Here is a 1,096,496-nt window from a genome sequence, read left to right as displayed (position 1 = left end):
ATGGCTGTCGAAGGAACGGTCGTGTCGCGTCGCCGGCTGCGTGCTGCGCGCATAGGAAAGTGAACCGATTCGCGAACCCGTGCCGCGACACGTTCTGCCTATTTCTGGCGCGCCGGAGCAAGCCCACTTTTGTCTCGACACGAAAACTTTCTCCGATTTTCCTGGCCCGCCCCCGCTTCCATTCTTCCGCCTACCAGTCGCTCGTTAATCAGGAGTTAAGTCAAACTTGAACCTACAATGCGATTCTAAGAAATATAAACCGTATCTCGATGCGATGGATCGATTTGGTAATTTAACCCTTTGAACTCTGTAGGCTCCAATATTGCAGCAGATATAATATTAAATATTTTAATGAATCTTAAAGAAAATACCTTAAAATTATTAGATTTTCCACACATCCAAATTTTGTGCTAAGAAAATAAAAGATCGAAGAAATGTTATAGCATTTCTATTTTTCGCTAGGAATACTATAGAAATTAGTTGCAGTTGCTGGTAGATTACAAAACAACCTGGAGTGCTAAGGGTTAAGACGATCACTAAGGATTAATTGCGATCTGATTTATAATATATTTAAGTCCTCGATTAAAACACATTTTTTGAGAGTAATTATAATATTGTCTCAATCACACAAGGTAAATCTATTAATTAGTATTGACAATTTCATGTAGAATAGATTACTTCTCATGATATTAGTTCCTATAGATCCCAAGTATGCTAATAAATAATTTCTTGTGTTTTAAACTGTACTATACATAATTGTCTGCAATTTATAAATATATAATTATCATATTATTATTATTATTATATATATTATTACAATTCATTTGCATCATATTGATGAACCTTTCTTTCCACGTGTCCTAACACTTGTTCCCCATTAGCATTTGAAACATTCTCTAAATTTCAAAGGGATTCACCAAGAAACGCCATTGAATGGATCATTTCGTACGACGTCACAGTAGGCTAATTCCTGTGACAGCAAATCGTCACCGTTATCGCTTTGGAATTTTTCACGGTGTTCGCCGAAGCATTCGTCACGCGACGAATTGAAATGGAGGAAAGAGAGTCGCGCGACCAGAAGGAAGCAGGAAGAGTCGTACTCGAAACGAAAATCCGACTGCCGTTATTCCTTTCGAATCAGATCGCGTTGCCTCCGAAAATGCCACCTGCCGCGGGTACTAACTAGATAGACAACGCCGGCCGATGTGGGTCAAGCATTGTGCAGGGTCGATCATAAGACGCTAGGAACGAGTACGTGCAACATCGAGGCACACATTTCGAAGTGTGACTTAATTCCGACGTACAGTTACCGCACTCGATTAAAACGCGTACGCAATCCATACCGGTGCTCGGCACCTGCGCACGCTGTACCGAACACCTGGTCCTTTTAAAACGTTCCTTTTATAGAGTTTATGAGTTTCTTCGAGAGGTACAGTGAATACATTTTAAAATACTTCTTTTATAGAGGTTGAGTTTCTTGTATAATATTGTTGAGAGATATAGTGAGTACATTTTAAAATATTTCTTTTATAGATTTCATGAGTTTCTTGAATGATATAGTTGGGAGATATAGTACATTTTAAAATATTTCTTTTGTAGAGTTTGAGTATCTTGTATAATATAGTTGAGAGATATAGTGAGTACATTTTAAAATATTCCTTTTATAGAATTCATGAGTTACTTGTATAATATAGTTCAGAGATATAGTAAGTACAAAGAAATCATAGAATATTAACCCTTTGCACTCGAAAGGTGACTCTCAGTCGCTGATTTGACGTAGTAAAACTATACAATTTTTTAAAAATTCATTGTAATAAAACTATGAAGGTTCCTGTGACGCGTTATACGAAGTTTAGTGTTAAACATCAAACTTTATAACTTTACCGTATCAAATCAAGTGATGACTCTCAGTCACCTCCCGAGTGCAAAGGGTTAACACTTCGAAATAACAGAAATCAACAACGCGTTCATTTCCTCGGGACCCAGTGAATGGGAATCCCACGGTGTTTCATTAGCGCAACGCGCGCGGAGTGTGAAATGTTCGAAAGATACTCATTTAAGCGACCCTGAACTTAATCGCGGAAGTCGGTCGTTGGCAATGGACGCCTAGTGGCTGTGTTCTCCAACTCGACTCACCTCGGTCGGTAAACGTGAGTTCAATCACCGGCGTGACAGAGGAGCGGGCCTTTGTCTATCGCCCAATGTCACGGTCGACGGACGCACCTGTTGAATACAGGTAACATTCACCTGCCGAGAGCCTTGGCAGGTTATTCGAAAGATCGCGCCACCGTTTTCTGCTCAACTATTCGCAACCCGCCGCGCTCGGCTCGTAAAAACTCAAACTGGTTCTCGGATTTCCAGTGGTTCTATTTATATTGGGAAGTGTAGGCTGACGATCTCGTTAAGTGTCATATTTCGCTAATTTCATTAAAATACGCGTCTCTCGCTCATTTAAATACTTGTATTCGCGGTTTATCTTACTTTCAGGAATCCACGCATACTACAGCCTCACTCGTTTACTCGTAATCGCTGGTCGCGTGGATTTATGGATATCAATTAACGATTTCTGTCATTTACAGATAGAAAAGCTAACTTGTTTTCCTACGGTGAAGCTATAAAGTTTGATATTTAATATTATACTTCATACAATGCATCGATCTGAGAAATATTGACGTAACATAGCTTTGTCCGTCAATTCGCGTGAATTCGAGTTGGTTTTACAAAATATCGTCTTCATCAGAAAGTGTTGAAATACTTCTAGTGAAAAACTTCGGTGCAAAGGGCTAATATTCTTAACTCGATAAACCTACAGATACTCAAAGGGATAAGGGTAGAAGAAAATTCGAGTCGATTTCTACTTGAATTCCAAATTTATATTCAATCGTTACAATAGGAAGCTCCCTAGATCGTCTTCAATTTCTGCAGAGATTCGTTATCCAAACGACCATCGTCCCTCCTCAAATTCGACGAACCCACTTCTGTAGCTTGCCACTCATAAACAGGCCTCAGATCACTCTCGTAACTCTTCGGAGCATAATTCATAGAATCAATACGATTTTTATCATCTATATAACCTCGATCAGCTCCATTTCCATGCGAAACATCGATATCGAAGTTACTTGAACGAAGATTGCTTTGTTCGGTGCTGTTTCTCGAGTCATTGTTCAAATATTTATGTGTCTGTTCGACATGGTAACTGGAATTCCAATTGGCAGAGTTAGAATTCGTCGAGGAGTTATCGTCGTCGAGGTGATTGTCAGTGGCTGCGTCGGAGGACTTCTCCATTACCAGAGGCGAGTTAGTTGAATCAACAGACTCATTTGTTTTCTCGTAATCTGCGGTTATGTACCGTCTACCGAAGCTGCGGCCCCAACCGCTGCCGCCGTAACCGCCGCCGCCACCGCCGTAACCGCCGCCGCCGGACGGTGGACCATAGCTGGTCGGCGGTGGCGCGCCGTAGCTGTCTCCGCCACCGTAGCCTCCGCCGCCGTAACCTCCGCCGCCGTAGCCTCCGCCGCCGCCGCCGCCGCTGCTACCGGACTTCGTGAGAAGAACGATTTCTTTGTACTGGCCTGAGAAATGTCGAAACAAAACTCGCTCGTTAATCAGGTGTTAAGTGAAACTTGAACCTATAATACGATTGTAAGAAATGTAAACCATGTCTCAATGCGATGGATTGATTTGGTAATTTAAGAAAGACCTTTAATGATACAATGAATCTATTTAGCGAAGTGAATATTAAAAAGAAGTGTGGTTTTGTATTGTTAGTAAGAAGTTTGGAGGTTTGAAAGAAATGAAGAGTAGTTTGATAGGGTTTAATTTAATCGGGTGAAATTTGTTTCTTAATTGATTTATTCCTACCTCCGCCACCACCACCATGATGACCTCCTCCCTTCATGTACTTGTGCATTAGCATAGCCATCGAGATCATCAGAGACATGCCTGCCATCATCATTCCCTTCATCGTTGCTATGCCTATCGTTTAAACATCAATTATCATTAACTATCAATTAAAACACATCCATCAGAACGACGTAATAGAGATCTCAACTAAAACTATCAAACATTATACCGAATATTTTCATTTTAAGCATCATTAAACCAGCCATCATCATCATCTTGCACTTCCCACCGCCACCTTTGCCGCCTCCTCCGCCTCCTCCTCCTTTGCCTCGTCCTGTAACGCAGAATCCTATTACTCCCAATTTTCAATGCTCGTCCCACCTCGTCTAATTAACTGTTCAATATTCATATTTTATTCGTTACACCAACCTTCGGACAGAGCAGTGTCGTCGAGCATAAGATCGATCTGATTCTTCTCGCGTTTGCCGTTCCATCTCGGCAACGTGATCCTCAAGGCGAACGTGTCGAAGAAATCGTTCACACTTCGCTCGATGATCTCGTTGGGATCGTTCCTCGACGTCCGATCGTTGGTCACTCTCGTTTTCACTAGCTTGACGTCTTGCCCCATCAGATATATCTCGTTCAAGCTGCCGACCGTCTCCAAGAATCGGCCGAAACGTTTCTTCGCGCACACCAACGAGAAATTGATAATGCAACGACCCAAGTCTTTCACGGGGAACTCTGGGAAATCGTCGCTGCTGTTCTTTTTCGAGGGATCATCCTTCGGCGTGGGTACTACTCGAACGTCCACGCGAAATCCGCTCTTCCGGTAGTCGAAGATTCGTCTGCCAGTGCTTTATGAACATTCGTAAATAATTGGAAAATTTATAGAATAATTTACGAGGAATCGAAACGCTGATGCAAACTTTCTTTTACAGTGCATAGAATAACGCTTTTAAATTTGATGTGTTAACCCTTTGCACTCGGAAGTTTTTCACTTAAAATATTCTATACTTTCCAATTAGATGTAGACTAGATTCTTTAAAATGAATTCATCAAGAAATCGTACATAAATTAGGGAACAAAGCTGTTTCCTTTCAATATTTCACGTATTGATGCAGTAAAAAAAGTTAAATGGTAAAGACAAAAGTTTATAATTTCACTGTATCAAATCATCTCGCGCCTGGGAGCCTCTCGAGTGCAAAGGGTTAAAGGAATCCTGCGTTGGATGAGTACACGCTTCATTTTTTTATTTTATTGCGCGCAGAACGAGAGGTTTCTCCAACTAAATTCCACAGTTAACTGGTTAACACTAGGTCTACGGAACGCGTCACTTTGAAGCAGATTGAATTTTGTAAACATTATTTGGTAAATGTTTCAATCGGTTTCCATTGATCCAATTACACAATTATTTCTACATCTACAATTTCCAAAATCTAAATGAACGAATATCAACTTCCCCAGGAACAATAGGATAAACTGTACAATAAATGCCCGTAAACCTAGTGTTAAACGAGACTTAATCCTTAACAAATGCACGGTACTACTGTCGAGCGGTGTTTCCGATGAACTGATACGGATCCACGTTCTTGTAATTGTTAACTTCCGTGGTCCCATCGTTCCCATGGCTACGGACGGCGCTCAGCAGCAGCACGAACACGACGAACATAAGTTCACGCACTATTTTGACAGTCCACGGGGTGATCGTCAATTCACAACGACTGACAACGACAGGATTAACAGCGAAGCTACCGGATACGAAAGACTGATGCCCATCGGCTCGTAATTCATTTATATACAACGAGATTTATGTCACTCTTGCGATTTTTCCGGAGGACCGTCACGATTGTCATTTACCACGGAGCTGGCAAACAACTTAATGACAAGTCTGGGCCTCGGGTTCGTTCCCGTCGCCCGAGTGACACGGGAACTGAACAGGATGCTGCGTTTCCAGATTTCCGGGGCAACATCTCAACCCTGAGAATACGGTTCTGCTCATTATCGGGAGATAATTGTTTTGCTCGCCGAACGGAACGCGCGCGCGATCGATCGGCGTTTCAGCAACCCCGAAAACTAATGGGACGATGAGAAACATGTTGTCAATGGTACTGTTAACCTGGATACTATTAAAGTAGCGACCTGAATCTGTTGGCTCGAACAATCGTTAGTTCTCTAACGATTTAGAGCCTTGTACCTGGCCCTGAGATGAATTCCGAGGCAACGCATGAAACGTTTGTAACTTCTGACTCAATCGAGATTTTCGCTTCAAAAAAATTGTATTTCTTCCTGAAGTATGTATGAATGTGTCTACTGAGTTTGAACTAAATATCTTCAGTAGTTCTTCTGTAAAAAAATCTCAAAGTCTGAACTTTTTATATTGCAGTAAATCTGAGATGAAGAAATTTGTGATAAACAATAATTTTGTTTATTGCCTATACATTGTATGAGGATATCGAAGACAATGCTTAACTTCAATAAACATAATTAATTAAATTGTAATATATTTGGAATAATATAGAAACTACATGGGAAACATCAAACACACTACAGACAGTCCGTCAATCGGAAAAAAGAGACTTCGTTAACAGAACAGCGAACTATTGTTATTCAGTGTAATGTTTTCACGCGTTCAACAGCTCCTATCACAAGACGACCACGCGTGCATCGAAGATCGGCGCGGAGTAAAGCCTAAGACGCGGCGCCGTGAAGGGGACGACCTTGTTTCGTAACACTAATTAAGCGATGCATCGCGCCTGGTAATTACAATCGTCGCGTGCAATTTCCATCGCAGGCAGCCGAAGTATCCGACGCGTGAATCCTAACTCGAATCCTTGAAAGGAAAACTGGTGCATCACGCAACGTTCGATCCGTCAATCTCCAGTCTGCCCTCCTTTCGCCTGGAAACAATTTAGCGAGGAACTTTCTTCCTCTCTAAACCTCCAGTCCCCAAAAGCCTCTGCGATCCGCTATTTCTAGAACCTAAAAATCATTCACACCTAAACAATCTCCTCTTCACCAATACATCTTGCACGATCAACGTCAGACACCGGAGGATCCAATGAACGCTCGTCAGTTTATAGAAACGATCTTTATTAAAACTTTACAATATGTTAAACATAAATAACAGGGGAGGGCTGGGTGGTCATGTACACGACCCGAGGATGACGGGACGACGACGGAGCGGCTCGCAATAAATACCTACGAATCTACGGGAGTAACTGTAACGGTGATAGAACGCAGGGGCGATGAAATGAGACCAGGCGTGGCGCATGGGGAGCTAACGGACAGAACTAGCCAGCGAGCGAGAAGAAAGCGAGACGAATGCTGCGAGAGGAGCGGATGCGGGATAGAAAAAAAAACGTTGCGAAGAGGGGAGAGACGGCTAGGAGAGGAAAAAGGAGAAGGATCGGGAGGATTCGCGAGGTGTCCGGGAGGAGGAGAGATTTGCGGATGGAAGTGATCACGGTGAGGTAGAGACGTGCTGCTGGATCTCTCGCGCGCCGTCAGCTGTAGCCTGACGGCTCCTCGATGATGACCGATGACATGTGAGAGCAGGGAGGGGCGTTAATTCAGCCGGATCGACCGACGGTCCCGCGCGTTCCCGTACTTCATCACCGCCTGCTGGATGGTGTCCTGGACCGCGTCCAGCGATCTGCCGTAGCCGGAGTGCCCGTAGCCGTGTCCGTGGTGCTCCTCGGAGCTATGGGTATGGGAGCTAGAGTAGATCGGTTTGCTGACGATCTCATAGGTGGTCTTCTTCTCGCCGCCACCTGCGAGCGCCTTCAGTCCGACGATGGCCGACAGCATGAGCGCCATCAGACCGGTCATCAGAGCCTTGCCAGCTAGCAGAGCTAGAGCTCCGAAGCCTACGGCTCCCAGGGTGCCCTTCATCATCATCAGCCCGGCCATGAGACCACCGTAGCCGCCTTTGTCCTTCTTGCGACCTGGATGAGAGGATTCGCGTAAAAGCATTGCTTAATCAAGGATTACTCTAAAGCTTGATTAAACTTGGACTCACCGGTTCCAACACTCTGTCCTCCCAGACCCAGCTGAGCCAGAGTCTCCTCGTTGAAGTTCCTCGCGGCTTCGAAGGTCCTAGGGTCGAACAGCTTGATAGAGATCGAGTGGCTGTTCAAGTAGCTGCCGACCTTGTGCACCAGGTACGCGTCCAGCCGCTTCTCCACGTCGTTCGGGAAGTCTCTGGCCAAGTTAGCTACCACTTCGGCAGCCGGCATGCTGGCCGACCCGTTCTCCTTGATCACGGACACGCCGGGCAGGATGTTGATGTCCTCCTGCTCGGAGAGTCTGTCTAGGAAAGACACCACGTCCAGCTTGAGGCAAGTGGCACTGTACGACTTGCCGCAGTCCTTGCTCAGCGTGGAGGCCAGGCTCTCCGGCGACTCCTCGACCATCTGCTTGGACGTGCGGCCGATCTCCGCGTGCGCGGACCCGAGGGCCAGTAACAGCGCAGCCAGCTGGACCATGAATCCCTTCATGTTGTTCGGAGGATTATCGTGTCGTAGAGGTGATAGGGTCTCTTCCGTGTCCGGACGATCGGGTCGAGCCTGCTCGGCGTCCGGGTCTGCTGCGCGGATTGAGAGTTTCGAGGACTCGAAGCTGACCGACGAGGCGCGTACCGTGCACTGGACATACCCTCGGATGGTTGCAGTATATATAGAGCGAGCCAACGGGTAGTCCTTTTTCCTTTTTGCCTTTCGGCCCGTTCCATACATTCTCCGTAGCCGAGAGCGCCGGCCCGGCGTGCTGCTCTCCTCTTCGCGGACGCCGGAAGAGGGGCCCTCTCGCCATGGCCACCGCCACCGCCACCGACGCGGCCGCGAAGCGGGCGAGAGGGAGCGTCAAATAGAGCGGAGAGGCTCGAATCCTCTGTCGAATTTCCACTCCGAGCCGCCTAGACGCGGTCTAATGAGAGCGAAGCCTCCCGCGGGGAGGACCGCCGCGTCGCGAATTCGACGCGCGAGGGAATAACTTTCCTACGCGGCGATTCCGCTTGCTCCAGATAATCGCCGATACGCGTTATCGGACACCGGCTCGGTAATTTCACTGGCCACCTGATATACCGATTTTTTCGGGTGTTCGACGGATGACGGAGATTCATCTGGGAAGTGGAGGATTTAGAATGTCTTTGGATGTTCGTTCTGAAGTCGTTGGAATAAACGAAGCTGCTCGTGCATCCGCGTTTGAGACGCTCGAAAGAGGAACGCCTCTTTCGATCTGAGAAACGAAAGCTCGATTGACCCTCGAATAAAGTTTCTACTCCATCATCCGCAGTAAGAGTACTCATACGTCATTAACTGCCGCAGAAGTCGATTTCCTTTCCATAAGCTAATTCGTGCGTTTCCCTGCCTACGTTACCGATTCCAGAAGTGTGTCACCAGCAGTTTCTATTCTTCTTCGCCGACTTGCGAATCGATTACCGATTCGATAGCGTTCGGTACGCGACGAGGACGTTGAAACGGGAGATCGCGTGTGAACGTAGTCGTTAATTAGACATGTATCTTTCTGAAGGATGATTGACCGTTCCGTCGTTCATAAATCTATATCACGATCGATCAGGTCGTCTACAGCGATCACGCATCTCCGGGAAACTGCCGGTGAGATCCGAAATTTACTCGAGATCGCTGTGAATTATGTCCGACGGTTAATATTAATTTGACGTTGATGTTCAATGATGTCGCGCGTAAATCCCTATAAATCTCGCAATGGCGGCGATCGAAGACGACGACCCGCGCGGTAACCACTTTCCATCTCGACGACGAAACCGAAGTGGCCTACGGGCTTGACAGTCCTCGCGCGGACGAAATCCGGGATGATCGGCCGGGAAAACCTCGGGAGTTTCACGCGAGCGTCAGTTAGGAGAGGGAGACGCATTATTTCCCTCGGCTGAGCGAAACGTGACGGAGGCCTACTTTAAATTAGCCCAGTTAGCTCGCGGGAGATCGGATTTTCGCGCGCCACGCTCGAACGACGGCGCTTCAGACGGATACGGCGGCGAGAAAGTGCGCGGCCAATTTTCACAGATGCCACGCCGCGCGACTAATGCCCCGATCGCGCCTTGGAAATCGTACGATCGCCGGATCATCTTTTACGCTAGCTCGAGCCGTTCGTCCTTCGAGATTCCAACGTGTCATCCTTTGAGTCCTAATGGCAGGACTACTCTGGGGATCTTGGTTTTCTGGAAAGTATTGTTGTGTGGATTATAGTGACTTTTTTTGGGACTTTGGCTTGTAATTTGTTATTCTCTGGCTTTGGGTGTAGGGAGTGATGGGAAAATTAGTATTTGATTGTTCGACGCTTTGGTTTAAGATGATTTGATTATTCAGAGTATTTGCTTTGCAAAGATTTGATTGTTTATAGTATTTGCTTTGCGAAGATTTGATTGTTCGAAGCTTTGCTTTGTAAAGATTTAATTATTCAAAGCATTTGCTTTACGAAGATTTGATTATTCAAAGCATTTGCTTTGCGAAGATTTGATTATTCATAGTATTTGCTTTGCAAAGATTTGATTATTCATAGTATTTGCTTTGCAAAGATTTGACTATTCAAAGCATCTGCTTTGCAAAGCCTAATATTTTTATATCAGTCCTTATACCCAAAATTAGAGGATGGCAAAGTACAGCCCAAAGTTACTACAGAAGTTTAGTATAAACTAAACATTGATTAAGTGTCCCTAATCATCTCAGTTCTTCATTCTAATTTCAATTACTTCTTAAATTTCTCTAAATCGCCCAATCTACTAATCCTAATTCTAACCCATTCAAATCTAGATATCAAAATGTTCTCAATTCCAAATAGAATAAGTTGAAGACCAAATGATCTAAGTTCGATGAAATATACAAACGAATGTCAATGGTGAATTATAATTCCTAGGAAAGATTTATCTTCGTTTCCGTCGTTGCTTTCCTTTGTGTCAATGCACGTTCGTTCCGACGTGCCCCGCGAGAATTCCAGGCTACGCATTCCGCTGAAATTGCGTTGAATTCACCGGCGCAGAATTCGTAGCCGCGGTAAATGGTTCGCCGTGAACGGCGCTTAACGCCGCGATGGTATTTCGTACGGGCAAAGACGATGCGCTCGCATGCTCGGCCAGCAGGTGTGTCGGAAAGGAGAGGATTAGCCTTCTTCTCGAGGTATCTACTTCGCGACTTGTTACTTCCTTTTACCGCAACGCCTTCCTTTCGTTAATAATCGTACAATCTCCGGCGAGCTGCTCCTGTTTCGCGAAACTATCCGGCCCAGAGTCGGCCAGTCGTTCGAACGACTGCGTATGGACAAGGATCGAGACCGCTCGACGTCGAACTTCGATTGTTTCGACAGAATCCGAGTCCTTTCAATTTCCAAGTCGGAAACCTACTCTGTACGCTTTCTGAAAGTATAATTCAGACAGCTCTATACTGAAACTCTATCTTATCAAAATTTCTGTTCATTCCATTCATTGACTAACATGCAATTTCTAATCATTCCATAGTGAAATGCTTATTCTAAACAATTGTACTCTATTTAATTGAATTTCAAAATTCTAAGAATATGGAATAATGTCAAGATGAACTTCGATCGTTCCAACAGAATATTCTAAATTCACAATATCATTAAATTCAACAATATTCTAAAGATATGGAATAACATCAAGATTACTTTACTAATACAGATCATTCTTCATTTACTCCTAAGTACTTTGATTTCGATTTCCAAACTTCTACATGTATACTGTTTGTCCAACAGATACAAAATTGCATCGATAAGTTTGCCGAGTATATTATTTCCTCTAATCGCACAAGTATGAATACATTTTGCTTAGTTCGACCACGATTGGCCGGGACCGACTGGATTTCCGGCGAGCGGAGTGACGCCGTTCAAATCCGATCGATCGGCCACAAATCGTGTCGCGAGTGAAACGTGAATGGGTGTTCCTCTCGTTCCCATAACTGTTCCACGCATACTGTTGCTATCCCCAGTGTAATATTCGACGGAGCGTGTCGACGGTCGAATTTCGATCCGACCGATCGACCGGCGAGGATCGGACATAGAAAGGTCCGCGAAAAACTGTCAATGACTCGGCCTCAGATAGGCCATTCCACTTTCCGACGCTTCGAAAGCGAAAATTAAAGCGTTACAAAGTCGATCGGCTTCATGGCCGATTTGCAGCGAGCAGTCCTTAATTCGATCGCGGTTCGTTTCACCGGACGCGATTATCGACGTGAGCCGAGCGAGGTATAATCTAATTAAATTGTTAACAGTTCGTTCGACCGCGAATTGCACTCCATAATCGCCGATCGCTGTTTACTCAGACTTCATTCGCGGGATCATCGATTTCCATGCAGATCCTTTCATATTACGCTAATTGCTACAATTGTATAGCTTCACGTATGATCGCTTTAATTACTCCAACGTCTAAACTCGATTATTAACGTTAGAAACTCTGAAACGAAACAGATCCTATATATTCCTTATCAACAGCTCTCGCGTGTTTTTCCAACGATAACAAGATAAAAAGGAATGTGGTACCACCTAACATTTAACTCGCATACATTGTAGACATTCGTTGCATTCTTCGGCGTTCGTATAAATCTACACCTGTTTTACATCGTTTTGCATTCATTATATCCGAACAAACAATCTAAACTCCAGACAATGTTATTAAAAAAATACTGCATAATAAATATATCACGCATTACGAGAGTGTCGTAGGAATCGTTTGAATCTGTTTACAGTAATCGCGTGTCGCTCCACGAGAATATCAAGTGCCGACGATTTTAAACGGTTTTAATTGAAACGATTCGCTATTTCCGAACCGGGTTAACCGGTGCTTTCGGCTTCGTAGAAACTGACACAGACCAGCTAGAAGCAAAAAGGAGGAAAAAAATTGATCTAATCCGATCCATTCAGCCGAGTCCCCCGATTTTACGCGACTGTCCCTGTCTGCGGCCGCAATCAGGCCAGCCAGCGCGTTCCTGCCCGTCGCGCCCCTTTTTGCGTCGATTTTTGCTCCCGATCGTTCGCGGATCCGACGGTCACCGATCCGCCGGCCGACGTATTACACATTCGAAACGGCGAACGTAATTGCGCCGACGTTAGGCATTAGACCGGATTGCCCGGCCGCGGCGGGCACCGCGGTTACCCCATTTTCGCCTCGGAAATTGACACGGCAGCGAGAAAGTTATATTGCCGGCGATCTAAGAGGCTTCCCCGAACTTACAGCGACGCGATCCGCGAGGAAAACCGATCGTTTCGTCGCCCCGGTCGCGAGCCGCGCGACGATCCTCGGGAAATCGTGTTAGCTCGCGGGATACGGATGTCTGACCATTGCGGAAGATTCTACTGCGCGGACTTGGGAAGGATTGTGGGTAGATAGTAATGAGTTTTATTGGGTGATTTGTAATGTAATTGTTAAGCACTTTTGTAGGGGGGTTTGTTGAAGTTGCGGTGGGTTTAATTGTTTGATTTTTTGGTTTAATGCGAGGTGTTTGTTGAGAGAAGTGGAGGTTTAGGTTTGATTTTGGTTTTTGAGGAGGTTGAATTTTTAGTTGGAAAATTGATTGTTATTGGGTGTGAATAAGGATTGGATGTGTATGGTAGCTTTCGTTTCTTTCGTGAATGAGACATGGAATTCTTCTTGAAGAGATTAAAGAAGCAGAGTTTCACATTTCGTAATAATCGCTGAACTGCAGTAGCCTAGAAGAAATCGTACTCTTTTTTCCTCGAATTATTACCTGCCCTCCTCCTCGGGATTCCTTTCATGTCTCATCGGCTATTCGAAGATTATCAGACCTCGAAATTTCAGACAGTAACGCATCTGATTTCACGTGCGGTAAACTCTCATTAGAAAACACAATATAATATAGCGCAGGAAATTTCCACTGGACCTCAGAACTTTTCGAAGTGCACGTCAGGATTTAAATCAAATCCTTCATCGAAAAACGAACTAATTAAGAATCATGGAAAAACATCATTAATAAGGGAACACATCATTTCCAGAAATGTCTCTTAAAACAATTCGAAATGAATATGAACAACTCTATTCATCAACTTCCTCGAAAACAGAACAAAGAGAAAACTAATAGTTTCCAAAAATCTGTCTCCAAAAATTCAAAATAATTAGAAATAATTGGAATCAATCTTGAACAACTCTATTGATCAACTTCCTCGAAAAGAACGAAGGGAAAATTAATAATTTCCAGAAACCTGTTTTCAAAAATTCGAAATAATTTGAAATAATTAGAATTAATCGTAAACGTCTCTATTGATCAATTTCCTCGAAAACAGAACAAAGGGAAAATTAATAATTTCCAGAAACCTGTTGCCAAAAATTCAAAATAATTAGAAATAATTTGAAATAATAGTGAACAACTCTATAATTTCTAATAACTTCCACACATCTGTTTCCAAAGCTTCGAAACGACTACAGGAAACTTCAAATACGAACATTCCCCGGAAATGGAAAGAAAGGCCAGCGCGTTCGCGCCGATTCTCCACGGTCCCGCGCGCCTGACGGTTCACGCGTCTAATATTTCTGCGACGCATCGTTCTGTGCAAATGCATTCGCGTTTTATCGCGGCGTGGGTCCGGTGAAATGAGAAAAAAGGAGAACCACGGTGGCGGCTGATACCGGTCGCTGGCCGACCGGCTGCCTAGACCTCGTTAATTCGAGAACGAGCATCCGTTATGCGTTCAAAATGCATTCTGCGTGTTCATGCACGCTCCCCGTGCTCCTGATCGGCGATCGGATGCCGCGAATTCCTTCCCACGGAATTCGAGCAACAAAGGGACGTCGATATCGATAACATTCCAGCGCAATTGAATAGCATCGATGCGCTCGATTCATTACACGGACGCTGAACATTCGAGTCACTAAAACGTCTGATTTCCGAAGGATTTTATGGGATTCCATGGGACGAGATCGACTGACAATTGCATGTTAAATAAATATTAAACTGCTCACAATTCTGCACGATGCATTAAGTTATTAGATTCAGCTTTTCGTGAAGGTTTTATATTATACATCTTTCTACTTATTGAATACAGATTACCTAATTGATTATTAAAACTGCAAATGTCAATATAATTTATACACAAACACAACTAAAGGCCGAAACACTCATCTCAAATTAACCCAGTCACATCAAAACATCGTTAACCCATTCTCGAACTATCTCCCTCAACCAGAAACCCAAAATCCTCCAAAAAACAATCCAAATTCCCACAAGCATCAAACCTAAATCATTACCGACGCCTATAAAACTACATTCCCAAAGCCATCCAAAGTTCCACTCCAATTTTCTCTTCCACTCCGACTCTAAAAGAAACGACCGATCAACGATCATGACCGGTCTCATCGGCCGACCTCGCACCGAGGCTCAGCGTCTCTTGACAGTGCTGTCCTCTCGGTCCGCCGTATATACCCGAGTATCCTTCCCTCTCCCAGCGTGCCTCGGCCACAACCGATCCCGTTACGCTCGTTCCCCGCCACTCGAGCCGGCCAGTGATCGCGGCGAGCCAGTGAGCGTGGTGGGGGTCCACGTGGAGGCAATGGCCCACTGACCTTGATCGCGAGGATCCACCGAGGGGGAAACGGGCCCGGCCAATCGGAGTCACGGCCAGCTTTCCCACCTTTCGCGTCACAGTGACCCCGATTCCTTCCTCTTCCTGCTGCTCCCCCCGCCGCGAGCGGAGCAACGGGCCCAGCGGGCCGCTCGCCCCACCAGCGGCGCGCATTCCCTACCAGCCGCTCGCCTTCTATTTGGGTCGTTAGCCTCCTCTCGCCTGCCCGCTGCAGGTTAACCTGCTTACGCCGCGTTATAGATTTCCAATTCTTCGCTCGATCATTTTTGGCCGAACACGAGCCGAGCGCGTGGCTTCGGGGAACGGCTCGAGAGGAAAGCGATTGGATTTCGGGGAATGGGGGTCGCTGGACCACCCTGCGCACTGTGAGTCTAATGGCCGTCTATTTTTGGGCATGCTCGCCGTGGGAATCGATTTGGAAGGTGTTTTTCGTTCGAGTGATGCTGCTGGAATAGAAATTTAGTACTTCGGTCGTTAGTGAAGCGGAAGCTTTTCACTGGAATATCTTCTAATGAGATGCTGATGTTTGATGAGATTCTGTTGAGAAACGTGCATTGAAAACTTTCTTTCAATGTTTTGTATGTTATATGAAGTTTAAAACTTTGCACTCGAGAGGTGATTTTCAGTCGCCACTTGATACACTGTGAAACTACAAAATTTGATATTTAACCCTTTGCACTCGAGCGACTCTCAGTCGCCATTTGATTGAAAGCAACAAAATTGTAAACTGAAAAATTCAATATAAAATGTCGAATCAGGTATTAACAAATGAAACATAGAAATAAAACAACTCTGCGCCATAATTTATGCAATACGTTTCTTCTCGTAAGTTGCAAATGATATTGTTAATATTTCGTCAGAAAATAATGAATGCTTGTAATGAAAAATATTGTCAAGTGCAAAGGGTTAATATTATACTTTGTATAATACATCGATTTCAGAAATATTGAAATAAAGTAACATTGTTCCTCGATGCACGTGTGATTTTCCTTCGAGTTTCACAAAATATCTTCATTGTCTTATCACGAAATGTTAAAATATTTCTAGTGAAAAACTTCCGAGTGCAAAGGGTTAATATTGAATATGAAACTTTAGTTTGCTGCGTCAAATCATTTGACGACTCTGAGGCGTCTTTAGAGTGCAAAGAGTTAATTCCCAGTGTAAATTCCACGTGATTCTAACACCAACGTTGGATACACCGGAATAAATATATTAAATGAAGCAACCACGTTCTAAGGAAAATACCGTGACGTCTTTATTCGACACAGGAGAGACAATAAATAAGATGAGGGGATGAGGGGATGAAGTACGAGGTTGAGTCTACAGAGGCATGTCTTGGTAAGGGTACTGGTCCGGGTTGAACTCGGGCGCCCAGCCCCTGTACGGTTGGTTCACTTCCTCCTGAGACCTGTGCCAGTGCTCGTGGTGCACTTCCGGTTTCACGATTCCGTACGTGACCCTGGGAGGATAGGACGGTGGCGGCGTGAGCAACGCCTTCAAGGCCACCGCGCCAGAGAGGAGCAGCGACATCAGACCAGCTCCGAGTCCCTTGATGCCTATCAGCCCTATCAGACCGATAACAATCGGCAGAACAATGATGGCCTTCAGTTTCAGCAGCAACAACAGCGGCAGCACGATCCTCTTCAACTTCGTTCGGGCTGGAACGAAAGGGAAACTTTCAAACTCAGTCTAGAATATTTTTAACCCTTTCTGAAGTGCTCTTTTCTCACTTTGAGGTTCACGTCGACGTTAGTTCATTCGATTACAGCTTAACCCTTTGCACTCGAGAGGCGCCTTTCAGTCGCCATTTGATCTGACCCATGATAAAATTTAGAATTCAATATTAAATTTGTATATAATGCGTCAACACATGGAACATCGAAATAAAATGGTTCTGTTACTTAATTTATGCAAGGTATTTCTTTATGTTAGTTTTAAAACGTATCATTGATATTTCATCAGAAAATGAACATTTGTCGAGAAAAATATTCTCGAGTGCAAAGGGTTAATATGACGCATCTATTTATTCGAGAATATTTCGGAGTCGTTGAAATGTTACCCTTAAATGGTACAATCATGATACTACGAATAAATATAGAAAAAATTGTTAAAACAGGTAGAGGTTGGAATAAAATAGAATATCGACATAGGACTGCTAAGGGTTAAACTCGATTCACAAACGGTTCGCGATAAATCTGATACAATTATCATACTGTTCAAAATAACATGGACATTGAACAGAGTACGAACTACCCAACGATTAACCCTTTGCTCGACAATATTTTCCATTACAAGCATTCATTATTTCCTAACGAAATATTAACATCATTTGCAATTTACAAGAAGAAACATATTGCATAAATTTTGGGCAGAGTTGTTTTATTTCTGTTTCATTTGTTAATACCTGATTCGACATTTTATATTGAACTTTTCAGTTTACAATTCTGTTGCGTTCAATCAAACGGCGACTGAGATAATGATCCAAGATAAATATTCCGTACCATCGACGTACACGTCGATCGTGAATAATTTCAATTTCAAGAACCCCATAACTCCTGGCACAATAACAAGCGTGAAATCAAACGGACAAGCTGCAGACCGCAAATCCTCCGGAGCTTCGCTGTCCGTCGATACCCGCTACACCCGCGCGTATCGAAGTGTTCAATGGATCAAGTGAAAATCGTCACGGCGATTGGTTTCGGCTGCTGGAAGGAGTTTCTAGGAGGTTCTAATGGCCGCTCGTCCGCGAGTCTACTTTCTTCGACATGTGGCACTCTCGTTCAAGGTCCTTGTTCGCCGGTTCTCTCGCCGCGCGTCCCAGAAACCCGGAATCCCGCCGGTCGTTCCACTTTGCCCCCCCCCCCCCTCAGGCCGGCCGCCAATCGAACGCCGATGTTTTCGCGGATGCGGAGGAAGTGGGACGCATCCTCGCGAGCTTTCTACGCGACCCGCGACGAAAAAAAGGTGGAAAAGAACGATCCGGAGGTAATCTAGACGCGGGAAAAGAGGCCGGAGAAAGAGGAACGCCGGCGAGGCCAATCGGAAGCCGACGCACCGGAAGTGCCACTTTGCGGCCAATCGTCCGGCGGCTCGGTGGCTTACTTCCACACTATTGGAGGGACTTTAGAAAGGCGAGGTGCTATAAGTTCGCGATCGATCCGCGATCCGTTCACAGACCGACCCGACCGCCGCGACTCGAAGGAGTTCCTTCGAATTCTGGGGAACTTCCTCGAATTCCGAACACCTTCGAACTAGAGATTCTGGAGTTGCCTTGCGAGGCCATGCAGATGTAGAATATCTTTCTTTCAGTTCTGGATTCAGGATGGCTCTGATGCGGAGTTGCTTGTACTTTGTGAATTTATTTCAGTTTGCGGTGGATTGTAGGTATTGGTTTTTAGGATTCTTTTACGATCATCGAGATTTGGAGAGATTTTTAGAGGGTTTGTTGAGTCTCCAGGTAAATAGTTTGTAAGACACGGAGGGTTAATCTTGTGTTAAGGAGCTATCGTTTGGAGAATATGAACCATTGATCGGAGCTCTATAATATTCAATTATAGTATTCAATCCCAGTAGCTATAAATTTTCCCACAAACCATTCTCATCAACTCCTCAATCTCCCTAAATTATCCAATCAAATCATAAAAGCTTCAAGATCAATATAATCTATTATTTCAATTAGTACCTTCATCCATTGATCCTACCTATTCAATCCCAGTAACTCACAAATTTCCATTCCGACGATTCAACCCTTAACCCTTCGCACTCAGAAAGTAACAAAACTAACTAGACAAAGACGATAGTTTTTTAAATGAATTCAAAGAGAAATCACAGGTAAATCGAGAAACAAAGCTTCTTTATTCCAATATTTCGACGATGCGTTATATATAGTTCAACATTAAATATTAACACTAGGTTTACGGGAATTTATTCACTTCATTCTATTATTCCTAAAGGAATTGATGCTCGTTTATTTAGATTGTGGAAACTGGAGATTCGATAGTAGGTAAACATTCACAAAATAATATTTCTAAAATCGTCGATTTGACGCGTTCCGTAAACCTAGTGTTATATTTTCTAATTTTGCTGCGTCGAATCAAATGGTGACTGAGAGTCAACTCTCGAGTGCAAAGGGTCAAACTGTCCAATCTCAAACAATCCTCAAACGCGATCGATTCGAACGATTCTGATGATTGACCTCACCTTCGGAAGCTCCCTCGGTGAGTCCTCTCAGCTCGACCCCGAACTCTTTCTGTCCCAGGGCGCGACCGAACATGTCAGCGGAGGATCCGTCGCTGGGAAGGTGGATCTGGATCCTGCGAGTCCTCAGGAACTTCTCCACTCTGCTCACTAGAGGGTCCTCGCTTGTCCTGGCGGTCTGGGCGTCCTCCTCGAAGTCCATCTTCTCCATGGTGACCATGTCCCCGATGATTTTGATGGTATCCATTCGGTTCAAGTCGTCCATCGCTCTCGTCAGTTTAACTTCCATCTGTTCCATGGCCGACGAGCCGTCCTCGGCAACCGCGAGAGCGGCCAGCGCCAAAACGATCAGCAATTTCCCGTTCATCGTGGCCGTCGATATCGGTATCGCGAGTCCGGAGCAACGATTTTGACTGTTTGCCCCCAGGGGCAATTTTTCTTTTATACGTGGGACCACGATCGATGGTGGGGCCAGTTTGAACCATTTGGCAAGCGACGTGCAAGGACCGCGGTGTCAGGAATTTTAATTCGCTCCTCCATACGGGGACACTTGCGAGCAGCCGATCTCGTGACGTAGCGTCTGTCGATAGAAACTAATTTTCCTTTTACACGGGATCACTTTCGAGCGGTCGTCACCGATTCTAATTGGGTTTCTAATGGCTGAAAGTGTCTTGCGAGGGATTGTTTGGGAAATTTGCGAGATGTTTCGTTGTAGTTTGTAGGAGCGAGTGATACTTGATAGTTTATAATTGGGTTCCATGGAATATAGAATTGCATGTTTTAATGACCCTTGAACTCAACTCTAAGATTTAATAGAAAACAGTTTTCTCTAGGATTATATCTAAATTATCCTATGAATATACGAGCAATCGAGTTCACAAGGGCTTAACCTCTGCACTCGGGAGGTTTCACTCGTTACTTGATTTGTCACAGTAAACTATAGAATCTGATATTTAATGTTGAACTTCGTATTATGCCTCGATACTTTGTCTTAGTCTCGATAATTAGTCTCAAAGAATATCGTCTTCTCGTCAAAGAATGTTAAATATTTCTAGGATCTTCCGAGTGCAACTTGATAATCTTCTTCTGTATCTATTAATCATTTCTAAACCAATGTATATTAATTGCAACATCCATATACCACCCTATCAATTTTCTGCTAACTTCAAAACTCATTGTCCCTAGTAACTCCCTATCAATTTTCTAACTTCAAAACTCATTGTTCCTTATAACTCGCTATCAATTTTCTAACTTCAAAACCCATTGTTCCTAACAACTCCCTCTCAATGTTCTGCTAACTTCGAAACTCATTGTTCCTAATAACTGCCTCTCAATGTTCTCCTAACTTCAAAACTCATTGTTCCTTGTAACTCCCTACAAACTCCAGTCTCGTCTAAATTGGTCAGAAAGTTACAGCCCTCCACAAAAGGACAAGCCATGGCATAGATCCCGAAGCCCATCCACGGCGAGACCGTCTAAAGAATACTCCAACAAAAGGTAGACTTCGGCGCGAGCGTGATTGTCGCGAACAATGCGATCTTCACAAAGAAACATGGAAATATTCGAAACGGTCCTAGCCTGGCCATAACGGCGACGCGTTTCTCCGTCGTCCGTCATACACGGCAGTCAAACCGGGTAATAAGTCTCCGGTGGAAATTAGATTTCCGTGTCCGTGCGTTGTGACACGGAATGGCATGCAAAAGCCGACCTGTGTCCCGAATGTTTCGGCGGTGGCGGCGGCGAGGAGCGAAATGGAACGAGAACTCGCGCCTAAGGAGAACGCGGGAAAAAGAGAGCGCGGGGAGGCGGTGGGAGTGCGAAACGAAACGTGGGCATGTCCGCATCCGATCGGAATCGCATATGAGCCAGCGGCCGCGCCGCGCCGCGCCGCGCTCCGCGATGAACATGTCGATATTCCGTCGGCCGGCTCAAACTAATCACGTACGGCGTGTTTTCTATGCACCTCGGACTGCGGCGCATAAATAATTTCTCGAAATTACAATAGAAATCGCGCCTGCTTTCGAACCTTCGCACCTGTTACACGCCGCGCGGCGATAAAAGTGAGGTTACGTCCTTGAATTTTAATATAGAATTATATTTCATTGAGCAATTATCATCTGTTGTTTGTAATTGTTCAGCGCTGGTCGCAAATGTATAATTATAATGGATTCCATAGTTGCAGTAGACAATGAGTTGATCGTATATGGATCTTCCGAAGTTTGGAGTAGATTGTTATAAACTTTTGATGGAATGTTTATGAAGACTAATTTGTAAGCTTCTTGGAGTATTGGAACGTTCGGAGATAGAATGTTTGAGTAATTAATGTCTTCAGATTTCGCGCAATAGCGTTGCAAAGACGAATACGCACTATACGTCTCGGTGACTTCAACGCGTGGTAAGGAAGCAACCCATCGATTCTCTCTATCTGGCGCAGTCTCGTTTCCCCAAAATACCAATCTAACAATCTCAAATCCTCATAAAACATTTCACACACCCTTTGTGTCAACAACCTTAAAAATATATAAATACTTGCCACATAAATACATCACGAAAGACAGACACAGGAATAAATCACCAGATTCAATGTTATTAGAAATAATTTATTACATAGATGCACAGTTCGTCGAATAATTTAAATGGTCCATAAGTTAGGATACAGTTATGCATAAATACTACTCTAGCAGTCGCGAGGCTGGGTGACCAGACTCAGAAGATATGGCCGATGGTTCTCCGCCGTGTAGACACGGCGCCGTCGAGATCATTCGTTTAACGCGCCTCCGTAGTGGGCATTTGGGCCGCGTAGGCCATCGAGTGGGCGTCCTTTTCAGTTTCGAAGCTTCTCTTGTAGTAGCCCTGGGACTGAGCCACGGCACCCGACGACCAGCCCTGGCCGCCATTGTCGACCCATCCGGAGACGGGCTGAGTGTTCTTGCCGAGGATCCCGGCTGGCCCGAAGCTGCCACCGCTGAGCAACCTAGGGAACGCCAGCAATCCTGCGATCAGCAGGGCGATCTTGCCAACGAAGAGGGCCTTCAGCACCAGCAGGCTGAGGCCTCCGAGAAGAATCGGCACCAACGCGAACAGTTTCACTCCGGCTGCGGCCACCAGCGGCAGGATCATCTTCTTGATCTTGCCGCGACCTGGAAATAATCATCGTCAGACTACCTAAGCGAATGAATATATATATTAACAATCTAGCTCCCATTTCATCGATTTGTCCACTAAGTTTATATAAAATCCACTTAATCACTTAATAACCATCATCAGACCACCTAAGCCTATATAAAGTAATTAAGTGGATTGTTATGTAAACGTAGTAGACGAATTGATGAAATGGGAGCTGAATGATTAATAGTTTGATAAACGTTTTGAGGAATGATGTTGAGAGTTTCTGTTAGTGTTTTTGCTTTTTGGTGGTTGGTGGGTATGTTAGTGAGTTTACTTTAGAAATTGATAGGTTGTTTAGTTGAATAATAAGGAAAATTGAGGAGGGATGACATTCTAGAGAATAATGGAATTCTCTGAAGAATAATTGATGTAGAAATGAGAAGAAAGGAACTGCTCCGAGTAAATAGCAAAGTATAATTAACGTTATCTGGAATTGGCTTTTAAAGTCGCTCACGAAGAACCCCGGGCGATTATTTTTTTAATGCTGGAACTACCAGACCGGTCAATATGACCGATTTCAGATTTTTCATTACACCGATTGCTGAAGTTGTAAACCAATTTCAGCCGTTACTGGAACCTAACTGTTGCACGCAGTCGTGAGAAACTTAATCTCTCCCAGAATTCAAATACCCTGCTAATTAAAACCCAACAACTCAACAATTTCACTGTTAATTATGCACATACAAATTCGCTTCACTAGTCTTGCCTAATTAACAATACCTCACACAACCTAAACACACAACTCAACAAAACGAAATAACCACGATCATCAAACAAAATTCGCCTACAAACATAAATCACCAAAATTACATTTACACAATCCCATCCCAAGAACCCATCAATTTAACCCTCTATGGGCCGAATTTTTCTTCACGATTATAACAAAATCTATGCAGTACAAACTTAATAAACATCCACATATGAATACGAATAAACAATGTATTCAATAGTTTCAATAATTTCATCAAACGAACATATTCCGTAATTTCAAGGTACAATGACGTCAAACTTTCACGCCTAAGCGTGTAAAAGTTGCAGTTAACCGATTACCTCATTTTATTCGCCACTTCGAGTGCAAAATGAAACAACTCAACAAGATGCCAGTATACTGATTCGTGACTTCAAAGTTACATGTGCCCACAGAGGGTTAACACGCTAAGTGCCATGTCAGTCACTGGTTGACGCTTCTGAACGCCTGGAAAACAACCGTGACATACAAGATAACCGACGTGAAATGACAAAGTATAATACCGTAGCTAAGTTGATAATAGTCTAACGCAAACATTGTAACACTAAATAATTAATAATTGTTCCTACTTTTGTTTGCTACAAAAGAACCCTACGATTAAGTGTCTAAGATTTCCGTGGAGCTCACGCGTTAAACAATCCCGCCACAAAAGAACAACGTACAATCGAAAAGCGGCAACCGAAGTAGTCACCGGTTAGAAACCTAAGGTTCAAAACTTTCTCCCGTCTGAATTCCCAGTGTGACCAGAATACCGGGAACGAAGAAACGATCTCGACCCCAGGAATTCCTCGGCTCTAAGAGCCGTGAAGCGCTCGGCAAACACCTCGCGTGGAATATTTACGTTCCGAGTCCATGAATGAACTCCAGGACGAGCGTCCTTTCTTCCCGGGATCGAGGTTCAATCGGAAAGGGAATCGGCGGAGCGAGTCCGCCCGGGAGACAGGTTTCCGCGGCGCGCGTGGAAGGTGAAAGGCTCTCTCCGGGTGAACTGTTCACCGGTTCGCCGTGACGTTGCCGCGGACGTGCCGGGACCGCCGTCGGGAATGGTAGGGACGGATTACGTAACGGGTACAACGCCGTATCGCGGCGATAGATGGAAAGTTACCTTCGCTGAGCGTGCGGGAAATTGAACCGTCCTCCGGCATGCTCAGCTTCAAGCTGTGGCTCTTCAGGAACGACATCGCGGACTCGTACAGCATGTTCACCAATTTGATGGCGCGGTCCGACGCGTCACGTGGCAGCTCGTTCATGATGTCCAGCTCCGTCTGCAGGTCTTTCCCGCTACGCTCCACTGGAACAAGTGGATTGTGTTTTATATATAGAGGTTTTCTATTTTTGGAGGCTGACGGGAGTTTCAGGACGAATGTCGATGTTTTGAGATCAAAGTTTCATGTTAGGAATAGTAAGCTACAAATGGTTTAACTATTGAAACAGAGAGAAAGCAGTATGTGGTTACTTTGTTCTATATTGTTTAAGCATTCTATATCTAATTTGGACCCGCAGAAGATTCTGTGTAGTTTAATCTTCCGCAGGGTTAACGATCAGCGCCGATTTTGCTGAGGAAAATATAGAAAATATGGGGTATTGACTTATGTAATTGAATTGTGCTTTTATTGTTGCAGGTTTGAATTGTTGGATGTGACTGTATTAGGTGGTATCACTTGGTGACTCAAGTACGACAGATCTACTGACGTTTGTATAGATTGTTCTATTGTTCCTAGAAAAATTATCTGTTAATTAAATCTTAGAAATTAGAGGTTCAAGAGTAGACAATTAGGATACTTATAAAACTCAATACAACTCAAATCGACTCCCATAAATCCACTGTTAATATTACTAGCAAAGGTTCACTCAATTCGAAATCTATCTAACACAGTCATCTAAATCTTAATCCCAAATTTACCAAGAAACAATTCTACAAACTACAGTTAAATTGACTTTATCAAATTCCTCTCTAGAGTGCTTTCATTGAGACCTTAATTAATTTACAATTCACTTTGCTAAATGATTTCTATAATAATTCCCCAGGAAAACGAAGAAATCTATGATCAGTTAAATTGACTATCAAATTCCTTTACAAAGTGCTTCCAGAGACACCGATCTAAGATCTAATTTCCCAAACACGTTTCCGAAATCCAACTCACTCGGCGTGTCCCGGACGAAAGTGACTCCGTCGAAGATCTGGATGTCGGTGGACCTGGCGGCTCTATCCAACGCGCTGACGGTTTTCACGAACATGCAGCTGAACAACGCGTCCTCTTGCTCCAGGCAATCGAGGTCCCTGTTCCCCTGCAAGTGGTTGGTGTCCGACATGGGCACCGCCATCGCGGCAGCCGCCAGGAGTCCCAGAATCGCTAACTTGCTCATCCTCTCGCTGATTTATCCTCTAACGCCGAATAGAAGGCAGTCCGCTGGTTCCGTTTCTGGAGACACGGTAGTGCGCGTCGAGCTCGGAAAATTTTCGGGGCAAAGTGTGATGTGACCCTCGGTGGCGTCTATCTTTATAGGTGTGCAGGGACCCTCCCCGATAGCCCCACTCCTCTCGCCGGGCCCCGATGACGCGTTTGACGGCGACGCAGCCACGCGACTCGTCATCCGCGGCACTAACGCGCTCCCCCCGCGTGCGACAACTTTCTTCGATAATTTTTTAAACAAACCGCCGACCGACTCTTTCGTGAGTCGACGAGGCTGCGCCGGTTGGGCGGACCTTAGGCCTAGGCGATCACAGATATTGGTGGCCCGCGTAGGTCCACGGATTCGGGTCACCAGTGGAGGTGACCGTTCCGAACGCGGCGCTCCGCTGCATTTTTTGGCTGTTGCATCGGACCCGTCGCTCCTGGACGTGAACCAGTTGTTTAATCTCGAAGGGAGATGCTCGTGGTTGTTGAACATTGAGAGGTTGGACGCTGGAATGGGCTGAATGACGGAATCTAGGAGTTTCTTGTAAGAATAGACTTGAATCTTGTATAGAGGGAACGCGTTTCATGGGGAGTTTTAGGGAGTATCTTTTTGGCGGTTGATACTGGGTTTGAATTTTGTGTTTGGGGATCTAGTTTGATCTTGCGACTTTGGTTATTTGTGGTCTTCAAGGGTTTGGAGGTAGTTATAAAGGAGAAGGAGAATTTTGAAGGCTTGGGTCGCGCGAAATCTCAGAATGAGCGAAATGAGTTCCTACTGTTCACTGGTGAATTTTGCTAAACTTGTCAGTCTAATGATGTAGTATTTATCTGTATGAATACTATGTTTAAGTTTCCATATTCATGTAGAAGATCGTTGAGTGTCAGTCCTCCGAGTGTTCGACAGGAAACCGTATTCTTGATTTAAAAGTCATAACCACGTGGTGGCCAGTCATTCGTGAGGTATTAAAAGCCATCACCTTTATTCTTCGGTATTCGTAGCTCACATTCCAGAGAAGGTTTCACGCGACTGGCTAGAAGAATTCGACGGAAACTGGGAGGTGACCAACGGACCGAAACCTGGTTGACTGATAAATGTACGTTTCAGGGAATCTTCGCTCGGAACGATTAATGATGTTTAACGTTAACAGTGAAGAACAGTCAGATTTTTCGGAAAATTGGAACACCGCTGTGTAATATATTTCGTCCTGTGCGCAGGACGCTGTTTCCTGGACGATAAAATCGAAATTCTTCATGGTCGGTGCATCCAGCTACCTCCACGTGCACCGAGCTGTTCACCTTGACCCACAGGCATGGTTACCTGTCGTTTGAAACTACGGATTACATCGGTATTGTCTGATATAACACCTATTCTAACAATCTCGTTTTTTGTTTAACACTAGAACTACCAGTCAAAATGACTGGTTTCGATTTTTTCGTTTAGCGATTATTGATATCTTCGAAGCATTGATTCTTCGAAATGATTTTGAAAATAAATAGCTTCTGTACTATAATGATTGTCTGAAGAAACTGAAAATAATTGTTACAATTTTTATGGGAATTGCATATTAATCGAAATGCTCGGTATTTCTAGTGTTAATTTTTCGAGTGTGCGGTCGATGAGTGATACTGGGGGATTAGTGTAGTTCCATGTAGATCGTATTGATAGGGTAATCGATGGACTAATTTAATTCGCTATTTTTTCAGGAAACCAAAGATTTGTCTCATTAATATTCATGATTTCCCGATGCCCTGCGGCGTGGCTGCCACGTAAAGATTCGAATATGTGTTTCTAATTTAGCTCTTGATCGCCCTTCGAATGAACATTTCATTTTATAGAATTGTATAAAATTTTGCGGTCGTCGATTTTATTGAGACATTAACAATTCAACATTTTTGAATTATTGGTTATTTACGGGTTATTAGTTTTAAGAAAGTTAAATTATATTAAACAGATAACGATGATTGGACTCAAGAAGACAGCACGATTCTTACACGCGTACTTGTTGCTTAAAACAAAAGTAGTTTCCCTACTTTCTTCGAGGATGAAATGTTGCACAAGGTTCCAGACGACAGGTGTCAGGTGTCCATACATCGAAACGTCTTTGTATTCAAGCTTTCTGAATTCATATCCAATTTTTTCCACATTCGAGTGTCCCCCACCGATGAAACAGACGTCGCAACCTATTCCCCTGAATCTAAATTTTATCACTCTTCTAGCTAGGTGTATTAATTTATCGCGTCTAATTAAAATTCAAATATTCAGAAATATTTCGCCCATTAGAAAGTCAAATTTCCTTGTGATTCATTGAACCGTCCCAGACTCTCAGTCTCCATAACGCAATGCTAAGACAATATTTCAAACGTTACTAGTCTGTTTTATTTTAGCTTTCTCGCGCAACTTTCAAAAAATTCATGACATTCGCCCTGACAAATATTATTTTAATATAAAAGAAATTAGAATAGATCTGCCGTTGAAACTAAATTAACACGAAAAATCGCGTTTTTATATAAATACACTTAGCTATGCTAATTAACGCAGCATTGAAAAAAATATAAAATTCTGTGAGTTCTAAGGGTTAATTAACACTGGGACTACGTAACAATCAAAATGACTGGTTTCGATTTTTCTATTTAGCAATTATAGATATTTTCACAGCATTGAATCTTCGAAATGATTTTGAAAATAAATAGTTTCATTTCAGTACTATAATGAATGTCTCAAGAAACTGAAAATAATCTATCGTTACAATTTGTATAGGAATTGCATTAAATGCTCTAGTTCTACTGTCAAGGACACTGATTTCCATATCGAAATCCTCCACGGAATATCATAGAAAATTCCAAATTGAATCCAGAATTCTCAAATCCAAAAACAATCTAACCAGCAACATCCGAACACCATATATTCCTCCCCGAGCATTCTACCTTCAGACCTTCAATTTCACCATCCGTTTCTACCAATAAACTCGATTTCAAATCGGCGATCGCCGGCGGTTTCGCCGGGCGTCGTTGAAGTAGCCCACGGCGTGTCATTCTCCGCGGAGAACAAATGTCCAACAATGCGTCTCTCATCGGGGACATTTGTCGCACGGCAACCGGCTCGGAATGGCAACTGCCTTATTCGCGCGAGCCGTTTCCATTGTCCGCCGCGGGTCTCTTTAAATATTTAACAGTGTCGCGCGCTGAACCTCGTCATCTTTCTTTCTCTCCGTTAACGGTACACCCGGCGCGCAACGCGACGGATTTTCGCGATTAATTATCTAGGTTACGTCCCGGCCCGGAACGCGTTTACTTCCGATTCAAGCTCGCGAGGCCGGCGGGACCGATTCGCATCCCGGAAACCGGATAGGTACGGCCGTTTGCGGAGAGACGACGGACGACGAAAGAGAAACGCGGGACGAGAATGCTAACATCGGGACGTTAAACGGTGAAACCTTTTTTCCTTCCTTGTTTCCCTCTGCTCCGTTTTTTTCCTACGCTCCGTCTCGCCCGGCGCGATCCGCTTTCGACGGTGATTCAATTCCGACCGGTGTTGCGTCTGAATTACTTTCCTCCGATTATTCCTTTCCGCGTAATCGACCGCTCCGCTGGCATAGTTCCCTCTTGTTTTGACGCCATCGAACAGCGTTGGGCGAATCGCCGGTGACGCACCGGAAATATCCGATCGATCTAACGTCTACGAGTTATTGAAGTAGCTGATGGTTCATCTAGGGATGAGATCGTTGAGGGGCTTTTGAGTTCTGGGATTCGGAATGAGGATTTTATCGGATTCTTGATCCAGGACTCGTTTGAGCTTTAGTTGTAAGATGATTTTACTAGCATTTGAATTTGTTAATATATATAGGGAATTTTATAAGAAATTTTGATGTATAAGTGACTTGTATTTATAGTGATACTTTTAACTATGCTGTTGACAGTTCGATTCGTTTGAGCTTCAGTGCTATGCTATGATTTTTCTACTTATAGTATTTGAATTTGTTAACACTTGGGGAGATTTCCCACTTTTCACTTAGCAACATATTGCCTTTTATTCTGTTTATTTTTTCTTTTGTCGTTTAGTAAGTCTTGAAGTGGGATTATTTGCAATTCACCAAATACGGCTCTTGTTTTTACAAAGCAAAGATTTTAACCAAATTAATTGAATGAGTTCAATTGAAGATAATAGAAGAGTTTGCAGTTATATTTATTTTTATAAAGATACATTATTAACAATTACTTCATCGACGCAGAGGCTTCGACATAAAATTATCCAACACTTTACAATCAGCCGAATCTGAAATGAATCAATCGGAACAATCTTAAATTCAGTGTTCCCTTAATTCAAAGGCCTCGTTCTCTCTCGCGAGTTTCAACAATGACACGAAGCTGTAATAGAAACGTCGTCGATTACCTAGTAGCGATAACGGGAATAAAAGTTCAAGGCCCATGCTCGCCGCGCGAGTTCCCGATGTGGTTCATAATCCTCGGAATTCGAAATGAACTTTCTCTCCGCGATGAAGCGCCGCGATTACGTAACCGGCCCGGTCGAAGTTGAACAGCGCGCAGCACAATTAATTACGCGGCATTGTTCGCCGGCGTTTCCACGGAAGATGTAATCGTCGGTCGGATCGCGACCGAGAAATACTTTCTACGATTCACTCGTATCTTCCGTTCGGCCGCCACCAACTTCGATAGCAGATCCGTTTGCCGAGCCAATTAGACGTTCCGGCCGGCGATGCTAATCTACGAAGTGAATTTTACAACGAACTCGCCGCCCAAAATAGTTCGACACGTGTTATTCCGCGGAGAAAACAAACCACTACCGGAGAAAGTTTGTTTCCTCTCTATATAAATTAGATTAACGTTCCTGTTCGCATGCTGGCCAGTTTTTCTGTGTATTAACGGCCTGGCGTGAGGGAAATTTATAAATATTGAGTTAGTGAGTGAAGTTTTTGGTTTATTGTTTAAGTTAATAGCATTGTAATTTATCTAGTTTGATTTTAGTTTGTTGATTCCATTAAGAAAATATATTTTGTGTAGACTTCCATCGATCACGAAAGTTAGTTCACAATGATTAAGTATATACATCAATTTTAATTTATAAAAACTGATTATCATTCAATGCTATAAATATTGAGTTGATGAGTGAACTCAGTTTATTGTTTAAGATAATAATAGCATTGTAATTAATCTAGTCTGATTTTAAGAAAAAATCTGCGACTTCCATCAATCCCAAAAGTAACTCACAATGACTAAACATATACATCAATTTTAATCTAAGAACTAATTATCATTCCACTCTAATTAAATTTAAAATCCTCTTCACAAGTCTAGTTTTCAATTTCAAGTCAGAGGATTCAAAGTTTTGTTCATATTCGGATATTCTTTGAAGACGATGTGGAAGGAGGGGAACAAAGAAGACAACAGATGATTGTAAAATAAATACGAGTCTTATTCATTTCCTTTTACGTCGTTCTCTATAAAATTTATACGGCTCCGACTCCATGGAATCGTCGGTCATGTCGAACAGGTCTTGCCTCCTGTATTTTCCATAAGGTACGTTCACCAGCTCATAACCACCCCCTGAATGACTACTTTGCGCGACTTTCTTCAAACCGACGATGGCCGCCAGGATCAGGCTCATCAAACTGAGAACCACAGCTTTTCCGCTCAAAATCGCCAGCGTCTTCAACGCGATCGGCAGGAGAATCGACTTGATCAGCATGAACCCGACGATCAGAGGTATCAGGTACCTGTTCAACTTCAGCTTCTTCTTCTTGCGAGCTGGAACAATGTGAACCTCTTAAATAAAGGATGAATTCGTTAACACTAGAACAACAGATTTAATACGATCAATATGCAAATAATATTGAATATAATATTGAATATAATATTGAATATAATATTGAATATTGTATATAATAATATAATTTGTGTTGACAAACTACCGAACAGTTAAATTGACTTTATCAAATTCCTCTATAGAGTGCTTTCATTGAGACTTTAATTAACTTAAAATTCACTTTGCGTATTGCTAAATGATTTCTATAATTCCTCAGGAAAACGAAGAAATCTATGGTCTTAGCGTCAATCAATCTTCAACCCCTCAGAACTCCACATATATCACAACTAATCAATCTTCAATCCCTCAAAACTCCACATTTATCACAATTACCTCTGAACATTGTATTTCAAAGTTCCAGTTAAATGCCAGATTATCAATCAGAGATATAAAATCCGAATCACAATTGGATAGAACGATATTCTTGCTTCGGAATGAAACAGAAGTAATTAATAGAGCGAACGAATGTTCGGATCGAATCTCCGCAAATTAACCCGGGAAAGTTATTTTGCATAATGACGCGAATATTCATAAATCATCGACCGCGATGATAAGCATCTGGAGCGAGGCCTGTCGCGTTAATTACGAGCTACCCGATGGATTTGCCCGGACCGACGGTGATGCAGGGCTCCGGGAACAAAAGGATAGCGCTGGTTATTAGTCAGCGTACGCGAAATGAACAAGGTAATAGGGTGAACTGGAGTGGAAAGCAGTTATGGTTTTTTGTGTCGGCCGGCCACGCGCCGTGAACGATCAGATACCGCGTTATGATACGTATTAGAGGCCTGGTAACAAGGATACGTAATTACATGGTCCTTTAACAGCGAGCGATTAAACACGCTCCGCGCTGCGTTCATTGATATTAATGACCCGAATGATTGCAATCCAGTCGATGTACATTTTATCGATTATTGTCCGGAAATGTTTGTTTATCCGTGGACAACGGTAAACAACTAGAATTAGAATGGATCCGCTGTTGAACCAAATTAACACGTTGATAACGAGAAATCTTGTTTTTATATTAAGACACTTAGCTATGCAACTTCGCTAATTACCATGGTATTGAGAAAATATAAAATTTAATTCGAATTGGTTGTAGATTTAAAATATATTACGTAACAATATGACATCTGAGTTTTTTTGCTCTTTGAACTCTGTAGGCTCCAATACTGCACCAGTTATATCAAATATTTCAATGAATCTCAAAGAAACCACCCAAAAATTATTAAATTCTCCATACATCCAAATTTTGAGAAGAAAAATAAAAGAAGAAATGTTATAGCATTTCTTATTTTCGTTATTATAAAAATTAGTCGCAGTTACTGATACAAAATAACCCAGTGCTAAGGGTTAGTTAAGCAGAATAATTTTCATATCGAAATCCTGCACGAAATATCAAACACTTTCAAATTGAATGTCGCTTCTATAAAGCTTGTAGCTTTGATATTTGTTTGAAGTAGAATACTCTTGATAATTGAATAATCATTTTTCATAATTTACCTTCTATGGAAAACCGCGGCACAGGAAGCACAGAGTCAACGGCGTTCAATATCCCTTCGCCGATCCAATCCGCGGAGCTCCTCCATTCCTCCAGCTGCAGCTTCGACGCATCCTGCAACATGGCGGGTTGCGTGGTCTCCGTGGCCGGCAGCGCCGGCAGGAAGAGCACCAGGAGCAACGGAAACATCTTCCTGTCGCATCTGACTCTGTCGTTCGCCAACGTCACGCCAGGATGTCAATGATTTTCTCCCGAAGAAATTGCTGGGTACACTTCCAGGGTTCCAAAAAGAAAACGGTCGTTGATGACATCGAAATTATTCAAACTAACAACTTGATCCCTTCCATTTCAAAGTCAATTGGACTAATTACTATTTTATTTCACAAGTAACCAATATACTATTACCAGTAGAATAAAAGACTCAATACCCATATTCCCATACATACTTCCAAAATGTCGTTTTCTATGAACATACACTATTACAAATTACCTAACCAAACACCCATAATTCCCCAATCCTTCCCAAACCCTATCATTCTACGAGAAGACCTCTAATCGAAGAAAAACACGTAAACCTTGACATGGTACTAATTCTTTCAATGAATTCTTTATTTTTTCACATGAACATGTAATTCTTCGTTTCGCCAGCATTGAAACGTTGGGATAAAATTTGTAATGGACACGGCTCTCTCCCGAAAGCCAGAAATGAACGTATTTCGATATTGTTCTTTCACTGCTTTGTAACCGCCATCCGTTACCGTGTATCCATTAAAAATATTTTCCAAAATTGCCGTACCACATGTGGTACACGTGTTAAATACCACCCCAACGAGAGAGCCTAGTACCTAATCAAGGCGTCAGTATCAGAGAACTTGAACCACGACCGACTCAGGACGACGGAAGTTCGACGGACCGACCCGCCGGCAAATGTAATGTCAACTGACATTCGTCCTAGACCGGGCCATTAGCTTATATAGTGGCCACGCGAAAAGCTCAGAGAAGGAGACCACCATCCGAGCCGGCGCTGGCGCGTGACGAAGGATTCGTCCATCCACCACCAGGCTCTCATCGACCATTGGACGACGCGGCCAGCGGGGCAGAGTAGTCCCCCGAATATTTCCCGTGGCCGGTGATCAGCCACCAGCGGGAACACCGTGGTTTCCCGTGAAAAAGCGCGCGCGCAGCCGTCCAGGAATGGATGTCCGCCGTCTCGATCGGTGATCGCGGTTCGTTTCACACTCGAGTAATCGGCCGGATGAGTTTATCGCGGCCCGCGGCCTCTTTGCCGGCCGGCCCGGCCCAGCCCCGCGGGGGGAAACGGGTCGGGGGCTGATCGAAAACGATCGACGGCGAACCACGCGAAAGGAAACGTACCGGTGACCGAGCAAACGCGAAATTAAGGGGGCGTAACCGCTCGGAACCTTCGAAAGTGGCCGCGGAGCTTTCCTCGCGTGATCGGTTGGTAAATGTTTGCTGGATTTTTTGCACTGTTGCGAGAACGTTGGTATCGCTGTTTGTATTGTTGGTGTGGTTAGTATTATTGTTGGTGTGGATCTGTGGTCGTTGGTGTGGTTAGTATTATTGTTGTTGTGGATCTGTCGTTGGTGTGGCTAGTGTTATTATCGTGATTATTCTTGTGGATATTGCTATTGTGGTTGTTATTATTATTAGTGTCATCGTTATTTTTGTGGTTAGTATTATTACCATTGTTACTGTTGTGGATATTATTGTTATGATTGTTGTTGCCGTTATCTTGTGAAGGAGGATGGAAAGTTTGAAGTTTGAGTGTTGGAATTTCGGTTTTTCTGTTGGAAACTGCGAGAGTGAGATTATTTAAGATTCTTTTCGAAATAGGGGAATCAACAGTTGAATAAGTATTGAGAGTTAAGAAAAAGTTACTTCACTTTCCTAGGTTGAAATTGGAAAATAGTGTTGACTGCCTACTATCAAAAGCTTTATCACTGCATAACAATTTCAAACGCAAGATTGGAAATTATTAAGACTTTATTCTTTTATTATTATATTATTATTAACACTAGAACTACTGAGCATTTAATACGATTAATATGCAATTCCTATAAAAACTGTAACAATAGATTATTTTCGGTTTCTTGAGACATTCATTATAGTACTCAAACGAAACTATTTATTTTCAAAATCATTTCAAATATTCAGTGCTTCGAAGATATCAATAATTGCTAAACGAAAAAATCGAAACCAGTCATTTTGACTAGTATAGTAGTTCTAGTGTTAAGAAGATATACAACTTGTCACTAGAATCAATTTCTATATTCCTTTGCTAATTCATTAGGAAGGATCCTAACCTATCCTTGATAATTCCTAATATCCTTCCTAATATCCTTGACAATTGAATAATCATTTTCCTGGGCACGACTTCAAAACGAAAAGTGCTAGTCAATGTTAATCGAAAGCTCTTTCCTCCATCATCGAACAGGTACAACTTGTCACTAGAATCAATTTCTATATTCCTCCGCTAATTCCTTCCTAACCTTCATTTCACAAAACTAAATCCGTCTGCCAACGCCTTCAATTAAGAGACCGTTCCGAGCTGCTCTAAATCGCAGCGTCGAACACATAGTGGCAAATGGACCCTGAACACGCGCTCGAATTTCGTGAGAAAACACCATAATCCCCTTTCTTCCCGGCCTCCGTCGTTCATCCCAGTGATTCTGATTGTTAAACCAGACAAGAAAAGGATCGGCTCGTCTGTCCCGTTAGCGCTGGATTTAAAGGATTGTCGCACGCGCACCGCGCATCGTCGTTAATTAGCCGGCCCATCTCGCCGCGTTCACCGTGAACGTTTCAATTAACATTCACGGGACGCTCCTTTAATTACCCGAGATCACGTAACGAGGAGGGGTTCATAAATCTCCTCGCCGAGTCGGGCCGCTGAATAATCCTGTTCGCGGTGCATGCCGGTCCGTAAAAACTCGCTGCGTTTTCCAGCGATGTTGACGGCAGCCGGAATCGGTTGGTTATTAACCCTTTGCACTCGAGAGGTGACTCTCAGTCATCACATGACTTACAAAAACTATGAAGTTGAATATTTAATATTTCAAATTAAAGTTTCCATTGCTACGCGAAATATTTCAATAAAACACCTCTGTTGCTTAGTTTATCTATGAATTATCGTTAAATTAGTTTCAAACAATATGACCTATATCTCGCGCGATCTTAACCCTTTGCACTCGAAAGATTTTCAATGGAAACATTCAATATTAATTCGTCTGGAATTAGGCTGTCACGAACGCTTACGCAATTACGTTTAGGAAAATATGTAGTTCAAAGGTTAATGGAGTGGCTCTTGTTACCGTGATCGACTGTGGCGTGACCGCGATGTCTACTTCGAATTTGTCTGTCACGCAAGGTTCGTAGTTCCCACGAACGTTAATAATTTCCTTCTGTTCTATAACCGTAATTTACTTAAGTTGAAAAGTGTCCTACTTTTAACGCAGTAGATAATCAAATTTAAACATTCCGCACGCGTTCGTTTCTGAAGATAATCATAGACAGTAAGCAACAGATGTTCAAGCCCTACTATCCAGCAGAGAAACGAATAAAATAATTACTGTTCACTTTCGATTGACTGAAAAATTAGTCTACCTTACACACGACATAACAATTTAACCCTTTGCACCCGAGAGGTGACTCACCACTTGATTTCATACAGTAAAACTACAAAATTTGATATTTAATATTACATTTCCTATAATGCATCATTTTGAGAAATATTCAAATAAAATACTCTGTTCCTCAACTAGTTTCACAACTCTAGTTTCACAAAATATCAATGTTATCTCATCAGAAAATGTTAAAATACTTCTAGTGAAAAACATCCGAGTGCAAGGGGTTAAAAGTAGAGCGATCGAAATAAAATCGAAACGTTCGAAATAAAAGAGTATCGTTCGTAATTCGAGAAGGTTCCCAGGCATTATCGAAAAAGTGAATGTCCCTGGGATAACTGTTAGCAGAGCGATCGGCAATTTTCTCGTCAATGTTCCTCGCTGAAACGGTCGTGATCGTCGGAGGCCTAAGAGGCGACCGTTACCATTCCTTGAAAATGAAATAGCAGCATCGATCATTACGTCGACATGCAACCGGCCGAGCGTCGAAGCGAAGACCGAAAAGGGGACCGTAATGATGATAGTGATTTAACAGAGCTAGGCATTTCGTTCTCCGGTTCTATCAACTCGGTTGAACCCCTTGTACCGTTCCGCGATGCAATTATCCGCCGGCGTTCCCGTGTTCACGCAGGAAGCAGCGAAATTGCCCTTCGCTTCTTCCTCGCGGAACGAGACAATGCTCTTTTCAGATGGCAGATGAATGAAACTACTCCAGGGACATCTGGGTCCCGGGCTTCATACGCGAGGGATTCGAGTAATGCGACCGTCATTCTCGTGATTAATGATTTTCGGCTTGGCTACGGTGACCTGTATGCCGCGGCCGGAAAATCAAGTCGACGTTCCTGCGCTGCCCGGAAGGAATGTATTCTTCTTCTTATTTTTCACAGTATTGACAGGATTTATTTTAGAGTTGTATAATTATTATGTAGAATTATATTTGAATTGTTATTTGAATTGTGTTCAACGTAGTTATATTGTATTTGAATTATATTTGAATTATAATTTACGTTTAGAATCATGTAATTATAATATGGAATTATAATTTAATTTGATTAATGAATTTATGCTTAGAATCATGTAATTATAATATAGAATTATAATTTAATTTAATTAATGAATTTATGCTTAGAATCATGTAATTATAACATAGAATTATATTTAAATTATTACTTGAATTGTGTTGAACGTAATTATATTATATTTGAATTATAAAATTAAATATATGTAAATAAAGTAATGTAACTTTTCTATAGAATTTCCACTTAGAATTATGTAATTATAACATAGAATTATATTTAAACACTTTTCTATAGAATTAACCCATCTGTAGACTGATCTTTGAAGACTAGAAATCAATTGTTATATCTATATGTTTGCATAAAAAAATATTTAATTTATCCTAACCTTTTCGTTACATTTCATAAGAGGTCTAGGTTGTGATTTACAATTAGATCTGAATATTCATCTAGGTTAATCATGTTTCGTCTTCCTCTATAGTACACCGTTGAAGTGATTAGTTTTAATTAGCGCATGGTTTACTGGCTGTCATTCGATAGCCTATATAAATTTGATTACCATATCCGATAGAAATGAACGCCTGGAAAGTGTGTAATGATAATTGAGCACCCAGAGTATGTTACAGTTAGAGATTAAGCGGAATTGTAACGTAGCCGATAACACTCGCGACTCTTCGATGCAGGACGTCCCGTTTCTCCCGGTATACGGGTGTTCGAGGGCTCGATAAATCGTATCGAGTGCAATTGCAGTTTCTACGCCGACTTCCGGGCGGATTACGCTTTTTACTGGACCTAGAAACTTTGCGATCGATCGATCGGAATAAAAACTGACCGACTGCGACGAGAAAAGAATTTCTCACTGCGAAAGAATCGGATTCGATCAGGCTTCTTTTGTCATTTCCACCGCGAAAATATTTCAGAAAAAACAAACAAATCGAAACCAGTCGTTTTGACTGGTACGGTAGTTCTAGCGTTAACAAAGAAGATACAGGTGCAACTTGTCACTAGAATCATCTATATTCCTTTGCTAATTCCTCCCTAACCTATCCTTGACAATTCCTAATATCCTTGATAACTGAATAATCATTTTCCCTCTAAAAGTGCTAGTCAACGTAAATCGAAAGCCCTTTCCTCCCAATCATCGAGTCCATCATCGCACGTCCGCCATCCCAAGCTTTCCCCGATCCATCCACCCAGATTCGAGTGATCAATCGATGACAAGTGGCGGTTGTTATCGGCCCGGTTGCCAGCGCAGCGTAACTCAAAAATGAAGGCGCGCCTCGTCGCTCGTCCGGCGAGGTAATCGGCGCGTTTCCAAGGAAGCGACACCCTACCGTGCCCCCGTGTCCCGTCTAACCGCGACAAGGGGAACCGGGCTGTACCGTTCGACAGCCATCGCCTGACATATATATCGTCCGCGGAAACAATTTGGATCACAGTACTTACCGCACGCACATATTGCCGGCTCGTCGCGGCGGTGCTCATTTTTCACGGGCCGCCGATCCCGCTGGCAACTGAAGCGTTGCCGGCGCGGTACCCCTGCCAGCCCCCCTCGGGTCCTCGCCGAGGAATCAAGAGCGCATCGGTTAGTTCACGGTCGCTCGCTGTTCAGTCCGTTCCGTCGACAGTCCATTCGTCATTTGCATTTTCGATCGCTGATACGACACCCGGATACACACTCGCATCGATCGCTGATTAATCAGCCCGCGTCGTCGTCAGAGTGGTCGCCGGCTCATTCTTGGAAAGTCGCTTCTGGATCTCAGGTGAGTCTCGCGGGCGACAGTTGCTCGAATGCTTCCTATTTATGAGATTCGGTCGATCTTGCGATCGGGATATCGGTTTTCTTGAGTTCTTTGAGAATTTGTGGAAAGGTGATTAGGGATGTAGAGGATCTTTAATAGATGAAGTGAAATTATTGATTGCTTGATTAACCCTCTGTAAGCTCATGTAAGTTTCAAGTCATGTATCAGTATATTGGCATCTTGTTGATTTATTTCATTTTGCACTCGAAGTGGTGAATAAAATTGAGTAATCAGTTTACTGAAACTTTCAGCTCAGGCGTGAAAGTTTGTCATTGTAACTTGGAAGATACGAAATATATTCGTTCGATGAAATTATTGAAACTATTGAATACATTGTTGGATATTTATTAATTTTGTACTGCATAGATTTTGTTATAATCATGAACGGAAATTCGGCGCATGTAGGGTTAATAGATAGGAGGAAACTGCGTGCATTTATAGGTGTTCGAGTAGTTCACTCTACGAATTAGTCTTCGATGTAACATTTCATAAGCTTGTTTGATAGTTTGTGAATTTTCTTGTGTTACCTTGGAATATTCAGTTAGTATATCCTTTCTATCGAGCAATTCTGTTTATTACGCAGTTGTTAGAGATTCTACTCTAGTTAATAACAATATCGATGGAACCTATACATACTCCTATTCCCAAGTTCCATTCCTAAATCCTACCTCCCAACGTCCAGCGAATCTAACTTCCGGTTGCGGAGATAATCCTATGTTAATGACTTCCCGGACAGTCGAGCAGTCGTGCTCTACTTAAGAATTCCATCGACAGTCTCTTAAAAAGATAAAACTGCTCCTCGTTCTCCTCGTTTCGGTACGCAACGGAGTGCCGAGGAGAGATCCTAATCATCTGGAGTTTCAACGTCTTTTCAGAAATATCCAGGGGTGGGTTTCCAAGGAGACATGTAACCGGCCGTCGAACCCGAAGGAGGACTCGAAGGGTCGCGGCGACGGATGTGCGAAGGACTCGTCGCGCTTGGGCGGCCAGCCGGCTGGAGAGGATGTGATTGGGGATCGTGGGCAACGTTCAGGTGAACCCGTCGACGGCGAACATGCGATCGAGAGTGAATCTAGTCGCGTTTCTGTTGACACTGTGCTGCGTCGCACGGCTGCTGGAAACGTCCAAAACCGCGAGCAGGCAGCAAGCTCAGAGAGGAGACCCGGGCAAGGATGTCCTCAGGGATCACGCGGCCGTCGCGAAGAAGCTGCTCAAGGGGGCGCAGAGCAAGCCGGCGGCGACGAGCGCCGTCTCGCTGCTGGTGCACGACAAAACCAGAACTGCGAACGCGCTGACGAAGAACAGGGACCTGCCGCTGTCGAAGGACATCTTGGACGAAGGTAATTCGTTGGGATTTTATCGGGCTTATGGCTGCTTCGAGCCGCTAGTGCGTTTGTTTGGTGAAACTAGATTTTCTCGTGGGAATTCTGATCGCTGATTGTTTGGGATCTTGGAATCTTTTTTGAAATTCCGATTAGAAACACTGATAGACGCTTTTCAATTTATTATCGTACTGAAGAATAAATATTTCGTGTGAAGTTTGAACATTTTTAGAAATTGATGCAGGATTTAATAGACTTCCTTCTAAAGATATGTTTCAATTAGTTATAGAATTGGAAGGTTTACATTATACTCCGAAATTTGAGTACTTGGAATGTTTAGAAATCTTCGATTTCAATTAAATGATTAACCCTTTGCGGCCGAATGTCTACGTTTCGGGAGTTTCGTGTTTAAAAAACGTGGACGAATGATTCGATTACTCAAACTGCAAGATATCAGTACGTAGTTTCATTTTTAAATATTAACCCTTTGCACTCCACAAATTTTCATTGGAAATACTCAATATTCCCAATGAGCTGCAGTTTTCCAAAATTGCTTTGACAAGAAGTCGCACACATTGAGGAAGGAAACTATTTTCTTTCAATATTTTATATTGACGCATTATACAAAATTGAATATTAAACCTCAAACTTTATAATTCAGCTGTGTAAAATCAATCAAATCAAATCAAGGGTTAATTAATCAACTGAGTAATTCAGCTTCGTCTGCCGAAGGTTCCGTATATTTCATAGAATCTCCGTCCGCGAAGGGTTAAAGACTCGCCGATGTAAACGAGAAACAGAATTCCCAAAGAGGTTGAATAACACGTTTATTAGTTGAAGAGTACATGCGAAGGGATGCGAACACGGTAAAGAAATGCTGATTCCCAGGTCGCCGCCGGAAGAAGCGGAAAATGGACCGCACGATGTTAGCTCTGCTGATGGCGTACAAGATGAAGTTCGTCGCGCTGGTGCCGACGCTGGTCGGCGGTCTGGTCTTACTGAAAGCCACCGCGCTCCTCGCGGGATTCTTCTTCGCGCTGTTCGCCGCGGTCCTCGGGCTGAAAGTGCGCTGACACAGACACTCCCCGGAAATCAGCGCGGCGCGTCGCGGGGGCGGCAGCGCCGGATCTCAAAACGCAAGACTAAATCGTATCGTTTCGTTCCGTAACAGCCGGCGTACTCGACGTGTCAACGAATAAAATGGAAATATAATAAACGAAAAACATTATTCTCCCGATCGGCGCGACTCGTCCAGCGATCGAGAGGCGTTTCCATGGCCGACAGTCGCGGGACGCGCTGTTACGAGACAAGTTTGTATAATATTAGCGTGTACTGTTAGGGAAACCGACGAGCGAGAATCATTGAATAACCATTGAATAATCGTTAAGGAATCATTAAAGACGTTTTTCTCTGTTGGATCTCTGCGCCTTTTTTATTCGATCAGTCTTCGCCTGCTCGGCCGCGCTGCCACTACCAACGGAAACGCGATTGGTACAGTTGCGACAATAAATAGATGGCGGTCTGCAATAAATATCTCGTAATGGGACTTACTTAACTAGCGTATAAATATGTTGAGACGACGAAACGACCGCGAACGTTTCATTCCCGGTTATTTCTCGCGATCCGGCAGCTGTGGATCTTTCAGCTCGCGAAATCGTCGTTGCCGGTCGTTTCGACGGCGAACGCAAAAGACGCCTCGTCCCGGTTCCGTTAGAAACTCGCGTGCGTGAAGCTGCTGACGTTCGCCAGTTCACTCGTTCAGTGATATCTTCGCTCGAACTTGAACTCAATAGGTTTCAACTTGAATTTGTCTTTTCGTTTGAACTCGAAACTGGTTGGACTCGAATTCGATCGTTCGGAGATCCTCGGTGGTCCTGGAACTCATTGATACCTATTCATTCCTGCCGTTAACATTCAAATTTCGTTGGCGACTTCTAACCCTCGATCCCCGGTGAAACAGAAAACATCCTCGGATACAATGTGTTTTGCAGAAGTTTTAATTTCATTTCAACTGGGAGAGTTTACAATTGAATCGGTCGACGTTCCTCAACGAGTTTCCTTCGATCGACAGTTCGAACGTATCGGTAAGTACCTGAACCTGACTCTGCCGTGAGAACGCTTCGACGCAGTCCCGTTACAAACTCGCGTGCAAGAAAATTATAACATCGCAATTATAACGTCGAATGCCTCGAAAGTAAGAGACAGTCTGAGTATCTTACATTCCTCGGCACTTCGTCCTTCTACAAGCGAGCAGCGACGTCGAACACAGTCGTCGGACCTGTCCGCGACATCGGTTCCACTGACAATAAATTCAGGTTCATCGAACCTCAACGTCAACGAGAAAGAAATCGTTAAGTCAGACACCTACGAACAGATAATCGACCATCCTCACTTCATCCGACCCAGCCTCCTCGAAAGACAAAACGATACAATGTTGCAACGTCTCTCCGCGAACAACGCGGATCCCATCGCACCGCGAGCAAAATGGCGCAGCCACAGATTCAGTCCAATTATCCCGACTCTGAAGCTCGATCATCGTCCGCAGGAATTTGCGAACGGAACCCAAGGACGCGTCGTCCCCGCGATCAATGAAGATGTCTCGCGGAGTACGCCAGGTTCTGCGCGTACTTCTGCGCCGCCTCCGTCGTCGACGGCATCGCCTCGGAGACAGCCTTCAGACTCCTGTCCCATCCTCCCCCGCCGCTCTGCTGCCAGCCGCCATGATCGTGGCTCTGCTTCTGGCTGAGGAGCTTCTTCAGCCCGATGATCAGCGACAGCACGAGCGCGATCTTGCTGATGATCAGCGCCTTGCCGGCGAGCAGGAACAGCACGCCGAGGGCGATGGGTATCAGCGCGGCCATCTTCATCGCCATGCCCATCATCATCATGCCCATCATCTTCTTCATCTTCCCCCGGCCCTCCTCCATGCCCCTCTTCAGCTCCCCCGGAGTGGTCTTCGGCAGGCGGATCTGCATGTTGAAGCCGTTCAGCAGCGACGCGACGCGATCGAACAGGATCTCGTTCAAGATCTCCTCTTTGCTAGCCGCGTTCCTGCCCAGACTAGCCTCTAAATCTGTCACGGTGCTCTTAGGCGGCTCGTCGGAGGCCCTAACCAGCTCGAAGGTCTCCGACAGCGGCAGAGTGCGCATCCTGCCGAGCCTCTCGAAGAAGGCGATCGCCTTCTTCTTCAGACAGGGCGACACGCCGATGTTCCTCTGCTGGCAGTCCTCGTAGACCCTGTGCATCGCTCGGAACCCCCTATCCACGAAGCTGTCCTCGTCCTTGACGGTGGTCGCGTGTACCAGCGATAGCGCGGCGAAGAGAAACACACACTTCAGATCCATTGCGTCGGTCGAGCGGGCAGCACCGAATCGTTAAATCCTCGGTCCAAAGCGGATCTCGTTCGCACGAAACTGGTCCCGCGGTCGCACGGGTTCCTCGGGATCCTCGACTAGAGAGAACTGGCGGCAGGACCAGATGTCCGGCCCGATATATACCATCCGGCGAACATCCAGCGTCCGGGACGGGGGTGAGAGACCGTCTCCCACGTAAGGAACGGCGGACGGCACCGAGCGGCACACGTGACACTCGCCCCACGTCCCTCGCGCGGTGCCCATCGGGACCGTCCTCTATTCTTCGCCAGGTTCACCGCGACGCCTGCACCGAACCTTGGCTTCCCTTTCCCCGCGGTGCGGAGATTCTCACGTGGAGCATGTGACCCATCCTGACACAGAGACCCACTGAACAACGCTTACCCCGCCGCTCGTCGCGCGCTCGCTCGCTCGCCGAGTTTCGCTGACGGCTAGGATTCGCTCTATGGGATTCGCTCGGTAGTAGTGGGGTATAAGTTAGAGGATGCGCGCCTAGGGGATCCTATCGGCGTGCCTGGCACCGTGACCCGCGCGCCTGACCTTACGGCTGGCGTCGTGACGCCTCGAAAGTAGTTTTAGGTCGCGGACGGTCCGCGGCCTTACTCTCTACGCGCCTCTTTACCCTGTTCGCGCCTGCCGCGATCTGGATTTGATCGAGTGTGAAACGAGCCTCCGGCGGATCGAGGGTGTATTACGGCGATCGCCGGTCGCGGGAGTTTCTCCGAGGATGCGGCCGATCCGGTCGCTTTGTTTTCTGTGTTGAGGTCAGGTAGACCGATCAGCCGCCGGTCGATTTTCAGCGGTGAAATCCACCTGGCCGACGGGTTTTTCTGCGGGGACGCCGACACCGTGACCGATAATGCCGCTTCCGGGGGCGGACAGCGTGACCGAGGCTTGTTTACTTCCGCTAAGGACATGGGATTCAGTGCGTCTTCTTTCGCAGACGGTGTTTGCGGCTTGCTGGTGGTTTGCAGGGATTGGTCGGGTGTCGTGCGAGGAATTTAGGTGGTAGTTTCTGTTTGGAGAATCGAAATGGTTTCGGTTTCTATTTGAATTGCTGTTTGCAAGCTTCTGGTAACCCCTTGCCATAGAATATGGTTATATACTCGGATGCTCTTGTTTCACACACTTTCTGGAACATTCTTTCATTGCCATGCTTTAACTTCAGATATATTTGGAATATTCTAGATTCATAAAAAAACGAACATTTATTTATTATACTTTAGAGCAGACGTAGACGTATTAGAATTTTTCTCTTTTCCAATGAATTATTAATCACCTATTTATATTGATCATGATATGTATCGTAAGGCAATGGGTTATCTAGATGGACCTATCGATTAACCCTTTGAACTCTGTAGGCTCCAATATTGCACCAGTTATAATGAATATTTTAATGAATCAAAGAAACTACCCTAAAATTCTTAGATTTTCCACACATACAAATTTTGTACTAAGCAAAATAAAAGGAAGGAATGTTATATTTCTCATTTTCACTAGAGATACCATAAAAATTAAATTGCTGATAAATCACAAAACCATCTGAGTGCTAATAAAATCACGAAATATCAATTAATTCAACACTCCTCTCAGATGTAACAATCTATTATCTAACACTCCTACCACCCGATCTCCCACAGTAAGCGACAGCGCAAGACAAACATCTCTAACGACGCTCGACACCTAACTTCAATCGCGACATCAACTTCACCGGATGATTCACTGTTAATTGAATAAGCCGCTCGACAGGTATTCAGCCTACCATCTAGATACCGGATAGAAAGTCGAATGCAAATCCGAAGATCCGCTCGAGGGTATCGAGGACCACGGAGTGGTATCGTCGAATTCGACGGAACCCGCGGGAAATCGTTTCAAGATCGAGCGAGGCGTCGATGGTACACGTAACAGCGAGAGGATATTACGTCTCGCTAAAAGTGAACCGCATCGGTTGCACCTTTTTTGCCGGTCGCACCAGACCGCGCCGCCTCACCTTCACTTCTGGGCTTCTTCTTCTTTTTCCGATGCCCGCTGGGCGTGTCCGCGCCGAAGGAGAGACAACCGCGGCGCGGCGCGGATCGAATTAGCCGGCTCGAGCGCGTGAAGCTCTGCCCGGCGAAGTAAAAGCATCGCGTTCTTTCAATTATCACGGCAAAACGATCTCTCGCGTTCAGCGCTCGCTCCGCTTGATATTCCAACGTCTTTATTACCGGCGATAAAATAGAAATTAACACGCTCGCCGGTGCAATCGGGACCGTGGATCTTCTACAAAATTGCAATCCCTTTCGGGACAGGTGTTGCTAATTGAACGTTGCCCGGGAATCCTCTGCGGGCTTTAATTAAGTTTATTTTAGTAAACACACGTGGATGAATAGTGACTTCCAACCGTAAACTTGGCCACGACGAAATTGGGTCGCTGTGGCCGTAAAGTAAACAATAAACTGTCATTTATCAGTGATCTTACGCCGTGAATTAAATAATCTAGGTTAACGGCGACGCGTAATCAATGTTCTAATTAGCGTTCATCCTTGCATAGGTTCGTGCTGTTGCATCTCGTGGGTTGAAATATAAATGAACCATTCTCGTAGAATTCAGTATCGTGATTTGAATCAATATCGTTTACCAAACTTGGGTTAACAATCATCACTCCAAGCTAATTATAGAATACTAAATAATCTCTAACTTTCGAAATAAAAATTCTACTGATAAATCTGAGAGAACCAATTACAATCCATGTTAATCTTCCAATGAACAAAGAGAAATGAACCTGAATTTTTCTAATGTTAATTTCGACATAACGCGACACCATGGTGGACAGCCATATTTCCGACGGTGAATCCATCAAACGGAATGTGTCACTGTGCCGATCTCACAATCGTCGTCGCGTAACGCTTGCACACGCTCGATCGAGGTTAACGCATCTCTAATGCGACGACGACGCATCCTCCGCGCTGCGCTGGCTTACCTACTTCGCGATTATCCCATACAGAGCTGTGCAGCGTTAACCGCGCGTGCCACATTCCCGGCACGCGGGTTGAATTCGCGCGAGCGGGGAACGGATTCCACGGGGAACAATGCCCGCGCCGGAAACTCGGCTCCGCGCGACGCAGGAGCGCGCCGATTCATCCCGAAGATCGGGAACTTCGCAACGAACGTCTGACGAACAGGCGAAAGTCGGAAATATTAACGGTTTTCGAGATTAATCTGTTTACCGAGTGAGTCTGAAAACGAGAATCGGATGTAACGATCGGAATTAGAATTTCAATGGCGAGATTTGAATGTGCATTACGCAGATAACGGTTCGAATGTGAATTTAAGGTTTGACGGTTGTAGTTTGAGTTTCGTAGCTGGAATTTGAGTTGATTCTGGGTGATATTTTATGGTGAAGTGAATGGAATTATATATATTGTTATTTGCAGTTATGGGATATGGAATTATATTTAGGAAGTCAGTGATTAGGTTTAGTTTGAGGTTTTTAGTTTGTTTGGATTTGATCGATTGAATAGAATCGATGGAGATCGTTAAGAATGTTGGTAGCGAGCGTGTTAGTACTCGAAAGTTTGAATTTGAATGTTAACTGGTTAGAATTGGATTAAGGTTTCTACGATTTGAATTAGATCGTGATAATGGGGATGATTTGCATGTGTATAGCAGAGGCGGTTCAGATTTAGGTTTGATTATTCATGAAAAATTCATCGGAGCGGGCTAAGACCCCGGATCAAGTTTGAGGACGCATCCTCCATTGTTGCGGAGGAAAGTCGATTTGTCCTCGAACGAGGACGCCGGGAATTAATGCGCGAATACATTATTGTCAGTGTGCGAGTGCCTATTCGAAGGGAACGACGCTCACGTTTCTCTATTAACGTGATTTCTTGATACGATCCATTGAACGTAACACAGTTTCAACTAATTTAAGCCACGTCGAAGTATCAGTTTACCGAAACCCATTGGCTACGCTCGATACTTATGCAAATATGGGTTTCTGATTTTATCGTTAATTTCTTAGATAAGTGATAGCAATGGCGATTTAAATGCTATTGGGAAACTTTCAAATTAAATTATGGAATAGTTTACAATTTAATCATTTATAATTAGAGGTGCTAAATTAGCAGTGGAATATGAATGCTGATCTCGCGAATTAAACGGCAGCTCTAATCAATTTTGAATTATCTATCGTTCGTCTTTAACGGTTTTATGGACTATTGAATAGGACTCTCGGAGTAATCATCAGTTTATTCTCTATCTAACTGAATACGGAATCGATGAAAATTGAAAATCAGGAAATTGCATATTTTTCAAGACAAATTACGTTTCCCAGGGAAGACTACAGTTTCTCAGGAAACTCAGCTTCGTAGGGAAACCTACGTTTCCCGATTAAATCAACAATTTCCCGAGAAAGACTACAGTTTCTCAGGAAACTCAACTTCTCAGGGAAACCTACATTTCCCGATTCAATCAACAATTTCCCAAGAAAGACTTAAAATTTCCTAAGGAAACCTAAATTTACCAAGAAATCCAACAACTGCGCAAGAAAACCTACATTTCTCTTTTAAATCAACTACTTCCTAAGGAAAACCTACAATTTCCCTATCAAATCAACAACTTCCCAAGGAAAACCTCCAATTTCCCAAGAAAACCCACATTTCCCTATCAAATCACCAACTTCCCAAGGAAAACCTACAATTTCCCAAGAAAACCCACATTTCCCTATTAAATCAACAACTTTCCAAGGAAAACCTCCGTTTCCCAATAAAAACGACATTTCCCAATAAAAACCCGGATCTCTCCAGCAAGCACGCACCTTCCAAGCGACCCTTCGACCTCGTAGTAGCACCTGCGTCTGTTTACCCAGCAGTCGGCTCTCGAGTGACACTTTCGGTGGTCGTCGGCGGCGCTTCGCGTGAGTCGTGGAACGGCGCGCGTGCCGCGGCGAGCTTAACGAGCTCGCGGAAAAGTGTTTCCACTTACGCAATTCGGAGAGTCCCGTGGGAACGCAGCCGAGACGTGTGCGCGACGGTTCCCGGTGGACCGGAAGCGAGGGGGACCGACGGATAGTGGGGCAGCGAGATCCTCTCGGTTGATGTTCCTTCGATAAGGCGCATCGTTTCTCTCTGTTATTAGATTCAGGTCACCGATCCGCAACAGGTGGCCGTGTCCGCGGCGATGGGCTTCTGACCCAGCTCATTACCGCCGCTCCGGAGCCGTGGATTTATGCGCGCCGCTTAACCATGCTACTGTTCAATTTCGCCGCCGATGGATCCCCGCCGGGACGCGTGTACTGAATCGTTGGATCGCCGCGACCTCCTTCGAACAGACGAATCGGGAAGATCGCGGCGGGACTGTGGGAAATTGTTTGATTTATTTGTTTGCCGGCTGCTCGACGGTTTCTTTGATTAACCCTTCGCACTCGAGAGACGCCTTTCGGTCGCCACTGGATTCGACGCAACGAAATGGTCAAATTTGAGATTCAATATTAAATTTTATACGATGCATCAACACATGGAACATCGAAATGAAATAGTTCGCTTAATTTATTCAGTCTGTTTCTTTATATCAGTTGTAAAGCGTCGTTGATATTTTATCAGGGAATATTTGTCGAGAAAAATATTCTCGAGTGCAAAGGGTTAACGGTGTTTAACCGTCGTTAACCCCTTGCTCTATGATTTCTCTCTCCACTGAGATTAACCCTTTGCACTCAGGAGGCGACTCTCAGTCACCACTTGATTTGACGCAGTAAAACTATAAAATCTGATATTTAATGTTGAACTTTCTATAATGCCTCGATATTCCACAATTATCAACTCAATAAGAAAAATGGATTATATATTTCAACGGGATAACCTAAAAACATGCTTCCCTAACACGTCGACTGCCAAATTAACACTCATCGGAACACCTATGCGGTGAGAATAATTTCCTCAATAAAGTAGAAACTAAAAAGTCAAGATTCTTTACGACTGCTCTGTTGTCCCTCTTATATCTGACACACGCAACAAAATTCGGTTCGTTCGAAACGTCACCGAGAAAATTACTGTTTAAGTTTACGTAAAAAATGGTGTCATTTGAATTCAGGTGACGTGGCAGTCAAAGTGTTGAAGCAAATGAGATCCATAGAAATCGAATACAAGCGCGCATCAATAATCTTCCCAACAAGTTTGCTTGCTCGCGAGGCTCGGGTCAGACGATGAATGAAGCGACTCAACGGTGGGGGAAATCAAGCCACGGGATGACTATATGATCATTGAAAGAGATCCTCGAGATACGAGGCACGCTCGGTAAGCTAGCCGGTGATTTACGGGTCGAATTGATCAACGGAATCGAGGATCCTTATCGAGTATCGATATCCCGGCGTCGCTCGAAGCGTATTCGTCGCGTTTCCGATGGAAAGCGTCGCGCCGTGGATGTTCAGCGAAGAAGGTTGCAGAACCGGCTTTCACGCTGTCACGGCATTCCGCGGTGTCAAACGGCCCGAAGACAGGCACTGCCGTGAAATGACGGTGATTATCGGGCTGTCGAATGTTCCCTAGATTCCGTGCTTCCGCGGCGAGTCGCGTGCGCGTCGCGTCCTTCGGAGGATGCAACGCGCGCCGTGAATCGAGGATGCCCGATTCGGCCCAGTGGCACACAAAGCGGAAAAACACGCTGCCTTTTAGACCTTCTTCTCCAATTCCCAGCGTACGGGGAGCTGCGGAGGCGGAGCCAGGGGATCGGGAACGGAGACAGTGCTTTGGGACTGTATTTTGCTACTTTTCTTCGAAGCTGCCGATAGTAAAATGTTACACGGGCTTAGTAGCGAAAATAAATGCGTCGAGGGGTTAAGGGTTAACAGGCAAGATTTGTAAATGTAACAACTGCATCGGACAACCTACCTTTGAGACTCGGCTGCTTTCACAGGAAGAATTCGGAATTGTTTCCTGGGAACGTGGAAACGCGAGAGAAAATTGAATATTGAAATTGAAAATTAGTTAACCAGTTTTTGAGAGTTGGATGGGTGGATTGGTATTTGTTGTACGGGATGAGGAATGATTTCGAATTGATGAAACTGAGAATTTGTAAAAATGTAATGGTGAATTGCACGAAACAAAGAAATATTAACCACGATGAACACCATAGAATTTCGTGCAATTGAAGGTTAATTAAATAGAGCCTATAATTTATCAAGTATAGGGCACAGTATTATTGTAGCAAAAGGTGTTACACTTAGGGTTTCGAATGTAATAACATATTATATAATATAATAGCTGTAAATTATAATATTCAGTATAATACTAGAACAAATGAAATACATAGTACAAGAATTAACTATTACATTCAATATAGTACAATAAATGAACAAAATATTACAAATACGAAAACACATTCTAAATGACGAAATGCAAACAAAGAACCTGAAAAATCAACCACGATGAGCACCGTTCAGAAACCTAACCTAACTCATTTCCTCAGGAACTCATCCAACATTCAGCAGAACTTCCTGTAAACAGATCGAGCTCCCGACTAAAAAGTCATCGTTCCACAGGCAATTAATCTCCCACGGGATTATCCGGACGCGTTCAGTTTCTCGTGCGCTCCCGCAATTAGCCCAATTCCTTTTCATTTCAGTCGCATCGGAAGCTGGTCCGGGTTTCACAGCGGCTGGCCACCGCAATTACCGGCGGTCGCGATCACTGGATCGGTACTTCGTAGTACAAGAGCATTAATCAACGAAGTACACGCTCGCGAAGACCGATCCGGCAAAAACAAAGCCGCGAGAGAATGATCCCGCGCGGCGAGCCGCATTCACGCTCTGTATGCCGTAACCGTTAATTGCCTCCGCCCCCTATAAAAATGGCAAACAGTTCGGCCGGCCAGTACGCGTCGAACATGCTTCGATGTATGTTCATTGCCTTGCCGCTGTGCGGCCTCCTCGCCGTCTGCGGTGCCACCGTTCTGAGACGGGACCAGGCGACCGTTGATAACGAGGGTGTGCTTGATAACGGGGTGCACGGGAATTCCACGGCGTGCGCGACTGCCGAGGATGTCACGGGATGTCAGCTGATCAGGGTGGCGAGGAGCATCGAGGGAGATGTGGACGGTCGAGGGGATGGAGAGGGTGAGTTCGTGGTGGGTGGAGGTTAGTGTTAATGAATTGGGGAGATTTTGAAAGTTCAGTGGGAATTTTTAGTGGGAGATGCTTTTGAGTTGGGGAGGAAAAATTGGAGTTTGTTGATAGTGTAATCTTAATGTTTGTGGATTGAGGATATTGACGGAATATTGAATGTTTATTGGTTAATAGGGTTTTTAAGTTGTGAAGGATATTGTTGGATGGAGAGGGTGAGTTCGTGGTGATAGGTGGAGATTGTTAGTGTCAATGAAATTGGGTTGAGATTTTGCCAGTTGATTTAGAATTTTAGTTGGGAGATGCAGATGAAGTTGGGGAGGAAAAATGAGGAGAATTTGTTGATAGTGTAATAATGTTAATGTTTGTGAATATTGAATATTGAGTGTTTTGTTTATTGGTTAATAGAAATTCAAATGGAAAAGCTACAAGTGTGTGCCAAAATCTTAATCTCAAGGGGAATTAGGAGATTCGGGTCAGACGTGTGAACTTGTTAGGTGAATAATTAATGAGAAAGATTTTATCTCTGGCTTGGTACTTCGTATATTTAATCTAATCTTGAGTATAATTGGAAGAATAAAGTAGGACAGGTTTCGTAGGTGGGATTCCTGTAATTCGTTGGTAAGGAGAATGGGACGACTCAGGTCAGACATGATAAGATGTAGGTGTAATTATTTTAACATTCATACGTCACTCCTAAACTTAAAGAATTTCGCAAATTTATATTGACAGCTTAAAACTCATTATTTCGTTTTCAAGTAGATTCAGTAGTTCCTAATCAGACAAAAAATAAGCAATAGTCTCCATCATTCTGTTTCTATATTATTCTCACTTAATTCCAAAGGAAAAATAACAGTCTAATAAATCAATCATTCTTCGAAGGAGAATTAGTCAGTATTAGTCAGACACACTGAAAAGTTCAATAATTATCAATCTTTATTAATTCTGCTATTTCTATTAATTTCCATCTCTGACGTCTTTACCAAGAATCAATCATCAATAACATGCATAAACGGTTGATCATTAAGTAGAATTGACAAGTCTAGGTCAGACGATAAACGGAAAATCACTTCCTACGTGGAACACCGTTTCCTGAGAAGGTGATTATACAATTAACAGATGAACGCCGTTTATAACCGTCCGTTTACCGTAATCTCCTCGAACAATCGCACACGAAAGTGTTTCTCAGTGCGAGGAACTCCGCGATTCACTCATTGCGTGACGAGAAACCTCCTTTATCATTATCCGTTCGCAATCTGACGGTGAATTATACGGTGAAATTAAAAGGCTGATATTAACGCTCGACAACGGAAATAAACGGAATCGCGGCCGTTTTATTTTTCCAGTGAGCGCGCGGAGAAAGAAGAACAGAGGATACTGGAAGATGTTGCTGTACTTCCTGGGAGCGGGGAAGCTGACTACGCTTTACGTAATTCTCAACGCGGTCGCTGCGATCGCAGCGAAGGCTCTGGTCGTTGCCAAAGTGGCGCTGGCTATCGCCACAGCGATCGCACTGAAAAAATCCATAGGTGAACAAACTTTATTCACAGTTCTCTTCGTCCTCTAACGTCAATTATCTTAAAAATTCATTTTTCCTTATTGATTTAGTTGAATAATCGAAAAAATCCATAGGTGAACAAGCTTTATTCACAGTTTTCTTCGTCCTCTAACTTCAATTATCTCCAGAAATTTATTTTTCACTATTGATTTGGTTGAATAATTCGAAAAATCCATAGAACAAACTTTATTCAATTCTCTTTGTCCTCCAGATTTATTTATCTTAAAAATTCATGTTTCCTTATTGATTCGGTTGAATAATTGGAAAAATCCATAGATGAACCATCCATGATGATGATTTATTTATCTTAAAAATTCAATACTCCTAATTGATTTGATAGAATAATTAATTGAATAATACTCTTATCCGCAGATCACAAGGAGAAAGTATCGTACGAGATAATCAAGCATCCTCACCACTCGTACGAGCACACCCACAGCTCGAGTATCGATTTCGATCATCATAATAATTTTGGGGAGAACGACATTGGTTACCGGAAGCGACGAACGGCCTACCGGTAGTGTCTAGCGTTTTGCCTACCACGTGAATTATGTATGGTTCATGTGAATCGTTGTTTATTCCCCAAATTGAATTTTATTAAGATCAAACTGCATCGATTTTAGGAAATTTACATAGCAATTAGCTCGACAGTCAAATTGTTATTGATATTAACAGAAATCATTCACAGAATCGTGTGAAAATTAGATTTTTAAAGTACAAATATTTAAATAAAGTAATGGAATAATAGTTGTTCTTATTTCCTGCGACATCAACAGTGTATGTTCTAGTGTTCATTTGAAGCTTCCTTAGCTAATTAACAACGATTCTATATAATTACATTCACGGAATACAAAGTAACTGAAAAATGCCTCGAAAGTTCCCTTTCTCATTAAGATATCCAATTTATTTACATAAATCTCCTAATGTACACAATACCACTAATTACATAAGATACTTAATAAAATTCTCATCGACGATGCAAGATCAAACACAATGGTTTCTCGTACAATATTTATTTACCACTCGTCGTACGCAATTTTTATACAACACACATACAAGAGCACGGGTCTGCTAGGAAAATAAATGTTAACTTTGGTACAGCTCATACAGTTATTTATAAAATAACCACCTACTGCCTACTATGTAAATTAACAAATATATTACCTCTACAATAAACAACACCGTTGTCACGTTCCTCAAACCAATTGTTACACTAGCATCCGACAGAATTCTCAGTCTTCGGACTTTATTTGAAAAATATACAGGTAACAAAAAATATCTCTATCCTCTATCAATATCTCTTACAATAAATATACAATAAATAAACGCGAAGTTTAACACTTTATTTGCCGGCAGCTTATCGAACACTAATAATCAATATCTAATCCTTAAATAATCTTCCAATAAAAATTGCAATCGTGATTCAACAGAATTGTCTTGAGTAGCATAATCCAATCACTCTTTGAGACTGTTGTTCAAAGAAAATTATTAAACTGTTTTTCTATAAGATAATTATTGAAAAAACTCTATTAATGATCCGGCAAATAAAGTGTTAAGTGAATCCTTTTAATTTGTTATCTCTATTCGACGAAACGAGTTGGCTCAGGTAGGGGGGACAGCTTCGAGAGTCCTTTGCCAGCCTCCGCCACCACTGTACCCGCCACCGTAGCTTCCATGGTGTTCCGAGCCCGTCGCGTAGATCACTTCGTGGCCACCGCCACCCTGGTTCGACACCAGCTTCTTCAAGCCGATTATCGCGCTCAGAACCAACGCTATTTTCGACGTGAGCAAAGCGGTGCCAGCCAGGAACGCGATCTTCCCATAAGCCAGCTGCGCCATCATTGCTGGAAATGATTTTCTTTCGTCAGATCATAGAACTATTATACATCTTAACAGGAAAATTTCAGGAAAATAGAATTCTCTTTAATTTCAAAACTGTATCGATTATATAATGAAGACTGCTGTTTAGTCGACCTACCTCCCACTGCAAGGGCTCCCATAAGGAGGGCACCGTAGCCTTTGTCCTTCTTCTTGCGACCTGAAAATTGACGGAGGTTACATTAACTAAGCTACTAGATTCACTCGTGCATGAAAATGTAAACTTCAAGGATCTCTGAATATTCCCAGAATCATTGAAACACTCATTAACCCCTTGGGTTATGATATATTTCTTGACTCTGGTCGATACGGCTGCTGTCATTAATAATTGATTGGAAAGAGGAAAATTCTAAACATTTTACATTTACTTTGATTTCAAAATTCCAAACATTACATTTACTTTGATTTCGAATGAACTAATATATATATATATATATATTTGTTGAATCATGTTGAAAATCTTCACGAGTCTAACTCTAGGTCAAGGGGTTAATATCCTCTACCTCCAAGACATTCCCAAAATCTTTACAATCATTTCTCTTGAAGTAATCTACAGTTTCCATCTTAACACTAGAACTACGTACGATTTGTTTGTTTCGCAGTTTGTTTCGTATTGCTAACGAAATACTTCCGAATGCAAAGGGTTAAAAGCATTGAATATTTGAAATAAGTTTGGAAATAAATAGTTACTCGAGTACTACGATGAATATCCAAACTGAAAATAATCTGTTACAATTTTTATAGAGATTACATATCAATCGTATTAAATGCTCAGTAGTTCCAGCGTTAAACCACCCAACATCACCTCCTCCAAGAGTCCAAACTCCTCAAATCAACCTACCTTGAAAAGCATCTCCAGGAATAGTGAGCTGAACGCTCCTAGAAGCCAAGTACTCGTGAAACTTGTTATCCAGCTTCTGGTCGATCGTCAGCTCGGTCGCGTTCTCTTCTTTGAACGCCCTGTCGGCGGTCCTGTTGGCAGACGCGGGGTCCCTGGCGATCGATACGTAATCGTTCAGCACGTACACCGTCTCGTCCCGGATCGCCGAGTCGAGAATCTCCAGAGCCCTCTTCTTCAAACAGTCGAAAGTGTTCTTCTCCCTGGCGCATCGATCGAACAGCTTCGTGTACTCGCTCCTGCCCTCGGCCAGAACGAGCAGCGCGGTCAGCTGCACGATCAAAACAAAATCCGCGGTCCTGCTCCTGGCCATCTTGTCGGCTGGCGGAGTTCCCCTGCGCGTCTGCTGGAATCAAGATGGCGGCGGCGCCGTTCGTGTCGGCGGCAAGCTGACCGCTCGAAAAACGCCGCGGACTAATTCCTATTGTCCTGCCGCGGCTCTTTTATAAGGGTGATCCTCGCTCTCCTACCATCAGCCGCTCGCTCGTACCTGCGACGTCGGCTCACACCTGATCCACGCGCTGTTTAACGCCTCGGGAAGGAAGGGAGGAGGGATCTCCTGAACCAAAACATTGTTGTACAGCCCCGTAAGTAAGTATCCTTCTGACCCGATTGCCCAGCGAAGCCGAAACCACCGTGCCTCGGCCCGCGGATGGGCATCGATAGCTAGTTAGACGCGAGGAACGCGAGGCTGCGGCTGGAACTCATCGTTTTCGTCTGTGCTCCTCGCTGATAACGCCAGATCGGCTTGATTAGTTTAACTCGCGAGCTTATGGGATAGCTTGATGGATCGAGATTGCTGCAGGATGGTTTCAATTTTTGATGAGGTCACGGTACGCTGCGGTGAATAATTAGGAAAGTTGTTACATCGTTGCACTGCGGGCTGATGTATTTTGAAATGGACAGCTGAGACTGAGAGTTGTAGTGTTTGATGGAGACTGTTAGGGATTGCTAGTGCTTTAGAATTTATCTTGTTTCTGGAGACTGGTTTATTTCTCAACTTCGAAAAAGCAGTTCAATTGACTTTTGAAAATTTTAATGTAGAAACTGGGCATCTGTTCAGACTTTGATTTGCAATTCAATTTAGTGCTGAATGAATTTCTTGAATGATTTCTCAGAAACATTTGTTAGCTTTCTAATAATTGCGAAAAGAAGACATCAGTGTTAAATGATTCTGATTTAGATGATTTTTATAGGGAACATTAACCTACGGAGATTGAGAAGATATGTTCGAGTATCTGACGATTTATATTTCAATTGTCTAGAATTGCGTAATCTGAGATTCTATTATCCAACAAAGTTGCATGCCGCATTTTCATCGTTGCAATTTGCGTAATAGAAGGCTGGGTTTGTGCGATCTTTTTGCAGCGAAAGTCAGCCGCATTCGTTAGCGCTTCTCTTTTTCTTCGGCAAGATATTCCCAAGATATCTGCTCGCGATGCCGAACGAAACAAATCGCTGCAGCCGAGTATTAATTAATGTTGCCCGGGTACTGTTAATCCGACACAGATTGCGGACCGTGACGAGCCAGTTTCAACGAATCGCCGGCGCATTCGCGCGCTCACGAATTTTTAATAAAAATGTCCACCGCTGGCCGGCTTGGAAATTCAGGGCAGCTGATCGTTCTTCCCGACTTCGCCGTTCCCGTGACCAGACAGCGATCTCGATTACCCCACTTCACGCACAGAAATAAAAGAACCACTCGTTAAATATCATTATCCACGAAACCTGGATAGCCGCGTGGGTCGTTTTAACAATGAAAATGTTATTCTGGTTTCTCCTGCGAGCGGGAATTTCTAGGTAACTGCAAGTGTAACAGTTTGTCTGTTCATTTCCATTCGCTTCCGATGTTTTCAGTTGCGAGTTTAGGGAAATTAATTTAATAATGTACTTTCTATCGAGCAAAGTTTCATACAGAATATTACTTGAGAATTTGTAGATAGCTAGTATTAGTTTGTCAATTCATTTCCATTCGCTTCCTATATTTCGAGTTACAAATTAAGAAAAATAAATTCAATAATGTGTTTTCCATCGAGCAAAGTTTTATACGAAATATTAGTTAAGAATTTGTAGATAGCTAGTGTTTGTCAATTCATTTCCATTGGCTTCCAATGTTTTTAGTTGCGAATTTAGGAAAATAAATTTAATAATGTACTTTCTATCGAGCAAAGTTTTATACAGAATATTAGTTAAGAATTTCTAGATAGCTAGTGTTTGTCAATTCATTTCCATTGGCTTGCAAAAGAAATTCCAAAGAAGCTCCAAATCGATACCAAATTTATCTCATAACACAAGAATAATATTGAATGCTTCTCGAATAACCACACAAAATACAATTCTCATTTTTAAACAATTTCCACTGTCGCTACACGCGAAATTCCGAAGAGAAAGAGTAGATAGCAAATTCCAAATTCATCTCAATAATATTGAACGCTTCTCGAATAACCACACAGAACATAATCCTCATTTTTAAACAATTGCCATTGTCGTTATACGCTACACGAGAAATCCCGAAGAGAAAGAGTCGACAGAATTCCGTCTAGCAAAGAAACTCGTTGTCACGCATGTGGTACGAGGGCGAACGAGCGCATAAATCGAAAGAGTTGGCGGCGCAGCGGCCGTGAAACGGTGGCGGAAAACAAGGAACTTTTATGGTCGACTGTCCCCGACGGTAATATATGCTCGTCTTGATTGTTACACTTGACGTAACGAGTTGGACGCGCGTGGCGTGGTACGAGGAGCCACGGGACCGTGGCCGCTCGCTGCTGCGATTGCCATTTACGAGCAAAAGGATTTCCCGGACGCGTTTTCTACGGTTGCCGTGGTTCCACCTTCTTCCACGGATGGGACCGGTACAGTTAGACGGCCACCGGAAAAGACGCAGCGATAATGGAGTGAGACTAATGGACTCGCGGAGTGAAAACGGCCTGGACAAGAGGAGCGATCCTACGCTCGGGAATACGTGAAACCGATAGTGACGAGCTGGTTCGGGCTTTATAAAAATCTCCGAGCGGAATTTCAATGGACACTTTCACGGAATTCCATTCTTCGTACTGTTTAACCCTTTGAACTCTGTAGGTTCTTGAAATCTTGGAACTACCCTAAAATTATTCGATTTTTCGCATATCCAAATTTTGGAATTTTATTTAAATTAATTGGAATTAACTTGAAAATTAGTTACAGTTTCTGATAGATTACAAAACAACCTGGAGTGCTAAGGGTTAATATTAACCCTTCAATTTCATCATTCAATTTATCAACACATAAAACATCGAAGTAAAACAGTTCTGTCTCTTAATTTCTAGAAGATAATTCCTCACCATTTAAGTATGATGCAATTTGAGAAATATTGAAATGAAATAGCTTTGTTCCTCGACGCTTGATTTCTCTTCGAGTTAATTTCACAGAATATTATCTGATCGGAAACTGTTAAAATATTCCTAGTGACACTTGCGAGTGCAAGGGGTTGATTCAGCGTAGCTACTCGTAGACTAAATTCTGAAAGTTTAGAGTAAATGGAGATTGATCGAAATTGTAATCGATTTTTGGTAAAGTGAATTGTAGTTTGAATTTATCGAGGATGGAATATTTTTGATTTAGCTTTCGTTACGTGGGCGTTTGAATTCGTTGGAAAATTGAATTTTTACAGAGTTCACTTAAGATAGAGTTTACATTCTGCAGATTAGATAAATGAAGATTAGTTCCTCGATTAATTCCCCGCGTTTCAGATCAGCAGTTCGGAAACCAGCAGCAGATAAATGAGTTTCCTGTATGTAGTTTCATAAACTGTTTTAATTTCGAGATTAATCAAAGGGGAATGATAAAGCATGCATTAATATCGAAATTCAGGTCAGTTCCTGCTCGCCGCGAGAAGATAAATGTCCTTTCTGTTCCAATAATTGAACAATAAAAACGTAATATGCCTCATGTTTATTTAAGATTATTAAAACACTCCGGTGCCCCTTCCTCGGCAAAAGTATCCGTGTCCATCTTCTGTTTCTCGTTGGTCATTGAACCAGCCTCGGACACTCCTCCGCTTTACTTTTAATCCAGGACCGTCGTTGAAATCCTTCATTTAAATTGAATAGAGGCCATTAGTCGGAGCACGCGTTTTCCCTCGGCGAAGAGTGGAGGATTGGAGAGTGGTAGGGGAATCGGTACAAAATGGAAACGGAACAATCGGCGAGAGAAGAGCGCAGCTAACCGTGGTTGCGCACTGATTGTGAGTTTTCCCTGGGACCTCTATCTATTCCAGAGGAATCTTAATGATACCATTGTTAAAAGTACCGTAATAAATCTTCGATCTCTAAATAATATGGAAATATCCTATCACTGATCGCATTGAGGATATTTCTGTAAATAAGATGTACGAGCTAGTGTATAATAAGCTAGAAATTTATTTCAAATTCATAGCAACAATGACAATAGCTAATATGAAAGATATAAATATAAAATATATAATATAGAATATAAAAGTTTTATTCAAATGATTTCAATGAAGTTCTACGAACTAGCAATAAGGTAGATTGCAATTAGTCCCAAATTCATTATAACAATAGCTAACACGAAAATATTCAAACAATCTCTTAATATATCTTCAATCGAGTCACATTATACATCTATTCAAATAATCGTTCCAATGAAACTTTATCTCAATAGCATTCAGTTCTTCCAGCAAACAACCTTTGGATATCAAGAACATTATCAAAACGTTATCAACAGTCAGATATCGTGAATCACAGTTGAATTAAATATTCTCCAACCCCTCAACTTCCTTTCACCCAGATGAAGTTCTTCCCACTTCTCTTGTTCTTCGATTGCTCCGAGTTATCGTATACATCCACGACTTCTCTGATCACGTGCTGAGTGTACGCGCCCAGGTCGCTGTTCTGGTAGCCCCTGTAAGGTCGATACTGGAAACTGTGATGATCGTAGTGAGGGTATCCTGCGGTTGGAGTCTCCTGAGCATACGAGTGGTAACCGTTCCACCCCTCGTTCCACCCTGCGTTCCATCCTCCGGTTGGATAGGACGACGTCGCTGTCGTGAATATCGAGTTCCAACCTAGCAGACCACTGACAAAGAGAGCTAGCTTCGTTAGGATCAATGCTTTCTTCGTCAGCAACAGCAGGAACCCGAATAGCAGGGGAACCAGGGAGACCAGGTTGAATTTGAACCCTAGGAGGAACGGTACCAGCAGATGCCTCACCATCTGTCTACCTGGAAGAATGATTCGATGATGGTTAGAATCTTTATGCAGAATGGAAAGATTAGCAATATATGTTAGTGCAGTTTGCAAGTAATGTTACGCCTTATTAAAAGAATTTTCTTTTCATGCCTCAGTCTTTTAACGAGTTAACCCTTTGAACGAAATGGTAAAATTTCAGATTCAATATTAAATTTTCTATAATGTATCAACACATGGATCAAAATGAAATAGTTCTTTTACACAAGGTATTTCCTTGTGGTTGCAAAAATACCATTGATATTTCATTAGAGAACAATGAACGTTTGTCGAGAAAAACATTCTCGAGTGCAAAGGGTGAAATGTAGAATTTAGTTTGAAAAATCTCTCCTGCAATAAAATCAAATGATGAAGCGTATACTTAAATATACATAATTAATCCATAGTTATACATGACTATTCACTTGCATTATCTCAAAGAACAAAGAATAATATTCTATTGGATCAACTATTTATCTGAGCAGATACTAATTGATTAAATATATATAATATCAGAGAACAAAGAATATTCTGTTACAATAGAATATTCCTGAAGCCACTGTTTCATAGGTGCACCACGAGTGGCCTTGACCGTGCTGCCTACTGGAGGTAATCCCGGAAAGCAGCAGGTGGCGAACGCCTCAGCAAAGATGCGAACCTTGAACGATGGGTTCGTTTCCAAGCTGATGGCAGAGCGCCTGCCACTCCCTCTGCCAGCAACCCCGTTTTCAGGGTCAGATTAACGCCAGGTTTATGGACGTTTATTGTCCAGTTTATTCTATTGTTTTGAATTTAGGGAAATTAATTTAATAATGTACTTTCTACCGAGCAAAGTTTTATATAGAATATTAATTGAGAATTTCTAGGTAGCTACTGTTAATTTGTCAATTCATTTCCATTCGCTTCCGATATTTCAAGTTACAAATTACGAAAAATAAATTCAATAATGTGTTTTCTATCGAGCAAAGTTTTATATAAAATATCAGTTACACCAATAAACGCGTCCCTTTCGAACTCTCGTGAATTAATCAATTAGGATTGAGTTACTCATTTTCCTCTAAGTGAAGCAGATCCCCTATCTCTATTTTTCTACTACAAAACTGAACGTAAAAAGTTCGAAGAGCTTGAATTGAACGTCGCATCTGAACTTGTCCTTGAACAAAATTGTCATACGGTACGCAAAGGTCGGCCTGATAAAAATCAGCAATGATCCCATCATTTCTCACCTGCACCAATTTGCCTATCAGCGAACGCGTGCTGCCTATCGTTCAGCACGAACTCCAGAAGACCGTTTCCATTCAACATCGGCCCGGCTCGCAGCTGTAATCCGGGGTACACGTTGTCCAGGTTCCACTTCAGGCTCCTGCGCTCCATTAACCTGGTCGCTGCTTTCACGATGCTACCGAAATCCTTGGGATCGTAGTCCCAGTCCAAGAGATCCCTGCCGAAACCATCGGCCCTCTCCAAATTCGCATCGCCGAAGTCCAAATTGTCGTTCCGATTCAACGATTGCAGTGCGCTCAACGCTCCGCGGTTCACGCACTCGAAGGTGCCGAACTCTTTTCTAGCTAGACAGGTGCCGAAAGCTTCGGAGAAGCTCGACGGATCCTCGGCGTTCAGGATCGGCTCCTCTTTCGGCTCCATGATCACCGCGATCCCCGTCGAGACGAGGATCGACAGGCAGAAGCTCCGCAATTCGCGTCTCATCGCGATGATCGGCGGCCTGTCGGTTGAAAACCGAGCACAAGGAACACCGTGGAGAAAGTTGATAAGGTCCCGTGTAAATTGCGCCGAGATGAAAGTACCGCAATGAGAGGGGAATGCGTAATTAAGCTGATCGCCACGCTCTGCGGACAGATAATTCCCATTGTACCGGGGATGTAGAGGAAGCGACTGATAGCGGAGAACGGAGGGGAAATCGGGAACTCAAGCAGCTCGAGGTTTGTATTTTTTTGTAATTTAGTGACCTTGTAATTAAGTTCTTATCATCTGAATGCTGAATAATATATAATTACTCTCCAAAAGTCACTTAAATATTTACGATCTCTAAATTTAACCCTTTGCACTCGAGACTCCCAGTCGCCAGATGATTCGATACAGAAAAATTATAAACCTTGGAATTTACCATTAACCTTTGTATGCTGCATCAATACGTGAAATATTGAAAGAAAATATCTTTGTCAACTAATTTATGTATGATTTCTTGTTAAGTTCAGTTTAAAGAATCTTGTCTACATCTGATTGGAAAATATAGAATATTACAAGTGAAAAACTTTCGAGTGCGAAGGGTTAATATATATTTCCATAATGGAACCTTCTTCCACTGCAAACAATTCTCCAGTAAATCTACAGAAATAATTTGAATATTGAAACATTAGATATATTTCAACCCTTCGATGAAATATTCATGTTTAGAAGACGCAAATTTAATTACTCGAGCAACTCACATAGTTTTTTCTATTAATTAAGCAACTATATCCTTTAACTTCAGCTGTGATTTTCTAAATTTCACAATCTTCGCCTTAGTCAATATCAATCATTCTTGACTACATGAACATCGAAATACTCAGAACATCTACACAGAATTAACTTATCCTCATTTTTCCCACTCGCAACCATTGATTCACCCGGAACTCCTGCACCCTTACCTAGAACTTTCCGTTTTCCCCATGATCCACGACACTCGAATAAGAAACCGCACGGCCGAGCATCGAGCCAGCCGAGTCACGCGATCGCGATGAAAGAATAGCAGCCGAGTTCCGAAACAATACTGTTCATCTAGCATCCAGGATCAGCGGGGTATATATAGGCGTCAAGGGGGCGTTCACACACGACGGAACAATCGGTTTCACTCGGCGTGTTCACCAGCGAAAGTACACGGGCATTTCGTGTGCACGGGTCCTGGACACGCCGGATGCACCTGAATGGGAGCGATCCATCATCTAGGTCCCGGTATTCCGGGACTAGTTACTCCGTCAAGACGTCCGAGAACGTCCCAAAAGCGACGAGGAGAAACTCCGACCGCCGGACACGACAGAAAAAGAATCTCGGCGAACGAGGAAGACGACGCAGGACAGTTACCCAGCATGCGACAGTCAACAAAGACGCGGATAAATGTTAACTCGACCGACGTTAACTCGATTATGGTCAATTCACACATCCTAGAAGTAGCTGACTTTAGACAGATTGTGAGCAAACGCTTCGTAGTTCGAACGAACTAGCTCCACTTCTCAAACATAGGCTTTCGGTGCTAAAATGCTTAATTAGAGCTATCTTTAATCGAAGATATCTTGTTTCTCTTAAACCTCGTTCTCTCTAGCATCTAGTTTATTTTTTAATACTAGGACTACTATAGAATCTAGTTTATTCTTTAACACTAGAACTACTATAGAATCTATTTTATTCTTTAACAATAGAACTACTATAGAATCTAGTTTATTCTTTAACACTGGAGAATAAGTACTGTAGAATCTAGCTTATTCTTTAACACTAGAACTACTATAGAATCTAGTTTATTCTTTAACACTAGAGTTATTGATATATTAAAAGCATTGAATATTCGAAATGATCTTGAAAGTAGTTTCACTTGAATACTATAATGAGTGTCTGAGGAAATTGATAATAATCAATTATTACAATTTTTAAAGGGATCACATATTAATCGTATTAAATGCTGGGTAGTTCTAGTGTTAAATAGGATTCTCATTTTGTCTAGGATAATTAGAACTCTAGATAAACTATTGCTCTACGTATTCATATTCAACATTTCTATCGTACGAATTGTATCTAGCAAGCCAGTCACCATTACACCTTCTCACATAGTTTTATATAGTGTTATATAGTTTATAGTTTACAAAACTATATAAAAATACATAGAACTATACAAAACCAAAGAAAACTCTACAAAGGAAACAGCATCGCAGGTTCGTATAAAATTAAGATTTATTTATAAATAATATAATTAAGTTACATGGCAACCCCGTCGGCAGGGGTGTGAGTGAGGGTTGAAGGGCGATATATAAATAATCATTGGAATTAATTCTGGTGGACCTCGTGCAGGTACTGACTACGGGTCCGATCGCGGCCTCGTCGAGGCCACCGAAGCGTCGACCCCTGAAGGTATACCGCACTGGGGGTTGATCGGGGTAGGGGCTGCGCGGCTACCACCATTCACTGTCCCTAACGAAGCTCTGTCCCGTCTCGATCACCGTGAGAACCGCTTGATAAACGTAGCAAGAGAAGTCCGTACTGAGTCTAGCGTCCGCGGTCAGTGTCGTTGATCGTCGCAGTTCGTCACGTTCGGGTCACTTGGTCACGTAATTCATTAAATCGGTCCGTCTTAAACAACTAAACAGGTCCCGTGGTTTGATCGGTCGCGGTTGCGCGCGGCGCGACGACCCCGTCGTGGCCCGTGCGTGCCCCCGTCACGCGATCGAACGACCACTTTGGCGAGCGTGGGTAGCGAACGTGAACGTTCCGCGGTGATCCGGCGAGCCCGCCGATCTATTCGGCAGGCTTGTACGCTTTGTACGCGAGATCGGAGCCAGCCGATCTTGCCCAGCCGTGGTGGTCGTGGTGCTCCTCGTGTCCGTACGAGTGGACGGGGTGGGCCACCACCTCGTAGCTTTGGTGTTTGTTCGCGAACAGCTTCTGCAGACCGATGATCGCGCTGATGATCAAAGCGATCTTGCCGATCGCGAGGGCCTTCAGCGCGAGGAGCGCCAGCGCGCCCAGGGCGATCGGGATCAACGCGGCCGCCTTCAGTTTCAGGAGCAGCAGGATCGGCAGCAGGGACTTCACGATCTTCTTCTTCTTGCCGCGAGCTGCAAGGGAAAGTGCCGATTTTTTCAGTGAACCTCGATCGGCGCTATATGAATCGAGTTTTTGGATTCTCTTTATTCCTTGTTTGGAGGTTACTCTGATTGATAGCTAGTGATGTTATGGGTTTATGTGTGATAATATTAAAGTTATTTTATACGTTCAGTATATCTATTTTCTTGGTGAAATGTAGATTGACTGGATTGATCAAGTAACCCTTTACACTCGGCAGATTTTCACTAGAAATATTTTAACGTTTGATGATGAGATAAAGACGATGTAAAATTAACTCGAAATCACACGTATATCGAGGAACAAAGCTATTTTATTTGAATATTTCTGAAAATGATGCATTATAGGAAATATAACATTAATATCAAATTTTATCTCTCTCGAGTGCAAAGGGTTAACCCGTTGAACTCTGTAGGCTCCAATATTGGAGTTATATCAAATATAATGCATCTCAAAGAAACTACCCTAATTATTAGATTCTCCACACATCCGAATTTTAAGCTATTTTATTTCAATATTTCTCAAATGGATGCATTATACGTGCATAATATTAAATATAAAATTTTATAGTTTTGTATGAAATCAAGTCTTGAGTCACCTCTCGAAAGGGTTAAGATAACAGAACGTACCTTCGTCGAAGGACCGAGAGACTTCCTCAGGAATGCTGAGCTCCACGGTGTGAGTGGAGAGGAATTTAGCGGTCCTGTCGAGGAGGGCGTCATTGATGGCAGCTTCCCTCGCCTCGATCTCTGTTGGCAGGCTACTTTCGATGTCGTTCAAGGATCTGGCGTTGTCCGCGCGGCTGGAAAGTAAAACGCCGGTCGTAAGTCACCCCGCGTTCCCCGTTCATTCATACGAGCGAGCTTTCACGGTGTATCCACTGTCGCCATGGAAAATCTAGTAGAAAATCACTTTCCCCCTTACCTGTTCTTCGCCTCCTCGGTCTGCACGATCTTGAACCCGTCGACGACGTCGATGTCCGCGGACCTGGCCGCCCTGTCGACGAAGCTGAGCGCCTTCAGTTTCAGGCACACGGAGAGGTCCGCCTCGCCGGAACACGAGGCGTACACGTCGAGGGCCTCCTCGAGAATCGACGGCTGCCCGGCCGACTCCTGGCTGGCTGGCGCGGCGCGTGCAAACGCGGCGAGGGCCGCAACGATTACCACGTACTTGAACATGTCTCCGTCGTGCACCAAGGTAGCGAGAAATGGTAACCGAATGTAACGAGGGAAAACTCGGCCGCTTTCTTCCGGGTTAATGTGTGTATATCTCTTCTCTTCCTGCCTCCCTTTCCTGGACACTCCCAACAACGAAAATTGTACTCGTACGGAATGCTCGCACGGGTCAACTGCGGAACAACTGCGGCGATCGTATCGACACTGACCGAAAGAATCACGATTGCTGCCTTTTATCCTCGTCGCGAAAGGGGCCCGCGTACGTTTTTGAAATTTTGATGGCCCCCACCAGTGGCCAGAGCGGGCCCCCCTCGGACCCCCTCCCGGCGGCCGCTTCGTTACGACCCGTACGAGCTATTGGTTCTCCACCGGGGCGGTCGTCCGCGCACGTCTCTCTTGTTGACGCTCGCTCCGCGCGCGTCGTTCCACCGGGGGTCTCTCTCGCTTCTCTCCTCTCCGCGGGCGCGCTCTCGCTCTCTTCGCCGGGCCAGCCTCGGGACCAGACCCTTGCCTTGCCGCGTGTCCGAGGCGCACGCACACTCGCAGGGCCGCCACCGGCGGAGAGAGAGGACCGGGCCGCGGGGGGACGGCCGGATCGGAGGGAGAGTGGAAATCGGTGGAAGATGCTTGCCCACGCGTCGCTGCCCTTTTCCAGCCGCGGAGATTCGGCCGTCTGCTCGACGGGACCGGCTGAGACGCGCCGGCGCGGGTCAAAGCCGCCTCCGGCTGGACCCGGCACCGCTGGAACGACGATTCACCGCTGCAGCCGCTTCCGGTAAGAGCGGACTGCACTGAGCGTCGCATTTTTCCGAGGATTCTCTGTTTTCTATGCGCTTGCTTTTGGGTTGCTCTCTATTGTCATGTTTGGAACTTTCTGACTGGAGTTTTGAGCTCCTGTGAGACCGCGATAGGACTGAGCATCGTCTTCTTGGGAAGATTTTGAGTATTTTATACGCTTGGTTTTGGATTGGTCTTTATTGCCATGTATGAAGGTTTCTGACTGAAGTTTTGAGTTCCTCTGAGAGCGCGACAGGGTTGAGTGTCGTCTCTATAGGAAGATTTTGGGTGTTCTATGCGCTTGATTTTAGGTTGACCTCCATTTTGGCTTTTTGAGGTTTCTGACTGAAGTTTTGAGTTCCTGTGACAGCGCAATAGGACTGAGCATCGCCTCTGTGGGAAGATTTTGGGTATTCTATGCGTTTGATTTAGGATTGGTCACCATTGTGTCTTTGTGAGGTTTCTGATTGAATTTTTGGATCGTTTGGAGGTGTTTCTTGGAGATTGTTGGGTTAATGCTAAGGTGAGAGGGTTGCGATGATAATGGTTTTGATGTTAATTGGGTTTCGGGGGGACCGAGGGGTATTTGATTGTAGACCGGGTCAAGAAGGCTAGGCTTTAGTAGTCTATAGATGGCTAATATAGAAAGAGAGCTGCAGAAATGAGGTGTCTCGTTTCGTCCCGAGACACGTGGAGAATATTTTAAGGATCGTATATTCAGGGTCAATTATATTCATCCAGGACTGTTGACATTGAAACTGAGCCTGTCGAGATGGAGTCGACAGCGTTGCTAATCCTTCGCAAGGGAAATTGCTTCTCGAGGCAGTAATTTCTTCCTTGACTTTGCATAAAGCGATTCAATGTTTATTGCGTCTGACAGCAATGAACTGCGAAAGTTTGAATCGCTAATATACGAATAGCATTTATCTCTCATCATCATAGCTGTCAACGAATCTATCATTCCTCTACAACTTCATCGACAGTACCATTCGCTGCTCCAACATCTAAACAACAATTAGAATCCCTCATTTAACCAGCACGATCGCAGCAACCACAGAACAACCTAATAGACAATCACGTCTACACCCGCAAATCTATCCATTACATCTGGAACTTTCCCTGCGAAACGCTCCCATGGTTTCACGCGTAATTTAATCAGCCTCCGTAGGAAAATGCACGGTTCAGTGAAAAGTCTCGTCGATGATATCAACTATATCCGCAGCGGTTTCGCTTTCAGCAAGCCGTATAATACATCGCGTAGAAGCTGCTTGAATCTCACGCCTCCGCGACTTTCCTCGCCGCGGCCAGCCTCCTATCCAACAAGATTTCGCGCGCGCGCGCGCGAGGAGTTTCCACGGCACACATACTCGAGATTCCGACGGACCCGTCCCGAAACTTCAACGTTTATCGCCACCGTCAAGCTAGAAAAAGTCGTCGGATCGTTCGGAACGGTCCCGAGGACTTTTCTCGGTAACTGTAATTCGCAGTTAAGCCGCATTCCCGAACGATCCCTCCTCCCCCTTCTGCGTTTCACTCCTCCGCGCACGTTTCTTTTCCTCGTCTGGTCATTCTCGAGGGTCCCATTCATTCGGCGGTCCTCCGCGGCCATCTTCGAAATTAATATATTCGCGCGGCGGGCGAGTAGCGCGGGGAACGCGTTTAACGGTTTTTCATGGAATGTCCACGCGGACGAGTTGGGTCCGCGCCAGGCCCCGTCCAGGTGGAACTGGCCGCGCCTCGGCGTGACCCCGAAGACGTCTCGCCTAGAAAAACGCCGGAGAAGGAAGGGACGATGGGAAGAGGAGGACGAAGAGGAGGACGAACGAGAAGAAGAGGAATCGATGACGAGAGGGCAGGACGAGGAACGGCCAGTGTTTCCGATCGTGGACGAACGATCCGCTCGCCGGGCCGGGCCGGGCCGGCCGCGACTTTCTCCCCGCGGTCGAAGATGGTAACACGAGGTTACCTCGAATTTCTCGCTCTTCCGTTGTCGTTCCCCTTTACGTCTCAATTTGGCCGTTGCTTTTAGGGTAATTCGGTAATTAAGCTTGATATTCACGGCCCCGGCTTTATCTGGACGCGGTTCGAGATCGTTCAACGATAGCGTCGGGTAATTAACGAAGCGTGGAATCGTTTAGTTTTATTTATATATTCGCCTATATACATTTTAATAAGATTTAGTCGGTCCTTTCGTTCGTTCGCCAATGGGAGGACACGTTGATAACATTATCGTGGATGAATAGAATTTTTCGTTAAGAATGCATAGATGTATACGCAGTAATTCATTTGTAAATAGGTTCAGATTTCCATCGTGCTGCTTGAATGAATATTGAATCTAGGAACAGAGTATATTTTAAGATTCTTGTAGCAGCTACGTTATTTATAACACGGTTCAGTGTAGATCATTACGAATCGTTTTGTTCGAGAGAATATTCATACATCGGGGAATTGTATTAATGAAACGAATTCTTAATTAATGAATCTCACGCGGACACAGATTAACGGTGAACGGTTCAGGCGTGATCGTGTAAAAGATTTCTTCCGGTAGAGCCGAGGAGTTCCATTTTATCCGAGATTTATGGGCAAAAATAATCGAGCACGAATTTCTATTTATACGCGCATTCGACTTTCATTCCGACGACATAATTCCGTGAGATCGACAGTGCTGCTCTAACTGCGCGTTAGTGTCCGGCGCATCTTCCCGACCGCGCGTTGAAGTCTCCGGCGCACCGTCCTTCTCACGCGTCGAAGTCTCCGGCGCATCTCTCTCGCCGCGCGTTGAAGTCTCCGAACTGTAGCGGCGCAACTAGCGTTGCCACCGTTCTATCCTCTTTCTCGGATACGAACTATCAATTCTATCCACGGTATCTACATTATCCTTTTACCAAGACACTAATTAACCAGAAAAACTAACAGTTTCTCCAAGTAGCAGCCGGTAGCAGCGTGAAATTAGCGATCAAGATAGAACGCTTGAAATGCAGCGTAGCTAAAGAACACCTTTCACGAGCCGGCTCGAGCAACACGGCAGTGCATTAAGCGAATTACCCCGATACGATAATTAATAAGCAGAATCAGTTATTAAACAGCTCGCGACCAGCGGCCGCGAGCCAGCTCTACAAAATCGGTCGAAACGAAAGTGCCTGGGCGCCGCGAAAAAAAGAGAGCAACGCGGACAAAGAGGCGAAACAGGAGTAAAAAATGAGAGAAGAAACGAGCAGCGAGGAGAATCGCCGGGCGTTACATCGCGCGGAAGACTTTCACTTTATCTCTGTCCGCGAACGAATGTCAATTTTGGATTCGCTCCTTTTCGGCGGGCGCCGCGCGATCCGTGGGCTCGCGGTCCGACCGATCGCGCGAACTGTGTCACAGGCGACGCGTGTGCAACACGTGACGACCCGACCGGTCAGCGCGGACGACCCGACGTCGCACCACGAGCTATTCCCGTGGACCAAAACGCTAATCCCTCGACGGCGGAGCGAGGCGGGCGCGAGGCTGCGCCGCGGCTGGTAATGGAACACTTTCCTCTCGACGACGCCGGCGAGAGTGAACTCGCCCGAGGATCGAGGTCAGGTCAAGGCCCCCACGAAGCGAAGCCACCGGCTCCCGAGGTGTTCTCTCTTCTTCCCACCGTTCTTCTACTTCGAATCTCCTCTTAGTGCATGCGGTTCCGAGACTTCTCTAAAATTCTCATGTTTTAACATTGTTTAACGCGAACGATCGAAACTGCATTTCGGTCGAGTCCGAGCTAACGGTGAATTGAAAGTAAGTTTTGATAAACTGAAGGTAGGCTGTTTCTGATAAAATAAATTAGATGGAGGAACTTTTGGTAGACTCTTGTAGCTGTGTTCATTATATCATAGATTTCTGTTTCGGTTTTGAAATGTTTCTTTTCGTTTAGTTTATAAGTGTCACTGTAAAGTAATGGAATATTCAGAAGTATATTAATAACGAATGGAAAGGAGGAAATGCACGTGGCTCGAATTGCTATTTTAGAAATGATCAAACGACGCGACGTAACATTTTACTCGTGTCGCCGCTTACAAAATATAGCCAAAGTCGACCAATCGAGGTCTTCGTGAGTTAATCTTTTTTTGGTAAGCAAGTTTATAGACCTCGCAGGTTGCGAAAGAAAGTGGTCGGAAGTGGGTCTCCCGAGATTTGCGAACGAACAGGTGCACGCGCGTCAGTCTTCCTCGATTATTAGACTCCGTGTTTTCGTGCGATGCTAATTGTTTAAAAACGAATACCGCGTGCCTCGTATTAAACGGCGATCTACCTTGTAACGTAAAAATTTCACTGTACGAATGTTCTATTCCGTTGTTACATCGATTCTATTATATTTTGTGCGAATAAAATAAGTTATAAACTCACGAGCAACCGCAGTCTAATTGTTATTACTGTTCTTCCTGCGGAACTGCTCCGAAACAGGAAAGATCTAGTACATTACTAAGCGGATACGCAATTCACAAGCACGCTTCGCGCGCTTCCAATTATCCGGCTCCTTTTCTCGTTCTCTCTGCTCTGTAGACTCCGAGCAGCGTCGACCGATCGAAGAAAGAGACGGAACCACGCAACTTTCCATATACGTTCACGGTATGAATGAATGATTCTTTCTTTTTCTTCGTTTCGTTTCGCAACTGTCCTATCTCGCATTCAGCGCCCCGAAAACCTGACTGATTCAAATTCGAAAACACTGATCAGCGAGAATCGAAACTTAAACAATTCTTACGCTATCTTTTTAATATAGAGAATAAACTAGTGACATCTACGTATCAAACATAGGAAAGATATTTTTCAAACCGTACCAGGAAAATTGCACGAGAAAGTATTGAGACATTTGAATTTACACTGGAATTTCCTTGAATTGTTAGATCATTGAATTCCGTTTAAGTATTAAAATTCGTTGTAGACGAATGAGTATTCGCAGTTTGGGAATATTTATGGGAAAATGTATTGTGACGCCTATTTTAGTTTTCGAAGGAAAGTGTATCGACATGATCGATGTCTAAAAAAGAGGAAAACGTAGTGAATGAAAAATTCGCCTGTCAATGGAAGCAAGCGTATCGATGTCGCGAGTGAATATACGGGCGTCACGAATTTCCCACAGATCTACGGAAAGAAAGCGGGCGCATCGGCCGTGTTTCCATCGGAACGATAATTACCACTAAGCCCGGACCGTCCCACTTGACATCGCTTCTGGCCTACTTTCGATCGATCCTGGCCGAATCATTGACCAAATCCGCGACTAATTAGCAAGCTTATCTTCGCAGCGACCGGCCGCAGAAGCGAACGTGCGAGAGGAAAGCCTGCATGCACGGATAAAATGCGACGCGTCCCGGAATATTCGCGAAGCGCGATCGACGATCGACGATCACTAATATTAATCTCATTGTCGGGAAAGTAATGGTTCCGTGGACGTGCAAGTGAATTCGCCGAGGTCTTACCATTTCATTCGACCATAAAATGTATCTTTATGCAACTATCGACTTCCTCGAAGCTAAATTCAACGAAAACATCGACGAACTGTTTCAATCACCCTATTCCGAGTCTACTAATCAAACAGTACAAAATCGATGCTAAGAAACACATCAATCCTCCACATCCAATTAGCACCTCAAAATCTCATTCCCCGTTATCCTCAAAGCTAAATGCCCAATGACCATTCACAAGAATTCTCCATTCACCATAAACATCCATTCCTACTTCTCTAACCTCAGTAAAATCCATACGAAGCCTGACAAAAGGGCTCATCCACGAATCGCTGGCGAAGAGTATCTGTCGAGCAAGTTGATCGGACCGTGGAAAAAGGAGGTGAGGGATTCGAGAGGACCCGGGCACGACTTTCGGAAGTCGAGAAGGGCCTGGTCGCCGGCAGCGGCATCTTCGGAACGGGACCACCTGACCCGAGGTGCGTTCGAGGATCGATGAACCTCGACGCTGAGCGAAGTGGGGGGAATCGATCCGCGTGGGGAGAAGGGGCCCGAAGAAACTTCAGCGCGACGGGAAGGGAGCGCGAGGGAGAGGAGGGACGGAGAGACGCTCAGCTTTTTCTCCGGGATGGTAGAGAGTGTTAGGCGCACCTTGAAAAGGCTCAGCGCGGATGCTGACTGGCCTGGTCGGGTCTGGTCGGCCTGGTTTACTTCTCGGACAGACGTGTGTCCGGCGGCCGGTGCGCGCTCGAACACGCGCGCGCGCACACACAGTTCCCGGGCGGAGAGTCGCCGGCGACGGCAAGTGCGTAAGGTGCCCGCCGCGTTTCCAGTATGTAGGTAACAAGACTCTTTTGCCTGCTCTCCGGCGGGCGACCGGCTACACCGACGGACGGAGAAGCCGGAAGTGCTCTCCTGGCCTGCATCGGGGCACACGGGACTGGATGCCGATCGCCCGTGGAGATCGTTCCCCCGGCTAATCGACCTTTCTAATTGCGACGCGCGTGCTCCGCCGAGCGTTACTCTCTCGGCAGAACGATAAACTCGCAAGCTCTACTTCCTCGTTGCGCGTTCACCGTTCTGCGGGATAAATTTGATCTTCTGCGGTTACCGTGTCGACGGGATTCTTCGATCTTTATCGCGCCGCCGGAAGGAACTACGGTTTCTTCGAGGTCTCGGCGCGGACGTTGAATTACTTAGGTGTCCATCGGGGTAAGACATTTGCTTCGATTTCTATCGCGATGGAAGTTTCTTCGACGAAAGGTTCCTAATTCCTTTTCGATGGAACTTCTCTCGAGTTCCCTCGATCTCAGTCGCGAGAAGAAACTTCGATGCTCCGATCGCAAATAAAGAAACTTATAGTCCGAGCCCCTTCGGTTTCGATCTCGAGAGAAAAAGCCGCGGCCGGCGAGAGCAGGATCGGTTTCAATCAATCGCACCCGGCTGGTATTAAAATTAATATATTTGAATATCTATAAATATACATGGCTGCCTCGCAGCGCCGCGAATGAACAATAAATAGCGAATGATGACGCGGCCGCGCGCGCTCGGCGGCGATTACGCGGCCGAGGACGCGCGTGGGTGGATGACTCGGGTCGAAGGGTAAGGCGGGGAGGGGAAACGGTAGGGGAGGAGGATGTCCGGAGACGAAGTGCACGAGCCGCGCGTACGATCGAGGAGGAAAGCGGCCGCCGGTTGAGCGCGCGCCGACGTGAAAGCGAAGTCTAAATGGGATTGCGAAGTGGACTCGTTCGCGCGGACCCTTTTGCTGTTCCCTAGGTCGACGACGGCTTGTAGGCGGAGTAGGCGAGGTCGTGGCTCGATCGCGCCCATCCGCTCGATCCGTGGCCACCGCCGACCTGCACCACCTCGTGTCCGTGGTCGCCGCCGCCGGACACCAGCTTCTTCAGCCCGATAATGGACGCGAGCACCAGCGCCAGTTTGCTGACGATCAACGCTTTGCCGGCCAGAAGCGCGAGGGCTCCCAGCGCCAGCGGCACCAGAGTGCCGCCGATCAACAGCGGGATCGCCAGGAGGCCGCTGATGTTCTTCTTCTTCTTGCGACCTGGGGAACAGTTCGGTTAATCAGACCGGCCAGTCGTAAGAACGAAACAACGACCCCGCGAATTCCAGCGGACAGTAGCGGACCGTACGGTCTACTGAACCGAGAAATTGAATCCGTACGACTTCTGCTTGATTCCCTGCTCTCTGTCACGCTAGCTAACCCGAGCGATTAAGATTCTCACCTTCCTCGACGAGGCTGCGCTGCAGCTCCTCCACGTTCGGCAGCTTCAGCTTCAGCGTGTGACTCTGGAAGAACTTCACGACCTTGTCGAAGATCATCGTGTTCAGCGCGTCCTCCTTGTCGTCCAGCGCTCTCGGCAGGTTCACCTCGATCTCCTCGATCGACCGCGCCGGCTCGTCGTCGCGCGCGACCGGCTCGTCGCGGACGAACGTGACACCGTCGGCCACGTTCAGCTCGACGCTCCTGTACATCCTGTCCACCGCGGACAGGAGTCTCACTTTCAGGCAGGGGCTCAGCTCCTCGTCCGCGCACTCCTTGTAGACCTGGTAGATCTGACGCAGGTCGCCGAAGACGTTGCCGTTCCCGGCCGACCTTGCGGCCTCCTCGTCAATGGAGTTCGTCGTCGGGTTGGTCTCGGCCGACCTTGCCGAGGCCGTCGCCAGCAGCACGGCCAGGTACACGTAACGGTGGCCGGTGGGTCTCATCGTGAATGATCTCTGGGATCTGCGGACGTGGGTCGATCATTAGTTCGATAAAACGCGGGCCGGCCGTCTGCCGCGCGATCACGCTCGTGGAATCGGTGATAAGGGTCTCGCCGCTTTGTGGACGGTGAATCGTTGCTCGTGCGGAGCTGATCGATTATGGCGATTAGGAATTTAGATTCATTATTCGTACCGAGATCTGATCGACGGAAAGACTAGATTCTTCAGTGCGATGAATTCCTAGAAAATCTTCGATCCCCTTGCACGACTCGAATATCTACATCATCCAAACGATATCACAATCAAAGCGATCAATGCTCAATTACATGCGCGACAAATAAAAATTCCTAGAAAATCTTCTTCCCTTGCACTACCTCTACATCATCCAAACGCTGCAAAATCAAAGCAATACTAAATTACCTGAATCAAAGCGATCAATGCTCAATTACATGCGCGACAATAAAAATTCCTAGAAAATCTTCTTCCCTTGCACTACCTCTACATCATCAATGCTAAAAAATCGAAGCAATACTCAATTTCTCCAATCTACCGAAGCAATTTGCAGCAAGTCTAAAACACCAGACCTGTTACATTACACAAACTATCCTCACATTAGAATCTACCTGCAATCCTGTCCCCAATCATTACCGATGAGAAACCTCGGCGATCCCGATACACGAAATCTAACGCATGGTTCGCAGGTGCATACCCACCGATCGATCGTGAGCCTCGTTGATGGACCCGGATCGAAGAGACAATAGATTGACTGTGCGTCTCTCTTTCTCTCTCTCTCTCTCCTTTCGCGATTCAACCACCGCGACTCGTTTAGGCCCGCGCCGCGAGATCCGTGCGTACAGAGAGGCACTGTAACTGGACTGTCCGTAGCGGAAGCCCTGCCCTAGCTCTATATATCTGGTCAGGTGTACCTCCGTGGCTGGCGATATTCATCCCCACCCACCGTTGCCCGTCGCACGTACCACAACCATTGTGGGAGCATTTTCATTGCCAAGGATCAACCGAGAGCGGATTCCGTCCCGCAACCACCCGGACGGGCAGAAATAGAGAGCATAGTTCCTACGGATCAGCCGCGCGGAATTCGTCCCTCCTTCGACGCGGCAACCCCACCAGCTGCCGGCGACGATAAAACCACTGATTCCGACGAATCGTTTCGCTACTCTCGGAACGTACCCCCCTGCCGAGCCTCTTTTTCTCCTCTCTTCCCCAGCGCTCCTAATCCGGTCTAACCGGATCACAATGTCGCTTGTTTCTGCATAGACACCGGCGCAGCGGCCGCTGCACGCAGCAGCCCGGCGCACCGGCCACGTGCGCGTCCTTTTCTCGCGGAACGACGGACCGACAACCCCCCCTTTGCTCTTTTGCCTCGCGTGCATTATCACCGGATCTACCGATAAGCCTGAAATCGAAAGCGGCGGGATAGATCCCGACCGGATGCGCCTCGCATCGGTTTCTTTGCATCTATTCGCGGATATCTTCTAGTCTGCGAGGATTTAATGATTAGGCAGTGTTCAAGTGAGTTGGGAAATCTGTTGCTGTGATTCTATGGGGATTATTTTGTTAAGGATGGCTTGGAGATAAGGTTTCGCTGGTTTCGAGAGGGTGTTGAGATCGAAAGTGATGAGCTTGGGTTTTGGGAGTGTTGCTGGTTGATTTTGTTTGATGCTACTTTGGAAATTGGATTATGTTGAGTTTGAATTTGCGATTTTCATGAGAGTTTGTATGTTGAGAGGAAGCTTTTTCTTTTGTTGACGAATTATTTTGAATTGTGATTTGAGTTTGTATGAGGAAAGAATATAGTTATGGTTGAAATTGATTTATTTCGGTTGTTGTATTTGTGGTATAGACATTCCTGCCACGCGAAGCCAGCAGCAGGCGAATTGCGACAGCGCGGATAATCCAAGATCGGCTTCCCATTGTCTCCGGCGACCATTAATTCTATTGTCTCGCGTCGGATTCCATTCGTCACCTTTCTCCGCTCCCCGTTACTTTCACGATCAACTCACTCCATTAGCATAATGCACAATTATCTGTTACAAGGGTCACACTTTGTATCCTCATTAGCTAATAAGCTCCTCACTGCCACTAAGTATGAGACAATTAAGATTCAAACTAAACGTAGAAAATAAATCAGTGTAAAAACCTCAAACTTCTCATTCTAATTAACCAATTAAAATCCTTGCTAGAAACCATCCATTACGATTCACATAAATCAGAAGTTTAACTTTTTCTACCTCCGTTTCAATTATTAATTACACGTACAATTAATTCCAGATTCTACTAGAATATTCAAATAACAATTAATGAAAATAATACTCCAAAACAATACTCCCAGAAAAGTTCAATTCCTCAGCGCGCGCGCGAAGCGGGAATCCATCCGTTGATCAACTTTTCCATCGAATCAAGTGAAACTCCGCGTAGCGCGCATACCGTTAGCCGATCCGCGCTATCAGCCGACCCGGTTAGCTTTTCCCCTTATCCTGCCTCGCCGCCGAATCCTTGCCGTTTTCGTCCTGGCCGACGCCGACGCCGGTCTAGGTAACTGGGTCGCGCCAAGTGAAACCAACGCTGCAGCGCGTACGCTTCGCGCGTAGGCCTTGCCAGAGGGTGAAAGAGGAAAGATTAAACGGCGGGGAGGGGATATATATCATTCCACCGAGGCGCGGCGAGGCATCGAGAAAACCACCGAGGCAAGACAGAAATTTCGGTGGGGAAGCGGCCCTGTTCCGGCACCGATTTCTTTTTCTTCCCTCCCCTCCCCTCCGCCTCCATCGCCGATCGCCTGATGAATCACCGAATCCAAAACCGACGAACGCAGATCGAAAGAGGTTGCGGACTCGTTGGACTACCGGAACTCGTGCGCCGCCTTAGACTCGACGCACGGTATCGGTTTATCTCGATTCGATAGAGTATTACAATAATAATGCAACTGTATTGTGAATCCCGGTTGAATACTCTATTCTTATTCACTGGAAATCGACAGATAATAATAAAGAATCTCGAATGAACACCGATATCTGCAGGTCGTCCGAAACGTCCGGTCGACGCGGCGAAAGCGACGAGGATCGACAGCGTTTCCGCGGTTTCCGGTCCGCCGGATCCGCGATTTTCGACGCCCACCGGGCTGATTTTCCGCATCGCGATCCACGTTGATGATAACCGGCCGTCACGCGTCGCTCGCTCCCGGACGGGACCTTCCGCCATTATTCCCGGTTCCAGCGGCCGCGAATCGACATTAGTGCCGGTATGCAGGCCACCGGTGGCCCCAAGTTCGCCTGTATCCGGCCGCGTCGCTCCGCTCCGGTAATAATCCCGCGTCCAGCCGGGTAACGAAGGCGTTCTCGCTAGGAGGATCAGCCCTCCGGTTTTACGAGCCATTAAAGAAGCGACGATCGGCAGCTGGGTCGACGGTCGCAGCTTCTCTCTCCGGTTCATCCGTCCCCCGACCCTCCCACGCGACGTTTACGACGCGTCCCGTTGAGAAACGCCGAGATTACAGTCGGTTTTTCACGGTCCGCGGAAAAGAATCGATGCTTTCTACCGGCGCGGCGCGGCGGCGGCCGCCATGTTTACGGCGGTCGGTCGTTAAAGTCGTATCTGGTTCAGGTATCAATGGAATGCACACTACTTTCACTCGTTTCCGTGAATATCGACAGGGAGCCACGGTGGATATCGCGATCCCGTCTTTTATCTCGTGTTTTGACCGTAGGACGCGAGCGGTGTCGGTTCTAGAGGGCGCTCGCTGCTCGGGGTGCACACTGTGGTCGCCATGTTTGTTTCCTTCGGGACTGGACGCCTGTGCGGCGCACGCCGTTTCTTTATTACGAAAAAAGAGAACAACACTCGGGGAGCGGGGCGGGGCTGGGCGAAGTAACAAAAAAAAACATGCACACGGTTCCGTGTCAATTAAATAAATACTAGGGTCGTGTTAGCCGCAGTAAATAAATAAAACAAGGCTCGGGTAAAAAAATAGGGCGATGCTATACATGGAACGAGTATCTCGACGAGGCACTGGTTCGTGGGGAAGAGACGAATGTAGATGACGAGGAACGAGAGGAGAGACAGACAGACAAAGAGAAAGAGACAGAGAGAGAGGGTAGGATTCGAGAACAATAGGAACAATAAATAATAGAATAGCGCGGGACGTAGAAATGCGAGGAGACGAGGGAGGAGGAAGAAGGAGACAGGAAAGAGCAGGAGGAAGTGAAAGTAAGGAAGGACGAGATCTTTCTATCTTCATGCTTGCGGTTGAGGTTGATGCGCGCGATAAGCCAGCTCGTGGGCGTCCTGCGGCAAGCTCCTCGCCCAGCCGTGTCCGCTGCCACCCGAATATCCGCCGCCGTAGTCGGCGCCGCCGCCGCCGTAACCGCCGCCGTGACCGCCGTCATCGTGGCTGACTACGTGGCTGCTGCTGTGATGAGGATGCGAGACCACCTCGTAGGTCACGTGCTTTCCGCTCGAGCTGAGCAGCTTCTTCAGGCCGATTATAGCGGAGATCACCAGGGCGATCTTGCCGACCAGCAGGGCTTTGCCGGCGATGGCGGCGATCGCGCCGAGAGCCAAGGGCAACAGGGCTGCAGCCTTCAGCGCCAAGGCCATCAACAGAGGTCCGAGGATCTTCTGGGCTTTCTCTGTAATTTCAATCATCGTTAGGTCGATTCCACCCTTATAATCCCGTGTGACGTTCAATAAGACCTAAGTATAAGCGATCGAACATGAAACACACTCTAATACGACTCGTGTTCATAAATTTCCCGACTAGCGGCAACACGCGTCATTAGCCGTCCCCATCTAATTCCAGAGTCGCGTTTGACGCTCCGCTAGCTTCGTTACACGCGACCGAGGCGAGTCTATAATAAAAATCTCCGGGATCGCTGGAGGATAGCCCAATTAGTCGCGAGCGCGGCTTCCCTGTCGCGAGGCCGGCGTTCACGGCCAATTTGCCGCTCAGCCGCGCAGGATCAGCTAACCGTAGCCGCGATTTCCCACCGATTGCGCGGCGCGCTCGGCGATCATCCCGCGGGGGACGTTTCCCACGCAGCCTCCCGTCGGCGAAGAGGGCCGAACGGACGCGACCCGACCTTTCTCAGCGTGTCGCTCGCAGCCGGCGCGATCTCTCGAAGTGGAATAGGCGAAGGTCAACGGCGATGTACCCCGCGCGGGATGGAAAGTATGTCAAAAATCTCGCGCGGCGGGATCTCGAGAGGCCCGTCCGCCTTCGTTCCTTGCTCCAGCCCTCTCTCTCCCTCGGCCGAGGTGCTTCAAGGGGAAGCGGAACCAGTTCCTCAGTGGGTCAACGTCTCGCGACCAGCTTCCCCAGCAGCGTCATCGTCGCCATTGAATAGAACGGCCGACCGGCGGAACGCGCGCGCGGTACCGGCTACGGTTGAATCCCGGTTACAAGACACGAGCGTTAATTACCAGCGTATAATTGGCTGATTACCGGTGTCCCGGGGCTGGGAGCGCTCCCCGCGACCCCGGGCTCGTCCCGATTTGAATGCCGAGCACAATCGAGACCCCTGGGAACTGGGGGAGCGCGATGACTCGCCCGATTGTCATGCTAATTAGACCCGATCCCGCGGATCGGCGAGATAGTGGATCGCGCATTGTTCAGGCTCGAGCTTACTTTGAATTGTAGAAATCTCGAGGGATGTAGTTTCTGATTGATGTACGTTAATAGTAGACATTCGAACTCGTAGTTTTCATTGGAACGATTCAGACGGTTGGAGATGGTTTTCAAGTTTAACTCGTTTGAGAAACTGCTGATCTGTACTTACTGTCGTAGGATACGGAGTTCGATTAGAAGCTAGAATATTCTAGTGTACAACGGAAAGCTACTTAGATCACTTCATAGATACTTCCAGAACACTGAATTTCCTTCGTAAAGCTTTTACACGCAGCTACTCAGATAACTGCCAACTACATCAAGCAGCATTAGCATACTCACTTTTCTTCCCTCGGCTCTCCACGGCGTTATCAGTGAAGTCCTCGAAGCTGCGGCCAGCAGACTCGATGGCTCCGAGAATGTCGGTCCCCTTCAGGTCGACCTTAACCGAGTGGGTCCTCAGGAATCTCCCCAGCCTATCGAACAGCAGCGTCTCCAGGTCGCTGGACTCGATGGACCTGCGGACCCGCAATCCAAAATGAATCCCAACGCAAGCCACACAACGATCGAACATCACCCGCCCAGAAACCGGTAACCGAAAATAATCTAGCCGACAAACGACAGAATAATCTCGAATAAAACCGGTGAACCGGTGACGAGTGCAACCGACCTCGGCGCTCCTTCCTCGGTGTTCGACGTCTTGACGACGGTGATGCCCTCGGTGAGCGTGATATCCTCCTTGTCGGCGAGCATCTTGTCCATGTAGGAGAATACCTTGTACTTAATACAATTGATCGACTCCTTCTTCAAGCAGTCGCTGTATATGGTCGCCATCAGGTCGTTCTCGGTGCCGGACTTCTCGACGGCGGGCAGCGTCAGCGCCGCGGCGAACACCGGAAGTAGCCACAGAACGGTCACAGTGTACTTGCTCATCGTCCTGAACAGGATTCCACCGGCGTGCGAACGAAATTCGACTAATAACCGCGCGTGTCCTCGGGCAGAAAGGCCTCTAGGCGAAGCGTCGTTATCCTTTTGCGCGTGCGGCTCTACGGCTAGACCGGAGCTGGCTCCGTCCTGCAGCTCTGTTGGCTCTCTCGGTGAACGTGGACGCCGGGATGCGTCGATCGGACCTCGTGTGTTACATCCAAAAGAGGTTGCATTGCTTTTATACCGAAGTATCGCACGAGGGGAGACCCAGCGAGCCCACGGGCCACCGGAGAGTTCGCGTTCGCTCGGCGCGCGCGCGCGCCGCGTACCTTCTTCTCTCTCTATCCCGTTGCCGGTTCACTCCCCCACCCCTTCCGTCGCTCCTTCGGCTTCCTCGCCGCGTCGCCCCTCTCTCCTATCCCTCTCCGCGAAACTGGAGTCCTCCGGGGCCCACTCCGGGGCCGCCGCTGGGTCCTCCACTCCCTTTCGGATCCTCTCCTCGCGGTCCTGTCTTCCTCTCTCTCTCCATCTACTCCTCTATCCCTCTCTCTCTCTCTCTCTTTCTTTCAGCCGTGATTTCGGCAGAGCAAAAACGGCCGTCTAAGCGGAACGACAACACCGCGCACGGGAAATAGGAGAAGGGACGCACTTGCATTTTCTTTCTCCTCCCCCTCGCAGCCGGCTGTTTCCCTCTTTCTCGGCCGCCTGCAGCAGACCTACTTCGCCTGCACCATTAAGGTACACCGGCGGTAGAAGGGAGGCCCCGCTTCTCGAATGGGATTCAATGAGGGAAATCTACGGCGGCGGCTCCCGGGGAAAGGGTAATACACGACGCGGCGGGCTCCCTTGTGATTTCTCGCACGACTTCGCGTGCCCGACACCGACGCCGGTCCCCCGAGCTATTATTCGACGTGAGAATGCCTCGATTCCGACGGATCGTCTTCTTCTCTGCTTTTTCTTTTTCCTTTTCTTTCCTCGAGGTTTTCTTCTTCGAGTCCGTTTCGGTGCTCCGTGGACTGACGGGAGCATAGCGAGCTTTTTGTCTACTCGAGGTGCACGGGCGCTTGTTCGACCTGTTCAGTGGGGCACTTTGTTCCAGGGATTTTCGTTTTCAGCGGAGTCTCAGTTTTGTTGGCTGCCTTTCGCGCGGCGGCCGAGTGTGCGGACGATTGTCAAGCTGCGGGATGCATTTGGTGGTCATGATTTTGGTTGACGTTGATCGTGTTGGTAGTGTATGCTTTGGGATCGGTTGGTTTGAGTTAAGAATAGATTGATTGTCGATGTTTGGTTGAGGAGATTTGAAACTGGAAATTGTGGTAGATTGTTGGTTGATTGGAATGTGTTAGTAGTCGGTCGTGGCTCTTTTTATGGGTGTACGCGAGAAAGTTCGGAATACGCAGAATGTCTATAAGCATTTGATAATCCTCGAGGCTGGAGCGTTTCGATTCGATACAATAAGTTTTCGGTATTTATCCACGGTATTCATTATAATTTTATCGCGGCGCAATTAATTGACACGTTTCCAATTTGTTATGTCGATTATGATGTTTTTGGTCTTTATTCAGGACGTTTATTGCAATTTTATTACGTACATGGTATTTAAGGAATTTATTACAGCTACACACTTGCAGGAAGTGCCATTTGAATGACAACCACTGGGAGTTTTATATATCCCCGCGAAATGGATATCTGATGGCCCACTGAATGTATTTCCACGTACTCAGTCACGCGGGAGCGTTTCTGTATGGGAGGATTTTTTGAAAGTTACCAACCTCCGCGGTAAAAATAAGCGGCGCACCGACATAACTTGGGAATTTAATTTTCCATTTAATGCCAATTATATAAAACCACGCGCACCGCGGACCATGTTGCATTTTATAATACAAACGAATTGTAATCCGCCTTTATGCCTGCACATTAATCAAGATCACCGTAAGCTTCTAAACAGTTATGTTTACCGTTCTTGTGTATTTCAGCCTGCAGACACTTTATCAAATAAACAGCTGCCAGCAATTATTTCGTAATCTGAGAAGCAATCGTTAATAAATAATCTCCAATAAATCCGTCGTAATTATTATCCTGCATCTATAACTCATCTCTTTAGCATCTGACAATTCCTAAAATTACCATCTGGAAGAAAACAATTAAATTCTTCTTTAATACTACACTTACTCTTAGCAGTCCTATATCAACCTCTACCTGTTAACAATTTTTTCTATATTTATTTATAGTGTCACAATTGCATTTGAAGGTAACATTTCAATGACTCCCAAATATTCTTGAATAAATAAATAGAGCGTCGTATTAAGCTGTAATATTAGTGTAATCAAACTGAACCTCAGAGTGAGAAACCAACAGCACTTCGGACAGAGGTTTAACCCTTTGGCTTATGATCTCTTTCTCAACCCTGATACGGCTACTTTGTCGTTAATAATTCATTGGAAAAAGAGAAAAATTAGAAATATTCTAATTTTCGCTAGAAATATTCAATATTCTGCGATAAGATACAGACGATGTTTTTTTAAACTAATTAACGAGGAAACATATACAAATTAACTCTCTATAGGCCGAATTTTTGTTCACGATTATAAGAAAATCTATGAGTGCAAAGTGAAATAAATCAACAAGATGCCAATATACTGATGTGTGACTTAAAAGTTACATGGGCCTACAGAGGGTTAAGAAGGAAATTTATTTTATTTCAATATTCCACATATCGACGCACTACACAAAGCTTAACATTACATATAAGACTTAATAATTTTGCAAATCGAATCAAGCGGCGACTCGTCACCTCTCGAGCGCAAAGGGTTAATAGACTGGCAACGAGGCAAAGTGTTAAACGACAATTAGACCGTCGAGGGACAATCGAAAGGCGGCGTCTCTTTCATGTGACCGTTGGCCATTAATTGTCACAGGTGGTTCCGGCGTGGAAAAATTCGTCGGTAGATGATGGACGCGAGATATTATCTCGGGAACGGGGTCGCTCACCCATTTACAACTGGGTCGAGCGTCGGGCGTTCAATTTCGGCTTCCCTATCTCTCTTGCCACCTGTCTCCATCTCGCCTCGGTCCATTCCCTTTTTTTTTATCCTCCGTCCTCGTCCCGTTCACCGCGGGGCCTCCGCTCGGACTCCTCCGTTCCGCCTCGTTTCGGGGATCAAGATCGGGCCCCGGTCCACGAGAGCGAACGTCGCCCCCGGCGAAATCATCCACCTGACGCTCCGTGCGTTTGCGCGCGTGCACGCCGCCACGATGGAACAAAAGCGAAACGCAGCACGCATCGAAATCCATTCCTGCGACCGACCGTCGACGCGTTGAATCTCTGGCTCGACGGTTATCCAACTGAATTCTGTTCACCCCTTGACCTACGATTTCTTTCTCCACTATGATCGATACTTTGTTATTAGGAATTTATTGAAAAAGGACGAAAATCCTATCTATGTTTGCTCTACGCTATAATAATTTGCAATAGAAGAGTACTGTTCAATTTGTATTCACAGAAATTAATATTTATGTTTGTTAAATTCTCGACACGTCTACTTTGTTATTAGGAATTTATTGAAAAAGGACGAAAATCCTATCTATGATTGCTCTACGCTATAATAATTCGCAATTCAATTTCATTCAATCACCATTCGACTGCAGAGGGTATGGTATGATTCATTGTAAAAACACGTGGTACAATTAGGGTTAACATAATTAATGTATATTCCTTATGTCTCTTCATATTCATTGCAATATTCGAGTGAAACGGTATTTAACACTTTGACTAAGTTTCTTTGATATATCCAAAGGGTGAAGCTAAATGATATATCAATTGATTAAACGATAAAAAGGGAAGCTACATGCCCTCTTACTGTATCAGTAATTGAATCATCTGCGACTTGGTCTTCAAAAGATGAAAGTTTCATCTCAACTGTCACAATCCTCAAAGAATTAAAATCCCATACTCAATACTCTTACATCTACTAAAATACAAGTAAATTACAAAAGTACATTAACCGAGTTCCAACTAACACTAACTTTAAGCATCATCCCCACTCGTTCCTACATGAAATCCTAGTCACGTTCCCAGTCGGATCTCCAAAAAGAAGCAAACCGTGAGAGATCGGGCAGTAAAAAACGTAACGGTTTAATCAGTCTCATCGCGGAACATCCGAGCAGCCTCTACACGGAATGTCAAGGTGCACATACAGCCGCGTGACTCTCACGCGACGTCATTGTCCCTGGGACACGCACGTCGTCGCCGCGGGTACACCTTGAACTTCGCCGGGCGCGTTTCGAAACAATCGGCCGTCGACCGTTAACTCTTTCTCATCGTCGCGTTTCAGCCGGCACGTCTCTCGGTTCCCTCATCCAGCCGTCGTCGCGCAAGCGAACCTCGATCACCGATCAGCGTCTAATCGACGAGGAAGTAAAAGGGCGGGCGAGTTTCGGCGCGATCTCTCGGCGCAGGTACAGCACACGTGTGTCCCTCGACGATACTTTCGATGAGCGAGCATCCCGACTTTCGGCGACTTTCTTGATCGGCCCGAAAGTGTGCTGCCGCGTCTGCTGCTCTCGCGCGAGCTCTTAACCTTTGATTCGCCGCGCGATCTCTAACCAAATCGTCCTCGATACACGATAGAAACTACGCGCGCGACCGGCCGGCGAGTAACTCTCCCTTTAGAAGAAAAGAAACGAATGAATCGGGAGAACGTTCCTTCTTTTCTTTTTCTTTTTCTTCTCGTTTTCCTGTCTTTCTCACGGGCGACGGAGGCGCGAACCGCCGTAACATAGTAGCCGGGTTCCGGGAAAATTATATGTTACGCCGGAGAGGAAGTGGCACGGCGAACGGGGTTATGTTCTAATAATTGAAGGCATTACGCAATTTCGTCTAATTGGAATGTATTGTGCATTAGTGGGCGAGCGCGTAGGGTAATCTGGTCGCTTTAGTATCGCCGGGGACCATTCAACGGGACCGTCATTTTTGTTGCGAACCACTCCGTCTTCGTCTTCCCCCTGCAGCATCTTTATATCTGTGTTCCACTTTCTTCCGAGGAGTGAAGAGATGATTTCAGGAAATTTAGTGTTTCCGCCGGTTCGCTGCTTCCTCGGAGGTTTCTTTATAAGCTTCTTAATACGTTTTAAATTTCTTTATGGATCTCGAGAATGACGCCTTTTTATCGACGCTCGCGTTAAGCTCGCCTCGCTCCTCTTTCCCTTTTTTTCCGGGAAAATCTCATTTTACCGAGGTTTCCTGCTGTTATTTCGTAAGATGGTTACATCTAACGTTCTGATAACAATTTCACACGTTAGTATTTCTTTGGATCGTCTAAGAAATTCTCAGAGTTCCTTCGTATCAACTGCCGTCTCGAGATTTCAATCAGAAAGAATTCAATAAACTGTACTGCGAACTACAATAGACATGCTCGCACGAAAAAAATCCTAAACAATTAGCTACCATTCCGAATCTACTCGAAAATTCCCGATCGATGAGACGAAGAATCGCGGTGTCGTTAACGAGCGAACCCGAAAAAGGACGTGTAGTCGATTGTGGACGTCGCAGGAATCCGTGTCGCGCTTTTACCAGATTTTACGGTGTGTATCGTGATTGGAACCGCGCCGGATAGGTGGCCGATGTCCACGCCGGCTGACATTAACAACTATCGAGCGGCTGGTATGCGGCTAATAAGGCACTAGGAAATCCAACGGCGGCGGCCAGGGAATCCAGTAACCCAGTGACGCATGAGAAACCGCCGGTACTAATCGGTGACGTGAGAACCGTACCGAGATTTAGATACACGAGCAACGGTGGCTCGGCGCTGCGGGACGGTTCGGTTTACGACTCTCTAATAATGAGATAGAGGAGCGAGCCCCGGCGCCGCGTCGCGCCGCGCTCTCCCGCGTAACGAGCGAGCAACGTGAAATTTCTACTTTTGTGAATCCGAGGAAAGCATCTATTCATCCGCTCGCAGATCCGTGACGACGGGGCGCAGCGCCAATTTTCATGGCAGCTCTTTTTCCGCCTGCCCTCCCCCCAACTCGCGGCGCGTTCCACTGCGGACGTTTTTAACGGACGTCGTTCCGATTTTTCTGTCCGCGTTTTGCACGACATTCGAAAACCACGGACGATTTACGAGGCTCCCGATTCTCTATGCTGCAGGGATCGAGGAGAGTTCCTCGTTGGACTCCGATGCAGGCTGACGCGTGGCTTTTCTCGGGTGACTCATATTTCTGGTGTTTGTGAGAGATAAGTGTGTATTTCGATAGGAATGTGTTTGTTTTAAGCTCGGAGAAGGAACATTCTGTTGAAAGAGCCCGTTTAGATTTTTGGGGAATAATGTATGAGAATAGGAAGCTAGGAAGTTGCGAAAGTATCACATCGTTTGTGTTCGTCGTTGACCCGTTGATTTTCAGTTAACGGGAAATCGCCGACGTTTCGATTTCGCTGTTCCGCGGAGAAAAGTGTGGAAGAGTACAATATTTACGTCAGCCTCTCGCATTCTTACGGATCCGCGATGCGCGAAGAGGATCTACGGCGATATGAAAAAGGCGTTTCAACCACAACCTGGCTGGTTTCAGATTATAGCAGCGTTTCCCTGTCCGCGGGACTTCGCCACTAACGAAAGTCTCCTCTTCCTTTCAAAATAATTCCCCGGTGTATTTTTTGTCGCCGCAGGATCCCTCGCGATCCCGTCGCGGCGTCGGCGAGCGCTAACGAACCGTGACACTCGCGCTCCACCGCCGCGGATTCGTTTCACCTTCGTTCTATCCGGGGTTTACGATCGCCGCAGCCTCGTTAACAATCATCGTCGGCCAGCCACACATTGTACCGATCGATCCGCCGTGAATTCCGAGCGTAAAGATGGCCGCCGCGCACGGATCTCCGGCCAGCGGCCCATAACCGCCGCGCCCGCCGAAGGAAAGTAACGACGTTCTCATTAAACGTACGCGGCTTTATAACTGTGAATAATTATATCCGCGGGAAGGAGAGCCGATTATATTCGTAAGAGACACGCCGGCGTTAATTGGGAACCGGAGAAAATACGCGCGCCGCTCGGGCGGTATTTTAATGAAGCGCGCCGGGTAATTCTGATTCTGTGACCGATGCATTTATGAATAAAGATTCCATTTATGGGGAGCACGCTTAACACCGAATTTACTCGCGCTGAATTATTTCATTGAGAATGAACTTTCACTGCCGAAACGGTGGAAGTCCGTTGCGACGATCGTTGCCATTCGTTCGTCGTGCCACTGGAAAATACTAGTGCATCGCGATAAACGAGTCTATTTTGAACGAAGACTAATCGAACTCCTAGATCGTACGTTCAAATCAATTTCCTCGATGGAATCATAATGTACCACTTACCAATCGCGTACCGCGAAAGTAAACCAACAAACATTTCTTCCCATGTATATATATTAACGCTTACTCCAATTAATCCCGAGGTTGTAGCCGTCGACATAAAACTCATCTTAGATTTATACGCCGACCCGATATACGCACGCTCGCCGGCAACGAGGCTCTAACTGGGTTACCGGCTATCAACAACTCAATCAGCGTTAGCCGAACGGCCCTCGGGGTGTCGTGGGAATAACAAACGCGAGTCGATCCATCGCCGATTCGTTCCTGTTCCGCTAATCGCCGGGCGTCGCGCGAACGCTGGCCCAGAAACCGGCGCGCCGATGCAAAAATTGTATTTTTATCGGCCCGCCGGCCGAAGAAACCGGCGGTTCCGCGTCAACCTCCTTTCCATCCGCTCGTTTTCCTATCTGGGACTGAAGGACACCGTTCGCGGAAGATTTAGTAGAATATATCCGTCCCCGGCGACCCGGTTCGGGATGACGGACGCGCGCCTCGGCCCCTCGACCTTCGGCGCGCGCGCGATCCGCACGTACACAACGCGCGCCGCGGACCGGATGTGCACCTTGCCGGTGCACTTTCCCCTCGGCCGAGCGCGGTATCCCGTCCGGCGCTGGCTGGCGTCCCGCCATTTTCCATCTCGATCCCGGCCGAGATCCGACTAGGCCGGTTTTTCGAGGCCGTGGCGGCGCGCACTTGAAATTTCGCCGGTGAAACAGCGAAAAAAGAAACCGTTTCGGAGGTTCCTGGAACACTGGAAAGTCGGCGGCCGCGCGTGATTTCTCTTTTCGACGCGGATCCGGGAGGATTTTCGGACGATCGAGCGTCTTCCGTTGATCCTTCCGTTGTTACGCCGGTTTCACGCTTGGAAATGGCATTTTCTTGTTTTCTCAGTAGATACGAGGTATCTTAGCGTTTATCGAGTTCTCGATGACATTGCCTCGATGTTTGGTAGCTATCATTAGTCGAGTGACACGTTGATAGTCAATTATTCGACTGGATATTCTAATCGATGATTAGTAATTCAAAAACGTTACAATTTTGAATAAAACATTTAATTGATAATATTGATGGTGTTTGACGATATTTGAATACTGATAGACCATAACAGCCGAACGGCAACATTAACGCGCTTTACGACGTATACTCGAATAAACTTAATACCCAGTAAATCCTTCGCGATTGCTTCAACGAAAGCGGCCGCGATAAAATAAGCGTTAATCCACGGTCGCCGCTGCACGAGCTGCAACGATAGATCAACGTTCCAGCGTCGAGCGCGTAGCGACCGCAGCGCCGCGGCGGAGACTTCAACGCGTGGTTGGCGATGCTCGCCGGCAAGCCGGCGTCGGAGCGACTGAGATGAGCGTGGAATGAACGAAGGCGTCGGTGTTTTTCTAAAAATTGTATTTGACTGTAGAATCCGTGTTACAAAACATTGAATGAGCTGTTGTTTCCAAGGGGAGTTCGTTTAAACTGGACTAGATGGTGGTCAGCTGCGATGAGTGCGGGGAATGTAAAGGGCGTATTTCGTTGTACAATGGTGCGCGCGCCGTAGCCGCGACAACGGTCGTTGCACGCGTATGCAAGCGTTGCGACTAGCCTCTATGTTTTGATTGCGACGTGACAAGTGTTCATCCGTTCTGTTCGTACACGCACACGTTGACGATTGACGATACGACGTATATTATATTTACACCGGGGCCTGCGGGCTGGCCCGCTTTGCCATTCGATCGTGATAAATAAGACAATAAATATATCCTCCTAACCGGGTCTCCGGGGTTTGCCTCCTGAACCGATTCTCTTGTCATCGGGGCGTCCGTTATACCGCCGATACCGCGCGAATCAAGGAAAGAACGACGGGAAATTCGCGGAGAGGGGAGAGCGGGGAAGAGGACGGGAGGGAAGAGAGGAGGGAGAGACGGTTTACATTAATGAAACTCCTAAGGAATTAATGGTGGTAGCCGGAGTAGGCCTGGCTCTGCGCGTAGCCGTGCCCGTCGTCCCATGAACCACCCGAGGACCATCCTCCCGACGAAACTGGGCCGGACCAGCCGACGGACGACGACGGGCCGCTGCTCCAGCCGTGGTAAGGGGTGACGTCGTGGCCACCTTTGGCCCACAGCGACTTCAGCCCGATAAAGGCCGAGATCGCGAGCGAGACCAACGAGACGAAGATGGCCTTCTTCGCGATGAAACCGGTCACGAAGTAAGCCAGGGTGGCCAGGGCTCCGATTTTCGCTTTCGCCGCGATCAACAGGGGCAGCAGCTGTTTCAGCTGCTTCTTCTTGCCTCGACCTGGAATTCATGGGAACGTATAGTCGCCGTGGTTCTTTAGGTACACTTTCGAATTGGAATAGAATACTCTCGTAACTCTGTTACATCTTCGATAGCTACTCAGTTAACTAATAGAGGTAATGAGAAATATTCGATGTTATTAAAACTAGCTATTAAACAGCTATCGAAACATTCAATCATCTTCCAAGAGACCCAAGCACGATCAAGTCAAGCAGACCATTTCCCAAATATCTGCTAGAACCTGAATCCCCGTTTCTCAAGATCTCCCACAAGACACTTATTCGAATCCATCGATTTACCTTCGACAACTAAGTCAACAGCCTCCCGGACCTCTTCCGGCGCGGACTCGCTGATCGCGCGTGCGGACGTGCCGATCTTCTCGATGATAGGCGTGAAGTTGATCTGCCAAGAAACGAATCGTAAGAGCTAGAAACCTCGCGGAGGACGAACGGAACGTGGAACCTCTATTTACCCTGAGACTGCGTCCACTGAGGAACTCGCCGGCCTCCTCGCTGACATAATTCACAAGCGCGTCCTGCCTTTCGGAGACACTGTTAGCGGCGTCGATCTCCTGATCGTAGACCAGCTGCTTGCCGGTCCGCGAGCTTCTCCCCTGACTGTCGCCGCTCTTCACCAAGGTAACACCACTGAAGATCTCCATGCTGTCCGAGTCGAAGAACTCCTTCGCCCTTCTGTAGAGGTTCTTCTGCACGCAGGAGATGCTGTCCTTCTCCAGGCAGCTCTCGATGGTCTGCCCCTGGACGGCGAGCACCGCGGCGGCGACGACGGTCACAAACGCGGAGAGCTTCATGGCGGCTTCCTGGTTCACCGTCGGGATCGAGGATGTACGTGGAGTGGAGAGAGAACGAACAGAACTTGCGTCCGCCGCGACTGAACGAAACTGTCTGGTACGATGACGGCCGGCTTTTCCCGAAACCCGTCCCGTCGGTAGTGAAATTTCGTGTGGTCCATCGTACAATCTCTTTAGCTTATATTTGGCGGGCCCCTCCTCTACCGTCGCCTGCCTCGCCGCCCCACCTCGCCTCTTTTTTCTTCCTATTTGCCTTGCATGAGTGTGTCGTCACCGATGTTCGTCGCCGGCCGTACCCATGGTGCCCCGTTCCGTCCGGGCCGTTTTAGCCCGGCCTAACCCGACGGAACCACTCGCCCAATGGCCCGCCCGACAGCTTCGCCCCTTTGTGCGCGCGGACACGCCGCCCATACGTCCGAGCAACGCGACCTGCGACCTGCCCACCGCTCGGACACGGGAACCGGCCCACGGCGAGAAATCTTCTCTTAAGCTTCGTTCCCTTTTCACTCGCCTACGAAGTTTCCACGCGCTCGGCTCTCTTGCTCCTCCGCCGGGGAATCTACGGGTTTACTGTTACTTTCGGAGATAAGCCGAGTACGCGGATTCTTACGGGATGGACTGTTTCGGGAATACGCGAAGGAGGATGTAAGAAACGAAGGGAATTGTAGGAACTTTAACCCTTTGCGCTCGAGTTTCTCGATGGGAATATTCAACGTTTTTTGACGAGATATAGGTTGTATTGTTTGAAACTAATTTGACGATAATTCATAGATAAATTAACACTTTGAATGAAAAAGTCGAGATTCTTTATGACGATTGCTCTAGTATCTTTCTCATATATCATACATCCAACAATATCCAGTTCTTTCGGTCGCTAACAAGAAAATTAATGTTTAACTTTACATAAAAAATGGCGCCACTCGAATTCGGGTGACGGCAGTTAAAGTGTTAAGTAAGAAAGGTGTTTTATTTATTATTTCACGTAGCAGTGCAAACTTTCATTTGAAATATTAAATATTCAACTTAGTTTTGTGTTGTCGAGTCACGTGGTGACTGAGTCACCTCTCGAGTACAAAGACGAATGATGGGAATTATTTAGGTTACATGTGTCTAGATAGAGATTTAGGGATGTGACTCAACTTGATCGTTTATAGTTCACTGGCACGCAAGGTTCTGCATAGCCTTGCTTCCTGCGTCTATTAATTAGCACGTAATTGAGATAAATATTCATCAATCCGTAATTAAAAGAATCAGGGTACGGTGTCTTTTGCGCATCGAGTGCTCGCCCTAAAGAGGGTTAATGTCCATTGGGGAGAGATGATCAGAAAGCGGCCCAGTAGGACGTGGCTGTGATCTAAGCGTGACCTTCGACTGAACATGAGAAAGAGGTGATCCACCGGCAAGTTCAAGGTGACCTACAATTAGTCTATAAATAAAGGAAGCCTAATTGATGTAGAAACGAGGCGCCAGTGATTCATAGGCAACGTTCATTCCATTATAGTACAAAGAGGAGCTGTAATCAAGTTAACGACATCCTCCAAGACGTTTCGAACGCATAATCGTCGATCGTTTACCTATGGAATAAACATCAAAATCATCAGCCCCTTTCCTTTTCCCAATAAATCATTAACTCAGCTCCACCGAGTGTAATTTCAACGAAAAATCACAGGACAAGGTAGTAATAATACCTGAAACGACATTACGAGGTCTGATTCATCGATTACACCTCATTCCCATCTCTCCGCGCGTTTCCTCCTACGAATCACGATCAACCCCTTTCCTTCTCCCAATAAATCGTCAACTCAGCTCTACCGAGTGCAATTGAAACGAAAAATCACAGGAAAATGCGTTAAAAATACCTGAAACGACATTACGAGGTCTGATTCATCGATTACACCGCCTCATTCCCATCGCTTCCGCGCGGTTTCTCTTACGAGCGGGCGTCGTGCAAGTATCGGCGGACCGGCAATTAACGCCGCGGGAAGAGCGGTAAATCGTGTACCGCCGGTTAGCGGCACCGAGCGCCTCCGATAAGAGCAAAGGAGAAAACTAGGGAACGCGCACGCTTAGGGCAGCGGCCGGCGCGCGTGTCGGAGCGTACCGTTCGATGAATCCTCGCGTCTCGGTCGCGATTTCCACAGGAAGCCGCAGAAATCACCGTCGTGGCACTCTCTCCTGCCACTTCGTCGTCGTCCTCCTCCTCGTCTTCGTCGTACACGAAACGCGATCGTCATGAATGAAAGAAAACTGGTATAGATCAGGTTCAAACATCCCGGATCCGACCTTCATCGGAGCGCTCGCGCTCGCGCGGACACCACTTTCTACTCTGACCCCGGGCCGGCTCTCACGCGGCCGGCCGATAACGCCTCTTGTCGTTTTCGTTTCGTTCCTTCTCTGCGGTCACAAGACGCCCGTGGAATTTCGGTTGCGAAACACCCGCGTAGGTGCCACCGGCATCAGAAATTCCGGGAACGCGCGACGCTCGGTAATCAGCCAGCGTACTCGCCGCGGGATTTACCGTGCGAACCCAGGGATTCCTTTACGATTCCGTGGGTGTGTTTGTTTTCTGCCTCGCCGGGAAGAAAGTTAGGCTCGATCGGAGAAACTTTTCGTTGGGCAACCGCGCGATTCTTCGGAGACAATGCCAGGGATCGTTTCTTGGATTTTCGTGGAGCTAATTGCGTGATTTTTGTCGATTGTGATCAATGTGACTGTCTTAATTATTTAGGGCTACAGGAGAATTCTGGGAAGTGTTGCTATAAAGTGTAATGTTTAATTTGTATTTGGAAGGATTGAGTAATTAACTCGTTGCAACGCTTGATTTCGGTTTTATTGGAGTATGATTTATTTCTACCGGTTAACCGATCGATGATTATACAAGATAGATGCAAGTTTCGTAATTTTATAACAGAGAAATCTACGAGAACTTCCTGTTACTTCACAGCATCGAATGAAAACGAGATAAGACGTGAAGATCGACTCTTCGCAATGTTTCATTACTCATATCTGTTCCTTATATCTAGCTAATGTTACCAGCTTCAAACTGGTTCTTCATCTGCTGTGTATGGTAGTCTATTTGTACGGAATATGATAAGCAGAAATCATTATGCAACTCCTCGAGTCTAAACGAACAGAAAAATACACCCCATTTTTCTCCTAAAAAGAATTTTATTAGAAACAGAATTATTTCTTGACAACTCACAAAACACTAACTAAATCAAACACACACCATTTATATACTCAGACGCTCTTGTCTCACTCACACACTTTTTAGAACATTCTTTCATTGCCATTAACTTCACATATATTTGGAATATTCTAGATTCATAAAAAAACGAACATTATTAACATATAGAGAAAATCAATATAATCTAGAATATTCCAATGCTTTGAACATTCATTCAAAACTCACTCCCACACAGATCGATATATCTATTCACACACTCAATTACATCCATTCCCACAATCATTATCAATCGAATAAAAGAATTCTCTAGCAAAACTCATTAATGGAATCATGTACATTCCGACGACCTCGATTTACCGAGTCCGAGAGACAAAAGGCAGACGTAACTCCGCTCGGTTAACCGAGTTGACATAATCAACGGCGCGGCGTGGAAAAGTCGGCGGACAATAAAAGCCGCGCAATCACGCTAATAAGCCCAGGAATGCTCTCACCGCGATTAACCCCTTGGCGTATTTACTTTCGTTACTCGCGTAATATTTTACTATGGACAATTTGTAAGAAATACAAGAAAATTTTCCATTCTACTTCAGGTGGAAATTTCATTTGAAGATAATTGATAATAGCAAAATGTTTGCTTTGATCCGTGGCTAATGAACAACATAGAAATATAGGCATAACATATGCTTAGAATTTTTCTCTTTTTCTAAGAAATTATTAATGACAAAGTAGCCGTATCGATCAGAGTTGAGAAAGAAGTCATAGGCCAAGGGGTTAAAGTAACATATGTTGGCATCTTGTTGATTTATTTCATTTTACACTCGAAGAGTTGAATAAAATTAAGTAATCAGTTAACTTAAACTTCCATACGCTCAGGAGTGAAAGTTTAACGTCATTATAACTTGAATGTTACGAAATATATTCGTTTGATGAAATTATGGAAACTATTGAATACATTGTTAAGTCGTATTCATATGTGGATATCTATTAATATTGTAGTGCATAGATTTTGTTGTAGTCACGAACAAAAATTCGGCCCATAAAGTCTCACTCGTCATTGGCAAGGGGTTAATTCGGCCGCTGACATGGACGGGACGGCGTCGGGTCGCCGCGGGACGTGAAGGGACGTCGATGAAAAGGAAATTCGCGTGATCTTACGTCAGTACTCATTCATCCTTTCTCGGCGATCTCGGCCGCCGCCGCCGGTTCGGTATCCTTTCGTCGATCCTTCTTCGCTACCGGCGGAACCTCTTGAAAAGTAAAACCAAAGTTTCTCCTCCACAGCGGAACGACAACGCCGGACACGCCCAGACACCAACGAAAAGGTAAAATCGCTTCGCTTAGATCATGGGTAGTAAGAGCAAGATGATGATGATGACGATGAAAATGATGAGGATGATGATGATGATGATAATTACTGGGCTCCGAAGCCGATAGACCAACCGCGAAATTAGGTGCGGCTGTTATTTATCGCTCGGATTATGTAAACTTTCACCGGGATTAAGGAGCCCGTATCTTGATCCGCTTTTTCTACTGCTAAGGAGAATGATTCGATGTTTCACCGGATCCCGCCGGGTAGCGCTGCGGAAAAGTAATTAAGTTAGAGGTTTATTGGTGCGCTGCGGGATGAGTCAGCGCGGGTATTGGAGAATTAAGAATGAAGTGGGCAGGAGGGGATTTTAATCTTTGGGGATTGGAATTTGAAGCTTGAAATCTGGAATTCGGAGATTGAAGTTTGAAATTTGGAGTTTGAACGTTTGGAATTTGAAGTAAGGAGTTGGAAGTTTGAAGCTTGAAAGTTTCGAGTTTGAAATCTGTGAATTAAGGTTTGAGATTTGAGGTTTGGAATTCGAAGACTGAAGTTTGAACGTTTGGAATTTGAAATCCGCAGTTTGAAGTTTAAAGCCTGAAAGTTTAGAGTTTGAAATTTGTAATTCGAAGACTGAAGTTTGAAAGTTTGGAATTTTAAATCCGGAGTTTGAAGTTTAAATCCTGAAAGTTTGGAATTTGAAATCTGTGATTTGAGACTTTTGATTTGAAATGGGAAGTGACCAGCACATTTTCGAATTCGACAGTTAAAGAACTGTGTCAGTAGAGCGCGCTGGATCGAGCGGCGCGTTTCAAGGCCCGGCCACTTTCAGTTTTAGCGCTAATTCCCGGCTGTCGCGCGACCGTCACGCGATAGAAAATATTAGTAGCATCTCGCGCGACTTGTCCAGTTGCGACCCGTATTCCCGGCGGCGCGTTATACGCGCGTCGAGTGAAACGCGAAATTGAGGGGAAAAATATGGTATCGCGTGGCACATGAATGACTGGCGTGGCCTAGAAACTTTTACCTTTTATTCAGAAATCGGTTAGCTCGCCTCTGTTTTCGTTCGTAATACCCGCGAATTACTTGTCAAACAGCCGCGCCGCGCATGTGATTACCTTAGAAATGAAATCGCCGATCCTGAGGAACGCTATCCACGGATCCGTGTCAAGGACATTTCAAGGTCACCTGAAATCTAAAAATTTAGAAGCCAGGAATGAAACGGAGACGTAGATTTTCCAAATGAATAATAGAATTAGAATAAAATGGGAATAATTGAATCGCAATAATTAAAATGATAATAATAATTGATTGCAATGATTCAATTACATTAGAATACTAATCATTCTAATAATAATTCCATTTAGAATTTTTAACTGTCAAAGTCGCCACAGAATAAAATTAGAATCAAATGAAATCAATTCAATAACGATAATTAAAATCTAATAATAATTGAATTGCAATGATTCAATTACATCAGAATACTAATCATTCTAATAATAATTCCAATTAGAATTATCAACTATCGGAGTCACCACAGAATAAAATTAGAATGAAATAAAATCAATTTAATAACGATAATTAAAATGTAATAATAATTGAATTGCAATGATACAATTCAAACAAAACCCTAACAAATCTAACAATAATTCCATTTAGAGTCCCCAGCTATCAAAGTCACCATTCCATGAATGGTACCACGTGTAAATCTCGAATTTATAATCCCGAATTCCTGCGGCGCTTTCGATATTCCGTCGGCGGCCAAGAATTTTCGAAACCGGGCCCCGAAACAGACGGTGGCCGGGAACGCGCACGATTATAGACGACATTAACATTTTTTTTGTCAGCTCGGCTCCGCTTAGCATACCGCGTTTCACTCCGGAGACCAGAGAAACGTCCGATGACACTCGTCCGCTAATGGCGGTCCGCCTTAACCCAGAACGAAGCTGGTTCGCGCGCGCGCACGCACGCATACACGAGCGGACAGATTTCTTCGCGGATCGCCGGCGATTTATTCGCGGCCTCTAACAATCGTTCGCCGGCCAAAAGTTCGCCGTGAAATGAACGGGCTCGACGTGAAAGTGCGCGCCGCGAGCCGAAGTCGGTCAATAATGTGTAGCGATCCGTTCCGCGGCGGCACGCGGAATTTTCCGCCCACTCCCAGTGGAAATCTGATCCAACGACGGATTGCCTATCGACGCGGAAAACCCATCCGGCGAGAATTTAGAAACTTCGGATGTATTGATTGCGTGTAGGAAAGATTGAAATGCGATAGACAATCGTAAGTTTTATTGCAGTTGTTTCTATGAGCGGAGTATCAGTTTTTGTTATGAAATTTACAAGTATCTGAGTCTATGGTCTGGTATTGGATAAAGAGTTAGTGGAACTGAATGGTATTCAACTCGTATTACTATATTTTATTATGGAAATTGGAATATTTATGATTGACGCGAATGCTTCAATAGTTTTGCTGTTGATTGTAATGTAATCGGTAATGTCTATCTCTTTGCAAATGAGAACTCGAAGCTTTTTGGTAATTAGGAATTTCAGAATGACTAATTTCTATTAGCTTCGATAATTTTGCTCTTATTGTAAAGTAATCAGTAATACATGTATCTCTTTGCAAATGAGAACTCGAAGCTCTCCGGTAATTATTAATTTCAAGAATGACAAATTTCCATATTTATTCTATACGAGGAAGTTACGTTAAGGGAAACTTATTGAACATTTCTCAATGAAAATGGAAGCACCGCCTTCCGACCGATAGATTTCGCGCGGGCCGCTTTTCGAATGAGTCACCGGGCAACGCCGACAGCGATCGTCGGCTCGTAACACTTTTTACTTTTTCGCCGACGTATCCAGCTGCGCGAAAAAAATCTTCCTGTGTTCCTTAAGGAAGCCCGAAGACAGGTTTCACTTCATTACAGTGAACTTCATTGAAAGTATTATTGCGCGTCGCGTTCGCGAACTTTCTGCCATCCTTCACCGCGTTCGTATATTCCAGTTGCGCGTCCGCGCCGGCACAAAAGCCATTTTGAAAACGAATCGGGCACACTGTTGCGCCGGCGCGATTTAATCTTCTCGCCGGGGACGCGTCACTGGAGATCGCCGCGTTATTAGCGACATTTATTCCCCATCGAAAAGATCGCGAGCTTTCTAACTGACAAATTACGATTGTCTCGACCGTTTCGTTTATTGTTTCTTTTTATCATCCTCTTCGGACGTTTAGCGGCGATCAATTTATTTCGCTTCGCTCGTGTTTCTCCTCTTTCGAATTATGTATATATTACACCGTAATTTGCAATTTCTTTTTAACTGCAGCTGTTGCGTGTAATTACTAGTTTTTCCGTAGTAATTTGATCAACTGCTCGGATTCAAATGATATACGGAACCTGTTCAAGCGAAGATAAACTTTCTAAGTAAAAATAGTAACTGAGATCACAAAAGAACGATCGTTAATCAGTGAGAGACTTTTTGTGTGTTTTTGAATCGCGTTAGGAACACGGCGACGCCGGGGAAAAGAGAGGAACAGGAAGACGAATCAAAGACACGCAAAGAAAGTAAATATTACGATGTACAGTAGATAAGGTACAGCTTTACACAGCCGTTAATCTATCCGAGAACAGGTTAACTCCGGACACCAGGTTGTAAACAAATTGCCACGATCGAAATCTCCATTCCAACGGATCGAGAATCGAACTGGGTCACAGGAAACAACCGGTCCCAAGGTTGCGTCAGAAAGTCTCGCTCCACCCCCTTTGCGTCCCCAAATCAATTTCAATCCACCTGTCCAATCGGTTCACAGAAACTCGTTATTTAAACATTCGAATTCCAATTTTCGACTTCTAATCATTATTGCTATCGTTCATCAACGTTTCAGATTAATTTTCACTCGCATAATCGATCAATTTCAATCCACCTATCTAATCAGTTAACGAACATTCATATTTCTAAATATTCAAATTCCAATTTTCAACTTCTAGTCATCATTACTATCATCCATCAACACTTCAGATTAATTTTCACTCACATAATCGATCAATTACACTCTACCTGTCCAATAAGTTAACGATCATTCCTATTTCTAACCATTCAAATTCCAATTTTCAACTTCTAATCACCATCACCATGGTCCATCAACATTTCAGATAAATCTTCCCTCAAAAAATCAATAAAACAAAGAACTAACCGTTCGATTTCGATTCTCTTCGAGAAAACATTCTAATTCCTCGTTCCCAATTTTCATTTCCACCCTAAATGATTATACAATTTCCTGTTAACACCTCAGATCAATCTTCGCGCGGAACATTTATAGAAGAGAGAAACGGCTCCTCGATATTTAGCTCACAGGCGGTCTAACGCTCGTAAAATCCGCCGTGACAGAAATTCTTCGCCGCGACGATGACTCGGGCGAGTTTCAGGGAGCCGAAAAAATCGGTCGGACCGATTTGAATTTTAAATTCCCTCCGTTGATCAGTGATGAGCGCGGAATGTAACGGACCGTGCACGGGACGGGGACATCGTCACCGCGGCTGCTGTGCCAGAAAACGCGGTATTAACACACTGTTGACCGGTCACGTGTCAATCCGTGCTGGCAGTTGCATTAGCCGTTTGAATTTTGAAATGCAGGGCAATATAGAATAACGCGAAAGCAGAATATTCAAAGTTATTTCAAGATACATCCGAAATTTCATTTCAATTCGTTACGTATAAATTGTCAACCCTTTGCAGTCGTTAAATATTTCCAGTGAAAAACTTCCAAGTGCAAAGGGATAACCCTTTATATGTCGACATTCGTCGGCAAAGGGTTAATAGACGATACACTCGAGTCTCGAGAAACGCTTGTGTTGCAACGGGACGCCACGGGTGGGCCGCGGCGCGGGCAGAATGTCAAAAAGTAGAAACCTCCAGTTTTCTGTCTTCTTTCCCGTCGGCGTCCGCCGGTTCCGAGTACCCGGAAATCGAACGGGGACCGAGGACCCGGTTCCGTCGCGCGCCGCCCGCCGCCGACCCGGCCCATTCACGAAAACGTTCTAACTTTCGTTTTCCCTCGGCGATGCAGGTGACGTCAGGCTGGCCGCGCTCGACTTTACGGCGCTATAAAAATTTAATCGTCCTGCCGCCCGTTGTTTCGTCGCGGCGACGAAAACGAAAGCGCCGCGGGGACCGCGGATTTTCCGTCTCGCCGGCGGGATCCGCCGATTTTTTCGGCGCGAGGAAACTCGGAGCCACTGAACGAAGCGTGTACCACCGAGATTCTTCGGACGTGGAGTCTCGGATTCGGCTGATCAGTCGACTGGCTTCGAAATTTCGGAGATTTTGTATATTAACCCTTTGCACGAAGTTTTCCACTAGAAATATTTTGACATTTTCTGGCGAGAAAATCGATATTTTGTGAAACAACGTCGATCAGAAATCATGCGTACAGTGAGGAACTAAGATATTTTGTTTGAATATTTTTCAACATGATGCATTATGGGAAATGTAATATTAAATATCAATTTTGTAGTTTTACTGTGTGAAATCAAGTGGTGTCACCTCTCGAGTGCAAGGGTTAAGTATCCTTTTATAGAAGAAATACGGGGTATTGGAATGAATTGCTAATTAATTGGTATCAGATGTTATCTTAGATTATACTGTGTCTTAAGTGATCTATATTTATTCTACGTGAATTTCCTTATTGTAATCGATTTCTAGTAATTTTTAGTCGAAGTTTTGTAGGGTTTTCTTTAATTAATTTTTTGGGTGTTTAGTTGTTGGTAATAATAGAAATGATTTTGTAGAAAGATCATTTGTATTGATGAATACACGAGGAACTCGATGAAACGATGAATTATATATAAAGCGACCCAATTTTTCCGGTCCAAGTTCGCCAATATGTTTTATGGATAAAATTCAGAGAAAATTTCGCTGACAAATAGGTCGTTCGTAGTTTTACTTGCATATATTCAATTGATTTGAATATATAGAGTTCTGCCAGGAATACGCGATGTGAAGCACGAGAAAATGTGCGTTATAAATCAACGCAACGACAGAAGTAGTATAAATATCTATTTCAACGCGAGATTCAGATAGAAGAACGCCACGGAAGCAGCGACATCTCGAAGAGCACCAGCAAACTCTGTAACTAGAACCTGTAATCTTCAAACGTACACTCCAACAAAAGTCTACGGTACATTACAGTAACGCCGATTAATAACAAGAAGGAATCGTTCGAAAACTGGCAAGAAATCAACCACTTAAACGATCTCCAAAAGAAGAAACTCCAACGAAACATTACAATCACCAACCGAAAAACTAAACCTCTAATACACCACCCCAATAATCCAAAACCAAAGCAAATCCAAAAATCTCCCAACTAAAAAAATCCCACGAAAAACTAACCAATCATCCAAGAAAGAAACCCTCATTTCTCCTAAACGATTACTCCAAAAAACAAATAAACTAATAAACTATAACTAAACCTCTAATAAACCACCACAATAATCCAAAATCAAAGCAAATCCTTCAAAAATCTCCCAACTAAAAGAATCCCACCCAAAACACCAATCATCCAAGAAAGAAACCCTCATTTTTCCTAACCAATTACTCCAAAAACCAAACGAACTAATAAATAAACTATAACTAAACCCCTAATAAACCTCCCAATGATCCAAAACCAAAGCAAATCCAAAAATCTCCCAACTAAAAGAATCCCACCCAAAACACCAATCATCCAAGAAAGAAACCCTCATTCCTCCTACCCAATTGCTCCAAAAACCATCGAGATCATCATAAAAACCTAAAGCAATCCTCAAAATCTGAACAGACGCAGCGGCTGGTCCCGAGCCTGAAAATCGTCGGATCATGCGCGAGAAACGCGGCGTCGTCGGTTGCAGCGGCAGGAAAAGCAGCGTCGCAGGTTCATCGTCCTGATGCGCGTGCGCAGGGGCCGCGGCGCGGTCTGAGCCGATTTCAAGCAGGACCTTCCCGTTTTATGATATCCCAAACGTAAAAAAGGTAGCGCGCGGAATGTGTGCCAGTGGGTCTCGGTCCCCCGTCCGCGCTTTTCCTCGCCCCACCGCTCGGGGCCCGGTGAAGGGGCCTAGGTCGACGGCGGAACGGACGGGGAGCGAACGGATCGAACGAGGGGCCCGCGGAGGAGGGGGCCGCATAGAAAGAGGCGAGCGTATCCCCGCTTTCTTCCGCGGCGAGGAAGATCCGGCGAGTTTTCCAACGATTAAGCCGGGCGAGCAGTTTTCCAGGACGCGGAACGCGCTGTCCGCGTTACACCCTTTCCACGATCAGCACAAGTGATGTTCGCGCGCGTCCCGATATCGCGGATTTCAATTGCCGGGCAATTAGCCGGGCCCGAATACGGGAGCTAATTGAGCCTAAGGCGACGCGCCCGCTGCGAGACCGTCGTTTCACTCCGCGCCGGCTCAACGGCGATTCCGTTCGTCGTGCTACTTGGAGGGAACGGACATCCGGTAGTTTTCATTTCGTACGGAATCTCCATGCCGGATACACCGGTGGCGATATCTGATCGGGGATAATGTCCCGTGAAACGCTCGGCACACTTTTTCTGGACCGTTTGCTCGGATCACTAGATAGATGTTCCCACGCGGTGGGAGCCGACGGTGAATAAAGACATCGGATCGTTTGGTTTCTTTTCTCTTTTTTTTTTGGTGAATGATTGTTGCGTACAGTTTCGTTTTATTCGCGAAATAAATAAATAAGGTACAAAAACAAAGGGATGAGCGTGTAACGATTATGAGAGGATAAATAGTCGAGTGTACTTTGGTTTCGCCAGCGTCCGTCCTCGGTCTTGTCTGTATATGCGTGTGTGTGTGTGTGTGTGTTTGTTCACTTTCAACGAAACGTCCAGTCGGTCACCACGTGTGTCTCAATGTCATTGTCACTGTCAATGCGCGAGCGCGCCTGTCCCGTCGTTGGATTTCGGTTGCGCGGTCTCATCAGGACACGCGCGAGTCACCGAACAGGTGCGCGTATCCTCTGTAAGGTAGATCGCTCGCCTCCTCGCCGAGGGATCGCTTCTTGCGGTAATGGTGGTGGCCGACGTCCTGCGCGTACACCACGTGGTGTCCGCCGCCGCTGTCGTGGCCGCTGGTCAGCTTCTTCACGGCGACGATCATCGACAGCATCAACGCCATCGCGGATACCATCAACGCTTTCATCGCTAGCAACCCGAGAGCACCGAATCCCATCGCTGCCATCATCTTGCCTGGAATGTTCGATCGTTCGAGTAAAGAATTAGGAGAATCGAGTATCGGTTGGGTAGATGGATTAGGAAATAAGATTAAATGGAGTATTGATTCGATGGTTGGATTAGAGAATGAGAAAGATGATTGATTGTTTAGTAAATTGTTGAATAATAAGATTAAATGGAGTATTGGTTGGATGGTTGAATTAGAGATTGAGAAAGATGGAGTATTGATTGGATGGTTGGATCGAAGAATGAGAAAAGTGGAGTATTGATTCGATAGTTGGATTAGAGAGTGAGAAAGATGATTGATTAGATAGTAGATTATTAAAGAATAAGATCAAATGGAAAATAAATAAAATATTCATTAGATAGATCGAAAGATAGAGTACTTAGTTTGACAGTAATAAGGAAAAATAGATAGAGAGGAGAGGAGCTAGTTTTTCTTAATAGATATTAGAACAAAAATAATGTTCATTTGATGGTGGAGATTCTTTACGAAGGAAGATTTTTGTTAGTGATTTGAATGAGTTATTTATTAGCTACATTTCTAGAGGCTAACGTGGAGTTTCGATTTAACCGATGATTTAGCGTGAATTCAGTGTGGCAAGAATCGAAACTCGGAGAGTTCCGTTAGGCTTTCATATAGACTTTCATTTGAATTATGGAAGAGTTAGTATTATGTGTGATTCGTTCTGATTACTGCAGCATTCTTTCTGATGAATTTACTTAATTTCGAAGTCAACGATGTTATCCTTACGAATATTTGATTTCTCGAGAAACGGGAATGATGGTTGTAGAAAAGAATGATCGATGACCTAGATACCTATGATTGTAACGAAATGTAAGTATCGATATTCAGCAGTGACAGTCAATGTCGAAAAGTGCAATCACTTAATGAGAATAGCTAGTCACAGGTGAGCAATGGATGTCCAAATTCTGCCTGGTAAGATTTAGTTTAGTCCACATACAATTCACACTCGAAGAACGAAAGTTACACTTTAATTGTATCTGATTATTATGATTTAGTACCGTGCAAGTAATAAACTCAACTCGCCCATAACAAAATTTACATCTAATTTCGAAAGATTCAAGCACCAACAAATTGACTTGATATACTTGCGATAATTAACAATTCCCTGGCTTTCTTATTACCTTTCGTTCTTCGTATATTATCTAAGAAAACTCCTAATACCCAGAATCAGCTCAATAATTACAATAAATCATTAGCGAAAAGACCTTATTAATTCACAATTACAATCATTACCAACTCACTACAAAGGCTCATACTCATCAGCACTCAAATACACATTCAAAACTACGATTAACTCTTGAAAATCTCTCAAGCTCTAAACTACTCAAACTCCTCCAATGCATCGATGAACCGAATAAACAGTAAAACCAATCTCATAAATCCCAAGAAAAGCCGTTTACATCTCCATCGTCTAGCGATTCACTTCTGCATGACGAAACGAGTTCCCAGGCGAAGCAACGCTAGACACCAGGAAACTAAGCGATACTATATCGTGTCGTCTTACCCATCATCAGCGCCATGATCATGTATCCGCCGCCGCCGCCCTTCTTCCCTCCGCCCCCGCCGCCGCCGCCGCCACCGAGACCTCCGTAACCTGCTCTCCCCCTGCCTACAAACAAAACACACGATCCAGTTATAATCCGCCTATAATCCAGCCGTCGACGTCCCATGAAACCTCAGAGCGAACCTTCCTCGGCAGGCAGGCTCTCCTGAATAGCAGTCTCGATGTTCTGCGGCAGGAAGCTGGGCAGCTTGATTCTGAGCTCGCGTCCCTCGAGGAACTGTATCACCGAGCCCATACCGGCGAAGCCCTTCATCAGTCTTCCCTTCCTCGCCGGGCCAGGCCCGGGCACCTCGACCAGGCTGACGCCGTCGAAAATCTCGATGTTAGGCTCCTTGCTGGACTTCTCGAGCAGCTGCTGAACGATCTTCCTAACGATCCTGACCCCGTAACAGGACACAGACATGTTCTTCGCGTCGGCGGCCGAGCATCCGCTCGTAAATCCTCCCCAGGCGTCCTTGGTCTCGTCGGTGTCCGCGGATTGCGCGCTCGCGGCGATCGCGGAGATCAAGAGGACGCACAGTGCCAGCCCGCGGCGATCCCCTAAACCCAACGGCGTCCTGCCCACCCAATCCATGGTGTGAAGATCTCGTGTAGAAGAGATTCGCAATATCCCGTATGTCGCGGAAACGTAGACCGTACGATCGTGTTACGCACAAGAACGACGTTAGACGTGGACTGAAGCACCGGTTCTGTACTGATCCTGCGGAACCTGCGGCGGAGGTCCGAGTGGTGCATCAACGCCCGCTTCAAATCTCATTTATATAGTTGTAGCTGCCGGGCACCGGTGATTGTACTACGAAAAAAGCAACGAGAGCATCGGCACCAGACAGCCCCGGCACATTCCCTGTTCTTACCGTGTGCATTAGGCCTGCAATTTTTCGTTCGGTCGGACGATCCTCTCGTGGATTCCTTTAATTCTTGTTTCCGAGGCGTTTTAGAGCGTTACGCCGCGGTTGGCTGCGGGAAGGATAGGCGGCCGGCCGCGCTGCGCGCTCTCGTCTCTCGACGCCACGCGCGACGGGATCGGTCGACGATCCGCCGCCGCGAAAGCGCGGCGAACACCTCGCATTCGTTCTTCTAGATCAGTGCCGCCTTCGCCTCGCCGAGGACCAGCGTCGACCTTACAATCTCCGGATGGAGATCCGAATCTTCGGCGGCTGGCATCGAAACCCTGAGTCTTCGGACCTTAGAAGCGTAAACTAGTTCATCTGCGATATTCGGAGTGCTTCCTGGGAAGCAAGCTTAACTCCTCGGTGCCCGGATCAGTAGGAACTGAACTTATTAGGAAAAGAAGCTTAGTTCCTAATAGACATCGAGAGTCGATCTATCCCTCAGCTTAATTCCTCATAAGCATTGAAAACCTAATACTCCTCAGTCAATCTATTCCTGGCTGAGATCATCAGAGACTCAATCAACGACCACAGCAGTCGAAAATGGCGACAAGGAAGCCAATTCGTAGATATCAGCGCTGCTCCAGATCGACGATCGGCGATTCCCGATGCAAGCGTACGGCGAGGACCGTGCCGCGTCTTCTTCTTCCTTTCCCTCTTTCCGCGCTTTAGTGGAGCGGAAGAGAAGGTGGCCGATTTTCCCGGCGCGACCCGCCTGCGCGTTCAATTCGTAATTACCGGGTTCGAGGAACGCGTGCGTTCTTCCGTCTTGGAAATTAGACGCGTGAGCTATGGTCCGGTTGACGAGTCGCTCGAGGATGAAGGGAAAGATCCGACGACGCGTCGCGTCGCGTGACACCGGCCGGTGCACCCTTCGCTTGAAATCCTTTCTCTTCGATCGGAGGATTCGATTCAAGGATCGCGGCGCGAGGCGTGGTGGGAGGCTCTCGGCTCTCGGGCCGATCGGCTGCGACAAGATATCGCCTCGCCCGCGAAACTAGTTCATCCCGGCCGCATACCTTTCTCTTCTGTTCCACTTCCCTTCGCGTACGCCCGCCGATACGATACGGTATACATATACGTAACACCGGCTGGCTGGTATAACTAGGCCCGGTACGAAACCGTTCGCTCGTTCCTCGGGACGACGCCACGCCACACGGACGATCGTGTATCCTTGAAACCGGATCGACGGCCATGGGGACGCGGCGGGAGGAGTTCGCCTTTGACCGCGTGTCCCTCGCATTTGCTCCCTTCTTCCGGCTGGGGTTCAAGGGGACGATGCTTCCGTTCGAGCAGAGTTAGGGGTTGCGTTGATTAGTCGGATGAGGATGCTGTGAGTTGAGCTAGGTTAGGGCTGTTCGTTGAAGTGAGGTTATGTTGGGACGGACATCTTGGGAGGAGTATGTTGAATGTTGCAATGGCGGATGGTACGGTTGTTACTTCTAGATTTTCAGAGATCGTTGTAGGAAGCTTGCGGTAAACGTATCTTTTGGAAGTGATGAGTATTTGATTAGGAGGTTCGTTCATTAATGATATTAAGATATCTCCCGCTTTTCACTTAGCAACGATTGCCTTCTATTCTGTTTATCTTTTCCTTTGTTGGTTAGTAAGTCGGATTATTTGCAGTCCATCAAATGCGGTTCGAAACAGTTTCTAACCGAATTGATTGAATGAGTTCTATTGAAGATAATGGAGGAGGTTGTAGTTATAGTTTTTAGGAGGTCGCCTAAATGTTGATGTCGGTATTTAATGATATGAAACTATTCAATCGTATAGTTAGTATAACATTGTTTCTATTAGAAATCCTTCAACGTGAAATCTATCGTACGAATTGTCTCATATCGTTAAACGTTTCTCATCGACTCAATTCCTAATCGCGAAGTCTCCTTTTAACATCCTCTCCAGTGAGCTACTTCAACCACACAACAAACCGCAGGAATAACTCTCTATTCCTCAAACCACTCAAATCGCAAATTCTCCATTCGAAACCAGAAAGTCTTCCACAACCGAACCTCCGGCATTCTCCTAAAGCTAAGTTCGTTTCACCGCCAAACAGCTCGAGTTACAGATTTCGGTCGCGCCCCCGGGTTTAAGGCGAGCCCGCGAACGCGCGGCATTCTCCGGCGTCTAATAGGAGAATCAGAGCCTCTAATTAGTCCACGGTTTCTCTCCGCACTTCCGCGAGCGCAAGGCGAACGTTAGAATCTATCTCGGACGTGTTTTCTCCTTTCTCGATCCGCAGAATGTGTGTCGGCCCCGCCGGCCCCCGCCGGACACGCAGCCGCCTCGGCCGTGGCCGTGTCAATAACAAGAAGATTCAATCAATATCCGATACTTTCTCCTCTCGCGACGAATTTCTCCGAATCCGGCGAAAACCGTGGCCGTGAAAAGAAATCGGGTCACGCCGGACCGCTCCGTGAAAGAATTTCGTCTCCCTTATCGCGCCGCGTCTCGATTCCATCGTTCGATTCCATCGTTCGATTCTATCGTTCGATTCGAACCGAACGTTCGCGAAGGAACTTCGATGGTCCGCATGACAGAGAAGCGAACGAGCGGAATTGCTTTTTAATCGTCGAACTTGCTGTCGGCTGGAACACGTGTCGATTTTTACCGATTTACGAGGACCGCTCGTCGAACGGGGTCAACGATGACGGGGGTCCCCTTCTCACCCGAAACCGAAAGTTGATCCTCCCGGAGGGACGCCTCTCTCCGTCCCTTATCGCGCCGTCATCTCCTTACCGATTCTTCCCAATCGCGGAGGAGAAAGCTGCCGGCCGAAACGAGGCCGACTTATTTGAATGAAAGATGCCTCGTGCACCGCTCCCTCCCCTCCCCCCTCGGCCCGCCGGTTTTCCCTTCGTTCCGATCATCTTTGACGCCTCCGAAAGTTGCCCGCGCGTTGACTTCGCCGAGACATCCGGGTCAACGAAGTAAAACTTCTGTGCCCGCCGGACATTCCCGGGGAAATGCATGTTCGCTCGAACTTGAACGCTCGACGTTATATCGCATCGGCAATGAAACGATTCGTTCGACTGTTGTCCGTTAGATAGAAGTACCGTGTACACTTCGTTATACTTTATTCTCGAGTATTTTCCGTTTCCGAGATTTCCTCGTGTAACGCGTCATAGTCGGCAGGTTTCCTTCATTCTAGGTCATTTCCTAGATCCTCCGCGCGTCGTTTCGACCCCGGCGTACTGTGATTATCGGGAACAGACGCGAATTATTCGAGATACCGCGTGGAATTACATTCCTGGAGTAACTCGACGCGATCGTCACACCGGCCCGAGTCCCGCTAAGTTCCGCAAACCGGAGCGCGGCGCGATGAATACGAGACGTTCGACATATTTTCAGCGCCGCGTGTCGTGCGGTTCGATTTGGAATAATTGTACCGAGCTCCTTCCGAACGGTCTCGAACGGTTCATTGGAAACGTTTAGACCGATCGCATTCGCGCCGGACGCGGCTCGACAATGGCCGACGGAGCGATTAGCCGCGCTCCGCCGTTAAATCGGTCGTAATGAAAAGCACACGGATCCGTTTCACTGGTTTCCGGCTCGCAAACAGACCAAATCGGAAGATAACGGGCTGCATACCTTTGCAATTAATCAGACTGCGTCACACGCGCGTGGCTATCGCTCCTCGATCGACGGCGACGCGCTTGCGACGCGTTTTGCGTCGCGAAACGAGCTTTCGATTCGCTCGGGAATTATTTTAATCGCCGATCGCGGTCGGCAGGTGCCTGTTAACGATGTTCGTGCCTCGTTCTCCGTTCAATGATAATTGCGCCGATGGCTGCAATTAACGGGGCAACAGGGAAACGACGGTGTTTCCGGTTCAGCGATGGAGCACCGCGATTTCGTTCGGATCGCGGTTGCGCGTTCGATCGCGAGTCATCCGAGCGAGATGGCGTCCTCTTGCGGCGAACGACTGCTACCCGGTTCTCCTGTCTTCTTACTGGCGCGTACCTGTCTCGCCTCGATCTCTCGTTAAATTGCGTAACCGCAGGAGTCACGCGTGAGACCGTTTAGGTAGCTTCGGAGGATCGCCTCGTTGTCGGAATAAATAGAGTGTCGTGCTTGTTGAGAGTCGTTGAAATAAGTGGAGAAGATGTACAGAGTTGCTGAGTTTCTTTCTTTCGTGCACGCAGTATATACAGTGGGTACGAACGGTGTACAATGGTCGCGGTGACGCTTTTCCCTAGATCAATGAAATTAACAACTAGCCTGTTCTTCGCAGGAATACAAGCGTTACAAAAGAAAATACAATAAATATTTATTTATACACAAGAAAACAACGTGAGTACATTATGGTACAGTCGCGCGACGAATAAGTTAAGTATAAATAATATCGATGGAGTATAGTTACAAGGTGTGAGTCTACGTCTTTTGCGTCGATGGCGGCGTCGCGTCCGTCGGTCGGTCGGAATTATTCGGTCGAATGATTTGGTCGTGAGGACGCAATTTCACGATCTGTCGATTCAAGTCTTGATGGTCGGTCGTGTAAAAGTTCGGCGTCGAGTACTAATTAATTCAGATTCCAATTCCGAACATCTCTACATTCAATATTCATCAATCCTCAATTCCTACAAACCAGGTTCCAATTTGAATCCAATTCCCCTTAATCAATCCACATAACCCCAATACTCAATATCAACTAAAGCCAATCAATCCTCTCAATTCCAGTTTCAACAGATCAATCCCTAACAAGCTCCCAATTAAAGTTCCCCTTGAAATCAGATCAAACGTCGAACTCCTAAACAGGCAACAAAGGAACATTACGTCCGTCACAGGGTCCCGTCCGTCGATCAGTCAGTGATGAATAAGCCGAGTCGAATGAGTGAACAGTTCTAGCCCAAACGTAGATGAAGATCATTAGAACAAAATTACGACAGAGAGAGCGAGAGAGAGAGGGATAGACAGACACAGAGAAAGAGAGAGAGAGAGAGAGAGAGAGAGAGAGAGAGAGAAGAATTAAATACTAAAGAAGAATTAAATTAAAGGCAAGAGGGTGCTGGGCAAGCAGGTCAGTCGGATAGCAAAGTTGACCCCTCGGACTCCGCGCGGCGTAATTACGTGCCGCGAGACGGGGTCCGCGGGTCGGATGGCTGCGTTCACTTGACGTGCGCCGAGTAGGCCAACTCGTGGGCGTCCGGTTGCCCAGGAATGGGCCCTTGACCATGGAAACTCCTCGCCCAGCCGCTGCTGTAGCTGTCCCCGTGACCGTGATCGGAGCTGAAGGTGTGGCTGGAGCTGTGATGAGGATGCGCGACCACCTCGTACGTGACGTGCTTCTGGCTGGAGAACAGTTTCTTCAAGCCGATTATGCCCGCCAGGAGCAAAGCGATCTTCGACAGGAGCAACGCCTTGCCGACCAGCAAGGCCAGAGCCTTGAAGGCCAAACCGCCGATCAGGCCGATCTTCAGCACCGCGGCGGCGATCAGGGGTCCAAGGTTGTTGTTCTTCTTCCCGCGACCTGGAAGATGCGCGCCGGGATCAGACGGTTGTCGCTTTCGTCGGGGAAGGTAAAACTGGGGACTTTCTATGGCAGTAAACTCTGGCGAGGCGTGACCGAATTGCCTGCCAGATGCAAGAACTCCACACTCGGCAAGGTTGTAATTGTTGGAGTGAGAGCCAGCGTCTGGGATTCACCTTCGTTTCGTCTCTAGGAGGTCGCTGCTGCTAGGATTACGTTACTGGGTTGGGTCTTTGAACTTCGATGGTTATCGGTGATTTATGGGAAGGGTTTCGATGGGATATATATTGGCAGTGTTGGATATGGATTCTTCTAAGGGCTCGAGTTGAATCAAAGGTTACTTGAGGTTTCCTCTTGAAGTTTACATATGTATCCTAGCTAGATATATTCGACTCTAGATCTAAATTCTCTCGAATCTCTAGCTTCGAATGATAAAATTCATTCTACGGTTACAATTAGTCTCATATTGAATTAAAGATTGTCATGAAGCAAGTGATAAGATATATCCTAGCTAGATATATTCGACTCTAGATCTGAATTCTCTCGAATCTCTAGCTTCGAATGATAAAATTCATTCTACGGTTACAATTAGTCTCATATTGAATTAAAGACTGTCATGAAGCAAGTGGTTAAAGTTTACATAAAATAATTACCATCCTGCACAGGGTTGTCAGACCGTTCAATGGACAGGCTGAGGTTTAACGATCCGTTCTCGTCCTCGGAAGCCGAGACGACGACGTCGTCTTCCGGCAGAATCCTCCATTTGATGCTCCTGGACCTAATGAACGCGTACACCTTGCTCGCGACAAGGTCGAGGACCTCGGACTCGTCGTCTTTGCTGCGGCCAGCCTCGAACGTGACCACCTCCTCGGCGACCTGGCTGGTTTTTCTGATCTCGATGTCGTCCGTCAGCTCGATCGACGCCTTTTTCAGAAACTTGTTCATATGCGTCACCAGCTTCAGCATCACGCAGCTGCTCAGGTGGTTTTGGGAACAGTTCGAGTTCAATTTACGGAGGAGCTCCTCCTCGTACTTGGCGCGGTCCGTTACCGTCGGCGACGTCTGCTCGAGCGTGTTCAGCTTGTCGAGCTTCTCCATCGGGTTCGCCAGGCACATCGCCGCCCATGAGATCGACAGGAATAATAGTATCCCCTTCATCGTGTTCCCCTGTGAAACAAATTTCTTAGATAATTCACTTGCAATTCGAAATTACTGGAACTTTCCGTTAACACTAGGTTTACGCGACGCGTCAATTTGACGCGTATTGAATTCTATAAAGGTTATTCGGTGAATGAGTAAGTCGATTTTGGTTGAAGCAATTACACGAGTGAATATCTTTATTGTCTATCTTCCAATCTCCGATTCTCAAGATCTGAAGCAACGAATATTAATTTTTCTAGGGACAATGAAACAAGCTTCACAATAAACGTCTGTAAATCTGGTGTTAAATTAGAACTGCCAAACAGTCGAATGAGTTATTCTTTCGTAGAATTCTTGAAACTCCATTTTGTCGAGTTTTCGATAGATTCTTCGAGAAAATCAGTATTTTTGTATAGTTAAATTCCTAAGACTGAGTTACCATACGATTGAAAATACTGTAACCTAGTTATAGATAAGTTTCCTCTTTTGATTTATGCTTCGATAGTGTGTTAAAAAGTACTTTTGCATCGGAGGGTATCAATTACCGTATCGAAAGGTGTCAGAAATAAAATTAGCCCGCTTATTTATCGGCGAACAATAAGTAAAGTGTTATAACGCTTCGAGTCGACAGTCGTGTAATTTACGTTCGAGCCAATCTTACTCGCGATGTATCAATGTAAGAATTATCCTCGCAGAAATTGAAGAACAAGATGACAGAGACGTTTGATCGGCGCTCAGCTGGAACTGTACGGTTATTAGAAAATTAAGTGTACGTTGTACTTCGGCGGTTAATAAGCTACTATTACGCGCCGGCTCTATAATGTACGGGACCGCGTGATTTAGCGCTTCACCACGCGTCGAAGTCACCGGACCGGCACGCGCCGTACACTAGTTCCACGCAACGTTTATAAATCCTGACGTTTTCTATTCATTGCATTCCTGAAAAATCACTGCCTGACGTGTCCGACTGTATGTGGGTCACCCATAAATCGCGAGCAACCGATACAGACGTACTTTTTCACCCATAATTACGGTAATCTCATTTTTCATGACTTCCCATTGAAACGTAAGTGAAATCCTGCACCTTTTAAATTCACTGTTCGACAAGATTAAGGATATTTATATAATTACACAGTTATTTTGTATCTTACTGATCCTAATGAAGTTCCATACAGAACCAGCTTAATTAGTAATCAAATAAAGATCTCAAAGTTAACCACCTGTATCACTACGATTAACCATCAAATTATCTACTACTTCCTAAAGTAACCCTTACCATCAACGACAAATAAAACAAAATTCTTCCTAACAAACTCTGAAACGACCAATTCAATCGCACAGGTAATTAATCCTCACCAACACTCAATTACCAAAAGAACCACAACGAACCCAATCCCACTTACAACCAAGCTAAATTCATACTCCCAAAACGAAACCTCCAAAATCACCAATACAATCTCACAAAACCAAAAACACCTAAAAACTCATAACAGCAACCTCCCAATAATATCCCATCCCATCATCCTTCAAAACCCGCAAAGAAAAGATCCTCGAGCTACCTGATAAAAAGAAAGAACAATTGACCACTGACCTCGTTTCGTATCCTCGGAACCGTAGACCGGAAGCTGCAGAGGGCACGCTGCTGGCGCCTCTTCTCTCTTCCTTCCTGGCAGACGAAGAACGGGCTGGGTCGCTTCGCGCGTGTCACCCGATTGCGTGGACCGAGCGTGTCGAGTATTCTGAACCCGTCGTCTCGCCCCGGCCACTTTATATACGTAAGATCCGCCGGGTTAACAACGCCACGCCGCGAAAAGGTTTCGCGCGCCGCCGGCCGGGGCCCACCACCATCATCCCGCCGGATAGCGCGGTAGCGGCGGCGGCGGCGGCCGCTTGGGGAGGCGGGTGGTGCCCACTTTTGCCTTTGATACCAGAGGCTGGCTGACTGGTCGCTCCGGTAGCCCCGGTGGTGGGATCCGTGATCGACTGCCTCCTTCCCGGCCGGGCGATCGCCGGCTGAAAAGAGAACCGATCCCGCAAAACGGGTAGAGGGATCGTTCCCCTCGTCGCGAAACTGGTTCCCGGCGTGGAACACCTCCGGGCTCGCCATCAGCGGACCACTGTGAGCCAACCGAACGACCGGACGGACGGACGGGCGCGAGCTCGGCCACGCACACCGTCGAAGAACCCTGGGCCGTGTCGCGGGGACCCGCGACCCAACGCGAGAACCGTGTCACGGATGTGGAGCACGCACGCCAATGGCCGAACGCCCGGCCGTTTCGGTTGTTCCGCGCGAATCTCCGTGGAATTGTAGCTAACTGACTTGAGATGTATAGCGATCCCGGATGAGCCCACAAGTTTATAGTGGGGCTACTGTTATAGATATCGAAAAGGTGGATCTTCAGTGAAAAGAGAATTAGGAAACAATATGGACAACACGTGAAAATACAACTTAATACCACGAAGGTCAACACGCGACTCTTTCACGCACAAAAATGTTCTCCGCTGTCTCTCGCCAAAATGTCCTCGCACGCATTCCCACTTGCTTTTAACACACACCCCCATTCGCTCTGTCTTTCTCACCCTTGCACCCTTCTCACTCGCATCTTTCGTCCATAGTCAAAATTGACGCAGTCGCGTACACGCTTTTCTCTCGGTCCAGTCGCTCAGTTCCAGACACTCTTCCTCGCATTCTTTCAGCCACTCGAGATTTTCTAAACGCAGTCACACCATTTTCCAAACATCCCGGCGCCGGTCCGTCGCGATACGACCTGGCCGCCCTTACGCACGCACAACGAACCATTCATCCTACAATACTTTAACCTACGCTAAATAATTCTAGATACTACAGATATATCTATGTATCAAACTATTATTGGATATAGCCTTCGACATAAAGGCGCTATGTACCTACCCCCGGCCGAACATTCTAAGGTCCGGGGAACATTTTTTGAAAAATAAAGCGCTTTGATCTTTCTACTTGGGACGCGCTGCTATGTTGTCTTTTGGGATGACTCGGAGAGTGGAGTTGAATGTAGGGGTTGGTTTGATGTTTTCAAACATCAAGTTTGTAGGAACAAACATGTTCAAGAAATTGTAGGGCTAGCGGAATGTGTTCTTATTTTTGCAATTGCGAATTGATGTACTCGTGGTTGCCGGTGAAACCAGGGAAAAGTAACGATCGTGCGTCGGGACACCTGGGCGAGGGACATTCCATGTCGCGCACGGGGTTTCAAATCGAGGCGAAAAAGACTGTTGGAAAGCAACGGGTTCGGCGGTATATTACGCTCGTAAAGAAAGTAAATATGGCGGCAGCGAGTGCCGTAACAAGGAACAATTACGCCAGGGAAGAACAACGCGTTCCGGGCGGTCGGCGTACGACGAAGTGTGCCAATGTTCGAGCGCGTTCGCCAGGCTGTAATCAGTTCGCTTAATTAAACAGAACCGCTTTGGACGATTAACGCTATGCAGAAGTTCCATTATCAACGGAACTGTTCTCGCGATCGAACAATATTTCATAGGGAATCGTGAGAAATATTTCTCCGAGCTTGACTTCATTATATTCTGCAATTAAATACGTAACAAATATAAAGCATTAATCCTAAAATTCAAACTTCCAATCTACAGAACATTTCAGTCACAAGAATCGAGAACTAAGTTTCTAACATGCAAATTTCTGCGAGAAACTTTGGATCTCGTCCAAATTCGGAAACACGGAGTTCCCATTTCTCGACGTTCGTTCCATCTCTGATCTCGCCGTTGAGAGAATAAGCAAGAAACATGAACCACCGATGAATGATCCGCGGATCGTGAACAGGCTCGGTTTACCGAGCAGTTCGACGGAAAAACTTCTGCGGTGTCCCTGTTTTAATCGGCAGAACACTTTCCGCGGCGGTCCGTGTATCTGTTGAAACGTATCGCACGGGGCGCAGGCCATTTGTTCCGTATTCCCGATACACTTTCCTGGTCACGCGACACGTCGTTCGCCGGTAGAAGAAAAGGAACCACGCTAGAAAGCAACCGCTTGTGTTTGCGTTCCGGTTGATAGATGAGTACCTGCGCGAGAAGAGACGTCGTTCTTGAAATTCTTGATAGGATCGGCAGGCTGTTAAGCGACAGTACGCGGACGTAGAGATCGCGACGAGGATCTGGTCACACAGGAAAAACGACCGCAGATCCGCTTTTCATTCTTGAGCGGACCACTACGCGGCTTTCGCGTTTCACATTTTTATTTCGTCCGTGTCCGCCGCAGATGCTGTGTACTCAGCTATTAACCCGCGGATTCTTATGCAAATCCGCGTCTCTCGAGTCCAATTAACATTCCTCCGGTTTGGCGACTCGCGACTTAAACATCTGTCTGTTTGTTTACAACGAGAAGCACCGTGAGAAACGGTGGTAATCGGTCGACATTTCTGTAGGTTGTTTATCTGTGATGGTTTGATAATTAAATAAATTAAATATAAATAAAGTTTCAATTGGTCACCGTGTTGCGTTAGATTAGACTATAATCACTACCGATGAGAGTTGTGCCGCTAATGGCGTACCGTTCAAGATGATAAGGTTAAAGAGAAATCACCAGTAAATTAATCTCGTTTCAATATTTCATATATCGCGCTATCACAAAGCTTAACCCTTTGCACTCGAGAGGTGACTCTCAGTCATGATTTCATCTAGTAAAACTATAAAATTTGATATTCGATATTGAACTGTATACAATGCATCGGTATGTAAAATATTGGGAAAAAAGCTTTGTTTCTCAATTCACTTGATTTTTCTTTTAGTTAATTTCAAAAAATATCGTCGTCTAGTTAGAGAATGTTGAATATTTCTGACGAAATACTTCCGAGTGCAAAGGGTTAATGTTAAATACGAGACTCCATGATTTCGCTAGTTAAACCGAGTGGCGGCCGAACGTCGCGTCTCGAGTGCAAAGGGTTAACAGCACGGAAGCCATTAAAATCAACAAGATTCACAACTTCATATTGGAAGTGGTACTTCGAATCGAAAATCGTGGGACGTCCCGGTTCCCGTGCTTGCGGGGATCGTTTGGCGAAACGCGCGGAGGCAAACGCCAATGAAAAAACGTGAAAAAGTGTGCCGGCGGTGATTCGTATATGGTAACCGATTATTCGCCGTGGCCGGTACGATCTCACGGTCCCGAGGATGTGTTTTGGTACTCCGCGGACCGTTACGTCGGATTCCAATCGGCCGATTCGTCAGGGTCGCGGTCGCCAGGCTTGTTTCGCCGGCCAGACAGCGTGGGTGACCGGTTTCCGGTGAAATCGGAAGATCTGCTTTCGTACTGGCGCTTTGTTCATTGATCACATTCGGCCGACGCCATTACTGTGGACAACCGTGCATTTTACACATCAACAATACACGTAATTATCTGAAACAGTGCTATAACTAACATCATACTTAAACTGAGATAGGACAGTATCTTAGAATTATCATCTCTGCACCGGAAATTGTTAATTAAAAAAGCTTTCAATTCACTCTAAAAACGAGTGAAACGATAAGCTGTAAATTAATATTTCTAAAAATGTTATATTAGAATACAGCAACCGCAGAACAGAAACGATTGCATCAAGAACTAACTCCGCGATTTAAGTGAAACTTGCGATAACAGCGCAATATCCTTATCTTCTCAGGGCAAGCTCGTCAATGAAAAGAAAACAAAGTTTCACCGTCGGAACCGCTGAAAGAAACGAATTTTTTCCCGCGCTCCAGCGTTTCTCTCGGTTTCCATCGTTTTTCACGCAGCAGTCCGATAACCGGCGCCGATTTACAAGCTTCCGTGAACGGGACAAACCTGTTCGGCCTGCGATCGCGTGGAACTCTTATCAGCCTGCGCTCGGTTTATCAGCGTCTCGCAGGATCCCGCGAGATCCACCGCGTCGGCCGAATAGTTTCACTTTTAAGCGTTTGGCCGTTAGTTCACCTCGCAGCGTCGCCGATCGGCGGATCGATATCGATCGCCTGGAAATCCAGGTTGCGAAGCTGCGATCTCGCGATGGGAGTGACCTTGATATTACAGACCCAGAGACGTGACGATTCTGCGTCGCGATCGATCGGGCCGGCCGGCACGCCGGCACGCCGGCCGGCCGGCCGGTGCGTAAAGATGGCGGACGCGAACGGTAACGCGTCAAGGGAAAAAAATGAGGGAACAAGGTTACCGGGAGAAAGTTAACGAAACAGGTAGACGCGAACGCGATCGGGCAATGCAAATCGACGACCGGCCGCACGTGACCATTCGGCTACGTCGATTCTGATCGTTTAATCCGCGTCTGATCGATGGTCGAACGGTCCGCGAGCCGGCAACCGGCCCCGGCCTGTTAGACGGAAATAGGATAATCGCCCGGCTCAGCGTTATTCCCGCAAGAAGGTGTGTCTGGTTTTATTTTATCGCCTGTTAACCCGCGGAATGTTTCAGAAAAGGAGCACCGGTTTCTTGGAAGCAGTCGTAATAAATCCCCCGGCCGTGAATCGTTCGATCCTTTTTCACCCGGGGCCCCGCGTTCGTTGTATACTAATTAATCGGCGGTCAGTCGAGATGCGTGCTCTATCTTCACGGAATTCTTGCGTTCGTGTTTCGTCTTGTTTCCGAGAACGCTACTCTAAATCTTCGTTGCGCCGAGGCACGATTGCGTTCGTTTGTTCGTGTTACCTTCGGCGCTACAGTGGAATATTTAATAACTTCTAATGAGATATAGACACAGCAGCTGGTAAACTCTAATGAAACCTTCACTCTACATAGAAGCTAATAAAATCTGAAACGCAAGAAAAATAGATCTCATATTCTCGTTCGTGATGCACTTCATGAATTATTAACCGGTTACCTGCGACCTCAAAAGTGTACCTAAAATGTCTCGCAAAAAGTTGTCTCGCCACTCGTGACGAGTGTCCTCGTCAAGAACACCTATCTAGTTAATAGATAAACATCAGAATATTATTATACGCTCGTTTCTATTGAAAAATCGTTGCTACTAGCAACAATCTCTTGCTCCCAAGCGCCGGGAACATTTCAAGGCGCACGCGAACGCGCGTATTCACTTCTACCGAGCAGCCGCGCGCCCAATCGGGGCTCGTTACTCGCAATTTTCGGATTCCTCGCGGGCACGGAGGAATGCCGGGAGCCGACCGCCGCGTCGGTCGTAACGGAAGCGCGCGATTTCAATCGTGGGAGCCCTTGTTGCCCGAACTGGCTCGCGAAATCGCCGGTTTTCCTTCGTTCGCCGATGCGACGCGCCGCCATCGCCGCTGCCACGGTTTTCCGTGTTTTCCGTGCGCCGTGTCGGGCACGGCGGACCGCTTCCGGTCTTCGGATCGAATGAGGCCACTTGGTCAACGGGTCCGCTCCATCCGATTCTCTGGATCGCGGGTGAGAATCGCATCGAACCGGTTGCCGCGTCCACCTTTCCTTCTTCAACGCGCCGCCGGAGAGAAGGAGGGCCGGGAACGAGATTTTCACGCGCGGTTTGATCGCGTCGGATCTCTTGTCCGGCTGCTGTCGCATTAAGGAAGAAGAAAACAAGTACAGTTCGGAACAAAAGCGGCGCGATCAGTGAATGACTGCTGTCGCTCGGGCAGCGATCGCGCGGATGGTTCGGCGGGCGGTTGGAGAAGAAGTCTCGTTGAATTCAATTGGACCATTAGAATATTGTTAAATGATTATCGTGATAAATGGGAAATATAGTTTTTAGAATTTAGAGTGTTTTAGTTGTAATGATAGAATAATATGGAAGATATTTATACGGATACAATCGGCTAATGAACACGCAAAACTTCGATTGATCGATACGAACGGTCGCTTAATATCCTTAATCGTTCGTACGGCAATATTCATTCGGGATAAGTGGCCGTTCCATTAATTAATAGAATCTCCGAATTCTCCGTTTTACGGTTACCAATCGCAAGATCACTTTTCTCCCCTAACTACTGTTACGCAGTAAAAAGATCATTCGATTCGCTAAACTCAGCGAACCGTGCGTCTCGGTTCTTAATATTCAGAGTGATTCCATTTCCCGGTATTATTCAATCAACTTCGGTATTTAATAGACGATACCGTATCCGTCGACGTTTCCTCGACGTTGGCCTTTGAACCCGTGGTCAAGCTGGCGGAACGAAAAATCCTCTCTCGGTTCGCTGGTTACTCAGACGTGCGCTCGATGTTGATATATTTGATCGGAGTAATAGGTCTCGTCGATTAAGATTAAATTTCAGGGTCAAACCGTGCATCGCGCTCGAATAAAAGAAGAAGAGGGCGTGGCGGTAATCTGTTTACGCTGGTTGGGGCCGATGGCCCCATTTCCCGGGGACTTCCGGCTGAGGAAATCGTCCGGGGGATCGCTGAAACTTGAGAAATCGGGAAGCAAAATGGTCTGAGGTCACATATTTCTGTCACGCGCCGAGGAACCATTTACGGGACGTTTTCACAGACCTCGACGAGTGCCATAAAATGGCAACAGTATATCGCACTCTATATACGATTATACGATTGTGACTATAATTACTCGACGTCGAAAATAACCGTTCAGCTGAGAACAAAATCCGAGATTCAAATGTATTAAATGATAATCATTCGGTAATAAGTCTTCAAATTCGCAGTGCTGTTTTGGATCACCTCAATCAGTTACAGGTGCGGAAACGTAATATCAAGCAAGCTTGAAGGTTTGAGTCAATCGACTGAATTTATTACTAGTCGCTAACACAAGTATAAAATACACATCTCTTACTGACCTATGTAATAAATAATTCCGTAAGTTTAATCATATTTACAAGTCAATACTCCTAAATGATGCCTAACGTTTAAATGACACGCTGCTCACATATGGCAATACTGCGTGAACCCTTGAATTTCTCCTTCAGACACTCCTGTCGTAGTCGATACGAGGATCGATGAAAATACAGAAATATTACTATTGTACAAAGAGAATCGCTAAGAATTTCCCTCGTTGTAAAATGCTATTTTTAGTCATGGTGGGTCATTTGCTCCTTAGAGTTTCGGCAGCCAAACTCTGCTAATCTGCTCCCTGATACGTCAATTATTTGATAATACTAACGAATTTCAAGAATAGAGAGTCTGAAACTATCATTTTACGACTGATACTCTCTGTAGCCTCGATAAGCAAGGTCCTGGCCGAAGGCCACGGTGTCCCTGTGGTAGCCCTGGTAGTCAGGAGCATGCGCGTCCTGCTCGTACGCGTAATTGTTCGAGTTCTCTTTGTAATAAGGATAGCCGATTCCACTCTGGCTGTAGACAGGGGGGTGGTAATTCTGGCTGAGCGGCTTGTACAGCTTGAAGAAACCGATCAGACCGGGTATCACGATCGCCAGGAAGCCGAGGAACTTCTTGAAGGACGCCAGACCCAGGATCAGAGGTAGGAACAACAATAATTTCAGCTTGAACAGCTTCAGAACGATTAGCATCGGTATCAGAAGCTTCTTCAGCTGATGGCGTGCTGTAAGATGGAAAACACGATTGATATCTGGAGAAGATTGAGAAGATCGTTGCGTGAAGCTAGAAGCTTACAGAATAGAGTGTCCTTCTTGTTCTCCAGAGTGTCGATTTCGTCAGCGATCTCGTCTAAGAATCGAGGAGCGTACACTTCGTTGTCGCCGGTCTCTTCGGATGGGATGTGCAACTCGATGGCCACTGTTTTCACGAACTTCTCCGCTTTCCTTAAGGCGAACTTCATTAGCTGGTCCCATTCTGAGTCGGAGGATCTGAAAGTGACAGGAAGATTAATCGGAGGAAATAATTGTATTAGCTGCGCCTTGTAATAAGTTACACGATCGAGTGATCGTATAGATCATGAATTCGTTTTTCTGGTGTTTCTTGTATTGATTACGTTGATTATCAATTAAATACTAAATAGAAAATATGCGTCGGACAAAGTTCTAATTAACCCTCTATAAGCTTGTGTGACTTTGAAATCGCATACCAATATATTGGCATTTCGTTGGTTTATTTTATTTTCCATAACAAAGTGGCGAGTAAAATTCAGTAATTAATTAACACAAACTTTTATACGCTCTGGCGTGAAAGTTCGTTATTGTTATTTCAAAATGGCAAGATATACTCGTTTTAATGAAATTATTAAAACTAATGAATATATTGTTAATTTTATACTGCACACATTTTCTTATGGTCACGGAAAAACTTCGGTCCATAGGGGGTTAAACTCCGTCAAACGTGAATTACTAGTAGATTAGTTCCTTAGGTTCTTATAATACGATGTCTGATCGCGAATCTGAATCTACTGGAGTCTTCAAGCCAAATCGTCGATGACAGTCAATTATTTGAACTTCTAAATAATTGAACTCTTATACCTTGCTTCCCCCGAATACTCGTACGGTTGACGATGTACCTCCCGAACCACATCCCCCGACATCCTCACGACTTTCACGTAATCATTCAGATCGTAGCGAGAGTGATCGAAGAAGTCAGAAAAGTAACTCAACGCCTGCGACTTGAAGCACTCCGCCAAATCACCGTTCAGGCAGCCCTTATTCGTCTTCGCGACATAAGGATCCACGTTTCGTCCCGTTCCCAGGCCGATCCAGTCGAAGATACCTTTACCTTGCCTGGTCCTGTTGAATGGCACCTGTTCCTGTTGCACTGGCACACTGTTATCTAAAAGCAAACGTGAAAAATAATCAATGTAACGTTCAACCCCCTACAATCAATACTTCCACTATAAGTTAATAACTGCGAAACAAACAAATCGAAACCAGTCATTTCGACTGTTACAGTAGTTCCAGTGTTAAATATATGATACAAAAATTCTAATTATCTCGAAAACACTACACATTACATTGAACTTCAAACGCAAGATGACGCAACCATAACGTTATCACTCCTTGAACCGGTTCCAGAGAGTATCTAGTGAACTTCTCGTCTCAGGCTGCCAACAAAAAACAACCATACCTACTTTCCCCCAAACCCGAGGTCTATCTCGTCTAGAAGACTCCGAGTCCCAGGAGAAGAGAAATAAAATGAAACTGCGCTCACCTCGTTCCTCTGATTGGCCGGTGGCCGGCCCGTCCTCGAAGGTAACCGACTGGCACGGTACCAACAGCATCCACGACAGCACCAGACCGTGGGTTACCAGCAACGGGACTAGTCGCATGCTGCTCACCTGGACGTTGTACCTGCAGTGACATCACCTTATCGACACTCAGTTCACGTGCGTCGCGTATTACTAGCCAACGAGACGTTCTCACGTGCACCGTCTCGTAGATCGATCGATACCTCGATCTTCAATACAAAGAAACAACGAAAAACGACGAACCTATTCCGACATGTTCAGAAACAGCTGCGCGCGTTCGTTCGAGGAACGACCAATCGAAGAAAATCGACCCTTACCAAATCTTCCGTCAAATGATCGGCATCCGGGTCGCGGCAGTCGACGGCATCGTTTCACTGATTTCGGGGAACAGGGAAAAGAAAGTAACGATCGACGCGATTCACGGGCAGCACTCGAGCGTCTGCCGCGGGCCCACTTCGATCGTAGCCGCGCTGCGGGCCCCGGCGAAGTGCCGTTACCTCGGCGGGCCAATCGGCGAGCGGCGTTCAGGGGAACCGGGTCCGTAACCTTGTATTCCGGCCGCGCGTCCATGACATTCGTTACGCCGATCACGCACCGTCCTCGGTTAACAGGGATCACGAATTTTCGTGATTCCTGGGGCCTTCGCTGATTGAACTTTGAACTGATTAACATGTTCCGTGTCGCGTGTACCGTTTGCGGTACGATGAATTTTTAATTTTTAATTTTTAAAATATTTCCTGTGAAATGTGTGGCAAACGAGGCAGAAACGTGGAGAAGTAATATCGGTATGAAAAGTCAGTGAAAGCTTGAATGTTACTGATGATTTCATTTAAGGCATCAGTCGTAGGATATAACCGAAATTTTCACGGAATGTGTTAACACGTTGAACACGAATCGAATTACTGTAATTTAATTAGACGATGATTATTTGCTTAGATTATTTTTAGGTTAATAATATGTTACGAATATTATTTTTATATTGCGAATAATAGCTAATGCGGTGGACGGAGATAAACTTGCGATTATAATGAAACGGTTGGATGAAATAATTTGATATTAGATTTAGATTGAAGCTACGAGTTTGCGATTCTGCAGAGAATGATGAACTACCGATTTTTCTATTGCTAGACAGGTGGCGAAGAAGTTATACGGAAGAAAGAAGAATGTATGGAATCAAGAATGAAATTCAATGTAGTTGAATAATTGAAGAGAATCAAGACGTGTTGAACACTGTCTGCAGTAATTAATGTACCGAGACCCAGTCCTAATCTGTATTATTTAAGCTTCTATTGCTTCACCTACATATGCAATATTCAATTGCATATTTATGACCTGAATGAAACACTATCCACACTAACTTCATTAGCACAAAGCAGAAACAATCAGTTCGAAGATCTTTAATGAACTTCCTTCTTCAGTTAATTAACCAGCTGAACTGAAGACAATGCATCCAACTCCATCCTATCAACTACATCTACACGATACCAACAAAAAGTATACATCCCCAAAAGACCTCTGAATCGTTAAATCCATATTTCACCAAAAACATGGTGCATCTTAACCCTTAACCCTATGTCGACCCTTAGCAACCTCTACTTGTTTTAACAATTTCTTCTATATTTATTTGTAGTACCACAATTGTACCATTTAAAGGTAACATTCCAACGACTCCCGAATATTCTTGAATAAATAAACAGAGCGTCATATTAACACTTAGCCAACCGAATGAGAGATCTCCCACTTTAAAATGAAAAATCAAAAGCACCTCGGACCGCAAAGGGTTGAAGAACCTTCGCCAGTACCAAAGGAAAGTACTCGGACGATTAACCGGGTCACTCCGCACGCGGAGTAAATGTTTCTCCCAGCACGAGGCACGCGGACGATTCTCACCTTTTCAACTGGGAACTTCGGAATCGATGAAAATTACACCGACGAAACGAACATACAGTGAACCCGACGGCGCGTCCCGTTTATATAAAGGACCCGCGCGGAGCGTATGGGGGAAGATCCGCGTGGGTCGTCGTCGGAGAAAAAGGCAGCTAAAAATCGAAAGTGAAAGTGGTCCCCGGATATAGGACCGGAACAGGCCGCGATTCCAACAAAGAGAGACGATCCGAGAGGAAGAAACGAGATCGCTGGGACTTTCCTTCGTAATCCTATGGTCGAACGTGCGTCATCGGCCCCTTTCGTTTTCTCTATAGTCTAACGCGGTGGTCCTCTATACAGGGTGGTGACAAAAAATAGTTAATACTGTTAACCCTTTGCACTCTAGAGGTGACTCTCATTTGATTTGAGCAAAATTAGAAAATTTGTGATTTCCTGTGAATTATCTGTGATTTCTCTTTGAACTCATTTCAAGAAACATCGTTTTTGTCTAATTAGAAAATGCTAAGTGTTTCTAACGAAATACTTCCGAGTGCAAAGGGTTGGTAAACTGTGTTCATTGACAGTAAACCAGACGAGTCGAAATTGCCGAATCCTCGGTTCTTGCAATTGTTAGAGATGTTTCTCTGAGGAATTATCAAAACTAATACAGCGCTACGCAAATTGAATTATAAATCAATTAAAGTCTCAGTAGATGACCCTTGAAGTTAATATAGAATTTCAAGATAATTTCACTCGGTAGGCTTATTGTTAGATGAAAGATAAAAGTTTTATCGCTGAAAATTAATACTTTCACAACAGAGAATTTCATCCTAGAAGCGAAAGTTTGATCCTGGCAAGATAAGAGAGCAAAGGGTTATCTGCCTTCACTCATCTTGTTATCTCGTGCTCGTCATTAGACTTCGCAAGAAATGGCAATTGTTGATCGGTTAATAGTAGTATAAAGCTTTCGCTGTTAATATTAGAATTCTATCGTTTGAATGAAACAATAGTGGAAACTGTTGAGAATTGAGAAATAGTTTCAATCGAGAAAGTATTCATTTCTTGACACACGTTTGTCAGAAGTTCTGTCTGCGTTTAACATTTTCCTCGGATATATTTTCTCAAGTTTCCAGCCCGTTTTATGCAACACCCTATACATCTCTCACGTTCAATCGACGTTCAACCCTTCCTTGCGCAATCAGTTCCGGGAACATCTCCGAAACCCGTCCGAGTTACAACACCGACCGTGACGAAACGTTCCCGGTATCCCGGATCACCTAACCGAAGAGAGAAATGACGATGATGGTAACGCATTCACAGCATTTATTGGCGCACTGTACATGGACGCGGCTCGGGCCGCGCCGGGTCGTCGTCCCGACCCCGGTCGAATAAATAAATAAACATTTAATTTATACGGGAACGTTCATACACCTCACACGGTTAATTAATAAATTAACATCCGCCCGCGAAATAAATAAACTAGAGGCCGCGGAGCCGCGAATCGCGAGTTTAACCCTTAATTACTATCGAAGGTCCACGGGACTGCTCTAAATTCTCATTCACTACTGTTCACCTTCTTCCGTGACCTATAACCTCTCCATTCGTACCTTTCACTTACAGTCTAACGTTTAACCCTTTGTCGAAAGTTCTTCACTAGAAATGTTCAATGTTTTCCGATGAGACATTCTTTGAAACTAGCTAATGAGACGTGAAATTGAGAAGCTTGATTTGAATATTTCAAAACTATGTGAATATACAGTATTTTCAATTGAAATTACATTTTGTAATGTGAAATATTTAAATAGAATGGCCCTGTTGCTTAAGTTATTCGTGAATTATTAAATTAGTTTCGAACAATGTCGTCTATATTTTATCAGAAAATGTCCGAATATTTCTAGCGAGAAACTTCCGAGCGCAAAGGGTTAATCGTCTGTGAAACCTTCTACGGCAGATTCGTAATTCAATGTTTATAGTAGTTAAGGGTTAAGAAAGCGTCACGAAGCCGGGCTCCTCGGGTCACGAGAATTTGCTACGATAGTGTTCACAAGATTCGAAATCGTGGATCACTGTGAGCTACAAGCGCCGGAAAATCGAGGCGTCGTCGACGTAGCGACGCGTCCATTTTCCGTGACGTCGAGTGACGGTGTAATGTTGAAATCTACTGGACCGATCAGAAGTATGGGACCATTTTAATCATTCTTTTCTGAACTCGGTATTGTTAACGTTAAAGTGTTCAAGAGAGTTCTAGATTTGGAAAGCTAATTCTAATTGGAAACCAGTTACTTCAAACCTTTGTCATTTCTGTTACTCCACGCCTTCGTTAAATCGTTTTATTCCATTTCAATCTTAACATTTATATACTCTGTTTCTCATTGATCACACTGTGTATTAACTTTTGTAAATCGAAGCTTGGAATATCTACAAAACGCATCGAGTCTAAAATAGATTTAATAAAGTATCGACTCTAAAATAGATTTAACAAAGTAATCTAAAAATTAGAGTATTAAATCCCAAAATTCCACAATACCGAATTCTAACATTCTCAACCTCCATTATTCACCAGTTACAAAAGACGAATAAAAAGTAAAATTTCCCCAATTGAGAATTCAGAATAGCTAATAATCAATTGCGGTATATTTCCTCATAAATACCCATGCACCGCGCAACAAGCCGAATCCTCTTCACGGCGCCTCATAAATTTTTACACGCCGGTGCTTCAACCCACCATTAATTATACGCCATGGTCCCATACTTCCGATCAACAATGCATCCAGAATTTCATTCGGGCGAACTGCAGTCGCGGTGCTCGACGACCGCCGCATTCGAGTCCTTAATAACACACTGTTCAACTGGATATCGCGTACCGTTAATCACCGCAGCCGGTGCAATCGTAATCGTCTCTCACTATTAAAATCCCGCGAAGTAGTCTCTCGCGCCAGTGTCTCGCCGAGCGTCCCCAGTTTTGATTGGAGCGTTAATTGTCCCGATGACGGCCGGCAGCGGAACAAACGCCGATTGCCGCGGCGGCTCCGGGAAACCATTCTCTCGCGCAATCGCGGACAATAGGTCGACGCACGAAGGTATGCACGAGCGGACGCGGAGATATTTCTCGCGCGAACACTGAAACATTCGAATTATCCGAACGCCGGGTGGCTGACTGAAGGATGCTCGAATACCTTCGCGGCAACTGCGGAGAGCATTCGAAGTATTCGAAGGATCGGACACCTCGCGAAGCTTCCACGCCTCTGATTAATGAATTTTTAACGCGTCGAAGATTGGAATATAGTATTCAGACACTCTGAAACAGTATAATAGTACAATAAAATGTGAATGATCGTCGTTTGGTTCCTGCGTTATGAAACATCGATCCGTCGAAGTTTAAACCTTCGCACTCGAGCGGCGCCTTCGATCGCCGTTTGATTTGACTGAACAAAATGATCAAATTTAGAATTCAATATCATTTGATATAATGTATCGTGGAACATCGAAATAAAATAGTTAATTTATACTATTTCTCTATGTTAGTTGTAAAGCATATTGATATCTCATAAAGAAAATAACGAACGTTTGTTGAGAATATTCTCGAGTGCAAAGGGTTAACCCTTTGAACTCTGTAGGCTCGAATATTGCACCAGTTATAATATTAAATATTTTAGAATTTAATATCAACTTTGATATGTGTCGACACATGGAACATCGAAATAAAATAGTTCTGCTTAATTTATACTATTTCTCTGTTAGTTGTAAAACATTGATATCTCATAAAGAAAATAACGAACGTTTGTTGAGAATATTCTCGAGTGCAAAGGGTCAATCCTTCGCACTCGCGAAAAGTGACTCTCCAACGGACCATCAAATTCATCAAGCAGGAAGGGCGAACATTCGAAAGCATCCAGAATTTCAGCCACCCGACCAAGGAAACAATAGAGAATCGCGCACGCGACTCGAGCAATCTTCGCGAGCATCCCATTACGCGTTCGTCCACACTCGAGTTGCCAGCTTTCTAGAGCGCTAATCTCCGGAGCGATCGGATCGGTCTCCAAATCGGTCCGCCTGGATCCTTCGTATAAATAACCCTGGCGGGTCAGTCGGTTCCGCGGACTCTCCATCTATAATTACCCTCGGCTTTCGCCACTTCGAAGTACTCGTCTGCATACCAGCGTGCAATCAACGGAGCAAACCGGAGTCGCTAGCGATTAGCTCGTCGTCTAGCTGGGACTCTGAGGAATGTCCTCCGATCGGGTTTCTCGGTCCTGGAGTCGATTTCTCGGCGATTGGACGCCGGTTAGAAGATTCCTGAGGGATCCCAGCCGTCTTCTTACAGGTTCCTCGCGTGAACCAGCTTGTCGATGTCCTGGTAGGTCGCCAGGATGGCCTGGTTCTGCCTGAGAGTCTGGTCGTCCCTGGCGACGGCGCAGTTCGCGTACGCTTCCTCGCATTTCACGCCGTCCTGGCCGTCCTTCGCGGCCTTCATGTACCGGAAGAACCGCAGGACGTCCGGGTTGTCGCTGCTCGGCCTGCGCAGCTCGTTCAGCTCCCTCGACAGCTGCGCGGAGACCAGATTCGAGTACGGCGCGTACCTGGCCGGGCTCCGGTACATCGCGCACACCGTGTACTCCCGGCAACCCTCCGTCGTGTGGCCCAGTCGCGAGAACACCGCGTCCAGGCGCGACAACAGCGGGGAGTAGAACGGGTCGTAGTTCGTCAGCATCAGCGAGCTCGTCGGGATCTCGTGGAACACCTGTTCGTTTCAGTTTTCAGAAGGTGTCTTTGTAGCTTTTGGGTGCGTGTAACGTCGATGATGATTATTTAACCACTTGCGGTGGAAAGACGTGCCACGTGTTGTACGTCGATACCAAATCGTTTTGACAAATATCGTAATATGCGAGATTATTAACCCCTTAACTTGCACGCTCGAGTTAATTCGAGCGCTAAACAGGCCAAACCGTGAAAATAACAATGTGAAAGCAAAGAAAAAGAATCGTAAGCTATAACACTTATTTATTCAAGAATAAAATATAGCCTGTTTCCATGGAACAAAAGCGCAGTATATCAAAATTGATTCTTTTCGGCCGGTTTTTTCAAAAGAACTGTGCGTTAAGGGGTTAATAGACAAATTTAGCATTTGTACATGTGTAATTTGATCACCAGTCGATGCGACTTTATATTCTCTTCTGGAACACGTCGAACGTGTCTCGCAGAATTTCTTTACAACGCAAGTGGTTGAAGGTTTGAGATGGTTGAGTAGTTGGTAGTTGATGTGTTGGAGTTGAAGAGGAAAAGTTTAGTTCCTTGAGTAGGAATGTGTGTCAGTGTGAAGTTTCACAGGTTCTAGTTCTAATTGAAGAAAAGTATCTGATCAACCAGTGTTTACGGTTATAGAGAAAACAACGACAGATTTATAGAGAAAGGAAGAGAGATGTTCACTTGAAAATTTATTCGCTCGTTTGGAGCATTGTTCGAAGGTGGGCGTCTGGTTGTTTATTCAAGAGTTACAGTTCCCGAAAGAGGGTGGCGTTTTATCGCGTCTAGTGGATAGTTTTATGGTCGACGCTACGAGCCGAAGTAAGTCGAGCGACGAATTAGTAATTAAAAGTAGCAGAGTGTAGGATGTTACCTTGAAGTCTTGCTTTTTACTGGAAGAGAGCCCGTTCACGGCCACGTGACGAGTGTAATAGCGATCCGAGATCGCGTTCGCGTGCGTCATACCGGGATTAACGAACGTGTACCGCGACGAGATGTCCGGATTCTTCTGCATCATCGTTTCGTCGTACATCGCGGATGCGGGCAGCGTGCCGACCGGCTGTCGAGTCAAGTAGTCGTCGTTGTACAGGTCGGAATTGTCCTTGAACTCGAAATTCTCTTCCGGCTGCGCGGTGGTGTGCGCCGATTGCGCGAACGACGAGACACCTGTTGAAAATGGCGTCGATTAAACGGCGTCTAATTAGGTTACAGCAGTGAAACACTCCAAGAAAACATGTATGATACATCGATGATCACTTTAGTCGAATATCGAAGCGGAAATATCGTTTCAATCTTCCCTAACGTCGCGTGCACCGAAATTAGAGCAGTCCTTGTTCCTTTCAACGGAGCTTATCGTAGACGTAATCGTCAGATTACCTTGCAGGTGCAATGATTATGATTGTGAAGTTAATTCATGCATCATTTTGGAAACTAAGGTTACCTGATGATCGCTGAACGATAACGACTCATAAACGGTATTAGTAATTTCGTGGCAGTAACGATTTTACAATAGATCCTGCGAAACATCGAAACTATATATCGTCAGACTATCATCGATCGAAAGCTTGAAACTATTTTTATTCGTTTGCAGAACTTGTTAAAAAGTTATTGTTCGTTAAGAAGATTCCAAGTGTTCGATCGATAAGGAAACATGTTAGAAAATGTACTTTTAATTATTGAAATGCAACGAGAAGGGGGAACGTACCTTTACCGAGTATATTACCGATACTGCCGATGATGCTGGGCAGGAAAAGTGCGAGCAGAATGCTCTTAATGATCTGCACGCCGAATATCAGCGGCAGCAGCAGCTTCTTCAGGCCAAACGCTAGAAAACCAAGCCCGAATCCTGTTAAAAAGGTACTCTTTCCCTGAAAGATGGCTGAAAGCAAAAGTACCAGCGAATTAAAGCCCTGCGGTTAGTCCTGAAAGCCATGCTGCAGTCAGCATATTTCGCCTCTGGTTTTCGCATCTCTCTCTCTTTCTCTCTCTCTCTCTCTTTCTCTCTCAAGTGCCAGTTTCCACGAGCTCGCTGAGAATCACCCGAGCACTCGAGGACCACGACAAAATTCGCTGTCGATGGATTTTCATGGTGGAAGAAAGAACAGAAACGATTAAATGGCGAACGTATAATGAATGTATCTGCCAATCAGCGGTGACCCAACCGTATTAATTATTCTTAGCGCACGCAACAAGCCAATCAGTGCTGTGAGAAGCATCCGTTCTTCAACGACGATCGTTTAAGTGCCGGGACGTTCGATTCCGTCTATTTTTACGTGACCGGTTCCTTATTCTAGATGCAACTGCGTGTGCGTACGGTAACGGGAACGAAAATAGGGTGAACTCTTGCGAAAAATCAAATTCGATTTATATACATTCATTACTAATCCTTTTGTATTTCATACTCATTCATACTTTCAATTAGATCGAAATTCAATGAAAACCAAGGTCTCCTTTATTATCTCGTTTTGAAACTACAGTGTTTAGAAAATTTGAGATGTTCATTCTGTACTAAGCAAATAGAAAGACTGAAGTCCACGAACAAGTGATCCCCTATTTAAACTCTCGCCACCGTGTATACGCCGCCGACAGGAAGTTTCGAAGCGTTTGTCCAAAGGTTTCTCCGACATCTCTGTCCTGAATTGTAAAACGCTCCTAACCTTCCGATCGACGACGAAAATCGGCCATGATGCTTGAAACTTCAAAGCGTATTTGGGTCTTGACTATAGTAGTCTCTCGAGTGGGATTTCTAAACGCGCGTACACGAAAAACCTTCTGCCTGCGGAACCTGAATCGAGAATTTCAGCGACGCGCGTCAAACGCCGAACCGACAGAAAGCAGGTTCTAGCTCTCGACACGAGTACGTTTACTTTTCTCTTTCACTTCCACTCCTCTCCACCTTTCCTTCTCTACCTTGTGTTTCTTGTTTTCGGGAAAGTCGACTCAAAAGCGTGCCTCTGCTTTCTCGGCTGCCGTTCAAGGATCCGGCGATCCTTTTCGATTTCCCGGCGACACCACGGAAAATCCGGTATCGGACTACGATCAAGACCCAGCTATCATCGGCAGAAAGTGTTCAATTGGGATTCTTTATGCGACGGCTTCATTAGCATAGTCGCTCAAAGATTTATAGGGTAATACCTGTATCCATAAAATATTCAACTACTTTAGACTCTAAACGCTACAGGAAAAATGGTGTCACGTTTTAGAACAGTTTCATTCATTCGAAAGGTGACAATAGGGATCGTTGGAAAATAACTGAACAAGAGCATAAGAGATTGTAGTCACCAAAAATCAATTCTCTATCAATCACGAGCCTTGCTTCGTTCAGGAATACAATTAAGAGAAAATTGCCTCGCAACTCCTAAGGAGACGCGAACAAAGCTGGATAACACTTTTTCCTCTATCCTCCTAATCGAAGCAAAGACGAATCCTGACACTTGTTCAAATACCTCCTCGACCCCTAAGGACCACTCGAATCAGCGCGAAGACGAATTCCAATCAGCCAGAAATCCGTGCGACCCTCCGAAGCTGCCAATCGAATACTTTCTGCCGAAGACGATACCCCGAGCACCCTTTGCGCACACACATACACAGTGAGAAACGTCGGCGGACAAGCTGAGATCGGATCTCGCGCGGTGAAGGCGGGCCAGGCCATAGCAACATCGCAGAGGCTCAGCATCTCGCGGCGCGCGGCGCGAGTTTACGAAAGCGTGACTCGAGGTTCCGTGGACTCACCGTTGAAGAAGGTTCTAGCTTTTCTAGAGGACACCGAGCCCTGGCTCAGGCGTATCTTTACTACGCGTTCCCTGGCGTATCGGCGGGATTTATCGACAAGGCTTGCGTCCGGCCGGTCGTTACCTTTTTCGTCCTTCCTCGCGACGGGAGCCGAATCCTCCTCGGTCCCAGCGATCCCCGCGGTACCGTTCGCGCTATCGTCTCCCGTCCTGACCAGCTGATCCATCAGCCGCAACAGATCCGTCTTCGATGAGCAAGCGCCAGCGGAATCGTTGCGACAGTTATCGGAGGCCGGATAAGCCGTGGCGTTCTCCAATCGGCTAGCTTCGATCTGATACTGCGACTCGTCGTCCGTCTGTATCACCTGGTTCACGTTCAAGTCGAATTTACTAGGCTTCCCTGGCATTCTATGCGGATGATCCAAAGAATCGTCGCCGATGAAGGACACCTCGTTGGCGATATCCTCCTGGTCGGTCTCGTTCGCCACGTGGTCCTTGACCCCGAGCGAAGGCTGCAGCCACGCGACCGCCAAGATCACCAGGAGCAAACCGCCTCTCGATCCGTCCATGGTGGCCGGCCTTCGAATCCGCACGCTCGACCCTGTCACTCGGTACCCCCGCCCCGGCTTCCTCTCAGGCTTTTTATCTTCGTCCAGGCTAGCTACTTTTACTAGCCGAAAGACGGCCGCATCTCGGTCCGCTGCGCTCGCTCGACGTCCCCTGGAATTGAGAGAAAATCGTTACTCGTTCCTTCCCTCGCTCCGAGACGAATCGAGTTGCCCTCTTTCGCCGGCTTCTTCGCAGCTGACTCTCTTCGCGCTGTACCTCTTCGATACTCCTATTGTCTAGAGAAGATTCGATCGCCGGCGTCGTTAATTGCCTCCTCGTTTCCCGAACCCTCCTCGACGGGCGTCGAACGAATCGTTCTTGTTCCGAGGACAAGTGGACCGGTACAACTGACCGACGCGCCTTTTTTCGCGGTCTTCTTTTTCGCTCGGTTACGGGATCCGGCGAGCCGAGGCGACTTTCGAGTCGCGTGTCCGACGTCTCGCGAGTCCTCCTACCGGGACAGCGTGTCGCGCGACACTTCGGGACGACTCGCAAATCGAGCAACGCGACGGCGAGTCAGCCGGTTAACCGTTTGACCGATTGCGCGAATCCTCCTACCGAGCGAGCGGAATGCGTGTACTCACTGGCGGGCTCCGTAGATGACATCAACGTCGACGGAGATCGATCTCCAGGCGGCCGGAATGGTGCTGGACGCTTCTGGTGTGGTCCTGGATCACGGTGATTCAGCTTCCAGGCGGATCGCGCTGCTCGAAGGGAACGATCGGGACGCCGCGATCGTGCGCGCGACGGTCGACTCGGTACTGGCGAGCCTCGGTTCGGATCGACCGGACTGATCCGATCTGGGTTACCCGGCCATCCGTCTGTCCGACCCTCTGTCCGTTCCTTTCCACCTTCCTCTCTTCCAGGTTCGTTGATTCGCCGGTTCCGCTACCGCCGAACCGTCTGCCTCTCTCTTTCTCTCTCCCTCGACGGTCCCCGCGCGGCGAGACGTCCTCCTCCGTTACGAATCCGATCGAATTCGACGCGGGTCTAACGACAACCCAGCCGATTTCACCCGTTGGAATTTCGGCTGATGACGTGCGGTTGTCCATTTTCTTTTATTCCTTTCGTTGACGCTTTACTCGGTTCTCATGCTGCGTTTCGTCGCGCCGATTGTCCTTGTAACGGACATGTCATGCGTGTTCGTTACGTTTCGCGTGGGCTTTCATTGGGAATTGATTTCATTGTTTCCGGTGGGTTCTGTTAGAGTTTAGTGCTTGTATTTGGGATTGTTTAAATTTCTCATTGGTATTATTCGATATTTGGGAATTCGTTATTGATAAAACTGTAATACTTTGCTCAATTTAGAATAATGAAGTATTTAAGCTGTCGTCTTAAATTTCTATGCATGACTTACAGCGTTCTATTGTTTCCATAGTATATTGATTACAATGCATATAGATTTAATTCTCGACTCAGTAATGACGACAGACACGTCACCTTCATTCACTTCTTTAAACACTTGTGATAATTTCAAGTTCCCTTATTCAGAGACGCCGCGTGAGACCATGAGAGCAACATGACGGTTCTTTAGAGACAATGACACGGCTCGTAAGGAGGATCGTGAAACCAAAACGCACGCGGCGGGTGTCCCGTAATGAGCCATTAGTTCTCGACGACTGATTTAGAAAGGACGTCGGCGAAGGTGTTTCGCTGTACCGTTGACATTGACTATTCTCGCCGCAACCAGAAGTCCAGTGGACAGCGAGTCTGAATCGAAATCGAAAATTTCATAGTGAACACCGCACCGTTTCGCGGCGATTGTTTCCGGCGCGAGTGCGTTGATTTATTAAGGATTAGGCGGCGAAGTTTACAGTGGAAAGTGTGGGTTAATGTCCGCACGTTAAAACTGTGGACGTGACGCCAGTGCTGACGCCGCTCCGGTGACTTCGACGCGTGGTCAAGCGGTGTCGTCGGCCCGAACTGTCGAAACTGAACGCAGTCCAGCGCGCAAGGTAAATAAACAAGACAACGCTACAAATAACACGTAAATCTACGAATAAACAAACATTGTATCGCGTTATTGAAACTAATATTTTAACTAACACCGATCGAAGATCATTCGAAAAATTGTCGAAGCCTTTCAACGATCTTTTCACAAAAACGATTCGCGGAATTCGCATGAAAGACAGTACATCGCTGAGAATCGAGTAGTTATACTTTCAACATTATCTTGAAGCTTCTTAAGTCTAAAATAGAATAAATAGATCCGTCGGTAGTGCACTTCAATTATTTCGCAAATATTTACGTTTGCGCCGGCACCTGTCGACCGATCAAAATCATAACGAACTTCGGTCGGACACGCCGATCGAAGGATCCAAGTGAGAATTCTGCTTCTGCTGCACTCGGCAGAATCTGATTTACGACCTCTTCACGCCTATCAAACGTCTCGAACAAAAAGCCCGACGAGGTTGCCTCGGTTATCTTTTTCCCGTCGTCTCCAAAGTGGGTTGCTAATCCGGTTTCATCTTTATTTTTCATTGGTGCCTTCAAAGATCAACCGCGATAAGCAGCCGTCGTCGACTTCTTCTTTCCACGCGCCCTGAGGAACGTTTCCCGACGCGTCGCGTCACCGATACCTCGAAAAAATCGCGTCGCTAACGGTAACGAGCCAGATGGGCGTCCCGCGGACGTCCGAACAGACTCGTCACGATTTCGACGAGCGTCGCACACTTTTACGAGCGATTTCTCCGCTGCCTCGCCCCGAATTCAAAGGCGGTCCCGTCTATTCCGCGAAATCGCCGGTCGCCGGCACGCGCTTCACGCGGGCCTGGGAAAATTCGACCGGTCCCGTGAGTTGAATACCAATTTTTATCTTACCGTTCCTAAAAGATCTGAAGATTATTCGTAACAGAAAGGAAAGTTTGTTAAGCGCAGTAGAATAATAGCAGACGCGCACGTGAAAAATTGAATTCATTAGTGAGAAGATTTCTTTCGATGGAAATTGTACAGTAAAATGACAGTAGCATGCGTTATAAGCCGAGTGATTAACAGGTCATTATTCAAAATTCTCAGGGATTCTAAATAACGAATATATGAATTTATTATAATATAATGCAAACTCATTCGTAATGAATCACTTCCATCGGAAATGAGCATTACAACTGCGTAAACTGAAAGACTGAAGATGTAAATTGATTAGTAAGAAGATGGAACGGTTTCCTCCGAAAGAATTCTACCAGAGAACCGTTCCTATCGATTTCACGTCGGGCATTTAGACAAATCACGTTCACCGGCGTGCAACAATGATTCACCTGGACAGCGCAGCGTTTCCGGTTCACGGGCGATCGTCGTTATCGTGCGTACGGTCAATGTCAATGCCGCTCGGCTGCGCGGAGGCATACTAAAAATATATTTTCGTTCGAAAGAAGGTCACGCCGTGAACGCTGCCCTCCTTCCTTTTTAAAGAATTCCTCGCTCGCGTTACGCGCGCCGCGTTCAAAGATTGTTGCAGAGCGCATTGGCCCGGCGAGATTATCCTCCGTCAGCCGGGTATTACTGAACGATAATCTCTAGGTGGCCGTCAATGACAATTATCCTCGCACCAGTTACGTTACGAAAAATCTTTTATTTGTCTCGTCGGAAAAGAGCGCGACAGGTGCACGCGCGATCATTGAACCGATCGGAGGATTCTAAAGCCGGCGATTTCTGACAAATTCAAATTTCTCTTCCTTCGCGAAGAAGTTTCTTCTTTCGAGGTGTCCTGGGATTAAAGCTGTTTTCGAACTGGAAATCGCCAGCGTCGTTTATTCGATTTCGCAGTTGTTCCGTGGAAAAGTAGAGGAATTTACACTATGGATGGTTCTCGTTTAACAAATCGAGGCTGATGCTTCGTTCGACTAATTATACAGCAATGGAAATTTATGATGAAGAAAGTTGGAGTGAGTGTTATTTCGTTACACTTATCGTGATTTAGTAATGTTCAATATTGATCCTCGCGGAGATCATTGATTCAGTTAGTGCCGCAGACAAAGTTCGGTTTACTTGAGTTCGGTTAATGTTATCGCGGCTCTGATAAGCGGGGAATTTAGGTTAACAGGCGTCTGTCGCGCGTTGTTGAATTAAGAAGTCGAGGCTGCAATTAGATGACAAATAATTGTGTCGTTTCATTAACGATATCATTTATCCTGTATTCGGGTCAAGGCATTAGTTAGCTGTCGCTGGCCAATCGTCGTTTTATTGATCCACTCGGAGGCTGGAACCCCCTGTTGTACGAGATTCTTCGGATAACCGATCGTTTACACTTTCTTGGAAAACCGTGAATAGGACCCGGTCATTTCAATATTACTAATGAATTAAGCAGAAGCTACGTGTCGGAGATCCCCTGATAGAGAATCCCGATGCATAATTATCACGTTTGACGCGGAGGAATGTCTGTTTGTATGTCCCACTGCGCTACTAAAATTCCGGACTCTACGATGACTCTGACGGTTCTCAGTATTTTAGTCTCCCTTATGATAATTGATTCGGAGATGGATTCAAACGCGAATCACAGACAATTGGACGGTTAATCATTCGTCTTAATCACGGAGGATTCGTCTTTGGATTCGAAGATCGCTGCATTCTACCATGAATGCCAAGTACAACAGTGTTCCCTGCACAAATACTCCAAACCAATTAAAAAAAAAAGAAGAGAGAATGAACTTCAACGAAATTCATATGTTTTCAACGTAATTCATGACATTTATTTAGTTGATGTAAGTTGAAAAAGATTAGTGATTAACGGACTAACTCTGCGAGTGTTCAAAGGCAAGTAAACGTACATTATTCCTTGATAAATACATGTGATGCACGAGGCGAGGCAAGTCGATCCCAAAAGAGGAGGCCTCCAAGAAATAGGAGCAACCAGAAACCGAAAAACGAACCGGTTTTAGAAAGTGCTCCGATCGCTTCCCACTCGATGTAATCCAAGCTGCTTCGTCATTTTCTTTCGTGAATGCAAGCCACCTGCTCGCCAGCTGTACAATTTTTCTAGGCTCGATCTCAACGCGAAATCCTCCAATTCGCCTTCAGCCCCAACTACCCATTACTGAAAGAAAGGATTTCTCCGTTCCCAAATTCAACGAAAACTCTCTACAAATTATACCTAAAGGCCAGTGAACCCTGCATCCAGCCACACTTCGTTCAACCTTTTCGCCCACGCCAGATTCTCAGTCCCAGAATTCCCCATATTCTCTCGAGAAAGTCTCGTATCTCCTAAAACCGTTCACCAAAAGGCTCCACACCCAATCACCTGTCTACCCAATGATCCACATCACAAAGAAATACTTTAGACCCAAGAAACATTAAAAACCACTGGCCTATACCCAATTATCAGTCCAAAGTCACTTACCAATGCAAACCCAATCATCCTTCCATTATAGCTACCTAGCCCAAACACCCTAGGTCACAAAAAACCGATCACCTATCTACCCAATGACCCACATCCCAAAAAGATACTTCAAACCCAAAAAACATCATAAACTCCTGATCTAGACCCACTTACCATTCCAAACTCACTTGCCAACCCAAACCCACTGATCTTTCCAGACCCACTCGTCCATCGAAGCTCGACCATCTATCCATCACGGCTACCTAGCCCAAACATCATAGGTCAGCATAACGATCGCGGGATATATCGGAGCATCGGGAGTACGCATCGCGGCAGCGAGCCGTTATGTTAATACTCGGCTTGGTTCTAACGTAAGAACGTAACGGTCGAGTTATGGCGAGGCGGGTGCAGGTCTGCGTGTCGGTTGGCTCGGTCTCCTCGGGCATCGCCTGCCGATTCCGATCCCGATCGCTCGCGGCCCGTCGTTCCCGTGGCCGAACATTGTCATTAGCCTCGCGGATGGTTCACCGGGGCCCGCTGTCGCGAAACAGCAGGGCCCGACGCGATCGGAGTCGCCGGGCGCCGAGCCACATCCGCCTGGGACTGGTCTGCGCGGGCCGATAACGGTCTGACGGTCAGCACGCGCGCCACGGTGCGTGCGCGCGCGCGCCGGGGGCCTGGGCGCGGGCCCAAATCTGTCAGTAGGTCACTCGTGTCTCGTTCCAGGTCTCCGCGCCTCGACCTTGACCCGACAACCTGTTCAAGGGGACTTTTGTCCGAGGATGTCTCGGATTACGTCCGTGCAGCTGCGGCTGCAGCTTTAACGATCGCGAGCAATTGAAGCTAATTAGAGCGATTACAGGTGCTCGAGACGGCTAACTGCGGTTTACGGATCGCGTGTCAGTCGGGGTTTCGAGGATCTTATCGTTTTTATGGGAATAATGGTAACAGCCGGAGTTCTCCGTTCTTGATTTGAGTGAGTTTGTGGAGACATGTGAGTGAAGCAGAAACATTGTTCGTAATGGTATATTTGATTTTACATTGTAGTCGATAGTCGATGTGGTTGCTATTCTATGGGAATAAATAGGTAGTGAATAATTATATATATTCTCTTAGTCGTGCACATTGGTTCGTAGAACTACAGGTTGAAGTGTGCCATTGAAAGCCATCACTCGGGCACTCGAAGGACCGCAATCTTAGGGATCCTGGAGATCTTCCAAGGATTTGGGGTTCAAAGGCAATTATTGGGCATATCTCCGAACTTACACAGTTCTGTAGATATCCAATCATTCTTTAATCGTAGGCAACTCTTCAGAGACTACCTCGATATCATCCATTATTCCCGAAAGCTTATCCTTACTTGACCCTTTGCACTCGGAAGTTTCTCACTAGAAACATTTGAACATTCTCTGATGAGATAAAATCGATATTTTGTGAAACTAAGTCTACGAGAAATCACGCGTACATTGAGGAACAAAGCTATTTCACTTGAATATTCCTCGAAATGATGCATTATAGGAAATATAATACTAAATATCAAATTTTATAGTTTTACTGTATGAAATCAAGTGAGTGAGAGTCATCTCCCGAGTGCAAAGGGTTATCGGTCATCGAAAAGTTCCTTCGAGTGCCGGATCATTCTTCGAAGCTAATCCTAGAACTTCGACTGTTCCAGTTGTCCTCTATTCATTATCGTAATAAACGCACGCACACGCACACTGTCGTTCCAGTAAAACCAAGATGGCGTCGCATTCCTTACATTATTACATGAAAATCCACCCAACTATCACGAACTCCGTTACCAGTATCATTATATACATCTGCGTTCGTAAATAGTCCGCATACCTCGACGCACTTACGCCATCACGATCCAGGAAGTGTTTGACATCACGCAAGGCACCCCTGCCCGGCAAATTTCCCTGGGAATGGCAACCGGATTCACGGCGATCAATATTACACGCCCGTGGGCATTACAACTACCGAAGACTCGCGTGCGAATCCAGTTCATTCGCTCCGCGAAAATCCCACGGGCACCGATGCAGTCTTCGAAACACCATCGGCGGGCCTCACGTGACGCTGGCCCATGGCATCGCTGACTCGCCGTCGCATAACGGTTGGCGATGGGATCAAAGATGGCGTGTTCCATAGAAACACCTAACCCAGAATTCCATATCGCTGAAATAAATATACCTACCTACCACTCGACGATGGAATAAATTAAGATTCTACTCTAAATTAGGATACACTTCGAAGTTGGTTCAACCCCTTAATGATGTTCTTGAAAAAAGGACCCTTGAAACACGATACATAGGAATCTTGGAACACTAAAGAGACTTTCAGCTAAACAAACGTCAATTCTAATTCAAATTGAGAAATCACAAATGTCAGTTTTCCCTCAAATGAATACTTCTCTTAATCAGTCAGTTCTTGAAAAAACTTAGAAACCCTTGAAACATACATAGGAATCTCAGAACACTAAAGAGACATTCAGCTGCACAAATGTCAATTCTAATTCAAATTGAGAAATTACAAATTTCAGTTTTCCCTCAAATGAATACTTCTCTTAATCAGTTCAAGAGTTCAGAACTTAATCGCTTCGCTTCGTAAAGGGATCGAAACCACGACTCTCACAGCTCCAAGCTACACTAAGTAAACGAAATAAATAAACGAACGAATTCGCCCCTACCCGACCCAACCTTCAACCTTCTGGAATCGATCGCAACCACCCCATCCCAGCGAGAGCATTCCTTGTCGGTCTTAATCCCACCGCGGCTAACGGTACCGCGGGACGCGAAAGTAACGCCGCGTGGACGTTTCCCAGCGAAACGGAAACGCTAATCGGCGTTAAACGAGGTTTCTAAGCGCGAGCAATTGTCAGCCGCTTAGGACACTTAGGAGCGACGAAAGGGGATTAGTGAGCCGCCGGAAGGAGACTATCGGCACGCGCGCAATGCGTTCGAAAGTCAGCGCAAAAAAGGAAAGGGGTAATGAGCGTGATTAACCGTTCGCTCGCGCGAATAAAATCGCGACGACGAACGAGACGGCTCGTCGGACCATAGAATTAAGTTTCAGCCTCATCCGTAGGGGTTGCGATGATAGGGGTTGTAAACGGCGGCGGGGTAACCCTGGTAGTCGTTCCTGTGCGCCCACGCTTCCTCCTGTCCGTATCCTACGGGATCAGAGAACAAAACGATAAGGATCGAAACGAGCCGATCTCTTCTCCGAGACACTTCTTCCCCTTCGATATCGAAGATAAAAGTGGAAAAAGTTCGTCGGGGCAAAAACTCGACGAACGCCGAGCTTCGCGGTTAGTTAAGAAGTAAAAGCGAATTCACTTGATCCGTCCGCGAGACGCTTGTCGTCTTCCTCGTCGAAGATGGCGAACGCAAAAAAACTTCGTAAGCAGTTAGTACACTTCGCGAAGTGGCTGTCACGGTCTGGAGACGCCGAAGTTATCTGTACCCCGGGCGTAATCACGGGAATTGCCGTCGCGGTTGATACATTATCGAATTCTGTCATTCGTGCAACCAGCAATCCTTGGAATCGTCGATGGTTGCGTAACTGTAGTTGATGGCAGGATGCCCGTTTTTCGTGTTATTCAGCGTACGATCGATTACTATTGTTTAGGTCAATCGTCGGAGGACGCTCGGGGTTCACCGAGATTTCTGCGACCGTTCCGTGGGGGGATCGTTAACGGACAGTGGTGTTTCGATCGATTTACCTGTCGGATAGTCGACCGGCGCCTCCGCCGCTGTGGCCCAGTTGTGGTACGGGTACGTCTGAGGGTGAGGAGGCACCTTGCATATCTTCAGGTGCGATAACACCGACGGCAGCACCAGGGAACCCAGCACCAACAGCTTCTTGATGAAGTGCACGCCGAGGAAGATCGGCAGCAGCAGCAGCTTCAGCTTCAGCAGGTTCAGGAGGATCAGCAGAGGCAGGATCACCGACTTTTTCTTCTTGAGCAGCCTCGAGTCGTCTGACACAGTTTTCAAATTGAACAAATCGAAGCAGAGATAATCTACCATTGACTCTTATCTCCGAATTTCAATTTCTTTCTATATCTTTCCCCGTGCTTAATAATTCAAATCAATGGAGTTTCAACCCTTAGCACTCCAGATGGTTTCGTAATCTAGCAACTGCAACGAATTTTTATAGTATTCTAAATGCTATAACATTTCTTCTTTTATTTTCCTTCTTAGTACAAAACTTGGATATGCGAAAAATCGAATAATTTTAGGGTAGTTTCCAGATTCATTCAAATATTTAATATTATAACTGGTGCAGTATTGGAGCCTACGGAGTGCAAAGGGTTAATTATACAATTCAAAAAGCGAACACAATTTATCTTCGTTCTACCATTGACTTTTACCTCCGAATCTCCATTTCTCTATCTTTCCCCGAATCAGCTTAATGTCCCGATTCGAATGGTGTTTCAATTAAGACGCGTTAACGGGTTCTCGAAACGTTCGAGTTGCTAAACATGGTAAACCCGTTCCGGAAGATTGATATGCTTTTAGAGACGGGGCCATCGAAATTACCATGCGTCTCTGCCCTGCTCTGCAGCTGCGTGATCTCGTCCTCGTCCATGATCATGGGCATTTTACCGAAACTCCGTCCGGCCACGGAGTTGTCGATCGTATACACGATAGCACGTTTCGTTAGCAGGTCCTCCACGGTGTCCCTGACGAAGTTCAAGGCCTCGACCGCGCCGCTCTTGAACACTCGAGACTGGGGCAGCTTGGGAAGGATCGTTTGGCTCGGCATAGACGGTATCCTTATTACGCGGAGCGAACCGTAGCTGAACTCCTAAAGCCAGACGAGGAAATTCCGAGTTTAGGGGACATTGCTATACCCTAACGCAACGCGGGAATTAATTAATTGCCTCATAATCTGCGTTAAATTCGCGCAAGCCTTTATCGTTGGCGTTGAAAGTATCTGATGCGAATTTCGTTTGTATGTTCTGGAAAATGTAATGAATGGTAACTATGATTATTTGGAGTGTTAATGATGATTGGGAGAATTACTTTTAATGGTGAGTTTTAGTAGTTAATGTAGGATATATGGAAACTTCTCTATGCAAAAAGGTAACGTGTTATTTTTCGAGTTTTTCGAGTTTCTAATAGCTTTCTAAACATTCAGTTTTGGTAAATATTTAGCTGGTTAGTAATTGCAGATTTGTCGACGGATTAACAGCACTGTGCGAATTCGAAACATTTTCCCTGTTTGTCCGTGCTCTAAATGGCGAAAGTTAGTGTCATCGGTGGCTCGCTTAACATTTAAAATCGATTTAACGGTTCGCGTGATTTATAACAGGTCATTAAGTCCACGGAAATTCTAGAAATAGTATGTCGGCAGATATTCAACGGTGTTAATTAAAAAATAAAAGTCCGCGAAAGTGCGTGCCCTACTACGCCATCTTCAGTGTCAATACTCTCACTGTTACGTGAGTGTGAATGATAATAATTGCCTGGGACTCGGCAATGTAAACACCTGCGTACACGCTCGATTCATTTTCGAAAGCAAATCTTTCCAGAATTTCACCTACTTCTAAATCACCGTTCGACACTATCCATTTACAACGCAAATACGTATAAAAATAAACATTTACACCCTACAAAATACCCGTGCAAACAAAACTGAACACAACTGTACAAACTACGACAAACTTAAATCCAAATGCACCCTAAGAACCTCGTTCATCCTCATTTTTAAAAACGAAGAAGGCAGATACGTATAAAAATAAATATATACACCCTCTAAAATAGGACTATCAACAAAACTAAACATATCTATGCTACAAAATACAACAAACTTCAATCCAAATACAAAGAACTCAAGAATTTTTCATCCTCATTTGAAAAAATAACAGAAATACCAGAAAATCGGATTACTCGTTAGACGAGCCAACGAACACGTTGGCCTCGCGAAATATTTTTACGAAACGCGTCGATACCTTCTCTCTGACATCGTGGAGCCACCTGACAACTCTGTATTTCCCGCAGCTCGCGAAATCCTTCTGCAGGCTGCAGTCGGCGCGACAGCGCTCGACGAACGTGCTCGACGAGTTGCGTAGCGCGAGGGCAAGGTTGTTGCGCGAGAAATAGAGGACCGTCAACAGAACGAGGCCGGCACGCGTCAGGATCGATCCCCGACGTCCCCGGGCACAAGATGCGTCGCCCCTTTCACAGTTCATGGTTCGAACAAAACCGGGTTCAATCTCAATGCACTAACGGTCCCGCGCGGCGACTCCTCGAGGATGTTCACATGGCCTTGAAGGATCGACGTCCCGCGAAAATCGAGCCTAACCGGCCGCGCGACACGCCCAGATCTCGTTCGCGAGCGAGATTAGGTCCACAAGCTCACTGACACTGGACAGATAGTGTCTTGGCCATTTATACGGCGTGCATTTAGGTCGGTGGGGGTACCGGTCCATGGCTTAGATAATGTTGTTGCACCGAGAGATTGGAGCTTGGTGCAGCCACGCGCGCATGCAGCACGCGCTGCGCGTGCTCTCAACGACACCGGCTATCTAGATGGAGGAATTTCAATGGTTTAGAGATCCCGAAAGATTTCTGAATGATTCGGTTGTGGAGGAACGATCGGTGATCTTCTGCTGTTGTTTGAGGTGTTCACCCTTTGCACTCGAGAAATTCTTCTGAACAAATATTCATTATTTCCTGGTGAAAGATCAATGATACGTTTCACAACATAAAGAAATACCTTACTTAAATTAAATAGAACTATTTTATTTCGATTTTCCATGTGTTGCATTATAGACAAATTTAACACTGAATTTGAAGTTTTATCATTTTCATGGGTCAAATTAAATAGCGACTGGAAGGCGCCTCCCGAGTGCAAAGGGTTAACAATGGAATGATGTGACGAACGTTTGTTAGTTTTATGAAGAAGATTATGTAGGAAGAATCGATGATCTCTGGTGTTGTTTGGGGTACTAATAATGGAACGATCCAATCAAATTTGTTGGGCACTAGAGGTCCAGTTCGTAGAATATGGAGCTTCATTGAATGTATCTGTATCGATAGGAGAAACTGTGCGTGTTCCCTTAATTTGCTCTGAAACATTATCCTCTTAGAAAATATATTTTCACGACAGATGGGAAGCTTGGAAAATTCGTTTTCGTTAGTGTGTCGTGTTCGTGTTCTCATTTCAGATGCTGTGCCGTTTATCTGGAGAACTGGAACGCAGGCTGGTGGATTCGGAGGATTGTTATTAACGGTACAGGGTTGATAATCATTCTAATGGCGCGATCAGCGAATAATCAAGGACTCATCAGTAACGTAAGCACCGCAGTTGCGATTGTGAACGTGTGTCCTCTTTTCGAGGAACTGCGTTCATTAAACGGCGTTAGAAAAATCGGATGTAACAGATGCTGCGTTTGCATTATCTGTAGACACCGTCAACTATTTCGTGCAACTATCTTGTGAAATGTCGCACTAATTAGAGCATCTTCATCGCAAAGTGTTGCTAGAATGTACAGAAGTTTGTCGTTCGAAAGTAACCGGGCGAAGAGATTTCTGGTTCAACGCTGCAGACATTTCTCGAACAGAAATGAGACCGAATATTTAAATAAGTTGATCAATATCTAACATGTTGAATGAATATATGTACTATGTAAATCAATTTCTTTCCTACAGGATTTTATAATATCGATGTTTCTTCCTTTCCGACGCATCGACTCTCTCAAACGAAACCAGTCCACTGTAGATAGGCCCTATTTGGCTATTTTAATGACCAGTGTTCGCCATTGATTACAAATTTATTCTAATTCAATTAAATACCCCTTAATTTAGACTTCTCCCGATTTGCATCCTCTCTTGCCGCCCGCCTGACCTATAACATCGGTTTCCACTTAAAATCCAGTTCCATTTAACGCATTTTACAAGATAAAAGCTTCGGGTATATTAAAATAAACATATTCCATATTCACATGAACGTATAAAATAAACACCGTCTTCACTTTGTAGAAAAGCTTACCAATGTCAACGAAATATCGTCCAATAATGAAAGCATACCGTTCAAGATAATCATGTAATTATATTCTGCGTTTAACCCTTTGCACTCGAAAGTATTTCGTTAGAAATATTCAACATTTTCTAACTAAACACAGACGATATTTTTCAAATTAACCCAAAGAAAAATTGCAAGTGAATTGAGGAACAAAGCTGTTCATCCCAATATTTCACACACCGATGCATCATATACAGTTGAATATTGAATATCAAATTTTATAGTTTTACTACATGAAATCGAGTGATGACAGAGTGACCTTTCACATTTACCCCGTCGATTCGCTCAAGAAAAAGACTATCGATTCCACTATTCCAAAAAGCAATCCACTTTGTATTTCTCTTAGTGCAAAGCTGAAACACTTGTCAATAGTGTTCCACGAATCACAGACTACGGTCACGCATTGCCGCCTTCACGTGGCTGATAACAAGATTCACGTCGCTGTTCTCTCGAACAGGCTGCTTTGAGATTGCGATTAAATTCACCTCGGGTGGTCTGGCCAGGATCCACAGCGGGGAACAATTAGAACATTCGTAGAATGTTTTATTATCCTTGCGATGGTTATCGTCGTTTCTCGATCGAAAGGATTAGGAATGCCGGGAGGAGAGAATAATTCGACGACCGAGGGGCGCGTCGTTCTATGCAGGCCAGGCGAGGAACTGGTTGCACCGATAAATCAACTTTCTTGTCGGTTTTGGATGCGCACGGTTCGTTATCCAACTGGACGTAATTAACCGCGCCATTTTCTCGGCGCAGCTAACCTCGCGAGTGTTACGCGCGATTTACGTCACCGTGGAAACCATGTGAGAAACGGTAAATCGAAAAACTTCGACGTCCATGTTGGAAAATAGTGAACGGACAGTATCATCTGTCGATTGACGCGATTAATCAGTCGCGTGACATGGAAAACCGTATTAACCAGTTAACCGTGGAATTTAGTTTGAATCTCTGATTGTACGCAATGAAATCGAATAATAAAGCGCAGAGCACATGTAACTATAATATATTCTAACGGACAACTAAAGCAAAACGAAGAATTACACATTTATCTGGAAAAATGAATAATTCATTAAGAACACTACTATTTTGCGTTTTAAAATGACGTGTATACTCGTCGAGGTTAATCGAGGATTTCGATTATAAATCATGTAAATCCGACGGTTTCGCTCTGTTATCGAAACCCCAGTCGTCGCGTACTCTGTATCTATATGTAGAGTACATGGAACAATGTAAGTAGAGAATTACGTAATTAATACTCCGCTTCGCAGGATTTTTGAAGTTCTGATTGGAAACTACGTTATACCACGAGCACCGTGTTATTTGAGTTGTTTATAATTAGAAAGTCGGGTACGGACAGATTGATATGTAACACAGTTTAGTATATATAATTGAAAAACTTAATCCTAATTAATGCTCGAAACGTACCGTTAACGTCCTTTTCACGCCTTAAAGTCGGACGTAGAAGTGCGAACGTTTCCCAATTCTCCGCGAATAAATCAACGTACGCGGTTCATCGGATTAGAATCAGTTCATGAATAAATGTATAAACTTACAATTCACAAAGGAAATATCGCTCGTTACGAGAATATTACGATCACACCTCGCCCAGCGTCGTTATTCCCGATTCAAGCTGCGCGACATCGAAAATTCTCGTAGAAAATCGTTCCTTTTCCCGGAATCCAGGAATCTGGAACTAACTCTGCGATCCCTATATCATTTCTCCGTGACAGAGACCTCTAAATCGGCACTGTCGTCCCGGAGATAAATCCCGATGCCAATTGATACCGCTTTCCTGCGGCGTCGCGGCAGTTACTCGAACTTTATTACAACGCGAAACTGCCTATCCGCCGATAGATCTGGCACAAATAAGGTGCTACTCCTTTTTCTTCGTTCGTCTGTTTTTACCGGGCCGGTCCGGTTTGAAACAGGAGAAAAACGAACCGCACAAAGTGCTGATCACCGGCGTGCAGGTTTTGATCGGCACACTTCCACCTATCGCGCGTTGCGTCTTCTCAAACGCTGGAATCGTCCACGTGACCCGGGACACGGGAATCGCGTTCGGACACACGATCGTCGCACACTAGAAAGTACCCGGGTGACGTCCGTAACAATAAAAGACGAGTGCCGACGCCTCGTAACCAGATTCGCGCGTTCGTTCGACCGCGTTTTTGAAACTGCGACCCTACATTGTGGCATAAATTTCCTTTCCCGCGATCGGATTCTTCTATTTCTACGCGCGGACGCCTGGGAAACGGTACCTTGCCACCCTGTTCATTTATTTTTCACGCTGGAATGGGACTTCCTGAACGCTCCCGGGCGACAGCAATTGTGGTTCGATTTCGCGAAGCTCGGAACAGTGTTTTTACTATTTTCAGCTCATGGCACGTCGCGCGGCCAGTTTTCTCTTCGCGATAACATCGGCGCACCTCGACGAATTGATAATTGCCGCCGATTTTTCTGAATATCGAGGCATTTACGAGTAATCGAACAGCGAAATGCTTTCTGGGATGTCGGCGTGACGTCGAGAAGTTCTAATCGACGCTGAATGTTACGAAATCAAACCGATTTCGCTTTTAGTGTTCGGAATTCTATTTTCGAACGATTTGCGTCGATCCGAGCTGCCATTTTTAAGGATTCCACTAGAATTTGGAAAGAGTATTCCTATTTTAGATACAATTTTTCGAAGTCTTCATGGAAAATGTTTAAGACGCGCGTTCAGGATATACAAAACACTGACGTAACTACGTTAATTACGTTACGCCTACTACAATCAAGTCAGATACATTCCGAGCGATGAAAGTGATTTAATTCTAGCCTCGCTCGAACCAGCGCCACCATTATCAGAAAACGGCAACAGATAAAATGTAGGTAACAGTCATAACCGTCTCGTATTTCGCTTTTCAAACGACGCTTCATTTCACAAAGTGCGCATATATTCGTCGTTACAGTTCCACCAAAGAAAACAGGAATTTCATGTCTGGCACCGATCACCTATATTCTCACAGGATATCCTTCCCATACTACTCGAAACCATAAAAGCGTTAATCTGTCAAAACAATTAGTCCTCGCAAGAGACGAAATAAATAGGTGGTTACGTTTCTAGAACCGATCTACATTCTTCACCGCACACTGGCACCTCCTACGAATAAAACAAAAACCTATGCAAATAACAAAAATTGAAGATTATCAATACATTACTAAGTCTTTTCTACACAACGATTCTCATTTGAGAAACATAAATCTGCAAACAAACTCCGTTTCTCCATTTCTATAATTCAATCGAAACGCGAAGTATCCATTGTCATACAGCAACTCTTCCTAAAATCCCCATAAAGCGAACAAAGGTACAACCACCATATGCCTAGCAGTATACCTTACAAGTCTCGTCTGAAGTACTTTTTTCCACCATCGATAATTTTCAAGTTACCGAGTCCTGTCCGAAAAAAACGACCGCTCGGCCGCACCGTGCGTCGGCTCGAATTCAGGCCGACGTAAACAGACGCGAGACACTTGGACGTGCGAGAAACGTTAATGATAAGTAACCGAGCGAACGATAAAAGGCGGCGTTGCGCCTTTCACTCGTCACCGGCGAGCATCCCCAAAAAGTGCACGGCGAGTCGTCCCGAGTCCCGATAAGAACCGGTGCCCGCCGGCGGAATCCTCGGCGACGCAACCTGCTTACCTTGATAATTCGGCGACCCAGTTCCGCGGCTTCTCCGGCAGGATACGACGTCGATAATCACGTTGCACCCGATTCCCCGATCCAGATTAGCGGCCGGCGCCCGGACGAGAGGCGATTTCCGGGAGGGAGCGCGGTCCGAACGCGAGACCGGTAACACGTGAAATCCGCGGACCGACCCAATCGACCGTTTAGATCCAGTTTTCAGACCGATGACGTATTGTAACACCGACGAGACACGGCGATCGAGGAAACTGGAGTAAACGATGCTCGGCATTCGGCGGACTGGGTTTCGAAAGGGGCCTCGTTGGAAAAATCTGCTAATTACAGGCGTACGGTAAACGGTGCGGAAAAGTTTCTTAAATTCCCGCGAAAAACACGGTCTCCTAATTAGGATTCTTCGGTAACGAGATGCTCGCATTAAGTTCACGTTAGAAATTCGTTTCTCGAATTTTGCTGTTATGCGTTTTGGAATGCAAATTGTCGAATTAATTAAGCTGTCGATTTTTGAACATGCTTTTGTACTCTTTTAGTCGATGCGAGAGGGGAGTATGTGAAAGGAGACGCTTTCTATACTTTCCTGCTTGAAATGGCTGGTAATCACTGATTATCGAGTATAATCTAGTCGATCTGCAATCGAGCCTCATCGTGGGAGTGCATAAATTTCGTTTTGCAAAAGGAGTAAGGGTGAAAGTTTATGGAAGCTATTACGGAACGAAGATCCGAGACCGTCGACGTTCGAGCTGATAGAGATGTCTGTTGAAACAGATATCTCGAGGAGGTTACTTACACATATTCAAATTATATGCGAACGTTATTAGTTATTAGATTCGTCGGAGAGGTGTTATTCAACAGCCCGTTCGGAGGAGTTCAGTCCGCTGTGGGTGTCGGTTATGACGCGAGAAAGTATTGCCGGCGAACGTGAATTGCGAGTCGTTCTCATACACGTAACAGCGTGCGGTCTTGTTGCAACGCGCGTAATTTAGTGGCGGGAGAATCTTATTTGTTTCGCATTAAGCGGAGAAACCGCGATGCAACATATTATCTTAATAAGTGTTACAACAAGACAGCGACACCATAATGATTCAACTTCCCCTTGTATATACCTGCATCGACCATGGAAATATAGACTCATAACACACGTTTATTTATTCTACGCGACACGGTAACAAAAAATAACATAGTAGCAAAAGAATATCATATATACATTGGAATTTGCATAGAGAACTCGGTTTAGAAAGAACTTCGACGGGACAACGACCAATAAGAACATCGCTATTATCTGCCTTCCAGGAACCGAGTCCGACATTTCGATCGAAAAAAACCGGCAGTCGACGGCAACGGAGCGGTTGCCAGAAAAATCAGAGAAAACCGTCGGAATGGGCGCGCGATTTACGATTCATAACTTTCTTATAAACCCGATAACGGGCGTAATGGACGTCGAGTGCGCGTTTGTTGGGACCGGGCACTCGTTACATCCTCCTCGTTAAACCGAAAACTATACTTCCCGGCGCGGTTTCTACGGCAACCTGATTTATTTCTCTCAATTTCCAAAAGAAAGCTGCCAAAGAAAAACGCTCGCCGGCCAGCGTAAAAGTCGCGAACGGGCGGCATTGTCCCTCGTTAGACGCAGAGCGGAGAAGTCTCTTCGCGGAACGGGCCCGGGGGAGGAGTTCCGGGGAACGATAACGAATTTCTGGTCCCGTGACCAGGGTAACGATTTCCATAATTCGCGGATAATTCCATTGTCTCCGGGGACAGGGCCGTCCGCGATCGCGGTGACGAGGAAAGCCGGTTTCGCGTTTACGGTTCGGCAATCGGCCTCCATTCGCGACGTTGACGAGGACGCTCCGCGATCGGGACGAGCTGGAGCGCGATTAGCCGCGAGCAGACGCGCCGCTCGCGTCGAGATCGATTCTGGTGAAAGTATCGGACTCGCTTACGAGCCCGATCCGCCGGAGTCTATTATCACACTGATACCGGCTGCGAAATTATGCCACTAGGTGAGCCAAAACGACGAGCGTTTCCAGTATTTCCAGAAAATCGACTGGGTATCTGCGCGGATCGGCCAGTTGATCGTAACGAGTCTGTAACGCCGGACATAATTTGATAATCGGTTTTTAGGAACGAGATTGAAATGGACAAATGGTAATTTACGTACTATGTGTACGAGGAGTATCTCTATAAATTTATATTAATTGAGAGAGAATAATTTCTTCTTCGACGAGGTTCGATAAGATAAATCACGCCGGATAACGCGGTGATTAATCATTTTTACGGCGTCGTTTATTGAGACATAAATTCATGAGGCTGGTACTATTACTGTTATTTGAACAGATGAAAATGTGATTATTATCGACGCTGCACGTCCCCGGTGACGTATGAACGATCGAGCCGTGTTTGAATGGTCGATTCTGAGGTCTGTCACTTAGCGATTGAAAATCATCGCGAGGTGAAATTACTGTAATTTAAGAGCCAATGAATTAAACGTCTATGTAAAGAGGGACGCGGTAATCATCTAAATAGCAGAGTAATTACTTCGAATCTCGCTCGATTTAACTAGCTTTCGCGGGCAGGCCGCGATCGATACAGCGAACTGGAATTCCCGTGTGTACAAACGAGCATCGTGCCTTTCGTTTTCGGTTTCAATTGCATCCTCGGCGATCGGCGCGCAAGTAGGCCGCCGCGCGGACAGAATAGATAAATCTCGGTCGATTCGATTTTGTCGGGACCAAGGTGTTTTCGGGGGAATCGAAATTCCGCGGCGTTGAGCAACGTTGAACTGCGAGATCGGCGACAGTTCGGCGTCGGCAATGCTACTCTGGGTCGATTGTTCTTCCAGTTTTGAATAATTTATTGAAAAATTCAAGATAACCAACCCTCGCAACAATGTAAGAGATAATTCTTCTTATGAGAAACATTCTTCCACTTATTTTAACCCTTTGAACTCTGTAGGCTCCACTATTGCACCAAGAATAATATTAAATATTTTAATGAATCAAAGAAACTACCCTAAAATTATTAGATTCTCTACGCATCCAAATTTTGCATTGAGAAGGAAAATAAAAAGAAATGTTGCATTTCTAATTTTCGCTATGGATACTATAAAAATTAACTGCAATTACTGATATAAGGGTTAAGGGTTAAAATATCTCGTGCCACGAATATTGGAAACCTATTTTGTCTTCATTATTTCAGTACTGACTTCCAGTCACTACGAGGAACTCTTTGTTGGAACAATAGACACAGCTAGTCGCTTTCAAAATGTAGATTAGCTCGCGCTGCGCATACGATGTACGCGAAATGCTGGCGGTCTCATTTCCGAAGAAAACGTCGACCGATTTTCAGCGCGCGAACTTCCCTCTTTTTGCTGTCGCTTATACTACCGTCGGGTCATCGGAATCGATCATTAGCGTTATAATGGTAATCCAGCAACACATTCCGTTAGTGATCGTTAACATGGCGATGCGAGTTTCAAGAAGTGATTGCAGGCAGTTAGCAACGCAAGCAAACACTTTGTGATATTAGAAACTTCTCCTGTATCTGCTGCATCGTTGATGTTCATTCCATTTTATTATCGATACCATCTTACATGTTCTACCAATTGCGTCGTTGATTGATCGAAGGAGGAAATACAGGGCGTCGCAACAAAATGTTGCCACACTTTATTAGCTGGTAAAACATTGAACCGTATCTTACAAACGAAAAACAGTTCGTAAACACTGAAAGTAAATTGTATTTAATAAACACTTCATAAAGAATCAGAGTAACGTTTTCTTGCGACACCCTGTAGACACTATTGTAAACTGAGCAGTATTGCAACAACGTACGAGCCATTGAAAACGATAGTTTCCAGGTGATTAAACACCTCTCGAGCACGCGATTATCAGCATCGTTTCATAACCTCGTCGTTAACCGATATTATCGAATAATTTCCATAGATTTTCGTAATATGAATATCGATACATGAATTAAACATTAAACATTGATGTCGCTCCACTCAGTTTACTCGACAAAAATGTTGAAACGATAACCACAGATCGGAAAAACGTACCGAAAAATTCAGTGAGATGCAATTGAGAAATCAGCGGAGGTCGGTTATCCCCGATACATTTTTTATTATCATTCAACTGGGTCTGTGATTACAGCGAACTGGACCAGTCCTGCCGCCGTTTAGAAAGTTTGACGCGTAATCGTAACGCCGCCGCTGATCTCAGCAATCGAAAATGACCCTGTTAAAGCGTCGGCCGGCTGGTAACAAGGCCAAATCCGCGTCAATATTTACAAGGTGTAACGACAGGCCATTCCGTTGATCTTACGGGCGACCGATCATTACCATGTCGTCTTTGACTATGAATGAACACGCGGGGACAAAGGTCTCGCCGAGGTGTGGCGCGCTTTCACGATTAATTGGCCACGCGACGCGACGCTCCCTGCTTCTTTTCGGCGAGTGGACTCTTCATGGGCCTCAAACGAGATGAAAAGACCGAGGTTCTTTTCTCTCGCTGAATTGAATCTCCTGGTATGAATGGTCCCGCTAGTTTCGTTGACGCATTGAACGCTGGCTAAATTTCAGCTACTAAAAACGCGAGCGTCGAATTATATTGAGACAGTTTTAAACATCGATTAAACCAAGATTTCTAACTTACGGAAGAGAATAAGGAATTCAATTTTGTAAATTTTACTTTGGATTTGTGTTGTAAAATGTTATATGATTAGCAATTAAACGGTAGACTAAATCCCGCATTATCGCGGGACCGCCACTTAGTGTGTTAAGACGGAACAGCATCTGACTGTTGAGTAATCTATTCGAGGGAGGGGGTGTTGATTGCGATATCGAAATAGAATACTCGTTTTGCAGTGGAATTTGACCGTGCATAACCGTCACGAAATTCGTCGATTACTGTATCGGAAGAGATTACAGATTCGTCTACCATTTATAGACGATTTCCTGGTAGCCTAGATTAAAAGTTGCTTGAAACGAGTCGAATTGAAATTAGTAAGTTTCACTCGTTCTATGATTGTCGGGAGAAGGAAGGGGAAAATTAAATGAAGTGACTGATTGGTTGATGGGTTGAATTTAAAAAGATCGATCATAGAAAGGTGCAAGAATAGCCCTAAAATAAACAGGACTTCCACGTCAAAGAGTGACGTGTGTCAGGCTTCGTAACTATTTTAGAGAAGTTCACCATAAGGTTCGCTGTGTTGCATAGAAAATCTTGGTATTTTTAGGCCACGTAGAATCAATATTCAGTTCTGTTAACGTCAGACGATAGAACAATCGCGGTGCTCATTGTGTGACAACTGTAGATAAAGAAACATACATATTTATCGTATGATTAAGCGAAGTAATAATTAGAGAATCCCGGAGAGTATAATTGTTGAGCCATACAGAATAATTCGCATTATTATAAACAATTTGCGCAGTAAAAATTCGAGATCGTGTCTCCATCTGTTGGAGCGACGAGCAAGCTGAATCTAAGGGTTGAAACTACCTCCTGCTCGAGTTTACCCCAATCAATACTCCAGTTACTAGACATCGATTTATTTCCAGCTTCGTGTAACTCCAAAAACTATAACATTGCTAACGATCTAATGCCAACTATTTCCAAAAATCATCATCATCATCCAACCCTCCAAAACACCACCTATTCAACTCTGAAATACCTCATACTTCCTCACATACATAAACATCTCATACTTATAATTAAAAACCAAATCAAAATCTGTTCTCTCATTAGTTGCAAAGGGTGAAAGGCCATCGACATTCCATAACAAAATGACGCAAATCAAGGACAACAGAATTATAAAATCAACAATATTAAATTTCGTATAATGCGTCGACACGTGAAACATTCAAAATATCTTATACATATTCTCTCATTCTTCCAGAGAATGTCTCACCAGAAAGTCGAGTGCATTTACTTAAAACCTCTCGACTGCAAAGGGTGAAAGGCCATCGACATTCCACAACAAAGTCCCGCAAATCAAGGACATCCGTCGACGTGAACCTTCGAAAACATCCCTACGCCGGGTGGTGATCGGATGAATGAAAGAAAACGGTGCTAGGCGGGCGGTGGCCGCGCACGCATGCGTGTCGCCGATAACGTCGAGCGCAAGGGTTGCCGAAGGGAAGAGGGCAGGGCGTGGAGGATCGAAAGGTCGCGGAGCGAAACGACCCGAGGGGCCATCGATGGGAAGACGGCCGCGCGGACGCTTGGACTGGTTCTCGCGATCAGTCTGCGCCGAGGAACGCCGTAACGTCGCCGTGCAACGCGTCCTCCCGCGAGGACCTCGCCGCAGGCTATCATCTCGTGCAGACGCGAGAGCGTTTCGTGCATCGACGGAGCCGACAGCGAGCGGTGGTGGGGTTCCGCTCGTGGTAGGGTGCCGGACCAGCCAGGTGAGAGCCGCGGTGGTAGGAGAAGGAACGGGTTGCAGCAGCGGAAAGGACGCGCAAGATGTCGGGCGGCAAGGATGTCGGAGGACTGTCTGACGACGCTCGGATCGACATCGAGAAACCCTACTGGGATCAGAACACGTACCGCGGCAGAGCGTTGCACTTTCTGAACGTCACCAACCCGCTGAACCTATTCGCCAGCGGCCAGCAGCTCGAGCAGGCGCGACAAGTCGTCAGCAAGTACAGGTATTCAAGCGGATGGGTACAGTGACGTTTCCAAGTGCTCCGGATGTTTCACGGGATTAGAGGTTTTTCTTGCTGTTACTCTAGCTCGGTCGGTTGGGAAGGTTCCTTCGCGAGTTCCGGATTTGATGTTTCAACGAGACGATTAAGGGACTTTAGGGGTTGATGTTGCTTATCCCTTTGCACTCGGAAGTTTCTCGCTAGAAATGATTAACACTCTTCGACGAGAGGAAAACGATATTCCTTGAAACTCGAAGGGAAGTCACAAGTATATTGAGGAATAAAGCTATTTTATTCGAATATTTCACGTATCAAGGCGTTATATAAAGTTCAACATTATCAGACTTTATAGTTTTATCGTGTCAATTCTCGAGTCTCTCTTGGGTATGAGATTGAGTCAATGTTTTCCTAGAGATTCATTTTGCATAAATTATGCCACTGGCAGCATGAAGTGTCTAAACGAGTATTGCTTAAGTTGTTTGACAACTTCCTAGCTTCTTAGTGTGGTTAATTAATTACGACTGGATTGTAAATCTTTGTGCAGGTTCGCGGTAGTTTATGAAGCAAGTTTCTGATTACAATTATATAAATAACAGTGGAATAGAAACTTAATGTAACTATTATTTCACTTTCAATTTTTCGGAGCTCTTAAATTCATGAGATGCAGGTTTCTATCGAACCGTTGAAATACTTGTGGAGGATGCTGTACCATTTCTCTACCTGAGCCGGTCGAGTTCATTTACCGGGATCCTTTCATTGATCCAGGAAAGGTAGCAACTTGCAGCAGCTGGGCATCTCGGAGGAAGAACTATGGAAGTGCAAGTATCTGTACGACAGCGCTTTCCACCCCGACACAGGGGAAAAAATGCTGCTGATCGGACGCATGAGCGCCCAGGTGCCCATGAACATGATGATAACCGGATGCATGCTGACATTTTACAAGTACGTATACAATAAGACGACTCCGATGACAATCGTCACTCGCCGCCTGAATTCGCTCGAAGGAGCGCGTTATCGCGCGGCGACCTTGAACCGACGAACAGCTGATACGATAAAAGCAGCCGGGACCTTTCACCCCGTTCAGTTTCAAAATCGTGTCACGCGCGAGCACCTAATTAAAGCGTCACCGAGACAGTTTAATACCTCTCCTAAGATCAATAACCTACTAGAAATTTCCTAATAATTTCACTGACTTCTAACACTAAACTCCTTCCAGATTACTATTAAAACTAGAAACAATTACTCCAAACGTGATCGTTTAAAAATTGTTTAAATATTCTCACAATAAACACTAATATTTTCCTATCGCAAGAAACTTATATACAACAAAATATCTCAGAATCCAAAAATGTCCACGAATACGTTACAGTCGAAGACTCGTACACTCATCGATCACGTTTCCGAAGCCGACAGGCAACGCGAAACGCACACTAAGAATCCGATTACCTCGATTCAATGTTCAATCGATATGCGTCCCAGTCGTGCCAAACATTCTCGCGTGCGCAGAGGTCGGCCGGAGACCGCGAGGTGTGATTGTTGTTCGTAGGAACACGATCGGCGGCCTGATCGAGACCAATGGTTCATTTATAATTCTTCAGGACAACGGCCCACGTGATCACGTGGCAGTGGGTTAACCAGTCGTTCAACGCGATAGTGAACTACACGAACCGCAGCGGTTCCAGCCCGACACCGATGAACACGCTTCTGCAAAGCTACGCGGCGGCGACCGGCGGCGCGGTGTTGGCCGCCCTCAGCCTGAATCGACTTTTCCGTAACGCGCCACCCTTGATAGGCCGGCTGGTCCCGTTGACAGCGGTGGCCGCGGCCAATTGCGTCAATATACCGCTCATGAGGATGTCCGAGCTGCAGAACGGCATCGAGCTGCAGACCGAGGACGGCAGGAAAGTCGGCAACAGCAAACGAGCTGCTTACAAGGCTATCATGGCTGTCACCCTTTCGCGGATCCTGATGGCCTCGCCGAGCATGAGTACGGGTCGATTTTATTTTAGCTCTGACTGTTGTTCGATCGGTCCTCCTGGTTGACTGACCGGTAATCGACGTGGCCTCGAGATAACCCCTCAATTTTTTGCAATTTTTTCGGTTAAACTCTTCCACAATTTAGCTGGTGGGATATATTCGAAGCCACTTCGAAGAGTTGTTACTAATAGTAGAGCGTTTCTTATGCCAAACATTGATAGTGGATTAAGGAATTGAGATTTTCTGAACAACCAAGCAAATCGATTTCCAAATTCGTCTATGGGAACTCTAATACGGCTGCTAAGATTTCAATTATGATTCAGTTTGGGTATTAATTCCTCAGAGGAGCGATCTTTTAAATAATTGATTTGTACTGTACTGAAATTACAAACAAGTTCAGTGAATCGTGAGAAGGTCCAAGGTCGATGCACCGAATGGAATCGAAGCGACTTAATGACCGGTCGAACAAGCAAAAGTCCCTTCGGTGTTAAGTATTCTCGACGATCGATGCTAATCAATGCACATTTAATTGCCCCTCGGTTGCAGTACTGGCGCCCATAGTAATGAACTTCATGGATCGACGGCAGCTGTTACGCAATGCACGTTGGGCCGCGGTGCCCATACAGGTAGCGATTTGCTGCGTGTGCCTGACGTTCGCGACGCCGCTGTGCTGCGCGCTGTTCGTCCAACGGGTGCCGATCTTGGTGGACGATTTGGAGCCGGAAGTACGGGACCAGATACACCTGAGCGATCCCAGCGTGCGCACGGTGTACTACAACAAGGGTCTTTGAACGACTGGAAGGACTGAACGTAACGAGAACACGTCAACGACGGAAGCCACCGCGACGTTGTTTGCTCGCGGAGCCCACGGGTGCTACGGAATCGGCAGCGACTTAACGCAGTGATCAACGTACTCCGAGAAGGGAAGGCATCGACGTTCCCTTTACGGGACAGTCGACGATCTAGGGATTGTTATCCAGGAACGAACGACGAAGACAATAAAGATAACAGTACAATAAAGGAACCATTTATTCTACATGCGTTCGCGTTTGTCTTCGCTAGTTCAGCTCCGAATTATTCAAAAGAAGTTTCTCCGATTGTTTTGGCGGGGCCGGAACACAAAGGACGTATTTGTTCTTCTTTTTCAGTTTCGGTCCAAACCTACCGGTTTTCTTTTTGAACAGACCGCTTCTAGGTCGATAGCCAAGCTCCCTCAATTTCTGAGCGCTACCAATTTTTATTGAACTGTGTTCAGTATTCGACAATCTGCCCACGGTTGCCATACATGCTTTGTTCAAGAGGAACAGTTTCTTGGTGGGCATTTTAAGAACGATAAGGTTGGGATCCTTCTCATCCCTTTTGACTATTACTGCGCTCGATCCTGCAGCGTGGATAAGGTTACCACCGATCCCTGGATATTTCTCCACGCAGTTAACTACTGTTCCAGCAGGCAGTGCTCCCAATGGATACGCATCTCCTTCGTTAGGTCTGACAGCGTTTCTAGGTATACCCATGTGAGTCCTGATTATATCACCCTCCTTCATGTTCTGTGTGGCAAGGATATACTTTAACTGCCGATCACTGCCAACCAGAGCTACAAAAGCTGTCCTACATCCGTCCTTAAATATGCGCAACACCTTCTCCTCCTTGGGTTTTTCGTTTAAGTCGGTCGGTCCCTCTCTTTTCCAATATATCCAATGGTATTTGTGCTTGATACCACCACCGTACCCCTTGACCACTACTCTTCCTGTTTTAGGGATAGAAGTAACACTCTTAATGCCTTATTATTAACTTAAGCTTACAATATAGGATCGCTTGAAATCTTGATGGATTTAGGGCTTTAACGGACTTCTGATTTCATTGTGCAAAGTCTTCTATGCTTGAGTAATATTAGATCACAGCATTTGATTACTTGAACGTAGAGAAACACATTTTTCAAAGTTTCAGTTAACAATGGGGTACTTTCTTGCACTTTAAATTTAATTTGTTACTCGGAATTCCATAGGAATTAAATATTGCCTTACTATAAAGTTAATGAATAATTTAAATAACTTATCGATCGTAAATATTCATTCCAAGTCAACGCGCAAATTTAAATTAATTATTTCAATGCTACTACTCCCGGCGTATTTTAAATCGACCAACGAAACGCTCGTTTTGCCGCGCTGTGGCGCTCTCATCGACACAGAATGCTGCGTCGCGTGCACACTTCGGAGATGAAAATTGGACAGTTTACGAATTGAAATTAATATCAGTGCTGTGTCGGATGGTGAGCAATTTTATCAAGTATACGGAAATGGTTGGGAATCGATGAAAGACAAGAGGACAGAATACGTACCCGTTACAGGATCCCTGCCTGCTAAGTTTGTAACCTCCAAAGGCTTAATCGTGTACTTATCCTCGAAATGAACAATTCTTCTGAAAGATTTACCGCCAACGCCTGGTTTAGGAAGTTTGATATACGTCCACTTATATCTTTTCGGCACATTGTAGGTCACTGCTGCGTTTACACCAAAGAAATCGACGATTTGATTAACACAAACACGACGGAACAATGACGCGGCAGACATTTTGATAAGGAGTGGTTCGACCGTTCTTACGAGTGTAACTAAAAGTATAAAATACTGCACTAATTATTATCGTACATCGCGACTGATTAGCGTAAGATCACTTGTTGCGTCTCTGTTAACCGGTGTTAGGTATTAACAATTAGGTACCCTGTTTTTAATTAATCTTTCACTGTTTACTGCTCAGCGGTAACAACGATCGAACAAACTGGCGGCGCCATCCATGGCAAACTGTTCGATTGACCCGTTGGTACCGATTTCCCTCGCGAGAGGCCTCCACCTACTTCAAAGAAAGAAACAGTAATTACAAAATTAAAATTTTAAGAGTATTTCTTCTTACTAGAAGCTTAAGACAGTTTGAATCTAGTAAACTATAATTTTAAGTTCGTCTATTGGTAATTCTTTGTTTATAAATTAAACAACTAATTCTAAGTTATAATGTACTGCTTCAGTGTCAAATAATTAATTATAGTCTACGGTTTCAGTACTGTTTATTAACAGTGCTTTGTTGATCACTTTTCATTCATAATTTTCTGGAAATGTAGAACGTGTTTACAGGATGTAGCGCATTCTAGCAGCAAACTGGGTTACTAAGTATCACAGATAGCGCCACGTAGTCTATTTTAGATCAGTATTAAGCAAAGTAAATGACAGAAATTAAAAGGGTTTCGTGAATATATGTTAAACAATTTAACAAACTCGCAGAATAATTCTTCATTATTAATAAGAATCTATGAGCGTTTTAGTCTACATACACCGTAGGGTAGTGTGCCATTTTACTCAAAAACGAATCCAACGTCCACAAAACTACCCTTACCAAACTGACATTCATTAAAATTAACCCTTCAATGCGCGTTCTTTTTATTTCAGAACCTACAGTTGGAAAGCAGTTTGAATCTCGAAATCGATCACAGATGTCCTCGAACATATCTTGGCGATCTTTAAAGTAGCTCGCGTTTGATAGTGCTCCACTTAGTATCGTTTTCAAGTCTCGCGCAGCGTTTTCTAAGCGAGCCAGTATCATCGGGCGCGTTGGGAGCGGCTCAACGTCGAGGAGACCGATATTCTCACCGATCAACGGGACCAACGATCGTTTCAATCGCCAGAACAGAATGCTCAAAGGCTGAAGCAATGTGAGAATCGAAGAATTCGTAAAATCGGACATCGGGAAACGGATGGCAAATGTGGAACGCGGGGAACGGGCGGCGCGAAACTCGTCAGGTACGTTGCCGGCGTCCATTATATTTATGCGAAAGATAAAACGCCGTTATCGGAAATCAATAAATTATTTTCCGTGCTGACGAGCAATGCACCGTCGTTTCACGCTAAATTTTCGCCGGCGCATAAATATAAAATGCATTATCACGCGCGCGCATCAAATCCATCCCCCCTGCAGCCCATCCGTCGCGCGAAAAATGCGTGGCGAGCCGTTAAACAACGGTGCGGATAAAATGGAACTTGGGCGGCTGCTTGCCGGAAGTTGCAGCATCAATCTCGCGGGCTGCAGTCGTTGTGCGAGAAATCTTGTAACCAGACAATTTCAGTATAATCCTCCCTGGTTTGCGCGTATTAATTCACTACGAAAGACGTTACTGTCGGATTCAATTATTCGACGCAATAGCTACTAAAATGTTTCACTCTATCTTCTCTGCTTGATTATTACTCAAATTAGGGTAGCATCTTTACAAAAGTAGCCTCGCAATTCGTGAAACGCGCGAGGCACTTTCACGGATTGATGGTTCCGCCGTTAACCCTTGGGCGGAGATAGAGTTAATGCATTACACTCTGCCGGATCCACATTAGTGCGAAGTAACGCCCGAATAATTAACGGCGCTTTCATTACCGCGTAGAAAATGAAAAGGAAAGTACAATAGTAGCTTCCGGCTAGAAACGCGGATGAACGAGCAGCCACTGTGACGGCGCTCAGCACTTAAGGGCCTAATTAAATCTCCGTAACTTCCGCGTTTATCTTGTTAAACGCCGCTGCGCGACACGGTTAATAATCTCCCGATAAAACTTCTCGTTCTGTCGTTCGATCGACTCAGCCGTTCGAACCGATACGCTCGACGTTCAGCGGCGCTATCGGCGAGTCGCCGGCTATCGTTGCCCGTTAAACGCGAAATTCCTCGAAATCGCTTAACACGATCCAGCGAAGTGTCGCCGGAAACGAAGAAGGTCGCGGCACTCCGCGTAGCATCCGGTTCCTCCGGATCACGCGAGCTAGAGAAAGACCGAGGCGGGGACCGAAGGTTGGCAGGGTGCGGATGACGATGAGGCACGCAGCCGAGGGGGGTGTGGAACGCTTAATTGGCCTGGGGTAATTATTTTATTAAGTGAGAAGATGGCGGATGGAATGCTAAGAGAGAGGAGCATGCTGGTGCGGTCTGCCGGGTAGGCCGGCGGTCGGGCGCGGGTGGGGGAAGAGGGCGGAAGGAGGGGCGAACAGTGGCGGCGGTAGCGGCGGCAGGTGACGGTGTGGAGAGCGTTTAAAATACCTACGTACCGCGGACGTGAATACCGCGTACTCGGTTTCGCCGTGTATGAGGTGTGCGCGGGAGGGCGTGAGGGACGTTGCCAGCGAGGAGGGGTGCGGAGGGTGAGCGTGGTCGCAACTTTCCAGCGTGTTCGCGTCGCACTCGTGTGCACGCGTGATTCTCTCTCGTCGCCGGGTATGTGTGCACGCGTTCGTTTGCGATCGCCGTTCCCACGAGCGAGAGGGATGAAGAAGCTCGCGGAGAGGGCATCTAGACGAGGGAAAGAGGAACGGAGAGGAACGGACGCGGGGGAGAGAGAAAGGCGAAAGGAAGGGAGAGAAGGCTGCTTGCGCGCGCGTTCAACGTTTCTCTGTTGGTCGCGAAGGAGGAACATCTATTACCCGGTACATAGGCCAGAGAGGCAGGGGGTGGAATCGTCGAGGGAGGGGTGCGGGCAAGAGTAGTCGAGCGGCAAATTGTCCGCCATCTTACCCACCTTATACCTTATCTCACACCCTCACCGTAACCACCCTTATCCCCCTTCCTCGACGGCCTCTCCTACAGCCGCTTCTTCTCATCCTCTCTCTCTCTCTCTCTCTCCCTCTCCCTCTCCCTCTTTCTTCTCCCTTCATCCCTCCGGTGGTTGTTCTTTGTTCCTCTCGGCCGTACCTACACCCACCATCCTCGAGCTTCACCCCTCGGCGAAACCTCTCCACCTTGCTCGCTTTCTCGTGACGCTCCCCGCCGCGCTGCCGCCTCGAAAGCTTTAGATTACCTACCCCTTATAAGCGCTCGTGTTGCCCATTTATTACCACGACTCTCGCGACTGCTACGAGACCGAGACCGCCGCCACCTACAACTCCCTTCTTTTTTCTTTCTTTTCCACCCTCCCCGTGGCGGCTCGCGTTTCTTCCTGCCCTCCTCCGTCCTCTTTCCGCGGCTGTTCTCGCCGAGCCAGGGGGTTGTTCGTTTATTTCCACGCTCACCTTACGTCACGCCGACCGGTTCCGGTTACACTTAACGCCCTGCCGGCGCGCGGTTACTAGCCGGCGAGCGAGCGACCGGTCCGTGTAACGCGATTAGGCGAATTTACAGGAGACGCGGCGCGTCGACGCGCGTTTCGCCGGTCGGGATAGGTGCCAGGGATATTTAAGTTCGCGCGCGAGCCTTCGTCTTCCCGTCCCGACGTCCCGGTGTCCGTACGCGCGGAAACTAGACGTCGCGATCCACCGTCGGCGGCATCCGAAGCGGTCCCCGGATCGCCGGCGGCCGAGGGAGGAAAAGTTTATCGGGTTGACGCGAGATTCCGGGATACTTCTCAATATTAGTCACGCGAGGAAAGTTCCGGACCGGCGAAAAAACGCCCGGAGGAGAGCCGGGGGGTTGGGGGACGGAAAAAAAGGCGGAACGACGGACGGTCTCGGTCGATGAAACGTTTCCGCGGGGACGAGTTGCGGATGAACTGCGCGCGTAGGAAGAGAAAGGCCGTCGGGGCTGCGGGGCGGGAGCGGGACACGGTGTCGGTGAAAAATAAAAGGCGGAACGTTCCAGGGATGGAAAAAAATGAACGGAAGAAAAAGAAGGAAAGGGAACGAGTTGAAACCAGTTGGGAGGTTGGGCGAGCGAGCAAGCGAGCGAGCGGGGGTTGAAAAGTGCGACGCGGAGATGGCATTTCGCATCGTAAAGTTTTGCAAGCGACCGCGGAACGGAGACAGTGGCTTGGCCAGCTAGGGGGCGGGGGTGGGACGAGCTGATAGAGCGCGGAGGCTAGAGGAGAACCAGCGAATAGAGAAACGAGCACGATAAAGAGGGAAGCTCTGTTGACGGGTGGTTGCCTCGGACCTGTTCTCGTTCGTTTCCTCTCAATTCGTCGGGCACAGGAAGAGCCGTGCCGCTTCGTAGGAGCCTCGAGGAGGCGGCGGGCGGCCGGGGGCGCAGAGAAATCGAGTTTGATCGAGGGATGAGTGAAGAGAGAGGACGCGCGAGGGGTAGGCGGCGGTGGAACGTGCAGAGAGAGAATAGACGGAGAAAGAGAAAGCGACCGGTAGGTAGCAGGTTCGGTGTAGGGAGGGGTTGCTGGTATCGTGCCGAACGATGATGGTGTAGCAGGCACGTTGCGGACGGGAAAGAAAGAGAGAAACCGGCGCGGCGAGCGAGAGAGGAAGACGGGGGAGGAGAGACAGAGAACAGAAGAACGGTAGGATGAGAGGATTGCCACGAGGAGGTGAGGAGTCAGGAGGATGCGGTCGAAGGAGGGTGCAAATAATAACAATAATCATATTTCCCGGCAACATGGCCGCTGAAAGAGGGTGGCCGCGCAGCTCGGTGTACGCGTTGGAGGGAAACGCTGGTAGGGAGGATGAGGCAGAGCCAGGCAGCCAGGGAGGGTTATCATAATATTACAAACCACCGCCGCAGGGATGTATCTATACAAACCCTCGCCCTCGACGTTCGTCCACCATCCCTCTGCCTCTTTCTCTTTCCTCCTACCGCCGGGTACGTATCTTCCGCTCATCCAACCCCTTCTCCTACCCTCTTTCCTCTTCGTCCGCCGTCCCTCCGTTCCGCTCGGCCTCACGGAGGATCCGCGTACACGGGGCCAGAGCTAAGAGCCCGCGCGCGATTCGCGCGAATCCTCGCATCCGGCAATTGTCGCGTTATACACCTTCACACCCCACCCACGGAGCCAGCCCTCCCGCTACGCCGCCGTTTGTATCAGCTCGTTCTCCGCAACCGCCGCCCCCGCGCATCTCGACCCCCGTCGTTCCATGAATACGATCCCTGTAGAAAATGTACATCCGCGACATGATCAGGCTTTAGTTTCCACGCCCAGCGCGCTGGCACCGCCGGAGATATTCGTTTGACGGAACACGTCCGCAACCCCCTGGCCGCCCCCTCCTCCCCCCGTTCCCAGCTACGCTGCGACGGTGTACAAACGACACGCTCAAGAAAAATAATTACCTATAAATCCGGCGTCACGGATTTTTACGCTGTTCGCCCGTTATTCACCGCTCGCTTTTCGCATACGCGATCCCCTTTTCTATGCACCCTATCGTTCGACTTGATCGCGCAGCGTATTTCGCCGCCGATCGTCTAACCGGGCCACCGAATCAGCGATCCGCCGGGTTTCCACATTTCCTGCTCTATTTTCCGATCGGTTCCGCAGCGAATTTTAAACAGTCTTCCCGGCGTGTTTGCAACCGAACTTTTTTCCCGGTGCCGGGCAAGTTCGAATGTAAAAGTTTGCTTGGCTGGAAATTTCGCGGCTGGCCTTCCGCTTTTTTTTTCATTCCCTCGTCCGTTTTCCGAACGGTCGGCGAAGTTGGGGTCTCGGGGGCGGATCGTTCGGTTCCTGCGCCGCGCGAGCGACCTTCGCGAGCGTGTTTCGTGGGGCGGCGTACGAACATCTTCGCGGTAGACGGACTGTCTGCGGAAGGAAGCGGTCGACTTAATTTCATCCAGATGTTCGGGGAACGGCTCGAACGGTTCGTTGACTTTTCCGCGGGCCGGCGTCCCCGTCGTCGCACCCTTTTTTAATGGCTTCCTAGATGTCCTCGCCGACGGAGCCGAGGACGCGCTCGCGTACCGTGCCCGGCGGACAAAATGCCGGCCGTGTTCTCTGCAGGATTATTTTGTACGCGCTGGCGCTGGCGCGGGCGGGCCGGGGGTGGGCTCGCGACACCAACGACAGAGGCAGCGGCAGCCAGCAGCCAGATACAAGGGACTTCCGAGCGGAAAACTAGGTGTTGCGAAGTAATTTTGCTCCGCGCGCGCGTGAGCCTCTGTGCGATACGCCCGCTCATTCAGCGATAATTACGTCATTTACCGGCTACGGCGCCGCTCGACTGCGCCGCGTTACGGAAATTACGAGTCTCGTGTGCGGCAATATTATTCTAATTATGAAACTCGCCGTTTCAAATTGCGGAAGTAACGCTCTATTTATGCCTGCTACGCGACCCGCGATGGGAATACGTAAATCGGCGGGATTGCACGGCATAATTTGCCGCCGGTGATAATTCCGACGATAATGCACGGATCGACGGTCCTCCGTCTTTGCGGATCGTCGCGACGTCGGTCTGATATTCATCTTCAGATCCGGATTATCGTTTCATACACTCGCGGAATTGCTTCTTTAAAACGTGGTAATATTTAATTAAAAACCACGAGATTCGAAAGCTTCAAGATAAGCTAAGAAATACTTCCATTAGAAATCTTCCTCCCGTACTTGGAAAATAACGACTCGGATTTAAAAGACAGATGTCATCATCAAACAGAATAAGTACTAAACACGTCACCATAGAAGTATCACAAGCAAACAGTTGCATCCAACCTCCTCAAAGCTCAATCTTCCCAAGATCCAGCTGACGCCTCTTTCCAAGCAACACACGAATATTCGAAACACGATTTAAAAATCAGCTTACGAATTTCACTGCGCCATGCCAAAGTTACTCCGTCCCGATACACTTCCCTCGGCAAACATCTCGCGCAACCGCTCATTCGATCGAGTTCACCGCGATCATTCCGTCCCGACGTTCCCCAAACGTCGCCTCCGCCGCGTGCTAACTTTCCCGTCCATCCGTCCGTCCGCCCTCCCGCCTCGCCCCGGGGCCCGCCTCATTCTAATAGATAATTAATCCACGGAGCCCGTGGCGCGCACGTTAGGCGTCCACCCGAGCCTATCCGATTATCGAATGCATTAAAGTCGAACGCATCCCGCCGACGCGCGGGCGAACGCTTAACTTCGCGTTAAGAAGATTAAGGGGGTGTCAGAGTCGAAGGTGTATACGCGGCCGGGTAAAGCCGAATCGGAGCCGTACACACGTAAAATTGGTAAAAGCCGTCTGGCTGGATGGATGGATCGCGAGGCGGCGACGAGCTAGCCGGCCCCGATCCCAGGCCGACAAACGACCTCCCAGGAAAAAGGAGAGGATCCCGGTATTATAGATCCTGAAGTAGCAGTACCGCGAGCACGTCGGTCTGATGGGTAGTCGCCGAGGTGGGGCAGGACGGAGGGGGCGAGGAATGGTAGGTCGAGACCGAGGATCGGCCCCCGGGTAAGAGCGGCGAGATCGGAGGAGGCATGAAGGGGGAAAGGAAGCACTTAAAGAATTATCCGAACTCGCAGGAGGGATGGGATTCCTCGCAAGCATGTGCAGCCTTTCCCAGGCCAACACCTAATACCTACTAATACCGTGCCGTGTATCTATCTACCCTTTTACCGCTCTGACGCGAGTCCTACGAGGCCAGGACTACGGAAAGAGTAAGTAGGGTCGTGTTTATAAGTGGATACCTACGTAGTGGCGGGCTGCGGAGCAACCCCGCCGACCGAAAAGGTCGCAACCCCCTAACTCACCCCCGGTGAGTCCTAGACCATTCCGGATAGGGGATGCGTCTTTTTCGTGGCGCATCGCGGCTGGTCAACGATCAAAAACACTTTTCGGTGTCTTTAGCTTCGCTTCGATGTCTTGCGGGTGGCCTTCTTCGAGTTTCTGAGATCGTAGACGCTGGAGGTTTGGTGACTGTGTTTTTAGATGTTCCTTGGTGATGATGGGTTGGACGATTTAGGGGACTTGATTATATGTGAAACAGATTGCCTTCGTTTTGCTTTTTTCTAGGTTGGTATATCTTCTTGAGGAGTGTAAATGATCGGAGATGTTTGTTCAGTATACGAGATCAATCTCTAGATCAACTGCTAATTAGTGTCTGTTCCACCCTCCGATTTTCAAGAGACGTTAGCTCCGAAATATCAACGTTGCCTGCCTGTTTCACTACCACTGAACCTTCTTCCAAACTTCTGTTTACCTTTCTTCACCAGCACACCGTAAATAAAAAACTGTCTAAGACACCCGTCCGACGTTCGAATCGAACAGCCAGCTGAACGATCAGCGAAGTCCTCCGATTCTTCCCTCGCGTCTCGCCTAGCGCTTCTCGAACCTCCAGCTCCTCCGCCTCCGAGACAGGCCCGTCGATACGGAGCACGGCTCCGCAGTCTCCCCGTCGAAGAGCCGAAGCATTTAGAGAACTATGCAATTCAAATCGGGACGCGACAGAGCCCTCCCCCTCCCCGAGCCCTCCTTTTTCTCCTCGAGGCATTACTCCGGCTCGTTTGCATTTACTCCGAGCAGCGCCCTTAAACTCCGCCACCTGACTCCTCCAATAATTCTCCCGGCCTCGCGACGCGTCCAACGGCCTCCTAATTTCCCGATTTCCCCCGGTCGTCGATCAGCGACGCCCTACCGCGACCTTCCTCGGGCGCACATGTCATCCTCTCGGAAATCCCGGGGCCTCGCCCATCGTAGACTGCGAGTCTAGCCCCGCCGTCGCAGGCTGGCCCTTAATTGTCCGACTTTTTCCCGGTATTCCCGGTGCTCCCTCCGTAGCCGAATCTTTTCGGTAGCCGCGCGACGGCGGAGGGACGTCGACTCGACGCACGTGTTCCCAAACGCATTCTCCGACAAATTGACTTCAGACCTCGACGCGCTCCGCGGCAACCCGTCTCCGCCCCGCGCCGCTGTCGAGCGGCCATCTCGCCGCGCGACGTGTCGTGGTGTCCTCTGAAAACGATCCTCTTTCCCGTCTCCCGGCTCGGTGATCCCGACCCACCGACGACGACGCCTTTATTATTAGCCACGGCGAAGCTAGTTAACCGAGTTAGTTAAGTGAGAATTATTATTTAGCTGTCCCGTACCGTTCCCCACGCCCCCCGGCCGCGTCTTCTCGTCCTCTTGGGCTGAATGGAGCACCGAAACCTCGTGCCGAGGCACTTCTAACCGGGTGAATGCCGCGTAGTGTAAAGCGTACCACGAGATCGTCCTCTTTCTCTCTCCCTCTCTCTCTTTCTCTCGCTCCCGGTCCGGTCGTCTCCCTCTTCGGCTCATCTTTTTGTCGCTCGCCGTCTCTCTCGTCCCACGATCTTCCCACTCGTCGACGCGGTTGTCGTCGCCGCTCCGTCTTCTCCACTCGGCGTCTTATTTGTCCAGGAGGGCCGAGGTGTCGAGCACTTTACGATTTCCGACTACTTTTCCATGCCGTTTCTTTCGCGCGACCCACGCCACCGTGTCCAACCCCCGCCGCTGCCCCCGGCCCGAACGACCGGCGGGGTATCAGCTGCTCGACGAGCAGACGATTCCTCGCCGTGCCACCGGTGAATATTTAGGGAGACCGAATTGTTATTGTATCCTATTTTCGTGGAGCGCGCCGGCTGAACCGTTCCCCGCGTTGTCGTGCTCGTTCATTACGCCGACGACAAACACGGGGATTCTTAATCGAGTACCTGGTTCTCTACGGTCGTCGTTTCTCGATGATTAACCGGGGACGCGCTCGCGGGGGCCGCTCTGATTGAGAGCGCGGAAATTGATCCTTGTCGGAATCGATGAGTTGTTCAACGTAGAAAATGGCTGGAACGAAACGACAGCGGCGGATAGGGGAGAATAAAGAATGCTTAACTTTATTGAACTCTGTTAGAGAGACAGTGATCACACTGATCGAAAGTGCATTGATACGAACGCGCTATAGACTCCATTGTCCATCTTCAATCTTCCATTTCCAATCCTCTTGAACTGAGCAAAATCTTCTCTAGAGTCAACTTCCCAAAATCATTCCACCGAAACCTACACCCACGCAGGAACCTTTCTACCCGCAAACACAAAAATCCAGAGTCCACTGGCATCATAAACCGTAAATCGGCTGTGACTCCTAAATCAAAGAGTTAACACGGTTTCAGTGACTCGGACTGATCGTAACCTGGAACCCGGTGGATATAAAATCCGCGCCGGTCAGGGTTCATCGGAGATCACCCCGAATATACGCGGATAAGTCGGCACCGGGGAATCCAGTAGGATTCCGAGCTTTCTGGAACGTTGGACCCGGCTCCTATTGGAGATAGGTCGAGTGGGCGAATTCGACAGGGAACGGGTAGGAAGGAAATCGAGGCGGAAGCAGTCGATGCTCTTATCTCTCTACGACTACGTCGTAACGATTACTCGGCCCTCTCTCTGCGTGTATAGGTGCGCAGCGTGACGCCGTCGCCGCGAGTTTCTCCGGGGCCAAGGGTCAAGACGCGTTCGGGCCTGGTTTAAGAGATATTTCGTTGCCCGCCGCCCGGAACCCCGCTCCCCGGCGACTGCCTCTTAATTAGCTCTTAAGCGAAAGGCAATTTGCGTCGCGGATACCGCGGCGCGCAAACCTCTCGCTGCTGTGGCGTTTTAAACGTTTACGTCGAAGTTCGCGCCGCGTAACCGGTCCTCGTTAACCGAGGAATCCGTAACCTTTCGATCCGCCGTTCGTGAACCCTCTCTCTTTCCCGTTTCCTCGTCGCGAGGACACGGCTCCAGCCGCTGAAAGAAGCCGCGCGACTTTGTCGATTCCGCGCGGGGGTGGCTCGTAATTGAGCCCTCCCGGGAGGAAGACGCCGCGCGGATCGGACGTGGGCGTGCTGTAACTGCGCTTATCGAGCTCGACGCCGCTCGTGCTGGAAAACGTGGAAATTAACGTCTGAACGTCTCTTCTTCTTGGCTCGCTAATTGCCACGCCGCCGCCGTCCGCCGGGTTTCTTGGAAGATAATCCCTTTAGCGCGGTCGGTGTACCCACGGTTGCGAGCGGGATTGTTGGAACGCGTTATCCAGGTGTGAAGCGTTTTCCGTGGTTACTGCTCTCGGATCTCCGTCATTATAAGCAGGATCTCGAATTAAGGAAAGATTACTTCATTCGTGCTTCGGTAGCTCGTAAGGTCTCTTTTTATGTAGAAACCTTCACGTTTCAAGTAACACGTTATAATCCGAATGTAACGATTTTCCGAAAACAGATTCGACATCTTTCGACGGAAAATTTAACTACCCTCTAACAAAACTCCACCCCGCGTTCCGGGAACAAATAACAAGCCAAGGAACACCTATCCACCCCTGTAATCATCGGCGATCAGTTCCAACTCGGCGCCATGTATCAAGGAACAAGGGGGTTGGTTCGACGACGGTTTCTATGGCGAGCGTCGGGAAGGGGTGGGCAGAGCCCTGTCGAATTCCGGGCGCGAATAAAAGCCCGGGGAACAGAGTAGCGAGAAGTGGGCGCGGATAAATTACCGTGCGAGATTGTCTGGAATGAAAACAGGCAATAAAGATATCGCCCGGTCTGGTGGGGGTCGAGGACGCACGGGGATGGCGTCGGATTCAACGGACCCGACCGCCGGGGGAGAAGGGGGGACGACGCGGGACGCGGAAAGAAAATTTTCGCATTCATACGGAACGTCGTTGCGATAAAAAAATTCGTGCTCTGGGCAGGTTCGCCGGGCGCGATGATGCGAGCGGAGGCGCGGCCGTAGAGCGAGGCTCATATCGTATTAATAGGCAATCCGGACAGCCGAGGGGTGTCATAAACTCGAACCCCTAATACTCGCCTAAACTACCCCGGTTAAATAATGGAATCCCTATTCCCAGCCGCGCCGCCTCCTCCGCGTTCCTCGCCAACGCTATTTCCCTCGTTCCTCACCTACTACAGGAGCGGCCGCGGAGGAGGGGGCGGCAGCTTTGTGTTTCCCCCGTTGCGGCTTCCGGCCGGGCCCGACGAGAATATCCGCGCGCGAACGAGACGCATCGCGTCGCCGGCGATCATCGTCGACACGCAAATTAGTCGCCGATGCTCCATTTGCGCGCGTACACTCCGTTCGATGTCGTTGACTTTGCAATTTCGGGGAAGGTCCTTTATGCTGTTCAGCTTTTGTTTTTCGAGGGAAGTGCTCGGGATTGGAGGTTTATCTTGGTTTTACGTTGACTCGGATATTCGATCCGATGGTTTAATTGTTCCGTGGTTTCGTTCGAGAATATATGGATCGTCTGGGAGGTTTGGGAAGATGTATCGTTTTCAGGGGAATAATTTTCGGCGTGATTTTCGTCTTAGAACTCTCGTGTTATGGGGATCGGCAGGAGATGCTTGGGATTTTGATCTCGGATGAATTGTTCAGGTGTTATGAATATTTTATTTGTTTTATTAAAGAGGAAGTGCCGGAGCAGTGTCGGACGTATTCGAACGTTTTTATTGGGGTATTTAGGAACGAGTGTTTGAAGAGGAACCAAGCTGATTGTAGTTTGAAGCAATTATAGTAATTGTGTGGAGTAGCGAGGGAACGGAACATGTGGTGTCTTCGTATCTGTTCGAGAGAGAGAGTCCTCCGTGTTGATATTTACAGTTAATGAGGAGTGAGACTCCGGTCGTGGAGTGTCTTCGGATGCAGAAGGAACGGGGCGAATATGAGGATAACTTCTCGAAGGGGGAGAATGTACGGAGCATAAATAGGATCAAAGAAAAAATGAGTTGTCGTATCGAGTATTTTATTAGGTACTACGCAACGCGCAAACTTTATTGAATTTATTATTTATAATTACTTATCGACTGCAGTTTATTATTGGAATTTACATCGCGTAAACGCTGGAGTTATTTTATAATTAACTGACGTAAATCTGAGTGGTACACATCTAAATCTATAGTTTAGTTACTAAAATATAAAGATGATTAGATACAATTTATTTAGAAATTTCCATCAAAACTGCTGAAATATATACGGCGCACGTATACAATATTTAGACAAACGTCCTCTGTCACTTTTATCCAAGTTCGGAGCCATTTAGTGAACCTCAGATAATATACAATACCGGTGCTGTCAGGAGGAGCAATTATTAACAGTGAGGGTGGAGTTTATGACTCCGAGGGAAACTATGAGAGAGGGGATTGGAGACCTGGAACTTCAGAATATGAATCTTCACCTGTAACAGAGACGCAAGCCCCGAAATTCCGAGGCTCAAGTAATCCGAGTTCCAACCAGTAAAAAAACCTCCGAACAAGAAACTCAATTCTAACAAAAATCTTCAAAATCCTTCAAATTGTTCACTAAAAGAAAAGTAAACTCAGATCTGAGAAAACCTTTTCTTCGCCATTTACAGCGAACCACCCCTTAGTACTAGAACTACCAAACATTTAATACTCTAATCCTTATAAAAATTGATATATCGGTTCCTTATCCATTATATTCAACTAAAGCTATTGTTGCAATCATTCCGAGTATCCGAGAAACTCTCAGTAACTGCGAAATAAAACCGAACATCGTTCCGACGATTGCGGTATCCGCAGCTCAGTTTAACCTCAGAACGAAACGAGCTAACTCAGAGAGTGTTCTAATTCCACGCGGCGGCCAATGATACATCCTAATAAACGCCGTCTGAGGTCTCGAACCCCCCGGAATCGAGTCCTAAGCAACCGTGTCCTAATGCGATGAGCGCGTTAACAAATGCCCCCGGAATTTACAACGTATTAGCGGAGCGATTCGGCGCGGCTAAACCGTGGCGCGGTCCGAGGGCCAGCGAGCGTCGTCCCCACGCCGGGATCAACCCCCCGGGGTCCCCGGCACCCTCCGGCGAGTCGATCGCCGATCGTTTTCTAATTTGCCGAGCAAACACTCGCGCCGAAACCGAATAGGTTAGCGGGCACAATCGCGGGGCCGCGGAGAGGCTCGCCTCGGCACACTCGCACAACAGTGGCTGCGGGGGGTGGGTTTGCCGAAAGAGAGAGGAAACCTATCCCGGCGAGCCGAGGGGACACTGAAAACAGACGGAAAGAGGAAACTACACGGCGAAGTAAGTACCGTCTAACTCACCCCCTGCGACCCCCTCGTTTTCACGCATCTGCGAGGGTAAGTCTTTGCCCCCGGTCCAAACGCGAGCGCACTGCTGCGAGCAAGTGTTTGGGCACTTGTGATTTTATCGAAACGTTCGTGTCTTTATTGTTTGGCGATATTATTGCGTGCTATTAATGTCCTCGGTGTGATTAATGTCATAGCATCGAAGCGTTCTGCTTTGGTCGTTGCATAATGAAGATAAAGATCTTTATCATTACACAGAAGGTAACTCGTTTATTATCCTTAATACTATTAGAATTATTCATAACTTCTATTACCTAGTTTAATCAGTCTACTACCCTTAGAATTCGCGTTTCATGTAACACTCCCACAAAGTCAAACGGTATTAACGATTCGTCTCACAGCTCATACGTTATCTCTCCTTACATTACCATTTTCATTCAACTTTCTCAATCGTCCTCAAGGTATTCAGAAGCTCCAGTAACCGGTGACCACAGTCTAGTATTATTCCATCACAACGTCCTCAAATTAGCAACGTCCAAAGCTCCAGTATTAAACCGAGAGCGCCTCGGCAGGGGTCAGTTTCCTCCGCCTCGTATCCGGCGACGCGAAAGTATCCGAATAGGTACTTCCACACGAGCGTACGCGTGGCGAGCGAACGATTTCGGTGCCCCTCCACCCGGAAGACGATCGTGTGTGCCCTACGCTGCCGAGGGTTCGCAGGAACAGGTCGACGTACGACGTCGTCTGCGTCCCCGGCTCGCGGCGTCGTTGACGTCGATGTGTACGCGCGGCGGGTACAAGCCCCACTGCACCCGGGGTAACAGAAGGCAGATCTCTCCCGGGAGACTCGACGCTTGTTTGCGCTGCTTATCATCAGTTCCCATTAATATTAAACCGCATTCAACGAACGAAGCCCCCGGCCCCCACGGCGGTCCGCCGATGTGTACATAGGTATAGCCCCGCCGACGCGCGCGCCGCCGTACGTACATACGTACCGCGGCCGAGTTTACATATATTAAACGCAAACCATCCCCTTTCTCGCCGTCTGACCCACCCCCGGACCCCGACGCGGCCGCCCATCGCCGGCGTCCGTGAAATCGCGGTGTCCTCGCTTGTGTTGCACCTGGCGTCTACGTGGAGCCGGACTTTAGCGTGTTAACACTTTATATATTGGACACCCATTAATAGGCCTTTCAGCGACTTATGGTCTTCCGTTGAGTGGCCCGTTAATTGCCGTTGGAGACGGGAAGCGGCGGTTCATCGACTTGCTGATTTCAGATCGCGATTGTCATACTAGGAGTTCGGTTCTATTTGGAACGAAAGGTAGTTTGTGTAGATTATTTGATACCTTGAGGAAATCAGTTTGATTAACCCCTTGGCTTTATTTCTTTCTCAACTCTGATCAATACGGCTACTTTGTCGTTAAGAATCTATTGGAAAGAGGAAAATTCTAAGCATATGTTATGCCTATATTTCCTTTTAAGTATAACAGTTGAAAATCACCGCAAGGAGTTAACGTGAGAGAGGGGAGAGAATTATTTTAGTTACAAATTGCTTCGCTGAATCTTCTTTGGTGTTCCTTTCATTTTAATATCGAGGCATTCATACTGAAATTTCTAATATTAGTGGTACTTATCAATTATCGATGACTTCACGGGATTATTTATAGACGATTGCAGCACGAGAACCGTCGAGCTATTCACCCGTCGAGCAATTAACGTTCCTTTTCTTCGAGTCATCAATATTTATCGCCGCCATCGATGAAAATACGATACCGTCGCGTATGAAAACTCGGTAAATTCGCGTGTCAGCGAGTTAATCGCGCGCGAGTATGAAACGCTGACTATTACCGGGACGCTCTGGCCCCGATAGCGATTCGACGCCGCGAATCGGCGCCGTCCGCGGGGAAAGCCGCGCGTTACGAACGATCGAGCCACGAAATTGGAGGGAACAGGGGGTGAGTCGGTGGGCACACGCGCGCGGCGCATCGGCTGCGTGTGCCCGTCGCCCGCGGGCTGCGCGCGGTGCTCAATTTTCACCCTTTGTTTAATCGCTGGCTACGGAGTCGACTACATTAATTTAATACCCACGCGCCGTACCCTTCCAACGAGCCCCCCTCCACGCTGGCGCGCGTCCCTCGGTTGGATGAAGGGAGACTGTCTTATGTACCAAGGGGCGCGGAGGGTAACGCTCACTGACTACTGACTGACTGGCTAGCTCCGAGCGTTTTCCGCCGCGCGAGGCACCTGTTCGACCCTTTGTGGTTCGACGCTCGATGATTTGATGGGGCCTGCGAAATGAGGAAGAGGGTTTGGGGTGGTTTCCGTTGAGATCGAGGATCGTTCTGTTTTTCGAGGTTTTTCGGGACTTCGCGTAGTTGAGTTGTGTTTGTGAATCGGTGATTTAATGGGGGTTGTTAGACGAGGAAGGAGATCTGGGGGTGGTTTTTGTAGAAACTGAGGATTGTACTGTTTTCCTTTGGGTTTCTGGCAATTTCTTTTGATCCAGTTGTGTTTGTGGTTTGACATTCGATGAGTTGATGGGGGTTGCGAGATGAGGAGCTTGGTTTTGAGAAGATTGAACGATGATTTCTATCGGAGATGTGTTTGTTGATGAATATTTGATAGTAATTTTCAAGGAATAAAGGATAATCATGGCTCGAGAATACACTCTGCCAGAGGAACGAGACATTGCACAGCCTCTATAAGTTGTGGCTCCGAGAAACTTTCCTTTTTACTCTCATTAAACACGATCCCATTGGAAAACCACAAACCCACAGAGTTAGCCTAACGAATAATCCGATTTCCCGTAGAAAAATACCACCGTCAATCTTCTAAGGATCGTAATAACGTTTAAAAAGGCATTCACAAAATTGATTCCGCCAGCACGCGGGCAAGACACGGTCGGAACTCCGCTTCCAATATAATCTTAATAATTAGACATTCCATTTCCATTAAATCGCCGATCCCCGCGACCGACAACAATTTCCGGCGGACTTTTTTCCGGGCGCGCCGTCATCCCGGGCTGCCATTTTGCCAGCCGTGGTATTCCACGCAGGCTCGTTCGACGCCAATTTCCCATCCGAGAAATTAATTTTCAAGCAATTATCGGCGACGATGGATTCCGGCCGTGCGGTAAAAAGAAGAAGAGTGACACTGCGAGGCAGATAGAACTAACGAGAGAAAGAAAGACAGAGATACACACAGAGAGAGAGAGAGAGAGTTAGAGCGAACCGGTCGCCCCGATCGCGTCTAAAATAAGACGAGTCATCTGCTGCGGAATCTGTGCTCTGAAACGCGTAATAGAAACCGAGAGGGCTGGGGAGGGTCGGACGTCTCAGTCGTCAGCAACAGTGGGCGGAACTGCGATCGCTTAGAGGCCAAAGGACGATTCAATTAGAATCGACCAGAGCAATCCTGTACTCCAACTGCTCCCATTGACCGTCCTCTGTCCTTGTCTCTCCCTTTCTCTCTCTATCTCTGTCGTTCTCTCCCCTTCTCCATTCCTCTTCCCTCTCCCTCCCTCCCTCTCTCCCTCTCACTCTGTAACCGTACCATGTTACTCTATTCGATCGACCTTCCAGCCTCTCTCTCGCCGCGATTAAAACGTTGCCAGAGATTTGCAGCCGGAAAAAAGCTGCGGATAATGACGGGAACACAGAGGAGCAACGTGTCCCGGAAATCACCGAAAAATTCGAGGCTCGCAGAGAGCCGATCAATAATTAAGAATCGATCCGTCCCTAGTTGGAACGTACCTATTAGGGTGTCGACGGGTTTCCGTCGCTAATTCCGGAGGACATTGGAACAGGAATGGATTATTGCTCTCCTTTAACAATTGTTCGATCGAAACGTCGCCTACTCGCGATCTGCAGTCTGTCTCATTTCGCTGGAAGTGTAGGGCTGTCGTTAACGAATTGCATTACCTTATGTAACACGGTGTCTTATGTAAGAGAATATCGGTTCACTTCGATTCCTTCTACGGAGAAATTCTACTGTTTCCTTTTGATGGAGTAGATGGGAATTTCTGTAGAATACTTTCGATATTTTCAGTGATACGAATCATTGCAATTATATCTATTTTAGCTAATCCAAAGACTAAGAAGGATGAAGCGCACGAAGTACAACGTGTTAAGTGCGCCACCCTTGAGAATAAAGCATTTTTCACATGAAGAGTATCTCTGTTTGGCACACAATGGGAGATTATAGGAATTGAAGGGAAATCGTTCGAATGGAGGATAACCTATCGATTTCGCGCGTAAAATAAATCAATTCGCCCGGGCCGCGAACGGATACCTTCGCGAACTCCTAATATCTGAATGTTTCACGCGCGCTAATCGTGTTTTCATAACCGAACGCGAGCGCCGCCCTTTTGTGCGCCGGCCGCCGCTTCCGTGAATGTTTCACAACTATTTTGCGATTTCATGCCCTTAAACGTTTCTCGCCGTGCCCCGGCACACGGCCTACGCCGATTACCGTGTAAAAGCGCGTAAAATTCGACGACCCCCCTCCGACAGTAAAAAAAAATCCCCCCCGCGCGCCGTTTAAGGGGGCCAGACGTGGACGCTCGTGAATAAAAACGAGGGATATAAAGTTTCCGGTGGTCGATCTTCGATCATGTATTTTTTTTTTCACGCCCACGGTCTCGGGACTCGTTCGCGAACGAGGAACACGGAACACCGTGGATGAAGAACGTTCTAGAATTTAAATTTCTGTAGAAAATCGCGGATGATTTAATATATTTCATAAATCGAGCGGTATTTTATTATTCTGTGGGGTTGAGAAGATGGAAACTTGTCTTAAAGACTGTTCAACGCATTTTTCAGTTTGTTTCGTATAAATAAAAACTAAATGAAGTATAGTCGTTAACTTTCAAATTCCCGTCTGTCTCGATTTGTTTAACCCTTTGCCTCGAAAGTTTTTCGCTTGAAATATTCAACCCTTTCTAGTTAGGTGTAGGCAAGATTCTTTAACCCTTTGAGAGGTGACTCTCACTGCTTGATTTCATACAGTGAAACTATAAAATTTGATATTTAATATTATACCATAACGCATCAATTTGAGAAGTATTGAAATAAAATAACTTTGTTTCTCGATGTACGTGTGATTTCTCTTCGAGTTAATTTCACAGAATATCGTCTTTATCTCGTCAGCAAATATTAAAATATTTCTAGTGAAAGATTGCCGAGTGCAAAGGGTTAACATTCATTTCTCTCGCGTCTAACCAGTGAAGTGTGGAATTTAGTTTGAAAAATCTCGCATTGTGCGCGCGATAAGATCAAATAATGAAGTGCATACTCGTTAAATGCAGGCGAAATGCACTTAAAACACACCCTAACGAAAAACTAAAGCGAAACGAAGAAGAATTACACGTTCGTCTCAAAAACTAAATAATCCGTCGTTGAAAAAGTCAGCACCATTAAGAGTGTTAAGATGACGTGTATAGTCGTCAAACACTTGAGTTAATTCGAGCGCGCTAAACAGGCCAAACTGTAAAAATAATGTGAAAGTAAAGAAAAAAAATTTTATTGATATTTATCATTTACATGGGATTGTAAGTTATAACACTTATTTATTCAAGAATAAAATATAGCCTCCATGGAACAAAAGCGCAGTATATCAAAATTGATTTTTTTGGCCGATTTTTTTCAAAACAACGTTAAGGGGTTAATCGAACTTTGACCGACCTCGGAACTTTCGAGTTCCAGCGTCCAGGCAAACGTATTAAAGAGACGCGGTGTACTTTACGGGAGTCACCTGTACGAAGACAAAGGCGGGGAATCATCGTCCGGCGGAACGTCGATCGTTCACTGTCAAAGATTGGCCGTCAGAAATAGAGACGGCCGTTGAGGGGGCGCAAAAAAAGGTGGAAGGACGGCGCGCAGGAGCCGTGGAATTTCTGCTCGATCGGTTTCGGCGTGGTCCGTTCGTCTCCTTACTGGCCGCGGCTGCACGCGCGCGCGGATGGGGTGACATCTCATTAGGGAGACAAATTGCTTCACCTCTCGACTCTCTGTATACCAGAGAGCCTCCCCCTCTCGCTCGCTTTCTCCCTGTCCGTGTCTCTTTCTCTCGCTCCCCGGTCCCTTTCTCCGCGATCCGCGTTCGCCCTATGGCAGAGAGAAGCGCGACAGTGGTCTATAAATAGATACTAACCACTTTCCCCTGGCAGCGCGGCGGCGCGGGGGACTCGTTCAAAATGTGCAGAACGCGTGAACGCAACGAGACAATTCGATCAACCCGATATAACGGGCACGTCATCTTCGCCGACCGGTTGCACACGCCGTTCGGGACTCCGCAATCCTGCCGGTGCTGTGTAATGTCAATAACTCGCGGGAGGAGAGAAGAAGAAAACGAAGATGAGAACTGAGCGACTGAGGAACTGGAGGAAGAATTAGTAGTCAGAGAAGCTGAAGATGATATGAATCACGTGAAAAGAAGAATGAGCAGTGAAGATTAACGGTAGAACTACCGTATCAGTCAAAATGACTGGTTCCCATTGTTTTGTTTCGCAAAGATTGATATCTTAAAAGCATATTCGAAATGATGTTGAAAATAAATAGCTTCGCTTGAATACTGTAATGAATGCCTGAAACCGAACATAATCTAGTATTAGTAGTATCTTAGATAGTATCTTACAATTTTTCTATGGATTACAATCGTATTAAATCCTCAGTAGTTCGTGTTAATTACCAAACGAACAAAGGCCAAACAAGCGAAGAAACGCTCGTGTTCTTGAAAAGCGTTTTCTTTAAGAGCGACCATCGAGCGAAAGCGAACAAAATCCAGGTATAAAGAATTCAAAGCTCACGTGAGAACTGAACAATTCGATCAGAACCCGACATCCCGGAGCACGTCGCAACCGGTCGCATCCAAGCAACGAATCTGTTCATCCTGCCCGTACGATGTAGCATGCGCGATAGGTAGAAGCGAAATCTCAAGAAGAAGAAGAAGAAGTTGAAGCCGAAGAAGAGGAAGAAGCAGCAGAAAGCAGAAAGGAATAACGTTGAAGGGTACAGAAGCGCAAGGCAGAAAAGGGAGCGAGAGGAAGCACGGCTGCGGCTGGTAGCCGGCGGCGGCGTGGAAATGTATTAGGGCTCGCATAGCTAAACTAATTGGTTAAATCTGTTGGGCCGCATAACTGGGAGGCTAATTGGGTGATTTCCTGACAAATTATATCCACCCCGACGACTACGCCTACTCGGTAGCGGGACCGTTTGTCACTTGACACTTTGAAGAGGCGAACGTCCAACGGTGGTAGGAGGGAGACGATCGACGATGCGGCCTGTACGAGCGAGCGAGCGGGCAAAGCGTGCCGGCAACAGTAACACGCTCGCGGGAGGAAGGGGGAGGCCGTGGAACTCGCGCTAAGACAGGAACCGTCCGGGTTTATTCGCCGCGGCGCGGCTGCCTGACGCGGACTTATAGACTCGTTCGTTTACGTTCGCGCGCCGGTTCGCTTATTCACGTTTTTGCGGCATCTCGTTCCTTTTCAACCCCGGCACCTCCGTACGCCCCTCCCTGCCGGTCCTCCGTTCGCGGAGAGAGATCCACGATCGAACGCGTCCGCGAGCGGCGGCCGCGCAAACGGCGTGCGAAGGATCCCGCGGCCGACGTTCCACTCCGTCCGGAATTATTTTTACTAACGAGCCGCGATGGGCCGCGGCCGTAAGTTTCGCCGCGAAATTGCCACCGACCGCGCCGTTAATACGCGTACAGTCGTTAAGAATTCAGAGGCGGACGCCGACGTCGCGACGTCTGAGAGACGCGAGGACGAATTGAAAGTTACGAGACGCGGCCGACCGAGCCGCCTCTCGCCACGGCCTTTGTGCGCTCACGCGGGGAGGATGGGACGCGTCCGCGGACCGCGATCGCTTTTTTCCACGGCTAACCGAGACGCGTTCCGTCCGACGGTCACGATTCTTTTGAGTTTTTTCCGCGCAGATTCTTTCCCGCTCGTTCCTCTTGCGAATCTTTCTCTCTGTCTCTCTGCGTGTTTGCTTTTCTCGTGAATTAAGATCGAACAGCGGCTCGTTTGCGGGAACCGCTACGGGGATGCTGACGTTTAGGGGACTCGGAAATCGTTCCCGCGAACGAGGTCGCCGCTTCAGCGAGATGAAAAGATGGCGCCGGAACCCGGCTGCCTGCGGATGCCTCTTATTTCACGCGGGAAACTGCTCGTTCGTTCTCCGCCGGGAAATTGGTTATTGTTTGCTTGAATTAATCTTGGAATTTATGGCCGCCTCGTCTGGAGATCTAATGGCGCACGGTGTTCGCGGGATTTTGATTTAGGGGACGGCTCGCGCGGCGAGGATTGTTTAGTGGCTTCCTACGAATTGTCCGCGTTTTATGGTGATCGGATTCGGATAAACTTTGTCACCATTTCCAGCTGCTTTTTGTTGCGAATTGTCTAAGGCAGGAGTTTACTCTCCTCGTTCGGAGGGTACGGAAAGAATGATTCAGGGCACTGTTCAGCAGCCACATTTGTTCCCTTAACTCCTTGCCCTATTTATTTTTCAACTGTGATACAACTTCGTCAGTAATTATTGAAATGAGAAAAATCTACGTCTGCCCTGTAAAGAATGATAACGAAAGAATATTTAATTTGAATTCGCAGGAATCGAATGTGTTCGTAAAATTCCATTTATTTCAAAGCTGAAGGTTAAGAATTTTCCAATAGAGAAATTCCGCGTTTATCCGCTACAGTCCACTGTCAAATGTAAAAATATCTTCGAGAAGCAGAGCCTTCGCAGCTCAGCCGTTGATCAGCGGCGGCAACTCAGCCGACCAATTAAATTCCGAACGAATCACCGAAAGAGCGATTCCCCGCGCCTCAAATTTCAGACTCGATTTAATCCCCGCGCGCCCCACTCGATCACCGCGGCGAACCGCCAATTTTTCCAGCGGCCATACGTGCCGGGGGCCGCTCGTTACAATGATTTATCGGGGACACCTGAGAATCGAGCGGCGTCCGTCGTTCCCCGGGAATCGCGGCCGCGTCTCGCGCATAAATATCGAGGCCGTCGCGTGGCGAGTCGAGCCGATAATACGGCCGATTAGCCGCGAATCGTCGCCAAAATTCGGGCGCCGTTCCGCGGATTCCGCGCGAGGAAAACGGCGCTCGCCGGAAACCGAGAAGATAGCGGACAATGCCGCCGCCGCGTCGCCGAACAATCGTGAATCCGCGGCCATTTTGCCCGCTGATCGTTATTGGCCGGTCACCGTTCGCGAATTACGCGGGACAGCTGACACCGCTCCAGCTACACTGTATCTTTGATATTCCGCCCGAGAGTCGGAGAAACTTAATACTCGCTGATTACCTCGGACGGCCCGCGAGACGGGATCCGGGAGATTTAACGTTTTGTTGACTTGAAATTGATGGAACCGTAATGGCAGCCATTTTGCGCGCCCAACCGAAGCGGAGGATTTAATATGTTCAACGCGAGTTCACGTGAAATGTGCGATATGAAAGAAATATAATGTCGAATTGTTTCATTGAATCGTTCCATTATCGTCGCGCGTTTATCTTGACGAATGTCTCCGCGTTAGATAGCTTCATTCATGATGTAGGAGTGTTTGCGAATAATTGTTTCGTTGACTGAATTACAAAGTGATTTGGTCGATCACCGGTGACCCCGTGACATTCGACGTGTTGAGGATTGGAGGATTATAGTTGAAATAGTATGTTCTGATAATCTTTTTGACGATATTGTCTAGTTTCACCGATGAGAGGAAAGGTATTGACATTCATTTGTATAGGAGAAGTATTATAGTACGACTGTCAATCTTTTAGGTTACTTTAACATGCCGCCATGCGTTAATCGAGATTCCGGCTGCCGTAGAATTTGACAATGGGCGAGCAAAGCGCGACGAAAACGCACGGCCAATTAAAATCGCATTCGCAATGCGAAATTTATACAACTCTTGTATTACATTGTGCCCTGTTTTGCATATGCTTTGCATATATTTCCCATGCATTTTGCATGAATTTTCCGTGCGTCGTATCCGCATAAACATCCGCAGTTTATTTGCGATTGTAATGCCTCGCGGAATTACGTTTGTGCCGTAATCGATCCCGAGCGCGTAGAATCCATAGAGTAATTATAAGACGGGAGACGAGTCGGCGAGAATCCGGCGGAGAAACGGGATTGTTCTAACACGGTATAATTGAGTCGTTACGATTATTAATTAACGCGGCGTAAAAACTCGCGCGGCTCGCGCAGCGTCGGCCGCAGCTTATTTTGAGAACCGTTGGAATCTTTAAGTGATACGTTCTGCCGTATAATAGAGGCATTTTCCGCTCGAAAGGGGAGCTAGGCGAGAATTAATGAAGGCGAACGCCGACTAACACACCGTGGAGCTTCGGCATTAGGAGAATTAGTCAGGTTATCCTGTGCGACGTCATTCTTGACTCGGTTTTATTCGTTTTGCCATACATCGGGCGCTAGAAAAATACGATTTTCCTATTAATAATAAATTCAGGTTCGATTGCAGTCAATGTTTCACTAGTTCAACGAGTAAAATTAGCACTAGGTCATTATGAAATGGATATCGATGAACGATTAACGTGTAAATAAACATTCACATTGGAATATTCTAGAATTTCTAAATTAACCTTCTGTAATATTGATTGTTACATGTCAACGATGTTTATATTAAACTAATCTAGAATATCAAGTGCGCGTTGTATATACAATGTGTAGGAGAAATATTGCTTAAAAATAAAATATTCCTTATATTACGTTTATGTCGAAATTACATAAATTTATTTTACAGAAACGGTCTCCGCGTTTAAATTTCGGTTTAAGAAACGAAAACCTTTTCCGGCGGCTAATCGCTCGGCGAACGTTCACGCTCGAGTCCTTCGATAAAGGAACGCGATTTCTTTTGACTGGCGCGCCCCACGCTCGGCGTCGCGCGCTTTTCGCCCGAAAGAGACACACGGGAAAAGGGAATCGGCGAAACATCGGGGCAACGAGTCGTATAACTCGATCAAAAGCGACGCCTTCCCGCTTCCGCGTCTAATTCCTCCGACGAAAATCCGACGCGAAGATCTCTCGCGGTCTATTTAGCGCCTCTTTAATCCTTCCGCGACTCCCACAATTATCCTGCCGGGTTCCGCGTGCTCCGCTCGGCCAGGAATCTCGCGCGGATGGTTACCGATGCGAGTGTGCCCACTTATTAATGGGGGCAGTAATTATTTAGCGAACCTTTGGGAGGATTCCAGACTCGAATTATGTATCTTTAACTATGTACACTGCGGATCCCGAGGATCGCGGCCTGTCTCGATATTATTTAGACTGTTTCCGGAGGATCCAAGATGCTCGGCAGTTAATTCCAGCCGTTTTAAACGCGGAAATTCGAATTCAATTAGCTTGAAAGGCTTCGGGATCCTTCATACATTTTTAATATCCTCCGGTGATGTTGGTGCCCGTATGGAAGGTATAAATTTGATTGGATCTTCCCGGGATTCCTTTGAATGTTAATTCGACGCGCTTTAGGTCTCGCGGAATGCCCGCGCAATATATTCCATGAACACTTAAAAGCTTCGCAAAGAAATTACAAGAATTGAGAGCAGCATCCCTATTTTCAATGAAACAATTGGTAATTCTATATGACGGCAAAAATCGTTTTGTCACTTTCATCACTGTTACTCTCGTAATAATACAATTAACATTCAGTATCGTGGTAGGTCACTTCTGTAAATTCCTAAGAATCGAAATACTTCCGTTAAACGTTCAAAGAACTATCACGCAAATGCCGTTAACACCTAACGAGATATCTCTACAAAAGTAAATTACACGAACAGTTACTCATCCACCCATGCAACACTCAGTACACCATTAAATACAACCGAAAATCCAAACTCAATCCAAGCGAAGCCATCTCGCGTTACCTTGGAAATTTCGAAAAACCGCACACGTGAAATCTACATTTCACTCCACCCCCAACTCGCGCGATTCGATTCGCCGATTAGCGACGATCGAGCATAGATCAAAACTCGTAAGCCACGGGCACGCCGGCCCCGTTTAGCCCGGCGATAGGCGACGAATCGAGCGAAGTGGATCAGATCGCAGTTAGGGAACGCGAAGGAGGGAATCTTTTAATTTGACGCACCATAAAGCACGGGCTAGCCGGTTTCCATGGGATCCCCGGGTCTCGCCGATGGTGTGACAGTTGGTACCTACATTGTATATGATATGGTGGCCGGCCCCCATGGGAGGTCACGGGTGACACCGTACCGTGTCGTATCGCTGCAATAATAACGCGTAAGCGATACTCCCGGCCCCGCGCGCACCCCCACGAAGGTACCCTAACGCGATATATTATATATGTACCCGGACGACCCTTTTACGCGTTCCGGCGAGCGGTCCTGCGAGCGTATGCGGGATATCGCGGGGATGTACGTGTATCGCGCGCGCGTCGGAGCCCGACACGACGACCGTAATCACCTCCTTTGGGCCCTATTCGCTCGGCTGGCGCCGCGTGTCCTTTCGAAATCGTCCTCCGCCTTCGCATCGATTTATCCGGGAAGCTGCGCCGTCATTAGCTCCATTACGATCGCCGTTACGAGCATTGTTCGACCGAGCCGGATCCGTCCCCGGTTCAACGCTCGAATATCTTTGCTAGGAATACGGGATCCGATCGGGGGGTGCGAATTGCTGCGACCCCGGCCACTTCGTTAGTCATCTGCGGGACGAAGGCTTGGGGTGATGCGCCGATCGCTAGAAAATATTTGATCGGCCGATAACCGCGCTCAGGATGTTCGCGGGTTTGCAGGGGGTTTCGAGTGGCAAGGGGATTTGAATTTTGATGGCGGAACAGGGGAGAGTTTTGGAATATGGAGTTTCAGTGGGAGAAATTAAACTTAATGATAGATGTATAAATGTGTAGATTTGATTAGAAGCGATGTCATTTTTGCGAGTGGTCGCTGAGAGTAGCAGTTTCTAGTTATGTAGAGAATGCAATTGACTTCTTATTGCAGTAATTACTCGACAACGATCGCGCGACATCGATCATAATAATCGCGAGTAAAGAGGCGGTTAATAATTAACATTAATCGGTGTCCGATAGAGTATAGGGAGTGGTAATTGCGGCCGGGTAATCGGCGATAATTAATATCCCCGTGATTAACCGCCATAAGTCAGGATCATTGAATTGTTGCCGTCACGGAAAACTACTAGCCGATTGAAACAGTGAAACCAAGACAGTTCCGCGGCCGTCCGTCTCGTTTAAATATTCCTTCGAAAAGGGAAGCGAGAAGTGTCCGAAGGAACCGGGCTTTTAATTAAGAGGATAATTACCTCCCGCGTAGCGGAGCCGATCCATCGGAAATAGAGCGGCTGCTGCTGCTGCTGCTAGGCACGGGTATCTTACCGCGGTTGTCGCTAAGGTTACTGAAGTATAACGGTCATACATCATTCTGTTCGCCACGAACCTAATTTCCGCTCGTGTCACGCGTAATTTCATCTACTTTTTCAAGACTTCCCCGATCTCTAATTAGGGGTAAACGATCAATCACTCGGCCACGGGATGAATCAAAGTGGAACATTCTTAATGAGACATACATCACGTATCGCGTGGCCGATACGGTTTTCATTTTCGGCCGGCCACCGATCGAGCACGAAATAATTGGCCCAGGAAAAAATCCTGGGATCGTTTCACGGTCCGGCGTCGAGCCCGTAATCGATCTTTAACGAAATGATTTTCGGGGCGACTGCTTGTCTGTCGCGGAAATTGATTCTAGAGCTTCTGAGACGAATCTTTGTAGATTAGAAAATACTGATGACTAAATGAAGTCATCATGAATTTCAGTATTACTATATTCATATTTACAAAACTCGAAAACTCGCAAGATCCCTTTATCCGATACACAATTTTCATCCCACGACAATTTTCCATTCTACAATCCCTCTAGAAAATCCTATCACCTATCGATAACATCCACCCGAAACCACGAAGCTTCCCCAGCGAGGATTTTTCTCTCGCAGTCCCCGTCTTCCCACAAGCCCGCCCTCGAACAACAACGAAACAACAACGATCCCGAGCACACCGCGCGGCACACCGATTACACCCGTCTAAATAAAACAACCGCTCATCTTCCATAGACGGCACATTAATCCCGGAGTGCCGGCGACAGAACCCGCCGGCCGGGCTCCGACAGATTAACCCCTTCAGGTATAAACACCCAATTAAGAACCGAGTCGTTCACGGAATAGAAAAAAAGGGCACGCTCGCGTCGAAGATCCCGCTTCCGCGCGAGCGACCCGGTCTCCATCCTCCCCCGACGCCGCTCTCAATTAACATCCCCTAACGAGCAGCGGGCTGGCCGGTGTGTGTGTGTGATCGCGGCCGGTCGGCAGGACAGTGGCCTTTTTCGTTAAACGAATCGGGCCGTGAAACGTGTCCGGCTTGGGTATCGATGCTCGCCGGAAGGAAACGAGTCCGGGGGTAAACAGACCGCGGATAAACGCCGGGGAGGACCGGCGGAGGAATATTCCAGTCATGCGTCACGGGGTTAAGGAGAGGGCGTGCTGGCCGCATTGATTTACGTAGAAGAGGAGGAGGCGGAGGAGGTGGAGGAGCAGCAGCAGGAGGAGGAGGAGGAGGAGGAGGACAGGACGTCGGTAGGAAGAACCGTTCGCTGGCGGAGGGTTAGTCGAAGTACGGACGGGGGTGGTTCGGAGGGAAGGAACGGGAGGAACAGGTGGAGAGAAAAGGGTGTCCGTAGAATCCGAAGCCACGTAATCGGAATAGTCGATTCCATCCCCCTTTTCCTCCGTAGGCACGCTGCCCTCCCAGCCTTCTCCCTCCGAAGACCTCACTATCTCTCTCTCTCTCCCTTTCTCTCCCTCTTTCTCCGCGCCTTTCCGACACCCCCTTGGTCGCGTGGATACATGGTCGAACCACCGCGAGGATACCGTATAATTATCGGATGCCAGGTAACTCGAACGCTCTCGGCCGGTTTTAATTGGCCAATTATCGTGGCGCGAATAGAGGTGGTGCCCGTCGCCCGGTCCAGATAGGCGTGAAACTTTTGGGGTGGCCGGCGCACAACGAGCGCTCGCAACACAAGCGCCGCGCGCGACTTTTCTCTCTGGCGTGAGGGAGTAGGTGTATCTTTTGGCATCGCTGGCCCTGCTAGGGGGCTCGTGTGCTCGGGAAGATCGCCGCTCTGTTACGCGCCGCTCTCTCTCCGCCGGTGTGCGATGGATTCTGCGATTGTGTGCTAGGGTCGAGCCGGGGCCAACCGACTCTCTGCCCCCCTCCCTCCCTACATGTACGTGAACGAAGGGCGCACGTGTGCGGGGGGCGGGGAGGGGGCGAGGAAGGGACGGACGCGAAGCGAACGGGATCGGGATGAGAATCGGGAGCACGAACGGGCGCAAATTGGTCACGGCTGGTCTGTTCGATCTCCGTTCCAAACTACACCCCCTCTGTGCCACCCCTAGCGCCGGCCACCTTCTCTGTAGCGGCGTCTCTGTTCCGCGTGCCGTCTCTTATTCTGTGCCCGCGTCTTTCTCCGTTCCGCTTGTTCCGGAAGCTGTGCACCTCTGTCCTTCGCCTAGCCACCGCCGGCGCGCCTCGCCTCCCTCGTCCTCGCCGTACCCTAGCCGGTGACTATCGATCTATCCTGCTCTAGCTTGGGCCTAGCTCGACGCCGGCCTCTCTCGCTCGCCTAGATACCTTCCTTCCTTCGACCCCTCCACCCCCTCCCCCCGCGGTCTAGCCATCTATCTAACCAGCTAGCTTGCTCCTCGACTCGTGCACCGTTTCAGAACTATTAGGAACGCTCGCCTAAACCCACATCACTTTGGCAGGTAGGGTAATCCGGCGGTGTGCTCACCTGCAACCCTTCCGCCTCGGTTACTCGATACTTAGCACCGATCATTCGACGGTTCTTTCTTTTGCGCTCGCCCGTTTTTTCGCTCGCTCGACCGGGAATGTTTTTTGATCGCTCCGAGGATGGATGATCGTGGCTCCGTTGCTCGAGTAATTGGAATTGGCACTTGAGCTTTCGTTGCTGGCCTGTGCTCACTGTTTTGGGTTCGATCGCGTGGAATGTATCGTGTTCTATTATGTTCTAGTATGTTCGACGTGTGCGAAAGGGTTGGAAGAGTCTCTGCGGTGTTTTCAGTAATTGCGATTACGAGAAGCGGTTGGTTTAGAGCGATAGAAAATGTTCGAGTGATCGCGGGAATCATTGTCTAGGGAGTACAAGCACATAAAAGTCGAGTACGATCGATCCCTTTTTATGATTGTTTCCGTGCCATTTTCAGTCAATAACATTTCGCAACTTTAGCCGCATAAAAACTCAAACATCCATTTCCATCCGTGGCATCGGGAAAGCGAAGTTTAGTGTCGATCAAACAAGCGATGAAATATTTTTCGGCGTTAGTAGTGCAGCTCGGAGTTTGACTCTATAATTCGCTGATATGAATGGAACGCCGGCAACGTCCGAAAAACCAGCCAAATCCTAATAGTTCTGAAGTTCCTCGTTTCCGGATTTCTGGATTGAACATTCCTCTATTCATTGAAGTAAGTTGCAAAACACACATCCAAAATATTATGTTACTAACAGTTAGCAGTCTCAAAAACGCAGACAGAAGTGACAAAATTTCACTTAGCGATTAACCCTTAACAGACCAACGCCACGTAAATTATCATTTCCATCACTATCATTCTTGTAATTTACAATTAACGCGTTAAGTATCGTACTAGATCACTCCCGCGAATTATCTGTACCACGGTATTTTCCCGCAGCAAGTGAACTCGAGATACTTCCGGTCCGTTAAGAGTTAATATACAAAGAAACGAGAACGGTTCCACGTCGCGTTAATTCCAGCGCAAAGTGTCAAAGATCGTAAGCGGAGCTCGCGTCGCTCGAATTGATCTCCCCGCGCTTCCGTCCCGGCGTGTTATTCCACGGGGCTCGTCCGCGTAAGAAGCCTTTTGTCGCCGAGATACATAGTTAAAACGAGCAGCGGCTCGGCGTTGGCTCGGCACGCTCGAGCCCCCGCGCGCAAGCGAGCGAGCGACGAGCGAGCTAGCTGGCGGGCCGTCACGGCCACATTGTCGGTGTAAATTTTTAATTAAGCTTTGGTGGCCGGCTGCAAATTGAGCTGCGCTCGGCTCGCCGGCATTCAATGCAGTAAATGCACCGTGCACGCCGTACGTGTCATTTACGAATTAAATTAATTTGTTAGTTCTTATGCGGTGGCGGACCGACCGACCGGGCTGGGCCGCGGCGAAATAAATTTACGATAATGCTCATTAGCCGGCCGCGGTCCGCACACGCGGAAATTAGTCGCGGACACGCACACGCGCAAACAGTGGCACACTCACAAAGAGACCGTATCCCGAGCCAACCGGGAAATCATGGCCGCGAGAGGAGCGACGCGATTACCTCCACCCCGTGTCCCCGCGGCGCCCGCTGTGCCGCACTCCGCGCCGCTCCGCGCCGCTCTGCGCCGCGCCGATTCGCGCCAGGAACATCTGTACACGAAAGTAAAACGCGTCCGATCGACCGTCGGCCAGGATTATAAATATTTGATCTGCTTCATTATGTTATCGATCCGACTCACCCGGCCCACTCTTCGCTCTCTCGCTCCGCCTATTATTACAGCTTATTAGCGGCGGCCCCGATATCAAGCGAAGGGGGTGTGGACGGGCCGGGAGGTGGAGACAGGCGGTTAACCCGAACGGGTTTCTCCGTCCGTCGGCGTTCCCTCGGCGGCCTCCTCTAAATTTAACCGACTCGGGGAATCGGGAATAAAAGACACGGGGCCGCGGAATGGCGCATTAATCATTCAAGGATGTATAACGAGCATCTGCTCCGCTCGAAACCCACCCCGCGACGCGACGCGACACGCCGCGACGCCTCCGCCGCGATATTTCTAGCGGAATGACTTCGCCGGTTATCGGGCCCTGGCGTCCTTCCTGCCGATGTATCGGGAAACTCCGGCGCGAGTCTCCACCGTGCTTCTGGACGCGAGGATCATCGGCTGGAACCGAGGGTCTCCCGGCGTTACGCAATTTTAAGAGAAACGGGAGCGGCTAGCGATCCTGCGAGTCGGCCCCGTTAATTGGAAGGTCCTGCGGGAGCGTTTGCGTAACGTTCGCCGACGCCGATGGCCGGGAACTATTAATACGCCGGGACCGGGCCGATCGTCACGGTTGATCGGCCATTGAACGATCGGACGACAGGTCGGCTCCCGGCGGGCGGCTGTCGGGCGGTGGGCGGAATGGGCGGAGTGACGGCGTGTATCTCTTCAATTTTGTGGAAAGAATCGATCATCGGCGGGGTCGGCGGGGCGGGGGGGCGGCTGGCGGAATAGCGGCGTCAATCTCGCCGAGCGATTGGCCCTGAGCTAACTCGATGATGATCGGAGGGTAGTTCTGAACGAGGACGGACGACGGTCGTTCCGCTCGCGTGTACTGTACGAGGAGGAACAGAGACGGCGACGTCGAAGTGCGAGAACGGAAGAGAGAAAAAATGTGAACGGGAGAGAGAACGGTTCCAGCGAAGAGAGCTGGCTGAAGGGAGAAAGACGACCCGACAGACAAAGAGGCGCAGGGAGGCATAGAGAGGGGTGGGCTCGGTATTGCAGGCTCATCCGCCGGTTACGTTCGATTGGCTGGCAGGGCGGTAGGCCAGCAATTACCTAAATGGTCGGGTAAACAATATCCGTGCGCCGAGTTAAGAGCGGCGGCGGTAGCAGCAGCAGCGGTGGCGGCAGCAGCAACAGCACCGGGGAGATCACTAGCAGCACACCAGCAACGGCAACATTGCGCGGCTGGCTACGGTGTCCGTCGGTCGGTCGGTCGGTCGGTCGGTCGGTCAGGCAGTCGTGGTGGTAGTTCCGGTCTAGGCACCAGCTTAGACCGAGGAGGAGGCCGAGGAGCGAGAAAGAGGATCCAGGAGAACGGGGCCGGGGAATAGCTAGCCGTAGCCGGCGCGATTATACTCTCGGCACGATTACCGTACACAACGATCCTGGGATGCGCCACCTTCCCTCCAGCTCGCCCAGCCACCCACCGCGGCGCCTTCCCCGCGCGGCAAGATCATCGGCAAACCCGTCGTCGGCGTTCCGCGATCGCGAATACCTCGAGCGAGTCGAGCATGCGACTCCTCCGCACACATCCTCAAGGGGGGTAACGTTGAACGATGCCAACGTGCGTGGAGGGAAAAGCGTTCCTCCATCGACAGCGTCGGCGGTGGTGGCGGCAACGGCAACGGCAGCGGCGGCTGCTGCGTCGGTGGCGGCGGTGGTGGTTAAATCAAAGACAAACCACTTTAGCCGTGCGGCGGCGGGCAGGAGGCGGGAAGGAAGGAAGGAAGCGGCGGCGAGGGTGGTTGGCGGAAGGGAGGACGGGTGGCCGGGGGTGGGTCTCGCCGGTTAGAGGCAGAGGGAGGAAAAGGTAGACTCTGTGTGTACATACCCGAGTATCTGGCGAAAGCTCGGCTCGTGGGGCCGCGGAACGTCTGCACGCGGCTCTCCGTTTCGTGTTCGTGCCCGTCCATTCAGCCCGGTCTCCTTCTGTCTGGGTGCATCTCCGTGATCGTGTACACGTCCGCGCCACGGACAACGAGCCAGCACGTGTGTGCGCGCGACCCCCCCACCAACACCGCAGAACGCTTCCACGCCCACCGCGCCGCTGCGAACTGTCCCGATAAGCCGAGCGCCCCGCTGCCACGCCCACTGTGGGCGGGGGAACGGCTCCCACCACCCGGGAGATCCTTCGACCGCTCCGCCGCCGCGAGCTACGCTCCTACGACGGCTCCTCGGCACTAATAATACGCCCGATATACCACCTATTCAGCCACCATGGCTCTGCGTGGAGGTCCCGAGAGCAGGTTTTACGGGACGCGCGCCGCCTCGTCTGTCCACCGAAGACACTGCTAATCGCGCGGCCACACGCCGATATCTCTCTCTCCCCCTTGACCCGATTGTCGTGCCCGTTGTCGCGCCACGACCGTGTCCGGGACCGGTTCAGTGAACGAAGAACCGCGCGGGATCGCCCGGCCGCGCGCCCGTTGCTCCGCGGGACCAGTTGACTGGAATCCTCGTCGTGGCCGGAAACGATCCGAGGGAACCGGTGGTGCGGGCCAGGGATCAGTGATGAATCGGGAAGTGCCATGAGCGCGGCCAGTGTGGTGTGCCCCGGGGAACGTTTCTGAATAGAAGGTAACAGTTCGTGCGGCCGGACAAGTGTTGATCGTTTCGTGCGCGTGATGAAGCGCCGCGGGTGGCTCAGGTAAAAGACACCCCCTGGGGCTCGTGTTATGTGGAGGATGCAGGAGGGCAGGACCGTGTCGCCGTTAGGACCGGTCGTTCTACCGCGGGAGGAAGCGGATATGCGTGCCGGACTCTCGCTACCACCCCAAGAAAGGCGGCACGTGTTGCTCCACGTACGCACCGGCGAGCCTTTCGTTCGGTACGACAGCGTGCGACAGCAACACTCGCCTTCCACCTCGCCGATCCTTTGCCCCGTCGACAAGGACCAGTTCCAAGAGATGGAAGCCAGCCAGGCCACCCTCAGGGAGAAGAGGATGGACACCGAGATGGAGGAAGAGGACGAGCAGGACGAGGAAGAAGAGGACGAGGTCGAGAGGAACGTTACTCCGAGAAGGAACATGGAGGACGAGGAGGACGAAGAGGAGCAGGAGGAAGAGGACGAGGAAGTGCATCCCGGCAGTCGCAACGGGAACTACCAGGAAGACGAGGACGTCGAGGTCGACGTCTGCCGCGACGAGGTCGACGAGAGCAACCCCAGCAGCCCGGTCGACCTGACCGCGCCGTCGTCCAGGGGCACCGGCTCCGAACAGTTCCTCAACCCCTTCGCGAACCGCGGCGTCCATCCTTTCTCCTGTGTTCAGAGCGGTGGCCAGCCGACTGGCCACGGGACTCCTGTGTATATATCCGCGCACGCGGCCGCTGCCGCCTCCACCGTGATGACCGTATGCACTTCCGGTAACGGGCCGCGGACCACCGGCACCGCGGCCGGCAGCATCACCACCACCGCGAGCACCGTGCAGGCGAAGAAGAGGTGTCTCGCGTTCTCCGTCGAGAACATACTGGACCCTAACAAGTTCACCGGCGGCAGGGTCGTGCACAGTTCTGTACAGCATCGGCGGCACAGGCGGGCCGACAGTGTACACGAAGGTGACTTGCATTGCTAATTCTATGTTTCTTATTAGGAGACTTTACAGCCACGGCTTCTGGTAAATCGTTTCGTAAGAGGTGATCGTCGCGTGGATTGAACGTTTTAGTACTCTCGAGTGGTAAGGTGTAACTTTTCTTACCGGTTTCTTCACGGGTTTCCTTATGGGTAGTTTTCTGGTTAGTTTGGTTAGCTTGGTATCTAGTTTCGAAGATACGGTAGCTTGTTTTTGTACGCCGGTAGTTGAATAGGAGATTCTTTGAGTCGATGGCTGAGCGCCTTGTATTAGGTGAATCTGTCAACAGTTGTCTTTTAAGTGGCAGGTCGTTAATTGAGATTAAATGATGCTAAAATATTGGGTAAGGTTCGTACGTGTTCACGATTAAAAGGCTTTAATCGTATTACAGGCTTCCTCGCTTTCTCTACATATTTCTTTAAACTTCTGACTCTTTTTTCCTTCGCTATTAACCGATTTTCAAACCCAACCGTTTGTTGTGCTGCTATTCTCTGTCTATCGCCGACTCCTCTTGCCACTTTCGGTTGGCGCACCTTGCTCGCTGTTCTCATCTATATCATTTCCTTGTCTAAGTTACTTATCGGTCATTAAACTCATTCGTTAGCCTAATCCATTCTCCTGAATCAACTGCCGACTATAACCTTATCTTTCACTTTCCAGAAAATTCGAAATGCAATTCATTGCACTAATTCCCACTCACACTCTACATTCCTGTATCCTTATAAAACCACCACTTTGAAAAACCTTCCTTTGCTGTACGCAATTTTGCCACTGAAGTTCGTACGTTTCGCCGTTTCACCACTTAGAGACAGGCATTTCGCGATTCGCCTTGAAAATTAATCATTATAAATTCCTCGCGTTATAAAACGCGAATGTATTTCACTCGGAAAGATGTGAAATATTGTCGACAGATCCGTTAATATGATTAAAGGTATGTAAACTTGACATTTTGGAAGACGAGTCTCCATTTGCTAGAATTTCCAGTAGGTAACTTACACTGAAATAATGCAAACTGCATCTATAAATAAGCCGCAGACTATCCGCAGCGAAAAGAGAGTAGAATAGAAGGCTAAAGGAAACGTCCAAATTTCTTTGACATCTTGATCCTCGTGGCAAATCAGTATCACATGTGCGTGACAGTCCGAACTATGCTGGGCTTGAGAGGCAAGCGAAATGCGTGATACTCTGAAACCCAGCAAACATCCACGAATTTTTCACGAATAAGATCCACCTTCTTCGACGAACACCTAAATAAGTCATTTCAATAAATCCACACTGTCAATATAATTCACTTTCAAACTCCAACACACACACCGCAAGACCAACTTTCCCACAGCTACCGTAAACACAGCTTTCATCGCTATCTTCAATATTCCCAAGAAAACTCATACGTTCCGACCGCAGGAATCCGCAAAACCGAAAGACTCTCCAACGATCGTCACATCCATCGAGCACGGCGCGTCTCGTTCGTTAAAAACGGAATCCTCGTGTCTCCAACCGTAAGTCCAGAATGAAGCCCAGTCAATTAAGATCCACGCAATAAATCTCCCCCGGATCCCGCGATCGCACAAATTTCACGAATCGCAATAATAGAAATTCGCAGCAGGGAAACGCTTTTAGCGTACGGTTTCATGAACCCATTAGAGCAGCCTAACAGCGTGTGATCCAAGAAAGTGACACAGGTGAAGAACGCTCGCTTTGTCCGGCAATTTCGCTCGATGCCGCTGGTACGCGGCAGTAATCGAGTAATCGTCGATCTACCAGCAACAACCGATTAATCTCTTAGAATACTCGCTTCCGAATATTTCTCTCTCTCTCTCTCCGTCTCTCAGCCGACGATCTCGGTGACTAAGTCCCCTAATCCCCGAGCTTGTTCTTGCCAAAACCCGTGGCACGCATCTTTATTGCTTCCTGCTTGCTTCCGACGTCGTAACCGCCACGCCAAAACACGGTCCCCGCGAGCGGCCTCTTCCTCTCCTCTTTTTCTAGCGCGCGACCATATGGGCCTCCGCGTGGTCCCGTGATCTTGAACGATATTTTTTCGCGTTCCCCTCGATCTCCCCTCTTCTTGGCCTCCCCCGCACCTCGCCTCCCTCCCTCCGGCCGGCACAGCTCGTCCTCCCTCTCTGCTTCTCGTTTCTTCCTTGTTCTAACTTTAGACGGGTGGAAAGGATGGCTTGTTCCACGAGCTCCGCGCGATTTCGGAGTTATTTGCGTTTGTTAGGGGATTCCTACAAAAGCGATGATGTAGACGGCGTTACCGGGAACGGGAGGGCCCCGCTTTTGCGCGCTCGAGGGCCACTCGGCCGGCCTCTGATCTGCTTAAACGCTCACGGTGCGCGCGTAAGAACGGTTTAATTAGCGGACCGGTTGCTAGTTTCCGTAACGACGTCGCCGGGAATCTGCTCCCTTGGTTTTTCTTCGGTAGTCGAGAAATCTACAAGCTTTCTGTTGACTTCGCTCTGCTGCTCGGTTGACGGATCGGTCCTCTTTTTTGGAACGATTTGAAGGTAGCATTTGATAGATGTCTAGAGTTTCAAGTTGTTTCGCAAGAGAGTCGAGGTTATCTTCTTCGTTTCATGCTTATAACTTGATCTAGAACTATCACAGATTATATGTCTTCAGCTCGCTACATACTCAAAATTTAATATAGACCTAATTTGGACCAGTTATCAGTATCCATTAAAACATCGTAACATTAGCTCGCGTTCTCCAAACCTCACCGCGATCACTCCACAATCGCCTAACGAAAGCCTAACTCGATCGTAGTCCAACAATCCCAACATTCCACCGGCAGTTCTCCAAAACCCAAGGTGGATCACGCGAGAAAGAACGGAAACCCGGGAAGAATCCCGTTTATTAAATTCCCGGCCGCGATCCGGAGCCATCTGCCGCGGAAAGCTTATCTCCGCGCGATGATCGAATCCCGGCCCCGGTCCCCGGGATCCCAATTTCACAGTTGACTTTCGAATTTAATGGAGTCTGGCGGACAGATAAGAGCGGAGGAAGTATCCCCCGGTCGTCGATAAGAGGTCCTCGGGAAGGATGAGCGCACGGGAACGAGGCATCGGGAAACGAAGGGGGTGAAACGACGTAGAAACAGAAGGAGCCACTGTCGGCCCGGTAGAGGGGGCTGCCGGGCCGCCGGTGGGCGGAGGCGGTCGTGAGGGTGGCTTGTCGGAGCGTGACAAATTGCTCCGCTAATCTGCGTTAACCAGTCCTTGAACCCCATCATTGTCGTCCCTTTATCCCGGTACGGGACACTGGCAGCGCCCGGCGGAATCAACCGACTGTCGTCCTCGCGGGGGTGGCCGGGAGAAAAACGAAGAAGAAGAGCCGATCCGAATTCCCCGTATCTCGGGGACGATTCCCGCGGTCGCCGGGACAACAGTTCTTCCGGCGGGGCACGCGACGGGGGAAGACGGTAGACAGCGGTCGAGGGATCGATCGATCGAGCGCGCGCCGCGATGAAATCGGGATTACACGATTCCACTGCCATCCATCTTCCACGGGAGCCGCCCCCCTCGCAGGCGTCCCCATTAAAAGTGCATCAGAGCCCGATCGGCGGAATCCGTTTCGACTGCTGGCTGCGACGAGTCCTCCGCCGGTCGTCCCTCTATTCCGCGCAGCCCCCCTCCGCGCGGCGCGGCGGGCCACCCCTTCGAACGGCAAATCCGGCGACGGAATAATATCGTCGGTTGTTATGATAATCGCGCAGCATCGCGGCGTATCGCGTCGCATCGCGCCAAGCCGCCCAGAAAATTGGCTCTTCTGCATCATAATGACTTCTCTCTCTCCCTCCTCGTCGCGCCGACCACCCCCCCCCCGGCTCCCTCTTCGCATCTCTGCCCCTCGGTCCACGACAAACTCTCGCCCCCCTCCGTCGACCGTAAAACGGAATATCGCGCCGCGACTCGGGAGCTCAACGGATTTTCCGCTAGATTTCGGGAAAAATTGTAATTACTGGGGCAGAGCGACGAGATACCGTTAAACGTCGGGTCCGACGCGAGCCGCGGGCTTTCCCTTATCGGAACGACCGATGGTATCGCGGCCGCTCGTTAAGGGAACGATTCCGGCGCTCGTTACCGCCGGTGTTCCCGGTGTTCCGCGGCGGGACTCATTGTTCCTGCGCGCTGAAATAATATGATAATCGTCCGGCGGTCGCGCACGGGGTTGGACCGGGGGACGCGCGATAAGAATTTTGATAGGGTCGCGTTTTCAGGCGAGAAACGCTCGCGAATGTCGGCGACGAGTTGGAAGTAACGAGGATTGTCGGGGATGGGGCGGATTTCGGACGGTTTCGGGGGGTTGAAATGGGAGTTCTACAATTTCTGGGTTCTAAGGACTGTAGACGTCAGTGTGTTTGTGATTGATCGGTTTAAGTTGGAAGTTCTAGGTTTTCTGCGAGAATGATTAGCAAGTCACGACTATGAAAGTAATTTCACAATGTATTATTTGCTGCGAAGAACAAATCTATTAAAGAACGAATTAGATTCTCCGGTGACTAGAATGAAAATTACCCTCCGTCGTGTCCCTCGATTAATCAGAAAATAGTCTCCCACGGCCAGCCGGGTATTTACACTTCCGCGGCAATAATTCAAATCAGCCAAGATCCAAATTTAATAACCATAAACCTCTCGTCGGCGGTCGAGGAGGCACTCGATTAGAAGGAAATTTCAGCCCAATTGAATCAATCGCCGGCGCATCGTTCACCGTCCCCGCCTCTTAATCTCTCTAGATCATTCGTCCCTCTATTAACGTTCCTAGGCTTCGATCCAAAACGCTCCGCGCGGGCCGGTTGTTTGCCAACCGATTCCCGGATCGCCGTCGACCGCTCTGTCATTGTGCTTAACGAGGAAAACCGAAATAAGAGTCGGCGATCGCGCGGCCCCGGCCTGCCGTCATCCCCCGTGTGCACCCTTAGCGGGGTCCCACGGGACGCGGACGTTCCCCGGGCGGCTCTCTCGCGCAGAAGCCGGCCGGATCGTGCTTAATGAAGAAGATCTAACCGAGATAAATGCTCTCCGGCGAGGCTGACGCTATAAAACCCCGGCGGACGCGATAAGAGAGGTGGCTCGTTACGAGACGCGTCTCGAGTTAATTGCCTGAAACGTTCCCGGCGACCATGTGTCCCCAATAATCCATCGTACAGCTTCATAACCGGCGTGACAAACGTTGAAAGAACGATTCGCGCGGACCATTCATCTCGGACAATCACTATACTAAACAACCGACCGATCCATCGAACACTGAAACACGATCGAAAACCTCTAACGCTGTCTTCAACAATCAGTTACCCACGGCCATCTATAAATCATCGGGACCATATGAAACTCCCGAATAATCCACTAATCGGAGGTCCATCAAACATGAAAACAAGATCAACACACTGAACTCGTTACCTGTTCGACCGACGCCCAACCGAAAACCAACGAACCAACATTCCGAAAAACGATCCCTACCTCTAAAAGACATCCCCCAGCGAAAGGCCCGGCGGCCAGCCGCGGGACAATATAAATTACGCGATTCAATTAGAAGCAATCAATCGGTTGCGCCGGTCATGTCCGAGAGGGCGGCCGAAGAAGGAGGAAGCGGAAGGAAGAAGAGGAAGAGGGAAGCGTAACCGGCCGCGGTGCGGCCTGGTACGGCGGGGCAAGAACGATCGCGCGTTAACGAGATACAAATCCCATTACGGCGTAAACCTTCTCGATCCGTCGCCCCCTACGGGCGTCCCGAGCCCCAGGCACAGTGCTCGGCTACGGGCTATGGGCCACGAGCCACGGCAATTCGGATAAAGTCCCGACTACCCCCGTGCCGCGCGCGCGTTCCCTCCTGCTCTGCCGCGTGCGGCCGCCAACCTCGTCTTTCCTCTCCCTTGCGCGTCCCCGAGCGTTCGTCTTCTTCCTCTGTTCCTCCGCCGATCGCTCTCTCCGCGCCCGGTCTCTTTCAATCTCGCCCCGGTAACCTGTCTCTCTTTCTGCCCGCCGGTTTTATCCATCCGGCGACCCGTCCCGTCCCTCTCTCTGCCACCCTTCACGGCCGCTAACCCCCAACCCCCACGGACCGGAGCCAGGGAATATCTGTCCCCGGGACATCTGCGTGCTGATTGAATCTCCAATCTCCTCTCTCATTGAGCGAACGATTGGCCGCTCTTTCTCTGTCGGTCTCTTTCTCGGTTTCACCGGCTGGCTTCCTCTTTGTCCGCAGTGTCGCCGGCCGAACCGCGTTCACCTCGCGCCGCCGATCGCACGCGCGCTTCGATTGGTTTCCCAGCTGCGAACTGCCGCTGTCTTCGCGGATGTTATTTCGCCGCGTTCTCGTGGGAGTTTGACGTTCCTTTGAGCGGAACTGCTGGACCTTGGAACATTTTGGACTGGTGGTTTTTGAGTTGGTTGAGGTGGAAAGGGTAATCGTGCGGTCGAGTATTCTTGGGTAGTTGTGAGAGAGATATTTGGAGGGTTTTGGGAATGTTCGAGGGAGCTTGGGATTGGCGCTTGTATTGGGAAGGGAGATTTAATTGGTGAGGCTCTTGGTAACTGGTTTTTAGATTCAACAGTTTGCGCAAAGTGTATTGAACTATATTTAGCGAGTGAAATATGCACGAATCGAGAGCTATAATTATCGTTTGCGCGTTACGAATCAGCAAGATCTGGGTGCATTAAGCAGATTTAGTACTTTGTTGGTCGGACATACAGTACGGTAACAGTGGCACACTTCATCGCTTCAAATGTTGCTGAAACAGTTAATTCCCTCGTGCGTGTAAATCTAGAGGTAGGAGCGTCTCAGTAGATTCAGTGTTTTACTGTTCAGACATGTAATAGGCTCGCAATGAAACACTGCGTGTTCTACACGCTTTCTGAAACAATTAATTTCGTCGTGCATGTTAGTCGCTTGTCTTAGCAGATTCAGTGCGCCGATGATCGGACAAAGGACTCAGAATAGAACGCTCGACCTCTTGGAGTCCGCCAGAACAGATTGACACGTGTCACAATTATAGACCTGCACGTAGGTCCACCTCTTTGTTGATCAGACAGCAAACCAATTTCTCTAAACAATATGAAGCGAACGATTCCTTCGCAATATTCCACGATTATTAAAGAACTCAAGCAACAGCCGTAGCATTAAACAGTTTAACATACAAAAGAACAGTAAAACGATCCAAAAATGATCTCTAACCAACGAACACCTTGAAACACACGAATCGCCACGCCAAAGAGAGGCAACCGACACCTCCAGCATCCAAACCATCCAAACGCTTGCCCTAAAAAACGCCCTCGCGACAACGATCCCCCAAGCCTCCTCGAGCGCCATAAACGGTTAATTTCCGGGCGGATCGACCGCAACGTTCCCCGCGCCGCGTGACACGGGGTGCGCGCGAAACATCGGCCGGCGTCGCGTTACTCGCGCCGTTATAAGCAAGCCGACACCCGCGGCGCAATTTTATCCCCGGTATAATCAATTTTCGTCACGCAACACCGTATCGCTTACCTTCCCCGACCGACGCGGCCGGCGCTAGATGGACGGTCTCTGATACTCTGTCTCATTATTGCCCGCAGATGGTGACTCGCGGGGCGAGTTCGCCTGCGGCAGCGGCCAGGAGGACGAGGAGGGCACGCCGGACACGGGGATGGAGGACATGGACGAGGACCCCGAGGAAGAGGAGGAGGACGAGGACGTCGAGATGAGGGTGACCGACCAGGAGTCCTCGAACGCGGACCGCGAGCCGGGGGCGGGATCGAACAACGGCCAGTCCTCCTCGTGCAAGAAGAGGCAGTCCTCCTCGTCCTCTTCGTCCTCGAGCAGCGTCCAGGCCCAAGGTTGCCAGGGCCAGAGCCAGACCAGCCAGAACGGAAGCAGCGGCGGCGGCAGCACCGGTGGCAAGCCCAGAAGAGCGAGGACTGCGTTCACGTACGAGCAGCTGGTCGCATTGGAGAATAAATTCAAGACCACCAGATACCTGTCCGTCTGCGAACGGCTGAACCTCGCCCTGTCGCTGTCGCTGACCGAGACCCAGGTGAAGATCTGGTTCCAGAACCGGCGGACCAAGTGGAAGAAGCAGAACCCGGGCCTGGACGTGAACAGCCCCACGGTGCCGACCACGCCGCCCCATCCGCCGCCTTACGCGCCAGCGTTCCTGTTCGCCGCCCACCCGCACCAGCACCCGCTCCCGCACTCGCACACCCACCCGCACCCGCACGCCCACGTCCATCATCCGCCGCCCGTCCCGCCGCCGCCGCCGCCGGGCTATTATCACCCGGCCGCGCCACCTTATCCTCCGACCGGGCCGACGTTCTTCGGTCACCACCTGTCCGCGAGCAGCGCGGCCGCGGCCGTGGCCGCCTCCGCCGGACCTCCACCCACCTCCACGCCATCCTCCACGGGCCTGGCGCTGTCCACGCATCCACACCCGCACACGCACCCGCACGCGTAGCGAACTCGACGCGCACGGGCGACGTCCGCGTTCAAGGCGTCGCCTTCGTAGCCGGCGAAGCGATTCGAGAGGATACCGATGGTCCGCTCGGGGAGACGAGCGACGGTGCTTTCCCTTCGAGAGTGAGTGACGGTGGGACCGCTGAGGGTGTACCGAGTATACGTGGGGACCGCTCGGAAAATTTTTCAGTTGGAGGTACTGGGCTGTTTCGGGATAGGGGATTGAGTTTATAGTTTTTGAAGATTGAGAACTGAGGAGTCGTTTGGTAGCTTTAAGGGGTGGTTACCGGAGTTAAGTTCGATGAGTTGGTTTACTAGCTGGTATACTCGCGATTATGGGCCTCCGTTTGTATGCTCGGTACGATGGATCGTAGGGTGGAGCCGATGAGTGAGAAGGGTTCGCGGTTTATTAATTCTCCGAGCCGGGAACTGGAGACTGCGCTGACACGAGCGCACAGGGGATGACGAGGGACGTCTGCAAAGTGCTTGAAACTGATTTTCAATGAAACGACCAATGTTTAGGGTTAGATTGCAGATTTTATACACGACACCGCCCGTTCACCGGTACAATAGGATATTTTTGCAAACACGTTTCACAGAACCTCCGACAACGGTTACGTAAACTCTATCTCGCGAGCTCAGAATCATTCCCGATTTCCAGTAACAATCAATCTCCCCGCAAACGGCCACGCGACGCCGACTTTTCTCGGAGCTTCCCGAAACAAATCCACTTGCCATCCCCCGCGGAGGTCGAGCTCTTAATCCTCCGGAAATTCCGCTTCCACTGCAAACAAGCGAAGGTTCCATTGAAATTTTCATGGTGCACTCTGCAGGACGCGTCTCGCGGCTGTAAATATTCATTGAAAGTATTCTGTACCTTCGGAGTGCCCGGTTCCATCTCGAGACAACGCTCGCGGAGAGCAGCCCCCTCGTCGAGGGGTAATCGACGCGGGAATTCCCGCGGCACCGACGACCGAGCGAGCTCGGCTCGAACGAACGCGCGGGACCGACGAAGCCCGTCGCCGGCGCGCGAGCATTATCGCGCGGTGTACGAAAAAAGGCGGAAAACCGTTCGGGGAGGGGGTGAAAACCGGCCGAATCCGGATCCGTCCCGCACGTGGCTCGCTTCGATAGGGTAATCGGTTTACGCGGAGGTGGTCGGGCGCGCAGGAAACGAGCGCGTCTCTTCGAGGATATTGTCGGGGCGTTTAAATTCCGCTCGCGAAGGGTTGTCGCGAGGATCGGGGGGGGGGTCGCAGGGTCAGGATCTGACGGGGGCGAGGCGCGGCGGGGAATCCGTCGTCCCAGCGGAAAGATAAATACGCGGTGATACGTAAACGAAGAATAACAAGCGGTCGATTGCGGGGTCCGCGCGTAAAACCCCGGAGCGGGCCGGATATAATTAAAAAATTAAACGGACGGGGTAACCGCCGTATAAACCCCGTCGGGCGTGCGTGCGTGCGTGCGTGCGCGTGTACACGCGTACGTGCGTGCGTGCATGCGTGCGAGCGGGCGGACCGGTCGTTATTTCGCGTTTCAATCCAATATCCGCGATGATGTTTGAACGAGCCGCAATGACGAGTAACGAAATGCGCGTGCAACGGAAAAAAAGAAAATGAAAACGCGCTCGTTCCGCTTTTCGTACATGTGTGGGAAAGGGAGAGTGAGTGTGAGAGAAATTGAGTGAGAGAGAGAGAGAGAGAGGAAAGCGTCGAATTAACGCTGAAAGCACCGTACTTCCCTCCGAGCGGACCTCCGGTAAACTTCGAGCGTTTTCGCCGCCATTGTAACATATTCCGTTGGTCGCTGCGAAAAGTGGAATCGTTGTAAAACGAAGTAGATTTTATCTGGGAACTACGCTCGTAGCTCTAAGGCGCGCGTGAAAATTAACGACTAAGAGAGGGGATGAGCGAGAGAGAAGATGAGATGGGAATGGAGCGAGAGAAAGGGAGAGAGAGAAAGAGAGAGAGAGAGAGAGAGAGATGTAGAGATAGGCGAAAGCGAGAAACAATGTGTACGTGGCAGCGTGAGAGAATGGATGAGCGCGAGAGAGGATTTAGCCAGCAATTTTTTGTGCTGAACGCAAAACTGAACCACGTCGGGACGCGATGAAACGTTCCTGTGTAAAATAAATACCGTACGTTACACTCGTAAGCCTTCGCCAGTAAATACACGCTGATAATCCCTGAGCATACGCGCCGCGCGAGGAAAGATCGATCGTTTGGTTTGCAATATGGCGCCAATTATCCTCGGGAACTGGCACGGCGGTCTTCGGACGTTTCCCTGGCGACAGGACGCACGCTGACGTTCGGCTCCGTCGGGAAACGGTTCGATGGCATCTGTTTTTAATTACTCGGTGACTTCGGTTCGGAGTGGTTCGATTATTCCATTGCCCTCTGCGATTGTGGATTCATTCGGAGCACTAATTACTTCCTCCGCAACTCGATTTACGAATGTCTTAATTGTCTAATTCGCAATATTTCGATGTTATCGAACAATAGATCAACGTTCCCAATTGCCAGCTCCTTTACAAAAATCTAGATTCACAGAATCCGCAATCACGTCAAAGCCTCGACAAATAAAACCGTTCCGAACATCACGATTCACAACCGTGTTACAAAAATTCAACGGAACGAAAGTCTGCTCAAGGCATGCGCTAAAGCGCCAGGGATTATCAAGCTGAAAGCAACAAAACCCTCTCCAGACGCCTCCATTCCCCCAAAAAGAAGAGAAAAATCTGCCAGTCGGAGGTGGCCATCGTTCAAGGAGCACCCCATCGTCCAGGGACCCCGGCCGAATTAGGATTAGAAGCCTAATTGTCTTCCGCGATCCGTCTCGATCGCTTTCTCTCGATCAGGTCCCCGGGTCCGAGCGATTTCTCTGTTTTCCGCGAGCCGGGGGGAAGCCGGCCCGGCATTTTTCGTGGAAAAAACGGCGCAGGCGGCGAGGAAGGAAGCCGCTAAGCGAGCCGAGCCATTAGCCGGGCCGGATGGCGGGAGCGATACGCTTTGAGCTCGCGGGACGACGGCCACGCGCAGTTTCGCGACGCACAGTGGCCGCGTTGTTGTCCGCACGTCCCAAAGGCGGCCACGTTCAATTGACGGAAAATCGCTCGCGCCTCGCTTTGATGCTGAAATTAGAAACCAGCGGGCCGCCCTGCTGATCCCGTGAATTACGCGCGGACGTGCCCGTACGCGCGCACAATGGCGGCCGGGCGCAGTTCTGCCGCGATTAAACGTTCGTCGTGCAAATTTACCGGCCCGCCGTCTGTCAAAGTGATCGAGGAACGGAGATTGCAACGCATATTTGATAAGACAGCTGGTACATCGACGGTATTCATTCTTTCGTCGCTTGGAAACCGATTGTTTCGTTCAAGAATTAGGGGATGATTCCCGCGTAGGATTTATGGTTGAAACGTTCCGATGATTTATTTGATCGTTTGAATAATTGTGTTTCATAGTTTAAATTTTGTGTAGTTTTTAGGAGAATGGAAGGAAGCAGGCACTTTAGGGAGGAGCGACGTTTTTTGAACGGTGAAACATTGAAATTACTCGGGAATATTCGGGATTGGATCGGTTACAACGAGTAATTATTAATGGTTCGAAATTATTAAACTTCAGCCGGAATTGAAGTTCTACTTGAATGTACGGGATGAAATTTTGTTGCATTTAATCAATTTGGAAAATTCCGCCGGGCGAAAGGTCCGGCGTAACTTCCCTGGGAAAGCAGCTTTTTTCGGGCAGCTGGAGGGGCGAGTTTCGGCGCAGAACGGGAAGAGAAAAATTGTGGATTTTAAGCGGGGACGAGGAGGCGGCGGCGCGTGCAATTTCGGAGGGCCGAATCATATTGGCCCGCTGATGGATGACTTTTCGACGCTCGACGGGGAAAATATCGCTCGATGCGTTCCAGAAGAGATGTCCCGGTGGATGTCGTCTGTCATCGTCAGCGGACGTCGGTCAACGTTAATGAGGAGGATGCCTCGCGTGTGACGCCGGTGCGTCAGACACAGACAGTTTAACCTCGTTTCGCGTTATTATTTGAATCTATTTCAAAGAATTCCCCGATACACACGCCGCCTCGATAATCGATGCAGTCTTCGGTCCGTGTCGCGACGATTATCGAGGCAGCGAGATTTTTCATGAAATGAACTTAGGAACCTTCGTTGGATGTATACACGCAGCAATCAACGCTGGAACGGTCTCAAGGATGTGCAATACTATTTTGCATTTATATCGTTTCTTTAATAGCGCTGGAATCTCTTAATCTTTTCATTGCACCCACGTATTTATTCCTATTTTAGATATATGGATTTATCGATTTATTGATTTATTGATTTATCGATTCATTGATTTATAGATTTGTAGATTTATAGGTTTATAGGTTTATAGATTTATAGATATATAGATTTATAGATTTATAGATTTATAGATTTATAGATTTATAGATTTATAGATTTATAGATTTATAGATTTATAGATTTATAGATTTCTGGATTTATGGATTTACAGACTTACAGATTTATAGATTGCTAGATTTATAGACACCAAACCCCAAAAATTCAACGCGCACCAATCTCCTCTCCAATCGGAAACCACACCGTTAATTTCGCGACTAGCCAAAGCAGCCACGTTCCGCTGAATTCTCCACCCTGAAACTATCCGCGTAGAAAAATGATCCGTTCTTATCGTCCGTTCAGTCTTAGACAATGAAAAACCGTGTCCCCGCTTTTAAGAACGCCTCCGACCGGCCGTTCGCCCCGTCCTCCCCCTTTCCCTAAAATTCAAGCCTCCTTTCTTTATCTGTCGACCCTTCGGGGACGACTGCGTTATCAAGCCAGGAGTCAGTAGAAAGGAACTTAGATCGACGCGAACGGTAATGCGAGAGGAGAGACGAAAAGAAAGATCCCGGGGAGCGACCTCCAGCCGGCGAGGGGTGGCCCGAAGGGGAGGGAGGAGGAAGATGATCCGAGTGGAAGCAGAAGAGGTGGCTGTCGCTCGGCCGCCGGACGATTCTCTCGAATTAATTCTTAGGGGTGGATTTGGAAAGGGGCTGCCACCGCCGCCGCCCGCCGCCTCTAAGGGGTGTGAGTGGAGCGAGTGGACCGTGAAATAACCAACCCCCCCGCGCGCGCGACACTCGCACACCCCACGGTTCTCCGCGAACAGTGGCGTAACCTCCAGCCAGCTCGCGGACTCGCCCCGTCTCGCCCCGTCCCGCTTCTCCGTCGCCCGGCGACCCAAGATTTCTTTCCGAGGACGCTTAAACCACCCCATCGTGAACACCGGTACACCTGCTCGGCGTAGCAGCGGCGGGGGCGGCCGGGAGGCGGTCGCTCGGGCGCTAATTAACGATCTGCCTCGGGACTCTTAGTGCCGCGGACCGGTATTTCTCTGACCGTGGCTCATTAGCGTCGCGAATTAACGATGACGTCGGGCCGGCGCAGCGGCTGGAAAAATCGGGAAAATCAATGCTGTCCTGGGGATCCGAACCATTGTTTCGCGACGCTGCGCTTTCTGCGTGTGGACGGGCCGTAACTCGCGATTCGACGGATTCGGGAGGATCGTTCGGTTTCCCGTGGAATAAGAGGGTAGAGGGTGCAGGTCGGAGGCTCCGAAATGGAGAGCGCCGAGTTTCTCTTAACACTACCGAATAATCGAAAGAACAGATTTCTTCTGCGATCACTGAAGAGCTAATCTCTTCGAGAAATTAAGAAGCTGAGTAAAGCTGAAACTTAAACCAATTCGAATCTTAACAACTCGTTTTGAAGATTTCAGTATGAAAACTAGGGTAGCTTAGAGAAGCTTGAGAATTCAGTAACACTGGAACTACTAAGTTAGACTTTTGAAGATTTCAGTATGAAAACTACAAAGTCTAACTCTGTAGTTCCAGTGTTACTGAATTCTCAAGCTTCTCTAAGCTACCCCCTTAATTCAATTCTGATAAAAACCATAAAGCTTCCAAAGCCTCCACTCAGCAGCCGCAACGAAACTCCCATCAATCTCACCTAACTTCATCCTACAAACCACCATAACCTTCATAAAATTCACTACTGAGCAAGGATTCTACCCAGCGACTCCCTGTAAATTCCGGCTATCCAAACTCTGGCGTCTTGCGTGTCTACGGATTCCCGTGGAAAATCAGCAATTTACCCGGCGTTCGGCTGCGTATTCCCTTTGTCCGTCGCTCGGGTTCCGTACTTCCGGTGCAGCGAGCCCCGCAACCGCTCGTAACACGGCAAGAGAGACGGCGCGGCAGGGGTGGAGGAGGAGGAGGGGCCAGCGGATCCTCGCCGGATCTGTGCGCCGGATTACCAGTTTGAGGTCGCGGAGTCGCACGCACCGAAAGCAGCAAGGCACGCCACTGCAGTCAGGGCTGTTCCACTTAAGCGTGTAATAGCTCAATAGGCTGTCGGTGGCCGTGTCGTCTCTGCGAGGCACGGCGAGGGTCACCGGCGCGTTTCGCGCATACACAACGCGGCGCGGCACGGACCCGTATTTATAGACCTGCGCGCCGACCGAAATACTTAACCCGAGAAAGATGTTGTCTGCCCGGCGAACGGCCGCCCCCGCCGCCGCCGCCGCCGCCGCAAACGGCAGCCCGGTATTCCATTTGCCGGTTAATTGTCGGCGGTTAATTAGTCGGGTGTCGATTCAATATGAGCGCGGACGGCGCGGCGGTGCGCCGGCTCGAGAGGACTAATTTTAATCTGTTAATTGGTCGATCGAACCGGTGGGAATAGCGCGACGCTTCTCTGATTGGAGTACATCGGACGTTTTAGGACTCGGCCAATTTTCGCTGCGGCACATTATTCGGAGTCGGCTGCTAATTGAATCATGTCCGATCGAGCGGGCTCGGTTTACGCGATCGCCGACTGCTATTCGGATCCGGAGAGGCTTTTCATTCGTCTTTGATGCTGGTGGATTTTGAGTATGAAAGTTTCTCGAGGTTTTCAAGGTTTTCTAGAGAGATGTTCTTTGGAAGGAGTTTAAGTTGCTTTATAATAATGTGTTAGATACGTGATTTTAAACGTGAATTGATTGATTGATATAGAATATGCCTCTAACTCTCTTTTCCTTAACCCCTCGGCGTACTATTTACTTACGCCACTAAGCTCATGTATGATTTTACTATCGAAAATTTGAAAGAAATGCAACAAAATTGTTCAAGCTTCAAGTGGAAATTTTATTTGAAGATAATACAATGATAATAGCAAAATAGCTGTTTGCTTTGATCCGTGGGTAACGAATAACATCGATTGTTGTCAAATTAGTCTAGAAACCACGAGTCTCCTCGTCATTGTACGGCAAGGGGTTAATAAATCATTAAGTAGGTATATCCATTACACTTAAATCAATCGTAATTCAGTATCAAACTTTACTTCACCTCGCATATCATAAAACAATTAACACTAACCATCAAACTTTAATTCTATATAGAATCAAACTTCTAATCATCCCGAATCCCCGAACCTAAAATTCTTCACAAATAAATCATCCTATATTGCTAATTCAAACTAACCCCCCAAACAACCATAACCCTCATCATCCCGTCTACATCCAGATACCATCAAATTCCAAAACTCGAACGATAACTCGAACACAAAACCTTCGTTACTGCCATTCGCGAGCGATAGGTATCCAGCTCGCGATCGGCCAATATTTTTCCAAGTGGCCTGTCAGGGGTGGCAGCTTGTACCGGTCCCGGCTCAACGCGGCGAGATAAAGTCGGTCTCTCTTACGGTGGCCGGCCGTACGGACCCGTTGCTAGTTAAATCGGATAGCGGGCACCGTAGACGGAACAAAAGCCTCCGCGGATCGATCGATTGGCAGCGAGCCGTTATCTTTCGCGTCCGCGCTTCTCTCTTTCCTTGTCCTGCCCGTTCCCCGCGGCCCCGGCCCTCTAACGAGATCAGAGGATTATTTCGGGGGCTGGCACCGAAACGCCGACCCGACCCGACCCGACTCGACTCGACTCGACTCGACTCGACTCGACTCGACTCGTCTTGTCTTCGCTTCCGGTGGGCCGCGATACGTCGCAAATCGCCGGAACCCGATTTAATCGCCGGTGATATTCGGCGTGAAGCGTTAATGGCAACCCGGACTTCGAGCGCAAACGTCCGACCCGGCCGGCAATTACCGTAGAACGCCGATTATCTGGACAGTCGGAGGGAACGGGCGCCGCGGACCAATTAAGCGGTAATTGTATGCCTGTTCGATTATTTGGTTGAAACGGGCTGCGGCTCTTTAATTGGAGAATTTCTGATTGCCGCGCGTACAGACCGGCCGACTGTGTTTCACGAGGAACTCGCGGCGAGGACGTCTTCGGAGGATGGTTGGAGGTGATTTTTCATTGATCACCTGTACATGTGGATTTCTGCTTCGAATGTTCGAGATTTGGGAGGTTGGCTTCAAATGTTGGAATTTTGCGTTTGTATATTGATGGAGATTTGGGATTTCTGCTTCGAATGTTGGAAATTTGGGATTTTGCCTTTGAATGTTGATGAAGATTTGGAATTTTGCGTTTGTATATTGATGGAGATTTGGGATTTCTGCTTCGAATGCTGGAAATTTGGGATTTTGCCTTTGAATGTTGCAGATTTGGGAGTTTGGCTTTGAATGTTGATGGAGCTTCGGGATTTTGCGTTTGCACGGAAGATTCAGACTACTCGGAGACCGAGATATAGAGAACTGTTGAATTTCGATGATTTTAATAAGTTATCCCAAGAACAGTGTTTACTTCAGCAATATCGCTTAAAAATCTGATCACTTCCATACTACATCTATTCATTCAAACCCTCACAATCCCAAAACAAAAAGCACCTCACAAAACCCCAAAATACCAATTCCAATCGGGTTCCACACCTCCCCTCGGTCCTCTTCAATGATCATAGAACCGCAGAAGCGTTCAGACAGGTTCCTGCGAAGCGTGTCCCGCGCAGCCGAGGACAGAGCAGACTATCCTAGTGGAGGATAATTGATCGGCGTTGATGCCGAATTTGACCGGAATTGGTAGAACCTGTCCGGCCGGCAGTCGTCTACGTGCACTTTCACCTTAGCCAGCAACGGGCTGCGCCGGTGAACGTTCGTCCCCGTATCTGGCTGTGCGCGCACACAGCCGCACGCACACGTACTAGGAGCTGGCAGGCAGGAACGGAATTCGGTTCGACCTCAACAGTGCAAACAGAAGCATTGATTTCACCGCTTTCAAACACCCCCTAGCAAAGCGTCAGTCGCTCGGGGTGGTCCCTGTCCCCGCTGTACGTGTGAGTGAGGGACCTGCGCGTTCAAACGCGGCCCACCGGCGAGCCGCACGCGTGTTGGTGCTCGTGAACGGCGACGAGAGACGACTGCCGTATTCTCACTCTCTCTCTCCCTCTCTCTCTCCATGGTTCGCTCACTTTCTCTCTCGCCGCCTCTGTTCCTGTCGCCGATGCGGTTCTAATAATAATGCTAATTGAAATCAGCACGCCCGCGAAAATCGACGGCGCCAGCCCTTCGGGTTTCCACGCTCGAGTAGCTACGCCGACTCGGATCACGTTGCCGTCTTCCCCGTCTAAGCCTGACTCGGAGTCGCCGAACGAAATTTTCCGGGGACTTAATGCGCGAATTAAGGTAATGGAAGGCGGCACTCGCTTCTGCCTGTTATCGGCTCGCGAGAGGCGCAAGTTGTGCGGCTGCCTCCCGGCGAACCGGAAGTTTGAGTATTCGTAGGAAAATCGGAGGTTAACAGTGTGTCGTTGAATAGTCTGGAATGATTTTTATTTGAGTACGATTTTGGGCGAATTAATTGGGTTTCTGTGTTTATATGAGATTGAAAGGAATATACGTTGTTATAGAAAGAAACTTCGTAGTATTCATGTAGAAAAAATATAAGTATCATGTGTTTAGCTTTATAATTTGCAGATTTGCTAGTACATCTGTTTTGAGTTTGATTCGTTGGAATTAGTTGCGTTTGTTGTTGGATATTTGAGAATGTTGGATGGAGATTTGTATGTTGATAGAGATTTGGGACTTCTGCTTCGTATGTTGAGGGAGATTTGGGACTTCTGCTTCGAATGTTGGAAGTTTGGGATGTTGCCTTCGAATGTTGATGGAGATTTGAGATATGGAGAACTGTTGAATTTCGATGATTTCATTGAATTTATGGAATTTTGTGGGTTTGCTTTAGAAGACTGCCATGTGCAGATTTGTTAGTGCTGTTTTGAGTTTGTTTCGTTGGAATTAGTTGCGTTGGGGGAAAGATATACCGAAGTAGTAGGTTTGTGTATGTTTGAATTGTGGGTTATATAAGAAGGATAAATAGGGTCTGGGGAGAGTAAATAAGTACAAGGGTGCAAACAAGGTTCGAGGAACACGGTATAGATTTTCTTCGAGCCGAATGCGGAATCTTTCAGCATCAATCGTCCACCGAGGTTCTCCATTCTCTAGCGGAACACGCTCGAGAAACTAAACCCCATCCCCTACACCGTGGCGCCATTGGTACCACCCTCACGAAGCCAGCATACCAACGAGCGAAGTCTGTACCTCGCGGAGCCACGATCACCTCGTTCCAGCTCGAAACAAGCGTCGCGACCCTTGGGTAATCACCTCGTCAGCCTATCAACAAGCTGAGAGCAATATTCCAGCTCATTAGTCCTTTATACTTCAGGTTCTCTATATTCGAAAACTAACCCCAGCTCATAGAGCTACCTTTAGCTCTCTATACTCAAAAATTCGTAGTGTCGTTCAGGATCGAGGAATATTTTCTAACCTGATGATGAACTTAATAACACTACACAAGGGATAAAAAATGTTCTGTCTCATTAGTCTATCACAGCTCTTCTAAATTCTCCATATTCAAAATCCAGTTCCCAAAACCTCTCGAAGATCAGATTGCATCGTCTAACCAGATCATCGACGCAACGATACAACGCTGATTGTCGTAATTTCAAAATCAAGGCTCAATCCTATCATCCCTGAAAAGAGATCATTCAGGATGCCAATTTCAAGAATAATACTACTCCTCATTAGTCCATTACAGCTCTCACTGTTTCCTCCTTCCAAAACCAGTTCCCAAAACCTCATGCAAGATCATAGACGCAACGATACAACGCTGATCATCGCAATCTCACAATCAAGCCTCAATCTTACCACCCCTAAAAAGAGATCATTCAAGATATCAATCCCAAGGACAATATTTCACCTCATTAGTCCATCACAACTCTCCCAAATCCTCGAAATTCAAACTCGACTTCCCAAAACCCTATGAAAACTAGCTCGCACCGTCTACCTAGATCATGGACGAAACGATGCAAAGCCGATCGTCACAATCTCACAACCAACCCCGCTCGCCTATCATCCCTAAAAAGAGAGCAGTCCGCATATCAATCCCAAGAACAACATTTCACCTCATTAGTCCTCCATACTCAAACTCCACTTCCCAAAACCCTATGAAAACCAGCTCGCACCGTCTCCCAGATCACCGACGCAATGATACAAAGCCGATCGTCAGAATCTCGCGACGAACCCCGCTCGCCCAGCATCCCGCGAAGAAGAGAGCAGTCAGGGTGGCAATAACCCGGCCTGGCGGACGTTCGTCGGCGCGGGGGTGTTTCCGGATAGTCGAGAGCAAACGCCCGCAGAACCGAGAGAGAGAGGACCCCCGATGGCTAAGGGTGGGAGGTTTGCGCGCGCGGGGTACGGAGAGGGCGGGGGGAGGCCGGCGAAGCGAACGTTTAATAAAAGATGCGCAGAGATAGCGCCATTACCCCGGCTTGCATTATTTACCGGTGCGAGGCAACTCTCTGGCCGCGTTCCGCCGCAGTCGCGGCGTTAGGTAGGCGTGTCGTGTCCGAGTGTGTACACGGCCGGCGAGCGTGTGTTCGAGAGGGACCGGCGCGCGCGCGCGTGTGTGTGTGCACGCGGAAAACCGTGGTGCCGCGGCCACGTTCATCCACGATACGCGTCGTCTTGGTTACACGGACGCGCCGACGCTGCTAAGAATCGGGGGCACGGAGCCTCGATCGCCGGTATATGGGGGCGTAAGATCATTTGCAAGGCAGCCGGTGATCGTTGATTTTCCCCGCAACGATCTGCGTGACTGCCTGCTTTTACAACCGACGCACAGTGCGGCCGCTCGCCGACAAAACCACGAAATTCCGCTGTTCGCGAGAATTGAAGGTTGCCGATGTAGTAGCGGTACTTCGTGTGCAAAATGATTTTCATTTGCGAAATGACAGTTCTCTATTTATATCGCGTTGGAATTGGAACGTAAGTCCATTGTTGTTGAAGACTTCGTAATATGTTTGTATGGACAATGACTGTGGAATTTGACTTTGCTAACGAAAATTGGAGATTAGCATTGTGTCGCTGATGTCGCTTCATTTTCTCTATTTATATCACTTCGTATACTCATAATATAAATAAAAATATAATCACCATATATCTAGCTCTGTACCTTACAACTTTCGCCTGAAACATTCATTCCTATCACTTATACTTTCGAAGTTATTCAATTTCGATCTCCGACAAACCTCTGAAATTCTATTCCCATAACAAAAACTGAAGCATGAAAATCTACGGCTAAGTAGTATTTGCTATACAAAGCGATTTTCACTTGAATAATCAGAATTTTCGAATAAATTCCGTTCCTCTATTTATACAACGTTCAGTACAAAGTACCCATTGTCATAGAAAAACTTTCGCAAAAATCCCCATAACGCAAACAAAAATAATCACCATATATCTAGCACTGTACCTTACAACTTTCGTCTGAAACATTTGTTCGTATCACTTATACTTTCGAAGTTACCGAGTTTTCTTGAGAAAACGGCCGCCTGGCCACACTGCGCAGTCCGAATCTACTTGCGCCAGTTATCAGACGGAGCCTCGCTTTTTCCAGCGGCGTCTCTGCCGTGTTTTCGCAGGAGGAAACGGGTTTAGAGGGTCGCCGGCTGGAGTCAGCGGCTACCAGTGTCCTCCGGGATTATCGGGGAGGCGATGATAGTTGGGACCACCCTCTAATTCCTATGAATTGTAGATCGGCTGCGAACCGGGCCACGGTTTCCGGGAGTAATTGGCGAGTTTCGGGGGCTGCGGGATTCATTATGGGATTTGACGCGTCCTCGCGCGAGGAATGTTGAGTTGATTGATGAATGATTGGAAGGTGTGCGGAAGACTGCGGATCATTCGATTTATGGGGTAAATGATCTCGGAATCTGCGATCGGAACACGGAACGCGTCTTTTCGTTGGAAAGTAACAAAAGTTTCGCGGATGATCTTCGAATTTTAACACTTTAACCTCTTGATCTATGGTTTATTTTCCAACTGTGATCGATACAATCGTCGCTAATAATTATTGAAAAGAGAAAATTCGTGTGTACGTTTGTATAATTATTGATTATAGAAGAATAATATCTAATTATGATTCAAAGTAATCGAGTAATATTTATGTTTGTTACATTCTATTTGAAATCTTCATGAGTGTCACACATTATTGTAAAACAAGGGGTTAATACCGATTTCCGCACTCGTACGAAGAATGTAGAGTATCTAGAATATGAAACTCAGCAACATTCTCACGGAAATTTCGTTTATATGTTCCTTACGAACTGTACCGATTTTAATAAAATATGAAAGTATACTCAAGCTTCTCTTAGTTATCATATATTTTGAGTTTCTTTGTTTTCGCTACTTTGTAACATGTACTATTCAGTGTCAGAAGAACCAAACCCTTTAACCTTTTGTGGACGAGTGTCAGCATTTTGCTGAGATCAAACTTCCAAGTTTGGAATACCAAGTTGCGAATAAATGATTTAACTGTTGAGACAACAAGAAATCAGTAGTTTCCTTATTTTCTGATTTAAGCATTCGGTGTTTAATTTAGCAGAATCTACGAAACGTTTTGTATACTTTCAACCATCTTCGTCCGCAAAGGGTTAACCGCATCACCCATAAAATTCTCTCAAAAATCGATCACTCCAAGAAACCCAAGTACCGATCACTCCCCAAAATTCTCATTGTTCCCCTTAATTATCCTTCCCAGAGAATACTCGCGCTAAATCTGTCATTGTGCGCGCAATAAAATCAAATAATGAAATATATACTCGTCAAATGCAGGCCAAATGCACTTAAAATATATCCTAACGAAAAATTAAAGCGAAACGAAGAAGAATTACACGTTCGTCTCAAAAACTAAATAATCCGTCGTTGAAAAAGTCACCATTAAAACTTTTAAGATAACATGCATACTCCTCAATCACAGTTAACTGGTTAACCATCCCCATAAAATTCTCAAAAATCGATCGCTCCTCAAAATTCCCATTGTCCTCTTAATTATCCTTCCCAGAGGCTCCTCGCGGCCCGAAATTCGTAGTTTCTTGCGCGGTCCGTAGTTCGCAGTCCGGGTCGCGGCGCGATGCGAAACCGTCGTAACGAGGAGCATTACTCCGGGGGATGGAAAACACCGTTAATTACCTCCCGCCGGGCCGTTCGTTATCCGTCGGACGAAGCTGCCTCCCCGTTGGCCGGCGGTGTGCGGTTCGCCTAAATTGCCTTCTCACTTCTCGGGCGAAGATCGCCGCGATTACGCCGTAGATCGGCCGGTTGTTCCTCTTCTCTGCACTTTGTTTGTTGTTTCGACCGGCCCCTCGCTCCTGCACCACCCGAGGGGCGAGGGGCCTCGAACAGTGGAGGATCCGGAGCCGCGCGGGGGCGAGAGGGGCGAAATGTAAGCGCGGAGAGCGAGACAGGGCCGGGAATTCGGAAGGAACCGGGGAGGAACGCTCGGAAGTAACGACAGACGCGGGGCGGGGGAAGAGATACAGCCCCGCGTCAAGGGCAACGAGAGCCGAAACCACCCTCGCCGGCGAAAGAGAAGGACACGGGGGCGGAAGGAGGCTCGAGTGGAAAGCCGAAAGGCGAACTTGACATTTATATCGGGGATTCTCGGCTTTACACCGGGAAGAACCCTTTCGAGGAACCGTGAACGAGGGGCCGCGCGGCGAGGGTGGCTCCGGGGAGGGGCGGCGAGCGCGGCGAAGATCTTCCTCTCTTGCCGGCCCTCCAACTCGGAAATTATGTCCGGACAGCTCGCAGTCGAGGGAGCCTCAATCGAGCGTGACGCCGCCATGGAAACTTTCCGTGCCGATGGCGATCGCGCTGGTTTACTTCGTGCGTTCCGGGATTTTTTAATGTTCTGATGGGTTTGAAGGTAAATTTGGGGAATGGATAGATTGATGGATGATTTTTAGGTGATTAGTGAGTTGTCTCGAGTGGTAAGGGGTCTCGTATCGATTTAGTTTATGGGTAACGTTGAGCACGTGGTTATTTGCACGGGGTATGCAGAGGGTTGATAACTACGGTGGAGAAGGTTTGGGGTGCTAGTATCGAGGGTCGGTGGCGCAGAGGACTGTTTTACTGGTGGACGAGAAGAGTCCATGGCGAACCTCAGGTTTGAGTTTCCATTTGAAAATGAAGCAGGGTAGACTGGAGATTTTATGGATTTCTGGTAGTCTGACGTATCGATTGTATGAAAGCGGTCGTTTTGATACGTTTACGGTTAACCCTTTGCGGACGGAGATCGTTTGAAGTATACAAAACTTGCAGATTCTGCCGAATTACATTGGATGATTAAATCAGAAAGAATAACGGAACTATGCATTGATTCAATGATGCCTGAGGGGTTGGATCATTCGTTTGTTACTTAGCATTCCAAAAAGGAAAGTTCAAATGTCGACATTCGTCCGCAAAGGGTTAAAAGCGAAATTAAGAATTGCATTCAAACGGATGATTGAAGTTAGCAGAATCGATAAGCAGTTTTCTCGTTGCTTAAATATTAAACTTTTCTGTAAAGCAATGTAACTGATATCTTCAGTAAAAGACAATTATTGTAAACAAATGGTTCCTTTTATACAAACAACACCCGCCCTTCTATTTTCCCTCTCTTCCCCTTCAATTTCGCATGTTCGTCTTTCCGTTGTAAACAAAAGGAAATTCACGAGACATTTATTTTTAATTTTCTCCATATGTTTATTTTTAACCAGTTTCTGCGAATAAAAATATTAACATAATATGATCAGAACTTAAAAACTCTTGAGTTTCTCAAAACAAAAATATTTATATACCGTAATATGATCAGAACTTTACATACAATAAATATTATCATGATACAGATGAAGTTAACAATAAAAAAACATCAAAGACACCCGTGCCAAGTCGGTTGTAGACCTTCAGGGGCGATCGGCCTATACCAGTAATGAGTAAGACAAGGACAGCACCAGTGTGCGACAAGGATAGAGAATTTTGGTTGCGAGCGACAGCAGCGCCATCTAGCGGCGAGAAGCTAGCGGAGTTTCTCCCTATACCCGCAATGTGTAAGACAAGGACAGAGATAGTGTGCGACAAGGACAGAGATAGTCGAGGCGGTGCCACCTCCTTGGAAAAAGCATCTCATCAGTCCCTGGTACCTACTCGTGAAGCATCAGGACACAGGAGGTCAACGAAGTGGCGCCATCTAGCGGTGGCAGGTATGAACTACTGAGCGACATTTTGGCGGGAAGGAACGGAAAAAATCAGCAGCTTATTCATTAATAACATGATTCCCACAAATAAGTCGTGAATGTTTGCAACTTATAATCGTAGAATGGACCCTTCACAACTTTCCTATATTAGTTTTGATAGGATTTTGCAGCGCTCTGATTATTTATTAATTATTCTTCGACATGATGTTCGGGTATGATCTAGAATTGTTTGACAGATGCCGAGTTTGTCATTAAGTTTCTCAATTAACAGGCACAAGTGATGAATGTTTGCAGTTGAAGAAATTAGAGCAGATCCTTAGCAAAATTTTGGTAGCCGTTTCAATCAGATTGGAGCTGTAATTGATGAGTTATTAGCAATTCTTGTATAGACTGATTGAGTCACGTAACAAGGTGCTGAGTCGTGGCGCCACCTATGGAAAAAACACTGAAACTTCTAGCCAAGTAGTTTTCAGATTGCATCCGCCAGATGGCGCCACAAGTACTCCATTCTCTATCCTTATTCCTCCTATACAACTATCCTTGTCTTTCCTTGACTTCCATTAGTGGCGCCACCTACAAAACACAATTAGGTACTATTTAACTAGAAGTTTCAATGTATTTTCAATAGATGGCGCCACAAATCTTACTCCCACCCATTACTCTTTCATCCCATCGAAAATCACTAATAACTCATGAACTACAGCCCCAATTCGATTAAAACCTTTACTGAAATCTTCGTAAGGGTCTGCTCTAATTTCCTCAGTCCAAAACATTCACCAATTATGCCCATTAATTAAGAAACATGACGATGTATGCAACACCAGTCAATAAATCCTATCTCATCCCTGGACATCGTGTCGAAAAATAATTAATAAACAATTAAACAGCTGCAAAATCCTATCGAAAGCGATGCGAAAATATCGAGAAAGATCTATTCTACAATTCTAAACTCTAAATGTTCACGACTTATGCGTATTAATCGCGTTATTAATAAATTCGCTGCTGATTTTCCTCATTTCTTCCCGCCAAAATGTCGCTCAGTAGTTCACACCTGCCACCGCTAGATGGCGCCACTTCGAAGACCTCCTTTGCCCTGATGCTTCACGAGTAGGTACCAGGGACTGATGAGATGCTTTTTCCAAGGAGGTGGCACCGCCTCGACTATCTCTGTCCTTGTCGCACACTATCTCTGTCCTTGTCTTACACATTGCGGGTATAGGGAGAAACTCCGCTAGCTTCTCGCCGCTAGATGGCGCTGCTGTCGCTCGCAACCAAAATTCTCTATCCTTGTCGCACAGTGGTGCTGTCCTTGTCTTACTCATTACTGGTATAGGCCGATCGCCCCCGAAGGTTTGCAACCGACTTGACACAGGTGTCTGTAGTTTTTTTTATTGTTATCTTCATCTGTATCATTGTAATATTTATTGTATCTAAAGTGCTAATCATATTACAGTATATAAATATTTTTATTTAGAGAAACTCATAAAGAGACGTACATTAGTAAAAAGTTTTTAAGTGCTGATCATATTATATTAATATTTTTATTCTGAGAAAGTTGTCATAAATAACCGTATATTGGGAAAAATGAGATATATGTCTCGTGAATTTCTTCTTGTTCTATAACAACCAACATTCAAAATTGAAACAACCAAAGAGGAAGATTAGGAAAATAGGCGAAGGGTATTGCAATAAATGTTTCAATCGAAGTTGAATGTTTAACGTATTATATGAATTACAATGGACATCCGTGCGATAACAATTTACATTGGACGTTTATCCTATCTTTCGTCGATGATTACGCATGCCACGGTAACATCACCCTCTACCCAGTGACCTTAACTCCAGCAGGTCACTCGCCAGCAGACAGTAAGACCAGGAAGCACCCTATCTAACCAAGGGGTAGTTCCAACCTACCCTTCCATTCCCGCCGCGGCATGTCGCTAGCGGACGCTCCTGCTCGGAATCCACCCCGAGAGTCACGTACACCCCAGAGAACACGGTGCAGCGTTAAATTTCTAGCGCAGACACGCGTCACGCGGACAAATTTTCCCGCTTGCCTCGTCCGCGATTTATCTCCTCCGATAAATTACAAAGGCGGCCGGATAAACTTCCGGTCTGTCCGAGGAGAACCGCGGCAGCTGTACGCAAAAAATAAACTGGGCGAGAGTGGCATGTTGAAAAATTGTCTGGAATTTAAAAGAACCAGGCCCACTGAAACCTCGAAGAACAAGATCGCTTTAATCTCCAACCTTCTTCGTTCCAACTCGTCCGTTTGACCGAGTGGTCCCGCGACAAGCCCCAACCCCCGCCGCCCCTGATTTCCAGCCGCGACACACACTCCCCGCGGAAGTTCGGCCGCCGGTGGTATCTCGGTTCTTAGTCCCGCAAATTGGCCCCGGCATTCTTTTCTTTATCATTGAAAAGTTTCCATTATACCGAGAATTTTCCCGTTCCGCGCAATACCGTCCTGAATAGGCGATGTCTCCGATAATAAAAGAATGAAACGGGACAACGGGAAACCGTATAGAGTTGCATAACAAGAGACCAGTATCACGGAAAATCACGAATGGGAACAACAAATGCATTTGGCGTGCCTCCTAATGAGGTCGTTTAGCACACGGTCTCTCCTCGTCTGGTCTCTGGAGGACCGTATTAATGAATCGAGGGGGCGAACGGAGCCGGGAGAGGGGCAGGTAAAACGCGCGGGGCGCGGCGAGGGGCGGCGGCGGCGGCGGCGATGGCGGAGGGCGGGCGGGGGGCGGGCGAACGGTGGAATTGGTGCATTGCGTCGCTAGAAGTGCATGCACACACAGCTCCGGCAAAGTGAGCGCATTAAAGGCGCACCGTTTTCACGTGCAATTAGCTTCCTCATCGGCGGCGGATCGATGCGCGGGAGAAAAGGAAAATCGCGCGCGCCTCTTTTCGGCCCCCGGAACGCGCGCCGCGAACAAGTAATTCGCGTCAAAGGCGTCTTTCGCGTGTCCCGGGCCCCGCAGTCATTGTCCGCGCTGACTTTGGACGATCGTGAATACGTCAGCGGGATTGTTTTGTTCCCTGTACGCCTCGCCGGAGATGGGATTTCGTCTGAGGGATGAATTTCATTGATCGACTTCACTTTTTTACGGGGCGGAGGAGCTGGTGTTGAAGATGTACATTGTTAGTCGCGTTGCTATTCAGTTCTGCGAGTATTGCACCGTGATTTGTATTTTGAATTACGTTTACTGAATATTGGGAAATGATAGGAAATAGCTTCCGACCTTTCTGTCCTGCGACTTTTCTATCGTGAGTTTGAGATAGTCTATTGTGATTTGGATTTTGAATTACTAGGTCCACTGAATATTGGGAACTGATAGGAAATATTTGAAGCTTTCTTTGTGACGATATCGTAAGGGTTGGTTTTGAAACTTTGAAGTGTCAGTGAACGAAGCATAATTTCACAGAGCAAAGCACACAAAATAATAAAGAGATAATATCAAATCATTCGATTGACTTCGCGCTATTATTGCGCGCTCATCTTGCTCAATGTCGCTGCATTAGGTAGCATTGTTTGTAATATACAAATGTTTTCGAATAATCGTTTAATTACGAACTATTGTAATTCGACTTGGCTGTTTAACGTGTTAATAAATGAATCTCAATAATCGAAAAGTTCTTCCACAACCGTGGCCCAATAAAATTCGATAAGTTCCCAGTGTCCAGCGTTCGCTATCAAAGAATCCTTAGCGACCGATCAACCCTCCGCTCCATTGTAACCGGCAACACCAGGAATATTCGCTTACTCTTTCGCGGCTATATTACCGACTGCCAAATAGTATCCCATTCCCATAAATAGAACCGGGTCGGTTAGTCCGCGCTAACCGCGTTCAATCGTCGCGCGATCGGCGGCGCGGTCCCGGTATCGATGTTACGCGGGCAAAACGAAAACGAGCCGCGGCGGCGGAGAGGCGGAAAAGGGAAGGAAAAACGCACGCGACCGCACACACGCAGGCAACAAAAATAAATGAAACAACCGCGGTTCCGCCGGGCGCGAGGTCTGACGAAAGTCGATACTCGTCGCGAAACCGCCCCGCTGGAATGTGTCCGCCTCTCGTCGGCGGGAAGGAGGGTCGGGCGGGTCGCGGGCGGCGGAAGGACCGCGTCGAAGAGGACATCCTCGCCAGAAATCCTCATTCGCGGAGGGCTAATGGGGCCGACAACGTCGCCCCCAATTTGTCAAGTCGCGGCGGTCGCCGGGCGGAACGTGTCGCGCGGCAAGTATCATCGCCCCGGCGTATCCATCCGCGGCCAGGGAAATTTCCTGAAAAATATTTCCTACCCGATGGGGGGCGAGAAGTCAACGATGGAGAGAGGGGCGCGAGGGAGGGTGCAGAGGTTGGTCGGAGACAGAGTCCTGTGGGCCGAAGAGGGACGGCGTTTCCCAGCGGTCCCAGCGAGGAACGGAGAAAGAGGGAAACAAGGGGGTGGACAAGGACAGAGGAGAGGGTGGAGGAACAGTGAGTACACCGGCCACATTGGCAGCAACAGTGGCAGCCGGCAGCAGCCACCCCACAGATACTACAGAGCTGTTGGACAAGCTGTAGCCTTCACAACCGAATTAGAATGAATCGACCCTTGCCTCCGTCTCCCTTTCTCGGCTCTCCTCTCCCGCGGTTTTATTCTCTTTACGCGCCGCTTTTACCCTGCCCACCGCCTCCGCCGCCAACCTTCGTCCCCCTCGGTCCGTCCGCCGACCTCCTTCTCCCTACCCTTTCCCAGCCCGATAATCTTCGTTTCTCCTTCCCAAATCAGGCTCTCCTCCCTTCTTACGTTCTCCTTCCTTCCCGTTCTTTCTGAAACGCTTCAGCACCACCCTCGGCTACAAACCCCGTCGGCTGGCTTCTGGTAACTGTCTTTCCTTCCTTCTTCCAGCCGACCCCTCCGCCAGGCTTCCCGCGAGCCTCCTACGCCCGACGACCAACCCCCGTCGCTATCTCCTCTCCGAAACCACCCTCCCTCCCCGTCGTTCTGGCCCGGGTTTCCATCCCCCGTTTCGTCGTCCGTTGAATATCTTGCTCCTTCAGCCGAGTTATATAAAGTTTTTACGATTTTTCGAGCTCTGCCTCAAGAGTCAACCAGCCCACCCCATACGGCTCGAGCCTACCACCCTCGCCGGCGCGCCGGCGACGACGAGCCGCAGTGCGCGCGACCCGGGGGATAATCCCGTGTATCTTTCGGATAAGAGACCTATAAATTTGTTTGCCCTGTCACCCGCCCACCGCCGCGGCCGAGGGAGCATTAAGGGCGCCGAGATCTCCAATCTGTTGGAGCTCGCCGCCGATATGGCCGCCGCGGATCCCGGGGACTTCCGTTACGCCGCAGACGACGACGGGGAATCGCGGCGATGACGCCGGCCCAAGCTGATGCCCGATCCCCGGGCTTTGCTAGGATTCTTATGAATTCCGCGACGCCCCGCGCCATCTTGTCGCAGAGCGCCATCTTCGTCTCGCCGGCTCGCTCGCTCGCGTTGCGGCGCGCGCGAGCCGCGGATTCGATTACCGGAACCCGGAGAATTTTCGGAGGAACTTGAAGGGAGACCGAGGTTCAGCCGGGAGATAAAGGAACCGCGGAATGGAATTTCTTCGCGGGGATTTCGCTGTTTGCAACTGCCGCCGGGACGAGGAGCTTCTCGCTCGGATTGAAACGAACGTGATTACTTCCGCGCTCGGAGCGCGCGTTTCGGGAATAGCCTGATCTCGTTGCTACTCGAAATTTCCCGTCGTAGGATTTCTATTTTCTGCCGAAGCTTACTCAACTTTCCTTCTCGAGTATATTCCAAACAATAATTCAAAGAGTCTAAACTACAAGAAACTGAAGCTTCTCGACAACCAACGATACTCGATAATTCAAAGACTCGAACGACACGAGTCCAAACTAACACAAGAAATTGAAACTCCTCAAGCAATCGATACTCAAAATCCCAAACTCCAAACCTCCGAACATTCAAATGACATTCTTCTTCTGCAAGCGCAACTCCCATCACTCGCGAATCAGAAAAGAACAATCGTCGGATAATCAAGTCGCGCAGGGCTCCTCGTTCGTCGATTCCGCGGAAAAACCGGGGCGTTTTTCGGCCGTAACGGAGGCGACGGGGCGTCTCAAAGCATTCCGCGGGACGGATGGTGGGTGGCGAGCATATACGCGCGGCGCGCGCGGCCAGGCTGTTTATGTCGATACAGGTACACAATGTAGGCTCTCGCGTTGCTCGTTTCCCCCGGAGTTCCTCCAATCTATCGAACTTCCATCCCCGGCGACTTTCCATTCTGCGGTGGAAACATTCCCAGGGAAATTTCAGAGCGACCAAAAGCCAGCCCGGTGACAAGTAGCGCCATAAATAGAGCCGATACGACGGGGATACGTCGCCCCGTTCCCGTTCGTTCTCCACGGCCGTGCCTTTCGCCGATATCTTTCTCTGCTTTACACCGATCCCCATCCCCCCGGTCGACCCCCGACCGCCCCCACCGTCATCCCGTTCCCCGGCGCGGCTCCTGGTTGAAAATCACCGGCCATCAACGGGCGGATATCAACGTCGGCTCCCCGACGGCTGTTCCGGCCACACGTCGGCGAGCTTCGTAAATAAACGCGCACTAAATAAAAATTACAGCCCGACCGAGATTGGCGGCCGCGGGAACGTCTGGAGCGTGGTATCTGGAGCACCGCGCGCCGCGCGCCGCGCCGGTATCGGCGATTTCGAGTAATTTTTGCCTGTTCGAAACACCTCATACGTGAGCTGCGTTAATCAAAATCGAAAAAGGGAACGGGAGACACTCGCGCCGATGGGCAATCGCTGGCCGACCGTTTGAGAGACAGTTGCGGCCGTAGACCTTTTCAGTTTCTCCTTTCCCCCGTCCCTCCTCGTCCCTTTCTGCGCGGTTTTTATTAGTGCCCCGGTATTTTTATCACCGAGTTCCACGGCGATTTAGAAGAGCGGCTCGAACGGAAGTTTCGTTAATTCGTCGAGTTTTCGGGGACGTGGCTCCGTTGAATTCTTCTGGAAGTTGATTCTTTGCACTCGGAGATGTTGATGGTGATTTTAGAACGTCGCTTGAGTGAACACCGAGTGCGATTTCCGTGAAAATTGGAAGATTTGCATGGAATAAACGTGAATGGACCGGTTCGCGATCATGATACGAATGCGGAGTTGTTAATATTTCATTCTAGAAACGTTGTAACGAGTCTCGAAAGTAAGTCAGACGAGATTCAGGGACTAGCTTCCGGTGCAAAGGGTTGAATTCTACCGTAGTTCGTACTGAATCGATTTTTCAAGATTCCCAGGCGCCGCGAGCGCGCGATCATTCATTATTTCCCCGCGGGACTCCATTTACGCATAAATCGTTTGATTCTTCTTTCTTTTTTTTTCGGAAAATCGACATCGTTGTTGCACCGCTGTTTTATTTTTTTTTTTTTTATACTATCCACGTACGCGCGCTTTATAACATCGCACGCGTTTTCGGTTGCACGATTTACAAACCGTCCGGCGAGCGATCATGTAACTCGCGCACCACTTTTTCTCCTGCCTTTTTGCCGAAGAGAGACGAAAAACCAAAAAAAAAAAAACAAAAAACAAACCCCTCGGAAAAAAAAGTATTGTGGAGCTGACCTTGTTATTGACGATTGGTCGAAAACGTTAAACTGGCCGCCGACCAGCAATTATCGCGCCACTATCGCGCGGTAAAATGTTTCACGCGGCGTTCTCGTGAACGATCGGCGTGCCCGCCCCGGGAAACGAGACGCGTCGTGTGCACGCCGTATCAACGGCTGTCAAACGACAATTAATCCCCGCGAACGGAACGTTAATGCGAGCCGATTTCGAATTTACTGGGAAATATTCCGACGAAAAACGCGGCTGGCCCGCTGCGACGGATAATCATCCCCTATTTGGTAGATCACGCTCGATGAAAGCAAATTCTGGTGGGTGCTGAAACCTAGCTGAACGCAAACATGGAACGGGATATTGCGCAAACAATTCTATCAACAACTTCGCGATCAGTTTATCACAGGAATAGAAAACCATACATAGACTCGATTTAGGGGGTTGGTTTCGATCGAGGAGTCATTTCGTTGGAGCTGAATATTATCATCTTTTATTCTACAGAGCATTGAAAAGGGAAAATCACTCTTTACAAGTATAATTAAACATTCTCCCGCCATCAATATTTAAATTGACCTCTCTCCATGATGAAATTACAAAATATTTCAAATACAATCTCGTCAACTATTCCCAAAATAAAAATAAAACCTCGAATCCTCAAAAATCATCGTTATAAATGGTAACCGTTGACTATAGTCACCCATCATATGCAACTATCCTTCTGCAAGCGACTATAATCACTGATAATACCGAAAGACTTAATCAGCGATTTGCCTGGCGATTCGCGAGTCCGCGAGCAAACTGGTTTGTATTCATAACAATACGTTTACCATTTTCACATGAACAGCCTTAACTCACCTCCACTTTTGTACCCGCTAATTATATTCACCCTTCCTACAGATAGCATCTTGCAGCCGTTGACTATAGTGACCCATCATGTGCAACTATCTTTCTGCAAAGGGATTAGAACACTAGACTTCATCTGTAAATAAAGTTTAATTCCTCTTTTATGGAACAGTCAGTCGTTCTTTTGCTATTAAACGTATGATTGAAAGTTCTGTCCTTCACTCACACTCATTTTTACATTCACTCTTCTTAAAAATACCTTAACCTACGCTAAAAATTCTAGATAAAAGAGCTTTATTTTCAAAAAATGTTCCCCAGCCTTACAAAGTTTGGCTAGGGGTAGGTCTTGGTTAGGTCTAATATTTAATAGATATAAGCTTTTATGTCGAAGGCTATATCAAAGTAAAGTTTGATATAATACATTACAGATTCAATAATAAAAATTTCGAACGAAATTTTCCTTAATTACATAATGATACTTTACCATGCTAATACTGAGGGATTATCTGCATCTCGCTGAGTTGAATTCTCATATTCACTGAATGTTTAATAAACCAATGTTTTTTCGTTCGTTCCCCGTTAAAGCGTAACAGGTATTTGATTTACGAAACATACTTTTCAGGTCGTAATGTGCAACGGGGTCAGAGAAAGAGGCGTAGAAACTAATGACGAAGTACTAAGAAAGCGAATGTCGAACGAAATCTAGATAATAACGACAAGTTAAACGAATTCCACATTTTCTCTGCTATGTACATTAATCCTATTTCTATTATATTTAAAGACACATGTATAGTTCGTAAAACAGAACGTTATGCTACAAACTCAAAGTAGTCTACATTATTTTTCTGTTAGATGTCACTGCAATATTGAATATTTCCAGCGTTAAACCTTCAAAGGGTTAATCGATGATAAATGCCGACAGACAGTCTCGGCGAATCCGCGTCCCCCGGGCGGCGGGCACCACTTGGCGCTCGGTTGGTTCCTATTAGGCCGCCTCTATACGTCGGCCGGTATGGTCCATTTGGGGCGCGACTCGTGCCCGACGTGTCTTCCGAGGGGACAGGCGTTGTCGGCGACATGTGGGCTCACCGAACCAAAACCCGACGCTCGGCGCGGCGGTGTCGTAGGTGCGACACCATCCATCCATCTACCCGTAACCCGGCGTAAAGCCCGGTACAATATCCCTTCGGGGACTTCTTTTCGTCCTTTTAATGGCCCACCGGCGGGCAGCCTCCCGATATCCGCCCCTGCGCCAGAAAAACACCCCTTGTATTACGCGGCCCGTCGCTTTCCCGACGCCGATGATCCACTCGACTCCTCCGACGACGACGATCGATCAACCGCCACCGACGATTTTTATCGGACAGCCTCGGCCCCCCCTTTTCGTGTCCCATGGTGTTTTGACTGGAGCACTTCACGCGACGTTGAACCTGATTTTTCGGGCACCAGCCTCGGTCCGATGATGATGGACTGCGCGCGCGGGGTGGTTCGGCTTTTTTGCTGATGGAGATCTTTGGGCGTCCGATGCTTTGATAGGTTTTTCAGGTGTAATCTGTTGGGGAACTTTCATGGGAGTTTCGTTTGCCAACCGCTTCCCGGTCCGGTGTGTTTCGGAGTGTCTGCGTTCTTTGTCGACCTGTTTTTTGTTAGTGGGGTTTCTTGGTTCGAGAGGAATTCACACTGAAAGTAGTGATCGACTTTTTGAAAGCGATGTGAAGCTTCGAGGCTTCTGTTGGGAGTTTAATTGGTTTGTTATACTGTTTGATTAATTGCTTGGATACTGCTTGATCCTAGCTTGAAAAATTCCCTTTTGGTGACCACTGAATTCTAATTATATATACTAATAATATATATACTATGAACCTAATTATTCTATATTGATTTCACCCTTTGCACTCGAGAGGCCTTTCAGTCGCCACCTGATTCGACGCAGCAAACTTATAAAATTTTCAATTCAATATTAATTAAAACATCGAATTAACATTTAGTCAGAAAGTATTAAGTATTTCTAATGAAAAATATTGTCGAGTGCAAAGTAATTCAGTTAAATTCACTTTTCACGGTTTCCATACACTTCCTCGGAAACGCGTTGAAATTCTTTAAATAATCAATAAATATTCAACATTTCACTCCATATAGTCCAAGAAATCCAACGTTGAACCACTGATTGTCCCTAGAAATAAAACCTTTCGCAAACATTCAGAGATCCAGACTCGAAGCGGCAGAATTCGCGAAATAAACGGTGCCCGAAAACTGTCCCGTGTAACGTTGGAAATGCTCGAATCCCGCGTAATGGAAGAAGTGAAGCGCGCCGGGTATCCATTATCGGCGATAATAACCTGTCGATGCGGGACAGGAATTATGAAAATTTCTGCCCCGCGGTAAGCGATATTCGGCGATGCGCGGCGGAGCCGAGCCGAAAACGTACCCGAAAAACCCATTTTACGTCGGCCGCGCAACGGACCGCCGGTCCCTGGTGGAAAATCCGGAAGTTGCATCGGTTCGCGGCTGGCTGGGTGAACGATCGCCGGGTAATGACGGTAAATGTTTTAAGTGTGTAAAGGGTCTCGCTTCAATATCGTTTAAGCCGGCCCATAGTACTAAAGTGCAGTTTACCGCTGCAGCCTGCTTGTGCGCGCATAGAGAGGTCAGTTTCACGCTGAAGCTAACCGCTTCCCTCTCTTTCTCTCTCCCTTTCTCTCGCTGTGCACACGGGGTGTTCGATTTTCACGCATCAGCCGCCGTTAAATAGTAACTCGTGTAACAACGAGTGTTGCCAGAATTAGATTTCATTAGGTTTCTTGAACGACGTCGTGCTATGCTTGATTCATCTATCGATTTTGCACTTCGTTCCTTGGAAACGAGATATTAGATTGTGTGTATTCGTAAGGTGATTAGGATATTTTAGTTTCTAGTGAATATTTGTTAGATGCACCGTGGATAGATGATGCATTGAATACTTCAATAGTGAATTCAATAAAACTAAAATCACAGTTTTCTATACATAAGATTTCATTGAACAAAATGCTCTAAGTTCCAGCTTAAAATAAATGATACATTCAACCACGATCATTTTTTATTACAATAATCATCTGAATCCCTTCATCCCTTAACTGAACATTCCCAGACAGTAGTTCTCCCTGGCAACTCGTGTTCTCCGAAGCACTCGCAACCGAGCAGTTCGAAACCGACCACCCTGTATACGTAGAATCAGGTACTTCCACCGTCTGCGTCCGGCGTACGTGTGGTTTCGGCCGTTCTTGTTCGCCAACTAAACCAGACCGACGTAAACTGCGTTCCCGGCTTTATACGGCCACTGTCTAATAAGTGCATCTCGTAAAGGAGTGAAAAGAGGAGCCAGAGGTCTTCCGCGCGGCGCAGGGCAGTCTGGGTAAAGCGTCCTCGGGAAAAACGGGCCACAGTGCGGACGCCTGTCGACAAACCTCGGAAAATCGACTGTTCGGATAACGGAAATTGAAGGTTAAAAATGTCGCTTAATGAATCTAATAATTTCAGGGTAGTTTCTTTGATGAAAATATTTAATATTATAACTGGTGCAATATTGGAGCCTACAGAGTTCAAAGGGTTATATATTAACCCTAATGCATACATTTTAGGAATACTGAAATAAATTAACTTTGTTCCTCGATGTACGTGTGATTTCTCTTCGAGTTTAAAATATCGTCTTTATCTCAGAAGCTGTTCAAATATTTCCAGTGGAAAACTCCCGAGTGCAAAGGGTTAATATTATAACGTCATAATATCCGCGTGACGTAAACAAAAATATAACTGCTCGTCTTGGCGGTTTTATTACGCTTCCACAGCGCTCGTTACCGCGAACGGAACACTTTCGGGGGTGGAGAAGGGGATGGTCGTCGGATAAGACGGCGGAATTATCTGGGAAGACGGATGCTAAATTTTTAAGCGGCTGTCTGAGTGGGACGATACTCCTTTTTTGCGAGATAAATTACAATGACCTTGGAGCTTGGACTTAAGTGTGATGATTCTTACGAAGTGATTATTGCGATGGTTGAACTTTGAATTTGATGGTTAAATAGGTTGAATAGACTCGAGTAATTTGATTGTATTAGTTCAGTTATATTTTCGTGTTGAAGGAATTATTCTTTTGGATTTCTATTCATAAGGAAGTGTTAATGAATATCCTCAATATTTAGTGATATTGAGCATTAGGGGCGGATATAGGAATAGGGGTTGATTTGTTTGTCCCTCCTCTTGACTCGCAAAGACAGATTCAACAACGTTGTCCTCTGCGCGAGTGTATAAATAAGGGTGGCTTATGCTGATGTATCTATAACACAGCAGAAGGGGTAGTTTATTGATAGTTTCAGTCAATTTGACCCTTGAACAAACAATACGAGCGTATGTTGTGTGGAACTGACGTTTGGACAGACTTTGTTTTCGTTCCATCCCCTTCCGGATAAAGGTGAACAGGGATTCTCTTGCGATACGCCATCAAAGAAATTAATGTCCACGTTCCTGTAAAATATAATGTCACCCGAATTCTGGTGACGTAGCAGATCAACTGTTAAAAGCGCGTATACGTGTTAAAATTACGTTCGACTGAAAACAAAGTTATAAACTTATCCTACAATAATCGCCATAACACTACTCCCAAATTCCACATAATCCCGTCAACCTAAGAAAACCAACACCGCAATTCCTCAAACCTTCACAACTCCAGAACCCAAAACTCAAACCCACCGCTCGAACACCAGCAAAAACCCGACGCCTCATCCCAGAATCCCGAAACGCAGTGATCACCAGCACCGGGTTCCTCCTAACAATAGCCGCGAACAAATCACGATCTTCCCGATTAATTGGTCCGCGGGCCGGCCGGCAACATCGAAATTTCCTAGCGTCGAATTAGCGGAATCGTTACCGATCGCGTGGCCCGCGGCGGCCGCGGGCCGGCCCGGCGCGGTCGCGTGCGTCTAATTACCGATAATAGCGGCGAGGAGAACGGTCAAAGTGCGACAAGGGGCGAAGAACGAGACGGGCTGCTTGTAGCTCGGCTAAAGGGTAGCGAGGCCGGCGACGAGGAAGGGCGCGGAGAAGAGAGCGGCGCGACAGGGACAGAGCGCTAGAGGCACGGGGGTTGAAGGGTGGAGACGGTTTCGATGGGGCCCATCGAAGAACCCTTCAGTTATTCGAAACAACAAAGGCCCGCCGGCACCCTCTCTACCGTATCCGCTTCCCCGGCAATCATTTACTCTTGCTGGAGGCCATCGCTCGTCACAATGGCCAAGTTATCCATCCACTCCGGCTACTTGCCCGGGAAACGACCACCGCCCGGGGCTGGCACTCGTCTTCTCCATCGCCTCCGCCTCGGTTTTCCGCGCCACCGACACCGAAGAAAACAAACGCACACCTAGACGAACAGCCCACCTACACCTCCGACTCGCGCGCGCGGAGGGCCCGCTTCACGGCCGAAGCGAGCGCGCGTCGGCCGCCTCTCTCCTGCGTCGTCGAGTTACTTTGCGCCGCGAGATTGTCCCGTGTATCTACACACCCCCCGACGCTAAGCGTCCCCGATATCCCTGCTCCTCCGTCGCCGCTTCTAACGATCGTCGCGTTACCGTCTCCTTTTTTTTATCCCTACCGTCCTCCCCCTGCCCCGCCGTTTTCATCCCTTTCCTTTGTCCGCTCTTCCTTCGAGCCTCCCGCTCGCCCGACGTATCTGCTCGCGCGATCATCTCGCTGCCGTCTCGCTTTCAGCCGACTCCTTTTGTCCCGGAACCGGAGCACGCGACACGCTCGGTTGCCACTGATTTGCATCTCCTTCGGACTACGCCGATCTTCGGCGGATCGGTCACTTCGTGGCCTCGCGACGATTCTCGCGACTCGGTTGGGCGAATCGGACGGAAGGAATGGCGTCTGTGTTGGAGTTTGTGGATTATCGTTGAACTTGGTAGTCGAGTTTTTATAAACTTTTATCGTGGTTTTAGTTTTGATGATGACTTCTCGTGGCAATCTTTGCTGATTCTTTGGAAGCTTGTTATAGTCTAATTAACTAGGTTTACGGGCATTTATTGTACACTTCATTCTATTATTCCTAAAAGAATTGACGCTCGTTTATTTAGATTGTGGAAACTGGAGATTTCACTGGAGATTTCAGACATCAATCAAAATCGACGTAAATATTTAGAAAATAATATTTTAGTGTTAAGGCCTGTGTAATTCAGGAACGCGGGTAATTAGAAATTATTGGAAGTGGTCCCGAGTTAGCAGAATATAACTTTGCTGGAATTGCTTATGAATATTCTCGTGAAGTATAAATACGTCCACTACAGAGAAAAATGAGTTAATATTCTAGAATACTTAATACGAGCCCGTTATAATCGCATAATGATCTCCAGTTCCAAAGATCTCGGTCGACAATGATCTATTGACGCTCTAGTCCAGCCAACGGCAAAACTAGCCATTGACGCGAATGGTAGGGAGAACAAGAGTCGTACGAGCCAACGAAAAGTATACCGAAGAATCGCGGCCGGTGCTCTTTATGGTCGCGTTGCCAGTCCAGGCCGGGTTCAGCCATAGAGAACTCCATATCACCGAACGTCGGGGAACCCTGTCCTCCTGTTTCGATCCCTTTTTCCCTGAAGAATCGGTCTCCCGCGTCTTGTGCCGGGCTTTTTGTCGTCGATCTCCGCGCGGAAGTAGCCGGAAGCGGGCGTTCATCAGCGGAATCGGGATCGATACCGAGGTTCCGCCTCGGCGGAGGAACTTCCCGCGAGGTGCAAATGTTTCCAGGAGCTTCTGGGTAACGTGTAATAGCGCGTAAATTCGTGTTCGGTTCGACTGAACGACGGCAGAGCTGTTCTCGCAGTGAACGACGGCGAATGTTTCGTGTATTTCAACCCTTCGACTGTTGCTCCGCTTGGATTTGAGACAGTTTCTTGTGTATTTTGAGATTTATATATTTATTGATACCTGCTGCTCTGGTGAATTGAATTTTGTGTTCGTGAATGAGGTAGTTAAGGAGATCGCTAAGAAGGATCCTTAATCAGTTTCATTAACACTAGAGCTACCAGTCAAAATGACTGGTTTCAGTTTTTGCACTTGATTTGCACTTGATTTGATTCGCAAAATTAGAAAGTCTTATATATTATGTTAATACATGATGCATCAATACGTGGAATATTGAAATAAAATAACTATCCTTCTTAATTTACATATGTTTCCTCGTTAATTAATTTCGAACATCGTCTGCATCTCATCGCAGAATATTGAATATTTCCAGTGAAAATCTTTCGAGTGCAAAGGGTTAAACCTCTAATCTCGAAATCCAAATGCACATCAGTGTTCCTAGAAGCAACAGAACAGACCCCCGTGAACCTATCAAAAAAGCCATTATCCCAACCCCATCTATACCTAATTTCCAGTTTATCCCTAAGACAAACCTAATATCCTCCCGATATCCCTATTCGAAAACCCAGTGATGTTCGTTTCATCTTCCATTCCGTGTTCCTAGAAACAGAACAAACTAATCTCTGTAAACCAATAAAAACAACCATTACCCCAACCCCATCGTCTATATCTAATTTCCAGTTTACCTCCGACACTAAAACTACCGAGCAGTTCAATCGACTTTCTAAAATTTCGCTATAGAAACTCCAAGAGTGGATGAGAATCTGAAGAGATTCCGAACGAGAGTTGAATGAGAGTTGAAGAGAATGATCCATCTGTTCAAATTTAACCCATCGCACTCGAGAGATGACTCTCAGTCACCTGATTTGGTGAAGTAAAATTATAAAATTTTATATTAATATTGAACCGTGTATAATGGTGCGTGAATTATCGGGATAAAAGAGCTTTGTTTCTCAACCTGTGATTCCTCTTTGAGTTCATTTTAACCCTTTGTACTCGAGCGGCGCTTTTCAATCGCCATTTGATTCGACCGAACGAAATAATCGAAGTTAGAATTCAATATCAAATTTTATATAATGTACAATTTGCTAAATGAATTTCTTTAACCCCTTGCCGTACAATGACGAGTGAGACTCGTGAAGATTTCTAAACTAATTTAACAAGAATCAATATTACTCATTACCCACGGATCAAAGCAAACTGTTCTGCTATTATCAAAGTACCATCTTCAAATGAAATTTCCACCTCAAGAACGCAAAATTTTGTATTTCTCACAAATTGTCAATAGTAAAATATTACGAGCTTTAACGAAAGTAAACAGTACATCAAAGGGTTAATAATTTCTCAGAGAAACATTTGTCTTTCCAATAATCTCAAAAAGATTTTCACTAAGGCAAACGTAGTATCCTCCCGATATCCCTGCTCGAAAACCCGGCGATGCTCGTTTCATCTTCCGTTCCGTGTCAGCGCGAGTGCAAACAAGCACTCTGTAAACGCGGCGTAAGGTTTCGAGTATCGTCGCCGCGCAGACGAGAGGAACAAAGCCGCGGATCCTGCGTCGCCCGTAAACAGGGAACAGTTGTCGCGGAGGACGGAGGACGCGCGAAGTCGGCGTCGGGTTTCGCGTGATCCGCCGGCACCCGCGCGGCCGACATGTTTCCTGTTTAACGAACACCGACACGGACGAATAAATAATCCGCGCACAAACGCGCGGGCATAAAAATGTTCCCCGGGTGCCGGCGACGGGGTAATCAGTTCGCGTTGCGACGCAGCGACGTTTCATTTTTCATCCCCGCGGCGACGACGCCCCGGCCGGGCATTGTTCCCCGATCCGCCTTGGATCGCTCGCGGTTTTCTGAACCTCCTGTTGTCTCACCCTCGCCGATCCGGAATCCACGCGGCGACGCTCCATTCGGCGACGGTTGTTCGACGCGCTGTTGACCGGTCGTCTTTTGCGTTAGCTGTTTCAATTTTTGAAACGCAAGATATTGAATATTGCGAAAATTTACAATGTTATGTACAAGATATGCAGGAAGTTTCAATTATTTATGAATAATGTTGAAGTTTAGATTATTTCACTTTCGTGTCTGATTACAGAATTTTAACCGGTGGCATGGGATCACTTTTATGTTAAATTGTCTTAAATTTCTTTCTCAACTCTGATACGGCTACTTTGTCATTAACCACTTGCGCTGGAAATGAATTCAGAAATTTGGCAGTCTTCTGAGATGAATTTAGCTTTTACCTATTTTACGCTGATATGTACACTTATTTCGTTTGTCAATCATTCTGTATAGAGTGATACATTTTGAAGTAATCTAATGGGCGTAATGCAACAGGATTATTAATCTGTGAAAGACATCATTGAGAATTTGGAGATAGAAACTTCTCGACGTGCGTGGCACTTTCCAGCGCAAGTGGTTAATAATTTATTGGAAAAAGAGAAAAATTCTAAGCATATGTTATTCCCATATTTCCTTTGAAATGTAATAGTTGATCACAGGGGAATAATGTTTACGTTGAATTCGAATTAACACGTTGAATACCATGGGGATCCGACCAAATCGAATCACTGTAATTCATTGAATTAAACGGTGACTTTGAAAACATTTTTATATTATGAATGTCACCTAATGCACTGACATTCGACAAGACAAACGTGCTACAACAATAACGCAATTTAATTCAATAATTCAATATTATATCTTTCTTCGTTCCTACATTCTGCTTCGTGAAATCGTGTGGCATTCAACGTGTTAACTATGTAACGTATACATTTGTTGAATCATGTTGAGAATCTTCACCGTGAGTTAACATGATTGTTTGAAAAGAGTTTATTATAAATAATGCTAGTTAATGCGGCGACATTCATCTAGATGAACGCGTAACAGTAATGCAACTCAATCGAATGATGTAACATTACATTTCGTTCATTCTGTGTTTCACCGTATGAAATCGCGCGTCATAAAGCAGCGAGAACATAAAAGGACAATATCAAAAGTCGTTGAAAGAGGAGCGCAGGTATTGATTTCTTATAGTAAAAATTGGCATAAAATCGTAACGTATCTGTTCGTAGCATTCAGCGCGTGTAATTATTCTAATGTTTCGTGCTCTATATTTTGATCGATTCAAACCTCCCCGGCATTGCGCGTGAATGGTCCTAATTAAATTTATGAAACAGTCGCGAGATCAAATTCCGCCCGGTTCCGGCTGAAATTTACCGGCCCCATTCACCGGGGGGGGGGGGGGGGAGAAATAGAATTTTATTTAATTTCTGTTTCTTTAAATTTTTTCCTGTAAAAACGCGAATTCGCGCGGAGTTCCCCCTGCGGCCCGTTGACGAGTCGCCGGATTTTATGCATTCACGGGCGTTCGCAAACGTATGAAGCGTAATGGAACAAATAATTTCTCTAGAATGTAAAATCGTGATAATGAAGACCGCCGGTGGGAGGAATGAATTTTTGTTCGGGCCGGGATTCGCAAATTAATCCTTAAACATTCGCGGTCCGCATGGAAATCCCGCGATTTGATCACGGCTAGGTAATAGAGGTGCCCGCCGTGGCTTCACGTTAAAAATTTCGGATCGCCGGACGTAATGAAGTGAAACACCGCGATGATATTATAAAATGCAATTGAAGCCGGAAGAAAAATTTGTTTGTAACTCGATTACAATACTTTTTAAACTGACCGTATTAAATTCATCAACGCACCGCCGCATGCAAAATATAATAATAAAACCGAAAATTTATTTTCACGAATGCTGTACAAGGGTTAAATCGTTCCAATTCCTTTTAATATCGTATTTAACATTTAATACGGTTCACAGACGGAAGGATTTATGATACGCGGCGGACTAATTAATTTTATTCCCGCTCTATTAACTCGACGAATCCTATTAGCCGTACATAATGAGAAAATCTTTCCAAACGTTTTCAAACCGATGAATAGAATTTTATCGTCGAAGGAGGTTCGCGCCAAAGGATGGACTTTGATAATCCTCAGCTCCGATCAAATTCGGATATCAGATTTAACTCCGACGTAGTTTAAACCTCCGAGTTAAATTCGCACGCGAGAGGCCCGAAATTCGGAAAAAGTCGAGCGTCGTTCGACCCGTTGAATCGTCGGATTCCCTCGCTCGGTGTTTTCGCGGGCTAATTAATTTAAGGAGATCGATCCCCCGTGTCCCTCGAACGCGGAGAGAGTATTTTTAATAATCTGCTCGCAATCTCCGATCGGAACTCGTTTAATACAGATTCCCCGTGATTCTATCCAATATTATATTCCGCTTCGAAAAAGCGTCTCGCACAAAGGGTTACCATGCCGAATGTACACAATACGTCAGTCATGAAATTCCCTTACCGGGGGAAAAAAGGAAAAAAAAAGAGTACTCCGTTTCTATGGCCGGGGCACGTTAATATTCGAGATGAAAGCCCGACGCGCGTTCCCCCCGAAGAATACGAAAGGCGGCGCGCGGGTGTCACGCGACGATTATCTGGAATTGCGTTAATACGTTCTGCCAGTTTAATTGCGTGACGGCCGGGGTTATTATCGATAGATGGATCTAACTTGACCACCATTTACGAACTAATTTGAGTGCAGCCGTAGTAGTCGCGTTTCCAATTGCCCCCCGACGTTCGATTCTCATATTCAACGGATTTTTAGTGTAAAATTTCATTCTCTAGTGTAATATTGAATATCGTTGAATTGCAAATATTACAGGAAGTACGAACTATTTAGGAATAATCGAATTCTCGATCGAGTACGATCGTTGTAATTTAAATCGACGGTGTTCTTAAGATCAACGAAGGAACATTGAAAATCGGTCGATCGTGCCGACAATAGACATTAGATCGCAAAACGGATATTATAGAGCTGATCCTTAACCCTTTGAGGATTTGGAAAATCGGGAGAAAGACAGCCCCGCGCGGGCCGTCCATGCGAAAGTTCGAGTTAATATACGCTAATACGCGAGATGCGGCCGAAAGAGTATCCGCGTTTCCCGCGCGGGCTCGCGGAATCGCGTGTTACGCGTCGGCCGGCTCCATCCCCGCGAAATACGCTCGATGTGTTGTGTTATCGGCGGGCTGAGCGGGCCCGGGCCGCGCCGCGCCGCAAAAGGGGGTAGGAATACTTTGAGCAGCGGAGGCGAGTCTTTGATCAGAATCTATCAAAAGGATTGGTTGCTCCATTGTGGCCCGCGTTCCGCGTCGGTATTACTTGCCATTGCGATCAGAAACGCGGCGCGGCGCGGCGCGGAACGGAACGGAACGGAACGGAACGGAACGGCGTTTCCCCAGCTACGAATATTAACGTTCCGCGGGATGCGGCCCTCCCCACGGTCACAATGCGCCAGCCAATCTCTCTGATAGTAGCACGAGAAACCTTTCCCGATCCGATATCAGGCTAACTAGTTATCGGGCCTCGGGTTTTCTGCCTTAACTCGCCTCTACTTTGCGCTCGCCCGCGCGAGCGCCACGCTGCCCCTCTTCTTCCCCTCGTGGCAGAGTCAAAGCGGAAAAATTGCAAAGTGTCCCTCCGCCCTTCTTTAATGAACCCCGGGGTCTCGATGCACTTATCGCAATTGCATTCTCCGTTGCGCCGCTGAATCGAACCACCCACCGCGATCGGACGGAGAGAAGCGTTCGCCGATACGCGGCTCAACCCTGCTCCTTTTCACCCGCTGCCCTGTGATTTACTCCTCAACTATGATCGATGGGATTATTTTCTTGTTAATCAGTCGCTCGGAGGGGGAAGGAGGATTCTGTGGACGTCTGTGTGTCTGAGCATTGTTATTCGTAAGGGGGGAATGATGTTTGATTTGAATGAGGATTTAGTGATTTAGTTTTTGGTTCTTTTGAAATCTTCGTGTTTAGTCTGGTATGATGTTATAAGGAGTTAACCCTTTGCACTCGGATGTTTACTAGAAATATTTAACATTTACGAGACGATGTTCTTTGAGGCTAGTTCGAAGAGAAATCGTCAGTACACTGAGGAACAAAGCTGTTTTATTCCAATGTTTCACGTATCGAGGCATTATGCAACATTAAATATCACACTCTACAGTTTTACTGTCAAATCAAGTGGTGACTGAGAGTCACCTCTCGAGTGCAGAGGGTTAAAGAATCTTGTCTACGTCTAACTAGAAAGGGTTGAATATTTTAAGCGAAAAACTTTCGAGGCAAAGGGTTAAAGAAATCGAGACACATAGACGGGAATTCGAAAATTAACGACTATACTTCATTTAGTTTTTATTTATTATTGTTCGTTAGAAACCAATTAATCTACTCCACGAAACAAACTGAAAAATGCGTTGAACAGTCTTTAAAACAAGTTTCTATCTTCTTAATCCCGTAGAATAATAAAATACTGCTCGATTTATGAAATGTAGTAAATCATCCCCGATTTTCTACGGAAATTTAAATTAAAAGGGTTAATGGAGTTTGTCTTGAAGAATGGATTTCTTTCGGGATTCAGCTGTCGATTGGCGTTTTCCATATGGTTTTAAGTGATTGAAAAATTTGTTTTCGTAAATAGAATATATTCATTACATTATAGAACATCATTGGTATTCTAAAATCACATATACTTAGATTAACACGTTGACTGTGGTCGAGAGCTTGCACACTGCTCAATCAAGACACTCAGTAAGTAGCTAGACAATCCAACACATCGCATTGCGACGCAGAATTATGCATTAAACGACCATCGCCATATAAACCGCTCAAACTCTCGCGAGAAACACCAAAGCGAACCCCGTCGCCACAGAACCACCCTTCTTCCAAACGCGCGTTCCAATCCCAGAGCCACCCGTTTTTCTAATCCAAACCCGGCGTTCCCAGAGTCAACTCAATTCCACGGAGCCGATAATCAAAACACGGAAGTCCTCCAGGAGAATCGTGCCCGGGATTCGGCAGCAGGGAACTCCCGGAATCCCGATCGCCGGAAGCGTTCACGCGGATTCCGCGTTCCGCCGGGGACTTTAAAGAAAAGGGAAACACGACGGCGTGATGACCCGGAACCAGATGAACGGGAAAAAGAACGAGCAGCGCACAGGAGAAAGAGCGAAGAGGGGAGGGTCCATGTTTATCCAAAAAGAGAAAAAAAGAAATCGCTGATACCGTCGAGTAACACCAGCCGAACAAAGGGAAGGAGGATAGACGAGAGGAGAAAGGAGTCCTCCCGCCGCGAGGAACAGAGAAAGGACGAGGTATCAGCGCGAGGGTGGCTGCTCGATCCTCCCTTTTCCCGTCCGCGTTCTAAAGAGCGCGGAAACGCGGACGGGAGCGTGGATCGCGGGAGAGGAGGCGAAGGCAAGAATCGAAACTCGGGGACTTTGAGAGATCCAGTCGATAAGGCTATTAGCATTTAGACGAGCTGTCGCCGGCGTCGTTTCGCCCTCACCACGCCGGTCTCGCCCCTCTCCGTTGCGCGCCCGGCTCCGGTCGCGGAATCCGTTCGCCCCGCGCGCCAGCCGCGCTCGCCCCTCTTTTCCGCGGTTCACCCCCTACTTTCCTCTCTCCGCCCTTTTTCCCGCGCGTCCTCTTTCCCTCTTTTCCGGCCGCCGGCTGAAATGCATACCGATGTATCACCGTCCCTCCGCCGCTCCGGCTCCCTCCGACTCCCACGAAATCCGCTCGCGTGTACCTACATACACGCGCGCCGCGCGACGGCGCTCTGTACCTCTCGACCACCTTCAACCGCCGAAGCTCTCCGCCCCCCGCGGCCCCCCGTAACCCGAGTCCCGGCCGCCCCCGCGCGTCCCGCCACGGTATTAGCGGCTCGCACACGAGGAACCGCAGCAGTGACTCCACCACCTTCTATTACCGGCGGATCGCGGCGGGTAAATGGTAGAAACCGGGAGGAGCGGAGAGCTCGCCGGAGGTAGATAGACGCGGAGAGAATGGTAGATGGGTCGGGGGGGAAGAGGGAATGGCGGATGGGAGGGGGCGCAGTGGAAAGATGCAAGACGGCTCGGTGGGAAGATGGATAGATGGATAGAGAGATAGATGGATGAGTGGATTAATGAATTGATAGGTGGATGGGTTAACCCTTAACGGGCCGGAAGTATTTCAAGACTTGCCGAGGAATATGTAACAGGCGAATGTGGCATAGCACGGTGCTTAACGCTGGGAGCGTTTGATACGATTAATATGCAATTCCTATGGAAATTGTGACAGAGTTAATTGTAACAATTCCCACATCGTTGCTTCTCCATCTCTTTCGTTGGGAATAGCAGTGGAGAATTATTTTCAGATTCTTTAGACATTCAGTACTCTAGTGAAACTATTTTTAAAATCGTTTGGAATATTCAATGCTTCGAAGATATCGATAATTGCTGAACAAAGCAATCGAAACCAGTCGTTCTGTACGGTAGTTCTAGTGTTAACCCCTTGCACTCCAGAGGCGCCTCTAAGTCACCAAATGATTTGACACAGCAAAACTGTAAACTTTGATATTTAATATTACACTTCGTATAATGCATCAGTGTACGAAATATTGAAAGAAAATAGTTCATCTATTACGAGACCAGTGGTAGGAATAATCAAATGATTGCTATATAGGTGTTGGATATAAGACGTGCCAGCTTCGCGTTAAGGGTTGGTAGATCGGTAGATATATAGACGCAATAAAAAAATATGAAAAATGAATGGAAAGATAAAGAATATATAAATAAATAGAACCTATTGAAGATGGTGAGCAAAATGCTTGTACCAAAAGAATCTTCACCCTAGCAATCTTCAATACTCATCCATTTCACAATCGATCATCAATCTTTCATACAATGATTACCAAGAAAATCCGCCAAATTCCGAATTCCCCTAAAACCGTAAAATCGGGCGCGCGATGGGTGGCGCGTCCTCGCATCCGGTCGCGCGGGCGATCGTTGGCGGGTCCAGGCGCGTGTACCGCCGCCGCCGCCGCCGCACACACATATCCCCGTCCGCCCGCGGCCGGAACACACTTACCGTGGGGGTAGCGAAAGCTGGCTGGTCCATCTCCACGGGCAGAAGATACTTATTAAAGGCATCTCTGCCGCAAGCACGCCCGTTGCCGTGGTAACCTAACTCGACCACGCGTGTACGTGTACGGAAGCGCGCCCCGACCGACCGGCCGGTGCGCCCGTGTGCGCACGATATGACGCGACCGTGGGGCCCGGCGGACACGTGGAGCGGCCGCTCCGTGTGTACGTGCACGCGCGCGAGCGTTCCCCTGCGATCACACGCCGAAGAACCGAACACGGCGAGGAGGGAAGAGGACAACAGCCCACGGACGCGGAGGGACACATGTGCGGCGTACGCGTGTGTGCGGCGCGGCGTTTCAGCGTTCCTGGTAGGGGTGAAACAACCCTCTAATAGCCGGGGCGGCGCCTATACCCAACCCTAATAGCCCTATCTCGCCATCGCCTCTCTCTCCCTCCGACTCGGCGCCTCTCGCTCCCTCCGCCTGCTCATCCATCCTTCTATCCGTCCATCTCAAGCTCGTTTCGCTCCTCTTCGCAGCCGCGTCCTCTCCGTCGTCCCTGCGCCAATGTTCTTTGCAATCTTCGGCACCTCTTCATCTGCGCGTCTTGATTCCCTCTCTCTCTTCTCTCTCTCTCTGTCGAGTGTCTTCCTAGCGTTCGCCGTCTCACCCCTCGATACCGAGGAGACGAACCACCGCGCTCCGTTTGTTTATCCGATACCTTTTCACTCGCTATTAGCCTCTCTCTCCCGCGCTCCTACATTTTCTGATTAGCCGGATGTCGCGCGCGTATACACGCTTTACCTACCGCACCCGATTCCGCGCGCCGGCTTTTCTTTGAACCGGAGGCAACCAGAGAGCCATCCGATCGATCGCGTCACTCCCCCCTCTACGGGCCTTCCTAGCACGCTATGCACCCCTTCCCCTTCGCCGCTTCTCTCTCTCTTCTCTTCTCTTCGCTTTTCCCTCCTTCCCTGTGTCTCTTTCTGTTGCGACCAGCCGTGTCCCTCCGTTTGTCTCCCGATCCTCCTGTCTCTCTTTCGGTACGTTCCTCTCCGTTCCGCCTGTTCCGTCTCTCTTTCCCTCCCCGCTCCTCCGTCCGTCCCTTTTTTCCTCTCTTCGGACGCGCGAGCCTGTGCCGGCCGTTTTTGCGAGCCTCCCCCCGTTCAACGATTCGCGTTTTCGTTCCCGCGATGAAACGGTCCTTTGGCAACGGTCAACCGTGCTCGGACGGCAGTAGAATGGGCCGGCCAACGGCCGACAACATCGGGGGAATGTCTTTATCTCGCGCGGGAACGCCGCACACGCCGCGCCCGGCCAAAGCGGAGAATTTCATCGCGATCACCCGTTCGCTTTTAACCCGCCAAGTGTGCACGCGTCATCTTGGGACGAGGTAATACCCGTTTCCCAGGGATTAACCCTTTGCGGCCCGAAGTGCTCTTCGTTTCTCGCTTTGAGGCTCGCGTCGATGTTCATTCGATTACTTAATACGACGCTCTAATTATTTATTCGAGAATATTTGGGAGTCGTTGGAATGTTACCTTTAAATGGTACAATTGTACTACAAATATAGAAAAAATTGTTAAAACTGATGGAGGTTGCAATAAAGTGCATAGATGCAATAAAAGCGATCTAGCGTTCTGGATGATTAAGATAAACTTCTGCGCGTTTAATCGCACGTAACATATGGAATGATTAATTTCCAGGTACCCAGTAGTTCCACCGTTAATTACATTATTAATCCTATCCCACAATCCCTATCGATCCCCGTAGGAAACAACATTTCGAACAGTTCAATCTATCCTCCACTTTAACTCGAAGCCTTTCCATATATTCATCACCGAATACAGACGATACGTTAAAACTTCAACAGCAACCCTTAACCCTTTGCACTCCGTAGGCGTCTCTCAGTTGATTTGACACAGCAAAATTAGAGTTTGACATTTAACAAGAACCTTCGTACATCGACACGTAGAATATTAAAATAAAACAGCCTCCTCTAATTTATGTGCGATTTCGCTAAGTCAGTATGAAAGAATGCTGGTATTCATTAAAAAATATTGAGTACTTCTAACGAAAACCTTCCGAAGTTCAAAGGGTTAAATTCCCAACCTATCTTACCTCAACATCCCCACTAGACAAAGTTCCAGCCATCAAACTCAGCACCGGAAACAATCGATCGAACCCCAAAAATTCCCGAAATCCCAAGAACACCGACCGAAAGACCATTCGCCGGAACGAATGCCGGGCAGTCACAGAATCGCGAGAATCCCCTGAAAATGGTGGGCGGCCGTTAATCGGCAGAAACCTCGAGCTCGATTTAGCCTCTCAGGCCGGTCCGCGGCCGGAATTTTCGGGATATCGTATGGGCGACGTGCGAGAGGGATGCAGCGAGGGGTACGCCGGAGTCGTGTCATGAGGAGGGAGGAAGAAGAGGGCAGGCCGTAGAAAATCGAACGAGTAGGCGTCGGGACGACGATTCGCCGGAGCGTCGACGAAGCGCTCTTGCACCTTTCTCTCCCGGCGTTTTCCTTCTTTCTTCCCTTCCTTCCTCCTTTTTTTTCACGTGCGGTTTCATTTAGCCGGGCGGCAATATCACGGAGACCCAGTCGTAGCTTCAGCCGCCCCCTCCCCCGACCCCGTTCGCCGTCCCTCCTTGGTCCTCTTTGTTCCACTCTTTCTTTCTTTCGCGCGCGTAATCATCGCGAGCGCAAGACTCCATTTCAGCCCTCCCAAAGAAGTCTTCCAGCCTCCCTCCACCCCCGCCCCGCCCGCTCGCCCCTGTTTCTTGCTCGGTTTGCCAGAAACGGCCCGAAACTCGAATCCACCCGGGGACTGTCTTTTTTTCGCGCGACGCTCCCCGCGCGCCAGCAGACGTCGTTTGAAAAGTTTCCACGCGCGCGCCGGCCGCCGCCGCCGCCGCCGCGGTTCTTCTTCGCGGATTAAATGGGAAACGGGACCGGGGACATTTGACCGTTCCGCGGCGACGGGGAAATGGAGCGGAATCGCGGCGAACCGCGCGCCGCTTCCTTCGCTCGCCTTGTTTCAGACGGTGACGCTGGGATTGTGGGTGTAGCCTTTGTGGCTGCGTTCTTGCTCGCTGGATTCAGTGGGATTCTAAGTTTCGCTGCGTCGAAGGCTGCTGGGCTTGGTGACTGTTGGATTAGCTTCGGGGCGGTTTCGAAGGTATTGGGAATTTTGGGTTGGAGAGTTTTCAGGTTTTAGATAGGTGCAGGGGAAATTATGTATTATGGAGGAATGTTTGAGGAATGTTGAATGATAGAACAGTGAATGCTTTACTTATTTGTTTGTTAAAAGAATGGAGAATGCGGCTGTTAGAAACTTCAGTTGGAACTGTTTCAAAAATACTAGTATCGAACTTCACCTCTTGTTCAAAGTTCGCGAAGTGTCCCGTCGAAGGGATCAATTAGCTTGATTCCCCTCAAGTTCGCTTAAGACCCGATTTTTCATAGCCAATTAGGTAATCGAGCAATCAATATTTTTCATCGGATATCAAGTTCCTCTATCGATACTCGAGAAAATCCGTGTACTCTTCGATTGAAATTATTCTACCGAGTACAGTGATTCGCAATCGATCGATCCACTAATTTCGACGTTATTTGATTTTGAATCTGCGGAGGATCGTGTTGTCCATCTGTAGAGGTTGCGAGCGAAAAATTTAAGCTATTTTGCGACAATACGGACGCGTGTGTGCGTGCGTTGCCGCACAAACAGAAACAGCGAGACGGAAACGCGTTTCGGGGGTGTGCGTCGAAGCCTGAAGTCTCGCGGGTCGGAACTACGACTTTTCGTGGGATCTCGCGGCCAAACGGCCGGTCCGAGGAATTTTTCCGGCTTCCGCGCGGGCCCGGCTCAAGAACAGCCGTAAATACACCTGGAAAATGTATGCGGAAAAAGACAATGGCGACGGGACGGCCGCGGGCGAGCGGCAACTTCACAGACGCAGATTTAATTCGTTGGGAATCGCCGTGGGCTTCGGAATAATTACCTCAAACAGAACCGCGAGTTTTATGAATAATACTTAATTACGCGGTACCGATCGGACGAGCGAAATTATCAAAGGAAATTCAACTTTGATGCGGCCGAATTTATCGCGAACCGAACTCTTTAACCGAGGGGTAGCTTCTCGGAATGATCTCCTAAGCTGATTAAAAGTGACAAAATTCTGTCTGTACATCCTGTCTATAAAATCACAAAAATGCTACACTACTGCAAACGGATTCGTTAACCCATTTGCGTCACACGAGAAAGCGGAAAATTGATTCTCATAATTGTTTCAATTGCGTCGAAATAAAAATGGGTCAAAACGTATCAAAAATCAAATATACAGCCACACTTATTGCACTCGTAAAATGTATCTTTATTTTTTTTTGTGATCCTAGAAGCGCTTATGCAAATGGGTTAAAGAAATAAAGGTTCCATTAACGAATTCCGGAAATTAAGGGTTGAACAAACATTCTCATTTCAAACGAAACGTATAAAATCGACACCCAAGAGAACACTCAGGAAACTACTTAAAATCCCGAATCAACCCTCGAAACAGTTAATGCCGATTCGAATATTCGAAACAGTAGCCGTTCAAAAGAACGCGAGCGCTTCAAAGTGAAACCGAGCCGTTCGCCCGGCTGCCAAACGGCATCCGAATTAGCGTCGACAACACGATCGCGCGGATAAAATGAAAATTCCGGAACCCTTTCGCACCGCAGAAAAAAGACTCGGCGTCTTGCATGAAATAGATCAATCAAAAGCATCAGCGTCCGCTTCAGCCGCCCATCGCGCTCGTCGCTTTTATTCCCCGCTCTTTTTTTCGTTCTATTGGTTTTAGGAGATGCACGTGTTCTATTATGGATGCGTCGTAATGTTTTCCCTTCTCGCGGAATATCGAAGATTGAGTTTCCATTCTTCTTCCTCGTGTTTCTCTCCCCCTCTCTCTCTTGTTCTCTCCTCTTTTCGCGCGTTCCCCGAAACGCCAACGCTCGAGGCTTTTCCAACGGGATTTTCCATTTGAATAGCTTTTTAATTAATTGTGAGATACGCCCGTCCGTTGCGAGATCGCTAATAATTATTATTCACCTATATCGACGTGTAAGGAGCAGCACAAAAGTGTTAGAGTGTACATATACAGGTACAGACTCGTGTGCGAGCGTATATTTTCGATGTTTAAATGGATCGGGCCACATGTGCATCGAGAATTTCGATGATGGGGGGTCGGATTCGCTTTTACGCGCGGAATGATATCGCGTTCATAATATGTCGGTCAATTTCTGTTTCCTTTTGTATTGACGTTACGGTTACGCATCGTAACGAGCCGAACACACCGGCGAGCGGAGCGGAGCGAGCGGAGCCGAGCCACGGCCTATTTGCCGCAAAGTATTGTTTACTTAATTGCACGCCCATAAACGGACCGCCGCGTGTTTTTAATTAAATACGTCTTTTTTCATCGAACGGCCGGCCAGACGTTTATTAAAATAATCATAATGCACCCGCCGGCGAATAAATCCGCGGGCATTATACACCGACGGAATAACAATGTCTTTTTTCCCGCTCCAACCCACCACCTTTTTCGGTTCCCGCTCTCTTCGCGTTCATTCGATCTGCCGCTCCGTGCACGGGACGCGCGCGCGCGGGGATCAGTTCGCTGGGAAATATTAAATTCCGAGGCTTAACGGAATATTTTAATGTTTATCATTAGGGAGACGCGTTAATTATCCGGTCCGCGGACGACGGACGAGATTTTTTAGGGATTTTCCGGGGGATTTTTGTTCAGCGAGGTCGCGACGATTAGATTCTTGGATGGATAGGTGCTTAGATGATTTTAATGCGTATAAACGAGATCGTTAACGATGTTTTTCTCGGTTCGACGGGATTGAAATGAAATTAATGGCACTTGCGATGAATGAGGAATTCAATGGATCCTCGTTCGAAAGTTAACAGAGCCGCTATCGGGAAAAATTCCTGGCCATTCATCTTTGATGTTGGATTCATAAAAATTTCAATTCGCTCGAATATTAGAGCAAATAAAGGCTCCGATAATTTTTACCTCCAGTTAAATGCGACCGCACCGTTGGGAGAGACTCATCTTCGTTCCTATATGATTATCGAAAACCTGCCTACGAACATTCGGGCTCGTTTAAACGCTCGCCGGGTGCATAATTAAACCCCGGAACTTTGTGCGTTCGCGGCGTATAAAGATCTTTGAAGAATTAATTAAACGCGATCGTCGATAATTCACGACGCAGCGTCGCGTAACTTTGGACCTGTTACAGGGACCCGACTTCGTTCCCTTGGAACTGTTGAAGAATTATTACGATCAGTCCCTTTGACCTCTCGCCTTGGAGAAGATGTCGCGTTCGTGCAGATTTCGAATGGAACTTAACAAACACGAATATTGCTTGATTCGTTTGTATCCGAATTAAATATTCCATCCATTATTACACCGTAGAGAAAACGAGTATAGAATATACCTAGAATTTCCCTGTTTTGAACAATTACTAAAATCATCATGCTAAGTAAACAACGAAACTCCCACGCAATCGAAGCAATTTTCTTAATGAAGCTGAAAGTAAAAGGTCAATATTCCTCATAACGATTGCTCTATCTTTCTAGAGTCTCATCTGATAGAATTCGGTTCGTTACGTCATCAATTGACGTTTAACCGTTTGCACTCGGAAATTTCTCACTGGAAATATTTAACATTTTTTGACGAAGCGAAAAATCGAATCAATTCGACTTACTTTAGTTCGCTCAATTAAATGATGATTATTCAAAAATATTTCTATATTATAAATAATGCTATATAATGAGGCGACGTTCAGCTAGATAGACGTGCAATTATAATGCAATTCAATCGAACGATTTAATATTTGATTTTTTCCATTTTGTATATTTTACGGCATGAAATCGTGCGGCATTCAACGTGTTAACTCGAAGGGAAAACACAGGAATATTAACACTCGACATAAGAATAAATTCCTCAAGAAAAACGTGTTCTCTACATCCGCATAAAGTTCCCATCGTACACCTGCCGAGGAACGTGAACGGCGAGAGAATCAGTCGAATTTATTCGAGCTTAACGCGTTCCACGAAAACACCTCTCGCAAGACGAGAAGCTCACGGCCGAGCAGCCCTTAACTCACGAACAGCTCCGCACCCCCGTGCCGGAGAACCGTGCCGAGGCTATTTACGAAAGTTACCTAATTTGACCGGCCACGATTGTCCTTGGGGGATACACTCGCCCTCGTCCATTAACACTACCCCCGGCACGAGCGCGTCCCCGAAATTTAGATCGCATCCCCCGCGTCGCCAGTCAAAACGTGAAAACGCCATTATTGACCGCAACACCGGCGTCACCCCAACTCGTCGCGTCGTGGCCACAATTTTAATTTATCCTCCTTCGAGGCCGAACATCATCCCCTCGTCTGTCGCCTCGCGGACCGGCGTCCCTCGGATCATCCCCCTTCGCAGCCAGAACTTCGACAAACGCTGATAACTCTCGGAAATGGATCGCATTATCGCGTGGATATCGATAGCTCGACATTATTCGCCGAGGCGAATGCAACTTTCTCGGGACGGTTCCCAAGTTCTGCGCGCCGGTCAATGGATCGCGGTTGAAGGACGCTTGACGATGAATCGCGAGGCTCGAGCAGGTATACAGATTACGATTGTGTCGCATTCGGTTTTATATTCTGTCGTGTTGTCTGTGGAATCGGTGACAGTGAACTTAGATGTCCTCGCGATAAGTATAAATAGTCGTCTAGCGAGAAAGCTTTTGCAGAGTTGCAATTATTCTGAGAATCTGGGAGCTTAGCAGATGTCCGCGCGATAAGTTCCCAGATTCTCAGAGTAATTACTACTCTTTGCGAAAGACTTCTCGCTGGTCGATACCTAATCTTCTACCTATACGTTCATTAACCGTTTGAGTCCAAGCGGCGCGATGGCGCTCTGTATCATTGCCCAAAAGTGGCAGTCAGTTCGTAGAATCAGATGAAGCTCATTTACTTCTAATTATTCATTTTCCTTATTACCCGCCTAAGACTGGAAAAACGTAACTATTTAAAATTTGTTTCTATCAAAACAGAGACGCTTCATTCAGATTCTAAATCGAAGCGAAAGAAGCGCTTGGCGTTTTTCAACCTGTTTTCCGCAAAAAGTGGGCCTGAAACGGTTAAACTATCACACAAAATACAAACAATACACAAATCAGAGTCTCCCCAACAGAAGCTTAAAACCCAAACCACCCTAAAGAACGCTCACACCGGAGCAACTCGAAATCATGAAAATCGAACGGCGGAAACGGAGAAGCAAGGCAGCGCAGCGATCGCAGGATTCCCCGTTAAATCAACGATCACCGGAGCAGCACAGGTATCGCCGGAATCGGTGGATCGATTCGATCTGCCATTTAATTTCCTCGGCGGGCGTCGTCGGGCGCGGGGAAAAATTTTCGCGCAGCTTTCACGGGAAATTGGAAGCTGCTCGGGTTCCTTTTCCCGGCGCGGCGCCGGAACCGGGGCTTCGGGCTTCGATCGGTCTTCGCATGAAGATTAGCCCGGCGAAAGTGGCGCGGCGGAGGGTCAGGGGGGGAGAGGGTTTGCATCCGCGGGACGGGGGGCGGCGGGGCGAGGGATCGTTGGCGGGCCAACGGGGCGGTTCGCGGCGTTCGGCGGCGGTAGACGAGCGACGGGGACAAAGCGTCCACGAAAATGAGCCGGGCTGGTTCTTTTAATTCGCGTTTACTGTGAACGGCGTCAAGTAATTAGTCGCTTACTCGCCGGGGTTTAATGTAAGGTATTAAAAGCCGGCGCACAGGCGAACCAGCTCACCCGGGGCTTTTCTTCCCGCTGCCTTGTTTCCACGACCTTCTGGGCCATCTCTCTCCCTCTCTCTCTCTCTCTCTCTCGCTCCCTCCCCCTCGTTTACCTCCGTCGCCATTATGTACCCGCCCTTCCGCTCCACGGTTTTAAGCTGCGACCGTCGCCGTTAATCGCTTGTTATCTAACCGCTCCTCCGATTCCGCTTTTCCTTCCCTGACCTGCCCGTCTTCTTGTCCCTCCGGTGTCCTCCTCTGTTCGACTGCCTCGCCGCGTCTGTCGCGCCGTGTATCCCTCATTAAAGCGGGTGTTATGTCACCGGTGTTAAGCTGATCGATCCCTCCTCGGCCGTGCGGCCAGAGCTTTTCTTATTGTGTCGCGGGGGTGACTCGTGTCGATCAGCTGAGAATTTTGTTTTGATGCGCCGCTTCGAGGGTGTTTGCTTGTCCGCTTGCGGGGTGATTGGTCTTTTTGGGTTTCTACGTCTTCGGGATGTTGAGTGTTTCTCACTCGAGTTTTGGAGGTTTATTTAGCTTGTTCTATGTTGGATTAGATGACTGGAGATGGATAGTAATTGCGATGACACTTCTCAGCAGTCGACCCTCCCAGTGAAGACACGTCAACCCCTTGTGCTATTCACTTTCGTTTAAGCTCGTGTAATATTTCACTATCGACAATTTGTAAGAAATACAAGAAAATTTTCCATTCTTCAGGTGGACGTTTCATTTGAAGATAATACATTGATAATAGCAAAATAGTTTGCTTTGATGTGGGTAATGAACAACATCGATTCTCGTTAAATTAGAAATCTCCATCGCGAGTCTTACTCGTACGCAAAGTAAACCAAGATTCCCAAAAGAGATCCGAAGACAAAGCGCTCATCTCGAAACCCAAAACACCAGACGCCCCGAGGAGCCCCGAAACAATTCGAAGTCTCCCTCGACGACGCACGCAACCCCTGCGAAACCAAGGAGAACTTAAAAACCAGCGTGCCGTTAAGCAGCGAGCACCGGTGCGAGAGCGATCGATTCGGGAATCGATCTCCAGGTGCGTACCGGCGGCGCGCACGGTCTAATTACTCGGCAAAGGAGATTCGCGTTCCCGTAGGGTATAAAGGCCGGCCGGTCCCGAGAACGATAATACAAATCGGCCGTGCAAAAAGCCGGCCCGCTCGGCGATCATTGTTGCGGCGCACGGTAAGAGTATAAATTTCACAGCAGGTCGGCGACCGGTCCGCGCGCCAGCGTTGGAAGAAGAGGCGGCGGTCTATCGCGAGGATACCGATCTGCCGATGAGACCGACGAGGACGGAGCGACGGGGACGGAGAGGCGGAGGGACAGAGAGCGCGCTGGCAGAGGATGGTCGCAATATTCCGGGCGGAACCTCACGCAGTTCGCGGATGAGCGAGTAGTTCTCTCAGCAGTATAATGGGACCCCCTGCGGTAGCTTACCTGCATCATCGACTAATCACGCCGGATAATAGGGAACAATGGCGCCCCCGTGAAAAGTGAAGCATACCCACCACTTACCTCCCTTTTCACTCGCCCTCTGTCTCCTTCTAGTATCTTCTTACCCCCTCTTCGTCGAGGAACCCCGTCTCTTTCGCTGCGGCCTACGGAGATCGTTCCCGCAAGCTAGCCCATCACTCTCTCACTCTCTCTCTCTTTCTCTCTTTCTGCTCTTCCTCGTCCTTTTTCTCGTTCTCTCACCCCCGAAGGATATAATCCTCTTACGCACCGCGCACAAAGTAAAATACGGACAACACAAGGCGGACCGGCCGGTTCTCGGCGGTCCTCGGTAATGTTGCGCTACGCACCGGGAAAAAGTGTTCCGGGGGGATGCACCGGTGCGTTCGACGTGATCGGCGAAATTCCGGGCGAAAGGCGCCCTCGCGCGAAATCTCTTAAGCGGCCGACGATCGGCCCGAGCGGTTTTCAGCAGGATTTACCGGAACGCGATGCTGGCGAGGTATTTAGCGTTTTTCTTTTGTCGAATGGGTAGAGTATTGAGATGTGTGATTGTGATTTTTAGGTTTTAATGAGCGTGCTTGTGGGATGTTTGAGGAAACTGAGGCTTGTGTGATTGAAGGGATAGATGGGCGAAGTGGGAATTATTTGAGTACGGTTTAATGCCTTTATTTGCTGAACGGATTTGTGATCGTTCTACATTTCGCCTGTGTATACTTTTATTAGTCGTAGTCCGACAGTCAACTGTATCAGATACGATTGGCTCGAATGGATGCAATCGGTGTACAACGTGGCACTCACAAAAATTCGCGCAGGTATGGCGCCTGTATCAATTTCCGTTCGTATGTGGGCTCCAATTCGTCGACTAGATAAAAAATGTTGCTCCGCGACAGGGGAGATCTCTTTGCGATAGGATCTCGGTAGAATCCAGAAATTTTCCAGTCTGTACCTTCCCTGGTACTTCCAACAAACCGACGAATTGAGGATTCCGGAATTCACCTAGAAACACTGTTTCTCCTATATCGATTTTCATATTCAACGCAAAGGTAGATATAGAATCCATAGAATTTGTCTCTGTCTTCACTAGATGATTGAAGTTATACCGATCGTTCAGAAATAAATCATGCAAAGGGTGAACGACAGAGTTCGATCGTAGCTCAATTACGATAGAAGTCACAGAACAAGGGGTTGCGGGGGAATTAAAAAGACAAAGCCCCTCCGGTTCGAGATCAACCCTCGACAACTTCACACCCAGCGGTCCGCCGAACAATCTCTCGACGGCCCGATCGGAATTGGTCGAAACTGGTCCGGTATCTTCGGCCGGCCTCGCACTCTCGCCGCTACCCTCTCCGTTCCTCGAGGGGTTGGCCAACGGTTTCTCGTTACCCGGCGAGAGGCGAGGGCTGACAGAGGGAGACACGTAAATACCGGCGCATGTGGGGCCGTCCGCGTCTGCTTTGTAGAAATTTTCCACCGCTCCTCGGCGTCCTCGCGAGAGGAACCGACGCGTTTGACCCTTCTGCCGGTGGCCGTGTAATCATTTTCCTACTTTCGCGTCACTTCCAAGCCCCCGGACGAAAACCAGCCGCTTTCAGACGCTTTTGTGGCCTTCCGGCTGGTTCTGCGAGCGGACCGGCCCATTATGCCACGCACCTACCGCGTTTTGTCAACTTGACTCTGAAAGGATCGCTGAAGGAGCCCCTTCGGACTCGTTAGCCTCCGCCTGTGGCCCGGGGATCGCTCTGTTCGAGGGGCGCGACTCGGAGAACACCGCTTTCAATAGTGTCTTTCATCGGGAGACCGGGATCGTATTAAGCATCCTGCATTCGAAACTAAATGTCCTCGAATTGCTCTGTTTCTCGATGGAGGATACTTGTCAGCGGTCTCTGGAAATTTGATTTTTCAATACGAACGATGTTAGTAAGGTTGATACTGTTATAATCGATTCCATATTGTTACTTTAGGAACTTTTGGCATTAGATTTCATGAGTTCGTAGAGTCTGTACTCTACGAGAAGCTAAGTTTGTATAAACTACTGTGATCTACTAATATTGTAGACTCTTAACTTCCTTAACACGTTAAGCGCGATGACCGACGCTTTCGAATTTCTTCGAAATCGTCGTAACACGTGAGACAACCGATGTCGAATGAAAATGTTTGATAATGTAAATAAGTTGACAATGGTGCAATGCAAACAGTATTATTGTTTTTCTTTAGTATAAAATAATAACTCTAAAACAGTGAAGATTTCTCTAAAAATAGAATCTAATCATCCGTACGACGGCCCTATCGAATCCAGAAACAAAGCATCCGAAATATCATCCATTCTCCATTCCCTAAAACACGAGATGATCCGCATAGGAATCTATTTCTCGAATGGATGCTTCAAAAGGCTGCTCGTTCAGAAGACACCGAGCAACCGTCGCCGCAGCGCGTCGCGAGAATCGTTGTACCCCGTCGCCGCAACAAAAGCGGGAAAGAAGAGCAGCAGCGGCAGCAGCAGCGGCGGCAGAAGAAGAAGAAGAACAAGAATCAGAAAAGGATGGAGAAAAAAGGAAACCAGACCGAGTATGACGATGGAATCGCGCGGGTCCACTCTTAATTTCCGTCACCGGTCGCGTATTTAAGCCGGCACCGGTCGGAGCCGGCGCGCGAGAGCCGCACGGGATACAGAGCGTAGCGTGGGGATGGAGAAACGGGGGGTTGTTCCTGACTCGGAACGAGAGAAGCTCACCCCCGCGGCCGGCTACGTGCTCGGGGTATTTGCACGCGCGAATACGCGGCTCTGATACACCGACGCGCATAATGCATGTGGTTATAGAGAGCGAGAAAGGAGGGCTGGGACGCGGAGGAGGAGGAGGAGGAGGAGGGGCGGGGAGGTTGCGCGGCTACGAGGTAACCAAAGCGAGAAAAACAGAGGAAGGAGAGAGAGGGGGTGAGAGAGAAACAGAAAAAGCGAGAGCAAAAGAGAGAGAGACAGAGAGAGGGAGTGAGAGAGAGCAAAACAGAAGAAGGGAGAGAAGCAGTAGATTAGGTGGGTACATCGCGCGACTGCGGCGAGGACGTTGGTATAGAATACGGATATAGGTGGTAGCAACTGCCATCGTATCACGTCGCAAGTTGGACAGAGAGGAGCAGGGAAAGAGAGAGAGAGGTAAACGACGAGAGAAAGAGAAAGAGAAACTGCGAGGCAAGCCTGGAACGGAAGGAGGGATCGGCGAAGGGCGCGCAGAGCGGGACGAACGCCGAGGGGCGAGGAGTAGGAGCAAAGGTAGAAGGGGGGGTGGTACGGGGGGTAGGCTATAAAGGCTAATTGGTTAAAAGCTCACCGCTGGCTGCAGGCTTAAATCAAGATCTTGGAGTGTTATAATGGATAAGTAACACGGCCAGGCACGGCCACCAGCATCGGAGTTGTGTGTTATCCCCACCCCCGGCCGTATCGCCGGAGAACGATGGTAGGGTGGTCGGCCACGGTTTGAAGCGCCACGCCGGGGGTAGGACGCCCGCCACCCCCGTTTCCCGCGATCCGCGTACGATCGCCGGAGAGGGCGAGGATCTTCCGAGTTTAAGGGACGACGCGGCGCACCGGATTGGCCGGCGCGCTCGGCAGCCCCCGTGTCCTCGGCGCCGCGGCGCGATTCATCGATCCGCCGGCCGCCCTATGAGGAACCGCGAGAACCATCCCACGAGCGTACGATCGGTTCGCCCCGCCCCACCTCCTGCCCCTCCAGCCGCTGCGACACCCCTTCCGCAGCGACTTGCGGCTTAGCCATCCTCTTTCCATCCCCCACCAGCCGGGCCACCCTTCTGTGTATCTCCGTCCTCCATCTTCCAGTCCGCGGTTCGATCTTCCATCCCTCTGGCTCGCGCGTTCTTCCTCGGGCTGCATGGTTCTCGCGTCCGTCTGTCTTCCCGGCTCGGCTCCCGAAGCGTGACAGCTCTGTCTTCCTCCCTCCGTCTCGAGTGTTCCTCCGCTTCGTCCCTCCGCCGGCCCCCCCCCCGTCGAGCGCGTCGCTCTCCGTTGCTCCTCGAATTATCGGTTGGCCGCCGTCCTCGTCGGGCCCGCGTTCCGGCTGCGTGCGCGAATGTTCGAGTAATGCCTGTAACCCCCTACCCTTCTCCGCGCGTTCGTGTGACCTGTGGTTTCTCCGGCGTTTTCCTACCCTTAGTGCGAGCACAGTGCCCATCCGCAGTCCATTACTCGCCACGGCCACGCAAAACCGCGACGCAGACCGAGCCGGCCGCCGCGTCGCGACGCGATACACCCGCGCCGGGGAATTTTGTTTTCGTACGCGCGTGGCTGTGCCAGTAATCTACACCCCGAACGGTGAACGTTCGAGGGATCGTCCTTCCAGTGGAACCAGTGACACTTGTCCCTCGCGTGATCACGATTCAGATGTAGAGAGTAGAAACCAGTGCGCCAGCGGACGAACACGGAAGAGAATAACCGTGGCAACGAAGAGGTTGATCGAGCATCGCGAGTGATCGGCGATCAAAAGGGGGGTTGAAGTGGCTCGAGGAAGTGACTCTGTGTTTGCTGTTCGCGGTTTCGCACGCGCGACGACGTTTCCGCGTACGCTCGTGGCTCGCCGGAGGGGAAGAGGTACGCCGGCGACGGGGAGAGGAGAGAGGCCACGTCGGGTGGCTACGTGTCGGAGCTGCCGGTAGGCGGGTAGGAGGTGCTGGAGTGCACACACACGTCCGCGGCGAAGGAGGGGGTGGCGGTCGAAGGACGAGAGGGGTGGCGCACGTCGAAGGGTGGGCCCTCCAAGTGTCTCGTCTCCCGTATCATCCTGTCGTCCAGGGTATCGCTTACGAATGTCGCGCGATCGACCGATCCGTCCGCGATCCACGACGACCAGCCACCACCGGCCGACGGAGGCGTCGCGAGCCGCCGCGCGTTACCAGCAGCGGACCGTCTAGGAGACGCCCGGTGCACCGGTCTGATATGCGACGCGGGGGACCGGAGGCGTTCCGCGTGTCGGATAGACCCTGGACCCTCATCTGCTCGACGGAGCACCGTTTCTGACCAGGTCCGGTCGTTAGTGGACGAGGTGACGAGTGTGTTGCTACCGGTGATCGAACCGTTGGTGGACCGATCGTGCCGTGCTCGGGACGTTGGACGGAGCGGCGCGCGTCCACGATGTCGGGCGAGACCGAGATCGAGGTGTCCGTGGTGTCGGAAGAGGATCTCGAGCTGGAGGGGTCTAGGAGCAGCTCGACGCCGGCCGAGCTGCTGCTCCAAGAGAAGAACGGCAAGACCGGCTGCGGCCTGAACAATCATCACTCGTTCGGCTTCGACATGGGCAAGCCGCCGCTGAGGCCGGCCTGCAATCCCCAGTACACTTCGTTCAGCATATCGAGCATCCTTGGCAGGCCCGAGTCGCCGCCCGTCGACTCGACGTCCACGGTTTCCGGCGAGAGGCAGTCGTCGGACGTCGACAGAGCCTCGCCGCCGACGCAGACTTCGCAGAGGATCGGATCCGCCTGCGACAGCCCGAACAGGGGATTGTCCTCGCCCACGCCGTTGAGATTCGCCGCGAACCAACGGAGCACCGCCGTGGGACACCCGATCGAGACCAGGAACAGTTCGACGAGTATCGGTATCGGGTGTGCTACCAGTGCTACCAGCCCGGCGTCCACGTTCTCGCCGCCCAGCGACACCGCCGCCAACCCGCTCTTGGGACACCAAGCGTCGGCGGACTTGGCGATGCTGTCGAGGTACGATTGATTCTCTTCCGGTCCGGTTTGGAATTTCGTTGATTCTCAGTGGACGATGGTCGGTATGTCTAGTTCGATACGTGGTACAGGTGCGCTCGTTTCAGATCGTTGTTTATTGTTGATCCTTGGTGACTGGGTGCTTTGAGAGGCTCCGGGTGAGATTATCATGGTTAGCTACATTTTCGGATTGATTTCGTATAGACTGACTGTCTGGGAGATTAGTCTTTAGGGTGGCTGCGACTTTTCACTCGGTGTTACGATTGTTTATTGTCGACTGTTGGTGCAACGATTGCCTCTGCGGGCCTGATTGTAGCGCGAATGTCTTCGGGTAGGATCGTATTGCTCGTAAGTGTGAAAGGTTACATCGATTTGATTTTATCGGGCAGCTGGTAGTTTGATTAATCACCTGCGGTGTCCGAATTGCTCGATTCAAGCGGTATTTCGATTCAGATTGCTCGACGAGATGATCGTTTACTTGTGGCTCTTCTATTGTTGACAATAGACCGACTATGGGATGAGTATCTTCAGTCTAGATTGATAATTGTCGAAGGAAAGCGGGCTCGAATCAGAATCAACCTGAGTGTTTACATTTTTAAAGGTAAAGTGTTCCGTGGTCCTATTCATGCAATACTTCTAAAGAATAATGTTCCAACATTAAAATGAATCATCCCATTTAATAACGAAAGTACTGTAATTGCCGGACTGCAGAAATGAGAAATCTAGTCTGGAAAACTTCACTTAATTTCCTCTTTCCATTCTCGCAAGCATGGTTTACTAATTATCCGTAACGACGACAGATCACACGCATTATCAAAAGAAACTCAAGCATTTAATCATTCTACCGTTGCAAACAGACACGTAGTGCCAACGTGATTGTGCAAACGACTGTTTCAAGTCGCGACAGGACCAAGGAACTCGGAACTAAAGGGTCGAAGGGCAACAAAAACTGTATAAACGGAAGATATAGCAATTAATCCCGCACGGATTTTCACGCCATTGTCCGCGCGAAAACCACCGGTCGTTTGTTTAGATTCTGATCAATCATTCAATAGCGTTTGGCCATTGTTCCTCGGGGCGTATTATTAGCACTCCCGCGCGCGACCCGTCGCAACGCGACCTGAAAGCTACAATGAACGACTGTACGCGCTTCCCGACGCTCGCGATATCGCCGCGCCTATCGTTGCAATATTTTCCTTCCTTCGACGTGATTCCCCTAAAACGACGGGGAATTGTTACACGTTTACACCGGCCCCGCGACTCTATTGGCTCGGATGAAAAGCAGATTCAATAGAGAGCCGGATAACTTGCGATCACAGCGGGATTATTTTATCGGCGCATAGACACACAGCATAATTTATCTGATGAAACTAGGATTTCGCGCGCACGCATCGCCGCTATTCAATCGAGCTATCAATGTTTACTAATAAGGAATTAACGATCGCCATCAATTTTATATACATGTGTAGCGCAATGCGTGTCGGGCAATTTGCGATAACTATTTCATCGACTACCGCGCGTTGCCATAATTAATCGGCCTAATCGACAACACCCGGAATGATATCGGAACCTGAATCTTTCCTTTCTCGTTGGCAATGTTCCGTTTATTTATTTATTTTTGAGAACGATTCACGATGTTCCAATATATCCGAGAGCTTTTTAAACTTCTTCGATGTTCATTATCGATGGCTTAAGAATCTCTGTGATTAAAGACTATTTATTCCGACATTTAGCATTTCGCTATTTAATGTGAACCGACAGTGTTCACACCAATTCTCTCAAACTTCATTCAACAATCGCATACTCAAAGTATAACCTCTCATTCTCAAACGTATGCATCGATTCTCCACTGACTAAGCGGACAATTATCCTCATCTCGAATTCTCAAACAACGTTCAACCAACTCAAACCTACTCACTACCTCTACAACCATTTCCAATATTAACCCTCTACCCAAAAACACTTCCACACTCTCAACAATCCAAACAAAGTACAACCTCTCATTCTCAAACGTATACATCGATTCTCCACTGACTAAGCCAACAATTATCCTCATCTCGAATTCAAACAACGTTCAACGAACTCCAACCTACTCATAACCTCTACAACCATTTCCAATACTAACCCTCCACCCAAAATCACTTCCACACTCTCAACGATCCTAATTCCCAAAAAAATCTCAAACCTCCCCAAACCCGCCAGTCCGTCGTCGACGACCCGAAGGATCCTGTTTCCCGTCGGCCGGTGCTCGACGCCAGAATTAGAAGAGCCACGGAGTCAGGCGAGACAAAGGGCTGTAGGAGGCCGCGGTACAGCGGCGCAGATGAAATTTTCGTGGGCGTGAGTGCTCTCCGGATCAAGATACACGAGGGAGGGGTGACGAACCAGCGAAGGGAAGAAGCGGCCGTAGCGCGTGGCGGCGAGGATTATATTATGTGGGAATGGACCTGGGGGGGTCCGTAATGGGCCTATTAGGCTGTCTCATTTAATAACAACCGTAGCAACAACCACCCTCCTTACATTACTTACGTTACCGGGGTCGGACCCGGGGCTCTTACGTATCGGGTAGATCTGGCGAGGAGCGACCGACGAAGGGGCTGAGGCAGAGAGAGAGGGTTCGAGATGATTTTATCAGATTTACACCCCCCTTCCGATCGGCGACGGCCCCACTGGAACCCGGCCGGCTCGGTGCCTCCAATTGCTTGTTTTCCACCCGTTTGCCATTTGATTAAGTTCCACTCGTATGCACCATTACCGGCGCGCCACGGGCCGGGGGGAAGATTTTCACGGGGCACCGGTCTCGGGGGTGGACGGGGGTGGCAGCCGGCCCGGTCTGATCACTCTGCCGCTGCGCATCAAAACACGATCGAACCCGGGGGTTCCGACACCGTATTTCTGTTCCTCGTCGGATTAGGGGGCGGTAATTGCTGTTTTCCTGCGGAACGAAGTTCCGGCTTGTTTTCCGGGCATCGACGGTTCACCGCGGTTGATATTATTGAATTCATATTTTATGCTTATTTCGCGGCACGTGGAGGTTCGCAGTTCGACGGTTGTCGTTTATATTGCCGAATTATTGATCGCAGTCGTCGCAACTCTCAAACAATAGCTGCGGATTTCGTAAATACAATGGTAGATCGTTTAACAAGAGTCTAATCGCCTTCGTGAACTAACTGATAACCCTAAGAACAGATCTCGAAGATCCTTCGTTTAAACGAACCACGCCGAAAACAGAAACTCGATTCCCTATTCGAAACTCCCCGAAATCAGTATCGGCCGATTCCTCCCCGAGGCAAGCCCCAGAAGTTCGCCGCGAGGAGGATCGGATGTCAGGGCGCACGGAAAGTAGGAAAGAATCAATTAGACGCGGGGGCGGCCGGGTGCATAATACATCAGCGGATGGAAACACCGGCGTAGCCGAAGTTAAGGAGCCTAAGGCTCCCTGGGGGGACGGGCACCTGTCCCGGCCGTTTCGCCTCCGTCGCGGGGACGGCGGGGGGCGAGCGTCTTCCGCGGCGCGCGACGCGGAGGAAGCGAGCGCAACTTCTAGGTTTGATTTATTATTAAATTGGTGCCTACGGTATCCGAGCGGCAGCCTAGGTCTTGGTCTTGCCAAGGTCGGCTAAGTACACGAAAAGCTTGCACCGCGGAAATCTCCTCGGCAGCGTCTCGGGCGCTTAACGCTCGCCTCCTCCTCGGTCCCTCGCTCCATCCGCCGTGCGCAACCCCCTTCCCCGGGCCGGGCCGGGCTCTCCTCTTAAACTGATACGGTAATAGCATTTCCTGGGAGAAGAGATTTCAGCAGAAAGGATTCCCGTGTAGAATATTATCCGAATTAGGCGCTCCGCGAATTTGCCCCGGCTCTTTGCCCCGGCTCGTTCCGCGCCGGGACCCCGCGCCACGCACGCGGAAGTGTCTTAAGCTGAGGAGCCAGCGATACCGTCACCGTAAACCGATTTCCGGGGGCGGCCGACGGGCGACCGCGCCGCGACGCATTTACGTTTACCCGCCGCGCCGCGATTTCTTCCGCAACTTTCCTCGTCGGACGTGTTTTACTTGGGAATGATTCGCTGGCAGCACCTAGGGATCCTGTGTTCGTTCTCCACACGGTTGCCTCGTGATTTCGGAACACCGTGAAATGCAATATGGATATCTAAAGTACCGAACACTGAATTTACACCGGAGACCGATAACGATCGGGGCATTTGAGCTGCCAAGCGTAGCTTGCCGTTTTCAATGCGAAATTCTGGCTGAGTATTTCAGACTAGCCACGAATTTGTTGAGATTGGCTTAGATATTAACACGTTGCTGGGGAAGGTCTGGAACAGTTGATGGATTGGAGTAAGTGGTGTATGAAGCGATATCCACAGTCGAAATGCTGATTTCTATGATAATCTAACGAATCTAGTTACATCTGATCCTATCCTCGGTAAACCAGTAGAGAAACAATGTTTCAACTTAACCAGAGAGCAGGCGGCGTTCAGTAATTTCCGTTCATCGGCACTCCGAAAGCGATGCAAATCCCAGCGACCGATCAACGCGTCGCGACGCGTTACGAAGGGACTCCGGTGAATAATTCATTAATCCGGGCGGAGGATCGCGAGCCGCCTCGGAAGGCGTCGTCGCGAAGCCGCATTACAATCGGAAATATTCCACGGATGACGGAACCGGTCGGACCGTTCGCTGACGCGGCTCCGTAAATTAATAAGCGCGGTCGCGCTCCGTCTCCAGCTTGTTCGCGAGATTTTCCCGCGGTCCGATCTAATTACCGCGTGTTTAGCCGGGGGAACGGGGCGCGACAACTGTAACGGGATTCCATTTAAAAGAAAAGGGGTGTGGGTCGAGGAGGAGGGAGGGGAAAAAAGGAGGAAGAAGACGGAGAGCATAGCGACAGAGAAGAATCGTCGCGGCCGTCATTGAAACGCGAGATACAGGAAGAGATCGTAAGAATATATATGCATTCCCTTTCTGTCCGTCCTTCTTCTGATTTTCCCTTTTCCCTTTTCCTTTTTATATGTACCTCTTCCCTGTTCGCTGACGGCCTTTTGCCGGCGCGCGGCTCCTCTGTTGCCGATGGTAGAAGTCGCGCCCTTTTTCTTTTTCGCCGCATCGGGCAACAATATTCAGTAACGTAACCGCGGGCACATGACGTCTATGCGGCAAAAGATCCGCACGGGATAATCCGCGACAGAGTCGGCCTCGTTAATTACAGCCCCGATGAATGATTCGTTAATTAGCGTGGGATCGCGCTCCAACTTTCAAAGAAAGCTACGATAAAGCCCATTGTGTATGATCGCCCGTTCGAGGGCGATATGGATGTTCAACGTCGGAAACAAATGTGGAATGAACGGTAGGCTGGGAATAGACCACGAATAATAATCGCGTCGAAACACTGTTTCTGCTTCTCCTTTTCTTTCTTTCTTTCTTTCTTTCTTTCTTTCTTTCTTTCTTTCTTTCCGCCTCTTGCCCCCTTCACCCCTCGCTGGCAGCTCTCGATGCCTCTACGTCTCTCGCCGGTTCCGCCTGTTACCCGGCGTCCTCCCTCGCCGCGTAACTCTTCGATTCGCCATTTTCTCGTTTGCCTCCGTCGACGCTGATCACGCCTTCATTCAGCCCGCGGATCAGAAGTTTGACTGAACGCTGACGGTTCAGGGGAGAAATGGTCTCGCCCGTGACGAAAACGGGGACGGCTCCGCGATGCGGATTTTCTATGTGCGCCGCTTGATTAATACGCGGGAACCGCGGGGCTCGTGTTGATCGTTGACTTTTATGGATGAGGGAGTACAGGTTTGACTGATGTTTTAAAGAGTTGATTCGGATCCAACGGAGATTGGACTTTCTTCGGTTCCCTGCTACCCTTTCGGAATGGTTGAAACATTTTCGAATTCTTTGTGTGCTGTTCTTGGGAAATAGACATTTCTGATCTATGAAGAGTTATATTGATCGAACACTCGACCAGCTTAAACTTGAGTCGCCTGTAAATGAAATTCGTTGAAAAATATTTTCCAAGTTCTATTGGGTGTAATTTCATTTTCGTTAGACGAAGACGAGCTGTTCGGTGATTAAGCAGCGACGGATTTTCGACTTACGAAGACAAACGCGCTTAATCAGGGATCGCTGGCGTGACGTTTAGGGTTGAATTTAGTGGAAGGGCTACAGAGTCGGCGGCGACACCTCTTTAATTGGCGAAGAAATCGTCGCGACGTTCCCGTAATGAATTCCGGGGGCCTGGGAGGGGGTTTAAGCCGCAAGTGTGTCCTGGCCGAGTTGCAAAGCCTGCAAGCGTCGCGCTAAAGCAATTAAGTTGTTTCCTTGAAATCCAACGAAATGAAGTTGTCTCCTGTGTAGGCGCAAACATAAATCCTCCACTTGGCCTGTAACAGGCAGCGAGCGGAACGAAGCCAAGTAGAGGATTTAGCCGGGTACTTTGAAAGCCAATAACTCATTGTTGGGTCATCGTAATGACACTTCATGAGTCAGTACGTAACCGTGAACGGTGCCCAGCCGGAATCGATACAAACAAAACGCCGCCGCTTGTACACATCCGAGCGCAGATCACCCGCGAGAATCCGATTTCGGGAATCTTGCTCGTCGTTTAATTGTAATTCCGCTTCGCGGAGCTGTTCACGAATCGGTTATCCTGCTGCAAGTCGCGATATTTCGAATTTTCAGTGCTCGATTAATTCTCTGCGATGAGATCTTCAACAGCAGATTTACGGACGTTTATTCTACACTTTATTCTATTGTTCTATTGTGAAAGTTGTAGCTTCGAAACCAAAGTATTACAACGCGTATTATAATTGCACGAATCGAAATCGACTGAAACTGTTACTAAATAATATTGGAAGAATTTGGTGTGCGCCAAATTGACGGGTTCCGTAAATCTAGTGTTAAGGAATGTCTCCGTAAGGACCCAAAAGCTTCAACACTAATTGTAAATCATAGATTAAGAAACATGATTCATACAGATACAGAATTATTAACACCGAAGATCCAATCTTGAATCAAAGCGAACGAATCACAAAATTCTCGAGAAAACTGAAGAGGCCAACATAAAAATCTCAAACCACCGCAAACCAGAAATCAATCAAACTCAAACGAACAGTCCCAAATCACGAACTCGGAAGATCCCAAAACGAAAAATCCCAAAATCACCGTAGGAAGCGAACACCCGAAAGAATCGTCAAGCACCCTCACGTCGGAAATCGGTCGCGTCGGTCGCGGCCGTGCCCCAGGCAGACGCGGCCCGTCCCGGCGTCCGCGCTGTAATCGACTTCTCGTTCCCGTGTCTACGCTCGACCCCCTGTGTAACGGTACACGACGAAACGTATCGTGTTACGGGCGATCGTTAACCACCGGCATAAAGAGTTCATATTCGAGAATGGCACTTACTCGCCGCGCGCCGGCGACCGGCCGAGCGTAAAGGTGGAATAATAATCAATAACACCGAAGAAGGGACTAGGAGGAGGACCGCAGAGAACACACGCCATAATACATCCCCATAGAATTATCCTCCTAGGCGGGGGCTAAACGACGGAGAAACTAGAACAAAATCAAGAGCCTCGGAAATTCGAGGGACGAGTTTAACCTCTTAGGTTTAACCTCTTGATACATCATAGATCATACCCAATTGTGTTACTAACTATTAACTTGTTAAATTATGTGTATCATATCTTTCAGAAGAATTATAATTTAATCGTCGAAAACTTCACTCCAATGTACTCGCGTGGAAAACAGCATTCGTGCAGAGCTCTGCCGCGCCTAGGAGGTTAACGGACAAATTGGAGGATCCCGAAGAAAACCTCGGTTTGACCGTGCCCGCCTAAATCGATACACACGCCCGTTGACGTTCGATTCCTCGGCCCCATATTCACCGTCGCGTTTCACCAAAGCCCTCTGTATCCGATTATGCGGTGGAGGAAGCGCGGGGGAAGGTGGATGGTCTGCTGACGGGGGTTGCTGGGCAGGCGAGCTTGAACGTAATCAACGAGTTTCCTCTCGCGGACACTCGATCGGGCCAATTGGATCCGAGCGGCCGTATAAAGAGCGAGGAGAGAGAGGCCGGCCGGCCGGCGGTTGCCGCTCGGATGAAAGAGGGAGCGTGCCTCGCGGAGGAGAGATCCTCGAAGGAAAGTCGAGAGGGTCCTCGAGGAATCGATCGAGCGGAGGAAGGAGAAGCTAGAGCGAGAAAATTGCGCCCGCGGAATGGCGGAGAAGAAAGCCAGCTCTTCTCATCCTGCGCCCTCCTACCCTCCGCCGCCATTCCCGGCCATTCATCCCGTTGGCTACCTAAGAAGACGTAAGCCGCGCAAGAATTAGGCAGCAAAAAGAGCACGCTCCTCTCTCTCTCTCTCTCTCGCTTTTCGTCTCCTCGAGTGTTTGGGTGTTTATACCTGGCTCCTTAGAAAGGAGAGAGGGCCCGGCATCCTCTCCATCCGACAACCCCCACTGAATGCTTGCAAACAGGCGGTTGTCAGATTTCTTTTATCTTTCCCGGGGCATCTGCGCGCCCGCCGACCCGGCCCGCCGCGTTTTCCCTTCTTCTTTCTTGCCCGACGACAGATATCGATGCTCGTGTTACCGAGACACCGGGCTCGTTCTCCGTGTTACCTCCGAACAGAGGGAGAAACGCGGGGAGTAATTAGCCGCGCGCATTAGCCGCTGATCCAGATACTCCGCCCTGGGATCGACGGGATCGCCTTCGAGCCACGCGGTCCTGGGACTCCACGGATCGATGGTTTTAGATTAGGATTAGGATCTCCGAGATTTCGGAAGCTCGAGTCTTCCGACCAGGATTTCGGCGCGGAGATTAGGGGATGCTGTTTTGGTGATTAGTCTTTGGGTAGGTTGTCTCGTTACGAGCTTCTGGAGCTGTAACCGGGAATTATTCGGAGCTTACCGGAGTGTTGTTCGCGTTTCAACGGTTTTCGGAGAACGATCCGCCAGTGTCTTATTACGGAATTATAACGAAGATGTGGAACGCGAGGCGAACTCCGCGCTTCAAAGTGCCAGCCGCTTTCATCGACGCGAATCCGATACGCGCGTGATATTCAATTTATCGCGGGCCGAATTTCGTCCGGTTTCATTACGCGCGACGCCGGTTTCATCGATTGCAGAATTTATTCCGAGCCCTTTGTTATAGCGGAGTGTAATGAAACATTTTCGAATATTCGGATAGAAATTCGACCGGCGAACGCTCGAAAACTCGCGCGCGCGGCCGGTCTTCTTCGCCCGTGGCTGTCCCTCGCCGTCATTGATTAAACGCGCCGCGTCGAGCATCGATAATCAATGCACTTAGCGGGTGTTTGTTGACTCGGCATGCCTCGAATCCGTGCCACGAGAAATTTGGGAAGCCCGCCGACTCGTTGCTCGCTCACCTTCGCCGGACGGGAAATTGTTTTCGCCGAGAAACTCAATACCCGACGCGTAAACAGCCCCCGGCCGACGATTTGCCTGATTAAACGAAAATAAGTGTCGAATACTTAGCTACCGAGCGCTCTAATTGAACTGAAGCTTGTCTTAGACTCTCAGTCACCACTTGATTCGATGCAACTACAAACTTGAATATTTAATGTTTCAAATTAAACTTCGCATTGTTACGTGAAATATTGAAACGAAACACCTTTGTTGCTCAATTTATCTATGAATCATCCTTAAATTAGTTTCAAACAGTACCTGTATCTCGTCAAAGTGCTGAACATTTCCATTGAAAAACTTTCGAGTGCAAGGGGTTAAAACGAAGCAATCTATTTTTATTCTTCAAATTAATAGAACTCATTAAGGAATGTTGACGTATTTTAGGAATATTTTCTGTAGATCTCATTCTCATGAAATCGAGTCTAACATGTGCCATAGATTTTATATTGAACCAAACCTTTGTTTATTTTCAACATGATTTTAATATTACCTTTCATAAAATAATTCGCGTTAAGCTAGCATGAATTGCGAAAGAGGTTTCAAGATATATTATTCCAAAATCGCTGAGTTCGATGATTTAATTGAAATCCACGCTGAATTTTGCGCTGAACACGTTTCAGGATATTTCACTTGGACTTGACGATATCGTAATTCGAAAGTCCGGGGTTTAAAGAGACCCGTAGACAGCAGTGCGCGCGAGTTTTCCCGTCGATGGTCTTAATTGAGCTTCTCCTTCGCTTCGGAATAAAGTTACCGGACGACTAACTGGCGAACTTGCGCAAGCGATTACGTGTAAACAACAAGCTGTAATTAAAAATACGACAAAGGGGGTGGAAACTTTGGGCCGGCCGCTTCTGCGCGGGTACCTTTGAATATTTATTCTTTTAGCGTCTTCTGAGGGTACTTAATGAAGCGCGGTGCCTGCGGACCTTCTCTCTTTCCTGATTGCAACCGCTATTTTAATTGGCTCCTATTTGAAGCAGGGAACTTCTGAATATCTAATAGCAGTTTTAATGTTTTCTGGAATATTACGTTCATAAGTGGCTTTTAGATGAAAAAAGTTCATTCAAACTTCATTCTTTTCTATCTTAACTATTCTCAATTTATCACTATGAAATTAACACTCTAATTCAGTTCAATGTGGTACTGTCCTAATTTGTATAAAAACATTTGGAAGTTTCTAAAATTATATTTATACTTGGTACGATTATACCAAAGTTCCTCTTTCTCAATTACATCTCCTGTTCTTCAGTAATGTAATATTTCTTAACTATCCAAAAACCAACTCCCAGAGACCATCCCTTAACACTGTAGCTGCAGCGCGATTTTCTACATAAACATCAACCTTCTCACTGTCATACTGAACCAAATTTTAAACATTTGAGACACAAGAAACCTCGCAAAACAATCGTTATAAAGACTCAGCCTCTCAGCTTCCGCTTCATTAACCCTTCTGCTACGGCAGGATTGTGCTCGTTCCTAACAAAGTGTATTGAAACCATGAAAACACTGAATCGAGCTAAATCAAGCCAATCTAAAACACATTCACATAATCACTAACATGTAATTATCGAATCAGACTTCACTGCTCTCTAATCTACGCATCGCCTCAATTATCATTAATATCATTTTACAACCCATATACACCAGTAGCACATCAAAACCAAATTTTCCATCGCCAACGTTAGCCAAGAAGAAATATTCCACTGCACAGGACTTTCGACAATCTCCTCATCAATATTAACCAGTTAACTGTGGAATTTAGTTTAAAAAACCTCTCGTTCTGCGCAATAAAATCGAAGAATGACAGATCAAAGCGAAACAAAGAATTGTACATGAAAACCAAATTTTCCAAGCGCCAACGTTAGCCAAGAAGAAATCTTCAACTGCACAGGACTTTCGACAATCTCCTCGTCAATATTAACCACGGTCAAGTCCCCTCTAACGGCGCCCGCCATTTTAGCCGGTCGTCGCAGCGTTGTCGCGACACAACGCTCCGTGTGCAACGATCGTTACTCGTGATCAGCCCGCTAAGTGCAGCTGCGGCCGCTTGACGCCGCTGCACCGGCGAGCGGGTAGCAAGCGAGCGAACTTAAACAGCGTCGAGCGGCGATTTGCGGTGACGATTTGGTCCGGCGGAAATGTAGGTAGGTAGGTAGCCGGGTTCCTGGCTGACGGCGGCCGATACCGAAAGGTGGTGTGCGGAGGCAGAAGCCGAGGCTTCGGAAGCCGTACCAATTCACCCCTGTGCTCCCTTCGAGCTCGACTCGACTCGCTCGCTCGCTCGCTCGCCTCCAGGCTGCGAGCAGCCGATCTGATCGCCCGATGCACTTTCCTCTTCAACATGCGCCGATCCTCGCTGATTCCGCGCGCGCTTGTTCGCCGCCCCGACACGACCGTTACAGGGAAGTTCCTTAAGCGCTGAGCATTGCGTTGGATCGCGACGTAATGCTGCGTGCACGCGGGAAACACCGTGCCTACCGGTTACTTATACGGATACGCGGCTTAACGAGCCTCCTACTTTCGACTGCGCGGAACAATAACGCGGTTTTCCCGGATTTTATAATGGAATTCCACGGTATTACCGATTTCCCGCGACGAGGGTTGATTGTTCTCGGTTCACGGGGGTGCATTGTTTACGAGCGACGGTCGATTAGGGGATTTACGCGGATCGGGAGAGATTCGGCGTAGAATTCTGTGGGTCGTTGGAATTTTCCGCTCGCTTGGGATTATTAGTGGTCTCTTGTGTTCTTTAACCCTTTGCGCGGAGGTTTGATGTGTAGAGAAGCGGAGGGGGAGTTACCGATTGATTGATTATTGTAAGGAAACGTGTTCCCTTGCTGTTTAACGCTACCAGTCAGAATGACTACAGTTTTTCTGGTTTACAATTATTGATGTCTTCGAAGCAATGAATATTCGAAATGATTTTGAGAATAGTTTCACTTGAAAATAATGAGTGTCTGAAGAAACCGAAAATAATCTACAATACTCAGCGATTACGTTTCAGTCGTATCGAATGCTCGGTAGTTCTAGTTAAGTCATTGAATCATTTCGCGACTTAGTCTTTCAAATACGAGAATTTCATGTCGCCGAGACGTCGACAGTCGTACGCCAAGGGTTAACCCTTTGCAGTGAAACTATGAAGTTTGATATTGAATATTATACTTCATATAATGCATCAATCTGAGAAATATCGACGTAAAATAGCTTTGTCCGTCAATTCACGTGAATTTCTCGTCGAGTTTTACAAAATATCGTCATCTCATCAGAAAATGTTGAAATATTTCTAGTGAAAAACTTCGGAGTGCAAAGGGTTAACATCTGTTTGTAGGTGACGGTGAGATCCGTCGATGTCCCGAGATGCACTCAATCAAATCGAGTCTAACGAAGCACCAGCTTCCAAAGATCCTAAGATTAACGTCCCATCACCCCCCGAGGGCCGCGCACTTTCAAGAGCGACTCCATCGATCAAAGCTTCGATCGCGCGCCGCCGAAAAAAAATCCCGCGGAGGCCTCGGCCAGCCACTTGCCAGGTTATTTTCCACGAGTTTTCCGGATCGTTTGGGCCCATCCCCGCTCCGGCCCCGGTAAAAGCGCGGAACCGTTCGCAAAAATGTTTGCCGGCGAGCCGTTTAAAGCCGCGCTCTAAATAAAACACCGCTTGCCAAAAAAAAAGCACGAAACGGAAAAAGGAAAAAACTTGGATTAAAACAGCGGCCGCGTTTCCGCGGCGGGGGCGGGCTATGGGGAGGGTAGCGGACGGGTTCTGAATGCCGAGCGAGCGAGCGAGAGAAAGAGAGAGAGAGAGAGGGAGAGAAAAATCGGCGGCCGTCGAGTTTACAACTGGAACGGTGGCCGTGTCCGAGGCGTCGAGCGCGATTCAGCCGAACCTGTCTTTCCTTCGGGAACAAAAAAACAAGCACACGCACAGGCGCACACAAACACAGAGGAAAATACCTCCCCGGCAAATGTTTCCCAAACCCATTTTATCCAGTCTGCAGCCGCGTAGAAGTGAATCCTATTCTCTTTCCTGCCCCTCCTCCGCGTTTCACCCTTCGCCCCCTCTCGCCACCCCCCTTCGAACCGGGCGCTGTGTGTATTGAGAGCGGAGCGTGGCTGCACTTTTCCTACCCCCTTCCCTACCACCTCTCTTTAGCTGCCACCCAATCTTCGCCATCCTCCTCCTCATCCTCCTCCTCCTCCTCTCAAGCACTTCACCTTCCACCAGCCGGAAGCCATTAATATCTCCCCGGGCTACTTGGTCCTCGAGCTCAAAGGAATTTCGAGAGTTATGCCTATTAAGAGCGACGCTTGCGTCGCAACAATGACACCCGGCCCCGGCTCGTTTAGCCGCGTTATTAAGAGCGAAAATCCGCTTACGGCTGGCCCGCAGCCACCGTGCACGATCCGCCGGACCCCCCGATACCTGCGTCGCCTTTCTCGATACTCTGTCGTTTCGTTACCTGCGGAACCGCGGGGGTCGTTGGTACACTTCTCCGTGAATCGGGCGCGGAGGCGTTCGTCTAAATCGTGTTTGCGAACAGAGTCGCCTCGTTTTCGAGGATGATCGAGCTTTCAACCGAGGCGCACTGTGTCCGCCATTTTGGAGACACCTGCGGAGGGCTTGGGTATTTAGCTTTCGTGGGAGTGAGTGTCAACCCTTGCACTCGACAATATTTTTCAGTACAAATACTCGTTACTTTCTGACTAAATGTTAACGATATTTCTCGCAAGTAACGCGACTGCTTATCTTATATAAATTAAGGGACAATTGTTTTATTTCAATGTTCTATGCGTTGATACATTACACATGGTTTAATGTTGAATTTAAAATGTTATAAGTTTGCTGCGTCAGGTGGCGACTGAAAGGCGCCTCTCGAGTGGAAAGGGTTAGCCCTTTGCACCGGAAGTTTCTCAGAAATATTTCGACATTCTCTGATGAGATAAAGACGACACTGTTTGAAACTAGTTTAACGATAATTCAGAGGTATATTAAGCAACGAAGCTGTTTTATTTAAATATTTGACATTGCAAAATGTAATTTCAATTAATCTGACGCGTCAAATACTCAACCGACAGTTGAATACTGAATATTCAAGTTCACAGTTGTGCTGTATCAAATCAAGTGCTGAGAGTCACTCTCTATAACCACATTCATTATTTCATGTCTTCAGAACGTCTTCTCGATCGATCTCCGATTTGAAACCTATACTCCCATAAAACCATCAGTTGGATAGCGATTGCAATAAACTAACAAACTACGTTGAATTTCCAGATTAGGCCTGATGTCGTCGCTGATAGCGGGTCGCTACCCTGTCGGCATCGGCGTCGGCGGCGTGTTCTTCCCGTCTACGTTGCAACACCTCCACCAGCAACAGCAGCACCAGCATCACTCGCGGCTGGCGGCCGCGTCCTCCGCGTTGAGCAACGCGGTCCAGGTCACCGGCCAATCGGACATCGTCGACGCCGACGGCATCCGCGGCGTCCTGCCCGGCGGCGCCGGTTGGCCGTTTCCATGGAGGCCGACGCACGGCCTGCAGACGCTCGAGCATCCGTCGCCCAGCGACGTCGTGGGCACCCTCAGCCGCGTCAGTCCCGCATCCGCGAGCTTTCCGCAAAGGGGTGAGTCGACGCGGATCGACCCTTTCTCCGCGTTTTTGCTCCCGTTATTAACACTTTGCCGACGAACCTCGACATGTCGAGATGAAGTTTTCATATTCCGAAGACTGAGTCGCGAACGAATGATCTAACCCCTTGGCGTACTAGTTACTTCCGTTGCTAAGCTAGTGTAATATTTTACTATCGACAATTTGTGAGACAACAAAATTTTACGCTCTACTTGAAGCAGAAATTTCATTTTGAGATGGTACATTGATAAGAGCAAAATAGTTTGATCCGTGGGTAATGAACAACATTGATTCTTGTTAAATTAGAAATCTTCATCGCGAGTCTCACTCGTCATTGTACGGCAAGGGGCTAATCACTCGAAGAGATCAACGCGTAGTTTTTATTTTTCCTATCATTCGAGTAATTGATATAATTTTAACCCTTTGCACTCTACCCAACAAAATGATAAAATTTCAGATTCAATATTAAATTTTATATAGTGTACCAACACATGGAACATCGAAATAGTTTTGTCGCTTAATTTACGCAAGCTTTTTCTTTAGTTGTAAAAAGTATCAGTGATATTTTATCAGAAAATAATGAGACAAATATTCTCGAGTGCAAAGGGTTAACTTCATCTGCTGAAGATTTCCTATGTCTCGAAGAATCTTCGTCCAGGAAGGGTTAACACTTAAAAAAAAACTAATTTTAAAGGGTTAACACTTTAAAGACACTAGATGAATTTAACAGAAACCAATGTTCATTGGCCAATAGCTCAAAGCAAATTATTTTAGAATGGAACATTTCCTTGCACTTCCAAATCCTCGATAGTAAAATGTTACGTAGTAACGAAATTAAATAATACACCAAGAGGTTAACTGACAGTGTACCACCATTTTAACAATCAGGATAATAGCAAATTATTCACTCTTTCAAATAAATGTATCATCTCTCCTCATTTCGCTTTTTTCTTTCATTTCGAAGAGATCGTTGGATCATTTCTGCTAAGTAGAGAGTTAATGCACTCTACCAGCTGGTGCATTACCAACGAACATGATATCCGGTTGCTATCGAAGGCTATAAGACGTAGTTTAGCACCGGTTGGTGGTCGGAGCAACGGATCGACCCTTTTTCCCGAGGAATTCCAGCCCACTTGAAATTCGACGATCATATTTGTTTTTTTGGCTCCGTTTCTCCACCACTCCCGAGCTCCCCGATTCCGCCGGCTCCTCCTGATTGGGTTTTGCGGCACGGGATTTTCAACCCCATGCGGTTTTATTATATGCTATGGGCGTCGCCTAACAGTTAGGGGTTGTTTGGACGCTGTCGACTGAGCTCGCATGTAACGGTGAGAGACGGGAGTCCTGGTATTTTGTCTGAAACGTTGACTTGTTTTGAATTGTCATTTTGACTGGCACGGTTCTAGTGTTAATAAGCTTAGTGTAAATGCATAAACATCGAGGTCATTATGGTTTCCAAACAACGATGCGTCAATTAAGATACCGATTAGATGGAAAAATCTGCAAATCCCATGCTTCATCGGGCCACGATCGGAATATCAATTGTTCCCTACGAATTTATCTTTGTGAACTATGAATGCCCAGACCGAAACCATTTCTGTTTGTCTGGATGCGCGGTTGCCGGCGACCAGTTCGCGCGCGCCGCGTCGCTGGAACACGAATACGCGTGAAATTACGACGGATCATAAATTTAGGCTAGTCGAGCATAATAGATCTATAAACATTCGGTTAGCCGGCGTGGACGATGAAAATTGCGCGGGATGAAATTGTACAATATTCATTGGACGAGGATAACGATGGTAGTCTATTGGCGAACATCGATTCAAAACAATTAACAGGATTGGTTTATTGTTATAACTGCATCGATCATGTTTGCGCGAACGGAATGGATTCCGGGCAGTGGATAATTTCCTCGATCGAGTTTTACTAATAGCGCGGTTGCTTGGAACCGTTGCCCGAAAGAAACCGGCGAACGCGGCAAGAACAAAATCAATCCGGGCTCAAGGTCACTTGTGGCGACTATCCCCACCAACTTGCTCCTCGCCGGCTCCCCCACCTTGCTCCCCGCTTCTTGTGGTGGGGACTGTGGCCTTGAATCGAAGATACTTAAACGCACCGACTATACAAGGCACTCCGGATGATGAAGGATCAAAGGAACTTGGAAGACTCTGATACTTTGAAGTAGATTTCTTGCGTAACGATTGTCTGATCTTAAACGTTTATTATCTTCTAGTTCGTCAATATAGAGCACCCAAATGATTCCAAAGTTACAGTTTCGTTAGGAGATTCGCGGAACAACATAATACCTCAAGACTACAACCAACAATTTCATCGTGACCTTAGTACCTCTCAAACTTCTACAGGCTGTTCAAAAATTCTCCAACAGGATTACACGCAACACGACTCCACAAACCCATCATCCCTAGATTCACCTTTCCTACAACCAAACCCTTCATCCCCACTTTCCAAACTCTTCACCCTAAAATTCAATTTCCCAAAGAACAACATTAACATCTTACTCAGATTTCAATCGCGATCCAACAGAATTCCACCGAACGCAGCAAACACCCACAAATCCACCTATCTTCGAATCCAACCCCTCAATCCCACTTCTCGAACTCTTCACCTTAAAATCCAACCAATACCAACCATTTCCCAAACAACAACATTAACACCTTACTCAGGTCTCAATCGCGATCCACCAGAATTCCACCGAACGCAGCAAAACACCCACAAATCCAACTGTTCAACCCCACTTCTCGAACTCTTCGCCATAAAATCCAAGCATCGCCAAACCATCCAACCATTCCCAAAGAAGAACGTCGTCGTCCGAGTCAACGAACTCGCTCGGAGCGAAACGGAAACGAGGCGGAGATTAATTTTCGCGAAGTCTCGAGGAAAGCGATCTCGTTTGATTCCGCGTCGCGCCTGGGCGGGGGTGCGCGCGTGTTTTCCTGCGAATCGGTCGCGCGGGAGGGCGATGATAGGGCGCGCGTCGCAAGACGAGAGAGCGAGGAGGCCGCGGAGGAAAGGGCAAGGCGAGGGTCCGCTCGCGTTGTACGCTGCGTAAGTGTGCAAACGCGAGCGCGGACGGCGGGCCGGAGTACGGCTTCCACGGCTTCCACCACGACAAACCAACGTCGATCGCCTTACCCGCCCGATCGTTTTACTCCTGCCACTTCGCCAAAATACTTGGCTGCCTGCTGCCTCGCCGCCGCCGCCGTTCCCTCGCACTTAGAGGGTAAACTATCGCGGCACCGGAGTTGCCGGGATAGTCCGTCACTTTGTCGACGGCGAGAACTCCCCGCGTCTGTTTGTCAATTTCTCACGGTTAGGGAGGCCTTGGTGTTCCTCCGGTCGCGAGAGATCGTTACACGTCGACCATTGACAATGTGTTAACCCTTTGCGAACGAAGATTCTTTGAGAAACTCAATGGATGAAGCTAAATTATATATCGATCACTTGAACGGTAGGAAAATAGGAAACTGCGGACTGAACTCTTGATGTTTCAGTAACTGAATCATTTGTTTGCTACTCAGTCCGAATATGAGAATCCGATCTCGCTGAAATGACTAGCCGCGAAGCGTATTACGAATGTACTGTGATTTGAGACTAGAATTGTCCACTGCGGAATTGCGTCGGATTAGACTACAGTGTGCACATATAGACGGAGAAAGAATTGCGGCTAGTGGCGTACCGTTGGAAAAGATGATAGGGTACCTATTTTTCGCTGTCAAATCTGAACTGATCCGATTCGCCTCGGTCTACCCTATCATCTTTTCCAACGGCTATAACGGTACAATTCTTTCTCTCGCGTAGCTACCTGCACACGAAAGCCACTATAGAGGCGAGCAGTGGCTGAAAGGTTCGCTAAACTGCTGGTGATTCGTTCTAATACCAGTTGCGTTTGATACGATAATGTTACGCGACGGTTAACCCTTCGCCCTGCGAACTACAAGATTCCTCCAGTTTAACTAATTCGAACGTTCATTAGAATAAACCACCGGAACCCGTCACAGTTGCCGAATAATTCGAAAAGCTTCGTTCCGCGAATGACCCGGCGCGGACGCGGCGCCGGCATCGGGACAATGGCGGTCCGATAACACAAGAATGCACAATGAATTAGCATAATCGGGGGAATCGAAGGCGCGAAGGACTGCCGGGCGGCAATCGCAAATATTTCATCATGTGTGATGAAACACGTTACCGCGCGGCTCGCGATCCGGAGCAATTATGCCGAAATGGATAGATAGAATATTAATTAGCAGACTATCAATTGACTATACATTAAACGCAACGCCGCCGCGAGAGATGAATAACCGGCTCGTCGATTCACCGAGTCCGGACGCGGCAGCGCGAGCGTGGATTTATTTATCGGCGATGCGTGAAAGAGATCGCCGGGCGCGGATCCAATCGTCCGGCCGCAAAGAACGCATTAAAGGGACCGTTAATTAATGCATTTACCGCGGCAACGTACGCCGGGCCGCGCCGGGCCGTGGAAATGGCGCGATTTGCGGAATCATGGCCACGCCGTCGCATTGTCGCCTCGCCCCGCCTCGCCCCTCCGCCCTCGATCGCGACACACATCATCCGATTACATTCGTGCGTGCGCGGGGATTTAAACGGACCGATTAAACCGCCTTATCAATTTCTTTCGGCGCGCCGGCCCTTTCTGCGCGATTGCGAACCGGTGCCGCGAGATTGCGGAAGGTAATCAGGAGCTCTTGATCCGTGGGATTATTCCCTTCGACGCGTTCTTCGTGTCATGCCAGTGATTGTCGAACTGTGGATCTTCGAGGTTTCTCTTTGATCGACTGTCACGTTTGATGATAAGTTTTATTAAGGGAAGAAATTATAAGTCTGTTATGATACGTTGCAATGTTTTCGTGAATTTCAGTTTGAAGGGACAGAACCACCCCTTGGAAGTTAGGTTAACTCTGTTTATACGGAAAGTTTCACGTTTGAATTTCCGGGCGCGGTAACTCTTCTTGTTAGTTCCGCTTCGAATTCAATGAGTGCCGACGCAGCGGCGAGAGGAACGCGATCTCCCGGGTTCAGTTGAATCGAAGATACTCGATTATTTTCGACACGGTCGCGCCGAAATTTACAACATAAATTACACGTTTAGCCCGGCGCATTTGACGTAATGACGATAAACGACCGATCATCGGCTGGATTCGAAGCGTACGTTTCCATTACCGCGTGCACGCGCGCAGTATCGGCAAATTGAAGCGACAATCCGTATCGATGACCGGCTTCCCGCCATTGTCCGAGCCAGAAATGAACGGCGAGCGTTTCCACTGGCTCCTCTGCAAACGCATCTTACGTCCCGTTCGCTTTTCGTTTTTAATTGCCCTACGGATCGCCTGATTCTGCTCAATCGATGTCCCATAAATAAAAGATTTTGTACAACGTTTCGAGTATACTTAATTTTCAACTTTAGCGAGCCCAGCTACACGACAGCCACACAGTCCCCCGAAAGAAACAGCGAGAGTGGGTTCAAAATAATTAGGATTTACGCCTCGGGTTACAGAACGATAATCAAGAAGTATACTTGACAGAATTACATGCGCGCGGATGGTTGCTACGTCATTACAATTGCAACAATTACAATTACAACTAGAAGCTACAAGATACGCGGTGCACAATAGAATTATCTCGCCAGCTCGCGTTCGCGGCAGACTCTAATTCGTATTTCGCTTTTCCTAACGAGTGTTAACCCCTTACCGTCCTTCAACGAGTTCAGCTCGTGATACAAATTCTAAACCAAACATGAACACCATGAGATATCGGTCGCCACGATTCCGATTCTGCCGGTGAAACGGCAAGGGGTTAACCGTCGCGATCTCGCCCACGGGCGTTGCCCGTCATCCCCTCGCTCCTCCGACGATCTACCCAGATCGACAGACAGTCGTCTAAAAGCATAATCACTCTGCGCAGATGACCTGGACGACGAGACCGGCGAGGACCGGCTGCACCGGACGCGCAGCCCGTCGACGGGCGACGAGGGCCACGACGACCTAGGCGACCAGGACGACTGCGGCGACGGCGACGGCGAGGGCGAATCGACGAACTCGACCGGCCTGCACGCGGGCAACGGCACGGGGAACGGCGCCGGCGGCGGCGGGGGCGGTGGAGGCGGGGGCGGCGGCGGTGGAGGACAGAACAGCGTGCAGGTCGGCGTGGACGGCCGCGACTCCGGCAGCATGAAGCGCAAGAAGAAGACGCGGACGGTGTTCTCGCGGTCGCAGGTGTTCCAGCTGGAGAGCACGTTCGACATGAAACGGTACCTCTCGTCGTCGGAGCGCGCCGGCCTCGCCGCCTCGCTGCGGCTGACCGAGACCCAGGTGAAGATCTGGTTCCAGAACCGGCGGAACAAGTGGAAGAGGCAGCTGGCCGCGGAACTGGAGGCGGCGAACATGGCGCACGCGGCCCAGAGACTGGTCAGGGTGCCGATATTGTACCACGAGGCGTCCGCCGGCACCGGTGCCGCCGGCGGCGTCTCCGTCTCGGTGGCGGCGCCGCAGGCGGCCACCGCGCCATCCTCGGTCGCCACGTCCGCTCTCTCCGCGCACTCGGTCGGCGTCGGGGTCGGCGTCGGCGTAGGCGTCGGCACCTCCTGCCCCCCGACCACCGCCCAGCCGATCTTCTACTCCCATCACCATCAGCACCACCATCACCATCCGGCTCACGTGCAGGCGCACACCCTCCTACCCCACCAGGTACACCCGCAACCGCCGCCGCCCCCGCCGCCCCCGCCCAACGGCCAACCGCCACAATCCTCCTCGCAATAACACCGTCCGGCTCACGAGACCGTCGGCCCGCCGCGACCATCCCTCGCCGACAGTGACGCGTCCCTCACGCGAATCGCCACGATCGCGTTGTCCGGATGAGCCGGCCGCCAACCGGCTCGCTTCGACTTGGCCGAGACCTCGGGGTCATCGGGTGAGACGGTTTTCATTAGGCTGCGAGGATCCGGGCCTGTTCATTGGGATTTTGGTCGGGGATTTCGCACGCTGTGATTTTATTAGCGCCGAAGCTGATCGATGTCGAGACGGGTTTAGGGGATGATTTCGTGCGTTTTCGGTTTTGGGGTACTCGGGAGGATTTCGTGTGGGAATGTAGGGAGGTTCCTGGGATTTCGTTTGTCTGGAGCTGTTGGCTGATTGAGTTGGGGATGTTTATTCATTCTTGCGGGTATATGTTTAATGACACTCGATTTTTCTGGGTACAATCTTTTCTGTTGGTATCTGGATTGGATGGTCGTGATTTATGTAGTCTTAGTATTTCGAAGTATGGAACACTGGTTTAGATGAATGAAATCCTTACTGCCCACGCGGATTAAGTCTCCGCGTTTTTCGAGTCTCGCGCACGTTCAAGTGAACTTTATTCGAAAGTTCAAGCCGTCTTGTAAGCGAAGGGGTAAATCACCACGCCATAAAGTCCGGGTCGAGCACACGCGATTACGTTTCCCGAGAGTCGTAAACGCGAGGACTTAGTTCGCAGCGTAATGCTCCGAGGATAATTCATTCGCAACACACGATTATGCGATATTTCGCGGCCGGAGTACGGACGTCGGCGCGAGTGTGAAGTTTAAGGAACTGCGAGTTCGGGGAACACCTGGGGAACATTCCCGTTTGTACGAGTTTCTGCGCTGAATCTTCATTCGAGTCGCTCCACGAGTAGCGTCGTTCGCGAACTTCACTTCAAGTGTATAAAAGTCTTTCCCAAAACAGTGCTCCGTGCTCCAAATTATTTTTCAAATCTTTCTACAGCGAGACTACTCGTGGAACGGCCTCCGTCCCGAAATCCGCGACTAAAATCCGAAACGACCCGACTCTCGCCGAGATCTCAACTAAAAGATTCGCCCAATTGAATGCTAAAACGTCAAAATTGCCATTCTCACGATCTCATTATAAAATTCCTGATTAAATTCGAAACAACCCGACGTGTCTAATAATGCACAACCGAGAAACATTGTTTCACTACGAGATCGATACGATTCAACTCCAAAATATCAAGGTCTCGATTGAAGATCGATCTCGTTTCAGAATCCGCGATCGGATTATAAAGAATCCGACGCAACCGACGATCGACACAGCTGTAAGATACTCAGTCCAATGAGATCGTCACGATTCGATCTCGAAATATCTTAAAATCGAAGGAACCGTCGTCTCCGATGAATCCTCGAGGTCTTCACCGAAGTGCCAGCCAAGTGAAACTTCCGGCGCCGGAGTATCGCGCGTACCAATCTATTTTTCCCCCCGTTACGGTCGCAACACGTCTTTCCCTTTCTAACGGAGCGTTCCCTTCCGACGAGAGTAGCTTTAGGAACGCGAACGGGAATTGGTTCTCCCGACGATGGTTGTGTTTGCCGCGGCCCGACGCGACCGACGACTTCCGGAAAGTCGAGAATTGTAATATAAGTATGTATCTAGTCTGTCACTGGTCGATAAGGAAAAAAAAACCTGCTCGTGGAACGATTTATCGAGATATTTTGGTGGGACAAGCCACGGTCCCGCTTTCTCCTCTGCAGCCACTCTCTCCTCTCTTTCTCTCCCCTCGACTCTGTCCCTCTATCACCGACCCCCCACCCCCTCGCCCGTCCGCGGACATTTATTTTTCTTTCCGTTCATCCCAGTCTATTTTTCTTTTAGATCCGCGCGTGAAGATTATCCCCACGATCGAGCCGGATCGTCAGATCTCTAATCGGGGACGTTGCAAAAGCGAGATATTAAAACGAGAGAGTTATAAGCTAGGAAAAAAAAACGGGGAACGCTAAAAAAAAAAACAAACGAAACGAGTAGGACGAAACTTGTAAAATGTAAACGGATGGACACGCGAGACTAAAGAGAATTGTAAACTAACTGTTAGGGTACACCGTAAGACACAAGGCAGGGTTCCTACGACATGTTCTACCTGTTGTGATAAGTATCTTAAACGATTAATTTTATTAAACCGAACGGTAGAGCTATTTGGGGGCGAACGGACGAACGAGAACGAAAGGGAAACCGAGAAGAATATGAATTATGGAAAGACGAGAGAGAGAGAGAGAGAGAGAGAGAGAGAGAGAGAGAGAGAGAGAGAGAGAGAGAGAGAGAGAAGAGAAAAGAAAGAATGAAACTGACAGAAAGAAAAAAAAATGGAAAAAAAAAACAACAAAACAAACGAAATGGCTCCTTGCATTGTGTACCAGAACCACACACCTTGATTCTATAGACGTCAATTAAGGACAACACGCATGCCGCGCGCCGTGTTTTGTACGGACTATTTGTGATCCGAGATCTCGAACTATTGTACAGCCGATCGTTTCGTAATCGCTAATAATGATCGTTGAACCATACACGATGGACGTCTTTCAGAATCCTCCCTCCATGTATCACAACCTTATTGCGAACCTGGCCACGGCGTCGTTCATGCGATCGATTCATCCCTTGCAGTGTACTCCAATGAAATTTATTTACGAAAACATGAAATCTATTAGATTCGTTAACCTGTTCATTCAGATGAGAGATTATAATCGAATATGAAAGTGAGTAGTTTTACCATTGCTAGTTACAAAGGGTTTACGCTTTCGTAAAATGAAACGATTTCATTCTCAACTCCGATCCCGTCCAATTACGAGATATTGCAGGGTAGAAATATTGACACGGTGATATATTTTTATCAGTAATATATGCTACTATTATTGTTCGTTGTTGTTCGTATAATTATCGTACGGTTGAGAAGATATCACAGAAGATTCCCGATCCTATCGATGTAACCGGTACGAAACCGCAAATATTTTCGACGGTGTGGCCAGGTATCGTTGATGACGTCGTACAGTAGACCCTATTAGTGAATTCATCAACAATCCCCGGGAAACCCGAGGATCAGGGTCAGAGGACATTCTCGACCCGAGTCGGGAGCGTAAATCCTGAATGCCGGCAGTCGAACGGGCGACCTCGCCGTGACGTGCGCGTCGGCCGCCGTCGCTTCTCGACAAAGTTAACCGTTGATTTCCCGGTAGAACGCCGATGTAATTGAGTCGTCGCGGAGTGGAAAGTGATCATCGATTGGCGCCTCGACACTCCCCGCGTTTTCTTCTGTTCTATATTTTTCGCCCGTTCAAACCGTTTACGTGTCGCCGCGGGACGAGACGATATTCGTGGGGGAGTGACTGAAGTGTTTAATGGCTCTCGCGAAACTCGGAAATCGATTCTCCGGTATATCGCGCTGCGTTCCAGCGAATTTATACGTTGCGCGTCTTTATTTACTGAGAAGTAACCGTAATTTAAAGACTGTGACAGCAGAAAGGGAACATCGTGTAAAGGTCAGTGAAATTTTAGTTTCGGGAAGTTTGAGGTTGAAATACGGAGTTAGATTCGATGTTTGCCAGTTTGACGTTCACGGGATATTTTATTTGTAATCCTGGTTTATAAGTAGTTTGACATTTGCCCACGAATATGAACCCTGACAAGGCTCTCAGTTCATCTTCAAGCTATCGAGCATCAAACTACCAGAAAACCTTCAAACCAACAGAATTCCCTCAATTACTACCAACAGAAAAAACCAACAAACCTACCACCAAATTCTCAAGAACTCCGAATTCTCTACTCCCAACAATCTCAACCCCTTGCCGTACAATGATGAAGATGATGAAGATTTCCAAACTAACTTAACAAGAATCAAAGTTGTTCATCACCCACGGATCAAAGCAAACTATTTTGCTATTATCAATGATCTTTAAACGAAATGTCCACCTGAAGTAGAATGGAAAATTCTGTTGTATCTCTTACAAATTGTCGACAGTAAAGTATTACACGAGCTTAGTAACAAAAGTAAATAGTACGCAAGGGGTTAACACCAGATCAAACAACCCAACTCCTCAAACTCGACAAAAACTCCTCAATCCAGTCCACCAATCAATCCTCCACGAATCACCTCTACTACCCCAACAAACCACCTACGCGTCATTCGAATTCTAAGAAACAAAGAGCTCGACACCCCCATTCCCAGCATCAAACCCAACACGAAACCAGCCGCGAGTCGTCAGGAATCCCGCGAAGCGTCGGATCGCTTGAGGAACGACCCAAGGGCCGTGTCAGGGTTCAGCCTCCTCGAATCTTCGATATCGGTCAGAGGCAGCCGGCGCGGCGAGTCTCGCGGGTAGTAAAATAGAGGAGAAGTGTGTGTCACGCGTGTCGCTCGCTCGCTCGCTCGCGGATTTCGAGCGATTCACCGTCGCTTTTCGAGCGATCGCGGGAAGAGGAGGCGCGCAGGGCGCCGCGCGCGCCATTGGTGTCGCGCGCGACCACGAGGGAGCAACGGCTGACAATGCACCACCGCTGCGCCGCCACGTTTTCTGCCGGCGTCCCGCATATACACACGGGCCACGCATCCGAGTAAGTACGCGCACGTAAGTACATACCACGTGCACTTCAATCATCGTTCCTCACAGGGCGACGCGCGCCATCGCGCCTTCGCCTCTTTTTTTCGCCTCTGATCTCTCCACGAGCCTTTCATCCGTCGAGCGATCCCATCCACCCCGACCCCACGGCTGCGCCACCCCCGCGCTGGCGCGCGCGCGCTCGCCAGCCACCGCCCGTTTTAGTTTTATTCCGCTGCCCTTTCTTCGCCGCCCTACTCGCGCCGTTTTTACCGTCTTCCTTTCTTCCTTTTCCTTCCGAGCAGGCTAGCGCCACGCGGCGCCCTTTCCCTGCCCCTGGGGACCGCCTCGATCATATCGGGGCTACCGCGGACCTGAATCTGCATGCACCGCCTGACGATCGGCTCCTCCGAGCTGCCCCTTTATCGACGGCTGCGATGGAAATCGGTTAGGAAGACTGGCTTTAGGATGAATGTGCTGTTCTTGTCTCGATTGCGGAGGAAGAAATTATTTTTGTGATGTTCGAATCGGGAGTTTGCTTTCGGTAGAGATCTGTTTGGAGACTTTGGAGACTCAGTGAGTTAACGAGGTTTTGATTTGATGAGAGATGGAGTTTTAGAGTATAGGGATCGTCCTGGGATTCTGTCTGAATGTTTCTCAGTTTTCAGTTGTTTGCTTATGAAGGTTTTTCAGCTGATCATTTGCTTCAACGATAGTAAAGCTGAATGTCTATCAACCCTTTGCACTCGAGAGCCTTTCAGTCGCCATTTGTTTTGACCGAGGGAAACGATGAAATTTAAGATTCAATATTAAATTTTATATAATGTACCAACATATGAAACATCAAAATGAAATCTCGAAGAATATTCTCGAAAGGGTTAATGAGAAATCTATGGGAGATGTTGATTCTAAGCTTTAACTGTTAGTCTGTTAAATCTGAACTGTTCCGAATCTTCTTAATTCACTCTATCTATAGAACGAAGATGTTCATTTCGGAAATCGAGATAAACATTAACGTGCCGAGAGATTGCCGTCCAGGGGGAAGGTCGGTTGAACAGGAGCAATGGAGGCTGAATCGCATTCGGAGGGCAACGATGTCGAAGACATTAGCGACGCGCGGCCGGTTACGACGGCCGGAGAACGCGGCTCGGCTGATTAAACATGATTCCTATCGGCGTTAATAAACGACGACATTGGATATTTAAAGCGACTCATTAACCCGGCAATTGCGATGAAAGAGCGTTACCCAGCGCAGGAGCGGGTCGATCGAATCGATTCCGGTATCGTCCCCTTTCTTCCGTCGTTACCTTCGTTGCGGAACAACGTTTCCCTATCGCTAACAAGCCGATCGGAAAATTCACCGGTTCGTCGATATCGTTTCCATTCGGTGGAAAGGGAAGGGGGAGAGGGGGAGAAGTGGGAAACGAGGAAGAAACTATTTCTTTCCATTCCATTCACCGCGAAAGGGAGTGCGCCAGTCGCGGGCAGGAAATTTTCTACGCCCGGTAACGAACCACGAATTTCAGCGGTCCGACGACGAACGTCGGAGGAATTCCGTTCGGATCGAACGGATAACTCCGATACCGTGTTACCGCATTGAATAAATGATCGATACTCGGGGCAACGGTGAAAAGGAGACACGTCGCTGCGCACAGTATCATAATGGAAACGTCGTTAACGCGCCTCTAGCAACCGGAATCCTGGAAATCACAACCGACTCTGCGATTCCGTTTGAACGCTTGGGAAACAACCTTTGCTCGCAGGATTTCTCGGTTTGTTTCTTAAATTTCTATTGAATATTCTTTGTACATCACACGTATTATCACGTTAATGATAATTATTGACTCGTTCAAAGAAGAAAGGTTCCCAAATCAATTCAGGCGAGCTTTCTACAATTCTAGTCTAACTTTCGATACTGAATTCACTGCCCTATTTATTCCTCAATTATGATCCGTACAGCTACTTGATTAACAATTCATTGAAAAGATTCTCGCCACATTCTCTACTTGGTCCAAGGTATTGCTAACAAAGGACTAATATTAGAATATCGAAGAATTTCGTGATATCTACGTTCAAATTCTCTTCAAAATCTTCGCCACCAAATTACAAGCAAGGCGTCAACGCTTCCATCGAATATTCAAAAATGCATTAACCTCCAACATCTTCAGTCCCGTCGCCCTTCAGCCTCCACCCTCCTCGACCAACAAGTTCCCTCAATTATCATTAAAACAGCGCAGCAGACACCAGAGAGATCCGTGATTTTCCGCGTCGTTTGACGATTGATCGAGCGCGCGCGGTTACGTCGATCCTCTCGCACCTCTCCTGAAATCCCCGGGGCACCCGTCAATTAGCCCTCCCCGAGATCCTCTCTCGGACCCGTGGAGAGAGAAAAAAACCCGTGTTTGGGATCCTGTTTGCCCCGGGAATCGAAAGTTCACCGGCTCATTGTCCGCTGCAATCTAGAGTCGAATTGCACGCCACTCCCCCGTCTCCGCGCTCTCCGCCCCCTTCCACGCCGAGGGGTAATTTAACACGTTAGGGGGATGACAACGGTCCCGTCCCCCCCCCCCCCCCCCTCCCTTACCCGAAGCCCCCCGGTGTCTCCTTCGAGGTTCCCGTAAGTGACGATCGTGTTACACACCACCGGCGAGCACACGAAATCTTCCGAGGAATCTATTCTTCGGGCTACGGCCTCAGGTGATTGGTCTCATTACTCCTAACCCGCGTTAAGCTTCTTTCGAATTTCCGAGGGGCAGGGGTAAACGGCCGGAGGAAAGGAGGGTAGGTGTTTAGAAAAGCTGCTCGTGAATTATCGAGGTGAGATGGATTCTTTAGGGGCGCGCGTCACGGGGGCTGAATGAGAATTATGGAACCCACCCCAGAGGTAAGGATAATACTTATAATTTTCTCCATTGAGCGGGGATGATTGGAGCTGCAACTGGACCGACGGCTTTGCGGATCTTGTAATTTTCGGAGCTCGTTCGGGATAAGAATTTTCTAGGGTTTGCTGGGACTAGCAGGTTTGAGACTATTGTCTTTACACGATGTCTTTCGTTGGTGAAGATACTTTATCGTTAGTAGTTTCGTAGGGAAGGAGAGATTTGATGGTATGTTTATTTCAGGGGTTAATTATTGATAGTAAGCAGGTAATGAATTTGTGAGAAAGAACGTTTGGATTCGCGAATTGGGAATTTTCTGTGGGAATTTAACCCTTTGCAAAAAAAGTTTGATATTTAATATTATACTTGATACAATGCATCGATCTGAGAAATATTGACGTAAAATAGCTTTGTACCAATTCGCGTGAATTCGAGTTGGTTTTACAAAATATCGTCTTCGTCTCGTCAGGAAATGTTGAAGTATTTCTAGTGAAAAACTTCGGAATGCAAAGAGTTTGTCATAGGGAAAGAGGTTAAAGTTATTAGATGAGATTTGAAGGATCAAAGGCTGCGTTGTGTTGGTATAAAGAGGTTCTTAATCTTTGCTTCAGTTCCGTGCAATTTATCTCGAGCGCAACACTTATCATAATTGTAATTCGACCCTCAAACGGTAACGCTGCATTACTAATAACGAAAAATCAACAGTGAGCTAGAGCGAACCGATATCCGCGGGAACGCAAACTCCAATTAACGGTGAAACTCCGTGCAAGCGGTCGTGTAAGCCCCGAAGGCACTTAAATAACAATCTCCCCGGTTGCTCTAACTTCCACTAACGAGAAATTCATAGCAACGTCTGAATGAACCGTCGACTGAATACAAATTAGTTCTACGTTTACCTCTGAAAAGTAACTTCGATCCATTATCCCGCCAAAGGTCGGAACAATTAAAAGGCAGATCATTTAATACCGACACTTCAGCTATCAACCATCGATCTTCGAAGTATCATTAAACCGTCGACGGGTAAAGTGTCAATAGATTCTTAAATCCACGCGATCTGTAAAAGCCTTTGAGAAATAATAAAATACAAATTTCAAATTACAATCCACGAAACAGTTCCATTCGAATTTACTGGAACCGTTTGCAGGAAAAATAGAATTCCAGTTGGCGCCACATTCTTCGCGTTGCTTCCTAAAGATTTATCCGTAAGTCTGTTAATTAGTCCCGTGCGACCACTAAGAGACCGTACAACGCAAAGTAGCCCATAAACAGGCCGGCACTCAATATCCCCCAGTTTAGCTTCCCCATGAACGAGCCATTCTATCTAGCTCGTTGTCTCCCAACAAATCTCATGATCGATTCGCCGGGAGCCATCAAAATACGAGCGAGCCCGGTTCCTCCGAATAATACACGAGTTTCCAGATCCACGGGGGTCCTCGACCCCCCATGATGCCGCTGGTTGAACACCCGTTCGCCGCGCAGTGTGTAATTTCAGCAATCTGTCTTCATTAAACTAATAGCACCATATTGTTTCAAGAAGTTGCGCAAACCGAGGCCTCGTTTGTAAAACAATATAGCGCAGAAAAACGACGATTACGATCAATCCCGGGATAAACATGAATGACACCGTTTCGAACTTCTTCTCCGATGAATCGCCACATCAAAGAAACTGAAGCAGAACACAAAAATAAATAAACAAAACGTTCAGAGCACAGAAGTGCACGAGAAGATAATCAGATTTAATTTCCCCGCGCGTTGAAATTTATTAAAATCTCGTTTTAATCACTTCCCGGCAGACTCCTCAAACGAGACAAATCGCCGGAAACGCGTCGTCCGCCGGCGACGTCGAGCGCGAGGAAAGAAAGAGGCGAAAGAGGGAACGGGGTGGGTGAAAAAGCGGGGAATCAGTTAATTCCTAATGGTTCGAACGTTGGCGACACAAAAGGGATCCTTCGGGTCGTTAGTAAATTAAACGAGATCCTCGATCCGATGGCGGATCGCGTGACCCCAGCCTCTGGTGCTTAAACACACGCCGAGCGGGTGTATCGCGTCGTGTTCACGCAAGTGCCGCGTAATTCACGTGATTCGCGATGAAACCGAATCGATAGAACCCCCGGCCGCTTAATTGCCGTACCGCGGGTGGCGGCTCATTTGTTTAGAGCTTCATCGTCCGGCTTAATCGAGTTAATTACCGGCGCAGATAAAGCGCGGCGACTTCGCGACAGCTGCCACCACCGCGGGGAAAAAATACGGGGCGAGGACGACGCGGAGGCGGCCACGTCGAGGTAACGCGCAGATGACGCCTCCGGCTCTGCCCGACGAACCCCGGTCAATTTATGGCCGCCATTATCGCGGACGGCGATCCTTTCGTGACCGTTATTACAACCCGAACCTGGACACAATTACTCTAATGGAAGAATTTTTCGGAAAAAATCTATCGGCCGGCCGAATTTCCGCGGGCCACACCCTGCCGGCCGCGAGCGAGCGAGCGAGCGAGCGGCGCGCGATCAGAAGCTCGTTACGGTCCGGTTCACGACGACTGTTGCGGCTTTACGACGGGAGGGCGGGATACGGTGCTCTTAGGGGACGCGCTAGTGGAATTGGAAAAATTCGAGGGCGAGGTGTGATAGGAGGCTGATTCCGAGGGGTTGATCGCGGCCTGTCCGCTCGGGGGTGATCGTCGTAAGGTAAATCATAGCCGACGCGCGGATTGGAGGCTCAGGGGCTCCGAATAGCGAGCATTTTTTACTCTGATGGAGCCTCCGGATAAGGGAGGCTGGATTTTTAGCAACTTCGCGGTTAGAAGCAGTCGGTGTTTTATTCTTAGGCACTGCGGAATTTAACCGGCAAACGATTTTTAGTGGTGATTTTTTCGTGATCTTGTGGCATTGGAATTTAACTTTGTTTCACATTGTCGCGCGAATTATTGTACCACTAGCCATCGAGCAGTGATTTCAAACTGTAAGAAATTTATATTGCTCTTTAAGTAATATTATATATATTTATTGAGAATATTATCAGTTTTTGACAAGAGCCAAACGTCGACCTATACTACTAGCAAATATTAACCCTCTGCACTCGAAAGGCGACTCCCAGTCGCCACATTTGACAGAGCAACATTATAAACTTTGGTATTTACCATTGCCCTCTGTATACTGCATCGATACATGAAATATTGAAATAGCTTTACTTCCCTAATTCATATGTGATTTCTTAATAAATTGATCTCAGAGTATCTCGTCTGCATCTAATTAGAAAATATTGAATATTTCGAGTGGGAATCTCTCGAGTGCAAAGGGTTAACGAATCCCCGATAAAATAATGACTATCACAGCACAGTATTAAAGATCTCATCAAAATTTGGTATTTATTCGTATTTTTATACAGCGCGGTTGTACGATGTACTTTTTGGAGCAACGCGTCGGCGGTACGATGCTCCAGTTAATAGTGGAATCTCCAGATGCCATTTTTCTACTGTTCCAATTGAAAATAATCGCGAGGTACGACATCACTCACAGAGTATGTCCAATATCAACTGTTCCAATTGAAAGTCGAATGTCGCTCGTCTACTGTTGTACGCCGCGAAAATGCTTCAAAAATGCTTAAATGCCGTCCGCGCGTTCCTCTGTACCGGGGTTACATACCAGGTCCAAGACAGAGAACCGCGGACGGACAAATCAAAACCGTGGTGACGAAGTCGCTACACAACAAGCTGCAAAGTTCAGAAGCGCGAGCAAACGAGAGGCCCGAATAACAAGAATTTCACGGAGAGCCCGCGGTGTCTAACCGGCGGCATCGGCGAAATCGTGCGTGCGCGATGGGCGACGCTCCCGCGAACCCGTCGCGACCCCTCGGCGAGAGGAGGGCAAACGGAGAGGAGCCGTCTGAACGCGAAGTAGTACGATCGTCGTTCGTCCCGGCGGATGAAAACCGGCTGGAAAGGTCCGCGGCGGCGGCGAGGAGGAGGAGAAGGCCTCTGGTCCGGGGCCCTCGGTCACAGAGGAGGCCGGCTCCGACACGACGACAAAGAGACAGAGGCTGAAGGGCCGGGGAGCGAGAGAGGACGCGGCGCGGGGACCCGGAGCGAGAGAGCAGAGAGAGTCAATGGGTATAAGCACTAAGCGCGTAACTATAAAAGGAGCCGGGGGTTGCGAATCGTCGCTAGATTAAAAAGAGGCTCTCCCTTTTTTCGCTTGCTCTTTTATGCCCGCGCGCCGCGCCCCACACGCATCATGCGCCTCGAACGTTTCCAACGTTCGAACGTGTGCGCCGCTACCGCTCATAAATATTTGCCCGGCCGCAGATGAAAACGTCTGTCACTCTGTGATAAGTTGGCGCGCGCGTTCCCTCGCTCTCGGGCGGCCGCAATTATTGTAAGCTTGTCGAAACCCTTTCGACGGAGGCTCCGGCTCTCGTTAAATCGAGAACTGGCTTTGCGATGATCTTGCTGTCTAGAGTATCGCTGATGATTGCGGAGGTTCAGTGGAATTAGAGGGGAGTTTAGAGGAATTAACCCATTCGCTGCCAAGACATTTTCAACGTGATTCAACGACTATATTAGTTAATTCGAATTCGAAGTTAACATTCTTCTGTAATCAACATATTGAAAGTGGGATGAGTATACTCGTCTTTGTCAGTGTTATGCGTTGCCAAGACGAGTATACTCGTCCTTTCAATATGTTGTAACATGCAGGCCTTTGAATAAGCAAATTTCGAGTCGTTGCCTTCAGATTTTATGTAAATGATTATGTATGATAATGTATGTGCTTTTACCAAGAAATGACAGAACTTTGGTGAACAGTACCACACGAAATATAAATGGCAATGGGAACAGCTTCGTATAATAGTGAAGATGGAGGTTTTTCATTGTAGTTTGAGGGTTGATGTTTGTGTACTTACAGGGGTTGAGAGGATAGAAGACTGTTAATACATTTCACGGTTATTCGAGTATACTTTTGTTTGTTGGAACATACGTTTGTGGAGTTTCTATCGTTTATCGGCAGGCGGGAGGGAATTCTCGATTACAGAGCAAGTGGGTATTGTCGTTATTATCGGTCCACGTGGTAGATACTACTGAACTAGATAAAATGATGGACCGGGTATATTTATCGAACGTCGGGCGCGATTAATTGGCGATTGCTAAGGATCGACGGATGATCGAGAAACAGACTGATGGCCAAGTAGATAGGGAGCACCTGTCTATTAGCCCTCGGTATTCCGGTATCGGAGTTGTTGATCCTTTTCTGGACCCCGGGCGAGTGCTTCGTTAATTAATCTGGCAGCAACGAGACTCGCCGGCTCAAAGGCACCCTTTTTCGCCCCGGTTCATCCATCCATTTACTTGCTGCGTGCGATCTCTTGCCGCCTCGTTTCAGGATGAACGCGGGAGACAACGCCGGACCAGATAATTATAGTTACGGGTGGAGGGAAAAAAAGGGAAAAAGAGGAAAAACGAGGGAAACCAGCACTCGAGCAAAAGCGAGACTTGGTAAATATTTATCGGGTCGGCCGGGAACCGCTGCGCGATTCGTTGCTCTTGTTGTTTTCCCGTGATGTTGATAAATTTCATTTTAATGCAAGCGGCCGTGAATCGATCATGGAATTTCACGTGGAAAACCCGTGTCCGATGGAAGTTTCTCCCGGTTCTCCTCGTGCGTTTACATCGACGGTGAACATTATTTTGCGCATTACTATTTTGCGCATTTACCCACGCGAAATTCCATTGGCTCGAGTACAATAGGATACGAGCACAATTAAAATTCCCACCTCTCGTCTCCGAACATTTGAGACTCCGATACAGAGCTACGATAAATTCAAGAGGAATACCATGGAAAATTTCAACCCCTCCCCGCGGACGGAGACTACGATGCGAAAATACGCCATTACGGTTCTGGGCCGTTCGAAAATTCGGTAACAAATTTCCCCCGAGAAACGGAGGGAAACGAAACCCGAAGAGAACCGGGGAAAAAGTGGTATCTCCGCGATTTTAATTAACGTGCCCGCGCGCACAGGTACGGCGCGATCGATGTCGCGAGCGCGAGAACGAATCGGCGATATTTAACGAAATCGAGCGAAGCCGCAAGAGTGCCGATTGAAGTTTCGTCGAAAGGGTTGATTAGTGACGTTTCCCCCGCATTAGATCCCGGCGGCGCAGCGCTGGCTCCGGCGCATTGTGAATTGTAATACGATCGCACGAGCATTGTGCTCGTCCCGACATATGCGACCGACAGAGAACGAAGAGAAACGGCGAGAGACCAGACACGAGAGAAAGAAAGAGAGATAGAGAGAGAGAGAGAGAGAGAGAGAGAGAGAGAGAGAGAGAGAGAGAGAGAGAGAGAGAGAGAGAGAGAGACATCACGCACGCACGCACGCACGCACGCACGCACGCACGCACGCCATGCGAGAACCGGCTGAACGCGATGTACTTTTCGAAGGACAGAGTAGAAAGCGTGCCGCTTGTTATTTCGAACAATGCCTTCGCCCCGGCGACAAAACGGGAGGGGGGATGGACCGGGGGCGCGGAGGGCGCAGGGCTGAGCGGGGAGGGCCGCGGAATTGGGAAAAAAATTTTTTCAACCGCGATTCCGGATTACCGCGGACAAAGGGGATACTTGAAAAGAAAATGATACCGCGCGTGTACGCGACGTATAAAATAATGGTTTACGCAATCCGCTTTCGGATCCCGAAGAAAACTGGTTCAACGTAACCCCCGCGAAAACGGCTGTCGGTCCCTCTCGCGCTGTGCGACGGGGTTTCAAGGAGGAAAGGGGGACGAGCGAGCGTGCCCCATTGTTTTCTAATCGCCGTTTCGCCGTTTCCCTGCTGCGGTTGCGTTCGTTAACTTTAACTTCGCGAAAGCGCAAGCTTTTCACTCGTCGGCCTTTATTTCTCGGTTTTCCATCCTCTCTCTCCGTTCGTTGGCGAAAAAAGCGGGCTCGTTGTTCATTGAACACCGGTAATCGAATACTCGTCCGGGGACGTGTCCTTCGTAATGGCGGATGGAACGAACAGCTTCGAACGATAATACGTATCTGGAATTATCGACTTTCAATCGAGACGGTTTTGATCGTTGAATTGCACGGGTTTTCCTTCTTGATTCGTTTGCCCGTTGCCGATCGAAATTCCCTCTGAACGGACGGGGGTTCGGCGTTGCATTGCGCTCGAGAATTACCGGACAGAGCCATTCCGTGGTAATTAGTCACGAAGGGACGAGAGGGGGAGTCGATTCAATTTTTCACGGAATTAAATGACTCTTAAACTTCGTTTTATCGCGAGCACGGACGGCGCGCACGCATTTTATTCAGCCGCTCGCCGAGGGCTCTCGTGTCAAAGGTTTGGACACGTCCATCTAAGTAATTACTGGAGCTTAGGAGCGTCGCAGTTGGGGTCAGCGATGTTGATTAAATGTGAGATAAGATACAACTGCTCCACCTTTGCACGGTTCGTGCGATGCGGACTCCGGCCTCCCCGAGCGTGCCTCCGACAATATTCCGTTAATCGGCCCGGTATTCTCTTATCAGTCTACAAGCTGTCTCTACAGGGTGTCCCAGAAGCGAGCGGCCGAACCGCCGACGATTATTCCAGTCATTCCAATGACGAAAAGCGATCTCGCGATAGCGCACGCCTGGGACGCGCGATCCTTATCCTCGGAGTAAGCGGAATCATCCCTTAAAGTTCGGACGGTCTGCGCCCCGCTTTAATAAGTAATTAACCGTCCTCCACCGGAACATCGTAATTCACTTATTAGATTCCCCGTAAACGAACTATCGCCATTGTCTCGAGCTCACGCGTCGATTTTAACGGAACACTCAAAATTAAATCCATTTCGTTCGGTTCGTCCGACCGTCTCTCGATCCCGAACGGAAAGGTTCGTTTGTGCGCACCCTGGGAAACTAATTCCGCCGTTAAGTCCTCGAATCAGAAAGCAATCTGTGCCTTCTTTCGAACAGAAGAGGAGACGAACGCCCCGTCAATTTGCCGGGACCGCGGAAAACCCGCCCCCCGGAAGCAATCGGGAGCTAAAGGCGCAGCGTGCACGCGTCGCGGCGCGTCCCGTGCCCGAAAATTAAGTCGTTCCCCGTCACTACTACCCCCTGCGAACCCCCAATCCTGCCCGCTAATAGACCGGTCCTTTGCTCCGTTGCTCCGCCGGGATAAACTACCAAGCGTTGACCCTACTCTCGCCGGATAATCGACTGAAAATAACCCCAAGAGACATCCGCCGGGACAGCCACTGCCCCCCGCCCCTTCACCCCCTTCGTTCGAATACAGGTCGGTGCATCTGTTCCGTTCTGAAAGGAACGAATGACTCCGACAATTGGAAAGAGAGAGAGACGAACGAGAGAGAGAGAGAGAGAGAGAGAGAGAGAGAGAGGCCATTGGCAGAAATCCCGGCGAAAACGGTCGCGTGCACGCGGTGTGCTTCTTCTTTTCTTGCTCACGGAGATTGCGTCCCCCCCGTTCCACCTCTGCGATGCTCTCGAAGGGGGACCGGAATCGGGAAGATTAAATCCGACCGAAGAGGAACGATTACGCCGCGTTTTGACAAAGATAGCGGATTTAACGCGAGGGACGGTCGGCCTCCGCAGTTGCGACGCTTGAATGCTCCACGACTTTCCGTGGACAGGGGCTGGGGGGGCTGCACTGATTCATCGCGCGATTGAAATTCGAGTTCCGCGTCCTCTCGAGTCTCCTCTTTTCAACCCTTCGAAGTCCGCAGCCGGTTCCTTATCATAATCCGTTGATAGCTTGGACCCTTTGATGCTACTCGTGACTCCGTGAAGCAGAGAAACGATGATAAAATGATAGAACACACAAAGATACCTTCGGCCTACTACAATTATTATAAAGCAATCATTAACATTCTCCGCGCGTGCACAGTCCGAAGCGACGTTCCCCGGCGAATGGCCAGCAAATTGTTGCCTCGCTCAATGGGTTAATCGAAGGAGTAGATTACTCCTCGTCGTCTTCCCTCCGGGTTCCCGTCGGCCCGCGCGCCGCGACCCCTATGCATTTCCATAGAGTCCCGTCGGATTCCGCAGGAGACAGCCGGCCGGAGGAGGCGAGGGGGTCCCGTCATTGTGCCGGGGACACTTGTAATTAAAGGTGCCATTAAGTGGGCTTTGACGAGGACCCGCTAACCAGCGTCGACAATGGCTCGGTGAACGTGGACGGGCAATGGCCGTCACAAAAGACACATTTAGCTAAATGCAACACGCCCGCGAGCTCTTCGGTGCGCCGCATTGTTTTGATCCGGTTTGAGTGGGCACAATTAGATCACGCTACGAGGTTCGCCGAACCGGCCGTGCCGTGCCGGTCGGTTCAACCCCCCGAACCACCGTCATCCTACGAAGGGGGGCCCCGATTGGCTTCGTTGTAGGCGCACAAACACCGTGCCGCGTGTTTTAGGGGGCGGCCGGCTGGCTGGTTTCACGGTTCAACGTCGGTGCAGCGCGTCGGCCGGCCGGTGGCGTGTCGCGAATCTCTTTTCATCGATCTGATGACCACCTCGTCCATTCGTGCGGTAAGTGGATAGGCCGGACGGGGGTGAGCCTCGGCGGAGAGCCAGACCCGCTGCACCGACGCGGGGGTTCAGCGTTCATTTGACGCTTTATCTACCGGACAGCTGTTAATAGGCTTTTCAACGACTTATAATCTCATATTAAAAAGCGGCCGAACAATCGTCGAACGGCAGTGGTCAAATTTAATTAGAGTAAGCTGACGAGGTTATTAATGTCGATATCGATGTTAACACACCCTTAACTTCCGCTAGTCGGCTGTAACATTTTACTATCGACAGTTCGGAATTCAGAATTCTCTGGAAGCGATTCGTTTGATGAATCGATAATAGCAAGATAGTTGTTTACTTTGATCCGTGGGTAACGAACAACATTGATCGTTAAATCGCTTTAGAAACTGACGTCGCTTCTTCTCTCCCATCCGAACCTGGCGAAGGTGAAATCAGCGGGGCAAGTCCGCGAGCGGTTACAGCTGACGCTTCAATTTCACGCGATACGATTTCCCGGGTTCTCGATTTCGAGAACTCAAAGATCAATCTGCGCGCATAACGCCGACACAAATAGCCATCATCGTAGCCATCAGCCATCAGCCATTGATCCGGCGCCGTTCGTGTACCGCTGCCGGCGGGTGTGCCTCTAATGTCTTTTCCGAATCCGGCGCAACGATGCCGGGGATTAACGCGGTGCCTCCGGTAGCCACATCGAAACCACGATCGAACCGTGGAAACGGCTGTAGTAGGTTCGGCCCGACGGTGAATTTCAGGAGCGCCGGGAATCCGATTAGCCGGTCGCCTACGAGCACTGCTTGCTCGCTCGCTCGCTCGCCGGCAGCCCTGTAACCGGTAAACCAGTGTGAAAGCGCTAAACGAGCAATAAGAAAGTAATGGCGATGCTCAAAGCAAAGAGAACTCTGCCCCTCGGCCCCTTGGTGCCGACATGGGCGGCCGGGCAGGACCGCGAGAGGAGGAGGGTCGCCGGAGCGACGGTACCGCGCGCAATTACGGATTTTGAGTGACAGATGCTCGCCCAGTCGGCAGTCGGAAGATTAAAACAAGTAATCAAAGCCCCAGTAGCCACCCCGGGATGGATATGGATGGATGCATTTCCCCGTCTCTCTCCTTCTCTCTCTCTCTCCGTCTCTCTCTTTCGCTCTTTCTCTCTCTCCACCCTCGACGATCCGCCACCCGAGCAACCCCTCCGCCCCTGTCTCTTCGTTTTCGTGGCCGCGTCTCCCTCCTCGCCCCGCCGACGTCGAACCGCCAAGGGTAACCCCCAGCTACTATAATATCCACCTATCAAGCCGCGCTCTGAATGCTCCTTTAAGAAAATGTTCCTTTTCGCGAGGCAGTCGCGAGGAGCCGGGGAGAGAGGTTATTAGACGGCTCCGCGGGGAAAAAAGGAGGGAACGGGCAGAAGGTGCGGAGGGGTTGAGACGGGCACGAGGCTCGAGGGGACCAAAGAGGCTCAAACGACGCGAGTTCCATTTCACGAGAAACGATAGAGGATCCTCTCTTTGACGCGCGAGCTCGCTCGCTCGCTCGCCTGGCTTCGATCGCCCGTCTGACAATAACCGACGAGTTTGAGCCAGGCATGCCTTTTCTCCGGCCGTTCGAACGCGGAGGCCAGATGCTCCTCGCGCGGACGCCTAATGACGTTAAACGGCCCGATCCTCGCTGCTGATGGGACACGCGTGCGAGACTCGTCGCTTGCCTCTTCGCGACACCTAGCATCAACCCTCAACCCCTTGGCCTATGATTTCTTCCTCAACTCTGATCGATACAGCTACTTCGTCGTTAATAATTTATTCGGAAAAGAGGAAAATTCTAAGCATATGTTATTCCTATATTTCCTTTTAAGTATAATCATTGGTTACAGAGGAATAATGTTTACTTTGAACTCGAATGAACCGAGTAATACATATATTTGTTGAATCGTGTTGGAAATCTTCACTACGATTAATCCCTTGGTAATAGAAGAAAATAGTATTGGAAATAATTATTAACGTTTTGATATTACAGTACACATATTACACTATTATCTCTCTTCTTGTGTTACTGAATGTTTTGATTCAATTTCCTTATGGCAATTGTTTTCAAGCATCTTGGAAGCTCCGGTCACCGGCGACCACCATGGCACTTGTGTTAACGAGACTCCAACGAATCTTTTGTTGATCGTTGCTGTCTCCATGACTGTCGTCTCGGTATTCGTTCCAGCGAGATTTTTACTCTCGAAATTCACGCGTGTTCCCCTTGCAACGCAAAGACGAGGCGAGTAACCGGCTGAAGAAGATAGAAAGAAGCTAGCAGCTTTAGGCCGCGATAGTCGGTTCGAGTTTTTCGCCATTGGTTCGCAGCCGTCCCTCCTGGAAAGTTTGCGAATCGAATCACGCTCTCGCCATTTTCCCCGTCTCCTCTTCGTTTTGCCCCATTTGTTTCTTTTTCTCATATTTTATTCCCCTGGCGTTTTGCCGGCGGTTTCCCGGCCGGTGCCGGCCGCTTATCGATTTTCCTTTTGACGCTCGGCCAATTCGTCGTAATGTTCGTCCGATCAAGAGTGAGCGCGGATTATGTCGTCGCCCGGCCGGAGGGATTTTCCTGGTCTAATCGACTTCCTAGCCCGTCTATCGTCGTCAGTTTGTTCCACCCCCGCGATTGTCGGGGGCGGCGGTGTACGGCTTCCCGTTCTAATTGCTGCTCTTGTTGTTCCTCAACTAACGTTTAAGCGACCTTAACTTTCCGCTCCTCGGGAATATTCGAAACCGACTGTCCGGATCGTTTTTAAACGGGTCGAACGTTCGAAGGGTCCGCGTGATCGAGATGATAAGTTTTCGGCTCCGAAGATCAATTTAATCGCGCAACGATCGTCGAGTCACGCGTTTCCGAATACGTACACTCGTATTTTCTAAACAGGCCAACAGACGAAAATCAATTCCGACGCGGGGACGTCGATGTCCTCCGGAAAATCGTACTTCATAGCGCAGCCTGCTCGCTGGAATATGTTTAATTCGGAGATCTCAGCTCGTAAAGGACAAGATTGGATTTCGTAGGGTGAGAGAGGATGAGCCGTTTATCTCAGGCGTCGCTTTTCAGTTTTTCCCCCGCTTCTCCCGTCTACCTTGCGTCGCCTGAACCCTCCTCTCCGGTTACTTTATCCCTTCCTCGAGGGCGTCGCCGGCATCTCTCCCGAATAATAAGCTCTCTCTTATAAATTTATCAGAAATCCGGAAACCGGGATAGTGTTCAGTACCTGGGCCACTGTAAGTAGATTCTAATTTGGTACTTTAACTTCTAAAGGGCGCACATTTCGAGCGAACGGAAGTTAACCGGTCGTCCCGAGCTTCATTTTCTTATCTCCGACTGCCGTTCTCGACCGTTGAATATTTAGATGTCTATCGTTTATGGAGATAACGGGAATCAACGTCCATTTTAGATGGTTAATTGAGAACCGACTGTACAGTCGGGGAAGTCGATGAGACATTATTCTAATGAAGTTAGTTTATTGTTGTGCGAAATGGTAATCCGGAGCGTACGTGCTTCGAAGGATTTGACCTACCGATATTGCTTCCATCGTCGCAAATCAAATTAACCGGCGTAAGATCGGTGTTCTCCCTCTCTTCGGATTCCACCCTCTTACTTTCTACTCAAGCATCGCGAGCACCTGTTCCCTTCGCTGCCGATTGAAACAATCGAGTAGGTACACTCTTATTGGATGAAGGTCTACTGATCAGCGTGATTGCATAAATCGCATGCATTGCCGTTTGTTCGGTTCCCTTCTCCGAACGTTGCAACGTTGACAGTGAACGGACGTTTACACAAATTGAAGGAAAAAACTGGAACACTACTTCTGCTTTAAATATATTTTATTCGTTCGAATACAATAATTAAAAAGGCATTATTGAACGTCGGGTTTTCAAGCTATTTCGAGATCTTTACTTTAGTGTACTTTATGGGAAATGCATGAATATTTTTAATCTGACCATTGATGGTAAATAAAATGCTGTTTGATTATTTCAGTGGTTTATATATAATATGTGTATATATATATATATATATATATATAAATATATTACTTTACATTAGGGTACATTATATTTTAATGCAATATGTTACATTTTATGCTTTATTCACAGATTCAAAGTACTGTTTGCTATCCTTTGGATTCGGTTTAATAGTCTTTGAATCCGGTTGCCAATTAGCAGGACACACTTCCCCGTGTTTCTCCACAAATTGGAAAGCCTTGATGAGCCTCAGTGTTTCGTCAACACTTCTACCAACTGGCAAATCATTTATACTAAGTTGTCTCAATATTCCTTCTTTGTCTATGATGAACAATCCACGTAAGGCTATACCAGAGTCTTCGAGTAGGACATTGTATTTAGATGATATTTCTTTTTTAAAATCACTAAGAAGGGGATAGCCTAAATCACCACCCAGACCACCCTGCTTCCTTGGAGTGTTCATCCAAGCTAGATGGCTGAAGTGAGAATCTGTAGATACTCCGATCACTTGTGCATTCAAAGCTTTGAACTCCGAGATCCTTTCACTGAATGCTATTAACTCAGTAGGACATACAAATGTGCTAGAAATGAAAATATTAATTTAATTCCAATACAACCAACTTCTCTTAGACTTTCCTATGCTATTCACTTACAAATCTAAGGGATAAAAGAAAAGGACAACGTATTTGCCCTTATAATCGCTTAGTTTTATTTCCTTGAAATCACCGTTAACCACGGCTGTTCCGGAGAAATCAGGAGCAGGTTTTTGAACCAGAGGTCGACAGCAAAATAGTTGGGAACTGGCGCAAATACTGCGTGCATTTTTTACGAGTATTTGATTCTTAGTTTCTGTAGAAGATAGAATAGTGGCCTGCAAAAAATATAAATCTGTTTGTACTTATTATTTTACTATTAATTACATTATCAGGGTCGTTCTTTGAATGTTCAAACAACCTTTCAAATATTCTTCTAATTTTGTACATCGAAATAACGAGAACTATGTTTGTTAGGTTAAATAACTTACCGCTTTGTAAACTTGTGGACGTAAAGACGTTAAAAATCGGAACATTATAAATGAATTATTGATTATGTCAATATCAAAGTATTTATGACAGAAAATGAGATGTTTAGTTCCAATAACTTATGAAAATACTTTAGCGAACAATAAAAATCGAATACGAGAAGTCTTATGCTTGAATTTTGGAAAGGTTATATAACTCACTTTTCATACGAACGATGCATTTTAATCAAGAACACTGAAAGAAGCTACTGAATTTTTTAGATTTAATTTAATGTTTATCAAATTCGTTGCATTATCTACGAGGAAAGAATTGATTTAAATACTTTCTGTCATTCTTTTGTAACTTCTCTTCGTTTCATATCATACAAGATACAGAGGGCAGTGTCAAACGGAATAACGTATATAGTTAACCTTGAATTCAAAATTGTGTTACTTAAATAACTTGCATTAACTGATAAAATTCAATTAATTCAACATTAATTAATCAATATAATCATATTTTATTTAAATAACAATATTATAACCTTTTAGATTGTTCTTATTAAATGGAGAAACATATTTATATATAAATTTAAATTGCGAACGGTAATAATCGTATTTGAATTAAATACATGTCCGGCTTTTCCTACAATAGAAGATATCACATTATCAATCATTGAATAGTATTTCATTTTTTAATCGAATAATTGATCCGATAAATGGTTCATTGTCGGTGAAACCAGACGTATAGTTAAAGGTTAAACAAAATCGTTGTCAATAACAAAAGAAAATTCGAATTTCTTACTTTAGTCGCTTCATTGTTTAGCTAAACAAATACGAAGTATCGTAATTTCTTAAATATATTTTCGGTTAACACAAGTGTTTTTTTTTTTCATGTTATAACTTTAACATGTATATACCTCAAAGCTTTACTACAGAAACGTGATACAGAAGTCCACTTACACCATATGAGACACGTAGGCCATATTGTGCATTGCACAGTTAATTCTTTTTTTACTATACATAAAAACAGACTTTTTACATTAGAAAGATATCATTCAAATAATGACAGAATGATTGACCTAGGTAATCTTAATCTGACCACATTTTTTGGTTTCTTGTGCTTTCTTTCTTTTTTTTTTTTTTAGTTGGAAGCCGTAGCAGTTGCACTGGGAGCTGGTGTCGCAGTAGATGTAGATTCTTCTGTTACAATTCGGCGATTCTTTTTTATCCTCTTCCATTCGCCATTTGTGTAATTCATTTGGAAATGCGTTTCAACCAGCATCGACACCGTTGTTCCATCTGGTTGCGTTACTTCTTCAATATTTTCTGATAGCATTACTGTAACTATATTTCCCAGTTTCGGACATGGATTATCTAAAAAAAAATAATCAAACAATAAATAAGGCATTCTCTCGTTGACACATGTGATACAAAATCTAGTCAGTCGATTAGTTTATACAGTATTTACATCATATATAAAACACATACCCCTGGAGCCAGCCATGAAACCTAAAATAAGAGCCTTCTCTGGCCTAGTAACTTTATTAGCTGTTCTAAACATTTCTTGTGCTTCCAACATTTGTTCTCGCTGAAAAGATAGAACTTTTTATTATTAAAAGTACAACTCATTAATTTGATCGCATTATAATATTTTTACGTACCGTGAGAGATAGACCCTTTCTTGTATTAGCAGCCGCATTGGCCGGTTGTGCGGTAGTTTGTATGCGAATCTGCGTAACGGTTTGCGCTGGTCTAACGGTTTGCACTCCGACAGGTGTGCTTTCTATCGGTGTAATAACCGTCGGTGTTGTGATTGGTAGTACTGTACTTGGAGTTGTAGGTGTAGTTGGAGTTGTGGCTGTATAATAGTAACTTGATTATTTTTTTGTACGATCGATGTATATTAACGACTTTAAAAGATAAAAACATACGAGTTTGGGGGGTAGTTACTGTTGATGCTCCACTTAGAGTAGTAGGCGTCGCATAAGGCTGTACAGATGCTACCACCGGGGTAATTGGCGTAGCTGGTGGATTTATAGAGGCTAATCCTTGAGCATACTCCGGAGTAGTCGACGTTTCTGTTGTTGTTGTCGCTGTCGATGCAGCAGCAGCTGCAGCTGCTTGAGCTTCTGCAACCTTCTTTTGTTGTTCTTCTATTTCCATCATTCTCTTTCGTTTCTTTGCCTGAGCATATCCAATTGGTTGCTCATTAATGTCCAGTAATTTAATACCGCCGTCTTTACGAATCCTACTACTAAGAGGCGTTCTATTAGACATTGAAGAACTTGTGAGAGACGGTGATCGAAAACCACTTGTTGGAACTCTACTTGGAATTCCTTTCAATGGTGCTGGAAGTTAAACAAAATATTAAATATCGATTGGTTTATCATTTCTTTTAATTAACATGTGCAATCAAACAAATGAACTTACTTGTGTCAGTCATTTTCCTGGGCATACCTCTACTCCTCACAGGTACTGTGGGTGCAGTACTCTTTTTTAAATTGTTCGCCGCATCAGTACTCTTCTGAAGTAGCTCTGCTCTTAAAGCAGCACTTTTTGGTTTCCTTTTCAATGTGAAATGCTTAACTGGTGTTGGTTGTTGGCCAACCACAGAAGTAAGTGCAGTCTTATTAAGATAATGACATTCTAATGGAAGCATTGCTGGGTCATTTTGCTTTTTTAGAAGTTTTCTGAGGTCGTTGACTAGCTCTCCAAAAATAGGTCTATGTTCATCCAAGTCTGTGATGTCAGTGTTCAAAGAACCCGTAGATGGAAAGGTCTTCATCGCTTCGGATAACATTGATACCCATAGCTCACTATCGAGGGATGCCACCTCAATAATTTCTTCCAGTTCAACGCGCCACTACACAATTCCATAGAATTATAGCATAAATAAAGTAAAATAAAATAGAATGTAATAAAATAAATTCTATTATCTAGAAAAATTCATTACATCCTTCCAAAAAACACAATTATTTAACATTATTAGATTGAAACCACGGTTAATTTTGTAAGTTTAATCACATATAGAGCACGGTTATTTACTACGCGTTCAAAAAACATCTAGCATTTAAATAAAGTTAAATAAGTGACGTCCCTGCAATGCGAGTCGGTATAATTAAGAATTTATCACATTAAACGCTTCGTCGGAGATTGTATAATTTGTATACAGAAGAAGTATGTTTATATTTCTACACGTATGTTAAGTGTTTACAATAAGCAAACTGTCCTACCTCCTCAACATTCCGTCTCGGTATGTGAAAGAACGAAAGTAGTAACTTAAGTTTAACTTGCGTTTGAAGATCTGGAAAACAATCTTTGATATTCCGTAATACTTCTGCATTGAGTTGTGAACAAATTGAACTTCCAGTCCAGCTATCATTTGACGTTCCAAGCTTGTTATGAAGCCACAACGACGTATCACTATCCCTCACATTCGCCATATTGGAGTCGTTTGCTTCATGCATTTGACGTACATTACCGTGGCGCGCCACATGTTATTCCCGCCATAAAATAACGTGACACGTGCTCATGGAATATATGCAATATAGATACTCTGTTTAATATGATAAATAAAATACATAAAGTATTTTTTATTATTAATTTACACCCCGTGTGAGTTGCCATTCATTATTCTGAATACACAGTGTCAATAGAGGATAAGAATAATAAAATCCAGAAACAACAAGCACAAATTATAATTAAAATTTATTCTTCTGTTGGTAATTTGTTTTCTGAATTCTCCTGCGATAATAACAAGCGTCGATAATTATTCTTTATACTGTTTCTAATTAGTATTTAATATTTTTACGAGTAAAAAAAGTGTACTAGAGAGAGTGCAATGCGCCATCTAGGTTGAAACATTTAAGCTGTCCACCAATTGGTATATTAGAATTACAGTATATAGTATAAAGAGTTAAATATTACAAATAACTGTAATTATTATTGAATAATATTAATATAGGAACTTTAATCAACAACTTGACACTACAGTACATTTTCTTATTTCATTCATATCCATGTTCTTTATTAGTGACGTAGGATCAAAATTATTATTAAACAAATTTTCGATTTACTTTATACGTCATACAAAAACAATCAAATTTAATCTCATAAAAATAATATAAAATATTGTTACATGAAGTCGTTTTAAATATTTTGTAAACTGTCTTATGATTGATGAAAATTATCCTTAATTTAAACAAAGGATTTCCCGCGGATACAAATGGCGTCTTTCTGCCGGAACACGGTTGAAGTTTAGTGTGAATTTGTTTTGTCACATTTATTGCATAGTAAACATTCTACGGAAATATGACCAATTCAAACGGATTCTCAGATTCACAAGAATCAGCTTTGCTTGATGATGATGCTTTTTCGGAACTGCAGCGAGAAATGTAAGAAATACTTTTATTATCATATTTTTGTTTCGATTTTCCTCGTTTTAAGACTAAACTCTCTTACGTCGTAGTATGAAAAGATATTATTGACATCAATCAGAAATTATGGACATTTCTTTTATGAAAGTATGATCAAATTCATAAGATAGTATAATACAATTATTATATTTCTTACAATAGTATAGCGTAATATAAACAAAATTTTTAATAAAATTTCAGAAACATTCTCATTATATATTTTTGTCATTTGATACAGCGGAAGCAATACGTTACCGTTATTAACAGAGAACATGATGGAAGATGAAATTGATGAAAAATATGACTTAACTAACTTAACACAACAATACATAGGAGAAGAACAAGTAAAAAGTAATGAATCTCCTGAATATTATCCAGAACCAGAAACTGGAGCTCCTATAAGAGAAGAATTTGCTGGTTGTTATGATTTTCAATTTTCATTAGCTAATCAAGATTTTAGCAAATATTGGGTTGTAAGTATTTCATTTAATTTATAGATTATTTATAAAATAAGAATTTAAATTCAATATATTTCTTCTTTTTTTTCTCTTTTTTTTTTGTTAATAGTATTCTCAAATACTGAGAAAGGTATTTATTAATATGGATGAAACACTGCCATTACGTTTCAAGTGGGATCCACCTGAGGATGGTTTATTCTTGCGTACTACTATGGTTTTTAGTTTAGATCAATATGCAAGTGATCCGGTTAAAAGGTGTCATAACCATATGGCATTAAACAATGTAAACAATCGAGATGTAGATCCACGAGTTATTAAACATGTTGTGCGTTGTTTAGATCATTCTAGCATGTATGAAGAAAGAAATGAACATCTGTCTGTTTTGACGCCTCTTCGTACACCACAAGCTGGCTCACAGTATGTGCTAATGAATTTCAAGTTTTTATGCAAGAATAGTTGTCCATCTGGCATGAATCGTAGACCCACAGAATTAATTTTTACTTTGGAGAATCACAAAAAAACGGTACTCGGTAGACGTAGACTTCCTGTTAGAGTTTGTAGTTGTCCAAAAAGAGATAAAAAGAAAGAAGAATCAGAAGTAACAGACACGCCGCCTGAGCCAAAGAAAAAAAGGAAGCTATGCGTACCAATTGGTAAAAAAATGATGCCTTCCTGCGATACGCATGTTTTTAATGTCCAGTTGAATATAGTTGGAAAAGAAAACTATTTAGCAGTATTAAAATATGCATACGATATTATGGCCGGCCAAGCGGCACGGACTGGTCAATATGAATTTTTCAAACCATACATGGACAGTATATTACGTAATACCCCATGATTATATAAACTTGATATCTTTCATAATACATCAAGTGCCTTGAAAATAAAAAGATAAGCATGTTTCATTGTTATCTATTTGTATTTTTTGCAAATTCAATGAAAAACATTTTAACATTTTACCAATGTTAGTTTTAACATTAAATATGCATTTATATATAATTACATTTCATAATGCATTCTATATTACATACTTAAGTATTCTTGCATTAATATTGTGATGATCCTGTATGAAGATTTCATATATTAACACAATGTATTTGTTAATTTTTATCTTATAATAATAATAAATAAGCAATTTTGTTACTCTTTTTACATCATACGTATATGCACTTTGTCATACACCCGACTGTTCGTGTAAGCGGTACTCTCTTAACTGAATGCCTAATGTGTGCAATGACAATGAGTTTGGTAACGGTGCAATATGCTGTGATGATACAGTCACGGGGATTTCAAGACTGGCGACGTTTCTTCGCATTTTTATCTCGGTTCCGTTTTCTCCTTGGCCGTGCAAAGTCCATTCCCATGCATTTCTTCCTCCCATTGCACACGACATCCAGACAGCTTCCTGTTCATACTGTATATTCATAATTCATAATACTATTTTCTATACGATATAATAGCTTAAATAATCTTCTATTATAATAGAGAGTATACCTGTAAGAAAAAAAGGTCTCCACCATAATGCAATACATAAACAGCATTAATGCCAAAAGGAAGTGGTAATGGAATCTGTACAGGAGTGGAATAAAAATGTACATGGGGCACTTCATGAACTTCACTCAAGTGTTGCAATATTAAGTCAGACATAATGATATCTCTACAGTCGTATTGTTTGAAAAAAGGGCATACTATTTGTGTACAAGATACAGAGTCCATTGAACCTTCCCAAATTGGTGTAGGAGGCACATTGGACATTAAACTGATAGTGCTTGACATTCTAGCAGGACTATCATTTTCTAAACGATCGTTCATAACATTTTTCAGCGTTTCCTTTGATAATTCTCCTGTGCTTGCAGACTTGGTGCGATCGCATAATCTCATACATTCTTCGAATTTTAAACTGTTGGTCGTCGTTTCATTGATATTGGATATTTCATTGGAAACCGTTGTCAAATTATCCGCTGAAGCAGCTTTCTCTGTCCCGCCAAGGAATAATTTACTCAACAATAATTGTCGTGCTTTCAGAATTGCACCGCTACTTTTTGACTTTTCTGATGGCGTGATTTTGCTATTTTTGCCAAAAAGACGATCTCGGAGACTCCAACGTTGATTTTCTATATTATCATATAAATCATCCTTTATGTCGAATGTATCTTTGAACACCTTACAAAGTTTATCTGCTAGCAAACATCGACCTTGACCCAATCTAACTCTGCAAACTGGACAACGGGATGTCCTTGGTCTGCATCCTACGCAAATAATGTGTCCGTGAACACACTGGGAGACTGGGGGCAGTGAACTCTCCAAGCAAATTGGACATTCTAAAGCTTTCACCTAAGTACATGATAATTTCATTAAAAATACAATATAGCGTATATTCGAGAAAAATCAGAGAATAATATTTTAACGAAGACATTGTACAAAGGAATTTGTTTACATACTACTCCAGATACCGCGTTTGCAAGTTTCTTTGCAACATCGGGTAGGGGTCCTTTCATAATTATTCCTGCTTCTGTCTGTTCTTCTTCCTCGGTAATATACCTCCAAACAAATATATCTATGTTTTGTTCCTGATGTTGGTGAATGCGCGCCGCAATTTCTTTTATTCTTAATCCTATTAAATCTTTTCCATCGATACTCACTAAACAGTCGCCAGCCCTGAAACGCGACAATTTAATTAAATTTATAAAATGATGTAGTATTATGACTTTAATTAATCTTACCTAAGACCGCCCACATCCGCGATGCTACCAGTTTCGACGCAACTTATCCAAGGATAAGGATCCCATTTTGATTTTGTCAGATGAAATCCACAAGACTTGGCTTCTTTTATCTTTTCTAATGTTATACGAATTTTTCCCGTGATTGAAAGTACATTTGATGAACATTCTCCTTTTGATAAACGTGTCATAAAGATCTTAACGCCTGCCGCTTCAGTCAATAATTCTGAATTAGGTGTAATAGACATGTTTGTTTCAAAGTTCTTTTAATTTTAACAATATTTTTTATTTAGCATTAGATAGCATATTGAACAATTGTCGAAATTACATTTAATATTGATTTAAAACACAGAATATCATATTCAAAAGTAAAATAAAAATGTTTTTATGTCATTATGCATATCCTAATTTGTTATCATGATTATATTAACAAGAATATTAACTGCAATTTAATACTATAAGAGAGAACAACCGTGATCCTCCCGAGGACCACAACACATTCACACTGATCAAATCTGCTCTTTAAGCAGAGTAAAAGTCTGCTGGTTGTTTACCTTCACCCGATTCCTTGACCTTGGCATTTATTGCGAGATGAAACTACACATTCCGCCGTTTCTCTTACATTTTCAACATACCCGTGCTGTCGGCAAAAACTAATTCCTCAATAAACAATATAAATATGACTGATCTCTTTACGCTTATCTCTTAATAATAAACTTTTCTTGGCAGCAATAACCAATGAATGCTTATAGGTGCATCATTTTTTTGTTTACTAAGATACTTATATGGAATAATTGTAAGTACTAATTTAATTCTAATTTCATTCCAGAAAATGGAATTATATGAATCTATCTGTTTACAAATTTATTTTTTGCATTAATACGAAGGCTGTGAATTTCCATTGATCAAAGTAGAAAGGTCTTTAGAGATCTTCAATACAATTAATGTATTATGCTTAAGTTTTACAAATACACGATAATTATTTATTTGTTATCTACTATTTGATAAGAAGGCAAACTCTCCCATAACACTGACTTGGAAGAACATACAATTGGATTGTCAATAAGAGGTTTAAAACATAATTTGCTGGAAATAATTGAAATGCATCTCATACATGTAGATAAAAAATCTCTGAGTCTTTTATCAGTGATAATAAGATTCTCAGTAAAGAACTACTGATATAATATATTCAAACATTGACTTAATGTGTGTAATGTAGTGTATGCAGTAGCCTTAAGGACTAATAGGTCTGGATCTAAATTTAAATTCGAATTCTCAATAGTTTGTGCTAACGCATGGTTGTGTTTCTCTACTTTGCTTAATTGTTCCTGACAATTAGCAAATGCATCTAATACTTCTAATTTAGCCACTGGATTTCTATTGGCATTTGCCGAATGTTCTCTTGGAGGCAAAGGAGGATGACTGCTCGCTATTGCCCTGGTATACATCTCTGTCACAGCACGTAATTTATCAACCCATTCTTGACGAGCACGGGCATCTGTAGCTCTCAATTTAATCATATCACCTAAACAGAAGCATTTACATAATAAAAATATAACAATAAAACAATCTATATTTTTTATATTGAAGTTTGTTAATAATAATTTAATATTCTTTAGAGTTAATGTACATTAAAGAAGTAACTACAAATTGAAAAAGTATAGTTCTCTTCCTTAAGTGCTTTTGTTCTTCACTGCATGTAAAAAATATTACTATTTAATATATTAATATACCTGTGGCAGAATTAACAGTAAACGTATTAGAATCTTCGTCACTTGGTGCAATTACCGCACCTGCTAAATATATTGAGCATCTTGGTCGTTGATTCTTTTCGGATTCGCTAAGAAAATAGTGTAGTTCACCAGTCTCAGGACTAAGGATAAACCAACGGTATTGCCATCCTTTCATGGCATTTGTGTACTTATGTAACAAACCCTCGTAAGGGTGTCTTATTTGAACGTTCATCATTTAATTATTCCTATTGTTTGGAAGCCTCGTAGTATTTAAATCAAATGGTTGCATACAGCGATCTGTCATCTGAACTGTCACATCAAGAAAGGTTAGTCAGATGTTTGTGAGTTAGGTTAGGATAAAACGTAAATAAACCGCAGCAAGAGTGGTTAATTGTGTGATCCATTAAGGATATAGTTCAGGATAAGTGAAAATACAATCTTAACATTAAGGCAACATTAAAACTAACGTAAATCATAATTCCATGAATTTCATCGTATTTATTATTAATATTAATACAATATTTTATAAACATTTTGTTTCATTACAATTATAAAATAAAATACTGGATAGCAAAAATAAGCAGTCAAACGGTTTTGAGAAAACAAATCATTTCTATTTATATTGATAATGATAATCTGTTCACAGTATTAAATGCTTTGAAATATAATTACATTTATTATTATGTTAATGTATAATTTATGTTCTTATCAACTAGAACAAAAACCTCATATGATTTGATTTCTTTCTTTTTAACAAAACGTAAATTATTATTATTATCGATATTGTGCTCTACGGTGATATTAAACCATCTTTAATTAATTCATCCCGAATCAGAGGTACTTCCACATTATATATTCCATCACTGCATTCAATGATCTTTATTTTAATACACTTATGGACAACAATCAATTCTGCAATCCTCTTTTCTATTTCAGCCGAATATTGTGTCTCCTTATTATTAGGAACTATATCTAGACAAAAATATTAATAATTACAATGTTCTAAATAAACATGTATATACTGTATACTTACTGACGATTTTGCAAATGCTTGCGAGTGCATTAGGAGTAAGGAAATCCTTCGGCATAAGTCGTATATCAGTGTGAGCAACAACTTCGATATTTCCGAAATCGACAAAGAAAATATCGCTCGCTGTAGGTGTTTCAGTTCGACGAAGACATACCGCGCGGTACCATCCATTATCAAAGAGAGCTAAACATAGTTCTTTCTCTCGAGGAATATAGTACTTTGATTTTTCACAATATTCAGTCATCTGTAAGAGATAATATACAAACAAGTTAACGTAAATATATTCTTGTACATAATACCTGTAAAAAGAATTAAATTCCATAAAAATTACCATTTTAGGCATTATATCAAAAACATGAGTCATTAAATGATAATCTAATGGACATATTGAATACGTGGAACCATCCTCGATACAATGTAACACCACAGCCTCCACAACATCACCTACTTCTCCTATGTCAGCAGTACTTAAGTCGTTTATCATATAACATGTCGTATCTGTTGTTATAAATTGTAGTTTTATATTAATAATAATATTATTATTTAATATCAAACTAATTCTTACTCTTCAACAGTTACCTTCTTCTGCACTGATCTTATTCCAAGTTGGCACTAACATTTCGTTTATGGTTTTATTAACACATTCTCCATTATGTAATTTAAGATATACACCATCTTTTGATGGTACACCATCAAAGGTACATATTAAAGGAACTTCTCTTCCTACCAAATCACTGAGATAGTCGCATATCTCTTTAGTCATAGGAGTGTCTTGAAGTACATCTTTTAAAACAATCTTGCTTGTACAAGACCGTAGCTTTTTGAAACATTGTTTCGTTTAATATTTTCGTTTAATAATTTATCTGTTAAACTATCGTGCAAATGTGAAACAGCAACAAACCTGCTTTAATTGGTCATCTAGAATCTTAAGATTCTTTATATTGGTAACTTCCGTGTTACCGAAGTCAATATACGAAATTCTAATTTTGGAATCCTCTACTTTAGTAACAATTGCACGGTAATAATTGTCATCGATATAACGAGACATTACCATTTGCCCAACAACTGGTGGCTCGTTTAAAGATGGAGCTGACATATAAACATACAAAAGTTTACAAAAATTGAAAATTATTATCATAAAACATTTTGCATACCTGTTTGAGCACATTTTGCAACAGTTTGCATAACATTGTTGTAGTACTCTACTTCTTCAACATCTAAAGATCGGGCATACATAGAAATATGATTTTGATAAGCAGTCAAACGTACCTACAACGACAGTAGATAATGAATTTGACAGGACATTCAGAATATATTTTATATATTCAGCTTCTGTACTATTTATTACTTATATTATTTAAATTTAAATTAATCTTCAAACCTCAGATTTATTTCTTAATTTAGCATATAGTAACGCTTTTTGTTCAGGTTCTGGTGTCCATGGTTTTACAATAGCTTTCACTTTCTCTTCACTCGTCGAAATTTCTATTTCAATTTCGTTCTGTTGTTTATGTACTAGAACTTTGAATTCATAATGTTCATTTGCCTATAAATAACAATTTAAAAATATGGTACAAAATAACATATAAAGTATACATCATAAAATTGTATGTAATGTGCAGTATAAATTTACCCTAAACTTATATGTGGTATTAATTATTTCACATGTAACTCCAAAAGCACATATGTTCACGAAATCTTCAGGACATGGTACTGTTTTAGTAATTTCCATCATTCTAGCTTCTTCTATTATAGCCATCTTTAGAGGTGTATCCAGGGACAAGAGATATCCCCTAAGCCAATCTCCGTCAAGTCTTCGACCGCATATTATATCTCCTATCTGCGGCCTATAAATTAAGAATATTTTATGATTAAATTTACGATTATATATTATAACGCATGTATATCATTAGTATATACCTATGATTGAAATTTTCTGCTTTCCGTTCACAAATGGGAGGCAGTTCATTCAACAGTTTTTCAAAATCTAATGTCGCGTTATTTGGTAATAATGTGATACCATAGACATTATTTCTCAATTCAGCATGTATCTCAAGAATACCTGTTTCTCCCTGGGATACAGTATTTACTACAGTATTCGGTTTTGTAAAAGTAGTTTGCGTCTTACTATTAGTAGAAATTTTTAAAGAAATTGGATTATTGGCAGGTTTAAGACCTTTCGGTATCGAAGTTGAAACTTCCGTCGTCGAGCTTCGAGCTTTTGGCATTAATATTTGAACTTCTGGTTCTGTTGTGCGATCTTTTGGTATCGAAATATCATTTACTTCAGATTGTGCTGTGGATTCATCATGTTCTCCTTGAACTTCCACGTTAATTACTTTACTATTATCAACAGATATACATTTCACGGTTATTATGTCTTTGTATTTTAAATTATTATGTTTTTTATACGCTTTTTCAGACAAACGAATTGTAGCACAATATGCTGGTATATTTCTAAATTTATAAATTTCATGAAAATCGTCAGTGTTCACGACTTCATCGTTACCAAAATCGACGTAATGCACAGTTACAGGATTCAACGATTTTACTAAAGCTCTACCCCATACTCCCCGATACTTAACTGCATAAATTTTTCCAACTATTGGTTGTACATTCTTCACGTTTTGTACCTCATTTTCCAAATTGTTCATTAACTGTTTGATGCTGTCCTGATCTTCTACTTTTTGAACCCAATATTCACGACCTTCTCCAACAATTATTTTAACATCCACAAACTTTGATGGTGGTAAAAATGTATATTTTGAAAAGGCAATTTCTTCTTCTATCTTAGTTACATCTTTGAAATTTTCCCGCTTTTTAACATTATTTTCAGAATGTTCTGATTCCTTATTATCTGTCACCTTATCAGAAGAGGAAAGGGAATCTTTTAATTGTTTAAATGAGAAGGCATTATGTTCTTTTGCCTTACTAGTTTGAACATTATGTTTTTCATTAGTTTTTAATGTATTCAGCATATCCATTCTATCATGTACGGAAATACTTATATTTTTGTTAGTATTATTTTGCTGGGACGTATGATACTGATCAGTACTTTCAACAATGTTCGATTGGTTATCTTTTGTATCGCCATTGTAACTGTCTGCAGGTACTTTGATTGGATTTTGATCTTTTGCAATCTCATCTGAACCATTTGTGTTTGGTAATACCATATTAGTTAATGACTTATCTTTCGGCCGACGAAGAGGCTTTTGGATAAAAGACATATTTCTACTAAAAGACTGTTCTCTGGTATTACTATGGAATTGTGATCCATTCATAACACTTTTGGCTAACACCAAATCTCTAAAAGTAAAAAGTAAGATGTCTCTTAACATCTTAACTATTCATAATATTTAACTTTTATCCTAACTTAATGTCTTCCAGCAATACTTACGGAATAGCTTGACATTCAATTTTATGTTGTGGCCAAGCAGCTACTTGGCAATTCTTACTACAAAAGAAACTGTGACATCTCTCACAGGTAAATTTTGTTATCTTTGAACATTTTTCACACCTGCCAACTCCATCTCTTAACATATCATTACCATATTCATATAATCCCTAGTCAATTAAATGTCCATGTTTAATATTCGAGACTTACTTAATTAGTAATAAATAGTAGTATATACATTTCTTCTATCTTCTATCTACACTATTACTTACAGTGGTACGTTTTTCATACACATTAGTGATTTGAGTTTGAACTTCAGGGTTTGGATCTGGGATCTCATACATTGTATGACCACGTCCAAGAGACACATGTCTTTTACCATCTTGTGAAATAGTTAATTGACCCCTAGAATGTATTTAAAAAAATTATTATATATATAAACCATTATTACTCCTTTATATAACCCTTAAGATTCTGTATTACCTTGTCCACAACATATTTGAACTTGCATAAGGTTCTGCATTTTCATATGGATTATATGTATATGGATCAGTAGGATAAGCATATAATAATTCATTATCCGAACTATACTTTGGAATTCCCATGTTTGGTTCTACTCTTTTGAATATATCCATTGGTTTACCTCGCCCCAGTGTTTGACTGCATTTACAAATTAAATTATTTAACTTATAAACACATTACATATCAATAAAAATATATAAATGAATACTCACTGAGGTCTTTTCATATAGTTATCTTCTCGTGGGTAATTATAATTTTCAGACTTTTCATTGTCAGAAGTAGATATGTTTGTAAATTGTATTTCATTGGATCTTCTTTCTTTGGTAAATGATACTTTCAAACGTAAAGGTGGTACATCGTGTAAATCTTTAATGGCATTTTGTGCATCACGGCGTTTACCATACGTAATATAACCCCAAGTAGCATTTGGTCGGTAAAAATGTCCAATAACTTCTCCATAGTGATTAAAGATTTGTAAGAAACCATTCTTGAACAATGTAAATTTTATTTATTAAACACTATTAAGAGGTAGAGTTTTCAATCAATTTTATAATATTATATAAAATCAAATATTTAATCTTAATAAACATAACTATAATCGAATAACATAAAGTGATATAAATAATACATGTATTTTAACAGTTATGTATACTTACTTCATTTAATTCTCCAGGTAAATTATTCACGTACAGTGTAAATTCGGTGCTTGTACTACTTTAAGAAAAAAATATGTTTATACAAAAAAAATATGAAGAAATATATGCAATTTATTTGTTATTATACAAATCGAACATTCCAAACAACGCATTGCTTAACTGAGTAGACATACAATGTATTCTCACACGTGTATAAAGGATGAAATTTTTTAATGTTTCTTATATTAATTGTTAACAATATTTTAAATTTACACTCACCTGTTAGACATCTCAGCATCTTTTGTTAATATATTGGATTGATAATACGCCATCACGTATGTTATAGATAAGATCAATCAAATATAAACAATGTTATGAAAACATACCTGTATATGTATGTTTTAAATGCGCGTAATACAATCCTTATGAAAAATATATGATGATTACATGAAATTTAAGAAAGATTTCAAATAAATGAATTCACAGTATAAAATCTTAAACCGGCTAATATTGTCAGTCTTCAAACCCATTCAAATCTGTGTTATATATATTTCCTATACCAATTCACTGTAAATACGTACATAAGGCGAATACGTAAGTATCAATCGAGAAAAAGAGAAAGAATGTAGTAAAAAACCGGTGACATTCTTAATGAAAACAAATATTGTGATATGTATTTAATTTCGAGTCTTAACAGTAAAGAATGTTCGTACAAAAAAGTGAATCTGTTATTAAACAATACAAAAATAAGAATAATATTACATTCGTAGTACCATGTACCTATCTACTATGTAGGTACATTTTTTGTAGCTTGTTAAGTAATAGTAGTTTTACCGACTTGATGTAATTAACGAAATTAAAGGTTCGTTTCCCCCAAGTCGGTAAAACTAAACAGATTTACGTCGTGTTTGGATTCATTTTAATCAGAAGAATCTCAATAAACCACTGATAATCCAATGTGATTAAAATTTAATCATAGACGAGGTATAGGATAGACAACATGCAATGTAAAATTTTGTTACATGCTTTAAGGGGTTCCGGGACTCCCTTACCATTTTTGTGTCACGCCCTGTCATAACGACTTAAGCTGATTTTGTATGGCAGCGATATAAATATAGTTTTCCTATTCACCGTTCTTTAGATGTAGAGGGCAGAGCAAAACCTCTGATTTTTTTACACAGTCGGTAATTCGCAACATGTGATACGAAGTTCCATAAGCTTGCATTGTCTATCTTTATACCTCGTCTGTGGTAGAAGTTATTTACAAAGAGTACATTGTATTTTATACTTTTCCCGGTTTTTCACGCGGAAGAATGCGTGCAACGCTGGAGAATCTATAAGTTGAAACATGGTTCGTGGTGTATTTGGCTTCATCCGTGTTTCCATCGCTGTGATAATATTGAGACAGTAGCATCGTGTTTCGCTGCGTATAGTTGTGTTAGATGTCAAGATAAAAAGTATCGTATTTTGCTCGCACGACAAACGTGCGGATCGAAATGTAATTAGTGTACATATATTATTATAGTTAATTCTCAATGAGAATGACAATGGCATGGTCGCAAGTTAAGGAACATCTTGGAGTGGGTAAGAAATAATTTATGAAATATTATTAATTTGGCCTTTGCAAGATCTAACATCCTGGGAGGTGCCCCAAGTCTGATAAAATTTTAACTCTTGTTTAACGCACAAGTATCGTGGATACCCGAGAAATTTTGTAATACTACTTCGACGCTCATTCTGAAACAAAATTAATTTACTTCCATCGTCAGAAAATGTTTAATTGACTCGCAGATATCATTGAAACGATTTATAACGTCAGTAACATTATCGTTTGCATAATAAATAGATGATATGTATATATATGTATATAGATGTGTATATGTACATATGTATATGGTTTATGTTTTCTTGGTAAACCTTATACTTTTTATTCATAAATTCATTGAAAATTAATAACTTCTTATTTATTAACAATAATGGAACTTTATTCCTTGCTATTTACTTTTGTAATATCACCAACATTAGTTTTGCTGTTCAAGTAGGTTAAAACATTAGAGAGGTAACGTATACTAAACATGACACTTAAGTGTTCTTAATCATTTATTATTACGCAGCCATTCATAACTTTGTACATGGGACCCCCCATGCACTACAATTATCAGTTGGGGAAGTGGTATATATATTAGCAGAGTGTGGAGATTGGTATTATGGACGAAACAAATGTAAAGGGACATGTGGGATTTTTCCAAAATCCTATATACACATTTTAGAAAAATCAATGAGTATGGATTGTTTGATACATGAAATTACTAATGTTTTAAGAGAATGGGGACATCATTGGAAGCATTTATATGTGGTGAGTACAATATATATATATACACATGTACAAAATACTTTTTTTATAAGTAATTAATGAACAAAATTTAATGCAATGAACCTTCTTTATTGTTATAGACTCATTCAGAGCATTTTAAAAACATGCAACAACAAATTCTAGAATTAATAGGATATAGAAGCAAAATTTTAAGTGGTACTTTAACAGTGGATGAATTGAAAGATATGAAAAGATTAGCTACAGCTAGGATTGATACTGGCAATCAATTATTGGGCCTAGATATGGTTGTCCGTGATGATCAGGGAAATGTCCTTAATCCAGAAGAAACAAGTACAATTCAATTGTATTATCATCATGAAACAGCTGCTGAAAGAATAAGAAAAGCAGCAAATGATATGAAAAAGAAGCCTTTGAAACCACAAGCACCTGTCTACTCACATATCTTCTTTGTTAGCGTAAGGAATTTTGTATGTAAAATGACTGAAGATGTAGAGTTACTATTGACATTATATGATGGTCGTGAAATGAAAGCAATTACCGAAAACTATGTAGTTTCATGGAGTAAGGAAGGACTAGCCAGAGATATAGATCAACTTCACAATCTTCGAGTTTTATTCACTGATCTTGGTTCTCGTGATTTAGCTAGAGATAAAGTTTATTTAGCTTGTTATGTAATTAGAGTAGGTGGTATGGAAGCTAAAGATATGGATCACCGACGTTCAAGTGTTGCACAAATTAACCAGAAAACAAGAAATACTGAAACTATGAGAAGACCTTTTGGTGTAGCAGCCATGGATATTACATTATATATTACTGGTAAACTTGAAGGTGATTCAGATCATCATCATTTCATACCATTTGTACAGTAAGTATAATGTTTGATTTTAATTGAAACATTAAATGTATTCATAAAAACTTCCTTATGAATACAATTTAGGTAGATCTGTTTTGTTGGTGCTGTTTACTTTTTTCAGATGTTGTGAGAAAGAAAGTTTAGATGGCACATTACGAAGAATTCTGTCTCAAAAAGAAGCAAGTATTCAGAAAAGTGGCAATGGCAGTAATGGTAATTTTACTGGTGGTCAGGGTTTGTGGGCTAGTTTAAAATTGCTTAGAGGGGATCCGAAACAAGTAAGCAAAACTTTAAACTCTTAAAAACTATGGTTGGAATAATAATATTTATTATAAAGTCTTAATGGAACTTAGGTGAGAGAGGAGAATCCTCATTTAGTACTTGGTAATGTTGCTACTGCAAGAAAAATGGGTTTTCCAGAAGTTATTTTACCAGGTGATGTGAGAAATGACTTATATCTCACATTGATTAGTGGTGAATTTAATAAAGGTTCAAAATCTACTGACAAGAATGTTGAAGTAACGGTTGGTATTATTTAATACTTATTATTACTTACTTTTATATGCATGTACATATATTATTATTTTATTTTTTGATAGGTTAAAGTGTGCAATGAGTTTGGCACTCCTATACCAGGTGTTATGACACTGGGCGGTGGAGCTTTGCCGATTGACGAATATCATAGCGTTATTTACTACCATGAGGATAAACCAAGATGGTGTGAAACATTCAAGATTGCTATACCTATTGAAGAATTCAAACAGGCACATTTAAAATTCACGTTTAAGCATCGAAGTTCGAATGAAGCGAAAGATAAAAGCGAGAAACCTTTTGCCTTAAGTTATGTGAAGTTAATGCAACGTAATGGGACCACATTGCAAGATATACAGCATGAATTGCTAGTCTATAAATTAGATCAAAAGAAATATGAAGAAGCTGATATCTCGTATTTGAAACTTCCATCTACAAGAAGTGAATTGGTGAGGAAAATGAGAATATAAGAAATCTTAAACGTTATCTAAGAGAATATTTAAATACCATAATACAATTTGAGTATTGTTTTTTTCTAGGTTGAACTAAATGTTGAGAAAAAGCCAACATTAGGAGTGCTTACTTTAAGTACTAAGGACAGTTTTCTCATAGCCACTAATATTTGTTCAACAAAACTAACACAGAATGTAGATTTATTAGGATTATTAAACTGGGCATCGCATAATACAGACTTAAAAGAATCTTTGGCTGCTTTAATGAAAGTTGATGGAGAAGAAATTGTTAAGTTTCTGCAGGTATACAAATTTTTAGTTCGTATATATAAAAATTTCACAAGTATGAATAAGTTACATAGTATTTTTTTGCAGGATGTTCTGGATGCATTATTTAATATACTAATGAGTAATTCGGACAGTGATGTTTATGATGATATGGTATTTGAGTGTTTGTTGTACATTATCGGTCTAGTGTCTGATAGAAAGTATCAACACTTTCAACCAGTATTAGATTTATATATTTCTGAGAGTTTTTCTGCGACACTCGCATACAAAAAGTTAATTGCAGTATTACGTAAACGTATAGATAATGCTACTAATAATGACGGGCAAGAACGTGATATACTTCTAAAAACAATGAAAAGTCTTCAATATTGTATGAGATTCGTTGTTGAATCTCGTTTTCTATTTACCGAGTATGTCTTTTACTGTTAATACCATTGAAATTTCTCTTAGTTGCTATTACTAAAAACCTCAATGTAATAGGTTAAATCAAGATGAAGAAGAATTTTCTCAGACGTTAACAGAATTATTGAAATCAATAGTTGAACTCATGAGACATGAAACAGATGGTACTTTATTAGTGCAAGGAGCATGTCTTAAATATTTACCAACCACTATACCTCATTTATTGCGAGTATACAGTGGTAAACAATTGAGCATAATCTTGACCGATTTGTTAGTTACTTTACCGACAGGAAGATTGACGAAACAAAAAATGATGACAGTAAATGATATCGTTCATAGTCAGCTTTTCCTGAATGCGGAATGTAGAGCAATTTTATTACCTAGGATTACTATTTTAGTTCGAGACTTACTGGAGGCCAAAGAAGAGGTAAAATATGTTGTGATTTTATTACATTATACATTATGTCTTCTTAAGTTTTACTGTGGAGAAAATTGAATACTCACGTTACTCGTTGAAGTGTACGTAAAGCGACTAAAGAATATTATCGGTATTAACGTACATTGAACCTTTCCTATAACATGGAACACTTTCACGAGTAGCCTGACGTATTCTTATTGAAGTTTCGTTCATGTTAATACCAATGTGATGTAACAACGCTTAGAAACAGGTATGCGTGTCTTGTGTTCGAGGCAGTTGCAATTTTTTCATGTTGCCTGTACATCGATTATCATAATCAAAATGTGAGCGGAGCTTTTCATCTGCATTCGAAACTTTCTTACACAACTTATACGATACTTATAGTGTCACTATTCGTGCTTTCCGTGCAGCCTGACATCCTCCCGCCACGCATCTTTCTATGAATCTTACATCATTCTTTAAAGACATTCTCTGTAAAATCTAACTAGAGCATGAGCGATGGAACATACATCCTTTGTTTTTGATGTAGCATGAACTCATAAAATAATGTGATATGAAGTTAATTATTCATTATCTAAAGACGTTCACAAGAAAACTATATTTTATGTGTTTTGTCCTTTTATTCTGTTTTTATCGGATTTCACAAAGACATACTCTATCAAAGTAGTATCTTAAACTGCCCGACAAAGAGCATTGAATAAACAACTTTTACAATTCTTTCTTACATTCAGTGTAATGCCCTTTTGTAACTTTTCTATTGCTTCTGGGGCACTGCATTTTAATCGCTTGTAGTTTTAATACGATCTCTCTTAGGTGGTGGACAGATATTAAAGTTATAATTGTAATTTTTCGCATAAACTGGCATTATATTCTGACTAACATAGGGCTGTTTCATTTTTGTGTTTGGTTTGGTTTTGGTTATTGGCCTAAATAAAAAGGGGCTGTCAAGTACGCCTGGAAAAAGCGTGGCGAAGGTAGCCAGGCTGCTCGGCGAGAATCGACATCGACTCAACCAGCATCGCGGCTATTCTGAGGAGGTAATTACCGAGATATACGTTAACGAATTAAAGTGTGACATTTATTTTGGATTATTGGCATTATACATGCTAATGAAACGAAAACTCTACCGACACCTACTTTAGGATAAGTATCTTACATTAGATTTGCAGGAATGCTGATTATCGTTATGTTCCATTTTACTTTTGACTTCTGATTAACTTTTCGCAAAAGTCTTTAAACACGATCAACAGGGATGCTAAGGGACACATTTCTGTCTTATGTTTACATAGGTTGAATTATGTGTCAAGATTTTATCTGACATATTGGAATTAACATTTAGGAAAGATATAGGAAGTACAGTGCAGGATGTGAAGGAGATTATGCTCACAGCTCTACGGACTATCATTCAAACAGTTATATCCATGGACAGAGAAAATCCATTAGTTGGAAATCTAGTTTCAGTTATGTTAGCAATATTCAGGTAAAAATTAAGTTACTGTAATGTCTCGTTGAAAGGATAATTTATAATATTACGCATAACATTTCAGACAAATGACTCGACAACATTATGAGATTTATATAACACATTTTGGAACTAACTTTGATTTGCTGGATTTCCTTATGGAAATATTATTGGTATTCAAAGATTTAGTTTCAAGGAGTGTGTTCCCAAGTGATTGGTGTGAAATGATTATGCTTCAAAACAGTATCATTTTGAAATCACTGCGTTACTTCTCTGGTACCATCAGAGATTACTTCTTCAAGAATTTCGAGCAACAGGCTTGGTCGAATTTTTTCCATTGTGCTATTGCATTTTTGACCCAGCCTACCTTGCAGTTGGAGATGTTTACACCATCGAAACGCAATCGCATTGTCTCGCGTTACAATGATATGCGCAGGTGCGTAAATATATTACAATTATTTCAATATAATCAAGATCAGATACATTTACACTATTATGGAAATTATCAAAATACATTTTCGTCGCAGAGAGACAGCTTTTGAAATACGTTCGATGTGGTTCAATTTGGGCCTACATAAAATATTGTTTGTTCCTGCTTTGGTCGGAGCAATATTAGAAATGGCGTTAATTCCCGAAAGCGAATTAAGAAAGGCAACTATACCGATATTCTTTGATATGATGCAATGTGAATTTTATAGTTCGCGCATCGTTGAAGGATACGGCGATACGAAAAGGGATCCTGCTCATATAAAAGCTAATTTCACAGAATATGAAAATGAAATGATCGCAAAGTTGGATATATTGGTAAAATGTGATAAATATTATTATTTATTTTTGTCGGTCGATTGTGTATCATATTAGTATAATATGTTAATAGGTCGAAGGAGGGAGAGGGGATGAACAATTTCGTTCTCTTTGGACTCAGGTAATGGGTAATCTTTGCGAGAAACATTCAACTATGCGGGAACAGGGTTTACGTTTCGTGGATACGGTAGCTAAGCTCATGGAACGGTTATTACAATACCGCGATATTATTCACGCGGAGTCCCAAGAACATAGAATGTTATGTATCGTAAATTTGTTAGAATTTTACTCCGACATAAATAGAAAGGAAATGTATATCAGATATGTGAACAAGCTTTGCGAATTGCATCTGGAGTGTGATAATTACACTGAAGCGGCGTACTCGCTGAAATTACATAGTCAATTATTAGCATGGAGCGATCAACCATTGCCACCTTTACTAAGATCACACAGGTACCGATGTCAAACTGATCACTTAACAATTTCATTTGGAATTTCTCAATTATTAAAGAACATCGTCATTTAAAGTAGATACTTATCGTGTCAAACGCATCGTGAATTAAAAGAAGCACTGTACAACGACATGATCGATTACTTCGATAAAGGTAAAATGTGGGAATGTGCGTTAGCCGTATGTAAAGAGTTAGTCGCGCAGTACGAAGAAGAGACGTTTGACTACCTACAACTTTCTGTATTGTTACAACGCATGGCCAAGTTTTATGATGCTATAGTGAAACAATTACGGCCGGAACCAGAATATTTTAGGGTTGCATATTACGGTCGAGGTCATCCTGCGTTTTTGCAAAATAAGGTACTTTAATGAATCGCTCGTCATTGGAAATCATTTAATACGAAGTGTTATTTATGTTAGGTGTTCATTTACCGTGGAAAGGAATATGAAAGACTCAGTGATTTTTGCTCTCGAACGTTAAATCAGCTACCAAACGCAGAACAGATGAATAAATTGTCTCCCCCCACTTCAGAGATATTAGAGTCGAATCATCAGTATGTGCAAATCAATAAAGTAGATCCTCTGATGGATGAGAAGAGAAACCGACTCAGTGGGAAGCCGATAACAGCGGATGCAGTTCTCAGGTAAAAATGTAGTCTAAATTGAAATATTTGAATCCTAGTCTCCAATGTATCCTGCGCAAAGTGTATTAATAATCGAATCCTATTATAATTCGGTCGCTATTGAAAAATATGAATGTGTAATACTTCTACTTGCATTTAAGGTACCATAGAGTAAACGACGTACAACGTTTCCGGTTTTCGAGGCCAGCGCCCAAAAAGGATGTAATCTCATTCGTGAATTCTGATAAAGAAAAGGAGACTAACATTAATACTAATAACGAATTTGCATCGTTATGGTTAGAAAGGACAGTATTGGTGACAAGTCATCCCTTACCAGGAATTCTTAGGTGTTTCCCTGTTACATCCAGTCAAACATACTTAGTCAGTCCACTTCGCAATGCGATAGAAACGATGGAAGCTACCAACACCATGCTGAGAGATTTAATTATAGCTCATAAAGCGGATCACAGTCTTCCATTAAATCCTCTGAGTATGAAACTTAATGGCATATTAGATCCAGCGGTAATGGGTGGCATTGATAACTACGAGAAAGGTTTCCTTAACGCTGAATATCGTGCTTCGCATCCAGAAGAAAGTTCAGATCTTCTCAAGTTAGAAGGATTAATTGCTGAACAGATACCGTTATTAGGCGTTGGCTTGCAGTTGCATAAAGCACGTGCCCCCCCTGAATTATCACCGTTTCATCAGCGCTTGGAACAGTGTTTTGCATCCATGCGAAGTCAAGTTGAAGCGAAATATGGAAAGAGGGTAAGAGAAAAAGAGTCAGTATTCTTCTCTTCTTTCAAAGAAGCTTGTTTTGACTTTTAAATTCATTATTATTCTAGACGTGTGATTTGCAAATCGAGACTTTAACTCAAACCGTTACCATGCGAAGACCACAAACGGTGAGAGGAGAGAATCATCGTTTGTCTGAATCAAATATAGTGAACTCGGAGTGAGTAATATTTAATCGTTGTTAAATGTTCTAACTGTTAATACTAACATTAGTCTCATTTAACGGTGCTATTACCGATCATTAAAGTTCATTTGCTTTGTATTATATTGTGAATACTCATGTGCATGCAAACATGAAGATCATTGTTAAAGTGTATACATCATATAAAAATGAAAGAAAGGCATGTTATAGAAAGTAAATCACGAGACACAGAGCGTTTGAATATTTTGAATTTAAGGGTAAAGAGAATATAATGAGAAATGGTCGAGTTTTGTTTTTCGAATACGCTTTTTTCATTTTAAATGTATGTTTATTCCTTTTTGTGTTGTTGTATGTGACATTGTGATAACGTGGTAAAGAAACGTGTTTCTTGTGATTCCCTTTATACGTTTCCTTATTCCTCGTTATAAAGTTACGTGGTTACTTTGTAATTATCTCGTTCAGCTGTGGAACTCACTCCAGGGTATCCTCTCTCACAAGATCCCAAGTTACAACGTTCAAGTCGTTCACATCATTCAATTTTAACAACAGTACACCCTCATCCAGCGCTCAGAACGTCAGTTTATCAAGGTAAAGACGTCACAATCACGTGAAAAAGTTTCTTTAATAGCTGTTAATATATTTTTCCATTATGTTTCGCTGTTTCTTAAACCTTTTTTTTTTTATTATTCCACTTTCTACCAACAATATTTATTGCCTATTACATATCTTATTAACGTCTTTCAAAGTTATATGTACGCTAAGGACGGATATTGGAACAATGTATATATGATTTCAGGAATTTTGCTGTTGGACCTGATAAGCACAATATCCTATTATCATTTCTTCGCACTTAGCATTTTTTGTATATGTACACATGTGAATATCGCACGTATGAATAATTTATTTACTGGTATTTTACTTAATTATTTTAGCATATTGCGGCTAATTTATTCGTTATATTTATTATTCGTTTACCGTTTCCTGGGTCCAAATTAATTTCTTCGTCAGCGTATACCATTCATTTTATGCTATAAATAAGAAGTGAATTATAAAAGCCACATATATACATATACATTGGGTTCACTTACATTTTTTATTCTCGTATATTCTCTATTTGCATGACGTTCTTTTACATAATTTTTGTTATCATTTTTGTCCCTGGATTAAACGTCTACAATAACGACCGGTTATTTCACTAAATAGGTAAATAATGAATATTAGTAAATATACTATTATCAGTGCCGACATTAATCATTAATATTTCTATCAATGAACATTTAAGGCACGAATGTTCCGTACGTGATTCGTGTTTGTTGTTACACAGAAACGCATCAATACGTTCGCACATCTTGTCAACGGCTTCTCTGCAAAAAGCATTGGGAAGTCCGAGTCCGGGGACAAATAAGAAAAAGGATTCGAAACGAAGGAGTTCACGGAAAAGTGATTCCGCGGCATCATCGAAAACCGATCAACCGACCAGTCAGTGGTATACCACAACTGAAATATCTCAAAATACATCAACTCCTGTTACGCCATTGTTATCTAGTTATCCTAGTACTCCAATATTCGAGCTTCGTCAAGAGGTAATATAAGTGTTTCATTATTATTTACTGCTCTGTGTAACGGTAAAATAGTATAACATACTACGATTTACGCTCGATTGATTTTTTTTTCTTTTTTTTTCTTTGCAGCTAACACCTAAACGTCCTTTAAGATCAGAGATAGAAAAGGAAAGGAGAATAAGTAATCGGTTGTCCGGCCAATCTCAACATTATTTAAGAAATGTAAATAACGGAATGGATTCAAGTAGTTTAGGGAAAGGAAATAGGGACAGTATTGGCACGACAGACAGTACAGCATCCGAAGATGATCCACCGCCGCCATTACCCGTGAAAACGCGTGAAGCTGATTACTGTAATCTTCCGGACGAATTACCCGCTTCCCATTGCGGAACAGATAGTTTAAATAATTTAAATAGACCTCTGGGGCACTGGACAAAGAACAAGCTTCCAACACCTACAGACGATCTTGACGTTCAGATGAAACCACCTACACCACCGCCGAAACCAAAAAGACCGCCTTACAGTTTAAACAAGCTAATGCATCCTACTGGCGATGTAGATAACTTTAGTCAAGATCCGTCCGTAACTTGACATAGACTTTTTTACGATCGTTTTTCTTGCCAGTATACTGAGCATTGCGTGTAATAATATTTATAGAAATGTTTTTATCCCGAGCAGTATATAGAATGAGCTTAAAATTTAATATATTTTGTGTTCCACGATTATAGTACGGTTACACGATACAGTTATTAACATAGAACGAAATGCTAAAATTAGCAAATTGAACTCGGTCAAAATTATTCGTTAATTCCGTGAGAAGTAACAGTAAAACGTTTCTGCTAAATTCCAACGACTGGATTTAATACGATTCCCAGAGAAACTATTTTTTGGTACATGACACGAACTCCCATACGATGTTAGGTCTATCATAATACCTCTTCTGTGGTTTAGTACGTAGGTAAAAAGTTACCATTTACATTTGTTTTTCTGTACCTTTGTTCTTGCATCAGTGAAAAGGTGTTTAACAATACTGACAGTAATTAACAAATTATATATAATTATATAAGATTATAATATTCTTTATACACGTATACTAAAAGCTTTGCCGCTATTCCATCCAATTATGGAATTTTCGAACAAACTATATACATCACTAATATACCTATAACAAAAATCTAATGATGATTCACGGAAGCACAGTTTCATATTACACGATTCGTATGTTTGACATTTTTTCTTTTTACACGCGAATATTCAACTACTACGTACTTCACATAATTAATGGACTAAAATACTATGATACGAAAGTATAAATATAAAGTATGCATAATATAATAATTAGAGGCTGATATTACCATTTTTACTGCGTATTTTTGTAAATTTTGATATTAGGCGTTTTCCCTACAATATATCCCTTTTTAAAGCAAATTTTACTGTTACCGTTGTTAGTATTTTCTACTGTTTTATTATGCCAATACGAACAATTCAACAGAGCTATTTTTAAAATGCAAAATATTTTTGGCGTCCACCAGTTTTTCATGCTCAATTTTATATCAGAAATCTGTTTCATCGATTCTTATGAAACTAATGTTGTCAATATACAACTATGACCTAAGCATTACCGATTTATTGTGATTTAGTCGTATAAGATAAGAATTTATGCTTTTCATAACAATTGACGACAAGAGATTCATAATCTTATGAATAATGAATTAATAATGTATTGGAATATAATCTTATAATTTCTAAGCACAAAGAAAAACAACAGAAAAGCATTAATTCTATGCATGAAAGACAACTGATTGATCATAATTGAATTTACAATGTTTATTTATTGTACTACTGTACGATACCATAACAGATTATTAAGAGTCAAATAACGAATTTTAACGATAAAACCATAGACATCAGTTACGAAGCACTATAATATAATAGGAGAAAAGCAATTCTCGCGTGAGTCTCATACCAAAGAGATTAGTGCTTTATTTATTTAATTTGTTAACAAATGGTATGTATTAGTTAAGCAATGTTATACGACATTACCTGCTTAAAACACGAATAATATATGTATATTCAGTAGTTTTATCTTTCATTAATGATGAGCTAAAAGTTACAATTGTACGCATGTAGTTTTAGTTAATTTTTAAAGTTTACCGTAAACGAGGAAAAGAAATAATATACATTTAATGTGCCATTTCTTTCTTTAATGTTCATAATGATCGATTTAAATTTAATTTAGGGACCAATGTAACGACGTTGTATGTCAAAGTTAAAATTTATTTACTGTTGCTCATAATACATAATTCTATTCATAAATTTTGTTTCCTTATTACTAATAAGCGTGTACATCACTTTTCTAAATTACTTAAATATAAAATACATGACATAAATTTATATTTCAGACGTAAACATATGTAGTTGTTCACCTACTTTTATGATATTGTGCATGACTCCTCGTTTGGTTCCTTTGTTTTTGTTGTTTTTTTACTTTCTTTTTGAGGATTCAAAGGTGGCGTACAATTACTCGTTTGAGGATTCGGCGGAGGCTGCGTAAAATTTCTCGTTTGAGTATTTGGAGTATGTAAAGATCAATGAATTTTGTAGATTGATAAATATAATGTGGAAATCGGGTCTTGATAGAATTAAAAAGATTAATAAAATTACCAGTAATGTTTCACTTCTTTGGAATGTGTCATTGGACTTTATATTTCCTTTTTGTAACTGCAAGTAATTTTTTACAAAAATATTAATATTACTACATTATTTATTTTTAAAAATTTGTAAATGTTATTTGTAAAAATTTAGTTCTGTTACCATATGATTTAAATTTGGATATAATTCATTTTGAATTTCAGAAAATGCAGGGGCACTAGGTTGACTGCCAAAATTCTGAAAAAAATAGAAGTATTTCCTTTATATAGAATGAAATTTATAAGATAAATAAATTTAGAAAATACAATATTACATTTGAGACTGCTGAAGACGAAGGTGCAAAATATGCTGCCCTATTGTCCATTGGTCTAAAGGTTGGCTAGAATTGAAAAAAGATATAAGAAAGGAGACACAAATTAATTCAAATCATAAATATTAACTTTTATTTTCTACCTTCATGTCCATTCTTTGTGGATTAACAGACGGATTTAATATATTTGTTTTCATGTCTATCTAAAATAAATATAAAATAGAATTAAAAATGAAAAATTTGGAAAACTTCAATTTTCATTGTAAATATATATGTAAACAATGCATATGTTTACCTCTTTCTTTTCATCTTTTTTAAATCGACAACAGTCAGTGTAATGATTTCGTGCACCACATTTCATACATTTATGTCCCCAGGCGGGACAACATTTCTCCAAATGATGCATATTACAGTTTCCACATCTTTTAAGCACTGCGTTTATTTGATGATCTTTATCAGATAAGTTTACACCTATGTTAACATCATTTTTAAAATCTGTTTTTAATTTATTATTAACGTTAACATTTTTTGTTCCATTATCTTTTTGTGGTTGTCTGTGCTGAACTCTTTTTTTAATATTCATATGTTTAGGAGCTTTTATTTTTGTTTGTATAGCATTTGTATGTTCATGATAAATAGTCATTAATTTGATCAAATCAAGGTTTTCTGTATTGAATAGTTTCATTCGCAAATTTTTGTCTTTTATCCCTACAATCACTTTATCTCTAATGAGACTATCTGTCAAAGTTCCAAAATTACAAGTTTCTGCTTTTTTCTAAAATGTAAAAAAATAAAATAAGTATGCATTGTTAACTCCGTAAAGGAAATACATAAAAATTTATGGATATAACTCACTTTCAAATCAAGAATATAAGCATTAATTGTTTCATCTTTATTTTGGAATCTACTAAAAAATTTATATCGTTCAATAACTTCATTGTTTGAAACTTGAAAGTATATATCAAGTTGTTCTAATAAGTTGTTCATATTATTTATAGGTTTATTGCTTTCTTTATAAATCTTGTCTATGGCCGTTTGACCAATTACTCCTATGTTCTCTTTTAGCAGATGAATTTTTAAATCTTCCGACTTTTCAATAAAGTCATTCACTTTTAAATAATTGATGAAACCTTTTTTCCATTTCAGCCAGTTTTCCGTCTGATTTCCAGTGTTAGATAAAGGCATAGTAATCTGTTGTTCCATTTTTATAAGAGTTTCTTGAACAATGAAAGAATATATCTATAAAATTATTTATTATTACACATTGTTATATTTTGACATTACGTTAAAAATATGAATAATCAAAATCTATCATAATAAAGTTTAGATCTTAAAAACTTTTACTTACTTAAAGCCCACAAATGCGTCTTAAATTTTACAGCTGAAAACTTGGAAGAAAATTAAAAGTATTACAGCTTTGAAGTAAACATTGATTTTTTATACAAATTACATTATATTAATAATTAATAAGTTACTTTAACGAGGTAGTTGTCGATAATAACGTCGAAGTACGCGCACAGTTACATGATATACTAAAAAGGCATATCTTCTACGCAGCTAATACGTGAGCAAAGAGAACGGGGATTCCCTTATCACGATTGTCATTTAGACAACACCGAGGCAAGAAGGATTTTCCCCGACGTGTGTGTAGTTTTGATTGGTTACGTGTAACCGTACTGACGAATAGTAAATTAGTATGGAAAACCAAATTAGAAAAACTGAAAACTGACTAATCAGACAGCCATTTCTCAGTCTCGTTATTAAGTGATAAATATGTAAATCACAGAAGTCTCTAGACCCTAGTCCAGGCTTTCAATTGTATCTAAAGTTGGAGTGAGTTTTACAGAGACGAATGCCAATATGTACACGGTTTTCACCAGATAATAAAACTTAATACTGAAATGTATGAATCATTCATTTATATACATTCCATAACCTAGATAAGTCATATAGTATGTGATATCGTCAAATAAAAATCAAGGATCTGTACATAGTTTATCAAATCATTTATAGATATAGATGTACCGATCTTTCACCACTTGATAGATAATTGACTTTTTAGTTTCTACTTCTGATAGGGTATTGCTTTGTAATTGGGAAAATTAGAATGGACCCTATATTCCTGTGGCGGTCCTAATTAGATTTGAGAACAAATTAATGAGTTATTAGCGCCGAAAGGTATGTATTATTTTCCCGATTTCCACAAGGAAAGGTATATGGTGTGACAAGGACAGAAGTAGTTGCATGGTGACGCCATCTAGCGGGCAATGTCAGGTACTATTTGACTAGAAGTTTCAGCATTCAGCGAATAGGTGGAGCTCCAATCCAAGATTCGGAGTGGGGGTTTCCAACAACGATTGCGGTAGTCTCTCGCAGGGGTTCGAGAGGTTCGTCACATCGAGTCCGGAGCTCTCGCGTGACGGTTTGAGGGTTTCCTCGGACCGATTCCGGCGGTCTCTCATTTAAATTTCGGAGTTTCCCGTGGGGGTTCGAGGGGGTCTCTCACTTAAATTTGGGGGTTCGAGGGAGTCTGTCACTTAAATTTGCGGGTTCGAGGCGGTCTCTCATTTAGATTTGGGAGTTTCTAGAGGGGGTCTGAGGGGTCTCTCGTGGAAGTTCGAGGGGTTTCTCACACCAATTCTGATGGTCCGTCCCGACGGTGCAAGAGGTTTCTCATACCGATTCCAGTGGTCTCTCGCAACCGTTTAAGGGATCTCTCACATCAATGCCGGGGGTGCCTCATAGCGGTTCGAGCGATTTTACACAGCGATTACAAAGGGTTTCTCGTGGGGGTTCAAGGGGTTTCACGAGGGTATTCAAGCGATCACTCGCTGGGGTTCAAGGGGTTTCTTCCATGTCGCGATGGTCGCACCCGCCAGGGATATTAGGCGTAAACTGAAAAGCTCCCTTATTGCGTATTTTACAATCATTCACTCTCCCGATAAAGGCTCAAGAGTACGCAGACTCTCCGGCCACCAGACTCAATCTAAACAGGTCCCAAATTTAACGTTCACGAATCTAGTACCCTTTCGAAAATGGCTCAAAAGCTCTAGGACCATTCTGCTCAAACTAGAAAAGCTCGAAATTTAAACCCCCCGCAGGGAATTGAGCTCTCCCAAAATGGCTCAAAAGCTCGGATCTCTCTCTAATTCCGTAAGACTCAAACTAATAAAGCTCCAAATTTAACTCTCCAGGAAATTAAGCACTCCAAAAAATGACTCAAAAGCACGAGCGCTCTAATTTTGGCGAGGCTCAAACTAACGAGGCTGAAAATTTAACTCTCCTCAAAATCGCTCAAAAGCTCGAATTATGTAATTTCGTGAGGCTCAAACTAAAAACGCTCAAAATTTAGATTTCCAGGGAATTCATTTCCCCCAAAATGGCTCAAAAGCTCACATCCTCTAATTTCGTGAGGCTCAAACTAATAAAGCGCCAAACTTAACTCTCCAGGAAATTAAGCATGCCAAAAAATGGCTCAAAAGCTGGACCCCTTTAAATTTGGCGAGGCTCAAACTAACAAGGCTAAAAATTTAACTCTCCCCAAAATCGCTAAAAAGCTCGAATAATGTAATTTCGTGAGACTCAAACTAAAAACGCTCAAAATTCAGCTCTCCAGGGAATTCATTTCCCCCAAACTGGCTCAAAAGCTCACATCCTCTAATTTCGTGAGGATCAAACTAATAAAGCTCCAAACATGACTCTCCAGGAAATCACGCATGCCAAAAATGGCTCAAAAGCTTGGCCCCTTTAATTTTGGGGAGGCTCAAACTAAAAAGGCTAAAAATTCAACTCTCCCCAAAATCGCTCAAAAGCTCGAATTATGTAATTTCGTAAGGCTCAAACTAAAAACGCTCAAAATTTAGCTTTCCAGGGAATTAATTTCCCCTAAAATGGCTCAAAAGCTCACATCCTTTAATTTCGTGAGGCTCAAACTAATAAAGCTCCACACATAACTGTCCAGGAAATCACGCATACCAAAAATGGCTCAAAAGCTCGGCCCCTTTAATTTGGGCGAGGCTCATACTAAAAAGGCTAAAAATTTAACTCTCCCCAAAATCGCTCAAAAGCTCGAATTATTTAATTTCGTGAGGCTCAAACTAAAAACGCTCAAAATTTAGCTTTCCAGGGAATTCATTTCCCCCAAAATGGCTCAAAAACTCAAATCCTCTAATTTCGTGAGGCTCAAACTAATAAAGCGCTAAACTTTACTCTCCAGGAAATCAAGCATGCCAAAAAATGGCTCAAAAGCTGGACCCCTTTAATTTTGGGGAGGCTCAAACTAAAAAGGCTAAAAAATCAACTCTCCCCAAAATCGCTCAAAAGCTCGAATTATGTAATTTCGTAAGGCTCAAACTAAAAACGCTCAAAATTTAGCTTTTCAGGGAATTAATTTCCCCTAAAATGGCTCAAAAGCTCACATCCTTTAATTTCGTGAGGCTCAAACTAATAAAGCGCCAAACTTAACTCTCCAGGAAATCAAGCATGCCAAAAAATGGCTCAAAAGCTGGACCCCTTTAAATTTAGCGATGCTCAAACTAACAAGGCTAAAAATTTAACTCTGTAGGATATTGAGCCTTGCCAAATGACTCAAAAGGACAAGAGACTGCGATGCTCACACTAAGAAAACTGTTATATATCTCTTTAGGGAATTTTGAGCCAATCTTAGAGGGGCATGATTCCCTGGAAACTTAAATTTAGTGCTTCTTTAGTTTGAGCAGCATGGTGCTGGAGCTTTTGAGCAATTTTTGGGAGCGTATAATTCGTTAAAGTGTCCAATTTGAGTTTTTTAGTTTGAGCAGCAAGATGATAGAGCTTTTGAGCCATTTTGGAAGCGTATAATTCCTTAAAGTGTCCAATTCGAGCTTTTTAGTTTGAGCAGCGTGACGCTAGAGCTTTTGAGCCATTTTGGGGGAGCGTATAATTCGTTAAAGTGTCCAATTTGAGTTTTTTTTAGTTTGAGCAGCAAGATGCTAGAGCTTTTGAGCGATTTTTGGGATGCATAATCCATTATAGGGTCCAATTCGAGGTTTTTTAGTTTGAGCATCGTTATGTAAGAGCTTTTGAGCCATTTTTTGGTGCCCTCAATTTTCAAGAGTGTCGAATTACAGCTTTTTTATTTTGAGCATCGTTGTGTAGGAGCTTTTGAGCCATTTTTGGAGAACTTAATTACCGGAAGAGTTAAATTTCGAGTTTTCCCAGTTTGAGCCTCCAGAAATTAGAGCTTTCGAGCTCTTGAGCCATTTTCGGGCGTGTTAAAGTGCCGAAAACTGTAAGTTTGGGCCCTTTTTTACTTTGAGATGGGAGCTGGAAGAGTTTGAGAGGTTTTTTAACATTTTCCAGAGACTGAAACATTTTAATATACGGCATAGATTAACTTATGTTATTTGAGCCCAATGGAACGTGAGCTTGCACGCTTGCGTGGCCTGGAAGTGACCCTTTGCACCCCTGCATGAGAGCCCCGAAACTGGTGTCAGAAACCCCTCGAACCCCCACGAGAGACCCCCACGAGAGACCCCCGAATTGGTGTGAGAAACCCCTCGAATCTCCACGAGAGACCCCTCAGACCCCCTGGAGAAACGCTCAAATTTAAACGAGAGACCCCCTCGAACCCCCAGATTTAAACGAGAGACCCCCTCGAACCCCCAGATTTAAACGAGAGACCCCCTGAAACCCCCACAAGAGACCCCTCAGGACCCCTCGAGAAACACCCAAATTTAAGTGAGAGACCCCCTCGAACCCCCAGGAGAGACCCCTCAGACCCCCTTGAGAAACGCTCAATTTTAAACGAGAGACCCCTCAGACCCCCTCGAAAAACACCCAAATTTAAACGAGAGACCCCCTCGAACCCCCAAATTTAAGTGAGAGACCCCCTCGAACCCCCATATTGAAACGAGAGACCCCCTGAAACCCCCACAAGAGACCCCTCAGGACCCCTCGAGAAACACCCAAATTTAAGTGAGAGACCCCCTCGAACCCCCACGAGAGACCCCGGGATCCGTCGTGGGCGAGCTCCGGAACGGGAATGAGAAACCCCTTGAACAATCCACAAATTCTGGATTCGTGCGCCACCTATTTGAAGGAAGCTGAAACTTCTAGTCAAATAGTACCTGACGTTTCCCGCTAGATGGCGCCACTATGGAACTACCGATGTCCTTATCGCACAATATACCTTTCCTAGTCTTACTGATTGCGCTCTTATGGAACGCAATCTACCCATCAGAAAATCGCTAATTACTCTTTAATTACAACTCAGATCTGACTGAACCGCCACTGAAATGTTGCTAGATGTCTACACTAATTTCTCCAATTAGAAACATTCACGAATTCTACTCATTAAGTAAGAAATTTAATGATTTATATTCAACTCTATTAATACTTTGCCGAATATTGTGAAAAATGGAACTCTAAGTAACACCTTTACGGGAAGAGTGAATGGTGCAGGGGTTGAAATCCAAATGACAATCAATAATTAATTGTTATTTCTTTTATAGCCTATTTCTTTATTCAATATATTATTTATATACAATGTTCACTAAATTATAATATTGAAATATCTTATCGACCAACTTCTGTTCCGGCTAATATTCCAACATTTACAAAAAGTATATCCCCGACATAAACAAAACAATTTAAAATCTATTAAACAATTTTTAATAACAAACAGAAATTGACTTTATCTACAACTAAAAACCGACATTACCAACGGATTACCTACAGTTTACCTCGTAATAAAACATTGTCCGCCATCTATACGTGCTAATTAATACTAATCCGCTAAAAAGTTGCAGGTCTGTCCGTCGATGGCGCCAGTAGCTCCTACGTCGCACGCCATTATCCTATATCCCCCCGTACGAAATTTACATCGAACACAAAGAACACGTACGAATGAATAACGAGGATGCCTAGTTATTTTCTCCTGTGCTGATCGGCAAGTGACGTGATTTGGCTTCGCGTAGAATGATCCTCTATCGGGAAGAATGTTTCTCCCTCCACGGGCACACGCGCCTAAAGCTTAACTACTTTTGATTGGAGTGAACCAGTTGCTTGGTTGACAGTGATTGCGAACGAGGAGAGTACGCTCCGCTTGGATTTAGAAAATGCAGCATGAGAGCGATGCGAGATACGACAGCAAGTTAAGGTAAGCGATCCTCCACGGTCCTATCGGCTTAATTAAAACGAAACGTGAATCGATCAACCGCTCCCGGCACGCGATGCTCCGCGAGTGACGCGTTCCCCGGCGGCTCCGAATATAGGGAATATTCCATGGGATGGACATTTTGTTTCCGTAAGGCGGCAACGACGTCAGCGCCCTGATCCGATCGCGGTCGTTCATATTGTTTGACACCGAGGAAATCGCTCGTACCGTTCGCCGGGCTCAAGGAACCGTCGCGCGATACCTGCCGCACCGTTACGAACGACGCGTGCCCACGGATGCGTGTAGACGTTTCCGCTGGACCGGTTATGTAAAAATTCCTCTCGGACAGCTCTTATCGTTCGATCCCGCGACCAAGTTTCCCGTGCGTCGTTGGCATTTCGAAGGAATCGCGTCGCGCGTGCGTTCGCGATCCCGACGAGTCCCTTAAGTGGTATGTCGCATGGCGTCCCGGGCGGTGCACGCAGAGTCTCCGGTTACACTGATACGCCGGCTGCGTTCTTCTTTCTGCTCGCGTTATCGTCAGAATAGCGTGGAATGCCGTGAGCGTGCCTGCGAAAGAAACCAGCAACAGAAATAGAGAAACCAGAGTGGGAGAGTGCGAGAGAGTGTCACAGTGTCGCACAGTGAGAGAGAGAGAGAGAGAGAGAGAGAGAGAGAGAGAGAGAGAGTGAGAGGGGGAGGGAGAGAGAGAGAGAGAGAGGGAGAGAGAGAAAGAAGCCGATCGAAATCTATCGATATAGGTAAAACCGGAGGGACGAGCTGGGAAATAAAGTTAAGCCCGAGGGAGTCGGTCGCGTTCACGCGGGGGCTACACGGGAAAGGCGTGGACGGATCGGGTACGCGAGTTAACGTGCACAGGCAGGGCAAGACGCACGCCAACACCATGGGTAAGACGCCAAAGAAGGCGGCCCCTGGGGGCGATGAGAGGAATTTGTACAATCGGAGGCTACTCAAAGCAACGACCGCGGCGTCGAAAACGTCTGAAACGCACTCGCGCAAGAGGCAACGCGAATCCGAGAATCCAAACAGGTTTGTACGAGCGACGAAAGCCCGACGAATCGGTCGGCGAAAACCACGATCTCCTCGGTCTGCTGCGTCCGTTTCCCTTCGCTGCCGGAGCTTCGTTTCGAGCTGATCTTTCCGCGAGCGGATTTATCGTGTTTTGCAAACGGTCTACCGACGAGCACACTCGGAACGAGTGTGGGCGCAAACTCAGAGAATAGAAAGCACAGACAAGAATACGGTGTGGTTTAGCTGTTTCGCCGAGCTTTTCACTTTAAACTTGCACCTCTCATCACCTCCGGTACTTCTTACTCGGTGGGAATTCGGTTTGTAAGTACAAGCTATTTCTCAGCAGTGCTTTCAGTGTCGGTGTGTTCTTGTTGCAGGCCTAAGTTGAGCTCGACGCAGAAGAAGCTACCGTCTGGCCAAGGGAAAGCGTTCAAGGTAAGCATAGTTATCCTACGTTCGCCAGAGAGGCTTGCGTGTTAACTCTATGGCGAGATCAAAGTAGATATCGTTACCTTGTAAAACCAAGAAGGACAGTCTTTGTTGCAGACCAAACTCTGCGTGCCTACGAAGTTGGATCAGAGCCATCCTATGAAGAAGGTTGGAAGGCCGGTGGGTTCTACCAAGAAAGGAGCTTTCGCCAGTAAAAGCGCAGAGGCCAAATCGTCCAAGATGCAGCCAGAGTCGGAAGAGGCAGAGACCAAGCTGGACAGAACCGTGGAGAACAAAACTCCAAAGCAGGAGACTCCCAAGGAAACCGACAACTCTCTGGAGAAGCATGTAGACCATGCGCCCGCTGAGCCTGTTCAGGTAACCAAGGAGGAGCAGCAGGCGGGTAAAGAGTTGGTAACAGAGAAGGAAGCAGCAGAGACCGAGAGAAAGGACGAAACGGACTCCGCGGAGAGCAAGGAGGTGGAAGAGCAGGACGAGACTGAGGAAAACGATTTGAAGTTGAGCTTGGAAGCCGACGACAGCCCCGTGAAGGTTCGAGACGACAAACCAAGCGAGGAGGAACCTCCGAGCAAAGAGAGCCAGGACAGTCAGGTCCGGATAGAATCAGAAAGCTCACAAGAGAAGAAAGAGGACAATACCCCAAACATAAACGACTCTCAGAACGACATGGAAAGCAGCTCGTTGGACGTCCCAGAGTCGCCCAGGTCAGAGCTGTCTGAAGTTTCAGAGACCACGTCGCAGAACGACACTCGGAACGAGAAGGACAAGGACGAGGAGTCGACGGACGACAAGGAGCAATCCTTCGTCTCCTACGACCCCGCCATAATGCTGAAGGACGTGCAGATCAAGCTGAACGACTGCATGAAGGAGAGCAGCTCAAAGGCGTGCGAGGCGAGCAGCGCGGAGCCGGCTCGCGAGCGGGAATCCGAGGCCGACCGCGAGCAGGACCGCGAGGAGATGTCCTCGCGACCCTACCAGGACCTGTCCTTCGGCAAGACGCTCAGGGGCATCTCCGGCAGGCGCTCGCTGAGCAGAATGCGGCACGTGACGATCCGCGAGCACAGGTACTCGCCGAACAACTCCATGTTCGTCAACATGTCCAGCGCGTCGCTGATGCCGGACGACAACGAGGACTTCAAGATCCTGCGGTACAGCACCGGCCTGTCGGACACCGTCTCGACGAGCAACGGCAGCCCCACGGAGAAGAAGCGGAAGTACGAGGCCAGCGAGGACTGGACCTCGGCGACCAAGAAGCAGAAGACCAACGAGTCCGACAACAGTTTGCTCAACTCATCGCTCGGGCTGCTGAAGGGTCTGCGCAGGCCCATACAGGTCTCCACGCCGGTGTCCGAGCTCAAATTCCAGACCAACAAGCTGGACCTGTCCGACGAGGAGAACAAGCCCATCAACGACCGCGCCAAGAAATGGTGCGCGATCATGTAAATCGAAGAGTTTTCTACGCGCGTATACACTTTCCTTTTGCTCGCACGCGAGGAGAGCGGCCCCCGTGCCATTCGTAGAGATAAGCGTGAACGTCGAGCGTTCATCGGAGACACCGTTCGACCATTTGCCCGATGCAACGCGGAACTGCGTTTCCTCGACGATCGTACTACGACACTTTTATATGTTACTCTTTATTCCTTGTTGCGCGTGTCGCGTCTGTAATCCACCGTCCATCGTCTCGACGGGACCACGTTTGACACGTTAAGCGCCATGTCGGTCACTGGTAAAAATCAATCGTAAAAATGCTCAACGACGCAACTAAGTCGATAGTAACGCGAACGTTGCAAAGCGAAACAATTCATTGTTCCCGCTTCTCTCTGCTACAAAAGACAAACTATGGGGAAACGCTTAAGATTCTCGTGGCGCTTAACGTGTTAAGGTAACAGATGTTTCTCTGGAGAATGGTTGAGCAAATTGATTTAGCAATACGAAAACTGAATCATAAATCAGCACGTTAAGCGCCATGTCAGTCACTGATGACCGACGCTTCTTACTGACTAAAAATCAATCGTAACGTACAAGACGACCGATGTCAAATAAAAATGCTCAACGACGCAAGTCGATAGTAACGCGAACTGCAAAGCGAAACAATTCATTGTTCCCGCTTCCTTTGCTACAAAAGACAAACCATAAGATTCTCGTGGCGCTTAACGTGTTAAGAAAGACATCTCGAGCGTACTCACGCGAGTTCGGTTCTCTTTTAAATCTTGACTACACACGATTATTGTACAAAGCCGTCGGTCTCGCGCGTTCGCCGCGAACGAGCGGCCGGCGTAGGTACGGAGCGGCTCGTTAAGTTTTTATCAAGGTTATTAGCTCCGTCGTTTATCATCGCCCTCGAGAGCAAACACGTTTCACTCGAGCAACGGGGACGCGATTACAGGGAGAACGCGTCCGAGTATTGAATGGTTCGATCGATAGACTGTATTTTTCGTGCACGCCACCCTCCCCCGCCCCGCCCCCGCCCCCCTTTCGTCGCGTGCACCCCACCAATTTCAAACAAATCGACTGATTCGCGATAAGTGTTTCTCGCAGGTACCGCTGTACGAGTTTATATTAGTTGCGTAACGAATTTTCTTCCCCCCCGTCGGGGTTGGTCTCGCGTTGCGTACCCCCCAATCATTTTATTTTCTCGACGTTACGAAGCATATTGAGACGAACGAATGAATATATAAATAAATATATATATATATCGTCAGGAATATATATATATATATTTTTTTTGTAGGATACGATTAGGATAGTTTTGTAAACGGAAAGGAAGAGGCGCAGAGAGACACCGATAGATTCATTGTTTCAAGGGTATCGTTGGAGATTTATATTTACCCTGACCGTAGAGCTTGCTTCTTGTTGCGTAGATATCACACTCTTTTTTTCCTTGTCTTCTCCTTTTTTTTACCACTTATTTATAATAGGGTAAATCGTGTTGCGAAGCGACTCGCGCGTTATCGAGCGACGAGAGGCTCACGGAGACGCGAGCGTGTTTCTCAACGCTGAAACCGTCGGACGCTCGAAACGAACGCTTATCTTTGATTTCTGATTTTTTATCGATCGACACGAGGGATTCTCCGACGACCGAAACACGCGACAAGCCGATCCGAGTCTCGGGAAACCGATTTTCATCGTTTCCACGGACAGACGAGCGCGTTAACCCTTTGCGCTCGAGAGGCGCCTTCCTCGCCGTTTGATTCGAGCGAAATGATGAAATTTAACATTGTGTACCGGCTAACTTTCGGAAAGCTGAATTGCGATGGCAATTTACTGTGGTCAACTGAAAATTGCCATCAATTCAGTTTTCCGAAAATCAGCCGGCAATGTGTTAAGATTCGATATGAAATTCTCTATAAATTCATCGACACATGGAACGAAATAAAACGGTTCTGTCAATTTATTTATCTGCGTCAGTTGCAAGAAATATCATCGACATCTCACCAGGAAATAATGGACACTCAAGAAGAATATTCTCGGGTGCAAAGGGTCAATTCGCACGGTAGTTACAGCGTCAGACGTCCTCGCTCGTCGCTCGCCAACACGTTCCGCGCGTCAGCCGTGATCCGCTTTGCCGGGACCTCTTCGATAGAATCGTATTTCCACCAAAGTCCTTCCCCGCGATGCGAGTGGTAGTTCCGTTAAGTTTCACCGTCTTATCACCGGCACACGCTCGCACGAGTTATCTTTTAAGCTCTCTGACAACAGATCTCGCACCGAACGGCGACAGAAAAGAAAAAAAAACAGACGAAAAGAGAAGAGAAAAAAAAAATGGAAAACACGAAGAAAAGGAGGAGTTCGTCGGTGTATTCGTTGGATGTACTTTTATACTTGTTACGAATCGAACGGAAGAGAGTTGGGAACACGATGTATGCATAATGTATATAGAGAACGAGATTTATAATAAATCTTTGAAATACGAGAGAGGTTTACGGTACTCGAACCTCCTTCCCGTCCCCTCTCCCCCAGCTATCTCGCTCCTCGGCGGGCAATCGCGACTGGGATCGCTCCAACGATGTTATCTGCTCGAGGAACAACTCGCTAATTAGCCAATCAACGCGTTATTCTATCTACGCGTGCACGTTATCGGTCTTCCGCGTTCTTACGGCGAAACGGTCCACGTTCGACGAACAGAGATTTCATTGCACGGGAATGAAATTCACGCTTGTGAATCGTCGAATGAACGCGAACAACACGGTTCTCGGTGACCGGTGATAATCTGCGATACCGAGAACAGTCGTACGCGTGTTCGGTCGAACCGTGGAACTCGTAGCCGGCTTGAGATCGCGTGCCTACGATAATTCGCGACTTCCGCGGCCTTCTGTCCTGGAAAACTGGTTTTTCCATCGCGATCCCGGTTGAGGGGAAACCCTTTGTACTCGGAAGTTTCTTACTGGAAATATTTAACATTTTTTGACTAGGCGAAGACATTCTTTGAGATTAACGCGAAGAGGAATCGTCAGTATATTGAGGAACAAAGCTATTTTATTCCAATGTTTCACGTATCGAGGCATTATACAGAGTTTAACGTTAAATATCACATTCTATAGTTTTACTGTGTCGAATCAAGTGATGACCGAGAGTCACCTCTCGAGTGCAAAGGGTCAAGTCGTTTCCTTTATATTTTCCGATTATCCGAGATTTCAACCCTTTGCACACCGTAGGCGCCTCTCAATCGGCAATTGATTCGAAAATTGTAGAGTGTGATATTTAATGTTAAACTTTGCACAACGCATATGTAAAATATTGAAGGAAAATAGTTTCAATTTACGTGCGACTTCTCGTCAAGTTTGAAAGAATGTCGTTAGTGTCTGATCAGAGAGCGTTGAATATTTCCAATGAAAAACTAGAGTGCAAAGGATTAATGGAACCTCCTCGGTTTCCTAAAGCAAATTTCCAAATTCCATTAATTCTCTCAACTCTTTCCGAGCTTAACCGCACAGGCTTCGACTCAATTATCGAGCACGCCAATTACCCGAACTCTCAATTACAAACCGGGCGATCATCGAAATCGCCTCGGCGCCAGCCAGTTCGGATAAACGACGCGAATCTACATTTTCTCTCTTCGTTGTCCCAGATTCGCTCTCGACTCTCTAAAACCAATCCCCTCTTTCTCTCTCTCTCTCTCTCTCTCTCTCTGCGTCTCATCCTCCGCGATCGAAAACTTGCGGGGAAACTAGTTCGACAAAAGTTCCCCGCAACAGATGCCTCCCTGCGGTCGCGGGCGAACTTATCCGCGCGACATCGCGAGCGGACCAGCGCTCAACTTTTCGTATTCGACGCGTTGGCCGCAGATGCTCGGAGAATATCGATGTGCACGCCGGGATCGCGGCCAGACGCGAGTGGGCGGCTCGAATTCTCGGCACGTACGCCTCGCCGCCGACGTTCCTCGCCGCGTCCCGGCCTCGCGGGGGCCGGCAGCCGAAAAAAAATGGTCTCGCCCGTCGTTAGCGAGTTCATATTTCCCCCGAAAGCTCGCCGGGATCGTTTACGGCCTCTAAATCGAACGATAAACGAGTCGTTCCGCCGGGGGAAGCGTCGCGGGAGGATCTACCCCGCGATTAGCACCGATAGGCTTTGATTCCTTCGTAGATCCCACGGTAGTCGGTGACGGACGATTTTTGGACGATAGAAGTGGCAGTCGAATCTTCTTTCTCCAATTGTTAACCCTTTCCGCTCGGATGTTTACTAGAAATATTTAACATCTCTTTACGAGAAGACGATGTTTGAGACTAATTCGAACTATAAAATCTGATATTTAATACTGAACTTACAATGCCTCGATTCGTGAAATATTCGAATAAAATAGCTTTGTTCTTCAACGTACTTGTGATTTCTCTTCGAGTTAGTCTCAAACATCGTCTCGTAAATAAATGTTAACTATTTCGAAACATCCGAGTGCAAAGGGTTAACAAAGATTGTTCCCGAGCGACTCAAGTGGTAGTTAGGTAATCGATAGTTCGGATGATTGAGAGTTCGGATAGTTAATCGTTCGGATAATCGATAGCCCGGGGAACCGATAGTTACAGCCGGAGTTCCAGTAATCAAGATTTCACTGTGCCAACGTGTTACACGCGATCGCGTCGGAGGTAATTACCAGCGGGACTGTTCGTTTCGTCCGTACGATTCGAAGCCATCCGATCGGATTTCCTACGTGCAACCGGTCATTTCGCGCGCTCGACTCGGATCTCCTTATTTCGTCCGCGGCACTTTAATCCTCTCCGCATTCGAACGCCTCGGATATCCCGTCCGCGCGCGCGCTTTTTTTAAAGAATCTCATCACGCCGCCGTTAGAACCTTATCCCAGGACGGTAAAGAGTGCGACGCGTTTCTGTTACATAACGCGCAGTATAAATGTAATTCCAGCCGCCGCTGGGAAATTCAAGACCGCGACGAGGCACGCGTGGAAATCGGACCACGGCGTACGCGGAATTCGACTGTTCGGATAACGGAATTCAAGGTTAACGCTGAGTAGTCTCTGCTATGCAAAATCATTCTCGTTTGAACGATTAACCTTCTCGGCTGAATTTTTGCTCGTGATTCTAACGAAAGCTACGAAATAAATATCCTAACTTTCTAAAGTTACGACGCTGAACTTTCACGCTTGGGCGTATGAAAGTTCAAGCTAACCCTTTGCACTCGAAGGTTGTTTACTGAAAATATTCAAGATTTTCCGACGAGATAGACGACGTTGAGTCTAATCTAATGATAATTCACAGATAAATTAAGCAACAAAGATACTTTGCTTAAATATTTCACATAACAGTACAAAGTTTGATTTAAAGTACTAAGTATTTAACTAAGTTTTGTTGCATCAAATGAAATGGTGAGAGTCACCTCTCGAGTGCAAAGGGTTAATTTTGTTCACATCTTCGAGCGCAGAATGGAATAAATCAAGATGCTGATATACGTGACGTCAAAGTTAGATGGGCCTACAGAGTTAACCCTTTGCACTCGAAGGTTTCTCACTAGAAATACGCAACACTTTCCGATAAGATACAGACGATCTTTGAAACTAATTAATGAGAAAGCATATATGAATTAAGGAAAGATATTTCATTTCAATGTTCCACGTATTGACGCATACAAAGCTTAATATTATATGTAAGACTATAATTTTCCTGTATCAAATTGGTGATTAAGAGTCACCTCTCGAGTGCAAAGGGTTAAAATTCTGCACAAATCCGGTGTCTCTATTTGTATAACGTTGGAAACGCAGAATATCTACTGTCATCGGAAACACTTCATCCCCGTAACGCGAAGAAAGTCTAACCACCATGCGTTTAGCTCTATATCTTAGATATATTGTCTCGAACATTCTTCCCGTATCGCTGATATTCGAGTTATCGAGTTCTGTCGAAAAGACGAGCGTGCGACCGCACTGTGCGACGTCCGTGTCGCGTGTCCTCCATACGAGATGATCCCCTTTCCGCGATCGTAACCGGCTCGGATCGACTCTCGCCCGTCGATCCGCTTCGATGGCTTTCCCCGTGCGACTGGAGGCCGGGGCGTCCCCGTTCCTAAATTATTTTCGGCGAGCCGATTACCTGCGATCCCTCCAGGTAACGCCCCCTTTGTCTCTCCGCGGGAAAGCCGCCCTCGGACCTCTGTTTTTCTGGATCGGTTTCGAGTATCCTCGTCAAGGTCGAGGGAAACCTAAACCGTGACCGCACGCGCTGGAGACGAACCGCGAAGTTGTTGTCTTAACCCTTTGCCTAATAACGTAATAATAACGTAACAGACTCGCGACTTTAAACAGTATTTAACAAACATAAATACTAAGCAGTTCTTTTCAATTTAAATGAAATATTCTTTTGTTATCAATTATACCTCGGAGCAAAGATGGATATGGAATATAGAATAAGCCTATAATTTTGTTCTTTTTCTTAACACTAGGTCTACGGGCATTTATTGTACAGTTTATTCTATTGTTCCTGGGGAAGTTGATATTCGTTCAGATTTTGGAAACTGTAGATGTAGAAATAGACAATCAGGATCAACGAAAACCGATTGAAACATTTACCAAATAATGTCTATAAAATTCAATCTGCGTCAAATTGACGCGTAAACCTAGTGTTAACCGTTTGTCGATTATCAATTATAATTTTCTTACTATATTCTTCAAGAAATAAATCAAAGTAAATTTATTTGAATAAATGTCATTTTCCTATATTTCTTGTAATAACAATATTTGCGATCTCATTATAAGCACTCTTATCAATCTTTTCGCATACACACCCAATCACTTCATTTTCGTAAATATCCACAAAAGTTCAGCATCCAAACGGTTAATGATTTACTGATCTCAAAGTAGCTGTATCGACGATAGCCGAGAAATAAAGCGCGGGGCAAAGGGTTAACGGCGTTTGGTATTGATAACAAGTTTCGCGAGCTGCGCTATCGCTTTAAAGAGTGCATCGAGACTACAGAGTGTAGTTCACATTGTGATACGCGAAATATTCCGGTAAAAGAAAGTCGTGTTCCGGTTGCGTATGCAAATGGGTTAACGCGTTAAGTGCCCAGCCCGCTTGTCGTTCCGTTCAGGCCCAGACGCGGCCGTCACCGCTGACGGCCGAGCCGAAATATCGGCTCGAGGACCGGAGTTCTCTCCATGTTACAATAATAATTGCCGAACATTAGGTTCGAAGGTGGCAAAGAATTTAACACAAAAAGTCAGCACCTTCCGCAACGAATGTAAAAGCAAACCACACCTCTGTTTACCCTGTTTCAATAAACTACATTAACTTTTTTCAAATATTATATTCTTTCTTTTCAAGCCTCGAGTGAACAAAAACCGACGTCGCCTAAGCAAAATATTTAGTCTCGCATCGGTGCGTACCGACACGCGCGGTCGTGTGATATGAACCTAAAGTCCGCATGGACCGGCCTGAACGTTAACACGTTGAGTGCTACGTCAATTCCTAGGGACTGTCAGTAGACTTTTCGTTTGGGCGGCGTGGATTCTAGGGCCTGACAGCGAACTTCTCGTTTGCTCGACATTGGTGCACGAGACCAGCATTTTAAAGGGTTAAATTACGAATGACAATGAAAAAATTTATGTTAAAATTTGGCGTACTCCCGTGGCTTTCTCAGACTGATCGCGCGGTCGTGTGATACGAACCTAAAGTCCGCACGGACCGGCCTGAACGAAAAGTCTAACGCGTTAAAGTGGCGTCTGACGCGTTAAGAGGTGAGAACGATCGCGCGATGGAGGCAGGGTCCCTGGCAGCCCTCCCTGAGCCCGGGCCACAGCACCGTCTTGATCCTGACGCCGTTCGGGTTGGGGGACGCGTGGTGCCTGACGTGAACCTCCCTCCTGAACTCCAGAGCCTGCGCCACGTCGAGGACCAGCGGCGTGGCGCGCGCGAGGCAGGCCCACGCCAAACTGGAACACGCAGCGGCGTAGCTCTTGACCTCGCCGCATCCCCGCAGACAGGGGAAGTCGTACAGCGTCCTCTCCAGCTGGCTGACCACCTGTTCCGCGACCTCCCGGGAACCGGTTCGCGCGCCGGAAGTCGCCAGCTGCCGCTTCACGCATTCCTCGAGGCCGGCGGCGACCGCCTGCGACGCGGCCGCGGTACCGTTCAGGATCTTCACCGCCTCCGCGTACCGGGAGCTCTGGATCATGCCCGCCAGACGCCAGGACAGCTGGAAAAACCGGGAACATATTGTAGTATGCGTAGTTATTTATCTATGTATTTATTTATTTTCTTATTTATGCATTGCTTTTAACATTTTCTTATCCAATGTATTTATTATTCACGTAATGTTTATTTAACACGACAACATAGCCATAAATGAACATTTAGTTAAAATGTATACGAGTTATACTAAAAAAATTATAAGACATTGCCTTCGCCATAAAGGCGCTCCTGTATACCTACCTATTTTTTCGAAATAAAGCGCTTTTATCTAGAATTTTTAGATATAACATAACCTAACCAAGACCTAACCAAGACCTGAATGGCCACGCTTATATAACTGGTAATTCTAAAATTTACTTAACCAAGTAAGATGATATATTTATTTATGTATCTACCTTTGCCAATAGGCGTAACGTTGTATCTACCACCGGCCGAACTTTGTAAGGTCGGGGGAACATTTTTCGAAAATAAACGCCTTTTTATCTAGAATTTCTAGCGTAGGTTAAGGTATTTCTAAGAAGAGTGAATGTAAGAATGAGCGTGAGCGAAGGATAGGACTTAAATGTTATTCCTCTGCGATCAACTATTACACTTCAAAGGAAATACAGGAATAACGTAAGCTTAGAATTCTTCTCTTTTTCCAATAAATTATCAACGACAAAGTAGCTGTGACGATCAGAGCTGAGAAAGAGATCACAGACAAGGGGTTAAAGCGCATAATAATTTGAAGAAGTTAAGGCTACGTAGAATTAAGTTCACGACAACGTGGCTTATAAATTTCAAATGTCGTAGCATTCACGTCCACGAGCGTGTCAACACCTTGCCGTACAATGACAGACTCGCGATGAAGATTTCCACACCGATCCGACAAAATGTTCACCGCCCATGGATCAAAGCGAACAATTATTCTACTCTCGGTGCAGCAGAAGCTAAAAGGTCAAGACTCGTAACGATTTCCTTAGTTTCTTCTATTCCGTCCAGTTAGCGAAACTTTCGAGAGGGAAACTATAGAGCGAATGAATGTTTAAAATTCATTTCCAGCGGCAGAGGCTGAGTTTGATACTCCTCTCGCAGCGGAGAGCTTCCTTAATAAATTTCTCATTACCGTTGTCAAAGGACTGCAGGGAATCAGAGTGTCCCGCACCCTGAAAAATCCGAATCCGCATGAACATCCGCGGTCTGGAGATCGGTATCGTTATTATAGTGATCCCGGACGAGCCCCCAATTTTGTAGTGGGGCTACTATTATTATAGATATTGAAAAGGATCTTCAGTAAAAAGAGAATTAGGAAACAATATGGACAACACGTAAAAATACAACTTAATACCACGAATACAACTCTCTATCACGAAAAATGTTCTCCGCTGTCTGTCAGCAAAATGTCCTTCTCGCACGCATTCCCACTCGCTTTTAACACACACCCCCGTTCGCTCTGTCTTTCTCACCCTTGCACCCTTCTCGCTCGCATCTTTCGTCCATAGTCAAAATTCACGCAGTCACGTGCACGCTTTTCTCGCGGTTCAGTCGCTCAGTTCCAGACACTCTTCCTCGCATTCTTTCAGCGGCTCGAGATTTTCTAAACGCAGTCACACTATTTTCCAAACATCCCGGCGCCGGTCCGTCGCGATACGACCCGGTCGCCCTTACGCACGCACGACAAACCATTCATCCTACAATAAATATTCTTGATACTACATTATTGCCATCGATCCACGCCCAAGTTAGCGCGACCCTCTTTCCCGGAGATCCGCGTATGGTCTGTAACTCGCGAATTTAGGGCACGAGGGACGAGGTGTCGCGCGACACGGGGGAACTACCCCTCCCGGTGCCGAACACGGGATCCCCTCGTCCCTCGCGAGCGCGAAAGTCGGCCCGTGATCCCATCATTTATTCACCGGCGGAAAATGGATTCCGCTTTTGACGCGCGCTTTTTACGTCGTCCCGGCCGCGGAGGGTCGCGACCTCTTCCCGCGCGGCGGCCGGGAAACGCGGAGGAATCGCGATTGTTTTCGAATAGGCTTTCCGGCGGGCTCGTCGGCCGCTTTGTTCGGTAATAGAATCCCGCGCGGCGCGGTTAACGGGACGCGCCTCCGCCCTTTCGCCGCGCGTAATCGCGTTTTTCTCGGATATCGCGCGGAAAACCGGCTCGCGCCGCGCTAATCGGACGGCAAACTCGTTAACTCGTTTGCTACCAGCCTCGCGTATCAGCGACGGTTGCAATCCTATATTTTCCATGGAGAAACTGAAATAAATACTGTGGTATCTAGAATTTTTAGGTCAAGGTACTTTTAGGAAGAGTGAACGTAAAAATGGCGAGAGAAGAGTTGTTTCCATATTTTATTTAATAGATATATTTATTCCTGGTTTTTGATTACTCAAGATCCACCTTTTCATTATCTATAATATAGTAATCTCTATAATACTATAGATATTGTTATTCGAAGTTATAAGATACCGTTTTATATTTAGCAGCTCAACGACTTGTTTCAGTTGAATTTTTTCTGTATCTTGTTTAGAAAATTCGTTGGCCTGAATATAACAATTGACTTCTACGTACGTCGGAAGCTCGGTCGCTTCATTTAACCCTTTGCACTAGGAAGTATTTCGTTAGAATTAACATTCTCTATCTAGATAAAGTCGACGGTTTTCAAAGTGTTCAATCAAAACTGATTCATTGTTCCGCGATAAACGAGCCAACGCAGAACGATCAAGTTTACGGACGATCCAGATCGCGAAAGAAGCTTGCGTTCCGAAGAAAGATACGCGCCCGAGCGCAACAGCGCGAAAGTGACCGAGTCGAGGCACGTTTCCGTCCGATTTCCATCGGCTCGATCGGTCTCGCGACGAATCTCCGGCCGGAGATTCGCCTGGATCCCGGTGCACGCGTACAGGCGAAGATTATTTTTGCCGGCGGCACACACACCAGCACACGCACCTGGCCGCCGTCTCCTCTCGTCCGATCGATCGACCATTAACGTCAAAGCCGTCGCGATAGGGGCGGCGAGGGGCACTTTTGCGATCGAGTGTACACCCGGCAAGCGGCGGAGGCGCTGGTCCGCCAGCCTGGGGCTATTACTTTGCATACATACAGGCTGTGCCACTACCTTTTCACACATCGCCGTGCCCCGGGAAATCGATGAACTAAAATAAATACCTTCGACGACGAAAGCGACTATGTCTCCCGCGCCCCTGTGTCTATCCTTAATTCCGAGCAACCGTTTCGACTGTTACGCGCCTCGCACGAGAATGCCGGCGGACAGCGCGGTCGTCCGTGGACGGAACTCGAGATTCGACTGCGGGTCACCTTCCTGCAGCACGGTTTCGTTCTGACGCGATAACGCGAACTTTGTTACTGCCTCGAGACGCGGACACCTTGGGTTCTCCCAATGCTGCGCGTTCGACGTAATCGCGTTGGGATCGGCAGCCGATCTAAGCGCGATTGCGTCGTTCGTAACACGAAAATCGGCTGTTCGCGTCTGGCAAGGGGGTCGTGACAATCTGTTTTAGAATGGAGAATGCGTGGAGCAACTTGCGATTGTTGCTACTGCTGTCGTTACTGTTATCGTTTATGGCGTATTCTTGTGTATTCTTGTAGTATCGTGGTTCTAAGACAGTGGGACAGCGAGTGTTCCAAGCGCCATAAAGGAGAAAGGACTCGTGGAGACCAGGCCCAAGGGTTGCTGGGTTTTTCCGAAGGATGCGAGGATGAGTGGTGAGAGTGGGGTGTGTTTGAGAATTTGTTGCAAGTGTAAGATGAATGCTTATGGGGGAGAGAATGATTTTTCGCGTTGACCTGAGAAGAGAAAAGACCTGTACACTGCGAGCTCGTGTCTATTCATTAGTATTTGAATTTTGTTGGATATACGAGATACGAGAAAGATAGTGCAGCAATTATTAAGAATCTTGATTTCTCAGTTTCTGGTTAATGGAAAAACTGTTTCGAGTACATTCGATGAGTGTTTACGTGGCAGTCAAAGGGTTAAGTTATCGAGTTCTGTCGAGGATTCCCAAGACAATCGAAGCCTCCACGTTCCAGGAGAAAAATCTCGAGTTCCTCGCGACGCATTCTCGCGAGAGAGAGAGGCGAGCGGAAAACGCGGGGGACGCGATAATGGAGCGAACGGAGCGCGAAACGCGAGTCGGTAACGGTACACGTCGGCAACAGTTAGATATTAGCGAGTCGAGGAGGAACGCGGCGCGCACGCGAGGAGTTAGTTCGCTAACTAACGATTCCCTCGGCCGGCGACGACCTCCGCGCTCCATTGTGCCGGCTCTCGCAATTAATTCGCTGCCACGATTCACGGATTAATTATACGATACGCGGAGAGCGAGAGGAAACTCGCGCGCCGCCTCGCTGTATCGACGCGGGGATCATTTTTGTCGGGACGAAGCCTCGGGATCAGGACCGGCGACGACAATGCCGGCTTTGAAGTTGGCTCGCGCGGCGAATTTCCGCTTCGCCGAATCCGCGCTCCTTTATTCGGGGCTCCGCAATTTTAGGGCGCGTGTACAGAGGAGCCGCGACATTCGATTCCACAGCGGAGCCGAGAAATGGGCGCTTTCGTTTCGAATTTAGGTTGAAACGCGTGCTTCGATCGATTAACGCCGCGACTCCGCTTTCAACTCGAAGGTTTATCGCGACTACATCGGCTCTCGTAGCTTCCTCCGCCGATCTCGGAGTCGCGCGTGTCGAGCGAGCGGAAACGCCGCGAGATTGCCGGTTTCCGCTCGGTAACCGCGGTCCGTCCATCTGGGAAACGCGCAAGGTCGACAACCGGTTCTCGAGGCAGTTTCAATGGAAAGCGGCGCGGTTCTTTGAAGCCTCTCCTCCCAGCGTGCTCCGTCGGCTTCGGAAGCCGCCGAGCTCCCTTTATCAATTATCGCCCAAGGAATTCGCGCTTTGATCGAATGTTTAACAGTTCCTCCGTCCGAGGATCGGCGGCGATTGCGGTCTGGCGATCGAGGATCGTCCCGAACCACGGCATCCCGGCCGCGTTTCACGAGAACGGCGACCGAGTCTCGTAATTAGCCGGACCGCGCAGCCGGGAAGATCCCCCGTTTTCCGCTTTTCAGTCGAATATTCGAACCGTGAACGACTAATCCGCGCCGCGAAGGGATCCGGCGAGGAGCGGCGCCGTTAAAATGGCTGACGAGGATCCCCGGGCGGACGGATCGCTGGAATTCCGCGAATTTCATCGTTCATCTTCAGCGGACGGGACGAGTATCGCGCGTCCGTTCGATCGCAGGCGGGTTTCCCGCGGGAAAAGCAGCTTAACGGTTCTTATCCGCGCGGCGCCGAGGTGTCGCGACGCTTTCCTCTCGCCGTGGAAACTCGTCGCAGAATGCGGCCGCGATCGAGAATGTCCGCGTGTTTCGATAATCGTCGGTGCCCGAGCGGCGCGAATCGGACGACACGCGGAAAAGAGAGAAAGCGCGACGCGAGATGCGGCCCACGCTCGCGATCAATCCCGGCGAAGTCGGTTTAATGGTCGGCCTTCAACCCGTCCGCTCCAGTTCGCCTTTTTCGCTTTCCAATGCCGACTTTTCCGCGCGCCGCCGGCCAAAGAAAACAAAACCGCTGTATTTTTACGAACCAGTTTGATATTCACCGGGGAAACGAGCAAACGAACGGCGATGTCGCGCGATTTCCTCCGGTGCGAACGAAGCGTTAGCGTCGTCTATGGTTCGAGCTCGAATAGAGGCTCGGTGTCGAGCTCTGGTTAAACTCGCGACGCGGTGTTGTCGAGAATTCGGAAGTTTGAACGCTCGAATGGCAATTTTGACGGTCTTTAAATAAATTAGGTAGTTCTATCGTTGGAAACGCTAGAAACGAGCGAACGAACGGTGAAGTCGCGCGATTTTCTCCGGTGCGAGCCGAGTATTAGTTTCATTTATGGTTTAAGCTCGAATAGAGGCTCGGTGTCAAGCTCTAGTTAAACTCGCGACGAGTGTTGTCGAGAATTTGGAAGTTTGAACGCTCGAATGGCGATTTTGACGAGGGTCTTTAAATAAATTAGGCAGTTCCATCGCTGGAAATGCTAGGAACGAGCAAACGAAAGTTTAACACTAAAACTACCGAGCACTTCAATTGACTGTTTAAAATTTTCTATAGAAACTCCAAGAGTGCATCTGTTCAGACTTTAATTGATTTACAATTCAATTTGCATAGTGCTAAATGAATTTCTTTAATAATTTCTCAGAGAAACATTTGTCACCTTTCTAATAATTGCAGGAAGAAGACGTCAGGCATGGGTCATTTGACCCTTCTGGTAGTTTTAGTGTTAAAGGAGAGAATGGGAATTTCGTCGAGAGACTTTAAATAAGTTATGTGGCTCCAGCGCCGGAAACACCGTGTCCCCGTGATTATTCTCGATTTTCATGGAACACTCACCACCACCACCGAGTAGAGGATCTTGGCTTTCAAGTCAGGCGCGTCCTTCAGGGGTTCGAGTGCATCCAGAGCGTCCAGCGTATGCAAATGCGCCTGGCCGTAGAGGGCTGCGTACCTCTCGGCCAGCCTTTCGGCGGTCGCGTCGCCGCCGGCGAGGCCGGAAAAATTCTCGATTGGCCTGAGAAGACTGCAACCAGTGTTCCTAACAACTGGCTCCGGGGTCGGACTGCAACTCTCGTCCGTGTGGTAGCCGGCGCTGCTGCTGGACTCCTCCTCGTAGTCGTCCCCCAAATTCTCGTCCAGCTGGAATGCCTGCGAGCACACCGCGCGACGACTCCAGATATTATGCATGATTATTGTAGTATCTAGACTTATCTAGCGTAGGGTACTGATAGAGTAGGATAATTTGATAGAGCAACATTATGAACTTTGGTATTTACCGTTCAATATTTAAAACTATAAAATTTGATATGTAATATTAAATTTGATATTTAATATATTTAATATTAAAACTATAAAATTTGATATTTAATATGATATTTAATATTAAAATTTGATATCTAATATGATATTTAATATTAAAACTATAAAATTTGATATTCAATATGATATTTAATATTAAAACTATAAAATTTGATATTTAATATGATATTTAATATTAAAACTACAAAATTTGATACTTCTCCATCAAATCAGGCGGTGACTGAGAGTCACCTCTCGAGTGCAAAGGGTTAGACGATAGAAGAAGAGGTGAACGCGACCGGAATACGCGAGAGATACATTCTACCGAATATTCTCCGACAAACCACGTTTCGCGGCTCGATTACCGATCGACCGGTGAAACCATCTGGAAATCGCGGAAGCAGATCCGAAAACCGACGGCGTGGCTCCGTTCCCACGGCTTTCGAAATTCGAGCGTGGAATCGGGAAACGCGGCAGTCGTTAACGTCTTCTTCAAATCCGACGATTCACGATCCACCGGAAGAGGAAGCATACGCCTGACCGGTATTCTCCCTCCATCGATTATTCTCCCGAGTCGACTCAAGGCAGAGCGGTTCCCCCGAAAAGGCTGATTAATTAGAACGCGGATCGATGCCGCTCTTTTAATTAACAATTCCCGACGACCTCGTTCCGCTCCGTTTTTTCTCTCCCCACTCGCTCCGGGATTAAAGCGTTTCCACGGTCGGCGGAGAAACTCGCGCGGAATCGAATCTTCCGGCCGGCTCGAGCCGGAATCGACCGGAACAAACTTCTTTCCGGAATTTCGCGCGAAGGTCTCTCCGCGGAGAGGAATTCCTCGCGACGAGGAACGAGAGCGACAGACGCGATCGAGAAACGCGAAGAATGCTCGGAGCGACGGAAAAATAATTAACTCGTTTCAGCGCCGAGCGGAGCCGACGGAGTTTCCAAACTGATTCCAGCGAATACAAGCGTTACGTTCTTTCGAGTCGAGCAGCACCTTCCCCCTCGGAACGTTCAATCTTCACGGGAGCCCGTGGATTTTCGAACGAACTTTTTTCCAGTTAACACGAGTGCGGCGCCGATTTGCTATACTCTCCGCTCGGGCGGCGCGCGAGCATTCGACGCCGAACGCTGAACTAGACCTGCATTCGTGTAATTGCGTCAATGAAAATTGACATAAGCGTTTACAAAGTAAATCGCGAAGAACGACGCAACTTCGACTGTGTTGCGAGAGGAACGCCAAGGGCGGAGCTTAATCGTCGAAATCGCAGGTCCCGAAGCCTCGTACGGGCAGAGAGAGCCGAACGTCGATTCGAATTTGCGGGGGAATATTTATTAATGGAAAACGCCGGGCGCAGGCCGGCGATTACTAGCGTGCGGTAATTTCGATCGCCGGGGGGAGGGGAGCGGAGAGAGCCGGCCGCAAATTGTTCTATTAAAATTTTAAACACGGTCCGTGGGATTCGGCTTCGCTCGGCCGTGACAAAGCTCGCGCGACAATTTGCGCGAGCCGCGTTTAGACGAGAGCCGGCCGATCGATCGACCGATCTTCGCGTTCCCCGTGTACGCTCCGGTAATTTAAGACCCGGGAAAGAGGCTCCGCTTCGTGGACTCCGCTTCGGAGTGCGAGGTTTCGAGCGGAGCGCGTTTATCAACCGGCGCGGTCTCCGGGGACCGGGCACACTCGATTTCCCGCTGCTTCGAGCAATTTTACGATTCGACTCTCATTCCGCGCCGCGTAGATTCCACGCTTTATCCCGGCTTTCAATTTCGACCCCTTTTCTATTTCAACTTCGTCCGGCTCGGACTTCGCAGCGAATTCCGCGGAGCGCGCACGTTAACGCTACCACTGATGCGATGGAATTGACTTTTTGGAATGTCGAAATGGGAAACGAGAGGTTAGCGCTATTCGAGTCGCCGGAAGGCAGTGCTGTCGGTTCTTCAATGTTTCCTGATTTTCGTCGATTTTAACGAGTCGAACGCCGTGCCGAATGTTAGTGCATTGTTATTGCACTTCGCTGAATATCGCTGCAGGTGTTGTTATTGATATAGAAATGATTCGAATTGTCAACGTTTAATTGGGGGAATCGTAATTCGATTTGGCTGGCATTCGACGTGGAAAGGGAGTGAATGATATTCTTTCTAGCTATTACAGAATTTAATTTAGTTTGCGACTTAGCTTAGAAATATTTGGCATTCGACGTGTTAAGGGATTAAATAATATTCTTTCTAGCTACCACAGAATTTAACCCTTTACACTCGAGAGGTGACTCTCAGTCACCACTTGGTTTGATACAGTAAAATTATAAAGTTTGGTGTTTAACACTAAACTTTGTATAACGTGTCACTATGTGAAATATCAAAGTACAATACTTTCGTCCCTTAATTTATCGATTAAATTATTTATATTAGTCGCAACTTATAAAACTTTCGAGTGCAAAGGGTTAATTTAGTTTGCGACTTAGTCTTCGAAATATTTGGCATTCGTCGTGTTAAGGGATTAAATAATATTCTTTATAACTACCACAGAATCTAATTTAGTTTTCGACTTAGTCTTCGAAATATTTGGCATTCGTCGTGTTAAGGGATTAAATAATATTCTTTCTAGCTACCACAGAATCTAATTTAGTTTGCGACTTAGTCATCGAAAGATGAAAGTTTCATCCCTAAATGCCGCGATTCTTCCGCAAAGGGTTAACATTAAGCGATCGACATACCTGCGGACCACTGTCCTGCGACATCAATTGCAGAGCCAAGTCGCATCCTCTGGAGAACTGGAGCAGCCTGGCAGCCAGCGGCGGGTTCTTCGCGTTTCCGGCGTGCGTGGAGTTCCTCAAGGCCGTCCATTGCCTGAGCGCCTCTTTGTCCTGCTCGACCCTTCGCTTCAGCTCCGACAGGAGACTTTCTAAGCCGCTCGGGTCCCCGACTTTCTCCAGCGTGTTCAGCAGGCTCTGATTATCGATCAGCCGCTGCTGGATCTCGCTGTACTTCAGCGAAAGTTGCCGCTGATGGGAGGCAGCCTGCACGCCGTGGTCTGCTGCGAACACGATCGGACGAGCCGCGTCACTTTCGGTCGGAAGAGCACGACAGAACGGTGCCGAGTAATCTAGTCTGGGGCAGACCGCGATACGAGAAACTCAACGCTCTTACCGGAATAACCTCGACAGACACCTTTCGAAATTTTTAATTAACCCTTTGCATTCGAGAGCTGACTCTCAGTCATCACTCGATTTGACACAGTGAAACTATAGACTGTGATATTTAATGTTAAACCTTGTATAAAAAGTTTCTTGACCTAACCAAGACCTAACCAAACTATGTAAGGCTGGGGGAACATTTTTTGAAAATAAACGCCTTTATCTATTTAAAGTCTGATATTCAATATTAAAATCCATTTAACGTAATTATCCATGATACGTTAAAATAGAATAGTTCTATCCCTTAATTTCTATGTTATCTATATTAATACTAATTATGAAACATATCATTGATATTTCACTAGAAAATCAGGAATATATCTAGCGAAATAATTCTCGAGTGCAAAGGGTTAAAATTTCAGGTGTCCTTTGACACCCTTAGAAACAGCGTTAAGACGATTGGTTCGCGGTTGACCTCTGGCACTGACCGTGTTTATTAATCGTTTTGTACTGGAACGAGATCGATGTACAAGACGTTAGCGATTTCATAGCGAAAGCAGCTCAAGAGGTTAACCATCGACACCGATGACCGCGGCGTGACCCCGAGAGGCTCGAATAACGAAGGAGGTCGTCCACGAATTGTCATTCTTCGTCATCGATTGGTTCCAAAGCACGCTAAAAAACGCGACGACAGGACCGGGCCCCGAGAAATCGGCAATTTCCGGCCGTCCGATCGATTCGCTGATAATTCGTCGAACGGAGTCGCGAGCGAATAATTCCATTTCTCTTTCCCGCTCGGGCGCTCCCGGTCGAGCCCGGTTTCATGCTTTTATACGCGGCCCACCCGCCCGTTCGTTCAATTATCCAGCAATTCGAGGGCCGAATTAATCCTGAATCGCGAGAAATTCGCCGTCGATTCGAATCAAAACGAATCTCGCCGTGAACTTTCTCAAATACGACCATCTCTTTTCCTTGCGTTCGTCTGATGCGCCTCATTCCCGGAACATCCGAGGAACAACGGTCGAACGAGGAATGTAACCGGATTCTCCGTGTGAACGCGAGAAAATTCGATACCTCGGGGAATCCCGACGAGATCGAACGTCGATCGTCACAGCGGTACACGCCGGTTTCTTGCAGCGACGAAGTTAATGGCTCGCCCGATAGTTAGTCGACTTCTGGGAGTAATCTGCGTGCAGGAAAGTCTTTCACCGATAGCGAAACATCGAATAACCGCAACCTCCGCCCAGCATTCGACGTTGTAGTCCGCGTTCACAGATAAAGAGAACGCAGAGTACCGGAAACTTTCGAGAGTCTATCGATTCCCAGACGAACCTCCTCCTCGTCGATCGGTTCTCTCTAACAGCGCCGATCCGCCCGACCCGGCTAAGTGGAACTGGCCCGGAGCGACGCGAAAGGACGAGCGAGACGGTCGCGCGTCCCGCCGACATCAGACGAAGGTAATCGGATCGGGAACGGCACATCCGATCGGGTGTCGCGTGAACTTTCGGACTTTCTCTCGCCCGCGATTCCGCGAGTTTCTCGGTGTCCTCCCGAGAGGAGCCTACCTTTGTGCGTCCTGGCGTGCTTCCCGAAGCTCTCGATCTTGTGCACGGCCAGCTTGTACGCGTCGATCCTGTTCTCCAGCTCCTCCTTGAGCACCGTCGGCAGAGGGAGCAGATTCGGCGCGGTGACCGCGTCGGAATTGCCGGACTGCGAGGAGGGCACGAGGCCGTGCTTGCCCAGCCCCTCGACGGCCCTCTCCAGCGCTCTCTTCCTAGCCAGCAGCGTGTTCCTGGCGTTGGGAGCCAGCCTGCCGACCGCGGCCAGCAGCTTGCACCAGATCCTCAGGCGGAAGTGGTCCTGGCTGGTCGAGATCAGGTGCACGATCTTCCAGAGCACCTGCTCGACGCGGAGGATCTTCGCGTCGTTGACGTTCAGCTCCGCCAGTCGCGCGTACAGCGCCTCCAGCAGGGCCAGGCTGTGCGGCAGCGTCTCGATCAACAGGTCCACGGGGATGTCCGGCAGGGTGGCCTTCAGGGTGTAGTGCGGCAGCTTCGCGAGCAGCCCGGCGGCCTCTCGGTACTGCCTTCCCTCGTACAACCGCAGCAGACTGTTCAAAGGAAACCTCTCGATAGATCGTCCTTCTAGAAACAGGGATCGACGCGGTCCGCGGGTCCCTCGTCGCGGTTTAATCCGCTATTTATCGTCGCGGATTATCCGAGTTAATGTCCGGAATGCGCTCAGAATATATCGCTAACTCGATTCCCCGCTAATCGATCGACAGAGGCGAATTCTCCCGCGGCGCGAACCGTACGAGCGACGACGGACGATTTATCGGCTCAAACGCATTCGAAATCCGCGTCCCGGGCTCTCCTCGGTTCGCCGGCGCCGCGAACGCGGAACAAACCCGATTATGCGCATACTCGATTAGCGGCCGTTCAATGGCCGATTACGCGTCTCGCAATTCATCCGTTCGACCGGCAAACGGCCGGCGGGACGCGGCGAGGGAGGACTCCCATCGATTCGACGTTTACGTACCTCCTCAGCGCCATCCGCGGGTTAGAGCCTTCGTCCTCCTGCAGGCCGAGCTTGCCCACCTGGAACTGCGAGCCGGGGCCCCATACTAGCCTCTGGATGGGGTTCCTGGGCCGCTCCGGCCTGATCCGCTCGCAGGAGTTCAGCGCGGCTGCCGGCGCCGTTCTTCTGCTCATCTCGGCTCGTTGAAATATTCCTGCGCGATCTTGTCCCCGAGCTAGCTGGGAGATTGCTGGGAGCAACCCTTACTGGACAGTCTCCTCCCGCGTCGCTCGATTCATCGGAGCTCCGAAATTGATGGTTTCCGCTCCGTGGCAGCAGGATGATCTACGCTCTCCTATGGCTCGCGGTGTCGAACGCTTTCTCGACAATTGCTCAATCTTATCCGACGTCCGCCTCGCTCCGTCTCTCCGGCGGACTTCTCGTTTCCCGGCGAACCGCGCGCGCTGCTCGCTCGCTAAGCGGTCGGATGAATCATCCCGGAGCACGAGGCCCGGCGAGAGAGCAGGATCTCCGTCGCTCTCGCCCTCTCTCCGTCCGCCCAGCGGGAAGATCTCGCCCGGCACGAAACTCGGGCTGGCCTATAGCCTCGGGCCCGACCGGCCCACTTCTTCTTCCTCTGCTTCTTCTTCTCGCGCAGAGATGGACCTGCGAAAGGAACAATTTGGGTGAGCCGCTTCCTTCCCCCGTCCCGCGGGGTGGTCTCGTCGCGGCGCGCCGCGTCACGCCTCGATGGACCACCGCTTTCCCTTCCGCGACGGTGCACAAGCGATCTCGGGGATTTCCCGGAAGGTTTCCGGCAGTTTTCAAGATAGAGTCGTCCGGGAAACCGTGGTATCGAACGAATCGCGATGGAAATGTCGTTGATTCATCGTCGATGATTTTCCGTGCGTCGAGACCATCCAAATATACGGTTCACCGAGTTTCAAATTAAACGAAGCCTACTCGCGACTGGAATTTTTCCGAGAGTCTCCTTTATAATCTAATCTCAATCTCCTTTGTAATCTATCAGCAACCGCAACTAATTTTTATAGTACTCAAAGCGAAAATGAGAAATTGATCTTTTGTTCGCCTTGGTAGAAAATTTGGATGCGTGGAGAATCGAATAATTTCAGGGTGGTTTCTTCAAGATCGATTGAAATATTTAATATCATAACTGGTGCGATATCGGAGCCTACAGAGTTCAAAGGGTTAAATTCGATTCATCGGCCGGAAAACGCAGCGGGCACGGTGCACCGGAGGTTCCAGTAGATTCGCCCGTATCGGTCAGACGCGGCATTGTAGAACGATCATTAACACTGGAACTACTAAATAGGTCGGAACGACCGGATTCTTTTGCAATTACCGAAAGGGAACAGATGCCCTGGAAAATGAATGATGAAATTGGTTTAGAATAAATCGATTGAAAGCTCAACAGACTGTGTTGGAGTTTCCACAGGAAGATTAGAGAATCTAATAAGAGATACTTTCATCCGAATCTTCCGTTATCTTCGGAAGTTCTGCTCTGCTTTCAAGCTCCCATCGCGTTTCCCGAAGCGAGGACACTACCAAGCGCATAATGTCGCCGGCTACATATAAATATGCAGCTATCTTCGACGCGGCGAGCAACTTCGCGTTTAAATATTGCTATCTATGCTAATCAGCGGACTCCTCGGCGCTTCTGCAGAGACGATATCAAAATTTGCATGAACACGCACACGCTCCGTGTCGCTCGGCAGAGCGCCGCGTCTCCGTTCTGAATTTTAACCGGTTGCGCGGAAAGCATCGAGGATAATTACCTATTTCTCGTCCGACGAGCGTCGTGTCTCGTTGGTCGGCAGGGTAACGGTCGCCGGTGCACCACGAACAGTCACAACTCGCGCAGGACTCGATTCCCGAGGTCCGTCGAGCCCGGAGCACTCGGCTCGCCGCGGAACGGACGCTAAGCTCGGCCGTCTCGACGGAGACGCGCGGCGGATACGCGACGGGGCGAGAGAGATTTTTCGGCGGCCGTGAATCCCGGCTGATCCGGCATGTCTGCGAGACGCGCGAACAACGAAATCCTTGCTCGGCTCCCGGCCAACGAGAGTACGCGGGGCAGGCGGCCCCTCTGAGCTCGACCGGATGGAGGTGGAAGCGCGAGGAATCGCGTGGATGGCTCTCACGAGAGATCGCGCGGCTGCTGGTGGGAAACGGTTCAATCCGCGCGAATATCAACCCCACGGGGATCTCTCTCGCGATCTCCTCTGCGGTCAAGAACCTCTTGTTGCTCTAGGATCCGCGCGGCGAGTCGCGGAGTCGCGTTTCGTCGTCGCAGGGAAAGCGAAAGTCGCCGACAAACACGTTCGCGAGACGATCGCTGATTAATCGTTTAGCCGGGACGCTCCTGTACGAGGTTTCTGAATTTCATTCGGAACAGGAATATTCGGCGAGTAGCGTGACGCGAGAGAAGCGAGCGCCTTCAACGAGAGTTCACGTCGGAGCGTTCAAAGAAAAACGAGGAACATTCTTGCGAGTCGGGAAAGAGAGATGGACAAAGCCGAGGAGGTAGCTGGCTCGGAAAATGGAAATAATGGACACTTAGGGAAACGAGGCTGGCGCAAAGAGCGCCGGGATCTCTCGGACGAGCGGGCCGGGTGAAACGGGGCGAGGCGGAGGCCGCGCGAAAACGAAGAAAGTAAACGGTTTCGAGAGGCGCGCGACAATTACGCCGGCCACGGTTACACCGATCGGCCACCTGTCGCAACTTTCCCGGCGCGGCGCGAAAGAAAACTCTGCGCTACATATCGCGCCGCGGATGCTACGCGAGAGACGACGCATCCGGTCCCGATCGTTTCCCCTCTCGCTCGCTCGCCCGCTCGATCGAGGAGGCGGCCGGCTAATGGCTGTTCCCGCGCGGTCGTTGCATCGTTAAAATATTACACGCTCGGACCGGGGCAGAGCCCGAGACTGCGAGACGGCGGGGACAAAGGAGAGAAGAAACGAACGAGAGGATGTCGACCTACTGTCCTGCATACCGCGCGACGACTACCTGTCACCGCGGGAATCGACGGGCACCGTGCGTGCGGCCGGCCCTCGGCGCGGGGAGCCCTGGGGTTCTCTTTCGGTGTGAATTTCTTCGGATCACCCATGAACGAAGGTGCTAATGGCTTAGAGCAGCTGGCCAGGTAGCTGTTCGAGGCTTCGGACACCTTGGGTTCTCCCGATGTTGCGCGTCCGACGTAATCGCGTTGCGATCTGCAGCTGATCTGTGCGACTGCATTGTAACATGAAAATCAGCCAGCCTGGGGCTGTTTGCGTACATACAGGCTGTGCCACTACCTTTTCACACGTCGTGCCCCGGGAAATCGATGAACCAAAATAAATACCTTCGACGACGAAAGCGACTGTCTCCCGCGCCCCTGTGTCTATCCTTAATTCCGAGCAACCGTTTCGACTGTTACGCGTCTCGCACGAGAATGCCGGCGGACAGCGCGGTCGTCCGTGGACGGAACTCGAGATTCGACTGCGGGTCACCTTCCTGCAGCACGGTTTCGTTCTGACGCGATAACGCGAACTTTGTTACTGCCTCGAGACGCGGACACCTTGGGTTCTCCCAATGCTGCGAGTTCGACGTTATCGCGTTGGGATCGGCAGCCGATCTAAGCGCGATTGCGTCGTTCGTAACACGAAAATCGGCTGTTCGCGTCTGGCAAGGGGGTCGTGACAATCTGTTTTAGAATGGAGAATGCGTGGAGCAACTTGCGATTGTTGCTATTGCTGTCGTTATTGTTATCGTTTATGGCGTATTCTTGTGTATTCTTGTAGTATCGTGGTTCTAAGACAGTGGGACAGCGAGTGTTCCAAGCGCCATAAAAGAGGAAGGACTCGTGGAGACCAGGCCCAGGGGTTGCTGGGTTTTTCCGAAGGATGCGAGGATGATGAGTGCGTGGTGAGAGTGCGGTGTGTTTGAGAATTTGATGCAAGTGTGAGTAAGAAGAATGCTTATGAAGAGAAAAGATCTGTACACTGCCAGCTATATCGTTTCTATTTATTTTATTCAATTATCTATTCCTGTGTTTTTAAAATAAAACATATTTTAAATACTAATAATACCACATTCTTGTATAAACATGAAACGAACAAGTACAAAGTGAACTACAGATCCTTCAAAACCCTTTTCCCACTTTCCACCGCGTAATCTGCGTCAGAAGCGAAGAATACAGCTTTCACCGCAAATTTGCGAAATTAGGATATCTATTCGAGCCCCTTCACGGTTGTCAGGCCGGAGTAATCGGACACGCGGCTATCAGCTCTTAACGTACGTCGGTATTCTTTCCGAGTACACGCGACGATGCTTCACCGCGCGAACCTCGGCGAAGAATGGCGTCGGATTTCATAATGAAACTCGAGAACGGCAGCTACCTTTCCCTGCATAATCTCCGGCGAGCGGCGGGTTTTTCAAGAACGCCGGCCGAATAAGACGGCGAGGAGCGTCGCCGGGAATTGTCCGGTTAATTGGCCGAATTAGCCGCGCGCGGGACGACACGGTAATTTGTTGATCCGGTAATCGAATCGGTGCGGAGCATAACACGATTAAACCGGGCGCGTTGCGAGCGTTGCGAGCGGCGCTCGCTAATGAAATGTTCGTTGTTCCGCGTGTAACAGAGACGGGAAGGAGCGCGAGATAAATCTGCTCGCGTTTATCAGATTTCGGTGCCGGGGGATCCGGGCGCAATTACGCGGCCTCCCGGCGATCGCGGCGTCGATTCCCAACGCGAGGCCGGCTCCCCGTGCGTGGCGCCGCGCGGGTTCATCGCTTAATTAATTAACGATTACGACGTAACGTCTCGGTCGCGTTCGTCCGACCGCCCGCGTCGCCGTCGAATGAATTTCCTCCGATCGAACGTGATTACAGCGCGGCGGGAACGCGGAGAGCCGACCGACGCCGCTGGAAACCGAGAGGATATCCGGTTTCTATGCTCCCGTCGATGTCTCGATTCGATTCTGCGTAAAACATGGAAGAACGAGGAGATCGGAGAGCACCCGTACCGCTCGGTTATAGAGATCTCGCGAATTAACACAAGGGAGAACGTTTTTTCAGGAAAACGCGCCGATCGAGCAAAGCTCGCGAGTAAGGAGGATTAACCCTTTGCACTCAGAAGTTTCTCACTAGAGATTATTAACGATTTTTTCATAAAACAAAGACGTTATCTTGTGAAACTAACTCGAAGAAAATCAGCTTTCAAGGGACGTTTCCCATGGAACTACAGAAAATCGATGGGAGGTGGTTGTTGGTCAAGAGACGGAAATCATTTCTCGCCTGGAACTATCCTTTGCACTCGGATGTTTTTTACTAGAAATATTTAACATTTTTTTACGAGGCGATGTTCTTTGAGACTAATAAGAGAAATCACCAGTACATTGAGGAACAAAGCTATTTTATTCGAATATTTCACGTGTCGAGGCATTATAAGTTCAACATTAAATATCATATTTTCTAGTTTCACTGCGTCGAATCACGTGGCGACTGAGAGTCACCCCCCGAGTGGAGAGGTTTAATATAACAAGGATTAATAATCAGAGATTAAGAATCCCGATGGAACGTGGGCGGGTCAGCCGGGACGCGAGGCATCCGTTATCGCGATCCCGTTGCCCCATAATTTTCGTTTAACTATTCGCGGCGCGTCGTTTAACGATCAACGAGCGCGTGCAACGCGTCAATTAGCATCGGAATTAGAAGCCGCGGGACGCGTGCCGCCTTCGCGTTCCCCTCGTTTCGCCGCGGGACCATCGATATCTCGATCGACCACCGCTTAGAGGGAAACTTTCCCGGAATAAGTTAACGAACTCGGTCGGGCGGGATGCTTTTCGGGGAATATCAGAACTTCATCCCGGTTTTCAGGCCGGGACTCTTCGGTGTGTTTACGACGTGTCGGAGCTCGGGTTTCGATTGAATTATTTCACTTGTTTCCGAACTTTCTCGCGCCTTTCAATTAACCGTTAAAATCTTTGTCTCGCCGAACCAATGTAGAACTGCAATCTGAGCGTAAGTGTTCCTCCTAGTTGTTATTGTAATTAGCGATCTTATCGTAGGGCTACTAAAATAAAAGAAATCTGACCACCTTGGTCCGAAGCATTTTTATACGCTCTTCGCGCCAGACATCTAAGTTCCTCGCGATTCCGCTCGATTTTCGATGCGAACGACTTCGCGTTACGTCCGGTTTTTTACGATTCCGGTTCACCGTGCGTCGACCGGTCTCTTCCGAACCGTTCGTCGAACGGATTCGAGCATGCGAGACGAGGCGCTGGTCGTGCGAGACAACGGAGCTCGGGGGATCGACGCGGACAGGAAAATTGCCGATCGATCCCGTTGCTGGGACGATCCTGTGCTCTCTCGATTCGGATCGATCGGGTGAACTTCGACGGAGGCGGCTTGGAGGGAGCGTAGAGGGATTTATTAGAGCAAAGTGCACGACACAGGAGTTACAGTAACAAAACTTGATAATGCAGACGGTTCGCCCTTTTGTATGTCGATACTTGGGGCCTGAGAGACGGTCCAGGCCCATTGACTAATTCATGACCAAGGGGACCACCAGGACCTGGGTCACGTACTCGTCCGAAGAGTTTTCCTTTTTAGAAAAGCAACTGAGGAAAAGCAGTTAGTCGCCGTTCGTTAGAGCCACATCGCGTAATAAATATATTTAACCTGACTACGGACTTAGTTTTTATTTTAGCCCTACAGAATCTACGATAAAGGCAAACCTACAATTATCTACGAATATTCTTGAAAGTGATTCGTCGAAGATTTCTCGACGAGGGAAGCGAATGACGCACCCGCTCGTCGTAACGAGCAGCGATTCACGGTCGCGGAAGCGTTCCTCGTCGGCTTGCCGATCCGCCTGTCGGTCGGGCGTAATCAGCGAGCGTTCCCGATCGAACGTGCCTCGCAGCCCGATATCGCGAGGATCCGCGGTGCATCCTTCGTCACGAATTTCGGGTACTCGGCCCCGTTCGACAAGTTTTTATTTTAGCCCTACAGAATCAAGATCATTTTCCCTAGCACAAACTACTTAACTCATTACGCAAATGAAAAAATCTTCGGTTTTGTCCACAGGTGTGCGGTCGATCGACGGATCGAAAGACGCGAGCAAAAAGTCGGGAAGAGATCGGAAGTGAAACCGCCCTCTGGATTCTCGGAGGTGTTCAAGCGTGCGTGCGTGCGTGCGTGTTCAGGTTTACGTGTGTTTGTCCCCGGTATCGACGAGGAGCTGCATCGCATCCCGATTCGGCCGATATTCCGAGAATGCGCCGGCCATTTACGAAAATGACGTCCGCCTCTGCCCTCCATTACGCGTCCCCCTCGCGTCCCCGGCGCCCAGCCTCGGAGACATTACTTTTTTATCACGAGCGCCGGCTTTGTTGTCCCAGAAGCTTCTTCCTCTTCTTCTCCTCCATTGAAAACCCGATGGAAATTACGTTAGCCCGAGCCCGGATAAACGTCTTGTCCCCTGCTCTCTCGGTTTGCATCCCGCCGATGATCGATCGCCGGAGCCTTAGGCCCGATACACACCATCGGCCCGCTCCGGACTCCTCTCTCGCCTATTGTTCTCGACGATTGAACGAGATCTGACTCATTTCGATAAGCTCATTCGTATCAGTGTATTTACGCGTCTAAGCTAATGATATGTAAAACGTGAATATGGAGTATTCTGTGTGCATTCTTCTAATGTTTCGAATTAACCCTTTGCACTCGGATGTTTCTTAGTAGAAATATTTACCATTTCTTTAGGCGAAGACGTTCTCTGAGACTAATTCGAAGAGAAATCAGTACATTGAGGAACAAAGCTTTATTCCAATGTTTCACGTATCGAGGCATTATACAAGGTTTAACATAAATATCACAGTCTATAGTTTTACTGTGTCAAATCGAGCGATGACTGACAGTCACCTCTCAAAGCGTTAATTTGTAGGAAGGAAACCGAAAGAAGGGGCGCTGGAGATTCGGAGGATGTATTTTGGGGAGCGCGAAAGGTGACACAGTCTACGGTGTCTCAATCTAATCTTTCAATTTCCCAAAAATTTCCCAAAAATTGGGAAAACCCTACTTCCCCGCTTAATGCCTCGATACGTGAAACATTGGAATAAAGTTTTGTTCCTCAATGTACTGGTGATATCTCTTCTCACCTTCTTTCGCGCTGCCCAAAATACATCTTCCGAATCTCCAACGCCTGAATCGGTTTCCTTCCAACATAAGCAATGCTTCCAGATCCCAGCCTCTTTTCGGGAGTGCTCCAGCGTGCCGTGCAACACAGCTAATCATCGAATGTCATAGCGATCGAGCCGTCGCTCTCGGCCGGAGCGGAATTCTTCCCGAGCCGGGACAGTTTCCCACGCGTGTACTCGTTACGACTAGTCGCGGCTCGCAGCCTCGAGCAGCTGTCGCGTATTATTCCGTCACGGTCGACGGCTGCAGCGGGATTCACGGGGAAATCCGAGTCGGAACCGATATCTCGATTATTCCAAAATCGCCGTTGATTCGCGTCGACTCGGCTCGGCGGGTCGATACGGGATGAAGAGGAGAAGAGAGCGCGTCCCCGTCGCGGCCGATAGTTTCCCGATGCATTATGGATTTACAATGAGACGGGTCACCGTGATAAACAGGTACGGCCGCGTGAAAGCCTACGGTGCGCTCGGAAGCTCTCGAACGGACCCCGCTCGCCGCTCGACCCCCGCCGAGACTGTTAATGCGCCCGGGGAATTAATCGACGGAGCGTTTAGCCTGCCCCTCCGCGAAGGAGATCGGGAATTAACGAAACGACGGCTCGAGCGAACGGAATCGGAGGCGACGAAAGTTTCGCCGCGATCGAAAGTTGCTGGGAGTAACCGTCGCGCGGATGACGCCACGAAATATTATTAACCGGCCGGCGAACGCGGCAGTCGCCCGGGGCATGTCCTAGCGAGAAATTACCTCGAGTCGTCGTTGTAACGTGTATCCGGTGTTTACGATGTTTACTCGACGGCCGCACGCGCGGAGTTTCCAGGCAACTTTCCCTCGAGCGAGTCTCATTCGCCTCTCGTTCGAATGTCCGCGTCGCGACGAGTCGTTGCTCGGAAGAGCTGGTTCCGATAAGATAGCTGTAATTAGCACGAAAAATAACGAGAGAGGAGACGATGGCTGACCGATAGAACTCGCATTCGACGCGAAGCGATTTGCGTTCGCGAGCAGCGCGGTTCTCGAGTTAGGCAAAGCGGCGAAGAGTTCAAGATCCGCGGAGACGACGTCGCCGGCAGTAATTCCCAATTACCGTTAATGCGCCGCGGTATAAAGCATAATCAACGCGCGCGCCGCGGGTAATTAAACGGGAGGATCCAGCGGAAGTATGGGAAATTCATGTCTTCCTTGTTAACCGGGCTCGAACTTTTTCTATTCCCGCGGCCCGTTTTTTCCCCGGCGGCGCGCGACGGATAATGGCCGACGCTATCAATCATCCGAAACAGGCCGCGAAAGTTTCGCCGTCCGGACGGTCGTTCCCCGAGGCGCGTCGATTCTTTTAACCGGCGAATTTTCTCGGTAAACAGCGTTATTCGCGAGCCTCGAATCGAGTATTAATCTTGTTCGAATGGAAATCCGACGGCGCTCGTTTCCCAGCGGCGAGAGCTCTTCGTTACACAGGAAAATCGAGCGGCACTCCTGGATTCGAGGGAACTGATAACGTTTAACCCTTCGCGTTAATAATATTCCTTCCCGGGAGATCAATACGACTTCTCGACGGTTCAACGGTCGAACCGCTCGAGGAATCTCCGTTTTTTCTCGATCGCGCAGCGGAGCGGAATCCGATGAAAGGATTCGAGGCTCCGCGTTAATGGAGAGTCGGGGATCAAAGGAAATCGAGGCGCAGACGATTCGTTTCGCGCTCGTCTCAGCCGGCGAGCTTCGTTGCGCCCGGAAGATCGATCGTTCCTTCCTGCTCGTCGTTCTTGCCTCGCGGCGGATTCTTTCCGCCGAACGTTCGCAAATTGGGTCGCGAACGCTTCGATAAGCGTTATCGCGGCGGCGTTACGTACCCGGTCGACGCCTCTATCTTCGTTAACGATTTAGGCTCGTCGTTGCCAACACGATTCCAACGTTTCCAACGGCGTTGCAGCTTAATCGAGGCTTCCTTCGAGCACGGCACTCGAAAAATCGGATATCGCCGAGTTCCCGGGGAATCCGCCGAGAAAGAAACTTCCCGAGAAGTTTCAACGATTTCAATTTCTATTCCTTCTGCACTCGCGAGTCTCGTAACGAAAGTTTCCTGTCCGCGGGCACGCATTGTTCGGTTCGAATCGCACGGCGGTCCAACGCGCGACTGCGATCGAAAGCGGCGCTGATAAGATCCGCGGTTTAGGAACGGTAGCTTTAAAAGTTTCCTCTCGACGCTGGAGCGACTCAACTTCCCTCGCGTAACCGGAGTCGCGTCGCGAAAACAATCCGAAATTCCGTCGCTTTCGCCGAGTTACGAGTTTATCGTGCTTGAAATCCGCTCCCGTCCGAATGTTCGCCCGTTAAACGTACTCCCGCGGAAATCGACGCCGAGGAATCGGATTAACAAAGGAATTCCGCAGCTGCGGACGGTTCCAGTCTCGAGTTCGCTCTTAGTCTCGCGGGCAGCTTCGTCGTCCGGGAGGGCGATATTGCGACAGTGCCGAACGCGAGGCGAATATCAGCGAAGATCGCGGCGCGATCGAAGCTCCGAATGCCCGAACGACGGGGACGTGATGCGATTTCGAAGTTATTAACACCGATATCGACGGCGCGGTATAATTAGCTCGGAGATAGTTCGACGGAACGCCGGCGGAACGGGCGAAAAACGGTGGGAAGATAGAGCCGAATAGAATATAGACGAGTTAACTCGTCGCTCCCCGGTTAACAGGTTAAAGCCGGCAGAAATAGGTTGCGCCGGCGAGGAGGGCTCGTAGGCAGGGGCTCGTGTGTCGTGGACGAGGTCTCGTGATCGATAGGGTCTAACCCGCCACCACCACCGACGCCGCTCCGCCACCATAGCCCGCACGTACGTACACTCGCGTTGTTCTCCGCTGTTTACCAATACACCTTGCCGAGCGCATAACACGATACAGGTAAATACAGAGGGAGAGAGAGAGGGAGAGAGGGAGAAGCTCGGTCATCCCCTCCCGCCAAGTGCACCGGAGCTTTCTTCGTGTTTACCGACACCCGACTCGTTAAACAATCTCTAGCCGAGTGCATCTGCGACTCTTTCGCGACGACGCGCCGTTCAAAAATATTTGCTCGAACGACGAACTCGCCTTCCGAACAAAGACTGACTCGGAAAATCACGAACTCGCCTCTCACCTTCGAATCGGCAGCGACCGATTGCTTTCGAACTTTAATACCGTCCGCGTCCGAATCGACGAACCGTGCTCCTCGAGGCGACAGAGCCGAGCGCGCTCCCGTCGGTCAACATTTGCATGCGCGACGCCGAAGCCCCGAATCCTCCGAGGTAGTTAGCGGACCCCGAACTAATTAGACCGACATAAATCGGCCGACCGATCTCCCTTTCCCAGCCAACTACCACCGACACCGACGAGCCGCCCGTAAACGCGGCGAACGACGTTCCGTATCAAGCGACACGGCCATCTCCAGCTTTACGACGGCTCGCGGCGCGTATCCGCGTCGCCTAGGGCTCTCCCTCGGCCGCGTTAAACTTTAACGCTCCGCGAAACGTCCTCGACTGCTGGAAGTCCTCGGCTCTCGGACAGGACACCGTGAAATTCACTTCGACGCGGACTCCTCCGGCCGGAGCTCGTAAAAATCGGCGGACTCGCGGCTTGCGAGCCGCGATACCGGCGTCCGCGCCGCTTCTTTCCGGTCGGAGAGCGGTTTTAGCATCCACTCCGACGGGATGAGGCGCGGCGAGCCACTCGACGCGCCGTTTACTTTACGGCGCCGCGAAATCGCTCCTCGCGTTTATCGGGACGCGATCTCTCGCGGCCGGCCCTCTTCCGCCTCATCTTTGCGCCGCGAGTGCGGTCGGTTCTTCGTTTACACTACCGATGGTTAACCTCCTCGAGGATATTGGCACATGCGTACGGTACTTCGTTTATTAACGCTGAAACTATGGAGCGATCACAGTGATTTCCCCATAACGTCTTGGAAAACAAAAACGTGTTCCTCGAGGTTCGAAGCGTCTGGCACTGAGATATTCATGCAATTATACGGACCTCGTTTGTATTTTTTCATAAGAGCATCCTTCCAGTTTTGATAATTCCGAAATACATTTCTAGGTCAGCTCGACTAGTCCGGTAGTAAAGTCCATCGGACGGATGGGGAAAAACTCGGACGCTTTTCCTCGTGTTTTTCATAACCGCCACCGTCCGTGTTTGTTGTTCAATTCCATCGGTTAGAACAAAATAGACTACGGAAACTAAAGTCATCCTTGCCGTTCTCAAAACGAGTCTCTTCCGCACTGTGCTCTATTATCTCTAGAAAACTATGTTCCTATGAACGAGAATTGTAGCTTCAGAACGAAGTATCGCAACGCAACTTGAACCGTTACTAAATGATATTTAACCCTTTGCACTCGGGAGGTGACTCTGTCACCACTTGATTTACAGTGAAGCTACAACGTTCGATATTTAATACTCTACTTCATACAATGCATCAATCCGAGAAATATCGACGTAAAATATCTTTGTCCATCAATTCGCGTGAATTTCACATCGAGTTGGTTCCACAAAATATCGTCTTCGTCTGATCAGAAAACGTAGAAATATTTCTAGTGAGAAACGTCGGAGTGCGAAGGGTTAAAACAGTCGATTCCCGTAAATCGAGCGTTAAGCTTCAATCTGTAAAAGAAGTGTTCAATGCTCGATCTCGTCGTTCCTTTTTCATTCCTCGTCTCCCGCGGAAGGCGAGAAATTTCCCGGTCGGTCTTTTTCGTTTGTTTTGAAAACGTTTTCCCATGCATGCGAGTAAGTGCACGCGCGGAGGATCCGTGACGTAACGGAGCCGGTCGCGCGTGCACGGTTCTCTCTCTCTGTCTCTCTCTCTCTCTTTCTCTCTGGTCGAGTGGCAGCGCGCCGCTCAATCGCTGCCGTCTATTTTAACGCGACGACAATAGCTCGGCTCCTTTTTTTCTGGAACGAACAGCTTCGCGCCGCGGCAGAAATTGCCTCGGTCTGCGGGACGGCGCATCGTGTAGCTATCCGACTCGGGAAAGGGTTTCCTCCTTCGATTCTCGTCGCCTGGGACGAACGGCGTGCACTGTTATGGCTATTGGACCGTGTAACAGGTGCGAGGACGATTCCATTCCGATATAATAAACCCAGACATGGTTCTCGATCGAGAACGATCCCTCGGAACCGCGATATTGTTCTCCCGGAGGGCAGGAACGAACCCCGCTCCGCAAAATCGTCGATTTTCCCTGGGAAACATCTTTCCTCCGAGGAAAGACAGCGTTGCACTTTACAACTCCATTTCTCCCAGCTATCCCGCGTCTGTTCTGCACTATGCGTTACGTGGAACGTAAAGTAGAAAATAGAATATTGATGTATTTAAGTTACAAAGAGCAACGAGGGAGGAACCTCGACGTCCCGCGAGCACGTAAGACGACTTAACACGTTCATGGACGTGAATGCTGCAGCGTTCATTTTCATTGCGATGCGGGATGACGTGAATGGTGTAGCATTGAAATTTATAAGCCACACTGTCGTGAGTTTCATTCTATACAGCCTTAACTTTCGGAAATTCCGCACTTTAACCCTTCGCGAAGTGTTCTTGGTTTCTCAGTTTGAGGTTCACGTCGACGTTAGTTCGTTCAGTTACAGCTTAATACGACGCTCTATTTATTCAAGAATATTCGGGAGTCATTGAAACGTTACCTTTAAATGGTACAATTGTGATACTACAAATAAACATAGAAAAAATTGTTAAAACAGGTGAAAGTTACAATAAATTAGGGTTCTTAACCATCGGAGTACGTTACTCGCAGTTTCCGTTTTCGCGGCTCATTAAAATTTTCACATTCGAACATTCAACATTTCTACTAATCGTACGTCTTCGAGAAACGTCGCTAATCGAACGACCGACGACAGCTTCCAGCTGAACGCTCGTGCCGCTCGAAAAACGGAGCGACGTGGAGTTCTAAGCTTCATGGCGCAATAAAGACGCTATTACGCCGCTTGCAGCAACGATTGCTACACCTGTTACCCGTGAGAACCGCGTTCCATCCACCCCGCTGATTCGCGTGCAACGCGAACGGTACCTGGGTCCTGGGGAGCAGCGCGTTCCCGCGTCGGATCGGCTCTCGGTATTGCACCGTGCAGCGTCGATTCGTTCCATTCATTCTGGCGTTGTCTATCTCGGCGAAGCCGCGCTCGGGGGAGGAGACGCCGGGGAGCGAGATCGTCCGGGGCATGCGCGATCGCGAGGCCAGCCGATGCATTCAAGATTTAGCCGGCGGTGTCGTCGTTGAAGCGGGCGGCGCGGCTAACCTCGTTCTGAATCAAGTTGTTCGGTCGGCGAGCACGGCCAATCGAGAACGTTTGCGGTCGGTGAATGACTGGTTCGAACCTCGGTGCGCGCCTCTGCTCGTCAAAGCGCGCGTCCGACACACGGACGACACACAGGCGCTCGCCGGACGGAGCTTCTACCCTACAGGCTGCTCTTCCTTGGGCTCCCTCACCCTCTTTCCTGGCCGAGCTTCGTCTATGGGGAGGACATGAATTAAAGTCTCGAACCGGTCCGGGGCTGCAGCTTCGGGCCCGGCCGATGCCAGTCGCCTCGAGACGCACGCTCCAGGCTGAAGACGCTAGTATACACTCGGGGAGAACTGAACAACCGTCCGCAAACACTGCGGAGACCCTCGGAAACGAACGGGAACGACCGATTATATCGAACGAACGATTCGCCGGGTAAACTGTTTGCGCTCTCTTCGAGAGCCACTCCATCAGTCCCCGCTAATTCGCCTTTCCCGGCGTTCCCCGTGACCTACACAGGCTGGAACGCTAATTGCCGCCGACAGGCGGTTTGCAAATCACCCTGTACAGGCCGCGCCGCGCGAGCGGACCGCCGGAGGGAGGGAGAAGGATAAAGGGAGCGAGTGCGAGGGAGTACAGGTGAGAACGGACCGCTGCAGAGGAGAGCCCTCGTCGACTAGAGGCAGCTAGGGTGTGACGGATTTCACGGGACGACGAGCTAACGAAAAACTAGTCGGCTGTGAGGTGAGAGGGCAGAGACTACGCTCGCCCCGATCCTCCCCGGCCGATCGTGCTCCGCTCGAGCCGCTTTTGCGCGCCGTTACAACAGCCGCGACCGACGCTCCGACCCCCGACGAATTCAGCAACGCTAATAATTTCTTCGGCGAGTCCCCTTCCACTCGCTTCCGGCGTCGCTCGGCTCCCCCCGCGATTCGACGCTCGCTTCGCGGGACCCGCCGGTTTACCGTGTATTGAATTTCATGAGCGTTTCTCAGATTCGCGCGAGCGTGTATCGTAATTGTATGGAATGGGAGAGATATGTGAGAGCTAATGGAGAACCAGAAGAGAATCGAGGCGGAAAACACGAGATCGAAAGGAATTGATGCGATCGAGCGTCGCTGAAAAATCTGTGGTTTTTTGTAAAATAGTGTTAAATATAATTTAAACGAAGAGATACAGTGGTCTTATTGTCCAACTTCGGTTATCCCCTTACAAAAACCTGCGAGTTCCAAGATGCGAGCGAGCCTCAATTTTTCAAAACAATAAGAATACGTAAACCTAGTGCTAGAAGTACGGTAAGACCTCGGTTAATTGGACTGCCATGTCCCCGTGTTCGGAAACTTTCGAAAGACGGCAGTCGTAAGGAATTGATGCGATCGAGACGCATCGCTGAAAAACCTGAAGGTTTTCTGTAAAATAGCATTAAATATAGTTTAAACGAAGAGACACAGTGGTTTTATCGTGCAACTTCGGTTATCCTCTTACAGAAACCTGCGACTTCCAAGCGAGCTTCGATTTTCCTAAGAGCAACAGCATGAACCGAATAAGAATCCGTGAACCTACTGCTAGAAGTACGGTAAGACCTCGGTTAATTGGACTGCCAGTCCCCGCGTTCGGAAACTTCGGATATAATTATAAAAACGTTTAGAGGGACACCTTGTCGAGCTTCTATTTACCCCGACAGTCGGTCGCGCGATTAAACGAAATATAATATAAATAAATAATCGTGGCTCCAGCGCATCTCGTGCTCGCGGAACGAGCGTCTCGCAGAAGTTTACGAGTCCCGCTCGCCGGTAATTAAAGAAATCCCACGGCGTTGCCGGCGTTTTCCGCGAACCGTCTCCCACGAGCGATCGTATCGGACTGGAGCGGCATTGTACGAATTTTCGTACGATTCCCACGCGGTTAAATCATCTCCGACGTTTCTCCGATTCCATTCTCGCGCCGCGATACGCATCTGCACGCGTCGTCGCCGCGTTTCAACTGTCGCGTTCGTCGGGCGACGATAGTTCCCGCGACTTTCCTTGCCCGATGGTCGCGGAGCGAGCTGGTTCGATCGCTCGGAACGTTTCGCCGCGGTAACTGCGGATTAAGAAGCTCTCGTCGTTCCGACGGCGACGAGAGCACTCGCGGGGCGCCATTAATCCGATCGTTACACACCGTTCTCCGTAACGAGCAGTTTGTACAAGCGATTCTCCGCGCTTCCCCATGAAAGGTTTCGCCCTGCTCGCGGGCTTAATTGCATGAATTTTCTCGGAACTCGAGAAATAATTAATTCGTACGGAAATTTTATGTCGAACGTAGCTTGCGCGTTCGAGAACATTTTTCGATTCAGCAGCTCGAGAAACATGACAATTTCGATGAAAATCGAACGAAACGCGCGCCGCTCCGTCCGCTGTTCTTCGAGGTTCACCCCTTATATCTCGCCGAGCGTCTTGTTCCTCGTTTTATCGCGTCCGGCTGTTTCTTGCCCGGCGAGCGACGCTCGTTCGAGCGACAGGGTTACAGAAGGTCCATTCACGACGCCCTCCCCGCTCGGGATTCTATTTTCTTCGAGCTCGTCTGCGGTGCGAACCTCGCTGGATTAACGCTGGGACTACCGAGCAGTCCGACTTCCTTTTATTCTCCTGAGGATACTGCAGGAGCGCGTTTCACGAGATTTTCGTTCGTTTATATTTCACTTACATCAGCGAATCGAGTTATTCAGTCGGATAGTTCGCGATTCATTGGAAAACAGGTTCGACGCGAATTATTACGATAGGAAGAGAGAGTGTTCGAGGAACGTGTAGATTTGGAGGAAACGCCGCGGAATCGAGACGAATCGCTCGAGAAACTACCTCGTCGACAGAGCGAGCGCGTTCCGGCGACCGCTCTCGGCGAGTTCGTTGCACGTGCGTTCGCAAACGCAAGTTGACCGCGTGTTTATTCGACAAACACGCGAGCGGAAACAAATTCGCCGGCAAAATGGAGAGCCGCCTTGTTTCCCCGCGACTTTTTCGGCCACCTGTTACAGCGCCGACCACCGAACACGCCGGGAACACCGCGTTCGGACGGTTTTAATTGAAACGTATCGGTTCGCCGCGGTTCGACCGATGACTGCCGCGAGCTTAACGTGTTCCGGGCCCCGAAGCTGATTCATGGGGCTGCGCGGACGTCGAAGCGTAGGATTACGAGTTTCACCAACCAGATCGAACGGGAACATCGCTCCCAACGCGTCAAATCTCTTCTAGCTTTGTATGAAGTTGGGCGTCGAGCGGATTAATAATGCTCGTGATATAGGTAACAAAGCAACAACAGCTTGTTAGCAAAAACTGTAACAAAGACTAGGAAACAATGCCTATACAGAAAGGCTAATGCACAACTGCTGAGTCTCGCGCCAGAGGACACGCGTTTGCACTTGCTTTTAACCCTTTGCACTCGAGAGGCGCCTCTCACCGATTGATTCCATACAGTGAAACTATAAAATTTGATACTTAATGTTGAACTTCGTACAGTACATCAATTTGAGAAATACTCAAACGAAACAGCTTTGTCGCTGAATGTAAGTGTGATGTCATCGAATTAGGTTCACAAAATATCTACCGATTTCTACCAATAGTTTCTTCACCGTTTAACATCTCATAAATATAACATACTCTACGCGTAGTAGATGTTATTGTATTTTATTTCTATATTACTATTTTATTTCTATATTTTATTCTTATATTTATTTATATATTATTGTATTTCACATAGCCCCTTAACAACTCGGTCCAATACATTCTTCTCTCGCGCCCGACTTTTCCACGCGCGATCACCCTTCCAAACAACCCCGCAAGACCGGCCAGCCACAGGCAAACCGACTCATTCCCACACAGATTTTCGAGCCGAAAACGAACGAAGACGGACAGTCCTCGGAAATCGCGACAAGCGAGGGTTGCAAGCGGCCGGAGTTTGTATATTCGGGAAGGGTTCGGTAATCGTGTTTGCCGAAGTGTCCGGGACAGGACTCGAACGTCGGATTTCGGCGTTAACGAGGATCGAGGTGTCCTCGGAATCGTCGCGGAATCCGGTTTAACCCTCGACGACGCGCGCTCGTGTAATCTTGCACGGGAACCAGCGAGAGAAGCCGCTCGAAGCGTTCGATTCTAAAAGTTCGAAACATCCCTCCTTACTTCGCGATAAAAAGTCGCGCGACATCTTCGTTGAGCGCGTCGCGAAGCGTTTCTTCTTCGGATGTCTTCCACCTCGAGTAACGGATAAGAAAGTATAAACAAACTTGCTCGTTTCCGGAACGTTACGGCGGGCACTGAAAGCATTAACGCGTCCGCGGCGTTAAACGCGCGTTAAACTCCGTGGAATCGATGTAATCGTCTTTGGGAAAGTAAACTCGATAGGACGGCGCGAGAGCGCGGCCCCTCGATAATTATGATTCAGAACTTAATAACATCGAACGCAGGCGCGATCGTTATTAAGCCCTCCCCGCGAGGGCCGTGCATGGGAAACGGCGCTCAAGAAATATCAAGCCCGACAGTTAATTTCAGCCTGTAATCTCGTTCTATTGATTTACGCCGCTCGTTCCGCGCTCGCGGAATTCCCCGTCGGCCTAGGACAATTTCGGAATGCCCATTAATTAACGCTGGATCCGGTAAACGAGTCGACCTATTCTTCGCTTTTATTCTGGAGTCCAAAGAAGCGTCGTTTCGAGTTGTTACACGAGTCGAGTTTAATCTAGACAAACGTGTCATCTGTTGCGGCTTCTGGAGAAGCAACGAAAGTTTATTCGGCGGAGAGCCACGAGTCTTCCAGGTTTCTTTCGATTCCCTACGAGCGGTGTCCTCGAATTCGAACGTAATTGGATAGCCGAAGTTCGCCGGGGAAACTCGGAACGCATTCGACTCTGTAATTCAAGTTTCTTCCTCGACACGCGTCGCCGGACCGCAGACGTTCTCGCCCCCGATTTCCGGGGCGTCTTCTTATTCGCGCGAACTTCGAGCTCGATTGGCCGCGTCGCGAAACTTTTAAATTGCGACCTTTACCGTTCGACTCCCGGGCTGGCACGCTGATTCCGCAGCGAAACGAAACGAAACGAATGAAACGCGCCGGGGAGGATGAAAAACGCTGCGCCGGCGGCCGGACGCAATAACGACGTCGAAAAACCGGCACGCAACGCTTTGTCCCTCTCCCGTCTCTCTCCGTCTTCCGCCGGTCGCGTCTCGTTCGCGGATATCGCGCGGCACAGTTCGCAATCAACGGTAATCGAATCAGTAATCAGTGCGCCGACCGGAGAATTTTATTATTTTTCGATGACCGACTCTCGCGCCCTTTGGACGCTCGAGCTTTTTCGCCGCCGCTCGGCTCCTCCTCCCCGCGTCGAGAGCACGGGGTTTCAAAGGGACGAGCAATCTCGCCGGTTTACGACGCCCCGCGACATTTAATTTGCGCCCGGCCTTTGTTTGCCGAGACCGCTTCGGAAACGCGCGTCCGCGCCTCGGAGCGTCTCCCGGACCAGTTGGAACGCCTCCGGGATCGATCGTTAACCGCGGCCGCTTAATTGTGGATCCTTAATGGACGAGATTTTCATAAGTTCCAGCGACTAACGTTAAAACTATCGGACGAGTGGAAATTACCTATTCCCGACGCCTCTCGCCGCAATTATTCAAAAGACACCGGTTCCCCGGGAAACGGTCGAAGAAATCGACTCGCCGCGCAAATTCAATCTCGAAGCAATTAAAGTCTCCGGAGACGCACTCCCCGAGTTTCCATAGAGGGATTTCGGGAAGTCAATCTAACTCGGTAGTTCCGCCGCTAATTTCATTATTCGAGCGACAAGAGGTCGACGGACAGTTTTCCGCGCTTCGCGTTCGAGTGTTCGGGGAAGCCGGGAATATTTATAGTTCACCGGTGACTGAAGGCACAGCCGCGATGCGCGGTTACGAACCGGGTTAACGACGGGCGCGTCGTTACGCGGGCCGGTCCATCGGCCGCCGACGAGACCATGAATGTTTCAGGACGCGTGATTCGGGCAGGCAGCCTCCATTCGCGACGTCGCATCTTGCCGGGCGTATCGGAAAAACGGGGACGACGTGGCGGAATAATGAACACCTGTTCTTCCGTTTCACGTGTCGCGCGTCCGCCGATGGGGGATCGTAACCCTGCGCCCGTAAAACAGAGAGGCCGGCAGCGCTCGCTTATTATTCATTAATTCCGGGATTGATATTACAGCTCGCGTCGAAGCTCGTCCGCGGATGGGAGCCGTTGTCTCCGGCGAGAAATCGATCTCGCCGAGGAATTCCGGGCGCGAATGTTCGTCGTCCCTGGAAAGAAGCGACGCCACCCTCGAAAAGCTTCAGACGTTTTTACCCGAACGAGTTTCCGCGAGGCAGTTTCAGCGTCGCGGTCGACGAGTAATTTCCCCGGAACACGACGAAGTATTTTTATTCCGGAGCGTGGAACGAGAACCGCGCGATACTTGGTTCCTGGGTAAGCGAGAGGGTGAGCGTAAAAACGCAACAGGCTGAAGGGCGACGCTGAGCCTCTCCGAGCGCGTACGAACGAACGTCGTGAGATTCAGAGACGCTAATTCGGGATGAAGTAGAGTCGACTCGAACAAAGGTAACGGTAACGAACAGGGAAAATGAGGAACGCAGACGAGAAAGCGCGAACTGCGTACGTTAACGATAGGTTTACGCGACGCGTGAAATTGACGCATATTGGATTTTAGAAATATTATTTTGTAAATGTTTACGGCGATTTTGATTGATGCAATATTATTCCTCTGTAATCAACTATTATACTTACAAGGAAATATAGGCGTAACATATGCTTAGAATTTTTCTATTTTTTCAATAAAGTATTAATGACAAAGTGGCCGTATCGATCGGAGTTGTAAAAGAAATCATAGGCCAAGGGATTAAAGAATCTTGTCTGTATCTGATTAGACAGTATAGAATATTTCTAGTGAAAAACTGTCGAGTTAATAGGACGAATGTCGCTATTTCGGCGAGATGAAACGTCCGTGTTAGCTGCGCTAAGCAGCAAACGGATGATTTAATTACTCGAACAGCAAGAGGTCAGTACGTCAAGTGCTGGGCAACTGGCACTCTCGTCTGATCGATCAGATTCGGTTCTGGTCGTGTGATTCCCTGAGGAATTTGCGTACACCAATCCGATCGCGTAACAAACGTGAAACAATGTCCTATGGCGACGAGTGTCGTTTAACCAATCGATGTGTTCAGCTTACGAAGCTCTATACTCCAAGGAAGGGTTAACCCTTTGCACTCGGATGTTTACTAAAAATATTTAACATTTCCTTACGAGGCGAAGACGATGTTTGAGACCAATTCGAAGAGAAATCGCCAGTAGATTGAGAAACGAAGCTATTTCATTCCAATATTTCATGCATCCAGTCATTACACAAACTTAAACATTACACATCAGATTCTACAGTTCCACCGTGCCAAACCAACTGGTGACGTCACCTCCAGTACAAAGGGTTAACTCGCCAACAATTCGCGGTAAGAAAGCCGAAACTCCTTCGAATTACCAGCGCCCACCTCGATAAGGTTCGCGCGACAATTTATGCCGGCCTCGATAAATCACGGTTCCAGGGGCGGCTAAAAAATACTGGGCATCTGGTCACCCCCCGGCGGCAGGGAATATTACCCGAAGGTCCCCGGCCGTTTGTTCGGCGCCGCGTACCGAAATTGCCCGACCCTCTCGATAAATCTCCGGCTTCCGTCCTTATTCTTCCAGAATCCGTTCCAGCATCTCGAGCCTCGATCGCGGTTCAGGATTGGACGGCTGGGAAACTCCGAGGTTTTCGTATTCGTGAAAGACGCGAGGTGTTCGCGCCGCTGGGAAGCTCCGTCGTCTTCGTATTCGTGAAAGACGCGAGGTGTTCGCGCCGCTGGAAGCTTCGCTCGCGTTTCCACGGCGAATCTCCTAGTCTCTTTCAGCGGCGCACCTCCGCCGTTGTTCGTCGGAGGCTTGAAAGGGTTCGAAAGGTCGCGTGGCGACTCTCTCCCCGGTCCCCGGGCGGCGGCTTTCATCGCGTCTTTAATCTCTCGTCCCGAGTCGGGCGAAGTTCGCCTCCGCGCTTAAGACCCCTTAACTTTTCCCGACGTCGTTAAAGCCCCCGCTGTTTGTGTTTCGCGGAGACGAGCTCTTATCTGCTCGGGAAACTCCGCGGCGCCCTTCCGGCTCGCCGTCGACGGGCCGGGAACCTCCCCCTTCTTCCACCGTCCCGCTCTCACCCACCTTTTCACCCCTGATCCGTTTACTTTAAAATTATCGGCCCTCCCGCCGCGATCTTTCTTCGTAATATCCAGAGGTCCGCGCGATGCCTCCCGTTTTCCCGACGGTTGACGCTCGGCACACTCGAAACGAGCCGTTTAGGACGTCTGCTCTCGCGATCGCCGGGAGAACGCCTCGCCCAGGAATTATTCCAGGAAATTATTCACTCGCCGCGAGTTAAAATGCAAAGCGAAACGCGGGTTAACGCGTTGAGCGCGATGTTAGCCGGTGGCTGACGCTTCTTAGTTGGGAACGATCGTAGTAACTGATGAAAATATTTCGTAACGAGAGTATGTTGATAACAGTGTAACGCAAGGATCGGAATGCCGGAGGATAATTGTTTTTCTTTTGCTACGAGAGAGTAATTCTATGGAGTCAAGATTTCCGCGCTTAACACTTTAAGCGCCATGTCAGTCACTGACGCTTCTGAATGACTAAAAAACAATCGTAACATACAAGACAACCGATGTGAAATAAAAATGTTTAATAAGGCAACTAAGTTGATAATAGTGTAACGCAAACGTTGCAACGCGGAACGATTCATAATTGTTCCTACTTTTCTTCGCTACAAAAGACAAACTATGGGAAAACGCTTAAGATTTTCGTGGCGCTTAACGTGTTAACGTGTTAGCAATATACAAGCGCTTGTTATCAGCTACTGTATTCTTTCGCAGTAAGTGAACTTAAGCACTTCCGGTGCGTTAAGGGGGAATCCTTCGGAATTGCATTCGACTGCAGGAATTACAAGAAAACGCGTACGGGACGGTTCGCGCGGCAGTCTCGTGAATAGATTTTCCCCGCGCGTCATAATCGCGAGTCGTTTATCTGGCTCCGCCCATCGATCAAGCGTAATTCATTGACCGATAATCGTCCCGTCGATCAACCCACGTCTCCCCCGTGCCGGCGCTATCTCCTCCTCAAATCCGCAGCGATCCCGATCGGCGATCGAGGCGAAACACGGGGGAGCGACGTCTCGCTCGGCGGAATTCCTTGAAATTCAAGGGGTTTACGCTCGCGTGGAACGTCGCCGTTACCCGGCGGAACCGTGGGCGAGCTGAAAAAATCCAGCAACTTTTACGGCGCAATAAATCCCGAGCAGTTTAGAGTGGACGATCGCGCGCGCGCGCGCAAACCGTGGGCGGTCTATGATAGCGAGCAGAGGCGAGAAGCGATTGCAAAACGATCGGCCGGATCGAAAGCTCGGAACGGGCCTCGCATAACGAGACAACTCGGTACGAATATCTCGGCGAATTACGCTTCGCCCGGCACGATACGTCGATTCGATGGATCGGCCTGACCCCTCGTCCGATAAACTAAACCGATAACTAAAGCCTGGGGCTTGTTACCCACGGTTCAAACGTTTTTATTCGATTCGTAACGGTGCGTATTTATCGAGCGTCCGTCCGTTCGTTCGTTCGTTCGTTCGTTCGTTTCGTTTCGTTTCGTTGTTGCTCGCACGGATAATAGGATACTCGGTGAATTCCCGGCAGCGACTCGATTATAGTTCGATCGACGGGGGAACGAGCCTCGATACACCGACGTGTACACCGTGTGCTTCGTGCGGAGATTACCGAGCAGAGAGGGATAGACGGAGAGAGAGGAAGAGCGAGAGGCACGCTTGACAAGCGGCGTTTTAATTTGACGTCGATTAGTCAAGACCGAGTTTGCGGATCGTGGTCCGATACGAGAGGCTCGCCGGTTACATCGGCCCGACAATCCGCCTCTCTCGCCGAGCCGAACAATCCCTACGTATCCACTCCTGTTTAAGCCACCGCCGCTGCCGAACCGCGTGTTTGCTTTGCTCGGCGATCTTGCTAATTGCTATCATCCCCGGCGCGCCGCGAGACGCTCCATCGTCGTTAACGGCCGCGCTCTCCCCCGATGAAACGGATTGCTCGGTTCGCGCGGTTCGTTAGTCCAGCTTGTTCTTTCCCCCCGTTGAATTTTTCCCGATAATTGGAAACCGAAACTTTCGGAGATACCATCGAAACTTGGGAACAGATGTCTCGAACAATGTCGGGGTAACTTTGAATAAATTAGCTCACGGTGTTCTTGGTTCCACGGAAACTCGACGATTCGGATTCGTACGTTGGAATACGATCGGTTATTGCGATGGCTCGAAGATTTTCCGGTAACTGGACCGTCGATCGCGCGATTAAGTCGGATAATCGGGGACTGCGCGTGTTTCCGGAAGTGCCGTTGAAACGACGCGCTCGGCCCAGCGTTTCCGTTAATACGCTAAAAGCCTCTTGTTACGATCATTAAAAACTTCCGGCGACAGTCGCGCGATTCCGAACAGCGCTAATTAACGGGCGGAACCGCGCGAGCGAAATTACCGGTTCGTAAAGTCCACGGGGAAACGGTAAGAGCGTTACGCGGAGAGGATTGACGGTTTCCAAGCGGGAGCGCGCGGTGTTCCGATAATTTCGCCGTTGGACAGTCGAAACTGTTCGTTTCCCGGCGATTTCGCCGTCAGAGCTGGCCGCGTTGCTGGGACGCGAAGGAAACCGATAAAACGAACGAGAATCGGGCCGCACAAACGGCCGTTTTCTGGACAAAACTCGATAACTTGGAAAGTACGGCTGACGGAACAATACGCTTCGGACGAAAGCTGTAACGCACGGAGCTAAATGCACGCCGGTTGCACACACGGTGTTTGCGTTACGGGATATTACGGAGTTTTTCCAACAATGGATATTTCGCGTTTCGATCGCAACGTATCAATAGAACAACGCGGTTTATTTGCTGGAAATGTTTATTTTCCAAATGAAAATCATTTTGCGTAGCGGAGAGAGTACTTAGCAACGCACTGGTAATCCTGAATGTTCGTTATGCGAACAGCCGAATTTCGGGGTTTCGTCCACGGGCGGCCGGTACAGCGAATTTAATAATCGAACAGCGCTCCGCGGAACTTTCGGGTTCCCGAAAATTGCCGGGAAATTTCGCGGCCGCTCGTCGGATCGGTCGGGCAACATCCGCCGCGCGGAAAACGCGCTGTCGCGATTACCATACAAATGAATCCATCGAAATTCGAGTGTGCTCCTTTTTTTCGGCCGCCCCCGCGTCGAGTTTCGAAATTCCATCGCGAACGACCGCCCGGGAGAGGGATACCGCCGCGTTACGCGTGAAACCGAAACCTAACGAGCGCGCGGGCATATCATTCGATATTATTAAAACCGAAGGTTCCCAGCGACAACCGAAAATTCGCTCGCGGTCCCGGTAATTGCGGCGGTCCGGCGCCGATATTAAATTCCTCGCTTCTCCGCTTGTCCCCGCGGAGGTTCCCGCAGAGGCGCGTGGCTCGGCGAGCGAGCTGAAAGGGGAAAAACGCGAAAAATGCGAGCGCGTCTAAACAAACCGCGCGACGGTGCCGTTTTATGAAAGCCGCGCCGCGTTTCGCCAATAACCGGCGCTCCGTTATCGTTTCGCTCGCGTGTAATTGAAATCTCCGGGATTTCCGCGAGTCTACGCGTGTTTGTGCAATATTCTAAACAAAGTAGCGCTGTAATTGTAACGCGATTAACGACTGTTACGTTGCAGCTATTAGCCGTCGACCTAATTCGACCTAATCCGCTAGTCGATTAATGCGACGCGATGACCGAGAACAGCAGGAATCGAAGAGGGGAAACGGACGAATATACATATAACTAAAACGCGGAAATGACGGTGGAAAGGGGACAAAGTCGAGTTTCATTAACAAAGAATAATTGCGACGCTGAATCTCTCGGTTATCCGGATTCTGTACGCAACGTTATTCCCGCACGCACAAAAGCACCGCGTGCCGATCGCTCCGCCGGAAATTCCGAATCGATAGGAACCGTCGCGAAATCCGATAAACGCATGCGTGGCGGTCGATTAAATTCCAGGCGGAGCGGTTGAACCGCGCGAATCGAAAAACAACAGAGCCACACACGCCGGGGACGCAAATAAAGAGTGAATTCAATCTCCGCGCGTTGCGCGCGTTCTTTGAGACCGTCGGCGAGATGAAACGAATGTTTCGCCCGCGATATGAAAACGAGAGAGACGACGGGCCGCTCGTTTCCTTCCCACGCGGCTGTTTATAGCGATCCCTCGTCGATCGGCCTCCACACTCGGACTACTTTGAGATCTCGATTAAACTCCGGCGGATTTTTCTCGCTCCGCGCTGGCGAAACGCGCTTACGGGTTTCTTGGCCGACTTAATGGGATTCTCCGGTTTCCCGACGATACCGAGTTATCTTGTAATATCGTTCGTCGATTCAGACCACTGCAACGGAATTATTCGCGAGTGTTCTGTCAAGACTGTTCAGTCTTTGCTTTGCGAAGCTGCACGGCTGGCTGACCAATGGTCCGCCTCTACTACTGACATCGTACGGTGTCCCAGGCGAGAGACGTCTTTTATCAAACTACGTCTGATTCTTGGATCACCGATGCATCATTCGCTTCTCCTCGGAGCTTCAAAGGATTAGCTTTTAAGGACATACGCGATATTCTAGTTTCGAAGCTACAATTTTCGCGGTTCGCATTGATGTAGTTTTCTAGGAACAATGGAATCGAGTAGAATACGTCCGTCAATCTAGTGTTAACCCTTTGCGGATGTCGGCATTTCGGTAAGATGAAATGTATTTGGAAGACTAACTCGCGAAGAACGTAGTTTCCATTTTTTTCTATTAATTAACCCTTTGCGGACGAAGATTCTTTGAGATATACAAGACCCTCGGCAGATGAAGCTGAATTATATATCAAATGCTTGATTAATATGGAAAAAGGAAACTCGCGATGATCTCTGGCTGTTCGAGTAACTAAATCATTTGTCTGCAACTCAGTCTTCCGAATATGAAAATTTCATCTCTCTTGCGACAGTCGTCAAAGGTTAAGCAATTGATATGTAATTTAGCTTCATATGTCGAAAGCTTTGTACGTCTCGAAGAATCTTCGCTTGCAAAGGGTTGAAGAAAATAACAGATCAACGCGGAAAACGCAGTACAACGCGAGACCTGTCGGCGTTCCGGAACCGCACCGTTCCCGAGGCGAACGGCGTCTATTTTATTTGCGCGACGAGAAAAATTCGATTCCGACGGCGGACCGCGACACGATTGCATCGCGAGAGAAAACGCTGCGGTAATGTTCGCGCGTAGGTGTTTTACGGTCCGGGTGTCGCGTTTCAAAGTTCCTCGCGGCGCCGCCGCTATCCCCGCGAAATCTATTTGCCGAAAGTTTCGCGCGGCTGTTCGGTGCCGGACTCGGAATCGCGTTTATCTTCATTAGATCCACCGAACTCCGTCTATCCAGCCTAGACTCGATATTCCGGACCCCGAAAGGCTGTCGGAACTCGCGGAAATCGCGTCGTGCAACGCACGCGCCGGCCGGACGATCGTAATCAGCGGGAAGACCTGTGTTTATTAATCGGGAACTCGTACATCCCGACCTTTGATCGAAACATCGCGAAATAAATCGACGACGATCGGTCTGCCTTTCTCCCGCGTCGAATTCGCAGCGAAATTCACGAGTCTCGCGATTTATAGACGCGAACCGATCACGATGCTTGACGTTCATCCGACGCGATGGACAAGTTCCATTACACGTTGAAGCTTTTTCGACGCGCGAGAATCGTTCACGTTATTTTATCGGCGCAATAACTGAGCTCTCCGCTAACCCTACATCACCGGGATCGATAAGAGAAGAATAATCACCGGTCGAAGTTCAGTCGGACATTTTCGTTCGATACCGTGGGACAAGGGTTCGAGCCGGGATTTTTGCGCGAGACTCTTTCTTCGTCGCTTTACGGTCAGAACGACGGGGAAGGAAGACGGGGAAAGGGCGAGAAGAAAGTCCATTTCCTTCCCATCGAATTTCAGGAGGCGAAGGCGAAGGTTTCGAGCCAGATAGGTCGAGCTATCAAAGCGGCGCAGGCGGAGGGGTGAATTAGTCGCGGAGAAATTCAACGGGTGACGGGCTCGCAGATAAGGGGTCGCCCGACGGGCATGTTGCCGGTCATAATATGCGAAATAGGGCAGGTGCGCCCCGGATAAACTGATTATCTGCGCGGCGGTCGCCGCCTTTTGTCTGCGCGCTCGAAAAACGCGCCCCGACGCACGGCTCGTCGAAATCGTCGAGAAATCATCATCCTTGCGGTGGTACGAGTTTTCTGTTTCTAATAATATTGTAGAACAAACGGTGCCGATTTTCCAACGCGAAACCATATTTCGCTTATGTAGTGTAGTATGTAGAATATTTAGGAAGACCGATCGGAAACGCGAAGAACTTGGATCTCTGGCGCGAAGAGCATGTAAAAATGCTTCAGACCAAGTGAGGTGGTCAGAGAATTGCGAGCTGGAGCGAAGTAATAGAGAGAGTATTGAGAGAGTATTGCGAGTATTTAATTATAAGTGAAAATTAAACTTGAAATCTACTTTAAACCTTGCCCTTGGTTCATTACGAATCCCACACTTATAATTCGGTGAACTTCGTTTGCTGCGCGCAAAACTGCAGTTTCTCTAACTATGAAATGAAAATCTTTCCTAGGCAACCGAGTAATCCTGTGAATCATTCGAAGCTTCGAGCTTCGATTTATTTCACTGATCAGAGATTCGAATAGACAAAGTTTAGAGTTGAATGCTCGAAGATCAACCCTTTGCACTCGACAGGCGACTGTACATTTGATCGAACGCAGCAGAATTATAAAATGAGAAATTCATAAAATGTTGACTAAGTTATCAACACGTAGAACATAGAAATAAAACAATTCTGCCCATAATTTATACAAGATGCCCTATGTAATCTGCAGATGATATTAATATTTCGTCGGAGAATAATGAATGCAATGAAAAATACTTTGTCGAGTGCGAAGGGTTAAAAAGCGCATCCCCGGAATCACGTAACATTCGGAAGTCCCTCGAGTCGACTGAAACGCTAAACCGGGGATCAGCTATCGGACGCGCGGCGCAAACAGTCGACGCACCGTACTTATCTGTTCCCGCGCGTCCCCTCTCCCCCCTCTCGCCCCGGTCGAAACGAAACAGCAGTCGCTCTTTTTATCCCGGCGCGGCCGCGTATTAAATTAACGGTAATAATCGCGGGGATAATAAAGACGTTAATCGCTTAAACCGCGCGGCAGCCCGCGTTTAACGAGTTTCCATTGAAATCCGCGGATCGGTTAATTCCGCGATGGCCGCGGAGTATCTTCCCGAGTAGTTTTCCGAGCGGTGAAATTGCCTCGGGTGAAAATCCAAGTGGAAAGAGAAAAAAGAGCACGGGGCTGTGCTACGAGAGGCAAGGGGGGAGAAATAAAAGGGGCGAGGTCGAAAGCGTACCGGAAACTCGCGAGCGAGTACCGCAAATGCGCCGCGGAAAAATTGGAATTTTATCAAGCTTCCCCCTGACGAGATGCCCCTTTGAATGAACTGTATTCAACTAAATGGAAATTCCGCCTTACACCGGCCCGCGGAGCGTGGCGCAGAATGCGAAAGCTCCCCGTCGTACGCCGTGTCTCGCCGGCTATTTATCTCGAATCAGTGCGCCCTCGTCGCCGGATTATTCCGTGGACAACGCGCGGCGGAGGACAATTTACCGTTGTACCATCGCTTAACCCCGTGCCCTACGGTGCCGTGTCAACGCGCCGAAAATTTCGAATGGGATTTGATGGGATGTAATGGAACAAAACCGTTTGTGGTCGAAGAGTCGTTGAAATATAGGAAACTTTCGGATCAAGCTGAACTCTCTGTTAACCTTGTGCACTCTGAAGTTTTTTCACTAAAAATATTTTAATTTTCTGATGAGATAAGAAAATGAGATGAGAAAAATCGCATGTACATTGAGGAACAAAGATATTTCGATATTTCTCAAATTGTTACGTTATACGAAGATAATATTAACACTAGATTTACGGACGTTTAATCTATACTTTATTCTATTGTTCTTAGGAAACTAAGCGTTCGTCTGTATGATTCGAGAAAATTGTAGCTTCAAAACTGGGGCATTGCAAAATCGACTCGAACTATTACTAAATGCACCTCTCGAGTGCAAAGGTTAACCCTTAGCTCCACATGGCATTGTAATCTATCAGCAACTAATTTTTATGGTATAGTGAAAATGAAAAATTCTATAACATTCCTTCGATCTTTTTTCCTTCTCGGTACAAAATTCGGATGTGTGAGAATCTAATACTTTCAGGGTAGTTTCTTCGATTCGTTAAAATATTCAATATTAACTGCAATATTGGAGCCTACAGAGTTCAAAGGGTTAATCGACGAATTAATATAAAAAGAGTTAACTCAGCGTTGATCTCTTGAATACATGTACGAACACGATAGCTCTGTCAAGCGCGAGCGGCGTAGGAATTGCAGGGCAAAGGGTTAAACAGGGTTCCTCAAGCGCCCTCGTCGTTTCACCGTGTACTCAGAAATATCGCGGCGATAACCGGGAAACTCGGGTCTAACGCATGCCGTTTGGAAAATTCTATTACAAGCAAACGTTATCTGCCACTCACCGTCGCTGGATACTCCCATCCGCTGCTCGCTGGACAAGCCCAACGCGCACCGCGGTCCTGGAACATAAAGAAAAAGCGAGATGCTCTCATTTGTCGCGTTTGATCCGATAAATATTCATTTCTCACGGTACAAGGTAGTTGTCCGAAGTTTTCCCAGAGAATTTTCCACGTGTTCCGCATCAGGCGGAGTTACCCTGCATGCGCGAGCGTACAAAGGGTCGAAAGCAGGCGAGAGAGGAGAGAGATAGCCTCGGGAAACGCGCATCGACTTCGCCCGAGCGGTTCTCGGTTCTTTTTCGAGCCGGTGCAACAGGTTCGGCGCGTCTCTTCCTCCGGGTTCTCTCTTCGCGGGCGACAGATTCCGCTTAAAAGGCGGCCGCCCCGTTCTCCGGTGCAACGTCTCTTCCGACTCGCGAGGAACCGCGTTCGCGCGATCAATGGCGCGAGGACCGGTATCGCGTCCGAGATACGGCATCCTACGACGTCTCCGTCGGCGACGCGAGATAACGCTCAACGAGACGCTTCCTAACGAACCTGGAAGCCGCGTCGAAGAGACCCGAGCGGAGAACAACGCGAGGAACGCCGAAAAACGGACGATCGGGCCGAGGAATCTCTTGCGTTCCAAGCGATCGGGACTCGGCCGTCGTTCCACGATCGAGACGTCCCACGGAGGGAATCAATTTATCCGTACCCGGCGTTCTCCCGTCTCCGCTCGTAAAACCATGAATTTCCATGAAGATTCGCGGCCATGAATAAAGAAGAGGCAATCGCGACCGCCGATTTTCCTTCCAGAAACGCTCCGTCGTTATTGCTTCGTTTGCTCTCAATTTTTTCCCGGCGGAAAATTGCGGAGAGGAATAACGCGTGCCGAGATTACAAAGGGAACGCTCCCTCGAGAGAGAGAGAGAGAGAGAGTGCCGGGGAGCATGTAAATTCGACGGAGGAGCACGTTTCCGCGCGAAATCCGGCCGAGAGTCGGGAGAGCCGGAGGAAAGGTCGGCGCGGCGTTCTTCTCGCCGTTGATTCGAACGGAATCGAATGAACGTCGCGTTCGAGCGATAGCGGCCCGTTACCTGGGAGCTTTCGATCGCGCGATTCAATTTCTCTTGGAGACGCTCGGGAGCTTTCGGCCCCGGCGCCGCGCGGTTCCTCGGCCGGGAAAACTCCGGACAAATAATCCCGGCTGACAAGGGTCCACGGAGTCGCCTCGTCGCGGGATTCGTTAGCGGGATCCGATATCGACAGCCCCCAGTTTCCCTTAATCTTGATTTACTCCGCAATTTGTCCTCCGATCGGACGGAAAGAGTCCCGGCCGCCGAGCCCGCCCGTCCGATTTATTAATCCGCCGACCTCCTTCCGCTCTTTCTTACGCTTCCCATCATTTCAATCCGACCAGTGTTTTTAACGGTCCAACCGGCGCGTAAGTCGAGACTCGGAGTTCGTCTTTCGTGATTATTCGAAGGACGGGGATGGTTAACTCTGGATAACTAAAGTTAACCAGTTCACTGGGGAATTTAGATGGAAAAATTGATTCTGCGCGCGATAAAATCGGAGAATGAAGCGTGTACTCGTCGAACGCAGGACGAATGCACGTAGAGTAATGTAGAGTATACTTTAATGAAAGATCAAAGCGAAACAAGGAAGAATTACATGTTTATGTGAAAAAATAAAGAATTCATCGCTGAGAGAGTTAGTGTCATGTCAAGCTTTGGTAGACGTTAAAAATCTTCTAGCTAATTCAAATTCATACAAGTGGCGAACATCGGACTATTTAGACGAATGTTTAGTTAGCGCCGAGAAATCATCGAATAAGTCGCTTTAACCCCCTGCCGTACAATGACGAGTGATGAAGATTTCTAAACTATAACAAGAATCAATGTTGTTCATTACCCACGGATCAAAGCAAACAACTATTTTGCTACTATCAATGTATCATCTCAAAATGAAATTTCCACCTGAAGTAGAACGGAAAATTTTCTTGTATTTCTTACAAGTTGTCGAAGTAAAATATTACACGAGCTCGGTAACGAAAGTAAATGGTACGCCGAGGGGTTAAAGTCTACCGTCGATTGCTTATCGAAATCAGTCGTACGGAAACTCGTCGAACATCGGGTGCGATCGAGGCGCGATCACCTTACAGGATTTCCGGTCCACGCCCCCAGCTCCGATGCATTGTCCTTCAAGCGACGATGCTCCGACTATTCCCGTCGACGGTTCCGACGAATGTAAAGAGATCGACACGCCCACGCGGGACGCGTCTCCCGAGATCGCCCTTTTTCAAGAATATCCTCCGACCCTTGAGATCGATTCACCCCCAGCGTCGCGTATATTTCATACAAATCCGCAAATATTCCGGCGAATCGATCCCACGCTCCACGCATTCCTGGGCCACCGGCGGCCGCTTGTTATTCTGATTTGCGACCGGTCATTAATTTATAATCACGAGAAGGCGCGCATTATCGCGGTGATTATCTCGGCCGAATTAGTGCAATATTTCGCAGCGGCGAGACGCAGCCGGAGGCTGTCCCGAAATCTGCGGCCGAGACTGGAATGAAATCAACGGAAACGTTCAGAGCAAATATCACGCTGCAAGGGAGAATCGCCAGCTTCCGGAATAAACGAACCGCGACGAGGGATTTCCGCGACCGGCTGATATACTGAGCGTGAAAATCAATTACGGGATCGTGAAATATCAATGAAGAGGAACGCTGGTCGTCTGTATTTTCTTTGAAAATTTTCTTTCGTACTAGGCGGAGGTGTCGGCAATAATCGCAGCGGAGATTAGATCTAACGCGAGTGAATTCCAATTCGACAGTTACACCTTCCGTTAGTCGCATATTCTATAAACGTGATTATTTCAACCCTTTGCACTCGAGAGGTGACCCTCAGTCACCATTTGATATAATAAAATTACAAAGTGTTACATATAATAAGTTTCCTATGATGCATCAATATGTGAAGCATTTATATAGCTTTGTTTCTTAATTTACGTATGATTTCTTATAATTTCGTTTCGAATAGTGTCGTCTATGTCTCTTCAGAAAGTGTCGAATATTTCTAGTGAAGCTTTCGAGTTTCAACACACTTTCCTAGAAATACGCGTTGCACATGATTCCGCCATAGCCGAAGTAATATTCTACTATCAGTTACTACTACAAACTATATAAAATAGTTTCTACTATTTTAATCAGCCCATGAGGTCCTGTGTCGCAGGAAGAACAGAGGCACGCTCGCGATGCGATCGCGGAAAAAACCACGTGGCGAACAGTCGCGGACAGAGATCGTATCGATTCGGTGGGCCAGACGCGACTGGCGGGACCGGAGCTCGTTGCCGGCGATAAGTCAAAGCTGCCCCCATCGAGGGGTCGAGAAATGTGACGGCTCGAAGCTCGGGTCGTATCGGTTCGCGGAGGTAAACAGCATTCGGCGTGGCCCGCCGTCACGTATTCTCTCGTCTCTTTCCTGACCCTCCTGTTTTCTCTGGAAATCTCTTCCCGCCCCCGGATTCTCGGCGCGTAATGGATGCCGCTGATAATTTACGCACGCGATAACCTCGGCAATCGTGCCCTATCGTCGTCCGCCTCTCGGCTACCGGCCGGAATCGTAAATCGGTCGGTTTATCGGGCTCCGTTTCCCTGGCGGCGCGATGGACGGCCAGGTTTCGGCAAGAACCGCGGAAAACCGCGCGACGCGGCGATCTTCGATGATTCCCGATGACGAAGGCTTCCCCTCCGAGAGGAACGGCTGAGGTTTTCATCCGATTCCAAGAAAACGAGAATGCAATGGGATCGCGAGGAATCGACACGAGCTACCGTGTTAGAAATATGACTGATTTCTTTTTCGTGGTTGTCGATGTCTCGAAGGTATTGGATACTCGAAATGACCTCGAAAATAAATGGTTTGCTTGAATACTGTAACGGGTGCTCGAAGGAACTGAGAATAATCTATTGTCGCAATTTTTGGGGTTACGCGTTAAGTGTATAAATCTAATACAACTCCAGTGTTACGGCGCCATTGGCGATTTCGATAACGCGAATTTCTCGTGCCGTTTATTACGCGTCTCGACGTCGGGCGAGTGGAAGGAGAACGAGACGCCCACGGTCAAAGCCGCCGTTTTTTCGACGAAACTTGATAATTCAATATCATAGGAAAATGCTTCTTTCGCGGAAAAATTGGTGTTACCGTGAAGGAGAGGATCGTTAAGAGACACCCTTGTGCTCGTAATATCGGGGAAACGGTTCTCTAAGGGCAGAAGCGATGAAAAGTAATTCAGTACGATGATTAATCATCGCGGAGAATTAAAAACGTCCCAAGGTGATTAGGGTCTCATGCCGGTACCGAGTCGAGCACAGTAATTCCAGTGGATCACGAACTACGTAGCGTTTGAAAATCAATTGTATTGTTCCGCGCAGGTTAAGAACAGCTGGAATCGTGGCGTTCCGTGTACTCGGACGCGAGCAGGTTGAATAAAAGCTGATGTAACGTATCGTGGCGGAAAAATCGAATGGGACGTTGAAAGGCGATATCCACGGAATCGAGAGCCACGAGGATTCCAAAGTTCTCGACGCTCCTCCGTCTCGCGATCTCCGATTAACCGTGAATTAACGAACGCGAGTAGACGAGCCTCGACTCGCGTAATCGAGCGACGACCGTCCGCCTTCGTCTGTCGGTTATCGAGAGAAATTCGCGAGACTCGCGGCGAATGAAATTACCTTCGACGAGCGACGTCGAGCGAACGAGCGAGCGAGCGGAGCGCTCTATTTTATCATAGCGGAAAGCGGAGACACGGAAAGAGAAAAAAAACGAGTCAAAGTAAAAATACAACGAGCGCAATCGATATCGGGGAGCGGGAGAAGTCAAAGGGTCGTATAATTGAGGCTCTCGATCCGCATCGTACCCCGCAAGGTGGCCCGGCCGGCTTCCGTCCGCGGGCCGACGGTGCACGACGGCGGACGCGGATGCAAACAATCCTCGTTAGCGTCGTCAAAAGTAACGAGCGGAGCACGCCGCCGCTCCGAATAAACGTGGGTGAGCTATAGCTATCCGCGAAGAATAATGCGAGACGCGGCCGGAAAAAGCACGATCGCGGCGCGCCGGTTGGCCGATTCCGCTCCGTTTTTCGAAGGGAACGCCGCCAAGGAGAGGGTAGAACCGGGGCGGAAAGAGGGCGGCGGCGGCGGCGGCGGTTGCCGGTGGTGGTGGATGCTGCCGAGAGCGAGTCGAGTCGAGTCGAGTCGTGTCGAGTCGCGAGGGTTGGTGGGTCGCTGGGTCGGCGGGGGTCGAGGGGTTGCGCACCGCCCGGCGAGGGAACGGAGGACGAGCCGAGGGAGCGAGGAGCCGAGGGGCCGAGAGGGGGCGAGAGGCGGCCGTGCTCGGGGTGCGGAAGAGTCAGTGCGCGGCGAGGCGCGCCAGCTGCCGCACGTCATGATTCTACCCCAGGTGAGCTACGAACCTACCCAGAAACACCACGGCACGCTCTCGAGTCGAAACCGGACCGCCGAAATCGCGAGCGATTCGGTTCCACGCGTGTACACATCCGCGCGCGTCGGTGTGCTAGCGCGATCCACGCGCGTACCGTCGGTTGCAACCTCTCTCTGTATATACGTATCTATATATATACACATGCGTGTCTGTGTACACAGGTACACGTATGTATGTACGTGTACCTGTGTCCGTGTACGCGTACGTGCACACGTGTACACGTCCATGGAACACTTGAAAGCGACCGTGCCTCTCACACCCCATCGTGCATGAGAACAGTGTTCGACACAACAACCGAGTCCCCGTCACGTTGCTCCGATTTATTCTCGATCCCCCGCGCCCACCAGCACGATTGTCAAGCATGATTGTCCTCGTTTACTCGCTGTTTGCCTGTGTCCGCGTGCCCTTCACGTCGAAACCCGCGAACCGAGGAGCCCGAGTTCTAGACGAGCGGCGCGCTCGTCCGACGGAAGCGCGCCGATCGCAACCTGTGTCCAGTGAATCCAGGGATTACCGGCGAGTGGTCGATGCTAGATCGACGGACGAGATCCGTACGCGAGAATCAGAGCGACGATTCTCGCCAAAGTGCTTCCACGCGGCGCGGCCGATCGGTTCCGATCGTAACAGCGACTCTCGAATCGAGAACCGTGCTCGCGTGTGCCCGTGCAACAGCGCAGCGGAGGAACGCGTTCGAGCCCCGGTGGACCGAGTCGATCAACAGGTAATCTAGATCGGTCGACCGGTCGATTACAAGAGTTTCCGCCGAGGAGCTTCCGAACGTCTCTCCCTCGACGAGTGCCTGGAACGTCTTTTCGTCGCTGGGAACGCGATCTCGAGGAATCGGAAGCGTGCAGGCGCAAGCGAGCAGCCGCTCGAGGAATCCCAGGAATCGCGGCCGTCTTCCCGGCGTCGGACGTTTCGCGGCTGTTCGCAGCCCGTTCCCGATGGATTTAATCAGCCGTGCCGCGCTCGCGTTTCCGAGTCGCTTGCTTTTCACGGGCCCGAGGAGGCCTTGGATTTTTCGCCGGCCGAGCGCGCGGCTCGTCCTCTTCTCGGGACTCGTCCCATCGCGCCGCTTTCGCCGCGGAACTCCAGGAAACCGATCCCGACCGGATCTCGAGAGGATTCGGAGCCGAAGTTCGCTCGCGTTCGAGTGCCCTCGACGGACCGGGGACGCGGACCGACCTCGTAAAGCTCGCCGGGACTTGGTTTCGTGCTTTGGGAGTTTGTGTGCTGTGACTCGCGGTTTTCAAAGGAGTTCGAAGGGCCACCGAGGGAAGGTTCGGTCGATGGACGCGAGCGTCGGGAGAAGCGATTGCTCTCGCGAGCAGGCGATATTTCCCAGGATGAACCGGCTCAGCGCTCGACGGCGGAGATTCGTCCCCGCTTCGAATCCCGAGGAACGATTCCGTTAAAAGGAGACTCCACGTCACGGGGAACGATACATCTCGCAGCGGATAACGTCTCCTCGGATGTCCTCGCCGGGAGGATTCCGCGGAGAAGTCGAGTGGCCCCCGGAAGGATACGCGAGGCTCGATTTAAATCGAACGCTCCCGACGGATCCGATTTGATCCGGCCCTCGACGACGCATCGGAGAACCGGAGGGTCGAGAATAGAATTCCGGATGAAAATCCGGCACGCGGCCGTGGGACGGGATTCCGCCGATTGTGTTCCTTATCCTCGATTCTCATGGAAACGCCGGCGGGAAGGGCGGCGAGGAGGAAAGGGTAGAGGCGAGAGCGCCTCGGAACAGCCTCCGATCGCGTTCGCCCGTCGATCTCCGATCGATCCCGGTAATTAACGGCGGAATTTCGTCGACGGGAGGGACGACTCGCGTGCGGAACAGCTCGCCGATCCAATTCCGATCGAAACAATCCCGAGGAGAGGTCTAGGCGGACTACTTTCTTAAAGCCGCGCTCTGGGAGGGTCCGAGGGCAGCGGAGGCAGGCGGCGCTCCGCCGGGATCTCTAGCCGAGGGTCGAGAAACAATCTCTTTATAATTACAAAGCAGCTCCCCGATACTTTTTATAGGGCACCGCTGGCTCCGGAAGGGACTACCCTCCGCCGCGTCGAGCCAATCGCGCCGCGTGACCGCCGGATCCCGCCGATTCCGTTTATGGCGGCCCTCGCGCGTATAATAATGGAGGGGAATGCTCGCGCTAACACTCGATCTCCGCTTCTTCCTTCCCCGGGATTCCCGGCGGTTCTCCGGGAGACGGGATAAGCAGTTTGCTTGGGCATTCCTGTAGCTTCCGGTATACGCTCCGACCTGCCGCGGCCGAGGAAATTGCGACTCGAGGGGCGGCCTCGTAAAAACCGTGACGGAACGATCGCGGAGAGACGATTGTTCCTGTTTATCCGCCGGGGACGAGTGATGCGTGGCGGGATCGAGATCCCGCCGCCGGTCGACGTGCTAATTTATCGACGGCTCTCCCGGAGAACCGCCGAGGATTCCGGGCGGAGATCGCCGGAGAGGAAGCGCGCTGGAAAGACGGATCGCCCGTGGTCCCAGCGCGCCACTTATCTCGCATCGTCCGATAGGCTATCTGTCTGGCCGGCGATTGCACGCAAACTACTTCCGGTTCGAGCACCGAGTTAGCCGTCCGCGCCTGTTGCGCGTCAACGCCGCCAACTTTTCTATCAATTACCGGCGATAAGCCCGCGAGAACTAGACCGATTTACTCTGCAGCTTCGACGGATTAATTCTCGTTCCTCGTGGGAACTTTCCAAGTGCGTTCCTGGTTTTTGTCGACGCTTGTAAGCCTCTTCGAATTCGAACTCGAGCTCGATTCGGTCGATCGTGTTTGAAAAACTTCGTTGCGAACTCTTACCGAACGTCGAGAGGAAAAATGTATAAACTGGCAATTGCCGAGGAATTAGTGGGAGACTACATTCGGTCGGCCAATCTTTCAGGAGAGCGTTCACGACTAGCTCTGCCGTTAAACGCTCGTTAAACAGTGATTCCCGAGGCGGGTGATCTATAAACGCGCCGATGAGGGACGATAGCTCGAGTGTCGGAACAGTATTTGCTCGACAAAGATCGCCGGGAGGCGGGGGACGAGGGTCAAGTTGATCTTCGGTTCGAAAATTTGATTTTCCCGTGGAATCCGACGGGGGGAAGTGCAAGGGAAACTGTTCAGCTGTGCTCCGGTAATCTCCAGTGTTCGAACTATCGCAGTTTCGATTCCCTTTTCCGAGTCTCCGGGATTCCCCCCGCGTCGGCGCCCGGAAATCTCACTGTCCCGGTGAAATCTGGGTTGAATCTGGATTAGGTTTCGGCTGGATTCGCGTCGGGACTCCGCGGCGAACTAACGAGACGATTGTTCGCTTGTTTATACACTTTCCCGCTGCTTCCGCGTTGTTACCTTTTCACCGGCGAGAACGATCGGAGAGCAGGACGCGCTTCTTATCGAGAGATATCACGATTATCGGCGAATTTTCAGGAAATTAGCGGGGTAATTGATCGAGCGGGTTAATCAAAGCTCTCCAGTTCGTTCGCGCGTTTACAGGGCAGCTCGGCTGAATTTTCGAGAGGCTGATCCCTCCTTGAAAACAATCTAATTCCCCGATAGAAAGTTAATGCCCGTCTGAGACAGAGTTAATAAACAATCTACGCGAGCCGCGGTGCGCCGCGGCGCCTGATCGATTCCGGATTACCAGTAGTGTGCACAGTGTTTAGACCGACAAACTCCCGAGGCCGAGTGCATAAGCCGCGATAACTTGTAACGCTACAGCGAACCGTCTTCCTAGGTTAATACTGATTAACCCTTGTCTCGCGATTCACTTTGGGATCGTTGCAACTGTCGTCGGTGATTCATCGGGAAACAAACTTCTCTCGCTAGGACTTCGATTTTCATTCCATTTGGACACTCCGATTGCCGAGTAAACTCGTCAAGACTCCCGTGTACTCGAAACAGTTTTCTTCCTTGAGTAGAAACCAAAAGGTCAAGATTCTTCATATCTCACATCCAACAAAATTTGCTTCGTTCGATACGTTACCAAGAAAATTCATATTCAAGTTTACGTGAAATACAGTGTCACCCAAATTTGACGTGGCAAAGTGTTAATCCTTTGCTGACGAACGTGGATATTTCGGGAGATGAAATTTTCATGTTTGGAATACTAAGTCGTAGAGAAATGATATGATTCCTTAAACAGCGAGAGATCGGTACGTAGTTTCCTTTTCTATTCTTCAACCAATCGGTATATAATTTAGAAAACTAGTCGACGACAGTCTCAGATTCGAGGGAATTAAACGATAACAGTGTGAACGTGATAGCGAATAGCTTGACTAAGCTGGAAAATTTAATGAAAACCGTCCACGATCCAATATGGTTGCAAATTCTCCAGATACGTCTTGAAACTTCTTCGAGATGTATCGATAGCTTCGTCGGATCTCGTATAAACATGATAACGTAACTTCGTCGCTCGAAGCTGGGATGTTGGGTTAGGTCTCCGAAAGTTCTGCTCGCTCGCGCAGCTTTGGATAACCAATTATACGCCGATATTCATCAAGAATTTTCTCGGCTCCGATTCACTCGCGCGCTCGTCAATTTTCGCCGCGTGCGTCGATCAACGGACTCCGTAATACACCGACGTCGATGTAACGAATTCCCACGCAAATCCTCGAGCGAATAAACGAGCTTCCGATCGCTCGAACGAAACAGTGTTAATCCGATTCTAAAATTTTATCTCCATCCGATCCCGCGAATTCTTTCTCCGATCTCTTGCTGGTCGCGAATCCTGCACGCCGCGCGGATATCTTAGCAACGCGTGCCTGCGAAATTACGTCGATAATTTCCAATAATTCCGAAGAAATACGAAGCAACCTCTTTCTCCGTCTCGAACGTAGTAGCGAAACCGACGAGAATACGTTCACCGAGATTTCAATTCGTTCACAGACGGTATCTCCAGTTTCTCCATCGCACTGCCGAGAGTTTGACAAAGTCAAATCAGTAGAATGAGAAGACGCCAGACAGACAGTCGCTCACGTCGAATGTAAACAAACGATAACAGAAACATCAGTTTCATTGAATTCGATCTTACTTTACCAGACGCAGTGAATTATTGACATTATCGTGGCTTATCAGAGTACATCGGTTTTGATCGATCTCCGGCGCACTCACCACTCGATTCAATGGACAAGTGAACAAATATCGAACAATACTCCAAGTTGACCGCATCGATCTGAAACGCTCCGTCCGTTCGATCGTCGGTTCTCAATCGGTCTCTGGCAGCTCGCGTGAAACGAGTTCGCATGCAAGTCGTCGATCGGTTCGATTCAGAACGGAAACAAACGCGGAGTGGTTTGAAAGGGTTGCCGGCGGAATTCCGCGGGCCCGCGATTCACGGGGAGCTGGATCGATGGATCTTGGGTCGGTCCGCGAAAGGACCGGCGGTTCGGAGATAGCCATTCAGCGCGCCGACTAAAGCCTGCTGGTTTACACACTGTTCTCTGTGCCCTAATGCCGGGCGCAAAGCCGTTATGTTGGATCGGATCGTACACCTCCATCATTGATACCATTGGGAACTCCGTCAATCGAGAGCCCTCGGCCGATCCTCTTTGCCGGCCGGCCGGCCTTTGTGCCGGCGTCGACCATTCTCCGATCGAGAATCTTTTTAACGCCATGTTTACCAGGCCGGAACGCGATTACCCCGTTGCAACGACGGCGCCGCCGTTGCTCCGCCGTTTCCACCGTTTCCACCGTTTCAAAGTGCCGCGGCTCCGTTCATTGTCACCGCGGTCGCCCGAGGCGTTCACGTGGAACTCGCGTTTCATTTATTACCGCCATCCATTCTTCGGCGATTCTTTATGCTCCGGAGAGTCGGTTCTTACGGGCGCCCGTGTCTCCTCGGCACCTCGCGCTTCGATTCGCGGACCGTTTCACTCTGGATAACTCGGAATAGTCGAGGATGATCGTTTCGATGGCACCCGATGTTCCATTTATTCGATAAGTGATCGATGGTTGAGATACTCTTAGATGTCAAGTACGACTCTAAATTGTTCGACGATTTCTTGCTAGACGAGTGAACATTCTAAACAACTTCCATTTCTCTATTTAATTAAACTCTGATATCCCCCTCAAACTGCGCCACTTCGAAATTCGCAGGCTACGAGTGTTTAGTCCGATAACACTAATTTAAGTTTAATTAGCTACGGTTGAAACGAGATTAAACGACAAAACCGGGACCAGTAGAACGTCCGCTCGAGCTTCCGGTTATTGCGCGCGTTCTTTCGAAGGTATAAAGGTTCTTTATGCTCCGAAGTTTCTGCTCGCGATATGGCGCTTCGATGGCCGATCCGAAGCGGATTCGATTAAACGGCAAAAACGAGACCCGTATAATTTATCGGCGCGCGAGTTTCCGGAGCACTCTTGCAAATTCGTTGGCCGCGGAACTCGTATATCATCGCACAATAGTCTCCCGGCCGTTCGGCCGCGAAACTCGGTTCCAACTCGCCGCTCGTCTCGCCGGTTTTTCTTCGTTCCACGTCCGCTTAACGGCTCCGCGATCCGGCGCTCCGAGCCGCGTAATCCGTACCGCCACCCGGTGAATTACGCGGCCGATTCGTCGAGTCCCGCGGGACCAGTCTGCCGATCATCCTCGACGATCGACCGCCTCGTTCCCCGGAAATTCCCGTCCGTTCCGCGCGGCCGGCCGAGGAAGCTCGGAATTACGCTCCCTTCGGCGAACGTCCCGGAGCGAGGAGACACGGGGACGCAACGGGAAAAGCGAGCGGTTTAAATCGTCGGCCTTTCCGCCTCTCCCGATGCTCGTAACGGACGGACCCGCCCTTAGGAGGAGGGCGGGACACGTCGTTTACCCGGGAAAACACGAATGTCAACGATAAATCGGCCTCCGGAAAAAAGCGGGAGCGCCGAGAGATTAACCCGATCTCGCTCGAAACTCCCCTCGCGTTCCGCGCGGCAACGTTTGTTCTAACAGCGCGCGCGATTAGCTGGAGGGAACTAATTCCCGGCCGTTATTTAAACGCGGTCCGGCGGGCGCAACGATTAACCGAACCGCGAGCTTCCGGTAAACAGAACGTGAATTCCAGCGTTTAATTCAGCGATTTAAAAGCCGAATATCTTACGGGGCTCCGTGGCCGAGGAATTTCCCGGGGGACGATCGCGACGCGGAAGCCGAGGGGAAACGGAGAAAAACGGGCGGAGACTAATGCCCGGGAGCTCTCCGAGTGGATTCTCGCAACGATCCTCGAGGCCGAGCGAATTATCCTTTCGCCGGCCCGCGTCGGTGAAGTTCCAGCGACATTTCTGCGCTTTCTCCCGCGGCGGAGGCCGAAAAGCTGCCGGCGCATCGATCGGTATCGCGTAATCGGAGTCCAATCGACGATTCTTCCCCGTTCGTTCCAGTTTCGAGCCGATCGAGCCGAGTTCTGCCGACGATTCGCCGCTTCTTTTCCCTCGCCGTCGACTACGTCGCTGCTCGCAATCGGGATAAACGGGATTTAATTATGACCGCCGGCTGCCAGACCGTTTTTCACCGCTTCCCCGGGCCGCGCCGCTTCCCGCTGACTTTTTCAGCGGAAATTTGTTTCGTCCCAGCGGAACAATTTCTCCGGGCGTCGTCTTCTCCCCGGCAGCCTGGCAACGCGAGAAAACGAGCGCGTCTCCCGAAAAGACGCAAATCGAACGCCGTCGACGCGTTTCGCTCGTCTTCCCTCAAGCCTCTCGGCTGCGCTAACGAGAAGCCGCATTGTCCGCCTGCGAAGAGGATTTTCTTAGCTTTTCCGCGATTCCCAGAACCGAGTTTCCCGGATTGCCACCTTTTCCCGGCACTTCGCTCGCGATTCTCGCTTCGGCTCCATCTGAACGTCGATCGAACGCGTGTTTTCAGTACTGTGGGCCCATCGACAGTGACGTCGAGGTGTGGTGGATCGTTCCGTCGGTCGACAGCTGCTTCCGGGCTTCCTGGAGCGTCGGTCGTGGGGGAAATGGACGATCGCGTGCACTTTTAGTTTCGGAAACGAGCCGCGTCGCTCGGCCGACGGTTCGACCAATGACGACGAATGGGAGACATCGATTCTCGTTAATCGCGTCGGAACGGTTCCATGGATTTATACCGGAGGGGTCGGGTCTCTTACTTTTCGTTGTTAACGCTGGATTTACCGCCGATTCGACGGATGTTGAATTCTTTAACCCCTTGCCGTGACGAGTGAGACTCGTGATGAAGATTTCTAGACCAATTTGACAACAATCGATGCTATTCATTACGGATCAAAGCAAACTATTTTGCTGTTATCATTGTATTATCTTTAAATAAAATGTCCACTTGAAGTAAAGTGGACAATTTTGTTCCATTTCTGCCAAATTGTCGATAGTAAAAAGGTACACGAGCGTAGTGGCGAAAGTAAATAGTACGAGGGGTTAAACATCATTTGTCGACGGTTCAAGTTGACTTTGATTGATGCAATTATGCAAACTATGGATATACACGCGAATAATGTCTTCCAAGAACGATAGAACGAAGTGTAGAAGAGACGTCCGTAAATCTGTTAAAGTTTTCCGTCGCTGCGAGACCGTATTCGACGGACACGTCGTCTCGAAACGATCCAGCTCCTCGTCGAGAAGTCTGGTTCACGGGACGTTAACGCTCAGCCGACGTACTAGCGACTTCGTTGCAGTTCCTTAAGGAACACCTGGCGGCCGGCCGTTTACGACGCGAGCTCGTCGCGTCGCCGGCGATCCATTAACGCGACTACGGAACGAGCGTCCCCTGAATTATTACAAGCCCGTCCCCCGCAAATCCGTCGGCCGGTCGCGCGAGCAACGTCTTCGTCGAGGCGATTAATGGGGCGCCGTTGAAACGGATGTTCCCGTGCACGCGTCGCGATGCATTAGCTCGACGCGCGCAATCGTTCCGATATTTCGGCGCCGCGGCAATTCGGGCGCCCGTGTAATTTGCATTTTGATCTAATTACCGTTCCATTCGATGCCATCTGCACCGGCGCGTGCCGCCGGCGCCGCGAGTTACGAGCCAGCCGAGGCCGGGGACTCGTAAACCGAGGACTCGCCGTTTAAAGAGGAGCGTTCTCGATTGACCGCCGCTCGCCGAGCAATTCCGCGAGAGTGTCCGCGAAGGATCGGCGCCTCGCGTCGGCGATTTCGTCCATTTCTGAGAGCGAATCGGAAATAAGGCGGAGCGGAGCGGAAACGCCGCGATTCCGGCTGGAAATCTCGTTAACTCGGCCCAGAAGCGAGACTCGCGAGAGCCCTCGGGCGAAACGCGGTTAAGGGATACGTAACGAGCTATTCCGCCGGAGAATGCTGGAAAACGGTGGGAGATCGTGGAAAGTGAAGGAGAACGGAGGAGAAAATGATGGCCGTTCGAGGAGCAACGAATTCGCCTCTTCCTTTCGGCTAATACGGGCTGATTCACTGGCGGCCCGTAAAATCCGGACAGCTTACCGGGAGAGCCGTTCCCGGAACCGAAACCTCCATTAAAACGTTCATCGGCTTTATACCTTTTACCGGAACTCTTCATAATTGACACGGACGGATATATTATTCGCGGCGTGAAATTCGGTCGATGGAAAAACCGCTCGCGAGACGGCCACTCGAACGTTCCCGAGTTTCCACCGTTTGCTTGTTTTCCCCGCGTGAAAAAACCGGAACAACGCGATGAAAGGAGAACGTCCTCGTCGATGGCCGACCGCTAACGATCGCGAGCGGCCGCAGAAAGCCTTTCCTTCGCGTTCAAACGAAAATGAAAGGTTTCCGCAAATTGCAGAGGCACAGCGGCGCGCGTTGCAGCGAAATTTCCGCGTAAAAGTTAGCTTTCCGAGCCGATTCCTCGGTGTTCAGCGAGATTGCAATGCTTTCGATCGACGAGACAGCTAAGCGACCGCTCGATCGCTTCGAATTCATCGGCTGCCTCGTAAAGCCAGCTTTTCACGAGGAGCCGCGCCGCCCGCGGCGTTTCCTCCGGGAACACGGTTACTCCCGGCGATTCGATTCCCTTGAATTCGTTAACAACCGCTTCTTGCTCGCTCGCGGAAAACGGTTTAATTACAACGGTGCCGCGGAGTTGGCGCAACTTCTGCAGCCGGTCGGATATTAATGTATTCTTGCTTGGGTCTCGCGGCTCTGGGAACCGTCTGCCGCTCGCTCGCGATTGTGCGGATGCCGGGGTTCTGTTGTCCGCCGGCTTCAACGGGAAACGATGTCGTAAACGAGCTAAGGAAAGGTAATACCGCTTCTCCTAGCGGGACGATCGACCCGTTAGCCGCCGATCGCGAGCGGCACTCGTTCGGGACAGTGTTCAGGGTTGAATCGCGTATCTTCCGTCGAACGACCGTTTTCTCGACGGAACTGGATATGTAACCCTTTACGAGAGGCAACTCTTGGTCGCCGCTTGATTTGATGCAGCGAAATTGCCAAGGTTTATACGTAATGTTCAGCTTTATGCGACGACAATGGATATTTCGCGTTTTATAGAGCAATTCAATCTATCCGCACAGTTTCGATGTTTCGAATGAACGCCATTTTGTATAGACTCAGCGACCATTGGCAACCCTCAGTCTTGCGATAGAGAACGCGATGACACTCCCGTTGTTAGGAAAGAACGCAAATTCTCAGTCGGGAAACTTTCGCTTTCGAAAGCTTCGAGCTCCGGTGGAAAGCCGCGCGACTCGATCCTTCGCACCTTCCTCGCGGTTCGGTTTTCTACGCGATCGATGGAGGCGACGATCCAGAAAGCAGGAAGAGAAGAAAGGAAACGATCGCATGCAACGGTAAACGTTGGATGCAGGTTGCGCCAGCTCGCGTATGACCCGAGGTGCACCTTGCAGGCAGGAGACGTTGGCATATCGACCAATGCCCCGGCTCGGCTCTCGCCCTCTCGCTCTCTCTCTGACCTCTATCCGGCCGCGATGCCCATGGCAATTTGTTTCGAGTGTTTTCGCCCGGAACTGCCATCGGCCGTAACAGGGACGAACATACGATTAACCGCGACGCGATTCCGTTAACGCGTTCACCGCGGAGTCCGTTTTCTTCTGTTTTTCGTCCGGACGGCGGAGAACGGCGATCCCTCGGCGAGTCGCGCAATTACACGGTACGAATGCAACGTTCGTTTTCTCTGTAGTTCTCTGCTCACGACGTTCTAATAAACTCTATTAAAATTAGAAATGGGGAAAGTTCTCTGTCAATCTCCAGGGACTAAGCGCTCAACGCGTTAACACTGGGTACCGACGTTTCTTAATTGTCTCTACCGACAACGGTCAATTTGGCTTATGAACGGATGTTTCTTGAAAAACAACTCTAAAAATGATGTGAAACTACGAGATGTATGGATATAAAAGTGTCGGAGGATAGATGTAGACGATTTCCGTGATTTCCTTGGTGAAGCTCGAAATGGGTCAGAACGAGCCGCCGGCGAGCCTAGGGTTAACTGACGGGAATGACCCCGGTTCGGTCGTTTCGCTTCTTGGACGATCGCCGAACGCGCAATCCCGGCCGCCGTTAATTGCTAGCTGGCGAGCGAAACGCGATTTCCGGGGAACAACTCGATCGGCTAATTAATAATCGAAACAATGAGGAGAAAATCACGCGTATTCGACGCGCCGCCGCGCCTCCCATTGAAAGTACCTTTACATCGCTGTTCATTTGCGCGGATTCCTCCGGTAATGAATATTCGATTGGGACCGGCGATGCCGTGGAACGAGTCCGGCGTCCGGTTTCCAGCTGTCGGAAACTCGGCGACCGACGTCGACGATTCATACGGGAAACGCGGGCAAGTCGGCGGTCGGTGTTTTTCGGTTTTCGGCGCGCGCGGACGAAACCGATCGGGATTTCCTCGGTGGTCTCGTCGGGGGAAGAGATCGGATCGTTCGCGTGCGATCACCTCGACTTCCGGCAACGACGGGGCGAAAACGATAACGAGGTCGTCGCGCATCGACCGGCCGGCCGAACGATCGAAGGCTCTGCGGTTGATCGTACAACGAGTCTAATTCTGGTCAAAGAAACGCCCCGGTCCGCTTTTAATCGTCTTTCAAAAGACTTTATCCAGCTCCTCGAGTTGCCGGCTATTTATAGCGGCGCGTTTATTAAAGGAATCGCGCCCGAGGAAGGGTCCGAACGAATCGCCGCCTACAATCTCCGCCGAAACCGCTCGAAGGGCCGGCTCCGAGCGGCGAACGAAAATACCCCGCGCGGCCGACGGACGCGAATCAATCCCCGTCGCGCGGATGCGCCGATAACGCGGACTTAACGGCATAATGACGATCGATTTACGGTTAATCCCGGTGTTCCCAGATTAACCGTGGCAAGACACCGTGACACAGTTTCGCGAGCGACGCGCTCAGCGACGCTGCCGCTCGGCCGTTCGTCGACGGAACACCGAAAATCGACTACTCGGACGAAGGTTACCGATGCAGAAGTAGTCTCCGCCGTGCGACACGATTTTCATTTGAAACGTAACGATTCCTAGAGTAAATTCTGTGCGTCGTTGCCGTCCGGTCCACGCGAGGAACTATCATCCCTCCGGTTGATCCCCGGGGAGGAACGTGGCTCGCTCCCTCCCTCATTCACTCGAGTCCATCTTATCCGTCGCGAAACTCGAAAGTCTTCGCGGGGAGTTCCCAGGGCACAGTCCGAACGACGCAGGATGTACCGACAGGCTGATGTTATCAGCGGCGACCGCACGCTGTCGCGTGTAACTTAGTTTCGACAAGTTTTCGAGCCACTCCGCGGCGAAAGTAAAAGTTCCGGGAACCGAACATGGATTTCCGGCGACGTTCGAGTCGATCGAGCAAGGGCGACGCGTCGTTGGCCTCCAAATGCGCGATCGTTCTCAACGCGTTGACGTAAATGCTGCCTATAGACGTCCGTCGCTCGCGAATGCAACTGCGAACGACGCCGATGGCCGTCCTATATTCTCAGAATTATACGTGCAAAGGTATAACAATTCGATTCTGCAAGTATGGAATCTTGAGCGGACACCCTGAGGAATCAGCTAATTAAGGAAACAAACAGAATTGCTCTCGTTGTTCGTCGTCGACTTCAAAGGGAGCGTCAACGCGTTGACGGCTCGGTCGAACGAGCAAGAGGTTCTCTCAGGGTTTTCTTACGTTTTAGTAGCTGAGACGCTTAAATTGATATTGTACGCTGTTTCACCCAATTTCCCCGGTTTTTCTGCCGCGGAGTGGTGCACTTTGACAAACGAATAGCTCGTATAACCGTTACACGAGCCAACCGAGCGAGGCTAGTCAAACGCCGTTCCCTTCTAGCACGGTTGCTGTTCGCGGCAGCCGCTTTGAATCATGCCCGCGTTCCCGTTCGTTCCACGAGCCGCGATTAATCTTTTCTAGCAACGCGCGGCTTTCGAACGCACACGCCCGACAGCCGCGAGTTCGAAGATCAAAGGGCTCGCCGCGGAATCCCGAACGGCCCGAGTTCGAGCGGAAACAGAGGATCGTAACGCGCGGAGAGACTCGCGTCTCGCGGCGCCGGCTAATTATCACGCTGATTGTCCGGAGGACCTTGAACTATTAATCACCGCGTGTCGCGATCCTTGCATCGCGCTGCAGTGCGAAATCTAAATGCTCGGCAGGCACAATGTTCGTCTAGGCGCTGAATAAATAAGGGCGCTAATGGAAACAGCGAATTCCATAAGGTTTCTCGGCGAACATAACGAACCAACTTTATAGAAATTTCGAGCACCGTGTTAACCCTTCGCGGAGTAACGTTAGCGTTCCGAGAGGAGATATTTGTTTGCAAGACTAAGTCGCGGACAGACTTAATTACTCCAACAGTGCTGCTTGCGGCGATCAGTAATTTCCCTTTCTTTTGTTTAAGTTGATACATAAATTCAGCTTCGTCTTTACATTCCAAAGAATGTAAATCCGCGTAAATGTTTTCATTTCGTCACGGTGGTCGACACGTTGACCGCGGGCCGATCGATGAGCTATCCCGTTCGCGAGCGAAGGGGGAAGAACACGCAGCAAGAGGGAACGCGCAATTAAAAGCGCAACGCGACCTTCGCGCCGAAAATTCCCCTGGAAATTGTAGCTTCCGGGTCGCGGACGCTGCCCAGTGTTTCACTGAATAATAAAAGCCGGAGAATATTTAATTCCGTGTTTTCCGCGGAACACGCGGGATAAGCCGCAAGATACCGGGCTTTGCGGCGTCGTTCCGCTCGAGTTCGCGGAAAACACAACAAGCCCGTCTCGCAGATCGCCGAAAAATTTCGACGCGCGCGTTGTCCAATTACGGGTGGAAACCGATCTCGTTAATGAACAGCGGGCGTAACTCGCGTAAATGATTCCCGGTTGCCGAAACGGCGACCGGCATCGTTGCGTCAGCAGCAGCAGCAACGGCGAGGCGTGCGCGTAATGTATGCCGACGCGTATTGCAGCCGCGCATTCGTAAATTTCCTCGGTCCGTGTCTACAAATATTAATCACGCGTACGGTCCTTTCCGCGCGCCGCGATTTCGGCCGACAGCGGAGCGGGCAGCGTCGATCGGTCGGAATTATTTGCCCGTATCGCGCCGTCCCGCCCGTAAATAACGGCTCGACCCGAAAAATCGCCGGCGGACCGTTCGGCAAACAGCGGAAACTCGCTGTTGCGCTTTTTCGACCGAATAACGCCGGCCGCCGCGTTTCCCGGCGTTCCACGCTCCCGATGGAAGAGCGACCGGGACGCTTTTCTCGGGAGGATCTTCGCGAACGAAGAGAAAGCCACGGTCCGTCGAATAGAATCCAGAGGAGAAGGAACTCCCGTCGCGAGAGACGTGTTCGGTTGTAACGTTCGCGAGTGTCCGCGTGTATTATCGGGGTATCGATTCGAAGCGCGCCTCGGGAGGAAGAGAGAGAGAGACGGCGACTTCGATAAAAATATCGGGAATTCAGGCTGAAGCAAGGGACTGGAAGAACCGAAAATAGGCGAGAAACGCGCGCAGCGCTCGTAGCGACGCCCGTTTAGATCCACGCTCACACCCTCGTGTAGGGCGAGCTGAAAAGTTGTTCTGCTTCAACTCCGAGTCGAAACACCATGTGAATCGGACTAGTTTCGGTTGCTGATGAACCTTTAATTCTGTTAATCACAGGTGAAACTGGTCCGATTCGTGTTTCGACTTATTTCGATCGAGACAATCTCAGTGGCGCTGCGTTTTAAGTAAGATCGAATTTAGTGAAATTGATATTCCCTTTGCATGTTCGAAGTTTTAAGTGTTTGACTGTTGAAGTTTCAACTGTCCGCTTCTCATTCTACTGATTATCTAACTTCGTCGAACTGTGCTCCGCAATTGCGCCTTCAGTTCGACGGAGACGTGGAAAAATCGTTTGTGGCCGGCACTGTGTTCGCTTTCTTGGTCGCGCCGTTGTTTCCCGCTCGACAATGGACGACGAACGATAATGGTCGGCCGTTGATGCGGGAGCCCGCGCGTTCCGACGCGATAATGCTCGCCGGAATGGCCGGTAGGCCGCGGATATCGCACGGCGTCGGTGCACGCGCGTGTTTTCGCGGAAGGACGCGATACGGGCGTTCGATGCTTGGAAATCGGTGACGACCTTTCGAATTTCACTCCGCGCGGCGAGGAGATACCGCATTGCGCGATTTCATGAACCCTTTGCACTCGAAAGGTGACTCTCGGTCACCACTTGATACGGCGAAACTATGAAGTTGAATATTCAGTATTTTAAATCAACCCTTTGCACTCGAGAATATTTTTCGCAACAAATATCCATTTTCTGATGAAATATCAATGGTAGTTTTCACAAATAATATAAAGGAATACCTTTTATAAATTAAGCGACGGAACTACTTTATTTCGATGTTCCATGTGTCGATACATTATAGAAGATTTAATATTGAATTTTAAATTTCATAATTTCGTCGGGTTAAATCAAATGTGAAAGGCGCCTCTCGAGTGCAAAGGGTTAAAATTATCTTCAATGTGAAACATTGAAATAAAATAGCTTAAAAGCTTCACATATCTGTGAATTGTTAAATTAGTTTCAAACAATGTCGTCTATCTCATCAGAAAACGTCCAAATATTTCTACCGAGAAACTTCCGAGTGCAAAGGGTTAATTTCTATGAAAAGTAAACTCTGATTTATCACTTTTCACTGTACAACGCGAAACACGTGTCTTCCTTCTAACAATAAACGTCAAATACATTAACTCGGTATTCTCGTTAAACGATTAAAATATCGAAAATCGATCAATACAACATAGTCTCTAAGTTGAAAACATGCTGTTTCTCCAGTGCTTCCCTCGTCGCCGAGCGTAGCTTCGAAACGGCGATTCGCAGACGTGCCTCTAAGCTCGACCTACTAAATAAGCATTCGAAAAACGATGTGGCAACTCTCGAATACGCGACTCCGCTCCTCATTTGTAGTCTACGCGCGGAGCGTTTAGTTCCGGAGTGACGCTGATTTAAGTTTAGTTATCCACTGTGAAGAAGAGCGAGATCTCGAAGCGATTCAAACTATTCCGGGGGCCATCGCTATCCGCCAGCCCTCGGAGCGTGGGCCGGGTCTACCCGGTGTCACGGCTGCGACAGATTTCGTTCGTTTTACAAGCCGCGAGCCGGGACGTGACGCGAGAGGAAGCTTTAGGGTGGCGCCAGCCGCCGAGATACGTTACGCTGTACGTCACCGGGGAACCTAATACTCGGGGAGACAAGGGTGGATTTAAACTCGGAATAAAATTCTTTTCGACGGAGGGCGAAGTCTGCCGAGGATATTTCGGGGAGCCACGAGATTGCTTATTCCCCGCGTTTCCCACGGTTTCCCCGTGTTTTCCTCCCCTCGAGCGGCCGCGGCGGCGGCCGCGATAGTTCGTTTACCGAGCAAAGAAAGTAATCGAGCGGGCCACCGACGAGCGTAATTGAGATCGGACCGGGAGCGAACGCGTCCGCTCGTCGAACTTTCTTTTCCCCATCGAATCCCCGTTTCGGCGGAAACGGATGTTCACCTCCGCCGAGGAAGATCCATTTTCCGGCGGACGTTCGCGAACGAGCCGGAGAATTACGCGTCGCATTATCCCGATTAATCTCCCGCCGCGTAATTGAATTTTCAAACTCGCTGCCGCTCGTTTTTTCTCCCTGCTGGTAGATTCAGCGCGCTGCTCCGTCGATGAATATTTACCGCCGGATTCACGGGACAAATTTCACGCGTATCATCTCTCGTTAAAATAGTCTTTTGTAAATGTTGATCTGATCGCGCGGGTATGCCTCGATTACTGTTATCGAACCAGTCTTTGAAAGCGAAGTAGGCCAACTTTTTCAGGAACAGGAGAATATTGTTCGGTAAACGCACGTGAACCGAGCGTGACCCTTCGCGGTCGAGCGACGCCATAACGAAGACTCGGAGCTTCGATATCTACAATTCGAAAGCTGCGGATGAATAATTCAACGATTCGAGCGACAAGAGAGCGATATGTAGCCTTCTTTCTCTAGAATCTCTGATTCCGACGCGTAACGCGGCCGTTTTACGAGAATCCTTTTCAACGGTTTCACCCGGTCTCGCGCGCAAAGGGTTAAATACCATGATCGATCGGCGAGGCGGCGACCAAACGCTCACCTCTGTACCTCGCATCTTTCGCCCGAAGCGTTTCGCTCCGTCGTATTTTTTAAGTTATCGAGTTTAGTCCAGGAAACTACCGTTCGCCGGCGGATTCGCAGTCGGATCCGAGCTCGCAACGGGAGCCCTTATTTATCATGTATAAATGGAAATCCGATGCAGCAGCAGCCGGTGTTTATTCGCCGGAATCCGGGGCCGCGTCGCTGCTCGACCCACCGCAAGCAAATTCGCAACTTCGAACGCAGAACCGCGCGCCGATTTCTGTCCGATCGCTCAAAGGACAGCAGTCTCCTCGGGAAGATTTAAACGCGCGAGTCGATTTCACGGTACGAGCCGCTGTTAATTAATATCGCTCGAATCCATACGAACGCGCATTTCCATGAAAGGAAGCGAGCACGACTCGATGTTCCAGCGAGGAATCGGCGCGAGCGCGGGTCCGTCGGCCGCCGTTGCACGGCGCGGTGCACCGATTAGGCGCGAGATAACGTGGAATCTGGAATCGGAGGGATCGGGGCGCGCGAGGGACCGAGGGCGCATGTCCGCGCTAATTAGAGCATTAACGGGCTCGTTTGTCGCGAGCACGGAGCTGCTGTAACCGGCGCCGAGCGATCGTTCGCTGGCCCGTGGGCCGCCGTCGCAGGCGGACCGGTTCTCCGTTGCCTTTCGCTCGGCCTCTAGTACGGCGTCTAATTATCAGCGAGTAGAATTAATCAAATTCGAGTAGAATTCGGCCGGCAATTCTCGCCGGCCATTACGACCGTGTCGATTTCCAGCTGTGAGTGCGAGTCTCGGGGAAAAGGGACCGCCCTTCGACCCAGCGTCAAACGAATCGATCGTCCAGCGGTTTCACAAAGAAACGCCCGACGTTCGGTCGGGGCTGCTTTCCGTCGGACGGAGAATGCTTGTCGCGTTGGGTCCGAGTTTTACGGTCTCTCCCTTCGCGGGAGATCGTCGGCGGTGATCCGATCGGCCGCTATCCGATCGAGATAATCGCGGAAGAGAGAAAGATGGCCGAGTCCCTCTCGTGGAACGTTTCCTTTCAATTCGTCCCTCTCGGAAGCGTTATCGCGGATTTCCCGGCGGGGAACCAGCGTGCGGTCGCCGCAGCTTCCCGCGGGACTTCCTTATCCCCGGACGAGCGGTCTTCCACGGGGACCGACGCGAAACTCCGTGAAACCGACGCGACTCGCTCGCTGAAATTTCAATTGAACGCGAGCTCTTTAGTCCACGGACGTCGCAGGGAATTAACGCTGGAACTACATGCGGAATATTGAAACAATATAGCTTCGTTAACATATGTGTGTTCCTTTAGTAGTTCAAAGAATGCCGTATATATCTCATTGGAAAATGTTGAACGCATCTAGCGAGAAACTTTCGACTGCACTGGGTTAACACGTTAACCACGAAAATCTTAAGCGTTTTCCCATAGAGTTTGTCTTTTGTAGGAAAAGTAGGAATACTTATGAATTGTTCGGCGTTGCAACGTTTGCGTATTATCAACTTAGTTGCCTCATTAAACATTTTTATTTCACATCGGTTGTCTTGTATGTTACGATTGTTTAGTCATTCAGAAGCGTCAGTCACCAGTGGCTGACATGGCGCTTAACGTGCTAACACGTAATCCCTATGAAAATTGTGGCAATAGATTATTTTCTTCGGACGTTCAGTATATTATTCAAGCGAAGCCGTTCATTCTCAAGTTCATTTCAAATACTCAATGCTTCCAAGGTATCGATAATCGGGAAGGAAACAAATCGAAACCGGTCATTCTGGTGCGACAGTTCAGTTATCGGACAAAGGTGCGCCCTGGAATAAGGAAACCGTCGAGACACATCGCACTTTTCCGCTCCCGCTGTTCGCGTGGGATTCCCGCAGCTCTGCTCGACCGGATCGACTGTTTCGCGAGCTCGGCGTATCCGGAGCTCCCGTCCGCTCCCTCGAACCGTTAATCGCGAACGATCGGCGAAAGAGCGTTCGATTCGAGTCGAGGCCGTCCGACTCTCCTCGAAGATTAAATTCCGCTGGAAGAACGCGACGTGTTTACACGGCGGTGCACTTTGTTACCGTGTAAATGACGGATTAATTGGCAATTCGGCCGAGTCCGGTCGGCCCGCTCGGTCGGGAGGGTCTGTAAATCATCCGGGCCGGGATATCGCGCAGGATCCGTCGCTCGAGCGAGTTTAATCGAATAAACCGGGCCGCGGGCGAACTTCCGGCTCTAATTGCGCGGCCGATCGGGCGAAATTGCACAGAGACGCGCCGCAAAGTGGAACCGGGGGCCACCGACGGTGAAAAAAGACGCTCGCCAGAGTATCTTCGAGTCGTTCGATTATTATCCGAGTTCGTCGCATTAACCCTCTGTAAACCCATGTAACTTTAAGGTCGCATGTCAGTATATTGGAATCTTGTTGATTTATTTCATTTTGCACTCGAAGTGGTGAGTCAAATTAAGTAATCGGTTAACTTAAATTTTCATACGCTCAGGCGTGAAAGTTTCGCGTCATTGTAGCTTGGAAGTTACAAAGTATACTCGTTTGATGAAATTATTGAAACTATTGAGTACATTGTTAACTCGTATTCATGTGTGGATATTTATTAATTTTGCTCTGCATAGATTTTGTGATAACCGCGAACAAAAAGTCAGCCCATAGAGGGTTGACGTTATCTCGTCGCGGTGTTAACGTTCGAACGACTTCGATACGGGACTACGATTCGTTTCTACCGTGGAAATATTTTCGTTACGAGGAAACGACCGGAAGACTAACGATCGACCGGAAGTCAACGTACAGCGCTGTATACCGATGAAATTGGTCCGTTAACGGGGGTCGACGTGTTTCTTTGATCTTCCGGGAGCGTAATACTGCCGCGACGCGGCAAGCCGAGGCGAAAAGCCCCGATGTTTTGCGGGGATACACGGGTTAGGTCGTCCGTCGGCGACCATTAATTAATCAGTGTCCGGAACGGCGGTCGCGTCGAACCAGGCCGAGTACCCGAAATTTGTGACGGAGGACGCACCGTGGATCCTCGCGGTATCGGGCTGCGAGGCACGTTCGATCGGGAACGCTCGCTGATTACGCCCGACCGATAGGCGGATCGGCAAGCCGACGAGGAACGCTTCCGCGACCGTGAATCGCTGCTCGTTCCGACGAGCGCGTGCGTCATTCGCTTCCCTCGTCGAGAAATCTTCGACGAATCACTTTCAAGAATATTCGTAGATAATTGTAGGTTTGCCTTTATTGTAGATTTTGTAGGGCTAAAATAAAAACTAAGTCCGAAGTCAGGTTAAATATATTTATTACGCGATGTGGCTCTAACGAACGGCGACTAACTGCTTTTCCTCAACGCTTTTCTAAAAAGGAAAACTCTTCGGACGAGTACGTGACCTGGTGGTCCCCTTGGTCATAAATTAGTCGATGGGCCTGGACTATCTCTCAGGCCCCCAAGTATCGACACGCAAAAGGGCGAACCGAAATTTGAAGATTTGTAGAATATTACCTCGTCAACAGAGACAAGAGAAACTGAGTGTTTGGCAATAGTAGTTAAAGGGTTAACCCTTTGCACTCGGTTTTTCACTAGAAATATTTCAAGATTTCCTAATGAGATAAAGACAACATTTCGTGAAACTAACTCGAAGAGAAATCAAGGTACAATATTAAATAACAAATTTCTTAGTTGCACTGTATGAAATCAAATACAGTAGGTTCAGCAGTCTCTAAGCCGATCTCTAAGCCTCCACGGTAATTAAAAAGCCGGAGACCCGAGTAACTAATCGTACACAATTAATTCAATCCAATAGATGCCCCGTAAGCCCGTAGTCTTTACAATTGACAGGGAAAAACGCGATCGGAAGGGAGTCACGCGATAAATTGCGTTCGAGAGAATTTACGCGAACCGGATTATGGTCGACGGGGAGGGAGCGCGCGCGTGCTCCCCGCGAACCGCGTCTCCAAACCGCGCTGTTTAACTCGCGCCAACTTTCTGCCGTTTAATTAAACGATGAACAATCGGACCGACGACTGCGCCGTCCAAAGTCCTTTGTCATCAAACCAAACGAGTTAAGTGTACGCCGCCGTTGTGCTGCACGCTGCGACGCGGCCGCGCGTGGATAAATCGACGCGGTTTTACGCAGTCCGCCCGCCGAAAACAATGCAACGTTCTTAACGCGTTCCGGGGAAATGGATTTTTCGGAGTCGATTGATCCCGTGTCCGGTAAACGAATGAAACCGAGCGATCCCGGCGCGGTTCTAAAAATTGCTGACAGCTCGGACGAAGTTGGACGCGCCGTTAAAAATTGCTGGCGGCCCGGACACGGTCCTGAAATGGTAAACAGGACGAGCCGCGAGCAAAACGACCCGAAACTTTACTCCGGCATACGGCGGTACAGTTTTCGCTCTGCCAACCGGCGCGGGACGATCAAACGTCGATTTTAGCGATGTGAATTATTTGACAGAGAAACGAGTCGGAAGACAATTCTGTTTGAAGACGGTTCAGTTTGTAAAAGAGGAATTGAGAGAATTCGAGGTTTGACTTCTAGGATTATTATAGATATTCAGAGGCTGTAAGAAGGGCTTCCGACGTAGGAAAAACGAAGAAAGTGGATCCTTTAACCCTTTGCACTCGAGAGGCGCCTCTGACTCAATTGATTTCATACAGTAAAACCATAAAATTTGATACTTAATATTAATCTTCGTGCAATGCATCAATTTGAGAAATATTCAAACAAAATAGCTTTGTCCCTCCTATCTCATCAGGAGACGTTAAAATATTTCTAATGGAAAACTTCCGAGTGCAAAGGGTTGATAACTAAAGAGAATATTATTCGTTCCATAAAGATTTCGAAAAAAGACAATATCGAAACATCGACAGAATCGCATTGGCTTCCGACGACTCAAACGATTGCATTACAATAGGACACAACCCGTTCCTCATTTGCTTCTTTCTTGCTATCAACGTCCAAAGCCAACGGATAACCGCGCGAATTATCAAGGACACTTCTCGGTAACTGATACCGAATAAAGCAGTGGTTACAAGTTCAGCTTATTTGATAAGCGAATAAGCCGCCAGTGTTTTAATGCCGTTTAAATTACCAGAGCAGAGGGACTCTGTCGTAACGATCGACCCCTCCGGATTCAATTAAAATATATAAAGCAGCGGCGGAGTTATAGATTCTTGATCGTCACCCGTTCCGTCCTGCCGTTTCAATTAACGCGATTCGGCGGCTCGGTATTAGCATAAGGGGAACGAAAACCCGGCTCGGCGACGGGTACATCCAATCTCCCGTCGTCCCGTTGTTCGAAACAGATGGTTCTTCGCGTAATGGAAAAGTTTATCGAGGCGCAGATTAGCTCCGCCGTGTTAATGGAAATTTCATTGACCGGGCCGCGCATCCTTTCACGCCGAGATTCCGGTTTCGGTCGACGCCGGCCGCGTAATTCGAAAAATACACCGAACTCGATCGAGTTTCGTTATCCTCCTCGCGATCGCTTCGTCGAGCGTCGTTCGGCGCGCAACTATTCGGAAACTCGGAACATTTCCGGGCGGTCGTTTGGCTCGAACGAATCGCCGTAATTCGATTTGGTTAGGAGTTATCGATGACCCCGCGTTCGACTTGTTAATTAGTAAAAACGGCTGGTCCCGGAGTAACAAATTCTCGTCCACGGCGCGCGCGTCCTTCTCGCAATCCCATTAGCGAGCGGGCGAGCGAGCTGATTTTTTCCCAATTAAAGGATTTTAATTACGCCACTGGACCCTCTCGTGCCCCGAGACTCCCGAGCGAGAGAACAAGCGGGACATTTCGGTCGGAGCACGGAGGTTTCCCTGAATAATTCCTGTATCGTCTCGGTAATCCGGGGAGAAGATTCTAATAGAGCAGACCCATCAGGTGGAAACCAGCGAGCTCCAGCGTTGTAAAATGCGACCTATCTTCGCAAACATTTGATCTCCGCGCAGTGAAAAATGACTTAAGCCGTTTTCGAAGGGCCGTGCAATTTTCAGCGCGCCCGCTTAAAAGCTCGCCGCCCGGAAATGGAACTTTTCGGTTCTCTTTCGCGATCGTTCTCTGGTGGAGATCAAATGGTTTCGAAGGTTCGTCCGAAATTAACGTATTCTGCAACGCTGGAACCTGGCGGTTCCCATCCGATCGGTCTTTCTGTCAGAATCTTCCTTTCATCGGGATCCCGTCGGGATCTCGGCTGGTTCTCGTCGGTTCGGGAGTCGTCGATGGTCAATCGATAACCGTCGCGAAACGCTTCCCGTCGAACTCCCAACGAAAAATGCGGATCGGAAGGGTTTTCCCCGGTGCACACATTTCCCGCCGCTCCGGCTGCTAATTTTCCGGACGGTTGCCCTTCCATTCGCCGCGAGCCGGGCCGGCTACGCGTCGTCCGAAGCTTCGCTCCTTCGCTCGCTCTTCCCACGTTCGAAGCCTATCGACGGCCATTTTCCGACTGGAAAAACGAGCCCCGACGAACGGTCGTCCAGCCGTTCGCGACGAGTTTCTTGTTTCTCATTATCGGGATCATTCGTGACTCGATTCTCGATCGAACTGCTCTTCTCTCGGAGATTGCGACTCCAGACTCGGATCAGGAGATCGCCGGACGCGGCAATCGGTTTAACGGCAAATAAATAATTGCTAAAAGAATGCGGCACTTTCCCGAGTAATCGTCGACGCGATTGGTTTGTCGAGCGTTCTCGACGCTGGAAATCGCGGAGTCGTTCCGATTCGGACGGGAAAACGCGAGTTGACGCGAAGGGAACGAAAAATTTCGGAAATTCTAAAAAGAATCCTTTAATCCTTCGCCTATAATCTCAGCATTCGCGATACACGGTTCTCTACCTGCTCGCGATGCTAAATACTTTCACTCGACATCGATCCCCTCAACGCGATTGTCCTCGAGCAATCTGGAAGGTCCGGCGATCAGCGAGCGTTAATTCGCAGCGTCCAATGGAAATCGAACTCCGTTTCTTCGGAACCGCCGCAAACCGACACGTCCGCGGCGGTTTTTATTCGCGCCGTTCCGCGGCGGACTTTTTAATTAATAACAGAAAGTTCAAAGGAACTCCGTAAGCCGCGCGGTTACAGCGGAAACGGGAAACTCGCCGGGAGCTTTCGGGTCGCGCGGAAACTTCTTCCCGAGGGCGCGTCGCGAAACCACTGCGAGGGGACGCAGGAAATATTTCAGCGGCCGAATCGAATTACGCCGCGTGAAAAATGAACGCCGCCCGGCGACGGACGGTCCCGCTGCCGAATAAATATTTGATTCTCCATTATCAGCGCGCCTCTCCCCGATTCGGCCGGCCGCGGTCCCGCGGCCAGTCGATATCTCGCCCCAACAGCGAAAAAATAATCGTCGCCTGGTTTGTCCATCCATTTGCCGCCATTATTATTTACTTATTCGCGGTGCGGCCCGTCCCCGCGAACGCGCATTACGAGCGCATTTATTTAACGATCGCGGTGAAAACGCGACCACGTTACGAGTCAGGCGCTTTTGATGCGATTCGACGCGCTTTTCGCCGGCGGGAATCGCCGGTTAAGGACGTTTCTTCCGTCGGACAGTTGCGCGGCGTTCCGAGATTTCCGCGCAACTTCTCTGCGGAATAATGAAGTCGGTTCCCGACTGCTCGAGCCCTGTTTACCGAGTCATCCCAGCGTCGACCGAAACAGAGGACTCCCGAACGTCGCGCGAAATTATCTCCGGATCGATTGCCGTTGTTTGCTCGGGAATCCAGCGGCAGGGGAAATACGCTCGGAAATTCTCCGCGGGAGGTTCACTTTTAATTCCGCGACGACACTCGGCCGCTCCGTCGGCGAATCCGCGGTGTCCTCGAAGCGGAGGATTTCCAAAGCACGAAATCCCGCGGATTATCGCGGGATATTATCGAGTCGACTCTTCGAACGGGCGATCCGCGACCGCCGAGCCGGCTCGGCCGGATAATGGAAGCGGGCCTCGGAAGAGGGCTAACCAAATAACGACAGAGCGTGTCGAGTGTGACAATATTTCCGGAGCAATTCGAAGCGAGGTCCTTTATCGCGCCGCCGAAAACGGTACGTGCCGGAGCGCGCCGGGCCGCGCCAGAATAAACAGGGGCAGAGAATCTAATTTCCAGGCTACTTTCGAACGAGGATGGTTTCTTTATTCGACCGGGGACTCCCGCTTTATCCGCCGCGTCCTCTTTGCTCGCCGACGAAACTTCTCCGCTCGTAATTCGGAAATTTGCGACGCTGGCGTAAAATCCCGGGAACCGCGAACCTTTCGAGCAGGGAGCTTCTCAGCGGCGTTCGCGAGCTCTCGAGTCTCCCTTGTTTTAAACCCTGACGATTTTCGACATTTTCAGCTGCAAATTACTTGATTACCCGAATACCAAGAGATCGGTAAGACAGTGAAATTGTAAGAGCATTCTTAACCCTTTGCACCGCTTGATTTGATACAGCAAAATTATAAAGTCTTATAATTTACGTGGAATATTGAAATAAAATAACTTTCCTTCTTAGTTCACATATGTTTCCTATTAATTAGTTTCAAGGAAGATTTCTATCAGAAAGTGTTGCGTATTTCCAGTGGAAAACGTTCGAGTGCAAAGGGTTAAATTCGTTGAATTCATAAAGTACCCTGAAATTTCTGTATACAGCTTCCTCTTTCTTCTTTCGACAGCTTCCGAACACGTTGCGCAATCACTTCAGAAGCGGCAACATTGACTCCTCGAATTTTCCTTCCGCGCAATTAACCACATTGGCTTCCGAGCAACTCAAACATAACGGTTGCATTCGTAATCGATGAAAGACCAGCAAAACGCGTCTACTCCTTTCACGCGCAAATTGCGTCGAGCTGCCGGCACTGCCGGCGGAAAACAGCTTCCAGCGCAAAGGGCTAAATTGCCCGCGCTCTTTTCGCCACAAATATTTGATTTCCTCGAGCGAACGTGCGCGCGGTCGAACCGCGGATTCCGTTCAAAGGAGATTCGAAAGACGATTCGCCTCGATTTCACGGTCGCCTCGATTCTCTTAGTCGGAAGCGTATTATTTCTCCTGCCTCTCGATTCCGGCGAATTCCGACCGGAGAATCCTCGATCGGAGACAAGAGTTTCGAGTGTTCGTCGGACGCGGACCGCGGGAAACCGTTCGAGAAACAGAAATAGTTTTTACTTCGGGGAAATACCGTGGCAGCGGGTTTACTCTCGCGGAACGGGGCGAGCTCCGCGGAATTGAAGGGAAGATTGCCTCTCCGGGCTGGTTTTAATAGCAACAATACCGTTCCGCGGTACTGCGATCGTTTCCGCCGACCTCGAATCGCTTGACCGAAAACGCGAACGCGATACGCCGCCTTCTATGTGTAATTAGGAATCTATTTGTCCAAACACAGCCTCGCGAGCGGGCACACGGAGGCGCGCTCGCAGTTACATTTGCAGTTATACACACACCCGCTCTCCCGGAAGTTATGGAATCGAGGCTGGCCGAAGCCGGAAATATCCGACGTAGGCTCAACGAAATTCGCGTGGGAAATAAAACGAGCGTTTCACGCGACTATGGGGAAACAGACGATTCTCCGCGAGCTCACGACGAAATATGCTTTCGCGGGGGCTATCCTCGAGCAAGGCTCGAGTTACAAGGTCGGAAATTGCAGTCGGATTGTGAAAACTGGCCAACGATGCCGTCATTGCTGGAAATTGTTGAAAACTGACTCAGTGTTAAGCCACCGATCGACGTAGACATTCAAACCTGCAATTTCCACGATCACAAACGGGACGGTGGGGGTTATTGCTTAATTGTATGTATTCTTAACAGTAAACTTTACTGAACTATACCAAAGTGTAGATGACGGAGTACGAGAAATGTCCGTGAAGCTATCAACTCGAAAACGGCATCGGGTCGTACAAGAAGCAGCAACGGGCCGAAGATATTCGAGCGAGCGAGCACGGCGACCGACGAAACATCTGGTCAGCGATACGTTAAGCCGCGAGACACACGCGTCACGCGACGGAACGTCATTAACAGACAACGATCTCGCCGGAATTACCGTGCACGGAACAACGCGGCGAGACCGCAACGGCCGTCGGACGCCTTGAAGCGGACGGCTCGCGCCTCGCACGGGATCGATCCGAGTCGAGCAGAGGAGAGCGGATCGCCGAAACTCGATTAAAAAAGAGCCCGAACGGCCGGCGGGTCGAACTCGCGGCCGATTAATCCCCGTGGATTCTAATCGGCGGGCGGAACGAGTTCGATTGAATTCGGCAGCGGAATCCGATTCCGACCGCAATCGGTTTGCGGCGATCGCGCGCCGACCGAGCGTCCGCGTTATTAATAACGATATTAATATATTTATTCTCGAATTCGGAGGCAGCGATCCGACGGCCGTTCGACACCGTCCGATTCGGCGGAACGAGCGGCGAAAACACAGCCTCGGGGACGGGCCTCCGAAGTTTCCGTTAATGGAGGCCCTAGCTTGACAAATTGATATTACGCCGGAGCGGGAAGAACATAATGCACTTCGAGAAAGCCCATTGAAACTTCCGATATTTCGGCCGCGCGCTTATTTATTCAGTGGCCGCTGGCGGGGCGCATCCGCTCAGAAAATTAACCAACTCCGGCCGAACTCGATCGTTCTCGATGGCACGGAAGGAACGCGATTGAAGGGGGACTCTCCGAGATCGAGAAAAGAATCCTTCATCCGGTGAATTTCCTTCTATCGAGCGGCAGGAAGGAAGAGAACAGAAGAGGAAACGAGAGGAACGCGAAATCGTCTTCGATCTCGACTGGTTCTCGCTCGAAATTAACGCGATTTCGATGAAGTTACGCTTGGAACATGTTTCCTCGGCGATCAGGCGGACAGGCAGGATAGAAATTCGATTGTTCCCGGTCGGCGAATGAGAATGTCCCGGCTAGATCCTCGGTTTACCGCGGAACGAGCGAGACGCGGTCGAAAGTTGCGTCGGACGGACGGTCCGCGTTGCGGAGGAGAGCTCCGGCCGAACTCGCCGGATCTCGTTGGGAAGATTGTCACGGCTGGCCGGCTTACGCCGGGGCGGACGAGTGCGCCGGAGATCGATAACACGTACGGTATCCTCTCCGGAGGGACAGATAAGGGAGAAGAAAAGCGGCGGCGAGAGAGATAAACAGGGCAGCCCGGCGGGGGAGTACACGACAATGGGGAGGGACAATGGAAAGGGAAACGAGAAAAAGTGCCGACGGGTGTCCGTCCAATTGTCCCTCGGATCAGGAGGATTTCCCGGAAAATGTCCCTCCGTCCCTCTGCCGAATTAAGAAGCGTCATTTGCGTCTCGATCCTGAGGGGTCGGCGTTCGAGAGGGCCGTTAATTGGATCTTCGGTCGAACGAGGCTTCGAGTACGGAGATCGACGGGATTCGGTGGTCCGGCGAACCGATTTGTTTCTGTCGCGTTAACTCGTCGAGGATCAAAGACTCAAGTGGACTTGGAAAAAAATAATTTCTGACCGAAGGGGTTAACCCTTAGCACTCCAGTTCTGTAATCTATCAGCGACTGCAACTAATTTTTATAGTATCCAGATCTTTTATTTTCCCTCTCAGTAGAAAATTTGCGTGGAAGATCTAATAATTTTAGGGTAGTTTCTCTGATTGAAATATTCAATATTATAACTGGCGCAATAGTGGAGCCTACAGAGTTCAAAGGGTTAAGGAGCGAAGAACCTGAGAGCGCGAAGGGTTAATCGCAGCGGAGCGTAACGAAATCCCGCGTTAATTTAGCGTTACCCGTGGCGGAAAAAGGCGATCGTTCCACGGGCTGATTCTCCCGGCGACCTTTAGGGACTCGCGGCGCGAAGGGAGAAGGGACTCGGTCCCCGGGGATCGAGCACACGCGTGCCCCGCGTGCGAGATTTCATTTGTCAGGCTGCGAGTGCCGGACGCTAATGGCGCCGCTGATCGTTCGCCATTCCCGTTCCCCCTTTTCAACGGCAAACGAATGTTTATTATTGGTTTAAAGCGCATGAAACGCGCGATATTTGCGACTCGTTATTTACCCCGGCCCGGGCTAATGGGAATCGAGCTTGCCAGCTCGCGGAAAAACCGGGAAACGTTTTCGAAATTCGCCTGATCGCTTTTTCCAGGCTACGGCCGGTCGCGAAGCGAAGAACGGCCGTGCGCCGTCGAATCAGGAGCGAGAGGTCATCGGGAGGCTTCCGATTGTCCGAGTGGAACATTGGCGACCGGAAATTCGCGATTAGGTTCCAACGAGTTCCGGAAATAACGTGTTTGTCGATGCGAATCCGCGCCGATGCAAGCTCCGGCGAGCGAACGAAGCGTTGTCGTTCTTTTCGCGAGGCCGATCGAGTATCCTCGTTCTCAAAGATGAATGGGAACGTTTGTTAACGCAGATTCGCGGACGTTTATTGTACACTTGATTCTTCCCAGAAGACTTCGTTTGGATCGCTCGCAGAAATTAGAGTTTCAAGAACAGAGTCAAATCCTTGCGAAGTAATGTTTCAAGAATTCATTATCCATCGGATCGACGGGTCCCCATAGTCGTTAACTAGCAGTAGTCTTATTCAGCTTATCTTATCGCAACTATTTTCAACGCTTCGCGAGCGCACATCTCTTCGCGTTTTTAGTGCTCGGAAGAGTAATGGACACTTCGCGGCTCGCCGTATAATACGTTTAACGGTGTCACTCTCCGTCAGATCTCAGGAGATTCACGGCCGAACTGCGGCCGCAATAGATTCCGCGGCGGAATTATCTCGCATTTTTACACTCGTCCGCCAATTTTGCCGTTCCCTCTCGGGAGTACCGCGTTTCCCCCGGAAACACGAACAATCGCCGGCTCGAATCCGCGGGATTATCCTCCTGATTACTCCCCCCGCACGACGGGATTATCTTCCTCCCGATTATTTCAATGAACGCCTCGTCCGACAGCTGCGAGCGGTTCACAATTTCGAAGCTGACAACCGCGGAATTTCACGGTTGGCGTTTTACAGGATCGCGTTTCAAAGCCAGCCGTTCTACTCGCGAACGGACTTTCCGAGCCCATTGTTTAGGAAACGAAGCGGAAGCCGAGAGAATTTCGTTGCACGTCTTAGGCTGCATCTTTCACTTGAATTCGGTCTCCCGAGGAAACGCTCGAACGATAATCGAAGGGAACGCGATCGCTTTTTCCCCGATTTCCGCGGAGACCGATAACACGTGCATCGCGACGGGAAACGACGCGACGCGACGTCGATCAAACAATTTCCAGCTGCTCATCCTTATTCGCGGCCGCCGCTGTCTCCGAGGAATCTTCGACTTCGCGCGATTCCTCGGAAATTAGTCTTCGTTTCCGATGGATTATCGAGTCGCGATTGATTTTACAGGAAACCCTCGCGAAGCCGACTCTCTTCGAGAACTTCCCGACGGAAATTCGCGTCGACTCGCAGAAACGGACGAGAACCAGTGACAGGGAATATATTCCGACGCGTCCAATTCCGAAGTTACGGTCGCCGAGTCGCGTCAGCGAGCTTTCGGCTAGCGGAGAATTGCCGAACGGCTGCCAATTGAACGTTAACGGCGAAACGACGAGTCGCGTAACCGCGTCCGCACGTCGGCCGACGCGACGCGCGTTTCGCCGGCGGGCGGGCGGCAACAACGGACCGTCAGGTGTTATTTTTTTCGCGTGGACGGCGCGGACGGCGTGGCGGCGACGTCGCGCGGGATCGATCGTCACGCAAAATTGGAATACCGATCGGGGGCCGAGCGTGTCGCTCCTCTGCCGCGGTTCCGTGCGCAATTGCGCGGAGCGTTTCATCAACCGCGACGAGGATCGCGTGTATCGGAATCCATCGAACCGGCCGCGGCCGCCGCGCTCAAAATAAAGCGACCGCCGCTCCGAGGCGTGATCGATAAACGTTGCGCCTGGTGCGCGCCGCTTTAAGGAAAATCAATTTTTACACCGCCGCTCTCGAAACGCTGCTCCCTCGTCCCGTTCGCAATCTAACCGCCCGAATTCCGAGTTTCCGGCGCGTTTTTCCGTCTAAACAGCTAGTCGAAACGGAAGCTGCTCGCTTTCGCGCGTTGCCGCGATAATCGATGCATCGAAGAGTACGTTTAACTTGACCGTTCACGATTTGCTGATGGAATTACCCGATTACGTTGGATTGGACAAATATCCATGACAAAATTGTGCCACTGTAGTGTCAATCACTAGCACAATTCTTTGTCGTCGATAGTTGCGTTATAGCCTAGTCTAACGTAACTGCACAGCAGACGGTTCCGTCAGTCTCGAATCGCAGCGATATTACGTTTCCGATACGCAGACCTTGTGAAACCTTGTCGTACAGGGGTATAGCTTCGCGACTACCAGTCCCGCCGTGGCTGAAAGGTTAAAGCGGTGGCTTTCGTTGACAGCCACTCGATTCCTCGAGCAAAAGTTAGCCTCTAAGAGACAACCTTAACTAGACGTCCATGACGAATCGCCGATGGTAAGGAGATACTGGCAACAATCTTGATCCCGCAGAGCCTCGACGCCTCCTTTTTCACGGCGACCGCTCGGAGATAAGACGAAAAGTCCTGGCTGGCAAAAACTGATGAGACCGAGCTCGAATTTCGACTAACGAACGAGGACGCCGTTGCTCGTGGAATTTCCTTCGAACCCGGTGATCGATCTTCGCGAAAATACGGTGTACGAACGACTCGAGGGAAAGCGACGGAAAGCAATGCTTCAGACGAGACTTGTAAGGTACAGAGTTAAGCACACAGTGGTTGCGTTTCGATCACGGCGCAGCGATATTACGGAGTTGTTCAAATAACAATGGACATTTCGCGTCTCGATTCCGACGTTGTGTAAACAGAGCGACGGGATTTATTGGCAGATTGTGATTTCTCAATTGGAAATCATTTTGTATACCAGAGGCTACTTAGCTTAGCAACCTTCGGTTTTCTATCTGACGTGTTCGAATTCCATTCCTCCGAGTGGAGGGTGGAAGCGGAAGTCGAAGGGACTCGAGCACCGGGAGAAACGTTACGCAACCGGGCTGTCCCGGGTGTAACGGCGGCGTGGCTCGGCACTCGGGGGTTTTACGAGGGCAGCAGACGCGCTGCAGGACGACGAATAAAAGCATAAGGCCGCGAAAGCCGAGATCGATCCCGGGCGTCGATCATCGGGAGTCGATCGGCGACACGTATTCCGGACAAGAGTCCGAGGGAGCTTCTTACGCGACGCCCGCGACGTGACACGGCAATTACATCCGCGTTTATCGACCGGAAGAGCGTCTCCGTCCGGTATCCTCGGGAACGAAGTGGCTCTTTCCACGCAATCGTTACTTCCAGCGCGGCGGTACCGTTGCTAATCGAGCGATCGTTCGTCTTCCGACTTCTTCATTGCCCTCGTCCTTTCTTCTCGCCTTCCCCACAGCCAAGTAACTTAAAACGAGTGGATCACCGTTATCGAATCACCGTTCCTCGCCTCGAAACCTCTCGCAGCCCTTCGACCGTTCCGATCGGAACGCTCGCGACGCTGCCCGCAGCTCGAACTTTTCCGCGAAGTCCGAAGCGATACAACGGAATCCGAGAAAGTTCGCTCGGGATCGGACGCGTATTAAAACAATGAACTTCGCGCGGAGTATCCGGTCCGATGGGAAGCAGCCGGACGAGTCGCGCCCGAGCAATTCAGTTTTCATCGCGCGCGCCGTCTCGCCGTAACGAGAGTTCGATGGAACTTCGATCGGCAGCTTCCTCCGCAGAGGTAATGGTATTAATTGTTCGGCGGCGAGCCCCGCGAAAGTTTCACCGTTCCGCGCGAACCCCGCCGCTTCTTTCTCCCTCCCTCCTCCCAGCCGGCCCCGCCGTTCACGGCGAGATCCCGGCGATTTTAACGGCCCGGCCGTTAATTAAGGAATTTTAATTATCAGCGTTCGAGGGAGAGCGGATTGTATCGTTCGTCCGTTTGCCCGCTGATAAGTCCGCGGCCGGGTCGCCGCCTTAATTAAGCGGGCGGTCTTCGTTCCGCGCCGGGGACCTCGAGAGGGGAGCCCGGGCTCGTTCGATTTATCTTTGAGAATCGTCTTAACAGCGGCAAACGAGAACGATTAATGGCCGCCGAGATTTCGACGAGGGCCGTGCCCCGGCAGAAGTTACTGGGTCGAGTTTCTCCTCGTCGATCGCGTTCGATTCGAGTCGAGAGGCCGCCGCGATGCACGATCGTTTCACTTTCTCCGTCTGCCGGCCGGGGATTATCGAATTCGAGCGGATGAACTGAATCGACCCGTCTCCGATCGAGATAACTCGCTCGGCGACGATCGCTTCACCACTGTCGAACTTGTACACTCGCGGAGATAAGATTCGCCGGGACTTTCGGAGGAACTTTCACGGATTTCCGGAAGATCGGCACCTTTTCGACTCGTTGATAAAGCAAATACAGCGGCGTTCGGGCTCCCTGTTTCTCGAGTGTTTCTTTGATTCACGTCGAAGCAGCGAGACCAACGATACACGTTAGTATTTAACGAAAACTCGGAAACTCGAAGGTAACTTGATTCTATCGTTTCTAGGAGACTAGCTGTCTATAAATCGCGAGAATCGCAGCTACGGAACGTTTCGCGACGCGTACCGGCGTAAAACATTCGATTTTATCGATTAAAACATTCGACGCCCGTGAAATCGGCGGGTTCCGTGAATCGAGCGTTAAGAAGGTCGACGAAGAGAATCGATCCGAGGGAAAGAAGTCGCCGCGAACGAGGGTCGATCGCGTGCGCGACGCTCCCTCGTCATCGATTGGCCGCGTCAAGCTGGATCGAACGAGGATAACGGGTCGCGCGAGGATTTCCGGTATCCTCGAATTAATTAGTCGGCGCTCGTCGGTGTGGGTGCTCGCGTGTGTGCCGCTGCCGGCGTCGTGGGCCAACGGGGGCACTTAAATATCTTAGGCGGGCTCGCTGCGGGGCGCGTCGAATGCCTGCCGTATTAATCGTAGGCGTCGCATAATCCCGCCGTTGCTAGTGTGAATGTGTGCGGCGCACTATGGGGTATTTGCCTCCCAAACAAGGTGAAACACGTTCTCCGGATAAAGTCGCGCGCGTCGGGCTTGCTCGGTAGAATTCGGTGCCGTTTTTGGTATCGTCGGGAAGACTACTCTTTAATGTAAAAGAAACATTCGGTGTTACCATTCGCAACGGTAGCCGGCGCAATTTTTATGCGACATTCCTCGCGATGCACGCGATCTTCGCATCGGTACGGCGTCTCGCATTTTAAGACTTATTTAGTACAAGTCCGTGTTGCTTTCGCTAGCATTGGAAAGAGAAGAATACTCTTCAATGTAGAATTAAAATTGGCTGGCTGTTAAGATGTGTACACGATGAAGTTTGGTAATATGTAAATGCATGTAGTACACTTAACCTACTTGGAAACATTTGAATTGCAAATAGTGAGCTTTCGATTGATTTTGGCTTTCAATCTTCTCGAGCTTATCTTCTTTTTAGAGTTTAAGCTGTCTCCTTAGTAATTAACAGATACAGTTTCTTCCCCTACGTGCATATTCTTTCTTTGGTTTCTGGGATATTTATGGAAAGCGACTTTTCACTGCATTTGAGATGCAAATGCCTGACAGTGCGGCGGTGGATGCGACAGGCGAGCTAGATGCGTCGACCTAGACGCGATCCGGCGGCCGACGCGGAATTCCCTCTTGGCACGCGCTTCTCCGGCTACCCGCGGAACCCTCGCTGCCACGTTTGTTAACCCCGATACGCATTTCTACGGAACGCTGCAACTCGAGCTCGGAATCGAGAGGGTCTCGGGCGATAGACGAAAATCTCAAGAGCCGAACGCAGTGTCCGTCAACGATGCTCGTCGAAAGTCTGCGGTTGGAGTCGCAACAATGAACTAACGAGGAAACGTTCACTTCGACGGGGTGGAAGCCCTCAAAGTTGAAGGTGAAAGTATTTTCCACGATATCTCTGAAACTACGGAGTATTAGAAGAAATCTAAATTGCTCACTTCGAGGCGAGCAATTTCGCAGAGGAATTCCTTTTTTACGCCCCCTGGTCTCCGAGATATTGGAGGAGATATACTTTCAACCCTGAACTTTGAGGTGTCCTCGCCACTTCAAAGTGGATGTCGGCTAAGAAAAAGTACGTGTGAAATATGCTCTTGAGAACTATGTTTCACGGAAATTCCATCAAAACCGGTATGTGCCGGTCGGAGAGGTTCCCCTGGCAATCCGGGGGAGAGTCCCCTCTCCTTCCGACGGTGGCGTTCAGTTTAGTAATTTACGTACACACTCTTTCCTCGATATATCGGTTGACGGAGCTCGGAGACAACGATAATCCTTCTCCGGCTTTAGCGGCTTTCAGCGGCTCAGCTCTATAAACGTAGCCTCGCGTCGATGCACGGCCTGGCCGAGTCGCGATTTCGCGTTCGTTGCACCTGTGCGCCTCCGCGCAACGCCATTATCCCCCTTCTATCTTCGTTCACCATCTATTTTCTTCGTCCCCTTCGATTATTCCCGTTGGACGACCGAGTCTCGTCGACGCCCCGCGCGTAGCGACTTAAATTTCGGCTGCTTCACCAGAAATTAACCCCTTCGACAGTTCGCACGTGTCAGCCCATCGATACGTGAAATATTCAAATGAAACAGCTCCGCGCTTCGATTCGCGCGATTCCTCTTCGGGCGAGTTTCAGGAAGTACCGTATCTCATCGGAGAATGTTTCCATTGGAAAACCTTCAGGCGCGCTCGTGTTTCATCGTCTAGAGCCCATATCGACGTGCAGCGATTGTTTTGGAGCAACAGGGAAAGTTCCTGTCTCGCGAAAATGGCTGAGAGAATATTATGTCTTAGCTGTTCGATTTCGGGGGAACAAAGACGCAAGGTTCTCTTATCGTTCCTTCGTGACACAGAACTTTCCGATATAATATTCCGTCGTTTTCGCGGGACAGAACTTTCTCCGTCGCTCCGAAGAATCGCTGCGGTATCGCGGTGCAATCGCGTCGCTCGTGTGCATAGGCCCTTAATCCGTCGACGGAGGCAACGGCAGCGGCGAGAACCAGCAGGGAAACGCGTCGGGATTAGTATATCGACCAATGTCAGCCATTGACCGACGCGACGCCTCCGTATCCGCGCACAGATAATAAAGCCGCGCGTGTACTGGAACGTGCACCGCATGCATTATGCATGCATACGGGCTAGTCCTGCGCCCGCGCTCGCGCGGGGAACGAGGCGATCGACGTTCGTCGTTTATCGTCCTGTTTTTCCGTCGGGCTCGCTGTTCCGGACGAACTCCGCGGAATTCGCCGCAGGCATCCCCGAAACGTACGAAATAATTCCCGCGGGCGGCCCTTCCTGAAATAATTGAGCGCGGGAAGTTACGTCGCGAATTTGATACGCGGAACTTCGCAGGCGGTGAGCGAGCGAGCGGTTCGCCCGACGAATTTCCTAATTAAAACTTGAGCGAACGGGCCGCGCCGCAAAAAGCTCCCGCGGACGTGTTTCGAATTGCACGCGGGATTGCGGATAAACCGCTGGAAAGGGACGATCGCGTTTCGCTGAACGTTCGCCGAGCGGACTTTCGCCGCGGTTACGAGCCTCGGGACGTTCCCTTCTTCCGTTACTCGCGTCACCTTAATCTTCTTTTATTCCGCGGTTCTCCCCGCGATTCGTTCTTCCCCGCTTTCTCTTCGAAGCGTCTCGTCGCTCCCAGTGGCGCGTGTAACGCGCTTCGAGGTTATCGGGACGATTAATTTCGACGTTGCTTTCTCGAACGTGGCGGATTGTTGAGATTGTGATTAAAACGAGTCGGAACACGATGCAGGTAGGACTGGTTTGGTCGATTTTGAGGAAACGAACCTTTTAATTGCATCGAGGTGAAACTAGTGCGATTCGCACCGTGTTTGGACTCGTTTCAGTCGTACCGATCTCAACAACTCACTTATCGTCCTGAAGTCTCACTCTTTCATTCCCGTTATCTTTCTCCACAGAGAACAAACAATCGCAGTTCCAATTTTCGGCTACTAATCGGTAGAAGACGAACAATCGCCTCTGGCCACGTGATCCCAGAGGAGCCGAGAAACAATGGAGCCGGCGGCGGGCGCGTAACAGGTTTTCTGAAATACGGGACTATTTATCGGGTGGCACGCGCTCGCGGACTGAATACCAATTCCGTCCCTTAACGCGATCGCGATTATTTATCGCGCGACGCGCCATGAGCCCCACTCTCCGCGATATATTATTCAAACGGGCGCCGCGTCGAATTCCAATGCACCGGGGAACGCGAGTCCGCGTTTAGGAGGACCGTTGCACGACCCGGCCCGGCTCGATCCCTGAAATCGGCCCGGGTTAACGAGATATCGCCGCCCGCTACTCGAGGCCGTCGACGAGAGTACTTCTGGAAATTGATTTCGGGCTCCAACAGGTGCGATTATCGCGCGTACACTCGCTCCGAGCCGCGGAAACTTCGGATCCGCCGAAAATCCTGGCAAGTCACCGATTTCTCCGTTCTCTCGATTTTTCGCGGCACCGTTCCGTTCCGCGCTTAATTCGATTTCATTCACGCGTATCCACGGTCCGTGCGCCGACGAAATGGCTGGGACAACGCTCCCGGCAAAACGTTTCTAATTGAACGAATCGCGATCAATGATCTCCGAATGGAACGAATTCGGCGAAGTAATTAAGACATCAAAGTAATCTCAGCACGCGAGAGTAAACCAAGCCAAACTTCCGGTAGCAGCTTTGAGAACGCGTCAACGTGTGTTTCTAAGGAAGAGCATCGAAACCGTCGGAACACTGAATTCAACTGAATTAAACTAATCTAGAATATTCACGTGTCTAAGATACACGACTAACGGAAGATGCAATCGTTGAATTATAATTCGCTCCGTCAGATCGTGCGATAATATCAATGATCGCTCGTCCTCGTGAAGCGAGAGATCGTTAGAAGCGAGATAAGAAGAGCAGAAGGAAGTTTACGCGAGTCTTTGACCCACGTTCCCGAGCAACGGATCGAAAGAACGGATACGAACGGTCTCCGCCGCGTCGGGAGAGTACCCTTTGAGATGATTCGCCGGAGAATCGGGCGGAACGCGACACGGATATCTTGGAAATTCCGCCGGAAGATCAATTAGTCTCGGGAGACGGACGCGGGATGAATCGTAAATTTCGAGCGCCCCGAATCCGGCGACCGCTGCGACGTTTTCTTTCCCCCGGCGGTGTCTCCTCGCGATACCCTTTATCTACTTCAGGACGCTGTCCGGATTAACCTCGTCCGCTCGGGGATACGTGACATCAACGTTATATAAATAAACGGGATTTATCTGCGCAACATTATTTGTTAAATGAATTAACTTTCAGTGTTCGTCGGACAATCGAAGTTTAGGGTTTCGCCATCCCTGTGCTTGACTCACCACTCCTACCACCGCTTGTAACTCATAAGCATGAACCTCGAGCCCTAAATAAACCGGTGTCTATTCAGCAGGAACGCCATCTTTATTTTTCCATTCTCAAGAAAAAATACTTTACGCGGCGCGTGTTAACGCACCACCATAAATGTTTCAATTGCATCAAAATAAAAATGATTCGGAACGTATAAAAACTCATGAAATGTACCTTCCCCTTTTTTCGTGATATACAAATTACACAAGAGTGGCGCGCAATATGCGCTTATGATGCAAATGGGTTAACACATTGCGCGCCGGCCCGCGGTAATGAGGGATCGTTAGTCTATCGTTTAATTGCCCCAAAGTAAAAGTACAAAGAGTTCCTTATTCTTTCTCGTAAGTCAGAAATGTCGGTTTGATCGACGTTTGAAAATGTAAGCGTACGATGTGTTAACACATTGCGTACTGGCAACGAGAAATCTCGTTTCATATAAAGACACTTAGCTATGCAATTTTGCTAATTACTATAGTGCTTAGAAAAATATCAAACTCGATTCAAATTGATTATTTATTTAAAATACATTACATAACGATATATCTGAGTTTTTGTATATATAGCCAATATAAGTTGATCTCTCTGAAAATTTCCATCCGAACAATTCAGTTTCCTGAAAAGTGGCCGGTACGCAATGTGAGAAGTTGAAGCGAGGTGACGTGTGCAGAAGTCCCGTCGCACGAAGACGAACAGCGGAAATATGTACCACGGACGTTTCGCGCGTGGACGGTTCCCCTTCGCCCTGGCAGCCCTTAGTTTCGCGTAGAGATCACGTACGAAACGGAACGATCTCTTATTTCGGGCGGAAACGGGCCGGGGATCGCCCCGTCGCCCCTCGCAACGGGAACCCGCTGCGGGATAGGTCCCCCAACACCTTATCGAGGAAGAAATAGAACCGAAGGCGATAGAATTGGTATTTATAGAGCGGGGTTTCGCCGTTTGCGCCGGTGTAATCTTCCCGAGATCATCGCGACGCCGGAATTTCAATGCTCGTCGAAGTCGACGCTCGAGCGTCGAGGCGAGTCCTCGGGAGCCGTAGATTTCGCACGATTTAATGGTAAATATCCTACTCGGATACCTGTTAAATCGAAAGTTTCCATGGGAATCGGCACGGAATCCCCTCGAAAATTCTATCGAACCCCCTTCGCTGCTGTCGGAGGCTAAAGGCACCTTAGACATTCGGTTTCGGTGTACCGTTGACGCTCATAGGCCATAAAGTGTTATCGGCAGTAACATTTCGATCGATCTAATTCAACAATTACACCTTCCGTTAGCCGTACATTCTATAAACCTGATTCTATATTCGTTTAACACTAGGTTTACGGGCGTTTATCGTACACTTCATTCTATTATTCCTAAAAGAACTGATGCTCGTTTATTTAGATTGTGGAAACTGGAAATTTGAAAATGTATCTAATGTGTCGATAGTATCAATACACTTTCTCACGAACACGCGTTGACGCAAAACCCTGCGATAGCTAAGGAGTTCACAGACCCGAGCCGATTTCCTAAGGAAAACGTCCTCGCGATTGCACCTTGACGCGGCCGATAATTGCGAAGGAGTGTACGGAGCGTAACGCGATTAACCCCGACGAAATCAGCGGTTTAATTAAGTGTACGCGGTGGCCGCACGGTTCGCCGTAATCGTCGGGTCCAACGGCGCGCTGCGATTCGCCGAGGGCCCGAGCTTCGTCGGGGTCTTCGAGTCGCCACGTCGTTCCCGGCGAAAGCGCGATAATTCGCGGGAACGCGGAACGGGGAGGAGCGGCAGGGAGACGCCGCGATAAAATGTTTCTCGCTGCATATGCATGCGTTACGCTACCAGTCCGGGAAAATCAATGCGCTGGGGGACGCGAGCGGTGCGCCGCGGTGCCGTGCCGGTTTTTTCACCGGCGCGACGCGAATGGAAAACACTATCGCCTCGCTGCGACCACTGGAACCGTCGAAATCGCTTTCATTGTCCTCGCTGTTGGAGGTGATGTAGACATTTTGTGGAAACGGGGAAAAAAGAAACATAGTGCGCGTACGTTGAGGCTGCAACGCAAGGACAGGTGATTTGCAGAGGTGACCGTTGCAGCCTTAACACTTAGACCACCTAAAAAGAACTATAACTACGACCTCCTTCGTTATCTTCAATTCAACTCATTCAATTAATTCGGTTAGAAACTGTGTTTTAAAAACAAGAACTTCAAGACTTACTAAATAACGAAAGAAAAGATAAACAGAATAAAGGCAATATGTTGCTAAGTGAAAAATGGGAGATCTCATTCGGTTGGCTAATTATTAAGATGTGGAGGAAAGGGCCCTTTTCCGAGTCGCCATTTTGTCGCCTTCGTGAATGGACGTTGATATTAAACGTAACACTGATAACAATGTTACTCTTATAACATTGATATTAATGTTTCTTCGCAAGATACGTAATAGCCTAGACGTCTAGAGTATCGCAAGCGCCAGTTTCCTGGACGCCTCCAGGCGGCAACGGTAGTCAAAGGGTTAAAACAGCGCTCGAGCGTCTGCGAGTCTCAATGAATTGAATGCGTAGTGTAACGTTAAGTAATCTCTAAGTCTGTGACCAGGCTTGCCTTTCGTCGCGCTACAGTAAAGGCGCTTTCTGGAGATGATGCCAGAGAAATCAAGGTAGCGATACGCGAGCCGAAATTCACCATCGAGATGTCTCGGTGAATACACGGTTCCACGGTTTCCACGCGGAAATTGGAAAACGTCGATTGCGAAGACGGATTTCTCGAGCAGTTAAATTACTCTCCGAACGTCGAGAAGTATGAGAAGAGGATGACGTCCGCCGTTCGAGAAGAATGTTCGCTTCCGTCGGCGAAGATCCTTTTTACGTCGAGCGATCGCCAACTTTCTCGAGCGCGAGGTTCGTTCGCTGTTAACGCCAGATTTACGGCCGTTTCTTCTACGCTCGATTCCATTGTTCCTAGGAGACTACGTGTTCGTCTGCATAAATCGCGGAGATTTCAGCTTCGAAACCAGCGCATCGCGTATTCGCGTAACCGAGATCGACTTAAACCGTTACGATGCTTAAGACATTCGATATCCGAGAAATCGACGGGTCCCGCGAATCGAGCGTTAATATCGCTGCTAAATTTCAGAAAGAACGGTTCGTTGTTTGATTCATGAGCCAACATGATTCGCGGAAGAATGGATATTCCCCCGCTCGTGTTTACCAAGGCGCGCGCTGAGGCCGCCTCCCGCGAAACGCATGAAAATGGAAAACGCTGGAAGCGAGGAGATCGCCGGGGCAATTGTTTGTTTAGTTATTTATTCGTTTGCCGGAGGATTCTATTTTTCAACCGTAATGCAACGTCCGGAGCGCAGAACGGCGCGGGCCCGTAAACACGCAAGAGATGGGTACCGGCAAAGGCGCGGAATAGATCCGCCGGCGAAACGGAAACGAAGATTAAGATCGAGGAAGGAACGAACGGAAGGAGGAGCTCCTGTTTAACCAGTTAACTGTGGAATTTAGTTGGAGAAACCTCTGGTTCCGCGCAATAAAATCGAAAAATGGAGATTGTACTCGTCGAACGCAGGACGAATGCGCGTAGAGTATATTTTAAAGATCAAAGCGAAGCAAAGAATTACATGTTTACGTGAACAAATAAAGAATCCATCGCTGAAAGAATTAGCATCGTGTCAAGCTTCACGATGACGTGTATACTCGTCGAACACAGTTGACTATTTAATAGCTAAATGGAAGTATACCAAACAAATTCAGAGACTCGGCAGGATCTCGCGCCGCGGACGTTGTCTTTATCGTACACGTGTACGCTAATGTTGTTCATCAATCATTTCGCACGGAATGATAGATATCAAAGCAATCTGGAATATGTGTTCGACGCGTGTCGTGTCGTCGGCAATTTCCGAAGAAAGACTTCGTAACGTGCGTAGCACGTCTTCCCAGCGCAAGTGGTCGAACGAGTGATTCTCACGCTTTCGTTCGCGCGGTGAAACACGCGATCAAGAGAAACCGTCGAGCGACGCGTCGTCGATCATCGGCGCGTTTTCCCTTCGGAGATTAACGAGACACGCGTCCCGTCGAGGCGACAAGTTTCGATTTCTTCCGACGATTATTCATAGATTCACGCGTTCCCCGAACGCGGCTATAAATCTGCGCCAGTGAATGTAGTTTTGTGAAGTAGGTTTCGGTGATGGGAAGAAAGCGAACCGGAGAAAATTGGAAATTGCTCGCCGAGTGATTTCCGTGCTGGATCGTCAACGATCATCGTATGGAACCGACGTCGAACGAACGGTCAAAGCATCCGTTATCACCAATCGAACGCGAAGGTGACCGCGAGATCTGTGTCCCGATTACCGAAAGATCAATCGGTAATTAGAAAACCGAATTCGGTTGGTTTTTATAATAGAATGACGAATCAGTTTCGATGTAACTAATACGTAAACACGTCTGCTCCCATTAAGATTGCGTTCTTTTTAATTGTCATATCCAGTCGACTCCATAGGTGGCTGTCACTAGCAATCCTATTTCTAATAGCTTCTCAGAACTGTATCGAGATGACGCGAGAGAATCGCAGGAGACACGCGTGAATCCAAGCGCAAACACCTGTTTCCCTAGGCGAACGGAAATGGAAAAGGTCGCGTGCCGGCGACACGGCCCCGGGCGTCTCGTTAACATATGATAATCAGAGGAGAAACCGAACTTCTAGAAACGACGGGTGTCCGACTATTCATAGATATTTCCCCTGACGGGCTGCGTCTCGATATTTTTACGTATCTTCGAGGCGGGACAGGACACGGCTTGACAGACAACGCGTTCAGGCGGAAGTAAAGAGCCTGTAAACCCGACGTCGTCTTGGTCCGTCTGTGGTATCGATTCTCCGTGAATACGAATCTCCAGAGTATTCCTGGGTGTATCTGCAGCTTTGCCGTGAAATATCGGGAAAATAACCAGAGAAAATAGAAGTATCCGCGCGGAACGCGGGCATTCCGCACGTACCTCGGAGTCGGGAACCTCTGACCCTGTTTTTCGGGGCGAAGGGAGGCCTCTTTATCGCAAATTGCTAAAGGAATTCGTGCGTTCGAGCGAACGCGACGACGAAAGTCCCTTCGAGTCCAGACGAACCTATTCTTTCGATTCTGCACGAGAAATTACAGGTTCTACCGTCGTATTCTAATAATTCCCCTCTCTATCCGAGGGAAGATGAAGATAAGACCCGAACGCGGGGAGTAATTAACACATTGCGTACCGGGTAATCTTCAGAAAACTGTAACGATGGCAATTTTCAGTGAAATCAATTTATATCATTATATCTATATATGAACAATTCAGGTGTCATATTATGTAATATATTTTAGATAATCAATTTGAATCAAATTGAACGTTTATCTAATGCTGTGATAATTAGCGAAGTTACATAGCTAAATGTCTTTACAGAAAAACGAGATTTCTCGTTGCCAGTACGCAATGTGTTAACACTAGATTTACGGACGCTTATTCTACACTGTATTCTATTGGTTCTAAAACTACGCGTTTGTTTATACAAATAGCGAGAATTGCAGCTTCAAAGTTGGAGTATTACAGTGGCGTCGAATAATTGCACGAACAAAGTCGACCGAAACTGAATGTTGGAAACATTCCGTGAAATTGGCGGGTTCCGTAAATCTAGTGTTAAATTTCTGCAACTGGCGATGCGAGCAACGATAAATACATTATATGCGCAACGTTTAGGGACGCACCGATACGTCCGATTACTCGCAGAGCGTCTCGATAAGAGACAGCGGACGCGTCGAACGAACGCGCCGCGACACGTACTGATATGATGCTTTCGTGTGTTCGCAGAATAATGTGACAGAAGGGGAAGAAGATCTGCCTGAAGACGCTTTCTCGCTGTTGTCGGTGCTTCTAGTTGGTTCGCTAAACCTCCCATTTGATCGATCGCGACTCGCCCCTCGAAGACAACCCTACGGGAGGCCTCTCGCGCCTCTCGGAAACTTTCCTCCGACCCCGTCCAATCTGCTCTTCCCTCCGTATTTCTATTCCGTCGGCCGTTCTACGCACTTTTGAACTCGTCGCCTTACCCCGTCGCGTCCCTGATATATCCTGTTGTCTATTCAATTTTACGCGCCTACCGAAAGCCTCGGAAGCTTTAGAGTCCATTGATAAATTCCGCGCTCGGCTAGGCAAACTTGCTATGCGTGTCTCACTCGAATAGTTAACCACGTTAACACTTCACACTCGGGGGACGACTTACAGCCGCCATTTGGTTTGATAGAGCAACATTACGAAGTTTGACGTGCAATATTAACCCTTTGAACTCTGTAGACTCCAATATTCCACCAGGAATATTAGATATTTCAATGAATCCTAAAGAAACTATCCTACAATTATTAGATTTCGTCAAAATTTTGCACTAAGGAAAATAAAAGATCTAAGAAATGTTATAGCTATCATTTTCGCTAGGGATGCTATAAAAATTATTTGCTGACAGATTACGAAACCATCTGGAGTGCTAAGGGTTGAAGTTCAGTAGATCAATAGAATAGTTCTATCCCTTGATTTATTATTTATATTAACGTCAGCTATGAAACCTATCATTGATATTTCATCAGGAAATGAAGAATGTATCTAGCGAAGCAATTTTCGAGCGCAAAGGGTTAATCTCTGTACATCCCGCGAACTCCCTATGAGAACGTCGACTCGTGTTTCCGCGTCTCCATGGATCCCGTGGATCCTCGTGGACAGGCTCTTCGAGGGGCGAACGAGCCATTCGCGCGAAGAGTTCGTATCGATTCTACCCGAGCTGGTTCCGCGCGCATCTTTCAGGTCTCCTCTTCCTGATATTGATATTTTTATCCGTCGCGGGCAACATCCTCGTCTGCGTGGCGATTTACACGGACCGCGGGCTACGGAGGATAGGGAACCTGTTCCTGGCCTCCCTCGCGATCGCCGATCTCTTCGTCGGCTGCCTGGTGATGACCTTCGCCGGGGTCAATGATCTGCTCGGCTACTGGATGTTCGGCCCGCGGTTCTGCGACACTTGGATCGCGTTCGACGTCATGTGCAGCACTGCCTCCATTTTGAATCTATGCGCGATATCCCTCGACCGTTACATTCATATCAAGGACCCTCTCAGGTAAGCAGCGGGTGCCGAGTCGAAACGAATGAAACGCGAATGAAACGCGAATGAAAGCCGAGGCTACCGATTTTCTCACGCGCAGATACGGTCGCTGGGTGACGAGGCGAGTGGCGGTCGCCGGGATCGTGATCGTGTGGCTGCTCGCGGCGCTCATATCCTTTGTACCGATTAGCCTAGGCCTTCACCGGGCAGACGAAGAAACACCCATAGTTAACGAGGACGGCCAAGAGGTACGCGTCGCAGCCCCGAACCTTTAACCCTTAATCCTTTTAGTGCCGGACGACGATATATCGTCGTTCGCAACACTCGTGAAAAGTGCCAGCGACGATGTGTCGTTGAACTCTCTCTCAAAATGAATTTATAAAACGTTATAAATGGTTTAATTTCATTGCAAGAGAACGTTGCTTTCTGAATTATGTAAATATCATTTTTAGTTTGGTTCTTATGAGCTTTTTCCCAAACCTTAGTAAATTCGTCCGGTTATCTTCGCACAGGCACCCGTTTTTCCCCGGCACTAAAAGGGCTAACCAGTTAAGTGTGGAACTTGCTTCGAAAAATCTCTCACTGTGCGCGCAATAACATCAAATAATGAAGCATATACTCGTTGAATGCAAAAACGAAAAACTAAAGGGAAACGAAGAAGAATTACATGTTTGTCTCGAAAAATAAATGATCCATCGTTGAAAAAGTTGGCAGCATTAAGAGTTTTAAGACGAGATTTCAACTTTACTTAGATATATCACACAGAAACGAGTTCAAGAAGTGACCTAACACGATACTCGGTTCATTGTAAATGTTACAACAATACCGGTGACGAGAATAATAGAATAATCAAATACAATACGGCGGCATTGCTCCGTTAACGGTTAAAAATGACGACCAACGGGACGAGACACGAGTTCGCGTCCACTCCTCCGCCTGTTTGTCTTTCAGGAACACCCTATGTGCGCCTTAGACCTCACACCCACCTATGCGGTCGTCTCCTCTTCCATATCTTTTTACGTGCCCTGCATCGTGATGCTGGGAATTTATTGCAGGTAAGGAGCGAGAAAATTGCCGCCTCCCCGTAAGAGACCGCGGAACGATCGGCGAACGATTCTAACCGTAATGCTTCCCGCGCGATTCCCATTGCAGGCTCTATTGTTACGCGCAGAAACACGTCAAGAGCATCCGGGCGGTGACGAAGCTGCCGGACACATCAATGGCCAAGAGCTTTCGCGGGAAAAGCGCTCGCAACAAGCCGCCGAAGCCGCAGACGAAAACGAAGCCGACGAGCCCTTACCACGTGTCCGATCACAAGGCCGCCATCACCGTGGGCGTCATCATGGGCGTATTCTTGATATGCTGGGTACCCTTTTTCTGCGTCAACATCGTCGCCGCGTATTGCAAGACCTGCATATCAGTCCGGGCGTTCCAAGTACGACATCCTAACTTTCCACCGATAAATCTCTTTCCCTTCCATCGCTGACGAATCTTATTCGCTATCAACGGCCGCAGCGTTCCCCAAACTCTCCGTCGGTTTGGGTAACGCCGCGCCAACGCGAGGAAAAGTGTATCACTGAAACTACCGAGCACTTCGATTGACTTTTGAAAATTTCGCTATAGAAACTCCAAGAGTGCGTCTGTTGAGACTTTAATTGATTTACAATTCAATTCGCGTGCTGCTAAATGAATTTCTTTAATAATTTCTCGGAGAAACATTTGTTATCTTTCTAACGATTGCAAAAAGAAGTCATCAGGCACGGGTCGTTTGAGCCCTCCGGTAGTTCAGTGATATGTACATATGAATCTGCAAACAGGTACTCACTTGGCTCGGCTACAGCAACTCGGCCTTCAACCCGATCATCTACAGCATATTCAATACAGAGTTTCGGGAAGCTTTCAAGAGGATCCTGACGAAGGGTACACGGGCCCGGGGGAACCAGCCGTCGACCAGCGAGTGCGGCGAGTTCCGATCCGTGGTGGTGCAGAAACGGAACGGGTCCATGATCGAGTGCAACATCAGTCCGAGATCGAGCGCGGACAGTTGTCAGGTCGGGATCATGGCGCAGAGGCATCGCGACACCATCGTCAGCGCGATATAATTACGGCTTGACTTTCTCTTCCGGATCAACGGATCTTCCTATCGGACGCTGGTCGCGCTCCTTCGACGACGGAACGCACACATACTCGTACTCGTACTCATACACACACACGACAGTCAAACACGATGAACAGACATATCCTGCATTGCGAGTTGGCGTTTGGGAAGGATCGGAATCTGGATGGATGCGCTCTTGGAGTTTCTAGAAAAGAATTTCGACAAGTTCAGTTCACTGGTCAGTAGCGGTCACCTTTCGGCTACTGTCCGCCACTACAGTGGCTACCGTGGGCATCGTGTTCCCAAACGGTACGCCACTGAATTGGCTCGCTCTGTTTACAGACACGTTCAACGTATCGCCCGACTGCCCTCGTGCTTTTCGTTTCACATTTGTTTCGCGTAAACATTTCCCTAATATTTCTAATAGTAAGAAGCGTCTTGTACGGTTTCACGCGGTCCACGTTGAAGCTTACAGAGATAGTGTTGCGGAGAATCCCGCAGTGGCTGAAAGGTTAACACGTTGAATGCCATGGGGTCACCGGTAACCCTCAACCAAATCGATGATCATTTGGAGACATTTCTATATTACAAATAATGCTACCTAATACGGTAACATTCAGCTAGATCACCGTGCAATAATAATGCGGTCCAATCAAATCATTTAATATTATATTTTCGTCATTTTGTGTATTTTACACATTTGGCATTCAACGTGTTAACACTGGAACTACCGAATCAGTCAAAATTACCCATTCCTTGATATTTTCTTTTGCAATTACCGAAGAGGGAATGTCTTCGAGAAATTACTAAAGAAACTAATCAATACCTAATTTAATTCAAACCAAATCTGAACACTCAGTCGACTTAAAAAGAACTACAACTACAACCCCCTTTATCTTAGTATTTCATGAATTACAAATAATCCCACTTCAAGACTCGCTAAATAACAAAAGAAAAGATGAACAGAATAAAAAGCTGTACTAAATGAAAAATGGGAGACCTCCCCATTCGGTTGGCTGAGTGTTAAGAAATCCGGTGTAGCTTTTACAATGAAGTTCTCCAAAGTTAGTTCTAATGTCGAACAGTAAACGTACAGCGAAAGACCCGTTCTACGCCGATCCTCCAGCAACGCAGAGTAAACACATGCTCACTAGTCTCTCGCTCCTCCGAAATCTCGCGGTCAACTAGAAGAATTAATTCTCGACGATGCTCACCGGCGTCCCTTTGTCCCCTCTACAGGTCGCACCGCGTTCCTCCGAACGTAAATATTGTACCGTGGAACGTAGAAGCGATGCTAGGGCATTCCGATCATGGACACGCGCACGCACCAAACTGAAACATTTACTGTCGAACGAAATAAGACACCGAGAGAGACGAGCAACAATGGTGCTCGTAAACCGTTGACTTGTTAACCGGACCGTCTGTCTTCTGGCCGTCGATTATTATCGACTCGTCCCGCGATACACGCGAATTCGAGAATCCGATTAGCACACCGGCGGACACGTTCGCTGGTAATAGGTTTACATATCTTTCCCGGGGAGAATGAAATGTTCGTTCCTCCGGTTAACAGGTCTGGGTTAGGTTAGGCCCGTAGTCGACTGACCGAGCACTACTTAGGGAAGGTCTCGAATGCTAACGTTCACCGGAGATTTCCTGTAATTCGTCGAAATGCAGAGAACACTGTCGAACTTTTTCGCTGCGGATACTTCGAGCGCAATAACCGCGTCGGGCAGCAATAATTCTTATTGTACGTTACGCAGTTTTTACTCGCCACGCAGGGGTCCAGTAGGGAGGATGATAATCGGCGGGGAATCGTAATCGATTCTCTTGGAAGACAGAGTCGTTCCTTTCTTTCGAGCACACGTACACGGCCCGTGAACGCGGAGTAATTAACGGTATCGTCGCAAGTATCCTTGGAACTCATTTGATCTAAGAATCGACCGAAAGCAATAGCAGTCTGCAGATCGGCGGGAAAAGTTCGACTCGTTGCCGCGCGCATCTCTTCGTTTCGGCGGTAAAAACGAATCGATGTATCGATCTTTTTTCGCGCGGCAATTTTTCCACCGGAAATTCAACCCGACGACACCAGATGGCGGATTATGAAATAGAGAACGGAGGTGAGAAGGGAAGGAAAGAAGATGGAGACAATGAAAGACAATCACCAAAAGGTAGTTCAAAACATATCCACGAGACATAATCCACCCACGGTAAAAAAAAAGAAGAAGAAGAAGAAGATGAAGGAACAAAAGAGGAGAGAAGGTAGTAAAGATAAATAAATGGATATAAGCGCGAACTGTCTAGAAATCGAAGAGGAGAGAGCATCCCGTTTAAATTCGCTAAGAAAATGGAAAATTCGTTCGTAGAGGAATTCGGCTGTAGTAGTTAGAAGCATACGTTCTCGTAAAGCAATTGTAATTACAGAATCATGTTGATATAGAGCATCTACGACCGTAAAAGCTGGATGTTACGCGAAGCACTAAATAGTGACGTCTGTCGAATCGTAGCTTATTAGTGTTAGGATCGCGGTGGAATCCGCACAGATTCATTTTCCATCTTGTAAATAGTCATTTATTTATTTTTCTATATTTGACGGGGAGAACGACACCGAGACGAGAGATAGATCCGCGTATCTGATGCGTATCAAGGCGACGCTTCGTTTAGGTGCTAAACGCGTCGCGATATCGTCGCGATATCGTCGTCGCGCGAACCCGTCGAATCTAATTCGAATCTGCGTCTGGTAATATCCGAACGAAGAATATCCTCGCGGAACGCAACATCGGCGCGCTCGCAGTGTTTTCGTCGAGCCTCTTCCATGCATCTATATCAGCGACGCAAAGTGCAACTGCATTCCGACAAAAGAGAACACGGTTGTATCCGTAGTGGATTAAGAAGGATTTAATGGAAAAGAAATACGAAAGAGAATCATGAACCGGAGCAAGCCTCATTTATCGGAGTGACAGGTGGCGCAATGTTGATGTATACTGATGATACATTTGAATGACCGTTCTCTGTAAATATATTAGCGTAAGGACTTCCAAGCGAGTGTTACATTTGGAACGTTTTATTACTACCTTATTATCCTGCACCGATCTATTATCCATTTAGCGATAACAATCCACACTCGGTATATTACAGGTCTGTACGTAATCTCTGGAAAAAGTGTAGATTCGGTTCTATTACACGTGTCATCCTTCCATCGAAAGAATCTGTTATATGAAACGGTTTCGTGTTTTCCCAAGTACGTTTCTCTAACGGAACTTGAAATACGTCTAAAAGTTTGTTGGTCAGTCTTGGTATGATCGGATGTAATATTAAACTAGCGACGCGCATGCTTTCAATGGTCAGAAACGAGACAGCTTCGAATTCCATGATCTTGGAAGGAGATCGACGTAACGTCCACGGCTGATGATGACTGAACATCGCATTTGTAGCCCTCAACATATTCATTACACTGTCAACCACATTGCGGTATTGACCTTCCTCGTAAAATCGTTTAGTTTCGTCGCTAAGTTCTTCCAACAGTTTTATATTCTCGATAGCTTCGTCGGACGTTAAGAAACTTTTATAGTTTACTTTATTAGATATTATTCTCTGTGGATTGACACCTCGGCTCAAACATCGATTCAATAAATTCCCGAAAGTATTGGCAAGCTCGGCGTTCAGTACGAATCGAGTTTTTCGTGAACTGTAGTCTGTAAAAACGAGAACAGAAGCATCCATAACCGGGTGAAGATAAAAACACGTTTAAACACATAATAGACGGTATATTGTGCATGTACTTTGCCTTACTTGCATTTGAGTGCGGTACTGCTTCTCGCAAGAGAAAATACCTGAAACCGTCCGTCGTGAATTCATCACTAACGGTAAAGGGCGAAATTACATTTCCCGTAGATTTTGATATTTTCTTATCATCAATGGTCCAATGTCCGTGACAGAAAAGTCTCTTTGGCGGTTCAAGACCGACAGCCATTAGAAATGCTGGCCAATATATGCCGTGAAATTTTAATATATCTTTCCCGACCACCTACATTCACAAACGTTTTTATGATTTCGAAGATCAAGTTTTCAACTGTAAATGCCGAACATTAAACAACAGCATTAACAAACAGAGAAACATTTACGTGAATAGGTGGCCAAAACTGTTTAAACGAGCTGTCCGGATATCCTACCGAGGTCAAATAATTCACTAAAGCATCTAACCATACGTATATTGTATCAGACTCATTGGAAGGCGTACGAATGGCCCATGGCACTCTGTCGATAGGTCTAGAAATACTTAAGTCTTGTAGACCTTGGTCGATCCACGTAAGCAAACTCTTATGGTATATTGCCGGTTTTACTGTATTTTCTAAATACAGTTTTGTATATTAAAATAACGACTTTCTTCAATAAAAACGAATTCAGTAACTCAATTATGTTGTAAATGGATATACCGCTTTTCAGCCAGTGCTTCAAATCATCCTGGAAAGATGAAAGTCGAAATTTATAAGTTTTTTCTTCTGTCCATTCCACTCGATTCTCTGAATTCGCAGTTACACGAATAATATTTCCTACGTCATCCGTTTTCTCTATTACTTCCGATTCCGATACGAATGCTTCATCGGTTACGCTGTACCATCCAGAATATTTTCCCGAGTAAATATATCCGTTTTTATTTAGACAATTCTAAAAGTTATTCACTTTTTATATGCGCTCTCAATACGTAAACAAATCTAAAGTCAATATTCTATTAATTTAGTAACCCAAAAGTGTTGAACAGCCTCCACGTGATCGTTATCGGTAGTCCTAATGAATCGTGAATATCTAATGTTATACAGATCACACATGTCTCTGAAGTGCTTTGAAATTTTATCACAATACTTCAATGTCGGCGTGTTCTTGTCAGATGCAGCCCTTTCAACTTTAGTACCATGCTCATCTGTACCTGTGCTGAGAACTACAGAGTGTCCTAGCATAAAATAAAATCTAGCCATAGCATCTGCAAAAACTGCGCTATAAAGGTGTCCAATGTGAGGCCCTAAAGATGTAGAAAAAAAAATCAGCATCCCTTAATAAAAATACTGAAATCCACAGTTTAAACGACTAACTAGTTATTTTGTATTCACAATTGCATACCATTGTTAACGTAAAATATGGGTGCAGTAATGTATATGCTTTTAGCTGCATTATCAGAAAAATGACTTTTTGGAATGTGCGCCCATGGCATTTGAGTTTTTCCTTTAGAAAATGGGAATGTCCATAAGGATTGGGCATGACATGTGTTTGATTGATGAACTGAAACTAGAATTCACACATGAACTTATAATTAAAATTATTTAAAATGCTATGAATACATATCTAACGTGTTAAACTACTGGAATATAACCACAGTTTTAAATGAATAACATTTTTCACTTTCTTAATAATTTATTTTGACATGTTTATACACAAATTGATATTGTATTCATATAGAATGCAATATAATTACAACATCTATGCATAGATACTCAATTCTTTTTCAGTTCTAACTGTATCGTTTCCAACTGTGCTATGAGATCCATGTGTTTAAATTTATTGGGACTATTAGTGAATGCATCTAATAATTCTAATCTCTTTGGATTATCTGTACTATAATATAGTTGTAATTCATTTGCTAAACATTGAGCTTCTTGTACATCAATACATTTTTTATCAAATTCACCCCGCATAAGCACAATGCTTTTGCTCTCTTGAAGTTCATCATAATAGACCATAGATAAACACTCTGGTGCATTCTCCTTATGTGTCTGATACCACAAAAGTGGTGTCATATGAACTTCAGATCCATGAAACTGAATAACAATAAATTCATATCCGTGTTCTCTGGGTAATGGTAATAAAAATGTAGGATATTGTTTCCCACGTTTAAACATTTTATCAAATTGCTCAGGTGTTAATACTCCCGATATACAATCCTTGTGTTTATGATAATCCTTCCATATATTCATGATCTCTTCCTTAGATTTATCTTGAATCATATCCACTTTCATTATATCATTTAATTGCACTCTTTGTGGTTGAGAATTTTTGTCTAAGCGTGGTTTTGCTTCACTCTGATAAAACTTATATTCTTGTTCTTGTTTCACTTCAATATAATAATGCATAATCAAAAAAAAATTGAAATGCCTGAATTACGCTTAAAACTAAACCATGGTTACTTCTATTCTAAAGTTATTTATTGTTCTTCGAAACAATATACTAACACCTACACATTCAAGTACCCTTACTCTCTGTTATGATAAAATACATAAAGAAAAAATGAAATTTTTACGCAAAACAAATGTACGTAGGATAGATTGTAAGCTCAAATTTGAAAGAAAATGATAATCGACTTATGAAAATGAAATAAAGAGTATTTTAAAAATAAACGTTATTATAAATAGAAAGTATAGGTTATGTACCTTTCTTTTCTTGTAATTTCTTCTCCTGAGATTCGACTCGCTGTAAAAACTCTGCAGGACTGGTTTTCTGAAGTTTTGCTATTTTTTCGGCATACTTGTCAAAAAAAGGATTCTTCTGAAGATCTTCTAAAACTTTTTCAAATCTCCTGTGGCTCATCGCGATGAATCTTTTATTACTGACTCTCAGATTTGTTCGAACGTTTTTCCTAAATGTTGACAGCGACCATAACAACCGTTTTGTATTTCGTAGAAATATTGCCATCTATCATTTATGATTAAATAAAATATTTACTGTAATTGACCATAAAAATATCAGACAACGTTAACTCTTCGCCATGTGCAATTTAGATGTCGCTCAGAACTGTAGAAAATTGTAAACTGCCATAGACGTGTTTCCCTCACAAGGTGTACATGGTAAGTAATTTGTATTGTTTCCCATGCGAATTCGTATCTTTATCCGAAACGATAAACATTCGTACTGCGAAAAATCGTCTGAACACACACCAACGATATTTCACATTAATTTCTAATAAGTGGCACAAGGTTCCGGTATATCAGTACCGTATCTATAGAAAAGGGCAAATGGCTTAAAACACGACGGGACGTTTGACCCATATAATACATACCTTTTCAAAGCTTTCGATACGTACAACGAAAATTATACTTGTTTTCCCTCCATAATACCAACGATCCGTACGAGCGGTTAAAGTTTTCAAGTATTCGAATTTACACAGTCAGTATCTGTCAGTAACAGCATACAATGTAATCTAGATACATGAAATCCTTACGTAAATCTGTACAGTTGTAAGAATTTCGACGCAGTCGTGAAATAATTAGTTTTAGACAGCGATCTCGACGACTTCCTTTTAAATAATAACTGGAATCGAATTGAAACGGTAGATTTTATTGGTAAACGCCACCATGCGAAATATCGTTTGTTTGAGACGCATCCGAGGAAACATCGATACATCCCTGAGGAAAATCTAGTACCGCGAATCCAAGCGAGTCACTTCAATTCCAACGAAATATTGCGACAATTCTAATCCCGCGCCGCGGTGAAAGAAAATTTCTCTCAATTATTAAACCAGAAGATTTCCGGTTAACCGGATCGAATGGAAATTTCGATAAGTCGGCGGCAATCGGTGGATAAGGACTCTAATTTGAACGCGATCCGTCGTGACGCATCGTTTCCGCAACGTCAGTTGCTCTCGTGTTTCTAGCGAAAGGGAAAATGTCGGCGTGTTAGTGGGGTTTTGTTGTGCCAGCCAGAGAGTGCGACTTTTTGGCTACGGGGTTTCATATGCATATTTTTTAACGGGAAGTAGATCCACCTATCGGTACTGTTCCGAGAAGGCACAACCATTCTCGCGTTTGCCAGTAAATGGCGTATATACCCTACCAGGTACGCTCAGTACTTTAAATCAGGTTTGAGTCCGACGTGAGCCAAGTCGCAGAGGTCCGCCGTCGGTTGTAGCGGGAGGGAGGACAGAAATTGGGAAGCCAAGAGTAATATGTCGTTGCAGTTGGCGATGTCAGTAGCAAAAAATGATTTTATCGTGGGTAGCAAGTACAGGCTGGTGAGGAAGATTGGCTCAGGATCCTTCGGCGACATATACCTCGGCATCAACATCTCTAATGGCGAGGTAAGGTGTACCGTTTCGTGCGGGACGAGCTGTTCTAGCACACGTTTCCCACTTCCCGTTTCACCGTTTCTTTTTCTCTTTCCCGAAACTATCATTTCAACGGGTACGCCGTTCATGTGTACAACACGAACAAAGCTTTTTCTATTATTCTTGCTAAACTTTCTCCGAAATATGTTTTCCACGATATTATCTTTTCGCTTGTAAAAATCATTTCGCTGTCTTTTCCGCCGTTTCAAAAATCCACAACACACTGGGAATTTATGTTCCACGATCAAATTCCGTGTATTCAATCATCCCCTTTGTTTAAATCCATTTATCAAATTTTACGCGATACTGTTAACTTCTGCGTATAAAAAAGTTATTGTTTCGAACATTCTTTACGCGAGATAATCGCCGCTTAAAAATCTGTGTTTGTGGTGTTCCCATCAAAATATTTATTCTGATCATTGTATAGTGACTGAAATTTATGTTTGTATTGTTACAACCTTTCCATTGTGTGCAACAGTCGTATACAGGCATTGCCTGCATAAAAAATGCATATGATAAAGTTCTTATTTTATATATGATTTCATAAGTTATAAATAAATTATAATAGTCTATATTAGTAATCTATAATATATTATCTACTAATAAAGAAAATTGGAATCATTAAATGTATGGAAATATGATTTTTTCATACATGCAACTGTGTCTGTAAGAAATGATATTACTAGGAAGTTGCTGTTAAGTTGGAAAACACGCGTGCTAGACATCCACAACTCTTGTATGAGTCGAAGTTGTATAAAATTTTACACGGCGGAGTAGGCATACCTCACATACGTTGGTAATTTCTACTTTTATATACTTTGTTACTTTATGTTTTATATTCAATGTGGGCAGATTTCATAAAAAACTATTGTTTCATTTGAAATGTAGGTATGGACAAGAACGGGACTATAATGTACTTGTTATGGACCTTTTGGGTCCATCTCTCGAAGACCTTTTTACGTTCTGCTCAAGGAGGTTTACAATTAAAACAGTTTTAATGTTGGCAGATCAAATGATTGGTAGGATCGAATATGTTCACTGCAAACATTTTATCCACAGAGATATTAAACCAGACAATTTTTTAATGGGTATTGGTCGTCATTGTAACAAGGTATTTTTTAAGTTACAATAGTTATCGTCCTTGTTCTGTATGTAAACGTTTACCAAAGACTAATGGTAAGAATCTGTAAAATTCCAGCTGTTTCTTATTGATTTTGGATTAGCTAAAAAATTTAGAGATAGTCGCACAAGAATGCATATAATATATCGGGAAGATAAAAATTTGACAGGAACAGCAAGGTATGCTTCGATCAATGCACACCTTGGAATAGAACAGAGTCGTCGTGATGACATGGAATCCCTTGGCTATGTGCTTATGTATTTTAATCGTGGATCTTTACCCTGGCAAGGGCTCAAAGCTGCCACGAAAAAGCAGAAATATGAGAAAATAAGTGAAAAAAAGATGTCCACGCCAGTAGAAGTTTTATGTAAAGTAAGTTTTTGTTTGTGCATTGACCATTTCATATTTTCTCGCTTAAGAATGTAATGAAACATTTATAAGTTAATCTTCCGAACTTTCCGTTCATAGGGATTCCCTGCAGAGTTCGCCATGTATTTAAACTACACTCGGGGTTTACGTTTCGAGGAAAGTCCAGATTATATGTATCTTCGCCAACTTTTCCGTATACTTTTCCGTACGTTAAATCATCAGTATGATTACACGTTCGATTGGACAATGCTAAAACAAAAGACATCACTTGCCACTACTCTCGGAGTAGCTACGGGAGGATTAGGTGTAACACCTCAGGCTGCTCAAGGGCAAGGGCAAGCCCTTGGTCAGACTCCTGCTAAGGCCAATGATCAATCAGGTGCTTATTCTTATATTAAAAATGATACGAATCACGATGCCCCAACGTATTTCCTGATAGAAGATTGTTAATTTGAAAATATCTCAGCAATTATTCATTGTAAGTCCCACTTTGTGTAACACTCTTGTACCTTCCGTTAAAAAAACCGAAGGTGACCCTAATACCTTGCTAAAAAGTAAGGTGATAAAAAGTAAGGATAAAAAACAGATTAGAGCACTGTATGTCTCCCTAGATACCATGCAACTTTTGTTTGAAACCTTTTTTTCGTACAAAGAATAACTCAGAAGTTATTGTAAGTCGTCATGTTAGGAGATTCACTCTGTATGTAAACATGCTACTATGCTGTTGCTATTTAAGGGGGTCTTGCAAACATGTAATGTTATTTTAAGCATGTTATAATACATCCTATTAATATAAAATTCATGTTCTGTTATAGGAGCACGTTAAGACTACAATCATATGTCGTTACATCAATCCTATTTGCAGTCGATAGTGTCCAAGATCAGGTACACGACGTCGTACGAAATACCATGAAAGAGTTAAATCAATCAATCCTTTAAGTTTATACGAAGAAGGAGTTTTGCGATTACTAGCGTATCGTACACAGTAAAGAACAATGCCACGGATACACGTTTCTGAATTCACTTCTGAACAGTGAAAACTTCAGTGTATTCTCAGTGCTTAGAGTTTTGGTTGATCCACCTCTTTGGGCTTAAAATCCGAGTGAGATCAGCCAGGGGTGGCTTGTTCTTATTTTGTTATTACCTATTTAATTCACCGTTGAAAATATTTGAAATAAAGATTTTGATGCCCCGAGGAACTCTGTAAGGGAGTACACATAATAGTGTTGTAACGTGTGATTTCATCGAAAATTCGACACATCATTTTCATAGAAAGAAAGAGAGCATTTCGATCAGTCTTAAATATTCGGGGTTATCAATTGAATAAACCATATGAAATTTTATATCTATTCTGCAAATAGAAAGGGAATATGTGAAAATGTGTGTGTATGTGTGTGTGTGTGTGTGTGGGTGTGTGAGTGACTATGTGAAACTATGCAAGAGAGTATATAAATAACTGTACTGAGAGTGATAAGTATAGTTTGTTGCTTCCCGATTTTTGTTTCAATCTCAGTACAATATAGTATATATATATATATACTAATTATATATATATACATAATGTGTGCATCTTTGAGAGAGAAATGTTAATAATGTTTTTCTTACATAAGCTACATATTTGTCAACAGTATCAAAAATCTCCTTTTGATATTATTGACTCCGATAACATTTTTTTTAATATAAATATATATAACGTACACATAGACGCATACATGCGTACATGTGAATAAGTGACAGTAACATGGAAGTAAATACTGGCGAATAATATTAAAATATGTTAATATTAAGGCAGCAATTTAACTTTTAAATACATCGTATAAATCATGGAATCGAACAAATTTCTCAGTGATTTTGTCCTGATAAATATCTCTTCTTACTCTCTTTCTTTCTGTGAGTGTATTTAGTCGATTACTATAAACAAAAATTGAATAGACTTTTTTTTGTACTGGAAATGGATTACAGAATTATTTTTTAGTCTAGAATAGCTAGAATTGCGATTGAGAACTAATTCTGTAACCAGATTCAGCCAAAGGACTTCTTCCGTATAGTTTTAATGGCAGAGACTGTGCAATGGTATTTTTCGTGCTATTGCTTCGATGTTAAGTTTATAAAGCGTGACTTAGGAAACCTTAATCGATCAGTTAATCGATTGTTAATGTGTATAAGGAGTCGTCAAATGCAAAGTCACGTAACATACACCGATTTGAAGGAGTTCATGAAGACTCGCTTCTATCATTGGAAATTTTCGTTCACATTAACCATACTAGTTACGTCAATATTCACAATCAACTCATTCATTGTATAATCAATCATTATTAAGTTATCTTGTCCTTTTTCTGTGGAAACATTCTAAAGAAAACGTCCGGTCATCTTTAGTGAAATTTGATACAAAGATGAGCATGACTGGATTTTATGTTTATTATTGTATTGTGAATGGACAACACACGTTTATGAATTTTTTGAACATAGATTGAAAGAAGGAGATATAAGCATAAGTGAATGTATGGTTAATTATTCTTATTATTATTTTTATTAATATTACTACTACTACTACTACTACTACTACTACTACTACTACTGCTACTACTACTACTACTACTACTACTACACTACACTACACTACACTACTACTGCTACTGATACTGATACTGCTACTACTACTACTGTTACTGCTACTACTACTACTACTACTGTTACTGCTACTATTACTACTACTATCACCACCACCAACACCAACACTACTACTACTACTACTACTACTACTACTACTACTACTGCTACCACTACTACCACTACTACTATTACTACTACTACTACTACTTCTACTACTATTACTACTACTACTTCTACTACTACAACTACTACAACTACTACTACTATTACTACTATTACTACTACCACTACCACTACTACTACCACTACTACTACTATTACTATTATTATTATTATTGCAAAAGAGGGAAATGAAGAAATACAAAACGAATGAGTAAAAATGTGTATTACCATGCAGCGAGAATGAGTGAACAAGTAAGTTAATGAATAATTATATATGCACTTACTATTTGGTATGTGTATATGTATATATACAGATAACGCTACATGTGTATATACATATATACATGTGTGTATTTATAATAAAATTGTGACACTAATTAAGGCATACGTTATTTCATAAATAATGAAAAATACGTCAACAGTTTATTGCTCCTTTTATCGCTGTAAATAAAAAATGAAACATTGTATTATATCCTCTATTTCATTAAGTGTCAATTTTTATGGCAATATGAAATTATTACCATTCCCTAGAATGATAATAATACATTGTTCAAAGTAAACGATATAACTATTCCCGGAGATTACAGTTTCTATGCTACGATATTCTCAATACGAGGGATATATGTAAACGATATTTATGTAAATATTTTTAAGCCGTGTATTTGACAATTCGTAAAAGATATTATACAAAAGCCGAAAAGGCGCTAAACGTTACTGTTAATAATGAGAATATTCAAATTTATAAAACAACAAAATGCTGCAGCTCATCAGCGGCGATGCACCAGTCATCGTGCTGTAGCCAATCGGAAATAAATAAATTCGCACGCTCCAAAGTTACGTTATCGCTAGATTTAATTGTCCCCTTCTTCGAATGCAAAAAAAAACTCAACTGTCTGCTCTTCGTATATAAAATAGATCGAGTGTGTTTACGAGTGCGTCAGAATATTATGATGATCTACCATTTAGTATTCCTGCCGTAGAATATTCTGCTACACCGAATATATAAATACGAAATTAATAGCATAATAATGAATGAATTTTCCTAAGTTCTTGAGTTCCTACGTTAACGGTGAGCACTTGTTCTGGACCGTTATGAGGAATCGAGACTTCGGCGGCAAACAATTGATTTTCCTGCATCGCTGCAGCCATTTCGCGATTTGGAAACACCGCAAAGTTAGCTTCAGCCATTCCACCTGTCGTTCTCTTCACCACTTCCTCGCGGACTTCGCCCTATAAACAAGAATTGTATCGTCTGTATCAGGATTCTACCGGGGCAGCATGTAACGTAACTTACCATTAATTGATCTACACGATCCTTCAATTCTCTTGTAATCATTTGACGCTGTTGCAACTGATAAATTCGCGATGCTTTCTCCAACAACATCGGGCCTTCCGCGTCCAATGCTTTTTTCCGTCTCAAATCGGGAACAGTGAGGAACGTCATAGCTTGCTTAACGTCCTGCGTACCGAAAGGGATTTTCATTGGACGTGGGTAAATAAATGAAAATTACTAATACGCGGCAATCATAAATTTTGAAACTTACTTTAGTGAGAGAGCTGGTTTTCTTCATTAGTTCCTGTATCTTTGGATCAGTCGGTCCTGGTTTCGGAACGGGTGTTATCGAATCTAAATGTTCTAACTTCTCGCGCAACGCGTCGGACATTAACTTCTTCTTTTGCTGATTTTCACTGTTCAGCGCTTCCTTGAGTGCACTTATCTCTTGTATCAAGAATTTATTGTCCATCAATTGAATTCCAGACGTCATTGTGCTACTTCCAGACATATTATCCGACCCGGACGCGGACATCATAGTCTTCTTTCCAATAGATTTTAATTTTTCCTTGAGCTGACCTCTTTCCGTTTCCAAACTGTCGATATCCGTCTGAAGATGGTCCATCGTCTCTTCAAATTCTTTCTCCTTTCGTCTCAGTTGATTCTGAGCCTCCTCCAATTTCCTCTTCAACTTCTCTACGTTCAGTTCGTGCTCGTGCTGCTGCGTCGCGAGCTTCTTTTCCACGACATCTTTTCTTAAAATCATCTCGCACAATTCATTTTGTTTCTCCCTCAATGCCAATTTTGCTTCGCGTATATCGCTGTCTCTCGTCGCCAATTTTCCTTTGAGCACCTTGGTCTCTTCGGCTTCTTTTCTCGCTGTCTGCGCCCTTACTGTAATAGGCATCACGGATTCATTGTTTGCCCCTTGCTCTTGTTGCTGGGACAAGTGTCCACTTATAGCCAGTTCGTTCTCGCATTCGGCCATTTTTTGTGCCAAGTTGGCTGCCAATTGCTGAATAGCCGTTAAGCTTCCTTTGATCGTAGCTACAGGCCCTATGTCTTCTGCGTCGTATACTTTCTCGCACGCCACAGACGCCATCTCCTTTAGTTTGTCAGTACTGAGCCCATTATCCAAATCTGCATTCGATATAATCGCCTGTACGGCTGTTTTCAGCAATGCCTGGAACGTTTTCACAATCTTCACGGCATGCTGATAACAAGCGAACATCTGTTCGCTGGAATCTTTATCTAGCCCTAAGTTACACTGCGCGGAATGAAGCGTAGAAGCATGATCGGTCAGCACGCGTCTTCTGGCCGATTTCAGGTGTTGCTGTATCACTTCGCACGTCGTTTCCGCGTGCTGACAGAGGAGGCCTATGTCGCCGCCGTCTCCTTGAATTAACGCCTTAATGGCCGTGGCATCGGTGGTGATAGCGTCGCAACAACTCTCGAGCATTCTTGTACCGCTGACCACCATGCGTCCTTGGTTAATGGTTTCTCCGAATAAAACGGAGAACATGGTACAGAAGTAGCCACAACATTTCTCGATCGCCTCCATTGGCACATTTTCATCCAGCTGATCCCTTTTAGCCAATTCTATCAGAGAATCCAAAGACTTCTCTTGTGCGGCCATTTCCGGATAAGCCGCGCCAGCTTTAAGCAACATGCTGGGAGTACAAACGCTTAGAGCTGACTCAAAGCAACCGAGGAACGTTTGCAACGCGTACATGTACGAACAAAGATGCGATCTGAATGTATACTGCGCTACCGAATGACCCTTCAATATGGCCGTTCTGTCGATCTTGTCTAACGACCTGTACTTGTCCCGCAACTGCGATATAATTATCTCGGTCTTCTGTATTATCCTGGGTATAAGTAAAAGCGTTAGAATAGCGTCGTGGTCCCCGCCACGCGCTAAGAACGCCGGAGGCATGAAGGACAATAAATAGGCCACGTGATTTCGAGATTCGTCAGCCTCCAACCGCCGTAATTCGAGATCAACGGCTTTCGTCTGTGCGCGTGTTTCAGCAAACGTTTTCTGGAAGTCTAAAATTTCTGCCAACTGTTGTTCCGCGCCGCCTATTCCGGGCTTCGAGGTTTCCGTCGATTGGACACGTTGTTGCAACTGCAAGCACTGGTCTTGCAACTGATGAGTGAGATCCCGGAACTTCGTGATCGTCAGTTCACGATCCGCTAACGTCTCCAAAGCTGCATCGCGATGACGATAAGCGTCGCGAGCAGCTCCAAGTGCCAAGTCCAATTCTTCTCGCAATTCTAACTCCAATTCTTTCGACGATTCAGCAAGTTGATCGGACATATCCTGAAAGAGATGTCACCTTTAGCTTTTCGGCTCTTGGAATACTGTTAAAAAGCCATACCTGTAATGCTTCAAGATCTGCTACAGCTTCCTCCAATTCTGCGACTTTCTCTTCTAAAGCCATTTTCTTCTCGCCAAGCACTTCAACCATTTCTTCGGCACCTAGCGCGGCATCAACCTGTTCGACGATAGATATTTCATATCACGGTATCGATACGAATTAAGAAATCCCCTAACCTGTTCTTGCAAGTCTGCTATCTGGTGTTCCATTTCTTCTACTCGTACAGAGAGTTTCTCTTTTGTGCGTCCCAGTTCTAATATTTCCGACTTCTTTTGATCTAAATCCTTTTGAAGTTTCTGGAATTCGTGCTTCTCGTGAGCAGACAGATCACGCATTCTAACCAGAGTTTCCCGCAATCTGTTGTTCTGTTGTTCTAATTGTTTGATCTCGTAGCTTGTAGTTCCCGTGGTCGGACCACCTCCTGCAGCCTATAATCATTAGTGAAGATCAACGTGGATTTCCACAGCATGATCCGATACGTTTAAAGTAACAGTTGTATTTAAAACACTTTACTCTCTCGGACATTTCTGTTCGTAATATTTCCAAGTCTAATGTTTGTTCCTCTAATTTCTCCTTTAGTTGTTCTAATTCAATCTGTAACGTTTCAGCTTTCTCTTCGGCCATTTCTTTATCTAGTGTAGCCATTTCTACAGTCTCAGCGAGATCCGACATTTCTTCTTGAAATTGTTCTCGAGCCGCGTGTGCTTCCCTCGCTTCTTGGCGAGCTCGTTGGAGTTCCCTTTGAAGACTGGCCTTAGATTATACGAAAAAAAAAATGTTATTTCGTAAATGGTTAACGCGTACACGAAACTTGCAATAGAAATTAATATCTAGTTTTCATTACTTGGCTCTCCATAACTTTTGCTTTAAATTCAATGAGCTGTTCAAGTTGAAGCTTCGTTTTTTCAAAGTCTTTCATTCGTTCTTTGTCTTGTATTCTCTTCACCCGTAAGGTATCCATTTTTTCAGTGAGATCTCGAACCTTTAACAATACACGTTAGATTACTCGTTTAATAAGTCAATAAACTGGAAACCAATGAAACCCATTTTTTAAAAGCAGCTTACTTGAGATTTCAAATTTTCATTCTCTTGTTGAAGCTGCAAATGTGTCAGTTTCTCTTCCACCACACTTGCAGCCGCCGCAGAACCTGCCATTACTTGGCCAGGAACAAATTGTGGTTTCAGAGTCTCTACAAAACCTGTCTGAATTTCAAACAAACCACAAATGAGGATGTTAATTAACGTAAACCGGGTGTTTTTTTAATTATCGCATCGAAAGAAAGCATATTTTGCTGAAGAGCTTCTTCAAGTCCTTCCATATTGCTGGTATATCCTAAAATATTTCATTTCAACGGAACGCTTTATGAATGACGCAAATAAAGATAAAATTTTGTATCTGCGGTAATGAAAAAAACACCCTGTACTTCCTGTACAAAAATATTATGTTTTAGAAGAATGTTGTTTTTGTATGTACATTCAATAGAATTAGTCTATTTCAAAGTGATTAATGAGATTAATTGTAATAAACGACACCAACAAGCTACACCGAATACTCTATTAGTTCTAACAAGTGTAGGAAGATTCAGTCAATGAGTTGAATTGTGTTATATGATATTGAAATTTGCAATAGGTATAATACCAACTAAGTAAACTATCGTATCCTAACCATTTATATAAGTATTAACTGCATTTATACCAGGGATATCTAATTTCTGGTCAGTGATAAAAACAGAAGAGTTTCAAGTAGTAGTACACCTTTATACCGCAATGCTGTTAAGTGCATATTTGTAAAGAAGTTGTTATTATCACCTCTATAATATGACTGCAAGGGGAATTCAGCATCTAATTGTTAAAAAAAAAATAAAGAAGAGGCAACTATCTATCTGAATACCCCTTCCTCTTGAAAGTTTTAGGCTATCAAGCATCACAGAACTGAATTAACAAAGCAGATGCTTAACGCAACAGTGAATATGGTGGAGGATAAATTAATTCCATAATCCATTAAGAACAGGTAAACCCATCAAAGTGCAATGATGCTGCTAGTTGTTATGAAGTCATGTGTTACAATGCTTATGATCAACAAACAACTAATATGAGAGAGTTTAAGGTCAAATGAGAAAAATTTAGATATTACAATTAATGAGTATTAATTACATTATTGTGATCATCTTGGGCCTTTGGCTTTTTGCCGGGAGGCGAGCTCGTGCTAGGGGACTTCTGAAACACGTACGTGCATTCCCATATGAATCATTCTGTGCCAAAGGATTTGTCTAACATCTTCTCAAATTTTACAGTTTACTTTTTTTGTTACTTTACTAAATATTTCCAAGAATCTCTCTGGCAATGAAACACATGCACTGGGAGGTATTTGTTATAAGATTACCACGTCACAGATTAAGATTCTTTAAATGTATAATAACAAACTGTGAGTTACTTTGAATAGCCTGGAGATTCGAAGATAACAAAACCAATGACTTCCTGTTAATCGATTACAATAATTTTGGATGTGTACATATATTTTTTTATTTCACTGAGAACACTATATCGTATATTCATGCCTTGTTGATTCCTCAAAATAATCCATTGATTGTGTTTACATAAATAAATGGTACATCAACTTATCATATTTGCCACTGTGGAAATAATCATTTTTGAAACAGGAAGACAATACCTCGATAAATGAAGCTCTTTTGGTAGAGGTTGGTGCTGGTATAAGTGACTCTCCACCATCTTTGCGTTCATGTTGTGATCCAGATAAACTTTCTGTACTTGGAGCACTTAAAAGTGTTCTACTTCCAGCCAATGATAATCGTGAACTGCAAAAATAGTGTTTCCGTAAATTACTTGTAGAAGAAATTCAAACGACAACAATATCAACATAATACGATATAAGATTTCATAGTAGTGCCATTAGTGATATCTTCTTGCATCTAAATTACATGAATTTTAAAAGCTTGTATAACAAAAAGAAATTAAAAATACAACTTAGACATTACCACTAAATACATTGATTATACTTTTATCATTACTTAATATTGACTTTTTGTGAAAAATATATTTATATGCATGTGTATGTATGTTTATACACATGTTGTACCTTTAAGTATATTTATTGTAACATTGTCTCACAAATAAAAAATAACAAGCCAACTGCAACTCTCAAATATATTATTGTATCTCTTTATATACTGCTGCATTTAATTATGAATATGCATTTGCAACATATTTACAATATTTTAAATGTTAATAATTTATAATACAATAGTAAATCTACAATAGAGGAAGCTTATGACTGTGATGATGTACAAAATCATTGAAGTTTAGATAAGCAATCAAAATTTTGCTGTTTGCACACACAAAAGCATTTAAACAAAATGCTGAGACACACATCTCTCAATGATCGATTTACATAAAGTCTTACCCAGAAAGCTTGTCAGATTGCTGCCGGGTAACATGCGCAAGAGATGTTTTTCTCCGTACTCTTTTATGACCAGCGTATGAATTTTAAGAATCTATTAATTATACTTGCCTAATTAAACCTATTTCTTTTTTCAAATAATTATTGTTGATATAGGAGATATTAGAGTAATATTAAGCATGTCATTATTTCAAATTCAAATGTTACGGTAACATTTAATGAAATAAACACTTACGCAGTGGGTTCATTCCTTCGAGGTGTACTAACGATAGCATGAAATTTATGACAACAAAAGATTAATCATGATTACAGAAAATATGAAAATGATTTTTCTAATAAATATAATACATAACAATACATGTATTGTAAATTACAAAGACAGAACATACCTATTTAACCTACTTCTAGCTCTTGCAACACTAGCCTCATCCGGAGTTGTAGCACTGCTACCAGCTGATGATGGACTAACAGGTTCTGTTCTATTACCTGTTTCATCCAATAAAACAAGTTGAGACTGTCGTACAAACATTCCATGGTTTTCAGGGCACTAATATAGGAAACATGGGAAAAGTATCATATTATGTTTCAACTTTCCACATAGTGTAACCCTATTAAAATTGATATCCGTGAATCGCGGAACATACCTTAAAATATGATTGACCCTTAATAGTGCCGTTATTTTTTCCTTTTGGCTCATCGAGTATAACTCCAATCCATTTTCCCGAAGCAAAATTTGGATGACCAATATAAGCAATTACTCCTTGACAGTCCTTGCCAGGGACCTCAACCCGTTGTCCGATTTTGTACGACATTTCGACTGTAGTGAAGTGTTACAAACGATTTTCTATAAACACGTTCATTAGTTCATCTATCCTACGAACAGTTTCTTAAAATATTTCTTGAATGTTACACATTTCTTTCCTTTTACAGAAACGTTCTATATACTAGCAACTGAAACTACTGTCAGCATACGTTACAACATCGACTCGGAATCGACACTGAAAGCGCTGTCAGTTATACCAGTGGTATTCATAATTTCGTTTCGATCTAGGTTACAAAACAATGTTAATATCCTTACGTTTAAAGCAAGCAATTTCTATTAAATATACTTTTAAATTTCCTATAATATAGATTATTCGAAATTATAATTTCATTACTTAAATGTTTGTTTTCGATTGCTTTTAAATATATTGTTTTCTTATGGAGGTACACTGTTCTGTATATCATGCACTTTTCACATAAAATTCTAAACGTTAAGTGCGTTTCCAGTGAAAACAATACTTGACTCGTTTCATTGTATCATTTTTGTCTTAATTGTAGGATTCGTTAAATAATAATTATACATAGAAGGGAATGAGAAACTTGTATTAATGAAAGTCCAAACTAAGAACACAGACCGTGCGTGAAACGGTACCAGGGCCGTATTAAAGCATGGCTTTATATTTGTATTGCCTAATCCAACTGACTATGAATACATTCTATTCGAAGACTTGAATATTTTAACATCATTTGATCATTTTTTTTTTTGAAAGAAGTGATCTTTTAACTCATCTCTTAACGGTCACTTGAGAAATCTGATTTATACTGCGTTGCAATTAAGGACTGGGTAAAACGATATTCATCTACAGTTTTGAAGAGTGTATGTGTATGTAAGTACATGGATCAAAATAACATTTTCCGTCGAATTTTTCATAAAGTAATTTCATTTTTAGGTGCACATATCTGTTTATCCGATGTACCGTTCCAACGGTAAACACTGATTAATCCATGGATCGTTAATAGTTGTATTTAAAAAGAATTGCCACGAAACATTGTCATCGTTTGGTTAAGATGACGTTCTGGCACCGCTGACATCGAATGTGTTTTCTTTTTAGTTAACACCATACCCACTTGATACAGTAAATTGCAACAAAGTGGTAATGGCTAATCATTACGAGGTGCCTAATTGGTACGTTTGCTAAATTTTTGTTGGTACTTTTGAAGCAAAATTTAGGTGCATTAGTGTCATACAATAGTATGCATCAAAGTAGGATGTGTTTATCAAGTAGCATAGTCAACACAGGTTATGTTTTTCAGGGCAGGAAAACCACCAGTCGGGTTACATTTAGATGTATTAAAAAATGACAAATTAATCCAGGTATAATATTTTTATACTGTACCCAATAATTAAGGAAACATATCTGTAGAAACATGATACAAGAACTACTGTTTTGTTGCAGAAATTAATGGTGGATGAAAAAAAATGCTACCTATTTGGCCGTAATCAACAATTAAATGATTTTTGTATAGACCATGCTTCTTGTTCTCGTGTCCATGCAGCTCTTGTTTATCATAAACACCTGAATCGTGTATTTCTTGTCGATTTGGGTAGCAGTAAGTTTATTGTTATCAATGCGTAAAGAAGGCGTTTAAGATTCCAATTGATAATAATGACTTTATGTAAAATACTTAATGTAAGTATTAGGAAACGAAGGCATCAATATTATAAAAATATAATTGATTCTTTAGCACATGGAACCTTCATTGGTAATCTACGATTAGAACCTCACAAACCTACGCAGTTACCAATTGATAGTACATTTCATTTTGGAGCATCCACTCGATATTACATTATCAGAGAAAGACCTCAAACAGGTACAAGACCTATCATAGAAGAATTGGAAAAATTATCTGAAGATATCGATGCCGGTGGTTTATTGGGTTTGCCTGAAACAGAGACAGAGCTCGATGTACGTTTACAATCTATCCTGAAATTGTACGATTCGAGTGTGTAATGATCATACATTTTACAGAATTTAACAGAATTTAACACTGCGCATAACAGACGTATATCAATGTTGGGTATAACGGACGATGAAATTCATAAGCCGACGAGAAAACGAAAGAAAAAAGGGATTACCTTCAACGACGATGAAGAAGTAATAAATCCAGAAGATGTTGACCCGTCCGTCGGTAGATTTCGTAATCTTGTACAGACAACCGTCGTACCCAGTAAAGTACGAACGCTATGAAGTTTCGTAGAACGTAATCTCTCTATAGACATGTTTGCATTTCATTTAATATATATGCTATCGTTGACCATTTCAGAGAATGCGTATGGAAGGAGGATTAATTTCTTTATCGGAAGATCACAATCCGTTAAAACACCTTCAACCTACATCGACTGCGCCGCAGCTGTACCAGGATTTACCACCGGAACAGTTCACGCCCTCGTCACTGTCTCTCAATCCATTTTCAAGCGCTTTGTCTTCGTTGACTTCTCGACTTGGTATTGCCTTACCAAATCCTGCGCCTGAAGTAGAGATGACACCCTCCCAAATACAAACAGAAGCGCCTCACGTACCGGAAATGTCGGGGCCTACCGAAACGCGAACTTTGGAACCAAAAAAGAAAAAATATGCCAAAGAAGCATGGCCTGGGAAGAAACCCATACCAACGCTTTTGGTGTAATAGTCTCAGGAAATATATTTTTCTTACATTTCCCTCAGACAAAGGTAATAGAGATTAAGTTGTATAAGAATTTCTGTATAAATCATTCATAATAGTTTTAACAGATACGTTTAGTTAATGTTACATGATCACACGATTCGTACCTTGAATCTTTCAACTAACTTTCTTTTAAACATACAATCGACTTCATTTTTTAAAGACAAGTAATCGAACGCATTTTTTTTTATTTGACTCAGGATCTACCGTTTGAATCTGATCTTCATTTGCACGTAGTCTTTTCGCAAAGATCAAAAGTAAAATAACAGCTGTAAGATAAAGAGAACGCGAATAAAAGAAATTTTATCTCATTTTAACATTAAGAAAGTACGAAGAAACACGAGAAAGGTAATAAGAGAATTTTCTTTTGTGATACGACACGCACGTTGTTGCTTCGAATTATTTAATTTAACGTTGCCAATCTCACGCCGAGACTTCACGCCATCGGAGAGAACTTTGTTACGTTTAGCCAGAACGTACGCACTGCGACAATGATAACAATAATATCCTCGAAATGTATATTTCCTGAACTCGACCGTTATTATTCAGTTACGTTAGACGTTCGAGGAGAGTAGTGGATAATCGTTATTCGTGTATTTAGTGCAATGAACATAAGAATTTACTATTGACTTAAGTTTTAAGAAAGCTCTTTGGAACCCTGAATAAATAACGACTGTGAAAACAGGGTTGCACCTTCGTACGTTTCGAACTTTCTTCCGAGATCGACGGGTCCGTCGATTGCTCTAGAACGTTGAAAAAGAAAGAATGCAAACAAATGTTCACGTAGATAGCGCATAATTGAGAGACGCGTGAGACGGGGGTACATATTTTTTATTTCTATAATATAAACGACTGTACTGAAGATAAATAATTTTATTAAAAAATAAACACGTCATAAAACATATAAAACGAGCTATCAAAAGATACATATATACATCTATATATATATATATATATAGATAATAATATATGTTTCTCCACAGTAGAATTTATCGTATCGATTTCGATTCCCTTCGGGTAGCTGGGAGTTGCCGGTCACGTTTCAACGATCATAGCCGCGGATTCTCCGAGTTTCCTCAAAATTCTAACGACGCGTCCGGACTGCTCGACGACTCGAGGGCCACCTCCTCGTAGTCCCGCTCGAGAGCGGCGAGGTCGTCGCGAGCCTCCGCGAACTCGCCTTCCTCCATCCCCTCGCCGACGTACCAATGGACGAACGCTCGTTTGTTGTACATCAGATCGAACTTGTAGTTCAATTTCGCCCACGCCTCCTCGATGGCTGTGGTATTGGACAGCATCGAGACTGCTCTTTGCACCTAAACGATCGTTCAAATTCTGTATCCTCAGGGAGACTCGCGGATACGGGAGGGAGACGCGTGCGACTCAAAGAACAAAACTGTTCCCTTCCAGCGGCGAGTCGCGAATCGGCGAAATAAGACCGAAACAATTCTGTCCTTTGACCGTCGCGCCGATAACGGAATGTTTGCGCGTCGATAGATACCCTGGCGAGATCTCCACCGGGAACAACGGTGGGCGGCCTGTAATTGATACCGACTTTGAATCCGGTCGGGCACCAGTCAACGAACCGGATGCAGCTTTTCCCCTTCATCGCGGCGATCGCCGCGTTCACGTCCTTCGGGACGACGTCCCCGCGGTAGAGCAGGCAGCAGGCCATGTACTTGCCCTCGCGGGGGTCGCATTTCACCATCTGGTTCGACGCCTCGAAGCACTCGGAGGTGATCTCGGCCACCGACATCCCCTCGTGGAAGGCCTTGTCGGAGGACACCACCGGGGCGTAGGTCGCCAACGGGAAATGGATCCTAGGGTACGGCACCAAGTTCGTCTGGAACTCGGTCAAGTCCACGTTCAGGGCGCCGTCGAACCTCAAGGACGCGGTTATCGATGATACCACTTGACTGATAAGCCGATTCAGATTCGCGTAAGAAGGTCGCTCTATACCGAGTTTCCGCCGGCAGATATCGTAAATTGCTTCGTTATCAACCATGAACGCGCAATCCGAGTGCTCGATGGTGGTGTGCGTAGTCAAGATTGCATTGTACGGTTCCACGACCGCCGTCGACACCTGCATGGTACATTGTTTCGCTTTTAGGGCTGTCTTACCGTTACAATCGCCAATTCCCGTTAGTTTCGAGCGTGCAGCCCCTATTTAACACGTTGAGTGCGGCGCCGATTTTCCTGTACTTTCCGCTCAGGCAGCGCGCGAGCATTTGATGCCGAACGCTAAACTAGACTTTTTTTCACTGTTTCTTTTGTCGTTCGCACTGTGACAATGGTGCAGGCGATGCACGTGTGTACAATGTATAAACATAAGATAATGGGGTGGGGAATGCCAGGGAGACAAAAGTGCGAACACCGAGAAACGATCAGTCTGAGAAAGCCACGGGAGTACGCTGAATTTTAACATAAATTTTTTCATTGTCATTCATAATTTAACCCTTTAAAATGCCGGTCTCGTGCACCGATGTCGAGCAAACGAGAAGTTCGCTGTCAGTCCCTAGAATCCACGCCGCCCAAACGAAAAGTCTACTGTCAGTCCCCAAGGACTGACGTAGTACTCAACGTGTTAACACGTCAAGCGCCACGGAAATCTTAAGCGTTTTCCCGTAGAGTTTTTCTTTTGTAGCAAAGAAAAGCACGCTATTATCAACATAATTACGTTATTAAACATTTTCGTTTCACATCAGTTATCTTGTGTGTTACGATTGCTTTCTAGTCATTCAGAAGCGTCAGTCACCAATGGCTGACATGGCGCTTAACGTGTTAAGAGTGGTTCGTACTTGTGGCGCCGGATAGACCGCGAACTGCAACTTGCTCTTCCTTCCGTAATTGTCGGACAATTTCTGCATCAGCAGGGACGTGAATCCCGAGCCGGTACCACCCCCGAACGAGTGGAACACGAAGAACCCCTGGAGGCCGGTGCATTGGTCCGTCAGCCTTCGCACCCTGTCCATCACGGAGTCTATCACCTCGCGGCCGATCGAATAGTGGCCGCGAGCGTAATTGTTCGCCGCGTCTTCCTTGCCGGTGATCAGTTGCTCCGGATGGTACAACTGCTTGTACGGACCTATCCGTACCTCGTCTGAAAGGGAAACGCGGTTCGTTTCTTGCGTTAATTGAACGGAGGAAACCGAGTTTCTCTGCGCGACGATTAAACTGACCGACGACCGTGGGCTCGAGGTCGACCATTACCGCTCGAGGCACCATTTTGCCGGAGCTGGTCTCGTTGAAAAACGTGTTGAAACAGTCGTTGGTACCGGACACCTTGTCCGATGGCATCGTACCGTCCTGCTGGATCCCGTGCTCCAGGCAGTACAATTCCCAACACGCGTTGCCCATTTGAACGCCGGCTTGGCCCACGTGCATCGAGATACATTCACGCTGCAGCGTAAAACATGATGGAACTGACTGTGCATGCTGTTCCCATTTGTTGGGAAACCGATGCATTTATCGAATACATCCAAGAGTTAACTGATCGAACGACGCATGATTTCATCGAGCAAAGTACTCGAAACGGAAAAGATATAACGTTTAATCGTTTGAGTTGCATCGTTATTATTGCAAGTTCGAATGCCCTCGTGTTAGCTAATGTTATTTATAATGTAAGGTTGTTTAACACGTTCGTTATCAGCTTCACGTATTTGTGACTTCCTGTGTTTTACGTGATTCGAATGAAATTAACCCTCTACGGGCTGAATCATAACCAAATGAATCGATGATTATATGAAAACTTTTCTATATTATAAATAATGCTGCTGTAATACAATGACATTCGGCTAGATGAACGTGGAATAGCAATAATGCAATTCGATCAAATGAAATTAACCCTCTATGGGCCGAATTTTTGTTCATGACTATAACAAAATCTACGCAAAATTAATAAATATCCACATATGGATACGAATAATTTTTAAGTGAATCCTATAGATATTCTTATTAATTATTATCCTTTAATTTTAAGGATTTCTAATTTCCTAAATTTTTAATTTCCTTTAATTTCATTAATTATTATCCTTTCATTTTTAAGTTAATCCTATAGATATTGTTATTAATTAAACTGCGACGTTATATTTAAGAACCATTTCATTTTCCTAATATTTTTAGCTTCATTGGATCGAAGAACGCGTTAATCGAGTGAACTGCAGTAACTCGATTTGATGACCCCATAGCATCGAACGTCTCGAACGAGCAAATTCCTTTTTCATTTCAGAGCTTACGGAATACCTTGTCATTTGTCGGTCATCAGACGTGAAAAAAAAAGAGATGACACTTTGTGTCGTCCAAGGTGATAACGACTCGAGGAAGATTGCGGATTAATTATCGAGGCGAAGATGATGATGAACGATAATGACTATTATTAAACGTCCTACGGTAATGCCGGTTGAAATTCACGTGTCGGATCTGTCTTACCATTTTGAAAGTGTTTTGGCAGCGCTTCTCGTGGAATATATGTTATTGCAGATTTGCTTGGGTCGATCAACCGAAAGGGAATTGATGAAATATTTGATTTAATTACGGGAAATTTTGGCGGCCTCCGCTCCGCTACCCAGGGGAAAATGAATTGTCACGATTTATAACCGTTGCCTGGACAACACAGATTATGGAATGACAATGAACGTGAGAAAAATTGAACGCCGCCTCTGTAAAGTATGAAACTTTGCGCCTATGTGTTGCAATACCATGTAACATCGTTTCCTGCTTCTAATCTATACAGTGAGATATCAACTTTATATCGTACACGGTATCTGCGTGTTGTAATCTTCATACACGTCTCGCTGTGTAAAAAGCACGCCGGGCCATATTATTTAGCAAAAATACATTAAAATGATCGACGCTCAACAGGACACTCGAGTCGTGTGCTTGTACTTTTAATTAAACCCGATAAGAGTCGCTTCACGTTTCTTTCGAAAAAAAAGGAAAACATAAATTAATCGTCGATCTCGTTGCATACGAGTGCGAACAATATCTTTTTTTTTTCTTTTAAAAATTGAACGAGCATACGAATGCGAACAATATCTTTTTTTTTTCTTTTAAAAATTGAACGAGCATACGAATGCGAACAATATCTTTTTTTTTTCTTTGTAAAAATTGAACGAGCTATTAATAGCGCGCCTAGGTCAGTGACCTTGACATTTTCGGTTATATCCCATTTCATTGAGAACATCGTGACGTATTTAGGGATCTCTGGGAACCTTATATAATTCGGTTGTATCGATCATGCGCGTAATTGTACACGTGTTGTATGTTAGCTTGATAAATTCTTAGTTGCTCGATTAAGTCTCACAATCTGTTTGTGGTCGAGCGAAGCTGACTTGTTGCACTCGTGACTTTTCGACGATGACTCGAAGAATCCTCGGTTATTAACGCAGACTGGCCGTTTCAGTCAGACTCGCCAACTTATTACGGATTCGTTTCGAGCGGCACAGTCCACGCCAGTCTAGCCGTCTAGTAGTTACGAATAGGTTTAGTATGTCTGTTAAAATCAATAATGGATGCAAGTAAAAAGTACGACAATCCTAATCCTAAGCTCTCCGCGAATCCCATTAGCAGATTGATATTTTGGTGAGTGACGAACGTGGCCCCCGGCATTGCGGAACTGGTTTGTGACTTTGAACGTTTTACATTGTTCTCTTTTTTTCAAGGTGGCTGAGACCACTATTTCTGTATGGAAAAGATCATGATCTTGAAGTTAAAGATATATACAATGTGCTGCCCGAGGATGTCAGTCAGAAACTGGGAGATAAACTTGAAAGGTGAGTAAACATTAAACGATGAACATAAGTCTAACGTCAATGAGCTTATCCAAACAAAGATTGTATGATAATGCGTGTTTATTTGTGTGTTTAGGCATTGGTTGAAAGAAGTTCAAACAGCCGAAGGAACTGGTAGAAAACCGAAATTCTTTAATGCTCTGAAAAAGACATTTGCATGGTCGTTCTGTTATTATGGAGGATGGCAATTCTTTTTAGCTGTCTTTGTAAGGTAATCGTTTCTCATTGTTTTATTATTACATTGGAACACTGTAAGTTTGATTTAGATGTAACATTGTTGTAATCTTGCAGGGTTTTGCTACCATACGTATTAGGTTTGCTTATTTGGCATTTTGATCCCAGATCAACATCCACTGCCTCAGAAGCTTATAGCTATGCTACAGCTGTCGTGTTCTTATCCTTAGTTGGTGCTTTAGTTACTCATCATTCGAACTTAGGTTTATTGGAAGTTGGTATGAGAGTGAGAATAGCATGTTCTTCAGTGATGTACAGAAAGGTATTATATCACATGTTTATCAAGTTATCACTGTTATTTTAAATACTAAAATTTTATTTAGATACTACGCTTGTCAAAGTCTTCTACCAATGTTACAACCCCAGGTCAGATCGTGAATTTAATGTCAAATGATGTGTCCAGATTCGATCAATTGTTTATAGCTTTGCATTATATTTGGATGTTACCAATTCAGGGTGCTCTGATATCCTACATGATTTGGGAAAGTGTAGGAATTTCTTGTTTAGCTGGTGTATTTCTTATAAGTGTTCAAACCATACCATTACAAGGTATTGTTATTTATTAATTCTCTAACTTCTAAAACGGTAAGAATAATATGAAAATAATTTACATTCTTCTCAGGGTACATGGGAAAATGGATTTCAAAGTTACGATTAAAAATTGCAATCAGAACAGATGAAAGAGTGCGTTTAATGTCAGAAATTATCAATGGAATTCAGGTCATTAAAATGTATACTTGGGAAAAGCCATTTGAGAAACTTGTTAGCGTCGTTAGAAGGTATGTTTCTTTCTTTAAATTATAGAAATTACAAACATTGCATGCTATTTCATATCTGTATACTTTCTGACTATATGATCTTTTTTAGTTATGAAGTAGATGTACTTACTATTTCATCGTACTTAAGAGGTTTTACTTTAGCTACTTTTGTGTTCACCGAGCGAACAACGTTATTTTTTACAATTATGACATTTGTTCTTCTTGGAAATAATATATCGGCCGATAAAGTATTTTCAATGGCCCAGTACTTTAACATTCTGCAGCTGACTATGGCTATATTATATCCAATGGCCGTTTCAGCTGCTGCAGAAGCTAGTGTATCTATTAAGAGATTGGAGGTAAACTAATCCTCACATAATTTTATTTTATCCCTTCTTCAGTTCCTAATTAATTTTGAGGTATAATTATTATTGTGTTTTCAGAATTTCTTACTATTAAAAGAAAATAAAATAATCAACTCAAAGCCAGTTGCCGGAGATGGTAGTATTACAATTAAAAGTCTTACAGCATCTTGGTCAGAGAATGCAATTACAAGTACATTACACAATATTAGTATTCAAATGAAACCTGGAAAACTGTATGCTATTGTCGGTCCGGTTGGCGCAGGAAAGGTACTGAGAGAAAAAGATAATATTTTATAAAATCGCTTTATAGCATTACGTTTATGTCCCTCGAACGACTTCTTTCAGAGTTCATTTTTGCAATTAATTTTAAAAGAATTACAACAGTCGGATGGAGAAATTCTAGTGAATGGTAAAGTATCATATGCCAGTCAGGAATCATGGTTGTTCTCTGGTACGGTGCGCAATAATATACTTTTTGGAGAACATTACGATAAAAAAAAATATGACGAAGTCACCAGAGTGTGCGCCCTTACTAAAGATTTCCAACAATTCAATTACGGCGACAAATCGTTGGTTGGAGATAGAGGAGCGTCTCTTAGCGGTGGGCAACGTGCAAGAATTAATTTGGCTAGGTAGATTAGAGCTGGCGAAAGAAATTGTTTTACATTAATATGACTGATTTGAAACTTACGTTGGTATTTGTTATAATAGGGCTGTATACAGAGACACCGACATTTATTTGCTAGATGATCCGTTGTCCGCAGTGGATACACACGTCGGGAAACATTTATTTAATGAATGCATTAAAAATTATCTTCATGACAAAACAAGAATTCTCGTGACCCATCAGGTGCAGTTCCTAAAACATTGTGACCACATCATTGTATTGAATAATGTGAGTAGTAATGTTCGGGAAGTCTAAATAAAGTACTGTAGCTGAAAGAATTATGATTTTTTTTTTTTTTTTGTTGTAGGGTAAAATTGAATACGAAGGCACGTTTGCAGAGCTTCAAGCGAAGAACATAGATTTCTTAAGCATGCTTTCAATGGAAGATCAGAAAGCAGATACGGAAAGTGTGCATCTCGATGAAAATCATACGCCTGATATATCTATTAATTCCGAAAACGGTAAAGACGACGAGGAAGCGGAGCCACAAGAAACCGAAGAATTAATGGGCAAAGGAAGCATTTCGAAATCAATTTATTGGAGATACTTCCGAGCCGGAGGATCGATTCTGATGATCCTAGGTTTTCTGTTGAGTTTAATTCTAGGACAGATAGGAAGTAGTGGTAGCGATTATTTTGTTGCTTACTGGTTAGCGTTCTTCATATATATCATCTTATAATTTACAACTTGTAAATTATACTTGTAAGTTTTAATCTTATTCGCTTCGCCTTTCTTTTTCAGGACAAAACAGGAAGAAATGCGCGTGAAGAACAATATCAATCATACGTTGGAAGTATTCAAACAAAACGGAAGCGTCATTGAACCGATTAATGGAGCGGTTACCTCAGACATAGATAACTTTAATGAGACGATATTGCTCGACACGCCGAACAATGCTATTTTAGATAAGAATAATGTTAGTATTATTAGTCGGTTTTTTTTTCAACAAACGACAATTACTGTTATTGGTTTTATCGCATTTATGAATTCACAGACATGGGGTATCGATGCTGCACTGCGTGACAATTACTACATTGATCGTGACACTGCTTTATGCATTTATGCAGTGCTTATACTTGGGAGTATAATTATGACTTCAATCAGGAATATCGTGTTTTACAAGATATGCATGAACTCCAGTAAAAATCTTCATAATTTCATGTTCTCATCGTTATTGAGAGCACCGATGCTATTCTTCGATACACATCCATCTGGTGAATGTTAAAAAATATTATAGCTTATGAATTTTCAATCAGTTCATTCTGTTAAAATATAACCGTTACATTTTAGGGCGTATACTAAATCGTTTTTCAAAGGACATTGGAGCAGTCGATGAACTCTTACCGCGAACAATGATAGAGTCCATTCAGGTATTTGCAGTAATGGTTGGAATTCTGGCTCAGGTACTTATCATTAATTGGTGGACGGTATTTCCAATGCTTATAATGGCTCTTTTGTATTGGCAAATACGAAATGTTTATCTAAAAACTGCACAAGATATGAAGCGTTTCGAAGGAACAAGTAAGAACGTTCTATTCTCTAAATGATCTTCTATTGTTCTCTCTCGAGCAACGTTTATAAAATAACTGAAATTTTTAGCGAAAAGTCCTGTGTTCTCCCACGTTAGCTCGTCATTACTAGGTTTAACTACGATTCGTTCATGTTCGGCACAAGACATGGTTCGCAAAGAATTTGATGTTCATCAAGATCTTCACACTAGTACCTATTACTTAACTATTGTAGGGAGCACTGCCTTTGGATTCGCGCTGGATGTCGTGTCTCTTTGCTTTATTGCCTTCATCACGTATAGCTTCATAGTATTAGACGATGGTATACCATTATTTTTTTTATTACAACAATCGTTTTAGCAACATTTCTTACTGGTATGTTGTTAAGCTTACATTCATTTCAACAGGGAACACGTTCGCGGGAAATGTTGGTTTAGCCATATCGCAAGTTCTAATTTTATGCGGAATGCTTCAACACGGAATGCGACAAACCGCAGAAACGATAGCACAAATGACCAGCGTGGAACGAATTTTACAATTTACGCAACTCGACAAAGAGGGACCATTCGAGAGCGAACCGAACAAAAAGCCATCGGCCCAATGGCCTTCCAAAGGAGACATTCAGTTCGATCATATGTATCTACGCTATGAAGATACAGCGCCATCCGTCCTTAAAGACTTAACTTTCCGTATCAAATCTGGGGAAAAAGTAATTTCTCATTATTCAAAGATATCGTGAAACAACCGTGTGCAAGCAAGATGAATGACTATTAAATTATTGATTTTCAGGTAGGAATAGTTGGTCGTACAGGTGCTGGTAAAACTTCCCTAATATCAGCTTTGTTCAGGTTGACTAAATTAGAAGGTAAAATATGCATAGACGGCTTGGACACGAAAGAAATCGGCCTGCACGACTTAAGGAAGAAGATCTCCATTATTCCACAAGAACCTATATTGTTCTCGTCAACGCTTAGGGATAATCTAGATCCTTTCCATGATTACAACGACGATACTCTTTGGACTGCTTTAGAAGACGTGGAATTGAAATCGAGCATCTCGTCCCTCGATTTTGTTGTTGATCAAGGGGGAGTGAATTTCAGCGTGGGCCAAAGACAGCTACTTTGTCTGGCAAGAGCTATTTTACGAAATAATAAGATTCTTCTTCTCGACGAGGCTACGGCTAACGTAGACCCTTCGACGGATGCTTTGATTCAAACTACTATCAGGCAGAAATTTAAAAACTGCACGGTATTAACTATAGCGCATAGATTGAACACTATAATGGACAGCGACAAGGTTTTAGTTATGGATCATGGACAAATGGTTGAATTCGATCATCCGCATATTCTGCTTCAGAATAAAGAAGGGCATTTCACCAATATGTTGAAAGAAACTGGAAAACTAATGTTCGACCAACTCAGCAAAGTCGCGGAACAGGTACGTATATTTTTCTTGATAGCAATGTATTTCTTCAAAGGCACGTTGAAGAGTTTTAAACAGAATGTATTACTGTGTTCTTAGGCATATAAACACAGTTCTGAATATACGGAAGAAGAAGAAGAAGTAAAAGAAGAAGAAGAAGAAGTAGCACCTATCAGACCACTTAATGGAAATGCTAGTACAAAGAATGCTTAAGAGAATATTAATGTACTTAATTCAAGAAAGTACTTAATATCCGTAACAACTTCCAACTACTGCGCACGAACGTTTATAACGTGAAGAACTTAAAAGGGCATATAATCTTATTTTTCATATTATTTTCATAATTTTTTTACATTGTTCCTATTGCGAACACAATACGGGTTTACTTTATACCGTGATACAGTAATATTTTGATAAAGAAAGTATGTTACAAGTAAAAAGTACTTTAAGATACATGGATATATTTTAAATATCCATTACCTCGTATACCAAAAAATATATAGAATCTATTTGTTAAAGTTCTGCGTGCAGAACTATAAAAATAATTTGCTATTTAGAAGTGTTAGAAAAATTTTTTACAAATAACGTAACGCAAAGCACATTCTTATGGTACTTCATATACTTATATCGAATATTTTTTTAACGGCTTGCATTGAAAAAATGTAGCTTTCATATGTTGCTATAAAGATTATTTCTATAAGCATATTTTTGCGAATAACATTTTACAATGTTACAGAGATTTTTTAGTATTATGTATACCATCTTGTAATTGTTCTTAAGTTTTATAATAAATTATATACACAAACATATGTTTCTACCATAATCCTTTGTAGAATGTGTAAAATCATTCTAGCAAAGTATTGCTTTCATTTTTTTATTCAAACAAGAACGATTTATTTACAAATATTTACAAATTCGTAATATTTGTGGGAGCGGTTTTCGACGCGTCCGCTCTCGACCACAGTTCCTTAAGAGATCTTTTTTGTACATTATTAAATCGATCATCCCTTAATGACTATCGGGCTCAAACCACTTTCAGGTCATAAGGGTCGATTCATCCCTACAAAACATTGCAGGAAGGCTTTCAATATATCGAAATGCTATCTTTCCTTAGGCACGATTGACCTTTCTGTATATTATTGAATCTCATGAAATATATCCTAAACATTAAATTAGCTGAACAGCACCGCTTTTAACTAAATTTGCAACAGCACTGTACTGTATAATGTGCTGGGAGCCTGGCTCAAAATTTACTTCTTGGTCCAACGATCCAGGCAACACGATCCCTTCAATTTTCTGGTTAGCCCTTAAAAACACGTACGCGTGCATATTAGGCTTTACCAATAGCTTGTTTACTTCGAATGCCTGGAACGGTCCAGGCATATATTGCAAAACGGCTTTCCTGAAAAGAACTTCGATATTTGCAAGAAACTCCTTAGCGAATTGCAACTCTGCGGGTGTTAGATAACATTCTTCTCGGGGTCTCTTCGTCTCCTGTGCGAGTATATGAACGGTATATTTCTCGATTTTCTCTAATCGAGCCCTAAGGTAGCTAGACACCACAAATTTGATTCTATCTAACTCCATCCTATGTACCATTAACCTTAAATCTCCTTTCTCTAACCTTTTCATGTTGTCTTCCATATGGGTAATTTGTTGGAACATACAGTCGACCAAATCGGACTGATGGGGAAGAATTTCAGGAGCGAATTTTTCATTTAACCATGCTTCTTCCATTGCCAACAAAACAGTTTGAGCGGTTAAGTCGTCATCCTCCGGCTCGTCTTCGGTCACCGATTCAATTACTTCCATATCATCATCCATGTCGCACGATTTTATCGAACGAAATATTAATTTCTTCTAAACACAGTTAATTATCTTCCCGCTTCGTTTATATCGTCACGTAAATCCGTAGATCATCGTGGATAAAGTTAGGCCGGTACAACAAAAAAATGTCGTTGCGATGAAGTTCCAATTGTTTGGTTGTCACGTGACAGAAGTCGATATTTCTCGACGTTTGAATTTGAATCAAGACTCGCTCCGAAACTATTCGATCGATTATACGCTTCCTAATCGATCGAGTAGAATCGCGATGAAACCGTTATTATTCTTAATTTCCCAACCCAAAGAGCACCGCGATTCGAAACGAGAAAGATCGTCGCGTGTCAGTTGCTACAGGAAATAATATACTAATTCTCAATTCATCTCTCTTGTCATATTATCACCACGTCGAGAATTTCACGATGCTAGAAAATTCATGCAACAAACCTGCCAAGGAACGACGAACCGCTTCGAGAAAGTCGCACGAGGCTCTGGGACGAAATGCGAGAGAACTGAATGAAAGGTACGCGAACACGCTATTATAATAAGCTCCTTATAGCATGAAACCATATTAAAGTTTAAACCTGAATAGAACCATCCACGAAGACGCCGAAATCACGGGTACGCGTCGTAATACGTAATTAATCGTTATTTCTTCTTTTTTCTCTCTCGAAATCTGTTAATCTTCAAGGGAGAGAAGCGAAACGGAAATGAAGTTTCCCAGGGACACGTTAGAGCGGATAAAAGAGCGCGCGAAGACGAAAGGTGGTCGAAGGTGGTTACGGACGATCGAGCTTAAAACAATGTAAAAAGATGCCGAGGAATCAAAGGATAGGGGTGATCTTCGTCGTGTTCTATTCCTATTTTAGCCTCGTAAGGTTTCTGTGTGCGGGACTGAGGATACACCAAGGTATTCTTAAATCCTCGTTAACTTAATAAAGACCGTCTTAAGACTGTTTGCCGACTTAGATCACGACAGCAACATATAGGAAACGAGTCGCAAGGGTACATATGACAGGGTCGGGCCTGGACACCGATGCATATTTAAACGGGAGCCAGACGACGCTGACACGAGCCGCATCCAACAGTGGACCTAACAACAACACATCCTACGGTTCAACTCCAACGCGTGGCCAATCAAAGAAATCAATCCGAGACGTGTACTTGGACTAGTTCGTTTTACCACGATTTTCTCCAAGTAGCCAAAAGGTGAGCCGAGTAAATAGTGATCGGTGTTCCGTTTGCTCTTCAGTGACACCCGAGGAACCCTGAACCGGTAGAACTCGTCCGGACGTATACTAGTCTAAAGGGGAGGCGCCGAAATTTTGAAACAATTAACGTTCATACCGTAATATACGAACAAGTAAACTTCGCGTTGTAACGGTAGAAATTCAGTGAAGTAATGTTTAGTTTGTAACGAAGTTATTGTTATCTAACACGTTGAATACCATGGGGTCACCGGTGACCCCCAACCAAATGAATATTATAAATAATGCTACGTAATACAATAACATTCAGCTAGACGAACGTGGAATAGCAATAATGCAATTCGATCAAATGATTTTTGTTCATGACTATAACAAAATCTACGCAGCACAAAATTAATAACTATAGATACTTTCAATAATTTCATCAAACGAATAGATTTTGTAACTTTCAAGTTATGGCGTTAAACTTTCACACCTGAGTGTATGAAAATTTAAGTTAATTGATTACTTAATTTTGTTCACCACTTTGAGTGCATAATGAAATTGTATGTTACGATTGTTTTTTAGTCATTCAGAAGCGTCAGTCACCAGTGACTGACATGGCGCTTAACGTGTTAAAGGAGCGAAGACTCGTAAAGCGAGGAAGGCTCTCCAGAAACTGATATATAAATTTGGTATCCGAATGTTCACAGATCTTAGAATGTCTGTCATCTCGGGACCCATCTACGATGCTTACTCGTGGGGAGGACAGGGCGGTGCTGGTAAATTCGGCAACCTAACGGTGGTCGACAAGGTACCAGCCGACATGCTCCATCTGATCGACCCTCACTGGTACCAGTTCCCGCCTCTGAATCCGATGTGGCACGGTCTCCTCGGTTTCGTAATCGGATTGCTTGGTTTCATCTCCGTCAGCGGGAATGGAATGGTCGTCTATATATTCCTTTCGACAAAGAGTCTTCGCACGCCGAGCAATCTATTCGTGATCAACCTAGCTATCAGTGACTTCTGCATGATGCTCTGCATGTCCCCCCCTATGGTGCGTGTACCAACATCGTTCGTAACGTCACCGGGATATTACCGCTATATTACCATTGATATTAATTGTAAATTCCCCCCTGTCGACAGGTAATCAATTGCTATTACGAGACGTGGGTACTCGGACCTCTGTTTTGTCAAATCTACGCGATGTTGGGCTCCTTGTTCGGATGTGGCTCCATATGGACAATGACAATGATCTCATTCGACAGATACAACGTGATCGTCAAAGGTTTATCCGGCAAACCACTGACCATTAACGGAGCACTCCTCCGTATACTGGGTATATGGTTGTTCTCTCTGGGCTGGACCATCGCGCCCATGTTCGGTTGGAATCGGTAATTTCAATCTCGTCTCATTTTCCCCTGGTCGAGTCAGATTTTCATCCCTCTTGACGGCGCTCTTCTCTTCCATCAGATACGTGCCGGAGGGCAACATGACCGCGTGCGGTACCGATTACTTCAGTAGAGACATCGTGTCCGTGTCTTACCTTATCCTCTACAGCATCTGGGTGTACTTCTTCCCGCTGTTCCTCATCTGCTACAGCTACTGGTTCATCATTCAAGCGGTCGCGGCTCACGAGAAGAACATGCGGGAACAAGCGAAGAAGATGAACGTGGCTTCTCTGCGATCATCGGATAATGCAAACACCAGCGCTGAATGCAAACTGGCCAAGGTACGAAAAACAGGGAGGTGTTCGCGTTCGTTCTAAAGGCACCGGTGATTTCAGGTCGCTCTGATGACCATCTCCCTGTGGTTCATGGCCTGGACACCGTACCTGGTCATCAACTACGGTGGCATCTTCAACCTCATCAAGATTAGCCCGCTGTTCAGCATCTGGGGCGCTCTGTTCGCCAAGGCCAACGCTGTCTACAATCCCATCGTCTACGGAATCAGGTACTCGTACTTGGTCTTGGTTAGGTATACATATATATAAAGGACGCATCTCGAATTCGACTCTAACTGGTTCCACGGTTCTCCCATTTCAGCCATCCGAAATACCGAGCTGCGCTCTTCCAGAAATTCCCGTCGTTGGCGTGCGCCTCCGAGCCAGCACCGACGGACGCGACCTCCACCGTTTCTGGCACCACCACCGTTGCGGACGGCGAGAAAGCTAACGCGTAAAGCGACCACGGTTCCGCGCGAAACATCGTATGCGACGAAAGATCACAACCGGGCCAAGATCGATGAACTGTAAAGGATAATCACGATGTTAAGTTTCATTACAGACACGGAATTGTAAATATTAGTATCGGTTCTCGCGTTGAGAAATCTTTTTGTACAAATCACGGGGAACGCGTTCCGATCGAAATCGCGGGTCGTCCGAGGAGGAGGAAGAGGAAGCGGGGCACGCCATCGTCGGAACAAGCACATCTACTTCGAACGCGTATCTCCAGTATACGGAACTGTTCCAGAACTGCGGGAATAAATCAACGACGTTCTGATCCCATCCATGGCCGATGGATCAGCGTACGGTTCTCATTCGCACCACAATGCGGACCGTGCAGCGTCGAGTCATGGGTGACGGTTTCAACGTTGTACAGTTTATTCCGCAGCGATTATACATGGTCACTTTGGTATAGCAGGTACTATCTCTGCTCTGTGTTTACTAGTTTAGTAAGCATGCATCATACACTAATGTGAGATATGACGTGAGCGTCGTATCTGTACCCTTAATTTTATAAATACAAATGCAAATAAATTATGCAAGCAACGTGAAAGTTTTGTGTTTTATCAACGTCTAGTAAAGAGGAACGTTTATCGGTAGTGGCATTCCCGGATTCCAATGTCCTAAGACTATCCAGCGGCTTCCGAAGACTTCTCTCCTCCTGCAGCGGCGGGTTCCTCGGTTGATCCGCAAACTAAGAATGGTAGCTTCTCCTTCAATGCGGCTCTATACTTTGGATGACTGAATAGGAAATTTTCTCATCAATGTTAGTCGTTCGGGGCGACATTCGCTTATTTATATGATAGGCGTATACCTGATTCCGTAAACGATTGGATTGTATATCGCGTTCGCCTTGGCAAATAGAGAGCCCCATATAGTGAAGAGAGGAGTGATTAGAGTACGATTGAATATTCCGATATAATTGATCACCAGATAAGGTGTCCATGCCATAAACCATAACGAGATTGTTGTCAATGCTACCTACAAGAAATTTCATTGGAAGTTACCACTGGGAGTACTCTGACAAACAAACTGGGTAAACGAGTAAGAGCACCTTTGCTAATTTCGCTTCAGCACTAGTACCTCCTTGTTCTCCGGATCTTAAAGATGCAACGTTCATTTTCTTTGCTTGGTCTCTCATTGCTTTCTCGTGTGCCGCGACAGTCTAATTAAGCAAAGGGATTATACAGATAAAGAGAACAGTCAAAGACATTCCAATTAATGTGACTTCAAATATTTACCGATACAATGAAGTAATAGCTGTATATAATAGTGAACAACGGTGTGTAGTAAACAAATACAGAGTAAACTAATATGTATGATTTCGAGGACCAATCCAGTGTAAGATAATCCGTCCCGCATGCAGTCATATTACCCTCTGGAACATATCTATTTCACACGTTTTACGTGTTCATGATTCAGGCAGATTGTTGTTAGACATATATAAGAAAAGTAACATTTTCGAAATTCATGAAGTTACCTATTCCATCCCACCATAGGAAAAATTGTCCACAATAGACCAAACATCCATATAGCTAGTATCTCAACTATTACTCTTTTTATAGTAAGGGGTGTTCCAGACATACCCTAAAAGTAAATTTATTTCATTAAGACATTATTTTCACTTAGAACCGTTACTATCCATGAATATCTTGTCCCTGTACCTTTACTATAACATTATATCTATCAAGAGCAATGGCTGTCATTGTCCAAATAGAAGCACATCCGCATAATGAACCAACCATTGCATAAATGTCACACATTAAAGGTCCTGAATAAAGGAATACTATTTTATGATCGATATTCTTCCGTATTAAATATCCTTGTAACACTTTTTCTTACCCAGAACCCATGTTTCATAGAAACAACAAATTACCATGGGTGGGCACATGAAGCCCATCATTATGAAGTCAGAAAAAGCCAAATTTACTACAAGCAGATTACTCGGCGTTCTTAAGGAGGGTGTCAATAAAAATACGTAAACCACTACACCATTACCACACCAACCCATAATTCCCAATATGATCATAACAAAGCCTAAGACTTTATGCCATAATGGATCCAATGGTGGAAACCGGTACCTATGTTGAAAACAAAATATTAATATATAATACTCTGAATGAACATAAAATAAAATAATATACATCATTATTTTAAATGAAATTGTGGTGATTACCAATATGTATCAATTAAGTGTAACATTTCTTCAGGTACTTTACTAACAACTGTTTGATTGTTAAAACGCATTATCTGCCTTGCAAATTGTGGTCCCACTGTAGTTATTGTAGTAAAATTTTGAAGTGTGGGCAACACTTCATTAGGGAAGAGTGTAGTTGGATTATAAATATCCGTTAAAGTAATTACCTCCATTTCTTGAAAACATACATATATAACTTTAATAATGTATATTCGGAGAACAATTAGATAAATACTGTTACCTAAGCAGCAGTACATACTTTTAATCAGGTTTTGTAAACAAACGTTCACGATTAACACTATTTATATTTACACATTGACAATTGTAAAGTGTTTTCCTTATGCACATTTGACTATCCACGCACAACTGCAGGTACATAAGCATCATGCTTCTCTTATATCTGTTCTATAGCATGAGATCCAATAAACTCATCCAATAAAATATTCAAATGAAATCATGTACGGTTGTATTAAATACATTTACATTTAGTTCTGTAAGTGCCACGTCGTCTGACACATAAAAAGTACTGTCAGCTTGAATTTAGAGTAATCTAATTAATGTGAATCATTACATATGCCTTTAAGAATTAAATTTTTATGGATAATTTAAATAAAAAATATGTGTATAATGTTCCAATATAGTGTAGAATTTAAAAGGATCTAAAGTTGTTTGATAGCACTTCAAATAATTTATTCTGTAAATTATAGTTACACAATGCTATCAATGTAAAGATCATTTAATTGCTCTGGAAAGTCTTCGGATATGTTGACTACGACCTTCTTGAAGAGCCTCCTCTAACTCCTGTGCAATATGTAACAAGTTATTGGGATCTGTTTGAAGTAAAACATGCTCGATACTTTCATCCTTGTCTGGATTCTTTATGGATAAATCCAAAGTAATGAGAGGAGCAACTTGTTTTAATAATGATCTTGATGCAAGCTACACAGGAATATACATTTGATATAATTTTTAAATGTTTACATTAGCTGCATTTATAAAAACTGTCAGAAGTAACAATAATCAACCTGAACTTCGAATCTCCATTCCATGTCATGATATTCTGGTAATTTAAATCCAATATTTGTGAGTATACTTAATATTTCATCCCTTTTAACGTTATATAGTTTGCTCAAGATTGCTTCCTGATCTTCTGAAAATCCCAAGGCAATTACAGAATCTCTGAAGTCTTCAGAACTTAACTGTAAATAGTCATGAGATTATTATTGGAATATAATAAAGTAAAATCAAATATTATTTCATGTTTATAAGTGGATTCAAGGTATTAAACATTGCATTACTTTATATCTACAACTCTCTAATAATAAATTAACAAGTCCTTCCACTGAATTCTTAATAACATTCACTTCAACTTCCAACTTCTCTGAAATAATAATAAAAGACAAGTTGTATAAAATCCTTTGAACAATGAGACGAAGAGGTTTTCATTTTACTAACGGGCAGCTGCATTGTATAATTTTATGTTTGGTCCTTTTTGTAGATAATCTAAGGCCAGTTTGCAAAAGTCCTGCAAGACTGAAGAGACAAACAAAAAAAGATAAGAATTATTTTAATATAAATCAAATTAGAAAACAATAGTAGGTTCTCATACCTTGGGGTGTATGTTTTGTAAGAAGCAACACATGCTTTTTATGATCTGGTTTTAATGTTAGCAACATTATTACTTTATTTTCTTAAAACCAAATACTTTTATAACAATTATTTACTATGCATTTCTAAGATTCAAAAAAATATGACAGCCCTCGTCTAACTGCAAGGTGGCAAGTGCGTCGCCATATTTATGACTGTATATGTAGATACGTACATACTTATTTACGAAAGATTTATTCACCGATAATTAACCAGTTCTGTAAATGAACTACGTATGTAAAACATTATTTCATCACTCAATGAGTAATTAATTTATTTAATTAGGTATAACATTTATGCGTTTGCATTATATTTTCTTATACAAATAGGGAAGATATTGATAGGTTAGATGTTTACTGTAGGTTTATTATCTGTAATTTGATCTACCTTTACGTCGATTGTTGCAAACTCATGTAACTTTTATAATATGAATTTAATATAAATGGTATTAATATTTTATAAAGAAAACGACAATTTTTAATATTGTAACTATCAATTTATTCCTTATATTTATATTTTAAATACAAAAGACACAAAAGTATATAAATAAGATTCATGAATCAATCATTTTTTAGGAATAATAATTATTTATTTTGCAATCATGTGACTCTCCTTGATTATTTTCATCTGGTTCAAGAGTAAGAATAATAATATTCATGGTTATATATCTTTTTCCATTATACAATATTGATATAACAATTAATAAGGCTGTAATTTTATTTAGTCCATGATGTTATTTCTTTGGTTGATTAAGTGCTGCTTTCATCAGAGCCTGTTCAAACATTTGTTCATATTTTTCTATATTCTCTCGATGTTTATCTGCCTTTTCACCAGAAGCAGTTATCAAGTCTTCCACTCGTTTCCTAAATATTTTTTAAAGAATCATTATTACATTTCCAACTTTCCAAATCAATATCTTTTGTATAGGATTCAGCTTACATTTCAGAAGAAATAAATTCCAAGCGTTTAGATACATTCTGCTTTGCCTCTTCTAAATCCTGTTTTATAAGAACTGGTCCTACTAATTTGAAAACAACATCTTCTGACTTCAGGAGATCTAACTCTTTCTGAACTACAATATTTTCATTCAACTGCCCTTCCACCTCCCGCTTTTGATTAAATGCTATACAGTAATCTGATAAAAACAGAATCTACATGTAATAAGACAATCAATTAATTATAATTTTATAATTCATTGCAAACAACACTTTTTATGTGTAAAAAAGCATTAACTACCTCTTTGAGCTAATTTATATTTAACTGTTTCGTTTTTCAACTTCGTCTGGATTTCTTCCAACATATTTGCCTAGAAAAAAGGGAATAATTATACTTCAAATGGAAGTCAGATTAAGGTTATGTGACCAGCAGGTGACAGTATTTAAATACAGTGACAGATCTCCAATTCACAGAATAAATATATGTAAATCCGTGGAAAAAAGGAACATTATTTAAGATTTAAATCTTGTTTAAACATTTTAACATTATCGTACCATGGAAGTAAAAGAGTGTGTTGCAATAAGCTTCCTTAAAGTTTCTATTCAGATGTATTTAATGCACTATGAAGAACCAAGGAATTTTGTGCAAAAATATTCTGTCGAATTAAATTTTACCGTTCTTTCTTTGTAACTTGTTTTGTTTAAAAATCTATCGAACTTCTTAATTAGCTTTACATATCACACCGGGACAGAACAAGTTTAAATATATACGTATAAGAATCATAGCATGCACAAATTAGGAGTGAGAATAAAGCGTATACAAATGTTTAATCAACCATCTAACGGTTACGAATGTGAACTAAACATCCCTAAGTGTATGCAACCCGCAACACTTCAAAGTCGTGGTATAAATTGAAGTAGCATTAAGGGGAAGCACAAGTTTTATTCGAACTGTCATTAGATGGAGACACATTTGTCTAGGGACATTCCCTAGACACATCTATATTGCAATTATTATCTATGATTAAATGTATCATAACCCTTGTGCAAATGTCAACGGAGTGGTTTGATAACAATAAAGTTGCTTTTTTCGTTCGAGGTTGAAAAATGGAAACGATATTAGAGCAACAACGACGCTATCATGAGGAAAGAGAAAGGTTAATGGACGCTATGGTCAAAGAAATGTTGTACAAAAAGGCAGGGCATAGAGAAAGCATAAATTCGGAACATCGGTTAAAGATGCTACTCGATCAGTACATGGATAGTACTTTGCATTTACAGGATTTATACGAAGATAAGGACGGGCAAAGGAAAGAGGAGGTATATAATCTTTTATTTTTATTTTTATTTTTATTTTCATGGATATATTTTCGTTAAAACAACTGCGAATCATCTTCCTCCAGGTACAAGCACTTTCAGGTCCAAATGAATTTTCGGAATTTTATTCCCGCTTGAAATCTATAAAAGAATTTTATCGGCGACATCCTAATGAGATAAGTATTCCAATGTCTGTGGAATTCGAAGAACTGGCTAAGATGAGAGAAAATCCCACAGAAGAACTTTCAAATCTTGTTGAATTTACCGATGAAGAAGGATATGGAAAGTATCTTGATCTTCATGAATGCTATGAAAAGTATATTAATCTTAAAGGAATAGAGAAAGTAGACTACATTACATATTTATCAACTTTTGATCATTTATTCGATATACCAAGAGAAAGGAAAAATGCTGAATATCAAAAATATGTGGAATCTTTGTTAGAATATATAACCGATTATTTAAGTAGAGTTAGGCCATTGCTCGATTTAAATGGAGAGCTCCAGGAAGCGAATAGAGAGTTCGAAACACAATGGGAGAACAATACATTTCCAGGGTGGCCAAAAGAAACTGGTAGTGCTTTGACCCATGTAGGAGCTCATTTAGAATTGTCTGCTTTCTCTTCATGGGAGGAGCTTGCATCTCTTGGCTTAGATAGATTGAAATCAGCTTTAATGGCTTTGGGTTTAAAGTGTGGTGGTACACTCGAGGAAAGAGCCCAAAGACTGTTTAGTACAAAAGGAGAGGCTTCTTTGGATCCAAATCTTCTAGCTAAAAATAATAGAAATAGAAAATCTGGAAAGGGGAGAAACTCTGAAAAGCAAAAGGAGATAGCATGCTTGGAAGGACAGGTTTATAGGCTTGCTGAATTGGTATCAACCCAACGAGTAGCCACAAAAGAAAATGTACAGAGGAAACAAGCTAGAACCGAAGGTGAGAGAGGTGATTCTGATGCAGAAGCTAGCGCTAGCGAATCGGAAGAAGAAGACGATAACGAAGTTCCTTATAATCCAAAAAATCTTCCTCTTGGATGGGATGGTAAACCTATACCATATTGGTTGTACAAATTACACGGTTTAAATATCAGCTACAACTGTGAAATATGTGGAAATTTCACATATAAAGGTCCAAAAGCTTTTCAAAGACATTTTGCCGAGTGGAGACACGCGCATGGTATGCGTTGCCTTGGTATTCCAAATACCGCCCATTTTGCTAATGTAACACAAATAGAAGATGCTCTGGCTCTATGGGAAAAACTTAAAGCTCAAAAACAAGCTGAACGTTGGCAACCAGAACAGGAGGAAGAATTCGAAGATTCCCTTGGAAATGTAGTCAATCGTAAAACATATGAAGACTTAAAAAGACAAGGTCTTTTGTAAAATCGTATTCTGATATTCATAATAACTTTTGTATATTACGGTACATTTCATGTAATCTATATGTATGTTTTAAAAATAAATATAATACAAATTAGAAAACCTTCTGCGGAATATTTCTTTATAGTTTATATATGTATATTTTGAAAATAAGAATCAGTTACTTTAAAATACCATTTGCATAAATAAATTACTAGACAAAATCACCAAATGCGTAGATGTAGAAGTTATCAAGAAGTATACAAAGAGCCAAGGCATATGTTCTTATTAGTTAATAATTTACAATTAACATGAACAATGGTATTTCGTTTTGAACGTATTTCATAATTATAAGTACATAATCTTGGAATTAATTAAACTTCTGTTGAGAAGTAGGGACTTCGAAGCTTTTTAAACCACCATGTTTGGCCAATAGGAATGTAACAATTTCCTACCCAAAATATTAAGTGAGTGTGCGCAGTTCGTCGAGTGTCTATAGAGATGAATATCTCTTGTACATCTCATACTTTCTCTCCTAACAGTAATTTTACATCTTCTGGGAAAAGAATATTTTAATCTATAACTGTTTTGTTCGTGAATACGTTATCAAAGAGAATACTTCAAACAGAATCGAAAGAAAAGTTAGAATTTAAATTTAAATTTAAATTTTTTGTTCCATCGGAAAAAGCATGATGTTTTATCGTAGCGATTAAAACCACGTGCTCCCAAAGACCGATCGTTATTATGAAAAAAAGATTTAACGTAAGCACCTAATCAAAATGAAACTTCTGTTAATTATACTATTTATTTCCTTTATTTTTTTTTAATGATTTTCTTTCTCATAGTGGAAGTTACCATTTTAAGTAACCGATAGTTGGGGGAGCATTGATTAGGGAACAAAGATCCTTGCCACCATTGCGGAAAGGAATGCTGAGGCAGGATGCCGAAATTCGTGGACCGCTGGATATTTGGGCCCACTTTAGGAGAAGGTGCTTATGCCGAGTACGTTTATAGAATACTTTTATTTTATATAGTTTTAGAATTATTTTAATTATTAATATATTTGAATTATTTACGTATGTTATATTACGTAAAATATTGCACATTTATTTTATCATGATTTTCGTTGTACGCGTAATTAGAATAAATCTCGTGTAAACGTAACTGGAAGTTTTTTATTTAAAATATTTAATTTTAATCCTTTCAGAGTAAAGTTACTTTTACATAAGTCTACCGGTAAGGCAGTTGCTGTGAAGATTATAGATCTAGAGACGAAAAAAGTTGCTAGTCGAGCAGTTCGCAAAGAAAGCAGTATTCATAGTGTGTTATTTAATCCCAATATTATACGATGTTTTGGAAGGCGAAGCGAACTAAATGTAGAATATATATTCTTGGAATACGCTTCAGGTGGAGAACTTTTTGATAGGATTGGTGAGTGCATTGCTTATCAATGATGATAATTTAAAAGCAGGTGATGTTAATGATAAATATACCTTTTTAATTAATATAGAACCTGATGTCGGTATGCCAGCATGGCAGGCACAAAAGTATTTTAGACAATTAATTTCGGGAGTTGAATATTTACATAACAAGGGAATTGTGCACCGAGATTTAAAGCCAGAAAATCTACTGTTAGATGAAAATGACAATTTAAAAATTTCTGATTTTGGTTTGGCAACAATATATCGATATCAAGGCAAAGAGCGATGCTTAGATAAAAAATGTGGAACAATGCCATATGTTGCTCCAGAAGTATTATTTGGCCATTATCGTGCGGAACCTACAGATGTATGGTCATGTGGTGTAATTCTTGTGGCTTTACTGGCTGGAGGTAATCTTTACAAAACAATTACAAAACCACGTGTATAGATACAGCTTATTGATAATTTATGTTAATATCTTTTACATTATTTCCTTTGGCCTCAGTGTCAAGTTTGAATAGATAAACATATTGAAATACAAATAATTAAACTGTAGTAAAAGAAGATATTAACTGATTAGATTAATGACAGCTTTATATACAAAGTGGAGATCATTGTCATTTTTAGTCTGACGGTTTGGGTTGCTAATGTATAACTTACATTTCTTAGTTTTTTAACTGGTGCATATCTGAACTGTAGAACTGCCTTGGGATCAGTCCTCAGAAGATTGTGGAGAATACAGAGCATGGAAAAATGGAAAGTACATGTCTCTCACACCATGGAAAAAATTGGATACTTCTTCTTTGTCTTTGATTAAAAATGTTCTTCTGCATTCACCATCATCCAGATATACCATAAAAGATATTAAGCAACATAGATGGTTTATCAAAACGTTCCAGACAGGTATGTGTCTGTTATGTATTGTAATTTTTTATTTACTTATGACTATGCAATAATTTTCACTAAACTTCCATGGATAAGATGAAATGTGTATTTACTTAGTCAGGTACTAAGTATCTCTGAGTGTGTAATTAACTTACTCAAAGCAGCTTGGTACCTAACTGAGTGGATACCGAAAACACCTACTTTTTCATATACTTGTAAGTATTTCACACACTCTTCTTTTTAACATTTGTTATTAAACACACATTGAAATTATAATAATCATAGCTTTCACTTTTTTTAAGATAATCAAGGCTTTTGCCTTTACTTTGGTAATACAGCTCTATGATTTTAATTAAGGATCATAAAGCTAGATTACCAAAGCAAAGAGCACTGGCATATGCATCTATAAAATACAAATATAAAAAAAATCATATTTATAATTAATAAGTATTTTTACTGTTACATATTTTATTCTTTCGTTTTCTGTAATCTAAATTATTAGAAAAAATCAAATAGGTAATATTTTTATTTGTTTTACATTGGTATTTTTTTATCTTAGTTGGTAGTATAGAAGGACACATTTGTCATGATGAAGCAGATTCAAGGCAAATGTTAGAAGATGAAAATTTGACAAGATTCTGTCTGTCGCAACCCGAATTACCTAGGATAGAAAATAATGCATCAGAGATCAACTTAGAAAAACAACCAGGATTCTCATTTTCACAACCTGCTCATATAGAAGATTTATTAGTATGCACTCACGTATACTCAACACAAGAAACTCAGGTAATGCAACTTCTAATCAGACTTTAACATTAGAAAATTGATGTTTTTAAGATATGCAACAATTACAATTTATTTGATCATTTCCAGCAAAATACATATCAACGCCTTGTGCGGAGAATGACAAGATTTTTCGTTACAACAGCTTTGGAGGCAACAGTAGAAAGATTGATAAACTGTTTGGACAATGAAAATTACACCTACCGTATCAATGACTGTCGCACAGTGAGTTCTAAAATAATTATTTCAATGAATAATTGTAACAGTGTGCTGTGCAATATAAATTGTTAAACAATTATTTATTACAGATCACCATAAACGGTGATTCAAGAAAAAGGGTCCTCGTTTATAAAGCAAATCTTGTTGAAATGGATGGAAAAATTCTAGTTGACTTCAGACTATCTAAAGGCTGTGGTCTGGAGTTTAAACGGAGATTTATGAAAATTAAGGCTGCACTAGATGATATAGTACTGAAAGATCCTGTGACATGGCCAATTGCTGTTGCAACTAAATGTATACCTTAAATACAATGTACAAAATTCCTTTTTTTAATAAAACATTTGTAAACGTGTAGGTTAATAATAATGTAAACTTCATGTATGTGCGTGCATATGTATGGGTGTAGCGTGCGTGTATGCATTGTTTCGAATAAACGCGAAAAAAAAGGGAAAAAACGAAGTTTGTGTTGACAACGAAAAATATATGTAAATTGTCATCGTTTAAATAAACGTTTATACATTTTGTATTCTTTTATAAGAAAAGATGTAATTACATTCCCACTGATGGTTCTTAATTATGTAATAGTAGAAATATGTCGTCGGTTACTAATAATTATGTGTCAAAACAAGTTTCCGGGTACTAATAAGTATGTATCCAAACAAGTTTCGTACTATAACCTCTATTTTCCACGTGTTCTTAAAATGTTCATGCTACAAAACTTAATTGTATTTACGATAACTAGTATTGTAGTGATAGCATTTTCTAGCTATCTTAAATTTATACATTTTTTCAATAGTTTCACGTATCAGTATTTTAATAATATTGTCGATTTACAGATATACGATTACATTATCGGTAAGTCACATATTTTCATTAATTTATCGTATACTTGTGTAAAATATAAATCTATAATACTGGAATAAATTACTGTAAAATCTGAAATTTTTATATTTATTTTTCTAGTTGGAGCAGGCACCGCAGGTGCAACAATATCTGCAAGGCTAGCAGAGTATGGGTACAAGATCTTATTGCTTGAAGCTGGTGGGGTTCCACCACCTTTTCTGGATATTCCACTTTTAGCTCCTTTAATTCAAAATAGCCCATACGATTGGCAATACACTACTGTGCCTCAACAAAATGCTTGCAAGGGCTTAATCAATAATGTATTACATTCAAATAGATACATATTGTTAATGTACAATGATTAATCTGATATATAATTATGAATTTGTTCTTAGCTAAGTAGATGGCCAATGGGTAAAGTTCTTGGTGGAACTAGTCGTTTAAATTATATGCTGTATGTACGAGGACATCCTACTGATTATGATGAATGGCTACCAGATTTCACTGGTTACTATAAAACACATAAAAATTTAGTATTACTCCTTAATTTATATCATTAATTGATTAGAGTAATACTTTTAGAACCCATTACACAGTATGGTGGACCAATGAAGGTAAATAATTTAAAATGGCACACTCTTCTCTCTAATACAATCTTAAAAGGATTGGAAGAGTTACACCAAAGTATTGGTAACATTAACAAGGATTTAAAAATTGGTAATTTCATTAATATTAACAGAGTGTTGTAGAACAGAAAGTAATTGTTGTTTCTTCATATTACTAATTTAGGTTTCATGAAACCACAGCTATCTATGGAAAATGGTTCACGATGGAGTACAGACAAATTATTGTACAAAGATTTTCAAAACAGAATTACTGTTATTACTCATGCACACGTTGAAAAAGTATGTTTAAAGAGAAATACATTGATTTTCTTATTTAAGAAACTATGATTATGGAACCAGTGTTTACTTGCAGGTATTGATAGAATCAAATAGAGCAGTAGGGGTACAATTTGAGGCCCTGAATAAAGTATTTCAAGCCATTGCAAAAGAAGGTGTCATTATTAGTGCCGGTGCTATTGGGACTCCTAAAATATTAATGTTATCTGGTATTGGACCGAGAAAACACCTAGAAGATTTAGAAGTAAACTTTGCATAAGTTATTAATGATGTTTTCATTAAAAATATATGTGTAAGTATATTTCTATAATTGAGTAATTTGTTTAATTTTCAGATAAACGTTATTAAGGATTTACCAGTTGGTCAACATTTAGTAGACCATATACTTACTGGAATTGACTTAGTTACATTGAATGAAACTGTTGGTTTGAACATGGCTGATACTTTAAATCCTATTTCAGCAATGAAGTACTTTCTTTTTGGAGAAGGTAGCAATTTTAATTTTAAACAATCAGTTAGTATTACGCGTAATTGTTATTTTAAATTTAATTGGACATGTTTCCTCCTGTAACGTCTACAGGTCCTTGGACATCTACAGGAGTTGAAGTTCTAGGAACATTTCATAGTTCATTTAAGACAAACATAACAGATGTACCAGATTTACAAATAATGGCAATGCCACTTGGAGTATCAAAGGATAATGGAATTGTGTTGAGAAAGGCTATGGGAATTTCTGATAAGGTAAATAGTACATTCAATAAAATTTGTACTAGCTTCATAAAGTATTTATTAAGTATTTTTTTACATAGGTTTACAATGAATACTTTGCTCCCCTTGCTTATAAGAATACAGTAACAATTGCTCCAGTTCTGCTACATCCAAAAAGTACGGGAGAAGTTAAATTACACAGTACTAATCCTTCTGATCCACCACTAATTAATCCAAAATACTTAACAAATAAGGATGACATTGCACTTCTTGTTGATGGTACTGAGATTAATGAAATTTCAATGCAATATATAAAAAATTTGAGTGCTAATCGCAATACATAGTACTTAATTTTACAGGATTACAATTTGTAAAGAAACTCGTTAGAACAAATGCTATGAAAACTCTTGGTGCATCCATTTATGAAAAACATTTTCCTGGTTGTGAAAAAGAAAAGTTTGATAGTGTAAAGTACTGGGAATGTTACATACAACACTTAACTTTAACTTCTTATCATCCTGCTGGAACATGCCGGATGGGTGATGTTGTTGACCAAAAGTTCAAGTAATTTATTACATTTTCATACAAACTGATGATTTATGTATAAATAATATATAAAACATCTTCTTCACAGGGTTTATGGCATGAGAAATTTGTATGTAATAGATGCATCTGTACTACCATCATTACCAAGTGGTAATATTAATGCTGCAGTTTTAATGCTTGCAGAGAAAGCTGCACATACATTTAAACAAACTGCAGAATTTCACTTAAATGATAAAACGTGTTACAACCCATACAGTTGTTATTCAGAACATACTAATTGCTTTAACACTTTACCGGCCGCTGTCACGTACACGTGATTATCATTCCGATGTTTGCAAAGTATTAATATATGAAATAAAATAACTCTTATCAGATTCTTACTTTAATTCAATAATATATACTTTCATGACGAAAAGTTATTTTGTTATTATTGCATCCAATACACGAGAGTGAAAAAGGTGTAAAATTAATGATAATATAATCAATAATAATGCACAGTAAGTTGTTAAGATCTATAATAAATTTTACAAGGTAAAATACTTTACTAAAAAAAAAATATGTGCTTCTAAATTGTTTAAAATTAAATCATTGTAATAATAGAAATTAATATTGTATAGCCTATCTGTTTTATATAATGCATTTCGTTAGTGATAGTTGTGTTTATTACTTTTGTAATCCCTTCTAGAATAATCATTTGATCTGTGACTGTTATGACTAGTTCTAGATCTATGATTCTTATGTCTGTTATTCTTTTTACTTTCTTCTCTACGATAAGGATGCGATCGTACAGATCTTCTATTATCTTCATAAGAATGAACTTCTGACTTCCTAGAATAAGGACCTGAACTTGGCAACATATTTCCTCCGTACATGTCAATTTTCATGTGAGGAGAATTATTTTCTAACAACATTTGTTGTCCTAACTGAAGTAGATGATTCAAGTTATTAAGATACTGATCCTGTGAGTTTGTTTTTTGTTGTAATTCCATGTTGTTCCTTGTGCTCATACAAATGGGACGATTAAACAGCATTGTACCATCGAATAGATCCAAAGCATACGATACAGAAACAATATGTTTATAAGTTACAAATCCATATGTTCTTTGCCTTCCATCACGATCTTTAGGAATAGAAACTCTTTGCACAGGGCCACCCTAATAAGACAGTAGATATAATGGGAAATGTTAGTACATAACCTAAACATAAATCTTTAAGATACTAAATGTTTTTAAATAAATTGAACATTTGACACGTTTGACAAACAATTCGAATAGCAAAACCATTGTATTTGCATAAATGTCCGTTAAAACGTTTGTTTACGATTGTGCCTAATACACAAACCTGTAAGAATAATTCATATAGAATCTCTTCCGATACTTTGTCACTCAAATTTCCACACCACAAAGTACGCATATCTTCGTCCATCGTGAAATTCTATGTAACGACAAATAAATATAAACTTAAATTTATTGAGTACTCAAACGGAAATTAAAACCAGACTGATTAATCAAACGCCAATCCAAATCCCTGCAACTGATAACAAAAACTATATTAGGGTTAATACGACAAAAATATAATATCGTGGCACATACCCTTAAAGGACATAAAGCCATCTAACAATATACACAACAATAAAATAAAATTCAAATAACAAATTAAATTTTATGTAAAACTGTGAATACACCACATACAAACATACAATGTTGCGCCATCTAACGAATAGCATCAATATCTAATTATCTACGTAGTCAATTAATATAACTCTGTCGGTAATGTGCGGTTCGGATATTAGATAAGGTCGGTGTGAGCATACCATCTAATCAGTGACCATGTGTCGGTAATGTGCGGTTCGGATATTAGAGAAGGTCGGTGTGACGAACCCGTCTAATTAGTGGCCAATGTGTCGGTAATATGTGGTTCGGATATTAGAGAAGGTCGGTGTGACGAACCCCTCTAATTAGTGGCCAATGTGTCGGTAATGAGCAGTTCGGATATTAGAGATGGTCAGTGTGACAAATCCCGCTAATTAGTAGCCAATGTGTCGGTAATACGCGGTTCGGATATTAGAGAAGCTCGGTGTGACGAATCCCGCTAATCTGTGGTTAATCTATTGATGATGATTTCAGCGAGAGACCCCCTCGAACCCCCCAGATTTAAACGAGAGACCCCCTGGAACCCCCCAGATATAAACGAGAGACCCCCTGGAACCCCCCAGATTTAAACGAGAGACCCCCTCGAACCCCCTAGTTAAACTTTTCCAGCTCTCTTCACAAGGGGGTTCGAGGGGGTCTCTCGTTTAAATTTGGGTGTTTCTCGAGGGGGTCTGAGGGGTCTCTCGTGGGGGTTCCTGGGGGTCTCTTGTTTAAATTCTAGGGGTTCCTGGGGGTCTCTCGTTTAAATTTTGGGGGTTCGAGGGGGTCTCTCGTTTAAATTTTGGGGGTTCGAGGGGGTCTCTCGTTTAAATTCTGGGGGTTCCTGGGGGTCTCTCGTTTAAATTCTGGGGGTTCGAGGGGGTCTCTCGTTTAAATTCTGGGGGTTCAAGGGGGTCTCTCGTTTAAATTTTGGGGGTTCGAGGGGGTCTCTCGTTTAAATTCTGGGGGTTCGAGGGGGTCTCTCGTTTAAATTCTGGGGGTTCCTGGGGGTCTCTCGTTTAAATTTTGGGGGTTCGAGGGGGTCTCTCGTTTAAATTTTGGGGGTTCGAGGGGGTCTCTCGTTTAAATTCTGGGGGTTCCTGGGGGTCTCTCGTTTAAATTTTGGGGGTTCGAGGGGGTCTCTCGTTTAAATTTTGGGGGTTCGAGGGGGTCTCTCGTTTAAATTCTGGGGGTTCCTGGGGGTCTCTCGTTTAAATTTTGGGGGTTCGAGGGGGTCTCTCGTTTAAATTTTGGGGGTTCGAGGGGGTCTCTCGTTTAAATTCTGGGGGTTCGAGGGGGTCTCTCGTTTAGATTTGATTGTTTCTCGAGGGGGTCTGAGGGGTCTCTCGTGGGGGTTCGAAGGGGTCTCTCGTTTAAATTTGGTGGTTTCTCGTGGGGGTCTGAGGGGTCTCTCGTGGGGGTTCGAGGGGGTCTCTCACTTAAATTTGGTGGTTTCTCGTGGGGGTCTGAGGGGTCTCTCGTGGGGGTTCGAGGGGGTCTCTCACTTAAATTTGGTGGTTTCTCGTGGGGGTCTGAGGGGTCTCTCGTGGGGGTTCGAGGGGGTCTCTCGCTGAAATCTGGGGGTCTCTTGCGGGGGTTCGAGGGTTACATCATTGGGGCTTCGATGAGGATTTATATGGCAATAATTAATAACAAAATAATTTTTAAAGTTCCCGTCCATATCATGGATTGGTGTGCCACCTATCCAGAGGATGCTGAAACTTCTAGCCAAATAGTACCAGCTGGTGCATGTTAGATGGCGGGACAATGCAACTATCTCTGTCCTTGTCGCACTCATTGCGCTCTTATGGGACGTATCTACCGATACGAAAATCGCTAATTACTCATTAATTATAACTCGAGTGTGATCTCAAATTAATGTATAGAATAAATAAGAAAAAAATAGAGCTTAATTTTTATTAAAAATCATATTATTTATTTATCATTGATGAAATACATATAATGCAATACATAACAGAGTACAGGATTTCAATAATAGAATATATTACACTAAGTACAATTAATAGTTTTATGTAACCGGTAACTTTCATGTTACCGATCGCTCTTATCACCGATTGTCATTTAACTTTCAACTTTGATCGGTAGAATGCGGTGACGTTTGTGTGTAACAATGTGGCCGGACGCTGTTAAACTTGAATTACAAAGTTTAAATAAATCTTGCAAAAAATATGGTTTAACGTTTTAAAGTCATTTAATTCGCAACACTTTATACAGCAAGCATCATGTTATACTCCTTAATCGAAATTTGTGCATACAGTCGCACATAACCTCAAAGATACATTTAAATGTATCTTGTAGAAAGAAATTGTACTTATCCGACTAACTTATTAAATGGCTCGAGGTTTGAGTAGCAAAGAAAAGCTCAAGTCGCTGTTGACAGTGACCGGTGCAGCCGTAACTTTGTTCAGTGGTATTTGCATATACCAAGGGGATGAGAAATTCTACAATAAATACGCTCTACCATTAATCCAACTTGTAGACCCAGAATTCGCTCACAATGCTGCCATTAAAGTTTTAAAGTACCGTCTCTTAGGTAAACAAAAATCAGAAGACCCGCCATCCCTCAGAACGAACGTATGGGGTCTGCAGTTTAAAAATCCATTAGGAATGGCAGCCGGCTTCGACAAGCAAGGAGAAGCAGTGGAAGGCTTGCACAGAATAGGGTTTAGTTTCGTAGAAATAGGTAAGCTCGATAATTCTCCATTAACAAATACTACAAACTAATCGATTTCTACATAGCACCATCAATTATGTATCTAGGATCGGTAACACCAAAGCCACAGTCCGGTAACCCGAAACCAAGACTGTTCAGATTAAAAGAAGACAACGCAGTCGTCAATAGGTATGGTTTCAACAGCGAAGGACACGACGTTGTATGGCAACGTTTAAAGAAACTCAAGGACAACAGATCCTTCCACGGTATCGTTGGAGTGAACCTGGGGAAGAACAAGACAATGGAAGATGCGGCTCAGGACTACATAGACGGCATTAAGAAGTTCTCCGACGTGGCTGACTACTTTGTGATCAACGTGTCCAGTCCGAACACTCCCGGATTGAGGTCCTTGCAGAGCAAGAATGATTTAGAACAATTGTTAACAAGAATAAACGAGGTCAGGCATTCGATGCAGAGCAAACAGCCGTTGCTCTTGAAGCTCGCCCCGGATCTGTCAGACTCAGAGAAGCAGGACATCGCGGACGTGATATTGAAGGAGAAAACGAAAATAGACGGCTTGATATTGTGCAATACCACCGTCACGCGAAACAATTTAGCAAGCCCGCTCCAAGGGGAGGAGGGAGGTCTCAGCGGAGCTCCTCTGACCGACATGTCCACCGCGATGATCTCCGACATGTACAGACGGACCGGCGGTACCGTCCCCATCATCGGCGTGGGTGGAGTCTTCACCGGAGCGGACGCTTACGACAAGATCCGAGCAGGCGCGTCTCTGGTTCAACTGTACACGTCGTTCGCGTACCAGGGACCGCCGGTGGTGACGAAAATTAAGCGGGAACTGAACGAGATACTCGAGCAGCACGGCCTGGACTCCGTCAAAGACGCGGTCGGCAAAAACGTCAGTTGACTCTTTCCTTTCAAATAATCGACGCGTTCGTTTCACATTGTTACGTCCATTTTCTACGTGAACCTGTGTCCATACTCGATACGACGAATGTTAACTATTTCTATTTACAGGTGTTGCATCGAGATTATTTCTGTACATAGTTTGTCGCGTGGCATCGACAATAAAGTAATCCACAGACGATTGTAGCTCTCAGCAATGAGTTTCTGTAACATTTATTCGAGTAACTGGGTTATGGAAACGTGTATCTCTAGTATCCGTGCAATCCTCGCACACGTGTCTTATTAGTAGAACTATCCAGAAGCGCCGGCGTATGATTATGGATACCTGTTTCGTTCTGCTGTTGTACGGCGACCAGGTCATACGACGTGTGACGCGTACGCTATGGTTAATACTCGCTGGTAATGTCATCTCCGCGGAACAAGTGGTTACAATAATTAATTACGATTGTCCGTCGCAGCTACCCGGATCGCAGACTTCGTTAACGCATTGAGTGCGCCGATTTTGCTATACTCTCCGCTCGGCAGCGCGCGAGCGTTCGATGCCGAACGCTAAACTAGTCCTGCATTCGTGTAATTGCATCAATGAAAATTGACATAAGCGTTTACAGAGTAATGTTTATAAAATTCAATGTGCGTCGAATTGACGCGTACCGTAAATCTAGCGTTAATAGCTAATCTCGATACCAGCCTTTGTTACGTCACAAGTATCTAAATTCTCATAGCGTTAACGTTACTCTCCAGTTTCCTGTTTCTTTTCTAAGGATCGACCAGTTCCGAGGGTAGAAGAGGTTAAGGAGAAGCTATTAACAGAACTACTTTATGTTTTTGGTACCGTCTCGCCTGGCAAACGCTTCGCCGCTAACAATTAACATATAAATTAAATAATCGACGCGTTGCCATGGTTCTCTGTGTTAGAGGTGTCCGCTGACGCGAGTACGGTCGCTTGGAAGCTGGAAAGCGTGGAGTGGAATTGATTTCGTTGTCGGTTCTCGCGCGGTTCGTATACGAATTAAACGTTTCAGGTACACGGGTACGACAATGTCGGCGGGTCGCAACGTCAGGAGGCATCAATGTAAACCAAGGTTCCCGCCCAGGCCCTGCTCCTTCCTCCATTGGGCCAGACGAATAGCGTACCAAGCCTGTAACAGAGGAAACCTGGTTACTCTGGTAGAAAAAGGTGCCTTAGTTAATAATAGAACTATCGTGTATTTAATACGAGTAACCCTTTCAACTCTGTAGGCTCCAGTATTGCACCAGGAAGAGTATTAGATATTTTAATGAATCTTAAAGAAACTACCCTGTGATTATCAGATTTTTCACGCAAAGGACTAGAAAATGTTATAGCATTTCTCATTTTTGCCGGGGATACTATAAAAATTAGTTGCAGTTGCTGATAAATTACAAAACCATCTGGAGTGTTAAGGGTTAATATATAATCTCCATAAAAATTCTAACAACAGATTGTTTTCAGTTTCTTCAGACATTCATTAGAGTAGTCAAGTGAAACTATTGATTTTCAAGATAATTTTGAATCAAGGTATCAATAATTGCTGAACAAAAAAATCAAAACCAGTCATTTTGACTGGCACGGTAGCTCTAGTGTTAACACTTGGCCAACCGAATGGGGAGATCGGCCACTTTTCATTTAGCAACGTATTGCCGACACACACTGGTGGGCGCTTTGCAAAGAGATCGCCACAGTTAACTGGTTAAATCAAACGAGTGCAAAAATTATTCCCGGCCGAAAGTGTTAAGTTTGTTTCCCGTTGGAAAAGGAGACGGAAGTATAGAGACCTCGACGTCGGCTTCGGAGAGGCCTGTCTCGGCAGCGAGTAGGACGACATCCGCCGTGTGTGGTGCCCTGGGCCACCTGTTGAATTGCTCCTGAAGAACAGCTTCCTGGTCTGCAGTCAGGCGGATCACTCGAACGTCCGAGCCACCCCTGCTAGGGTACTGTGGCGAGGCTGATCTCAGCATTCTGTCTGCGGAAACAGAAAAGCGGTTCTCAATCCTCAACGCGTTGAATAGTCGCGCGATCTCGTACAGCTTAAATACATAGAATGGAAAGAATATAACTGCAGGGCCAGCTTTCCAGGGGTGCATCCGAGTGTTTGCGATGAGTGCGAGTGAGAATGCTTGCGGGGGAGCGAATGTACGAGAGTGGCGAGAGCAGAGTGTGTTGGCCTCCGTGGCATTGAGTTGTATTTTTTACGTGTTGTCCGTGTTGTTTCCATATTTGAATGAATACATATTTTAATAAATCCATATTTGAATGAATCCATATTTCAATGAATTACTCAAGATCCACTCTTTCGCTATCTATAATATAGTAACCGCTATAGAAGCAACCGAGAAGACGAATGGTTCTCCGAGGAATCGGCGAAGAGGCTGAGACGGTGAGGATATCGAGGGAAAGAGGAGCGTCCCGTTTCGCTTCTAGGCGAGGTGTCGCGTCGCCGCGTCGATTCTCGCGACAAAAGACACGTGAATCAGCGCGACGTGTCGCGAATATGGGTCTCGGAATATTCCCTTTTACGGGAGGAGGAACGCGCCAATGTCGATCGCGCCTTTACGGCGCTTAGAGCCGACCGCCCGGAGGACTGATCACATTCGTTACATAACACCGATACTCCCATTATCACTGGCTAATTATGCCTCCGCGGAGGCGTGCTAATCGTAATAGTTGTATAATAACCGTTGCGTAAACTTGTGGAATCCTGTTTCGCGATTGCGTCGCGAGATCGAGCATCCCCCGGACGACAGCTACGATCTACCGACTGCACTTCTTTCCAGTTATTCGATGATTCGATGAGAATTAACACTATGCCGTCCGGTGACACCATGCTGGTGTCACTTGCGAAGCTATCGAACAAATGCAAAAGAATCTTACGTCTACGTATATCCACGAAATTTCGTGAAAATCGAGGGACAGGATTGAGAGCTAGTGAGATCGGTGAAAGTTGACGTTTGATGATCTTGCGAAGACCTCGAGAAAACGACGAGTCGTACGGGCGCCGAACAAAAGATTCTCGATTAAGCGGATTAAGCTCGATTATGCGGACGGCATAGCGTTAATAGAAATTAATTAGACAAAAACTGCGAATAGAAATGAATTAGACTGCGGCGAGTCTGCGACGCCTCGCGAGTTATTTCAATAACGCTGAACACCGAGGAACGTCCTCGGACTCGCGTTTAACGGCGTCGCGGACCGAGTGACCAGAATAGCGCGACATTGACCCGGCGTCAAGGTCGCCGTGCATTTGGACGCGATTCAAAGCGCGATTCCGCGGAACGTAAATAACAGAAGCTGGCAGAAACTCGGTTAGAGGCGCGCGACGCGTCCGATCCTCTTTTTTCTCATTTCCAACGAGTCGAAGCTTCAACGGAGCACTAAAGAGAGATGACAGCGAACTTTAGAAAGTTCAAAAAGAAAATGGAACTCGGAACTGTCGAGCAGGTAGCTGAGCAGCTGTCTAAACTAATTAAGAAGTTAGAATAGCTAAAGAGAGATGACAGCGAACTTCAGATGGAAAGTTGAAAAAGAAGTAACTCGGAAGAACTGTCGAGCAGGTAGCTAAGTAGCTGTCTAAACTAATTAAGAAGCCCACCGAGTAGCTAACTAAGCAGCCATAAGATAAATCGACCGCGAAGATAAATCGAGACTCAAGGATCCGATCGATCAACGACTGGATCCCCGAGCTCTCGGTTCAAGGTGTCCCGACCCTCACTTACTCGGTTCGGCGAAAGTAAACTTGACCTTCTTGGCCGACCTCTTGGGCACCTCGGGGTAAACCGTGCGCCGCTCGCAGAGGTAGCACTTCCTCTCGTAGAAGTACGAAGTGAGCGGTCTGCTCATGTCGCCTTAGCTATCAGCGGATGTCGTCCTAGCCGAAGATCGGAGAATCAGTTCCGGGGTACCTCGCGGTTCACGCGCGACTGATACCGCGATCGGTGTGCCAGGTAATAATATAAAAATGTAAATCGATGCGGCCACGTGGGAGAGGATCAGCCTTGACTGAGCGCGCGGATCTTCGTTTCCGAGCGTCCGCCTGCCAAAGAGGTTAATTATGGCTCAATTTCCGGTAGCGGGAACCGCTCGCCGATCAACGCGATAGATATTTGGCCGTCGCCGCCATGTTCGACGGACCTACGCGACCGTTCTCCCTTTCATCTTTCTTCGGCGGACGGTTTTACAGCCGCGGAACGCGGCGAGCGAGTCGCGCGTGGGCGTAAATTGCGATTGATTCGCCCGTTTGGCAAATTGAAACGATGCGTCGTAACCGCGAGTCCCTTCTCGTCTCGCGCGAGGAGAGTTACGACGCTCCGCGGGCTATAACTCACTTCGGACTGCGGGAATGCGGAGGGTGGGCCGCGTACGCGCTACCCCGTGGGATCTTCCGAGCTGCGATGGCGGTGGAGTTTCTGCGGATTTCGAGTCGAACGCGAGGGACGAGAAAGATGAATTTCGGGTGAGTGTTGAGAATGAGCATGAATATTTTTAATGACTGCAAGGTGGTGGTGCAGTCCTCTGTTTCGTCAGGTGTTTTTCCTGGTGGACGCGCTGAGCGTTTTTCTTTTCTCCGCGTCGTTCGTACAGTTTCGGAGCAAACGCTGAACCGTTGACGTGAAAGAAAACTGAAAAACGGAGCGTTTGTAAAGCACCGTACTACATACTTTAATAAATATACACTTAGCTTTCCAAACTGTGTTCTTTGTTTCTACAAATAAATATTCAACAGTGTTGAATTAGGTAGCTAAGATGATCAATTAGCTTCGGTAGCTAGTGTGGGCGTCCGAGTAATCAACCCCTTTCAGAAGCAGAAGCTTTCAACGCGCGTTTTTGGAAAGTGAAATCAGGAAATCGATCGAACTAGGTTAAACTAATGTGAATAATTAACTAATCGGTAGTCGATTAGCTGGTTAGTTTCAAAGGTAAATCAGGATTCGATCCACCGTATCGCTCGGAGGATTCGAGTTGGTTGATTCTCGCGATCGATCGTCGACCCTTGTCTTCTACGGTTGCAAACGGAGGCCGAGGGTAAATAATAAGAACGCTGGAATAACTAATGGAACGACGAGTTGGATCACTGGTACGTAATAAACGAACCGGTCCGATTCCAGCCTAGGAATCGCGATCGCCGAGGGATTAATCGTCCCCGAACCCGGCGTTCCTCTCAATCGTGGGCCAGAGGAGAGAGCGTGAAATCGGCCGAACGATAAACAGAGCCTGATAAGCGGCGGAGATCGGTTCCGCGTTTCAGCCGTGGCATTTCTGTACCGCGCTCGCGGTGTGTATTTGTTGTTGCCGCCGGTGGCCGCGGCGTGGGCGGCGCCTTGAACGGCCGCCTTTACGGAGCAGCGTTCGTGGAATGTTAAACTTGACCTACAGATCGGATCGCATGCAAATGAAAGCGGACACGGCCGCGCGCACCGAACGGGGACGGCTTCCGACGATGATCGGTCGGTTCCCCGACGAGCGCGTCGCTCGTCGAGCCGTGACGCGATCCGATCGCACCATTTCAAGGGACGTTTCCCATGGAACTGCGGAAAATCGATGGGAGGTGGTTCTTATTGTTGGTTAAGAGACAGAAATCATTTCTCGCTTGGGAAATGTTCAACATTTCCTGACGAGGCGAAGACGATCTTTGACCCTTTGCACTCCGTAGACGCCTCTCAGCCGCCAATTGATTTGATTTCTTGTCATCTCAGTTTGAAAGAATGTCGTTGACATCTCATTAGAAAATGTTCAGTATTTCCAATAGAAAACTTCTGGAGTGCAAAGGGCTAAGAATTAGATCGAATTGCTCGATTCAAATAGAAATATTGCGATAGCAGAATCTGATCGGAGCCAAACTCTCCCAATCTACCAAGCAACGTATTAACCCTTTGCACTCCAGAAGTTTTTCACCGGAAATATTCAATATTTCTAATGAGATACAGATGACATTTCCTTAGATTCAATTAAATCTCACATGCATTGAGGAAGAGAACTATTTTCTTTCAATATTTCGTACAATGATGCATATATAAAGTTTAATATTAAATATCAAAATTTACAGTTCTGCTCAATCATTTGGTGACTTAGAGGCACCTCTGGAGTGCAAGGTATTAAGAATTATATCAAATTGCTCGATTCAAATAGAAATCTTGTACCGCGAACAAAGGCAAACTCTTTGGTAGCAGAGGGTTGAAGATCTCCGGTAACGCGAGAGTTAGTCCAGGTGAAGCATCGGTGTCACCGGTGCGCGAGCTAGAATGACGAGAGAGAATTTTCTGGCGTGTGCGGCCGGTCGGCGTCGTTTATTTCGCGTTTTCGTTGCTCGAGAAAGCGTGACAGACGCGGGGACAGGATCGACGACTGGGCCCGGTCACAGCCGCGAGTACAGCGGACTGTCCTCGACGTCCGCGTACAATTCCCGCAGCTTTCCAGGCGTGCAATAAACCGGTGCGTCCTCCTCGAAGAACTGCAGGAACTGCAGGAGATTCCGCTCGAGCTCCTGCTGGTACGGCGAGCCGGCGTACTTCGATATTATGCGGCGGCGATCGTCCTCCGGCATCTGAACACGTTCACCGGCGGACAATCAAGCTACGAGATATCCCTTCGTTCCGTTTCGATCGATTTGAACGCGTCGCTCACCGATTCCTCGTGTCTCCGGTCCGGTTACGCGACCGGTTCACAATGTATTAACACTAGATTCACGGGACGAGTACGCTCGACTCGTATTGAATTTTACGAGCATTATTTCCTGAATATTTCGGTGCATTTTTATTAGTCACGCGAATATGTGCCTTAATTGTCTACTCTAAAACCTCTAATTTCCACGGTCTAAATGAACGGATAACAAGTTTCCCAAGAACAATGGAACGAACTGTAAATGCCAGTAGATCTAGTGTTAACTTAGCCAACTGGGGAGATCTGCCGGTTTTCACTTGGCAACGTATCGCCTTTCATTCTGTTTGTCTTTTGTTATTTAGTATACGGTTCTTCTTAGAGAACACAGTTTCCAATCGAATCGAGCGAACGAGTTCAATTGAAGATAACAGAGATTGTAGTTATAGTTCTTCTTAGGCGGTCCAAGTGTTAACACATTGAGCGCCGGCGACTTAAGAGACATTTAACCCCTTAACTTGCACGCTCGAGTTAATTCGTGCGCGCTAAACAGGGTTACAGTACATTTTAATTGCACCTTCGTCAAATCCAGAAATCGAATGTGGGCGCTCAATGTGTTAAGGTCCAAGGCGATTTGCAACACTCACCGGTCCCCAATTGGACTTCTTCAACGCGCGAACGCAGTCCTCCACCAAAGACTGGCCGGGAATCGCCTACGAAAACGATCGCAACGTTCGACGGTCGATTACTTCGCGACTGCGATTGGTTGTCTAGCCTGGTTTTACCGTTTTCGAGAGCAAAACCGCTCGGTTCTCGACGCGGAGGCAGTCGAATCGGTCGTGGAAGATCGCCGTCGCCCACGGCTCCCGGAAGTACGCGTACAAGTCCGAGATCAACGATTCCTGAAGCAAGGGATCGCGCGTCACCGCGGGGATACGATTCTAGGGAACCATAAGCGAGAGGCTTACTTTGAATCGCGTTTTCAGCTCGTTCAGCAAGCTCTCGTGCTTCCCGTATAATTCGATCAGCTGGCGCACCTCGAAATCCTGAAAGGTTTCGGAACGAACGAACGTCCGACGACGAATTAACCCTTTGCACTCGAGAGGCATTTTGTTTAACCCAACGAAATTATAAAATTTAGAATTCAGTATTAAATTTTCTATAATCTACCGACACGTGGAACATCGAAATAAAATAAATAAAATGGTTTCTTTATATTAATTGTAAAAAATACCATTGATATTTCATTAGAGAATGAGCAATATCTCTTGCGAAAAATATTCTCGAGTGCAGAGTTAACCCTTTGCGGACGGATGTCGGCATTGTGAGATGAAATGTTCAGATTTGGAAGATTAAACCACGGACAAACGATCTAATTAGTGAAACAGCAAGAGACCAGCGCATAGTTTTCTCTTCTTATATTAATTAAGCGATTGATATATAATTCAGCTTCATATATTGAAAGTTTTGTATGTCTCGAAGGATCTTCGTCCGCAAAGGGTTAAGTCGATCGTTCAGAGAGAGATCATAGGGCAAGGGGTTAACATTCGTTCGTTGAACACGAAACTGCTCGATGGTCCTAGTGTCAGCTGTCTACCTTTTTGCTCACGCAGGTGACCATTTCCACGGAGTCGTATCGGTCCAGTCGCAGGCGGAAGAGGCCGATCTCGGACGAGCAGCTGCCGGTCACCATTTCTGTGCCCTGAACGCGATCGTTCGCTCGGAATGCGAATAAAGGGAAGAATAAGAAGCGAGCAGCGCCGCGAGGAAGAAAAGGAAAGTCGAGAGGAAGAACAAAGAGCCGAAAGGCAGGCCGGGACTCACGGAAAAGTCATATGGACGCGGCCGTTTGCGCGTCACGATCCTCCCAGGCTTGCGGACGTGCAGATAACGATAGCCGCCGGGCAGAGTGCACGCCACGACGTTCGCAGCCCGAAACGAAGGGAAGGACGGACGCTTCGAAGTCGCCGGAACCTCTTCGCCGCGTCGCTGACGAGCGTCGATTGCCGATCGCACGACACCGGCGAGCTTCGGGAAATGAATCTTTCATGACACTTCAGCGACGAAGTACGACGGTGAAATGACGAGATCGATCTGACCGCAGATTCAACGTTAACCCCTTGCCAAGCAATGACGCGTCACTCGCGAAGACTTTAACCCTTTGCGAAGATTCTTTGAAATATACGGAACCTTCGGTGCATGAAGTTGAATTGTATATCGATTGCTTAACCCTTTGCACTCGAAAGTTTTTCAATGGAAATATTCAACGTTTTCCGACGAGATATAGGTCGTATTGTTTGAAACTAATTTAACGATAATTCATAAATAAATTAAGCGGTGTTTTATTTAAATACTTCACGTAGTAATGCAAACTTTAATTTGAAACATTAAATATTCAACTTCATAGCTTTGTTGTATCGAACGATTACATTTTGATACGGCAAATCTGTTCAGTAGAATATTTAGTATTCTGAATTAAACTTTGTACTACTATGTGAAATATTTGACTAAAATAGCTTTGTTGCTTAGTTCATCAGTGAATTCTTAAATGAATTACAATGTCGTCTACATCGCCAAAGATCTTGAGTGTTCCCAGTTGAAAAACTTTCGAGTGCAAGGGGTTAAATAATGAAAAGAAAAGAAATTATACACTGATCTCCTGCTGTTCGAGTAATTGAATCGTTTGTGTGCGAGTCACTCTTCCAAATATGGAAATTTCATCTCGAAATGTCGACACTCGTCCGCAAAGGGTTAACAGAATCTAGCAAACGAGTATTATTTATTATATTATAACATTGAATATATTTTAGAGCAAAGATGGAGAGAATACGCATCGAATTTCTTCCTTTCTCCGATAAATTACTGACTGTACCGATCGCAATTGAGAAATAAATCACAGGGCAAGGGGTTACCGGTCTTCGGCCATTTTGTAATTTCCCATGCTCCCAGTGTCCGATCGCTATCGCGACTCGCAGGACACCTTGTATACTAACTCTCTCGCCGATCTCCACGCTGTTGAAGTGCCTGTGCTGCCAGGACTCCGCGTAGAACTTCCTGCTGTACTTCGTGCTGGTGCCAGCCGCGAAAATAAACGGATCGTTCGTCCGGAATTCGGGGTCTATCACCAGCTGACCGTCGAACATGATGCCAGCCCTGCAGAACGCTGGAAAGGACCGACGGAAATCGTTGAGTCTCGAGTCCTTCGAGTCGCGGATTCGAACAAGTCAATGTTTTCACCGAGGAAGATCTTCGGATCGATCGTCTTCTCGTGGAAGCTGATCAGAGCGTCGCACGGGAGCGTCTTCGTCTTCTCTTTCGATCGCAGGACCAACGATTCGATGATCTTCCCGGCTGTCGAGTCCTTCAGGTGCCAGTCGATCAGCTCCCATTCCGATAGGACCTTCACGCCATTGGCCAGGATCCGGTCCATCGTTTCCGTGTACACCTTCGGAGACGATACCTTTCACCCTTTGCACTCGAGAGGCGACTCTCAGGCGTTTCATTCGATATAACAAAATTACGAAGTGTTATATGTAATATTCAGTTTCGTATAACGCGTCAATGTGTGAAGTATTTATATAAAATAGCTGTTTCTTGATTTATTTCTCATTAGCTCGTTTCAAATAGTGTCGATTCTAGAAGCTTCCGAGTGCAAAGGGTTAAACACTTGTCGCAGACTTCACATTCCATTTAACCAGTTGAGTGTGGAAGTAGTTTGAAAAATCTCTCATTGCGCGCGCAATAAAATCAAATAATGAAGTGTTATATACAGGGTGGAAAATATTGACTATACGCAAAAATGTTCCGTCATGTGACATCACGCGGTGGAACTTTTATTTTTCCTGGTGGACACTCCGAGGTGAGGTGAAGGTCAACTTCCTTGTTTTAAATGGAACACGTTTTTTTATCCACCATAGAATTGTGCGTTTTAAGACTAACTCAACGACCCGTGACTCAATGTCATTCAAGGTCAAACTCATTTTGAGGAAAAACAACCGATCGTACTTCGCAGTCGTCGAAGAAGACGCTCTCGCGCGACTCGCAAGGCTGCACCGGCGGCTCGATCAAGCTGATCCAGGATCCATGTATCCCGAACGCCAGGAGACCTTGAAGGACGCAGTAGCAGTCGATGTTGCGGCCATGAAGCACGATGTCCTCTGAAAAGGACGCCGATTTCGTCGATCGCGCTCGTCAGAGAACATTACTAAAATCTTCGCTCACTTCGCTGCTCGAGGTTGCTCGTCAGCAGCCGGATCTTGTCTAAACACGTGGCCGCCTGCGAGTCGTCGTTGACCGTCAAACAATTCCAAGGCTGCTCCACTTCCAGCAATTCTCTAGTCGTGGAACAACAAACTGTAGAGTCGCTCTCGTTCGCCAAGGTAACTGATTCCACGGGACGAGATCGGCGTTTCGATCTTAACACTTAGCCGACCGGGGAGATCTCCCACTTTTCACTTAGCATTGCCTTTTACTCTGTTCACCTTTTCTTTTGTTATTTAGTGAGTCTTGAAGTGGGATTATTTGTAATTCATCAAACACGGTTCTTAAATTTCAAAATTCACAACGCTTTAATGCACTATCGAAATGGAATTTTTGTAACTTCTTGCGCGAAACGAGCGAAACGAATCGTACAATACCGTAAAAAGATTGTTGGCTATTAACACTAGGTTTATGGATCAACGAAAACCGATTGAAACATTTACCAAATAATGTTTATAAAATTCAATCTGCCTCAAATTGACGCGTTTCGTAAACCTAGTGTTAATTGAATCAGTTCAATCGAAGATAATGGAGGAGATTGTAGTTATAGTTCTTTTTAGGCGGTCGCCTAAGTGTTAACGCCGAGAGACATTGGACCGGTGGAATCAATCGTTTTGACCTGAGAACATCGTTGGACTACCCTCTCTTCTGCGCGGCTAGCTCCTCTCGAAGCTTGGGCTTCTGGTATTGCAGCCCGCAGGTGATTACCAGGTAATCGTACGTCACGTCTCCTTGGTGCATCACCGTCACGTATTTCTCTTTCCTGATAATTGCTAAGTTAATCGCCATAGCGATGATAGTCATCGTTACTGTAGTATACCTAAGATAGCTTTGGTTATCTAATTCGTAATTAGTAATCCGGACTAACTGATTCACCTAAGGTCAATCTTAAACTATCTTCCAAAATATAGAAAGTTTCTCTTAACCCTTTCTCAGTAATTCGATCAATTGTTTGCGACTCAGTGTTGGAAACATGAAAATTTCATGTCGCCGAAATGTCGACGTTCGTCCGCAAAGGGTTAACACGTTAAGCGCCGCGAAAAACCTTAAACGTTTCCCCATAGAGTTTGTCCTTTGTAGCAAAGAAAAGTAGGAACAATTATGAATCGTTCGGCGTTACACTATTATCAACTTAGTTGCCTCATTAAACATTTTTATTTCACATCGGTCGTCTTGTACGTTACGATAGTTTTTTAGTCATTCGGTCACCAGTGGCTGACACGTCGCTTAACGCGTTAAACATTCGTCATTCCCGGTGAAAGCCTCGAACGGACGTTGAGTTTCCTATGCACCTGTTGATGGCCACCACGGCGCCGTAGACGACATTAATCGAGGCACGCGCAGCGACCGAACGACGATATTCCCTGCAGTATCTGCCACGAAAAGGGAGCAGGCCGGAGACCATCGCGCCGCGTTCGTTCTCGAACGGCAATCCGCGCGGAGACACGAGCGTGAGGTTCGCGCAGCGAGCGGAATCGCGCGGCGATCTGGAAACGTCCCAATTCCCGAGATCGTTTGCTCGAGGCTGTTCAAGGTCGCGTTTACCCGAAGATCATACGCTCCAGAAAGGCCACGCCGCAGTCCGACGCGCCGACCACCACGATCTTCGCGTCGAGAACCAGATTACCGGCCGCGATCCTCGGCGTAGCCATGAAAAGCGAGAAAGGTTCGTCGTTTTTCAGTTGATCGGCCTCCGCCATGCCGCGGAACTTATATTCTATTCTCCTCCGAGGACGCACGTGAATCATCGCGCTCAGACAGACTGGCAGGGGCTGCTGGCGCGTCTAAAACAGCGAATGGAAATTTCGGGGATTCTAGAATTCTCTTTTCTCGGGATATCTGGTCGACGCTAGAATTTGGACGCGTTTATTTTCACGAGTTATACTTCAGTTTAGATGTCATAATCAGCTTCGACTATTCCTCAGAGTTACGTTTTCATGAATGAAATATTTGTTCCCTCCCAGTAGAAGAGATCGGTCGACGCTAGCACTTCGACCGATTTCGTCGAGTTCCTTGGTAGAAACTACAACGCGTTTATACTTCAGTTTAGGTGTCACTATCAGCTTCGACTATTCCTCAGAGTATTCCTACGTTTTCATGAATGAAATATTTGTTCCAGAGAGATCGGTCGACTAGTCGATTTTAGTCTGTCCAGGAGTTCTAGCGTCGACGAGTTGCCTTTTCAGATTTTTTACCAGCGAGCTCAACGAGTTCTCCAGCAGACGGTAGTAGAAAACGATCAGACCGCTGAGACGCGTCATCTCGGCGAAGAAATGGCGCAGGTGAATGGCGAAGATCGGCATCAGGACGAAGTGCAGCAAACGAGCGTACGCGTCCCGGGGCAAGTCTCTCGTGGATATGTAATCTTCCACGTGGAAACGCCTTCTGATGTATGCAGAGTCCTTCTCTTCGCTGGTCGAGCGACGAATAAACTGTCTTTCCTTCTGTTCTTTACGAGACTTCGTTGAGATCGATGTCAAGTTACCAGAAAATCGTCACACCGACGATCTGCTCGTTCCAAGCGAACGCGTAACAGAGTAAATTCGATTTCTCGTCGGTCGTCGCCTCGTCGAAGTCCTGCAGGACCTTCTGCGCCTTATGGAGTCCTTGTAATAGATGTTGAACAGCGGACCGATCGTCAGGGCACGCCAGACGAACCTCCATTTTGCCGAGGAGAGCCGCGCGGTGCGTCACGTGCAGGGCCATCGGGAAGTCTTTGTCGCATCTGACCGGTATTCGCTGAGGATTGTGTTTTTTCAGAGGTTTCCGAGTGAAAAGAATCTTAAGTCGCTTATTTTTAGGTGGAAAGATACTGTCCTCGACGGGTATTCTGGGACGAGAGGAACTGGATCGTGCACGGAAGATAATAACGCACGATCGAGAGACTCTTCACGCGTCGGATGCGACACTGATTAATTATAACTTGTTTAATTTGATGCGTATGCGGAGCTTGTCGTATGGTCACTGACACAATGTATAGTATATGAATATTAATTAATTCTAATAATCTTAAGGTAGTTTCCTTCAAATTCATTAAAATATTTAATATTAGAACTGGTGCAATATTGGAGCCTACGGAGTTCAAAGGGTTAAATCACACGCTTGTTCTCGCGAAACCTTCCAATCACAATATGATACTAATTAATGTTAAGAAGATAGTATATATATTCCACATATTGATGCATCATGCAAAGCTTAATATTATATACAAGACTTTATAATTTTGCAAGTCAAATCAAGTGGTGACTGAGAGTCACCTCTCGAGTAAAGGGTTAAGTTCCGTATGATGCATCAATATGTGAAATATTTCTCTAAAATATTAGTTCGTTTCAAATGTCGTTTACGTCTTATAGTAAACTGTCGAATGTTTCTAGTGACAAGCTCCCGAGCGCAAAGGGTTAATCAGCGCCGCCAAAGATCCGACTATCCTACAAGCTAGTTAAGGTGTCGAGTGAACGGAGGAAAAACGCACCAGAAAATGTTCAAGGAAGGAGAGCGGCGGGTGAGAGAAAGGCAACAGGATCGCGCAATAGTCCAGCTCGGGGAAACACTCGAACGCAGCCTCGAGGAAGTCCCTGCTCGAGCCGTGTTTCAGCCGTTGCATCGCGAGGATCTCGACGACGAACGCGTTCTTCTCGCCGCGATAAATCGGCCTCGGCAGCCGAATCACTTCCGGTTGGCCAGCTTCCCTCGCCGTCAACAAAGCAACGTCCTCTTTACGAAAACAAGTCTCCTCAGTGATGATCCTCTACCGATTCTACCGATTCTCGCGAAAACTCACGCGGAATTTCATCGGTGGAGTCGAAGAGTCCCTGCAGGACTCTAGATCGGTAGTACGTTTGATAGTCGTCGTCTATGTCATCGATGAAAGACTTCCCTTCGCTGTTCCTTCTTCCCGACTTCTCTCGCTCCTCTCTCGACGCACTGGAAGAGGAAGCTGAAGAGCCAATGTTCTCGTCGTCTTCATCTTTCTCTCGGAGGACTCCACTCGAGATCAGGATGGGTGGGCTGTGCAGAGGATAATTCTTGTTTCTTCGACGTTTATACATAGCTAGGTTCTTCTGGATATATTCTACAATTATTCGATTCTCCACGCATCCAAATTTTCTACTAACAAGGAAAACGAAGGAAAATTCTCATTTTCGCTGGGAATATTCTGCTGGATTTTTGTAAATAGCTACGTTCTTCTGCATATATTCTACTGGATTTTTGTAAATAGCTACGTTCTGGATTCTACTGGATTTTTGTAAATACGTTTCTGCAGGCTTGTCGGAGAAGATGGAGAAGAAGGTCTCGGACTCCATGCTGGTAGCAGGCAACTCGTCGTCTTTATGAGGTTTCCTGAGTCCGTTGTATAGATCGAGGTGAAAATTCTCGTTCAGCAGGTCCACGTCTATGTTCCTGTTGAGGAACATCACGCCGGTGGCTAGACCTTCCTGGTCCTCGGAGACGATCAGCTGGCGACACTCGCTCGGGTAGCGAACCATCTCGCTCACGTAGTACTCGCCGTAGTGCTCTTTCAGCGCGCTGGACTCTGCGTCGATCAGGGGTATCACGATGTCGTTGTCTTCTTCTCTGTGATGAGTGAACGATGATCTTGGGGATGATATACTTTGTAATAGATAGATCGGAAAAGAGGATCTCTAAGTATATTCTGTGTTTATCTTCGCTTTAACACTCTAGGGCCGAATTTTTGTTCGCGATTATAACGAAATGTGTACAAAATTAATAAATATCCATATATGAACATGAGTTAACGATGTACTCTATAGTTTCAGTAATTTGATGAAACGAGTATATTTTGTAACTTTCAAGTTACAATGACGTTAAACTTTCATGCCTGAGCGTATAAAAGTTTAAGTTAATTGATTATTTAATTTTATTCGCCACTTTGAGTGCAAAATGAAATAAATCAACAAGATTCCAACATTCCAAAGTTAAGCCTACAGAGAGTTAAAGTGTAATAATCGGTAACAGAATAATATTTCATTCGGATCCACAGAAACTGATACTCGTGAAACTTGATCAAATTTCAAAAGGAATCGACCGCATTGCTAAAATCTGAACAGCTCGCGTCGTCGCAAGGCGAAGAGATAGAAACCGCGATCGGCGATGTTCCCCGCTAACGATCCTCACACGACTCGTCGAATCCTCGATCTAGCGTTCTCCAGGTGGCCGACAGCGATCAGCAGATCCTGCACGGGACACACGTCCGAGAAACACTTGGCCGTGATCCTGATCATCCGGCGGTCGAACACGTCCGCTGGAAAAGATCGCGGTTCGAGCGGTGATTTTTCGCGATCGTAGATCGACGAGAGCGCCGCGAGAGGTCACCTGGCCCGACCCCCGCGGGATGCACGAGGATCACATGCAGCAGATACGGGGCGATGTTGAACAGACCGGTCAGGAGGTCCTCGAAGAAACGGCCGGTGTACCGGCTGTCCCACACAAGGAGGTGCACGAACAGCGAGTTTCTTTCCGTTGCGTCCCCGACCCTTTCGAAGACGAAGCCGGGCGTAGGTGAAGCGGACGGACACCGGCGATCCCTGACCTTTCTCCGCGCGAGAGACAGGCCGAGAGGCGATACGCCGCGGCTCGTCGGCCGGACGATCGACGCACGCGTGTTCGCGATAGACTAACAGACGTTATCCGACACTTTACACACACTACCACGTAACAGTTCCTTTCCCGTGCCTCGTCCCCGCTGACAAAGTGCGTTACCGTGTCTCTACGGTCGTTTTTTCGGTTGGAATTAGAGGATCGCGAGAAACGAAATCGACGATCTTAGAAGTTCTGGAACTTCGTAAGGAAAAGTCGTGTGGTATTCTTTGTAGGCTTGTTCTAAAGCGTGAGGCTTCTACTTTAGTCTAGTATAAAGTATTTTTAGATACCATGTTTCTTCTTTGTGCAACGGGCGACAAGGCAGAGGTACTTTTCCGTGTCCGAGATCGTACGATTTTCGGGATCGTACGCTTCTAACGATGTTAATATTTTTGTTTTTTTAATGAAACTACTAGAGGCTTGTAGGTTGGAGTCTACCTTTTGTAATGATTGCTTAGAATCTTGCGTGCGATTTTTCCCCCCCGTTTTATAGGAGTTTCAAGGAGCACGCCCCGCCGTTGGAATCGCCGCGGCGCGTTTAAGTCGGATTTTTCGACGAGACCCGTCGCGTTTTACCCGTATAACGTGCGCAACCAGCTAGGCCAGTCCTCCGGAGTCACCGACGGCACATTAGGATAATTGCACAGACACATGCCCGAGACCACGTCCCGTTCCCCGTTCCACTGCACCACCGACAGGCAACTCGACTCGCTGGGGACGTGAACGTTTCCCGTGATCTCGCGTTTCGCATTGCGTCGGGTCTCTAACAATTTCAACGGAAGTTACTAGACGCGACCGGGGTCCACGTCGCCGAACAACTCGCTGGTCTCCGGACGCATCAGTGTTTCCAGTGACGTCAGATCCGCGTGCTCCATTCGTCTGACGCCTAGGATATCCGGCGCCGGTTCCTTGCGATTTACGAAACGGATCTCGGGATTGCGAAGCTGAACGTCCGCCATCTTGCAGAACTTGTTAAGAGAAGAAGGATTCGATGGAGGGACAACAGATTGAACTGTGTCGCGGAAGGCTCGACGATTGGCGACTGTTTTTCTTCGAGAGAAACGAACAGTTCTCGATGTTATGTGTAATAGATTGAACCGTGTTCCGGAAGATTCGATGATCTTTCATTCGAGAGAAGGGAGACCTAAGAATTCTTAACCCTTTGAACTCTGTACGCTCCAATTTTGTACCAGTTATAATATTAGATATTCTAATGAATCTTAAAGAAACTACCCTAAAGTTATTCCATTTTCCACACGAAGAGTTCTCGATGTTATATGAATAATAGATCGAACCGTGTTTTCTAGTGAAAAGGTTTCAACGAAAAGTACACTATCGTTTCAAGTCCATAAAATCGCGAAACAGAATTTGGCAAACGTTGAAGAAAATCGGAGTTGTATTAGACTCGATTTGCACTTACACACGGAGTTATAATTTTTCGAATTCCCGAGCTCTGTGACTTCCCCTTGTTAGACTATAAGCTTCGATGTTCGGCCATGAAGCGAATATAATATATAAATGTGAATGTTTCGCGAGCGTTTCTAGCCGCGAACCGGATTGCCGAAACGCTCGTTCGCTGGTGCCAGCTTTGCGTTCTCTTTTCGCGGGTCTCGTGACGGCTCGGGAGCGGCGTTGCATGACGGGGATCATTAAAGATTCTTGGAAACGCGGGCCTCGAATGATCCGTCGTTTCCCAGTCGCGGGGGGAGCGCGGGGAAATAAAGGAATCGAGGAAGGTGTTTCTTTCCGATCGGAATGTAATCTCTAATGTCATCGGTGAACATTTCTGAATTAGAAATAATGCCGACTAGCTAGACGAACGTGCAATAACGCGTTCAACCCTTTGCACCCGACGATATTTTTCATGAAAAATATTCATTTGTAGACGTTTATTTAAAACGATGTCAATTTCTATATATTTTTCCGTTGTCAACACAAACGTTCGTTTTTTTTTTCTAAAAAAGCTAAGAACAAAGAAGAATTTCGCGTTCAATCGCGACTTCGAAGTGCCACTGTATCATTTAATTCCGCTCCGCGCGAGTCGTCTGGCACAGTGGCCGCTTGAGAATCGCGAGACGGACGAACGATGATGCTCTAACCGATCGCGATTCGCGCACGTGTTCGCCGAGAGAGAAGCTCGCCGTAAATAGCTTCCGCGATGCGTGTTGCGGCACGCGGCAAAGAAAAACCACTGCGACGCGGTGCATCGCTGGTTCGCACCCCCATTTCCGTGTTCCACTGGGAACATCGGTTGTCCTCGCCTTTCGATCGATCAGTCTCAATCAATCTTAATCTCGTTGATCAAATCGATTCAATGTTTCCGTGGACTTTCATATTTCCTGCGAGGGATTTTTGTGACTCGGTTCCTACGACAATTACAGCTCAATACGACGCTCTATTTACTTATCCAAGAATATTCGGGAGTCATTGAAATGTCACCTTTAAATGATACAATTATACTACAAGTAAATATAGAAAAAATTGTTAAAACAGGTAGAGGTGGCAATAAAATAGAATAGGACTGCTAAGGGTTAATTTCTATCGCTAGAGTAGCGTGCTAATTAATCTCTTCTGTTTATACGTCCGCGTCATTAGGGATCGCTCCGCGATCCTACGTCTGTGATTAATATCATTACTTCCTTTCATCTGCCATCTCTGATACCTGTACCCGTTTCTGTACCATCCATTATTCAAGTTACATTGATTCTCCGACGGTCTTTGTTCCCCATGAAGCTACACGCCTCGTGAACGCGGCTTAACCCTTTCAGCGCCGGAGGCCGATATATCGGCTCTTGATGCACTGGCGAGAAGTGCCAGTGCTTTACTATTCGCATTGCAGGAGAACTCTGTCTCAAAATAAATTCATACCACGTTATAAATGGTCTAATTTCATTACGAGAGAATTAAAGAAAATAGTTTTGTTTCAGCGATGTTACATTACCTATAACAATTATGTATTTCGGAAGAGATACGTCCGGCGCTTACCTTCCAATTATTTTTTATTTTTATTATGTGATATTACTTATCTTGTTACAAAATATATTGGAAACGCAAAGTATATACTTTGTAATGGTCTATATAAAATTATGATGATAAGATGACTTTTTGCATGTGCAAATACGTTTTGTAAGAGAGAACTCAACTTCTACTTTCTTTATGATCCTTTATACCTTTGTCATTTATATAATTTTCAATGAATCTAGAAAAACTAGTGTCATTGTTTTCTCTGTCTCGTCCTTAATACACTGCTTCTCGAATCATGTAAACATTGTTTCTCGTTTGGTTTTTACGAGCGTTTTCCCAAAGCCTAGTGAAACCGTGAAATTCGGCCGGTTATTCTCGCATAGGCGCCTCTTTTTCGCCCGGCACTAAAAGGGTTAAAGCGGCGGCCCGCGAAGAAAGGCGGACAGGGAAGAAAGAGGAGGGCAACGTCTCGCGAGCGAGAACGCGAAGCAATTACTTTGCCCCTCCGTTTTAAATCGTCCGAGGAGTTTCGTTATTACCTTTTTTGCGGCCGTTAAAGTCGGTCGCCTTGCCGGGGCCCGCGGGGAGCCTCGGCTTTTTTTCCCACGATCCCCGATCGATCGACCGACCGACTCGTTCGAAAATTTCCTCGGAGTTTTCCCTGAAATCGCCGAGCGACGCGCGTTTCGCTGCCGATCGAGGGGATCGCGGGACCGGCTCGCCGCTCGTTATCGAGCGGCGAAAGCGTAATAAGCTTTCCTGCTCGTAACACGATCGCGGGACGGCCGGACCGACCTTGCCAATTAACGTCCATTCGCGATGGAAATTCACCGAATCGCGTGTCCCCGTGACTGGCGTCTTCTCTTGTTTCCCATGAAAACTGGCGACGTCTCCGAGTCCTTGTTCCGATGATGTCGAGAGGTTTCTGCGGGAATTCCGCGCTTCTGCCCCTCTCGCGTGGGAACTATCGGTATTCACCGAGCTCTTCGCGGTGCGGTTGAATTTATTCGAGATGCGGTATTCAGAGTTCTTCGGTGACGTTTCTCTCGCGTGGAAAATTGGTACTTATTTAATTTTCTGTGATAAGTTTTGATGCAACGTTGAGAGTACTTTCGCGTGATCTCTGTGGCGTGGAAAATTGGTACTTAAATTTCCCATGATTCTATCTGTAGATGTCGTATTAACCCTTAGCACTCTAGGTTGTTTTGTAATCTTTAGTTGAGAGCTTGAGAATTTAGTTGAGAGTACTTTCGCGTGGAAAATTGGTACTTATTCAATTTTCCGCGATAAATTTAGATGCAACGTTGAGAGTACTTTCGTGTGATCTCTGTCGCGTGGAAAATTGGTACTTATTCAACTTTCTGCGATAAGTTTGGATAACTATATCTACTGGAGATGACTATATCTCTCGCTATTAGATAATCCGTGGCTAAGAAAAGTATTTCAAGGGGTGGTTTCACCCGTTCGACGTGAAATTCCAGGGAAAAATCGGGCCCTGCGATTCACGACGAAGAAACGATGCTGTTAGAATTCAGCAATTTTGTTCAATAAACGTTTACCAAATTCTATTTCGCAATTCTATGGACTTGAAACGATAATGTACTTCTCGTTGAAACCTTTTCTAGTTATCTCTCGCTATCAGATAATCCGTGGCTAAGAAAAGTTGCATTCCAAGGGGTGGTTTCACCCGTTCGACGTGAAATTCCAGGGAAAAATCGAGCCGTGCACAATTCACGTTGAAGAAACGATGTTAGAACTCAGCGATCCCTTGTACGCGTACGTGACAGCGGACGCAAACGCGTTCGACCGATAAAACCGATCGTGCACGCGCGCGTGGTTCTTTGGTTCCTCCGAGGCGATCGCGAGCAATTAAATGAAACCCGAGCGGAAGAAACTGGAGACGAAAAGCGCGCGCGAACCGATCGATTACGGTTTCTAAGAGTGTACAGGGAAAGAGAGGAAGAGAGAGGAGAGTTTCCTGGTGCTCGGGGCCAAGGAACGATCCGGCCAGAAGTTTCTAATTAACTCGCCGGAGATCCGCCGGCCGATTACGGGTCGTGGGATCGTCGGGACGCGGAAGAAACGCGCGCGAACAACGGGCCCTCTTATATTCGATAAACTCGAAGCGTTTCCGGTTTTATCTTGCGGTTCGAGGCTTCCTCGAACTCCCATTGAAGAAACATTTCGATTTTCGCGGCTAATTAGCTGAATAACATTTGAAACGCGAGCGTCGGAGATGTCTAGGGCATCTGAGATTTCGAGATCTCACGCTAGATCCATGAGACGAGGCGAAGAAAATTGATTTCCTCTTTCTGTGATTATTGGGATAATTGCTGCTCTGAATAATTGCTAGAGAAATTGATTTAGAAGCAGACTATATCTATTGAAATCTCAGTGGACATCTTGGAACTTCGAGAAGTCAGTTTGATCGGTGGTTCCAGCGTTAAATGATGAATACAGAGTGCAGTTGCTTTTTAAATATTCAGCAGGTTGCTGTATTAACCGTTTGCACTCGAGAATATTTTTCTCGCGAATGTCGTAAAGCGGACACGTGTCGGCGAACGGTCGCCCGTCGAGTTAAGTTCAACGGCGAGAGTTACGTCAGGCGAGGCTCCGCACGAATTTCCGACTTGCGAAACGCACCGACCGCCGTTGTTCCTTTACTTTTACTTTTGCCGGGGGTTCCCACAATCCCGCGGCGCGCGCCGCGTTCCCGCTGCGCGGAAACAAGAGCCGGACTAACGGTGATCCGTCGGAACGTATTGTCTCGTTCCCGCGCTGGGAAGCAAGCAGATCTCTCCGGCTCCGCGGCCTGAGAAATGTCGATCCGACGAGATCTGATTAACACGTTGATTGCTACGTCAGTCCCTGGGGACTGACAGCGAACTTCTCGTTTGGTCGACATCGCTGCACGAGACCGGCATTTTAAAGGCTTAAATTATGAATGACAATTAAAAAATTTATGTTAAAATCTAGCGTACTCCCGTGACTTTTTCGGACTGATCGTTTCTCGGTGTTCGCACTTTTGTCTCTCTGGCATTCCCCACCCCATTGTCTTATGTTTATACGTTGTATACATGTGCATTGCCTGCACCATTGTCACAGTGCACGACAAAAGAAACAGTGAAAAAAGTCTGTATTAAGAGTCTGTATTACTGTATTCATGAGACAGTGAAGGAAAACGACAACGAAACGTCGAAAGAGAGTCGCGAGATTCAAACAGAATGATCCGCGTCGGCGATCACAACAATCCTTGACTCTCGCCACTCGATCAGCCGCGAAAACCGCAGCGCAACGCTCGAGATATACGCGTTCGATCTTCGTCGCGCCGCGGAACGGGAAAAGAGGAACAAAAGAATCGCGAGCGGCGATCTTGCGAAACAACGCGTTCGCGTGTTCGCGCTAATCAGCCATTGTTTGAATATCATTATTGTCCTGTTATCTGCCCGAGCAGGTACGGCGGCCTTGTTAACGCGATTAACGAGATTATCGATCCGACTTAATTAGCGTCCTCCGAGCGATATTTCGTGGGACTTTCGTTCGTCCGACGTCGCGTCCGTCGAAACGTTTCCCTCGCGTTATCGGTGGTCGTTAGATCGCGAAACCCGCCGCTGCGCAGAAAAATGAACTAGCGTGACCAGATGGTTCCGAACCACGCTCGATTCCTTTTCGATTATAATCAAGATACCTCGAGAAAGCATCGAACAAGTGAAACTACGCGGTAATTGAAACCCCGGTACGCGACTCGCGGAGGGAAACGCGAATTAATATCGAACATGTTTCCACGACAAGCTCGCAGATTGCTTCAGGCTAGTGTCGCAATTTCGTATGCACGCGGCGGCATAACTTCGTCGTTCGCCAGCGGAAGGAACGCTCGCCCCGAGATAATTGTCCTTAGTGGCCCTCGGTAACGAGCAGACCACGCGCACTTATGGACTTGAATTCCCTTTAATTTCGAATTTCTCACGGAAAACTAATCTCGCATGCGCTCTTGAATTCTCGCGTTACTCGGAGGTACGTAAAACAAACGCAATAGTTACAGTATTCATTGTCAAGAATTTTGCATTCTTAACACGTTGACTGCCATGGTGGTCACTGGTGACCGACGCTTCCAAATTGCTCGAAAATAATTACAATAAACACTGATATCCAATCAAAATACTTAGTAACACCAGAAGCTAGATGACAATGTTATGTGTTTTGTAATACCAAAACATTGATAATTATTTCTAATACTATTTTCCTCCATTATAAACGAATTTTACAACGCTTCCAAATTGCTTGAAAACAATTACAATAAAGACTGATAATCAAAATACTTAGTAACACGAGAAGCTGGATGACAATGTGTTTTGTAATACCAAAACAATAATTATTCCTAATACTACTTTCCTCCATTATAAACGAATTAATTTTACAAAACGTTCGAAATTCTCGTGGCAGTCAACGTGTTAAAAGTCGGAACCTGCGCGAAGATCGGCAGGTCTAATGGCAACGACACGAAAAGCCGAAGAAACTGCTCCAGATCGGAGACTGGTGGCTTACCTGTTGCTCCCGGAGGCTGGTGGTCCGTGTGGTACCGCGTTGAAGGGTGTCAACGGATCGGGCAACACCCTCGCTCGACGACGGTGCGCGCTAGACTGGGATCAGCGGTGGATCAGAGTTTCGAGGATCGAGCGGCGGTGTGCGATCTGCAGCTGCAACGGCGAAAGAGAGTCGTGACGGTGAACGGTGGGAGGTAGGGGAAAGTGTGCGAGGTGTTGTGTAGGTAAGCACCTGAGGAGCTGGGGCTACCGTGGCCCCCGTTATCGAAAAATCCCAGGCGAAACGGAAAATTCGCTGTATCGTTCGCGCCTCTGCATCTCGCGTTCTCCTTCTTTTATCATCGAGCTCTCCCAGGTGTTCGGGGCTCGACGTAACTAATAGCCCTCGGTGATCTAGAACGTCTTTCAACAATTGGATCAATTAACACGTCGAGTGCTACGTCAGTCCCTGGGGACTGGCAGACTTTTCGTTCAAGCGGCGTGGATTCTAGGGACTGACAGCGAACTCGTTTGCTCGACATCGCTGCATGAGACCAGCATTTTAAAGGGTTAAATTATGAATGACAATGAAAAAATTTATGTTAAAATTTAGTGCAAAACGAAGCAAAGTATTATTTAGTAACTCGTGTCAGTGAACACGTTAATTCGACGTCGTCTTGCAATTGATTCCTGGTAATTTAGACGTCCCGATTACCGGCGACCACCGGTCAACGCGTCGAACGCGCGAACGAACGAGAAACCGAACGAACAACGATCGGAGCGAACGTTCAACGATAAATGATAATCGAAAATTATTCGGCCGCCGCGACCGCGTAACGATAATACAACCTTCACCCAGTTGCATCACCCACGTCCGAGCCGTGCTCTAATTACGCGCGCATTCCGCGAGCGACGGAGCGCGCGAGCGTGTTTCTCTTTTCCCCTCCTCTCGTTTCGTTGGTTTCCTTTATTCTCTTTTTCTTCCACCCACCTCCACCTGCCCCCCCACGTTTTCAGCGACGACGCTTTAAAAATATAACATTTATTGGACATACTCTCGGTCGTACATGTGAAACGTTTTAATATACGGTCACCGTTCCCCGATCACGCGCGAGTGGATCGTGACACGGCTCCCGGGGGCGCAATAAATTATAGTATAAGAAGACTCGCGTGATTTCCGCGTACAATTAACGAACTAATTATCACAATGGCCTGTGAACCCGACACGCGAGGAGCGAGAATGCCGGCGGAAGTCACGAACGGAGTTAACGCTTCGCCTACCGATGCTCGTTCGACGGTCCACTGGAAATCGATAATCAACAACCGGGGACTCGACGGATTGCGCGATAGACGATCCGGATTGCTATCGCGCCGCGACAAGATCGTCGAGGATGATCGTAATCTAATAACGTACTTCGAGACTGTTGACACCGCCGGACAACCCGATTAACTAGTTTGTACCTTCGTATACAAACGACGGCGATTAAGATCTCGATCGAAACTTCGTATCGTAAAGAGTTGATAAAACAATTCGTTCGATGATCGAGCAACGAGACAATTCGACTCGTTTGGTAGTTTGAACGTTAGAGTAACGTTAGTAACGTGGTCCGTTGCAATTCGTTACAGCGCGAATCATAGAGGAACCTAAGGACTTAGGTTTTCCGGTAGACGAAGCGCTAATGAAACGATGAGCCGCGATACTCCGCTCCCCCGCGGCAAACCATAAATAAAAAACGACGCCCGTTACATGATCTGCGCCTCGCCATCAATGAAAAACCAATGATCGCAGCCGCATGGAATCGCGTCTCGCCAGACACAGTCTTACTGGAGGTCTTAACCCGTTAACCGGCGAAACGATCGCGTCCTCCGACGGGGAGTATCGTTTTTCTTCTTCCTTCTTTCTGATTCACACTTGAATTTCATCGCGAGAGACGATAGTCGTTTCGGAGTTCTTCCCTTGTGTGCTCCTGTTCACGGTAGAAAAGTCGGCCGGTTAACCGGTTAAATTAAACTATTTCGCACGGTGAGACGCACCGATTAGATAAAATCGTCCGGTACTCGCAGTCAAGGACCTCGGTTAATCCTAATGGAAAGAGTCGCGCAAGCTTCGCTCGTAAATGGAAGGTCAGAGCATATTGCACAATGGAAGCTTAAGTGTAAAACTCGCTTGCAAAAATATTCGGCGCGCGGTTACGCTGTAGAAGTGGATTATTTGGTGAGCTCTAAAACCGAAGACGCAAATACGACACGTGTGTATTCTGTGTGTGTGTGTGTGTGTGTGTGTGTGTGTGTGTGTGTGTGCGTGCGTGCGTGTGTGTTTGTTTGTTTGTTTGTTTGTACAAATTGAAAACGGAAGAGTCGTAACATAACGGGTTACAATTGTTGTTCGGCGGTCCGTAGTAAATTTACATTAAATATCGTTATTAAATATTAATAATAAAGTGTATATACCGTGTGTTCGTCCCGGCGGCGCTCTCGCTGGAGCGGCACGAGAAAGAGAGAGAGAGAAAGAGGAGAAACGAAGCGAAATCTTTCCCGGCAAGACTTCACGGAGATCGATGACTCGCGATTTAAGCGTTCGTAAAGGTTCGCGATAGTCCTTCTCTCTGCAAGACAGAGACGTATATCACAATCGAGGTACGCGGCCTTTTCACCTGCTCTCGTCGACCTGCTGGCGGAGAGCGTTCTCCTCGCCGTTGTTCAATCTCGGGTTCCCCTCGCCGTTGTTTAATCTCGCGTTCTCCGACTGTTCCGCGATGGCCTCGTTGTTCTCCTTGTTGCTCTGCATGTTCTCCACTTTGTACAGTATGTCGTGGCAGAGGGGGCAACGGTCCTGCACGTACAGCCACTTGCGCAGGCAGACGCCGTGGAAGTAGTGGTTGCACCGGGTGATCTTCGCGCTGTGCATCTCCTGGTAGCAGATCGCGCAGACGTCGTCCAGCCTGCGCAGCTGCTCGGCCTTCGCCTCGGGCAGGGAGTTGATCTTGTTCACGGCCGTCCGCCGCTTCATGAACACGCTCCAGCCGGCCTTCGCCTCGCACCAGATGTTCAGGTAGGCGTGGATGCACATCATGACCGCGCGGATCGCGCCGCCGGACTCGAAGACCAGGATCCAGAAGCCGTTGAAGAACAGTATGATGCCGCACGCGAACTCGACGGTGTTGCCGAACGACCGTATGATGTAGACGAAGTCGTCCAGCTGCTCCCAGAACACGCTTCGGTACGCGTCGATCAGGAACAACAGGTAGATCGCTAACGAGACCAGCACTTTCACGATCAGCTCTATGTTGAACACCGACGCGGCCAGCAGCCACGTGCTCAGCGTGAAGTGCGAGCAGAGGTACACCTGTAATGATACCGGGAACAGTATCAGAAACGCGCAGACCGCCAGCGCTCTGACGTGCCGGTGCAGCGCGGGATTGTGAGAGGCGCTCAGGGACATCAGCAACGGGTTCACGATGTTGTGCACGAAGTGCAGCATCGCGGTCACCAGCAGGCAGGCGTTGCGGCACAGTCTGACCAGACGTTTGTCCTTGTCCAAGCTGGTCAGTCCGGTCTGAAGGGCCAGGATGTAGAACAGAATCGCGGACACGGTGCCTATACTGTTTTCACCCTCGTCCTCCGTGAGCAACACCCATTGGAAGAAGCAGCCGATGTAGTGGCAAATGAACGAGATTATGCTGGTCATCCCCAGGACCGCTGTCAATGTCTCGCAGCCGTTCACCAGCAGGCTTTTGATCATCATGAAGTATGTGAAGGTTTCCTCGCTGTAGTCGGTCGCGACGATTTGAATGATCTGCCGGGCCGCGCGCAGCATCCAAAAGGTGCGCAACACGCAGGGAACCTTCAGTCGGATCCACTCGGTCTCGGCCAACGCGGACAGGCCGTAATTGTTGATGAGGTTGCGCGCGTGTTGGTAGCCCATGTAGATTGTCTTCAGTATGGTGATGCTGTTGTACCAAAGGACGAAGTTGCACACCGCCATGGGAAGCAGCGCCGCGAATACCGGGGCGTGATGAAGCACTTGTATCTAGGTGGGGAGAATTGAAATTTTAGAATGGAGTGCAAATGATTTGGTGGATCGTGTTGAACAGACGCGTTCGAGTTGACTTACTGGTAAAGGATAGATTCCTAGGATGGATGGTGCCACGAACGTCAGTATTAGCAGTATTTGTAGTATCGGATGATTCGGGGCTAGATGAGTGTAGCAGAATATACTGGCTAGTACGCATTGCAGTACGTAATTTTGTATTATGGCAAACACTGGTCCTTCGTTCAATATGACTAAGTTAAAAGACAAAATGTCGTCCAGTATACTAGTAGCGGACTCGTGAGTAGTCACGTATGCTATGATAGCTTTCATTGTACTGGTATGCGACCAGTGGGATAAAACTATTACCCCAACTGATATTAAATACAGGTACACGATTATTAAGTACTTTGTCCATAGCATGAATGTACATAATGCAGCAATGGATCCTGCAGAAAGTAAAATTATTAAGTGAGATCGTTCATTAAAGCTAAGATGTTTTTCAGTTTACAATATTAGCATGCGTTATTGAAAGAATACAAGTGTGCATCAATTTGAAATATAGTGATTGACGTATTATGAATGCTTCAGTCACGTAACACAAGGTTCCCCCTTCTACCTATATGCAATGACCCCAGACAATTAACCCTACTTCTTTAAACACACAATCATTCTACCATTGAATGTTCTTTCAATTACTTTTTCTAACAGATCATGATCCATTTAACATATAAATGTCTTACCTATAGTGCAGCATAAAATTTTCAATAGGAATGGCAAACATACTTTATAGACATAGTGTCTAACATCGAATAGTTCGATTAGAAACGGAGGAGGAGTAACTGGTAGCGCCGAATTAGACAGATTAATCATGCTCTCAGCCTCTATGCTTTCCTGCGAAAGTCCAAATTCGATTTTAAGCAGTTCATCTATTATGAACAACGGCGGAACCCTGATTATAATGAAGAAGAAGGCGAAGAACTTTCTATGTATCGGGCTGTCCATTGTGTTTCAATGTTTCCTTCGTGTCAGGCGTACTTTAAAAAGAATCTTTAACTTGTCTGAGGGCGACGACAGTTTCCCTGATTCAGTTTAAACTCACTTCGATCCGTCTAGCACCTGCAGTGAAATCATGGTACGTTTAATATTGAAAAGCTGTTCCAGAACATAATCTTATCTTACCACCATACAGATAACATTGAGCTACGCACAGGCTTACCTTTCAGATTATAAATTTCCGTTTATCACATTCTCGGCTCGCTGTTATCTCGAATCCGCGAGGAAGATGTTTATTGTGAACGGAGAAGCGGTTAAATCGCGAGCAAGTTCTCAGTGTTTCGAGTTACAATTTACAATTGTAATACCAAACAAACTAAACGAGTCCCGTAACGAGAAACGCAGTAGAATTTCGAAAATTTCAAAGAATCAAGCGTCGAACCCGATCCAACCGGACGACGAAAAAATGTTAACCTTTCGATCGGGAACAATTCTGGTTTCTCCCTCTAACAAACCAGTCACGCGGCAGCAGCGCTTCCTCGTTATTTCGCCGGAAGAAAATGTTCTGTCATCGCACTGGAATATTGCGACACGAGTTCGCTGGATTTTCGGTCTTCGAACGTTCTGTCAGTCGTGTTTTGCTTTTGCCAACACGAGCGGACGGGGCAGCGTTCTCGACGCTTCTCTGCTCGCGCGAAATAATCAAACACCGTGGACACTCGCGTGGCACAACCACGGGATTTAAACTAAAGTTACGTTTCCCTGTTACCGTGTAATTTTCCCCGACGATAAAACTGTCACGTATTTCTTTGAGGTTACGGGAGGAACATGCACAAAGAATTTAAACGAATCGTGCAGATGGCGCTGCGCGATTTCCACTCTCTCTCATACGTACACCGGAACGACGCTGGCCGACCACTTCAAAGTGAATTCAACGGGAAAGAATCCGCCTTCTTATTTTTCCCATTGAAACGATCCCGTTAATCAGAGAACGAAAAATTCGCTGGCCGTTCGGTACCGACGCGCGACGATCTCTTCGTTCGTTAACGGACGCGTTGAACATGTATATTCGTATTAATAGAAATCGCACCGTATTCGTCCCGTTCGTTGCGTAATGGGACGCTTATTAAACGATTTTATTCGTTTCTCGTCGCGGCCAGTCGAAGGCGACGATTATGTCGAATTCACAGAAGCGGAGGATTAACGGAAACGTCGCGTCGGTTCGCTTGGAACGGCCGTCTACGCGTCTCGAGAAACCGGGACCGTTATGATACGTCGTTAACCGTTAAGCTTTTCGATCGACGAAATAATCACGCGAGAAGCGGGAAACGTAACGCGCGTATGCATCCGCAATACGCGGGACGGAATCGATTAATCAAAAATTGCTAAGAGCGTTCAACTCGTATCGATTTAACTAGCGAAACTTTTCGAAACTGCGACCGCCGCTAATATATTATTTACAGAGCGTGTATTTCTATTCGGAAAAATAAAACGAGACATCGATGGATCGAATCGACAACGTTCCTAAGGATCGGTCGATTTGCTCCCTTGTACTAAAAAAGAGACATGCGACGGAAACGTATGTACACGTACATTATACAGATTCTATCAGTTACGGAGTTAATATCGTTAATTTTTATTATGCAAATTCATAATTTTATTCGTTAATAGTATCACGTACTCTCCATCGTTCGCTCGCAGAAACAAGAGACGGCAATTACGTTTACAATGAGACGAGGCTAAATAAGAGAAGGAACGGGAGAACGGGGGAATTAGAAATAGAACTTTCATCGATTTTTGGAAGCATACGTTCGGCCGCGGAGCTAAAATGGAACGGTTTCTTTCTTCTCCCTTCTCCAAATCAAATGCCCTAATTTCTGCTTCAAAGTAAAATTTCCATTCCAGGTCGTGCTCTGACGTGGTTCAACGTTCCATCACCGAAAACAAGACAATAAATTAAACGATTACACTCGAGGGCAATGGCACAACACAACAAAACCAGAAACCCAATAAGACCATAACGGGTGTCGGTTTAGCAACCAAAGGCAGTTTGAATTCTACATTCTCCCTTTTAGATTATACTCTAAAAGCTGTGGCTGGATTCAGCCCTAGAACCACAGTGTTCATTTTCAAAGTGATTTTGGACAATTAAGTTTCCTGATATTTATACTCTAAAAGCTGTGGCAGGATTCAGCCCTAGAACCACAGTGTTCATTTTCAAAGTGATTTTGGATAATTAAGTTTCCTGATATTCATGGTAAATAAAGTCTGTCTGACTGGTGGCAGATTCTAGCGTTAAATCCTTTCATGGTCCCATTGGTCCAGTTTGTCTACACTATACCGTTGCCCTCGAGCGTACAGGCTCCTCGGTCTCTTCTAGGCATGCAACGACACAAACGTGCAGAGTACAGAATAGTCATACTGCCATTCGTTCATTATCAGCTACCGTGGATCTCGTCGTTACTAGAATTCTCGGCGCGCAGTGTTCTCGTTCGCGTCGTTCCGTTGTCCGTCGAAATCCTCGACGCTCTTATACAGGCTACCGTAAACAGTTTATAATACAAATGTCTTTTAATCGTCGCTTCGTTCCTCGACGCGACGCGTCCCCGTCAATTCCGGCCGATTCTCACGTCGTCAGCTTCCTTGTCAACTTCCCTCGGTAAAGTCTCTTCAAAAGTACATCACGTGATACAAAAGTTAGATGACCCCGAGGGTCCTGGCGTTTCCGGTTTAATTTCGATCGAAGGCCGATCGCGATCAAGTGGAACCCGCGGGAAAAGAGTCGGTGGAAAAATCATCGCGAGCCTTCACTCCTTCTTCCTCTTCCGTCGTACTCGTTTTCTATGTCCTCCTTCGCTAGTACTTTTAATTATTATATTACAAGGCATCCGTCCTTCGCGAATATCCTCGCGCGTTTATTCCTCGATAGACGATCTGATCCTCCCGTTGAAACGATACAAGGTACAACGTAAAGTTTGGAGTAAAAACAAGGATCAACGCGTTACGCTCTATGGCACGATCACACTCGTTCGATCGACGATAAGGGATTGATTGCTGGTGAACACCGCGCGATCTTTCTACCTGCTCGCGAGTCGCCCCTCTCTCCGGTCCCGTTTCTACCTGGCTCGCGCAACGGGTGAAAAGAACACTTCCCACACTCGGAACTCGCCGTACAAAATCGCTGGTGTTGCGTACGAATTTATATAATGATACATGCGGTACGTTAAGAAAAATAGAGCTCCGACGTTCGGCTAGTAATACAATGACGTTTATTATCACAACGAGACACAGGTCCTGCGTGCCGGAAGTTCTACTCCGCGCGGCGTTTCTTCTATCGTTCCTCTCTTTCTCTCCCTCACTCATACACTCTCTCTCTCTCTCTCTCGCTCGCTCTCTCTCTTTTGCGGTTTTCTTATATTCTTCGGTTCGTTTCACGTTGATTTCTCGGATTGTCCGACGCACGGATACAGCGATGATACGAGATGTAAGGCATTTTTCGTTTCCCCTCGAACAGTCGGGATTCAAAGTGCTTCTCTCCACGGTGGAATTCGTTAATCACGCTTCTCTCGGACGTCCAAGGTGTCTACAGGGTGTCCGACGAGTCACGGTACAAAACGGGACGCTCAAACGTATCGTGAATCATGGTACACTCTGCGTATGTGTATTCGGACACGCACTGTCTCTTTCGTTTTGCTCTCCTTCCTTGAACTCTTCACCGTTGGGACTGATTATTCTTTGTTTTTCGGTTACATCATCGGTGCGTCGCGCTAATCGCGTTACCGTGAACAGAACGTCGAGTAATCGTCTTCACCGTGACTTAGCCTGCATAGCAGTTAAACGAAACAGACGAGTGAACGCGGATTCTCCCTATGATTAATATCGATAATAATAATTAATAGCGATGATAATGTTAATCGTTTACTTATTGTAAAAATAAATCTACATTCTTCTCTGTTCTCTCTTGTTCGAGCATGGAACGAATACGTCCGGGTGTGTTGATCCTCTCTGCGTTTAATAAACGGTCACGGTTTCCAGCGATCTCAATCGATCATCTATCTATCTCTCTCTCTCTCTCTCTCTCTCTCTCTCTCTCTCTCTCTCTCGCGTGTTTATGTCTTTTTTTCCTCGCCTGGCATCACGATCGCTTTAAACGTTCTGTTTTACAAAGATATTCGGTAATAAGTCTTGACTCGGTCGATCATTACGTTTCACGCATTGCAATGAACATGTTACTGGATATTTATAAGAGTCAGTATCTCTTTATCACTGTTCGCTGTCTCCGTTACGATCTCGTTCTCGCGCGTCGATACATTCGAATTTCACAAGCGATGCTCCGGCCGAGATTCGCTATAGCTCACGGCCGTGTTTTGTATTTTTTTTTATACATTGGTGCGAATAAATCAGCTGCATTGCAAGAAACGTAACATCCCACGACACTTCTGGATCCTCGTCGATCCTCTCGGCGCTCGGAAACATAATCGCTTGTCGAACAACAACAACGTTTACAATGCTCGCGAACAACAGTGCAACTGCGGGCGCAAACTAATCGAAGCTTATGCGACTCTCAAAGAACAGAAGAAACATCATTTGCGTCGCGTTTATTCCCTTCTCTCGGCGGTACAGCAGATCTTTCAGAGTATTTTTATACGGGATCGAGGACGATCGGCGTACGCGAGCGTGCGCCTCCTACGATAATCTTTCGTTTCATTTTTTTACGTCTTTTTTTTTTGGTTTTTAAAATAGCGGCCGTATATACCATTTTTTCTTGGATTTCTTTTTGTTACAAAACTATATGATTGTTTATGTACCGGTAGGAAACCTCGAAAATCGTTCGTTTAACCTATGTCTCTTGAGAATTCTTATTTTGTACACGTGAAAATCGTTTACCTCTAATTCTCGATCATGTACAGTTTCTTTTAAGTCACTGATGTAAGGTATTAGTGTCATCTCCGTGTGTATGTTATGTATATATATGTGTGTGTGTCGTGTACGTATGCGTAATCAGATCAATCTTTTGCTATTGTTATCGATTAAGAGAAATAAGCAAGAAAATGAAAAAGAAAAAGCAAGATTTCAGTTGTATTCACCTTGATCGCGATCGATAATCCGCGCGTACGTTTCGATCTCGTTTGTTTGTTTGTTTCTTTTTCTTTTTTTCTCATATACGTTCGAATTTCGTCCCTAATAAGGTTCCCGCGAATGTTTAAAATTACGTCTTGCTAAATATACATGGTTTACTCAGCGCATACTTAATTTACATAAACTCTGCAAGCCCAGCTTACCATCGTCAAATGCACTTTTTTCCTTTTTCTTTTTTTTGTGGTTTTTTTTTGTCGTTTATTTATTTCTTATTAAGTTTACCGTTTACTCGTGTATGAAATCGCTGCTTATATGTGTAAGTGTATAAGTGTTTAATAATTTATCGATAAGAAATATTTAAAAAATCTGTACTTCCGTCTCTCTATAATTACAACAGCTTTCGTATATATTCTCTCCTGGCCGAGGAATTCTTATATCTCATTTATCATTTTTATTTTTTCTTTTTCTTTTTTTTATATCTTCGTTTCGTTAGAAAGCGGCGATCGACGAACGATGCTTCGCGCACCCGTGCTGTTTTATTGCTAATTGTATGCAATTCATCGACGGTGGTCTCTCTCTTCCCACGTGCTTTTGGTAATGAGGTTGACGCTCGGACTCGTATCGGCGAAATATTCGTTTTCACTGACGACTGACATACGCCACCGGAGAGTGTACCCGATGAAAAAAGAAAAAAAAACGATCCTCCCGTTTACTCGGAAAACAGAAATGCGAGAACGCGTACTTAGATAGGCCTATTCGTCTAACGTTTGCTCTCTCTCGCTGAACGATCGCGATTACGGGACTAACTTCGGAATATCGATAGCTCCGCTTCCCCCGCAACGGTAACCGGCTACATTTTACTCCGATCGCGGGAAAGCGTCGCCGCTAACGGACGCGAAAACGTATTTATTACCCTAGAAAAGAAAAGAAAAAAAAAGCAGAGAAAAAAAAAACAAGAACGAAGGAAGAAATTTTCGACAAGAAGAAAATCGGTAATTTCGATTCAACTATCTACTGCGTACGTTTATTATTACACGAAAGAACTTACGAAGAACAATACTGAATTTCGAATAGAATAGCGACAACTCGTGGATAAATCTCATTGGCACACACGACCGCGACTACGTTTCTTTTTGACGTTTTTTTTCCCTTTTAAATTGTTCGCTCGTCAGGCATTCTCCCTATTACTGCGAAATTAATTTATCCGAGTGAATTTCTCGTGTGCCGCGCGCGCGTACCGAAAGAAGCATGTCCGGTCGCGTCCAGGCGACTCCTAACGCTGCACGCTCAAGCCCTAAACCGGAACTACCTCGTTCGCGGGACATTTATGTTTTTCGCGTTACTGTATTTTTACGTTTATTTTATTCTTTTTTTGTTTTTTCTTTTCGCTTTGCAGAATAATCGCACGATCGTTGAAAAGAGCTGTTCCCGAACCGCGTGCGGCAGCGGGAATCGTTTTAATTGATACAAGCGGCGTGAACCGAGAAACACTAAATCTGCGTTACTTTGAGAAACTGTTAAACAATAACCGCCAACACGAGTCTGCTGAATTTGGTTGAACTGTACATTCTCCCTTCTATGTTTATGTATCTGTGGGCAATGGTTCCACCGTGCAGTTTTTATTTTCAACTAGCGGACTTTAGTAGTCTGGAGAGTTATGCATATGCATCTGCTGCTTGCATGCATTTATATATACACATATACGCGCGCGACAAGGTGTTACGTGCAATTTTTCTGTATGTTTTTTTCGTGTATACATAGTGTGTATGAATATGCGAGCTGCGTGGACGGCGCTACGTACACCACTCTTCGGTCAGTCAACCATTGACGCATTTAACAGTCGACTTTCGTCAGCATTATTCAGACACTCGTTGTTCCACTGGTATTCTTCAGTTCAACGTGTCTTGCTCACGTCAATATATACCGTTGAATAATCTACAAAAAGAGAAGAGAATGATTTTCTATTGTTCTCGCCGGACATGGATCAACCATGTATATACGTGTGTACATATATGTTTGTATATATGTATATATATGCGTGTATGTGTTTGTACATATATATATATACATGATCCAAGTGTTATCTGAAACCCCGACAATTTCAGAACGACACATACTTGCATACAGATGTGCTAGAGTTTGTCTTGGAATAGGAAGAGATTGTTCGTAGCGGCCACGGCTACGACGTTTTCAGATGGATGCCATGCAGTGTGCAGTATCTTTTTATTGAAGTCCAGGCAGTCGACGCTAATTTCATCTTTCTTTCGTTTTCCACCGGTACACACCTTCATTGCGAAATGGATCCCATGGAATCGAGATTTATTTAGTTACAATGTCATCGGTGATTTACAGATCAGTTTGAATTTAAGGTTTATACCAACCTTACGCGGTTTCAGAAGTGTTCTCGGTCTGGCAATGTCACGCGCTGCTTCCAACGTGAGATCGCGCTTAGTTGTACGGTCGAATACTCTGAAGAAATTATTATAAGAGCCCGTCATAATGGCGGAATCATTACCACTCCAACAACATTCGAATTTGTCGAAGATACAATCATTCTCGTATAGCGAACATAACTTTGATCTTAGGTATTCATGTACCTGTAATAATGGGGATTAATTGAGTGAGATTTAGGTGGAGGTTAAAGAAAGATAGGCGATTCGCTGTTTCGTTGAGCTACGTACAGGGTAACATTCAACAGGCTTCGTTTCCATTTGCAAATCCCACACTTTCACACTGAGGTAGTCTCTACTGATCATATATCTTCCTGAATTACTAAGTTTTACATCACTTATACTCGAGATTATCTCCGAGAAAAAACTTCTACTGGTTGGGTCTTCCGGTTCCTCGAACAGCTTACTGTGTTGGTCGCATAATGCAGCAGATCTCATGTCGCAAAGTCTAATTGTTCCTTTGCTACTACTGTATACCAGAATATTACACTCCGCCGGATGAAATTCCGCGGCAGTTATAACTTCTGTTAATTCCTCCATATTGGTTGGCTTAATGTCTACTATATCTGTGCGCAACGGTTAGGAAAAAGACACGCTTTTCATCGTTCGCGAACTTATACTACCCGTTTACCGACAACGAGCAACTAACAAAAGTGTAAAAACACCTATTGCACAATGCATACAGGAAAAAAAAAGGATACTATAACTCTGGTCTGTGACTTCAAGATTCCAAAGATTAATTCTGAGGTCATCAGCACTGAGGTATGTCTCCTGATCACTGTTAACGCTTATACTGTTTATATGATAGGTGTGCGCATTGGCAAATATTCTTCTCGGTGATGCTTCCACCATTAACTCCATTGGTTTTATGGTTGGTACCTATACAATTAGTTAAGTAAATATGAAACGTACGTTAAGTGTCTTACTCTGTGGAATGTTTATAAAGGTTATAGTTTACGTTGCCACAATGCCAATGTCTCATAATATTATGCGCATATTTGAACTCCTTGACCATATCTCTATTGTAAGCGTGTTTGGTTACAAATACAATGCTATACGGAGCACTACATTTACATAGAGTTTTAGAACGAAGAATGCAGTTCTAAATGAATATATATATATAGCTCTTTTTATATTTAACACTCACCCTTAAGGAAGTGATACATGCGGGATTGCGAATCGTACCATTGTCTTCCTTCGTGTTATACCCTTCTACTCTTTTATCCCGCTCGCTAACCTTCCACAATTTAATAGTCTTATCGTTTGTGGAAAGTAGAAAGTGCGCGGGATTTTTCCTCTTTAGCCACCTAATTTTATTAATTTTTTCTTCTATCTCTAACGATTTCAGGTAATCGAACTCGGGTTCATGACTCTGGAAGGTGCTGTACACATTGTATTCACCCCTCCGAGGTATACTGTTTTTACTCTACAGAAATGATAACATATCTCAATTATTACATAATCCTATAAACGTTAGCGGTTTTCTTTAATTTCAATTTATCGGATTTCATGTGAGAAAGCTTAATTCGAAATAAACAGAGCTTCCTCAAAATGATTGTTCTTTACATTGTGCTCAATGATTATCTTTAGATCTTCTCTAAAGATAGAGAAATGTAGCATGCTGTATGTATAAAAGCTGGCAATAATCCAATACTACGGTATAAACACAATTTTTATATAAAGGACATGTTTCTCTTTATTTAAAGTGCAGAAATTAGCATACTCTAGTAAGTACATATCCTATTGACATAAAAAAAATGTTCAATATCAAACTCTATGCGGATAGATTAATAATCAGTTTAAATTCATAACTTACAATGGGGTCTCTTTGAAAAATAACAACCCGTCCTCCCTTATCTCCTGTTGCGAGGAGATCACCATCGTGGTTAAATTCTACACATGAGATTATATCGGCTGAAACAAAGGAGGAAAACACTAGTTACAATAAATTCTGTAACCAGCCAGGCATATCATGTTGTACATCGGTGCAACCTCTGAATAGGATTATTTCTTCATTTCATTTTAGCAACTCCAAACTGATAAGATAAAATTATTCAAGAACACGAGCAAACTCACCTTCAGTGGCATCGTCTTCCAATGTTCCTTTCACCTGTGAGAAACACCACTGTATGTCACCATTGCCTGGAACAGTAATGCAAAGACAACAATATTAGAAAAACAGTAAGAATAAATCTCAAGCGAATGTAAATTGGAACAGAAGCGGAATCATAAATTCCCAATAAAGTATCAGATCGTGCTACATGAAATGTCAGATTTCTAACTTTCTCAAACTCGCTAATGCGCAAACTTTTTTAAACTCCTGCAATTTTTGGACCAATTTCATACAATAGTATACCCAGAGGAAGTAAACCTCATATTTCTCCCTGGCTCTACCTCGTGTATCGATAAAGCACATGCTCCTCTTAACATCATCAATGGCTCAGGCAATTCCTAACGATCGGACCATACACAAATGTTCTCCGACACAACTGAACACTAATCCCCCTCGAATCCCTTGACTCCCGCAGAGGAATTTCAGTGTAAGAATCAAAACCATCGGCAAGTGTCCAATAGACACAGGCTCAAGACACCTGCTCCGAACGAAAGGACAAGCTCCTGAAAAATCCGACATTTCCGAGCACACGTTAGCGCAACTGGCATTTGTTACTCCGTTTCTAACGTGTTTATACACAAACGTCATATCGAAGGAGATCAAGAACCGATAACGCTGGTCGTCCGAGAGTCACACCGCGCGTCCGTTACGCGAGTAAAAGGGTCGCAGGAAAATCTGCTTGCCGTGCCGACGATAAAAGCGTCGAAAAGCGGCCCCCGAATCGATACAAAGGATAAACGGCGGATCACCGTTGCGAAAAGGTGAGAGAGAGAGAGAGAGAGAGAGATAGAGAGCACACCGGGCAATCAAAAATAACGTCGTATGCGTGCACCTGCGAGGCATGATAAACGTACTCGGAAACGTGGTGCGAAGGACGGATAGGAACAGAGGCGAGCGAACCGTGCGAGATCGGAAACGAAAAAGCGTGGTCTATCCGTCGCGTAGCCGGAGGACAAAGAGGGAAAATCCGGCGGACAGGCGATAGAAACGACGAGGAGGGGAAAAGTGCGAAACCGGGACCCGTAGACGGGAGAGAAGGTAAATGTAAAGCCTACTTGAAGTTCCGGCGCAATCCATCGTGCTTCTAGGCCGTCGCCACCGCCGCCGCCGCCGTTGCTGTCGCCGTCGCCGTCGCCGTGGCCGGCGACGGGCGCATCTGGCCCCGCGCACGGCAAGTATCCAGAGTGTGTGGGTACGGGTGATTATATTTGAGGATGCGGAATTGAAGAGAAGAACCGTTGCGTGTGTTACCGTGAGCGCTGCGGATATACCCGTGAACCCGTGGATATAGTGTATCTGGGTCAAGGTTCAGGTTGCCGCGGCACGGCGAGGCGGCCAGCAGGAGCGACGCACCGTTCCTTCTTTCGTTCGTTCGTTCGTTCGTACGTATATCGGTTCGTTTCGGTTCGGTTCGGTATGATCTCGGTCTCGCACGGTCCGCGTGCGATAGCGATACACGGGGGCCGTACGCAGCCCTGGACACACTCGGTCGCTTATCGCGGCTTACTTACCGGCCATCTCGCACACGAGACACTACGCGGCCAAACGGATATTCGCACGCGTGAGGCTCGATACTCCCGGTGCGAGGTCCAATATACCGAGAGCCCTAGTCCGAGCAGAGAGATGCGACACACGCGCGCGGCGCGCCACGCCGGCCACCAGGCGACCAGCGAAAATCCTCACGATTCTTATCACGACACTAGCCCGGTCAACCCTTTCGCCTATCCTGTCACATATTCGTGCGTCTAGCCCGCCATCGAACTGAACGCGTACACCGAGCTTTCAATGGCGGAATTCACGAACGCATAACCGCACAACACTGCTATGCCGTGACGTCACACCGCAGCTAGGTTTCGCTGGCTCCACGGGAACCGCCATCTTGTACGCGAAAACCGATCGCGAACGATCAACGCCGGCCGTTCCCGACCGTTCGCGAACTCCAGCGCGCGGCAAATTCGAATCGCGAATTAGCAATTCGATACCGAAGCTCCATCTGATCGGTATCGGTAGCGTTGATTGCTTCTATTAATTAGTATTGCGAATATTTGTTAGTACCTTTATTGTTTATACGATAGTTCGTTATTCGTCCTGTTTCATGGTGTTTCGTTGCTGTAGCGATTAACCCCTTAACTCGCACGCTTGAGTTAATTTGAGCGCGCCAAACAGGCCAAACCGTGAAAATAATGTGAAAGCAAAGAAAAAAAATCGTTTTATTGATATTTATCATTTACATGGGATCGTAAGCTATAACGTTTATTTACTCAAGAATAAAATACAGCCTTTTTCCATGGAACAAAAGCGCGGTATATCAAAATTGATTTTTTTTGGCCTGTTTTAAAAAAAAAAAAACGATGCGTTAAGGGGTTAATTAGTAATAGAAAGTTACCTAAGAGTTCCGTCAGTTTCTCGTGCAGGTCCTCAAGCGAGGAGAAAAGGGGCACGTTCCTGGCCAACCGAGGGAAATTCCTCGAGCGGGGATCGGTCGTCGACCGGTCCATTTTCGGTGGGAAAGAAGCGGCCGAGTTTTTCTAGCCTCCCCTAGCCGGTGACCTTTAATCGAGCGCGAACGACGCGTCGCGTCCGAGTGGAAATACGTGACTCGCTCCGGGCGCGTTCAACGGCGAAAAACGTCATTGTTTCGCGTTAGTAGATCTAGCCGATACATTCTCGATACGGTGCGCGCCCGTCGTCCGGCGCGCGCTCTTTCAACGGCAACCCTTTCAGCCGCTGAATACTTCACGCTGAATGCTTTGCCTCCAGCGCCGGCTATTTGCTTTCAAAACATTCTACCGCCACTGTACACAGAGCAAAGTTAACGTTCGCGGGACGCGCCGCTGAATTAAACAGCTTGTTTCACTTGACGCTGATCAAGCGTCGATTTCGACCTAGAACATTCTCGCGAACATTCTTACAGCGTAAACTGTGCAATTCCCCGAGCATTTTCCCACTGTTTTCAGCGATCGCCGACAAAGAAGGGATGTTTCGAAGCGACGAAGCGGAAGAACCGTCGGTTACATCGGAACATCAAAAGTCGAACACGGCAGGCGTTGGTCAATTGGCTTTCCCCGGTTAACAGGTGAAAATAACATCGGGTGTAGCGTGTCTCCGGGTGTCGGACGTGTTGCCTCGGGCTTATCGCGGGCAACAATTACGTTCGTGGAGCGGTTGCCAATCGATTTTCAATTCGACGGGGAACACACGCCTCGAATCAACTTACGATCGTCCCCGCGGCGAAGATTGCCCGTTCATCGATCGCGGCTGGCCGTTTTTCGGGGACGTTATCGTCGATTCCGAGGCGGTCACTTAGGTCAGCTCACGCTTACGACAGACAGCAATATGTCTGCTCTTATTCAAACTCTGCTATTGCGATACCTCCGCGTCGTGTCTTCATTTACGACGAATCGATGCAAGAGTGTTCGAAGAATACGAATCCCAAGCGATTTTGTTAAAGTCACTTAGGTCAGCTCACGCTTACGACAGAGAGCAGTATGTCTGCTCTTGTTCGAACTCTGCTATTGCGATACTTTCGCGTCTTCATTTACGACGAATCGATGCTAGAGTATTCGAAGAATAAGGATTTTGTTAAATTTTCATGAGAACGTTATGAATTGCGAAGAGGAGGACTTAGAAGTGACGTCCTAGGAAGCTAGTAGCTAACTTAGGGCTTTTAATGTTTCAACGAATAATATTTCAGAAAGCGTTAAAGGCCAACGAATCAAAAGGTGGCGCGGTTTCGCCGGCACGCCGAAAGCGTTCGATTTCGATTCTAATCACGAGCAGAGGAAACGCGGGCTTCGTACGTGATCGAAGCCCGCGGACAGGGTCTTCCGACGGATTTTTTCGAGCGAAACTCCTCCTCGGCCGAGCCTCTCTCTCTCGCCTCGGCTCGATCGAACCTCCGGCGAGCCTCTAATTGATTAATTGATCGCGTCCCCTACTTCGCCGGGCGGTGTGTCAACAACGGATCGATTTTTCTGTCGTTACCGTCGACCGGGGACAATTAACTCGGTCTGGAGAGCCGATCAAACAAAACGGGACGCGGGGGAGAGGGCCGCGGATCGTTTCTCGCGGCGCAAAAACCGCGGCGGACCGGAACGCGGGAGACACCGTCTCGAACTGGTACGGGAACACGAGCGGGAAAGAGAGCCAGTTGTCGAACCGCGTTAGAGGCTGCACGTTAATCACTTCGGTCTAACGAGCGTGCACACCGCGCGCCGTTCACCTCGAACGATGTTTGCGCCGAGCGGCAAAAAACCGTGCGCGCCAACGAAAACAGTGACGAAACGATGAAAAAGCTGCCGATCGTTTTTCGATCTCGCCTGGTGAATCCGGGCTGCGATCGGCGACTCTTCCTCTAGGAAACGCCGGTTGCTTCAATATTTCAAACGTGTCTCGGAAATGTTCGTAACTAGAATTCGTTGCTGTACGACTCAATCGAGAAAGTATCTTCGCGACGGTAGAGTCGTTAGGATCGATTCCACTCGATTAAGCAGGCAAACTTCGAATACCTCGAACTCGGGACTCGCGAGCCTCGAATTCCCGCCGCGGATCAATCGAATCGCACGCGTGCACTCGAAAGGCGTCCGTTTTCGTCCGAATAAACGTGCAGTTCGGCTTTCCCCACTTGTGGAGCGGTTCGCCACGGTTTTTCCTCGGTTCGTCGCTAACTCAGATCTGACCAGTAGACGAAACAGTGCCGGGAGAACGACGGGAATTAGCGAAAGCCGCCGAACCGCGCATTTACCAACGAACAATTCGAAATAACCGTGTCCTCTCGGTCACGAGGCCGACTTCTCCCCTACTCACACACGGAACGATGCTCGCGGCCGTTGCTGTCGTTAGTTCTCCCCTCGTCGGCCTCTTTCTCTTGCAAAATGGACTTGTTCAGATCGACGACGAGGCATCTGCGGCTTTTGCTCGCACGATCGGTACACGAACTCATCACTGATCCTCGGGACGCACGAGTTTTTACGCGCGACGAGCTACACTCGCGACAACATACTGTTGCCGGCACGCGACACGCCGAGTCCTCGTCGGTTTACCAACTGACTGAGGCCAGGGCCACCGAAAGAACGGCGGGTTACATCGAGCAGCGGCCGAACGGGGCAAAATAAACGAAAGTCAAGAGTTTGTCGTCTATTGTCCCGTCGTTTACATCGAACACTCCGTGTAAACGAATGTCTCCTGCGATTTTTCTAGCGACGAGAATCGCTGGAATTCATTGGAATATATGTAACTTTGATTGTCTTTTAGCTTGAATATCATCGAAGAACGTGAACGCGATGAGGTGTTATTACCGTAACCCGTCATCCATATTCTGTTCCACACAAGTAGCGAACCGTGAACGACTCCCCGCTCGGAACGTTCACAGTACCGGCGAGATCAACGTTGATTAAACGGCTAGCCATACTAGGAACCTTCGACCGAGACGGTTCGAAGAAAAAGTTTTACGATACCCCGACGCGTCGCGAACGGCCGAGACTCGTTATCGCGGCGTTTAATTTACAACTCGCGTTGCAAAACGTTCCCGTCTGTATTTACGAAACGAGCGCGCCCCTGCGGAACGACGACCCGCTCGACTCGCGTGTACACGGCGCGGCCAGCGCTAAGGACCTGCCGTAAAAATGGCGTCTGCGACGAGTCTCTCGTAAAGAACATTTACGACGTTCTTTACGGTATTCCCTGAAATAATTCGGTTGCACGGTTGCAACACGTGTTTCCAATAAATTCTATACATTCGATAATTAGTATTAAGGATAACATTCGTCTTGAATTGTTTCGAAGTCGAAGAAACACGCGAGGACGCGTAGGATCGAAAGAAAATGGCGGATTGGAGGTAACACTGTCATCATCTACAAAGCGATTAAAAGATCGCCGGGAGATTATGAATTAAGATTTTCTAGAAAAAAACAACTACAAGCGAAAGACCAACTTGCAAGTTGGGTATCCAAAATTTTAATCGCGCTATAGGGAGTTCTGCTGTACATTGTCATTACATTCACACTGTGCAGAGAATCTTTCCTCCCGCACCTATGTAAATACATGCCCGTATCTCGAATGCGAAAAAGATAAAAACAAAAGGGGGAAAAGTGAACTCACCGACTCTCTTGTTCACGGCGGTATTGATCATGGAGCCGAGCTTGGTGAGGCTGGACTGCCTCATGATGTTGGAGGGGCTCTTCATCCGTTTGGACGGTGGTACCGGAAGCGGGGCGGTCTTGGACCTCGCCAGGATGGCGCCGTTCCGGCAGTTTCCGTTTGGACTGGAGCCGGGGGGCCGCTGGGGCGGTGCCCCCCATAGACCCACCACCCCTGCGTGACGCGTGGTGGTATCTCGGGAACGTCAATTATCCTCCACCTGTTAACCTCGTGTGCCGTTCCCCGCGGGAACCCCTGCCGCCGGTCACGGCTGCGCTGCAACACAATGAAACGATCGCGCGTGGCCTGGTCAGTCTCTACTGGAGCACGATATTAGCTCTTACAGGGGGATTACGGAACACCCCATCCCTCGTCCTCGAATTCCCGGCTATTCCGGACTCGAGAGTGAGAGAGAGAGAGAGAGTGAGAGAGAGAGCGTTCCGATCGGGAAGGAAGGATCTGCCACGGTAATTCAAACGCTTCCCACCTGTTGGACCCCGGTCCGACTATCCTCCGTGAAAATCCTCTTTGCAACGCTTCGCGGCGTCTCGAGAGCCGACAGAAGGTGCGCAGACTACGGGATAGCGAGATAGAAAAATGAATTATCCTTTGGAGGATCGATCCGAGTTTCCATCAGTCGCTAATCACAGTACTCTAATTTCTAGGACTTTAGGTGTTCACCGAGCACTGGACGGTAATTTGTTGGAAGAACTGTTAACCCTTTGCGATCGAAGGTTGCTCACTAGAAATATTTAGCCTTCGATGAGAAGACATCAATGAAGGCAAAAGGATATTTTATTTGAATATCTCACATTATGCAATGTTCAATATTCTGACTTTATAATTACGCCATGTCATATCGAGTGTTGACTGAGAGTCACCTTTCGAGTGCAAAAGGTTAAATGTTCCTCTGTTCAGCGGATCAACTTCAAACAAGGTAATTTCGTTCGACAGCTTCGTTAATGCTCGTTTCTGAAAGAACTTCACCGAGGGAGCCCATACGGCCGCTAACAGCGCCGTAATCCCAACACTCGACTTTTGATCCGTTTTCAGCGCGAGTATCGCGGGCGTAAAAGCGGCTGCTCGGAGAACACGCGCGTGAATGCGCTCGCCTACGGTGTGTGTGTGGGCGTGCCGGCCCGGAGACGCTCGTTCGACGCGCAAATGCATAAATATCGCCCGGAGGACCGAGGAAAAGAATGAAAGGGGGGCAACAGGTAGCAGACGCAGGGTAGGGTCGCGCGGAACACGCAGGGGTTGAAAGATCGCGCCCCGGCCGCGGCGGGCGGCTGCAGTCGTATCGTTTCAATGGACTCATTCACGGTTGCGGTTTATCGTCGCTGCTTTAATAAACGCTAACGACGTCGGGACCGCTCGATTCAAGCTTCACCGGAGTCATTTGTCATTTCTGCTCGATCCTGAAAGCTCTCAACTCCTGACACCTTTCAGAACAGGAGAAGCTAACAGAGTTCCGAACGTTTCACAGGATTCTTCAACCCTTTTATTAGGTGAGAAAAAGTTCGTGCGGCTTTCTTGTTAGCAATGAATCGAGGTTCGATTTCAATTAGTATTTCACTAGTTTAATGGACGTTTACAAAAACAATTCTCTTAAGTGTTTAAATTTTCTTCGATCTTCCCGTACGTAATATCTATTGCAACCGCATTATTTTATCCCCACGTTGAGCGTTCCATCAAAGTCGACGAATAATGGAAGTTGACAGACGCCGGGTCGATGGAATAATTAAATCGTCTTCCAGGAAAATCGATAGACTTATCTCTCGCGGCGAGCGACTCGCCTGTCTCCTTACCTACGAAGCGTAGGAGAGGGTTGAGAACTGGAAGACGCGGTCCGATCGATCGGTGAGTCACTCGGGTCTCGTCATCGGTGAATATTTGCAGTTTCATTTGCGTGCGCGGCGTGTTTACAGGCATTGTGTCGCCGGCACCGCGTCAGGTGCCACAGGCGTTAAAGAGGAAGGCAAAGAATGCGCCGAATAAACAGTGTCGCGAAGGATCCGAATCGCTAATCCGTGGCCTCGCTCGGAACAACGCAGCGAGATCCGCGGAGGCCGCCCGATAAGACCTCGAATATCGCCGCTCGCTTAATTCCTCGCGCGATTCGCCTTCTTCGGAAGCCAGCTCTCTTCTTATCGGTTTACGGGCTTCCTTTACAAAACTTCGAGCCTGAACACGAGAATATCGAGAGATCTAATTAACTGAATTCATCTGTTCAACACATTGTCCTTCCAAAAATTTCAAGTTTCATTGCAAATGCGAGTATCGGGCGATCTAATCAACTCTGGATCCATCTGTTCCATCGAAATGGAATTTCCTCCATCGCTTCGTACATTCCTCTTTCGAGATTTCAAGTCTGAATGCAAATATCAAGCAATCTAATCGCGCAACCCTGGATTTATCTGTTCCTTTAAAACGGATCTTCTTTTATCGCACCATACGCTCCTCTTTGAAAATTCCAGGCCTGAATACGAATACATCGAGCGATCCGAATACGATTTGAATATCGCGAGGCTTCGAGCATCGGATAGTCCGATATTATTATTTTTTGAATGAAGCATAATGACGACACCGATAGGCGACGCGTTTCCAGCCTCGAGATAACGCCAACCGGATTACGCCCGCGTCCTGCGTCACGCGATCCATTAATCCGACGGGATCGATGACGAGCCTCGGATGGAAATTGAAATTCGCTTAATGTCGGCCACTGGTTCGTCTCCCGTAAACAACGAGGCCCATTACCACCTGCCACGGAAGAAATTGTCCCCTGATCGATGCGCAGGTGCAGGATGCATCGAAACGCTTCCCGTGTAACTTTAACAGACTACTGGTGCCATTCAAAATGGTTCCGAAATTACTGTCGTCGGAGCATTGAATATTCGAAATGATTTTGAAAATAAATATCATGAAGTTGAATATTTAGTACTTTAAATTAAACTTTGTATCGCTATGTGAAATATTTAAATAAAATAACTTTGTTCCTTAATTTATCCGTGAATTATCGTTAGATTAGTCTCAAACAATGTTGTCTACATCTCGTCGGAAAACGTTGAATACTTCCAGTGAACTTTCGAGTGCAAAGGGTTAAGGGAAACTTTCTACATTTTGGAAGATAATTTAAGATTGACCTTAGGTGAATCGGTGAGTCCAGATCACTAATTACGAATTAGATAAGCAAAGCTATCTATCTATCAATATTCAGATCCACCGCACAGAAACCGAAGGACATCGTTCCGCTCGACGTCGGATCGCAAGAAAGCGTTTTTTCCCGTCGATAAGGATTATCGTTATTATCAATATTATTATAATCGTCCGGATATCGTCCCGTTCCGACTCCAGAAGCCGCTTCTCCGTTCGCAGCCGTCGAAGCCCGTAAGCCACCAACACAAAGCGGCCTATCGCTTTATCTTCCGCGCGAGCAAACAACGATTCCTCCGCTCGTGACCGCCGGGAGTGCAGCGGCACCGCGTCTCGCGGGGCTCGACGTGTTCGCAGCTGAGCGAGATAACGACAGAGGAAGATTTCGCGTCGAATTCGATCGCGGGGGACCGCGACGCGACAAAAGAGCCGCGGGTCGCGTGCGTCCGGCAGCGAAACGGCGCGTCCACGTACCGCGAGCGTATAGTCGCCGGCAAAAGTATTCGGACGTTTGCATGTTTAATACTAGATTCACGGAACCCGTCAATTTGACGGATATCGAACTTTTCGAACGTTATTTAGTAACAGTAGATTCGCGCGAATACGCATTGCAATGCTCTAGTTTTGAAGCGACAATTTTCTCCATTTATATAGACGAACGCTTAGTTCTCTAAGAACAATAGAACAAAGTGTAGAATGAACGTACGTGAATCTAGTGTTGACACGTTAAGCGCCACGAAAATCTTAAGCGTTCTCCCATAGAGTTTGTCTTTCGTAGCAAAGAAAAGCAAGAACAATTATGAATCGTTCGGCGTTGCAACGTTCGCGTATTATCAACTTAGTTGCCTTATTAAACATTTTTATTTCGCACCGATTGTCTTGTACGTTACGATTGTTTTTTAGTCATTCAGAAGCGTCAGTCACCAGTGACCGACATGGCGCTTAACCTGACCTTTGCACTCGGGAGGTGACTCTCAGTCAGCACTCGATTCGACACAGTAAAACTACAGAATGTGATACCTATAGCCTGACATGCTAACTGTATATATATTATTTATCACAGTTTAGTTAAGGGGTTAAATACCCCTTCGCCGAGGATTCGGTGAACTTTCGAAAATCTAAGAAATCGATGCATCGATGTCTGAAATACTAGAGAAGAAAACTACATACGGATCTCTCGTTCGAACAATTCCATCGTTCCGCGGTGTTTCGAATTCAGATATCAAAGTTCGAAGTCCCCGTTACGGCGGTGTGTACAATATCGTGTTCCTTCCGTTTACATTCTGCGCTTTAGGATCGCGCGGCGTTTAAACGCGATGAATGCTGCACAATTTGTTTGCGTGCTGGTAAACGCTCTTTCGAATTTTATCGCGTCGCATGCACCGCGGACGCGGCTCGTCTCAATAAACAACGAACGGTACACGGTGTACAGTTTTTCCGGCGATAATTTATCTCTCTCGGATACTTTCGTCGCCGACTATATCGCGTATTGTTCGCATAAATTACGCCGTAATCGGATTACGTCCCGTGAAGCTGGATGTAAGCGGTCCTATCGGTGGCGCATCGGCCCTGCGACAACGCGCGCGCACACACACTCGCGACGATGATGCCGTCCGTCGGTCTGTTCACGTGGTCGACGCGATAAAGCCGAGAGATCCCGTTCGGAACGCGATCACGCGGCCCGCTCGGTTAATACCTTTGTTTTTCACCGGCGGATTCCTGGTTAACGAGGCCGCGACCGTTTGCGACCGACGATCGAGACGCACCGATCGCGCCGATGGATCGATCCGAACTGTCCTCGCGAAACAACCGACGCCTGTTATCGTTTCGTTCCTCGACCGTTTCGGAATTCCGCTGCGGGCATCGCCGTCGGATTTTTCGGCGATTGGAGCGGCCACTTTTTTCCAATATTTCAATTTTATGGAAGATTTTCAGATTTTTTCAATTTTATGGAAGAGACTAAGGTTCAGGTGTTAAGGTTAACTTAAGGTTAACTAAGGTTACCCCATTTCTATCCGAACTGATGGAAGAACGAGAAATCGTCTGAAGAACCGTCGAAAACTCGGAACTGCCGATTTCGCTGGAAGAAGTTCAGGGGGTGGAAGGTTAGGTCCGCTCCTCCGCGCCATTGAAACGAACGCGGCGGAATGAGCGTGCCTTCAGGAATGGAGCAAGGTTAAATCTTTACCGCTAATCACCACTGCCGGTTAATCTCGCAATTTAAACGCGCTCGAGGTCGCCGAATGCAATTTGCCGCCGCGGCGGATCAAATTCTCACGTTTAAACGATCTCCTCCCGCCCCGCGGCTCCGCGGGACGGCGACAGCGAGCTTCTTTCACCGCGATCGAACGAGGAAATGACAGGGAAACGATGTAGAAAAGACGCGCACGGAAAGCAGGAAATCGTTCGACTCGATCGACGCCGGAAGGAAGGGTTCTCCGGCCGGCGCGTCGCGAATCATTCAAAATTAACGCTGGAACTGAGACGATTAATGCGTAATCCTCGTAGAAATTAACATTGGATTGTTCTCGGAGTCCTTAGCTGTTCGTCGTAATATTCGAGTGAAACTATTTATTCCTTAACTTTTAGCACTCCAGATGGTTTGTTAATTGTAACTAATTTTTATGCTATCTCTAGTGAAAATGAGAAATCTTTTATTTTCCTTCTCAGTGCAAAATTTCGATGGAAAATCGAATAACTTTAAGGTAGTTTCTTCGATTCATTAAAATATTTGATATAACCGTTGCAATGTCGGAGCCTGCAGAGTGCAAAGGGTTGAATCATTTCAAATATTTCATTCTCAGTCGTTTCATCTGGAACGGTATTTCTAGTGTTAATCTAAATTCAAAGTACTACTTCTAGTAATAATAAAATAGCTTTAAGCACAAAATATCGATTTTGTCTCATCGGAAAATGTTAAAATATTTCTATTGAAAAACTTCGGAGTGCAAAGGGTTAACTTTGCCAAAGAATAAGAAGAATTTCATTGTTGAATTGGAGATCCGATTAGGAAATGAACTGCTAAGAAAAGATAGCGCGCGGACAATTTTCCGAGTGTTCGCGGCGGTCGAAGAGGGATGAATTCACTCGCGACTATGGATCCACGAAGACGAGCAGCCGGCGAGGGTGGCTAGGGACTGTCGGGTAAGTCTGTCGAACCGGCAGTGGCTGGAGGCCGCTGGCGTCTGGCCAGAGAATTTTCCGTGCCCGAAAATTCCTTTTGCGTACACGAACACGCAGCGCATCCTCCTTCGAGTTCAACGTACCCCGGTGTCTCGGGATGGTCGCGCCGCGGTAACGATCGAATCGAGACGTTCTCCATCGGAACGACGAAATAATACAGCCGAATGGAAATCGTTGCGATTTCACGCGCCGATTGGCAAGCGAATCTTCATTGTCTCGCGCGCGTTGCTTATTTGGAAACGATAAATGGAAGATAAACGGAAATAATGATTGTCTCGTGTCACTTTTCTTACGTCACGCTGTTAACTAGCACTGGAACTACCGAGCATTTAATACGATTAATGTGTAATTCTTATGAAAATTGTAATAATTGATTATTATCAATTTCTTCAAGTGAAACTACTTACTTTGAAGATTATTTCGAATATTCAATGCTTAACCCTTTGAACTCTGTAGGCTCCAATATTGCACCAGTTATAATATTAAATATTTCAATGAATCTTAAAGAAACTACCCTAAAATTATTAGATTCTCTATACATCCAAATTTTGCAATGAGAAGGAACATAAAAGATTGAAGGAATGTTACGCAATTTACTATAAAAATTATTTGCAGTTGCTGATAGATTACAATAATTACGAAATAAAAAGATCAAAACCAGTCATTTTAATTAGTACGGTAATTCTAGTGATTAAACATTTCTATTCTACATCGATCATTTCGCAAATTATAATTACTGGTTTATAGGAATTTTTTGCGATCGCTATCGTGGTAGACAACTCGTTAACCCTTTGCAGTCGGGAGGTGACTCAGTCACCACTTGATTTCATGCATTGTTTCTCGATTCACTAGCAATTTTTCATTTAATTTAAATAATATCGTCTGTGTCTAGTTGGAAAATATTAAATATTTCCAACGAAATACCTCCGAGTGCGAAGGGTTAATAATCGAGCGGACAGTCGGAGAGGACGAGAAAATGCCGGACAGAATATTTTCGCGCGTTCCTCGCCATCGTTGCACTTTGCAAGATGTTCGATGAATTTTCAATGGGAGGTTCGGTGCGACGTTTAGTAAGCAAAGTGTACGCAGTCCTTACGTGTTACGTGTCTCGTATATTTTGCTCCAGTTAAACTCCGTTTGTAATTACTTCTGATTATTACCTGACGAGGACGTAGGATAATGATAACGGCGGGACGCGCCGGGAAAATAATCTCGCGACGCAACGGAAAATTGCAGGGAATTAACGTGCGGGTAAACGAGAGCGTCACGTACGTCCGTGTATCACGACGCAATAGTAACAATATCTTTCCCCGAAACGTAGCGACTGTTTTCTTTCCTCTTCCCTTTTGTTTCTTGATTAAAAGCTCGCGTCGAGGGCGGCAATGAAGGCGGAAGAGACAGCTGCGCTGAAAACCCGGCGAAAGGAAACAATCTCGAAACCCCGAGGATTGCTACAGACGATTTTGATTTGAGGAAAGTCAAACCAATTTTTCTAAGAGACCATAAACGAGCTACTCTTAATTACTCTAGTGTCGACGATGTTTATCTCAACTTCGAATCGATGAGATCCAAGTTAGCGTTTAGAGATTATGAATCACTCTAATTACTCGATAGTTCTATTATCAATGACTATAATCTCAATATTTCTATCTCGAAGAAATCCAAGCCTTCTCTAAGAGATTACAAATCAATCGTACTAATTACTCGATAGTCCCGTTGTCAATGACTTTGATCTCCAGAACAAATGCAAGCTAGCTTTCGCAGGTTACAAACGAATCACTCTAATTACTCGATAGTTCTATCATCAACGACTATAATCTCAACAATACTTCTATCTCAAAGAGATCCAAGCCTTTTCTAAGAGATTACAAATCAATCGTACTAATTACTCGATAGTCCTGTTGTCAACTTTGATCTCGACCATCTCAGCTCGAACAAATGCAAGCTAGCTTTCGCAGGTTACAAACGAATCACTCTAATTCCTCGACAGTTCTCTCATCAACGATCGCGACCTCAACAATTCGAACACAAAGAAAGTCAGACGAACTCTACTAATTATCTACTCATTATTATATATCAACGCTTCGCATAATGGATGCCATTTAATAAACTATCTCCACCAAGATCGCCATGAAACACCGCTAACGAACGCTAATGAGATTCCTTTCCGAAGTCGGCGATCACGTTCGCCGCGCGTGCCGGCCGCCGCGATTTCGTCTGGCGCGCGCGCGCGCACGCGAGAAACCGTCACTTCCGAGGATATCAAAGCGAACTAGCACAAAAGAGACACTCGAACTCGGCCGGCACGTGTGTAACGTGCACACGTAGGCAGAGCCGGGTCGTCGGAGCGCGGCGCAAAACGAATTTTCCCCCCGTTTCCCATCGCATCGGCCGCCGGACAGGAAACTCGCCGTCACGATCAATAATCGCGCATGCACGCGGTTTAACCTTTCACGCTCGCGAGCCACTTTAATTATTGCACCTGCGACGAGCGGGCCTCGAGCGAACGGAACCCTTTCCCTTCCCGTCCTCCTCCTTCGGCCGCGTTTCCGCGTGCACCGCGAATCGGAAGGTGTCCAAGGAACATCGGCCATATATCGATCGATCCCCGTGGGATTCTATAGATCGATATGAAAACTAAAGCTTGTCCAATGAATTTGTGGCGTCAGGTACCCATCGTGGAAACTATTTAGTTTCTTAATTTTCTTTTCTTTCGCTTCTCGTTAACATGTTAAGCGCCATGTCAGTCATTGGTTACTGACGCTTCTGAATGACTAAAACCAATCGTAACGTACAAGACGACCGATTTGAAATAAAAATTTTAATAAGGCAACTAAGTTGATAGTACGCGAATCGGAAGGTGTCTAAGGAACATCGTTATATATCGATCGATCCTCGTGAGATTCTATAGATCGATGGTGCATTAAAGCGTTGTGAATTTTTAGCGTTTCGTGTGACATTACGTATTCCGTCACGAAGGTGAATGGTATTAGAATTAATTATTAGTCGGCTGACCCGTTGCACTTCGAACTTCTTTCCAACTCTTCCCTCGAGAACTCTATTATTACATTTTATTTGAAATGTATCTGAGAAAAGATAGTTTGTACAGAGCAGTGTGAACGATTATTACTGATAATATTGAGAATAACAGAATATAATCTATTTGGAAATCAGCGTAAAGGGTTAAGCGTGTTACTAAATATTTCTTCTTCCTTTAACCCATTGCACTCGGAAGTTTCTTGCTAGAAATGTTTGACATCTTTTGACGTCTCGAAGACGGTATTCTTTGAAACTAATTGAAAAGGAAATCACGAGTACGCTGAGAAACAAAGCTATTTTATTCCAATATTTCACGCATCGAGGCATTGTACAAAGTGCAACATTAAATTTCATTTCATTAAATATCAGATATAGTTTCACCGCGTGAAATCAGGTGGTGAGAGTCACCTCCGGAGTGCAAAAGGTTAAGTTCTCGAGTTGGAAGCTCCTACGATAGGCTCAGTTTGTAGAGTAGAATAAGAATTCATCGATTCCTTTAGATGGAGATCGATGCGTGTCACGGACGATCCTCGCGATCGAACGAGGGAATTCGGTGAGCGCGATGAATAAAAATACAACGATGATTCGCGTGATTTGTATCTCGATAATTGCGCGAGGCTAGTGTCGACGGTGCGTCAAGTGAAACCCGCTAAACGTTATTTACGCGCGTGAGTCATTCGCTTGCCGAACCGATTCGGAAGTACGAAACGGATGACTCCTTTTCGCGTCGGGATCGGACATCGATGAGTCGGATAGTAATCAGTTTGCCGGTTGATTAGATAGCGATCTAACGTATAGGACGGTAGCTGGATGATTGGATTCGATGAAACGAAGCGCATCATTTTCAAGAGAAATTCAAGGGGACGTCTTAACCAGTTAACTGTGACGAGTATACACGTCATGGTAAAGCTTGACACGATACTAATTCTTTCAGCGATGAACTCTCTATTTTTTCGAATTCTCTATTAACACGTTGAACGCCGCAGGATTTCATAGAGCAAAGTACGCAAAATGGAAAAAATACAATATTAAATCATTTGATTGAATTGCGTTATTATCATCGCACATTCATCTAGCTGAACATCGCCACATTAGGTAGCATTATTTATAACGTAGAAATATTTCCAAATAATCGTCATAGAAATATTTCTAAATAATCGCCCCCATGGCATACAACGTGTTAAAGTACTCTACGCGCATTCGTCCTGCGTTCGACGAGTACACGCTCCATTTTTAATTTTACTGCAGAACGAGAGATTCTTTCGACTAAACTCCACAGTTAACTGGTTAAACGTTCGAGGAGAAAGAATTTACTAGTGAAGGAGATTGCAAGGAATCGTCATTCCCAGCACGCGTGTAATCTACATGCACACGCGCCGCGGCCTTGGGAAAGGGTCAGCCCTGGCGGAAACGAAGGCTACGCAGGGGACGCGATCTTTCCGGCGACTTACGTCGCGGCTGCGACTCGCCAGCAATTCTCATTTATTAAACCGGGAGCAAAGCGGAGAATACCACGGGACGAGCGACGCATACTCGTCGTGTGCCGGATTCGACTCGCGAAGATCGATCGCGAGGCTGCGCCCGCCCGCGCAATTCCTTTTCAGGGAGCTTCGAGCGATCGAGATTTCCGAGGAAAGAGAGAGAGAGAGAGGAATGGAGGCACAGATGGGTAGATGGATGAGGAGATGGATGAATAGGTGGATTGATGACTGAGTCTACAGAGAGATTGATAGATGAAAGTATAGATGAATAGATGGATCTATAGATGGATGAAGAATAGATGGATGGATTCGTAGCTGGATCTATGGCTATGTGAATAGAGTGTTAGCTATGTCGACAGCTGCACTATCTATAGCTAGATAAATAGATTGATAGATGAAACTATAGATAGATGAATAGATGGATCTATAGATACATGGATTCGTAGCTAGATCTATAGCTTTTTGAATAAAGAGTTAGCTATGTCTACAGCTGGATGGATAGATTGTTGCACTATCTATAGCTAGATAAATAGATTGATAGATGGAACTATAGATAGATGAATACATGGATCTATAGATAGATGAATAGATGGAACTATAGATGGATGGATCCGTAGCTAGATCTACAGCTATATAAATAGCGTTAGCTATATCTACAGCTATATGGATAGATCGTTGCACTATCCACATAAATAGATTAATATCTACAGCTATAAGGTGTATAAACTCTAGCTCTATCTATAGCTACCCAGACTGATCCAGATAAATACACATACAGCTCGATAACTAAACACCTAGAGACCCAACCATATACTCAAACAAGTGGATAAATAAATGCATTCCATATCCAGAAGAGTCCCAGAAAATACGAAAGGCAGAAAAATGGAACAACACCGAAGACGTTCCTCTCGTCGCGTCGAGATCTCTCGTGTTACGTATTCTCCCCGCGAGGGAAGATACTCTCGCCCGGACGTTTCGCCGATATTTCAAGTTCCGTTTTCTTCCCTTCCCGCGACGACAACGGAGACGACATTTAATAACCGAACGCCGCGGCCCGGTGTTGCTTTCTCGCGCGGCGAACGTGCGCCGTATTAAAAAATAACGAGGATCGCCGGCGCGCGGAGGGGAGGAACCAGCGAGCGAGCGCCCCGAGGCCGACCAGACATAAACGTCCTCTTCTGGATTAGTGGGTCAACGCTCAATGTTAAAGGGATCGCAAAAGCGTACCAGTAGGCCATCCCGATGAATCCGTACGACCGCCGGCCGTGCGTTTTTGTAGGTTTCCCGGCGACAACGGTCCCCGTCGCCGGCGATTTTCCCGGACGCCGGACGAACGACGACGGAAACACGAATATCCGGGGCTGCCGCGTCGCGAAATCGCTTTAACCGATCGTACGGTGAAGACATTGATTTTGAATTTTATTTTGAACATTTTAACCCTTTACTCGAGAGGTGAGTCTTAGTCACTTGATTTGACTTGCAAAATTATAAAGGCTTATATGTATTAACCCTCTACAGGCCCATGTAACTTTGAAGTCACGTGTCAGTATATCGGAATCCTGTTGATTTATTTTATTTTGCAATGAAAATGGCGAGTAAAATTAAGTAATCGGTTAATTTTGAAAATTTTAACCCTTTACTTCGAGAGGTGACTCTCAGTCACCACTTGATTTGATGCAGGGAAACTAATGAAATATTATTCTGTTACTGATTATTACACTTTAACCCTCTGTAGGCTCATGTAAGTTTGAAGTCAAGTGTCAGTATATCGGAATCCTGTTGATTTATTTCAACGAGATATAATTTACCTTCATCTGCTGAAGGTTTCATATATTTCAAAGAATCTTCATCCCCAAGGGTTAAAATTTCGAAAGAGGAAAGGCGTACAGGAGCTTCCTTTCGCGGCGAACGAGCAAGTGCTTCGAGCGAGGCGTCCCATCGATCGAGGAACTAGCGACTTTCCTGCTCCCGAAGTCGCATTAGGCCTCGAACTTTTCCGATTCGTTGAATTCCATCTATTCCGGGTAACTTTACAACTGTAAACAGAGCTCGTGGTTTACGTAGCTTCGAATAGACGCGGAGTGAACGGAGGAGGATAATTCTGGAAGCGGAAGTGAACGAGAGTTTTCCAATTTGCAGGCATCGCGCTGTCAACGAACTAATCGTCGGGAAATTCGGCGGCTGCCAATTACAGGAGTCGCTGACCCAGATAACACTTCGCCGCGCGTCGACTAACGGAGAGCAAGGTTCCCGAAACCGAAAGTGCGGAGCCGCGGGAAAGGAAACGCGGGAAATTCAGACAATCGGCGGTCCCGGGATCGAACCAGTTAACGGAGTCCCGGAGATTATCGCGGGAGAAACGAGATGGTTTCCAATTAAAAAGTTGCCGGCCGCGATTAAGCGTTCCCGGATGAGATTGTTCGTTTAATTACGCCACTGCGATCGAGAAGGGGGCGGGGGAATATAATTAGGCGGTCGGACGACGGTCCGCGAGGAACTTCGAGCCTTAACTGCCGGAACCTCGGGCTTACGAATCCGCGTTTTCAAGGGATCGAATCGCTGTGCTCGACGCAAATCAAACTTTAGCGCCGCTGATCGCGTTAGAGTGCACTCCGGATGGACCGTAATACTCGGTTATGGAAACGGAATTCGAAAATTTCACCGGGTAACGGAGCGGACGCGAGGAAACGCGGAAAATGCGGATCGTCGGGGGAAAAGTTAAGGGAGGTCGCGGACGCGGAACGTTCGGCGGGGGACGCGCGGAAGGCAAAAAGATGCGGCCCGCGCGGAATTCGCATCGCCGAATACACGCGGAATAGCGAAAGAAAGAGGGGACGACGAGAATAGAATAGAAAGTCCGAAGGGAAATGCATAAGTGGCGAGGGCGTGGCGCGTGGCCGTCGAAGAACCGGGCTCTCGCGGTTCTCGAAGTTCGCGTTCCGCGAATCGTGTCTTCTTTCGAGGCTGTTTCAACGCTAACTACCGAGCATTTCAGATGATTGAAATGTAGTTGCTATGAATATTGAAGTAATGGATTATTTTCGGTTTCTATGGACATCCGTTATGGCGTTCAAGTGAAACTATTTATTTTCAAAATCATTTCGAATATTCAATGCTTCTAAGATAGTAATAATTGCGAAACAGAAACTGAAACATTTTGACTGTTACGGTAGTTCTAGTGTTAATAGAACTGATATAGTAACTATATCAGATAGAGTAAACTGAGACACTTAGTCAGTGGAAATCTCGATGATACACTTTCCATTGTTTCCATAAAAATAGAAGTTATCCATTCGACTGATCGGTGGTTCCAACGTTAAATTAGACCGAGTTAGAACATTAGAATATAGATAGTTATTAAACTAAAAATAATTTAAACTAAAAATTTCTCTGTAAAGCAACCATGTATCTTCACAATTTGCAAAAGACGTTAGAAGTTAGTCTCTCCGACCGGTTCCATTGTCAGTGGTCCTTCCGAAGTTCGATCGACAATTGACCTCGCCGAGTGTTCGAAGAAAGTATCGTTTCCTACGACTGAGTCCATCGAGAACCGACGAAGTACCGGTCGAACTTCGGGAGAGAAAGAGTCCCGGTCGCGCTGACTCGGCGAGCGAACGCTTCCGTTTTAAATCGGAACACGACATCGCATTGTAACGTTCGCTGGCTCGCTATCCCGCCGGCGGATCAGCGACGACGAGGTTTCTTACGCGGAACAATGAAAGTTGACCCGCCGCACGCGAGACGCGGGGAAAATCGAGAGAGAATGGGAATACTTTTACCGCGGCGATTAATTCCACCGCGTTCTCCGTACGTTTCGCTGCCATTTTGTTTGATTGGCCGGCATTTCGTTTGTTTAGCTGTCACTTCGTTTGTTTAACTGTCACTCTATTTGCTCAGCTGCCATTCCGTTTGTTTAACTTCCGCTTTATCGATCTAGTTCCTTCCGAGTTAATGGCATCTCGACTTTATCTAAGATCCTTCTCGACTATCTTAAGGAAACTGCTATGAATTCCCACAATTCTAGCGTTATTTCTTATTAGTTAATATTCAGGATACATAAAGCAAGCAGAGAACGACGCGCATGTGGAATCAGATGATCACGTTATCAGGAATAAGGAAAATCTACGTGAAAAAGCTGCGCGACGCGACGCTACCTGCGGCAAGTAGAAACGGCTCGCCATGGACAGACGCGACCGAACAGCACCCGCGCTCGGAGACCTTTGAAACGCGATTATCCCGGAAACGGAACGCCTAATGAAAAAATCGTACTTCACGTTTTCCGCTCGGCGTTCCACGCGGAATCGTGCCCTGCGACTCGATTTGAGAATAATCCCGAAATAAGAGAAGCAACGCGACGTTTCCCCGCGGAGAGCGTAGATTTCCTTTCTCCTCCCGGCGAATCGTTACGGATAAAATCGCTTCGTCGGAAACGCAACTGCGAAACGGGACTTTCAAGGTGTGAGTTGAACATCAAGGGACCTTACGGAGCGGGCTGATACATCGAAGCGAGAAGAAAAGCCGTTTTAACGAAACGCGGTGGGATTTCTGAGTTAAAAGTTCGCGAGCGGTCCAGCAATTAAACCCAGGAACAAAGAAAGCCGCCCGTTAAATTTCTCGGGCTCGACTAGGCACCGGGTCGGAGTTCAGCGGGAAGTAACGAAGATCCTCGGGACCATTGTTCGCTCGCCAAAATCGCGGAATGCGATCGCGCGACGAGATCCTCCTCGGAAGTTCCGACTTTCTCGAGCTTTTCTGCGGAAACTATAAACACAAGTCTGAAAATTTCGATCGTCTGAAAGTTTCCATTTCGAGAAGCATCTCTATCGCTTCGATGACCGTGAAATCCAGGCGTCCGTCATCAGTGAACGACTCCAACTCGGTAATCTACGTTCAACGCGTTAAACCGTCGTCGACGAGCCTACGCCGTTGCGTTTCTTTGGCACGCTGTTTCGCGAGTCGATGAAGCCACGACCTATCGATCCGGAAGCCTTCTTCTCTCTCTCCTTCCGTTCCCCTTCCGCCCGGTCCGAGAGAGTCGGCTTCTGTCCCGGAGCCAGCCCGCCGGAAGACGCCAGACAGACACACCTTCGGCCCGGTCCACGCGAAGCTCGAGCTTTTCTCGCGAGTCAGCGAGGCTCCCTCACCTGGCGCGTCGTAACGTCAGCTGCCGACAACGTTGCTGCACCCTAATCGCCCCGTTGCTCGGCGACCCAGCTGCGTTCGACCGCCGATGCGCCGCGACGATACGCGACCGCGAGCCACCTGTTATTTCTCGTGCGTTTCGATTATTCCGCGCTTCGAGACCAGTGGAACTGCCACTTAGCCGCCGGACGATGGGTTTCAACGGGCTTGCCGAGTCATGATCTTGATCGGAAGTTCGGGTGAGATTGCTTGAATAATTGAGGTATCGAAGGCGGTTTTGTGAGATGATCGAGCAGAAAGGTAGCTATGGATTGGTAGTAACGGTGTAGGTGTCGATAGAAAGATTGCAAAGGTAGCAACGAAGTAGAAAGGTAGTAATGGTGTAAGTGTCAATAGAAAGATCAAAAATGTAGCAATGAAGTAGAAAGGTAGCTACGAAGTTGCCAATGGAAAATTGACGAATATAGAAAAGCAACGAAGTTGCCAACAGAAAATCGGTAAATACAGAAAACTAGCGACGAGGTAAAGCAATAGAAAGCCTCCTACAAAGACAGCAACAAAGGAAACCAGCTGTGAAAAATACGAAAACGTGCTCGAGCGAAGACTGTCGAATAACTGATAGCGTCGAGATCCCCCCGTACCCTAGAAAAAACACAAAACTCGAGTCTCAACTAGAGAAACGAATTGCCGAGAGTTAAGCGGACAGTTTCCATAGCGTCGAAACCGAGTCTCCCTTAAGCCAGCTAAAAACTCTGAAATTCAAAGATACGAGGGTGACAATGAGCGACGCGCGAAACGGATACTCCCATTTTTCCCGGACGCCGCATTGTTAAGCTCCCCGTCTGGCCGAACGATAACTCTTTGTCCGTTCGGCCCGGTGTCCATTCACCTGTTTTTACTTCTCCCGGTGAATCCGTAGGAAGATCGACGGTCACGCGACGATCCGAACAAAAGAGCCGGCGGCCACGTGATCGATAAGCAACGGAAAAAACGTCGGCGATCCGGTAAACTGCGACGCGCAGTCATACCTCCCTCCCCGCCCGCGGATTTAACCCTTTCAACTCGGAAGTATTTCGTTAGCGATACATTAACATTCTCTAACTAGACAAAGACGATGGTTTTTTTTCTAAATGAATTCGAAGAGAGATCACAGGTAAGAGAAACAGAGCTTCTTTATCCCAATATTTCGCGCATCGATGCATTATACGTAGTTCAATATTAAATATTAAATTTTCTAATTTTACCGCGTCGAATCGAATGGCGACCGAGTCACCTCTCGACTGCAAAGGGTTAATTGATTTCAATCTATCGCTTCTTTAACACGTTAAGCGCCGTGTCAGTCACCGGTGACCGACGCTTCCGAATGACTAGAAAACAATCGTTACAAGACACCCGATGTCGAATGAAGTTTAATAACTTAACGAAGTTGTTGATAGTGCACTGCAAGGATTGCAACGTCAAGTAATTAATAATTCTTCCTGCTTTTCTTTGCTACGAAAGACAAACTCTATGGGAAACCGCTTAAGATTTTCGTGGCGCTCAACGCGTTAATCGCGAGAGAAGCGCAAGGTTCCAGGCACTTTCCCATTTTTTCTCGCATCGAACGAATCCCGTGCGATTCCGCGCTCCGAAAGTTCCCTCGAATGCGGGAAGATCCTGCTGATAAAGCTCTCCCTGTCTAGGAGAACTCCGCCGGGCACTTGAATGCAGCGACTGCCGCAATTGCTCTATTAGGCGGCACTCGAACGTTACGTGGACCGGCGACCGCATCTAGCCGGCATCTATCACCGGTCTATCTTCCTCTTGGCTCTGATTTATTAGCCGACACTCCGCCGGATTCTATTCAGACACGTTCCTTTGGAGTGCGACCCCTTTGTAGACGCTTCTTTCAAACGACGGAGTACGCCTCTGTGGAACTGCCTCGGACCTTGTTAGAGGAACGATTTGCTTTTCGACTAATTTATTCGAACGAATTGTTTTCTGATTTCATCTGGAGCACAATTCACGTCTGCTCGTTGAAAGAAACGTAAAATTGGCTCGTTTCAAGCGTTGAATGCCATGGGAGTCAACGGTGGTCTCAATCAAATCGAATTACTTCTTTAATTAAACGATCATTATTCGCAAAGTTCTCTGTATTACAAGTATCTAATTGACATTCGACGAGATAAACCTGCGATAATAATAACGCGATTCGATTGCACCGTTCGATGTTAGATTATTTCCATTTTGTATATTTGTCACATAATACCTCTGGCATTTACTCGTATTTTTTATACAGCGCGGTTCGCTGCTCCAGTTAACCCTTAGCACTCGAGAGATGACTCTGACTCGCCACTTGATTTACAGTAAAACCATAAAATTCGATATTTAATATTATATTTCCTATAACGCATCATTCTGAGAAATATTCGAATAAAATAGCTCTGTTCCCCAATGCACGCGTACAACTATTTCGCTATCAATGTATTACCCACAAACGAAATTTCCACTTCGAGTAGAATAGAAACTTTTGTATTTCTTCCAAATAATTGATAGTAAAATATTACACGAGCTTAGCAGCGGAGGTAAATAGTACGCCAAGGGTTAACCTACACTCCACCCCACATCCCGATGTTCATCCCCGTGATCCTGTTCGCCTCGGTGTACCGTAGCCGATTTTTCGACGCGCAACGCGTTCCGCGAGGGTAGGCGAGCCGCGAGACGACCGATTCCACCGAAACCGAGAGCCGACTTAATCAGTGGGTCAAGGAGAACGCCGGCCACATTCCGAATTCAAACCGTATCCGCGCGGCATACGCAAGCGTTCGACGGTGCGGGCGGGCGAGCGAGCGGAATCGTCCCTCCCGGGTCTCGTTCGAATGGAAAAACATCCGAGGACGGAAATAACGGGGCTGATAATATTTTCGTAGCCGGCGGACCGCGTCGCGCGTGATCCTGCATAAATTCCGGTATCCTCGAACCGGCGACGTCCGCCACGCTTGAAAATAATTAACCCCGCTATGCACATTCTGCCGGCTTCCTCGAATCCTCCTCGACTTAATCAGTCTTCCATTCCGACTGGTCAATTCGAAGATCGAATAATGTTAGGGCAGTTTCTTTAAGATTCATTGAAATATTTCATATTAGAACTGGTGCGGTATTGGAGCCTACAGAGTTCAAAGGGTTAAGCAATTGATACGTAATTCAGCTTCATACTGAAGGTCTCGCATGTTTCGAAGAATTTTCAAAGGGTTAAACTTTGACTCTGCACGAGGGACGTCGTTCGAAGGGTTGAACCAGCGTTAGCTTAGCGAATCGAAGAGTCCTCCACGTTCCGGAAGGTCTAAATAGAAAATGCGTTTATCCTTGCGATGCGGAATCGGTTCCTTGCGAGGTCCTCGAACGCGTCGGGATCGGAAGCGCGCGGGCCGGCGCGGTAGCTCGTTGCGAAACGGCTTGTAAACGGTTATCAGGAACGAGGACTCGTCCCGCCCGTATTTACCGCGAGCAGACTCGTTTATTTGCGGCCCGGTTGCGTAATCGACACCGCGCCCGCCGCCCGCGTGCAACGGGAACACGAGGGACCCGTCGTGTTTGGACTATCCGAGCTCGAAACTGCAAACACGTGGCCCACGCGGCGCGCGACGAGCGACGGAAACGCTGCCGGCGGAACTGTCGCGATAGCCGGAGGTAAATAAACTGCGACCAGTTAGCTGCTGCGACCTCTTCGACGAGCGTGCGCCTAATGCGTGCCGCGAGAAACGAGTTACAGCCGCTTCCGACGAGTATACTCGTCGCGACACGAATCCTCGCGGCTTACCGGTCAACGCGATCTTAAGCCTTTGCACTCGGGAGGTGTTTCTCAGTCACCACTTGATTTAACGCGGAAAATTATAAAATCTGATATTCAACCCTTTCAATCGCCATTTGGTTTGACCGAACGAAATGATCGAATTTAGAATTCAATATCAAATTTCACATAATGTATCGACACATGGAACATCGAAACAAACTGGTTCTGTCACTTGATTTATACGGGGTATTTCTTTATGTTAGTTGTAAAACGTATCATTGATATTTAATCAGAAAATAATGAGTATTTGTTGAGAAAAATATTCTCGAGTGCAAAGGGTTAATTAAGCTCGTCTTAACTTCACAGCTGAGATATCGAAAACAGAAGCATCTCCATGTGGAGAACAATGATTCAAGATGATTAGGAACTTGAATCTAAGAACAAGTCTCAGTAAGGTTGATCGCCTTGACGATCTTCAGGGTCTCGCTAATTCGTAGCTTAGGTTTAAATAAAAAACAAATCCGAGGAAAATCAAATGTTAGCTGATCCACGATGCACTTAGCAGTGATGTGTCATCTTTTAGCGCCACAGATAGCATCCTTCGATCAGCACACCCACGGTGACTCGCGGAACGCGTTTCCACGAGAAAAAGCAAGGTTTCCCGACGTTGTCGCTCGGAGAACGGGATTCTTCGTTCGCCTCTAAGCTGTAGGGTACTACCTATGGAACTCGGGCCTGTCCTCTTCGGTCTCGCGTCGCGAACGATGGAGAAATCCTCCGGTCGAGAGAGAAACGAAGAATTGATAGTCTAAGGGCCAGGTCTGAGGCAAGGGCTGTCGCGAGGCAATCGAGCTGCCTTGGATCCGACACGCGCGAGGTCGTCCGGGAGCCTCGAGACCGGCGAGCTTCCTGCGATCGCGGCTGCCAGTCACGTGCTACGATTCTAGGGTTACGATTAAACGGTGCGCCTTCGAGGAACGATCGCAAGGCCGACCAACAATTTAAACGCGACTCGATCGAGCTCGAATCCGTACTAGGCGAGAGATACAAATCACTTTGCCGAATAGAATTTCGAAGCTCGTTTCTGAGTTTTCCCATGGAAATCAGTTTTCCGTTCTTCTAAATCAGTTTCTCTAGGAACTTCTCAAAGCTTTTTGATCATTATAAAATAAGCAAATCATTTTGATTTACTCGGTAATTCTAGCGTTGACCCTTTGCGGTCCGAGGTGCTCTCGGTTTCTCACTCGAGGTTCACGTCAAAAAAAGAAAGACCTATAAAAAGAACTAGAACTACAACCTCCATTATCTTCGATTGAACTCATTCAGTGAATTCGGTTAGAAACTGTGTTTTGTAAAAACTTCAAAACTTACTAAATAACAAAAGAAAAGATAGAATAAAAGACAATATGTTACTAAGTGAAAAGTGGGAGATCTCCCATTCGGTTGGCTAAGTGTTAATATGACGCTCTATTTATTCGAGAATATTTGGGAGTCACTGAAACGCTACCTTTAAACGGTACAATTGTACTACAAATAAATATAGAAAAAATTGTTAGTACAGGATGCAATAAAATAGAATGTCGAATCTAAGGGTTAAAGGGCCAAGTGGAAATGTGGGTTACTCGCGCGAGGGTTCCCTTTAAATTCTCGTTCCCTACGTTTCGCAAAGGGCCACACAAAAGTGGACTATAAGTTAGCTTTCCAAGGGTCATCCCTCAACGTCCACATCATCCCTTTCCAAGGTAAAACGTTCGCGGAGAAAAATGTCCGTCGGTCACCGAGAAAGCGGAAAGTTTCCTATGCGGTCGCGCGTGTCCCGGCGATTACTCACGGACACGCGATATTCGCGCGCGGCTTTGCGAAACGCATGCGAGACACGGTCCCAGGGAGCTGCTTGTTTGAATAACAAACGGACGAGCAACGTCGAAAACGAACCGTCCCGAGCGGCGGCCCTTCGCGAGTCGCGCGCCGATTAAACCGTTCCTGTTTACCCGGACGAAGCCCGACTTCTTCGCCGAGTTTTCATTCCGGCCGCGGTATCGCGCGGAAATACGTGACCGTAATCCACGTGTACGCACGCACGACGAATCCTCTTGATCTACGTTCCCACCGATCCGCCCGGCTCGCTTCCGATATTGACTTTCCCTCGTGGAAACGCCGCCGGACGCGCTCGGATTTCCGTCGAGGGAGGCTCTCTCGAGGGAAGACTCGTTGTTATTGTAAATACGGGGGGAATATTGTTCGGTTTCTCGACGGGGACACGTTCGGGAGGGACCACCGATCAACGTGGAAAAGAAAAATTCCAACCAATTAACTCCGTTTTCTTGAAAACCTCGAATTTTAGAGTGAAAGCTAGCTACTTGACGAGTGAAAATTTATACTAGAAATGTAGAAATTAAAGCAGGTTCCTCAAAAACTTGGTCAAAGCTACAGGTGAGTGAACATTGATACTAGAAACAGAGGTTAAACCGAGTTCGTTGAAAACTTGGGTCAAAACTGCCCCAGCCGCCGCGGGGACAGCTCGAACGCCCCGATACTCGAGTCCACTGATGGGATATCATCGAACAGAGCCGTGACAAATTCCGTTGTCATCGGATCTTTCATCGCATCTCCGATATTCTGCTCAGGAAGCACCTAATGCACGTCTGTCCCTGCCCCCCCGGATGTTTCGTCGCGCCGCGACGCCCTGTCCTGCGGACGCCGATCGAAGATCCTTGGCGCCGGCGGCGGCCGCCGCCTCCACGAGCCGTGAACGAAAAATTGTCGTGAAAATTTCCCGCGTCCACGGGTTCCAACGACCTGTGAGTTCGTTTCGACGCGGCGGCGCTACGCCATTGTTCGGCCTCAGCGGTGCGTGCAATCCGATTGAAACGGGGAATAATGGGAATTAATCTTCGCAATACGCTGCGTTTAATTAGAATGTGCTTTCACTCGTTTTTCCCACGCGCTCAAGGTTTGGACGTTGAGAACCTCGGGACACTTCGAATTTCACTAACTACAATCAGAATATTCTACTTCCAATCAACCCTTTGCACTCGACAGGTGACTCTCGCCACTTGATTCGAAACTATAAAATTGAATATTTAGCCCTAGGAATAATCTTAAGGAACGAAAAGATCGAAAGAAAGTGGGAACGGAAAAATGACGTGGAAAATGGAGGAAACACGAGATTCCGGGGGATTTTCAAGCGGAACGGTGCTCTGGAAGCCGTCGGCGTACACCGCGGCGACTTGTTTTTCACTCTCGAGGCAAGTGCCGGCCGTCGTTCGCCGAATTAACGAACAATTCGAAACGCGACGCGCAGCGGAATCCCCGAGCGAGCGTCTCGCCAGCGAACTTTCAATTATATTCGCGGCCCGACGCGGATTTCCACGTCGATTGAATAACTGCTCGCCTCTCCCGCACGCTTGTCCGTTTCCATTCAATTCCCGATCCGTTTGTCCGAGCGAGTCGCGCCGGGAGACAGGTGGGTTATCCGTTCGACCGAGAAAGACGCGGCGCGCGCGCTCGTTCGTTTTCGAGCCGGAGAGATCTTGTTCGCGGAAAGTTCGCGGATCACGGGCTTCCTTCCCGTACCTTTGAACTTTCCCCGAGTTTCCATCGAGGCGCGCCATTAACGGATTACAATGTTAATGGAAATTCGATCGGCGTCGGCGCCGATAACAGCCTGTGCACCGGGTGATCCCGAAATCGCGACGTAAACAGACGGAGAATCGTCGGACACGAAGGATCTCTTAACGCGTTGAGCGTCACGGAAATCTTAGGCGTTTCCCCGTAGAGTTTTTCTTTTGTAGCGAAGAAAAGCAAAGTTAAGAGTTTTATAAACATCGAAAAATCCGAAACACCAAAATCGAAACGAATATCGAGTTGTCTAAGGACAATAGAACAAACTGTGCAATAAAGGCCCCCAAACCTTTACATTATTATGAATTATTATCTGTCGACGCCTGTACCGTCTTACGATTCCGTTGAGCTGCCCAATTTGGCAATGTGGAGATATTCGATCGCTCGTAGATTTGCTTTCTCTCAGCCCGAGCCGAGATCTCGCGCGTAATCCTCCTTATTTCCCTCTTTCCCGCGTTCGCCGTTACGGAACGGTCGTCTCCGCGATTAGGGCGGTCCTTTCCTCTATTACGTCGCGACGCATCGATCCGGCGGTGCTCGGAGTTCGCCCATGGGGTCTGCGTTGACCCGGGTCCCCCAAAGTTTAACCGAACCGAGCGAAGTTCCCCGAAAAAATGCGAGGCGAGACTTGCTCTAATAAATTCGGTCGAAATGGATCTTGGGATCTTTGGATTCAAAGATAAATGCTCCTCCAATAAATAACCGAAGAAATTGATCCAGAAGCGACAAGCTGAATTATCAGTTCGAAAATGAGAAATGCTATATCTCTTCGATCGTTCATTTTCCTTCTTAGCACAAAATTTGGATGTGCGTCTACCTCCAGTATATCGCCTTTATAAACTGTAAATAAAATTCAAGAAAACCTCGACTTTCCACATCTCTTGCTTTACGATTCTATTAACAAAGACACGTAAAAGTAATCGAATCTCGTTAACCAACTGTGTTTGACGAGTATACACGTCATCGTGAAGCTTGACACGATACTAATTCTTTCAACGATGAATTCTTCATTCTCTCGCATAAACACGTAACTCTTCGTTTCGCTTTGATCGTCGAAATATACTCTACGCGCATCCGTCCTGCGTTCGACGAGTACACGCTCCATTTTTTCATTTTGCTCGCAGAACCAGAGGTTTCCGACTAAATTCCACGGTTAACTGGTTAAACGTCGAAAGTTTCTCGGGAGCCGTCAGCAGAAGGGCTGGAAGCGAGCGGACAAAAAGGAACGCGCGTGGGCCGCGGAAAGCTGCAGCCACTTCGTTTCCCCGAGGAGAGTCGTCGAAGGTGCGACGCCGAGAGAATCGCAATTACCTTGATTGACTCCGGGAGAACGCGTCCGCGTTGCCCCGGATCGCAACGGCGCGAATCGAGAGGCAGCGGGAAAGAAAGAGCCCGCGGGGGTGTTCTTTTTTTCGCCTCCCCCCTTTTGTCGATCGACGAACGGCCGGAGGGAGCGCGGAACACGCGAGGCGGGCCTTTCACCTTGAAACAAACGCGGCCCGAAATAAACGGGCGCACTCTATTTTCGGGCAGGGACTCTCTCGTCGAGCCGGTCCTCGAGTACGCTTTTTACTCGGATGCGACTCTTTCTCTCTGTCTCTCGACAGGACACTCGGACGCGTGACTTATTTTCCCCGAGATGCAAAGGAACGGGAACGCCGCGGGACGCGGCTTGCATTAGCGACCACTGTGCGAGCGGTTTTCTATTTGAACGCGCCGATGTTGAGTCCGCTTCCGGCGCTGCGACCGAAACGGCTCTGCTGGATGTTGATCGAGTGCTGCTCGTGGAAAATATTGTAGAATCGAAGATTTTCGTGGAGACTGTTGTAGACATTGGGAAAAATTCCGTTGGATTTCTACGTTTCGAATATCGGTGGGGATTTTATTAATAATTACCCCTTTGCGCTCGAGAGTTTTTCACTGGGAATATTCAACATTTCTCGACGAGATACAGACGACGCTGTTTGAAACTAAATTAACGATAATTCACGGATAAATTAACAATGTAATTTTATTTAAATATTTCCTACAGCAATACGAAGTTTCATTTAAAATACCCTTTGCACTGGAGAGGTGACTCTCACTCACCACTTGATTTCATGCAGTAAAACTAGAAAATTTGATATTTAATATTATATTTCCGAGAAATATTCAAATAGCTTTTCCTCAATGTACACGTGATTTCTCGTCGACTTAGTTTCACAAAATATCGATTTTACCTCATCAGAAAAGGTTAAAATATTTGACTGATGCAGCAAAACTATGAAGTTTTGAACGTTTAGTATTTTAAATTAAACTTTGTATTGCCGTAGGGAATATTTAAATAAGATAGCTTTGTCGCTTAATTTATCTGTGAATTATCATTAGTTTACTTCGATCACTCTTCGACTCTCAGAAAACCATGGCTCGCGGTATCCCCATTATCAGCTCCATGAAGCATTCCTGCCAGCTTCATCCCCTAACAGCTGAGGACCGCTCCGGCGTGTGGTACAAGCGAACTACACGAGGAACCGAGATTTAACCCTCGAACTGCAGAGGGTTCCGCCATGGGAATAATACATCGCGGAGCCGACTGTACAGGGAAAATTGTCCCGGTGATTCCCGTAATAAATCCCGGGGCGGATGTAGGCTTGAGTCAGGTCTGGGAATCGCGAACCGCGATGCGCGGAGGATCGCGTCCCTCGGGAAGCCGAATATAAGGGAAAAGTCTCGTCATAACCGCTAGACACATCAAAGGATGCTGCTATTGAATAAATCACTATAATCGAGATTCGGTTCGTTGGCCTAACTGATTTCGAAAGATGAACAGTTCAGCCACTAGGTTGGAGCACTTAGTTTCGTGCGATCTTTGCTGAAATGTCGCCTGCTTTCGAGAATGTGGAATAGAAAGTAAAGGAAACATTGAGAGACCACCTTTTAACTCGACGGATGTCGGTATTTAAGATGAAATATTCATATTTGGAAGACTAACTCGCGAAGAAATGATTTAATTAGTCGAATAGCAAGAGATAGCAGTTTCCTTTTCTTCTATTAATTAACACTAGAACTACCGAGCATTTGATACGATTAATATGCGATTTTTAAAAACTGTAACAATAGATTACTCTCAGTCTCTTCAGACATTCGTTATAGTACTGAAATGAAACTATTCTCAAAATTACTTCGAATATTCAACGCTTCGAAGATATCGATAATTGTTAAACAAAAGAATCGATACCAGTCATTTCGACAGCAACTGCAACTAATTTTTATAGTGTTCCTAGCGAAAATGAGAAATGCTATAACATTTCTTTCTTTTATTTCCCTTCTTAGTACAAAATTCGGATGTGTGGAAAATCGAATAATTTTAGGGTAGTTTCTTTAAGATTCATTAAAATATTTCATATTGGAACTGGTGCAGTATTGGAGCCTACAGAGTTCAAAGGGTTAAGCAATTGATATGTAATTTAGCTTCACACTGAAGGTCTCGCATGTTTCGAAGAATTTTCAAAGGGTTAAACTTTAACTCGTCACGAGGGACGTCGTTCCAAGAGGTCACCCAGCGCCAGCTTAGCGACCTGAAGAGTCCTCGACGTCCCGGAAGGTCTAAATAGAAAATGCATTTATCCAGCACGATATTAGACCGCGAAACTCCGTCAGCCATCGCTGCGACGAAAAGAGCCTCGTATTTACACGGCCGCGACAGAGATGCTTATCGCGGCCAGCAGCACCTGGCTGCGCGGACCTCCGTGTGTATCGCGGGAATCGCGATCTTCGGGTAACCCGATTTCCAAGCGAGCCCGAACAAAGGGCAGGGAAGAGGAGGAGGAGGAGGAGGAGGAGGAAGACGGGGAAAGGGAGAAAAAAAGGGAAAACAGGCCACCGCTTCGAGACGGCCGCGGAACGGCCGACAGCGACTCGTCCCCCGCTCGCTCGCGCGCGCGCGCGAGTGTGTATGTGTGTGTGGGTGGCTTTTATTTTTCGGCTGACGCTCGTAAGTGGTTATAGCCTGGCACTCGTGTTGTACACACGCGCAGGGACGGGGTTCAGCGCTGTCAGCGAAGCAAGAGGCTCGACACGTCGCTCTGGCTGCTGCTGCCAGTTACTCTCCGCGTGCCGGTGGCCTAGATAATTCGAGTGCCGGGGTCTTGTACCCGGCCGTGCTCTCTCGAGTGCCGTCTGCCCGTTTCCGTAACCGCGGCATAAATATTTCGTAACCGGCCACCCCGCCAGCGACGTTTCGTTAACAGGTACGCGACGATGACGATCACGGCAGCGATCGAGTCCGAACGAACGCGAACGAGCAACGCGGCCGCTAGCTGCTTCGATCAAGGGATCGATCGTCGGTCACAGGCTTACGTGGAGGTCAATCTGAGATTCTTCGGTACGAAAGCGTCAACAGATATGTGACTTGCTAGAACTATGACGCTGTTAGTCGAATTTCTTCGCGATACGATGATTATGTCCTACGCGAGCAGCTTTTCGTTGGTTTTCTAGCTTCCTAGAGGCTGCCAACGAATTAGCTCCGAATGTCTAGGTTAATACTCTGATGCACGAAAGGGATTAACGAGTCGTCGAGTAGGGTCAAGGGTTCACGAGCAAGACGAGGATGATGGGTCGGACGAATCTGTTTCCAGAAAGATTCGAGCAGACGTCGGGGCGCGACTCGAAACTGCGCGGCGAGCCGACGATCGCTCGACAAGATTGTTAGCAGTTCGCGAGTGCGCTCCACGCGTCGTTAGCAGTTCAACGACAGCGTTCCTGCCAGCCGCGAAACGTTCAGGCAGCGACGAGCGAATCGCGGGACGGGGCAAACGATTCGGCGGCTCGGAGGGACCGAGGCGGCGCGTTTAACCGGTACGATCCACCGATAACTGCCCGCGCCAATTAACCGTAGACGTCGCTACCAAGATTTTTCCGACGCCAGCGGTCTTGGATGCCTCGGATGATCTTCGATGACGATATTGTAGCCGGTGGATGGAAAGAGAAACTCTTGCAGCCTTCCGAGGAAGCTTCGAGAATAGTTTCTCTAGTTTTCGAGGGATTTGTTCGAGGCGAGAAGATAATGAGGTTTAGGGGAAGATAATTTTCGGGGGAATATTTCAGGTACCAGTCATAAGGTACTAGATATTGTAGGCTGTATTTGTGGAACTAGGGTACCAAAGGTTAACAGTTCGTGGGTTAGGGTATTCTAGATCATTTAGTTCAGTTGGACCAAGAGTTCAGCTAAGGTACCAAATTCAACTAGAGGTACCAAAGTTCCTCTATCTAGAATATGAAAATTTGTCCAATTGTAGTAGCAAAATTGATTCATCTAAGGCACCAAATTCAACTAGAGACACCAAACTGCCTCCATCTGAACTACAAAACTTTGTCCAATTATAGTAGCAAAATTGATACATCTAAGATGCCAAATTTATCTAAAGATACCAAAGTTCCTCTATCTAGAATATGAAAATTTGTCCAATTGTAGTAACAAAACTTATTCAGCTGAGGTACCAAAGTTCCTCCATCTGAACTACAAAAATGTTGTCCAATTATAGTAGCAAAGTTGATTCATCTAAGGCACCAAATTCAACTAGAGACACCAAAGTTCCTCCACTTAAACTACAAAAATTTCCAATTATAGTATCAAAATTGATTCACCTAAGGTACCAAAATTCCCCCGACATTTCCAGCAACGAGTAATCTCCCCAGTATCGTTTCTGGGTCGAACAATTTGTTCGAACCCTTCAGCAGTGCTCGGACCGGTGTGCGCCACGCACGATGAACGCCGGCCACGGATTGTTTATTTCCCAAAGACGCGTAGTAACGATCGACGGTGGCCGGGCGGCGGTTACTAAATATAAAACGCGTGCACGTACACGCGATTCCATGCCGCGGGCGGGCCGATTTCGTCCCGTTAACGATGTGCAGTCGATGATGCACGTTCGCCGGAACGCGTGATCGACTCGACGAAGGGAACGGTTCGTCGAACCGTTTAACGGTTCATCGGGCGGGGAACGATACTTTCCAGCGTGCCAACGGCAAACCCTTCGCCGTGCCATCCTGTTCTTCCATTATCTCTGTTCCGTTGCCCGAGATCCTCATTGGGTTAGCGATGCAGCTACCTTCAGAGGAACAGCCCCTGACCGTGTCGAATCATTCCAGAAATTACTACATTCCCTCCGTTAATTATTTACTTTTCCTGCTAAGCTCGTGCAAAATGTTTCTATCAGCAGGAAAAAGAAATTGTCCACTGCACTTTATGTACAAATTTTCTTTCGAGATAATATAGTGATAACAAAATAGTTTTTTGCTTTGATCCATGCGCATTGAACAATATTCGTGTTTATTACACTAATCCCGAAATCTTCGTCACGAGTCTCACTCTCTCTTCTACAACTCTCGTCTACGTCTTACGATTATAGATTGTTAATATCACTTCGCAATAATTAACTCAATAATTAACCCTTTGCACTCTAGAGGTGACTCAGTCACTTGATTTGATGCAGCAAAACTATGAAGTTGAATATTTAGTACTTTAAATTAAACTTAGTATTGTTATGTGAAATATTTAAATAAAATAGCTTCGTTGCTTGAATTATCCGTGAATTATCATTAGTTTCAAACAATGTCGTCTATATCTTGTCGGAAAATGTTGAATATTTCCAGTGAAAAACTTTCGAGTGCAAAGGGTTAACAGTAATTCTAGCAGTCAAATCGAACTTCTACACATTTTCTTCCAGGTCTCAGACTACGGGTCACAACTGACCCGTACACCCTTCCGCCGTCCGTTCTCCAGGCTTCAATCAAGCCTCGCGAGAGACTTCCCATTTTATGCGCTGTCCGATAAAGAACCCAGCGCGCTGGGGAAGCAAAGAGACTTCTATTTCTCATCAGAGCACCCGTAAATCGGTCCATAAATATCTGCGGCCGAACGAACGTCCACGGTCCGGCCATATTTTTTCGGGAAAGGACGCGGTTTACGGCCCGAAATCCTCCGCATTAAGAATCGCGCGACCCGGGACGGGCCGGGCTCCGAGCGTCCCCGATGATTCGCGATGCCCACGGGCCCAGCTACATAAAACGCGAGTCGCGGCGTAAATTCACGGATTATTTATCGTTAGTTTGTATTTTATCGCGCGTGCCGCTGTAAACTTTCGCTCGCGAGGAAACGGAATTTTGTTCGTTGCCGCCTGTTCACGCGTGTCGCGTACTTTCATGGATCCGAGCGTCTGCTCGACGGAAACCCTCGTTCGGATCGTGGATAACGACTTTCACGTTGGAACAGCAGATGAATTAACTTTTTCCAAATTTTCGGTGGGAACCAGAAAAATGCAAGCATTGAGATTTAGATCGACTTGTGATTAACACAAACTACCGAGCAAACGAATTGACTTTCTTCAATTCTTCTGTAGGAACCGTAAGACTACAATCATTGAGATTTCGATCGACTTATGATTAATGTGAACTACCAAACACACGAATTGACTTTTTCCAAATTTTCTGTGGGAACCAGAAAAATGCAACCATTGAGATTGCAATCAACTCGTGATTAACGCGAACTACCGAGCAGATGAATTAACTTTTTCCAATTTTTCTGTGGGAACCAGAAAGATGCAAGCATTGAGATTGCAATCGACTCGTGATTAACGTGAACTACCGAGCAGACGAATTAACTTTTCCAAATTTTCTGTGGGAACTGTAGTAGGCACTCCTGGAGTGCCATTGTTAATAACAATATTTGTGATCTCATTAGATAACCACTCTTATTCATTTTTTCGCATACACATCCAATCACTTCATTTTTGGTAAATATCCAGAAAAGTTGTTTGACATCCAAAGAGTTAATCTTCGAAACACGGCAATTTCACCCTGTCGAAACGTCGACGTCCGTCCGCGAAGGGTTAACGACGCAGCTTCTCCGCGAGACTTCCGTTGTCTCGGACAAGAGAAGAACGGCGATCGAAAGGAGAACGGGAAAATTGAGAAATTAGACGGGGCACCGAGGGATTCGATCCGAGGCACGGTGACCGAAGCGCTTACGTGCCAGCGAAAGGGGATCGATGTATCTGACGCGACGCGATGTAACGCGATTAACACATTGCGTACTGGTAACGAGAAATCTCGTTTTTATATAAAGACTCTTAGCTATATAACTTTGATAATTACCACGGCATTTAGAAAAATATTAAATTTCATTCGAATTGGTTATCTGTTTGAAATTTTTATATTTATTTTATATTTATTTTATATTATTTATTTATTTTATATTATTACATAACAATATGATACCTGAGTTTTTTTATAGATAGTGATATAAGTGGATCTCACTGAAAATCTGGACAATTTAATTTTCTGATAATTAGCCGGTACGAATGTGTTAATATGAAAGTCGGTGCCGAAGGGGACGACGCCGCGAATCGCGCGCACACACGCCCGTGTCGTGCCGTTACCCCATCCGCGAGCGTCCGAAAATGTTTAGCACTCACTGGAGTCGATCCGGACGCAATTCTCCGTCGGAAATTAACCCTTTGCGCTCGGGAGGTGACTCTTAGTCACCGCTTGATTTGATACAGCAAAATTACAAAGACTTACATGTAATATTAAGCTTTGTATAGTGCATCGATATGTGGAATGTCGAAATAAAATATCTTTCCTTCTTAATTCATATATGTTTTCTCGTTAATTAGTTTCAAAGATAGTCTGCATCGTATCAGAAAGTGTTGCATATTTCTAGTGAAAAACCTTCGAGTGCAATGTTAACCCTTTACCGGCCAAATTTTTGTTCCTGACTATAACAAAATTTATGCGGTATGAAATTAATAAATATCATTCTACGAATACAAATTAACAATGTACTCAACAGTCTTCATAATTTTATTAAAACGAATATATTGTGTCACTTTGAAGTTACAGTAACGTTGGACGTTTACGCCTGTGTGTATGAAAGTTTAAATTCACTAATTATTTAATATAATTCGTCATTCTGCGGTCAAAAAGGGGTTAACACCGCGAAGACTGCGCGGACAGCTGTGAGGTCCATTTGGACCTTCATCGGTCGGTTCAAATATAACCCACTAACATTTGTCATTATTCCGCTATGATGACACTTGCGTTTCAATTTCGTCGCGGCGCATGTAAATATCGACTAATAATAACTGCGGAAACGGATCGAATCGAAGTGCCATTCGAGCTAAATGCTAGATACTGGTAAACCTGTTTAATCACCCAAGTTACATTGGACTGTTTCGATGGGTCTACCATGACCCAGGCATAGTAGCTTAACACCGGTGAATTTAAAGCAGAATTACGATGGACATGTATAAATGCTAGGTACTAAGGAACTTTTTTAATCATCCAAGTTACATTGGACTGTTTCGATGGGTCTACCACGACCCAAGCATAGTAGCTTAACACCGGTGAATTTCAAGCAAAATTACAACGTACATATAACCATCGACCCACCGTGTGACGCGTAAATATCGACAAATAATAACTACAGAAACAAATGAACTCAAAGTGCCATTCCAACGAACCTCTTTAATCACCCAAGTTACATTGTACTATTTCGATGGGTCTACCACGACCCAGGCATAGTAGCTTAACACCGGTGAATTTAAAACAAAATTACAACGTACATAGAACCATCGACCCACCGTGTGACGCGTAAATACCGACAAATAATAACTACAGAAACAAATGAAATCAAAGTACCCTTCCAACGAAATGCAGGTAAAAGCTAATCGCCCAGGTCACGGTGGATTGTTTCGACGCGTGTACCAGGATCCAGGTATAACGGCTCAGTATCGGTAAATTTCAAGCAGACTTACGATGGACAGGAAGTCGGCAGGCTGCGAGGCGTCTCTCTCTGTCGCTTGCTCTCCGTTCCTCTCGGTGAACGACACCCAGGACCACGGGAGTAGGTGTGATATCGAGTGGAACGAACGCGCGATAGAAGAAGAAGAAACGGCGTGCACTTTCGTATCAACTCGGTGACGGGCAATGTCGTGGGGTAACGACGACGGGACGACGAGCACCACTCGGCGAGCAGCAGCAGGAGACAGGGAACAGAGTGTATATTTCCCCGGTAACGGTTTTCACGCATGCACGCACGTAGCCACGAATATCCCGTGCGGGTTCCTTAAGAACCGATCGCCGATGCACACGCGGCCGGACCGTACACAACGCCGCCTGATCGTACACACGGACGACGTACCGTGGCAGCGAGACCGTGGAACGATGAGAGCCATCCGACACTGCCCTCGCGCCAGCTGGTGTGTTTACTACTGGCGAAACGGCCCGTCGTCCCTCGAGCCCAAGGCTCGCCTCAGGACGAGGAACGCACACCAAGAAACGCCGGAAGGGTCTTACGCGAAAGTGCAACAGTTGCTCGACGCTACCGCCACACCGTGGACACTCGGTATATCGCCGCGACGAGGATCCGGCGCGGTCGGTAAATGGTGACGTCGGTAATGTACCGATCGGAGGAATTGATTTTGAATTTTTTGAAAATTTTAACCCTTCATTCGAGAGGTGACTCTTAGTCACTTGATTTGATTTGTAAAATTATAATCTTATATATATTAACCCTCTGTAGGCCCATGTAACTTTGAAGTCACATATCAGTATATTGATTTGATTGTTTATTTCATTTTGCACCGAAGTGGTGAATAAAATTAAGTAATCAGTTAACTTACGTCATTGTAACTTGAAAGTTACAGAATATATTCATTTGATGAAATTATTGAAAGTATTGAATGCATTTTTAATTCGTATTCATATGTGGATATCTATTAATTTTGTACTGCATAGATTTTGTTATAATAATGAACAAAAATTCGGCCCATAAAGGGTTAAGTTAAGGGTTAACACTCTTTTTAGGATTGCTTTCGACGAATGGTAATTGGATGATTTGATTGGCATGTTCCAGACACCGGAAGAAAGCGTGTTCAATATAAAAGTCTATATTATTATCACATTTACATTGTTACATATGTAACAAGTTAGATTGCAACGCGTCGTTGCAGTCGATTGGCGACTTCACCACTTACTTAATATTAAGTTCAGTCGATTTTTCAGCCTGTTAACCGTGCTGCCAGCCCTGTCATCGGAATACGGATTCTTTAAAACGTACGCGAGATATGTCTCTACTAAACAAACTTCCTCGTAAAGATCTTCTGTGGACGTTTCGATGGCAAGTGCACACTCGTTCAACAGCCAACGGAAGTTCTGCGGTAAAGAGTTCTCGAACACAGCAAAATTCTTCGGTCTCACGTGGCTGAAGATGCACTGGTACATCCAATAGTCTTTGAAGGGTCTAAAAAACGGGAACTCATCGTTGCCTGTGCTCTGGTTTCTCTCATTCGCCGACGTGGAGAGAAGGTTGTCAGGAAACGCGGAGAGATCGCTTAAATTTAAAGGGTCCGCCATGTTTAAGAAGCTGGTGTCGATGTCCATGTTATCAATGTCTATGTTGTTGATGTCTATACCGTTTGATAAAAAGAAATTTTCGTCCAGAGTCTTCGAGAGATTGAAAGACACTTCTTCCATGATACTCATTTGCGTGCCAGTAATTAAACTTGAATCATTCACGTCGGATAGAGGATCCTGTTGTTCCTTTGTAAGTTCCACAACCATGTTAGATCCTTTAACGAACTGACCCTTGGCGTTTCGAAAATATCTGAATCTTCTTTTCTTATAGAGCAACATGTTGAGAAGACTCGGTTTGACAATTGTCTCCTTCTCCGCGCGCGACAGTTGTAAATTGTACTGTTTACACAATTTGTTCTCTAGTAGTATACTTTCTATGTCAATATTACTAATTAATCCTTTGTCCTCCTCCGTCTTGATGTCGCTGTCATCATCAGGAATTGCTAATCTACCATCCGGTAATATATCAGTAAATGTAAAATCGTCTTTTGTGCTACTATCACAATTGATCTTCGTGAGAGATCTAATACTGTTATAATACAGTTCCTTGGAAATATCGAACTTCACTTGACATGGCCTCTTCCTGTCTAAGTAATCATTGATGTGTTCACATTTCTCCTCGCACTGGTCCTTCCCATAATCCTGCACATCTACCAGTTCCTTCATTTCTTCTACGCCTGGCATTTTAGGAAGTTCAAAGGGAGGCACAATCTTCTCAAGGAAGTGCAAATTTGAATCTACAATGTTCAGCTTTATATCGCATTGCGCCGCTAATTCTGTAAGACTGAAAATGGAAAAAGAAATTCAGTGTAACTTCTCGCTTCTCACTTTGATGATTTGTCCAGGGATAATTGTATCAGACTACTCACGAAACAGGTTTTGTCAGATATCCCACTTTTGTGAGAAAGAAGTTCTCCCTCATGACAAGGGGAATGTCATAACTGGGCTGGTCCAGTAAAAATTGCAAATACGAATGAAGCGGAGTCAAAGATGGTGGAAATATATCCATCGCTTTTAGTGGGCCATCGTTGGAGCTTAAATTAATAATGTACCTCTTCATGGCGTGAATGAGTTCCTCTGGCAGACAGTGTTTAGACATTTTAATATCCGATTCCTTTTTATCCGACTTGCAGGTGAGGAATTCCAGGTACTTCAGGTATAGATCATCTACGCCGCGCAGGTCCGGGCAATACTTCACTTTCGTTGGGAAGTGCGAGTAAGATAAAATTATCTTCCTGCCCTCGATGTATCTTTGCCACTCGCGAAAACTAAACAGTTTCTCAGTCAACAAACCTCGTTCAATAGCCAGGCTGTAACAAAAAATATTTGTACGTTCATAAAACGCACAAGGACATTTTTTCCAGTATTACAGGTGTAATTACAACGAGACAGTCGCATCCACAATTTGCTGCACTATCAGCGGCGTACAATTCTCTTCTCTCTTCGTGCATTCTTGCCCCAGACGTGATCACGTCATTTTCGATTACCGCGTAAGGCATTTTGTCAGAGGTGAAATAAGTTGTCCAACGACCATTCGACTGAAGCACAACTGCACCACCGACTTTGTCAAATTTCTCTGACATGCGAGAGAAATGTTTGTACAGAGCCTCTTCTGCGGTGAAACCGAGCTGAATGTCATCTACAACGGCACGTGCTGATCCCAATTTTATTATAGACTCTCCATGCCCTGTCACGGCGCAACCAACGTTCCTGGTAGCGTAAATTCCACAACCTAAGATGGAAGCGTCTCCTACCCTTCCTACTAATTTCTTATTTAAACCGCCTGTTGTACTCCCAACAGCAATACTGTGTCCATCGTAAGCTATGCAGCCAACGGTATCCAAACTGTCTACAAACAGTAGCTAAATAAATACAGGTCTGTCGTATCCAAAGGATTTAATTTACTTGTTAACATATCAGCTCCCAGTAAACTTAAATTGTCGATGTGGGCTTCCAATTCTTCTTCTTCTTCTTCTTCTTCTACTTTTATACATGCCATTGGCGCTATCAGGTTCCCTTTGGATATACAATTTAGGCCTGCATGCTTCGCTAAATTCTTAGCACCATCACCCACAAAGATTGTATTTGGAAAATTATTTAACACATATTTTGCAAGCGTAATAGGATGCTCTATGTCTGACACTGCTGCTACTGACCCACATTTGAACGATAAACTGTCCATTAAGCTTGCATCCATTTGCACTTCTCCTGCATTAAGTGCATTGGTATGTGTGGATTAAGTTTGGATTTTGTATTAAAGAATAGTTTTATTATGATGGTACCTTTTTCGTTTAAACAAGACCCGTAACCACAATTGTAAAATTCATCACACTCTAACCACCATAGAGCAGCCTCTACAGCATCTATCGAATTTTCGCCATTTATCAATTTCTTATAACCATTGATAGCAGCTTTTTTACAACCAGTTATTTTTTCCATGATTATATCATTATTGAAATTTCCTGCGCCGCCGTGTACAATAATACACGGATAATTATTTTCGGAACATTTGCATTCCCCAGCTCCTAATCTTTTATGTAATTTACTGGGCAGATCATCGTAAGATTTTTTTTGCTGTTGTTGGGAACGAGATTTTTCAAGCTGCATTTCTCACAAAATGTACAGAAGATACCAGAATATATTCAATAGATATGATTGACAATATAATTATGAATTTTGTGGTTTGAAACATGAACCATAATTTGACATACAGAAGTCACACATAATAGATATTCATCTTTTTTGACTCACCTATTGATTTTCTCTGAAATTCTGCTAATATGGTACTCAGTTACATCATCCAGAGCAAATAATGTTTTTAATACCACAATAATAAATGCCATTACGCGTCCTTCATAATTTGGAATGCTAGACTTCTTTGCATTGAATATCATCTTTGGTGGGGATAGAGCTATTAGCCTCTCAGTGTATAGCTGTATACCTTCTAATAATATGATACCATTGAAAATAAATCATAGTCCAAATAGAGCAAATAGTGGTATAGTAATATACATACTTGGTAAACATAATTCTTGGCAATATCTATTTACTAATGGCAAAAGTTCAGGACAAGCTATATCCCAAACTCCAAGAAGTTTTGCCATACTTGCAATGAGTTGTCTCATTCCTTTATGCGTGATTTCAACGTTTTGTGTTAAAAAATTTGTTGAATCTTTCGTTATATTCACTTCTGGTGGCAACAAGTGGTCTAGTTTATAGTAGGACAAATGTCCTTCTCTGCCATATCTAAAAGGAGAAGCCTCCATAAATAAAACTAGATCAAGAATAATGTTTGTTTCTTATTGTGTACCTCAACATATCTCCTAATTGTATAGGTTGATTATGTATTCTAAGAGCTAGATATATGATTGCCCACAACTTCATTGGTGTGATTACATGAGGTCCTACTCTGTACCGAGTACTTATATGTTTTGCTCTATAATTGACTCTTTTATTTCTAGGTAAATTTTTAGATAATCTTTTAATCTTTCTTGTTTCTTCCTTAGCATGAGAACTGAATTGAACTCTAAAAGGATAAAAAATTATACAACTGTTTTTCAAGTTTATCAGCTATCATTTATGAACTAACACATACTTTGCCTTGTCATCTGAAGAATTTACTGAACTAGATTGAACGCTATACGCACTTTGACTAAACATACTAAGACCATCAACTTCAGAGCTACCTTGAGATTGAAGATACCTATCATAGTCTGCAGTTATTAAAAGTTTCTGAAAAAAGTTGATTTATACATGATTCAATACAAATGTTATACTCTTCCCTCAGTAAATAATATATAAATTAGTTACTTTATTTTTATTAAGTTCCCGTGTAGAGCTCCCCTCACTTTGCAAACCAGAAACAGAAACAGAAGTATTTGTACTACTCCCAGTTCTTCTACGCTTTCTCTTCCTCTTTTGTTGTTGTGTTTTACCATAAATAATTTCTGCATCCCTATTAGAAGAAGCTTTATAATAAACACTGTCAATATGATATTTTAAATCTATATTAATTTACCTCTTATTATATCTTTTGGCCAATCTTGGCAGACATTTTTTCTTTGTCGAAATAAATGCTACTTCCAATTTTCCTAAATATGTTGCCCATAATTGTAATATTGTTAACTTTATGTCAGGTGGTACTCCAAGTTCTATCAACTCATTCGACAGCCCAATCAATATAAAATTATAAAGTTCCCATGATGTCCATCCAAGTTCCTCGCCTGGTAGGCAAGATTTACATTAATAAACATTATGAAGCATTGGAAATTGTGTTTTCAAATGAGATAACAAATAATATTTAACCTGAGCTCTGGGATTTTAACTGTCTGATCTTCGTTTTTCGCAATCTAGTTTTATTATCTATGTGTAATTCTAAAACTTCTTCCCTGATATCCTGTACAAAGAAGTATGGTTAGTAAAGTAACGTTTCAAGAATGAAAATAAAATTACCATACCTCGTGTTGCGTTTGACACGTTTGACAGAAAAAATATCCAGCTTCCTTGTAGAAATCTGTACCACCGCAAACCCTACACTTTGGCATTTTCTTTTTCAATTTTGAACACAACTCTCAAACTATTGCACCGATTTTCCGCCAAAACACTGTATCAATCAAAACGCACGTGGCTGACAATGTAAGGGTAACAGAAAAGCAAATCCATCTAACGACAAGAACAAGCACTAATGTGGCAATTAGCTTGACAACTTTGCCGTAGATGACGCCACGCTAATTTTAAACTAATTTTCAAATTACAGAAGAATTAATTACAATTACCAATACGCACTTTTGATATGACTGGATTCAACAAGATACAACCCTATCTTTTATCACTCGTTTTCTAAAATGATGTAACATTTTGTTAATTGTTGATATGAAATGATAAAGTATACAACAATAAACTTAAAAATGATCTACTATTACGTATTTTATTGAACTTCCCTATTTAAATTTCGTTGTAATATTTCTTTAGCACTACTTTGCACATTTTGGCGCGAAAACAATGTTTGTGGTCATGTGGTGCGACGTAGTTTTGGTCAAATTATAAAGAACATTTTCTATCCAATATTTATTTATTTCTGTATTATATTCGATTTAATTATATTGCGTTACGTGTGCTGTAATAATCGTTTATTTCCATTATGGTATCATTTATCGTAATAATTTGGTTACCAATGTTTTCTTGAACTTTCTATCAGAGATTGGAAATTGCGTCATTCGATATGAATGTACCGGGAAAAATTAAGAAATTAGATGAGGTTGTAGTGAACAGAATCGCAGCAGGCGAGGTAATTCAAAGACCAGCGAATGCTTTAAAAGAATTAATCGAGAACAGGTTAGACATTCAAGTCCGTATACTATCTCGAGCGATACTTTGCTCGAATTAATTTGTCATAAACGTTTCAGTCTTGACGCCAAAGCGACCAACATTCAAATCATCGTCAAAGAAGGCGGTTTAAAATTATTACAGGTACGTTTTGGTATGGTTTAAATAAAACAGCACTTATAAGAAACTTACTAGTCCCCATTCTTTTTAGATACAAGACAATGGTACTGGGATTAGAAAGGATGACATGGAAATTGTTTGTGAACGATTCACAACAAGTAAGTTACAAACATTTGAGGACCTTCAATCAATATCAACTTTTGGGTTTCGTGGTGAAGCTTTGGCTAGTATTAGTCATATTGCACTCTTGACAATCACAACAAAAACAGCTGATGAGAAGTGTGCATATAAGTATGTAAATTTTTTGTTGATAGATACTGGGCAAATTTGAAATTATTCTATTAATAATTTCTTTCATTTGTGTTAGGGCAACATATATTGATAGCAAACTAAAAGCTCCACCAAAACCATGTGCTGGAAACCAAGGTACTACCATAATGATTGAAAATTTATTTTACAATGTTGCAACACGAAGGAAAGCTCTGTCAAGCATACCCGAGGAGTTCAACAAAATTACAGATGTAGTCACAAAATATGCAGTTCATAATCCTGCTGCAGGATTTGTGCTGAAAAAACACGGTGAAATAACACCTCAGGTATTTTGTTGTTTAAAGAATATTTCCAGTCTCTTAACTACTGATACTGATGTGCATTACATTTTTAGGTTCGTACACAACATAACTCCACGAAGATGAACAATATAAGAGTGCTTTATGGCAATCCAGTCTTCAGGGAATTATTAGAAGTTGAATATACAGATGAAGCTTATAAATTCAAAATGCATGCTCTAATAACAAATCCAAATTATACAAATAAGAAGATGGTGTTTCTGTTATTCATTAATAACAGATTGGTTGAATCCTCTCGTAAGTTTCAGACCACTGGAAACTTTTTTGTGCTTGAACTGTGAAGTTTACAAGTATTTTTGTTCCAGTGATTCGTAAAATGTTAGAAGAGCTTTACTCTTTTTATCTTCCAAAGAAAACCCATCCATTTTGTTATATATCTTTAGAAATCGATCCACAAAACGTTGATGTGAACGTGCATCCAACAAAACACGAAGTTAGGTTTCTTCACGAAAGTTGTATCATTGAAAGAATAAAATTCGCGTTAGATGAAAAATTATCAGGAAACAGTGCTTCCAGAACATTTTACGTGCAGGCGCGATTACCGAAGGCTGATATTACCAAAGAAGTATTGAAAGAAGTCTTACCGGAATATGAGAAAGACAGCACCGATAACGGAAAGAAAATTCATCCTAAAGAAATGATACGAACCGACTCGTCTGATCAGAAGTTGGATAAATTTAATTTTACCATTCACACAGCAATGAAACATGCCAGAAACGATGACAGTTTACAAATTGATAAATCTGAAAATGATTCTCCACCTAATAAAATAAATTTAGACCAAGATGTATCACATGAAATAGAAATGAGTGAAGTGATAGACGAAAAGGAAGATGCTAGTAATCATGGAAGAGCAGATGAACAGAATTTACAACCAGATGTAAACACAGATGACAAATTGGAAAACATCCAAGTATTAGAAACAAAAACATGTGATACACCCTGGAGTAAAATAATAGATGAATCCAGTCCATCTACATCGTCGCAATTAGTAGGTGATACTTGTAATATAGTTTCATCTTCATTTAATGAAACTGAAAATAATATGGATGCTGTGGAAGATATCTTTGACAATATAAATGAGAGTGTAGCAGATGAATCCACAGAAGAACGGTGTATCGATGTGATTGCGGATAAAGCACGTAAACAAGTATATAAATACTTTGGAAATAAAATTGTCACGATCGAAGGGAAAAATGCTGCAGAAAAATCTAGTCCTTCCAAGGAAGAAACAAAAAAAGATGAGACTGATAATAAATCTAATGCAGATGCAACACATTCGGAGGAACAAATGGAAACTGATAGCAACAAGAATGACGACGTTAAAAGTTCTCACGAGTTTAAATCATATTCAGTAAACAATTTTCGAAGAGAAGTAAAATTAACGAGCGTGTTAAAACTACGGAAAGAGATAGAAGATGAATCACACGAAGGGTTGAGACAGATTTTATCAGAACTAACTTTCGTTGGTTGTATAGACGAATGCTCTGCACTAATTCAGAGTGGAGTGAATTTATATCTTTGCAATACGAAGAAATTGGCGTGAGAAAAATTTGAACTATATCCTAAGTATTTTTAGTTTTATAAATTATACAAATTATTGTATCTCTTTGTTTCAGAGAGGAGCTGTTCTACGAAATTATGCTTTACGACTTCGCGAATTATGGAGTCATTAGATTCTCTGTAAGTGTAAAGACAGCAGAGAGAACTGTTATAAGTTGTACTTTAATTTGTATTTATTTTTAGGACGCAATTCCTGTGTACGATTTAGCTCTGTTGGGATTAGACACAGAGGAGGCTGGTTGGACAGAAGAAGATGGAACGAAGGAAGAACTAGCAACAAGTGTTAAGGAACTCTTATTGGAAAAGGCAGATATGTTAAAGGAATATTTTTCCATTGTTATAGACAAGAAGGGGAACTTAAAATCATTACCGGTACTACTAGGTAAAAATATGTTGATAAAGTACATTCCAAACATAATTTATCATTTATTATTATTCTTCTCTTCTTTTCTTTTAGAAAAATATTTTCCATACGAAGCTGGTCTTCCTTTGTACATATTACGATTAGCTACCGAGGTTGAGTGGTCAGCAGAACAATCTTGTTTCAAAAGTTTTTGCAGAGAAACTGCGAGATACTACAGTCAAATGAATCCTGTACACAATAATCACGACTGGAAATATGTTACAGAACATGTTTTATATTCTGCAATTAAAGAAAGCTTGCTTCCCCCTAAACATTTTGCACATGACTCAACGATATTACGGATAGCCAACTTGCCTGATCTATACAAAGTATTTGAAAGATGTTAGAAGACGTGTATTTGGTAATTAAATCTTTTTATAAACATTGTACAGTCAACTTGTTAAACTATAGATAGCTATTCCTTTTCTCTTTGAATACAACGAACATATAACTAGAACTAAAATTTGGATGAAAATACTTTTATCCCTGATAACTGTTGGGAACAATCCTATAAGATGATGATTTCAAATATATTATAATTTATGATGCAGTATTTATTTAACGAGTTAAACATAAACTTTCCAAGTGAGCTTGTAATGTGATGTAATACATAAAAAAGATAGTAGAATAAAAGGAATGATTTGTTCAAATATGCATATTATGTATATATAAATCTATTTCTAATAATCAGAAAAACATCAAAATTATATGTTACATCGTTTTTTTTTAAAATAATTAATATTAACTAGTTCTCAGTTAGAACAAATGTACTAATCATGAAATTCGTGCTTTCTGCTCACTTTCAGTATTGATTTTTAACATTCATGTTCTACAGTTCATATTTCAATTTTAGTTATATAGTACTTAACATCTGAACGAATAGTACTTTTCCAAGGAGGTCCTCATTTCTTCCTTAATTAATACACAACAATAAACTATCCTTTAGCAACACCAACTAATGCTGGTCTTACTACTCGTCCGTGTAATTTATATCCCAGTTTAGATACAACTACAATTGTGCCTGCTTCTTTACCTTCAACTTCCTATATAGAAATGTTTGCTATTAAAACTATGAATCTAGTATTAAAATCATCCTTTGATCTTACATAAATAAAAGTTCATCCTTACCTGTTGAAACAAAGCTTCATGTTGATTAGGATCAAACTTTTCATTCAGTGGATTTATTGAAATTAGACCATGCTTCTTGAACACCTGTAAAAAATAATTTCAAAGTCAAGCTAAACTTCATTTAGTTCGTATAATTAGTATCACTGTAATTCCTAGTTTACTTTTTGCAACTGTGCATCTGTCATCTGTACACCCTCGAACAATGTTTTTAAATGCGGATTCTTATTTGTCAGTTCATCTTTCGGTACACTTTCTGTAGCTTTGCTCAAGACATCTGCTACTTCTAAGAGATCTTTACAGAAACCTTGAATACCGAACAATTTCGCATCGTCAACTTGTTTCGTTAATCTAACTCTAAGGTTTTCTCCATCCGCAAGCGCCCTTTTGTATTTGTCCTCTAATTCATCTTTATCAGCTCTAACCTCCGCCAATTCTTTATTGAGGAGTTCGAGGTCCCCCTTTAATTTCTTCTCATTCTCCGTAGGCTCTGGCAATTCTCCATTATCGGGTTTCTTTTCTTCTATAATCGTACTGTATTCCTGCCTTTGTCGAGAACCGTACGACTGTTGAGATAACCTATTAATCCCGAAAATATTTATACAACTAAATCTACACGTTAAACGAGAAGTCAAAGAAAACCAAGTAGAATCAATGTCATTATATATACCATAGTTTTATTATGCAAATCTGTACCGATATTATCAGGAAGAAAATGAATGCTACTTGGGAATCTAACCTCTACTTCTAACTTGTAAAACGTGTGTGCACGTTATACACACGTTTCGGTATCAAAACAAATTAAGAAATGCTGAGCCTTACCTAAGTAAAATATTTTTATTAACGTTCCGAAGACTGTCAATCGTTATACGGGTGAATCTGAATGCAACCGGTGCCACGATCGATGCCATAGTTTCCTTAGAATTTCACGAAAAAATGCGGATCGCTAATGAATGATGAAACTCCACCACGATCCTCGTGCCTTTCTCAGTGGTTCTCAAACGTCTCCCCCCATGACGCAAAAATTGTCTTAATAACGACACAACGCTACATAACGTTCCCATTTGTTACGTAAACGTATCTCAGCATTCGAAATTCGTCTTTTTAACGATATAAATTGTTTATACTCGTAAACGATGCCAACAAAAACATATACTATTCTTTAAACGCGTAAAACCAATGCAAAAATAAAATTCTATCTTCGATTCCTCCCTTCATATATTTAGAATCAAGAATAAACTAAAATTGAAAAATGGAATCATTAACGATTATAATATATGAACGTTGATACCTTTACACTGTATATTCATTAACGAACGTTAACTTTGATTCGTGATATTTTCAATGTTTTATTGGAATGAAGTGATACAATACAATGAAAACTGTTCGCGATCATTAGTCCTGTGATTTCTGTATATACTTGTTTTTAATACCTGTGTAATTTTTATTTACAAGAACTAAAATTATCACTGAATGTGTTAAAACAAGCGGAACTGTATATCATCGATGGTAAAGAATTGATTTTCACTGCGATTTCCTTCGACGCTATTTTCAAAGTTCTCGGTTCTATTATTTAAGCGGGAAAATTTCGAATTCTGTTCATTTACGCATACGGTGTTAGAAGTTGGTCATTAATGTTTAATTAATGGAAATTCCCACGAGAAGTGTGGTTCGCCATTTACATTACGCTAGTATTTATAAATAAGAATAATTTGATTCACTTTCTTTAAACCTATGATGTGTAGCAGTTTTAAAATATTCGTCGCAATACAATTTCTCCGTTTTTTCTCGCATCTCATTGCAATTACCTATTTTCTCCGTTAGGAATATACCGTTTATTTTGCAGGGGGACTTTTCGTGGGAAATTATATAGTATAACAGTGCAACGGTGTTACCCGTAAACAAAAATGAGAACGTACTGTGTACGGTGGCAAGTTTGCTTAGCTCCATTATAATCACAATAAATATACGATGCTTTTGGTTGTACGCACTGAAAAAAGAGTGAATTACATAACACATAAAACAGTACTACCTTTTTTTTGTTTTTGTTATTGTTGTTGTTGATGTTGTTGTTATTGTTGTTGTCGTCGTTGAAAGAAAGAACATAAGAATTTGGTTTCAAAATTCTGTGAAGTCATTGCCCTTCGATTATCCGCAATCAGGCATTGTATGCACCTCAGAGCGTGCATACATGATCAACATTTAATACAAAAATTAATCTATTTTTTTATCTAGTATTACATTCCAAGTGTGCAAACGTCGATCAACAAATTCTACCTGGTAAAATTACTTAATCACTACACTTTTCTTTTAATGTACATAAATAAATCATTTGTCAACCAACTATATGTGTCTTCCGCGTGCCTCTAGCAGATTAAACGTTAATTTTCATTTGCTTTTACGATGAGGGATAAATCGAGGTCTACAAAGTACTTTGAGAAGTTTCTCGACACACGAGCCTAAAAAAACGTACAAGTTCAGGCTTGTACAAAATTAGAAATGTTCATTAAGATTTGTCTTTTTCTTTACATATTAAAGTTGAAAGTTGTCGAGTAGATCTTTACTCTTTTAGATGTGCCTCAAAACGTTCAGTATTTTGGCTTTTTGTTCGAAAAAAAAAGAAAGAAAACTGTGTCTGTGTGTGTTTGTGTGTATGTATGTATGCATGTGTATATGTTTCTGTATCCATTTGCTGTGTACGTGTATATCAGGCGTAATGCCAAAAAACAGAGTCAATCACAATATTATCAACCGTTTGACACCATTTTTGAAAATATCTAAAATATATAAGGGTTAGAATCCTTCTTGATACTGTTTCGAGTCTAACTTCGATTGGATTACTTCCAATTGTCTCTTTGCTTCGCATTGTGGGAAGTTTTGTAAATCATAATATTGCGGCGCTATCTTTAGCAACCAATCAGCTGTAAGGAATAAAAATATTGAAAGCTACGTTATTCGTGCGCATAATAAAAACGTATGATATCGATACATATATATATATATATACATCTATACATATTAAAATCAATACTCACGTTTGATGTCAGTAACTGTTCTAATATAATTCTTAGTCGTAAGCACGAATTCGTTATAAATTACCCATTCAGGTTTATGATCTAAACAACTGCTCGGATGAAGCTGTACAATTTGATTATCTTTGATGGTTAAATAATGACCGGTTCTTTCTAAGTGAGCAACCTGTATAAAAAGAGAAGAAGGAAAAAAAACATGTATCGAACGATCATGGATAGATCTTATTCTGTTCGGTACTAATTAGAGCTGATGAAGGTACCTGCATAAAGAAGCCGTTCACCAGCGCCTTTCTGATATTGGTGTAATAATCTTTCGACGTAAAATCCGTCGAGGTACGCTTTAAACAGAATCTGTCCATTATTCTGCTCAACTGCTGTCTGACGTTGTCGCCGCTTTTCAATGACCGGTAATTAACGAAATTATCGTAACACCATTGTGGGTCTTCGAAATCTGCGGGAAAGAAGATTATTAAAGCATTTGGATTCGACAGTCCTTATGCAACTTCATTATTCGCTTAACACTTACTTTGTTTGAATGCATGATACACATTCAATAATGTCAAATGATCACCGTCGATGTGTGCAAATCGCATTTTAGCATCATCCGCAGCCTTCTTTGATTCATTTGGCCTCACAAAACACTGTGGGACTAATACAATATCAATCATCAATATAAAACCATGTTACCTTACCATGAATCTGACTTTATCTTAATAGCTTTTATTCCATTAAAAATATCTCGATTAAAAGAAACAAGTATAGAGAAAGTAGACGTGAACCTAGTATTCGTTTCCAAAACAGAAAAGAAACCAGAGTGTTCTTGTGCATACGTTACCTGAAAGCATAGCGGTGATGCTGAGAATTTCGTTACTGCAGTTGTGATTGCAGGATGCGATCAGCATCTTTGCCAATTGGGGATCTAATGGAAATTCCGCCATTACAGCGCCCAGATCTGTTAGATTCCCATCGTCATCTAGCGCGGCCAAGTAATTTAGAAGTTCTAATGCTCTCATAAGAGTTTCTGGTGCAGGAGGATCCATGAAGTCAAAATGTACCTGTAAAAATGAGCAAAAAGTAGTAACGTGTTCAGTAGGATGATGTCACGTGGTGAACTAAACTGTACGTACCAAATCGTCAATACCAAGTTTCTTCAGTTGCAGTACAACACTGCCAAGATTTGACCTTAATATCTCGGGGTAAGTGTTCTCCTGCATTTCATTTTTATACGCTTTTTCTGTGTACAATCTAAAACATTTGCCAGGTCTTGTACGACCGGCTCTACCTGCTCTTTGTTTAGAGGAAGCTTTACTAATGGGAGATACTAAAAGAGATTCTACGCGAATTCTAGGATTATACACCTGTTAAAAGATTTAATAATTATTATAAAGGTTTGGTAAGTGTAGTAAAATAAAATGAATACAAATTACCTTCTGTTTTGCAAAACCGGGGTCAATTACAAATACAACACCATCAATAGTTAATGATGTTTCCGCGATATTAGTTGACACTACTACTTTCCTACCGATAGCACCATTTGGTTTTGTGGGCGGTGCTGGTTCGAATATTCTTTGTTGAAGATTTGGGGGCAGTGTAGAATACAATGGTATGCATTTCAATTCACCTACTTCTGGACCTAAATTATCCATTTCTCTTTTGATTCTCTTACATGCTTCTTCAATCTCTTCCTGGCCAGTTAAAAATAATAATAAATCCCCTGCTACTTCTTCGCACATGTGTATCTGAATAACTGTCCTGATAGCAGCCTCTAAGTAATCTCTTTCAGGTTCAGGTGTATAAAAAATTTCGACGGGATGCGTTCTGCCAGGTACATTCATTAAAGGTGCATTATCGAAATACTGTTGAAATTTCCCAGCATCTAATGTTGCACTCATAATCACAAGTTTCAAATCTGGTCTTTGTTTAATCACTTCTTTTAACACACCCATCAATAAATCAGTAGCTAAAGTCCTTTCGTGTGCTTCATCCAGCAAGATCACTTGGTATGCATCCAACATAGGGTCGGACATACCTTCACGAAGAAGCATACCATCGGTCATGTACTTCAATACAGTTTTTGGAGAACTACAATCTTCGAAACGGATGCTATATCCTACTTCCTGACCTATTCAACAGAATTTATAAAGGAGTTATGAAATACATCAACCATGGATTAAAGTATTTTATACACTTTAATATAATCAATTGTGTTTTCTAATATAATATTGAATTTACCTAACGCGACATCCATTTCCTCCGAAACTCTTTGTGCAACAGACATAGCTGCCACTCTTCTTGGTTGCGTACAAGCAACACCCTTGATACCAATACACCTTGAATATTCCACACACCATTGTGGTATCTGTGTAGTTTTACCTGATCCAGTTTCACCGACTAGTACAATACATTGATGTTGGGCCAATAACCTCATAAAATCAGCACGATACTCGAACACTGGTAAAGTGATGCGTTTTTTATAAAATTCATGAAATCTTGGTGTATAAGGCAGACCAGTGTAAGGGTTCAACTGAACTTGACTTTTTGGCGCTGTTGAGGGCACAGTTGTACTGTTGGATGTCGAGCCATCTCTGCGAAATACCAAGTTTACAAATGAATATTCAACAGATTTCAATATTATCGAAAAATTACTTTAGTCATTGTCACGTAATAATGTTTACACTATCAACAGGATTAAAAAACGAAAGTTGAGAACACTCGATTGGTTATGAAAATTGGATATATAAAAAACAATTAACAAAGTATCAGTTTCTGACGAAATATCTTCCAATACATGATCACAGTGAGTTTTTCTGTATCTGAAGGATAAATTAAGCGTCTCCTTGAAACCACAAAGGATATTTTCCATTGAATTATTAACGTAGAACACTAAATCACAGAAAAGGAAATTCAGTTGAGAACCTTTACACCTGAGTTGACCAAACAAGTCAACAGCAACAGTAAAGATTCAGAGCACGATATAGAACATAAATTCGAAAGAATTATTTTGTTGGATTTATAATGATAATAAATAAAACTTTTTAACGCAAACCATTTCGAGCGTGCAAGAGTTGTTCGTTACAATTTGCGATAGCATTGAAAAAACTTGGTAACAATGCACATGGCAGAATATCATGTCGAATATTTTTGGTTTTTAATTGAAGATCTAGTAATCCACTCACGCCTTCCGTTTAACGTACGGATCCACAACTTCGATCCTCCGTTTTGACATAATTCTTGTCCCTCCGCAGGCAAGCAAAGTAAAATCTGTTTACGAACTTCCACACACGGCGTCACAAAATGGCAAACTGGCTACAGCTTCCTGTAATTGTATTCGGGAAAATTGACGAGAGATGGAGCATTGAGCGTTACAAAATAATTATGGCGCAACAACGCGTATTGTTTTACGCGCTCAATTTGAAATAAAAAGAATAAACGTATATATTGGTGGCGATACATCGAATTTATTTCTACGTTCTAATCTTAATCTATGAAAACGAATGAACGTAGAATAAAAAAGATATTTATTTCTTGATATATTACAATTAGAAGAAATGCGATTAAAATTGTCTAGCTATTAAAGGGTTATATTCCGAATAATGTACATTGCTTCATTATCACATCCGAAAAGTAGAGTTGACCTGTTTATGTCAATACTGTTTATTGGTTTGTGCATCGCGCTGCAGAGCGACGTTACATTTACTTTGCCGTTTGTCCCAATTGTATTCAACCAATGAGTGTTCGTAGGATCTGAAATATTGTATTGTACACACACAGTTTGAAATATTGAATTATACAGGTTTCAATAATTAACATTTACCCAAGCTTAATTTTGAATGCTGAGTGTTATTCCAATGCCACAATTCGCCACTATTCGAACAGGTAAATAAATTTTCAGGTCTGTCAGGGTGGAACAGTATTTCGCTGACAGCCTTAGCATGAGCATTGAGTTGAGATATTGGATACGTATTATGTCTCAAATCCCATACATTCAAGCTACCATCACCACCACCAGCAACAACAATATGCCTCTGTGTTGGATGATGCGCAATGCTTGTAGCTTCAGTCTACAATTTTTAATGCACCATGAATATACACAATTTATTGTACAAGAATTTCATATAAGTATTCATACTTTCGCCTGATCCGAGAGCATAAATGTTATTGCAGGAAAATCCTCGTCATTTCGTAAGTCCCATACTTTCATGTGTCCCCTCAAATTTCCTGTGAGAATCTCATTGTGTCTTAAGAAGTCCACACAATACAAAGAGCAACTATCAGCTTCGTCTAAAAGTGATTTCAATATTACTTCACAAAGCAGAATACCAAACAATAATATATTTATAGATTATTATATTTACTAATAGTTCTAACTGGCTCCTTTCGTGCAGCTGTTAGAAGATTGATCCTCCCGTCTTCCCCTACAGACACAACATCTAGCTCGAAACTGGACAATGCAGTGCAAGACGCGTAATCGGATGTTTTACTGCAAACACGTAATATATAATATACAAGGAAATGTACAACAACGCATGAATCTTCCAATAATGAATTATACTTGAATCTATGTATGAATTCCCAGGACATGCGTTCCTTGAATTGTGAATATGGGTTCTCATGGATCTGTAATAATCTGACAGTGCCGATGGATGTGGATACCACAAAAAAATCGCTCGAAATGAACTGTGAAAAGTGAGATCAGATGATAAATAAAAAGAAAGCGAATGATTAATGTTTTTCAATATACATATACACATATTAGCCACCTTAACTTCAGTCACGTCCCCAAGGATCGCGTAAGAGGAAACCACCGCAGGATAAGACTCGCCGACATCGTTCACTTGGAACGTCCAATGAGTCACTTTGTTCACCTGTACAGAATCAATGAATTTAAATACAAACAAAAAAGTACACCATTTAAAAATCCAAACGAGCACGAGGGATGATAGGTTAAGTGAACCGAAGATAACCTCACCGGATCGTCCCAACTGCCGGTTAAAAAATTGGAAGCTTCTTCGAAGTCCTCGTGTATCCACCGAATCTTAGCAACTTTCTCCGACACGAACGTCCCTTGAACATTCTCGCCCATCCTGTGTCATTGGCGACTGTTTAATTTGAAACGAGAAACGGCCGAAAGCCGGACGAACATCAACGAACGCACGCGTTTCCCGCGACGCTGTCAAAAAGACCGCCAAACGCCGTTGGCGCCACTTTCAAACGTCCACGTGTTCGCCGTCGCCTATTTTTATCATTTTTACCGAGAGTCCGGATCAAACGCTTCGAAATCTCTTTATTAATCCATTTTACATTGAATTCTTTAATATTCTTTAATATTCCTCGGACGTTGTATCTTTTGAACATCAATGTTATACCAAATTCCTTCCAATCATATATTTACAGAGAGATCCGTTCCACTGTTTTTAAGAATATAAAACAAATATTCGAATATTCTCATTTGTAGAACAGAGGCGAATTCCGCAGGGAAGTTAGAAGGGGTAGGGATTCAGCTACAGTCCATAAATCACAGAAGACGCGTAGGACAGTTACATGGTGACCAAGTCGTGAAATAGATAGGTGTGTAAAAAGTCTGCTTCAAAAGTTTCATTTGAAATCATTTAAAATCATAAAATTACTTCGTAGAATAGCTCATCCGATTCGTAACAGGGGAAACTTGTCGTTAAGAGAACTAATCACGATACCAATTACGGTGATAATTTGCGATACCGGATCACACTTCGCGATGGCACCGTCTGTTTTATTGTTCTTACATCTCAGTACGCTCTATTTAACTTGGTGTGTTGTAAGCGTCGCGAGTGCGCCGAAACTCAGTAAGTAAAAGAACAGCTGGGAGAGATTTGACCCTTTGCACTCGAAAGGTGACTCTCGCCACTTGATTCGATACAGCGAAACGAAGTTGAATACTTAGTATTTTAAATGAAACTTCGTATCGCAATGTGAAGTATTTTAATAAAATTTGTTAATTTATCTGTGAATTATCGTTAAATTAGTTTCAAACAATGTCGTCTTTATCTCGTCAGAAAATGTTGAATATTTAGTATTTTAAATGAAACTTTGTATCGCATAATAAAATAGCTTTGTCAATTTATCTGTGAATTATCGTTAAATTAGCTTCAAACAACGTCGTCTTTATCTCATCAGAAAATGTTCAAATATTTCTACCGAGAAACTTCCGAGTGCAAAGGGTTAAATGAAGAACAAATTTAAACGAGCGAATCAAAGAGAAGTGGATTTCAGCTTTCGCGAATGTGAACGTGACGACAGATGACGAGGGGGTCACGGAAACCGAACAGGCCACTTGCAGAATCGCAACGGAGGAATTGGTCGCAAGCGCGCGTGCCACCGTCACCAGAGTACTCACTGGAGCTTGCAGCGCAAGTGGGCAATTATTTTCCATTGAAACGCGTCCGAGAATTTCGTGCCGGTTATCACACGTTACGACAGAAAGGAAACGATCTTTTCAGAGGCCATCGACGAGAGGCTGCGCGGTCTGGAGAGAAACCTGACGCGAGAACTGGAAGAGATCAAGACGATTCTCTATAAGCTCTTGAACAAACGAGACTCGTTCAGGAGGACAGAGAACAATGATCTGAGAAGCTACGAGGATGATAAAACTGCTCGGTACCCGAGGCAAGCTGAGATAGATGCGTTCAACAACACGGTCCATCGAGATCTGAATGGTTCATTTCGCTTTACAAACTTTAATGCTACCGCGTTGACTAGGTCTTAATAATTTGCACTCTAGAGGTGAATCAGAAATATAGAGTTTAGAGTATTCAACTTATAATCGCTGTATAAAATATTTCAATAAAATATGTCCTAGAAAATATAGAATATAGAATGTATTATATTCTGTAGAAATAATAGGAATATAGAATATATTATATTCTATAGAAATAATAGAAATATAGAAATATAGAAATATAGAATATTCTACAGACATAATAGAAATATAGAAATATAGAAATATAGAAATAATAGAAATATAGAATACATTATATTCTACAGAAACAATAGAAATATAGAATATACTATATTCTACAGAAACAATAAAAATACAGAATACTTCCAGAAAATTTCCAAGCACAAAAGGTTAACCCCGCCAATTCGCCCAACAAACCCTATCGTTTTCCCGTCAATAATTCTCGGTACTACGCTCTGATCTTTTTACAGGATCCTCAAGCTTCTTCTTCTATTACTGGCGGATAAAGGACTTCGACAAGAAGCTGGATAGCTGGACGGTCGCTCGTTCGGAGCGCAGCGCGACCTTTTACGCGGCTCCGAATGAATACGGCATGTACATGAAAGCCACCCCTCGCTATTTCCCTGACGGCACTGTCTTCATGGCCGCCGGACTGACCCGGGGTCCTCACGACTCCCTCCTCGAATGGCCGTTCTCCTATAAAATTCGCCTGGAGGTAATGAAACGGCAGAAACGCTCGGCGAGGATCGTACGTCACGACGGGAACCGTTAGGTTTTAGATCACTCCGAGCAGAGGCTGCGGCAAGACCGAGGCTCCCGGATCTGGGATCCCGCGACGCTGTGCTTGGAATATTTTTGGGACCGTCCAAAATTAACCGGAGAACCGGACAACCCGGAGTGCGTCGGGCTGAGCGTGCCGCGGCAGGTTTTCCTCTCCAAGACGCCGTTCCCGGACGGCGCCTCTTCGAGGAACACCCGGTACCTTTGGAACGGCGGCGTCACTGTCAAGCTGACCGTCTACCTTTGAACCACCCGCAGCCACCGCTTCGTCGCAAATAACCAAACGATTAGTTTACAATAACAGCCACAGTAGCGTCACGCTTTTATTGAGTTTCAGAGGTACAAGCAACGCGTCTCTAAATCTCGGTTACCTAACTCGTTATCGTCTCGAGTCGACAAACTACGAACTTCTGAGACTGAACTGTAGCGAACAGATTAATGTATGATAATCTTACTAAATACTAATAATAATAATCCTTGGAATGGAACGGAGGATCAGTTGGTTTGTTTCCAGTGTGATTTAGATTGGCCCAAACGTTCGCATAAACATCCGCAATTTGTTCACAAAGAAATGAAGTCCGGAGGATCGAGGAATCGAAGTAAGGTATCTCTCGTGTTCGCACAAAATGGCAGCTGGTCTGCCATCGTCCACGCGTTCCGACGGTCGAGCTACTCTAGAGAAGCGATCGGAATGTCCATCCTCTTGTGCGGAGGCATTCTGGGGAGGTACGCTTGCGGGATGTCCGGCAGCTGGTACTCGTTCGTCTCGCGGTCCATCGTGTTCCTCATGTTCTGAGCGGCGGCCCTCAACAGTGCTCTGTACACGGACACCGGAAGTCGCACGCTGCCGGTCAGCTCGAGGTCCTGCGAAGCGGAGTCCTCCAGGAAGCTCCTCTTTCTGCCACAGCCTAAAAAAAAACAACAATTTAATTCATTCATTGATTCAACTGTAGCAATTCGATTTGAAGGTCACCGATGACCACGGCATTCGTGAAAATTTCGATTGCCAGTTCTAGCGTTAACCCTTTCACGGCGCACGTGTACCATTCTTCGCTACTTTTCGCAACAGTGCGACTGACCATACTTTGCCACTTTTCGCGACGGCGCAAGTGAACCATACTTCGCGACCAATATATTTATAGCTTTATTTCGAGTTCGCTATTGAAATAAAATAATAATGCAAAAAAACCAATAAGCACCAAGTGACTGCCGTATATACACGACGCCCGTCGCGAAAGGGTTAAGAGACGATCGATCGAGATTCCGAATGGATTTACCAGTGAACGCGTTGCAGAAGGGTCTCTTCATCTTCACTGTCTGGTCTGTGGTCAATGCGTCGAAGATCTGTTGCTGGATCTGGAAAAGAAGATTGTCGCTTGAGAATTTCAATTCGCATTCAACCTCTTCGAGAACCGGAAGAACCTCTGCGACTGGAGAATCTATCGTCTTGCCTCGGATCTTTTAATTTAGTTTTACACTCTTTTAACCCTTTGCACTCCAAAGGTGCCTCTCAGTCACTCGATTGCATCAAAATTGTAAAATTTCGTATTTAACATCAAGTCTCGAGTAATCTATCGACACGTGAAACGTGGGAATAAAATACCATTGTTCCCCTTATTTTGTGAATAGATTCCTTAAGTTAGTTTAAGAGCAAAGTACACAAAATGGAAAAAATACGATATTCAATCATTCGACTGAATTGGATTATTATCATTGTGCGTTCATCAAACCGAATATCGCCGCAATGAGTAGCATTATTCGTAATATAGAAATGTTTGCGAATAATCGTCGTTTAATCGAGTGAACTATAGTAATTCGAGTTGCTTGGCATTCAACATGTTAAAACAATGTCATTTCTATCTCATAAAAATAAACTGAATATTTCTAGTGACAAATTTTTCGAGTGCAAAGGGTCAAGAGTAAAAAATCCTTCGAACCTCGAGGAATATAATTCAATAAAAATCCGAAAATAAGACGTTCCAATTGCTCGGTGGTTCCCCGTGTCCTCGAAGGGGTTGCTTCGAATTAGAGCAATCATCGTCACCTTATTCTGCGACTGCTCGGCATCCGCGAGGATCGTCAGAGCCAGGACGCAGGCAACGCAGACGGCGATCGCCTGTGTATCAGTAGAAAAGGTTGATAACGAGAGTCCGATGTGCGAGCGGGGTATTAATTAACAAATTGTCCTCGTTACTCCGTAAATGTTAAACGACGCGGGATACGGATATCCCGATAATTACCGGGCCACGCGTAATTTCTAATAAGCACCCGTGTTACGTAAGTGTCGTACGCGGAGCTTTCAAACATGTTAACCGTTTGTAATCTGCTTACGACTTTAATCAGGTTTGTACTGCGGTTAATTAATGTCCAACTATACTGCCGGTCGATCGTTCCTCCGAGCGACGTGCTCATCAACCGAGCAAATAATTACTTTTAATGGGAATCACGGACAACTCGTGAGCAACGAGGGAAGCGGATCAAGAAGACGTTAACTCTTATATCAGTACTTTTATTAGAAATTCGAATATTTTCTAAACTTCCTCCTACGATCCACAAGACAATATTTATTACCAAAGCTTTGAATTACAAAACACATGCTAACGTCGCGTTAGAATCCTTCGATAATTACAAAAATCAACCAGGATTTCGAGAACTATTTAATCAAAGGAGCACGGAGAATAATTCGAAGAATCCTTTCGCGAAGGAAATGTCCGCTTAAATTCAGTTTCAAGCTTCGCCTCGATTAAGGTCGCAGATTCGATACGAGCAACGGAAAAAGGGAAATCGGGAACAAGAGATACTCACTTTCATGTCGAACGTCCGACGAAGTCGACACCGACGACGAGAAGATTCGAAGCACTCGATCGAACTGTTCTCCAAGGTCTCGAACTTCGGGCAAGTCCTCCGGCAAGGGGTTGTTGGTCGTGCGAGCAGCCTGGTCCGCGTATGAGGGATGAAATCGCGCGTCGCCTCTTCAAATACAATCCCCCTCCTTCCGTCATCGTCCCAGGGCGTAAATACATGCGCCTGAGGAACGCATGACCGTTCATAATGGTCCCCATAACTGTACACTTTCAGTTCTTTAGCGGGAGATACGCGCACAACCTCGTGCGTCTCCCCGCGATTTGCATACCGCTGTAACCGCATGGGAATGATGCGTTTTCCCTTTGCCAAAGGGTAGAGTCGTTACTTTCTCGGATAAACGACGAACAGTGAGAGACACTGGAGGAAGTTACAACGAGTTGTTCGATGATTTCATTCTGAGACTCGAGTAACATCCATTTTCTACGAGTTCGTCTTTCGTTTCGCTGGACATTTTCCTGACGATTCCAAGTGAATTCGATTAACACTTTAACCGCCATGTCGTCCGAATTCAGCATTTTCTCCGTCAACTGAAAAATGAATTTTCTCGGTGACGTAACGAACTGAATTGAATTAGATGTATTGAATATGTAAAGAACAGAAGGGCAATCGTTACGATACTATATTCTATAGAAACAATAGAAATACAGAATATACTATATTCTACAGAAACAATAGAAATACAGAATATACTATATTCTATAGAAACAATAGCAATATATAGGCGTAACATACGCTTAGAATTTTCCTATTTCTCAAATGAATTATTAACGACAAAGTGGTCGTCACCAAGCTCGTGTAGTATCTTACTATCGAAAATTCGTAAGAAATACAAAATCCGCCATTCCACTTCAGGTGGAAATTTCATCTGAAGATAATACATTGATAATAGCAAAATAGTTTCCTTCGATCCGTGGGTAATGAACAACATTGATTCTCGGATTCTCCGCAGGATCAATTAACGTTCCATTTTCCAGAAAAACGTCGGACGATCGCTCGGCGATCTAAGTGGCACGTGAAACCCCTCGATGGTTTCCAACCGCCCGCTGCGTTACCGCGTTCCCGGTGGCTGGATTCCGGGGGAATATGCAAACACCGAAAAACAGAAGGTTGAGTCGTCGAATCGAGGATCGAACCGACGGAGAAAAGCTGGCGGAAAGGCTGACCGACGACAAGGGATTCTGTGTAAATGAAACGAAAGCGGCCGGGGCTAAGTACTTACAACGTTCGCGCATCAGAACCCGCTGAGTTACTATAAGGTCGTTCAACCCTTGGCCAACCGACCCTACCCTCGATTCTTGTTCATTTAAATTTTCACTCTTTCCACTCGTTATTAACACACTATCGGCGGGAAGGGTATTAATACCTTTTATGTTACCTCATACCCTCAAAGATTCTATAGAGAAATTAAAAAGTCGATTTTAGTTAGTTCTAGTGTTAATTGATTACCTTGTTTAAGTCGATATTTTAATCAGATTTCAATTCAATGTTAATTCTTGTGTAGAAACTGAGAATAGATTTCGAATGGGCTGTTTCAGTAATTCCTCGGAGAAGCGTCTTCAATTTTGGGATAAATCTGAAAGGAATCTAAGTGAATTAATTGAAACCTCGATAGATGCACCCTCGGAGATTCTATAGAGAAATTAGAAAAAGTCGATTTTAGTTAGTTCTAGTGTTGAATTGATTACCTTGTTTAAGTCGATATTTTAATCAGATTTCAATTCAATCTTGATTCTTGCGTAGAAACTGAGAATAGATTTCGAATGGCCTCTTGTCTTCATTTTTGGGATAAATCTGAAAGAGGAATCAAAGATAGATCAGAATGATCTATCCGGTGTTAAGGCACGCTTACTTCGGTGTGCTATAATTATAATAAATGTAATTCAATTTTTCCGTGCTCCGTATACCGACAGATTTTATTCGCCTCCTCGGAGTCGTTCGAGCGGCTTTCTATAGGGTAAAAGATATACGGCCAATTTTAAGTTAATCGACTTAATATTGTAAATCACGGCCGGGTCCATACCTTATGAATAAGACATGCGTCGAGAGCGGTATTACCGTTGATATATAGTTCGCCCCGCGTATAAAACGAACGAACGTTACCATAAAAAGTACTATTTCTCTCTTCGATAGAAACCCCCACGCGTGGATGATTTTATAAAAGTGTAACAATTATGAGGGAATATTTAAAGGAGATAATTTTTAGTGATCATCACTTTACACGTGCCTGAGTGAGGAGGAATGAATATACTCTATGTTGTTGGTAAAATACTGTAGAATAAAATTCAAATTTTTCAATAATATTGTAAAGTATAATGTGCAAAATAAATTTAAAAAGTTGTAGAATGAAAATTAAGTGGATATCAAGTGCCTGGATAGCTCAGTCGGTAGAGCATTAGACTTTTAATCTAAGGGTCCAGGGTTCGAGTCCCTGTTCGGGCGTTATTTTTTTATAGATAAAATTCGTCACGGATAAAATCGTTCGGCGTGGAAAATAACAGATAATAAAAACAAGCGATTACATAATTACATCACCCGTTTATTCAAAATAGCAGAATCACGATAAGATAAAAAGGCAAATGGAACGTTCTAAGGCGGTTCGTGAGTCCAGTGATTAGGTAGAGAGTTCGCATAGTATGTAAAAATTCGTTTTAATATCTATTTGGCTTCGTTTGATGTTACATACTTATTCTATTTTTACACGATTGCGTCTAATTACTTGAGCACCCCTTGTAGCACGCTTAAAGTAGTCTTATTTAGTTAAGACGGAAATCTTGATAGTATATGTAAGCGTTAAGTACATCAAGTATTCCGTTTCCATTTTGTAAATCAATGTATAAATAGATAAAACACAAGTACAGAGTAGATTCAGTCTGTATAACACAACGTTGTGATATGTATAAAAATATATAATAAAGAAAAATGAGTAATCGATGATTGATGAACATGAGAATGCATGATCGCTTTAGAAAAGGCTTGAGAACAACCCTCTGGTCACATATAAGTAAACTAGATTTGAGTCAACAATTACATATCATAAATATTCCCAACATTCACGTTAGTGTTACTGAAACACTTTAAAGCTGCTCTTTAACACTACCATCGGGCATCCCAAAGAATACCTTCTTCGCCATTTTTATGAAGAGACCTGTTTCAACGACTCCAGGCATCATTGAAATAGCTATATTAATCTCGTTCCAGTTGGTTAAATCTTCTGGAAAATGCCAGTCCAGGATGAAATTGCCATTGTCCGTTACAACTGGACCCTGCTCATAAGGAAAGAATATAATTTAAGTGATTCTGATTGATCCTAAAACTAGAGTACTATGGAAACATCTTACAGCTTTTGCTAAAGCCATTCTCATTTGTGCATGTCCACCATAATTATCTTCGATTCGTCTTTGAATGGCAGTGTATGCCATAGGAACTACTTCGATTGGAATGCCTTTTTTATACTGTTCCCCAAGCTTCTGAGAATTCTTCCTAAAAAAGATTAAACCGAGATAATAAAAATAAGTGAAAGTGATAATTAAAGCTTTTACTAACGTGTAATCAGCTACTATAACAAGCTGATCAGTACAGGATGCAACAATCTTCTCTTGAAGTAAACATCCTCCTCCACCTTTTATGAGATTCATATCGCAGTCAACTTCATCTGCTCCATCAATTGCACAATCCAACTGTTAACAAAGTTTAAACAGCTTAGTATACATAGATTTTACATATAACAAAACACCAAAATTGTTCATTACCTTTGTATAGGTTTCTAAATCACCCAATGTGAGGCAATTATTTAGTATGAGTTGGCGAGCCTGAAACGAGGTTGGAACACAAATAACATTAAGATTTTCTTCTTTAACACGTTCAGCTGAAAAATACAATAATTGTTTACAAATGCGTTACTAATTTACAAGGGGCTTACATAATCAATCACATCATATATACATTAATAAATACTAGTATTTTTACGATAAAATGCACTTACTACATCTACCGTAGAAAATAGTTACAACTCTGTATCTCGTGACGAGATCAAAGATCATGCTTTAAAATTATGCAAAAGTGACGAGAACTGCATAGCAGTGCATACAACGAATTTACTGTAAACAATCATACTTAGGTGTGAGATAAAGTATCATTACCCAGTCTGTGGATAGCGTATATCACGGTAGACCCACTACCAATTCCAATGACGCTGTTATCCTAAAAAAAGATCATACGGAAAATTCAAAGCACAGGACGCCGGTGGATAACCTCTTTGAATCTCGAGGTGCAACCGAAGACACGCTTACCTTTACGTATTCGTCAACCGCTCTGTAGGCTGCGATTTTCTTGGCATTCTCCAAAGGACCCATTTTAAATAAATAACTTGAAACAGTACTAAATGCTTTCGCTAATACACCGAGTCGCACACTGGCAATTCTAGTGCGCACCATGTGTACACGCTACGCCATTGAATCGTGCCATTATTTTCAAACTCATTGTTCGAGATACACGAATCAGAGGCAGCCACCGAAGCGCCAAAATTCGAATTCAAATAAATCCGTTGGAACGATCGTCGAGAATACTTGGAAATAAACGCAAAGGTGTTCGAAGAAAATACTGTCGATTGCAATGCATCAGTATAGTGCAAAAGTAAACGCAATCAACGAGGCTTAATCGAATTTCCATTATATTCAGCATCAGAGGCAAATAACACAAAATACAACCAAACACAATTTACATTTCAATAATTATTATGTATAAGATTTCACTTTAATTCTCTATCAGTACTTTAATAGTAATATTCGTCTCAACACTTCCCGTTTCAACGTGTCACACGCAGTACTCTCTCTCTCTCTCACACTCTAGCGTTCGTTCATCAGGCTCGTACAATTATTATTCTCCGTTATCGGTTAATTCTTAAAAATCAGGTAAAAATTCGCAAACCGTCGTCGCGTGGGTGAAATTTCTTCACGTGTTTCACGTGTCCGAGCAGGCTAGGGGAAAAAATCGTTAGCAAAATCCACGTTGACGATACACAATGCTGTTCCTGAGCGGCGACCAACAACACGTCCACTTTGTACAACGAACGGCGAAACCTTCGCCGTCATCGACGAGCGCAACACCGAATTAAGGTAATCTCGTGGGTGCAGAATAATCGTGTAAAGTCCGGCTGGATATTTCGTCGGATCGCGCTTGGATTTATATTCGGAAATATCCGCCGCCGGTTTGCCCTACGGAAGTTCCCGCGCAAATTGACCGTTACGCGGTTCGAACGTCTCGCGTCGAAGCTTGCACACGCGCGAAGCCGGTTAAATCTTCCCCCCGTCGACGCTATTATTTTGTCCCTCTTTCGTTTGAAATTTAAGCTTGACAACGCTTAATACAACCGTGTCGAGGAAACTCGACGACAACTGCTGATCGCAGTGTCGCGAATGTGAATGATTCCCGTGTGCGGAGTCGCATCGTTAACCTTACAATTCAATCACGGCCGTTCACGTCGAAGACTCTCTCGGCCGATCAAATTCTCGAAGCGAAAACTTTGAAAACAGGAAAAGGAAACATGCTCTTTTCAAACTCACCCTCTCTCGTTCAGCAAGCACTTGCAGGAATCGACGCAGTCTCTCTCTCTTTCTCTCTTGCATACGCACACACACATACACAAGCACGCATTATTTCGCTGTTTGTCTGCAAACTAAAAATGACTTTCTGGGAGCTTTCGTCAATTTTTGATTCTACCCTCGTGTCCCGTACACCAGCCGCGGTTCAATTGCAACGACAATGAAAAAAAGGGAAACTGTCTAGATGTAGAGGGCCGCAGAAGCCGCTACGTAGTTCGTTTAACCCACTCTTCTTTACCTAGCGCTGATACATTCATCTATATGCGTTTTGGCTAGCTTCTACGAATTTTTTTTCTCTATCGTGCTCCCCATGCACCACTCGCGTATTCCCTTCGACTAGGCTCCATTTTTTTGTCCCGAGTAAATTCCGTCACTTCCGTGGACAATTAACGATTTCGCGATCGTCTCCGATTCTCGTCCCGATCGCGATTTTCCCCTTCGAAAATACAATACGTTATCCGAGACGTTTGAATCACTCGAAAGAAACCGTATGCCAGTCCACGCTATCGATTGTAAACGAGATACATCGTTCCGACTAACGAGTTCTCGAACGGAAGCGACGACGTTAGTCAAAGTTCGTTCGTCGAGTTAACCAGTGCGTTCTTGCTTCTCCTTTTTTTTAAATTTTTCTGTGACAGGTTTAATTATTATATCCACAGAGTCTTCCGAGTTTCTCGCGCGTCGACGCTGAAATATTCGTTCGACTATCGAACGTGTATCGCGCGACGCTGTTCGAGAAAGAGAAATCTCTGACGTGAGGAAGGCAACAGCGACAATCGTCGGTCGTGCGTATCACGTGTATGCATATTTTTATATCACAGTACAAAAATACTGTGGGAAAATATAGTGTGACAAGTATTCTTAATAGAAAAGAAAAGGAAGTTTCCTTTCTCACGTTTACAATGCCATGTTTTTTTCTCTCCTTTTTCCCGCCTTTTTCTCTCGGTTGATCTTGCAACCCCTCTCTTCTCGCCGGACAGCTTCTTAACCAGTTAACTGTGGAATTCAGTTGGAAAAATCTCTCGTTCGAATAAAATCGAAAAATGCACGATTTCATGGTACAGAATACTTGAAGTGGGAAAAATATAATATTAAATCATTCGATTGAATTGCATTCTTATTCTTGCAGGTTCATCCAGCTGAATGTCACCACATTAGTTGGCATTATTTATAATATAGAAGTATTTTCAAATAATCATGGTTTAATTGAGTGAACTATAGTAATTCGATTTGGTTGGGGTCACCGGTGACCCCCATGGCATTTAACGTGTTAATGAAAAATCGACGTGTTGTCAAACACAGTTAACTGGTTAAAGTAGAGCGAATGCGAGCTCGATCGTTAATGATAATTAATAAACCTGATAACCGGATCATTTCTCGACGACGAACACTCGTGGAAGTTATACGAGAATCTTCGCGGAAATTTCTAAGGAAAAATCGAGAACCGATAGGAAGGTACACAGAGTTAAATACGAGCGACGAGTTCACTTCCGGTTAACAGGTCACATGGTACACCGGCATTTAAACGTCAACGACGCGTCCCCTTTCGTTCGAAATATTTGACAAACTCTCGCGGTCTCGGGCGTCTATCTAGCTACAAGCCCTAAATTTATCATTAAACACTAATGAATCGATTATAACGATAAGAAAATTGTTATCGCGACAAGAGCGTAATATACGAGAAATCATCGAATTTCAAAATGTTCCTTCTTACCCCCCCCCCTTCCCCTTTGCAATTCTTTTACGTCTCCCTTTTCGTTAATTAATTCTAATTAACGCTTCAGTTTGCCTCGATACGCGTGCACGCTTGCTAATGACCACTGGAACGCGAGTTCGTGTAAATTTGCATTTCCAACGATTTCGAAAATAACCCTTCGCGGACGAAGATTCAGCAGATTCGACCGAATTATATATCGGGTGCTTAAATAATACAGAAAAAGCGAAAATTATTATAACCCTTTGCACTCGAAAGTTTCTCAATGGAAATATTCAACGTTTTCTGACGAGATATAGATCATATTGTTTGAAACTGATTCAACGATAATTCATAGATAAATTAAGCAACAGGTGTTTCATTTAAATATTTCACGTAGCACTGCAAACTTCAATTTGAAATATTAAATATTCAACTTCATAGGTTTTCTATCGAATCATATGGTGACCGAGAGTCACCTCTTGAGTGCAAAGGGTTAACGTTCGTCCGCAAGGGGTTGACACACGTTGAATGCCGATCTCATTGAGCGGAATACCGAAAACAGGAAAAACATAATATTAAATCGATTGAATTGCATTACATAATCATCGTTTAATCGAGTAATGAACCGTAGTAATGGACCCCGCAGCATTCAACGTGTTAACACTAGAACTACCCCACAGTGAAATTATTCCTCCGAGATCTTTTCACAGTAATTACAATGTAGAATATCATAGAAATTAAATATCGACTTATACTGTAGTCCGCACGTTAATCAACTTATTTAACTCTAATCATTTTCAACCCTTCGCACTCGAAAGTTTCTCACTTTCACGATTTTCCCAAATGAATTTATCCAGAATTCACACGCGAATCAACCCTTTGCGGACGAACATCAATATTTCCGATGAAATAAATAAATGGCAAACGAATGATTTAATTACCCGAACAGCAAGAGATCAATATGCAATGGTCATTTTTATTATTCAAGCGATCGATATATAATTTAGCTTCATCTGCTGAAGGTTATCTCAAAGAATCTTCGTCCGCAAAGGGTTAAGAAGCGAATTATCGGCGCACGAAGGTCAACGATAAATACCGAAGTTCACAATTTCGAGTGCGAAGGGTTAACTTCGATAATTCTAATACTCAGTCCTCGGACTGCGATCGAGAACATCCAGGAATCTTCCAGAAACTCTCCCCGAGCCACAAACTCGCGGTCCTCAGCGATCATAGATCATCGATCCGTGAATCCAGGCGGAATTTCGATCGTTCGAGAAAGAAGATCGTCGCGTCGCTTCGACGAGCGGTACACCCTTTTATTCGACGAACAGCGGATAAAAAATATGTAGATAAAAGTCTCGCCAGTCTCTGGATATCCCGTTTCCGGTTTACGCACGTGCACACTTGTTACGCGTATCCGAACGTGTGTGTCTTCGTACACATACAAATATATATAATATATATTACTAATATATATAATATAATATTATATACATATGTATTATATAATATATTATATAATATATATAAATATATATTCATCTATATACGCATATGTTCGTACGTGTGTATGCATGTGTATGCTTGTCTTCTTCTGTATACACGTGTACATGTTTGTGTGTGTATATATATATATTATTTGTTTATATTAATGCGATAGGCAACGATAAGTAAAATACAGTTTGAAGATCGGAGATCGTAGTTTCGATTCTGTCGAACACTGGACTCTCTTCGTCGAATAGAAAAGGGGTTGCGGGGACAAAGGGGCGGGAGAAAAATCTCGAATTCCTGAACAATGTCCGGTTCCCCGTCCCGTCGCGAATAAAACGCCATCCTCTCACCGACCCGTCGCGGGAATTCGTTGTCAACGTTCGCTACGTTCGACGGAAGTCTACTGTTTCGCAATTTCTTCTGCGAAGTCGTTCCCTTTATCACGAACGGCGAAATTTCATTCTTAACACACTGCGTACCGGCTAATTTTCAGGAAACCGAATTGTGATGGCAATTTTCACAGAGGTCAACTTATATCGCTATACATAGAAAAACTCAGATATATTGTTATGTAATATATTTTAAATTAATCAATTGGAATTAAGTTTTATATTTCTTCAATGCCGTGGTAATCAACGAAGTTGCACAGCTAAGTGTCTATATAAAAACGAGATTTCTTACCGGTACGCAATGTGTTTGATAATAACTCGCCTTCGATTCTTCCGCGTTCAGACCAAGACGAATCGGATCGAAAATGTATTCCATCGAATCTCACTCTTCGTTATCCGCGAAAGGAAGATTCGAGTGTTTGTTCGCCGAAACCGATCTGATTCGCATCGATCCACTTGCAGTTTCACGCTAGAACTACCGAATGCTTCTTATCGCGATCCGGAGGATACAGCCGGTTTTCTGACAGATCGAAGATGAATCGAAGCTTCAATTGCATTTTCGATTCGGAACCGATCGGATCGGGTAGTTCTAGCGTCGATCTTCGAAATGTCGAATCTTCGAAAGAGGAGAAGAAAGGGCGGGAACACACGAGGTCACGATACTCCGAGGCACCCTTTCTTACGAGTAAATGTACATGTGTATGTATACGTTCTCTTTATATATAATGTAAAAAGCCGTTTTCGTTTCGAAGGTCACGCCCGAGGTTTCGCGATCGACCGACGGGCGGCGAGGTGAAAGAAAAGGATTTTCCAGGTGGTAGCAACGCTTCAGCGCTTCGAGGCAGCCACTTCCGTGTTCTTTCCAGCGACAGCGGCTGGAGATCGATCGTGATCGGACTTCCGATGCGGTGCGATGATCGAAACGGAATAAAAGCTTCCGATAGCCGGAAGATACACATTTCGCTTCTCAACGAGACAGAAAGACGACGCTTCGAGGACGAACGTGGGATTTCCTCGAACAACCGTAGAAGTTAACACGTTGAGCGCCATGTCAGTCACTGGTGACGCTTCTGAATGACTAAAAAACAATCGTAACGTACAAGACCGATGTGAAATAGAATGTTTAACACTTCGACTACCACGTCACCCGAATTCGACATTATTTTTTACAGAAAGGTGGACATTAATTTCTTTCATGACGCATCGAACGAATTTTGTTGGATATATGAGATACAAGAAAGATAGTGAAGCAGTTATTAAGAATCTTGATTTCTCAGTTTCTGGTTAATGGAGGAAACTGTTTCGAGTACATAGGAGTTTTGACGAATGTTTACGTGGCAGTCGAAGTGTTAATGAGGCAACTAAGTTGATAGTGTAACGCAAACGTTGCAACGCCAGACAGTTCATAATTATTCCTACTTTTCTCTGCTAAAAGACAAACTATGGGAAAACGCTTAAGATTTTCGTGGCGCTTAACGTGTTGATTAACCCGTTCGAGATCGTGCATCCATCTGCCTCGAGTTCTCTGATCGACAATCAAATATCCAGAATTCTTCGAGATTTATTTGCTTAGACAATGTGAAAGCAATTCGCGGCGTTCGATTTCTCACCCTCCATACACGTTCTCTCTTCGGAATACTCGACACGATCCGAACGCGGGGGTTTCCCTCGGGAAATTCGTCTCGAATGGATCGAAAGCAACGATAATAACTACAGAACCGTTCGGGACTGCCGGAAGTGACGTGGAAACAAGGGGGATAAAGCCGAGCGAGCGCTCGGGGTTCATAGAACAGAAAAGAATGAAGAAGACGCACGTGCGCTAATCGTCGACTTTATATGAAGAAGTTGATTTCGATACAATAGCGAATCGGAGCTGCTGTCGATGTACTTGTCGTGTTCGTTTCTCTGATCGGTTGGGTGGAGGAGTTCATTGGTTAATCGAATGTGATTGATTGTTGTGTTACACGCGCGGAGTCTTGCTTCGTTCTGTTCCGCGTGGAGGAACACCTTCTCTCTCTCTCTCCCTCTCTTTCTCTTCTCTTCTCGTTCTCCCTTCTTTCTCGTTCCGATTCTCTATTCGCGTCTCGCTTCGACCCGATTCCCGCGATCCAATTACCGATTGTCTGACTCCCTCGTCGAACGTACCGCGCGCGAACGATCAACCCGTTAACTTGTTCACCGCTTCATCCCTTCTCCTCGTTCCCATCGTTCGTTGCGGCTTCTTTCTTGAAATTCGATTTTTATTTTCGCTACCGTTTGTCTTTTTCTCTTTTCTTTTAATTCGTCTTTGGATCGCGTTCCGCTTTCCCACGCATTCGAACAGCAACCCGGTCAACAAGTTAAGACTCGACGCGCCTCCGAAAGGTTCCCCGGCGATTCGTGTTAAGGCAGTTAGCATGCGTTTTCTTTCTTTCATTTTTTTTGTGTGAGCGTGTATATGTGTTTCGACCTTTCATTCGTTTAAACGGTTCCTTTTCTTGCTCTCTTTTGCGTCGTTTCTTTCGCTCGTGCGATCCTGTGGCGCTCTCCTCGATTTTTCTGTTTTTCTTTTTTTTTGGCTTTACCGTTAATTGATAATCGTTAATTCACGGGGCCGCGAATTTTAATACGGGGTGTCACAGTTGTAAAAGGGGGACCAGACGAGATTCAACGAAAGATCCGGGAACGTGAGAGAGAGAGAGAGAGAGAGAGAGAGAGAGAGAGAGAAAATAGAGAGAAAGATAGATAGAATGAAACGAAACGTCTCGTTTTTCAACAATCACCTTTGGTTATTCGTTAACGTTAATATAATTATAAATTCGATTTCGAATTTCGAACGTTCGAGAAAGCCGGAACACGCGAGAGCATTAAAGACAATTAAAAAATAATTAATAATTAATAATAATAATAATTAATAATAATATTAATAATATTAATAATAATAATAATAATAATAATAATGAAAAGTCACACGCTACATACTTTATATAATTTTTTATCAGTTTATATGTATATGTATAAGTGTGTATATATATATATATATGTATAACTTTTTACTTTGTTGTTTTTTTTTTCATCATCCACGTCTGGCAGATACACCCACAAAAAGAGAAAAAAAAAGTAGAATTAAAGCAACATAAGATGAGAAATTAATACAAAGAAAAAATTAATTACAAAACGAAATGTACACAAACGGATTAACGAGGGGGGGGGTGAGGGGTGGGGCGGAGAGAAATCTATGCGGAGAAATTAAAAAGAAAGGCGGAGAGGGATGGGGAGGGTTACGAGAGAGGAGAGGAGGGGTGGCCTGCTGAGAAATTTCTTTAATGAGGCGGTGTGTACGGCGGTGGAGGGCAGGGGAGGATGAAGATGATTTTGAAACACAGCTGATTTTCCTCGTTTACACGCGAGCCGGTTCGATCGCGGTTCTACTTTCAGTAGAATCATCGGGAATCCCGCGCGATGCATTCCTGTGCGTTGCACGCACGTCTCGGATGCACACTTTCTTTCTCTTTTTCTCGTGTCCATTCAAATTCTCGAGGCTGTTCTTCTTCTTCTTCTTCTTCTTGTTTTTCTTCTTACTCTTGTTCTTCTTCTTCTTCATCGTCCCCGTTGAAACACGCGTTATTCGACGAATCAACGACTCGCCCGGAAAAAGAAATTCAGGTGAAGCCTCCTTTCAAACACCGAGAGAGAGAAACAAAAAAGAAAACGAAACAAAACACACGTATAAATATATAGTTTTAATCTCGCTACGTACCGTGAAATGGAGCGATTAGATTACGGTGCCCGCTCGAGGCGAAAGGAACTCGAATTGAACGCAGAGAAAAAAAAAGAAAGGAAAAGAACGGAGACGATGCAACCGCGAATCGGTAGGTGGACCTTGAGGACGCGCGAGAACGCATTTTCTTTTCTTTTTTTCTTTTTCTCTTTTAGATAAGCATACCCGAAGCGCGAAATTAAAGCTCAGTCTAATCCCTCCATTTTCTAACAGCGATATCGCTAGAGCAGCCGCAACATGCCAAGGGATGGCCCGCTGACCTGGTACCGCACGCTTCGCGAACCGATTCCGTTCGGTTCGATCGGCCTAACTCTCGTTGCTTCTTTCGACAACTGCGAATACTTACGAACGTACAGGGTTTACAATCAAGTTCAGTGAATTAAAGTATGGTTCATGGGTTAAAAGTCGTAACAAAGTTCAAGGAAGTGTCTGTTCCATGCGACAGTTTCTACGTTCGCGTAAACACTCGCAGCCTATTTCAACAACGAAGCGCCTGTGATCGTTAACTCGGGCGATCCGTTAAGAAGCGTTGTCCCTGGTGCTGCGTGGAGACAGTGTCTATCGTTGAATCCGCGAATAATAAAAGTCTTTCTTCATGGTCGACCACTGCCGTGATACTCTCGGTCCCACGATTGAGATTCTTTAACCTGTTAACCGTGATTAGTTGCCTCGGTAAATGATCGTTCGGTTTCGTTTAAAATCGGTTAAACAGCTCGACTCGCGAACGGACCAACCCAGGCGACGAATAGATTCCTAATTTTGTCTAAAACGTTGTTCGCATCTTAAAAAAAAAGAAAGAAAAAGGAAAACAAAATGAGAGTACAGTTAGCTACTAAAGCTTTAAGAAAAGAAAAAAATTAAAAAAAAAAAAACGGAAGAAAAAGAATAAACGATAATCAATGGAAAAAAAGGTAATTCGTTTCACCAGCACTCTCGAATCCGGTGTTGTAAAAGCGTGGTGCATAGAACGGGCACGGTGCGTTTTTCTAAGGGCCTCGGGTTATTATGTCTGTGTTCACAGGTCTCCCGATGTTCGAACAAGAAATGCACGTTTCTGAGTATTCTGTTGCCTCGATCGAATGTCTGACTCTGTGTCCCAGCGTTGGCTGCTGCGCAGTCCACCAGTGAACCATGAAACATTTTAATTATTCATTCGTTCCTCAACTGCCTCGCTGTGCTTTTTGTGTTCCTCTTTCCTTTCTTTCTCTTTTTCTGTTGTTGTTGTTGTTGTTGTTGTTGTTGTTGTTGTTGTTGTTGTTGTTGTTGTTGTTGTTGATGTTGTTGTTTTCTCTGTCAGTTTCTGTCCTTTGATCAATGTGTGTCATAAGAACACGGATGCAACGTAATTTCGAATATGGAAGAACGTGGCAAGACTCGCTGAGGAGCGTGCACTGAGGATTGTGTAATGACTGCAAGAAGTAAGTTATGTACATTATTTGCATGTGTCGGCGAATCAGCCCTTGCCCTTGTTCCATGTCACAATAACGACAAAAAAGATGGCGAGATTAGAGTGTTCGGAAATTGATAAAGAGAGACAGGGGGAGGGGGTTGTGTGGAGGAGGAGGAGAAGGAGGAGGAGGGCATTCGAATAATTATTAATATATAATATTATAATAATAACAATAATGATGAGGTGTTCTAAACAGTGCTAGGACTAGTGCTAGAGGGTCCTGTGAGGAGTCAGGGTGGGTGGGTACGGGCTAAGGAGGGGTTAGTGTGGGGGCGGAGGTTCCGTAGACTGGTTTCTGCCATCTACAGCCCTAACCGGCTTCCTACGTGAAGAACCTGTTACTCCAACTGGACCGACTCCACCTCTAAGGTACGCTGGTGTCGGGGTCGCTATCGGTTCTCTGATAGTTCTACTAACTGGTGGTGGCAATGGTTGTTGCAGTACCTGTATACAACGATCGAATATCATCAAACATTATCGAATCACTTCAACGTTGAGTAATGTTGTTTCCAGAAAAGAATCGATAGAGTTAGATTATTTTAAAACATTGTTTTAAAACAAGATACGTCTCCTTTGAATACCGTTAACTCTTCTACAGCATCTCTTTGATGTACCCAATCAGTAATATATTTTTAATATCTATAGAGGTGTATTTTTAATATTTTTAATAAAGGTGTATTCACGTAGGAGATAAGCGAACAACATTACTCATGCGACGAGTGGGAAATTGAAATTGTTGGTAAATACTTACCAGTGGCTGAGGTAATACACTATGCATTAGTGTTTGAACCCTAGGTGTAGTTTGTGATGCGAGGTTATTCGAGTTTGGGGGCGGCAATCCTTGAGTCTGTACACCTGTTCCCGCGCCGTCAGCAGCAGCAGCTTGAACAGTAGTATGTGATTGTTGCGTGGACGACGTTTGCGTTACGTTTTTACTCGTCGCTTGATCCCTTTTCGCCTCCTGAGCTGAACTTAATTTCTTAGTAGAAACCGTTGAAGCGTTGGCGTTCGGTGTTTCGGGACTGGTCGTGGCAGTAGTCGTGCTCGACACTGGCGTTTGCGCTGCTGACTGCTGCTGTATCAACTCCGGCAATGTTTGGGACAGAGTGCTGACGATTAACTCGCGCGTGAACAGTCCCCTATTCGTGTTCTCGCGTTCAATGTTCTGCAGTTGTGAGTCGGATAGAGTACTCGTGATGCATCTGCGAAAATAAAAATTCCAACGTATTGTCATGATTAAGCACCGACGATCGGGAGACATAACGAGCAAATATATGCTTGTTGTCCCGCGGAGGTTGAGAATAGCTATATGCACGTTTTATCCTCGGTACATCTTAAAATATAGCTTTTGGCAGCTACTACAATGATCGTGACATGCACTTTTACTGCTTTCAGACAAAGAACTCGCATATATATACACAACAGAAATATATATACACGCGGAAAGAAAAAAGTAAACGCTTAGTTTCTTATTTCAGGGGAACGTTATATAAGGGAATACTATACACTGTTTAATTGAAATTTACATACCTTGGTAATAGAAACATAAAGTTCTGTAAATTGGTAGACAATACGCCGGACGGGTTGGCCACATTGGTTGCATTATTATTACTACTCGTACTATTTGCTACCACGCTGGTCATAGCAGTAGAATGACCTCCACTAGTACCTCCTCCACCACTTACAGAACCAATAGCCTGAGTCTGCCTCCTAGGTAACCGCTCCAATTGTTGCCTAGCAGCCTAGAATCACATTTGTATTATACCATATATTCTCGTTTGAAAAAGATCTTCGTTTCAAGTATCTTTAAATACGCACTCTAAATTGTTGGCGCTCCATTTGTAGCTGCATTTGCAAGTGTTGTAATTGCGACGGTGTTGATGAACTCTGACCAGTCCCTCCACCACTTCTACGAACACCGGATAATTGAGAGAGTAATTCTGTAATCGGATCTATACCATCTCGACTACTCGGACTCAATCCCCCGGACGAACTGAAATGCATGGACCTGTAGGTCCAATGACACACCAATGAACATTATCTAGATGAGATGACGATGAACAACTGTTCTTGAAGTCTTATTTCGCGACCTTTCGCCGAAATATTCGGCGATAATATATGCGATGGTTTAATAATGGGTGCCTAATGAACTGATACATTATATTTGACGGTGCAAATGAGAAAACGGATACGCAACTGCATGCATTCAAAGATAAAACTTCAAATTACATATACAACGCATCGATGGATTTATGTTACTCAACGTATATGTTAGAATGACTTAATAATTATTCCTCTTATTAAACCTTCAAGTCAAATGTGTAAGTTTGAACATATTTTCTATACGATATATATTGTAATATTTACTGTGCGCATTGGCTGATACACATACCTGCGAGGTCGTGACCCACCAAGAACTCTAGATTGATGTAGCTGTACCCGTCTACCACTATATCTACTTGAAGTTGGTTCATCTAGAAAAGAGATCAGGTCCCGTGGTCCACTACGATGCTCCAAACTCAAATGTCCCGCGAAATCATCAGTCACGATATTAGGATCTGCTCCCGGGGTGGATATACATAGAGGACAAACCTGCGATGGAATTATACATTTGAGTGCTGTTTCCGTGATAGAATTGTTATGTACACCATGGTTACGCAATGACTTGTTACGCTTACAACTTCAAAGGAAGCATCTTGGTGCTCTGCAGTAACGTGTTCTTGCAAGGTGGCCTCGGTGTAACCCATCCTTGTACAATAGGGACAAGTTAAAGATTGTGGTTGCTCTATACTCACTCCTTCTCCACCATAGTATAATTCTGGTAACGAATTACAGTGTTAATTTATGTACTAACAGAATGAGTTGATCGCAGAGCAACAGATTTATTCTCTTACCGAAGTCAGATCTAGTAAGTATACATTGCATGGGATGGTCAGCGAGGTGACGTGTACTGCTGGCACCTCCTTCGTAACAGCTGGCACATAAGTCATAGTCGAAGCACACAAGGCACTTGTACCTGCGACCCCGAAAATGACCCTTTAAGCAGGAGTCACAACTTACCCCTGGAATAAACATAATAATTTTTTAGTACGTAGTACATTATTGGAACTTAACAGACATGAAACTGGACTTATTATTTTACTGAATCCTGTAATGTATGTGTAAACAAAAACACTGCTGCATCTACAAAACTTATATATACATATATATATACATATATATCTTATGATCATATGTGTGCAGTAACCTTGAACCAAATCTATAAAAAGTAACTTGCTTCAGTCTACTTTTAAATCTGAATGCAAGTGCATACAATTCTTAAAACAAAGATTGTTCCATATTTTTATACAGATATATATATATATATATATATATATATATATGTATGTATATATATGTATATATAGGTATGTATATATATATAGATATATATATATATACACATATATATGTATGTATATATATATACTTATATATAATTATCTGAATAATTAATATTAATTGATCTTTGTTCATTATAATGTAAATATTGTGCTTATATATACAACATTAGTGTGTATGTGATTAGCTTTTTAAATCAATATCAATCATCTATTGTATATAAAATTACTAATAATAAGATGATACAGATATAACTGTAGCTTGTACAAGTAACTTATAATTCTCAATCAAACAGAGAATAATATAATTTCCTTGTAATCGTTGTGTAAACATCAAGATGTTGCTGTTGATACAGCCATCGATAATGTTCTTAAATTTCAATGGAATATTGGCAATTTTAATTATGTAACATATAGACATACAATGCAATAGAAAAAATAATGTGTGTTAATTCTCTTTCTATAAATATCCCATATCCGACTCTACAATGATAATGTTTAGACACCGAAAGCCAAGCGTGTCGCATTGTTTAATATTAAAATTATACGCTTTCAAGGGGAATAAACAATCGTTCCATTGTTCCAAAAATACAAGTGTAAAGTCGAAGGAAAATAAATGAAACGGCAGAGTTAAGGTTGAGAAGCAACAGGAATATGTTTCAATATGTTTTACAAGTCTAACATTATGAGAAAGGGAAGGGGACTGAAGAAGAAAACTAATTCCAAAGGAGTCAGCTGGTAGAGCATTCTGACAGCCGGCCAAAACGAATTTTTCGGCGGAGCTTTTTATTCTGCAAGGACGAAGCGTCGGGGCGGGATGACATCGCAAAAAATTCAACGAAATCATCGATGAGAATATTACAAATCCACAGAAATTGGAGTAATTTTTTATAAGTGCTGCCATCTGGCCTCTGACATTAGACCCTTTTGATACAGGGCTCGCGAGAGAAATGTCTCTTGCGAAAAATCTCATGTGTTGCAGATCTCGTAACCTCGACGACGATTCCGCACGAATTATCCATGCACAATCTCGAATCCCCCGCGATCCAATAATCTCGCCCATCGGCAGAAAAGAAATTTAGCAAACGGGGAATTCGAGGCTGACTTGCAGGCCAGGGGACAGTGCACACGTACGTACGTACCTTCATGTCGATTCATTTTCCGTTTAAAATCTCATATACGTCGATAGCGCGAGGTCTCGCGATCGAACGGTTCACGAGATACGATTGCCTGCTTGCCACTGCGTTCACTCTTCACACGTTTCGCTTAGCGCAGCGGACACGATGGGAAAAACATGAATCGTCGAACAAAAAATTTCTCGTTAGAATTTCCAGCGTAAACCTAACCCAACTAGGCTACCGTGACGTCACACTAGACCTACGCTCCCGGAGAACGTTGCGGGCAGGGTCTCTCCGTCGTTGCGACGTTGCCGTTGTTCATAACAAACGCACGCGGGAAATTCAAATGTTATTCGATGCGATCGTTCGTTGGCAACGTTCTATTGAAAATTTTAGACTAATCTTTTATTTATTCACACATGTAAGTCTTATGCTTCGCGTGTATCTCGAAATATTCCGTGCGAAATATATATTTTCTTCGGTAAAGATTTTATAAACCAGATGGATCGTACCACTCGTAAAATTGAAATGCACCAGCATCCCCTTTCGAGAACTAACGGCTAATAATTGAATAGCTTTCAGTCGAGATTAATCGATAACCGTTTACACTGATATTTCGAAATTTTTGCTTTCGAATATGTTTCAACGCGGAATAATTGGATATATTTGGAATTCTTTTAGGCGTACGGTATCAACCATTCGATTAACAATCTATTATCATGGTTAATGTCGAGATCCGGCAATCCGGCACTCCTTTCACGAACTTTTCCGAGAGTTTCTCGTACGACTTCGTACTCTTCCGTGTAAAATCGCGCAAACACCCGAAACCTACTTCGCGAAGTTGTTTCTCGTTTATTGAACAAATGGCGACGACACTCGGACGTGTTATTGTGTACGGTGGTAAGGGAGCTTTAGGCTCCGCGTGCGTAACGAAATTTAAATCGAACAATTGGGTAAGTCTGCCACTAATGACTCTCTGCGAGTACAACTGAAATATCTAAGCATCTGTTTCACTATAATTCACATTCATTCGATCTTTCGTAATCATTTCAATTTCTTTTTAATATTTTTGGGAATATTAACTCCGTAACAGTACGGAATAATAATTCCCCGAGTTACGACAAGTACTTCATTTTTAACGTTTACCAATTACTTTCAAACTGTCGGTTCAGAAAAAACGTGCAACAAGCCGATTTCATTGCGAAAGATTTATCTCAGACGACACGTAAAGATGTTTCTGACTGTTAAGAACTTTCTGTTATTTTTATTTCTTTTTATTTTATCTGGTATCTGTTGCAAAACTTCATTCGATAATGATTATCTGTTGCTTTCGTAAATGTGTTCGATTTTCAAATTTTGAGCGGTAAATTTGAATATGAATCAGAATACTTAATTATCGTGCAATATTTTTTTAATATAAATATTGCAATTCATTATCAGAAATGTTCTGTATATCTGCATAAATCCGAATAATTATTGTTTCTTAAATATTCCCTCGAGAAGAAACTTTACAATTACTGAATAATTTTTTGCTGTGTAGGAAAATCACATCAAGGACATAACTTTTAAACTAGATCCTTTCACATTGTGCTATAACACCTTGAAATCTTACCATGATTATTCTGTTAAGATCATTGATTGCCAGCAGCAATATTCTTCATGCTGCAAAAGACTGTTAAACAATATTATTGTACAATTATATTGGTATAATTACAGTGGGTCGGATCTATTGATATGAAACAGAATGACCAAGCTGACGCAAATGTGATTGTGAAATCCGAGTGCTCCTGGCAGGAACAGGTAATTGTGTAAATATCTTTATAAGATCACATAAAAATTCACATTTCCATATATGTATATATTTTAGGAATCTGATATTCTTCAACAAATTACAAGTATCTTGAATGGGGACAAAGTAGATGGTATAATTTGTGTAGCTGGAGGATGGGCTGGTGGAGATGCTGCCAGCAAAAATTACGTTAAAAATAGTGATCTTATGTGGAAGCAAAGCATATGGAGCTCAGTTATTGCTAGCAGTATTGCTGCCCATCATTTGAAAGAGGGTGGTTTTCTTTCATTGACTGGTGCTAAAGCTGCATTAGCCGAAACACCAGGTAAAGGATTTTTCTAATTATGTAAAAACAATTCTTTTATGCTGCTTACAATACAGTGTAAATTGTATTATTTCAATAAATTAGGCATGATTGGTTATGGAATGGCCAAAGCTGCAGTTCATCAATTGACAAAATCTTTGGCAGCCAAGGGAAGTGGGCTTCCAACAAATTCTATAGTTACTGCTATTTTACCTGTAACTTTGGACACACCTATGAATAGAAAGTGGATGCCCGAAGCTGATACATCTACTTGGACTCCTCTTGAATACATAGCTGAGTATGTAAAATATTTATCTTTATTTCCAATTGTTTTTCGTTTATACTAATTTTCTTATCTATTCGGCAGTCTTTTCTGGAAATGGTCAAACGGAAAAGACCGCCCTACTAATGGCAGTCTCTTACAACTGATCACAAAAAATAATGAAACAGAACTGATTCCAGTATAAAGAAGATAAGACAACTATATGGGAACAAGAATTTCTGAGTGCTTTCATGACAATATATATATTTAATGTAAATGAATCATACTCGATGTTGTCTCTTATTAACTTAATGTTATCTTTGAAACTTCTATAGTTCGTAATATATGCATTTAACAAAGGGGTTACTATAAATGTACAGAAGTACTTTTCTTCTCTTCATTCCAATGTAATAGATGTGCAACATCAAAAATATACAATCAGAAGATATTATTTGAAAACGAAGTTGTTATAAATTTTACATAATTTTCTGTATTTATTTTTATATGGATATAATATATTTTGTACAGTAAAATAATGTTTAATTCGTGCAATGTATATTTCACAGTTCTCAGATATCTGTTATATTAAGCATGTAACGAGATAAAATGATATTAAAAGTGTTACAAAATAATATAAAGAATATATTAATAAGGCATTATTTAATGTGTTTTTTTATTACTATGAATTTATGCATATCCTTTACTAATATAAGCAGATAATATTAACTGATGAATGTTTGGATAGCTTAGTCAGAGCATTAAACTTTTAATCTAAGGGTCCAGGGTTAAAGTTCCTTTCTAAAAAATTTTTAACAAAATGTGAATTAGGTATCAGGTAATTGAAATTTTAAAGTAACATAATGAATATTATTTTATTTCATAAGTAATGTGATAAGAAGTTTATGTTATGTCTACTGTAGATTCTGAACACAAATGTACATAATAGATCCTTGCCTGATAAGCTTAGTGATAATGACCATTCATACTAATGATTAAATAATGATAATATTTATGCAACATGTCCCTTGGCAAGGTCATCCAAAAATTTGGCTTCAGCTGAAACATAAAAATATAAAGTATAATTATATGAAAGGATAAAGATACATTTTCAAATTCTTTATCTTACATCATAGCGAGTTGCGAATATTGTAATACTAATGTTTATTTAATATCATTCACATTATATTTTTTACCTTCCAATTGACGTTTCCTTTCTTCTGCACGTTTTGCATCCCGCATAGGTTTCTCCCTCAATTCTTGTTCGCGACGTAAGTTTTCTATTTTACTGAACTTTCTTTGGAAATAGGCACCATATGCGATTCCAGTCAATAGAAGAGTCCATCGAAAGAACTATATGAAATAATTTCAAGTAAATAAAATATTATGACCTAACTAGTATTCTCAATAATCCAATATAAATAGTTAAAGAAAAAGTAAAAGAAAAAAACGTCATTTATTTGATTTATTTAATGAACATTTCATCAACGATTAATTGGTCAAAAAGGTTAGAAAATAACAGTCAAATTCGTTGTCAACGACTTGCATCTTGAAACTTATATTTATAGTAGAAAGAAAACAGATTATTTTCTTTTTATTCAGTCTTTCGAATGTTAATTAAAAATTTCGTCAAAATCCATTAAAACTTATGTAATGCCATCAGCTTGAACAGAGCTGCTTGAAGTGAGTTTATTTGAAAAACAGAAGAATATCTGAAGGAGGCATTTCGAAGCAAATATTTTAAACAATATTCTATCACATTTGTTTTTTTATTTTACTGTAACAAACAGCGATACTCACTTTAATAACGGGAGATACCCGCAAAGGTCTGACATCAACTCCTGCAGCCGACATTTTGCTGGTCTACTAAGCAACGAGAGAGTACCGACTGAGTGAAAATCTTATCATCTATAGATTGGCATGAGCATTCACAGATAGATATATAGTTCAAAATTATAACGCTAATGATTGATTATTTTTTTATTACGTTTATACAAACAAACTTTACATTTGACTTAATTTATTTATATACAGAAAATGTAATCTCTTTGCTAAATAAATAATAAATATAAGATACATAAATATAGTTTCGGTGAATAGTATATGTTTATTTAAATGCATACAAAAAGTATCTTATTAAACCTTCTGTTAAATCGAAATATTTATTTAATGTTAACTCGCAGCATTATTTTGCAAAATGTAAAAATTAATTATGATGATCGATAGTCGACCGCCTACAGAGAGTACCATATGAAACAAATTAACATTGGCAGTACTGTCCGTAAAACGATAATACGAAACGTTTGCTGCATGTTCAGCAGGGATCAAAATGGCCAAAGGATGACAATACACAGCTGTCAATTCAAAGAAAAACAGGATATTCCAACAAGAATCGAGGGAAAATGTCTCATATCCAGTATGTGGACGAATTGGTCAAAGAATACTTGCTTTTCAGAGGTTTCAGTCAAACCTTAAAAGCTTTCGACAACGACTTGAAAGCTGAAAAAGAGAAAGGCTTCCGGGTAAGAGTGAAATGGACTGTAATAGAGAAAGAAAGACACACAAAAACAAACATTAAAAACATTGTATATTTAAATCCATACACATTACAATTTTCCGTCTATCACACCGTCACAGATTTTTTATTTCACACCGTTTATATTACTTATTTGCATCGTCTTTGATCGTGTATCATACAAAGTGCATTTCGTATTTTATTATCTGTTATTAGGTAGACAAGATTGTTGATCAACTAATGCAATATGTGTATAATTATGACTTGGCATCACTAAGAGAATTATGGGGACATTTGGACACAAGAATGTTTTCCCGGTTAGAGAGTCACTTTACACCAGCTGTAAGAAAATTAGAGAATGCCGTTTTAAAAATGTATTTGGTCAATGCAGCGTTGAATAACAAGCAAGATCGAATTCAAGAATTTTTTATGAAAATGACGCCAGAGTTGCAGGGCCATTCAGAATGGAAAGAATGGTTTGGTAGGCTATTCAATTGTTTTCTCATGTTTAGGCTGAAAGTGACATTCTATTTTATGCATACTTTGTTTTCCAGCATTGCCATTCGTAAAAAATCCAGAAGACAATCCAGCATACTCTGTACATTTTAGTAGACAATGGCAAGACACTATGTTATTATCTCTGCACAATTTCCTTGCTACCATTTTTCAAGTAGGTGAAAGGTATTTTGCATTTTACCTATCACATTATGAGTTTTATGAATTCCATGACACATTATGTTGCCTGAAAGTTTGTATTCTTTCAGACACAAAGAATTTGTTACAAGATCTTTTAATACACAGAAATTATCAAATTGAAGTATGTACAATCGCATGGGGATTTACTTTTTCAATACAAACGACATTCATTTTAATCTTACAGTGTATGCCATTACCAACGCTACTCACTATAGATGAAGATACAAACAAATTGAAACGATTACAAGAAGAGAATGAGGCACTAAGGCAGCGTTTAAGCGATTCGGTTAAGATAGATAATGTAATGGATGTAAATCCAGGACCAGCTCCTCAGCATCCGCCTATTATGGATGATTTTTATATAATAGCACAGTAAGCATTTTATCCATTATGAATGCTGAATCGTTAAAAAAAGAAACTGTAAATAGTTTCTTTGAACTTAGAAAAGTACTTAAGTGTTTTGTTTTTTATTATTCAATTTATATTGCAAACAATTTGATACATCGAATTAACCCTTTTGTCTTCATTCGAACAGAGAATCTCCTCTACTAGAAAATCCTAAGACTCTAAGGAACTTGATACGAAATATAGGTGGTGGTTCTAGTCCAATTTTAAGTAGAAAGTCTGCGGCAAGTTCTAAAAAGATATCTGAACCTGAAGCAGTGTCTACGAAACGAACGAACACCAAGGGGAAATTGAGTTCGATCAGTAAGTCTGATACTGTTACCAAAAGAAGCATCAGCTGTGATTCAAGATTAACTAGCTCTAGGAAACGAGATTCGTCTATCGACGCCGTAGCCGAACGGAAGGCTAAAGATAAAATTGATTCTACTTATATTCTTCTTAGCCAGGTAATAGAATTTTACTTGTACTACGGATATTTTACAAATTTTACGTAACAGAAAATGACTAACAGGAAGAGTACACGGAACACAAAACGTCAATAATTCAATGTAAAAGCAATGCGAGTGGATCGTACGTCGCTACCGGTGACGCTGATGGTATTATTAAAGTCTGGACCCCGATACCATCACCAAAGTAAGTTCATCAATTTAGTTGCGAATTAATGTTTTAATCTAGAATATCAAGCTAATATTATTATATTATTTACAGGACTGTTACTACATATATCTCCGCCACAACAAACTCAAACAAAGCTATAAGAGCGCTCGACTGGATATCAAAGAATGAACGTTATTTTTTACACGGTGATAACAATGGTTTAATCCAGTTACACGACACTCGTGACTGCAAGACTTTATGGGATATTCAACACGAGAACTCCCGGATCATAACTTTGCTCTGCAATCCAACGGAATCTACGTTTGTGTGTTCTGTATCAGATTCGAACGAAGGGAAACTTCTGTTATACGACATTAAGACAAGAAAATTAGAAAGAACATTACCATTAGAACAAAACGTAACAGCTTTATGCTCCGCATTTAATCACAACGGTCAACTCCTTATCACAGGGTTATCCAATGGAAATATTTTAATTCATGATTTAAGACGAAACGAAATTATCGATAACATTAGTTGTCACTCGAGTCCGGTTATTGACATAGAATTAATTAACGATTACACGAACATTTGTACGCAAAGTGAAGACGGTAAACTGTGTCAAAGGAGTTTGAATCATTCGGGGAAGATACTTTGGGAGACGAAGATCAAAGTGGAGAAAAATACTGTCCATGGGAAACTCTTTACTTTTGACCAAAGTGGTAACTACATGTTGCTGTGTACGCAAAGCGGAGGAAACATATACAAGGTATGTAATGTTTGCGACAAATTACTACTTGGACTGAACTATTTCAATGGATTGCAAATGAAAGGGAAATTATTCTGCAGATGCCACCAGGTGCACAAGCCAAAGTATTAGAATTAGGTGGGCATAAAGGCACGTTGTGCTGCGATTGGTCCACCGCCAATCAGTCTGGAACTTGTATAACTGGTGGTGCTGAAGGGAAAGTACGAGTGTCGACATTGCTCTCACCATGATACAAAAGCAGAATTAGTATCTGTGTAAATTCTTGAAGCGGTTGTAAAGTTCGTCACATTAGCTCAAATTTGTAGATACTATTTACTTAGTACTTTGAATGTTAGAGAGCGATTTTACAGTCACTATACCAAGGATGATGGGTCAGTGAAAGTAGAGTCCTGAATATCTCTAATAGATTTGGCATTGCAACAAACGATACGATAGATATTCAGAATTTCTAACTCCTGCTGTTCATCCGATGTATTGAAGTATGGAATATCGGGATATCCCGAGTGATACGTTCATAATATCATAAAATGGAAGAAAAGACCCCCCAAGTATTTTGTGAAAAGTACAATGAACATAAACGTATCATACATTAGTTCAAAAAATATTATAGTTATATCATTAAATTCGAATCAGGGACTATCGTACGTAAAATATACAAAAAAAAAAGAAAAAAGAATATTGTAAAAAGAGATACTATGAATGTTACGTTAAAGATAGGCCACATGACTAGGAAATTTTGTAAAAAGAAGGGTATCATACTAATTTGTGTTGTAGCGGTCATGTGTAAAACTAGCGATCTAAGTTACATAGTGTAAGAGGTACAGGAACATGTCAATAAACATTGGTCAATTTTAAAATATCCTATATTGTTAATTCGATATACTAAATTCAAAATCCAACAAAATATTCCTGGTATAAAATACTGATGAAGCATTTTAAACTGCATTTCCTTCAGATAGCAAAATATGTATCTTGCTTGTATTATGAAATAGATTCTTACCCTTCTGGAACCTATATTAACAGGCAAGAAGCTTCAAGTGTGGTTTTTTCATTGACCAACAATTGAATGGACCTGTCATGTCTAATTGTGGAGACCAGAACCTCCTGAGGGCTTCAATAATTTCTGCGGGTGATATTGGCTTTGTCACAGCAACCTAACAAGTAAAAACTGTATAGGGTTTCATTGTGACTCTTTACATTTTACCTTAATAAATTCATTTTCAAATAGTACAAACCTTGCCATGGTAATATGGTTTATAAGTATACGGATTAACATAGCTGAGTCTGAGCCGATCAATAGCATCTCCATAGATTTTATTTTGGTCCTGTCTCACTAATAATGCTAAGTCTACAATTTGCGCTACTGTTTCATATGCTAAATACCCTAAAATTGTGTACCCCTGTTTTGTTATTGTTATGTCACCTAAAAGATATTAAAATATGTTTAATACTCCAAGTTGTATCTGTTCAAAAATACATTTTTATTTTGATACTCACCCTCGGGTGAGAGCCAGTCACTGAATTTGTGTCTATTTTTATTAGCAAAAGATGCATTTCTTGCTTTACTGAATTTTAAATATCTAGCTTCGTCCATAGATCTTGTCATGATTTCAGCTCGAACGCATCTCTGTTGCTTGATCTCATCTACAGTAGACGAATCCTCCAGAAGTTCACCGGTATTATCGATTAAACTAAGAAAATTATGGTAAGGTCCTCTGTTCTTGGAATTTTCTACATTTTCATTATTTAAAATATCCTCGGGCATATCACTGTCTATCGTTTTGTGCAAGGAAGACTTGTATTCTTTTAAATCTATAATATAAATACTTAAGTAAATATTTCATCTTAAAGTGTTTCACTATCGAACAGTGATGAGGCAGTTACCTAAATATTTCATAAGTCGCTGTAACTTAACTTTATCTTTACGTAACAAGAAGATCAAATCTTCTGCACTAATACTGGCGCCCTTTTTCGTATTTCCTCGTCTTTCCGAAACTTCGCAGGCTTTTCTTACTATTGTTCTCATCTGCTGTAGAACTATTTCTTCCACGATTCTTGCGGATTCTATTAAAGGCTCGCTGCTGTCTCCGAAACCGTGCATCATTTGACGAATTTCTACAAACAATTAAATATACGAACAACACGTGACAATACCGATTTTTCAACGAAATCTTATTTTACAAATTTATAATTATACCGGTCGTGTAATTCGCAGGTTCGTTCCGAACGAACTGTGACTCGGTCGTTGATTTTGAAAACGTCGATTCAGCCATTGTTGCAAATTTGTTACAGATATTTATAATATATGTAACGGAATTGCAATGACAAACATCAAATAACTGGTTACAAACATTACGTGTAAAAACAACAGCTACGATATAGGTTATACATCACTTATTGCTACGGTCAACTGTCACTTTCAACAATTCGAAACTTTTCTATTTGGATATCCTTGCATTACTCTGAATGGTGCCATTACTATTAGTAATGTAAAAGATACTATACAAGAATAAAATAACACTATTCTTCAAGGGATCAATAAAAGAAATGGTTTTATAATGTTTATTACTTATCAGGTGTTAACAAAGAGTAACGAAAAAACCGTTAATGAAATGAACTGAATCAAATACGACGTTCCCCCCGCGTTTTTGTGTTTTTTTTTTAATGTGCCATTTCTGTCTCCATTATTTCAGCCAATAAGAGCAAAGACGTACTAACCTCCACTGGGAATGAACATTCGAATATCTGTTAATAAACGAAACGACAGACGAGGTATAATGATAAATATACCTAATCTGTGCTAATGGTCTGTTCTATAGTTTAACAATTAAAGAATCTGAAACAAACCTTCCATTATTTTCCCATATTTCTATAGGTTTCCATTGCTTTACGTTAATTATTTATTCACAACTTTTTTAAAGCAGTGTGTCCACGATAATCTAGAATTTCTTGATAGATCTCGAGTATATTATTAATTCTCTGACTTTATAGACATTGATGAACTTCTGTAATTGAATAAATTAGTGCGAACCTCTAACAACATTCCAGTTTTATTTTTTGTTGAATCTCAAGTTACTGAGAATTATTAACTTCTGGTTTGGTTAATTCAATTCTCTAAGGGCTATGAGTAAGACGAGGGATATATAAGAATTTAATTTGTAAAATTGACAATCGATTCAAATGTGGACTACCACACGTGTGAACTACCATATCGGTAATATTTGTCTACCAATTTGATCGTTTTGCCACGAATGGCGGTACTAGTCAAAGGCATTTGAATCGACTGAGTTAACTTAGCTAATTGGAAAACCTTAAATTGTCGGTTACGTCGAACGCGATACCGAAATGATATGAAATTTCAAGAGTATTGCCACTAGATGGCAGATATTAACTTGTTTCATTAACAGGAAATATCTAGAGCATGTGCCCAAAATTGTTGTGATAGCGGTGTTCAAAAAGAGCTTTGTCGTTCATCCGTGAAATTGTTTGTTATGAAAATGTTAATACGCGAACACTTCGTATTATAGTTATTGGACAATATTGCTTGTTTATAATTGCGTATTACTTAATTGTATACAAAACATTACGTACCACACATTTGATAATTTTACCGAAGGATGGCATGCGAGATACGTAAATATAACCTTTATTACAAAGGGTGTATTATTATTTTCAGTCATGTTTCAAAAATATGATTTTGTTTACTTGTAATCAGATATTAAAGGAACAAAACGAAACACGTGTCCATCGAATGATGTTTCTAGCGTAGTAATTAGATTGACCAGAGAATTAAAAGTCACGTATCATGGGACGTAGTCGTACACCTTCGCCGTCGAGAAGGAGAGATCGGTCGCGAGATCGAGATCGTGAAAGAGAACGCGACAGAGATCGAAGAAGAAGACGTTCCCGCGAGAGAAGAAGAAGGTACTTTACGTATTCGTTTGAGCATTTTTAATTTGCGCATAAATTTGCCATAAATTTAATATAATTGGATAGATCTGTAGATCGAGATCGAGTGAAATCAAGGGACAGAGAAAGGGAACGTGACCGTGACCGTGAAAGGCACAGGCGTTCATACAGTAGATCCAGATCCAGAGAAAGGGATAGACCCAAACCTAAACAGAAATCTAATACAGCGGAACGTCCTATTATCACAGGTAGATTAATGGTTAAAGATAATCTCACGACAGGTCGTTAGTTGTATCTTTTTTATCTAAATAAATTTGATGTTTTACAGAGGCTGATCTTCAAGGGAAAACACCCGAAGAACAGGAAATGATGAGAATAATGGGTTTTTGTGGTTTTGATACTACCAAGGGTAAAAAGGTCGAAGGCAACGATGTGGGCGCTGTGCACGTAATTTTGAAAAGAAAATATAGACAATACATGAACAGGAAAGGAGGGTTCAATAGGCCATTGGACTTTGTAGCATAAAATATTATGGGTACGCAAGTTTGTCATAAAAGTAATGGAAACATAATAAATTCAGTCATCAATTCAGAATTGAGTTTTTATCAAGCAAATAATGCTTCAATCCTCTGTTCTTAATCGTTTCTTTGAAGGCTCCGACTCATCAGCAGTACTGCTTGACTTATCCAGGTTGGACTTATGAGCTTCACTTTCTGAATCCTCTGAATTTGATGATGAAAACTATTGAACAATAAAAGCATTACGAGAAAAGGCATAATAGTTTGCAATTATGAATTTTCTGGTGAACATTATTACCATGCTGACATCCATTTTTTCAAGACCTTCCACGAGTTGCGGATTTTTAATTCTAAAGTCTCGCGTCACGCTGTGTTTCATGTAGTTTTCCAAAGGTACCTGTCACAAATACGTACAACAATGAAATAGGAACAACAATGAAAATGAGTTTATGTTGTTACATATTTAATACTCACGCCTGTTTTTTTACCAAGTAACAGTACTTCCTTGTTGAACTGCTCAATTTCGTAAACGACGCGTGGTATTATTTTTGTTTCGCGTAAAATCTTGTTCCTTTGCGCGTGAGAATCAGACTTTGAATTCAATTGGTTTTGCTTTTCCTTTAAAAAGTACGTTAATTGAAAAACCAAACCAGACAATAATATAAGAAACATTGAGAATAAGATTAATTACCTCTATATATGTTACTAGATTGTAAAAGGCAGATTTCAATGGTTTGCCAGCCAATTGGACCACTTGAATAAATCTGCAATAGAAGCCAAATAACTGTTAAATCATAATAACAAATCACCCCTTTCAAAACGTAATACGTGTATCTGACACATACTTGACCGTCTGGAATGCTGCGTTCTCTCCATTCGACTTGGCGCAAAAGTATTTGGTAAGATTTCCTAGCAAATGGTATAAACATTGCAAATTTTTAAATGTGTTGTCGGTACACGGGCCTGGCTCTATGGATGTGTTCACCAACGTGTGGAGTACTTGGGCCAAATAGGACAACCGTTTGCACAAATTTCGTTCCTTCTCTTTTAAATTGTTATTACCTGTTTTGACAAGGACATTGATATTTCAATTACACATGTGTATTTTCTCAATATCTAAATGTGTCACTAAGTATCACTACATACAAATTTCGTCGGTCGTTCCAGATATACGAGCTATAATGTCTTCTGCCTTTAAACGAGACAACAACCAAGAAGCATTGTTCAATTTTTCCTTCACACAATCATTCAACACGTTATAGATCTGTTCAAAAGTTTCTTCGCAGATGATTTCATATTGCTCAATCGGTATTGCTTCAGTCTGTGCTCATAAAATACAAAGGTAAAAAACAAACACGTTGAGAGATTAAAAGAGAGAGCATAGGGTATTGTAAAGAATTTTTAAAAATGATTGCTTACACCATCGATGGTGCCCACTTTCTCACATAGCTTCAGACAGACCTCGTTCAATGTCTCTCCATGTTCTTCTACGCATTCCTCTAAGCGTAACAAAAATTGGATAACGTTAGAAACAACGGATGTTTCTAATTCCTTTATCTGCGTTACTTTTTTTATGCATTCAAACACCTTTTTCACAGTATATGAAAATAATGATGGTAACATGTAACATGAATATTCAGTAACGAATCATCACACAATTGATTGATGTACCAACCTCTTTGCCATCACATTTTGCAAAATTAATTTTATATGCAAGTTGTTCCATAGTTTGTAACAACAGAATGGGCACTTTCTTTTTCACGTTGGTACTCATTTCTCTAGTGAACGATACTACGAAATAATCGTATAATGATATAACAACTTCCTGCAGTTGCAAATTAACATCTTTGGATACGGAGTCCTTTCTCGATTGTACTTAATCGAAAAATAAATAAATCAATTATGAAATGGCATAATATGATAGATTATTGCACGGATCAATCAAGATCACCTACATATTGTGCTCAGGAATCGAGGTAAATCCGATGAAAATGATGTGCACATGCAATGACAAATCTTCTTGAAGCATTGTAAAGCTAGTATTGTCACCTGTTCATCATAATTGTCGTCATTGTTCAGATTTAATATAAAGTATTCATAAAGTAACCTGAACACCAAAATGTATTGTTTAGAAAGGAATTCTATTTTTTCCGTTTCCTTTTGCTCACCTTCCAATTTCAATGTAAACATTGATGTACAAGTCTGACTGCATTTGTGGAGCATCCAGCATTAGCGACTCAGTTTTTTGTAACAGTTGTTCACACGTTTGGAACACGTAATAACAGAAGTTCTGATTTTCACGAAGTTTCTCAATTTGAGTTTGAGTCGAGAAAGGTCGTCTGTCTCTTTATAAATAATAAGGTTCATTACATACTTTCCAATACCTATCCAAAACAAGTACTTCTGTATGCACTTACGAATATAACAGGGACAGACATTGGTGTATTGTATCCAAATCCATAATAGTAGTTGGTATTTTAATGCTATCCGACTTAGCAACTTTTCTTGTCACATTGCTTATATCCTTATTTTTCTTAGTTTTGCCGTCTACTTTCTTTGTTTTTGTAGGTTGCTGTCAATAACACCATAGTGTTGATAAATTAGCTTCAAATCATTAGTAATAAAGAATAGATGAATTGTAATCGTGTGTTATATTTTACCACCTTAATCAAGTCCACCAAGCACGTGTATCCTTTGAATAAATTTTCAATATTACTGCAAATTTCTGGTCTCTCTTTCAAGGATAACTCTCCTATTTGAAACGCTATTAATGCTTCATGAATCATGATCGCCATATCAAGGTTTTTTAACCTGATCTGAGATTTCAAACTGTTCTCAAAAAGATCTGTTCCTCGTTCCTATGATAATTCCTATGTTAAAAGCATGGACAAAGTTTCAACAATAATACTTTTATTACCAAATTCAAGTGTTCTAAATCAGTAGCTGCAACACGCTTGCTCAGCGATTCCAGATGATTGTACCACCTATCGGATATGTTTGAATTTTTAGAAATTGCATCACTGTATATTTTCTGTATTGCAAATATCAATTCCGCTATAGGTTCTTTTAAAATTATGTCCATCTCTTGAACATCCATACACAATTCAAATTTTATAGGTGGCAGGACATTGTCGTCCCTTTCGACGTAAAGATTCAAATGTGAAAAAAGCATTGTCAGCACCATCTCCGTAATGTCAGGATTTTTCGTGACGGCACCGTACAATCCTAAAAATGTGAACGATTTAGAAATTCCAAGTAAAGCATAAAGAGTGAAAGAGAAATATATTTGACAAACCTTTGTATAAGTGTAATCTAACTTCAAATTCATAAGTGAAGCTTTTCTTTAATATATCCAATATTTCATAACATAAAGTTTTATCAGTTTCAGTGGTTCCTTTCTCTCGTTGTGTACCGTATTCTATAGTTGCCTAAATAACATAACTAGTGTTATTGTGTTATAACCAGTGGTAAATAGAATGTAATAAATGAGTCAATGAAATGTAGGCTGCCTAAGAGTAGAAATTTATTATTAAAACGAATATACCTGAGTCAACACTGATGAGGAATTTGAACTACCATGCATGGAAGAACTGCAGCGTTGGCTCAACCTGAAGCCACTCAAAGAATGCATTTTTGAATATTTTAACATCTCGAGAAATCCAGTGACTGCCATTTGACGTTTGGCCGCACCTTTTCTATAAAGAGCTTTCCTCAAAGTCAAAAGAAGATTCTCTCGTATATTGGCTGATATACGCATTAGTGGAAGAATAGCAAACAAAACTTGATCAGCTACTAGAGCAGGCAAAAATAATAATCGCTCTAGGAGAATCATAATCCAAGTTTGATGATCCAAAATTATTACCGATAATTCACCACATGCATACTTTAAACAATCTAAAAAGAATACATTTATTTTTAATCAAATCAATTAGAGAATAGCACATTTTGTTACCTGTGTAATATCTTGCCGGTGTTCCACCCACTATTATTTTGTCAACTAACTCTTGCAATACAGTAGGCACTGTTTCATGCTGTTTTTTCATTATTTCTCGAACAATTTCTGCTCCTGTAGAGCACACAACTGTCATATTATGTTTAAGTTTTTGATTTGTACTCATTAACATGAATGCTAATTCCACAAGACCTTTCAGTACCATATGACGATCTTTGTTACTGTAAATAATAAGAAATCATATGTTTGTACATAGGAAAATTCATGATGTATTACCTGGTGTCAATGATTTGCCGAACAATGATAACTATATTAAGTTCAGAGGGTAAAAGTTTCCTCAGCCAAGCACTATGTTCTTTCTTTTCTTTGTCCAGACTATCATTAACAATAACCATCTTCAATATATCAAAAATCTGCCAGATGCATCCTTTGTCATTAGAAGAGAGCAAACTTTACATACTCTAAAGTAGAATAAATTAAATTTATATTCATTGTAATTACAATTACCTGATCTGTGTATATACTAGATACAGACATTAGTATAGCAAGCATAAATGGTTGCAAGATATACTCTGGTGTATGACATACAGATTTAAGATGACGAATAAAGTCTTTTAAACTTTCATGGTTTAGTTGTACAGCTTGGTACAGATAATATAGTACAGTGCTCTCAATATCCGTGACCTCTTTTATAACTATGTTACCTATGTAAAATGATTAAAACAACATAGAATAGTTAACAGTCAATCTCATATATTATAGATTGTATGAATTACTCACCAATATCTTCCACACTGTTCTCATTATCTACTGAAAGTACTTTTGCATAACAAGACTGAAAATATTTACACAACATATTCAAAAGGTATTGATGGTCACGATCTTTACATAATTTTAAAGTTTGGTACGCGAAAGGTGGCACTTGGCTTAGAGACAGATTGGGTAAATGATGGCACAATGTTCTGATAACCACTTGATGATCCGTCTTATCCAGAGCCATGTCCCTACAGACAAAAACATAGAATAAGTAACAGCTTTCATAAGATTTGAAAGCCATCAACTGAAAAATCATTTACCCAAACATTTTAGCAAACAGTGGCAAGTGGTTGGTATTCCATTGATAATTACAGATTGTCTTAACAATCAATGATTTATACTCGTTCCCAGATATTTGTGTATCCATGCGAACAATGCACTTTTCATTTTCTAATGCTTCGAGCAGTACAGGTAACAGATCTTTCCAACTATCGAAAAACAATGATATTTATCCATTAACACAATACTTTAATGAAGAAATTATTAATTTACCAGAGTAGTTCGTCCTCGTTATCATCATCACGGATAGACGACACACAAAAGTCAACGAGTTTGACAAGGTCCTGTTTGGAATGCTTTGGCAGATTGAAAATTATTCGGTTAACGATCATATCCGCGTGCACCGTGGGTATTTGAATTTTTCCTAAAATCTCCAACGTTGATTCGATCACTTTGCGTCGTTTCGATTGACATTGTTCAGAATCGGAAAACGCTTCCAAAATATCATCCAATATCTTCGGGGCGTCTGTCTTACGGATACTATTCCGTATTATTTTCGTGATCTGTTCAAATGACGGTTTCAGTCAAAATATCCATTCATCATTCATTTATTTATATAAATTACCTCCTCCACATTCGAATCTCGAACAAATGCGCGCATTTCCAGTTGCCTCTCAGGAGATTGTACATTTTGGAATTGTTGATACATGATTTCAATAATTAACAGCTTCACTAATTCTTTCAATTACTACGCCGTTTCCGCGTGGAATGGAAATTCGAAAATTCACACACGTGACTCGGAAGATTTGGTCCTTACCGATGGATACCATTCGGTGATACAATGGTACCTACATCTAATTGTCAGGGAGTTTAGCAAAAATCCGCATAGAGGACGTAACCTTGGAACACCGTATACTCAATGCAAATGCGCACCAAAAATCCAATTACGTTCTATAATGACGCGTATTTACTAGTGTTTAAACACCTGTTGCTCTAAAAAGGGGAAAAACAAGAATAGCTCTGTGTATCCAGTGATTAGCATATAATGCATGAACAGGAGAAACAATTGAACAAACCATCGAATACACGAAGGACCTACCCCTATGCTCTGTTAGTTCCCATGCCAGGTACCCGTCGACGTTAAAATAAACAAATAAAATCTAAATACTCGAGAAAGACACTGACAATGCGTGGTGTATAAGGCAAGTTATTTTATAGTTAAAATCAAAGATAAAATTGAAACTTGTTGACACGAAACTTCTTAACCCTCCATAGGCCCATGCAACTTTGAAGTCACGTGTCAGTACGTGGTATCTTGTTTATTTCATTTTGCACTCAAAGTGGTGAATAAAATTAAATAAGTTGACTTAAACTTTTATACGCTCAGGCGTAAAAATTTGTCATTGTAACTTGAAAGTTGTAAAATATATTCGTTTGATGGAATTATTGAAACTATTGAATACATTGTTAATTCATATGTGGATATTTATTAATTTCGTACTGCATAGATTTTGTTATAATCAAAAACATAATTTCGTCCCATAGAGGGTTAACAAGAATCAGTGTTGTTCATTACCCACGGATCAAAACAAACAACTATTTTACTATTATCAATTTATTATCTTCAAACGAAATTTCCACTTCAGGTAGAATTGCCATGTGGGTCACCGGTGACCCCGCCGAAACTCAGCTACTATTTTCTCAATCGAACGACGATTAAGACACTCCTGTATTGTAAACAACGATAATAACAACGCAATGAAATAATTTATTGTAATTGTTTCTCCCGTAGTCTGCAGCCGAAAATAAGGCATTCGACGTAATCATAATCCAGCGGAATTGCGAAACACGTGAAGCCTAATATGGTGATGCGAGTAGCGAAATTAGGCAGGACAATTCGAAAGCAGTAATAGCGGCGGTTCGATGGCACGCACACGTTATCGTTCCCATCGGCGTTCCAGCGAAAAATTCGGTAACAGGGTGAAAGGACAAAGTAATTGGATCATGGTCGTTCGTTTGCCGCGGCACGACCAGTTGAAGGATTCGACTTTCTGGTCCAAGGTCGCCGGGGGGAGGGGGACAAGTCGAGTATTTTGTCCGAGGAACAGAAGGAAGAAAAAAAAACGAGGAGAATTTGGGCGTGGTAGGGAAAAGCGTACGATCGGTTTACACACTATTACGATTACGCTTGCTTTTAGAGTGAAAGTTTTTTGGACACCGGCACGATACACGCCCTTGTACCCCACCTAATTCCAGCCGGATCATTTGCACTATATAAGATTTTCGGTGGGCAACGATCAGCACGCATTCGCATTCGAGCATCATCGAAGAATCAACGTTTGCTATTTGACAAATCGTTATTTACATACACAATGTTCTCCAAGGTTGGTATTCCTCCATATACATCTACAAATATTATATGTATATGTATACACAGTGGTTTGTAGTTCAAATTAGTGGGGCTGATGCTCCAAAAAGTTTTTAGCCTTTGCTTGAAAATGTTTGTATCATTATCTGGGGATGGCTACTGACATTAAGCTGATTATACATTGTACAAGTATAAAGAATCAGAGAAGAGGACTCATTACATTCAATGTTATCAATAATGTCAAGTAATTGGGGGTGCTCCAGAAAGTTTGCATTTGTTTGAAAATGTTTGTATCATTATCTGGGGATGGCTACTGACATTAAGCTGATTATACATTGTACAAGTATAAAGAATTAAAGAAGAGGACTCATTACATTCAATGTTATCAATAATGTCAAGTAATTAGGGGTGCTGCAGTTCCAAAGTGCCTATACACCAGCCACCACTGTGTATACATATAAATAAGTAATTAACATTATAACTACCAGGCCAAATGACCAATAATGTCTTCTTTTTTAATGATTACAAAGGCACAACAAATGATTGAAGAACCTGATTCAGTGATAAACTGAAGTATAAATCAATTGGAATCTTAAATTCACACTTGTAGCATCTAAAATCTTAAAAAGACGGTTTGAATTGGTAGTTCTATTGTTAAGTACATATTCATAGAATCATAAATGAATTCAGATTAACCCTTTGCACTCAAGAGGCGCCTTCCAATCATTTGATTTGATCCAAGAAAATGGTAAAATGAAAAATTCAATATTAAATTCTATATAACATAACTTACACATGGAAATAAAATACTTCTGTCACTTATGCAAGGTATGTCTCTATCTTAATTGCAAAAAATATCATTGACATCAGAAAATAATGAATACTTATCGACAAAAATATTCTCAACTGCAAAGGGTTAATCTCAATCTCAAACCCAAGTAAACTCAAGAGATCCAGCGATCGTCGAATTGGTCGACTCATTACAAAACAAATTAAAAGTCACATTACCATTTTCAGATCGTAATCCTCGCATGCGCCCTGGCGGTGAGCAACGCCGGCTACTTGGGAACGGCCGCGGCCGGCCAATACACTCTGACCACTGCCGCGTTGACGTCAACATCCGACAACATTCTGCGCAGCTCAGGGAACCTGGCGCAGATCGCGACGCAGTCGAAGACGATCTCCACCCCGTTCTCCAGCAGCAGCAAGTCCGACATCCGCGTAACGAACCCGGCGATCTACGCGCACGCTGCTCCCCTGACTTACACCGCCGCGCACGCTGCTCCTCTGACTTACACCGCCGCACATGCACCCTTGGCCGCGCCGATCGCGCAACCGGGCTCGCTCCTCGGCGTCGCTTACTCCCCGGCGGTGGCCGTCTCCCACATGGCCTACAGCAGCCCCATCGGCGTCTCCTACTCCTGGTAACCGGTCCCCGCCTGACTCTCTCTTATCCGACGCGGCAATCTCTCATGACTCTGTACGTGTACCCTGACCGATCGCCGTTTCTATTTATTAAATACAGTATGCCCACATGAAACGCGTGTACAGCCAAGTTATTTCTCACCAGCGTCGGTTGCTTCAGCGTATTGACTAGGTGCGACATCAAAAGATCAGACAACGTTAGTGGCTACCGTAATGGTGGTCGAGTTTTGCTGAATTTTGCACGTGGCGACGTGCGTAAAGGCAAGAAACGCTTGGCCTTAATAACACATGCTAACAGACGGGCTAGAGAGTTAAAAATGCTGGTGACTGGACGCCAGATGTGAATAGACAAGGAAAATCTACAGTAAGAATCGCGGGCCTTATGGGTTCAGGGATCTATGGCTGCCACGGTCCCTTCTCGTAATACCGTAAGGAAGATTGCAAGTTGCTGCGGGACGAAGGCTCTTGTTACGAAAAACTACCAAACGTACAGCTAAGTCTTAGAAAAGATAATAAGTGTATACGAAACTAAAACTACGATGGTTTAAGGGGCCGAACGAAACGGTAAGGGCCTTAACGAACGTAGAGTTGTAAAGGTTTTATATTTACTCGATATTCGGTTATTACATTCTGTGACATGTAGTTCGTTTGCGTCGTGGAAATGATTCTTCGTTACCGCGAGAGTGGGAGCGCGGTTGGCAACGTCGAAGGCTCGAGCTGCCGAGCCGTCCCCGACGAGCCGCGGCCGAGCGACGGTCCTTAGAGGACTTTAACCGCCCCCAGGCCGTTCAGTGCCAAACCGTTGAGTCCCAGGGGAGCCGCTGCCAACCCGGTGGTCAGAGCCGGTCCAGCTGCGAACGCCGTTGTCAGTCCTGGCGCGAGCAGCGCCGTGGGACCGGCGAGCGCGGCCGTGGCGACAGGAGCTAAACGAGAAAAGTCGTATCGCGTTATAGTTGGACCGCTTGTTGCTTTGGAGGAATATTTACATGTATATACATAGGCACGCTTGTAGGCACCATGTGATCATGTGTATTGTACAATGAAAATCGGGTGTCATGGAACGGCTAAGAGTTCTGAGAATGATTCAGAGACACGGAGAGATGAAGGGTGGATGACTGGAGAAGCAGAAAGACGAGAGTAGAAAATGGATGGTTACCAGCTAAGATATTCCTTCAACCCTCTGCGGACGGATTCCATTTCGAGGCGAGATATCAAATTTGAGATCAACGTTTTCTTCTGTTAACACTAGGTTTACGGAATATGTCGATTTGACGTAGATTGGATTTTATGAACGTTATTTGGTAAGTGTTTCAATCGGTTTTCGTTGATTCAGTTATACGAATATGAATCCTGATTGTTTCTACAATTTCCAAGATCTAAATGAATATCAACTTCCCCAGGAGCAATAGAATGAACTGTACAATAAATGCCCGTGAACCTAGTGTTAAGCAATTATATATAAATTATATATTGCAATTATATATAAGCAATTATATATAAATTATCTATTGCAATTATATATAAGCAATTGATATATAAATTATATATTGCAATTATACATAAGCAATCGTATATAAATCATATATCGATATAATTAATCTCCACGCGTTGAACATAGAATCTCCGTCAGCAGAGCGAAAGACGCGCGAAGGAAGCGTGTCGGCAAACGATTACCAGATGCCCGAGTTTCTCGACGACTAGCGACAACGACACTCGCGTTGCTCGATACCGTGTTCCGGAAGAGTTCTTCGCTAGAATAGGATGTACTGTGTCGTGAGTAAATTGTTTCATAGTAGAACTGACGGCACCCCGCGATCAGGTACCTGCGAGAGCAGTGTTTGCGACCGTGACTACAGGCGCGGGCACAGCGGTCGCCGTCACGATTCCTGGATTGCTAACGCGCACGTCTGCATTCCTGACGCTACTGAACGGCGTGTCTACGCTCTTCGAGTAGGCCGATATGGCGTCTAAGTTACCGATACCCCGGATCACGTTGGAGCTGGACGTCGCGATCGTCGGCAGCGCGACCGTCGCCGCGGACAGAGGGAGAGCCGCCGCTTGCTGCACCGCGAGCGCAGCGGGAGCGGTCGCCGCGAGCAGACCCCCGCCGATCACGCCAGCCTGTCCGACCGCCAACAAGCAACCGCAGATCACCAAGAACTGAAATCAATCGATCAATCGTACAATTAGAATTTAACACACCGCGTACCGGCTAATTTCCAGGAAACTGAATTGTGATGGCAATTTTCATTTCAACTTATACTGTCGCGTCGCTAAATCTCTTTAGGAGGGCTATACGACACCTGCGAGGCACGTTAGAGCCCTGAGTATTTTTACCATAGCAGAAATAAAAGCCCAAGGAACCGTCACTTCAATAATCCAGTCGCAGTTGCTTCACGTTTTGCCAGTTTTGTAGATTTACCGTAACTTTCACCTTACATCTGTTTGCCAGAAGTCGAGGCGATTTATTACTCGCTATGGTCAGTGCCAAGAACGCTCGGGACCCTTGTCTGGACATTTCTCGGAGATTCTCCGATGAGAAATGAAATGATTGTTTTACTCACCCTAAACATGATGAGAGTTTGTCACAGTTCTTTCTGTACCGCACAGAAGCGAAACGTGGAGGGAATTGAATGCTTATGGTAAATCTGCCAGACTATTTATACTCGAGCGTTAGTAAACCTATCCATCTGCAGGACTTGAAATGCTTTTTTCTAGCCCTAAAACACGGTATCGAGTATCTGTTAACCAATGGCAGTATGGTATAGAATACGGACGGTCCGCAACGAGTCGATATTGCGTTACGGAGTTGAAGAGCATTTGATACTGAATTGCTAAACTCTCGCAATTCGCGTTGCGTTCTAGCCTCCTCTATGAAGAAAGGAGAAAGAATGTGAACCTTTTAGCCACTGAAGGAAATTGATGGAGAAGCATTGTTCTCCAGTGAGCTTGATGTTTGCAATGATCCTTCGACTTGTTCGTTCTCGAAACGAGAACCGTCACGATTCTGTAAAGAGTGCAGATTAACACTAAGTTTACGGAGTGCATGAATTTTATAAACATTACTTGGCAAACGTTTATGTCGGTTTTGGTTACAGTTACAAGAATACGTATGATAACCTAATTTTAAGTCCCTAATTTCCAAGATCTAAACGGTCGAACATCAATTTTTTTAGGGACAATAGGATAAACCGGACAATAAACGTCCGTAAACCTAGTGTTAATTGAATAGTTTCAACAGAAAATAGAATAATTTCGAAATCTTGAATGACGGATGCATTATGAGCGCGTATACCGAGAATCGGAGGGCACAAAATAGAAATGCATACGTGCAATTGCTCAACACAAGCGTATCTCGAATTGCGACGGGAGGGTGTCTCGTTCTCGAGATCTGCTAGAGTTACGGCGAACGTTTACTTACAGCTGACTAAACTAATCACGTGTAACTATGTCTGCAGAGTTGCAAAACATATGTTCTGTCATAGATAGGACGCGAGTCGACTTCCGCCATTAATACGCATTTTCCGTTTTACGGATAGGATGAGGAAGTGTGTCTCGTGCAAGGTCCATGCAGCAATGATCATTTGGAAGTGATCGATGATAGATACATCCGAGACCAATGAAGTGGGAATTTTAACGAACAAATGACACGAAAGCAAATGGAAAAAACGGAGCGATGAGATGCTCGTCATTGTAGGGCAAAGGGTTAACGATGCGTCGGGCGACAGTTCTATAAATGTCTTGATCGTTTGCAGCTTGAATCTCAGAGAAGATTCACTTAAAACGGAAAGCGGAGTTCGATTTCATTTAAAACGAAAGGAAACGCAAGGAAAGTAGATAGAAACGCGAAGCGAATGGCAATGAGGATGAAAATGCAGGCGTCACGACGTGTCGCCGTTATCTGCACGAGTTACACAATCAACATTGATCGAGTACAACAAGGGCAAACACGGCGAGCTTCGTAATTTCATAAACACACCGACAGCGACGAGACGCGTTCTACTTTGTTGAACCGGTATCTTATCTGTTCTGCTTATTAATGAAATACCTACCCTGTACACTCGTCCACGCGGTTTATCTTCGAGTTACGAGAAGTTTCTCGCCTGTCAGACTGCTTTCGTATGAAACAAACTTGCCGGCATTTCGAAACCGACTTTATTGGCAGTTCAACAAGTTCGTTATAAAAAGAACGAAATTGTTGCAACCGAGACGGACGAGTTCCATTAAATTCGGTGTGAAATATAAGGTGCAAGATGATCGGTGTAGGGGGAACTCGTTTGATTTTATTATCATCTCTTTGGAAAATATAATACAATGCAGAAATCATGGGTTCCTGGGATCCGGACCGTTTTCGTTCAATGGTTCTCCGCGGGGAAATAATTCATAGAATTCGTCTACGCCGACATACAAAACTATAGCCTGAATGTAGTGAGCAAACGCGATAGAATCTGTAAGTAGGCTTTATCGTAGCGTACAATTTCCATAATTGGTCTACAATTATTCTCAGTTCTCCCTCGTTGGCATAAGTAACTGCTACCCACGCACGTTGACGCCTGTCCGGTAGACGGTACCTACGTTCCACGAGCGCTCTATTCGCGCGACTCGCTGCGCGGCGACATTCAAGTACCTAAGAATTTCATCGATTGAAACTTCTCGTTCGAACGGTAAAACATCAAAGAGATCCGCGGTTACATCGATTCGTAGAATGTCCTCTCGCGCCGCGTGAACGCAACGAGTAATGCAGACGGATTCACGCGACGTACAATATACAGTGTTTTTCCTTTCCTTCCATCTTATCTCTAAGATTAAATATTAAAATCAAACAATCAGACAGAGGTTAGAGACGAGGGGAAGGGAGATTAATGCGTTTTCCTAGCGCGAGTCGGAAGCGGGCGCTTCCTTTCTCCAGAGATCTGCGCTCTCGGCTCGCAACCGTTCATTCTTGCCCGTTCGCAGTGCTGGAACGTTCCCGAATGTCTATCGAGTAACGACGCAACTAAAAGCACGAAAGAGATACATTATTGCTATCAACTACGGTAAACGGAAGTGTACACTTGCCTCTGGAGGCGAGTCGTACACGGGACAATTGGAAAATATAGAACGGATCTGTAGACCCGTTTGTTCAACGAACAAAAGCTTGAATAAAACCAAGAAGAAGAGTAATAACAGAGACGTCGATGAGCTGCGTCCGATGTCCGGTGTCCGGTGTTCAATAGCCGATGAACACGCGGACGAATCTTTGACTTATTCGAATTACAGGGTACAATAATTTACATAGACGTCGGAGACCAGAAGTTCATTTCCCTTAGTTCCGACGGCTTCGCTTGGAATACGTTCGAGTAGACTGACTTCTCAGCGGTAGACTTCTCGTCCGTCCCTACGTATGTCAGATTCTGAGAGGATATGGACTTCTTCCTGTTCAGGAGCCTGGACGGCGGCGGCTGCGCCGGCGAGGACGCGGCGTCGACGTTGGACTCGTCCTCCTCGTCGATCTTCGCGGTGACGATCTCCCTGGACTGTCCCAGTATGCTCGCCAAGATCCAACCGCCCTGGTACTTCTCCCGGTCGAGGAGGAAGGGGCCTGTGAAGTACCGATTCGACGGCGTGCGTCGGCGCGCCTTCGGCGAACTGTCGGGGCTCCCGGCGGGCGAAGTCAACGGCGTGGCCGGCAGCGACTTGCTGCCCTTCTTCGGCTGACTCTCGGCTTGCTCAGCCGCGAACGTCTTGTGGAACTTGTTGGACATTATCTGATTGGCTACGAGGACGATCGACTTCCCGCAAAGTGCTGGCTCGCTGTGAAATCCATCGTCTATGCCCTGGGACTTCGCCTTCGCGTTTCCGATCGGCAATGTCTTGGAAGTCTGCTTGACCTCGTTCCCTAAAAACAAGTTCAGCTTGTACTTGGTCGAAGGTCATGACGCGACGGACGGTGTATAATTAAATAGAGTATGCGTGTGCAGCTTCGGCTATACCTTTGCCAGCCGCGGAAGTCGGCACGAACGGTTGACACGGCAACGGATGCTTGCTGAAGTCGATCTCCTGACTGCTCCTCGGCTTGCTCTCGGGGACCAGTTGCTGCTCCACTTTCACATTGCTCGCCGTGTCAATGTTCTGTTCGCCGAACACCTTGTCGATCGGCCGAAATTCTTGCGAAACTGACAGTTCGTTCTGTGCCTTTGGATACCGTATGTAAAAGAAGTTGTCGTCGTGAGATGGCGGGCTGAACGTGCTCTCATCGAAATCGAATCTGTGGAACAGAGAACCGATTAATGATGTTGATAAAGCGGTGTTAACGGTAACGAATAGAACACGATTGCGTAAGGACATATGTAGATATGTGTAGAAAAGTGTTGGAAATTATAGGGAACAATAGTAGTCGGCGATATGCTGATTTCTCTTAAGCCCGTCCGTGGTTCACGCATTCGGATCGTACCAGTAGAAACGTCATTCTTATGTTCTGTCGGTTCTCGAATCTTCGATGCGCAGTAGATTCAACGATGAATAGAAATTGAAGAAACTCGGTTTACTCTAGGATCACGTGAAGAACCGCCGGTGAACGGTTCAATGAAACGAAACGTTGCTCGATCCTCCGGCTCGTCTCTCTTCGACATAGAGGAAAACGAACGGTGTCACGCCGTTGCAGAACCACGAGGGCCGCGCGTCCGAGAGCGCGAACCGTCGTGGATCTGCGAGCTAAGAATAGCGACCACCAATGGCTCGTGCAACCAGCTGTTCGGTCACGTTGCCCACATTCCGCCTGTAAATATTCTCTGCCGTTCGAGAATATACTAAATGAGAAAACAAACTCTCCTCCACGTCTATATCGATCTCGCGCGATATACAATATGCAGTGTGAAAATAATTTGTCCCGCTGAGAGAGAGATGAGGCTTGGATTCATCGATTGCTGCAGAGGACTGAATGAATGTAAATGTGTAACGTTCGCGTTATCTCTCTCGCGCTTTTGCAACTTGTGATACAAAAGCGGCAAGAGTAAACGCGAACGATGAACATTGAACGTTAAGCATTGTAATTATCAACTACGTGTGAGGAAAAAGATACCTATTATCGATCTTTCCCTTCATCCATTGCGGCAGAGATATTCCACCACCGAGCGATCTGTCTTCCTGTCTCGTCGAATCCATCGTGTGGCAATCAAGATTCTCGTTTTCACAAATTCAGATCGATATATACTGTTCAATCGGACAGGAGATTTAATCTGTTTCCCTTCCCTTCTTTTCCCTATCCTACCCTTCCTTCCCTTTAGATTCTGTTCCTTCTGTTAACTTCTACTACGGCATACGAATTTACAATACAACTTGATTCTTAATTCTTCTTGGGAAAGATTATTCTTCTAGAGTTGTCTCGTATCGCTCCCCTTTCCTAGGAAATCAACCTGCACGTTGTTCTACCGACCTACAACAAAACAAAAACGGTGCATGCGTGCACACTTTACATACGTATGTAATGTACGGATATGCAATTGTGCGCTTACGCGTGTGCACCTCGGGAAGGAACAAACACAATGTTACAAAGGGAATTCATAGTTTTTGGTCGAACGACCGCAAATTGGATTATTCGAAGCGTCAGAGCTCATTCGTATTTACCGCCTCCTGAAACATCACGGTCAACCAACCATCGTGGATCATTCTTTCCGATCTCAGTTATCTTCCGTTTACTGGAATGCATTTTTTTTTTCCTTCGTAAAACTGTCCCGTAATTCTGTTTACTTCTTTCGCTTGGATTCTCGATCGATTCCTCCGAGTTTTCAATTTGTCACGCCTCGGCACACGTATAAACAATATGGAAAGCGAGAACGAATCGTCGAGAACACACAAACAAAGAGCCGAGTGTGTACGCTAACGCGAGCTAAGCGAATAATAAAATGAATAATTTCAAGGAGTTCTCGATAAACGTTACGGTTTTATCGCCGAACGTCGCGTCACAAATTCGTTTCGTAGTACACGGCTCGTATCACGTGACGAATAATTAAATGAATTTCGACGAACGCATCAGAAGTGCTTGACATCGCAAACCATAAATACATACGATGCTCCTGCTGTTTCGTAAGCGAAGCTTAAACAAAATACGTTCCCCGTCGTACGGTACGATGCGCATAAAAGCCGACTACGAATTTACTTACTTGATTTTTACGGTGCGTTGAATATTTCCGCGAAATTAATAGCCCCATAACTGCGATATTTTGTTCAAGACCTTGGAAACGGTAACACCGTTACTTCGTAGCGACACAATCACCCACCGTTCACAACGGATGACACAAGCTCGAACATGCATTACGTTGTTTCGTGTTGTGTGCGTCAAGCCTGTCAAGGGGGACGTTAATTTCCCTTCCAACGGAAATCCTTTGTCCTCGGGGAAACGCGAAAGAACTAGAAAAATCTAGGGATAATCAGTAAGAAAATTTATACCGACGCTGACGATAATTTCCCGGAAATTATCGAATATTTTCATCTGTAGATATATATTCGAGAAGACTTATATAATGTATATATTTTCGCACGTTAAAATGTTTCTCGGCCAATTATAGCGCCAGCTGCGTCCGTCGTGTGCGTAACCGACCAATCCGAGTGCCACGTGGCGTCAGCCTATTGCAAGACGGCGTTGTACAGTTCGAATATACGCAGTTTTCCGGCGCTTCTATAGACGTGAGAAATGTTCTTCCGGTTGTGACCGCGGTGGCGAATCGTTTATGGGAATTCTCTGAAATTCTCATCGGTTCTAATCGAACTTGAACGGTCAGTTCTGACTCCATATTTTCTGATAGATTTACCTCGGTTGTTCTTTCCTGTAAAATTTCGAAACATTCTTTTCGTATCGGGCGCAGATTGCAATTCAATTTTTAATAACAGTGGCTAACCTATTTGTTGTTGTGTTATCTATAGACGCCATGTGATCGTCTTTGACGTTTATGATTATTCTTGAGAATAAATTACATTGAACGATTGCCTCTTTTTCTGTGCAGGATCCAACCACAATGAAATTCAATCGACTTGTTACGTCTTCGCGCAGAAAAAACAGGAAAAGGCACTTCACAGCGCCTTCCCACATTCGGCGAAGACTCATGTCAGCACCTCTTTCTAAGGAATTACGACAGAAATACAACGTACGCTCTATGCCAATCCGCAAGGATGATGAAGTTCAGGTATGCTTGAAATAGTCAGTGATGCGTTTCATATAATTTCGTTTTATAAAGTAGACTTGTTTTCAAAGGTCGTTCGTGGTCACTACAAAGGACAACAGGTGGGAAAAGTTGTTCAAGTGTACCGAAAAAAATTCGTTATATACATAGAAAGAATACAGCGTGAAAAAGCTAATACTGCCAATGTATATGTTGGTATTGACCCATCAAAGGTAATAAGCAATTTTTCTGTTTAACTTCCTACTTCTGTAACTGCTTCAATTTCATTTGTGATGATTTAAACCATTCACATAGAATGAGACGATAAACTGGATAAGCAAACCGATGCTCAGGGTTCTCCTTTGCGACGGTGAACTTATCTTGTTTAGTCTTTTTACTGCAGAAGTATTGGCACTGATATTCTAGATATAATATAAATTACTATGCTACACAGGGACTACTATGTTACTTAGATTTATTTTCTTACACAGACTGTTATTGTAAAGCTAAAGATGGATAAAGACCGCAAAAAGATTATAGATAGGAGAAGTAAAGGCAGACTACTGGCTGCCTTATGGAAAGACAAAGGAAAATATACAGAGGACTCGACGACCGCCGCCATGGAAACTTCATAAATATATGTCGTATTTAATTTCTGTATATGTCAATAAAAAAACATTAATATTACAGTTCATACTTAATTGTTAACAATTTCATATTTAACATTGTACCATTTTAAGTCTTAACTCTTTTACTGCTAGCCCAAGATTTGTGGTATATACAAAAACTGCCAGGGCTGATTTGATGTGTTCACTCGAACTAACAGAATCGACATCGGTTTAGATGTAAACATTTAAGTAAAAAGACCAAGGTAACATACAGTAAACGAATAAAAATTCAACATTTAGGAAAATAAAATAATGTATACGAGGAAAAAATTATAATGCGCTAGAATATGTATTCTTGAATACAGTCAGATATTCTATAAATTAATTCTTAAAGATCAAAATGATCTGGTCATTGAAATTAATGGCCGCTGTTAAGCTTACTCTCCAAATTTTAGAAAAACGTATCTCGCATGTGATCGATTCTGATGTTCGTGATAAGAAAATAAATTTAATCAATCACATTCTCTATATAATAGCCCTATTTTTCATATATATTACATTGTTGAGGTTAAATTAATGTTTGTTCTGTTGGTATCATCAATACAACTCATTGTATCCTTTGTGTGTTGATTAGAAGATTTTTTTACGTTACTTTGGACGTATCCTTTTGCGTGTAACAATTTTTTTCACCGGTTTTATACTAACTGAAAAGAAAAGAAAAATATCTAATAATAACAGCAAGAACTTTCAAAGATTGTGCATGAATGGAAGAAAAGAGCAAACTTAACAATTTGCTTTGCAATATACCTGCTTTGTAGTTTATACATGATTCTCCAGTGTTAAACACACAGGACACATGACTTGTATCATCAAGTGTAATTTTATATTTGTGTCTTCCAAGTGTTAACTTCTTATTAGTTAAACTAAACTCTCTTCCCAATAATTTACTTTCGAGCACCTAAAAATTTGGAACAATTAGTTTTCTTTTATGATAGTTTACATATTATATGTAACTTACCACAGAAGGAATATCTAACAGATAGATATCATTTTCTTGTAAATCTTTAAGTGTAACAGAGGGTAAAGCAAGTTCATGTATTAAGCTTTCCTTTTCTAGCAGTTCCTGTAACTGTAAAGAAGAAAAGATGTAAAAAAGAAACAAATGCTGTAAAACAAGACTTAATGCTAAAAACAAAATTTCATTTATTTATATATACATTGCACGGTTTTGTTTGCACTGTCGGATTCTTGATTGTAGATTGCAATGTTGTTTCAGTTTCTAAATTTTTGTCAATTGTTTGACTCTCTTGAAAAGATCCTTTGTGTTTCGTATTTTTGTTTGGACTAGTATTTTCATTATCTGTACAATGTATACTCTGTTTTAATGAGTTTTGTGAACTTTTTTTATATTTATTATATTTTTTTATTTGGTCAGATTCATTATTGTTGAATGTTTCTTCATCCTCTGTGCTGGTGATACAAGTTTCTCCCAAATAATTATTCTTTTTTTTCCCACTGTTTTCAAATCTACAACTTTTATTTCCTTGTGAGTTCATACTGTCATTTAGTAATGTTGAATGCTTGAAACTCATGATATCATCTTCACTGTCCAATGATACGGAAGATTCTTTTGATCGTTTGAACAATTTATCTCTCATATTTTCTGTGTTGCAATATTGATCATCATCATCACTAAGACTAGACTCACTGTCCACAGTCAAATTTAACCTTCTCAGCTGTTGCAATCGCCTTTTGGACAAAGGTGACATGCTGTCCTCTGCATTGTGTGCTATTTCTACAGATTCTATTACTTTCTCATTGTTGACACAATTATCAGTCACTTTTGATCCTCTATTGATATCAAATAATGAAACATTAGATGATACGATTCTATATTTATTCTTAACAATTTCAGTGTGAGTAACCTTTGGCGTTAATTTTTGTTTTACTACTTTATTTTGTTCTTCTTCTTCATTATTTATATCTTCATCACTATCATCAATATTGAATATGAATGTGTCGTCAGTTGTCAAATTTGTTTCATCTTCAGAGACATCTTTAGAATACAAAGTGGGTGGTGTAAGTTCTACACTTTTTATACAATCTTCTTGCATTTGTTTCTTTTCTATTACACAAATTGCTTGTTTATTTTCTGGAAATTCTTCTTGCATTTGTTTCTTTTCTATTACACAAATTGCTTGTTTATTTTCTGAAAATTCTTCTTGCATTTGTTTCTTTTCTATTACACAAATTGCTTGTTTATTTTCTGAAAATTCTTCTTGCATTTGTTTCTTTTCTATTACACAAATTGCTTGTTCATTTTGTGGAAATTCTTCTTCTGTATCCTCATCAATACCAGAATCCTTAGGTTGATGTGTATTATCATTTAATAAAGATTGTTTTTGTAGAAACTTGCTACTTTCAGGTTCATCCACAGATCCTTCGTCAACTCTTAGATCCTCAACTGATTGTGCAAAATCATTATGTTGTAACTCTATCTTTGAATTTGTAAAATCAACATCTTGAATTATATCTTGATTTAATGGAGACATTAAATTCTCCTTGATATCAGGTAGATCTTGTTTATCATGCAATGTTTCATAATAGTCTTTTATTTTCAATTCCTCATTTATATTAATACTCGTATCAAGTTCTTCTTTTATTGACATTTCACTGCTTTCTTCTCTGTTTTCTGTTTCTTGTATTTCCTTGGCATCACATGTTATTTCATTAGATTTTGTACTTTCTTCTATTGTAAATGTTTCTTGGTTTCTTAATATTACATCCTCTTCACAAGCAGGTGAATCAGTATTACTCAAACAGGATTCATGATTATTAATTTCATTTAATTCATTTAGTCTGGTCCTATGAATATTTTCTCTTGGAGAATATGATAAATTTACATTGTGTTCTTCAATGTTTTCCTGCAACTCTTCATTCATAATATTAGAGAATGTATTCTTGAATTGTTCAGTGTTTGTTTCTTCTATTACCGTATCTGGTGTATCGCTTTTGCCAACGTCAAGATCTGATTCAGAGGGATAGTCTACATTTGACGTAGACACATGTGTCATACGATTTGATACAGGCGTGTCATATTTGTACAAAACATTGTAATCCGTAAAACTAGCATTATCATCGGTGTCGTCATCCTCTGACAAATGCCGGAGAACATATGTTTTCATTTTAATAAAACGACTGTAAGTTTTTAAGATATGGTAATGTTTAAGTGCAGTATTCATAACCTTAGTCGTACGACGTATTTTTCTGCACGGTGTCAGTTTGTGAGCCAAAGAAAGGTCCACCATCCTCTCCTTTACATTATTTGGTACTGTCTTCCAAGTGATTTCATTCGATTTCATTTTGTAGATTCACTATATCGCTTTGCGACAAAAGTATCAAGTCTAACCTAACTGTTTACTGATTTAAAAGTGATCCTTCCAAATAACACCATTTGAACTAATCTATAATGAATTAGAATGTAAGGAAGACACGTGAATACATATATGTCAGTAATGATTTATCGTATCCCTTAAATAGAAATTACAAAATGTATATAAGTAGAAAACTGACATAAACGACGTCGACTATGTGTTCTAATACACTAAGATACGAGTGTATTTTTCTGACACATGGTTTATAAACTTTCCTGTTAGGTATAATTACTTCGCTTAACTTAACTAGCCATTATTAACTTTCTTAAAATTATTTATCGTTATTACTAAATTGAAAATAATAGTGTATACACATTGGCGCGCGTGCGCGCGCATATATATATATAGATATACATACCAGCTTGCCAGCTTGATGGTACGTACGTCTTATACGTAAGTACTATATTCGTTTCAACTATCGAAGTGAAATGTAAAATAATAAAGCAAGAGGAAAAGAATAAAAGCTCTAAAATGTATGAAATATAATTGAAATTTCATACAATACTATTAACAATATATCAATGTCCTTGATTAAACGTAATATTTATCGAAATTCCTTTCACATTTCTTCCTTGGAACTACATACATAATCGTGTGTATGTAAAATGGATTTTACGATGAAATCGAAGTGTTAAGCTAATTGGAAAATTGATTCGTTATGACAAGTATGTATGAGAAGATTAATTACAGGAGATAGATTTTTTAAGTGGAAATAACGAGGAGGAAATAGATTTTTTAAAAAACACGAAGATTGTTTATATAAATATAACTTGACGCTCGGATAAAAGAAAAATATGTTATTTACGAATCTTTGTCATCTAAATATGCTCTTATATACCGGAAGTATGTGAATCGATGGATGTAGGTATGCACCTATATATAGGTACTTACATATATGAACAATGATGCAAACGAAAGAAAGGCAAAAGTGGAGGGAGTGAAAGGATGGAAGCAGAAGAAAAGGAATACAGCGACTATCAAAACATTTTATAATTGCTTTGACTTCTTTAGGTACAAGAAATAATTCATTAGTGATAAATTTTAAACCCGAGATGCCGAAGAGTGTTTAATAATAAAGTAACGTTGAAAAATATATTTTAAGGTTCACCAATGATAACAATATATGTAGTATGTAGAAGAAAGAAGTGCAAGAATGCAGAAGAACGCCGTCGCGGTTCATAGTGTGAACGAGCTACGAAGAATTTTATATTGAATTTGATTATTGATGATCAACATATGCAATCGTTTAATGAAAAAGGGAGGTCATTTGATTTTCGAATATTTCATTCCAACCGGGGAAAGTAAAAAGATTCATTGGGCCGGATACAGGTAAAGATGGTTCGAGATACTTTTTGGCTCGCGAAAGTGTTAGACCGATGATAATTTTATCGGTAGATTTGGTGAACATTAATGAAAAGAAAACTCAAGAATGCATCAAAATCGAAGGAAGAAAAAGCGAGTGAATTACGGTGTAAGGACAGTGGAGGTGTCGCGCGGATCGAAGGGTTTTGGTTTTACAATCTCGGGACAGCAACCTTGCATTTTGAGTTGCATCGTTCCCGGCAGTCCAGCAGAAAATGCAGGACTACGAGCCGGCGATTATTTAGTATCAGTGAATGGTCACAATGTCAGCAAAGTGCCTCACGATGATGTTGTACAACTAATTGGTTGTTCTAAGGGTATTCTGAGGTTACAAATAGCTGAAAATTATTATTCTGACTCTTCGGACGAAGAGGGTTTGGCAACCGTACGCTGTAGGCCTAAATATACTCATAAACCACGTACAAGTAATATAGGAGCGCTCCAGCTGCAATGTAGAGTCGCCAAAGTTGTAAGGGATCTGCAAAGCGGTGTTATGTTCGATACAACAGAAAGAGCGTCAACCGAATTACAAAACCAAGAGAGCTATTGCGGTTTACAATATCGTTGGGATATGTCTAGTCCTCTTCCACCACCGCCGCCGCCAACTTCGCACAAAAGAGACTCTGAAAAGATAGTGCATAGAACAGTAGTCGGTTATTTGGGAACTATAGATATACCGAACCAATTACACCCATCTTGTATGATGCAGGTAATACATATGTGCAGAAAGGAAAATTCTATAAAATTTCATGTACTATTTGTATAATTCATCGCGTGTCATTAAAGTTTATTTATTATTACAGGTTTTGAGGAAATGTATTAAACGCTTGAAAGCAGAGAAAAGGAACCCAACTACAGTGCTTTTAACAATACACGTTGCAAATATAAAGCTCACCAATTCAGAAAATCATGTTATAGCAGAATATCCGTCTTACAGAATAATATTTTGTAATTCGTTCTCTGAACAGGATAAACAGTATTTCGGTATACTGACTAAATCTGTTAAGGATAAAGAAAATATTGTTTCAAATTCGTGTCATGTTTTTACAATTTATTATAAATTAATAGACCATGCTGTACATTCCAGTGTGTGTAATATATTCGGCTTTACATGTACTAAAACATCTGAATTAAATGTTTGTCAAGAATTTCCTGACAGTTGCAATAGCCTGATCGGTGCAATACAAACTTTGTATATATCAGATTCCACGAGTACAGACGCGAATTCTTACAACGAAATACGAAGGCATCAAGATGCATCTTCTCCACAGCCAAGTAACATAAGTACATCTACGGCTCATTCGAGTAACAGTGATTCTGGAATTGGCTTCAAAGATGATTGCACCAGCCGTTTGGATAAAAATAATACTCAAGATGTTTCTCGAAGAAGATGTTATCCTACATCGGATTACAAGGTACACCAACTATGTTTCTTTCCAGTAATTTTATAAATTCCAATTAATAATACTCAATATTATACTCGAAATTAACGGTTCTCTATTCAAATTAATTCCTAAAGAAATTCACGGTGCGATAATGAAATACAATTAATTGAATTATCACGATAATCCGTAAGAAATAATGGCGCACGTAACGAATACGATGTATATTTTCAGGATGCGTGTGCACATTCGCCGAAAATGTACGGTAATGCGGCCGTCGACTTCAGATTGACCGTTCGAGCTGTATCTAACGCGTACTGGACCGAAAGAAACGAGTCGGACGCCTGTAAGAGTAATGGGAAGCTGTCTCACGAAAGTGTCGTCTTCAATGATTTTTGCAACAGAATAAGCGCGTGCACGACATCGATAAAAGATCACGAGGCGCACTCCGACTTACAAAAGGAAACGAAGAGGGGGAATTTGCCCACCTGTCCGTTACCATCTGCCTCTACTGTGAAGCAGGGGTTGGTTAGTTCGTCCGTTGGTTCGCTCGCGTCCGTTTGCACCACCGCGATGCTGCATGGCATAGAAGACCGCGTCGAGACCTCCGAAAACTCTACGTTCAGATCGAAAGCGTTGCTAACGTTCACGCAATTAACGGAACTGACGGAAACAGATAACCGGGATAAATTTAGTCCGAAAGTATTCTCCGGTATCTCGAAATCTTTAGTGCACAGTTTCGAGGATCTGAAAGCGAGCATGGATTACACTCGACCCCTGTGCCAAACCTATTCAGATAAGTCGGACAATTCACGACCATGGGGAAGCTTACAAGAAATTCGAAACATCGGGAGCTGCGTACAGGACACCTGTATGGTAAGGTCTATTTTATATTTTTATGGTTTTTATTATGAATAATTAATAATTAACCGGTATATAATATAAATACATCTTTCAATAAAATTAAAAACTAAGGAAAATAATATAAGAAAAACGAGGGAAAAATTTAGTTTGTGCATGTATGTATTAAACCATGTAGTTATCGAATTTCCAATCAAAACGGGGAAGTCGAGGATTGAATGGATGTAAAATAAAACATTTCTACGGATGAGTGTATTTCTAACGGACAGACGAACGAACGAATAACTGAATGAATGTCTGAATGAACGAACGAACGAGCGAACGAACGAGCGAGCGAGCGAGCGAGCGAACGCAGTAACAAATGTACGAAGGAACGAACGAACCGACAGACCGACCGACCGACCGACCGACCGAGAGATCAAGCAACCGACCGAGTAAATCGAGTAAGAGTGGTACGGCGAGGGGAAGAGAGAGGGAAAGAGAGAGAAGGAAATGAAGTTCAGGCGAATGTATGCTCGTGGCAGAGTACACATGAGAATGACATGTTCAGCTTAAAATGAACGTGACGTTGATCGCGATACTTACGACGACGCTAATTAGTGCTCAGTGATGTTCGATCGAATTATTTCGGTGTTCCATTGACCGCGGAAAGGTTTCGTTCGGTAGTGAGTTGATTGGTCGACGATATCAGTTGTGTTAGTGTACGTCGCGTTCCGCTGATGAGCACCGCTCGAAAAGCGCCGTGCGTGGAATCGACAATTGTCAACGGTGCACCGGTGCAGCTGGGCGGAGCCCTTATTAATACGAATTTAGGGCAGTGTTTCGTGTAGAAATCGTTTCAGGGAAGAACGTTTAGCGAGCTGATCGGTTCGATACGAGTGATTTACATTAGTTTCTCCCGTCGATAAATGGGATCGTGGCGCGGTTATACGGAGAAATACGATCTTCGGTCACGACATGGACACCGAGGTGAAATCGGTACGTGGTGCACAAGACAGCAGTCGATATTGTTATGTTGCCGATGTAACATTCTTTTTCCTGTTGGTAATATATTAACGGTCAGCGATCACGGAACAAAGACGTTTCATTTCTTTTTTTGTATTTATAGACAAGCTAGGTAAACGATCTCGAAATAATTATAAAATCGTCGCGATACGTCGATCGTTCTACAGAATATTTCGTTCCAAGAATTTTTCATGACTTTACGTTCCTCGAATTTTCTTTTATCGCGGCGCAACTAATATATTTTCCTCGTTCGTTCGTCACGTCGGATCGTCGGTATTACTCGAACTTTGCTAATTGATATTACGGTACCCGAAGCAGATACGCAGAAAGGTGCGCGGATCCTGTAGTGCTCGGGATTGTTAAAGATGCGGCGTGAAAAGGTGGGAAAACCTTTAATTTGTTGCAACCTGTGAGAATATCTCTTCGCTCCCACGTTCCGGTTCTACCTGCTTTTACGCGTTCCATTCGATTAATGTAATTAACGTGAAATGTAAATGAAATCATCGTGCGCGATTCTTGTAATCCGTTTGCTAGGAATTCTGTATCTAATCGAATCGTGTAATGTTCGATAGCTTTCAGGTAACAGTTTTCTCAAATATTTTTAGTATTATTAATGTATAATTAACGGGAGTATATAAGCATACAATTAATATTTTCCATCGGAATAATTTCGAAATTTCAAATTCCAAGGAAACCACCGAAATATCTTTTAAAATGTCGGGACAGAATTAAAATTGATTAACGGTTCGTCGTTGATTGTTTAGTAATTTTATGATTCGATATATTTTTAAAGTTTTAAATAAAAATTCCGACGATGCGATCGCGCAAGCGCTCAATTGTTCCCCTTTATGACTCGTTAAATCCTAGTTAACGACGTTGATCAACAAGGTAAAATTTTTTAATCTTTATTTGACCGTAGCACGGTAGCACGGAATTATGCGACAAAAACACCGATTACAAAAGTATACATGCATGGGCAAATGGTTTCGAGAAATTATTGGAAGATCCGAAAGGATTGCAAACATTTGCAGTGAGTATTTAATAGTTTTATTTATAGCAATAATTGTTCTTGTGCTGAATCTGTTGTTCTTTTAAAGGAATTTTTGAAGAAGGAGTTTAGTCATGAAAATATCTATTTCTGGGCTGCTTGTGAAAGATATAAAGACACTAAGGATATCGTTACACGGCGCAAGTTGGCTAGTCAAATCTATCAACGTCATTTATCTAATACGGCATCTGAGCCTGTGAACGTAGACAGTCATGCTGCTGGTCAAATAACTCCAGAGCTTCTCGGCGAAGCTCCTGCTAATCTATTTCTGCAGGTAAATAAATCATTTGTTATGTAACATATCACTGCTGTAGTTGTTGTTGTTGCTTTGTTGTTTGCAAGTTTCTTTGTTTTAAAATAATATGGAAATAATCCTTATGACTTTTACTAGGCACAGAAACAAGTTTTCAACTTGATGAAATTCGACAGTTACCCAAGGTTCTTGAGATCCGATCTGTATCGTCGTTGTATGGAAACAGGATGTTCCACGGTTGCTGTAGAGGATTGTGATTTAAGTCTCACTAATTCGCCTAGTGTGAAATTAAAAAAAAGCCATTCAGATGCTGAAGATCGATGTAGAAAGTCTATTCTTCCATGGAATAGAAAGAATAGGTAACCACGTATAAAGATGTATAGGGAAATCTTGCGTGTATAAAATGTTTACAAATCCAAATGCTGATATGTCGTTTTTCGCTTCTTAATTTAGGTCTAAATCAAAAGACCGCGGAGAGACCGAGTACAGTAAAACCCCTAGTAGAAGTGAAACCATTTATAAGAGTTTTACAACTATGAAGAGAGAGTCTGAAGGTAATAACAACGACGACAGTATTTCCATATCTAGTAGCAGGTCTTCGTTAGCTTCTTGGGATTTGGCACTGAGACAGTCGTTCCATAAACATGTAAGTACTCTCGTACGTTGCGCTAACTAGCCAGCTAGTTAAACGCAAACAGACAGTGATGTTACTTGACATAACAGTTAGATTGAAAGCATACGTTATGTGTGAAGTTATCGTAATAGAGTTTATCTTACAATGCGTTGCAAAAGGCATTTTTTCACTTTAGTACTGTGTAAACTACAGGAGTGTTATAAATATTATTGAGAACCGTCGTTAAAGCATGAGTAGAGAATTTGTTTGAACAAAACGATAAATAAATACAACAGATAACACATAATGTGTAATAGGTAATTACATTGATATTTTCTTTCGAATCTACAAAACTGTTGTATGTATAAATTGTAGTCTTTATCGTCCTACGAAGGACAGTCGAACGAATCAAAAGAAGTTCGTACCAAATGTACCGGGTTGTGTCGGGTAATATTACCCGACGGATCGACCACGGTTGTGCCGACTAGCCAAACGGAGAGTATTAAAGATGTGGTTACACGCCTCCTTGATAAAAGAGCTCTTCGATACTCTAACTATGACGTTCTAATCCTAGCCACAGACGAGGTTTGTGTTCTCTCGTATTTATTTAACGCATCTTTTCGAAAACACTGTCGAAAACTAACAAAGTCGGTCTTTCTTCTTATTAACTGGAATCCGAGATTCGCTATACTGGGACGTGTGCTTTGCTACCTCTTCCATTACTTTCTTCCTTCCAGAGACGTTTCTACCACCTAACGATTATATCTTTCATTCGCCATCAATTTACTCGGTGTCCAAATCTAACTAAACATTCTGGTGAGCATAGCCTGGAGATGGTATAAAGTGTTGCTAGGAGGGCGTGTACTTTTTTGTTACCTTGTTATTTACTGTTATCTGTTATCTCATACACGTCAATACTGGTTTTGATAACCATGCATGCGTTTTTTCAACACTGCTTTCGTAGTTGTACACCTTTGAATTTAAGATATAAGACACTGACAGACATTTCTAAGTGTATTCACGTACTGCCTCTAATTGGAAGCAATCTGATTGGACTCGTAATTTTAACTGCCAAGAATACGGCTGACGGACGAAGACGCGATACGCATCTATCTTTTGGTTTTTGTTTTGTACTTTTAGACAATAGAAGTGAAATACCCGTCGTCTGTACTAGCTGGCCAAGAAGTAGAAGTTGTCCCAACGAAAATATTAAAAGTGGACTTACCACCGCGACGTGTAATAACTGTGATTGCACATAAAGGTAGAACTCTTAGAGAAGTGTTGAAGCCGCTGTCAAATAAGTATGGTTTCAATCTGAATACAATCACTGTCTGGAGTGAAAATCATTGCGTTTGTATGGATATGCCAGCTATCGATGCTCCAGCCAGATTGACATTGACTAACGTAAAGGAAGAAGGTAAACAAGCCATTTTTATATACCGTCTTTTATATCTCTGCGGTGTTGAAGAAATTAAGAATAAAAACATTATCGTTACGTAGATCCGATGCACGAGTTACACACGGTGAAATATACCCACGACGTGCCGCTCGCTCAGCCGACGTTAGATGAGATCACCAACAGAGTCTTCGAAGAGCTGTTGGTTGGAAAAGGTGCGAGCAAATATCAGTACAACGATGGCTCATGTAAGGTAATAGAAGCAATTATCGAAAAGATTACTGTTCGATATTAGATTATCGCTCTTTATTAAATTTATGTTGTGCATGCAGTCGGACGATCAGCGCTCCGAAGGTTCCTCCATTTTACCTAGTAAATTTTTTCTCCGCGATTCTACGATGCATGGAAAAAAGAAGGTATGAAATACACAGATGTATTTATTTCATTGTTTATTTGTACGTCGTCTGTATCACGCATAAAATGAACATATCGTCGTTTCTTGTTGAAGGGAAAATCCAAGTGCAATTCAAACGATAAAGGAAACGCAAACGATTACACGTCTGAAGAAACTGTCAAGTCTCATCCTCCTTTAATAGCGAAATGGCGGAATGGCGTTAAGTTGCAGTTGCCAGGAAAATTTGACGGTGAAGGTAAGTGATATATATAAATAAATATATAAAATATATATATATTTATAACATATATATTTATATTTATAATATATATTATATATTTATATATTTAAAATATATATATATATATATTTTCTCCATTTTGATGAATACTATGGAGGAAGAAAACGGTATATGTTTCTGATGCTCGTTGTAGATCTATACGAAGGATTAAAACGAGCTCAAAGATCCAGGCTGGAAGATCAGAGAGGAACGGAAATTAATTTTGAATTGCCAGATTTCTTAAAGGTAAACGGATAAAAGCATATTCTCTAAGATATACTCATGCGTATCTATCCGACGATACGGTATTTTTATGACGCGTGTAGACATCTCGTTGCCTTTTTACATATATGTTACGTTGAAACTTTGATCATGCTGCGTTTCGACCCTTAAAGCTATGAAATTACTGATCAGAACAAGGAAAATGGTAAACCGGCGGATCGCTGCAACAAGGTTCGAAGACATAGGATAATGTGCGCCAGTACCACTGAAGCGAACGCTAAGTTTTATGGGTCAATTAACGAACGGGAATGTATTGAGGGACAGGATCAAAGCACGGTAGCTCCGTCAAGGAACGGAAATGTCAATGCAGAAACTGCCGTTGTATCCACCGGTGGGAAAGATTCTCAGAGTAAGTCTGAAGACAATTCGATCGTATTGGTCCCGACTTTAATGGATGGAAACGGGGATGCGGATACGGATACAGACACGGATACGGATGGGAATGGGGATGGTGTTGCGGTTGCAATCGGAATTGCCAAACGAGAACGAGACCGTGAACGAGAACGAAACCGACAAGTGGTCGTAGAGAACGGATCCGGCTCTCGAATAGTCGCTTTGGATTCTTTCGACCTGCGAACCCTGTCGAACATGAAATCATCGAAACCTCCACCGCTTCCTCCGAAACCTAAAAATCTTATCACAAACGCTACTAAAACTGGGTATTTCGTGTCCTCGAAATCTTTACCAAAGTCCATTCGAACGATTCCCATTAGTTCGACCGAATCAAGTCGAAAAAATATTTTCTAACGTGTTGGAAAATTCGTACGTTTAACTCGACCGATTTGCGCATTCCATGCAAATCGTAAAATACGTAGTACATTTCTATTTTGAGATTTGTTGCGTAGACGCATATATGTATACACGTTCCATCCTATATACATAAAAGAAAGAAAGGAAGAAAGAAAGGAAAAAAAATATTGGAGAAATGCCACGACCGTGATGCGTCGTATTATTTCGTCCGATTGACTGATTAATCTATCTGTAGCCCGAAATTTCAAAAGTGCCTTGATGCGAATCATGCTAGACGCACAATACATTGCCAGCTTCATCCGACGATCGTGTTGGTTGATAAATATTTATGATCCTTTTACGATATAGCTGTTACTCTCCTGGTTGTACAGGACATATATTTTATTGTAATTTATAGTCGATGAATGTTGTTACATGTAAACAAAAATAAATATTTGAGATTTTATGCGAAACGAATAAATTACATAAAGTTTATTTTTCAAATATGCTCCTATATTTCTGTCATGATTCCTTTGTATCGTTAATTCTCATATCTTTAACCTGTCATCGAAAACGATCAACCCATGTATCTATGAATACTATACGAATAGACCAATTGCGTTCATTAAGTCACATTTAAATGTAACATATTTTTCAGTCTATGGTCAGCGACAACCAATTACAAGCGATGAATTTTCATTTGTTTTTAGTTGTAGTAGGTGGCGTTGTATATGCTAATAAAATATTTTACGCGGGCTGCTAGGATCGTGTGGCCAACGATAGAAATTAGTGGAATTTCCTTGTTTCAGTAAACTCGATAAGATCGAATTTCTGACACTCTTTGACATGTTGGCAAGTCACGTTGCGAAAAAAGAATACCATTGAACGAAAATAGAATTACTCAAGTTTAAGTGTTAGCGTTTCCTTCGAGTGATAAGCAACACAAGAAAATCTGGCGCGAAAGGTAAGTGTCTGAAAATTAACACCGTGTCGTCTTCGCTAATTAACGACAGGAAAGCTGCTTCTCGTTCAATTCGAATGTTTCATTAAATCGTAATAATACATGGGAAATTGTTCCTATCGTGGATTCGACGTATTTTGTTTTAAAAGTACCAGTCACTTATCTGCGTAAGTACGTCAGTGACAAAATGTATACAAAGTTTCTTTCGGCATTCAGGAATACACGTGTTACGTACTTACACTTAACGAAGTAATACATAATTAATATAATAGATACAAATACGTATTTGCATCATAGATAGGTAGCATTGTTTCTTTTCCATATTTTCGATATAAATGCCACTTATTATAATATTCATTAATGTGTGTGTGTGCTTTCTGTGTGAGTGTGCATCATTACAAGCAAAGCTTGCACATATTTTAAAGTGCTGCAGTAATTAATATTAATATTACCGTGTATTGAACAAAAGTAATCAAAGTTATTGAAACTTCTATTCGCCTCTAATCGATTCGCATGCACACTTCGAAAATATTGTTTCGTTACGCTAGGTCGGACGTTTGCTTCCTCGACATCCGAATAGATAGCGTCAACGTCTACCGACAAGGAAACAACAAGAATTTTGCTTCCCGTAAACGGTACGTATGCAGATGAATAATTATTAAACATCGTCGAGTTGTCAATATTGAAAACTGAATTTCCATCGTGAAGGTTATAACGTTCGCGCGTAAATATTTATTTCCACGGTGGACGTATCGAGACGAGATTATCGCAATGTTTCCTCTGATAAATGATCGACTCGAATCGCTACACGCGAGTACGGATACATAATTGTTGAGAATGTTGCGTGTCAGAGACAGCTTCGAACGATGGTAATTTTGATTAGTTTTAAATAGAGTGAGGCTTACACGTGTCGATACGCATTTCTGCCTCTGATTCGCTTGTTGCCTTATTTTTTTGCAATTCGACGAGTCAAGCAAGGACATTTGTTAGATATACAGGGACTACAACAAGTTTCAGCTTTGTCGTAACACACTGCGTACCGGGTAATTTTCAGGAAACTGTAACGATGGCAATTTTCAGTGAAATCAATTTATATCAGTATAAGTGTATATAAACAATTCAGATATCATGTTATTACGTAATATCTTTTAAATAGACAATCAATTCGAATCAAATTGAATATTTATCTAATGCTGTGGTAATTAGAAAAGAAATACAATATTAAATTATTTACTCTAAATTGAGATCGCGTAAAAGGTGTTCCAATGTACCGCGTAAAAAAGGGGCTCGGCTGTGTATACAGCAACGAGAGAAATTTCAAGTTCAAGGAAAATGTATATTTTTCAGACGGTCACAATGTTGTCGTGCATCGTCGAGACGGACGAAACTTCGCCGACAAAGTCCGAGGAGACGTCGCCTATGACCGGTATCATCCGAGGATTAATGAACTCTGCACTCTCGTCGCAGAACTGTTCGAAATGTCACGGGATGGAAACAGAAGAAAACCGACGAGGCGGTAAGCAGAATTCCTCTCTGAGAACACATATAACCGGACTGCGGGTCCTTATGCGAATTCAAATTAATTAGAATGTAATTAGAACAGCAGAATTACAATGGAAAGTCAAAGGAGCACTAAGTTTTAGATATTCTACATACTTTCTTTATGTCGCATGCATTCGAGTTTCCCATAAATGCATAAAAATCCGCAGTCTATATATAACACATGAGAAACGGTAATTTTTTGTTAAGAAATTAATGGGTTAATCGATGAAAAAGTGAAATGTACCGGCAGGCCCTAATTGTTGAAAAGTATTTCGACTAGCTTTTACTTGCAATGGATGCACTGTAAAACGGAAACAGAGAGAGAGGTAAAGGATGAAGATGAAGAGACCACCAGGGAAAAAATATATGGTGGTCACACTGGTACTATAGGTGGGCGAGTAGGAGGAATGCAGGCCCTAATTGTTGAAAAGTATTTCAACTAGATTTTACTTGTAATGGATGAACCGTAAAACGGAAACAGCTAGAGAGAGAGGGGTAGAGGATGAAGATGAAGATGAAGAGTTAGATGTAAAAAATATATGGTGGTCGTACTGGTAGTATAGGTGGGCGAGTAGGAGGAAGAAGAGGAGGAAAAGTAGGAGTAGGAGGAGAAGGAGGAAACGAGGAGACGAAGAGTCGAAGAGACGGTGAAGGGTTTCACGACCACGCTATGCGGGGTCTTTGAGGTCTCGAGGGTTCTCCGGGTCCCCGGGGTCTGTGGGGTCCTTTTGATCCCCGGGGTCTCCGGGGCCTGAGGGGTCTGGAGGGGCTTCGGTATATATTAGCATTTCTCGTAAGGCCGGTAAGGCAGGTCTCACAACTTAATCTGAAAAGACGATACGCTCTGTTCGCTAACCTTTAACGGTTGTAGACCGAATTGCTAATCGATTTTTTTCCCGGCGCGAATAATTTCCGACAACCTCGAAACCGTTCGAGAACGGGTGTACCGTTGCCGTTCGGGCGATTGTCGTTTCAACGTCGCGTGGTCAACCCTACCGTACAACCAACGGTGTCACGTGTTACGTAACGTGTAATCGAACGATGATGCCTTTTCAATCATCTCGACTCCGAACGATAACGTTTTCGTTCGTTGAAAGTTAGTGTGCCAGTTGCACGATTGCTCACCGCTCGCCGCCCCTAGTACAAACGCATATTAAGGAGAGATCGAGATAAAGTGACAATGAGGGAGACAGCGCGATTAAGCGCTATCCGTTCATCGGATCGACTATTCCTGCTTTTTACGCGTTAATCGTATGTTCAACGTAATAATCAGTTGCAATGCTGACACCATGGAAGACCATATATATGACAGTAACATTAGCAACTATCGTCGACAATAAAAAGCGAATTAGTTCTGTCGGTACGTGTTGGGCACGCGTTGGAACGTTTATCGCTCACGATACGAGAGAATGCATCGTGCCGTTGCATCTAGTTAGCAGCTGTGTGACTCGCTCAACGGTGACCTTTGTTTAATCGGCATTCGTTCTTTATCGTTAACCACGCATTGATGCACGCGTGGCCGTGCGCGTCCGGTATTTAGAAGTATTCGTGCTCGCACGAGCGATACATGTGTATTACGTTTAATGGCGTCTACTAAACGACTAGCACGAGTCGTCCTATAAAACGAGACTCGTTTGATTCGAGAGTTCATCTGTACACACCGGTTTTCTAATTTCTGATGTTATCGAGTAACGTACAAACTACATAACCGTTTACACCGAAGAAAACAGAAGAGGTTTCGCATTCAAGCGTCGCGTATTAGTATGTATCGTTAATTTCGTCGCATTCTCAGCGGCTCACGAACGGCCGAGGTTACCGTGCTACCTGCGTTATCCCGAGTCGAGTACGTACGTTTATTTTTTGTCAATTCCAGCGAGCAGCGGAGGGGGGAACAAACGTATCTACATGAATATATTGTACGCGCGGTGATCTGCGCTGGAGGGAGCCGGTTGACGAAGTAGAAACTTTAGAATGGGGCAGGCGATGAACGCGAGACAATAGTGCAATTGTTTAGCGACGTCCGATATACTTCTAACCGAAACGGCGCTGCTCGGTGACGATCGCAATGGTCACGGTGTAGGCAGCACCTGTAAGCACCTGTAATTGCACGCCCGCGCTCGTCCGCGCTGCCCTGCGCAGTTCCATGTTTAATTTTTCACTCATTCGCTTCATTGTTTTAGTTCCGCTGCTCTGATTAGAAGCGTTTCCACCTGTACGCTCTAACGTACTTTCACCTCGTCGTTACTCGTCACAATGGAAAGGAAAGCAAGACTCTTCGAACATGGAAAGAAATTAGGCCAGAAGTTGCCTGTCCGTTGAAATTCAGAATATCGATCGTACGACCTGTGTCGCAAGTCCCGTGAAGCTTACACGGTCACCAAAGGAAACGCGTACGCGCCGGCTTCCGATCGATACTCGCACCCTTCTGCATTCTGTTTTTATGGTAGAATCCGATCGGAAGGCGAGTGAAGGTTGTACGTTTTCAAGGCATTAACGGAAAAGATGAAGTTCGCTTCGAGGGTAGAAGGGAATGCAACGGAGGGGTTGAATCGCAAAATGGGGCAGATCGGCAAGCGTTTCCCGTTACTCGAAAGCGTATTCTCGTCGAGAGATTCACCAGATAGCATGTACCGATCGTTCGTGGAACCTGGAAAAGCAAGAATCGACCGCGACGTCTGCGCGACATCCGCGTTACCGATGGCGGTAATTAGACCGCCGTGAACTCGCGCGTGAACGTACGGTAACGACGGGGCGCTAACGTGCTGCTGGTGTCTCCGGTGCTTCTAATATTCCGAGGGGTCGGTCTCTCCCCGGAGGGGAGGGTAAGGGCTCAGGGGGCAGACATATGAGCACACATGGAACGACAGTCGCCACCTGGCACGGTGTAGCTGAACGCTTGCCATCCCCGTGCGAGCGTACGAACCTATATACGTACAACATTTAGGGTACCCCCGAAGCGTACCATGACCCCAACCCTCTTGGCTCGTGCCATTCCGCATTGTCGTAGGATTTTTCATTTTCGCCTTCCAAAGAACGCGGTTCCCTCGCGAGAATTTCGGTTCGTACTCGTACCGTACCGAACGCGAACGGTGGAATTACCATTGGTACAATAGCTCTTAAGTTACTGTTATCCACGTGAATATTCATCGGTTGTCGAATCGTCCCAAGTTGCCGCTCGGTGACCGTGTCAACCGATAGAGGCATCGATTGAAACGCCGACAGTTGGTCGAATTAGTAGAATAGAATCATAGGACTAGGATGATAGGAAGGAAGTACTGTACCTCTGAATTTTCATGCTTCGTCAACCGATCGTAGACGTCGTCGCGACGAGCACGGCGCGCACCGCACGCGATGCCGGGGAATATCGATCTTAGACCGGTTTCTAATTTTGTTCGCGTACGTTAGCACGTGACCGTCTAAACGCGAGCGTCGCTGGTCTCTGTATTTATGGAAGAGATTTTCATTTCATGCTGAATACCTCTGAATTCTCATGCTTCGTTAAAGATCGTAGACGTCGTCGCGACGAGCACGGCGCGTACCGCACGCGATGCCGGGGAATATCGATCTTAGACCGATTTCTAATTTTGTTCGCGTACGTTAGCGCGTGACCGTCTAAGCGCGAGCGTCGGTCGTTCGTCTCTGTATTTATGGAAGAGATTGTCACGTCGAAAATAGATTCGGGGGGTAGTTATTTTCAAGTTGATCCCCGCGCGCGAACGGTCCTGCGCCGCATCCCTCGCGGCGCGCACGGTTCTCCCTCGCCGGTATATATTTAACCAGTGCGTTTTTTACTCGAATCGTCTACGGCGCGACACGCTCGCCGCCCCATGCTCCGTCGAGCGTCGAACGCGTCGATTCGCCTCGGTTATCCGATACCTCGCGTCGTCGTTATTCGCGTAACGAACGACGGAACGATTCTCCGTGTTCCTTCTTTTCCAACCGAAAGTGCGCGTGCAGGCGCCTGCTCTCGCGCGACACGAGCAAGACCGAGCGCAGATCACCGGGGAATAACGCACAGGTAGAACGACGTAACGTCCGTCACAGAGACTGCGTCGACTTCCTGCGGAAGCGTTTCACGATGAACGCGACTGCGCTCGCGAGGAAGGAAAAGGCGTTCCGGTTCTGTACCGACCCTCACCCTTCCGTGACTGCATCTTTCCTTCTCGCTGCCGTAACATGTTACCCGTTTAACCTGTCCTTCGCAATTTTCACGTATCCTTTACGTGTGTTTTCTATTATTCTCGAAAAACCGAGCGATTCACAGGCGTACGAGCGAGCACTGCTAGATCACTCGATCGTTAGGAAGGAATTCGATGGATCGGTTACCATTCTCACTCGATTCTCCTTCATTCCTGAATTTCTCATATTTCCTATCGTTAATTCACGTCGACACGGTTACACATAGTAGAAACTATGTTTCTACTATAGAAGTATTCACACGCGTACAAGCGCGAGTACTGCTAGATCACTCGATCGTTGTACTGCTGCGAGTACTGCTTGATTCTCTCTCGTTCCTCAATTTCTCATATTTCCTATCATTCATTCACGTCGACACGGTTACACATGGTAGAAACTGTAGAACTGTAAACTAGAAAGACCTTAGTCATCTTCTTACAGTACCATTACAAAAGTACCGAACAAAATGAGTTACCAAGCGATTCACACGCATACAAGCACGAATATTGCTAGATCACTCGATCGTTAGGAAGGAATTCGATGGATCGGTTACCATTCTCACTCGATTCTCCTTCGTTCCTTAATTTCTCATATTTTCTATCCCTAATTCACGTCGACACGGTTACATAGTAGAAACTCTAGAACTATAAACCAGAAAGACCTTACAGTAATCTTACAGTACCATTACAAAAGTACGGAACAAAATAAGTAACGTCGCCAGATATTTATAGGATCGGTCGAAAATTGCCGGAGCAGGAATCGAGGTTTTATCAAATGGTTCCAGATTGAAAATGGATAAGCCTTTGTGGTGGGCAAAGTCGCGCACATGGGTTGCACGTGTACACATACATACACGTACATATCGTATAACCAACTCTGTTACCGTACACGTGAAACATTCTTGTGCCTGCATGCCTGTTTGCCTGCCTGCCTGCCTGCCTGCCTGCCTTCCTGCCTGCCTGCTCGCCTGCTCGCTTGTTTTCCTGCCTATCTGTGCCTGTCGTTACATTTCATTTTTTCTGTACAATTTCCAAAGAACCTCTCAGAGTCTAACGTTCGACGGATTTTCATTACACGGAAAAGTCGTCGATAGAATCTAATTTATACATCGTTCTACATCGATTTTGCATTACAGATTCCAGCGATGCGCGCCATTCGAGCAGGGTTAAAAGATCGAGGAGTACGGATCGGGGGTAAGTGATTCGGCCGTTCGTTACGTTCGACACGGTTCCTCATTTTCTATGCGTTCGTCGACTCGGCGCCTCGTGTCCACTCCGTCGAGTGTCTTTTCTTCAAGAACCACCAACGGCTTACCGGTATTTCCTATTCCGCCCGCCCGCCCCCCCGTCCTCCCCGTCGCCGACGCGTTCCTCGGCCGTCCCGAGCTCCTCGTCTTTCCCCGGTTTTCTCGTCTTTCCGTAATATCGACTAACCGCCGACTTTTCCCGCCCCGACCCAGCACGGTTCGTCCCGTTTTTTTCCTTTTCCCAACGGTCGCCCCCCCGATGATATCGCGTCCAACGCGATTCCCAAGGTCCAAGGGATCAACGAGGAAGACGTGTCTGCGTTTCGTAATCGCGCGACGCGTTATTTACTCCGGACGAATATCGTTTACCGGCGAATCGCAGACAGTCTGCGGCTCGAATTCGATTTTCGTCCGTTCGTTCCCTCCTCTCCCTCTCTCTCTCTCTCTCTCTCCCGCACGATTGGCAGCAGCAGCAGCAGCAGCAGCAGCGTAACGGTCGATACGCGCGTACTCGCGTCTCTGTCTGTTGTTTTCTTCTTTCCGTCGTTCTCTCGTCGCGACCGTTAAAAAATCGAGCAAAACGATTCGGGCAACCGAGTTCGCCGCATCCTTGCTCTCGCAAACGAGAACGCCCACTTTGCTCCCGCATGGAGACAGCTTCTCGCGCCGTTTCGATGGACCCGCCGCTCGTTCTGCGTTTCCGTAAACGATCTCAGTCTCTCTCTGTTATTACCGATACATCGATCCACCGGTAAGCCTCTCCCTTCTCACGCGACCGTGGAACCTGTCGCGCGAACGGAGTAACCGTAGATTTCTCCGCGATTCGAACCGATCGAGGTTCGCGCATTACGTTCCATATCTTTTTTAGAGAGTCACGTTCCGCTCTCGAGAAATCGTTTGTTTAGGAAAGACGGCGAAAATTTACACGGTTCGTAAGAATGTTTGGACACCGTACGAATCGTGTAGACGATACGGGTCGAGGATCTATGCGGTGGTCTTGCTCGTGAATGCAAATGCTTCGCGTTCCTTCTAAGAAAGCCAGTACGAACGGTCCCCGGGGTAGGGGCGAGCATAGAGGAGGAACGATGTAAATCGGAGAGATACAGCGGGAGCGAGTGAACAAGTAACCGGGGGTTGGGGCCGGATTGGTCGACGGCCGGGGGCCGGGGAGGGCGAGGCGGGGGAACGTCAACGGATCGGAGCGTCCCATTGGACGGGGTTTCCCGCCAATATACCCCACGCCAAGATAACCGGTTCCCGACCGAACGGCCGGCTTCTCACAAAATATTTCTCAGCTGATCGTCTCAACGTTCCCGCCTTTTTTTTCCGTTTCTCCTTTCTCGTTTATACGTTCTTCTTTATGATTCCCAATTTCTCGTTTCTCGCCTCTCCGTCTCTCCGTACCGCCTGTCGTCCTCTCGGACCGATCGGCGCCCATTAAAGCCCGTACCGAGCCGTTGCAGGAATGATGGCGTAGGAGAGAAAAAGCGCAGCAGCCCGGTACGCGCTCGCGTCTCGCCGGATATTCGGTTTCGATCGGCCTCCTAGTCGAATTCCCAGGTAGACGTGGGAAGAACTCGACCACGCTGTGTGGTACCTGTGCTCCCACAAGAATAGACACACAGGCACTTACCTGAGGCTCTAACAAGACGAGCCAAAGGCGAGCCGGAGGAACCTGTGCGCCTCGCTGTTTTCTTGTTTATTTTCCTCCGGTCTCGCCGTTGTTGTTGCCGTTCTTGTTTTCTGCCGTTCCCGCGAGCCCGGCGAGTCCGGCCGTTTCGCTGTCGCGATAAACGAGATACTTAAAAATACGTTCGAAATACATCAATTAAAGAAATCGTTTATCCACGACTTTCTCGGCACCGCTAGATTCATTGAAGATTAGGAATAAAGCGACGATCGATGGGACACGACGGACCGAGGGAACGGCGTGTCACCGATGACGGCTGTCGTTAAGACGTCGGGACGAGATTGTGGAGGGGACTATGTCGGCGCGCAGCAGAAACCAACCGTGGTCTTTTAAATCGGCGGCTACGGGGGATTTAAAAATGGCCGAAACCGCTTACCCCTTGGCGTCTGCGGCACCGTCCGCCCGTCCCTTCCCTGTCTCTCTCGTTCCGTTTCATTCCACGGCGTCGTATCGCGTCCCGTCCCATCCCGTCCGGTCCCCGTGCATCCCATACTGTACCGTACCGCACTGTAGCGCGCCGTACCGCGGCGCACCGTAACACAACATAATTCTATATTATGTTATTCGAATAACACAACATACCGTCTCGTTCCATCCCGTTCCATCCGACGCAGTCGGGTCCGATCCTACACCATTCCAGCTTCTCCCGTCTGCCCCCCTCTCGCCCCTCCGCCGCCTCTCTCGGTCCTCGTTCTTTCAGCTGGGTCGAACGAATACCATCAGCTGACCGGTTTTGGAGGGAAATCGACTCGATACCATTTCGAGTTTCACCATGTTCGAACGGCGACGAACGGTTCGTTCATAGCGCGTTATCAGGACAAGGTCATTGTGAGCGTCCCCAGGGATTCATTGAAAGTCGATTCGACTTTCGAGGGACTGTTTCGTAAATCCTCCTCGTCGCTGCATTCTTCGAGTTTATTGCTCTGCTCCCCGGTCATCGGCGGGTATGCGCGGAATGAGTTTGATGTAACTTCTGACCTTGGTCGTGTAGGTGTAAGCATGTGAGAGTGCGAGCGCGAGGATGGAGGGGAGTCGCGGGAAAAAGCGGAAAGCGAGGCACGGGTGTGTCGCGATGTAACGTACCCACGGGGTACGTCGCTGGTGTCCTTCTTTGTGAGCCGAGATCAAAGAGACGGTGCTACCACCCGCGCACAGCTCCTCGGAACAGGTAGCGGGGGGGATATATTCTCGTTGGTGTTCTTTCAGTTCGCCCCGACACAGGTACCCGCGCGCCGGTAACCGGCGAGCCGGCCTAAATCCGAAAGTTCCCGGAGGAAGAAAGAAGTTGAATGCGCGTCTAGCCGGGCCGCCTCGTTTCTCCTCGCTTCGGGGAATGAGTTTCGCCGGGATTTCCCGAATATTTCCCATCCGCGTCTTTCACAGGTGGGAGCACGTCCGTGCCGACGCCACGTATTCGCATCGTTCACGGGCACGTCCCGTAGGTTCGATACTTTGGGACCCTTGTTAATCCGTTCTCTTATTCCCTCGGCTCGACGTTAACTGCGATCATAGCGTATTTTCTTGCTCGGAGGAAATTGGGAGTACGATATCGTGTGACGGTCCAACGACGGTTAACCGTTGCGCAACTTCCTCTTCCACATCCACCCGCTTGTTTGTCTGCATGCCTGCGTGTCTACCCACACTTGTCTCCTCATCATCCCGTCACCTCATCCGTTTCATTTTTACTTCTATCTTTCTCGCCCCCCCTCCTCCTCCTCCTCCTCCTCCTCCTGCCGTGTTCGCCGGCTCTCTTACCTTTGTAATGTTTGTCTTCGGCCGCCTCTATTTTTCTCTGTTCTACCCGCACCACCGTGTACTCTATTTACTCCGTCGCCTCTCCGTTCCGCCTTGTTCCTATGTTCCTATGCTCCTATCACGGCGTTCCCCACCCACCGGCATTCCCTCCGACCCCCCGTCTTTCTCTCTTCCCTCTGTTCCCTCTCTTCGGCCTCCGTTCCCTCTCTGTTCTCTCGGTATCTCGGCTCTCCGTTTCTCCGTTACTCTTTCGAAGCGCTTTAACTCGACTCTTAACGGCGGATTCGTGCCCCCAGCAACAACGCCCTACCAACCAATTTTTTTCTCCTTCGTTTCCTGCCTCAACAGGCTCTTTCTTTCTCTCGCCTCCACCTCCTCCTCCTCCCCCTCCCCCTCCTCCTTCGCCTCTCTTCTTTCCCATTTCACCCGTTGCTCTTCTCGAGTCGGTATCGCGAGCGCGCGAATTCGAATCAGATTTCGTGCGAAATTCGTTAGAGCCGAGACGCGGACGGTTTCGCTCGGAGCGAGGACGGAAACCATGGCCACGGTCGTCTTCGTGTATCGCGGTTTCCTCTTTCCTCCCATGCCGCGCGGCGCGACGTCGGGAACCAGTGGAACGCGTCGCACGCGGGAAACTTCTCTTTTCGCTCGGCTCCTCGAGTTTCCCGATTCTCCGCGCGATCGACGCGCAAATCGTTATTTCGAAACTGCTGGAAGTATCTCCTTCTGAAGATCTCTCGGGACACGATTCGAGCCGACCGTGATCGGCACGAACGCGTCCACGTTTCATGGAAACCATAGAGATATTCATTATCGACGGAACGGCGAAGATATTAGACGATCGAGCTCGACGTTGGACTGCCACGATAGAATTTAAAGATCGGGCACGATTCCGGAGCGAACTCTGAATGTTAAATGTCGAGTTTTCAATGGAACCTACTGTAAGTTCGAGTCTCAACTTCGAAATTCCATTCCCGGGGAGTCAAGTGCTCGGAGCACCGTGGATAACGAGAAACGTGGAAAGCTCCCACCTCGCTCTCTCGCCTCATACCCGAATTGCCGGCATTAAGGAGAGAGAGAAGCCACGCTCGAGAAAGACAACGTCGAAGTTAGCAGCGGTGGGCGCGACCGAGAGCCGTTGCGTTACTACGCGTTCGCGCGAGAGCCGTGGTAACCGTAAAATTTAAACGAGAGGCCGTTTGAAACTTTGAACTTGCTAAGAACGGCCGCAATCGTCGCCGCTGTCGATCGATCGTCGCTTCTCCGTGATGTCATTTTCCATCGATGATCCTCTGCCACTGTATCGAACGTTGCGTCGTTCTCTCCTCGTTCCTGTCGATTCCGATCGACGGTATTCCGTCCGGAGAACGAGCCTCTACTAGCATATCCTAAAATTCGAAGAGACTTTTAACACGTTAAGCGCCATGTCACTGGTGACTGACGCTTCTGAATGACTAAAACACAATCGTAACGTACAAGACAACCGATGTGAAGTAAAAATGATTAATAAGGCAACTAAGTTGATAACAGTTTTCCTACAAAAGACAAACTCTATGGAGAAACGCTTAAGATTTTCGTGGTTAACGTGTTAAATCTCTAAATCCGATTCGATTTCCTTCGACCGAACCTTACGCTTATAAAGAGCCCGAAGTGCATGCTCAATTGATCTATAAAAACAAGGAAACGAGCGTTCATACGACAGATTTCTAAAATAACGTAGAAAATCGAGTTTCGCGCGGGGAGAGCAGATGCGGGCTGGTAACATGAATTGAAGAGGTCAGAGATGCCACCGCGGTTCGAAACAAACGATCTAACTGGTCGCCGGCCGTTTCCTCGCCATTCTTTCGACTCCGATCGTCGACGCTGTCTCCGGCGTTTCCTCCGCCGGTTTTTTCCGCGTTCCCTGTAACCGCTCCACCTTCTGTCGGTCGTTCGTATACCGGTCATGCGCGTCTAGCTGGTGCACATCCGTCCGTCGGATCTCTTTTTTCCGAACGGCCGGGGTTGTGTCGAGGTCGTCGCCGCCGATAGCGGCGGCGATGTTCGGTCGGTTGTAGCGGCTCCGATACGAGGAGCAAGATCGAAACCGAGACCGAGAGACCGAAAGATCGAGACCAAGACCGAAACCAAGATTGGAAAGAGGCAGAACAGCGTTCCATCGGGTGGTTGCTCCTTCCTGCCCCCTTCCTTGTCCGTCCACCCCTTCGCTCCTCTCCGTTTCATTGCCGTGCACCGTCGCGAACCTCGGTGTCGCCTCTCCCCACTATGAAAGACCACGACCGACCGTTGAGATTTAAATTCCTCTTCGGGTGGACTGAGAAGAGACTCCCGGCCTGGGAACGGGCAACGTTCCTGTTCAGGACGGAAAGAAAATGACCGGCGGCGCTTTGACCGTCCACGTATCGCTCCATCATCGTTTTTCTTCCACGACCTTGTCGTTCGCCTTCGCCTCTAACCGATTTTACTCGTGTTTCTTCGAATTGTAACTCGTAACGAGTATTTGGGAAATTGACGAAAAACAATCTTGTACGAATCTGTTGTCTAGAGAAGAGACTGTATCATCTATTCGATGGCTAGATCGAGAAACATAGATTTCTAGGGTACCTTCGCCACTAACCGATTTTACTCGTGTCTTTTCGAATTGTAACTCGTACCGAGTATTTAGGAAATTGGCGAAAAACAATCTTGTACGAATCTGTTGTCTAGAACAGAGACTGTATTATCTATTGGCTAGATTGAGAACCATATTTCTAGTTTAACACGTTGAATGCCAAGCAAATCGAATTACTATAGTTCACTCAATGAAACGACGATTATTCGCAAACATTTCTATATTATAAATAATGCTACCCATTGTGACATTCAGTTTGAACGTGCAATGGTAATCCAATTCATTCGAATGATTTGATATTGAATTTTCTCCATTTTGTGTGCTTTGCTCTATGAAATCGCGTTCAACGTGTTAATTGGTCAGTCAAATCTGTTGCCTAGAAAAGAGACTGTATCATCTATTCGATGGCTAGATCGAGAACCATAGATTTCTAGTTTAATTAGTCAATCATCTTCCATTCCAATTTGCCATTCGCTAACACGCTACCAGTTGCAAACCGTAAACAAACCTCACAGCGACACCCCCCTCGCCCCTGTGCCGTCGTGCCGGTCAAGTCGTTCACGAAATCGACTGCGCTCGATTTCGTTATATGTGGGAGGCGTAGTGCGCACGCCCCCGGTAACGCTTTCGGTTTCCCCTATGTGGGCATGGTGTACCGTATTGTCTAACGTTCGGTTTCGCGATACGCTATAGGGGCACAGCTGTTACGCGCTGTTTACTCGAACGCGAATAATCGATGGATAAGCCGGCCAAACCTTCTCCTCCGAATCACCGTACATAACCTCCAACGAGCTCGTGCGATTCCCTCGCGAATACGGTTACAACGATCGAACGATCCTCGATCGTCGTTCTCGATCGGTTTCCCTCTTTTCCATTTTCTCTCGTAACGGTGCACGCTTTCTTTTCTCCCCTCCCCCTCCCTCTCTCTTCCTCTCTCTTTCTACTTTCTTTCTTTTTCAACGCACGCACACTGGCGCACTCCACCTCTTATCCCTCTACCGCGTCCCTCCGTCCCTGCGCCGTCACCGTTCTGCGCCTTCTATCACCAGCTTCGCGCCAACGAGATACCTGATAACGCGAATAAAGATAAACGGAAGAAAAGGGAGAAGCAGATAGAGAGGGAGAGATGCAGCGATAAAACGAACAGCAGAGAAAGAAAGAGGGAGAAAGAGGGAGAGAGAGACGAGAAAGGAAGATACCGTCGCGATATTTCGGTTGCGGTCGAGCGTCGATAAGACCTGACCGCGTCCCAAGGTTGAGCCGTTTTACAGCCACTGTAACAGCGCCATTCCCAGAAACACGCTCGTTCCTCGCGAACGCTCCGCTCGCGGTTTCGTGGCACGGTTACCGGTGATATCTCTGCTTCCGTACCCGCATCCCGATCGATTCGTGTTCATTCGTCTTTCATTCGGCGTCAACGGAACGCGCGCGCGGCGGTTGATCGTGCGCGCCGCTCGCTCGTTTTTCTCTTTAGCTGCGACCGACTCGAATGCACGGATGAAGATCGGTGATTTTCTTGCTCGTTACGATAGTTTTACGGTCCTTCTCGTGGTTGGCTACGATAAAGGTAACCTCGTGACCTCGATCTTGATGTATATTGTTAACCAGTTAACTGTCACGAGTATACACGTCATCGTGAAGCTTGACATGATATTAATTCTTCCAGCGATGAATTCTTCATTTTTCAAACAAACATGTAATTCTTTGTTTCGCTTTGATCTTCAACCCCCTAAGCTCGAGTGAAAATAACAATGCGAAAGCGAAGAAGAAAAATCGTTTGATATTTATCATTTACATGGGGTTGTAATAACACTTATTTATTCGAGAATAGAATATAGCCTTTTTCCATGGAACAGAAGCGCAGTATATCGAAATTGATTTTTTTCGAAATAAGGCTGGAGTTTTCTCTCATTTTCGATAAATTATTAATAACAAAGTAGTCAGATCGATCTCAGTAGAGAAACAAATCATAGGGCAAGGGGTTAAGGAACAAAGCTGTTTCATTCCAATGTTTCGCTTATCGAGGCATTATACAAAGTTTAACATTAACATTCTATAGTTTTACTGCATCAAATCAAACGACGATTGATAGTCACCTCTCGAGTGCAAAGGGTTAATAACGCTAATCTGATAACAATATACTGCAAGGATTGCAACGTCAAAAAATTGAACAATAACCTCTGTTCTTTCCCACAAAAGAATAACTCTACAGAAAAAAACGGCCAGAATTTCCATGGCGCTTAACGCGTTAATGTACTCGAGCTCGGCGTCAGATAATAAAGGTCGGCATTAGAGTCGGTTTCTTCGGATTTGCGCCCCGTACAGGAAAAACCAACCCTGGGAAAGCCTCACAAGAAAACGACACTACACCGATCTCTGTCCATGTAATTAAAATGTTTGCCCACGACTTAATCTCCCAAACACGAACGTTTCTTCTCGGCGTTGATCCGCGCGCGGTTAATTCCACCGTACCTCGCCTCGCGTTAATCCCTTCCCCCGTCCCCGTATTTGTGATCGCTCTTATGTACCCAGCACAAATGGCGCGAGTGAACTCCGCCCAAAAAACAGTCCGGTAAGCAATCGACCACTGTAATGGTCTGGATTTTACCCGGCTAAATGGAAGCTGGGAACAGTGGAGTCGGAGATTAGAGGCCGTTCATCGAGCGATCATTGCTGACTATCGCAATAATCGTAAAAGTTCCTTTTCATCGGAGTCAGCGAAGCGTTTCCTGACGTCGCGAAAATGTGCTTGTTTTATGGCCACGCTGGAATGATCGATACTCGGTGTCGGTTTTTACACTGTTTAACCTAATGTCTCGGAGCCTATCCATCGTTCGCTTTTGTCCGTTCGAGCTGGAATCGGTAAGAGCAGTCTATTGTGAAAATACGGCGAGCAGATCGCGAAAGAATACAAGGTGGCCGGAGGTAAATCCTTCGCGTGCCTTTACCTGTCCACATCCTCTACCTGTCCGGCTCTCCAGCGCTCCTCTGCCTCCGTCTCTGTCTCTATCTGCTGTTTCCATCGTCGCTTCTGCCTTTGTCTCTCGTCTAACGCTCAACATCTCCTCAATTGTTTCGACTCGACCGACGTGTATCATCGACGCATTGTCCCCCGTGAAACGCAATAACTTTCCTTCCTCTCCGTGCTTTGTTTCGCTTTGTGTCGCTTCGCGTGAACCGTGGACACCGGTCGAATGACCGGATTTGAAATTCTTCGGTTAACTTCACGCGCATCCCTCTGTTCGCCGATTAAACCGATTTCCCGATGTTTGCCTCTTGTTTCTCTGCACGCCAAACAGGACGTATCGTTTGCTTTCGTAAACAGTTCGACCAATTACGTAGAAGCGATTAGCGTGAAATCTCCGGCGATTCACTCGAGCCGATCCCACGATTTCTCACGGCTTACCGAGATTACGAGGGTGTCTCGGAAAGCCGGCGCTTTTCCGTTGCAACAGATTGCGGCTCAACGAGCCATTGAATCTCGATTTCGTCGTTATCAGAGTTCCTCGTGAGATCTACGAATCTCTCCCTTCCTCCAAACCCTAATTCGTCGATGCTTGTCTTAGAGAAGCGACGATTTTTACCGAGTTCCCTGCGATTTCGTCAGTTAGAGGGGAGTTAACTATCGACGAGGGGTTCGAACAATTTTTATCCCGCTTCCCTCCCTCCCGATTCCTCGGCGACGTATTGCAAATTTCCGTCTCCCGTGCGGCGCATCTGCGACGGCTGCGCGTATCGTAAGAATAGCGAGAACCAGCAAGCTGTCTCGTACGCCCTTCGAGATCCCGAAGGAACAGATGATGATCCCGTTTAGGAAGCTGCAAAGCTGTCTTGCTCGCTACCAGACTTTACGGTTACGGGGTCATCATCCACAGTGGTTCTTCGTCCCGTTCTGTCGACTCTGACGGATACGTTTCCATTCTTTCGCTCGACCGGTTAACCGTTCGTCGATCGTTAACATCGCCTCTCGCTATCGCGAGATCCCCGAGGAACGCCGCTGTTTTTACTGTTCCCGGTTGCGAGAAGCGGATTTCGTCGGCACTCGTAGCGGCGCGATTCCGATGATTATTATATCTCGATGTCGAGGAAACGATCGGAACGGTCGAACGGACTAACGGAAGCGTCGCGCGACATGCGTTAACGGTTCCAAGGTTTGAGAACCTTCGGACAGGTATGTTACGTAAACGTGTGCCTGCGCTTCTCGCGGGTATCGATGGAACGCGCCGCGACACTTATTCTCGCGTCGTGTTATCTACACGATGTACGCGCGAGCGCGTGTGTGCGGCCGCTCGACGACCGAATCGGTTGGCTGGAGGAACGGAAAGAGAAGCATGTTGCAATTGTGTACACTTTAGAATATCTTCTGGAAGTTCGTTTAGACAATTAGAAATTCATTCAGACATTTGGCAAACTCCCGGAGAATTCTTTTTTGTCTATTTTACACTGATGTGTATAGGTAATTCTGTTTATTGATAATCTTGCATAGAGCGATGCACTTTAGAATCTCCTCTTGGAACTACTTGTTGGAAATTCGTTTAGACAATTAGAAATTCATTCAGACATTTGGCAAACTTCCGGAGAATTCTGTTTTTTGTCTATTTTACACTGATGTGTATAGGTAATTCTGTTTATTAATAATCTTGTACAGAGCGATGCACTTCAAGAGAATCGGTAATGCAAGGATTGTGTGTGTAATCGTTGAGAATTTCAACGAAATTAAATGAACATAGAATGTTTAATTAATTAGTACAGTTTAATTTCGTGGGGCTGAAAACAGGGACATTGAATTCCAAGTAGGGAAAGACTGGAATCGACCGATTGAACGTTTCGAAAATTCGGAAACTCGTTAACCGGTTTGGCCAATGAACGGTTCATGTATATACAGTGGCGTTCAACAGTTTTTCGAACTTTTCTACAGAATATAGCCTCTAGGGCCTCGTCGTTGCTACGTATAAAGAACACAGAGGATACTTTTAAAAAATCAGCAGCATCCTACACGTTTCTTCAGAAATAAATAAATAATACCAAAACTCGAACACGTGACTCTTCGAATACAACGAAAAGGAAATGATCTTTTATAGCATCCATCCCTGTAAACAGTCGTTATCTATCACACTAACAAAAATTCCTCCGAACTCATCTTCCGAAAAGCGATCTAGCCGGAAACTGTTGAACACCTATAACATCTCTGAGCGTCTGGTGTCCGTGAGCAGTGTCTGTCACACGTATACGTGCACGTAACCGGCGATACATGTGTGCATATGCACTTAGCGGTGCACCATCGGGGTACCCATAGTTGGCACGTGCCAACCATCACAATGGATACGACCATCTGCACTCCTTCTTATAGAAAAATCAGAGTCGTAGGGACACGGGCGTTCGCCCGATTCCGCGTCCCCTTCTAGTCCGTTATACGAACGAACGAGCGAGCGAGCGTACGACTCGTTTCGCAGGGTGGATCAGACATAGAGCAAGAAGGCCAAGGGGAGGCAACGCCTTGGTTCGCCAGAAATTCATTTCTCGAAATTGAGCCTCTATCGAGCATATCGAGGTTCGCTTGAAAACAAGCAACGCTTCGCGCGTGAGACGACGTAACGTCGATACGACTCGTTTCGCAGGGTGGGTCAGACATAGAGCAAGAAGGCCAAGGGGAGGCAACGCCTTGGTTCGCCAGAAATTCATTTCTCGAAATCGAGTCTATCGAGCATATCGAGGTTCAACGCTTCGCGCGTGAAATGATGTAACGTCGATACGTCGATCGAATCGGAAGTGCTTCCCAAGATGTTGCGTGCAACGTGTTACGTGTCGCGACGTGGAAGGTGCGCGATTTGGCAGCTGCGAGCGAGGGGTTTCACGTACCCCCCCGACGTACGTGGCAGAAAGCAGCTGAGCTACCTCCATGGCACCGCGCGCGCGCGTTGTACACGTTCGATTCCCCACAGCGAATAATCTTTGCAGTTAGGACTGCTGGGAAACGACCCGGTGGATCATACGTTCAACTGTCCGATGCTCGTTCCGCCGAGTCAACCACCATCGCCGCCACCCTCGGCTCGCCTTCTCGCTCCCTCCTCACGGGGGAGCGCGCCCTTTCCTTCTCCGTTCGTTCGTTCGCGCACTCTCGACTAATACGTCTGGCTCGGTCCGGTTCTCTGCCATTCTGTCCCATATAGTTTCATAGAAACGCTCGTCCGCAGAAGAATCGCCGACAGATTTTTCCGATATAGTCACCGGATGAACGAGGGAACAGGTTTCTCGTAACGATCGAGCGACCGTTGGCGCGAACGAGATCTTCCGAAATGGCGCTCTAACGATTATTAATCCTTCGCGCTACAGATGTCTTTCGTTAGAGATACTCGACGTTTTTTAATCGAATACCAACGACATTCTTTCGAAGTTAACGAGGAATCGCACGTAATTTGAAGAAAGGGGCTGTTTTAACACTGCGTACCGGCTACTTTTCAGAAAACTGAATTGTTCGGAGGTTTTCAGTGAGATCAACTTATATTGATGTACATACGAAAACTCGGATATATTGTTATGTAATGTATTTTAAATGGACAATCAATTTGAATCAAGTTTCATATTTTTCCAGATACTATAGTAATTAGCGAAATTGCGTAGCTAAGTGTCTTTATACGAAAACGAGATTTCTCGTTGCCAATACGCAATGTGTTAATATTGTACATGTCGATGCATGGGAGGTTTAATGTTAAATGTCACACTCTATAATTTTGCTGTGTCGAATCAATTGGCCACTGAGGCGCCTACGGGGTGCAAAGGGTTAAAAGATCGGGGAATCTCTTTTTGTATATTTTATACATATATATTTATATATATGTAAAACATTGTACATGGACTTATGGGCCAGCTGTGGCCTAATGTCTTTATTTTATTAAAAAAACATTAAATAAATTTTATAGTTTCACCGTATGAAAAAAAATGGTGACCTCTCGAGTGCAAAGGGTCAACACTAGAACTACCAGACTCCTCATCCACCTTACTAATCGCCAGAACTTCTCGTAATTATGAAGATGATCTGCATAACAATATTTCCACCGTATGAAAACAAAAGGTGATCTCCCGAGTGCAAAGGGTTAACTCCTTCAATCTCAATCTCCTCATGCTTTTGTACTCTCCGGCAATCGAGCGAAACCGTTATCGATACAAAATATTTTCGGCGTGTAAACGGCGGTTGGCCTCTTCCCGCGACCCGCCCGTTTCAATGGTGAATCCCGTATACATTGATACACGTCCAGGGAAACGAGCAGGTACCTGCCGTGTGAAAATCTCCGAAGAATGCGAGGGTGGTATCGAAGATCAGGTGAAGCATTGTGATCGCCAGAATGAAAAAACGGACCGGAGTCGTACCTGCCGAGAACTGCATCCTCCGGAATAGTCGGTGCATCAACCGACGGCGTCGAGACCGGGGAGGGACGCGGCGGGCCGGGGGGTGAAGGGCCCGGGTCGAGCCGGACCGAGACAGGACGAGACGGGACGGAACGGGGCAGAGACGGAGCGATCGCCGCTCGAAAGAACGAGAGAGACGGCAATGGACCCTTTCAATGCGAGCAACTCCTACGGTCGGCAACCTTTTCCGCTCTGCTATCGGAATCGAGGAGCCCCATAGTCCGTGAATGACCGAAATCCTCCCATACGCGAGAGGGACACACGATCCGAGCGGAGAACCGGCGATGGGGGTGCGCCGGATTACTCGACGCAAATTTTCCAGGATCGCGTGCACCGGTCGTGTTTTTCCATTTTCTTCGACGCTAATTTTCCAGGATCGTACCGGTGTAGTATTTTTAGATTTTCTTGGACGCAAATTTTCCAGGATCATATATACAACCGGTGTAGTCGTGTTTTTCGATTTTCCTAGACGCAAATTTTCCAGAATCACGTATACGACCGGTGTAGTGTTTTTGGATTTTCCTGGACATTAGGCAGGTTGCATGTTGGAACTGTGATCGATTAACCTTTGCACTCGGATGTTTCTTACTAGAAATATTTAATATTCCTGAAGATTTTCAACGTGATTCAATATATCTATTACTCGGTTCATTCGAATTCGAAGTGAATATTATTGCACTGTAATCAACTATTATAGTTAAAAGGAAATATAGGCGTAACATATGCTTAGAATTCTTCGTTTTTCCCAATAAATGATTAATGACAAAGCAGCCGTGTCGACCAGACTTGAGGAATATATCATAGGCCAAGGGGTTAACGGGGTCTTTGGGGAAACCCGGGAGAAAAGTGCGAATGGTTCCGAATTGAGGTCACTGAATGATGTTATGCTTTAGATGGAAAAATTGGAGTTGGCGAGGTAGAAATGAAAATGATTAATTAGAATCCGTTGAAATGCAATGACGAGTGAGACCGTGATGATTTCGGGGGTAGTTTGATATGCATCGATGGTGTTTAATGCGCGCGGAGTCAAAGCGAAATTATTTTATTACCTGTGTGTTAGCTTAAAGGTAAACTTTTACTTCGAGTGGACAATGTCTGCATTTCTAAACTGCCGATGGAAACATTTTACACGAGCTTGGTAGCGGAGGTAAATAATACCGGAAGTAGTTGACCGCAGGTTTACCGACAGGATTTTCATCCGTTTCGAATTTGTTCAGGGGAATTACAGAAAGTATTTAGTTTCTGCCACCTGTACCGATTTTTACCTGTATGGAACTGGTCGATTTCACTCGTATCGAATTTTATAAGCATCATTTGGTATATGTTTCGATCAATTTTTATTAACACAGTGATAAAACATGTATCCCGATTGTTTACTCTTAAACCTTTAATTTCTAAGATCTAAATGAACCGATAACAATTTCCCTGAGAACGATAGAACAAACTGTACAGTAAATCTATTGTTAACTCTTTGCACTCGGTAGGCGACTATTTTAAACCTCGTTTAAAATTATCTATTCTAAATTATCGTCGTAATTTCGCGAACTGCCACACCATTTAAGGAAATATTCAATTTGATTAGAACTGATTACTGGTTTAACCCTTTGAAGTTGTTTCTCTAAGAAATAACCTGCACTCAACATATTAACCCTTTGCACTCGAGAGGTGACTCTCAGTCATCACTTGATTCGATGCAACAAGACTATAAAGTTGAATATTTTAATATTCAATATTTCACGTAACAATACGAAGTTTAATATTTTTCTATGAATTTATCTATGAATTATCGTTAAATCAATTTCAAAAAATACCACCTATACCTCGTCAAAAAGTGTCGAATATTTCCATTGAAAAACTCCCGAGTGCAAAAGGTTACCAAACAACAAATCCTCCACAACAATTATCTCTCTCCCATTGCAGGGGTGGCAAGATTGCACTGGCACATCCTGTAACCCCGTGCATGCAAGTGAACGTCGGAAAGAGAGGAGAAACGACCAAACGAAAGAACGAACGAACGGACGGACGGACGTAACGAAAAACGGCGGCAAAGAGGCAGAAAAGGGCCCCCCATAGTGGTCGGCCTAAACAGAGAATTCCGCGTTCCGTTCTCCCTGCATACCCTGAGAAGATTTAGGCGGGCCCTTTCCCAGTTCCCGATTGGTCGGCCCTTCCCCCCACCACTCGCCGCCGCCCCGTATAAAGTCACAAGTTTCCCGCCTGATCGAGTAGTTGGTCTCGACGAGTCTCGCGAAGTAGTCGGTGCGTCGAGTGCGTTCGTTGGTTGATCGGACGCGTGTCGACGCGCGTCGTGACGGTGTGTGTCCGCAACCACCCGATCGTTCCCTACGAAAAAGTTCTCACACATCATCTCGCCCCGTCCCGTCTGATCGCACTCGAATACGCGTTTCGATCTCCGCTCTACAATGTTCTGGGAAGGTGTCACGGACTCCTGCGAAGTGTGCCAATGCACAAGGTACAGACACACGTACATTGGGATACATTCGGTCGCTCGGACCCTTCGGTTCCGACGGACCACGCCGGTTTCTCGCTCGCCGGTGGACTCGGACGTGTTCAGTGAATTTTAGTGAGGTTAACTCGATAACGCTGTCGAGCGCGATCGAATCGCGCGGAATTGGGAATTGGCGCGAAATCGATGGGGATAGACGTAGCTCTCTGTGATCGGAATGTCTCGGATTCCATCGGGATATTATTGCTTCGAAATATTTGTGTACGACGGAATCTATTCTTGGTTCGGATAACGGGATGAGATTTATTTAGTGTTTATCAGTTGGGAGTTTGAGTTCGCGTATGTAGATTTATTAGGTAAAATCTCGTTTCTCGAAACAATTGCGTCGCTCGATAGTTTGAACTTCCGTTGAGTAGTTTGAACTACATTTTAATATGAAAGTGGATGTAATAGGAGTTTTTTGGTAGTTTATGTTGATTCGAGTGTGTTTAGAATTTTTGTAGATTAATGGGAATCAACGGGAATTAACGTGAATTAGCGTGGACGAGTCACGTTCGTCTCGTGTTTCGTAGTTGTGGGAATGTTAGGTTAGGTCGAGCGTGGTTTCGACTGCGTCTCGAGTTGGCGTCGGTGATTCGTTTCCGTTTACGCGCAGCGGTTCGTGTATTCTGAAGGTTTGAATGGTTTTGCAGGCTCTTCAAAGATGCCTTCAAGTTCAAGAACACGCCGGAGAGCTCGGTGAAATCTGGGCCGAAAGCAAGACGACTTCTTGGCACGGCGTTCCGACATTTGCCGAGAACGGAACCGGTCTCGCCATCTGCCGAGAAGGAGAATAACAGTTCTGGCTGCAGCCCGCGCGGGAATAGCCCACAGAAGGTAAGCGTTTCGATTTGAATCGATGTTAACGTTACGGATGTTGCAACGCGGTTTGTTCTATTTTTCTAGGAAAATTAGTGCTCGGTTTTAGACTTTGGAAACTCGGGATTTAACACTTGGAACTCTAGATGATTTTGTAATCTTGCAACTGCGACTAATTTTTATAGTGTTCATAGTGAAAATTAAAAATGCTATAATATTTTAGTAGTTTCTTTGTTAGTTTTTGTAGTTTCTTTGATTCATTAAAATATTTAATATTATTCCTGGTGCAATATTGGAACTCAGAATTCAAAGGGTTAAAAATACTGCTAGGACACATAGTCTCAATTGTTTAGAAATTGCTCAGTACTTGGAAGTTATAGTATTTTATATATTTACATTAAAGTTACACCTATAATAAAAAAGATACGTTGCATAGTGGTCATTGAATTTCATATTGGAAGGGAAACTTTGAAAATCAATATATATCTATTGCTTCATTTTTCTATATTTTATTTTATATTTTAATGAGCGATTTATAAAATTCAAAACACGTCAGTACGATACATTCCATATACACAGAGGTAACAAAACCAATAACATCTCTTCGTTCTGTCACAGATGCCCGGCCTCGGTAAAAGATGCCGCTACCCGCTGGAAGATTGCGACCCGAACAGCCAAGACAGCGGGTACGAGGCGAGTTACCTAGAAAAGGAAGAAAAATCTCGAGAAGTATTTCGATTTTTGGAACCAATGGCCGTCGCCCCGCGGCGAACGTCGATCGAATGTCGCAGCCCGGTAGAATCTCCGGTGCGATCGTCGCCGCAACGGATACGCGCGGTGCGATCCTCGCTCTTCCGCACCGTCTCCTCCGGCTACGAGAGCATGGACGACGGTTTCAACGATCTGATCGACGCCGAGCCTCTCGAGGACGCGAGCCGTCATTCGCTACCTGAAGACATTTCCTCTCTACTTTGCGGCGACATCATCATGGGCATCGGTGACCCGCTCTCCGACTCTCCGTCCGCGGCGAAAATGGAATCGAACAGCCCGAGCACGCCGGAGTTCCCGCGCACGAATCGCACCGACAACTTCAGACGTTCGATCTCTCTACAAACCGAAAAGCCGGAAACGCGAAAGAATTCCTCCCTCTCGAAGGTGCGCTCCTGCCTGTTCCGCTCGCCGAACGCAGCCTCGTCGACGACCGAGCTCACCTGCGACTCGCACCGATCGGCAGCCGCGTGCTCGACCTACTCCATCGCGAGTCCCATCGCGGCGACGACGACCTCGACGATGATGGTCACAGTCCCCGCGGCGCACCGACGGCGAATCGACTACGCCGACGAGAACACGAGCATCGGCGACTTCGAGTCCTCCCCGACCGTCAGGACGTTCAAGAGACCGGACCCACCGATCGACGATAGCCCGAAACTAGTCAAAAAGTCGCGGACGTCCGGCAGCAGCATCTTCGACGCGATAAGACACTGTCGCTCGATCGACGCTTCGCCGTCCGGCGCGCGGTTCGGCGGCATCCCCTTCCAGAGGAGCTTGTCCGACGCGTCGGCGACGATCACGGTGATAGAGCCGGTGGCGACGAAGGCCGACGACAAGATCGAGATCGAGACCGCCGCTGAAACTGAGACTGAGAACCACGCGCTCATCGAATCCGCGATTCACCGCAGCACCACCGACAACGATCTCACCGGCGACTTCAGCAAGCCCTGCGTCCTACCGTTGGCCGTCGGCCACCACGAGGATCTGAAGTCGATCTCGACGGAGACGCTGGCCGCCCTGATCCGCGGGGACTTCAACGATCGCATCGGCTCCTTCACGATCGTCGACTGCCGTTATCCCTACGAATTCGATGCGGGCCACATTCAAGGGGCTCTCAACCTGTACAGCAAGGACCTGATCGAGCGGAGTCTACTGGAGCCCCTGACGAACGCGCCCAAGATTCAGCCGGACACCAACAAGAGGAACATCCTGGTGTTCCACTGTGAATTCTCGTGGGAACGCGGCCCGAATCTGTCGCGGTTCCTGCGGAGTCTGGACCGGCGACGGAACAAGGAACATTATCCTGCCCTTCATTACCCGGAAGTGTATCTGTTGCACGGTGGCTACGAGCAATTCTACCGCGAACACAAGGGACTGTGCCTGCCGCAAGGCTACCGGCCGATGAGACACCCGGACCACGAGGCGGACCTCAAGCAATTTCGTAGCAAAAGTAAGAGCTGGCACGGCGAGAAATCTAGGATCACCGGTTTCACGACGCGGACCAATCTGAGGCGCTTAGGCTTCTGAACGCGTGTCCGAAATTCTCTCTTCACCGGCCAACATTTTTCGTTCCTCTTTTCGAGTACAATTTCTTTGTTTCCACTTGGGACTGAACCGAACCGAACCGTTGCACGACCAGAAGATTGTACTAAAAAGCAAGCACCACCACCGGATCATTATCTTGAAGTACTTTTCCTCCTATCGTCACATGTACATAGCTTGTCTCGCATTTAATACGCTTACATTACTTAGTGAATTTTAGTACAAGGAAACGGAAAACGCTTATATTTCCATCGACGAGTAACACGAATGAATACTGTGCGGCGTACGGGAGAAGAACTCGCGTCGTTGCGAATCTGGCGCGCGTCGATGCTCTCGCGCGGACTTGGACGTATGCGTGATATGCGTGAATACCAATGGGAACGATGGAACGCTCAAACTAGATCGCCAAAGGACAAGGGCGGGTCCGTCGAATATTTGCGGCGGGCTCGCCATCTTTGTGTATTCAACTTCTAATTTCTGGTCAGACCTTGCGATCTCGTCGTCGTCGTCACGTTCCTTACGTGAATCCTGTCGCGCGCGCGCATTACTCGCTTTATCTGTTGTGTAATGCACTCGGCGGTTCAAGACAATTGTTGTATAGCCAAAGTTCAGCGTGTTCGCGCACGCCTAGAAAAAAAAATATTTTTTTATTATGTATTTCTATGGTACAACACGCGCTAAAATCTTTTATGATCAGAGATTTAAATTGTTCTTTTTACGTGCAAATTTCATTTAGTTACATGTACGTGTGTGTTGAAGGAATGAACGAATGCGAATGAACGTATGAACGGACGGGTCGGATGGTCGCGGACGGATGAAGAAGCGAGGGGAGACGGGCAACTTTAGGTTTACCAATCGTATGTATGACACGTACATGTTTAAGCTATGTATCTATATATAGATGTATATTAAAAAAACATTATTACGTTATGTATGCTTCTTTTAGTCTGCAACGCCCATTCTACAACCACCCTACAACCATCCCTTACAGAAGAATCGAGTGAGTATAGTCTCAACGTTTCTCTTTTACACTTTATTTTTCTTTGGTAGCTCAGCAACGAGACAAGCGAAGATTACTGCTCTTGACCTCGCACGAAGGACAATGGAATATTTGTAATTAACACTAGGTTTACGGACATTTATTGTACGGTTTATGTTACTGTTCCTAGAAAAATTCATGTTGGTTCTATTCGGATTTTGGAAGGTAGATGTTTAAAAATAGATAATTAAGGTACACTGGTAATTGCATCAATCAAAGGCATAAAAATTTACCAAATAGTATTTATAAACTTCAATATGCGTCAAATTATGCGTCCCGTAAACCTAGTATTAAGAGTTTCCTTCAGCAGTAGACAATAGAATCAACCTGTTTTTATCGTAGATAACTACAGAGTTAAATCAAAGAAATCTATGACGTCACCGAGTACTTGCTTATCTCCGATAATACATAATATATGTCCTTGTAGTAGTAGGCCATTTACGTGGACTCTCATTACCGTTCTCTAAAGACTGCGTTCATCAAATAGAATCAAACGCAGTATACACGACGTTAAGCTACCTACATTCGACTCTGCAATAAACTTAAAAAGAATTCGTTTTTCAATGAGAATTCCAGGCGGCCCGAAAGTTCAGGGTCGTACACGCCCCGCGCGGCGCGGAACGCGACGAAGAATAAAAAGCACGCGAACAGCCGAGACGGAGACGCGAGTTCTTCATTAAGCAGAAACGAAGGAAACGTTACGTTCCGTTTAATTTGCAGCGAATGAAACGACACGAACGGGAACCACGTCGAGCGCGGCGCTGTGAACCGACCATAGAGTATTACGTCGCGAGAGGAAGCTCCGTTCCTTCGACGAAACTGTTTGCCATGAAACGATCGAACCACGGTTAAATCGTCGAGCCATTTGATTGGTGTACAAGGTATGCGCTAAAGTGAAAAACCAAATTAGCAGCTCCAATTAGATCTGAATCTTGACCAAAGAAAGATCCGACCGGGCCGATAACACCTTGATAAAAATACCGACGAAAGTTCACGCTCCGAACGATAACGATCTGTATATATATATTAATCGTGTACTTCCAGTGTCTTCCATTCCGTTCTCTGTTTGGTCCGTGGGCTTCGGGAATGAGACTGCTTTCGTTTGCCGGTAAGTAATCATTTCTACCGACGCTTACATAAAGAACAGCTTTCATCGCGATCTAGTAGATCGTAGACTCTGCCGGCGTTATCGCGTGCCGACAATTGACGATCATTTGATTGCGTGGTAACAACGATAAGCGTTGCTCTACTAATTGGACGTTATTCTTCCAGCGAGATTGATTGCGAGGAAACCTCCAGTCGAAGTTACTCCGCGTTTCGCTTCATCCATGGCTGACTCGCTGAAAACCCACGGCGTCGTGCCGGACGTGATCGACAAGGCTCCGGCGAAGTTGCTGAGCGTCGTTTATCCGAATAACATCACCGTGGACGTCGGCAAAGTCCTGACCCCGACGCAGGTCAAGGATCCACCCACGGTCACCTGGGACTCCGAAGCGAACGCGTATTACACTCTGTGCATGACCGGTACGTATTTTCGAAGATGGCTGTTTCGGACGTTGTGTAATGCATCTATGTAATATACCGCTGTGTTGTAATTTATCTGTGTGTAATTGTGATGTATATATTGGTTGCTGATAATCGTCTCTGTCGCAGATCCCGACGCGCCGAGCCGGCAGGAGCCGAAATTCCGGGAGTGGCATCACTGGTTGGTGGGGAACATTCTCGGCGCGGACGTTTCCAAAGGAGAGGTCCTCTCCGAGTACGTCGGCTCCGGCCCGCCAGAGGGTACAGGGCTCCATCGTTACGTGTTCCTGCTGTACAAGCAGCCCGGCAAGCTGACGTTCGACGAGAAACGCCTGACCAATCGAAGCGGGGACGGCCGGCCAATGTTCTCGATAAAAAAGTTCGCTGCGAAGTACAAGCTCGGCGATCCCATTGCGGGGAACATGTACCAGGCGGAGTACGACGACTACGTTCCCATCCTTTATAAACAGCTGGGAGCATAGAATCCCTCGATTTATTCCACACGTTTTTGCATATTGTTCTACCGACACACCTTATTAAATGTTATGTCACTGTAACCGAAACTGCTCTTTTTTTTTTGATAACGTAGAAGTACGTACTCGAGGACGTAGCTTTAACTCATTTGCATCGCGATAGCGGAGAACTGGTTCTCGCAAATGTTTCATGCATCCAAAAAAATGGCTCAAAATGTACGAAAAAATAATGTAGCCACACGGCAATGGCGCTGATAAAATGTATCTCTTTCTGATGCAAATGGGTTGAAGATATACCACGTGTCAGTGTTGAGAAAATAGGAGGACGAGGACGTATCGAGGGAGTGTTGGATATGGAGACAGACGTAAAAGAAAGTGGGAGCTCGTTAATGTTCCGACTTCGGGCACGATGTGCTATAGTATGGTAGGAAAGGAAAAGTTGCTCAGGTGAGAGGCGGCGTCTGGAAGGGGAATCTTAAAGGGGAAATAAAACCGTTCGGCGAAGTTGTTCGGCCCGCAGTCTCCGAGTACCAACCGTGTAGTCGACGAAGGAACCATGTATTCTGTAATCGTAGGTTCGTAGACGTCACTGTTCCAGTAACGGAACTCTCTCGGACGAACGCGCTGGTCGTGCGAGAATATTCTAAAGTAATCGCGCGGCCGATTCGTTTCAGGAATCGTTTGCGGTTTCCATATAATCGTCGCAGCGAACGTCCAGTCGGAATTCGAGGGAGCGAAAATTGTGCCGGATATAATCGACGTAGCGCCTACCGAGAAAATCGAGGTACGACGAACGTTCGGTATACTGTGTGCAGTCCAACGTTCTGATTAGCAGCGTCTAATCCGACCGGATCGGATCCGTTGATCGTGTGTCTTTATTGCGTGATTCAGGTCAGCTATGGAGACAAAGCGGTCAACTTCGGGAACGAATTAACGCCGAGCGAGACGCAGCAGATCCCTCAGATCCATTACAAACACGAGGGAGGAGTCCTCTACACGCTCGTGCTGACAGGTAAACCTATACGATTCTGAAATTCCGGTTCGCATCGATTTCTCACGGTCTCCGAGAGGTATGATCACCGATTTCGCTGCGAGAAATCGTTCGAATCGAGGCGTTGTCAGCGTCTGATCGCGTGTCTTCGCAGATCCCGACGCGCCGACGAGGAAGGGATACAATCGGGAGTTTCGACACTGGCTCGTGGGAAACATACCGGAGGAGAACATCGCGAAAGGAGAAGTCCTCGCCGAGTACGTGGGCCCTGCTCCGCCCAAAGGCAGCGGCAAACACCGATACGTTTTCCTGGTTTACAAGCAGAATCAAGGGTCCATCACGTTCGACGAGAGAAGACTGAGTAACAGGTGAAACACCATTGGATCGTTTGTAATTCCCGAAGACTGGAGAGTCCTGGTGAAGGAGTACTGATGCGATGGTTTCGTTCCAGGGACGGCCAGCAGCGGAGGCGATTCTCTATAAAGAAATTCGCGGAGAAGTACAGCTTGGAAGGGCCGATAGCAGGGAACTTCATGGTAGCGGAGTACGACGACAACGTGCCGAAATATGCGAAGCTGCTAGGGTTTTAAGTGCGGGACCGGACGTCTCGCAACCGAACAGTAACACGGGTGATGGTACAAAGAATTAGTAGGCTCGGACTCGCGATCTACGGCGCAATCGTTGACGGGGACACGCTGGATATAATAAAGTTTCAATTATAAACAGATACAAATCAATCGGTCGATTCGTTTATTTTCGTTGACGTCGTTATAAATATAAAATGTACCCTATCCAGATATCGCGACTCGGTTCGCCGCGTAGCCCGAGCGAAGACGTTGTTCCGCGAACGTTCTTCCAGCTCGGTCCTTCGCGCGTGCCACTCGTTCAGCGAGTTAAAGAGGTTACAGGCGTTCCCGTAAGCTCGACGGAGTCGCGACAGCCAATGCACGCCGGGTCGTGACGCTGTCGAATCTGCCCGTGACCGAACGAGGCGCCATCTTGTCGGGTACGTTCGCGATGGAGTCGTCAACGCGCGAGTCGAGCGAGTCTCTCTCGACGACACGAAACAACCGTTGCTAAGGAGATCGCGTGAGAACGATTCGAATTTCGGCTTCGAAGGAACTTGCACGAGAAACAGAGTATCTCTCATCGGGAAGGGAAACAAAGGAAAATAAACGCGAACTCGCGGGACGCGGGCAAGCTCTCGTTGTCCAGCGACTTTCACGGGAACCCGTGGAACGAACTCGACGCAGCGACTCGATCGCTCGTCGGTTTCAAGGTAGAGCGAGGTCCGGATTGACGGTCATGTTCCAGCAGAGCCGGTGGTCTCGCACGTCTCCCCATCCGCCGTTGCCCTTCCTTAACTTCGCCTTTTTCGCGGTGCCGGCTACGGTGAGCGTCAGTTGAGTAGGAAAGAGATGCTGCTGGGCGGCCTTCAACACGTTCTGGACCTTGGCGATGGCGGCGGTCGATTCGCAGTTGGTCTTCTTATGGTGAACGCCGCTGCAACGAGGACGTCCGTTTACGGGAGCACCGGGTATAAATAGAACAGAGCGCGACAAACGCGGCCAGTACTCACCATTCGCCGATATGGAAAACTCTGGGTGCTCTCATCATCATCGTGATCAGGCCGGATTCGGTCCGAGGCGCGACGCCGGCCCCCTTGCTCGGCGGCAGGCAGGACTGGGCTATGTGTTGCAGGCTCCAGTCCCAGTTGTAATCGTCGTAGGAACAGAACTGCGCGGCGCACTTTCTCAACTTGTTCCAAGTGACGCGACTGAACGCCATGCCCATGTTATGTTTGCTCGATATCCAAGGGATTACCTCGGCCTGTCGAGAACGATAGGATACGTTCATCGAGCGCGTACATTCTCGTCGGTCGGAGGGATAGGAAATAGAGTATCGTCGCGGGGCGATCCGTGCGTGGCGTGGCGTGCGTGCGTGCGTGCGTGCGAGCGCGCGCGAGCGAGCGGTTTATTGTCCAGGTTTCTCGAGTGTCGAATGAAACATTTTTTCTTTTTGAAACAGAACGGACGCGATACGGGAAGGCGCGCGTGCGTTTTCCTAGAATGAGAGAGAGAGAGAGAGAGAGAGAGAGAGAGAGAGAGAGAGAGAGAGAGTGTTCTCGCGGAGTGTCGGAGGACGGGACGAAAGTCGAGGAGACGTTCCACGACGAAACGAAAGATCGGCTAAGAGAACTGGAGCTGGACGAGTCGGAACATGTCGGGAACCTTTTGATAATGATTGTAGAGACCGGGTAGGAGCTGAAAAGCCCATGCGGGAACAGGTTGCGCCGTGAGCGCGCTCCGACCAGCGGATAACACAGCCCTGGCTGCGCCGCTAACGTTCCCACCCGAGCTGGACGTCGAGCTGGACGCGGTGGTGGTGCCAACGGCTGTGCCGCTGGTTGGGATTGCGCCGATTCTGTCGCTACTTTCGGTTCCGGCCTCGGCTGCCGCCCCAGTCCCAGCGCCGGACACGCTGATACCGTTATCTTTAGCTTTTGCGGGTTGCTGCTGTTGTTGCTGCTGCTGCTGTTGTTGTTGCTGTTGCTGCGGCTGTTGCTGCGGTTGCTGTTGCTGCTGGCCCGAAGACGCTTCCCGCCTCTTTAAACCCCGCAGAAGCTCCTTTTTCAGGGCGCTGTTGACGCCAACGAACTAATGGACGGGCCGTGCGTGAAACATCGACACACAGATATTCACACTGAGATGGAACTACTGTTCGATACAGATGGTACGCACCTACTGTCAAGAGATTTACACGCGATTCCAATCTAAACCGTCGATTCAAAGGGTTTCCCGTGCCTCTCAACACGTCCCTCCCGTCTTAGGCATCTAATCACTTGTCGCTCGCGGTTCTTTTGGATTGCTGATTACCAATGCTACTCAGTGGCGGCTCGTAGCTAGTTAGGGGCTGCTACGGAGAATCTTTAGCTTTCTGATGTTTCTTCAGAAACTGTGAGATGGCTGTTATTAACATTTTTCACTTAGCAACGTGTTGCCTTTTATTCTGTTTATATTTTCTCTTGTTGTTTAGTAAGTCTTGAAGTCGGATTGCAGTCCATCAAATGTCCTTGTTTTTACAAAACCAGTTTCAATCCGAATTAATTGAATGAGTTCAATTGAAGATAATGGAGGAGGTTGTAGTCATAGTTCTTTTCAGGCGGTCTAAGTGTTAAGCTTAAGGATTGTATATTGCACAAGTGTAAATTCAAGAAAAAGCACTCGTATTAACCTAATTACAACCGTCAATTCGATGAATTATATCGGAAACGGTCGCTCGTCGACTTTTATCAAGACTGCGTCGATGTTGAGAACGTCACATTCTCCTCCTATTTCTTTTGTTTTGCAACGCCAAACAGTTCATAATTATTCCTACTTCTCTTTGCTGCAAAAGACAAGCTCTACGGGAAAACGCTTAAGATTTTCGTGGCGCTTAACGTGTTAAAAAGGGACGAATGTTAAATTCTGTTGAACGCGAGCCGCCACTGCTACCGCTGTTAGCTACCACCAGCGTCATTATCGGCGCCGACAACGTTCCCCGGTAATTATTCTCTTATTAGCGGCGTTTCTCCTCTCGTACGGCAAGACCGGAAGAGACACGAGTCCGGGGAGAGGCAACGTGAATCGGAGATTAAGACGGGGAGAGACAGAGAGCGTGACTCCGCGGCGAAACGAGATGAGGCGACGCGAAGGCGATGCATGACAGAAATGAAATTTGATGAGCATGGAAACATATCATCCGCGGAAACCGTCGGCGACGCGGAGCGATTAGAATGCCGAAAAGACGGCCGCGAATCGGAGACTCTCACCTTTCGACTGAAGTCGGCGAAATAGTTATACGTCTTCAGATAGGTGCCCAACGACAGAACGTTGCATCTCTCGCAGCTGTGCTTGCAGGTGCGTTCCATCAGTCTCAGCACGTGCAGAAAGTCCTCGGCGACGTAGTGGTCCTCCTCCAGGAAGAGCACCATACCGGTATGGTTCCTCGTGATCGACAGTTGATCGAACACGCGGTTCGCCTTCCACCACCAATGATGCTTCGTCTGCGTGAACTTCGACTCCCTGTAGTGGCCGTACAGGTCGGGGTGCTTCGCGTTCACGCAACCGATGTCTAAGGCCCTGCGAGCACGGAGTAGGAAATAGATCTCAACGTCGACAGTCGTTAACCTTAGTGACGAAAGTAAATAGTACGCCAAGGGGTTAACAATCGTTAACCCTTTGCGCTCGAGAGGTGACCCTCAGTCACCACTAGATTTGCTATAGCATATTAATATTATTATTTTGTATATCTCAATTTTTTGTCATCAATTTGTAGAAAATGGAATAAAATAGTTCACAACGCCAACGAATTCTCCATGAAAAAAATACTGACAACAAATAACAACAATCACGAAAGAAATCGTCCAAAGCCAAACTACCCCAAGCAAGTTCACTCAAAAAAATCGATTCTAGGTGTGTTCTACGTCTATGCTTGTAGTATAATGAACAACAGAGTATTTCATTTGAATTTCATTTGAAACGCAACCATAGATTCTGTTTGGCAAGTCGAGCTCTCTTATCAGTGTCGCAGAAAGTCATCACACGATTCTCCAAGAGAGACCAATCAATCAGCCACGAAGAATAAAGAAGTTACTCACTGTTCCTTGCGAATGTTCCGCGGACAGTCGTTGGGATCCTCGCCAGGGAACGAATGGGGGTGAGTTTGTATGCTGTGGGGGTAAAAGATCTGCATCACGCGGCAGAAGTCGACGCTCTGCACGAGATAGTTGATGTCCGGGTGCCAGACGTCATGGCTGAAGACGAGGAGGGTTTGCTCGATGTCTTTGGCCCGCGCCAGCGACACTATCAGATGCCTCAGATACGTCAGACGCGTGTGCACTTGGACGACTATCACGGGCGCGTCGTTGGCCAACGGGCCGAACGCTTCTTCATTGTACACCCTCTGCTCGGCGTTCGCTTTCTCGATGTTACGTCGGATCTCAGCTATCTCGTATTCCGTCAGGGTCTCCGAGCTCGCGTTGGCGGACGCGGACGAGCCGTTCCGACGGTCCTTGAGAAACCTGCGACAGTTTCGCTCGTTTCCTTAACACGTTGAATGCCGGGCCATTTTTCTTAAGACTTTCCCTTCAGCGGCGTATACGACCCACATTTTTATAATCAAGTAAAATTAAATAGCCGCAGTATGCATGATATTAACATATCTATCTTTGACTCTACAATAAGTTTTTAAAAAGTTCTTCGTTTTTCAATGAGAATTCATTTTTGGTCTGAACGGAAAATTCAGCGTGTTAACCAGTTAACTGTGGAATTTAGGTGGAAAAACCTCTGGTTCTGCGAGCAGTAAAATCGAAAAATGGAGCGTGTGCTCGTCGAACACAGTTAAACTCGTTATTTCATATCGAGAGAAGCCAAGCAACGCGACAGCGCTTGTTTTAACCTTTGAACTCTGTAGGCTCTAATATTGCAGCGGTTACAATATTAAATATTTCAATGAATCTTAAAGAAACTACTGTACAATTATTAGATTTCACACATCCAAATTTTGCATTGAGAAGGAAAATAAAAGATCTGAGAAATGTTATAGCATCAATTTTCGCTAGGGATACCATAAAAATTAGTTGCAGTTGCTAGATTACACAACAATCTGGAGTTCTAAGGGTTAAAATATACTCCACATTCGCCCTTCGTTCGACGAGTACTCGATTTTCCGATTTCCTCTCAGAACCAGAGGTGTCTCCACCTAAATTCCACAGTTAACTGTTTAAACACCATAGTTCCCATCGATCCTCCCGCTCAATCATCCCACGACTTCGCGATTCACTCTTGACCGATCGCAACGCGATCCTCGCTACCTCCATTCTCCATTCCTCGATCAGCCCATCGATCCATTTACCTGTGCAGCTCTTGCGGTACGAGGGCGAACAGCGTTTCGTTCGAGGAGGCCTGCCCGGCGGAGTCGCGGCTGGTCAGGCTGATCACGTGCAGTTGAAGCCAAAGAAAGGTGGCGAGAAAAACGACGACGAGCGTTCTCAGAAAAGTTCCACGGATCGATCTGATTCCACCTCCGAGCAGTGTCCCTCCTGAAAGCCGTGCGCGATACGGTAACCGGGCAGAATCCGCTGCGGCCTACTCACCTCTCATCCTGACATTCCCAGGGGGTCGTTCCGCGATAAGTTTGTCTCCACGAGCTCGAGTCCCTGTCTCCGTCCTCTGCTCGCCGCGAGGCTGTCCTCTCCGCTGATTCGTGGCCGGGGAAATTGCTGTCGTTCCGGCAGCTTCGCGTCGCCCATCCTTGGAAGTTCGCGTTCTCGCGTGGCGCGCGGCTGCAGGCGAATCTCACCTTACCTCGATTCGGCGAGAGGAGGCGGCGGACACCTTCTCATGTCGGCGTCAGAGCCTGCAAACAGAGAACACCCTCGTTTTACACCTCAGCGTCGAACAAACGCTGAGAGAACGGTTCGAAATATCCGTCAATCTGTTCCGTTGCTCTCTACTTCCATTTCATCCGAGTCCGCCGAGAGATTCCGGGTCTGCTCTTCCTGTTGGACGGCGAACACGCTCGACGCGTGTATTTTTAGTCCGGCACGCGGACTCGCGCAACTTTAGAATGGGACGATCGAGATCAGCGGCGCTTCGGATCGACTCGAAACGTAGATCTTCCGACTGCGTCGCGATAACCCTTGATCTCGGAACGTTACCGCCGCGACGAGCTGCCGGCGGAACAGTCTCGTCGCGAGTAGGTGTTAGGAGAAATTCGCGTTAGAGCGGAATCGCCTCGAAACGTAGATCTTCCGACTGCGTCGCGATAACTCTTGATCTGGGAACAGCCAGCGGAACAGTCTCGTCGCAAGTCGGTGTTAGGATGAACTCGAGTCGGAGCGGAATCGAGGGAAGGAACGGCGAGGATGACGACGACGACGCTGACGACGTAGGACGCCGGCGAGTACAATTAGGTGGAGAGCGGCGGCGAAAGAAGCGCGGCGTCGTCGATACCTCTTGGCCACGGACGAGATCGCTTGCAGTTTCCCGTAGACGAGCATCGAGTGGCCCGATATACCATTTCGCTTCGTGCCCGCGCAATCTAGGTCAGCTGACTTGCTCGCTGGTTGACGCGAAACAATGCGGATATCCGCGGGAACGACAGCCAACCACAACGATATCTTGCCGCCGCGGACTGAAGAAACGGGACGGCTAGATGCCCGCGAGCGGGCGGGAGAAGGAGGCCGCGAGGTACGAGGGTGGAGGAACGGGAGGAAGGGTGGTCGAGAACCCGAACTACTCGACGCGAGCGGCTCGAGCCGCGATAAAACTCTTTAACCTTTTTGTTTTCCTTCTTGCTCACGGCCCACCGCGTCTTTCGAGGATCTTTCGGGACACGCTAGCGTTATTGGCGACACGCGTCCTTTCTTTGCCGTCAGGTGGATGTCTTGGTCGTTGGTTTCTCGTAAATTAAGAAGCGTGTAGCTTGTTCTCGTGAGTTCTAGTCGAAAACTCATCGGTTGCTAATTGCGCGATGAAACTATTGAATTTTTTGGCCTTTTTTCTTGATCGCGTTCTTGGCGACACGCGTCCTTTCTTTGCTTCGTCAGTTTCACGTCTAAATCACTAATTGCGCGATGAAACTATTGAATCTTCTTGTCTTCCTTATTGCTCGCGTTCTTAGCGACACGCGTCCTCTTTTTGCTTCGTCTACTTGACGCTTAGGTCATTGCTTCCTCGTAAATTAACCCTTTGAGCTCTGTAGGCTCCAATATTGCACCAGTTCTAATATCAAATATTTTCATGAATTCTAAGAAAACTACCTTAAGATTATTAAATCTTTCAAATGTACAAAGTTTGTACTAAGGGAATTAAAGGTCTATGAGATGTTACAACATTGTTAATTTTCACTAGACACTACTATCAAAATTGGTAGGAGTTGCTGACATATCACAAAACTATGTGGAGTGTTAAGGGTTAAAAAACAGCGCGTGTAGCTCTCAAAACTCATCAGTTACTAATTCCTCAATAAAACTCTCGAATCCTCTTCCTTCTCGCCGGTCCACGCGTCCTTTAAGGATCTCCGTCAGCTCTAGTTCTCATCGACGTCTCTCTCCGTCTATCCGACGTCCGGTCGGTCCCCGAGAATTCAAAACCGCGCGTCGCTCGCGTGTCGCGCAGAGTTCTCGCGGAGAACTCATCGGTTGCTAATTGCCGGTCGCATACCGCAATCGAGCCAGCCCAGCCTCCGGCGTTACGTATCGTGTGACGGTTAACTCGCATGACGCGCACACGTAAACGACTGAGCGGCCGTCGGTCACGCGTCGTTGTTTTCAAGGTAAATCGGAAAATTCTGCGTCTCGCCCGCTCGCTGGCGAACGCCGCCGAGCAATCTCGATGTCAACAATTCCGATTCGAACCGTTCGAGTCAGAGATCCTCGAGTAAAACGAAACACAGAAATCTAGAGCGACACTGCGACACAGGAGGGTAAAACGATTCACTCGAAACCAGGACGAAGGGACCCACGGAAACGTCGAGAAAACGTGGTGGCCGAACAGCTGGGCGTCGCGGGGGTGGGCGAAGATCGAGTAGGAGCAGGAAAAACCGAAGAGGACGAGAAGTATGGAATATCGATCCGTCTGGGAGCCGCAGCTGCGAAGGTGGAAGGAAAAGTCGCTGCGGGGGTTGAAGCCAGGTTGAAGCCAGGGCGAAGCAGGGGTGCACAGGGAATCGGTCGCAAGACCGGTTCAATGGCGATTGGTACTTACGCGGCACGGTGCGATCGGTGGATCCGCGAAACGTCTTTCGACTCGACTGATCACGTATCGACGGACACGTAGATCGCGAGGGACGCGGGGCAGGAGGAGCGACGCGACATTGAGACCAGCGTTTCCGTGTTCTCGCGATGATCGCGAGCGATTCTCATATGCCAGCGTCTTTTGTTCCTTCGAATTCGGAGCACAGCGACGAACGCGATCGACAGCGGCGGCGGCAGCGACGAGGACGTCGACGACGATGACGATGCGGACGACGTGGATGGCGGTGCCGACGTCGACGACTCCGCCCACCGTTTCACTCGCGTCTCGACGAACTGCGAGCCGAACTATGCACGTTGCACGATGCAGGATGCACGATGCACGGTGCACGATACGCGCTGGCACACACGGAACACGCGACCCCTTCACGGGGGTGCGATTTCCATCCGGGGAATCGATTTTCTTGGCCTGCCATCCCTCGGAGCTTTCTATCGTCGCACCCGACGGCCGCCGCCTGCGTCGACGTCGACGCCGGAGCTGCGTCGACGTCGATAACGCTGGCCGCACGCTCTCGAGTTCTCGACGGATAATAGACTTTGAGTTTCGTTGGAGGGTGGGTTTTTTGAGGAACTCGCTTGGGTTGTTTGGTTTTGCATGGAGAATTTTGTGATTGTTGTTGTTTGTTTGTGTTCTTTTATGGGGAATTTAGGGACGAATATTAAGTTTATGGAATGAAGTAATAAGTGGATGGATGATTTCTTGATTGTTGTTGTTTTTTTGTGGTTTTTTATAGAGAATATAAGGACGAATATTAAGTTCACGAAATGAAATATTAAGTGGATGGAAAATTTCTTGATTGTTGTTGTTTGTTTGTGTTTTTTTATAGAGAATTCGGTGGCGTTGTGAACCGGTTCGATGGAACGAACTTTGACCTGCTCGTAATGTTTGAACTTTTCGAAATGCAGTAAGAAATAATCAAAGAAACTTCAGTAAAAAGTTCAAAGGTGACTCTCAATCACTTATGAAATTAAGGGAACGATTAGAATGTCATTGTTTCTGTTTATAGGGGCAGATTACAAAATCCAAAGAAACTTTTGAAAATGCAGTAAGAAATATTCAAAAAACTTCAGTAAAAAGTTCATACATGATTCAAAGTCGCATCGCGGTTCAATTAGGGTTAATAAAGTTCGATGGAGGTTTCGCTTCATCGATCCTCTCCGTTTGGCAGATCGTTCGGTTACGTAAACTGCGACGATGAGTTACGAAAGGTTAACCCTCGCATTTCGAGTCATGGTCATTTCTGGACATTTTCAAACGGACCGTTAATTAACCCTGGGAACGACGGTGTCAAGTAGTAGACGCTTGTCATCTGTTCGAGTCGATTTGCTCGATAATAGCGAGACGGTTACTATTTTTCTATCATTTTCTCTATTCTCGTTGTAATGTCTTAAGAAACTTCTACATTAATTCTATAACAAAAGTTCGATTAATTAACCCTTTGAACTCTGTGGGCTCCAATATTCCATCGCGAATGCATAATACGATAATAACAATAACGTTGCCCTCAAAAGTCCTAAAATAATCTACGATTAGAACCTTGGGATCTATACGAAAATATTCCTAATATATTAACGGCGTATCGGCTGTTAATTAAAGCTAAATGACGCACGCGTCACGACGGTTGCGTGTCGTCGGGGCCATTGCAACGTGCTATCCCTGTAACTAGTGCGACATGGATAGATTCTTTTTTTCTTTTATTGAAGCCTTATTTTTTATTAGAACCTTTTATGGTCTATTTCCCTGCGTACGCGGTGACATCTTATTACCAGTGTGGGAATGGATGCATCTAACGCGACTGTGTGTGTGTGAGCACGTTTTGAATAAAAGTTAAATTATAATAATTAATATAATTATTCAATTATTAATTATTCTATCTTTCGTTCGAAGCATTGGAATATTCTAGATTATATTGATTTCCTCTATATGTTAATAATGTTCGTTTTTATGAATCTAGAATATTCCAAATATACGTGAAGTTAACGCATGGTAATGAAAGAATGTTCTAGAAATTATTTATTTTATTATTTATTATCTTCACTTATTTTTTCTATTCTATTTTATTTCTAAATTCTTTATTTTTTTATTGTGACTTGTCAAGAAATAATTATACTGTTTCCAATAAAACTCTCTTTCTCCTACACTAAGAAGCTATTTTTACTGGTATCTCCTTTCTCTTAGTCCTCAGACATTATTCAAAGAGTTCGGTTTTATTTTTGTGTTCGTTCTATCTTGTCGGTTTCCTTCCAGAATCTATCTATTATTTTTAAAAATAGTAGCTTTTTGCGGCAAGCGAAAGTGTCGCCATCTAGCGGCGAGAAGCTAGCGGAGTTTCTCCCTATACCCGCAATGTGTAAGACAAGGACAGAGATAGTGTGCGACAAGGACAGAGATAGTCGCCGCGGCGCCACCTGCTAGGAAAAAGCATCTCATCGGTCCCTGGTACCTACTCGTGAAGCATCAGGACCGAGGAGGTCATCGAAGTGGCGCCATCTAGCGGCGAAAGCGGCGAACTACGAGCGACAAGAAGAAACAACGAGACCAACTGCGAATTCACTAATAACTCGACTTCCACGAATGATTCGCTGATGTTTGCGATTTATAATCGTAGAATAGACTTTCCTTTACTTTCCAGTGTCGTCATCGATAGGATTCTGTTAGGCGTTCGTTAGTTATTAATTATTTTTCGGGACGATGTCGGGAGATGCTCGAACCTCTTCTGTCGGAGGTCGGGAGAATTATTAAGGTTCTCGTTTAATAGAAATAATTGGTGAATGTTTGTGATCGGAGAAATTAGAGGAGACCTCTGGCAGTGTTTCTATAACGGTTTCGATTACATTTGAGTTGTAATTAATGAGTAATCAGCGATTTTCGGATGGGTTCGTTGGGTTTCGTGAGAGCAATGAGTAAGACAAGGAGAGACATATGTGTGCGACAAGGACAGAGATAGCTGCTCACCAGCGCCATCTATTGGGAGATTATCTAAACTTCTCGCCGAATAGTACCAGCTTGTCTCCGCAAGATGGCGCCATTGATCTACTATCTCTGTCCTTCTCACTCCTATACATCCATCCTTGTCTCTCTCACGACGTACTCGTATAGCAACGAACCCATCCGAAAACCACTGATAACTTATCAATTACAACTCGAATCCGACTAACACTACCACCAGAATATTCCTAAGGGTCCCCTCTAATTTCTACAATTACAAACGTTCACAAATTACGCCTTTCAACTGAGAATCTTAACGATAGTCTCGTCGCGTGTCCAAAAATTCTATGTTACCGCCGAACACGGCCCCGAATAACGACTAATAAATAACGAACGCGAAACAGAATCCTATCGAAGACGACACTGGAAAGTAAAGGAAAGTCTATTCTACGATTCTGAATCGCAAACATCAGCGAATCATTCGTGGAAGTCGAGTTATTAGCGAATTCGCGGATGATCTCGTTGTTTCTTCTTGTCGCTCGTAGTTCGCCGCTTTCGCCGCTAGATGGCGCCACTTCGATGACCTCCTCGGTCCTGATGCTTCACGAGTAGGTACCAGGGACCGATGAGATGCTTTTTCCTAGCAGGTGGCGCCGCGGCGACTATCTCTGTCCTTGTCGCACACTATCTCCGTCCTTGTCTTACACATTGCGGGTATAGGGAGAAACTCCGCTAGCTTCCCGCCGCTAGATGGCGACACTGTCGCCGCCTACCTAAATTCTCTATCCTTGTCGCACACTGGTGCTGTCCTTGTCTTACTCATTACCAGGATAGGAAACGCTCGATTTTGCAAGTGGAAGCGGCTGCACGACACAGACAGCCACTTTCTGACTAGCGCGAAGCCTTTTCCTCTGACGATTGATAGCTTCACCGGGAGACATGAATTTAGTTTCAGTCGAGACTTTTTGAAACTTATGAGGACTTGTCGAAAATGTCGAGTTATGTATCGAAGTTTTAAACAACAATTATTCGAATAATTAAATTATTCATTTGCAGCTTTCGAATTTAGATGAAGCTGGAGTCGCCATTATGGCATTCGATCGCAAAGGGTTAATATAACGTTAGGAACATCTTCTTGTGAATTTTAACATTGCATTAACATTGCAACTTTTCGACCACCGGATGGGTGAAAATGACGCGTTCCTAAATTCTTTAGCAATTATCCACAAAATAACAGATTCTTTAAGAAACTTTTAAAGAAATTTAGTAACACGCGAATCGAGTCTCGATATACACACTTGGGCTTGTATAAATAAATTTTCAAAAGTCAAGCTTCCTGCTCCGCAGTTTAGTATTAATAAAATAATGATAATCATTGTATACAATCTTCAACGTTGCGCCTCGTGTCGTAACGTCTAACGGAGCTGTCTGATGAGGACAAACCGATGCTCGTTCGCCTATCTCGCTATAAGCTCGCGTATATAGTTCCATACGATGGAAAAGGAGTTCTAACGAACGCGGAGAGTAAGCTGTGCAAGGAATAGAGAAAGGCCAGGCGGAGAAAAGGGTTTCGATGTAATTCGCTGCTCGTGATGGTCATCGATCGCATTCTCTCATTCTTTTCCTTCGTCCTCTCTCTCTCTCTCCCTGTTTCTCTCGTTTGAGTGAAGTGTAGGTTAATGAGACAATAAAACACAATTGACACCCACGTTTTACATTCGCGAAGTATCAAAATCTGGTATTTATTCGTATTTTTTATACAGCGGTTGTACGGTGTACCTTTCGGAGTAACGCGTCGGCGGTGCTCCAGTTAATAGTGGAATCTCGAGATGCCGTTTTTCTACAATCGAAAGTCGCATGCCGCGCGCCGAATGCTCCAAAAATGATTAAACGCCGTCCGCCGCGTTCCAAAGAAATCGCGTTCGGACAAATCAATCGAAAACGTGGTGACGAAGTCGCTACACTCTCCCTTTCTCTCGCTGCAATCGACGCATCTAGTTTCATATAGTTTTATATAGTTTTATATAGTTCCCTTCGAACTACGCTTCCGATTCCGAATCGAACCGTCTCCGCGAAACAAGGCAACGTTTCGTCTGCAGCATTCCTCGGTTCATGGCCGACACGGTTCGCAACGGAACCGGCGACTACCAAGTATTGGCCGGAAGCAGAAAAGCCACGTTCGAAGAAGACGAAACGACTTTCGAAGCCGTTTTACTTTGCTCGTTACGACCGCCCGCCTCCGTTCGGAGACGTAATCGGCCTCTCTATCGATGATCACGTTCCTCGGCCCCGGCGTCCCTCGCGAGCCGCGCGATCTCGACGCGTACTGGAAATTTTTCCCGAAAACCATGAAGAAACGAGAAATCATCCCCCGTTTCGCGCGTTCGTTGACGCGTTCGTCGGATTCGGCTCGGCGATCCCGCGTTAAGTGGGTTCCTCTGTAATCTCGCGACGTATTCTCGCGGACCGCGTGTTTTCCTCGTAGGATGCGTTTCCCCGCGTAGCCGAATCCGGAAGCGGAGCTCGAGGATCCGAGGGTTCGGAAGCAGGGCTGCGAAAACGCGACGAAGATCGAGCAACTGCGCCGAGGAAGGGACCGTGGGGTGGAGTCCGGCCGGTGGGAGATTCAAAGGGTGACGGGTAGCTCGCAGAGAGACAGAGAGAGAGACAGAGAGAGAGAGAGAGGGAGAAACAGCAGAAAAAGAGAGTGAGAGGGAGAAACAGCAGAAAAAGAGAGTGAGAGCGAGAAACGGCAGAGAGAGAGAGAGAGAGACAGCAGAAAAAAAAGAGAGAGAGTGAGAAATAGCAAAAAGAGAGAGAGAGAGTGAGAAACAACAGAAAGAGAGAGAGAGTGAGTGAGTGAGAAACAGAAAGAGAGAGAGAGTGAGAAACAGCAGAAAGAAAAAGAGTGTGAGCAACAGAAAAAGAGAGAGTGAGTGAGAAACAGAAAAAGAGAGAGCGAGAGAGAAACGGTGGAGGGACAGAGGCAAGGGTGCCCGCGCGCGCGAGGGAGGGAGAGCGCAAATGGCCGATGCTATTGGAAGCATTCTTCCCCCGTTGTGATCCATCCGTTCCTCCTCGAATTAATTACACGGAAGATGGGTCTACCGTGATAGAGGAGTGGCTGCCGCGGACAGGCCAGACGTTCTATCTCCTTCCGAAGCCAGCTCGAACGTTCCCCGTGATTTTCCTCGTTGCCAACTTTCACCTCGGCGATCATCGGGCGACGTCTCGGCTCCGCGTGAACGGAGCGGATCGATCCCGAGATCCGACCGATCTCTCTCGAACGTACACATCCCTTCGGAATCGTCGGCTCGATCGGAATCTCTTCGAATCGTCGAATTACAGGGGCGGAAGAACGAAAGAACGAAAGAAGTCGGCGACGCGGTTTAGCAACAAGTTGCACCTCGTGCGTTTCCCTAGAGTTCCCGGCATCAACAAGTGAATCGGCTTTCCGGCTGGAATCGCTATATCGCTTTCGGTTCGACTCCACAGGTGGTAACCGCGACTCGATTCGTAAGATTCGAGACGACTCGATATGCAGGTGCGTCGTCCGTTCCCGGTCCGTTCGCGCGGGAGTCATCTTCCGAATGATTTACATCGCTCGTCGTTCGAGGCGTCGGTTCGGGGCTGCTGATCGATCGACCACGCTCCACCCTTCGACGGCGATAGCTGCTCAAGAGACGGCGGAGCCGCCTCCGTTTCTGGAACGTGATAAAAGGCGGTTTAATAAAGCCCCGATGCCGGTTCGCGTGTCGAGAATTCTTGGAGAGCTCCTCGTTCCCTCTGACCTCGGGCCGCATTCCGCGAGCCGCGAGCTCTCATTCCTCCCGTGATCCCCCGCGTCGACGGCTTAATGGTCTCTATCGTTGAATTCCTTCTCGCGATCGGCGCGCTGTTCCGTCGAAACGAGAGAGTGGCGATCGATCCCTTCGATCGAGCGGAAGCCTCGTTGCAGGGAACTTGGCACTTTCGTATGATTGGTCGAGACGCTCGTGCTCTCCATTGCGCGGATCGTTTACCGACTTGCGATTGGATTTCTTGGAGCGACTGTCTCCCTTCTGTCGCGAGTGTGTAACGGGTAAAGATAATCACAATGACAGCGATGACTACCACATTGGGTCATACCGTAACAAACCCTACCTAATATTTTCTAAAATAACATAAGCGATTGACTGATAGACAGCTTAGAAATCGAACCCTACCCTGAGAACATATGTATATAAGTACGTCGGATCTCTGTTCATTTCCGAAATCTTTATCCGTTTGGACTACGAGAGACATTCGCGAGATAGTCATTCTCCAGGGACCACGAGTTTTCCCTGTAACAGGTGCCAGGTTCCCGGCAACACACGGTACTCTCTCCTCTTCCTGTTTGAATGAGGAACCGGTGCTTGAAAGAGTAAGAACGTCAGATGTATAGCTTGAACGGCGTGAACGCTGAGAGGAAAACAGCGAGGAGAAACGGAACGAGGAGTAGAGGAGAAAAAGGAGTGTAAAAACGGAAGGAGGAAAAGAAAGGAAAAGTGGTGGAGCAGAGGGAAGAGGAGCGGTCAAGGGAGGAGAGAACGAAAAGTGGAAGGAAAACAGAATGAGGAGGAAAGATTGAAAAATGGAGGAAAACCGGAACGAGTAGGAGAGAAAAGAAGGATAGAGGAAAACCACAACGAAGAGCAGAGGAGAAAAATTGGTGTAAAAACGGAAGAAGGAAAGGAAAGCAAAGCGTTGGAGCGGAGAGAAGAGTAGCAGCGTGGGTAGGAGAGCAGAGGAGAGTATTTGTGGAAAACGGATCGGTGAACGAGGCGAAACGATAAAGGGGCGGTAGCAAAGGAGAACAGTGGGGGCTTTCGTAGGCGCGATGGACCATGCGCTTTCGCTCGCCGCGGGACTCTGGATCTTGGAGGATCGCGCGGAGAGGACGACGCGGGTGACGGGCAACGGGCAACGGGCAACGGGCAACGAGCAACGTGCGGCGAACAACGGGCATTGGGTGACGGGCCAAGAAGCGGCGGATTCGCGAACGCGAATTCGAACGCGGACGCGAGCGACGCCGGGCAGAGAGTGCGACGGCCCCGAGCCGGAGGAATCGGGGTGAGATGCACCCTTACTGCTCTCGACGCTCTCAATCGGCCGCGGAGCTTCCACCTGGAAGCACGGCTACTTCTCGGCGTTCGGCTCGGCTCCTCGTCGATCACCGACCTACCGATACACCTTCTTTCCGCTCGTAAACCTCGTATCGTCGCAGTGCCTCGTCCAGTGATCAGGTTCCTCCTAGGTAAGAAACAGATTTATATACGATACCGTTGCTTTCGGCTGGCGCGCTTTCCGCTTACTTTTCTTTCTGTGTCGTTTCAATCGTTTCGATCGTGTCTATTTCTTTCGTTTCCTTTCGTTTCGATCGTGGCTACTTGTTTCATTTCCTTTCGTTTCAATCGTTTCTCTTTGTTTCGTTTCCTTTCGTTTCGATCGGTGTCTACTTGTTTCGTTTCCTTTCGTTTCGATCGTGGCTACTTGTTTCGTTTCCTTTCGTTTCAATCGTTTCTCTTTGTTTCGCTTCCTTTCGTTTCCTTTCATTTCCTTTCGTTTCCTTTCATTTCCTTTCGTTTCCTTTCGTTTCCTTTCGTTTCGATCATGTCTACTTGTTTCGTTTCCTTTCGTTTCAATCGTGTCTATTTGTTTCGTTTCCGTTCATTTCCTTTTGTTTCAATCGTTTTCCTTCCTTTCGTTTCCTTTCGTTTCGATCGTGTCTATTTGTTTCGTTTCCTTTCGTTTCAATCGTGTCTATTTGTTTCGTTTCCTTTCGTTTCGTTTCTATTTGTGTCTATCCGTTCCCTTCGTTTCGTTTCAGTTCGCGTCCATTTTCCTTTCGAGAAACATTCCAAAGAAAACCCTCACGATCCTTCGATCGCGTCGACGCCCCTCCGTCCACAGCCGCCAATCCTCCGATTATCGATTACACTCGCGCGCCGTTGATCGTTTCCGCGCTTCCCGATCCTTCGAAGTCTTCCGTGGAACCGCTTTTCCGGATCGCGTCTCGTCTAGCGAACGTGGAACTCGCCCCCTCATTTCCGCGTGTCATTCGCAGCTTCCAACGTCCTTTCTTATCTCAAACGACCGAGTAATTCTCGCCAGCGATCCGAATCGACCGACCACCGTCCGCGATCGTTTAACCGTAGCTTCTCAAACGAAAAGAAAGAATCGAATACTCGAAACGGTCGTTGAAACTCCCATCGAATTTTCTTTCGATTTCGTTTCCTCCCAGAACACGCTTCTTTGTCTCTCGTTTCCGAACGATCCTCCGTGAACGATTCTTTTCCTTGTTTGGACGCGCACCCCTCTCGAAACGCAACGCTCGAAGGGTGCAGCAGACGCTCCGGTATCAAGCTCGCGACGTTAATAGAGCGATCGGTAACTAGGTTATAAAGCAATCTGCATAACCCTACCCTGTACTTTGCCCGAGCTGCCGGCTTCTCCTGTACCACTGCGAGCGGTCTCGTAATTACCGGCTATAATACGATTACTCGATCGCCAGACCTCGCAACCGAGGAGCGTCGTCGTCGGACACCGGTCTCGTCGTCTTTGCTGCCTTCTTCTGTTTCGTGCCGATCCCTATCTGTATTCTGTGCACATTTCGCGCCTCGTTTCGGACGTGTCCGACGCTTACTCGCGTTTAACTCTTAGGAGTCTAGATGGTTTTGTGATCTAGCAACTGCAACTAATTTTTAAATTTTAAATTGAATACTTTTAGGGTAGTTCCTTTGATTCGTTAAAATATTTAATATTGTAACTGGTGCAATATTGGAGCTTACTGAGTTCGAAGGGTTAAAGAGGTGGAAGTATTAATCCTTAGCACTAGATGGTTTTGTAATCTAGCAACTGCAACTAATTTTTATAGTATCTCTAGCACAAATGAAAAATGAAGATTGTAACGTCTGTTAGATTCCTTTATTTTCCTTCTTAGTACAAAATTTGAATACATAGAAGATCCAGTAATCTTAATGTAGTTCTTCTGAATTTATCCATTAATATATTTAATAGTATGAGAGTGCAAAGGGTTAACCCGTTGACGAATGTCAACGCTTTGCCGAGATGAAACTTTCATATTTCGAATACTGAGTTGCGAACGAATGATTTAATAACTCAAATAGCAAGGGATCAATGCATACTCTCTTTTTTCTCTATTATTTAAGCATCCGTTATGTAATTTCGCCGAATCTGCTGAAAGTTTCGTGTTCTTTGAAGAACATTCGTCCGCAAAGGGTTAACCCTTAGCACTCCAGGTTGTTTTGTAATCTATCAGCAACTGCAACTAATTTTTATAGATCTTTTATTTTTCCTCTTAGTACAAAATTCGGATGTGGGGAGAATTGAATAATTTCAGGGTAGTTTCCGTTCGGTGTTAACCCTTAGCATTCGAGAATATATTCTTCTCAACGAATATTCATTACTTTCTGATGAAATATCAACGATACGTTTTACTAACATAAAGAAATAAATTAAGTAACAGAACTATTTTATTTCGACGTTCCACGTGTTGATGCATCATAGAAGAATTTAATATTGAATAAATTTTATCATTTCCATGGGTCAAATCAAATGGCGACTGAAAACCGCCTCTCGAGTGCAAAGGGTTAAAATGTCACATGAACGTAGTAATGATCAATTAAACGACAGACTAAAAATCAATGTATTAAAACTAAACACGTCTCGCACAAATTTCCTCTCGCTTATCTAAGCAGGTTTACCGTTGGCTCGCAGCATCGCCGATCGAGCGACTTCCAATAAAATATTCCACCGTGCTGCCAGTAACTTCAGCTTTCCGAGGTGTGTTCGAACACACGCGCAAAGAGCTAAGTAAACGGCGGGACAGTTTCCGACCTAACCAAACAGTCCAACGAAAACCGAAGGTTTTATTCCTCGTTCTTCCTATTCGATCTCGCAGCGATCGCGCTGATTCTCTAATTCAACGATCCTCGTATCCTCTTCCGAAATCAGAGAACAGTATCGACGTCCCGTCGCTCCGAAGAATCTCCTGAATCTCTTCGTCGCGTCCGAAAGTCAGCGCGTAACGAAGCGGATTACCGAGCCGTCTGTTCGCTTTCGCGCGTCCTTCGCCCCGAGTAAACATCTCCGGATCGACGAACAGACCGCGACGTTCGCTAATGTATGTAAGTAGACACGTAATTACTCGAGCCAGTTGCCGGCAGCAACGCGTCGCGTTCAATCGACAGCGGTTCGACACGTTGACGCGTTCGAGCGAGGAGATCGACAGTGAACCGATAGAAACTCGAATTCTAAGGTGAAGTCCGCTCGGGAAATCCATCGTTCGAATTTTCCTCGGTCGATCCGGCCAACTTGTTGAAGCCCGAAGCAACAGTTTGCCTTCGGAACGCGTCGCTTTCCTGGCTTCCGGAGATATCCGCCGCGTTCCATCGATTATTCGCCTCCCTCGGCGCGTTGTCTGGCTGCTGAACGTTTGATTCGCGGCTCCTTCGCCGACGGCACCGTCCGTCCCGAGGAAACGGACTCGCCTGACTACGTCGACGTAAGTGAATCTCGGCTCGCTCGCCGGAAAGAAAATACGCTCCGCAGGGCGTATCCCGGCGCGGGGGTGAACGGTGTCGTTTGAAACGGTGCGTAGCCGTCGCCGGGCGAAATCTAGTTAGCGACTCGCTCCGAGGCGTCGGAGGATCCGCGGCAGCGTCTAATCGCGTCGATCCGTGAACAGCCGCCCGATTGCGAGCCGCGCGAAAGTTGTCTCAAAGACGCGATCAAGCTATTCACTCGGCGGAACTGTGCCGGCGCAGCCGGCGCTCGCGTCCGACAGTACTGCTAATTGCTTCGCAAAGTTCCGACTAACTTTCGGAGAATCGGGGCCGCGCGACTCGCCGAGAATTTCGTGCCGGACGATTGTCCTCTATAATCGCGTTAGCCACCATTACATGATACCTCGATATTGTAGCGTGGAGCAGGGGGAGGGGCTGATAGGCTTAGAGATTAGTAAACGTTACGTTTATATTCGGTTTATCGAGATTCGAGGGTACAGCGTCGTTTTAGACGGGCGAAGGCGACGGAAACGTCGTTTCTCGTTCTCCGTTGGTGGAACGGTTCTGTCTAAGGGTGCTTTATGAGGGTAGGCGATAGGGTCGTTGTTTCTCTTTTCACGAGATGCCTACGATATCGAGTTCTCGTGTTCATGGCGAATTATTGGTCGTTGATTGATATGAACGAAGGAATAGAAGGAAGAATGAAGGAGCAAACGAAGGAACAAGCGAAGCGCGAAGAGCGAGCGTGTTGATAGGCTTAGAGATTAGTGAACGTTACGTTGTATATTCGGTTTATTGAAATTTGAGGATACAGCGTTGTTTTAGACGTTGTTCGCGAAGACGACGAAGGAAACGTCGATTCTTCTGTGTTTTCCATTAGGGCTGTAACGGTTTTTTCTAGCAGGTACTTTACGAGCTGAAATTGCTGGAGTGTCAGCGTAGGCGATAGGGCGAAGGTCGCTTCTCTTTCACAAGACTCCTACGACATCAAGTTCCCATGCCCACGAATCATTCGTCGATACGAACGACGGAGCAGAAAGTGGAATAGAAGGAACAAACGAAGGAACAATCGAAGAAGCGCGCGAGGGCCGAGAGGATCGCGGTCCAGCGGCACGATCTTAAAATAAATCGAGCGGGTTGACGCCGGACATGATTTTTCTATTAGCTCGCCTCCCCTTCGGCACTCGTGGCCGGGATATGATCGCGCATCGCCGCCGCCGGCGCGATTACGGGCGCGAGTGCGAGAAGAAAATGGGCGTAGAGTCAAGCGCGGGGATGATAAAGGGCTAAAAACGAGGAGCGAGGGGAAACTCGGTGGAGGAGGAGTAGGAGGGCGGGGGTCGCAGCGTGAAAGAAGAATGGAACGCCGAGCGTGCACGTCCATCGAGCCGGGATAACGAGGTCGGATGAGTTGCTGGATCCGCGGTCACTTCATCAACGCGGAGCCAACTAAGCTGTCAATCGCAAAGCCACTACCGCGTCAAACCCTTTCGACAGCGACTAGGTCCCACTCGAGCGGCTCTCGACGCATCGATTCCAAGCTCGCGCGTTCCCGAACGCGTCGCGTCGCGTCGCGCCGCGGCTCGTCGAAAATTGAATTTCGGTACGCGCGCGCGGCCGACGCGCCCGGGCGTGATCCTCGCGTTCCATTTACGCCCCGTCACGGTAAACGTAAACGTAAACGTGAACGCGAGCGACGAGCGTTCGGAACGATCCCGACGATTCGAGGCGGACGGAGCGCGGAGTCGAGCCGGGAGCGAGCAAACGGACCGGCGACGAGCGGAGAAGCCGGAGAGCCGATAAAGGCTGCCCGCACAATATAGCCTCGCGACGGAATCGCTCGCGGTCATTCTTCGCTGTAATTACCGAACAGATAAGAGAATGAAACACGACGGGGAACGAGGGGGAGAGAGAGAGCGGCGGAGTATCGGACTGCCGACGAGCAGGAGAAAAATCTTCTCCGGCTTTCCTCGAGAATAATGCACGCACCCGGGGGACCCGGGCTTTCAAGGAAATGCTGATTGCTTCCCTCCCCCCGGGCCCCGGCCGCTCGCCGATTCACTCGGATCGTTCGATTCCCCTGTCCGCCGCCCCGATCTTTGACTCGCCCCCGACAGGCACGCGTACGCTGTCGGCAGCCAATCTGTCGTGTATTATGCATATTCGATTGGAACACGCGGAGCCGGGGGCAGAGGATTACCCGGGCGAGCGCGGTGCGCGACGACGATTAGGAGAGGCTGAAGGACGTCGGGAGATGGGATGGGAATGAAGGAGCGAGAGTGGCACGACGGACAGGGTGATGGAGAGCCCGGTATAGCTGACCGGGCAGAAGAAAATCAAACGCGACTTATCTCGCGGAACCAACTCGAGAACGTTCTCCTGGGGAGTGTGTGTACGTTGCAGCGAACCTGGCGCTCGTGACGTCACGGGGCGGAGACTGACGAGAGGACCAATTGTAGATTGTCGCGTTGTCGATCCGCGTGAGCGCCTCGGCGAATCGAAGGAGAAGCTTCGGGTTTGACCAATCGGACGAGAGTGACAGGTTCCCTGCAACGTAGCGTCTCGCAGCGGAGTGGCTCCCCGGTTGAAGATTAATTCCTCGTCCCCGTGGAGGTCGGGGGAAATCGGGAATCCGAATATAACGGCGGAACGAGGGCGTGGTAGGATTCGTTGTCGAGCGCCGCTTTCAACGGTCTTAATGGTTTGCTATTCACGGGGAGCGTGTGAAAATTAGCTGGGCTAAAAGCATCGGGTAATCGAGTTATTACGAATAAAAGAGAAGCGGTGGGAGCATGGGCTGCGGAATGGTCGCGCGAGAGACCATCCTAGATAGCATTAAAAGCGTCTAATTAATGCCGTTAAGGCTCTTTAGGCCGCGCGGCCTGCGATCGGAACGCTCGCGATCATCGTCCCCCGAGCGCCGATATTTTCGGCCCGGCCAATCCGACTCCGATCCGACTCGACTTTCACGCGCGAGAGCGTTCGCTCATTTCCCGAGCACTTTAGTCATTTTCCTGGCTGGTAAAAGCGGGGAATTCGATCGGGAGAGCGCCTTCCCGTTTCCAGCTCGCGGAGTAGAGAAATCGTTCAATCCCGAATAAAGGACTCGCGCCGCTCGCTCGGCGGAAATGCTCGAACGCGCGTCGGCCCCGCGCGTTCCGCCTATTAGGTACCGGGAAATGTCTCGGGGAACGTTGGAAAACGCGTGGCCGGCGTCGATCGTGCCTCCACGAGCGGCCGACGGAATTGCCGGCGGATTGTCCGCTCGATCGAGAAACCCTTTCGATTAAGACAATTCTGGGCAATCCTCGTCGCCTCCTGCGCGTCGTTCGTGCCGTCGTTTGTGCCGTTTCCGTCTGTCCGTTGTTCGCGCGGACAAAGCATCCAATCCGACGTTCGGTTTACGATCGACAAGCTTCTTTCCGAGACGGAACCACTCGAGCCGCGGAAGGCGGCCGGCCGGCCGATCGTCGGAGCTGTCGGACGCGGCGAACCGAAACGGTCGCGAGGCATTGTTCGGCCGGGCGCGTTCTTAATCTCCACGGTTGTCCGCAAGCACATCTGTGTTCCAGCCGGCGCGACGAACGAGGAAGCGAGGCGAAGGCGGCGGTGCGAAGGATGAAAATGGTCGGCGCGGAATGGACCGGTTGGCTGCAACGATGCCGAGAGTCGCGCAGGCTGATTCTCGTGATCGTCGCCATCGCCCTGCTGCTGGACAATATGCTGCTGACCGCGGTCGGTAAGTGGAGGCTGGGAAATATTCGCCGCTTCCGTTCCAGAGGTCCGCCGGCGGAATCTCGGGGAAGCGGAAGCGGCGAGGGGATGGACAACGCGCGCGCCGGCGAAGCACTCTCGGGCTAGCTCGCATTTTCCGGCGTTTTAACTTTGCCCTCTTACCGCCGCTCGCTGAGTACGGTCCGGTGTGCTTCGATTTCTTTTATCGCGCGGCAAGATGTTTAATTCACGAGGCACGCGTTCCCGGATCCCTCCGCAGTCGTCGAAAATGTAATATACGCGAGAGGGGACGGCCAACGCGTTCCGGCAATCCGGATAAGTGGTCATACATTTATGGAGCGTATACGGAACAGCTTTTCCCTCGCGGCCGCTAACAAATCATGAGACGCGCTTTCGTCGGCTAACCGTTTTTTATCTTTATCGGCCACTCGCTGCCCTGCGTCCGCCTCGTCGCCGTCTTCGGCGTCGGGCGTCGCTTCGTTGACGTTCACGAGGCTCGCTTCGTGCGATTCCGAGCGACTCGCTCGTTCTCGTTATCGCCTCGGCCGCGTGAACGCTCGCGAAACAGTTTTCTTCGTTAACCGGAAACCGAGGGGTCAAGATTCTTAACCCCTCGCCTTGCAGTGCGCGAGACTCGTGAGGATTTTAAACAGAACAAACGCGAATATCACCGAATTCTCGCGGATTCGAATGGAATATCGTTCTCCTATCAATTATTATACTTCGAAGCAAACGCGGAGTATCTATAGAAGTTCACTGTTTTCAATGAATTATTGTATCGATCAGGAATGAATCATAGAGCGAGGACTTAACGATCGCTCCGCTATTTTTATCTCGTACAACCTAAAAAATTCGGTTCGAAGCGTCAACAAGAAAAATGTTCAAGTTTCTATGAAAACCAGTGACGCAACAGTCGAAATTTCACATAGAAATAGATCTCTCTAAATTATTGTATCGATCAGGAACGAATCATAGAGCGAGGACTTAACGATCGCTCCACTATCTTTCTCATACATCCTAAAAAATTCGGTTCGAAGCATCACCAAGAAAAATGTCCAAGTTCCTATAAAAACTAGTGACGCGGCAGTCGAAATGTCACATAGAAATAGATCACCCACCTCCAGTTACAAAATATAGTTCCCCAATACTCCGGGGACCGTTGTTCAGAGGACCGGCGAGTCGGGTCGAGTGTAATCGCCGAGGAAAAAAAATAATCGTGTTGCTTGGAGGTGCTGGGATTTGAACCCAGGACTTTCAGCATGCGAAGCAGACACTCTACCACTGAGTTACACCCCCAACGATGATGTCACAGTTCGTAACTGGCGGCCTTATCGGTCGCGCCGAGCTCGAGCGCGCGAACGCGGACGAGCGAGCGAGAGATCTGTCTCTGCGAGAACCTCGAAACTGACGGCGGCGCGTCTTCTTTCCTTCAGTTCCGATCATCCCGGAGTTTCTGTACGACATTAAGCACCCGAACGCGACCCTGAGCCAGTTCCTCGAGGCGGAGAACGCCCACGGGCGAGCGACCCTCGCCGCGAACCACCGCGCGTTCAATCAAGCCCTGAACCCCATCAGGACGACGCCGAGCACGAATGCGAGTTCCAGCTCCAGCACCACGCCGAAATGCCCCTGCGCCCCGAACAGAGGCAACGACTCTCAGCTGGAGTTCCTCTACGCGACCACCACCCTCGCCAACGATCTGCCCGGTAAGAAACGCGACTCGCCTTCTAGACAATCGCATCGCTTACGCTTCTCGGATTGTCAGTGGACAGCGCGGCGAGCGACAACTTCACGGAATGGAAGGAGAAGGAGCAGCGACACCGCGAATTGCTGGAGGAGACGGTCGCCGTTGGCATCATGTTCGCGTCGAAGGCGTTCGTGCAGCTGCTTGTCAACCCGATCGTCGGTCCGTTGACGCACAAGTGAGCAAAAGGAACAACGTGCGGCGCGTCGCGCGGATAGAGGATCGAACTGGTCTCCTTTTGTTTTCAGGATTGGGTACAGTATACCGATGTTCACCGGCTTCATCATCATGTTCTTCTCGACGCTGATTTTCGCGTTCGGCCGAAGCTACGGCATCCTCTTCCTGGCGCGAGCGCTGCAGGGCGTCGGCTCCTCGTGCTCGAGCGTTTCAGGTAATTTCTTGGAACGATCGGCCTGGAATTGGAACGGGTATGACACTTTATGTGCTCGGATGGATTTGTCGGTAGGTATGGGCATGTTGGCCGAAAGATACCAAGATGACAAGGAACGCGGAAACGCGATGGGCATCGCGCTGGGCGGACTGGCGCTCGGAGTTCTCATTGGACCGCCGTTCGGCGGTGTCATGTACGAGTTCGTCGGGAAATCTGCTCCGTTCTTGATACTGTCGGCGCTAGCCCTCGGCGATGGACGTAAGTGTATCGTGTATATTCTCTTTTAAGCGAGATACTTACCATTTCTGTTCTGCTTCTTCGGGACCGTTCAGTTCTTCAACTTCTGGTGCTGCAACCGTCCGTGGTCTACACCGAAGCGGAACCGCCATCTTTGAAGACGCTGATCACCGACCCCTACATCGTACTGGCAGCCGGTGCGATGCTTCTTTCAATCTTATTCCGAATCCCAGTCAGATTAACCCTTTGTAATCCCATTCCTTTGTTCAACGTGTTGAAACAAGATTAACCCTTAGCACTCTAGATGGTTTTGTAATCTAGCAACTAATTTTTATAGTATCCCTAGCGAAAATGAACAATGCTTTAACATTTCTTCTTTCATTTTCCTTCTTAGTGCAAAATTTGGATGTGTGAAAATCTAATGATTGTAGGGTAGTTTCTTTAAGATTCACTAAAATATGTAATATTGGAGCCTACGGAGTTCAAAGGGTTAAGATATTCCAGCCGAACGTTTTCATTTTGTTCACATGTTCATTCTCGAGTAAGAAACTTCTCTCCCAGGTGCCATTACGTTCGCTAACACTGGCATCGCTATGCTCGAGCCGAGCCTTCCGATTTGGATGATGGACACGATGGGTGCGAGTCGATGGGAACAGGGCGCCGCGTTTTTACCAGCGAGTATCAGTTACTTGATCGGCACCAATCTTTTCGGACCGCTCGGACATAGGATGGGACGGTGAGTGAATAATTAAAGTACAAATAAAACGATCACACCTTTTATCCATTTCCCTGCAAGCTTGACCTTGAATGACCTTGAACCATAGGTCCTTGAATTCGTCTTAAAACCCACTATTCGACAATGGATAAAAAACCGTGTCGTTCCATTTAAGAAAAGAAAGTTGACCTTCACCTCACCTTGGACTGTCCACCAGGAGAAATAAAAGTTCCACCACATGATATCCCCTTCGGTACTGAACAACCTTCGTCTGAAACATTTTTGCGTGTAATCAATATTTTCGGAGATATTCGACTGTAACGCTTCATAATTTCCACCCTGTATTTATTTAGCCATTGTATTTCGGGGAGTGCAACAATTCTATATTTTTCATGATCGTAAACATAATAGTTTCTAAGTATCGTAACGATAATGATCATCCTGCTGATTTTGAAATGCAACGAAAGACTACGTTTTCAATGCCTGGATAGCTCAGTCGGTAGAGCATCAGACTTTTAATCTGAGGGTCCAGGGTTCGAGTCCCTGTTCGGGCGAATTTTTTTTCCTTCCGTTATATTTATTTTTTCGAAGGTTAAAGTTCAACTATCGTTTCGCCGATGATCTCGCATTGATTTTGTACGAAGGTATCTTTTGTTCCAGGTGGTTAGCCTCCCTGGTTGGACTTGTGATTATTGGCATCTGCTTGATGTGCGTGAGTATCTCGTACAAGTGTCGACGGGTACTGTTTGAAAAGTGTTTAACCCTTTGCACTCGGAACTTTAGGAATGTTTCACATTTTTTGACCAGACGATGTTCCTTGAAACTAACAAGACACGAGTACATCGAGGAGCAAAGCTATTCCAATATTTCACGCGTCAAAGCATCGTACAAAGTTCAAATGGCCAATTGATTCGACACAGCAAAATTATAGAGTTTGACATTTAATATTAAACTTTGTACAATGCATCGACACGTAAAGGATTAAAATAAAACAACCTCTTTCTTTAATTTATGTGCGGTTCCTCGTTAAGTTTGAAAGAATGTCGCTGGTATTTGATTAAAAAATCTTGAGTATTTCTAATGAAGAACTTCTGGAGTGGAAAGGGTTAAATATCATGTTTCATTATTTCACCACGTCGCCTTCCCAGTGCAAAGGTTAAAATGCACTCGACACGTGTTTAGAACGTTTAGTCTCGATTTTGCGTTTCTCGTTCGTCCGACCAACATGGCCGTTTTGCGTTCGCAGATACCCTTGGCTACGAATATCAATCATTTAATCGTACCCAACGCTGGTCTGGGATTTGCGATCGGTATGGTGGACAGTTCGATCATGCCTGAATTAGGATATCTAGTGGACATAAGGCACAGCGCTGTTTACGGAAGCGTTTACGCTATCGGAGACGTTGCGTTCTGTTTAGGTTACGTGATTGGTACGTATATGTATTCAAATTGAACACCTATAAAGGAACAATAAATCTGCTGACAGACATATAGTTAACATATAGTTAACATATAATTAACATGTAGTTAACACATTGCGTACTGGCAACGAGAAGTCTCGTTTTCATATAAAGACACTTAGCTAATTTCGCTAATTACCGTAGTACTTAGAAAAATATTAAATTCGATTCAAATTGATCATCTGTTTAACGTTCCGTGCCACGGAAACTTCGGTCATATTTTGCTTATGAACTGTATCGAGTTTTTCAATAGAATAATGTTATATTCAAGTTTTTGGTGATTTTTATATACTTTGATATTATTTGTTTGTTTTCCATTTACCACATGTGCTACACGTGGCACAAACGTGTTAAAATACATTACATAACAATATATCTGAGTTTTTCTATGTTTCATAAGATTCATTAAAACATCTAATATTATTCCTGCTGCAATATTAGAACCTACAGAGTTCAGAGTTAAAAAGTTCAAAAAAAAAAAAAAAGGAACAAAAAAGAATTCTGCATCGACCGGGAATCGAACCCGGGCCGCCCGCGTGGCAGGCGAGCATTCTACCACTGAACCATCGATGCTGCTTGACCACAGAATTCAATTTCTGGAAATTGACTATTATTAGTTCATAGATAAAACTGTAACAATTACATGCCTGAATACATATGTACATCGTTTCTCAGGTCCCGCGCTGAGCGGTACACTGGTGAACAGTATCGGATTCGAATGGATGTTATTCGGGATCGCGATCTTGAATTTCCTGTACGCTCCGTTGATGTACTTCCTGCGAGCACCGCCGACCAAAGAGGAGAAGAAGGTAAATTGGCTCAGTTCCCGAGTGACGAACGCGAGCTAGAAATATTGACGAAACGATTACGTTCCAGTCCCTGATAATCGGCGAGAAATCGTCTGTGCGCTACATAACGTACCAGAACGAGGAGGACGAACAATAGATAAGAGGACGCGCTTCCCGACCAATACTTAGCCATCCTCGAGACGCGACGGTGGAACCATAAGCTCGACGATGGACACGATCGTCTATCGATTCTCGGAACCTTTTCCTTCTCGTTGTTGAAACTCGATGTTCGTGTATAAGTACGTATGTTACCGTTCCCCGGAATGTTCCCGCGACATTGTTGTAAAAATCGAGCAAGATCGATTCCCCCTTTCGTGTTCGACGATTCAAATAGCGACGCCGTGCGAACCGTTTGGAAAAAGTACTCCCCACTGTTCGAAGGAACAAGAAGCTGCATCATTGATGATTCTCAACTGCAGAAACGACCGCGTTACTTATCCGATGCACATTGTATATACGCGTAGCTCTAGACAGTGGAGGAAAGGAGATGTCAGTATCCGAAAAAATGGCCGGCCTCGACAGCGAATCTGCGTGTATCGGAATTATTTCCGTGATCGGTATTCGTTGCTCTATAAGTACCTACTCCGCGATGTCTTCGGCCGCTCGTGACGGAAGCGTTATTTATCATTCGCGTGTACGTGTGCCTGTAAATCTTGACTAAATCGGTAGAGCCAGACTCGGAGGACCGCCTAATTTGGATTCCCTGAATGGCTGCAGGGAAACCGATCGCGAAACCGGCGGTTAGGTATCATGAAGAGTTCTCCGGAACTTTGGGAATTCGACAGTAATCCGTGAACATTGTACATTGTAACGTAAATCGGTTCTTCCGTTCCGAGAGCCGGAGTCTCGCGAGCTTGATCGTTAGCAGATGCGGTCCGAGCGTCGATTCGCATCGGTGAATCGAGTCGACGAGCCTGCTTTTCGTTCCTTTGTGCTTCCGTTCTTAATTCTGATCATTGAAATCGCGAAATTCCCTCGGAGAACGATCCACGGCTCATTATGGGTACGATACTGTCGTTCGCAAACGCGAGGTAGCGTGATACGTTCGTCGAATTTGCAAATTACATAAGGTAAACGTCGCGTGAATTCGAGGTGGCACATTCAAACGATGGAGAAACGTTTCCGTTTCGTTTGCGCTGGATCTCGCGATAAGAAATATTCGTGTGATAGGCATATTATATATATATATATATATGATAAAATGGTACACGTGTATATTTGCGAAACGTTGCGTAATATGATGTAACGGGTCGCCTGTTCTTCTTCAAAATAGATTCAATTGTTCGTATATATATATACATACATGTAAGTAAGTACGTATCGATTGTAGAAAGTATATAGCCAATCGTAATAGTGTAAAAGTTTGCGGAAATGATTGTAACCCGCTCCTTCGTATTTGTGATTTCGGTACCGAAGTGCTGCGCGAAACGCGTCGTCCGATCGTACGGGTCCTAAGCTACTGTGAATAGAAAACGTGTCTATAAAAGATACAGCTGTGCTTCACGTGTAATCTTCGATAGTCGAATCGTGGCTCGGTAGGATAGAGAATATAGAAATGTCTTAATATTAGAACAACCACTTTCGTGCTTCGTTCAGCGAGTTGACAAGCTGCAATAATTCCGATATTCCCGCGACGGAACTATACCTGTAGTAAATTCGTGAAGACTATAGAATTCTGATAACATTTATCGCTTACTTATACATCGGAGGGAGAATTTAGGGAATTAGGATGATTCTGAGGTCCATCGCAACGAACACTTCTTAGCCGAGGAACAGCGAACTGTTTGAATGGAAAGTGGCGAAGAAGAGGATAAAGGGAAATGAAAATGAGAGATCAGAAGAAGAGGAAGAGGAAGAAGCTAGCCGAACACAATAACGTATAGCAAGATAATCGCGGAAAGTTTGCCAACCAGGAACGGAACAACACGGTGAAGTATGCGTTCACGTGTTCACCGGTCCTCCGCGAATTCGATGAAATCCACAAGGTTGCGACCGATGGTGCAACCTACTCCCGTTGAAAAGAACGAGTCAATTCGATTTGCAAATTCGCTACGAACCGTCAGTCACGCGCGTCCATCGGAGGGAACGAGGCGCGGACAATGCTCGAGATTCGAAATCCTTGGGAAACCGACGTCGCCATTTTATAGGGGGTAAAGAATCGCATCAGGAGACGGCGAGTCGCCTTCGTTGCGTCGTAATGGCGTCAACGCTGTTCACTGCGTTCTCAAATGTATACATATAAACGGTGCGTTGCGCCGCTCGCGTCTAAGATCCTTCGGACTTGTGTAAATATCGAAAACATGGATGTATGTATTTGAACGTGTACGTAATTATAGTGGAACGTAGCATGTCGTACCTGATTCTTCGAGCCAACTCTCTCGTTGGTTTCGCTTTTTCCCTCTTTTCGTCCAGAGTCGCGTAGAACGTCGAATCGTTCGAACTCCGTTACTCTGCTTGTACAAAACGTGTATCTCGCTTGTTTGCTTACGTACAGTGTTACGCACACGCATACACACACGTGTACAGGGTACTTACCAGATGACAAGAGGAAAGTATTAATCGGGGGCGTTGAGAAGAGAAACAATAGCCACTTTACCAACGCGCGAGGTAATTTCATTGTGCTCGTGTAGCTGAAATCTACGACAATTGCGAGACGAGACGAAGCAGCGAACACGCGTTTCGCATTATCCCTTGACCCCTATCCTTCGACCGATCTCGAATCTGAATCGCGACACCGTGTACTGCTCGATCCGATTCTATTCGACGCTTTTAGATGTACCTTCGCGCCGCGCGAGGAGAACGGAACAAAATCTTAGCGATTAATTCGTCGACAGCTGCTATTGTGAACAGACAATAAGCAACGATCACACGGAGATGAACGATCGTTTGATCGGTTCGCGTCGAGTAAGGAATATATCTCTGTTAACTGCACCGAAGAACGAACGAACGAACGAACGAACGAACGAACGTCAGTCCTATTAATCGTTTCTATGCCTATGCATGACTTTATTTACCGTTACTCTGCGAGTACAGTACGCTCCTGTACTCCTCTATGGTCGTAACTAAAATATTTAATCAGCTGGTGTATGGGTCCGATACTTAATGCCTATGTAGTTGTTGAGAAACAACGAAATTTGGAAACAAAAAAGCAAAATAAAGGTGTTTCTTCTATTAAATAAACGACGCGATTGCGACGGTGTTCATTCGTGGGATACTAATTTTGAAATACTTATTTCAACGAATCCGGCGACGTTGAAACGACGTTTCGCTTAATATAAATGCATGATGCATATATGTGTGTGTATCGTTGTATCAAATAAACGTACGTGTTGAAATCGCTATACGCACAATACATAGTAAGGTGTACAATGGAATCTTGGAATGTATCGTTAAGGATTTTCTTTTTCTTTTTTTTTCTTTTTTGCATCGTGGACAATCGTCGGATGATTCTCTTTCTATTCCTGTACAACACTATATTATTTAATTACAGTACGAAATAGTCTTACAATAGATATACAATTCATAGATATACAACTTTTTTTGTTTGTTTATTCTCTAGATATTCAAGTTAGAAAAATATTTCGTTAAAAGGTAATGGTTATCGGTAACTGCACCACGAGATTCTCGGTTGGATTAAGATCACATGCTACGATACGAACGATGAAACAAAGAGTCTTGTGTATCGCCGTCGACCGTTAACCCCCCCACCCCCGCGATTAACGATTGAACGGTAAGCGACGATAATTCACGTTTACACAGGGTCTGAACGCGTTATCGATTATGATGCAATTTCAATGTCAGTATCATCGCATTCGCGCGTACGCGAATAGAAATATAATCGTATATTTCATCCCCAATCGCAACTCTATTAACATATTTCATTTCTTACTCGTATTATGCGATTACCTTTCAATTACTTGCCGATCGAAAGACGTCGAATTATTGTACTAATTAACTAAAGTGACATTTATCATTGTTATCGATGACAAATACTCCCGGTGAAATTCAATAATCAAATGATCTGCGGCGTATCAATTTCAACCAATAAGAAGCACAAAATGAGGAATCATTACCATATCTTCCGCGAGAAACTCACGGGAATTCACGGGATACGATGTATCATCGAAAGTCTGTAAATACTTGATCGATTTAGGCGTGACGTGTTGCGAACAAATCTGTAATATCCTTTTCATACAGCTGTATCACAGTATTTAAAAATATATCAGCCTAGCATCTTCTGGATTCTGTTCCACTGGACAGTAGGGGCATTTCAATCTGAAAGACAGTTAAATAAATTACATGTAGTAAATTCAATCTTCTATTTGACGTTATCGTTTCCATCCGATTACATACTTGTTCGCGTTAGTGAGCTTGTTCAACGCGTCTCTCGAAATCACGTGACCGCAAACCAATTTCATCGGTGGATTATTCTCTGTGCTCTGTTGTCGTAAAATCGGACAAGCGAACACAGAATGGTAACGACTCTGTTTGCCTAAGTCGATTTCAATCTATACAGAGAGGGGCAAAAGATTCGTCAGAATAACGTGTAATCATTCACGGATTGTCCAAGTTAGCTACGTCTACTTACGGGCAGCTCGTCCTTTCCATTCCAAACACCGGTTACTTGCTTCTGCTGCATCACTTGTTTAATGTTTAAAAGTGTCGGCAACGCAGTGCATCCCGCGTTAATGCTACAATATAACAAGGTGTTTCTAACGATTCTCGTATCTCCCATTTAATGAAGCACAAAACACATACCATACTGAGAGAGGACTGTTGACGCTTAAGCCTAATAGTGTACACGCCTCTCTCGTGAATACGTCGTGTATATCGAGCCACAATGTTGGGTCTAATAAATGACTATATGGAGAGGATTGTATTCCATTTGGCAAGTAAAGTAGCGTACCCATTAGTGCTTGCACCTCTTTCCCATGACGCCCGACGTATTGTGTGAAATTCTGCCTAGCATACATTATTGCTTCTGTTTGTTTACTAGGTCCTTGTTGAACTAACCTTATGAAATGTAATCTATGCAGTTTAAATTCCAGAGAGGAATTCTACAAAAAATATTGCATGTTCGATAAAGTTGTTTTCAACTAAATCATTACCGTTAGAAGTATTCCACGAGTTATATGTAAAACTACCCCACGCATACCTGTGCTAAAAGAGCTTCCCTGTGTTTTTTGGCCCATGCGAGCGCAGGTTCTAGATTTCTTTCCTTCAAACAGTCCAATATATAATTCAGTTCTGTGAATGGTTCTTTTGTACCTTCGTCTGTTTTAATTCCAGCCTCCTGGAGCAAAAATTCAATATAACTCTGCCGTAACGTTTGCCATTCAAATATATTGAACAGTTATATTTCATTCCAACAGATATGCGGTTACCGCTGCTAATTCTGCTGCGATATCCAACATTCCGTGACGATAGAAGTGTTGACAAATCACTTGATTCAACATATGCGTCTTCTCTGGACCAGAAAAAACATCTTCTCTGCTGGTACTTGCAAAATCAGCGATAAAATTTCTATCAATCGCCTTTCCAACTTTTGACACTGTACTGTGCAACTCCCGATGTTCGGTAGCCAAGTGATGTGCGGTCTCTCGAACTTTTTTCATTGTGTCTTTCAACACTTGCGCTTGGCCTGGTGTCAGCTCATGATCGGACGGTGCTGATAACAAAAAAATCGGCATTAATTTTTAACGGTACTCAATTCGAACGTTGCTCATTTTATGGCGATCACTAAGAATTTTCTTCTTAATTTCAATCGTAGGAATCGCTACGGCAGAGGATTGTTTTTAATGCGAGAACAAGATTCTGATCGAACGCGTCGACGCAAGAGGTTAGAAACATACAAAAACAAGGTAAAAAGTAGATGATCTAGGTGATTCACGGATTAATTAAATCAATGTTATATATCCGTGAATCTTTTTGTGACCGTGTTACAATGTAAAATTCGTCTCTGCGTTCAACACTAATACTATTAATATCAACACCTCGGCAGGATTTTATTCTTTGCTCAATGAAACGTCATCGAGACATAGCACGCAAGTGATCGGTATTTTACCTTCTTCAAATTCCTTTTTTAGAGACTCGATATGATTTATTAAATCGCGCAATACCGTTTCTGCATGTTCGTTTATTGCACCAAATTTTAATAAAACTTTGTCAACTTCACGTTCAACCGCATTACACGCCTCCATTATTGTTTTTCCTGGCTGATATCGCGTCACTACTTGTCACTTCTGCTTTATGCACGAATCACATGCCATGTAGGCTTTGCGAGTCACACACCCGTAGCATGGATGCGCGTGCCCGCGCATCTTACTCGCTATTACGACCTTTCTACCATACATCTGCACGTGACACGGTATGTGCGCGCGCACATCCATGTCCAATTTATATCGATTTCGGATCACCAAGTGTTGTTTTCCTTTGTTTATTAAGGATTTTGAAAGCAACGTACAGGATACGAGACACGTCTTAAAGAAATCTGTGAAGAATAGTGAAAATACCATGTGGATATATCAATTAAGCGTTACGCGTCTTTATTATTGTTCCAGTTGTCTTTAGGTACATTACGTATGGTTCACAATACAAACTGTTACATACTTGTTCAACACACCAGCATTACTAAATAAATACTTATAGGTATAATTAAAACATGTAGCCACTGTAAGAATTTCTCGTTCATTTTGGAATGTTAATGTCTAAAGAAGAGTTTACAATATTCACAAGTACCTAAATGCCTAATTTTCATTCCAATAATACGATTTGATTTACAATTAAGTTTCATAAACTTTAACTTCAGGCATTATATTTACGTCAAGTATTCTCCTTTGAATATTATTCCTACATTGCTGCCTCTTCCGTCTGCAACTGTTTGTTGCTCTGTAAGAAACACAGCAATATTGTAGACAATGAACCACGAATGTCACGATAATAATGTCACAGTAACATTTACCCATTCACGAGCCATCACAAGAATAGTGGTGTTAGATAACTTTGGTCCGATAAGTGGGTTCATTTGTGCCATGTAGCAACATAACCAGCTACAAACATTTATGACGAATTGTAAACATACAGATATTGAAAAGAATATACTGAAATATTTTAATTAATTTTCGTCAACTTACAATAACCAGCACGTGAAAGCTGTCAGCATAAGGATAACCTGAAGAATTCTAGAAAAAGGAAACCTTGTTTAAAAGAAGCGCGTCGTTTAGCAATCGAATTAACAATGTGACAATAGGAATGATGTTTCGATCATTTTAATTATTTCTTGTGACACAAATCATTTGCGGGAATCAGAAATTTCTGAGAAATTTAAAACAGAACAAACAACGTACCCTCGGTTAACACCTTTCGGGACGAAAATGGGTAACACTATTCCTACTACGGCCCAGATTGCTGTACAAAATAATACTGGTAACAAAGATGCTGCCATTCTTTTTTGTTAATAAAATTCTTTCTTATTTCCGATGTTTTTATCAAAGGAGAAAACCCACAAAACAGGTGACTTAACTGACACAAGTACGAGTCACGTGAAGGGAGGTTTCGATTCACTTCGATAGATTGTGTGTGACGTATCGTTTCGATATCTCGATTTTAAGTACAGTCGATTGTACCTGATAATCGAATATAAATCGAAAACCTTGCTCATTCGTTGCAACATTATTCGTTGATACGTGTTAACTATGAGAAAATGAAATTTGTGCATTATAATTAATTGTTTAATTTCACAACGAGGAATCTTGGGACATTTTATTCTAATTGAAATATATGTAACATTATTAAATTTGATATTCTTGTTTTCCAGGGGTGTCCGGAATGGAAATTGGAACGCTAAAACATACTCTCGGTAAATCATATAAATGTAGCATGTTTATTTCTTAATTGCTAAATATTTTCTCTGTTACTTCTGTACTATGATTCAATCGTTGAATATTGCTGTAACTTTTCGACGTTTCTTTGATCAATGGTCCATCTCCGCCTCCAATCGATGAACACTGATCTATTTGACGAGTCGTTACGTCGGATTCAGTTTTCAAGGGACGAACCAATGGTTCATTTATGGTTACACTTGAAACTGATTTTTTATTTTCTACACCTGTCGTGTTATTCTGTTGTTGCTTATCCGAATGAGATTTCGATGCATTCGAGTTTAAAGTTGTACAAGTGGTTACAAATTTTTCCAGAATATCTAAAAATATTATTCTATTAGCGACAGATTGATTAATTAGAAACTCAATATATAATATACTCGTAAACACATTACCCGTTAAGTTAATGCTTTCTCCAGAGAAGTAAATATCATCCTGAGAACTAATACTGTCTCTACTGAAAAGGTGTTGTCTAATGTTAGACAAATTTCTGGTTTTCAGTCTATTATTTTTCGACGTTCGCCCTATGGAGTTATCCTTGCGCGGTGTTTTATACATAACCGAACGTTCTGTTCGCATTTCCCGACCCTTCTTGATATACGGGATCAGACATGATAAATGTAACTGCTGTCTACATACGCCATTAGCAGTTTGTATAGATAAAGGTGATTTGTAATTACTCACTGAAAAAATACACGTTAAGAAGGTGACGTAACGCGTGGTGGTGTGTATATAAGATATTTCTACCTGTGTAGGGAGTTCTTATGTACGTAAACTGTTTTTGCGGACAATTATGAGACGATTCGCAAATCGTGGACAGTACTCGACTACTCATCTCTGAAAATAACGAATATTGAAACAATATCGTTTAAGAGATAAATATATGGTGTTACAAGTTTTCATGTACCGTGAATAGTATCTCCTTGGCCTTTCCCATTTTTCCCGTAATTCGCATTTATCATAGACGTGTTGTTCATGATGGCAACCAAAGCGGGATGCAATCTCTTCACGACATTCAAAATTAATTCGCATCGTTTTATTACTCGTAATTGTTGAGGTTCCGTAGCATTGTCTGTTAGGAGACTCTTCGCTGCAGCGTCAGCCTCGTATATTGCTTGAAAATAAATACAATTACTCAAACTCGATAATAAATACGATTACATGCAAAACGTGTCAGCTCTTACCAGCTTTTAATTCTCTGATCATCATTATCGTTTGCCGTTCAATCATGTCGCTTCCAATATCATTTACAGTTGTACTGATCTGCTGAGACAATGACAAAGATCTAAGCACAACGCTCTGTACTTGTGCTTGAGTGACTGGTTCTCTATTGTCAAGGCAATTGGACATTATCGATATACGTTCTTGAATATCATCTAAAACTACCTAAATAGCATGTAATAGGTATGGTTTCCTTCAAATTATTTTCTATATGAAATATATTATTCTATATTATAGTGAAATACCTCGCAATAGGCTGCCGAATCCATAACCAGATTAATGGCGTCGTGTAACTTATTTACTTCTAATTGCCACTGACCGGTTAATAACTTCACATTTGCTCGCATTTCTTTGCTCCCTGGATGTAAATAGAAAGTAGTGATTGAAGAAATCAATTCAGTTTCTAATGATTCAAGACTCGCTAAGCAATTCCGTATTTGATTTATTCCTGAAATAATTTAACGTGATACAGTTAGGAAAAAAGTTAAATGAGAAATAAATCTCATTCTTTTTGATATACATGTAAATTGCAGAACTTACGATTTCTATCTTTGCAAGAGGCAATAGCAAACAACCCAATTTGCATAGATTTGTCTATAATTTGATCAAAATCTTCTATAGCATCGGTCAGATCACTTTTGGATCGGTGTTTGGCGACCAGTGAATTACCACAGATCGTGACGAGTTTTCTTAAAGCACTAAAGGGATCGCTGAAGACTTCCATAACGAGATTCAGTACGGATACATTGATTTTACGTTCCAAGCGATACAGAGCATCGTTCAAACTATTCATAAATAAATTATTGAGGGCTGAGTCAGACGATTCGGACGTTAACTGAAACTTCAAATTCTCATATTCCAAGATGATGGAATGACAGGTTCCAGTAATTGCTTTGAAACTGCAGGGATTGCACACTTGTGCTATTGCCATTGCACACGCGAATACATCTTCTATCGGTACCCATAACTCTTTACATTCTTGAATTTGATCTTCTTGAGATTTGTGTGTCATTTCTGCTAAAATATCCAACACCAAATCCATTCTAAATATAAATGCAACAACATTAAACACATAAAAATAGAAAAATAGAAGATTGTTTAAAAGGTAAGACCAACAGATAAGCAATATGTTACCTATAAACAAAATGATTTTCTTTTTCTAATATTTCATCCTCAGGTAACGGATCTGGTGTATCTAATATTCCTATTATCATTTTTAAACAGAAGCAAATCCTTTCGCAGATGTATTTCTTGCAATTCTATGCACAGAAAAACACGAATATTCAATTAAAAGGAAACTCTAAGCCCTTTCAAAGTATTTATATCAGAAATTGGTCTATTACATAAATTGGTGTATTTAATTGATGCTGTTCTTGCACTAATTGGACTAGCAACTTGAATGCTGTACACAATTGACACAAATATAATACAATCTTTTCTGAGTGTGCACGAGATACCAAACTTTTTCTATATATTTGTAAAGGTATAAGCAATTCCAAAATAGAAGTTCCCAATTCCTGAAAAACATATTAGAGTTGTTTAACGTGTTCCAAAATAACACAAAATACTTTTTGCAAGTGTTTCCTATACTTTGATGTTTTGAAAATGTTCAATCTCATCGGCTTTGCCCATTTCTCCAACATAATCTAAACAGTCCATTAGCCTTTGTTTCAGTGGCAGACATTCTAATTTTTCCAAATTTTCGAGAGCTAGTTTAAATTTATCGAATACGGTGGATAAAATTTGTCCAGCAATCTGTTTGTCTATACTTCTTCCCTGAAAAATGTTTATGAACAATAACATATGATAAATTCCATCAATTTAAGATTCAATTGAACATACCGTATCATCTATGTGTTCAAGGGAGCAAAACTCCTGTACTATACTGGCAATTCTTGATTCCATCTCTTCGTAATCACTAATATTTTCCTTTGATAGGGCATCAAATTTTTCTCCTAAACATTCTAATCGATCGAAAAGCGTCGATTTTATCCGTAGAATGTCGTTTGTGCACAAAGAATTATTTTCTATTAGTTCTCTTATTTTGTTTACCTGTAATGTCAAACACACCGAAACAATATTATTTTTCATAGAGATTATTCCACTTACGAACAAAGAGTGTAAATGTACTATTACTTGTTCCTCTATGGGTATTAATATTTTCTTTATTTCTTTCGTTTTTATAGACATTTTATCGTTCCTTCTCTCGTTCAATTAAACGACGTTGTCAACTTCGCGACTCGTGATTGTTTCTAAATAAAATGAACACAGCAAACGGCTGATTTTTTTAACTTTTCCCAATCAACGGACCCCGATATCGTCAATTTTTCACAATGTTGTTATTTTAATCACGCTTTCACATTGAAACTACAGACGGTCCAACGCTTACAGCGTTTTTTTATTATTTTAATTGTAAGAGTTAATTCATTTCCTCTACGTATTTATTCATTCGGATGAAAATGCACGTTGAAGAATTTTTTCGAACATTTCAAATGTAAATAAAACACCTCAATTGCGTACCACGCTCATACAGCGTTCTACCAACATAAACGTATCGAAACATGCTCAACATGCCGAAAAATATGAGAATCTAATATACGGTAAAATATCAATTAATTAAACAGTCTAACTTTCTGTACCGAAATTACGCGAAAGTAATTCACAATTACATCGTTAATTTTTAATTTATTGATTGGCATTTGATAATACCGATGGTTGAACAAGTGGTTTGCTTATAACCTAATTTATCGACATGAGAATTAACGTAACATACAGTATATACATACGTTAATCTACAACTCGATTCGAGAAACAGCATGAATCGTTTGCATATGCCTGTGTGTACAAGAGTAAGGTTACATATACTTTTTGTAGATACGATTAACGTACCGAAGGATACTTTGGAACCTGTTATTTCTGTTCGTTTGCCATTAAAAACCATTACGAATCTTTGAAACGGACCTCAGCTATATGTTCTCCATAAGATTCAAAGTCGAAACATTGAATCGGATCGGAATGATGTTTTATAGACTTGTGTGACTTTTGCGTGATCGTACAGTGGATTCTTTGATAAGTTCTTCCGATAAATTTCTGTTCGTTTATCATTTGTGCGTAATTCGAGCGTATCTGAAAATCTTTACGAATGAAAGCGATGCAATTCACATGTTCTCATTTAATAATTTCACGTGGAAAATAGTTCGTTTTTATCGGACGTGAAAGAGGGTTATATAATTTATCGAATTTACCGAGTAAACGCTAGTATTTCCGCAGGATTTCTCGATTCGATTAACTAACGCGATTAGATAAACGTGTTTGTTGCCGAAATACGTTCCATATCATTCAGGAAATTATTGTTAATTCTCGTGTTACGGTACACTTCCAATTAGACGTACGATTTCGGTGATTCGCGTATGTACATTTGTCCCTTTACTTATAGAATTGCGCGCAGAGTTGGTCTTCTAACTATCTTCTGAGGGACACATGTAACTGAGGACACAAATATTTCCTAAATGTTTCTTCTTATCAATTTCAGAACAGAGGATACAACTTTGATTAATCTTCAAACTTCGTATCTTGGATGTATGATCCGTTCGGTACATCACAGGTGTGGGCTGTATATTTTCGCAACCTTATCCTACTCTATAAAACGATTCGTGTAGATCAGAAAGATGGTTAAACTTTACAAGGACAGTTCAATTTTCCAATTCAATTGGAATCAAGTGGCCCAAGGATTTTGGATGAGGTATCCGAACCCTAACAGGTATGTAAACTTGTAGAGGATTCTAGAAAATGCTAATCTAGTATATAGGACTGTGTTGTCGATCGCTCTGGGTATGAACTAATAAATTCTAAATTCTGTTTTTAGCGCTCACGTTCTCTCAGAGGATACCATATCAAGAGAAGTTAAAAATGGAGTTTTATACACGAAAAGGCTACTTATAAAGTCTGGCTATTTACCAAAGTGGGGAGAAAAATTTACTACCAAAAATACAGTTAAAATTGTAGAAGAGAGTGTGATGGATCCGAAAGCAAAAACCTTGACTACATATACAAGAAATTTGAATACCACGAAAGTAATGGTAATTTGATCGAGCATCTGTTGTTGCTTTCATCACATGTAAATTTCCTTGAACAGAATGAGAAACATGAATTACTATATAATATGTATATATATATTTCAGACTGTCATGGAGAAGGTTGTTTATAAAGTGTGCGAAGAAAATCAAAATTGGACCATAGCAAAAAGGTCGGCGCAAATCCGCAGTCAAGTGTACGGATTTGGCATCGCTATAGAAGCGTACGGATTGGACAGATTTAAAAATAATTGTAATCGGATGCACGCTGGTTTCAATTACGTTCTGGCTCATTTGTTTCCGCAAACGGCGCAATACATGAATCCAACTCTTTCTCAAATGGGTTTCGTTCAACGAGTGAGTCAGACAGGATTTAGTAACGTTTGGCTTAACGAAAGATCTATCGGATGCGTTAAAAAATTTGTATGCTAAATTCATGTATTAATTTTTACTGATTAATCTGTATTAGCTCGACGACGGAGTCGCAAATAGATCTAGTCTGGCAGAAGATTTCCAACATTCGTTACAAGGTAAGGCGGAGAAGGTGAAGGACGCTGCGAAGAAAGCGACTGATTTAGCGAAGAAAAAGGCTGGACCACTCTATGCTGCGTGCCAACCGCAGCAATCGTAAACGTGACGCCAGGCCGACGCGAGGAAGAATGAAAAGTATTTTTATTGTTAAATAAGATGCTAAAATGTAAATTGTTAGTGGACAATTTTGAGTCGTCCATCGCCGTCGTCGTCATCGTCGTCGTCATCGTCATGATCATGATCATCATTATCATCATCATCATCATCATCATCGTCATCATCATCGTCATCATTATTTTCTTGACGGTCAAAAATGGTAGAATAAAATTGGTTTCTCGTGGACAGGACTTGGGGTAAAACGCGTGGAATCTTGACGCAACAGAATTCTCACGCCACATTAGTAATCGCGTAGTATCGATCCCGATAGCGATATCGGTAGTAAGTATAGCTTGCTTTCGAAAGCAATTATTTTCTCAAGTTTGAGCACCCGTTACCAGAGAAGTAACATCCAGTCAGTAAGTTGAATCTTGTACGCGAATCGTTGGAAATTCGTCGCAGCTTTCTACGGGAATACTGCACATTGTGCTACACGATCATTCCTTCCAACTGCCAATTCGTTTTTCTTTTTTAATTGTTTAGATCTGTACGATATATTTTTCTAGCAAGCGTTTTAAAACTAGATCACATCTGCTTTCACGACGAGGGAATGAGAATATTTTAACCCGGCACATTTTCGAAAGGAACATTTTCGTCGTACCTCTCGGAATCTTTAATCATCGATTCCAATTTATCGTACATTCGAACGTACCTTTGCTCGCACCTGTCGGACGATACCTAAACTGTGCTTGTCCTGTAAAATATCTAAGCGCCGTACGAAAGATTTCCCTGAAAACGAATTGAATTCGTTCCTGTGAGACGAGTGTTGCGGCTAACCGGCGTACAATACTATGCGCGTGACGCATACCACAGAAACACGTTGATCCGTAACATTTTTCATGCTTTTTCCATGTTTTCCGTGTTCTCGAGTTATCTTTCTTTTTTTATACTTCTCTCACGTTGCGTTGTCGCGTACAGTTGCATCTATTTCCCATTAATGGAATCGATAGTCGTCGCCCGGACGATTCAATCTCGGTCTCAGCGGCGTGTACGCCTCCGCGTTCCACGGTCGACTACACATTTGGAGATAATCGGAGAATTTCGTATTGACATGCATTCGCGGTAAATCATCTGCAAGTATAATATATATACATATACATATATATATATATATATATATGTAAAGAAACATGGTAGTCTGTGCTGCGACTTGCGCATGTACAGTAGGAAATTGTGCAAACGTAGCCGGAGGATGCGTGGGAAATGAACAGATTGAGAAGGATGCGTCTATTCTTAGCTGATATTGTTTGTAAATGGTGTGGATTCAAGGATCGCTTGAACCGAGAAATGTACCAAAATATAGCAATATAATTATATGTACGTCAGACGGAGAAGGTAGTTGCTGTTATTCCACCGTTGACACGTTCGTCTCCTCCTTCGCGTTTTTAAGTTCAGCCTCTTCTTTGTAATCCGGATCGAAACGACCAGGTCCGATTGCATTTCATCGGCGCGCGTATCGGGAATCTTTCGACGCGACGAATTCTTCGAAAGCGGTTTGTTGCCATCGCGATTTCTTCGGTCGCGCAAGACCTTGATCCTTGTAATCTCAAGGAAGGTGGGATTTCCACACTCGTCGGGGCACCACACGCGTTTTCTACATGTATGCGTGCATACAGACTCGACACGTCATTCCCTGCTTCTCTGTTGCTCTGCATCTCGAGTTCTCGTATCGTTTTCCGCGTAAACAAAATCGAAGGAGGAGAGACCGAGAGAGTGCCCCTCGATGTAGTGGTGCGGACGGAAATTATGTAGGTTTGTGCATGAATCCCCCTTGACTGGTCGGTCCGGTGTGAACTATAAAAACCAACTCGTGCCACCATTTTGGATCAGTAAATTATTTACGTCGGCAGACTGAACTGGGAGAAACGGAGGGAAGCGAAGCTGCATATAGACAAATAGATAGATTGATAGATAAGAGAACATCGTGGATTCTGGCAGAATGTGGATATTTTACGTGGCGTTGAGTGAGTAACGTTCAAGATCATTGTAAACGATCGATGCGCTTTCCGCAATGCATTTCTAACAAATGTCTCGTTTGATCGCAGTCGTCTCGAGCGGAGTGCACGCGTTTCCACAGGTGAGCAACGACTTTACCATTTTGCGGTGCATCTCGGGGCGACTCTCGATCAATCGTCGTTTCTTTCTTCCAGAACAATAACGGTGCACGCGACGACGGCCGCCTTTCGGCTTCTTTCGAAGTGGATGGATTCGTTTTCGACGGACCAGCGGACGGACCCGCAGACGGAGGATCCGTGACGCAGACGCCGTTACGAACTACGAGTTCAACGACTGTGACGACCACAACGGCGAATTCGGATATGACCGCGTGCATGGCCGCGTGTCCAGTAAGTCGAAATTCGAATTAATCGGTCAAATTCACGGATTGAATGCTATTTTGATGTCGAACGTGGACGCGTGTTCTTGACACGCGTGCGTATCGGTTCGAGTATCGTGCTAGTTTAGAAACTTAGAAGTCGAGTTCAACAGTTATCGCTCGTTCGAGTTGAAAGTTCGCGCGATTAGGTTTCGGTAACGAGAAACGACGGATCTTCCAGGGGACGCCGGAATATAACCCGGTCTGCGGAAGCAACAGGCTCGACTACGATAATCCAGGACGACTGAACTGCGCGGCGGTCTGCGGCATAGGTAAGGAGCCAAGTGTAATCCGATTTTATTATTTCTGTTTTATTTATCTTATTTATCTGATATTACTGAAAGCGCTGCGTTAACGATCTGAAATTGACGGCACGTGTTTCTTCATTGCAGAGGTGACGATCAGCTACTTTGGAAAGTGTTCGAGTGCAGCTGCGCGGGGATAGTCGCCGATCGCGTTGATCGTTCGACGCGCTCGTTACTCCCATTTCTCGCGTCCTCGTTGCTTGAATAAAATTTTCAATTTGATCGTTAATCGACGACCGTCTTCTTATCCTAGATTTCCAAGGTAATTCGCGAGTTTCCTGTACGGTAGAGGATCGGGGTCGCGATTGTAATAAGGATAGCGATCAAGACGAGGATGAGGATGGTTCCCCTCAACCGAGGGACGAGGACGAAGCGTTGCGATCGGCCCATCTGACCCTCCGCGAGATTTCGAAGTTCCCTCCGTGAATGCCGTAGAGATGCCTAGTAAGTACGTTGATCCTTTCTTCCTCCGCTCGTATAGCGGTCCGTCTGTACTGCGCGACCGTCAGTAGGCAGGCGAGAATCAGTAGGATCTGAATGATCAGCCAGAAGATGAGCAGGCTGAGGACGAGGCTCGCGTCGATGCAGAACAGTCCTTTCAGGGAATCTGGAACAGAGCGAATGTGTAACGCGTGCCATCTCTCGGAAACGCGCGCTTACTTTCAGCCGTGGTCAGGACCGTGTCGGGGGATACGTTGCCTTCCCTCGAGGATAACCGGTCCGACGAGGGCGCGACGGGATACTGGACGATTATAGAGAGCCGAAGCGGAAGTTCGTCCGGCGTGGTGTCGTCCCGCTCCGTTGTATCGGCCGACGACCCGTCCGCGCGTCTCCTTCGCCCGTAAGAGGATTGACCGCTCTCGCACTTGGTCTGGGTCAGAGCTGATTTAATGGATCGGAACGACGCGTCGAGTTACAGGGTTGAACGCCGATCGACCTCCGCCCTACTCACCGGCGCGCATTCGTCGGCGCAGAAACGAACGATCACGTTGAACCGGACCAGCTGGCTGTCGGGGAATTTGAAAGCGGCGAAGGTCGTGACCAACGATTTACCGTCGGCGGGATCCTTGGACATGGCCGGGAATGTGGTCGGATCGGTAGGGCAACCGAGCTCGTCGAGAAGCCGGTGGGACGAGTTACCCGAGGCGCTGCTCGCGACGAGCTGACCCGCCGCGATGTCGTACGGTCCTTGGAAAGAGAAGAGGTCAAACGACGGGACGAACCGCGAGTTCGAGTCTCGACGATCGATTTCCGTCGCGCTTACCGTTCGCCGGGTTCAATTGAATCTTGAGGAGAAGCTTCTGACCCACGTGGGTGACGACTGCGTCCTTCGAGTTCTCGTCGAGGATCCTCATGGTCACCAGCGGCGGCTGCGACGACGCGTTCACTATCGTCGACGATATCGGCGGCACCCCCGCGCTAAACACACCGAAACGCGACATTCCAGACTCGTGATTCGAGATTTCAGATAAACCCGAGACCGATCGAGCGACGTATAACGTGGAACATTCCTACTTGGGATCGAGGAAGCTGAAGCTCGTGTGGACGGTGACGTTCCTCGGCTCCGGTGGCTCGCGGTCGTTGAACGAGCAACCGACGCGCACCGCTTGGTCGCCCAGACGTTGCACGATCGGATTGAACTGCACCACGATCGTCGTCCAGAAGAGTGGCCGCGTTCTACGGTAGATCGTCGTCGATCGTTAGTCGGCGCGGTTTCGAACGGCAGAGGATCATGGCGGTTTACCGGTTACGATCGTCGACGGAGAACGCGGTGTTCAGGCCGCACTGCGGGCTCGCGTTGCTGGGACGCCCCGTTGACAGCGAGGGCGGAGGCAGAGGCAACGGCAACGTCAGCACCGTCCGGTTCGCGCCCTGCCCGTCGACGCCGCAGCTCTCCGCGTAGCTGGCCGCGTAGATTCGACCGAAGAAGGCGTCGTTCGTGGTCAACTCGACCCGCATGGCGGTCTCGTTGCATCGTACCTTCACTGGAAGAGGACGGCGGGAAGGGGTGACGGGAGAACGGAGGGACGAGGGGATGGAAAAACGAACCGATAAAGTTTCCCTCGGTCTCTACCGTTCGCGACGGCGCCGAACGACCGTCTCGTTCCGATCCCGCGATACTTACGGTCCAGGCACGGCTCCCGTTCCCGGTAAATCGCGTTCATCGCGGGGACCAGCGAACTGACGCCCAAACCGCTCGTGTCCTCCGAGTGCAACAGACAGATCGACTCGCCGGTGGAATTGTCCAGCGTGTACCCTTTGCAGAGGAAACCGTGCCTGCTCGAGTCGCAGCTCCTCTCGCACTGAATTCAATCGGGATATCTTTCCAGGGGCGGCGCGAAACCGAGCAACGGATCGACCGGCACTTACCTGATTCTCGTCGGAGTTCATCAGCGCCACGTCCGAGTACGGCAGCGACGCGTTCCGAAACTCCGCGTACGAGCAGTATTCCCGTTTCGCTGGAATTTCGAGGGAAATCGAAAGGATACTCTGAGAAACTTTCGAGGTTTCCGGCGCAAGCCGGATCGTGTCCCGACGCCTTGCTGGCAGTTGCCATCGTTCGAGGACTCGTTGATCCTTTTTAATCATTAATTGCCTGGTAATGGCGACTGCAATACTAGCGAAGCGTCGGGAAACGATTCCATGGACACGACTCACACCTGGAAACTTTGAACGTTTCTCGTAGTATTTGTCTCGCACAAATAAAAGGAAATCGAAAGGAAGCGCCGAGTTAGGTCATGAGGGAACTTTTTCAACCAGCACACACCGATTTTGATGAAACATATCTCACACCTACTTTATCTCATTGGAAGCACCCTTCAAAGTTAAGGGTTGAAAATATACTTACAATATCTCTGAGCCCAGGGAGCGTAGAAGTCAAATCTATTGTTCACCTCGAGTTACGTCGACGCAAGTGAATTCTAATTCAACGATTGCTCAGTTCAATTCAGTGTTTTCGATACTTTAGAAATTCGCGAAAGTCTATCATAGCCAAAGGGTCGAAGTCGGGGTCGCGCGGGTTGAAAAGGTTCGCTCTGTAGGTCCCTCGAGCGACTGTGGCGCGATTTTCGTTTACTCACAGACGGTCCGGCATTGGTCCCGAAGGTACTCGTCTCTGTACATCGACGCCCTGTAGGCCTGCGGCCTGGTACCACGCTCGAGCAACGAGAGGGAGCACCGGCCGATCGTGTCCTCGGACGAGAGGGGCCTGCTCGTGCGGAACTGCGCCGATTCGCAGCTTCTGCCTGCGATCATCACGCCCGGTCGGTCTCGGTTAGGCTACGGTTCTCCCGCGCGCGCCGTTCTCGCATCGGATCCCGACGGATCCCGCGTCAGCGTGCTTACCAGTTTTCACGCAAATTTCGTAGCACTGGTTCCTGGTGATCGAGCGGGGCAAGTGGAACGCATTGGGATCGATGAACACCGCTCCCACGGTTCTTTCCACTTGCCAGAGTCTGTCTCGCGTGCAGCTCGCTGGAACTGACGACAACTAAAATAGCATTCGGTCGGCGGGCGGGTCCAGCGCGATCGACCTCGATCGTTTAAGCGCGGCTCGGACCGCCGCTCGGCTACCTTTCACGCAGATCTGATGGTAGTACGTCGAGTTCGGCTCCGGGACGAGCTCGTCGTCCTCCGTTTCGACAGCGTAGCAGACGCTTCTGCCGAAATCCACGACGAACGCGGTGCAGTTGAGCCGTTTGCACCTGGAAATCGGGAAACGGCGGTCACGACACGGCGAGATCCGATCTGCGTCTCTTCGGTCTTTGCCCGACGCGACGACGAACTAGATATGGAGCGTTCGCCTCTCGACGACGAACATTTCCCGAATGAAATCGCGCGTGCAAGGATTATTCGTTAGAATGTGTCGTTGGAAACAGCAAAGCTCTAATGTAGAATTAAAATTGACCGCTTCATACGTATACTTTCCCCCTCGATCCTCGATCCTCGTTCACCTACCTCTCGAAGCAACTGTTCGTGATGCCGTTCGAGTTGACGGCGCTGAACAATACGCTTTGCGACTTTATCGAGTCCGGCTTGACACCGGCGACTTTTTCCCAGGCCAGGTTCGCGCACGTCTGTCGCGGCTCCGAGACGGACCGGGCGACCAGACCGCAGAACGAGATTGCGAACAAAAGGTTCGCGTTCATCGACATGTTCGATTATTCGAGCAGCGTTCGCGTGCTTCTCCCGGCAGTGTGCCAAGGCTTCCCTCGATCGGCCCGTAGTCCGTGTCCGCGCCACGGTAGATTACGCACCAGCCCGTACGCGATTACGTAACGGAGCGTAATCGGGCCGCGCCGATCCTCGCGAACGCGAGCGTGAGCGCGAGCGCGCAAGGGGAATCGAGAAATCCGATAAACCCTGGTAACGCGATTGCCATTCGAATAGCCTGGTCCGTCTCTGTTCCGTCGGTCCTCGCGCGGCGTCCGATCGGATCTCGCGTTGTCCGACGCGATCGCGCGCGGCGAACGGAACGCGATCACCAAGGCCGAACGGTATCGGCGACGATCGCCGCTGGATGCGCGATAAATTGCCCGATCGCGGGTACGAGCGCGGGCATAACGTCACGAGCACGTCCGAGGATCTCCGCACGCTCCTCTGCAACCGATTGATGGCCGACGCGAGTCCCGCGGCCGACGCGAGGATCGTGCAGGCGCGTTGCAAATGTACCGACGACTGACGCGTCGACGCAACGTGGACGCGGGTAATACGCAGCTGGATACGCGGGTGTTCGCGCGCTCACACGTTCACCTGTATCCTCGAAAAACGACACGAATAGGAAGAAACTCGGCCGCGCGACCACCGCGCTCCGCGAGCCGCCGCGTGTGTCGTAACCGCTTGCAAACGACTTCTAAACGGACGCCGCGAATTCGCCGTCGGCTGCGTGTCGAGCGAGCGGCGCGATACGCGACGGACGGGACCGTCTTGTTCGAACGAGCTCGACTCGTTCCTCGTTCGGCCCACGAAACGAGCCGCGTTTCGCGGGCGGCGTCGAAGGCTTGGCTCCGATGCTCGTTAAAAATCCAAACAGCGCGACGGCTGACGCGTGACGCTCCGCCGCGCTCTGCCGCGCCGCAGCGATACCGGACAAACGACGCGGCATTCGAAGCGATGCTTATCTCGGCTTGGGTCGCCTGTTTCGCGATCGGCGGCGGACTCGCAGCCGTGCCGAATCCGGAAGTCCGACGGCGAGCGCGCCTTTCGTCACCCTCGATCGCTTTCCAACGATGCAATCGACGCGTGTCCCTCGGGCAGACGTTAGACAACGAGAAGGGAACGGCATCCGCGGAATGCAACAGTTGCGCGAGAACCGGAACGCACCCGCATCGTTCTCGCCAGCGGCGATCCTCTCGCGCCCGCATCGCACCGGAAATCGCCGGGCGAACACGAAAATCCGACAGATTTCTCCGGTCGCGTTACTATGTTACGATTGACGGCGCCTCTCTCTTTCGAGCCGAGATTCGAATCGGTTCGAGGGGTTCTTCTGCGTCTACGCATCACGATGCTAGTCAATTTAAACGATTCTCTTTTCTCGTGACACGTAGCATCACCGCGATAGACGAGTCTGTCGCACACTCCCCATGATTCCCTCCCGAAATGCCAACGAAGCAGCCAGGGAAAATATGGGACGGAACGAGATAGTGTCCGAGCATCGTTTCTATAATACATACTAGCGTGAAAGTTTTCGTCGAGGATTCATCCATTTCTCTGCCAAGCTCGCGTTGGACGTAACCGAACGTAACGCTTGCATCGCGACGCGAATGCGCGGATCGCTCGGGATTCTCGAATCTCGCGGAGGACGGGAACGCGTGGGTACCAGAGAAATTCGATCGGTAGTATTCAGCGTTCTACTTTATTTCGAACGGTCGCCGCTTATTCGGGATTCTCGTACAACAATGTGACGTACAGCGTGTCTGCGTCACTCGGCGTTAATTGACGTAACCGAGCAACCTGATCAGGTTGTAGGCGACGTTAAAATTTTGTATGATCATGTGAGCGACAGGCGGCAACTGGTTGGTGCTGTCTAATTCGTTGAGGATACGGTGCGTCCAGGGCAGGCCCGTCGTAGACAGGAATCGCAAGGTCCTACGCGTCACTTCCGTCAGGAACCTCGTGAGCCCATCGGCGGCGTAGCTTCCGGCGTTGCTCGTCACGTTACTCAGGAATTTCACGGGATGCGTGACGGGTTGCGGTAGCACCGATCCCGCGACGTTCTCCACAGAGCCCACGACATGTCCGACCAAGTTCTCCAGTCCCGACAGCAGTTGCCGTCGCTTCCTCAGGGATCTCCCCTCGACCAGCTCGCCGACCTCGCGCATGAACCTCTGCGACCGCTCGAGCACTCCTTGCGCCCGTTTCAGCCAAGGGGTGAAGTTCTCCATGAATCCGGCCGATCTGCGCTGTCTGTTCGCCGATCCGCCGAACACCGAGCGAACGAGCTCCAGCAACCGTCTCAGCAACCCTTCGATCGGCGCGAGAACGCGACGACCAGCGTTGATGACGACGCGGCACGCGGCTCGCAAGCCGTCACGCAGCTCCGTGACCGGATGCCGGATTACATCGGTGATCCCGTGGGTCGCGTTGCTCTCTTCCGTCACGGAACTCCCGTCGTCCTCGCTCGATCTTCGGAATCTGACCGCGGAGACTGGCGCTGAAAACGTACGGTGCGCTCGCTTATCGAGACTCGTCGCGACATCGTGACACGGGCGGATGGTGTGCAAGCAACGTACCTTGATCCTCGAGCTCCGTCAGAGACGCCGGTGAAATCGCAAGATCGGCAGAGTGCGGCGCCGAGCCGCACAGCCCTAGCAGGCATGCCGCGAACGCGACGATCGCCCAGCGGTTCATCGAAGCCAATCGGTATGGTAATCGCGGGCTCCTGCTGCTCGAACCTCCTTCGCGCGACGGTTTTGCCGATCGTCGTCGACTGCTCTTCTTTTTAGCAATTGATACTGCCGCAGTTTTTCTACCCTCTTCCACCACTTTCGTTTCCGCGGGACGCGCTGCGGGGTGCGACGGGGATCGGCGATGTACGTAGCGGCACCGCGCGGTACGGCTCGGTACGGTATGCGGTTCGTCCTTCTTGCAATTTTCCGTTTATCGATACCGATGTTAATTTCTTGCGTCGGACATGTGCGATGACCGTGCGATTACGTCGAGGTTGCCCGGAATTCCGGCCGAATTTATGGAAAGCACCTTTTCCTTGGGACCGTTCGGTCGCGCGATACGCCGCGGCAGACGTGGCGATACGCGAATTTTCATAGATCGGGTACACGCTTGTCTTCGATTTCGGCTTCCATGTGTCCTCCGAGGACGCCGTCGCGTTTACACGACCGAGCCACGCGCTGTTTTACAAAGCGGCGCGATATCGCGCTTCGACCGATGACGGGTGACAAGTTAAGTGGTAACGAAACAACCGATAGCGAGGGTCCTTGAACGAATCGGCGTCGCGCAGTAGGACGGAACTGGCGGACGGCGATCGAGAATCTATAACTTTGTTACCGCTTCGTATATTTTCATGGAATTTCGAGGAGTTGATTCACTCGGCGATCTTTAGAACGAAAGGAGTTTGCACGTTTGAGGCTTGACTCCTCTGGCTTTCGTATCATAGTTAACAGTTACGTACATTTTGTCTCAATTCAGTTTTGTAATAAGATATCCGCGTGGTTAACAGTCAATTTAAACCTTGCAAATACTTCGCAGGACTAATTGGTAGCGTAAGTGCTCTTGGTAACCGTTAATACGTTAAGCGCCACGGAAATCTTGGTTAGGTTCAGGAAATTGATTCAATCTCAAAGAAACTACCCTAAAATTATTCGATTTTCCACACATCCGAATTTTGTACTAAGGAAAACCAAAGGTCGAAGAAACGTTACAGAATGTCTCATTTCCGCTAGGAATACTATAGAAATTTGTTGCAGCTGCCGATAGACTCCAAAACAACATGGAGCGCTAAGGGTTAACCGTTTGCGGAGGAAAGTTCTTCAAAGAACACGAGACTTCCAGCAAATTCGGCGAAATTACATATAACGAATGCTTAAATAACAGAGAAAGAGGAAAGTATGCATAGATCTCTTGCCATTTGAGTCATTAAATCATTCGTTCGCAACTCAGTAGTCAACATCTCAGTGTCAAGGTTTAACGCGTAAAGCGCCACGAAAATCTTAAGCGTTTCCCCATAGAGTTTGTCTTTTGTAGGAAAAGTAGGAATAATTATGAACTGTTTGGCGTTGCAACGTTTGCGTTACACTATCAACTTAGTTGCCTCATTAAACATTTTCATTTTACATCGGTTGTCTTGTACGTTACGATTGTTTCTTAGTCATTCAGAAACGTCAGTCGCCAGTGACTGACGCGCTTGACGTGTTAATATTCATCGACTCGAAGCATTAGTACCAATAAGACAAAAGCAAATAATGTACTCTATCATGCAACAATACAATCGTTTCTCGATCGAACATCACGAAAATCGGCTTTCGATCGGCGTCGAGCGTTTCGTCCCGCCGGAGACTTACGTTCACGTGTCTCAACCGCAACGGTCGGCACGACGGAATCGTAATGCAAACGAAGCGTCGTTTCCGCTCGACATGAATAATACGCGCGGGCATGGTCCGAGTTGTCGAATCTGAACGATGCACGGCAAATATTGGCAGAGACGCCGAGGAACCGACGGCGGTCGCTCGCGTCCGCGCGGCGATCGATCCCGCGGCGGCCAGTTTGTTGTGCCTGCGTCGCTGTCGATCGGGCTAGGCAACTATCGTCCCGGAGGAACGTAGATTATCCGCGCGTTTCATCTGATTCGAATTTCGCCGCCGCGCGAGGAACGGGCGAGGATTACCGGCGTGAATCACAGTCGCGTGTCGATCGCGCAAGCGGACGCGAGCAAATGCCGGCCACCGGAGCACGGAAAGCGACGAGATCGCGGGCGCGGCGATGGCTGGTGCTCGCGTTGCCGATCCTCTGCCTCTGGGAAGGCGGCGTCCGCTCGAAACCGGAGGACAACGAGCCGATCCTCATCAGGCCGCTGTTCGTCTACGAGAATCTGATCAAAGGCGTTCACGACTACTTCAACAACACCTGCATCATACTGTTCCACGACTCGCCGAATCCGACGGAAGGCAAAGGTGAGACCGAGCTCGCTGCGATATCGAATTGGCAATGGTTGTCGGAACGGGGATGCTTTCAGAGTTGCAAGAAATCGACGGGCTGTTGGGCCTTCAGAGATACTTCAGCGGGACTTTGAGCATTCGGACGTCGATCATGGATTTCCGCACCTTCAAGGATCGCGTGAGTTCGAACGAGCGGTGCATCGTGGGGTATTTGTCTGGCGGATGTGAACAGTCTCTTTTAAACAGTTAACTGTGGAGTTTAGTTGGATATAATAAAATGGAGCGTGTACTCGTCGAAGGACGAATGCGCGTAGAGTATTTTAACACGTTGTATGCCATGGGGGCCACCGGTGACCAACCAAATCGTATTACTGCAATTCAGTCGGTTAAACGACGATTATTTAGAAATATTTCTATGTTATGAATAATGCTACCTAATGTGGTGATGTTCAGCTAGATGAGTGTGCGATAATAATAACGCAATTCAATCGAATGATTTAATATTGTATTTTTTCCATTTTGAGTGTTTTGCTCTATGAAATCCTGCGGCGTTCAACGTGTTAATGAAAGATCAAAGCGAAACAAAGGATTACATGTTTACGTGAGAAAATAGAGAATCCATCGCTAAGAATTAGTATCGTGTCAAGTTTTACGATGACGTGTCGTCAAGCACAGTTAACTGGTTAATATCCGTGAAACCAAAGGAGAAAATACGACGATTTCTCTTCGTATTCGTTGATCACTTGTTTAAAGATAATCAATTTCGCTGTTAGAATCTAAGCAATCACGTGTATTTGCGTATTACGGAATTTCACGTCGCAAATGCCCCATAGCGCGACGCAGCGACGCCATTCGCACATAGAATTTGCATTTCAGCTGGGGGATACTTACAATTCCATCAAGAGGCCGTTGTTCGTTCTATTGAACGACCTGGACGCGACCAAGGAGCAATTCGCTTTGGTAATTTTGCTCGTGTAACGGTAATTAATCTTAGCCAGTTGAGACGACCCTTCGGGATTGAGAACAGGTCTCCAGGTGGATCACGATGGCGTATCCCACGTGGCTGCTGTTCCTGCGGAATGACACCAAGTTCGAGGACTTCCTGTCGGAGGTGCACGTGCCGTTCGACTGCGTCTTTATGGTCGCCCAGCCGGACGGCCACGGTATCGGCGAGGTGATCAGAGACGTCTATCGGATCGGCAAGGAAGAGGAGCTGAGGTGGATGAAGTTCGGCGAGTGGGACGCCGCTCGAGGCTTCCGGGGGCCTCGGCTGGGCCTCTACCAGCGCAGGCACGATCTCCACGGTCGCAACATCAGAGTCGTCGCTGTGCAAGTGAGACATACCGATCAACGAATTCCAACGTTTCTGTCCTGCGACGTCCACTCGAGTTCCTTAGATCCTCAGAGTTCCTCGAACACTAATTTAATTTAATTTAATCTTCTAAAGATCGAGGAACTCCGATCGTCGTCCGATGGACGTTACAGGACGAACGCGTCGAAATGTTACCATCGCGTACTTCGGTATCGAGATCGGTTTGTTCGCAGGATCCCCCGGTCTCGCGGATCATCCGCGACGAAGCGAACCGCACAATCGGCATCGCGGGCTTCTTCGGCGAGGTCATTCATCTGCTGCAAGAAGGAATGAATTGCACGTGAGAACCGATTTCTTTGAGAGACCGCGCGTATGCCACCTGAATCGGGCGTCTCGTTTGTCGTCTTCCGACTCTTCTCCGGGCCTGAACCGTCGCAGTCGCGATCCATTTCCGCTTTCCTCTTGAGACCACGCTTGCCGAGTTCCCGGAGCTGTCTGGCCGTCTCCCTTCGGAAGTACAGTTCCTGATCGGCGGCCGATCTCTCCTCGAACGCGTCCCTCTTACGACCGTCGCCGCTCCGTCGGCGTCTCTCGAAGAAGAATCGTCGGACCGCGGGATGCTGATTGTCGAATCGGAAGCGACCTCCGCTCGGCCGCGCGATCCCGCGTCCTAACCCGCGCAGCATGTTCCGCGAGACGAGCAGGGAAACGGACGACGATCGGCAACGACAAACGAACTCGTAAAGGCCTGTGCACACGGCGACGCGGGGTCGAATCAAATTCTATCAAATTTCATCTTACATATACACAATTAAAGAAAGACTCACATATTCCTCATACTTGTCGCGATTCGTTACCATTTTGTCGACGCGTCGCTGATCTCTGCGCCAAAACCTAAAATTCATTAGACAAGGCGTGCTTGGAATCCGGCCACTCAGACGAGCGATCGGGAAAACGTAAAATCGCGTCGCTCGTGTTTCCGCTTGAACTGTGGAGCGATCCCGAGGAGATCGGCTCGATCCCGCTGATTCCAGCTGCGATTCCAGGTTCAGTTACAGGGAAGTGGAATCGTGGGGCATACGGTTGCCGAACGGCACGTGGACCGGTTCCATGAGGATGCTGATAGAAGGCGAGGCGGACCTCGCGGCCACCGAGCTGATGATGACGTCCGACCGGCTGGACGCCATCGAGTTCACCACGCCCGTCTACTCTACCAGGTGAGCATTACGCGCGGCCGTCTCGTTGCGTCGCCAGAGAGTGTTGCTCGCGGTCGTGTTTAGGTGTCGCGTGTACATCAAGAGGCCCGACACGACGGCGGTCAAATGGAACGCGTACTTCGCGCCGTTCTCGTTGAACACCTGGAACGCGATCGCGCTGACGATCGTGATCGCGGCCCTGACGATCACCACCATCGACGCGTTCACGGTGAACGTCGACCGACCTCTCCTCGACTCCTCGATGCAAGCGCAGTCCGCGCTCCTCGAGGTGATGTTCCTCGTGTTCGGCGCGTTCTGCGGTCAAGGTGAGTGAACAAGTCAAGACGCCGCGGAAAACGCGCTCGTCACGAGAGACGTTCGGCAGGCATGGAGTCGTCTCTGCTGGATCCGATTCGGCTGGTGCATCTGAGCGTGTACCTGACCGCCGTGGTCGTGCTCGCGGCTTATTCCGCCGCGCTGATCAGCTTCCTCGCGGTGAAGACGTTCGCGATGCCGTTCACCACGATGGACGGCATGCTGGCGGACGGCAGCTACCGATTCGCCGTGATCGGCGACTCGGCCGATTACACTTTCTTTCAGGTGAGCTTGTCGACGAGACTCGAACTTAACCGATCTTAACACTAGGTTTATTGTCCGGTTTATTCTGTTGTTCCTGGAGAAATTGATGTTCGACCATTCAGATCTTGGAAATTAGGGATTTAACACGTTAAACTCTATGGGAAAACGCTTAAGATTTTCGTGGCGCTTGTCTTTTGTAGCAAAGAAAAGTAGGAATACTTATGAATCGTTTGGCGTTGCAACGTTTGCGTATTATCAACTTAGTTGCCTCATTAAACATTTCTATTTCACATCGGTTGTCTTGTACGTTACGGTTGTTTTTTAGTCATTCAGAAGCGTCGGTCGCCAGTGGCTGACATGGCGCTTAACGTGTTAAAATTAGGTTATTATACGTATTCTTGTAACTGCATCAACCAAAACCGACATGAACGTTTGCCAAGTAATCTTTATAAATTCAGTACGCGTCAAATTGACGCATCTTCGTTTGAAACGCGAAGCTCCGTAAACCAGAGCCGAACGAAACTCTTTCGAGCTTCTGCTTGAAATTAACCTCCGACCGATGCAGCCGTAAAAGTCATTGTGCGTTACTCCGCTGAATGATTATTCCGGCTGACTAGCGTCCATTGATCCTCCTTCCGTTCGCTTTTTGGGCGCGGGCTGTGCCGGACCCGAATAGAACACCACCGATGGCATGCTCGCGGTCATGTTCGACGAGCTGCTGGCCAGCGAGACCGATCTGCCGATCAACTATCTGGACGGGCTGCGGCGCGTCTGCAGCGAGAACAAGTACGCGTTCATGACGCTCGACAACATGGCGTCCGTGCTGCAAGGGGTGGTCGACTGCAACCTGGAGCCTCTCGACGCCATGGTGCAGACGACGATAGCTATGGCGGTGCCGGAGCACAGTCCGTATCGCGGCATCATCGATACCAAGTCAGTCGATACGCTTATAAACCTGATATCACTGCAACCTGATACTGATAGAATCTTCCACTGATTACGTTGCATCAGACTGTTATAACTGTAAACTCTAAAATTCAAAGCAGGTCAAACTTAACGCTAGAACAGTTAAATTAACTTTCCGAAGTTTTTCTGTAGAAACTCCGCCAGTGGTACTATTGAAATTTCTATTTATTTACAATTACTTTGTCTATCGTTAAATCGATTTCTACAGTAGCTGTCTTTGTAATCATTGTAAAAAGGAGTGGGTCATTTCGACCTCTCGCAAGTAATAGGTCTCGTTCGCTTCCAGCATCCTGCTGCTGCGCGACAGCGGGATCCTCCAGAGGTTAATGAAAGCGGAGTGGGCCACGCGATCCAGCCAGGTAACCCCCGACCCCGCTCGTCCCCGAGTCGAGTAACGCAATCACCCGTGACGATTTCAGCCGAAATCTGGCTGGTCGTCGGTCGAGCTCGAGGACGCGACTCCGCTGCTCGTCTTCCTGCTCCTCTCGTTCGTGGTCACCTGGCTGGTGCTGCTCGTGGAGAGGCTGATGCGTCCGCAGCGGACCGGGTCGACGGCCATCGAGCGCCGTAACGAGACTCTGCCGCGCCGAGCGATCGTTCGGCAACCGACTCGCCAACGGATTTTCGAGCCGCGCGAACGTAAACAAACGAAGTAGCTGCGGCGCGCGTGCGTCCGGACACGGCCACGGTCGCGCGATCGGTCCGCGCGCCGGCGAGGATCGACGAGCGGCCAGTGAACGAACAGAGTGAGCCAACGAACCAGCGCGAAACCTATCCGGTTGGATCCGATTAAATGGTCGAGGAACGCGATGCCGATCTTCCCGCGAGCCGCCCTCCGCGCGAAAACCTCCGCGCCGTCGAAGGAGCACGCGTTGCCGAGCGGCAAGGAGAACGAGTGTCCCTCGTCGAGCGCGCTGGGCAATCGGAGAGTGATCGTCCCTAGGCGACGCGCGTCCTTGTGCTCGAACGACGATCGAGGAAGGAAACCGGTAAACTCGATCGCCGAGTGCTTCTCCTCGAAGAAGTCGCAGTTCCGCGTCCACTGCGACGAGATCGTCGCGCGACCGCGTCGCGGTCCCGCCGATCCGACGAGAAATGATCGAAATGAACCGATCCCGCCGGTCGAGAAGCTGCGCGAGCCATCGAGAAAATGCCCGCCGAACCTCCGCCCGCGGGAAGGCAGGAAGCTGTTGCCCTCGAAGATTCCGCGTCTCGTCAGGTAAGACATAGATCGGTTCGATCGACTCTCGAGCACATCGGAATTGACGGTTGCCCGCGTGTTCCGACAGCGGCGCGGTCGGCGTCGAGAGGACCGCGTTCAACGACCGAACGGTCACGTTGCAGCGAGCCAAGCTGCCGGTCGTCAGCGAGAAGCTGGGATCCGTCGCGACCGACGGGAACAGGTACGTTTCGACGCGTTGCTCTCGCCGTTGATTGTGATACTCGTTTCTGCTTTCTGTGTCGCGTTAGGGTCAAGTTCGCGGGGAACGTCGATTCGATCGGTTCGATCGCTCGGCCGAAGAGCACGAGCACGCCGAAGGATGCGGAAGCGTCGCCGATCCCGGTTACCGTTCGCGTCGCGTCCGCCAGGAAGCCTTCGAAGCCGTTGTCCTCGTTCGCTGGCGAGTTGGTCTGCAACGCGGACTATCACGCCGATCTGCCGATCATCGAGCGCGAAAGGGAGGAACGAGCGCCTCCACTCTCCGACAGCTTCCTTAAACAGCACGTGAACGCCGAGCAGAGAGCGCTGGTTGTTGCGTTCATGCTGCACTTGGGGGTGAGAGCTGGTGAACGTACTGTCGGTTGCTGGGAACTTGGCACTCGTGACGTCATGAATTTCACCACAGACGAGTGTCAGGTTCGTCGCGACGACGGCGCTTCTAACCCTTTGCGAACGAACGCCGACATCTCGGAGAGATGACACGTTCATATTTAGACTGAGTCGCAGAATGATTTAATTACTCGGACAGCAAGAGATTAGTATTCGAGTGCAAAGGGTTTATGAACTAGATGGTTCCTTTATTATTTTTATTTTCCAACCAAGATCACCATGTCCCAACCGCAATTCAAATCTCGATGTCTCCAACGGTTTAAAATTTCCATCAAACTTTGTTGGTTCTGTCAATCGAATCGTCTAACGATCGCCGCGACTGTTCGCAGACGCACTGCCGGTACTCCTCGCGCGTCGTCTACCAAGCGGTGAAGCTGTTCGACGCGGCTATCGACAAGATACGAGTGGACACTGGATCCGTGCAGCTGACGGCGTTGAGCAGCCTGTGGATCGCGCTCAAGACGCGAGGGAACTGCGACAAGATACCCACGGTAGGCAAGAGAGACTTTACCTTGACTTTACCTTGACTGAACCGAGTCTTTATCTCGTCCGTAGGCGTCGACCATGATAAGCCTCGCCAAGGACCTCTACGCTGGACGGGAGGACCTGCTGATCCGCTTCGAGAGGAAGATCCTGCTGGCTCTGGACTTCGGCGTTTCTTTCGCCGACGCCTACACTCTCCTCGCCTACCACATGATCAACTACAAACGCTGCGCGGACGCGTCGCAGGAAACGTTCGAGTTCCTCTACTATGCTGGCGGTTACGCGGTGAGAATGCATCTTGCACAGATAGATAAATGCTGAACGCTAGGTTCACGGAACGAGTCAATCTGACGCAGACTGAATTTTATAAACATTTAGTGCGAACATCGATAGTGATTACGAGTATTTCCAGCGCAAAGGTTGAACAACGTGGAACGAAACGAGAACCGAAAGAGATCGTGCTTTCAGATCGACCTGACCCTGCTGGACGAGCAGTTCTGCCGAACGGCCGTGCGCCTGGTCGCTCTGACGGCGGCCGAACTGGTCCTCGGCATCGTGCTGGACACCGCCAACGGGACCGACGAGCCCTCGAGGAGCCCGCGATGGCTGTTCTGGAGAGGTCTGCTGTACGCCGCCGGCGCGCGTTCGGGCGACAGGTCAGTGCCGCCGCGCGAGTTCGATTCGTCCGGCGTTACAGGTTCGGGACAGGTTTCAGGACGAGGAGATCGACCGATGTCGCGTCGCGATGCTGCGGTGCGTCCTAATGTCCGCGCGGAGGAACTTCCGTTTCGAGGTGGTGTACAAAAAGTACAGCCGCAGCAGGTACGGTCGGATAGCGGAGTCCTTTCTCGGGCGAGCGTCCACGGTGCCGCTGCTCGAGACCTTCGACCCCTAGGAAGACAGTTCGCGCGCAGCCGCTGCGAACGCGGTAACTTTCGGTTTTGTAGCACGACGGGACGTCGAATAAATGGGAACAGTCTGGTTGCATTTACATGTGTATAGCTTTATTCGTTCACTGTGTCGCGTACAATCGCTGCCCGGTAGTGTCCTCCTCCGTGTCACCGTTGGTCCGTCCGTTATGCCGATCCGTACGCGTTACGCGTCTCCTGCCACTCGGACCACTTGTCCCAGGACTTGTCCACCGACACCAAGCCCCGCGTGTCGTCCTGAAATCGAGACCGAAATTGGTATCCAGATCGCGAGCGTGATACTCACCGTGCTGCGACAGCACGGTTAACGCGTTGCGTGCGGCGCCATTTTGCTATACTTTCCGCTCAGGCAGCGCGCGAGCATTCGATGCCGAACGCTAAACTAGACCGCGCGACACAGCGCAGCAGACGATTCCTTTTTTCACTGTTTCTTTTGTCGTTTGCACTATGACAATGGTGCAGGCAAACTGTCAGTCCCTAGGGATTGACGTAGCACTCAACGTGTTAACGGAAGCGTTACCTTGAACAACGCGTTGCTGACGCCGCCCCAAGGGCCGAACAAGCGCAGCAGATCCGGCCGCTTCGCGTAGAGGCTGCTCGCGGCCAGCGTCGCGTGGGTCAGTTCCTCCAGAGCGTTCACGGTCTTGCCGGAGCTGACGATCACCCGAGGCGGCTCTATGCCCCAGTTGCATCCTTTCCATCCGTCGACGGGCGCGCGCGCGTCATTCGGGCACAGCAGCTCGAAGTCGGTGCTCTTCGCTTCCTTCTGGCGACCGGCGTCCGCCGTGTCTTTGTCTTTGTCGGTCTCGTCTGCGAAACGAGAACGGTTTAGCTCTGCGACGCTGTTACAAGGCATTTGCTTCCAAAAATGGTTGCAAACGGGTTTCGAATGAAGTCGCGTGTAAGGCTTGTTTAGTAGAATTTGTCGCCTTTTAGCGTTGGAAAGACTAATGTAGAATCAAGATTAGCTGCGAGCTAATTAAAAAAGAAAAACTAAAGCGAAACAAAGAATTACATGTTCGCCTCAAAAAATGAATAATCCATCGTAAGCACCATTAAGAGTTTTAAGATGACGTTTGTACTCATCAAACACAGTTAATTTTAACCAAATAACTCGTATCGAGCATGATACTCACCGAGTTGCGAGAGCACGGTTAACGGCAAGAACGCCACGTCTCCCTTGTCCGCCATCAAACATCTGAAACAAGCGATCACGATTCGATATCGGGAATTCGAGCCCGGAACATTCGACGACGTATATACTCACGCGAGGGCTCCTGCGCCGCCTCTGAAAGCTTCCGCTTCGGACGGCTTGCATTTGGTGGCGTTACGGATTCGATCGTCGTTGGCCGCGACGCTTCCGACGCACTGCTGGCACAGCTTCGAGTCAACGGGCGCGCCCGGTGCGCAGGATCCGTTGAAGAAGCTGTCCGCCTCGTCCTCGTTGCGTATCAGACCCTGCTGCTTCAGGACGTGCATCGGCGCGGTCCATCCGGCGAAGTCGCCCTTGTAGCCGCTGTGGCAGGACCGCTTGCCCTGCAGATCGGCTGGAAAGAAGTCAAGCTGTCAGACAGTCCGGACGTCGAAGGGAAATATCAAAACGAATGCTCGAACAATAGAGAAACAGGAAAGAATTTACCGATCTTTCGCTGTTTTAGTAATTGAATCATTTGTTCGAAACTTAGGGTTAACCGACTGGACTGAAGGTTCTTATTGTTACGAAAAAACTACCAAATGTACAGCTGAGTCTTAGAAAAGATAAAAGGTGTATACAAAACTAAAACTACGGTGGTTTAAGGGAACGAAACGTAAGGCCATAAGTGGCCTTAACGATCTCCATCCTGGGAAATCGTGGACTTCAACCGAAGCATCCGCTCACCGAGTTTGCTGATCGGAGAGGACTTCTTGACCACCGCGACCGCCGGTCTCTCGCCGTTCTTGGTCGTGCCGGGGCCGTAGGTCTCCGCGGCGACCGGCTGCGCGTTGACGTCCCGGATCGCCTGCAGCACGGCGCCTCCGTCGAGGACCACCAGGTCGGCCTTTCCTTCCTGCAGAGCCTTCAGACACGCGGCCTGGTCCTTCTCGCGCACGCACTCGAACTTAGGCCGCACCTCCCTGGTGAACGCGGCTCGGCTGAGGCCGCGACACTTGTCCAGCGCGGTGTCGCTCCAGACGCACCACTTCGCGAGTTTCCCGACCGCGCCGGAGTTCCTCTCGATCACGTCCTTGTACTTGGCGTTGGTCAGGTGGTCGCCGGGTCGTTCGAGCGGCGCCGGAACGGCCAGAGTCTTCGGCTCCAGCAGCATGATGTCCTTCCACCAGTCGGCCTTCTCCTCTTCTCCCAGTTTGCCGAGGTCCGTCAGTTCCTGCGGCGCGAAGCGGAGGATCAGAGAAGCGTAATGTACACCGACGATCGTCAACCGGATTACCATCGACCCTCACCTTCTGCAGGGCTTTCACGTTGTCCGGCTTGGTCGCGAGGTCGTTGGTCATGTAGCCTTGCCAAGGTCTGGCCGCCCAGGTGCACGGCTTCGTCTCCGCGTCGATGGGCACCTTGCTGCCGTCCGGGCAGAAGTATCGATAATCCGCGGGGTTCTCGGCCGTGGGGACCGCGGGGGTCACGCCGACCGGCAAGCCGAAGAAGCGTTTCACGTAGATGACCTTGGTCCAGGCGACCTGGCCGCCGTTGTGCGCTAGGCAGCGCAGCGCGCCCTCGTAGCCCGAGTAGATGTCCGGGTAGTCGCAGACCTCCGGCTTCTCGCAGAGTGCGCACATGTTGGCGTACGTTTCCTCTGGCGAACGAAGGCGACGTGATAGTGTGTGAAGTGTAAATTGATTGATAAGGAGCGAAGAGGACTTACTTAGACGTCGGTTGATCGCAGGGTCGGGGGACCAGGTGCCGACCAAGCAGCCCTTCGAGAAGACCGAGCTGAGCGCGCGCAGTTCGTTCTCGCGCGCGGAGTACTCCGGGTCGTGGAGGTTCGGCAGCACTCCCATGGCCGACAGCTTGGTGATCGGTATCTTGTAGCCGACGTTCCTGCCCACTCCCGTGTGGCAGGACCGCAGTCCGCGCAGACCCTGCACGTTGCTGATGTCCAGGTCCTTGTGGATCACCGCCACCGCCTCGTAGCGGAACACCGCGTCCGGCTCCTCCTTGGTTCTCACCTGCACACAACGCGACGCTTAGTAACTGAACCCTTTTAGGCATTTTGCGGAGTACGCGAAGAATGCCACGGGCCGATCTGATACGCGCGATTGTATGAATAGCTTTGTAAGGAACAAAATTGCGATTTCCTGGAGGAATATTTTACTGTTTATTCTTCTGAAACTTGAAGAATATGGAATGTTGTGCAGAGAAATTTTTAGTTATAGAATATGTATAGCGACGCCCTTCAATAGATCGGCCCGCTGGCACTAAAAGGGTGAAGATATAGTTCTGGCGTTGCTCGAACAAAGCGTGCCAGGGCGATACCGAAGATGCACCCTTAACCCATTCGAGACCAATTGCACACCGTGTTCGAAAAAGAATCGCCTCGACTGGGTTAATCAGAGCATCAGACGCTTGCTCACCTGTTCGACGACGGTGTACCCAGCGTTGGCAGCCAGCTCGTTGTCTTCGGCGGCCATGTACATGTCCTCCGGGTCTACGGCAACCACGTCCGCCTCCTTCCTGCCGACCTTATCGATGCACTCGTACCGGTCTCGGCCGGAGACGCAGGAGATCGGGATGCCCCTGAGGGCGGAGTCCTCGATCATCTCCTTGCACTCCTTCCAGTAAACCTCGGGCACGCAGATCGTGACTGCAGAGAAACCGGGATCAGTCCTGCTAATCGATTCTCCTGGATCCACCAGCGAGAGTATCGAGTACTTACATATCTTCCCGGACGGAGCGTAGGCGATCGCCTCCCCGAACAGCGCGATCGCGACCGCGAGGGCCACGATCGGCGCGACGATTCCCTGCTTCATCGCTGCGCGGAGGAACAATAGTTTCCTCGAGGACTGCGTATTCGTGTGTAGCGAGAGACTGTACGCGGGACGTGCAACTATCGGTAACGGCGCGGTCTATGCAGCACTATCGTTGTGTCCAGACGTTCTCTTTTATATACACGGCAAAACTCGTTTTCCAGTACCTGCCGCGCGGCGGAGGGCGGAGCGGGACTCTCGGGGAGAACAAACGGCCAGGAGGAAGAGGCGCGCACGGGGAAACGAGACGACATCGGAGGCTGACCTCGTCGCGTCGTTTTCCCTCTCGTTTTCTCCTCGGCGCTTGTTTGCTCCTACGTTTCGCGGGGAGTCGCGGCGATCTCGAGGGCCTCGCCGCCGGACGGCCGCCGCCGATTGGCCGGTCGGACGCGCCGCGCGTACGAGACGCGGGACGCGAGTCGCCTGCGAAACGGCTCGCCGTGGATTCCCCGTCTCTCGCGTGTCAAGGTCGAGATGCGCTCGCGGTTCGGGATTTATCTCGAAGCCACGGCGGCGCAGATAACCGGTCCCCGTAACAGTCGCAGCGGCGAAAACAAGCCTCGATAGTGGCGATGACCTACGACCTTGGGGAGCCCGCGCCGACCGTTCTGTCGCGGCGTCGCAAGCGGAAAACCAGACCGCGAGACGGAAAATCCAACGGTGCAGATAATCGCCGGGAATTCCCGGCTGATCGCGACTTATTGAATCAAATTGGAACTGGGTGTGACGATAACGACGCGAGCCGAGGTCAGGAGGAAGAGAATAAACGCTGACGAGCGCGGAGCTGCTTCGCGTACGTGAAACGACGATTATTCCTCGACGTTCCACGTCATTCTCCTTAGTTTCAAGAGTTCGACAGCTCCGTCCTCGCAACCGGGAACCCAGCCGCTCGCGAAAGTCTGCAAACTCGTTTGCGAATCGTCTAGAATTGAAACGGAAATTAAATCTCCGGCTTCCCCGCGTCCCGGCGGAAAGGACACGCGGCGAGTCGCCTATCAACGGCGACTCGGCTCGCGACTCGCCTCAGATCTTCAGTCTCGTCGTCAAGGTTGGATACGTTCTGAGCTTGGAAATTTCCAGCCGGCTCTCGAGAAGCAGCAGCTCCTCGAAGTGCTCGCGGACCGCTCGCGCGAGGCTCGCTTTCCTCCTTATCGCGCGCACTCGCCTCTTGCGGAAAGCGGCGGCTCTCGAGCGCAGGGGATCGCGGGCGGCCGTCGCAAGCTCGTCGATCTCGGCCCTCTCCCGATCGATCCGCAGGTTCATCTCGGAGTTCCTCCTACGCCAGGTGCGCGTCTCGCTCGCGACGCGCGTCAACCTGGCCCTCTCCCTCCGCGCCGTCCGCTCGAGGTGCTGAAACGGGAAAAGGTGATCGTCTGCAGCTGCTCGCCGCGTTTACCGGGCGCTCACCGATCGCCGCGCCTGCAAGCTCCTCTCGATCTTAGACTCCGGCAGCTCGGATCTCGCGCACAGCTGCACGATCTTGCTCGACTGCGAATCAACGGAACGAGAGATAAGGGACGGGGGAGATCGACGACGGACGCGATCGTTACCTTGACATTGGCCAGATCTTTGGCTCGCGCCCGCAGATCTTCCGCCGCCCGTTGGAGGCAGGCGAGTCGCCATTCCTCGCGCGAAGCGGTCCTCCGGAGGTTCACCAGCCGGCGCAGCTCGGTCAGTTTTCGCCGCCCGGTCGCCGCGATAGCCTCGGTCACGCGGCGGAGTTCGCGGCGCGGAATCAGCAACGCCTCCGCCCAGTCAGAGGTCGAGCCGCCGCTCGGCTGCTGCCGCAGCTGCCCGGTCCTCAGAAGCAACGGAACCTCCCGGTCGTCGAGCAGCTCGAGCAGCGCCTTCTCCAGACGCTGCACCGTCTCCTTGCGCCGGCTCGCCGCCGCGCGCGCGTTCGAGCAAGTCCTTCGACAGAACGCCACACTCTGTTCCGCTTCCGCCAGCTCGACCGCGCAGCTTCGCACCTGATTTAAGCGCATGATTTAAGCGACTTAGGAAGCTGACTTCGATCGAAGGACGTACGGAAGCGGTCTTTGTCACGGGAGGAGATTCGGACCGATTGGGAAAGGAAATCGCCGTTTCCATTGATGGCTCGTTAGACGGTGTGTAGCATCGAGTATGCGGCTCGTCGAATGGTTTGGTAATTAGACAACAGTGCCGTATAGTTGAGAATTTACCTATCGGCCGTTTCAATATTTTTATCAATTTCGAGAAGTCAGTCGCCAAATGGGAAGATTTTTAGTCTACCGTTTAATTGCTAGTCCTACATTAATGTAACAGTTTAGATATGTATAACACAAAGCCAAACTACAATGACAAAATCGAATTCCTTATTCTTTCTCGCGAGTTGCAAGTTTCGATTTGATTGATGTTTAACCCTTTGAACTGGGAAATATTTCTCTAGATATATTTAACGTTTTCTAACTAGACAAAGACGATGTTTTTTTAAATGAACTGAAAGAGAAATCACAAGTGAATCTCTTTTGTCCCAATGTTTCACACACCGGTGCATTACACATAGTTCAATATTAAATATCAAATTTATAGTTTTACTGCGTCTAATCAAGTGGCGACCGAGAGTCACCTCTCGAGTGCGAAGGGTTAAGCATATATTAACCCTGCACTCGAAATATTCAATACTTTCCAATTAGATGTAGGTGCTAGCTTTTTGTGTTAAATTCTTTGCCACCTTTGAGCCTAATATTCGGGAATTATTATAACATTGAGAAAACTCTGGTCCTCGCGCCGATATTTCGGCTCGTCCGTCAGCGGTGACGGCCGCGTCTGGGCCTGAACGGAACGACAAGCAAGTCGGGCTGGGCACTTATTTGCTCTTCCAAATCCGAACGCCTCATTTCACCGAAATGACATTCGTCCGCAAAGATCTCTACCTTGATCTCCGCCTCGATCTTCAATCTCCGTAGCGCGCACGCGTCTCGCCACTGGTCCGCCTCGATCCTGAACGGCGGGCTGTCCGGCATCGCGTCCAAATCCCGCACTCCTCGCAGATAGCCGAACCAGTCCCTCGGCAGCAGCTCCGACTCGCCCCGGTCGAGCACGCGTTCCGCGAGCTCGCGGAGGAACGCCGGCGACGTGCCGCACGCGGCGGCGGACACGGGCTTCGGCCGCTTCCGGTAATGCCGGAGCAGCAGCTCCGCCGCCATCGGCTGCTTCGACTCGAGCAGATCCGCCCGGAACTTCTCCTCGAGCAGCTTGTCTCGCTTGCGCAGGCTCTCGTACCGGTTCCGCAGCTCGGCCAGGCCGGCCTCGAATTGCTCGCACTCCGCGGCGAGGGCGCGCACCCTCCGCGCCGCCGGCGTCACCTGCAGCTCGACCGCGCTGCGGATCTCGCTCCTGCGTCGGGCAACGCGCCGGTGCCAGAGGATCGTCCAGGCGCCGACGAACCGGTCGAACAGCACCGATCGCTCCACGCGGATCTTCTCCGTCGCCAGATCCTTCAGCCGCGAGTCGAACGATTCCGCGCGGATACGGAACTCCTCTGGAAAAGGGGATGCGGAGGGGAATGTAGAGGACTAATGGGGTAACTGAGCTTATTAACCCTTTGCAATCGATATTTTTCATTGCAAGTACTCAGTACTTTCTGACTAAATGTTAACGATAGTTTTCGCAACTAACGCGATTGCTTATCTTATATAAATTAGATAAGCAATAAAATTACTCGATTTTTCACACATCCAAATTTTCCACTAAGAAGGAAACTAAAGAATTTAAAAATTAGTTACAGTTGCTGATAGATTACGAAACAACCTGGAGTGCAAAGGGTTAATAATGAAATGAGAAAGTATCGCACTGAACTGCGTGAACGATGACCGGTGCTTGATGGGAAATTAATGGGAGGGCTAATTAACGGTAGAACTACCGGATGGGTCGAAATGATTGATTCCTTTTCTAGTTATCGAGGTAACGGATGCTTCTCTGAGAAACTACTGGAGAAATTGATTTAATACAGAAACCACAGCTTAATTGCGAATTAATTGAAGTCTCGATAGTTGCGCCATTTAGTTTCTACGGAGAAATCTCAAAGACAGTTTGATCGTTTGGTAGTTCTAATGTTAAGAGATGGTGTGTTGAATAAGAGTGACAATATCCGACACGTTCGTTAGAGTGAATGTTCGTTCAGGAAACTTTAGCTTGCTGGAAGACAAGTAATCGAGGAAGTTGCGCAACCTACTTTCCCTCGACTGTTACAGCTTTCCTCCTTTATTACCTTCCGTCCACACTCATTCTTGCGTTCACGCTTCGCGAGAATGTTCGTGTAACTACGCTAAACGCTAGATACTACAGAACCGAGCGAAACGATCGCGGTTTCGTTGACCAACCTCTCGCTCGCTCGATCTTCTCCTCGAGCGTCGACCTGTACGCTCGACGGTCGGCTCGGAGCGCGCGCATCTTCTCCTCGTACGCGGCGACCGCCTCGGCGTCCTCTCTCGTGTATCCTCCGGCAGGTTCGCCTCGGATGAGGCAGTCCGGCACTGGAATGCTCCTCTTCGCGTTCTCCTCCAGTCTGAAAGCAACGCGGATCCTCGCGGTGTTTAACCCTTTGCGGACGAATGTCGACATTTCGAGACGGTCCCTTTGTACGAGTTACAGAACGAACCAAATCGACACCGATCAATCGAAGTTTTCCTCCCATACCGATCCCAGAGTCGACGACTGAATATTCTAAGATTCTCGATTCGCGATCGCCTTACCCGACTTCCAGCACGCCGTCCATCGTTCGCTCGAGCATCGATCGCCGGAACGCGTCGTCCTCCGACGGAGTTTTCGGCCTCGTCTCGACCTCAGCTTCGACTCTGCCTCCGTCGGACCGGCGGTTCTCCGTTCGCCATCTGGACGCGTCCAGGAGCTTGTCGGTCGCGTCCACGCGGAACGTCCGCATCAGTTCGTCGACGCAGCGGCGCGTTTCAGCAGCCAGCTCCGTCGCCGTGTCGGCCTCTTTCTCCTTCGCCGAGCGAATCTCCTCGAATAATCGGTTGAAGCGAATCTGCGCGGAGGGAGGCGACGTTCCATAGGAAAGCAAAAAGAGAAAGAGAGAAAGGATCCAAAAGACAGAGAAGAAAATCGAGGAAGAAAGAAAAGATCCAAAAGACCGAGCACTCTTACCTTCGCGTCGCGTTCGCGATCGGCCGCGAGGACGCTGGCCTCCCAGACTTGAACGTATCCGTGGCGCGACGCGAATCGGTTCCGCTCGACGTGGACCTCCGTCGGCTCCAGAGACTCTTCCTCGAACCTGAACAAACGAACGAACTCGCGATTCGATTCGACGAGAAGGACGATTCGTTACCTAACGATCGTCTCCTCGATTTTCTCGGAAAATCGGCACCAGGACAGCAGATCCTCGTCCTGCGGAGACACTCGTTGCAGAGGATAGTTGGCGACTTTCGCTTCGCTGAAGACAGACGAGACGCTGCTGGGCGCGACGAGCAGGTTATCGAGGAATCGCTCTCGCAGGAATCGACTCGCCCGATCGTACCGCTCGATTCGCTGCTCGCAGGCCCGCGACAGCCGTTCCTCCTCTGATTTAACCGCCGCCAGTTTACGCGACCGAGCCTCCTGGTCGAGATCGAACGCGCGGATCGGAAGTCTGGCTTCCGGCGGTTCCGCTTCGTTCGAATCGAGCAGCGCCGCGATCTGTGTCGAGGATACTTTGAAATGTACGAAGTCTTCGACAGATGTTAAATTAAATATTACTTAATTAATAGGGAATATGGGAACTACGTGCTCCCTTGCTGCTTCACTAATTAAATCATTTGTTCGCGACTTGACGACATTCAACTTTGATTGTACATCAAACTTCCAAACTTCGCCGCATCGAAGCGAATGGCGATTCGCCTCTCGAGTGCAAAGGGTCAAAGGGAAGCTTCGAAGCGACTCACCCGACGCTTCAACCCCTCGAAATCCTCGAGAATCGAGAGACGCGCGGAGAGGTCTCGCTTCTCCTCGGCAGCGTTCCGTTCGCGAATCTTCCCGTCTATCCACGTCTCGCTCTGCCAATCATCCGCCTCTGTCTTCGCGTCGGAAATCCAGCGCGAGTCTTCCAAAGATTCGAACTTCTCAATTCTGCTCGGTTTACCCTCCAACTCGATAATTCTACGGTAAAATAAAATAATCATAGGGAATCGATCTAAGTCTCGATTCCCTGACGAAGAGGCGAGTCTGTACCTGCTTGCCGTCAAGTCTCCGTTCCGGCCGAGGCAGATCACCTCGTCACCGACGAGCAACGCGGTTCGAGTTCCGCCCTCGCTCCCGTGATGAGCCGCAAATATCGCCCAGACGCGTCGCAAGTCCGCGACGTCTCGCACGACGACCGTGCCGTCGTAACCGCAGCTCAGTAAACAGTTGCCGCTGCGATGTAGGCCGACCTCGATGTTCCTGGCACGGTGCAGCGACGAAACTACGTCGCACAGCGTCGCTTCCCGGAACTCCGACTGCAATCGCGACGGAGTTTCATCGAGGAAATTGCGCTTCGACTTTCCTTGGCGTCTTATTTAACCCTTAGCACTCCAGATGATTTTGCAATCTATCAGCAACTGCAACTAATTTTTATAGTATCTCTAGTAAAAATGAAAAATGCTATAGCATTCCTTCGATCTTTTATTATCCTCGTTAGCACAGAATTTGGATGCGTGGAAAATGGAATAATTTTAGGGTAGTTTAAGATTCATTAAAATATTTAATATTACAACTGGTGCAGCATTGGAGCCTACAGAGTTCAAAGGGTTAATCAGGTGGAAGTATTAATCTTTAGCACTCCAGATGATTTTGTAATCTAGCAACTGCAACTAATTTTTATAGTATTCCTATCGGAAATTAGAAATGCAGCATTCCTTCGATCTTTTATTTTCCTCGTTAGCATAAAATTTGGATGCGTGGAAAATGGAATAATTTTAGGGTAGTTTCTTTGATTCATTAAAACATCTATATTGGAGCCTACAGAGTTCAAAGGGTTACTCCATAGAACTAACCTCGAGTTCGATGCGATGCAACACTTTCGACAGACGCGGCACCGCCAGAATCGACTTTCCCGCGGCGAACAGGCTCTCGTAAAGCAACGGCAACGTTATCACGTGATCCGGCACCGCGGTCTCGCGATAATCGCCGTTCAGCCGACAGGAGAACGTCGCGATCTCGCGACCGGCTGCCAGGACCACGGCTGTCGCCTCTGAGCGCGACTTCGACTCGTAAATCAAGAAGTCGACCACCTGAACGGAAGACAGCGAGGATCATCGATCAAGGATAAGTGACCTGAACGTGCATCGACGCGATTACCGGACGGCCGACGTTCAACGCGATCGCGACGTTCGCGCTCGTCGGCCCGAGAAGGAACAGCCTGCCGAGCTGAGACGAACCGACGCCGAGAAGTCCGCCGTTGTCGGAGAATTTCAGCGTGTCCAACGATTCCCTCTGCAGGTGAGCGCAGCACAGGATCCTGGGAGAGGAGGGCGTCGAGGTTTCGACCAGCAGACAATTGCCCGTGTCGCTGCACGTCGCTAGAAGCGGCCTCGAAGGATGCGAGACGAAGCGAGTCACTGAAACCGAAACGGACTTTCAATTTCGTTCTCCTCTCTTGTCTCGCCTCGTCGCTGTTCAGTGGACCAATCCACGTTACTTCACCCTAGATAATTAACATTCGTCTAAATAGCGTACCAAGACGCTAGTTTCACGAGTTCAGACGTGCTAGCAGATTTTTCATATTTACCAAGACTGCCAACGTTCATTCCGTACGCTTTTCTACTTTCTCGTTAAAATCTAGTAATATATCTCTTAACTTGAAATCAATTTAGTAACATAGCAACACTAATTTAAGTTAATCATCTAGGGTAGTGTTCAGTGTTTCCCATCTTCAGCAGAGCCTTGTCTTGCTCGTTCCCTTCATCTTCATATTTTAACCCTTCACTGACGAATGTCGGATTTTCAGATCAGATTCTCATATTTGGAACAGTGCGTAGCAAACGAATGATCTAATTACTCGAACAGCAATAGACCAGTACGTTCCCTTATTTTTATTCTTCATGCGATCTATATGGAATTTAGCTCCATCTGCTAAAGGTTCTGCACATTTCAAAAATCTTCGTCCGCAAAAGGTTAATACACAAGCAGTCAAATTGCAAGGAACCTTAGCATTCAGCATTCGAATTCCAAACCTATCGAATTATCAATTCCGAAACCCTAGCTCATTCGCATCTTCGCTAATAATAATACACTATCAACATCGACTGCGCCGTTGAAACACATTCGTCCGCTAGTACATTCCTCGCCGATCTCTTCACCACAACACTACCTTTTCCGTGATGACTCAGAGACGCGTTCGTCGCGGAGACGATCGCTCCCGTGGCGGCGTCGAGGATCAGCAGCCTGCACGCTCGGCTCAACGCCGCGACGTGCGGCGCGGGCAAAGCAGCGATCGCCTCGAAACCTTCGTCGTCCTTAACGAGCGTCTCGACGCGCGGCGCTCGATCCCGCGACGGCCCGACGATAACCAGAGTGCCGCCGCGCTCGTCGAGCAGAACGATCTTGTCGTCTCTGGGGTGGCTCTCCGCTCGCCTCGGGTACGACGGCAACGGCATCGTCCACACCGTTCTCCAGTCGCCTCCATCCGTCGGTCCTCTTCTGAAGAACTGTAGGATTTTTAACCTGTCAACCCTTTGCACTCGAGGGGCGCCTTTCAGTCGTTTGACTCGATCCAAGAAAATGACAAAACTTAAAATTCAGTATTAAATTTTTATATAACGCATCAGCGCATGGAACGTAGAAATAGAATAGTTGTCACTGAATTTATGCAAGGTGTTTCTTTATGTTAGTTGTAAAAAATATCATTGACGTTTCATCAGAAAATAATGAATATTTTCGACCGAGTGACAGAGCTCGAGAGGTCGAGCTGCGAAGAGTATATTACCGTGGCACGAATATCTTCCGAATTCCCGGCCGACTCGCCGGAAGCGACGACGAGCAGCGCTCCGTCCCTGTGAGCCACCAGCACAGGATCCCGCCGAGGTTTCCGGGACGACCGAACGATCGTTCGAACGCGACCGGCTTCGTCCTCGTCGATCTCGACGCACTCCACGTTGCCGAACCGGTCGCAGAGAAGCAACGTTCCGTCGGTGGTCCAGGAGACGGCGACTGGATCGCGATCGGAGATGGATCTCGTCTCGATGGGGAACAGTCGGACGATCTTCGAGCAGATTAGCACGCGGTAAATCGATACATTGCTCGTGCTCCCGGTGGACTTCCTTGCTACCAGCAGAGGCGAGTCCGGTGTGCATCTACGGAGGAATTGAGGATTCGCGGTTAACCCTTTGCACTCCAAGAATTTTCTATCAAACATACCCAACACACTTTCTTTGCACTCGAAAAATTTGTCACTAGAAATATTCAATTCATTTTTACGAGATATAGATGACATTTCCTTCAACTAACTTAACGAGAAATCTATTCATAAAATAATGTTAAATATGTAATTTTACAAATTTTATACGTCAATCAACTGCAACTGATTTTTATAGTATTGCTAGCGAAAATTAGGAATGCAACATTTCTTCGATCTGTTATTTTCCTTAGCACAAAATTTGGATGTGCGGAAAATCGAATGATTTTAAGGTAGTTTAAGATTCATTAAAATATGTAATATTGTAGCTGCTGCAATATTGGAGCCTACAGAGTTCGAAGGGTTAAAAAGATGAACAGTTCTCTTGCAAATCGTTGAATTCTGTTATCGACTGTCTTCCTCTGGCACACGGCGGAAGGAGAATGGGACAAACATTGTTCTCCAGTCGGACCGTCGCGGCAGTGGTATGACTGTTCTCAGTTGGACAGCACGGCGATGACCAGACTGGCGCACTGCGTTCTTAAGGAGAATGGGATCGACACTGTTCGCCAGTCCAGCCGTCGCCGCGCGGCTGTCCAGCTAGGAACGGCCATTCCACTCGCCGCGGCGGTCCGACTGGAGAACAATGTCAGTCCCATTCCCCTTACGGCGCGCACCAGATAGACATTGCGTTTTCTCACGCAGAATTCGACAGCGATTTACAAGAGAACTACTCATTTTTCACACATGGTTCCTTTCAGACAATTTCCCTTCGCGATGAGTAGAATACGATGGCTTCATCTGAATCTCATTTAACCCTTTGTTTGCCACGTAAACTCATCAAAACTACCATCTACTCGAAACATTTTTCAGTAACTAGAAACTGAGAAATTAAAATTCTTAATAATTGCTCCACTATCTTATATTTCATGTATCCAACGAAATTCGGTTTGTTCGGTCGTCAAAAGAATCAATGTCCAAGTTTCTGTAAAAAATGTCAGCCGAATTCGGGTGACGTGACAGTCAAAGTGTTATCACGCCACGAGGAGAAAGTAGAATGATACACTCACGTCAACGTCGCGCGAAACTCAACGGAAGGGTCCATAACAGTCGCGTCCGTCTCCGTGAGTCGTTCGCCGGTTCTCCAGTGCCAGAGGATGATCCGGAAATCGGGGTGGATCGTCTGGCCGAGCAAGTATTCGGTGCCAGCGAACGCGCAACACGAGTAACCGGTCGCCGCGTTGCTCTCGGCGCACCTCGCTATCCGTCGCAGCGACGGATAGACGAACACCGATATAAGAGGGTTCGACTTCCTCTCTACTAGAGAGAAGATCGGAGCCACCTGCGAACGTCAACAAGACGATCGGATCGATCTTGTACTTGACCCTTGCGTTACGATACATTTGTTAGAAGTATCGTTAGTAAAAGAAAATATTCCATGATCTTTCTATGTCCAGATTTAGTGCAAACCATACAATTGCTAACAAGAATAATAATGTTTCATTTGAACTTAACGCAACTCAATGACATTTCTGTTTGTTAAACCACATTAGAAACCTTCACCTGACACAATATTGTAAGGCAAGGGGTTAAAGCTGAGAAGACAGAGAGAAACTGGAGCACTTGCGACGAAGAGAATAAAATTCCTAATCTCGCTAACTTCATTCTCCCTCGTTACACCTTGCTTTGTTGCATATTCGGACATTCTTCCAGTTTCTTTGGCTCTTTTCAGCTTTGACGACAATCGAAGTCTGATCCATAATATTATACCGAGAGCCCGGCGACGCGAGACGCGCCGTCTCCTCTCTCGCGACCCTCGAATCTCTCGATGCGCGTCTCCCCGCTGCTCCAGTCGAAGAAGCGCGCGTACACGCCCGAGACGATCGCGATCGCGTCCCTCCCGACGAACGCGAAGTCTCGAGCTTCCCCGAACTTCGCCCATCTGTGGAAACGGGAAAGCGAAGGTGTTGAATATAATTATTTGTAAAAATTAACGACACAACGCTCGGCGCGTGCAATAAAAAGATGGCTGTCCTCGGGAAAAACAATGGACTGCGAGGACTGATACGTACGAGGTCTCCGCGCTCGAGTACCGCATGACTTCCCGGTGAATCTGAATCGACTGCGTCCACTGACCGCGTTCGCCGGCAACTTTCTTCGCAGCGGTTGCCGGGATACCTGGGAATCCTATCGATCACGCTACCATCGAGACACGGACGTTTCCCTTTCGTTCCCGTGTAAACTCCAAATGTCTTCGAATTGCTAGCAATGAAAGTTTATCAAAAATGAAAGTGGACTGTATACTCGCTGGTGTCAGAGTTCAATTATTCCCTTCGAAAAGGCTTTGGACTCTCACTCCTCGTATTGTTTTATAGACTTCGATGTAGTTTTTACCTTGAGTTGACACGTAGACTGCCAACTACGAGACAGCTGGCATTATCCTAGGACGCCGACTATGAGTTATCTCGTGAGAACTTTAACCCTTCGTACTCGAGAGGTCTCGCGGTCACTTGATTCGATACAAAACTATGAAGTTGAATATTTAATATAACAAGTTATCTCGTGGAAACTAAGAATAACATAATAAGATCGAATCAAATTAGCTTCTGGGAAACCTACAGTTTGGCAGTGAACGTGTCAAAGAATATTTCGGAGCACGATTTGCATGTCTAACAACCCGCGACCGAATTTTGCCACGGTGCACGTGTCTCGGTCGCGGCGGGAATGCGAACGCCGATCTTAGTAGGTCGATATCATCGTCGTAGGAGGGTTCGATGAATCGTGAGACCGTTATCGCGATAACGCACTCCGCATAACAATGTACCGACACCTTTCCGCGCTCGGGGATTTCCTCTCCTCGGATTTCCATCAGCCCATCGCGCTGCTCGAGCAAACACGACGTCGAGTTCCACCGACGAACCCGAGGAACCCGACGAAAACCTCACACTTCGATCTCCAAGACTCACGATAAGCTCTGTCCTCGACAAGCAGGTGACCGGGTGAAAAGAAAGCTCGGAAATAGGCCGAGCACCGCTACTCGCTTAATATGCCGGAGACGCGCGCGCGACGAGCGAAGCGTTCCCTTGCTCGGCGCGTCGGCGTCGCTCGAAAACTCAGAACACCGGGAATCGTTCGATCGCTAGGACCGCGAGTGAATCCCCTCGATCCAGTGTTGTTCACGAGGACCGTGATCGTTCCGAAAGGGAGAATGATCGTGTCGCTCGGTAAAAATTCGCGACTCTTTCGCGTTTGCCTCGCGCTGCTCTTGATTGGTCCGTCGAGCTGCGAGGACGCGGCGAACGCGACGTCGGTCGAGTCGACGGAGAAGATCGGCACGGTGCTCGGCGACGAGAAGCAAGGTTGGACGATCGCGACTGCGAAATCGAAATCGGCGACTCGATCGAGCTGGCCCAAAGACAGCTACCTCGAGGCGCTGCGGCACTCGCGCACCAGCACGGACCCTCGCGAGGGCCTCGTGTCGGCAGACGGAGACGCTCAGCAGAATAGTCCCAAGAATGGTCCCGCGAGCACCCGCGCGACGTCTCAGCGCAGGCGAGAGTACGTCCCCGGACCGGTCTACGTCGGCAAGGATTACGAAAGCTCGACGTCGCCGAGGATCGTTTACGGCGCGCCCGATCGGGACTCCTTCTCCATGGTCCCCAGCGATTCCTACAGCCTCCCGAGCCACGCTTCCGGCGATTTTCATGGGATACAGAACTCGTACGGCCCGCCGCAGTCGCAACCACCGCGCCCCGCGTACGGCCCGCCCAGCAATTATCCCGCGTACGCCGATTATACGCCTGCCGGATACGCGGCGTCACACCAAGGTGAGGGAAGAGGTATCGTATCGCGTTCGCGTTCAACTTTTTTTTTTAATAGTTTAACGCATTGAGCGCCGGACCGTGGAAACGAGGGGTTATGGGTATGCCGCTTGAGCGCCGGACCGCAATAATGTGGATTTCTGGATTTCTGTTTCTGGATTTGACGAATATGCAATTGAAATGTGTAATATTTTGAATATTTTACTTAGCTACTCATTGATCAGATACGAGCGAATGAAGCTGGCGCTCAGGCTTTAAATGTCGATTAAGTCGCCGCTCAATGTGTTAACCGTTTGAGTAACGAGGTTTTCAAGCCTTTGCAGTTGACAGTTTTTCGAAATTTTTTGTAACAGTATTGACACTGAGACTACAGTTCAATTGACTTTTTGAAATTCCTGTATAGAGACTCTGAGAATGTATCTGTTTAGACTTTAACTGATTCATAATTTGTCTTGCGTATTGCCAGATCAATTTCTTTAATAATTTCTCGGAGGAACATCTGTTCCCTTTAACCCTTTGCACTCGAGAAGCGCCTTCCAGTCGCCATTTGATTTGACCTAAGAACATTGTGAAATTGATAATTCGATATTAAATTTTATGTAACGTACGAACACATGGAACGTAGAAATAAAATAGTTCCGTCACTGAATTCATGCAAGGTATTTCTTTATGTTAATTGCGAGAGATATCATTGACATTTCATCAGAAAACAATGAATGTTTACTGAGACAAATATTCTCGAGTGCAAAGGGTTAACTGTAATCGGACGACGATGTGACTGAGTCACATTTGAACTTTTTACTTAAATTCTTTGATTATCTCATGTTGCATTTCCAAAAGTTCTTTTAAGATTTGCGTTTTATAAATAATCGTTCAATAACATAATCGTTCCTTTTGTTCTCATAAGCGACTGGGAATCGCAATAACCCATTCCTGATTTCTTCTGTCTGCAATTATTAATCCTTTGCTCTCGAGAGGTGACTCCCAGTCACATGATTCGATACAACAAAACTATAGAGTTGAATATTTAATATTTCAGATGAAATTTCGCATTGCTACGTGAAATAGTTAAATAAAACACCTCTGCTTAATTTATCTATGAATCATCGTTCAATTAGTTTCAAACAATGTCACCTGTATCTCGTCAGAAAACGTTGAATATTTCTAATGAAAAACTTCTAGTGTTTCTCGTCAGAAAACGTTGAATACTTCTAGTGAAAAACTTCCGAGTACAAAGGGTTCATACTGTTATACGTATTAATTCGTAATACGTAACAACGAAATACAAAATGCATTACTTCTATCACTCATACACAAAGAAAGTATCGCGACGTACACGCGTCGAGAAGTTCAGTACGCTCAGTATCGTTCAAACGCGTTTTCCCTGCGTGAAATCCGAACCCTTGAGACTCAAACGGTTAACGAAACTTCCGTCCGGAATCGCGATCGCTTATCGTGTTTCATTGATCACTAACCGATCGAGCGGCTTGCAGCGTACGGGCCGCCGGCGCCAGTTTACGGGAACGGATTGGGCCACGGAATGTTCGAGTCGCCGCACATCGTGCTGCCGACGGTGGACTTCTCTTGGCCGTTCGCGCTCAAGCTGAACGCCTTCACCGTGGCCAAGATCCTCCTGAAGCTGGTCATCTTCAAGATGATCGTCAAGTTCATAGCGGTCATTTGCCTGCTGCTCTTCATTCCGAAGCTCGAGATCAAGAAGGGCAACAAGAACGGCTCGAACAACAACGACGACGACGACGACGAGGACGAAGGACGTCAGTTTCTCGACGGTAATCGATATCTATTGCCTTTAGTTTTTCGATTTAATTGTTAACGATGCTTCGTTTCAGGCGACCTGCGGTTCTGGCAGCGACTGAACGCGTTGACGGCGTTCGTCAGCGACGCCGTCGACAAGTACCAGGCTCTGAACGAGGCCCGCTCCACCGTCAGCGACGAGTACAAGAGCTCGCGGAGACCGCATCGCGAGGACTGGCAAGACTACGCGTATCTTCTGAGGAGCTACGCGCTGGAGGAAACGGGACACTCGCACGCATCTTAGCGTCTAGTCGATCTAATATTTATTTCTCATCACCTATTTATTCATCGCTACCCGTATCCTCCGCGACTCGCTCGCGCGACTTGCCAAAGCCACGCCGTTCCGTTCGACTCGGCGTTTCGAACAGAAAATAAATGGAGATCCCCGAAAAAACACCGTCCCTGCACTCTCTCGCCCGAAACGTGCGCTCCTCGCCGAAAGAACCAAGAGAGGAAGACTCGCGCGGCAAACGAGGGGATGGCTAATCGCTTAATGACGCGCCGAATTGAGGCCGCTTACGAGACGCTTCCTCGAGGCATTGAAACGAGGTTACGCGGCGGTTTTTCCTGCGATTCCCTAACTTTTTCTAGATCGGCCGTTCGTCCCATCGCTCGCGTCTAAACAGCGAACGCTGCGCGCGGGGGGGTTCGAGGGGAAACGATTGCGCGAGGCTCGCGTCGCCATTGTTCGTCAATCTCGATCGTTGCGCCGGAATTGATTCGTCGGGCGAGAATGCAGCCCGAAAGACGAAGAGGCCGGGCCGGACGAATTAGTCGGGAGTCGTCCGCGACAGGTCGAACAAGTTCTCGGGCATGAGTTCCGCGGCCGAAAGCGTTTTCCTCGTGCTGTTCCTCTCGACGCCGATCCGGCACGACTGGGCCATGCCGTGGTCGGAGTCCGCCAGCGATTGCGCCGCCTCCGCTTCGAATCCGAGCTTCGATCGGCCGACGGGAACGGAATCGGCCTCGGCGACAGGCGCGCGAATAGCCGCGAACGAGGGGAGCGTGCTCTCGACGTTCCTCGAGGAGCTCGAGAGCAGACTGTCCCGCCTCGAGAGGAGACTCAGAGCGGTCGAGCAACCCGGTGAGTCCCGGCTGCTGTCTTTCGCGCGGTTCCCGCGGATCTCTGACGAGTCGTTCAGTTTGGCAGATGGGCGCGGCCGAGGAGGACTGGGAGATCTGCGCGGAGGGACCGTGCCGCTGTCAGCCAGAGATCAAGTCCGTGTCCTGCTGGAGGCAGGACTTGCTGGACCTTCCCGCCGCGCAGCTCGTGCCGCGCGACGTGCTGAAACTGTAAGACCGAAGAGAAGCTCGCGCGATCAGGCTTTCGACTCGCGAAGAATCTCATACGCAAGAGAGCCATGCGAGCGATGGGTTTGAGTCTTCCTAAGTTTCGCGATACATAGTGGTTCAAAAAGGCTCGAATCAGCTAGCGATGGCTTTGAAACTTCCAAAGCTTCATGACTTCCACGCTTCCTAAGTTTCGCGATACATGGTTAAAAAAGGCTCGAATCAGCTAGCGTTGAAACTCCCAAAGCTTCGTGACAGATGCACCACTCAAACGGGAAGTGTAAAAGCTGAAACCCATCGGTTGTTAGCACGCCCGCTTCGTATGTTTCGCGTGTATGGGGTCACCGGTTCACCGGTAGCACGGTGTTTCCAGAGATCTGGCGGGGAACCGACTGACGGCGCTGCACAGGGACACGTTCCTGGACATGACGCGCCTGAGCCACCTGTAAGTAGAGTCCGCGGCGCGATACGATACGTTCCGGTGACACGCGCGTGGTTTCAGGGACCTGGGCGACAATTCCATCGAGCACCTCCCCCTGAACCTGTTCTTCTCGCTGCACGCCGTGACGCACCTGCGACTGAGCAAGAACCTGCTCAGGGAGCTGCACCGCTCGCAGTTCTTCAGCACGCGCAACCTGCGAATCCTGTGAGTGACCGTCGAACGAATTTTCACCCTCGCACGACCCCCGTATTGTTATCCCTCTACTTTCCGCGCGCGGCGCAGGGACGCGTCCTCGAACAGGCTGCGCACGCTGCCCGAGAGCCTGTTCCTGAGCACGAACCTGCTGGCGTTGCTCGACCTCTCGTGCAACCGCATCTCCACGCTGACCGCGGGGACCTTCCGGGGCCTGACGATGCTCGAGGAGCTGTTCCTCGGGAAGAACCGGCTGTCGACGCTGCCGGGCGACCTGTTCGCCGACCTGGCGAACCTCAGGTACCTCGGCATCGAGGAGAACCGGCTGAAGGACCTGCCGGAGCAGACGTTCCGCGCGCAAGCGTCGCTCCGCGAGCTGAACGCCAGAGGCAACCAGCTGACGGAGATATCCGCAGGCTTGCTAGCGCCGCTCGAGCGCCTGCGCTCCCTCGAGATGTCCAACAACAAGATAGCAAAGGTATTCGACGTAAATCTGACCGCCGATCGAGACGGCCGCGTTCACTGTCGTGCGTTTCCGTTGATCGCCGATCATAGATCCACCCGTCGGCGTTCCGCGGGCCCACGATGCTCGGGGACCTGCAGCTCGGCCACAATCGCATACGAAACGTGACGCCGGACCTGTTCTCTCACTCCCGCTCGCTGGAACGATTGGTGCTCTACGCGAACGGCATCGAGAGCTTGCCTCGCGGCGCCTTCCGCGGTCTGGCCAACCTGACGTCCCTCTTCCTGCACTCGAACCATCTGAGGACGATGGACGCCGAGCTGTTCCAAGACACGCCGAGTCTACGAAAACTGTAAGAAACTGTAACTGAAACCTCCTGAACCCCAACACGTTCGATCGAAACGGTGGATGTTGTTAACCGATGCTGAATAGCTTTTCTGGGTATTTACCAAAAATGGGAGTGATTGTGTACGCAAAAGAAATTAACCCTTGGCACTCCAGAAAATGAGAAATGCTATAGTACCCTCTGAGCATTCAATAGAAATCTAATAATTAATAATAGGAAATCTAATGATAGGGTAGTCTCTTTAATTCATTAAAATATTGAATATTATAACTGCAATATTGGAGCCTACAGAGTTCAAAGGGTTAATAATAGCAGTTACCTAATGTGATCACAAATATTCTAAAGAATATCAAAAAATAACATTCAAATAAACTTACTTCGATCTATTCCTTGGAAAGCATAGTAAGAAAATTCTAATTGCTAACGGAAGCGCCCCGCAATTTTGGCACAACAAGAGCGCTACAGCGCTGCTCACCTAACCGGTTAAACCGATCGAAATCGGCAGGCAGTTGGAGTCGAACTACCTGTCCTCGTTACCTGCTCGGATCCTGGACCCGGTGTCGTCCATCGAGCAGCTTCGTCTGGCTAGAAACCCGTGGCACTGCGACTGCGCCGCCTCTTACCTGGCGACCTGGCTGCAGAAGCGGTTCCTGTCGCGAGAGGACCGCTCCGCTAACACCACCGAGAGCTTCGGCGCGTGGGAGTTCGGCGCCGGAGCGGTCTGCAGAGGGCCCGGGACTCTAGGAGGCAAGATGCTGATGCGCTTATCGATCCACGAGCTCTGCGAGGGTCAGTGGGCCTCGATGAAAGGCCTGACACCTAGGCTGCCGGTCGACCATTCCTCGAGTCGCGGCAACGCCGCCGGTTCCAACGCTCCCAGCGACTCCGGCGATTCGCTCGCGACGTCCGGCTAACGCTCCCGCCCAGCCTCCCTTGTTCCCCGCTCGGCCGCGGCGCGGCGCCGCCGTCGGCCGTCCGCTCGTTCCACGAGCGTGGAATATTACGAACGAACGGACCGTTATCGCGACACAAATCCCCAGAATCGTTCGATGCCCTCTTCCCGTTTCCGTTCTCGCGCTCGCCGATAACGCGGTGCACTCCCGAGATTCCGCGACGCCGGGGGCACGAGGCCGAGCGAGCGAGCGAGCGAGCGCGTGCGATCGGCCGAACGGACAAAGAGTTGAATCGAGCCGCGGTAGTGGGGAACGGCGAAGTCGCGCCGCGGCCAGACGCGATCCGACAGTTTGCTGTGCACGATGGAAGGCTCGAGATCCAGCGACGGGACCACGGTCGGGCTGCTGGCGCGCCTGCTCGACATTCTGCGCGAGGAGAACGTGTTCGACTCGGACAGCGAGCCGGTGATACGCTTCGTGCAGCCGGAGCAACTGAGGGTAAGCGGCGCGCGTACGCCGAAGCGACTGTGTTTATCTCGTTCGTTCCCTCCGAAGGGTCGGATGTCCGTCGATCTGACCGAGGAACCGGCTACCCGGGAGGACATCGAGACGGCGATACGGCAGACGATCAGATACTCGGTGAGGACGTTCAGCCCGCACTTCCACAATCAGCTGTACGCGGGCGTCGACGAGTACGGGCTGCTCGGCTCCTGGTTGACGGACGTGTTCAACACCAGCCAGTAAGTTTACCCGCCGCGAGATACCGCGCTATCGGTCAATTATCTCGAGCGATGCGATCGGTTCGACTAGGTACACGTACGAGGTGGCTCCGGTGTTTACGTTGATGGAACGCCTGGTGATCGAGAGGTCGTTGGAGCTGATCGGTTACCCGCCGCTGCCCGACGGCGACGGGATCCTGTGCCCCGGCGGCAGCATCTCCAACATGTACGGCATGGTGCTGGCCAGGTTCCGGAAGTTCCCGGACACCAAGAGAACGGGCATCGCCGGCCTCCCGCCGTTGGCCTGCTTCACCAGCGAAGCCGGCCATTACTCGATCGGGAAAGGCGCTCACTGGCTGGGTCTAGGCACCGATCACGTTTACAAGGTACGATCGGTACCTTGTGCGTGTACCGCGGTACAGGCTAAGCTACAGAACAGATCGATAGCGTACATTTTCCCGATCGCGCCTGATTAGGTGAAGACCGACGAGGCGGGCCGCATGCGGCCGGACGAGCTGAGGGCCGCCGTCAGGGAGGCCAGGGCACGGGGTCACGAGCCGTTCTTCGTGAACGCCACTTGCGGCACCACGGTCCTCTGCTCCTTCGACCCGCTGCCGGAGATCGCCGCGATCTGCCGAGAGGAGGATCTGTGGCTGCACGTTGACGTACGTACCGTTGGATTCCCGCCATTTCTGAATTCGAACGTAGTTGACGTCTATCGTGACTAGTAACGATTCTCTATGTTCTCCTATTTTCTAATTAACCAGTTAATTGTGGTTGACGTGTATACACGTCATTGTAAAGCTTGATACTAATTCTTTCAGCGATGAATTCTTCAGTTTTTCACGTAAACATGTAATTCGTTTCGCTTTGATCTTTCATTGAAATGTACTCTACGTGCGTTCGTCCTGCGTTCGACGAGTACACGCTCCATTTTTCGATGAATGAAAAATTTCGAGTTCAAAGGGTTAACTCGCAGTCTACGAGTGCTTGTGTGAACGCTGAAATTCAGTGGTGGTTCAGCCAGACCTTAACGATGACACCCGTTGCAGGCCTGCCTCGGTGGTACTCTGCTGCTGTCGGACAAGTATCGATCGCGATTGACAGGAATCGAGCTGTACGTAATTCGACGACCTAACCCCCTCCACCCCCGACCCGCTTCATCCGACTAGTCGATCGATTCGTTTTCCGGTTGCAGCTCGGACTCGGTCGCGTGGAATCCGCACAAGATGCTCGGCGCGCCGTTCCAGTGTTCGCTGTTCCTGGCCAAGGGCAGGAACCTCCTGCACGAGGCGAACTGCGCAGGAGCGAAGTACCTCTTCCAGCAGGACAAACACTACGACGTGTCGTGGGACACCGGTGACAAGAGCCTGCAATGCGGGAGAAAGGTAAACCGAACGCGATCGGTTCGAGGGACTCACTGTCTCGACGCTGATTCTGATCTGTTGAGGTGCTCAAGAAATTAACCCTTTGCACTCCAGGTTCTTTCGTAATCTATCAGCAACCGAGACTAATTTTTATAGTATTCCTAGCGAAAATGAGAAATGCAATATTCCTTCTTTTATTTTCCTTCTTAGTGCAAAATTTGGATGTGTAAAATCTAATAATTTTAGAGTAGTTCCTTTGAGATTCATTGAAATACTCAATATTACAATTGATGCAATATTGGAGCCTACAGAGTTCAAAGGGTTAACGTCGGAGGACGCGTTGCAATGGTGTCGTGATGTAATGATGATATCAATATGATATATGGATACGAATACGATACGATGAATTACGATACGATTGGTCGATGAGTTACGATATGATACGATGAGTTTGTAGTGATGGTATTAACCCTTTGCACTCTTAACTTTGCATATTAACCTTTTTCATTACAAATATTCACTACTTTCTGACTGAATATTAACGATATTTCTCGCAACTAACGCGATTGCTTATCTTATACAAATTAAGGGACAGAACTACTTTATTTCGATGTGTCATGCGTTGATACGTTGCACACGATTTACTATCGAATGTAAAATTTGATAAGTTTGCTCGAATCAGGTGGCGACCGAAACGCTCTCGAGTGCAAAGGGTTAAAATATTCCAGCGAACATGCTCGTTCCGCAGATAGACGCGGCGAAGCTGTGGCTGATGTGGAAGGCGCGAGGCACCAAAGGTCTCCGCGAGTCCGTGGACCGCGCCATGTCGGCGACCGAGTACTTCTTCGCTCGAATCGAGCACCGCGACGGTTTCCGCCTGGTGCTCCCTCGCTACGAGGGCTGCAACGTCTGCTTCTGGTGAGTATCCCGACTCGCAATAATCTGTTCCCCGTACTCGATCCTCTCTCTCCGTTGTTCCAGGTACGTGCCGAAGAGCATGCGCGGCCAGCCGGAAACGCGGGACTGGTGGGACAAGCTGTACAGGATCACGACGAAGATCAAGGAGCGCATGATGCTCGAGGGCTCGCTGATGATCGGCTACACGCCGCTCAGCTACAAGAACCACGGCAACTTCTTCCGCATGGTCGTCACGTGCCAGCCCCCTCCGACGGAGGCGTCGATGGACTACGCGATCGAGAAGATCGAGCAGTTCGCCGAAGACCTGTGATCGAGGGGAATGCGAACGGGAGACGTCGTTCGTTTCGGCTCGACGCGTCCTCTCCGGACGCCCGGTCGTTCCTTTATTCGTATATTCCGCCGTTCTTACAATTCCCGGCGCTCCTCCGCGACTCAATGTGAGCCAATAAGAAATCTGTCGCACTCACGCTCGCAGGCACGCACACACGCATACAGAACCGGACTCGGTTCGTTCGTTCATTCGCTCCGTTTAATCTCGCGCGATGGCACTGAATCGTTTCGACGTTAAAACTCCAGGTTATCTGTCTGTACAATAAAAAGGGTACTTGTGAATTCTCGCGTTCGTCACGCGTCTCTCCCCGCTTCGATCCTGTTTCCCCGATCGACCGTCGCTCGTCCGCGACTCGTCCGTCGATCGCTGGTTCCAACCAGACCGCCCCGACTCTGTTTCGGTTCCCCGGCGTCGGCCACGCTTCAATAGTACTTGTCCTGGTCCAGGTCGGCCCGGATGTGCTGCTGGCCGTGGCTGTTCCGCTTCAGCGTCGCGGACTCGTAGTCCAGGCTCTTCGGGTACGGCTTCGGGCTGCCCAGGCCGTTCACGTTCGCGTTGTTCTTGCCGCGCAGCGTGCCGTTGCCGTTCGTGCTGCCGGAGAAGCTGGGCTGCCGCTTCGCGTTCACCTGCGGAACGATCCGATGAAACTCGTCTTGCTTACGCTCGCTCGCGATCTCGCTTACCTCCTTCAGCGGGACCGTCACGTAGGGGTTCTGCTTGGCGGCGTAGCGCGGGCTGCCGGGCACTCGGCGTTGCCGCCGCTTCAGGTAGCAGAAGCCGAGCACCGCGGTGACCGCCAGGCCCAGCAGGAAGCCGACCACGCAGCTCGCGACCACCACGCCGATCGTCACTCCGGAGTGCTCCACGCTCGAGCGCAGCGCGTTCACGTCTGAAATAAAGAAAGTGAGAACGCGAACGAGATGTTGCCTCGATGATCTCGAAGAGGTCCTTCCGCTTACCGTTGTCCGTGCAGTCCGGCAGACAGTCGCGCGTCTCCCGGCCCGGCCCCTGACACCTGCCCTCCCCGTGCTCGACGCACAGCCGCTTCCGGTGCTGCTGGTGGTCGTCGTCGCACGGGCTCCACCTGGACCAGGAGTCCCAGCCGAGCAGCGACTCGCAGCTGGGCATCTCGCAGTCCTCGCGGACCAGGCGCGGACCCTCGCAGCCCTCCGGCGTCAGGCAGTCCCTGGTCTTCGTGCGCACGCCCACGCCGCAGGAAGCGGAACACTCGGACCAGTCGGTCCAGCAGGACCACTGGCTCTCCGCGGCGAGGGCCGCGCCGCCGCCGCCCGCGCTCGCCCGGCACGGGTGCGTGTTGCACACCTTCGTCTGCAGCGACAGGCCGCCTTCGCACGGCGGCGACTCGCATTGCCTCACCTAAGCATTCACGTGGTTTACTATGAGATCAATGATGTGGGAAATCGAGTTTGATAGTAGACTTTGAGGCGCAGGAAGTCGCGAAACTTCGCAAGCGATCTCTGATTCTTTAACTACCTCTGGAATCGAAGGTGCTTAGAACACTTGAAACATTGTAAGAGTAACAGCAGGAGGAGATATATTTTTGACACTAGAACTACCAGGCTCAAAGTGACCTAATTTCTTCTTTTACTGTTGCTGCAAAGGCACGGACACTTTGAGGAATGATCGAAGGATGATTCAGGAATACTTAAACTGAGATGCGAGCCAATTGGAATCTTAATGAATTCACGTTTATAGCTTTTATAAAGAAGTTCTCGAAAATCGATTTAACCGGTTAACTGTGCTTGACGAGTATAATCCGTACAAAGGGTTAAGGGGAATCAGCTTACCCTATGCTGTGAACCGCCGCCGCAAGGCCGATCGCATTGCCGCCAACTGGACCACTCGCCCCAACCGGTCTCCGTCGCGAGATCCGAGTATCCGGTCTGGCTGGTGCTGCCCCGCAAGCAGGAACCGTCGTTCCTGCAGTAACGCTCCTCTTCTTTGGCGAGTTGCACGCGGACGCTCGACGGGTCGTCGGTCTGCGCGCGGCAGCTGAACCGGAAGCGTTTCTCCACGTAGCCGATGTTCCCGGTCTGAAGGGCCGTGGCGGTGGCGTTCGCCGCGAGCCACGGCGTCCAGCCGGAGTACCTTTTCGTCTCGACGCACCGGTGGCTGTTGCACTCTTCGACCTGCACGTCGCAGCCGTTGCACTCGACGCCGATGGACTTACGCATCGACGGGCTCTCGCACATTCTCCTTCGGATTCGGATCCCTGCGAAGGTCAGAGAATTAACCTCTTGTCCTGTCAGCTCTTTCAAACGTAATCCGTCTACTTTGTTACTGATGACTGCGAGGACTCACCGGTGTTGCACGGTCGAGAGCAAGAGTTCCACGGGCCCCAAGAGGACCACTGTCCGGACTGCGGGGGCGGCGCGGCTTTGGTCGGCGTGGGGCACGGCGGCAGGTCGATGCAGACGATGTCGTCGTGGTCGTGGCCCACGCAGACTCTGCCGCCGAACGCGGGGGCAGGATTAGTGCAGGACCTGCGGCGCGTTCGCATGGCCAGGCCGCAGGTCTGCGAGCACGCGGACCAAGCCGACCACGCCGTCCATCCGCCGTGCACGGTGCAATTCGTCACTCTGACCCTGGCGCCCGTGCAGCTCGCTCCGCCGTGTTGCGGCGGCGGGTTGTTGCACTCCCGCGTCTGACACTGGCAGCTGTCCGTCATCTGCGAACCAATTCGGAGGCAGGATTACACCTGGATAACGAAACTCAACGCTTAACACTAGGTTTACGGACTAGGTTTCGTTCATTCGGATTTTGGAAGTTAGAGATTTAAAAATAGTTAATCAAAGTACATATTGATATAATTGCATCAATCAAAGTCGACGTAAATATATAATATATACTTCAATATCCGTCAAATCGACAGCTTCCATAAATCTAGCGTTAAACATTTTCATTCGACATGCTTGCCTTGCGTGTCAATTGTCTGAAATAATTCAGACCCGTCGGTTATCAGTGACGTTCAACGGGTTAAACTCTGTCGTAACAGTAATGGAAACGATTCGAAGAATAGATGAACTTCGATAGACTGTTAGCGCAGCGGAAAGCTACTTTCCGCAACAACAGACTGTTTACACGACTGTTTAGTTATCTAACGGCAATAGAGCGCAACGAACCTCCGCGTGCTCCGAGTGCGAGTGTCCGTGAGAATGCACGTGGCCGTGCGCGTGCGAGCGACCGTGGTCCGCGGTTCCGTGCTGACAGCCGGACCAAGAGCTCCACGCGCTCCACCCGCCGTCCACGGGGTCCGTGAGGATCGGACACTTGGTCACCTCCTGGTGCCAGTGGTTCGCCAGGTGGTTCTGCTTCGGAGCCGGCGCGCACTTCATCAGCAGCTCGTTCCAACCGCAGTACGGCTCCTGAGCGTTCAGGCAGGCTTGTCGGCTTCGGTGTCGATGGCACTGCACCGCTGGCAACCTGCGAATCGACGGCACGTGATGCAAACGCATTTCTGAAGGTTCGTTCTCCTTAACCCTTTTAATGCCAGGCGAAAACCTATACGAAGATAACCGGACGAGTTTACTAAGGTTTGGGAAGAAGCTCGTAAAAACCAGACTAAAAATGATATTTACATAATTCGAAGAGCAACGTATCACAGAAGAAATGGAGAATAAAGCAATGGCAATTGTTTTTCAATATTCATTGAAATGAATAACATAACTATAGGACATCATGAAACAGATAAAGATTGAGTTCCCTTTTACAAAACGTATTGGCACATAAGAAAAAGTCATCGTTTCATCATAGACTGCTGAATTTCTGATTCATTCCCAAGTGGTTAACTAGAACTACGAACCAGTCGAAACGACCCATTCCTGGTTGCTTTTTTGATAACTATTAGAAACGTAACATATAATTCTCAGAGAAATTACTACAGAAATCGATTCAGCAATCAGCTACCCTAAAAATTAGTTGCAGTTGCCGATAGATTCCAAGACAACCTGGAGCGCAAAGGGTTAAAGTCGCGAGGATTACCTCAGCAGTCCCATCTCCGTGCCGACGTACAGGCTCTGCGTGTCCTTGAGGAACTGCAGCGTCAACGGCGGCGACGGCAGCGGGCCCCAGACCTCGAGCACGCAGGTCTCCAGGGTCCTAGGCAGCACGGAGATCTTCTTCACGAGCCCGGCGTCCGTGGCGACGTAGAGTACGGTGACGCCGCGGTGCAGCTTCGTCGGCGTGACGTCGAGGGCGATGTGCGCGAACCTCTCGAGCGTCGCGACGTGCAGAGGCTCGAGCGTCGTGCTCTGCACCGCGTCGTCCATCAGCTGGTACCGCTGATTGTCGATGATCTGGTGCGGCGCGAGGTCCGCGGGCATTCCGCAGCGCTGACGCGACCGGTGCGGGACCGGGCCCCTCTGCCAGGCCGCGCCGGAGTTCTCCTGGTGCTTGAACGGCCCGTCGAAGCTGCCCGTGATGGCGGACATGTTGAACGCGCAGATCGCGGAGCCGGCGATGCCGTTGCTGGAAAACCGGCGACAGAGTTTCAGTAGCTGACGGGCAAGTCGCGAGAGGAGTTCGATTTAATTCGAGTTTCCAAAGGGAGAACGCTGGCGCACATACCGATTCTCCGTGTTCCTCGGATCGTTCAGACATGAAAGATTTGATCGCGTTAGCTTATAACCCTTAGCACTCGAAAGGTGACTCTCAGTTGAATGTTCAGTACTTTAAAGTAAAATTATATTTTGCTATATGAAACATTTAAATAGAATAGCTTGCTGCTTAATTTATCTGTGAATTATCGTTACATTAGTTTCAAACAATGTCGTCTGTACTTCAGAAAATGTTCAAATATTTCTACTGAGACACTTCCGAGTGCAAAGGGTTAATCCTTCGTTCTATGACAAAATAGTTTTTTCCTTCGATCCATGAGCATTGAACAATATTCATGTTTATTAAACTAATCCCGAAGTCTTTCATCATCATTGTACGGCAAGGGGTTAAGATTCATTAAAATATTTCATATTATAACCGGTGCAATATTGTAGCCTACAGAGTTCAAAGGGTTAAAATCTACGGTGTCCAGCCTGTCACTCACACGGGCGTGGTAAAGGTCGCGTAGACGATGCCCTCTTCCGGGTGGTAGACCGCTCCCTGTATCTCGTCGTAGTAGAAAGGGAACTCGCCGGGCAGCGAGCAGTTCAGCCTCGCCTTGCTGAACGTCGTCCAGACCTCCCTCATCATGATCAGCCCGCCGCGGTCGTTCTTGCATACCCTCGCGATCCTGGAGTAGATTTTCTGTAAGCGGCAGAGGTTCGCCGTCAGCTTTGCCTCGGAACAACGCCGAACACGGGGAACGGAAGTGTCGCGTTACCTTGCCGCAGTTGATGTACTCGACGGCGGACTCGCGGAACAGGAAGTAGACGTGATCCTCGGTCTCGAAGCTGGCGACGAACTGCGGGTCGTTCAGCCACCTAAGCAACCAGCGGGAAGAAGAAGATAGAAGATAGATAGGTAATGTCCGTCGAAAGATCGCGATTAATTGGCGGCTGGTTAGGCGGTTCTTACATGGAATCGTACTGATGCGTGCGGAGGCTGGGCGAGGCGAGCGTCCTGCAGATCGCGGGGTCGGCGCCGGTGAAATCGGTCGGCGCTCCGGTGAACAGTCCGCCGGTCGGTCCTCTGGCGAGCAGCGCGGTCACGTTCGCGTGCGGCGAGTACGGGCACATCGCCACGCCGGACATCTCGCTGGTCACGCTGGTGATGTTCTCGATCTACGGCAGAAACCGTGGTATCGTTGGTGTACCGATCGTCTCGCGTGCGAAGTTATCGAAATTTTGTGAAAATCGAGATTTAACGTGGATAACTGGATAATAGTAATAGATGATAGTAATAACTGGTAATAGGTAACTAGATAATTTTCGTTTTGGTGGAGGAATTGCGTAGTCCGAATGCAATGTTCGTTTGAGCTATGGTTCTTTGCTTGTTTTAATTAACCCGTTGCCCTATGATTTCTTTCTGAACTCTGATCGATACGGTTACTTTGTCTTTAATAATTTATTGGGAAAAGAGAGAAACTGTAGATATATTCCGTGTTTACGTTCGCTGTTAAGTAGAATAATTGATTACAGAAGGGTAAAGTTTACTTTCAATTCGAATGAATCGAGTAATGTTCATGTTTGTTGAATCATGTTGAAAATCTTCACGAGTCTGACGCGTTGTATGTAAGGCAAGGGGTAACTTTGTTAGAGTTGTGACATTCATTGTTTAACCTTGGTGTCACGCCGATGTCCAAAAAGTTTGCTTTCTCCCAAAGACCGACGTCGCACTCTTAATTCTCGGACGAGATGAGGGAAAAGAGGAAGAAACGTAAGACGCAGGGAAAGTAGAAAGAATGGCGCAGCAGGGCGTTGGCAAAGGGTCGGGTCTTTGTCTTTTCTACAGCTCCATCTTTGTGCGCCAGGGGTGCCGAGGGAAATACGAGCGAAAAGGGACGCACTACCTGATCGGACATTTTCGAAAACGGTCGTACAGCAATGAAGGTCGATTTAACCTGGTGTCCTCTTCCGTCCTTGTTTCACGTTTCACAGAACATTGTTTTACAAATGGAACTTAAGCCTTTGCACTCGAAACTAATTTAACGATAATTCACAGACAAATTAAGCAACAGAGGTGTTTCAATATTTCACGTAGCGACGCAAACTTTAATTTGAAATATTAAATATTCAACTTCACAGTTGTTTCTATCGAATCATGTGACCGAGGGTCACCTCTCGAGTGCAAAGGGTTAATTCATTCACCCTCTTTTAATTCATTCAGGGACTGTCCGGAGGAAGTCACGTTCTAAACCTTCACCTCCTAGATCTAGACAAAATTTTCACAGACGTGTTGCGCATGAAACTTGCGCATGAAAACATCCCTGTTTCCGAAAACAGGGGCTGCAGTCCGAGATAACGGACCCAAAGTGGGCCCTAGAATAACAGTCCCAACAGAAGCTGCAGATTGCTGCAGCCTCATTATACTCAAACCCTCCCTCCCCCACTTGTTTAAGCTAGGTCCTCTAAATACCAAGGGAAAACCGCAAGGGCACTTCAATCTCTTTGAAGGCAGCGATACCTGCGCGACCCTCTGTCGGTTCGTGTAACGAGTTTCGTAGAATCAAGCAAAGTGAAACCAATCAAGTGAAGTTTTCCTGCCGTAACGACCTCCCAGGGTGACCTCGACGGCGAGGGAAAGTATGACGGGATGATCTCGAGTGGCTGAGGGAAGGATCTCTGCGACCGAGCGACTGGACACCGAGAAACACGTGATTCGGGAAGCGTGTACGTGACTAAGCGAATGTTGTCTATGGACGCGAGGGTGCGAATGGGGATGTCGAAGGGAAGAATGACAGGGGATGACTGCGTATTAGAGCAAACTGAATTGTAAATGGATCGAAATCTCGATAGATGTACTTTTGGAGTTTCTATGGAATTTCGATGAGTCAATTGATCTAAGCTTCCGATTTTGCCAATTGCGAATCTCCATTGCAATTTGTCAATTTTAAGCTCGGTAGTTTTATCGCTGATGTTTCGGTGTTCTCAGTTAGTTAGCCCTTTGCACTCGGAAGTATTTCGTTAGAAATATTTAACATCTAATCTAACTACTAATATGTAATCCCTATAAAAATTCTGACAATATTATTCTCGGTTTCTTCAGACATTCATTATAGTATTCAAGCCAAAGCAATTTATCTTCAAGATCATTTGAAATATTCAATGCTTTTCAGATATCAATAATTGTGAAACAAAACAATCGAAACCAGTCATTTCGACTGGTAGTTCTAGTGTTAAATATCAAATTTTATACTTTTACTACATGAAATCAAGTGGCGATTGAGTCACCTCTGAGCAAAGGGTTAGATGGCGAGACAGGATAATCTAACGTTCCGAGAGTCCATCGATCTACGAGATTCCATTCTTTCCATAAATCATCTCTCTGGAATAAACTATTTTCTATATTCCTCGAACACGCGAGTCGTTACGATTCCCCCACAGTGCATCCTACGTTAATCTTATCTGCCACCGGGGAAATGGAAGTATTTACTAATTACTCGGTTCTCGTAGCTCATTTTTCTCAGCCGTCAGAAGGAATAATCTGTAGAGAACGTATCTCAGCGGTGCGTGTATCGGGCAAATTGAATTACATAAAAATCCCCGGTTTCCTTGTTCCATTTCCCTCCCATTCCGTCGAGCGCCGAGCAGAGCGGTGCGCGGCCCGCCGACTCGATTCACCTACCTCTCTCCAGGTGCACCAAGGGCTGAACGCGTACGTGCCGCAGGTGAACAGGCTCTTTCCGTTGCTGAGCAGCACCTTCACGTAGTTGCGACAGTCCTCGACGGTCTGACCCTTGTTCTGGCACGTGTTGCTCTTGTCCTCCGGGGCGGACCATGCCGCGTGCTCCAGCGGCGTCAGCGACGTCAGAGTCAGCCGGTACAGATTGTCCCTGCAAGCGCGAGAGAGGTTCGTCGACGGTTTTCAGCAACGAGGAAGAAGACGCTTCGTCTCGGAAAGCATCGCGACGATCGGTCCGATTCGTCGACAACGATTTCCGCCGATTCCTCCGCGAGCGAGACGCGTTCGCCGGTCGTAGCGATTTCGGGCAGCGAGGTGAACGTTCGAGCGGAACAGCCGCGCGATCCAGGAAAGGAGCGAGCGAGTTCTCGTCGTTTTTTCCCCGGCGGTACCTGTCGCGCCCGAGACGCGTTGCGTTCCCGATATGCTCCGATTTGGTGACGTCACGGTTGCCGCACACCAGAATTAAGGTAGGAATGCAAATCGTGGCGCCGCGCCGCGCCGCGTCGCGCCGCGCTTTTCCTTCTCGTTCCGTCGGGTTTCCATGGTCCGGTTAACAACGAACGCCCGGCCGAGCCGACATCGCGCGCCGCGGGAACAGCCTACTCGTTTACCTGCTCGCGAGTCCCGCGATTATCCGAGAACAAGAACGATTGCGTACTCGCGCAGGACACTTTGGCGCCGTCTCGACGTTCCCCGACGTACGCCTCTCCTTTCTCCGTTCGTTTTCCCGGGAGTAACCGGCCGCCTCTGCTCGAAGGGAAACCGGCGAACGAGAAACCCAACCGAAATTTTATTTCCGTCCGAGCCGGATCGAGCTCTCGACACCCCGAGATCGGCGGGACCGCGTTGCCCCGGCCTTTCGCGCCGGTGCTCCTTTTCGGAGCGAAACGCGCGCTTGTTCCCGGCGTTCTTTCGATTCCCGGCGTCTCGCGGAAGCTTCTCGTTCCGTCGCGTCGACCGCGAAATGCGAGGCGACGAGCTGGCTGCCCGCCAAACGTTCGACGTCCCGCTCGCTCGCGGATCACGGTTCCCTCGTTCGAACCCGCTTCCGGGTTCCACGTATCGTCCCTTCGATCGCGACGCGCGTACCGTGCTCCGACGACGACCTGCTGCCTCGCCACGTCGAACAGCAGCTGCGAGTACGTGGTCACGCCTTCTTGCTGGAAAACCGCGCCGTCCGCCAAATCTGAAACACACGCCAAAGTTCCGCGTGAAAAAGCTTCATCTCGGATCCCTTTCCGAGCGTCGATCGCAGTTTTCCATCCGGCTCGAGAGATCTCTCTCCGCCGATTTTTCCTTCCGACAGACCGTAGGTATCCGCAGCCGCGGTCACGGACTCGGCTGCGGTCGCGCGCTCACAATCGCATAGGTGTTCCGCGAATTCTTTTTTCCCTTCCGGACAAACTAGTTTGTCGACGTCCGAGAAGGAGCGTCGCGCGTTCGATGATCTATGCCCCGGCGCGCGCTCCGCTTCCTGAACGAAACTCGGGGACTCGGACAAAATACGAGTGCTGTAGTTCTGTGTTCTCTCATCGATTCCGGCGTTACATAAATAGAGAAACCATTCATTCGCTCGATACCGCGCGAAATCAGATCCGCTTCGGAGAATATTCCCCGTTCTCGAAACTATGGCGCCCCGTGCAATATTTACCGATGAACAGCTAAAATGCATCGGCGACCAGTAACGTCTTGCAACGTGCTCGAACAATGGTTGCCATTCAATAATCTCTAATTCTCGAATCGGTAAGCTTGAACATTCATTACGCGACAATCGAACATTTACTTCTGCACAGACATTGCTCCCTTCTATCCCCATTTCCTGCAATTTTCGCAAATCGTGAAAAGGTCTACGAGTTCTCCCGCGATCAGCCAAGGGAACGGATCGATGGAATTCCGTTCGCCGTTGCCGAAGGTTCCGCGAGTCGTCCGTCGATCGGCCGGTTCGCCGACGCGGAGATACGAATTCGCCGAGATACCCGCGTCGTTCGTCGTACCTCTCGCGTTTCCACGTATTCGGGTGCTCGTTTATCGGCGGCCGGCTGGCCGGCGCGCACTCGCTCGCTCGCTTGCGCGCGCGCGCACGGTACACCGACGCGACGTCGCCGTCCGTGCAACCGTGCAACTGTGCATCGCGTACACGAGCTTATAAGTAGATACGTGTGGGACGAACGGGCCCCAGTTAGCATAACCTGATCTCGAAGGCCTCTCGGGTATCCTCCCTTCACTCTCCGCCTTTTCTTTTTCACCGCGATCCCCACCCGACCGGTTCCCTCTCTTTCCGCGGCTTTTTCTCCTGTCCGTGCCCGCTGCCGGCCGTCCGTCCTTTCCGTCCGCGTCGTCGTTTCGCTCGAATCCGTCCGCGTTTTCCATCGGCGGTGCTCGTACCGAGCGATAACCGCGCGATCGGCATCGACATCGCCATCAACATCGCCGTCGGCGATCGCCGTGGATCTCTTATCGATCGACGCGTCCCTCAGCCGTCTTCCGACCGACTCCATCTTCTCATACAAACCTCGACGTCTCTCGAGACGATTCGAGAACGCGATCGCTTTCGATTCCCACGAGAGCCGCGGTCGCCTGGAAATCCTGGAAAACCGACGTCAGCCGCGGCTCTCGAGGTTCCCCGTTTCTCGCGTCGTGGGAGGACGCTCGAGGTCGAGGGATTACGCGCGGCCGCGGCCCCGCCGGAGAAAGGAAAAACGACACCGTAGGATGCGACGCGAAACAAAGGAAACGCGAGAACGAGGCGTCGCGACGCGACGAGATACGCGGCCGGCCGGCGGAGCGTGCGCCGAACGAGGACGCGGCGGGGGCAGGCGGCCCGCGGAGAAATCGAAGGGAACGCCGCGACTCCGCGACGACACGAACGCGTGCCGACGCGTGCCGGGCCGGCCGCCTACGCGTCGCGCGCTCGAAACCGTGCCGCGACTTTTTCTTCGGGTCCGCGGCGTATCCTCGATCGGCGGAGAGCAGCCGCTCGGAAAGGACGAGCACGCGACCGGAGTCGAGCAACGGTGTTCCCGGGCGCGACGTGGGCGTCGCGCGAGCCCCGTCGTCGTCCTGACTTTTTCTCTCATCGAGAGAACCCGGCGCGCTTACCATCGTAGGAGATGCGTCGAAAGTCGTCGGCGCCGCTCGAGGCCGCGACCAGCGTCCCCAGCATCGCCATCAGCGTCGACCACCGCCTCGGGTCCATCTCGGGAACGGCCACCCGTCTCCGCGTTGCACCTGAAACGATCAAACGATCGGTCAATGATCTCTCTCTCTCTCTCTCTATCGACGACGGGTTTCCTTCGTTCTCTGCGTTCCTCGGCCGTGGTCCGTCGATTTTTCGCGCGTCGCCTTCGGACAGCCGTCACCGTGACAGCCCGCTTTCTCGTCTATGAATAGACGACGGCGAGACAAAGGGGGACGAGGAACGCGAGAGCGGAGCGCGGAACGCAGAGATACGATACAGGACCCACGTGGTCGCGCCGCGCACCGGGTATTTCCGTCTCGTCTCGGCTTGAAGCGAACGGAACACCGACGGACGCCGCGGAACATCGGCGCGTCCGAAACGGCGAGGAACGACGTTTCCTTCCTCGTTCGTGCGAGGAACGCCGCGACGCGCCTCGACGGGACGCTCGATCGTCGCAAGACCTGCGCTCGATCCGCCGCTCCGATCGGCCGCGACTTTCTTTCGCGTTCCTGCGGCCCACGTGAAATTATTCCGGCTCGCGTCGAGGTGGTCCCGAGAGGGTGCGCTTTTTAAAAACCCCTCGACGAGGGCACGATAATACACGAACGCCACGGTGGTCCCGAAACTGTTCAAGGGACGCGAGCTTTTCTTCGAATATAAATATCGAGGGCCGAGACCGTCGCCGCTCATTCGTTTCCATCGTTCCTCCTTGGGAACGCCGTGACGTGTCGTGTATATTTGCCGGCCGACACGAACGTTTCGCGAATCTCACCGGAACCTGCAGTTTTTCAGCTGAACGCGACGGGGACGGTGATGATGTAGAAACGTGCGAATTTTTATGTTTCGCAGCCATGTTTATCTATCTATTCAGATATCTTCTCTAATTGTGTTAATATACTTAACTTTTCTAAGGGGGGACATTTACGATTTTAATTGTTGATTGCCCTTTTGGCGTGGATCGTTATGTAAATATCCGAAGGTCAACATTGGCGATAGATCGTCGATGTTTCTTACAGTTGCGCTACGTGGAGGATGATTTTGTCATAGGTCGGGGCGCGTCCCGGCATTCTTTCAAGTTGAGATTCTGAAGCGAAAATTGATTGGCGTTTTTGCTCTAGAGGGATTCGTTTGCCACGGCGCGCCGCGAATCTGGCGACGAATCAACCGACGATCGGCGGTTCGATAGATTCTAATGGATATTAATAAGGAACGACGGCCGACGCGAAGACGTTCGGCACGAACGAGGCCGAGCGGAAGACCGTACTCGTTTACCGTATTCGTTCGCGAAGACCGTACTGCGGCTACTTTATCGAGTAGATTGTCCGTTAGAGCGTTTCAACGGCATCGGGCTTTTTCATTTTTCTTACTATTATTTTTACTTTTGTCGTTATCTCTATCTCTTGCTCTGCCTCTGGATCTAGTCGCTCTGTTAGCTTTATTAACTTCAGCTCTGGCTCTAGTTGCTCCAGCTCTAGTTCTAGATCTAGCTCTAGCTCTAGCTCTAGCTATAGTAGTTTTAGTAGCTATAGTTCTAGCTTTAGTAGTACTAGTAGCTATAGCTCTAGCTCTAGCTATAGTAGTTTTAGTAGCTATAGCTCTAGCTATAGTAGTTTTAGTAGCTATAGCTCTAGCTATAGTAGTTCTAGTAGCTATAGCTCTAGCTCTAGTAGTTCTAGTAGCTATAGCTATGGGTATAGCCCTAGATCTAGTAGCTCTAGTAGTTCTAGAAGATCTAGTTGCAGCTCTAATAGTTCTAGTAACTATAGCTATAGCCCTAGCTCTAATAGTTCCAGTAGCTACAGCTATAGCTCCAGCTCTAGTAGTTCCAGCATCCATATCTCTAGCTCCAGCTCTAGCAGTTCCAGTAGCTCCAGCGCCATCCCTATCATCTCCATCACCTCGAACTCCAGTAGTAGCTCAAACAGCTCCAACAACTCTAACCCTAGCTCTACCTCCGGCCTCATTGTCATCCTTATCTCCGGCTTTATCTTTATCTCACTTTTATTCCCATCCACTCATCGAGTTTCGCCGAGCGTTCGCCACGAAGTGTACACGTAGGATCGCGTCGCGGCCGTCGAAGAAGATAGCGAGATCGGCCGCGAACGAGACGAGAAGGCGTGCGTAGGTGTCGGCGTCGCGCGCTCCCGCGAATCGGTTAGGAAAAGTACCGGCGGCGAGAGAGGATTTCGCGGAACGGGATTCGAAGTATCTCTCCGGCCGCGCTCGTTTCTTCCCGACGTTCTTCCCGGAGAGCCGCGCGCGCGGACGGGAAAGAAGACGAGAACGAGACGAAGATGGCTCGATGTCGCGCGCGGAGCCACGGCGTAGCGGCCGAGCCAGAGCGGTACCGTTATCCCGTTCGACGAACGCTTTCCTATCGCGCGAGACGTTCCCCGTCCCTCGTCCCCCCTGCCCCGCGGCCGGCCCTTGATTACCAAAGATAACGCTCGAACGATAACCGCGCGTCGGAGGTACCGGGAGATTAGATCGTGTTCCGTCGTGGCGTTCGTCGACGCGGCGAAACGCTCTGCGGACGGAGAGCGGTTTCCACGGATCCGCGCCGGCCGCGGCGATTTTCCAGCGAGCGGCTCTGCCTCGCAGGGTGTGGCACGCGGTCCTTTTCTCTCTCCGCTTCGCTCCTCGTATCTGCCGCTCGCGACCGACCCGTTTCCTCGGTCCACGGATAGAAGAGTCGCGTCGCGTCGCGTCGAGTGGCAGCGGCGAGCGTCCGCGCGCCGGCTATTACGAGGCGATTTAACTTGGCTCGGTAGGCGAGCGGATCGGAGCTACGACGAATAAAGTGTACTCGCGCGTGGCCGAGCGCGCGAACGGCCTGCGAGAAATTTTATGGGAGCGGGTCGCCAAACATGGTCACGCGGACGCGACTTACCTCGCCGCGAGTCGATACCGTTCGGAGCTCGAGCACCGGTCGAATCGAATCGGATCCAGTCAAAACGAATCGGTCCGATTCGACTCGCGACGGAGAGAGATTCCCCTCGTTTCAAGCCGGGGGGACGCTGGAAAAACGAAGGCGGCGGAACCGATCGCGGAGAAACAGGTGGTTCGTCGATCGCTCGTTCGTCACGCTCGTCACCGATAACGGGGGTCATCTATCGCTCGCCGACCTCCGGCCAGTGGTTCGCGGCGAAGGAGAGGAGAGCCGAGCGACCGCGCCGATCCACGAGCCGTAGAAAACCCGAGAAGCCTCTCGACGGCCGGTCCTCGGGTTTCCCGTGCCGCCTCCGACCGTCGCACGCCGGCGCGGAGCGACGACCGGTGTAATAGCCGGCAATAAATTAGGCTCGTTTAACCGACGAATCTCGGCCGAGTCTCGGCACCGTTCGGCGTCGACGGAACGGCCCGCTCCGAGAGCGAGGCCGTCATTCGGACGAGCGTCGCGCCGTCTTCCCGGGCCGGCGCGGGGAAATCGCGCGGCGGCCGACACGCGACACGCGACACCTCGACACGCGACAAGGTCCGACGACGACGTCGAGGCTGCCTTGCCGCGGGCGAGAGAAAGTGCGACTTTTACGCGGCGCGAGGCGCGCGGCGAGAGAGCTCGTTCGCGGATCCGCTCGCGGGAATCGCCGCGAAGATGCGGCACGGATTTTCTAGGTCGCGGTTGCGGTCGGGCCGACCGGCAGAAGCGAGAACCGGCGCCGCGGCAGCTCCTTATACGGATACTTTGTCGGATCGCTCGAAACGAGAGGGTCCAGCGGCGCGGGTTTTCCTTCTCCCCGTTCGTCTCTCTCTCTCTCCGCTGTTCGGGCCGGACGAAAATCAGCGTCGCGTCGCGAACGGAAACGCTTCGGAGCCGAATTACCTGGCTCTATACTCGCTCGTCGTGGCCAGAACAAAACATCGTTCGAGCGAGAACGCGACGCGTACGTGACTGGAAGAAACGATTTACGGGCGTTTCAAGGGGAACGCGTGAAGGGACAACCACGAATTCTAACCGTAGGAGTCCCCTCCTCTCTCTCGCTCTCTCCGCCTCTCTCTGTTGCTCTCTCCCTCTCGCTCCTTCCCATTGAGCACCGAACAACGGAGCACTCCGTCGAATATCCTTCGGAGTACCGTAGAAACGCTGGACCGAGACGCGACGGTCGATCGGTCGTCCCGCGGTCTATTCCGGCTCCGGGGATTCCCCGGCTCGTCCTCCCGCAGAGGAGACGTCCGTGCGACTACGGAGCCGAGAGAAATCGCGCAACTTTCTGCGTCGTACTCACGTTCAGGAGAACCGATCAAGCGTCCTCGGATTGCAGCGATCGGCTCTTTTCCCGTGCTCCGCGCATGGCTCGCGACCGCTCGGCGTATCCCAGTCCGACGGTGCGTCGGGTATCGTGTCACCGGTATGATCCTCAGCTGGAGAACAACTCGCGGACTGTCGGGTAGAGGCGAGCCTCGCTCGTTCGGCCGTTAAACGCGCGGCGCGAGAGATTATCGGAGGAAAAACATCGGAACGGTCCGTTGTACTCGCTCGAATCGGGACAGGCGGCTGACGAACGAACCAGCTCCATACAGCTCGGCTACCGCGGGACCACTGAACCACCGTCGGCGAGCATTCCTCTTCCCTCCGCGGTCGCTCTCCCCGCCCTCTCCGCCCTCCCGCCCTCACCGCGGCAAGCTCGGCCGGTCGCCCGGCCGCGGGACTCTTTCCATCGCGACTGGAGCGTACGCGCGCGTCGATCTTCCTCGGATCCCTTTGCTTCCGTCGATCCTCCCTAGATGGCCGGGACGAGCGCGGTTTCTTTGACTCTCGGTAACGAAGCTTAACCCTTCGCGGACGAACCGCGGAACAACTGATGCCGACCTTATGCGGATTCTGCCAAATTACGCGGATCGTTCGGTGATAGAGGAGGGAATGTGCGTCGGTTTCTTGCTGTTTTTAGGACTGAAGGTATGTCTATTTTTGTGTTTCGTTCTTTATACTGAACTGATTAGATTCTGCCAAATTACGGAGGATCGTTGGGTGATAGAGAAGGGAACTGTGGATCGATTTCTTGCTGTTTGTAGGATTGAAGGTACGTGGATTTTTGTGTTTCGTTCTTTATTCCGAACTAATTAGCGTGAATTCTTCATGGCGATGCAAAATGACGGACGCTGTGACATTGAAATTTATAAGCCACTTTGTCATGAAATCAATTCCGTATAGCCTTAACTTTTTTGAAATTATTATACAAACCTCGGCGTACTCATTAACCCTTCGCACTCGAGAGGTGACCCTTTGTAAACGAAGATTCTTTGAAATGTACCAAACCTCCAACAGATGAAGCTAAATTACATATCAATTGTATAATTGATAGTAGAAAAGGAAATTGCGTGCTGATATTTTGCTATTCGAGTAATTAAATCATTTTTTTCTGACATAGTCTTCGAAATATGGAAATCTGATCTCGCCGAAATGTCGACGTTCGTCCGTCAACCCTTTGTTTGTTGGTTAAACCTTTAACAGATGAAGCTAAATTCTACATCTATCTTATAAACAATAAAAATAAGGAAACTACGTATCTCTTGCAGTTCGAGTAATTAGGTCACTCTGTACCAAGCATGAAAATCTGATCTCCGAGCATCGCCGTTCACAAAGGGTGAAAATTCATGCTCTCCGCGAACGTTTATCGCTCCTCCTCCGCGTTACCTTCGGCAGTCCCTTAGCCAGAGTCGCTAACGATAGCTGGTCCATGCTAGGGCCTAGCGGTCCCGCGACGGGACGCGGCCGCGAGGAGGAAGAGGGCGAAAGGGACCGAGCCGCGATCGCGGAACGAGTAGGAGGAGCGAAACCATTACGCGTTTACGATCGGGCTCGTTCGCTCGCCACTTGCTCCGGGAGTACGGATCGCGCGGCGCGCGTCGTCGGCGAGTCGGGTTTCGCCGTGGGACGGCGACGGGATCGGGCGGGATCGGGACGGGACACCGGTTCCTGCCGACGCAGCAGGACCGGTCTTCGGGGGGGAAGCGAGCGAGCGACGAGGACGGCGACGACCGCAGAGGCCGAAGGGATTCGGGGCTGAAGGGATACAGGGCGAACAGGATGGCGAGGGTTCAAGGCCAGGGAGACGGTCGCACCGCGTTTACCGTAGGACCGGTACGCCGGTCGCGTGGGGGCGACGCGTCGCAGGACGCGACGCGCTGCGCTCGCGAGTAGTGGTACAGTGGGCTCCGGACTTACGTCCTAATTGCTTCTGGAGTGGGCGAGGTAAGTTGAAGACGCGAGTCGGGACGTGCGAACGTATAGCGCGACATATGATTTGGGTCTTTGTAACTTCAACTTGGTTCTTTGGTAAATTCAGTATCGACTGGCGAATCTCGAAAGAGAGGAATTGGAAGATTCATAGGAGAGGAACGGAATAGATGTGATGGTTTGTTTGTGCAAACCGAAATTACTTGCCAATGTAACTTAAAAGTGTTGGCTACCAAATCTCAAAAGAGAAGAATTGGAAGATTGGTAGGAGAGGAACAATATACGTGATGGTTTGTTTGCGCAAACCGAAATTACTTGGCATCGTAACTTGAAAGTATTGACTAGCAAATCTCGAAAGAGAAGAATTGTAAGACTGATAGGGGAGTAAGTTAAAAGTGTCGTTATACTAAGATAATTCAGTTTTAAAATGTGTCGAAGAAAAGTCATGTTATCTAGTGCTATATAAGTACAGTATTGTACAAAGCAAACTATTTTGCTATTGCCAATATATCATCCTCAAATTCAACTTCCACTTGAACTAGAATAGACAATTTCCTCCTCCTCTTCGAAATTCTGTACTGTCTATTCCATCAATACTAAAACATTACGAGCTCAGTACAGAAAGTAAACAACACATCAAAGCCTCCATAATCAATTCATCCAACCCCACATCGCCATTTCTCAAATACCGATCTCGATTCCCAACGAATCGCTCACGTCCCCTTACATCTACCACAAAAATCCCCCTCCTCAAACATACCACCTATACAACTCCATCGTTATTTACCACAAAAACACTCGAAACATCTATCCACCGAGTTGCTCGAGCAGCTTCGCAGTCGATTCCGTCGAAGGTAAACACGCGGACCGCGAAGGATCGGTGAAAAACAATCGATTACCGCGTTACGCGCGGCCGACGTAACTGCGCACCGTAAATCCGTTGTACCCGAGTACAGTTCCCGCCGCGCGCGCTGGAAACCAGTTTGGCTCGATCAAAACATCCTCCTGAAACCGCCCGCGCGGCGTCCTCGCTCGGACCTTCGTCCTTCCGAATCCGCGCTCGAAACGCTTCTCTCCGCGACTTCCGCCGCGCGGAGCGGGCCGACACCGATAACCCTTCACCGCGGCGCGAAGACACCTCGGCGGACTCCGCTCGCAACGGGATTCGCCGACGCTCGTATCGCGAACACGGCGATTACGTCGTCCGGCCGATATCCCCGCTCGAGCCGCGCGCGTTTCACCCGTGACTAGGCCGTCGGTCGAACAAAGTGCCTGACGCAACCGATCCGAGCGAGCATATCGGCGCGCGTCGGAGTAGCGAAACTTTCCTCGCGATCTGTGCAATCCACGTCGTTCTTTCCATCGCGTCGAGCAATTGTCAAGGGACCAGCGACCGATCCAACGCAGGAAGAGGAACGAATCGTCGCGTTCGACGAGGAGACATGCGAGCGACTTTTGCGATACTCGCCGTCGTGGCATTGGCGAGGTTAGTTATGACGGATGCAGCTCAAGGGGTTCGTATTAGTAATCGACCGACGATTGCAGCCGCGCGGCGGGCCAAGCGTCGACGAACTGGGTGGACGCGCTGACGCAGAACATCCACGCGTTGACCAGCGACATCCAGCGCAACGTGGGCCAGCTGAACCAGCAGATCCAGCAGACCGTGAACACCGAGACGGCCCGAGCGCATCGCCTGGCGAGCAACCTGCAGCAGGGGATCGGTAACCGAAACTCCGACTTTCGCGAAGCGATTTCCTTTCACTCCGATCGAGTCGCTAACGGCGTTCGCTTTCAGGCGCCGGCTCGGTGCAGCTGGTCGGCGGCGGCGGCAACGTCGTCCTGACGGACGACAGGGGGACCAGGTTCGTGAAATCGGGCCGCACGTCGGACGGCAACGCGTACGTCTACGAGAGCTCGAGCAGCATCGTGGGCGACACCTTGCGGAACGAGGTCACCGTTCGCTATCCGGCTCTGAACGTCTCCAGAGCGTTCGGGTTCACGCTGGACCTGAAGGATGTCCACGCGAAACCCGTCCCCGTCGACGGGTCCAGCTTCTAATACGGACGACGCGACGATCAACCGAATTACGCACGCCCCACGGACGCTGCAGACGCGCGGACCAGCCGATCGCGACTACCGGAGGACGCGCCGCCTTCGGGGGTCCACCGATCGGCCGCCGATCGGCCGCCGAACACGCGCGTCCAACTGGCGCCGAGAGCAGCCGGAGATCGCGCGCCGCCTTCCTTAAATGGAAATGCCTCTGGCTTGTCCTCGATCGCGATCTTTCTCTCGTTCCCTTCTCGAGCCGGTCACCCGCCTCGCCCTTTTCCCTCCTAACCTTTGCCACGCGTCGCTTTCGCACCTGGCGAGGCGCGTGCCGCTTTTCCGCGACGCGACCGCGTTGCTTCGATTAACCCCTTGCTCTCGGGAGCTGACGGTCAGTCAGTTGATTTGATTTGCGAAATTCTTATGTGTAATATTCAGCTTTGTATGATGCAGCGATATGGGGAATATTGAAATAAAATAACTTTCCTTAATTTATGTATGTTTCCTCGTTAATTCATTTCAAAGAACAGCGTTCGATAGTCGCGACGATTGTAATGCTGTGTTTTGCAGAAAGAAAATAAAATTAATGCATTCGAAAGCTTTTGTGGTTTCTGTTTGTTAACCCTTTGTCCTGCGAGAGTGGCGAAGATTTTTAATGTGGTCCGATGAATGTGTGTAGGGAATAATGATTCACGGGAAATAATACAGACACTGAATTCAATTTTAAAAATGGTGCACACGCTTTATTAAGAAGTTCGATTATAATTATTCAATATTTTAACCCTTTGCGGACGAACGTCGGCGTTTCGACGAGATGAAACGTTCATGTTCGGAAAACTGAATCTGTATCTTGAAGACGCTCCGAGCGACTTCGTTCGAGGGTCAGAGGTCGATGGATCGCACAGTCGAACGCGAGAAGCCGATCGAGACGGTTCGTAGCACTTGTTCGGCGATGCCGCGCAGCTGGAGTCGAATCAGGCGCTGACACGCTTTGTTCTGTTTTAGGTTGAGCTACTCGGTACCACGATGGACCGGTTAGCTTCTGATGGAGGTCGGCGTTCCGATATGGAAACAGGAATCGTAGAAGGATTCTGAAGACGATGTGCGCAGCTGCGAGGGTGGAGAGACGCTTCTTGGGAGAGCGCGGTGTCCGATTCTGAACATGCGTCGAGAATAATTAGCGAATAATTAGAATTTAGTTGTATTAACCCTTTGCACTCGGAAGTTTCTCAGTAGAAATATGTGAACATTTTCTGATTAGATAGAGACGACATTGTTTGAAACTAATTTAACGATAATTCACAGATAAATTAACAAAGCTATTTTATTAAAATATTTCACATTGCAGTACAAAGCTTAATTTGAAATAGTAAATGTGTAACTTCATAGTTTTGTTGTAATAAATCAAGTGGTGACTGAGAGTCACCTGTCGAGTGCAAAGGGTTAACCCTTAACGGTCGTGAGTCGCATCGTGACGACAGCACTTTGTCGCTGGAAATAATGATGCATTGAAAGCTTATAAATAATTAGTCAAAATTTATACGTTTACAATACTGCTCTTGATAAAATATATCAAGTTTCTAAAAAAATGTTTTTGTTACAGTATTGAATATTTATTACATATTTGCTGAGAACAAGTACAACTTAACGAGAATCATTTGTTCAAAGTTAGCGTCCGATAACGGTTAACAATTATTGTTGTAATATGTCAACGCCAGCAGAGCGGAATTGTCGCTATGCAAAGTCGGTTGCAATCTATCGGGGGCACACTTGATGACGTGAGTGCGACAAGGATAGCGAATATGGGATGCAAGCGAAAGTGTCGCCATCTAGCGGCGAGAAGCTAGCGGAGTTTCTCCCTATACCCGCAATGTGTAAGACAAGGACGGAGATAGTGTGCGACAAGGACAGAGATAGTCGCCGCAGCGCCACCTGCTAGGAAAAAGCATCTCATCGGTCCCTGGTACCTACTCGTGAAGCATCAGGACCAAGGAGGTCATCGATGCACCGCCATCTAGCGGCGAAAGCTGTGAACTACGAGCGACAAGAAGAAACAACGAGATCAATTGCGAATTCGTTAATAATTAAACTCCCACGAATGATTCGCTGATGTTTGCGATTTAGAAATGTAGAACAGACTTTCCTTTACTTTCTCGTATCGTCTTCGATAGGATTCTGTTTCGCGTTCATTATTTATTAGTTAATATTCTGGACCGTGTTCGGCGGTAACGTAGAGTTTTTGTACATGGGACGAGAGTATTGTTAAGATTCTCAATTGAAAGGCGTAATTTGTGAACGTTTGTAATTGTAAAAATTAGAGGGGACACGTAGGAATATTCTGGTGGTAGTGTTAGTCAGATTCGAGTTGTAATTAATAAATTATTAGTGATTTTTCGGAGGGGTTCGTTGCGTTGCATCAGCGGAGAAAAGACAATAGTATTTGGCTAGAAGTTTCAGTTGTCTCTTAATAGATAGCGCTTTTAGAGTTATCCTTGTCTTACACATTATAAGAATTTAGAAATTTATAAGATATTGTAAAAAGTTTATATAGTACTTTCAATCGTTTTACCATGTAACTATAGATAGTATTTTATGTAACATTACTTAGTTAATAACTGTTCTTTATAAGTACAATGACTTTCCTATCGGTCTGCACAGATAAGTGCAAATAAATAAAAAACGTGATCCATTTTATACATTTCTCTGAACATTATATTTTTGTATATACGCGAAATTTCTTACAGACATTCGTCAGAACATTAAACAAAAATCGCAATTTTAAAGTATAATAAAATAAGAATATAAAAAATATTTTACATTTGTCATTACATATTCAATTGGTCTATGTATCATTAACAAGCGAAATCAAGATTCCTATAACATTTCGAGTGCAAACGGTTAAACAAGGAATTGTTTGTTATATTAACGTAGGATTAACAATTAAATAATAGACTAAAAATCCCCCACTATCGCGGGGCTGGTGCGCAATGTGTTGATACAAGAAATCAAGGTCCCCATATCGTCGAGTGCAAACGGTTAAACAAGAAGTTGTTTGTAGTGTTGACATCGAGGTCGGGACTAAGGTGGGGACTTCGACTTTATAAGGACGGTCTCGACAGCCGAGAGCTCAGTTCGCCGGGGGCTCCCGGACTGGGAGGACCAGACCTCCTGGCCTACCCTGGCCTACCCTGGCCTACCCTGGCCTACCCTGGGCTACTCTCGACTATCCTGGGGTACCCTGGTCTACCTTAGGCTACTCTCGACTACCCTGGACCTCTCTGGACATCAGTGGTCTTGGCTACCCTGGCCTACCCTGGCCTACCCTGGCCTACCCTGGCCTACCCTGGGCTACTCTCGACTACCCTGGACCTCTCTGGACATCAGTGGTCTTGGCTACCCTGGCCTACCCTGGCCTACCCTGGCCTACCCTGGCCTACCCTGGCCTACCCTGGCCTACCCTGGCCTACCCTGGCCTACCCTGGCCTACCCTGGCCTACCCTGGCCTACCCTGGCCTACCCTGGCCTACCCTGGGCATCAGTGGTCTACTCCTACCTTCACTCCAGGGCACTGGTGACCAGTACTGACTACCACCGATCAGTAGAGAGCAATGCAGATCCATGGTGGCCAGTACTGATGGGTACCAATGGTCCTGGGCTCCTCCTAAGCTACGTACCGATTGCGAACAGCGATCGGTGAGTCGCATGCTTTTTCTTTTTAACCCCAGTCACCGATCATGTCGTAGGACAAATGGTCCATAACGGCACCGGTGACTGGTGGTACCATTTTAGTAGTTTTTGATTTTGTGAGTGCAGTGACCTCGGATATGCCTCGAGAGGCATACCCGAGAGTAGTAACATTTTATGGTTTATTTCTTAGATAGGATAGGGTTTTCTTGTACGCCGCGTTTAACGTTAACTGCAAATATTAGCAATAATGCTTTGACTTCTTATCGGATAACATAATCTTTAATATGGAATATTAAGATAATATGACTGAGAACTTAGTGGTACATTAATTGTATCAATAAGTTCAGTCTAATTTTCGATTCCTGCAGTTCGACTAACATACAGTCGATTGAAATGATTGATTATTCGCGTTAAAGTTAACTTAATCGCTGAAATATCACAGTAAATATCGTACAAGAAAACATTTCGCGACGGGTAGGTCTCTGAATCGAAGCAACTACTTGTAAAACATTTTTTGATATTAGAAACTGTTGCTTCGATAAAGGGATCACCTGAGGATTTTTGGAAATATGTTAAAAGTTTACAATAGAATCATACATATTGCTATTTCACTTAGAGTCTCATTTTCTATTAAATTTGAATTTCTCTTATTGTTTTATTGAATATTACAGTAGTAGTACACTAGTACACTCTTTATTTCTAAAGTTAGAGACTATAATTTTTAATTCTGAGTCAATTAAAGTAATTGTTGAGAACCAAAGAACATTAGCCCGTTAGAAAAATGAGAAACTAACATGATTTTATAGCTAGGATTTTCAGGATATTGTTTCCATGTCCATTGCTCGATCTCTCTCACGTGCCCAGGTGCTACTTGGGAGAGTGAGAGCAATGGGCATGATGAAATTGTTATTATTTAAACATGTGAGCGATTGGCAATGCTAACGTATCATGCCCGACGTATTATCCACTTGTGTGTGTGGTTAGGAAGTGGAAATACGTCGGGTTTTATCATAAATTCTCTTTATACGTATATATTCCAGTTACTATAAATGTAATAAATAAATTTTTGGAATATATATACACTTTTCTTTATTCCCTTACTCAGTAAAATACAAATATTAACATATTAGAATACTTTGATCGTCCATACGTTTCCAAATGACATAAAGAACAGTAGAATTATATTAATGTCAATGAATTATTCGTGCCAAGTAAAATATTTTCTCAAAGATCGTTAGCCATTGCCAGTCGATTTCAGGAATCGATAAACTAGAGTATGAATGTGGTTGTTAGCTAACGTCCCGGGACGTTTTCTCTAGTCGTTAGGTTCTTTCGCACCCGGGTGCATCAGAGACAATCGTGGAATGATGTGTGTTTGTGAGAATGAGTTTTTTGCTTCTTTTTTAAATATAGCTATAGGTAGGCAGGTAGCATACTTTCTGGAATGAATGTTAGATTTAAGTAGGCAGGGCCGGTGCTGGCCGTCGTTTCTGCACGATGGTCAGTTACCGGGGAACTTGAAAAATCGGTTCAAAGTTGATAGCAAAACGGAGCATGCCGTTTGCTGATCAATCTTGATCTCGACTTTTCAAGTTCCACATAGATACCGCGGTCGCGATCGGTATTAGGCGCGATTAGGCGAAACGTTCGAACTTGCTCGATTGCACTGTCGAATGGTCGATGGCTGATCCCGAGCCATTGGCCATTCGCTATCGAGCAAGCGCAGGGTTTCAGAAATGGCGGACGGCCGAAGAAACGAAGAGGCGTATGCCGAAGAGGCCCCGACAAAATGTCGCTCAAGAGGGCAACTATTAATGGCGCTCCATCTTAGCATGTAGATGGAGCGTCATTTTATGTTACTACTTTGTCACTGCACTCACTTTAGCTTCAGTAGAAATAGTAGTAGTAGTAGTAGTAGTAGTAGAAAAGTAGTTGTAGTTATATCGGGCTGGCCATAGCCGCCCCAACGACCAGCAATGAGCATTTCGCGATTTTTAATTAGAGTTGCGAGACAAACATTGCGGTTTGGATTAGAGTTGCGAATGATATAATCGCGATTTCGATTAATATTAATTTTTATACTTGTCTTTTGAAATTTTCTTAAAAGTAACTTTGCGTATGACAAACACTGATTGCGTTTGATTTTAATACTGTTAAATATAAAGCTCAATTATGTTAACTAACACGTAGTCCTCTTGATTTTGACATAGCGTTGCGATTAATTGAATAAACGCGTTTGAGAGAATGTACTTTATTAGATGTAATTTTTATTTATTAATGTAGCGTTGCGAAATCAGTAGATCGCGTTCTTCTTAGTGTGGCGACAATAATTTTTCGCGTTGCCTTAGAGTTGCGTTATATTAAATGCTCAAACATATGCTGGAACCATAAGAACCACAGAGCAGTTTGCTTTACTGCGAACCGTGGTTCTTCGCAGCTAAAATAGTTGCACATTATTGCCCGCAACCAACATTTGGTTGCCCCCTATTCCGAAATGTAGCGTTGCGTGTTATAAAACTGGTGCACGCGAGTTATTCATTTTAAATTAAATAAATTAGAGTTGCGATCAATACTGAAACCCTCGCGTTTTTATTTTATTGTGAAATTTGTAAAGTAGCGTTGCGATTAATCATACCTTTCGCGTTTCTTATTGAGATCTTTGCATATTTTATTAATCGGCGCGGCGAACAGTAATGCACCTTTCGCGTTCATTATTTAAAGATTTGTAAATTCCAAAAATTAGTGTTGCGAAAGAAAAGAGCCACTCTCGCGACTTTTATTGCACGTATAATATCACAGAGTGTTCAGTCCCATTTTTTAAACATCCCCCCTTCTATTCAGCTTCATGTAAATGAACAAAATTTACTGTCTGATCAAGTGAGTTTCTGTTTCAGAGGAATTTGAATATTTTATATTCCTTACATTATATTCATTCACTAATGGAAAGAGACAATTTCTGTTACTGTTCCTTTCCCTTCTTCTACTCATTTGTTTCAGCTTTAATTCTAATCTATTTTTAATTCAATTTTATACTAATGTCATTTTATCATCGACACATTATTAATGTATGCTTACATTATTACATTACATACAGTATGCTTACATTATTAATGTATTAACTGCGATAGGAATCAATGCGTTACATATAAGCGCGTTAACAATAAGTACATTAAATAAAAGATTTCGATGTAGAAAGGGAGGTCGGTGGAATTGAATTTCCACCCACCTCCCAGGGTCTCCTCGCAGCAACCTCCACGTGGTAGACCTGGAAACTAGCAGCATCGTCGATAGAGTAGTTCCTATCGAGGATGCTGCTAGGCCAATAGCTGCGAAATTGTCTAAATATGTCGAGTAGTTATTCTTTAGATTCATTCGCTTTCGCCTGTTTCTCGTTTTACTCCGGTTCACTTAGCCATGCATGCAAGTGAATCGGCCGCGTGTCAGGTCAGTCAGCGCTGCAGTGTTGTAACTCGATGTGACCGATTCAAAGGGTTATGATGGTGGGGTCCGGTTTGTACCCCGTGGGGAGGGATGCTAGTTGTCCTGTGCCCATCAAAGCCAGAATCGTCACGGAGATCCCAGCAATGGGTGAACGTTGGCGCCGGTGGAGATCATCCTCTGTCCTGGAGATGAGGAAGCATCGGACCTCAACACTGTAGTTCTGCCTGGGTTGCTCGCGGTTTGCTCGCGTCACCCTTCTTTTTAATCAGGGACTTCTTCTCTGATTTCTCTAACTGTCGAATCGAGGACTTCCTCCTCGATTCTCTCCCTTTGCTTTTGGCCCGATAGTTGCTCGACATATATGCCACCGATACGCAATTGTATAAATCTAAGCTAAGTTAGTATTAAGCATGGGAAAGAAGACGTCGATCATCCGCCGAGGGATTATTAGAATATTAAATGCGATAGATATAAGTGCGTTTAAAATAAGATTTAGAATTAAGAGGGAGGTCGGTGGAATTTAATTCTCCACCCACCTCCCAGGGTCCCTCGCAGCAACCTCCACGTGGTAGACCTGGAAACTAGCAGCATCGCCGATAGAGTAGTTCCTATCGAGGATGCTGCTAGGCCAATGGCTGCGAAATTTTGTTAAATATGTCGAGTAGTTATTCTTTAGATTCATTCGCATTCGCCTGTCTTTCGATTTACTCCGGTTCACTTAGCCATGCATGCAAGTGAATCGGCCGCGTGTCAGGTCAGTCAGCGCTACAGTGTTGTAACTCGATGCGACCGATTCAAAGGGTTATGATGGTGGGGTCCGGTTTGTACCCCGTGGGAAGGGATGCTAGTTGTCCTGTGCCCATCAAAGCCAGAATCGTCACGGAGATCCCAGCAATGGGTGAACGTTGGCGCCGGTGGAGATCATCCTCTGTCCTGGAGATGAGGAAGCATCGGACCTCAACACTGTAGTTCTGCCTGGGTTGCTCGCGGTTTGCTCGCGTCACCCTTCATTTTAATCAGGGACTTCTTCTCTGATTTCTTTAATTGTCGAATCGAGGACTTCCTCCTCGATTCTCTCCCTTTGCTTTTGGCCCGATAATTGCTCGACATATATGCCACCGATACGCAATTGTATAAATCTAAGCTAAGTTAGTATTAAGCATGGGAAAGAAGACGTCGATCATCCGCCGTGGGATTATTAGAATATTGAATGCGATAGACATAAGTGCGTTAGAAATAAGACTTAGATTTAGAACGGGAGGTCGGTGGAATTGAATTTCCACCCACCTCCCAGGGTCCCTCGCAGCAACCTCCACGCGGTGGACCTGGTAACTAGCAGCATCGCCGATAGTGGTGGCTATCGAGGATGCTGCTAGGCTAATTGGCTGCGACACTGTATAAAATATGTCGAGTAGTTATTCTTTAGAGTCATTCACTTATTCCGCCTATTTTTCCATTTATTCCGATTCACTTAGCCATGTATGCAAGTGAATCGGCCGTGTTCAGGCCAGTCAGCGCTGCAGTGTCGTAAGTCGATGTGATCGAATCGAAAGGTCATGATGGTGGACTCAGGACCGGTACCATGTTACCGGTACGAGTCTGTGGGTACGGAAATTTTATATATAGTCCCGAGCCCATCGAAGCCATAATTGTCACGGAGATCCTCTCCTTCGTAATACGCTCGCGCCCTTTAGGGCAGAGTGTTGGGGAGAAATGGGGGAACGCTGGCGCCGGCCTAGATCATCCTCTGATTGATTAGATGAGGGATCATCGGAACTCGGCACTGTAGTTCTGCCTGTCCTGACCACGGTTTGCTACGCGGCACCGTGATTTTGCCTATTTTAATCAGAGACTTCTTCTCTGATTTCTCATTTTCGAATCAAGAACTTCCTTCTTGATTCGCTCCCATTGCTTCTTGCCCCGATAATTGCTCGACATATTCGCGAATGATGTACAATTTCATAAGACTAAACTAAGTTAGAAGTATGATTGTATCCCCGATACAATCATACAAGTATAAAACGTGCCGAGTAATTAATCATTATTTTAATTCACTCGTTTCGCTTGTCTCTCCTTACTCCGATTCACTTTGCCATGTATGCAAGTGATAATTACTCGGCATTCTGCGACTAAATTATAGTTGAAGCTAGTTGTTAAGGCTAATCTAAGTTAGAATTAAGCGTGCGAAAGAATACATCGATCATCCGCCGTGGGATACTTCATCGTTTCGCCGAGGGATCATTATAATTTTAAGAACGATAGATATAAGTGCGTTAAAGATAAGATTTAGGATTAGAACGGGAGGTCGGTGGAATTGAATTTCCACCTACCTCCCAGGGTCCCTCGCAGCAACCTCCACGTGGTAGACCTGGAAACTAGCAGCATCGCCGATAGAGTAGTTCCTATCGAGGATGGTGCTAGGCCAATGGCTGCGAAATTTTGTTGAATATGTCGAGTAGTTATACTTTAGAGTCATTCTCTTATTCCGCCTGTTTCTCCATTTATTCCGATTCACTTTGCCATGTATGCAAGTGATCGGCCGTCTGTCAAATCAGTCAGTTCCGCTGTGCTCGAGATCGATGTCCGAGTTGAAAGATTACCGGTGGTGCGCACCGTAGGGCGATGGTGCTCGCGCCATCGTCCATCGCGGCAGTCAGTGTCGGAATCCTACTTCGAATTCTTCGGAATTCGCAAGTTAATGGGAATCCGGCACTGGCCCGTGACCATCCTCTGATCCGTAGACGAGGGCATCGTGATTCAGTGCAGTGGTTCTGACTGATTTGACAGCGGTTTGCTTCTTGTCTCGATAATTGCTCGACATTCTGCGACTAAATTATAGTTGAAGCTATTTGTTAAGGCTATTCTAAGTTAGAAGTAAGATTGCGAATGAAGACGTATCGTCCGCCGTGGGATACTTCGTCAGCTCAACAAAGAAGACAGCCGCCGTGGGATTACAATTAAGTGTATTAATAAATGCGTTTAGAATAAGATTTCGAATGAGAATGGGTGGTGGATGATTGTAGAATTTAAGATATTCATTAAGGCTAAGGTAAGTTAGAATTAAGCGTGCGAAAGAAGACGTCGATCATCCGCCGTGGGATACTTCATCATTTCGCCGTTCGATTATTATAATATTGAGAACGATAGATATAAATGCGTTAAAGATAAGCTTTAGAATTAGAACGGGAGGTCGGTGGAATTGAATTTCCACCTACCTCCCAGGGTCTCTCGCAGCAACCTCCACGCGGTAGACCTGGAAACTAGCAGCATCGCCGATAGAGTAGTTCCTATCGAGGATACTGCTAGGCCAATGGCTGCGAAATGGTCTAAATATGTCGAGTAGTTATTCTTTAACTTGATTCTGAGATCTTTAACTGATTTCGCTCGTTTCTCAATTTGCTCCGATTCACTTAGCCATGTATGCAAGTGAATCGGCCGCGTCAGATCAGTCAGCGCTGCAGTGTCGTAACTCGGTGTGACCGATTCGAAAGATTATGATGGTGGGTTCCGGTAGGTTCCCGTGGGGAGGGACACAAGTTGTCCTGTGCCCATCAAAGCCAGAATCGTCACGGAGATCCCAGCAATGGGTGAACGTTGGCGCCGGTGGAGATCATCCTCTGATCCGTAGATGAGGAAGCATCGGACCTCGGCACTGCAGTTCTGCCTGCTCTGCTCGCGGTTTGCTCGCGTCACCCTGATTTTGCCTATTTTCAGTCAGAGACTTCTTCTCTGATTTCTCATTCTCGAATCAAGGGCTTCTTCCTTGATTCGCCCCCTTTGTTTCTCGCTTCGATAATTCCTCGACATATCTGCGACCAATGCGTAGTTTCATAAGGCTAAACTAAGGTAGAATTAAGATTGCGTCCCCTAATTGTCTCGCGTCGTCTCATTCTCGAATCGAGGACTTCTTCCTCGATTCATTCCCCTTACTGCGATGATTGTAGAATTTAAGGTATGCGTTGAAACTAAGTTAAGTTAGAATTACGAAAGAAGACGTCGATCATCCACCGAGGGACACTTCATCGTTTCGAGCGATTATTATATTAAGAGCGATAGATATAAGTGCGTTAATTGCTCGTTGCGCCCAATGCTCGAATCAAGGACTTCTTCCTTGATTCGATTCCTATACTGCGATGATTCTATAATAAAATTTATGCGTTGCGACTAAACTGCGTTAGAATTAAGCGTGCGAAAGAAGACGTCGATCATCCGCCGTGGGATATTTCATCATTTCACCGTTCGATTATTATAATATTGAAAACGATAGATATTAAGTGCGTTATAGATAAGATTTAGAATTAGAACGGGAGGTCGGTGGAATTGAGTTTCTACCTACCTCCCAGGGTCCCTCGCAGCAACCTCCACGTGGTAGACCTGGAAACTAGCAGCATCGCCGATAGAGTAGTTCCTATCGAGGATACTGCTAGGCCAATGGCTGCGAATTGTGTAAAATATGCCGAGTAGTTATTCTTTAGCTTGATTCTCTGATTCCGCCTGTTTCAATGTATCCGGTTCACTTGGGCATGCTTGCAAGTGCATCGGGCCGTGTGACGCCAGTCAGTTCTGCAGTTCCGAGTCTCGGTGCTCTGACTCGAAGTAAGATCATGACCGACCACCGTGGGCCGTATGGTGCTCGCGCCGACGGCTCACGGTATTGCTCTTCCCAGGATCCTACTTCTTTGTAAACCGCCCCTAGTCCTGTGCTATGCCACAGGGCAGGGCGTGGAGAAGTTAACGGGAACCTAAGATGAGCACGTGTCCGTCCGCTGATCCGAAAAGGGCAGAGCACCGGTACTCGGGACTGTAGTTCTGACTGGTTGATCGCGGTTTGCTCGCGTCACCCTCCTTTTTAAATCGGAGACTTCTTCTCTGATTTCTCTAATCGTAGAATCAAGGACTTCCTCCTTGATTCGCACCCTTTGCTTCTTGGTCCGATAATTGCTCGGCATATCTGCGACCGATGCGTAGTTTTATACTGCGAAAGTAAGTTAGAATTAAGACCGTATCCCCAATTTTGCTCTTGCTGAATCAGAGACTTCTTCTCTGATTCGTCTCGCTTTCGAATCAAGGACTTCTTCCTTGCTTCACTCCCTATACTGCGATGATTGCATAATAAAAATAATGCGTTGCGACTGAAATGCGTTTAATATTAAGGTTTAGAATAAGAACGGGAGGTCGGTGGAATTGAATTTCCACCTACCTCCCAGGGTCCCTCGCAGCAACCTCCACGTGGTAGACCTGGAAACTAGCAGCATCGCCGATAGAGTAGTTCCTATCGAGGATGCTGCTAGGCCGATGGCTGCGAAATTGTCTAAATATGTCGAGTAGTTATTCTTTAGATTCATTCGCTTTCGCCTGTCTTTCGATTTACTCCGGTTCACTTAGCCATGCATGCAAGTGAATCGGCCGCGTGTCAGGTCAGTCAGCGCTACAGTGTTGTAACTCGATGCGACCGATTCAAAGGGTTATGATGGTGGGGTCCGGTTTGTACCCCGTGGGAAGGGATGCTAGTTGTCCTGTGCCCATCAAAGCCAGAATCGTCACGGAGATCCCAGCAATGGGTGAACGTTGGCGCCGGTGGAGATCATCCTCTGTCCTGGAGATGAGGAAGCATCGGACCTCAACACTGTAGTTCTGCCTGGGTTGCTCGCGGTTTGCTCGCGCACCCTTCTTTTTAATCAGGGACTTCTTCTCTGATTTCTCTAATTGTCGAATCGAGGACTTCCTCCTCGATTCTCTCCCTTTGCTTTTGGCCCGATAATTGCTCGACATATATGCCACCGATATAAAATTGTATAAATCTAAGCTAAGTTAGTATTAAGCATGGGAAAGAAGACGTCGATCATCCGCCGTGGGATTATTAGAATATTAAATGCGATAGACATAAGTGCGTTAGAGATAAGATTTACATTTAGAACGGGAGGTCGGTGGAATTGAATTTCCACCCACCTCCCAGGGTCCCTCGCAGCAACCTCCACGCGGTGGACCTGGTAACTAGCAGCATCGCCGATAGTGGTGGCTATCGAGGATGCTGCTAGGCTAATTGGCTGCGACACTGTATAAAATATGTCGAGTAGTTATTCTTTAGAGTCATTCACTTATTTCGCCTATTTTTCCATTTATTCCGATTCACTTAGCCATGTATGCAAGTGAATCGGCCGTGTTCAGGCCAGTCAGCGCTGCAGTGTCGTAAGTCGATGTGATCGAATCGAAAGGTCATGATGGTGGACTCAGGACCGGTACCATGTTACCGGTACGAGTCTGTGGGTACGGAAATTTTATATATAGTCCCGAGCCCATCGAAGCCATAATTGTCACGGAGATCCTCTCCTTCGTAATACGCTCGCGCCCTTTAGGGCAGAGTGTTGGGGAGAAATGGGGGAACGCTGGCGCCGGCCTAGATCATCCTCTGATTGATTAGATGAGGGATCATCGGAACTCGGCACTGTAGTTCTGCCTGTCCTGACCACGGTTTGCTACGCGGCACCGTGATTTTGCCTATTTTAATCAGAGACTTCTTCTCTGATTTCTCATTTTCGAATCAAGAACTTCCTTCTTGATTCGCCCCCTTTGCTTCTTGTTCCGATAATTGCTCGACATATTCGCGAATGATGTACAATTTCATAAGACTAAACTAAGTTAGAAGTATGATTGTATCCCCGATACAATCATACAAGTATAAAACGTGCCGAGCAATTAATCATTATTTTAATTCACTCGTTTCGCTTGTCTCTCCTTACTCCGATTCACTTTGCCATGTATGCAAGTGATAATTGCTCGGCATTCTGCGACTAAATTATAGTTGAAGCTAGTTGTTAAGGCTAATCTAAGTTAGAATTAAGCGTGCGAAAGAATACATCGATCATCCGCCGTGGGATACTTCATTTCGCCGAGGGATTATTATAATTTTAAGAACGATAGATATAAGTGCGTTAAAGATAAGCTTTAGAATTAGAACGGGAGGTCGGTGGAATTGAGTTTCCACCTACCTCCCAGGGTCCCTCGCAGCAACCTCCACGTGGTAGACCTGGAAACTAGCAGCATCGCCGATAGAGTAGTTCCTATCGAGGATACTGCTAGGCCAATGGCTGCGACACTGTATAAAACATGCCGAGTAGTTACTCGTTAGTTTAATTCGCTCGTTTGCTTCTTGTCTCGATAATTGCTCGGCATTCTGCGACTAAATTATAGTTCAAGCTATTTGTTAAGGCTAAGATAAGTTAGAATTAAGCGTCGTAAGAAGACGTCGATCGTCCACCGTGGGATACCTCGTCAGCTCAACAAAGAAGACAGCCGCCGTGGGATTTTTAATAAGTGTATCGATAAATGCGTTTAGAATAAGATTTGGAATGAGAATGAGTGGTGGATGATTGTAGAATTTAAGATATTCATTAAGTCTAAGTTAAGTTAGAATTAAGAGTTCGAAAGAAGACGTCGATCATCCGCCGTGGGATACTTCATTTCGCCGAGGGATTATTATAATATTTAGAGCGATATATATAAGTGCGTTAAAGATAAGATTTAGAATTAGAACGGGAGGTCGGTGGAATTGAATTCTCCACCCACCTCCCAGGGTCCCTCGCAGCAACCTCCACGCGGTGGGCCTGGAAACTAGCAGCATCGCCGATAGAGTAGTTCCTATCGAGGATACTGCTAGGCCAATGGCTGCGAAATTGAGTAAAATGTGTCGAGTAGTTATTCTTCAGATTCATTCACTTATTCCGCCTGTTTTTCCATTTATTCCGATTCACTTAGCCATGTATGCAAGTGAATCGGCCGCGTCAGATCAGTCAGCGCTGCAGTGTCGTAACTCGGTGCGACCGATTCGAAAGATTATGATGGTGGGTTCCGGTAGGTTCCCGTGGGGAGGGACACAAGTTGTCCTGTGCCCATCAAAGCCAGAATCGTCACGGAGATCCCAGCAATGGGTGAACGTTGGCGCCGGTGGAGATCATCCTCTGATCCGTAGATGAGGAAGCACCGGACCTCGGCACTGCAGTTCTGCCTGCTCTGCTCGCGGTTTGCTCGCGTCACCCTCATTTTGCATTTTCAATCAGAGACTTCTTCTCTGATTTCTCGTCTTCGAATCAAGGACTTCCTTCTTGATTCGCACCCTTTCCTTCCGATAATTGCTCGACACATCTGCGAATGTATAGCTTCATAATGCTAAACTAAGGTAGAATTAAGATTGCGTCCCCTAATTGTCTCGCGTCGTCTCATTCTCGAATCGAGGACTTCTTCCTTGATTCATTCCCCTTTCTGCGATGATTGTAGAATTTAAGGTATGCATTAAGGCTAAGCTAAATTAGAATTAAGTCAACGAAAGAAGACGTCGTTCATCCATCGAGGGATACATCGTTTCGCCGATTATTATAATATTAAGAGCGATAGATATACGTGCGTTGAATGCTCGCTGCGCCTAATGCTCGAATCAAAGACTTCTTCTTTGATTAATTCCCTATACTGCGACGATAGTATAATAAAATGCGTTGCGACTGAACTGCGTTAGAATTAAGCGTGCGAAAGAATACATCGATCTTCCACCGTGGGATACTTCATTTCGCCGAGGGATTATTATAATATTAAGAGCGATAGATATTAAGTGCGTTAATGATAAGGTTTAGAATTAGAACGGGAGGTCGGTGGAATTGAATGTCCACCCACCTCCCAGGGTCTCCACTCGCAGCAACCTCCACGCGGTGAGACCTGGGCAACTAATATTCTCCTGAGCAGAGTATTCTCTGCGAAGGATTATGTTAGGCTAATTGGCTGCGATCATCTTATAATTTAAATAAAAAATATGCTAGCTGCGGCAGGTAAGTTAATTAGACAATTTTTACGTTCTTGGCGAACGATAAAAATGTGTTGTACATTTCGATCCTGAGTGCTTAAGAATTTTGTTAGAGATGTTAGTGTTCCAGAAAAGAATGTACATTAAACTTCAATATTATTTGCCAAAGTTTCAATTACTAAAGTGTTAACTATCGGCATATGCAATTAATCGAACAATTTTCTACAGGGGTATAATTAGATATAATTTCTCGTATAACTAGTGTGAGGATTCTATCTTTCCTTTTCCGAATTCGGAATAGAGTTGAACATTCGCTTTATGCAACGAATGTAAACGTTATTATTAATTATTCGTTGTTAAATATTTCATAAATATTGCTTTAATAACGCAGAACAGTTGCCTGTAATTTGTTAACAATTAATAAGTTCTTAACATTCCGCTGCATTATCCCAGTTTTGCGATTCCATATAAAGGGTATCGGTGTGAGAGGTCCTTAATGCTTCTATGCGCGCCATCTATTCACAGATCGCTGAAACTTCTAGCCAAATAGTTTCACTTTCTCTCCGCCAGATGGGGCAACAACATCAGCTACACCCATCTCTCTCGCTCTCATATATCTATCCTTGTCTTACCATCTGATTCTTGGCAACGCCACCTATGAACAAAGTGCTGAAACTTCTAGTCAAATAGTACCAGATTCATTCCAATAGGTGGCGCAAGCCGATCAAGTATGCCTGTCCTTCTCTCTCCCACATATGTTTCCTTGTCTTTCCTTAGCCACTATTAGTGGTACCACCTAGCTGAGAAACAAGGGTACTATTTGGCTAGAAGTTTCAGGGATTGCTTAATAGGTGGCGCTCATAAACGCAACAGGGTTTCCTCACACCGATTCACAGTGAGTCTGGCAGTGATTCAAGGAGTTTCTCATTCTACTTCCAGACGTCTCACGCGACGGTTCAAAGGCTTTCTCGCTTAGATTTAGAGGAATTTTTCGAGGGGTTTCAAGGGGTCTCTCGTTTAAGTTTGAGGCGTTTCTCGAGGGGGTCTGAGGGGTCTCTCGCGGGGGTTCGTGGGGGTCTCTCACTTAAATTTGGGGGTTCGAGGGGGTCTCTCGTTTAGATTTGAGTATTTCTCAAGGGGGTCTCTCGAGGGGTTTCAAGGGGTTCCTCGCTTAAGTTGGGGGGCTCTCTCGCTAGGGTTTGAGGGGTCTCTTGAGAGGTTCCAAGAAGTCTTTCGAGGGGTTCCAAGGGGTCTCTCGCTTAAGTTTGAGGAGTCTCCTGCTAGTGTGTGAGGGGTCTTTCGAGGGGTTTCAAGGGGTCTCTCGCTAAAGTTTGAAGGATCTTTCGAGAGGTTCCAAGGGGTCTCTCGCTTAACTTTGGGGTGTCTCTCGAGGAGTTTCAAGGGGTTCCTCGCTTAACTTTGAGGGGTCTCTCGAGGGGTTTCAAGGGGTCTCTCACTAGAGTTTGAGGGGTGTTTCGAGGGGTTCCAAGGGGTTTCTCGCTAGAGTATGAGGGGTCTCTCGAGGCGTTCAAGGGGTTCCTCGCTTAAGTTTGAGGGATCTTTTTCGATGGTTTAAGGCGTTTCTCACTGGGGTTTCTCACTAGGGTTTGTTTGAGACGTTTCACGCTGGAGTTTCAGACTTCTCTCGATGAGTTTCTATGCGTATCTCTCTGAGGCTTGCACTCGGCTCAAACTGAAGAAGCCAACTTATTGCCCGTTTTACAGCCTTCTACACTAGCGGAATAAGTCCGCAAGATAGCAGGTCCTCCTGTCATGATGCTCAAAACCAAAACGCCTCAAAAACCAATAAGGCCTCTGATCATTAACTCTTCCAAAAGGGGCTCAAAAGCCCTAATGAGAGGCGGCGCAAACTAAAAAACTTCGAATCGTGCATCGCAGAGGTTTAAAACTCTCCTACAAATGACTCAAAAGATCGAATGCTCTAAGTACTCCTGGCTCAAACTAAAATATGTCTCAATTACAGATCTCGTGCATATGTGACTCTCCCTAAAAATTGGCTCAAAAGCTCGATTGCTGTACGATGTTGATGCTCAAACTAAAAAGCTCAAAATTTCAACTCGCTGGGAATTTAAGCTCCTCCCAAAAATGGCTCATAAGCTCGAAGCTCTGCTTTCGCAAGGCTCAAATTTGAAAAGCTCGCGAATCGGACTCCTGGGAAAGTATGAACTCCCAAATATGGCTCAAAAGCTCCAAGGCGTATAAAATTCGATGCTCAAACTAAAAAAGCTCATTTTCCTGCCTTTGAGTTAATTTCGGCGGAGCTCAATTTTCTAGCGGCACATTTTTGAGCTTTTTTAGTTTGAGCACCAAGATCTTAGAAAATCGAGCTTTTGAGCCATTTTCGGGGCGGTTTTAAATCTCGGAGGTATTGAAATTTGAGCTTTTTTAGTTTGAGCATCAAGATCTTAGAAAATCGAGCTTTTGAGCCATTTTCGGACGGTTTTAAATCTCGGAGGTATGGAAATTTGAGCTTTTTTAGTTTGAGCATCAAGATCTTAGAAAATCGAGCTTTTGAGCCATTTTTCGGACGGTTTAAAATGTCGGAGGTATTCAAATTTTGAGCTTTTTTAGTTTGAGCACCAAGATCTTAGAAAATCGAGCTTTTGAGCCAAATTGGGGAGTTTTAAATCTCGGAAGTATTGAGTTTTGAGCTTTTTTAGTTTGAGCAGCAGATTCTAGAAAATCGAGCTTTTGAGCCAAATTGGGGAGTTTTAAATCTCGGTAGTATCGAATTTTGAGCTTTTTTAGTTTGAGCATCAAGAACCTAGAGCAATCGAGCTTTTGAGCCATTTTGAGTGAGTTTTCAGCCTTGGATGTGCAAAAAATTAGAGCTTCTTTAGTTTGAGCCACCTCTCATTAGAGATTTTGAGCTTTTGAGCCACTTTTGGGAGAGATAAAGATCTGAGAGGTCTGAAATTGGAAGACTGTTTAGTTTGAGCCCATGGTTCTTAGAGCTGTCGGGCTTTTAAATCATTTGCAGGAGAGTTGAGGATCCGAAAGCTGTAAAATTAAGTGGTTTTTTAGTTTGAGCCACTTGAAGTTACAGCTTTCTGGCTTTCATGTATTCTCAGAGGAGATAAAGAACGAAGGTAATTAAATTGTCGAGTTTTGTTAGTTTGAGCACCGTGGCTTGGGGGCATTCTGGCGTGTGAACCTTGTTAGACGGAGCAAAACATTCTAACATACGCAATATGTGAGCTCTTTTACTTTGAGCTGAAGTGCATGCGATCTTGTGGGATTTCGAGGCGTGTGAGAAACTCTTTGAACCCCAGCGAAAGACCCGTTGCACCTTCTCGAGAGACCCCTCAAACTCTAGCGAGAGACCCCTCAAAGTTTAGCGAGAGACCCCTCAAAGTTTAGCGAGAGACCCCTTGAAACCCCTCGAGAGAACCCTCAAACACTAGTGAGAGATCCCTCAATGTTAAGCGAGAGACCCCTTGAAACCCCTCGAGAGACCCCTCAAACTCTAGCAAGAGACCCCTCAAAGTTAAGCGAGAGACCCCTCGAAACCCCTCGAGAGACCCCTCAGACCCCCACGAGAAACACCTAAATTTAAACGAGAGACCCCCTCGAACCCCCAGATTTAAACGAGAGACCCCCTCGAACCCCCGCGAGAGAACCCTCAGACCCCCACGAGAAACACCTAAATTTAAACGAGAGACCCCCTCGAACCCCCGCGAGGGACCCCTCAGACCCCCACGAGAAACACCTAAATTTAAACGAGAGACCTCCTCGAACCCCCAGATTTAAACGAGAGACCCCCTCGAACCCCCGCGAGAGACCCCTCAGACCCCCACGAGAAACACCTAAATTTAAACGAGAGACCCCCTGAAACCCCCAAATTTAAGTGAGAGACCCCTTGAAACCCCTCGAGAGGACCCCACGTAACGCCAAGCGAGAAATGCTTTGAACCGTCCCGTAGGACGTACGAAGTCAGAATGAGGAATTCCTTGAATCACCGCGAGACACCCGTAATCGATGTGAGAAGCCCCTTTATGTTTATGTGCGCCACCTATTAAGGAATCGCTGAAGCTTCTAGCCGAATAGTACCCGTGTTCCGCCGCTAGATGGAAGCACCAATAGTGGCTAAGGAAAGACAAGGAAAGATTCATGAGAGAGAGTAGGACGGACTTACTTTATTGGCTGCGCCATCTATTGGTATCAAGCTGGTACTATTTGACTAGATGTTTCAGCACCCTGTTCATAGATGGCGCCGCTATTTTTCAGATGGTAAGACAAGGATAGATATATGAGAGCGAGAGAGATAGCTGTATCGGATGTTGTGGCTCCATCTTGTGGTGACAAACAGGAACTATTTGGCTAGAAGTTTCAACGCTTGGTGAATAGGTGGCGCTCGCAGAAGCATTAAGGGTCTCTCACACCGATTCCTATTATGTGGCACCGCAAAACTGGTTTTTAACGGAATGTTAAAAACTTATTAACTGTTAACAAACCACACGCAACTGTTCTGCGTTATTAAAGCAATATTTATGTAATATTTGACAATGAATAATTAACAATAAAGTTTACATTCGTTGCATAAAGGAAATGCTCGCACACATATATATCTCTCCTTGTCTTATTCATTGCATACTTACCGAACCCAATGAACCCATCCGAAAATCACTAATAACTCATTAATTACAGCTCAAATCTAATCAAAACCACAGAAATACCGTTGCAGATTGAAAAAATTTGAAAAGACTATAGAAATATCCATTACACCTTGCTTCTGTACAACTGCAGCTGTCACCATAGAAATAGTTCCTTAAAAAATCCGATGCGGCGAATCTTGACGTCCTAGCGTACACGTTAACGAGGTCATAGGAGAGCGCAGGTGAAAAAATGAAACACGAGACAGCGGTGTTCTTCGAAAAACAATGAAACTTTATTTCCGAAATATCGATCGTTACATTCTGAAAAGAGATTGACACGAATAGAGAGAAATTTGTTCGCTAAGGGGCGCGATGCGACGGCATCGCGTCTCGCGTCGCGCCGCGACGTGCTTATACTTTCTATGTTCCGCGCGCGGCCGATCCGCGGCTTCCGCTTCGAAGCCCGGCCGTTCGTTAGGTGGTTTCGCTCGAGGCCCAGCCTCTGTTCGCCGTCAGGGCGACGTCTTGTACACCGACATTTAGCTTTAACTCTTCATATATATATACTCACAATAATAATTCAATCTCGTTCAACATAGAAACAGGATGCGCGCGGCGTGTCTCGCGTGCTTTAGCGTCTAACGAATCCCGCACGGAAAGCGCTGGTCCTCGGAGAGTGTTTTCGAACGAAGGTCGGCGGCGCGTTCGTCGTTACTTATTCGTTTACTTGTGTGCATCGCGAAAGGTACCCTTTCGGACGAGTGGACCCAAATTTCCGATCGGCCTCGCCGATCCGAGCTCGCTGACTATTCTACGCGACGGTACGAGTACGTGTGTCGGGAGGGGGGATCGGGCAAGCTTAAATTCGTGGACGGGAGGTCGCGGGCACGAGCAGGGGAGCGTTCGGACTCTCTCTGTGGTTCGGCAGCCGCGGCTGCGACGCGACGCTCGTCGACCGGTTCGAAGCGGATCGCGACGGCGAGTCGGAGGGGGTCTCCCGCGCTTGGACACTGTTGCCGTCGTCGACGTCGTCAGCGATGCTCTTCTCTTCTCGCTTCTCCTGACTCGCGCGAGACCGTTGCTCCGGCTGGGCCGTTCGCGTCTCTGGCGTCGACGCTTTTGGCTGATCGCGGTGGTCGAGCGTCGCCGTCACTTTGGGGCTGCTGGTCGGGACCGTGGTGACGATCGTCGTGGCCACCGTCGACGTCGTGCCGTCGCTCGGCTTCTCGCCCGTGAGCCAGTATGTTGTCATGATCCCTTTGCCCTGCAAACGTTCGGATTACAGGCTCGAGCTCGCGCTTGCCCGCGAGGAATCGTTACCTTCATGGTGACTTCCCCTCTGCAGACCAGCTCGAACGTGCCGAACGTGTCCAGGATCTCCTTCGTCTTCGGGCTGACGTGAATCTTGAGAGCTGCGGAGGAAGACGTCGTTAACCGTTTCAGTGCCACGTGTCTTTGCTGTTTTCCCGTCCAAAAGTGGCAAGGAGCGCTTTTTCGCTTGTCTTATTCTCCGATTAAAAATGACAAGGAGCGCTATTGCGCTGTTAAAATTAAAATTCGTTCTTTTACCAGCTGTTTCATTCTTTTACTTTTACCTAAAATTCACGGCTTCGCAGCTTACAGCGCTGGCACTGTTTGAGCGATACAGAAGAAGCGCAAAATCGCTCCTTGGCACTCAAACGGTTAAGCTAGGAAAGAACAGCGCGAGGAAAGAACAGTACCTTCTCCGTTGCTCTCCATTCTGGAAGCCGTGTTCACCGTGTCCCCGAACAGACAGTATCTCGGCATCTTCAGGCCGATCACTCCAGCCACGCACGGGCCTGAAACCGACGATCGTTTAGCATCAAGTAGCAACAACTCGCAAAGATAATTCGTACGCGACATTACCCGAGTGCATCCCGATTCTGAGCTTGAGCTGCTCCTTGGGTCTGTGTCGAATGCTGAAGGTCATCACGGTGTCCCTCAGCGCCAGGCTCATCCTGGCGATCTCTCTGGCGTGATTGGTCCCGTTCCGCACGGGCAGCCCCGACACCACCATGTAAGCGTCCCCTATCGTCTCCACCTGCGAAGCGACGGAAGAATTATACCTGTCGATCGTCTCTCGACGTCTCGCGACGCTCACCTTGTACACGTCGAAGTTCTCGATGATCGAGTCGAAGCACGTGTACAGATCGTTGAGCAGGTCCACGACCTGCAGCGGCGTGCTCTCGGCGGACAGCTTCGTGAAGCCCACGATGTCGCTGAAGTAGATGGTGACCTGGTCGTAGGTCTCCGCGATGACGCTCTGGCCCAGGATCAGCTGAGACGCGACGGACCTGAAAGTTGCATCTCATTATCTCAGCGACGAGCGGTTTCGTCGAGCGTTTACCTCGGCAGCAGTTGGTACAGCAGCTCCTCGCACTTCCGCTTCTCCTCGAGGTAGTCCGCGGTGCGCTCCGCGACGAGGGCCTCCAGGTTGGTGGCGTACTGCGTCATCCGCGACAGCAGGTTGTCCATGATGTTGTTGCTCTCGTGGTCCCTGAAACGAGAGAGTCGCCATCGATTCCCCGTCGATCGCCGATCATCGAGCCGCCGTCGCGCTCGAGATCGTCGAGCGTTCCCTCGCGAGTTTACCGAACTCGGAGGAAATCGAGTACGATTCTCGGGACACGAGTCCGCTTGGCAACCGAGTGCGACTCGGTGCACGCGACCGAAGGGAATCTGCGCAGTATCCTATTGCGCGCAACAGGACGCGGATCGATCGAACGCAGCTCGCCTCTCCGACCATCGGAATGCCTATGAGGGAAAGCTGATCTCGACCGTGGAAACGACGCGGTCGAGAATCCCGTCGACGAGCAGGAAGCCTCCGATCGAACCGCGCCGATCGCGGAGACACCGGGGCACCGTCGCGCGGCGTCGGACTGTCTTCCTCTTCTTCTCGCTCTCGAGACTCACTTGTTAATTTTCCGGATCGTCTGCTTGAGCGCGGAGAAGTCGGGCCTGTCCGCGGCGTCCTCCGCCCAGCATCGCTTCATCAGATTGGACACCTGTTCGACAGAACGATCGTTAGCGTCTTAGCAGCGAGACTCGCGAGGAGCGCGCTTACCACTTCCTCGACGGAGGAGTCGATCGCGGGCCGCAGCGGAGAGCCGCCGCCTCTCTTCACCCCCTCGACGATCTCTGAAACAGGAAACGGTGTGGTTTAGCAGCGATCGACGATCGATCCCGAGAGAACTCGATGTCCTCGACGAGCGAACGGTACGCGACTGTCTCGAGATTCACGCGTCTCTCGCGGATCGCGACGAGACCTACTGTTGTGCTTGTACAGGTCCTCCAGGACGGCGTTGCAGGTTTCGCAGTTGAGGGTGCAGTGGGGCCTGCGGACCTCGAGCAGGGGGCTGACGGCCCTGCGCGGGCTGGCCCCGCCGTCGGGGCTGGCGCCCGAGATCGCCGGCAGCGTCAGGCTGCTCGTGCTCGACGATTTGCTCCTCTCCGCCATTATCTCTCGCCACCCCTGTCTCGATCACTGCGGGGAAATCCGCTCAGCGCTCAGCGACGAACACCGGCCGGCGCGACCGCCGTGCTCCGCGACACGGCGCTCCTGGGAGTCGACGGCGAGAACACGTCCCCGGGACGAGCGACGGAACGACCGACGTTCTCGCGAGACGCCTACAGCCTCCGGACGCGGCGGTCTCCACCCTCGTCGCGGCCCAACGAACTCCGCTCGCTCGCGCTTCGCATCGCGCGAATCCGACCGATCTTCCTGTTGCGTTCGCGCGACCGAACAGGCTCTCCGAGCTCGCAGCCGACGAACCCGACGACAGACTCGGTCAACGTTTCCGCGCAGGACGTCCGTCGGCGCCGCGACTCGCGAACCCGAAGCGCGGCCTCGCCGCCGTTTCGAACCGATCAATTAACCGACGACGGGCCACGGCCGCGGAATCGGGGCGAATTCGCCGCGAGGAAGTCCGGGAACGGTCGGCGAGAGGGGAGGAGGTGGGGGCGACGGGCGAGCGAGGATATCGAGCAAACGGGAAATCGGGCCGAGGAAATGGGACGGTCGAACCGATGGTAAACACGACGGGTCGCGCGGATCGGGACGGAGTGCGGCGCGGAAAGGCGCAGCAACCCCGGCGCGCACGTACCGCACGGGAACGAGCGGACACGTAGGGAAGCACGCGCAGCCGCCTCCTCTCCGACGGTCGCCGTCGATTAATTCGACGACCGTCGACGACCCCGTCCGGCAGGGGTGCACCTCGCGACCGCGTATCGAGATCGAGGGATCTAGAGCGGAATGGAGGCGAGGCGTGGAGAGAAGCTCGAGCAGGACGGAGAGTAGAGGGAAGCGGGAAGGAGATCCAGGAGATCGAGGCTGGAAGGAGAGAGGAGAGATTCGTTGAGATCTGACCCCAGTGGTTTGGCGATGCAGGGCTGACGGAAGCGACGGGAAAACACGCGCGACGTGTGCGTTCCAGGACGCGAGGAAGCTTCGACTGAGGTTTCCAGCCCCGTCGAACGCTCCTGGCCTACTCGCGGCCCGCTCCATCCTGTGATCGATCCTGTCGCTTTCGAGCTTAAGGAGGGTCGTTAACTTCGTTGCCGATCGATCCTGTCGCTTGCGGAACGTAGTCTATTCCGTTACCGATCGATCCTGTCGCTTCCGAGCTTCCGGAAGCTCGTTTATTTTGTTACCAATCGATCCTGTCGCTTTCGAGCTTAAGGAAGGTCGTTTACTTCATTACCAATCGATCCTGTCGCTTTCGGAAGCTCGTCTACTTCGTTACCGATGGATCCTGTCGCTTTCAAGCTTTCGGAAGCTTGGTTACTTCGTTACCGATCAATCTTGTCGCTTTTGAGCTTGCGGAAGGTCGTCAACTTCGTTACCAATCGATTCTGTCGCTTTCGGAAGCTCGTCTACTTCGTTACCGATCGATCCTGTCGCTTTCGGAAGCTCGTCTCCTTCGTTACCGATGGATCCTATAGCTTTCGAGCTTGCAGAAGCTAGTCAACTTCGTTACCGACCGATCCTGTCGCTTTCGAGCTTGCGGACGGTCGTCAGCTACGTTACCGATCGATTCGCGAGAAGTTCTCTGCTGCCGATACGAAACCGCCGCTTAGACACGCTTTATCGGTCGAGCCGCGGGCTAGACTTCCAGTGAGACAAATAGGAATCTCTCGCGACTTACCCCATTCGGTGAGACGATAATTGTCGCCCAAGTAGAACGGTCCCTGGCGTACCACGATCTGATGGACGATCACGGCGAAGCTGTAGACGTCGCCCTTCTGAGTACCCTCCGGTGGTCGCCTCTCCATCCTCAGCAACTCCGGCGCCGTCCACAGCTGTTCTGCGCATGAGAAATAAAGATTCCACGATGCTCGGACCGCGCCTCGGGATCGAGAGGGAGAGTTTGTACCGTCGAGTCGCCCGAGACGAACTCGCCGGCTACCCTGCGTTCTTACAGCGCACCTCCGACGACTCGACGGACTACCGTCAAGCTGAACAGTCAGAGGAATAGGAGACTCATACACTGACACAATGTTTGAGCCTCCTGTCTTCGACACGATTATCCCTTTGCACTCGGAAGTCTAGAAATATTTCACATTTTCCAATGAGCTACAGGCGACACTTTATGAGACGAACCGAATGATAGAATATAATAAACTCTTGCACACAGTAAACTTCGTGATCCGTAAACAGATGAAATATAGAACAACAACCTTGTTTCCTAACTTAGAATATATAAGTTAAACAGGTGAAATATAGAAACAATAACCTTGTTCCTTAACTTATATATTCTAAGAATATAACTAATTTAGAATATATAAGTTAAGGAACAAGGTTATTGTTTCTATATTTCACCTGCTTATGAATTACGAAGTTTCCAAGAGTTTATAATTTTGGTACGTCGAATCGAATGAGTGACAGTCACCTATGCAGAGTCATTGGCCCCGTGGCAGCAAGGGGCAGAGATCGAACGCGGAGTGAGACGTAAAAATGAAGTTGCCGGCATTAATCGATCTCTATCGTTACATCTCACTGTCGCGCTCGATCCGTCCCTCGCTACCGTTGACAACGACCACGCGTCGAAGACAGGCGACCAGAACACTACGAGCACAAGAGTCCTCCCTCTGAGTGTCCATATCGCCGATAGTCCGCCAACCGGTCGGTGTGCTATTCGCGTATACTTCCGAGAGATCGTCGTGCTCTCACTTCTCCAATAGCCGGAGTTGTTCCTGCCGAGGTCCGCTTTGTTCGGGCACCACTTCCTCAGCTCGTGCAGCCCGAAGTCGGCGATTTTCAGGACGAACCGCGAGTCCACCACGCAGTTGTACGAGTTCAAGTTGCCGTGGCTCCTCACCTCCGACGCGTGCAGGTAGCTCATACCGCGGACGATGTCGTGTATCAGGGACACTTGGAACACGCGGTCCAGCTTGATCCGTTCGTCCAGCAGCACGTCCTGTCGGTGGCGAGACACCGTTACTCCCGATCGTTACGCGACCGTCGGAGCCGACGGGGAACGGGGCTAAGCTAAAACGTAATCGCGAACAGTCCCCGCGCGGCGAACGATCGACGAACCTGAAGGGATCCCCTGGGACAGTACTCGGTCAAGAGGCAGCAGTTCGGCGGGTCGACGCAGGCACCGTAAAACCGCGCCAAGTGGTCGTGCTGGAGGTCCTTCATCTGCAAACGAACGATTCTCTCCGTGAAACGATCTCGCGGCGGAATGAGCGAGATTCCGAAAGCTCACCTTTTTCAGCTCGAGCAACAGCGGCCGCGAGATCTCCACTTTGTCCCTCGGAATGAACTTGATGGCCACCTTCGAGTTCTGCAATGAATCGCGAATCGGTTTATGTGACGATTTATGTATCGAATTATGTTTTACCCTCGGAACGAATCGAACCTTGTAAATGCCGGTCGTGATGTACGGGTTCGCGTCCAGCTCGTCCGGCAGGCTCGCATTCTCCACCGAGTAGATCGTCTGCAACCAAAGGAACAGGTTCGCGATCGATCTGCTTGCACGCTACGAAGATTAGAAAATGAAAACTAGTGTCTCGCGTTCACCAATTGACTGCCGCGTATCTTGTTCGCGAAGAACGAGGACACCGAGCCCCTCGATTTCGCTTTCGGCACGAGCTTGATGTCGTTCCAGTGTATCTTCCAGGTCATGGAGGCTATGTCCGCCTCGAGTTTGAAGTGCCTGCGAATGGAAACAAGTCGTAAGCGTGACCTTTGCTCGTTCCTTCGGACCGTCAAGCCCCGCTTACCTGTAAATAAAGACCGAGGCGACCACGAGGACGACCACGATCGAGCTCAGGACCATCGAGAGGATCGCGTGCACCGGCAGAGCTGTCGAACAGGCCGAACGTTTCAAGATAAATTTAACACTAGAACTACTGAGTCAATTACTGATTTCTTTCAATGGTTTGAATTGCAAACCGAGTCTCAGTAATTGTACTGTTCAGGTTTCTACGGAACAATTTCAAGAAGACAATTTAACTCGGTAGTTCCAGTGTTAACCCTTAGCAGTCCAGGTTGTTTTTTAATCTAGCAACTGCAACTAATTTTTATAGTATTCCCAACGAAAATTAGAAATGCAACATTTATTAGATCTTTTATTTTCCTTGTCAGTAGAAAATTTGGATGTGAGAATCTAATAATTTTAGGGTAGTTTCTTTAAGATTCATTAAAATATTTAATATTATTCCTGCTGTAATATTCGAGCCTACAGAGTTCAAAGGGTTAAAGAACTCTTCGACTTACAGTTATCAGGACACAGAGAACCGTCGAACCCGCAAGTGGGCGTGTCCGGGGGTGGTTCGTCGCGCCCTCCCGACCAGTGGATCTTCTTCCCGGGGACGTACTCGAACGTTTTATTGGCACCGTAGAAATTGGCGACTATCTGCGACAAACAAGTGCGAGATTCATTGGCTGATTAACTATTTCAATGGCGAGCTCCAAAAGCAGCAGCCCATTCACAGTATCGAATCAAGTTTATCATTTATTTTCTTCATAACCATTTACTTTCATTTCTTATTACAAGCTTAAAAACGAGAAAACGAAACGATCGCGTTCAGAGCGTTCCTCTGTAAAGATAAACGTGATTTCCTGATCTGACTCGCGGCACTCGAGGATCGACGAAGTTCCGCGGAAGTTACCTCGAACCTCGACGTCGCCGGGTTCATGTTCAGCAGGGAATAGTCCGCTATCCGATCGCCGTTCTCGTCGATGTTCACGTCGCCCGTGATACCTGCGGAACAGCGGGAAACGATGTAAAACGCGGTACGCTGGGGAGCCGAACGGGCGGAAACGAGGGCGCGTCTCGGTCACCTTTAAAGCTCCTTCCCCACATCCGTCGGGTGAGATTACCGCCGTCTAAATTGACTTTGCCGGGGTGTTCCGGCAGGCTGTCCTTCAGGGCGAGGGCGTAGAGGAGGACGGCGTCGTAAAACGCCGTGACGAACGTCGAGACCGTGCTGTTTCCGAAAGTGAAATTGTATTTGCTCTGCGCGAGGGACTTCACTTCCCGCGAGAAGTTCAGGTACTCGACGTTGTCCGGCGTCCGGGGAGTAACCGTTAACAGCGTCTGATAAGCTTTCCGCGCTTTCTCGTTCCTCTCCTCGCTGTCCGCCTCGACCCTCCAAGGTTCCCGCGAGTCGTTGTCGCTGAAACACGTACATACCAACGAGACGCGCGTTTTTCCGGAGCGTTTCGTTCGCTACGAGCACAGCTCAGAGATATAGTCGACGTCCGCCGAGACCGGAGACCAGCGAGGTCTCTGGGAATTTTCGTTTCGATACGCCTGACCCTCGATTCACGCGGAGATCCGTTCCACGCGGTTCGTTTCACAAAATTGCGTAAATAGAACAGGTCGGTCCAAGAGAGAAGAGAATATTGAAGAGAAAAGCTGGTGTAAGTTTTAGAAGTACGCATTTATTTCACGTAGCTGAACCCTTTATGGACCGAATTTCTGTTCATTTTTATAAGAAAATCTATGCAGTACAAAGTTAATAGATATCCACGTATGAATATGAATTAACAATGTATTCAATAGCTTCAATAATTTCATCAAACGAATATATTTTGTAATGTTAAACTTCCCTGCCTGAGCGTATAAAAGTTTAAGTTAACCGATTACTTAATTTTATTTGCCACTTCGAGTGCAAGATGAAATAAATCGACAAGATGCCAATATACCGATATGTGACTTTGAAGTTACATGGGCCTACAGAGGGTTAACGAAAGAATACAATGAAATTTCAGAAAACAAAAGTACATTTTACGCCACCGCGTAAAAGAGGCTCGCGTGAAAGAGTCCGCATAAATCGAAGGTCAGGTAATTTGCGACAGCGAATTCGCATAGAACCGCGACGAGGAAAGACGCAGCGACACCCGCATTCCTCGGCGTCGTCATCGAGTCAGCTCCCAATAGCACGTTTGCTCCCGTTTCCAAAACTTCAGAGAGAGAGAGAGAGAGAGGAAGCAAGAGAGGGAGGCCGCAGAGCGACATGCGGTTTGCGGGTTCCGGCGCGTCCGATCAAATCAAAGGTTGTCGGGCGTCCTGTCGGTCTGCGGATCGGCGGGGCGATCGACCGATCGGCCGCTTACCTGGAGGACAGCTCGATGGAGAAGAACACGTACTCTCCGGAGTCCACCATGCCCAGCTGCTCGGCGGCCAGCAGGACCTCCCTGATGGTGGTCGCGTTGGCGCACATCACCACAACTGAAACGGGAGGAGAGCGAACAAGCTTTCACAGTCTGTCCTCGGGGGAGTCCTCTCGCCTCGGCTCCCGGGGAACGCGGGGAAACGGGGCCGGCGAGAGGGGACTTACTTCTGGCGGACTTCGCGAGGAACGCGAGCAAGTTTCTGTAATCCTCGCCGGTGGAGGCCTCCTGATCGAAGCTTTTGTACACGGAGGTTCGGTTCAGCGCGGTGTAAGCGGCGGCCAGAGTGAAGTGGCACTCGGAGTTGCCGCGGCTGCTCGCCATCGCGTGATTGTGGTACAACAGCCCGACGACCTTCCATCCGAATCTCTTCAAGATGTTCCTGAGCGCCTCGCCCACCAGCCGGTGGGAGCCCATCATTCTGGTGAGGGTCGGGTAGTGCTCGCCCTTGTGGCGGAACGCCTCGGCGCGGCCGCCCGCGGTCAGCACGGGGATGCCCCATACGCCGGCGTAACGCGCCACCGGCGCGATCACGTAGTCGCAGACCGGGCCCAGGAAGGCATCTGCGTTCGCAAACCGTTGGTCCCGCGCTCCACCCGATCTCCGACCCCCCGAGCTCGATCCTCGTGCCGCGAGAAATTCCGAAATTATCGTCACCGATCGGCGAGCAGTATTTTCACGCGGTAGATAACGTTTATCGCGCCGCCGCGCGGATACTCGTGAGTCGAGCTACTTTCCACCGGTCGTCGCGAGCACCGTCGAGGCCTCCGAGCAAGTTTTCCGAGCGGAGCGGCGTTAAACCGGGCCTCGCGCTGATGACTCCCGCGTGTGCCGCCGGGGACGGGTCCCGCGCGTAAACACTGCCGCGATCAGCCAGCGAGCGATCGCGAATCGAGGTTCTCGAGCGAAGATAAAAGCCGGGTCGCGGTAAGAGCGGACAGAGAGCCGGTTAGCCGAGCCACGGAAAGCTTTTATCGCATCGTTTATGCAGAAGCCGCTGCTCGAGCAGCTCTTTGTCCGCTCTCCCTCGGGAACCCGGGTAGATAGACACGCGAGGGAACGGATACCGCGTTCGTGACGTAGAGGAGAGAGAGGATAGTATATATATTCCGGGCAGAGTTCGACGGATACTCGCGTCTCGGTCAGGATCGACAGCCGATCGTTCTCGACACGATAACGCGTCGCCGATAAAACGATCGATGACCGAACGAAAGAAACGTGGTGACGTTCGCGCGTAAACAATCCTAATTATAGATAGCCGATAAGATTCGAGTCGGTTTCTGTGGGCGACGGAAGCGACGGGGGAGCGGCGAGTCAGGATCGAGGGGAGAGAAGAGAGAAGAGGACCTGCTGTCCGGTTGATGTAGAAGTCGAACGCGGCCAGCGCTCCGTACGTGCTGGAGCACTTGGAGTCCCGGTGCTCCACCAGGATCGTCCATCCCGGCAGAGGGCCGTTCGCCGAGCTGACGGCCCTCACCGCGAGATGAACGGCCGGCAGAATCTTCGGCAAGCTCTGCTCGTGCCGAGGATCCGCCGGCGCTATCACCGCCAGTTTCACTGAATCCCGCTTGATCGGCGGGCCGCGCGTCCCGACGCACTCGCTCGCGCCCGACTGCATCGTCGTCGCGTTCGCGCCCGCACACATGGTGGTCAGGAGCAACGTCAGCCGCATGGGAGCGTCGCCGACGCGTCTACGTCGCGCGCCTCTTCTCGACGACATGCGAAATCGTTTCCTCCGCGGGTTCACCACGACCGCTCCCGTCCCGGCGTCATTCCCTCTCGACTCTGACACGCTTCGGATGTATCTCGCTGCGAATTTCAAAGTGTCTTCCCGCCAACGCGCCGCGGGCTGTCGAGCTCGGAGGACGAAGCGAGTCCGCTCGGGCCGCGCGATCGAAACTGAAGCGCGACTGGACCGCGTTCCGGAGAAGACAGTCCGCCCCGAGTCGTCGCCGACGTCGCGCTCGCGGATCGTTCTCGTCCTCTCCCTCCTCGTGTTCGCGGTCCTCTCCTCTCTTTCCGCGAGGCACGCGTGCTTGCGCGTTGCGCCGCGTCGCAGCCGTGGATCCGACGCGAGCAGATCCGCCGCACGCGGCGACGCTCGACGTTTCGAGTTCCCTTGCGAGCAGCCGCGTCTCCGGCGATCGAGAAATCCTTGTAACGGTTTCTCCCGATATCGATCCCGAGTGTGTGTCGCGTTCGTTAACGAAACGTTTAAATATAGACTTTCCGGCGCGTCGAGAGGTATCGGCCGAGGAAAGAACAATAATAGAAACGGTTCGGCCGTTCGATAACGCGGCCCGATAACGCGCACGGAACAACGCGATAAATCCCTGTTCGTCCGATCGATACGGCGCGGTGGATCGCGGCCCGATCGCGGCCCGATCGCGGGAAACCGTTTCGTCGCGGGACGCGTCCAATCGGAAATGGAGCCGGAGGGGATGAAGACCGCCGCGCCGGGAGACGTTAATCTCCTCGGAAACTCGGCGGAGTAATGATCGATGGGACGCGACTCTTCCGCCGCCGATCGAGGAGACCCGTCCGTGTCCGGCACCGAGTGCGAGTCGAAAATAGACGAACGGGGATAGAAAAATGGCAACTCACCGCCGTACCAGTTGCCCACGTGATCCCGCAACGCCTCTGGATAATCTCTGGGCACCGTGGTCTCGAGATCAAAGGTACTGAACAAGAAGTTCGGCTGCTTCTTGATGAACTCTACCATGGACTTCATCATCAGCTGACAGGTGTGCCTGCCGGCGACCCGGCTCTGCCCGTTCGTCGCGTAAACCAGATGTACCTTTCGCCACTCGTATCTGCGAAACGTCGCGGGTAAAACTCGAACGGCTGAATCGTATGACAATCGGTTAAACGACAGCGGAACGCACCGATTCATCAGGCCCACGAAGAAATTCGCGAGGTCCCTGAACGCCAGGCTGCCGATCCTCGTCGTCATGAAGTACTCGTCCTTGCACTCGGTTTTCTTCTCCGTGAAGTCGAAGGTGAAGCCGCCGGTGGTGATCAGCGGGGCGCCGAAGAACTTGACGACCCTGCCGACGGCCGCTGAAAACCGTGCAACGTCAATACACGTCGCCGACGCGTTGAACCTTACGTTCAGCTTACCGACGCAATAATCGCAGGCGGGCCCCAGGAACAGGTGGACGCAGTTCGAGAAGCTGTCGATCGCGCCGATCTGAGCGTACGTCGCGTCGCAGTGGTCATCCTGCGGGAGGGACTTCAGCTTCAGCCAGGGCGGCAGCAGGCCTCGCGATCTCGCCTCGTGGACAGCCAGATCTACGGGATCGCAAACGATAATCCTGAATCCGAGAACGAAGACGCGCGTCTCCACTTACCCAGAACCGGCAGCACCTTCGGCAACGAGATGTCGTAGCTCGGATCCGCCGGGAGGAGGACCGCGATCCTCAGCTCGCAGGAGACCACGCCGTAACGATTCCGCTTGCAGAGGGTCTCGCAGCTGCGAGCCAGCTGCACCTCGCGACAGGTCACTTCTCCTCTGACAGGGCACGCGAACCAAGCGAACCATCCGAACGTCAACAGAACGATCCAATTGGTACCCATGTATACGCGCTACGCTCGCGCTTCGCAGCCCTCGACCGGACGTGAACACGGGAACGGATCCGCGCGTATTCCCTCGCGAGTCCTCCTCTTCTGCTTGGAAGGAAATCGACGCCGATTCAGATACCTGCACGTCGCGTTCTCGATTCTCCGTCGGCGCGGCATCGGTCACCGAGTCGCACTCGACTCCCGTTCATGTTCCCCGGTCCTCGAGGAATAGCGGAAACCCGTCGGGAACAGAGGCGAACGCGCGTCTGCCACGATACGCGGGCAAATCGTTCGTCGGAAGATCGATTCGCCGCTGGACAACTATTCTTAGACGCGCGAGGACGCGGACGAAGCCGGCTAACGATCCCGTGGTCTTCCTCGAGTCTCTATCTCCTTCGCTGGTTCTTCGACGTCCTCCGATAAAGCCAACTTTCGCGGGTCTCTCCGGCCGATTCACGGATGTTGTCCAACGCTGTCCGGACTTGTCAAAGTTCGCTCGGCGATCGGCCAGCGGATCGGTAACGGGTTCGCGCGAGGAAACGGCCGATCCGTGACTCCGGGATCTCGAAAAGAGTACTGACGGCTCGTCCGATGATCTTGAGCCGCATTGCCCACTCGCGCGAACACGTAAGTAGACTTCTCGTTGGCTCGTGTCGCGTTATCGCTGATTTTCTATCGCGTCGATTGATAATAGCTATCGAAAACTTCGTCGCGCGACCTCACCGCCTCCCGTTCCTCCTTTCCTTTAAAAGCTTCGACCATTATTTTATCGCTACCCGTTACCCTAAACGAGTCCTCTCGAACGCCGTTCCGTTCTTTCCTCTTCCGCTCTCGCTTGCTCTTCGGAATAGAAATCGGTTTATCGTATACAGTCAGATTGCGCTGGTCGTGTCGACGTATGTGATACAATTTTTTAGAGAAATCCAACGTACCAGGTAAGAGAGCGGGAATATCTTCGGCGTCCCTGGCACACCGGAAGTTGATGACTTCGTGAACGCCATATTAGGTATGCAGCCCTCGCTTCGGAGGATCGGATTACCGGCGAACTCTTTCATGTTTCCAGTAACTCCTTTAAACTGTATTACCGAAGATCCTCATGATCCTTGCAATGATTACCGAGGGTCCTTGCAGGGTCACCGATGACTCCGATAGAAGTATCAGAATGTTGAATTTTCTTCGAGACTTCGAACTAGACAAGCGAGTCTGCTAACTAACCTTATAGTGCTTGGATCGTTAAAAATCGATGATCCTTTTCGAAGGTCCTTTCGTTAAAAATCGATGATCCTTTTCGAAGGTCCTTTCGTAGGTTCAAGAGCATTGGCTAACGAGCTTGCAGACTTAGCAATTTCCAGTCGAACTGTCAATGATCCGAAAATATTTGAGAATGAAGATAATTAGATATGAGTGAAAGCTGGCAAGTGTAAGTACTTAACTTAATTCCTGAAAATCTCCTTTGAGAGGTGGTTCGAAATTATAGGCATTCATCCTTTTCCATTGTTAGCGTAGCTTCTGCTTCCGTAGTGTTGATAGTGTTATTGTTTATACGACGCGTGAACGCAATTCGTTGCCACTGAGAGTTGCTTTTTAAATATCGGTAATATCGAGAACGACAGCGTCGTGAAACTGCTCTGCGATTAAAATCTGCTGTGAGCCTCTATCGGTAATGTTGTAATCTACGTGTGTACGATATTTTTAAGATGGACACGTGCTTCGATCAGCCATTGTTCTTGGTAGATTATGGCGGGAAATAAGGAAACGAACCGATGTGAGTAATTCTTTGATTCTTTGAGTAAAAATATATATATATAATGAACGAACCGATCAGCCCATCGAAATTTTACAACAAACAAAGAGTTGCGATCAAGAGAAAAAAATTCCGAAAGGCTTGTTCGCTGGATGAATATCCTCGGATGTCACTGCACTTGATAGGACTGCCAGAGTTTTGGCTGGAATGTGACAAACAGGCGAATGCACTTGTTAAAGCGTACGAAAAAAGCACAGATGCTCATATGCTGTGCACTTTTGTTTCTCAGCGTGAAAACGGATACCGAAAGTTCATAGTAGCCCACCCTGAAGTTTATTGGTGGCAGTACGTACGACGACCTCCAGAAAAGAGATGTTCTTATGAGGTAAGCTTGTATGACTATCTCACTTGTTAATGTCAATGTTCATTCAAGTGTGGGTAACGCTGAATTGATCTTGAATTAGGTAATTCCAGAGAACTCCCCCTGCCGACTGTATCTGGATTTGGAATACTTTATTGCATTAAATCCGGAGAGTGATGGTCCTTCTATGACCAACACGATAGTCGATATCTTTGCTGCTTATTTGCTTAAGCATTGGGGCTTGCCGTGCAATAAATACAACACGATTGATTTGGACTCGAGTACTCCAGAGAAATTTAGTCGCCACATCATATTGAATATCAAGCATATAGCGTTTAAGGATAACTACCATGTTGGCAGATTAGTGAAATCTGTATGCAATGATATTTCTAATTATCTATCCACAGATGGAATGTACCATGATGTCTTAAACCAGTTTGATAGAACACAGTTAAAACAACTGTTTGTAAACACATATAAGGGTAACAAACTGTTCATCGATACAGCAGTCTACACAAAGAATAGACATTTTAGGATATATAAATCCACAAAATGGGGAAAACAGTCCAATTTGACGATCTCGAAAGACTGTAAATATATTCCTTCCAACTTGCATAAAGGCAAAGAGTTGGGTCTGTTTTTAGACTCATTGATATCCTACTTTGTTGCCAAACCGGATTTGATACTTTTGGAATATCCTAAAATTGGTTTAACAGAAGTGAAACGTTTCACTCCCGAGAAACCTAAGTACATTTGTCATGAATACGACAAATGTTATTCAAATTATCCGACGCTAGACGAGTACATCCGTAAGAAGATACATCCTGGTAAAATACGAGCATGTAAATACTTTGAATGTTCCAAAACATTAGTGTACGAGACATTGGATTACAGGTAATAGTATACTGTCAATAATATGGGTCTTTTCGTTCAGAAACAATTAACAAAATATTATCTTTTGACCTGCAGGTTCTGTGAAAATATCGGTAGACGACATAAAAGTAACAACGTGTTCTTGATCGTGGACATAAAGAATAAAATACTGTATCAGAAATGTCACGATGAAGATTGTTCTGGCTTTAAATCGGAACCAAAACGATTGCCGGATGAAATTTCTTTCCAAATTGACGACGCCGGTGATGTTATGCTCCTAAGTTGCATCGCAATAGAAGATAGTACATAGGCGCTGGAAACTGAGATTGCGATAAAATATTTTATTAGGATAGAGGTAACAATAAAAAAAAAAATAGGCTTTTATAGAATGAAAACATACACACACATGGAAATAGAGTTCAGTGAAATGCGTTGTTTCAGGTACACGACACGCAACTGTTGCCCAAATTCTATAAAAACGATTTGTACACAGCTGCTTCCGTAGTTTGTTTATCGGAGTGTAAAGAGTTGCTTTGTGCAATGTTGCGTTGTGTGGACTGTTCAATTAAAATTTATACCATATAATATGTATACGTATGTGTACATACGAGCACACACATTACACACATGTATCCACTCACCACATATATATACATATATATATATAACAACTATAAATGTACGATACGTATGACAAATTCGCGCGCATGCATGTGTATATTAAATAAGTTTAGTATTTTATACATCTATATTTATACTACAATTATAGTATATACACTGTTACAACAAAATATTTTGATTTGTACAATTCCAGTTATTTGTTGTCTAACAAAGTTTATTCCGCAAAATCCTCCGACGAGATGTTCATGTGCATACATACGAGAATGAGTCGAGATTCGTTCGAAATGACGAAGATCGAAGTTGGTAAATATACGACAGAGAAATGAGTTCTGTTCGAATGCAAAATGCTATCTGGTATTTCCGTATGATATTCGTGTATGTATAGACATGTGCGTCAGTATGGCAATTATATAGACACAATAATGCGATGAAACGAGGGCAAATATGCATACACCACATTCACTCGGGTCCGCGAGTATCGTTGATTCCGACTTTTCTGCCCGTTCCGGGGTTGCGTTAATATCATTCTACCGACAGCAATCAATTTGTTCCTACCATGCGAACAATTTCGCAAGGAAAAAATAACCTAATAACCCTCTACATTCCTTGGTTGAACTTACACCGTCTTCGTTCTCTTCGTCTTCCTCCTCCGCGTCGTTCTCTTCCCGTGGCTGGTCTTCTTTGAACTTGAACATATCCGTCTGTTCCGTAACACTAGCGGTCACCTCCTTCCGCAGCGTTTCGTCCCTTTCCAAATTCGGAGCACAACATTCAGGAACTTTATCCTCCTGGACATTCTCCATTTTCAAGGAAACGTAACTAGTATTGAACGAGTCCAAACTCTCCTTGTAACGTTGATAATTCTTCGACGCCTCTCTCATACGGATTAAAAAGTCCGGTAACCCTACAAGTTTAAAGTCACAAATCTAACACGAATTCCGGGAAGGATTTGGATCGTTGCTTCGAACGGTCACCCGATGGCAGGTACAAGGGTAAGTAACAGCATACCTGTCATCGCGACCCACGCAGTAACCGCGGTTGGAATATTTACACCGGGATCGTCGAAGTAGGTCAATCCAAATTCAATGCCAGGTTCGTGGAATTCTGTATAAGGCCTTATCACCATGTATGACCAATACGTCGAGACTCTGTTACGTACAGACTTCAGATTATTCACTTATTAAGGAGAATCTTAGACTCTCCTACTTTCATATTTAATTCTGGCAGTCCAATTACTTATTGAACTAGGTGATTCCATAATGAAATACGAAACTAGAAAAGATCGATCGACCAACTTAACAATATCACAACTGTGCACATGCCATCTAAATTATTCAAAGTTGCAACGGACATTATCAAATTTTCACGATACCTGTATATCCCTGGTTTGATCGGCGCGTCGGGGTGTTCGGTTCCCTTACTGATGATAATTATCAACCGCCTGTCTTTGTCGACGACCCATTTTCTTTGATACACGTAGTCTCTATTCGCGAATAATCTCTAAAAGCAAAACGCGCATAACGTTACGAGACAGGTAATACGTACACAGGTACCTACTGCGCCGATCGAATGATCTAATGATTCTAAGATATTCGACAGTAACAAATGATCATTTCCTCGTACTGGCCATATCGTTTCCCAGTATAAGATGTCGGAACGATCGGTGCCGGTCGGGTCCGACATTGGATCTGTGTCTATGACTCGCAATTCCCGAGCAGTCGGGTCCCAGTTCCTTCTGTAATCGACGTCTATCTGCGTCTGTAGGAAGTCCTCAGCGGTAACGTCTGCGAATGAACCGTACACTTTGTACGCGTACAATCCCCCGGCATTGGGTTCTTTCCTTCTCCATATGAGCATATCTTCTCGTTCGATGTACGGCCTCCATCCGTCCGCTGAAATTCCAAACAATTTCATATCCGTTTGCAAGGAACATTGAAACAAAACAAATTACAAGAATGATCCCTTACGGTCTTGGTTGGAGGATGCGCTGATCTTATCCCTACACGTACAATATTTGATGCCTGGCTGTTGAACATCTATCACGATTCTCAGCTGACAACTCGGACAAACCACAGTGCTGTCTCGCAACTTGTAAATCCCTTCGATTTCCTGCTTGTAACTAGAGAAAAACATTGAGTACAAAAATAGAGCGAACCAACAGACGGAACATTTTCAACTGAAGTTACCTGTTCAACTCTTCGTCGCTTATTCTCTCATGCTCCCAATTAAACACTGTCACACCGATAGTGCTAGTTAAGAGACGTTTACTATTCCTGAGAGAACGATTCCTCCAGGACTTCATAAACTCTTTGAGCACAACCTTCTCCCACATACGCGCGCGCAGATGGAATATTTGCAAGCTCCTGCGTAACCGTTGCGCAGCGATAAATTCGAACTGACGGACACAAGCTTCGGCCACACGACCGCTCCGTTCTCTGAGCCAGAGGCTTATCTTCTTCGGGCATTCGCGGAATTTCCCATAATTTCCGTAATGCCGGAAGGAAGGTGTTAATCTGGTACCAGTCTGGACGTAACCTCTATGGTACCGTTTCAGCAACAAACCGGAGAACTGTACCGTGTACATCGTTCGTATCCCCTTTACTCGGCTTTCCGTCGATAACTTTGTCGTCAGTTAAACATAAATAACGTCGCTCTCACTCTGTATAAATCACGGCAATCACGTTACTCCAAAAAGTTTCTTCGAGCGAAAACCTCGGTCCGTTTTGTAGGTTATGTTCCGCTGATCGCGAACGAGCGAGAATATTCCGTACAGCAAAGGATCCTCGTTTATCCGGAGAGTCTGATCAACAAAGCGTCTGCATCTTTGTTCCGACGACTGTGCACAGACGACCTGGCGATCGGCTCGGTTTCTACATCAGGAACGGCGAGGACGAACATGCGTATGTAACCAGCAACCGTCGGAAACGTAATTCACGTTCACGAATATCGATACCCTGACGCGGTCGAAGCTCCGACTTCGATTGTACGCGTTCAAGTTCAATTCCGATATACCGTGCGCCTCGATGCATCGTTTGTAACGGTCATTAATGTACAACGAGGCGTCGATGATGTTTCTTTCCTTTAATCGCGTTGCATTCGAATTTTCTGGCCGTGCTGAATATTTAAAAATAGTCCGTTCGATGCATCGATCTCTCGAAACGGTCGGTGCGTCGAATCTCGAAGCGACCGATACATCGAGTCTCGAGGGATCTTTCGATACGTCGCGAACTCGCGTTCGATGTTTCGAAAAAGAGCGGGACTTTTATTTTTCAAGTAAAATAAAAGTCTCATTGAATTTGTTAGCAACGATGCTTCTCCGAGAAATCATTAAAGTCGATTAGTGATACTTATACTGAAATCTTAATAAACACACAGTTAGTGTTACAAAGAAATTTAGTCAGTTAAATGCTTGGCAGTTCCAGTATTAACCCTTTGTGGACGAAGATACTTTGAAATATCCAAAGTCTTTAACAAACGAAGTTAAATGAAATATCAATTACTCAATTAATAGGAAAAAAGGAAGCTTGTTGTCAGAACCAAATCATCTTCGCGGCTTGGTCTTCCAAATATGAGCACTCCATCTCTCCGAAGTATCGACAATCATCCACAAATGGTTAAAGCTACTAAAATAAAGATGGCAGCCAATAGGAAACCCCACAAAACGTTCGTTCGACACGCGAGTACCGAGAAGACCGGCGATTCGAATCGGGAGGGCATAAGGAAACTTGTTCGTTTACTACTGATCGTTTGTATTGTTGTTCGTATCGCTAATTTGACAAACTACGGCCGCTCGGAATGAAAGGACGCCCGCGCGACCGGTGTCCGCCACGTCCGGGCGACATGGCGGACACGCGAGGTCCTCGAGAAAAAAACCTCTTCGAAACGTATAGATCGGAGAGCCCAATGTCAGCGACGCTGCCACCGACGCTCGTTCAGCGAAATCCTGGCGCGTTCACTCGTTCAGCTTCCGGCAATCCAGCATTTGCTGCGCTTCCATCTGCAAGCAAGCGCACGACAAAGAGCCGATCAACGATCTCGATCCCGAGACACGCGAAGCGAACGCGTAACCACCTGTATCGTGCGGTACACGTTCAGCAACTGCTCTAGCGAGGGCGTGACCCTTGAACCGCACTCGACGCTGCCCGAGTCGAGCGGGCCTCTCCTCTGGCTCCGCTTTCCCCAGCCGGTCGAGAAGTTCAGCTGAGCCTGCGCCCCGGAGTCCAGAATCAGGCACAACAGGAAGATGACCGCGAGGAAGCCGAGACGGATTTTTCGATACCTGCGGGAAACCGAGGAATATTCTACCGGGCGGCGCGGATCGAACGAACGAGAGAATCCTGTCGCCTACTTACATGCCTGTGATCGCCGGTGCGCTGGTTCGTCTGGTTTCCGGTCTGGATCGCCGCCGATTGCAACGACGCAGCGGCGACCGGCATGCTTTTATACCCTCGTCCCAGGGAAACCATTCGAGACCGCGACTGGAGCAATCGCGTCGCCATAACGACGTCCTTTCGCGAGGAATCGGGACGATTTCGAAAGATCCCCGTTGAGCAACGCTCCCCGATACCGATGCGACTCGAACGGCTTCCCCTTCGTTAATTCTGGGGCCGCGAAGCCCCACGGCCGACGGCCGCTCGTTAATTAAACCGTGTCTCCCTTGTCGCGATCGTGGATGATCAGTGTCACGGGAAATTTCCCGGCGCCGCGGCGAAACGTATGAACGCGCTTGTATTCGAAGTTTACTTTATTGCTACAAAAAGAACAAATTATCGTTCGGGCGAGAAGCGTTGGCTGCCTCTCTTCCCGGCGAGAAGTCAGGGAGGCGAGGGGAGGCTTTCGGTCGCGGCGTACGAGCCGCCTCGGTTTTCGCAGCCATTGGCACGGCAATAACGCAGGGGAGCGAGGATGAATGCGAGTAAGACGGACCTATGGAGAATTTCCTTTTTTTATAGTTCAACTCCGTCGCGTTTCGTCTCGCTCCCTGTGTTCTCGCGGCTAATGATGACGGTGCCGGTTTAAATCCCCAATATTCACTGTCTCGAGCTGATTAACGCGATGTCGGGCAGAAAGTGAACACGAGGGGAACAGAGAAATACGGGTGAACGAGACGGCAAGTATAAATATGGAACGAAGAAGTTTTCTACACAGGAAATCGTGGGATTCGAGCGGCATCGGTGCACGCGTCGAAAACGAGTCCTCCTCGCCTCCCTAATTTCTCCGGAAGAGCCGCCAACGGTTCTCGGCCGGACATACACGTATCTCCGACGACGATAGTTGACGAGTCGCGGGTAAAGGATAAAGGTGCGCAGACGTACGGGTTGCCATCGACTGTCGCGCATTCGACGTTCGTCTCTTCGGCGAGTGCAGCTCGAAGGATGCGCTCGAACGCGGAAAGTGTTTAGAAAAAATTAGCGTGCGCGCTGAGAAACGGTCGTCTTCCCTTTTCCTTCTCCGGTCTTCTTCTTTCTTTCGTTTCTCCTTTTTTTTTTCTTTTTTGTTTGTTTTTGTTTTTCTTGTCTGGTAGTACAGAAGGGCAGTGTTCAGATACATATGTATATGTAATCGCGACGTCGGCACGGCTATCTCGAGCCGTGGACGAGCTCCGGGGCCTCGATCGGCAACGACGGAGCCGAAAAACTACTCGACGATCGCGTTCCCGAAGCGTCTCGGGCTCCTCCGTTCGCTCCATTCCCGGGGGACGTCTGCGGCGCAGAGGTGCGAGGAACGCGAACGCGACTCGAAGCTTCGGTTTCCGTCGGGAGCCCTGTTTTTCGCATCTATTTTACCTTACGCCACGGCCGCGTGGCATCACTCGTTTCGCGACGTTCGCCAACAGAAACGTATTTTGTACTGCAAAATACGAGGGGCGCGACCGTGCTTCGCCACCTCGGCGATGCTTCCGTCGGGTTCTCTACAGTCTAAGAGTGGCTCGCAGCTAATCGTTTGCGCGTGCCGTTACACGCGATCCGCGCGTCCGTATTTCTTCTGAGATCACACGCTTTCGCAGTAAGCTGCACTCTATTCTTTATCGTATAAATTACACGTTGGCTTCCTTCCTTTCCTATCCTTATCTCTTTCTCGCACTCTCTCTTTCTTTCTCTTTCTCTCCCTCTCTCTCGCTCTCCATCACTCTTTCTCTCTCACGCACGCTGTCCCTTTCACTCCGAGTCCTGTCTTCCTCGTGCACGCGCACGCGTTCGTTACGTATTTATACATATATACCGTCAATGATTTATCGTACAAAAAGCTTACAAATTATTATCACATATATACGTGTACGTACGTGCGTATACGCGTACATAGGTACACGAATATACATACATATATGTATACATATATATGTATAGGTATAGAAATTGTTTCTCGAGGCGGAGCACGAAGAGCCACGGTCCAACGATGAGGAGGAACCGGATGGCAGGAAAATATTCAGCAACGTTCGGCGTTCACGCACGTCGGGACGACGAGCGAACGCTGTCCGTTGCACGATATGGCACCTCTGGTCTTTTTCGTCGAGTCCTCGAGAGAGTTGCCCCGAGTGCCCGTTCGGCTATTAGATCCAGTCCGACGAGTCGACGTTGCATCGAATCTTCGCGACCTCGCATGGTTCCTCGTAACTCGAGCCTGCTCGCAAACCTCGGAAAAACGCGTGAATTACCGGTCGCGTTCGAGTCTTGGGGAGGATCGATCGCCTCTCGATCTACGCGTAACACACCTCCTTCCGCGTCCCCTTTGTCTATTTTTATAATTTATACCTACTCTTAGTTGTAATTTGCATACACGAACATACGCTTCGCGCGTCACACATACTCGATTCCACGTATTCGATTAATAAAATACTCTATAAGTTAAATAATGAAGCGACGTTGTTCGCTCTTCCTCTCTCCTCCGTCGTTCGCTCGGGTACCGGCTTCGTTTCGCGTTCCCTACCGCGCGTTCCCTACTCCTCTCTTCCTCACTCTCTTCCTCACTCTCTTCCTCACTCTCTTCCTCACTCTCACTCACTCTCTCTCTCTCTCACTCTGCTCGTCTTTCCGCGGTTGGATTCTCGCGCGAGTACCGCGAACGTTCACCTCCCCCATCGACGTCCGCTGTGTTCGAGAGTTTACGTGTATCGTTGATATACATTTATCTAATGGAATTCGTAAAAAATATGCCGAACGGCTCGTCGTCGCTCGGACGATCGTCGAACTTGGAAACACGTCCGATCGTATCGCCTCGCCAAGTGTACGGGGTTCGCCGCTGTCAGGCCGGTCGATGCAAAGATATGTAATTCGTCCCTCGTTTCGGGAGTCGCGTGACCTCGAACGAGAAACGAGAAACTGGAAGGCGGGATGGATGATTATCAGTTCTGGTTTCAAAGATCCCGGGGTTGCGAATCGATGTCTCGCTCGGGAACGACGCTCGGATGCCGCGTTCGTCCCGTCGCGCGATTCGTTCAACGAAAGAGGGATAGCGATGTCATCCGTGGGTCCGTCCGATGTCCTCTTCGGTCGAGCCACGGCGATGGCGCGTGCGCTGCAGAACGCGGCCGGAGATGGCGTTTAAGTACAAAATGCAAAAGCCTGCGAGCGAACAGTTTTGTCGAGGTCCGCGAACTGTTTTGTCGAGGTCCGCGAACGGGTTGAAGCTCAACACCAGCTCTCGCTCTCTCGTTCTCCGACGCCGTCGCTCTCCTCGTCGCTGGCCTCCTCTCCGTACATGTCTGCCAGCTTTCGAAACCTCGGTCCGAAATTCGAGAGGTAGTTGAATTTCAGGTCACCGTCGTCGGTACCTGTCGGGAGGAGATGTCGACGGTTAGACGATTGTCTTAGAAATGAAACGATCGTCACCTCACGGGTGTATATACATACAAGAAGCCAAGGACGACAGGGATCCCTCGGAATTGCCCTCGCCCTCGTACGCGTAGTGCCTGACGTCGTCGAACGGGTTCGTGTCCGGATCTTTGTCGCAGCTTTCCTTCTTGCCGTCCAGGAAACCGCAAATATCCGGAACCTCGTCAGGAGCTTGGAAGAAAAGACGATGCAGATATGTCACGGGGAACCCAGAAGAAAGAATCGACTTCGACTCACCTCTGCCAGTCGCTATCTTCGAATCGATGGGAGGAGCGTCGTAAATGGTTCTCAGGACGTTCAAGTCGTAACCGGTGTCGACCTCGCCGCCTCCTTCGTCTTCGTAATTAATTATATTCTCTCGTATGTCGTCCATATCCTTGTACAGGTCGTCCGTTTTACGCCTGTGCACCACCACGGCGAGCAGCAGTATCAGCAGTATCGCCACGCACACCAGAATCGCGACCAAGAAATTGGTGTCGATTCCGAAGGAAATCGCTTTGGCCATTCCGTGATCGCAACCCGGATCCGCGTTGCGCGACAGCGATGGCATTCCCAGGTTGTACGTCTGAAAGGTACAGGAGGAGGAAGTTTAGAAGTGTCATCGAAACCGATGGTTCTCCGGCATTCTCAGAACAGATATTCACGTTTCCGTTGAACGTCATGTTACGTATGCAGCCGATGAACCCCTTGTCGGTCGGTTTGTAGTCCCATTGGAACTGCGAGCCGAGCTGCGCGAGGTTGGTCATGGTCCCGCCGATTTGCATGGGGCTGTTCACGTTCAGAAACTCGTTGGGCCCTTGCGGCGCGGTCAGACTCATGCAAGCCGATATGCCGCAATTGTCCACCTTCATCTCGATCGACTGAAAGAACATGGCGTCGTTTTCGTTCGGGAATCTAACGACGCTCTACCACGACAAAGAGTACTCACGTTCTTGGTCCAGTAAACGTCTATTCTATGGCTCTTGCCGTCCGTGAGCTTGATCTTCTTCTGATCGAGCCGCACGGTGCCCGTGCCGTAGTCCATGTAAAGGACCGCGTAGCCTTGTTGGAGCTCGAGCGCCATGAAATCCTGGATGGCCACTCTGTGGCTGTAGGTCATCGGGCCGAAATAGAAGACCAAACCGTTGTCGACGTGCGGCGTTATCTCGAGACCTGTGCGAGCACGATGAGCGTAACGTCCCAGCAGTCGAGGCATCGCGACGATCACGAGAAAAAATCAGAATTCTAGATCTTACCCAAATGAGAGTCGTCGCAAGCTTGACCGGGCGGAGGCATCACGGCCCAGCCGTCGCCGTGGAACCCGATGCCGAGGAGCTCGCACCTGGGTCCCTCGAGGCCGGGCGGGCATTCGCAACGCTCGGCGAGCGGAGTGCCGCCGTTCAGGCAGACGATCGGCTCGGCCACGTGACAGGTGCATTGCGGATCCACCACCGCCCGCACCCCGATGAAGGAGCTCGTGTTCGTGTAGACCGCGTACGGGACGGTGCTGGCGTTCAAGTAACTGCGGCAGGAGTTGTTGCAGTGCTGCTTCTCGAACAGACACTCGTCGATGTTCACCAGCAGGATGTTCGTCTTCAGTTCCTGTTCGATCTCGCGGCTGTGCTGCGCCAGTATCGTGTTCAGCTTCTCGGGCGCGTAATACGGGCTCCCGTGAACGGAGAACCGAACGTCGAGCAGGCTCCTGTTATTGTGATGCGGAGAATGGAGCACCGTGAACACGTCCACGTTCTCCACGGACGCGTTCAGCATGTTGGCGATCCTCTCTTGGAACATCTCCTTCTTGCTGACGCCGATCTCGCTGGGCGCGACGAACTGCTCCGCGGTCATCCCGTAGAAACGAACGGAACCGGAGCGGACCACCGCCTCCTCCGGCAGCTCCTTCACGGTGACGTTCACGTACGCGTTCACCTGGTGCCGCTGAATCCGCCGGCTCTCCTCGGTGACGAGGAACTTCAGGACGAACGTGTCGTTCGACGTGCCCGACAGCAACGTGATCATCCCCGTTTCCTGGTTCAACCGGAACCCGTCGTGCGTCGAGGCCCAGGCGAAGTGTTTGTCCGGCAGGTCCCAGTCGTCCGGGTCGTTCACGTACACCCGACCGATCTCCGTGTCGGGCGACTCGCCTTTGTAATTGTACACGAATATGGAACTGGAGCCTTCCGACATCTCGTTGTCGTTCTCGTCGCCGATGATCACCGTCAGGGTCGACGTGCCCGTCATGGGCGGCTTCCCGCTGTCCGTGATCGCGATCGGTATGTTGTAGCTCTTCCGCTGCTCCCGGTCGAACTGGTACTGCGCGAGCAGGTTGGCGCCGCGGATCGCGAACCTCGAGCGGATCTCGTCGTCCGCGGTGTTCTCGTCGATGCGGAAGTAAAACGGGGGGCCGTTCTCGTCCGAGTCGTAGTCGCGGGCCTTCAGCTCCGTGATCCGACCCGGCCGCTTGTTCTCGCCCCAGACGACGGGGTACGGCATGTCGAGGAACGGCGCGTTGTCGTTTATGTCGATCAGCGTGATGTTCACCATCACCAGTTCCCGCAGCGCGGTCGGCGAGCCGTCCTCGTCTCGCGCCATCACTATCACCGTCCACATCGAGTAGCCGTTCGGCGCGTCCCTGTCCAACGGTTTCTTCAGCGTCATGCAGCCCGTCTTGTTGATCCCGATCAGAGGCTGTTGGTCGTCCTTCACTATGAAGTACGCGATGTGCTGGTCGGCGCTCCTGTTCTTTATGTCGGGGTCGTAGGCGACCACGGTGGTGATGCAACCTGTAACCAGACAGTCATGATAATCAAAATTCATGGGACGAAGGGGAACCTCGCGACCTTACCTTCCACCAGTTCCTCCTCCTTGATCGTCGGGTTCTTCTTGAAGTCCTCGAAGACCGGCGGATTGTCGTTCACGTTCTCGATGAAGATCTTCACCTGAGCGGTGTCGTTGTACAGGCCGTCGAACGCCCTCACCGTCAGGTTGTACTCGGTGATCTTCTCGTAATCGAGGGCCTTCTTCACGCGGATCTTGCCGGTGGTCCCCTCGATGTAGAAGCTGTCGTCGGTGTTGCCGAATATGATGCTGTACGTGACCGGGCTGGCCGTGTCCGAGTCGAGGGCCTTCACCTCGGTGACCAGCGCGTTGATGTTCGCGTTCTCGAGGATGGAGTTGGCCGTGTACACCGCCTGGGTGAAGTGGGGCGCGTTGTCGTTCTTGTCCGCGATCTCGATGCGGAACACCTGCTGGCCCTTGTTGTGCTCGCCGGTCTTGACGACGGCGCTGGGCGAGTTGTCCACCGCGATCACCTTCACGTTGTACGTGTCCTCCTGTTCCCTGTCGAACGTGGTCAACGTGGTGATATTACCGGTGTACTTGTCGATGGCGAACAGGTCCCGGAAGTTGTCCAACTCGTAGGTAACCTGGACAGAGGCCGGACGGTTAGACGCTCGGATGATCGCAGCGATTTGCAAACGGGCGGACAGCGTACCTGATTGTGAGCGGACGTCCCGTCCGCGTCGATCGCGCGGACCTGCATCACCGGCACTCCCGGCGGCTCGTTCTCGAGCACGCTGCCCTTCTTCATCTCGCGGAACACCGGGAAATTGTCGTTCACGTCGAGCACCTCGATGTCGACCACCGTCTCGGCGGCCAGCTGGTACCTGTTCTGCACCCGCACGATCAACGTATACACCGTGTTGCTCTCGTAATCGAGGTGCTGGGCCAGCTTGATGTCCGCCACGTCTTTGTTCGACTCCAACCTGTCGGGACGCGGAATAGAGAGGGGAATCGTCGCAGCGTGTCGCGTCGTCGGACGGGACGGAGAATGGCGCGGCCGCGATTACCTGAACGTGTTTCCTTTGTTGGTCTGCTCGGTTCTGCCGGGGACCAGCTCGAACAGGAGACCGGTATCGTCGCCGCTGTTCGACACAGCCTTCAGTCGGACGATGCTCTGATCGAAATCGTTGAAGTTCTCCGGCAGTCGGATCGGTTCGGAGGATCTGGGCAAGAAGGCCGGCGCCTTTTTGTGGGACTCGACCACCCGTATGTCCAGATCGATCATGCTCGATCTCGGGATCTCGCCTTGGTCTTCCGCGGTGGCGGTCATGCTGAATTTGTACTCGGGATTCCTCTGTAACGAGAGAGACGCGGTTCAACCGTGCAACCGGCGGACATCGTCGGGATCCGTTCGATACTCACGTCGATGGTTTTGTTGAGGAATATCACGCCGGTGTTCCGATCTATTCGGAAGTACACCCCATCCTCGGGCCTCTTCGGCGACAGATTGTAGTAGACCACGGAGTTGTTGCCGTCGTCGATGTCCGTGGCGGAGACTCTCATCACCTCACGGCCCAACGGTAAATCTTGCGGTACCGACTCGGTGTACGCCTACGCGTCGTCCAGGCGAACGCGAACCGATCGGCAAACAGAGCAGAATTTGGTATTGTTCGGGCAGGAGTTTCGGGTAACTACGTTCGCGAGAGGCGAGCGCGCACGATCGCTCTCGTTGCTCTTCGCCTCTCGTTCGCGCGTGCAAAAGCGAGTCGAAACACCTCTTTCCTCTAATTGCTCGCGCTCGCATTCGATGCTCGCGACAACACCTCGACGAATAGAACGCGCGCGTGCAAGTCTCGCGACGCGATCGGCAAAGGGCACGCGTTTTCCCCGATGAACGAACGAATTCTGTCGCGCGAATTTCCAACGACTTCTCGATCGTGCCGCTCGAATCGCGCCATCTTTCACCGGATGCTGACAAACACAAGACGACACATACGTACACATGCGCCAACTGAAACGCATTCAAAGTAACATTCGCATTCACAGTCGCATTTCACTAAAGAAAAACATACACGAAAATAAATGCAATCGCTCCACACAAGTGTCAAGACCAACCTTCCATACGTATCCACGAAAGACCTGAGTTAGGAGAAAGAGAGAACATCCAAGCAAAAGGTGATTAGTGGCGGAATGATGTACCGTCCGTCGCAGCGAACCTGGCACTCTCGCCCTATTGGTCCGACTCGAAAGCGCGCGGTTCCGGTTTGTGATTCGCCGAGGCGCTTACAAAGAGTCGTTCCGAGCTCGCGATTGGGTCTCTCGGAGCGACTGTCTCCGCCCCCGTGACGTCGCGGGTGCCATGTTCCCAGCGACGGACGGTAAATGTACGAGCGCGCGTTCGTCGACGGAACGATCCGAAGGCATTCGTCGCGGGAGCATTCGATTGGTCTGGCTCGCGAGAGATGAAGAGCAGGGCAATCGGGTCTGCACGGCTCGACGGAGCCAGGCCGAGTAAACGACCGACGAGGGGTAACCCGACGGCGCGTCGTCGCGACGTCGATACGTTCGGACGGTCGGTAACAGCGAATCGACCCGGACGAATCGACTGACCCGCGGGGACGGTTGCTCGTCGTCGCGGCTGCGGGAATGTGTCTCGAGGCTTACCACTTTGTCGAATACCGGCGAGTTGTCGTTCACGTCCTCGATGGTCACTTTGAACGTGCACACGTCGTCCAGCTGCGGTCTACCGTTATCGGTCGCGAGCACCGTCAGGTACGCCTCCTTCTCTCGAGCGGGCTCGTCTCTGTCCAGCACCTGCGTGGTCCTGATCAGCCCGGTCCTATTGTTGATCTCGAATTTCAGCTTCTCGCCCGGAGCGGTGACGAAGCTGTACGTGATCGTGCCTGTAATTCCGAGGCGTTAACGCCGATCTTCCGCAACGGCGGCGAACTCGACGACGAATCGAGGGTGAAGCTGTCGATCTGCTTAGCCCCCTTCGACCGCCTTGATCCCCGGTACACGTTGTCGCGTTAGTTCCCGAGGAAAATCCGAGATGCCCAAGCAGATCGACAACTCGAACTCGCGTTACCTCCTTCCTCCGGGTGATCCCTGTCCTCTGCGTGCACTTGTATCACCACGGTGCCCGCCGGTTCCTCCTCTTGCACGATGGGCGCGTAATTGGAGCAATTCGAAAACACCGGCTTGTGGTTGTGGTTCTCCCCTTGCTGCATCTGCGAACGGAAAGAGATCGTCAGCGATTCCTCGCGCTTCCGCAAACCGAAGACGACTCGGGGTGTCAGCCGCGAGGGTGGACGCGGAGAAGCGATCGGATCTCTCGCATATTTAACGCGACTCGGTTCGTCGATACGAATCCATTATCCGGACGGATGGGAGAACGTCTTCGAACGATCGGGAGGATCTCGCGAGGCGAGACGAGGGTGATCTCGGGAAAGAAGCGGGAGGGGGCGGCGGGACAGGCTCGGCGAGAGTAAAGGCTCCGGAAGCGCGGAAACGCGTCGACAGACGAAACGACTGGCGAGAGAATGGTAAACGAGAGGGAGGAAGCGATCGTTTCCGGGGGTGAGAAATCGAATCAACGGGGATTCGAGGAGCACTCACCGTTAATTCCTCTTCGGTCGAGAACTGTGATCTCGCATCCAGGTGTCTCGAATGCCTCAATCTCGTTGCATCCGCTGAAACAGAAAGGCGTTGCGGGATTCGTTACTATCTTCCCTCGTGAAGGCGGTACGTGCCTCGCGCGCCGATTCGCGGTACCCGCGCGGCTCCCCGCGGCGATCCCGTGCCACCCGACACGCTCCGAGCGGGTAAACGAATCCGGGAAAGCTTTCGATTTTATCGGCGACGCCGCCGCCGCTGTCGGCTCGCGGTGACGAGCTGGCGTAAACGTTCGACGTCGAGTGCGCCGTTCCGCGGAAACGACGCGCGGACGGGACTGGTCGACCGACAGTAATTATTCCCATCGAATCGGGATCGGCCGTTCGCTCCGCCAGAAATGGAATCATCGACGCTCCCGCGCGAAGGCAGAGAGAGAACGGGCTCTCTCGCCGTCGGTGACGTCGGCGGACCTCGTAAATTTGCCAACTCGCCGCCGGCGAGGAAGAGTAGGTGGGAAAATTACGGTCGAACTCTGCCGCAACGGTCGCCGCTTCCGGCAACGTCCGATTCTTTGTATCGCGTGGCCGGTGCGCGATCCAGCGCGATCCAGCGAAGAACTCGGACGCGACACGCTTCGTACTCCCGAATCGCGGCGGACACGAACGGTGGAGGGAGTCGATGGAACGCGTTCGATGCGAAAAGCTCGGGCTGACCTTCCATTAGCGAATTTTCAGTTAATACGGTGTTGTTAATAGTTCGACATCTATCTCTCGGCGAGGGCAACGCGAAACTGTAATTGCCAATTAATACGTCGATCGATGAACACGAACAGGCCGTGCGAACGCGCGGACACCGCCGAGAAAAAGCCGAATTCTAGGTCGCACTCGCATCGCTACGGTCTCGGAACGGGACTTTTCGACTATGCAGCCGTTTCTAAATGAAATTTGACTGTTCGCGTAATGACAAATCATGGGTACAGGGAATGTACAGACGAACGATAAATGAAACAATACTATATACTATTCATGACGCACGATGATGTATTATACGTTATATCTAAGCGTCCCCATGTTTCCTCGTCGAAAGTCACTGCAAATCTTAATTTCAACCGCCCAGATCAGTACCCGCTGCGCGTCGTTGGGATCCAAACGACGGAATAGAGCCACGGGACGCTTACCTACGCGATTAACCTACTTTCGATCTTGCTACGCGAGTAGCTCGCGACGCGTCGTTGCCGCGTTTCCAGCGAAACCGATCGGAAAACGGGAAACGGATTACCGCGATCGCGATTACAGCGTCCGGCGTCTCGCGCGATGGACCGGCCTGTAAGAGGGTGGACGCGGGGGGACGTAGGTGTCCGGGCGAACGCGTCCCAACTGGTTTCCCGGGGTTCGCCGTGGTTCGCCGGACCGTTCTTCCTCGATAATGCCCCTAACGCGATTACCGGGCGCACTCCGGTTCGATCGCGCTTAAGATACGCTGGCCGCGCATAACCGACCGCGTCTTCGGCACCGTGCATCGACGCGCGGAAAACGTCCCCCGCAATTCCGCGCGCGATGAGGAGGAAGACGAACGCGATTCCCGACGTCTCCTTCGCCCCGCTCGCGGCGAGCCGCGCCGCGAACACGCCCCGCCGACGCGGCACGGGGCATTTGCCTCCCAAATGCGGTGAAAAGGAACTTTTCATGAATATCCCCGGGAGCAAAAAAAGCGTGCGCGCGTAGCGAAATAAATATCCGGGCTATAACGCGGTAGGATATTCCGTCATTTCCGTTAATTACCAACGACGACAGAGGTTTAAAGGAGACAACGGAGGGATTAAAGTGTGGAATAATTGATTGGAACCTCGCTACGATTTGAATAATTCCGAAGTATTTACATATTAACAAATTAGTATTTACATATTAAATTTCATGTCGATGTCACGAGCAGCCTCGTAATTACGTGATTTAACGTTTTTGAGGTTCACCCGTTTCGGAAACGAGTCCGGCAGAGTTGTATGTCGCGTTCGGTATCGCCGGAAAGGGCGAAGCTTAACCTTTCGTAAAAACAAGCGCTCAATTTTTGTTCTGTACTAAAGAGTAAGCTCCGCTCTTTCCGGTGATACCGAAAACGTCGTTATATTCCGCCGAACGAGCCGCGCACGCACGATTTCATTCGGAAAATGTTTTTTATCGCGTCGCGAAGGCAAACGCCTCGTAACGCGGCGAACGAAGGAAACGAAAGGGAGTCGCGTTCTCGTGTCCTTTGGCCTCTCGCGTGACTCTTTATCCCTCGTCTCGCGAGTTTCGCCGGGACGCCGCGCCCTGCTCGAAAGAACCCACGGACGGCACCGACGATTTCGCGTGTTTGCCAGACGTTGTCGGGCGTTTCCGATATCCCGTAATTCCTGTGCCCCTTTCATCGCGAATCTTTCGGATTCCGAAGAAACGGGAAGAGTCGCCGGTTGTTGGGTCGATCGAACGGAGCGGCAGAGGTGGAAGAAAAAAGGTAACGTCGATGAGATACATAGGGCAACGACACCTGATACGGAACGGCGAAGTTCGCCGGAACCTTTGCATTTTTCTCCTTTTGTACGTTGAATATGTGAATCGAGATTGTTACATTCTTCGCGAATGCACTGGACTTTGTAATTGTCACCGTAAACTAAATGTAACGTAACGATAACGTAATTAACGCTTTCACTGCCACGTCCGTGTTCAACCCCTTTACAATGACGAGTGAGACTCTGATGAAGATTTCTAGACTAATTTAACAACAATCGATGTTACTCTACAACTATTTTGCTATTATCATTGTATTATCTTCAAATAAAATTTCCACTTGAGTAGAATGGACAATTTCGTTGCGTCTCTTCCAAATTGTCGAAAAATGGTACATGAGCTTAGCGAAAGTAAATACGCCAAGGGGTTAACGTAATCTTGAAGATTCTTTTTCCCGGTGACGCATGGAACCAAGTTTCAATGGATCTACGAGATACAAGACAAATAGTAAAGTTCCAAAGAATCTCAGTTCCTGCTTCATTAAGAGAACCATCTCGACTTCGCAGGTGTTCCTAGTGTTTACTTGGCAGTCGAAGCGTCGAATGTTGCGTCCGATACGCAGTGTGTTCCATCGAACTGAATAGTGCTTCAACGAGAAATCCTTAATTGACGTTCAACTATTAACCCGTTGACGCAGATGTCATCTCCGCGCAACGCTCGCGAACGCAGGTGCGAATGACGGCGATGGCCGTCCCGTATTCAACATCGCGAATAAAAAGATATAATAATTCCAGTCCGAAGGCAACCTTCAACGAACTCCCCAAGAATCGACTAATTAATGAACGGAAAAGCGATCCCAGGCCGATCGTCGTGTTGACATCGTTTTCGGTGTCCGGCGAGGCGTTTCTCAGTGTCGACTGTCACATTAAGCTATTTATCTCCCGAAATATTGCTGTGTTCCGTGGCGGGAGCCGTTCCATATTAGGCGCCGTTCGCCTATATATACGTACACACCGTCGTCCTCCCTTTTAATCCCTCGACTGCTCGTCGAGCGCCGCTCCACCCTTTCCGCTCTCGCTGCAGCCCGTCCGCCGGTTCGCGACTACGCTCTCGTTACACCGTTCCCACCGTTAATTGCCAAAGAAACCAACGACGTCAATGGGAGCTCCGGTTGCTCCTTCTTATTAGCGTCGAGAGGGGCTTCTCCCTTTCTTCCCCGGCATCGACAACCCCACAGCCGACCCCGCCGCTCCCCCGCCGTCCGCCGCGCTATCGACGCGATCGGTTCTCCGCGAGACGGCCGTGCACCCCGAACGGAATTTCGACGCGGTTCCATTTTTCCCGGGGATCTTGGAATCGACTGGCTACCTGTTGCCCGAAGAAGCGAACGGACGGGAAAAAACGCGAGAGACACACGTGCAGGGCGCGAGTGGTCGATCGGCTGCGCGTGTCGGTCCAACGTTCGCCAGCGACCGCTCTCCCTTTCTTCCAGATGCATCCCTTCTCGCATCCCTTCTTGCATCCAGAACTAGCAATCTCTCGGTCACGTATGCGCTGTCCGCGTCGCGTGATTCTCACGGGCCCGGTTGTAAACATTCTTCCCACTTCATCCACTCGAGGTCTGCACGCGGTCCCCAAACACTGCCACGTCGCAAGAGGACAGCACGACCAACTGGGCATTCGTACCTTGAAAACCGAGCACTGCAACGATTTCTCCATTCTTCCATTTTTTCCGTTTCTAAGTTTCATCGAAATCATCCGGTGTTTCGGGAAAGCGAGTTCGAGGGGATGAAGGGGTGCGAACGGAGAATGATTATAACGGTGCACTGTCGCACACGGTCGCATCCCACAGACATTTCCTCGAAATTCGAGCCGAGGTGAAGCTATCGACACGTTGCTCCGTCCAACCCCCGTTCGTTCCTTTGATGTCGCGAGGGAAGCGAGAGTCGTAGATCGAACGGCGACGTTGCTCTCTGTGCAGCGTCGTTCCTCCCCTGTCGGGGCAATTTTTCTCGTCGCCCGGACACGCGCCCCTAATTCCGCCGACGGAATCGGTCCGCTCCGACGCGACCCTCCTGAGGGTGCGCGCCCCGGCTCGCGCGCTGCATTTTTCGAGCAATCGGCGATTCTCCCCGCGCGCTCGATTAATTGGTCGAGCGAGGGTCGGAGCCGGCGGGGAATCGATTGGCAGCATTCGTGCTCGGTTTCCGCGGTCCTCCGAACGGCGAGCCTTCGTTTGTCAGATTTTACCCAGTTTACGGGCGACGAACTCTTCTCGATTCCGTTCCGCCGGCGAGGATTACGTCGCGGATTTAGATTACGGTAAGTAGCTTACTCTCCGGCCGATACTTCTGGTCGCGACGAACGCCGGCGAGCTCACTCGCGCGTTCCTGAGTGTAACACCGTGTCGCTGGAGGGGCGAGGTTAAAGGTCCCCGCGGATTCCTCGGGTCCGGCGGTTAACGATCGCGGGCGGAACGATATCCCCGTCGACCGGTCTTCCGGGGAAAGACGCGGAAAAACGCGAGCCGAGCGGCACCGACAGCTTAATCCTCGTCACGGGGCGAACGGAAACGGCAAATGGTTCGCAACAAAGGTTTAATAACGCTGCATAGGACATTCCTTTTGTGCTTTCCGCGCCGGCAGAGATCAACCGTATCGGAGGTAACGTTTTCATCAAGCTTTTACGCCCGGTCGTTGCATATTGTATCGCGTCCGCCGGTCTCGTTTCGTAACCCGAGGAAAGTAACGCGCTCCCTCATGCGAGCGGAAACACCTTCCACGGGGAGAGGCGAGTTTACCCGTGACCGGCGAGATTAAACGTCGGCCGGCGTTACCGTGGCTGCGCCGCGGAGGACGAGAATAATAATCCCCCGTTCGGTCGCGGCCGATTCGGCCGACGATCTCGCGGAGGGTCGGTGTCGCGAGACGAAGAGCCGGCGACCGGTCGCGGTGGAACGATCGGTGTTACGGTGCGCCGGCCACGGCGAGCCTTCGAGTTAGGTCTGGATACGAAAGGCGAGCGAATCACAGGGTGGGCCCTGTGGTCTGGTCAGGTCGGCCGGCGAACCGGGCCGAGAGTTCGCGAATAATTACAGGCCAGCGTTACACGGTTCCGTCTACTTTTCCGCCCGCCGGGATAAAAGCCGGCGAAAAGTAGTCCGTGACGTTCGCCGGGAACTCTGACCGCGGGACAACCCGATTTCAGGAATCCCGAGCCGGCGGTCTCCGATTCGTCGATGCTGGTTTACTCGTCTCGAAAGGACGACCGCGTTTTCGTCCGGAAGCGTCCGATGTCCGGTCCGTCCCGATCGCGGATAGGATTTCGCGGGAACCACGGCGCGAACGGTCCCTTGGAGATTTTTCCGATCGACCCGCGAATCGCGGTTGCCAGTCGGACGCCTGTCGCCGGAAACGTTTAAGAGGACGCGATCGGAACCGAGCGAGGAACGACGACGGATAATCGTTGCTCGAACCCTAATCGCGACCAGGCACGAAAGGGGAAGCGCAACGGAAGCGTGGGATTTCATTTCGACGGGTGTTTGAAGCGCAGACGCGGCGAGGAGCGAATCCATAGGACCGATAAATCGGATTACCGATCGGAACGGTGCACAGCGGGGCGGCGGCGGTGATCAAAAATCGATCCTCGCGATGCGGATTGGGGAAGAATTCGTGGTTTCATAGAGAAATCGGTGTGTTATTGTATGATAAAACCCACTGCTCGGTAGTTGTTCTTGCTTTCTTGTTATTAGTGTACTGGGAACACTTGGTAACTTTAACCCTTTCAGTCATCTGATTTGACCGAAGAGAATTGTAAAGTTGAGAATTCAATGTTAAATTTTATACAATGTACGAACACATCGAAAATAGTTCTGTTATGCAAGGTATTTATGTTAATTGCAAAAATATCAATTGACGTTTCATCAGAGAATAATGAATATTTATTGAGAAAAATATTCTCGAGTGCGAAGGGTTAATTTATACTTCTCTGGAACGTTACTTCGCGAGATGAAGTTTAAATTGACTGCATGATTAACTCTACATGGATACCGAGTCGACTATAAAAACAAACTCAGATAAAACGAAGCCTTAGTAGAAAATTAAACTTCTTTCCAGCTTCCAAGAGGTTGCAATCGTTGCAACGGGTCTTGTAGGAATCATGTTAACCCTTAGCCACTGTACGCCACTGTAGCAGCTTCCATACATATCATCTTTCCGAACAATACGCCACCATGCGGCACAATTCTTTCCCTGGCATCGATAGTTGTACATTACGGTCTAATCTACGTAATTGCACCGCAGAGAATTCTGCCGGTCTCGAATCGCAGCGATACCACATTCACGATACAACCCGCGTGAATCCTTCGCGTCTAATCTCGCGGAAAAGGTTCACCCTTTGCACAAGTCTTTCGCTAGAAATATTCAACGCTCTTCGACAAAATATAGACGATGCGTAAATAATTTAATCGATAAATTACTTCGATATTTCATATAACGATGCGTTCACAAAGTTCAGTATTAAACGTCGAACTTTATAATTTAACTGTATCAAACTAAACGAGAGTCACCTCCCAAAGGGTTGAAGGGTGAACCGTAATAACAACCGACTCGAGATTGAAACATACGAATCGGTAGCAAAGTTATCGATTTCTATTCGCCGTCCCTCCAGTTCCTAACGTTCACGAACTATGAAAAGGAAATCGAATCGTTCCGCCATCGAACGCCCTCGGCCGCCCTTTGACTGACGGACCCCTCGCGCTGTCATTCTTCTCGCAGGAATCGCGGGGAAAAATCGTAATTCCGACGTGAAACTCGGGGACCGAGCAGCCCGCGCCGGGATCGCGCGCGATTCGCTGCGAGCAGTTTGTTGCTCGAACCGCCCGCATCCGGTGTATCTCGCAGTCGGTCGGCTTTCACGGAGCTTTACGCGTCCGCAACTTTTCCCGGCGTTCATCGAAAATCCGGCTCTCGGCCGCGCGCGCCGCTATTTCGCTGGCGAACAATTAGACCGCAATAACGTTTCGCTTTTGCGCGTCACCGGCGTTACAAGCGCTGTGACAAACGCTCGCTCGCTCGCTCGCACGCTCCCGATTCCTCGCGTCGCGTTATCGTCGCTCTGTCGGGGGTGCCGCGCAAAGGCAAACGACAGAGGATAAACGGAGCAAAGGAGATGTGGGCGGTGCGTTAACGTCGGCCCGGAGATTTCATCGAAACCAGAAACCGAGAATTATTAGCTCGTATCGCGCGGCCCCGCTCGAGCGGGTTCGAGTAATTTCATTTCGGGGACGAGAAGCGCGGCGAACAAACAGTTCCTTGTCGATCGGCGGCCCGGATTAAATGGAAAAACGCGGCGGAGGTCGCGACGCGGCCATTGTGTACGCACGTTCGCCGCTCGCCGCACAACGTACGCCGGGACGGGGATGAAAATCTCGTTTGTCGTGTAAATGATTGTTAAATTTCGCGACAACCACCCGCGGGGCTTCTTTTATTTTTCGTGAGCGGCGACTGTCGTGCTTTACTTCTCTGCTGGGTTTAACCCTTTGCACTCGAGAGGTGACTCTCGGTCGCCGCGTAATCTGACGCGATAAACTATAAAATCTGACGTTTATATTGAACTTTGTTCCTCAATGTACTGCTGATTTCCCAAGTTAGTTTCAAGGAATATCGTGTTTGTTTTGTCGAAAACTGTTAAATATTTCTAGTGAGAAACTTCGGAGTGCAAAGAGTTAAACTCAGTCGTCAATTGATTTGACACAGGAAAATTATAGTTTGACATTTAATATTGACCCTTTGCACTCGAAAGTTTTTCACTTGAAATATTCTATACTTTCTAATTTGATATCGACAAGATATTAAACTAATATCGACAAATTAGTAACAAAACTATTTTCTTGTAACAGCTCACATACTGATGCAGTACACAAAGGTTAATGGTAAATCCCAAAATTTATAATTTTGCTCGATTAAATCATCTAAACTTTGTACAATGCACCGTGTAACATATTAAAACAGCCTCTTTCTTTAATTAACGTGCGACTTCTCGTTAAGTCAGTTCGAAAGAATGTCGTTGGTATTTGATTAAAATAGTTGAGTGTCTCTAATGAAACTTCTGGAGCACAAAGGGTTAACACCGGATGTAAACGTTCGCATAAAACTCTTACATTATTATGTCTTACAATATCGTATAAGATTCCGTTTATCGACTCGGTTTTTTCCCGAGATATGTACGTGGTCCGCCTGCATATGCCAACCGGTCATTTTGACCTGAATTTCGTAGAAGAACGTCGAGCGCGAAGGATTTTACATATCGCTAAAGAAACATACAATCTTAATACACTTCCTCCGTTCGCCGTTAAGCAATAATTTCTAAGGAAGAAAGAACACGCGACCCTTTTCACTGTTGGGCACGAGTAAGCACGGAACCGTACGAACCGTAAAAATGCTCGAAATCTAATGGGAACGCTTCCAATGTTCCTAATAACCGTTGTCGACCGAATCGTGCAATACAACGACCGGTCGAGTGATAACCGAATAAGGTAGAGGCACCAGTCATTGACCTGATACGCTGCAGCATCCAACGACCCGACTCGGGGACACTTTTGCACGAATTAAACTGTTTATCGTACAAACTAACAATTTATTTCATTAACGTCGCTTCTACATCACCCACTTCCAACATGGAATTAACCGTTTCTGCCTGCAACTTACAAATCGTTGCAAGAAACGAGATTAATCTCCTTCAATTCTGGTTTTACTATATGTCAACTGCTAACTAGCATGAGATTCTTCGAAATATGCGAAACCTTCAGCAGAAGTTAAATTACGTGTTGATTGCTTAAATAATAGAAAGAAATTATACACAGATCTCTTGCTGTTCGAGCAATCGAATCATCTGTTTGCGACTTGCTCTTCCAAATATGGAAATTTCATCCCCAAATGTCGACATTCTTTCGCAAAGGGTTAACCCTTCTTCTGATGAGATAAAGGCGTTATTTTGTGAAACTAACTCGCCGAGAAATCACATACAAAGGGGAACAAAGCTACTTTATTTCAATATCTCTCAAATTGATGCATTGATACGAAGTATAATACCAAATATCAAACTTTACAATTTTTCCGTACGAATCGCGTGGTGATCGAGCCACCTCTCGAGCGCAAAGGGTTAAGTTTCCATAATGCAAGCAGCTCAAACGGCATGTTCACCCCACAGTCTCTGTTTAATAAAACGTTCACCATTATTCACGAGCATCGCCCTTAACCAGCGAACTACCGGCGCGTCCGCCCAATCGATCTTCGATTCGCGAGACTCCTTCGCCGGCAGACAATCGCGCCCCGCGCGAGCGGCGAAAAATTCCATTCCCATTCGGCCGCGGTGAAAAAATGAATATCGCGATCACGTAAACCGGCCACGCGCGCGAGCCGCGACAACATTGTCCCCGTAATTCAAATAGATGTCGAACGATAAACGGCGTTTCCCCGGCCGACAATCCCGCCGCTTTGTTTGTTCCTTTCGGCGGAGGTCGGGCCGCGCATATCAATTTTCCCCGCAATCCGTTCGTTTTTTCCCGGTCGTCGGGGGCGCCGCCGGCAGTCGATCGCTCGCGCGCACGATTAGGCGTACGTACGAGATTAACCGGACACGGGTCAAAGAGTACGTACGGGTCGGCCGGCCGGCAGGGGGTGGCGGAGTGTAAGCGCACCGTCGCGGCACTGCGCGTTGCGCGTTGCGTCACGAGCATTCGAATAGGCCGTACGGTATGCAAATGGAATCAATTTGCGAGTCGCGGGGCGTCGTCGGCCGGTGGTCAGGATAGTCCGGCAGTCCAGTCCGGTCCGCCCGCGCCCCTTTCAATTTGACCCCGTTTCCCCCTGACCCGACCTAATGGGCGTCTTCCCTGCGGAGAACGAGTTTACCGAGTGAAAAGAAACGCAGCGTCAAAGGGACGCGGAGAGCGACGGGAAGGGAGGCGGGCGGCGAACGGTGTGATTTAATATCGCCGGGCGGAATGTAACGCGGCTCGCAACATCCCGCAGAACCCCGATTCGATTTAGAGAAATCGGAGGGGAACACCCGCTGTTCGATTCGCGGCGGACCCCCACGAGACGCACGGTCGAGAGGTGACTCGTCTAGCGGGACGGCTCTTCCTTGTTTACGAGCAACCCCGTCAGCGAATAGTTAGCACTTTACCGGCCGCTCGGCCACAGAATCACCCTCACTCGCATCTTTCATAGTTAAAATTCACGCAGTCGCGTACACGCGTTTCTCACGGCCCAGTCGCTCAAGATTCCCAGACTAAGTTATAAAAAGCCGATTAATAGGTCGGTGAAGTGTCAGTATCGGAGACGAGATGAGAAAAGATGAGACGAGACCCGCATTCCTCGACCTCGAAGCGTCCGACCGTGTCCACCGCGGCGGTCCACGGACAAGCCGACTTTTCAACTAAAGGTCGGCCAGTGGGACCCCCATGCGCTCCATCCCCTTCGCGACGCGTCACCCTCTTCGATTCCCTCGACCGAACGCGTCTAACGACTCGAAAATTCCGCAAAGTTCGAAACCAGGCTGCCGGGAGTGGACGGCGGAAGGGAAAAGAACGGAACCCCGAAACGAAGGGAGGGCGAATCGGTCCGGGAGGCATCGCGCCAACACCTATTTGCCCTCGTCGGAGAAGCGATGAAAAACAATTTCAATCTGGCCAAGTAGAAAGTTTCAGCGGGACGCTTCCCGCGCCGGCTTTTCCCCCCTCGCCCCGTTTCGCTCCTCCTCCTTCTCGGGCTTGCTGTTTCTCTTTTATTTCCCCCTCGTTTCCTTACCCGACCGGAGGACACAGCTCCTCTCCGTCGCGCTCGCGGCTCGACCTCTTCCCGGAGCTCTTCCTCGACCTTTTCCTTCCCCGCGGTCCCAGCACGGCGAGCCCGCTCGCTCCGCCGCGCCAGTTTCTCTCGGAGGGAAATGTTTAAGCCCGCGGTACACGCCGGCCTCGAGCAACCGCTCCGTCCTATTTAATCCGACACCGAGACCGGCGTCGTTTTCGGAAAGCCGCGACGCCGCGCTCGTGACGCGAATTCGAAGGGAAGAGGATCGGGACACCAGCCGGGGGGTTGTCGACCGATCGAACGCGGGGGGACGCGTCGCCGAGGGAAATTTTGGGAGCGAAACGCACCCGGGGGAGCGCGGGCGACGGCCGGGACGCGCGTGCCGAGGGAATCCTCCGCCTCGCGGTTTCCCACGCCGTTCTTCCCAAGTTTTCCCGAGTTTCCCCGGCCGATCGATGGTCGAGCGATTCCGATTCGAAGCCGTCCGAGCGTCGCGACGCGGGCTCGAAGCCCATAATCGTCGAACACACACGTCCCTCGTTCGAGCGGCCGAGTGCCGCGCGTCCGGCATCGATCGTTTTAACTGGGTCGTCTTCTTCTCGTCGGTCAAAGGTGGCCACGTCGAAAAAGAGTCCGTACCGGCGAGCGGGACCCGCGGAACGGCCCGGGGGAGACGGAAGTAGGCGAGGATTCGAGGGACTCTCGGCGCGCGGCGTCGTCGGGGGACGGCCGGGAGAAGCGGCGCGGTACGCGCGATGCGTCGCGATTAGAGCGACGAGTTGCCGCATTTTCCGTGACGGCGCGTCTCATAAATCATAAGTATGGATGGAACGCGACGCTAAAAATAGCGCTACTCTCGCTGCGGAGCGAAACGCGGCCCGCTGCATGCGCGAGCGTGGTGGTCGTAGTGTACGTAAACGTACGTAGCGGCCGCGGTTTAGAGGGTGGTGGACTTGTCCCGGTAACCACCGCCGGTCACCGTTGCCGTTCGAAATCGATTTTCCACGGTTTCCTCCGTGCATCGCGCGAACGGAACTTCGCCGGGAACAAGGCGTTCTCGCGTGCATCGGGTCGATCGGAATCAACGGCGTTTCACGGAGGACAACGTAACTCGGCCGACCGATCGGCCGGCGGGATAACGCGCGCCTATGGCCAGGCCGGCCGGCGGAATCGCGAGGGAGGTGCGAACGATCAGCCCCGGGAGCGGGCAAACGAAACGCGTCGGCCCTCGCTTTGCCAATATCTACGTACGCGCGTGTACCGATCGCGCCATTGATCGCGACCCGACACGTCCTCGTTACGTCAATTATTATCGAACCTACGAATTACCGGAAGCCCCGCTGCGAACGCCGCTTTCCAGGCTAATTTCCCGTTGGAGTACGTTTCGTGCGACCCGCCACCCATCGAGCTCCCCGCGCCGCGCCGCTCGCCCCCGGCCGCGTCCCTGGAACCCTACAGTCCCACGGCTCGAGCCCCGCTGCGAGCAGCCTTCCCGGCAATCGCGGCGGGACGAACGTTTCGTCACGGTTCAAACATTTCCCCGTGAACCGCGATCTCGAAACAACGGCCGCGATAGAGGTTGCTCGTCCGGCCGCGAAACGGCCGTTTCCCCTTTGCATCGCGAGCGAGATTAGCCGCGTCTCGTCGAGAGCGACGAGACGGGTTCCAGGGAACACCGTCGGGAGACGGGGATCGGAGGTGTTCAAGGTTGAAGCCGAGGAAAGCGTGAAAGTTCGATCTGAATAGGTCGTTACGCTCACGACGACGACGACGATGGTCGATCCGCGCGAAGAAACGGGAAGGAGAGGCCGGCCGTCGTCGCGCGTTAAAAATTAACGACCTCGTTTCGATCGGACGCGTCAACGGGAACGGCAGCAAAGTTCCCGGCAGCTACCTCGGCACGGCAATCCGCGAACGATCGAGATTCGCGGCGTTTACCGGACGCGGGCGAGCACGCGATATCGGGACCCGCACGCGTTGGCTTCGATTTCGATGAACCTATTACGCGAACAAGCGTCCGCCTGTCCGACGCACACAACGGGAGGCTCGACCGTTGAAACGCGAAAAGAGTTTCTAACCGACGACGAACGAGAGAGCGCGCGCGCGCGCGCGGAAATCCAACCCTTCGCGGGCTGTCCGAAAATTTACGAGCCGACGCGCCGTTGCCAATCGAGCCGCGAAACCCGTCGCGTCGAGCGCATCGATTACCGCAGAATTAGGGGTAATTCACGATTTAACTATAACTCGATGAATGGCCTATGAATATTCAAGAACCCCGCGGAACGATCCGTATGGAGATCGATCGAGCACTTGTTACGCGCTCCTCGAATTCGACTGTGCGCGCTCCGACGCTGTCGGCCGGCGTCGTCGCCGCCGTCTCGCGCCGGAAACGGAAGAACGACGGCCCCGCGAAAAGAAGGGAGAAAGGGAGAAAGAAGAAACAAGAGAAGAGGCGGGCGAGGAATTTATTCTTGGCTGGCGCCGCGCAACACGAGCGAGACGAGACGAGACGAGACGAGGCGATCGACGGAATGGGCGGGGAATCGACCGGGTACACAGACTTCGGATATGTACAGACTGCGCGTGCAATGTACTCCGCGCTGTCTATCGTCGAAAATACACCGTCGAAAATACGCCGATGCATTAATAGACACTGAAATATTCGAATAGAATACGGGAGTTTATTCTGGAGCAGTCTTTTCAGAGGTGATTTATTTTTGAGCGACGTAGTTTATTTCATTCGAGTCGACGCAAATCGAACGATAAGACGGACCGAGGTAATGACGAGGGACACTCGAAAGACGTGAGTGTCGATGGACGTTGATGTTCGGTTAATGTGAAATGTACACAGCTGTGTCGGTGTCCTTAACGCGTTGCGTACTGGCAACGAGAAATCTCGTTTTTATATAGACACTTAGCTATGCAGCGCTGATTACCACAGCATGGAAAGAAATATGAAGTTTGATTCGGATTATCTAAAATATATTACATGACAATATATTTGAGTTTTTCTGTATATAGTGATATAAGTTCAACGGATTTTGAATTTAAAATATATCACACATAACGAGAAATATCGTTTTTATATAGACACTTAGATATGCAGCGCTGATTACCACAGCAGTGAAAGAAATATAAAGTTTGATTCGGATTATCGAAAATATATTACTTGACAATATATCTGAGTTTCTCTATGTATAGCGATACCAGTTGACCTCAGTGAAAATTGCCATCACAATTCAGTTTTCTGATAATTAACCGGCACGCAATGCGTTAATCCTTTGCACTCGGGAATATTTTTCTCGATAAATATTCATTATTCTCTGATGAAACATCAATGATGTTTCATCAGAGAATAACACAAAGAAATACCTTGAATAAATTAAGTGACAGAACTATTTCATTGTGATGCTGCGTGTGTACATTATATAAAATTTAATCAATCTTCAATTTTATCATTTTGCTCGGTCAAATCAAATGGCGACTGAAACGCACCCCTCGAGTGCAGAGGGTTAACACATTTGCCACAATCTTAAGCTTTTCCCCATGGAGCTTTCTTTCATATCAAAGGAAAGGAACAATTATTAATTACTTACAATTTACAATGTTCGCATTACACTATCAACTTAGTACGTTATTAAACAGTTTCGCATCGGTTCCTGTACATTACAATTGTTTCCTAGTCATTCAGAAGCGTCAGTGACTGACATTAACGTATTAAACACGTCAAACACTTCAATATTACATCGTTCGAAAAGCGACTCGATCCCTAACAAATCTAAAATCGTGTATTACACCGATCGCAACACCGAAATACCCTGCACCCTCGAAGCCCTAGACAAAGATTCCCATAAGCTGCGACGTCTATACGCGTACGTCCGCGTTGGGTATAGGATAACTCGATGACGCGCTTTCACCGTTTCTCGTCCACGCGTGACGAGCAGTCCGAGACGAACGGCAAGACGATTCGCGAGCGATCCGGAGAAATCGAGCAGCGATCGACTCCGTCCCGACGAGACGTCGCTCGTAAGACGCGTCGGAATTCGGAGTGTTAACCCTTAACGAAGCGAACACCGGCGCGTAAGTCTTATTATTTTTACCGCTGTTATTCTTGTAATATCTACAATGAACGCGTCGAGTATCGCCGGGTCACTGCGAATTTCTTCCTCGTTGTCTCTGTGTTACGGTATTCTTCGACGCGAACGCTCGAATATATCATAGTTAATCCATTCGCTGCCAAGCCTGTATTATATGAAGCTATTCCCATTGCCATTTATATTTTTAGTATTGTTTACCAAAGTTCTGTTACTTCTTGGTAAAAGCACGTATATTATCATATATAATCATTTATATGTGGAAAATCAAAGACGAGTATGTTCGTCGTTGGCAATGGGAAGGCAACAGGACTCGACTCGAAATTTGCTTGTTCAAAAAAAGTATTTTGGCAGGGTGTTATGCGTTGCCAAGACGAGTATACTCGTCCTGGGTTAAAACAATAATAAGAACTCAATGTGAATGCGTGAGTGCGGCGTGAACTGCCTGTTTAACCCCTTGCCCTATGATTTCTCAACTCTGATCGATTTGTCATTAGTAATTCATTGGAAAAAGAGAATTCTGAGCATATGCTACACCTCTGTTTCCTTTAGGAAATTTTCCACTTCTTTAACAAGTTAACTGTAGAATTTAGCTGGAAAAACCTCTGGTTCTGCGCGGAATAAAAAAAATGGAGCGTGTACTCGTCGAACGCAGGACGAATGCACGTAGAGTACATTGTAATGAAAGATCAAAGCGAAACAAAGTAGAACTACATGTTCATGAGAAAAAATAGAGAATTCGTCGCTGAAAGAAATAGTATCATGTCAAGCTTTACGTATATTCATCAAACATAGTTAACTGGTTAAGGGTTGTTTTGTTGATCTTTGATATTTTTGTGTCTCCAGTTCCCCTAGATTTGATAGTTCCTTAAAATATGGAGCAATTGACGAGTGAAGCTTCAAATAGAAATCCTATTCACGGTGGGGCTTTTATCTATTCTAGTTGCTACGGTTGCATTCGACTTGGCGTGAAGATTGATAACCTTTTTCGAAAGCTTCTTCGAATCTACATGATCCGAAAGAGAACGAAAACTGGTTAACCCTTTGCGCTTCAGTTGCCATTTGACCCAACAAAGTTATAAAACAAATTCAATATTAAATTTCATATAATGCATCAACACATGGGACATCCAAATAAAATATTTCTCTATGTTAGTTGAAATATCATCGATATTTCATCAAAAAGCAATGAATTCTCGTTGATAAAAATATTCCCGACTGCAAAGAGTTAATTTTCACTTTCCCCGTGCAAACCGGCGAAATCGGCTGTCGTTCGCCGACCAGCTCGCTCGATCGCTTCCGCATAGAACGGTTCCCGTGAAAATGCATCCGAGGAGAAACGCGAGACGCGTGTCGTCGCGGCAAATTCGTCGGCCGATAACCAGGATCGCGGCAACGTCCGCCGCGCTCCCCCAAGAGGGATGATGCTCGGCCCGGCGAGAGCTTACCGATACGGATCGACGAGCTTTCTTCCCCCGGCCTCTTCCGGAGCGTGACTCGCGGATTTCCTAGGTTTCCTCGGCTTCCCCCTTTCCGCGTACAGCGGCAGAACGCGCGCCGGTATCCATCGTATTCGGTTGCTATCCACCCTCGTCGCCGCCCAACCGCTTCATTCCGGGCGAAAGGTTCATTCGACGATCCCCCTGCCCCGCGCCGCGCCGGTTTTTCCTCTTCTCCGTTAGTTAACCGGTCGGATCACAGCTGTGTTCCCCGTGGCGGTGACTCGTGCGTACGCACACGCGCGCGCACGCATCTCTCGATGCACCGATGACTCATAAACCGAGAATCCACTTTGTTCTATTGCTCGGATCCCCTGCCCTGCTCCTACCCCCGTGCGCTCGTACGCGCGATCCCCCCCCGTTGCTCTCGATCGGCCGGAGCGGCGGTCTATCGCTTGTTCTCCCGTCGACCCTGACAGCGGCGCGACAGCCAAAGGGGCGTTCACACCGAATTCATTCGTTCTACCCCCTCGTACGCCGGGTGTTCGCAGCACGCGACGCACCTGTCCGCGGATCCCGCCGCCGCGAGATGAGAATCGAGATCGGGATCGACGCGACCGGGAGGAGGAAGGACCAGGAAGCTCGGCTGACGCCGTATCGCGCAACAGCTGCGCTTAATAGGCTTCGGCCCCGTGTTTACGGGAGGAAAATATCGCCGTATGTTATTTTCGGCCGATGCATCGGGGCTCCGTTCGACCGGAAAGACGAGAAGGGTCACGTGTGTGGGTCGGGTCGTAGTGTCAGCGCGAACCGAGCTCACGGCGAGAATCCTCGATTTCTGTTTCGTACGTCTCTCGCTCGAGCGTCGGTCGTTTGGGCGTAGCCTCTCCGAACAACCCTCTTCTCGAGGACCGCTCTTTCGTCTTTCCAGGGTGAACCCCATGGAAGTTGAAACACCGCGATCGTTGGAAGCGTTCGAGTCTGAAGTTTGATACACGTTGCACTCAAAGAAAAAGCGAAACAGGATCAGAGCCATCGCTTGTCGCCCGCTTCCCTGTGTTCGCCCTGTATGGGGCTAACCCTTTGACGGCAGAGATGCACCGGCCGTGCCATATGGCAGGAATTCGGCCGTGTACCGAGAACTGCTCGTTAGGTGTGCATTTCTGAGAGTGTTCGAACAATCGAAACACTGAATTCTGCATTGAAACGATATTATTTGTAAGCCGTGTAACGTTAAAGTCACATATCGGTATACTGGCATCTTGATTTATTTCATTTCGCACTCGAAATGTTGAATAAAATTAAGTAATCAGTTAACTGAAATTTGTATACGCTCAGGCATGGAAGTTAAACGTCATTGTAACTGGAAAGTTACCCTTAGCACTCCGTAGTTTTTCACTAGAAATATTTCAACATTCCCTGACGAGATAACGATATTTTGTAAATCCAAGTCGACCAGAAATTCACGTGAATCGACGAACAAAGCTATTCTACGTCAATATTTCTCAGATTGACGCATTATATGAAGTATAATATTAAATATCAAAGGGTTAATAGTCAATAATATTGAAAGTTTATTCATTGTATACGTTAAAAATTATATTCGTTTGATGAAAGTATCGAAACTATCGAATACATTCTTAATTCGTATTCATACGTGGATATCTATTAATTTTGTACTGCATAGATTGTTATAACGAACAAAAATTCGGCCCATAAAGGGTGAACGCCGAGATTCATGTTTTCTCACGGTATATTTACTGATCTAATGAAGCAGTGTTTTTAATCACCCGTAGAACCACAAGCGCAAGTTTCCTCGGCGCCTTCGGGCGTCGACGGTAGTCAATAGGTTAAGGACGCGCCTCGACAGCGTCGGTTCGAATAAGCTCTCCTTGCTCGTTGCGTGATACACGCCGCGTGTATACACATTCGAACAAAAGCCGAATCCATAATCCAATAGGAAGCACCGTCGGCCGACGCTTCACCGAATTCGCGTCCGCCCGACGGTCCCCGTGTTCCCGTTCAGCGTCGAGCAAGAGCCGATCGAGCGAGCCGATCGAGCGAGACGATCGAGCGAGACGATCGCGCGCTTTCCCACGCGCGGGAAACCGAGCCGCGAAGACGGTTCCAATTAGGGGAAGCGAAGTGTGTCCTCGTCGGGTCGCGGATGTCGCGCGCTCATCGCGGCGTGCAATTATCCAGTTATCAGACGACGACCGCGACGACGAAGACGAAGACGACAACGACCGCGTCGAGGTTCGCCCGAGTGGTACGCTCGATTACGAGGCAGCGCGTAATTAACGGTCGCGATCGACGAATGTAGCGCGCGCTGCGTCGCCGAGGAATTCGAAGACGCCTCTCGCTCGAGGGATCGACGGGCGAGAATCGAGACCGACGCCGGATCCCCTCGGTAAACAAAGGAAGCGATACGTCGCCGGGCCGAGCGGGCGGTGCGCCGATTGGAAATCGGATTGGGCGAAATTCAATTAGAATCGAGGAAAATTGGCCGGCGCGGTAAGGCGCGGCTCGCGCTCCCGAGGATCGATCCTTGGAAAATGAACGGGGAAATAAAGGAAATTTCACGGGTCGGCGGCCGATCGGCGCTCGGATGTGTATAATCTCTCGTCGCAGGCGTGTCGCGGAAAATCGTGTCCTCGCGGTATCGGACGGAATCGCGCCTAAGTACGTCTCCGTTGCGCGGAGTCGATCCTCGCGAGGGCTAATCGAGTTAGCGCGATCCACAATGGCAGTCTCGCTCGGCGGCGAGCTCTCCGCTTCCTCCGGGCCGGGCAGAACCGCTCGCTTCCCTTCGGAGTACTTACATTAACGAGTTAGCAGCGAGCAAAGACGGCCGGGCAGCGCGAGAGGAGTCTCGCGGCCGCGGTCTCCGCCGCGCCGTACGTCGCGGACGCTCTAGACACGCCAGACGCGCGAGACGGCAACCCCTTTAGCGCGGGCTGACGGTCCACACCAATCTCCATTAGTTCACCTCGTTACGCCACGAGACACCGCGCCGCGTCCCTTGCCGCTCGCCGCCGGCCGGGTATCGCCTTTCTCGCGGCCCTCTTCCCGCTCGCCGTTCTCTCGGCCGTATTCCGGAACAAGCCTCGAACCCATTATCCGATCCTTTTCTCCGCACTCGAGGATCCGGAACGCGAGCCGCCGCCTCGCGCGCCCTGCGCCCCCCTCGCAGCATCCTCGGGCAAGGAAAACGCGTCGCGACTTCCATCAACGAAGGCGAACCGCTCCGTCGAGAGGTTCCGGAGCTCTCTCGGACGCGGCCGGCGAAACGCGGGCCCGGGGTCTTCCGAAATTGAAAACGGGCGGGGCCGCGTCTTCCGTTCCCCGGCGCGACGCTCGAGAGAGCCCGGAGAATCTAGAGAGCGTACAGAGAGCAGAGGACGCTCGGCATTCCAGCCGTTTCTGCGCGGCGCGCGGCTCGTCCTCGATCCTCGACGCGCCGCGGAACGCGAGCGTGCGGCCGTTGGAAAAGTTGCGATCGGGAGGACAGGGAATACCGGTTCTCGCTTGGTCCCCGATAATATTCGCTCGCAGCGGACCGGTGTGGACGCGATTGCGAGATCGCGCGGCTCGACGGCCGACCGCGGCTCGCTCGGGCCGCGTCCACGCGACTCGCGGTTCCCTGCGGCAGGAATCGAGTTTTACCGCAGCCGCGCGGACGAAAGAAAGAAACGAACGAACGAACGAACGGGGGGGAAGAACGGGGGGACGGGAGGATTCGACGCGGTAACGAGCTGAAAAGAGTTAGCGATGGGCTCGGCGCAGGTGCAGGCGCAGGAACGGGAACGCGGAGGAGAGAGTCCGACGTGACGCGCGCGCGAGCGAGCGAGTTTGCTCTCGTTCGGGAAATTTTCGAGCGGACAGGGATCGGCCTGGCACTCGTCCATTTCAATCGCGGTTACCGGCGATTACGAGGAAGCGTAAATCTTCCGGGAGACGAGCGGTGAGCCGCGCTGGCAACCGCCCGACGGTGTGCTCGGTCAACTATGCGCGCTCCGTCCTCGGCGCGCTGACGCGTCGATTCGCTCGAGTCGCTGCAATTCCGCGGGAACGTCGCGAGCAATTACAGAGTTCATCGATTCTCCGGTTTGCCGGAGTTCCGTCAAGGTCGACGCTCGTTAAAATAACGACGCCTCGTTGAAATCGATCGAGTCCCGTTCGAGGTTCGAGGATTCCTTGGATTTCTGGGGAACCGGGACGGTACCGGGACGATTCCGCCGTCTGTTCTCCAGCCTTTCGCTCGTTCGTTCGGAGAACGATGCACGGGCACGCTCCGGCGACGGCCGTTCGAGAATCCGTATGCATAGAACTCGAGACCGGAGAAGGAACTCGTACAAAAGCCTAACGATCGTACGCGTGACAAGACCGACAAGAATGTCGATGACGTCATCTCCAGGCCGCAGGTATAACCGCGGCGCTCCGCTCCGCGCCGAGCGACGCGGCGTGTGAGTCAACTCGTATGCCAACTTCCACGAACGTGCCTCCTCACCGTTCCTTCCCTTCGCTCGTTCGTTCGTTCGTTCGTTCGTTCGTTCGTTCGGTTATCGCTGCGCGCACCCATCATCCGATAGCGCGCGCTCGCGCGCCCGCTTTCGTCTCCGCGCTCGTGTTCGTGCGCGTGTAACCGTTCAAAGTAATCTATTAATAAATACGTAGGATATACGTTCGAGCCAGCTGCCACGGATAGGTAGCCACGTTATCGCCCGTCGAGGGGGAGACGGATTCGGATAACGCCGAGCCGAGCGAATAGGGTGTTGTCGTCCGGCGTTCGTTGCCAGCCACGATAACTCTTCGTAATCTAGCCGCTTCGAACGCGCCCGTCTTCCCTATCGTTGCTATTATTACGACGATCGAGACGCATCGCGGCCGAGCCTCGATCGTCGATCCTTCGCGACGCGATCTTTGAAGCCGACGGATTAGAAGTTAAACGGTCGGCGAGCTGAGAAAACTGGTGGCCAAGTGAAAACAAGAACTTTCCTATGAATCTTTCCTTCTATCGCTACTTCTAGTAACCGCCCTGAATCCTTAGCTTCTGATTTTAGCTTTAAATACTAAAGCTTCTAAGATCGTTCGTTCGTCGGTCAACAAGAGCATCTAGGGAAAGTCAAACGCTTTCGTCGATGCGTCCTTTCGAGGGAAAGTTGGTCTCGGAGCGCAACGCGCAAGAGTCCGAAAACCGAACAGTGCCCTTTTCATGGCGCTCTGTAGCCATCGAGACGGCAATTGAAAACGGTTCGCCATTCCGCGCGATGCCAACCGATTTACGCCCGCGGTTCCGCGGTCCGTTATCCAGCGGCTTAAAAACAATCCACGGAATAACGGACGGTTCGGTGAAAATTCTGATCTCGCAGATCGAACGAGGGTCGAACGTCGCGGCATCGTTCCTCCTTCGTTCGAGCGTAACGGTTCCGCTGCGCGCGCCGTGGCCCGATAAGCTCCGCGACGCTTCGCTCTCTCGCGAGGCGTTTCGACGAACCCGTCGATCGGCGATAACGCGAGCCACGGCGACGACGATCCTCGAGAAACCGAGGAATCGGAGCGCGGGCGTGGCGCGCGCGTTCACCGCGAGCGCGAAAGAAGGCGCGCGCGGATCGGCAATCCATTCGGCGCACCGGCTGCGGCTCGTTATGCCGGGCTGTGTGTGGCGTTTGTGCCGTACGCTCGTTTCCTTCGTCTATTTCCGCGAGTATCGATTTACCATTAGCATCGCGCGCCGGCTAAACAACCACGGTAACGCGCGGCGTGCCGCGACGTACGCCGCGCCTCGACGCGATATCCGACGCCGTGCTCGTCTTCGGTTCACCATTTCTGTCGGAACACGTCTGAAAATAGACGGATGCGAGACCCTCTTCCGGAGATCGAGCCGCGCACCGACGATCCCCCGCTCGTCCCGAGCGCAGCCACGGACGATCGGTACCGACGATTCGCCGAGCGACCGAGCAGAACGAGACCGCCGCAGACTTCGCCATTTTGTCGGGCGAAACGGGAAGCGCTTGTATATCGAATTCCTCCGACGAGATGCGATTGTATATGTAACAAGATGTAACTACGATCGGTTCTAACGTGTACAATAAATAAACTTTCAGTATTATTGATCATTAACCCTTTGATATTTAATATTATACTTCATATAATGCGTCAATCTGAGAAATATTGAAATTCGCGTGAATTTCTCGTCGAGTTGGTTGTACAAAATATTGTCTTCATCTCATGAGAAAATGTTGAAATATTTCTAGTAAGAAACATCCGAGTGCAAAGGTTTAATTAGTACACATTGTGAAACGCACGATCGTCGAAGAATTAGAGGAAATCGCGCGGAAACTCTAAATTTTCAACGAAGCGCGAGTTTACGAATGGAAGAGGAACGATTGGACCTTTATTCCTCGCACATTCGACTACCTTGTGGCGCAACAATTTCACAGGTCGCGGGACGTTCGCCAAATTGACTTTTGACCGCCCGAAACGCCGATGGACGGTGACGGACGGCGCAGAAGGGTTCGCGCGTCGGGCCCGCGGGCGGACGAGACGGCACGCGTTAAAGAACGCTGGGCCAGACGAAATTCTGTTTAATTTCGCCGCCCGGATCCGTTCGTTAGAGGTGCGAGCCACGTCTACGTTCTAAACACGTAGTACGTGCCAACACGTACCGGCGACGGGAACATTTCGAGTTACGCCGCGGCGCGGCGAGGACCAGCGAGGACGGGGGACGCGGCCGGTCGCCGCGTTCTGCCTCCTGTCCGTGGAAACCGCTGGAAAAAACGATCGCACCGCGGAAACTCGGCGCGATCGGCGAGCGCGACGGTGCAGCGGAGCGAAGCTAAGTTTCAATCGTCCAACCTCGGATTTAATGATTTCTCGTAGGACGATAGTGTATGTATATAATCCTCTGCGAAATATTAGGCGTGGACAGCCAGCAATTTCGAGGCTGTTTCGAGTTACTACTTTGAATGACTGTCACGAGTATAGTCTGAAATAAGTCGCGATGGTAACGGGGTAGATTGTTGATGATCCGATTTTTTAATGAGCGTTTGATACGATTAATATGCAATTTCCTTGAAAATTGTAACAATTATTTTAATTTCTTCATTCCTTATAGTACTCGAATGAAACTATTTTCATCATCATTTTGAAGATTCAATGCTTCGAAGATAATTCCTAAACAAAATCGAGATCATTCTGAGTAGTTCTAGTGTTAACCCTTTGCACTCGAAAGTTTTTCATTCGAAATATTCTATACTTTCTAATTAATAGTAGACAAGATTCCTTAAAACGAATGTAACAAGAAATCACACATAAATTAGGTAACAAAGCTTTCCTCTCAATATTCCACGCATTGATGAGGTATACAAAAGTGAATGGTAAATACCAAAGTTTATAATTGTCCCGTATCAAATCATCTGGCGCCTAGGAGTCGCCGTTCGAGTGCAAAGGGTTAACTCTCCGATTAGAAATGATCGTTAAGAAGCGAGGTAATTATCTTTGCCTTGCAAAGCAGGCGATTTCGGGTATTTTCGGGGACGATACCGTAGGGAGACTTACTATTTCTCCTCGGATCGATCGAACGCGCCCTCCGAAAATAACGGGCGGTCCGAATCGCGCGAGAATCGAACGATTAACAGTGTCGGACGCGATAATTTCGAGCGCGCCTCGGCCGAAGAGGGACGGGAGCAGCGAGGTATGTTCGAGAGTTCGCTTCGAATTCGATTCCGTCCGGTGAAAAGGCAGCCTGGGAAACGCGCGCGCATGGTCGGCTCGCAATCAGCTTAATGTACTAATTGCCCCTGCTCCCGATACTCTCGCGCGAGCTAATATCCCTGGCATTTGATGGACGCGAGCGTGTCCCTCGGACCGACGTCTTTCCGAGAACGATGCCACGGCGAGAACGAGTTCGGAAAATGGGACGGGAATTGACCGTTTCACAGTCCCGCCGTTTCAGGAAGGTCTTGCCGGGGAGACTCGAACGGCCCGATAACGCCTCCCTTATCTCGCGTCGTTAAACGCCGAGCACCGAGATACCGGTTTTCTTATTCAATAAGAACGATCGGACGTAACGACGTTGCTGACAAAACGGACCCTCTCCGTCATGGCGTACTTACACACGAGGACACTCCGAATAATTGCTCGACGCATCGAAATTCGGTGAATTTCAATTGCGAACGTTGTCCTCGTGTTATCGCGATCGTAGATTCTGTATGATGGCGTCAATATTTGATATAACTGGTGCAATATTCGAGTTCGAAGGGTTAAATTTCAAATCGTTCTTCTGAGTCATTGAATGTGTTTTCTTCGATGCCTGTCTAGTTTTATTCCGCGATAACACAGTCTGATAAGAGATCATCGCAACCGTAGATTCTAGATGATGGCGTCGATCTCTTATCGAACTGTTATCGCGGAATAATACTAGACACGCATCGAAGAATACGCATTCAATGACTCAGAAGAACGATTTGAAATTTAACCCTTTGAGCTACGTAGGCTCCAATATTGCACTAGGCTCTAAAATTATTAAATTTTCCAAATTTCGTACTGAACAGAAAAACAAAAGATCGAAGGAATGTCACAGCATTCCACATTTTCACTGGAGGTACCATAAAAATTAGCAGTTGCTGATAAATTACAAAATCATCTAGAGTGCTAAGGGTTGAAATATCTCTTCCTTTCACACTATTTACGTAAAACAGCGAAAGTATTATAAATATAAAAATATAATAACAGAATATCAGAAACTACATGTTACACAGGGGACATAAGAATCTTAAGACTCAGCTGGAGCTAAAGGTTGGGAAACACTGTAACCGAATCAGTAACAATGCAAGCGTCAGTGAAAAGATGCGCGTCGCACAGTAGCTTCAGCAATTTCAACTGCACCAGATTCAAAACACCTGTGCGTTCAATTGTTCCATACGACTATTCCCCCGAGAAACTTTCATTTCGTAAATACACACAACGTCAGTAGAGGAATCGAACGGTCGTCCGAGCTCGGCGAACGAAAAGGCACCGAAAGGCACCGGACTGGCGGGGATACTTAAGTCGCGCAGCGATGAATCGCCGGTCTTCCTGGATTAGTCACCCTGTAATCGAGAGGGTCTTTCATCGGCGGCAGGAAATTCGTTCGTCTCGGCCGCGCCGGTAGGAGCGAGCTCGGAAAGCACGGCACCGCGAACGAGGTCTCTCTCTCCCGGCGTCCCCTGCTCCCCCGCGCCGCGCCGTCGATTCTCGTTCCCATTGAAATTCTCTGTCCGCGACTGCTTGCCAACCTACCGCTTAATCGTCTTTCTTTCGCGCCGTTCGCTCCGATCAATCGAGAGACGCGGTTCCTTCCGCTCCCCGTCGAACCGACGACCGATCGCGAGCCGCATTCTACGGTAACCCCATACCTTGCACGACCGGCTTTCTCGGCGTCGTCTTTTTCCCCGGGAAGAGGCGTACGCGACACTCCGACCGTATCGTTCGCCGGCTCTCGCCGATGGACGCGCGCCATTCCGCTCGCCGGACACGCGACAAGGACCGACCTCGGCGGAAAAGTCGAGGACACGCCGCCGGTGTACCTCGGCGAAGAGTTCGTGCGACGGGAACGGAAGGAGCGGAGGAAAAGGAGCATTCCGACGTCGCCGATCCACCGTGGAGGTCCCGCGTTTGCCAAGCTGACCTTTCCAGAGAGAGAAGAGGGGACTCACTTTTGAGCCAAAGGTCGGCTGGGCAATGTGGGACCTTCGACGTGCTCCTCTTTCTTCCTTCGTATTGTGTCGAGCAGGATTTTAGGGGGGTTTTGGGCAGTTTTGAGAAGCGGATGCCACTGTGAGAGAGAAGAATAGGTTTGCGAGTCTGGAATTTTAGGATGGTTTAGGGTAGTTTTAAGAACGCGAGTGTGAGAGAGAGATAGTATTGCGAGTCTGGGATTTTAGGGTAGTTTTGGGTAGTTTAGGGTAGTTTTAAGAAGCGAACGCGAGTGTGAGAGAGAAGAATAGGTTAGAAGTCGGGGATTTTAGGGTAGTTTAGGGTAGTTTTAACACTTAGCCAACCGAATGGAGAGATCCCCCACTTTTCACTTAGCAACGTATTGCCTTTGATTCCGTTTATCTTTTCTTCTGTTGTTTAGTAAGTCTTGAAGTCGGATTATTTGCAGTCTATCAAATGCGGTTCTTGTTTTTACAAAACACAGTTTCTAACCGAATTGATTGAATGAGTTCAATTGAAGATAATGGAGGAGGTTGTAGGTATAGTTCTTTTTAGGCGGTCGCCTAAGTGTTAAGAAGCGAGTATGTGTGTGAGAGAACTAGTATTGCGAGTCTGGAATTTTAGGGCAGTTCAGGATATTTTTAAGAAGCGAACGCGAGTGTGTGTGTGAGAGAACTAGTATTGCGAGTCTGTGATTTTAGGGTAGTTCAGGATATTTTTAAGAAGCGAAAACGATTGTGTGCGTCAGGGAAGGGCAATGAAGGAGGAAAGCTGTAACGGTTGAGGGAAAGTGGCCTGCGCGGCGTCCCAAGGTTGCCAGTTTAGCTTCGAAGGGGTGCGTTCAAGAGTTTGGGAGTGCGAGCGAGAAGAATGCTTGTGGGGGAGAGAATGAGTTTCCAGTGCTTTTAGTTAGTTGTAGAACCATATCTTTGTTAAAAGATTCACTCGTTCCTCTCTATTCAGACAGCCGTTCTTATAGCTTCTGAATACGTTGTACATTTCAGAAGCCGAACCATTAACCCTTTGCGGACGAGCGTCGACATTTCGAGATGAAATTTCCATATTTCGAAGAGTAACTCGCGAACAAACGATTTAATTAGTGAAACAGAAGGGATCAGTGTATAATTTCTTCTCATTATTCAAGCAATCGACATATAATTTAACTTCATCTGCCGAAGCTTTCGTATATTTCAAAGAACCTTACTAAGCTTACTAAGCTACTGAGCTCGCGTAACATTTTACCATCGGCAATTTGTAAGAAATACAACAAAATTGTCCATTCTACTTCAGGTGGAAATTTCATTTGAAGATAATAAGATAATAGCAAAATAGCTGTATGCTTTGAACCGTGGATAATGAACAACATTGATTCTCGATAAATTAGTTTACAAATCTTCACCGCGAGTCCCACTCGTCATTGTACAAGGGGTTAATGTTCTCAATCTTTATCTCTATACTCAACCGTATTCACGTTAACCCATACTATCGATCCCAGGATTCACGGTCTCGGATACCGACAGATTTTCGCGTCGGCGAATCTTCTCGAGCGAGTTCCCGTGGAAGAGGCTCGCGAAGAGAGAGATGGCCGGCGGTGTAAAAGGGCAAAGACGAGGGCGAAGACGTAAAGACGCGGAAATTCTGCAGAGACAAGCGATATTCGCGGTCGGCCGAGAGGAAGGGACGCGTCGAGTAGGTATCGTCGAGTGCTCGAGCGGCGGCGAACGCGATCGCGAACTCGGACGAATCGTTAGAGCCCCAACGACGACGACGGCGACGACGTCGACGAAGACGACGTTTCCCGGAGCTCGAGCTTCCAACGTTTCCGATGTTTGCGGAACGCCGTCGGTGCCGTTTCGAATAATAGGTGTTTGCGCGGCGCACCGTCGTAGCGTCGTGCCGGGTTAGCTGTCGTCCGACGATAGCTTTCGAATTCGATCGAGACGGAGCGGCAAACGTACCACTTACGAGGTGCGCTCGATCGTGGAAACACCGACAACGAGCCGAAGGAAATAAGCGGCTCGTCAATTATAATACCTACGACTGACCCATTTGTCTTCGAGACCAACGATAATATTGCATCTCGGTTCAAGTGCTCCCGCTCGAGGGGAGGATTTCCCCGAAGGTCAGAAGGGCCGAGGCGGGGGCGCGAAGCGAGGCCAGTCCGCGAAGTCGCTTAACGCTAGGTTTACGGAACGCGTCGATTTGACGCGGATTGAATTTTATAAACATTATTTGGTAATGACTGATTGTATATTTCTACATCTACAGTTTCCAAAATCTAAATGAACGAATATCAACTTCCCCAGGAATAATAGAATAAACTACAATAAATGCCCGTAAACTTAGTGTTAAGCACAGTAGTTTCAAGAGTAGTTTCTTGCGCGGAGTTACGAACGTTTAGATAAGTGTACAGGAAACGCGGAACCAGAGGAATATTAACCTCTTGCCCTATGATTTCTTTTTCAACCCTGACCAATCTATCTCTGTTATTAACCCCTTGCCGTGCAATGTGCGAGACTCGTGATGAAGTTCTCTAGACTAATTTAACAGCAATGACAACAGCAAAAACAACTACTTCGCTATTATCAATGTATCATGTTCAAATGAAATTTCCGCCTGAAGTAGAATGGAAATCTTCCTTGTGTTTCTTCTAAATTGTCGATAGTAAAATATTACGCGAGCTTAGCAGAAGTAAATAGTACGTCAAGGGGTTAACAACTTACTGAGAATAAGAGAAAATTCCAGTCTTCCACGCACGCGCTCTAACGTATAATCATCGATAACAGAAATATGTAATTTGCGTTCGAACGAATAATATGTTTGTTAAATTCTATTTGAAGTCTTGGGGAGAGGTTAACATTGAAAGTGGAAAGTTGACCCTTGAAATATATATTCTTATTAAAAACAAAAACTATTCGAAACGTATGGAAGCTTGAAACAAAATGGCGCAGGATTCCTAAACCGCGTCGAACGCGACGAAGTGAGCGTGTACAGTGTGTCCCGAAATTATTGCCGGGAAATGAGCGAATCGAATCAAATGTACACATGTGCGAGCATCCTCGAGGAGGTTAAACGAGGAACACCACCGTCAGCGGCGCGAGGAGTTTCGACGGCTCCGGGCGTTCCGTCGGTCTAGGATACTCGAACTCATCGCGTATTCATTCCGCGGTAAACCGGTTTCAATGAAGCCGGCCACCCTTCGGTTCCCCGTGGGAAGCGAAAGTTTACTTTATATACGTATTTTACTGGTATCCTAGTCGCTTATCAGCCGGGACCATCGGCGGGCCGGGGATCGGTACTTTCTCGAGCACCGTGCGCCGATTAACCCCTTGCCGTACAATGACGAGCGAGACTCGCGATGAAGATGTCGAAACTAATTCGACAAGAATCAGTGTTGTTCATTACCCACGGATCGAAGCAAACTATTTTGTTGTTATCAATGTGTTGTCTTCAAATGAAATTGATGAATATCCAGAGAAACTGAAAATAATCTATTGTTACAATCTTTATAGAGATTACATATCAATCGTATTAACCCTTAGCACTCCGGATGATTCTGCAATCTATCGGCAACTGCAACTAATTTCTATAGTATCCTTAGCGAAAATGAAAAATGCTATAACATTCCTTAGATCTCTTATTTTCCTTTTTAGTGGAAAATTTGGATGTCTGAAAAATCTAATGATTATAGGGTAGTTTTAAGATTCACTAAAATATCTAATATTATTCCTGGTGCAATATTCGAGCCTACAGAGTTCAAAGGGTTAGCAATACTTAACATTTTCCAACTACACAAAGACGATTGTCTTTTTTAAATGAATTCAAAGAAAAATCACAAGTAAATTCAGAGACAAAGCTTTGCTAAAGGGCCAAATGCTCGGTAGTTCTAGTGATAAAAACTTGTAGTTGCTGCTGGATTACAAAATCATCTTCAGTGTCATGAAGTTCCGAGATGGACGTCAGCCAGTGTTGGCGTCGTTCTTCCCGACACAGAAGGAATGGAAACGCGCGCGTCGAGCGTCATCCGTGGCCTCGATCGACCGACGACGAATACCGGGAACGAAATATTCGTCATTCCCGATGATTCTCGCGCAGCGCAGCGCAGCGGATGAATCACTTCCGAATTCTTTCCCTCGCCGTGTGCTCGCTCCGATTTCATTCGAACGACGCGGCGGCGGTCTCGTTTCCTTCTCCGCCGTGTCTCGGCGTCGCGCGAATTTCGCACCGCGCCGCTCTCGAATCGGCGAACCACTCGCGATAGAATATTTCGTTATCGGGCTCGCTTCGCCGAAGCCTCTTCAGTTTTATCGCAAAGACGATACGTCGATACGGGCTTATCGCGCGAGATTACGTAAAGATTAGGAGCGGTTCGATTCCGTTCGATTCCGCTCGCGCGGAGAGGAAAAAAAAGACAGTCGACGCGTCGAGCGCGATTCTACGGGCCTTAGGCCCGGCTTGTGCTTCTCGCTTCGTCCCAGTGTCCCTCAACCTTTCTATGGTGGTTCCATAGGGAGATCCGGAAAGTTGATACTAATCGGGCGAGTTGCTAGTAATTCGGCAAGTTAGAACTGATCTAGCAAGTTGCTACTGATCTAGGAGGTTAGTACTAATCCAGCAAGTTGTTATTAACGTAGCAAGTTTGCTTCTCATCAGGCGAGTTGCTACTACTCGAGAAAGTTGATAGTAATGCAGCAAGTTGCTACTATTAGGCGAGTTGCTACTCATCCAGCAAGATTGCTACTATTAGGCGAGTTGCTACTCATCCAGCAAGATTGCTACTAATCAGGCGAGTTGCTACTACTTGAGTAAGTTGCTAGTAAGGCAGCAAGTTACTTCTAATCGAGCAAGTTGCTACTACTCGAATAAGTTGCTAGTAATCCAGCAAGTTGTTACTAATTTAGCAAGTTACTACTACTCGAGCAAGTTGTTACTAGTCTAGCAAGTTACTACTACTCGAGCAAGTTGTTACTAATCTAGAAAGTTACTACTACTCGAGCAAGTTGCTAGTAATGCAGCAAGTTGCTTCTAATCGAGCAAGTTGCTACTACTCGAGTATGTTGCTAGTAATCCAGTAAGTTGCTACTAATCTAGCAAGTTGCTACTACTCGAGTAAGTTGCTAGTAACGCAGCAAATTGCTAGTAATACAGCAAGTTGCTCCTAATCTATGAAGTTGCTACTAATCGAGCACGTTACTCCGTTTCCGGACGGTTTCACCGAGCCAACGCGAAAGCGTCCGCTTCGAGGATTCCACGATGGGGGTGAACAAGCAGAAGACCACACGTAAAGATCTGTTTCTCAATGAAACCCTACGCACATAGCAGTGCATATGAACCGTTCATTTCGAAAGTGGATCACATATTTATAACGGAATCCCATATTTCACATAAAGCAAACGAAACGAAGCTCGCAGATATTGTTATTTAAAGTTACAAGCTACGGCATTCTATCACTCAATAACTCGTTCCAGTTCTTTTTCGATATTCTGTTAGCAGATTTATTGGATTGAATGAAATATTTCAACCGTTACGGTCCTCACCGAAATAAATGCTGCTGTCGAACGTATTACTTATGTACAATTATAACTATTTTAACGGTTAACTTGATTCCTCTGAAAAAAAATCGGATTGTGCTACTTATATCTGGAGACGTAGCATCCCCGTAGCTTCGTCGACAATGGTCTTCCTCTCAAGAAAAATAACGCAACGTCGTGCGTTAACTATAATAACGCGATTAAGAAGCCTATTAAAAGTGTTGCAGCAGCGGGTACCGCAGGTCGTAAGTTCAAAACATCTACGATTACAATCCTCGTCTCCGTTTTCCTTTGTGTTCCCCTGAATTACCATCTCTAAATAACCAGGCTACCAAGGGTGAAATACAGTATAACATATAGGAACAATGGACACTCCATTTTACCAAAACTACGTAAAACTACATAAAACTGTATAAAACTATATGAAACTATAAAAAAAACCGTTACCGACATATCAACCGTGAAAGTGATAAAAAACCCTTTACATTCCAAAAGTTTTTCACCGAAAACATTCAATATTTTCTAATGAGATGCAGACATTTTCTTAGATTGAATTAAGAAATTTCACATGCATCGAGGTAGAGAACTATTTTCTTTCGATATCTCGTACATCGATGCATCATACAAAGTTTGATATTAACCCTTTGCACTCGGATGTTTCTCACCAGAAATATTTAACATTTTTTCACAACACAAAGACGATATTCTTTGGAAGTAACTCGAAGGGAAATCACAAATACATTGAGCAACAAAGCTAGTTTATTCCAATATTTCGACGTGAAATAACAGACTTTGTAGTTTTACTGCGGCAAACCAAGTGGTGACTGAGAGTCACCTCCCGAGTGCAAAGGGTTAAATATCAAAGGTTACAGTTTTGCTATATCTAATCATTTGGCAACTTAGAAACGCCTCTGGAGTGCAAAGGGTTAAAAACAGTCATTCGACTGGTCGCGGTAGGAATAGTGTTAACAATCAACCTCCAAAGTAACTCCCCAAAGACACAGAACCACCCTCGAGGTACCCACGAGTACCATTCGATTTTTCCGAGCAGCTCGTCCCGAGTTGGGTCGAGAGCATAAGTCGAAAGACGGCGTCCCATACGGCTCCAACAATCTCGCTCCCCGTTTCGCGCGGAGAGCAACGCCGCGGCACGACCCCGGCCTAACGTTCTTTGTCCCCTCGACTTCGCTGGTTCCTTCTAACCGGCGTGTCCGCGTGTTCTTTCATTCGCTCACTCACTCGCTCGCACGCTCTCTTTGCTCTCTCTCTCTCTCGGTCTCCTGGCTGCGTCGGTTCCCCTCTCGACGTGTTTCAGTTACTCCCTCCGCTGGTTTATTGTTCCCCGTGCCGAGACGCGACCGGTCTTTCCTTCGGCGAACGCGTGGCCGTTTCCTCCTCGCTCGCCGTTGGAACAACGCTCGGCCGTCACCGGAGATTCGTGGCTGACACACGCGCCTTGGACCCCGCGGAATATAATTCGCGGCAACGGAGACGGCGAACGCGCCGCGCCTGGACCCCGCGGAATATAATTCGGGGCAACGGAAACGGCGAACACGCCGCGCCGCGCCGCGCCTGGACCCCGCGGAATATAATTCGGGGCAACAGAGACGGCGAACACGCCGCGCCGCACCGCGCCACGCTTGGACCCCGCGGAATATAATTCGGGGCAGCGGAGACGGCGAACACGCCGCGCCGCGCGTTCTGCATAATCCGGATCGGCTTGTTTACGTTCGTTCACGGTCCAACGTCTTCGGGAATCTTGAGCGGCGAGGGTAAGACGGGAGAAAGAAAAGGGAAGCCGTACGCGGTGGTACGAGAGTGCGCGACGCCTCCTCGGTTCTCGCCTGGCCTGCGCGGCCTGGCTTGCCTGCCTACCCTGCCGCAGCTACAGCTGCATTCTTTCGTCAGAGGGAAAAGAAACGAGAGAGAGAGATAGAAAGAGAGAGTGGGACGACGACGACGGACGACGACGACGAGGGAGACATTGACGGAGAAGGATAGCTGGAGGGAGACAGCGGAAAAAATCCGAGGAATTCACCGAGAGAGCACTTTGAAATCGGCTGCCAGTGGTTTAAGATTACGCCGAGTAAGGCTCCGACACGACGCTCTCGAGTCTCCCGAATCTTTACGCTGAAATGGGACGCGACCCTGATTGGCCCGATGGAGTCATGCCCGGACGAATATTTCGCGTACTGTATTTAACCCCTTGCGCTCGGAAGTCTTTCAGTAAGAATATTCGACGGTTTCCGATGAGTTACGAGCGACGTCGACACTTTGCCACGTCAACGGAATCCCGGTGATGCCATTATTTGCGTGAACTTCGCCCTTTGAACTCTCTGTAGGCTCGAATGTTGCAGGATATTAACCCTTGGTAGTATTATGTCGAGGCAGACTCGATATTCTCTTTTATTGCATCCTCCAACTGTTTTAACGATTTTTTCTATATTTAATGACTCCCGAATATTCTTGAATAAATAAATAGAGCGTCATTTAAGCTATAATTGAATGAACGTCGACGTGAACCTCGAAGTGAGGAACCAAGAGCACTTCGGACCGCAAAGGGTTGAATGTTTGAATGAATCAAAGAAACAACCCTAAAATTATTAAGTTTTCTACGCATCCGAAGTTTTCATTGAGAAGGAAAATAAAAAGAAATGTTGCATTTCTAATTTTCGATAGGAATACTATAAAAATTAGTTGCAGCTGATAGGTTACAAAACAACCTGGATTGCTAAGGGTTAACTTTTTTTTATAATACCCCTAGCGGACAAAAATGTTATATAACATTTCTCAGATCTTATTTCCATTAATACAAAATTTGCATGTGTAGGAAATCCAATAACCTTAGGATAATTTCTTTAAATTGATTCATTAAAATAGTTTATACTATAAATGGTGTAGTGGAGTGTACAGGGTGCAAAGGGTTAAAATTTTGTTGGATGCATAGGATACTGGAAAGATAAAGCAATCGTTAAGGGGAATATTGAACTTTAAGTTCCAGGTTTATTAAGGAAACTGCTTCGATTGCGTGGGAGTTTCGATGAGCGTTTACTTGGCAATCAAAGTGTTGAAACGAATTTGTTGTTTCAGTATTCATGTATTCGTGGAGTATAAGAAGCTTAGTATTCTATGGAAGACTATGATTTTGCTAGAACAAATCTTATGGAGTGTCTCTTCTCGAGTGCATTGGGGTCACCGGTGACCCATGGTCGAGTCGAATAATTACGACAGTCAATTAAACGACGATTATTTGCTAATATTTCTATTATACATAACGCTACCTAATTCTGTGATTTTTGCCAAGATAAACATGCAATAATAATAAAATTCCTCGGTGAAATAATTTGACACTATTTCGTACATTTCGTACATTTTGCTACGTAAGAGTCAATCAGTCAAAGAACAATTATTTGCTAACATTTCTATTATACATAACGCTACCTGCTGTGATATTTGCCAAGGCAAACATGCAATAATAATAAAATTCCTCAGTGAAATAATTTCACACTATTTCGTACATTTTGCTACGTAAGATTCAACCAACAATTATTTGCTAAAATTTCTATTATACATAATACTACCTACTGCTAATATTTTCCAAGTCAACCGTGCAACAATAAAATTCCCCCGCGAAATAATTCGCCGCTACAGTCTCATTTTATGCATCTCGCTAAAATTGTGCGGCATTCGACGTGTTAAACTCTGATTTACGGCAGCGACCTCGTCACCCCGCAACCCTCGATACAGTGCTCCAGATTTTCGTTGCCTCGATCGCGCGACGACCGAGGAGATCCCGTACGCTTCCCTGCATCCCTCGGCCGTTTCCTTCGTCCAGTTTCCCCCTTCGAGTCTTTCTTTTCCTCGGCGTTCCCGGCCGTTCCTGCGCGAGGAAACTGTAGCACGCTCGTGCGCTACGTTGTACTACGTTGTACTACGTGAACGCGCTCGATTCTCACGAGCGAATACGTGCACACGCATCGAGAAAGTATCGCGGCGAGTTATATCGCGCGGAATAGAACGTCCGCCACCGGTTTTCTCAGGGTACGCGTTTCGTCGGCGTCGACCCGATACCTTGCTATCCGATATCTTTTCCCAAGAAAAACAGAGCCGGTTACCGGTTTTGGATTACACGGCTGGAAAGAAGATGGTCGCCGTTAGGCCGTCCAGCCATTCAGCCGTACGACGCGAGTCAACGACACGTCCGTTGTGCCCCGTCCGAATTCAACGTCCAACGGCTTTCGAGAAACTATCGAGCACCGTCGATACCGATATCGATGCAACATGGCGGAAAGGTTGCCGGAAACGACGCGGCGAGATACCGAGTTTACTCGCGTCAATTAAATCACGGCCACCGACCCAAACCGAATCCACAATTCCCTCAATAAACTGCCCATAAACATTTCTACGTTACAAATACTACGCTACGCTAACAATACTCGATGGAATACATTCCTCCCAATATATTCCGTACTGCGACGTCCGCGTACGCAACGGTATAAATCAGTATACCGGGTGAGCGAATCGGACGCGAGGCGTCGATCCGTGGCAGGGGCCCTGGGGCCCCTCCCCACCCTGGCGCTCGGCCTCGGGACGCGTTGCGCGCGCACGCGGCCCTCACTCATACCCCGACACACAACGCACTGCGAACCTAACCACTATGAAAAGAAACGTATCCCACTCACCGAAAGTTCCACAGAGCAGCAGAAACGCTAGCAAAAGACGCTGGGGCCTCGGCCAGGGCCGTAGCGAGGTAGCGGGCCCCTCGAGCGACATCTTTTCTTCCTCCTGCGCCTTCTCCTCCCTGTCCTCTCTGTGCCCCTCGAGTACTCGGCCGTGGCGGACGCGTCCGCGGTCCTCTTCGCTCTCCGTTCGTTCGGGCCTCCAGCGATCGCTAGAACGCGTCCACGCACATGGCTCCCCGTGAGTCCTCTTCTTCGCTCGCACCGAACCGACGGAACACGTCGCTCACTCGCGAGCCTGCCGGGCTGTTCCTCGGGCACTCGCGAACTCCGGAAACACTGCTGCGAGAGGATTCCACGGCGTTCCCGACTTCGTTTCTAAATCCGAATGCCTACCACTGTCTACTACCACTGTCTACCACTGCCTGCCACAGCCTGCTTGCTTGCCCGCCTGCCCCGAATACTCTCACCCTCGCTCCGCCCCACTCCGCACTGGCGTCCCCCCTCCGACGCTAGCCGGTCGGTCTCGCTCCCTCTGGCGGCCGGTCTCGCTCGGTCGCTCTCGGTCCCTCGGCCATTCGTCTTCGGCTCCTCTCGCTCGCTCCCTCCCCTCGCGTTTACGCCGACGACCTACCGCCGCGCCCCGCCGCCCGCGCACCCCGCGCTGCCGTGCCCCGCGCCGGCATACAAACAGAACTCCCCCCACCGCTGTAACTACTTGTTGATCTTCACTCAGGAGCGGCGCACCGCTCGACGCGCCCCGCGCTTAACTCGTTTTTTCCTTTCCTCGCTTTTCCTTTCTCGCCGTTCGGACCGACATATTTGTCATTCGTCGCTCGGTGCTGCGGACGTTTCCGAGACGCGATTCGCTAGCGAGTGGAAATAAGAACGATTTAAATGGCGCCTGAGAAAGCACGATTCTGCTGCCGGACTCTGGTGGTTTCTGGAATTTCGACTGTGATGTACTGTTTTTGCTGGGGGGGGGGGGGGGAGTGGAGGGGAGCTGCTGTTTGAGGGGAATTCGGGAATGTTGCTTTGTGAATGATTTTCGTGGGTATTTGGGAACTTTGTGAGATTAACCCTTTGCACTCGGAAGTTCTTCAATGGAATGGTTGAATAGATTCTGATTAGATGAGAACGATATTTTGGGAAACTCGAAGAGAAATTGCACGTTGAGGAAGAAAGGTGTTTTATTTGAATATTTCAGAAATTGTTGCATTGTACGAGGTGTAATGTTAAACATGAAATTTTATAGTTTTACTGTATGAAGTCAAGTGGTGAGAGTCACCTCTCGAGTGCAAGGGTTAAACTGGACAATATTTTTTAACCCTTGATTTCATACAGTAAAACTATAAAATTTGATATTTAATGTTATATTTCCTATAATGCATCATTTTGGGAAATATTCGAATAAATAGCCGTGTTCCTCGATGTACGTGTGATTGCTCTTCAAGTTAGTTTCACAAAATATCGATTTTATCTCGTCAGAAAATATTAAAATATTTCTAGTGGCAACATTCCGAGTGCAAAGGTTAAGATTTATTCATGTATTGCATACTTCATATATTATAGAATCTCTAATAGAAAATCTAATCATAACTGATCGCTATCATATATTATTACACATAAATAATCAAATTTCATCGAAAACATTCGATACAGACGTCTTCGATCTAGCCAAAACAGCGAAATCGACGACGGTTCTCACGGTCCGTCCCTTATTTCCAAAAAGCAGGAAAACCTCCGTTCGCCGAAGTCGTACGGTGTCGTACGCAGTGCACGTTTATGCTCGAGGAATTATCGTAATTACAGTAATCTCTTCTAGCTTCTCAATTAGTTCTTTCCTCCATCGATCACCGTTCGTTCCCTTTCCATCAGCGTCGCTTTTTTCGTCTTTTCCCTATCTCCTTTCCTTCTCCCTCTTCCTCCTCCACCACACCTCATTCCCTCTCCTCATTTCACGAATCTATCACGAATCATCTACTTCTGATCCCGAATATCCAAACGGTAAACCACGCTCCGCAAGTTTCTCTTTTACACGCCGATTCGATAATGATTCGCGGAAATTTCCTTCCGCGGAGCGCGGCGCGTCATCAAACCGCAAGAAGGACAACGATATCTATGAATCACGCCGATTGCCAACTCCGTCGATTCCGCTGCTCCGTCACGTTTCCGGATCCGTCGATTTTCCCGTTGAACCGCGAACGGCGAAAGGACACTCGGGAATCGTCGAGATTTCGAGAAGATCGAGGAGCGCCGTAAAAAGGCCGACGCCTCCCTCCTCGATCGTTGCAAAGCGAATTAAGCGGAACGCGCGAGAGCTTCTCGTAAATTTCAGTTAGCCGGCGGCTCGGTGACGCGCGAGCCAAGTGGTCCCGTTGAAAAAACGGAAAAATTCCCGCGACCTCTTCCGCTTCTTCTCCTCGCGCGCGGAACACGCCGGAAACCCTCTCCGAGCGGCGAATTCGAATCGCGATTTACTCCGGATAACTCGGTTTAGCTCCGTAAATTACATTCGGGGCATCGGTTCCAAACCTATTTTCATTTGCATACGGAGACCGCAGCAGCGAGCGAGCGAGCGGTGTTCACCGTGCGACGCGATTCATCCGATTCCGGCAGTTCGGCCAGGGGAAAAAACACGATCGGTTAAAATCCGTTTGGAGTTTCATCGCCGCGACGTAACCGGCCGATCCTCCCGACCCGCGGAAATCGCGATCGAACGACTGGAGCTCGCAGTTAGACTCGCTTCGATTCGGTTTATCGGGAACTTTCATCGTTTTCCGCCTAAACAGCGAAGCCTGGACACATCGAGTGTATCGACCCGCAACCCCATTATCTCGCGTATTCCCGGAGGATCGCGTACGCCCGTCCTGTCGCGGCGTCTCTCGCTTTCTCCAATGCCCGCCTATTTTCCACGAGTTCTGCTTCCCGCGGTACGCCGTGTTTCGCCGCGCACAGGAATTCCCGTGAACACGCACGGGCCGCGCGTACAGGTAATTCGAGCGAGTTTCCGTCGTGAAATCGGACGAGCCGTGCCTGCGACAGGAAGTTTTAATGTCGCGGCCGGCCGAAAGGAAGAATCGTCGCCGGCGCCTCGAATCAGTGATTACGATTCGTAATTGGACACCGCCGGCGCTAACGAATGCCCCCGAAAACGAAAAAGGCGGCGAACCGGCCGCCTACTTCGCCGCGGCCTCGTTCCCCGGTTGTTTCCCGAGCGAATTAAAATGCACGCCGCCGCGAGCGCTGTCGGGGACGGGAACGGCGGCCATTAATTCCCTTGTTTCGCCGTGTTATCGTCGTTTTTGCACTCGCCGCGTTAATCGAATTAATCGACGGTTCGAATTAATCAAAAGCGCCGAATCCGCGGCGGTCCGTGTCGCGGTTGACGTACGCCCGGCTGCAGGTCGCCGCCGCCGCGCTTGTTCCCTTTCGGAGGCGTATAAATCAACGCGTTTCCTAGCCCTTTTTTCCTCGGCTCCCGTTTCGCCGACTGTGTTACAACGGTTTGCCGAATTACCGAGCTGAAGCCAATTTAGTTAATTAAATCGAACGTCCCATCAGCGCGACGACGGAATTAACACGCGCGCACGATGGAATTACCGGGAAGATAATGCGATACGCGTCGCGGAAATAGTTTGATGCAGCTTTCACGGGAAAGCGTGCCCGCGATAAGCGGCTCGATAACGGTGACGTTTCGCGACGCCCGATTTTTCGTCGGTTTCACCGGTCGCCGGCGATCGAATGGTAATCGTGGGTAACTCGATGACTCTGAGATGTATGGATAAGGGTCGAAGCTGAAAAAATGCAAATGGTTTACATAATTTCCTTGGCAAGGTTCGAAATGGCTGAAAATGACCCGCCGGTGGTACTCGTCTCGAGGGTGGACCAGTCGAATGACTGTTTTCAACCCTTTGCACTCCGAAGTTTTTCACTGGAAATATTTCAACATTTTCTGATTAGATGAAGACGATATTTCACGAGAAATTCACGTGAATTGACGGACAGCTATTTTACGTCAATATTTCTTAGATCGATGCATTATATGAAGTATAGCCTACTACCATAAAATTATTTGATTCTCCACGCATCCGAATTTTGCACTGAGAAGGAATGACAAACGACTGTTTCTAACCCTTTGCACTCCAGAGGCGCCTCTAAGTCAAATGATTCGACACAGCAAAACTGTAAATTTTGATATTTAACCCTTTGCATTCCGAAGTTTTTCACCAGAAATATTTCAATATTTTCTGCCAAGACGAAGACGATATGTCCTAAAACCAACTCGACGAGAAATTCACGCGAATCGACGGACAAAGCTGTTTCACGTAAGGCTCGCCTCGATAACGTCGACGTGTCCCGATTTCTCGTCGGTTTGACCGATCGCCGGCGACGCTGGGTTCGACGTTCGCCAATTCCTCGACCCGGCGCGCGAACTTCCCCGGGAAACAAACGCGCGCGCGCGTACAGGTGAAACATGGGTCTCCGGTGTCGCGAAAACGATAAACCGGAGAACGATGCGTGTGTATGCAACGCCGTGACACCGACCGCTTAGGACAGCTGTCTACCCGCGCGACTTGCACGTACGACGCGAGATGTGCCCGCTGCACGTTCGAGTCGTTTCCGTACGAAGTTTCGAACACGCGAGGTGAAAAGGTCGCCGTACCACTGCATCGATCTACCGTAATCGTTCTCCATAATCGAACGCCGGAATATCTGTGCGGACCACTCGCGCGTGTCTTTATTCGCCGTTATCGTGGCATTCGACTAGGAAGCGGTTCGTTGGGAGCGGTTAACATTTTCTAAATAAACAAAGACGATGCTCCTTGGAACTAAAGAGGAACGCTCGAATGAAACGGGAAACGAAGCTTATCTACCCAAATACTTCACATTTATATAAAACATCAAATTTCATAGTTTCGAGTGCAAACGGTCAATCCTTCGTGCAATTACTGTCTTTAATTGCTGCTCCCTTTGGCTATTCCGAAATTGCATAATAATGCATAACAATGCAGCATACGATACTCTGCTACGCTGGGTGACGATTTGAATAGATGCCAGGAAAATGTCAGTTCGTCGATAGTGCCGTTATTAATGCATTTTTAATAGAGAATTGCAGGAATTGTTTTACCCCATCCTCGCAATGAGTGCGACAAGGATGTAGAATTTTGGTGGGTGGCGACAGTGGCGCCATCTAGCGGCGGGAAGCTAGCGGAGTTTCTCCCTATACCCGCAATGTGTAAGACAAGGACGGAGATAGTGTGCGACAAGGACAGAGATAGTCGTCTCTCTGCCACCTGCTTGGAATAAGCATCTCATCGGTCCCTGGTACCTACTCGTGAAGCATCAGGACCAAGGAGGTCTTCTAATTAGAGCCATCTGGCGGGGATAATTGGATACTATTTGGCTAGAAGTTTCATTGTTCTCTCAATAGATGGCGCGTCATCAATTTGCATTAATTGAGACGCAATGAATCAATAGGAAAATCACTGATAACTCAATAATTACAGCCCAAATGTGATTCAATTTGATACTAGAATATTCCTACGAGTCTCCTGTAACTTTCTCGATGAGAAATATTCACTAATTACGTCTATTAATTGAGAAATTAAACGATTCGTTCGGTCGGAAAGTCTCGCGCAGTCCTGGAACATCGTTCGGAAGAATGATTAATAAACAATTAACGCCGAGGAAAATCATGTCGAAACAGATATGGGAGAGTAAACGAAGGTCCATTCTACGATTCTGAATTGCTAATATCGATGGATGGTTCCCGCGAGTTGAGTTATTGATGAATCCGCTGTTGATCTCGTAGTTTACTTTACATCGACGTCGCATTTAGTTCGTAGGTTCAGCCGCTAGATGGCGCCATATTGGAGACCTCCTTGGTCCTGATGCTTCACGAGTAGGTACCAGGGACTGATGAGATGCTTTTTCGAAGGAGGTGGCGGAGAGACGACTGTCTCTGTCCTTGTCGCACAGTATGTCTGTCCTTGTCTTACACATTGCGGGTATAGGGAGAAACTCGGCTAACTTCTCACCGCTAGATGGCGCTACTGTCGCCCGTAACTATCATTATCCTAAAAAAAATACAAAACTGCAACAGGATGGACTCCATCCACACATATATTCAATCCTTGAAAAACTAAATTTCACACAATTAAAAATAGATAAATTCTGGAAAGAAACTAACATCAGGATATAACAAACACAAAATAAAAATGAAACCAAACTCCCTAAATAACGGTTGACAACGAAAAGAAACATTATCTTTGTCACACACTGGTGCTGTCATTGCGAGGATAGGCAAACCGCCCCTGGCGCCTCTCAACCGGCTTGACGTAGATGTAATTTTGCTTTGCCAGTATGTAGTATGACAAATGGTTAATTAATATCTAGTGTTTGAATAGTCATTTGAATATTTATTTTATCAAATAGGATATAAATGCATGTTACAGAAAATTGAAAAAAATTGCCTTGCGACTGGATTATGATTTCATGAAGAATTGATTTCTAATGAATTCTATACTAATTAACTGTTTATACATTAATTGATTTATATTTATATATTACTATTTATGAAGTAATTAACTAACGTTTTTGGAATCCGTTCTTTAAGGCGATCAAGGACATGATAGATTAGGGGATAGTGGAAGGGAAAATGGTGAAAGTGTCGAACAGTGTTTAATGGATATATATTTATGTTGGATCCTATATCCTTGTTGTCAGTTGATTAATAATTACCGCTTTAATAACGGCTATTACAGGGAGCATGTTTGCAGACGGCGGCACCCGATAATTAGTCAGCGCCATCTATGATTGACCTCCGAGATCATGATGTAATCAAACAAATACATAACCTCAAAGTCACGAACCCGAGGATCTCGGTTCAGCGACTTTCGAATTGATGTTCGATAGATTACAATGTTTATCGTTACGAAAGAGATTGACAGTGAGAACATCAGCAAATTATGCCGTACATGCTTGAGGGAGGATGGCGATAAAATGATTTGTTTATTCGTGGGACCAGCTGGTTCCTCTCTCGCTGCTAAGCTGCGGTCCTTGTCGTGTTTGGACGTAATGAATGACTTTCATCGAATCACCGTTGTATGATTATCGCGTATTAACGGTCGTTTTTCACCAGGTTTGGCAAGGCGATGGTCTCCCGGAGAAAATGTGCGATCGCTGCGTCACCAGAGCAGAATCTGCTTTGCTTTACAGGGAACAATGTCGAGCCGCCGACAGAGCGTTGAGACAAGCCGCTCTAAAGGTGATTTTCCTCCAACAGAGGTCTCAATAATTACACCATTGAGGTCTACAGAACAATTTCGAAAAGACAAACTTAACTCGGTAGTTCTAGTGTTAAAATTGATAATGAAATCTTACACAGGCAACACATAGCTAAACGGAATTCAACATTTTCCCAGGTGTCGGGTTTAGCAGCATACGCTGCAGTTTCTGGATGCAAACTGTATCAACAGAACCAAAGTTTCCAGCCGATTCAAAGCACACACAAGACACTGAAGTGTATAGAATGCGGTATCTTGTGTGCAACCTACCAGGAACTCTGCACGCACAGTAGACTGCATTTACCATTCATTCAGGACAACATTCCTGTGCAACGTATGCGTGTAATGGAGTCTCAGAATCCTTACTTGAACCTGAATTTTAGCCACTTAAGTTCCAACCTGACCGAGGGGGTACAAAACAGTCAACTGTCCCCTTTGATCAGGTCGAACATGATCCAGCAGATGATCCCGATGAACGGCGAGGACCCCAATCGAGCCGCCTGCGCGCTGCATTGTTCCCTGTGCAACCACACGTTCACAAACAGAATGCAGCTGGTGAGCCACAACATCACTCACAGCACAGAGAACGTTGACATGTCCTGCGACAACGAGAACATCGACATCTGCGAGAACTCCAACCAGATACCGCAGAACTTGAGTTACGAGAGGTCCATCAATTCCGTCGACAATTCCATTCAGAATTTATCCTACGAGAAGCCCGGAGCGAACGTGGACCAAATGCAAAGCGTCAGTTTCCCGGAGAACATGGACCTGGAGGAAATCCACGGGTCCAACGGAAGCTCCGACCGCGTCCAGAACACACCAATGCAATCCGAGGGTAGCATGCTCGACGGGCGGGCGCTGAGGTTCGGCAAGAATTTCGAGCGGACGGACAACAAGGAGAACATCGGCAGGTACCAGATATGCGCAGCGAATCTGAACTACAAGGGGCACGCGGAGGAGGAGAATGCGGCGAGCGCGGAGAACAAGAGGTACAAGTGCGACGTCTGCCCGAAATTGTTCTCCCAGAGGTCGAAGCTGCTGACCCACCGGTTATCGCACTCCGGCCAGCAGCCGTTCAAGTGTCAGAGCTGCGACAAGGCGTACTCCACCAAGAGCAAGCTGAACGCTCACGTGCGGCTGCACACGAAGACGAACGTGCACAAGTGCAAGATCTGCGAGAAGATCTTCGCGTATCCTTCCTACCTGCGGGACCATCTGAAGACGCACGAGCCGGTGCCGAGCACGGTCACCGAGCAGAGCAAACCCTTCGAATGCGCGACCTGCCGGAAGAGGTTCCGCATGCTGAAGAACCTGAGGGCGCACGAGCGGCTGCACACCGGCAAGGGTTTGGTGCAGTGCGAGATCTGCGACAAGCGGTTCAGCGAGAGGTACAACCTGAAGATCCACCTGCAGACGCACAAGGCGGCGAGGTCGCACAAGTGCGAGTACTGCGACAAGAGCTTCGTCCAGAAGGGCAACCTCATCGAGCACCTGAGGATCCACACGAAAGTGAAGCCGTTCGAATGCAAAACATGCGGGAAACGGTTCTCGCAGTCGAGCCACCTGAAGAACCACGAGGCGTCGCACGCCTCTCTGAGGCAACACCAGTGCCGGCTCTGCGGGAAACGGTTCAAGCTGATCAGCCACCTGAAGAGGCACTTGAGCCTGCACAGCGGCGCCAAAGCGTACAAATGCCATCGCTGCAACCAGCTGTTCTCGCAGGCGTTCAGTCTAACGAGACACTTGAAGAGGCACGAGTCGCACGCTTAGTGATCGCTTGCGCGCACAACTTTTGTATTTATCAATAAAACTACATTTCACGCGTACAATCATAGAGTGTTTCTCCTCTTGGCGGCTGGAAACGAATGAACTACCGTCACGCGAGGATTCACGGGGTTTCTTCACTTGTAACTGTTGAGCACACTGGTCAGTATGTGCAGTCCTTCTCGCAGTTGTTCCTCCGTGATAACGAGCGGCGGGGATATTCTTATTATTTGCCCGTGGGTCGGTCTAGTCAACAAACCTGCCTCCTTCAGCTTCAAGCAAATGTCCCAGCCCTCGGCGAAGTCTACAACAAAAGCGTTCACTTGTAAACAACTGAAACATTTCAGTACACCTCGATTTACGCGGACTTCTCTTAAGCGAGCCTCTTTTTACGCGGTGAATTGGAACATTTCTGAAATGTCGTTACTATTATTTCTATTATTACTATTTATTATTATTTTAACCCTTTGCACTCGGAAGTTTTTCACTATAAATATTCTAACATTTTCTGATGAGATAAAATCGATATTTTGTGAAAAATGTTATTACTATTATTTCTATTATTACTATTTATTATTATTTTAAGCCTTTGCACTCAGAAGTTTTTCACTAGAAATATTTCAACCTTTGCCAATGAGATAAAATCGGTATTTTGTGAAACTAAGTCGAGAAATCACGCGTACATTGAGGAACAAAGCTATTGTTTAAATATTTCTCGAAATTACGCATTATAGGAAACATAATATTAAATATCAAATTTTATAGTTTTACTGTATGAAATCAACCTCTCGAGTGCAAAGGCTTAAAACTTACACCAGCTTCTCTCTTCGATATTTTCTTTTCTTTCTCTTGTACGCGATTTCCGCGTAAATCGAGGCTCAGGTGTATCTCATTCGTCGAATCGTCCACGACGGACGCTACCTTTCGCGATCACCAGACCAGCGAGCAGTCCTCGTCCCCGAAATTCCGTGGCCACGTCCTTCGGCAGTTTCTGCAGCTCCTGTCGGACGATCTCCCCGAGTTTCCTCGCGTTCTCCGCGAGATTCTCCTCCTCCAGGACCTTAACCGCCTCCAGAGCGACCTTGTTTCCCAGAGGACTTCCGCCGAAAGTGCTGCCGTGCGATCCGGTCTCCAAACAATGGATGATCTGCTCGTCGAATGTTTATTTTAGTTCAGTTACTCGCATTTAAATTACTGAAACGCGAATGACTCACCTGTTCGTCCGCCAAGATACCGGAAACCGGATAAAGTCCTCCGGACAATGCTTTCCCCAGGACGAGGATATCCGGCCTTTGATTCTCGTGATCGACTGCCAGTCGCTTCCCCGTCCTGCACAGGCCAGTTTGCACCTCGTCGGCGATCCATAGGACGTTGTACTTGGTGCATAGATCCCGTACGCCTTTCAGGTAACCGTCCTGGAAAAGTCAATTCTCGTTTAACACTGAAACTACTAGACAGTAGTCGAAATGACTCATTTCTGATTTCTTCCTTTGCAATGATCAATACTAGAACTACCAAACATGTAATATGATTGATATGTAAACTCTATAACAATTGTATCAACAGATTATTTTCAGTTTCCTCAGATATTAATTATAGCGTTCAACTGAAACTATTTTTAAAATCATTTCGAATATTTAATGGCTGGAAGATAATAATTGCGAAACAAGAGAACCGAAAGCAGTTATTTTTAGTGTTAACCCTTTGCACTCCAGAGGCGCTTCTGAGTCACCAAATGATTCGACACAGCAAAACTGTAAACTTTGTTGCTAAGGGTTAATACTTCCACCTCTTTGACCCTTTGAACTCTAGGTTCCAATATTGCACCGGTCCCATAGATCGGATCGAATGAGTCTCAGCATGGAAAAAATATTACGTCGGGCACGACGACTCCCGCTTCGCCTTGGATGGGTTCCACCATGAACGCGCAGACGGTCGGGTCGTCCTTAAGCTTCTTCTCCAGCGCGGCCAGGTCGTTGTACGGTATCTTGTCGAACCGGGGCACGTACGGTCCGAAATCGGTGTAACAATTTGGATCCGTGGACGCCGACAGTGCCGCGATCGATCGTCCCCAGAAATTGCTCCTCGCGAAGACCACGGTCGCCTGTTCGTTCGGTATCTTCTTGATTCTGTACCCCCAGCGTCTCGCTACCTTGACAGCGGTGTCGCCGGCTTCGACGCCTGTGAAATTTGTTTTCGTCGAAATAGAAAAGCGTGGTTCAGTCTCCGAGTTATTTTGCGAACTACCACACCATTTAAAGAATTGTCAAACTTTATTAGAACTGATTACTTGTGTAATACTTATGAAATAATAAGATATTTGAATATTTTTCATATAGTGATACATCAAGAACTTATAAGTTGATCTCATCGAGAAATCGGCCAGTTTTCTAAGAATTAACCGGTACGCAATGTGTTAACATTTAACCCATAGTAATTCGATTTGGTTGGGGGTCACCGGTGACCCCCACGGCATTCAACCTTTTTAAAATCAATTACGGAAGACGTCGATGATCGCACCTGTGTTCATGGGTAGAAACTTGTCCCACCCCAGCAGCCTCGTCAGGTACTCCGCCAACTCGCCGTGTGGCTCCGAGTAAAAAGCTCTGGAGGTGTGCGCGAGTTTGCCCGCCTGCTCCCGCATCACCTTGACGAGCCTCGGGTGGCAGTGTCCCTGGTTAACGGTGGAGAACCCCGCCAGGAAATCCAAGTACCGTTTCCCATCGGTGTCCCACAAATGAACGCCGTCGCCCCTCGCGAGGACCACCGGCAGAGGCTTAAAATGTCTGCCGCCGTACTTGTTGTCCCGCTCGATCAGCTCCTGCGAGCTCAGGAACCTCCTCAGACCCAACGTCCTCGAGGAGGCGACGAGGCCCGACCTTACCGGATGCATCTCCCCGATCTGCGGCGCACTGGTTCGGAAACGAGAGGATCGAAGGGCGTGCCGCTCCGACGAGGATCAGACAAACTGTACGCGACTTTGCGATCAATCTGACATTTATACGAGTCCGACAGGAGAGGAGTAGGGGCGGTGTACTGGTTATTTACGTGGGATATTTATGTATACGGTTGATACGGCCGAAGGATTTACACTAAATTCCTTTCGACACGACGAAAGACACCGTGTCTGATAATAAAGTCGGAGTCGCGTTTTTATTGCGGCGCCAGCATGCCGAGCAAACGGAAAACAGCAAATACTATAGTAATCCGAAGGCTGCTCGTCGGGCTGATAAAGATGTGCATTTCTTTAATTGCAGTTTTCGGGCAGCCCCCGAATTACCGTCTAACGTCTATCCGCTCGCGATTAAGGCGCTTAAATACATCTATCCGCGAGGAGGATTTCCAGCGACAGTAAGATTGATTAACAGCGCGGCCTGAGGAACGACAGCGATACAGGGGATCTGTTATCGTCTGGCAGCCGTTCTTGATACCGATAGCATAAGATCGATGTAAATGCATCTGATCGACAGTCGCGGGCATATTTTCCACGCCCGGCGAGGCCGAGAACAAATTGATTCTCGGTCGCGAGCTGATTCGTTTGTCGGTTCGAGCGCGATACCGCTGTCCTAGTCGAGTCAATGTCTGATATCAGTTAAACGCTGGAGCACGCATCGATCGATAAAATACAGAACAGGACGGTATCATAATAAGCTATTAATAACCGGCGTGCAACCGGTCGACCAATTTTTCTACGTCGCTAGCGTTAGCAAGATAACGGCGTGCCGTCGATGCAGCTCGGCCGTCGCTCGCGTCCCCCCGAACATGATCCGAGTGTGTTTCGTACGAGGCGACAGTTTATTTACAAGATTTCCCCGAGGTTACAGGCGTCGTGCGCGATACGCGCTAGGCGTACTGCGTTACAGTTTTGCCGATGATCTCGGCGCACTCCCTTATTTGGGGCTCGGTGATCACCAGCGGCGGGGCCAGTCTGATGATGTGCCCGTGCGTCGGCTTCGCCAGCAGACCGGCGTCCTTCATCTTCAGGCAGATCTTCATGGCGTCGATCTTCTCGTTGATCACGATGGCGTTCAGCAGCCCCTTGCCTCTGACCAGCGTGACCACGTCGCGCGGAAGCTTGCCGAGCTCGCCTCTGAGAATCTCGCCGAGCTTCTGCGCGTTCTCGGCCAGCTTCTCCTCCTCGAGCACGCGGAGCGCCTCCAAGGCGACTCTGCAGCCCAGGGGGTTGCCGCCGTACGTCGAGCCGTGCTCGCCGGGCTTGATCGTCAGCATGACGGAGTCGTTGGCCAGCACACCGGACACCGGGTAGAAACCGCCGGAAAGCGCTTTCCCGAGGATCAGGATGTCCGGCTTCACGTTCTCGTGGTCCACCGCCAGCCGCTTGCCCGTTCTGGCCAAGCCGGTTTGCACCTCGTCCGCTATCCACAGCACGTTGTGCTTCGTGCACAGGTCTCTGACTCCCTTCAGGTACCCGTCCTTAAAGAATATAGAGATTTAACGCTATGTCCGAGGTCCCTGTGAAATTTTAACCCTTTGCACTCGAGAGCCTTTCAGTCGCCTGATTCGACGCAGCGAACTTGTAAAATTTTTTATTCAACGTTAAACCGTATAACGTGTCAACGCATAATAATAGAAATGAAATAGTTCTCCCTTAGTTTATAAGATAAGCAATCGCGCCAGTTGAAATATCGTTAACACTAGGTTTACGGAACGCGTGAAATTGACGTATATTGGATTTTAGAAGTATTTTATTGAGGTTCTATTATTAGAAGTATTTTAGAAGTATTAAGATTTTGATTGATGCGATCATAGTGACATGTACCCCAATTACCTGCTATCGAATCTCCAGTTTCTACAATCTAAGTAAACGAGCATCTTTTGTCGAGTGCAAAGAATTAAAATGATCACTCTACCTTCGGCACGACAACTCCGGCCTCTCCTTGTATAGGCTCCACCATGAAAGCGCAGACGTTGGGATCGGCCAGTGTTTTCTCTAGCGCGGCGAGGTCGTCGTATGGGATGACCTCGAATCCGGGCATGAACGGGCCGAAGCCGCCGTAACTGGTCGGGTCCGTGCTCGAGGAGACGGCGCTCATCGTCCTCCCCCAGAAGTTACCTTCGGCGAACACGATCTTCGCCTGATTTTTCGCTATCCCCTTGCAACTGTATCCCCATCTGCGCGCCAGTTTGCACGCGGTCTCGCCGCCTTCCACGCCGGTGTTCATCGGCAGCCACTTGTCGTACCTGAAGATCATTCTCTATAGTAGCTTCGATGCTTCTACGGTCGGGAATGTTACATTCATAAGTGGCTCTCGGTGAGCTGTGTCCGAGAGGAATGTTCCCAACGTTTCGCCGTTTGAAAAATTACTGGTGACTACTGACTATGAAGAGTCTTCCTAGGTACACCCAGTGTGTATTTTTCATCCATTTATATTTGATATAAATATATTTATATCTTTATATATCTCTATATTTGATATAAATCTATTGATATCTTTATCTATCTTTATATTTGATATAAATATATTTCATATTTTTATATATCTTTATATTTGATACATCTTTGGATCACGTATTATGATCTACCGTCTACTAAAGCATCAGTGTCTCACTCTCTCACTCTGAAAGCCACTTACGAATACCACTCTCTGTCGTGCAACGACACAAGACAGAAAGCGTCGCGTACCCGAAAAGCTTCGTGATGTACTCCTCGAACTCGCCCAACGCGTCCGAGTAGAACGCCCTCGAAGTCAGTGTCAACACGCTCGCCTGATCGGTGAGCGCCTTGTAGATCCTCGGGTGACAATGGCCCTGATTAACGGCCGAGTAAGCGCTCAGGAAATCGTAGTACCGTTTGCCCTCGACGTCCCACATGAAAACTCCGTTGGCCTTGCACAAGGCGACCGGCAGCGGGTGATAATTGTGAGCGCCGTGCTTCGACTCTCTTTCAAAAATCTCCTGCGACGTGATCGTTCGGCCATTCCGCTCGCCCTGCGGCCAAAATTCCAGTTTAACCCTTGCACTCGGAGGTGACTTCGCTTTAACAGTGAAACTATAGAATCTGATAACGTTGAACTAAGAATAAAACAGCTTCGCTCCTCAATGTAGATTTCCCCTGGAGATTAGCAACATTTTAACCCTTTGCGGATGAAACATGCAAAATCTTCAATATACAAAGCTAAATTACACATCAATCGCTTAATTGAACGCACGATTTCATAGAGCAAAGTTCAGAAAATGGAAGAAATACAGTAATAAATCATTTGACTGAATTGGAGTATTACCATTGCACGTTCAAACTGAATGTCACCACAATTGGTAGCATTATTTATAATATAACCCACCGAATTCGGGTGACACCATGATCCACATAAACTTAAACATTACATTTCTCGGTGATGAAACGAACAAACTGAATTCTGTCAGACGCGAGATACTAGAAAGATAGAGCAATCGTTGTGAAGAAACTTCTAGTTTCAGCGTTGTTAAGAAAACTGCTTTGATTGCGTAGGAGCTTCGATGAGTATACTTAGCAGTCAAAGTGTTAATAGAGAAAACTAGTCCTCCAAATATAAATATTTCATCCCATCGAAATCTCATCCATCCGCAAAGGGTTAAAAGAACGTGAGACATTTCCAGCGAGAAACTTCCGGGTGCAAAGGGTTCAAATCGGCTCCATGGTGTCCACGTTACCTGGCAGAATAGGTTCAACAGTTTCCCTCTGGAGACTCCAGTTCTCCCGAGCATGGTTCTGGCGAGAGATTCCATCGTCGATGAACGTATCGCGCGTACGCCGAGGAGATTGACCTGTCCTTAACCGCGTGGCGATCTGCAATATTGAACCGCGAGCTAGATTTCTAATTCATCGTCTCGGAGTCCGGTGCGCCGTTCACCGATGGGGAACCATTCATTATTCATCTACAGTATAGTAACAAAGGTGGTACGCGCCTCTCATTCGAAGCTGGACGAAGAAATACACGACGTTATCAACGGCGGAATTAGCGTTCATCCTACCGACGACGATCGCGAATGCATCGTTATCGCTGCAGCAAAACAACGCGCGTATCAGCGCACGGATTTCTCCGAATTATTCTAAGTATCGTATTTACCTGGCGTGATCCAGCAGCTGATAATCGATCGTCCTCCGCAGCGGACACCTTGTGCCACCGGTGCGAAACGATATCGTTCGACGGTTGTTCCCTTTTTAATTCCTCTGGGAAACCGCGTTCCCCTGTGCGACGATCTCTAGCCGATTTACTCGATTTACTGGCGAATCCACGTACTGAAACACGGAATACGGAACGCCGAATATTTAAAGTACGTGCCCCGTACTATCCCGCCCGCTCTTTGCTCATCCTCTTCGGAGCGGTCGTCACGCGTTCCCCGTATCGGTGATAAGGAGAACGATATCGAAAGTGAAACAGGACCAACTATTTCAGTCCTAAAACTGTGTACGTAAAGTCAATAGCGATAAGTAGTTTTCATCGATCGGTTTTGTGTATCTTTATATTGTTTGATATGTATGTATATATGTGTATATGTATGTATGTATATGTATGTTTAAATAGCGTTGAAGGATTATGTAATATTATAATGATCTACGTGTGGTAAATTACTGTCGAATTTCGATCGGTTTAGCTCGTGGGAAAAACCGGTGTTCGACGAAGGTCTGAGGCACTCGGTCACTCTCTTATCGATAAGATCGGGAACGGTAAGCCATCGTTGACTCCTATCTTATCTACGAAGGAGGGAATTGTAGCTCAAAGTACGAAATACCTCGTGTTTCGATTGTCCTATGAATAACAAGAAACAATGTGAGAATGATTAGAGAGTAACGAAGGACGAAATGCATTTTGTTACCGTCTCGCAGTATCCTTTTAACGATCACCGAAACGGAAGTATTCGAAATATGGTTAATCGTGCGTCCCATGACGATCTGTTCATCGGGAAGGTTCGGGGGATTATGTTTGTAAATAAACGTCCGTCCGAGAACGTTTCGAACACATATTCGACACGTACATAACTGCATCGTACACGTCACGGGAATTTTGCCCGCCAAATTTCCCCTCCGAGGCGCCATGTTGCACGGGGTAACCCACAATAACATTTGAACGAGAATCAGCGGTTCGATCCGGTGTGTTTATGCGATATGTCGTTTTAACTGTTCCCGTTTGAAGATCGAGTTCGATAGACAGTTGTGATATGGATAAAAACGATTACGACGACCTTCGGAGAAGGAATATAGCTGAAAAGAATGCCGCCGTGAGTATTTCTGCAAGTTTACGGTTCAAATGTTTAACCTGCACTCGAGCTCGATCGTTTGATTCCTTTTCGGTGTGTTTTTTAGCTTGCCGAGTTCTTTAAAGATATAAAGGCTCAGGCGAACGAAGTGAAGGAATTAGAAGCGAAATTTAGGAGTCGAGAGAATTTGGAGAACGAACCGCCGAGGAAGAGGCGCAGAACTGTTTCCAGTGCCGGCGATGACGACGACGCGCAAGGTAAACGTGTACGGCTGAAATTCCGCAAAACGTATAACACCAGAAGCAGATCGAGAAGTGGATGCAACGAAGAATTGAACGGGGTTAGGCGTAGCAAGCGTAAACTACAGGTTTTATTCCCGTGGGCGAAACCGTTCGAACGATCGCTCGATCTAATGAAGATGGGAGTCTGCGACGTCGATCAGGAAGAACAGTATGAAAGCAGCAGTGATAATGAGGATGAGAATGAGAATGAGAATGATTACGATGATGATGATGATGCTGATTTCGATGCAATGAGGAGAGGCAAAATATCTAAAGCACCATACGACCCAGCAACCATACCATCCGTTGATGAGATCACGGAGAGCATGTTAAATAACATAGCAGATAGAAGTATGAATAAACAGTATTGTAAGGTTAATGGTACCAGTTGTCATCAGTGCAGGCAGAAGACAATGGACACAAAAACAGTATGCCGATCGGGAGAATGCATTGGAGTTAGGGGACAATTTTGTGGACCTTGCTTGAGAGGAAGATACGGCGAAAGTGCTCTTGAAGCATTGAAAGATCCTGTAAGTGTTTCGATTACATTGGTTCCTGGTTTCTTTTTTAATTACTGTTTTTATAACCATTCTGTTAACTTCTAGAACTGGGCTTGTCCACCGTGTCGTGGTCTCTGTAATTGCAGTATATGCAGAACTAGGAGTGGTCTTCGTCCAACAGGAATTTTAGCCACAATAGTGCAAAAAGAGGGATATACATCTGTTCTGGACTATCTTCAAACCACTGAAATTCATAAATCGTGATTCTATTGAATTCATACGAGATGTATTATTTATCACAACGTTCTAACATTTGTGGAATTATTTAATTGATACTTCAATGCAACATTTTAACTATCATACTGTGTATGAAACAATTATTCAAAATTCTTGCATAGGTTGTACTTTTATATTATTTTATTGCCATGATGCCATAATTCCGGGGCGACAAAACGGGATCAAATAAACGTAACACAGCAAGTTTGGAGCACAAATTACTCTTTTGTAAGAACATTATCCTGTCCAACATGATTGCTGCTTCCAATACAATACTCGTGTGTATTCGCAACATTTGGAACATGTAAAATTGTTTAGATAACTGTTTATGTAATTTATAAATACTTTCTAACGCCTCCGAAGATGGAATCTGTAGAAATAAAACATTTATTTTCTTCTTTGTTGTTGCTATTATTGTGCTACTACTATTGTACCTCTTGAGATTGTACTCCAATTTTTAAGAGTGCCCATCGAGCGTAACTCGGAAAGTCGTTTAAAGGTCCCCCGCGTCCTACTCTAGCGTTATAAATACCTAATAAACAAAATAATAAATATTATACTAGTAACAGAAACTATGTCAACAATAACAAACACCATTATACCCATGGAATGAAGAATCACTTGCAAAACTGCTCTGTAGAACAATGATGAAGACATAGACTTCTTTTTTGTACTTCTTTCAATGGATTGTTGTGCCAACATTCTAGCATTTTTCGAAAAATTAATATTCTCGTTTAAAGTTTCATCTGTCAAATGATAACAACAGGGTACAATACATAAAAGCTGAATATCTCTTGTGGTTAAAAATGTTTTGATAGCTGAATGAGTAAGAGAACCACAAGCATGTAAACCAGTTAATATAAGATTATTATCAAACTTCCATTCAGGAAAGTTATTGTTTATCATTGCTATATAGTCTGTAGTTTCATTTATTTCGTTCACAACATACTGAACCTAGAAAAAAATGTAGTACATTTATATCTTAGGATCAAATAAAAATGTGGCCAGTACACAATAGAGTATTGTCAATACCAAATTTTTAGAATCTCTTGTCTTTTTTTTTAATTTGTTTTGTCTACAAATTGCTCCCTTGTGACAGGATTGAGAAGAATCTATTGCAAGGACAGGAACATTATGAGTTTTAGCTAAGAAGGTAGACAAGTATGCTTTACCAGCCCCAGCATCTATTACCAAGCTCTTGGTTGATGCTGCTACTGTTCCTACAATGTTCCCCAGACATTCAACCTCGTGTGATTTTTTAACATTCATAAATTCTGTTTTTATGCCTTCACATTTATGTTTATTTAAATTGCTGATAATTGGTAATACATCTATAAGATCCTTTGAATTTATTTCTGTGGAACATGATTGTAAAGAAAGAGATTTAGTCAATTTTATAAATTGATTAAGTATAGGATGACTGTCATCTTCTGTCCAATGGTTGCAGTTTGTTTCATTTCTTTCTAATTCCAATCTCAGTTCATTTGGTAAACATGTCTTCCACAAGTTATCCGTGATGAAATCAACTATATGACAATTTATTAATTTGTCATAGGTATTTATAAAATTCAAGATTTCCTCAAAATGTTTATCATACATAATGATGTTTAAGGAATTTATGGACAACAAAAGTTATTTTAGAAAATATTTTCCCTTTGCTGTATATTATAACAGCTTTTTTGACTAAAAATCAAGTTTATCTGTTTCTGGGTACAAAGCACATGTGCCTGTTAATGAACAAAACTTGGCATATTTAAATTTAATGTTATCTACAGTATTCGATATGTCTGTGGTTTCATCATTGAATCGTGGAAAATTATAAATACTTTGAAGAAGTTCTTTTGCAACAGAAACTGCTTTCTTCGAATCAGACTTATCGGTGCTTAAATATTGTTCCAAAACACCGCAATAATATCCTAATAGCGCGCCTATGACGCTTGCTCTGTGATACCCAAGATGAAATCCTTTTATTAATTGTTGCCTGCCAGTCTCATAACCTTCTTCGTAACCTTCATTTTGAGCATTTTCCTCGGCAAACAATAAATTTTCAAATTCTTTATTCACGTCAACATCTTCTTCATTAGACATACTTATTGTTACTGAAAATAAAAACATTGAAATTATCCATTATTAAAATATTTAAAATTCTCGCAGTTTAACGGGTACATGGTATCTTTATGAACCCTTGCACATACCGAATTCTAATTAACCCAATACAACAAGTTCAATTATTTTAGGTTATGATTGGAGCTAATTATAAAATTAATACTAAAGATAGTATTAATGAGATTATTAAAGATAGTATTAACCTCAGACAAGGTTTATCTCATCTTTGATAGTATTTACTGTGCTCGGAAAACATTGATCCGCCATATTAAAAGTCCCGCGAGGACACGTTTACCAATCATCGAAGTCACTATTAGTACAACTTCGTTCCATAAATAAATATTTTCAATGGAGGTTATACATTAATGGTTGTAAGGATAGCAAGCACTATTTCCTTATCTTTTCGACAGTGAATTTTGTTCGTTAGTAAACAAAGGAATATGTTTAAAACTGTTCTCTGGAAGTTTCTAAACTTGTGTCGGGAAGCGTATTCATAGAAATGCCGTAGTACCGACTAACTTCAGAGGCGTGTCATGTTTGCAACAAACGCGGCGTTCTCTCTTATAGCGTATCTGATAATTTTTTAAGTCAATATTTCGTGAAAAATGCTCGCATTAGGACCGAAAAAGGACGGAGGTCCCAATGCAAAATTTTTCGAGTCCCAAGAAATTCTTACACAACTCGACGGAGTGAAACAGTGGTTGTTAAAAAATTGTAAAAAGGTATGTCCAAAGCATCCGGCGTCAAACCTCCAAGAACAACTCAACGATGATTTATATGTTCTATTGGAGCCTTTTGATACTGTTTTATTTTAATTATCGTTTTAATGATTAATCTGCTATGCCAGCTTTGTTATAATAAAGCTGAATTTACGATTGAAATTACAAGAATTCAGGCTGAATTTTTTGGGTGCATACAAATAATGATTTGCATATGTGATTTTCTTACTACACATTGGAGATTTTTACTTTCACTTAAACTGAATTAACCGAATTATTTTTTGTGCAATGCAAGACGTGTATTTTGTATTTTCCATGTTGTTTATAGTAAAGTCAAATACCATAGTCTTTTAATATAGTGTTGTTGTGTTACACTTTGCATGTACGCGTATATCTATGTGAAATAGAAATTTATATCTTTGCACTGCTTAATATTTAAGGGTATTGGCCAATAAACTTATATAATTTTAATTGTTTCATGATATCATTATTTTCTGTACTTTATATTTTACAGTATGTACAAACGGACCCTCCCAATAATAAAAGTTTAGCTACTTTGATAGTGCAATTGTTGCAATTCCAAGAAGACAATTTAGGAAAAAATGTTTCAAAACCACCTATGACCAGGCTTCCTGTAAGTGCTTATCGTTGATTACAACTAAACAAAATTCTACAATTGCAGTGTCACTTTGTAATTGATATAACTGTCGATACTTTCAGATGAAATGTTTCTTAGATTTTAAACCAGGAGGTGGTTTATGTCACATTCTTGCTACCGCGTATCGTTTTAAGCAAGAGCAAGGATGGCGTAGATTTGATTTTCCTGTTGGGAAGGTAACTATTACGCGTCACAAAGGAGAATACGAAACTGATTTGTGCATAAATGATTTTTCAGTCAGGATCTCGGATGGATAGAACAGTGGAAATGTTAATGGCAGCTGAACGGGCTCTGGTTCAGAACAGATGTTTGTCCATACCAAGTATATATGTACGAACGGATGTAGATAAGTCGACGGCGACAAAAGTGAAAGAAGCGGTTCGAAGACACCAGGGTACTATCGCGGAAAACGAAGCGGATGCCACGCATATAATTTATCCCCCCGTGGATCCCATGGAAGAGGAATACGCACGGCCGTGTATGAGGCGCGAAAGATCCGTTCTCCTTCATTGGTATTATTTTCCAGATAGTTATGACTCTTGGACTAGTTTAGATCTTCCCTGGGACTTTCCAGAAGGGACACTGACGAACGCCAGTGTAAAATCAGTGTACAAGGTATCGGCAACGTGGGCGCTAGACTTGGATCAGTACAACGAGTGGATGAACGAAGAAGATTATGAAATAGACGAGAACGGTCAGAAGAAGATACACAAGTACAGATTATCGGTAGAGGATTTAATGGCTCAGCCGTCGCATCCGCCACCTTCAGCGAAAAAACCGAAACGGAAACGGTCACCCAGCCCGCCGCCGAAACCGGGGAAACGTAAAAGCGCGAGAGCACCGTCGGGTGTTCAAAGTGCTTCCTCGACGTCGTCACTAGCGACTCCTAAGAAATCTCGTGGCGTGGGAGAGGAGGAAGACGATCTCACGCAAGGAATGGAGGATCCTCCGGCAGAACCTCGGATCGTAGAAGTGGTTGCCACACCAACGAACCCACCGGTTACAGGTCAAGGTAACGCTCCAGCGAGCGGTGCTACTTTAACGAGTACAGGAAGTAAAAAGCAAGACAACGAACTTCAGCCGCTAAAGTCTGGTAACATGGCAGACCTAGACGAACCGATGGAAGGTGACAAGGGAAGTTCTCAGAGCACCCAGGACAGAGAGGAACGAGATGCCAGCAAAGAAAGGGGAGACGGGAGCAAAGGCGACGAACCGGAGGACAACGTAACGGAGCAAACTCATCACATCGTTGTTCCAAGCTACTCCGCCTGGTTCGACTACAACTCGATCCACACTATAGAGAAGAGAGCTCTGTCGGAATTTTTCAATGGCAAGAACAAGTCCAAGACACCGGAGATCTATTTGGCTTATAGAAACTTCATGATCGATACCTACAGATTAAATCCCACCGAGTACATCACGTCGACGGCCTGCAGGCGCAATTTGGCAGGGGACGTATGCGCGATTATGCGTGTGCACGCGTTTCTAGAACAATGGGGACTCATCAATTATCAGGTGGACGCAGAATCGAGACCGACGCCTATGGGACCCCCGCCGACGTCACATTTCCATGTACTGTCGGATACACCGTCTGGTTTGGCTCCGGTGAATCCGAACCCGCCGAAGACGCCGCAACCGTCAGCCGCGAAGACTTTGCTCGACCTGGAGAAGAAGTCGAACGTAATGGGATCAGAAGAGAAGGCTTCAGCCGGAGCGATGGCGAACTTCGGATTGAAGATAGATCAGTATTCAAGGAAGCCGGCGGTGTTGAAGAACAAACAAGCTGCCGGCGCCACTCGCGACTGGACGGAGCAGGAGACGTTGTTGTTGTTGGAAGGATTAGAGTTACACAAGGATGACTGGAACAAAGTTTGCGAGCACGTCGGCTCTAGAACCCAGGACGAGTGCATTTTGCACTTCTTGCGGCTCCCAATAGAGGACCCGTATTTGGAGGAAGGAGGGCCGGAAGGTCTGGGTCCGCTGGCCTATCAACCGGTGCCTTTCTCGAAGGCAGGGAATCCAGTGATGAGCACGGTTGCGTTTTTGGCATCCGTTGTTGATCCCAGAGTGGCAGCGAGCGCCGCGAAAGCTGCCATGGAGGAGTTCGCAGCTATCAAGGATCAAGTGCCGGCCGCCTTGTTGGACCAACACCTGAGGAACGTCCAAGCCAGTGCAAACTCGGATGGTACTGAGTCTTTCGGTTCTGAGGCGCGGCTCGAAGGATTCTCTCTGAGTGTATTATTTATGTTTAGGCAAATTCGACCCGGCTGCGGGCTTGGCGCAATCGGGAATAGCCGGCACAGGACCACCCGAGCCTCCGGACGACACGGCGACACCTTCGACGGCTGGAAGCGTGCCGACAGCGGCGGCCACGTCCCCGCACTCGGCGACGTCGACGCCGATTGAAACGAAGAAGGAGGAGCAAGAGAAGCCGAAGGATTCCGAGGTCGACCAGACTCAATTAGACATTAGTAAAAAGGAGGACGAGATGAAGGAAGCCGAGGAGGACACGAAAACACCCGTGGACGTCGAGGCTATGGAGGCGAAAGAGAAGAAAGACAAGGTAAAGTCAATTTCGTTTGGTGTCGTATGGTTTCACCGCGCTTTGATTCTAATGGGACTCTCTTGGTGTAAACCAGGTGGTGCGAGACGCTCAGCTGCAGTCGGCAGCCGCCGCCGCGTTGGCGGCAGCCGCCGTCAAGGCGAAACACTTGGCCGCCGTGGAAGAGCGTAAAATAAAATCGCTGGTGGCGTTGCTCGTCGAGACGCAGATGAAGAAGCTAGAAATTAAATTACGTCACTTCGAAGAGCTGGAGACCACGATGGAACGGGAACGCGAGGGTCTCGAGTATCAGAGGCAGCAACTGATCACGGAGAGGCAACAGTTTCACCTGGAGCAACTGAAAGCGGCGGAATTCCGAGCAAGGCAACAGGCGCATCAGCGTCTGGCTCAAGAACAGCAACAGCAGCAACAGAATCAGCACCCACCTTGGCAGCCAGCCGCGCAACAGCAGCAGCAGCAGCAACCGCCGAGCCCTCAAGCGTCGGCCCAACAACCAGCAGCGCATACGCCTCCGCAACAGGCGTAACTTTCTTTTTGTAAGCCACTTTTAAAATTGTAGCTGTCTGTTGTGATAGCGCGCGCGGTATGTCGTCGTAACAAGGAGGGACACGAACGTAAAGTGAAACAAAATATAAATGAAATGTTTAATACTGAATATATTATTTCTGCGATACAGAGTAATAATTCTTTGCTTCAGTCCATGTTCATTCGTCGTGGTCCAGGATCGTTTGAAAATTTCCTACGGCGCTAGCCGTAGGTTCTCAGAGAAACCTGGTTCGAGTAGAAATATTCTCGGGCACACTTCCATACATCCGCTCGTACGCAGCTGTTTAAACTGTTTAACGTTGATCGGTCGCGTGACCGATTCTTTCTCGATTAGACTCGCCTACGCGTGAAATTGTACAGTCTCACCATTGATTTACTTCGGCAAACCGTAAAGAAGAATGTACTCCGGTTACTCGGGGATATCTGTTAATGCTCGAGTTACAGCGCGTGATGGTTCACGAGTTCCAAAACTAAGTCAGTCATCAGTCGCGTGCACTCGGCTCCTCCGCGAGGCGGTGCTCGTATCGTCTGTTCTTTTTTGCTCGTCTCCGGTTTCTCGTACATGTCCGGCGCTTCCTCGCTCTCGCACGTGCTGATCGGTAGAATATCCAACGCGATACCTATTCCGAAGCGTCCGCACCGTCGTATCTCCTCGTTTAATCTACACACCGTCGCCACACAGGGATTAAACGGACGGGGACATTAACGTCTCTCCTCTCCCTTGTTACAAACAAACTACAGCGCATTACTTACAGTTCCCACATAACAGACGGATCTTTCGCTGGATGCTCCGGGCTGAGGACGCGCAACGAGGACATCAAGTGGAAATGATAATGCTGAAGAAGCTGTGTCATGTGAGCCCGTCTGATCTCGCCGCTCGTGCAGCAGTACAGAAAGTTAACGAGGTCAAGAGCGAGCGAGCCAACCCTGGTTAGTTGAAAATCAACCAAACAGACGTCCTGTAACGTTACCGCGTTATTCGCAACATTGCAATCACTATATATATATTTCACTTCAACGCGACACCGTTCACCTAACCGAAACAACGGATTAAGATCGATATCTTCTCGCTGTGCGTTTATCTCTGTTTTCTCTGTATCAAGGAAATTATGTTCACGCGTGGATTAATATTCGCGAGAAAATTCCACAACCAATTCTGTCGCGAAGAGTGAAATATAATTTATTTATAATACGACGAAGCAACTCTTTTCCCAACGGAACGACTAGAGAAGCGACGAGAATCTTTTCGATTTACCGGTTAAACCAAGCATCGTGGTAAATAGCGGTGACGAACACGAGAATCGTAATATAAGAATCTTACAGATTTATATAATAAAAGTATACAGAAAAAAAACGAAAAAGAAAAGAACAAAAAGAAAAACAAACATAGATGTTATAATTTCATATTCTCACTTAAATTCTAGCTAAAGTGGACCTACGAGGTATACGTTGTCGTCGAACGGTTCTGTACAAAACACACCTGACCTAATACACGTACAAGTTTTTCACGTTTTTATACGGAATTTGTAGGAAGCAAAATTGACGGAATTCATTTAGCGAACCAAAGATGTGAACAATTACTCTGTAACACGTACCTCCTCGTTTGGCTGGGCGTCGTCTTTAAAAAGAATATTATTAGTCCAACAGTCGCCGTGACAAAAGACAGTGAGAGGCCCTCTAACTGCAGCGACTTCGGTCATTGTACGGAAAAATACGTCCTCGTGGAGGAACGCTTGCAATTTCTCCATTATCTCTGTTCTTTTGTGCTCCATGCTGGAAGGAAGACCCTTCGATACCATTTCGATGGCGTTCTTCGCAGCTTCTCGATAATATTGCCGATACCAATCTTCGTTCTCTGTTCGGAAAAACACCTCCCGTACGCCTTGACCCCCGTCCGGGTCGGCCAGTCTTGCAAACTCTTCCGACCTTCGGAACACGCATTATGTACATATGTAAAAAAGTGTAGGTATTATTACTTGATTTATTGTAAACGTGTAAAAGATGTCTCATGGAAAATGGAAGAGTGGAAAGAGCGAGAAAAAAGAAAAGAAAAGAAAAGAAAAGAAAAGAAAAGAGAAAGGGAACGGATAATGTTTAACTTGCCTTGTTTCTCGGAGCGTCAAACTGAGCGCGTGAAAGCCGGCCAACGCTTTCAAGGCGCGCTTCAAATGATCAAGCTGAAGCCCCTTCCTTCTATCTGCCATTTTAAAGCCCCTTTCTCGTAGATCCTCCATGGCGATAAGATCGTCTCGCGCTGCGTATATTTTGGCAACACCGTTGAACACATTTCTATTGTTTATTTGCAAGTTGTTCAGTGCAGGCCACACGTATGTATAGAATGCCACCTCGTTGCGAAAGAGTAGTTCACTTTTAAACGCCTCCCGGTGTTCCCTCGATTGGGGCAAAACTTTATAAATGATCGCGCATTCGTAATTTATCCAATCGTCGGTTCTACCATCCCTCTGCTGTTGCCCTTTCGCCCGAATGCGGTAGAGCATAGACGTGTAATTGTCACCTCTGCCCGACCCATGTTCTTCCTCTACACTGCTGATCTTCACGTTCGGTTCATCTTTCGTTATCAGTTCACGTACCGCCTCCAATGTAAGACGCGGATCATCTCCTTTCTTGTCCATCACTGCTACTCCCCCTCTCGAATGAGACCGAGCGATTTCTGTTTTCTTCAAATCGGTGTATACGAGGAGAAACTCCTTTCGAACGATCTCCTCTTGCGGCTTAACGTTCTGGTATCTCGTGTCGTTAGGTGCCGTAGCAATCCAGTCTTTCAAACGGTCGAGTGAGTTACGATGTTAAGCTATGCAATGCAGGAAATAAGTATTTGAGTGACAAGAGGATAGTACCTCCCACTGCTGCAGAACTTAATTTACTAATCGTACGTACCCTACCTAGAGGGACAAGGACATTAATATCTTCCAATGACGCGAGTAATTTCTATTCTTTGAATGACAAATTGATTGAAATTCTTGTATATATAACACGAATTTCCAATAACAGCCAAGAAACTTTCGTAAACTTCGTAAAGCGCGTTAACGTAATAATTTAAAGTTGTGCTAAATGTAACGAAAAAGAGATACAGACAAATATACAATCAGAAACTGTTATAAATACTTCTTTATTGCGACTAATTGATATTATTCCAAGTTCATCTCATACAATGAGACCGCTAAATCGTCTCCTATTATAGTCATCAATTTTTCACGCTCGTCGGCAGCGAGCCCTTTATTATTATACAATAATTTAGCCATGTCAGCAATTTGTTGAAATCCTACATTTACGCTGTATTCGAGGATAAGCTGAAAAAGAAAAGAATTAAATTACCGTATATATATATATATATATATATATATATAATTTTAAAGCCAGAATGCGAAGAGAACAATTATAAATACATACAAGAGCTTCTGTAAGATAATTATTTGAAATACATAGCACGAATAATTCATGTGCTTGATCTTTGGTCATCGTTGGCATAAATGAATTCAGATTCTTAATGGTGTATGTTAAAATATTCCGAACTTCATCCACATTATTATTTGTCAATAAAAGTAACACTATATGACCAATTAAAGAAGTAGGAACATTTTTTACCGTCTTCTCATGCTGAAACGTGAGGTCTGTCTTAGATATACATTACTTTATATTTCATTTATAGTGTCGTTCCAACGCAACAGGTATGTAAATACTCAACCTTTATAGATTTCCACATTTTGATAGCTGCATTTGCCCACATTCTTTTCAACGGCTGTTCAAGCTGTGAAATGCTGCGCGATATCGTTTCCAATGCGATGAAACCAAGATCTGTGTTTGTCAAACGCAACCTTTCCAATTCCGACCAAAATGTGGTTAAATATTCTCCTACTTCTTTCGGTGTATGCAGTTGTATAAACGATAAGATTTCTACACAAAGTTTATACTCTGGTAAGTAGTAATATGGAACAACTTTATGGTAAATCGTAAAGAATTCTTCAATCGAACATGTTGACAACAACAGCATTAAGTACGAGAAGAAATACCTATTCTCCTGTAATTGCAAATTATATTATCAAATAATGTAATCGTCAAGTAAGTCACATGAACAATCGAAAAAACAACGTACTTGTTGTGAACAATATTGAAATTTATAATTGTTTCCAACTAAAAGAATATTGTTTATTTTTTCACCACTTGCGTAACATAAGTATTTATAAGCCAAACCTATAGCTTGAACAAAAAATTGTCCATCATCTGGATCCTGAATGGCCATCTCCTCTTCTGGAATAGATTCTATTATATTTTTGAAGGCATCATATCCAGAACGTCCTATAAAAGAAAAATAATGCAGTTTCTTAAAGTAATAATGATCTTGAGATTACTAAGCTTGAGATACCAAAAATATTTACTTTCACGAGTAAATATAGCAATGGTATGCATGTACGATGCTAACGACAATTTTACTTTCAGTCTTTTGAACTCTATGAGCAAATGTATTGCAAGAGTTTTGGCTTGTTCAAGGTCTGGTAATTTAGAAAGCGCATAAAGAGCAGCATTCAAAGTTCTAACATTTGGTGTAATTCCTTTGTCATTCATACGTCTAAGAATATTTAATAATGAATCGTAATCTACAATCTGAAACAGCTCTGAATGTATCCGAATTACATAATTGTGTGTAGTAACATTTAATGGAATATTATCTTCTATACACTTCTGGTACAGTAACCAAGCTTCCTCAATCTAAAAAATTTTGATTAATTTTCAATAATAAATTCCTTTTGGAGAAATTGTTTCATAAGTAAATTAAAATTACTATACTTTTTGCCACTTTGCATAGCCAAGTATCATGGCATTGTGAGCTTTAGCTACTGTTACTGAATCTTCTTGACTTGACAAAAATTTATATAAGTCCTCAATCACTGGGAAATGCCTAAAAAATTTAAATTATTAAAGATGCATAATAACTGCTTATTGCTTTCAAAACTTACGACCACTGTGAGTTTTTTGATAATAAGAAAAACCACTTTTGATATTCATATGGCGTAAACATATCTGCATCCGCATTGGAAAAACATAATAATTCTAAAAGAGCTTGTTTGGTTGTATTGGAAACATTTGGTAGCAGCTTGTAAATATCTAATGCATCTGACACTTTTAATTTTGATATAGCTTGTAAAAGCTCTTCTTCCGACACTTGACTTTCATCTGTATAAACCACTGGTGGTAAATATGCCTATAAATTACAGAAACAAGAGTTAAGTATCGCTATACATCAAATTGTAATAGACAGATGCTGATTATAATACATAATATGTACTTCAATTGGGGGTACTGAAAGATGTTTTGGAAACAGATCTCTATGTTCTTTGTGTATCCAATGTGCTGTCTTTCTACCAGATTCATAGGCCAAGGAATAAGTAAAAAATTCGCTTTTGGTTCGTGGACATAAATAGAAATCATTAGTGATTGTAGTTCGGTTAATTGTTGCACATTTGTCCACCGTACGCTCAAGAGCCTTTAATAATAAAACCAGATCTATGTAAATCTGTAAATTTTAAAAAAGATTTACTATAAGACATTTTTATATATTTACATGCAAGATATCTGTTGGCCCCCGTTCTATCCTAGGTGGTATTTGTATTTCAGAATTTAACGTTGATGAAAATAACTGTGAGTGTTGCAACCAACAGCATGGATATCTGTTAAACATTTGTTCCAATTAATGTTTCTATAAATTTGGTAAACAAAGTAATTGTTCAAGCAAAGTAGCACCCTACTAACCTGTACGGAATACGTTTCAAGTGATTCATTTTACGACTCCTTAACACTTGTTTACAAACAAAAGTCAATTGAACGTCATCCAAATATATTAAAGGTGTAATAAAATAAAAATCCTGTCATATGAAACTGCTTTGTGTTGTTGTTTATGTCTTTCCACCTCGCGGAGAATAGAGCTAAGCCGTAAAAAAACGCATTATTGGATGAACAAGTAACCTAGACGCTTTCGTCGTTTCTACTGGTATACCGTTCGGTTGCCTACCTGCAGGCTTTGTATTTTTACCAAGGGACAACAGATTTCAAATGCTCTGTATTAAGATCAAAGTTAATACTGTAACAAAGATTTCACTTTTTTAAAATGATAACTGCATACCTAGGACCATGCATTTTGAAAAGTATACTTTCAAAATAGAAAAAAGCGGGAAACTATAACATTAAAGAAATATTTAAAGCAAAAGGAACTTGAATGTTCGCAAGTACTCTCGCGTTATGAAATAAAAACATTCAATACTTAATACGGCTCGTTAAACTCTAAACGTAATTCGTTAAAGTATAGATTTTACTTTTATAATAAACAAAATATTAAGTATCAAACTAGCCTCCGATATACTAATCTATAAAACATTGAATATCACATATTTAGTTACGTACAATCATTAGACAACAAACATGAATATTACAAAAATAATTACATTTAAATCTCAATAATAATATTCACCACTGAGCTAGTACAATAACTAATATTATTAACAACGAACGCAAATTAAAGAAATCTTACGATGAAATTTTCCGTTGGAAGATACAACACCTAACCACGTTTCTGACGGTTTAGGTGCCGAATTTTTTTGCAACGAATTAGCGCATAGAGGTACACTAGGGTACACAGGTATAGCAGCTGCGCACAGTTGTATCTACAAGATAGATTCTTTCAGTGCATTTATTGTTTAACATACGAATGGTGGATGTATGCAACGTACATGTAGATGCGAGGCCACACACACGCGCGCGCACACACGTACACACGTCAAGTGTACCCTTTAGCATATTATACAGAATTGAATAAAGTTTATAAGGAAGCCAAAACCAGTCCTTGGAGAGAAGTAGTTCTCTTTTGCCGTGAGAATACGGTCCCGTGGACGAATAAACGCGCGCTCTTTCGCGCAGCCTTTTCTAACGTGTTGGTGGCCGCGTGCACGTACATATACACGTAGGGTACGTGCATACTATATACTGCGCATATTGGGAAGAAGCCAGGTGTTTTATTTCAAACCGTGAGACTCTTAAAGGGGGATGCTTGCACCACGTTGAACCGCACGTCTTCTACCTGAGGAATATGAATGAAAAACAGGATTCGTGTTTCATCGGGAACGACCCCACTGCTTTTATTGTGTTTTCTTATTCGATCGAACGTAATGTAACCCCTCGTGCGTAATTTTTCCACGCTTCCTTTCAATAAATTTCCCTTTATTTTTTTCTTGTGTATCTTGGACAGGTTAAAAAGAGTCAGATAATACGTAGATAGAATCTCTCTCTCTCTCTCTCTCTCTCTCTTTCTCTCTTTCTCTGGGTAACCGTACAAAATATAATAGGCTTTTTCACGCAGATGAATAAGAAAATCGCCCTGCAATGTTATTTCTTATTGTACGTTCGCCGACAAAAGACTCGGTTACGATAGCCATGAATTTGAAACTTGTTAACGACGATTTCCCTTTTCAAAATCACGTTCCCTTTCGGACTCATTTGTGATTTATCGCGAACGTCACGGCTGCGTCGCTTTTAATTGCGTAATATATCAACAAATTAAATCCCTTGCAATCAGTGCAACGCTACTTAACGTTATACTTCTTACTCTCGAATCATCGCTTCGTCGTCGTTCGACTAGGAAAATTATTCTTAAGAAAATTTCATTTCGAAACTGTTGCAAGTATATTTAATAACGTCTCGAAGTGCTTGCGAAGTAGATCGACGAATTACTACAATGTACGGTAAGCTTGGGGAGAGAGGTTGAAATGATAGCGCCAAAAATTCTTAAATTGTCTGTTTATTTTCAAATGCATACTTTTCTGTATTTTATTAATTTTTACAACTCTGCCGGCGAACTGCGCAGGTATACAAACAGTCGATATAGTTTTGGGTTTTTATTGATGTATCCAAGACACACTTTACAGATAATAAAATTAAAGAACTTATTGCTTCTTTACCTTGTGCTTGTAGCATTAAGAGTTTCGATTTTTCAGAAAACAAAGAGGCCATGGTGTTTTCGTTGGGAACAGAGAACCGAACACAAGGAACAGATGATTAATCAAGCAGATCCAGCAGGCCGGAATGAGTGCAATTTGATCTGATTTAACCACAAATAATGCCCACATCCCGACCTGCCGGTATCCTCGATATAAATCGAATTGATGTTGCTGCATCGTTTCTCTCTCATTTCCCTCGTTTTTCGTTCGAGTGTCCTCTCGCTCGCCTTCTCGTTTCTCGATGGAATACATTGCATTCCGATAGGCCGGGATAAGTGCAATATTGACACATTACGTAGTCACGGAACATTGTCACAAATCTCGGCCTACCTTCCGTGCAAGTCTTTCCCTGAAGAATTTCTTTCCGGCAGATTCCAGGTTGCTCGTGCAAAAATGAAAACAAACAAGAAACAATAGAAAAAAAGAAATACCGATCGAATAATCGATACGTCGCTCGAGAATGATGCCTGGACGGTGAGAAATTTGTACACAGGATTATCCAATCTCGAGCAACGATTAATTTAACATGCACACAATAACTTCTCGCGAATGATAAATAATAAATGGTAAAATCTAGTTCGCTCTTAGTACATACGTATCTAGGTAAAAACAAGTGCGCGTATTTTGAAGCGTGCGATGCCACAGACGCGTATCCTTTTCCGACTTCTCCAACTCGGTCCTTGTCGATCAGTTTCCGAATAAGAGAATTTCTTTCTTATTTCTATCGAATCGTCGATTACGGCGCGAACGTATTCGCGGCTCTTACATAAACGACGCAGCACGAATGAAAATGCTGGTACCTTGAAACGTCGTGCAAGAGATCGCAATGCAATTGTAAAACGTCGGCCGAGTTAATAATCCACTGCGTCGTGTGCTAATGCTTCTTCGTACACGAGATTCAAACAGGGTAAAATCCAACGTGACTCAATCGACGCGTCGAACATCACGATTTACGCGTGTCGCGTGAAACGGCGATCGAGGAACTCGCGTCGACGGCGTGACACGAGGGGAAACATCGATATTTTCGATACCTCTCGAGACGCAGTTCGCACGGATACGTACCTATAAACGAACAAACGATTCGGCGGTATGGTTATATAGAGTACGGTGCGTCGCGATAAATACAAATTTCGAGCGAGCCGATCGTCCCTCGGGAACGAAGCGTTTCAAAACACAACGCCGAGGAGGTGTACACAGACTCGAACGCGTCGCTCGGGTAAGCACAAAATACAAAGATATCTAACGCAGCTAACGATACCGCGACGATGCACGTTACGAAGCAACACGTTCTACCGGCGAAGCACACCCTAACCCTCAAATCGAACCGAATGACGTCTCTCGCCGGTTGCTAGTGTGTATCCCGCGCCTCTGGACTATCCTTTTTCTCCGTCGTTTCTCCTCGTTCCGTTTCGTCCCGTCTCGTCTCGGTTCGTCTCGGTTCGTTTTGTCTTGTTTCGTGGTTCGGTCTCGTCGCACCTATGCTTGGAAATGTGTCGTAGTAACAAAACGGCGCGAAGTCACGGGAAAACGCGTGATCCGAATGTGATCCCCCGTGCACTGCACAAAAACACCATCGGCAGGCCGTGTATTGTCACGGACGCCGTTGTCTTTCGAATCTGATGAGAACGAGGAACGTCGACGATGAGTTGCATCGGACAGATTAGGCTTCGAAAACTGTTGTCGCGATGAGTCTCGTTTCTCTCGTCTCGTAGTGTCCTATTCCGTTCAAGACTGTCCTCGGTTCGTGGCTCTCTCGAGGGTAAACGAGTATCCGGCGAGTCGTATCCGCGGAACACCGCAAAGGTCGCGACGACGTTATCCCACGTAGGGAGTTCTCGACAAACTGCTGCCCGTGACCAGGTGTCCCGACTCTTTATTCCTTTTGGGCTCCAAGTACATGAAAGCCCCCGGCTATATAGGTGCCCCTTAGGTCCGATGGTGGGGGCTTATTCTTATTTAACAGCAACGAAGCAGGAACACCAGCAACAACCAACTTTGAGGCCTCCCTTCCTTTTTCTCTCTTTTCTCTCTTTTCTCTTTCATCCTTTTTTCAGTCCCTCTACTACTCTCTCTCTCTCTCTCTCTCTCTCTCTCTCGTTCTCTCTCTGTCATTCTCGTGCAAGTTCAACCTCCGATTCTTCTAACTTCCTCCGCGTTTCTTCTCTCGCTCTGCCTCCCCGTCCTTCTCTATCTACCAGCGATCTCCCCTTCTTTGCTCCCCGTATTCCTCTCTGTCTTCTTTTCAATCGAGTAACCGTCTCCTCCCTTCCTTACGCTCCGTACTCTTTCTTCGTTTCTTCCCTGCACCGCTTTGTGCTGCGGATCATCCATCGGCAAAGCCCGCCAAAATTGTATCAGCTGTCCTGAATTTTGCTCCGCTTGTCAAGTACGTGACGTATGCTGCTCTTCTCCGTCCTTCTGTCTCCTCGCCAGGTAAGCATCCTCCCATGGGAGAGAGGAGAAAAAAGGGTCAGCGAAATTTTACAATGCCCGGGCTATTTACGGACGATGCAGCGACGCTTTTCGAATTCATTTTTAACGAGATTATCGATCATCGCGATTCTTCTTGCCGCGTGAACGCGTATTGTTTTGATCTACGCCTTCTGTTTCGCGAGACGGTTTTCCGTCGATCTGTCTGTTAGCTAATCGATCGATCGATTATCGCAATTTTCGGGAATTGTCGAAATCTATCGATAGTTAACCCCTTGACCTAGACTATCCTGTCAAACTCGTGATGGAACTGTTTTCAACTGAATCTGAGAATGTGAGTGTTATTCGTTCTCTTTAATTACAAATTGAATATTACTTCTCTATCATCAATCGTTAACCTTTAGAGTAAACATAGCATCGAAATTCTTTCTAATAAATTATTAACGATAAAGTTGTATCGATCTCGATTAAGAAATAAATATAGAGCAAGAGGTTAACACTAGAACTACCATACCAGTCGAAATGACTGACGATTTTTTCGTTTAACAATCATTGATATCTTCGAAGCACTGAATATCCGAAACGATTTTGAAAATAGTTTCATTTCAACTATAACGAATATATAAGAAATAAATATAGAGCAAGAGGTTAACACTAGAACTACGTACCAGTCAAAATGGTTTCTATTTTTTCGTTTAGCAATTATCGATATCTTCGAAGCATTGAATATTCGAAGCGATTTTGAAAACAGTTTCATTTCAGTACTATAACGAACGTCCGAAGAAACTGAAAGCAATCCAACGTCACAATTTTCATGGGAATCGCATATTAATCGTATTAAATGCTCGGCAGTTCCAGTGTTAAGAACAAAACGAAATTTCCTCCGCGCGTCTACCCCAGACTCGGCACCACCGTCGTACCCTCGACTCTAATAAAACTTCGACGATGATTTTCAGTTACGTCAGAAGCGCATAAATAAAATTCTCCGCGTAAACGGACACTTGGCGGTCTCGCTCTCGTGCCCGTGATAGGTGGCAAATCTTTCAAATGTTCGACAAGCTGTCGGTGGTACGCGTTCGTTCTCCACCTGGAACAGCTGAACCTTGCGTTCAGCACGTGCTTCTGTCATCGTGTCATAAGTTGTAACCCGCGTTGGCTGGCGTAGGGGTGGACCGGTAAAACGTGAGAAACAAATGATGCTTAAACATCAATTCACTCTCTCTCTCGAGAAAAATCCCAATCAAAATTTCTATACAAAAAATCCCACAAAATTCCTTCAATTTCCAATAAATATCCATCATCCTTCTAAGTGGCGTCGAGCAACATCGTGCGACGCGTTACGCAACGGAATATTAAAATAATCCACGGTAATAAGGCGCGGACAATTGGAAAACGTTGGTCAGTGTTATTGTTCCGAGGAGCGGTGACACACGTGCACCGCGGACGGGAAGGAAACGGGAGTGATTGAGAACCACTTGTAGGAGGACAGCTGCGCGGTGAGCGCATCTGCTGTCGGTTGCGCGGGCACGCGCGCTTACATATCCTTATTCCTACGTCGGTACTATACCCTATATACATACTACATAGAGATGTACGCCGGCGAACGCCGTACGATACTCCAATACAGTCTCCTCTGTTCTCCTTATTTCCACCTTTAGCCGGGCCGGTTCCGTCCTTTTTTCGCGCGTTGCTTTCTCCTATCGTGTTTTCCCTTTCCACCTTTATTTTTCTTCCGCGCGCGCGTTCGGCCGCTCTCCTTTCTCCCCCTGCCCTTGGCTCATTTCAGCGGGCTCCTTTTTTTCCCACCCCTCGTAACGCAAGCGCTCGAATCCCGTTTCCGACGCATACCTCCCAGCGAACGCATCTTCTCTAGTATTGAGGGTTGACGGACCGTCATCTTCCCCTTAATACCATTCGGAACGAGGATTTACAATCCGTGAGAGAGAGAGAGAGAGAGAGAGTGAGAGGATCTACTCGTGTTTATGGCGTACACGACGGTTGTCTGGTTTCGAAAGCCTCGTGCGCCTAGTTCATAATACCCTGCAGGGCTTATACACGAACGCTGGGCGAGGAGGCTTTGCACGGTGCAAGCGTATTGGCCTGCAGCTTGCCACCCGGTACCGTCCTGCACCGTACCACCCGAAAATTTTCTTTGTCCTCATTGTCCCGGCCATTTCCACCGTACGAGTTTACGAGCCGACCGCTTCTTAGAAAATCAAGGATTTTCTCCGCCGAGGATTTTCCCATCTGCCCGCCTTCTTCCGTTCCACTTCATTCCGTTCCGTTCTGTTCTGTTCTGTTCTGTTCCGTTCGGTTCTGTTCTGTTCTGTTCTATACCTTTCCTTTCCCTTTTCTCTTCTCTTGTCTTCTCGCACAGTCCTCTCCCTTCCCTTCGCATCCCATTCCCCTCTATCCTTCCATTCCCTTCCCATCCCATCCGTTCACTTCCTTTCTTCTTTCTCCCGTGTTCATTCTTACGAACACCCTGCACTACCTCTTGGGATTTTCAGTTCGGCCTCTTTGTCGCTTTGCATACCTGCCCTCGTTTAAGAAAACCGATTCAACGATCGCCGGGGCGAGACTATGGCTTCCACGGAGCACTGATTTTTGCGTTTATATGTACCCGAAACAAACTCGATAGCAAATGTCTTATCTTGTGATCGTTTCGTTTCTGCGACACCGTGGAATTTGGTTCCTCGGATGTTCGAGTTTCGATCGATTTCAGGCGAAAGAGAATGAAAATCGTTCTATTTTCATCGTTCCCGAGAGATGCCTCGGTACTTGTCCATCGACATATGCCGCTAAACGGAACGAAACGGAATGGAATGAAATTTAGTGGCATCGATGCGCCGTACATGCTTCACACCATAGGGCCCAGATGGCAAGCGTCGAATCCCTTGCTTAAATTTTAACCATGATACGACGTTGTTGGTTTCTGGGCCACCTGCTCTACGCGTAGATCGAAGCCATTCGGAAAAAATCCCCGAGCAAACGAAAATACAGGCGGTCAAGGGCTGGAAATCATGAAGCTGCATCGTCTAACGTCGAAGTTACACACGCGCGTAACTTCTACAATGTGTCCGTTGATATCGTTTCGAAGATACAAAATGTATATCTAAGTTTCCTCGATAAGTTCGGTGATAAGCCGATCGATTCATCGAATTTTCGTCGTAATATTACTGCGATGCAACGCGCGACGCATCGCGACGATTTTCGTTGCGCGGCAATGCGTGTTTATGCGACTGTTAAAATCAATGCCACGATAGAATCACTATCAAACGATATTCTCACGGGCGAACTCGACGCGTCTGCCCTGCTGATTTATTTCCTCGGAGCTTGTAGTTAGAAAAAAAACCTATTGAAATACTGCACGGTAAAAAACGGTCGTTTCAGGCGACGTTACACTTTGGGACGGGTTTCAAAAGATCTTTGTTCCCGTCGAGGAAGTGAATCCGTGGTCGAACGAAAGCGTGTTTGTACCCCGCGTACACGAATACTTTATATCGTGTGCAACCGGAAGTTAAACATACATAATGTTACTGGGTGCGCCGGTTTGTGCTATTTTTCGCTTCACTGGCAAATAAAAACAATGTAATGATTAATCAAGACTCTGAATGTAAACGTAGATTCGCGTTCAACGTTGAATCTGTGTTCTGTTCGATTGGAATTTTGGAAAATCTTGTGAGGCTATTATTTTTCAGTTGATTGTTGTTTTTATTCGAGATATTTTTGCTTTCCCAGATGTTAACCGTTAGTCGAAAGGGTTGACCTGAATTCGTTTCACAAATGTGAGATAAGATTGAAGAAAGAATGTTAAATTTAATTTCCGTTTGATCTGTGATTTACTGTTCGTATTTTTTTATTGAAAGCAATAAAAGTCGATCGAAGAGTAATCTGGTGTCGGTAATGTAGAATTTATGTTAAATGTTTGTGTCGGTGAAATGGCGACCATGAAAGGGACTCTTCTGTTATCGATCGAGGGTACGAAGAATAAAAATTTCAGGGCGGGAACTGAATCGAGGAAAAAGTAGGTCAAATCCTTTCACTTTTAGAAATTGTGGCGAGACCATGCTTAAAAAGGAGGAAATATCCCGTTAAATTACTGCGTTTCACGTTCCCGGAGGATAAACACTGTTTTTCGACGGATATCACGTTGTTTGAAAGGAAGCCGCAGTGAAATCATTCGTGTATTTCTTAAGATTATCGAGGTTAATACCTGTACGAAATGTTTAATCGATTGTAATCAGTGAAATGTAAACAGTGAGAGTTATTTTGTATTCGAATATTTTAACGTTCCATGTCAAATGTTACCTCTTTCTAGTAAATTATTCAGCAATTAACAATGTCTAAAATAAAAGATAATACCGTTCAAGTGGTGTTTGTTTCTTTGCTTCTTGATCTTTTAGCATTTACTATGATACTACCGTTGTTACCGGCGTTGTTAGATTATTACAAAGATGTAGAAAGTGATCAAGGTCTATACTTTAAGATATTACATTACATACAAAGCACAAGGAAAATATTTAATGCTCCTGACAAAGTGAGTACAGTGCTTTACGGAGGTTAGTCTATTATTTTTCTCTTTTTATTTTAATTCAAATTACACGTGGATCTACGTCTATGCAGGCAATTTCACTTACAGGCTTCCTTGGTTCCATGTATTCGTTTTTACAATTTTTGGGTTCACCCATTGTAGGAGCATTGTCTGATGTTTATGGGAGAAAGCCAATGATGTTACTTTGTTTAACAGGCATCATGTTTTCTTATTTATTGTGGGCATTGTCTTCCAATTTTACTATATTTGTAATAGCAAGATTCGTTGGTGGTATTAGCAAAGGAAATATTAGTTTGTCGATGGCTATTATAACAGATGTCACATCTCCTAAAACAAGAGGAAAAGCCATGGTACATGTAAAAAGAATAAACATAGTAAACGCATAGAATGAAAAATCTATATATCTATTCCTTGTGTTTTTTAGGCATTGGTTGGCATAGCCTTCTCCATAGGTTTTGTTCTAGGACCAATGATAGGAGCATTTTTTGCTTGGAATTCAAGTAATAATAGAGAAGGAACTTGGTATATAATACCTGCTGTTTTTGCTCTTTTCTTAGCAGCAAGTGATTTATGTTTTGTTGTTTTAAATTTAAGAGAGTCTTTGCCAATGCAATGTAGAGCAACAAGTTTAAAGTGTGGTATATCCGGAGTTATTGCTTATATTAATCCTATAGATCTGTTTCATTTTAATGGAGTATCTGGCATAAGTTTGCAAGGTGAATTTATTTGACTTATCATGTTATAAATTTTGATATAATAATTAAATTTACCGATATTACTGTTTCAGATAAAAATAATTTGAAAACACTGGGCTATGTATATTTTATGTACTTATTCCTTTACAGTGGCTTAGAATTTACATTAACATTTTTAACTCATTACTTATTTGAGTTTACAAGCATGCAACAAGGATGGATGTTTTTAGGAATTGGATTAGTTATGGCTATTTTACAAGGAGGTTGGGTACGAACAATTTCTCCAAATAAAACAAAAGCCACAACAGAATTGGTAAATGCATATAGAAATCGGTACAAAGACATTACAGATTTCCTTGGAATCTTATAAAGTGAAATATATTTTGTACAGGGATTATGGTTAATAATTCCAGCATTCGTATGTATTGGAATAGCAGAAGATCTGCTATTGTTGTTTATTGGTGTACTTCTGTTTGCAATTTGTAAGTGTATTATGATATGATATATATGTATAAAGCACTAACATAGTTACATACATAGGATGAAGAATATTAACTTAAATAACATGCTAATTATGTCACTATGCAGCTACTGCTATGGTTGTTACTTGTATGATGACTCTTGTATCGCGAATTGGGCCTGAAAATCAGAAAGGTGTAATAACAGGTGTATTTCGTTCTCTTGGGGCATTAGCTAGGGCATGTGGGCCTATTGTATCTTCTTCAGGTAATAATGGTACACATAATATTTACATTTATCGATGTAACTTCATATATCATGCTCACTATTTTTATTCTAGCTTTTTGGTATATTGGAAGTAAAACAACATATCTTATTGGAGCGATACTTCTTATATTTCCACCCCTTGTTCTTCGCAAAATAGATTCCCTTTAAAAAGGGAGTGACAAAACAAAGTTACCTCTGGAGACATTGCACTCATATAAGTATATATACATATATATATATGTATTGAAACAGTATTTTTATATAGTTAAGTGAATCTTTTACAATTTTTTAAAGAAAGTATTTTATATATTTATTGTATATTAAAAGAATTATATAGTTTAAAGTACATATGCTCTAGTATTTTCAATGTTATGCCAGTATTTTATAGGATAGAAAGAAACCCGCTATTCGCTAGATGCGTGAAACTCGTGTATAGAAATATGTTTATTTTTACGCGTTGATAATACCTATCCTTGCGATAAACCGAGTAAATAGTATTGATTTGCAATAGAAAATTCGAAGATTAATGTAGCGGACACGTATCAATGCGCGTTTCCATGTGTGTAACGTTCCTGGGAAAATCGTAAGCTCGCGCAAGCGCGATTAAGCGTTTAATCACGTGACCCTTCCCTCTCTTTAGGACGCGCCATTTACGGTAAGAAATTCTCGGAATTGCTTGGCCACGGCACTTCGTCGATGTTCGTGCTGATGGGAGTAACGCAGAAGGGAGAAGGAAAGTTATTGATGATATTCGCGCGTGCGACCGGTCTCCGCGATCATTACGTTTACGATTACTGGGCGATAGGCTAGTTTCCATCGGTTCAAAGGTTACGTTTCGAACGAATTGAGCGTATCGGATAAGGAAATACAGATAGCGGGTAAATCCTAGTTGCTTCTGTCTTCGGACTAGCAGCAGGTGAGTGCAGAGTGCAGGCTATTCTTTGAACGGAACATCTTTTTCTTTCGCCCCTCCCGCTCTCGACTATTTTACGCGTTATTTCGATACGTCACGTTCCGTTGCTTGTAAATACCGATACCCGTACCTTTTGTATTAATTTCGATCGAAATATCGGACTATTCAACGAAATAACGATAATCTCGTGTAAATTGTACAAATAATTTCATATATTACACACTAAAGAGAGTTTCCGTGTTGGTCTTTGGTTTTCAGCAGTATGTATTCACATGCGTTTTCAACGATCTTATCAACCATTTTTTTTTTTACAATCCCGTAAATCACTCCTGTGTTTTGCAGTTTCGCATGAAATGAAATCTTTTGAGGAATCTTCCCAATTCTACGTGTATTAAATATAGAAATAATAGTTTGTAGAGTAGTCTTATTTTGTGGTTATATTGTTTTCTGTTTGGCGCTGGGTAACTGTTGTCGTTAATAAAAATTGTTATTATCTACCTTGCGATTTCTGAATTCTGTCGGTATTAAAAAGATTTTTAATTATTTTAAGGTAAAGAGTTTTCATTAGGAATCAAAATGTCTCTGTGGGCGAAAGCACAACAGTTGCCACAGGATGCGTTGCAACAGGTGCGTTCAGTTTATGGAGAGCACTTTCCAATAGAAGTTCGGCATTTCTTATCCTCTTGGATAGAAGAAAAGATGTGGTAAGGCACTTGTACTCTACTTTCTGAATTATCGACTTCTCGTTTGGTTCTTTTGAAATTTATAATAAAATGTGCATTGTAGGACTGACATAGAACCTGAGAACCCGCAACACGAACAATATATAACTAATCTTGTTATATCTTTAATACAAGAATTAGAATCTAAAGCAGCATCTCTAAACACAGACGATATGTTTCTTACAAAGATAAAATTAATGGAAGCCGCAAAAAATTTTCGTGTAAGTTTCTTTAATAATCGTGAAATGATAATTGGAAAGACCAATATGCATATAAGAATTTATTATTAATATGTATTTTTTTCTAATGCAGCAGAGGTATACTCACAATCCAACAACATTGTTTAGAATAATTAGACACTGTTTGGGGACAGAGATGAAGTTAGTAGCCCAAGTAGAAAATTTGGGAGGAGCTTTAATGAGTATGGCTGGTGGTAAAGTTGGTTTAATAAGCGATGCTGTTGCTGAAATAGCCCAGCACGTAGAATCATTAAGGCGTAGAACACAAGAAACTGGAGAGGATCTGCGAAAAATGGAGCAAGAGCAAGAAGCTTTTGCCATTAGTTATCACGAGTGTACCAAATTAAATGCACATTTGCAGCATCTTGCAACTCAACCACAAAGTCAACAGAACGCAGACTTGGAGAAAAAAATTAGAAGACAAAAGGAACAGCAGGAACAAGTACTGAATCACAAGGTGACTGGTTTGATGCAGTTGAGGTTGACATTAGCCGATAAATTGAAGGATACTATTACTAGGCTAAATAGCTTGCAGTCTAGAGTCTTAGACGACGAGCTCATTAGATGGAAAAGAGATCAACAATTAGCAGGGAATGGTGCACCATTTAACAACAATCTGGACTCCATTCAAGAGTGGTGCGAAAGTCTGGCCGAATTAATTTGGCTGAACCGTCAGCAAATCAAGGAGGCTGACCGTTTGAAGCAAAAATTTGCGCTTGAGCCGCCCGGAATGCAAGATATTCTTCCCTCGCTAAATTCAGAGATTACGCAGCTTCTTAGTTCCCTAGTAACCAGTACGTTTATCATAGAAAAACAACCACCGCAAGTAATGAAGACCAACACTCGTTTCACGAGCACGGTGCGTCTTCTTGTTGGCGGAAAGTTAAATGTTCACATGACGCCCCCTCAAGTGAAAGTTAGCATTATTAGCGAGGCTCAAGCGAATGCTCTCCTGAAGAATGATAAAATGGCAAAAAGCGGAGAAGCCAGTGGCGAAATTCTGAATAATACAGGAACAATGGAGTATCATCAGGTGAGAAGCATTTAATTTTCAATGTCATTAAGCATAAGTAGTATAATGTTTATATGTCTCTATACACATATCTGTCCAGTGAATGTAAGAAACGAGACTTTTGTTCTACAGGCAACGAGACAACTCTCTGTGAGCTTCCGCAATATGCAATTAAAAAAGATCAAAAGGGCAGAGAAGAAGGGAACAGAGTCCGTGATGGACGAAAAATTCTCACTGTTCTTCCAGTCGCAATTCAGCGTTGGCGGAGGCGAGTTGGTATTTCAGGTTTGGACGCTGAGCTTGCCGGTCGTAGTGATTGTACACGGAAACCAAGAACCACACGCATGGGCCACTGTCACGTGGGACAATGCTTTTGCCGAGCCTGGAAGGGCACCGTTCGCGGTACCCGACAAAGTTCCTTGGGGTCAGGTAGCCGAAGCGTTGAACGTGAAGTTCCGCTCGGCAACGGGCCGTTCGTTAACGGAAGACAATTTTCGGTTTCTCGCGGAGAAAGCGTTTCGCGGCGGTAACGCGGCCGGTCAAGATTATTCCGGTTTACTTTTAAGTTGGGCACAGTTCTGCAAGGAGCCATTGCCCGAAAGGAACTTCACATTTTGGGAATGGTTCTACGCTGTAATGAAGCTGACGAGGGAGCATCTGAGGAGCCCGTGGATCGACGGTTACATACTGGGATTTGTCAGAAAGAAACAGGCGGAGGAGATGCTGTCGAATTGCGCTTCAGGAACGTTTCTGATGCGATTCTCCGATTCCGAGCTCGGCGGGGTTACCATCGCATGGGTAGGAGGTAAAACGTTTGGTTTCCCTTGGGAATTGTTTTGTGTCGAATCCTTGTAAAACTCGATCAATGTGAGTGTCCAATTTGTCTACAAAGCATGTACCTTTCAGATCAAACGGAGGTGTTTATGTTGCAACCGTTCACAAGCAAGGATTTCGCGATTCGTAGCTTGGCGGACCGTGTGTCCGATCTGCAGCACTTGTTGTACCTCTATCCGGACCTGTCGAAGGATCAGGCGTTCTCGAAATACTACACACCGTTCACAGGTAAATGTTACTTTGATTGGTTGGTTGTTTCTCTGTACATTCCATGTGCTTGAAACTTGAAAGGGGACGTTGCACGATTTGTCGTAGACAATCAATCTACGTCGACGAACGGATACGTGAAACCTTTCTTAGTAACGCACGTACCTGGTTGGGGTGGACCGGTCGTTGGTGGTCAGACACCGTCGCACTCGTCCGTAGTTGGGGTAGGCAGTAGCGGTCAGAGTGGTCCAGGTGGTAGTTATCCTGCAACGCCATCCACCATGTTCCAAGCGCACAGTCCCGACCCGTCCGTGACGCGCGATACTCCATCAGTGGCTTCCAGGTCAGTTCCCTGGATCTAAGCTGTCAATCGTATTTCATTCATTTACTAATACTTAGTGATTACCATAAGTTACTGCCATAGATATACACACTTCGTACAAGATATGCAAAGATTCCGCTTTTCTCGCTTTTGTATGTACATTGTACTTAGAGGAGAAACCGAAGAATCGATTCTGAATTTTCCAAGAGAGGGTCTCTTATCGTTTCCGGTGATTACGAGACTTAGTTTGTAAATTGTTAAGGATCATTATCGTACCGTTTGTCAATACACGCCGGCGCAGAGGTGGCTCTGTCACGCCAAAAAATATTGATGATTCGCTCGGTCGAATAGTTTCGTGGCGCGAAACGATAACACACGTGGATTCGTTGAAAGGTAGATTTTCAAACATTCCTTACGATCCATAACGCTTTGCATGTCTTTTATTTTTTTTTTTTTTTTCTATACTATCCGTAGAGATGTCAGTATTGTTTTGTACGTTTTCACATTTTGAGAAATGTTTAGAGAATATTTACAGTGATATTATAGTTTCATACGTTTTTTGTAAACCTTCCTCGTGGAATTTTGAACACTTTTTACAAGTACATTGTATCGTGAGACGAAAGTATAAGTCGTGTTAAGTCGCGTTAAGCGGTCGTTCTGTCCGTACAATTAAGGAATCTGTATATAGGAGAATACTGGGTGTTTCAAAACACGCGATACGTATTTCCTTCGAATCGAGAGTAGCATTTCTTTCTTTCTCCCTTTCATTCATTCTCTCTTTCTCTCTTTCTCTCTCTCTCTCTTTCTTTCATTATTATTATCATCCTTGATTATTACCGTTCCATTTATATATTTCTCTGTTATTTTACCTTGACTAGTCTCCGTGTCACCCAGTATTCTGCTTCGTTATTCAAATTATTAACGAGTAAGTATATATTCGCTGCTAATATTAAGAAACATCGTGGTCGAGTGTAACTCCACGAACGATGTCTTACCTTATCAAACCTCCGAGATCCTTTATGCGAATACTTTACACGGGACACACCGTCCGATCGATGATAAACGTGGATGCCGAGACCACGTGCGGTGCTATATATTATATAACGTAATCGAAGGATATTTGAAATTGTTACAAAGTCCGTCCAACGGATAACGCGAGCAACGAATGAATAAATAAAGAAACAAATATAAATAAAGGATCTATGGAGATTGGGGGCGGATTTGATCGTTGATCGGTTTGCCTCTACCTCTCGTTTTTCTTTTTTAATGTTTTACAGTGTATAGTTTGTAGTGTGAATGGGGAACACGAAAGAGAGAGAGAGAGAGAGAGAGAGAGAGAGAGTGAAAGAGAAAGAGAAAGAGAGAGGTTGCTTTAGAAAAACAACAGCTCGTACTTTTTACAATGAGAATGAGACTGCCAAATTTTATATGTGTGTTTTTTTAGTGAAACGGCTTATCCATGGCTTTAAAGAAACGAAACGAAATAACTGAAATGGCAATGAAATTCGAGTAAGAATAGCTCTTGCTTCGCTCGTAGGTGCTGTATCGTGAATAAACGGACGTTCGCATACACCTGCACATACGTATACCCTGCTTTTCATTTCGATAGAGACGAGAATTCACGAACGAAACGAATAAGTAAACGAAATGCGCTATCGCGGCAGTCGGAGTCGAATCAACTGAGCATACGTACGTGCAAAAAATATAGTTCGCTTAACGCGAGATATTCGAGAAACGGAAGGGCAAAGGCCTGGAGCAAGCCGGTACAACCACAACAACGGAACATTGAACGCTTATAAAAAAATGCTACTCTTGACAAAAAAAAGAATGCTTAAACCGAAAACGAGAAATGACCATAAAAAAGAAACAAATTAATAAAAATAATAATAAAAGAACTAGAAGCTAGAAAACGAAACGCAGCTCCAATCACGATGTGTTACATAGTATAAAAGAATTCCACTGGCAATTTAGCGGTACATACGTTGCGTAGACGAGATGCCACTGTCAATTCGGTTGACGGGACGGAGAGGCGCAGAGAGGCCACGGTACAAAGACACACCTAGCGTTAGAATTGCGTTGAGAGAGAATTGCAATTGTCTCCCTCCGAGCGACCGATCAATCTGGACCGCGATCACGATTTAGATCGGAGGGCGGGGGCGGGGAATTTCTTTTTGTGGTTGTTTGTTGCGTACGTCCCTTGCCGTGTTGTACCGGCTAGCCGGCTGAATCGGTCAGAATCGTTTCGAAACGAAACACAGACGAAACGAGCAAGAAAAAGGAAAAGAAAGGAAAACAAATAGAAACCAAAAAAAAACAGGCAAAAGAAAATTAGAGAACGTACGAAAAATCAGTAAAGATTGCTTCTCGCGGCGCATCGGCGGTAGCGTACCGATGTTGCACTGTGTGTTGTACCGCGCGCGTTGTATATTTGGAATTAGCACGAGAATGCTATCCATTGCTATGCCAGTGATTGGGGTTGTGTTTTGATTTGTGGTAGCTACGCTCCGGGCCTTGGCCAGTCAAGCGTTGGGCGAGCAAACCCGGACATGGACTATGTGGAGCTGATGGGTCACGGTGAGCTGCCCTCGATCGACGAAAATCTCAACTTGGACCACTTTAACGGCTTTAGCTTCTCCGAGCTCATACAATCGTACAACTCGAAGCCGCAGTAGGTATGTCGACGATGGGACGATCGCGACTCCGTAATGTTTCCTTATTTCCACCGGCTACGCTATCCGTATCATTGGCACAAGCGAAGGTTCGTTGCTCGCCGCCATCTTTTTTTTTCCCACCCTCTCCGCGTCGTTGTTCGCCGCCTATCGTTTCACGGGGGAGGGATAGAAGCAGGGACTGGTCACGTCGCCTCGGACCCGACGTTCACTTAAACGCGTTGAAATATATCCTTTTAATCGGTTCGTCTCGAGTGCAATATAGATAGGTACGTGTGTCTCTCGCTATCCGTTTCCACCTTTGTCTCTACCGTTTCTATCTTTGCAATTATACCCGCATCTATCCGTCTAGTCCCCTTCTTCCTCCTTCTCTAACGTACAATCGGGAATTTCATAAAAATCGCATTGTATTTCATTAACGAAACTCAAACGTGTGTAATTGTAATAATTTCCGTTACATTACATTGACATATCAGGCAGTTTGGTTTCTTTTTAACGATACTTTGAATATTTTTAATGGGAACTTTTATTGAACGACGCACTCTCACGACGTAGAACCATGTTTTATCAGTCTCTTGTACGTTGCATCCACTTCTCGATCTTTTGCTCGTTTTAGTCGTCGAGCTTTTATCTGAAACGAAACGGGAAAGCTGTTGGTACAAAATATCGTAGGCATTGTATATTTAAGATGTATGCGGCTACGAGAGCAAAAGGCACGCGAGTAGATAATTAATAGATAATCCATTCGTGTCGTTGCACGATGGAACTTTGCAAGCCTATTTTTGTATAAAGGAAATTGTTTGACAGGCCACGTCGAGCGATGTCGCAGCGTTTTTCTTCTCATTCCTCCTCCTCCCCTTTTTCTTCTTTTTCTTGTATATTTTGACGCTCCAACGGTTTCATTTGATCGAAAGGGAAACTGAGAGAAGAATCGATAACGACGTTAGAAATGTCTACGTAGAGAATGTCGGGTGATAGTAGAATCGACACGATAAGACGTGCGACGCGCAAGTTGTGACAATCATTTTCCGTCTAATTCTGTAAATAGCGAGTATCACAGAGAATATAGAAGCTTTTAATTTATCGATGGGATCCACGGCGGAAACTGGACAGAAGCAGCCTGTGTTGCTCGGGGTACGCGCAACGCCTATGGATATAGAGCTTTGTATAGTGATTATTAAAGTTGTGCAATTCGTGTGACCTAACTACGTGCCTTACGATCTTTCCATGGTCGTCATATTTTTTGAGGATTCTTATATAGACACTATATATGTACGTGTATATTATATAATTGTTTTCGGCGATGTTCTTTACTTTCCCCCCACTCCCTCCCCTGATTTTTAAACGATATACTTGGAACAGTGCGGAAATCGTTCCTTCCCATGTATTTTCTCCACCGGATCATTTCGATCGTTTTGCTCTCGCATCGACGCGCAACGCTTTCGTCGTACAGTGGGAAACATCGATGATGAATTTCTGAACAAAGGCGTCCTTTGTCAAATGTTTTCACTTTAGTCCTTTAAGAGCTCTCCCGTCGTCGGTTGAGGTACATCGAATTATTCTTATCCTAATCGTCGTTCCCTCCCCTGTTGTACATGTACTGTGAAAGAAGAAAAACAACAAATAGAAAATTATAAACTTGTTGCGCATATGTGAAACATCGATGTACGCTAACGTTTTGTCTTAAGTAGGATTATACGCATCGTTATCCCATTATACTTATTATATAGTACACATTACATATTATATAGTACATAATAAGGATGTTTGTATGTGTGTATGTATCTATGTATGTCTGTCTGTATGTGTGTATGCGTGTATGTATGTATGTATGTACGTATTAAGCTAAACTTCAAAAAAGTGTACGTTAATATTGTCTATTGATCTTTTTATCAAAGATTAGAGTTTATTTTATTATCGAGAACAATTTTACTGTTTGTAAAAGATAAAACGTTTATTATATTCATCGTCCTGTATACAGCAATCATTATATATATATATATACATATAGTATATACTACATATAAGACTAAATTGAGACACGTTCGTCTATTAACGTACCGTAATAAAATATCTTTTAATTCGACTCGAACAATTTCCCTTCTCAGTCTTGTTTCAAGGCTCCGATTAAAAATATTCTCTCTGACATTCGATGTTATTTAACCCTTTGCACTCGGGGGGTGACTCAGTCACTTGATTTTCTACGGTGAAGCTATAAAGGTTGATATTCAATATTATACTTCATATAATGCATCAGTCTGAGAAATATTGACATAAAATAGCTTTGTCCGTCAATTCGAATTTCTCGTTGGTTTTAAATATCGTCTTCATCTCATCAGAAAATGTTGAAATATTTCTAGTGAAAAACTTCGGAGTGCAAAGGGTTAGAAACAGTCGTTTGTCATTCCTTAGTGCAAAATTCGGATGCGTGGAGAATCGAATAATTTGATGGTAGTAGGCTATACTTCATATAATGCATCAATCTAGGAAATATTGACATAAAATAGCTTGTCCGTCAATTCGAATTTCTCGTCGAGTTGGTTTTAAATATCGTCTTCGTCTCATCAGAAAATATTGAAATATTTCTAGTGAAAAACTTCGGAGCCATTTGTCGCCAAACAATCTTCGCGTTCCTCGCATATCTCCTCAAAGTGTCCGGGCGCCGGATAACTAGCTTGATAGATAGTGTCTGTACACATATTTTCAGTAGGCGGCTGATACTTCCGTTTCACCGCCCATGGCACGCTCTCCTTAACGGACGGAGTCCACGGCTGATAGGACAGTTTGCTGATAGTCTCTGAATCGATTTTGTACGGTAATCTGCAACGATAGCTAGTTCAAGTGTCCCGACGATCGGTTTCTACGTTTATCGCGGCCACGTTTCGTATTTTTACTTGTTGTATCGAACGACAGGCTTGTAACTGTGAGCGCATTGCGTCGGGCCCGGTATCGCGTACGATGATCTCGCGGTGGTCGTGTCGAGCATCGGTATGTCCGCGCTGCGGAGATTACCGGTCGGCACGATCGGCTCCGGCCTGGCGGTCGTCTTCGGCGCGAAGTCGCGGCGACTGGTGGTCTCCGATTGCATCGGACCGTCTCCCATCATGCTCCTGCGTCGGGGCAGTATGGGCGTCGTACGTTCGTCGGCTCGGACCGGTTGATAACTCAACTGCAATCGAACGAATCGCAAGGACGGTTCACCGAGTCGCTGGGAGACGCTTCGAGGCGTACTTTGTTGGTCGTTTCTCCTGATATCTTGCCGTCCGGTTTGGAGATGCTGTTGCAGGGGATGAACGGTTGCACGCGATCGGCGCCGTTCGATTCTAGGTAACTCTCCTTGTATATCGTTCTGCCGACGAATTCGCCGTCGCGAGGGAACAGTGGAGTACTGGCTGGCTTGATCGGTTTCTCCGTGCAGGGCTCGTTCTCCGCGTAACTCTCGGAGTAGGTGGTCTGTCCGCACATCACTGTGTCTGGGGGTCTTTAACACGTTGAACGCCGGTCACCGGTGAGCCCCAAGTAAATTGAATTAATATAATTCGCTCAGTTAAACGATGATTACTCGCAAACATTTCTATAAGTACTATCCATTGCGGTGACATTCAGTTTGATGAACGTGCAATGATTTATTGTACTTTCTCCATTTTGTGGATTTTGCTCTATGAAATTGTGTTCAACGTGTTAAACGGCCCCCTCGCGTTAACGCTTTGCACTGGAGAGGCGAGTCTCAGGTGATCTGACACAGTGTAATTATAAACCTTGGTATTTACTAACCCCTTGACAATGAGTGAAGATTTCTGGAGCAGTTGAACAGTCAATGTTGTTCATTACCCTCAAAGCAAACTATTCTTATCAGTTTATCTTCAAATGAAGTTTCTGCTTCAAGTAGAATGGACTTTGCATTTCTTCTAAATTGTAAAATGTTATAGAAATAAATCACAGGCCAAGAGGTTAATAAATTCATTTTAACCCCTTGCTGTACAATGAGTGAGACCTGTGGTGAAGATTTCTAGACTAATTTGACAACAATTAATGTTCATTATCCACGGATCAAAGCACATAACTATTTCGCTATTATCAATGCATCATCTCCAAATGAAAAAATGTAAAATGTAAAATGTTACACGAGCAAAAATAAATACGTCAAGGGGTTAAGGAATCCTTCTACATCCAATTAGAAAGCACTGAACATCTCAACTGAAAATCAAGTGCAAAGGGCTAACGCTCCACGACCCGCCATTAGCCTGGTACCTATAGGTCGGCTTGACCCGCCAAGGGCAAGACTCTCTCTCTGGAACCGGAACAGGCTGATAGCTCAGTTTCTGGGTAGTCTCGTGATGCACCGGTTCACTGGGCACACGGTAAACCCTGATCGGTTTGAAATTAACCGTCCGCTCCGTGGAGCCTGGGTCCGCGTACGACAGCCTCGCGGTGGTATCGGCGTCCACTTTGCCGGTACTCAACCGGATGTGTCCGCAAGGAACTATGACCTCCGGCCTGTCGATATGCTTCTCAGCGAAATCCTGACGGACGGTGGTCACGCAGTCCATGCGACCTGTCCCGATCATCGACCTGAGGAAAGAGAAGAGAGGACTGTGTACCCGACCATCTGCCCGCCGAGTTACCTTTGCTTCGGCAGGATCGGCCTCGATTTCGGCACACGACCGATGGGCTTGTAACTCAGTTTGCTGGTCGTCTCGTCGGAGAACGTCCCCTCGAATTTCCCCAGAGCGGGGGTGGGTCGGATCGGTTGGGACCGGCTGCGACACGCGTCTCTATGGTCCACGTTCAAATAGGACATGTGGTAGGTGCTGTTCGCGTCCAATGATCTCGAGGGCGGACAGTACTTCGTCTCAGGCGCGAACGACTTCACTCGAGGCGGCTGCACGTAACGCTTGGTACACTGAAACGGAAACATCGGTTGATCGTCGAAGTCGAAGGGTTATTTAACTTCGCTACCAGCGTTCATTTCGGTGACGGTTTCAATTGTGTTTTCTTTAACGGTAGGTTTACGGAACGCGTGAAATTGACGCGTATTGGATTTTAGAAATATTTTGTAAATGTTCACGCCGATTTTGATTGATACTAACGTGTACCCCAATTACCTATCAAATCTCCAGTTTCCACAATCTAAATAAACGAGCATTTAAATAAACCTAGTGTTAACCCTTTGCACTAGGACATTGTTTCGCTAGATATATTCTTCATTTTCTAATAAAATATCAATCAATAGGTTTTATAACTAACATTAATAGAAATCAAGGGATAGAACTATTCTAAGTGTACAATAAATGCGTAAACCTAGTGTTAACTTCGCTACCAGCGTTCATTTCAGTGACCGTTTCAATTTTCTTTAATCTAATCAATCTTGTAGAGTATTAGATTTGAAACAGAAACGAGCCATTGAGTTCTTAAATATGTTTACAATTTCCAGTAACTATATCTGTAGGATTAATATCACGCTCATTATGCAAAGTATAGGATTACGGCCGCGACGAACACGTGCTGGTAGCGAATGTGTTAATGATGGAGTAATTGCAATTGTTACCCGAACGTTGCATTCCAAGGATTTACGAGGTGGTAACGATGGCGTTCGCTTCTTGGTAATCTCCACCACCTCCATGTTGTTCTTCTATTTCTGACGATTATTTGTCGCATGAACGACGCACAGGCAACAATCGTGTTTGTCCTTGACGAGATGACGGTTTATGCGTAACAACATACGCGTGAAAGTACAATGATACGAAACGATAAGATTGCGGCCAACAAGTGGCTTCTGGACGCCTGTTATTCAGCGGTGATCAGCGAACCAGAGAATTTAGCATCTTCGAGGTTGGTCTCTCCGGTTAACGGCATTTCAACGGAAACAACGTAAAATCTGTAACACATGATCGACAGCGTAGTATATACATGTATATATGTTTATCGATTGAATATCGCGTATACTCGATTGGCCGTTGTAAATTGAAACTGAAACCGACGAGAATGTTAACAGAAATTCCAAGCTTCCGTGTTAGCCACCAATAGTAAATTTATTTCTTTATATTTGTCGGTTAAAAATATAATATGATTGCGTGGAATGTGTTAAAGAATAAGGATATACGGCCTTTAACTATTAGATCACAGTTCACTTTTAAGATCCGTCGTCGGGGAGGTGTTTTTTCTCTCTGTTTTTCTGTTTTTCTGTTTTCTTTTTCTTTTTTCGGCAGCACCTAGCGAAAATACCTAGATGAACGTGTCGAGATTGTAAACATGATATCGACACGAGTTACCGGTGTATACGGAAGACGCGGAGAACGTACAATATGAATACATAATTAATACATATTCGTATCTCGCTATTGGGGATTACCGTTGGTCACGACAACACGTAGCAGACACAAGGCGTCGTCTATGTTCCATTCGTCACTTTTTCCCATGCCTTTCTTTTACACGCGAAGCATATCGAAAGATTTTGCTTTAACATTACATATATTTACTGTATACAAGATAATTCATACTATGACCGATGTTTCATCTTTCAATCGAACGGAAATAGTTTAGATACAGGATAAATTAACCACAGTCGCTGACTTAATGTTTAAACAGAGATAGCAATGAGGAAAATTAAGAGAGACAGTGAAAGTGAAGAGAGAAGAGAGAAGAGAGAAAGAAAGAGAGAGAGAGAGAGAGAGAGAGAGAGAGAGAGAAAGAGAAGATAAATCAAACAATAAGACGATATTTGCGATACACTGAGTAGCTTTTTTGTCAGTCGACACACAAGACTGATGTCCTTTTAAGCGTTCAACAAAGACATCCGTTCAACACCAAGAGAAGAAGGGACTTTTGTTCTGGAAGCGCTGTGTAAACGTGTCAGAAAATGAGAATAATCTTGGTGCTCCGTTCCCTTTGGCCCTGTGGAGGTAAATTGAAACGGTAAAATTGAATTCAGAGCTAATACGTTCATCGGTGTGTACTCATTAAGAGATATAAACGATTAAATAAATACTTTTCAACGATCACAGCAGGCATCTGAACCAATTGTACCGGACTTTTGGCATCCTTTAAAGCTTGTTGCAAGTTTAAGATCTGACCGCGCATAACACTCATTTGTTTGTCAAAATGGTGCCGATCGAAACCTTTATCTTGCTAGAAAAAACAAGTCAGTGTTACCTTTAACTCGTCGTTAAATGTCGTGGTGATTGTGATATTTTTTTGACTTACTTTGAACAATTGATACAAGTCGTCGCAAAGGTCTTGCACGAAATTCTGATCCGAGAGCTGGGGTAACACGAGCTCCCGCGTTACCTCGCTGAAAGGTTGCTTCGCCTGACTCAGCCATGCCCAATGATAAGGATAGGCACGCCAAGAATCAGGATGTTTGAACGGGAAAGCTAATCCGTTGTCTATTGCGGCGATTTTCACCTCACCCTGTTCCGACTCGTTCTTCCCCACAATATTATCATACTTAATTAGCCAATTGTCGTTACCTTAGGAAATATTATTGATACATTTACAAACTAAAGCTACGGTGGTAATGATATCTCATAAACCATTAGATACCTCGGTCAGTGTTTCTGATTATATAGTCCAGAATAACTAAGCGCTCGAACTGAAGTTGAAACTCCCTACCGAGACGCGGCGATAGAGGTTCACTTTCCCACCGTCTTAGCCAATAATCGGCGTCCTTGTAACCATCTACGAAAACTTGGAAGGAGCCGACTTTTGGTGGTAAACCGATGCGATTAAAATGAGAGCCTACTGTAGGAAACTGATCCATGATTGCTTGCTTCATCCGAGCTTTTTGACGGTCTAAGCGTGGGTAGTTGAACGTTTTACTGACAAGTTTAACTACTCTAGTATTTGGAACTATGCCGAGACCTAATTTACGGTCAACTAAACTTGCACCAGCTTCGCTCAGGTATCCCTGATTCGGTATCAAACAACTTCTTCCGAAACAACAAGGACAACAAAGTTTGTGCATCCATTTTGTCCATTTTGGATTCAATCTTCCATAAGGTTCCTCATCTTTTGGTTTAAATACACCTATTATTTTCTGAAAATTTATAGAGTTTGTTATTCTTATCACTAGAACGGCATCTCGATGTTTCTCCTTTGAAAAATATTAATTTGCTACTGTATGCTACCAATCAGAATTCGATATGAGCATTTATACCTTACCCCTGAAGGATTTTTTACAAAGTAACTGCCGCTAGACCCTTGATAAATTCTTTCGGGAAAGATCCCATTGTCTATAGCGCACTCAGCTTGCCATACCAACTCTGAGAACTGTGGATCATCTGTAATATATTTAGAAATAATTCACATGTTTACTATGTATGCAAACAGAGGTAAACAAGAAACAATCCATTGGTCTACAACTATAAAATGTAATTACAAACCAGGAAAACGATTGAACGTGACATCCAGCTCTAACCGACCAAGGAGAGGCTGGCTCTCCCGGTCAATTCCAGGGGAATCAATGGCTATAGGTTGTTCGTTGCTCAGGTTTGGAACAAACTCGACGTCTGGCACTAGTTCAGGGCACTCGTTGCTGTTCACTGGTAAACAATTGTTAGATGTAATCGACAGATCTACCAATGCATCAGTTTCCACCAGAGCAGACGTGTTAGTGTTATTCTGGCTATGATATTCTCTATAAGGCACATGCAATTGCCGCTGTTCGGAGTCGCTCATCACAACCGAATCCGCTTGTTGTACGGCAGATTCTTTTACGTCGCCGATCGTGTAAAAGATCGCTCTTACAGTAATTCTATCTATTTCCCCACATTACTGAACCACCTGTCAGTGACGCACTCAATCGAGTTCTTGTCTTTCAAATATATTCACCATTACAAACTTTGACACAGTCATTGCGTCATTAAAACAGCCATTCCTTTATCGGAATTTGATAAACCTATTAACTCATAAGAATAACCATCAGAGCAGAAATTGTTTTTACAACAATTAAAGAGACACCGTTTAACCAAGAAACTGAACTACAATTCGTCATTCCAGCAGACGATATCAGCTGATAGGATTAACGCCATACTTAATTTTTGATATATTGTTTTATACGCTTTTGCGTATGTTTACTACGAATCTTTTTTCATTAATACAAGAAACACACAAGCAACTTTATATAATTTATATATTTTATGTGTTTTTTGACATTCGTATAAAATGTGGTATATTCGAGTGACGCGTAATAAAGTATTGGTACAAATATAAATAATTGAAAAAACGAAATTTTACGAGGTATACGATTCTACGACCGGTACTTTGATTTTTCAAGTGCACGTAACTGTCTGGAAAATTTTGAGAAAATCGAATGATGTTTTCCATGAGAATTTTACACCGAGAGGACTCAACCAATCAGCATGAAGAACGTACTATCGAAGTGAGTGTATGAGAAACAAAGTAATTAGGAAGATAATGATTACGGTAATCGCGCGTGGTAAACATATCGCAGTCGCGTGTGATATCTGTGACCGCGTACGTCGGCCGTTTGTTCAATAGCTACCGGGATTGCCGTGAACCTCGTTCGATTAATAATTTCATTCTAACAATTAAGGTCGTGATGTACTTTTCGCGCGATTATTTAAATAATTTTCATAATTTCATTATTGAAACGTTCTTTACGTGGAATTTCTTGTCCTTATTACTTTTCAACTGTCTAGTTATTCACGATCGATCAATTTATAACTCTCGTATTTCGACATAACAGTGAATTTAACTAATTTATTTATGTAATTTATTCAATTATTAATGTAAATATATGTAAACAAACAATCGGATATTTATATTTATATATATATATATATGTATATTATATTTATACATACACATACACGCAAACACATACAGAATATATATATATTTATTAAAGCAAAGAAAATCAATTGTATATAAAATTTTTAATACTAACTTTCATGAAAATAAAACTATATCTTTACGATTAATGCATCCTGCAAAGAACAATATGTTTCTTGTATGTGTAACAGTAGGTCTTGTACTATTGGCCTCCAAGTACCGCAAGAATGTGCTTGAAAGCGTCAAATATTTTTGTCAAAGTATCAAGAATAAAAGCTATAAATGGGAAAATAAGAAGAGAAAAGATGTTACTATCACATTGGATAAAGTAGTTATAGCAGATACTCCAGAGAAATGTGATTATGCCATTCAACTCATTAGTCGGTAAGTTGAGTAGCATGCCTGTACCTTATTTGAGTTATGAGTGTCAAGTACACGGTAATGTTTATTTACATTTTTTTCTAAGCTATATTACATTCTATGTATGCTCAGGGTATTAGCTATATTGACATTCTTCCTTTTTTTGTTCAATTATTTCTTATTTTAGTTTATATTTATGCAATCTTATATGATATATGTTATAATATATAATTATATTTATTTAATGTTAAAGCAATGTATCCAATGATGTATTGGGTTTTGATTGTGAATGGGCTAACGAAGGACCTGTTTCTCTAGTCCAACTTGCCACACATAATGGAGTATGCGGTTTATTTCGCATTGGTAAAATTGGATATGTTCCCCACAGATTAAAAGTAAGATGTTTTCCATTTAACTTTATAGAGTATGAGGCTTATCAGGCAATTAAAATAGAGAAATTTTCTAGGAATTACTGGCAAGCAAACGTATTCTTAAAGTTGGAGTTGCTCCATATGAAGATGGACAAAAAATAATAGCAGATTATGGGTGCAGAGTTTGCGGTACACTTGATTTAAGATCACTAGCAGAACACGAAAATTTACCAAGCCCGAAGAGCTTGGCTGCGATGGGTTTACAATATTTAGGCTTGGAGATGGATAAATTAATAGAAGTAAGATGTGGCAACTGGAATGCTGACATTCTTACAGACGAACAAGTAGCATATGCTGCTTGTGATGCAATTGCGTCTGTTCTTATTTATGACCAGGTAGAAATATAATAATTTTACAATGATTCTAATACTTCCACAGACAGCTTGTACAATGATTGAATTTTCTCATATTTTATAGATCGTGCAAAGAATAAAGGAAAAGTACTCTTTATGGGAAACTTTTGTAAAGTATATAAAATGTATATGTAATAAAAACATAAATATGCAATTTTATTGTTTGCCTAATGGTATAATCGATACGAGGTAATAAGATGTTCTTTATGTAAAACCAATTTCATTTTCTCTGTTACAAGTCTCAATATATAGAAAACGATTTGTGCAATTATTTATTTTAGGTTCAATGCTCGCCAAACGCGCTCTATGGTTAATTATAAAAATACTAAAAACAGTAATCCTAATATATTTACAAAAAACTTGAAAACAAGTAACCTTATTATACATACCAACAGTATACCCACAAGAAATAAACCTCTTTATCACAATTGTTATTTGCAAGCACCAGATGGAGAAATATTATGTACTTGTGATCGTAAGAAAGCAGAATGGTACATTACTAAAGGGTTGGGAGATGTAATTGAACAGGAACCATTTACTGTAAGATTAAAATTTGAACCATCTGGACGTGCTTTCGGAAAAGTTGGGCAGTACTATACACAAGTTAAGATTAATCAATGTGTAGTGTGTGGAACTTTAGAAAAATTTATGAGAAAAAATGTAGTACCTAGAGAGTATCGCAAATATTTTCCATGTGAGTTATCAAAAAAGCATATAACTTAACATTACAAAGTATTTAAGATAGTAAAATATGGTACATATTTTTCAGTGGTGATGAAGGCACATCAGTCACATGATATTTTATTATTATGTCCAACATGCCACGAAGTTAGTAATTATCATGATCTGCAGCTCAAAAGAAAGCTGGCAGACATGTGCGATGCTCCTCTGGCTGATCCATTAACACACTCACGCAATAAATATGTAAATAATTGGAGGAAACTGCGTTCAGCTATTAAAGCATTAAAAGAAGGAACAACATTACCCGACGTACGGCGGAAAGAATTGGAACATTATATACTGGAATGTACAGGTCATGAACAAGTTACTCCACTTCTTCTTGATCTTTTGAATCAAGAATTAAAAAATGATTTGGTTTCAATCTCTAACTGTAACCAAACTAAATGTGATCCTCACGGCTTGAAGGTATAAGTTACAAAAATGGTTATTGATCTTGTATTAATAAATTTCATGTAATATTACACATTTTTGTTTCTAGGTGGTTCAGTATTTTGAAAAAAGAGAAGGTGGATTGGTAGAATTGGAACGTATGTGGAGGGAACATTTTCTTTTATCTATGGAACCGAAGTATTTGCCAAATTTATGGTCTGTTTGCCACAATCAGGAAAGATTAACTATTCGTCAATTGCAAAATAGAATCGAACCAGATGATGCAAAGATAGCAGGCTTGAAGAATTGAATTTCGAGTATTATATATTAAAAAGAACTCGTATAAGAGCGAGTACAAAAGACTGTCACATGAACCAATGTGTCTCTTAAGAATATATATTTATGTACATATATATATATATATTCACACACATATATATATATATATTATTTATATACATACAGTCAAGTATACAGCTCCGTAATGCTTTCTCATTCATCACTACTTAAAAATAATATTGTTTAACCTCAAATAATTTGTAATACATGAGAGACAATCTGTGTAAAAAGTCCTATTTATATAAGATGTCTTTTTTTTTTTATTTTAATATTTTAATCAATAACAAAATACAGTCAGAGCAATCTTGTGGAACTGCGCATTTTGTACTACTTATTTATGATTAAAATACAGGTAATTAGTTATTGATACATATATATATGTACAGACTTTAAGAATACAATAATTAAATTTAGACTACGAAAATAATCAAGTTTGCTTAGGAACATCGTGCGTAGATGTTTTGCTTGAAGGAGGTGGAGTCATGTTTTTTAGTTCTTCGTCTATACGTTCTTTAGCACGTACTATTTTTGATTGAATATAAAATGAACCACCTTTAGATCTGTCATTAGCTTCCATGAGATACTTATAATTGCGTTCAATAGCTTCTGTTTGATCTATTCTCTCAACATCTAAAATACGCAACGCTTCGTCCAAAGAAATGCCAGTCCTAGAATTGGCTGCTACATGTTGATCGCCTCTAATTCCACCACCAGATCTGCGTGCAGCTTCCTGACTTGCAGCAATTTCTTGTCGTAATGCTCGGGCGAAGGCTTTGCCGACAACTCGCGTGCCCATAATAATTATTTGTATTAAGTGTTTCGCCATAACCTCTTCTCGCAGGTTAGAAATAAGTACTGAAATTATTCTTGAAGTATACTTTTTCTATTCACGTTCACTTCTGAAAAATATTTCATTTTTATAAAATTCACTTTCGTCACAATTTTTTAACGATGACATTACCAATATCAAAACTTTATAAATGTTCTTTTATACGTACGATGTGCTACTCGTGCCAGTCGTATTTCCCAATGTAGTAGTCATGTGCGCCTTATATCTGGTATATATACATTTGTTAGGAAATCTATATGTAAAGTTTTAAATAAAAATGTTTATTTTTACAGTAACATTCAGATAATTGACGTAAATCAATCAAAATTCTCAAATTTGGAACGTGGAAGTTGTTTTCTATCAAAGCGGACATTTCTAATTCCGTAATAATGATTGTATAATACGTAATAAGAAGAATCTTTCAAGTACATGATGAAATTTTGTTTAAAAAAACAATGAAAATCAGTACCAATATATAAAATTGCAACTGTTTAACATTATTGATTAAAACTGAATTTATTCTAGATGACTGCTTTATTATAAATTATCAGAGGTTAGGTTAGATCAAAATTGTGTATACGCATTCACGTATATTCACAGAGATATTTTCAATGAAGGATTAATCTTAATACACCTTACTTTTATTAATAAGTAACATTATATTTACATTTGTTGGTCAATTTTAATATGAAGTGAAATAGAATTTGCCATTTTGAATTTTTTCACAAAATAGAATAGAAACAGTTATTACTCTATTAATGCACTTCAAATACCAAATATATGCTCAGGCAGGTATCGGTTGTCTGTTAAAGTAATTCAGTGCATTATCTGCACAAGTAAGTACTAGATTATATACAGGATGAGTTACTTCCACCAAATTGGTGGTTTCAGGTCCAATAATTAATGGCTGTGGAGAATTTTGTGCAATTGATAATCCACTGAGAGCATAACATGTATGATACATATCTGGATATCTAAAACAACCGGTGAAACTTAGAAAATTATTGTATCGTAATGTAATCATGACATTATATTTATACCTTCCAGGCTTATCCAAAAGGCCACCATCAGGATGTTGGCAGCAGATTAATAGATATTCTTGTAAGGCCTCTTGATTGAACAACCAGTAATTAGAATTGAACACTTTTTTCTGTTTTGTTAAAATTGCATGAATCAATGCAAAAACTCCGCCTTGCCAAAATGAATAGCAACCATCTATTACTTTATTGGATCGTCCTTGAAATCCACCTTCCATCCGCATTTGTTTGTTTACTATCCATCTCTAACAGTATATAACATCAGAAAAAAAATAAGAGATTTTTCATTGTGCATTGTTAAAATTCAAAAGACTGTATGTACCAATAATGATTTTAAATGGCAAAAATCAGTTTTCCCAAGAAGCACAAGTGCTGCTAATCCACAATATGTATATCCACCATGAGCTTCCATACCGGGACAACCACCAATACCACCCTCCCAAGTCTGACATTTAGCTATCCAGTCTTCTGATCCCTTGAACATTTCAGGAGTATATACATTTGTCAATTTTGCTACAGCAAGTGCACAGTATATACCCCTTATATCTACTTCTCCATCAGCATGTAAACTAAAAGAACCATCTTCACCATGCAAGGATATTAAAAAGCGTTTAAGCGCTTTCCTACAATCAATACACATGGTTTTTATGGTATAATATATGTATATATGTATATAGATATAATGATTCATTATAAATAATTTCTCTATGCAATATACTTCTGTGTACCTATCGATTGCTTGATAAGCTTCATGAGTTCCAATGATACATAATGCATTCACTGCTGCATAAGTACTAGCTAAGTGAGGATACTGCCCTGGACCTCCTCCAAATCCTCCTTCCGGTGACTGACATTTGGCTAAGAAACCAATAATTCTGGAATACTCTTCATCGTTTAAACGATGTCCTAAGATTTGCAGGCAATGTAAAATCCAATAACATAACCATGACCTGCTGCAATCTAAAGACTAAACGGCAAAGAAAACATATATCAGTGCAATACATAAAATAAAAGGGAAAACTGTAAATTCAATAAAACAGGTAAATTAAGAGCACTTACTTCGTAAGTTCCATCAAGATTAGTTATAAATATTTTTAATTTTTTTATATGCTTTTCTGTTATTAAAGTGGGGGTATGACTTAATTTGTACAATTTAAGTACTTGATTTTCTATATGCTCCTATGGAATTATAATGTTAAAAATTATAACGTACAACGTACCGATATCAAATAAGATACACACATAAATTGATCATCGTCGATGATAAGAATGTACCTGTTCTATCGACGTTTTGGTTTGATGTTCTTCATCATCTTGTTTTTGTTCGAATATTTCGGCGTAACTTCTAATGTGAGGTTCTTCGAGTTCACTCAACATTGACTTCCTCATAATCTATTGGAAATGCGTGAATGTCTCGTATCAAATTTAATAATGGAAAATTGAGCGCCGAAATTTAAGAAAAGGGGGCGAGTAATTAATTAAATTTCAAAATAACTACATCACATTCATGTTGAATGCGGAATAATTACGTTAAGGTTAATAGAGCGTGGAGGTTCTGTGACACTAACCAAAGTGTATATTATAGACACACTTGCAAAATATTAAGAACTGTGCGTGATTAACCTTAGTTACAGCACACCGTTTGTCAAAACACATAGTTGTTCACCCCACTCTGGCAACTCGTCACCAGACCTCTCTTATATCGCGATAATCAATGCCATTCAATCTACCCTCGATAAGAGCTCAAACCTGGGTTTCCCTAGAACAGTTTTTTATCGTAAGTTTTTCAGTTTACTTATTATATAATGTATCAGGAGAAATATTACACAACGGAAAGCATTAAAAGTTTATTACAATAAATTCTATTTATTATAAATTCCACAATTACAATAAATTCTATTTATTATAGTTATAACGTTCGTGCAAATAGCGGCAAGAACCATTTGCTCTAAAAGGATAGATCATTTGATTGATCTTTATCAAAATATGGTTCAAATATTATTTGATTCCTATGTACTAACGAGTCTAAAATCTCGAACTATCGGTAACGTCGAGCGCATCATCGAAAATCATCCGTCGATATGGTTTGCGTACGTGTTTCATCATTTCTCCGCGAATGGCGCTATATTGAAATCAGCGCGGCAAGTCATTTGTGTCCGGAAATGATGTACGATGAAAGTGGATAATTTTATCAACATTTCTGATGATATATCTAAGGTATTAGTTTCTATACATTTATTATTTAAAAACTGAATGTTAATATCAGTTTCTTTGTAGTAATAGAAGATCGGTTGTCATCTGATATTTCAAGTTACCAAGGATGTATATTACAACGAATAATGAGTTCGTACCAAAACAATTTATTATTTATACATTTTACGGAGAAGAAACTTGCTTCTGTTGGAATGAAGACAAGGTGGTAATATTTCCATACACAAATGATAATTTTGTGTCTGCTGAAGTTTTAACGGCTCCTGCACCAATAAGAAGTATACAATGTTTGGCAGGCAAAATTTTGTTTACTTGCATTCCCCATGGGATATATAAGCTATTGAAAGACAGGAAATTTGCCGTTTTAAGTAAAACTGCTATTGCAGTGGGTACTCTTTTTTATGAAGTATTAAAACCAAGAAATAAATATCTTTATTTAGATAATAAACAAGATAAAACGAATAAACTGTTGCTTCAACTTCCTCCTGAGGAAAATGACTCGAGAAAATTATGTACTTATGCATTGAGTGTGGAAAATGCAACAGAACAGTTTATTGGAACCTTAGCAAAACCTAATTGTAATGTAGAACATTTGTGCATAGTGGCAATGGGAAAAAGAATTTTAATACTAATGCGTGAAACTGTTCAAATAATATACAACAGTATTTATTCCATCAGAGATATAATACCTGTACAAATAGATTCCAAGGTTGGTGCTTTGCTATTCCTTACAAACAATGACAATATCATCATAATGTACTCGAAGAACGATACACTAGCCTTTGAGAAGATTTTTATTGGTGGAAATATACATAGTCTCTGTGCAGGCTTCAGTCGATTAACAGAGAATGCATTATGGTTTGTATATTCAGATGAGTCTAAATTATTTTATGGAAGAAAACAATTATCATCAATAGACAATGTTCAACGATTAAGTGTTCAGGATAATAGCTTTTGTTGTTTGCAACACTACAATTCAAAAGTAATTTTGGGTTTAACTATGGACAAACAATTGACAGAGTTTTCCACAGATACAATAGAAAAAACATTATCATTGGAGCACGATGTTTTTATTAATCTTCATCCAGACATGTTGAATGGCACGAATCTTATCATGGATAAGATTTATAAAGGAACACAAGAAATACATACATTAAACAAAACATTACAAGCCGAAGAAGATAAATTAAAAAGAATAAACTTGTATGCTCACAAGTGTAAAATACATTTATGTCCAAAAATGTTACTACACAGGATAGCCAATCTATTGTTCTTGTCTGTAACATTTTCCAATCTTCCGAAAAACAGTTGGGTGATACTTAATGTAAAGTGTAAAAATGAAAATATCTTTTGTATGAAAAAAGTGGAGGATCAAGAAACCATAGTGGACGTTCATATACCTGAAGGTAAAGCAGTTAATTTTTCACAAGTATCTATAGATTTAGTTACTTTAAAGGACAAAGGATATTCTTGGTGTCTCATAAGAGACTACGTAACGTATGCTCGCCACGAGAAGAATAAGAAAAAAAGAACAAGGTCGGACAAGACCAGTTTGATAAATTCGAAAATTGCTATGCTCGAAAACTTCATACAAGAAGGGAACATCGACATGAAAACATTATCCGAAATCAAAAGGAAAGTGAGGAAAGAATGCTGCGAACTGTAAGATTCAACTGTGCACAGTACCATTCATAAATGGACCCACTGATTTCCTGAGTGCAGTTACGTTATCATCTGGCGTCGCAGCGGGGAGGTATTCCATTTTTTCAACACGTACATTGAACTTTATTAGAAAAAGTCTTACTGCGATTAAAATGTTTATAAAACTCTCCATTACTTTTTAGAATATATCTTGTTCTCTTTAACCGAACGTGTACAGTCTTGATTAAAGTAAGTATTAAAACCGATCACTTTGTAATTATTTCTCGCATGCACCCGTCTCGTCTGTCGCTCCGTGTCTCACAATTTCTCCGTGGCAGGTACTTCGACGATACTACCTATACTACAACTGGAACTTTTCTTCGATTGTTTTTGTAGATTTCTCGAACTGGTGGGCGTTCTGACGCCTCCTAGGCGACTCTGAAACGCCACCAATGTTTTCGAGTTTTTCTTGGACCCTCTGCGCTCCGCGGTGGCATTGGTGTTGCTGTCGAGACTGCGCCGCCACAGTTTCGCAAAGCAGATTCGAAAGTTCTCCGAGAAGATACCGTAGAGCACAGGATTTACTATCGCATTGAACTGCGCCACGATCAACGCCCAAATGAAATGATGCGATTTTAGGAAGAAATCGGGATTCTCGGTGGATCTCTTGCCGTCCACGTAGATCAACAGTATAACGGTGGTGATGGGCAGCCACATTATAAGAACGCACAGCACGTTTAGCATTAACATTCGCACCACCCGCAGATGCTTTTGCAGTCGTATCTCTTCGTGTTGAGAAAGACTACCGGCTCGCCCTTGTCTGGCTGTGATTGACGCGTTGGATAGTTTCCTTCCTGGCCAAGGTAATAACGTTCCCACCACCGATAGCTCGGAATCTCTTCTACCTGTTGCGCCATTCTCCAGTCCCTGTGTATGTATATATATATACGTCTACAAATGTGTATGCACAACGACATGTGCATGCTCGCAACACATATACATACGTATATATATATACATATTATATTATATTATAATATATAAATAATAAAAGATATATGTATATATATAATACTATACTATAATATATACTATATTATACTATATATACTATTTTGTAATATATACTATATTATACTGTATATACTATTTTATAATGTATACTATATTATACTATATATACTATTTATATTTATAAATATATACTATAATATATGTGTATAATATAATAATATAATACATATACAAATACGGTGGTACTATCACTGAAAAGTAGATCGACAGTTGCCGACATAAACGTTCATTTAAACATTTCAGTATAAAACAGCTACGTTTCATACGAGGTAATGTGAACGAACTATAGAAACGATTGGAATTACTTGCGCGATGCACGAGACGGCCCATCTGTTTCGCGAATCGAGAATTTTTTTAAAGATCCGCTGGTAATGGTAAACCAGAAGAATCATCGGCAGAAGACACGCCAGGATGACGATCGGTACTGTGAAGCACAATGAAACGTTTACGACTTCGCTCCGTGGAAAGACTAGAGTACAGATCGTTAGCTCGTTCGCGAGGTCCTGCGCATTTAAAGTATTCAGAGTATATTAATCACCGGCTCAAGGTGAATGGGTTAATGATGGTTAATGATACTTGTGCGGTACGCGGTGCGGCAAGCCCAGTTTCTTACGTGAAATGTAAAGTACCTTCAGCTTGAACCAAAATATCATCGGCAGAAAAACGGAAGCCGCAATGGCCCAAGTGAGGAGACTAGCCGCCAGAACTCGGGATCTCGTTAAGGCACTTCTGTAAGGGGCTACTGCTAAGCACCGATGCCTGTCCATCGATATGAACGTCAACGTCCATAGAAGTACAAAGCCGCAGACCAACTATAAGGAGCAAAAGCCAGCAGATCAGTGTATGAGAATATATGTGCTTTTACCAAGAAATAACAGAGCTTTGGTAAACAATACCACTCAAAGTATAAATGGCAATGGGAATAGCTTCATACGATATAGGCTTGGCAGCGAATAGGTCAATAATTTATTGGAAAAAGAGGAAAATTCTCAGCATATGTTATGCCTATGTTTCTTTTTAAGTATAATAGTTGATTACAGGGGAATAATATTTATTTTGAATCAAAATGAACTGAGTAATATATATATTTGTTGAATCATGTTGAAAATCTTCACCTTGTCATTAATAATTTATTGGGAAAAGAGGAAAATTCTGAGCATATGTTACTATATTTCCTTTTAAGTATAAGAGTCGATTACAGAAGAATGTTTACTTTGAATCAGAATGAACTAATATATATATTGTTGAAAATGTTCAACGCGAGTCTCACTCGTTATAGGGCAAGGGGTTAACTGACTGGCGAAAGAATGGAATACCTGAGAGTAGGGTAACAATTTGCAGATCGTCTCCCCGAGACGCCAGGCTTGAGTCAATCTGGTGTAGGCGATCGCTGGCACTCCGACGCTGAACAATAGATCGGCGGCGGCCAGGTTCACCAGACACAAGTTCGTGGGCGTCCTCATCTCTTTGTATCTGAGTATGCAACCGGCTATTCCCAAGTTGCCGGCGATCGCCAAGACAAAGCTAACGGCTAGGATCATCACCTGCGGAAATTCGGAGAGACCAGTATATTAGTGTTAATACGCTAAGTTTACGGAACGCGTCAATTTGACGCAGATTGAATTTTATAAGCATTATTTGCTAAACGTTTCAATCGGTTTTCGTTGATCCAATTACACGAATATCAACTTCCCCAGGAACAGTAGAATAAACTACAATAAATGCCCGTAAACCTAGTTAACATTCCTTTACGAGAAGACGTTCTTCAAGACTAATTCGAAGAGACCAGTATATTAAACAACAAAGCTGTTTTATTCCAACGTTTCACGTATCGAGGCACTCCGGACAATCGGCGAATCAACGGTTCGTTACCTCAACGGTGCTAGCTCTGGCGCGGTCCCCGAATTGGCTGTAGTAAGTGAAGTAGTACCGTGGTCCCCATTCCTCGTCGTCTCCCCATAGATAAGACGAGTTCATTTTCAAACCACCGATCTTCCGACGACGTCCGAGCGGCAGGAACCTCGACTCATTTTCCGTTCTGGTTTCGTTTCAGCTTCCGACGCGGCTGCTCCGTCACCGTCTCCGTCAACGTCGCTCGGGACTCGCACCTTCCATGGACGACGACGATCCCTCTGCACTTCAGCGGCAGGCTTCGCCGATGCTATCCGAGCACCGTATCCGGTTGTGATAGGACTTATCGAGCGTCTGCAACAGTCGAATCGTTTAATGCAATTTAACTTCCGACCAGCGAATCGCGAGTCGCGGCCCATTAACGCTCATCGGTTACCGTCGATCGAACCGGTGCGAAATGCTTGCACGACCGATCGTCAACGCATCGCGTACCGGTCACTTTTCAGAAAACTGAATTCTGATGGCAATTTTCACCGAGGTCAACCGATATCGCTGTACATGGAAAAACTCAGATACGTCGTGTAATTTATTTTAACCGTTTGCACTCGGAAGTATTTAGCGATGCTTAACATATTGCGTGCCGGCTAATTTTCGGAAAACTGAACTCCGCGGATTTTCACTGAGATCAACTTACATCACTATACAAACAGAAACTCGGATAAAATGTAATATTCTCTTAAGTACTGTGGTAATTACCAAAGTTACACGAAGTTACAAGTGTCTACATAGAAACGAGATTTCTCGTTACCAGTACGCAATGTGTTAACATTTTCTCTGGACAAAGATGGTGGTCTTTTTTAAATGAATTCAGAGAGAGATCTCAGGTGAATTAAGAGACAGCTTTTTTATCCGAATATTTTATCACAAGTTTTTCATTAGAGATACTCAGCATTTTTTAACGAAACACCAACGACATTCTTTCAAACTGACTTAACGAGGAATCGTTAAATTAAAGAAAGAGGCTGTTTTATTTGAATATTTTACACGTCGATGCATTGTACGAAGTTTAATATTAAATGTCAAACTCTATAACTTTGCTGTGTCAAATCAATTGGCGACTGAGAGGCGCCTCCGGAGTGCAAAGGGTTAAATTTTCTGAGACTGCGTCACCTCGAGTGCAAAGGGTTAAATGGATGATCAGTTCGAATGAAATTTTATATTTTTCTCAATGCTGCGGTAATCAGCGAAGTTCCATAGCTAAGTATTTTTACAGAAAAACGAGATTTCTTAATGTGTTAACACGTTCCGTGCCGCGTGTACCATTTATGGTGCATTTTTCTAAGGAAACATTTGCGAGACACGTGTGAAAGAATAGTGGTAGAAGAAACAGCGCGTTAATCTATCGGTTAAGAAATCGGTGCACTTTACAAGCAATATACAACCGAAATTTCCAGTGGCACGGAATGTAATCGTCGCAACGAGAGTTCAAAGGGTTAAATGTTACGCCTAGCAGCGGAAGTACGCCGAGGGGTTGAAAACTAAATGAAAGAACAGGAAGGCGATAAGGCGCTCGTGTAAGACACGATAAGATACATTTCCTAGGAACCTGTCTACCGTGTTACAGGAGCGTTAATTCTCTAATTTAATTTAATTTAATAACTCTAATTTACACGAGCACCGCGACCGAGATGGAAGCTGCAAACGATATCGGTTCGATTCTAACGTGGAGGGTACAATAAAAAAAAGCAGCACCCTTATCGCGTCCCGAATCGGTCGTTTCTATCGTGGAATCTCTCGGCTAGGTTAATTACCACTCGATATATCGACCTACGTACTCCATCCCCCCAAAAAATCTAGCCGATTGCTCGCGGCACGCGGAAGCCTGGCTCGGTTCAGCGATTCGTTTCGTTTCCAATTGTTTTCGAGCTCCTCGAGGCTTTGAGTCATCGATTTTTCTGGACGACGTTCGCCCTGGACTTGTTGCCTTAACGTTGAATGCCGTGGGGGTCACCGGTGACCCGAAAGTTTCCAAATAATCATCGTTTAATCGAATTATAATTGAATTCGATCGCATTAAAGAACTTAGAACAGCTCGAACATTCGAGGAAGGAAACTCGTTTCCATAAATTCACCTTCGTTCCGCTCAATTATCTCCGCTCGCGTCGTGGTAAATAGAATTACGTAATATTCTTTTCTCCGTCGCGCTCGAGGACGATCAACCGGAACGCTCTCGCTTCTTGAAACGGCTTGTGCGCTCTGTTCCTCGAATTCTGTTCGCCGGTTCCGTGTCACGTTTCAATTCATCGTTAACCCCTTGGCGTACCATTTACTTTCATTACCAAACTCGTGTAATATTTTACTATCGACAATTTGGAAGAAATACAAGAAAATTCTCCATTCTACTTCAGGTGGAAATTTCATTTGAAGATGATACATTGGTTATAGTTGAATCTTGAATCGCGTTGAAAATGTTGTAGAACAAGGGGTTAAGAAATCGCATATGAATTAGGGAACCAAAGCTGTTTTGCAACATTTCATATATCGATGCAGTATACAAAGGCTGACCCTTTAGAGTACTACTTTCGCTAAGCTCCTGTAACATTTTACAATTTGGAAGAAATGCAGTCCATTCCACTCGAAGTAGAAACTGATAACAGCAGGATGCTTTGCTCAGCTTCCCATTGTTCCTTGAACATTATAAATACCTCGGACACAGCCATATAAAAAAAACAAAAATCTGTTCATCATGTTGCAATGCCTCCTCGAATTTCGACTAACAATACTCCTTCGCACTGTTCCATAGACACCGGATGTTCCTACCAGCACATAGATTCCCGTCAAGTCGAACAACGAAGTTTGCTTCGCACGTTTACGGCGAAGGATTCGTCGGGGACGGCTAGAAATAAAACGACAAGTTCCGAGGGAACGCGGACGGAATCAAGGGGACGATCGATCGACCGGGGAAGCACGTGGATCGCGGATCCCGGGACGAGAATACGCTCGCGACGAGGAGAACAGACGACGCGTCGGCTCGCGCGTGAAAGGAACGCTCGCGAGAAGAATAGGGGACAGCGTAGGTTGTTTCGCGATACATCCGGCGATCGGCGGGTCGCTTCATCGCTTTTTTTAAATCTAACGAAGGTGTTAATCTTCCTCGAGCCATAAAATTCCCGTAAATATTTTCCGAACTCCGGGCTCGTATCGCCACCCCTGTACGCCGGCTCGATAAAAATAGGAGCGCGGGACAAAGGAGTCGTCTCCAGCGCAGTTCGAAAATGCCTCGCGAAAACTTGCCCGTGAAACTCGTCCTCGGTAATTCGGGATTCCGAGTGCGGGTACCACTCTTGCGTCCTGTACGGTTTCGACGCGCTGCACGATTTTAGAGGGAAATGTAGGAAATAAGAATGTAGCGTTAAATAGTTAACCGTTAGCACTACAGGTTGTTTTGTGATCTAGCAACTGCAACTAATTTTTATAGTATTGCTATAAATTTTTATAGTGATGCTATAACATTTCTTAGATCTTCTATTTTCCTTAGTGGAAAATTTGGATGTAGAAAATTTAACAATTGTAGGGTAGTTTCTTTGATTCATTGAAATATTTCATTTTATTCCTGGTGCAATATTGGAGCCTACAGAGTTCAAAGGATTAAAGAGGTGGAAGTATTAACCCTTAGTACTCCAGATGGTTTTGTAATCTAGCAACTGCAACTAATTTTTATGGAATCCATAGCGAAAATGAGAAATGCAACATTCCTTCTTTTATTTTTCTCACCAATGCAAAATTTGGATGTGTAAAATCTAATAATTGTTTCTTTGATTCATTAAAATATTTAATATTATAACTGCTGCAATATTCAAGCCTACAGAGTTCAAAGGGTTAATAAATGATTTCGCCGTGGTCCGTTCGTGCCGACCTAGATCAGAAATAGTACGAATTCAATTATTTCCCATACCGATCGCAATCAATTATTCTCTACGGTCCGAGTAAAACGGAACCGTCGTTTCTTATTATTCTATTGTCATAGTCTTGCACACGTGTCTTACTCTTCTCTGTTTGTTCTTCTTTTTCCGTTGCATTTCCGGTACCAGCGGTCCAGTACAAATTAAAGGAAACTCGTTAACACTAGGTTTACGGAACGCGTGAAATTGACGCATATTGGACTTTAGAAATATTACTTTATAAATGTTTACGCCGATTTTGATTGATGCGGTCACACATGTACCCCAATTACTATCAAATCTCCAGTTTCTACAATCTAAATAAACGAGCAATTCTTTTAAGAACAATATTATCAAGTGTACAATAAATGCTCGTAGACCTAGTGTTAAGAAGAATCCTCATTTCTACATCTACTTCCAAAATCTAAATGAACGAGTATCAACTTGCTCAGAAACAATAGAATAAACTACAATAAATGCTCATAAACTTAGTGTTAAGAAGAATCCTCATTGTCTATTTCTACATCTACTTCCAAAATCTAAATGAACGAGCATTTCTTTTAGGAATAATAGAATAAACTGTACAATAAATGCTCATAAAGCTAGTGTTAAATTGTCGGAGAGAAACGAATAAATGAAACAGTACCTTTTTGAACGGTGCCGCGCTAATCGAACGTTGAAACCCAAACGAGATTCTCCCAACTGGTCGAGGAAGCTGAATATTGTTAAACGGTTGCGACAGGTTCGAACAACGCTGGGGAAAAGGTGAGGAAGAGTTTCGAGTTTACACTGAATCCGTTTAATCGCGGCAGAAAATCGCGTCGCGATTTAGAGTCGAGCGACGCGTGCGACGCCTGCGGATGCTACCCGCTCACTGATGGCGCTGAACAGTTGTCAACCATCAGGGGCCAGGTTTTTGCTCCCTTGTACTCGCTCCTGCGCAGAATCGGGAGTTTGAACCTAGTGTTAACATGTTGACTGCCACGAGAATTTCTAGTGTTTCGAATAGCAAGACTTATTCTTTGATAACAATGGCAAATGATACTGAAAATAATTATTAATAATTTAGTATCACAGTAGTCATATCATGCTATGATCTAGCTACCAATATTACTAAATATTCTTATTTAAAATCAAGTTTTTTATTGTAATTATTCTTCAGTAATTTGGAAGCCCCGGTCATCAGTCACCGTGACAATCAACGTGTTAAAACGTTTGCAAATAATTACTATAATCGACTATGATTATAATTCTACTATAATATAATTTAATTGGAATTATTATAATGGTGGTATTATAATAAGTGGAATTGAAGGAATAATATAAAGAACGACAGGGTGAAAACGGAATTGTACTTTATATTTTGTGAATACAGTAATACGTTGATAAATATTTCACTCTGTTTTTCTCGAATGTACAGTTTCATCGACATACATTGACTTTGAAAAAAATAACCATAACGAAGATAACGTATTTATATTCTGTCAAAGGTATGTGTGTATGTATGTGTGTATGTGTGTGTGTGTGTGCAATATAAGATCCGTGGTCGGACATCGACAGTGAAAATATCTGAAACTTTCTCGGTTTAGTTCTCGCTCGAATGAAATCGCTACCATAACCGGGAACAAGATACCGGCGCGAGCACCATCATAGGTAAACGAGTAGCCATAGAATTCCATGCACAAGCCTGAACCGGAAATCAACTAAACATCGCGTTTCTACGAATACAACGTGAATTCCAATCGATCTGTTCTTTCTCTCGCTTTAGTTAAAATTTTTCACTGCAAAACAAAATATCGATTACAAAGACGACTTAACCACTGGTTTAAAAATATATGCGGACGAACATTGGTGTCCGCAGTTTCTACGAGAAAAAAAAAACACCATAAATACAAATGATTCGCAACAAATACAATAAATGATTTAAAAACGAAATCTAACGACTAAGCGAACTATAAAAATACTACGTACAACATCCATTTGTAAATTAACAACAAAACGATAATCAATACCCGAGGGAATATAAAGTAAACTATATAAAAATAATAAATGCTACGAAATACACGATGCGCGTCTCTGTTTCCACCGCGCATAGCTATTGCAGTTTATAATGTTTCGTGTTGTTCAACTGGCGCTTGTTATACGCTTCTCGTATAAGTTGTGTATATATATATATATATCTGATTGTTTGAACAGAGTACGTTCGAAACGGATACGTTCTAAGAAGTTATAATAATATTATAAATTATCTCGTACTCAACGAAAACATTCCACGAAGCTATAACAGCATGCAAACGTACATGTTCCGCGTAAAATCGTTCAAATCATAAATATATATGCATACGTATACTTCTATATATATACATATATATGTATATATAAAAAAAGAGATAAAATCTGAACGATCTTTTACAGTATATACTGATTTAAAATTGATAACATACATACGTACACATATATATGTATATATATATATGCATTTATATATTTATATATATATATATGTAGGCAAGTATATGTATAGTAAATTCGACGGTTTAAAATTGAATTCTTTTGCAAGCTTTTTCCCTTTACAAATGATCGATATACCTGTGCAATAATGTTTGCGAGTGGGAATCCAATTCGTCGGTTCGCCCTCGAGAAATCGTTTGAAACAAACATCGAAACAACATTATGTACGTATAAAAAATATGGCAGTAACAGTCTAAGTATTAAATTTTAAATGGAAACAACGATAAAGCCGAGCGACGACGAGTTAAAAGTGAAAACTGTAAATCTCATAGCTATCCTAATAATCCTATTTGTTAAACCGGCTCTATGTTGCTTATGCTTTAAGTACGCTAGTTGATTATTTCCGTAAAAAATTCAACGACGAGTCCTCTCACATTTCCTCTCCTTATCTCGTTACTTTGTAGATTTAACAGCTTATCAAATAATTATTATCTCTTCGTTAGGGATACTTTGAAATTCGGAAAAATCTCTATTCGTACTTAGTTTTTACCCTATTTCGAACACAGGATATGTACAGATGTTGATCGTCATTTATACTTTGTATATACATGTATATAAATTTATATATGTATATACATAAATATGTATTTGTATATATACATACATATTTATATACATGTATATACATATATGTATATATACATGGAGAAACGATTTCTTTTTTTAATACAACAATTAAGAAAAATAAAAGCATGTATATCGTTAGGATATCGAACTTGAAATTTTCTATTCTTCTATCGTTGGGGATTGTACCATTGCGCCGTTGTTACGTAACGGCTTCTTTCCTTCAAAATACACGACCATATTTTTACAATACACTGTGCATGAGTATATCCTTTATATGTATATATATATATATAATAAATATCACGTGTTGCATGAAAGTGTATGACGAATGAAGAAGAAATCTGCCTCGAATTAAACAATATTTAAACCGACTGTGTGTGTGTGTGTGCCATTTATATTTGTAAGACATTGCGAGAGTATTGAAAAAATGAAAGGTACACGGTTTGGAACTTATCGTGGAAATTAATGTTCACCTTCCATCGAAGTGCATTTCATTGCAGACCTTTTTATAATTCATTTAAGGCACTCAATATAAATATAAAGAATTTTCCGTGGTTCTACACCCGAGGATCTTTTTACAAGTTGATTTAATAAGAGACGAAGGATTTAGCTTTCTATTCACACTATTCACAGTCGTACACCGTAGATACGACGCAAAGAAGACGAGATATAATAATAACTTAACGAAATACATAAAGAAAAAGAAATACACGATTTTAAAACCCTCTCTGTATTTATGCGATAGACTGTAAACAATGCATTTTGTACTCCTATCTAATACACACACGCTAAATGTGCTTTCGGTTCACCGTTTCCTGTCGCAGTAACAAGTAACCGTAACTACCTCCATTATTTATGTTTGCCCAGTAGTAATCGTTGTTCCAAATCCTTTCAGAATCTTTCTTTTCTCTTCGCAGTTAGAAGCGTAACGTGAAAAATACGTGAACTCGCTCAGTTGTCGTACAATACTATTGTAAACGTGTACTTCATTGTCGAAAATGAAATGCACATTTCAGAAGTTCCGCTTTTAGAAAACAGCATGGCAGAAAATTATATTTACAGATCTTAAACAACAGAAAAAAAAGAGAAAAGAAACTATTGAGTAATAACAAAAAAAAAGAAGAAAGAAAATGAAGTTCCCGATGAGTATGTTACGATAAGCGTTCCGCTCTCTCGCTACATGTATTTAAAAAAAAAAAAATGTAATTATGCATTCTAATGCACGTGTTCGAAGAGAAATTACGTTAGACGTCCGTTGTGATTGAGAGTGCATTTAAGTTTCGGTCGACTCTGTCGTTTACGTAGACTATAAAGAGGGATGCGTCTGAAAAATTTGGCAATCTTCCCTGAGCGTACTAACTTGATGGAACTAGGATGACGTAAACAGTCTCTGAATTAACTATTTCAAAATTAAAAACACGCATGATCAGATATTGATTCGTTTGGTGATAAATATTTAAGTGATTTGTTAAGTACCTAATGCCATGATAGCATTATATGTCATAGAGGTTTTTCCTGCTCTTCGTTGTTTGATGCTTTTCTGTTGGCCAGCGTCGATGCGTTTAAACATCATCGACCGTTCTCTGAACGTTAAGAGTCCTCTTGCTTCGGCAGGAGATTCGTTCTTTCTTCTTCCTCGAGCAATTTCTTCGATGACATCACTCTGTTTATTTCTCGACATGCAAGAACTTCCATGTCCAAATCTAATTTATTCGGAGTTTGAACTGGGCTTGTTACCGAAGGTGTCTGTAACATATATGTAGTCAATCATTACATTATTATTATTATTACTGCTACTGCTACTGCTACTGCTACTGCTACACATTGAATATAAGAATATTAAAGCTACGTACCTTCGTCGGTGAATTTTTAAGTTTCCCATTATGGTCGCTGTACGATGAAACAAATTTTGAATGCGTCACTGGGCTAGCGCTAACCGGAGCGGGCGAAGTTGGAGCAGTTGCACTATGAACAGGAGATTGTACGGTATCTTTATCCTTTTTTTGTTCCTTGTCCTTATCGACCGGCAACACGGGAGATTCTGGCACGCTGCGATCATCCTCGTCTAAAGAGTGCAGTAACTGAAAATTGAAATCAATGAATACGTTTGTCCAACGATTAGATACTTTTGTTTTTTTTTCTTTTTTTTTAAATGGTCCCCATAACGATCAACCTTCTCAACTTCGTCATCGAACTGCTCGTGGCCTGGTAACGGATCTTTTTGGCTCTTCTCCAGAAGCGTCGCTCGTTTCGCAGCCAAGTAAAGAGATCTTTTAATTTTAACGTAGAACACTTCCGTTACCGCCCGTACCGTGTAATCAGGGACGAACGTGTATCGCAACATAGAATCTAAATTGATCGATTGTATGCTTCCCACTGCTTGCGGGTTTGAAGTAGTCGGTGATTCGGCTGAAAATCCAACGTAGAACGAAATTCGATGGCTATCTTGATTATATAAAGGATCGTTCGTTCGAGATCTTACCGATTCCTATATTGACGATAAACGCCTGGGATCCGAAATATGTGAATGGACCGCTCTCGAACATCATATTCTCTTTGCCGACCGTAACTTCGACCCGACCTTCCAAAATCAAAACAAAATAATCGACTGCCTTTCCCTGCTGATAGATAACCGCCGCCGGATCGTGCCTCGCTTTCTCGCGCGACTTCACTTTGATATGATAAATAATGTCTTGTTTAAGCAAACGACGTAAAATAGTTTCCGATATTGTGTCGGACTTAAATGCATCGACAGCTGTGAATTATATATTACACTCAGATGATATGTATCTTAAAGAGTATTGCTTAACAGATTTTTATATAAATCTCATATTTTCTTAAATCAAAACACTTCTTCCTACTTGTGGATAAATATTGAAACATGGCCAGTGTCAACTGCGGCGATATATGAATTCGTTGGTTCTCTTTCTTCTCCGCGAACACGGTGAAGTCTTGTACTTTGTGCTTTGCTTGTCTTCGACGTTTAGTTCTATTATCCGCTGTGAACAAATATTTAACAATCTTCAGATTTCGAACTCGTGAGAATATTTAGAGATTGAAATTCAAGGATGGATCAAAGAATCTTACTAAACACGTCAGTTTCATCCATGATTTCAGCTTGAATCAATTCTTCTATGACATCCTCCAATGTAACCAACCCTATTACTTCGTAAAACGGATCTCCTTCTCCTTCGTTATTTACTCTCTGAACGAATGCCATGTGACCTTTGTGACCTGACAACAGTAAATGCATACTTTCATTAGGCATCGGTCACTAAGATATAAATGTATCTATGGAAACATCTGTTAATTATTTACAAATATTTACCTTCTTTAAATTGCTTGAACATTATGTCCAATGTGACATCTTCGAAAATAAAATTGCACTGATTTTTGTAAAACTGACACAACGTTTTAAGCGGCATGTTATCGTCCGGATCGACAAACGCAAGATCTTTAATGTAAAGCATTGTTACTATGTTTGTTCTAGTTCCTTCGAACACTGGTATCCGTGAAAAGCCTGGAAGCGATAGACAAACACTATGAAAATTCATCTATGTTAATTAACCTACTGCAACGAAAAATGCGAAACGTATACGAAACGTGTACCTGTTTTCATGATCTCGGATACCGTTTCAAAATCTAAGACGGCATTGTAATCCAGCATATATACATCCTCAATTTTTGTCATTACATCCGCGACAGTCTTCTTTCGTAATTCTAATGCGCCAGCGATAATGTTCACTTCGTCCTTTTCTAAATCGTTATAGCCTGTCGTGACCTATAAGGAATTCATATTGGCATATAATTATAATTGCACGTGAATCGATATGAAATCTTTGACAATGTTTTTACACATTATATAAGTAGAGCACTCTCAGAAAAGGGTCCTGGATTATTAATTACACAACTTACATTTCTTTGTACTCATATACATACATATATATGCACATAAATATATGTATCATATAGAAATACATTTAAACGATAAGTTCACCTTAAATTAGCACAGTATAAATATGTAAAGTTATCTTATTTAAGTTTCACATTGATAAGTAATCTAACATGTACTCTGTAGAATGTGAAAACTTCAAGCAAACGTCAGTAGATCTATATCTTACCTACATATGATTGAATTTGGATGTCAGTATAATTATCTGCCCTATCCATGCTCATTCTGATAAGATCCGTAAGAGTAAAAAGTTTGGAAAGGCGTTTGATAATGTATACTTCAAATTACAATCAGAAAAAACTATATTAAGTATATACTGTAAGAATAATCTAATGTATTAACAGTGAATTTTTTTCTCTCACCCTTACAAGTTCCTTCAAGCGTTCACGGTTATACACATTGCCAATTTCTTCGCCAAGAAGAAAGTCTAGTAGCTTGCTAATGGGGTAACTTAACGGAAACGTTATTATCATAGTCAATTTTGTTACGTAAATTGTTTTAGCTCCAATACATAATCCATGTCTGCTACAAATAGCCTGAAACATTTTACATGTTTTTCAATACAATTATACGGCATACAACTAAATTCATTGAAACTTTATCATTAATGATCCAATAAAAATGATAACTAAAAATATACATACTTGCGGTGAAATTTCACCGAAAATCACAATAGCTAAGGTAGAGCAGATAACAGCAACTAATCCCGAAGTTAAATCATCTAGCAAAATAGTAAATATCGAATTTACTAAAACGTTCGAGAACAAAATTGAACATAACAAATAATTCCCGTGATTCCTCACTGGTTGTATGGTCCTTGCATATTGCCTTTCCTTTAATGCATAAACAATTAGAAAGTTGTGAAATTATTGTATAAAATTATAATTTAGAATTACAGAATTACAGTGAAATAAGGTAAATAAAAAGTACCTTTTCTGTTCCTGTATTACACAGTATTTTCAATTCAGTTCTGTCCATTGCCATTAGTCCCAAATTCAAACCAGAAAACAGAGCTGAGAAACTGAGACACATAAGTATAATTACAATACTAAGCCAAAGTGGTAAAAATTTCTTGTATGTATAAATCTGTAAACAATAATTGATAATAGATATATTTAATGCGATAACTTCCAACAATTCTGTAATCACTTTTGAATGTACTATCAAGTGTGTTACTTACAGTGTTCCATGACTGAGTGCCTTGATGTTTGAATAGCAAAAGATCCGGTCCTTCCTTTCCGTATACTGGTTGTTTTATACATAGAAAAAATGGTGAGCCAAGTGGCAATACCACATCAATAGTCGCGGTATTGTTCCTTACATTTCTTACCTATATCAAATATACCAGTGAATCTAACTATATTTTTAGTTTGTGTAAACACAGAAAAATATAATAAAGAATAGGATAAAATAATTACTGGGAATTCGTTGCTCTTGATTTTATCACAAATGGTACCTCTTCTTGCTGGTTCATCTGTGAAAGTGACCAACATATCCTCTGTGATACCAGTACCAAATAATCTTATAACAGCCTTGCTCCCAGCTAGTATTTCTGGAATTCCATTTTCGCTGTAACTAGGATCCTTGTCAGCTGTTTCTATTCTTAGTCCTTGAATAACTGCTTCTGTATGGAGCTCTTCAGTCATTAAATTTTCATGGTCACCATTCACAAATGGCGAATAATCTGCACGACGTGTACGAAACTGTTTCCTGAGAACGAAACAACAGCATTTAGTTTACATTTCACATTAGAATTTCTTGAACAATAATAGTTTACAGAATGAATACTTTGGTAATGCTCATAAATATTTGGAAAAGAGTTCAGTAATATCTATGTACGCTAGAATATAGTGTTTATCAGTTTAGCACATCAACTATTTATCCTTTATCCGTAATGAACTTCAGTGTATTTATTAAATGTGAAAATTCGGGTCAAGGTTTCTAGCTTTCAGCAGATGAACTAAGAATGTAGCAATGAAGTGTGTTTCACTTCTATTGAAATCATATGTTGCTCTTTACTTTGAAATCTCATAGGACAGTTGTACGCGATTTCCTACGTCCGTCTGCGTTTCGAATATTTCAATAAAACGATCGAATAAACGTACGCGGGTATTGTAAACATTTAGCGAATATTATTGCAATAGCCGTAAAATAAAATCGGCTTGCCGTCGGTAATATCGGTATTTTCATACATTTAAAAAATTATGCCATGTCATAAGACGGATATCTATTATTAGTAAAGGAAGGGCATTTTCTCTGATGACGTTCGGTGAAAGAGATAAATGATTAAGTATTCGAAACTTACTCGGATCGTGGCGGAAGGGTGATAGCAAAGTTGCTTCCAAGATTGGTCCATGTTTCGCCGAACCTGGTCACGATTCTTAGACAGAAATAGATCGTGGTAACCTTAAAAGTAGGAACTTGGGCGAACTGGTATATCGCACGGTCGCCGCTCGGCGAGATCCAGATCGCGTACAATCTATTGTTCGGATTACAATTGTCGGGTGTTGGTGACCAGCACAAAGAAATGTTGCTCTCCAGACCGGTGCCAAGGACTTCGACAAGGAAATCCGAACTGTCCGACGAGTGTTTTCTCGTGTCGGAACGCTCTGTCTGTAGGATATTCACTGATCTCACATTTTGATTATCAATTATTTTCGCTCCTATAAATGCATTCACGTATACTAGGTTGAATATTGTAAAAACAAGTAATAAAAGAGCTGCCGGTGTGCCTGAACGGTCAACATGTTGCGCCATCATGCGACAAGTGCACCGTGACAACTTCACACTGTCGTTAGTTAGTGGTCTATTTATAATCTCGGATTTTCTCATCGCGCCTGCGTATTATGCCGATTGCATTCTCACCGTTATTCGTTGAACGTGCTGCTATCACATCCTATGAAAGTGGGGAGAATATTACTCAAATTCGGATATGCATATATAGTACTTTAAGCGCTACACCTTTCGCTAAACTACCATAGATTTTTGCACACGTGTTGCAAACGGTTCGTTTCCCTTTCGAAAATATTATATTTTCATTTACGTTGAGAGGAGTTTCCCACTTGAGAGATATCAATTTAAAATTGAAACTGTCGTGCGAAACTTTCTACGTTTATCAAATTAGCAGCGATTCATCATATCTATTTTCACCTAAACCATTAATTCTAGATAGCTGGAACTCAGTATAGGATCCAATATGACCCAGTAAACAAATATACCTATATATTTATAGACTTTCGAAATTATTACTTTTCTCTAGCGTATCTGCTTCGCGTTACGTCGAATATCGTTCGCGTGATACACGATTAAAAGGGAAAAGTCGTATAAGCTATGGATAAAGCGAAATTAGTAAATACGTACGATACGTGCTTAATTGTCTCTCAAGCAGAAGCTTAGATCGTCGTTACTGATAAGTAACACATACAATTGGAGCAATACGTAAAAATTCTACTCCATTTCCTAATGAATTATAAATGTATTTTATGCGAAATGTACGAAATACATACGGCACTTGCGTATATATTTTATTTTTTACCTGAAAATCCTCGATAAAGTATTACGTGATACCTACGATTGGTAGACGTAAACATTTAAAGGGACTGATCCATTTTAGGCGGGAATCTGGTAACTGTTTACGCGCGTGTTCAATATAGCTGCTGTGTAGCTTTCACTAGTTCTGTATAGAACCTTTCAAGAATAGTATTTAGGATAAAACAATTTTAAATTACATAGTCGCTAAGTGTTATTTAATTTTCATACAACATAATGCCAGTCGGTTAGTCGATTACTTTAAATATTATTTTCCTCGTAAAGAGGTTACATTGAAATTTATGAAGTCATATAAGTTTCTATTGAAGTAAACAATGTTTTAGCAACAGTTTTATCAGTACAACAAGAAGTGACCAGGATTATTAAAAGATTCAAATTTGAAGAATTAGAATCGGCTGTGATGTCTCTTTTTCCGGAAATTTCATGGAGTAACATAAGATCTGAGTTGGTCAAACATCACAACAGTTTTACTTCGGCTAATGTAGCTCAACTTATCAGGACAGTTATAACTGTGAGTCTTTTACTTAAATACATCAGAATTATATATACAATAATTATCTTTATGTATGTTTGTACCTATATCTTTCTGATAGGACAGAAATATAAAGGAAAAAGATTTAAAGGACCGTTTAGCAACATTACAATTAATCGGTAATATTTATGTCTCATTATCTTCCTTATTTTTTAATCATTCATTTATTGTTACTAATAATAAACAAATTTTAGATATAAGTTGGCACAGTGACCGAAGAACATGGTATGGTCACTTGTTACAAGGTTCTAGTACATATATTAGTTATTTCAAGCATCGTAAAATTCTAGTCGACATGCAAGACTATTTTAATTCATTGCACATGAAAATAAATGTCAAAATGTATATACATAATGGTGTTACATACATTGCTTTAATTAGCAAAGAAGATAATCAGAGAAAGAAGAAGATTCGATCTGGACTTCCCATTACTTTTGCTCTATTTATGGGTCAAAAATGTTTTTTTAGTAACCGAAAGAATGTTTCTCAAGATATGTTACAAGCAATAGTACAGAGTACAGGATATGGGAAAAGTAAACAGATTAATTTAGCAGGCAAAAATCTTGTTTCATTGAGTAAAATGTGTTGGAGAAGAAAGCAAAGAGCATTGAATTTTGAAAATGTTAATAATACTGTGGAGTACAAGGATAGTGGTCCAGAGAGAAAGTAATTTTTATTTGAAATATACTTAAAAGAATATGATTCAACGTGTATAATAACAATTTCATAATTTTTGTTTACTTTTCAGAGCTAGTGGTATAGATTTTACTCAACATAAACAACGTAAAAAATATGCAGAAAATTGTTTTGGTGATAATCCTGCTACCTTAGAATTACTTGTTATAAATGGATACAATATGCCTTTTGCACATGAAGATATATCCAAAAGATTACCAAATGAGAGTACAAGTGCAAAGTTAATATTTCTCTTTTAATAAAATCATTATGTATTTTAATTTTTCATAACACTTTGTCAAAGTTAATTTAATGTATTTTAGGTGGGAGTACCGTAGTCCTAATATTACCGGCTTATTAACAAAATTAATAGAACAACGAATACTTGTTACACCTGTGCCATATTATGTATCAAATCTCATGGTGTTAGGTAAAAATGAATTTACGATTTCATAAATATGATTTTTATGATTGAATGAATAGTACAGTGATGTATATAAATGACAATTGCAGGCAATGCTTGCGCATTTTTTTAATATACAATTTTAAAAGGTAATTGATATTTATAATATTTTAGTTTATAGTGCCCAATATAACTTATTGGGACCGACGATGCACTATGTGCTATCTGTTGCAATTGATACCGCACTTTTATAATTGTCTAATTATGACAAAAAAAATTTTAATAATACAATAATGCAGTTAATAGTACAGATAATGACGCAAATAAAAATGAAAAAGCGTTATATGAATTTTGTATATTTTATGTAATATAATAATTCGAAAATAAAATAATGTTACATACAAAAGTTAAATACATTTATTATATGTTCAGTGTCAATGTTATGCTGATAATATAATAAACCATTGATATTATATTATAAGTAATGTAGACAAATTGAATTTATTAATGAATATGTAGGAATGTTAGTTCAATTTATTGTGTCATCATCAGATTCATCTTCTGATGTTAAGTCTGGATCATTAGCTTGTGACAAACATTTATCACAACGACAATTAAACAAATACAAAGAACGCAGAGCTTTTTGCCTGGAGTGTCTACTTCTTTCTACATCACATTCATCAAGGTAATTTATACATATTTCCTCACCGGGTTGAATATCACGAATTGCTTTTAAAGCTAATACATTATTTGAGTAAGGAAATTCTACAATTGCATTTGGTACACAACTATGATTTACTGCTGACTGAATAACATACAGACCAGAACCTTCATTGTTTAGGAAATCACCTACCACTAAAAATATAAAAGTACTGATATTAAGAAACTTTTGTTGCAGAACTTAAGCCTAATGTAGTTTTTGAAATATTGTACCTTCATCCATTTCATCATAAAGATGACTTATGTACTTATCAATACAAATTCCATCTTCTTGTGGATTTAATGCAGACACATTTTTTGCCCAGACACTAAATGGACTAGTACCAATGCCTTGACCATTTGTACCTATTAGAGCTAACAGATTTTTAAAACCATCTGGAGTAAACCACTGCAAATTAAAAATCAAATAATATATATTGTAATATAATAAGTATTAATTTATATTTATCTTACACACTTGAGATGTGAATTCCGTGTTCAATGCTTTCTGCATCATGTGTCTGAGTACATCAATTTGACCAATAAACTTTTCTTCTAATAATTTATGCGCAATCTGATCCACATCATTGGTCGAACGATGACAAAATTGTGAAAATGTAGATAGTATATCCTCTTTATTATTAGATTGATTAACAATAGCTACCATTCTGGCTAGTAACATTATTGTTGCAGATTCTGGTGGATAATGCATTTGCTTCCATGTTTCATTTAGCTGGACAAGGGGATGAGATTCATCTTTCTCCTTTGAGTGCAAACATAATGTTTTATGATATCTACAATTGTAAGTTAAACAACCCTGTTATTCTTAGAAACTCGTTACAATTCTCTAAATAATACCTCGAGTAAGCTTCAGTTTGACAATCGCTACTACAATATTTTGTGCCACATTCAGAACATTCTGTAATTAATTCTTTCTTTGTTTCACAACATTCCGGATAATGTAAAATCATATCACTCCCAGTCAATCTGCGTAGATTTTCTTGGGCAGTTTCTAAAGGTTTAAGACAATTGTCACACGCTAAGTATCCGTATTCTAAATTCCATGAAAATTGACAAAAGACTAAAGGTTTCTCCGTCAAAATGATATCCCCATCCTTAAAGGAACTAGTCGCAAACAGTCCTTTCCCCTGTAATGTAATTATAAAGTTCAATGTTGTAATAATGAATTCATTGTAAACGTGATAATTGAGTTCATAAGTAAACGTGACTTAAAAACATAAGGATAAAATATATTAGTACATTTTACCTTTTCTTCGTTAATTAATCTAATTTCATAATTGCTGGAATTCATCGTTATTGAATTTCTTAATAACAAAACGATACCATATGATAAAATAACAAGGTATTTTAACCATCGAATATGTATTTTTTGCTCGTCAATATAATCATACTACTGTAGTCAAATTATGACCAAGGCAGAAAAGTTCGATAGAGAAAAAAATAGTAATAATATTGTTAAAAATTATTTTAGAATTACGTAGAAATATATATGCAGGTTGTTATTTAAAGCTTCGAAAGAAACGTTTATTTATTATTTGTTCAGTTGCCCGATAATGCATGTACGGTGAAGTAACTTTAGTTAGGTAGAGTGTTCATAGCACTTCCGTGAAGACAAGCTTCGGATCGCATCGGATGTAAGTTGTCGCGAATCGGTTGAAATTTCTGTAATAAAGAACATTTCAAAACTATTGACCTTATTTTATTGGGCTACAGGGAATAATGAACGGCGCGATGGCAATGGTAAGTTAACTTTTATCGTTACTTGTATAAAAAACATTCAATTAGTAAGAGCAACAAACGATATGGAACATGATGGCGGTTGTAAAATACTTATAACGTATTTAAACGATTAACACTCGAACGATTGAATAAATTCTAAATAGAAAGCGACAGTATTCATTTTACCATGTTCAATAACTGTAAATAAATAATTAATAAGAAACCTGTGAATGTATGTTAATCGATAATGTTATTGACTTTATCGTGCAGTTTAAGATGTTAATTATTGTACTATAACATTTTTGAATATGGAACATTTAAATTATCTACCTAAATTAAACATTAATTTCCAATGATAACGAGTGTAAAAGATTATTGAAGATTTATGTAATTGTAAATACTTTCTTAACCTTTAGAGAACTAGTAGTTTTTCATAAAAATGGTCATTAATTTTTTCCAAATGTTTATGCATATCTATATATTATATAGAATGTATATGTTTTGTAATATTTGAAATATTATACAAAGTCCAGAAAGTGTTTGTTAGTCTTTTAAAAGTTAATTATTGGCCTCAGAAAATTTATTTAATATACATTTTGCAGGCACCGGCATCCCAGAACAATGCAGAACCACCAAACAAGAAAGCTAGAGTTGAAGGTACATTGCTAATGCATCCAAATAACAGTATCCCCCTAATCGCTAATAAATCGTACGGTTAAGCATACAAGTGGAAAAGATGGTGAACACAGAAGCAACAACAAGTGTAATATAATTTTAAACAAAGGAAATGATGAAGAGAAACATATACTAATTACTTAGGACAATCAGATGCTAGCTTTCTATTAAACTGCTGGCAAACTCTAAGCGTTGAGAGGTCTATTGCAGTTTCAGAATATATTTTGGTAGGCTAGGGTAATAGGTGATCGTTGGCCCTCAATAAAACTAATGTATGGTTGTCCTTCTGTTCTGAGATGTTACAGCGGAGAGACAGTACAGAATCTGTGGCCTACGACTGAGCTGTGATCATGAGCGTGCGCCAAACAAAGAAAGAGAACGCTACATTCGTTGAACAGAACAAATCAGAGTTTTGCAAACTCCACTGACACAGCATCTATTGTCGAGTACCAAATATGATGCGTATTTTAGATAGGTCAGCATTTTAGGGTAGTCTTCTTCCATCCTAATTATGAGCCTCAATTTATACAGAAATTATTTTATCGAAACAAGTCATTCTAAGATGTTGTATATTATTAAAAAAAAATTATCAGAATTTAATGGTTTCAAGAGGAGGCTTATAAATAGGATAGGCAATGGCGATGTGTATTTTTCAAGATATTCTCAAATGAAATTCATCATGTTTGCGATTAGATTACATAAGTACGAGGTAAGAGATTTTGCTAAAGAAGATGAGCCCCTTGTGATTTAACAGGAAATTACCGCAGTAGGGCGTATAACACGACAAAAATATATCTTTTCGAGGATCAATCGCGTTAGATTTCTTGTGCAATTAGGATCGCCATTGCTCTATAGAAAGTGTTAGGGCTAATTGCGTGGTAGGTTGGAAAAGGCAAACTGTAAGAAAATGGCGCAGAAAATGCACTGAGAGTATTCTCCTTTGCTTTGTGCTTACAGATTTGTGCGTCGCCTCAATCTCGGATAGTTTGCGCACAACCATCATTGCTCAGCCCAGAACACGGTTAGCCGTTAATCAAATGATTGAACAAAGTTAACAATATCAATTCGTGAAACTGCAAAAGTCGTAAAAGAGAAAAACGAGCGTTTCAACGTGTTCTGATTTCTGTTTCAGAGACTAGCAGACCAAATTGGTTATGATCGTATGAAACCTAATCTAGTTATCGGTAGTCTGATTTTTTTGAGGCATAATAATACGAACATTAATGAAGTTTAAGCAAACGAATTGTGCATTCAATTCAAGTGATCCCTTTTAATGTTAAATGTTTAATGTTCTTTTTAAACAAAATTTTTAATCGTTATATTTCTTGTACCGAATACGTAACAAATTTTTACAATAATGGTGTGCAAGAAAAGAAGGAAACTCCCCTTTTTCCTTGATATGTATATACGCACACGTGCCATGTATAATGCATTTTATACATAGTATCTTATAATTATTAAAATGTGATGTTATTCCTGACTATTTTAATTTCTTTGAACTTCCAGTTCGGAGGACGGTTCTACCGTGGGAACTGCTGCACGACGTCGTTACTTTTTTCATCTCATTTTAAGTTTCAAAATTGCTGTGATGCTTCATAGAAAAAAAATTACATTTCATATGATTCTATATTATATTTGCACAGCAAAGATTATTTAAATTACAAATCAGTAACGCAGATATCTCAAATTTTATTCGATTGTTTAAAAAAAAAGTTAGAGAAAACGAAGTCGAGAAATCAAAATTGTATTCGTTACAAAAATTATGTCATTTCGGTATCTCTATTGTCTCATTGAAGAAAGATATATGATGGAGATACTAAATGATACTAATTCTAATGTTATAATTATACCTAATGCTAACTTTCTTCGTAGGAAATGCATCAGAGTTCTTGCCAGGCCCTATATATGATCTTAATCAAATCGGACAAGTTGTCGCGGGTAAGTAAAAGTATATCGTACAGTGTTTTAAGTAAAATTTTATATGATGTAGAATCTGTAATTGTGACAATTATAACTGTTGGTCACTTCAATTTAAGTTATATTGAGGGTTGATAAATGTCTAGTGGACAAGTAGCTGATAAGATCTGATAAGATATCGGTTGAACGATCTCCTTGACTTAACGCATGCTACATTTTTTAAGCATTCTCTTTGTTTTGTTACAGGACCTGGAGCTAAGTATCTTACACTACCTGGCATTCTAGGTGCTGGTCTTCCAAAAATTACATCTGAACAACAGGATACAGTAAATAGAGCAAAGAAATATGCGATGGAACAAAGCATCAAAATGGTTTTAATGAAACAAACACTCGCGCATCAACAACAGGTAATTTTCAAGTATAAAGCTAACAAACTTTACTCGCCTAACATACATTTTGCATTCCATTGTACATTCATAAATTTTTATATTAAGAATTTCTTTGGCTCTATTATTATTATTATTATTATTATTATACTATAATTGTTATCATATCAAATGTTAAACATAAGTAAATTTTATATGCATGGGACATCCAGAAAATACTATAGAAATATTAGTAATTTTGTAACTGAATGTTAACTCTTAAGAATGCACAATGGATTTAATGTATACTTTTATCAAATTATACATTACAATTTTGGGGTTCTTTTTTATCTCAAAAAGTGTCATTTATAAAAAACTGTTTTTATATGTTGCTTCCTCTATTTAGCTCTTTGCCAATAATACCAAAAAAAAGAAAAAAAAAGTAATTTTTTTAGTATACCTATAATGATTGAAATTAACGTTTGTCCTTGCAATTTAGCTCGCCCCGCCGAGTAATTTTTAAATGATTATTCTATAAACATTTTAACCTGTGTTCGTTATGACGAGCGAGTAAAGTGACAAAAATATAACAGAAATTAAAGGAACGAACACTGGAACCTAACTCTGATCGGTTGATTTTTTCTCCCCGCAGAAGAATAAGTTGGTCCTGCGGCAGCAAGTTTTATTGCTAATGTGCAGGTTAGTGTCAACCAAATCAAGACAGAAACAATATGAAACCGCCTTACGATCAAACACTCCTAAACGTTTCCCTGAGTTACTACTGTAAGCGAAGGTTAGATATCTTGAGATAATAGTCGGCGGGAGCAGAGCTGTACCAGCGCGAAGGAGGACAAGTTTTTGTGCATGAATCTCTGGACGATTTGAGAAAAAAATAATCAATATATACTTCTGAGCTCAACTTCCTTTTCTTGTTTCATAATAATGCTCCAACGTTATGCTTGTAATATTCAAAATTCACTGTTTACAAAGTACAGAGTCCGTTGTACCTGTGTTTACAATATTTATTTGATCATTATCATCATTATGTTCGTATACGCTCGATGATAAAGACTTTCCTTTGAATGTTATCGATTTCAGATGAAACTCTTGATCTGTTTTCACACAGAGAAAAGTCTGGTTGAGCAAAGAAGGTGGAATGGTAAAAGAGCTTGGGGGATTTTTGAGATGAACGAGACTGGTGTATATAAGGGGGAGGGATATCAATAGAAGGCCTATGGTCCTTTGTGTTACAGCAAATGGCTAGTCAACGGAATCAGGTGCAGAGACAGCAGGCTCTCGCCCTCATGTGCAGGTTTGTTTGTTCTTTGTCTTAGCCCTCCAAAATTTCGACCTCGAGACTCAGCATTTTCAATCCAAGATAATTTTCTACTTTCATATCTATTCGAATGTTCTGTTAGCGATTTAAGCTAAGCAATGGTATATCAAGCAGTTCATTTCAATCTCGTGTAAGAAACACAAAACATTAAATCAAATAATTAACATAGATTTCTTTATCGTTGTGTTCGTCAACCGAATCGTCTAATTTTTAACGAGGGAAAGTCATTGCTCTGAAAAAAAAGTTAAGAAATCTTTTTAACGACAATATCATTGTAGAAGTACACGTGTTTAAGTGTTTCGTTTCGTTTGATCTATTAGTAAACAGGAGTAAAATAGTAGAAAATCTTTGAACGATTAATACGAATAAAAAGAAAAGAGAATTGTTCTAATATTCACGAGAGATTGTCGGCTGAAATAAAATTCCTGTACAACAGGGTATATGTGGGCAGCATCAGTTTCGAATTGAAAGAGGACACGATTAGGCAAGCGTTCTTGCCTTTTGGTCCTATAAAATCGATCAACATGTCATGGGACCCCGTTACCCAGAAGCACAAAGGATTCGCATTCGTCGAATACGAGATACCAGAAGCAGCGCAGCTTGCTTTGGAACAGATGAATGGTGTCATGATTGGTGGACGTAACATCAAGGTAGCGGGACGTACCTATATAACGAATTTCCTGTCCCCCAGCAATCCTATCATCCCGCCGGAGGTCGGCAAATTTTTATTTAGTTTTATCCAATATAATATCACTTTTGATGGAACTGCATCGTTCAAAGAATGCATTTCGATCAAAACCATTCTTAAATTTCTCCTGAAATTCTTAACGAACGCCTAATCAATTCAGTCTTTCAATTATTATTTATGACCGTATCGTTGCTTGATTCTTAACGCGTTTCAAAATCATTTGCATAAAATGCAATATCCCTTATTTAAGAGATTCATTGATAATATGATAATATACGTAATTCCTCTGTAATAATTCCCTTTTGTTTAATTTCTCCGTATATTATACATCTATTTTTTAAATATTTGATTTACAATTAGAACTATTTGCTCTTTATCAAGTATCGTATAAGTTAAGACATATTGTGCTATACTGAAGTGATGTTACTCAAATGGATGTACCTTCTTCCAGGTTGTAGGACGACCGTCGAACATGCCACAGGCTCAGTCTGTCATAGATGAGATTACCGAGGAGAGTAAACATTATAATCGCATTTACATCGCATCTATTCACCAAGACTTGACCGAGGACGATATTAAATCGGTATTCGAAGCTTTCGGTCCTATTACCTATTGCAAATTGGCACAAGGCAGTTCACCCCACCGCCACAAAGGATACGGTTTTATCGAGTACGAAACGATGCAGGCTGCTTTGGAAGCTATCGCGTCGATGAATTTGTTCGATCTGGGTGGACAGTATTTGCGAGTGGGTAGAGCTATCACTCCGCCAAACGCTCTTATGGGTCCCCCGAGTGGAACCAGTATGATGCCGACTGCGGCGGCAGTGGCAGCCGCTGCTGCGACTGCCAAGATTCAAGCGATGGATGCTGTGGCCAGCAACGCGGTGGCTCTGGGATTGACCAAACTCGGAGCTGCGGCTCCCCCCATTCTTAATCAAGGTAGAAGATACAGAAAATTGATTAACACGTTGAGTGCGGCGCCGATTTTTATATACTTTCCGCTCAGACGATTCCTTTTTTTCACTGTTTCTTTTGTCGTGCACTGTGACAATGGTGCAGGCGATGCACATGTATACAATGTATAAACATAAGACAATGGCGTGGGGAATGCCAGAGAGAAAAGTGCGAACACCGAGAAACGATCAGTCTGAAAAAGCCACGGAGTACGCTAAATTTTAACATAAATTTTTTCATTGTCATTCACAATTTAACCCTTTAAAATGCTGGTCTCGTGCAGCGATGTCGACCAAACGAGAAGTTCGCTGTCAGTCCCTAGGGACTGGCGTAGCACTCAACGTGTTAAGACATTTGTCAGATTTATCTTGTGATGTCTGTGCCACTTATCCCATATTCGCATGTGTACAGCTTTGCCAGGTATAGTGAGACCTACTCTTGCTCCTGCGACAATGATGGCACCACCGACTATAGCGACAGTAGCACCGGTCATTCCTCCGCCTGGTATAGCTATACCGCAGGCTTTAACTAGACCACCAGCAATTATTCAACCCATACCCGGGCAACCGGTTGTCATACCACCTCCAGCTGTCGTTGCGCCGACAATAGTGGGCACTCCGGTTGTAAGTTCTCAGCGATTGAATTTTTAACACGTTAAGCGCCACGAAAATCTTAAGCGTTCTCCCATAGAGTTTGTCTTTTGTGGCAAAGAAAAGTAGGAGTACTTATGAACTGTTTGGCGTTGCAACGTTCGCGTTACACTAGTATCAACTTAGTCACCAGTGGCTGACATGCCGCTTAACGTGTTAAACTGTTATTCGAACAGTGCTAATTAATAGCCTGTTGAAACATTGAAAATATTATGATCGTTAGATACCAGTCACAACTACAACAAATTCCGATATTATGAGGCGGGCGCAGGAACAAGCGGCTCATCAGAAACAACAGGAAGAACTACAAAAGAAGTTACTGGAAGAAACGGAACCGCAGACGTTGCAACAACAAGAAAACATGTCGATTAAAGGACAAAGTGCCCGTCATCTTGTTATGCAGAAGCTTATGCGCAAAGTTGAGTCCCGAGTTGTAATTTTGAGAAATATGGTAGCACCGGAAGACGTAGATGAAAGTTTACAGGAAGAAATTCAGGACGAGTGTTCGAAATTTGGAGTTGTAGAAAGAGTTATTATTTATAATGAACGACAGTCCGAAGATGACGAGGATGCAGAAGTTATTGTGAAAATTTTCGTTGAATTCTCTCAAATGAGTGGTAAGTTGTTGATACTTTTTCTTCCTTATTTTTTTTTGGATAATTAAATGTTTGCAGTCAGCTATATTAGTGTAATCAATTAATATTTCAGAAGCGGAACGTGCAAGGGATTCTTTGAACGGTCGTTATTTTGGTGGTCGATTAGTAAAGGGAGAGTTATATGATCAAGCTTTATTTGACAATAGCGATTTTTCAGGTTGATCATAAAGTTTATTTTTCGCGCATTCAGATGTTCTCGTTTCTTTCAATTGAAAGAATTTATATCCGCTGTTGACTGATGTTTCGTACTTCTGTTCGCCTGAAGTACTACATATTTCTTACAGACTTCTAACATTACTGTCTGTTTTATTTTTTTTGTTTTTTTATTAAATAAACCGAGGTTTAGATTTTAATTTTTGTACCACAGGATTTAAGTTTGAAATTGGTGTATTAATTGAAACACAGTTTCGATACTTTGTAGAAGATATCCAGAAGAAACATGGAAATCACTATACTTATTAAAGCGCTCAAATTTCAATCGTAATCATCGAAGTTCTGTAAGGAGAAGGATATTCCATTTATATAAATAGTTTCAATACTGATTTCCTATCGCGTCGATTCATCAATACTATGTTTTGAAGGTACAATTGATGATATACACAATAAAATACCTAAATGTATATGTATAGAAACGTAGGATATAATAAATTGTTTTACATATAGACTATACTTCATACAAACAATAAATACATAAATTATACATCATAATACAAATATATGTTATAATAAAATTTGTACATATTTACTACATATTTTTATTGGTTTTAATTACTAAATGAGTTAATTACATCTGTACACGATCAGATGATGTTAAATTAGTTACTACTAGAACTGTTAACATCGTTATTTCGGTTTCTCTGTATATTCCTCGTATTTGGGAAACGATTCTTGTCCCTTTCCTGCAGGAAGTGCCTCGGGTGTTTTATCAGTTCCAAATTTAACTGCTATTTCTGCGGCTTTTTCTTTCTTCATCATTGCTATATCGTAATTCTTTTTTATTTCTTCTTCGGTAGGTGGATCTCTCCTGCGATATCTTAACCAAGACTCCCATTCCACAGGTATTTCTTGCTCGAAATCCTCTTTGTTTACCGGTATAAAATAACGAGCGTTTTTTCTTCGTGCAGAGGTACTTTCATAATACTTTGTACCATAATAATCTTCACCTATCAATTTGGAACGTTGTACACTTGATGGTTTTAAAGAAGCGACGAAATGTTTCCAAACTATTAGTAACAAGTTTCGCTCTTTCCCAGACATTTTAGGTGTTTTTGTTAGAAAAACTTAAGCTAAAACAAAAATATGTAAATAACATTTTGAATCCAAATTGGTTAAGTAATGAAACAATTAAGAGTTTAAGTGACTGATACTCTACGATACTTACGAGTTTTATTTTAAGTACACTAAAATTAATTTTTGCTGAAGCACGAATTACAAGTTAGAACAACTTCTATTAGTACACACATTCAAACAACCGTGAATAGGTAGTAGTTGGTCGTGTTTCGACAACTGCGACGAGCAAGTCATCCACCGTGATTTACCGTGAACAACATTTTTAGAGTTTTCAAAACGTAATATTTATAAAACGCTAAGTACTTTACCTATATAACAATTGCACATTTCTTTCTAAACAAGGTCACTGTATATAAGCATTTTATGCGGTGCGTGTCACGTGTAATCATCTACTACGATAATCTCCATCTTTAATAGTAATTTATTTTATTATATTGGTTATCCTGACAAGAAAAGTTGGATTACTATATATTCAAGTTTTCAATTATTTTTTTCAATTGAAATGTATCTTCTCTAAGTTTGATTCGTCCTCAATGCGAAAGATCTATCTTAATTCGATATATCTCTGAACTGGTGTTTTATTTTACTGCTCCGTTAACGCAGAAAGTAACCGTGTACAATGTTTTTCATTTCACGTATCGTGCTACTTCTGCGCAACATAAAGGATTAAGGGTACACTAAATTCAAGAAAATTCTGCTCTATCGCAGAATGTAAATTTGTTTTATGACGCTAATGAGATTGTGTAGCATTGAAAGGTTTCCGCAGAGGTAAGAGCACGTCGGTGAAATCAATTCCGTAATTTAATAACGAATACGAATTTTCTTCCGTGGACAGCCATGGACATTAACGTGTACATTTCTTTCACTACAGACTAATTTTTCTAACGTAAAACCGAGTCGCGAGAGGAAAAATCAAATTCCACCGTCCCGTTGAACGTCTAACGAATATTTCTATGAGTGTAAATTATGATTTAACCCAATGGCGCCTACAACGACGGTAGTTGAGTTTTAAACGTTGGCTGATCATCCGTACGATTGAATTACCGTCCGCCTACACGCTTTACGGAATATATCGAGAGGTAATTTTTTTTAAAATGCATTTAAAATGCATTTTTGCGTTTATAAGCTGGAGAGCCTCTCGCAGAACACAGGCACACTTGCCGATTGGTTACGTCACTTCCAGGCGTGGTACGATGCAATGTGTTATGTGCGTGTGCTACTGAAAATGGCCGTGTACGTACGGGTCCGTCTAGTTTACTGATTTCAGCATACCTTTTTCACGTTTCCTCGACTATTTTTGGGTGATGAACAGTGGGATTCTCGAAGATACATACAGTTTGTGAGATCGTGTGAAATAAGGTTCTCAGTGGATCGTCAATGGTTACGGACCAAGACAAAGTGTGCCCGTTTCGTCAACGGTGGATCATTAAAAGAGAAGGTGAGCAGAGGATGTGTCTACAGATTTTTTTTTCGACAATTGTGTTGCCCCGTTGAAAAATCATTCGTGATGCTCGTATCGGCAACGATTAGGGACACATTTGCCTGATCGTTTCGTGTCATCAAAACGAGAATACTCTCTCACGATTTATCGCATCTTGCGTGTCGAGAGAAACACGTATCGGCTTTGGCAGGCTACGAACAGCATAGATGACTTCGTGAAAATTTCATCGATGCATTTCAAATGCGTCTGCACGCTGTCTTCTTTCTGGACGTGATTTTCAATTCGTGTCAGTCGGTTTCGTCTCGACGAGCCTGATCGTTGATGCTTTTCCAATTCATGGAAGATGGGGAAAGTGTATTTACAAAACGATGGCGGACAGATACGGCTGAAGATTACTTGTCAAAATTGTGTCAATCTCGTGACTCCGTAGTTTCGACATTTCTAACAGATTTCCGATCCTATATTTTCCAGTGGGACGAATTTTCCAATGATCTTACGCTTATCGATCTATATATAGTTTTATCTTGTATTCGGAAACGGATTTAACTACGATAAATTTGACTTTTTTTGAGAAATAAATATCAATGATAAATACGCAGGGAAATGTAGCACATAATCGAGCATCGTTTTATACGAGGTATAACGCGGAGTATGGAAGAATATTATAAAATATACTTTTATCCACGTTATAAAGATTTTCTTCGAAATATTAAGAAAATTAATAGTTGGAAATAGTTAATTGAAATTGCATAAAATATAAAAACAAAAGATGATGCGTATGTCAATTTTGTTCACTTTGTTAACTATAGATTTTTAATTTTCTTGTTTGACAATATTTTCATGATATTTTTATATTATTTATCTCATTGATAGCTTATATTTTTATCGTGAACGTGTTATCTTTATCTTTGGTACATTTTATAGAATGATTATTGTTATATTTTCAAGGTCAGTAAATGAAACAAAAAAAAAATCATGAATATAAAACAATATATATATATGTATATATTGGAGAAAGAATTATGTAATTGTTGCAATGATTTATAATAGAGTTAATTTTGTAATATATTTCAGACAAAATTATGCCATAGTATATAAAACTAGAGGTCTCTTTAGTTGGAATGTTGTTCTGTTAGCTATGTCCCAGTTTTCTCTATCAATGGAATTTGTATAGTATTACAGACCTTATTCTGAAAGAAAGTAGCGAAACACTTTACTTCTCTCTATTAGTTGAATTCTATTTTATGTTAAAAATAGTAATTTGTGTTAATCCTTTTTTTATTTCAGCTTCGTGCTTAAATAAAGTGAAAATAAGGGATAATTAATGATGGGTTTGATTCTTGCTGCATGCATTACTACTGATCATACCAATGGGTGTATTAATTACTGAACATCGACTATAGGTTTACAAGATGCGGGAGAGATTTGGTATAATCCCCTGGTATCGAATGGGGATTTAAACAATATTGTTTCCTTAAGACATTTTCTATTGTGGTAGAAAACACGTTAATACGATAAGAAGTATGAAAGGCTACATTTAAGGCGAAAAAGATGATTTAATGCATCTTACAATTGTTTTATATAACAATGCATTATCGATGCACTGCATAAGTTTATGTTTAAGTGCAAAATTAAGATAGATACTTGTTATTAGTGGTAATACCATTGAATCTTATAACATAATGTAAAAGAATTACAGTTTTTATACATGTGAATGTATTAAAAAAGTGTTGCAAAAATGTCATTCTTATCGAATTTAAAGAAAGCATTCCACTTTGGTGGTAATGATGCAAAAAAGAAGAAGTTGTATAATAATATTAAAATGGATTGTAACCCAGAAGAATTCTGGGAAATGGTGGGTGAACTTGGAGATGGAGCATTTGGCAAAGTTTATAAGGTAAAGTAACAGACTTCTTTGTTGTGTTAATATTTAATACATAACTTCAATTTGAACAGTTAATTATTAAATGGTCTCTTTTATCTCTTTAGGCACAACATAAACAAACGCATCAGCTTGCTGCTGCTAAAATGTGTGCATTGGAAGGAGAAGACGATCTCAGTGATTTCATGATTGAAATAGACATATTGTCAGAATGTAAACATCCAAATGTTGTTGAATTGCATGAAGCATATTTTATTGAGGGCAAGCTATGGGTATGTTCTTGGATTACATAGTATGCGCAAGGATAGTTGAGTTTTATGTGATAATTTGTTTGAATCTGCAGATGTTAATAGAATATTGCGATGGTGGTGCTGTTGATTCAATAATGGTAGAATTACAGAAAGCTTTAACAGAACCACAAATAGCGTATATATGTCAACATATGACTAAAGGTCTTGCATTTTTACACAAATCTAAAGTAATTCACAGGGATTTAAAAGCAGGAAATGTTTTGTTAACTATGGCTGGAGGAGTAAAAATTGGTAAATTTTTCTTACGATAAATATCCCATCTTTCCAATTTATAAGTTAAAAGAAAGCTAACAGATTGCTTAATTTTACAGCTGATTTCGGAGTATCTGCGAAAAATAAACATACACTACAGAAACATGATACATTTATTGGTACACCGTATTGGATGGCACCGGAAGTAGTATTATGTGAAACATTTAGAGATAATCCTTATGATTTCAAAGTAAGCAATATACTTCATGTCTATACATTTTACATGTTCATGATCTAGTAAGTGATTTTCAAGCAATTCTAATATATATATATATATATTGCTTTTAATGGTGTATAGGTAGATATTTGGTCACTTGGGATTACCCTAATTGAGTTTGCGCAAATGGAGCCGCCGAATCATGAAATGTCACCGATGCGAGTTCTTCTGAAAATACAAAAGAGTGATCCGCCGAAACTCGAACAGCCTGGAAAATGGAGCAAAGATTTCAATGATTTTATTGCAAAGGCTCTTATAAAAGATCCAACATCACGACCTACAGCCGACGAATTGTTAAAGCATTCGTTTATAAATCGGAATTTGGACTCGAAACCGATCAGGGACTTGTTATTGGAGTATAAAGCCGACGTCGTCGAAGAGGAATTGGTCGACGAGGAGGCAGAGGTAAATTTCGTTTTCCGGCTAATACTAACAGCCATTTGCCGTCATCCCATAAAAAATATGAAAACCTTATAAGCAGAATTAATATATACATGTGCATATGTGTATGTATGTACATACGTTGTTACATGCTTTCATCTTGATAGAAGGCAAAAATGGCGAAAAAACACAGAGAACAGTATCAGCGGATTGGTAAGCTGCTTTCAAATGAAATACACACTTTGCAACAAGCAAATGCATTAGTTGTTTTTTAAGTAATTAGAAATTTGGGAAACGTTCTATTAGGAGTCTTATGAAAGAATTGGTAATCGTGCGGTTTTTTGATACGTTTCATTGAAATTTTACAAATACAATGTAACAATACATCTCATAGTCATGCATGATAAATGTTCAGAAAGTTCGTGCACGCAATACTTGGTGTTTAATTACGTTCTATTCTTAATTTGCCAAATTAGTATATCGAATTTAGTTTCATTTAAACGGAATGAACATTTTAGATTAATTTTTATGTTCCTTGTTTGTCGCACATCATTGTATAGGACCGATCGCGATTTGAAAAAATGTTATGGAATATTTTTCATTTTCCTCCTTTACATTTAATCTAACGAAACCTTACTAAATATGTTGTAATTTGGGTAATTTGGCTGTGCATGCGGCTCTCCTGGGCCTCGCCAGCCCCATCACCCCTGCGTTTGTCAGGTCAGTAGCTTATGCAATAAGTGCTGTCTAATTTCATTTCTATGTGTATATATATATATATATATATTATTGTGTTCGTACCGTTCATTATTATAATTCTTCGCTACTTTATTTTATTTTCAGACTGCGATGCATAAGCTATTTTCAATGTACCATATTTACATTTACCTGTTACTTGGACAATTTTTACTTTCACATCGACATATGCAGTAATTTTTCTGTTACATTACATCTAACGTCTTTGAAACGTGACGCATCTCCACGATAGAAACTATATTTTTTCGTTGACACAGGCAGTGTAACAAGAGTATAACCGAGCAACGTGTCTCGCCGCGAGAATAAAATCTAAATAAATATTTCAGGAGCAACGCACATCTCAGCTTCCTCTGGAGGTGGATCAACTCGGAGATGACTCTGCATCTATGCGCAGTGACGCTGATGTTAAGAGTAAGTTTTCATTTTCATACGGCAATTATGCGCGAAGAACGCAAACTGACAAATTGATCAACGGTCTTTTAGTTTCTGAAAAAGAAAATCTTGCTGCATCACCCGTATCTGCGAAAAAAGAGGAGAGTCACAAACGAGAGATCAACAGAGATGGCGAGAAGGAGGACAGGAACAAGAAACTACGGAAAGCGGAATCTAAAGAGAATATACCTGTGTCCGTTGAGAAGAAACAAGTACTTATTTTACATTGATTGCCGATAGTTTCTTTTTCCACGCGAATATCGATAATATTCTTCACGCATCCATTTTCCAGGCACCTAAACCCCCTAGTACAAGCGAAGTAAACGAACGTAGAGTATCTCGGGAAAAGGGTCCTGCTCCTCCTCCACCTCCTATGCGTCAGGACAGCAAAAACGAGGATAAGGAGAGTCACTCGAAGAGCTCCGATAAGCGAAGTACCGTCGAGGTATTAGATCAATGTAAGATTACTGATGAGAGTAAACGAGAAAAGAACGCGTTATCGGAGAGTCGAGAGACGGCGGAGAGGGAGCAAACGAATGTAGATACGTACAACGAGAAGCAAAGCGTTAAAGATAGTTTAGAGAAAATTACAGGCATCAGTGAAAGGGAGAAGGATCACTCGGATCACGCGAAGAAAGACACGAGACAGAAATCGATGGACGGTAAGGTGAATCCACCGTCGAAAGTGGAATTGACTTTGGAGGAGAAGAGAAAATCCGCCCCCGTTAGGCCAGAACTGACGGAGGACTGGACGAAACCGGTGTTCAACAAACAGTCGTCGTTGGAAGAAAGAAACAGGTGCGTGTTTTTCTATTGGTAGTATTTTTTCTTTTTTTTTAAGTTTTGATACTGAAATTCGGTTATTTTCAGAGCCGAGAAAAAAGCCAGCGTCGACGTACAAGCGAAACGACAGTCTTCAACGGAGGAGAACCGGAAGAGTCTGCAGGAGAAACGGAAGTCAGTCGAGGAGAAGTTAAACGCGGTTTTGGAGAAACGATTCTCCATGGACTCTGAAATGCGAATGAACGTTCCGTCGTTGGAGACACTGACGCGCCGGGAAACGCCGAAGATGGTGTCGTCCGAGAAGAATATTATCAAGGCTTGCTCCACCGAAAACATCAAGACAGATTACGGGATATGCAAAGCCGAGTCTGTCGTTAAAAGTCATAGCGAGGGGTCCTCTAGATACGATTCGTTGGAGAACTTCTCGGACGAGTTCGATGGCAAACGGGAGAAAAAGAAATGGTTGAGCAAGGAGCAGAGTCACGAGAACGTCGTAAACGATGCTTCGAACAACGAGAAGAGAGGTTCCTCGGTGAATGTCTCGGTAATTACTTCAACGCCTATTAGAAGCAGGAGCACGTCGAGAAGAGGCAGCGGGGATAACGTGGTTGTCATTACCGGTAAGATACGATATCTATTGTTGTATTGTTTGATATATTCTAGATTAACGAGTGACCTTGAATATTTCAATGCCTGTGAACGTTCGTAGGAAAAACCGACCAAGATATACGTCCAAACACATCAACCGTCCGGATCACGGCCGAGAGTCCAGATTTATCGAACAGCCTCGCGAGCAACATAAGTCAGGTGACAGTCGTGACTACACACCCTCCGGTACTAGTCGACGCCGTGTCGCCGACGCCTCTCTCTTGTCGCCCGTCCCCGACGTCGGAAGTCGTGATCGTCGCGAACGAGTTGAACAAGACGCAGGTCAACGAGAGTTCCACCGACGACGACGGGTTCCCGAGCTTAGATAGTTTAGAGTACACGCCGCAGGAGCAGCCCATCGTTCTCACCGACGTATCGAAGAGAGTCGGCAAGAAGCTGGACGAGTCCGAGGTACTGATCGTCAGTCCGATCGTGGACGAACTGCAGGACACTAGTCACGTTTCCGTGGTCACGGTCGGCGAGGATAAGGAGCAGGTGAAGGACTCTTCCATGTTGAACAAACGCGACGCGGTTCGGACGTCCTCCTCGCAGAGCGACGCGAGTCTGGTCGAGAGGTCGAGCACGAAGAGCGACAGCGGGGACGAGATCACGAAAATGATAGTCGCTGGAACGACTGTAGACCCTGTGGACATCGACGACATGGAGAGGAACTCGAAGAAGGTGAACGGTCTGGTGAAGAGCGACAAGTCCTCGGTGGGTCGCATCGACGACAAGGTTCTGAAGACGATCAAGCAGAAGGACGCGGCGAAGGTGTACAAGGAGAAGAGGATATCTCCGGACAGTTTCGAGGGGTCCAGATCGCAGAGCGAGTCCGGCTCGACGAGGTCGCACACGCCGAGCAAGAGCATCGATCGCTCCGACGCCGAGTCGATCTCCACGACGATCAGCCAGGACAGCAGAGAGTCGAACAAGGAAAACCACATAAGCCAGGGACAGACGCCGGAGGCGGAAGAGGAAGTGGTGCTGCGGCGGAAGCCCGATTACGCTCGCGACATACCGCGGCAGACGAAGACGAAGGAGGACATACAGATGATGAATCTGAAGAAGAAGACGAGGAAGCGAACCAGGAAGTTCGAGATAGACGGCGTTGTGGTCACGACCACGACGTCCAAGGTGATATACGGCGACGACGAGAACGGTAAAGTGTACGACGATCAGATCTTCAGGAAGCAGGAGCTGAGAGAGCTGAAGATGCTGCAGAAGATGGAGCAGAAGCAGTTCCAGGACCTGTCGCAGAAGGCGCAGTTCAACAAGGACCAGCAGGAGAAGCGGTTCGAGCAGGAACGCCAGCTGCTGGAGCGGAACGCCGAGACCGATCTGGAGTCGCTCGGCCGCCAGCAGAGGCAGCAGATCGAGCGGGCGGAGGCTCAGCAAGAGGCGGACCTCAGGCTCGCGTCGAAGAAGATCCGCAGCGAGCAGGAGAGGGAGCTCAAGCTGTTCCGCGAGGGCCTGAAGCAGGAGCTGAGATTGCTCAAGCAGGAGGTGGACCTGATGCCGAAGGACAAGCGGAAGAGCGCGTTCAAAATTCGGAAGGAGAAGCTCGAGGCGGAGCACGAGGAAAGGGAGAAGCACTTCCTGGACAAGCTGAACGAGAGCCACGAGATGTCGCTGCGGAGACTGTCGGACAGCCACCGGGAGAAGATCGCGCTGATGGAGAGGCAGTTCCTGCAGCAGAAGCAGCAGCTGATGCGGGCCCGGGAGGCGATGATCTGGGAGCAGGAGGAGCGGCACATCCACGAGAAGCAGCAGCTGCTCAAGAAACAGCTGAAGGACATCTTCTTCTTGCAAAGGCATCAGATGCTGATCCGCCACGAGAAGGAGCTCGAGCAGATGAAGCGGATGAACCAGCGGAAGGAGGAGGAGCTGGTCAAGCGGCAGACGGTGGAGCGCAGGAACCTGCCGAAGCGGATTCGCAACGAGATGAAGGCGCGCGAGATGATGTTCCGTGAGTCGATGAGGATCTCGATATCCTCCGTGATCGCGCCGGACCCCGACGCCGAGCGCGAGAAGCTGAAGAAGTTCCAGGAGAACGAGAAGAAGAGGTACAGGGCGGAGCAACAGCGGTTCGAGCTGAAGCACTCGCGGCAGCTGGAGGAGGTCAGGGCGCAGAGCGACGCCACCATCAAAGAGCTCGAGCAGCTCCAGAACGAGAAGAGGAAGATGCTGATGGAGCACGAGACGCTCAAGCTGAAGGAGCTGGAGGAAGCGTACGGTAAAGAACTTCGCGAATGGAAGGCACAGTTGAAGCCTCGCAAACAGGTAAACGACGATTACTCGCCTCTCGAATATTATTCAGCACGATTTTGCTTCTTCCCCTCGTCTCGTTTTCTTCCCCTCTCTTCGATCTTTTCTGTACTTCTCTCTTCTTCTCTCTTAGAGCGTAGAATTCGCGTCTCGGCGCGGATCACTCCCCTGTACAGATTACCTCGGCTGGTCTCTCAAGTAGAATCATTGAAAGCTTGCGATCAATCGTTGATCGTCGCGAGAGAAACGGGAAAATACGCGAATCTATCGTTGAAATTCCAAGGGTACCGATACACCTACCGGCCATACTGAAATAAGTCTTCTTAATCTACCTGTTATAGAAGTTAGAGGCTGAGCTGTCGGCTGAAATGGAAGCGTTGGAAGCTCGCTACCGAGACTATTTCCCCTCGGGTCTCAGTGGTCTCTCTATCCCGCCTCTAGACTATTCTAACATCTTTCATTTCGAAAGCTGGAGGAAATCGCCGCGTCTACCACGCTCCACTCCCGCCTCCCCCTCCCCGTTCACCATTCCCAGGGTGTCGCTGAGAGTCGGCGGTTCGGACACCGGCTCCGTAAATGGCATGCTTCCGCGAAGTCATTCGAAACCAGACTTGGTACCGTCCTCCTCGCCTCGTAGATAGTACTCCCTGTCCCGTTCGACCTTATCGGGACTCCTTTGTCCCGTAGAGAAGTTTCCAAGTAAAATCGTTCGACTCGTTTCTTGTCAAAACGATCTTCGATCGCATTCCGAGCGGTTCAGTATAGAACGTTCTTCTAAACGTACGAATGAATTTTTATTTTGAGACTTCTCTGTTGTAATGTTTTTTTTCTTTGTGTCTTGAGCGTTAAACGATAACATGTTTGCTTTACTCACTGTTGCTTCCTTATATGCATTTAATGCGCATTACTGTTATATATATTCATATATATTTACACGCACACGTGTATACATACGTACATACACACACGCACACAGACTCTTAATATGTCTCCCATAACCAAGTATAAAAGATAGAAAGAAAATATTTGGGTATTCGCACGAAGGTCGAATAACATACAATTAGTAATATATATACATATATACATATATACATATATACACACACACACACGTAATTATAGACGATTCATTAATTTATAACATTGTACATTTGCTACATTCCTTCGGCGACGAAAGCCGACCGAGCATTCTGTATGTACCATTGAAAGGGTAGGAGCTTGCAATTTGTTCGTCGAAAATCTCCGGTTGTCCTATAGCATTGAAGGGTGGCGATCGTGTGGCTGTTCGCATTGATTAACTATTGTCACTGAAATCGTGTTGTCCCGTGTCCGTCGTGTCGTAGACTTGTACTCTATACGCCAACCTTGTCGCAACTCCCCCCGGTGTACCTGTTTGTCGATTGTGATACCGATTACATCCGTAACAGTGTCTGAGAGGTACAGGTGCGATCATACGATAACACAAACAGGGGCGGGTCGGTGGTGAAACTGTGGTAATCGCTGTATGTTGTACACTCATCGGAGAAAGTAGTGAAATGTCGATGTCCGTTGGTAAACGCTTACACGTCCGGGCCTCTCGTGTATAATTCAATGTCTCCAAATGTGTACGTTCGATCGCGCGGCAAACAAAGCTACCCTTGCGTTAGACGCGTCCCTAGTAAGGACCCGACCGACGAAACGTCGGGGAAAGTAAAAGAGATTCCACGAGTTCGGAACGGTCCACCTAGATAAAGAGAACAAGGTCAGTTGAACAACAGATTTGTCGATGCGATTACGCTTTATCGATAAACCAGATTATTAACGTGATCATTGATTCCGTCCGTCGCGAGGGGAAACCTTCTCTGATCGCCGTCTTCACGTTACAGAGATTGGAGGAGCAGTTCGCTCTGCAGCTGGAGGAGCAGGAGGCGATCTACGGGCCGAGCGCGATACCACTGTGCCTGCCGGCGGATCTCCCGGATCTGACGCACCACACGGCCGGCTCGACGCGCAGTTCGCTCTCCTCGGTGAGCGAGGGCTAACGCGCTCCAACCACCAGTCCGGATCATCGAAACGATTCGCTTCCACGAGAGCGTGCCACCTCTCTCGAAGTTCGCGTCGCCGCGTCGAAACGTGTCACCGCTCCGCCTCCATCCTCGCCGAGTGTCAGGACGAGCCCGCCTCGAACGAAGTGGACCACCGTGAGCAGAAACTGGATGATCCCGAGGAACGGTACTTTCGACCAGCGGTCCGTGTCGACGAAAGGAGCGCCGTTTATCGGAACCGATATCGAAACGGGCTCACCGGAAGGCTTGAGCCGGTCTCGCGAGACGCGATGGAATTCCACGCGATATCGCCGAGAGGACACAATGGCAGAGCCCGGTTTGGATTAGGAGAAACGAGGAAATCCCGATCACCGTTCCCGAGAATTCGAGAGGAGCGTCACGAGCGTACCGATTTCCACGTCTTCTACGCGTACGCGCGTTGCGCAGGTGCATACGTGCGTCGAGCGCATTGATCGAATGATCGTCAATTCGAAGGAACTTTTGCTGTCCGATCCGACGCGAGGAGCTAGTGTCTAGCGTGTTCGAGAGATGCCTAGCCAATTTTCTACGTAGCTAAACAAAACGCGCGCGTGCGTGCGCGGAGATAATATATTTTCGCTCGGTCGAACCGTGACTCCGTGGCTCGTCGAATTCGCGGGATGCCGTTCGAACGCGGAACGGAAGGATTCGATCGGTCTTTCGATCACCGCGTAGCTCAAGCATCGATCCTGATGCTGGATCGTTGCTCGTGCGTTTGTTTGTTTGTTTGTTTGTTTGTTTTTCTTTCTTTCGAAGAAACCGTCAAATCTCCGATAGGATTGTTCATCGATCGAGATACGCGAATCTATTTTCTAGCGGATAATAATAAACACCGTTTAACACTACGAATCAAAGGTTTACGCCAAATATGTACACAAATGTATGGTTGCTTGTTGCGCGGCTACGTAGCCCGACGACGTTACAGAGAGAGAGAGAGTGTGACATCCGATCTTGCGACGCGCGGTCGAGACGAGAGCGTGCGCGGCTAATGCGACCCCGTAGATGTAAAGAGGTATATTTGTATAAAATGTTTTTCTGTTCGTTTCTCGGTCATACGTATTCTCTTCCTTTTCTCTTGTCGTTTGTACATTGTCACTTGTTTTTCCTCGAATGGTTTCGCTCGTTTCTCGCGTTGATCCGTCTGAGAGAGGCGGTGTGCTTGTGTTGCCCCTTCGCGAAGGGAGCCTTCTGTTTTGTACATACTTTATATAGAAAATCGAATCGAATCGAATCTCGTACAGTGTATTTCGATTATCGTCGTTCGCGGCGATCGTCATCGACCTTGGAAACGGTTCGTCTTCCTGGTTTCCCGCGGAACGTCGTCGATTCCCCGTCGCCGGCAGAGCGCGCGTCGCTCGACGTTCCGGGGAAATTCGACGGGAAATCCGACGGCGGTACTCGTCCGTCGCAGTTCAACGGTTCCCGTTGGAATCGACGCGAGTATCGCGGTCGAGTCGAATGAAGCAGGAAAAAAGAGGACATTTGCCAAAGCACATTTACATACGCGCGTATGTAGACACATGTATATTCTTGGGGTACGAGAACGATTGAGAACGGTGTAACGGTTACAGTTGAAAGTTGGAAACGCCACGATTAGACTTTCGTCGCGCGGAACACGCCGCCCGTTGCCCGCTGCCCGGGATGCCCCGTCGCGAGGAGAATTCAGATTTTTATACTAGTTACCGGGCGAACGCGTAGACGCATTTTTTCAGGAGCACGGGATCGAGTCGCGGGCGGCGGCAACGGGGCGAGTGTTCGAACTCGCACGGAGAATGTACGTAGATTTAACGAATCGTAATTTATAAGTGTTGATCGACGCGCGGAGAGAATCGATGGAAACGCGGAGAGAGAAAAAGAAAAAAAAATATATATGTATATATATATGCATTATGTATATATATACAGGAATGGAGAGGAGGACTCGCCTCCTCGGATATTTCCGTAACAGCCTTAACCCGCGGACTTCAGGGGATCGTTCGCGTACGGTCGAAAGTGTTCATCGTACTTACGACGATCGGAGAGAGCGAAACAATGCAATATATAGAATCGAAAGGGGGGAGAGAGAGAGAGAGAGAGCTGTCGACGAATCGACGCATCGAATCAATTTAACCGTCGGTTCGTTTGATTTAGTCAACGTTAGGGGATAACACACTTCTTCCTTTTTGTCTCTTGTTGTTAAGCCGAGTATATTCTTTCTGTTTCCTCGTTTCTTCTTCCTCTTTCTTCTCCGGACCGTCTTGGGATCGTTGCACGTGCAGTATTTAAGGATACGAAGCGGTTCGTCATCGTTCGTTCGTTCTTCCCTCCTTTCTCTTTCCTTTTCTCACTTTGTTAATGCCCGTCGCGCGAATCGAATCCGTTCAATTGAATTCTGTTGTACCGGTCGGCGTTCACCGGCGAACCGTGCCGATCGCTTCCGTAAATACCGAGGATCGATAGACTGAGAACGGGTGAACGACGGGAGAATCGGGAGATGAGATTATTGTTGATCTGTTCGTTGCGATTGAATGTTTACGTCTGACGTTGTTCTCGTCGGGTTCCTCTATCATCCGATGTGTCGCCGATGGAGCGGCGTGTCAGATCGGACAGCGTCCCGCGCGCCGACTCGAGCGGACCGTTCGATCAGCGATCGGAGAAGCATCGATCGGATTGTTTATAATATTTATTTCGACGTCGATGAGGAGTACTTTCATTCCTCGCTTCTCTCGGGCAAGGTGTGTGTCTTCTCGCGGCACTGTGTTCCTTCGCCCTTCGGATCGAGATTATTTAACGTGCGCGTGTTTATATCGTGCGGACTAAGCCTTAAGTTGTTAACCGATAATCGAGTTTCCGAGTATACCGGACACCGGCCGGCGTGTCTCGTCCCGGACGTCCAGCCGATCATGTTCGAATTTCCTCGCGAGGGAAACGATCGCGGGAATGATTACGTCGGCCTGCTGTCACGCATATGTTACTGTACAGGGAGAACGAAGTCACGTCGGAGGAACGTCTGATGCACTGTATGAAGTATATTAACCCTTTTAGTGCCAGGCGAAGATAACCGGACGAATTTACTAAGGTTTAGGAAGCTCGTAAAAACCAAACTAAAAATATTTACATGATTCAGAAAAAATTCTTGCAATGAAATTGAACCGTTTATAACGTTTTGTAAATTTACTTTGAGATAGGCTTCTCTCGCTATTGGATGCACGACGTTATATCGTTGGCACTAAAAGGGTTAAATATCAAACTTTACAGCTTCACTGTAGGAAATCAGGAGGCACCTTTGGAGTGCAGGGTTAACTGTACTCGGAAGCTTTTCCGACGTATCTCGTCCCACGTCCAGCCGATCGACATGTTCGAACTTCCTCGCGAGGGAAACGATCGCGAGAACGACGGTTACGTCGGCCTGCTGTCACGCATATATTACTGTACAGGGAGAGCGAAGTCTTACGCCGGAGGAAGGTCTCTTCGAATCGTTCACTTTTCTCCTCGATCGGGACCGACGTCCCAGCTCGGCGACGCGCACGGGTCCCTTAATTCTCGAGGAGAACGCCTTTGCTCGCGAATCGCCGATCCTCACGGAAACCAAAACGATCTTCTCCTCGGCAACGTCGTCGCGCCGGAAACCGGCGATCCATGTACCCACGTTTTTATAGTTTTGCTAAACGAATCGCTGTAAAGGGAGGGAGAGGAAGGATGCGAGAGAACGAGAGAGAGAGAAAGAGAGAGAGAGAGAGAGAGCGCGCGCGAGAGAGATAATTTTTTATACATAACTGATAACTTTCATTTGAGTGGTATGACGCGTCGACTGAGATCTATACTTAAAGATGTATGTCGCTGTAACATAAAATCTTTACAATTAATTGCTCAGTACTAGGTTATAACTGGATTCAACACGATCATTAATATAGACCGTAAGACTAATGTTACGATTATTTACACGATAATGTTATTAAGAAATAACGCAATAAATATTTTACTTCTACTCGTTGATGACACGATCGTTCGTTCGCGACGTGAGGAGGCCGTTCGCTTATCGTCGTGCCGCGTTATCGCGCGGCACACAGTCATGCGGTAGTGTTTAGAGAAGATCGTGACAATTTAGCGGCGATAACGGGCCACCGCATCCTTTTTCTCCGTTCTCGTCCTCCATTCGTCTTCGAGATCCTTGCTCCCTTTCGCACCGACGAATATAAAGGCTGGAGAACCGAGCGATTTGCATAGTCTAGCGGAGGTGATCGGTCCACGAGCAACGGGCCGTTGTTTTATTTTGGAGTAGCAAAGTAAGTGGCAAGGAGGATCGCGCACGTTTCCGGTTCCCGTGAAAACGACCCAAGTTCGAGAGATGTACAGGGCGTTGCGCCTCGCGATTTTTCGCCGCCCACCGTAATAGTTTCTGCATCTAGTAATTGCGTGCTAAAATGATTATCGAGTTGTTTGAACAGTAAACGTTGAGTTGAGTTATGTCGTCGAGCTTATGCGCGGAGCGTGACTGGCGAGATTTCGATCGGTCTCGAGCTCTCCGATTAAAATACCGTCGTTCCGTTCGTGCCGCTTGGAAATGCGCATTCTCGTTGGATATATACCGTGTTTTAACGAATGCTATATGATTTTTGCCTCGAATAGGTCGCGTGCCAGCGCACAGATGCCGCAGCCGGCGAGGAAGAGAAAGGTTTGCGTGGTAGGAGCGGGCGCCGCCGGCTTGTGCGCCGCCAGACACCTGACGCCAAATTCAAATTTCGAGGTGAACGTTTACGAGCAGACCAGCCACGTCGGCGGAACATGGATCTATACGGAGAGCACGGGACTCGACGAGAACGGCCTGCCCGTGCACTCGAGCATGTACCGGGATCTGAGGTTCGGCTCGACTCCCGGTTACGAACCGATCTTTAACCCTTTGCACTCCGAAGTTCGCTAGAAATATTTCAGTATTTTCTGATGAGACGAAGACGATATTTTCTGAAACTGATTCGAAGAGAAATTCACGTGAATTGACGGACAGAGCTATTCTACGTCAATATTTCTTTGATGCATTGTATGAAGTGTAATATTAAATATCAAACTTTATTAGCTCGGAAGCTTTTCAGTGGAAACATTCGACACTTTCCAATGAGACGTGGATGATGCTATTTGAAACGAACTAATGAACATACGTCGATTAGGAAACAAAGCTGTTTTATAGAAATACTTCACATATCGATGCATTATACGAAACTTAACCCTTTGAACTCTAGGCTCCAACATTGCACCAGGAATAATATGAAACATTTTAATGAATCTTAAAGAAACTACCCTAAAATTATTAGACTTTCCACACACCCAAATTTTGTTGGATCTCGACTTTCCTCCGAGCTGACAGCTTCCGTTCCCGCAGAACCAATTTGCCCGCGAAGGTGATGAACTTCCCCGATTACCCGAGAATGAACGCCGAGGAGCCTTGCTGCGTGACGCACCGGGACATCCGGAGCTACCTGGAGAATTACGCGGAGCATTTCGACCTGCTGAGGCACGTTCAGGTAAATCGGAATCATTCACGCGCGCTTCAGACATTTCGCAAGTTTCTCGTCTTGCAGTTCAACACGCGAGTGAAGACCGTTCGCTTGAACACTCGGGAGGCTGAGGAGAAGTGGACCGTCCGGATCGAACGGTTGAAGACGAAGGAAGAGGAGGAGCTCGAGTACGACGCCATGATGGTTTGCAACGGGTGCGTCCCGGAAACTCGCGTGACTCGCGATGAGCTCGTTGGGTTGAACGATGATTTCTGTTCGAACGATTTAGGCATTACTTCGACCCGTACGTGCCGAGCGTGCCTGGCATGGACACTTTCACGGGGAACAAGATGCACAGCCACGCGTACAGGAAGCCGGAGGATTTCGCGGGGAGGACCGTGTTCGTGCTGGGAGCAGCCTCTTCCGGGATCGACATCGGCATCGATTTGACCGGCCACGCGGCTCGAGTGTACTTGAGCCACAACGGCGAAAGGTATTAGTAGGATAAGAAAGCCATAGTTTCCTCATCCGAGAACTTGGATGGCACTAAACGACGTAAGAATGAACCCTTTGCACTCGAGAGGCGACGCTCAGTCACACTTGATTTGATAAAACTGTGAACTTGAACATTTAGTGTTCTAAATGAAATTTTGTATTGCGTGAAATATTTGAGTAAAAGCTTTGTTGCTTAATTTATCTGAGAACGTGGAGTACTTCTAGCGAGAAACTTTCGAGTGCAAAGGGTTGGTAGAGAGATCTCTAAGAATCTCAATGTTAGACTTACGGAACCCGTGAATTTAACGTAAATTGAATGCTTTAAACGTAGCAATTCAATTTATCGATGCAATTACGAGAATTCGTACTAGAATCCTCCGTTCTTGACGCACCGTCTATGATCGATCTGAAGAAATAGGCTTTTAACGATAGAATAAATCGTAGAATCTCTAAGAATCTCAATATTAGATTCATGGAATTCGTGAATTTACAGTAAATCGAATACTTTAAACATAGCAATTCAATTTATCGATGCAACTATGAGAATTCCTATTATAATCCACTGTCCTTCACACACCGTCTATGATCGATCTGAAGAAATAGGCTTTTAACCATAAAGCGTACGAACGCCCGCGAATCTATCGTCGAAACGTCAAAGGTAGAACAATCGCGCTTCGAATCGGTCAGGTTGAAGAGCACGTTCCCGGGGAACCTGACGGAAGTGGCGGGCCTGGAGCGCGTAGACGGGCAACGGTTCACCCTGAAGGACGGAACCGCCGTCACCGCGGACACGCTCATCTTCTGCACCGGCTACAAATTCTCCTTCCCGTTTCTGGACGACAACTGCGGGATCCGCGTGGACCAGAACCACGTGACTCCCCTGTACAAGCATCTGATCAACATCGACCACCCGACGATGTGCGTCGTCGGCGTGCCCACCGTCGTCATACCGTTCCCCATGTTCCACGTACAAGTAATCGCGCATCACATTCGATTTCGGGCGAAACCGAAGGTCCGAATTCTAAACGCTACCGAATTCCTCAGGTGCAATACTTTCTCGCTCTGCTGGAGAACAGAGCCAGCCTGCCGTCGAGGTCGGAGATGCTGGAGGATTCGAGGCTGAAGACGGCGAAGAAGAGGCACGCGCACAAACTGCAGGACAAGCAATGGGAGTACAACGACTCGTTGGCCGACGCCGGCGGCTTCGAACGCTTGCCACGGTTTTACAGGAATGTTTACGACAAGTGGTCCGCTCTGAGGATGATGGACCTTCTGCGCTACAAGTCGGCGAAGCTCGTCATCTCCGCCGATGGGGAATCCATTCAGTTGGCTATTCGCGATTAACCCTTTGCACTCGGGAGGTGACTCTTAGTCATCTCTTGATTTCCTACAGTGAAGCTATAAAGTTGGATATTTAATATTATACTTCATATAATGCATCAATTGTTGCTTTGAAAATTTGATAGTTTACTGTATGAAATCAAGCGGTGACAGCAAGGGGTTAACGATTTCTCAGAGAAGCTTCTGACCTCGGTGATTGTAAGATAAATCAGGAATTGGTGATTTTCACTTGGTAGTTCCAGTGTTAAACCATTTTTAGATGCCAACGGTAACCAAGAGGTTAACGTCGACGGGGCTCGGAAAGGCCTCGAGACGATTGCACGAGGGTTTTATTTTCAAAAGGGAAATACAGTCATATTGTACGCAACCGAGTCGAGAGACAGTTCATCATTATTCGTCGAGCATAGCCTTATTCCTGATCCAGTCCACAACAGATATGACGTCGGTGTAAACACCCGGCGACCTTTCCGCGGCGCACTCGTCGCCCCAGGAAGTGATGCCGATCGCCGTAGAGTCCACCGTCAGTGCTCCACCCGAGTCACCCTGCGAACCGAACGTTTCTATACTCACAATGCACAAAATAGAATTAATTTAAATAAAAAAAGAATAGTTCTTTCCAACGGGGAACCGAGTACAGAGTACAATTCCAGAACGTTACTCTCACGCCATTATTCACCTTAATTATTCTGATTACCACGTTGAATGATTTCACGGTGGAAAGTACACAAAATGGGAAAAATCAAATATTAAATCATTCGATTGAATTACTATAATTGCTCGTCCATCTAGCTGAACGTCAGCTCATTAGGTATCATCGTTTAATTGAGCGAACTGAAGTAACTCGGTTTGATTGGGGGTCACCGGTGACCCGTGGCATTCAACGTGTCAATACTCTACTTATTCATAAATATTTAATAACGAATATCTAACTATTGAGTATCTGCCTTACAATGGCACATATTCACAAACAGGAGAACCAAATCTACCAATACGCAAAGTCTCAACAAAATCTCCTCGTCAGTTCAACGCTCCCCATAGTTACCTTGCACGAGTCTTTCCCTCCGTTCTGGAACCCATAGCAGATCTGCCGATCGGTGACCTCGTAGCGACCCGCGTAGTTCTGCCTGCATGTTTCCCTGCTGACCCTGGGCAGGACGACGTACTCCAGGTCCTCCGACAGCACCGGGTCCATATCCTGAAATTCGTTCAAATTTTCCTTAATTCAAGTGCTCGTGTCCCGGTAACCGAATCGGAAACGAGTCGTACAATGAAGTAACCCCATCCGGCTATCAGACCCCAGGACTCGTTGACGAAGCTGGATCGGCGCGGCAGCTTCACCGGTTGCGCGACCCTGCTGAAGTTGAACGGCGGGTGCACGCGTACCACCGCGACGTCGTAGTCCTCGTTGTCGGAGTTGTACTTCTCGTGGACGATCATATGCGTGACGTTGTGCACGGTGCCGCCGTAATCGTGGTTGTTCGAGCCGCTGCGGACGGTGACGTTCGCGGGGGAGGGAGGGAGGAATCTGCAAGGGGACGATCGTGAAACATAGGGAACTCGCGGAGGATCTTAGTGTAGACACTCGAGAGGTGACTCAGTCGCTTGATTCGATACAGTAAACTTATAAGGTCATATATAGTATTAACCTTCGTATAATGCATCGATATGTGAAACATTGGAAAAGCTTTGTTTCAATTAGCGTGTGGTATCAATTAACGTCGTCTATATTTTTAGTAGCCCTACAAAGATAAATTCAGGGGAACCATTGTAAACGGAGGCTACTCCCGAAGAGCGCGCGTTAACCCGATGTTCGCGGAGCGTGCGTCGAATCTAAGCTGTTCGATCTGCCTGAAATTTCGCGATTTCGAGTTTCAAGATGAAGACGGTTCGCCCTTTTGCGTGTCGATACTTGGGGCCTGAGAGATAGTCCAGGCCCATCGACTAATTTACGACCAAGGGGACCACCATGACCTGGGTCATGTACGCCCATGAAGAGTTGGAAAAGCGCTGAGGAAAAGCAGTTAGTCGCGTAATAAATATATTTAACCTGACGGACTTAGTTTTTATTTTAGCCCTACATTAGCAAGCTTCTTTACTTACGAAACGACGCAATGTGCCGCTGTCAATGCCCAGTCCTTCGAGAGAATGCTAGCGCCGCACGCGTGCTCGCTGTTTACCATGAACGATAACTGCGAACAATCGTTTCGTCAGTCGGTATTTGTTCTTATCTGATAATATCCAGCGAGATGAAACGAGAAGGAAGGAAATGAAATTGTGTAACTTGCCATGAACGGGACCTTCGAGATGTCGATCGCCGATCCACCGACGATCCGGTCCGCCGCGGACATCTGCGAACCGTTCGCCGAGCATACTGCGGATACTGTAGCACACAGCGAGATGAAACGTTTGAGAAGAGGACACGCGTTAGCGGTCTGTACTCACGCGAGAGGAATAAGCACAGCTCGAGGAGGATCATGGTCGTGTCGGAGGCGGTCTTCTGCGGGCGTTCTCGCGTATACGTCGGAGCAACGTGTCCTTACCACTCGCCGAAAGAACGAACGGTTCTACCGTGCATACGCGAGAGTTTCGTAATTACATTCGTATCGTTATCGTACGGTTACGTCGATGCAAATACGCGGCGTCTCGGATAACACTCGAAACCCGTGCACTCGGTTTCGCGGGTGAAATGGATTCGCTATTCATGAATTCCGCGCTGTCGAAGGTGTCGCCGTCACCTCGATAAACGCTCGCGCGGAAATTACAGCTCATTTAGAGGTGGCTGATATATTCTTCGAATTTCGAGGCGCACCGTCGCTTCGTCGGCCTAGTCGTCGACGGTTGGCCGTCGGCGAGATTATCGTTTTTCTGGTGACTCGAATATAACGAGAACAGTAATATTATAATTAACACTCGTGTAATCGTGCGATTAGCATAGAAATACTCTGCACCTGTGTGTCGCGAAGGAGGAGGGAGGGGTAACGACTGTTCGAGCCGGAGTAGAGGCTCGCTTAAATTTCATGGCTCGGTTAAATTTTACAGCGTTCAATCTTCCACTCGCTGTCTCCAGCTCGGTATAGTGCGTCTCAGTGGACGGAGACAGGAAATTAACCCTTTGCACTCGAAAGTTTTCACTAGAAATGTTCAATATTCTCCGATGAGATACGGACGATATCCCTTGACACTAATTAATGAGGAAACATGTATAAATCAAGAAGGAAAGTTATTCTATTCGATACTTAACATTAAGTTCTCCAAAAATAATAAGAGATTCATAATAAGAAATTCATAAAGATTCATATAAATAATAACAAAATTCATCGCAGGAGGCAAATTTCCGAATCCATTCGCAGCGCGAGTTACCGATCTCGACGGTCGAGATAATTCCCGTTCGATCGCGACGACGCGAGAGTCGCAGTCGAAGGGTGGAAAGTCGAATTGGCGCGTGCAGCGGGTCGGCCCGCGAAACAATAGTTGGTAGAATAGAGAGAAGGTTGCGACCGGTGATTTGGGCGAGCCGCGCCGGTTGGTCGAGGGGTGGCGGTGCGGTAGCGGCGCGGCGGTCCGCGCCGAAACAACCCTCAGTGTGAAACTAGTCGCGCACTGGGACGGTCGCGGTGAACGGTTACGGGTGCAGGTCCGCGTCCGATTTCTCTCGTGCCTCGGTAGATCGCGTAGCGTTGTACACTCGTTTTTACGCTTCGATATTATTCCGCGTGTCATCTAGTCGTGTGCGTCGAGATCGTCGGCGGTTAGCGTCGTCGTGTTTTATTCGGTAGTGCGACACCCGTTGCGTCCGTGCTCGTCGAAGGTTAGGACAGTTCGCGTAAATCGGAGGAGCCGTCGACGGGACCGAGAGCAGCGATCCCGGACAAGGTAGCGGACAGCATCGTCGTCTCGTCTCTCGGTGAGTCTATTTGATCCGTTGCCAGCGTCCACGGTGATATAACCTCAAGTTTACGACGATCCGGTCGTCTCGGTAGCTTCTATCTTTACCGGTGGCCATCCCAGGACTCGACAGCGCGAGTCTCGGCCCCCCCGAGCCGTTCGACCTTTCACCTAATTCTAGAGGAAAGAGAACCCGACCAGGCGACGTACAACGAACGTTCTCGGGAGGGCCTGGACCGTCGCTCGCCTCGCACCGAGTTTTTCGCGAGTCCGGGCCGCCCTTTGCGAATCAATCGACGCGGCAGCACGGAGAGGGACGAATCGAAAACGACTACGAGCAGTCGAAACGAAAATAGTTTCTCTTATTCTCTTCCTCTCCGTCCCAACGTCATTGGCGCGACGCCTAGCGAATTGTGTTTTCGTCCTCCGAGAGGAATCTTGCGGGCCTAGACGCTCTGTTCCCTCTCATTGACCGGCCATCTTGAATCGATATTTATCGAGCGGCCCGATCGAACGCCGCGCAGACATTTTGGATTTCCCGATGTCTTTGCCGTGGCTTCTTGGTATCGCCCGAGGAAATTCTTTTGGTAATCGTCTAGGTGTTCCCTTAATTTTCCTTGGAATTCACCTTTGCACTCGGAACGGGTTCGGTGCCTTAACACTTCGCACGGAAGGCGACCCTGTCAGTTGACTCGACGCGAAACTGTAGAATCTGATATTTAACGTTGAACTGTACAATGACTTGGCACGTGAAATATTAGAATAAAATAGCTTTGCTCCTGAATGTTCTTCGAGGAATATCTTCGCCTGAGAAATGTTAAACATTTCGAAGTTCCGAGTGCAAAGGGTTAACAGTTCATTTCAGATTTTTCTGGAATATAAATTTCGCGTAGAAATTATTTCTTTCCATTTACTTTATTCGAAAAGAATTTTACAGTTTGAAATAAATTATATATGTCTGCGATGCGAATCATATCTACAGCAGAGCTGGAGTGCAAAGAGTTAATATTCGATGGAAGATTTCGGAGTGACGTAGGTTAGGGATCTCGATTCGAGCGAGCCGAGAACGTCGACGAGTTAACTCGTCTCGGAATCGATTCGTTCGATTGTTAGCCAAAGATCGGAGGAGCGGGAAGTGCAGCGCGCTAAAAATAACGGTCGAGCCGAGCGTGGTTCGGGCTTTCCTATAAATCTCGTGTTTTGCCCGAGCCTCGAACCAGAGAGTGACGTTTCTATAGGATAATTGGGCCAAACGAGATCAACGATCGCAGCTTTTTTATTTCAATCCGCGCGTCGCTGTATCGGCCCGCCGAGGAATTCCCCGAGGAAATATCGGTGTTTCCTCGATAATTACCGAAGACGAGATCAGGTACGAATTGTTTTCAGCCATTTGTTATTTCCGATGTCAACAATTAGGGGACGTATTTATTTCGTACTTTCTGCACGCGACTCGAGTCGATTACACGCGTCCTTGGTTAGGTTAGGTCAATTTTCGGTTGACGCTAGAACTACGCATCAGTCGAAATGACTGGTTTCGATCTTTTAGCAATTATTGATATATTCGAAATGATTTTGAAAATAGCTTCATTTCAGTACTATAATGAATGTCCGAAGAAACCGAAAATAATCTATTGTTAGAATTTTTATGGGAATTGCGTATTAATCGTATTGAATGCTCGGAAGTCCTGGTATTAATTAACAGGCAAAATGGCTGATTTAGATTCTTTTGTTTCGCAATTATCGATATTTTCGAAGCATTGAATGTTCGAAATGATTTTGAAAATAAATAACTTCATTCGAGTACTATAACGACTGTATCAGGAAACCGAAAATAATCTATTGTTAGAATTTTTATGGGAATTGCGTATTAATCGTATTGAATGCTCGGAAGTCCTGGTATTAATTAACAGGCAAAATGGCTGATTTAGATTCTTTTGTTTCGCAATTATTGACATTTTCGAAGCATTGAATGTTCGAAATAATTTTGAAAATAAATAGTTTCATTTCAGTACTATAATGAATCTCTCAAGAAACCGAAAATAATCTATTAGAATTTTTATGGGAATTGCGCATTAATCGTATTAAATGCTCAGTAGTTCTGTCAAAGCCTGTACCGGTATCCGAGACTCCGCGAAACGCGAAAATCGCGAATTTCCGTTGTTCAGGGCCGTGTTCGACGAGGCCCTGGTCTCTCGAATGGGTCAACGAGGTTCGCCGGATAAAAATGTCGCGAGATTCGATGGAGGACAAGGCAGCAGCCGCGAGGGCGTCCGTTTCTTCGGCGTTGTTGAGCACGTGCGCGGTTAATTGAATGTTCAAAGACGAAGTCGAGCGAATCGTCGATGCTCCCGCGGCCGCATGCATATTCATTTATGCATATTCGTCGTCAGGCGATTTTATCCGCGCGTTGTGCGTCGTTACGACGTTACGGACAGATTGCCACCGCATTGCCGATCATTCCGCGAAAATGATCCACCCTCTCGCGGGCCGGGCAGTTGATTAATTCGTCGCGGTGCACGACTGGAACCGTGCAACGGTCGATACCTTTCACGCGTATCCTCCGCGTCCTACTCGCCGACCGGTCCAATATCCATTTCGGTTGAAAGCGGCGCACTGTGCGGCATTTGCCATCGAAATACGGTAAAAACTACCTTTTCATAAGCATCCCCGAAACCAGAGACGAACTACGCGCGTAGTCAACACTGAAACTACCGAGCAGTTAAATTGAATTTTACAAATTTCTTTATAGGAACTTCGAGAGTACGTCTATCGAGACTTTCACTGATTTATGATTCAGTTCTCGCATTGCTAAGTCAATTTCTTCAATCATTTTCTAGGTGAATGGTGAATACCAAAGTTTTTAATGTTGCTCTATCAAATAATAAGAAACTATGTTAGGAATACCAAGTTACAAATGATCTATTCGAACAGCAAGAAATCAGTACCAGTTTTCTTATTCTTTACGGTTTAAGTATTCAGCGTTTAATTTAGCAGAAAACAATCTTCTATTCTTTCTATCTTCTATTGTATTCTAAATTTGATCATTTCGTTCGGTCAAGACAAATGGCGATTGAAAGGCGCCGCTCGAGTGCAAAGGGTTAATTATCGACGCACTACGCAGTGTCGAAGAAAGCGACCTGGAAATGATGAAAGACTGAAATAAAGAATGGCAACTTTACCGCGTTAGCAATTGAAATGATTACGGGTAGTTTCTCTCTCCAATGATACGAGAAACAACACCGAGTACTGAATAAGTCCTCGAATGAAAAATGCCGTACCCATACGAGGATCGCGTGACGCGCGAGCGGTGTCGCATGAAAATTGTAGCGGCTACTACAATTATGAATAGTAGCACTCTATTTATCCTCTATATTAGTCCTCAGTCGTTTCGAGGTTCTTCGAAGCTCTGTGATCGCGTTGATAATTAACCCTTCGCACTCGACGATATTTTTCATGAAAAATATTTATTAATCTCTGACTTAATATTAATGACATTTTTCGCAACTAACACAATTGATTATCTTATATGAAATAAGAGACAGAACTACTTTACCTCGTTACACAAGGTTTAATATTGAATTGAAAATTTTATAAGTTATAACCCTCAGCACTACTTGTTTCGCAATCTACCAGCAAAACTGCAATTCATTTTTACAGTATTCCCAGCGAAAGTTAGAAATGCTATATCCATAATTGCTAAACGAAAAAGTCGTCAGTCATTTCGACTGGTATGGTAGTTCTAGTGTCAACCTCTTGCTCTATATTTATTTCTTAATCGTGATCGATACTACTTTATCGTTAATAATTTATTAGAAAGAATTTCGATGCTATGTTTACTCTAAAGGTTAACGATTGATAATAGAGGAGTAATATTCAATTCGTAATCAAAGAAAACGAATAACACATTTTCAAATTCAGTTGAAAATTTCCATCACGAGTTTCACGGGATACTCTAGGTTAAGGGGTTGACTATCGATAGATCGTTAACGATCCCTATTTCAACATTCCCCGAAAGTTGCCACGATCATCAGCCGACGTATATATCAACAGAAAACCGTCTAGTCATTTCAATGGCACAGTACTTCTATCGTTAACAAGTACGAACAAAAGAATCGTGCCGCATTACGTTGATTCGAACACGCGTGCACGCTTGTTTCCTCCTTTCGGCGGAGTCGACGGAAAGCGGACTTTTTGCCGCATTCGGGAGGCAAATGCCCCACGGCGCGAGCCTCCGACGCCGCGAAGCGTCGACGTTATCGCGCCGCCATCGTCGAGTCGCGTGTTCCGTGCGCGCGGAATAAACGCAATAAAGTATATCGCGAATGGAGGCCGGCTCGGCGGTGGACCGCAAGGGGTTAATGGGAATATTCCGAGGAAAGTAGTTCAATCGGGGGTTGGCACGCGTGCGTAAGCGGCGGGGTCAAAAGGTCACGCGCTCTCCCAGTGACCACCGTTTGCTCTCTCGCCCAGCCTCCGCGTTTCTGCCCGCGTTCCCTCGATTCCTCTGAAAGCGAAGATCCGAGCGCGCAAAACTCGCTCCGAGGAACGTTCCGGTTCCTCCGCGTCCACCCTTCGCGCGATGGACCAGCCTCCTCTCGATCGACCGTTCGGATCGTTCCCCCTGGCCCGTCGAACGCGCCGAAGAATGGAAACGGTCCTCCCGTCCGGAAACCGGCGGGAAACGAACGATCCGCCGTACGAACGGTCCGCGTGCTCGAGCGGAGAGCGGCGCGCGGCAACCCTTTATCTCCCCGAGAATACATTCTTCTTTTTAAATGTCAAGCTTTCGCATCGGCTTTATAAATATCAGGTCAATCGGCCCTATAAATACCGGCAGGCGTCTATAAATATCGATTAAAAGAGCGCGCCGCCTATAAATTGTCGCGCACTCATCGGCGAATAGGGTTACTGAAATTCACCGCGCGGTATCTAGGCTGTCGGCGCTGTCTTCGAGGACTCGAGCAGCCTCGTTGCAGCTTCTCGTAAGAGGTAAAATATTATGTCGGAAGGATACTGTAGAGAGGAATCACGGGAATGCCCGAGTCGACCCGTTTCGGATCCTCCACCCTCGATCGCCAGCTTTCTTTGGGAACGTCGACGGAACTGCTCGGAGATCCGTCGTGCGAGAAATTAACGACGCGAGCTGCGTCCTTCGGCGAGCAGAACGCCGGAGGATCCATCGTCGGATCAAGGTTCGATCGCGGGGCAATCGCTATTGGCCTCGATCGGATCGCCCCCGTTTACCCGGCGTTCGATCGTTAATGCTACGCTGGCTAACCGGACGGTCTAAAAATAATTTATCGACTGGTCCTCGGTTGTTTGCGTTCGCCCGCTGGTTCTCGTTCGTCGAACCCTGCCCGATTCACGGCGGAGACCGCGGACGCGATTCTCCGGAGGAACCTCTCGCGGAGCCGCGGGTGCAGAGGTCGCCGCGCGATCTCGCCACCCTTGGTCGACGTCCAAAGCGCGTCGGCGATTCGGCTGGCACACCTGCGCCCAATATCTTCGCGAATATCCCGCTCGCCTCTTATATATCGGCGGCAGCTGATGGCGGGTAATATCTGGACGGGTTTCAAAACTCGGTTGTTCAACCGTGCACCCGTTTCTGGAGAGACAAGTGTTGGTTCGCTACGATAAGCTTATCGATTACCGAGTGCATCTTTAAGTTGCGCTCAAGTTAACCCTTTGAACTCTGTAGCCTCCACTAGTGCACCAGTTGGAATATTAGATATTTTAATGAATCTTAGAGAAACTACCCTAAGATTATTCGACTTTCCACATATCCAAATTTTGCATTGAGAAGGAAAATAGAAGATCGAAGGAATGTTACAGCATTTCTCATTTTCGATAGGAATACTATGAAAATTAGTTGCAGTTGCTGATGGATCACAAAACAACCTGGAGTGCTAAGGGTTAACACGTTCGCTAGTTAGATTATTTCGGTGAAATAGTTGTATTCTATTCGACTCGACAGATGTAAACGAAACTGAAGAAATGGAACGAGCCAATGAGTCTCCGAATACAATGCCGTAGCTTGTAACTTTAAATAACAATATTTGTAGGAATAATTCAATATTCTTCATGTGAAATACATTGTTCACAATTATGACGCTAGCAGCGTGTTAATGCAATATAAAAAGCGAAGGTCGTGATTATTTCGGAAACCAAAGCCTTTTGGCAACACAAATGTTCAAAATCATGTCCCCTACAACTTTTGAATATCATCAGAAAAATTAACCCTTTGCACTCCATAGGCGTCCCTCAGTCGCCACTCGATTTGACACAGCAGAATTATGAAGTATAATATTTAATATATGAAGTATTAACATAAAACATTTTTCAATTTGTGCACGATTTCTCGTTAAGTTAGCTTCAAGAAACGTTGACTATATTTCACCAGAAAGTGTATTGGGTATTTCTGGTAGAAAACGCTTAGAGTGCAGAGTTAATAAGCTTCATCGTGCACTCTTCGTTCTCCCTCGGGAAACCTAGCTTCGCACCGTCTCGCGCAGCGTGTACATCGGCGTATTCCGACGACTCGCGTGCGTTTCGCGCTCCTCTCTCGACATTACTCGAACGGTCCGACTGTAACGAGGCCCGCGGCAGGGTTAATGCCGCGTTCTGCCGTCGCTATACGCGGACTCGTGACTAACGCGTGCATACGTGTCCGAGGCGCGGGGCGAATCGGTTTTGGCAACTGTCCCGGTTCTCCCCGCGAGCCATCGCCGTAAAGTCCGACCGTGTGTCGCGTCTTTAACCCATATAAAAGTGGAGCTCGTTTCTCGCCGCGATTACATTGGCTTTCCGAGCCTACGCGGCACGCCTCCCCGAACAATGCGCCGCGAAACTCTCGCCGCTGCGGAGCGTCGGACAATTGCAACATCTCGGATCTCCTCGTAATCGCGTCGGGTTCCCTTTAGCGCGCAGCGCTCGAAGAGTGCGTCGTAATCCGATTATCGTCGAGCTCGACGGCTCCAACGTCTTGCGGCGGAATCGGAGGGTAAATAATCACTCTGTACACTCGTTCCCCGGCGCAGATTTATTCAGAACGCCTCGCGGATCCGCGGGCCTGACGCGTAGCGTCGACAGCGAAGTTCGCGACTAACTTTCCTCGGTAGGTTCTGCTCGAAGAGAAAGTGGAGGGAGAGATGTGGATAGAATCGAGGGAGCTGTGAATTACCGGAGAACAGATAGGGGCTGGAAGAATGTAATGAAAGAAAGCGAAGGTGTGAGATGAGATTCGAAGTGGTAGAAGCTAGAAGGTAGACGTAGAAATTTGATGCAACTTGGACAGAAAAAGGAAACAGGAAGCAGTAGAAGAAACAAAATCAGGGACCTCGTTGCCAGTCTCCTCTACTCGCGTCTTCTCTATCCGAGACCTCGATCGCCCATTACGCTTGTAATTAGGATCGTAACTGTATCGCGTCCGGGGTCACCTTAATCAGCAGGTGAAAAGCGATAAATCGCGATCAAGGAATACGCTTTGTTATTTGGCAACGGAAGAACGTCGCGTTGGCAGAGCTTTTTGACGCGGTAATGTAAATCAAGCGCTAATTGCGCGACCTCGGGGTGCCTTTCTGGTCACCGGTACCCCCGTTCCCCCGTCCCGCCCGCGAGAAAACCTCGGGGAACTCGGCCAACCCGTTGAGATTCTGTTACGGGTTCTTGCCGGCCGATTCGCGGCGTGTCCGGGATTCCGCGGAAGCTACGCGCGTCCGTTTCCGCCCGAATCTCCATCCCCGTCGCGCCCCGTGTCCCCGTCTCGGCGTTCGTTTCCGTATCCGTGCCGCCTCGGCGATACGGCGACGCGATCCGTTAATGAAAGGCGGAGGCGCACTTACCGTAGTTTCCGACTTCGAGCCCGTGGAATCGGGTTAGCGCATTAGTCGAGATTGAACGGCGGCACCGCGCTCGGCTGACTCCGCGAGCGGCGGAGCTAATTTCTGCCAATTTCTGCCAATTTCTGGGTCAAAGCGGCGACATCGAACCGGAAGCCTCGAACGCGAGGTTGCTCGCGCCAGGGGCCGTGTGGCGATCACGGGGTCCTTAGCTAGGGTCTAACCAACCCTTGGTGTGGACGAGACACCTTGATATGGCGGGCACAGCTTATTCGTGTATGCAAGAAGCCGGACAGGTCCCACCGATAGACCTGCGATTGGATTGGTACTACGGGCGCTCCGGTTGCCCACGAGGGCGCACGAAGGGTGCCGAGTCCCCTTGTCCCCTCGCAGAGAGCGTTCCATGGGTGCTTGTCCCCGGGTCCTCTCGGCCGGTGCAATTGGTGTTGGATTCGTAGTGGCAGTGGTTGAAGCCTACATGCTGGGCGGAGACCTTTCGAGGGTCTCGGCGCGCGAGCAGCGTCCCACCTGCTCGTGGACCAGACAGGAAGTCTGGTAGAGTTTTTGGAAAGGTAACTCGGCGCTACCGACAGTCTACTTCCATGGGACTCGTCATCCCCGGGAAGCAACGCTGGTAAGGCCACGGCCTCGGCTGATCGAGCTTAATCTCAATCCCACGCCCATGGGGGCTCTCCTTGGTGAGCCTTCGCAGGTACTTGGAGAATAATCAGGGTTCCCTCTACTACGGGTCGGCGAATCTTCGATCGAAGAAGGTGCGAAAACGCGGCGCGGATTTCTTCGCCGGGGCTGTCCGCGGAGCGCGCTAATTGTGATTTGTCGCCGCTATCTCGACGGGGACGGTCTAATGAGAACGAACGTCGCCGGCTTACGCCGGGACCGGGACGGGGCTCTCTTCGTAAATTATATTTCCCGTTCTTTATCTCGAATTCCCGATGCGCCGACGTCGCTGTCGCGTCTCGGCGTAAGTAAAGGCGCGTATTACGCGGATATTTCAATTATCGCGACGACCAGGGAGCTTGGAATCCGACGATAATATCGCGCCTGGGCTTAACCGCTTAGCGCCGTGTCACTCACCGATCAACGACGCTTCTGAATTGTTAGAAAACTATTGTGTCGAGATGACCGACGTTCAATGGAAACATTTCACTCTAGATTTACCGACGTTCACTGTACTGTTCTATTGTTCTTAGAGACACTGTTATCCGTTGACTTAGATTTTAGAGATCAGAGGTTCGAGAGTGGAATCGATCCATTTACCAAACAATGCTTATGTTCAAGTCGAATCGACTTGTTCCGTAAATCTAGCGTTGCGAATAATTATTCCTACTTTCCTTCGCTGAATTCAAACAATCAAACTGCTTACATTACTCACATCTATATGCTACGAAAGAGTGTCGAATATGAAGAAAAATCTCCAGCGCAAAGGAGAATTCACAAGCAAGGGTCAATCAAGATCGTACCATATTTTCGATGCTGAAGTTTATTTATTCTATTCTACCCCACAAGCACAAAGAACTAGAAGTAACAGTGCGAATCGTCGTTCGAGGGAATCCTTCGAGGTCAGTCAGGGGTCGCTTAGAACTTGAGTCCCGTCTTGGAGGCGACCCAGTCGCTGTACGCGGCGACTTCCGTGTGAACTCCCGGGTATCCTCGCCTGGCACAGCCGTAACCCCATGACACCAGTCCAGCGAGTCGGCCGCCGATGGTCAGGGGGCCGCCGGAGTCACCCTGGCAGGCGTCCTTGCCTCCCTCGGGAACGGCGGCGCAGATCTGGCCGGCGGGCAGACCCCCATAAGACTGGTAGGCGTCGTTGCAGGAGCTCTTCGAGACGATGGGCACGTTCACCTTCTGGAGGACCTCGTGGGTCATGCCGCCCTCCCTGACCGCGCCCCATCCGGTCACGGTCGCGCCGACCCCGGCGACGCTCTCCTCGTCCTGCTTGAAGATCTTGATCGGCTGCCTGGTCTTGTCGAGCTTGAAGGGCGTGCTCACTTTCATCACCGCCACGTCGTTCAACGGGACGCCGTACCAGTTGGTGTCGTAGTTCTCGTGGACGTGGACCACCTCGACCTTGTGCTCGCTGCCCCCGGACGACTTCGTGTTGGTCCCGGCCAGCACGGTGATCCACTCGGGAGGGTAGACCATGCAGTGGCCGGCCGTGATCACCCACTCCTCGCCGATTATGCTGCCGCCGCAGAAGCCGAAGCCGGAGCTCTGCAGCAGCACCTGATGCGGCACCTCCTCGATGCTGACGTCCACGCCGCCCACTATCTGCCCGCTCGGCGACAGCGGGTTCAGAGCCGGCAGCTTGCCGAGAGGATTCGCTGCGGAGAGAAATTGGTCTTCATCGTTCGCAAGAGAAATTTCTCATCGTTCGCAAGAAAGATTGATGTTGAATTGTATCTTGACTTGGTCCTCTTTAGAGGATGATACAGTTTGTATATTTTGAATGTTGATCGAGTTACGAGATCGATGCGTTCACTTACCCGCCGCGAGGGCCAGGACTGAGAGAAGGCTCGCTTGGAAGAACATGTTGCTTCGAGTTGTTGGATTGGTATGCTTTTCCCAGCGGTCCGCTTAGTATTTATACAAAAATCGGGTATGCAGGTCGAATACCGCGGGCCGCGCGAATGCCGGCCAAAGATAAGAGAGCGATTCAGCGAACGCTGAGAGATTAGGTTTTTAAGCTGCTTAATCGGCGCTCTTAAATGCATTAGTGGTAAAAATCAATCAAGGTTGTCCCCGATCCGGCGTCTCCTCCGGTTTTCCTTTGTCTCCTGGCTGACGTCTTGTAGCTGCGTAACGAAACTTCGGGAATGATTAAGCGCACAATGCGAGAGGTAGAAAACGATTCGACCGCGTAGTAATTCCCGGTTACCGAATTATCGAATGCACCCGTGATCGCCGATCGTAACCGATAACGAACGGGGTAACGTTTACGAGCGCCGCTATCTTTCGCGCATGGACGTCCTCGGGTCTATTGCAGCGTAGATCGACGCTCGAATAATACTACTACCGAGCATTTAGTACGACCGATATGTAATCTCTATAAAAATTGTAATAGATTGTTTTCAGTTTCTTCGGATATTTGTCATAGTACTCGAGTGAAACTATTTGTTTCCAAAGTCATTTCAAATATTTAGTGCTTTTAAGGTATAACCCTTTGCACTCGGGAATATTTTTCTCAATAAGTATTCATTATTTTCTGATGAAATATCAATGATAATCATTGAAGTTAACTCGAAAGGAAAACACAAGTATATTAAGGAACAAAGCTATTTTATTCCAATATTTCACTTATTGAGGCGTTATACACATTCTATCTATATAGAATATCACATTCTATAGTTGACTGTGTTAAATCAAGTGTTCAAAGGGTTGAGAGCCCCGATTCCGAATCAGACGCACTCTCCACGCCGTGTAGAACAGAGACACCCTTGACGTAGTTTTTAAGCATAATTCCAAGTTCTTGCCTCTTGTCCATACAGTAGCCTTAGTTTCTTCCCTATTCTTTACAAAGAGGGTAGGATCTTGAGTCAGAAGATGCAGGAAGAGTCGCACGATGGCGAGTTCGAGTTGGAGACACGTGGTAGAGGTTTCAACCCTTAACACTAGAACTACGTACCAGTCAAAATGACGTTTCGATTGTTTTGTTTCGGAATTATTGGTATCTTAAAAGTATTGAATATTTGAAATGATGCTGGATCAATGCTAAATCGTTTTATTTTCATCATTGTCATTATATATTTACAATTAACACGTCGAGTAACTAAGTCGCTTCTCTGAAATTCTTACTGCCGACAGTAGTTTTCGGTAAGTAAACTTGAGATACTTCCGGTTAGTTTGACGTTGACGTGGTTAGTAATAATATCAGAAATCGCGATACCGGAAATAATAGCGGTAATAATAGTTACGAACATATAGGGTGTTCATTGGGTAATATACAACAGAGCAGCCGCACCGTTTCCCAGAAAGCCCAGCGGTTCGACGAAAGGAAAGACGCAAAACGAGTCGTTTCGAACGAGTCAGGTTTATTCGCAGAACAGCAGCTATTTACAGGCTTGCGGCAAGTTTACATCGTCATTACATTACGGTTTACAAATAACGTCGCGGTTTACGATTGATTCGCCCCCGTTAAACCTATTGCGAGGCATCGGTAAATCGGCTTACGGTAAGTCCCGGCGATCGGAACTTACGGCAAGTCGAGTGCGCCCTTCTCGCGTCGTCGGAGTATCTTGTTAACGGATGTACCCGTCGCGCGGGTGTAACGGCAGGTCTACGGAACCCGTCGATCCGACGAGTACCGAATCCTTTAAACGTCGTTCAGCAACTGTTCCAGTCGATTATTCGCGGCTACGCGAACGCACTGTAATACTATAATTTTCTACAATCTTCGAGACCTATCGAGCTCACCAAAATCAATAGCATAAAGAGTATAAACATTCGTAAATCTAGTATCAACTAAAACTAGCAGACGAGTCGAACGACCTAATGTCTTCGCAATCATTGGAAAGTCAAACGTTTCTCTGAGAAATTAACACTAGGACTACGATCGATATGTAATCTATAAGAATTGTAACAATAGATTATTTCCAGTTAATATTCATCATAGTAAAACTATTTCCAAAGTCGCTTAAATATTCAGTGCTTCTAAGGTATTAATAACATCAGTCATTTAAATCAGAGTCTGCACGGACGCACTCGTTCCTATAAAATTTTCGAACTCGGTAGTGTTAGTATCAACGGGCAAGATTACGCTGGTAGACGGAAGCGAGCTTAGACTCCGCTGTTCTGTCTGATCCATTGGCGATAGTGGGACACGTCGGTGTAGACGCCCGGGTAGTTCGGCGTGCCGCACCCTTTGCCCCAGGAGACGATTCCGACGAGCTTGCCGTCGACGGCCAGGGGGCCGCCGGAGTCGCCCTGGCAGGAGTCCTTGCCTCCGGCGGTGTAGCCCGCGCAGAGCTCTCCCTCGGGCACGCCGCCCGAGGTCTTGTACGCGTCGCTGCACTGTTTGTGCGAGATCAGGGGCACCTTGACCTTCTGCAGCGTCGTGGGGGTGCCCGACTTGGTCTGACCCCAGCCGGTCACCAGCCCGTACTTGCCGACCAGCGACGGGGAGCTGCCGTCGAACAGGTTCACCGCTTTGCGGCCAGAGTTGAACTCGAACCCGTCCGAGTCGACCAGACGCAGCAGCGCGATGTCGTGGGTCGGGACGCCGTGCTTGTTGCTGCCGTATTGCTTGTGCCTGATGACCTGGTGCACCCGGTGCACCGAGCCGCCGTTCACCTTGGTCGAACCCGAGCGGATCCTGTACGAGCTGGCCTTGGCGCCGACGCAGTGGCCGGCGGTCAGCACCCAGTGCTTGCCGATTATGCTGCCGCCGCAGAAGTGTCTGCCGTTCGACTGCAGGCTCACCTGGTACGGGGCCTGCTGGATCGTCGCGTCCTCGCCGCCTACTATGCGACCGTCCATCCTGAGGTCGATCGCGCCCTCCGATTGGTTGATGGGGCTCCCTGAGGATCGTTGGAAAATTAAATCTCCGAGTCGTTGAATATCGGGGTGGAGGTTACGATAGGGGCGGTTTAGGTGCTAACTCGAATTCGACTACTCGCGTAAGGAAAGTTGAGGGTTACTATGGAAATTGAGGGTTAGTGTATGATGTATTACTAATATATTATTACTAGCTAATTGAGAGTTACTATATAATGTATTACTAATATATTACTATTATTAATTGAGAGTTACTACATAATATATTACTAATATATTATTACTAGCTACTCGAGAGTTACTGTATAATGTATTACTAATATATTATTGTTACTAATTGAGAGTTACTATATGTATTACTAATATATTATCACTAACTAATCGAGAGTTACGATTCTCATTTGGAAACTATATACACAACGTTGTAATCGAAATATCGTCATAGAGGAAAATTCGTAATATTCTCGTAACGTAAACAAAGCGTAATTACCAGTTCAGCTCTATACTCTACAACTTTGAAGCGTCCGTTACTTTCCAAGCTATCGAGGTCCCTCCAGAAAACGGCCGTTCGACCGTACGGCGCGCCGCCGAACGCTAAGCGTATTATCCACCGGCCAGTTACTTTCCGAGTAATTCAGCGAAGTTCGCTCGTGGAAAAGTTTCGCCGCGAGGGGCGGGTGGTGTTTTAATTCATACGTTTACTCGGTCGGACGCGAAGTTCTCGGATTACCCGTTCGATCCCGTGATTCCGCGCGACGTCTCCCGAAAGTTGGCCGTAAATCGGATAAGGACTTACCGGTGGCCATTGCCACTAGGGCGAAGATCGCGAGCAGCTTGAACATTCCGGCGGTCCTCCTCGGTTTTCGGTCGTCGACGGTGGCCAATGTTGTGATTCGTGAGCGGCCGGGATTCGGTATTTATAGGAAAAATCACGGGCGCCGATCGGCCGATTCGAAAACTAATCTGAAATCTGATTCTCGAGTCGTTCGAGTGGCTTTATCTCGAGCGGTTTTTTCGACCGATATCGAACGTCGACGGAACGAGCGGCGTGTCCGCCCGGCCCGGAGGAGGTCAAGAGACGCGTAATAAAACTATTATCGAGAGCTTTTAATCTAGTTCTCGAGTGGAGCGCCGATCGATCGACGCTGCCGCCGGACAATTATTTCGCACGTGTCACCAGTCGCGGCCAGAACGCGCGTCGCGAGCCTCTGCCCTCCGTTCCCGTCGATCCCGATCGATCCGCGGACGCGCGATCGTCAGATGGGCGCCGATCGAAACCCGCCTCGTCAGAGTGCAAAAGTCAACACTTCCGTTCGTGATTTCAATTTTATTTTCATTTAGATAATCGCACTTTTTACGCAGCAACGCGTGCACCGATCGATACGCGTTAATCGTTCGCGATTCAAATTTTATTTTGCTTTAGATAATCGCAGTTTCTACGCAGCAGATTCTGTTTTCGTTTGTCGCGTAGATTGTGATCCGCTTGAGATCGTAGCTTTAACCCTTTGCACTCGAGAACATTTTTCTCGAAATATTCATTATGACATTTCTTACAACTAACACAAAGAAACACCCTGCATAAATTAACGAAACTATTCTATTTCGACGTTCCATACGTTGATGCATTGAAATTCAATATTGAATTCTAAATTTCACCATTTCATTGGGTCAAAGCAAATGGCGACCGAAAGGCGGCCCGAGTAAAGGGTTAAAGGTTGTTTTCGCGTGCCAGCGTTCCTTTCTTTCCCTTGGCTTTTTATCGCCATAACTGACCCACATCGATAAACGAGCGACACAAACTAAGCGCACGCTCGTGGAAAGGAACGCGCCGGAAGAGGAGGAAGGGAGAGTCGCGCGTAACTCCTCCGCGTCGGAGACGCGAGCGATTAGCGGGAAGATACGGGACAATACAGGGGAATAAAGGAAAGCGAAGGAAAATGGCCGGTCTCCCCCGGTTCGCCGGCGCCGGATGTATCGCGGGCCAACGCCGGAGGGGAATAACCCTCTCGGGAATCGTCCCCGAGTAACCCAGTTCGCCCGAGTCGCCCCGGTTTTCGCCCCGTCCCCCGAAATGAAAACGTAAACGCGTCCAGGCCTTGTTCCCGCGCCCCTCCCCCTGCTGCCCGGCAGCTCACGCAGCCGCCCGAGCATTAATAAGTGAACCATTCGCCTCGTATACCTCGAACAGCGCGGATTCCTCCGCAATCCGGGCTCTCCCGGCCCGTTTCCCTCTTTCTTTCGCCGCCTCCGGACGTCGTGGCCGCTGCACGCTCTCCGGATCGCGCCGACTCGTCGCGTATTTAACCTTTTAAGTGGCAAACAGCGCGCTTCTCAGGTGTACTGCCTGTTACGCTGCTGTCGCGAGAGGAATACTCCCTTTAGACTGACGACGTTTTTAGGACGCAATTCTATGATGGTAACGTTCGAGATAGAATTATCGAAAGTGATACAGAAATAGCCGTGATACCGATAATAGTAATAATAACAATAGTAATGATAGTTATAAATATGCTGTCTAAAGGTTGTAGGATCAAATGAAGTTTACTTATTCTTCTCTTCTCATCATCTATCGTTATTTTTGCCATTGTTCTATGCACTGTTCAGAACTTTTCTCTGGGAGAACAGAGATGGAAACGTTCAAGATAGAATTTTCAAAGGTAATAGTAATGGAAATAGCCGTGATACCGATAATAATAGTAATAATAACAATAGTAATAATAGTTATTATGAATACTAACGATTGTAGGATCAAATGAAGTTTACTGATTCCTCTTCTCATCATCTATCGTTATTTTTGCCATCGTTCTATGCACTGTTAGGACTTTTCTCTGTGAAAAAGTAGCCCTGATACCGATAATAGTAATAAAAATAACAATAGTAATAATAGTTACTACGAATACACTGCTTGGAGCAGGATACATTCTAAAGGTTGTAGGATCAAATGAAGTTTACTCATTCCTCTCTCATCATCTACCGTTATTTTTGCCATTGTTCTATGCACTGTTTAGAAGTTTTTTCCGCGAGAACATAGAAGTGTCATTCAGTTCCCGAGTTGAAACGACAGAAGCGCGAACCCGCCGCTTGGCACCTTTCGGCCGGGTTCTAGGAAAGACCCGTGCCACTCAAACGGTTAACGGCTCGCGACTTTTCCGCGATGGATCGCGGCCAAAACGGAGCCAGCGCGAGTCGTAAATTCACGTTGCCCCAGCTCTCGCGCCGGAACCGGAACAGGGATTCGGAATTGCCGTGGAATCGACGCGACTCGCGTGTCGTCCGGACCGTTTAGCTTCCCTACGCTTAGAACGTTGGCTGCCATTACTCCGTGACGTTCGATCTCTGCTCGCGAGCTTTCGAATGATCAAGAGATATAACGTTGCATTCACTTTGAGACGCTTTCGTTAGTGCGCACTTCTGGGAAGTATATCGAAGTAATCGACACTAGAACTACCACGCAGTCGAGTTTTAGAATCAGTCAAGTAGCAAGAGATCAGCGAGTTTCCTTTTATCCTAAGCAATCGATGTATAATTAACCCTTTGCCGAAGATTCTTTGTGTCCGAAACCTTCGGCGGATGAAGTTAAATTATATATCGATTGCTTAGGATAAAAGGAAACTCGCTGATCTCTTGCTACTCGACTAATTCTAAAACTTTTCGTTAGTGCGTACTTCTAGGAAGTATATCGAAGCAATCGACACTAGAACTGCCAAGCAGTCGAGTCTTAGAACTAATCAATCGATATATAATTTAACTTCACCTGCGGAATATTTCGGGCACAAAGAATCTTCCGCAAAGGGTTAATCGTACATCGCGTATGAAATTTGCACGTGACATGTAAAATCTGCAGCGTCGATTGTTTCGGACGAGCAGAGGAACAATGTCCTGTCTCGCGGAAGAAGAATAAGAGAACTTTGCCTTTGTTTTCCCGAAATCTCAGTCGCTCGCGCGGACAGGCCCTAAACGGTCGACGCTCGCCGGGAGTATTCGCGCCGCGGAGCGAGCCGATAACCGGGGCACCCTTGTCTCCGGCCGCATTCAGCGCGGCGATGTAACGCGTGCATCGGTTTTAAAACGCGTCGAGTATCGGACCTCGCGGAGTACGCCGCGGGAAAAGTTTTATCGAGAGCTGTCAGGGGCTGCCGACGGCCGCGTTTCCGGTCTATCAAAGACAGAGTCGCGTTTCTGCTCGCCGGAGCGCGGCGCGCGATCGTGTCCCCCTTCGAATCCTCCTCCTCGCAGTCGTAATAATTCGCGGAACGCGAATCGAAATCTCGAGTCGAAACGACCGCGACGGGGGGAATCCGTTACGGAATGCGGGGGAAACTGGGAGCGAGCGGAGCGCGCCGGGATATTGGCAAAAAGAGGCGATCTCTTTCGTTGATCTAACCGGGGAGGGTCGGACGTAAAAATCTGTTGTTCGACGAAAGTATGTCGTGGTACATGTGTAGGAACGAGCTCTTATCGGTTTGCTCGACGATGGTCCTTCGTTTTCGGAGAACATGAGTTTACGAGCTCGCGTTACTGCGATAAGATCATTGAAGGTCGCAAGCTCCGAAACTTTATGATTGAATTAACCCTTTGCACTCGGGAGGTGACTCTCACCACTTGATTTACAGTAGAACTATAGAATTTGATATTTGATATTATATTTCCTATAATGCATCATTTTGAGAAATATAAAATAGCTTTGTTCGATGTACGCGTGATTTCTCGTCGACTTAGTTTCACAAAATTTTATCTCATCAGAGAATGTTCAGATATTTCTAGTGAAAAGCTTCCGAGTGCAAAGGGTTAACACTACAACTACCGAGCAGTTAAACTGACTTTCGGAAATTCTATAGAAACTAAGAGTGTATCTATTCGAACTTCATCAGTTCAGTTTGCGTATTGTTAAATCAATGTAACAATTTCTCAGAGGAACGTCAGTTATCTTTTTAATAATTACGCAAAGGAGAAATCAGGAAATTTATTTTCGATAGATACGTACTATAACGAGCATAGGATTTCATTCGAAAATTCCGTACGTCTTGCCCCTAAGGCGAAACAAAATGGAGCCGAAAGAAAGCCAAGGAACAGAGTGGGGTTTGATTCTCGTCTTCGGCGAAGCAGAGGCAGAAAGAGTGGATCGGCGAGGAAGAAGCTCGGCCGCGTACAGCATCGAGAACTCGACCGACCCCATTTACCAGCGCTTTTAGTTTTCCACTTTGACCCGGGAGTATTAGCTTCCGTGTATCTCGCCGAAGGATGTGGAGAAATACTGGAAAGCCATTAGGTCGGAGAGCTTCCCGCGCGAATAAATCGCGCGCGTTCGGACGCTTCTTCGATCTCGCGAGTCGATCGAACCGAGGGATGATTAACACTATGTCGTCCGGTGACGTCACGTTGGTGTCTCGCGAAAAGAATGGGACAAATGCCGGTGACACCACACTGGTGTCGCGTGCGAAGCTATTAAAATTCTGCGAAAATGGAGGGACAGGACTGAGAGTTATTGAGATTAGAAAAACTTGACGTTCGATGATCTCCCGAAAGTTAACCCTTTGCACTCGGAAGTTTTTCACTAGAAATATTTTAACATTTTCTGACGAGATGAAGACGACATTTCGTAAAACCAACTCGACGAGAGATTCACGTGAATTGACGGTAAAACTTATTTTACGTCAATATTTCTCGGATTGATGCATTATAGGAAATATAATACTAAATATCAAATTTTACAGTTTTACTGTAAATCAAGTGGTAAGTGAGAGTCAGCTCTCGAGTGCAAAGGGTTAATACGTTATACCCTTTGAACTTGGAAATTTCTCATTAGAAGTATTTCACATTTTTTGACGTGAAGATGATATTCTTTGAAACTGACTTGAAATCGAGTTGCGAGTGAGAGCCACCTCTCGAGTGCAAAGGGTGAACAGGATCCGAAACGCGGACACGCGGCGACCGTCCGATCATCCGAACGAATCAGCGTCGGCAGGTGTCCGTCCCTGCCGAGCGTCGTCGGAATCGACGCGTGTCTATGCGCCGGCCGAGTTATTTCGGGCACGCGCGAAGGACGCGCGGCTAGATCACGAAAATACTGTCCTCGGGGTCAAGGCCGTCCGTTCGATATGCATTCGGATCGTTAGGAACGACCGGGAATTGCGAGCGACGCGAATCACGCGGCCCGGCCGGTCGTTCTTCGCGTGAAAAATCGGTTGCGTGCGCGACCGCGCCGGGGTCTCGGGCTCCTAACGACAATCGAAGCGTGTTCGTGACTCGGACGAAGACGTCGCGGAGTCGGCTCCCTTTTTCTCCTAGTCACCGACGTTCGGGGTCGCGCGCGACCCTCGAGGAACGACCAATCGCGAGTGCGTTCCGCGGGAGGCGCCGCTCTCGCCTGAAATCGGTGATTAACGTTAATCGCGTTTCTGGAACGAACGTCCTGCGATGACCGAATTGAAACGCTCGTCCTCGAGCCTCCGTTAACCCCTTGACCTACAATATCGCGAGATTTTCAAGCGAAGCCGAAATCGAAGTGTCGTCTATTGTTCCACGCTGGAAACAAATTCAGAGATTCGAGTGCCGCAAGAATTTGTTTATCCACTTTCAGCCATTCGATTTGACCCATGGAAATGAATTTAGACTTGAATATTAAATTTTCCTATAATGCACACATGGAACGTCGGAATGAAATAGTTCTGTTACTTAATTCATGCGAGCTGTTTCATGTTAGTTGTGAAACATTGATGTTTCATCAGAAAGTAATGAATATTCGTTGGGAAAAATATTCTCGAGTACAAAGGTTAACTTGGTATAGATTAATGCATTCGAGAAGAATCTAATATGTCTAATGCAATAGACAGATATCGATATAAGACATCATTGCCAATTTTCGAGTACATCACGTTTTTCCAACGCAAGAGGTTCGTTGTAACGGTAGATGTAGAACAAGCATCGAAATCTTTTCTTTTCGCGATGAATTATGAACGACAGTATCGAGCGTGCTCGCGAAATAAATCATAGGGCAACGGGTTAAATTGCATTCCGTGTTTCCGCGAGCGCGGAAAAACGGAACGAACGTTCGAGGAAAGAATCGAGCCGGTGGCGTCCGGTTCTATTCGTGGAATAAAGCGTTCCGACGACTCGGTTGAGCCGGTAGCCCTCGTTATCGGTAATTGGCCCGATAAGGAGTCGCGGTAACGCGTGTTCCCGCGCGACACTTGATCAGTCAATTAATCGCAATCGTCTAGCGATAAGCGAGAGCGTGTCCGCCGCGTACGTCGCGATTACCAAAATAAATAGTGTCGTCCCGTCGAGTGGTACACGACGGCTGGGCCTGTTCTCGTTCGCTGATCCACGTGTAAATCGAGCCGAACGTGAAACACGAGTATCTATTAGAGATCGACTAGCCGCGGTTATCTTGTCGCGTAGATCGATGCATTATACACTGTTCAATATTAAATATCAAATTTTCTAATTTTACTTCGTCAAATCAGGTGACTCTCAGTCACCGTTTGATTTGACATAACAAAGTTGCAAAGTGTTATATATAGTATTAAGTCAGATGATAGTTTTTGAAATGAACGCTTTGACATCCCAATATTTCACGCATCGATGCATTATACACGGTCGAATATTAAATATCAAATTTTCTAATTTTACTTCATCGAATCGGGTGGTGCCTTAGTCGCCTCTCGGGTGCAAAGGGTTAAAGGCAGCCCCGATATCCGGCGTATCCCGGGTTCCAATAAAAGTCCGCGCTGCGACCGGTCTCGCGGAACGTCGATTCCTTTCCGACCTCCCGAGGGCTTTCGATATAGGGTCGACCGAGGTGAATCGGATCGGCTCGGATTCAACACCGAGAACGCAATGGAAGCTTAGAATTGGCGGCTTTCTTGGTAGATTTCTGGTTAAGTGGCTTCGATGTCGGCGAAACAATGAACCCTTTGCACTTGATTTGACACAGTAAAACTATAGAATGTGATATTTAATGTTAAACTCCGTATAATGCTTCGATACGTGAAACATTGGAATAAAACAGCTTTGTTCCTCGATATACTGATCTCTCTTCGAATTAGTCTCAAAGAACATCGTCTTCGTAAAGGAATGTTAAATATTTCTAGTAAGAAACATCCGAGTGCGAAGGATTGAACAGCTTAAAAAGCTTCGTTACAAGGGAAACACTGAAAATGTCAATAGCACCCTTAGTTTCTACATAGAAATCTCAAAAAGTCTAGTTTCACTGTCAACTTTCCACAGTTAAGACAGCATAAACATTATCACTCAAAGATTACCGAAGAAACTCTTCCTCTTCCACTCTTCTTACACCCAGTATCTTCAAGCAAAACGACGTCGGATAATACCGAGAACACCCTGTACATCGTATACATGTACCACGCGTAGAATAAATCGTGGGTTCCACATTTCTTCCGGATTCGGACCTTTTGTGCTCGCCGATCGATCCCTCGCGATTGATATACTCGGACCGAACGGTCTCGCCGTTTCCGAGATGGAATTGCTGTTCCCCCCTGTCTGCTAGAAGGCGATCTCTCCGAATTTGTAATAGGAGATTCGGTTCGCGACACGGAACTGTTTTCATACATTAACACATTGAACGCTGGCGAAATTTCAGCTACTAAAAACTCTCGCGTCGATGGTTATATCGATACATTATTAAACATCGATTAAACCAGAATTTCTAACTTACGGAAGAGAATAAGGAATTCGACTTTGTAAATTTTACTTTGGATCTGTGTTACACACATCTGAAATGTTACATGAACGTAGGATTAGCAATTAAACGATAGACTGAAAATGTTAAGTGTCCCGTCGCTGGCTGCACTCAGTGACAGCCGAACCATCGCGTAGAATAGATCTTGTATTTCAAACCATACCTCAATGAACGTACTCCTTATTTTCCTATATCAATTTCACCGTTTCTGCCCACTGCACCGATACAAACCTCAAAATTACTACGCCCCCGGTTCCCCGCGCGGGACTCGCGCGAGCGGAAGGCTAGCAGCTTCTCAGCTCGCGGAAACGCGGTTTACGGCGCGGGCTAAAGGAGGACACGACAATTATGCGGATAATGGAACAGTAGTCTCGTTCCTCCGGTTTCGTCTGGCGTTGTCCGCTCTTAACGGGCCGCTCGTTTTTCAAGAAACACGAATAAACCAGCAGCAGCGGCAGCGGCGGCAGCGTCAGCGACGGTGCAGGGTGGCAGGAGGATTTTTTCGAGTGGGTTATTAACCCCGTTTCTCTCCCCATTCGTACGTATCTCCTCCGTGCGCGTCGCCGTGAATTGCCGTTGCGCGAGAGCGCGCGTTACACTGGAAATCTCGTCTGGTTTTCCTTTCGTCGCGAGAGTGCCTCGTTTGGGGAGTCTTGCCGAGTGTAATTTCCATTAAACGTCCGGGGGCCGCGTAAAAATGGAATTGTCCCGGCAGGATCGCCGCTTCGAGGCATTGTTCCGTTTATCGCTGACAGACGCACGATTATTGGACGGAACTCTCGATAGGTTCGAAAGTGGCAGTGATGGAAACGTTTTAGATGAAGGTTGTAAGGTGTAGAGTTAACCCTTAGGGTTGTAGTCTATCAGCAACTGCAACTAATTTTTATATAAAATTTGATATTTGCATTTGTATAATGCATCCATTTGAGAAATACTGAAATAAAATAGCCTCGTGTGATTTCTCTTCGAGTTAGTTTCGCAGGATATCGTTTTTATCTCGTCAAAAGATGAGAAAATATTTCCAGTGCAGAACTTTCGAGTGCAAAGGGTGAAAATCAGCTCGTACAGCAGGGACTACTTAGCGACACGTCGGTGATCCTCGATTTTCGTTAGACGAACAGTCGAATTTTCAGGCTTCGTCCACAGGCCGTGCAGGTTCGACTGGCACGGCGAGATACTACCGTGTCACGGTCTCGTCGAAGGCCGAGCGCGGCGAGACTGCGCCTATTCTCCTTCCAGTCCTTTCTTCTCTTTCGCACTGGTTTCCTTAACACTTAGCCAACCGAATGGGGAGATCTCCCACTTTTCATTGAATACTACAATGAATGTCTGAAGAAACTGAGAATAATCTATCGTTACAATTTTTATAGGAATTGCATATTAATCGTATTAAATGCTCGGTAGTTCTAGCGTTAATAACTCAAATAGCAAGAGATCAGTGCATAGTTCCCTTTCCCTCTATCACTCAAGCATCCGATATATATTCTAGCCGAATCTGCCGAAGGTTTCATGTTCTTCGAAGAATCTTCGTCCGCAAAGGGTTAAGTGTCTCCGCAACAGAGCCCTCGAGTGCGAAGGTTAAATATTTCTAGAAAACTAGAGTGCAAGCGCTACAAAGCGAGCGAGAACCTCATCGATCCCTAGTTCCATCGCTGGAACAGCTTTACCTCTATCATTTTCGGAGAAGCTCCGATAAATCATCGTTACATCGGCCGGCCGCGGGCTTTCGCGTCGCGGCGTCGGCTTTGCCCGCGGAATTAGGCTGTCGAAAACGCGGTCGGGCGGCGTCGCTCGTTATCAACAGGTTTTCACGATATCGAAGGTCGCCGCTGGCGCGTCGATAATCGGCGTGCGTGCGTGCGTGCGTGCGTGCGTGCGACGCGGAGAGATGGGCGAGGTGAGAGCGTCGAAAGTAGGGATAGTTGTTGTCCGGGGTGGAGGCGCGGAGGTGGCGGAGGTGGCGGAGGTGGCGAAGGCAAGCACTCGCTCGAGCCACGACAACGCCTTGGGGTCTCGATGTCTGCCCGTTGCAATATCGGCTCGTGGGAATCGAGTGGGCACTCGTCGGGAGATGGAGGTCCCTCTCGATAAAATATATGCGGAAGAACGAGGCTTAACTACGGCGCGGAGGTCCGACGAGAGCTCCGTAAATAACAGACCGTCGGAGCTTGTTCCTCTAACGAGAAGTGCCCTCCATATCTTCCCCGTTAAGTTCTCCCTCCCTCCCACCGCTCCCACCTCCCCGCTCTCTTTAATTAAAAACACTCGCCGGCGAGCCGGGGACTCGGGCGCGGCGCATCGCCGAGGAATTCCGGGATATTGATATGGAAATAACGAGAGGCGGAGTACAATCGTAATGCGCGTGGACTGTAGTGCTTAGGCTTGACTCATTAACGCGTTAATTTTTTTAACGAAATGTTTTTGGGACGCATGGAGGATAGCTGTGTACGTTACAGAGGGAGAACATCGAGAAACGATATGGAAATATATAAAATTTAAAGGAAACTTGAATGTAACTTGATCCTTTGGACTCCAGATGGTTTTGTAATCTGGCAACTGCAACTAATCTTTATAGTATCCCTAGTGAAAATGGGAAATGCTGTAACAGTTTTTAGACCTTTTATTTTCCTTTTTACTACAAAATTTGGATAGATGGAAAATCGAATAATTATAGGGTAGTTTCTTTGAGATTCATTGAAATATCTAATATTATTCCTGGTGCAATACTGGAGCCTACAGAGTTCAAAGGATTAACTTGTTAACGCGTTTAGTGCTACGTGTTCCACATGTGGAGTGAACGCGTGAAGAGTGCTGTTCATTTAAAAAGATCATCGTGCACACGTTAACGAATAATTAAGCAGCCGTACGAATGTCGTCCGGATGCGTGCGATTTTGGCCTACTGCGCGACGCTTCTCGCACGTCGATCGATAAAGCACGATAAAGATCGATAAGGAACGATAAAAGTCGTCACGCGGAATTGCGCGCGTCACGGCGCGTCACGAATTCCCCGGCAGACGAGTCTATCGGCAGATCTGCCGAAGGATTTCGCCGCGACGCAATTGAATCGGCCTCGTAAGTGCCGACGCGCGATACCGATCTCCCTCGCCTCGAGATCTCTCCAGGCGTTCCCGATGCCTCCGCGATTAATCGACACGGCCGTGACTCGGCAGAGATCGGTCGGCACTCGATCAAAATAAATATTGCGCGCGTTTTCGCGATAGTTTCGCGCTGCTAGTAGTCGTAAAAACGATTCCCGATTTCTTCTGTTTGGAACTCTTTCGGAAAATTACTCGATATGATAATAATTGCGTGTTCGCGATAGTTTCGCGCTGAAACTAGTCGTACAAAAACGGTTCCTGCTTTCTTCTTTTGGGGATTCTTTAATAAATTAATTAACTACTACTTAGTTAAATAAATTAACTATTGCGCGCGTGTTCGCGATAGTTTCGCGCTGAAACTAGTCGTACAAAAACGGTTCCTGCTTTCTTCTTTTGGGGATTCTTTAATAAATTAATTAACTACTACTTAGTTAAATAAATTAACTATTGCGCGCGTGTTCGCGATAGTTTTGCGTTGAAACTAGTAGTCGTAAAAATGATTCCTGATTTCTTCTGTTCGGGACGCTTAAGAAGTATAAGAAAATAAAAGGTCTAAAAAATGTTATGTAATTTTTCGACTTTATCGCGCGAACGAGAGACTTTTCCAACTAAATTCCACAGTTAACTGGTTAAGATAAATATTACATGCGTGTTCTGATAGTCTCTCGCGGAAACTAGTAGTACGAAAACGAAACATTCCTTTATTTTATAAGGAATTCTTTCGGAAAAGAATCGCTTCTATCACCGATCTCGAAGTAAGTGTCAACGCGTTAGCGGATCCTTTGAGAAACAATGAAAGAAACAGACGTAACTGCTCGGTAGTGTTAAATCGCGGTCGGAAATAGCCACGTTGCACGCCGGCTCGTGCATTTTTAACGCGAGCGTACGGTGTACGCTGTAGATTGGCATTTTCCAAGTTGCAGCCGCCTTCCAGTGGCCACGGCTGTCCCGAACGCCGCCCGGCCGGATCGATTTCGCGACCCGGTCGCGATAGATTTCGCGGCTCGAACACGAGGACGAGTCGCGGGAACGAGGTATCGATCCCTTCGGCCGGTAATCTCCGTAGGATTATGGGGCGGGTTTTATTCGAGATATTAAGCTCGCCTATAAGTCTCTTCCGCGGTCTAAATCTGATATCTCGTTCGGTTGAAATGCCGGAAAGATGACACAAGGGAAGATAGGATCGATACGATCCGAATAGTATAGATCGGAGTTAATGTGGGGCTACTATAAAAACTTCATTTGGTGTTACAATCTTTGCATTACAATGTTACAGTCCCTTTGGTCTTTTGTTCTCAGTGCGAAATTTGGATGGAAAATCAGCTCATTCGCCTCTTTTCCTTCTAATTATTCATTTCTATTTTTCTTGTTACCCTAAGACTGGAAAAACCGAACGATCGCACTGTTTAGCCCTTTGAACTCTGTAGGCTCCAATATTGCACCGGTTCTAATATTAACCCTTAGCACTCCAGGTTGTTTTGCAGTCCGTCAGCAACTGCGATTAATTTTTATAGTATTCCTAGCGAAAATGAGAAATGCTATAACATTTCTTCTTTTATTTTCCTTAGCACAAAATTTGGATGTGTGGAAAATCGAATAATCTTAGGGTAGTCTCCATAAGATTCGTTAGAATGTTCAATATTATAACTGCTGCGATATCGGAGCCTAGAGTTCAAAGGGTTAAGAAAATCTTGACCATTTTCCGTAGGGTTATCCTTCTCAAAGAAAAGCAGCAACAATTCACCTGGTTACAATCTTTGCATTACACTATTACCAATTTAGTTATTAAATATTCTGACTCGACATTGGTTATCGTGTATGTTACGATTGTTTCGAGTGTTTCTGAAGCGTCATCGGTGACTGGCATTTAACGCTTCGCGGAAGGATGACAAACGATCTAATTAGTCGGACAGCAAGGGATCAGTTTTCTGTTTGTCCATTCCTACGGTAATAAGACAAAACGTGCATCGATTGTATCGGTGAAACGAAAGGTTCGTTCGGACAACTTACTGCAGGGCTGTCGTCGAAACTCGATCGCTCGTTCCGCGAATCGGCGATCGCTTTATCGGCCGGTCTTCGTGACATGAAAAGATAAGCGGTCCCGACCGGATGATCCACTTTCGCTAGCTCTCCAGACCAATTTTTAATCATCGATCATCCGTTATCGCGGCTCGCCCTGGAATTACGCTCGGCACGGCGTTGTTTGCATTTTTCAGCGACTTCGATTCTCGCCGGAGTAATCCCGGGAAAGACAACGCGGCGAGTACGGACCGGTGATCGACGAGCTTACTAATCCGACGCCGTCTCGTGTCCGTCTGGCGGTCCTCTCGTGTTTGTCTCGTGGCCGTCTGACTTTCGGTAAGCGGTCAGTCGAGTCGGTCGAAAATATAGTTGAAATAGTCATTTTGTCATTTTTGTGAGTGCATCGAAATTACGGAGACACTGAGTCGAAATGGATCAATGTATTTGCGGACGAGGATTTTTCGATGTATCGAAGACCATTCGCGGGAGTTAAATTGTACGAGAAATTTCTAAATGTGACAGAGAAAACTAATCACTGATCTGCTATTTGAACGAATTACTTGTTCGCTTAAAACTTCGAATTCTGAATATCAAAGCTTGATGTCAAAATGGCATTCGTCCTCAAAGGGTTAAATCAATATAGAGCAATCACGCTTATGTAATATACAACTAGATGTAATTGTCGAATTAGAATTCACTTTCAGATCTAAAGTGAAACGTTCACGCCTTTAACCCTTTTAGTGCCGGGCGAAAAACGAGTGCCTCGAAGATAATAAATTTACTAAGGCTTGGAAAAAAGCTTAAAAACAAAAAATGATATTTACATAATTCAAAAGAAATTCTTGCAATGAAATTAAGGCATTCATAACGTTTCATAAATTTATTTATAGAGTTCTCCTGCAATGCGAATAGTAAGTATTGGATGCGCATTGATACATCGTCGTCTAAAAGGGTTAAGCGCCAACGGTAGCCAAGGGGTTAAGAAACTTGATAACACCCGTACAATACAGAATAATTACATAATTAGCGTACTCTTGTCTCTACACCTGACACCGTTCGCCGAAAGGTTTCCTTTCTATCGCTCATACTTCTGTAGTTATCAAGTTCCTCCCAGAGAACGGGCGTCCGGCCTGTCGCGTCACCGATACCTAGTTCCCGCGCATAGTAGGCTAGTAGGGTCGAACAGGTGCGATCGTTCTCACGCGAGTCGCCGCTCGCGCTCGGTTTGATCAATGGCACAGTTCGCTAGTTCACCGGCGAGACCTACAATCGAGATCGCGGCAATTCCCCCGGTAAACGGTTGGGCCGCGTCGCTTCGATCTCGCGAAATCGAAGAGGGAATCGGTAGCGATCCTCGATCGTCAGGCTGAAAGGTCGAAGAGATACGCGGATGCTCGCGGAAATGGAGAGAAACCGACGGAACGGCTGGATTGTTTTCGATCTCGCGGCGAAATCGAAAAAGAAACCGATAACGCGAGCGATCTTCGACTCGTCCGGCTGCGCCCTCCGGTCGAGAGGTCGAAGGGATACGCGGATGCTCGCGGAAACGGAGAGAAAATCGACGGAACGGCTGGGTTTCTTTGTCCAGCCGATTGCTTTCGATCTCGCGCGAAATCGAAGAGGGAATCGGTAGCGATCCTCGGATCGTCATGCTGGAAGATCGCCGAGATACGCGGAAACGGAGAGAAAACCGACGGAACGGCTGGGTTTCTTTATTCAGCCGCTTCCCTTCGATCTCGCGGCGAAATCGAAGAGGGAACAGGTAGCGATCCTCGGATCGTCCGGTCGAGAGGTCGCCGAGATACGCGGAAACGGAGAGAAACGGACGGAGCGGTCGTAAGTAACGAGACAAAGGAACGGCTGGGTTTCTTTGTCCAGCCGCGCACTCGTCGCTCTTGTCCGCGTCGTCGCGTCGTCGCGCGTAAACAAGGCGCGTTATATTCTCTCCGGCTTTAGTGGGCTCGAAAGCACTCGAGTTCTGCTCGGGTTTGCAGAGAGGTGCTCGCTCGCCCTCCTCGCGCCGCGAAACGGTGCCAAGGTAGGGAACCGTCGCATCGGTGCGTGTTCGGCACACCTCCGTGCAAACTCGCTGGTTTATTTTCTCCGTTGGAACCCAACCCAGACCACTCGGCGACGACCGCTCGCCCCGCGAGCCGTTCGTCCGAATTTCGATCCGCGCCGCGGTTCAACGCCGAGTCACGGAGACTTTCGTTCCCGAAACGATCGTAAAATTTGAATGTTCTAACGTTGAAGGTTACCGATGCGCTGTTAACCACTTGGCGTATTTACTTTCGCGAATGAGCCCGTGTAATGTTCTATCGACAATTTGGAAGAGACGCGACAAAGCTTTTCTGGTTCAAGTGGAAATCTCATTTGGAGATGATACATTGATAATAGCAAAATATTTGAGTTGATCCGTGGGTAATGAACATGATTCTCGTTAAATTAGTCTAGAAATCTTCAAGGGGTTAAATATCAAATTTTATAGTTTCACTGCATCGAATCAAGTGGTGAGAGTCACCTTTCGAGTGCAAAGGGTTAATTTCAAAGTTTCCCAAATCGTCGCGTTGAGAATTTGATAGTTTTGTATGAAATCAAGTGAGTCACCTCAGTTTTCTTAACTTGCTTTTATGTTAAATTAGAAATCTTCATCGCGAGTCTCACTCGTCACTGTACAGCAAGGGGTTAAGTTACAGCTATAGAATGATCTTCATTTGAGCAACAATCCTCCGTCTATAACGTCGCGATCGAAACGCGATCTATCATTGAGAGAGCTCCGTAATATTACCGTAACATGAATAATATATAACCAGCATATATTTAGCTCTATACCTTACAACTTTTGTTCCGGCTATTTTCTTCCCATCACTGACACTTCCGAAGTTATCGAGTTTCGCCGAGAAAACGGCCGTTCGGCCGCGCACAGCGCGCGCCGCGCGACGGGGATGAAGGCCGAGAGGAAAGACGTCGCGTCGCCGCGGAGAATGGACGTCGCTGACGAGTGTCGCGATCAACGACTGGACAATGGACGGTTTTCACGGCATTATTCCTCGTTATTACGGAAAACGGGACGCCCACGCAAAAATAGCATGCTCGATCGATAGCCGGCCGGCCGTCGGACGTCGCCGCTCGGCGGTTCTCCTTTCTCGGCCGCGTAATTCCATCGATCTCCGCAGACGTATCGCTCCTGGCAACGGTTCCGCGGGTCCGCGGTGAATCTCGCGTGTTCCCACCTGTACGTTCCTCGGAAAGGACACGCCGAACGATCGATTTCGCCCGTTTCTTTCGCCGTCGATCGCCGGCCGGCCGCGCGCGCAAAGGGAATTCGTTCCGTCCGACGACGGCTGTGTGCCCGTTTCGAGCCCGGCGGTCGCGGCTACTCGCGAAACAAGTTTAATTGCTTCCAGGAAATCGAATTCCCCGTACGTACGCGGCGTATGTAAGTCAAGGGACCGTACGCGCCGCCTATAGATCCCGATCGTTCTCGTTTCGCCGCCGGAAAACACGCGGCGCGGCCGTTTTCTGGACGGGACTCGATAACTCGGAAAGTTTACGCGACAGAGAATTCCTTCGACTAAAGCTGCGGGGTATAGAGTCGAACTTATGGTGGTTATATTTCCGTTACGAGGATATCGCGAAGCGTATTCTCAACGACGACGCCTCGCGTTACGATTCCAACGTTGTGTAAATAGAGAAGCGGGATTTATCTGTGCATTGTTATTTCTCGAGTGAAACTCATTTCGTGGCCACTCGGCGACAGGTAACCTTTCACCTTTGTTATCCGCAGTCGAATTTCCAGTTTCGTCTACATTGTTATCGTTAGAGATGGCTGATGAAATAATAACAGTATTTTACAGTGTGACTTTATTAGGAGAAACACGTCTCGCTTTTCCAAGTTCTCTAACGCGAATCACTCAAAAGTAAGTTAGGGTCTTTTCTTTACGAGAAAATGGAGAAAGTCTGTTGACTTTTGACTCTGACTTCTCGCCTCTGTTTAGATTAACCCTTTGCCCTCCTTTGTTTAACGTAACGTGATATTGTAGGATAAGTTTATAACTTCGTCTTTAGTCAAACATCACTTTAAAATGTACACTCGCTTTTTTAATGACAAAGCAGGGTCTTAATCTTCTACAGAGGCACGCTCGTAGCTGACAGTTCATATTAAAACTGATTCTGAGTTGCTGAAAGGTTATATTAAAAATTGCTCGGAGTGCAAAGGTTAATATTCCATTATACGATGCATCAATTTAAAATAAAGTAGCTTTGTTCCTCTATAAAACGTTCAAATATTTCCAGCGAAGAGCATCCGAGAGCAAAGGGTTACTGATTCGGAGTGCAAAGGGTTGAAGATGTACGAACGTCGGGCATTTTCGCTTCTTGGCTCAGCGTTAGCAATAATTCAACGGTTACTTTTCAAACGAAAGTCACTCTGTATAGCGGGAATGTTTAACGACGCCTCGGCGACCTTCGATTTTCGTTGTGCACGTCGAATTTCGGGGTTTCCGCTGTGCGTCGATTTGACGACTGCCTTTTTCCCCGCGGACACGCCATCGATCCCCGGAAAACGCGACGCGTACGGCAGCGACGCACGCGACCCGCTTCCTACACGCCGACGGACACGTTAGGCCGACATTAATGCGCCACGGTGTTTCGTGACTCGGCTGTTGATCGTTTAATATTAACGCGCTCGTTAATATCACGTGCTCCCGGCGCGACGGACGCCCAGTCCGAGCTTTTAAACGTGCCGGTAGTTTTCCTATCGCAATCAGTCGAATAATTGGTACAAAGTAAAGGTAAACAAGTGAGGTACGGCACTTCCAGTGTTAACCCTTTGAACTCTGTGTGCTTCAATATTGTAGTTATGATATCAAATATTTTAATGAATCGAAGAAACTACTCTAGAATTATTCGATTTTCCATACATCCAAATTTTTCATTATTTTCGGTTCCTTCAGACAGTCATCGTAGTATTCAAGTGAAACTATTTTCAAAATCATTTCGAATATTCAGTGCTTCGAAGATATCAATAATTGTGAAACAAAAGAATCTAAATCAGCCATTTTGACTGTTAATTAACACTAGAAAATTGTAACAATAATTTTCAGTTTCTTCAGACATTCATTATAGTACTCAAATGAAACTATTTCCAAAATCATATCGAATATTCAATGTTTCCAAGCTATCAATTGCTAAAGAAAAACTGAAACCAGTCATTTTGACTAGTAGTTCTAGCGTTAACTGATAGAAACTTCAGCGAACAAAGGGAACCGCGGAATTCGAAAATCCAGCGATTTCACGGTTATCGTCGAGTCTCCTCGGTTCCGACTGGACGTCCGACCGCGTTGCGAGGATAAAGGATGTTCGCGAAACAGGATCGGAACGCTGAAATCCAGTCGAAGCTGGATTATCGAGGACTCCTCTCTTTCTGGTGCTCCCGCATCGATTCGCCGACAACGGACCGCCATCTGCGCCGACGGAACTTCGGGACTTTCGAGCGGGCTCCGGGAAAAGTTCCGACGATTCCCTCTAATGAGAGAACTTTCCGCATTTTTCCGGCGAGCTTCCCGATCGGGCTTTCGAGGGGCGGACAGGCATCTTGTCCGGTTTTCGTTCGAGCAGTCCTCGAAGGGTCGCGGCGGAAGCAATCACGTTCGCTGTCGGGGTTTCCGGGAACACGGCCTCCTCTTCCTCCGGAATCTAACGGAGAACGCGCGAAACCTGCGATACATCGTTAACAGTGATGAGTTTCAGTCTAACAAAGTTTGATACGTATCAACCCTTAGCACTCGGCGCGATGGCTTCTGTTACATTGTCTGAGTCGACGTTAGTTCATTCAATTGCAGCTTAATATGACGCTCCATTTATTCAAGAATATTTGGGAGTCATTGCAATGTTACCTTTAGATGATACAATTGTGATACTATAAATAAATATAACCCTTTGAACTCTGTAGGCTCCGATATTGCACCGGTCCTAATATTAACCCTTAGCACTCCAGGTTGTTTTGTAGTCTGTCAGCAACTGCGACTAATTTTTATAGTATTCCTAGCGAAAATGAGAAATGCTATGACATTTCTTCTTTTATTTTCCTTCTTAGTGCGAAATTTGGATGTGTGGAAAATCGAATAATTTTAGGGTGGTTTCCTTAATATTCGTTAGAATGTTCAATATTATAACTGGTGCGATATTGGAGCCTACAGAGTTCAAAGGGTTAAGAAAATCTTGAGCATTTTTCTGTAGGGTTATCCTCAAAGAAAAGTAGCAACAATTATGAATTGTTCGGCGTTGCAACGTTTGTGTTACACTATTATCGACTTAGTTGCCTTATTAAACATTTCTATTTCACATCGGTTGTCTTGTACGTTACGATTGGTATTTAGTCAGTGACTGACATGGCGCTGAACGTGTTAAAAAATGAAAAAGCCTGAAACCGTCCGTCTGCCGCGTCTTCCAGGTTTCGCGAGCGTTCGAGGGAAATGCTCGATGCGAATGGTCGAGCGAGGGGTCGATTCGGTTTCGAAGAGGCGACGGAAGGCTAGCCAGCGCGGCTTAGCGCGCGGCGATCGGGAATCGGGCCACGGGGCCAAGGTTGAACGCCGTTAGGTTCCTGGCAACACCCTGGCGCGACGCGGCGCGACGCGACGCGACGCTACGCTCGGTCAGCAGCAATTCCGAGGAACTGGCGCGACTCGGCGTCGCGTATCCTTTCGAGGACGCTTCTTAGGAAATCGGTTTGCAAATCTACTTATTACCGATCTAAAGTGCAGTCGTTAGAGCGCGCTCTTCTCGATTAGGCAAGGAAACGGAGCGCAGTTCGAGACGAAGTCGAACGAGTATTAATAAGAAGCGACACGGGAACTCCTTTGAGCGGCGAGGCTCGCTGCGCGGGACTTCAAAGCGATGCCGCGTCGAAAATAAACACGCGATAAAGTTGATACTTTATTTCGATGTTACTTTCTCGAACGTAGTGCCAGTGGGATAACTTTGCTAAAATAAGTCGAACGCGGTATGAATTAGAGTAGCTCGATCGATTTTAGGGGAATCAGCCTTCAATTTTGTTGATACGTTCGGTCGGTGAAACTAGTTTAATCCTTTGCGCTCGAGACGTGACTCTCACTCACTTGATTTTATATAGAGACACTATGAAATTTGATATTTAACCCTTAGCACTCCAGATTGATTTGTAATATATCAGCAACTGCAACTAATTTCTATAGTATTCCTAGCGAAAATGAGAAATGCTATAACATTTCCTCTTTTATTTTCCTTAGCACAAAATTCGGATGTGTCGAAAATCGAATAATGTTAGGGTAGTTTCCTTAAGATTTATTAAAATATTTAATATTATTCCTGGTGCAATATTAGAGGCTACAGAGTTCAAAGGGTTATTACACCTCGTATAATGCACCAATTTGGAAACACTGAAATAAAACAGCTTGATTCCTCTTCGAACACAAAACGTCTTCATCTCATCAGAAAATTATCAAATATTTCTAATAAAAAACTTCCGAGTGCAAAGGGTTAATTCACGTCATTTATACTTACTCCAATCTCGACAATCTCAACAATCTCGCCAATCCACAGTTCGAGCCAGTAAGATCGAAAGGAATGAAACCGATAGTTCCCTTGTCGCATGTTTATATTCGCATCGCTTTGAAGTCCTCGATCCTCAATGGACCGTGATCATCTCGCTCACCGATTCTCCAGCTTTGCCAACCTGCTCGGTCCCTTGCCGTATCCCTTCGGTTCGATAAGCGAAAAGACATCTCTGTGCACAGTAATCCGCTCCTAATCGCGCTCGGTCGATTGATCGCGAGTAAGATTCTCACGACAGCGTTACGTTTCAGATGGCTGCTCGGACCGGTGGACGCTGAGAGCGGCACGAGCCGCTGAAGGGGCTTTCCGGCTCGTGAAACTGGACGAGACGCGGCGAGAAGGAAGATGAGAGTCCGCGAAAGTTGAAGTAAAAACCTGCACAACGAACAGCAACAGCCTGCCTCGTCCGTTGCGACCAGCCAAATATCTCACGTTAAGGTAAACCTTCTTCCTTCGTCCGCAACGGAGAACCCTCGATTAATCGCGCTCGACGTCGCGCGCGCAAAGCGCCGCACGCTCCGCGAACATCGGCTTAACCCTTGCGCGCTCTTCGGGAGTAGCCTCGGCTCTTCCGCGCGATCCTCCCTTTACAAGGGTTCCCCTGAATTTATCATGAAACTCGAAGTCGCTAAATTTCAGATCGAACCGATCAACTTACAAGGAGAGTGCAAGGCCTTCGGGTCACCGATTTCGTTGAAACTTTGCATGCTGGTAGATTTGGTTCTCCTGTTTATGAATATATACCATTATAAGGGCAGATACTCAATAGTTTTTTAGACATTCTGTTGTTCCTAGAAAACTGAATATTCGTTCGTTTAGATCTTGGAAATTAGAGTTGTTCCAGAATAGACGATTAGGATAAATACTCATGCCATTGCATCGATCAAAATCGACGTGAACACTTCATAAATAATGTTTGTCAAATTCGACATGCGTCAAATTGACGCAATTCCGTAAACCTAGTGTTAATCGGAATGATCGCCAAGTTGAATAATGAGGGTATGTTATAGGATTGTACTCTGTAGACTCGGTTCCCCGTGGGAAAGAAATATTTTTCGATTTGATTTCGATGACCAGACGAAGATTAACTATCGATAATTCCAATACTTCCATGAATTTTTGAAATTCCGTCAGATGGGAAACACTGCGAAGCGCCGGTGCGAACGTGTTAAGCGAAGAAAGATGAAAGCTGATCGATCAGACCATTCTTCGGCGTTACCGCCGAGCGATCCGCTAGCGGCGAGTATTTTTATTAGACGCCAGCTTCTTCCGGTCGCAATTACTCTCGCGCGGTTCGGAAGAAATCTCGAGGCTCCAAAGGCCGATATCGCGCTGTAGCTTTCGGATCACGTCTCTCTTACGGTTCGACGGTTCTTCCATCGAGGAGCAACTTTTGTTTTCCGATCAGCTTCTTCCCTTGCCCGTCCCTCTCCCTTCGATGCACCGATACGTCGGATCGCGATGCGGTCGGCTCCGGTTGTTCGCGAGCACGTACTCGCCCGGGCGAATTTAAATTGAAAACGAAACAAAATCGTGGCTGGAATTCTTTAGCCGTCATCTTTCTCGGGCGTCGGTACGGATCGTACGTCTTCTGCGTCGATGTATCATAGTATAGTGTTGCTATATATTGTAGATAATGAGAGAGTGATCTTGAGTAATCGAGAACTAGGAATAAACATATCTATTTAATGAAATATGGAAACAACATGAATAACACGTAAAACAATACGACTGATACAGTAAGAAAAAATAAAAATAAATAAAAAGGAAAACAAGCAGAAGAAAGAATAAGAGAAACAAATCATAATACAGATAACCAAATAAATAGCTAAATATATAAATAAATAAATTAAATAAATAGACGCAGAAAGACGAAATAAAGAATAACATAGAATACATAGACGGTTACATAAAGTAGATAGACAGCTAGATACTACAATAATAAGTTACATTCAAGTTTCTGGTGATCTTTATATATTTTGATATTGTTTCCTTATGTTTTCACCGCTTTGTAACATATACAGACAGTGACCATATCCATCAAAAATATTTTCTCGCCAACATTAGCTACCATACGTGATACACGCGGCACGGAACGTGTCAATTCACAAATTTCCAAAGCAAGGGGCTAACCTCCAAGAAGCCGTCGATGGCGTCACCGAATTTTCGGATCCGCCGCGTCTGATCGCGCTCCTCCGTCCCGTCGAAAAATCGGTCTGGAAAGGCATCCACCGGCCGAGTAAATTGAACCTTAAAGGTGCTCTTTGACAGAGGCGACCCATGAAAATCGGGTTGTTCCATGCAAAGGGAGCCCCGGCGGCCGCTTTGAAGTCCGACGAACCGTGAACGCCATCCCCGGATCCATTATTAGCCCGTCGCTAAATAACAGCTCCCCCCGCCCCCCGGCCGACTCCATATCGTCGGCTCAGCCTCGACGCGTAACCGATTCATTCTTTCCCTTCCACTCGCACGCGTCGATCGGGGGATTTATGGTTATTAATCTGTCCGGCGTCTCGGAAAATCGCTGGAACTTTCTTTCGCGCGGGGCGTTCGCCTCCTAAATGCGGTGAAAAGTTTCATAAATATCCCGCGGAGGCGAGGAAAAGAGTGCACGCGTGGCGGAATGAACGCTCGAGCTATACGCGGCGTGATCTTTCGTCGCGCTTGTTAATTATTAACGCGATTACACGGGTTCAAAGGAGATTAGCTCGGAAGGATTAAAGACTAACAAACAATCGCCAGCTCGCTTTTGCAACTGAAATACGGGTCGGATCGAGTAGTATGCGTTTGAATATTAAATTCCATGTCATCAACACTGCTTCAATTACGCGCGATTAACATTTCCATTTCGAAAACGAGTTTACCGGAGTTCAGTGCTCTCTTTGGTTGGAAAGGGCAGAGACCTTTAACAAAACACGCTCAATTGTTCTATTAACCCTTTGCACTCGGAAGTTTCCCATTAGAAGTATTCAACGATTTCCGGTGAAATATAGACGACGTTAATTGATAGCAACGCTAATTGAAACAAAGCTTTTATTCCAATGTTTCGCATATCGATGCATTATATGAAGGTTAATATACTATATGTGACCTTATAAGTTTACTGTATCAAATCAAGCGACCGAGTCACCTCTCGAGTTCAAAGTGTTAAAGAGGCTCTTGCCAATGACACCGAAAGCAACAGGAAATTCTCCCGAAGAAGCCTCGCACACAATTTCGTTCGGAAAATGTTCCTCGCCTCGTTCGAGAGGCAAACGCCCCATGGTGCGCCGCGCCGGTCCGACCAGCGGCGGGTCGTTCCACTGAAGAGCAACTCCTCTTCCTCAGACCGCGCTCCTTGTTTCTCTGATCCGCGAAACTCGCCAAGAGTCTCGCCAACTCGGAAACTATCGAACGCCGCGGAAATTCTAATCGTTCGGTCCTCGATCTCGTTTTCATCTTCCTCGGCCGAACCGCCCCCGTGATCCCGTCGAGAGGCGCGAAAACCACGCGACGCGTTAACGCCAGAACTACCGAGCATTTAACCCTTTGCACTCGAGAGGTCACTCTGTCACCACTTGATTCGATGCAGTGAAGCTATAAAGTTTGATATTTAATATCATACTTCATGTGATGCATCGATCTGAGAAATATTGACGTAAAATAGCTTTGTCCGTGAATTCACGTGAATTTTCGAGTTGGTTTTACGAAATGTCTTCATCGCATCAGAAAATGTTGAAATATTTCTAGTGAAGAACTTCCGAGTGCAGAGGGTTAATACGATTGATATCTAATCTCTAGGAATATTGTAACAATAGATTATTCTCGGTTTCTTAAGACATTCGTTATAGTATTCAAGTTAGAGTATTCATTTTAAGTCATTTTGAATATTTAACGCTTTAAGGATATCAATAACTGCGAAACAAAAAATCGAAACCAGTCAATTTAACTGGTACGATAGTTCTACTGTTAAAGAACTCGAAAACTCGTTCCGATTATTTTTTTCTCAGACACGAACGTGTTCACCGCTCGAAAGTCGCAGCTGCGTCGATTCCGCTGGAACTATCGAGGAAACCGTTCATTTCGCGGCTTCTCGATGAAAATTCCAGTCGCGTTTCAGCTCGGTCGAACCGACGGAAATTTCGGAGCGTGTTCGCGGTCGTTTCGCGAGTCGATCGGCGAAAGAACGGTCGCGCGAACGAATTCGCCAGTCAAAAGTCGCTTCCGCTGGAACTATCGACGAAACCGATCGTCTCGCGGCTCCTCGACGAAAATCGCGGTCGCGACGGAAATTTCGGAGCGTGTTCGCGGTCGTCTCGCGGGTCGATCGGCGAAAGAACGGTCGCGCGGAGCCGATTAAGTGGTTCACGGCGAAACCGCGGCGACCCGGTTTCGCGGGGCTGAAATCTCGTCCTTAACCTAGCTAGTTAATTCAGCACCTTCACCTTTGCGTGATGCTATCGACTTCCTCGGGAGCGGGCGAAACAGGGGATTCGGCGGCGAAAGTCCGACATAAATTCCGTGTTACGTTGCTCGCGATCCGCCCCGGTTCTCCCTTAGCCTCCGCGATCGCGAAACCGGAGAAGGATATTCGACGGACCGACAGGACGTGGCGCGACTCGGCCGCCAGGGAACAAAGACAGCCAGAAGCTCTGGGAACGCGATCCCTTTGTCCTTTAATTACAGAAATTGAGCGGCCGCTGCGGAGATCGCGTTGCCGCGGATATCGCTTGTCCGTGCCAGATCGGCACGGTTTCGAGTGGCTGCTCGCGGAACGGGGCCGCGTAACCCGAAAATTCGACTAGGATAACAAAGGTTAAAGGGTGACTGTCGCTGAGTAGCTGCGAAATGATTTTCGTTTGAACGTAATTCTGAACAGAATCTCGTTTCTCTGTTTATATAACGGAATCGTAACGCGACAGAAATATAACCACCATAAGTAGATCTATACCCCACACCTTCATTCCAAGGAATTTCCCGTCACGCAAACTTTTCGAGTTACCTCGAGAAACTCGATAACGTCCGGATAACGTAAACAAAATATAAGCGGTATATATTTAGGTCAACAGCTTACAACTTTTGTCTGGAGTATTTTCTTTGTGCCACTCGTGGTTCGCGAGTTATCGAGTTTCGTTGGGGAAACGGCCGTTTGGCAGTGCGCGGCGTCTCCGTGTCTGCGCGCCAGATACCGATCCCGTTCGTTTTCGAGGAAAGAGAGAGGGATCCTGCCGCATGGATTGCTCCGTCGCGAGGAGTCATCGGTCGGGGGACCATCGGAATTCTCCATCGATCGCCGCGTCGCTTCGACCCCGTGCCCCGTATCCGGCGACTCCGAATGCCGCCCGCTGCGGCGCAGCCGGAACGGACCGCCTCGAACGAAACGCGGCCTCGCGGGGCACGGAGGATTCCTCTCTTCCTTCCGTCGGATTTGCGGGATTCCTTCTTTGACACTTTGACTGCCGCCGCAACCGAATTCGGGTGACACCGTTTTTTACAGAAACTCGAACGTTCCGGCACGGTTTGGTTAAGATACATATAAAAACGACAGCTCAACGACCCCGAGCGCATAGCCACCTTTGCAGGTCAGAAGGGACGACGTACTTCTACCTCCACTACTAGTAGTGGGCGTAGGTTAAAACAGTAACTAGCAACACCTCCATTTCAGCCTTCTGATTTGTCACTAAGGACACCCCATATTAGAATTTTTATATATATAGTGGGGCTACTATTATATATTGAAAATGTGGATCTTCGGTGAAAAGAGAATTAGGAAACAATATATATGTATTTAATAACATCGATTATCGTGAATGTTACCAATTGTTTCGAGTGATTCTGAAGCGTCATCGGTGACTGGCATTTAACGCTTAAAAAATAACATTTCAGTGAGATGAAAAGTTCAGATTTGGAAGACTAAGTCGTGGACAAATGATCTAAATAGTCGAACAGCAAGAGATCGGCACGTAGTTTCCTCTTTTTCTGTTAATTAAGCAATCGATATAATTTAGCTTCGTGTCTATCGGTTCGTGGGATCGAATGGAGTTTACTTAGTTGTCTCTCGCTTCTACCGATCTCTTTCTCCGTTGCTACTCTCGGAAATGGAAAAACGGAACCGTGTTTACAATTCTTCTCTGCAGAAATAGCAAAGCGTTCCTCGGCTGAAACTTTTCGCGGACTCGCGGCACTCGAACGGTTAACAAGGGGCGACTCGAATCGAGAGCGCGCCACGAGGGATCGTTCGCGCGCGAGACAAAGGGGAATCCCCGGTAGAACGCGGACTCTTTAAGGCCCGGAGAATGGAGGAAAGAGCGCGGCGGATCGGTCTCCTTCTCGATTGTTCGTCGACCGTTCGCGTTTCTCGAAGGCGTGCGACTCCGACGCGGGATCGCAGTGTTACGTTTCTATTTTAGAGTAGCCTCCACGCTTAGCCAACCCAATGAGATCTCCCACTTTTCACTCGGCAACGTATTGCCTATTCTGTTTATTTTTTCTTTCGTCTGTTTTTACAAAACAAAGTTTGTAATTAAATTGAATGAGTTCAATTGAAGATAATAGACGAGGTTGCAGTTATAGTTCTTTAGGCGGTCGCCTAAGTGTTAACACTAGAACTACCATACCAGTCAAAATGGCTGATCTAGATTCTTTCGTTTAGCAATTACTGATATCTTCGAAGCATTGAATATTCGCAATGATTTTGAAAATAGTTTCATTTCAGTACTATAACGAATGTCCGAAGAAACTGAGAATAACCTATCGTTACAATTTTCATAGAAATTGCATATTAATCGTATTAAATGCTCGGTAGTTAACCCCGTTAACTCCTCGGCTTATCCATTTCATCCTTACGCGATATTTAACCCTTTACGTACGAACGTCGACACTTTGGCACGATCAGATTTCCATATTCGATACAATGGGACTCCATTTCGACGGTTCATTTTAACACGTTAAGCGCCACGAGAATCTTAAGCGTTTTCCCATAGAGTTTATCTTTCGTAGGAAAGAAAAGTAGGAATAATTATGAATTATTCCGCGTTGCAACGTTTGCGTTATTATCAACTCAGTTGCATTAAACATTTTCATTTCACATCGGTCGTCTTGTATATTACGATCGCTTTCTAGTCATACAGAAGCGTCGGTCGCCAGTGACTGACATGGCGCTCAACGCGTTAACGCGTGCCACGCGCGGAAACAACACCTTTCGAAAAGTGTCTCGCGCGGAAAGGAGGCGACAAGGGCGGAGGAGGGACAAGAAGGCAAGCAGGACAGGGAGGGCACGGTGGAAAGGAGCCGCGGACTCAGAATGGGACAGGCTAAGCCACGTGACATACTCTATAGCGTTCCGTGCCGCAACGCCCCGTATTGATCGCCGCGAACATCAGCTGTACGGCTGGCGGTAGCGTACTCGTTTACTCGTACCTGCGTCCGACCAAAGCCGGCCGCGACCACTGTCACGACCAGCTCCGTTCCGCCGCGCCTTTTTCCCCTTCGTTCGATCCTAGACGGGCAGATCGGCTCTCGATCGACCGAGAAATCGACGCGAGCAGCGGGACCGATCTCGTCGAGAGTCCGAACCGCCGGGAACTCGAAACGCGCGTGCGGTCGCAGCGTTTCCGACGACGAGTACCGTCCGGTTGACGTATCGGGCATTTCAACGCGAGAAATAAACCGGTCGATATCGAGAAGCGGGCCGCCGCGCCGCGGGAAAAGCGATTAAGCGGCGGCGGCGGCGGCGGCCTACAGACGAGCGAAAGTGTGGGTATCGTTGTCGTCGGTGGCGTGGCAACCGCCCCGTTCTTAAACGGATCGCGCCGACGGTAACGCGATCGTTACCGGGCTTTCTCGCCGGAGATTACTCTCCGAGCTGCGACTATCGCTCGGGGATTAACCCGATTCCCCGCGATTATGAGCGGAACCGAAAGGGAAGGGCGCCGGCGAGATGCGCCGGTGTATGAGACTCTGTCCCGACGCGAGATCGGAAAAAAACGGATGATACAACGAAATTTCTGGTTTCTTGCGCTCGTCGGGAACGGACTTCGTGCGATCTGGGGCGAATCGGGTGTTTCTTACTCGGTTTTTTGGTTGTGGAACTGTTGGTTGTAGAACTTTGATTAATGAAGCGGTTTTTAACGAGTGAATCGGTAGAATCGTCGAGACGACGAACGTGACTGTTTGGTGTAATTGACAGGGTAATGAACAGATACGTTCGTTGTTAGGAATATTTTCATGGGATCGAGATCTGTTTTTCTTTTGAATTATCCGGTTGAAGATATAGATAGCTGTCATTGCCGATTGTGTTTCTAGTAGGATTTTTGTTTTTCAAGGTCTTCCTTTATCGATAGGCTTAACGCGTGTCGATAACAAATTCGAGAAACGAGATTCCCATTCTCAGTTTCAACTATCGGTTTCTCGCTGTTAAATCCGATCTGATCCGATTCGCGTCGGTGTATCCTATAAGATTTTACCAAAAAACGCGGCGACTCTAGAAATATCGAGCACTGTGGAGGTCCGCTCCGAGTTCGAACGGATCAGCCGCGATTCTAGTTTCCCAGGATTCTCTGTACATCGAAACAGCGCGCGAGTGTCGTTCGCTCGATCGGGATACCGGGAATCGGTATCGATTCGGCGAGGAGTGCGACACAGTGCGCCAGATGACCGTCTGGACAAAGTCGTCTAAATTCATTTCCGAATTAACGAAAACCAACTAACTTGTCCAACAGGCGCGAATTGACCCTTTCAAAGAGGAAACGCGCGCCACTTCTAGAACCGCCCGGAGCCGTTCGAGCCGGCTTCAAAAGGCCGATCGTCTAGCCGAGCGGAGAGCTCGATGACAGCGAAATCGAGAAAAAGACAGTAGATAGAAAGAAGACGTTATATAATCTACCGCAAGCTTGTAGAAGCGTGCTCTGCTCGCGTAAATTCCACAGTAGGGACTCGAGATTCTAAAATTTAAGCGAGCAGTATATACCTTCCGACTTTGGCCAATTTTCTTTCTATCGCTTATTTTCAATTGATCTAGTTCGAGAATCAATCGAGATCGCTCGCGAATCCTCTTCCTCTGCTCGCGTAAATTCCACAGTAGGTACTCGAGATTCTAAAATTTAAGCGAGCAGTACTATATACCCCTTCTGACTTTAGCCGATTTCCTTTCCATCGCTCGTTTTCAATTGATCTAGTTCGAGGATCAATCGAGACCGCTCTGGAATCCTCGCGGCGGAAGTTGTCCGGCCGCAGTCGCGTCGGTCGTTTAATTTCGGCCACTCGTTGCGACGCGGTTCAACTCCCGGCGCGATCGACCGGCGTCGTTTTCTGGTCGAAGGGACCCGAGGCGAAACGGTCCGGAGCATCCGTGCCGGGCAGAAATTAGTTTCGCGCCGTTGTCGTTTCGAGTCGGAGCCCAAAGGGGCTCGGCTCTCCGTAGGGAGCAGCGCGCGCTTTCGAAACGAAGCGGCGCGAGCGAAAACGCGCGACGGTCGGCCGAGCGCGCGGCTCGCTCGTTCCGCGCGGCAGACCACGCGAGAAACGATCGATTATCGAGGGACGATCGAGCACCGTTTCGGGCCGCGTTCGCGTCGCTTAACCGTCGATCCTTTGCGCGGGCTCGGTCTAGATTGGATCAGAAGCCGCAGAGCTGGAAGACACCGATTGCCAATTTGACGCGGCGGGAGGCTAGCTTCCGTTTCTTCGAGATCCAGGTTACCGGACCTCGGGGCTGATGGGATTCCGGGCAATTAAGGACGCCGCCGGAGGAACCGGACGCGTCGGGGTCGGGTGTCCGAAAAGAAAACCATCGATAGCGCTCGAGGTTTAAACTGACGGACGATTCTTCGATTTCTGTAATACAGGCGGTAGCTTGTTTATTATTTATTACTTCCAGGAGAATAGGCTGTGGCTTCTAAAACCGCTTAACGCGTCGAATGCCGCAAGGTTTCAAAGTGTTTTACGCGAAATGAGAAATTATTCCATTGAATCGCGTTGTCATCGCAGGTTTCTTTAGCCGAATGCTACCGCATTGGTAGCATTATTTACAATATAGAAATTTTCAATATAGAAATTTTCAAGTAACCGTTTAATCGAGGAAATTGCAGTTGAATTTGTCACCGGTGACGGTATCCAACGTGTCAACGCGTGCCAGGAAGTTCCGAGACACCTGACCCTTTGAACTCGGAAGCTCTTTCTCTACGTATATTCATAATTTTTGTAAAATATCAGTTGTCTGGAGTTCATAGCTAGTTTTCGCGGTATCCACGAAAGAAGCTCTCGCGGTAGGTTACGGTCGCGTTACTTTCGCATCCGGCTGCGCGTTGCCGCGTCGAAAATGCCAGACGCCCCGACGCGAGCGATTAAAACGAGGAGCGCAGTCAACTTCCGAGGCTCGGCGACCGTCTCGGGAGATTAAGCCGAGGATATTGGGTTTCCGGTTGGAATTCTTCGACGCCCTCGGGAAAACTGCCGCCCCCGGCGTTCTAAACGCCCGGAAACCGAAATCCGAGCAACCAGCGACGCGTCGGCGTTTCACCGGTTGCCTCGGGCGCTCGATTTATCCGCTAACTACAGGTAAATGGACCGGAGGATTCCGTGACGGTCCCCTTCGCCCCGGGAACGCTGGGAAATCGCTGAAAGGAAAAATTACAGTTATCGATTGAAATTTCAGCGTTGTCATTCGACAAACTTCTTCTCTCTACAATGTAAAACAAATATAATCAGCTGTGTACCTTACAACTTCCGTCCGAGGCGTTCCTCGCGTCGCAGTTCCGAAGTTATCGAGTTCCGTCCAGAAAATGGCCGCCGACCGCACTGCGCGCCGAGGCGAAACCGACCGGCAGCGAATTCAATTTGCTCGTTTCGCACTCGATTAAACGGATTTACTTTAACCGGTCGATTGGCGGAATCCGCCGAAACAGCCGAGCGCTCTCGCCCTCGGAAGGATCATCCAAACGAGCGAATCGAAGGCGTCCGCGATCGGTATCGCGCGAATCGAGGGTTCTTTCCATCTCGAACGCGTTCTCCGAAAAGCTGCGCGATCGTACAATAAAGCGGAGCACAGCGGCACACTAATAATGGAAAACGTGATTTCTGTTTCAGATGACATAGAATGGGTTGGGTGGCGCTTGGGCGGTGTGCGGGTGGTGGCGGCCGCCTCTCGTCCGTCCTCTCGCTGTCTCTCACCTCCCTCGCAAGCTCCCTCATCTTCACCATCCTCTGTATCCTCACACTTGCCCTCACTCTTGTCACCCTCGTGCGTGCCGAGGACATGTACGTATTACCGACCACGATCCTAATCAGTTCAAACTGGCGGCTCGTCCTCTCGCCTTCTCGATTCGCGAGCGGTTCCCATCAGACGATCGTCGCTTCGCTCGACGCGAGAGCGAATCGAGAAGCGGAGAGCCCGACCCGCCGTAGAGTAGTAGACGAATTTCTTGCTTGCGATAGGACCGAGGGAGCGACATTATAGCGAGGATAGTCGTACACGATACAACCAGTAGATGGGAAACCGACTCGGAAGCTACGGTGGCCACGAGTAACATTCCTTTGCATGGGATAGAGAGTAATCGCCGTTAATGTCGCCTCGTATTCGGAGGCTACTCGTGTACTCGGCCCAGGTTTCTAACGACCCGCGCGGTCTCGCCTCGTTACCAACCTGACTCGAGGGGCGCCGGTCGGGTCGAAGGCGCTGCACCGGTCCCGCCCGCCGACGGGTCGCGCGGGGACCCTCGGCCGGCCGGCGTCCCGCACGTTTTTTTGTCCGTTGCATCATCTTTGTTCCACGTGTAGCCCGAGTAGTAGCGGAGTTTGGATATAATCTAGCTAGACCGGCGCAACGGAGGTCACGAGACGGACTCGTCGCCGAGCCGACGTTGCGGCGCTCGAAGGTAGAAGCTGTTCGATAGAGCGCGTTTAGAGGGCTGTGTACCACGTAATTCGGTTGATCCGTAGTTTGAGTCTCCCCCCCGGCGACGCGGGGAGCGCCGCGCGTCCGGTCGAGGCGTGTCCGCCCGGAGAGACCGTTACGCCGCGGAGCGGACACGCCTGCCCTCCCGAGGACGCGCGGCGCGAGCTCGCGGGGGAACGAACAGAGAGGAAACCGGGAGTAAAGGGAAGAGACGCGAAGATCGATGACTCCGGGGATCCGATGGCTCCGGGGCTAGCTACAGTGGGTTGTGTTGCAGCTTCGAGGAGGGCAAGTCGGACAAGGAGATCCTGGACAACCTGCTGCTGTCGACCCGTTACGACAAGCGGCTTCTGCCCCCGGTCCAAGGTACACTGAGGCCCCCGCCCCACACCCGCCAAGACGACTACACCCCCGACTACCTCGTACCCAATCACCCCGACCATCCAGAGCACCTCGAACATCACCGGCACCGCTACCACCACACAGCACCACACAACCACAGCTCACTGCTCACCCCTCGTCAAAAGGGTATCTCTCTCTCTATATAGAAAGTCGACCCCGATCACGCTAAATCAGCACGAGAACGAAAACGAGAGCGAACGGACGAACGGGGAGGGGGGGACGAACGGTGCACGACGCGCGTCGCCGCGTTTCGTCTCGTCTCGAGGCCGTTGCGTGCCGCGTGTCGCGTGACTCGTCGCTGGGATCGAGCGAACCGGCGCGGAACGAGAGCTTCGAAGCTGCCGGCGAGATGCTGGGAGATCCGGAGTCGAACGATGCCCAGTGCAACGGGAGAGTATTTATTTGTTTGTTTATTTGTTCGCTCGTTTATCTCTTCGCGCGAGACAACGAGAGAACGGCCGGGGATCGAGTGGCCGGTCGGAGAGCCGCCGTCCGACCAATGGCTGTCCTCCGTCACTGGCTCCGGTCGTCCGGTTGCCGGCAGCTGTTTACCCGTAGCCCAGAGATCGCTCGAGGATTCAATTCCACGCGCCGGTAATAAATTCCCGGTCCCCCGGCTAGACGCAGCGGATTTCTCGGAGATTCCGCTCCCATTTACATTCGCGACGCGAGCGAACGGCGCCCTCAAAAATTCATCGTCGGCCCGACGCGAGGCTGTCCGTGGACGAACGTTCGAGTATTTGGATAACGAATGTTGGAGATTACCGGTGTGTCCGAGTAGTCGCGAAATGATTTTCATTCGGAGAATAATATTCGAATACACTCCGCCTCTCTGTTTATGTAACGTTGGAATCGGAACGCGAAATCTTCATCGTTTTTGTAGAGTTATGCTCGTATAGCGTGAAGCGGGAGCAATTATTAAATATTTGACGTTACCATGTTTGCGTTACAGTATTATCAACTTGGTTACGTTATCAGACGTTTCCACTCGACGGTTATCTCGCGTGTCACGTTCGCCAGTCACTCCGTTAGAAAACTTCGTAACATCCGCATAACGCAGAAGGAATATAGCTCTAAATATAGTTCACCTCTACACTCCGCAACTTTAATTCGCATTTCCATTTTCTCGCTCGCGCTGTTCACGCCATCGAGTTCCGTCCAGAAAACGTCCGTCGGTTTGAACGCGCGCCAGCCGGGAAATCCGCTTCGACCGGCCGCGTCCTCCCCGAAAGCAACGAGCCGAATTCCCGGCGTTACTCCCGCGATTAATTTCGATTCCGGCTAACGAGCTTACCAATTATTCCGAGTGCAGTCGTCGCTCTAAATTGAAACGAGGGAGCGGAGAGAAAAAGCCGGGCGAAAGCGGCGGCGGAACCTTCGGCGTCTAGTGGCTCGCGACGCCGGCGAGGGCGCGTTTGCGTCACACGCTTTATAGAAATCGCCGGGACGAATCGATTACGCGTGGCCTGGATTTATTCGAATGTAAATACGGCCGGCAATTAGTCATCGATCTAACGAGCGACGGCGGAGGCGGCGTTCCGCGAGTTTCCTCCTTCGCGCGTCAACTTTTCCCCGCGCGATCGATCGGCGGCGGGGCCGCGCGAGGCCGCGGGAAAAGAGACTTCTCCGGCGACGCGACGGTGCGTCGACGGCGATTAACCCGCTCCATTTCCCGATACCCGCCGCGTCGATTGCTTCCCGACCGAATCAGACACCGATGCGCCGGCCCGCCGTTTTCGGCGCGCGACGCCGTCCCCGCGGCACGCGCGAGCCGAGGGAGACGCGGGATTCGGTGGACAGGAAAATTCCCGATTAACGTCGCGTTCCGCTCGCTCGCTCGCGCGACGCCGATATTTATAGACGTCGGAAACGGGTCGAGGACGGGATTTTCTTTTCCCGCTCGAGACGCGACGAAAGGTAGCGGCTACCTTTTCCCGTCGATCACGATCGATCATGGAAGATCGCAGCTGAAGCTGACCCGCGCGGACTCTATTCGGTTCTCGTCGCCTCGCTCCTTTCATTCGACGCGCCGGTCGACTTGCTTCGGGTAAGTCTGCGGGTCAACGGTTTCGCTGGGATTTCGCGGTGATAAACGAGTCGCTTGGAACTTAACGTCTCGGAGTGACTTTATCGAAAGATCATTACTCTTCGGAACCTCAGGTTCTCCTGAAGAATGGTGATTTAGTGATACCAGGTCGATCACTTGCGATTTCATACTTATTTATAATCAATCAAAGACCCAGCGAATTCGATCCGAATCGAGAGATCGAGTCAGTCGACCGGAAATCTTGGAAAGTCGCGTTTCACGCGAAGTTCGACGCGAGCGAATTAACGGGCCCGCGGTACGCCTCGTTTCCGTTTCGAGCGCTCTTCACCCTCTTCTCGGCGTCCTTCGGCCGCGGCGCAAGTCGAATTTCACGGCGGGAGCCGCGATCGCCGTTAATTGGCAGCGCCGTCCGGCCGGGTTCGTCCGCGGCCTCGCTCGCCGACCCAATTACCGCCGCGACGATTGACACCCGCGATCAACGGGCGAACGGCCGCCCCGTAACGATGGAAATTCGGGGAGAGCACGGCGTCTCGTACGCGCCGACCTAAATATTAGCCGAACCATCGGGACGGTGGTGTTCGGTGCCAAAGCGCGTTCGCGGCCGAGGGTTCACGGCGAGAGCTCGCTCGGTGCCAAAGCTCGCGCGACCGATCACGCCGACCGCGTCCGAAATAATTGCTCTTGACACGTGCCACGAGCTGACGCGTGAGACACGTGCGTCGTCGTTTCGCACGCGAAGATTCCGAACGACTCAACCCTGATCGCACCGCGACGTGACTTCGAGTTTGAACTTCTCGCTCGAATTTTTCAAAGAGTTTCTGGGCTATTCAAATTCTACTTCGTGGGAACGGAACTCGCGATTCGTCGATGTCCCAAGAAACATCGATGCAACGTTTCTTTTCGCAACGTTGAAAGAACGGTCTCCTTTGCATCGGAGGCGGCGGAAACAGGAAAGTCGCGCGACGCGACGCGACGCGACGCCCTCGAGCGCACCGGCGTCGTTTGTCCCGCCGCCGCAGTCGACGAACGAGAGGGAAGAAAGCTCGCGAGCTTTCGCTCGGGACAATGGGAAGAGAGGAGGAAGGACGGTGACGAGCCTCGAGCGCCGAGACTATAACGACCGCGCGTCATATCGCTTCTCCGCGCTTCCACGGCCCGCCTCTGCTCGCCTCTCTCGCCCCGCTTGGCCTTCGCTTCTCGCCTAGCCGAATAGCCTGCAATTCGGCCGACCAAAGAGAGCCCGATTGCTTGTTCCGCTTGAAATAGCACTCGCTTTCCGTCGTGCCGCGCGAGAGAAATGCCGCGACGATCGCGCGCAGCCGCGGCCGCTTTTTCGGATCGGAACCCCTTGCCTCGCGATCCTCGCGACCGTTTCCGGGATTCTTTCTCGACAACGATCCACTGAGGAATTCTCCGTTCAGCGAGTACGGATATGGGAAATAGCGTTTCGTTGCCGACTTCCAAGGGAACGCTTCTCCTCGAGACGCGAGGGGTCGACCGGTCGAGGGAACCGACGCGAGATAGGAAATCGGAGCTGGGAAGCGACGAGGAGAGACGCAGCGAGGAGGAGAGGTGTCCGCGCGCATGGAGCTGCATCGCGCGGAACGCGGCTCGTCCAGAGCGGAGGAACGAGCCGAGGCACGGCGGCGCTGCTTCCCGATTCCCTTTCGAACGAGCCTGATCGTCTGCGAGGCTCTCGCCCATTTCCGCTTCTTCGCTTTCCCTCGCTTCTCTCTTTTCTTTCTCTTGTTGCCTTCTTCTCGACCCACCTGGATGCGCGTGAGTCAGACGCCCGAGGAGGACGCGAGCGTCGAGCACTCTCGGGTAATCGGTTTTAACGGGGACGCGTCGCGACGCGGGAGGAGAGCAAAGCGAAGCGAAGCGAAACGAAACGAGGAGGAGGAGGATGAGACGTGGGCAAGAGTTGTTGGCTGTCACAGAAAATCCATACACACTGACAACGAGACTCCAACGAATATTTTTACAATCCCCACTTTCCTCTCGCCACACTCTCCGTCTCTCGCCTCTCTCTCTCTTTCTGTGTCTGTGTGTGTTCTATTCGGAGTCGTCCGAGTGTTCTACCCCCGTCGTAAACGCCTGAGTCCGACGAGAATCGCAAAGGAGGGCCGAGAAAGTACCGACGCTCTGAACGATAAGTACACCGAGCTGCAAACGTTTCACGAGTAACAGAGAATGTCCGTTCGTGACGAACGAGTCGCCCGCACCGTAGTTGTCGTTGCTGTTTTACCGTAGACTCTGTTTGCCATGTATCTTTGCGCTCGACCGAAGAGACGATCTCGGCCGAAGAGCCACGGTCGTCGTTCTCCGATAGACGAGGATCGAGCAAGTAGACGTTCGCGACAGTAGGATCGAGCAGTCGTCGATCACGGTTCGAACGACCGAATGGGAGAAAACTGTACACTAAAAAAGATACCAAAAAAAAAACAAAACAAAACAAATCAAATCAAAACAAAACAAGAAAAGATTGCAACAAAAATAAAAGGATGAGACGTGGGCAAGGGTTGTTGGGTGTTACAGATGCGGATTTCTGCTGCGGAATGCGATGGCCTGGTGACGCCACCAGCCTGTCGAACCGGTCGTCAACCTCCTCTAACGACCCCAAGAACCAGTACAAGAACCAGAACAATAACCACTACACGCCGCACCAACACCTTCGCACCCACCTTCGCGGTCCGTTCTTCTGCTTTTACATCTCTCGTAACCTCGTCTAGAAAGATTAATTAAGTCTGCCATGATTCTCATACGATCCAGACCCGACCCGATCTCCGACCCGATTCCGACCCGACCCATTCAGTCGCCGCTCGCCGTACTCAAGCACGTTCCGTTCGTTCTCGTTCTCTCGCTCGCCGACCCGTCTCTCGAACCGATCTCAGTCCCGTCGATCTCGTTGCGCACGTCCATATCGATTCGGTGTGTCTCCTCGAATCACCGCCCGTCGTGTCACCCAGGAATCTGCGACCGACAGGCGAACGATCCGCCGCAGAAATCGGACGCGAACAGGAGACGGGCGCCGGGCCACGCGAATCGAGTCCTGAATGGGTTGCCAGTCGAATTGCCGCATCTCGTTGCGAGGGCTCGCAGGTCGCGGGGACAGCGTGCTCGAAGATCGCTGCGATTCGCCTCGACCAGTCCGCTTCATCGGTCAGGATGAACCCGCCGCGCCGCGCGCCGTCAGCCTGTTGTTTGCGTCCCGTCGGAGATTGGATCCAGCCGACGCTCGCCGCGCGTTGCTTCGATTTCCCGTCGAGTCTCGTCTTCGACCCCGAGTCTCTCGCGAGCGCGCTACGAGTCGGGCGCGGAAGAGCGGACCGACGATCGGCAACGGCGCGCAGTGCGGCCGCCTGTGGACGAAACAGTATTTGGATCGCCGATATTGAAGATTGCTTAAGTCCTATGTGAAACGATTTTCACTTGGGAAATCATTTTCAATAGATTTCTGTTTATGTGACATTGGAATCGGCACGCGAAACGTCATTGAGAAAGCTTCGCAATATCCTAAGTAAACAAAAGACCGAGTTACTCAAGTTACCGAGTCTCGTCCAGAAATCGGCCGTCCCGCGCTGCGCGGCGTCCGCAGTTTCGCGCGAAGTTCGCACGTCGATCGACGAGAAGAACGGTCGCGGCCGCGAGAAAAGTTGGAAGTGTCGCGCGAGGAGAACGTTAAAGCGCACGCACTCTTTCTTCGGTCCTTGTTCGCGTTCGATGCGTCGCGCGGTGGGCTGTTTGCAATCCTACAGATTCTCCGGTCTCGCCACACCAGCTACCGCGATCGGCAAGAACAGATACGTAGGCTTCTAGGAGCGATAGGATAGCTACTAACTACACTCTCACACACCATACAATGTCCATGTTGTTACACACTGTCGCATCACATTCCCACGCATCACTCTAGAAACTCGATACAAAAACCTGTTACAAACGCCACCGAGAGCAGGCAAACACCCCACCGTGCGTCGGCCGATCAACGTCCGTGCGACGACGCACCGGCTGTTATCTGGCGACGAGCCAGACCTCGATCCGCCCGATAACGCGCGCCACACCTTTTTCTAGCACAACTTCTCCCCGATTCCCCGCGTTCATCGCGATGCCATCCCGCGGTTCCGTTTCCGTCGCTCTCGGAGACCTCCCGTCTCTCGCGAGGACGATCGTCGACACGACCCCCCTGGGACGCGGATCTCTCACCCCCCATCCCGGCCCATCCTCCAACCACTTGTTACCGTACACTCCAGCGTACCGGACGCTGTGTCTCGATTTACCCGTGTCTCTCTGTGTAGTGGAATGCGTTGGCGATCGAGCGCGGCGATCGGGACTCGGTCGCGGCCGCCACGCGTCGAGACTCTTCGGCCCCTTCCGGTCCCCTTCCGGTTCCCTTAAGATCCCCTTGCGGTCCCCTTCCGGTCCCACCGCCGGAACGAATCGACTCGAAGACAGAGAGCTTCGATCGCCGCTGCCGAGTCCCGAGCGCCGGATCCACGCTCGATCCACAGGCCACGACTGTTGTCGGACTGCAGCATGTGCACAGCATGACGCTAACGACGCTTCCGCGGTAACGGCATCGGCTTGCGCAAACGTAGATGAGAGAAGGACACGTTTGCTCGGCGCTTCGCCGGGCCGATCTCGCGATCGGCCGAGGCGAACGGGACGGGGCCACGCTAACGGACGCCGACCGATCCACCCGGACAGAGGATCCCGCCGGTCGGAGGAGACTAGCGTGACCCGTCCTCGCGCGAGCCTGCTCGTCGTACGTCGCCGGTCCGAAGGCCAGCGCCTGAACCGCGCGATTCTGTTGCAGGAACCTTGACCGTGAACGTGAGCGTGCTGTTGCTAAGTCTGGCGTCCCCGGACGAGTCCAGCTTGGTAACCGAACCTTTTCATTAACGTTTTCGCCCGCATAACCATCCCGCGAACGTTCCCGCGCTCCCTACACGACCGTTGCGTTCGCAGAAATACGAGGTGGAGTTCCTGCTGCAGCAACAGTGGTACGACCCGCGGCTGCGTTACAGCAACCGCTCGCAGTACGAGTACTTGAACGCGATCCACCATTACGACGACATCTGGCTGCCGGACACGTACTTCATAATGCACGGGGACTTCAAGGACCCCCTGATACCGGTGCACTTCGCCCTGCGGATATACCGCAACGGCACGGTCAACTATCTTATGAGGTACCATGCGATCTTCGGATTAACGCTTCGTTGACGCGTTGGGCGCCGGCTCCGTGGAAACGCGGGATTCTGTCGCTTTAAATCATTTTGACTGTTAATTGACACCGGAACTACCGAGCATTCGATACGATTAATATGCAATTCCCATACAAATTCTAACAATAGATTAGTTTCAGTTTCTTCAAATATTCATTATAGTACTCAAATGAAACTATTTTCAAAGTCATTTCGAATAATCAATCAGTAATTTTGACTGATAGTTCTAGTATTAAGTCCTCGTATCTATCGCTCGTTACGTGATTCACGTGTTACTTCAACAAAACCCGTTTCCGTCTCGTGTTTCAGGCGTCACCTTATCCTATCCTGCCAGGGTAGACTGAACATCTTCCCCTTCGACGACCCACTGTGTTCATTCGCGATCGAGAGCAGTAAGTGAGCGCGCGTATCGACGAGCTTGACGTTTCCTCCGTTAGCTCGCCGATTCGTTGTCCGTGCGTCGCCCGGTCGACGGGAGGCGCGCCTCTGTAATTAACCGATCGATGATTGCCGACAGTATCGTACGAGCAATCGGCGATCACGTACGTGTGGAAGAACGACGAGGGAACGCTGAGGAAGAGCCCGAGCCTGACGTCGCTGAACGCGTACCTCATTAAAAACCAGACAATCACGTGTCCGATCAAAGTCAGCTGGCGAGGTGAGTGTCTCGACGATCCGATCACGATCCGATCTCGATCGCGCGTTCGAACGATAAATCGGAGACCGACGAATAGGGGACGCCTCTCCCTCGCGATCATTTCAGCACGCGATCATCGTCGGAACAGTACATCCCCGAACCTTCACGGTGCAGTCCCGAGCTTCGTCGATGACTCCGCTACTGTGGTCACTCTAGAGTTCTCTTCTTTAACCTTTAACACTAACGCTACCGAGCTACGTTGACCTTTCAGTTCCTCTATGGAAACTAGAAGCGCTGTCCTTACATTTATAATTCAGATTGCGTATCGTTCGATCGATTCAATGATTTCTCAGAGAAACGTATGGGAGTATCTTTTTACTAAGCGAAATGACGAATCAGGAATGGAAGTTTTAGTGTTAACCCGCGCTGGTGTAAAGATACATCGATTATTCTATTCGTTTATGGTTATGTTCCTAATGAATATTATATTATATTCTACTAATTCATCAAGACGTATTTTCTCGTCTCGATACAATATATGTACTGTCATGCATGTACAGAATACAGCGAGGGTAGTTAACCCCTTGCACTCCAAGAGTTTTCTACCAAAAATGCCCAACACTTTGCAATGAAATACAGTTAACATTCCTTGAAACTGGCTTCACGAGAAATCGTACATAAATCGAAGAAAGAGGCTGTTTTATTTTAATATTTCCCATATCAGTGCATCACACGAAACTTGACATTAAATATACTCCATAATTATTCTGTGCCAAATCGAATGTCGACTGAGAGGAGCCTACGGAGTGCAAAGGGTTAAAGGTTAAACGAACGCGATCGTTTCCGGTCATTCGAACCAATCCGAAGCTCTCGGGACTGCGCCGCGCCGGTTCCAGCGGCGCGGAACAGGCGGAACGCGCCGAAACGCGAACGCAAGCGGAAAAGACGAGGAACGCCGTCGAATGATTTCGCCATTTTTCTATTCGTTGTCGACTCTGTATATTTACGATATTTCTTTACTGCATCCTCCAGTGATATACATATGTATCTATATATATACACGCTTCTGTACTATATTATTATCGCAATGCACCGACCACGGCAACAACTCGTTTGGCCCACGGCAAAGACCTTTTTGTTTCGCTTCTGTATACACGCGCTCTGAAACGCTCTCGGAGTGTCGCGCTCGTACGCGCCGTCGTCGACCGGACTACTGGAGCCCTGTTACTCTCGGATCGCTTCGGACGCGACTCGATTCCACGAGCCTAAGTTCCCAAAAGATCGGTAAATCTTACATCCTCGTGACCGATCATGAAACCTCGAGACACTTCATCTCGAACTTCGTCGAAGGAAGAAACGTGCGATTGAAGTATCTCAAGGCTTCACGAATACCGGTCACCACGAAGTAACGTCTTGCCGATTCGAAGTGTCGTCTCGAGTTCGTCGAATCGTTGAGTTTCCGGGAGGTTCGCGGAATCGGACCGCGCTCGAGCCGATCCGAGACGAGAGTGTTCCGGCCGGTTTCGAGAGAAACGAAAGAACGGGAGTCCCAGCCTCGGCCGGAAGGAGCACCGGTGTTACCTGTTCCCGGATCGATGCACCCGAGGCGCTGCATCCCTGGAACCTTTGCTCCATTCCTGGAAAACCCCACCATCGTGTCCACGGACGACGCCGCCGCCGGCGGATCAATAAATCCGGCCAGCACCGCCGAAAAAGGATTCCTAATTTCGTTTTCGCGGCCCGTCCGCCATCTTCTTCCGATCCGAGTTCTCGTGTCCGCCGTCGATCCGATCGGCGTCTCCCCGTTGTCGCCGTCCGCGCCGGATCGATCCCTCGCTCCTCCGATCGGGCGAGATTCCGAGCTCCCGAAGCTCTCGATTCGATCTCCTCCGCTTCCTCCGCGCACTCTCGTATCTCTAGATCTTCCGGATCGGTCGACGCTCGTCTCTCCTTTGACTCTGTTTCTCTCCTGTTTCTCGGATCGTCGCGAACGATCGTCCCCGACGCGCTAGCTTGATTTTCGTCGCTTTGTTGCCAACTTTCTTTCTCGTCTGTCCTCTCTCTTTCTCTCTCTCTTTCTCTCTATCTCTGTACTGTCCATCGTTTCGGGGATCGAAGGGGCGAAATCCCGCGGCGTCGTGAAACGGAACGAACCCGAAGAACCGAGACGAGCGCGTTTGCGAGTCACGCTCAGGTAAGTGTCGCGATGCACGTACCCCGACCCGACGCATCTCTTTTTAGTGGCGAGAACCTGTGTTTCCCTTTTTGAACGTGTATGACGCTTGACGATTTACCGCACCGCAACCGAATTCTCTGGCACCACGCACACATACACACACACTCACACACAGTCTTGGAATGTCTCCGTGAGAAATACGTCGCGTTCCGAAGCCGAGAAGCAGCAAACGAGCCTCAATGGGGGAAAAAGGAAAGGAGAGGAAAGAGAAAAGGATACGAAAGCTATACCGCGGTGTGCGTCCGCGTATGCGTGCGTGCGTGCGTGCGTGCGTTTGTCTTTCTCCGCGAGTAGAGGTCGAGGGTGATGCTCTCCCGACGCCGAGAGAGGGAAACTTTCTTGCATGAGACGTAGAACGAATCTACGACGACGGACCTCCGCGTTTCTTTCCACTTTTGTCAGTAGCTGAACGTAGATGCGTTTTTTTTCTGTACTTGTACGTATGTCTCTTTACCTCTATTCTTTCTTCTACTGTCTACATCTGTGTATTCATCTCTGTCTGTTGCTCTCCGCGTGTACACGCGTGTGAACGTTATTATGTATAGATGATACATGGCTCCTATAGAAAATGCATATTGGCAACCTTGGTTCCTGTCTCGCTTTTCTAACCGAACCCGCCGTGGTTTGCTTTTTAGGGTGAGGCCTTGAGTTTTGCCCGTGACTTTTCAGACCCGTACTAACCGCGCCCGCACCCACAAGCCGAACGTCTCCTCCGCAGTTCCTCGTTCGGTCGCGAACCATCGCTTCTCGCTTCCGCTGGACCAGTGGTTCCCAAACTCTCTCACTCGCGGCGCGTTTCACTGCAAGAAACAAATACCATCGGTCTATTTCCTCCACAGACTCGACACCGTGTCGTAAACCTCTTGCAAAACCTCCGCGACCGATTCACGTGCAGCCAAACGAACGTTTTCACGAAACTCGGTAACTTAACAAGTATGATAGAAAAACATCAGGCAAAAGTTTCAAAGTATGGTGGTTATATTCTTTTTACGTTACGGGGATATTACCAGTGCCAACGTTATAAACAGAGAAACGGGATTTCCTCGAAAATTATTTTCCATATGAAAACCCTTTCGTACAGCAGGGACTAGGCAATCAATGATCTTTCACAAGCTCCTACTGACTCGTCTCTCCGGTTCGCCAGTTCACCTGCCATTTACCTTTGGGAACCACTGCGCCAGTCGTTCGCGCGAACCTCTGGAAGTCTCTAAACTCTCGTCCGAGCGAGATCGTTCGCTCCATCCCCAGTCCGCTTGAACGCGAAACGGCCCGCCGGCCTTTCTCTTCCAGCGTCCCGCGAAACCGTTGATCCCCGTCCGCGTTCGATCGGAGCAAAGGAAAGAAGCGAAAGCTTCCACGGACGATGTGTGCACCCGTCTTCACCCTGAAGGGATCCAACCATGGCGGAATGCGGGTAATGCTTGGTCTAGTTAGCCCAACGATTCAAATCTCCTCTGTACGCCCGACGACTTCGACGCGACGCGACTCGCGACTCGCGCGCGTACGATTCGATCATTCGCCTCGCGACATCGCGCTCATTCGTTCGCTCCGACGGTGTCGCGCGACAGCAGCCCCGGGAGGACGGATAGATCTCGCGGACGCGCCCCGTCCCTCTCGGTTCCGCTCTCTTCTGTGTGTCTGTCTGTGTGTTGCTCTCGCTTCGCGCCGTGCGCGCGGCCGTTACAGCGTGAATACAGCTTGTACCGTCTTCCTTCCGTTGTACCGTCCCGCGTCACTCTCTCTCTCTCTCTCGCGTGTGGTTTTCCGTTCGTCGATCGACCGCGGTCTTCGAGATCGAGATGTATCCGTCCGGCCGTGTCGCGCGCGGGGCCCAGCTGAACCGGAGTCCGGCTAAGGCAAAGCAAACGGTGGCAAAAACAAAAAAAAAAAAACAAAACAAAAAGCAAAAAAAAACGAAGTAAAGAGACACGAAAGCGAACGAGGAATAGAACAAAGTAAAGAGTTGGAAAAAAGAAGAGAGGAAGGAAGATCGTGGGCTGTTCTGTTGCAGCTGACGGACAGATCATGGTCGACTACGAGGACGAGTTCGATGAATTCGGGGACTCAAAGTGCTCGCTGTGCCAGCGCAGGTTTGAGGAGCAAGGTAAAATTCCTCCCCTTCGACGCCAACGATCGAACGTGTTCCCACACGAGAGATTATTGCGTAGACACGGATACTTACCACGTAGACGAGCCGTAGTGTGATAGAATGGTGGGAGAGACAGGACCAAGCTTACCAACTCGTGAGACAGGCCTAGAGATCCCGGCCCGGTGCTTCCCGAGTCGTCTACACGGTGACCTTTCATTCTCCGACCGTTCTCTCTCCACACGTTCCTACTTCCGCGACCGGTTCGCCACGAACGTCGGAGAACGCGTTCGGGAAGCATCGCGCCGATCGACCCGTCCGCCGACGGTTCGCGCTTCCTCGGGAAGCGGAAACGGGGCGGAGAAAGGAGCGTGGTTCTCCACGAGGAAGATTCGCCGCGGAGGAAAGCGGATCGTCGGCGCGAAGGGTTCGACTAGAGCACCGATCGCGACGCCGCGCCGTCGAGCGATTAAAACGCGCGTCGAACGCGCCGGAAGTTGTCTTGTTCCTCTTTTCGCGGAAGCGAGACCTCGAAGCTCGGAGGGGAACGTTTTTAATCGCTGGACGGAGAGAGTCGCGTTGAACGGAACGTTACGAGAGATTTAGCATTCCGACTGTATGTAAATCGTAATTAGCGTTGTTGAACCCACCCACACGTTTCCCCCCGTATACGAGATACATACGTATTATTTGTCGGACCGTGGTTCGAATATCTTGGCGAACGTTTGTTTGGATCATTTGGCCTACGCTTCGCTTACGCTTCATTCTATTCCCAGTTGTTGTTCTTTTCTGTCCATGCCGCAAAGATATACGATATACAACACCGCTCTGCGATCTCGTCTCAATCGTCCGAGTTCGATCGACGAAAATAATTCTCCGTTGCACGCGTCATCGCTTCCCATCCCCCTCCCGCCCTCTCCCGAGAGCCTCCTCCACGTGAACGTTCTCCGACCAGCGAACCGGAAACGAGGATGTTCCGCCGATCGCGGACACCTTCGCCGGCTTACCTTCTTCCCGTTCGTTTTCGGAGCGCTGCCTCCGTCCTCGCGGCAGCTCGTGCCTCCGTCGACGCTGGAACCGCCGAACCTCGAATCAACCCTCGAATCGACTCTCCTTTCCACGGAAACTCCGATCGGCTCGTAATTCCGTCATCTTTCCGATAATCGAGGAGTTCGAGTTCGTCCGGCGGTTCCAGCGTCCGACGAGGGGAAGGGAAAGGGAACGAAAGAGACAGGAAAAAGAACGAGGGAAACGGAAGTGAATTTCAGTGCTCGAGAGCTCGTTCCGCGGGCGCAGCCCTCGTTCCTCCAGTCGCAGGCCGCTTCTTCTCCCCTCGAACTTCCACCCTCTTAGACGTCCTCGCGTTCTATGGTATATCTAGCTCGGCTTGAAACGCTTTCGCGAATGTGGAGCTTCAGTGCGGAAAGTTGGCGACACGACCGTGGTCCCCTCGTCCCCCGTCTCTTCTTCTCTTTGTTTTCTCGTTGGTCTGTATCTCTTTTTTTTCCTGTTTTTTTTTCTCTCTTTCTTCGTTCTGTTGGTCTGTCATCTGTCTTTCTCCCGCAAGCTGATTTCCCACGGAAGAAAGCCACCGCGCGGCTGTCCGATACCGTCGTCGTCGCGCCGGCCCGCGGTTCCTCAAACGGGACTCTGTTCGATCGAAAGTGGGACGAGGGAAGTTTCCCCGGGGGATCGCGACGCTTTTTAAGAGGGAACGACACGGGGATGGGTGGGTGGGCTGTGCAAATAAGACAGTGGTCGTCGCAGGCGAGGACGACCTCGACGAAGGCGGACGCGTCCGCTTCGACTTCTCGCCGGGTCGGTTCCACGCGTCTCGGGTATAACGATAAAATCATTTAAGCGCTTCTCTAATTCCCGGTAAACGATAATTACCACCGCTCGCTCGCCTCGCTGCAAAGCTGCACAGGCGAAATCGTAATGATCGATGCAATGCCGTGATAGGTAACTACAGCTGCCTGAAGGTGGATCTGATTTTCACGCGAGATCGTGCCTTCTACTTCACGACGGTCTTCATCCCGGGGATCATTCTGGTGACCAGCTCCTTCATCACCTTCTGGCTCGAGTGGAACGCCGTGCCGGCGCGAGTGATGATCGGTAAGTTTCTTCTCCGCTCGCCGGAGAACGCGCGGAGAATCTCGCGGATCCTTCTCGCCTCGCTTCTTTAATTTTCAACGAGCCACCGTCGGCAGGACGGAGCAATCCCGCCGAGAAATAACGCGACGTTAAACTTGCATGGGAACAAGGCTCCGGACGAAAAGTGCAATCGCTCGCTGCGCGCGGAGCCGTAGCTCGCGAGATTAACCCTTCGTGGACGCGGATTTATCGTCCCTTCTCGCGCGACTTTCGGTCCCCGCTCGATTCTGTACACCGAGAAAGTTCGATACAAGAGACGCTCGGAAGCTAATGCGATTGTCCTGGAAAACATCGAGAACGTTTCGGCTTCTGAAATGATTGTATCTCGTTAACCCTTAACTGTTTTAACAATCTTTTCTATATTTGTAGTATCACAATTGTACCATTTAGAGGTAACATTTCAATGACTCCCAAGTATTCTTGAATGAATAAATAGAGCATCATATTAACACTTTGACTGATATACTTTCATACATCAATTAACGATGAATTTTCTCGGTGGCGTATCGGAGGAACCGAATTTTGTTAGATGTAATAAACATAGAAGCGACAGTAGTACAATTGTCACGAAGAATCTCGACTTTTTTCTATTAAGAAGACTGTTCTTGTACGAGAGTTTGTGAGTGTTTATTTGGCAGTCGTGTTAAGCTGCAATCGAACGAACGTCGACGCGAACCTCGAATCGAGAAACCGAGAGCACTTCGTTCGCAAAGGGTTAATATCCATCGAACCGTCGCTGAATTCAATAAAAAAACTGCCTGTATCCCATCGGAAAACACCGAAAACCTCCAAAGCTCCCAAACTTTCGAGTGCAAACGGTTAAAAGCTGCTTTCCTAGTCTGTACAATCGAAAGCTCGATTAGCATTCGTCCTCGAAGGGTGAAAAGGTCTCGACGAGATTCGAACTACAGCTGACGTAGGGACGTGTTGTTCGCAGGTGTGACGACGATGCTCAACTTCTTCACGACGTCGAACGGTTTCCGGTCGACGCTGCCCGTCGTGTCGAATCTGACTGCCATGAACGTGTGGGACGGCGTCTGCATGTGCTTCATCTACGCCAGCCTGCTCGAGTTCGTTTGCGTGAACTACGTCGGCCGGAAGCGGCCGATGCACAACGTCGTCTATCGGCCAGGAGAGAATCCCGTGACCCAGGTACTTTTGTGACACCACGCCCGCCAACAACACCTGCATATTCTCTATTCCTACACCTGTATCTATCTTCTCTATCTATATCTCTATATCTACATCTCTCTACATCTCTCTACATCTATATCTATTTCTATTCTACTCTATCTGTCTGTCTGTCTGTCTGTCTGTCTGTCCGTCCGTCTGTCTGTCTGTCTGTCTGTCCGTCTGTCCGTCCGTCCGTCTGTCTGTCTGTCTGTCTATATTTCTATACGTTTCGTATTTTCTTCCCTGTTTCGTGCGATTTCTTTCGAGTTTCTTTGTTTCTTGCCCCGATTCCGTGCGAGTCGATTTGATTACCGAGCGACGCTGACCCGCCACTACTCCGCTCGGTGAGAACCTATCGTCTCGAATCTCACCTCCTCGCGTTTCTCAGTTCGTCCCTTCGTTCGTTCGTCTCGCCGTGTTTTCTTGTCACCATTGGTACGCTGTTGTCGCTCACTTTCTTCCGACCTTCCCCTACTGTCTCCGCCCACCCCACCTCCATTAGGCGATGCTCGCTTGAATTCGACAGCAGTGAAATTTAGCCGAGCAGAGACGGAAAGAAGCCCATTGTCTCCGGAATCATTGACAAAGACGGAATCGGTACAGCACGCGTGGAATATAAATAACGAAGAAAATCGAAGTAATTGTCTTTTTGAAATTTAAGCGAGCATCGCCGTCTTCTCACTTGCGTTCTCCCCGAGTTCTGTTCGACTCCACGTTCTTGGTTTCTCGCTTCTTGTTTACCCCGTTCGCCTGTGTCTAGCCGTGCTCGTCCACCTTTCTGTTCCGAGCGCGACGCCCCCACTTTACTTTCGGCCCAACGTATTCCGCCTCTCGTCCCTGTTCTGTTCCCAGTTGTTCTACGCGTCGCTCTCTTCCGACCGATACTTCACGCTTACGTTTTTCTCTTCACGCTGTTCCGCGCGACGCGCGTTGTACGTGCCTCCCGAATCGCGGTGCGACGGGACAAACCAAGCGAATCGACCGAGAAAGAAACGCTCGTGACGTTAGATAATCGGCTTGACGGTTGCACCGCGATTCCGGAAGCATCGCGAGACACTTCGCGGAACCGCCGCGTCTTCCCCGCGACCGACACCAAGCGTGTGTGTGTGTGTTTCTTTCAGTATGACCAAGCACCTGTTGTTCGCGCGAGACTGAGCCGAGCGTTTCAATCCGTTTCCTCTTTCGACGCGCGACGCAGGGGCGAGCAAACCGTTCGCCGTCTCGCCGCGAGGAACCGAACGTTTCCGCTTAGAGCGATTTGCTCGCTTCCGTCGAGAGATCTCTCTCTTTCTCTATCTATCTATCTTTCTATCTATCTCTCTCCGCTAATGCATACTTCGCTCCTGCGACCCCCGAAACCGGCCGCGAACGCGCGGTAGGAATCGGTCCGCTGCGGATCGTCGGGAAATCGGGGAAAGGAAGTTTCTCGAAACGTTCGCCGGTCGACAGGTCTCGCGACGTCTCTTCCTCCGCGATCAGCGTCGCGTTCGGGTAACCGCGGTATCGGATGGAACACGCAAACGCGAACGCCGACGATGTCTGTCGTGACAACACGAGATTACGAGCCGAGGCTGCAGTATTTGCATGTCTCTCCGAGCAGTTTTCGCTCTCTTTTGCCCCCTTGTTTCTCTCTGTACAATCTCTTCTCTGTTTACTCTCTTTTATCGTTAGAATATTGCGACTCGAGCGCTACGATACACACACTCTCTCTCTCTCTCTCTCTCCCTCTCTTTCTCTGTCTCTACTTCTGTCTCACTCTATCTTTCTTTCTACTTCTACTTCTCTATTCCTATTTCTATATCTATTTCTATATCTATATCTATATCTATTTCTCTATTTCTCTATTTCTCTATTTCTCTTTCTCTCTATCACTGTCTGTCTCTCTATTTCATTTTCTCGGAGATGTCGACGCACCGTCGTTTCACGGACAAGAAAAAGCTTCTCTGTTCTGTTCTGTTCGGCACCATGCGACGCGCGTGCCATTTCGCCATGCGCCAACGACTACGCACGGTCCTGGATAACTGTATCTTTTTCACCTGTTTGTTTGTTTGTTTGTACGTACGTTCGTTCGTTCGTACGTTCGTTCGTTCGTTCGTTCGTTCGTTCGTTCGTTCGTTCGTTCGTTCGGTCGCGATTCACCTCGGGATCGGACGAATATTGTCCCGGGCGAAACCGAGGATCGCCGCGCGTCTCCTGCTCCGTTGGCGGATTGTATTTTTTGTGTTTGTGTTCCTTGCATGCCACGAACTGTTCGCCGACAGTTAGAAAACGAATCGCCGCGCGAGCTACGAGTGAGGCCCACGAGAGACCATCGAGAAGAACGAGAGGCTGCCGCAACGATCGCGCCGACTTCTTTGCGTCTTTGCGAGCCGTGTTAGGCACGATAGGTGGGGACCACCATCGAAACACGTCCGTTCGTTCTTTCGTTCTTTCGTTCGTTCGTGGTTCGATGAAACGAGAAAAGAAATGGGAAGGATCGCGGGCGAAAGACACGATAAACGGCAAGGGGGCACACCGTGAGAACGGGAAGATGCGAGAAACCGAGACGAAGGATGCGAACGAAACGCACACCGGACGGAGAACGATTAAACGATTGTCGATTCACGGGGAAAAGACACGGGGGAAAGACGAACCACCGCCCGACACACACGCGCACGCGCGGACTTGTACGCGCTCGCGCGCACACAATAAAACACACACACACGTATCTTCTACACACGATTAGTAAGAATTTGGTTGGTGGAAATGTTGGTGAGTAAGTCTCTTTGTTTGGTGTCTGTGATGTTGCAGCGGCTCCCAGCGGTGCTCAGCAGGATAGGGATAATATTGGCCAGCCCCTTGGTAAGACCCCCCATAGCATTAGGGCGCGGTCACGACTTGGCGCGTTCTCCACGAAAACCCCACCGATTCGGGACTCGAGACATTCGACCGGTGCCGCGAGACTCGCCTCGCCTCGGCTCGCGTTCTCCGGCGAGCCCGGTCGTCCGGCCGCGACGTGCAAACGTTACCCGTTTCGCTCCTCGCTTCGCTCACCGCTAGAACTACCGAGTAACTCACCACCGAACGATCAACGAGTCGCTCGGAAGTCGATGCAATTCAACAAAGGGAAATCGAAGAAATTAACATTTCAATTTCTATAATAATTCTACAACGTATGCAGAGGCTATAGAAAGAGCTTCGTTCTACAAGCGAGTGAATCCTTTAATAACTAAGAATTCATTCCATAAAAATTGGAAATCAGGAAACCGCATCGGCTTCCAAGCGACGCGATCCCAACAGATTTCTGTCGATTTCTCCACACATCCATTACAGTGCTCCTATTTTCGAGATCTCGGTTCGTCACGTGTACGGTAACACCGGGTACGAGCAAAAGGGAACCCGTCGAAGCGACGGTTGCGGTAGTTCTAGCGTCAAGGGTGCGCGTCCGTTTCGCGGCGGAGCCGTCGCGACTCGAGAGCACTTCTCTCGCGACGGTTTCGAACCGGACGCGACCCCTTGGGTCTCCCAGGTTTTCGTACGATCGTTCCCAGTGACCGCGCTCCCGACGCTACCACCCCACACTCTCCACACTACTCCACACTCCGAAGCGGAACCGGCGCGAGAGGGACGCGAGTTTGCACGCCGCGGCGCGGCGTACCCTCGAGGATAATCGGGGAGCGGCGAGACCCGGGGAGGAAGCGTTCTCGAGGAATCGCGCCGCGAACACCGACCGGCTCCTCTTGGCCCGCGGTTGTCCTCCGATTTTCTCGTTGACCTTTGCCGGTCCCGGAACTCGCGTGTCCGCGGACTGAAGGGTGTGCACGTGCGAGGTCTTAACCGCGTCCTGGCGAACCATACGGACACTCGCATCCACACCTACATCCACACACGCATATACGCACACACTCTCTCTATCTCTCTCTATCTATCTCTCTCTCTCTATCTCTACTTTTCTCTCTGTCTGTCTTTCTTTCTTTTTCTCTGTCTTCCTGTCTCTATCTCTCTATCTGTCTCCGTCTGTCTCTATTCTGTCTCTGACACGCGTACACGGAAACACACAGGAGAACACAGGAAAACACACACAGACACACACAGAGCGAAGGACACACGCCGTTGAACGGACGGTCGCCACACGCTCGTTCTCTCGCAGCCGTTCGAGAGAACGGAGAACCTTTATCTTTCTGGCCCTCCATCGCCTCTGCCTTTGCCTCTGCCTTCGCCTCAGCCTTCGCCTTTGCCTAAGACTTCGCCTTTGCCTACGCCTACCGCCTACCGCCTACGCCTTCGCAATCGCATTGCGTCCGAAGACCCGTCGAGCGGGATGTTCCGAAGGAAGATCGATAGCAAGTCGAAGATTCGAATGGAGAATCATTGGAACCGCGACGCGTACCGAACGGAAATGAGCGAAGAAAGTCGCTCGATTCGAACGGGAACATCCCTCTCGACCCCTGTCGAGATGTCTCCTCTTCAACGACCGAATTATCCTCGCCTACGCGCTCATGCCATTTCTTTCACCGTCTCTCCGACTCTACCCTTTCTCTCTATCACTCTCTCTTTCTCTATCTATCTGTCTGTCTATCTCTACAGACACATCTCTCTCTTCCTCTCTCTCTCTTTCTCTATCTACCTGTCTGTCTATCTCTACAGACACATCTCTTCCTTTCTCTCTCTCTCTCTCTCTATCTACCTGTCTGTCTATCTACATACAGACACATCTGTCTCTTCCTTTCTCTCTCTGTCTCTATCTCTTTAACCGTTTCTCTCTCGGATAGACCTAGTACTCTGCAACGAGGTGCATGACGAAGCGCATGGATCCGCGTGCAACGCGACGGCATACGAGTTCCCCAGGATGCCGCAAAATTCTTCTCGCGATCCCCTCTCGATGCTTCTCTTTTCTAGATACTCCCTCACACTCTCTCTCATTCTCTATCTAATCTATCTATATCTATCCATCTGTCTCTTCGCCTGTCTTTCTCTTCCGTTTCTCTCATTCCCCGTCGGTCGCGTCGGCGACGACGGGAGAAGTCAGTCCGCGTCCTACGTTCCGCGGGGATAGCCACGCAGAAGGACGAATTTTGCGAGCAACCTGTACGGAAAGTAAGGTAGAAAAGTAGAAACACGGTGTAGCAGAAGCGGTAGGGGTGTTGCTTGCGCGCCGTTCCGTGCTGGAACCGCTCGTCCGCTCGCGCTCGTTCGCTGGCTCGCCGCGGCTTGGATTTACGGGGCCCCGGGAGGGGAGACGATCGACCTCTCGATCCCCCATCAGCTCTCTCTTCCTTCCGTTCGCTCCCATCGCGTAAATCCGAGGCCCGCCGAGACTTCCGGTCGGCGGCGAACGACACGCTCGCTCGTTCGACCGTCGCGTATCGCGCATGTCGGCGCACGAGGGACCGCATGAGACCGCATGAGACCGCATGAGACCGCATGAGACACGCATGAGACCGCGCGAGGGAACATAACATCCGCCGGAGTAACTTTGCGCTGTGGAAACCGCACGAACACGCACGAACCTGAGAGATGCAACTTGCACGCTGCTGTACGACGACGCATGCTGTACGTCGGCTGAGAGAAGACGTTTACTTTGGCTCGATCACACTGTACCTTGTCGGCGAGGACGAGACCGCTGACTCTTCGGTTCGGAGTCTCGCGAGAGAATCGCGAGAGGATCGCGAGACGATCGGGATCGCCGTTCTCCCCTGTCCTCGAACGCGAACGCCGACGTCCCGGTACACCGCGGGGAGAGTCTCCGTCTCTTCGACGGGTGAACCGGCATCCGGGGATCGGCGGATCGGAGGCATGCGCGCGTAGCTGACCGGACCGAACCGCGGAGACCGCGTGTACCGGAAGTTCCGCGAGTAACCGAGACCACGGCGGCAGGCAATGTTGACGCTTCGCTTCAGTAAATAGTTGACCTCGCAGCCGTTTAGAGGTAGCAGCGACAGAGTATGATCGGCTTGGGTCCTGTGCGATTTTGCGAGAGGCTCGGCGCTTTTCCTTTTCGATCCAATCGTCGTGCCGGACGGACGCACCGCGGGGAGGGGCCGTTTCGTGGACCGTTCTCGGACGCACGACGGAACCAGCTTTTTTCTTTATCGTCATCTCTTTTCTTCGTTTCCTCCGGCGAACTCGTTGAAAGCTGCCGGGCCAGCGTTTTCGGGGACCAGACAAAAACTCCGTTTCGAGAGGACGAAAAATGGAACGGCGGAACGCTGCGGTTGATCCGTGCAATTTCTTTTGTCGCGCTCTCTCCGCTTCTCGTCGACGACATTCAACCGTAACGAGGAGGAAACCGTTAGCGAAATAGACAGTCGTTAGTTACGAGCTACCGAATGCGCGTTAAACGATAACGCTATCGGCCGGGACGTCCCATTCGCGGAGTTCATTCGATATTGTTTATTTCTCTGTCTCTACATAGTGGACCGCGATCCTGTTTCGTTTCGCGTTGCACTTATGCACCTGGGTTCATGAAATAAATCGAAAAGACTGGAGTTTCCAGTTGCGCCGCGATCACCGCAACACTCCTTGCAGCGAGACGCGTCGCGTAGTCGCCTCCAGATCGCGCCCCGACCGTCTCTCGCCGGTCGCCATTTTGTCGGCCGTCTCGAAGTGTCTCTCGGAAGAACAGGAAAGCAGACGAATTCACTTACCAACGCGCGTTGTAAAGTACAGATCACTTGAAACTCGACGCGCGTAATTTATTCGGGAAACTGGGAATACAAGTACCGGGGAATTTGTTCGGTTGTCAACGAGAATCTCATCGTAACGAAACGGGAAGGATAGAGGCAAGGGTATAGGGAAGAAATCGTCGATACGAGGGAGCGATGTTCGCATCGAAGTCGAGCGCGCCGGACAACCGCAGGAAAATCGCTCGTTAACGGTCCGTCGATCGAACTCGCGGAGCGAGAAAAGAGAAACGAACGCTCGGGCCCGACGCGCGATAGTGTAATTAACGTAGACGTTACACGGCATGTAATTCGTAAGTTACCCATGTACGCAGGGGCACGAGAGTGTTGATCGACATACCATAACATCGTGTTACTATTCATTTAAGAGAGAAACAACGATTCACTTTTCGACGAACCCGCGAGACAGTTGGATCGAGAATATTTCCGGACGTTCGGAGTTCGGGAGCGATCCGCCGTCGAAAGCGACTCGCGCCGCCGGTGCTCGTCGTCGGACGTTCGATCGAAAGTGCTTTGTTTTCCCGTGGTATGTACTAGTCTGACGATTAGCGGTTTCGTTTCGCTTGCTTCCGACGTTGTGCGAGCTTCTCCTAACAGATACGTGTCTCGATCGAACGGGCCGCGCGCGCGAGCGCCACCGGCGACACCGCGACTCGAATCGTCTCGGAGCGGTTCCCCGAATTTTCCGAACTCTCCGAATTTCTCACGCCTGTACGTGCAAGCTTGTCCGCCTCGATCAAAGCGCCTCCATGTCACGCTTGACTTACCTGTACGCTTGTCATTCTCGAACGATCGGTCACCACCGTAAGGTGAATCGAGCCGGAACTGTCGTTTCCGTCGCACAGCGCGGCCTCTGGACAACACCCGAAAATTCGACTGTTACTAACGATTCGCTAAGTAGTCGATCTTCAATTGAAAAATCAAAACTTTGCAAGTAAATCCCGCTTCTTTCGTATAACGCTCGAAACATTCATTGTCATCGAAAGTTCCTAACATCCCCGTAACTTGAACAAAAATATAATTACCATATAATTACCTCACTTGTCGAAGCATTTCCATCGCTCATACTTTCATCGAGTGTTGTCCAGGAAACGCTTCGGCCGCACTGTGCGTCGGCCCGAACGGATTCGCGTAGAAGTTAGTTTCCCTAGCCCGTTTCGATCGGCCGATCGATCCGCGTCCGATCCCGCGACCGAGCGTATCGCCGCTTAACCGATCGGCCGGCGATCTGACACGTTCGGTAGAAAAGAGAAAAGAAAAGGAGAGGGGCGGGGATGAAAAGAGAACGGAGAAGTTGGTCGAAGGATGGATCGTTGTTTGCACGAATCACCGTAACGCTATAAGTTTCTTCTACGGAGACCCTGTCGCAGGGTAAAAAGAAGCGAGAGGGCGGTCCGCCACCCGGAGCTACGACAGGACCGAACGAGATCGTGACCTGCACCAACTGTGGACCTAATCCTTGCACGCACACGGCCACCAACGGATGCACCGCCGAGGTATGTTAATTGCCTATTCCTGTCAACCTCGAAGCATCTAGCGGAATCGATACGCCCCGTCGCTGCCAATCCACCCTCTCCCTCTCGCCTCTCGTTCCTCGGGGAAACCTCCTGTTCGTTTCGTCGTCGAAATTATAGTCGCCGCCAGGATTTCAGGAATTCCAAGGAAATCGTGTTCTCGTCGATTCCCTTGTCTCGAAACGAGTTCACGTATCTTGGCGACGACTGTACCGACGATGGAATCGTGTCTTACTAGGGAAGCACTTCGATTGTCCAATATATTATACATATTCATGGTTCGTTATTGTTTCGTAGAATTCGATGCCTTTATTTAATGATACAACTGATACATTTATTAACCCTTCGGTGACTCGTTCAACGCTCGATTTCCTACAGTAAAACTATCAAATTCGATATTTAACCTTTTGCACTCCGTTGACATTGTAAGGTAAGTTTATAACTTCGTTTTTAGTCGAACATAACTTTGAAATGTACACGCGCTTTTTTAATGACAAAGCAGACTCTTATCTTTTACAGAGACACGCTCGTAGCTGATAGTTCATATTAAAACTGATTCGGAGTTGCTGGAAGGTTACATTAAAAATTGCTCGGAGTGCAAAGGTCAATATTCCACTTCATACGATGCATCAATTTGAAATAAAATAGCTTTGCTCCTCTGTATAAAACGTTCAAATATTTCTAGAACTTCCGGGAGTAAAGGGTTACATGAAATAAATATTGACAGAAACATTTTTGAAACAATTATATTATCAAAACATTACAATAGCTTAATAACTATTGCCTTTACATAATTTAATCCTTGTATCTCAGAATTCGGGCCCAGGCGGTAAACATCCTCCAAACAAATACCTCGCGACTACCTGCGACCCGAATTAACCCCCGAGGTCAACCCGTGACATTCATGTTTCGTTGAAACTTCCGAATACGAGTCAGTCTCGTGATATTTATACACACTACGATCCTGTTTACGCCTGGCCCGACATTCTCACCGGGTTCAATCGAATGAAAGTCGGACAGTCGGTGTTCTACCTTGCTAGAAGAAGCGTGTCGCGTCCCGTCGACGGAGCCCGACGCGTGACCGTCTCTCTGTTCCAGCTGAGGAAAAAGGAGCCGCCGCACCCGATACGAGTGGCGAAGACGATCGACGTGATAGCGAGAATCACCTTCCCGGTCGCGTACTTCATGTTCCTCACGTTTTTCTTCATCCACTATAAGGGCACCTCGTAGACCGGCACCGGGAGGCGATCGTCGAGAGGGATCCCACCGTCGATCATCGGGACCGACGAAACCAGACTGTCCGTGTCTCGCGTCCCGCGCAATTGCCGTGCGACACGTCTATCATCCGTCGCCGCTGCCTTCGACCGTCGGGCTCGGCGACGAGCTCAGCGGTGAAGAGAGAGAGAGAGAGATCGGCCAACGACCGGGCCGACCGAAAAAAAACTGAACGCGACACCGAAAGAGAAAGGGGAACGAACTCTCGATTAACGCATCGTATCGTAATCTAACGAATTGTATCTCGTATCTGCATCGTATCGCATCGTATCGCATCGTATCGCATCGTATCGGTGGATTTAGCCTTTTCCTCCCTCGTCTTTACTCACCACACGCGATTACGGTTAAGAGCACCACGTTTCCCGACGATCACACGCGAGTATTCGCGCCCGACGGTGAACCAGTGGATGGAGAACCTGCTGCGAAGGGGCTGTGCGGGGAAGACGGGCGAAACGGACGCGCAGCGTATCGGTTGCCGGGAACCTGGCACTCGTGACGTCACAGGGGCGGGTACAGTCGCCCCGGGAGATCCAATCGCGAGCGCGGAGACGATCCTCCGCGCCCTCTGCCGGGCGACGCGATTGGCGCGCGCGAGCGCACCAATCAATCACGCATCGGAACCGGAGATCCGCGCGAGGAAGGCGTGCGCTTTCGAATCCGACCACTCGGACGGGAGTGCCAGGTTCGTTGCAATGGACGGTACTTACATACGCGACGTACACCCACAACACAGACACACATAGACGTACACACGCGCTCGTTTCTTTACTTCTTTTCTTCTCTTGTCGGAGATCTAGTCACGCTAATTCGAGGACGCTTCTGACAAACTTAGCTAAACGAATCAAACGTTCGTACGTATACTTCTATATACACTCGCGCGAGGGACGAAGGAACGGTGTTACACACACACACACTTACCCTGTCGTTATTAATCTCCACTGGCGTAAGGATACATAGGAGGTAAGGTCGATGCAAGTGTCGTCCATGAAATCGCTAACTCGTGATTCGCCTTTTACTTAACGATCGACCTCTTTCTTTTCGGTAATCTTGTTATCGATTTAAAGAAAAAAAAAAAAGAAAAGGAAAAAAGAAAAAAAACGGCATTCGCGGCGAGCTCGACGTGATCGCAGGATTTTATTA

The 1,096,496-nt window shown here is 46.0% G+C and overlaps 129 protein-coding genes, 2 long non-coding RNA genes and 4 other non-coding genes across 291 annotated transcripts; 52 read left to right on the top strand and 83 right to left on the bottom strand.

Moving 5' to 3' along the window:
* Nucleotides 1–7,407: 7,407 nt before the first annotated feature.
* Nucleotides 7,408–8,339, bottom strand: Osi16 (DUF1676 domain-containing protein Osi16). Its single transcript, XM_031991505.1, has 2 exons — nt 7,862–8,339; nt 7,408–7,787 (listed from the first exon to the last, which is right to left on the bottom strand). Exons 1-2 carry the CDS (start codon nt 8,337–8,339, stop codon nt 7,408–7,410), a joined length of 858 nt encoding a protein of 285 aa, XP_031847365.1.
* An 8,404-nt stretch (nt 8,340–16,743) lies between these two features.
* Osi15 (DUF1676 domain-containing protein Osi15) lies at nt 16,744–19,987 on the bottom strand. Its single transcript, XM_031991504.2, has 2 exons — nt 19,624–19,987; nt 16,744–17,081 (listed from the first exon to the last, which is right to left on the bottom strand). The coding sequence occupies exons 1-2, from the start codon at nt 19,985–19,987 to the stop codon at nt 16,744–16,746; spliced, it is 702 nt and encodes a 233-aa protein (XP_031847364.2).
* A 2,399-nt stretch (nt 19,988–22,386) lies between these two features.
* Osi14 (DUF1676 domain-containing protein Osi14) lies at nt 22,387–25,903 on the bottom strand. Its single transcript, XM_031991503.2, has 3 exons — nt 25,681–25,903; nt 24,642–24,827; nt 22,387–22,760 (listed from the first exon to the last, which is right to left on the bottom strand). The coding sequence occupies exons 1-3, from the start codon at nt 25,901–25,903 to the stop codon at nt 22,387–22,389; spliced, it is 783 nt and encodes a 260-aa protein (XP_031847363.1).
* Nucleotides 25,904–31,369: 5,466 nt separating this feature from the next.
* Osi13 (Protein) lies at nt 31,370–33,443 on the bottom strand. Its single transcript, XM_031991615.2, has 2 exons — nt 33,257–33,443; nt 31,370–31,698 (listed from the first exon to the last, which is right to left on the bottom strand). The coding sequence occupies exons 1-2, from the start codon at nt 33,441–33,443 to the stop codon at nt 31,370–31,372; spliced, it is 516 nt and encodes a 171-aa protein (XP_031847475.2).
* A 6,088-nt stretch (nt 33,444–39,531) lies between these two features.
* On the top strand, nt 39,532–42,388 carry LOC116433426 (uncharacterized). Its single transcript, XM_031991502.2, has 3 exons — nt 39,532–39,677; nt 40,592–41,056; nt 41,927–42,388. Exons 2-3 carry the CDS (start codon nt 40,771–40,773, stop codon nt 42,109–42,111), a joined length of 471 nt encoding a protein of 156 aa, XP_031847362.1. The 5' UTR covers nt 39,532–39,677; nt 40,592–40,770; the 3' UTR covers nt 42,112–42,388.
* Nucleotides 42,389–43,623: 1,235 nt separating this feature from the next.
* Osi12 (DUF1676 domain-containing protein Osi12) lies at nt 43,624–44,382 on the bottom strand. Its single transcript, XM_031991455.2, has one exon. The coding sequence runs from the start codon at nt 44,380–44,382 to the stop codon at nt 43,624–43,626; it is 759 nt and encodes a 252-aa protein (XP_031847315.1).
* A 7,888-nt stretch (nt 44,383–52,270) lies between these two features.
* Nucleotides 52,271–55,185, top strand: LOC116433403 (uncharacterized). The gene is made up of 3 exons (XM_031991458.2): nt 52,271–52,498; nt 53,851–54,033; nt 54,435–55,185. The coding sequence occupies exons 1-3, from the start codon at nt 52,282–52,284 to the stop codon at nt 54,581–54,583; spliced, it is 549 nt and encodes a 182-aa protein (XP_031847318.1). The 5' UTR covers nt 52,271–52,281; the 3' UTR covers nt 54,584–55,185.
* On the bottom strand, nt 54,986–57,239 carry LOC116433402 (uncharacterized). The gene is made up of 3 exons (XM_031991457.2): nt 56,782–57,239; nt 56,041–56,100; nt 54,986–55,906 (listed from the first exon to the last, which is right to left on the bottom strand). Exons 1-3 carry the CDS (start codon nt 57,149–57,151, stop codon nt 55,665–55,667), a joined length of 672 nt encoding a protein of 223 aa, XP_031847317.1. The 5' UTR covers nt 57,152–57,239; the 3' UTR covers nt 54,986–55,664.
* A 4,365-nt stretch (nt 57,240–61,604) lies between these two features.
* On the bottom strand, nt 61,605–63,767 carry LOC143175215 (uncharacterized). Its single transcript, XM_076373271.1, has 2 exons — nt 63,287–63,767; nt 61,605–62,056 (listed from the first exon to the last, which is right to left on the bottom strand). The coding sequence occupies exons 1-2, from the start codon at nt 63,765–63,767 to the stop codon at nt 61,605–61,607; spliced, it is 933 nt and encodes a 310-aa protein (XP_076229386.1).
* A 2,796-nt stretch (nt 63,768–66,563) lies between these two features.
* Osi9 (DUF1676 domain-containing protein Osi9) lies at nt 66,564–68,068 on the bottom strand. Its single transcript, XM_031991459.2, has 3 exons — nt 67,815–68,068; nt 67,520–67,692; nt 66,564–66,883 (listed from the first exon to the last, which is right to left on the bottom strand). The coding sequence occupies exons 1-3, from the start codon at nt 68,066–68,068 to the stop codon at nt 66,564–66,566; spliced, it is 747 nt and encodes a 248-aa protein (XP_031847319.1).
* Nucleotides 68,069–76,046: 7,978 nt separating this feature from the next.
* Nucleotides 76,047–77,001, bottom strand: LOC116433425 (uncharacterized). The gene is made up of 2 exons (XM_031991501.2): nt 76,518–77,001; nt 76,047–76,336 (listed from the first exon to the last, which is right to left on the bottom strand). Exons 1-2 carry the CDS (start codon nt 76,999–77,001, stop codon nt 76,047–76,049), a joined length of 774 nt encoding a protein of 257 aa, XP_031847361.1.
* Nucleotides 77,002–81,249: 4,248 nt separating this feature from the next.
* LOC116433448 (uncharacterized) lies at nt 81,250–83,551 on the bottom strand. Its single transcript, XM_031991548.2, has 3 exons — nt 83,289–83,551; nt 82,961–83,136; nt 81,250–81,644 (listed from the first exon to the last, which is right to left on the bottom strand). The coding sequence occupies exons 1-3, from the start codon at nt 83,549–83,551 to the stop codon at nt 81,250–81,252; spliced, it is 834 nt and encodes a 277-aa protein (XP_031847408.1).
* Nucleotides 83,552–92,841: 9,290 nt separating this feature from the next.
* Osi6 (DUF1676 domain-containing protein Osi6) lies at nt 92,842–93,999 on the bottom strand. The gene is made up of 3 exons (XM_031991611.1): nt 93,661–93,999; nt 93,488–93,590; nt 92,842–93,188 (listed from the first exon to the last, which is right to left on the bottom strand). Exons 1-3 carry the CDS (start codon nt 93,997–93,999, stop codon nt 92,842–92,844), a joined length of 789 nt encoding a protein of 262 aa, XP_031847471.1.
* A 12,448-nt stretch (nt 94,000–106,447) lies between these two features.
* LOC116433424 (uncharacterized) lies at nt 106,448–108,867 on the bottom strand. Its single transcript, XM_076373349.1, has 3 exons — nt 108,417–108,867; nt 108,234–108,338; nt 106,448–106,716 (listed from the first exon to the last, which is right to left on the bottom strand). Exons 1-3 carry the CDS (start codon nt 108,865–108,867, stop codon nt 106,448–106,450), a joined length of 825 nt encoding a protein of 274 aa, XP_076229464.1.
* A 5,424-nt stretch (nt 108,868–114,291) lies between these two features.
* Nucleotides 114,292–115,811, bottom strand: LOC116433473 (uncharacterized). The gene is made up of 2 exons (XM_031991606.1): nt 115,307–115,811; nt 114,292–114,653 (listed from the first exon to the last, which is right to left on the bottom strand). The coding sequence occupies exons 1-2, from the start codon at nt 115,809–115,811 to the stop codon at nt 114,292–114,294; spliced, it is 867 nt and encodes a 288-aa protein (XP_031847466.1).
* Nucleotides 115,812–124,496: 8,685 nt separating this feature from the next.
* Osi2 (DUF1676 domain-containing protein Osi2) lies at nt 124,497–131,731 on the bottom strand. 4 transcript variants are annotated; one of them, XM_076372967.1, is made up of 5 exons: nt 131,613–131,731; nt 126,805–126,944; nt 126,123–126,426; nt 125,323–125,516; nt 124,497–125,251 (listed from the first exon to the last, which is right to left on the bottom strand). In XM_076372967.1, exons 2-5 carry the CDS (start codon nt 126,920–126,922, stop codon nt 124,887–124,889), a joined length of 981 nt encoding a protein of 326 aa, XP_076229082.1. In that variant the 5' UTR covers nt 126,923–126,944; nt 131,613–131,731; the 3' UTR covers nt 124,497–124,886. The 4 variants fall into 4 exon arrangements, with proteins under 4 accessions (XP_076229082.1, XP_031847320.1, XP_031847321.1 ...); XM_031991460.2 differs by lacking the exon at nt 131,613–131,731 and adding an exon at nt 127,159–127,307; XM_031991461.2 differs by lacking the exon at nt 131,613–131,731 and adding an exon at nt 127,085–127,295.
* A 978-nt stretch (nt 131,732–132,709) lies between these two features.
* On the bottom strand, nt 132,710–137,750 carry Osi24 (Protein). The gene is made up of 4 exons (XM_031991610.2): nt 137,183–137,750; nt 135,156–135,275; nt 134,325–134,617; nt 132,710–133,448 (listed from the first exon to the last, which is right to left on the bottom strand). The coding sequence occupies exons 1-4, from the start codon at nt 137,748–137,750 to the stop codon at nt 133,026–133,028; spliced, it is 1,404 nt and encodes a 467-aa protein (XP_031847470.2). The 3' UTR covers nt 132,710–133,025.
* A 6,409-nt stretch (nt 137,751–144,159) lies between these two features.
* On the bottom strand, nt 144,160–149,458 carry LOC116433438 (uncharacterized). Its single transcript, XM_031991514.2, has 4 exons — nt 149,058–149,458; nt 147,643–147,910; nt 146,823–147,080; nt 144,160–146,270 (listed from the first exon to the last, which is right to left on the bottom strand). The coding sequence occupies exons 1-4, from the start codon at nt 149,295–149,297 to the stop codon at nt 146,176–146,178; spliced, it is 861 nt and encodes a 286-aa protein (XP_031847374.2). The 5' UTR covers nt 149,298–149,458; the 3' UTR covers nt 144,160–146,175.
* Nucleotides 149,459–160,945: 11,487 nt separating this feature from the next.
* Sfxn1-3 (Sideroflexin-1-3) lies at nt 160,946–164,435 on the top strand. Its single transcript, XM_031991612.2, has 4 exons — nt 160,946–161,457; nt 162,220–162,396; nt 163,053–163,441; nt 163,978–164,435. Exons 1-4 carry the CDS (start codon nt 161,273–161,275, stop codon nt 164,220–164,222), a joined length of 996 nt encoding a protein of 331 aa, XP_031847472.1. The 5' UTR covers nt 160,946–161,272; the 3' UTR covers nt 164,223–164,435.
* A 1-nt stretch (nt 164,436) lies between these two features.
* mRpL2 (mitochondrial ribosomal protein L2) lies at nt 164,437–166,238 on the bottom strand. Its single transcript, XM_031991613.2, has 2 exons — nt 165,770–166,238; nt 164,437–165,178 (listed from the first exon to the last, which is right to left on the bottom strand). The coding sequence occupies exons 1-2, from the start codon at nt 165,999–166,001 to the stop codon at nt 164,490–164,492; spliced, it is 921 nt and encodes a 306-aa protein (XP_031847473.1). The 5' UTR covers nt 166,002–166,238; the 3' UTR covers nt 164,437–164,489.
* Nucleotides 166,239–199,613: 33,375 nt separating this feature from the next.
* On the top strand, nt 199,614–211,839 carry LOC116434196 (uncharacterized). Its single transcript, XM_076373072.1, has 2 exons — nt 199,614–201,262; nt 208,833–211,839. The coding sequence occupies exons 1-2, from the start codon at nt 200,383–200,385 to the stop codon at nt 209,705–209,707; spliced, it is 1,755 nt and encodes a 584-aa protein (XP_076229187.1). The 5' UTR covers nt 199,614–200,382; the 3' UTR covers nt 209,708–211,839.
* A 53,151-nt stretch (nt 211,840–264,990) lies between these two features.
* Hmx (H6 family homeobox) lies at nt 264,991–290,662 on the top strand. Its single transcript, XM_031991498.2, has 3 exons — nt 264,991–266,541; nt 281,228–281,574; nt 287,520–290,662. Exons 1-3 carry the CDS (start codon nt 265,964–265,966, stop codon nt 288,371–288,373), a joined length of 1,779 nt encoding a protein of 592 aa, XP_031847358.2. The 5' UTR covers nt 264,991–265,963; the 3' UTR covers nt 288,374–290,662.
* An 18,520-nt stretch (nt 290,663–309,182) lies between these two features.
* On the bottom strand, nt 309,183–310,747 carry Tpx-3 (thioredoxin peroxidase 3). Its single transcript, XM_031991657.2, has 3 exons — nt 310,363–310,747; nt 309,992–310,209; nt 309,183–309,919 (listed from the first exon to the last, which is right to left on the bottom strand). The coding sequence occupies exons 1-3, from the start codon at nt 310,405–310,407 to the stop codon at nt 309,454–309,456; spliced, it is 729 nt and encodes a 242-aa protein (XP_031847517.1). The 5' UTR covers nt 310,408–310,747; the 3' UTR covers nt 309,183–309,453.
* A 136-nt stretch (nt 310,748–310,883) lies between these two features.
* On the bottom strand, nt 310,884–313,833 carry Nelf-A (Negative elongation factor A). Of its 2 annotated transcripts, none has more exons than XM_076373385.1 (6): nt 313,575–313,833; nt 312,772–313,204; nt 312,273–312,689; nt 312,003–312,199; nt 311,830–311,929; nt 310,884–311,715 (listed from the first exon to the last, which is right to left on the bottom strand). In XM_076373385.1, the coding sequence occupies exons 1-6, from the start codon at nt 313,806–313,808 to the stop codon at nt 311,483–311,485; spliced, it is 1,614 nt and encodes a 537-aa protein (XP_076229500.1). In that variant the 5' UTR covers nt 313,809–313,833; the 3' UTR covers nt 310,884–311,482. The 2 variants fall into 2 exon arrangements, with proteins under 2 accessions (XP_076229500.1, XP_076229501.1); XM_076373386.1 differs by having other exon boundaries at nt 313,636–313,785.
* Nucleotides 313,834–314,548: 715 nt separating this feature from the next.
* p53 lies at nt 314,549–316,633 on the top strand. The gene is made up of 3 exons (XM_076373388.1): nt 314,549–314,735; nt 314,995–315,229; nt 315,324–316,633. The coding sequence occupies exons 1-3, from the start codon at nt 314,653–314,655 to the stop codon at nt 316,050–316,052; spliced, it is 1,047 nt and encodes a 348-aa protein (XP_076229503.1). The 5' UTR covers nt 314,549–314,652; the 3' UTR covers nt 316,053–316,633.
* LOC116433502 (uncharacterized) lies at nt 316,389–318,894 on the bottom strand. Of its 4 annotated transcripts, none has more exons than XM_031991656.2 (5): nt 317,938–318,894; nt 317,656–317,872; nt 317,410–317,548; nt 316,709–317,328; nt 316,389–316,628 (listed from the first exon to the last, which is right to left on the bottom strand). In XM_031991656.2, the coding sequence occupies exons 1-5, from the start codon at nt 318,180–318,182 to the stop codon at nt 316,389–316,391; spliced, it is 1,461 nt and encodes a 486-aa protein (XP_031847516.1). In that variant the 5' UTR covers nt 318,183–318,894. The 4 variants fall into 4 exon arrangements, with proteins under 4 accessions (XP_031847516.1, XP_031847515.1, XP_031847513.1 ...); XM_031991655.2 differs by having other exon boundaries at nt 316,709–317,548; nt 317,938–318,160; nt 318,489–318,894; XM_031991653.2 differs by having other exon boundaries at nt 316,709–317,548.
* Nucleotides 318,895–319,049: 155 nt separating this feature from the next.
* LOC116433505 (oxysterol-binding protein-related protein 11) lies at nt 319,050–320,049 on the bottom strand. Its single transcript, XM_031991659.2, has 2 exons — nt 319,668–320,049; nt 319,050–319,459 (listed from the first exon to the last, which is right to left on the bottom strand). The coding sequence occupies exons 1-2, from the start codon at nt 319,900–319,902 to the stop codon at nt 319,107–319,109; spliced, it is 588 nt and encodes a 195-aa protein (XP_031847519.1). The 5' UTR covers nt 319,903–320,049; the 3' UTR covers nt 319,050–319,106.
* A 108-nt stretch (nt 320,050–320,157) lies between these two features.
* vret (vreteno) lies at nt 320,158–326,322 on the bottom strand. 3 transcript variants are annotated; one of them, XM_031991649.2, is made up of 15 exons: nt 325,528–326,321; nt 325,270–325,327; nt 324,826–325,100; nt 324,575–324,751; nt 324,364–324,496; nt 324,095–324,261; nt 322,618–324,003; nt 322,331–322,544; nt 322,079–322,243; nt 321,852–321,966; nt 321,599–321,786; nt 321,277–321,514; nt 321,029–321,195; nt 320,701–320,941; nt 320,160–320,639 (listed from the first exon to the last, which is right to left on the bottom strand). In XM_031991649.2, the coding sequence occupies exons 1-15, from the start codon at nt 325,578–325,580 to the stop codon at nt 320,458–320,460; spliced, it is 3,759 nt and encodes a 1,252-aa protein (XP_031847509.1). In that variant the 5' UTR covers nt 325,581–326,321; the 3' UTR covers nt 320,160–320,457. The 3 variants fall into 3 exon arrangements, with proteins under 3 accessions (XP_031847512.1, XP_031847509.1, XP_031847510.1); XM_031991650.2 differs by having other exon boundaries at nt 325,270–325,324; XM_031991652.2 differs by lacking the exon at nt 325,270–325,327 and having other exon boundaries at nt 320,158–320,639; nt 325,528–326,322.
* Nucleotides 326,323–326,420: 98 nt separating this feature from the next.
* Nucleotides 326,421–338,682, top strand: mbc (dedicator of cytokinesis protein myoblast city). Of its 8 annotated transcripts, none has more exons than XR_012999980.1 (21): nt 326,421–326,832; nt 327,363–327,604; nt 327,703–328,448; nt 328,558–328,714; nt 328,790–328,960; nt 329,036–329,416; nt 329,507–329,722; nt 329,795–330,117; nt 330,188–330,536; nt 331,466–331,564; nt 331,817–332,007; nt 332,075–332,425; nt 332,517–332,793; nt 332,867–333,246; nt 333,322–333,604; nt 333,665–333,888; nt 334,029–334,635; nt 334,713–334,822; nt 335,267–335,392; nt 335,601–336,007; nt 336,129–336,273. XR_012999980.1 is itself a non-coding variant. In XM_076373380.1 (21 exons), exons 1-21 carry the CDS (start codon nt 326,784–326,786, stop codon nt 336,955–336,957), a joined length of 6,000 nt encoding a protein of 1,999 aa, XP_076229495.1. In that variant the 5' UTR covers nt 326,422–326,783; the 3' UTR covers nt 336,958–338,682. The 8 variants fall into 8 exon arrangements, 7 of the variants coding, with proteins under 7 accessions (XP_076229495.1, XP_076229494.1, XP_076229493.1 ...); XM_076373380.1 differs by lacking the exon at nt 335,601–336,007 and adding an exon at nt 336,496–338,682 and having other exon boundaries at nt 326,422–326,832; nt 328,561–328,714; nt 336,129–336,387; XM_076373379.1 differs by lacking the exon at nt 335,601–336,007 and adding an exon at nt 336,496–338,682 and having other exon boundaries at nt 326,422–326,832; nt 333,325–333,604; nt 336,129–336,387.
* A 111-nt stretch (nt 338,683–338,793) lies between these two features.
* On the bottom strand, nt 338,794–341,228 carry LOC116433521 (uncharacterized). Of its 5 annotated transcripts, none has more exons than XM_031991676.2 (9): nt 340,804–341,228; nt 340,677–340,716; nt 340,184–340,567; nt 339,624–340,103; nt 339,472–339,531; nt 339,332–339,397; nt 339,181–339,255; nt 339,031–339,087; nt 338,794–338,912 (listed from the first exon to the last, which is right to left on the bottom strand). In XM_031991676.2, the coding sequence occupies exons 3-9, from the start codon at nt 340,529–340,531 to the stop codon at nt 338,799–338,801; spliced, it is 1,200 nt and encodes a 399-aa protein (XP_031847536.2). In that variant the 5' UTR covers nt 340,532–340,567; nt 340,677–340,716; nt 340,804–341,228; the 3' UTR covers nt 338,794–338,798. The 5 variants fall into 5 exon arrangements, with proteins under 5 accessions (XP_031847536.2, XP_031847537.2, XP_031847534.2 ...); XM_031991677.2 differs by having other exon boundaries at nt 340,184–340,545; XM_031991674.2 differs by having other exon boundaries at nt 340,184–340,545; nt 340,677–341,228.
* Nucleotides 341,229–346,195: 4,967 nt separating this feature from the next.
* Nucleotides 346,196–351,858, top strand: LOC116433392 (uncharacterized). 6 transcript variants are annotated; one of them, XM_031991438.2, is made up of 3 exons: nt 346,196–346,466; nt 347,873–347,930; nt 348,030–351,858. In XM_031991438.2, the coding sequence occupies exons 1-3, from the start codon at nt 346,426–346,428 to the stop codon at nt 349,386–349,388; spliced, it is 1,458 nt and encodes a 485-aa protein (XP_031847298.2). In that variant the 5' UTR covers nt 346,196–346,425; the 3' UTR covers nt 349,389–351,858. The 6 variants fall into 6 exon arrangements, with proteins under 6 accessions (XP_031847298.2, XP_031847300.2, XP_031847302.2 ...); XM_031991440.2 differs by having other exon boundaries at nt 346,197–346,466; nt 348,042–351,858; XM_031991442.2 differs by lacking the exon at nt 346,196–346,466 and adding an exon at nt 346,595–347,371.
* Nucleotides 351,859–354,364: 2,506 nt separating this feature from the next.
* On the bottom strand, nt 354,365–456,888 carry LOC116433441 (uncharacterized). Of its 6 annotated transcripts, none has more exons than XM_031991527.2 (7): nt 455,951–456,888; nt 401,283–401,339; nt 370,109–370,753; nt 369,136–369,680; nt 367,151–367,470; nt 363,972–364,283; nt 354,365–357,584 (listed from the first exon to the last, which is right to left on the bottom strand). In XM_031991527.2, the coding sequence occupies exons 3-7, from the start codon at nt 370,279–370,281 to the stop codon at nt 357,120–357,122; spliced, it is 1,815 nt and encodes a 604-aa protein (XP_031847387.2). In that variant the 5' UTR covers nt 370,282–370,753; nt 401,283–401,339; nt 455,951–456,888; the 3' UTR covers nt 354,365–357,119. The 6 variants fall into 6 exon arrangements, with proteins under 6 accessions (XP_031847387.2, XP_076229349.1, XP_031847389.2 ...); XM_076373234.1 differs by having other exon boundaries at nt 367,151–367,467; XM_031991529.2 differs by having other exon boundaries at nt 456,071–456,888.
* Nucleotides 406,529–454,860, top strand: Dop1 (dopamine receptor, D1). Of its 3 annotated transcripts, none has more exons than XM_031991534.2 (7): nt 406,529–406,721; nt 451,480–451,549; nt 452,464–452,773; nt 452,859–453,006; nt 453,710–453,813; nt 453,911–454,193; nt 454,576–454,860. In XM_031991534.2, the coding sequence occupies exons 1-7, from the start codon at nt 406,707–406,709 to the stop codon at nt 454,858–454,860; spliced, it is 1,215 nt and encodes a 404-aa protein (XP_031847394.1). In that variant the 5' UTR covers nt 406,529–406,706. The 3 variants fall into 3 exon arrangements, with proteins under 3 accessions (XP_031847394.1, XP_076229351.1, XP_031847395.1); XM_076373236.1 differs by lacking the exon at nt 406,529–406,721 and adding an exon at nt 414,718–414,853; XM_031991535.2 differs by lacking the exon at nt 406,529–406,721 and adding an exon at nt 446,570–446,718.
* An 829-nt stretch (nt 456,889–457,717) lies between the features above and the next one.
* Nucleotides 457,718–462,076, bottom strand: MetRS-m (Methionyl-tRNA synthetase, mitochondrial). 3 transcript variants are annotated; one of them, XM_031991524.2, is made up of 10 exons: nt 461,926–462,076; nt 461,568–461,841; nt 461,276–461,481; nt 459,972–460,136; nt 459,599–459,873; nt 459,290–459,521; nt 458,978–459,204; nt 458,646–458,880; nt 457,928–458,548; nt 457,718–457,864 (listed from the first exon to the last, which is right to left on the bottom strand). In XM_031991524.2, the coding sequence occupies exons 3-9, from the start codon at nt 461,430–461,432 to the stop codon at nt 457,986–457,988; spliced, it is 1,854 nt and encodes a 617-aa protein (XP_031847384.1). In that variant the 5' UTR covers nt 461,433–461,481; nt 461,568–461,841; nt 461,926–462,076; the 3' UTR covers nt 457,718–457,864; nt 457,928–457,985. The 3 variants fall into 3 exon arrangements, with proteins under 3 accessions (XP_031847384.1, XP_031847383.1, XP_031847382.1); XM_031991523.2 differs by lacking the exons at nt 461,568–461,841; nt 461,926–462,076 and having other exon boundaries at nt 459,599–459,641; nt 459,717–459,873; nt 461,276–461,537; XM_031991522.2 differs by lacking the exons at nt 461,568–461,841; nt 461,926–462,076 and having other exon boundaries at nt 461,276–461,537.
* Nucleotides 461,543–468,046, top strand: LOC116433444 (casein kinase I). Of its 3 annotated transcripts, none has more exons than XM_031991539.2 (7): nt 461,543–461,689; nt 462,799–462,918; nt 463,632–463,741; nt 463,834–464,056; nt 464,144–464,437; nt 464,534–464,912; nt 465,250–468,046. In XM_031991539.2, the coding sequence occupies exons 1-6, from the start codon at nt 461,687–461,689 to the stop codon at nt 464,882–464,884; spliced, it is 1,101 nt and encodes a 366-aa protein (XP_031847399.1). In that variant the 5' UTR covers nt 461,543–461,686; the 3' UTR covers nt 464,885–464,912; nt 465,250–468,046. The 3 variants fall into 3 exon arrangements, with proteins under 3 accessions (XP_031847399.1, XP_031847400.1, XP_031847398.1); XM_031991540.2 differs by lacking the exon at nt 461,543–461,689 and adding an exon at nt 462,431–462,677 and having other exon boundaries at nt 464,534–464,813; XM_031991538.2 differs by lacking the exon at nt 461,543–461,689 and adding an exon at nt 462,431–462,677.
* Nucleotides 467,854–475,093, bottom strand: DCTN1-p150 (dynactin subunit 1). 5 transcript variants are annotated; one of them, XM_031991516.2, is made up of 14 exons: nt 474,926–475,093; nt 474,671–474,828; nt 474,517–474,543; nt 474,285–474,344; nt 473,535–473,679; nt 473,018–473,080; nt 471,929–472,066; nt 471,708–471,845; nt 471,377–471,616; nt 471,040–471,291; nt 470,864–470,980; nt 468,754–470,805; nt 468,504–468,668; nt 467,854–468,439 (listed from the first exon to the last, which is right to left on the bottom strand). In XM_031991516.2, the coding sequence occupies exons 1-14, from the start codon at nt 475,091–475,093 to the stop codon at nt 468,224–468,226; spliced, it is 3,939 nt and encodes a 1,312-aa protein (XP_031847376.1). In that variant the 3' UTR covers nt 467,854–468,223. The 5 variants fall into 5 exon arrangements, with proteins under 5 accessions (XP_031847376.1, XP_031847378.1, XP_031847377.1 ...); XM_031991518.2 differs by lacking the exon at nt 473,018–473,080; XM_031991517.2 differs by lacking the exon at nt 474,285–474,344.
* A 228-nt stretch (nt 475,094–475,321) lies between these two features.
* NiPp1 (nuclear inhibitor of protein phosphatase 1) lies at nt 475,322–478,297 on the top strand. 2 transcript variants are annotated; one of them, XM_076373237.1, is made up of 8 exons: nt 475,322–475,487; nt 475,602–475,930; nt 475,994–476,229; nt 476,358–476,418; nt 476,501–476,654; nt 476,790–477,010; nt 477,074–477,277; nt 477,369–477,834. In XM_076373237.1, exons 3-8 carry the CDS (start codon nt 476,201–476,203, stop codon nt 477,729–477,731), a joined length of 1,032 nt encoding a protein of 343 aa, XP_076229352.1. In that variant the 5' UTR covers nt 475,322–475,487; nt 475,602–475,930; nt 475,994–476,200; the 3' UTR covers nt 477,732–477,834. The 2 variants fall into 2 exon arrangements, with proteins under 2 accessions (XP_076229352.1, XP_031847404.1); XM_031991544.2 differs by lacking the exon at nt 475,322–475,487 and adding an exon at nt 477,968–478,297 and having other exon boundaries at nt 475,734–475,930; nt 477,369–477,775.
* A 379-nt stretch (nt 478,298–478,676) lies between these two features.
* LOC116433447 (tubulin alpha chain) lies at nt 478,677–481,272 on the bottom strand. 2 transcript variants are annotated; one of them, XM_031991547.2, is made up of 4 exons: nt 480,947–481,272; nt 480,566–480,867; nt 479,269–479,850; nt 478,677–479,083 (listed from the first exon to the last, which is right to left on the bottom strand). In XM_031991547.2, exons 1-4 carry the CDS (start codon nt 481,230–481,232, stop codon nt 478,844–478,846), a joined length of 1,410 nt encoding a protein of 469 aa, XP_031847407.1. In that variant the 5' UTR covers nt 481,233–481,272; the 3' UTR covers nt 478,677–478,843. The 2 variants fall into 2 exon arrangements, with proteins under 2 accessions (XP_031847407.1, XP_076229350.1); XM_076373235.1 differs by having other exon boundaries at nt 478,877–479,850.
* Nucleotides 481,273–482,881: 1,609 nt separating this feature from the next.
* Nucleotides 482,882–488,757, top strand: LOC116433398 (ATP-binding cassette sub-family C member 4). The gene is made up of 18 exons (XM_076373138.1): nt 482,882–483,347; nt 483,428–483,538; nt 483,633–483,767; nt 483,848–484,052; nt 484,114–484,339; nt 484,413–484,569; nt 484,658–484,907; nt 484,992–485,180; nt 485,259–485,545; nt 485,625–485,808; nt 485,888–486,228; nt 486,322–486,496; nt 486,575–486,794; nt 486,871–487,101; nt 487,180–487,410; nt 487,496–487,797; nt 487,878–488,525; nt 488,610–488,757. The coding sequence occupies exons 1-18, from the start codon at nt 483,274–483,276 to the stop codon at nt 488,721–488,723; spliced, it is 4,080 nt and encodes a 1,359-aa protein (XP_076229253.1). The 5' UTR covers nt 482,882–483,273; the 3' UTR covers nt 488,724–488,757.
* A 68-nt stretch (nt 488,758–488,825) lies between these two features.
* Sld5 (DNA replication complex GINS protein SLD5) lies at nt 488,826–490,981 on the bottom strand. Of its 2 annotated transcripts, XM_031991450.2 has the most exons (2): nt 490,135–490,981; nt 488,826–490,062 (listed from the first exon to the last, which is right to left on the bottom strand). In XM_031991450.2, the coding sequence occupies exons 1-2, from the start codon at nt 490,332–490,334 to the stop codon at nt 489,678–489,680; spliced, it is 585 nt and encodes a 194-aa protein (XP_031847310.1). In that variant the 5' UTR covers nt 490,335–490,981; the 3' UTR covers nt 488,826–489,677. The 2 variants fall into 2 exon arrangements, with proteins under 2 accessions (XP_031847310.1, XP_031847309.1); XM_031991449.2 differs by having other exon boundaries at nt 488,826–490,908.
* A 376-nt stretch (nt 490,982–491,357) lies between these two features.
* Lop1 (long wavelength sensitive opsin 1) lies at nt 491,358–494,295 on the top strand. The gene is made up of 6 exons (XM_031991447.2): nt 491,358–491,540; nt 492,232–492,575; nt 492,665–492,912; nt 492,992–493,250; nt 493,305–493,471; nt 493,564–494,295. Exons 2-6 carry the CDS (start codon nt 492,240–492,242, stop codon nt 493,697–493,699), a joined length of 1,146 nt encoding a protein of 381 aa, XP_031847307.1. The 5' UTR covers nt 491,358–491,540; nt 492,232–492,239; the 3' UTR covers nt 493,700–494,295.
* Nucleotides 494,103–496,346, bottom strand: Lop2 (long wavelength sensitive opsin 2). Its single transcript, XM_031991445.2, has 9 exons — nt 496,199–496,346; nt 495,919–496,114; nt 495,585–495,823; nt 495,407–495,513; nt 495,223–495,329; nt 494,984–495,131; nt 494,797–494,907; nt 494,557–494,723; nt 494,103–494,483 (listed from the first exon to the last, which is right to left on the bottom strand). The coding sequence occupies exons 2-9, from the start codon at nt 496,110–496,112 to the stop codon at nt 494,372–494,374; spliced, it is 1,185 nt and encodes a 394-aa protein (XP_031847305.2). The 5' UTR covers nt 496,113–496,114; nt 496,199–496,346; the 3' UTR covers nt 494,103–494,371.
* A 313-nt stretch (nt 496,347–496,659) lies between these two features.
* On the bottom strand, nt 496,660–497,949 carry LOC143175205 (COMM domain-containing protein 2-like). Its single transcript, XM_076373139.1, has 5 exons — nt 497,549–497,949; nt 497,395–497,472; nt 497,238–497,320; nt 496,965–497,138; nt 496,660–496,878 (listed from the first exon to the last, which is right to left on the bottom strand). Exons 1-5 carry the CDS (start codon nt 497,613–497,615, stop codon nt 496,672–496,674), a joined length of 609 nt encoding a protein of 202 aa, XP_076229254.1. The 5' UTR covers nt 497,616–497,949; the 3' UTR covers nt 496,660–496,671.
* Nucleotides 497,950–498,239: 290 nt separating this feature from the next.
* Pfdn6 (prefoldin 6) lies at nt 498,240–499,339 on the bottom strand. Its single transcript, XM_031991451.2, has 4 exons — nt 499,077–499,339; nt 498,823–498,892; nt 498,526–498,721; nt 498,240–498,449 (listed from the first exon to the last, which is right to left on the bottom strand). Exons 1-4 carry the CDS (start codon nt 499,077–499,079, stop codon nt 498,320–498,322), a joined length of 399 nt encoding a protein of 132 aa, XP_031847311.1. The 5' UTR covers nt 499,080–499,339; the 3' UTR covers nt 498,240–498,319.
* Nucleotides 499,340–499,533: 194 nt separating this feature from the next.
* Nucleotides 499,534–501,299, top strand: noi (splicing factor 3a subunit 3 noi). The gene is made up of 2 exons (XM_031991444.2): nt 499,534–499,841; nt 499,925–501,299. The coding sequence occupies exons 1-2, from the start codon at nt 499,629–499,631 to the stop codon at nt 501,215–501,217; spliced, it is 1,506 nt and encodes a 501-aa protein (XP_031847304.1). The 5' UTR covers nt 499,534–499,628; the 3' UTR covers nt 501,218–501,299.
* Nucleotides 501,300–501,661: 362 nt separating this feature from the next.
* grp (serine/threonine-protein kinase grp) lies at nt 501,662–504,815 on the top strand. Of its 2 annotated transcripts, none has more exons than XM_031991579.2 (8): nt 501,662–501,955; nt 502,039–502,182; nt 502,401–502,624; nt 502,704–503,024; nt 503,314–503,517; nt 504,059–504,285; nt 504,373–504,507; nt 504,591–504,815. In XM_031991579.2, the coding sequence occupies exons 2-8, from the start codon at nt 502,121–502,123 to the stop codon at nt 504,804–504,806; spliced, it is 1,389 nt and encodes a 462-aa protein (XP_031847439.1). In that variant the 5' UTR covers nt 501,662–501,955; nt 502,039–502,120; the 3' UTR covers nt 504,807–504,815. The 2 variants fall into 2 exon arrangements, with proteins under 2 accessions (XP_031847439.1, XP_031847438.1); XM_031991578.2 differs by having other exon boundaries at nt 502,039–502,195.
* A 249-nt stretch (nt 504,816–505,064) lies between these two features.
* Nucleotides 505,065–507,817, top strand: LOC116433460 (glucose dehydrogenase [FAD, quinone]). The gene is made up of 11 exons (XM_031991576.2): nt 505,065–505,356; nt 505,465–505,664; nt 505,740–505,851; nt 505,927–506,061; nt 506,134–506,249; nt 506,323–506,490; nt 506,581–506,734; nt 506,827–506,987; nt 507,056–507,233; nt 507,314–507,518; nt 507,589–507,817. The coding sequence occupies exons 1-11, from the start codon at nt 505,065–505,067 to the stop codon at nt 507,815–507,817; spliced, it is 1,950 nt and encodes a 649-aa protein (XP_031847436.2).
* On the bottom strand, nt 507,010–509,244 carry LOC116433462 (uncharacterized). Of its 2 annotated transcripts, none has more exons than XM_031991580.2 (3): nt 509,093–509,244; nt 508,842–509,033; nt 507,010–508,654 (listed from the first exon to the last, which is right to left on the bottom strand). In XM_031991580.2, exons 2-3 carry the CDS (start codon nt 508,923–508,925, stop codon nt 508,145–508,147), a joined length of 594 nt encoding a protein of 197 aa, XP_031847440.1. In that variant the 5' UTR covers nt 508,926–509,033; nt 509,093–509,244; the 3' UTR covers nt 507,010–508,144. The 2 variants fall into 2 exon arrangements, with proteins under 2 accessions (XP_031847440.1, XP_031847441.1); XM_031991581.2 differs by having other exon boundaries at nt 508,842–509,046; nt 509,093–509,208.
* A 1,705-nt stretch (nt 509,245–510,949) lies between these two features.
* Dhod (dihydroorotate dehydrogenase 2) lies at nt 510,950–515,012 on the top strand. The gene is made up of 3 exons (XM_031991672.2): nt 510,950–511,835; nt 511,913–512,721; nt 512,841–515,012. Exons 1-3 carry the CDS (start codon nt 511,484–511,486, stop codon nt 512,868–512,870), a joined length of 1,191 nt encoding a protein of 396 aa, XP_031847532.2. The 5' UTR covers nt 510,950–511,483; the 3' UTR covers nt 512,871–515,012.
* On the bottom strand, nt 512,911–516,738 carry LOC116433514 (homeodomain-only protein). The gene is made up of 3 exons (XM_031991673.2): nt 516,462–516,738; nt 514,524–514,711; nt 512,911–513,868 (listed from the first exon to the last, which is right to left on the bottom strand). The coding sequence occupies exons 1-3, from the start codon at nt 516,583–516,585 to the stop codon at nt 513,797–513,799; spliced, it is 384 nt and encodes a 127-aa protein (XP_031847533.1). The 5' UTR covers nt 516,586–516,738; the 3' UTR covers nt 512,911–513,796.
* Nucleotides 516,734–530,159, bottom strand: LOC116433420 (cilia- and flagella-associated protein 61). The gene is given in 21 exon segments (XM_076373348.1): nt 516,734–516,778; nt 518,883–519,286; nt 519,987–520,052; nt 520,125–520,241; nt 520,308–520,385; nt 520,937–521,023; nt 521,026–521,367; nt 522,333–522,502; nt 522,577–522,799; nt 523,312–523,526; nt 523,561–523,673; nt 524,240–524,475; nt 525,144–525,383; nt 525,795–526,091; nt 526,093–526,338; nt 527,072–527,329; nt 527,361–527,607; nt 527,854–528,195; nt 528,858–529,193; nt 529,777–529,963; nt 530,024–530,159. Coding segments are annotated over 20 exon segments (4,125 nt in total). The 3' UTR covers nt 516,734–516,778; nt 518,883–519,097.
* A 7,554-nt stretch (nt 530,160–537,713) lies between these two features.
* Nucleotides 537,714–542,086, bottom strand: Trc8 (TRC8 ring finger protein). Its single transcript, XM_031991671.2, has 4 exons — nt 541,937–542,086; nt 541,461–541,836; nt 540,802–541,166; nt 537,714–540,717 (listed from the first exon to the last, which is right to left on the bottom strand). The coding sequence occupies exons 2-4, from the start codon at nt 541,720–541,722 to the stop codon at nt 539,338–539,340; spliced, it is 2,007 nt and encodes a 668-aa protein (XP_031847531.1). The 5' UTR covers nt 541,723–541,836; nt 541,937–542,086; the 3' UTR covers nt 537,714–539,337.
* A 2,873-nt stretch (nt 542,087–544,959) lies between these two features.
* On the bottom strand, nt 544,960–591,190 carry tws (protein phosphatase 2 regulatory subunit tws). Of its 5 annotated transcripts, XM_031991551.2 has the most exons (10): nt 590,682–591,190; nt 557,455–557,769; nt 551,319–551,384; nt 551,059–551,156; nt 550,390–550,668; nt 549,944–550,121; nt 549,474–549,808; nt 549,174–549,389; nt 548,910–549,077; nt 544,960–548,727 (listed from the first exon to the last, which is right to left on the bottom strand). In XM_031991551.2, exons 2-9 carry the CDS (start codon nt 557,537–557,539, stop codon nt 548,925–548,927), a joined length of 1,410 nt encoding a protein of 469 aa, XP_031847411.1. In that variant the 5' UTR covers nt 557,540–557,769; nt 590,682–591,190; the 3' UTR covers nt 544,960–548,727; nt 548,910–548,924. The 5 variants fall into 5 exon arrangements, with proteins under 5 accessions (XP_031847411.1, XP_031847410.1, XP_076229409.1 ...); XM_031991550.2 differs by lacking the exons at nt 557,455–557,769; nt 590,682–591,190 and adding an exon at nt 556,162–556,428; XM_076373294.1 differs by lacking the exons at nt 557,455–557,769; nt 590,682–591,190 and adding an exon at nt 553,742–553,868.
* A 604-nt stretch (nt 591,191–591,794) lies between these two features.
* TAF1B (TATA box-binding protein-associated factor RNA polymerase I subunit B) lies at nt 591,795–597,214 on the bottom strand. 2 transcript variants are annotated; one of them, XM_076372966.1, is made up of 11 exons: nt 597,067–597,214; nt 596,739–596,884; nt 596,587–596,677; nt 596,300–596,504; nt 596,092–596,236; nt 595,877–596,013; nt 595,592–595,807; nt 595,298–595,527; nt 595,033–595,225; nt 593,151–593,591; nt 591,795–593,065 (listed from the first exon to the last, which is right to left on the bottom strand). In XM_076372966.1, the coding sequence occupies exons 2-11, from the start codon at nt 596,823–596,825 to the stop codon at nt 591,892–591,894; spliced, it is 2,919 nt and encodes a 972-aa protein (XP_076229081.1). In that variant the 5' UTR covers nt 596,826–596,884; nt 597,067–597,214; the 3' UTR covers nt 591,795–591,891. The 2 variants fall into 2 exon arrangements, with proteins under 2 accessions (XP_076229081.1, XP_031847499.2); XM_031991639.2 differs by having other exon boundaries at nt 596,739–596,943; nt 597,067–597,163.
* On the bottom strand, nt 594,006–595,018 carry LOC116433499 (putative isoaspartyl peptidase/L-asparaginase CG7860). The gene is made up of 2 exons (XM_031991641.2): nt 594,564–595,018; nt 594,006–594,489 (listed from the first exon to the last, which is right to left on the bottom strand). Exons 1-2 carry the CDS (start codon nt 594,886–594,888, stop codon nt 594,131–594,133), a joined length of 684 nt encoding a protein of 227 aa, XP_031847501.2. The 5' UTR covers nt 594,889–595,018; the 3' UTR covers nt 594,006–594,130.
* A 255-nt stretch (nt 597,215–597,469) lies between the features above and the next one.
* Mlh1 (DNA mismatch repair ATPase Mlh1) lies at nt 597,470–600,710 on the top strand. The gene is made up of 9 exons (XM_031991640.2): nt 597,470–597,615; nt 597,687–597,750; nt 597,818–598,017; nt 598,094–598,322; nt 598,391–598,592; nt 598,661–599,897; nt 599,975–600,038; nt 600,102–600,300; nt 600,376–600,710. The coding sequence occupies exons 1-9, from the start codon at nt 597,503–597,505 to the stop codon at nt 600,666–600,668; spliced, it is 2,601 nt and encodes an 866-aa protein (XP_031847500.1). The 5' UTR covers nt 597,470–597,502; the 3' UTR covers nt 600,669–600,710.
* On the bottom strand, nt 600,321–602,418 carry Roe1 (grpE protein homolog, mitochondrial Roe1). Its single transcript, XM_031991637.2, has 4 exons — nt 602,269–602,418; nt 601,611–602,025; nt 601,450–601,533; nt 600,321–601,364 (listed from the first exon to the last, which is right to left on the bottom strand). The coding sequence occupies exons 1-4, from the start codon at nt 602,355–602,357 to the stop codon at nt 601,257–601,259; spliced, it is 696 nt and encodes a 231-aa protein (XP_031847497.1). The 5' UTR covers nt 602,358–602,418; the 3' UTR covers nt 600,321–601,256.
* Nucleotides 602,419–602,770: 352 nt separating this feature from the next.
* Nucleotides 602,771–607,815, bottom strand: LOC116433491 (DEAH-box helicase 15). Its single transcript, XM_031991628.2, has 9 exons — nt 607,655–607,815; nt 606,711–607,063; nt 605,906–606,600; nt 605,606–605,836; nt 605,314–605,533; nt 605,005–605,127; nt 604,739–604,929; nt 604,482–604,644; nt 602,771–604,367 (listed from the first exon to the last, which is right to left on the bottom strand). Exons 1-9 carry the CDS (start codon nt 607,702–607,704, stop codon nt 604,240–604,242), a joined length of 2,154 nt encoding a protein of 717 aa, XP_031847488.1. The 5' UTR covers nt 607,705–607,815; the 3' UTR covers nt 602,771–604,239.
* Nucleotides 607,816–607,979: 164 nt separating this feature from the next.
* On the bottom strand, nt 607,980–609,666 carry LOC143175203 (nucleoporin Nup43-like). Its single transcript, XM_076373124.1, has 7 exons — nt 609,448–609,666; nt 609,239–609,343; nt 609,031–609,155; nt 608,834–608,958; nt 608,608–608,759; nt 608,293–608,539; nt 607,980–608,222 (listed from the first exon to the last, which is right to left on the bottom strand). Exons 1-7 carry the CDS (start codon nt 609,559–609,561, stop codon nt 608,050–608,052), a joined length of 1,041 nt encoding a protein of 346 aa, XP_076229239.1. The 5' UTR covers nt 609,562–609,666; the 3' UTR covers nt 607,980–608,049.
* Nucleotides 609,667–609,743: 77 nt separating this feature from the next.
* LOC116433492 (uncharacterized) lies at nt 609,744–612,345 on the top strand. Of its 2 annotated transcripts, none has more exons than XM_031991632.2 (6): nt 609,744–610,046; nt 610,118–610,300; nt 610,728–610,868; nt 610,955–611,170; nt 611,664–611,908; nt 611,966–612,345. In XM_031991632.2, the coding sequence occupies exons 2-6, from the start codon at nt 610,213–610,215 to the stop codon at nt 612,218–612,220; spliced, it is 945 nt and encodes a 314-aa protein (XP_031847492.1). In that variant the 5' UTR covers nt 609,744–610,046; nt 610,118–610,212; the 3' UTR covers nt 612,221–612,345. The 2 variants fall into 2 exon arrangements, with proteins under 2 accessions (XP_031847492.1, XP_031847490.1); XM_031991630.2 differs by having other exon boundaries at nt 610,113–610,300.
* On the bottom strand, nt 612,265–616,622 carry LOC116433494 (uncharacterized). 5 transcript variants are annotated; one of them, XM_076373127.1, is made up of 7 exons: nt 616,524–616,622; nt 615,571–616,411; nt 615,107–615,365; nt 614,779–615,000; nt 614,018–614,089; nt 613,251–613,329; nt 612,265–612,881 (listed from the first exon to the last, which is right to left on the bottom strand). In XM_076373127.1, exons 4-7 carry the CDS (start codon nt 614,782–614,784, stop codon nt 612,643–612,645), a joined length of 396 nt encoding a protein of 131 aa, XP_076229242.1. In that variant the 5' UTR covers nt 614,785–615,000; nt 615,107–615,365; nt 615,571–616,411; nt 616,524–616,622; the 3' UTR covers nt 612,265–612,642. The 5 variants fall into 5 exon arrangements, with proteins under 5 accessions (XP_076229242.1, XP_031847496.1, XP_076229240.1 ...); XM_031991636.2 differs by having other exon boundaries at nt 614,779–615,365; nt 615,571–615,904; nt 616,058–616,411; XM_076373125.1 differs by having other exon boundaries at nt 614,779–615,365.
* Nucleotides 616,623–617,204: 582 nt separating this feature from the next.
* Nucleotides 617,205–617,277, top strand: TRNAK-UUU (transfer RNA lysine (anticodon UUU)). Its single transcript has one exon. It is a non-coding gene; the product is annotated as a tRNA-Lys (tRNA).
* Nucleotides 617,278–617,467: 190 nt separating this feature from the next.
* On the bottom strand, nt 617,468–619,317 carry Rpi (Ribose-5-phosphate isomerase). 2 transcript variants are annotated; one of them, XM_031991633.2, is made up of 6 exons: nt 619,128–619,317; nt 618,978–619,038; nt 618,588–618,703; nt 618,382–618,515; nt 618,177–618,318; nt 617,468–618,101 (listed from the first exon to the last, which is right to left on the bottom strand). In XM_031991633.2, exons 1-6 carry the CDS (start codon nt 619,269–619,271, stop codon nt 617,913–617,915), a joined length of 786 nt encoding a protein of 261 aa, XP_031847493.1. In that variant the 5' UTR covers nt 619,272–619,317; the 3' UTR covers nt 617,468–617,912. The 2 variants fall into 2 exon arrangements, with proteins under 2 accessions (XP_031847493.1, XP_031847494.1); XM_031991634.2 differs by lacking the exons at nt 618,978–619,038; nt 619,128–619,317 and adding an exon at nt 618,821–618,968.
* Nucleotides 619,318–625,829: 6,512 nt separating this feature from the next.
* LOC116433387 (E3 ubiquitin-protein ligase KCMF1) lies at nt 625,830–634,017 on the bottom strand. 2 transcript variants are annotated; one of them, XM_031991427.2, is made up of 8 exons: nt 633,747–634,017; nt 632,119–632,286; nt 631,903–632,042; nt 631,617–631,816; nt 631,043–631,133; nt 630,755–630,966; nt 629,976–630,426; nt 625,830–629,668 (listed from the first exon to the last, which is right to left on the bottom strand). In XM_031991427.2, exons 1-8 carry the CDS (start codon nt 633,760–633,762, stop codon nt 629,486–629,488), a joined length of 1,461 nt encoding a protein of 486 aa, XP_031847287.1. In that variant the 5' UTR covers nt 633,763–634,017; the 3' UTR covers nt 625,830–629,485. The 2 variants fall into 2 exon arrangements, with proteins under 2 accessions (XP_031847287.1, XP_031847286.1); XM_031991426.2 differs by having other exon boundaries at nt 631,043–631,232; nt 633,747–634,016.
* Nucleotides 634,018–634,450: 433 nt separating this feature from the next.
* Dhpr (dihydropteridine reductase) lies at nt 634,451–636,736 on the top strand. Its single transcript, XM_031991434.2, has 5 exons — nt 634,451–634,675; nt 635,439–635,522; nt 635,590–635,836; nt 635,921–636,113; nt 636,183–636,736. The coding sequence occupies exons 1-5, from the start codon at nt 634,586–634,588 to the stop codon at nt 636,280–636,282; spliced, it is 714 nt and encodes a 237-aa protein (XP_031847294.1). The 5' UTR covers nt 634,451–634,585; the 3' UTR covers nt 636,283–636,736.
* A 194-nt stretch (nt 636,737–636,930) lies between these two features.
* On the bottom strand, nt 636,931–638,011 carry ATPsynE (ATP synthase, subunit E). Its single transcript, XM_031991435.1, has 3 exons — nt 637,875–638,011; nt 637,271–637,427; nt 636,931–637,133 (listed from the first exon to the last, which is right to left on the bottom strand). Exons 1-3 carry the CDS (start codon nt 637,926–637,928, stop codon nt 637,087–637,089), a joined length of 258 nt encoding a protein of 85 aa, XP_031847295.1. The 5' UTR covers nt 637,929–638,011; the 3' UTR covers nt 636,931–637,086.
* Nucleotides 638,012–638,069: 58 nt separating this feature from the next.
* Nucleotides 638,070–641,910, top strand: LOC116433386 (WD repeat-containing protein 91). 5 transcript variants are annotated; one of them, XM_076373390.1, is made up of 8 exons: nt 638,073–638,596; nt 638,806–639,070; nt 639,144–639,406; nt 639,470–639,657; nt 639,821–640,136; nt 640,202–640,323; nt 640,399–641,053; nt 641,134–641,910. In XM_076373390.1, exons 1-8 carry the CDS (start codon nt 638,477–638,479, stop codon nt 641,281–641,283), a joined length of 2,079 nt encoding a protein of 692 aa, XP_076229505.1. In that variant the 5' UTR covers nt 638,073–638,476; the 3' UTR covers nt 641,284–641,910. The 5 variants fall into 5 exon arrangements, with proteins under 5 accessions (XP_076229504.1, XP_076229505.1, XP_031847285.1 ...); XM_031991425.2 differs by having other exon boundaries at nt 638,085–638,596; nt 639,144–639,259; XM_076373392.1 differs by lacking the exon at nt 638,073–638,596 and having other exon boundaries at nt 638,919–639,070; nt 639,144–639,259; nt 639,339–639,406.
* Spt3 (Transcription initiation protein Spt3) lies at nt 638,645–644,251 on the bottom strand. 5 transcript variants are annotated; one of them, XM_076373393.1, is made up of 7 exons: nt 643,901–644,251; nt 643,772–643,798; nt 642,938–643,168; nt 642,551–642,865; nt 642,289–642,476; nt 642,054–642,207; nt 638,645–638,929 (listed from the first exon to the last, which is right to left on the bottom strand). In XM_076373393.1, the coding sequence occupies exons 1-6, from the start codon at nt 643,905–643,907 to the stop codon at nt 642,070–642,072; spliced, it is 906 nt and encodes a 301-aa protein (XP_076229508.1). In that variant the 5' UTR covers nt 643,908–644,251; the 3' UTR covers nt 638,645–638,929; nt 642,054–642,069. The 5 variants fall into 5 exon arrangements, with proteins under 5 accessions (XP_076229508.1, XP_076229509.1, XP_031847292.1 ...); XM_076373394.1 differs by having other exon boundaries at nt 643,772–643,889; nt 644,085–644,249; XM_031991432.2 differs by lacking the exon at nt 643,772–643,798 and having other exon boundaries at nt 643,901–644,250.
* Nucleotides 644,252–644,427: 176 nt separating this feature from the next.
* ytr (U4/U6.U5 small nuclear ribonucleoprotein 27 kDa protein yantar) lies at nt 644,428–645,740 on the top strand. Of its 2 annotated transcripts, XM_031991573.2 has the most exons (5): nt 644,428–644,686; nt 644,769–644,977; nt 645,050–645,210; nt 645,291–645,497; nt 645,616–645,740. In XM_031991573.2, exons 2-4 carry the CDS (start codon nt 644,859–644,861, stop codon nt 645,485–645,487), a joined length of 477 nt encoding a protein of 158 aa, XP_031847433.1. In that variant the 5' UTR covers nt 644,428–644,686; nt 644,769–644,858; the 3' UTR covers nt 645,488–645,497; nt 645,616–645,740. The 2 variants fall into 2 exon arrangements, with proteins under 2 accessions (XP_031847433.1, XP_031847432.1); XM_031991572.2 differs by lacking the exon at nt 645,616–645,740 and having other exon boundaries at nt 645,291–645,556.
* Nucleotides 645,565–653,981, bottom strand: FANCI (Fanconi anemia complementation group I). The gene is made up of 23 exons (XM_031991571.2): nt 653,844–653,981; nt 651,093–651,321; nt 650,741–651,030; nt 650,509–650,676; nt 650,213–650,436; nt 649,940–650,136; nt 649,709–649,845; nt 649,433–649,653; nt 649,025–649,374; nt 648,776–648,908; nt 648,398–648,705; nt 648,144–648,338; nt 647,898–648,052; nt 647,649–647,825; nt 647,436–647,587; nt 647,156–647,355; nt 646,900–647,067; nt 646,627–646,801; nt 646,326–646,542; nt 646,172–646,244; nt 645,955–646,098; nt 645,779–645,877; nt 645,565–645,703 (listed from the first exon to the last, which is right to left on the bottom strand). The coding sequence occupies exons 2-23, from the start codon at nt 651,174–651,176 to the stop codon at nt 645,584–645,586; spliced, it is 3,987 nt and encodes a 1,328-aa protein (XP_031847431.2). The 5' UTR covers nt 651,177–651,321; nt 653,844–653,981; the 3' UTR covers nt 645,565–645,583.
* CPF1 (cuticular protein CPF1) lies at nt 651,361–654,375 on the top strand. Of its 3 annotated transcripts, XM_076373082.1 has the most exons (4): nt 651,361–651,669; nt 652,260–652,610; nt 652,666–652,851; nt 653,853–654,375. In XM_076373082.1, exons 3-4 carry the CDS (start codon nt 652,840–652,842, stop codon nt 654,261–654,263), a joined length of 423 nt encoding a protein of 140 aa, XP_076229197.1. In that variant the 5' UTR covers nt 651,361–651,669; nt 652,260–652,610; nt 652,666–652,839; the 3' UTR covers nt 654,264–654,375. The 3 variants fall into 3 exon arrangements, with proteins under 3 accessions (XP_076229197.1, XP_031847434.1, XP_076229196.1); XM_031991574.2 differs by having other exon boundaries at nt 651,361–651,594; nt 652,260–652,851; XM_076373081.1 differs by having other exon boundaries at nt 652,260–652,851.
* A 468-nt stretch (nt 654,376–654,843) lies between these two features.
* CPF2 (cuticular protein CPF2) lies at nt 654,844–658,290 on the bottom strand. 4 transcript variants are annotated; one of them, XM_076373183.1, is made up of 4 exons: nt 657,590–658,290; nt 656,825–657,267; nt 656,084–656,420; nt 654,844–655,183 (listed from the first exon to the last, which is right to left on the bottom strand). In XM_076373183.1, exons 2-4 carry the CDS (start codon nt 656,831–656,833, stop codon nt 655,020–655,022), a joined length of 510 nt encoding a protein of 169 aa, XP_076229298.1. In that variant the 5' UTR covers nt 656,834–657,267; nt 657,590–658,290; the 3' UTR covers nt 654,844–655,019. The 4 variants fall into 4 exon arrangements, with proteins under 4 accessions (XP_076229298.1, XP_031847463.1, XP_076229300.1 ...); XM_031991603.2 differs by having other exon boundaries at nt 657,682–658,290; XM_076373185.1 differs by having other exon boundaries at nt 656,243–656,420; nt 657,590–657,879.
* A 233-nt stretch (nt 658,291–658,523) lies between these two features.
* On the bottom strand, nt 658,524–662,733 carry LOC116433467 (uncharacterized). Of its 2 annotated transcripts, XM_031991598.2 has the most exons (5): nt 662,402–662,733; nt 661,754–661,871; nt 661,321–661,674; nt 660,233–660,507; nt 658,524–660,138 (listed from the first exon to the last, which is right to left on the bottom strand). In XM_031991598.2, exons 3-5 carry the CDS (start codon nt 661,401–661,403, stop codon nt 659,531–659,533), a joined length of 966 nt encoding a protein of 321 aa, XP_031847458.1. In that variant the 5' UTR covers nt 661,404–661,674; nt 661,754–661,871; nt 662,402–662,733; the 3' UTR covers nt 658,524–659,530. The 2 variants fall into 2 exon arrangements, with proteins under 2 accessions (XP_031847458.1, XP_031847457.1); XM_031991597.2 differs by lacking the exon at nt 661,754–661,871 and having other exon boundaries at nt 662,402–662,721.
* A 111-nt stretch (nt 662,734–662,844) lies between these two features.
* On the top strand, nt 662,845–664,093 carry RpL26 (ribosomal protein L26). The gene is made up of 4 exons (XM_031991605.2): nt 662,845–663,014; nt 663,242–663,421; nt 663,490–663,630; nt 663,889–664,093. Exons 2-4 carry the CDS (start codon nt 663,254–663,256, stop codon nt 664,030–664,032), a joined length of 453 nt encoding a protein of 150 aa, XP_031847465.1. The 5' UTR covers nt 662,845–663,014; nt 663,242–663,253; the 3' UTR covers nt 664,033–664,093.
* Nucleotides 664,034–667,788, bottom strand: LOC116433464 (uncharacterized). Its single transcript, XM_031991588.2, has 4 exons — nt 665,223–667,788; nt 665,024–665,134; nt 664,813–664,963; nt 664,034–664,709 (listed from the first exon to the last, which is right to left on the bottom strand). The coding sequence occupies exons 1-4, from the start codon at nt 667,365–667,367 to the stop codon at nt 664,654–664,656; spliced, it is 2,463 nt and encodes an 820-aa protein (XP_031847448.2). The 5' UTR covers nt 667,368–667,788; the 3' UTR covers nt 664,034–664,653.
* loco (regulator of G protein signaling family member locomotion defects) lies at nt 667,761–677,539 on the top strand. Of its 3 annotated transcripts, XM_031991584.2 has the most exons (16): nt 667,761–668,450; nt 668,542–668,768; nt 668,835–669,510; nt 669,605–670,216; nt 670,418–671,059; nt 672,969–673,079; nt 673,147–673,371; nt 673,489–673,709; nt 673,804–673,996; nt 674,339–674,548; nt 675,104–675,380; nt 675,464–675,612; nt 675,692–675,775; nt 675,868–676,009; nt 676,188–676,279; nt 676,448–677,539. In XM_031991584.2, the coding sequence occupies exons 3-16, from the start codon at nt 668,869–668,871 to the stop codon at nt 677,060–677,062; spliced, it is 4,215 nt and encodes a 1,404-aa protein (XP_031847444.1). In that variant the 5' UTR covers nt 667,761–668,450; nt 668,542–668,768; nt 668,835–668,868; the 3' UTR covers nt 677,063–677,539. The 3 variants fall into 3 exon arrangements, with proteins under 3 accessions (XP_031847444.1, XP_031847446.1, XP_031847445.1); XM_031991586.2 differs by having other exon boundaries at nt 668,542–669,510; nt 676,429–676,576; XM_031991585.2 differs by lacking the exon at nt 674,339–674,548 and having other exon boundaries at nt 668,542–669,510.
* Nucleotides 677,540–677,769: 230 nt separating this feature from the next.
* Nucleotides 677,770–705,979, top strand: LOC116433465 (uncharacterized). 11 transcript variants are annotated; one of them, XR_012999953.1, is made up of 8 exons: nt 678,719–678,874; nt 679,353–679,521; nt 684,859–684,916; nt 701,592–701,775; nt 702,376–703,978; nt 704,830–704,927; nt 705,017–705,070; nt 705,830–705,979. XR_012999953.1 is itself a non-coding variant. In XM_076373178.1 (6 exons), the coding sequence occupies exons 3-6, from the start codon at nt 679,362–679,364 to the stop codon at nt 704,053–704,055; spliced, it is 2,082 nt and encodes a 693-aa protein (XP_076229293.1). In that variant the 5' UTR covers nt 677,770–678,008; nt 678,554–678,640; nt 679,353–679,361. The 11 variants fall into 11 exon arrangements, 10 of the variants coding, with proteins under 10 accessions (XP_076229293.1, XP_076229295.1, XP_076229294.1 ...); XM_076373178.1 differs by lacking the exons at nt 678,719–678,874; nt 704,830–704,927; nt 705,017–705,070; nt 705,830–705,979 and adding exons at nt 677,770–678,008; nt 678,554–678,640 and having other exon boundaries at nt 702,376–704,055; XM_076373179.1 differs by lacking the exons at nt 678,719–678,874; nt 704,830–704,927; nt 705,017–705,070; nt 705,830–705,979 and adding exons at nt 678,033–678,172; nt 678,554–678,640 and having other exon boundaries at nt 702,376–704,055.
* LOC143175211 (uncharacterized) lies at nt 702,251–705,832 on the bottom strand. Its single transcript, XR_012999954.1, has 2 exons — nt 704,997–705,832; nt 702,251–704,697 (listed from the first exon to the last, which is right to left on the bottom strand). It is a non-coding gene; the product is annotated as an uncharacterized LOC143175211 (long non-coding RNA).
* Nucleotides 705,839–707,196, top strand: LOC116433468 (protein D2). The gene is made up of 4 exons (XM_031991599.2): nt 705,839–705,990; nt 706,154–706,217; nt 706,382–706,633; nt 706,763–707,196. Exons 2-4 carry the CDS (start codon nt 706,196–706,198, stop codon nt 707,113–707,115), a joined length of 627 nt encoding a protein of 208 aa, XP_031847459.1. The 5' UTR covers nt 705,839–705,990; nt 706,154–706,195; the 3' UTR covers nt 707,116–707,196.
* A 156-nt stretch (nt 707,197–707,352) lies between these two features.
* Nucleotides 707,353–709,259, top strand: LOC116433469 (protein D2). Its single transcript, XM_031991602.2, has 5 exons — nt 707,353–707,681; nt 707,781–707,890; nt 707,998–708,118; nt 708,252–708,465; nt 708,549–709,259. The coding sequence occupies exons 1-5, from the start codon at nt 707,663–707,665 to the stop codon at nt 708,685–708,687; spliced, it is 603 nt and encodes a 200-aa protein (XP_031847462.1). The 5' UTR covers nt 707,353–707,662; the 3' UTR covers nt 708,688–709,259.
* Nucleotides 708,825–717,379, bottom strand: Mgat2 (alpha-1,6-mannosyl-glycoprotein 2-beta-N-acetylglucosaminyltransferase). Of its 3 annotated transcripts, none has more exons than XM_031991594.2 (8): nt 716,848–717,379; nt 714,234–714,496; nt 713,993–714,179; nt 712,737–713,159; nt 711,909–712,218; nt 710,329–710,754; nt 709,677–709,927; nt 708,825–709,600 (listed from the first exon to the last, which is right to left on the bottom strand). In XM_031991594.2, exons 2-8 carry the CDS (start codon nt 714,238–714,240, stop codon nt 709,372–709,374), a joined length of 1,833 nt encoding a protein of 610 aa, XP_031847454.2. In that variant the 5' UTR covers nt 714,241–714,496; nt 716,848–717,379; the 3' UTR covers nt 708,825–709,371. The 3 variants fall into 3 exon arrangements, with proteins under 3 accessions (XP_031847454.2, XP_031847456.2, XP_031847455.2); XM_031991596.2 differs by lacking the exon at nt 716,848–717,379 and adding an exon at nt 715,418–716,808; XM_031991595.2 differs by lacking the exon at nt 716,848–717,379 and adding an exon at nt 715,093–715,342.
* A 14,614-nt stretch (nt 717,380–731,993) lies between these two features.
* Vmat (Vesicular monoamine transporter) lies at nt 731,994–744,281 on the top strand. Its single transcript, XM_031991565.2, has 13 exons — nt 731,994–732,108; nt 733,538–733,810; nt 733,870–734,026; nt 734,097–734,239; nt 734,315–734,497; nt 734,572–734,673; nt 735,038–735,212; nt 735,852–735,903; nt 736,438–736,621; nt 737,327–737,460; nt 737,528–740,106; nt 742,872–743,201; nt 743,270–744,281. The coding sequence occupies exons 1-11, from the start codon at nt 731,994–731,996 to the stop codon at nt 737,594–737,596; spliced, it is 1,587 nt and encodes a 528-aa protein (XP_031847425.2). The 3' UTR covers nt 737,597–740,106; nt 742,872–743,201; nt 743,270–744,281.
* Nucleotides 733,329–733,400, bottom strand: TRNAA-CGC (transfer RNA alanine (anticodon CGC)). The gene has a single exon. It is a non-coding gene; the product is annotated as a tRNA-Ala (tRNA).
* On the top strand, nt 735,673–735,745 carry TRNAK-UUU (transfer RNA lysine (anticodon UUU)). The gene has a single exon. It is a non-coding gene; the product is annotated as a tRNA-Lys (tRNA).
* On the bottom strand, nt 737,154–737,224 carry TRNAG-GCC (transfer RNA glycine (anticodon GCC)). Its single transcript has one exon. It is a non-coding gene; the product is annotated as a tRNA-Gly (tRNA).
* LOC143175198 (uncharacterized) lies at nt 737,202–737,711 on the bottom strand. Its single transcript, XR_012999935.1, has 3 exons — nt 737,573–737,711; nt 737,315–737,495; nt 737,202–737,247 (listed from the first exon to the last, which is right to left on the bottom strand). It is a non-coding gene; the product is annotated as an uncharacterized LOC143175198 (long non-coding RNA).
* Nucleotides 740,825–743,823, bottom strand: Sou (required for meiotic nuclear division 5 protein souji). Its single transcript, XM_031991569.2, has 7 exons — nt 743,564–743,823; nt 742,884–743,167; nt 742,655–742,792; nt 742,258–742,556; nt 742,088–742,190; nt 741,853–742,007; nt 740,825–741,774 (listed from the first exon to the last, which is right to left on the bottom strand). The coding sequence occupies exons 1-7, from the start codon at nt 743,697–743,699 to the stop codon at nt 741,711–741,713; spliced, it is 1,179 nt and encodes a 392-aa protein (XP_031847429.1). The 5' UTR covers nt 743,700–743,823; the 3' UTR covers nt 740,825–741,710.
* On the bottom strand, nt 744,020–745,070 carry LOC116433416 (V-type proton ATPase subunit e 2). The gene is made up of 4 exons (XM_031991491.2): nt 744,846–745,070; nt 744,633–744,680; nt 744,461–744,548; nt 744,020–744,387 (listed from the first exon to the last, which is right to left on the bottom strand). The coding sequence occupies exons 1-4, from the start codon at nt 744,941–744,943 to the stop codon at nt 744,349–744,351; spliced, it is 273 nt and encodes a 90-aa protein (XP_031847351.1). The 5' UTR covers nt 744,944–745,070; the 3' UTR covers nt 744,020–744,348.
* A 292-nt stretch (nt 745,071–745,362) lies between these two features.
* On the bottom strand, nt 745,363–749,530 carry Spt (Spitting Image). 3 transcript variants are annotated; one of them, XM_076373085.1, is made up of 12 exons: nt 749,387–749,530; nt 748,443–748,652; nt 748,191–748,376; nt 747,944–748,117; nt 747,735–747,859; nt 747,141–747,643; nt 746,846–747,048; nt 746,564–746,765; nt 746,287–746,493; nt 746,127–746,216; nt 745,775–746,062; nt 745,363–745,699 (listed from the first exon to the last, which is right to left on the bottom strand). In XM_076373085.1, the coding sequence occupies exons 2-12, from the start codon at nt 748,503–748,505 to the stop codon at nt 745,389–745,391; spliced, it is 2,352 nt and encodes a 783-aa protein (XP_076229200.1). In that variant the 5' UTR covers nt 748,506–748,652; nt 749,387–749,530; the 3' UTR covers nt 745,363–745,388. The 3 variants fall into 3 exon arrangements, with proteins under 3 accessions (XP_076229200.1, XP_031847326.1, XP_031847324.1); XM_031991466.2 differs by lacking the exon at nt 749,387–749,530 and adding an exon at nt 748,710–748,944 and having other exon boundaries at nt 748,443–748,564; XM_031991464.2 differs by lacking the exon at nt 749,387–749,530 and adding an exon at nt 748,737–748,944.
* Nucleotides 749,094–751,546, top strand: prel (preli-like). 7 transcript variants are annotated; one of them, XM_031991486.2, is made up of 5 exons: nt 749,094–749,200; nt 750,133–750,360; nt 750,466–750,679; nt 750,782–751,030; nt 751,143–751,546. In XM_031991486.2, exons 2-5 carry the CDS (start codon nt 750,269–750,271, stop codon nt 751,302–751,304), a joined length of 717 nt encoding a protein of 238 aa, XP_031847346.2. In that variant the 5' UTR covers nt 749,094–749,200; nt 750,133–750,268; the 3' UTR covers nt 751,305–751,546. The 7 variants fall into 7 exon arrangements, with proteins under 7 accessions (XP_031847346.2, XP_031847345.2, XP_031847342.2 ...); XM_031991485.2 differs by lacking the exon at nt 749,094–749,200 and adding an exon at nt 749,268–749,437; XM_031991482.2 differs by lacking the exon at nt 749,094–749,200 and adding an exon at nt 749,279–749,449.
* Nucleotides 751,547–753,173: 1,627 nt separating this feature from the next.
* LOC116433415 (uncharacterized) lies at nt 753,174–754,268 on the top strand. Its single transcript, XM_031991490.2, has 5 exons — nt 753,174–753,324; nt 753,406–753,437; nt 753,511–753,705; nt 753,916–754,006; nt 754,127–754,268. The coding sequence occupies exons 1-5, from the start codon at nt 753,300–753,302 to the stop codon at nt 754,177–754,179; spliced, it is 396 nt and encodes a 131-aa protein (XP_031847350.1). The 5' UTR covers nt 753,174–753,299; the 3' UTR covers nt 754,180–754,268.
* Nucleotides 754,025–759,407, bottom strand: LOC116433417 (uncharacterized). 2 transcript variants are annotated; one of them, XM_076373086.1, is made up of 12 exons: nt 757,997–759,397; nt 757,613–757,743; nt 757,385–757,519; nt 757,120–757,284; nt 756,410–756,498; nt 756,165–756,342; nt 755,784–756,024; nt 755,555–755,716; nt 755,304–755,458; nt 754,992–755,227; nt 754,700–754,910; nt 754,025–754,646 (listed from the first exon to the last, which is right to left on the bottom strand). In XM_076373086.1, the coding sequence occupies exons 1-12, from the start codon at nt 758,191–758,193 to the stop codon at nt 754,390–754,392; spliced, it is 2,157 nt and encodes a 718-aa protein (XP_076229201.1). In that variant the 5' UTR covers nt 758,194–759,397; the 3' UTR covers nt 754,025–754,389. The 2 variants fall into 2 exon arrangements, with proteins under 2 accessions (XP_076229201.1, XP_076229202.1); XM_076373087.1 differs by lacking the exons at nt 754,700–754,910; nt 754,992–755,227 and having other exon boundaries at nt 757,997–759,407.
* Nucleotides 754,378–767,858, top strand: LOC116433408 (glutamate receptor U1). Its single transcript, XM_031991468.2, has 12 exons — nt 754,378–754,483; nt 761,962–763,164; nt 763,227–763,327; nt 764,026–764,109; nt 764,177–764,482; nt 764,695–764,801; nt 765,508–765,678; nt 765,742–765,983; nt 766,043–766,257; nt 766,913–767,169; nt 767,489–767,561; nt 767,622–767,858. The coding sequence occupies exons 2-12, from the start codon at nt 762,927–762,929 to the stop codon at nt 767,856–767,858; spliced, it is 2,031 nt and encodes a 676-aa protein (XP_031847328.2). The 5' UTR covers nt 754,378–754,483; nt 761,962–762,926.
* Nucleotides 759,875–761,366, bottom strand: LOC116433412 (uncharacterized). Its single transcript, XM_031991481.2, has 2 exons — nt 760,771–761,366; nt 759,875–760,691 (listed from the first exon to the last, which is right to left on the bottom strand). The coding sequence occupies exons 1-2, from the start codon at nt 760,886–760,888 to the stop codon at nt 759,970–759,972; spliced, it is 840 nt and encodes a 279-aa protein (XP_031847341.1). The 5' UTR covers nt 760,889–761,366; the 3' UTR covers nt 759,875–759,969.
* Nucleotides 767,859–767,912: 54 nt separating the features above from the next.
* LOC116433419 (uncharacterized) lies at nt 767,913–770,413 on the top strand. Of its 2 annotated transcripts, XM_076373088.1 has the most exons (7): nt 767,913–768,421; nt 768,492–768,605; nt 768,673–768,979; nt 769,363–769,524; nt 769,589–769,801; nt 769,985–770,172; nt 770,225–770,413. In XM_076373088.1, the coding sequence occupies exons 1-7, from the start codon at nt 768,012–768,014 to the stop codon at nt 770,409–770,411; spliced, it is 1,581 nt and encodes a 526-aa protein (XP_076229203.1). In that variant the 5' UTR covers nt 767,913–768,011; the 3' UTR covers nt 770,412–770,413. The 2 variants fall into 2 exon arrangements, with proteins under 2 accessions (XP_076229203.1, XP_076229204.1); XM_076373089.1 differs by lacking the exon at nt 770,225–770,413 and having other exon boundaries at nt 769,895–770,027.
* An 85-nt stretch (nt 770,414–770,498) lies between these two features.
* On the bottom strand, nt 770,499–774,542 carry Tsf1 (transferrin 1). Its single transcript, XM_031991467.2, has 9 exons — nt 774,318–774,542; nt 774,016–774,245; nt 773,307–773,610; nt 772,888–773,237; nt 772,325–772,811; nt 771,713–771,992; nt 771,582–771,643; nt 770,966–771,255; nt 770,499–770,682 (listed from the first exon to the last, which is right to left on the bottom strand). Exons 1-9 carry the CDS (start codon nt 774,409–774,411, stop codon nt 770,593–770,595), a joined length of 2,187 nt encoding a protein of 728 aa, XP_031847327.1. The 5' UTR covers nt 774,412–774,542; the 3' UTR covers nt 770,499–770,592.
* A 160-nt stretch (nt 774,543–774,702) lies between these two features.
* On the bottom strand, nt 774,703–785,891 carry LOC116433418 (uncharacterized). The gene is made up of 19 exons (XM_076373347.1): nt 785,812–785,891; nt 785,510–785,681; nt 784,810–785,081; nt 784,463–784,469; nt 784,091–784,230; nt 783,332–783,698; nt 782,717–783,053; nt 781,705–781,964; nt 781,401–781,637; nt 780,598–780,863; nt 780,312–780,525; nt 779,720–780,066; nt 779,539–779,665; nt 779,127–779,419; nt 778,755–778,939; nt 777,306–777,913; nt 775,959–776,378; nt 775,816–775,896; nt 774,703–775,758 (listed from the first exon to the last, which is right to left on the bottom strand). The coding sequence occupies exons 1-19, from the start codon at nt 785,835–785,837 to the stop codon at nt 775,432–775,434; spliced, it is 4,686 nt and encodes a 1,561-aa protein (XP_076229462.1). The 5' UTR covers nt 785,838–785,891; the 3' UTR covers nt 774,703–775,431.
* An 894-nt stretch (nt 785,892–786,785) lies between these two features.
* Nucleotides 786,786–789,619, top strand: LOC116433411 (uncharacterized). 3 transcript variants are annotated; one of them, XM_031991479.2, is made up of 3 exons: nt 786,786–787,566; nt 789,054–789,350; nt 789,411–789,619. In XM_031991479.2, exons 1-3 carry the CDS (start codon nt 786,786–786,788, stop codon nt 789,617–789,619), a joined length of 1,287 nt encoding a protein of 428 aa, XP_031847339.2. The 3 variants fall into 3 exon arrangements, with proteins under 3 accessions (XP_031847339.2, XP_031847340.2, XP_031847338.2); XM_031991480.2 differs by having other exon boundaries at nt 786,786–787,578; nt 789,054–789,335; XM_031991478.2 differs by having other exon boundaries at nt 786,786–787,578.
* Nucleotides 789,620–790,186: 567 nt separating this feature from the next.
* Nucleotides 790,187–793,027, top strand: LOC116433409 (uncharacterized). The gene is made up of 7 exons (XM_031991472.2): nt 790,187–790,459; nt 790,518–790,668; nt 791,039–791,110; nt 791,168–791,311; nt 791,390–791,777; nt 791,855–792,114; nt 792,614–793,027. The coding sequence occupies exons 1-7, from the start codon at nt 790,189–790,191 to the stop codon at nt 793,020–793,022; spliced, it is 1,695 nt and encodes a 564-aa protein (XP_031847332.1). The 5' UTR covers nt 790,187–790,188; the 3' UTR covers nt 793,023–793,027.
* Nucleotides 793,028–793,352: 325 nt separating this feature from the next.
* LOC116433410 (cysteine sulfinic acid decarboxylase) lies at nt 793,353–796,617 on the top strand. The gene is made up of 8 exons (XM_031991473.2): nt 793,353–793,499; nt 793,557–793,741; nt 793,812–794,106; nt 794,197–794,385; nt 794,773–794,837; nt 794,919–795,108; nt 795,836–796,005; nt 796,069–796,617. The coding sequence occupies exons 1-8, from the start codon at nt 793,365–793,367 to the stop codon at nt 796,313–796,315; spliced, it is 1,476 nt and encodes a 491-aa protein (XP_031847333.1). The 5' UTR covers nt 793,353–793,364; the 3' UTR covers nt 796,316–796,617.
* Sema5c (Semaphorin 5c) lies at nt 796,344–815,117 on the bottom strand. 2 transcript variants are annotated; one of them, XM_076373083.1, is made up of 15 exons: nt 814,781–814,896; nt 812,042–812,637; nt 807,737–807,865; nt 805,727–805,823; nt 804,578–804,785; nt 801,869–802,074; nt 801,675–801,774; nt 801,399–801,598; nt 800,339–800,824; nt 799,480–799,780; nt 798,659–799,025; nt 798,145–798,569; nt 797,296–797,713; nt 797,020–797,225; nt 796,344–796,962 (listed from the first exon to the last, which is right to left on the bottom strand). In XM_076373083.1, exons 3-15 carry the CDS (start codon nt 807,831–807,833, stop codon nt 796,759–796,761), a joined length of 3,315 nt encoding a protein of 1,104 aa, XP_076229198.1. In that variant the 5' UTR covers nt 807,834–807,865; nt 812,042–812,637; nt 814,781–814,896; the 3' UTR covers nt 796,344–796,758. The 2 variants fall into 2 exon arrangements, with proteins under 2 accessions (XP_076229198.1, XP_076229199.1); XM_076373084.1 differs by lacking the exon at nt 812,042–812,637 and having other exon boundaries at nt 814,781–815,117.
* Nucleotides 815,118–815,123: 6 nt separating this feature from the next.
* On the top strand, nt 815,124–816,637 carry LOC116433399 (uncharacterized). Its single transcript, XM_031991453.2, has 3 exons — nt 815,124–815,479; nt 815,539–815,714; nt 815,789–816,637. The coding sequence occupies exons 1-3, from the start codon at nt 815,436–815,438 to the stop codon at nt 816,049–816,051; spliced, it is 483 nt and encodes a 160-aa protein (XP_031847313.1). The 5' UTR covers nt 815,124–815,435; the 3' UTR covers nt 816,052–816,637.
* Nucleotides 816,638–836,851: 20,214 nt separating this feature from the next.
* LOC116431442 (atrial natriuretic peptide receptor 1) lies at nt 836,852–851,455 on the bottom strand. Of its 2 annotated transcripts, none has more exons than XM_031986877.2 (25): nt 850,994–851,455; nt 850,711–850,921; nt 849,568–850,618; nt 849,338–849,508; nt 849,103–849,277; nt 848,822–849,030; nt 846,161–846,275; nt 844,883–845,217; nt 844,711–844,802; nt 844,316–844,454; nt 843,820–843,901; nt 843,617–843,752; nt 843,456–843,533; nt 843,303–843,380; nt 843,131–843,235; nt 842,765–843,011; nt 841,740–841,898; nt 839,660–839,733; nt 839,509–839,600; nt 838,943–839,092; nt 838,697–838,889; nt 838,462–838,636; nt 838,296–838,394; nt 837,895–837,986; nt 836,852–837,838 (listed from the first exon to the last, which is right to left on the bottom strand). In XM_031986877.2, the coding sequence occupies exons 3-25, from the start codon at nt 849,791–849,793 to the stop codon at nt 837,434–837,436; spliced, it is 3,627 nt and encodes a 1,208-aa protein (XP_031842737.1). In that variant the 5' UTR covers nt 849,794–850,618; nt 850,711–850,921; nt 850,994–851,455; the 3' UTR covers nt 836,852–837,433. The 2 variants fall into 2 exon arrangements, with proteins under 2 accessions (XP_031842737.1, XP_031842739.1); XM_031986879.2 differs by having other exon boundaries at nt 850,711–850,902.
* Nucleotides 851,455–853,125, top strand: LOC116431461 (DNA-directed primase/polymerase protein). The gene is made up of 3 exons (XM_031986922.2): nt 851,455–851,907; nt 851,987–852,777; nt 852,853–853,125. The coding sequence occupies exons 1-3, from the start codon at nt 851,587–851,589 to the stop codon at nt 853,064–853,066; spliced, it is 1,326 nt and encodes a 441-aa protein (XP_031842782.2). The 5' UTR covers nt 851,455–851,586; the 3' UTR covers nt 853,067–853,125.
* On the bottom strand, nt 853,078–856,551 carry LOC116431449 (stAR-related lipid transfer protein 7, mitochondrial). The gene is made up of 6 exons (XM_031986893.2): nt 855,564–856,551; nt 855,345–855,496; nt 855,001–855,269; nt 854,750–854,877; nt 854,386–854,525; nt 853,078–854,281 (listed from the first exon to the last, which is right to left on the bottom strand). Exons 1-6 carry the CDS (start codon nt 855,959–855,961, stop codon nt 853,929–853,931), a joined length of 1,440 nt encoding a protein of 479 aa, XP_031842753.1. The 5' UTR covers nt 855,962–856,551; the 3' UTR covers nt 853,078–853,928.
* Nucleotides 856,552–856,901: 350 nt separating this feature from the next.
* On the bottom strand, nt 856,902–857,967 carry LOC143175244 (adipokinetic prohormone type 3). Its single transcript, XM_076373452.1, has 3 exons — nt 857,730–857,967; nt 857,449–857,656; nt 856,902–857,374 (listed from the first exon to the last, which is right to left on the bottom strand). Coding segments are annotated over exons 1-3 (255 nt in total). The 5' UTR covers nt 857,732–857,967; the 3' UTR covers nt 856,902–857,329.
* A 136-nt stretch (nt 857,968–858,103) lies between these two features.
* shg (DE-cadherin) lies at nt 858,104–904,782 on the bottom strand. Of its 3 annotated transcripts, XM_031986874.2 has the most exons (14): nt 904,326–904,782; nt 867,588–867,661; nt 867,058–867,199; nt 866,634–866,872; nt 865,392–865,580; nt 865,037–865,323; nt 864,682–864,952; nt 864,034–864,613; nt 862,445–863,971; nt 862,138–862,361; nt 861,854–862,069; nt 861,447–861,774; nt 861,228–861,380; nt 858,104–861,148 (listed from the first exon to the last, which is right to left on the bottom strand). In XM_031986874.2, exons 1-14 carry the CDS (start codon nt 904,414–904,416, stop codon nt 861,006–861,008), a joined length of 4,464 nt encoding a protein of 1,487 aa, XP_031842734.1. In that variant the 5' UTR covers nt 904,417–904,782; the 3' UTR covers nt 858,104–861,005. The 3 variants fall into 3 exon arrangements, with proteins under 3 accessions (XP_031842734.1, XP_076229565.1, XP_076229566.1); XM_076373450.1 differs by having other exon boundaries at nt 861,228–861,774; XM_076373451.1 differs by lacking the exon at nt 904,326–904,782 and adding an exon at nt 868,762–868,948 and having other exon boundaries at nt 861,228–861,774.
* Nucleotides 904,783–911,141: 6,359 nt separating this feature from the next.
* Nucleotides 911,142–913,457, top strand: LOC116431446 (uncharacterized). 2 transcript variants are annotated; one of them, XM_031986888.2, is made up of 3 exons: nt 911,142–911,399; nt 911,467–911,592; nt 911,750–913,454. In XM_031986888.2, exons 1-3 carry the CDS (start codon nt 911,247–911,249, stop codon nt 913,382–913,384), a joined length of 1,914 nt encoding a protein of 637 aa, XP_031842748.2. In that variant the 5' UTR covers nt 911,142–911,246; the 3' UTR covers nt 913,385–913,454. The 2 variants fall into 2 exon arrangements, with proteins under 2 accessions (XP_031842748.2, XP_031842749.2); XM_031986889.2 differs by having other exon boundaries at nt 911,250–911,399; nt 911,467–911,672; nt 911,750–913,457.
* On the bottom strand, nt 913,385–921,325 carry LOC116431452 (ornithine aminotransferase, mitochondrial-like). Of its 3 annotated transcripts, XM_076373117.1 has the most exons (10): nt 920,446–920,597; nt 920,030–920,165; nt 919,023–919,327; nt 918,250–918,580; nt 917,429–917,812; nt 915,899–916,271; nt 915,255–915,559; nt 914,593–914,793; nt 914,300–914,525; nt 913,385–913,682 (listed from the first exon to the last, which is right to left on the bottom strand). In XM_076373117.1, the coding sequence occupies exons 2-10, from the start codon at nt 920,102–920,104 to the stop codon at nt 913,516–913,518; spliced, it is 2,367 nt and encodes a 788-aa protein (XP_076229232.1). In that variant the 5' UTR covers nt 920,105–920,165; nt 920,446–920,597; the 3' UTR covers nt 913,385–913,515. The 3 variants fall into 3 exon arrangements, with proteins under 3 accessions (XP_076229232.1, XP_031842768.1, XP_031842767.1); XM_031986908.2 differs by lacking the exons at nt 913,385–913,682; nt 914,300–914,525; nt 914,593–914,793; nt 915,255–915,559 and adding exons at nt 921,113–921,129; nt 921,197–921,325 and having other exon boundaries at nt 916,269–917,812; nt 920,446–920,618; XM_031986907.2 differs by lacking the exons at nt 913,385–913,682; nt 914,300–914,525; nt 914,593–914,793; nt 915,255–915,559 and adding an exon at nt 920,953–921,098 and having other exon boundaries at nt 916,269–917,812; nt 920,446–920,618.
* Nucleotides 921,326–921,446: 121 nt separating this feature from the next.
* LOC116431457 (uncharacterized) lies at nt 921,447–923,032 on the top strand. Its single transcript, XM_031986914.2, has 3 exons — nt 921,447–921,598; nt 921,684–922,388; nt 922,464–923,032. The coding sequence occupies exons 1-3, from the start codon at nt 921,539–921,541 to the stop codon at nt 922,620–922,622; spliced, it is 924 nt and encodes a 307-aa protein (XP_031842774.1). The 5' UTR covers nt 921,447–921,538; the 3' UTR covers nt 922,623–923,032.
* Nucleotides 922,771–924,233, bottom strand: LOC116431455 (putative methyltransferase-like protein 25). The gene is made up of 4 exons (XM_031986911.2): nt 923,667–924,233; nt 923,237–923,588; nt 923,069–923,166; nt 922,771–923,004 (listed from the first exon to the last, which is right to left on the bottom strand). Exons 1-4 carry the CDS (start codon nt 924,231–924,233, stop codon nt 922,771–922,773), a joined length of 1,251 nt encoding a protein of 416 aa, XP_031842771.1.
* An 84-nt stretch (nt 924,234–924,317) lies between these two features.
* LOC116431458 (uncharacterized) lies at nt 924,318–925,082 on the bottom strand. Of its 2 annotated transcripts, none has more exons than XM_031986918.2 (2): nt 924,944–925,082; nt 924,318–924,733 (listed from the first exon to the last, which is right to left on the bottom strand). In XM_031986918.2, the coding sequence occupies exon 2, from the start codon at nt 924,720–924,722 to the stop codon at nt 924,318–924,320; it is 405 nt and encodes a 134-aa protein (XP_031842778.1). In that variant the 5' UTR covers nt 924,723–924,733; nt 924,944–925,082. The 2 variants fall into 2 exon arrangements, with proteins under 2 accessions (XP_031842778.1, XP_031842777.1); XM_031986917.2 differs by having other exon boundaries at nt 924,830–924,980.
* Nucleotides 925,083–925,311: 229 nt separating this feature from the next.
* On the top strand, nt 925,312–930,125 carry mor (SWI/SNF- related protein mor). Of its 2 annotated transcripts, XM_031986880.2 has the most exons (7): nt 925,312–925,462; nt 925,974–926,093; nt 926,180–926,293; nt 926,355–928,302; nt 928,370–928,680; nt 928,757–929,216; nt 929,982–930,125. In XM_031986880.2, the coding sequence occupies exons 1-6, from the start codon at nt 925,346–925,348 to the stop codon at nt 929,204–929,206; spliced, it is 3,060 nt and encodes a 1,019-aa protein (XP_031842740.1). In that variant the 5' UTR covers nt 925,312–925,345; the 3' UTR covers nt 929,207–929,216; nt 929,982–930,125. The 2 variants fall into 2 exon arrangements, with proteins under 2 accessions (XP_031842740.1, XP_076229227.1); XM_076373112.1 differs by lacking the exon at nt 929,982–930,125 and having other exon boundaries at nt 928,757–929,353.
* Nucleotides 929,311–931,859, bottom strand: LOC116431453 (uncharacterized). The gene is made up of 4 exons (XM_031986909.2): nt 931,330–931,859; nt 930,822–931,152; nt 929,980–930,185; nt 929,311–929,887 (listed from the first exon to the last, which is right to left on the bottom strand). The coding sequence occupies exons 1-4, from the start codon at nt 931,857–931,859 to the stop codon at nt 929,665–929,667; spliced, it is 1,290 nt and encodes a 429-aa protein (XP_031842769.1). The 3' UTR covers nt 929,311–929,664.
* Nucleotides 931,860–932,337: 478 nt separating this feature from the next.
* On the bottom strand, nt 932,338–935,877 carry LOC116431445 (small ribosomal subunit protein mS39). Of its 3 annotated transcripts, XM_031986886.2 has the most exons (12): nt 935,771–935,877; nt 935,255–935,323; nt 934,996–935,168; nt 934,808–934,913; nt 934,532–934,729; nt 934,203–934,447; nt 934,033–934,144; nt 933,624–933,954; nt 933,341–933,543; nt 932,933–933,265; nt 932,638–932,844; nt 932,338–932,537 (listed from the first exon to the last, which is right to left on the bottom strand). In XM_031986886.2, the coding sequence occupies exons 3-12, from the start codon at nt 935,022–935,024 to the stop codon at nt 932,376–932,378; spliced, it is 1,926 nt and encodes a 641-aa protein (XP_031842746.1). In that variant the 5' UTR covers nt 935,025–935,168; nt 935,255–935,323; nt 935,771–935,877; the 3' UTR covers nt 932,338–932,375. The 3 variants fall into 3 exon arrangements, with proteins under 3 accessions (XP_031842746.1, XP_076229228.1, XP_031842745.1); XM_076373113.1 differs by lacking the exon at nt 935,771–935,877 and having other exon boundaries at nt 935,255–935,397; XM_031986885.2 differs by lacking the exons at nt 935,255–935,323; nt 935,771–935,877 and having other exon boundaries at nt 934,996–935,248.
* A 6,033-nt stretch (nt 935,878–941,910) lies between these two features.
* Nucleotides 941,911–945,848, top strand: rtet (major facilitator superfamily domain-containing protein rtet). 2 transcript variants are annotated; one of them, XM_031986899.2, is made up of 7 exons: nt 941,911–944,224; nt 944,305–944,567; nt 944,642–944,933; nt 945,005–945,225; nt 945,304–945,394; nt 945,501–945,638; nt 945,712–945,848. In XM_031986899.2, the coding sequence occupies exons 1-7, from the start codon at nt 944,005–944,007 to the stop codon at nt 945,804–945,806; spliced, it is 1,320 nt and encodes a 439-aa protein (XP_031842759.1). In that variant the 5' UTR covers nt 941,911–944,004; the 3' UTR covers nt 945,807–945,848. The 2 variants fall into 2 exon arrangements, with proteins under 2 accessions (XP_031842759.1, XP_031842760.1); XM_031986900.2 differs by having other exon boundaries at nt 944,052–944,202.
* A 468-nt stretch (nt 945,849–946,316) lies between these two features.
* Nucleotides 946,317–953,869, top strand: Stat92E (Signal transducer and transcription activator Stat92E). Of its 4 annotated transcripts, none has more exons than XR_012999937.1 (8): nt 946,317–946,554; nt 947,102–947,255; nt 947,338–947,494; nt 947,586–948,545; nt 948,657–949,329; nt 949,431–949,586; nt 949,674–950,280; nt 951,332–952,215. XR_012999937.1 is itself a non-coding variant. In XM_031986881.2 (8 exons), the coding sequence occupies exons 2-8, from the start codon at nt 947,128–947,130 to the stop codon at nt 952,557–952,559; spliced, it is 2,484 nt and encodes an 827-aa protein (XP_031842741.1). In that variant the 5' UTR covers nt 946,317–946,554; nt 947,102–947,127; the 3' UTR covers nt 952,560–953,869. The 4 variants fall into 4 exon arrangements, 3 of the variants coding, with proteins under 3 accessions (XP_031842741.1, XP_031842743.1, XP_031842742.1); XM_031986881.2 differs by lacking the exon at nt 951,332–952,215 and adding an exon at nt 952,385–953,869 and having other exon boundaries at nt 949,674–949,908; XM_031986883.2 differs by having other exon boundaries at nt 949,674–949,908.
* Nucleotides 953,870–953,929: 60 nt separating this feature from the next.
* LOC116431460 (phosphatidylinositol 4-kinase II alpha) lies at nt 953,930–958,254 on the bottom strand. Its single transcript, XM_076373118.1, has 6 exons — nt 958,105–958,254; nt 957,182–957,459; nt 956,808–957,128; nt 955,788–956,037; nt 955,451–955,725; nt 953,930–955,376 (listed from the first exon to the last, which is right to left on the bottom strand). The coding sequence occupies exons 1-6, from the start codon at nt 958,177–958,179 to the stop codon at nt 955,142–955,144; spliced, it is 1,434 nt and encodes a 477-aa protein (XP_076229233.1). The 5' UTR covers nt 958,180–958,254; the 3' UTR covers nt 953,930–955,141.
* Nucleotides 958,237–961,232, bottom strand: Pi4KIIalpha (phosphatidylinositol 4-kinase II alpha). Of its 2 annotated transcripts, XR_012999939.1 has the most exons (7): nt 960,938–961,232; nt 960,717–960,835; nt 960,099–960,591; nt 959,760–960,025; nt 959,545–959,684; nt 958,538–959,450; nt 958,237–958,434 (listed from the first exon to the last, which is right to left on the bottom strand). XR_012999939.1 is itself a non-coding variant. In XM_076373115.1 (6 exons), the coding sequence occupies exons 1-6, from the start codon at nt 961,230–961,232 to the stop codon at nt 959,357–959,359; spliced, it is 1,407 nt and encodes a 468-aa protein (XP_076229230.1). In that variant the 3' UTR covers nt 958,237–959,356. The 2 variants fall into 2 exon arrangements, 1 of the variants encoding a protein (XP_076229230.1); XM_076373115.1 differs by having other exon boundaries at nt 958,237–959,450.
* Nucleotides 961,233–961,801: 569 nt separating this feature from the next.
* Exd2 (Exonuclease 3'-5' domain-containing 2) lies at nt 961,802–965,368 on the top strand. 2 transcript variants are annotated; one of them, XM_031986891.2, is made up of 8 exons: nt 961,802–961,935; nt 962,610–962,732; nt 962,962–963,103; nt 963,175–963,474; nt 963,557–963,681; nt 963,774–964,186; nt 964,262–964,638; nt 964,712–965,368. In XM_031986891.2, exons 1-8 carry the CDS (start codon nt 961,916–961,918, stop codon nt 964,910–964,912), a joined length of 1,701 nt encoding a protein of 566 aa, XP_031842751.1. In that variant the 5' UTR covers nt 961,802–961,915; the 3' UTR covers nt 964,913–965,368. The 2 variants fall into 2 exon arrangements, with proteins under 2 accessions (XP_031842751.1, XP_031842750.1); XM_031986890.2 differs by lacking the exon at nt 961,802–961,935 and having other exon boundaries at nt 962,397–962,732.
* blp (mitochondrial import inner membrane translocase subunit Tim16) lies at nt 965,178–966,264 on the bottom strand. 2 transcript variants are annotated; one of them, XM_031986920.2, is made up of 2 exons: nt 965,903–966,264; nt 965,178–965,840 (listed from the first exon to the last, which is right to left on the bottom strand). In XM_031986920.2, the coding sequence occupies exon 2, from the start codon at nt 965,765–965,767 to the stop codon at nt 965,369–965,371; it is 399 nt and encodes a 132-aa protein (XP_031842780.1). In that variant the 5' UTR covers nt 965,768–965,840; nt 965,903–966,264; the 3' UTR covers nt 965,178–965,368. The 2 variants fall into 2 exon arrangements, with proteins under 2 accessions (XP_031842780.1, XP_031842779.1); XM_031986919.2 differs by having other exon boundaries at nt 965,940–966,264.
* Nucleotides 966,265–966,389: 125 nt separating this feature from the next.
* On the bottom strand, nt 966,390–968,536 carry Fntb (Farnesyl transferase beta subunit). Of its 2 annotated transcripts, XM_031986913.2 has the most exons (7): nt 968,376–968,536; nt 968,083–968,199; nt 967,867–967,986; nt 967,536–967,774; nt 967,130–967,430; nt 966,811–967,052; nt 966,390–966,744 (listed from the first exon to the last, which is right to left on the bottom strand). In XM_031986913.2, the coding sequence occupies exons 2-7, from the start codon at nt 968,194–968,196 to the stop codon at nt 966,555–966,557; spliced, it is 1,206 nt and encodes a 401-aa protein (XP_031842773.1). In that variant the 5' UTR covers nt 968,197–968,199; nt 968,376–968,536; the 3' UTR covers nt 966,390–966,554. The 2 variants fall into 2 exon arrangements, with proteins under 2 accessions (XP_031842773.1, XP_031842772.1); XM_031986912.2 differs by having other exon boundaries at nt 968,083–968,474.
* A 591-nt stretch (nt 968,537–969,127) lies between these two features.
* LOC116431448 (uncharacterized) lies at nt 969,128–970,684 on the top strand. Its single transcript, XM_076373114.1, has one exon. The coding sequence runs from the start codon at nt 969,128–969,130 to the stop codon at nt 970,682–970,684; it is 1,557 nt and encodes a 518-aa protein (XP_076229229.1).
* Nucleotides 970,685–970,764: 80 nt separating this feature from the next.
* Nucleotides 970,765–973,794, bottom strand: LOC116431450 (free fatty acid receptor 4-like). 2 transcript variants are annotated; one of them, XM_031986897.2, is made up of 5 exons: nt 973,606–973,794; nt 973,050–973,277; nt 972,363–972,545; nt 972,039–972,236; nt 970,765–971,586 (listed from the first exon to the last, which is right to left on the bottom strand). In XM_031986897.2, the coding sequence occupies exons 1-5, from the start codon at nt 973,708–973,710 to the stop codon at nt 970,978–970,980; spliced, it is 1,323 nt and encodes a 440-aa protein (XP_031842757.1). In that variant the 5' UTR covers nt 973,711–973,794; the 3' UTR covers nt 970,765–970,977. The 2 variants fall into 2 exon arrangements, with proteins under 2 accessions (XP_031842757.1, XP_076229231.1); XM_076373116.1 differs by lacking the exon at nt 972,039–972,236.
* Nucleotides 973,795–978,863: 5,069 nt separating this feature from the next.
* uex (metal transporter uex) lies at nt 978,864–988,199 on the bottom strand. Of its 3 annotated transcripts, XR_012999896.1 has the most exons (16): nt 988,091–988,199; nt 986,861–987,451; nt 985,974–986,265; nt 985,736–985,885; nt 985,486–985,641; nt 985,200–985,388; nt 984,918–985,091; nt 984,213–984,384; nt 983,932–984,123; nt 983,691–983,837; nt 983,465–983,602; nt 983,086–983,358; nt 982,777–983,012; nt 982,457–982,684; nt 982,080–982,349; nt 978,864–982,002 (listed from the first exon to the last, which is right to left on the bottom strand). XR_012999896.1 is itself a non-coding variant. In XM_031986847.2 (15 exons), exons 2-15 carry the CDS (start codon nt 987,385–987,387, stop codon nt 982,194–982,196), a joined length of 3,030 nt encoding a protein of 1,009 aa, XP_031842707.1. In that variant the 5' UTR covers nt 987,388–987,451; nt 988,091–988,199; the 3' UTR covers nt 978,864–982,193. The 3 variants fall into 3 exon arrangements, 2 of the variants coding, with proteins under 2 accessions (XP_031842707.1, XP_076229097.1); XM_031986847.2 differs by having other exon boundaries at nt 978,864–982,349; XM_076372982.1 differs by lacking the exon at nt 988,091–988,199 and having other exon boundaries at nt 978,864–982,349; nt 986,861–987,363.
* Nucleotides 987,209–990,018, top strand: LOC116431438 (uncharacterized). Of its 3 annotated transcripts, none has more exons than XM_031986867.2 (6): nt 987,209–988,330; nt 988,413–988,615; nt 988,698–988,755; nt 988,831–989,302; nt 989,385–989,552; nt 989,635–990,018. In XM_031986867.2, exons 1-6 carry the CDS (start codon nt 988,321–988,323, stop codon nt 989,765–989,767), a joined length of 1,044 nt encoding a protein of 347 aa, XP_031842727.1. In that variant the 5' UTR covers nt 987,209–988,320; the 3' UTR covers nt 989,768–990,018. The 3 variants fall into 3 exon arrangements, with proteins under 3 accessions (XP_031842727.1, XP_031842730.1, XP_031842728.1); XM_031986870.2 differs by having other exon boundaries at nt 988,434–988,615; nt 989,635–990,017; XM_031986868.2 differs by having other exon boundaries at nt 987,421–988,330; nt 988,428–988,615; nt 989,635–990,016.
* A 95-nt stretch (nt 990,019–990,113) lies between these two features.
* Nucleotides 990,114–991,868, bottom strand: Smyd5 (SET and MYND domain containing, class 5). Its single transcript, XM_031986866.2, has 5 exons — nt 991,681–991,868; nt 991,272–991,561; nt 990,892–991,207; nt 990,648–990,822; nt 990,114–990,569 (listed from the first exon to the last, which is right to left on the bottom strand). Exons 1-5 carry the CDS (start codon nt 991,723–991,725, stop codon nt 990,244–990,246), a joined length of 1,152 nt encoding a protein of 383 aa, XP_031842726.1. The 5' UTR covers nt 991,726–991,868; the 3' UTR covers nt 990,114–990,243.
* A 71-nt stretch (nt 991,869–991,939) lies between these two features.
* On the top strand, nt 991,940–999,746 carry hfp (Poly(U)-binding-splicing factor hfp). 12 transcript variants are annotated; one of them, XM_031986860.2, is made up of 13 exons: nt 991,985–992,068; nt 992,148–992,174; nt 992,756–992,810; nt 993,125–993,303; nt 994,701–994,766; nt 994,992–995,152; nt 995,763–995,809; nt 996,364–996,422; nt 996,883–997,159; nt 997,586–998,072; nt 998,499–998,710; nt 998,961–999,354; nt 999,446–999,746. In XM_031986860.2, the coding sequence occupies exons 8-13, from the start codon at nt 996,367–996,369 to the stop codon at nt 999,553–999,555; spliced, it is 1,536 nt and encodes a 511-aa protein (XP_031842720.1). In that variant the 5' UTR covers nt 991,985–992,068; nt 992,148–992,174; nt 992,756–992,810; nt 993,125–993,303; nt 994,701–994,766; nt 994,992–995,152; nt 995,763–995,809; nt 996,364–996,366; the 3' UTR covers nt 999,556–999,746. The 12 variants fall into 12 exon arrangements, 8 of the variants coding, with proteins under 8 accessions (XP_031842715.1, XP_031842712.1, XP_031842709.1 ...); XM_031986849.2 differs by lacking the exons at nt 993,125–993,303; nt 995,763–995,809 and adding an exon at nt 993,786–993,849 and having other exon boundaries at nt 991,954–992,068; XM_031986856.2 differs by lacking the exon at nt 995,763–995,809.
* A 295-nt stretch (nt 999,747–1,000,041) lies between these two features.
* LOC116431440 (NADH dehydrogenase [ubiquinone] 1 alpha subcomplex assembly factor 2) lies at nt 1,000,042–1,001,874 on the bottom strand. 3 transcript variants are annotated; one of them, XM_076373004.1, is made up of 3 exons: nt 1,001,674–1,001,874; nt 1,000,992–1,001,126; nt 1,000,042–1,000,556 (listed from the first exon to the last, which is right to left on the bottom strand). In XM_076373004.1, exons 2-3 carry the CDS (start codon nt 1,001,008–1,001,010, stop codon nt 1,000,237–1,000,239), a joined length of 339 nt encoding a protein of 112 aa, XP_076229119.1. In that variant the 5' UTR covers nt 1,001,011–1,001,126; nt 1,001,674–1,001,874; the 3' UTR covers nt 1,000,042–1,000,236. The 3 variants fall into 3 exon arrangements, with proteins under 3 accessions (XP_076229119.1, XP_031842733.1, XP_031842732.1); XM_031986873.2 differs by lacking the exon at nt 1,001,674–1,001,874 and having other exon boundaries at nt 1,000,042–1,000,679; XM_031986872.2 differs by lacking the exon at nt 1,001,674–1,001,874 and having other exon boundaries at nt 1,000,042–1,000,679; nt 1,000,775–1,001,102.
* Slik (Sterile20-like kinase) lies at nt 1,001,471–1,016,084 on the top strand. Of its 5 annotated transcripts, none has more exons than XM_076372977.1 (15): nt 1,001,471–1,001,762; nt 1,001,951–1,002,121; nt 1,003,412–1,004,021; nt 1,004,114–1,004,278; nt 1,004,350–1,004,548; nt 1,004,629–1,004,759; nt 1,004,868–1,005,191; nt 1,005,335–1,005,381; nt 1,005,833–1,005,887; nt 1,006,250–1,006,334; nt 1,006,407–1,006,567; nt 1,006,648–1,007,153; nt 1,007,226–1,007,758; nt 1,007,848–1,010,066; nt 1,010,393–1,010,895. In XM_076372977.1, exons 3-15 carry the CDS (start codon nt 1,003,863–1,003,865, stop codon nt 1,010,690–1,010,692), a joined length of 4,884 nt encoding a protein of 1,627 aa, XP_076229092.1. In that variant the 5' UTR covers nt 1,001,471–1,001,762; nt 1,001,951–1,002,121; nt 1,003,412–1,003,862; the 3' UTR covers nt 1,010,693–1,010,895. The 5 variants fall into 5 exon arrangements, with proteins under 5 accessions (XP_076229092.1, XP_076229093.1, XP_076229094.1 ...); XM_076372979.1 differs by lacking the exon at nt 1,010,393–1,010,895 and adding an exon at nt 1,011,917–1,016,084 and having other exon boundaries at nt 1,001,473–1,001,762; nt 1,001,867–1,002,121; XM_076372976.1 differs by having other exon boundaries at nt 1,001,630–1,001,762; nt 1,001,867–1,002,121.
* LOC116431436 (uncharacterized) lies at nt 1,013,531–1,019,792 on the top strand. 3 transcript variants are annotated; one of them, XM_031986862.1, is made up of 7 exons: nt 1,013,531–1,013,622; nt 1,016,723–1,016,953; nt 1,017,471–1,017,612; nt 1,017,670–1,017,800; nt 1,017,875–1,018,078; nt 1,018,768–1,019,053; nt 1,019,125–1,019,792. In XM_031986862.1, the coding sequence occupies exons 1-7, from the start codon at nt 1,013,573–1,013,575 to the stop codon at nt 1,019,422–1,019,424; spliced, it is 1,344 nt and encodes a 447-aa protein (XP_031842722.1). In that variant the 5' UTR covers nt 1,013,531–1,013,572; the 3' UTR covers nt 1,019,425–1,019,792. The 3 variants fall into 3 exon arrangements, with proteins under 3 accessions (XP_031842722.1, XP_031842724.1, XP_031842723.2); XM_031986864.2 differs by lacking the exon at nt 1,013,531–1,013,622 and adding an exon at nt 1,016,150–1,016,379; XM_031986863.2 differs by lacking the exon at nt 1,013,531–1,013,622 and adding an exon at nt 1,016,379–1,016,482.
* A 16-nt stretch (nt 1,019,793–1,019,808) lies between these two features.
* Nucleotides 1,019,809–1,022,051, bottom strand: LOC116431439 (trypsin-1). Its single transcript, XM_031986871.2, has 6 exons — nt 1,021,864–1,022,051; nt 1,021,707–1,021,801; nt 1,021,522–1,021,610; nt 1,020,688–1,020,946; nt 1,020,464–1,020,616; nt 1,019,809–1,019,964 (listed from the first exon to the last, which is right to left on the bottom strand). Exons 1-6 carry the CDS (start codon nt 1,021,895–1,021,897, stop codon nt 1,019,812–1,019,814), a joined length of 783 nt encoding a protein of 260 aa, XP_031842731.1. The 5' UTR covers nt 1,021,898–1,022,051; the 3' UTR covers nt 1,019,809–1,019,811.
* A 926-nt stretch (nt 1,022,052–1,022,977) lies between these two features.
* On the top strand, nt 1,022,978–1,095,633 carry pHCl-1 (pH-sensitive chloride channel 1). 15 transcript variants are annotated; one of them, XM_076372988.1, is made up of 16 exons: nt 1,022,978–1,023,325; nt 1,058,328–1,058,514; nt 1,069,141–1,069,311; nt 1,070,226–1,070,314; nt 1,074,936–1,075,088; nt 1,077,211–1,077,275; nt 1,077,363–1,077,583; nt 1,077,929–1,078,011; nt 1,078,137–1,078,277; nt 1,082,504–1,082,596; nt 1,084,541–1,084,693; nt 1,085,670–1,085,884; nt 1,088,696–1,088,746; nt 1,093,947–1,094,063; nt 1,094,379–1,094,511; nt 1,094,584–1,095,134. In XM_076372988.1, exons 3-15 carry the CDS (start codon nt 1,069,151–1,069,153, stop codon nt 1,094,460–1,094,462), a joined length of 1,626 nt encoding a protein of 541 aa, XP_076229103.1. In that variant the 5' UTR covers nt 1,022,978–1,023,325; nt 1,058,328–1,058,514; nt 1,069,141–1,069,150; the 3' UTR covers nt 1,094,463–1,094,511; nt 1,094,584–1,095,134. The 15 variants fall into 15 exon arrangements, with proteins under 15 accessions (XP_076229103.1, XP_076229102.1, XP_076229101.1 ...); XM_076372987.1 differs by having other exon boundaries at nt 1,094,601–1,095,133; XM_076372986.1 differs by having other exon boundaries at nt 1,094,379–1,095,134.
* Nucleotides 1,032,707–1,033,773, bottom strand: LOC143175181 (trypsin-1). The gene is made up of 2 exons (XM_076373002.1): nt 1,033,652–1,033,773; nt 1,032,707–1,033,489 (listed from the first exon to the last, which is right to left on the bottom strand). Exons 1-2 carry the CDS (start codon nt 1,033,695–1,033,697, stop codon nt 1,032,741–1,032,743), a joined length of 795 nt encoding a protein of 264 aa, XP_076229117.1. The 5' UTR covers nt 1,033,698–1,033,773; the 3' UTR covers nt 1,032,707–1,032,740.
* Nucleotides 1,035,822–1,053,378, bottom strand: LOC116431504 (trypsin 3A1). 2 transcript variants are annotated; one of them, XM_076373003.1, is made up of 2 exons: nt 1,053,313–1,053,378; nt 1,035,822–1,036,681 (listed from the first exon to the last, which is right to left on the bottom strand). In XM_076373003.1, exon 2 carries the CDS (start codon nt 1,036,638–1,036,640, stop codon nt 1,035,942–1,035,944), a length of 699 nt encoding a protein of 232 aa, XP_076229118.1. In that variant the 5' UTR covers nt 1,036,641–1,036,681; nt 1,053,313–1,053,378; the 3' UTR covers nt 1,035,822–1,035,941. The 2 variants fall into 2 exon arrangements, with proteins under 2 accessions (XP_076229118.1, XP_031842887.2); XM_031987027.2 differs by lacking the exon at nt 1,053,313–1,053,378 and adding an exon at nt 1,037,455–1,037,528.
* Nucleotides 1,095,634–1,096,496: the final 863 nt, after the last annotated feature.

This window comes from Nomia melanderi, chromosome 13, assembly GCF_051020985.1.
Source record: "Nomia melanderi isolate GNS246 chromosome 13, iyNomMela1, whole genome shotgun sequence".
NCBI lineage: Eukaryota > Metazoa > Arthropoda > Insecta > Hymenoptera > Halictidae > Nomia > Nomia melanderi.
Note: the sequence above shows the minus strand (reverse complement) of the source record. Positions and strands in the feature narration are given on the sequence as shown.

What these genes read in the sequence shown, in the direction of transcription:
- LOC116433416 (XM_031991491.2), bottom strand. Translation starts at nt 744,943, where the DNA reads ATGGCAGCATCTTTGTTACCAGTATTATTTTGTACAGCAATCTGGGCC. An exon ending in CCGAAAGGTGTTAACCGAGG is followed by an intron (nt 744,681 to 744,845) that starts GTACGTTGTTTG and finishes TCCTTTTTCTAG; the next exon opens with AATTCTTCAGGTTATCCTTA. An exon ending in GCTTTCACGTGCTGGTTATT is followed by an intron (nt 744,549 to 744,632) that starts GTAAGTTGACGA and finishes AAATGTTTGTAG; the next exon opens with CTGGTTATGTTGCTACATGG.
- LOC116431442 (XM_031986877.2), bottom strand. Translation starts at nt 849,793, where the DNA reads ATGGGTACCAATTGGATCGTTCTGTTGACGTTCGGATGGTTCGCTTGG. An exon ending in GAAGGTGCTGCCGGTTCTGG is followed by an intron (nt 849,509 to 849,567) that starts GTAAGTGGAGAC and finishes GCGATCCCGTAG; the next exon opens with ATCTGGCTGTCCACGAGGCG. An exon ending in CTGTACCAACTGCTGCCGAG is followed by an intron (nt 838,890 to 838,942) that starts GTAAACGCTCGA and finishes TGCAACTTTCAG; the next exon opens with GTCCGTCGCGTCTCAGCTGA.
- Stat92E (XM_031986881.2), top strand. Translation starts at nt 947,128, where the DNA reads ATGTCTCTGTGGGCGAAAGCACAACAGTTGCCACAGGATGCGTTGCAA. An exon ending in AAGCCGCAAAAAATTTTCGT is followed by an intron (nt 947,495 to 947,585) that starts GTAAGTTTCTTT and finishes TTTCTAATGCAG; the next exon opens with CAGAGGTATACTCACAATCC. An exon ending in ACTCCATCAGTGGCTTCCAG is followed by an intron (nt 949,909 to 952,384) that starts GTCAGTTCCCTG and finishes GATTTGTGGTAG; the next exon opens with CTACGCTCCGGGCCTTGGCC.
- Sld5 (XM_031991449.2), bottom strand. Translation starts at nt 490,334, where the DNA reads ATGGATGATGATATGGAAGTAATTGAATCGGTGACCGAAGACGAGCCG.
- LOC116433426 (XM_031991502.2), top strand. Translation starts at nt 40,771, where the DNA reads ATGCGATCGAGAGTGAATCTAGTCGCGTTTCTGTTGACACTGTGCTGC. An exon ending in GAAGGACATCTTGGACGAAG is followed by an intron (nt 41,057 to 41,926) that starts GTAATTCGTTGG and finishes GCTGATTCCCAG; the next exon opens with GTCGCCGCCGGAAGAAGCGG.
- Osi12 (XM_031991455.2), bottom strand. Translation starts at nt 44,382, where the DNA reads ATGGATCTGAAGTGTGTGTTTCTCTTCGCCGCGCTATCGCTGGTACAC.
- LOC116433402 (XM_031991457.2), bottom strand. Translation starts at nt 57,151, where the DNA reads ATGGCCAGGAGCAGGACCGCGGATTTTGTTTTGATCGTGCAGCTGACC. An exon ending in TCCTGGAGATGCTTTTCAAG is followed by an intron (nt 56,101 to 56,781) that starts GTAGGTTGATTT and finishes GTCAATTTTCAG; the next exon opens with GTCGCAAGAAGAAGGACAAA. An exon ending in GGGAGCCCTTGCAGTGGGAG is followed by an intron (nt 55,907 to 56,040) that starts GTAGGTCGACTA and finishes AATCATTTCCAG; the next exon opens with CAATGATGGCGCAGCTGGCT.
- LOC116433419 (XM_076373088.1), top strand. Translation starts at nt 768,012, where the DNA reads ATGCCGATCTTCCCGCGAGCCGCCCTCCGCGCGAAAACCTCCGCGCCG. An exon ending in GTCGCGACCGACGGGAACAG is followed by an intron (nt 768,606 to 768,672) that starts GTACGTTTCGAC and finishes GTGTCGCGTTAG; the next exon opens with GGTCAAGTTCGCGGGGAACG. An exon ending in GGCGCGCGTTCGGGCGACAG is followed by an intron (nt 770,173 to 770,224) that starts GTCAGTGCCGCC and finishes GGTTCGGGACAG; the next exon opens with GTTTCAGGACGAGGAGATCG.
- Roe1 (XM_031991637.2), bottom strand. Translation starts at nt 602,357, where the DNA reads ATGGCATCGATCGTGGCACCGGTTGCATTCAGATTCACCCGTATAACG. An exon ending in AATAAAAATATTTTACTTAG is followed by an intron (nt 602,026 to 602,268) that starts GTAAGGCTCAGC and finishes CGGGATTAATAG; the next exon opens with GTTATCTCAACAGTCGTACG. An exon ending in ATGAAGCTTTGTTTCAACAG is followed by an intron (nt 601,365 to 601,449) that starts GTAAGGATGAAC and finishes ATTTCTATATAG; the next exon opens with GAAGTTGAAGGTAAAGAAGC.
- LOC116433514 (XM_031991673.2), bottom strand. Translation starts at nt 516,585, where the DNA reads ATGAGCAGACCGCTCACTTCGTACTTCTACGAGAGGAAGTGCTACCTC. An exon ending in GTTTACTTTCGCCGAACCGA is followed by an intron (nt 514,712 to 516,461) that starts GTAAGTGAGGGT and finishes CTGTTTCCGCAG; the next exon opens with ACAGAATGCTGAGATCAGCC. An exon ending in TCTCCGAAGCCGACGTCGAG is followed by an intron (nt 513,869 to 514,523) that starts GTCTCTATACTT and finishes CCTCTGTTACAG; the next exon opens with GCTTGGTACGCTATTCGTCT.
- LOC116433469 (XM_031991602.2), top strand. An exon ending in CTACACGCTCGTGCTGACAG is followed by an intron (nt 708,119 to 708,251) that starts GTAAACCTATAC and finishes GTGTCTTCGCAG; the next exon opens with ATCCCGACGCGCCGACGAGG. An exon ending in GAGAGAAGACTGAGTAACAG is followed by an intron (nt 708,466 to 708,548) that starts GTGAAACACCAT and finishes GTTTCGTTCCAG; the next exon opens with GGACGGCCAGCAGCGGAGGC.
- Dhpr (XM_031991434.2), top strand. Translation starts at nt 634,586, where the DNA reads ATGGCGACGACACTCGGACGTGTTATTGTGTACGGTGGTAAGGGAGCT. An exon ending in AGTGCTCCTGGCAGGAACAG is followed by an intron (nt 635,523 to 635,589) that starts GTAATTGTGTAA and finishes TATATATTTTAG; the next exon opens with GAATCTGATATTCTTCAACA. An exon ending in CCTCTTGAATACATAGCTGA is followed by an intron (nt 636,114 to 636,182) that starts GTATGTAAAATA and finishes TCTATTCGGCAG; the next exon opens with TCTTTTCTGGAAATGGTCAA.
- LOC116433499 (XM_031991641.2), bottom strand. Translation starts at nt 594,888, where the DNA reads ATGCAGCTTGAAAAATCTCGTTCCCAACAACAGCAAAAAAAATCTTAC. An exon ending in GTCTTGTTTAAACGAAAAAG is followed by an intron (nt 594,490 to 594,563) that starts GTACCATCATAA and finishes CACTTAATGCAG; the next exon opens with GAGAAGTGCAAATGGATGCA.
- LOC116433462 (XM_031991580.2), bottom strand. Translation starts at nt 508,925, where the DNA reads ATGGACGAAGATATGCGTACTTTGTGGTGTGGAAATTTGAGTGACAAA. An exon ending in TATATGAATTATTCTTACAG is followed by an intron (nt 508,655 to 508,841) that starts GTTTGTGTATTA and finishes CTGTCTTATTAG; the next exon opens with GGTGGCCCTGTGCAAAGAGT.
- LOC116433412 (XM_031991481.2), bottom strand. Translation starts at nt 760,888, where the DNA reads ATGAACCGCTGGGCGATCGTCGCGTTCGCGGCATGCCTGCTAGGGCTG. An exon ending in GACGGAGCTCGAGGATCAAG is followed by an intron (nt 760,692 to 760,770) that starts GTACGTTGCTTG and finishes GTACGTTTTCAG; the next exon opens with CGCCAGTCTCCGCGGTCAGA.
- LOC116433494 (XM_076373125.1), bottom strand. Translation starts at nt 615,120, where the DNA reads ATGCGGTTACAGCGGTATGCAAATCGCGGGGAGACGCACGAGGTTGTG. An exon ending in GTCGGACGTTCGACATGAAA is followed by an intron (nt 614,090 to 614,778) that starts GTGAGTATCTCT and finishes ACTGATACACAG; the next exon opens with GCGATCGCCGTCTGCGTTGC. An exon ending in CTTCTGCAACGCGTTCACTG is followed by an intron (nt 612,882 to 613,250) that starts GTAAATCCATTC and finishes GTTTTTTTTTAG; the next exon opens with GCTGTGGCAGAAAGAGGAGC.
- shg (XM_076373450.1), bottom strand. Translation starts at nt 904,416, where the DNA reads ATGTCGCTCGAGGGGCCCGCTACCTCGCTACGGCCCTGGCCGAGGCCC. An exon ending in GCTGCTCTGTGGAACTTTCG is followed by an intron (nt 867,662 to 904,325) that starts GTGAGTGGGATA and finishes TTTCTGTTTCAG; the next exon opens with CGGATGCAACGAGATTGAGG. An exon ending in AACAAAGGAAACACGTTCAG is followed by an intron (nt 864,953 to 865,036) that starts GTAATCGCGGCC and finishes GCGTCCCGACAG; the next exon opens with GTTGGAGTCGAACAAAGACG.
- LOC116433386 (XM_076373389.1), top strand. Translation starts at nt 638,477, where the DNA reads ATGTCTCATATCCAGTATGTGGACGAATTGGTCAAAGAATACTTGCTT. An exon ending in AAAAAGAGAAAGGCTTCCGG is followed by an intron (nt 638,597 to 638,805) that starts GTAAGAGTGAAA and finishes ATCTGTTATTAG; the next exon opens with GTAGACAAGATTGTTGATCA. An exon ending in AGAATGGAAAGAATGGTTTG is followed by an intron (nt 639,071 to 639,143) that starts GTAGGCTATTCA and finishes TTTGTTTTCCAG; the next exon opens with CATTGCCATTCGTAAAAAAT.
- LOC116433408 (XM_031991468.2), top strand. Translation starts at nt 762,927, where the DNA reads ATGCCGGCCACCGGAGCACGGAAAGCGACGAGATCGCGGGCGCGGCGA. An exon ending in CCAAGGAGCAATTCGCTTTG is followed by an intron (nt 764,110 to 764,176) that starts GTAATTTTGCTC and finishes GATTGAGAACAG; the next exon opens with GTCTCCAGGTGGATCACGAT. An exon ending in TCAGAGTCGTCGCTGTGCAA is followed by an intron (nt 764,483 to 764,694) that starts GTGAGACATACC and finishes GTTTGTTCGCAG; the next exon opens with GATCCCCCGGTCTCGCGGAT.
- Osi24 (XM_031991610.2), bottom strand. Translation starts at nt 137,750, where the DNA reads ATGGACGGATCGAGAGGCGGTTTGCTCCTGGTGATCTTGGCGGTCGCG. An exon ending in CGGTAATATACTCGGTAAAG is followed by an intron (nt 134,618 to 135,155) that starts GTACGTTCCCCC and finishes CATTTTCAACAG; the next exon opens with GTGTCTCGTCGTTCGCGCAA. An exon ending in GTAAAAAGCAAGACTTCAAG is followed by an intron (nt 133,449 to 134,324) that starts GTAACATCCTAC and finishes TGAAACGAACAG; the next exon opens with GTGTTCCACGAGATCCCGAC.
- LOC116433460 (XM_031991576.2), top strand. Translation starts at nt 505,065, where the DNA reads ATGGTTCTTAATTATGTAATAGTAGAAATATGTCGTCGGTTACTAATA. An exon ending in GCAAGGGCTTAATCAATAAT is followed by an intron (nt 505,665 to 505,739) that starts GTATTACATTCA and finishes ATTTGTTCTTAG; the next exon opens with CTAAGTAGATGGCCAATGGG. An exon ending in TAACAAGGATTTAAAAATTG is followed by an intron (nt 506,062 to 506,133) that starts GTAATTTCATTA and finishes TTACTAATTTAG; the next exon opens with GTTTCATGAAACCACAGCTA.
- Exd2 (XM_031986890.2), top strand. Translation starts at nt 962,497, where the DNA reads ATGCATCCTGCAAAGAACAATATGTTTCTTGTATGTGTAACAGTAGGT. An exon ending in GTATCGCAAATATTTTCCAT is followed by an intron (nt 964,187 to 964,261) that starts GTGAGTTATCAA and finishes CATATTTTTCAG; the next exon opens with TGGTGATGAAGGCACATCAG. An exon ending in GTGATCCTCACGGCTTGAAG is followed by an intron (nt 964,639 to 964,711) that starts GTATAAGTTACA and finishes TTTTGTTTCTAG; the next exon opens with GTGGTTCAGTATTTTGAAAA.
- vret (XM_031991649.2), bottom strand. Translation starts at nt 325,580, where the DNA reads ATGGCGTATTATCAATCCAATATATTAACAAAAGATGCTGAGATGTCT. An exon ending in GATGCTGAGATGTCTAACAG is followed by an intron (nt 325,328 to 325,527) that starts GTGAGTGTAAAT and finishes TTTTTCTTAAAG; the next exon opens with TAGTACAAGCACCGAATTTA. An exon ending in TCAAATATGTTGTGGACAAG is followed by an intron (nt 324,497 to 324,574) that starts GTAATACAGAAT and finishes AATACATTCTAG; the next exon opens with GGGTCAATTAACTATTTCAC.
- Osi15 (XM_031991504.2), bottom strand. Translation starts at nt 19,987, where the DNA reads ATGAACGGGAAATTGCTGATCGTTTTGGCGCTGGCCGCTCTCGCGGTT. An exon ending in CACCGAGGGAGCTTCCGAAG is followed by an intron (nt 17,082 to 19,623) that starts GTGAGGTCAATC and finishes CTTTCGTTCCAG; the next exon opens with CCCGAACGAAGTTGAAGAGG.
- Sfxn1-3 (XM_031991612.2), top strand. Translation starts at nt 161,273, where the DNA reads ATGTCGGGCGGCAAGGATGTCGGAGGACTGTCTGACGACGCTCGGATC. An exon ending in CAAGTCGTCAGCAAGTACAG is followed by an intron (nt 161,458 to 162,219) that starts GTATTCAAGCGG and finishes TCATTGATCCAG; the next exon opens with GAAAGGTAGCAACTTGCAGC. An exon ending in TGCATGCTGACATTTTACAA is followed by an intron (nt 162,397 to 163,052) that starts GTACGTATACAA and finishes ATAATTCTTCAG; the next exon opens with GACAACGGCCCACGTGATCA.
- p53 (XM_076373388.1), top strand. Translation starts at nt 314,653, where the DNA reads ATGACCAATTCAAACGGATTCTCAGATTCACAAGAATCAGCTTTGCTT. An exon ending in TCGGAACTGCAGCGAGAAAT is followed by an intron (nt 314,736 to 314,994) that starts GTAAGAAATACT and finishes CATTTGATACAG; the next exon opens with CGGAAGCAATACGTTACCGT. An exon ending in ATTTTAGCAAATATTGGGTT is followed by an intron (nt 315,230 to 315,323) that starts GTAAGTATTTCA and finishes TTTTGTTAATAG; the next exon opens with TATTCTCAAATACTGAGAAA.
- LOC116431438 (XM_031986867.2), top strand. An exon ending in AGCAACATTACAATTAATCG is followed by an intron (nt 988,756 to 988,830) that starts GTAATATTTATG and finishes AACAAATTTTAG; the next exon opens with ATATAAGTTGGCACAGTGAC. An exon ending in GATAGTGGTCCAGAGAGAAA is followed by an intron (nt 989,303 to 989,384) that starts GTAATTTTTATT and finishes TTTACTTTTCAG; the next exon opens with AGCTAGTGGTATAGATTTTA.
- LOC116433473 (XM_031991606.1), bottom strand. Translation starts at nt 115,811, where the DNA reads ATGAAGGGGATACTATTATTCCTGTCGATCTCATGGGCGGCGATGTGC. An exon ending in TGACAACCCTGTGCAGGATG is followed by an intron (nt 114,654 to 115,306) that starts GTAATTATTTTA and finishes CGCATCTTCCAG; the next exon opens with GTCGCGGGAAGAAGAACAAC.
- Dhod (XM_031991672.2), top strand. Translation starts at nt 511,484, where the DNA reads ATGGCTCGAGGTTTGAGTAGCAAAGAAAAGCTCAAGTCGCTGTTGACA. An exon ending in GTTTAGTTTCGTAGAAATAG is followed by an intron (nt 511,836 to 511,912) that starts GTAAGCTCGATA and finishes TTATGTATCTAG; the next exon opens with GATCGGTAACACCAAAGCCA. An exon ending in AAGACGCGGTCGGCAAAAAC is followed by an intron (nt 512,722 to 512,840) that starts GTCAGTTGACTC and finishes TTCTATTTACAG; the next exon opens with GTGTTGCATCGAGATTATTT.
- Lop2 (XM_031991445.2), bottom strand. Translation starts at nt 496,112, where the DNA reads ATGGAGGTAATTACTTTAACGGATATTTATAATCCAACTACACTCTTC. An exon ending in GATATAATGTTATAGTAAAG is followed by an intron (nt 495,330 to 495,406) that starts GTACAGGGACAA and finishes ATTTACTTTTAG; the next exon opens with GGTATGTCTGGAACACCCCT. An exon ending in GCTATTACTTCATTGTATCG is followed by an intron (nt 494,908 to 494,983) that starts GTAAATATTTGA and finishes TTGCTTAATTAG; the next exon opens with ACTGTCGCGGCACACGAGAA.
- uex (XM_031986847.2), bottom strand. Translation starts at nt 987,387, where the DNA reads ATGAGAAAATCCGAGATTATAAATAGACCACTAACTAACGACAGTGTG. An exon ending in TATCGTCAATATAGGAATCG is followed by an intron (nt 983,013 to 983,085) that starts GTAAGATCTCGA and finishes TTGGATTTTCAG; the next exon opens with CCGAATCACCGACTACTTCA. An exon ending in TCGATGACGAAGTTGAGAAG is followed by an intron (nt 982,685 to 982,776) that starts GTTGATCGTTAT and finishes TTCAATTTTCAG; the next exon opens with TTACTGCACTCTTTAGACGA.
- LOC116431449 (XM_031986893.2), bottom strand. Translation starts at nt 855,961, where the DNA reads ATGTACACGGTACAGTTCTCCGGTTTGTTGCTGAAACGGTACCATAGA. An exon ending in CGCATCCTCCAACCAAGACC is followed by an intron (nt 855,270 to 855,344) that starts GTAAGGGATCAT and finishes TTGGAATTTCAG; the next exon opens with CGGACGGATGGAGGCCGTAC. An exon ending in TGCGTGGGTCGCGATGACAG is followed by an intron (nt 854,282 to 854,385) that starts GTATGCTGTTAC and finishes TTAAACTTGTAG; the next exon opens with GGTTACCGGACTTTTTAATC.
- Pfdn6 (XM_031991451.2), bottom strand. An exon ending in ATATAAATTAGCTCAAAGAG is followed by an intron (nt 498,722 to 498,822) that starts GTAGTTAATGCT and finishes TGTTTTTATCAG; the next exon opens with ATTACTGTATAGCATTTAAT. An exon ending in GAATTTATTTCTTCTGAAAT is followed by an intron (nt 498,450 to 498,525) that starts GTAAGCTGAATC and finishes AAAAATATTTAG; the next exon opens with GAAACGAGTGGAAGACTTGA.
- Smyd5 (XM_031986866.2), bottom strand. Translation starts at nt 991,725, where the DNA reads ATGAATTCCAGCAATTATGAAATTAGATTAATTAACGAAGAAAAG. An exon ending in ACACGGAATTCACATCTCAA is followed by an intron (nt 990,823 to 990,891) that starts GTGTGTAAGATA and finishes TTTAATTTGCAG; the next exon opens with TGGTTTACTCCAGATGGTTT. An exon ending in TTATGATGAAATGGATGAAG is followed by an intron (nt 990,570 to 990,647) that starts GTACAATATTTC and finishes TTATATTTTTAG; the next exon opens with TGGTAGGTGATTTCCTAAAC.
- Pi4KIIalpha (XM_076373115.1), bottom strand. Translation starts at nt 961,232, where the DNA reads ATGAGCGACTCCGAACAGCGGCAATTGCATGTGCCTTATAGAGAATAT. An exon ending in CACGTTCAATCGTTTTCCTG is followed by an intron (nt 960,836 to 960,937) that starts GTTTGTAATTAC and finishes AATATATTACAG; the next exon opens with ATGATCCACAGTTCTCAGAG. An exon ending in ACTTGTATCAATTGTTCAAA is followed by an intron (nt 959,685 to 959,759) that starts GTAAGTCAAAAA and finishes TGTTTTTTCTAG; the next exon opens with CAAGATAAAGGTTTCGATCG.
- LOC116431439 (XM_031986871.2), bottom strand. Translation starts at nt 1,021,897, where the DNA reads ATGATCCTCCTCGAGCTGTGCTTATTCCTCTCGC. An exon ending in GCGGCACATTGCGTCGTTTC is followed by an intron (nt 1,020,947 to 1,021,521) that starts GTAAGTAAAGAA and finishes GTCCCCTTGCAG; the next exon opens with ATTCCTCCCTCCCTCCCCCG. An exon ending in CCGGATGGGGTTACTTCATT is followed by an intron (nt 1,020,617 to 1,020,687) that starts GTACGACTCGTT and finishes AACGAATTTCAG; the next exon opens with GATATGGACCCGGTGCTGTC.
- LOC116433492 (XM_031991632.2), top strand. Translation starts at nt 610,213, where the DNA reads ATGGCACCGTCTGTTTTATTGTTCTTACATCTCAGTACGCTCTATTTA. An exon ending in CACTGGAGCTTGCAGCGCAA is followed by an intron (nt 610,869 to 610,954) that starts GTGGGCAATTAT and finishes CGATCTTTTCAG; the next exon opens with AGGCCATCGACGAGAGGCTG. An exon ending in CCTATAAAATTCGCCTGGAG is followed by an intron (nt 611,909 to 611,965) that starts GTAATGAAACGG and finishes GGGAACCGTTAG; the next exon opens with GTTTTAGATCACTCCGAGCA.
- LOC116433467 (XM_031991598.2), bottom strand. Translation starts at nt 661,403, where the DNA reads ATGGATTCGACGAGACAGGAAGACAGATCGCTCGGTGGTGGAATATCT. An exon ending in AAGGGAAAGATCGATAATAG is followed by an intron (nt 660,508 to 661,320) that starts GTATCTTTTTCC and finishes TCTGTTCCACAG; the next exon opens with ATTCGATTTCGATGAGAGCA. An exon ending in GACTTCCGCGGCTGGCAAAG is followed by an intron (nt 660,139 to 660,232) that starts GTATAGCCGAAG and finishes ACTTGTTTTTAG; the next exon opens with GGAACGAGGTCAAGCAGACT.
- LOC116433441 (XM_031991527.2), bottom strand. Translation starts at nt 370,281, where the DNA reads ATGAGCAGAAGAACGGCGCCGGCAGCCGCGCTGAACTCCTGCGAGCGG. An exon ending in GCACGCCAGGACGCACAAAG is followed by an intron (nt 367,471 to 369,135) that starts GTAGGCTCCTCT and finishes TCGTGTTCGCAG; the next exon opens with CAGACCACGGCGTGCAGGCT. An exon ending in CGCAGGACAGTGGTCCGCAG is followed by an intron (nt 364,284 to 367,150) that starts GTATGTCGATCG and finishes GTGTGCTCGCAG; the next exon opens with GCATTCCAGCTGGACGAGAA.
- LOC116433425 (XM_031991501.2), bottom strand. Translation starts at nt 77,001, where the DNA reads ATGAGACCCACCGGCCACCGTTACGTGTACCTGGCCGTGCTGCTGGCG. An exon ending in GCGCAGCCTCGTCGAGGAAG is followed by an intron (nt 76,337 to 76,517) that starts GTGAGAATCTTA and finishes ACTGTTCCCCAG; the next exon opens with GTCGCAAGAAGAAGAAGAAC.
- LOC116431504 (XM_031987027.2), bottom strand. Translation starts at nt 1,037,500, where the DNA reads ATGTTCAAGCTGCTCGCGATCTTCGCCCTAGTGGCAATGGCCACCG. An exon ending in CCTAGTGGCAATGGCCACCG is followed by an intron (nt 1,036,682 to 1,037,454) that starts GTAAGTCCTTAT and finishes AACGATCCTCAG; the next exon opens with GGAGCCCCATCAACCAATCG.
- LOC116431440 (XM_031986873.2), bottom strand. Translation starts at nt 1,000,650, where the DNA reads ATGTCTGGGAAAGAGCGAAACTTGTTACTAATAGTTTGGAAACATTTC.
- Dop1 (XM_031991534.2), top strand. An exon ending in ATGCTGGGAATTTATTGCAG is followed by an intron (nt 453,814 to 453,910) that starts GTAAGGAGCGAG and finishes TTCCCATTGCAG; the next exon opens with GCTCTATTGTTACGCGCAGA. An exon ending in TATCAGTCCGGGCGTTCCAA is followed by an intron (nt 454,194 to 454,575) that starts GTACGACATCCT and finishes ATCTGCAAACAG; the next exon opens with GTACTCACTTGGCTCGGCTA.
- LOC116433418 (XM_076373347.1), bottom strand. Translation starts at nt 785,837, where the DNA reads ATGCGGTACTCGAGCGCGGAGACCTC. An exon ending in TCTGAGTCATCACGGAAAAG is followed by an intron (nt 781,965 to 782,716) that starts GTAGTGTTGTGG and finishes TTTCGGTTTCAG; the next exon opens with TGACTCGCTTCGTCTCGCAT. An exon ending in GACGGCGTGCTGGAAGTCGG is followed by an intron (nt 778,940 to 779,126) that starts GTAAGGCGATCG and finishes CGTTGCTTTCAG; the next exon opens with ACTGGAGGAGAACGCGAAGA.
- LOC116433403 (XM_031991458.2), top strand. Translation starts at nt 52,282, where the DNA reads ATGTTCATTGCCTTGCCGCTGTGCGGCCTCCTCGCCGTCTGCGGTGCC. An exon ending in CGGTCGAGGGGATGGAGAGG is followed by an intron (nt 52,499 to 53,850) that starts GTGAGTTCGTGG and finishes TTATTTTTCCAG; the next exon opens with TGAGCGCGCGGAGAAAGAAG. An exon ending in CGCACTGAAAAAATCCATAG is followed by an intron (nt 54,034 to 54,434) that starts GTGAACAAACTT and finishes TCTTATCCGCAG; the next exon opens with ATCACAAGGAGAAAGTATCG.
- FANCI (XM_031991571.2), bottom strand. Translation starts at nt 651,176, where the DNA reads ATGTATCAACAATTCCAAAATGTACAATCTCCTGAGAGGCAACTGGAA. An exon ending in CTAGTATATACACAGATCAG is followed by an intron (nt 649,846 to 649,939) that starts GTAATTGTAATT and finishes TGCATCTGGCAG; the next exon opens with ATTTTTGATATATTGAAGAT. An exon ending in TACTTGGTAAAAAAACAGGC is followed by an intron (nt 645,878 to 645,954) that starts GTGAGTATTAAA and finishes TATTTGTGACAG; the next exon opens with GTACCTTTGGAAAACTACAT.
- Lop1 (XM_031991447.2), top strand. Translation starts at nt 492,240, where the DNA reads ATGTCTGTCATCTCGGGACCCATCTACGATGCTTACTCGTGGGGAGGA. An exon ending in TCTGCATGTCCCCCCCTATG is followed by an intron (nt 492,576 to 492,664) that starts GTGCGTGTACCA and finishes CCCTGTCGACAG; the next exon opens with GTAATCAATTGCTATTACGA. An exon ending in CTGAATGCAAACTGGCCAAG is followed by an intron (nt 493,251 to 493,304) that starts GTACGAAAAACA and finishes CGGTGATTTCAG; the next exon opens with GTCGCTCTGATGACCATCTC.
- LOC116433505 (XM_031991659.2), bottom strand. Translation starts at nt 319,902, where the DNA reads ATGATGAACGTTCAAATAAGACACCCTTACGAGGGTTTGTTACATAAG. An exon ending in TACTGTTAATTCTGCCACAG is followed by an intron (nt 319,460 to 319,667) that starts GTATATTAATAT and finishes GCTTCTGTTTAG; the next exon opens with GTGATATGATTAAATTGAGA.
- LOC116433398 (XM_076373138.1), top strand. Translation starts at nt 483,274, where the DNA reads ATGGATGCAAGTAAAAAGTACGACAATCCTAATCCTAAGCTCTCCGCG. An exon ending in ACATCATTGTATTGAATAAT is followed by an intron (nt 485,809 to 485,887) that starts GTGAGTAGTAAT and finishes TTTTTGTTGTAG; the next exon opens with GGTAAAATTGAATACGAAGG. An exon ending in GATTATTTTGTTGCTTACTG is followed by an intron (nt 486,229 to 486,321) that starts GTTAGCGTTCTT and finishes TTTCTTTTTCAG; the next exon opens with GACAAAACAGGAAGAAATGC.
- Trc8 (XM_031991671.2), bottom strand. Translation starts at nt 541,722, where the DNA reads ATGGACAGCCCGATACATAGAAAGTTCTTCGCCTTCTTCTTCATTATA. An exon ending in AATTTTATGCTGCACTATAG is followed by an intron (nt 541,167 to 541,460) that starts GTAAGACATTTA and finishes TACTTTCTGCAG; the next exon opens with GATCCATTGCTGCATTATGT. An exon ending in TAGGAATCTATCCTTTACCA is followed by an intron (nt 540,718 to 540,801) that starts GTAAGTCAACTC and finishes CTCCCCACCTAG; the next exon opens with ATACAAGTGCTTCATCACGC.
- ytr (XM_031991573.2), top strand. Translation starts at nt 644,859, where the DNA reads ATGGGACGTAGTCGTACACCTTCGCCGTCGAGAAGGAGAGATCGGTCG. An exon ending in TCCCGCGAGAGAAGAAGAAG is followed by an intron (nt 644,978 to 645,049) that starts GTACTTTACGTA and finishes ATAATTGGATAG; the next exon opens with ATCTGTAGATCGAGATCGAG. An exon ending in GGAACGTCCTATTATCACAG is followed by an intron (nt 645,211 to 645,290) that starts GTAGATTAATGG and finishes GATGTTTTACAG; the next exon opens with AGGCTGATCTTCAAGGGAAA.
- LOC143175181 (XM_076373002.1), bottom strand. Translation starts at nt 1,033,697, where the DNA reads ATGTTCTTCCAAGCGAGCCTTCTCTCAGTCCTGGCCCTCGCGGCGG. An exon ending in AGTCCTGGCCCTCGCGGCGG is followed by an intron (nt 1,033,490 to 1,033,651) that starts GTAAGTGAACGC and finishes TTCTCTCCGCAG; the next exon opens with CGAATCCTCTCGGCAAGCTG.
- LOC116433392 (XM_031991443.2), top strand. Translation starts at nt 347,368, where the DNA reads ATGGGTAAGACGCCAAAGAAGGCGGCCCCTGGGGGCGATGAGAGGAAT. An exon ending in GAATCCGAGAATCCAAACAG is followed by an intron (nt 347,514 to 347,872) that starts GTTTGTACGAGC and finishes TTCTTGTTGCAG; the next exon opens with GCCTAAGTTGAGCTCGACGC. An exon ending in GCCAAGGGAAAGCGTTCAAG is followed by an intron (nt 347,931 to 348,029) that starts GTAAGCATAGTT and finishes CAAGAAGGACAG; the next exon opens with TCTTTGTTGCAGACCAAACT.
- LOC116431457 (XM_031986914.2), top strand. Translation starts at nt 921,539, where the DNA reads ATGGATAAAAACGATTACGACGACCTTCGGAGAAGGAATATAGCTGAA. An exon ending in TAGCTGAAAAGAATGCCGCC is followed by an intron (nt 921,599 to 921,683) that starts GTGAGTATTTCT and finishes TGTGTTTTTTAG; the next exon opens with CTTGCCGAGTTCTTTAAAGA. An exon ending in TTGAAGCATTGAAAGATCCT is followed by an intron (nt 922,389 to 922,463) that starts GTAAGTGTTTCG and finishes GTTAACTTCTAG; the next exon opens with AACTGGGCTTGTCCACCGTG.
- LOC143175203 (XM_076373124.1), bottom strand. Translation starts at nt 609,561, where the DNA reads ATGGGCGAGAATGTTCAAGGGACGTTCGTGTCGGAGAAAGTTGCTAAG. An exon ending in GAATTCATACATAGATTCAA is followed by an intron (nt 608,959 to 609,030) that starts GTATAATTCATT and finishes ACGTGTTTGCAG; the next exon opens with TAAAACATCCGATTACGCGT. An exon ending in GGAGCCAGTTAGAACTATTA is followed by an intron (nt 608,760 to 608,833) that starts GTAAATATAATA and finishes AATCACTTTTAG; the next exon opens with ACGAAGCTGATAGTTGCTCT.
- Sema5c (XM_076373084.1), bottom strand. Translation starts at nt 807,833, where the DNA reads ATGGACCCGAGGCGGTGGTCGACGCTGATGGCGATGCTGGGGACGCTG. An exon ending in TCGACGCATCTCCTACGATG is followed by an intron (nt 805,824 to 807,736) that starts GTAAGCGCGCCG and finishes CGTGTGTTTCAG; the next exon opens with ATTTGGCGGACGGCGCGGTT. An exon ending in TGACGGTCCCGCTGAAGGAG is followed by an intron (nt 796,963 to 797,019) that starts GTAAGCGAGATC and finishes ATCGTTCCGCAG; the next exon opens with GTGAACGCGAAGCGGCAGCC.
- LOC116433444 (XM_031991538.2), top strand. Translation starts at nt 462,657, where the DNA reads ATGGCGTATATACCCTACCAG. An exon ending in TTGGTCGTCATTGTAACAAG is followed by an intron (nt 464,057 to 464,143) that starts GTATTTTTTAAG and finishes GTAAAATTCCAG; the next exon opens with CTGTTTCTTATTGATTTTGG. An exon ending in CAGTAGAAGTTTTATGTAAA is followed by an intron (nt 464,438 to 464,533) that starts GTAAGTTTTTGT and finishes TTCCGTTCATAG; the next exon opens with GGATTCCCTGCAGAGTTCGC.
- grp (XM_031991579.2), top strand. Translation starts at nt 502,121, where the DNA reads ATGCTGAGGCAGGATGCCGAAATTCGTGGACCGCTGGATATTTGGGCC. An exon ending in TGTGGCTTTACTGGCTGGAG is followed by an intron (nt 503,025 to 503,313) that starts GTAATCTTTACA and finishes TCTGAACTGTAG; the next exon opens with AACTGCCTTGGGATCAGTCC. An exon ending in ACTCAACACAAGAAACTCAG is followed by an intron (nt 504,286 to 504,372) that starts GTAATGCAACTT and finishes GATCATTTCCAG; the next exon opens with CAAAATACATATCAACGCCT.
- LOC116433521 (XM_031991674.2), bottom strand. Translation starts at nt 340,531, where the DNA reads ATGGAACAACAGATTACTATGCCTTTATCTAACACTGGAAATCAGACG. An exon ending in ATCCAAATTTAAATCATATG is followed by an intron (nt 339,088 to 339,180) that starts GTAACAGAACTA and finishes AATTACTTGCAG; the next exon opens with TTACAAAAAGGAAATATAAA. An exon ending in AAAGAAGTGAAACATTACTG is followed by an intron (nt 338,913 to 339,030) that starts GTAATTTTATTA and finishes AATTTTACGCAG; the next exon opens with CCTCCGCCGAATCCTCAAAC.
- pHCl-1 (XM_076372984.1), top strand. Translation starts at nt 1,069,151, where the DNA reads ATGGGTTGGGTGGCGCTTGGGCGGTGTGCGGGTGGTGGCGGCCGCCTC. An exon ending in CTCGTGCGTGCCGAGGACAT is followed by an intron (nt 1,069,312 to 1,070,225) that starts GTACGTATTACC and finishes GTTGTGTTGCAG; the next exon opens with CTTCGAGGAGGGCAAGTCGG. An exon ending in GCGCAGGTTTGAGGAGCAAG is followed by an intron (nt 1,082,597 to 1,084,540) that starts GTAAAATTCCTC and finishes ATGCCGTGATAG; the next exon opens with GTAACTACAGCTGCCTGAAG.
- LOC116433464 (XM_031991588.2), bottom strand. Translation starts at nt 667,367, where the DNA reads ATGAAATCGAATGAAATCACTTGGAAGACAGTACCAAATAATGTAAAG. An exon ending in TGCAAACAAAACCGTGCAAT is followed by an intron (nt 665,135 to 665,222) that starts GTATATATAAAT and finishes TCTTCTTTACAG; the next exon opens with TTACAGGAACTGCTAGAAAA. An exon ending in ATGTATAAACTACAAAGCAG is followed by an intron (nt 664,710 to 664,812) that starts GTATATTGCAAA and finishes TTTTCTTTTCAG; the next exon opens with TTAGTATAAAACCGGTGAAA.
- Osi16 (XM_031991505.1), bottom strand. Translation starts at nt 8,339, where the DNA reads ATGAAGGGATTCATGGTCCAGCTGGCTGCGCTGTTACTGGCCCTCGGG. An exon ending in AGGACAGAGTGTTGGAACCG is followed by an intron (nt 7,788 to 7,861) that starts GTGAGTCCAAGT and finishes CCTCTCATCCAG; the next exon opens with GTCGCAAGAAGGACAAAGGC.
- LOC116431436 (XM_031986862.1), top strand. Translation starts at nt 1,013,573, where the DNA reads ATGAAGCAGGAAAAAAGAGGACATTTGCCAAAGCACATTTACATACGC. An exon ending in ACCTGCTGAGGCACGTTCAG is followed by an intron (nt 1,017,613 to 1,017,669) that starts GTAAATCGGAAT and finishes CTCGTCTTGCAG; the next exon opens with TTCAACACGCGAGTGAAGAC. An exon ending in TCCCCATGTTCCACGTACAA is followed by an intron (nt 1,019,054 to 1,019,124) that starts GTAATCGCGCAT and finishes CGAATTCCTCAG; the next exon opens with GTGCAATACTTTCTCGCTCT.
- LOC143175205 (XM_076373139.1), bottom strand. Translation starts at nt 497,615, where the DNA reads ATGTTGCTAACATTAAAACCAGATCATAAAAAGCATGTGTTGCTTCTT. An exon ending in TAGAGAGTTGTAGATATAAA is followed by an intron (nt 497,139 to 497,237) that starts GTAATGCAATGT and finishes GACTATTTACAG; the next exon opens with TTAAGTTCTGAAGACTTCAG. An exon ending in AATGGAGATTCGAAGTTCAG is followed by an intron (nt 496,879 to 496,964) that starts GTTGATTATTGT and finishes ATTCCTGTGTAG; the next exon opens with CTTGCATCAAGATCATTATT.
- Osi13 (XM_031991615.2), bottom strand. Translation starts at nt 33,443, where the DNA reads ATGTTTCCGTTGCTCCTGGTGCTCTTCCTGCCGGCGCTGCCGGCCACG. An exon ending in GCCGCGGTTTTCCATAGAAG is followed by an intron (nt 31,699 to 33,256) that starts GTAAATTATGAA and finishes ACATTGTTCCAG; the next exon opens with CTCGCAAGAAGAAGAAGCTG.
- LOC116433438 (XM_031991514.2), bottom strand. Translation starts at nt 149,297, where the DNA reads ATGAACTGTGAAAGGGGCGACGCATCTTGTGCCCGGGGACGTCGGGGA. An exon ending in TCCACGATGTCAGAGAGAAG is followed by an intron (nt 147,911 to 149,057) that starts GTATCGACGCGT and finishes GTCTGGCTTTAG; the next exon opens with GAGTTCAGCTACGGTTCGCT. An exon ending in GAGCAGGGCAGAGACGCATG is followed by an intron (nt 147,081 to 147,642) that starts GTAATTTCGATG and finishes AAACTGTGTCAG; the next exon opens with ACGACTCGAGGCTGCTCAAG.
- LOC116431452 (XM_076373117.1), bottom strand. Translation starts at nt 920,104, where the DNA reads ATGGAATCTCTCGCCAGAACCATGCTCGGGAGAACTGGAGTCTCCAGA. An exon ending in CCGGAGTTGTCGTGCCGAAG is followed by an intron (nt 917,813 to 918,249) that starts GTAGAGTGATCA and finishes ATATTCTTTAAG; the next exon opens with GACGGGTACCTGAAGGGAGT. An exon ending in GTATCTTGGCGGACGAACAG is followed by an intron (nt 914,526 to 914,592) that starts GTGAGTCATTCG and finishes TTCGACGAGCAG; the next exon opens with ATCATCCATTGTTTGGAGAC.
- LOC143175215 (XM_076373271.1), bottom strand. Translation starts at nt 63,767, where the DNA reads ATGAGACGCGAATTGCGGAGCTTCTGCCTGTCGATCCTCGTCTCGACG. An exon ending in TGATAGGCAAATTGGTGCAG is followed by an intron (nt 62,057 to 63,286) that starts GTGAGAAATGAT and finishes TCATTCTTCCAG; the next exon opens with GTAGACAGATGGTGAGGCAT.
- LOC116433502 (XM_031991653.2), bottom strand. Translation starts at nt 318,182, where the DNA reads ATGTCTATTACACCTAATTCAGAATTATTGACTGAAGCGGCAGGCGTT. An exon ending in CAAACGCGGTATCTGGAGTA is followed by an intron (nt 317,549 to 317,655) that starts GTATGTAAACAA and finishes TCATGTACTTAG; the next exon opens with GTGAAAGCTTTAGAATGTCC. An exon ending in GAGACCTTTTTTTCTTACAG is followed by an intron (nt 316,629 to 316,708) that starts GTATACTCTCTA and finishes ATGAATATACAG; the next exon opens with TATGAACAGGAAGCTGTCTG.
- Rpi (XM_031991633.2), bottom strand. Translation starts at nt 619,271, where the DNA reads ATGGTGCGCACTAGAATTGCCAGTGTGCGACTCGGTGTATTAGCGAAA. An exon ending in ATTTAGAAACCTATACAAAG is followed by an intron (nt 618,516 to 618,587) that starts GTAATGAACAAT and finishes CTTTGTTAACAG; the next exon opens with TTGGATTGTGCAATTGATGG. An exon ending in GTTATAGTAGCTGATTACAC is followed by an intron (nt 618,319 to 618,381) that starts GTTAGTAAAAGC and finishes AATCTTTTTTAG; the next exon opens with GAAGAATTCTCAGAAGCTTG.
- mRpL2 (XM_031991613.2), bottom strand. Translation starts at nt 166,001, where the DNA reads ATGTCTGCCGCGTCATTGTTCCGTCGTGTTTGTGTTAATCAAATCGTC. An exon ending in AGGCAGGGATCCTGTAACGG is followed by an intron (nt 165,179 to 165,769) that starts GTACGTATTCTG and finishes TCCCTAAAACAG; the next exon opens with GAAGAGTAGTGGTCAAGGGG.
- prel (XM_031991486.2), top strand. Translation starts at nt 750,269, where the DNA reads ATGGTTAAACTTTACAAGGACAGTTCAATTTTCCAATTCAATTGGAAT. An exon ending in AGGTATCCGAACCCTAACAG is followed by an intron (nt 750,361 to 750,465) that starts GTATGTAAACTT and finishes TTCTGTTTTTAG; the next exon opens with CGCTCACGTTCTCTCAGAGG. An exon ending in AAATGGGTTTCGTTCAACGA is followed by an intron (nt 751,031 to 751,142) that starts GTGAGTCAGACA and finishes AATCTGTATTAG; the next exon opens with CTCGACGACGGAGTCGCAAA.
- Nelf-A (XM_076373385.1), bottom strand. Translation starts at nt 313,808, where the DNA reads ATGCATGAAGCAAACGACTCCAATATGGCGAATGTGAGGGATAGTGAT. An exon ending in CAGGAAAATGACTGACACAA is followed by an intron (nt 312,690 to 312,771) that starts GTAAGTTCATTT and finishes TTTAACTTCCAG; the next exon opens with CACCATTGAAAGGAATTCCA. An exon ending in AGTAACTACCCCCCAAACTC is followed by an intron (nt 312,200 to 312,272) that starts GTATGTTTTTAT and finishes ACTATTATACAG; the next exon opens with CCACAACTCCAACTACACCT.
- Slik (XM_076372977.1), top strand. Translation starts at nt 1,003,863, where the DNA reads ATGTCATTCTTATCGAATTTAAAGAAAGCATTCCACTTTGGTGGTAAT. An exon ending in TGGTCGACGAGGAGGCAGAG is followed by an intron (nt 1,005,192 to 1,005,334) that starts GTAAATTTCGTT and finishes TCATCTTGATAG; the next exon opens with AAGGCAAAAATGGCGAAAAA. An exon ending in ATCACCCCTGCGTTTGTCAG is followed by an intron (nt 1,005,888 to 1,006,249) that starts GTCAGTAGCTTA and finishes TAAATATTTCAG; the next exon opens with GAGCAACGCACATCTCAGCT.
- Osi9 (XM_031991459.2), bottom strand. Translation starts at nt 68,068, where the DNA reads ATGTTCAAGTACGTGGTAATCGTTGCGGCCCTCGCCGCGTTTGCACGC. An exon ending in ACCGAGGAGGCGAAGAACAG is followed by an intron (nt 67,693 to 67,814) that starts GTAAGGGGGAAA and finishes TTTACTTTCCAG; the next exon opens with CCGCGCGGACAACGCCAGAT. An exon ending in CTCTCGGTCCTTCGACGAAG is followed by an intron (nt 66,884 to 67,519) that starts GTACGTTCTGTT and finishes TTTCCCTTGCAG; the next exon opens with CTCGCGGCAAGAAGAAGAAG.
- Osi14 (XM_031991503.2), bottom strand. Translation starts at nt 25,903, where the DNA reads ATGAGCAAGTTAGCGATTCTGGGACTCCTGGCGGCTGCCGCGATGGCG. An exon ending in TTTCGTCCGGGACACGCCGA is followed by an intron (nt 24,828 to 25,680) that starts GTGAGTTGGATT and finishes CACTTGTTCCAG; the next exon opens with TGGAGCGTAGCGGGAAAGAC. An exon ending in TTCCCGCACGCTCAGCGAAG is followed by an intron (nt 22,761 to 24,641) that starts GTAACTTTCCAT and finishes GATTATTTCCAG; the next exon opens with GTCGCGGCAAGATCAAGAAG.
- DCTN1-p150 (XM_031991516.2), bottom strand. Translation starts at nt 475,093, where the DNA reads ATGTCGTACAAAATCGGACAACGGGTTGAGGTCCCTGGCAAGGACTGT. An exon ending in CAAAAGTTATGGAGAGCCAA is followed by an intron (nt 471,617 to 471,707) that starts GTAATGAAAACT and finishes GTATAATCTAAG; the next exon opens with GCCAGTCTTCAAAGGGAACT. An exon ending in ATCGTGTAGATCAATTAATG is followed by an intron (nt 468,440 to 468,503) that starts GTAAGTTACGTT and finishes TCTTGTTTATAG; the next exon opens with GGCGAAGTCCGCGAGGAAGT.
- TAF1B (XM_076372966.1), bottom strand. Translation starts at nt 596,825, where the DNA reads ATGCCAAAGTGTAGGGTTTGCGGTGGTACAGATTTCTACAAGGAAGCT. An exon ending in CAATTAGGAGATATGTTGAG is followed by an intron (nt 595,528 to 595,591) that starts GTACACAATAAG and finishes TTCTCCTTTTAG; the next exon opens with ATATGGCAGAGAAGGACATT. An exon ending in TATCTGACAAAACCTGTTTC is followed by an intron (nt 593,066 to 593,150) that starts GTGAGTAGTCTG and finishes TTCCATTTTCAG; the next exon opens with TCTTACAGAATTAGCGGCGC.
- LOC116433387 (XM_031991426.2), bottom strand. An exon ending in GGTGGGTCACGACCTCGCAG is followed by an intron (nt 631,233 to 631,616) that starts GTATGTGTATCA and finishes TTGGACCTACAG; the next exon opens with GTCCATGCATTTCAGTTCGT. An exon ending in GTGTATTACCTCAGCCACTG is followed by an intron (nt 629,669 to 629,975) that starts GTAAGTATTTAC and finishes CGTTGTATACAG; the next exon opens with GTACTGCAACAACCATTGCC.
- mor (XM_031986880.2), top strand. Translation starts at nt 925,346, where the DNA reads ATGCTCGCATTAGGACCGAAAAAGGACGGAGGTCCCAATGCAAAATTT. An exon ending in CACCTATGACCAGGCTTCCT is followed by an intron (nt 926,094 to 926,179) that starts GTAAGTGCTTAT and finishes CGATACTTTCAG; the next exon opens with ATGAAATGTTTCTTAGATTT. An exon ending in CGAAAGAGAAGAAAGACAAG is followed by an intron (nt 928,681 to 928,756) that starts GTAAAGTCAATT and finishes GGTGTAAACCAG; the next exon opens with GTGGTGCGAGACGCTCAGCT.
- Vmat (XM_031991565.2), top strand. Translation starts at nt 731,994, where the DNA reads ATGGTCGGCGCGGAATGGACCGGTTGGCTGCAACGATGCCGAGAGTCG. An exon ending in TATGCTGCTGACCGCGGTCG is followed by an intron (nt 732,109 to 733,537) that starts GTAAGTGGAGGC and finishes TCTTTCCTTCAG; the next exon opens with TTCCGATCATCCCGGAGTTT. An exon ending in TTGGCATCTGCTTGATGTGC is followed by an intron (nt 735,904 to 736,437) that starts GTGAGTATCTCG and finishes TTGCGTTCGCAG; the next exon opens with ATACCCTTGGCTACGAATAT.
- Fntb (XM_031986913.2), bottom strand. Translation starts at nt 968,196, where the DNA reads ATGAGGAAGTCAATGTTGAGTGAACTCGAAGAACCTCACATTAGAAGT. An exon ending in CCAAAACGTCGATAGAACAG is followed by an intron (nt 967,987 to 968,082) that starts GTACATTCTTAT and finishes ATAATTCCATAG; the next exon opens with GAGCATATAGAAAATCAAGT. An exon ending in GCCATTTAAAATCATTATTG is followed by an intron (nt 967,053 to 967,129) that starts GTACATACAGTC and finishes ATATACTGTTAG; the next exon opens with AGATGGATAGTAAACAAACA.
- LOC116431461 (XM_031986922.2), top strand. Translation starts at nt 851,587, where the DNA reads ATGAACGAACCGATCAGCCCATCGAAATTTTACAACAAACAAAGAGTT. An exon ending in AAAAGAGATGTTCTTATGAG is followed by an intron (nt 851,908 to 851,986) that starts GTAAGCTTGTAT and finishes ATCTTGAATTAG; the next exon opens with GTAATTCCAGAGAACTCCCC. An exon ending in TACGAGACATTGGATTACAG is followed by an intron (nt 852,778 to 852,852) that starts GTAATAGTATAC and finishes TTTGACCTGCAG; the next exon opens with GTTCTGTGAAAATATCGGTA.
- LOC116433447 (XM_076373235.1), bottom strand. Translation starts at nt 481,232, where the DNA reads ATGCATCGGTTTCCCAACAAATGGGAACAGCATGCACAGTCAGTTCCA. An exon ending in CCTCGAGCCCACGGTCGTCG is followed by an intron (nt 480,868 to 480,946) that starts GTCAGTTTAATC and finishes TTTCCCTTTCAG; the next exon opens with ACGAGGTACGGATAGGTCCG. An exon ending in CGGTCTATCCGGCGCCACAA is followed by an intron (nt 479,851 to 480,565) that starts GTACGAACCACT and finishes TGTACCATGCAG; the next exon opens with GTGTCGACGGCGGTCGTGGA.
- LOC116434196 (XM_076373072.1), top strand. Translation starts at nt 200,383, where the DNA reads ATGTGGAGGATGCAGGAGGGCAGGACCGTGTCGCCGTTAGGACCGGTC. An exon ending in GGCCGACAGTGTACACGAAG is followed by an intron (nt 201,263 to 208,832) that starts GTGACTTGCATT and finishes TATTGCCCGCAG; the next exon opens with ATGGTGACTCGCGGGGCGAG.
- Mgat2 (XM_031991594.2), bottom strand. An exon ending in TCGCCGACTTCAGTCGAAAG is followed by an intron (nt 710,755 to 711,908) that starts GTGAGAGTCTCC and finishes CCCGTCCATTAG; the next exon opens with TTCGTTGGCGTCAACAGCGC. An exon ending in GTTTTCCATATCGGCGAATG is followed by an intron (nt 709,601 to 709,676) that starts GTGAGTACTGGC and finishes TCCTCGTTGCAG; the next exon opens with CGGCGTTCACCATAAGAAGA.
- Tpx-3 (XM_031991657.2), bottom strand. Translation starts at nt 310,407, where the DNA reads ATGTTCCGATTTTTAACGTCTTTACGTCCACAAGTTTACAAAGCG. An exon ending in GTCCACAAGTTTACAAAGCG is followed by an intron (nt 310,210 to 310,362) that starts GTAAGTTATTTA and finishes TATTTTTTGCAG; the next exon opens with GCCACTATTCTATCTTCTAC. An exon ending in TTCTTTTATCCCTTAGATTT is followed by an intron (nt 309,920 to 309,991) that starts GTAAGTGAATAG and finishes TTTCATTTCTAG; the next exon opens with CACATTTGTATGTCCTACTG.
- Osi6 (XM_031991611.1), bottom strand. Translation starts at nt 93,999, where the DNA reads ATGAAGCTCTCCGCGTTTGTGACCGTCGTCGCCGCCGCGGTGCTCGCC. An exon ending in TCAGTGGACGCAGTCTCAGG is followed by an intron (nt 93,591 to 93,660) that starts GTAAATAGAGGT and finishes GTTTCTTGGCAG; the next exon opens with ATCAACTTCACGCCTATCAT. An exon ending in TGTTGACTTAGTTGTCGAAG is followed by an intron (nt 93,189 to 93,487) that starts GTAAATCGATGG and finishes CATGAATTCCAG; the next exon opens with GTCGAGGCAAGAAGAAGCAG.
- LOC116431458 (XM_031986918.2), bottom strand. Translation starts at nt 924,722, where the DNA reads ATGTCTAATGAAGAAGATGTTGACGTGAATAAAGAATTTGAAAATTTA.
- LOC116431455 (XM_031986911.2), bottom strand. Translation starts at nt 924,233, where the DNA reads ATGTATGATAAACATTTTGAGGAAATCTTGAATTTTATAAATACCTAT. An exon ending in AGTGATTCTTCATTCCATGG is followed by an intron (nt 923,167 to 923,236) that starts GTATAATGGTGT and finishes TTTGTTTATTAG; the next exon opens with GTATTTATAACGCTAGAGTA. An exon ending in TTGGAGTACAATCTCAAGAG is followed by an intron (nt 923,005 to 923,068) that starts GTACAATAGTAG and finishes TTATTTCTACAG; the next exon opens with ATTCCATCTTCGGAGGCGTT.
- LOC116433417 (XM_076373086.1), bottom strand. Translation starts at nt 758,193, where the DNA reads ATGTCGATGAACGCGAACCTTTTGTTCGCAATCTCGTTCTGCGGTCTG. An exon ending in TGAACTCCGACGAGAATCAG is followed by an intron (nt 756,343 to 756,409) that starts GTAAGTGCCGGT and finishes GATTGAATTCAG; the next exon opens with TGCGAGAGGAGCTGCGACTC. An exon ending in TTCAGCTTCCTCGATCCCAA is followed by an intron (nt 755,459 to 755,554) that starts GTAGGAATGTTC and finishes CGGTGTGTTTAG; the next exon opens with CGCGGGGGTGCCGCCGATAT.
- LOC116431460 (XM_076373118.1), bottom strand. Translation starts at nt 958,179, where the DNA reads ATGGAGGTGGTGGAGATTACCAAGAAGCGAACGCCATCGTTACCACCT. An exon ending in CGGGTCAAGCCGACCTATAG is followed by an intron (nt 956,038 to 956,807) that starts GTACCAGGCTAA and finishes AACGTGTTAAAG; the next exon opens with ACCCCCAGACACAGTGATGT. An exon ending in CCTGTCGTTCGATACAACAA is followed by an intron (nt 955,377 to 955,450) that starts GTAAAAATACGA and finishes CTATCGTTGCAG; the next exon opens with ATTACCGTACAAAATCGATT.
- LOC116433411 (XM_031991478.2), top strand. Translation starts at nt 786,786, where the DNA reads ATGCCGGAGACGCGCGCGCGACGAGCGAAGCGTTCCCTTGCTCGGCGC. An exon ending in ACACCAAGGTGAGGGAAGAG is followed by an intron (nt 787,579 to 789,053) that starts GTATCGTATCGC and finishes AGCGGCTTGCAG; the next exon opens with CGTACGGGCCGCCGGCGCCA. An exon ending in AGGACGTCAGTTTCTCGACG is followed by an intron (nt 789,351 to 789,410) that starts GTAATCGATATC and finishes GCTTCGTTTCAG; the next exon opens with GCGACCTGCGGTTCTGGCAG.
- Osi2 (XM_076372967.1), bottom strand. Translation starts at nt 126,922, where the DNA reads ATGCGACTAGTCCCGTTGCTGGTAACCCACGGTCTGGTGCTGTCGTGG. An exon ending in CGGCCAATCAGAGGAACGAG is followed by an intron (nt 126,427 to 126,804) that starts GTGAGCGCAGTT and finishes GTTTGCTTTTAG; the next exon opens with ATAACAGTGTGCCAGTGCAA. An exon ending in CAAGAAGGACACTCTATTCT is followed by an intron (nt 125,252 to 125,322) that starts GTAAGCTTCTAG and finishes TCCATCTTACAG; the next exon opens with CACGCCATCAGCTGAAGAAG.
- tws (XM_031991550.2), bottom strand. Translation starts at nt 556,297, where the DNA reads ATGAGTTCGTGTACCGATCGTGCGAGCAAAAGCCGCAGATGCCTCGTC. An exon ending in AGTCACAGACCAGAGTTATA is followed by an intron (nt 549,809 to 549,943) that starts GTATCCTTTTTT and finishes CGTTGCGCACAG; the next exon opens with ATATAGTAGACATTAAGCCA. An exon ending in AGCCTGTTGAATGTTACCCT is followed by an intron (nt 549,390 to 549,473) that starts GTACGTAGCTCA and finishes CCATTATTACAG; the next exon opens with GTACATGAATACCTAAGATC.
- LOC116431446 (XM_031986888.2), top strand. Translation starts at nt 911,247, where the DNA reads ATGTTTATCGTTACGAAAGAGATTGACAGTGAGAACATCAGCAAATTA. An exon ending in GGTCCTTGTCGTGTTTGGAC is followed by an intron (nt 911,400 to 911,466) that starts GTAATGAATGAC and finishes GTTTTTCACCAG; the next exon opens with GTTTGGCAAGGCGATGGTCT. An exon ending in TGAGACAAGCCGCTCTAAAG is followed by an intron (nt 911,593 to 911,749) that starts GTGATTTTCCTC and finishes ACATTTTCCCAG; the next exon opens with GTGTCGGGTTTAGCAGCATA.
- LOC116431453 (XM_031986909.2), bottom strand. Translation starts at nt 931,859, where the DNA reads ATGGACAAGAAAGGAGATGATCCGCGTCTTACATTGGAGGCGGTACGT. An exon ending in TTGACGCTCCGAGAAACAAG is followed by an intron (nt 931,153 to 931,329) that starts GCAAGTTAAACA and finishes CGTGTTCCGAAG; the next exon opens with GTCGGAAGAGTTTGCAAGAC. An exon ending in CCGTCTGTTATGTGGGAACT is followed by an intron (nt 929,888 to 929,979) that starts GTAAGTAATGCG and finishes GACGGTGTGTAG; the next exon opens with ATTAAACGAGGAGATACGAC.
- LOC116431450 (XM_031986897.2), bottom strand. Translation starts at nt 973,710, where the DNA reads ATGAACTCGTCTTATCTATGGGGAGACGACGAGGAATGGGGACCACGG. An exon ending in AATTGTTACCCTACTCTCAG is followed by an intron (nt 972,546 to 973,049) that starts GTATTCCATTCT and finishes TGCTCCTTATAG; the next exon opens with TTGGTCTGCGGCTTTGTACT. An exon ending in CCGTCTCGTGCATCGCGCAA is followed by an intron (nt 971,587 to 972,038) that starts GTAATTCCAATC and finishes ATACATACACAG; the next exon opens with GGACTGGAGAATGGCGCAAC.
- LOC116433448 (XM_031991548.2), bottom strand. Translation starts at nt 83,551, where the DNA reads ATGAGCAAGTACACTGTGACCGTTCTGTGGCTACTTCCGGTGTTCGCC. An exon ending in ACCGAGGAAGGAGCGCCGAG is followed by an intron (nt 83,137 to 83,288) that starts GTCGGTTGCACT and finishes GCGGGTCCGCAG; the next exon opens with GTCCATCGAGTCCAGCGACC. An exon ending in GGAGAGCCGAGGGAAGAAAA is followed by an intron (nt 81,645 to 82,960) that starts GTGAGTATGCTA and finishes TTGAAATTACAG; the next exon opens with AGAAAGCCCAGAAGATCCTC.
- NiPp1 (XM_031991544.2), top strand. Translation starts at nt 476,201, where the DNA reads ATGGCTAATCATTACGAGGTGCCTAATTG. An exon ending in CATTACGAGGTGCCTAATTG is followed by an intron (nt 476,230 to 476,357) that starts GTACGTTTGCTA and finishes TATGTTTTTCAG; the next exon opens with GGCAGGAAAACCACCAGTCG. An exon ending in TCTTGTCGATTTGGGTAGCA is followed by an intron (nt 476,655 to 476,789) that starts GTAAGTTTATTG and finishes TTGATTCTTTAG; the next exon opens with CACATGGAACCTTCATTGGT.
- LOC116433468 (XM_031991599.2), top strand. Translation starts at nt 706,196, where the DNA reads ATGAGACTGCTTTCGTTTGCCG. An exon ending in GAGACTGCTTTCGTTTGCCG is followed by an intron (nt 706,218 to 706,381) that starts GTAAGTAATCAT and finishes TTATTCTTCCAG; the next exon opens with CGAGATTGATTGCGAGGAAA. An exon ending in TTACACTCTGTGCATGACCG is followed by an intron (nt 706,634 to 706,762) that starts GTACGTATTTTC and finishes TCTCTGTCGCAG; the next exon opens with ATCCCGACGCGCCGAGCCGG.
- Spt (XM_031991464.2), bottom strand. Translation starts at nt 748,790, where the DNA reads ATGTCTATAAAAACGAAAGAAATAAAGAAAATATTAATACCCATAGAG. An exon ending in TAATACCCATAGAGGAACAA is followed by an intron (nt 748,653 to 748,736) that starts GTAATAGTACAT and finishes TTGACATTACAG; the next exon opens with GTAAACAAAATAAGAGAACT. An exon ending in TTGAACACATAGATGATACG is followed by an intron (nt 748,377 to 748,442) that starts GTATGTTCAATT and finishes AACATTTTTCAG; the next exon opens with GGAAGAAGTATAGACAAACA.
- hfp (XM_031986849.2), top strand. Translation starts at nt 992,775, where the DNA reads ATGCAGAACCACCAAACAAGAAAGCTAGAGTTGAAG. An exon ending in AATCGGACAAGTTGTCGCGG is followed by an intron (nt 994,767 to 994,991) that starts GTAAGTAAAAGT and finishes GTTTTGTTACAG; the next exon opens with GACCTGGAGCTAAGTATCTT. An exon ending in CACTCGCGCATCAACAACAG is followed by an intron (nt 995,153 to 996,363) that starts GTAATTTTCAAG and finishes TTTGTGTTACAG; the next exon opens with CAAATGGCTAGTCAACGGAA.
- LOC116433409 (XM_031991472.2), top strand. Translation starts at nt 790,189, where the DNA reads ATGAGTTCCGCGGCCGAAAGCGTTTTCCTCGTGCTGTTCCTCTCGACG. An exon ending in CCGCGCGACGTGCTGAAACT is followed by an intron (nt 790,669 to 791,038) that starts GTAAGACCGAAG and finishes CGGTGTTTCCAG; the next exon opens with AGATCTGGCGGGGAACCGAC. An exon ending in ACGCGCAACCTGCGAATCCT is followed by an intron (nt 791,312 to 791,389) that starts GTGAGTGACCGT and finishes CGCGCGGCGCAG; the next exon opens with GGACGCGTCCTCGAACAGGC.
- RpL26 (XM_031991605.2), top strand. Translation starts at nt 663,254, where the DNA reads ATGAAATTCAATCGACTTGTTACGTCTTCGCGCAGAAAAAACAGGAAA. An exon ending in GCAAGGATGATGAAGTTCAG is followed by an intron (nt 663,422 to 663,489) that starts GTATGCTTGAAA and finishes TTGTTTTCAAAG; the next exon opens with GTCGTTCGTGGTCACTACAA. An exon ending in TTGGTATTGACCCATCAAAG is followed by an intron (nt 663,631 to 663,888) that starts GTAATAAGCAAT and finishes TTTCTTACACAG; the next exon opens with ACTGTTATTGTAAAGCTAAA.
- LOC116433410 (XM_031991473.2), top strand. Translation starts at nt 793,365, where the DNA reads ATGGAAGGCTCGAGATCCAGCGACGGGACCACGGTCGGGCTGCTGGCG. An exon ending in GCACCGATCACGTTTACAAG is followed by an intron (nt 794,107 to 794,196) that starts GTACGATCGGTA and finishes GCGCCTGATTAG; the next exon opens with GTGAAGACCGACGAGGCGGG. An exon ending in GCCTGCAATGCGGGAGAAAG is followed by an intron (nt 795,109 to 795,835) that starts GTAAACCGAACG and finishes CTCGTTCCGCAG; the next exon opens with ATAGACGCGGCGAAGCTGTG.
- rtet (XM_031986899.2), top strand. Translation starts at nt 944,005, where the DNA reads ATGTCTAAAATAAAAGATAATACCGTTCAAGTGGTGTTTGTTTCTTTG. An exon ending in CAAAAGCCACAACAGAATTG is followed by an intron (nt 945,226 to 945,303) that starts GTAAATGCATAT and finishes TATTTTGTACAG; the next exon opens with GGATTATGGTTAATAATTCC. An exon ending in GCCTATTGTATCTTCTTCAG is followed by an intron (nt 945,639 to 945,711) that starts GTAATAATGGTA and finishes TTTTTATTCTAG; the next exon opens with CTTTTTGGTATATTGGAAGT.
- LOC116433424 (XM_076373349.1), bottom strand. Translation starts at nt 108,867, where the DNA reads ATGGATTGGGTGGGCAGGACGCCGTTGGGTTTAGGGGATCGCCGCGGG. An exon ending in GAGCCTGCCTGCCGAGGAAG is followed by an intron (nt 108,339 to 108,416) that starts GTTCGCTCTGAG and finishes TTTTGTTTGTAG; the next exon opens with GCAGGGGGAGAGCAGGTTAC. An exon ending in GATCATGGCGCTGATGATGG is followed by an intron (nt 106,717 to 108,233) that starts GTAAGACGACAC and finishes CGAACATTCCAG; the next exon opens with GCAAGATGATGGCAGCGATG.
- loco (XM_031991584.2), top strand. Translation starts at nt 668,869, where the DNA reads ATGCATCAAAATCGAAGGAAGAAAAAGCGAGTGAATTACGGTGTAAGG. An exon ending in GCGTACAGGACACCTGTATG is followed by an intron (nt 671,060 to 672,968) that starts GTAAGGTCTATT and finishes ATTTGACCGTAG; the next exon opens with CACGGTAGCACGGAATTATG. An exon ending in AATTGCCAGATTTCTTAAAG is followed by an intron (nt 676,280 to 676,447) that starts GTAAACGGATAA and finishes ATTACTGATCAG; the next exon opens with AACAAGGAAAATGGTAAACC.
- blp (XM_031986920.2), bottom strand. Translation starts at nt 965,767, where the DNA reads ATGGCGAAACACTTAATACAAATAATTATTATGGGCACGCGAGTTGTC.
- LOC143175244 (XM_076373452.1), bottom strand. An exon ending in ACGTGTACCGCACGATACAG is followed by an intron (nt 857,375 to 857,448) that starts GTGGTTACGCGT and finishes GCTTGCTTGCAG; the next exon opens with ATGGAAGCGCAGCAAATGCT.
- ATPsynE (XM_031991435.1), bottom strand. Translation starts at nt 637,928, where the DNA reads ATGTCGGCTGCAGGAGTTGATGTCAGACCTTTGCGGGTATCTCCCGTT. An exon ending in GGGTATCTCCCGTTATTAAA is followed by an intron (nt 637,428 to 637,874) that starts GTGAGTATCGCT and finishes TATTTCATATAG; the next exon opens with TTCTTTCGATGGACTCTTCT. An exon ending in AAGGAAACGTCAATTGGAAG is followed by an intron (nt 637,134 to 637,270) that starts GTAAAAAATATA and finishes TTTATGTTTCAG; the next exon opens with CTGAAGCCAAATTTTTGGAT.
- CPF2 (XM_076373183.1), bottom strand. An exon ending in CGCAAACACTGCTCTCGCAG is followed by an intron (nt 655,184 to 656,083) that starts GTACCTGATCGC and finishes TTTCTCGTTTAG; the next exon opens with CTCCTGTCGCCACGGCCGCG.
- Hmx (XM_031991498.2), top strand. Translation starts at nt 265,964, where the DNA reads ATGTCGGGCGAGACCGAGATCGAGGTGTCCGTGGTGTCGGAAGAGGAT. An exon ending in GACTTGGCGATGCTGTCGAG is followed by an intron (nt 266,542 to 281,227) that starts GTACGATTGATT and finishes TTGAATTTCCAG; the next exon opens with ATTAGGCCTGATGTCGTCGC. An exon ending in CGCGAGCTTTCCGCAAAGGG is followed by an intron (nt 281,575 to 287,519) that starts GTGAGTCGACGC and finishes CACTCTGCGCAG; the next exon opens with ATGACCTGGACGACGAGACC.
- LOC116433491 (XM_031991628.2), bottom strand. Translation starts at nt 607,704, where the DNA reads ATGTCAAAACGGAGGATCGAAGTTGTGGATCCGTACGTTAAACGGAAG. An exon ending in CATCACCGCTATGCTTTCAG is followed by an intron (nt 605,128 to 605,313) that starts GTAACGTATGCA and finishes ATATTGTATTAG; the next exon opens with TCCCACAGTGTTTTGTGAGG. An exon ending in AACAGTTACTGACATCAAAC is followed by an intron (nt 604,368 to 604,481) that starts GTGAGTATTGAT and finishes TATTCCTTACAG; the next exon opens with CTGATTGGTTGCTAAAGATA.
- Sou (XM_031991569.2), bottom strand. Translation starts at nt 743,699, where the DNA reads ATGGAGGCGTGTAATGCGGTTGAACGTGAAGTTGACAAAGTTTTATTA. An exon ending in GGGAAGCTCTTTTAGCACAG is followed by an intron (nt 742,557 to 742,654) that starts GTATGCGTGGGG and finishes TATTTTTTGTAG; the next exon opens with AATTCCTCTCTGGAATTTAA. An exon ending in ATGGAAAGGACGAGCTGCCC is followed by an intron (nt 742,008 to 742,087) that starts GTAAGTAGACGT and finishes CTCTCTGTATAG; the next exon opens with ATTGAAATCGACTTAGGCAA.
- MetRS-m (XM_031991522.2), bottom strand. Translation starts at nt 461,537, where the DNA reads ATGGCAATATTTCTACGAAATACAAAACGGTTGTTATGGTCGCTGTCA. An exon ending in CATATTTTACGTTAACAATG is followed by an intron (nt 459,874 to 459,971) that starts GTATGCAATTGT and finishes CTACATCTTTAG; the next exon opens with GGCCTCACATTGGACACCTT. An exon ending in AGGCTGTTCAACACTTTTGG is followed by an intron (nt 459,522 to 459,598) that starts GTTACTAAATTA and finishes AATAACTTTTAG; the next exon opens with AATTGTCTAAATAAAAACGG.
- LOC116431448 (XM_076373114.1), top strand. Translation starts at nt 969,128, where the DNA reads ATGTATATTACAACGAATAATGAGTTCGTACCAAAACAATTTATTATT.
- Spt3 (XM_031991428.2), bottom strand. Translation starts at nt 643,326, where the DNA reads ATGGCTGAATCGACGTTTTCAAAATCAACGACCGAGTCACAGTTCGTT. An exon ending in ACCTGCGAATTACACGACCG is followed by an intron (nt 643,169 to 643,250) that starts GTATAATTATAA and finishes AATTGTTTGTAG; the next exon opens with AAATTCGTCAAATGATGCAC. An exon ending in GCGACTTATGAAATATTTAG is followed by an intron (nt 642,866 to 642,937) that starts GTAACTGCCTCA and finishes TTTATATTATAG; the next exon opens with ATTTAAAAGAATACAAGTCT.
- LOC116433415 (XM_031991490.2), top strand. Translation starts at nt 753,300, where the DNA reads ATGTGGATATTTTACGTGGCGTTGA. An exon ending in CGTGCATGGCCGCGTGTCCA is followed by an intron (nt 753,706 to 753,915) that starts GTAAGTCGAAAT and finishes CGGATCTTCCAG; the next exon opens with GGGACGCCGGAATATAACCC. An exon ending in CGCGGCGGTCTGCGGCATAG is followed by an intron (nt 754,007 to 754,126) that starts GTAAGGAGCCAA and finishes TCTTCATTGCAG; the next exon opens with AGGTGACGATCAGCTACTTT.
- LOC116431445 (XM_031986886.2), bottom strand. Translation starts at nt 935,024, where the DNA reads ATGAATCACTTGAAACGTATTCCGTACAG. An exon ending in TTGAAACGTATTCCGTACAG is followed by an intron (nt 934,914 to 934,995) that starts GTTAGTAGGGTG and finishes AATGTTTAACAG; the next exon opens with ATATCCATGCTGTTGGTTGC. An exon ending in ATTATCTTACAGAAGCTCTT is followed by an intron (nt 932,538 to 932,637) that starts GTATGTATTTAT and finishes TTTCTTTTTCAG; the next exon opens with CTTATCCTCGAATACAGCGT.
- Tsf1 (XM_031991467.2), bottom strand. Translation starts at nt 774,411, where the DNA reads ATGAAGCAGGGAATCGTCGCGCCGATCGTGGCCCTCGCGGTCGCGATC. An exon ending in CTCTCCGATCAGCAAACTCG is followed by an intron (nt 771,993 to 772,324) that starts GTGAGCGGATGC and finishes ACTTCTTTCCAG; the next exon opens with CCGATCTGCAGGGCAAGCGG. An exon ending in GGCGGCGCAGGAGCCCTCGC is followed by an intron (nt 771,644 to 771,712) that starts GTGAGTATATAC and finishes CGCTTGTTTCAG; the next exon opens with ATGTTTGATGGCGGACAAGG.
- mbc (XM_076373378.1), top strand. Translation starts at nt 326,784, where the DNA reads ATGAGAATGACAATGGCATGGTCGCAAGTTAAGGAACATCTTGGAGTG. An exon ending in ATCGCGGCTATTCTGAGGAG is followed by an intron (nt 331,565 to 331,816) that starts GTAATTACCGAG and finishes ATGTTTACATAG; the next exon opens with GTTGAATTATGTGTCAAGAT. An exon ending in ACAGCGGATGCAGTTCTCAG is followed by an intron (nt 333,889 to 334,028) that starts GTAAAAATGTAG and finishes CTTGCATTTAAG; the next exon opens with GTACCATAGAGTAAACGACG.
- noi (XM_031991444.2), top strand. Translation starts at nt 499,629, where the DNA reads ATGGAAACGATATTAGAGCAACAACGACGCTATCATGAGGAAAGAGAA. An exon ending in ACGGGCAAAGGAAAGAGGAG is followed by an intron (nt 499,842 to 499,924) that starts GTATATAATCTT and finishes ATCTTCCTCCAG; the next exon opens with GTACAAGCACTTTCAGGTCC.
- LOC116433465 (XM_076373177.1), top strand. An exon ending in AGAAGAAAACCGACGAGGCG is followed by an intron (nt 679,522 to 684,858) that starts GTAAGCAGAATT and finishes TTTGCATTACAG; the next exon opens with ATTCCAGCGATGCGCGCCAT. An exon ending in GCGGGAATAGCCCACAGAAG is followed by an intron (nt 701,776 to 702,375) that starts GTAAGCGTTTCG and finishes GTTCTGTCACAG; the next exon opens with ATGCCCGGCCTCGGTAAAAG.
- LOC116433399 (XM_031991453.2), top strand. Translation starts at nt 815,436, where the DNA reads ATGCGAGCGACTTTTGCGATACTCGCCGTCGTGGCATTGGCGAG. An exon ending in GCCGTCGTGGCATTGGCGAG is followed by an intron (nt 815,480 to 815,538) that starts GTTAGTTATGAC and finishes CGACGATTGCAG; the next exon opens with CCGCGCGGCGGGCCAAGCGT. An exon ending in CAACCTGCAGCAGGGGATCG is followed by an intron (nt 815,715 to 815,788) that starts GTAACCGAAACT and finishes GTTCGCTTTCAG; the next exon opens with GCGCCGGCTCGGTGCAGCTG.
- Mlh1 (XM_031991640.2), top strand. Translation starts at nt 597,503, where the DNA reads ATGAATGTACCGGGAAAAATTAAGAAATTAGATGAGGTTGTAGTGAAC. An exon ending in GCGGTTTAAAATTATTACAG is followed by an intron (nt 597,751 to 597,817) that starts GTACGTTTTGGT and finishes CATTCTTTTTAG; the next exon opens with ATACAAGACAATGGTACTGG. An exon ending in TGCAATACGAAGAAATTGGC is followed by an intron (nt 599,898 to 599,974) that starts GTGAGAAAAATT and finishes TCTTTGTTTCAG; the next exon opens with AGAGGAGCTGTTCTACGAAA.